The sequence below is a fragment of the Epargyreus clarus genome, unplaced genomic scaffold (assembly GCF_041222505.1).
Source record: "Epargyreus clarus isolate Ecla_fem2 unplaced genomic scaffold, WU_Ecla_fem_2.2 ptg000017l, whole genome shotgun sequence".
NCBI lineage: Eukaryota > Metazoa > Arthropoda > Insecta > Lepidoptera > Hesperiidae > Epargyreus > Epargyreus clarus.
In genome coordinates this window covers 6,061,251-7,214,683 of record NW_027332225.1, presented here as the reverse complement: position 1 = coordinate 7,214,683, position 1,153,433 = coordinate 6,061,251, and the positions used below count along the sequence as shown (strand labels likewise).

The 1,153,433-nt window shown below is 34.4% G+C and overlaps 23 protein-coding genes, 5 long non-coding RNA genes and 2 other non-coding genes across 35 annotated transcripts; 14 read left to right on the top strand and 16 right to left on the bottom strand.

Moving 5' to 3' along the window:
* Positions 1-16,119: 16,119 nt before the first annotated feature.
* On the top strand, positions 16,120-106,713 carry NGR-A21 (neuropeptide receptor A21). The gene is made up of 6 exons (XM_073082400.1): positions 16,120-16,367; positions 88,624-89,325; positions 92,315-92,498; positions 101,729-101,925; positions 103,553-103,674; positions 106,372-106,713. The coding sequence occupies exons 2-6, from the start codon at positions 88,663-88,665 to the stop codon at positions 106,499-106,501; spliced, it is 1,296 nt and encodes a 431-aa protein (XP_072938501.1). The 5' UTR covers positions 16,120-16,367; positions 88,624-88,662; the 3' UTR covers positions 106,502-106,713.
* Positions 106,714-149,786: 43,073 nt separating this feature from the next.
* On the bottom strand, positions 149,787-150,230 carry LOC140749235 (activity-regulated cytoskeleton associated protein 2-like). The gene has a single exon (XM_073082280.1). The coding sequence runs from the start codon at positions 150,228-150,230 to the stop codon at positions 149,787-149,789; it is 444 nt and encodes a 147-aa protein (XP_072938381.1).
* Positions 150,231-184,790: 34,560 nt separating this feature from the next.
* Positions 184,791-651,959, bottom strand: LOC140749232 (uncharacterized). The gene is made up of 3 exons (XR_012103038.1): positions 651,869-651,959; positions 254,889-254,920; positions 184,791-184,922 (listed from the first exon to the last, which is right to left on the bottom strand). It is a non-coding gene; the product is annotated as an uncharacterized LOC140749232 (long non-coding RNA).
* LOC140749225 (uncharacterized) lies at positions 228,342-294,156 on the top strand. Of its 2 annotated transcripts, XM_073082271.1 has the most exons (8): positions 228,342-228,483; positions 266,426-266,526; positions 272,645-272,812; positions 285,725-285,888; positions 288,618-288,831; positions 290,468-290,909; positions 292,316-292,419; positions 292,884-294,156. In XM_073082271.1, the coding sequence occupies exons 2-8, from the start codon at positions 266,466-266,468 to the stop codon at positions 292,994-292,996; spliced, it is 1,266 nt and encodes a 421-aa protein (XP_072938372.1). In that variant the 5' UTR covers positions 228,342-228,483; positions 266,426-266,465; the 3' UTR covers positions 292,997-294,156. The 2 variants fall into 2 exon arrangements, with proteins under 2 accessions (XP_072938372.1, XP_072938373.1); XM_073082272.1 differs by lacking the exon at positions 272,645-272,812.
* LOC140749316 (U6atac minor spliceosomal RNA) lies at positions 443,841-443,931 on the bottom strand. The gene has a single exon (XR_012103044.1). It is a non-coding gene; the product is annotated as a U6atac minor spliceosomal RNA (small nuclear RNA).
* LOC140749109 (uncharacterized) lies at positions 613,943-615,037 on the bottom strand. Its single transcript, XR_012103025.1, has 3 exons — positions 614,627-615,037; positions 614,401-614,527; positions 613,943-614,064 (listed from the first exon to the last, which is right to left on the bottom strand). It is a non-coding gene; the product is annotated as an uncharacterized LOC140749109 (long non-coding RNA).
* Positions 646,907-650,414, top strand: LOC140748987 (acyl-CoA Delta-9 desaturase). The gene is made up of 5 exons (XM_073081985.1): positions 646,907-647,117; positions 647,193-647,323; positions 648,073-648,278; positions 649,052-649,237; positions 650,070-650,414. The coding sequence occupies exons 1-5, from the start codon at positions 646,919-646,921 to the stop codon at positions 650,344-650,346; spliced, it is 999 nt and encodes a 332-aa protein (XP_072938086.1). The 5' UTR covers positions 646,907-646,918; the 3' UTR covers positions 650,347-650,414.
* A 1,534-nt stretch (positions 651,960-653,493) lies between the features above and the next one.
* Positions 653,494-659,707, bottom strand: Mfap1 (Microfibril-associated protein 1). The gene is made up of 9 exons (XM_073082270.1): positions 659,315-659,707; positions 658,808-659,001; positions 657,663-657,874; positions 656,821-656,933; positions 656,068-656,249; positions 655,506-655,630; positions 654,866-655,009; positions 654,367-654,463; positions 653,494-653,906 (listed from the first exon to the last, which is right to left on the bottom strand). Exons 1-9 carry the CDS (start codon positions 659,385-659,387, stop codon positions 653,721-653,723), a joined length of 1,326 nt encoding a protein of 441 aa, XP_072938371.1. The 5' UTR covers positions 659,388-659,707; the 3' UTR covers positions 653,494-653,720.
* A 1,304-nt stretch (positions 659,708-661,011) lies between these two features.
* LOC140749227 (beta-ureidopropionase) lies at positions 661,012-664,018 on the top strand. The gene has a single exon (XM_073082275.1). The coding sequence runs from the start codon at positions 661,283-661,285 to the stop codon at positions 662,477-662,479; it is 1,197 nt and encodes a 398-aa protein (XP_072938376.1). The 5' UTR covers positions 661,012-661,282; the 3' UTR covers positions 662,480-664,018.
* On the bottom strand, positions 662,658-664,041 carry eIF2beta (eukaryotic translation initiation factor 2 subunit beta). Its single transcript, XM_073082277.1, has one exon. The coding sequence runs from the start codon at positions 664,039-664,041 to the stop codon at positions 663,103-663,105; it is 939 nt and encodes a 312-aa protein (XP_072938378.1). The 3' UTR covers positions 662,658-663,102.
* Positions 664,042-664,649: 608 nt separating this feature from the next.
* Positions 664,650-668,083, top strand: mRpS30 (mitochondrial ribosomal protein S30). Its single transcript, XM_073081980.1, has 5 exons — positions 664,650-665,191; positions 665,380-665,518; positions 666,044-666,185; positions 666,787-666,942; positions 667,226-668,083. Exons 1-5 carry the CDS (start codon positions 664,749-664,751, stop codon positions 667,993-667,995), a joined length of 1,650 nt encoding a protein of 549 aa, XP_072938081.1. The 5' UTR covers positions 664,650-664,748; the 3' UTR covers positions 667,996-668,083.
* Positions 668,084-669,061: 978 nt separating this feature from the next.
* Positions 669,062-670,167, bottom strand: LOC140749151 (uncharacterized). Its single transcript, XR_012103031.1, has 2 exons — positions 669,920-670,167; positions 669,062-669,742 (listed from the first exon to the last, which is right to left on the bottom strand). It is a non-coding gene; the product is annotated as an uncharacterized LOC140749151 (long non-coding RNA).
* A 1,164-nt stretch (positions 670,168-671,331) lies between these two features.
* Elp1 (elongator complex protein 1) lies at positions 671,332-677,435 on the top strand. The gene is made up of 8 exons (XM_073082269.1): positions 671,332-671,713; positions 672,058-672,280; positions 672,387-674,832; positions 674,949-675,115; positions 675,305-675,521; positions 675,972-676,176; positions 676,373-676,523; positions 677,053-677,435. The coding sequence occupies exons 1-8, from the start codon at positions 671,378-671,380 to the stop codon at positions 677,115-677,117; spliced, it is 3,810 nt and encodes a 1,269-aa protein (XP_072938370.1). The 5' UTR covers positions 671,332-671,377; the 3' UTR covers positions 677,118-677,435.
* An 81-nt stretch (positions 677,436-677,516) lies between these two features.
* On the bottom strand, positions 677,517-680,026 carry LOC140749226 (leucine-rich repeat protein 1). The gene is made up of 4 exons (XM_073082274.1): positions 679,315-680,026; positions 679,061-679,152; positions 678,318-678,472; positions 677,517-678,022 (listed from the first exon to the last, which is right to left on the bottom strand). Exons 1-4 carry the CDS (start codon positions 679,886-679,888, stop codon positions 677,608-677,610), a joined length of 1,236 nt encoding a protein of 411 aa, XP_072938375.1. The 5' UTR covers positions 679,889-680,026; the 3' UTR covers positions 677,517-677,607.
* An 830-nt stretch (positions 680,027-680,856) lies between these two features.
* LOC140749231 (uncharacterized) lies at positions 680,857-682,568 on the bottom strand. 2 transcript variants are annotated; one of them, XR_012103037.1, is made up of 4 exons: positions 682,157-682,568; positions 681,555-681,733; positions 681,261-681,407; positions 680,857-680,961 (listed from the first exon to the last, which is right to left on the bottom strand). It is a non-coding gene; the product is annotated as an uncharacterized LOC140749231 (long non-coding RNA). The 2 variants fall into 2 exon arrangements; XR_012103036.1 differs by having other exon boundaries at positions 681,555-682,568.
* A 1,767-nt stretch (positions 682,569-684,335) lies between these two features.
* LOC140749228 (G kinase-anchoring protein 1) lies at positions 684,336-688,001 on the top strand. The gene is made up of 7 exons (XM_073082276.1): positions 684,336-684,492; positions 684,668-684,833; positions 685,584-685,706; positions 686,086-686,263; positions 686,482-686,781; positions 687,201-687,355; positions 687,447-688,001. Exons 2-7 carry the CDS (start codon positions 684,669-684,671, stop codon positions 687,531-687,533), a joined length of 1,008 nt encoding a protein of 335 aa, XP_072938377.1. The 5' UTR covers positions 684,336-684,492; position 684,668; the 3' UTR covers positions 687,534-688,001.
* Positions 688,002-688,757: 756 nt separating this feature from the next.
* On the bottom strand, positions 688,758-738,065 carry AdamTS-B (ADAM metallopeptidase with thrombospondin type 1 motif B). The gene is made up of 19 exons (XM_073082278.1): positions 737,819-738,065; positions 730,015-730,234; positions 717,042-717,204; positions 711,046-711,666; positions 710,566-710,748; positions 710,230-710,480; positions 704,099-704,212; positions 698,882-699,028; positions 696,460-696,530; positions 695,907-696,073; positions 695,090-695,277; positions 694,513-694,643; positions 694,140-694,268; positions 692,870-693,018; positions 692,577-692,692; positions 692,377-692,491; positions 691,580-691,754; positions 690,671-690,804; positions 688,758-690,391 (listed from the first exon to the last, which is right to left on the bottom strand). The coding sequence occupies exons 1-19, from the start codon at positions 737,976-737,978 to the stop codon at positions 690,257-690,259; spliced, it is 3,369 nt and encodes a 1,122-aa protein (XP_072938379.1). The 5' UTR covers positions 737,979-738,065; the 3' UTR covers positions 688,758-690,256.
* Positions 738,066-786,519: 48,454 nt separating this feature from the next.
* Upf1 (Upf1 RNA helicase) lies at positions 786,520-798,357 on the top strand. Its single transcript, XM_073082237.1, has 10 exons — positions 786,520-786,965; positions 787,054-787,241; positions 787,968-788,168; positions 788,547-788,617; positions 789,197-789,264; positions 789,465-789,580; positions 789,742-789,951; positions 790,427-790,597; positions 794,591-794,750; positions 795,308-798,357. The coding sequence occupies exons 1-10, from the start codon at positions 786,786-786,788 to the stop codon at positions 797,042-797,044; spliced, it is 3,102 nt and encodes a 1,033-aa protein (XP_072938338.1). The 5' UTR covers positions 786,520-786,785; the 3' UTR covers positions 797,045-798,357.
* A 511-nt stretch (positions 798,358-798,868) lies between these two features.
* LOC140748935 (arrestin domain-containing protein 17) lies at positions 798,869-804,400 on the bottom strand. The gene is made up of 8 exons (XM_073081900.1): positions 804,193-804,400; positions 803,887-804,042; positions 803,424-803,635; positions 802,450-802,632; positions 801,969-802,157; positions 801,264-801,449; positions 800,575-800,668; positions 798,869-800,309 (listed from the first exon to the last, which is right to left on the bottom strand). The coding sequence occupies exons 1-8, from the start codon at positions 804,305-804,307 to the stop codon at positions 800,161-800,163; spliced, it is 1,284 nt and encodes a 427-aa protein (XP_072938001.1). The 5' UTR covers positions 804,308-804,400; the 3' UTR covers positions 798,869-800,160.
* A 446-nt stretch (positions 804,401-804,846) lies between these two features.
* On the top strand, positions 804,847-806,160 carry LOC140749075 (queuosine-tRNA galactosyltransferase-like). The gene has a single exon (XM_073082091.1). It carries the CDS (start codon positions 805,002-805,004, stop codon positions 806,040-806,042), a length of 1,041 nt encoding a protein of 346 aa, XP_072938192.1. The 5' UTR covers positions 804,847-805,001; the 3' UTR covers positions 806,043-806,160.
* A 631-nt stretch (positions 806,161-806,791) lies between these two features.
* LOC140749190 (uncharacterized) lies at positions 806,792-808,309 on the bottom strand. The gene has a single exon (XM_073082236.1). It carries the CDS (start codon positions 808,036-808,038, stop codon positions 806,851-806,853), a length of 1,188 nt encoding a protein of 395 aa, XP_072938337.1. The 5' UTR covers positions 808,039-808,309; the 3' UTR covers positions 806,792-806,850.
* Positions 808,310-808,454: 145 nt separating this feature from the next.
* LOC140749179 (uncharacterized) lies at positions 808,455-811,624 on the top strand. Its single transcript, XM_073082223.1, has 5 exons — positions 808,455-808,862; positions 809,173-809,326; positions 809,968-810,068; positions 810,294-810,417; positions 810,872-811,624. Exons 1-5 carry the CDS (start codon positions 808,617-808,619, stop codon positions 810,970-810,972), a joined length of 726 nt encoding a protein of 241 aa, XP_072938324.1. The 5' UTR covers positions 808,455-808,616; the 3' UTR covers positions 810,973-811,624.
* A 155-nt stretch (positions 811,625-811,779) lies between these two features.
* IntS3 (integrator complex subunit 3) lies at positions 811,780-818,615 on the bottom strand. Its single transcript, XM_073082222.1, has 5 exons — positions 818,380-818,615; positions 815,605-818,202; positions 814,912-815,037; positions 814,521-814,649; positions 811,780-812,792 (listed from the first exon to the last, which is right to left on the bottom strand). Exons 1-5 carry the CDS (start codon positions 818,452-818,454, stop codon positions 812,727-812,729), a joined length of 2,994 nt encoding a protein of 997 aa, XP_072938323.1. The 5' UTR covers positions 818,455-818,615; the 3' UTR covers positions 811,780-812,726.
* Positions 818,616-818,942: 327 nt separating this feature from the next.
* On the top strand, positions 818,943-827,519 carry rump (heterogeneous nuclear ribonucleoprotein rumpelstiltskin). 2 transcript variants are annotated; one of them, XR_012103041.1, is made up of 14 exons: positions 818,943-819,102; positions 819,286-819,479; positions 820,101-820,263; positions 820,757-820,832; positions 821,108-821,231; positions 821,473-821,619; positions 821,704-822,045; positions 822,393-822,621; positions 823,072-823,187; positions 823,415-823,550; positions 823,782-823,853; positions 826,972-827,065; positions 827,139-827,235; positions 827,429-827,519. XR_012103041.1 is itself a non-coding variant. In XM_073082381.1 (12 exons), exons 2-11 carry the CDS (start codon positions 819,297-819,299, stop codon positions 823,835-823,837), a joined length of 1,572 nt encoding a protein of 523 aa, XP_072938482.1. In that variant the 5' UTR covers positions 818,943-819,102; positions 819,286-819,296; the 3' UTR covers positions 823,838-823,853; positions 824,453-824,660. The 2 variants fall into 2 exon arrangements, 1 of the variants encoding a protein (XP_072938482.1); XM_073082381.1 differs by lacking the exons at positions 826,972-827,065; positions 827,139-827,235; positions 827,429-827,519 and adding an exon at positions 824,453-824,660.
* A 28-nt stretch (positions 827,520-827,547) lies between these two features.
* LOC140749234 (pickpocket protein 28) lies at positions 827,548-833,500 on the bottom strand. Its single transcript, XM_073082279.1, has 10 exons — positions 833,328-833,500; positions 832,875-832,953; positions 832,349-832,467; positions 832,134-832,248; positions 831,442-831,611; positions 830,578-830,680; positions 829,579-829,730; positions 828,932-829,060; positions 827,931-828,220; positions 827,548-827,682 (listed from the first exon to the last, which is right to left on the bottom strand). The coding sequence occupies exons 1-10, from the start codon at positions 833,498-833,500 to the stop codon at positions 827,555-827,557; spliced, it is 1,458 nt and encodes a 485-aa protein (XP_072938380.1). The 3' UTR covers positions 827,548-827,554.
* Positions 833,501-847,856: 14,356 nt separating this feature from the next.
* Or-8 (olfactory receptor 8) lies at positions 847,857-856,601 on the top strand. Its single transcript, XM_073082105.1, has 6 exons — positions 847,857-848,170; positions 851,442-851,748; positions 853,131-853,227; positions 854,110-854,220; positions 855,588-855,761; positions 856,364-856,601. Exons 1-6 carry the CDS (start codon positions 848,092-848,094, stop codon positions 856,415-856,417), a joined length of 822 nt encoding a protein of 273 aa, XP_072938206.1. The 5' UTR covers positions 847,857-848,091; the 3' UTR covers positions 856,418-856,601.
* LOC140749182 (uncharacterized) lies at positions 848,413-849,934 on the top strand. The gene is made up of 3 exons (XR_012103035.1): positions 848,413-848,623; positions 848,723-848,849; positions 849,186-849,934. It is a non-coding gene; the product is annotated as an uncharacterized LOC140749182 (long non-coding RNA).
* Positions 856,602-890,025: 33,424 nt separating the features above from the next.
* Positions 890,026-897,312, top strand: Or-44 (olfactory receptor 44). The gene is made up of 9 exons (XM_073082031.1): positions 890,026-890,195; positions 890,302-890,495; positions 891,164-891,276; positions 892,394-892,469; positions 892,805-892,961; positions 893,177-893,276; positions 893,664-893,777; positions 894,644-894,799; positions 897,259-897,312. The coding sequence occupies exons 1-9, from the start codon at positions 890,041-890,043 to the stop codon at positions 897,310-897,312; spliced, it is 1,119 nt and encodes a 372-aa protein (XP_072938132.1). The 5' UTR covers positions 890,026-890,040.
* An 82,524-nt stretch (positions 897,313-979,836) lies between these two features.
* LOC140749101 (zwei Ig domain protein zig-8) lies at positions 979,837-1,045,403 on the bottom strand. 3 transcript variants are annotated; one of them, XM_073082124.1, is made up of 7 exons: positions 1,045,154-1,045,403; positions 1,034,009-1,034,179; positions 1,022,899-1,023,035; positions 1,000,777-1,000,987; positions 997,546-997,645; positions 987,181-987,338; positions 979,837-982,240 (listed from the first exon to the last, which is right to left on the bottom strand). In XM_073082124.1, the coding sequence occupies exons 2-7, from the start codon at positions 1,034,046-1,034,048 to the stop codon at positions 981,984-981,986; spliced, it is 903 nt and encodes a 300-aa protein (XP_072938225.1). In that variant the 5' UTR covers positions 1,034,049-1,034,179; positions 1,045,154-1,045,403; the 3' UTR covers positions 979,837-981,983. The 3 variants fall into 3 exon arrangements, with proteins under 3 accessions (XP_072938225.1, XP_072938226.1, XP_072938224.1); XM_073082125.1 differs by having other exon boundaries at positions 1,034,009-1,034,251; positions 1,045,171-1,045,403; XM_073082123.1 differs by having other exon boundaries at positions 1,045,171-1,045,403.
* Positions 1,045,404-1,055,096: 9,693 nt separating this feature from the next.
* Positions 1,055,097-1,055,201, bottom strand: LOC140749367 (U6 spliceosomal RNA). Its single transcript, XR_012103093.1, has one exon. It is a non-coding gene; the product is annotated as a U6 spliceosomal RNA (small nuclear RNA).
* Between the last annotated feature and the right edge of the window lie 98,232 nt (positions 1,055,202-1,153,433).

The following is a 1,153,433-nucleotide window of genomic DNA, read 5'->3' as shown; positions in this document are numbered from 1 at the left end:
TTTAAATGTATTAAATAGATGGATAGATTTGCAAATATAAAATAAACCACATACTTTTTTATAAGGATTCAAAGATTAACGTTCCAGTCGCTTTATAAGCTTAGTATATAATTATCAAAGAAATATCCGAGAGGTAATACACAAGCGACAACCTGCGTTCTCAATTGTCACAGAATGTTGCTGGCCATCGCTGACGATCAGCGACCGACGGCAGCTGATGCTAGTAACTGCCGCCGGCTGTCGCCGCCTGTCGCTAATACTACCGCCAGTCGTCAGTCTTGTGTTATTTTAATAGTATGATGTCGTAAAATAATATTAATACAATCTGAGTCATTTTTATCTAGAGGGTTTATATACGAGTAGGTAATCCCCAAGAACCATATTCCCACCTACCCCGTTACGTGTCGTAACCGTAAAAGTAGGTTAAACTTTTGGTAGAAGAAATCCGCTTGCAGGTTTAATTCACAAAATTTAAATTTATGTATCGTATGCGTTAAAACTTAGTACTTATCCCTTGATAGTAGTAAATCTAGTCTTGTGTGAAAATTACGGGCGGAAACTTTGCGCACTTCATATTAAATCGTCGTTCAAGTGGGTTAATACGCAAATTAATTAGCGGATGACGTGTTTAATGAGCGCAATAACACTCTATTGCACGTTTATAGCCATATGTAATGTACAATAATACATAGATGCATTAATGGTACAAATTGCGCATCCATTTACGCACAATCTAGTGTATCGTTACATATAACTTTAGACACGACTTGTTATATGTTACATTAGTATCATGTACGTTTTTTATATATGTATAGATACTAGCTGACTCGGTAAACGTTGTGTTGCCTTATAAATAAAAAAAAATGTTAAGGGTGAACAACCCGTATCACTTAGGGGTATGAAAAATAGGTAGTAGCCGATACTCACACCTACTGAATATGCACATAAAATTTGGTGAAAATCGGTAAAGCCATTTCGAAGCAGTACGGTAACTAACATGGTGATACGAGCATTATATATATATGATATGTAAAATCCAACTGATCACATGAAGGTCATCCCAGTGTTCTAACTTTCGTACATTCATACATAAGCGTCTCAATCCGCTTAAACTAAAGCTTTTAAAAGTTGTAAAGCTCTACATTGCTACTACACAACTGGTAATAAAAACTAATTTTACAAACGATTTATTAGCATTTGTAAGTTCAAATAGACACAACATGGGTAGGATAATTAGAAGTAAGTATTTTTGAAGGTAGAACCTTTTGTGCTTCGACTCCGTAGGTACCACCGCCACACTTATTTCTGCCTAATAACAGCAGTGTTAATCGCTTTTTGTTCCTGTTCAAAGGTGAGATACGGGAGACATGTTTATGCAAGACGTTCAAACTTAGTCCTTAGTAGCAATGCTGTGACTGATCTCAGGTAGGACTCAAATCTTATCTAAGATTGAATACCGATGTCCATGGACAGTAGTAGCTCAGTAACTTCAGGTAGACGTGTTTTAATCAGAGGGAGACACATCAAATGTAATCTAGGTATAGTTCGCTCCAAACTGCTAGTCCGCTCTGAAGTGGCTGCGAGCAGGTGTAGTGATACAATTTTGCTATGGCGACGCGATTCATTTATATGTTCAGAGCGAACTAGCAGTTTTACGCGGACTATACAAATTTTACTCGGCTACATGTAGGTACTAAAATTGAGATCGATTACAGATTCAATATTTGGTTTCCATTACCGAAAAAATATCCACCACGGCGTCTGTAGTAATGTAATAATCAAGAGTAAGTACTGTCGATCAAGCTTTCAGTTATATAAATTCAATTACAGGAATGATCGAATTTAAAAGAAATTTCTTATCGCGTTCACGGAGAGGAACAGTTGACTTTGACGGTAAAGGTTAGATTTAAAAAACTTGAGAGCCAATACCTAAAATTGTAGTAAAGTGTAATATATTTGTAGTTAGCTTAAATCGATATTTACTGTCACATTTCAATACTGTCTTTGATTAGTAAGAAAACCTATAAAAATAAGAGCTACCGAAATACCATAATAAATACGTAATGAAATTATAGAAAACATTTTTTAGGATTCATTCTTCATTTGTGATCTTCACTCCATTCATAAATCTACTTGAACTACCTTGATATTATTTTTAAACCATTGAAACGACTGACAAATATAAGGCAGTGGACACACCAGCCACAATGAGCGGCAACAGCGGCGACGTTAGGCGGCAGTCGCCGACTTGTTTCATCATCATCATCATCATCATCATCAAACCATTACTGTCCCACTGCTGTGCACAGGTCTCCTCTCATAATCAGAAGGATTAGGCCATAGTCCACCGCGCTGGCCAAGTGCGTATTGCTCTAGCAATAAAAAAAAAACTCAAAGGTATGTGAAGTAGACTTCAAAGGTATGTGAAGTCTACTTCACATACCTTTGAGTTTTTTTTTTATTTTTTTATAAATCTCTCTAGTATGCAGGTTTCCTCACGATGTTTTCCTTCACCGTTTTAGCAAGTGATAATAAATTTCGAATACGCACATAATTTCGAAAAATCAGAGGTGCGCGCCTGGGATTTGAACCTCGAATCCCTCAATCGAGAGGCCGAGTTTCTTAACCACTAGGCTATCACTGCCGACTTGTTTACTAAATATCTATTAGCTACTGTACCTGAGCGATGGGTTTGTAAGTATCATGGTGTCACTAAAGCAACTAAAAAGTTGCTGAGGTCCATTACCGTTTGGACGTTCATTTCGTTGTTTGAGCGACCGACGAAGAGCACATGTTTTATTTTATTCGAAAAATTCTGACGACTGTCGATTGTATACGTGTCGGTATAAATGCAAAATAAGCTCGTTGAGCAACTTTTTACAGCCACGTTAGCCACTATATAATCGCTAAAGCAAGTTACTCAATAAATAGTAGTCGATGCGCGATCAGCCTTAGGTTAAACTTAATTCATTTAAAATTTCCTGAAGATTCTTTGCAATTTCATTCAGCAGTGCAATTAAGATGTTCAGTCGAAGATAAAACGTCTTGCCTTTTTCAATATTCGCCTTGAAACTTCTAAATGGTGGTGAACGGCGACAAACGTAACTTTTATTACTTTCCAATCGTTTAAGAGTTTCTTTCACGTTTTTCCACGTAAGCCCCGCCCGTTTTTCTTGGTACAATCACGTGTAAGATATTTTATATTTGTCACTGTCAACTGCTAATCTATGGTCTAAACTCCTCACTTAACCAAAGATCACCACCAAGGTATGATCGACATCGCATCTTAAGTGACAGCGTCATACAGAAATCGGTGCACTGTCATGGGGCGGGCGACGTGTAGTGTGGTGCGCGGCACGACAGACAATCACAACACATTGAAATTGTAATTAATTAAAAGTTAATAAAGTTTTCAACGATGTATGTTGGGAGTATATGTATAGGAGTGTTGGTTTCTATCTATATTTAAAGTAATAACAATTAAATAACTATTTAAACACGTATTACTGTTGAATCCTAACTCATATTTTAAATGCGAAAATAAGTTTGGTTCGCTTCCGCCCTTTAACTACCACACCGATCGTTATAAAATTTTGTACACATGTTCTCCGGGATTCAGAATGGAACATAGAATACTTTTCATCCCGGAAATCGTTGTATTTTATATTAACGCGAGCGAAGCCGCGGCCGTACAAGCTTAATATTAAGGTCAGTGAAATTATAGCTATTTTATCCGGTCTTTTGAGGCCTTGATAGAAAAGAGAATAGGAAAGCAATTTTGTAGTTCCCTAGAGCGCAGGTTTGAATTAAACCCTTATTATTAAATTCTAAAGCCGAATATAGAGGGAATATTCTGTGAGGCTTGCTGTAATAAACGTTAACACTTTGTCAATTTTAACAATTGAATAATAAATTACTGACGTGAATCTTATTTTGCGTGTAATTTTTTATGATATCAATAGGAAAATAACTGAAATTAGTAAGTACGTTTGAATTACAAATGACCAATTTGTGTATGTAAATTTATAAATATGTTTTACGAGTGTGTTTAAATTATAAAGAGATGATAGTGGTCTAGTGGTGCATAGTAGTCACAATCTTTGAAACTTTATGCTACATGACATGCAAAATATTTACCATTGCAACCACACTAACATTGCTATCAATTGACTTAACTCATGTTCTTTAATTGCTTTCCATTAGCATCATAAAAGCAAGAAATTATGGAGCTTATTATAAAATATACTTATAAAATAAACTTGGAAAAAAATATACCGAGTATTGAAATGTTGTATACATTTCAATACTCGGTATATTTTTTTCACTCAAACGATATTATCAATATGTCAAAAAGAAGATCACAAAGGCATTCAACAATATATATCCCTAAATCTAGTCACGTCTATCACATTACAGTGCCATAATCAAATAAGTAACAATATTATCATAATAGCGTTTTTCATTTAAATAAAATGAGATGGCATGGAACCTTGTTCTTGAGACTTTTGATAGTAAACTTAAACTTCAAAGGTGAACTGCGAGAGTTCTCAAAATAGATAATTTTGCGGGAATTTATATAGAAAGCATATTAAGAAATCGTTCCTTCATTCTTCCGTTCATTGACATTTTCAGTATTGCTACGATCTTTTTAGAAATGCTAAAGCAAAATGACGAATAAAATTCTTTTCAATATCAAAATAGTTATTTAGAAAATAATAGGTAATTCTTAGACATATTAGACAAAAAGATATTTTTATAACGGGGATAAAAAAGGATATTTTTATTAACAACTGGTATAAAAAAATGCTGTTATGGAGAAAAAAAATTCAGTGTCCTACTCTTTAACGTCCACAAAAAATACGGGGTACAAAATTATCATACTTCCATATCCAATATCCATACTTATTTTAGAGGTGGTAGAACCCTCGTGGTTCGACTCCGGCGGCACCACCGCCACACCTATTTCTATCTAATAACAGCAGTGTTAGGCGCTGCTGTGTTCCAGTTTGAAGGGTGTGGTAAGGGAGTAAGACTTTTCCGAGGCGTTCCAGCTTACTCCTCAGGGGTAGCGGCGCATCTTAGGTAGGAATATCTAATCCTATCTGGGGTTGATTACAGATGTCCATGGGCGGCAGTAGCCACTTACCATCAGGTAGACTGCATGCTACTCGTCTGCTACTCCTATATTATAAAAAAATATATATCCATAATAACTTAGTTTAATTACATATATTGTAACAGTATTTACTTACAAAACCATGAACAAACTATTCTTATTTAAAAAACGGGGCCACTTTCCGTTTTCTCTTAAAGTTTTCACGAAAAAAACACAAGTGCCTCCAGGTTTACACCGAAGGGCTTGTAAGTGAATAGATTTACAAAACTTTTTAATAAGGGTCTTACGACTTGAACTTTTGTAGGACAACTTGTAGGAACATAATGTAGGAGAATGTCAACAAACATATTATGTAGGGGTCATTTATCTTTAAAAATACAGTCATCTTAAAAAATATAAGTTTTTGGTATACGCTGCAAAAAGATACCGCTTTAAGGAATTTTCCATGTAAGTATAAATGTGGGTTGTTTGAAAAACTGATTTTATGGGATAATTTGTTCTGAATTAACACAAAGTTAAAATAATAAAATAAAGGTCTCGTAATGTATAAAAGTTAGAGAAAAAATGTCAGAAAGTTAAATTCACAATTAGGATATTAATTCAGTTGAACTCTGAAAATATACTATTCAAGATACGTATGAAGTAACATACTGGTAAATATACATATTAAGTGATATCGCATGCATCCAACATACGTAATACTTATTATACAAGATAATAATCAAACGTTTCCATAAGTTCCATTAATTAATTTTGCACTCTGACATTAAAATCAATGTAGGTACAATGTTGAACAAAATCAATTGAAACTGACAAACAAAAGCTCAATACCACTTGAAACTCTTGTCTCATTGGCAGCGAGTTGACGATATAATATAATATTGCTTCTAAAGAATGAATACATATCACTTTATTTCTGTCCATCCTAGATTTATTGTTGTTTCGGAATTATGCACGGGCCTATTCTCAGAATAAGAGCAATATGTGAAATTGTTAAATATTCCTATCTATGTCATTGCGCACACTGCAATACAAAGAGATTTAATTGCCATGCACCTTCATCTTACTTCACACTGTCACCATCTTGACTGATATTTAACAAACATCTCAGAGCAACTTATTACCAATTAATAACTCGTGGTTAACACTTTTTCTCCCCATACCCTATTATTATTTAGTTAAATGTCTTAGCTGTTACGAAAAGTAATGCTAATATTTTATATGATGTATGATTATGTATAATCATATTTTGTTTTAGCTTTGTTATCTACATGTTGGTGATAAGACAAATACCGAATCAGAGATAAGCGAAACTATGACGTTTGCCGTCAGTCACACACTACATTAATCCTCTTGACCTAAAAAGCTTGTCATTCTATATAGGAGACGACGGGGTTAATTGAATCACAATGAACTTGACTTAGCAGTGGGGTAATGGACTATGCGACCTTAACTCGTAATGAATGTAGTAACACGTGTTTAATATACTTCCAACTATGTATATTCATTTCCTGTGCGTTATTGAACTTAGTTTCGCGGTCAAAGTTCATAATATCTCAATTTGGTAAATTGCATTTATTAGTAATATCTCCTGGACGGAATTTTATACAAAAAATGTATTTTAAATTAGAAAAAAAAATACTTCAACAGCGGAAAAATCTTAATATTGTTGGGTAAATAGACAGGTTGATAGACGCTATTTAAGAAAGTCGTTTAAAAAGCTAGTTACAAAGGAAATGAAATAATGGAAAAAATCTGATGTACTATAGCAGATAGTAGAACAGATAAAATAATTTATTTTCGTCGCACGTCTTATTAAAATATTTTGAAACTTTTTTTTGCAGAAAATAAAACGGGTTAAATGAAAAGGAGACTTCTTGAGGTCTGGATTTTTACTATGTACATAATGGAGCAGCAGACGACCCTGAAATCCACCGGATATTAAGTGAACACTGCTACCCAGGGACATCTGTACCCGGCCATAAATATGTCAGGAAACCTATTACCTGAGGTCGATTATATATGTGTCGCTGCCCCTGAGGTGTAAGTTAAAATATCTCATACTCGTAAGTAGACATTTCGTTTCACCAACACTTTGATCGGTCCGATTAAACGATTTTTTGTGCGATTTTAGTGTGGTTTTTAGTTTTAAAGGTATAATTATTTGTATCAAAGAGATACCAAGCAAGTTTCCCGAGGCAATGAGGTGTGACGTATTTATAAAAATAAAATTACCGACTTTTCAAGCTAAATACCTCCTAATTCAACATTATCGTCTTATGAATAAAATATGATGAAATAGTAGTACTTCCATAAAAATGTAATCGTGAAAGTAATATACTTAAATATTTACATACTTATTCAGTTATGAGGGTTGCTTAGAAAATCCGAAGGCGTTTTTACGATTTAAATCACGCTTATAATTACTTTTGCTGACGGGAAACAAAACAATATGAATGCTAATTAAAATAACAATGGACCTTATTACAATTTGAGGCAAAGAATGAACAGTGGAAATATTTAATTGCTTTTCATGGTATAAAGTTGATAATGAGAGGTGGTAAATTATGATTAATCTACCTTTGCTTTAAACTTTATCTTGAACAGTTAATTAATACGTAATTGGTTAAGTTTATTATATTTAATTGATCAGTGCTTTAGACGCCTTAGGCAAATGAGATGAGAGAGAGTTGAGGAAAAAGATAAGATTCAAAATAATAGTTGAGTGTATTTGTGTCTTGTGCACTTTTATTTCTTCATCATTACTGTCCCACTGCTGGGTTTTACTTATTTCATAGTTGTTTTTTAAATATAAAATATTTTGTTATCGTCGTTAATAAGAAGCTTTGATGTAAACGATATCGCATTTTTATAACATTACATTAAAATAATAAATGACTCATACTTGTGTAGTTATAATACATCTAATCACTAGTGTGAACTTGCTTACGTATAGTTGTTATATATTTACTCTGTACCTTTAATGTGACTATATAGACCAGGGTCGATAATTTTTGAAACCAAAAAAAATTACAATAGAATGAAACCCATTGGAAAAGGAGGGGAATATGATCAAAATGAAAGGAAAAATAAATTACGGTCGATCCGAGTTCGGGAAGTGGGAGGGGGTGAGTTTTTAAGGGTAAAAAATGGTTTATCTTGATTTCCGGCTAAACTACACGTCCTATGCGAAAAAGTTCAATGGCAAAGTTGTAGGTAATAAAAAGATCTACAACTTTTGTATTTGAAATTTTTTCACATAACCTCAAAATTTGGGTGAAAAATTCAAAAAACCAAGTTTTTGGTTTTTTATTTGTATCTTATTCAAAAAATTTTTTATTTTTACGAAATTTGGTGAAAACTTACCTTATTATGTCCCAAATACACTGTAATTTATTTGATTAAAAATATTTATTTTTTCGCCTTATTTTCACTTAATATCAAAAAAGCACCCTAATTTTCTATCGAAAATTCTGACGTCAAAATATCAGCTTTTTTCAAAAAGTTTGGGGGCTTTTTGTTCGTTGAAATATCTACTTTCTGATGGTGTAAAAAAAATATACATTACTATAGGAAATGTTCTCAGAAAATGCAAAACCCCAATTGTATTAATTGTCGATTCTCTTCTTGCTAGACTCCACTAAACGATTCAAAGCTGATTTTTTTATTTCATACACTTGCTTGTCATCTGACTTATTGCAGATTATACAAACAGATCCATCCATACTGATAATCTGAAAAGACAAAATTAAATTAATAATGCCTTCAAAGTTTTATCATGAGTATAACTAAATTTGTTTGTATAAAATAAACGAAATTACTATTTTTTATTCTTGTACTAAAATATCATTCAATTTTATTTTTTTAGGTAATGTTATGTTAAACATACTATTTATGAAAGAAAATATTACTATTTTTATTTTAAAGTTGATTAATATAGATTTAAATACAGATTGTATTTACCTTGCTATGTAGATTCCAAACGATTTTTTGAATAAAGTAAATTTCTCACAATTCACTTAGAGTAACTGAGCCTGCACGTGTATTTTTAAAAACGATGTTGTACACTGCTCTGTATCTCGAATACTGGCTAACGGTTTTTACAACTGCTACGAAATAGCAGGTATGTAGTAAGGCCCAGACCCTCCTAGGTCCGTCCCCACTTCTCTATGAAATAACTTACAAGGGGCTAAAATTTACCGTAGGTCACTCAGGTATATAAATTATCTTAAAACAGCAGTAAATAGACATCTACAAATATTATTTAAATAAGATTCTACAACTTTTTCAAAATATTGTAGATGTCTTATTAAATATTAACTTTATTAACTTATTTGTTTGTTAATTATTGAAGCATATTTTAATTTGCAACTTTTTCATTTATCAATAAAACATGAAATCTTACGTTTTTTGAGTAATTAAAGTGTAAATTTTAATAAATACCTCAAAATTGTACATAATGATAAAAAAAACTTTTTCGAATTTGGGTTTTTTTCAATTTTTTGCATTTTCTGAGAACATTTCCTATAGTAATGTATATTTTTTTTTACACCATCAGAAAGTAGATATTTCAACGAACAAAAAGCCCCCAAACTTTTTGAAAAAAGTTGATATTTTGACGTCAGAATTTTCGATTGAAAATTAGGGTGCTTTTTTGATATTAAGTGAAAATAAGGCGAAAAAATAAATATTTTTAATCAAATAAATTACAGTGTATTTGGGACATAATAAGGTAAGTTTTCACCAAATTTCGTAAAAATAAAAATTTTTTTGAATAAGATATAAATAAAAAACCAAAAACTTGGTTTTTTGAATTTTTCACCCAAATTTTGAGGTTATGTGAAAAAATTGCAAATACAAAAGTTGTAGATCTTTTTATTACCTACAACTTTGCCATTGAACTTTTTCGCATAGGACGTGTAGTTTAGCCGGAAATCAAGATAAACCATTTTTTACCCTTAAAAACTCACCCCTCCCACTTCCCGAACTCGGATCGACCGTAATTAATTTTTCCTTTCATTTTGATCATATTCCCCTCCTTTTCCAATGGGTTTCATTCTATTGTGATTTTTTTTTCATTTTTTACCATTTTTAAAGGCTTCGGCACTGGTCTAATATTATTACATGACATCAAAACCTTCAAGATGACTTTGATTTATAATTTTTTTTGATAATAAATGGTCCAAACATGTTACAGCGGCAACTAATTTCTACAAGATTTTATGTTACAAGCTTTTACTTATTTTGCTTTCATATGTAAGGGAATATATTTAACTGACCCTTAAACCAGATAATCCCAACCGATTGAACTTGCATTCTCGTTTGATTTGAATAACAATGAAAGTTATTAGTAATTTTGGTAGCGTCCTAAAACTAATCAGGTCGACCAATTATTTTTTATGTGAACTCATGGTATACCCGGTATGGGTATTGATATCCATCAAATAAAAGGATTTCCTTTGAAGAATATACACAATATCGCTACTATTAATCTTGTTTTTAAAAACTTATTTTAATAGAAATTTATTAAGCCATAAAACAAAACATGGCGGAATAATGAATATTACACATTTATGTAATTTCATGGGAAACAAAAAGTAATTTGTAGTTTCACCACCAGGATAAATTATGACATATGAGTTCCTCTAAATGACACTCACGGAAAATGATGGTGTGAAATATCAGCTTCAATAAAATTGCAACCATTTTATTTTTATTTATGTGGTAACTTGATCATACCGTAAGGGACTCGCTTCACCAGCACCGATTTTCGAATTAAACACTAAAGTTTTGTGAATATAAGAATACCATTATTTTTTAAAGAAAGCTCTCTATCGATAAGTTATCTTAAATATTTTATTTAAATATAATATTAGATTGTTAACTAGGAAAATATAATTATAATATGGCAACTGACGATTATTTATGAATGTATTTATTCACTTGAAATAAAATAATAAAAATATACATATTTGCCACACGTTCTATTTTATTCACCACTGCACGAATTGATTCACGAGGAAGGTTTAAGTCCATAATTCATATGTAAAAATTGGTTGAAGTATGATATTATAATAGCTCGACATGATAGACTTATAGTTAAACAAATATGCTAATTATACATTATTATAAACGGCAAAATATACACATCCCATATTATTTTGATATTCTCGTGGTTAGTAAAACGAGATGCTTATAAGATATCGTTTTATTTTTTATACTATTACTGTCTTATTATTCTTAAGTTATCACACGAATATCAATTTCAGGAGGCATTAGGCTGGAAAAACTCAATGATTTGATAATTTGATCAATTAACAATATGTTATTTCTGACACTTTATAGAATTTTTCTCATACCTATCTTTTCAGATTTTACAAGGTCATGCTGGGGTCCATCGTTATTGCGCAATCTATCATCATGCCTACCGAAGATCAGAATTTGACATTTTCTAAAGCAGTAATTTTCAAAATGTCGATTTAAGCGTTGCTTTTACGTTTTTCTTTTTTTAATTTAATTTTAGGTAGCTTACGCTATTTTTATTTTAACGTTTTGCTCTATTTGTGTAAGGGTGAGCAGTGAAATTTTCATTGATTTATGTATTATTTTTATGTGAATTCAACTAAATTATGTAATCCTTTATTTCCTGAATAAATAATCGTAATTATCAATGGTAGCGAAATGTATCAAGTTGCTAGGTGACGAAATGATGATAATGAGGGCCAAATTATACAGCATCGCGTCGGTCGTTGGTGTCAAATTGTTTGGGAGCTTATTAAAGGGTACATTTTGGCAGTGTGCGTAGGAATTACACATGTTAATTTAGCCCAAGTTCCTAAAACGAATGTTCGAAAGGCTGACTCTACTTATTAGAATTTTAGGCTGGTTACATGATATAAAAACAAATCTGTTGTTAATTAAAAAAAAAAACAAATAAAATTATTCTTTAATACGCTTATACTCGTATATACACTAGTTTTTGCCCGCGGCTTCGCCCGCGTTTAAAAGAAAATATTATGACATACTAACATACATAAAACTGAAAATTAGTACCTTCATTGCAATGAAAGTGGCATCATCTGGCGAAAATTGGTCGTACCAACTCCGGAACCTTCGTGGGCTCATGGACAACAACTTTGCTAAAGATCATCAATTGATCAAATGCATAGTTTACGATTCAATCCTTACTAATATCGATTAAAATAATCTATTTTTTTTTTGATCCAAAAGATCGATTCTCCGATTAATAGATCTTAGATCGCTAACCCTAGTTTCCGTGGGATTTCCGGGATAAAAACTATCCTATGTCCGTTCTCGGGTCTCAGACTATCTTTGTACAAAATTTCATTAAAATCGGTTCAGTGGTTTAGGCGTGAAGAAGAGACAACCAGACAGACAGACAGACAGACAGAGTTACTTTCGGATTTTTAATATTAGTAAGGATAAGGATTAGTAAGGATTAAGAAACGAATAAAATATACTTAAAAAAAAAAACTAAAAACTATGCTTTTATAGTTCTCAGGCCGTGTCTATGAAGGTAAATCCTGATGATCCTGATGAGCACAAGATTCCGTTACATTAGGTATATATACAGGTCAAGCTAATAAACACGTGAAAAGAAAAATAGAAAAATACCAATTGTCGTACAATTGTCCGTACAGTTGTCCGTACAAAGTTCAGAAAATTTGAATACAAATAAATTCTAAGAAGTGACCGTTCACTTCTTAGAATTTATTTGTATTCAAATTTTCTGAACTTTTTCATTATTTATTCATATAAAAGAATGGCAGTGGTAATGGTGTCTCTGCATTAGATCGACGTAAAGATTATCACTTTTCATTAGCCTTGATTTTAAGCGTCCTTGTCGTTTTCCGATAAACAAAACCGAATTTGCAATAGCATTATGCCTTATGAATATTCATCCTCATCGAAGTAAGAGAATGCAAACAATAGATAAAACCGACGAGGCGCTTAATTTGAAATATGAATTAAATACCTGGAGCTTTAAACCAATCAAAAAAACAAAGACTGTGAGGGTATTTGATTTAAAAGACATGTGTGAGACATGTTTTATTTCATGAACATAATACATTGAGAGATAAATTGTATATTTTATTGATTATTCCGTACAATTAATAGTTCTTTGATATTACACTAGTTATAATTTATATATCACATAATTTATATACTTGTAAAGATAAGGCATAACACATCAAATCCTCCTCTCGTATGTAAAACTATTGCTATGGCTTCAACTCTTGGACTTTGATACAAAAGGGATAATATTCGGGGCCAACCAATAAGATGCTCTATTAAGTACGAAAAGTACTTAATATTTCTCTACTACGGGTACCCAATAACACCCAACCGCGTCAAATCTTGCCTAATTCTATAGATTTCAGACTTATCTACTACCTACACAAAACTCTCTAACGTACATCAGTTATTTATTATTTATAGAGAAAATGAATACCAATATTCTCATGTTCAAAATTCACGCGTATTAAGCCGCGGATATCACTTGTATAATTTATTAAGGTAATTTAATTGTAGGTTCGGTATGAAATTGCTAGAGACTCGTAATATCACCTTATTTATCAAGTTATATAATTGCAATATCCAACTTATTCCATTCTTTCATCAAATAAGGAGTTAGCATGACTACGTATGAATGACATAAATATGATACGTACTCTTAACGTTATGAAATTGTACTTTATTAAAATGTTATAAAATATTTAGTAACGTTTATTAGACAATTAATAAATTCGCTAATGAAAATTAATTATTTTTTATTCGTAAATTTTATTTGCACATTTATTTTACTTCTATTTAAAATTTTGCTATTTGTCACTTTACGTCGCATTTTTATAATTAACATAAGAACTGTAATTGGACTTTTATGTTGTAGTCATTAAAAATGTACGTTGTTCACCTTATCCCTAATTATGATGCCACCCACGAATCTGCCAGAGGTCGGTTAAAGGTGAGATACTACCCCTAAGGAATAAGTTAAAGATCTTACTTCTATTTGAATTACTTGAAATTTAATTTAATATTACTCCTTCATAAAAAATAAATTTCGAGTATTCTGAGAAAATTGAAATTTTATTAATAAGTAATCCCGTGCGATAAATAAAAATATCCATACATTTTTATTTATGAGTAATTTACAAGAATTTATATAAAGCGTGGTGATTCATATAAATAATTTGAATACTTTCAAGACAAAAAATCATTTTGACATTGACTGTTCAATAGAGGTAGACATAATGTACTTGCACAGCGGCTGTGACAATATACATACAAAACACCTTTTGTATTATCTGAAGCCTGCTTCTGAAATTGTGCGTAGAAGACAGTGTCACGTAATATTATTATTATTCAGATTCAAATATATAGTCGCCGTAGTAATTTTATAGAAATAAATAAAAAATGTAGTGTACTCAATTGTATGAAAATAATATAAGCATTGTTGTCGAATTAAAATGTAAGTTCCTTTAAATTATTCTATTATTTTTCCGACACAAAAACTCAGAAAGGTTAAAAACACATCGTAATGGGCAAATATTACATCGTTATTGGTTGACATTGACTGTTCCTATGTATTCATCTGTGACAACAGTAACCATTACCAATTTTGATAAGAATAGTATTTCCGATATATAAGAAAAGAAAACTATTTCTGTATTCGACGACCCGCGTGGCGGGGCGGTCACCATACCGGTCTGAAGCGCAAAGGGTCCCGGGTTCGATCCCCGGCCAGACAGATATCTAAATGATGAATTTGGATTTCTGTTTCTGGGTCTGGGTATTTGTGTTTAGTCTATGTGTGTCTCCATGGCACCCACGACACAGGGAATCCTAGTGTGGGGCTGTGAGTGTAAAAAGCGTTTGTTTATTTAATCAGATATATTATATATCTAAGCGCAAATAAATATATTAAGTACTTATTTCAAAAAGTAAAGTTCATTTGGATCTAGACAACATTTAAATGTTTTTGTAATTGGTAAAAATCGATCAATCAAAGCGTGTTTGAATGAAACTAATTCAAGAAATAAAATTTTCTCGTCGGGCAGAATATGGTACACTTTAATATTTCGTTCGAGAGTCGAACCACAAAGGCTTCTACCACCTTCAAAGTTAAATATTAAATTACTTTTTTTACCATTATTTTTTTTTTGGGATATACGTAGATACAGAATTGCGGTAACTACCTACATCATTTTACCGAAATAAATGAGCTTGCCCGCTCCGTTCTAGTCATAACTTTCTAACTTTATGCTAAAGTGCCAGACATTTTTAAAGTAAAAGTCCACTAGGCTCAAGTAAAGTCCTATATGTTGGTCTTTTACGACCGGCGTGGCGTAACGATCACCACCGGTGACACCCTTGATATTTAGAGAGGTTTCGGGTTTGATCCCCGTCCGGGTAAACGTCTAAATTACGCATTTATATTTTTTCTTTAGGTTTTGTACGCAAATACCTGTGTTTTAAAATTTAACGTATTGTCCATGTCACCCACGATACAGGAAATCCTAATATGGTGCTATGATTGTATTATGATTCTTATGACCGCCATTAAAGTGTCTATTTTTATATGAATATTGATATATCTTCAAAATGGTTAGGTATAATTTGTCATAAACGTTGGACTGCATAATTAAAAGTTTATAAATATGTTGCTTGAGACAATTACATTAAGTGATATTTTGTTTTAAATGAAATGTTATGTAAATAATTTATGCAGGACTATAGAGCACTTATAAGTGCAAATTTAAATTTCTTTTCTCCCGGTAGTTGCTTCGCATTAATACAATGAAGATGTCAACTGCAGTTAAAACGTTACCAGTTGTACCGATGTACAAAGCTACGTCTAGAATAAACATTTCAGGACGTCCGTCGCTTCCAAATCATCCCTAAAAGCTTCCTCAAACTGAAAATGTTGCGTAGATGACTCGTATGTGATTCAGGCAAGATGCGCCGGTCTCAGGCAACCGGTCCACGGCCAGTCAGTGGTTGGTACTCGTAGTGACGGCTCGCGTGCGTCAGTCGGAAAATGGCGGAACGGCTACGAAAATCGTAAAAGTTTCTAACTTAAAAAAAAAAACTTACAGTACTTTAGAAATTATGTGAGTGGAATTTTAAACTGTGTAAGTTAATAGGTGTTTGATAACTTTTAAACTTTTTTTTTGGATTTGCCAAAATAAATCATTGTGACTAAAAAGTTTCAAGAAGGCGACATAATTATGTAAGTATTTTTTAATATCGGATCCGGATGTTGTAACATTTTTCATAGTTTATGAAGTTTAAATAAATTAAATTTCGTTAAAACATTGACACTTAAAGGAATAATACTTACTAATTAATGTTGTATTAATAATAACTCAAGAATGATTATTTGGAGAAATTATTAATTTTTATTTATTTTTTTTTATTATTACGTGTTCGCTTGTATTTCAACGGAGATTAATCAGTAGGTTTGTAATGAGTGTGTAAATGGCGGTCCAAAGTGTAACACAGTTCCATTAAATATATATACATACTCGTATATATATGTATATTTGTACTTGTCTAAGGTATTTTCAAGATTTGATCTGCTGTAGATGTAGCGATTTATTTATGATCTTCATATGTATTTAGTCTGTGTCACTACACGTCTTCCTTATTTATCCTTAAAAATAATTAAACATATATTTTTTTCCTTACTCAAAGGTAAGCTTGTGTGCGATTACTTAATGATATAAGCGTTCAAAATATATCATTAGTGTCAGTTATTTTTGGAAATATTTTATTACATAGAGAACGAATTTAATCATTAGAAATTATCATAAAAACCCTAAAAACCCGACTGCTTAAAAATAATCTACAACGATGCAGAATAAATTATTATATGCTATGTCACTCTCGAAATTTAGAAGAATCCAAAGACAATTCATATGTTAAAATCTGTTTAGACGTTTGGGCTGCAGGGTCTACCAAAGAATGAGATATATAAAGAGCGTATGTACCCTCGAAGAACATTATCTTCCGCAGTCTGAAATTTAAAGAGCCAGGACTCTTAAAGCCCGCTCCATATTCTCGCAAGCATCTTGCGAGAACGCGAGAAAAGCACGAGAAATGAGAATGTGGAGCCGAATCGGATTTTTCTCGCGTTCTCGGAGAATGTGGAGCGGGCTTAAAACTTATTTACCCTCGCCTCACTTATTTTTATTCCCGATTTCACTTTTGATTGATTAAGGATACCTTTTTTTTTTTTTGTTTACGAGGGGGAAACCTTCAAAAGGTACCCAGTGCCGTGGGAGCGACACAGGGTTATGTGGGATTTTTACCGCACTAAAACCCCCCCGGTGGCCTTCCTCTACGTTGCCAAGAGGACTCCGGGATCTCCTACGGAACGCAACCGGAGTCCTCTGAACGCGTCGCCCCTTCGGGCTCCACCCAGGTAAGCTCCAGGACTCGCCACACCGTCTGGTGTTTACGACGGTATGCGACCACACACACCGCCGTCCTTCCCGGAGTTGCTTACCGGGCGGTTCGACCTCCCAATCTTGCCACCCGCAACCCCGGAAGCCCCCTTTTAGTCGCCTCTTACGACAGGCAGGGGATACCGTAGCCCTATTCTAGTCCCGGGACTACAGGGACATGATTAAGGATACCTAACGTTTGTTCGACCGTTATGTTAGTATATCTCCAATCTGATCTTGCCTAGATCAGTCCCACTTTCATATTTTGATACTGACGATAGAAAAAATATGTATAATATCTACATAGATAACGCTTGTTTTCACTGTATAGGTTTGAGGACATCGCTGAACCATAAGGCCACTTATTGTGTACTAGATTGTACACTTGTGTAGTTTTCCGGTTTTATTTAATTTTACATTGAACAATAAAACATTGAGAATATTTAAGAATATTAAATTGCAATATAAAAAAGTATTTATTACTCTTATACACACAAACGAAATATTTTTTTCATTAAAATCATGACACTTTATTTCAATTTATTTTTTGTATAAACTATTTTTTCCAATATATATATATACGCAGGCTGAAGAAAATTCTACGGAATACTTCTAAAAACCAAATATTTTCTGTCGCTTATTTTTATATAGTTCACACAATTGTTTTTTTTTTAATATTTATGGCACAAAAAGCATTGCATGCAGCGCAGCTCCAAAAGAAATAAATAAACTTAAAAATGTGCTTTATATTTTCGATTTTTGGCACGCTCTCTATTTGCATAAAAACTTCAACCAACCTTTGTAAAAAACTACTTATGAAGTGTTATTGTAAGAAAAGGGTCGCTTTAAATAACAAGTCTCTATCTAATTAAAGTTATATAGGAATGTGGTTCAAAAACTTATGTCTTTGTCTAAACACTGGAGTTTATGTTTCATTAAATTATTAATTACTCTGGTAGGCATAGTTCATACGTTATACTGGTTTTGTTTAAATTATTATCATTTGGCCCGAATAATATTCGTATAACGTGCTATATTTTCATAGCTGATAGTACTACATACTTTCTGCTGATACTATACTTTCTGGTATAAGGAAGGTTAGAGGTCCTAGAGCCCTTTGTTATTCGACGCCGGAAGCACCACCGCCGCACCTATTTCTGCCTAATATGCAATGTTAAGTGTCAGTGTTCTGCGTTAAGGGTGTGGTAGGAGCGACATACTTATGTGAGTCGTTTCAAGTTAGTCCTCAGCAACGTATCTGCTGCCAACCACAAGTATGAATCTAATCTTATCTTGGGTTAATTACACATGTTCATTGGCAGCATTACTTATTTACCATCAGGTAAACTGCATCTATTGCTACTTTAATAGGATTAATAATATACAAAGTAGGTATATCAGTATAAACATTGCCAGTGAAGAAAAATGAATCTCATTAAAAAATTTATCACGTTGAAGTAGAATTTTCAAGTTTCATGGTAATCAGTTAAACGGTGTGGAAGCTTAACGATGTGATAAGTGTATAACCACAACGTACAAACAACATTTCTATGTATATAAACATGAGCAGAGTTAAGAAGTGAGCACAAGATGTAATCACGGAGTGGAAATTATAAAAATGCGAAATTGCTTGAAGTACCTTTAATAAGATATATGTATGTTATATTGTAAGCTTAGTCAGTTTAGTACATAATATATTATTAGGCCACATTTTGTTTTCAGAGTGGACATTTTCTATATAAATACTGTCAAACCGCTTCACACTGACGCTATCTCGGATTGATGGACGATGGACATAATTATATCTAAGGTTGACTCATTACCAATTAGTAAAAACTTGTGGATGACGTTTTTCTCCCTATCTCCGGTCTGTTACGAATAGATAGTCGAATGTTTTTAGTAATATGGCAATAAAATATCACTATTTCCTATTCAAATTTTCAAATAAGTATAAGAAGTTTCAGCCCAATTGAACAGTGAGAAGTGGGCCAAACTTGACTTACAGTCTAATAATTTCATTACTCACAGACCGACAGACACAAAGCTCATTGACGTCCCACTCAACTCATTGACTCGGAAATAAATGGACGGCTCTTGAACTTGTGCAAAAATTATTCCAAGACAATTTTGTCCAAATATGACGTTGCTTAGCAAAGCATTTGAAACCTATTTTTATATACTTAGTTTATAACAATGTAATATTACGATAATATTATATACCGAAGACATTCCACCAGTAGTGATAGACCAGAAATAGAGAGGAAAAGTAGGATCCATGAGTTATTACATAAATTATTCATGTTTATTGTCACATGATATAATAGGATCATCTATTGTATGAATGGCCTAACCATGAGCCAGTCAGTTGATTAAATGTTGTATTAGACGCTACGCTAATATCAATCAGAAAGTTAGTTAAACGGCGCCGTTTTTAAGAGGCCAGAATGTTAATTGAACGGTAAATTCTGTTGGATGCTTTTTTTACTTTTTAAGCATAATTTATCAATTTGATGTATGGTCCGTTGCTCGTCCGTTGCATTTTTTCTTTTGGTAGCACGTAGCTTCTCCTTTCTGCTTCAAAACTTTCTATTATTGGTGACCGTGACACCCTACATGGCTTTAAATCTTCTTTTCCTTTTAGACGTGAAACAATTTATTAATCCGTAATAATTATATACTTATTCCAAATTTTGAACAGTCACGAAGTAACTTATGATGACTCTCATATTTTGAGGTTAAATTGAAAACCTGTCAATATCACTTTAAAAAATATGATTATAGTTTAATAACCCTGTCACTGTGATTCGTTGTCTTAATCGAACTTTCATTGTGCGGGATCTTAATAGGACGAATAAGTCACAAACTCAATGGAATTGCCTTAGATATGCCTAAGCTTAATGATTGCAATATCAACTATAACCCTTTGACATTTATCGTTTTTATTTTAATCATTCTCACGCAAACAATTGAATAAATTCAAACGATTTATTGCATACTTATGTTAATAACAAATACAACATAATTTAAGACCTTGTCAATTATAACCATAATTTATTAGTGCATGATACATAATATTTTTCCATTGTACATGGTTCTTCACTATACCGGTTTAGGGCATACACATACGGTACGGTATATATATTATGCGGTACGACGTCGTGCGATGACAAAAAAATCGTCTCGCAAAAATGACGTGACGATGAAAATCAACAACAACAACAAATACTATTTATTTGTTCACCATATAAGATACATATAACACTATAAATGAGATAGCGTACAAAAAGGCGGCCATATCGCTTAGAAGCGATTTTTTCCAGACAATGGAATTAAAGAAATATGGGATCGTAAGAAGGTAGGTTGTACACATACAGTAAGAAAGTATATACATAAATACATAGCAGGAAGGTCCTGTGTCAATGGCGTAACATAGGTAATAAGAGAGACATAAGAAGGAAATATGTTATGAGGAAGAAAGGATAAAAGTAAGAAGGAAACCAAGTCAAAGCTGCAAGTAATCAGCTTTGACGTGGTTCTTAAAAATATACAAGGAACTGGATAGACGGATAGATTTAGGAAGGGAGTTCCAAAGGCGGACAGCAACAACAGTAAAGGATTTTTTGTAGAAGGAGGAGGAGTGTATAGGAGTGCTGAGGACAAGGTTATTTGTGGAACGTAAGGAGCGGTCATGGGTTAAGTGGAGGTAATTGAATCGACTTTTAAGGTAAGGATCATACATCATACATTTTTGGGTCGGATTGTTGCGAAGTAGTGTTAATCTTAAGTTAATACCATGGATTTCCGCAAGTAAAGTAACGCCTGATATAATTAAATACTTAAAATTTTCGATATCATTTCGAAATTTTGGAAAATAAAAGAGTAAAATTCTCAGTGCAATTCAATAGACACATAACTTAAGCAAACTTAGTATTCATTAAATTTGATATACAAAATATAATATTCATTAATTCAGTTACAAATTTATTAACATCAACTCACATATCATCATACAAAGACTTGTCAGAAAGACGGATTCAAAGTATGTATGTATAGCCCCGCGGCTTATGTAGACAATAGCGTAGGCTACAAAGCTTTTACTAGTTTTAATAAGTTGGAGTAAAATTAATAAAACAGGTTATTAAAATAAATAATTGAATTACGTAAAATATAAAGTTATAAGTCTCAAGGCCCAAGATTAATCTCGTTCCAAAATATACGTAAAAAATCTATTATAGAGACGCAATCTGCTTTAAAATGTAATAAACTTAAAAAAACGAATTTTAAAATATTTTCCAATGTTTTTAATTTAGACATGAAATTATGTGTCAAACATGAGAAGTATGCGTAAATAATGAAATTTTCCCCTGACTAGAATGCTTCGGTGTGTAATAAATGAGAAATTCCATCCAAATTTCGCAATATTGAAGTTGTGACATAGCATAGAATTCAACGGTCGTAAACACACAATTTAGGAAGTCCCTTGGAACAATAAACAATGTATTTACAGCGACGAGAAAATTCCAACTTAGTTATAAACACTAATTTGTTATCGTTTAAAAAATGTCAGCGTTTCTACAACCCATTCGTCTTTTCCTAACAGTATCTTTACAAATATCCATTGGTAGAGTGGCTTAGAATTCACCGAGTGCTTTTCTTTCACCTTCGCGTGGAAATAAATTTAAAGATAGTGTTGATTTTAAAAACAAAGGATGTCGCGTCGAAGATGGAAGATAAATACTCAGTCCCAATCGTATTAATAGGGTATCGTATTAAATCGTATTAGGTGTATACGAATGATTCTTTTTTTTAATAATATCAAGTCGGACTATAGAAAAACGTATCTAATGCGTTACTAAGTCCTAGGTCCATAAAATATGTCATAACACAGGCACTAGTCTAATGGAAACAAGAAACGACTGTTTGACGTCTTCTCTAGTACACAAACGCTCGTGAAAATTTACTACCCTGCTCAAAGACAGACCGTATTAACTTGCTTAATCAAATTGCTATATGATGTACAATATACTAGTGTGATATATATGACCACTGTTTTCGCTTATGTTAGTAAAAAGTATTTATTTCATATTTTCGTCAGTATTTACTATCATCATATTTAATGTATGGTCTTCAGTAAACCACGAAATAAGATTTATATTTCATATTTTTGAAACTAGCGTAGTATTATTTTAAAATTATATGATTTATATCTATACCGCCGAGGTTATTTCTACCTTGTAAAAGCAAAAAGTAAAACTGTTACGCGTTTCTGAGTTCTGGTTTGAAGGGTATAAAGTAAATACTTCTTCCAGACATGTTGCAAGGTTTCATCGAAATATGTATTTAGCAACAAATATGTGACTGACCTTAAGTACGACTGAAACCCTACTAAGGATTGATTATAGATGTCCGTGGGTGGCAATCTCCACTTAACATTAGGTGAACAACACGCTCTTAAATTAAAAACAAAACATAGAAATAGCAGCTTATACTATTTGCATTGAATTTGAATGCATAAATTTAAAACCAGTTTACAATTATTTTGTTCGTAGAATTTTTCTCCGCTAAAACCTTCATTCGTTAACATTTCTAAACTGGCACCGTCAAAACAAGACAGGCCAATTTGTTACGGTTTGTATGGTATGTAACGTCGTTTGTGTAAAACATCGCATAGCGTGGCAAACGTGTAATTATTTAAATGGGTAATTTGAAATTTAACATCCAGTTTTTTCTACTTTGTTTATACTTAATCCTAGCAACTTTGTAGTAAAATTGCGTCTAAGATTACGAGCAAACAAATTAGTAAATAAATGTTTTTTTTTGTATTAATGATGTTATGAAACAACCACAAATTACAAATATAATTAATCCCGCAGCTGCTGTATAACTATTAAACTAAATATCTTTTAAAAAGATACATTGTGTTGCGTGCATTTAAAAACGTTTAGGTACTATTTGTTTAACAGCTCACGAGCAAAAAATGTAAGCAATCTGTTCTTGTATAGTAGAAGAAGTTCATTAATTTGTTTAGTTAGTGTTGGTACATTCGTGTTTTTATCTCGATTTGATAGAGCATTTGTTAAGTAACCAATTGAAGCCATAGACGTATAAATGGTGTTCTGTTTTTCTTCTCGTATTTGTCTAACTATTTCGCAAATATTCATGCCAAGAGACTAAATGGAATGATTTACTGTGAATGCTCTTTGCTTTATATTTTCTGTTTCTTAGGTTAATATTTCATTTCGTAAGATAATTATTTTCTTACAAACCAGTTAAGCTATTTTTTGTTGGTATTTTTTCATTAACAGAATCTTGTTTATTATGTATCGTTTACCGATTATTTAACTCTACTTAAGCAAATTGGAGGTGTTTCATTAATTTACCGTATTAGGATAATTGGATCATTATTCTTTGTTTTTATTTACTACATCGTTATGTACGCACTCATCGGATATGCTATTATTTACGTATAGGATTCTCCCTTGAGAACTTGTAACAAAATACGAATAGGAATAACAACGTTGACGTCAACAAATGAGATGAATAGACCGAACAATTAAAGAAGTCTTCCAACTTCCGACATTATTTGGGCACGAGTGACGACATTACTGTTTACATAGGTATCGTAGCGGAAAATGATATAAGTTTATTTTGCTTCATTCAAAGGCATAAATCATAATACCTATAGATATTCTCTGTTTTCAATTTCATTTTTTTTTGATTTTGTATATCTTCTTTCTTCGGATAGTTCAAAACTCTGCCATCAGAGAGTCATGAGCCATATCTTTCTTTATAGATATCCAAAGATACTTTCAATTAAATTATTGTTTGGTTTTCTTATTATGGTGTTTTGATGATTTATCCAGGTCTCTTAAAATAGAACAGGTGTACCGGTATTTCACTCCCCAATTCCTCGGGACTGTCCAGCAGTGGGATATAGTAATTGCCCAAGTACGGGGTGAACTCGCACATAGAGGGTCCGTATCACCAAATGTTCGTTTATTTTAATAATGATGGAGCGAATGTAGTTTTAACAGATATTTAATAAAATTATTTCTCGTAGAGGTCACATAAACCGGATTAATATGTGCATGTACCAGAGTACCAATATCTGAAGTTCTAATTATAAAGTTCGGAGTCCTAAACATAGTTACTATCTGATATGAAGCTCCCGAACAGTAATGAAGCAGTCAGACATTCTTGGAATAATTCTCTAATTCTTAAGAAACTAAGAGAAAATACTATGTTGGCTATCAAAATATGTTAAATACACTTGGGTTATGGGCAACGAAATTAAAAACAACGATTGTTTGGAACTAGTAAAGACTTTATTCTTCCTCAATACAGCGACAGCCATTTGCAAGAACCATAGACCAAGGCCATAGAGTTAAATTTTATTTTTCCTAATACTCCCACTACAATTTAACTCCATTTACAAGTTAATAACAAAAAAAAATCAATTGACATCAAATAAAATCTGATCTCTTAAACAAGTAAAACTTTGAGTGGGTAATGCTTTAGTCAAAATGTCTGCTAATTGACAATTACTTGGAACATAATTAATTTTAACTAAACCCATATCAACGGTTTCCCGTACAAAGTTATATTTGACATCTATATGTTTAGTTCGCTTATGAAACCCGGGATTGTTTATCAATCTGATGGCACTCTGATTATCTACATATAATGTGATACAATCATAACTTTCACCTAAATCAGACAATAACTGCTTCAACCACAATATCTCTTTAGTACATTCACTAGCAGCAACATATTCAGCCTCTGTAGTGGAAAGAGCAACGGTCTTCTGCTTCTGGCTGGACCATGTGATTGGTCCCCCATTCATCATAAACAAATATCCTGTAGTGGATTTACGTGTATCAATATCATTAGCAAAATCTGAATCTGAATATCCAACAAGATCATTGCTTTCTCCACTGTACTTTATACACAAATTTTTAGTCTTTATTAAATACCTAATTACACGTTTAAGAGCATTTACATGTTGTGGACCTGGATTGGTTACATATCTGCTTAATACATTAACAGCAAATGAAATGTCTGGCCTTGAGACAGAACACAAAAACAATAAACAACCTATAGCTTCTCTATAAGGAAAATCAACAACAATTTCATCAGAATTCTTTGAAATAATAACATTGCTATCTGCAGGAGTGTTAGCAGGATTTGCATCACTCATACAAAACTTCTCAATAATCTGATTAATATAATTTTCCTGATGAATGTATATATTGTTATTAATATGTTCAATTTGCATGCCCACAAAATATTTGAAATTTAATATTTGAATTTGAAAAGCTTGTTTTAAATATTCAATTATCTCTTTTATAAGTTGTTCATCTGATGATATTACAAGGGCATCATCAACATAAATTATTAAGAATACTTTAGTACCATTAAAAAGGCCTATGTAAATACACTGATCAGCCTGAGATTGGACAAAACCATATTTAAACAAGAACTCGGTAAATGTTTTGTTCCAACATCTAGGTGCTTGCTTTAAACCATACAGTGATTTATTTAATTTCAATACAAAATCACCTTTAATTGACAAACCCTCAGGTATATCTATAAAAATATTCTCTTCAAGATGCCCATTTAAAAAGGCAGTCTTTACATCAAACTGTTGAATTCGTAAATTATTCTTTGCAGCAACAGCAAGTACAACTCGAATAGAATCATAACGGGTTGTTGGAGAAAATATTTCTTGATAATCAATATCTTTTATTTGATTAAATCCTCGTGCACATAAACGAGCCTTATAGCGCACAATTTCATTATTCTCATTCTTCTTTAAGGTAAAGACCCATTTCGTAGTAAGGGTTCGTTGATCAGACCTTTTAACTGCAGTCCAAGTTTTATTTTCTTTATGTGCTAACAACTCTTCTTTGATAGCTTCTGACCATTTGTTCTTTTGTGGACTATTCAATGCCTCTGCATATGTTTGAGGCAATGATAGCTCTACAAGATTTGCTTCATAATTTCTATTGATACGTGGTCTCAAATTAACTGTGTGTGCTGTTGTATCTAACAATTCTTGTGATGGTTCATAGTCAGGGTCATCAGTGTTACTCCCATCACAACTAAGCATGCTATCTTCACTATCTATTGCCGAACTATTCACTAGAGTATCATCCAATTTATTATGCGCATTAGATTCTTGTGCTTCACTTCCATTTATATTTGAATCTTCTTCATCAATAATACTTATTTGTGCAATATTTTTCCTTATGCTTGGAATATGATGTTCATCAAACACTACATTTCTAGAAATAGTTATTTTCTTTGTATCCATATTATACATTCTATAGTTGATGTTGTCGTAGCCAACAAGTATCATTTTCCTGCTTTTCTTCTCTAACTTTGTTCTTAATTGATCTGGAACATGAACATAGCCAATACTACCAAACACCCTAACATGTCCTAATTGTGGTTTGATCCCGTTCCACAATTCATAAGCTGTTGTATTTGGAGTTTGAGTGGAGGGTATTCTATTCAATATATATGTAGCACATTGTACAGCTTCTGCCCAAAGCTCCAATGGAACATCACGCGCATATAACATTGAACGTGCACTCTCTACTATGGTACGATTTTCCCTTTCTGCCCGTCCATTTTGTTCTGGAGTATATGGAGCAGTACGCTCATGAACTATCCCCTCTCTGTCTAAATACTCAATAAAAGCTTTATTTACATACTCTGTTCCATTGTCGGTATGTAATATTCTGATATTATGCAAAAATTTATTTTTAATCATAGCATTGTACTTTTTTAAGACTTCCAAGACATCACTTTTATGTTTAATAAAATATACATGCCTGTAACTCGTTGCAGCATCCTTGAAAAGTACAAAATATCTCATACCTTGAACAGACGAGATACTCATAGGTCCACAAACATCGGAATAAACCAGGTCACCAGGCTGTAGTTCACCTCGCTCAGATTTGTGAAATGGGAACTTGCTTTGCTTCCCATATGCACACGCTTCACACACAAACTTACTTTGTCCATTGTCAATCATTTTTAGTCCTGTCACAACACTATTTGCACTCATGTTTTTAATTTGTTTAAGATTAATGTGTCCTAACCTTTCATGCCACATTTTCATATCACTTTGACTATTTTGAACTAAGTTACATGTATCTGGAACCACTGTTTTTATATTCAACTCGTACAAATTGTTTTCTTTAATACTTGCACTCATCACAACCTTATTATTTTTGTAAATCAGTGCACTTGTGTCTTTCTTCACAATAGAGTATAATTTTCGTATTATCACCCCTTCAGAGAATAAGTTTCTTCTTAAACTTGGAACATATAACACATCATGCAGTTCACTAGTCTCCCACTGTTTATTGACATATCTCTGTATCAATACTTTTCCAATGCCAGATACTTCCACACATTGTTTATTTCCCAATGTCAATGTCTTCTGGTTACATTCAGAGAGTTCCAAAAAGAAATCCTTTCTAAAAGTCATATGGGCAGAGGCACCGCTATCTAAAATCCAAATATTCTCTTCAGTATTACATGAATTATTCTCCACATAAAACGCTAACATATCTGCACCTTCTTGCCGAGGTTTTCTAGTATTGGATTTTTTAGGAGCACGACATTCTCTAGCGAAATGCCCCCTCTTACCACAGTTATAGCATTCAAACCTATGTTTACTTGACTTATTACTCTGACTTGTATTTCTGTCACTCGCTACTTGTTTACTTTCTTTTGGCTTTGTTTGCCATCCTTTATTGGCAACAAGGAAAGCTGTCTCCTGCTCTTCTTCACCTGCTAAGCTCGCCTCTTCATCTAATAAACGTGCAGTTAGGTTAACAATAGTCTGTTGTTTTGGATCCAAAGACATCCATGCTTGTCGCAGTGCTCTATACTTCGAAGGTAAAGTTCCCAGTATCTTAGTTATGATTGCCATGTCGCTGATAGCTTCACCACTTTCTTTCAATTGTTTAGCTAAGGTTTCCACTTTTGAAATGTGTTGAGCTATACTGTCAGATGGTGACATCTTGTACTGATAGAATTTTTCGTGGATTAACATTTTGCACAATTCACTTTTTTGTTCGTAGATTGTTTCTAATTTTAACATAATTTCAGCGGCAGTTTCACAATTTTCTATAAGAGTTATCTGTTTGAAATCCATCGAAGAGGTTATGATGAACATTGCCATGCCATCATTTTTGAGCCATTCTGTACACTCTCCATGAGGTTTTGGTTTCGAAATATCTATTCCTTTCGCTTTTAGAGCACATTTTATCTGAAACTTCCACTGACGAAAATTATTTCCATCAAATTTTTCTAGATTCATTGCCCGCGTGGAATCCATGTTGCATTTGTTCTGTCAAATTTCTTTCAAATACGATTGTAACTTTTTCTATGCAACTTTCTTCTGTATTTTTATTTTCAGAGTATCCTGGGCCCATAACCACTTGGGTTATGGGCAACGAAATTAAAAACAACGATTGTTTGGAACTAGTAAAGACTTTATTCTTCCTCAATACAGCGACAGCCATTTGCAAGAACCATAGACCAAGGCCATAGAGTTAAATTTTATTTTTCCTAATAAATACTGACTTATTTTACGAAGTACGATACAAGTTTTACTTTTCGATTCCACATGAGTACTCTCGAGTAATGTGAAATGAACAATTACTGTCTTCCTTAAACCCCATGTATGTATTTACATACATGGCGTTTAAGGTAAACGATTTCGTTTACCTCCGCCTTTACAATTAATCTGACAAAAGAAATGTACAGTGATATTAATCTTGTATCAATGAGATGAGTAATCCGTGACTCATGGTCAACTGATAGCCTTTTGATTTTTATTGTCTTAAATTGGGAATATTAAATGTCACATGGCTGCTATAAACTACACGTAAAAGAATATACCAAATACAAAACTGGATTATAATGATACCGTATTGGAAACCTATTTTAGTTTTAATATAGAACAAATGAGTTCGGTTCAACTATTTCCTTGCATTCTTCTGTCGATACTTATAGCTTTGTAGTGCTACGGAATTGCATATTATCTGCTAAGTTATGCAATACTAATTATAGTTCTTCAGGGAATCGTTAATAGAAAAAAATCAAGAGCGTTGATATTAATTCGGATGGCACGTTAAACTAACTTGTTCATTTCTTTTAAATTGAATAAGCGAAGCTGTTGTTTAGTTGCTAAATTTTGTCTCCACGCTTTATAATAAAAAATAAATGATGTGAGAGACATTTTCTAAGTCATTTTGATCAAGTTTAAAATTATAATTATCAAATAAATAAACACTGACAAAAACAAAACTATAGTACGTAAGATACTCTTAAGTCTCATTGCATGATTTATATACTAGTGCATTTCCGTCGAAAATAAGTTTATGTTCCTCGGAAGTGAACAATATATATGATACGCGGTCACTGCTCTTGAACATTTGTACGTACTGACATGTATTACCTTGAAAGGCCAACGGGTCAATTACAGCAACTTCCTATAAATGTAATTAATCAATCATTTTGTATTCAAAACACAAAATATGTTTTTTGTTGAAACATATCAATAAATTTAATATTCAATCATATGTAGCTATCAAATGAATAATATGATATAATTTACGGAACACGTATGACATTTACGACGTACAAATCGCTTCTTATATGTAGGTACGTTTTAATAAGATAGTTAATGTGTCGAATCATCAATTTGTTCAAAGGTTACGAAGTGTTTAATATGTGGTGACACGCCTCATTCGTCTTGACACGTTTCTTTTTTACTTCAGATACATTAATAGCAAAATTTAACGCTATAATAATTTATCTACTAGGAGAAGACACTTAATCTTAGGAGAAGACTCTAAATCTTTTCTGCTTACTTATATGTGTTTCTCTGTTTTCATGGTGTAAAATTTTATATTCAATCATATGTAAGTATTAAATGAATAATATGATATAATTTACGGAACACGTATGACATTTACGACGTACAAATAGCTTCTTATATGTAGGTACGTTTTAAATAAGATAGTTAATGTGTCGAATCATCAATCACAGGTCATCAATTTGTTCAAAGGTTACTACAAAGTGTTTAATATATGGTGCCACGACACGTTCGTCTTGACACGTTTTATACTTCAGACACATTAATAGCAATATGTAATATTGTAATTGTAACTGCATGTAAAAACGTAACATTATAATTTATTTACTAGGAGAAGACGCTTAATCAACAAGGCCGACTATTGTTCGTATTTTTCTGCTTACTTATACGTGTTTCTTATGTGTTCATGGTGTACAAATGTTAATGTTAATATATAGTGTATTAATCTGTCTTTATTATTCCTCTGAGAATCCAAGTACGAATTTATATGACCTTCATACGAAGTGATAGGAGTCCAGTGTGATGGATTAGTGCTCGAGTGTAATAGATCTACACCCATAAAGACTGTATTAGTGAATTTTATAAAAATAACCCTAATGTTCGTTTGCTTACATTTTAATCTACTCCACAGAACATCTGTTTTGTTACAAACAGTAAATTTGAAATAAAATTTAGAGGTGAACGTACTTACAAAGTATACAAGTCGAAATATTTATATTCGAAAGAAACAGATCAAAATTATAACCTTAAATATGTTTGCATACATTTTTATGTATGAAGAGTAAAATTACCATAAAGGATGCAGTTAACACCTAATCAATGCAAATTTGATGATATAACATGCAATGTAAGTACACTGGTGCGGCAGACATGCAGTTAATTAATTAAGTGTATAATTTAATTATGCCAGTCCAGATATAAATAGTAATACTATTATTACGTGAGTTATTTACATATTATTATCAATGTGACTATTTGTACAGGTACTGGACTAATAAATTATATTTATTCGTACATTATTACATACATACATTTATTCAAATTTTTTTTTCTTTAAACAATGTGACAAATTCAATTTTTTTTTAAATATATTTATTCGTACATTTCAATTGGTTAGGTTAGGTTAGGTTAGGTTAGGTTAGGTTTTTTTTAAATATATTTATTCGTACATTTATTCAATTGGTTAGGTTAGGTTAGGTTAGGTTAGGTTTTTTTTTTTTTTTTATTTTTTTTTTTTTAAATTGATTTCGAACGGGCTAATGGCGATCGACGTCATTTTTTGATGTTAAGAGCTTAGTTTTTAAAATCGATCGGTAGAGCCGTTTAAAAGTTATTAAAAAAAAAAATACGTGTGGCACTCGGAGACTGCCGCGGTAAAGCTATTGCATAGCATTTTTTATGCTATGAAAACGCTCAGAAGGAATTCCAGAAATACAATATATTCTTCCATAATCATCAACATTTACATTAATACATCTTTATCCACTATTTTATCATATCTCCATTATATAAGACATTGCAAATATCAGCTGACATTTCATAACTCAAAGCAAGACTGAACATTCTAAAATATAAAATAGAAAAGTATTTAATAAGTGACATAAAGTATTAACAACCAGCAATATAAATGGATCAATGCGATGTGCCTGTGACATTTGGCCGAATGTTACAGGTACATCGCATTTTTCATTAATAAATGCACTTTGTTTATTCATATTTAAAACACTTTGTACACAAATTATTTGTACCATAAATCATAATGGCGTTTTGATTTTGTGCTGTCAAGTCTGTCAGTTGTAATTGTACGTTTAAAAATAACAAACACTCTTTTACGTTACGATAATATGGTAATATAATTTTGAATTTTATAATGGGAATATAAAATATACTTCACGCAATTTTAAGATTTCTGCACGGATTATAAAAATATGTGTATCACTGCCATCTGTGTTCAAGTTGACGAATTAAGGTTATCAAATAAAATAATAAGGAATGTAAAATAACACTTTATTCAATTATATCCATATTTTTCTATTGACAGTCAACAACTCGGTTGCCTGGAGACTTGATATCCAACAGTCCTCCACCGCTATTTTCACTTACACCACCAGGGGCGCCGGCAGCATTTGGTCAAGGTGACGGCGCACCAGTATGCCATTTTCAGTTCTGACTTCATAATGGAGTCTACCTAATCTTCGGATGACGACTCCGAACTCCCATTTAACTCTTGGGTTGGTGTAACTGCGGACTTGTACCTTATCACCTTGTCCGAACTCCTGCGTTGGCGGTGCATTGTAATGTAATCTGGATAGTGGGGCGGATTTCTTAAATAAGGCATGCATATAGGTTCTTTCTTACCTCTCTGCCGAACATTAACTGATAAGGTGATAACTCTTTTGTATTAGGTGTACGTCTCAAGCGTGCCTTGACAGTTAACAGTTTATCAAATAAACTTCCGCTCTTGCTGATATAAAAGAACATTCAGGTATTAGCCGATTATTTTCTTTTTGTACATTCAAAAATTTAAATTTTAGCTTTGTATATATTTCTTCAAGTTCGTACCTGTATTTTATTTCCTCTTCTAAATTTTCTTCTTCTGTAAGCCATTCAATTTTTTCTTGAATTGCGTAGAATTTGTTCAAATTTTCTTGTAAAGAATTCAGTCGTATATTTATTTCTTCAATGTCAATTTTTTCTATTCCCGAAATGTAATTTTCGGTTAGTTTCATTAACCCACGTAATGTGGCTCGTATTTCCTTATTGTTTTTTAGTTCATTCGACATCTCGTCGCCAATATCAAATAAAATAAAAGGAATGTAAAATAATACTTTATTCAATTATATCCATATTTTTCTATTGACAGTCAACAACTCGGTTGCCTGGAGACTTGATAGTTGGATATCAAGTCTCCAGGCAACCGAGTTGTTGAAAGGTGTTACTTATTTTCGTTACGGAATTTCTCGATTCGGTCGCCGCGCTCAAAGCCCGCGATAAAAGGTATGCAATAGCTTAAAAACATTTAAAAAAAAAAATGTTTGTAGTATTTTTGAGATTTCTCAAAATCTACCGGTTCGAATCGGATAATAATAAATTGTTTGTCCAGTACCCGTATTAATAATTACAAATTATTCGTACGGTAACCGTATTAATAATTATAAATTGTTCGTACAGTACCTGTATTAATAGACTCAGCCTATTATTATAAAGGTAGAACTCTTCGTGACTTCTGTGATACCACGGCAATACTACACAAATGCAGTGATAGCCTAGTGGTTAAGAATCTCGGCCTCTCGATCGAGGGGTCCGAGGTTGAAATCCCAGAAATTAATTATCACTTGCTAAACGGTGAAGGAAAACCTCGTAAGGAAACCTGCATACCTGAGAGATTTATAAAAAAATATATCTCAAAGGTATGTGAAGTCTACCAATACGCACTTGGCCAGCGCGGTGGACTATGGCCTAATCCTTCTCATTATGTGCGGAGCCCCGTGCCCAGCAGGGGGCAGTGGGACAGTAATGGGTTGTCAATAATGATGATGACGGCAATACTTATTTCTACTTGGTAGTGGTCTGAAGCGACTGTGTTGTTTTGTAGAGTGTAGAGACATAAGTAATTTAGTGTGGCAATTTGATTAAAAAACGCTACGTAGATTAAAAAATGATAAAACAATAACATAGTGTATTCATACACGCTCTGATCCACGTTACCATGCCGTGATTGCCTGTCACTTTTGCAAAAAATAAATAGGTTGCATTTTTTGTGAATATAGGTAGGTATACGAGACTTAAAAGAAACAAACTTTTTCTTAACATCTATAGACTGATGTGATATATACTTATATTCACAGCGTTTCAAATACATTACGTATTTTCAACCAAAGATATATTTTAATTTACGAGGCATCCATAGTTTGAAAATGAAAAATGCTGATAGCTGTCCAATGCAATATTTTTACTTCTAAAATTAATGTAAAAGCATTTCTTATAGATGGATTGCCGAATGCCTTTCTAATGGAAACTGGAATTTTAATGGAATGAAAAAGATAATGTTAAAAACTTTTTTGGCTACAAGTAAACAGGTACTTTCGTTATAACTTTGAAGAGAGGTAGAAAGGTTTTTAAAAGTTATAATAAGTGGGATTCTCACTTAGCATCTAAATACGAAATTAAGACAAAGTGGATACTTAGTACGCGAACTTTATTAAAGAGCACGATGAATACGGCCAAATGTTTAGTAAATCAACGTAGATTAGATAGAACATTTAAATTGTATGGATTATTATGTAAAATCATAGAGTGCCGCGAAGTGATAATGTTGTTATCTATTTCTAGATTTTAAAACGAAATAAGAACGATCAATATTTAGTTAATAGTACCTGGATGACCGAGCTTTGCTCGGTGTTTTCTTCAAAAAAGGAGGAGGTTTCTCAATTCGACCGTATATGTATTTTTTAAACGACATTTTCCGAAAATAAAACCTAGCTGGATTTATCGCCTTATTTATACGAATTATCGCCCCCAAAACCCCCTAAATACATTTCAAGAAAATCGTTGGAGCCGTTTCCGAGATCGTTGATATAAATATACATATACAGGGTGAATTTTTAAAACGGGCCTTCAGGGCCAAATCGGAAACTATAAGGATTAGCGAAAAATGCTGAAAGGAGTTACGAGGCCGATTTTGATAAAAACTAAAACTGCATCATTAGTTTTTTTAAATATTTTTTTCCTTAGCCGGGAATCGAACGAGTTCATTTTGAAAAAAATGACACCTCTATATTATTCCACTATCTGATAGTGTCGCTTATAAGGATCAAATTCTGGGAAGTAATGTTATGTGACAAATTAAAGGAAAAGGAAAATTTTGAAGAAAATACGTATTTTTCCATACATTGGCATACTAATCCTTAAGGATTATACATAACAAATGATTTATGTATAGTTCTTTAGAAACAGACATAAGTCATACCATTGAAGAATTTGTTGGTTAATCAACTAATTATTCGATGTTATGACTATGACATACGGCTTAGTATGAGAAAGTAATAGTTTGGCAAATAAGTTACCACCGTTTTTAGGATTTATTTTTTAATGAAAATAGATAACTGATTAAATAGAAAATTCTTATTGTTTGTTGTTTACAACTTCGTTTCAACGTTAAATATGATTTTCTATATCTCTTTTTTAGTAATCACTCGGATTTGACTCTAAAAAGTAATTCTCGAAAATTGTTAACTTTATATCTGTATTAAACGAAACTCCGCCCATAGCAAGTAAATCTATTTTAATGGTCCTAAAAATAACCTTAGCTAAGTCGGATATAAAAATATAAATTATTGCGAAACAAAACGTCCATTTCGAATGATTAGAAACATTGACTAAAAAAAAATGTTAATACAAGAAATGTTTAAATTAATGAATGGCGGGAACTTAACTGCCAAATTAATATGAAAAAATATGTATTTTCTTAAAATTGAGGCTTTTCCTTTAGTTTCTCATTTATCATTACTTTCCAGATTTTGATCCTTATAAGCGACACTATCAGATAGTGGAATAATATAGAGGGTGTATTTTTTTTTCAAAATGAACTCGTTCGATTCCCGGCTAGGGAAAAAGTTATTTTAAAAAAGTAATGATGCAGTTTTCGTTTTTATCAAAATCGGCCTCGTAACTCCTTTCAGCATTTTTCGCTAATCCTTACAGTTTCGGATTTGGCCCTGAAGGCCCGTTTTAAAAATTCACCCTGTATACAAGAATTGCTCGTTTAAAGGTATTAGATAGATAGATATATAGATAGATAGATAGATTATTAAACAATATTTAACTTTTGAATGAATGAATCATGAATTATGTACACAAATGTGATTTACATATTACGACCATTTTGAAACGTCTATATAATTCAAGTTTTTTGACAATTAATAAAAACGATCTGTTTGAGATTATTTATAAGTTGAAGTAGTAACCGATCATGCAGTTCAACTTGGTAATGTGTAATGGTAAGTGGCCATTGCCACCCTTGACATCAGTACCCTTACAATGAATTTTTCAAAACATCCCACAATTTTACGTTACGTTTACTCAATCCATTATTCTGTTCCGTTTGCTTCAGTAGACTGAGTAAAGGTAGCAAGCAATAAGTAAGTGTTCAAGTCTTTTTGTCTGCCTCACATGTTCGCAAAAAAGAGAGACAAAACGTAAAGCGTCAATTTGTCAATTTAGACATTTAATGTTACGTTACTGACACTATAGTTCTGATACAATCCGCTAGGGGCGCAGATTGAAATTTGTATGGGAAAATACGTAGCAAATACAAAAACAGTCATATTTGTCAAAGCGTAAAAACTCATGGTAGTTCCATCTGAAGACCGTCCTGGTTGAAACCTATTAACTTTATCATTGAAATATATATTATTATGTATAAAGATAAATTGAGATATGTAGAAATAGATAAAGATATGTTTGAATATAACATAAAAACATATTAACAAGAGTAACGAATAAGGTCCTTCGTGTAATGAATCACCTTTTTCCACAGTCCGTACTAATTAATGTTTATGTGAACATTATTCTAAACAAACAAAAAACTTTATATAATGAATAATACACTCGCGTCTTCGACAATTATTTAGATGTTGTATGAATCAAAATCCTAAGTCTTAAACGATATGACTTTTATACCTGTAAAATAAATATAGTTCAAAAAACTAAAAAAACATGCTTTTATGATAAAATCAACTAAAAAGTAGAAAATAATTTTCAATCTAGAAATCAATTAAGAAACAGTAAATTGTATAATTGTGAAAAAAGCGTGGAGTGCTCCACTTATCAATTTTCGAAAAGCACCTAAAAATCATTCTACAAGATGGCATTATAAATATGTTTCAGTACATTTGAGTTTTAGGGAAATAACATTATTATTTTTCAAAACTAAAAATCAATCTAGTAACTTTGCCTCAACTCTCCCTCAGGCGCTTTTTCTCGCCTCGAAAATCGTTAATCCTGAGGATGTTGATAAGGACAATGGTACAAAATTATTAAAATCGTGTATTGCCATCGGTTTTTGATAATTTTTCAAAATTTTGAATTAAACTCAACGTTCAAAGTGGATAGAAATCGGGTTCAAAGATTCCGTTACTGTTACGTACATACATACATACATACAAACGTACAACCCAAGTTAATAAAAGCGTGTTAAAAAGAGTATGAAACATAACGTAATTTGTGAGGTTGTGTACCGTGACTCGTAATTTTGTTTCACTAAAGACATAAATATAAAAATGTAATTTATATTTGTTTTTGCAGACCATTGAGTAATTAAACAAGAGGAACATATTAGGAACAATGTGAACAATATAAATTGTTATTATTATTATCATTATCGCATTACAAGCAGTGATAGCCATTTTTTTTTTTTTTTTTTTGTTTTCGAGGGGGAAACCTTCGAAAGGTACCCGGTGCCGTGGGAGCGACACAGAGTTATGTGGGATTCTTACCGCACTAAAACCCCCCGGTGGCCGTCCTCGGCGCTGCGTAAAGGACTCCGGGATCTCCAGAGGAACGCAACCGGAGTCCTCTTAGCGCGTTGCCCCGTCGGGCTCCGTCCAGGTGAGCATGCCGCTCACCGCACCGTCTGTTGTACACGACGGTATGCGACCACACATACCGCCGTCCTTCCCGGGGTTGCTGGCCGGGCGGTTTGAGCTCCCACTCTTGCCGCCCGCAACCCCGGAAGCCCCTTTTAGTCGCCTCTTACGACAGGCAGGGGATACCGTAGCCCTATTCTGGTCCCGGAACTACAGGGACAAAGCAGTGATAGCCTAGTGGTTAAGAAACTTGGCCTCTCGCTCGAGGGGTTCGAGGTTCAAATCCCAGGCACGCCACCTCTGATTTTTCGAAGTTATTTGCATATTAGAAATGTATTAGAAATTAATTATCACTTGCTTAAACGGTGAAGGATAACATCGTGCGGGAACCTGCAGACCTGAGAAATCTTAAAAATGAAAAAGTTTTCAAAGGTATGTGAAGTCTACCAATACGCACTTGGCCAGCGCCGTGGACTATAGCCTAATCCTTCTCATTCTGAGAAGAGACAGACCTATATCTACAAAATACATGTCTGTGAGTGGGACAGTAATGGGTGGATGATGATATCATTAATTCATTATGGTACTATAGATATTGCGTTATGCATAGTTAATAACTCTAACAGTTTAGTACCCAGAACCTTAACACGCTACCCCTGTTCTTTTAAACTCCGATGACTATTTTCCTACGTGCTTCACACATAAAATTTCGTAGCACTTAGGGCGCTATCTAATTTATTGCGCTTATTGTTAAATAACAGCTATATATATCTTTCTATATATATAAATGTCTATTGGTTAGTATTTATCATTAAATTCGATTCTTTTTAATGTTTTTGGGTCTATCAACTATGATTGGATCGTATTAAATCTAAATACTGCAGCGAAAAGAAAAAAGCGGTATTTGTTCTTCACATAGCGACTAGAGAATTACTGATTCTTATTTTATAGGTATAATCTCAACATAAAAGGAAGTAAATATGTGGGCGCGCCGGTGGGTAGATCTATAATGGTATCTCGATTCTACTAATTTAACCAATATTTATATAAAAATATAGTTAAAATAATTAAATGAATAAACGTTAATGCCACCATAGTAACAATAACACCCACGCAAAATACCAAACAGTTCAGAGCAACACCGTGCCGTGCCCACTATTGGACAACTTCTGATCTGTTGACAGTTGCGCGCCCCTTTTTTATACCATGATACAGGTAGCCAATTGTTAATACGGAGCGGTAGTTCGAAATTAATATCATGTGATTTTAAAAACGGAATATTTATATATGATATGAAGCATTCTCCCAGAAACATTGTCATTATAATAAAATTGTGAGAAGCCAGACGAAGCTTTATTGGACAAAAGAAAGAAAAGAAAACGCATACCTACAAAGGAAAGTATGATGATTTTTTCTTTTATTCTGTTTCCCTTTTATAATGAGTAATATAAAATATATTGTTGTTTATTAATCATATTAAATCAATCTTTTGTAAATAATTTAATTTATATGAAATGGTATCTCAAACCTATTGAAAGTCCAAGTTTGAATTCAGTTTGAACAAAGAAAATTAATTAAAATACCAAAGCAATACTTTTGGTTCTTCCTTGCTTTCTCGTTCACTCAGAATAATTAATAACGATAGAACTTTACAAAACTTAAGTCACGATAAACTTAATTGATGTAGCCGTCGAGTATTTCTTAAGTACATATAAATCTGACGTTTTTATTTAGTCTACGGTGGATGTATTGCTAATACCCAATTAATATTCTATAGATTAAGATATATTTTGTTTCTTGTTTTGAAAATTATAAAAATCCAATAATTTATTTATGTTAACTATGAAAACTGAAATTGAATGGCAAATTCTGCAGTCGAATAAAAAATAAAGAAACCTATTTAGCTTTCCCAAAAATGTAGTGTGTAAAGCTTAAATAATTTTCAAAGTCCATTGCTGTAAAATAATTACCATCTCATTAATTTTCATCATTATACACTCGATAAATACACGCCAGATTGTTTATTTGACAAAACCTCGGATCAGAATTTATATCGAGAAAATGTATTTATTCTACTTAGCACGGAATCGTGCCTGATGTATCACAAAATAAACATTGCATAATGCGAGCTGGGAACAAGAAATGCAGCTACCATTTAAACTAATCTCTCGTTAAGCCAGCTTATCTTCGGTTTGTAAACAAACCCACTTTAGCTGTAGTAACATAATTATTTTTTCATTACGACTCGTAACCAGTACTTGCATTTATCACCCGCATAATAATTGTTTGCTATTGTCTAGCGAATATCTTCGTATCTTGTAATATGCTGTTGAATTATGAGATTTATAGGCTGTTATGGCAAGGCAGTGAAAACCTAGCGGTTAAACTCGACCTGTCAATAGAGGGATTTGAGGTTAAAATCTCAGGAAACTCTGATTGAAAAATAATGTACATAACAGAAATTAATTATCATTTGCTATATATATAACTAGAAGGAAAATATCGTGACTTACACGCTTGAAAATTATTAAATCTTGCGAATTCGACTATACAGTGGACTATGGTCTGCACTCCTATTGAACTAAGAGGCAAAATCCAAGCACAGTAGTGAAACCATAATGAGTTCACGAAAAAGACGTTATGGTATGACCGATCACCACAGTGGTTGGGCAATTAAAATGATTTCATGCAAAATGTTTTTGTTCACTGTTCTTGCAGTTTGAAATTGATATGCTTACATAGATGATTATGCAAAGAGAACATTTTCTCCGTATTATATTCTGCATTTCGTGGAAACTATCAAATTTTATGTAGGTATATAAAGATAATATACTAAATATACAAAGACTATATTATTAGAATTCTGTTATGTATGTTAGATATATTTTTGTGTTCACCAATTATTATAGATTTTTCACGCTTAAATAAACTTTACAGGATAAAAAAGTAGGGGTCATAAAAATCAAATTATTATTATTATCAGTTTAGAATAATTGCCGTACATATTATTTTTTGCTAGTATATACAATTAAAATCGATCTTTGGTATTCGCTAAGCTCCTGTCCTGTTTCATGAACATGCTGCAGACATTTTTTGATAAAAGTACATACAATAAATGTACTTCTATTTATTTCATGTTACTCGTCGGATAATCCTCGTCTAGCGACAAATATCGATGTGTACTTTTTTAAGCTTTTAGCTATTTGATTTTAGCTTTTTAGTTACTTTATTGCCCGTTCAGCCAAAGATCTTTGATCTTGACCCAGAGGTTTTTGATTTACTTTTTCATTGAAATATGAAGTGAAATTTCAATTTTCGATTTTTAATGGACTTTAATTAAACCGTTCCAAAATTTGTTTCATAACCCATTTCAATTGACAGTTCAATCGTAAAAATAATGTACCTATTTCAGCTATACCTATTAAAGCTATTTAGGTTCGTGTCTACGCATGAGCATCTATTCGTAGATAAAACTAAAATACCGGTTTAATTGTACCTATTTTGGATTTTAATAATTACACAAAGCTAAAAGTGGCACCTTGCCACACATTTGTTTTAGTAATACCCCGATTTGTCATATTTTTTTTAATTTTGATATTTTGCCAACACTATATATTATGTACGAACATAAAAACAAAATCATGAGTTTAAAATTGTATAGTGTCTGTATAATTATCAAATAATCCCCACATGTAATCTTTATTATATACATGAACACATTATAAATTATATGACTGTAAAAATTTATGGAAATTGTATCCATTTTCACGGTTCTAGTAATTGGACCGTCAAAACGGAATACATAAACATGACCGCTGAGATTCAACAACACAAAGTTTAATTAGCATAAATAGTTACTATGAGCTCACAATCCAATCGTACGTACTACAAAACATGTTCACGGAAGTCAACCTATAATTTCGCACTAGGAACATCATATTTCTGTCGACGACGACCACCTAACGATCTCCCGAACGGCTTTAAAGCCTATTACCGTCAAGTAAGTTTATTAGAGTCGTAAAATATATCACGGAGATGTTTATAGATACTTAAAATCGATTTAAAAGAAAGGAGAATACAAACAATCCAATAAAATAACTCAAGATATGCGTCTTTAACGCAGTTGGCAATAATTTTGGTGTATCCTATTATTAATCCAGGAAATGCAAGCCATATGGCAATGAATAAAGTACAAATACACGTTAAAACGGAATTATACCAGGCTTCTTCGACGTAAATAGCAATGAGGAAGTAAATACAGTGATAATTTAGTGGCAAAAAGAACATTCGTAAATAATTTTTGCAGAAGCAAGATTCGTGATATCAAAATTTAGACCGATGAATTGTGCTTAGTATTTCGGCTGAAATACTAAAAGTAATGAACATGATTTTTAAATTCAAAATTTGTAAGTATAGATTTATCGGACTTTATCCTCGAAGGCGGACATTCATTACACTGTTTCGGCATGGACATGTTATATTACGGAATATTATTATTTTTATTAGTTTGGTCACGAGACCAGTCGGTAACGTTAGAGAAGTGAATCGTATTAGTTGACTCGTCACCAACGGTGGTGGTATTGGTGGTAGAAACCTTTGTGGTTCGACTCTGGAAGCATCACCGTAGTAGTGTTAGGCGCTGCTGTGTTCCTCTTTGAAAGGTTAGTAAGAGATGTTTATCTCGCGGTGTTCTAAGATACTCTATGGGGTAGCTAGGCATTTGTGGCCAATCTTAGGAATGTAATCTAATCTGGCGTTGATTATAGATATCCATGGGAAGCAACTACTACTTACCATCAGATGGACTGCTAGCTCGTCTGCTACTTCAATATTGTTTAAAAACTCATAACAAGTAAGGATAGAAGATATATTTTATTTACTATTACATGTTTCTATTTTCCATAAATAACCTTAATTATCATTTCAGATTAAACAAGCGACCTAAAATTCACACAAATTGAATATTCAGAAAATTAGTTCATTATGGTTGAAATGTATTTGCTATTTACCAGAGCCATATATTTGTACAGGACCATTGTAAATAACGTGTAGTAAACAATATCCTCGTAGTCATTTATATTAAACCCTTTGTTGGATTATCTTATAAAGAAACTCTATTTACAGAACAAAATCAATGTGATATTTTGATGGAATTTCGGAGATAATTAGCAAAGTTAACCTTACCGTAACCTTTTTGCTATGGAATTCGAAAGGATAAACATTGTTTTTTGTGAAACAATTGGTTTCTGACCTTTACATCCCCATTATATTCGGATAAGATAGGGGATTTTGGAAAGACAAAAGTTATTTCCGTTGGACCCGATTTAGTCTTAACAATTGAGTAGGGATCACTAATATAATTAACGTGGATTCGAAGTCACAAACTGTTCAAAGCATAATTGGTAAAGGCATCGGCTGTCACTCATACGCAAATTAAATTTTATTATTCTGGAACTCGTGTGTAGATTCCAAAGTTAGTTCCAAGTTAGGGAAACTTGAACCAAATATAATTATCAGTTTGGGCTTATTTATACACGTATTGTAACAAGATTGTTTCTTGATACGATTTTAGAAATTCCGTTTTGAAATTAAATAAGTAGCCTAATTTAATGGAACCCTTTCCCTCGGCGATTTGGTAAACGATAATAAATTCCAATATCAGTTAATTTATGTATGTATGTATAAATTGGCGTTTTTATTTATAATATAGGAGTAGCAGACGAGCATGCAGTCCACCTGATGCCATCCATGGACATCTGTAATCAACCCCAGATAGGATTAGATATTCCTACCTGAGGTCGGCCATATATGCGCCGCTACCCCTGAGGATTACGCTGGAACGCCTCGGAAAAGTATGTCTCCCTTACCACACCCTTCAAAACAGAACACAGCAGCGCTTAACACTGCTGTTATGAAGGAAATAGGTATGGCGGTGGTGCCACCGGAGTCGAACCACAAAGGGTTCTATCAAATTGCCTTTGTTTAGTTTCTATAACTTATTGGTTTGAATTCCAAAACTCTGTAATTTGCATTTAATTCTTGTAAGTTGTAATATAATAGTTATTTTTTTAATCACATTTTTTATAACTCTGAATAACTTTTTACTTTTTCGTTGTCCTAAAATATCTGAAAGGTCAACGACATGACTACACGTAAGTCCTCGCATTTGTATGTGTGCAAGACTTAGGGTTGCCCTAATTAACGCCACTCCGATAACTCTCTTGGGCCCTCTGAATCCAGAGATGTACCTCTATCTTCTTTAGGGCACTAATCTAACGAGTCGAAAGGACAAGCTTATGTTCTTTATTAATCACAAGTGGATTGATTCGAAATATTCGATTTTTTGAGTTCTGTGATATGCGAAATCACATAGATAGAGTAGACCCTTAAATGGATGGAAATCTTTACTACATACGAACTAAACACAGTAATTACCGAACTACTAAATACAGAAATTACCGAAGATTATTACTATTTCATTGCTAAATTACATAGTATAATCAACAGTGCCTAAAACTTTTGACATTATTAATCTACCTATATACAGGGTATTCGGCCATTGATGTCGGAACCTTTTCCGCTCCAGAGTATGGTTTCTTTATCGATAAATCACCAAATAAAATGAAATGGGCGCCATTTAAATTTATATGTTACCGTAGTGGAAGTATGTTTTAATTAAGTAATATCTACCAAAGTAAAAGTCTTACAAACACAATAGGCCATATTTCACGGCATTAAAGGCTCCGACACCGAAAACACCCTGTATAAATAGATTTAGGAAAAGTTCAGTGTCTTTTTCCCCTCTTGTTTATCAACCAATTTACTTTTTTGTTTAGTAGCTATTGACGAGATTTAGTACTATCAATAAAACAACTTGGAAACACTTGACTATGGCCAAATATAGACCATTGGGCGAACTACTTCTTATCTAAAATACCTTGCCGACAAACGGTAATCACACTTGTAACTTAAATAGTTTCTTAATCAAAGTTATATATAGGGTGCCTATTTTCGTAACATTCCTGGTAAGGGTGAGATTAATGAAACATTAACGCATCGTAACAATTATTAATTACTTGCCATCATTTCAATTTTCACGCAGATGAAATAACTTTTAATAGCTAAATTAAGCTTTCATAAAGATGATATATTTTTGGGCAGTTTAATGTTACACAATAACAGTACCATCGCTAATAGGAATATAATCATAATTGGTGCAAATGTCTTTAAAAAGGGTGAAGTACCCTTTACGACTCAGTTTCGAAAGCACTAACGTCAACAGTCTCTAGTTTAAAAGATGTGCGTGCATAGATACTTACAACAGACTTTCTAATTTAATTCTCAGATTTAAGACTTTATTCCTATTAAGTTATGATTTTTTATTGTTACGATTACACCTACAGGTATTTTTCATCATTTTAAAAATAGGGCCTATTAACACTTAATACGTGCTATTAAATTAAGGAAATATTACATTGGATTTAGCTTCAATAAATAATTATAATGAATATCGTTTATAGACGCAACATTATCCAGTAATCATTATCTATTTTTCAAAACATTTAACATTATTAGGAAGTCTGTGAAAACATAATAATGGTAATTTAAATGTACTTATTGTTCTACCTAATAAAAGGTCTGGGTACCTTGAACTCGATGAAAAATTACCTTACTAAGTGTTAATTACGAACGTTAAGAAAGGAAATGTTTTTACAGAGGTATTATATTTTATAGCAAAATATTACTGAATGAATAATTTTTACGGACCCCTCGCCCTGGAAGTTTCAATGTCTTAAGATGTCTTTCCTTTAGAAATAAAGTAATTAAGGGTTTGATGAATAGTTGCTCATTAATTTTAATGCTTCAAAAATATCATTTACATAGGATTTTCTTAGAATTTTAATATAATGGAAGTGTTATATTATGGAAAACATAATTAATTCCTTGTGGTTTATAAATAGTTTACTGTAGGTGTTTATGTAACAATACATTAATTAATTAATTACCTACTATAAAATAAATTGCACATAAGAGAGTTTTATTTAATATTTATTATGTAATATGATATTAAGGTTAATTGTGTTAGATACAACGCGAATGGACAGAATATTACACCTAAAATTACGTTTTTTGTTACTGTAATATATTTTTGTAAACAGAAAGAGATTCCGGTTTTGATTGGATATTTCATGTAATTTATAAATTAATTATTCAATCAATCCATCAATCCCACGGCTTAATTGCGTGTACGTAATTAAACGGTATAGGAAACATCGAAGCCTCACAATGACTGCCACAATTAACCAACATTGTGACATGAATCCAAATCAATAAATTATGCATGGATTATAGACCTTTGCCTTTCAAAAAATTATAAAATAACTGAGTAAAATACACATACATGTGCGGGTGGAGATAATACTAGGATACATAATGAAGGAGAATATAATTATTATGACTACAATCCTTTTTTTTTCTTGTTGACGAGGGGGAAACCTTCAAAAGGTACCCGACGCCGTGGGAGCAACGACGGGTTATGTGGGACTTTTACCGCACTAAAACCCCCCCGGTGACCATCCTCAGCGCTGCGTAGAGGACTCCGGGATCTCCAAAGGAACGCAACCGGAGTCCTCTTGGCGCGTGGCCCAGTCTGGCTCCGTCCAGATGCTTATGAAGCTCGCCACTCCGTGTGGAGCGTACGACGGTATGAGGTCACACATACCATCGTTCTTCCCGGGGTCGCTAGCCAGGCGGTTAGAGCTCCCACTCTTGCCGTCCGCAACCCCGAAAGCCCCCTTTTAGTCGCCTCTTACGTCAGGCAGAGGATACCGTAGCCCTATTCTGATCCCGGAACTACAGGGATATGACTACAATCCTATAAATCATCGTTAGGCTGACACTAGAACTGACAGAACCTAAGGCTTACTGCATACTGGGAGATAGTTAAGCATGCAGGAAGGGTTATTGTTAATGGATTATCCAAAACCATAAGCGTAATAGGCATGTGATAAGGCTCAAAGACTGTTATAAACAACGATAACAACAGGGATTAATGGGTTAACGTGATCAGCGAAACATGGAAGCGCACATGAAATTTTAGTACTATGTGAGTAGCCTTACTAATTATGCACCGAACTTGTGATCGCGCTGAAGGTTTCTTGACTTAGTAGAGCTCTTACGATCTGATAATAAATATATTACTGTCTGCTTATTCATTAATTTATTTTATATAGGTAGCAAAAGAGCGAGTTTCTCACGTAAGGTAAGCGACAACTGCGGCCATGGACTCATATAACAAAACTCATTAAGATTAGAGTCCTGCCTGAGATCAGCCACGGATGCGCTGCTACCCCTGAGGATAAAGTTGGATTGTCATTTATAACAAGTGTGTTTCAAGTGTGTCAATTGTATGTATTCAGTAATAAATTCATATACATAGTTATCACAATATTCGTATTATGAAATAACATCAACACCTTGGAATATAAACAAAGCGCCGTAGTATGTTCCTTTCGTGGAAAGTTATGATAACCCGTCAAGCCTTATTCATCTCTATATTCACTCATGTCATATTAAATCTATTTCCATGCGAAGTGGGTCATTATATCTAGCACTAAAACAAGGAATGTCCTGAGTCGTAAAACAGTGTGGGTGTAAATCAATGACATTTTATACTTAATTGGTAGTATATCGATGGTGTAAATAATATAACATATAACAAGCTCCCGAAAGACATCAAAAACTCGCAATCCATTAAAACCTTTAAAAAGTTATTAAAACATTACTTGATTACTCATAACAACTGATAAAACTCTATATAAAAACAAATACAAAATAATAATAAAATTGAAAAAAAAAAAAAAACCACACACATATTATTAAAAATATACAACAACAATAAATTAATATGTCTACTACTTACATGAACATCTACATTAAATAATCAATCAATATATTATATGTATATAATAGGTTATAGTATTACATACAAAATTACTCAGTAAATCAATCACCCACCCACACACACACACTATAAATAAAAAAAAAATAATAAATAAATAAATAAAAAAAAATATATAATAATACTAAAAATAAATAAATAAATAAAACCAAAAAACAAACAAAAAAAAAATAAATAAATAAAAAAAAAATAAACCTTACATAAATATACCATAAATAAACTAACTTACCATTTAGGTACGCTCGAGCCGTATCTAGTAGCTTTATGTCGTTACACTTCCTTATCTCTTGACTCGACGTGTCGTATACGTTTGTCTTACTACCCACTTCTTTAGACCCACTTCTTTAGATAGCTAATTACTTTAACAAATGTAATTGTACCTACCTAAACACGCTCATGTACGCGTAAACTAATATGTAATATTTAAGTTTCTCATGTAAGTGAATTGTATAATTCTTAATAGGAAATAAAGTTTCTAAAACCTAATAAATACACCATTTCTAATAACGGAACCATCTGCCGAAAAGAGAAGTGTTTGACCATGTAAGAAATAGTATTGTAATATTTTTAAAGATATAATATAGAAATAGCAGACGAGCATGCGGTCCACCCGATGGTAACTGTCTACTGCCGTCCATGAATATCTGTAATCTACCCCAGATAAGATTAGATATTTCTACCTGTGGTCGGCCACGGATGCGCCGCTACCTCTAAGGGCTAAGCTGGAACGCCTCGGAAAAGTACGTTTCTCTTACGACATCCTTCAAACCAGAAAATAGCAGCGTTTAAAACTGTTATTAGGCAGAAGTAGGTGTGGTGGTAGTGTCGTTGGAGTCGAACCGCAAAGGGTTCTACCACCTTCAAAATACTTACTACTACTTGCCTTACATATTTCCAAGTACTGACTGTGGTGGTAAATTCTGGTCAGCTGTCGATGCATGACCAATATAGTTAGTAATGCGACTATCAGCGAAAATGTTGATCCATATTTATTTATATAAGAATCAAAAGGGATCTGTATTTCTTAACCTGACAAAAATGTTTACGATATGTCTATGATATACAGCGAAGACTACTCCTAGGTAAACATTAAATGTTAAAAGGTCGTAGACCGTTTTGTACTACTCATACCATTAACTTTATCCAACAAAGAACACAATATTATACATTTAGTTAATTTTTGTAATAGAAATTTAGTTAATTGTCTATATCCCGCCCGCGTGGTGGGGCGGTCATCGTAGCGGTCTGAACCGCAGGGTGTTCCGGGTTCAATCCCCGGCCAAACTGAAATTTAAATGATGAATTTAAATTTCTGTCTGTTTTCTCGGTCTGGGTGTTTGTGTATTCGTCTTTGCGTACGTCTACGAAACCCACGATACGCGGTATTCTAGTGTCGAGCTGCGAATGTAAAAATCGTTGAATAACCTGCTATGTTTCTATGCGTTTAAAAATTAGACAAAACATTAAATGTAGATCCAATATAACGTCGGTACAATTTATCAATGTCACTTATCATCAAACTATGGTTTATCGGAATAACATTAAACCTACGAGTATTTCGATGTCACTTTGATGAAAGGCGATCGATCAGAGACCGCGTTATAACAATTATAATAATTGAATTGGGAAGGTATCAATTCCAATTAGAATACCAATTAAGTGGGATAACTGAAACTGTCGGGAACTGATCGTTATTGACGCATTATTGTCTCACTTCTCGAAACTCACCCTCTATATTGCAGCTCTAAGATTAGAATCCCAGCCACGAACTTCAGACTTTTCCAAACTATGAGCATGTTTGGAGCTAATTATCACTTGCCTTTATAGCAAACAACCGAAAAGTAATAAATCATGAGGAAACTGAGAGTTATTTAAAAAGAAAATTGTGAATTCTTTCAATTCGCATTTATTCTATCCCAGAGAAATCGTGCACGTGTCCGTTTACGTCTTGTCTCTTTGTGTGTGTTAATATTTTGTATGCTATCAGTGGAAACTTGTTATTGTCCTTTATGTACATACCTATTCTTCCCTTATAATTTATGTATAGCTGTAAGTTTCCCAAAAATTGTAAAATAAAATAGAATAGAATAGAATAGAATAGAATAGAATAGAATAGAATAGAATAGAATAGAATAGAATAGAATAGAATAGAATAGAATAGAATAGAATAGAATAGAATAGAATAGAATAGAATAGAATAGAATAGAATAGAATAGAATAGAATAGAATAGAATAGAATAGAATAGAATAGAATAGAATAGAATAGAATAGAATAGAATAGAATAGAATAGAATAGAATAGAATAGAATAGAATAGAATAGAATAGAATAGAATAGAATAGAATAGAATAGAATAGAATAGAATAGAATAGAATAGAATAGAATAGAATAGCACAGAACAGAACAGAACAAAACAAAACAAAATAAAATAAAAATCTGTGCTTAGCTGTGGGACAGTAAGGGATTATTTATCACTGGGCAATGATCTCTTTTATGAATGGAAACGGTTAAAACAGTACTTTCTCTAAGTATGAATTAGACTATTAATTAGTTGAACCAATGGAAGAATAATGGAAATGGAGACATTGGTGAAGAGAATATTAGAGAACTGCAATAAAGAGACTGAGGAAAATAGAAATATTAGCAATATTGTCAAAGCTACTTAGTTTTTCTCGGAAAAGTTATACCGACGAATTTATAGAGAACACTAATTAAGGAGGTTCAGGAAGATGTATATTGTTTGTATGAGAAATAAGCAATACCGTTTTATTTTATCGGTTTGATTAGAATTGATACGGTCACTGCTTTCAAATGTTCCTAATTATGTTCCATATGTGTTTTCGTTTTACGCAAAAGAACATACGTTATTAAAATAATGATATGTTTCATAGAATAATAATCATAGAATAATAAACACATCGTAAAAAGTATAAGTACCTACACCTTATTATTCACTTCTAAAATAAAATTTACAAGGGTATCTTTAAGTACAAATTTTATAAATACGGTCGGTCGATTAAAATAATATGGTTTTCTAGAAAAACAGCCCTCAAGGAATTACGTATGACGAACACCCTAAATAAATAACTCGAAACGAAAACTACAAAATATTCAGATATCTGTGAGATCGTAATCTCTATATACATTTTTAAATTCATGTCAATATGCGGATATTCCGTAATTTTACTACAGAATACAAATAGGTTATACAAATTGAGTAGGTATGTAGAAAACTGGGTTCTATTTGTTTAGGATTTGATTATTTAGGACTATTGTGTCTCTCAAGATAGTCACACGGACCGTTAAATTGCATCCGACAGTAACTTCGCCTATGTTCGCTCGTATTCGTACATTGTAAAGAGTTTACCTCGTATTGGAAAACAAAGGCGTTTGTAAATTCCGCTTGGATTGTAACACTCATTGATATTTACAGAAACGTTAGATGTTTGTGCTTATTTATACCAACTCAATATTTATATATATTGTTCTTTATTAAATTTCAAGTTTTAGCGTGATAAGAAGTCATCTACTTATATGGAACGCACTATATCAATTTTTATAATTAGTTTTTGTCTGGACAGTCAGCACTTTAATCAAGCAAACGTCATGCGGAAGTGCGTAATGCTTGCATTCATTTATATTTTGATAACAGTACCTACCCTTAGTAAGAGTTTTTACAAAAAATACTGTTTTGGTAAATCCAATCAGCGCCTCTAGCGGATTGTATCAGAACTGATAGGAATAGTATGGGAAATACGTAAACAAAAACAAAAACAGTCATTTTGTAAAAACGTAAAAGCTCTTATTACTATGGTAAACCCTTAGGGGTACAGCAGTAACGTACGCGCATACATACTGTAGATAAATGTATCTATGCCTTTTCTTGACAAATAAGCTGTTACTCCTTAATCAAGTCCGCTTTGTCTTATAACTGTAATAAACTAGAAAACCTACATGTTGCTGTTATAAACAAAAAATATTTATTGCGGCAGTGTTTTACTAATAAACTCTTGCCTTAGTTACTGTCATCTGCGTAGGCTATAGGCATTTACAATTAAGGGATATTCATAGAAGTAGTAGGTGTATAATGCTTGCTTAGGATTGCTTCTATAGTAAACCTACTATTGCTGGTGTCAGTCCTTACATACACACGTGTCGGTAAAGAGAATAAGTAATAATGATAACCTTTAAAATAATTATGGTGAACGGCATAGATTAGTAAAGATACTTCGCCGCCTTGAAACTGAATGAAGCCACAAACTGCTTATTAGTAAGTTCTTTTTTTGAATTCTTGACAAATAAAAACATTTTTAGAGAAAATTTACGAATAAATAACTAATACTGCGTAATTTACATAATAAATAAATAATTATTTCAAATATTTTAGGGACATTTTAGCACGGAGACGTGGCAAAACTTTATCACGCAACTATTTCAATTCTCAAAACTGGGTACATTTTCTTGTTAGGAGTGAGTAATCTATACTAATCTATGGTGAACGGTAATTATGACGACGACCTTTGTAGTAGGTATGAACTGAGCAAAAAGTTGAGCTATTGTTTTATAACCATGAACAATGATTAATATAAAAATCTTTTTAATTTCATTTTTTTAATAAAAAATACGACGTATTTTTGATTGATAATTACTTATCACAATTAGACATGAGCTTTAAAACATATTTTTGTAATTCCAAGAAGGATACATATTCTAATAGCAACAAATATTTTCGGCCAAAGTACGGATTTCCGATTATCCGGGCGGTGAATTGGTATGCGGAATGAAATGTGGTTGAAAAAAGCTTTCCTATAAGAGCCCTTACTTTATGAACTTTGCGAATTCCTTTATTTGGTTTGTTTATTCAACTATTTTCTATATTATGTAACCTATCGAGCCTTATGACTTATGGTGGGACTAACATAGAAATGAGATTAAGCTAACAAATCAGCGACAGTTCTCGTCATTTTTATATAATATAGGAGGTTGCTCCTAGACGAGCATGCAGTCCACCTGATGGTAAGGGGCTACTGTCGCCTATGGACATTTATAATCCACCCCAGATAGGATTAAATATTCCTACCTGAGCTCGACACAGATGCGCCGCTACCCCTGAGGACTAAGCTGGAACGCTTCGGGAAAATATTCCCTTACCACACCCTTCATACCAGAGTACAGCAGCGCTTAACACTGCTATTATTATGCATAAATAGGTGTGGCGGTGGTGCCACCGTCGAACCACAAAGGGTTCTTCCACCTTAAAATCGTCGATAATCGTCGTCGATTGTCGCCAACTATCGTCACCTATAATTAACGACCATACAGCAAAAATCGACGACTAATGACGACAATCACTGACGAGAGGCAGCTACAATCGACATGAGTTGTCGCTCGTGTGTCAGTGCACAGTAGCTTACAGTGCCATGTATTATAACACGGATAGAACCCTCCCTCATTTGCCTACATTCTGATTAAGTTAACTCATACATCATAAGTGTGTTACCGCTCGACTATTGTATGCACGTCACCTGTCAGGCTAAGTCCACCGCGCTTTATACACTAGTAGATGTTACGTAACTTAGAGAACATTATTCATGAACTGTCTGCCAAGTTTTCTGACAGGTCTTTTCGTAGGAAAATTGATAGGTATACAGTTTCTACATTGATCATGGATTCAAAAATTGAACGTAAAAGTTCTTAAACCACTACACATAATTCCGATAATTTCAGCGTTTAATGTATACATATTTCTTTGTCTTCTCCCTTATGGAAATACTATCTTAGCACACTTGGCAAAGCAATTCCTTATATTTAAAAAAATATCCAATATTTGGGTCACTCATATTTCATTGTAATCTGTCCATAATAGTGATGTAATGAAATATAGGAATGTATTCATGTGCATTTGACAGAACAATGAATGACTTCATTTAGGAAGCGGATTGGAAATTCAGCTTAACGATTTTATATAAAGCTCAATCTGAACAAGTAATTTTCTAAAGTAGAATTGGTCATTGGCTTATGGTTTTTATCAATTCAAATACTCCAGATATTTCACCTTACTCCAGGAGTGCCAATGATTCCCGAAGACTTCTAATGGGAGATCAGCCCATTATTGTCTCACTGCTGAGCGCAGGTCCCTTTTCAGAGTTAGAGCAATAAACCTTTTTTAGTTTATTTTACTTCACGATTTTCTTCTTTCTTGATTCTTGAGATTCTTTGATCATTGAAGCATATTGGATAATATCTACGTGTAGAGAATTTTAGACCCTTGGCAGGGGAGAGCTAAATTAATACTAACGGGCTGTCACTATGTCAAAGTTAGGAAAGAAAACAACTTATATTAAAAAACTTTTCTTACGCACTTCCGCATTGTTAAGTACCTGGTACATACATTATTATTTATCAGTATTTGAAAATTGACATTGGCATGCATTAGATGTAATAAACAGTTATTATTTTTATATTTTTAAAATAAATAGAAATTACAGAACATTTTTTTTGATTAAACTTGATACTATATATATAAATACGTAAGTAAAGAAAAAATCAAAGACTGTATTAAAACGGCGTAGGTAAGCATTTGTGAAAAAATAAACTCATTATCAGCATTATTTATAAACCATTATGTTAGATACGAAATGATCTACGAGTACATGCATTAAATTAATAGACTGGAAGCCTTTAAAGATAATCGAAATAGCTTAAATTGGCAATAACAGAGGAAGTACGGTTTTGCAACGCTTTATTGCTTAGATTCTGGTTAAATTTACACTCAAGAGTTATCTATATCATCTATTTACATCTATGTCTATTTGAGTATTCCTCGAGATACGTTGTACGTAATATTACATTAGATTACATTAGATTAGTAATATTACATTAGAATGTTACTAACAATTTGTTACACTCAAAGGGTATTTATAGTTTAAATGGAAGTTACCTTACACTACCGAGTACCGACATTATAATAAAATGCAAATAAGCTAGATATTCTGTCTAAGCAATTATAACTTTAATATCAGGCTGGGGATCCGGGATTTGATTTCAGGAATGCAACTCTGCCTTTTCGACGACGACGTAAATGAAGCCTCGCGAGGAAATCTACATAGTTGAGAGTATATAATAAGGCTCTTAAACTTGTGTGAATTCTGACATTTTCATTCTTAGCTAGTATTATGATAGAAACTGTAATAAAGTTAAAATAATCCTGATTGTATTACTGTAGGTGTAGTAGTAGACTACATTGACTAAGAAGTATTCTTACAATAATATTTATTAGGTAACATTGTTGATTGGCATGTGTCCCATATTTTTATATTGTAGGTAAACAGTAAATCTCCTTTGTGGTAAAAAGTGAATTGTGTCACTGCCCATAAAGATCTCTACGCAAACATAGGTCCAAATCAATTCAGTACAGATGGGATAAAATAAGGAAAAACACTGATTCTTACTAAAATCTGAAATATATTACTGTTCAAATACACTTTCTATTTGAGGTCAATAACGACGCGTTAGTGTACCATATAATAAAATTCTGAATGTAATTTTTTGAAATTATTTCGTAATATTCAACGTTGACAACGGAAATCCCCAATCAATTTCACATAATTATACCCTCCAAGTCCCTTTGCTATCAATTGCCATTTGACATTTACCTGGCTGTATTGTTGAAAAACAATGGGTGTTTACTAAAGGGTATTGGTTCCCAAAGCGATGTGCCAACTTCATTCGTTTGTCGACACGTTCGAAGCAGTAATTACTTCCAATACACACCCAACATTTCTATTTATCTTTTGCTGAAAACAATACCAATGCTTAATTAAGTTGTCAAACGTTTTTATTAAACTAATGAAATGTGTGGTTACGAAGAATCTAAATATATATAACTCAAAGGTGACTGACTGACATAGTGATCTATCAACGCACAGCCCAAGCCACTGGACGTATCGGGCTGAAATTTGGGCTGCAGGTAGATTTTGATAAATTCTACCCCCAAGGGGATAAAATAGGGGATGAAAATATTACTTTTTTTTTAAAGATTTTTTGTAGTAGAAAATTATGTATCTGTGTTTGATAAGAAATATGATGAATGCTTAAGACTAAATTCCTTCTACCTCTGAGGACTATATAAGATGGCTTCGAATAAATATGCCCCCCATAAAACACTCTTTAAATGAGAACAAAGTAGAGCTTAACTCTGCTGTTAATCGGTGGAAATAGGTTTGGCGGTAGCGCTTCCGGTGTCGAACCACTAAGTTATATCTTCAAATATGAAGATATTACGTGAAATAAAAGCAATAGAATATTTACTGTGACTGACTAACTAAAAGACTTGCAAACTAATTAAATTAATCAGTTATGCTTCACAAAATCCAATTCCGTTAAGATAATTACTTTCAAACTCTCAAAGTTTTAACACAACAAAAAAGTTTATACCTGTCTTTTATGTTTGTTGGCTAAAGTTAATTTTGTGTAGTATTTTTAGTGAACTTCTAAAATCCTTTCCGTTCAATTGAATTCCATTCCAATAACTCATTCGAAAGTACTTCCGACGTGTTATGTTCCCGAACGAGGCTATAATATGAATTGAACCGGTAAAAAGTGTAGTTTCGTTCTACTATTTGCATTATATATACCGAAGTTTTATGTCTACTATAATACTTACATACGAACGCCGTAAATTTTTCGAAATTTTCATTAAGGTAACTTCATTATTTTCATCAAAATGAAAATTTTTATTACGTTGAAAACCAAAATTAAAGTTATGTTCCGTTTGAGAAATATAGGATAATTTCTATCAAATAACATACACTAAGTATAAAATATATCACTTGAAATGTAACGATTGATAATATAATATTATCAGGGTCCTAAAACACGTAACTGTAAATCCCGATATACATCACGCATTAACCTTAAGACCCAATACTCGTAAGATAGAGCAAATGTTTTAGTATGGGTCTAACTTCCATTGAAATAAATTATATTTTATCTCGCGCACTGCTTATGAAAACACATTTTTAATGTTCACTATTTTCTTTTGCGTAACAGTTCATAGGATATCAAGATAATGTCAGTTTTTAATTTAAAGTTTAGGATTTGTATTTCTTATGGCGCTTCTTAGTGTCGCACGTGAGTACACACATGCATGCATGCATCCTAATGAGGTATGTCGCTGCAGTATCTTTGTTCCGCGTGTGTGTGTGTGTATGCGTATAAAACGATAGGAAATTTCATCATCACCCATTACTGTCCCACTGCTGGGCACGGGTCTCCTTTCAGAATGAGAAGGATTAGGCCTTTGTCCAATGCGCTGTCCAAGTGCGAATTGGTAGACTTCACATATCTTTGAAAACTTTTTTTAAGAATTCTCAGGTATGCAAGGTTTCCTCGCGATGTTTTTCTCCGCCGTTTAAGCAAGTGATAATTAACTTTTAATACGCACATAACTTTGAAAAATCAGAGGTGCTTGAGATTTGAACCTCGGACCCCTCGATCAAGACTCCGCGTTTCTTAACCACTAGGCTAACATTCCGCATACCGTCGTTAACACCAGATGCTGTGGTGAGTTTCAAGCTCACCTGGGAGGAGCCCGATGGGGCAACGCGCTAAGAGGACTCCGGTTACGTTCCTCTGGAGATCCCGGAGTCCTCTACGCAGCGCAGAGGACGGCCAACAAAAAAAAAAGGCTATCATTGAAATAATAGGAGATATACATACATAAATATTGGTAAATAACGAGACGGGCGTGCGAGTGTAACCACGCGCCACGGGAAAAGCGCCCTTAATGTATTCAATATTGGCTGTATACTTTCCACGTTCGTTGGACAAATATGCCACTGTTTGTCTGTTTGTTGTAACATCCAGCAGCGGGATATATCTGGCGAGACTAAAATGTTTGCTCTGGAAAGATTTGCGCAATGTTACCGTTATAGTAACTTGGTCTTAATTGTCCACAAAATTCTTACTGGCTTATAACGTGGTTGACGGCATGAATGAAACTTAGTCTAAGATAAAGCACGTTCTGAATAGTCTGAAGTTAAAGTTATGGAGATCCTGAAAACTTGAAGCGTTGGTGTAATTAAGAAATAAATCTTCAAGGTAAAATGGTACTTATTACATTATCTTTAACTGATACCTCTTTGTACAAATTGTAAATTAACATCGAAACATAATATAAGAGCGAAAGCAACCATTTCCAATAGCTTTAAAATGTATTATAATAAAATTCACTTCATTATTGCTACGAGTCAATACTCGTTAGGCAAAATCATTAGGCAATCCTAATGATTTCTGCGAACGAAATTCAATGCGGAAATTTCGACTGTATTAATTAATATTCCTGGTATAGCACGTAAACAAATTCGAAACGAGTTCATTGTTAGCATAAAATTCGGCCAGGGTTATGGTGCCCCACCTGAATACAGTTTAACAATTCTATTGTGGCTTTTGATCCATTTCAATGGATAACCGACAAATTTGATTAAGATCGATGTGACTTTAACCGAATCATAAAGATCCAAATTTATTTTACCTTAATCATTTGGTAATTGTAGTTTATTTATAGATGTGTTTTTAGTTTGTCTTGAAAAGCTATACTTATTGTGACTACAATAATCTTAAATATGATTTTGACCAACCTATTTATTATTGACTAATCTTATTGTACGTATTTCTCTTTATTCTTCTGAGTTTCATGTTTTGCTTTTTTTTCTGAATTGATCATCATGGTTAGTTCGTAGTAGTAGTTTCATAACAAAACAAAGCGATAAAGAAGAAAAAAGACTTGAAAAGTATCGCTTATTTCCCTATGAAATTTTCTTCCTGTTTCTTTTCACTTTTCTTTTGTGGAGGACGATAAAGTGTTGTATTGTACAACTGTAAAAGAGGAGAAATAAACTTTGTTAGTAAAATGAGGAAGCAATTTATATAACTCCACTAGAATGATTATCGGCCTTCCACTTGATGGAGCGTGTAAATTCGATTGTTTCAATCCAAGGACGAATTTCACTTAAAGCATTCTAACTGACGTCAGAGGTATCCACCGATTTCACCTAGCTCTGGTTTCCATTTGAACTGGCTTACAGACATTGCACCAGTAGTGACCATTCAATTTATCATCAAGTCAACGGAACACTCTTATGCTTGAAATTGGTACAAAATGAACAACTTAGTGAAAACTTTTTAGTTCTGTACAAGTGCTTGTTCTTTGAAGTTTGAAACTTTTAAGGAAAATATTGTGAAGAAAAATTAAAGTTGGGAGTTTTGTATAATTTTTTCAAAGTTACGAGTATATTATGAAGTGTACAAATGTGCCCCCAGACAGCACGGTAACGTGGGCATTATCTTTTTGAAAGGACACATGTGCCCAGTATTGAAGCAGTAATAGTTTAATGTTAATTATGTTGATTTATTGACGGTGAAGTAAAAAATACCTTAGCCTACATACATAAAACGAATGAACGGGTTCATATTCTTATAGTATTAACTCAGAAATACCATAAAAACAAAAAAAACTGCGACTGATTGAAAAAAAACAGCCTATGAACAATGAACAACCAACGAACATTAAATAAGTGTTATATGCTCGAAAAATGTTATCTCCGGAATCGGGTAAAAAATCAAATAATATTCCTGTGATATTTTATTCAGGTGTAAAATCATTAAATATTTTATCAAATATTTTTTTTGTCAAATTTATCAGTTTCAATATGACCGGTACATAATATTTAGTAGTAGTAGGCATCCTAAATTTATTGAGTTACCCAATAATTTTTGAAGTCGTCTAAAATAAATTCTAGTAAATTCTAGGTACATTTTTTGAGGAAAAGGGAATATTTAGTAGAATAAGCTATTACTAAGACTAGGCTTACTTACGTTAACAAGATAAGGGGTCGTTAATGTCACTTGTTCTCACTAAGAAAAAGTTAATCATGAAGGATCGTGGAAACTTCTTCATTACTTATTTACCTTAGGGAGGATATCTGAACACAGGAGTTTATTTAAACTTTTATGTCAACAGGATTTTAAGAAATAAGTTCTTAAGATTTATGGGGCGAAAAGGAAAAAATAATATAAAAGCAGTTACTTGGAAAATGTATTTAAATTTGGTACCAATATAGCTTAGATAGAAGGAAATAATATTTTAAATACTGCAATGTGTTTTGTTCATAGTAATAGCAAACAAAAAAAAACAGTCTTTAAAAACTTATTACATTGATATAATATATCCAAAAGTTTATTGAACTTTTAAGGATGACAATGTGATAATGTGTAAATGCCAGCTCATTTGCAGGAGGCGACAATAAAAACCAATTAATTTGGTCAGCTTCAGGCAAAACTCCTGATATATGTGGAGATCCTGCACACACATACACACCTAATAGTAAGTGGCTACTGCTGCCCATGGACTTCTGTAATTAACCCCAGATAGGATTATAACAGATTTCTACCTAAGGTTGGCCATAGATGCGCTGTACCTCTGAGGACTAAGCTGGAAATGCCTCCGAAAAAGTATGTCTACCTTACCACACCCTTTAAACCAAAACACAGCAGCACTTAACACTGCTATGAGGTAGAAATTTGTTTGGCGATGGTGCCACCGGAGTCGAACCACAACGATTTCACCACCTTCATTACGTCGAAAAACTTTCTACTCGTGGAACAGTAATAACAGTTAATTTTATAAAGGATAAGTGCCAGAAGTATGAACATAAGGAATGGTTGCAGAAACTTATTTGAAATTAAATTAAGCGATACAACTGACCTAATTATTTTATTGTTACTGTTATTAGTTTTATACCAGAACAGTACAAGCGCTACAATAAGTCGGTTAAATATGGGGATTGTACAGCTTTAGTCTAACCAAGAAAATTATTTTATATGCTTGTTTCTTTTCTAGAGCTTTTCCACTACCGTTGTCCACAACCATGCTTTAACACATCCCATTTTTGTTACACTGCTGGATATAAGTTTCTTCAAAATAAGGAGGATTAGGGCCTATGCCGTTATCCTGTAGGCTTTCTCTTCGCGAAAACCAAGTATGTATTGATAGACTTTATATCATCAGGAACTATTTTTACAATGTTTCCATTACCTATTATTATGGCCTATGCCGTTATCCTGTAGGCTATCTCTACGCGAAAACTAAGTATGTATTGGTAGACTTTATATCGTTAGGAACTTTTTTTACAATATTTCCATTACCGTTAAAACCTACATCGGACCTAGGAGCCTCGATCGAGTGGCCAAGTTTCAACTACTGATCAAAAACTAAGATTTCAACAAGAAACTATCTAACATTAAAGTCGCATACGGAGTAATGCTTATTCGTTTTATATTCATGTATTTTGGCCACATATTGAGATTACGTGAGAAAGCTATAACCTTTTATCTTGTTGTGATCGATGTAACATCCTCTGACCGGGATGTCCGCGGCGGATATACGTTGATGGCGGTTATTTACGGTTGGACTTGATTTACATATCAAAAATACGGTAACAGACGAAACCTTTTTGTAACTTTACAAATGGAATATACACAAATGGGAATTTATACCATATCCGAGATTTAGCTAATGGTAGGTCGTTATACGTAGGGATGTGTTAACATATTTTTTTAAAACCATCGGTTTTTTTCATGGAAAGGGTAATAGGGTTAATTTGCTATAAATGATTCAATATTTGCATAAATATGAGGGTATTTATTTTATGATTTTCTTTATTATGTCGACATCCGATTCAACTAAATGATGAAAGTTAGAGCATTGACAAGAGCCTATCATCAAAAGAGCTTTTATTGAAAGCTTGACGGCAAGCAGAGCTTTATTAAGTTTTGTCGTGTAGAGGTATAAGAAAATTTTAAAATTGAAATACTTTTCGTATATCTGGAACTTCACAGTTACGTAACGTTGTGTAGCTATGATTCTATTTCCCTTCTGTAACTCCACTCTATACTTCATTTCCGGGCACATGCGCTTGCAAATTTTCCGCAACTTAGCGCAAAAGCGCATGTCATGTCACTTCCCTTTACCGAGTAATATTTCATCGATTTTCCAGCTTCTACGCCGGAGCATTCTCAAAATGTACTTGACCGTCTATTGTCAATTTATCTTTTAACCAGTTACTTGGCGAATTAAACATACACATATGCACAAATATTATACTCGTTTCTTTTTACGATGTGAATAAAACCATAAAATTTGAACTTTTCTATTTTTAATTAGAAATTTGAAATACATAGTTCGTATCACTCTTTCAAAGCAGAAAATTCGTCAATTTTCTGGCAACTTAAATTACCCTGACTTTTCTAGTGGGGGAAAATATAAATTTTAAAATACCTTCTTAGTATCAAAACGGCAAATATCAAGTTTGTAAGTCTCAATTAGATAAAGAAAAATGCTAATAACTTACAAAAACTTTCATAGTTACGATATGGCTCAGTCAAATTATTCATGATGTCTTCATAATTTACAGAATTTTGACAAAGTTTCAACAAATTACAGTAGATAAAATCAAGAAATGTGGACTATTGAGTAATAAATCCGTGGTGGTTCAACATTATAACCACGACACATGAAAACTTCATCTTTGCGCACTAACAACAGAACATTTTATATTCTTTTCATTCCAATAGTTATTTTCCCTTTACCTCAAACCGTGCCATGAGATTGAAGCACACACAATACCAATGAATATTCATTCGCCCGCATGGCGTCATAAAAATCTAACAATTTGCACATAAATGTTACTGCAATGACTTTCTCTCAATGCTAGGTAATGGATTTTGCGTGTGTACAATTGACATAAGATTGTTACCGTGTAAATATGTCAGATTTTTTTAGGTAATGGTCATAGAACAATTAACTTGTAAGACGACTAAAATTACAAACAGCCTTCCTTACATAGAATCCTTTATAGAAAATACATAGTATAAGGAAATATAATGTTTTTTTAATAGAATGTCAAAATTCCGCTACAATATTATTTTGCGCTTATTCCCGCGTGGAAATCCAGATAACAAATTTAGGTACACGTTCTTTGTATTTCTGTAAAGTGTGTAGGTGTCCATGGCACTCTCGACACAGAAAGTTTTAATGTGGAGTAACAGCCTAATGATAGTGTTTATTAGTTGCGAAATTTACCTATTTATTTATATTACCAAAGTTAAATTTGCAGGTGGCCCACATATACGAGTATATTTAATAACGCTTTCTACACTCACAGGCTCATACCAAGATTCCCTGTATCGTGGGTGCCATGGACAGGCACAAAGACGAAGACACAAACATCCGGACCCAGAACAGATATCTAAATTCATCATTCACATATCCTCTGGCCGGGGATCGAACCTGGAACCCTTTGCGCGTCAGACCGGTATGGTGACCGCTTCGCAACTACATTCACAGACACTATTTTCATCTACATATACGGGGTTTCACGGAGAACAAAGTAGAAATTCAAAGTATGTGAGTTTTCTACGTGCCACATACTACCACATACTTCAGTACGGAATACAGCAATGTAAACAATGCAGATATGCGGATGAAATACGTGATCTGGCAACTTTCCTAATAATTTATTCTTTAATGAGTTTTCGGGTTAAACGAATACAGTAGAGATTTTTCACATTTAGTGGTCATTGTTTTTAGAGTTTAAAATCTACGTTTTAAGCAATTTTGAACGCTTTTTAATTTCGAAATTACGCCAGAGATGCTCCATGATTAAAAAATAAACTCAAATACCTTCAGGAGTTATGGTCGTTCATACTTTCCAAAATAAAACATACTTTGATTGGTATAAAATACTAAAAATAAGAAGCGTGTATATTGATGTTTTTTCTATAAACGTGGAAAATTAAGTATAGAAACATTACCTAGATAACTAAAAATAGCCTCATGATTGGTTCAATAAGTTTGTTACACCATTTTCGGCAATTTAAATGTTTAGTCCCACGCTTATTAGGGTAATAAAAGTAATTACATTATAAATAAAGCTTTGTATGTTATCCCACATCATGAATATAAAAACACGAATAATGAGAGGCAAACATAAAACAAACAACATAGAGGGAATAATTATCTCAGTAATAGTAAATTACAGAACGAACTAACACTAACCTAGAGTGAATGAATATAACAAAGTGGGAATGTTATTAGGTTTAGTGATGTTTGAGAATTTTGTTTCCAATGAATTGCTATGTTATGTTTTTCGACTGCACATATGTGTATTTTTTAGCACACTTTGCAATATAAGCGCCTTAAAAAATAAAATTATGACGGAATCAATATTCGTTTAAATTGTAGGAATGACAAAGATTTATTTATTTTAAGCATTCGATTTTTACCACGCTTTTATTATTAGCTTGACTTGTATGTATGTATGTAAAGGAATCTTTGAACTCGATTTTTACCCACTTTGAATGGTCTGATTAAATAAAAAAATTGAAATAATATCAAGAACCGATGACAATACACATTTTTAATAATTTTATCCCATTCTCCTCATGAGGCTCATCAGGAATCAGGAATTAACGTTTTTCCTTGTGCGATTTTAGCGTGGTTTTTAGTTTTTAAACTATAATTATTTGTACTAAGTTTATAGTCTTAGTATGCGCTTTTCAATTATATTGAAACAGAAACTAAATAATGTAGTTTTTAACACTAAATCTCTTATATCGTCCATACTATATAATTTATGTACTTCTGGTATTGATAAACACCGTGGCCGCTTCCAACGTTTAGTTTAAAATCATAAACAAAGTATTAGTATAGCTGTTCAATGGTTTTCACGTTATTGGCTTATGAAATGCTTGTTTGGAAATGTTTATGGATCATATGAAATTGGAAATATACGAGTACGAGCAATGTTAAATATCTGTAGTATTTTGAAATGAACAATAGATTCGTGGAAATCTCAATACACTGCCGAGAGCATAAAAGTGGTGGTATTTAATCTTCAAAATTGTTTGTTGATTTGAGACCACATAATACTTAATCGTATGACTTTATAGTAAAGAGTACAAAGAAAATATTTTATCTGTAAAAAGATGAGAAGCAGTGACATGTAGACAAACCAAGTGAAGGAAAAACAATTATGAAGGAGTGTAGTTACATACGAACAACCCTAAACTAAATAAAAGGAGAGCAGAAAATTGATTATGAATAGTTGGTTGGTCTATGTGGGTTTTATCACACGTGTAATTGCCATCTGGCCTAATTTTGTTCTCTAAACAGAATTGCGGTCAAAGTAAAACTAATTCACTACCTCTAATTACAATGATTCATTGACGTATGTAGACTATTCTAGGCGTCATTTTGAAGGAACCCGTCCACCACACATACCATACTATGACCTAAAAAGTATTACACGATTGTTGTCAATCTATTATTGCCCCAATGCTGGGCACCGCTGTCCTTTCCAAGTACTAAGAGGAGGCTGCGAATTGGTAAACTTAACACACATTTAAGGACTTTTTGTTTCTACAGAACTCTACGCAGGATTTCATTCGCCATAAGCAATAATTATTATTATTATATCCAATACTATAAACTTTTGAAAAATAATAAGTTCTTGCCTAGGATTTGGATCAGTTTCAACCACTAGGCAGTAACTAAAATTACGACATTACTCAAATCCACCAAACCGTTTTACAACGTGTTTTCATGATATTATTTTATCCGATCATAACATGATTATGGTACGTTGCCGTTGTGCTGAAGACTTTAATATTGTACTTAACTCAATATTTTTCTCTATACGTCCATTAGTGTGAAGTGCTAAGAGCTTTCTAAATATAAATGTACAATATAGTGAAGTAGTGTGGTGTGTAAAAATAACTTACTTGTGGATATTTTTAACAGCTGCCTGTTAGAGTCGAGGCCGTATTTAGTGATGTGAAAAATATAAAAAGCTGCAAAAACCCCAGACGACGCGTGAGGTACTTAAGCCAGGCTGCTTTTTCGAGATAACATGACAGCGACATGTGTTAACGGTATATTGGACAAATAATGTGATAATGTGATGTGATGTGTGTACTTGAACAAATATTGTATAATGTCAATACTGCTTTCTAACATTAGAAACAGTATTTATTAATTTTATATAGAATTAACTTCTGAAGAACCTTTCAGTTAATTTCTTAAATAATAATGATGAATATGATGGAGCTATTGCTGATTGCTAAAGTTTTGTTGTGAAAGATGTTTTGTAAGCGGCCCTAACGTTTAACGGTCTTTTTCATTTTATTAAAATGGGAAACGTCACAAATGGTTCCTAGGTCTAGTATTAATTACAGGCAAAAATAACCGCAGGGAAAAACCTTGATAAAGTTACTATATGACTTTTATTACCAGCTGATACTGCTTGGCAACTATTGTTAGGCTTCATTAGATACTTCATGGTAACTTATATATTTCTGTCTTACGCCAGTTATTAAAAATAATAAGTATTAACGCATTTTTGCCTGCCAGAGTTGGTTATAATATTTGTATGAAAATGTTACCAAATTTTGAATTTTCGCAAAAAATGTTATTATTAATGCCTTTGATAGTAAGATTGATAATAACGTAATGTATAAACTTGAAATAAGTCATTTTAATTCGGTTAAATATTAAAAACTATAAGTACGTGAAATGCATGCATGAAACGCTCGAAATGCATCAAAAAACAAAAAGAACAAGTTCTACGCAACTGATTGACTGAACAGTGATTGATATATGACGTTTTTCAATATAAATCAAAATACAGGGATTGTGACCCAAAAAAGCGGACTTTTGTTATCCTGATACGCGAGGTTGAATTCCATGAATGTTCTAAATGAATTTACAAATAAATGAAAATCTCACCTGTTTTTTTTTTATTTTCCTGAGATTTTTGTTTGGTAGCAAAATAAAATTGTTATTTTTTAATTTTTTTTATTGGTTTCATTTCATTGATTGGAATTGGTTATTAAATTTATCTGAACTGATATTGTTGGGAAATTCGTGAAAGGCTATATGAAATTTCATTGAGTAAAAACGAAGCACTTACCCCGAAAATCATAATGAGATTGTCTTGAATATCGTATAAAATAATCTAAATCCTTATCTTACTTCCTCTGCGAACTTTGTGATACAACGCAAATATTTGATCAAATTACTCCAATATTCGTGGTGTACGCTAAAATGAAAATTGTGAGTTTTGCAAGAATTTTCTTTTTAATAGTGCTAGAAAAACAATTGTCTTAGCGTTACTGTTTATGAAATTGGTTAAACAGTTGCCTGTTTTTAATGCTAATAAATAAAAATAAAAAATATTATAAGGACTTCATAAAAGTAAGGCATTTGATTTTTCAAAGCATATTTTTTCTTCTGTCATCAAATACAATTTAAGTGTATTTTTCAATTTGACAATAACCAAGAAGGTAAAAAATGCCATTTCGTCAATTCTTGGTTAAATCAACGTTTTTCCCATTTATTAATAATACATAATGATATCAATTTTCGTTTTGATATTCAGAAAAGGATTTTAATCATCGAGCTTTTCCGTTGTTTTGGCACAGCGTCGAACAAACAAATTTTGTCGAAGAGATGTTTGTGAACAGAATGAATTTTCAATAGCACAATAGAATGGGAAATTGGCTTCATAATATTTTATTCTCATAGTATAAAGTGTTTGAGATCGTTATGTATATTTACAATAAGTGCCTATATACTCACCTACACTGTTTTGCTTTCTTTACACTACCAAAACCAAAATTTTGGTAGATATTGAAGGTGGAACCCTCTGTGGTTCGGCTCCGGTGGCATCACCACTATACACCTATTTCTGCCTAACAGAAGCATTAAGCTCTGTGGTATTCTGGTTTGAAGGTTATGGTAAGGGAGACTTATCCGAGGTTTTCCAACTTGGTGTTTAATCTTATCAATAATGCGTTACATTTATGTTTAAGGGCAGCAGAGGTCACTATCAAGTGGACGTTTGCTACCTCAATAATATAAAAAATGTTCCTATAATAATAAATGTATGCAAAAATAAGATGATGTTATATACTAAAAACATAATAGCTTATATTGAAATTATATATTATAGCGTGTATTGAAACCTGTACTGCAACTGATGCAAGTATTAATTAGTTTTCGCTGTCCCTTGTGAAAAGAGGCTAAGATACGCTAAGTTTAATTAATTCCCACGTTGCTTAAGGCACTTGCAAGCAACGTGCTAATATTTTGATGCTTGGTAAATTTATTTTAAAGTACCATTTTATTTTTTGAGTATAATATTATAAATGAGTAATATTCAAATGAGTGAGTGAGGTACCCATAGTAATTTAAGAATTTTTGTATTGGTGCCTGCTATTGTTAGTATTTATACATCGGAATTAAGAAATAACAAGCATTCTATCGTTTCCTATGTAGCGTGCCTTTTACAGTATTGACAGGTTAATTATAACCACATTTTCATTTATCAGAATAACGGCAATGATCAATTTCCAATGTGCGAAATTGATGGCTTTACCATATATTATGAATTATTTTTTTTATATTTTCTATAATATAAGGAGTAACAGACGAGCATGCAGTTCACCTGATGGGAAGTGGCTACTGCCGTCCATGGACGTCTGTAATCAATTTCATCTAAAAGAAGTATGTAACCAACATGAAGTTGACTATAGATGTGTTGCTCCAACTAAGCAATAAGATGGACACCTCACGTGTAACTTAGCCAGCATCCACACCCTTCGACCGAAACCTAGGACTTTCTTCACATGACAAATATCCATCTATCAGTCTTTTGAGCTCCACTGCTGGCCTCCCCTAACTGGCGCCACTCCACCCGCTCCCGTGCCCTTTGAAGCCAGCGGTTTCCCGCCGTCTTCTTCAGGTTGTAACCGTGTGGTGCCGGTCCCGAATAAAACCACTCCCCTCTCTTCCCGTGGATGTCGTAAGAGCCGACTAAGGGATATTTTTTTCAGGAGGCGGTCACCAACACGCATGCCAGGCGCAGTGACTATGGCAAAATCCCCCCTAAATGACAGGTGCAAATAAACGACAAATATATGAAGCAGTAATAGCAACCACTATAACATCACTGGTTTTATGGACTTTTAATATATTATTGTACTGTTATAATTTCAGTTTATTTTTCAAAAATATTGTTAAAATAAATTGTGTAAACTCGCACGTATTTTTATGGCACACCTGCACAAATATGTAAAACTTAAGTTTATGTCTAGAATTCCAAATGACTGCCATTTTCTCGTGTTTTTATTCGATACGAAAACATAAAAATCTTTAAAGGTTTTGTGTGTTTATCTTTACGTATTGTACGGTTTATTCTGGAAGCGGTTTACACAATATTGACAGTGACAAAGGTTTTTAGTCCGGAACTACAAAAGGGTTCTTACGTAAACTAATAATATATATAGTGAAACCAAGGACATTCTACTACAATGCAGATTGGACATGTGGAGCAAAAGTGTCACCCATGATTTATTACCAATTGGTATTAAATTGTTCTAAATATATAATAATTTCAAACGTCAATCCACTAAATAAATATATTTGTTTATTTTGCAATATTTAAACCTTATTACAATATTATAATAACTAAAACTAAATTTTAAACGAATAGAAAAAAAGTCAATCAGTGTGAAAATGGATGAAAGTTATGATATGAAAATTTCGACTAGGGCCGCTCTATAGCCTCATTACAGTAAATTTTGAGTTTAACAAAGGTATTAAATGTATTTATAGGAACAACGTAGTTCTCGTATGGTAAATGTAAAATATCCAATTCATACCTATGTTTATATACATACGTACATAAAAACAAATGATTCACACACATGCGCTTTATAGAGATTTAATGGTTCTGTCCGACATTACACCTTGTAGAACAATCTGGGATGCATTTGTTTGGAAACGTTCACCTGTGTATGTTTTGTATATGCATATACACATCTCATTACGTAGACTTGGAACGCACAAAGTAAACTATTGAGAGCAATTATATCAAAAGTCTTAAGATGTAAACAACTCGTCATGTACGTGTACGTTTTTAATAACAAACCGGTTTATGCTCGAAATCTTCGCTTATTTACTTTTAGAATAAAAAAAGAAAGACTTCTTCTCGAAGAAAGTGTGAAAACATGAGAAAAAACTGACAACTTACATAGCATTCCGTCGAACCCTTTTAAGGTCCACTGCTGAACAAATTACAGCCAACGGTCCCTTGCCCTTTGAATCCAACCGTTTCCTATCATCTTTTTAGGTGATCGGTACAACTTGGGGGACCGACCACTTAGATAACAAAGTTTTCCCAAAACATGGTCGCCACTCGAGGAACTTTCTAGAGTAGCATAACATATACTCGTACAAAGTATACATACATTATACAGGGTGTCCCGTAAGTACCACGACAAACTTGGCAAGGACATATGTTAGGTTTTGAAGAATAAATAGCAAAAAAATTAAAACCTAAAAATAGTCCCTTTTTCATGGTTCCTTCACAACTTTAACCAATTTACTTTTCAATATGGTAGACCAAGTATCCGATAGAATTTAACAGAAAAAATAAACACTGTATTACCAAATTTCTACACGCAGTTAACGGTAAGAAGATGACGAAGGCTGAATTAAAAAAAAAAAAAAAACAATTGATAGTGCAAAAACGATGACACTTTTACTAAGCTAACCTAACCTAACCTATGTTCTCCCTAAGTTTATCGTGGTACTTACGCGACACCCTGTATATCATACTGATTTCTTTCTAAGCAAAGCAAAAGTAATGTAACTCTCTACGTTAACACAATAATATAAGCTCAGGAAAAATGTAAACGCCGTTATTTGTCACTAAGTGTCGTAAATATAATCGAGCAACGCGTAAAAAGGTCACACGCTACGTTCAAGAACTGTAACATGTACAAAGACATTCACATAAATGCAAGTTGTGTTTCGTTGCGACGATAAACGAGGCATTGTTTTCCTTTTAGCTTTGTACTTGAAAAATGTTGAAATCCTTACGCAATCCTGAAACTTAGTAATCTCATTTTTATAAGCGCTTGCCTTCTGCAGCTTCGTTATAGAATTTAACATTTTCAGATAAAAAGAAAGTGTTTCCTGCTATAATCTCCAACTTTAGTACTTCCTTCTTCGTTCCTTTAGCTATTTTGCAAAAATTCAAGTCGTTCAGATAATCTATTACAACGAGAACGGAGAACAAACTAATAAAGTCACATTTGCATCGTGTTACTAAGGAGAATTTTTATCTCTTTTAATATTTCTTAGACTGTCCGTGTTCATTTCGTATATTACTCGTAGTTACGTTATTCTTTTGGTATTGGTACCTTTTATCGTTCAACTGCAGAGACACCATCGGCTAACTATTTTTGATTTACACCTAATTAAAATTACTAAGAGCTATGATTGTATTAGTTAGTAATTCACATACACGTAATATTAAAACCATTTATAGTATGTTAGTCTTAAATAATAAAATGTATCAATTTGTATTATTCTAAAGTATCGTTCACAATAGTCTCAATCTAACTATGAACGCCTCAGATAAAACTCCAAAACTTGTTTGAGGTTGATTTCAACTATCTATGAATATTACTATGTTCTGTCTACAGAGAACATTGATCATCGTGTAAACTACTTACTCGTTTCCTATTTCTATTAAAATAAACAACAAACAATCTATAATTTTATTCTTGTGAGTCTTATAAGTAAATTAAAATAAACAAATCAAATTTAAGGTCGTCATTAGTAGTCATTACTCTTCAGTATGATCTCCAAGGAGACTCCGCGGTCGCAATCTTTTACCCGAAGTACTCCACATTTAGAAAACAGATGCCTTTATTCAAAGTAATTTGAGGTTCGAGTATGTACAGTTTGTTGCAACGGTCTGTCTGTAAATGTCTGTTTATAATGTTTTGAGTAAACAAACAATTTTGTTCTGAAACCCGAAAGTCAAACAAAGCTTGATCTATCCTCAGTATTTATAATCTTGTCTATTTTAAGTTCTTTAACACTGAGCTGAAACCAATTAATCTAAAAACATGATTTTTTATGAGAAGCTAAAAATACTCTAGCGAAGCTTGATAAAGAATATAATAATTTAAAATAGACTTCCGAAAGACGATTTATTATACACTTTCAAAACAAATGTTTGTCTCCTTCATAAATATACATATATTTTATACTTTAAAGCCTATTGAAGGTGGTAGAACCCTTTGTGGTTCGCCTCCACGGGCAGGACTGCCACACGTTTTTCTGAATACAGACGCTGTCATTTTATTTTCACTGATATGTTTACGGCGAACGCTTACGTTTTAGTTTCGTTGCATACTTTCCTTTTTCTGAAGTAGTGTTGGGATACAAGTAATTGACATAAAACTCCTATGCATGATGGTATTAAACCGAAATAAAAAGTACCGTACACCTGCGTAAGTACAAGATCATCATCCAACCCTTTTAAGGGTCTACGGCGTGCTCAGCTGTAAGCCCATAAAAGGGTCACTTTTTAAATATATACAAATAGAATGTACACTACAAAAAATGCACAAGTACACATAAATACCTTCGTGTAATAAAAGTAAGGGCTAAAGGTTACCTTATTGTTAGAGTAGCGATATTGTTCGGTCGAGCTTATATATTTATAGTAAAGCAAATTTTGATCATCATGGATCGATCATCGATCATGTTAAAATAATGGAAATAACAAAAATATACACTAAATAACACTTTTCATAAATACCAAACGAATTTCAAAGTGGGAAATATAAGTAGTAAGATTCAAATAATATATTTTTTTAAGCACAAATTATTTTATCTTGGTGGGTTTCAGTAGGTAGATTATTCCATAGTCGAAAAGTAGTAACAAAAAATGGCTTTTAGAAATAGGCACTTGAATAGGCAGGAATATTAAAACAAAGGTTACCCGGAGACCGTAGTTACCGATCGTGAAATAAAAAGTTATTAAAATGGCTCCTATGGTATGAAGGTATGGGGAGACTGTAGAAAACATGGAAGAGAGCAGAAATAATATAGATATTACGACGGCAAGGAATTGTCCGCTACAAAAGCTTTATGCAATATTCATAAATGCTTAAGAGCGTCTCAATTTCAAAAAGTAAGGTATTATTAATTATTTATTTTATTAATATACGAGAAGTGGAAATCTCAAAATAACCGTCGGTGGTAAAACCTGGGTAATTTTGCATCAAGATAACTAATGGAGACTTATTATTTCTTATTTGCATATTTTTTATATTTGCGTTCATGCAAATTTCATTGAAATCAAACACATATATTAGTATGTGAGCTATTATATAAACTCGTTCGTCGAGATCTCCTTTTCTATTATATGCTACAATCGAATTCGATTAAATATCCCAGATTATATTTCTTTAGATGTAATCCCACGTCAATGTATGACAACGCTCAGTTTTACAATAAAATACTTTGAGACGTATATCATTCGTCGATAAATCGTTTTTTCCCAAATATCCGAGAATTTTATCTATAAACCACAAGAAATTGTCCGCTAGGTCTTTTTATGTAAATAACCCATAATGTAAATGTATTTTAGGTCACCGAATACGAGTTAAGAACTTTATATTACTTTACTGGAATAAGACTGGGAATACCTTGTATTTACATTGTGAAATATTCTTTTGGCGAACAAGAACGACTTGAGTTTAGACCTCGAATCGTGATTGGGTTTCAATTAAAATAGTTTTGGAGATATTGTATCAGAATTATCGGAAGCCGTAGCAACGTAGACAAATGAATCTTAGGGAAACGTATGTGGCTATAAATATATGAAATGTAACTCACCTGGCAACGGTTAAGCCAAATTCATTTCCCAATAATATTTCAACTACATTTTCCTAGTGAGATATGTCTCGCAAGAATGTTTAGTGTTGCTTACTGCTTTTGTATGTGTGGCTTCAAATATATTATAATCCACGTTCCAACTTATCCCTATACACATAGCACCTCATTTGTACTTGGCTTGAGAAGAACTCATATCTTATTTGAAGTTGAACTTAATTGTTATTTTTATACTATTCTATTATTTCCTACTTTATGTATTCTCCTCTTTCTCTCCTTTTCTTCCATTCTTTACTACTCTAGCTGCTGATATATTTAAAATATGACTCTCGCTACATTATACTCATGTACACCCCTACCCTGGATATCTTTTTATACAATATTACTTTCTTCCTATTTGTAAACGGTTGCCTGGAAGAGATCGCTATTTAGCGATAAGGCCGCCAGTTGTACCTTTAATTAATGTTTATTGTGTATTTTTGTTTGTACTATATATCTGGTGTACAATAAAGAGTATTGTATTGTATTGTATTGTAAACTTTGACATTGCCTGCAGACACTACTTAGGATCAGGGACAAAGCCAATTCTATTACAAAATCGTTATTTATTCTGTGCGCTATTAACGAATACCAGCTACTGTGAAATGGCAAACTCCAAATCGAGCTTGTGTATTATACTTTTACAATATACTTATTTAGAGTAGATTGAACACTTAGGAACAAAACATATTAATTATACTTTATCCTATGTTAATAGGGAAACCAATAAATCTTAAGGTAAAATTATGTTAAACAGCAATGTCCCATGATTTCATTTCTTTAAATTTAAAATATATTTTCAAAAAGCACATCACCGAATAACTTGTCAAATTTAAACTGAAACAGACTTGATAAGTGAATAAAGCAACACTCTCTGACTGACAACACAAATATTTGTATTTACAACAGGAAAACTTAAGGGAAAACCAAACACGAGAACATTAAACACATCATGTGCGATAGGAGATATAAACAAGCAAGTCTATTTGAGTTACATTTCACGTTCACCTTACTATTACCGGTGGCTTTGTTACGTTCACTCGTTGGTTTATAAGTTTATCTGGCTGCAAACCTTTGTATGTCCGACTGCTGGGCTTCATCCCTCCCCCAACAAGCTATCGTACCATGTTATGCGTAGATTTAAGAGGATATATGTGGGACGCCATCCAGCAAGGTGGCGCGACGATCTGCGCCGGTCGGCGGGAACTAGTTGGATGACTCCTCATCCAAGCCGACGACCGGGCTCAATGGCGTACCTTGGGAGAGGCCTATGTCCAGCAGTGGACTAACGTGGGCTGATGATGATGGTGATGATGATGATACATTCAAATCCATCATTCAGGTCAAATGACTGCTGTTAACTGACTAACGAGTAAATGTGTCTTCCGAAGCATGGAAGCATGCTGACTTAGACCAACAATTTTGTCTTAGATAGATACATACAGACAGATTACTTAGACTTAGATTTATTAAAGACACATTTAGAGACTTATTTAGATTCATTACATACATTTAGAGGTTATTAGAGATATATTAAGAGACTTAGAGAAAGATAGATTACTTAGGCTTAGATTGTTTAAGCTCTACATAAGCTCCACTGCTATGCGCGCTTGAAAGTTTTATGATTCCGGAATTTCTTTATACTGTACGACGTTACACGTTACACACGATAAGATAGGGCATCCTGTATCCTTTCTCATGCCTTAGAAGACTTTAAAGCATCCTGTATATTCACGAGCTCCTAAATAAAACGATGTTCATAAACACCAAGCCTCATAGGAGATTTCTGGGAACTTTCTTCGGTAAAGTGCGATCACTCGTGCTGATAAGTGTGTCCTAATGGGAATAGCGACCCTCAATTTGTGCGTCTTGCGCCACTGCTGATAGGTAATGAGGGATTTTTATGCCCTATTTGGTACTTACAACGCAGACGCCATTTACTCTTAGTTTAGTGCAAACCGTTGACATTTTACTTGATCAACATTTAAATCTGTGATCAAGATTTGTCATCTTTTACACGAGAATATTCACCACCTTTATAAATGCAATTTGTGTTAAATTTCGTTGTGATTTGCCAAAACTAGTAAAGATAAACATATTAACAAGTGCTTATCTCGGTAGTGCACTTTGTTTTCTATTTACAAGTGTGTTATTGAAACTATGCCGAGTAAATTATAAAATTATTTTACACAGGGTTTAAAATAATTATAAAAATATGCCATATTTAAGTTTATGTTGAAAATATTATCTACATAACATTTTACTCTACAAATAATTTCCTCTCGACTAGTTTTAGGAGTACGCGGGACCCAGATATGTCGCCTGCTTTCCTCTATAAAATATGAAACTATCCATACGTATGATCATGGAAAATCTTGAGGAAATCTTATAAGTTAACTATCATATGCTTGCAAACAAAATATTGACCAGTAAAAAAAATCAATATTTCCCTTTGTTTTTCTCACAGAATCGCCTACCAGAATTACCGCCTGGTTCGCTCCGTTTGGTCTTGACAAATGGTGTAGAAAAAAGCAATATCTAGAAAATATCGGCCTATCGGGTAAACCAGGTGACTTAAAACATTAGTGCGTCGCTGTAGGTCACAAGTTTATCGATAGTGTGATATTGGTGTATAGAAAGAAATCTGGACGATTTCTGAAGATTTACTTACATTTTATTAATTTATATTACATAACAATAGTTACTTGTTTATTATTCATAAAGAAAATTATTACTTATAGCCCTTAAATGTATAATTTAAGCACAAAACCAGCACAACTATTTAACAATAATTAATTCTTAAACACTCATAAATATCTAATTCAATATATTTCACGTCATAATATCTATTATACTTCTATACTCACACTCATATAAATGATGAAAATATCAAGATAAATTAATCCTTCATGCTCCACACTTACACATTATACTTTGAAAGGGCTGTAACAAACTCGCACATGACCAACGCTGTGGACTATACCCCAAAGTGCCTGACCCCGTGCATAACTGTGTGAGATTAATGAGATTATGATGAATAAAACGAAAACATATTACTCCCTTTTTCGCTATTCATCATAGACCTGTTTTCCGTAAAAGCATTGGACCATTACGTAACAGAATATTCAAACCAACTGCTCTACTTGGAATTGATAAAGAGCTTATAACTTTTGATTACTGTCGCACAATGACTGACAAGGGACAACGAGTAATCTCTATAAAAGCTAACTCTTATCTAAAAGCCACAATCTGTTAAAATGATAGATTTTATCAAAAGAGCGATTTATTTTTGTTCTTTTACGTAATACGCGGCTCAAAAATACTTTATTGTGTCAGTAAAATGTCTATTACGCTCTTTTTACTGTCTATATTTAATTACTAATGGGGCATAAGAAAAAGTCCTAGCTTTTAAAGCTAGAGGTCTAGATTTGAATCCAATTCACGTATCTTTTATTTTCCAAGCCAGACATTGCTTAGAATTCAACTGGCTTGCTTTAACACTAAAGAAAAAAATCGTGAGGTAACTTATTAGTTACTGAAAGTTCTTCGTAGTACTCAAGAACACATGAAATACATCAAGTAGTTTGAAAAATTGTGCAATTTTGAAACATTAACAAATATGTATAATAAAAAGCCTTGAGATGATTATTTATATCATTTTCCTACCATATGTAATTGTGTACTATCAGCGAGGTATGCCACATGCAAGTACATAGACCTTCAACACCGCACTACGGAAACCCGAACAGGCAATAACGCTGCTACTACAAGGCATAGAAAAAATACAAACCGAACAAATTGGTATAGTGGTAGCGGCGGCGTATATTGCAATTTATGGTCTAACCAAAGAGTTGAATTATACTCATTGATACTTTTAGAACTCGTTTTTCATATCCTTTTAGTAGCAGTGCATAGATATAGCATATCATAGCAAAACAATTCTAAGTCTATGTAGCAATGTAATTTTATGCTATGATTTTTCGTCACAAAATATTTCGCGCCTTATTTCTGACGTATCATTACAAATCGATAGGCACGTTGAAAGATGACATGATATCGATTGTCAATTTGTTAACTCCAATATACGGGCCCATAGAAAAAATATATTATCAGATGCCACTCGCGCGTGAATCGATTTTAATGCTTCGCTGGAGATACTATAATACGTACATCCACTAAAACGTTCAAGCTCAGATAACTTTTGTACGGGAAAGTATTTGTACCCACTTGTACTATTTCGAAACGCGGGAAGCTGATTTAACCGAAACCAATTAAACCTGTACTCTATATACTACTATTTTATGTATAAATGCGTTTAGCTAATTAGTGTTTTAAGTATACGATAAAATTGCTTATTGTATGTAAGTCATAATTGGAACGAAATATTAATAGACAGATTCAAAGTTCATACACTACATTATTTGACAAAGGTTTTCTTAAAGATTGATACTAGGTTTTATTTAGTGTTTAGAGTATTCAGCATTGTTAATTAATCAGTCGGCATTCGAGAGCATTTATTATATCCATAGATACATTCAATAGAACTGAATAAATATCTGGTATTAATTACTTCGTCGGAAAATAATGCTGATGTGATGTAGATTGAAGGGAGTCTTAGGAATAGAGATGGGCAAAACACCCGGTTTAAACCCAGTACTGGGTTTAAACCCGATAAATACCCGTTTATACCCTCCCACAGGGTATTTATTTGGGTATTTAAAAATGATTTCATAAAATCTGTAGACAGTTTTTAAAATAGTTCAAATATTTATTGAATAGATGTACTAGAAGTTTATACGGTATTTTCAACGATTTTACATTTTTTAATGTTATTTTTGAGGCTTTACCTACTTTTTTACCCGACTGCCACGGAACGGTTATGTTTTTTGCGCATATTTTGTATGTTTGTAAATCTTTTTAATATCATTCGGATCTGGTTAGATAAATTTCGACAGTTAAGGTGTCGTTATATTTGTCTAAATACCTAAGTGTAATTTTTTAATAGATAAGTTTAACAAAAAAACTGAAAGGACTTACGAGGCCAATTGTGATAAAAACTAAAACTGCATCATTAGAATTTTTGAAAATCCGGGAATCGAACGAGTTCATTTAAAAAAAATCACACCCTGTATTATTCCATCATCGCATAGTGTCGCTTACAAGGGTCAAATTCTGGAAAGTAGTGATATATCACAAACTAAAGGAAAAGTGATATTTTGAAAAACGAATGCAGTTTTAGTTTTTCTCAATATCGGCCTCGTAACTCTCTTTAGCTTTTTTTAGCTGATCCTTATAGTTTAGGATTTGGTCTTGAAGGCTCACTTCAAAATTTCACCCTATAATAAATATTTTGTATACTGTAGTCAGAGGACGACATATACTACTTTAGATGTTTTTTTTAGTAGTTGTTGTTATAGCGGCCACAGGATATTATATTCTAGAATAACAACGGGACGTGGACATCGTTTGAAATTTGCATCAAAAGCATACGCTGATTGGCTTCTTACTTAAGTCTGCATCTTTAATGGCGTGATAAAGTAGCATTTTGGCGCAGTAAATGTTTTTTTACAGTCGATATTTAGTACAGTATCATCATCAAAGTAATAATTGCGCTTAAAAAAGGATAGATATGCGTAAAAATAGTAAATACCCGAATAAAAACCCATTTTCGGGTTTAAACCCTATTTCTTCCCAACGATCGGGTAAAAACCCGGTTTACTCCCGATGGGTTTAAACCCTCTGCCCATCTCTACTTAGGAATATAAATGAGTCCTTCCAATTCAGTCTTACGGGGTAGTAAAGCGCCTGTGACTTAGGCCTAACCTAAGACACAGGCGCTTGTAAATGAAATAGGTTGTTATAGAAACGATTTATTCTATACTCTTGATGTCTATCTTTGCTCATTCCACTGCGGAAAGTAATTCCACATTTGCCTATCTCTAAATGTGTAATCTAAACTGGAATTCAAGTAGAAGGGAAATGATAAGTGCTTACGATTTACGCTACGTGCGTGAGAAAATTGTTTTAAATAGCTTTTATCCGTGTCTTCGCTCGGGGTCAAAATTCGATGACAATAGATGAATTCTGACCGCGAGGATAGATAAAAAACAAATATTATCTATTCCTCGGAAGCAGTACTTTTTTTTTATAGTTTAACCTAACGATTAGGCAGACGTGCTACCTGATGGAAAGTAGTCAACACCGCCTATGGACATTTGCAACACCAGAGGAGTCGCCAATGCATCGCCGGCTTTGTATGAGAGCTCTTCTCTTACTTCTCTTTAGTACTTTTTTCTACTTTCTCTTCTTTTCTTACTTTTCTCAGGATATAGATTACCTTCATTTCGGGACTCCTGACAAGGTATATCTTCCAAACAAATAAACAAAGAAACTCGCTTTCGCGTTTATAATATTGGGATTACGATTTTGTTTCCCACAACAGAATGATTTTATTTTATGACACACTCACTCTTTATGAAGCTTTCTGATACACTCATATATAATGTATAAGAAAAAATTTCCGCGTAAATACTTCGGTTCGTGTAACATAATAATTATGTTGACTCGCGAGACAACATCATTACTTGTTATGTCGCGAGTGTTCGGTATGCGTTCAGTCATTTAAGTAGCAAGTATTTGTATTTCCAAAGTAGACTCTTTCTCTTAGACTATTAAAGTATCCAGTGTAAGTTAAAGTATCCATGTGCCCAACATACTTTTTTTTTCTTTTTTAGTGTAAAAAGGATTTTAGCTATAGTCTATATCCCTGTAGTTCCGGGACAAGAATAGGGCTATGGTATCCCCTGCCTGTCGTAAAAGGCGACTAAAACGGGGCTTCTGGGGTCGTGGGTCGCAAGAGTGGGAGCTCGAACCGCCCGGCCAACGGCCCCGGGAAGGACGGCGGTATGTGTGGTCGCATACCGTCGTACGCACCAGACGGTGCGGTGAGCGCTAAGCTCATCTGGGCGGAGCCCGACGGGGCAACGCGCTAAGAGGACTCCGGTTGCGTTCCTTTGGAGATCCCGGAGTCCTCTACGTAGCGCCGAGGAAGGCCACCGGGGGGTTTTAGTGCGGTAAGAGTCCCACATAACCCTTTGTCGCTCCCACGACACCGGGAACCTTTTGAAGGTTTCCCCCTCGTAAACAAAAAAAAAAGCTATAGTCTATTATTCTTGAGATATACCTATGTTGTCACCGTTAACGCCTGACAATTAATTTCTGTTACGCTTGTTAGGAAAATCCGATGTCCTGGGGATTTCTCTCTCTAAGAGGCTAAGATTCAAGCCACTATAAATAGTAGAAATAGTTATTTCTACTATTGGAAAGCAGATTATTGCTTCGTATAGACACTATAAGAATGATAAAAAGTTAGGTATTTTCAATTAAACACTTGGCCAATACGCAATAGTTCCTAATTTGATTTAATGCATTTCGCAAGTAATGTGCGTAAACAACGAGATAACTTTGCCAAAGTTCTAGGAACTATTCCATAAGCAGAATATTTTGATGGCGTGTATAATTTATATGTATTACCTCATTATTAAAAGGAATTTTAATTTTATAATTATCATATTACAATTAAACGTCACAAATACTATGATCCGGAGTAGAGAACAAAATTATTGTCATACCAACCCAAAAATATTATGGCCACCTCAGTGTTAGATCTAACTTTAGTTATCTATTGATAATAATCTAATCGATACTAGCATCATCTAGCCAATACTCTCGATGCACCGATTTCATATACATTGGTATATGTATATCGACGGTCCCTACGTATAAAGCGACATGTCAAAAACGCAGGTTTACAGGAGAGCGTAATTAAGGTTCAAACCACTCTAGAAATAATTCTCTATACAATTCTAAGAATATTTTTTTATAATGTTGTTATAGCTTTCGAAAGTTTGTACAAGCTCTTTTAAATATTGTTTTTTTTTTATATTAATCAGAAAAAAACTGACAGATGACTGTTTCTACGAGAAAACGCAAATAAAAGCATGCCAGACAAGTCTGAGATACAACTTTGTACTTATTATTTAAAGCGGAAAATATGCTTTTTAGACGTGATGTTAAGTTAGAGATGACCGCGTTCATGTCGAGTGGCGCGCTTTTTAAGACATCGTACAAAACGATAAGTATAGATAGATATCCGCATTTACGACACCTATTTCCTGTAATTGTTATACTTGTTCTCTTATACGAATAGTAATCTAGTAAAATACATCATATTTAAAGAAAAATCTTATATAGGCATAAGCGTATGGACAATCTAAAGCCGAATATGCAATAAAAAAATGCAATTTTTGACATGTCGCTTTATACGTAGGGACCGTCGATATGTACATTTTTCATTAGCTCTTCAAATAAAAATCATTAATAAAGATTTAAGTGCTAAAATTATGCATTTCTTACTATAATAGTAGAAAAATACTAACTTAACTTTGGACAACACCTTCATAATATGTTAAAAGTTATGAAAAGTTAACAGGTGATTTTACTTACTACGGTATGGTCAATCTTCATATTACCAGCTAATACCTGTACTGGGACTATACTGGGATAATGACGAAGACATTTCGCCATATACGAAACTAAGGTCAGATCTACTGAATTAACAAGATGAAACTGACCTTAACTAGGTCTGACATGATGGAATAGTAAATGAGTCTCTGTATTTCCAAAAACAAGTTATGGATGGAGAAAAACGTTTCACAAGATATTCGCTATGTTTATGATTAAAAAACTATTATAGAATAACTCATAAAAAATTACATAAATTTTCATATACTTATACCAAAATTCCAAAGTAAAATGCCTAGTAAGAACTAAGACAAATCTCACAGAAATCGTCGAAAGACCAGTTTAATAGATTAATTTTGAACGAAATCTGCGACAAAATTACTTTATCACCTTGTAATTATCGTTCCATTATTTTTTATCAAAACCTAATTAGAGGCTCGGTACCTATTTTTGGACCCTCTTTCATTTATGTTAGACATTTAAATTATCATTAAAATTTCCGCTACATTTATTACAGTAGGTACTAACTTTATGGAAATTTATTCCTGTAGATTACCTAGAATTTGGTGCCAATCATTTTTAATTCATGACCTTTAAATTGCCTTGATTGGAGCTTTCCCAATATAGTTCCCTCAAAATAATAATATTAGTAAAATGGCTACAATTTATGTAGTTATAATATTATAATTATATTACGTTACGTTACATTTATAAGAACAATTATTGTTCTTATTTGTACTAGGGGACTATTACGTTAGGTGACAGCTTAGTCAAATAAGGCCTAAATAATAATAAAATAATCTTAAAAAGTTTAATAAATTATGGTTAAATTATGGTTATAGTTAAATAAGAATATGGGAAGGACCTTACCATTTTATGCTAATTTCTTTTTGCTTACTATCAATGATATCAAAACTTACATGGAAATCAAGTGTGAAAAATTTAGTTTCCCTGAATTATTCATAGGAATTCAAACTCACTCTACACATTTTCCTTGGTGATTTGTGAGCTACAACTTTATAAGGACCATATTGAATATTTGATTGTGTGAAATACTTAACATACTCGTACTTACGCGTTTGAAAACACTTGAACTTTAAACGAGGATTTAATCTTCTTTTTTTTAAATGCCTCATATATTGTAATAAAGACGCGTACACAAACATGTAAACTATGGGACAAATTCGTAACTCAAATTTATGTCCCTTCGGTACATAGAAAAATATAAAATATAGTCATTTAAAATTTATATAGCACCATAAATTACCATATTGAAATTTATAATAAAGCACAGATAATGGCCAAATCCCTTTGCGTGCCAATCGGTCATAATACTCAGGTCCTGAAACAAACAGCTGTTAATGGGCTTTGTTCTGCACGTTACAAATAAAGTTATTATTTATTTATATTTTTCCTCGCGTTTTTATGACTAGATATTATTCAATGGCGCATCGTCGGAACTATAATTTTTATTTCATTTTGTACTGAATCTCACACTCGAAGTTTCTGGTGTTTTTAATAACAACGAAGCCGATTTCGTTGCCGTATTGCAAAACATGTTACTATCATGCTGATAAAAAGCTTTAAAACCAATTACAGTATCCACAAGTATTGCAGCACTTTATATGTGCCATAACAATTAATCACTTTAAAGGTTATGTTTAGATACGATAGTTTAATGTCTATAAACATCGTTCACGCTTCAAGAGCATAATCTGTAGTGCCCATTTGTAAATTACTCTAGTCATATACGTTATGTGTATATTTTTATTTTGATATCTATATGTATGAAGGTTATAAATATAACCCTTTTTGATTTGACTCTGGAGGAAACACCACCAAAACTATTTTGTCTAATAACGCCATTGTGTACGTTGTATTCTGGTTTGAAGGATGTAAGAGTAAAGGAGAAATACTTATTCATATACAACGAAGTTACAGGGGGTTAAAAATGGGCCGAAATGATTCGAGAAAAGAATGGTACGGCTGTGCCGCTTTTTTTGGCTCGACTTGGCGGACGCACTGCCGTGCCTCCAGATTACAGGTGTTCCTAGTTAGTGCTTAGCAACACATCAATGGCCGACTTCAGGTAGGAATTGAATCTTATCTGGGGTTGATTACAGATGTCCAGAAGCCACATATCATCAAGTAAAATAAGGATACTTGTGAATAAAATTTATTACAGGCAGTCTTGTAGCTCGAAAATATATATTTGTTTGTAAAGGCGTTTTATCCAATAAATGATTTTGCAATATCAATAATACTCATTTTAAATAGCAATTTACCAACAAATTACAAGGATACTTTAATTTAAATCAAATGAAAGGAGGTTGTGAACTCAAAGCAATTCGTTGTCTGATTGTTCCAATTCATTAATAAAGATTTATTTCTGTTAATCCGATTAGCAAAAGGTTGTAAAAAGTTTTCAATTTATTTGTACCCTTCGGCTACTTTATATTTTTCGTTTAATTTAATATTTCGAATCAATGATAATGATAATTCAATCTTTAAAACAAATTTGGACTAAGGCGATCTGATGTCAGCTTGTAATCCCATCTCAGATACATTATATTTTGTCGTAACCTTCCAAAATACGGATAATAATGTATCATTCGATCATATTTATTTGTGCTTGTGTATTTTATTTATTTTAAATTCATTTGTAGTTTGTTCGTTATTATGTAGTGGTCAAATCTTGCAACTGAATTAAAAAAATAAGTTTGGAGAACAATGTACGATTAACTCATATTAGACACGCTGTTTACATCGTTATTCAACGAAATATATTGAGCGCCGACTTCAGAAATATGTACTAAACCAACATTTATTTCAATTATTTTTTACTGTGTAGTGACATAGAAGTCAGTTGTATTTTTTTGTTATTTTTTTTTTATTTTGTCTGGATGTAAAGAAATGTCTCAGTTCTTCACTTATTATTCTATTAGTTTATAAAAGGCACTTTGGTAATACGCTAACATTTTGTTAAAGATCACATTATTAGTCGATGTCTGTTACTGAGAGGCCTAGAGGGCTACATTTATAAAAGTTAACGTTAAAGGTCACAATAGTCAAACTTATTTTTTTTTGGTTTTATATTTAATGAAATATGATTTAGTCATTTTGAATTTTAAATTCACCTCAAAAGCCGCAATTCTAAACAACTTTAAATTGTATCAAAGCTTCTATTATGAATCCATCCCTGTATGTAAGAGGCCTAAAGGTCTACTGACTTAAAATCTGACGTAAAAGGTTACAAAAGACTATTAAGCTTATATTTTCTGAAAGATAAACCTATCATCATATCATATCTCTAAGTATTATAGGTAAATGTCCTGAATTCTAAGTAATTAATAATGAATTAATTCTTTGATAAAATGGTTTGTTAAAGGCTGCTTAGCAGGATAAGCTTAGCTTAGCTGAATGTTCAATACATGGAAAGTTATAGAAAATTTTACCAGATTCAATGAAATCGGTTTATGGTTTCAACAGTCCTAATCGTATATATTTTCTGTGTAAAATATTCCAATATTTGTTATATAAACCTTTAATTACTATTGTTTCAATTTTAAGGAACTTTTATTTACTCATATTTTCATAGTGAATATATAATACTTAAATTTACTTAAATTTTAACAATCATTTTTCATACATAATGAAATAGAATATTTTCTACATGTATGTTTTTTGTTATGAGACAAATATTATATTATTATGTAAAATTTTATCATTTATTTAAAGATATTATATGTAACTTTTGCACATACCAAATGGAAAATAACCAAAATGTTTGAAATCAAAATTGTAGTAAACAACGGATTATTATTAATAAATAACAACCAATAATTAAATATAACACACTATTATTCCAATTCCAACTATTTTTAGCGATAAATTCAGAAATTTTCCGACTACTGCAATTTCAGCAAAAACTCTTTTATACCATAAACGACAGGAACAGGAAAAGTCTGATTATAAAACAAAAGTGTAACGAAAAAAACTGGCCAGAGAGTTTAGCCCGCTTACGTAATCCCTTTTGCTAAATTATATATACCTACATGACACTGCGATTTTAATAAAAACAAAATTATTTTTACGATCAGATCTAATTTAGCTCTAAACACCTTGTTAGCTGTTAATAATGTTACTGAATATAATCCGGTTGCCGTACAGTTTCCTTAATAAGCACCCTTAGGAGCTCCAAATTTGACACATTCTGAAATTATTCTAACTCCCGAAAGATCTACGCATATATGAATACGTAAGGGATATTATATCAAGTTTGTTTCGCGATATATTTTTTTCTATAAAAGTAAAAGTGTTTGTTTGGTCATATACATATTTTATCCATCATTTTTACCTTACTTCCTTTAATACTTTGCAAACTTCACACTCTGCAACACAATTTCCTTAAAGTTGTAAATGTAGCATATGTGTGTATGTTATGTATTGATTGTAAATACGGATCAAAGATACTGCTTTTTGAAGGACTTTCTACATCTTATATATCAACGCAATAACAACGCAACCACTTAATAGCAATAAATGTTATGTTACGTTAAATTGAAATAGGTGTTATGGAGTTTCTTTCGCCGCTTCTTCTCCATGACGAAACACCTTGTGAAGTGGTGGTTGTTGTATTGACATTCAAAAAGTGCCCTGTAAAGAACCTATTTTGGATAAAAAAAATGATTTGATTTGAAAAATATATACCAAATCCTCGTACATGTGCCTCATTGTCAATGTACCAAACAACAGACCCTTTAACAACTTCTGAAGATCTTAATGACATTGCCGGATGTGTACCACTTGACTCACATTTTCCTTAACAAGGGCCCTCTGGAACTTTGGGGCAACCTCGATTTATTTTTATGACACGTTTACACGAGGAAATATATTAATTTATTGCCGGTTTCAGTTGCGCAGCTAAACTGAATAACTCAAATATAATGCTCAGTTTTATTTCTCCTTGGAATAGGATCGCTAAATATGTAAATAAATAAAATAAACGAGTTTTTTTTTCACGGGGTCATTAATCGGAATATATCTTGTAAATATTGTGATTTTTCTCATGAGTCGCTACCTATAACTAACAACTCAAGCCCAGCCACGATTGTCGTCCGTAGGTGGGAACTGCCGATGACTGTCTGACAACCGTCGTCGAAGATCGCACGCTTTTGCGAATCGTTTATTAGCTTACTTTCAGTCGTATGTAACTTCTCTTAGCCCCCATGTATACCAATTTGTGGCCTATTTTGATAGCATTTGTGGTGAAACTTATTAAGGATTCCAATCCTATTTGATGTTGATCCTAATTACTGATATTCATAAGCGGCAGTTGTCTCCTACCACATATTATTCTGCAATAAGTTGCTAATTGTCGTAAAGAAAATGTTAATGGTACCAACTATTAGTACGATGATGAAATCGCTTCAAGTTCTCAGCTTTAAGAAATCTTTTAAAAATCTTCTCAAACCTTTCAACTTGTAATAAATTAAAATATATTTACGTACAACAAAAGTTTGTATTACAGGCTGAAAAAAGGATAACAACTTACAATGATAAATAGCGATAGAAAGAACACCTATCATATAGTATCTAACACTTACAAAATCATCAAGATTGAACAAAAGACTCACACATCTCAGTACACTAGTATAGATGATAAAATAAGGTATAAGAAAATCCCATTAGGCCATGAAACATTTTCAACGATCCATGATGTATCCAGAAGCGAGACAGTAATGGCTTAATATTAACTAATATACACGAGTTGCGAAACTTTCAAGGCTGCAAACATTCAAGTAAACAAAAACAATTCCGTATTACGTGGAATACCATCGTCGCAAATAAAGTAAAGCAATATACAACAACTACGGGTGTTCAGAAGGCGACGAACAATTCCAATTTTACTTCTGTTTGTTTCAAAATAGATACACAATACAATCAACGAAAATGAAAAAATCATGTCGTTAAGACCTGTAAAATGGAACTTTAACAGACATTAGACGTGGAAACAAAAAGATTTCACTCTTTGTTTGATCTTTTATTCATGTAGTTTGCTCCCGAAATAATCCCTATAATCCAGGGATGGGTTCCACCTACACTTGGGTCACGGCTGAAGGATTAAGACAATTTTCAATTCAGTACATAACGCATTTTCAAAGAGAATTCATTCAATATACATTTAAATTCATGCAGCATATTTCAATTTGTTTCAGATTCGTGACAAATCCGCTTCATTCTACGAATGACGAAACATGGACAGCGTAGACAACAGTACCACATTATATGACGATGATATTTTATACCCAAGTGAACTCTCGCTGTCAAGGGAGTTCAGAAACGTTTTGCCGGGTTACGATGTGTGGGCCATAGAGAAATGTCTGGAAGCCAAAATAATAAACGATTCACTGACAGAAGAAATAAGTGGTCGTATTTTCGATTACAATGGTACACAGTTGATGTGCCTTGAACATGCTCCGGTATTGACGAGGAATACGATCATAAGGGCCAGTATACTTTCCGTAATGGCTGTATTATCATTTTTTGGAAATTTAGCTACCATAATAAGCGTACAACGAGGGAAACGAGGGCGAAGAAGAGCAAGACCTTCTTGGACAGCTATTTATAGTCTCATATTCCAACTTAGTATAGCAGATTTATTGGTAACGATATTTTGCATAGCCGGTGAAGCAGCTTGGTCGTTCACAGTGCAGTGGTACGCAGGGAACATAGGATGCAAACTCTTTAAACTTATGCAAATGTTCGCTTTGTACCTAAGTACATTCATCCTCGTTTTGATTGGCGTAGACCGCTGGCTAGCGGTGAAGTATCCGATGAAAAGTATGGCTACTGCAACTAGGAGCGGGCGACTGGTCATAATTGCTTGGGTGCTGAGCTTCTTGCTAAGTATACCTCAGGTAGGTATTACATTTTCAGTAACTTCTAAGGGAATAGTAATAAGCATGGTGGCCATTGTAATATACTGTTCTACTATTTATCCTGTTGCCCTTTCAAAGTGATAACTAAAATGTAGTTCATGTGTACAGTTCAGAATAGAATTCCTTATATTGTATGTGCTATGAAAATACCCTAAAATACACGTTCATCATCTTCATGTGTCGGAACATAGATCCGTCTACATGGTTTTTTTATGATTATTATGCAACGCTTCGTATAAAGTGATCAAGGTAGTGTTCGTCTTTATAAAAAACCACTTTGTACCACCAAAGTCTCTAAACACATTATTGTATACATTGTTTTGTTCGAATTCCCCGCCTTCTTTCATTCTTTTCATCTCATAGTGAAAATATTATACTTTTAGAATTTAAACGCTCTTGAATTATTTTGTTGATTACTCATTATCGGGGTATGGTATTCATCATATTCCAAACACAGGTGGTGCGAACACCTGTGGAATATTTGCTCACAATTAGAGCATTGTTCGCCGTACTATAACGAAACGTTGAATTCCGTAAAACAATTTACCACAGGTTTTTAAATATTCTGCGCATTTTTGAGGGCTCATGGCTTGAACATATTGGGTACGACTTGGAAACTTTTGAGTTCTTCCGACTTCCGAGTTCATCGCACTGAGATACTCGTATTTCGTCTTTTTGACGTCTTATAAATAATAAATAGACACTTTACATTCATGGCTAAGATTGCTCTTATTTTCTCTCAGAATGCGAATGGTTTAGGGTACAGTCTACTATTCTAGTCTAGTGCTTGGTATACTTCCTACTCGTTTAAAAACATGAAGCCTGGCACGCATGTTTTGGTTTCCTTGGGACATCTTTGGGCTTGTAACAGGCGGTGATTATTTTTGAGACCCACGTAGCATTCATATAAAACAGAAAAACAGAAGGGCGTGCTTGGTCTCCATTATACTCGTACTATTTCTGCTCCCCATTTCTATGAATGTCAAATTATTCTATAATCTTTATTGCATAAAAAAGAGAAAGTTCGTAAAATGCAGCATAAAAATTTAAATCTATTCTTACCTGAATTACGAATGAAAAATTCAACGTTTTTGGAAATGAATTCGTGTTTACAAATCCGAACTTTGTCTGTTCATGTTTAAATTTGTAAATCAAAGACAGATTCTTTAATTTTCTTTGTCTATAATTATGACCCAAAGTTCTTTTTTTTGCATTCAACTTGAAGGAAACGAAGTTTTAATAGAAACACAAATTAATAAACATTCCTTCAAATTTATAATTACTGAGATGAATAACGGAGCAACTTACTCGCTCATTAGCATTAAAATTCCCCTAACAAAAACCGCGACAAACGATGTACTTACTTCAAAGCATGTCCGCTTCAATATAAATCTGGAGAAAAATTGTCTATTGAGAATGTTATCCGCATGTCAAAAAGGTACGTCTATTTATTTATAAAGCTTTATTTATTTGCACAACAAAATTAATCAATTTTACTTCTTTACACTTTACAAACGTAAGATACCATAAAACATCATAACTTTTTTTAGTTAGGTACGTCAATTTGTTTTTTTTTCATTCTTTCTTCTCAGAAACTCCTTTTATTTCAACCTACATCGTGGCGGTGAATAAAAAATAAAATTGACCCGCCATCTTAGGCCATTCGCCATATTGCATGGAATGGAGTCACTTAGCTAAAAATGCATTGTTATCCAAGCTAAATGTGTATGCAAATTTCCAACTTTGGTTCAGCGTGACTGTTTTAAATACAGTCGTGAGATTTGATAATCATATACATACTAACAAAGCAAATTAAACAGAAGCTTGTAAAAAGTTGAAAAAAGGAACAACACGTGCGTAAATAGTAGATTTAAATTATTGAAATTTAAATATTATTCTAAATCTGAAAGAGAAAAGAAATTAAGACATTGTAATAATAGACACCAGTTTGAAACATCTCTATTTGCACCAAGACCATTTTGAAGATCAAACGTAAACTGATGTAGCTATCCATATTCATTTGTTTAAACAAGGCTTAGGATGTTTCCTGTAGGGAAATTCGAAATCAATTGCTACAATCCAAGAAAAAAGATTGTTCCCCAATAAAAGGTTTTGGAAAAGTGTATTTGAATTTCAGATCGTGTATTATATATTCAATTGAATCTATGTAGTATAAATGGGCTTACACAGGCTCTGGTCCGCCACTTTATAGAGAAAATAAGATATATTTTCCTTAGTTTTTGGAAAACTTCATTCGGAAGATACAATTGATACTGTAGTTACTCTTACATTTTCCATTTTAGATTCAATAAGTATAAACGGCAATTTATTTCATTTTGACATAAACCTTTTGATATAAACCTCTTCAGTAATACTCCTCTAAGGAATAGACACGTGTGTCGTTTATACAATTACCCCAAGCACGTGAAAAATACGTGATACAGGAGCGATTGTAAATCGATTTTATCCTTCGTAGCACATAAAGCTTTCACACGAGATCAGGAATACGAGATAGTTGAATCGGAATCTTTGAGTTCCGTGTTTGTATTGATTTTTTTCTTCTATCTCAGGTGAGTGTTTATCAAGAAGTATGTAATTTTTGTGAAACCTTTGGATTGAAATCCTCATTTAATTAAGTGGACATAGACAATTTGTATGGATCTCGACCAATTTACAAAGCTAACTCAACCTTACACTACGTCTACCGAGGTCGAAATTTGGACAGTTACCCACTGGTGGCTAAATTTTATGTTCGATTGGATAAAAGTTGTTAAGTAGTCGTAGCCTTATGTGTGGTTTTCAAAAATCCTAAAAGGGTTGGTTTTTGCCACAGAAGCCTTCCACTAGCATCGATGCTTACTGAAGCCGCATGATTTGCTATACTCCTTGATTGAACCCGTGTCTACCCGTAGAATAAAACAAATTGTGCAGTAAGGCAGCAACTGATAAATTGTAAATTTTATTCCAGACGGTCGTCTTCCGAGAGGCAAAAGGGCCATTCGTAGAAGTGTTCTACCAGTGCGTGACCCATGGCTTCTATACCGAGCGTTGGCAGGAGCAAGCTTACACCACCTTATCACTAGTCTTCATGTTCATCTTGCCGTTGATCATACTTGTGTGCACCTACGTGTCTACTGTCAGAACTATTGCACGTAAGTATTATTACTACCTTACAAATAACTTTAGTATGGCACACATATTATAGAAATTATACTTTATAGTAGGGGAGCCCAGGATGATAAATGTGTAGTACTCGAGCGTCATTGGGACCTATACAATTGTAGATTAGACATTAAAATGAAGAAAAAATTATACGATATTTTTCGATTCAGCGGGGAGTTTTCTTATTCCGACGATTTGAAAAAAAAATTGTATAAGAATGTATGAAGAATAATGTATTTTCCTAAAAATGAGCCTTTTCCTTTAGTTTGTGATGCATCATTACGTCCCAGGGATTCATGCTAATAAGTGACACTATCAGATAGCATAATATTACAGGATGTTTTTTTTTCAAAATCACTTTTTGTCACTACTTCGACGTGTGGTAATTGGCAGATTATGATGTTTCCCGTTTTATAGCATTATTTTTTTACTTTATATTAAAAAGAAAATTGACCATGTATAATGATCGATTTTTTTTATTCTGCAAACTCCCCGACATAGGCAGCTCATTTATGGTTTAGGATACTCTACAGGGTGTAAGGTATCTCCCATATCTTAGCCTGACACGCTCGAGACACTTCCGAATACACTCTTAATCTCCCCAACTATTATTATACACGCGCTGTGCCTGTCATTTAGAATATACCTACAATTGTACAACGCCATCTATGAAGCTTACAGAGCAAAACCGTAAGCGGAAATTTTCCGCTCCGCATACATGCAATACAAAAGCTTCAGATTATCAATTGTTATAACTTTGGATGAAGTAGAGCAATTTGAATGAAATAAACACTAAATATTACATCAAGATACGGGCTATGTATATAATTATTGTTAATCTATTACATTCAATTTACCCGAGTATGCCTACAGACACGCAATGCTTAATTGCATACATTATTTTTTGTGATGTATAGATGAATATAATTTGTATATATAGAAATGGACACTTTTTCTAATTAACATCGTCTCGCGGATTATAGAATTACCAGTGTAATAACACTTGTTGCATGTTAGATCGAAAATCGATTATCTCATTATATCAGAACAGATAATAGTGATAATGCAGCTAGAGTTTTCTAGATACTTATTAAACTTTTATTTCTAGTGTCGTATTCATTACCTTTCTGATGACCCGTGAAAACAAAGTCTTTTTTATTTTTTTCTGTCCATACAACTAAGAAACGCAACCTAAGGATAAGAACCCACGGAGCGATTTTCTTCCACCTCGGTGCGCGGACGTGGAATACTTCTTTCTTACTTACTTAGCCGTCGCGATTACATAGTACCCATGGGCTGTGGAAATTAATCAGTGTGCTACGTTTCTGACACCACGTGCGTACAATAAAACGCTCTGTGAGTTCTAAGCCTTATTATCATATAGAACAGTTAAACTGTTAGTATGACAGCAGCCGTTGCCCAACCGACTGTAAAGGAGAGCTAGGTTTGCGTGTTATTTGAATTTCCTCCAGGATTGTCTCAGAGGGACAACAGTAACTCATTTCACGTATGACATGTATACATTGTGTAGGTTGGAAATGCGGGCTGTTAACATGAAGGTTTTTCGACGAACGACGAAATCCCAACGAGCTCAAATATTTTATTATTAGTTAAGGTATTAACTTAAGCCGTTTTCCTAACGCTAAGTTTATGCGTAAAGTTATGTCTTGTGAAGAAATATCCACCAAATAAATAGATATAACAGAAAATAAAAACTTCATTAATTTATCAACGTAAAGAAGACATATAAAATTTGAAATAAGTTTTTGACACCAATTGGGATTGTTTACCAAAAGGGATCCCTGGTTTGTTGAAAGCTGATTTATTATACAAAACCGTATAAATGCTAAATTGGGAATTTCTCACAGACCCTCTAGGGTAGAAGAAACCTTCAATATCTATTCAATTCCAGTATAATTTATCACTGTACACAATGCAAAACGTAGGTTAATGAACTTTTTAAGGGGTCTCCTCCCTTCAAAATATCCGTGATATATCAAACGTATATCAGATATCGACTACAATGCCCAGATAAAAAGATGACCTTCTTATAACGACGTTGGGTATTTTATGATTCCCGTATAAAAACGGCACACAGTTTAATGAGGGTTTATCTACCATATCTTCTAAAGATTATAGTACCTACTTATCATTGTTTTCATTATTGGGAGACATGGCTTGAAAATGAATGTATTTGTATTTCTGTAGGTAAGTAAGATTAAGTAAGATTTCAGTTGTGACCTAAAATAATATAAAGTTTTTGATAAATTTAATATTGGCTTGAGAATTCCATAGGGTAATCATAACTTTCACAATTATTTTTTTCCACGAAACATTCAAAGTCCATATTGAATTTTGTTAAGATTTTTTATTAAATTCAATAGGATTTTTTATAATTATCCAATAGGAAATGAAGCTTTAAAAGAAATAATTTAATTTCGGATAAACGATTTTTCAATTGGAAGTTATCTAAACATTAGGCGTATCTGAAACCTTTATTAAAAATGACATACGAAAGTTTTTTATTAAATAGTAAATGTTCGTGTGAATCGAATGCATTGTGCGACCGTGTGCGATTTTTATTACAACGTATACCTATATTGGATATCGAATCTTTGCGTCACACAAACATGGACTATACGTCAATATTTGTGGGATTTACGATGCTTTCCATTACACGCTTCGCTTTTATGCTTTGACGGCTGATGTGGGTATATCAAAATGTATTTGCGAAACGCATTTTAGGACGACATGAACGCACCGAGTGACGTCATATCACCACAACCGCGAGCTTGCCCGATATGTGAATTTACGCCCACGATTTTGCATTGTGACGTCACTCTTGTTGATGAACGTTGAGTTTGTTCTGTAACCGCGAATTCGCAATATTAATTATTTACCAGCGTTGTAGCGTGTTGATGGTGGTATGTACGGTAATTTATATCTCATTTTGCATGCTCACGAATTCTGCATATACGGGCAGGAGAGTCATACATACTGCATGGTTTAGATTATTTACCACCATTATAGCAGTCTATTGATAATTACTTTATATTCTTACTTCGTAACACAGATTTCCGAAAAGTTCTACTATTTTGACCACGTGATCATCGATATTTTCATACATTTTAGCGTGTCTACAGCGTTTCTACAGCGCAAGCGATTGTAGAATGTCAACTTGGCTAGGCACCTGATATTATTAACTATATGAACTACTATCGAAACACTTCCTTAGTATACTGATCGTTCAAGTAATAAAAGAAAATGACACCAATTTACCTCAATAACCCGCAGTCATCATAGCCACTTATCATCATTGGCCTTACGTCCATACATTTCGTCCAAATTAATCTGTAGCTACATTATTACCACGTTTAGGAGAGGCTCGATTCATATCTCCTTTGATCTATTATGAAATTGGGTCTATTGATACTTATGTCCCCATTATTTTTAACAATGAAAATATTTATTAAATTTCGACGCAATGAAACATAATTCATCTTCATTTGCGAAAATATTAACAATGTCTTTGTTCTACTTTCATTGCACGCAAATTTTGCAATCATAAGAATTTACTAGTAAGTCTTCAGTAGACTTCTGAACCGGTATAATGTTAACACGGTTGAAGCCGTTTTAATAAAACTTCGGATAATATATCCTGTCGGATAAAATGAATTTCCGCGTAACGAGTAGATGATATTGTCTTATCGTCTATTTCTGTTCTACAGATAACCACCTACTTGTAAATATAATACTGTTTTATTTTTACATTAAATAATAAAGGAATATACAATTGAAATAGTCCTGTCAAAAATACAACTAGAGACTGAGGAGTCGGTAACGGATGCGTAGCAAATTTTTTTCTTTTTATAACATTGGAGAAGAAAAAAGCTTCCAATCCAGGATGTTATGTGGTCAATGTCACCCATAAACATCACACTCCATTTAGAGCATTCAAGGATTAATGTGTTCATCAATGTTAACCGACATCCATCCTTCTATCTAAACGCAACACCTACTTTACCCTAGAATAGTTATTGGCGGCACTTCCCAGTTCAAACTATACTCGTTCCACCACCTTTAAAGTACTGAAAACTTTGCTTTGGACCAGTAATTCATTTTTGAGTAAAATTCAATTTAGAAAGTAAATAGCAACATGCATTGGGAATGGAGCTAACGCAATCACGCTACGTTTTACGACGCCCACGTGTCCCTGGACACAAGAAGTAGCGTAATGTCGAGATATCAACAATTTAGTTTGAGTGAAACCGTGGAGTGCTTTTAGTGCTAAAAGTGTGTGTAATTATCACAAGGGCCCAAACGAGAACTGGATTATGATCTCTCTGGTAAGGTATAAAGTTTGTACCTCCTGAGTTTTTTTCAAAAAGAGAATAATTCTAATCAATATTTCATTAAAATTATCCTGATGAAAATGCATTGAATTGAACAATAAATTGTATTAATGAAATAAAGTGAAAATTTACATTTTAAATAGAGTAATTTTTTTTAAGCAACTCCTTTTCTTATTATAAAAAAAAGTTATCTTACTTTAATTTTTGAAGTCTTTCTTTTAAAAACTTTAGACTATAAATAAAATTTAATATTCAAAATCCAGCAACATGAGTAAATTACTGTAGGGAAAACACTACACACAAAGCATACATATTTTATGAACTCATTTTACTCCCGTAAAATTGAATTTTAGAAACCGAAACAAATTTTTTTAATGACCGAGTAAAAACATATAATTTGTATCAACGAATTGTTTGTAAAACACTACAGGCAGAATATAATTTTATTAGCCACGCATGATATTAACGTATCGAACGTATATCAGCGTCACTAAGATATGAGGGATGATACAAACGTATAGAGTAAAAGAGGTTAAAGTATGGTGGTAGAGCCCATTGTAGTTCTACTCCAGCGGCAACACCGCCTTACCTATTTCTGCCTCATAAGCGTTCCAGCTTAGTCGTCAGGGCCACATCTGTGGCCGACCTAAGTTAGGAATATCTTATCCTATTTGGGTTTGATTACAGATATCCATTGGCAGCAGTAGCGTCTTACCATCAGGTGGACTGCATGCTCGTCTGCTACTCCCATATTATAAAAAAAAAAGAAACTAATGTGAGATCTCGGTACTCCTCTCGGGACTGGATAAAGCAATACCATGACATCGGGTGTTTAGTCAGTGGAACAATACAACCGACAAGTTTTATTATTTCACACTTTACTCCATGTTTGCTAGAATTTACTGCTCTTTTCCTGGAAAATAAACTAGAGCTTCAGGTACAAAACTGAGATACATAAAAGCACGTAAACTAAGTTTTGAACAATTATTTAGTTATCTTAACGTGTAAAAGAACATTCAATATACATATATGTGTGAAATACTGCAGCTGGTAGCCGTTTTATTAATACCATGTGGTTTTTTAATAATCCGCGTGGTTAAGAGGTCATTGTCAAGAGCTATGTTCTAGGCTTAGATGCGCTCTATTAAAGTGTTGTATTATTCTAAAAAGTTGGAGACCGAATGGACCGAAATGGACTGCACGGTTGTTCGCTATTTCATTCCTATGAAAAAAATCATAGATCGAGTATGGACAAGGAGTTATACTATTTATTAAACAATGTTTTTATATTTTTCATTTCCATCTACATTTTGAACTTAGAAACGAAGTATTAAAACAAAAAATTATATGAGTACGTCCCATTTCTGCCTCTCACATATTTTAAGCAACGCAGCTTTACTTAATTTCGGCGTGGAGATTAGCATTTGCCAACGTAACACAATGTAATTATACTATGACCCGTCAAACAAAGTAATCCCTATGAAACATTAAATTTGCAAATTTGAATTTAGTGGGCGTGAAATTTTATTTCACTTTTACATTACCAACCTGAATATTTTTTCACATGGGTTATTATATTGTACGAAATATTTTAGCTCCGTTAGTAGTCAAAGTTATAAGTTATGTTGAATAAACAGGGTTGAAGGTGATAGAATCCTCTGTGATTCGACTAAGTATTAACTAAGTATGACGGTGATCATACTTAGTTATTCCTTCTAACAGCAATGTTAAGTGCTACTGTGTTCTAGTTTGAAGGGTGTGGTAGGCAGACATACTTTTCCAAGGTGGTAGTCCTCAGGGGTCGCGGCGCATCTGTGGCCGACCTCAGGTAGGAATATCTAATCCTATCTGGCGTTGATTACACATGTCTATGGGCGACAGTAGCCACTTACCATCAGGTGGAATGCATGCTCCAGGTGGAATGCTACTCCTATATTATAATAAAAAAAAAACTAATTCGATTAAAATATTTGCAGAGGACGGTAACTTCTTAACTGGCTTTATATAAAATAATGGGGTGCATGTCCGATATCTTTTACGAGCATAAAATAAGTTAATATAAAAATATCACACTGAATAAACCGCAATTTTAAATTGGCTCTAACAAAGTATATATTGTAAGTAAATCGGAAAACTGAAACGACATTTTACATAAAATTTACTACTGTCGCGACATTTTATAGCAAAAATATCATCACTATTCCTCAAGATTTTTCTTTATAAGCTAATGTGTATGTAACTCGCACCACTCAAGCACAACTATACCTACTTTTGTATTTAGACATTACATTTAGCGTTCATCTACTAACTTATTACATATTCCGCATAATTGTTATAATAAATGTCTGTTATTGCTAGAGTTCCAATTTATGTCACACCCATCCCGGAAGTTTGAAGCATTTAATCATTGTGATAACTCTTGTTAACGGGTGTCGAACGCTAACAACCGCAAAGTTCTCACTGGACCTTCCAAAAATTAAATGCTAATCTATGAACTGTGACCGCAATCATCTTGTTCTCAACAAATTCCCAAAGGGCTAAGATACACAAAATTATGATTCGTCATTTCGTCACACATCACGTTGTATGGAGATGCGACATCATGACTTTGAAATCTAAGACGCGTATCCTTCGATCACTATTTCTTATTAGTGATCGAAGCGCGTATCGTAAAAAAATCGTGACAATACATTGCATCGTCGCACGATAGACGGCAAGATGCCTCGCGATAAAAACTGGTAATAAAATGAGATCAATAGACTACATCGAATCCAATAGAAATGCATTGTACCAGAAAGCGAAATCGTATTGTATTTTTATGATATAACTTGTATGTATGTACCTTTTTTTTCGTGGGGAAACCCTTCATGGGTTCCTTTCAGCTGCGGGGGCAGTGGAGAGGATATGCCGGACTCTTACCGGCTAAAACCCTACGGTGTTCCTCTGAACGCCCTTTGTCGGGACCACGAGTACGCTAATAGCACTCGTCCGCGTGTGTGTGTATGTATGTACATATAGTATAGTTGGTAATTCTAAGTTTCGATTATTTGCAAGTTAATCGCTTATGGTTTCATCCGAATGCTTTGAAGCCGCAAGCTCTAGCCGTCACGTGGTCGTATACTGCCTACTAAAAAGTTAGTTTAAAACATTAATGACATTAGAATGGCATGTATCAAAATGGGCCTATTAAATTGTGACGACTATACATCGTAAATTTCCACGACACGACATCACCTCATTACACGATATGCGTTGTATCGCATATAAGATACGACATATTCATTTATTCCACAGAACGTTCGTTTTTTTAATAGAACCGCAAAATACCTTTGGATCACAATATTTTATATCGTACATAAAATATTTCAAGTTTAGGTGACACTGAATTAGTAATAACGCTTATATTATGGCGCCAGAAAAAAAATATTATAGAATGTATATGCGCAAACCGTACTTCATTGTGAACTTTATAGCGTACTTACGATCTTTGTCTATAAATTGAGAACGTAATAGAAATCTGAATATAAACAATGCAATCATACAAACAGATAACTTTTTATACTTTTTAAATGGTACAGATTTTTTCATTCTTTTGCGGTGTGATTTTCATGAAATATAAACTTACCTATTGTTTATGTTCATACAATCGCTTTGAAGAAATAAATTTCTAAGCACTGCTTTTATATTCAGATTCTTATTGAAAAAAAAATTGTAATGACCAATATCTAAACATGCGAACAACTGGGACTCGATCTTAGTTCAATATTCACTCAAAATTGCGGAATAAATAAAAATTAGATCGTTGATTAGAACATAACATTCCCATAAAGTTTTCCAACATACAAAACACGATTCGAGGAAATGCTTCTGCTAATCCACTCAACCACATTAGTTTCGTATCGGTTCCTGCAACCTCTTTAATGTGGGTTGGTGGATAGTTCAGTAGTTGAGGGCAAACATTGCTAATCTGCGGTCCCGATAAAACTTCCTAAAAGTTACCAAACTCCTTGTTCTCGCGCTTATCAGTACTCAGAATGACGACAGCCCTAAACTTAAGTAATAGTTAGTAGATTTGAGAATATAAGATTAAATAAAGCGTATGAAAATTACTGACTTATAAGAAAAAGTCCTCTGTATTAATGTCGCACTGTCATGTTCATATTACTATTTTATGAAGAGCTTTTTTTATTTACGAAGGGGAAGCGACACGGGAGTGACACGGGTTATGTGGAATTCTTATCGCACCAAACCCCCCAGGTGGCCGTCCTTAACGCTTGCTGGAGAACGCCGGGATCTCCGACGGAACACAATCGGAGTCCTCCAAGCGCGATGCCCCGATCGGGCTCTGCCCTGGGTGGAGCAGTTTTCGCCCACACGTACCACCGTCCTTCCCGGGATCGCTTACTGGACGGTTTGAGCTCCCACTCTTGCCGCCCGCAACCATGGAAGCCCCTTATAGTCGCCATTTACGACAGATAGGGGATACCGTAGCCCTATTCTGGTCCCGGAACTATAAGGACAATTTTAGAAAGCCCTAGTAATCATATTGTTCTATTTGCCATAAAAAAATTAAAATCTGCTATAAAATAATATAAAATTAAATTTTCAACAAAAAAAATAAATAAACAGATTTATATTTTTTTCGTTTCAAATGACTATATTTATTGTTCCTACAAAAACACTCTCAGTAATGGAGTAATTTGTGTTAAAAGTTTGTTACGTAGCTCAAAAATAATTACGCTAAAGTGTAGCACCAAACAGAAAATGTATCAAAAACGTGACATTTATTTGATTTGATTTGATTGAGATCATTAAGTCTTCTCACGCAATTTTTACGGGTTTTTATAATCAAACATAATTATTTTCAGAGAGTGAAAAGGTGTTTAAACCGGAAGTGAGGCAGGAGAAGTATCTCACTCCAGATGTGAACAGACGGAGATTGATAGACAGGGCGAAAATGAAGTCATTAAGGATGTCAGTCGTAATCGTCACAGCGTTCATTATCTGGTGGACTCCTTATTACGTAATGATGATTATATTCACGTTCCTGAATCCTGATAAAAACGTAAGTATTCTTTAATAATCGGACGTAGTTATGCAAAATAGATTCAACCACAAAAAGTAGCTTTTGAGAAAATAGGTCTTTTAGAAAAGTTAAATTGCTCAATTTATGCTTGGTAGCATATATCTGTATATTTCAAAAGAAAAAATGTACCATGCAATATACAAATATTTTTTGCATATACGAAAGTTGATGTAAATATGCCATTTGTGATAGTAACTAAAAACGGTTTTCGTGTGTTGGATCCATTTTGCATAACTACGTCCAATTGTAAGTAAGATGCCCCGCGTGGCAGTGCGATCACCATACTGGTCTGACGCGCATAGGGGTCCGGGTTCGATCCCTGGTCAGATATTTGAATCATGAATTTAGACTTTTGTTCTGAGTCTGAGTATTCGTGTACATATATTGCACATATGTTGTATCTATGTACATATATTGTATGTGTACATGAAAGCCACGACATAAAGAATCCTAGTCAGGCTATGAGTGTAGAAAGCGTATTTTTACAATGTTTGTACAAAAATACATTGTAATTACGATCTCTCTCCTTCTGCTAATGAACCCGCTTCTAATCTCCGAGTATGAAGAATTTATGACCTTAATCTACCACAAGACCAGTACGGATTTAAAGTCTTGATACACTTTTGAGAACTTTGTAGGTACGTTAGTATCTATTAGTAGGAAATACATTTTCCTCACCAAGTGTTGAATCAGTTTTAAAACAAGTGGTCTCTTATTTGTTTTACTTAAGTAAAAACTTCTAAAATTTTGAGAAGCGAGAAAGCTATCATAACTCTTATCAAAATACGAATGTAAAGTGTTACTTATGATTGTAAGTAATATATATTGTTAAGCGACGGTAATAACCCAATTATACTTGTATTTCGTATGTACAGTTCACCTACAATTTCTATTTTTTTCTCTACTAATCTCTATTCTTCTCAAACCAATCATGTGCAATCGGTTTTCTTTGAAAGCAAATACGAGTACCTATATCACGAGTTATAAATGAGATTGACTTTGTAAGAAGTTACTTATTGAGTTTATGTTAGAAATACTTACAAGAAAAAGTTTTCTTTTCATACAATATTAAGTACGGGTAAGTATGTGCCCTTAGAAAAAAGAAAAGTACAAAATAATCTTTGTACTTACCCGTCAACTTATACTTTACTTTGATTACCGTTAGAGAATGTTTATAAAGTTACTTACGAGTACTAGCATTTTGATGAAATATAATAATTAAATTATAAATGGACTTAGCCGCAAGTAATTCAACATAATTTCGGCTGTAATAGCCTAGTTGTATGAATAGCCTCAGGTTGGGTGCCTAAGTTTGAAAACTCACGATCAGTCTCTTGCTTTCATTTTATAAGAAATTAACTGTCATAATATGTATGTTTTTACGATGAAGGAATATAGCTTGAAGATATTGAAATTATTAAACCTTTTGTGACAAAAATTGTCCTCAAATACATATATGAGAAGTCCATTACTTCGTATTTTTCCAGCTTATTGGACTATGGCCTGAATCCTTCTCATTCCAAGGAGACTTATTCCCAACTATGGGACTACGAACAATATGTAGATGAGAATGATATTAATTAATGATTTCATATTTTACTTTCAGCAAAGTGAAGAACTCCTATCTGGAATATTCTTCTTCGGCATGTCGAATAGTCTAGTCAATCCAGTCATTTATGGCGCTTTCCATTTATGGCCTAAGAAGAAACGTTCTCGCCACAGTGACAGGTATGTATTCTATAATAACACTTCTAAACATTTTTGTACCGACTACTAAGTAGTAGTAGGAGGTATCCTTGTGAAACCAAGCAGCGCTGCTGTGTCCCGGTTTGAAAGGTGTGGTAAGGGGGACAGACTTCTCCGAGGCGTTCCAGCTTAGTCCTCAGGGGTAGCGGCGCATCTGTGGCCGACCTCCGGTAGGAATTTCTAATCCTATCTGGGGTTAATTACAGATATCCATGGGCGGCAGTAGCCACTTACCATCAGGTGGACTGCATGCTCGTCGGCTACTCTTATATTATATATAAAAAAAATCAGGCCTGGTAATTGTAATTTGACTTACTGGACCGATCTGACCATTCCGACACCTGATAATCAGAGGGTGCGAGTATAAGAAGTTACTTGAGCGAAGGAAATCATCACGAGGAAACCTATATAACTAGAGTTCTTAAAAAATACTTAACCTTAACACCTCACTATGAGAAGATATCCGTGCTTAGTAGTGGGATAATAATGCGTTGTCAACGACGACGGTCAATTCATGATACTAAGTTTATCAATATATTAATGACTAGCTGACCTGGCAAACTTTGGACCGCCTCAAAATGTATTTATCAAATATATTTCGTATGAAATATAGCCTATGTTACTCGTGGATAATGTAGCTTTCGATTGGAGAAAGAATTTTTAATATCGGTCCAGTAGTTTTTGAGCCTATTCATTACAATCAAACAAACAACCAAAGTTTTCGTCTTTATAATATTATATATAGTATAGACAAAAATACCTCAATCATACGCACTTAGCAACGCGCAAATAGACACACACAACTCTCCTTATATACGCACAATGTACATAATAAGTTAACAAAGAAATAACAATATAATTTGAGATTTAACTTTTTTTAACCTCTCGTAATGTTTTAGCTACAGTTGAGCTTAATTTTCAGTTTTAAATGTTATGTGCTTGTAAAAGTATTTTTTAATCTCCGTAAGACCAAACGCACATTAAAATAATACCGCAGCTTGTGAAGCTGTTTGAAAACATGTAATTATACTTGGTACAATTTTGTTATGAGAATAATAATTCTAATTACTTAATGAAGCTTTTAGGGTTTTTTCATAAGTAATACGACGCTTATCCGAGCTCTTAAGCTTAGTAACTTTGGTTAGTCCTTTGAGGGGATCAAAACAGAAAAGATCTATTTTATCTGCCCTCATGCCTGCTAAGTGCCCGTATTTAGTTTGCAATTAAGTATGAAGTTAGTATACTTTAAGCGCATACTAATTTATTCTTGTGCTTAAAAACTACTCCGCCCCTGCATGAAAGTTTTTGGAAAATGGAATAGCTGATGCCGGTTTCAGTTTGGAATAACTGAATAATTTTGACTGCCATTGGAAATTTTATCATTTTTTTTAAATCATAAAATATTGAAAGTAAGTGAAAAAAAAACATTGTGGGAATATAATATGTTCACGATTTTAATAAAATTAATATATTTATAATGTAAACCTATTGAGAAAATGAAATAAATGTCAGCCGTAGGTGCAGTACAAAATCGATTTACCTATGAACTCTAGAATTCGTTAATTAGATTCACCTCCGATTAACATCTCAGTCATTTTACTTAACCATTGATATCAGACAGTAATAAATACAAATAATAGGGAAAATAAGTACCTACTTACCACTTTCTAACAACCATCGGAATTTTCGGAAAATTGCGACTCATAAACATGTTCCAAGTTTTCCTTTATTGCCATAGGAACCGAGTTCATTACGTTAATCGTCGGAAGAATGATATTGCGTTACCGACAATTATAATTATGTGACATGACACCGTTTAATAATAACGGAAGTTGCGAAGTATTCCTATTCCGTGGTACCTATCTATGTAGAAGAATGTTGTCACTAACAATTTATATCTACCAACACTGTGATAACATTTAATACAGAATGAAAAACATTACAGAAGTGTTATACGAATATATAAACAATTTATTTATTTAGATAGTTTGTAAATTATTTTTTCATTTATTATCTTTATATAAATTCGACCGCAACTTTAATAATTTGATGGATAAAATTATTTAAAAAACACTCACTGTAATGATTTTGAACCTAGAGCTAGATTTGATACTTAAAAGTTAATTTGCGGACCAAAATACGTTTTCCACTAAGTACGAATACTTCTCCCTGCTCTAATTGTACCAAAGCGTTCTATAAAAGTAATTTGAAGTCATTAAAAGATTAGTTTCTACCGAGACTCCGTTACGTTAACGGTTATTAGGGTGACATTAGAAACGATTGCTTATAATACATAGTTATAACTATTACTTAGTGTATCTGATAACTATGAAAGTTACCGAAATTTGGACGAAAACCCTCCGAGTAATTTAATTAGGGAAGTTGTTTGGGAATTAATATTTCACTAATTCTGAATCTGCCTCTTTAAGTGCGTAATTCATACAATAACCACTTTATTGGTCAGTTACATTACAAAATATCTTCTATCAAATTAACAAGAAAAGAGCTGCAGACTGCACCCATGCTTGAATATAAATATGCGTCACAGTTTTCTTCTATAATTTAACATTTAACTGAATATCGCACGTCGAAAGTTACACTTAAAAACACAAAGACAATGTCAAATAAAACACCAACTACGCCTATTGTTATGTAATCTATAACCTTTTTACTCCACAGGGAATCCGGAGGTCAACACGCGTCCCTCTTCCGTCGCGGGGACCACACATCCTCAGTACGACTAACTACAATTCGATCTCTACGCTCCTCCACCAAATATTCGAATGGCCAAAATATAAGTTTGTTATAACCCCCGAGGCAGTTTGAAGCGCAAACTCACTTTTGCAGTGAATGTACTTTGTAAAGTGTAGTGCCATGTATAAAGAACTTTTTAGAAAGTGATGTGTAAAAATTTTGTAAATAAATTTCTTAATGTTTGTACTAGTTCTAGTAGTACTGTTTAATTTATAAGGACGTGTTGTTTCGATATTCATAAAAACTATAAATAAAAGTGTTGATGTATATATTATTTTATTCAACTACCTTTTTATTAAGTAATGAGATTATTTATTAAAGAAAGTTTCTCCGTTGTTTTTTATAAAAAAAAAGTTTTACACTAGGATCTGCCAAGTGAGACAGGAAACATATGTAACAATTTTACTATGCTTTGATTTAGTGCACTAATCGTGTTTCTTTAGATTATTTTTTAACTATTTTTAATGTGATGCTAGAAGCAAATGAACGGCTATGATGACGTACCACTTGTAAATTAAAATGCCTAATGTAATAATGTTACATACCACATCATTCTAAGTAGACCGCAGTGCTTTTGACTTTTACGAGGCAGAAATAGTGCGGTAATAATACCAACGTAAACCCACGACGAGTCTTACCACCTTTATTTCTTTTTTAACCGACTTCCAAAAAGGAGGAGGTTACTCAATTCGACCGTATATATATTTTTTTTTTATGTTTGTTCGGCGATTTTTTCATGATGCCGCGACCGATCGACATGATTCATACACCATTGTATGCGGCTAGTTTCACAGGGGGTCCCATTTCGAGGAAATTTGAAAATTTTCGCCAGTTTTCCCGGGAAATTGGAAAAACCCGATTTCTTTCTTTTTTTTCCCGATATAAACTTCAATAACTCGAGTATTTCTTAACCAATTTCAATTTTCTTTTTTTCATATGAAAGGGTGTTTTGTTGCGGTACTTTCCTACTATAACATTAGTATGCTCTGATGATTACAACTTAAGTAATGGGGTGGAACTCATCATCACTACCCCTGCTTTTTACATATTTTATGACAACTTTCCTTCTGCCCACTCAATTCTCATGAAACTTTAAATGAACATTGAGTATCTAGATTAACATGATATGATGGAAAATTCGACCTTCAACTCTTCAACCCTGGTAATGCAGAAGTGCCTCCTGCCTCAACCATACAAGTAAGGCATTTGGAACTTATGGATATTTAATAAGGTTGATAGGTAGAGATATATGATGGAAAATTTGGCCTTCAACTCTTCAACTCTGATAAAGCAGAGGTGCCTCCTGCCTAAACCATACAAGTTAGGCATTTGGAGCTTACGAATATATGATAAGGTCTTTGAGTAGAGACATATGATGGAAGATATGAACTTCAATTCTTCAATCCTTATGATGCAGAGGTGCCTCCAATGTAAAGTATATAGATTAGACATTTGTTGTAATGAAGTTGGTAGACAGAGATATATGATGAAAAATTTGACCTTCAACTCCTTAGATCTGATGATGCAGAGGTACCTCCAGCCTAAACCACATGAATAAGCCATTTAGTGCTTTCACACATATTTTACAGGTCCTAAGCAGGTAAATGTAATGAAAAAAATGACTTTCAACTCTTTCACTCTGATAATGCTGGTGTGCTTCCAAGTTAAACCACAGGAGTTAGCCATTTTGTGCTTTCATATATGTATTAACGTCACTAAGCAGACACATATGATGAAAATTCAAGGTCTTAACCCTGATAACTTTAACCGTAAAGTCTTCAATCCTAGTGACGCAGGGACACTGCTGGCCTAAACAACAGTAACTTGACAATCACTTCTTACAAATATAAAATATGATTAATGAATACGCTGTAGTTTTCCTTAACTATTGAATTAAGGTAAATTGGACCGACTCACTCGCGGAGTTTTACCACCTAGTTTGATTTATTTACTTTTCTGTTCCAACCTAACCTAGCAAACAATATAGAATTGCACGTAGCCTCGCCTATAGTGTTTTGTATTGAATTGGTTAGGTTAGGTTGAAACATATAAGGCAATATAAAACTATGCGAGCAGAGCGCGGAAGCGCCCTGCGAGCGGGTGGGTCCAATTCGTATGAATTCAGACCTTAACTTTATTCATGATCACCTTTATACAATTTTACATAATATTAATACAAACATTAACATATCACCACTAAAAAGGGTGAAAAAAAAATTTTAACAAAAAAATAAAACCGACTTCTATGTCACTACAAAGTAAAAAATAATTGAAATAAATGTTGGTTTAATACATATTTCTGAAGTCGGCGCTCATATTAGACACGCTGTTTACGCCGTTATCAAACGAAATATATTGAGCGCCAACTTCAGAAATATGTATTAAACCAACATTTATTTCAATTATTTTTTACTTTGTAGTGACATAGAAGTCGGTTTTATTTTTTTGTTAAAATTTTTTTTTAGTTATAACAAAATTATATAAAAATCTGTACTTTTACTTTTACGAGGCAAAAATAGTGCGGTTATAGTACCAACTCTGTCCCACAAAGAGTTTTACCACCTTTATTAATTATTTATTATCATTCCTTATTTATTATTTTACCACCTTTTTGGTTATAACAAAAATATTTAAAAATACCTACTTTAAACAACACGTACCAGACATAACCTAATTCCCTTGATACGCCCTCTGATAGGTTTATAAAACGTGAAAATGTCACGAAAAAGATTGGAGTTTATAACACAAAGGAAGCTTCACGTTATTTGATTTTGTGGTGTTTTTATTCGAACACCGTTGTGTATTTTTTAATAAAATATCACCTTGTGCCTGTTACTTTGTATTTTATCATATATATATACAAAAAGCCACCAGGAGATATAGATTTAGACCGCAGCATTTTTGAAATTAAAACCATGTAACTATTTTCACATTTTTTAATACAGTAGTAGCAGACGAGCATGCAGCCCACCTGATGGTAAGTGGCTACTGCCGCCCATGAACATCTGTAATCAACCCCAGGTGAGATTAGATATTTCTACGTGACAGCAGACTCGGCCACAGATGTGCCGCTACCACTGATGACTAAGCTAGAATGCCTCGGAAAAGTATGTCTCCCTCACCACACCCTGGATTCTACCACCTTCATAACATACATTTAAGTACAGCTATATTCGTTAAGTCATGTGTTATTAGGTTGATTAATATGGTTTAGATGTTTGTTAGCAAAGGACACCACAAAGTCCACAAACTTGAATAACGCAATCGTAAGTTGTTTGAGCTTGTTGAGAAACAAGAGACAATCTAATGATTTTCCCAAATATAAACGCTAAACACGTTTTGGTGATTAGATTACAATTTGAGGTTAAAAGACAGCATTTTGTTACGGCGATGTTATGAAAGTTGATCGTATCCAAAAGTTTTAATTAGATACCTGACTGACAAACTTTTATTGAAGCTTCAATTGTAAGTATTTATTATTATTAAATAATTCACTAAGATACATTTAGGTAAATATTAAGATTTATAGAAATATAGTGTACCTAATCAAAATTTATAGTCATATAAAATTCTTTGAAAATATATTGTTTAAAGTATATTTTAGGCACATTTAATTGAAAGCATATTAATTGAAAATGGCTGCCTGATGACCATACTTTTTTACAAGTTCCAAAATAAACATAAAGGTAAAATATAATGTGTTTTATTTCCACCATTTTGCTTATAGCCGTAAAAACATAATGTAAGTAAGTTAAAGTTAAGTAGTTAGTAAAGTTACATCCACTGTTCCATCGTAGCAGGATTTAGCATACGGTGGGTCTACGTAGCACATCAGTCAAATAGCTCTTATGTACAGCAAAGTCACAAACTTCCACTATTTCCGTTTCATGACATTCGTGATCATTACATTGACCCCGATGAATCTATCAACAATTTAAAATTAAGTGATAGTTATAATAAGTCTGGTGGCCCCTTTTCACTCATTGCTCCATGCTAGGTGTCTGTGAGTCATAGTTGCCATGCAAACAAACAGAGGTACCGATAAGAGCTCTACAAAAGGTTTCGCTAGGTTTAAGTATAAAAATCATGTTTGTTGTCTGCCTGTGCCGGGAATAAACCTAGAACCCTCTGCTTACCAAACCTTTAAAGCGCAACAAGACATCGTTATTCGCAGAAGAACAGCTTTCAATGGCCTAAGTTATATACAGTAATAAGTATACATACATTACGTCACAGAAATGTAATGCAGAGTAAAAGCCAGACGAGATTTTAATCGCTAAGCGGGTAATAGAGTTTATAAGATCCTACAGATACAACTCAGATAAGTTACAAACGTTATTATGATACCTGCACCTAAATATAGAAGGCTATTAAGGTCGCGGCTTAAATGGTTTGGGATCCTCGTAATAGGTATGTGATAGGATTACACATCTGAAATTGTTTTTCGTTTCGAACCGAAAAATAAATTTGTTTGAGTACACGACTATATTACGATCCATACCGGTACGTGTTAGGATAACCTGCTTGCCTCGTATTGGGAGAATAATCTTAGTAATGCAGCATTACATGATAGGAACGTGGTAAGAATTTCTGAAACTTCAATGGCCTAACAGGCTCGTCAGGTCTAAATCCTCATGTAAATAAAATAGTACCCTTAGTATGAGTTTTTATGTTTTTCCAAAAATGACTGTTTTGGTACTTGTTTACGTATTTCCCATAAATTTCCAATCAGTTCACATACAGCCCGCTGTTGGCTCTGATTGGTAATGTATGGGTAATTACGTAAACAAATACGTTTTTACAAAGTCATTTTTGTAAAAACGTAAAAACTCATACCAAGAGTATTGGATATGAGTTGCAGTGACAACATAACGTAAAATGAACTTAATTAATTAAACATCACACACCTCTTTTAACTTGTTTCATGTTTTTAAAATATAATACATATGTCTTGTTTTTCGATGCATCAGAAACTTTTAGAATGTTATTACCAATATTAACAAGAAACTTTATCACGAGAAAGCTCATGGCAATAGTTATATTTAACACCATCTACTGACATTTTAGATCACTATAGCTTTGGTAGTCATTTACAACCTTGTTCATTGTAGCGCTTTACGAAATAGTTTCGTCAAAAGTAACTAGATGGCACACTTTTAGCGTATCCAAGTCTTGATGTCGTAGAAAGCTTGTAGATGACGCTCTTTCATGTTATAGTTTGTAGTAGTTCAACGAATTCGCACTAGGTGGCATGCATTGGTGGATGGAGCCCTGAAATCGTGGCGGCTTACCCAGCTTAAGGGCTCGAACACAAAACTGCGATGCGACGCGATGCGAATTCGCAACGCAGAAAATTGCGATGCGAATTGCTGCGATGCGATATCGTGCGGCGTAGCGTCTCTCAGGGTGACGAACAACAACAACCACTGTGCGATGCGAATAAATTCGCAAGTTCTTGCGATGCGTCGAGGGAGCTCGCAGATTTTTGCGATGCGACGTCGCATCGCAGTTTTGTGTACGAACCCTAAAGCCTGTGAACCACTTATAATATAGATGTAAGAAACATCACTAGATGGCGTGTCTGTACTGCACAAAATTAGAGTTATTAAAAATATAAATAGATGGCGTTTAACTTAACAAATTGCGTATTTCTGCGAAATATCGAAATATATGTGATGTCGGATCCGAAAAACATCCTTCACATGCATGTTTTAAGTCTAATAGTGCAGAAGATATAATTGAGTACGTAACAGGGCCACTGTATGATGTTTTCTATCCCCTGTGGTCGCACTGACGAACCCTATTTTTTAATATACACGATTATCGATCACCTATCTAAATATATTGACAAGATGAGCTACTTGCTATGTAAAAACTGTGGTACACTTTTCTGACATTGTTTCGTGGTAAAGTACAACCTATTCAGCGTTAAAACCGTATTTAATAATTATTATTATTATTTGTACCAATGACCAATAATAATTACCGAAGAAAGTGTTTATCTTATAAAAGATAAACAGTTAGACCAGGTTGTAACCACACTATCACCATACTTAGCAACGCAATCTTTAAAAAGATTGTTTGCATAGTTCGTAGTTTGTCTGAAGATGGAGAATTTCGTGCAATTTTCACTTAACTTAGATAATGAAGCCAGAATGCATTCCTTTAACAAGAACGTTCTTAATTTATTTAATTAAAAACTGTTGAATATTACTCAGATTTTAGGAATATTTTTGTTAATTAACTTTATCAATGATATTTAAGTAACCGTTTATTTAAGTAACATGAGTTATATTTATACTGGAATGTTCAATAAAGTCATGTTAATCCTCTTGTAAAGTTTATTTTTCGTATTTTGTTTTTATGTTTTGTATTTCCTTCAAAGATTATAAAACGATAATATAAACTACGTAATAAATTCAGGTCTTGTATAGGTCCATTAAAAATACTTTAAAAATTACGTCTTCTTTTCCCATTATCACAAAAAAATATTTTTAACATTATGTGCTCAGAAATATTTGAGTTATTATCTGACCTCCAAAAATAATAGTTCGTAGGTATTTTAACCTTAAATTTCATTTGTCTTGCTTTTATATAGCAACAAAAAGATGCCCTTTGCGTACCATGACGGCTCATAATTCTCAACCACTTTAGAAATTTTGTAGAGCTAACGAGTGCTAATTTAGAACCTGTAGCATTACCATGAGTTGGCATAGAAACGCCACTATAGAAATGGTAAATAGAAAACTATTGTCATTTTTCTAGTGTTGTTATTCACTACTATCGCTACGGTATTTCTTGACAACGGCTGTCAAATTAATGACTCATTGGACCGAATTTGTATGGCAATAGATCATAATGACATTCGGTAGCGATTTGATTTCGATAGGTTTTTTACGTATCGAGTTACGTCACTACGGATTTTAGTTCTACGAGTAACCACCAGAGGCGCTGTACAATTTTTCATACATTTATTTTACGCAGTCGCTAGCGAGTAATACTTTTGTAAACTCATGGTAGTCCTACTGGAATTTAAATGAAAATTACACCGTTTGTGCCTCTAGTTTTCGTAATTATTTATTCTACTGTAAAATTATAACATTTAGGCGCAATATTAATACCTCCTACTTAGTAGTGTTTAATTAGCAAATTATAAATTAAAAATAAATAATAGTAAGTTATGTAAATATGCATGACAAATCTCATTTTTTATACATATCCCAAAATTTATCAGCTAAGTATATTAATTCAAGGGTCTTCTGTAGATTTTAACCGGTCGATCGCGGTTGGAAGTGTGAAGGGTAAGCGCTCGGGGAATTTGATGCGCTCTTACGTACTACGGAGGGCATAAGATGATGAATGGATGGATGGAGGGATGATGCTAGTCATCAGTTCCATTTATTGCATTGGATAACAATTGTTAAACCTTTTGAACGCCTTATTGTGGATTTGATTTGTTTTTTTTTTATTGGAAGTAGCAACCAAAAATGCGGCCCTCCTGTAAGATGATACTAAACAGTAACTGCCCATGGAACCATGAATAACAAGGATTTTATCGGAAGCCTATCGCAGCCTTGGCACTATTGGACTAAGGTGATTACCTCATAATTATGTACGTTAGCTATCAGTTAGTAATACCCGGCATGGAGTAACTACAAGCCTGTACCTTTGTCCAATAATTCACATAGGAGCCGCGTGGAGTAATACGCTCCATGGAGAGTGATCACTACCTATAGTCTGATTCATAATTAGGTGTCCAAAATGTAAACAAACAAATGTCACTGTCAAAATGAACAAGAAATAAAAACTTTAACAAACTCAACAAAAAACGAAAACTTTACAATTATTCACAATTTAATAAACGCGCTATGTAAACGACAATACATTCGAGTTCAATTACAATCACAAAAATGAATAACATCAGCTACGAAACTTAAAAATGACGGCACAAGAAATTTTCTGGGTTCCGATTGTGTTACCATTATTACATTTTAATTTTCTACCATAAACCTTGTTTTTTATTATTATTACTGTATGGAACGAAATTGAGGTAATATAAATATTAGAAAATGTGAATTGATCTTAAATTTTTTAGATTATTATTTTATTATTGTTGTATTAATTTAATATTGTCAAAAATAAGAATCTATCTACCATTTGAAGGGTATGTTCTTGATAGGTCAACACCTTTGTTTACATTTTGGACACCTAATTATGAATCAGACTATAGTGGCGCAACGTAAAAAGTGCAGTTTCAAAGTCATAATAATCAATCAGAAGCTTGCTTTAAATGTAAATTAAAATAGTTAACCCTTTCTGCCATTAAGAGAAATCAGTATTACTCTCAGGAAATAATAAATATTACTCCCGTCCAAAGTCTCCATAAAAACCCTATTACCGAGATCCTTTCTTAGTATAATTACTCCTCTACATAAATTAAAATATCAATTAAAACGTCACTTGCAGGACGGGAAATTGATTTCACTTCACAGTTGTTTTGCTAAACGGTCCTTCTCACTTGCATGCAAATGGTGAATATTAAAGTTCAGTTTTGATTAATTGCTCTTTCTTTCGTTAGAATATGCTTCACTATCACAACTTCGCTCTCCGTTGTAAATCCAGTTTGCGAAGTTGTAGTGATTTCAATTAAATGCTCGACTGACTTTTAAGTAAACAGACTATAGCTTAAGTTCATTCAGTGCTTTTAAGTTTCGTTTAATTTACATCATTTAAGACGGTTATTATTTTTCCTGTGACTACTACATGGAATACTATAAAATATGGTATTGTTTGAAAAAATTGAAATATTTTGTGTTCGAAATCTCCATAATTTGCGCAACTTATTAAAAAAGTTAATTTATTTGTAATCTATATTTACTTCGATATTTTTGCTTCTCGACGCTCTTCTATATTCTGGTTTAGTTTAACGCCGCCTAACAACTACAACACATTAGAGTTACAATATCCCCTTCCTGACGTAAGAGGTGAATAAAAGGGGCTACTACAATACAAAGATATCTTTTGAAGAATTCCTCTTTATTTGCTATTTTAAATTCTATAAAAAGACCTTGAACTTGACATTTCCAAGCAAATGTCTGAGTATATACAGTACGAGTAAAGCAGTTATAATGACCACAGTTTTATTATCGTTTTCATGCCGGTAGCGACTTGCGTAAGTAAAGTTTATGCTAAGAAACTTAAATATAATAATTTCTTTGACTGTCTACTTTGTTACAGACAATATTATTTATCTTAACCGTGTCGCGAACTTTATTACGCAATTTTAACTTTGAATATTTTACGCAGTTTCATCCATTTGAGAGAATTTGTCAAGGCTTTCGTGTTGTATGAATTTTGAAAGTTTAGGCAACTAGCGAAGACGAATAACTTGTCGTGAAGGATAAAATATGAATTTAAGTACTTTACAAAGTGGCTATTTTCCCATGCACTAAGCAACACCGTTAATATTTCGGTCACGATATCTTAGGCTATATAAGTTTTTATTTAGTAATTTATTATAATATAATATTAGAAGTATAGAATACAATTTGATGTACCTATAATATAAATGTCTGCAGTTTACCGTTGACTAAATTATATCAATGAAAATGTTCTTAATGAAATAAAGTGAAGTAAAAGTGAAAATAATAATGTTATTTCCATAAATGGATTAAATCCTTATTAATGACGTTAATATTTAAAAGCACTAATAAACATAAAAATCCTGCTGTTTATAAGTTTATATTTGGTTTTAAAGTAAATGAAAATGATATGTATGGGTACATTTGCAACATGTTTATTCGTCTCGGTTATAGAATACAAAATATTACTTATATGTACTCGTACATTTATTTAGCTACACATAAGAGTAAACATAGAATTAAAATCAGAAATATAAACAAATATGCCTGTGGCATCTCGACACTCGAACCAAAAAGTTCTACCACCTCGAGCAAACATTTTAGAAGAACAAATTGCTTTATACAACTTTACATCAAACTAGGTCGTGGATGCGTACTGACTACACAGCATCATTACGAATTCACGTGAGTTTCATATACCTTTCTAGGTCTGGATCGTTACTGGGGAAAAAACAGCGTTTCCGAACCTTCAACCACACTATGTCCTCAGTCACGTATAAAGCAATCCCGATCCGTGACTTGCGTACCTATCGCTCTCACCTAAATAACTATCAACAGAGACTGTAGGGATATGTAAAGAATAGCTACAAATATAAGTGATAGCTAACTTATATTTTGTGGAATTAAAATAGTAGCTAAGCGCAGAGTCCGCCCGTTTGACGACCCGCGTGGCGGAGCGGTCACCATACAGGTCTGCCGCGCAAAGGGTCCCGGGTTCGATCCCCGGCCAGACAGATATCTAAATGATGAATTTAGATTTCTGTTTCTGGGTCTGGGTGTTTGTGTATTTGTCTATGTGTGTGTCCATGGCACCCACGACACAGGGAATCCTAGTGTGGGGCTATGAGTGTAGAAGCGTTTAAAAAAAAAGCGTTTAAAGCGTTTAGAGTCCATGATAAATTCGTGAGCTTGAGTAATATTTAAGTCCTACCATAAATTAAAAAATGAAGAGGAAACTTCAAATGATTTTCAATTGAAAATACGAGTATGTTTATACAGTATGCTATGAGAACCTAAACTAAAATTGAACGATTTTTTTAATAATATGTATTTATGGTGTTATTCTTAATCAATCCCAGACTGCTGTTGAAAAATATCTCTTCATTCTATTTCTATTTTTGCCGACTTTTCACCATTCTTATCCAAGCCAACCCTCTATAGTCCAGGCCAATTAAAATGGAGTACACTGTGCCAATTAAAATCTAGTAGGTATATATTCGCTTAAGCGAACCTTTTCTATGGATCAAAAGTATGCTCGTATGCACTTTAGTTACATGAAAAGCAAGAATCGAATATTCCGCTGTACCATGTATGAGGCAGCCCCAATTCGTGACAAGCACGCCAATCTGCCAAGTAAATATCTATCAACAGAGTCGCGGAGTCTATAGGGAAATGTAAGCTTTAGCCGTAAAACAAAACCCGTAAAGCGAATTTGAATTCGTCAGCCGAGAATACTGTCATAAACATTCCTCGCTTTTTTTTAACCTCGTCATAATAAACGTTGATTGGCAATACTCTGTTTTGACTATTAAACTGGAATTTTATATTCTAGGACATCATTTCTAAAAGATAATTTGTCAGCGATCTTTTCGTGAGGTAAGGCTTATAAGTCGAGGTGTCCCAAGTTAGTTCTCAGGGGTAGCAACGCATCTGTGGCTGAACTCATCTGCGTCTCATCTTATCTGGGATTAAAACATTTAAAACATTTTCTATATGTTTTTACATTCATACTTTACTATGTCTAAGATTTTCGACTGATTTAATGTTTTTTTGTTTCATTTCATTGTAGTCCACTTATACTCATTTTCCGCTTCAAAGAGAAATGGCTAAATTCTTTGATGTATTCTAAAAGCTAACAACATATTTTATGACAAACATGTACAGCGGATATTAATGTTAAACTGCCTTATTTATACATCATCATCATCATCATCATCAACCCATTACTGTGTCCCACTGCTGGGCACGGGTCTCCTCTCAGAATGAGAAGGATTAGGCCATAGTCCACCGCGCTGGCCAAGTGCGTATTCGTAGACTTCACATACCTTTTGAGATTTTTTTTATATATCTCTCAGGTATGCAGGTTTCCTAACGATGTTTTCCTTCACCGTTTAAGCAAGCGATAATTAATTTCTAATACGCACATAAATTTGAAAATCAGAGGTGCGTGCCTGGGATTTGAACCTCGGACCCCTCGATCGAGAGGCCGCGTTTCTTAACCACTAGGCTATCACTGCTTTTTATAATTAAATAAACACAATTTATACAATAAAGTAAATGTACATTGTGTATATGGTGTACAAAAAGTTTAGGCAATAAAAAGCAAACAATGATGTAGTCCCAAACATGCGGTTAAACGTTGAATTATTTTTTTTATTATTAAACGTGAAACGAAATAGCTACTTTACTCATATATCGTATTGATGCTTATTACGATTAGCAGTCTAATACAAATTATGTATCTGCCTTATATATTATATTACTCGTACAATATCAGAACAATTATGCTTAAGGGTGTGTGGTTTTGTCGTGAAACCACGACTTGTGGTTTACGCATCGTAGCGTTTAGAGGCGAACCGCCGGCAGATATGTTTATGATAATATAATAATTCATATCATTATAGGAGATACTCCTCATATTTTACGAAGATGGAAAATTAAGTGAAATCTGAAAGTGGTAGAATCCGTTCTGATTCCACTCTTTAGGCATCACTGGCATACTTATTTCCGCCTAATAACAGCAGTTTTATCCACTGTTTTGTTCTGCTTTGATAATGAATAAGTTAGATATACTCATCTGAGATATTTCAACATAGTCCTTAGGGGTAGTAAAGCATCTGACCAATGTCAGGTAGATGGTGGAAATAAACAAAACTTTGTATACTCTTAAGTAATTATCATTAATAACTCATTATGTTAATTTCACAGAAATAAACACAAAACATTACGAAACATTTTTATCAGTTTTAAAAACCACGACGAAATAACCAAAGAAAAAGTTACTTTCAAGAGATAAAAGGAAAGTTTAGAACTTGGCAAGTGTCTCCATCGTCTGTTTGCGGTACTAAATATTGTTTTTGTTTCGTACCAAAGTTTAACACAAGTTTGGGCGTTAAATAAGGATCGTAGTACAATCGCCAACGATACGCAACGAAATGCTTGTACATTTTGGGATATCACTTTTCAATATTATCTTCTAATTTTGAATAATACGAAATATTTTGATCTCTCAATTTCTATTAAATGGCTTTTGATTATTTTGTTATGGTTTTGCAGCTTGTAGCAAGATATTACAATATTAGAAAATTAATTTATTTTTTGACGAAAGGTGTGGTTAGTTACCATTTTAGTCTACGAAGCAAGCGTTCAATCTCTGACCAAACGACTCAACAGCAATTCTGAATTTATTATATGTCCTACTGGGAATAGAACCCAAAATTATCTCTCTATATTCTACCATTTCGTTTAAACACACTCTAAATTACAAAGCTTACTGAATGACGTAAGACGTTATAAAATATGATTTTCTTATAAAAGGAAGAGTAATCCTTACTTTGTCTCTAACTCGCGTAATGTGTTTCAAGCGTGGAAAAACACGTTACTTTCTTCTTGGGAAGCCATTACATAAAATAATATAAAAGGAAAAGGCATTAGTTCAGACGTTGACAAAATGTAAACACATTTATATTACACGTGCTACGGGGAAGGGTATTAGTGTGTTCACTGTGAGTAAACATAAGTGTATATCATAACATAATATTAGATGGTTTTATTTAAAGTGACAATTGTTCTTAGTATTTTTTTTTAGATATGTACATAATTATAGGTATAATATATGTATTGCATGTATGTATACTTATTTGTAATATAAATAAAAATATAATCATTAAAGTTGAAAAAAATGTTAAATAAAAAATCAGTTGTAAAAAATTTTTTGGAAAAAAAAAATATACAGGGTTTTCATTTTTTATAATTTACAAAATAACTACTGATCTGTTGATGAAATTAACGATATTTTATCCCATTAAAGCCTCCTACACCAATCACCAAGCACCCTGTATAATGCGCATTTAGAAGATTAGGAGCCATACACTATAATCTTGCAACAGGTAAAACTCAACCTTATATTTTCGTTGTTACCTGTAGTAACTGTCAGTAGCAGCCTTGTTGGAAAATTGAATTTGAATTTATTTTATACTGCGCTCCAAAAGTAAACACTTGTGGTACCGCTTAATTTTGTAGCGACCCGGTAAGGTGTGCTTTTCTCTTAGCAATTTTGCGAAACAATTTTGAGTGACCTATAAGATAAAATAACTAGTTACATTCCAGTTACTAGTGCTTGTAACAGTAAATGGATTTTGTACAGTAAAGTTAAGTCTTTGAGTGTTTCTTTTATAACACAGTGAAATACCTAATTTCCTTTAAATTAAAAAAAATGTATGTTAAGGCCCATTAGCGACTACTACCCACTGGCTACTATCTATATATATCCATTATTATATAATAAATCTATCTAAAGTTTTGCCTGCCAAATGTCGACATTTGATAAATATTTCATACTAGAAATTGTCCAATTTTGATTTTTGGTATGCTTAAATTAGATAGGTTGAGTATTAGTAACTATCGTTAATCATTGCTTCAATTAGTAGCTTTAGCTATTAATTAGTGGTTAACGCGACTGTTCAAAAATTCTTAGCTTCTATACAGATGGATAGAAAATCGATTGTTGACAGATTGCTTGAATAGAATCAAATATGTAGCGCTCATCGGTAGGTAGAACCACAAATCGACGCCCACGCGCTAATAAATTAAGCTAATGTTCAATAGCTTAAGTGACAAACGACAAGACAAGCCTACGCAACCCTCGCCTACGCCAATAGCCAATGACCGGTAAGTGTATTTATAGTACAGTGAGTAGTTTTAACAATTGATCATCAACATTCCTTCAATTCGAATATGTGTAATGCAAACTTATATTACTTACTAGCTGACCCAGCAAACGTTGTGTTGCCATATAAATAAAAAAATGTTAAGGGTGAAAACTTAGGGGTATGAAAAATAGATAGTAGCCGATTCTCAGACCTACCTATGCATATAAAATTTGGTGAAAATCGGTAAAGCCGTTTCGGACACAGAAGTACAGTAACTAACGAGAATTTTATATATAAGATTTATCAATGTTTTATAAACTGGTGAAAGGTAGAAGTAGTATATTTCAACGGGGAGCTACCACGCTAAAGCGTTAAGCAGTTTTTAGTTTCGGTAAAAGAGTGCAATTGTTGACTTAAAGATGAGGAAACTATCTTAGTTTTCAAGTGACAACGTATCTGTGATTGATATCAGATTTAAATCCCTTGTCGTATATGGAATAAGTTACAGGAGACTATATTCGATCAAGTAGACTGCAAGCTCGTTTGCTACTTCAGTGTATCTTTATACCGAAAGTCTAGGTAAGTAAGAAATTTCTTGGTATATATTCAAAAAGTTGCTATCATTATTAAAATTCATGCAATAAAGGTTTCGGCCAAGATTAAACTGGAGGCCTGAAGTTTTTATGCTAATATTACTCGAAGCTTTGACAAATTGTAGGATGTAGTAAAATATTCAAAGTTCAAACTGCGTAATAAAGTTCCGGCCATCATTAAAATATATTTAGGTTAGTAGGAAAATAATAATTTGAATATCTAACCTTTGACGCGAAAAATGTTTGTTATAGCTCTTCTTTAATATTTTCTGTGTTAATAATAAGTATGTTCATATGTTGAAATTTCTACGGTATTTTTTCAGGTGTGGATATTAGTTCACAGGAATGGCAACGCATCTATAATCGGGTTCATTGAACCAATCATTAATAACTTTATCTAAACCACTTCTTAACATGTGTAATATGCTTTTAATTGACTTTAGTATTAACATCAAATAAATTTAATTCTCACACTAATATTTACAGTGTAAAGGATACCACGGAGACATACGGATAGATATAGACAGATACATACAGAAAGATAAATCACACCACAACCAAAAATAGACACAAACACCTGGATGTCTGGGGCTGGACCCAAAACCGAAATCTAAATTCAAAATGTGTGTCACCCGTAATAAAACTCTTATACCGAACCTATATAGTAACCACTTAGCCTTACAGATACACATAAATACACAATAAGAATACCTCAATATGATCTTCTCTCGTCGCTATAAATAATATTCCAGTAACGACAAAGCCATAAACGACATCAATGGACAGAAATATGATACGTAATGGACGTATCAAAAGTCGTAAACTTTGCCGACGAGATATACCGTAATGCTATCAACGCAAGTTGTAGTAGAAGCTAAAAATTATTACAGTCGTAAAAACACAAAATTCTCATCCGGAATGAATGGAAGGCTTTTAACAATACTTTTACTGGCGGAAGAATTCCGCGTGTACTAGATCGGTAGTTTACTAGCGACACCGGTATTTTTGGGATGTAAATGCGCTTTAAGTAATATTTTTTACTACAGATCATTGGTCGGTTGGTTGCTTGATTTGTCCGTTGCGATCATAATGACTTAAATTTACATATAACATTGATAACCTGGTGATTAAAACGTTCGTTTCTTAATCTCTGATTATATTCCGAGGCACAAATACTAGACCGTCTGTCTGATTTTCGCAGTAATGTTTTGTACGACTTTATTATTGATCATCAATTGCTTAAACAGCGAAAGAAAACGTTGTCAGAAAACCTGCATGCCTGAGAGTTTTTGAAACAGTCCGGAAGTCTACCGACAGCCAGAGCGGTAGACTTAATATCCCTTCTCACTCTTAGAGCAGACCCGTGCCTATAAATTAAAAAGTAATTTGTTAACGATGATCCTACTTGAAAAATATTTAAATAAGTTAATAATACTGCATTTCATCTGAATAAGCACAAAATATGATATTAAAACTACTGTCAAAGTAAAAATAGTATTACCCTAACAATATTCGCTGCATTTTCCATCTAACTTCGCATTCGATAACAAGCGTAAAATATTTCTCTAAAAGTTATAACTGAACCCGTTTCTATCGCATCAAAGAATATTTACAAATACTTTCCAAGAATCTCGGATCTTAGTCCTAGTTTTGCGTAACAATCAGGAAGTTATTTGGCAAAGGAATGAATCAAACTTAAATGGAGCTTCATTATACAAAGTGAAAATTGCAAGTTATTTTCTGCACTCAGTTATTACAGTGCAAATGAGCTTCTTTAAATATTTTTCCAATTACTTAGAATATTATAAAAATGAACAAAACAATAAATCTTAATAGACATTTGATAACATTTCCATAAAATAATACAGTACAGAACTAATAATACAGTACAGTGAATAACTTAGAAGTAACACACAATAAATCATGCTGAAATTTCTATGTTTTGATTGATATAGAGAAAAAGAGATATGATAAGGAAAATAAGTAACCTTTTTTCTCATTTGACAAAGTTACTGAACCTTACTCTAAAAGGTATATAAAGTATGGCATACGAGGACAATCTTGAGGCTTCCTCTTCGTAACACACATTTGATTTATTTCGAGTTTCTTATTGACGTGACGAAAGATATAATAATATATAATGTTCATATATTTTTATAATATTATGCAGAATCAAACAAAATAAGAGACCTATCTAAGACTGACTACAGATGCGCTGCAAGCCCTGAAGACTTAGTAACCCATAGAAGTAGTAAGGAGGCACCTTAGCTTAACTTCCTAACTAGCCAGATCCTTTAAACCGAAGCACAGCAGCGTCTAACATTGCTGTTATTAGGCAGTGAAAGGTGCATGAAAAAATCCATATTGTAAATCTAAATATCACAAATAATAAGATTTCTAACATCCAGGGGACAAATAGGATTCCAAGCTATTAAAATAAAAGTACTTAAAAAATATTATAGTATTTTAATTTTATGTCAAACAAAGTAGTAAAACACGAAAATTTAAAGTTCCGTTTAAGATGACTAAGGTTCCATAAATTGGAAAGTTTTATTTTCCAATCGGCATCTGCGGTCCCACAAAAAGTAATAACGCCACGTTTTATACTTAATAGGATCCATAACCATAATGTAGGTAAGCACTCACTTATTAATCTTTATGATATTATTTTTTAAAGTCAAGCGTCCCCTAGCAGTCGTAAATATAAGAAAAAATCTTATAAAGGAAATGCCAAAAGAAAATCTAGTAACAAAGAAAGCATTTAAATAAAATTTTAATGTAAATTGTACTTAAGGAAATGTTTTTTTCGTATACCTATAAATTTAAATTATGTAGTCATTTCCATGGAATATGTATCGCAGACGTCCTAATTAGTTAGTTAAGTTCAGTTAGTCAGTTAACTTGCCTCATCAAACTATGTCTGCTTCATTACACCCTTCCAGCTGTAGAAGCGGAAGTCTGGAACTTGTTATTATACAAATTAATTATTACTGAAGAGGAATACTTATGAGTAAATAGCGATCGTAAAACGTAAAAGTGGAATTAAGAACAAATCATCTAATTAGTGCCAATCATTTTTATCGACGACCCTCGTAGCAGATCGGTCCTATACTAGTCTAACGCGCAAAGGGTTACGGGTTCGATTCCCAGCCAGATAGATCTTAATGATGAATTCAGATTTCAGTTCTGGATCTGGGTTCTTCCTGTATTCGTATTTTTCTGTGTGTGTACATGGTAAATGACATGATCCACGACACATGGAATACTAGCTGTGAATATAGAGAGCATCTTATATACCACACCTGCCACTTCACCTACTAGAGAGATGCCTGGATATCCTACGAAGCAGCGAAATGTATATGATATATCCACAAGCGATCAACCATTTACATTGCGACCATTGCTGACATTACTTATCTTTAAGATCAGGATTATCTTTTATTCAATTCTAAATGATATATTTTAATGTAATAGCATGTTCTTCGCTTAAGACAGGACAAAATGTCTAAGTGCAGCTTTGTAACTAAATCCGTCTTGAAGTCTTGAAGCACGTCTGTGAAAAGACCGGTTGACTTGTCAAAGGCAATCGTGAAGCAATTTATATGCTTAAGTAACTATAGTTATTTACAGGGTATGAAGGATCAAATATATGTATAGTTTTCTTGCTGTTTTAACTTTGTGTAAAGCCAATATAGTCATACTACCTTAGGGGTAAAAGTAATAATGAAAATAATAGGTAGTAAGTATCTGTAGTTCTTTAGCATGATCTGCTTATTTTAATATGTGTAACAGATTTTTGCTTTACGACACCCATGCCCATTACCTTATTATACAATAATTTACAGTACATATAGTAATTAATGACCCCTTTTTTACATATTTTTGTACAGAATATGATTTTGTCCTTATTAATTCTCTTTCCGTTTCGAAATCGAATAAATCCTCCAACATTTTATAGACAGTTTGAAAAGTACTTTTCCTTATTATCTGCACAGATAAAACTCTATATAGTGGCGTCAAAGGTTTAAAAATCCTCTTACAAGGAAGATTTCCGAACAAAGTCCTAAACAAATATTTGAGAAGAATTTTGATAATGCCAATGAATTGCTTATATTAGAAGTCCTTTAGGCAATATTCCTTTTCTTTCCATTTTAGTAGTAATAGTAGAACTATTCACTTATTCATTTGTCATTTAGTCATCAACTCTTTATTGTTCCACTACTGGAGACGGATCTCCTCTCATATTTAGAGGCCACCGTCCATATAAAAAAAACGCTTTAAAAAACGCTTTCTACACTCACAGCCCCACACTAGGATCCCCTGTGTCGTGGGTGCCATGGACACATACATAGACAAATACACAAACACCCAGACCCAGAAACAGAAATCTAAATTCATCATTTAGATATCTGTCTGGCGGGGGATCGAACCCGGGACCCTTTGCGCTTCAGACCAGTATGGTGACCGCTCCGCCACGCGGGTTGTCATATGGTTTACTTTACCACTTAAGTAAATGATAATTAATTTTAATACGCAGAAATCTTCGAAATCTGACGAGTTTTCAGACCTCGAGGATCTACATCTAAACGAAGCAAAAGGAATCTTCGTTATGATAGCACTTACACATATACCGGACATGATTAATTTGTACATATATTTTTTTATATCATGCGTACTTAAAAGTTAAAATTATTCTAATGGATTTTATATACGTTTCCACAGTTAGTGGACTATGGCCTGGGAATTTTTATGAGAATATTTAGGAAACCGTGTCTAGCAGTGGATAACACTGAGTGGTGGGCCATAATGTAGTAATAGATGATCACTGTAAGATGTTAACGTTCACCCAAGGCTGATCTATTTTTAAAATAAGTGGCTATTAACACCTAACTCGACAATTAAGTGTCGTGAAGCTTAAGCCGGCGAAAGGTCTCAAATAAGGTTTATCGACTCCTACCTAATAATAACAACAAAGCGCTGACCTTGTAGCCCAGTCTTGTAAAGAAAAAGCAAGATTTTTCTTGACCACAAAATCTCCACGTTTCCTTCGATTCGTAACTCTAATATTTTTAATAGAGCCGTCATTTTCGTTTAAAAATATTTTGGGACCTATTTGTTTCATAAAACAATTCTTCCAGCTTACGAAGGCTTTGGTGCAAAATTTTCCACATCGATGCCTATTTCCATTTCGGTAAGGAACACTAAACAGGGATATAACATAGAAGTACCTATAAAACCTCGGGCCGATAACCATTCATCCATTTCTTACTTGCTTTTATTACTAAACGCATAGCTTTAGACATATACTGATAGGAAAAATTATTACTAGAATTTTACCTTGCTTCTGTATATTCACGTTATTTGTGACAGTAAAAAAATAGCAGTATTCAAATTGAGGTTAACCTTAGTAAACAGTTCATATAAATCAAAATAAATAGTAAAAATATTATACAAACCAAACTACTTACAGAATCTATGAAATACATGTGTAATATAAACTTTTTTTACGTACGGAAGGCAGTGAACAACAATGCAATAAAGTTAAGCCGTCACTACTGCATATGGTTTATTACCTATTATATGTATAGTATACAAATAAGAAAGAAATGCTTCTTGAGATCCTCTATAGATGATTTGCTACTGCGAACTAATAAAAGCGAAATTTTTGAAATTTTTCAGTACACTTAATATGTATTTCAAATACATTTCCGATCAGTTCTAATACAGTTTGTTAGGGGCGCTGATTGGAAATGTATGCGCAAGTACGTAAACAAAACAAAGAGTCAGTTTTTTAAAACATAAAATCTCTTACTAAGAGTACTGAACTGCATTAAAACGAAAAATTACATTACACATTTGTGTTTATTTTATTCAGATGATCACACAAGATAAACAATGTTAATTTGGAGTACCTTTACATTAATCGTTTTAAACGAATACCACATTTATTCTAAATCCTGGTTTATTGAAAATATTAACCAAATCAAAAATTCAATCTTAAATGGATCTGCATCATAGCATTAAGATAAAAGCCACTTTAATCTCGCGTTTTAATTTATCTTTGTTTGATCGAATTGGCCAAAAAAAATCGGTCAAATGTATTTGATTGCAAATTTCTCTTCCCCAGCCTTAAAATGAACAAAGGTTAAACTGAAAAAGCAATTTTCCATCCATTACAATATTTTGTATGTTATTATTTCTCAAATAAAAATATTTTCTGTTGACTAGGTCATAAAGATATTCTCTAGAGAACAGTGAATGTAAGAAATAAATTATTCTTATTCTTATTTTTAGAGATAACAACATACTGAAGGTGGTAGAACCCTTTGCGATTCAACTCCGGCGGCACCACCGTCTCACCTATTTCTGCCTAATAGCAGCAGTATTAGGTGCTGCTGTATTCCGTTTTGAAGGGTGTGGTAAGGGAGACATACTTTTCCGAGGCGTTCCAGCTCAGTCCTCAGGGGTAGTGGCGCATCTGTGACCGACCTCAGGTAGGAATATAATCCTATCTGGGTTGATTACAGATGTCCACGGGCGGCAGTAGCCACTTACCGTCAGGTGGACAGCATGCTCGTCTGCTACTCCTATATTATAAAAAAAAATACTGTCGAAGTTTCCTAGAATAGTAAATATGACTGATTTGGTCAATATGACCGACCATTCATAAGACTGAGAACGTCCAACGCTTGAGAATAAATTCAAAACCAGCACCATTTTTAGCCGACTCCGTGTATGAATGTATGTCTCATTATTTGGGACGCCCAACAGCCTAAGCAGCTTGACGGATTTTAATACAATTATTACGTGTCGTTTCATTCATCTGAATTGCGGGAGTAAATAGGATATTATTATATTTCAAGCAGTTAGATTTTTGTAACATTCGCTAGTTTTTTCATTATAATTAAGTAAGTAATTACATTAATTGCCACGGTAGCGGTTAAATCTAAATAGTAAAAAGTTAACAAAACTCGTTATTTGTTTAACAAATATAAAACAATTTAATATGAAAACTACTTAATAACTCTTTCAAATTCACGTATTGCGTGACCTGAACGTTATTTATGTAACTGTACTAGTGAAATAAATTTTGCAGCTGTACAAGTAATTGACTATAATGATACGAGTAGTATTATAAGTAACAGCCCGGAAAGCTGAACCACTTGTTTTTTTCAAAATAACATTCTACTACAACGGTCGTGTAATAAATTGAATAATAGCTCCTGGAAGTTTTTGTACCAAGGTTTCTTTACTCTATTGTCTACACTAATAATATAAAGAGGAAAACTTCGTTTGTTTGTTTGGTTGTAATGAATAGGCTCAAACTACTACTACTACTAGTGGACCGATTTTAAAAATATCTTTCACCATTCGAAAGCTACATTATCTACGAGTAACATAGGCTATATTTTTTTATGAAATATATTTGATAAATAGATTTTGAGGTGGTACAAAGTTTGCCGGATCAGCTAGTAGATTATAGGAGTATTGTAGTTATTTGAATAAACTTTATTCGGCATAATTAAGGCAGCAGTTGCTTGATTTACACAAAGAAAAATTCGTCAATTTTCTAATAAACCGGTTCATCTTCGAGGAGACAGTAATAACGTGCTCGTCGAAACATGTTCCCAAAAATCTTCATTTTGGATATGGTGTGTGTATTTGAACCAAAAAGAGTTCTTCGCCATGAATATCAGTCTTCAGCTAGAACATTAATTCGTAGCAATCAAAACATGGAGTATATTTCGTAATTGCGCGATGGTCGTTACTGTGTTTTAGATTTAAAGCTCAATAATTGAGCTTTAATTAAATGAAAAAGTCACACCTGTGTACGTAATTTCGTCCTTTGAGATTGCTAGACAGTATCAAGATGCAGGTTTTTATTATTATTACCTTATCTCGTGTATGGCGTCGGTCTATATAAATATCTCTCACACTCTTCAAGGCAGAATATTGAAGAAATATTCCCAGCAAGCACATTGAACTAAATGTACATAAGAAATCACGAAATTCAATTATGTCGAAGAGTCAGGACAATATCAATCTTACGACGAAAATCATCATATAAGACATGATGTGGAAAAATGTAAAGAAAATTTGCCTAGCAAAATGAAAGCGTGGATTGAAACGGGGGTTGAAATAACACGTCGTATCACGGCTCCTATCAAAAAGTGTTTGAATAATGTATATGTGCCAAAGTGGAATCGTCACCCGGAAAATCTATTTAAATATATGCAGTGACGTTGTAACAGATTATTCGGTATTGAATGATCAGGGTACATACCAGCGGAAACGGGTGTAACAATCTTAGTTTATAAATAGATTCGTATATTAGATAAATATTAAGTACATTAATATTTTAATTCAATTTAGACCGTAACGTAAAAGAAATGGGTTTTTCTTAAAATTACTCGTATGATCAAATTAGTAAATTGTTATATTTTTAAAAGTTGTATGTAATTTTAAAAATGTTAAAACATTGTTATAAACGCATATTATCTTTTGTATATTATACCTTTTTCAACCTATTCCCACCATAACAGCCGAGGAAGCTCTATTAAAAATATTTTGCAATAATATAAACACTTATAACTTGAAATGGAATCTGTATTTATAGTATTGTTTCTACGAATGTTTAATAATACCTATTTTTTCTTTTCCATCAACCAATATTCTAGTTCGCGGAATGTTTGGCTTAGCGTTTCCAATTTCCTTCGAAATAGGCTGTGAAAGTTTCAAATTTTTCACGTGGATCCTAGTTTGCAGAACGATATTTCAGATTTCACTTGGAATACATTTACACTTGCAAACAGAAATTCGTATTACAACAAACAGATATTTTTTTCTATCTAAAATAAGAGTCCAGAAATAAGGACGGTATACTGATGTATGCTACAGTACTGTAGTTGAATATGATAGAAATCCAAAAACGAGTATTATAGGCGTAAGCTAATCGAGTTATTTTGCATTGCACAGGTAATCTATGTAGTATGGGCCACAAATCTCGAAACATTACCATTGCTCTATTAAATAACCGATATACAGGTATAAACAACCATCAACGTTCTGCTTTTTATTTTTTAATTTAAGGACCAACGCTTTCACTTTAAATAAAAGTATTGTTAATAGTAATGATATCGTTTTGAATTATTAACCTGTCTCCCTTATAGCAACGTTAAGCGCTAGCTGTGTTTTAGTTTGTAGAATTTGGAAGCGAAGACATACTTTTTGGAAGCGTTTCAACTTAGTCCTCAGGTGTAGCTGCGTATCTGTAGTCGAGCTCAAGTAGGAGCCTAGTCTTAACTGGGGTTGATTTCAGAAGTTCATAGCCGGCAGTACTTAGCATGACATGGACTATACGCTCGTCATCTACTCCTATTTTATAAAAAATAAAGAAATAATTTTAAAATGGAATTTACACAAAGCGCTAAATACAATTATTTATAACTAAGCTAAATACCGTAAAACCAGGGTACCCTATGCATACTCGGTGGTCGATTGTAAATAAAAGTGCCCGTCCTGTGCCTTCCGAACAAATAATCGTTTTTCATCCCTTAAATGTATACAGGAATTTGTTTAATCTGGCAACGACCGGACACCTATTTGTGTAATCTCTTTTGGCCTTGTTTAAATAAATTGTTTTATTCGAATTTTACATCATATAACTGAACGAAATTTAAACAAAAACATAGAAAATTAAGCGCACACTTTTTGTTTTGTGTGCATTTTGGTGCTAAGTATAATAAAATAATCAATGAAACAATTATTTATCTAAATATATAAAACGCAAAGGTGACTGACTGACATAGTGATCTATCAACGCACAGCCCAAACCACTGGACGGATCGGGCTGAAATTTGGCATGCAGGTAGATGTTATGACGTAGGTATATTACTTTGTAACGCGAGCGGAGCCGCGGGCAAGAGCACGTTTGGGTATATTTTCTTAATAAAATTTAACATATAATATGGCGTCATTCTTTGGTCTAATTTAAATTAAATATCATAAGTTGAAGTAAAATTCTTAATATGTGAATAGTTATGATATTGGAATGAATACAAATTAGTTTAAACACAGTTGGTTGTAAACATGTACATATCCAGTTCATGGAACCCTTGACTACTCATGAATCCTATGAATCCTATGAGATGAAGGGCCTTAATGAATTGATTGATTGGGTCGGTTGAGGACCGTACCCAACAGTTAATACTTTGATGCCTGATCCCTTAGATACATGACAATGAAACTTCTACAATTTATAGGTTGAATTAATGAACGGAGTAATTTATCGTTGTAGATACATACTATAATACCTACATGTCCTACATAGATACGACCCTTAGTATGAGTTATTACGTTTTTACAAAAATGAAATAAAATAAAATAGAATAGAATAGACTAGAGGAGAGGAGAGGAGAGGAGTTTTTGTATTTGTTTACGTATTTCCTATACATTTCTAATCAGTCCTGATACGGAAATTTATGGACAAATACGTAAACAAATACAAAAACAGTCATTTTTGTAAGAACGTAAAACACTCATACTAAGGGTACAGATGACAGCAAATATTCATATAATCAAACTGTCTAATGAAATTTACAATAAAGCATGCGAAATATAATTATGTAACACATATTAGTAATGTGTAATATATACAATTATATACACACTTCTATTAGACTGATTAGCAAATAAATCCTAACATACTCTAATTTATTCTGTGCAGGTATTACAAAAACTGTAAAATTACCTGCTAATGCTTCTTTGTCTATCAATAATAATAAATTACGAGTAATTTCATATTTTTAGATAAAAGTCTTCGAGTCTTCAATGTGTAAATAGCCTTTAATAATATATGAAGGTTTTAGAACGCAATACATTTTTTACGATTCCAACACAAAAATAGAATATTTCGAAGACGCTCAAACTTTTGTCTTAAATTTGTGTAAACACATACACGTTTACATATTAGATAAGAGTGCTTACGTAGCCTATTTTACATTCGCTTCAGCGATGGAGATCATTTTTGAGAGGCGGGCAAATAAGGCGACGTGCTTCCAAAATGTGTTTGGCATCGCTCGCAGATGATGCAAATGTCGCAAGGCTTGCCAGCTTCAAGGAAGCTCGTTGCTTTATCTGATCAGAGTATGGTAGATCAATGTAAAATATAGCACGCGTTAAGTGTAGTGACGTAAGGTAAGGGTAAGGCTACGTAAATATTATGAGTAATCCTATTCTCTAATAAGAGTGTTAAGAGCAATTTAGGTAACATATTGAGGTGAAAAGTATTCCGATAAGCGTATTTTTATTGTGTAGAAACTAAACTTTTTTAAAACATAGGAGTAGCAATAGAGCATGCAGTCCACCTGATGGTAAGTGGCTATTGCCGCCCATGGACACCTGTTCAACCCACGAAACGATTATATATTCCTACCTAAGGTCTACCATAGATGCGCCTCGCTGAAGTATGTCCCCCTTACCAAACGTCATCATTTAATAAGAATGTTAAGCAATTCAGGTTACATGTTGAAGTTATAAAAATATTTCAATATATATATGTTTTTTTTTTATCGTGTAGTGACTAAATTTAAACGAATATATGTATAAAATTAAGTTGCACAGACATGATAAGTACGCAATTACTATTCATTCGTTCGAGTAATAAAATCCAATGCAATCGTATTTAAAACCTCAATTCAATGTTAAAAATATTTTTGTAAATTGTTTACGAAGGTAGAGTTTTGTTAAAAATTTCAATAATTGACTATTTTCACATTCTTCCATATTTAAATTTAAATTTGCATAATTAGTGAATATTCTAGTAAGATATTGTAAGACAAATTTATAAGTTAATTGACTGTATATTCCTCTAATATAGAGTAAACAAATACTACTATTAATTTATTTTCATCAACCTATTTCATTTATTTGATACCCTCATTACAATAATTCCAATAACTTTACGATATTGGGAGAGCAATGCGTTTGATAGAGCTAGATAGTGAAGCTCTACATAACAAAGCTTCTAATTAATTACCTTTTGTTTAATCAAATTCCACGTGGCTTGATAATACCTTCCATTAACATAATACCCGTGTATCAATTTCATGGTGGGAAGACAATAATGTCCTATATATTGCTTTGTTTCATAATACGCTTTGTAAATACATAGTGTATGTACACATTTCCATTTGGTTAATTAGTAAGCAGTATTTGTTATTTCAGATAACAGATAATCGGAAGGTGGTAGAACCCTTTGTGGTTCGACTCCGGCGGCACCACCGCCACACCTATTCCTACCTAATAACAGCAGTGTTAGGCGCTGCTGTGTTCCGTTTTGAAGGGTGTGGTAAGGGAGACAGACTTTTCCGAGGCGTTCCAGCTTAGTCCTCAGGGGTAGCGGCGCATCTGTGGCCGACCTCAGGTAGGAATATCTAATCCTATCTGGGGTTGATTACAGATGACCATGGGCGGCAGTAGCCACTTACCATCAGGTGGACTGCATGATTCTCTACTACTCCTATATTATAAAAAAAAAGTTATTTTTTTGATTGTAGAGACAGGCACTTTGGATCGGCGTATAGAGCCTGGTCAATATAGGGTTCAACTCGTTTATTTGTTCATATTAAAGTCTCAGTACTGTCTGAAATTCTTTCCCTACACTAAAGACTCCGAGAGGCCTCTGATATGGATTTTTGGAGGGAGGTATAGGTTAATGTTAGGTAAGGTTCTGATATTTCTTTATATTCTTTTTTTGATATTACATTTCCATGTTATAATGCCTCTGATGACTGCCAGGTTTAATAATTTATAACAACATAGTCTTCGATCGAAGAATATAGTTGACGACTTCATGTGCTATCCGGAGCAACGTGTGTATAAAAAATTAACTGAGACTTATTTTAAATAACATGCGAAGAAATTTATATGGTGCATGTCCAAAGCTCTACAAATAGTTTATCATACAGAAATTGCAATTACGAAACAATGTAGCCTTTGACTTTTCATATCAAAATGTGTTTTTCACTATCCAATTACGTTTCAAAACTACCAGCCGTAAAAAGTTAAGGTAATTCAGCACTTTGTTCGTTAATTTTGAATACTGGATATTCATGCAACTTACTTACATAACATCGTAATCAGATACTTTTTGAGTTAATGGTGGTACTTACATATTTAAAAAATCTATCTATATAAATATGGACCATTGTCTTTCGTTCGTTTAGGTAATTATCATAATTTTTTGTAAGGCCATAATTAACATATGGCAGTGATAGCCTAGTGGTTAAGATGCCTCTCGATCGAGGGGTCCGTGGTTCAAATCCCAGGCACCTCTGATTTTTCAACGTTATATGCGTATTAGAAATTAATTATCACTTGCTAAACGGTAAAGGAAAATATCGCGAGGAAACCTGCATACCTGAGAGATTTATAAAAAAAAACTCAAATGTGAAGTCTACTAATTCGCACTTGGCTAGCGCAGTGGACTATGGCCTGATCATTCTCGTTAAAAGAGGTGACCCGTGCTCAGCAGTGGAACAGTAATGGGTTGATGATGATGATGATAATTAACACACAAAAATTATATGGTGTAACAAATTCTCAACCACATTGGATACATTACATATTTACACAAAAATGTAAATAACTCATTCATTGAAATAAAAAATGAACTTACTTATCTCCTTATAATAAATAATCAAATAATAATTCCCATAAGAAAATGCGTCAAATTTCAATTTAGATTATTCTGTGAAATCCTTTACAGACACATTTCACTGTCAAATAATCTCCTATTTGCAAACATTTTACTGTTGTCTATGACAGGCAATTAATATCATAACAGTTGTGAAGTCAAAATGACCTTGTGGATGAAGCGGCAGAAATAATTAAGTGTATCCATGGAACTTGTTATAAATGGTAACATTTTTTTAATTTGTACGACAAAGGAAATTATTTTGAAGGTGAAAGTACCCTTTGTGGTTGTCCGGTGGCACAACCACTATACGAGTACCTTTTCTGTCTAATAACAGCAGTTTTAAGTGCTCGCAATAAGCATATTACTAATTGGTAATAGATGGTATAGTCCGCGTAAAACTGCTAGTCCGCTCTGAATATAGAAATGAATCGCGTGACCATAGTAAATTGTATGACTACACCTGCTCGCAACAACTTCAGAGCGGACTAAAAGTTTGGCGCCGCTATATAAGTGTGTTGTAAGTGAAACATAATTATTTGAGGCGTACTTAGTTGCGTTGCTGTGAGGCCAATCTCAGGTAGAAATGTAATCTTATCTGACGTTGGTTACTGTTGGCCCAGGTAGTGTCGCAGTTGATGCTGAATCCGCATTTCCTTATTTAAAAAATACTTCGTGATCAATAATTTGCATATTACACAGCTTTCTTAATAAGATTGTAAGACAAAGTCTTAGTTCGTAAACGTAAACGAAATCCTGAGATATAGTTTGAATGATGTACAAGGCAAAGATATATGGATTTGGTGTTACTTCAAGTCGAGCTCCAAAATAGGTAACTCTAATCCTATTTGGGACTGATACTGCTATAAGGCGATGATAAACGACTTCCTATTAAGTAAACTATATGATCATTTCATACTTTACTTTTAAAAGAAAAATAAGTTGGAAGTTGCATGCAGAAATACGAGTACATGGACATCAGTGACTACTCACTATTAATTCGTATGTATTTTACCTAAGAAAACGATAAATTAGGTGGGTACTCATACCTTAAGATAAACGACTCTTATTTCTGTATAAATCCTTTACTTTAAGTACGAGCTACGAAAACGGAAATATAGCATTTAAAAATTAATGGAGCGATCCATTTACGTAATTGTGGTGTCCTTTTGGGGCATGTCACACACATTGAGCATCTATGACGACCAATTAGTACGACAATGACATCATGAGGTACGGACGGTAATCTAATGAGACGGTGACATTCACAAAGCTTTGTGCTGTCAGTGAATTACGATCAACGGATCTGGCTTGCATTTCCAATTCACATAACCAAAAGGATACAGTGTGACAACATCCAATCAACTACGTCTCAATTTGACTGACCAGTTTCCATTAATTTAAATGTAGCTACGAATAAAATCTTTAACTTCTATTTTGAAATAAATGAATCCACAAAAAGATGCTATTCATAATCATTTTCTGCTAAATTAGAACTGAGCACGAATTTCTTGTTACAACGCAAGTGATAAAAATGTAACCAAACATTTTTATGAAATAGTTTCTGCTCAAAATCTAAGACACTGATTTAAAAATATAATATTCTATATGGGTACTTATGATTTGTCTATACGTGCGTCATCAGAGCTGAGAGATTAAAGGTCAAATTCTGCTCCGAAATCAGAAGTCAATTAAAAATGCTTATACAGTACCTATACGAATACATGTGAACGATAAAACTAAGTAAACAACTTAAAACGAATACAGCACGACGTAAGCTATAAATGCCTCAAATTGCAAAAGGCAACCTTTGCAAGTAACGAGATAGCAGTTCATGCAGTTCCCTAGTATTGCTTCATTGGAAATTCACAATCAGTTTCCAAGCGCTCGAATCAAAAAGACAAAATTTTAGCGAACAGTTTTCAACGTTTGTTTGTTACGGCAATCTTCTCTAGATTGCCTGGACTGATTTCTTTGACAACTTTAGAAATATTCTGACCTAGTACATTTACTGATGTGACATGTTATTTATTTAATTATGAACCTATTACAAAAAGAAAAGGCACAAAGGCGGATTTAACGCTATATAGCATTGGACACTCTGAGATCCAGGTTCTGTCCTCGGCCAAACTGACAATATTATTAATGAAGAATTTTGATATCTGACTCTCAAAGGTTCTTTACGAAATTGGCTAAGATAACAAAAAGTTATTTATACAACTAATTTTCTAATAAAATCGAATTCTGTGTAGACCGATATCACTCTGATATTATTGCAAATGATTTTCTCCAGTTGTACAGTCAGTTCCAAAAGTAGATGAACATATTAAGTTTCCAAAATACCTATACATCAAAGCATTCACAACTAGCATCGTAATTAGATGAACAACGAAATGCTCCAAAATGCTGAATATGTCACTGACATATCATATAATGACGTTAGCTATTTTGCATATACAATATTCACGCGTTAGTGTCAATCTACATTTTTTATTTATTTTTTATGTTATATAGGAGTAGCAGACGTTCATGCAGTCCACGTGATGATAAGTCTTTACTGCCGCCTATGAACATCAGTAATCAACCCCAGATAGGATTAGATATTCATACCTGAGATCGGCCACAGGTGCCGACTGAGGACTAAGCTGGAACGCCTCGTAAAAGTATGTCTCCCTTAACACACCCTTCAAACCAGAACACATCAGCCCTTAACGCTGCTGTTATAAGGCAGAAATAGTTGTGGCGGTGGTGCCGCTGGAGTCGAACCACAAAGGGTTCTACCACCTCCAAAACCTACTACCTACTTTTGACACTTTACGATTTTCATCTGATTACGATGCGAGTGGTGTTCAACTATTTATAAACGCTGGATATTTTTGAAATATTCATGTGTTCATATTCTTCTGAAGCTGACTGTACATAAATAACATTGTTGATAGAGACCCAGGTGCGTGATATCAGATCTGATGATCAAATACAATTAATTACATCACAGTGCCTGAAACCTAACACTGCGGTTCTATCGATTTAACCAACGTTTGATTACATAGGTATTGAATTTCTATAACTATTCTAACTGTTATAACAATCAATAAACTATGCATAAATCTGTAGTATTTACAAGTAAATTTGTGTTAGTTAAAATAACTTCTAAGATGTGTGTCTTAGTTATTATGTATTTATCCTAAAAAATATGTAAGGAAATTTCACTAGTACCACAGTATAAGGTATATCCTTACACAAAAAAATGTACCTAGTACTTTCTCAATTTTATAAATGAACGTAAAAGTTCGTTTCTAAATTGCCTCGAATCAAACGTAGCTTGTTTCAAAACTACAGGTACATTATAGTAGAATGAAAAGTTATCGAAAATGCCTTCAAGGTTCCAAATGTACCTACTAAATCAGTAAGTTCAAGTTGCTACGAAATATAACAATAAATTGAACTTCAATAAAGTTTCCTTAGAATTTCAGCTAACTCGCTTTAAAGAGTAAATTTATACGACAAACATAAATAATAACGTATGAAATATTTCCACAGGTCGTTTCGTGAATGTGCAGAATTGAAGTGAATGTAATGCTTTATAGTATTTTCAAGTTCTATTTTGTGTTGTTTTGTATACAATGCAAGTTGGTAGAACGCTTTGTGGTTCGACTCTGGAGGAACCACGGTCACACCTATTTCTACCTAATAACAGCATTGTATCTAGGGTTGATGACAGATGTCGATGGGCGGCAGTAGCCACTTATCATCAGGTCGACTGCATGCTCGTCTGCTACCCCTATATTGTAAAAAAAAAAACATTAAGATAAGTCTCTCATTACTGAGAAGATTACAGAGCCCTTGGTGGTTCAACTGCGAAGGCACTTCTTAGAGTTATCAATGTATTTTAATGAATATTTAAAATGTTTGTCTTATTGAGGGGTAACCGAAAGCCCCTGTACTTTAACCCCTGCATGCGACATCATGCTTTGAGGACTGAATGAGAATGCTTCATCCAAGGGAAATAAGACATCACCACGCCCATTTATGCACAGACACGCAATTCTAGCTAGAAATAGAATTGTTTGACATTTCATCTCCAGCTTATTAGAAATTCATTCAGCGCGAAACCAAACAAGATGTTTGTTTGTCTTTTCGTGATTTGCATACGAGGCAGCTAATGAGTAATGGCGGAATAACATCTAGCTGTAATATAATTATGTATATTCCTACAGTGTTTATATTAGGACAATTTTTAACTTTACGCTTTCATAAATACAACCGAGTTCGACTTGATCTTCTGTGATAATGAAAGATTTTGTTTTATAAGACAGGAGTAGTTTTTGAGGTGGTATAACCCTTTTTGGTACGACTCGAGCGGCATCACCACCACACCTATTTCTACCTAATAACACCCGTGTTAGGCGCTGCTGTGTTCCGGTTTGAAGGGTGTGGTAAGGGAGACAGACTTTTCCGAGGCGTTCCAGCTTAGTCCTCAGAGGTAGCGGCGCATCTGTGGCCGACCTTAGGTAGGAATATCTAATCCTATCTGGGGTTGATTACAGATGTCCATGGGTGGCAGTAGCCACTTACCATCAGGTGGACGGCATGCTCGTCTGCTACTCCTATATTATAAAAAAAAGTAACGGACCTTGGACCTTGCAGTCCACCTCATGGTGGACACTGATGCTCATGTCATGAATGTGTACAACTAACACTGTATAGACCAGGTTTTAGGTGATCAATAGTGTTGGTCACGGACGCGTTGCCATTCTTAAGGCTAAGACAGTTACCTCCAGTCCACCTTACGTAAATATGGTTATGCACGTTCAAAAGGAATTCTAAATAGAAAACTTTGAATAAAGTTATATTAATTTGAATAAAGACTTAGTTATAAGTACGTGTAGCTATAGTTTAAAATAAGAAAATATCGACCTAAAAACAGCATCTGTATTGCTGAGGACGTCAAAGGAATCGACTAAGAAATGAAATGAATCATCGTTCTAAAAACAAAAATTGAAGTTATTAACCTACTTCGCGATCTTCCTTTTACATAAATTTTAGAAAAGTTCAAAGTTCACGATTAGAATGTGAATACAAACGTAAACATTGACTTATTCGAAAGCTCAGTTTTTTAACCTGCCTTTAGTGTCAATGTATATTGGGTTCACATCTTATTTCGATGTTCCGTTACTTAAAATATTGATACCCGTATGTTGACCTCCGGTTATTCACATTTCAGTCTATGAAAAGGACAATGATATGAAAAGAATTGACTATGTATTTTTCGCATACTTTTTGCATACAAATTGCGAACACGTCTTGTGTGCTAAGTACGTTTGTGAATAGAATATAAACGCGAAATTTCAGAAAAATATATTGGCATGACAGCAAAACCTAGGAACTTATGACATTACCAAATACTCTCATAAATTGCTTTTGATTATTAATTAATCATTATATGGCAATTTTAGATGGTTTATTTTACCTTTGATTTTATCTTTTTTAAATATTTAATTTTAATTTAATTGTAAATTAGAAATTAAATAATTTATAATTTTTTTCTTGTTATTTAGTTATAAATTTATTATTCTCGTTTTAACATAATGAATGAACGATCATTATATATAAAGATATTAGAAGCCAATTTCTACAATTCATACTTGTTTCCAAGGAAAATACTCGTAAGTAATAAACAGTTCTAGGAATTCTCTATAACTGTATAAGTTTGAAACGTCTATACTGCCCTGCTAAGCGCAAAAGCGGTATCTCAAAAAAAATCGTAAAATTGATTTTTATGCCATCGGATAGCTTTAAAAAATACGCATCTACTGGACTAAGCCATTTAGCACTATCTTGTTCAAAACGTATGAAAAAACCTTAAGAAAGATTTTTCTATCTCAGTTTTACCATATATCACTAAGGGTGTTAGAGGTATATTAATATTACGTAGGCAACCAGCCGCAAATTTAAATATCGCTAAAATTCTTAAATAAATACACAACTTTTGCTTAGCCGATAAGCGGTAAGTAGGATGAGTAAAATCAGTAATGAGTTACCGCTATAATGCTTAGTATTTTAATGCTTGCATAATACGCAAATTGTTTTGAATTAGTGAGATACGGTTGCAATAGCAAAATTAAATTAGCCCTTATGGTTTTACTGGATAAGATCGAATTTCTAATACATTTTACAGTGATTTATCCCTGCCCTTGGCAAATTCGTTCGCAAATTCGTGTCATAACTTGTTTGTTTTTAACACGCTTTTATTAGCTTCAGACGTATGTATGTTGGTATGTTGGTATGTTAGTATGTAACGGAATCTTTGAACATGATTTTAACCCCCTTCAAAACGTCGGATTAACTCGAAATTTGGCATACTTATTAAGGACCGATGACAATTCAATATTTTAAACATTAATAGTTTTGTACCATTGTCCTTATCAACATCCTCTGGATTAACGATTTTCGAGGCGAGATTTTTCAAACACCTTCAGCAAAGTTCATCGCAACTTTAGATTGCAAATAATAATTATTGCTATTTAGTTTCAATAGGCGTAACTTTTATATCGTGATTTTTAGTTTAGAAAATAATAATGTTATTTCCCTATAACTCAAATGTTCTGAAACATATCTATAATGCGCTCTTGTAGAATGATTTTTAGGATTCCGTACTCAAAGGTTAAAACGAAACCCTCTGCGGTCTGTTCGTCTGTCGTTGGGCTTTATCTCTTAAATCGTAATAGATAGACACTTGATTTTTTTACAAACGATGAATAATGGTGGTCGCTATAACGAGAAATACTAAAAATTAATAAATAATTATAGTTCAAAAAACTAAAAAACACGCTTTTATGATAAAATCAACTAAAAAGTAGAAAATAATTTTCAATCTAAGAATCAATTAAGGAACAGTAAATAGTATAATTGTGGAAAAAGTGTGGGGTGCTTTTCGAACCTGATAAATGGAGCACCCCACACTTTTTCCACAATTATACTATTTACTGTTCCTTAATTGATTCTTAGATTGAAAATTATTTTCTACTTTTTAGTTGATTTTATCATAAAAGCGTGTTTTTTAGTTTTTTGAACTATAATTATTGTTGTGAAGAGGTCATGATATTTGTGCAAAACGCCGACAAGATTGTCATCAAATATTTTGAATCCGGCCACACCTTTATGTCAGCTGATAGTTTCCATCATAGGGTAGAGCTGTCCATAAAACGCATGAAAAACAAAATTTATGATTTCGCAGATTTTTCTCAGGCAGTTAGCACTGCAGGAAAAAATGTAAAACTTAAAGAGATGAACATGCAAGACTTTTATGACTGGGATGATTATACCACACAATATGCACTGTCTCGAATTAAACCGCGTCCATATGTCAGCGAAATGGTTGAAGTTGAAGTTAAAAGAGGCAGTTTTGATATCACCTACAAAACAGGATTCGATCAAAATGCAATTACTGCTAGCATTATAGGAAAAAAAATTTTAAAAAGTCATGTCTTGCCTCCACCAAAAAAGAAAACTGCTCCGGAAGGAATTTCAAGAAACAAAAAAGAAAATATTTTGAAATCTTTTCAAAATATAATACCACAAAATAGAATGTCCTTTTGGAGAGAACTCCCTACTTTTGACTACTAAAATTCCTTCCAAAAACCGTTTGTTTTTAAATATTTTTTTATGTAATTTCAAATTTTAATAATAAAAAAACGTTATATATATACTTTAATTGTTTTTTTTTTCAAATAATACATATTTTATTCGATAGAAAATACATTCCTTTTTGTATACACACATGTTTGAGAAGAGCTAACGAAAAAGCGGTATCTCAATTTTAATTCTATAGTTTACTAAGCGGTGTAACCGTATCTCATGAATAAAGTACATTATTATACATTTTTGATAATTTAACTAATGTGATAACAAATACACCCTATATAATATATAAATAATATTTAACAAATAAAAAAAACTATACATAAAGTATATATATAACTATTTTTACATAACTTCAATTATCTCAAAACTCGCTTTCTTTGAGTTACCGCTTTTGCGCTTAGTTGGGCAGTATACTAAGCCGACGTTTCATATCACAGACGGAATATCACAGATACCGGTCCATGTTATCCGAAAGTGTCGTTAATTAATAAGCTTTATCATAAACCACACTTGCAGACTGTCGCCGTCTGTTAGCAACGGTACCCTTACCATGAGTTTACAAAACATTCCACAATTTTACGTTACGTTTACTCAATCCATTATTCTGTTTCGTTTGCTGTAAACGTAGCAATAAGTAAGTGCTCAAGTCTTTTTGTCTGCCTCACATGTTCGTAAAAAATAGAGACAAAACATAAAGCGCCATTTTGTCAATTTAGACATTTAATGTTACGTTACTGACACTATAGTTCTGATACAATCCGCTAGGGGCGGTGATTGAAATTTGTACGGGCAAATACGTAAACAAATACCAAAACAGTCATATTTGTCGAAACGTAAAAACTCATGGTAAGGGTACTGATGACCGACCATGGTAGTCGACATAAACTGCTGTACATGTATTGACTCACTGTCTCTCGTGTGCCTGTGTCTGTCACTCACCTTAGTCATAATAATTTATGAATATTATTGCAAATGCCGTGATACTAAACCGCTAAACCGTTAATAAAAGACCGTTTTCATACTAATTTAACTTTCTATGATATACCGCTACCAAAGATATAATAACGATTTATTTATGGAGAGAAACTACGTGCTTTAGTTCATTTGTATTTTTAATAGAAATCTACGAGATAATAAGCATCCCTGTTTAAAACTGTAGCATTTTAAATGACCATAGTACTAATTTGTACTGAGAATAATGTTATAATTTACCACTTCTAGGCACTGATCTGTTCACAGAATGAAAATAATGTGGATTGATAGACTCCACATAACTATGAGGTATTCTTTTATGTTTTATCTTTTTAGTCTTTTAGTTTTCCTCACAAAATTTTCCCGATTCACCGTTAAAGCACGTTATAATTAATTTCGAAAAATCAGAGGTAATATGAGATTTCTTCTCCTGAGCCCGACCCCTAGATATTAAATTTACCATTAGACTTTCACTGCTCTTTACAAAAATAATGCTTTTAAAGATAAGATTAAGATAACCCTAAATATTACTGTTTCTTATAAACCTTGTGTATTTCTACCGTCTGCGTTGAAGTTCACACTGAAACAAAGTAAAAGTTTACTTAAATTTATATTCAAGACAAGAACCTCCTTAAAAGCAAAGTATATACCTGCCATAATGTATTCTGCTAACACAATATTGTTCTGAATTTATTGTGGCTTAATATTACAATAATGAAAATATTAAAACAATGTATTGCTAAATATTATGGTAGACTCTTCTGAAAACTACTTTTGATTGTATTTTTTATTTATTAATAACACGTGAAAGCTCTCTTCATTTGGAGGAATATTGTAAGTAATGTATTTTGATTCATTTATTTTTCATTTACCCTGTTTTTATGATTTATACGAGTATATGTCGGGGGCAGGTCTAGGCGTTGAAAGCGGAGGATGTAATACCAGATGCTGGCGGCACCTGCACCGGACGACATTCCTTATCGCCTTATGACCCATCTACCTGATTACTTTACCTGCTCTTCCTATAAAAAGGGTTGAAGCTCTTGCACTCTTGCACTTGCATCAGCACGCATTTGGTTTGGATGCGTCTCGGTGCACGGATCGCTGTCTGTTTCAACAGACTGTCCTAGCCCTCGCTATGGTTATTTTGCTATATAGTAGACTTACTGACTATGATAACTAATTTTATTAAATAATGCGATGCCATATACTTGACCGACTGAATATGATAACTAATTTTATTATTACTGAATTACTGACTAACGTGTCCCTTTAATGTCCTAATCATCTTTTCCCTACATATACTTTTTCGCTATACTCTTCTGTGTACATTGTAGTTATGTAACCAATGTTTTCTATGGGCTAGTAAATGGAAACAAATGGCCAAAATATAAAGTTGATGTTTATTCAAAGATGAAATATTAATAACAATAAACAATAATATAATAGAAAGACGCGAGTTCTACGACCGGTGAGTCAGAATAGGCGTTCGCGGTAGCGATGCACCGTACGGACACAACCGACGCAGTACAAGCCGAGTAGTCTGTTTGTTCAACCACCGTTCCGTTGCGGATGCGATGGAAGCGCAAAGCAGACTGCCGGGACCTGCGCCGGCGCGGTTATTTATAGGCGCGAGGTGTGCATGTGTGCGTTGAGACACGGCGTGTGCTAGTAGGGATGCGTAAGTGACGCGTTTGCAGATGCTACATCCTCCCCCTCTGGATACGAAGGCGTCCCGACGAGTAGACAGTCAGAGAAGTCATCTAGGTTGCAGTTTTCCTGGGTCGTCCCCGTCCTCGTTTTGGTTGCATGACAGCGTGGGCAAGTTTTGGCTTGGCTGGTCGTCCTCTCTTCTTCAAAGGGCGTACTGGTAAAGGCAGCGGATGTGCGCGTCCTTGATATGGGGTCAAGGGAGATGTGTGATATACACCAATCGCTTCACCGGGGTTGGCAGGATCTGTAAGGACATAAGAAGAGGCACCATGTTGTTTAAGGATGGAGTAAGGTCCATCGCGTCGAGGACATAATTTGGCGCTTAATCCTTGAGCAGACTTGCTAACTGCATGGGTGTTCGTCAAGACAAGGTCTCCAGGTTTGTAGCCAGGGTCCCTTCGTCTAGACTTGTCTCCTATTTCCTTTCTGCGTTCTTCCTTATCCTCTCTGATTTCACGTGCTCTTTTAATGGTATTCGCAAGCAACAGGATTTTAGGCGTTATTTCTGATACAAAGTTCTCGGACAATGCGATTTGTCGTAAATCATGAGCATTATCATCCGGTGTCCGAAGTTCTCGACCGAACGTCAAATATGCTGGAGTGTAGCCTGTAGTAATGCTGTTCACGGTATTCATCGCGAATCGTATACTAGGCAACTTTTCATCCCAACTGGCATGGTCATCTTCTACTAGAATGGCGAGTTGAGTTTTCATATCCCTATTTTTCCTTTCTACTGGGTTTGCTGCAGGGTGGTACACTGGCGTAAACATGTGCTTAATGTTGAGACAATAGGTAAGCTGCTGCATCACAGCACTCACGAATTGTGGTCCATTGTCACTAATGAGTCTTCGAGGAATACCATAGCGCAGGAAGACTTCATTTATTAAAATTTTAGCACAGTTCTCAGCGGTAGCCGTTTCCATAGCAAACAGTTCAATCCAACTAGTAGCAATATCTTCAATTATAAAGATCCAAGTTCTACCACTGGATGTACTTGGTAATGGTCCAAACAAATCGAAGGCAAGCGTTTCAAATCGCTGGTTAACCGGAGTTGTTTGCAGTAATCCAGCTGGTTTCATGTTCGAGGGCTTGTAACGTTGACAGGGTATGCACCTTTTAACGTAGGCATCGATATATTTCCTCATTCCCTTCCAATAATATCGCTTAGAGATCCGCTGGTAAGTTTTGTCAGCACCGTAATGTCCAGCTAATGGGTCATCATGGTACACGTGCAGTACATTGGCCCATTCATGTTGTGGAACTACAAGTTGAGCTTCTTCAGCGTCTCCAGTGGGATTGTATCGGTAGAGCAGCCCGTTACTCATGATATAACCTTTACCACTCCAATAAACAGCATTTTCAGTTTTTTCTACGTTCTCTAACGCCGTTACAATGCTGAGTATTTGCTGATCTTTTAGCTGCTCTGCTCTTATCTCAGAAGAGGGACGCTTCGGCATATCTATAACGACACTGCAAATTCCACAATTATTGACAGTTTTCTCATCACATATGGGTCTAGAAAGAGTATCGGCAACCACGTTCGTTCTACCCGGAGAATACTTAATAGTAATGTCGTAAGCCTGTATCTGTAGAGCCCATCTCGCTAATCGGCCAGTTGGGGACCGTAGAGCCATTAACCACTTCAAAGCCTGATGATCTGTCACCACTATGACTGGTAGACCCTCTATGTATCCGCGGAACTTCGAGATGGCCCAAACAACAGCAAGAGCTTCTCTCTCGGTGGTGGAGTAATTCCTTTCAGCCGGGTTCAATAATCTGCTGGCATATTCCACAGGATGCTCGTCTTCACGCTCCCCCTGGACTAAAACAGCTCCAAGTGCATAGTTGCTAGCGTCCGTTTTAATAATATACGGCTTAGTCTCGTCGGCCTGCCGAAGTACTGGAGCGGTAGTGAGACGCGTTTTCAACTCCTTGAAGGATTCTTCTTGTTCTGTGGTCCAGTTCCAGGTTGCTTTCTTCTTTGTAAGTCGGCTGAGTGGCTCGCTGAGTCTTGCAAAGTTGGGTATGAAACGCCTATACCAAGAACACGTTTGCAAGAATTTCATCAGGTGCTTGAGATTAGTCGGGGCTGGATAATCAAGTATGGCTGTTATCTTTTCAGGGTCAAGCTTCAAACCATCAGGGGTAATTAGGTGACCCAAATACTTAATCGTTGGACGGCAGAATCTGCACTTACTGTAATTAACGTGTAGATTGCACTCTTTCAATTTAGTTAAGACCCTCGCGAGATCTTTCAAATGTTCTTCAAAGGAAGTGGAGAATATTAATATATCATCCAAGTAAGCTAGCATTTTTATGTCTTCCAGGCTAACTTTCACTCTGTCAATCAATCGCTGGAAGGTCGAGGGCGCATTACGGAGACCAAATGGCATACGTTTAAATCGATAAACTCCAAATGGTGTTATAAACGCCGTCTTGTTCTGATCTTCGTTTTTTATTTTAACTTGCCAGTAACCAGCTCGCAAATCTAGTGTAGACATAAACGGAGTTGGTTTAGCTGCATGCAATAGATCATCTATTCGGGGAATAGGATATATATCTGGAACAGTTATTGCGTTAAGTCTGCGGTAATCGACGCAGACACGTACTGATCCGTCCTTCTTTGGTACCATGACGACAGGGGCAGACCAAGGTGAGTTGCATGGTTCTATGACGTTTTCTTTTAACATCTTCATTATTTCCTCTTTCAGTAACTTTAACCGAGGTGGCGAGAGACGGTATGGTGGCACTGAAATAGGATTATGGTCGCCGGTGTCAATACAATGTTCCGCCAAATCTGTCGGCTCTTGACTTTCTCCAAAAGCTTCCTGGTTGTCCCATAAAATTTTAATTAATTGGTCTCTCTGCGATTCATTTAACGTTTCAGATATAATGTCACTTACGGATATAGAACATATGTCAACGTCATCACTGCCCTCACTTGGAAAGAGCTTCTTTGAGTGCGGAGATAACGTCACTTCTGATTCCTGGAAGATTATCTGGGCATCTTGGTACATATAGTCCATGAAACTGGGTGAATATCCATCAAATAAGGTTTTAGGTCGTTTCGGTGAAGGCTCGAGCGGTATAAGACGATAGGGAACAGTATCGCTGGCTCCCCTCTCCGGTAGTGCTGGCTCTAGGTCCTCTCGCGAACAGCCTGGCATTCTTAAATCCATTGCTGCACATGCACTGGGCTGTGGTAAGGCGGCTTCCCTCGTATTGTCTCCATGTATTATCACCTGATCCGGAGAAGAAGCAGGGAGCGGAGAGATAAATTCAAATGGCTGAATTTCTTCTAACACTCTTCGACGTGTGGGGCTCGAAAAGGGCGTCGTTTCTACATGTGCACTAGAAATTTCATTTGCATCTTCTTCAAGCAAGTCGTACAACACTTCAGGCTCGTCAACGAAGTACCAATTCATTTGCGGGATGTTCAGTACCATTCCTGCGTCTTGGATAAATCCTACTCCGAGAAGTGTGCGTGACTCTCGCGATTCAGGGAATATGATGAAAGTGGTAGGTATCACGCGGGAACAGAGGCTGACCGGTACTTGCACACTCAGCACTGTACGGCGCGTACTGGCACCATCCGCCAATGTAACACCTACCTCCTGTTGGGTAAAAGAAAAACCAAGCTTCTTCAAACATTGGAATAACTCGTATGAAGCGACACTTGTCTTTGCACATGAGTCAATGTAGGCCGTTCCAACAATCTTACCCACGCCGATACCGATTACGGGTCTAGGCCTAGCATCGGTCTTTGTATTGACCGCGCAAAAACTAATATCTTGCTTTCCTTGTGTAGCAGTGGGGAGGCTCTTAGTCTTGGAGCACGTTGGACATTTCGATCTTACAACGCCCAACGTGCCGCATCCGTAGCAAGAGAACTTAGGTTGGGATGGTGAAGGGGCCTGAGTGCCACTTGCAGTGTACCTAGTACTAACCGAAGGTCCGGGTACAGAATTTTCTTCTGCCTTCTGCTTCTTTCGGCATGACTCTATAGAGTGTCCCGGGAACCTACAATAGGCACACCTTTGCTTCTTTCCCACAGTCTTAGTCCTTCCTTGAGTCTCGGATTGCGTCATTTGGGGTTGTTTCTCTTCTAATAACTGCTCAATGCTACGAGCAGTGTTGAGTAATGCATCGAAATTCTGCACTGAATCCCTGGAGATCCTTTCTCGGATATTCAGATTTATTTGACCGTAAATCATGTCAATCTGCTGGGATTCCGAGTGACTTGGTTCCGGTAACTGTGCAAAGAGGGCTCGTTTTTTGCGATGAATACCTCTGTTAACTCCTCTTCCTTCTGGTTAACGCCGACAATGTCTTGATAAATTTGGTAAGCTGGTCTTCTTGGTGCAAATGCATGGCGTATCCGTGCTTGGAAATCAGTCCAGTTTGTCACTTGTTCCTTAATACCATTCCACCAAACAGCTGCTTCTTCCTTCAAAATTAGAGGAATACTTCTGAGAGCATCTTCATCGTCTACGTGTTCCACTAATTTAAACGTCGTTGCTGCAGCGAGGAAAGTCTCGACGACGTCGGAATTCCGAGTACCATTAAAATACGCTGTGCACGAAGCGAATGACCCACGTCGTTGCCCGCCAATAACTGATAACAGTTTTTCAAATTGGTCATTTGATAAGTTCATGGTGTCTTTATTCTTTTCTTCTTTAATTTTCTTATGTATGTTTTGCTTCGGGCTTGCTCTCTTCCGGGCCTTTACGTTGAGCGCCAGTTTTGTAACCAATGTTTTCTATGGGCTAGTAAATGGAAACAAATGGCCAAAATATAAAGTTGATGTTTATTCAAAGATGAAATATTAATAACAATAAACAATAATATAATAGAAAGACGCGAGTTCTACGACCGGTGAGTCAGAATAGGCGTTCGCGGTAGCGATGCACCGTACGGACACAACCGACGCAGTACAAGCCGAGTAGTCTGTTTGTTCAACCACCGTTCCGTTGCGGATGCGATGGAAGCGCAAAGCAGACTGCCGGGACCTGCGCCGGCGCGGTTATTTATAGGCGCGAGGTGTGCATGTGTGCGTTGAGACACGGCGTGTGCTAGTAGGGATGCGTAAGTGACGCGTTTGCAGATGCTACAGTTACTTATTACCTACATCTACTTTATACCACATCTTTTAGTACTTCATGTTATAATTTGCGTTGTTGATTCCTAGATTTTTAAGCACATATATACACATATAGCAATATATCATCATTATTTCTAGTAGAAAGACAAACGGCATTTTTCACAGGATTTTCACTAATGACTGCTCAATAAATAATGATATCTCTAACTTACGCTGTTTAAGCAGTTTTCCCCAAATTCCATAACATTTATCTACGCCCCTATTCACCGTAACGTAACGATATCAATTACATTCTATTACAACTTTAGCACCCCTCCTTCCATATCGGTGGTCATCATCATCAACCCATTTCTCTTAGATTGGTGAGCACGGGTCTCTTGGATTAGAAAGGTTTAAAAGCCTAAACTTAACTTATATACTTAACTTTATAAATTAATTAGCATTTGATAAACGGTGAAGGAAAACATCGTGAGGAAGCCTGCATACCTGAGAGATTTGTAATTATGAGAGGAGACCCGTGCCCAGCAGTAGGACAGTAATGGGTCGAAGATAAAAGCCTAAGCTTTAAATATATCTTTAGAACAAACTAACCAAGTGGCCCTCGGTAAACTTTATTGTGCACGTTTAATAAATAATTTTCAGGCTTACCAAAGTTAGCATAACTTTTTTTGAGACCTACGGTATAGTCAAAGAATGGCCTTAATGCTTATTGGCATTCTTTCTATATTGCTCAATATAACTTGAAATTGAGATATTGCACCAACTAAAAACTGACAAAAATACGGAAAATAAATAGTACTTAATAAAATATGCAACTATTTTTTTCATGGGTAAAAAAAAAATAATTTACTGTTCCGTAGAAGAGATGAAATATTACAGACTTTGAATTCAAATTTTCTACATTAGAAGCCAACAATTGTACCACTAAATAATTTCGCTTTTCGTAAATTAATATGCGAGTAGGTGTACACAGAACACATAAATAATGTTAATCGTACCGATCATAGTTTTTTGTTGTTAAAAACTTAATATACATATATTAAGTTCGACGTGGACGTTGGACCGGTTCCAATACGTACGTAGTTTTCGGTCAGCGTTCAACCATTGATTCCATATTCGGTTGTCCCGTCTCCGTAATCTATTTTACGAATTTATAGCACTACTGAACGAGGAGTTTTAAATATTCAGTTAATTCAGCAAGTTAATGACAAATTCGTCGCCCATACAAGAGACACATTAAATAAAAATGTGTGAAAAGCACTATTAGGAACTATTAGGAACTATTCATAAAAATAAAATGTTGTGTATCGTATGTTTTCGAGTACGATTGACCCAACTACATAAATATATATAACGCCACACCAAAAAGTGGCAAATTATGAGGTCATTTAGATGTAACGATACTTAATCATATGGTATTTAATTATATTCGAAATTAATAAACGTTATTGTCGCAGTCGTGTAAATGGAATTTTAATACTACATCATAACTAAAAATTTTATTTATGTGAATAATTGTTTAGTCCTCTATAACATAGCAAAACAAGGAGCATAATTTAAAGGTAAATGCAAATAAATTAATGTTGGGTAAACGTCATATAACCTTATCATTTATCATTTACCAACATAATAATATTTTACCACTAGCTAGATGAAGCAAGTGCAGAAGTGCGAGCGACAGATATGTATCTGTCGCTCACAGTAGAACTTACATATTCAAACGACATGCAGAGATCGCATTTTAAACTCGGCGTGTATCGGAAGTATTCTGCAGTCTCGCGGGAAAAGAATTTGCATGATTGGATGAGGCATAATGCACTCCAGCGCCGCGGCGTTTCATTGATTTGAATAATTTAGAAGCGCATTGACAGACAGGCTGCATCTATTTCAAAGCACGCAACATTCAATCTTGTTTATGAAGTTATGAGTAGTGGAATTGGAAAAAAAAGAAAAAAATATCTGTATTTTTAGAAGAATATCGCGTAAGAGACATTTGTATTGATTAATTTTCAAGCTGGGTATATGTTTTTCCTTTTTTTGACAGTGGTATCGTAAAGTGGCATCACACGTTTGGTTCGACAGGGAAGACACCAACCTACCTACCTATATCGCTGGAAATCTTCTCGGATTCGTTGGAAAGGTGTGTATTCCTTCCTCCTCCTCGTCCTCTGGAGTGTGGAGGTGGAGGAGGAAGATTCATCTGTGTTTATCTTCAGGTAGAACCTATGTGAAACCTGGTTTACATGGAGCTGTCTATGGGTGGCTACCTACCATCAGGTAAGCTTCATAATAATTTGCTACTTCAAGTAAAATAAATAAACATAACAATAAGCTTAGAAATTGGTTATTATTTTATAGTACCAGACTTCCAATATTTATTCATTTCTGCTTATACACTGTATTGTATACAAAAGAAAAAGAGCACTGTAATATTATAAATTTCAAAACTAATAAGCTAAAGTTCGTCTCGTTATATTCGGAGAACTGCAAAACGAAATTAGTTTTCAATAAGAATGAAGTGGAAGTTAATATTTTTCAAACTGTCGTTGCTAAGTGGGGCGCTTTGAGCCCGTAGGGCGCGTCTTATTAAAGTCACTTATTGAAGTGATAATGAAGGAGTCGACTTCGTCTGTCTAACGGCGTGGATTCCCGCTGGGTGTTTATATTCCATTATACCTGCATCTACGAAATCCTAGTTAGTAAAATTTATCTTACATTAAACATTACGATTAATATGAATACGGAGGAATTAATACTTTGAATGTGGTAGGACCCGTTGTGGTCCGACTCGAGCGGCACCACCGCCACACCTTCACTGCTTCATAACAGCAGTGTTAACCACTGCTATGTTCAAGTTTGAAGGCTGTGGTAAGGAAGACATACTTTACCGAAGCGTTCCAGCTTAGTCCTCAGGGGTAGCAGCGCATCTTTCGCTGACCTCAGGTTACCATCAGGTGGACTGCATGCTCGTCTCCTACTCCTACATTATTTATTATTTATTTACTAATGTAACTTACAGGACTTGTAATGACGGTGTGACACTTTTCCTAAGCAGCACGTTATGTAGTAGTTAGAGAAAAGAAAATCTGATATGTGTAATTATTATATTTCTGTACAGCTTCACATAAATTGTAAATGCATTTTATTTTATGTTCCTGATTCTCTAACATGGTTTTGTATTTTTATATTACTCGTAATGTATGCAGTAAGGGTTAAAGAATCAAGCACACTCTTTGAGTATCCGCTGACTTTAATCGCGCTTTGCTGTTGCCTATTATTTTTCTAAGCGATTCCTTTAACAGAAGTAATGCTTCCCAAAGTCGTTGCGCCGGGAAGGCTAAGTAAAAATGAAGTACAAATATATAAACGCATGCAAACTGCTTATATAAAGAGGTAGAGATGTAGCCTTGATGCCTTCGTCGAACCGGAATGAGTTCTACAAATGAATTCTTGTAAAAGCTGAGCGCGTTTAATGTAACTATGAGTAATTTACGCGAAAGGATGTACTCGGTGTTGTAATGGATTGAGCTGCTTTTGAATAGACAAACTGGATGCTGATAATTTTGAATGTGAATTTTTGATCTTCAAAAACCTGAAGATGCAGTAAATATGAGTATGAATAGGACTATTTCTCAAACACCACATCATTCTACGATTTTAACGTTCTATGTAGTATTTTTATTCTTGAATAAAAATGTAAAGGTTTTTATTTCATTTGATACTACTTAATATGTCAAGGATTAAATATTGTTGTAGGAATATACGAGTATAATAAAATTTGCTAAATCTAGTGAAAATTAAAACAATTTAATTAAATATTGAAGAATAATTTGTATTACGCTGATCTTGTAATATATTTCAATATAGTCTAACAGGTAAGTTTTTGATTATATTTTCTAAGTATCACAATTATTCCTTGTTTGTAGTTAAATAATGATTAATCAATCGTAGTTATTTACAACACGTATACGAGGAAACACTTGTAATTAAATTCAAATGGGAACACAATATCGAAATAACACTGGGGTCTTTAGTAAAAATTAGCGAACTGTTATTGCTTACGACAGTTGTTTGATATGCTAATATTAACTAATTTTATTCCAACTCGAGGCCAGTTTGTTTCTAATTTGTGGGCGAAATGCCTTTCACCTTGACACGAATTTGCATACCCCAATCAATGGATGAACATTAAGTTTTGTAGTAGGTAATTTTATATTCTGCTTTTGTTTTTAAATTCAGTAGCACTACCATGAGTTGGCATAGAAACGCCACTATAGAAATTGTAAATAGAAAACTATTGTCATTTTGCTAGTGAATAACATAACTACTATCGTTACGGTATTTCTTGACAACGTCTGTCAAATTAATGACTCATGGGACCGAATTTGTATGGCAATAGTTCATAATGACATTCGCTAGCGATTTGATTTCGATAGGTTTTTTACGTATCGAGTTACGTCACTACGGATTTTAGTTCTACGAGTAACCACCAGAGGCGCTGTACAATTTTTCATATATTTATTTTACGCAGTCGCTAGCGAGTAATACTTTTGTAAACTCATGGTAGTGCTACAGTACATTTTTTAAAGGCGTAAATTATATTTACATATTTACGTAGACCATTGTATGAATAATAAAATAAATAAAATAAAAATAGTTTATTTCATTCAAATGGTGTCTAATAAACAAGTGGCAAGGGCCCCTGTACTGGGTTAAAAAACCTGTGTTACTGGGTACCCCGCTCTTCCAAACAAGGCGATATTAACAATTTGAAATCTATTTTTTTCGAGAAAAATATGATAGGTTACAATGGAGTTAAGTTTCAGAGGTATGTAAAAAAGTGTGTGAGAGGGTGTGTGTGCGTTGTGTGTGTGCGTTGTATGAATGACAAGTCTTTGTTTTTCAAAATCTTGTAATTTATATAACGATTGAAAATAGAATAAGAAATAGTTTCTTAAAGACTAAATACCATGTTTTCTACATAAAAATAAACTACTTAAACCGGTAGTATTCATTTTGATAGCTTTCGTAACAGGGTTTTATTTTTTTTATGCATCGCTATAAGCTAAGGATTTGATTCTACGAATGTGAATGCTAAGTATGCTGGATATATACAGTACATTATATAGCACATACTCACTTAACTTATCCTTGTAGCTTAGTTTTAGCTTAGTTTTACCTCTGCTTTATACATCTCTGGTTGTAAAGTCAAGTAAAATGTCTGGAGATAGATGCATAACCTATAGACAATACGTGTCAGACAAGGACAGAAGCAGACAAAATAATATCATTCTATACAATATTTACTTATGTATTATATCTTTAGTCCGACGACTGTGCAGATACCGTCTGCGTCTGTCGCATATACAGAACAATATGATTTTGTCTGACATAACACGCTCAATGCCAATAGATATACGAGTAAATCTATATAATTCCCGAAACTTAATATGAAGGTACATAAAAGAAACTGAGTGCTATTTCAATAAATAGGATAGCACTAACGTAGCTCCTAGCAATCATCAGAAAGTGGGGCTTGTGTTATTCCACCGCTGTAATCGGGTTAGCCCGCACGTACATTTGTACTCACACATACATACACTCGTACTACATTCTCAAGTTGCTGTTTGTGTCAACTTTCTACGCTACCAGACGGATCCAGCTTTGGATTAACGCTTTGTGACTCCATATTTGTTTTGGTAATTGGCCCGCCTGTGCTCTCGCATTATTTGATCTCTAGGGCCAAGTCATGTTTTCATTCGGTAATGGGCGGTCATGATGTCTTTGTGTTAACATTTTGTATGAGAAAATTTTGGTACTAAATGAAAATATGTCGTCGACGTGTACCCATTATTACCTCAATGCTAGACACGAATCACCTCTCAATGGCTTGCTATAGTCTACTGGCCAAGTGCGGACTAGTAAACTTTGCACACATTCAAAAATTTATTTAAAAGACCTCTTAGACAAGCTTTCCACACGATGTATTCCTTCATCGAAACAAGAAATAATATATTTCTTAGACGCAAATAACTTTGCCTTGATTTGAACCTCGGACCGAGCTGATTAGCCGAGTTTCAACCATTCGATTATCACTGCTTTACTAAACTATATGCTCGGATTCAATGGAGTTTGACACAAAAATGACATTGTCACTGTACAAGGTTTGTAATGCGTCTGCATTTGAAGTACAATGCCGGTGATACAAAAATCTAATTTTATCCCTGCCTACGTACTTATGATACAAGGAATCTTTAGATAACTACACTGTATACAATATACAAATGTAGTAGTAGAAAGCATTAAAAAAATCAATGCTCCATTTATAATAAACATCTTTTTTGCGCGAAGGAACGCAAACTGTAAGCAAAGGTTCCTCTTTACTTATTGTAAATTTAGATTTCATTAGCACAAGTAAATACTACAAAGGAAAACTTTGTGTATACTCATAAGATTTATTTCCAATGTAATATCGGACAGGAAAATAAAGCTTTACGACAACCATTCTAAATTTTCTTGGTTATGAAAAGGAGAAGGAACTTTAAAGGAGAAATAAGTTGAAAATATGCGAAACGTTGCAGAAACAAATGTATTGTAAAATTTTAATAGTCTTACTGTTTTATTCTGTCATATTTTGGAAAACATGTACATACATACATGTACATACTTTTTAGTCAATATTTGTACAGCTACTCAAGACTCTCAAACCTTTCATCAGAGTTAAATAGATGTATTCGGCTAAAATAATTTATATAACTTACAAAAAAAACAGTTTAAAACTAATTAATATTATATTTATTTTACTATTCACTCTGTTGAATTTAAACTCCAACATGCTACATCATCGTTATTTCAAATTATTAACAATCTCTTCAAAATTTAGTATGTGCCGCCCGTAATAAAAGCCCACTTCGCACGTCGGTAATGAAATATAAACATGGTGTCTGACCTCTATCACGTAACGTATGAAACCGTTTTTATATCATTGAAGAGATCTATACGATTGAGGGTCTAATGGAATGAAACCTGACAGATGTAACAGTTGTGCTCCTAAACGTAACTACCCAGTTTCTCTTACTACTATTATAATTATGCTTATTACATCGTGCATAGAATTTACTTAAGTCTTACTAGTTTTTTTATGTCATTGAAATAACAATTTCGTATAAGCTAACGCTAAATGAGCCACCTAGCGTGAAGTGATCATTTCCGTCTATGGTTATCTTTAATCTAGAGGTACCTGTGGTCGGCTTCATTAGATTAGGGGAATAACACGCATTTTTGCTAGGTGAATATTGTAACTAGAGACCCTACCAACCAGAATACAACAGCGCTTACGCTGTTGCTACGAAGCAAAAATATGCGTGGTATTCAATACGAAGATTTTGATAAGTAATTGTAACAATTTTATTGAATACAGAATATTGTTCTTTCATGATAGCCAAAGAACTCAATTCAATATACACAAAAATGGGCAGAATCGCACATAAAGTAGAAACTCAGAAATATTTTTTTTGATTCCCTCTACAGTTTCCGCAAACCGTTCTCGCCTCTTAATGTAGTTTTCTTGTAGTATAACAGTGAAAATATTTCAACAAAGAAAGCGCGAAGTAGTCTTTTGTCTAAATGGAGCTATCGCGAATCTTTTCATTTTGCTAATAGCTCCCAAAGATCCTTCTATTTGCAGTAAAGATGTACCAGAACAAATATGCTTACATTCAGGGCTTTCACCAATAAGTATGTTGTTTCCAAAAGATATGGGAAATGCAGTAAATCTGACGAAGTTTTAACTTCCGTCCATGAACTTATTGTGACCAACTTTGATTTGATAACATGATACTATTCTTGACTTAATGATTTTTTGGCAAAGATATTAATTTTTTTCCCACATCTTTTTAACAATAATGTTACACTTTTTCAACTTTATTTCACGAATAAATACAGGTTTCCTTCACAATAAAATTCAGGACATAACTACAGCATACTAATAATGTAGAAGATACCTGATACCTTAAAATATAAAGCTATATTGTTATTTTAAAAATATAAAAACGGCTTTTGACAACCCTATCGACTTTAAAGGCATTAAGGAAAGTGCGTGCACATCGTTTCATAATCTCATTATTGAACCCTTTGCCCGCAATAGCCTTTTTGAAATCTTTTAACGCAAAAATTAATAGCTATTCGTTAATTCCCAATACGATTTTATGTAAAAACTAATATTTATTAAGTAATGCAAACTGCCATAACATTTAAGACAAGCTTTAAATAATTTACATTTTTAAGACATTGACGTAGTGGATAAGAAACTCGGCCTTTCGATCGAGGGATCCGAGGTACAAATCCCATGCCATCCCACCTCTGATTTTTCAAAGTTATGTGCGTATTAGAAATTAATTATCACTTGATAAATGGTGAAGGCAAACATCATGAGGAAACCTGCATACCTGAGAGATTTATTAAAAAAACATCTAAAAATGTATGTGAAGTCTACCAATACGCACTTGGCCAGCGCGGTGGATTATGGCCTCATCCTTCTCATTATGAGAGGAGACCCGTGCCCAGCAGTGGGACAGTAATGGGTTGGTGATGATGATGAAGACATTTTTATTAATCCTGCTGAAGTGGATCCAAGACGCATTATTTTGTAAGAGTGGATAAATTGGAGAGTATTTTCAATATTTAGTACTTATCTCTAATAAATTGAGCCCTGTTGATTTAGAGGGACAAAATTATTTCGGTATAACACAATTATCTATTGGACAACTGTAGCCCTGAAGGTCGGAGCGTCTCTATGGGACTTGTTTGTATAAAAATAATTGGATTTGGCAATTGTTACCAAGCACTAACTAACTTGGGATCCAATTCAACGAATATCTAGATTTTATTTATTAAGCAATAGACTTTTATTCGAATTTAATTGTGTAGTAACGTGCTACAAATTAATTAACTTAATTTGACAGTGAAGGAAAACGCCGTGAGGAAATTACAGATAGTTTTATAAAAAAATGGGTAGGTAATGCGATTTCTACCCACCTGCGCTTGGCTACCTTGTTAAATTATGGCTTGAACTTTTCTCCGCCACTTCCATTTTTAACTCTAGAACACTGACACATAATTATTTGATTTGCACTGAAAAATCTACACCACGGTAAGGGCCGAACACCCAAGTAGATTGTTTACATACACGTGTTCGCGTCTATTTGTCTATACCTATCTAAACATTTAATAAGAGGAATCACTTGCCCAGTAATGGGATGAATGGGTTTTTGATGATGAAATACGTTATATGTACAATATTCTTATAACTTCCAACCTAAATTAGTACGCTCATCAGCACGCAAGACGTATGTTAAAAATATTTCACAGTGAATGTGAAGGTTCTGTAAAGAAAATATGAGTATAAAATTTTGCTCAAAAACATATTTCACTCTTGACGTAATCTCACAATTCTAGATGTTATGTGGTATGAATTTTCTTTAAGGAAAGACTTATTAAATTCCTTTGAAAATTAGCGTAAAGCTGAACATATTACATACATATACTCGTAGTACAGAAGTATATACAATATACAGTTTAGTAATCTAAACTTATATGTAGCTTTTAAAAAGTTTCAATTTAATAATCTATGCAGCACAGCTATTACATTAGTGGTATTGTCATAGTTTACTTATTTTTTTAATGTTTGTACATTTGATCTAAAAGTAATTGAGTTTTAAACTAAAATATACAACTGCAATATTTAGTAGCTATTACAAATTATTTTTTATTGATTTTAAAGACTTCTAGTCTACAATTCTACTTTTAGGCGTTACGGTGGCTAGCTGGGTTGGTATGTTTACGTATATTCCATTGTTGGGCACCATTATTTAATTACAACGGGGTGGGAGACTTGCAATATACTCTAATAGTTTGCTCCGATGGAATAGTGGAGGAATGCACGGTATATAATTTTACCGTGCCATTTGCAACAAAAGATCACCTGAAATTTAGCCATTAATAATCAAAACGCACGTTTCCTCACTTTGTAAATCTGTCACGATCTTCTTATTTTGAGAGGATATTGTGACTAATTTTGAAGTCCTCAATTTTTGCATATATTTTTCTGTGTACATAAGAATGATGTTCCTAATAGCACAAATCCTATTTGCAAATTACTGTATGTATACGAATCAGCCTTTTAAATCACATCTATTGCCTCTATAGCGATTTCCGGAGGAAGGTCTAAACAAATAAACGGGCAATGTTTGCTTACAAACAGAACACTGCCCAAACAGCCGATCGCTATACTAAATATAGTATTGTACGTAATATACTTGTCAATGTCTCTTACTGTTTGTTGTTTGTTGGTTTCAATCTGTATAAACATCTTAAACAGGCGATCTGTTAAATCAGCAAACGATAGTTAAACACGTCGTGTTTATTGGTAACTGGATTATGTATTTCAATGTATTAGCTTATATACAAAAATAGCGTAACTCTCTATATAATACCAATAAATAAAAAAAAACAATGTGTTTGAATGTGTACGACTTTCTGCGATTATTTATTGGTGTATTTTTAATAACCAAATACAGTTATTAAAATTTTAATCAGTGTATTGTCGGGTGCGACTTTTACTTAATACTATTACTTAATAAATAGTGTAGACGAGTTTATCAGAATTCACGTATGTTATTGTTATTACAAAAAAAACTGAATTTCTTGTAGAAATCGCTAAAAACTAGCAAAATGAACGTAACCGAAACCGCACTGAAGCGCAAGTCATAACACAAATCATATTAACATTATGTTACACAGTCATAATATAATTCGGTGTGCCTGACACACTTCATTAAGTCTAGAACGGCTAAATTTGTATGATAATATATTGACCGCAGCATTGTTACCTAGTCGTCCAATATTCCCCTATGACATCTCTAAATGGAATAATTAGCCCGCAGTATTTGGCAGCTGAATATGACCTGTGCGCTTTTAATTATGCCTTTAGTGAATTGTAATATCAATGCTATATTTATATCGACTAAATTACATCGATAAAGATAACAATATTGTTACGATTTCGATCCACAATATATTTAGTAAGGTTTATTTAAAAGTTCAATTGTACTGTTAGCGCCAAAATTATTTTAGCCTTACTATACACAACTATATTGGACCCACTTAATTTACATGTGTCTTATCTATAATTGTCCAGTACCCTTACCATGAGTTTTTACGTTTTGACAAATATTACTGTTTTGGTATTTGTTTACGTATTTACCCATACAAATTCCAATCTGCGCCCCTAGCGGATTGTATCTTAACTATAGTGTCAGTAAAAAATGTCTAAATGTACATTAAATGTCTAAATTGATAAAATGGCGCTTTATGCTTTGTCTCTCTTTTTTGCGAACATGTGAAGCACATAAAAAGACTTAAACACTTACTTATTGTTACGTTTACTCAGTCTACAGAAGCAAACGGAACATAATAATGGATTGAGTAAACGTAACGTAAAATTGTGGGATGTTTTGAAAACTCATGGTAAGGGTACAGATGTAATTGGCAAATATTACCACCACCACCACTCAATAAATATTCGTTAGGTACTTCAATTAAACATCAACATTAAAAGAATACTCGAACTCATCTGTAAATTGCTATAAAAAGTTTATTCTGAAATAACCTTCAAATAGTCTGTCTTAAGCATCGTTCCTTTGAGATGAACGGTCCTTTTCAACTGATGAAGTGATTAAGAAAGTCGAGTGCCTTTTACTTCGAGTTTCACGCTCAATGCATTCAATTTGATTGTGGTAACAACTTACTGATTATTTTTCGATTTATACAGTTTGTTTTAATATTTTTTACTTAACTTTTTTTATAGATTAAGCTTTATATTTTTTAAATATAGAAGTAGCAGACGAGCATGCAGTTCACCTGATGGTAAGTGGCTACTGCCGCCCATGGACGTCTGTAATAAACCCCAGATAGAATTAGATATTCCTGCCTGAGGTCGGCCACAGATGCGCCGCTAACCCTGAGGACTAAGCTGGATCGCCTCACAAAAGTAAGCCTTCCTTACCACACCTTTCAAACCAGAACACAACAGCGTTTAACACTGCTATTATGAGGCAGAGATAGATGTGGCGGTGGTGCCACCATAGTTGAACCTCAGAGGGTTCTACCACCTTCAAAATAATAGTTATTATTTTTTAACACAAAATTACGGATACAAATTTAGATAAATAGGTATTACGTTAAGAGTCTTTGTTCCTTTGATAGAAGTATTCAGAATGTGCAACTACGAGTAGGTAAACGTTGAATCCTTTCAAAGTGAAACTACACGACCAAACGTAGAAAGCTCCTCTTACATTCAATTAGAATTGAATCGTAACTGCCCGCTTTATGCCAAAGCTACTTATATAAATAAATATATATCCCATTGCCCGTTCTTGATATTCTTTGTATCCTAATTAAATACCGTACAAATACATAATCTACACCTATTGGGTGGACCTACTACTTAGGAAAAATGTAAGTTCGTCAATGTTGTCAAAACCGACCGAGGTGTGAACCTAATATTATGTGATGACGTAGATTGGTGTGAAGATGTAGATTGTATCAGCCAGCCAAATGAACCAATTAAGTATTGCATTCCCTGTTTTTTACACGGCAATATTATCAAACTATGCACTGAAATTGCCATTTTATACCACATATAAAGTAACTTTACAGGATTGATACCTAATTATCGCGTAGTAATCTATACTAATATTATAAAGAGGAAAACGTTGTTTGTTTGATTGTAATGAATAGGCTCAAAAACTACTGGACCGTTTTTAAAAATTCTTTCACCATTCCAAAGCTACATTATCCTCGAGTAACATAGGCTATATTTTATATGAAATATATTTGATAAATAGATTTTGAGGCGGTACAAAGTTTGCCGGGTCAGCTAGTAATTAATAAGTAATGATTAATGATAGTAATAAGTAATGATTTGTAGATCAGTCTACAAATCATTAGATTTTAAATGGTCTGCAAAACGTTTACAAGAATTTTATTAAGCTCAAAGTGCTTTAGTACGAAATATTCATAAAATCCAATGTGTAACCGCCATTTACAATGTAATCTTTCCGTCGTGCAGAAATGTTAAAACGTAATTTATCTTAATAACTCCGGAACTTCGCTCAATAAATTTCGCCAAAATATGCCCTCTTTTCAGTGATTATTATGAAACCTCATATAAAAAGTAAGTGTTCTCATACATGTACATTATGGCATGAGTGAATTTTTTTTTATATAATTATAATTCATAAAATAATAGTTTGGGTGGAAGGTCAAGCTATTACCAAACAAAAAATATATTACCAAACGACACTATCATATACAAACACACGTAACGAATTGTATCGTGTCGTATCGTTTATTGATTAGCAATAATGTGGTAAAAAATTGCCACAATTTATATTTATTTCAAACAGTAATAAAACATGCCAATATATATAATTACAATATACTTAGATACTCCTAATATTTAATTAGAGAATAGTGGAATATAGGTAGTATAACCTAACCTGCAAGTAATGAGGTAACTTAGCCAAAAATAGTAGGTATAACGAAAATAAATTTAAATTTTATTAATTGTCAAATAAGTATCGTCTCCATCTGCAGGCTGTTACACAATAATATTGGAAAACGATCAGAGCTTTCCGTTGAAATTTACTGGAAAGCTCGTTGATTGAAGTTTAATATGAACACCTGGAGATTCTATATTAAGCTCACCTACAATATCTATTCTATCGCCTTTCTTACTTTTTAAATTCTCGACATCTTTTCTTTATTTTAAAATTTATCTTCTTATTATGACTTGCACAGGCAAGACCGTTTTTATTCCTTGAAATATAATATAAAAAAATAATATAGCTGGAAAATTTATAATAAGCGTATTTCCAATATTTATTCTTTCAGCTTTGTTACTTTTTAAATTCACTTTATCTTTTCATTATATTTTTTGTGTTTCTCATTATAATATGCAAGCCATTTTTTGTGATCATTTATAAAATGAAAACTAATTGTACCTACTCTTAAGGAATTCTAGAGGTTGTCAGAAGGGTCTCGAATGGTTATGCAAATTAAAATTTATGCAGATGACGCATTTTTATCTATCAAAGGTAGCAAAGGTGTATAAAAAGATTAATTCAATCCTTGTTAAGAATTACTCAGGAGGTTTAGGTAGAGCTGTTTATTTATAAACTGTTGCCGTGCATTGCTTATTGTAAATAATTGAATAAGTAATGCTTTTTTATTTAAATTGCTTAAATTTTGTGCAAATCTGAGGTCTTCATTGAAAACTCGAATTGAAAAATAAACAAAGATTTTATGTATGCAAACATCTAAATGCTATTATGTTTTACATACCCACATTTAAAAAGTAGAAACGCCTTCCGAAAGTATGTCTTCCTTTTTATATCTTTAAAGCGAAACATAACAGCGATTAACACTGCTGCTATTACCAGCAGTGTTAAGCGCTGCTTTCTACCTAGAAATAATTGGGACGGTGGTGCCGCCAGAGGTGAGTGACAAAGAATTCTGTCACCTTCAAAAATAAGCTACACAAACTAGCTATGCATACAAATTAAGCATCGTTTGTATTAAGTGGATCCGAGAATGATTGAAATCCGTTCAAATCGACGCGGGCTCGGACATAAGCCGTCATTAAACGGCGAATCACCCCTTAATTAGAGGTGAGTACCCTAACTCCCGACGAACCGTAATTCTACGGAACATCAGGAACGTACTTTTTCGGACAATTTAACTTTATGTCCGACAATTTGTGCGGTTTTTAAAAGTATAACTCAGTTTAAAGAGTGAAAGGAAATTAAAGCAGTGTTATTTTGAGTATGCAATGAGTTACTCGTCATTTGGCTACTAACATTTCTTATTTGGTGAGGAAACCCGTGCTAGCGTGAAATAACGCTGAAGTTATAATAAAATCCCATCTTATAAGAAAACATGCCATAGCCATGGTGTAACTAACCATAGTTCAACCAGAGGAAACCCCCATACTATAGTAGTTTTACAGTAATCTCATCAAGAACACTGTTTAAATACCCATTTGTACGCAAACTTTAAGAATGTATCTTTCAAAGATTTCTTCACAAATATCTTTCAAAGATATTTGTGAAGAAAAGTCTCCTATAACTCGAAGCTTCCCAGAATAAATTCAGACATCTTAAAAATATTTCTCTTCGAAAATAAAAACAAGCTAACTAAACAAACTTGTTTCCGTATGTGATATATGAAGGGACTTTATGGATGTGAAATAAGTATAATAGCGTGTCATTTCGCTGTGTCATCACTTTACCTTATTTGCGACGCGGTTCAAATCCTCACACTATTGATCAAGAGGGTCCTGTGAAGGTCAAACGTCATTACCCTCCGACCACTACGCTTGTATTGAAAACATCAGTATAATGGAATGAATAGTTTTTTGGCTCTTTCTATCAAAAAGGAGGGAAAGGGAAATACAAGACCTTTTTCCGTCACTGTTCAAACTACAAACTGTTGATTCATTGGGATCGCATTTGTAGGACTAACGAAAGTGCTTTATTTTGACGAGAATAAGCCATTTCGCATTTCTATTTGTTGTTTATAGTCTTTATTAGTACCTATGTTATTGTATAATTGTATAATGTTAATTGATTCATTAGACAGTGATAGCCTAGTGGTTAAGAAACTCGGCCTCCCGATCGAGGGTCCAAGGTACAAATCCCAGGCACGCACCTCTGATTTTTCGAAATGATGTGCGTATTAGAAATTAATTAGCACTTGCTAAAACGGTGAAGAAAAACATCATGAGAAAATCTGCATACCTAAGAGATATTGATTTTTTTAAAGGTACGTGAAGTATACGAATACGCACTTGGCTAGCGCGATAGACTATGACCTAATCCTTCCCATTCTGAGAGGAGACCCGTGCCCAGCAGTGGGACAATAATGGTTGATGATGAATTGATTCATTATAAAACACTGCCACACTTCTGTATACTTAAGTACGTTAAATATTTCTCAGTATTATAAATTAGAAAATAGTGTTACGGTATTATATACGAACTAAGAATAAATAAAAAGTTCCAAATTTCAAAATTCATATTTCAAATTTGATTTATTTAAAATTATTTCCTATAGAACTCTTTTTGAACGTGATATACCTATTATCTCATTCCATATTTATAGTTCCACAAAATTACACTTGATAATATTTAAGAAATATGATATACGAATATCTTGCATTCATATAATTATAAAATCAACCAAGAATCATATCTAAGCGGCCATTTTAAGCCAGTTTATTTTAGCTAGAAGTAACTAAAGCACCTTAATATTACAATTTATAATTATTTTATTCAAAGAAATGTAAATTTTACTGATCCATGGAAGTGCTTTACTATTATGATACTTATTACATATTTAATTAATTCTGACAATTTATAGGTAGAATAATGGTCAGTTTCACCTTTAGTCTATAAATTCCATAGAACTCATATTATATTAAATTTACGGGTGAATGACGTATGTACAAATTAGATTTCATTATAATAAACATAATAAACGATATGTCTAAAATTCAATAAATAATAATTAATCTATGATTTTAGGCTAAAATTATCGCGGAATTGATATATTTGACTATGTAACGAGTACTCGGGATAAACATTTTTTTAATTTATTTATGTTCATAACAAATAATCAATCTATCCAATTTTTGCTTACCAAACATCGAAATTTTACCTTTGTCAAACTAATAGACCTTGCTAGTTCCCAGAAACCATCAAATGTCGATATTTGGTAGACAACACATTGGGAAGGACTTTGTACTTCTTAATTGATGATGTTATTGATAACGAATATCGATTTATCACGCAGAAGGTACTAGGTCTTAATTCGACAGTTAAGTACTAAATAAATGACTTATAAATATCTTAAGATATTTGACATGGGTCTTAAAGACTGTGTATTTTTTGTATACCTCAATCCCACAAAATAAAAAGTAATGCTATATTGTACTTTTTGAAATTGTTGATTTATTTCTACACAAGTTGCGACTTGCTATGATAATTAATTTAAATGTAATTGCCTTTTCACATTGGTCTTTAAATATAATGGTTGTAATTAGAATGTTATTTAAATCAAATACTGTAATTTAAAATATACCTAGCTCTTGTCTACTTATAGGTAATTATAACACCTTTGATGCGTAGTTTCGCCGAATTCGATTTTACATTGAAATATTAAGTTATTGCTGTCGATTAATAGCACGCTATGATAATTACTAGATCAGTAATTAAATTTTAAAGGGAAGTGTTATCAATTCATAGCTGTTTCACTGTTAGTCATGCGACTCCTTTCAGAGTGAGAGAACTTTAGACCAAATTTTTTAGACTTTCAAAGTGTATCCTTTGAGCTCTATTTAAACAATTCTCAGACGTGTAGATTTCCTCGTACTTTCTTTCCTCGATTTTTCTTTATCTGTTTTAGCAAGTGATAAGTAATTATTTTTTGCGCAAGGTGCACGACGGGGTTTTAAGCCTTGGACACGAATTGAAAGGGCTAGTTTCAAGCATTAAGCTGTTGAAGATATTTAAACGAGTGCATAAATAAATAATGGATATCAAAAATTTCGTTATATCTGATGCCTATATCACACTCGCTCTGTATCGTCTCGAAAAAGGATAAGGTTCCGTCCAAATCAACCAAACTCTCGCATTCCTCCACGGTACGGGTGGCGCATTCCTTTATACTGCGTACGTGCAAGATGTGGAACGAACTTTCTCCTATGGTATGCCACCGCTTTGGCATGGGGCTCTTCAAAAAGTACAAAAAGAGCTCTTTTGAAAGCCAACAAATCTCATCTGGCTTGTAAATTTATTTTTTTATTCACCTGGAACCCAAATCGTCATAGTAGCGCGCGAATGCTGTAGTCTAAAAAATGTATAAGGTTGATTGGTATCTTTTCTATAAAATTATATACATAACGTTTATTAAATAAGCTAATAAATTGTAAGATTACGTAATGGATCATTATCGTAACAAAGAATTTTGTAGTACTAAAGTACAAAATTACACTTAGATTTTTAAATCTGAGTTTACTCAGCAAAACTAAATACCTTCCTACTTCATCTGATATGATCAAAAAATGAATGCAACAATGTACCAAAAAGATTCACATGCTTTGTGCCAAATTATAGAGGTTTTAAAGTACTTTTTTAATACTATTAAACGAACGAATAATAAATGCTATTATGTTAATTACATTTTTCCATCTGAAAATACTTTAGTTGATTGCTACTTATTAATGGTCTATGTAGTTCATGGGAGCTAACCAACCTTTTACATACGGTAATCAAGCGTATTTAGAATGCGTGGCTGAATTTATATAATATAGCAGAACCCGGCAGACTTTATCGTACCTATATTTATTGGCATTCAAAAATCATGGTCCACGATGGATGGTTTGCACGTAACCTAGAATTGAAGGGTGAGAAAATATTTTCCGTTTCCAAATCTCTATAAACACGATTTTATGGCAATCTAAAAAGCAGTACAAGTTTATAGGTTAGAGTGGAGTCTAAGAGCAAGTTACAAAGAGATTGGATAGCTTAAATCTTTAGATGTGCCAATTTTCACCATGATTGGTAAACGACGCGAAATTGTAACCACATAGTTTAATTTGAACCAAAACGAAAAGGACTTAAAAATAACAAAATCCCAACATTTTGTGGTACCCTTACGCCTTTTAGCAATAGCAATTTACTCCAGCTCGTGTGTAATTGTGTTCAGTGCGCAGAGCATTTGAAACTGATCTTAGCATCAGCGCGACGTGACCCAGCATGCCACATCCAGGCAGAACTCTATATCCACGATTACAGCAATGTCAGAGCAAGTTAAATTAGTACGAAAACGTGTTCTGGTTTTATTATCCGCCGCGGTATTCGTACACCGTAACACTCGTACCCAATAAAATGTTAATACTGTTACTTTCAGATTGCTTTGCGTACAAACCTACTACGTGGTAGACATCTATCTAGGGATGAACTGAAATAAACTTTTTTTTACTAAATCTCTTGAATAAAATATGTACCACTACCTTACCTAAATAGTACCACTGTTTAAATAACAGTCTTACACGTAAATGTTCAGTTTCAATAAGTTAAATTGCGAAGTTGGTGGCGCGTAACTAATTTCATGATATTGGTTCTTTATATTATTGACAATAATTCTTTAATAAACCTTGTGCTATACTTTGTTTAACTCAAACATTTTCACACTGTTAATAGTGATTACTGATGGTAATTGATTTTATTTCACACTTATTTTCAGACGTCAGATTACAAGGCACTATATAAGGCTATAAAAAACAGTTGCATTCTACAAGAAGCCGGAGGCAGTACTCTATAGTCAAACAAATTCGTTATTTCAACCAAGCTTTGTAAAACGTTTGTCGGATAACCGCGGGTCCACTGTACTTAGGGAAATTAAAAAGTTAGCGATGACGAATCCATAGACAAACACAAAGTTATTTAATATTTGAGCTTCTATTTATGTCCCTTAGGAAATGTTCTGCGCTTCTGTACTTGGAACCAAAGTGTTGTCAGTTAGTGTTAGACTTTTATAAGTAGGATAACATTCATAAGCACGTAGCAAATAAAATGTTGACATTCAGATTACTTTGTATACGAACTCCTTCTACGTGTTGAAAATATATCTGGCATAAAGTGACACAGTTCTTTCAGTTTTTCTTGTGGTTTTGCTGTCGTGGCAGGATCTTACTGACATGTCAGCATTATTTCATTTTTAGTATGTAAAAAATAGTTATTTTTCTCATAGTTTACAATATAACGTCTGCACTAAAACTTGAATTCAAAACGTTTATACCTACTAGTAAAAATTGCACAAACCTTTGTAACTGACATCAAATACATAATTATTAAGTTTTTTTTAAATATTAAAGTAGTGAAATAGCATGTGAAAACTGTTTGTGCAACGAACAACTGTGTTTAACGCTGCTGTGTTCTGGTTTGAAACGTATGGTTAATGAGATAGACTTACTCGAGGCATTCTAACACAGTTATCTGTGTTGCAACGCATTTGTAGTAGTAGGGGAGCCCAAGCGGGGATTTTCCGTGTTACAATTTTTTTCTGTTCCCCTTTTTATGGCTAACTTCCACTAATTACTCGTCAGATTAATATCGCTCAGTTATCAGAAGGACATAGCGCGTATACATTATGAATATCTGATGCACTCGAGTATTTCCATGTAACTGTTTTTTTTATATGTTTGAAAATTTGTACACGCTTTCCTCCACACTGAAATGGACAACTCAACATAAACTTTTCTTCCTTTTAAGACTTAATCTTCACAATATTATAGGTCCCCATGACGCTTTAGTCACTGCAAATTTAGCATCTCGGGCTACTATAGGCAACTTCTACTCAAACTTAAATCTTATCTGGGATTGAATATAGATTTCGGAGGGAGATAGTGGCTATTTACTATCACGAAAACTGCATACAATTACTACTTCCACAGAAGAAAAAATATACTTTAATGCTAGTAACTTGAAGTAAGCATCGACAGGAAGTCGCTATTGTGCTTACGAACTTTGATGAACTCGTAGCAAGTTCTTTACCTACTTCCTTTTGTTTTTGTTTGTCAGTGAAATTCTTTTGAACTAATTCTGACCTAGTTTCATGTATCACAAAAACTTTGTTAATAACCGTAGATCTGAGTTAACGGAGTACATTCAAGTATATGGTTTGTAAATTTTTGCAATTTACAATGTGAAAAACTGTAGTAGTTAAACTTTATATATATTTATTTTATCGGCGATATTCACCTATTTTGCCCACTTCTTGGCTTCAGTGGTCTATTGATTTTAAAGGCATTGGACATAATCCCTACGGCAATAAAGGAGACCTGTGCCCGGTACTAGGCCCTCTCAGTTTAAAAATAAATGCCTTATTATATTTATACATACTCACCTACCTGCAATTATTCAAAAGTTCTATATCCAATTCGGTTACGGTTAGATAGTAGGATAGATTATTATTTCGGATATCCAATACTTTCGGATACGGTTACAGAGTTCCATAACATCCCTGATTCGAATACATCATACGCTACAATGTTCCCGACCACAACCTTTAGACCAGTCAGGTGTAGCACTTTTATTTTCTGCATCAATAAATACATGCAATATATTTTCACACAAGAATAAATTAACAATTCACAATTAACAAGAATTTTTCAACAATTCAAAAATAAACATTATTAACTTCCCGTATAACTCGAAAACGGAAGGATTTCATACAACTGAACAAATATTAACATTAAACAATGCTGAAATTTTAAACAAATTATTTACACAAATTAAATAAAATTAAATTCTGTTCGTTTAACGATGATTCCACAATCGCTCATTTCCGTTTTGAAGGCACCACGTGTGCATAAAGTGTGTGAGGTAGTAATAATATAGAGTCATAATCATTTTAGATCATATTGCAAGAAATACCTTTTTTATAACATCACTCGGAAAAGTGATAGAAATCACCTTAATATTTTTTCTCTCCTATAGTAGCAATGTAAGCATTGCTTGGTACCAATTTTAAGGTAAGGCACACAATTCATTACGTATTCGTTGGTGATAGCAAGTATTTTTTTTAGAAAATTATATATAAATAATTGATTGCAGGTGTCAGTTCTTATCAATATGAAACAATTACCTTTAAGGCTGACACACAAAAAAGGATGTTATAAAATGGGCGACACTGCCCGTCGCAATACAAAAATTTACGCTTGCTTCAAGTATTATATCGCTTTGCAAAGCACTGCCGTAATACTGAAATCATGTTGCGTGACGTGACATCACAGTGTGTCGCTGCAGTGCATGCAGTATGGTACCGTGCCGCTATTATATGTGTCGACCCTTGAGGTAACCTTAACTTGATTACATGCTACGCCTTCCAATGTTATTGGTCTTACTAAATGACGCAAATAATTAAAATATAAATAGAGGCAATATTTGAACAATATTGTTAATTTCACATATGTGAAATTTGGGAGTCTATTCGGTAGCTTTGTTTATGGCTATTATATTTCATTATTTTATGTCTTTCTTTTATTTCCGGTGACCTAATAATAATATTTTACAGTAAAATTAAAATGAAATGCTTTACTGTGTACCCTTTTAGCATTTAATAACAATAATAATTATAATATAATTTATTCAAGACAATAATTGCAGCACACAGTACAATTTTAAAACTAAATATACAAAGATAAAAATGAAAAAAATAATCATTTCATCTACAAGTTTGCCTACCGATAATGCATAATATCGTAATTTAAAACGGTCAATCAATTTCCAATTCTTTCTATACTAACAAACGAGTATTCGGGGGCGCCTCAGTATCTTATTATCATCATCATCAACCCATTATTGTCCCACTGCTGGGCACGGGTCTCCTCTCAGAATGAGAAGGATTAGGCCATAGTCCACCGTGCTGGCCAAATCTCTCAGATATGCATGTTTCCTCACGATTTTCCTTCAACGTTTAAGCAAGTGCTAATTAATTTCTAATGCGCACATAATTTTGAAAAATCAGAGGTGCGTGCCTGGGGTTGGAACCTCGGACCCTTCGATCAAAAGGCCGAGTTTCTTAACCACTAGGCTAACACTGCTTTATTGCCTATTGTGATTATATCTACCTCAGTACCTATTGTGAATATAAATATTAAGCTGCAGTGAATAATTTAGAGGTACCTTAATAACTTACGTTACTGACAACAAAAGCAACTATGTAATACGGTAAATTCTGACATATTTAAGTATAAACCGTCCGAGTTAAATTGACTCAGCACACAGTTAAAATGGAGCAGTTGCGAAAGTAGTTTGATAGTCATCATAATCTTTCTGTAGTGCTCTCAAAGGCCATACCTGCATGAGTTCGTATTGTTGTATTGTACCATGACCCGTATGTTACTAATTAGACCATCGCTGTAACGTCCAATTAAAGTCTTTCGTATGTAACTGGAACTTTATTGCCATTGTTAAACTAGGAATTATCACAAACTACTGTGAATACTACATTAAGCTTAGGTTTGAATTTAATTAAATGGTTAGTTGTATTTGAATTGTGGTTCTTATTAAATGGTACGAAGTTCGTAGAATCCCTTTGTGGCTCGGGTCTGAATGCACCACGCCCGTACCTATTTTCGCCAAATTACAGCAGTGATAAGTGCATTCATTCTAGTGTGGCGGTGAGGTAATGGAGACATACTTAAATGAGGCGTTCCGACTTGGTTCTCGGGGGCATCAATGCATACAGATGCACACCACGACCACACGACCACAAGGTCAACTTCAGGTAGGATTCTTATCTCATCTGGGGTTGATTGCACAATGTGTCTTTGGGCGGCTTTCCCTTCACCTTCAGGTACGTGTTACGTTTGCAACCGCAAGTTCTAAAAAAATCGCAATTTGAACTTAGAACCCTTAGACATTAGTAGCAGCTCGTTCCATACGTAGAATTCTGTTATTCACTATATTATAACCATTAGTTAAATTGCGGCACTAACTTAGTAGAATAGCAGGTGCGCGAAAACCGACTTTGCGGATGTGAGAATGCAATTATTATTTCCTTAGTGAGTTCGCGTCCCACTTAATATGTGAGGATGTGGAGCTATGATATTAATATGAGAATAGAAGATATAATTTATATCATCTTTAGTAAAACGTGTTACTCCTTTGAAGAACTGCCTGGCGCAGTAGGCTTCGTACCCGTTTAATTTTCGAAGTAAGGCTCTGAGTTCGCGGCAGGACATATTTATAAAATATATTACAGATTTGTATTTATAATATAGCAGTGACATGCAGCCCACCTGACGGTAGGTGGCTACTGCTGCCAATGGACATCTGTAATAAACCCCAGTCAAGATTAGATTGCAGTGATAGCCTAATGGTTAAGAAACTCGGCCACTCGATCTAGGGGACCGAGGTTCAATTCCCAGGCACGCACCTCTGATTTTTCAAAGTTATGAGCGTATTAGAAATTAATTATCACTTGTTTAAACGGTGAAGGAAAACATTGTGAGGAAACCCGCACACCTGAGAGATGTATGTGACGTCTACGAATACGCACTCGGCCAGCGCGGTGGACTATGGCTTAATCCTTCTCGTTCTGAGACCCGTGCCCAGCAGTGGGACAATAATGAGTTGATGATGAAGATTAGATTCGTAAGTCCTAACTGAGGTCGGCTAAATATGCTCCGCTACCCCTGAGGAAGAAGCTGAAGTGTATCGCAAAGTATATCTACCTTACCACACCACAACACACACACATACTTTTAACATCTAATTCAATTAGCGAATTATACTTAAGTCTTATTGATTATTTTCGTTCTATTATAGAAGCATAGACGCACTTAAATTTCCAAAGCTGGTATAAAGGTAATGAAGTTAAATCTATTTTAATATTTTAATTCATATCCCTCCTAAGACAAAGGCACTTCAATAATTTAACCTTCTAGAATTCCTATAGCTTTTTTATACTGTGTACCTTATTATTTTCTTTACACAGGTCAGTTATTAACTATTATCTTCTCGTAGTAATATTCTGTCTTTTCTTAATTACTTCTTATACAGCATCTGTTTAACGCTTCGGTATTCTTAGTAAATCCCAAGTTATTTATTTGTAAGTAGATGGTAATTTATTGTCCTAGCCGTAATAAAAACCAGACTGACTGCCAAGAATTATATAAGCGTTATCAACGGAATATTATTAAGCAATCTGATGAAGTCATAATATCTATAACAAAATAAGCGAGGAGCTCTATTTGTTTGAACATATTCACTTATTACGAGCCTCGAGGGGTTAGAAATAGAATCCGCATAGCGACTACACTCCTAAGGAGCCAGAATTGCCGGAAGGGTATTGATGATAATTCTTGTTTACGACAAATACTTATAGAGGGTGCTTTTATATAGATGCCTATTTTTTACTTAAGATTGCATATATCATAGAGTGGTTACTAAAACTCTTTTTATTAAAACTCTTTAGTTACTGAAGACTTCGTGTTCGAATGAATTTGTGTTGATTTATTCAGCAGCGATCTGAGTAAGTTAAACCAATCTTGGGTTTCTCGACTACTTAAATCACAACAATATACAAGTACTGTTGTTGTTGTTGTTTTCATTGTTGTTATAAAAAACTATTCTCAAGTTTTTTTTATTGTTTCAATATGTTTTTGGAGTTTACTCCTTAAGAACGATTTGAGTTATAAGGCCCGGTACGGAAATTTTATGAGGAGTAAAATCAAGTGTAACACGAAAAGTTGAGGCGTAACGTAGAAAGAGACAAACATATATATCTGTAGGATTGAACGTGTAAAAGAATGAGATGGAATACATTACACAGCGTATCTCATTCTCGGGGTCTCTTCTTTGCGCGATACTTCGTAGTCTCACTGTATAGTTCACTACCTCCAGTCTGAGAGTTGAATGTGTGCGTATGTTTGTACGTGTGTGTTGCGCGCCTGCGTATTACGAAGTTCTGCCACAACTTGTATACTGCTGCCGAGTACAGGGTATGCACGCTGTATAATAAATGCATATAGTAGCATCTATTGTATACATCTATATACAACGTACATAAACAGCAACCTAACCATCAAGTTTTAATGATTTGATTTTAAAGTTTTCTTGTACTTCTATGCATTGATACGTGTATTTTTATGTACTATTAAACAAATCATCAAGTGATTAAAGTTGAAAAAATATTATTTTAGCAGATGCGTTCATTTACCCTTTTTTTCTATTCGATATATATCATAATTATCGTTCGTAAGGAGTAAACTCCAATCGTGCGTCGTAGCTGACACACACACACTTTTTTTTTTGTTCAATATGAATAGTTTATGATGAAAACAATCTATAAACTATCATGTTATCATAAGATTTACTTATAACGAGCGACACCAGAAACTTTAAAACATAATTATATCTCTTGTATAAAAATAAATATTGAAATTATGAAATGATCGTTACTTATATGTATTTATATAAAACTAGTAATATAGCGATGATATTTCTCGAGATGTATGTAATAAACGACGTTGCCTCTATAAACGATCCCATAAACAAGTTAACCGACTGATATACTCGTAGCTCTGCCCTCGCCGCTTTCAAACGGGTATCATTATTGCTACGCGATACGAATACACTATTTATGAGATGCGTTATTTACGCACGTTATTAATAATCAATCCTTCTCAGATTTTCTTACCAAACATCGAAATATGCAGACATGCAGAAATATATAATATGCAGAAACTGACTATTTTTGGTAACAAAGATCTAAATGTTCAATAATTTATGTCTCAGAACCTGATGTACTAAAACGTATTTTTAATAAAATGAAGTAACAGTAAAAAATGACATGCTCGAGTAGCTCACTATTTATGTAGGTTTTCAGAAATTTTATTGCAAAAAATTGTTTTTTTTTATGAATATTGTAAAGTAGATATAGAAAACTTTTTTGCAAGATCTAAATTAATATTTTAAGTTTGTGGCACAAAAAACATACTGTTAGGAGCGACGGCAAAAAAAAGAAAATTTTCTCTTTAAATAAAAGTGTGCGTAAAAAAGGCACAGTAGACGGCCTAGGGGACAAGCTTTAAAGATTAGTACACGTTACACCATACAATTACTATGGGAGACAAAAAAAACACGTTTTAAACAAAAAGTAACAATTTGCGTTTTTTAAATCAGTCACCTTAAAAGGCACTAGTGTGTGCACTTGTATATAAAGTGATATGTTTTATATTTTAGCGGTTTCAGTGCGTTCTAAGCCTAAAGATTACTTAAGATTAGTAGATACACGGTAATAACACCTGAGGGGATACTACCATCTCTTAAAACAACATTATTTTAATCATACTTTTTTTTTTTTTTTACAGGAAATTTAACTTTTTAAGCAAAATATGACAATTTCAGTTGGTTTTATACAATGGATAAGCGAAAAATTAATAAGGGTTTAGGTTTGTTCAACTGTGTATGATGGAATATTTTACTGTTTTAAGAAGAAAATAAAACTTTCCTGAACTATGATGGTTTTTAAAAGAGGGTGGTAGGTCCCCTGGAATCGACGGTTCAATCTCGGACCGTATGAAATAGGCATGACATTTCGCTACTAGCGGTCACCCAACTTTCAAAAATCAGATGATATGTACACTAATTTGCAACTTCGATATAAAAATAATACCACAAAATAGCGTGTGTTCTTACTTTTAATATTTCCATTTCCATGAACCTCATTCCAATAATTCGATATGATGGAACTTGCAGCAAAAAGTATAAATCATGAGCGCAGAAGGTATAAATTGGACCGCTTTTCAGAAGTGCAATAAAAAGTGCGAAAACGAGAGCGAACTCCACCAAGCAATTAAAATCACAAAGGTAGATATAATTTCATAGCATCACACTGATGTTATATTTATAATACGATGAGAAAGCTTTTTGCGATGTACGTCTAATTGATTTTGCATTAATATCTTTCATTTGTTTACAAGTCATCATATTGGACTTTGCGGTTCAATTGCTGAAGTAACCGCTATATTTATTCTAAGAACAAGTATAATATAAGTTTGTCTTTATATTTGAAGTACGATATGCTTACGATGCACTATACTTATTTATTCCACTGCATTAACAATTCGTGCAATTATGATGGTAGAGGTCTTTAACCTTCACCTGTGCACAGATATATGAGTTTATTATTAGCATTATATTAGCAGACATAAATAGGCGGTACGTTGCCCTTCTATTACTAAGCGCCCCTTTCAGCCCTTTAGAGCTAGAAAGCTAATTATCCGTGTGAGTAACTTTATTAAGTGTACGATAACAATAACAATGCCTGTCCGCTACTAATGTCACGTTATGTTAAATCGTTAATTTTCAAGTGTAAGTTTATACTTATTTGAGGTTTTAAGTTTCATTCTACTTTGTTAATTGACAAAATTCTGTGGGTGGTACAACTTTATTGGCCCCAATGCATTTATTTTATAGTTAGGGTACATTTACATTTACATAACATAGAGATTTATTTGACACAGATCATATCAGTACCCTTAGTAGAGTTTCTACAAAAAATACTGTTTTAGTTGTTGTTTACGTATTTCACATACATTTCCAATCAGTTCTGATACAATCCGCTAGGGACGCTGATTGGAAATGTATGGGCAAATACGTAAACAAATACCAAAACAGTCATTTTTGTAAAAACGTAAAACCTCATACTAAGGTTACAGATGCGGTCCATGGCTGACAATGTCATTCAAAATATATTTTAAAAAAGCAGAACGGTGCAAAACTTAAATAAATTATTTTAACGCAGGGATTTAAATACCAATTACTGAGATCAAAGTTGTTGTTACGGTGTGTGTTAATGTGGACTTAGGGCATACGTTAGAGGCCACCAAAGTGTAACCAGCATGGCATCCCGGTATCGAAGGAGAGCTGATACAGGTAATTTATTTCCGCCGGAAAATTCGCATTAATGTCGGAGGCAGGCAATTTATCTTTACGTAATTCGCGTAAAACGCTTATTGGCTGTCGTAGCTCACACGAAGATAACATGATTTATTTCTAGCCACCTATATAGAGCATATTAACAGATATTCATTCTCCTAATTTTCCTTCGTTCTATAGGAAATTTTATTATTTTTCTGCTGAAACCTCGAATAAAACCCTAACTGCGCTTCAAGAAATAATATCCCTTATAAAAATGAAAACTATTTTTATGCTTGCTTGGATTAGAATATGGTAAGCTTTTTCGAAGGTGGCAGAACCCTCTGTGGTTCGACTCAGGCGGCAACACCGACATACCTATTTCTACCTAATAACAGCAGTGTTAGGCGCTGCTGTGTTCCGATTTGAAGGGTGTGGTAAGGGAGACATACTTTTCCGAGGCGTTCCAGCTTAGTCCTCAGGGGTAGCGGCGCATCTGTGGCCGACCTCAGGTAGGCATATCTAATCTTATCTAGGGTTGATTACAGATGTCCATAGGCGGCAGTAGCCACTTACCATCAGATGGAATGCATGCTAGTCTGCTACTCCTATATTATAAAAAATATATATTATGATAAATAAAAGGAGAAATAAATAAACTCATCGTAAATGGGATTTGAAGCAAAAATGTTCCCAGTTAGTTACGGTTCGAGAAAACTTGTACCGCTTTATTAAGTCGACGCGGTTTTAAAATTTTAAGTCAAAGCTTAAGATTAATTATTCTGAAGTCACTTTGATAAGGCTCTTTGTGCGAGTTTGACAATTACAAGTTCAATGTTAATTTTATTCACGGTTTTAAATGAATAAAACGAAAGGTTAAGTGGCGTTCTTATTATTTGACTACCCCAAAAGTATAGCAATGTTTTTTGGATGTATGACTTATGAGTAAATTATTTTGAAACACTTCTTGTATAAACGGTTTAGAGGATTTTGATAAATGCATGAATTAGTATGATAGTTGTCCAAAGCGAGTATATAAAACAATAGATTAGTAAAGATTACTCGCTCCTAATAAGAAAATAACCTCTTGACAATTGTCACTGTCATCTATTTTCGTGTTTGAAAACTATTAAGAAAATGTAGTTTTTAGATCATTTCCGAATGAAACGATATTTATTTGCATTTTTTCTACGATTTCGTGTCTTAACTGCGCATGTCGGCGTTGTTCCGCGTAAATTACGCCATGACAGCCATTAAAGGGCTGACAGAATTGTCAGCCTTTTAAGTCATTTAATGGCTTCCTTCAATTACAAGGCGGTGAGATATCTATACTTATCTATGGAAACAATATACAACATTTTGTTAATAGTTTTTTATGGAATAAGGTTTTTCTTGGTATGCTTCCAGCCAATACATTATTTAGCTTACCTTTTTGACATTCATGTTATAATCATATGCACAATAGCTTTTGAAAAATACTTTTATGAGCGTAAAATTTACTATGAATAAACCAGATCTCAAAAATATTATCAATTTACAATGAAGTTCCGTTTAATAATAAAAGTTTTACAAATACTATCCTGGTATTATTTATAAAAAAATCTGTGTTAAAAATAAGTCAATGTAAACAAAAAATGAACGTGCTTTTTCCGCAATTTCGCTCTCGTGGAAGCCGTAATGTAGTTAGTGCTTGTATCACTATTTAGCACTAAGCCATAATTGCAGTCACAGCTATTTAATTTAGATGGATATTTCTTTGTCGATAGACTTTATGTACTTAATTTGTTGTATGTACCTGACTTCGGAAGCTAATATTTTTATACGGAAGACATGCCTCATTTCTTGATACGCCCTACAATTTTCCTTATTACATAATATAACAATGCATATCATAGAGAATTGCCGCTCATATCTGACTTATAAGAATGATATGTGAACAACACTATGCTCTAACTTGAAGAGTAGAAACATATAATAAACCAACAGTAAATAGGCGTTCTAGTCCGTTAAAACAAGGTGCCTATAATCGATTTTAACTATTACTGGAGTTATGGCCCTATACGGGTCAGTTATCTTTAACATGAAATAACAGCTACTTTTACAAACTGAAGATAAACCATCGATTAATGACATTCAGATATAAGTCCTATTTAAGTCCAAAAGTTAGTAGGCAGTTCCAGATGTTGTTAGTTCAGTTATGTAGAGCATGCTTAATATAAATTGAAAATGTATAAAGTAGAGTAACGAACACAAAACGTTGCGGTAAGAGTTGCTCCACTCCCACAATTATACTCTCGCGGCATCCGTAATGCAGTTTGCGTTTCTGTCACATTTCGCGAAAAGATTTAATTTCCTCGAGCTCTACTTATTTTTATACATTTTTGCTTGCTCTTATATTTTTGTAGTCGATTATGGAGCTACTTTGATAAAAGATATAAATATTGTTATGATTGTGTTACGTTAGGTCAACTGCCTAAGTCTGTTTAAAACTAAAAGCAATCTTTGCAATGTATTAATTGTTAAAAAGTGTAGTATAGACGAGTTTCAGAAATAACAAATAAAAAAAATATTTCATATAATTATAAATATCTATCTCACACCATAGTTTAATTAAACTCACTTAAAATGTCCACTTATAGAAGAAAGTGAGTGAATTATTGTAACGAACAAAAAAATATAAAATAAATCAAAAGGACCAGTGGAGTACGCAAATTAGCCAAGGACATTAAAACGCGAATTGTAACAAAAAGAAGTATCTAAACTTCTAAGTTTTATTGTTACCGCACCCTTGGCAGTGTGCCAAATATGTCACCTAAATTTGCGAACAAAATAGGCCTATTTGATTCACGACTTTTATTTTCCTCCTTAATAAGAATTTTTGAGTCCTCATTGACGCTGGGGCCTGAATGCGTCTTGACACCCCTCTTATATTAAATTTTATGACGGAACATTTTTCTTTGAGGTTCCATTGAAACCAATATAATTGTGAGACAAATTATATAATCAAGAACTCATTTAGAAGCATTTTAAGCATTTATAATATCAAGGCTAAAAGTGTGTAATTACCTTAAGAACGAAAAGTCTACTTATATTTTTTTAATTTCTTCGTGAATCTTATTACACACATGACGACTCTTATGGCAAAGTGGTCACCATACCCGTCTGATCCGCTAAGCCTTCCGGGTTCGATCCCCGGCCAGACTGAGATCTGAATGATGAATTTGGACATCTGTTCTGATTCTCGACATTAATTGTCTATTCCTCATTATGTTTGTCCATGTTACCCACAACCCAGAGAAACCAAGTATGGGGCTATAAATGTAAAAAGCGTCTTTAAAAAGCATACTATTAAAGACAGGTAGCTAGAAAGCTCATTTTCCTCCATTACATGTAGATTATTCGAGTGATAACATTATAGTATAAAGGAATTCAGATTTATATTCACGTTTTATTTCCGTGGTCTACCCTAAGGCTCTCTGGCGGAGATCGCTTTATAGCGATAATACCACCTCACTAACCCAGCGTTCCAGCATTTTTATTTACCCTGTGCTTTCTGACTTAATATGTCTTTTATAGCTTTTGTAGAAAAACGGTAAGAAATGCACACGCGAACATACTTAATGCTGCATGCATAATTATGTATATGCACTCCGTTAAAACTCCAAATTATTATGAGATTTATATATTTTTCATAATTTCTCGTCAACTCGCATGTAGTTCATTACATTTCATTTAAACAAATTACTCAGGTTGGTAAATTAAAAATGTCTAAATTATATTTTACTAAAGTTAATCACGAATTTATCACGCTACAATTAGATAAAAACGCGCTACATTTCCAGATTATTTCTTACGTATTACTTACTGGCAAATATTTTCCCCAATCTACTATTTTTTACTAGAGACGGTTACGTCGTAGCAGGTGCTACGTTTCTTGTAGCTTATCGTAGCTGATTTGTTTCAAATGTTACATGCGGGAAAATATATGTAGTACATATTCCACTGTTCGTATTCTTTGGATTTTTACAAAATATAGTAGATGAAAATTATGTATCATATTAATTACAGTTTTTGTGCACCCGCTGGCTAAGTGATCATGCCTGAAGAGCTATGTTTACCAGTCTCAGCTCGGAGTTTGTATAATCATACTATGATACATGTATAAAAAACTTTGATATCGTGATTCAGAAGCATGTGGCGTCATTTCTTGACGAGTTGCAGAAATTCAACACAGTTTCGTTTTCACAGACGTTTTGGTTTTAATATGATTTGTGTTATGATTTCCTTCGACATTTCAAAATTAAATTAGGGAAATTCAATATTGCACTTTTAAATAAAGGAGTATCGTTGAATATTATTATTTCATATATTAACTTCTGCTTATTTAATTAGCAATTTTATGTGTTGTAATCAAACACTGTATCATAATTATGTCCGGTAAAAACAGCCCAATAAGCAATATACGTTGATTTAACCCCAGCAAATACGAGTATATCCGATATTTGAGCTGGTGATATTTACAGAATGCCTCCAGGAAGTGATTAAAATAAATTCATTTAACATTCATACATTTACAAATACCAAAACACATAACTATAACATAGCACATGTACACAGTAACTCATTAAGATTTTGGTATTGCTGTAATATTGTTCAAAGATATATGCTATGCGAGTTAATTGCTCGGTTAACCCAATTATAATAGGCTTTGAATGTTATAAGGTATAATAATATATGGATGAATTAATAATTATTATGTCATGAGTATAAGAATGCATTTATCAAACATTGTATTTATCAAAGAATGTTAGTAGTAACCATATTTATTCAACTTTTGAACAGATTTCTAATCAGCTTTGTTTTATACATGATATATAAACAAATGATTAAATAGCGTAGCCTTATTGTATACTTGGGATAAGACTTAAAGTGGAAAAGGGGTAAATAGCAAAAACAAATAAAAAAATAGTTTTAGGGACCCAAAGAGTATATAGGAATATATTATAATATAGTATAGAGAAAAGTGATGATTTTAGGCCCCATGATACTAGTTTGGTGGTACTTAATTCCTACACAAAAGCTACTAACGGCAAATAAGCCTGCCTTTGTGCGTGTATATAATATAAAAGAAAATTGCGAAGACCTTTCTGTATTGACACGTTTGAGCCTGAATACTTGTATATCGTATAATCCCTTAGGGTGGAAATTCTCATTTTAGCTGTGTAACATGTAAATATAAGCGGAGACCCCTTAATTGTTATAACAAAGGGAGATTACTAACAGGAATATTAGTCTTATAGTAATATCTGGTTATCATATTCTGGTCCGGTCTTATAGGCATAGTTAAAAGAATGCGCTGCGCGATAGAGGGATTGAAGTCCTTAGTAGCAGCAATTCTATCGTAATTAATATTACTCTCTTCATTCTTTAGTAGATATTTGACGTGTAGAATATTCATGGAATATTCACATGTACGTGGAATTGACAATGTTCTAAGTAAATACGTTTGTGTGCATTCAAATTCGAACTAAAACTGCATACACATTATTTATATTCTGCTGCTATAATAATGAAATAGGAAGGTATGTAGGTAATAGAAATATCCTACCAGGTGTAAGATGATGACTGTCGCCCATGATTTCTTGTAATCCAAGCCAGGTGTACTGCTTGTGGTAGATTTTTGGTCAATTGCTACCTGAGGATTAATTCGAAATATTTTGTATTAGTAAAAATATCTGCCTTACTACTTTACAGTCTTCTAACTAAATCAGTCGTACCACGCAGAACTACGACTATTAAATATTTATACCACTTTTTCACTAAAACCTATCTCATAACTGTTACCAAAAACTATAAGCACTCAAAACATTTTCAATACAAGGCATAAATCACGAAAAAAAAGAGGCACACAAAAGTTGGGGCTTAGGACGCCTGTCCCTAATCTATTATGATTGTGCTTACGTTCGGCCTTGGGGGCCTGAGTTCGACAATTGAGGCCTTCGTCTGTAATGCAAATTTTTACAAGTTGCCGCTTTATTAAGCCGCAAACTTTTGTGTGCATGGATATTTTTTCTATATATGAAATAAAGAGTTTCGTCTCTTATATTTGTAAACAATTTCTGGACAATGGTATTGCTAGGTAGTAGTGGTTACAGTCACGTCACTTTTTCAGAATATGTCTTTAAATTATGTAGTTAATTGTATCAGGCGTTACTTTGCGGAAATCCATGCTATTAAGTTAAGATTAAAACTACTTCGCAACAATCCGCTACAAAAAGGCATGCATTAGGTTGACAGCGTCACTTAGCGATTAACCGTCGTAGAGTCAACTTGCCCTGATGATGCTCCGTTTTGGAGCGAAACACGTGTTGGTGGTGGTATGTATGGTGGTGTATATTTTTAATTTTTGCATCTGCATGTATCCTTTGAGGGAGGGAGGGTGGTACATACTGCATGGTTTAAAATATATACCATCATACATATTTGTAGCGGATTGTTGCGAAGTAGTTTTAATCTTAACTTATTTAAATTATGTGACTACATACGAGTATACAATATAGCTAATGGACAAACTTAATATTATATCAGCGATTTTCTATAAAATACAATCTAGTAGTAAGTTATTTCAATAACTAGAACCATAGTTTGATAAACCTATGAATATGGTACGTATGCACATTTATAAAAATTACAATTTAAATTTGATCTGGTGTATAAAAATGAGCAGATGCCTATAAATAAACATAAAGCTGTAATTTCTATGCTTGGTATGTTTTTGTTCCAAATTTAGCAAACGAATGGACATTATTTAATATTTTGGCAACCTTGGTCCTTTCGTCCCACATTGCGTTTATTATTTTTAGGAAAACCTCTTGCTTTTAAATATACACCAAAATCCGATTTATTTCCATAAAACATTTTATGATTTCCAGGTTAAGCGGCTTAGTGGCTTGCGACTCAATTCGCGACAATGTTACAACGCTGTAATTACGCGCAAAAAAATTACTTACACATAGCAGAAAGAAATAAAGCTAAATTAGGCCAACCGAATCTGTGAAATAGGGATGTGAAAACGTGTGAAAAAAACGATTAATTGATAAGCGATTTTCCTTCTTTTTCCATACAAATCTGTTAGTAACAAATAGGTAATAATATTAAAAGCAATAGTTTTTTTTAAATTAAACTCTAAATTGGTCGTCGGATAAACGACATCAATAGTCCCCGAAATTTCGACGTCACAAAATTTTGTTCTTAAATAATCGATTGACGAATGAAAATTATTATTTAAGACGGCAAGTAATAAAAATCGATTATTTTCTCACATCCCTAGTGTGAAATACGAGGCCAGGCTACGTTAAAATTCTGAATGCAAACTTTAGCCCGGAGCGATTGCGTACGTAGGTACTCGTAACTTGCCTGCTATGAAGATTTTCTTAAACCGGTTTTATAAATAAGTTCTTGTTCTCGTAAGCTTTTTCAAATTATACCACCTTGAGAGTTAAATATTCTCAAGACAATAATCATATCGTATTTAAAACAATATAATTTATTTAAATGAATAAAAAATCTTAAATTGCTTTATCAGTAAGCGTGAGGTATGAAAGTTCTCAAGACGAAACATTTAATAGTTTTTAGAGTTCGTTTTAAGTTCATTTAAGTTTCATTAATTACAATTATTATTGCCCCCGTCATTGATTAATAGCCACAGATAAAATATTAATGCATTAAGAATATAAGAAAGATTGCTTTAATAAAATCAACTGATTCACGCTCGTGACGTCCACAGTTGATCGGAGATTCCGTGTTAAAGTTAACATTCTTATGGTAAACTATGCTATAGTATTATGTTACATAAAAAAATATCCTACACCGTATACTGTACAGTATATCGGAATACTTGGACATATATTTCGAGCACAACAAATTAGAACAAGCTAAGCACACAAGAAGTTATTAGATCCGTTCAAACTCCGAACAACTAATGAACAATCACTACTCCCGCTGAGCAAACTAGTCAGACGATTGTCGGAGAAAGGAAACCGACGACAAGAAACGTTCCAGTTAACTACAACTGACAACCAATGGCTGAGTAGCTAGAAGTATATATCGGATTCGGTTTCTCGAAGTGACAATACTACTAACGGTACTTTGAAGTTACTTTAGATTTAAGTAGATTAAACAGTTTTGTATGTATAGTATAAGTATATTGTAACAAGTGTGAATGTCTATCAATTCGCACTTGGACAGCGCGGTGGACTATGGCCTTATCCTTTTCATTCTGAGAGGAGACCCGTTTACAGCAGTGGGTCAGTAATCGGTTGATGATGAGGATGATAACAGTATTGTATTATAATTAATGCAATACCTAGATATATTTGTATATGAAACAGAAATGAGTTATTGCCTTGAATTACCGCCTTGTGGTATTACATCGTGTCGTAGCTTTTGAAAATGTATAAAGTCGTCGTTTTTGTCGATTTAATTATTTAGCGTTAAAATTAATAAAGATTAGCGATTGTGAATCTTTTTTCTTCATATGTCACGGTGATTCTATCCACATGCTTCAAATAGCTGGATTTTGAAATAACTCCTTGCATCAGCATTATAACAAGTATTTAATTAATATATTTCGCACATTTTAAGTTTTTATATTTATAGAAGTTTTCGCAGATATACTCGTAAGATCGAATAATAACTCACAGATACTAAACGGACGATTTTGCTATTTACTACTAGAGTTTCTTAATTCGTATACACACAATTCCTGTTAAGGGTTTTAATGATTTTTATGCACAAAAACTTTCTTTTACCTTACCACGACTATTTTTTATAAAAAATGGCATAAAACGTTAAGAATTTAAATCCAAAATATATTACTACGCATACGCAACCTCTATGATAACGACAAAATTGACCCAATTTTTCGTATTGTACATCCGAATTCCTGTTGTTCGAGATAAATAGAGCGTGACTTTTTACAGTAACAATCATTGTGATAAGACTTGAATGGAAATTAAATGACAGTTTCGAATTCATGCAAGCGCTGACTATTATCTTTTAAATTGTATTTTAATTGTCTTATTTATAATACCGTTATTAAACAGAAACAAACGGGTTCAGCTTGAACCTTGTTGTATTCGGAATTGTTTTGAACCAGTTAAAGTTTTAGTTGTGCCCGGTGTTACTTAAATGGTGTAATTAACGAAACGTAGCTATTAGTTTTGTTTCCTTTTTTGTGTTATAAAATACCATATAAAATGTTTAAATTGGTTTTATTTCACTTATAACTTAACAATGTGGTATAGAGTATCCTCTAAGGATTATCGTACTACCTAAAGGTAAGTATAAAGTAAATATAACTTTACCACACAAAACCGTGAGGCTCAGTTTAATTCCGTCGGGATTTCATTTGTATGCTTTAAGATGTCGGTTACTTCGTATATACATATAATGGCTCAGTGTTGTGTAGTTGGGACTCGAATATTAACCAAACTAATATGGGAATTAGTATTATATAGCAAATAGTAGCGAACATTTTGTGATGAATTGCCGAATAGTATTAGGTTTGTTCTTATTAACTTTGGGAACCTGAGTAAAGTTAGCGACTAAGTTAGCTTGTATTATTTCGCTAGTTTCATTAAATAATATTCAATAATAAAAACCTTTTGTAAGTTATTTTTATCAGACAAGCAAAACTGCTACTTGATAGAAAACACGATTGAAAAATGTATCGAGTTTCCCATTTTGATTAAACCACCCACGTACTTACAAGAGCCGTAAACATGGTGTCATCTATTTTTTGACGAGTCACTCTGTTTGTGACATTAACGTAATAGGATCCAGTCTGTTTGGTACACGAGGAGTGAAAAATGTTTCCCCAGCGTAGCGGGAAACGTTGTGCGGTTGTAGTTGAGAGGTTACGTTTTACATTACATTTAAAAGTACACATGAACTAAGTGGAATGAGTGACATATATTTTAACAATATACAAAGTTTTTTTATATACTTGTTTACAGTACTCTTGCCATGAGTTTTTACGTTTTGACAAATATAACTGTTTTGGTATTTGTTTACGTATTTGCCCATACAATTTCCAATCGGCGCCCCTAGCGGATTGTGTCAGAACTTATAATATTAAGACTGTCCGTATGTCCGTGTCTGTGTAATGTGCCTTAAACCAACTCTTACATAAGTAGCGACATAACTTAAAATTATCTAAATTTATAATTTTATCTGTAGTTTGTCCGTGGAGAACACCTAAAACTTAACAATCGATATTTAATGAAATTCAAATTCAAATTTGAATTCTGTTTTTCTCGTAAATCCTTACGATACCCATACTAGCTTCCGACACCAAAAACTATCATATTTTCGTTTAAAGGATTTCGTGGGAAAACACATTTCCACGAGGTCTTTCAATATGTCTAACTTAGAAGAATTTTCAAAGTAGTGACCGATTGGCAATGAGAATTAGGTATATCTGAAACAGGTTTAGTCACACACAATGTTCTAAATGTTACTTTGGGTTTTAGATAAAAACAGGTACAGAATTCAGAAATTTACACCGAATATAGCTATCGCATAGGTATTTCTAATATCGTCCCTGAAGCGGAATCCACAGCAATATCGAATGAAAAATAATGCGGCGCATCGCAGCAATTGTGCCGTTCCACCGTAGAATAAAATAAACATGAAATTGCCAATATCAGGGTTCTTTGCATATCGAGTCACTAAAGCTGGTTAGGGTAAATGCATGCTGCAATCGTATATGACTCACTACGGGCATTTTCTCACTCTGGGGTAACGTTACCAGTACCACGTTTCCCCAAACAACTTGGAGTAACAAACCGCGTATCGTTCTTAAACTATACCCTTTTGAGTTTTTACCATCATAATATCGTAATGAAATAATTTATTTATTAAATAATAAATTATAATTATATTAAATAATTTATTAAATAAATAAATAAACGCTTTCTACACTCACAGCCCCACATTAGGATTCCTTGTGCCGTGGGTGCCATGGACACACACACATAGAAAAATACACAAACACGCAGACCCAGAAACAGAAAGCTAAAATCATCATTTAGATATCTGTCTGGCCGGAAATCGAACCCGGGACCCTTTGCGCGTCAGACCGGTATTGTGACCGCTCCGCCACGCGGGTCGTCAAATTTAATTACTTTATTAAATCATCTATTAACCTTTTAGATTAACTCCTAATCGGTCTCCTCTAAACTTCAACCTGTTCTATATCCTAAATTAATGATAAAATCGTACGCTCAATAGGGGTGGTCCGCTAATGTGAAGTAGGTACAGAAGCAACGTACTAGCTAACGTAAGTACGAGTATAAACAGCCAACAAGTAATTAATTTAAAAAATCAAAAACCCGACTGCACCAAAAAGGCTGAAGTAGAATTTCCAAAAGCAGTGAAATACGTATTTCATTATTTTTATCCAGAAAGCCAATACAAAGTTTCATAGTAGGTGTCTGCTTCAAAAACAAAACATGTTCAAACGATATTATATCCTATTTTATTTATCCTAGTGCTCATTTACGCTATATAAAGAACCTATGTGTAAAATTCCAGCACGCTTAAGTTCAGCGGTTTCCATTTGCGTTGATCTCTGGCACAGCAACTCACTCATTTAGTCAGACAGTCATCTCGATGTGTACATATATATACTACTAGTACTAGCTGACCTGGCAAACGTTGTGTTGCCATATAAATAAAAAAATGTTAAGGGCGAACAACCCTTATCACTTAGGGGTAAAAAAATAGATAGTGGCCGATTCTCAGACCTACTGATTATGTATATAAAATTTGGTGAAAATCGGTGAAGCCGTTTCGGAGGAGTACGGTAACTAACACGAGAATTTTATATATAAGATATATTATATAATGTATGAGTAATCTACTCTTAATTTTCTTTATTTCGACACCCTACTCGATAGGTTTGGTTATTTTTTTTTAAAACGTGTTACTATTTCGCGAGAAAAATTCACCATTTACGGTCTATAAAATATATAACTTTAGTAATTCAAAGTTTCGGTCATTATTTACCTCGTTAGAGGTAGAATTTCATTATTTTTATCCAACAATCCTGATACAAAATTTCATGGTGTTTGCTTCAAAATTGACGGTTGTTCAAATGAACTTTTAACCCTTATTTAACCCTCTACGGGGTTGATTTTTCGGAGGGGGATAAATAAGTGCGTCCTTGTTCCTATCCAGAAAGCCAAATACAAAATTTTATAGCAGTTGCTTCAAAATTAAAGGATTTAAAAAAAACTGTTTTTCCCTATTTTACCCTCTTAAGGGTAGAATTTCCAAAAGGCCTTTCTTAATACTTATTTACGCTATATAGAGAACCTATGTGCAAAATTTCAGAACTGTAAGGTCCTTAGTTTAGGCTGTACGTTGATTTCTGAAAAATGAAAAAGTCATTTAGTTAGTCAGTCAGTCAGTCACCTTGCTGTTTTATATATATACAAATATGTTTTCATAATCTCCGTTTAATTTCCTTTCATTTGATACCCTACTCGATAGGTTCGGTTAACTTTTTTTTTAAAACGTGTTACTATTTCGCGCCAAAAATCCGCCATTTTTTTTTTTTTTTACTAACACCTATCTAAGGACACTCGGGTCATTGAGACAAATATAATGACACCTTAACTGTTGAAATTCATCCAGCCGTTTGTAAGATCGGATCAAATAAAGAAAGACAAACATACAAGATACGCGCGAAAAACATAACCCTTCCTTGGCAGTCGGGTAAAAAGATTTTGATGGGATTTTTAATACAAGCTACATCTTTACGAAAAATAACCCAAGAAAAATTTAAAAACCGTACAAAGGAGATCCAAAAAACTGAAAGCATATCGCGTTTTTGTACTAATTAAATAAAATGTTATACTCAAATCTAAAAGCATGACTTACGAGTAGATATTTATCATCATCATCATCATCAACAATCCAGTACTGTCCCACTGCTGGGCACAGGTCTCCCCTCATAATGAGAAGGATTAGGCCATAGTCCACCGCGCTGGCCAAGTGCGTATTGGTAGACTTCACATACCTTTGAGATTTTTTTTATTATAAATCTCTCAAGTATGCAGGTTTCCTCACGATGTTTTCCTTCACCGTTTAGCAAGTGATAATTTCGCATACATAACTTTGAAAAATCAGAGGTGTGCCTGGGTTTTATATAATAATATAGAAGTAGCAGACGAGCAACCACCTGATGGTAAGTGGTTACTGCCGCCCATGGACATCTGTAATCAACCGCAGATAGGATTAGATATTCCTACCTGAGGTCGGCCACAGATGCGCCCTACCCCTGACGACTAAGCTGGATACCCTCGGAAAAGTGTGTCTCCCTTACCACACCCTTCAAAACAGAACACAGCAGCGCCTAACACTGCTGTTATTAGACAGAAATATGTGAGGCGGTGGTGCCGCCGGAGTCGAACCACAAAGGGTTCTACCACCTTCAAAAATTTGAACCTCAGATCCCTCGATCTAGATACCGAGCTTAACCACTAGGCTATCACTGCTACCGAGTAGATATTAAGATACAATAAATAACTATGAGTAATATAATGCTCACTAAGCCATAATTTATTGTGCAAAAAATATTTATGTCGTCTCTTAAGTTTACTTTAATAGTGGGAAATATATTTAAAGAATTCCACCTAAACGTATTCAGAGTTCTACAATATAGAACAGCTGTGTTCTTAAAAAAGACTTGTGCCTCCAGCGATTGCGCATATACGTTGGCCTTGCAAAAATATTTATTTTCTATTCAGGCTATTTTTTCGCGATACTTTTGTTCATATGTTTACCTTCCAGTCTTATCTCAAGCTTTTTATAGACGACACTGACACGTTATGTTGAGTTGTAAATAAAATTTCAGACAGGTTTTTTGGGTATAAATATTAGGAAATTAAAAGACGTAAAGTTTTATCCAACGTTAGGTAGTGAAAGCTTTATCAAAACTTTACAAACACAATACGATGAAGGAGCTTTTAAGGGTTCACTATCCAAAGGGAAAAATTGGAAGGTTTCGCTATCTGTCCGTCCGTTTGTGCATCTGTTAAAGGGTTCGTTTTATTAAACCGTAATCGACAAAGGTCTCCCACGAAGCGTCCTGAGTTCAATCCCCAGCTAAATGCACATATAACCTAAATAATAAACCTAGATTTCTGTTCTGGTTTGGGTTTGTGTAGTCAGCTTTATGTATCCATGGCACTCACGACTAATGAAAATCTTAGGTAGGAGAGTGAGCGTAGAAAACGTCATTAGTATCTGTAAGTAGCTGATGGTGGTAGAACCCTTTGTGCCACACCTATTTCTGCCTTATAACAGCAGTGTTGTGCACTGCTGTGTTCTGGTATGAAGGGTGTGATAAGGGAGACATACTGTTCCGAGGCGTTCCAGCTTAGTCCTCCGGTGTAGCGGCACACCGACTCCAGGTTCCTATCCTATTTGGGGTTGATTACAGGTATCCATGGGCGGCAGTGGCCACTTACCATCAGGTGGACTGCATGCTCGTCTGCTACACCCATATAAGAAAAAGAACTATAAGTACCTCCTTCCTAATTCACGTATTCGAAAGTGTTCCCACTACCAATTAATATCAAGCTTACATAATTAAATCAGATTTTGAACAACAAGCTTAAAATCAAGTAAGTGTCATTGAAACACTTCGATTTGTGTTCGAACTCCAACTAATGAACCAAGTGCACCTTAACTTCGCCTACAAGTTGGGAAACCAGTGACAGTTTCCCGCGAGAACCCAATGACAAGAAACTATAAGTAACTAATAGTAGGTATCTACATATAACGGAATTGGAGTGTCTGTGTGTAATATATAAAAAAAATAATTTCCTTGTTTCTACATTTCTCAAACCTATATTATTAGAAATGAAATAACACTTGCTTTACATAACGGCGAAGGAAAGCATCATGAGGAAACCAGAGGTCTTAAAAAAGGTAAGATCTCAAAGGTAACAGTCTACCAATAGGCATTTGACTTGCGCGGTGGACTATGGCCTAATCCTTCACATGTTGGGAGAACCTAACCTAACCTAACCTAACCTAACCTAATCCTTCACATATTGGGAGAAGATGTGTGCCCAGCCGTGGGATGGTAATGGGTTTGACGGTGAACCTATATTATTTGCAATAACTAAAACACTTTAATATATTTTTTACTTCTAATTTGGAGTAGAATAAGGAGTTTTGTATTATGTTGTAGTTTCACCTATGCGAATGAGCGTGTCTTATAGCCCTTAAAGATAAACTTGACGTTGGAATTGAAAACGCGTCCGAATAGAAATATGCGGACTCGTTTAATTCATTCAGTTTTTTTTTTTAATAAAACTATTTACCGACGTTGCTTCACTTTACAGATTACTTACGATCCTCCCAAGCCACGAAATCACACTCGCTCCCATGTAAATTTAACGCATATAAAATTAAATATACCTTTTTAATTTAAAAACACAAGCTTGGCGTAAACATTTCAGTTTTAGCTTCATAAAATTGTAAAGAAAAATGTGTTTTCATTTACTTCGGTACAATGCTTTTATTTTAGTAAACGAGAAGCTTGCAGCTAAAATCCTGCACTAATTGTTTTGTAGCTTTTACTCTCCAGCACTGCTTGGCTTCAGTTTAGTAGTCTTAGCGAACAATTAACTACAAAACTTGCTTATTTATAAAATATTGACCAACCTAGTAATGGACGACGGGATTCTACCCAAAAACAACAGAAATGAAATGTCTTTTTGTTTTTATAATATAGGACTAAGACGAATAGGAAGCAATCCAGCTGATGTTAAGTGGCTACTTTCACCCATGGACACCTGCGATCAACCCCAGACTAGACCAGATTCCCTCCAGAGATCGGCTACAGACGCGCCACTCTCCCTGAGGAATAAGCTGCCTAATATAATGCATGGGCAAAGTATACCTCCCTTACCACAGCCTCCTAAACAGAACACAGCAGCGTTTGAAACTGTTGTTATCAGATTTAAATAAATGTCGTCAGAGTCAAAACACACAGGGTTATACCATCACACTGAAGTGTAAGATATCGGTATAAAAATACCGATGCCAGTAATGACATCACAATCAAACACGAAAGTTCTATCATCTATAGGATGTGATTTCATTCTGGCCGGAATCCGTACGAACTGGAATTGGGACTCGTTCTGGGCATACTAGCATGTCATTATTACTCCAGACGGATACATATTACACTGTAGACTGTTATATCGAACATATTGCGATATGTCAAAACTAAATGAACACTGACATATCATCACAATTTTGACGAGTCACGCTGTTCGTGACATGAACGTAATAGAATCCAGCCGTTTCTACGTGAAACGTGAAAAATCCTTTCAGAAAGCTCAAGTCGTGGTTGAAAAAATAGGCGTTATTTCGTGAAAAATGGCGTAGGAATTAATCATCAAACAGGGAACAAGATTCGCGAATTTTACCGTATAAATAATAACGTTTAGGAAATTACGGTTACGGTATATACATTTTTGGATGTAATAAATAACAGATTAAAAATCGACGTCACGAGGTAGAGATGCAGCTTCGTCTGACCAATATTAAAATATTTATTGCTTTGAACACAAATACGTTTTTCATACATACGAACCACTCACATACAAACGATATACTACGCTATCCCTAAATGTGTGTCCCTATCCTAAATTTTCGGCATTTTACAAGATATTTCGACATGTCACCTGCCACTAGAGACGGCTAAATAACGATTTTATCTGAGCCTTACAGTTGCCTAATAAAACTATATTGAAAGAAATAAAGCTTCAAAAAGGCAAAGATATTGAAAAAGAAAGATTCCTACGAGCTTTTAAAGGGTTCCAAAGAAATATTTTTCACTTCTCGTGTACTGAACAGACCCATCCTATTACTCTCATGTCACATATAAGAGTAAGGTAACTCGTCGAAATTAAATGGCGTCACGTACGTACATTTCTTCGTCGAGTGTCGTGAAAATGATTGCAGTAGTTTGTATCGCAAAGCAAAATAAAATAAATGTAGACTCACACAGACACCCCATTTTGCAGCGCACACAAAAGATCCAAAAGCAACCACAAAGAATAGACACAAATATCATCAGATAGGCCACCACCACGATGTCAAGATCCAACCACTCTTCGAAGGTTGTAGGGCCGTTTGTGGTGAATATCCAGAAACACAACCGCCACATTATTTCTGCCTTATAACAGCAGTATTAAGTGCTGCTGTGTTGTGTTTTAAAGTGTGTAGGAAGAGAGATTTATCCGAGGCGTTTCAACTTAGTCCTCGTGTAGAAACGCATCTGTACCCGAATTAGGAAATGCTCTAATCTTATTTCTTATCTGGGGTCCGTGGGGGCAGTGGCCACTTACCCTCTAGTGATGTAATACTCGATTTCTACTTCAATTCTATCTTTACAAGAACCGATTTCAACTTTAAATGTAACACCAATTCAAAAACATTCAGCTACATGAAAGAAGAAAAGATAAAAATATATCAAATACTTGATTTTCACGTTCGTTACTCGTTACTAAAATAAAAAATAAGCTAAACCAGGATCGTGTAGGTAAATATAGGCTATGAATAGTATCGTATTGCTCTTCGCTATGCCCAAACCCACAGAAAAGATATCGTCTAGAAATGACGTATATAATAATAATACCCTCCAAATATTACATTGGTATTGTGAAAAGATAAAGAAAACCTTTTTGTAAAAACGCGAAACTAATTTCACAAAATTGAGACCAGTAAAAGTAGTTGAAAAATTCTTTAAATTAAAGAATATTGGACGAAATAACCGAAAATATATTTTTTATCGTCTTATTTGATGACCTATGTACAAAATCAAAAAATAACACTCTCAGCATTTTTACCAGCCCGCGTATGATTTCTATTAGAATATCAATTCTATGGTCGGCCCCATCTGAAAAGTTAATTGCTCGCCGCAATACCTGTCTACACGCCAGGGTTGCTACGAATACATTGTAAATATTTTAGTACTTGCAAGTTCAGAACAGTGAGTTTCAAACATCGAACAATTTATTTGATTTTAACAGTGCTTTGTACAAAAGTAAAATAATTAAAAAAAATTCGCTCCACAATGAAGTAACAATAAAGTCCGCAATTACGTGAAGATTCTGTTACTTTAGCACAGATTTAATTGTACTATTAAATGGTTCAATTACACAACTTTTTTTAACGCGGAGAAAGCTACAACGCTTACAACTATATTTAACAAAATCAACAAGATGTTTTTTAACTTTAATTTGTTTTATTATTTTCCTTACTGTAAAAATGATTTATTTATTGAATCCAAACCACTTATAGAAAATCAAAAAGTAAATACCTAATTCTCAACGGACTTGACGTCAAAATAAATTGAAGACACTAGTGTTGTTTAGCGTGAAAGTTATTTGAATAAGTACAAATACCGACTGATTTAAGCCCTAGAGGCTATATCACAGCATTCTAAAAGCTTACAACTTGAAGTAAACAGTTTCAGCACTAACAATAACAATTCAAGTTTTACCAAACGTACCCGTTATGTGAGTGGCACCCCTAAGGGATTAAGCGTGGTAGAAGTATTCAGTGCATGGAAATGTCGATATAGAATGATCTCGACAATTTTCTACGTCTATTGTGTACTTTCGAATAAGGAATTGAGACGGGCTTATTAAAATTATTTCAAATTGAGAACAGAATTCTGAACGAATTTCGTACGGTGTACATATTTTTGGACTTCTATTAGTTATTCATAAGTTATTCATCCAAAATACGAGTTCAAATTTCGTATTGTTTCTTCACGAGTATGAATGTTGAAGTTTACATTGTTTTTCACTTCGATATGGTTCTCTATTCAAAAATGATTCAATAAATCATTTGTCTTTTCATTTCAGTCGTACAACCGTCCTATTTGCCATTTTTATGTTTAAAAATATCGGACAATATTGAATTTTATATGGAACAATTGTATGCTGGGTATTCAATTGTTTTAAAATTATTGGCAAGTGAAAAAGGGTAAAAAATAACGACTATTTTATATAAAAATTCGTATCCACTTATGGGAGAATAAATTTATATTTTTTCAAAAATAGTTGTTCATTTTGCCAACTTTTTTGAAGTAAAAATAAAAGTAAATACAAAATTGTATTGTTCCTTTAGAGAAGCAACGCATTTATCACGGATTTTATATAAGGTTCTACTTTATTTATATTTATATGTAATATCTGTAATATTCATGGGCGGTGATATACAATGAATGTTAAATGAAACCGTTACATAGTCATTGAAAACTACCTACCACTTATAATTATTGCACTTTCATTCCTCAATATAAGCCAAATAAATATTCTATAGTATAGAACTAACAGATAGTAGTAAAAGCTAGCATACGTTCGGTTCCGGATATTGGCGATATCATAAAATTTATTTTTATTCCAGCTCTGCACAATGGTTGCAACGTCGCGCTGCATTATTTTTCATTCGATATCGTACGCCTAACGACCATTCCTCGGTTATGATATTAAAAATAAGAGATATATTCCACCGCGAGTTTTCAGAAATAAGCAAGTATTTTTCGTGAAAGCTACATATAATATTACTAAGGTAGAATTCTTGTACCTTGTAGTATTGGCAGTTGCAGAGCACACAAGCTCTGGTATGACGAGAGGTTTAGTTTCTTTTAGCCGAATATAAACGTTCGGACATTTTAATATAGTTTAACGATCAAAAATGACCTACTGATCTTTGGAAATGGTTACATATTATTATATATACGATAGAAGTCACCCACCCTCAGACTTCATTACATAAGAAGATACCTAACAAAACCTATTTTGATGTCATAAGAGGTACATTCAATCAATAATTTTGAATGAACCACTATATTAAAAAGGGTTCTCAAAACCCGTCTTCTTCAAACCACTTCTTAGCAATTGTCCTAAAAAACATCTGAAGTTTAGGTACGAGACGCTACCTCAGCTCTTTATATTTAGGCATGGAAGAAAAGAGTTCAATCTGGGAAGCAAGATTTCCTAAAAACGTTATTGCCTATTCTGTTAAAAGTCGTTCACTCGAGTCGTGTTCAGCTTTATTGATACTAGCGCCGTTTCGTCAAGAAAAAGCCATTTTTTTCAACCACAATACTTTTGAGGGTGCGAAAAAATTTTTCACTTCTCGTGAATAGGTCGGATCCTATTACGTCATTGTAACAATAGGAAAACTTGTTAAAATAGTCGCAGTATCAAAGGCATTTTCTGAAAATCACACGTATTCGGTTTTCGGTCGAAAAACATCGGTTGAGAAGTTTTTGTAGTAACAATTTTTCCTTCTGGTGAGTTAAAAAATATTTATACGATACAATATTACGAATAATACACTAAGAATTACATTAAGGATGTCTTAGGGATCATTTTATGTTAATCATCTGACAACAATATGTTTACTTCACTTGGACAAAGTAAACTAAAGACAACAATAACAATTTAGTTGTTTTTAGACCGCTATAAAAATTACAATCATAATAAAAAAAATATATACATTATATGTATATACAACTGTCACACAACTTTGTTGATTAGTATTATTGATTTTGTATAGGAATCTTTACCTACATTCTTTGTTAGCATTCTGCTTATAAGATGGATGATGGAGGCTGGATTAGTTTTCGCCGTCACCTTATTCCCCAGGGATTACTGTGATTTGACCCGAGCCGTGTGACGCGGATTTTTCTCGTTTTGGGTCATTAGTCCGACGACTGGGGTGTGTTGCGTGATGTGTATCGTAGGCCTACGTAGGGTTGACCATTAAATAAATGAAAAACTTTTTATAAATCGAAGACCCTGTCTCTTTTTAAGAAGTAAAGGGTATACCACATCTATCTTCGATATCGATTGTTGAATTTGAGTTTGGGGACATCGGCTTAGACCACGGCTTAGACCTTTGGACAACACAAATGCACGAACCATGAATATAGAAAATTTGTTTTTAATAAGACATTTCCCGTTATAATATGCAAAATCACAAGTTAAATACCATACATTTATCGGGAAGATTAGTATAGTACCGTTTGGTGATATCGTATTAAATCTTGGTCCTATGATTTTCTAACGGGCCTGCGGTATTTAATAATACTAAATATATAATAAAATAAAAACAAGTTATAAATGTTTTACATAAAATTTGTTTCAAAATTATTAATCAATTCGGTTTTTATAAACATGCACTTAAGTCATAAAATCAATGTGGGTAAAATTATAATTGACAATAATTACATTGCCATGCCCATAGATATATTATCCCACTGATTGAGGGGCCATGCATGAGAGCCAAGTTGGAATATTTCAATGTTTCAAATATGCCTAAGAACAGACTAGATAAAAATCACCCACACTCTTATTCTAATAGAAATTAGAACATCGGTAGTGTCATGATTTCTGAATTTAATAATTAGTTTGAAACAATTTTATAATAAAACCGATATATATAGATATGTAGAGTATCAGATCTGATAATTGTAACATGTCGAATTAAGAAAAGAAAAATCATAGAATAACAATTATAGAGAGAGAGAGAATAATATAGAGAGAATAGTTGTCACTGTTAGTGGTTAAAAATATGGAAGGTAGTTGGGGCGGGAGAAAAATACATTTTGGGGACTAAAATAATAACAAAGTAACATTGAATTAAAATGGTGTCAAATAATCTGATGTGAGCATTAAATAAATATGTACTACATAGAAGATGTTTTATTACAGTAGGATCGCCGTGTTCAAAAATGAAAAGTAACATTTTCTGATATGGCTTCTGTTTTCTACTTTCATTACACGAAAATATGTCAAAATAGGTTTTACTTTTAACAGTATCATCGAGTATGGATAACTTCAAAATGAAATGTGTCGTGTGAAAAATTTTTAATGTTCAAAAATTTGGTCGAAAACTGTCAATGTAATCCTCTCGAAATTCGCACGTTAAAAACGTTGTGGCAGTTACATATAAGCATGGACAATTGCAATTTACGCGACACGATTTGGGCCGCGAAATTTTACTCTCATTATGGAGGCAAGTCGGGTGCAAACTGTATTAAAATATTGACAGCGCTGGGTGACATTTAACTGCTTTATTTTATTATGTATCGATGTAAAATGTGCGGTTTTTGACGAATTGAGTGGTCACTGTCGCTTCTAAGATGAACACCTATAGTCAATCAAAGATACAGTCTTGCATGAAGTTGGCCAAAGATACGTAGCTGTAAGAAAATAAATCTTTTATAAAGCAACTACTTTATACATACAGAAATATTTTATCATACATTAAAAAAAAAATTATCAAAAAATACAACCGACTTCTGTCACTACAAAATAAAAAATAATTGAAATAAATGTTGGTTTAGTACATATTTGTGAAGTCGGCGCTCAATATATTTAGTTGGATAACGAATTAAACAGCGTGTCTAATATGAGCGCCGACTTCAGAAATATGTACTAAACCAACATTTATCTCAATTATTTTTTATTTTGTAGTGACATAGAAGTCGGTTGTATTTTTTGTTAAAAAATTTTTTTCACCCTTTTTAGTGATGACATACTAACATTTATATTAATACAATATAAAATTGCAAAAACGTGATCATGAATAAAGGTAAGGTCTGAATTTACATTGTTTGGAACCGCCCGCTCGCAGGGCGCTGCCGCGCCCAGCTCACTTAGTTTTATATTATCTTATATGTTCCAACCTAACCTAACTAAATAGTCAATGATGAATTGACTTTGCAATTCCATTCGAACCTACACCAAATATCTTCAAACACAACTCAATTATACCCATCGGTTGAGGAGTTACATATTTTGTCTCCAGAACCCACTCTGATCCTCATCATATTTAAATGAGACCAACTTGTAGCAATTGTCCACACACGAAATTAAAGGCATTAAAATAGGTTCATAAACGGCGAAGTTATGGCTGTTATATTTACATGGGTGGAGGAGTTCCCCTCATTTTCTCCAGAACCCATCGATGGGTTCTAACCATATTTAAATGGGACCAATTTCCAGCTCGTCCCTACACAATAAAAAAAGAATTATTAAAATCGGTCCACTAACGGCGGAGTAATTCGTGTACATACATAAAAAAAATAAAAGAAAAAAAGATACCGGCCGAATTGATAACCACCTCCTTTTTGAAGTCGGTTAAAAACACGAGAGGTACTGCCTCCTTCTTCATTACATTGTACTCTTCATAGCGTTATTTTTCCAATAGAAGCACTAATTCATTATTTTATTGTAGAGTTTAATAGTTAAATATTTAGTAAATAATCATAGATGTACTCGTATAACCTATAAATAATAATATTTTACTATTGGAATCAAATTATTTATATTTTAACATTGGCCTATTAACACGATAAAAACGTTTGTCATATTATTCCAATTATAATTATTGTGAACACAAAACAAATTGGATTATAAAATAGTATTTTATATCATTGCACATAAAATAAATTATAAAATATATTTATTGCAGTATTTTTGTACATATAAATTGAGTTTTTGATAAAGTCAAATATTATATTACAAACCTATTTTATTATACTATGGTTTCAAATTTCGCAATTTTAAAATATGCGCTAAAATTAAATGGTATTAAAAAATTACAAATAAAAAAATAATTTACTTTATTTGAATGAAGTTTTTTATATAGTCTAGTAATCTTTCCAAGCTAAACATACTTGGAAACCTTTACATTCGTACGAACGTACGGATTTAACTTCTACCCCATCTATCTCAAAGTTTCTTGAATACAAAAAAGTTATATAAAATAAACTCGGTTACAGCCTTCGTTCAAAGGAAAGCAGATTTTGTCAAAGATAGCGGTTGATGGGATGGACAGGATGAGTGATTTGAAGGGACGAAGGGTCACATAATAAAAATGTAGAGTTCGTCCTCTGGGCCTATTCAACACGGAGAAGATAAGTTCGTTCCACGTTCGTCGATACGCATTTAGACAGCCTTTGAAGAGGTACCTTAATTGCATTAATCGTAGGCACGTCACAAATTAATATTTATTTTTATTTTCTTTCGATTAAATCTTTTTCGTTCCTTTTTAACACGCTTTTATTTCACCGCATTCCTGCTTTTAGTTGCCGTTATCAGTAAATATTATTTTTTATATGCATAATTATACTTTTATATATATTTCTTTCTAATATTATAATATCTGATTTGAGCTTATCTGATAGAGGGCGCCTATAGTTTCTGTAAATTTTATTAAAACTTATTGATTTGATTTTATTATTACTTATTGTTATGTTACTATAATGATTGATGTTATAATATTGTACTTATTAAATAATAAGTAAAATTCTTATATAAGGAATAAGAAATGTATTATTTGACTAATTTTTAATGAGACATTGAGTTAAAATAACTTTGCATTTTTGAGTGCAGGTTAAAAAATGTTATTATATATGTTATGAATTAATTGGTAATAAAATATAATAGGTTTATAATAATCACAGAAGTAATAAAAGTAATATAACTTTAACGAATCAACTCTGAAACAAGACTTTATAGTAAATTTAACGAAACTATTTATATACCATATTTGGACGAAATGTTCATCTCACAATTTTATGTATTTCCCAAGGGCGTTTTTAAGGAATACATATGGGAAAGCGATCGACATAAATAATATTATTTGATATTCCTGTGCAAACGAAACAACCTACATATTTCCGTTGAAATATGTGACATGTCCTTTAAAAGGAAATAATTGTTTTGGAAATATATTATGAGGAAAGCGTAAACAAATTGTTTACTAGCGATCGTTTTAGTTATGCGGGTCCACGTATAGATAACTTTGGTCGTAACTTGATCGTGAGCGCTACGGACTCTTCTTTTAAAGTTCTTGTAAATAAATTGCTAGAGATTTTATTTCCAAATCGTGAGTAATTTCATTATGTTCTCATCCGGGACTATTACGGATTATTTGTTGCAGAAGAAAGGTACCACTATAAAGTTACGTTACTTTTACTTTTCTTTACTAGATTTTGGCGAAACAACAAAGTGTTTTCATCTGGATCATTTTATCTGGTTTGAGTGTACGTATGAATTAGTTTTAATGTTTATTAGCCAACTTGTCGCTTTTGTAAATAATCACCCTCATAAATTTTTACAACCAAAATTTAGTATAACATAAAAAAATATCTACCGAAGGTAAAATTAAGGTAAGGTAAATTGAAAATTTGTGACACTTATTCATTAAATTAATATTTTTTTTTTTAAATCAAACTAATAGGGAGCAGAATGTTCAAAATTATAGTATCGATTTAGATGTCAATATACGCACACCTTGTTAAAATTCATCTCTCCTCATTTTTCCCAACGAAAACGCATCAAAAGAAGTATAACTTCAAAAACATTAACTTAACTAGAATATGAAGACTGCTTTAAATTACATACACAAATGCACTATAATAAAAACGCACCTCGACTACCTCATTCGTATCAGTATAATGATGATAAATTGAAGCTGTTTGTTATTCATGTTCGGAAACAAAACAAGCAATTTATTTCCATAACAATATGTGAAGTGCGATTCAAAGAAAATTACTTGTTCTAGAAACGTGTGATATAGATGTGTCTCAAAAGAGGTGGCAATCATTTTTCCCTACTGTTTGTAACGATTTACTCGACACGGTGACGTCAGGCGTAAATACTATTTGAGGGAAATTTCTGGTGTTCAAACTATTTAGCCGTTTTGATAATGTAATAAAAATTATTTATGACACCAGTGTTAAGAGGTGCTGTATCCTGGTTTGTGATAAGTTCAGTGATGGTAGAACGTGTTTCGACTTAGTATCCTAGTATAGCAATGTATCTATGAAGATCTTCAAATATTCTAATCCTATTATTGATGTAGAGTACTTTTATCCAGTAACAGTGGACTACATGTTGGATTATGATTAAATTCCTGCTTATTGAAGATCGTTATCTACAACTTATTGTTTACATGGTGTCGTTTTTAGGGAGAAATGGCCGCTTTGATTGCTTCTACAAAGTTGCAACTATAAATCCACTTATTACCAATTATTTTAATTTAACTTTAAGTAAATTATAAAATATGACTATTAACACACACGTTTTTTGGAAGTTGAAAATAATTTAAATAAATAAAAGGGTAACAATATAATGACTTCTTACGCGTATAATTATGGTATTTTAATCATTTCGACTTACACCCGGTGTAACATCTGCGATGCAGTAGAATTTGATGTAAAAGTTTTATTTAAAAATTGTACCACGGCGGCGTTTCGTCCTCCGAGGCATATTCGCAACTTCAACTCGCTGTTTATATTTAAAGTTGAGGTTCGTGTTTTTATCTAGTTTCATACTGTTACTGAAAAACAAAAGTTTGGTGCACGTAACACGGTTGTTAGCGGTTGTTACAAATTTAATTCTTTGAAATTTGAAGTTCTGCAGAACTATTTCACGAATAACTTGCTTTTGTTGTCAACATTTTATGTACGTATTTAGTGTAGTTACCTACCTTAATATCAAAATGTTCTTTATCATTGATTCGTATATTCATCAACTCACCACAGTCCCACTGTTCATCATTATGCTCTTGCATAAAAACCATCAAATATTTATTTAACGTCTTTCTATTAAATAAGTTTCATATAATGATTTATAATGTATTGGTTAATATTCACGACACTTTCATATTATTCCTTCGCGGTTCCATGCATTATACCAAATATATTACTTACATAAAATATTGTTTACCTTTATCAAAAACACCATACTTGTACGTCGTAATAAAACTATATTTCCCGGTAGAGTGTCAATACTAAAACCGAATTCATTATGTTATTATCAATACTCCACCATTCTATGGTGTCAGAATATTTTTGAATAGATTCATACTTCCATTTGATTGGCAAAAGGTTACATGTATGGTACATCATATAATTCGAAATTACGTCCTGACACCTTGACGTTTCCCTGACACTTTACGTCAAAGGGAGCAGGGAGTGAGCGGTAAAATAGTAGCGAGCGTAAGATAAATTACCCTCTCATATATCACGATTCCACGAACCATCAAGTAGTCATAAATAAATTATTCGCGCCGAAATCATTTCATGATGGAAACGCCCGAAATGAAAAGTATGAAAATCATTTATTTTACAATAGCAATGTGTGGGTATTGATAACTTTTCAGAACAAAGTACTTCTGTTACCTTCTCTGGTGAATTTTCATTGTAATAAAATATTCGTGTTTGGTATTATTTAATTTGTGGGTTTCTCGTCATGTGACATAAAAGCATTCCAATTTTGTAAATTGATTTACCCTGCATTCCCGTATTATTATATTATAATGATTTTGCAAAACTAAATGTTGCCAAAACTAAATGTTTCCTTATTATATTTTGAATCCGAAATTAAATAGACAGTCTGTTTAAGTCAAAAAATGTAATTTTGAACTGACGATTATTATTAAACTAAAATACCTAAGGTTCTTTAAAAATAAAGGTAGTTTCAAATAATGATAAATTAAATAATTAATTTAACAATATTTGAAATCAATTAAGAAAACAGACTAGTTTTCCAAACTTATCAATTTATGCGTATACAATAAAATTTAGAGCCATTTAAATCATCTCCGGTTGAGGCATTTTCAAAAAATCGCCGAACACGTTACGCTACGAAATGAGAACTTCTTCGCGAAGTCGGTTAAAAAGAAGGATAAATCAGAAGGGATTGTTGTTGATTAATAGCTGCTAACAGAACCGTGGCAATATGGTCGCTGAAAAATCGTTTAATCATAAATCGGGTTTAGCTCAAAGCGAACAAATGACAAACAATCATCTGGATCCGGGACAACGACAGAATCTAAAATAACGATATTGATGGATCTCGCCGCTCCGTTTCACAATGTAATTCTGTCTAAATGGAAATTTAAAATGAATAATTTGTTATCCGTAAGCTATCGATCTTTGTGTACTTTCTTGATGTTAACTCTATATTATATATATATAATTAAAGGATATTAATATTAACTCTATATTAATATCCTTTAATTTTTTTGGTATTCAATACCCAACATTGTCGTTTGATATTAGTATTTTGTTTGGTAAAGCATTTTGGTACATTCGATTGTAAACAATCTAATATACGAAAATATAGTAATAGCAATGCCAAAAGTATCACAGAATAGTAGTACCACGATATAATATTACAATGTCTTCTATGGGTATACCGAATATTTTTAATTTGTTCTTAGCTTTTAAATAATATTTTTTCGCATAATATCTAAAAAATATTGTAGTTGTGTGTGGTTGTTTGTTCACTTTTTATTGCTGAATACTGTATGTCAAAAAATATAAAAAAATACACCAACAGTATCGCTTTATTGAAAATTAAGTCAGCATCAGACTGATTACTCTATTGTAATGTTAAAATGACGTAAGATACTTCGTTACTAGTATCATCATAATTTCATACGAAATATACGAAAGAATGCAGATTGTTGTTCTACTAAAAAGAAGAACAAACTTTAGCGCTTTGTTTTGCTTGCTACGAAAACAAAATAACAGGAAAGTATATCACCGAAATACTCTTGATACGATACTTGTTACACCCGCTGTACAACTAATACGAGAATTTCGTGTAAGTAGGCCAAACGCTGGCTATTCTGTGGCTGCGCAAACAGCAATACGAAAGTGAAATAGAAAGAATGCGAAATAAATGCTTTTTCATTTAGGGCTCTTTGTGCGCGAGTTAAAAGCAGACAGCGATATATGGGAACATTAGGGAAAACAATGCGGCTTTGTATTTACTCCGCGTTTCTGTAGACAATATCTAAACATTTTGAATAAAACTGATTGACTACTCGTGTACCAGGGGAGCTGAGTATCTCACATCTAGCTATTGAGACGGTGGCATCCGTTGTCAACCAGTTTGCTTTGATATCTGTAAAATGTTTCAAAGCTTTTGGAAAATTCAGAGATAAAATTTTATTTTTTAAATCGTTAGTTAAAGTGTCCGTTTTGAATGTCTCATAAATTTACCTAAATTATGCGAGTGTACTTCCCACCGTAAAAAATTGCAATAGTTGTGACGTCATTTATATTATTTGGCTATAAAACGTAGCCGAGCTGTAGCTTACTAAAACATGCAACATAGTGTGATATGCTACGAAGGTCGTGAATTCCAAATGCAATCACAACTTTTTAAAAAGGAATCACGGTCATATTTTACCGTAACTTATATTGGAAAACTACTGCTTTAATTTGCAACTTTGCATACAATCTATTACCTTGACAGGATTGTCCACTGGCCCATAAGGATAAAAAATAAGGAATACAAGGTACAATCTGTCCAGGGACAAGTTGTCCAGCGACATAAATATTGAAGCCAAGAGTTCACATAAGTTAAGGCTATGCCTTTTCAGTTGACTTCAGGACGTCAGGGGCTATTGTCCTCAGGTGAACTCCAAGTTATTAATAAAACTATCAGCAAAGAAAATTATAAGTTTAACAATACGTAAGTAAATAAATATTTTTGCGTCATTGATTACTTTTTTTTAAATAATATAGGAGTAGCAGACGAGCATGCAGTCTACCTCATGGTAAGTGGCTCCTGCTGCCCATGGAAATCTGTAATCAACCCAGATATTCCTGAGGTCGGCCACAGATGCGCCGCGCTACCCCTAAGCGCTTATCTCGAACGGCTCAAAAAAGTATTTCTTCCTTACCACATCCTTCAACCTATAATACAGCAGCGATTAGCAATGCTGTTGTTAGGCAGAAATTTGTGTGGCGGTGGTGCCGCCGGAGTCGAACCACAAAGGGTTCTACCACCTTGAAATCTACAAAATAAATTGGAACGCACGAGTGTCTACACACATTTACACCGTACAAAGGATTTGCGTTAATCAAGAATGACGAATGCGCACCGACGCCTGTATTGCGGTCTGACAAGTAGGACGCGTGGGGTAACCAATTGCCTTTTTTCCCGAAGACGTATTGTTTACTCTGAGTTCTCAGCGCGTCATTAGAACAAAGCCGGTTTGGCTTGTGACTACGGCCTATTTTGTGCGCCAATTACGTTGTTAGGTTTATGCGAGGACGGTGATTCATGCCAGAATGGTATACATTGTGCAGGCGAAATTACCTCTATGTCATGGTACGTACGTAAATATGTAGTATACTAGCATTAGAAAAACTTAGCCGCATAATAACCATAAAGAAGGATGTCTAATTTTCTAATATTGAGCAACCTCTGAAACAATAACCTGTATAATCTAATTTTCATAATTTACTTCATTCATTCCGCCTGTCTTTTGTCGTTTAATAAAAATGCCTTAAATTGTTTCATGATGAGGCAATAATAAAATTGTACCTAGATTTAGAATTCCTCAGACAATTGCAAATAATTTCACGAGGAACTGAGATAGTCTCTGAATCTGTGAAATTGTTTTTATATATTAAACTAGGTATCGCTTGTGTGCGCTCGCTGCTAAAGCAGCTCGCGAAACGGTTGTCTTCTTTAGTTTTGCGTGCAAATTTTTTTACATTTTTTCCCCTATATTGAAGTTTTATTCATTCTGTTTGGGGCTGTTTGGAAAAGATATGAGTTAATATTTGCAAAATACCAAGAATGGTCGTGATTTTTTTGTCTATAAGCCATACATTTTAAAGACATCTCCTTATTATGTCTTTAAAATGTATGGCTTGAACAAAAGCTTGAAACTATTTATAAAAAATTTAAAAACTATTTATAAAAATTGTTATTTCTTGTATGACAACACTAAAATATTTTTTTACCAAAATGTGTAGTCTATTAGTACATACAAACGCGTCATACATTATTTCTATATATTATATTATCTATATTAATTCTATACTTATAATAAATCTGTAGAGAGGTCAATTCTGTACAAGAAATGTATTTCCAAAATAACTATCAGGGGGTATTTAGGGATCGATACTGATGTCAAGAATGCAATCATTAAAATTTTTGTCTGTCTGTCTATATAACCGTTATAGAAAAAAAACTACTCGACGGATTTTAACGAAACTTGATACAATTATTTTTCATACTCCTGAGCTGGTTATAGTATACTTTTCATCACGCTGCAATCAATAGGAGCAGAGCAGTGCAGAAAATATACCTCTTACATTATATCCTTCTTTTGTAAATCGTATATCATATTTATCCTGTCCATCCTTTGAAAATATCCAAATATACCTAATAGATTATGGCCCTTCTTTAGTAAATCTTATATTTTACCCCTCTTTTAAAGTCACAAAAATGTTGAAGATTAATACATTTTGTATCCTTTACTTGACTACATACTACATCCACAAAATCTGTGTCTGTGTCTGTTAATAAATAATTATACATTAATACGTAAGAAGAGAATCTAACATCTTACGCCCCTTCCTGCTATGTGCATGGTAGGGCTACACTCCAAAAAGAATAATCACGGGTAAAATTCATATAGGTAACTTAAGCCACAAACAATTTAACACATACAACCAATTAAACTCAAATAAATAGAATACTCCAAAACTCAAGTCATAAAAAAATTTCAAACCAGTTATTGCTTTCTCAACATACCAATAAGTTAGCTCATTAAGATTAAATTATATACATTTTTAAACGACTCATAAATTAATTCCGAAATATATACTTATAAACCCTGTAACCGATTTTTTGTATGGCAGCACTGAAATATATTTTCACCCAAATGTTCAAACCATAGATATATTATCCTACTGACGTAGGGTTCAAACTGTTAGTAGCTAACAACGCCACGTATTAGGTAATAACTTCAAAAGGAGACAACAGTTTTAAATATTACATACAAAGATGCATGCGTATAATAAATATTATTTTGTGTACGGCACCACTGATTTTTTTTTTACCACAATGTGAAATCTATTGATACCTACAAACGCATCGTACATTTTAATGTTGTCAAAATATACAACAGCTTGAAATATTTAATAGAAAATACATATGTATGAAAATTATTATTTTTTGTATGGCAACACAAAAATATTTTTTTACCGAAATGTGCAGATTATTAGTATCTACCAATGCCTCATACATTTTAATGATATCAATACAAGACAACAGCTTAAAATATTGCATACAAAAGTACATATGTATGAAGATTATTATTTTTTGTATGGCAACACTTAAATATTTTGTTACCTAAATGTGAAGTCTATTAGTACCTACAATCGCGTTATACATTATAAGGTTGTCAAAAATACACAAAACCTTGAAATATTACATACAAAAATGCATATGTATGAAAATTATTATTTTTTGTAAGTGAACATGAAATATTTTTTTACCCAAATGTCTTAACTGTTAATATCAACAAACGCTTCATACATTGGAATGACCCCAGAAGGAAACAACAGCTTGAAATATGGCATACAAAAATGCACTTGTATGAAAATTATTATTTTTTATATGGCAACACTGAAATATTTTCTCACCAATTTATACAGTCTACAAGTACCATTAAACGCCTCATACAGAAAACTGACATTTAGTGATGCTGGGCATGATGGTGGTGGTCTTTAAAGAGAGACAACAGCCCGAAACACCACGTACAAAAATACAAATGTATGAAAATTATTATTTTTTGTATGGCAACACTAAAATATTTTTCAATCAAAATGTGCACAATATTAGTACGTACAAACGACTCATACATTCTAATGTTACCAATACAAGACAACAGCCTGAAATATTACATACAAAAATACATATGTATGAAAATGAATTTTTTTTGTATGGCAATACCAAAATATTTTTTTACCAAAACGTGAAGTCTATTAGTACCTACAATCGCGTCATTCATTATAACGCTGTCAAAAATTTACAACAGCTTGAAATGTAACGTACAAAAATGCACATGTATGAAAATTATTATTTTTTGTATGGCAACACTGAAATATTTTTTTACACATTGGTACAGTCTATTAATGCCATTAAGCGCCTCATACAAAAAAATGACGTCAAATGGTGGCAACAGCTTGAAATCTTCGATAATCCTGTAGGTAATGCATTTGTATGAAAACATTTTTTTTGTATATGGCAACATTGGATTTTCGATTTTTTACATAGGGTCCATTTGAAATAAAAAATATCTCCCATACATTACTTATATGCTCTGTCTACGGTTTCCGCCCAAGTACTCAAAAAGTGAAAATCGTGAAAAAAAATTCTGTATCCCAGTGTTGCCAGTCGATTAAGACGAAAATGGTCAAATGTCATTACGGCACCCATAAAAAATATTCCTGTGAAAAAAATTAATAAAAAATATTTCTCCTTCTACTTTTCACATTTTTGAATGAAAAGTTTCAAAAAATGTATGAAGCATGAAAAAAAATCTTTACCTGGCAACACTTCGAGCCGAGGTCCATGACCGCCCAATACAAAGCGACTCGCTCAAATGTTGCCAACCTCAAAATATTTCACTTCGAAAAATGCATTTTTTCGTACATTTTACAAAATGGCTGATACAAGGTCCGCCATCTGGTTTAAAAAATACGACATTGCCATATGACAAAATTGAGGATACACTCCGGCCAATAAAAAAAAAATCTCGAAAAAATATTAATAAAACCATCGCGCTACGGCCCCACAAACACACCTCGAAAAATGAACGATTTCAAACTCAAATATCTCGGCGGCCATCTTGTTTTTCCAATTTTTTCTAATTTTATCGTAACAGTCGTCCCACAATTAGCCGAAAATGACACCAATCTCAGATAGGCGCGCAGAATAAAAAAAAAGTTGAAAATCGCAGGAGGGCCGCCATCTTGAATTTTGTATGTTTCCCATTTTTCCTATAACCACCATAATATACCGAAAAAATATCTCATACATTATTACTACCCCCCACCAATAGTTTAGGCTGGGCTACTCGAAATGTCAAAAAAGTGAAAAAAAAAATCTAGCTCCCAGTGTTGCCAGTTAATTTGGATGAAAATGGTCAAATGTCATTACGACCCCCCTGACAAATACCCATGTAAAATATTTTCATTAAAAATGTTTCTCCTTCTACTTTTTACATTTTTGAATGGAAAGTTCCAAAAAAAGTATGAACGAAGAAAAAAAATCCTAAACCTGGCAACACTTCAAGTCACGCTCCACAACCGCCCCATACAAGGCGATTCGCTGAAATGTTGCCAACCTCAAAATATTTCACTTCAAAAAATGCGTTTTTTCATACATTTTACAAATTGCCTAACGAACGATCCGCCATCTGGTTAAAAAAATAAATAAATCCGATTTGGTAAAATTGAGCATATATCCGAGAAAAAAAACGAAAAAAATCAAAAAAATATTTAAAAAAACACATCAGTGCCACCCCGCGAACACACCTCGAAAAATGAAAAATTTCAAACTCAAGTATCTCAGCGGCCATCTTGTTTTTTCAATTTTTTCCAATTTCATCGTATCAGTCACCCTCAAATTAGCCGGAAACGATACCGATCTTGGGTAGGTGCAAAATAAAAAAAAAAGTTGCCCAATCCAGCTCGGCCGCCATCTTGAATTTTGAAAGTTTCAGATTTTTCCCATAAACACGGAGGCAAATAAAAAAATCCACTCATACATCAAACCCACCCCCCACCACTCCTTCAGGTCGAGGAAGTCGATTTTACGTAAAACTGAAAAAAAAATCCAGCGGCCAGTGTTGCCAGTCGACATCGAAGAAAATGGTCAAATGTCATTACGACAGCCAAAAAAAATATTCCAGTGCAAAATTTTCATCAAAAATATTTCTCCTTCTACTTTTCATATTTTTGAATGAAAAGTTTGAAAAATTGTAAGAGTGGGGAGAAAAAAACTCAAACCTGGCAACACTTCGGGCCGAGCCCCACGACCGCCCCCAACAAACCAAATCGCTCAAACGTTGCCAACCTCCGAATATTTCACTTCAAAAAATCTGTTTTTTTCATACATTTTACAAATCGCCTAACAGACGACCCGCCATCTTGTTGAAAAAAAAAAATAAATCCGATTTGGCAAAATTGAGGATATATCCGAGAAAATTTAAAAAAATGGCAACAAAATATTAAAAATCCCAAGAGATACGACCTCCCAAAAACACCTCGAAAATTGAAAAATTTCAAACTCAAATATCTCGGCGGCCATCTTGGTTTTTCATTTTTTTCCAATTTCATCGTAATACCCACCCGAATATTATTTGAAAAAGAAACAAACATCAGGATAAAGTCAATAAATAAAAAAGTTAAAATTTTTAAATCGGCCGCCATCTTGAATCTATGGCATCTCATATTTTTCCCTTTGCCTCGGGGGGGAGAGGAGAAAACCCGCCATAGACAACAAAGTCGCTCCTAGACGGCAACATGGAGAACGCACGTCATTCCTTACAGGATTATATATATATAATAATATCAAACAAAGGGAACATTCCGTATTATTAACACGCTTTTATTAGCGTGGGTATGTATGTATGTAACAAAGTAACGGAATCTTTGAACCCGATTTGTATCCACTTTGAACGTTCAGTTTAATTCAAAATTTTGAAGAATTATCAAAAACCGATGACAATACACGATTTTAATAATTTTGTACCATTGTCCTTATCAATATCCTCAGAATTAACGATTTTCGAGGCGAGAGAAAGCGCCTTAGAGAAAGTTCACGCAAAGTTACTAGATTGATTTTTAGTTTTGAAAAATAATAATGTTATTTCCCTATAACTCTGAAACATATTTATAATGCCATCTTGTAGAATGATTTTTAGTATTCCGTACGCAAAGGGTAAAACGAAACCCTCCGCTGTCTGTTCGTGAGTCACAGGGTTTTATCTCTTAAACCGTAATAGATAGACACTTAATTTTCTTTCAGACGATGCATAATTATGGTCGCAATAAGAAGAAATACTAAAAATTAATATATATATAATATATATATATTTTTTATATGTAACCTTTTATGTGCGATGAAGGAAAGGCGACGAAGGCACCAGATCAAACAGTTCCTCAGAACACTCACCATTGTAAAGTCGGTAGAACACGCAGAGGGAACTTATATCCCTCCGCAGGCTTAAGGGTTCTAACCGATCAGAGATCGCTGGGTCATCGACGATTCGCACCGCGCGTTTCTGTACGGAGTCAAGTGGGTTAAGCTGGTATTGTGGTGCCCCTGCCCAGAGATGCGAGAGGTACTCCATGTGGGGCCTCACTTGCGCTTTATAAAGCAGAAGGAGTTGCCCCCCAGTGAAGTACTCCTTGGCTCTGTTCAGGACGCCCAGTTTCTTTGAAGCCAACTTGGCTTTAACTCCCAAATGACTCCGATACTGCACGTCACACGAGATGTCAACTCCCAGGATCCCTACACTTTTACCAATGGTGAGCGGTGTACTTTGGAACTCAGGCGCTATGACGAATGGGGTTTTTTTAGCGGTAAACGCGCAGACTTGTGTCTTCGTGGGGTTGAACTCAACAAGGTTAAGACGACCCCATTCTGAGACCCGCTCCAGAGAGTTCTCGATTTCAGACACAAGTCGGATTCTGCTTTCTTCCACGAATGTCCAAGAGGTGTTCGCACAGCCTGTGTACACTGCATCTCCCGTGCTATCATCTGCATAGCAATGAATGCCACCGGTTTGTAGCAGCATATCATTGATATGCAGAATAAAAAGCGTGGGAGATAATACAGACCCTTGGGGCACGCCAGCGTTGATGAGCTTCGTGTCTGAGCAGCACCCGTCAACTACGACCTTAATATGCCGCTCAGACAGAAAGCTGGCTGTCCATGTGCATAACCTCTCGGGAAGACCGTAAGATGGTAGCTTCGCGAGAAGGGCCCTATGCCAGACCCGGTCAAAGGCCTTAGCGATGTCTAGGCTTACGTCTAATGCCTAATACGGTTAATACGGCTACGGCTAATACGGTTACGGCTAATAAATATAGTTCAAAAAACTAAAAAAGATTTTATGATAAAATCAATATGAAGAAAGATTTTATGATAAAATCAATATGAAGAAAGATTTTATGATAAAATCAACTAAAAAGCAGAAAATAATTTTCAATCTAGGAATCAATTAAGGAACAGTAAATAGTATAATTGTGGAAAAAGTGTGGGGTGCTTTTCGAAAACTGATAAATGGAGCACTAAATGGAGATAAATGGAACAAATACGTAAATCCACGAATACCGTAATTGTATAAAAAATACCTTAATTTCGTTATATCTCTGTTATATTGTAATATAATATTCGTAGTTATAAAGACACAGTTGACTTAAGATTTTAAGAGACCAACTTCACTCCCACATAGGAACACTGGAGCAAAGTTTGTATAATAATGTAGTACTTCTAGTCGAGTCATATGCATGAGCTACGCGGGCGAGTTATAATATGTGAAATATACGTATATACCTAACAAAATCCAAATACGGAGTATTTTTTTAATTCTCCAACAGTATTTGGATATCGGTAAAATGTTATTAGTAAACTTATTTTCTTTCTTATTTTATTGTATTTAAAGCATAATTTCGCAATGGAAGTATTCAGGTGTCGCTAGAACGGTGTTCGTAAACAGGATTGTATTCTATTAAGTACTAACGTTAAGATTAACAATCTCGCAAAAATCTTTACCAAAATTACCCCGAAAAAGCAAAAAGAAAAGTATGTAAAAGTTTTAGCTGTGTAACATTGTCCGTAATTTTAGAATTACAAAACAGTAACACTTCATTTAATTTATTTGTATAGAATCGCACACAATTCAACTTAATTGCACCAGAGAACAAACGTCGCGCTGCATGCGGTCGCCCGTTATAATCAACTGCATAAATGTAATGAGAATTAGTGATCAATTTATCGGCGACACAGAGCCAATGGCCGTAAATAACGCACCGGTGACAGTACAGCGGAATAATGGTGCAAACGATATCATAATTATATTGCGTTTTATACTACAGTACACAGATACTGGTAAAAATTTAATTAACACTTAAAATAGTTACTTAATCGCAAAATATCTTTGAATACTTGTCATGCAAAGAGTTCTGGGTTTGATCCTGGTCCTGTTGTGTTTCGGTTAGGTGACATATTTATTATTTGTCCCTGTAGTTCCGGGACCAGAATAGGGCTACGGTATCCTCTGCCTGTCGTAAGAGGCAACTAAAAGGGGGCTTCCGGGGTTGCGGACGGAAGAGAGTGGAAACTCAAACCGCCCGGCCAGCGACCCCGGGAAGGACGGCGGTATGTGTGGTCGCATATCGTCGTGCACACCAGACGGTGTGGCGAGCGTCAAGCTCACCTGGGCGGAGCCCGACGGGGCACAGCGCTAAGAGGACTCCGGTTGCGTTCCGTTGAAGATCCCTCCTCTACGCAGCGCCGAGGACAGCCACCGGGGGGCTTTTTAGTGCGGTAAGAGTCCCACATAACCCTGTGTCGCCTATGATCTTTATAACAACAAATACTAAAAATAACCATAATAAAAAATACCGGTACGGTACCCTCCGTGTGTGTTTTTGATCGCACGTGGTCAATTATTATCATCATTTATTTTTTACATATATTTACTTTTCACGTTTGATGTATACTTTTCATAATAAATAGTCCAATAAAATAGCATCATATGAGACGTGCAACGACCTAGCAACGCGCTAAGCTAATTATAAAGCACTTATACTCCCAGCGTAGTTAACTATGCATTGGAGAAATTATGATCATAACCTCTTATAATATGGGCTATGAGACGAGAATATTGTCTAGCGACGCGAGAAAATGCTTAATAACTAGAGTTATGTAAATAAAGCATCGGGTTACTTGTAGAAATATATTGTGGGTTAATATTTGGTTGTGCAATTAACCCGCGATTATATACATACTCACAAAGCCTCTAGCCAACAGGTATTTTAACGCTACCGCACACTTTTGTTAAGTATCATTAGATCACGTTTGTGTCCGCGAATCTAATTTTCGTAACGCTTTCCCACGTTTCATTTTGCATATCGAATAAATCAATATTATATTGATTGCATTGTAACCATAAAACACGACAGAAATTTAGGTACTAAAAGATTCGAACCAAACGAACGGGCTTTGGTCGTCCGAATGATAAAATCGAAAGATAGATATAAAGAACAGGAAATACAGTTCAATGTATACCTTACTGTACTGTAATACCTTTGCAATATCAATTCATATAATTTTACTAGACTTTTCAAAGTTTCTCAGCGTATTTCCTGCATTAGGCCTTCTATTTTAGCCCACCTTTTTACAATATTTCCCATGAGCTTCTAGAAAAATAGTTATATAAGACGAGAGGTCGCAAAAATGTCAAGTATAAAATAAAATCATATTACGTCTCTTGGTCTCGCCGTCGAAATACATTTTTATGGTAGATAAGTATAGAAGTTTCTAACTAGAATGTTGTCCAAGTTGTTATATTATTATTTCTGCAAAATGTTGTACAAGCTTTTATTCAACTTGCGTTGTTACTTCGTATGCAAATCTTGCAACTGCGTTTTAAATCAGTTTACCTCACTGTTTAAGCGACAATTTCGCATACACATTTAGTTTGGATGACAATGCATGATTATTGATAAGTTGATTACTGACGTCATTCTAAACCACGGACGCCTCAAGAAGGCGAACAGTTATTGCAGCTTCACGATAAAATGAAAGGGGTTATATCAAATTCTAAGAAATTAAAACGTAAGTAGTAATTATATATTTGAAGTAATATAACAAATTTGCAAACTACTACTTATTTAACCAGAAATTTATAATAAAAACACGACTGCTTAAAAATAATTCGCCAAGTACGAGTCGAACTCACACATGGAGGCTTACATACCACCAAATGTTTCTTACTTATTCATTTTATTATCTATCTATTAACAATACTTAGTTATATGACACAAAAATAGATAGTATTAGGGTGATGATGAATGATACGTAAACAACGTACAATATTATTAATAAAATTAAAATAACTATATTAATATGTTTATGGTTCTTATTTGTATTTGTTATAATACCAGTTATAGTAGTAAATTCCTAGTACGGTTTAACAGTTAGATCGAAAAATACCGGTTTGTTGTATGGAAACCCCCTTTAATATTAAACTTTATTTTATTTTTACCGTTGTGCATCCTCTGTAAAAATTTCATGTGTCTATCTATTACAGTTTCGGAGATATAGCCCTGTGACATACGGACAGACAGCGAAGTTTTAGTAAGTTCCGTTTTTACCCTTTGGGTACGGAACCTTAATTATGCCTTTGTTACCCTCACAGTTTACACGATTCAAACGAAACCCTACACTTATAAGAAGGAATGTTAAAGAAGGAGGCATACATACAAAGGTTTAAAAAAGATTATCCTCCGCGGTCGGGTTAAAGGGATTTGTTTTTATGAACCTCACAATTCACTACGTCGAATTGTATTACCTTGAAATAGTTACCGTTAGTAGCTGGTATTGGTTCGGGTAGTGTGCCTTGCAGTGGCAGTCTGCGATTTATTTTATTTGTAAGGTAGTCAATTGAAATACCGTTTCGTGTTTCGGCTCCGAATAGTACCACTCCCTCTTTTATGTTGGACAACTAAAGGCAAAAGATATAGACAAAAGATATTTTCTACGATACTTACTTGCGGTCACTAATATTCTGTTTAAGTGTCAATGGAATGTAGTGTCCTAAAAGTAGTATGCGAAGGTTTGAGGAAAAAATTAAATAATGTAGAGCAATCAATGTGCCTCATTATTAAAGGTCTCAATTTTGCTTAAAAGATAAATTTGCGGGACAAATGCAACAAAACCTCCAAATCTATTTCAGCTTCTATTTATTTATTGATCTAATTTCTATTTTGAATAATGAAGAAGTTATAGGTAACCTACAAGTTGTCGTCAATGACGGCGTTACGTATTTGATCAACTAAGATTATTGTTCATGATATTTCTTTAGGCAGCAATAATTCTTCAATAACAAAAACACGCTTTTATGATAAAATCAACTAAAAATTAGAAAATAATTTTCAATCTAGGAATCAATTAAGGAACAGTAAATAGTATAATTGTGAAAAAAGCGTGGGGTGCTCCATTTATCAGTTTTCGAAAAGCACCCCACACGCTTTTCGCACGTGCTTCAATTAGTAACAAGAAAGATAAAAAAGCCAATAATATCAAAATACTTGTTGGAAAAAAAAAATCATTTTTGGACTTTTGCTAGGTATGTGTATATTTTACATAGTACAACTCTAGCGTAGCTCATGTATATGACTCGACTAGAAGTACTACATTATTATACAAACTTTGCTCCTATGCGCGAGTGATGTTGGTCTCTTATAAAACTTGAGTCTTTATAAACTACGTATATTATATTAAAATCTGACGGAGGTTTCAAAGAATTAAGGTAGTTTTTTACACAATTAGGGTATTTTCATGGTTAAATCCATGATTGGTTTTTAACAGAGTTCGAAAATGCACATGCTCTTGCCGAAATTTTACACACTTACTGTTGTATATAATAAAATATTATCTATATAACTAAAAGAGCTAACTTAGGAGTATAATAATTGATTAGATAATTTTACAGACTCTTAGGTATAACTTTATTCAACATTGCGCACAAATCATAATGAAATTGAACGATTTACTAATAACGATTGAAATATAGGGACATTTATAAGTATTAGAATAAATTACTAACAAAAAAATTCTACCTACAATGACCTACATGTAGCTTAAGTTAAAAATAAATCCATAATAAATGTTTAGAGGACGTTTAAAAATTTAACACCAAAGTACATTGTTCCTGCCCAAGTTTTTCCATTTCAAACCAGTGATATATTATCAGGCATTGTTGCAAACCCTTTTCGGGAAAATAAACGAACCCCGTGTGTATTTGACTTGTCATTAATTTAACATTGTTTATAATTAATCCACATCGTTAGTGAAATCAAAATTCAAACCAAACTCAGAATTAATGTGTAATAAGCAATCTTCAATAGAAAATCTGTTAGGACTTTGTATGATCCTCTTATGCTCTTTATTAATAATATTAATCAAATAAGTTGTTTACCACTAGAGATAGAATTACAATTATTAATTAATTTATGCCATTACAATTTTCGTGATCTTTGGTTAGTAAAACAACGGATAGATAGATTTTTAATAATGGGCGCTAATAACATTATTTCTCTTGAACTTTTTGTAAACACTAAAGATCCAAAATTTACCTGCAATCGATTCGAGACGCCTAATATTACTAATTTACACTTACCAAAAAACACGTGTTTTTATGTAATATAACATTTTCTTACGATTTTTACCTACATCTAACTCAAGACCACAGGAGTCCTAGGTGACTCAAAAATCCATTTCATAAAGTCTTATAAGAATGTCTCTGTGCATGTGTTAGACTTGAGCATACTGGGATTATACGAGTAACACAGTAGCGCGAACATTCAATTTGTGTATCACTGACGCTGCTGCAGACAAACTACAAAGAGTTCTTATCTTATCTTTAAATGACGTGATAAATTCGTTTGACGCGTTTCTCCAAGCTTTTCGCATTCATTAAGTTAATAGTTAAATTACAACAGGTATATTAGAATAACAGTAGAAAATATTGTACACAAGATATCAAAATAATACAAAGTCATGGTTACGAGTGAAATCGGATAAGATTTAATGTCTATTTTCTAAACTACAAAATTACTATGGAACGAAAAACCCGATTTCTTAATTTAAATGAATCCAACATACCTCACATGTTATCCGTTAAACTGTTTAGGTTACGAGGTGCACCGTATGCTCGAAAAACATTACTCTCCGCTGTTGAGTAAAAAATTACTCTTCCCGAAAATATTAATTGTAATGAAAATAAGAACAATAAAGACAATTTCTCGAACATCTTCCTCGCCATAATGTTTTGTAGTATTTTGTTTCTCGCTCCTAGTTGGTAGTACATGAAAAAAGTAAACTTGGCTTCTAGGAAATCTGCCAAGTTTCATTAAAGTCCGATAAGCCATTTTATCGTCAGCCAGGAACAAACAAAGGCATACGATCTACAAATGTTAACGTATTCTGTTTTGTTTGAATAAACTTAAATCGAATCGTTTTCAAATACGTAGAGAAGACTATTTGAACGTTTTTATTAAATATTTGATTTTGTTATCGAAGTGCAACTAATTGATTTGTTTGTTAAAATTTATATACATACATAAAAGGACTACTTCCAAACTAAAATTGAATAATCTTATAAACAAAATTCTCGTGTCACAATGTTAGTTACCGTACTCCTCCGAAACGGCTTTACCGATTTTCACCAAATTTTATATGCATATTCAGTAGGTCTGATAATCGGCTTCTATCTATTTTTCATACCCCCTAAGTGATAAGGGTTATTCACCCTTAACATTTTTTTAATTATATGGCAGCACAACGTTTGCCGGGTCAGCTAGTAATGTTATTACATCAAAAACATACTGTTGTATCAATACTTATTTTATGATTTACGTTTTTTTATAATGAAAGAATCAGACGAACAATCATGTGAAATGCTTAAAAGAACACTAATACCACACAAAACCATAATGAAATTTATTTTAGATCTATAAAAGATGCATCTGAGAAGTAGGATAACATTATCTATCTCACGCTCTTCAAGCAGAATACCGCAGCTAACAACTTAATTAAAATACAGAAATTTTATCTTTTAATAAAGGCGTTAGCTGCTGTATTCTGTGATACCTATCTATTTAGGTATAGCAGTAGTGCAATAATGCCGTCGCTGTGGAACTTAGGTATGTTTCTAACACTTTAAATAACATAATAATTTGTAATACCGTATAACATTAAACAGAATCAAATTACAGACAGTACTTTAATTGAATTAATGTTTGTTGATCTTATTAAAAGATTGTACCTAGCAATTAATTTAAAACTGTTACATTTTATTACTTACGAGTATAATACACATTTATTGTTGAGAACAAGCCTGTTGTTAGCATGTTAATTTAGATTCAGAGCGCCCTAGGCAATAAAACTAACATTACATTCAACACAATTATTGTACAATGAAACACATAGCTATACTTAAACAGAGGGTCCCAGGTTCGATCCCCGGCCAGACAGAAATCTAAATGATGAATTTAGGTTTCTGTTCTTGGGTCTGGATGTTTTTGTAATTGTCTTTGTGTGTGTCCATGGCACCCACGACACAGGGGATCCTAGTGTGGGGCTGTGAGTGTAGAAAGCGTTATTATTGTTATTAACTACAAAATTATTTTGTATACAAAAAACCGACTGCTTAAAAACTTATAATATTTCTACTTAGACAAGTCCAACGACACCTCATAATTATTAAAATCTGTCAAACCATTTAGTCTGTAGGGCGTGCCAAAGAATGAGACATGCATATGGATAAAAATATAACAATTAATAAATAAATAGGAAGATATAATAATAATAGTTTAAAAAAGATAAAAAAGCTATTATTACCTAACATTGTAAAACAGAACTTATATTAGACATATTTTTAAAACCACTTCTAATTACTTAGCTTTTCTCTAACAATTTAACGTTATATAAATCACAGTCTCTTTATATTTAAGAAAACGAGCAAATAGAACGCACATAAATAATACCTATGATGTTATAGCTAAAGATAAAGTGAACACAAAAGAGCTGGAACAAACTCGAGTATGTGTGAAGCATAACATCACTCCAAGTCTAAATAGACTTAGATGTCTTCTTTGTTGAAGTCTGTTAGTAGGAAATAAAAGCGGAATATCTTACTCAAGAAATGAAATAAAGTGCACAGTGTACTAGCGGAAACTAGGATTTCCATCATTGTTCTTATATTAATGGAAGGACTCTTCGAATGCGATAGCGATAGCACCACCTATTCGTAGTTTATTACAAATGTATAATGTTAATTTGTAATTGCAACTTATGTTTAAGTGACATCCTAACTTGTTACATCAGTTGCTTAAAGAAAATTTACTTGTCTGGGCGGGGATTGACCTCACTCATAGGGGCGGGGATTGGTTCAACTCCGGCAACACCACCGCCACACAGTGTTAAGCGCTGTTTTTCTGGTTTGAATGGCGAGACATACTTTACCGCATTTCAACTTAGTTCTCAGGGTTAGTGGCTCATCTATGGCCGACCTCAGCCAGGAAACGAATCTTATCTAGGGTTGATTACAGATGTCCATGGGCGACACTAGGTACTTACAATCAGCATGCTCATCTGCTACTCCTATATTTTAATAAAAAACCTTGCCTGGCCGGGTATTGAACCCGCCTCTGCCCAGACTTGAGCTTAAATATCAATTTTCCTATCCCCTTTCTAATTTCCTTCCTACAATCTGAAGCTATCCGCGTAAGGAGCTCATTGGGTTATACATCGGAAGATCTTAACACATCAAAGAGCATGAGCAGAGCTAAGCCCACGGGAGGTTTGATTCATAGCCCATTACTCCAGGGTACTATCTTATTGAAGTAAATTACAGCCCACTACGTTTTATGTTATCTATGGCTATTAGGATGTCGCTCCCTACACATTAGTATGTTGCGGCAAGCACATTGTTAAGATTAATTTCATTTGAATTATTGTTTTATGCAACTTCATGTGGAATTTTCTTGCACGAAATTATTGTTATTATTTTAGAAGTATTATAATAGAAGTAACACTGGGGTATACAGTTAAGAGAATAAGATTTTATTGCCTCATATCTTATTTTATAGTAATATGATCATGTATTTATTTACAAGAGAATTTTAGAAATGATATTTCGTATTTGTTTTTTGCAGTCTCATATTTGTTACAAACTAAAAAATATACATACTTATGTATGACACTAGTTCGAAAACTTCGCATTTGTTCTATTCAACACTAAATTAACAAAGGCATTATAGCTATAAGGTAGAAGTCATCATCAACCCATTACTGTCCCACTGCTGGACACGGGTCACAGATCAATGGGTCACGGGCATAATGAGAGAGGTTTGGCCATAGTCTACCGCGCTGGCCAAGTGCGTATTGGTAAATAAAAAAATGCGTATTGGTAGACTTCACATACATTTGAGATTTCTTTTTATAAATCTCTCATGTATGCAGGTTTCCTCACGAAGTTTTCCTTCACCGTTTAACAAGTGATAATTAATTTCTAATAAGCACATAACTTTAAAAAATCAGATGTGCGTGCCTGGGATTTGAACCTCAGACCCCTCGATCGAGGGGCCGAGTTTCTTAACCACTAGGCTATCACAGCTCTTGTAAAAGTAGCTACTTGTTAGTTAAAATTCTCGCCAACGAATAGGTTTGAAATTAACCTTCTTTACATAAGCTGACATTTTGCCAAATATTTGTATAAAGGTCAAAGAAACGATAAAAATTTTAACAAACAATAGATTGTGATATTTGAAAATATAAAGATATTCATTGAAAAATAATTAGTAAAGGTTGTACGATTACAGGGAAATGTTTTAGGTATTTTATGATTTTCAAGTTAAGGCAAGGCATATTTTAATTATATAAATCACTAGTATGGTAAATAATCCCAATCTAAAAGTTCGGAAAAATAAAATAAAATCGGGAATAAATAAATAGGAAAAAACGTATTTTTCCGTTTTCCGGACAAGTAATTGCCGGACAGTACACTAATTAACATTTTAGCTATCTAATAAAAACACCTCTTTAACTCATTTTAACAAATACAAATTTTCAGTGTTTATTCATTTGTATATATTTCACATATACACTTAAAAGTACTAATTTACGTTTTGAGCAAAGTCGAAAAATAAGTGTTTGTCAAAGGCAACTCATTCCCTTTGAGCATTCAGACATCGTCGTCGTCACTACATAGCTCTTTCTATTTACGTAAATTCATACATTTAAGCTAGCTACACAGATTTATATCATACCTACTTTTTACTTTACTTGAAGGCGGTAGAACAATTTGTGGTTCAACTCCGGCGGCACCACCGCCACACCTATTTCTGCCTCATAACAGCAGTGTTAAGCGCTGCTATGTTCTGTTTTGAAGGATGTGGTAAGGGAGACTTTTCGGAAGCTTAGAGCTTAGTCCTCAGGGCTAGCGGCGCATCGGTGGCCGACTCCAGGTAGGAATATCTAATCCTATCTGGGGTTGATTACAGATGGCGGCATTAGCCACTTACCATCAGGTTGACTCCATGTTCATCTGCTACTCCTATATTATAGAAAAAAAGATTGATGCTGTTGTGATGCGGGTTTCATAAAATCAAAAATTATAATAGATCATTGACAGCCTATTCGTTTGATAACAACAAAACAAAACAGAGTTTTATTTTTTTAGTTTTATGTCTTTTTCAGTTTTATTAAAGTTTTATATATTTTATTACGTTTGTCAAAATAGATTAGAGTGTGTTTTAGCAAGGAAGTTGCGCGCGCCAATGTACATACATTATTACAATATGTCAATACATTATTTTGTTGTAGTATTTCCTTTTACCTATTAGTCCTATGCCCAATTACGCTCACAATACATATAAAATAATATAAGCTTACATAAGAAAATAAATGCTTTTTACACTGCTACATTATTAAAAATATGGACCTGTATCTGAACATCTGTGAAAAACACAGAACAAATAAAAAAACAATTATCACGTTATGCATTTTATTTAGTGATAAAAGTACAGTTCAAAATAGATTTTTGGTGTGTCCTACTGAGAGTCCCTCGCGGATTGCTTGGTGACATATGAGTTACGCATTATGCTTTTATCTGTGAGACACGGGTATCTACACTGTTTTCCTTAAATTATACAAATGGGAGATATGTATCTAAAACACTTTATCGTGAAATGTACCATATTTTGGCATCTTTTTTTTTATAATATAGGAGTAGCAGACGAGCATGCCGTCCATCTGATGGTAAATGGCGACTGCCGCCCATGGTCATTCGTAATCAAACCCAGATAGGATTAAATATGAGGTTGACCTGAGGTCGGCCACAGATGCACCGCTATCCCTGAGAACTAAGCTGGAATGCCTCGGAAAAGTATGCCTTCAAACCAGAACACAGCAGGCGTTTAACACTCCTGTTATGAGGCAAAAATAGGTGTGGCAGCGGTGCCGTCAGAGTGGAACCACAAAGATTTCATCCACCTTCGATCTTGTTATAATCTATATATTTATTACATTTGTTGGTTAGTCTCACAATTGTAAAAATTCTGTACGACTTGACCGGTTGAGAAGATCATTCACACAATTATTTTCACTTAAGTGATAGTTCGTAGTTTTCCAAGGATTCGATACATAATATTGTAGTGAAGTTAGAAGCATAATATGGACTAAAACTTATTAAATTTCTAAAGAAAAATAACAAAATCTTCTCAAGTTGTAAATAAACTAAACGACATTTGAACCTCTTATCAATTTTAAACTTAATCACTACACTAAAATACACTAAAAGTATCGATAATATTTAATGGTACGCTATTATCGGAGACGACCTATTTTCTATACATATCATGAAAATAGCGCTATGCCAATTACCTGCTAAGTGGTTACTGGCGTCCATGTGCATCTGTTGCCGATCTCAAAATAACTATAAGAGTCCTACAGAATACCACTTCATATCGGACTCATTTAGAGCGTCTATCTTGGTATTCGTATTTCCACGCAAAGATGGTATAGAACCCACTATAGGTTAACTCCGGCGAAAATAATTCTGCCTAATAACAGCAGTGTTAATTATATATTTAAACTTTCTTCTATGTACATATTTTATGTAAACTCGTATGCGTAGACTTACTACCGGATTATGCGATTGGTTGATGTTTTCTCCAAGTAATTCGTGTAGTAAAAATGAAGGTATTGCTTAGGCATCTCTACACTGCACGTTGCCCAATAAGACATTACTTTGTTAGTGAAAACTATAAGTTGAAGCCCGAAGTCTTAATCGCCAGCGAAATCGCGTTCCATGAATGTCAATTCGTACGCAGTGTAGCTGTCCGCAGATGACGTGCCCGCTCCCGCTCGCTCCCGTCCGGAGTAGACTCAGTACCACGCAGCCTCTGAGCGAGGTAACGCGGCGCGCCTCGACACACGACTTAGTACGGAGTGCAGTGTTAAGTGCACTAGTTGATATGTTGGACACGGAGTTTTGCGTTCTTAACATGTGTTAAAAATGTAAGTATGTATGATGAAATTTTCGTGATATTTTTTTGTGGACTTTAGTTACATTTTATATGGTGCATTTTGTATTTTCGTGCGCAAGTAAGGTTAAATAAGAAATTCGTTGTCGCTCCAGTAAGTTAATTTAAATGTTAATTAAAATGGTACCGTATCGTATAAATAAATGAATTTGTGTGATGTGTAAATTAGATCTAATATCTTGTTTTATATAATGTTTAAGGTTCTAAAAAAAAACGAATTACACATAATTATGATATTTTTTCGTTTACTTCTATTGAAGAAAATATTGTATTAATAAGTAACGAAATATAGGACGGAATTTTCTTGAGAAAGAAATTTATTTATACCATTAAAAAAATAAAGCAGCAAGGAAATATTCTCCATTAAATGTGCAAAATCATACACATTGCGCGTAACAGGAACGAGAAATAGAATATTTTCGGATAAAACTCCGCCACCGTAAAAGGGTCGTTATCATAAAGCTATCGGTAAACGATTATATTTAACCCTCCGCTACCGAATATGAGTTTGGTATCTAATCACAATATCGTATTGACGACAATAGTATTACCCTCATCTGGGACTTACGAGGCATACAAGCCAGAATGGAATAGGCCTTTTGTAACCTACTTCTACCAGTGCGTCTCAAACCATATTGTCACATTTATTACATATAACTAATTTAAGGACTAAATAGATGTGTTTTCGCAGCTATTTTCGTTTTTTTATGAATTTGTGTGATAGGACTCTCATTTCCAGTTCTTGACAGATAATAAGAAACAAACCTTTAAAATTATAAAATAGAAAATATTTTTTCAAAGCCACAAACTTGCTACTCCGTTAGTAATAGTAGTTCAATATTGATCATTCTTAAAGTATAAGCAAGTGTAGGAAAACAAGTTTTAATTATAATAATGGTAACAACTGAGACGGGTGCATAATCAGCTATTTCTACAATGAAACACTAAGGGTAAGACGAATTGATGGAGCTGTGTGTTCAGTTGATAACTTGAGCGTCACGCCTTTTCGCTAATTTTACGTTTCGCAGTAGCGAAGATTTTTTAGTGTGCAGTTTTGTATAACAGTCGTTAATGCAAGCATGGTACGCATAGACATCTTCATGCATTCCAATTCGGTCAAATGAAATAGCCCACTAATACGACTTTAGGCACAACTCTAATTTTGAGCCGGTTGGAGATGATCACTTAGCATCCTCAAAATATTTCCTTATCCTTTATATATTATACTTTTCAGCGAGGATTTGATTGATTCATCCATAATTACAAGACGTATTAAAGATAGCTTACAATAAAAATGCTTAATTTCTTAACTTTGTAATAAAAATAAGGATAAATCTCTTAAATATATCTCTCCCTTTCTCTCACTTTATTATAATTATCTTCATATCTCTCTCGATACAAATCTTCAGGGACATAACAGGCGTCCTTGTTAAACCGCAATCAGAATTCCTGTCAATCTGCCAAGGATTTCATTTAGGCCTTCCATTTTTGTTCAATTGAAATGTTCTTCAGGATAAAAACATTTCAAACTTGTATTCTTGCGACATTTAAAAAAACGGTTTATTAAGATTAAAACTACACCTTAGCATAAAAATAAAAAAGTCCTAAATTGCGGTAAAACCCACGGCACCGTCGGCACACCTGTTTCTGCTAAATATAACCGAAATTAAGCACTACTGTGTTCTGATTTGAGGAGTGTTACAAGGGAGACATAATTATCCGAGGCGTTCTAGCTTAGTCGTAAGGGGTAGTAGCGCACTTACCATCTGATGGATTGCTTGCTCGGTTGCTACTCTTGTACTTATAGTATACATTTTATTATGTATTGTATTATATTGTATTGTATATCTCATATAGTATACAAAATTCTGTAACTTTTAAAATAAATTGTAGGTTCAATGAAATCCTAAAATCTATATTTCCGATAAAGTCTGTAGCAGAAAAGATATATTATTTCGAGGCCATTTCCTTGTAGTAGAAACGTATTACGTATTCTTTGAGAAAGATTTGATAGAATTTAAAATTGTTTTGCTCGCATGCGGCAAAATGTTTGTTTCTGCTATGCATAAGCTTAAACTATGTATGACTGTAGAAATATACGAAATGTGGAAGACCGCTCGGAACTACTCTTTTCAACATGATATGAGGTAAAGTACTCGTACCAAATTCAAAAACTTGTGAAATTCAACTATAGTTCTTCAAATCACAATAGTTACCATGCCAGTCTCCCATATAAAAATTAATTGGGTTATTTGCTCTGGGTCTGAATATTCTAAGTTTTACCTACCAAAGATCGTTTGACAATACGTAAAACTTTAGATAGATTGACAATTAATAACGGACATTAGTATGTAGGGAAAGCATTACGCATACACAATTTGATAGAGAGCACGGTATGTTTATCAGCATACCATATGCATAAGGTGTTTTCTTCCTTGTCCAGACTCAATGTTCAATTAATGATAATTAACAATCTAAATGTTAATACCCTTCCGTTTTGGGTAATCCAAGTAAAACATTTGTTTTAACTACTCGCGTAGCACAAAGGCTCTTGGTTCGATGGTCCACTAAACATACATGTATTTATGGACATAATACATAACGTCTGTGTGCTATAAGTTTATTCTAAGAGGTTATGTTTTTATTTCCTTCAGGAGTGCGATGAAATATGTCACCATTATTTTTCACCGTATCGGCCTAGCCGTCTACGGGTAAATTAGAAAAATGATGAGCTCCTATATCATATTTCTTATTTATTCCCACTTTTTATGTTCCCTACCTTTTTTATGACTTTTACTTTCATTTTATGGATAAGATGAACCGTTAGTACGTTATAGTTTTTATTAGATACTTTTAGATATTTATTAGGGGTAATATGAGTTTAAAGTGATTTTTTACGAAAAAAAATAAACGTTTATTGTCAATAAATTAGCTTTAGTAAGCGACTATCCAAACTAAAAATGCTTTTAATACTCTAAATATTCATTTTATGTTATCCAACAACGATGCAACGTTCTATGTTATTACCAAATATTTCTAATAGATGAGTTTATTAATACACTAGTCGTATGAAAATAGGCGTTTTTTGCTAAAGCTCAGGGTTTGAACCCCATACATGTACATATATTTATTTATATTCAAATTATTCATTAAAAATAATTCTCACTTCTTTTAATTATGAAGGGAAGGGAAGGAAAGGGAGTTTATTAATACACTAGTGGTATGAAAATAGGCGTTTTACGCTAATAATCAGGGTTTGAACCCCATGCATGGACATACGAGTATATTTATTTACATTCAAATTATTCATTTAAAATAAATTCTCACTTCTTTTAATGATGAAGGGAAATTTCGTGTAGAATCCCGAATAGATGTAAAAGTTACCTAAGTTTGTTAAGATATAGACGTAATAGTCGATTTCAACAGTCGTAGCCCCACACTAGGACTCACTGTATTTTGTGTGCCATGTATACATACATAGACAAATACACGAACACCCAAACCCAGAACAGAGTTCAAAATTTATTAATATATCTGACTGGAAATCAGACCCGAAAATCCTCTGTGCGTCAAACCGGTCTGTTGACCGCACCGCCAAACGGGTCGTCATATGCGAAGATATGAGAAGTTAAACAAAATGCAATTAGTCAGTTCCATGGTAATTGTCCATACCTTCTCGTTTCTCATTCTGAGGAGGAATCCAAGCCCAGTAAACACATTGACTATGATTGAATAACGTTATACAATCCCCGGTAAACGTGCAAAAAATTAAGAAAAACTAATTATACGACGTTTAACGTGTTACTAAGTTCAAAATATTACTTCCTAATTGCTAAATTACATCTAATGACCCCCCAGTTCATCAAGTGGGGTGAAAATGCTCCTTTTGCGAAGTTTTTCTTCATAACGACGGTAAATTGGGCTAATTACGAACCCGGGCTGCGCCAAAACTCAGCTAAAGTGCTCAAAAGCTCAGTCTTCGTCATATTTGTGGACAAAAATATTGGCACAAAGCCCACTGGGCCACACATGACTTGTAAAAAGTACTCAAAATTAAGTAAGTGGCAACTTAACGTTAGGTTTTCATATAAAATTTTCAAAAAAGTAGTAGATTTTGATTAAAATTGTAAGTGTTCTCTCACTTCGTTTTTTTTTCACTTTCTTCTTTCAAAATTCATAATATTTAATTTAATAAATTGCGCCATTTATGTCACAAAATGTCATTTTATGACACAAAGTGGAACTTAGCCCATTAACTGCAGTACAATGCTCGTTTGTTACTTCTATAACATAATCATACTCGAGTTAGAAGTGGATAAAAATTATAAATTAAAAGCAGATTTTAATATGTAACTACTTTTTATGACGAATTTGCGGGTTATGAAAAAAATATAAATGACTTCTGTCGTTAGCATATCATCCCATTTAATACGAACCCGTTTTATTCCATTAACTATACGAGCATTTGTTGTAAAGAGTTATATGTTGTTAAATTCAATTATTTAAATAACTAAATGTTAAAACTAAAAGCATGTCGCAGCTAAAACCGTTTCACATTAGAACCGAAACTTTTCTCCTCCATTCGTTGTACAAACTATTAAAACTATACATTTCCAAAGTGGAAACTGTAAAATTCGTAAACAGATGCGGTCGCAAGCTGCCTACAGTGTGGCAAATTTAAATTTTATGGATTTCGGGGACGCGGGAGAGAACGCGCTTCTCAAAACTACATATTCAGCATCAGACTGCGGCTTTTCGATTTTTCATCAGCTTATTTTTGAAGCTTTTAATACATAAATTTTAATGTATTTTGCGAAGCTTACCCATGATTTGGCGTTTGTCGAGCTTGTGTTGAAATCAAATTTTACAATAATATTACGGTGATAGTTATTTTGAGTTTGAAGTGAATAGTTAATGATATCACAAGGACTGTTTTCTGAAATAAGGCCATTGTTTAAGTACTCATTAAAATAGGGACTCATTTCAATACTGAACAAACTTCACGTAGGTAATTTAGCGGTTTTTGAAGAACCGAACTCAAAAGTATACAATATACATATTCTATTAACATTAAAATAATTAATTAATTAGTATAAACTTTGTTAAAATGAACTTAGTTTCAAATTTTGTTAAAAAGTTTTATTTGGACAATTAAAACATACGTGACAAACGACGTTTAATAATAAAAGTACTTTGCTATCATTAACTTTGCGAAAGTAATTAGCTTACACCGAAGCAAATTTTGCTTGCCATCACCTTGAAACTTTATATTCTTGAATAAGGTTGTCTATACAATTACTTCGTACGCGGTCCTTTGCGAATACCAGATTGTTATCACCTAAAAACTTTGAACGAACAATTTTGTTAGTCGTATTTCGATATCCTATTTCGAGATTTTCGTTTATAAATATCATTACGTTATCGTTAAAATTGATTGTAATCTTGTATGTGGGAATAAATATCATTGCTAAGTTTTTAATATCAATTATAAAAATTGTCTTGACTGACTGACGGATTCATCACCGCAGAGCCTGAACTACTGAAGTTATTAGCGTGAAATTTGGACAATAGGTTTACTTCATGATGTAGGGTACCCGTAATAAATGTTTTTTGATATTATACCTCTAAATGGGGTTATATATAGCTGTTGAAAGTTTGTGTGAAAACCAGATAACTTGAAGCAAGCTCTATGAAACATAGTATATGACATTCTCATGAATTATGAAGTTAAAACACTTCTATCATTTATTTTTTCAATTCAAAATAGGTTTTCTACAGAGCACTTTTTGAATGTCAATACACTTCACAAGGTAGCTTAAAAGTTAAATAAAACTGATATTAAAAATCATGTCAGAGCAAGAGGGTGTAGTGTAAAAAAAACTTTCTGCAATAGAAAGCTTCATTTATATTAAACAGTCATTATTCAAATTCTTGTAATAATTGAATATTGTCTACTTATATTACGTCAAAATAATTAATTAGGCTAGTTCAGCAATGGAGGCGATGAACTTTGGCTAGGTTGTATAAAAGGTTTGTAAATAAATCATTTTCATAATGAGCTTTATATTTTAAGCGGATAATTACCTTCACCTTTAGTTAAGAAAGTGAGGTAAAGCAGAGCTTAGAAGAACAGATTATCACAAATGATGGCATAATAATTATGATAACTAAGCTCCTTTGTTGTTTTAACTTTCCAACCCGCATTTAATATTTAAATTTTCTTTTAGTTTAAATTTATAACTAGTATTACTACGGATTATTTTAAAACAAAAAAAATGCTGCTTAAAAAGTCCTTTGTCACTTCTACAATTTAGTTGAATACATAGACACCTCATGTCCAAATTCGTCTAGGCGTTAGGGCTACGGTATCCTCTGCCTGTCGTAAGAGGCTACTTAAAGGAGCTTTCGGGGTTGCGGGCGGCAAGAGTGGGAGCTTGAACCGCCCGGCTAGCGACCGGGAAGGACGGCGGTATGTGTGGTCGCATACCGTCGTGCACACCAGACGGTGTAGCGAGCGCAAGCTCACCTGGATGGGGCCCGACGGGGCATCGCGCTAAGAGGACTCCGGTTGCGTTCCGTTCAAGATCCCGGAGTCCTCTACGCAGCGCTGAGGACGGCCACCTGGGTGGGTTTAAAACGGCCACCGGGGGGCGGTAAAAGTCCCACATAACCCCGTGTCGCTCCCACGGCACCGGGTACCTTTTGAAAGTTTCCCCCTCGTTAACCAAAAAAATGCGTTTGCGCTAAAGTACGTGTCAAAGAATGAACACATGTGTATACATACTTAGTTATTACTCCCCTACCGCAGTAGTGTAAAAATGCAGCTGAAAAAATATATTACGATTAAATAATTCATATATAAATAATTTTGTAATGTCCCTATTTAAGCGGTTATATTTTTTTAAATAACATTTTTTAAAATAACGAACCGCAGTAAAACACATCAAATTAAAATAAATATTTCAATATGTTAAAGAGACGCTGATAATACTTAAATGTGTTTAGGTATATCAAACTTTAAAAATAAATATTTCATTATGATAAGTAAATGATAATGATAATACTGAAATTGTTGCAGATTTCTTCATATCGTCTTCTTACATACTAAACACAAAGTTGTTATTTTTATAACTTGAACGGTAACCCTTCAAGTCATAAAAATATCAACTTTGTGTTTCTGTATTTCTACACTCAGCTTCTCCGACAAAATAAATTACTAATGTATAGCTTAAATAGGCAATTATGATATTTAATCATTTAATTAAGGTTCATGAGCATTAATAACAAAAAACGGAATGGAAAATCTGATTCCTTCTGTTATGACTGTTATGAGTAAGTACTTCTACACTTGATTCACGAATGTTCATAATTCATTCAAATTCAATTATTCCTTCCTCTTAATGTGATGTCCCAAGAAAACCATATAACTCTCAACTCTTTGCTCCCCAGCTATTTACCTGTTGAATAACTTTCTTATTGTGTAAGTAATGTTACCTTTTGAGTAAAAATGTTAAACATTTTTGTGAATAAATTCTTTATGTTTTCGCCGCGTTTTGTGTCACCGAAAAGCGACGCTAAATCAACATTTCATGGAGAAAAGATTTTAATTTGTGCGTTTTTACCTTTGTATAAACTTCCCTTTTGCGCTGATGCTGTATTTATACCAAATGTTTTGAGATGTATACGTGTAGGGTGGAATGTACTTTGTACGCATGTATCATTTGTAAAAGCGAGTCGTCTTCGACCCATTTCTTTCCCACTGCTGGGCACGGGTGTCCTCTCGGAGTGAGAGGGATTTAAGTCCTAGTCTACCGCTCCGATGCATTTAAGATTTTTTTTAAGGATTCTCAGGCATATAGATTTCCTTGTGGTGTTTTCCTTCATAGCACATGACTTTGAAAAATCAGATTTTCTTGCCTGGGGTTTTAATGTCCGATTGAGAGCCTGAGTTTCACAACTAACTGTTTGTAAAATCGAGACATTAATGGAAAGCTTCTGAGCTTATGTTTGATTTGAGTTTATTGCTATATGTATATGTTTTAAAAGCTATTATTCTATATGTATTTTCTAAGCTTCTGAGCTTACGTTAGGTTTGAGTTTATTTCTATATACGATTTCAGATTCATTAATTTAAATATTTTTTCTAAATAAAAGTAAAAAAAATAAGTCAGGTCTCTTAAATCCTTATTGAAAATAAGCTTTTACAACAAGTATAACAATTAATTTTGACGGACACTAAAATAACTTAATAATTACACCTCTTGAACAACAACTGTAACGTCATCCGAGAATTCATAAACAGTTACATCCTCTATTAGTAAAATGTATTATCGAAAAACAACTTTAAATAGTTCAATAGCTTCGTTTTACAAATTTGTATTAATGATTCCAAGTAAATCTAGGTTATCCAATTAAATTTGATACCGGCATGTCATCAAAAGAAACAGGTCACAGTTTATTATTAAGGCACATCATTATTATTACTATGTTGATTCAAGATTTATTCATGTAAAGGTGATTTGTATATCAGGTCTTAATGGGTGAACTTGTTAAAGTTTGTGAGAAACAACAAAAATATCAAATCAATTTATTTTATGATTACTTTAAAATGCGCTGATATTGGCCTTTTTAACTGACTTCCCAAAGAAGAGAGAGAGTTATCTATTCGACGGGTGTGTATTTTTTCGCTCATATTGGACACGCTGTTTACGTTGTTTTTCAACGAAATACATTGAGCGACGAATTTATAACTATGTACTAAACCAACATTTATTTGAATTATTTTTACCTTGTACTGACGTAATAGAAATCGGTTGTGTTTTTTGTTATTTTTTTTTATGTTCCACGCAATGCTTGTCTTTTCCAAGTAAGATAAATCTGAAGCATGCCTCTAAAACGTGTATGCTCTTGAATTGCGGTAAGACATATCCGGAGGCTGCGATGACCTTTCCTTAGGATTACTTTTTTTTTTTTTTTGTTGACGAGGGGGAAACCTTCAAAAGGTACCCGACACCATGGGAGTGACGCCGGGTTACGTGGGATTTTTACCGCACTAAAACCCCCCCGGTGGCCGTCCTCAGCGTTTGGTGGAAACCTCCGGGATCTCCAACGGAACACAACCGGAGTCCTACTAACGCGATGCCCTTCTATCGGGCTCTGCCCTGGGGGAGCAATTTACGCTCCTCTCACATCCCCTGGTGATTACAGCGATATGCGACCACACAAACCGCTGTCCTTCCCGAGGTCGCTTGCTGGACGGTTTGAGCTCCCACTCTTGCCGCCCGCAACCCCGATTCCTTAGGATTACTAGTCCTTTGTTCCACTTCTTTTAATTTTTTTAAAATTTATGATTCGAATGAAATTTAATATTTAATAATTTTAATAACATTGAAGTTGATCATAGCTCAAGTCTTAAGAATACTGGTTAATAGAGCAATTTTACAATCTGTATTATACGTAAAATATACGGAAGTGTTAGAAGGTGGTAGAACCCATTCTGGTACGACTTCGGCGGTACCACCACCACACCTATTTCTACCTTATAACAGCAGTGTTAGGCGCTGCTGTGTTCCGGTTTGAAGGGTGTGGTAAGGGAGACAGACTTTTCCGAGGCGTTCCAGCTTAGTCCTCAGGGGTAGCAGCGCATCTGTGGCCGACCTCAGGTAGGAATATTTAATCCTATCTGGGGTAGATTACAGATGTCCATGGGCGGCAGTAGCCACTTACCATCAGGTGGACTGTATGCTCGTCTGCTACTTATAATTAACTAACTATATTATAAAAAAAAGTGTTTGATCAAAACAAACCTAATTAGTATGATTTAATAATCCGTACAAATAATAAAAAAGAAAGACCGCTTGATAACGTAAACTATGTTTACATAAAATTACGTTGCGGCTTTTTCAAATTAATTTCATTCAACACGTTATGATCTAGCTAAAAGGTATATTTGCTCGCAACCACAGCCCGCTGAAGTTCATCAAACATGAATAAATTAAATATTTATCCATCCGTACGTACAATTAGTGAGGGCTTCCAAGGAAAATGGTGTGTTATTTTTGTTTCTACCCACCTAACATCGCTATTTGAATTTAGTCTAAAGTGCTAAACGCGAAATTCAAATTTTGTTTTTGTGAATAATTCTTATTTATAATCGATTTTAGTAAAAAAATTGAAAATTAATGTATCGGAAATGGAATTAAAGGGTAATAAGTATTTTAATAAACTATTTTATCTTATCTTTTTTCAATTATAAACAAAATCTATTAATTATTTAAAAACAATAGTGTGACGTTATTGCGAATCCAATGCAAAGCAAATAAAAACCCGAATTAGTCACAATCATACACACGAAATATAATTGTATTTGTAAATAAAATTTTATTTCAGTTTAAAAGTAAATTTAAGCTAACTGGACGGCAAACGCGCACAAAACAAATTACCTCAATTATAATTTCAGAATACATTCACGGTTATTTAGTTCCGCGATATCAAAGTTTTGTGACAAAGAGACAATGTATGTTAAACTGCGTTTCAGTTTCGACTATTTTATTTAAATATCAATTACTAGAAAGTTAATAAAAAAATTGGTGCAATATATGTATATCTTATATTTGCATGAATTAAATTCTGAAGCTAATGTAGCGTGAAATTTTATATCCAGATAATTAATATAAAGCAATGTGCAAGTGAAAATTATCTATTTTTAATTTAAATGTATGAAACGTAACCTTTCATTTTTGTGAATGTGAATGTAGCGAAAATTCACCTGGCAAATTCAAATATAAATCATTATAAATGGCTATCCGCATTGGAGTGGCACGGTGGAGTAATCTCAGGCCACCCTCACTATTCAGATCTCTGTCATTTGTGGAATTATGTCATTGATTTATAATATTGAAGTAAAAATGAGTATTAAGTGTACCTATTGGTAATTGGTGATAATAAATTCCACATTAGTAGATGTTCTAGTAGAAACTCTACTAATATGAATTTTTCAGGTGAAAATAATCGTAGATGCGTTGCCACTTCTACGAACTAAGATAAATGCCACACTTACAACTCGCATGCAACTTGTACTGGTTCGGTTAGTACAAATATAATGCAAATCGATCCACTACCGTCCTACCCGCACGCCGTCCACACTAAGAGTGACGTACCAGATCAACTGACAATTACTCGATGTCGCCAGATGCGTACCAATACCGCACGCCATACCAGTACTCGTACTAGTACTCGTATCTATGTTTAGTGTCTAATTATGAGCGTACTTACTAATACACTACACAACTTACCCTTCTAATAAATAATTGCTTTGTGCTAGTTTTATCTCACATAAAAATATACATTCTTCCTAGAAAAATGCACAATTATAATAAGCAACACAAATGTGACAGTGTTGCCCTCAAAATCAAACAGCACAATGCTCAAATGTAAACCGGTTAAGTCAACTATCGGATGCAAATATATCATAAGCGTTAAATCAAGCCCGCTGCTAAATGGCTCTATTAGCGGCTTCTAATCTGAATTATTGGCAGCACGCTTCATCGTTTTCCAAACATTATGGTGTGCTTCGTTGAGCTACGAGTATGTAGTACAAAATGGTGCGTGACGTTGAGTAACAAGTCCAACCTAGAGGACAGAGTGAGGTGGACTCTAGACGTATCGCAATTTCAGAAAAAAACAGCCAAGTTATATGACGATTAGCACGAGCCACTACTAGCACGTGAAACGGGCGGTCTCCCAGGGTTAGTAGGATTTTAGGGTAACAGTCCACCGCGATAGGAAAGTGCGAACTGGTAGGCTGACAGAGGCCGCATTTTAACCACTAGGCTACCACTTTATTCCTTAATTGCATGGTGGTAAGTATTCCAGTCAAAACATTATAAATTACTATATTCATAATAATCTTTATACGTAATTGGAATTTCTCGCCGTTCGTTCTTTACTTGACATCTTGACTACTGCTTCAAATACCGAAAGAATATGAACTACTATTGTTAAACGGACAAATTAGGTGCAATGAATCCTTATATTTCAATTAATATAACATACTGTTATGTTGTTAGACAATGTCGTTTATGTAATCGAGTTCCCCTTAGATAAAAAAATTCTTTATATGTTATGTCACATGTAATTATCATAACACGCCACATGTGCGAGACAGGAGCATGTTTATGCATTCATCTAAAAGTTAAAAGATAGTATAAACTGTTGTGAAATATTAGCATAATTATGAATCTTCTACAATTAACCGTAGAGAAAAACGTAGAGTAATGAACTCTACGTTCCAACTTAATTCTCAGGAAAACGCTTTTAACAATTTTAGTAATTAGCTTGTAAAATTAATGAAAATATTTTAAAAAGAAGCTAAGTACATTATGGATTAATAAAAGCCCTTGAGATCAAAAGTACAAAGCAACAGAATCCACTATTCATTGTTAAAACCTGTAATTACTTAACCGGGCTTTGTACTTTATTTTGAGAACAATCTTTTAAAGTTTGAGCAAAAAAGATCATTGCAGAAGCTTTGTCCGTCATAGCTACTTTTCTAATTAATTTACCTACTCTATAGAGTGCGATGTTCGGAATGCAATGAACGGCTGGTTTTGCTCCGGATTTTCTTTTGAACAAAGTTAAAAACTCTATGTTACTTTGCATGCTTGCAAGTGGAAAATTTGTTTCTATATTTCGTTATTTCTCATTGGACTTCACTGTTTTACTTTGATATATATTCACGTTAATTAATTAATGTTAAGAAATACACGACGGGATGAAAAGAAGTATAATATATCAGTGTTTGAGATTCCATTTCGCGACTCCTTTCAGTTTGTGCTTCCTGGCATATATAACTAATTATATGTAAACATATGTAAATAAAAAAATATTACGGGTGAACAACCCTTATCACTTAGGGGTATGAAAAATAGATAGTAGCCGATTTTCATACCTACTGACAGACAGAATATGCATAAGTATAAAATTTGGTGAAAATCGGTAAAGCCGTTTTGGTGGGGTACGATTACTAACATTGTGACACGAGAATTTTATATATAAGATTTAAAAAAAAAATAAGGTATTTATTAGTTCAAAGAAAATATTCAAAGTGCATTAAATTTATTAAATTTATTTTAACGTAACAATGTTGTGCTCATATTGGTATATTATCTAGGCAAGTAACTCGAGCGCTCAAGGGATAGAATAAGATATTCTTGGAACTAAGTAGATACAAGAGAGTTAGCGCGTGATGTATGACCGTATAAGTTACTCTGTTTTCCTCGAAGGAGTAGTCAATTCACACACACCAACAACGGAATCTGGATAATATTTTTTATTGAATAAACGTTACAAACATATGTCATCGGCAATAAGCATCGACGGTTGTTGGGACTAAACCGCCACTTTGTAGACTTTTTAGGTTTTTCTTGATACCTCTTGCATCATAGCCCTATTACATTCTTAACTGCATATATATTCTTTATCAAATTAAAAATGATTAACGTCATAATATTCATTGATAGGTAGTCAAATGTAGATTGGTAGATTTTACATTTACAATGCAAAAAAACGGCATTCATTAAATTATTTGAGGTCGGATTTAGCTTCATCAACATTTAGCAAGCTTAGATACAAAAAAATCTAAATTTGGATATGAACTCGAAAAAGAACTGACAAAACTGTCTTAAAATAGGAAAAGTATATAAATGTATTCAATTGAACTCACCTACTGCTATTCTATTCTTTACTGTTGCAAATGTCAAACAATTAATAAACAATTCGTTTTCCATAATTTTCATTGTATTATTGTTACGTATTGGACTAGCATTTTGTTCACTGACAATTACAGACATAACGAGAGCGCTCAAGGGATTGATAGAATGGCCTCGAATCGAAGTTAAATGTCTGGCCTACTGTGGTCTACGTAGATTAGAGATTTATTTATAGACCTTGTTAAGATCGCTTGAATTTGTCTGGTACATTTCATCGCCTATTTAGATTCCCTAAGGGATTAAATTTTCATAAATACTTTATTAGTGCTCATCTTTAAAGCATGAGAAAATTTAGTGGATTTGGCTGTAGACCCATTGGTTCATTTAGGAACATTGTTTGTCAGCAAATCAGTTACAGATTGATTAAGTTAAATGACAAAAATAAGAGAATTAGGGATGTCTAAGACGTAGTTTCATCCATATTTCATAATTGTACATATTCATACACCATATTTTTTATTCGAACCTTACTTCCACCTTTTAAATCTATAAATTACAAGTTTATTAAATGATATTCGTACACCAGTAATACTAGATGGTACTATAATTATGTTTAAGAAATAAGAACTATTTAAGACAGCTTTGTTTTTGCTTCTTATACTTGGTGTCTTAGGAAAAGTAGTCACTTAATCAGTATCTCTAGCAACTCCAGAGCTCAAGGGATTGAATTAGATGCTCTCGGAGTTAAGCGAGCGGCCGAGAGCGGTCTAGTTAGCGGCTGATATATGACCCTAGTTAAGATGTCTTGACTTGAATCCCATTGAAGTGAAGCTTGAGTAAGCGTGCATTCTCGTGATATTACCTAAGGACTATCTAAGCGCTTATAATTAAACTTTAACTTTAACTATAGTAAATTGCTTTGATATTTGTAGGAACACAAATTTATATTAACGCATCATCATTCGTAAAGGATATTATAAGATTCGTTTGTATTTGTCTAAAAACTTTTTGACATTTCTGAATTTAACAGTTTAACATAAATTACATCGTGAGAAAATCTGGATGGCCTGAGAGTTCTTGGAATATCTTTCTATGAAATGAAATATTCTTTGAAAATTAAGGGTGTTTGAAATCACCAATTCAGCTTAGTGGTAGACAATAGCCTAACCACTATCATTGTGAAAAGATACAACAGTGATAATGATAGACATTGATTTTTATCTATGTTAAACTCAATTTTCATTCTTAAAACGACATACTAGAACCAATTAAAATTTACATTTCCATTATCGCTATAATAAATTGAACTTAATCGACAATAACACCGAGGTACTAAAATCGCATATTAATTTCCGGGCCTCCATCTTACGAACCAATTTCACAATAAATTATAGTTGAGGTATGATCGTCGTATAACCTTAAATAAGATATCGAGGCAGTCATAGCCTATAGAAACGATGTCAGTTAACGACGTTATGCGGGCGCGCTGAGCTTAGGTTGATCGGGAGATCCCGTGGCAAGTAGGTCAAGCCATCTATTTCCAATACAGTCTTGCGGTTTTCGAGTAAGATAGCCAAACTTGGGAAAACTTCGTCAACTCGCCTATAGCTTATCAGAGCAAAGGAAATTTCGCTCAGAATTTGCAGTTAATGGCCATTTGATTCCGGATAGTCCGCCAGTTGAACATCGTAGTTTGATGCGGATTTAAAGATTAAATGCGACTGATACTTTAATTTCAGGTAAAATTGTTTTTTTTTAATAAGATTAAAGTAGAAAACGAATTTATCGATCTAATGTGACATTTTGAAGGTGGTAGAACCCTTTGTGGTTCGACTCCGGCGGCACCACCGCCACACCTATTTCTACCTAATAACAGCAGTGTTAGGCGCTGCTGTATTCCGGTTTGAAGGGTGTGGTAAGGGAGATAGACTTTTCCGAGGCGTTCCAGCTTAGTCCTCAGGGGTAGCGGCGCATCTGTGGCCGACCTCAGGTAGGAATATCTAATCCTATCTGGGGTTGATTACAGATGTCCATGGGCGGCAGTAGCCACTTACCATCAGGTGGTCTGCATGCTCGTCTGCTACTCTCATATTATAAAAAAAAAGACTTACATGGACATTTCACATTATCAATACCATATAGAATTGGAGTTCTAACCTAAATCGATGTTTAGTATCTTTAGATAAACATTACGATAGGTCTTAAACATAGATTAGTAAAGATAACTCACTCGTAACAAGAAAATGTAATCAATTTTGACAATAGAATTCGTGTTTGAAAAATATTAAAAAAAATAGTTTTTAGATCATTTACGAATGAAACGATATTTCTCCGCACTTTTTCTTCGATTTCGTGTCTTCGCACCACTTAACTGCGCATGTCGGCATTGTTCCGCGTAAATTACACTATGACAGCCATGAAATGGCTGACAGAATTGTCAGCCGTTTAAGCCATTTAATGGATTTCTTCAATTACAAGGTGGTGAGATATCTATACTTATCTAAGGTCTTAAATAAAAGATATCAAAAACCTAAAAGCAACCGATATCGTAGTATATACCTTTAACATAATTTACGATGAGAACGATTATCATCAAGGGGGGATCTTTAAGTTCGGTTCTTCAAATGACTTTTCTGTATAATTACTTTTTACATATTTATGCTTTCATTCAATCATTCATATAAAGTCCCTAGATTATTTGAAAAACGTTGTACTTAACGTTGTTTATGACAATGTCATAGAAACAGCTTCAATCACTGCCACACTCTCATATCTTCTGATTGGACACACTAGACATAATTAGTTGATGCATAACATATTTTTTTAATTAAAGTTATCTACCTAACCTAAAAACAACGTAGTATACGAACTTTAACATAATTGACGATGAAAACGATGGTAATCCATGCAAGGGGTATGTACCTAAGTTGGGTTCTAACAGCTTTTTACGTTGTTATGCTTTCAACTCTTTCATTTAATGATTTTCCTACGATTATTTCAAAGGTTATGTACCTACATTGTTATAAAAATAGTACACATACATTCAAATCCCTTCAATAACACGAAATCTGATTTTCGTCAGACTAGTTCATCTCGTGACAAAGTGAGAAATTCAGTTTCCGTCAATAAAAGAACTGGCGGCATGATAGTGGCCGCTTTGTTTAGTATGCCAAAGTCATCGGCAGATGAGACCTTTGACGTGAAATGAATAAAAGTGTGGAGGTCGCCCCTCACTCGATTGTCGAAGGCCGTTTTATATTGCAGCTTCAATCACTGCGACACTCTCATAACTTTTGATTGGATACACTAGACATAATTGATGCATAATATAGTTTTTTACTTAAAGTTATCTACCTACCCTAAAAACAACGTAGTATACGTACTTTAACATAATTGATGATGAAAACGATGGTAATCTATGCAAGGGATATGTACCTAAGTTGGGTTCTAACAGCTTTTTATGTTGCTATGCTTTCAACTCTTTCATTTAATGATTTTCCTACGATTATTTCAAAGGTTATGTACCTACATTGTTATAAAAATAGTACACATACATTCAAATCCCTTCAATAACACGAAATCTGATTTTCGTCAGACTAGTTCATCTCGTGACAAAGTGAGAAATTCAGTTTCCATCAATAAAAGAACTGGCGGCATGATAGTGGCCGCTTTGTTTAGTATGCCAAAGTCATCGGCAGATGAGACCTTTGACGTGAAATGAATAAAAGTGTGGAGGTCGCCCCTCACTCGATTGTCGAAGGCCGTTTTATATTGCAGCTTCGTGAATCACTGCGACACTCGGATATCTTTTGATTGGAAACACTAGATACTGTAAAGGTTGTAAGATTTCGGGGTTAAGGGCTTTTTATACTACCGCGAAGATTTGTGTTACGATAGCGATACCTAGATTTAGTGCTGTAAATAGCGCGGAATAAGTGCACCTTTCCATTTAATCTATGTAAGGGCACATTTCTTTAATGTAACATGGGCATCATCATCCAATAGTGACTGTCGCTGTGTTCTACTTTATAGATAGGATATAAAGTATTATAAAGCATTCCAACATAGTCGTTGAGGCAGTCAATTTTTAATCATGGTTATAATTTCACAAAATTTCTATTGATTTACGTTTCCTCATCCGTTCTATATGAGTATTTGTAGCCCCTTTACAAGGAATTAGAATGTGGTAGAACCCCTTGTGGTTCGCCACACCTATTTCTGCCTAATAACAGCAGTGTTAGGCGCTGCTGTGTTCCGTTTTGAAGGGTGTGGTAAGGAGACATACTTTCTGAGGCGTACCAGCTTAGTCCTCAGGGGTACCGGCGCATCTGTGGTCGAGCTCAGATAGGAATATTTAATCCTATCTGGGGTTGATTACAGATGTCCATGGGCGGCAGTCCACTTACCATCAGGTGGACTTCATGCTCGTCTGCTGTCCTATATTATAAAAAAAAATAATGGCCTGAAAAATCGTTTGATATTTTTACTGCATACTTTTACAACATAATAGGCGAGTTTGGCTTAGCCATGTGGGTAGGAATATAGTTCGCTTCACGGGATATTATTTACGCATTGTAGTTCCGAACAAAATGTTATATATAAAAATGGAGAGCTTTATGATACCTCCTATATATGATACTGTGTTTTAGAAACTGTTTGTTTTTATTAAGCCCAATAACCCTACGTGAGCATAACGTTATTTACAAAATATGTCCCTCTGAATAAGGTTAAACAATTTCTAATATACTTTGACAACTCCAAGTTTTGCGATATAGAACTTAGTAATTACTGTAAATGGAATAAATTGAACTTTAAGTGGCCCTTTCGGGTGCAAATAATATTTAAAACAAAATGTTTTGCGGAAATTTCCTTTGAAAGTTTTGTTGGCGTTGATTGAACAAAATCAAAAGTTTTAATTGAACGTACTCGTAAGTGACATAATTAATTGCCGATTAACATTTATTGTTTCGAATATGTTTTACAATTGCGTGATTAATATTAAACTGTAAGACTTTGCACTTATATTAACATTATTTTAGGAATAAAATTTGTCTAAAGTAGGTATAATGTAGGCATTCGTTTGTACACTTACATTTATACTATGTACATAGTTTTCTTTAAAATATTATTCGATAATATAATAAATACTAAGGCGGAAAAGCATTAGAATTATTAATTTGTAATTTATATTAATTTAATTGTTGTTAGTTTAGTTATTGTTGATACGTCAATATTCGTAATGAATTTTATTAGTGAAAATCACGTCACATCGCGCAATTACCCATGAACAATATAAGGGAAACATGTTAATTCCACGTCAGTAAATGGCAGGAAATGCAAGAGCACAACAGCAATTGGCGTTATTATGCAATGCACATCCAAGTAATTATCCCGACCATTGTTAACCGAAATAAATAATTACGGGTAATGTGTATTTCAGTCAGCACTCGCGGGAAAGCCTATTATGGACCAACGGAGCTGACAAAAGCAATCTCACGCGAAACTGAACTTTATTAGCATTGAATATGCCTCGAAATTACACAATGGAAGTGCGAATTCTGGGATTGGATTTCTTATAAATACTAATAGCATGCGAAAATGCAGTGATGGTAATTGGTCAGTGTCGTATCGACATCTGTAATCAACCTCAGATAAGATTGGAGTTAGAGCTAGAACGTGAAGGACGAATGTCTGTCTCTTAACGCACTTGTAATCCAGACAGCGGCGCTTAACTCTGCCATTATAAAGTAGAAAAAAGCGTGGTACATTCACATACCTTTGAAAACTTATTTCTCTTTTTTTTAAGATTTCTCAGGTAGGCAGGTTTCCTCACGATTTGTTCCTTCGCCATTTAAGCATAAGTGATAAGTCATTTTTAATACGCTCAAAACTTTGAAAAATCAGAGGTACATGCCTGGGATTTGAACCTCAGACCCATCGACTAAGAGGCCGAGTTTCTCAACCACTGTCACTGCCACTTGTGTAACAGATAAACATTTTCCTTAACATTTTAGTGGTAGTACAGTTTGCTACAGTAAAATTACGTCACGTGAATTAATTATACTTCACACGTCGTTGTCTGTTCTTTAGAAGATCTTGTAGATGCAATGGCTTTCTCCAATATTTTCCATTGTTGTTATTCCCATGAAAAGCGTACCTACAACCGTACCACCCGCATTTCCATTTAAATTGGTTTGGCGATGATATTTATCACTATCCTGTTTTATACTTTTGTGGCGACTATTTTTCTATCCAATATTCTGTTCAATCCCCCTAGGTTGTTCACATTGAAAAATATTAATTAAAACTGTTTAACCGTATTAATTACAATGTTTAATGTTTTCGTAGCGTTATCTAAAATCTAAAATTTAAGATTTACACTTTGTAATAACAAATGATAGTGTCAACGTTTGCTATAACTGGGGATCTGTAGTTACCAATTCTACGTAATTAAATAACATACAATATCATAATATCTCATATTGAGAAAAAGTGTGTTTCCTTTTATAAATTTTTAATTGAATATAAACATCTTTAGACATCGATTATAATTTTTTGCTTATGTACTTATATAAAATTATTAATAATCTGCATTGATATTCTTAACAAATTTTGTACCTAAATACGTTATGTCTATTACCAACAACCTCATGAGACTACATATTGTACCAAAAACCTTCTGTAGTCACATAAGGCTTTTGGTACAGTACATGATATCTATGTATGTCATTTTTATATAGAAAGAAAAATCACGGCATAACAAAGCGCAGCAATCATTCAACGAAAAACAAGACTGATTTTTCAGCGGAAAATAGAGTTTGACATTTTTCACTCGTAAAAAATGCAACGCTTTGCAGAGGATGAGTGATTTGTTTTGGCTTCTGAATGGTTTAGTCATATTGCGATCATTTAAATTCTAGTGCCATCATTTTAATCAAGTTTGTTTGGTTTCTGTTATATTTTGTTTAAAGCGTGTTGGTGTTACTGTGTTAATTTGAGTGCGTACTGGAGCTAAGTGATTGTGTTCTAGCTAAGTGGTAGGCTTTTTTTGTTTACTAGGGGGAAACCTTCAAAAGGTACCCGATGTCGTGGGAGCGACACAGGGTTATGTGGGACTCTTACCGCACTAAAACCCCCCCGTTGGCCGTCCTCGGCGCTGCGTAGAGGACTCCGGGATCTCCAAAGGAACGCTACCGGAGTCCTCACAGCGCGTTGCCCCGTCGGGCTCCGCCCAGGTGAGCATAACGCTCGCCGCACCGTCTGGTGCGTACGACGGCATACGACCACACATACCGCCGTCCTTCCCGGGGCCGTTGTCCGGGCGGTTCGAGCTCCCACTCTTGCCACCCACGACCCCAGAAGCCCCCTTTTAGTCGCCTCTTACGACAGGCAGGGGATACCGTATACCGTATACCGGCCCTATTCTTGTCCCGGAACTACAGGAATACCGCGTCGGGGACCGCTAAGTACGGCCGCGGCGACTTCTTCCTCGAGCGGGTTCAGCGGGCTCCCTTGCTTGCTCGGCGTCTTCCTTCGCACACCTTACCATGTCGCAGAAGGTGATCATGCCTTACCAGGCTTCGCTGCGCTGAACCATCGCTCCGACGTTCTCGTCGCTTCTCGGCATTTTGGGCTAAGATCAAAGTGAGTAGAAAGTAGCTGAGTGATAGCCTAGTACCTAGTCGAACGCGTTCGCTCAATCGAGGGGTCTGAGATTCGAAGCCCAGGCATTCAGCTCTGATTTTTCAAAGATATATGCGTGGTAGAAATTAAGCATTACTTGATTTAACGGTGAAAGGAACTTTTATAAAGGTATCCTTATAAAAGTTCCTTAGCTTAGCTTAGGTTAAAAGCATCTTTAAAAAAAGTTCTCGAAGCCATGTAATTGTGAAGTTTATGAATTCACACCAGCGCGTTGGACTATGACCTTCTTATTCATTGAGGATGATGATGATGACTGGAAACCAGTTCTCAACACGGGGCAGCGTGTCCAGCCAACCAATGGCGTAGCGTTAATGCAGTCGCTAAAATGCGCATTTTCATACTGTGACCGAATGCAGCAAGTTCCCAAAACGTGTTGCAGCATCTATGCAATCACCAAAACGCGAAAGACAGAATTGAATCGAAAAGACAAACTTAAAAAATGTACAAAACGAAATAAAAACAGAGAGCACATAGGTTTTTGAACACTGATTTCTCTTGTGAGGGAGAATTCATCACTCCTTTGTAGGCACTGGATAAGTTAATTTCAGGCGCGATTTGAATCGAAATCGGAGTTTGGAGTTAGAGATAAAAATGTAATCACTTGTTTTGTCTGCTCAAGTGAAAACGGATTTCACTTTCATCTGGAAAAGGGTGCGTTTATATCGTAAGCCAATTTTAGCAATATAAATAAATTGGATTTAATTTTCTCAAGAACCTTTATACAAGTCACATCCAAGCTGACTTATCCTCCTCCTCTATTAACTCTAAATATCTAGGGTTCTATACTAAATAAACATAAAAAATATGGGTCGAAAGTAAGAACCTCTTGGAAAACTTTAAATAACACAAAAGATCAAATACACTTTTTGGTATACATAGTTGCTATTAAAATATACACTTCACTGTTTATAATACATGATATTTAATTTCTTTCACATTTCAGAACCATGATTAATTACCTAAGTTTACTCCTTACCTAAATCGACAGATTAGATAACGGTGAAGGAAAACATCGTGAAGTAACCTGCATACCAGAGAGATCTTTAAAAAAAGATTTCAAAAGTATGTGAAATCTATCAATAAGTACTTGACCAGCGCGGTGGACTATGGCCTAATCCTTTTTATTCTGAGAGGAGACCCGTGCCCAACAGTGGATACATTAATGGGTCACTACTGGGTTGCCGATGACGACTCTCTAAACGAATGAATGAGTTGAAAATTCCGTATGTAAGATTTTCTTTGTTATTTACAAAAGTTTTGATTTGGTTGAACATGGGAATGAACGCTCGGTTGGTGAACATGGAACATTTGTCGAACACAGCCTTAACATCTATGGTACATGTTGAATTTTGTAGGTAGACATTATATAGTCAGCTCACAGCGAGAAGTGTTTTTGCACTTTGCGTTCACACCAAAATCAACGTCAGCCTTTGATTTTTTAAGGTTTCACAACAGTTGGCAGATCAAAGGGGAAATAGCTCAATTTTTTTTCAAACGCCTCACTTGAATTTGCACGCGTACTTTCTGAAACCGCATTCATTGAAATGGAAACGTCAAAATGGTTCTTTTATAGTGTTTTTGGCAGGCAACAATTTGAGAGCGGACCAGACGTACGGTACATTTACAGCCAAACCTTGCATGGACTTCACCATCAAATTGAGGGCATTTTTACCCATCGCAGTCTTTGATATGTATTGAGAGCGCAATGTTTCTTTTTTTTAATTTTGACGTAGCCGCTACACAGTCCGTATACATACGTAGACACTGTGTAGTACAAAAAGCAGTGATAGCCTAGTGGTCGGGCGGCCTCTCGATCGAGGGGTCCGAGGTTCGAATCCCAGGCACGCACCTCTGATTTTCAAATTTATGTGCGTATTAGAAATTAATTATCACTTGCTTAAACGGTGAAGGAAAACATCGTGAGGAAACCTGCATACCTGAGAGATTTATAAAAAAAAAATCTTGAAGGTATGTGAAGTCTACCAATACGCACTTGGCCAGCGCGGTGGACTATGGCCTAATCCTTCTCATTCTGAGAGGAGACCCGTGCCCAGCAGCGGGACAGTAATGGGTCGATGATGATGATGCGGACTGTGCCTCAACCGCTTAATACCTAGATGACATATGAGATATATGACAGGTCGTTAAAATCTCGTTTAGATTAGCGCGAATGATATAGGGTGCATTAAAATTAAAAAAAAATCTTTATTTTGAGTTATACAGAGAGGCATATGTTACTTAATTATATGTTATTTTCAATTATTGTATTCTTAGTTAGGTTTTCGAGTTACTCTAATCAAATTTCGTCTTCTGAATCTAAATCTTTGCTACAGGAAATAAGGAATATCCATTTTGACTATATTTCGTTGTCTACATTGTTAGTAGAAGCCTTGACACGTTTTGTTCTCTGTGGATAATAGACCCGAGAAGAATTGAACGTTCTTGCTTTATCTTTTTGTGAAATAAATCTTTGTAAGTACCCACAGGGATGCCTTTCAACGTAAGTACTGTAGCGTTTAATGCGTTTATGGACTTACTTTAATCTTCGACTTTGTTGGCATACTATTAGCATTTTACGTAGTATATAAATCTTATTTTTAGGCCTATCTATCCAAAATTGACTGCTAAAAGATATACATGCGCTTCAATTTAATATTTCTTGCGAAGATGTTTTCTTATTTGAATTTTATAGACTTAGTCTTAAATGATAAATCCTTAGGGTGCCAAGCTTAATAATAAACATCTTAAACAGAATATTATTATTATAATTTAAATTCTCTTAAATAACAGAGTAGAGATTAGTGTGATAAGTTTTGCTTGAATAAACTCTAATGGATGTTTTATGTTACTTTGCAATTTTTCGTTACAGAACTTTGATTCAATTTTAAGTCTCTTTAATTTAATTCCATCGAATTTTGGACATTTTATTTAAATACTAGCTGACCCGGCAAACGTTGTGTTGTCATATAAATAAAAAAATGTTAAGAGTGAACTACCCTTATCACTTAGGGGTATGAAAAATAGATAGTAGCCGATTCTCAGACCTACTGAACATACATATAAAATTTGGTGAAATTCGGTAAAGCCGTTTCGAAGCAGTACGGTAACTAACATTGCGACACGAGAATTTTATATATAAGATAACTCTATTTAAACCATTAGGAATTTATATTAACAAAGATATATTTTGCCGTAAAACCTTTGTCATTTATCGTAAGACTTCAAATAAAAGTTTTGATAAGCTCTCAAAGTAGATTTTAGATAAAATGTCAAAAATAATATTTTCAACATGCTTTATCAATTTACTACAGACATTATTCGTTACTTTATTACTGTGAAGATTTCAAAAACCTATTGTTCAGCTCGCATATAATTTATTAGGGGGAATAAAACCCTGTTATCGTTCAAAGAGATAAGCCAGATATAGAAATGCCAAGCTTAATCGGGGTCTTAACAGTAGTATTTGGCCTCTAAAATTAGGTAATAAAAATTATTGTATTAATGTTACGTAAGTTAAAATTAACAAACGCTTAATTCGGGGACCTATAAGGTACTACAACCGCTTAGGCACTGAATAGCAGTTGACTAATATAATTTGCTATTATTGAGAATAATAATTGGATAAAGAAAGTGCTTTGATAAAGATATTTTAGAATTGCAAAAAGATATATAAGTAGATATATAGTACACATAACTCGAAATATTGAATCGCTTTAAATCTAAAAGATCGTCTCCCATATCTGACTGATTTGATAGTCGGGTGTCTAGATTTCAATACAGCCCAGACACGAGTTTTGGATGAGGGTAAATTTGGGCAGACCCATTTCATGCTACGTGCAATGTCTCTACAATCTTTTTCGTAGAGACCGCACGTAGCCACTTTGGACAGACCTCGATAAACAAAACTTTTTATAATCATACATACCAATTTTAAGACAAATTTGTAAGATGCGATATAAGTTTTATTTTGACTAATATGAGAACGAAGTGATACGGCGTGACATGACTTTTTTTTTTATTTTTTACTTCGTTATATTACGTTTATTCTTTCACGGTAAATTAATGTGAATCAATGTTCCTAAAGTTTCATTAGAATTGGTCCAGCTGTTTCCAGTATCAAGTCGTACAAACAGATGGACAAATTAAAGAATACATGTTTATTATATTTTTAAACTAAGTAAAGATATTTTATCGCTGGATCAGTATCGCCGATCCTTTGAATTCTGTGGAGAATCTCGAAATTTTCGGAAACTTAAGAAGTGTTCTAACTTCACAAGGATGTACCTTCACTTGGGCCGATTAAGTTTTACTCACACTTACAAAGTACTTATAAGTACTTCCTTCTCGTTTCATCGATAACTTCTCAACTTCCAAGCTATAATACTTATCAGAGTTGTACATGTGGATTCGATAAGTTTTTATTACTATAAATGATTTTATGTTATTGTAGGTAGAGTTAAAAATATTAGAAAAGTAGATAAATATAGAAGTAAAAGACAATTAAATTAGGAGAATTTAGACATTTGCAGTGATAGTCTAGTGGTTAAGAAACTCGGCCTCTCGATCGAGGAGTCCGAGGTTCAAATCCCAGGCACCTCTGATTTTTCAAAGTTATGTGCGTATTAGAAATTAATTAGCACTTGCTAAACGGTAAAGGAAAACATCGCGAGGAAACCTGCATTCCTGAGAGATTTTATAAAAAAAAATCTCTAACGTATGTGAAGTCTACCAATACGCACTTGGGCAGCGCGGTGGCCTAATCCTTCACATTCTGAGAGGAGACCCGTGCCCCGTAGTGGGACTATAATGGGTTGATGATGATGATGATGATGAGACATTTGCAACTCGAGAACAACGATCAGTTAATTTAAAACGTTCTTTCACAACTATTTTAAGGATCGTAGGGTAATGCCTTAAAAAGAAAGAACCGAAAATCAAAATGAGAAAAAATATACTAAATACATACATATAGATGAGTTCACGCACAAACACCCATATCTGAAACAGAAATATAAATTTATCATTAAAATGTATGCGCCACCAAGAATAGTACCCAGAACCGTCTGCACGTGAAATAAGTATGGCGATCTGTTCCCCACTATCGGGTTATCAATTAATATAAGTAATAGGCATGGTCATCCAATTACTTCTAAGTAAACTAACTACATACGTTTTAAATGATACCTATTAAGTAATATAAAAAAAATATTTAGTTAAAAGACGTGTCATACGTAGTAAAAAGCAACCCATATTGCACGTTACGCCTTTAAAACTTCCTTACATTTTGTTAAGTTACCAGCTCATAGCAAAACCATGCCAAGTAGCTTATCAAATTGGCTTTATGCTGTGAAAGGTTTATTATGTTATGTTTTTCTACAAAAATCATTAGTCACATTACGTCAAAAAAGGAGTTCCGTAAATCCGGCAACGTCGACAATACCTGCGACTAAATCCACAGTAGAAACGAATAGTACAAACAGAAATATAAATTAATCATTTAAATGTATGCACCACCAGGAATAGAACCCCGAAGCGTCTGCACATGAAATAGGTATCGTGATCGGTCCACCACGGGTCATAAATATAATAGGCTTGCGGCTACTCACTTACTTCCAAGTAAACTAACGACTTTTAAGTTATACCTGTTAATTAGTTTCAAAAAGATTTTTTTATAAGCCGTGTGCTACGTACATCAAAAACTACCAATGTCGCACGTTATGCCTCTAAAACTTCCTTACATTTTATAAAAGTACGAGCACTTATAAAATCTATGTCAAGCAGCTTATCAAATTGGCTTTATTCTGTAAAAGGGTAAAACTCTACAAAATACATTAGTCACATTTCATAAAAAGGAGTTTCGTAAATCCGTCGGCGTCGAAAGTACCTGCGACTAAATCCACAATAGAAACGAATAGTACAATACACCGGTACAAAAGTACGGTACGGCGTCAGGTCCAGCGGAAAAAGAAGCGAGTGTTTTTCAGACAACCATTGTGTCAAAGGGAAACTCAAAATGTTGCTACTAAAGGGAACTTTGAAGCGGAGTCACCTTTCTGCAAGCTTTTATGCCGATATGATACGGTTATATTATTTATTCAGTTCTATGAATGTATTCAGTATTTTACTTTGTGAATTTCCTGTTACTTTATGTATATCTTGGATTCATTATCATATGTAACTTTCAAATATTATTCGCAAAATTGTAGCAATGAAGTTTTAAAGTAAAAGTTATTACGGTTTAAATTCCCAACCGGAGCAAACATTTGTTGAGATAATGGTTATTTCAAATTACAGAATTAAATAGCATTTCATATTTTTTCACAAATCTTTTAGTATTTTAGTCTGGAACATTAGAAAAAAAGACTACACTCCTAATGTGAATTATTTTTCTGTTTAATAATATATGCTTATTGCGAACCTGTTCCTATTCATCTTACGGTTTTTATAAGCCGGAATAAGTCTCTAAAAGAGATTTACATCAGGTACATGAAAAGATATAATCTTATAATACGTTGAAAAAGGTACAAATCGAAGTACTTACGTAAGTTTCTAGATGTTATTTCAGCGGATATAAGATAAACATTGTTTATGGACGTTTGGAAACCAATTCAGTAAAGCGATTATTGCGACGGGAATTGAATATAAATAAACTATGTTTATGAATTGAATAGAAATTCCCTTAGTGAGCTAATATGGGAAAGACTGCTCACGTCGACTATGGTCAACAATTGGCAACAGTTGCGGACCATAGGCCGCGACAATTGGCGATGGTAATCGATGTGAATGGTCTCTTGTGTATAGTCCGCGCCAAACTGCTAGTCCGCTCTGAAGTTGTTGCGATTGTATGACTACACATACAATTTGTTATGGCAACGCGATTCATTTCTAGAGAGCGGACTAGCAGTTTTACGCGAACTATACCCCCGTTGAAATGGTCCATTTGAAGCTTAGTATGATTAGATTCTCGTTAGTCTCCAGTTAATAATAAATAATATTTACACTCTTAAGAATAAAAACAACCCCAATTATGAATGTTCTAGAATTATTAGTAAAGTAATTAAAGCAATTGCATTGATGTCACGATTATAATTTAATAAGCCTACAATAAAAAAATTGTATTATAGTATTACCTAAAAAATAAAAACGATCAGAAATTTAATTTATAATATATAAATGAAATGGAATATACTAAAGAACTACTAAACGAACAAATAAAATTATACTGACTATTCGGCTTACTTATTAGAAGTATAGTAAATCAAATTAAATTTATCTATTCGCCTACAGACACATACACTTAAATATAATATCAGTACATTTAATACATATTTCCCCACATTTCATTTTTAAAACGTTTATTTCATTCATAAATTGAGGATACTATCTACTTTTTATTATAATTTACTTATGTAGGATATTATTGTACAATACTAAGAGACTATATAAATATTTATTTTATTATATATATTTTTTTAATTTTTTTTTTTTTAATATAAGTACTTATCACAAAGCGTAGTCTAATTTATATTTTAACTTACCTATAGATTGTGGCTCATAGACAAAGAGGCAGGGTTCCAATGTTCGTGGTGGTACTAGTATGATCTGGGAGCTCATCATGTTATCGTCAATACTGTAGGTACGAGAACATCTGGCTAGACTCGTTTCCTGGAAATAACGATAAGTAGTGTTCCATGACGCCTTGTTTAATTTTCATTAAACACAAATTTTAAATTTACCGTTTTTTTTTTCATTATTAAAATGAAGGTACTCACCGTGATACCTGATTGTCTCACGTATCGGAAATAGACAGCGATTTGTATTAATACGGCACCATTAACAAGCATGCGGACAGCCGTCCGATTGACATCATGCCACGGGGCTAACTGAAAATCAGGGCCAAGACGCAGTCTACCTGCTCATGGCATTCACTGAGTTTATCCCCATTCACGTTTGTTGCAGCACATAGCATGTTATAATAAACTCATTTATTGTGCAATAAATAAGTTCAGTTGTATCTTTTTAATCTTATTTGTTTTTTTAAAGGATCTATTCTAAATTGATTGTCTTATTTATTAACTAGTTATATAACCGTGCAGTTTGTGTATTTATTTTGTCTGTTTGTAATTGTACTGTGTGTTGCAATATTCCTGAATAAAGTATTTCTTTCTTTCTTTTCTTTCTTAAAGTAATGAACATAATACTCGTAATCATACTTTACGAAGAGAATAACTCCAGAAGTAGAATGAATAGTTAAGTACCTAAGATCAACGTGAAATTCAAAGGCTAAGCCTCATAATCCTAAAATATACATAGTAATGTAAAGATAATAATATTCCTATCTTAGTGGAGCTAAAGCTGACGTTTTCATGTTTAAAATAAATACGTTTTAATTGTGAAATTTTAATTTATACTATTAACTAATACATACCTAATGCGGTATTTCATCTCACGAAGCAAATATATAATAGCTTCACGCTTTCATTTAATGTAAATGCGACCTATCTTTAATTAAAACTAGCTGACCCGGTAAACTTTGTACCGTCTCAAAATCTATTTATCAAATATATTTCATATAAAATAATAGCCTATGTTACTCGTGGATAATGTAGCTTTCGAATGATGAAATAATTTTAAAAATCGGTCCAGTAGTTTTTGAGCCCATTCATTACAATCAAACAAACAAATAAAGTTTTCCTCTTTATAATATTAGTATAGTTATTTTTATTTATCGAGGGGGAAACATTCAAAAGGTACCCGACGACGTGGGAGCGACGTCGAGTTATGTGGGATTTTTACCGCACTAAAACCCCCCCGGTGGCCGTCCTCATCGCTTGTGGAGAACTCCGGGATCTCCGACGAAACACAACCGGAGTCCTCCAAGCGCGATGCCCCGATCGGGCTCTACCCTAGGAGAGCAGTTTTCGCTCCTCCCAAACCATCGACGACGGTACGCGAACACACATACCGCCGTCCTTCCCGGGGTCGCTTACTGGACGGTTCGAGCTCACACTCTTGTCGCCCGCAACCCCGGAAGCCCCTTTTAGTCGCCTCTTACGACAGGCAGGGGATACCGTAGCCCTATTCTAGTCCCGGAACTACAGAGACAACCTGATTCATAAGTTATTAAGCACGCCTAATGAAATAACGTATCATAGAATGTTTTTAGGGTTCCGTACGAAAAATCCTAAAACGTGAATCTGTACGGAACACTCTCCACGCGAGTTTAACTCGCACATGTTTTTTTTAATTTTTACTTGTCCCATAAAAAGATACCACTTACAACAGTTACTGAACAAGCTTCGTAATTCTGTTAAAATTACTTTGATTGAAGTGACAAAAGGGAGTAGTTAGTGAAAATGTTGGCAACATTGTCGAAACTTTTCAAAAAGTTCCTATCCACTAACTTCAGGCTGTGGAGGACAATAAAAAAGAAAGTTTCGGCTTTATGCTTGTAACATCCCTGTACCCTGACACGTTAGATCATCTGGGACTATGGACAAAAAATATGAAAACAGGCTTTCTATAGTAATTGTTACTTTGTTTGACTAGCGTGTGTTTAATCAAAGGACTGCTATGAAATATGTTATCTTAATGCTTAATTATGTTAAACATTTTATTAAAATTATGATCATCATCTCCATCATCGTCGATTCGTTAGTATTTGACTGCCAGGGTAGGCTCCCCTTATTAAAGTTTTTGAATACTGGTAGACAAGTATCAAGTATTGGTAGATTTCACGCGCCTCTAGTAATTTTTTAGGGATTTTTAGCAGTAAATTGCATATAGATACTTCAACATAATTTCTTTGTTTGCATTATTTTCAGTAGATCAAAACACCGACCCTTTTCAAAATGCCGTTAGAAAATTTCAAATCAACTTCAAAGCTCTGGGGAACATTTCAATCACTCCCATCGCATTCCGGCCACAAGCCCAAAGTACTTAGACTAACAGTTGGATAGAACTGTAGGTACAAATTTGACACAAGCGCAAAATGTACTTACGACTAATTGACATGGTCCCTCATCACGTCTGTCCGTCGTATTTGACAGCCCACTAATTTATAGTCATGTTATTGAAACTAAGTCCATCTCCAACTATGTAGTTTGTTCAACGGACGTGGGATTTAAATGAGGACAGTTAATCTGTATTGACACGTGGTTGTTACAACTCTACAATTTATAGTTCATGTATTTGGATTGATGTGTGAGTTGCAGTGTAAATGGAACGTACTATTATGGCATTTCTGATTTTAGGGGATGTTCTCCTATTTTACAATGTTTTATTTCAAAGAACACATTAACATAAAATTTCCTTTAATACATGATATTAAGGACGTATAGAATCTATCAGCTAGTTCTTTATTAGTTAACAAATAAGGTTATAAATTTTAATTTTTGATTCAAGTTTTGTTTAAAATTTTTAACAAATTTCAAAAGTGAACGAAGCCGTTAAAGTGACTGAATATGATCGAGGATGCTGTACTGGCAACTTATACTTATCTTAAATCATCTTTACTTGCCAAACTTGGAGTTAAATAGAAAATATGGGAGACTACATCATATTATTTAAAAAAATTGGAAACCCGTTTCGGACACGAAGAGAATCCTGTACAATACCATTTTGCACGAATTTACAGATTCTAAATTTTATTTTATATAATTACTTATTATAAATATACATTGTTCTAATTATAATTACACCGATTGCAGTGTGTTGATTGTATAGCATAGATATCTCGCCGCCTTGTAATTGAAGGAAGCCATTAAATGGCTTAAACGGCTGACAATTCTGTCAGTCATTCAATGGCTGTCATGGTGCAATTTACGCGGAACAACATGCGCAGTTAGGTGGTGCATCAACACGAAATCAAAGAAAAAGTGCGGAGAAATATCGTTTCATTCGTAAATGATCTAAAAACTACATTTTTTTAATATTTTTCAAACACTAAAATAGATGACAGTGACAATTTCAATTGTCAAAACTGGTAAAATTTTCCTGTAATGAGTGAGTAATCTTTACTAATCTATGTTGTATACGGATAGAAGATTGTTTAAGCATAAACTCCAATACAAAACAGTTCGACCACATCGACCACACGAGTTACGTAGCTCAGAAGCCACACAACAAATCTACGGCAAACCGTGTTCCACGCACTCACCACACAACACATAAATCGCAATAGCCACATCCAACTTCACATCCATTTTTCACGCTCGTCGATACGATAAATGAACCCTAACCAACATGTGCATGACGGCACAATATTGATGGTCACAGTGGCCCAACGTGTAGCACCGCAGACGATACATCAGCGGAAAATTTATTTTAATTCGTTCATTGAATTTTACGCGGCACTTTAAATCTTGTCATGAATATGTTCGATATTTTAGTTTATGGTTGCCTACAACAATGTTGTTGTTACGTTTATTTTAAGGTTCCGACACATCGACATGTTTTATAATCCTGAACCGTGAATAGTATATATTTCACTAGATTTTTTACACGTACATATGGGCGGTGAGGCATTTTATAATATATAATATTATTTTTATCATGTTAATTTTGATTGTCAATGTGGAATTAATATTTAGATTAAAATATGGACGACTTCCGGTAGTACTTCAAAACACTTTGCTAGTCGTACCAAATAAATTATATAAATTATAATAATATTAAAATATTTATTCTCGTATTTTTAAAACAATATTTTCAATATAATGTTATTTTATTAACAGTTAAATTTATTGTGAATCACGTCACTTGTTATAACAAAACAAGTGATGTGAGAGAGTAGTTCTTATGCTGTTTGTCACTCGAGTAGTATTTAAGTCCACGCGCTGGTAGAGCGTGTTTCTTTCGCATTTAAGCAGTCGTGTAAGCCGTTACTCTGCCCGAATTGTAAATAAAAGTGAATAAAAGTGATTCTCATATTAAAGTCGTTTCGTTCAGTTTATTAATAAAGTGCGGTAGTGGGATATCGCCGAAATACACGTACACGTAAAAATAAATATCACTAGATTTTCCAAATCCTTTATAACAATAAATATCTGTATAATTCGCTCAGGGGTGGAATATTAAAAACTATTCCATAATGGGGACCTACATTAGAAAACCTTTCGTGCAAATTTTATGCTATTATCGTCTGGCTGGTGATGAATCAGTCAGGGGTCAGTAGATAAGATAAATAAAATATTACCTATAATTGCTAATAATAAATGTTTAATTTGTTTTGTTCTTGAAGTCGGTTAAACAACTATCATACAATTAAATCATAATAAATAAATATAGTTCAAAAAACTAAAAAACACGCCTTTTTTGATAAAATCAACTAAAAAGCTTTCGGTATTCTATTTCATTCTTTCATATATGCAGAGTAAGATAAAGATGTATGTTGATGTCTTTCTACTGAAAAACGGAGTTACTCACTGCCAAACATACAAGTGAAGCTAATATAAAGCGTGTAAAAATATTTTCTAACGTTCTTCAAATAACTTGCTTCGTATCTGTATGACAATATCGCAAACAAAACAATATTTCAATTTTAAACACAGCTAAAAGAATTTACTGAAAGTAAAACACAACATTTCAGTCAAAACAATCATGGGACCATTAAAATTTCACTGCACTTTATTCAATCCGATAAGGCAGTCGTTTAAGGAGAATGTTCGGAGAATAATTGTCGTAGATATTTCACAGCGGGTAAACAAAAACCGGATTCACAAGAAAAGGAAACGATAATCGTTAACTGGTGAAATAGAGTCTAAAGATCTATACGGCGAATGAGTTTTCAGTATACCAATGTTATTACGACAGAAAAAATGTTACATATTAGATATATGCTATTTTCTGCGAATCAATAATAAAAGTAATAAAGAAAGTATTGGCGACAAATATTACAATTTGATAACATACTAGCTAACCCGGCAAACGTTGTGTTGCCATATAAATAAAAAAAATTAAGGGTGAACAACCCTTATCAATTGCGGGTATGAAAAATAGATGGTAGTCGATTCTCAGACCTATAGATTTTCACCAAATTTTATATGCATATTCATGCATATAAAATTTGATGAAAATCGGTAAAACCGTTTCGGAGCAGTACGGTAACTAACATTGTGACACGAGAATTTTATATATAAGAATATACCATATGGGTAGATTGGGCAAAGCTTTTTAACGAAATTTTAGTAAGTATATGAAACTCTATATAAACAGGATATTGATAAAGACTGATAAATTAAATTTCGTAGAATTTTACGAACACTGAATACTACGCATCAGGTGGACTATACTCGTTGTGTTCCCATTACATAAAAAGGGTTTTTAAACCAATTTTATGTTTAGTAAACTCGATTCCAATACAAACAAATAAGAAGTTAGTGATCAGTTAGTGAATGATTTAAAAGGGAACGTCTGTTGTTAGTCTAGTACAAATTGGTATTGAATCGAGTTTCCAATTTAGAGTAAGCTTTCGATATACAACGGGACAAATTGCTTCACTTCTTGCTTGCCGACAGTATCACTTTGACAAAACTTTGTTGTCCCAAAACTTTGTGGGGAGAAAGAAGAGGACTTAAGAGGTAATTTGTTTCGAAATACTAATATGTTGGGATGTTTAAATGGGTTGCGATACTTTGTGATAAAATTGAACGGATTATGCTATTTACTATTTATTAGGCAGTGATAGCCTAGTGGTTAAGAAACTCGGCCTCTCGATCGAGGGGTCCGAGGTTCAAATCCCAAATTTTTCAAACATAACTTTGAGATAATTAATCTCTTGCTAAACGGTGAAGGAAAACGTCGTGAGGAAACCTGCATATCTGAGAGATTTATATAAGAAAAAATCTCTAAGGTATGTGAAGTCTACCAATACGCACTTGGCCAGCGCGGTGGACTATGGGCTAATCCGTCACATTCTGAAAGGAGATCCGTGCCCAGCAGTGGGACAGTAAGGGGTTGTTCATGATGCTATTTACCTTTTTAATAATGTCCTGTTTTTATTAATGTACTCTATCTATATTCTTATAAACAGTGGATATATTTTTTGCCGTCTATATTAATCCCAGTGGAAACTGCAGTGGATGTGCTAACATTTTCTTAGACGTTATACAATTTTCTTAATGTAGAACCTATCTTAGATTAAAAAACTCTTCTTCTGAATTGAGAGGAATTAAAATCCAGAATAAAAAACTATTCTTATTCGATTATATTAAAATGTATTAGATTTAAAGTCAAATTGAATCTATTTTTCATGATACCTTTTGAAATTATTCTCGAGCTAATGTGATTACATTGAACAAAAAATATGTGCTACCCATCACTTTCATGTAGGTATACTCTTGAACGTAATAGTAATAAAATTAAGTCAGTTCTCATATACTAAGTTCGTATTACTATCTAACTAATGCACTAAAGACTTATTGGCATGATCCTCGTCAAGTTTATCCTTCGTATTTGACAGGCTACTAATTTATCCTGAGGTTATTCCCTTTTGGAACTATATCCGAATCCGAATGGCTGATGTCTAAGTAGCGAGTTTGTGTAATGCAGTAAACGATAAGCTATATAATTTCGATTGCTTTATTTTTTTATAATATATGAGTAATCAGACAAGCATGCAGTTCACCTCATGGAAAGTGACTACTGCCGCCCATGGACGACTGTAATCAACCCCAAGTAGGATTTGATATTCCTACCTGAGGTCGGCCACATATGCGCCACTACCTCTGACTAAGCTGGAAAAGTATGTCTCCCTTGACACACCCTTCAAACTAAAACACAGCTGAACGCTGCTGTTATGAGGCAGAAATAGGGCTTCAACGATGTGACGCAACAATTTAACAACTTTTATATAATAAATCTTTAAATTAAAACAAATTTGTTAATATTCGTTTATAATTAGCTACTTATTTGTGTTTTCTTACACTTTCATAACAGGCAATATGTAAGGTTATATTGTTTAAATTGAGTATCTGTTCTAGGTCCTTAACTCACTCGCTATTCGTTTTATTTGTGCCATGTACCTTACTTCTGAAACGAAGTTCATGCGATGACTGGGTCTAACTAATGTACGTACCGAAATAGGGACAGTTAATCCATATTAATACGATATTGTCGGGTCCAACCTCGGACAAGAATTTTCCATTAAGCAAATTTTATTGTTGTTGTTCCTAACATGACTTCCATATCAAGACTTGTATTAAATTGATGACCTCTGATCTTCAAATAACTCGTATACGTTATATAAGTAAAGAGTATAGGTAATCAAGTAATTTTGGAATGTTACTGAATCCTATTTTGGTAAATTTGAGCTTATAAGGACAATTCTCGCACTACTTAGAGCAAAGGGTTGTAAGACCTTCTGTTGTATAAAAATTATATACTACTTACTAATTTATAACTTATCAAACTTTTGCATTTATTTCTTTAATAATAAAAAAAATGAAAATCATTTTTATATCAAAATCTCGGGTTACTTAGTTTACATGCTTTCATAATTAAGCTTTCTTAGTTAGATGTACGTGAGGGTCAATCCTTGCATCTGAATTTGAAATCAATTAACCTAAATCTTTTGAAATTAAATACACGTTTACTTCATCTAAAAAGTCTCTCATTTACCACATTCCTCAAACCAAAACAAAGCAACATTAGGTACTAGTATTACAAGGCAGGAATAGGAAAATGTAAATAATTACACGCGAATTGCTTCGGTAATGCTTTATTATTAACATAAGGTTAAATTATCGTGAAAATTCTGTTTGTTCGTTAAACATGATAGAATATTCAACAGGTAAGTATTGGTATGCGTTAGTCTATCCATTAGTGTGTTGTAATTAGAACCACTGAACAGATTTTGATTGAATAAAACATTAAATTAGCATCTGGTCTGCGATCAAACGGATTTGCCTCTACATTTAGGGGAAATTCCGTATGCGTATAACTACCGATATTAGACAGGAATAGGCATGGCGGTGGTGCTTTTGGAGCTAATTCACAAAAGCAACTTGTGGCATACTCGCAGTATTCACAAAATCAAGATTATCACGGTTATATAACTAAACCATTCCTAAAATTTTCGTCAGAATCATATTTAAACATTGTTACTATAATATTTATTTCCTATCTATAAATAGTTTTACTTCTAAAACAATGAAAATCTCCCATTATGTTAACAGAGTTTATACAATAAATGAGTACAAAAATTAGAAAAAGTTTAGCTTGAATTCAAATAGAGACAAAAAAGGCAAAGTGTCTATTACTGCTAAGATAATAAAACGGTAATTTAATGACAAATGATCCTGATTACAGTGATTCCATAAAACCCTCGCGCACAGTACTTTCCAATGTTACTCATATTACAGCGATATAACTAGGTACTCAATCTCGTGGTAACTGAAAGGCTACTAGTCAACCTTACTTTGAAACACATTGCGTATGCATACAGGGCTACTTTCCAATCTAACTTGGAGGTATATCTGAGTAAATCAATGTATTATTCAACAGGTGAGCGGCATGCGTCAGCGCCTGTTATGTGCCCTATAATATGCAGTGGGGCGGCCTTTACTTCGTTTGTTTAGCATTATGCTGCATTCAGTCTGCATCAGGTATGTTCATATTTATTTATTTATTTATAATATAGGAGTAGCAGACGAGCATACAGTACACCCGATGGTAAGTTGCTACCGCCTCCATGGGCATCTGTAATCAACCCCAGATAGTATCAGATATTCCTATCTGAGGTCGGCCATAGATGCGCCGCTACCCCTCAGGACTAAGCTGGAACGCCTCGAAAAAGTATGTCTCCCTTACCACAACCTTCAAACCAGAACACAACAGCGCTTAACACTGCTGTTATGAGGTAGAAATAGGTGTGGCGGTGATGCCGTTGGAGTTTCACCACAAAGGGTTCTACCACCTTCAATTATTTATTTATTGCATCAAATATGGTACATTGATGTTATATTTTGACAACGATCTGCACATTTGACTAAACGTAAATTAAAATACAAAAATATAGTAGATTCAATTATTAATTATAGACTTAAATAAGTTATAAGGTTATATTTTATGAAAGCGTAGCCATAAGAAAGCACCACCAATTTCGGGTTCGATTCCCGTAGAAATTAAATGTGACTGACAAAGAGCGAAAAAATACACAATTACCTCAACTATACTTTAGCGATATTTTATGGTATAGTGTATGTAATAAATCCCAGAATAAACTGAAGTACTGTCTGAAGTTAAGTGAAGCCACTGATGCGTTGTTACCTAATGAGTTATCACTTCATCACCATTGAATCCAACAATGCGATACGCCTACCTTCGGTGACGAACAATTAATATGGCAAAGGGTATGTTTTTTCGAGCCCATGTATGTGTGTATATGTATCTTCCATTCTTTCTCACGCCCTGCAGCCTAACCGACTTAAGGGATTTTAACGTATAAGGTGTCGTTGCAATTTCTTATTTTCTAGTAGTGACATAGGCTACATTACTTCGATTTTAAATCAATTACTAGCTGACCTGGCAAAGTTGTGTTGCCATATAAATAAAAAAATGTTAACAACCTTTATCAATTAGGGGTATGAAAAATAGATAGTAGCCGGTTCTCAGACCTACTGAATATTTATTTATTTATTTATTTAAAAATTTTATTGCATCACCTCTCAAAAGAAATGCACAAAAGGGCAAACATAATGCCTGATGGCATTTTCTACCAGTCAACCCTGGGTGGATGAGGAGAATTTGCAGCAGGTGTTATGCGAAAGTAACAAAGAACGATAGACAATAATAGAAACAGCAGATATATCAATATGTATTAAAAATAAAGAAATATACATATTTTAACAATAAAATAAATATATATTATAATATACCTATATACAGATACACATAAATAAACTAATACATACTATTTATCATATATATAAATATAAATAACTAAATAAACACAGGTAGTAACAAAAGTCGTTTAAGAATTAGATGAGGAGTTTAGATAATGTTCTCGGACAAGCTTTTTGAACACAGCTTTACTGGGGGCTTTGCGGATATGCACGGGCAAGGCGTTCCAAAGTAGTACCGCCTGAACAGAAAATGAGAAATGAAAAAAACCGCTAGAATGCAGTGGAATATCGGCTCTTAAATTATTGGACGACCGAAGCATTTTATCATGCGTTAAAAACCTATATTGGAAGTGATCCTTCAGATAAGGAGGAGTATTTGTATCATTCAAGATAGAGTAAAGCATAGAGAGAATTCTAGAATTACGCCTCTGACGAATAGAAAGCCACTTGAGTTGGCTGCGAAACTGAGAGATGTGATCATATTTACGAAGGCCAAATATGAACCTGATAGAATTGTTGAGAAGGCGTTCTAGTTTATTGAGAAGAGCTTCGGTCAGATCTGAGTAGCACACATCTGCATAATCGATGATAGGCAAAATTAGGGTATTCACTAACATTAGTTTGGTCTTAATGGGAAGGAAGTGCTTTAGGCGATATAAAGATCGCAAGGTAGCATTGACCTTACGAGACACTTCTGTAACCTGCGTACTCCAACTCAAGGAGCTGTCAATATACAGGCCAAGATTCCTCACCGACTCCGAAATTGGAATTTGCGTACCGTCATAAATGACTGCAGGTAAAGAATTCCGGTCGATCCTAGCCAGCAGTCTAGAGCTTCCAATGACGATAGCTTGACATTTGGCAGGGTTGACTGGTACCCCATAGCGCATTGACCAACTCCGGAGAGCACTCAAATTATCGTTTATCTTAGCTATTGCACTGTGGAGATTATCAACATCGGCTTGAGCGTATAGTTGCAAATCATCAGCATACAGATGATACGAACAGTTGATAAAAGGAGTGATGGAGTCAATAAATAAAGAAAATAATAAAGGAGAGAGAATACCGCCTTGCGGGACGCCAGCATCTAAACAAGCCCAGTCCGAGGAGGCATTACCCATACAGATGGACTGCTGGCGCCCGCGAAGATATGAAGAGAACCAATTCAGGGCAGAGGGCGAGAACTGTAAGTGAGTAAGAATAGCGAGGAGAATATCGTGGTCGACTGTGTTAAAAGCGTTAGAAAAGTCAACAAGCGCCATCACCGTCAGTTTACGATCGTCCATCCCTTTTCTGACGTCGTCACACACTCTGACTAAAGCGGTGGAGGTGCTGTGACCGGAGCGGAACCCAGACTGATATATACTCAGCAGGTTATATTTCGATATATGAATAGAGACTTGCTTATGTACACAGGCTTCCAGAAGCTTAGAGAGGAACGGGAGAATAGATATAGGCCGAAAATGGTTAGGGAGCGTAGGATGGGATACTTTAGGAAGTGGACGAACAAAGGCTTTCTTCCAGATAGAGGGATACTGACCAGAGGACAAGGAAAAATTAATGATATGGGTAATAGCTGGAAGAAAGTTATCAATTACGTTGGAAATCATAGTCCTACTCACTTCATCACATCCTACAGCCCTAGATTGGATACTGAGGACAACCTTTTTAACCTCTTCCTGATTAATAGGAGAGAATTTAAAGGCAGGGACAAAAGAAGATTGCATAGAAGCAATGGAAGCAATAGTGTGGCAACGGATTGTATTGTTCATAGGAACCGTGGAAGTAAAATGACGATTTAAGTCATCCAAAGAGAGAGAGGAACAGCAATCCGACGAAGAGGGTTTACCCACACCGAGTGACCTCAGAAATTTCCACATACCAGCGGCTGACGAGAGAGAAATATTAGAGTGGATATATCGGCGTTTAGCTATTCGTACCATCTGATTGCATCGATTACGCACAGCTTTAAATGCTACCCAATTGGTTTCAGTGCGCTCCTTCTTATATTTGCGAAAAGCACGATCCCGTCTGGCCATTGCTACGCGAATGTCGTTAGTGAACCAGGGAGCAGGGAATATGCATATAAAATTTGGTGAAAATCGGTAAAGCCGTTTCAGAGGAGTACGGTAACTAACATTGTGTAACGAGAATTTTATATATTTCATATTTGAGTTGCTTTTTTGGTTTATATAATAATTACCTACTCGTTACCAGTTTTCACTTATTTTTTCATAATGTAGTACAACCATTGCGATTCCAAAAAACATACATTTCCGAGATGAAGTGTCCTTCGGTGCCAGGACGATACTTGGCTATACTCACCGTGCACTTAGAACTAAGTGTATCAAGGATATAAGTGTAAGGACTTGAAACCTCAAGTTTCAAGCACACTTAAACTGATACAATAAGTGCACTATTAAAGTGGACTTTACACCAAGCAAACAAAGAAGCCAAGAAACGTAAAAGTACTTTGTAAGACTTAAAACTTTTAATACATATAATGTGGAAATACCTACTCTTCGAGTGCGGTGGCACGGTGCCACACCTTTCGTTAAGTAGTTTTAGGTTATGGAATCAGCAAGCGAGTATCCAAAATATAATGGTCATTTCCGCCCGTGTATATCTCTAATAGAATGGTGTAGGAAGGGAGAAACACATACAGGAGGCGATTCATCTTAGTTCTCAGGAGTAGCAACATATCTCTGGCCGATCTCAGGTTGAACCCTAAAAGTATCTAAGATTGAATACAGATGTCTATGAGCGGCAGTTATGACTAACCGGCTGATAGATTACATATCCGTTTGCTATATTTATAATATAACGGGAGTATTCACAACACATGCTTCGGGATAGAACATAGTAGGTACCTTTATATAACGATTACCACAAAAGATTACCTTTAAAATTTAACTTGTCTTTAGTATGCATTTATTCGAAATATTCGTGTAAGTAGGTTAAGTCATAATGGGTACATAACAAAATTATGGAGTAGTACTAAAAACAGACTTTATTCAGTAAGTCATAAAAAATATTTATTTCTTATGAGACACGTTTATAACTGTACAAAATTATTTATTATTTTGGCAACAATTGCGGGATTGTAGAACGCCTGTTATCTTTAAAGAATATTCCAAATTCCGAAGCCTTCAGCAACGAACATTTAAAACTTGGAACAAAGATTAATTTTACAGCAGTAATAATTCAGGCTCATAGTTTATGAAACGATACTGAAAACATAATTTCACAAAAAAAACAATAAAAGCTTAATTGTTAAACGAAATTTCGATAAAACTAAAATGCATGTTCATCAAAAATCAAAAATCTAGTGATAACTTTTCTATTACAACGTTTCAAAATTTTGTTGTTACATAGAATTCAGTTTTTTTCTATTTTAAATATTTTGGACTACTTCGTCTTCTTAAGAAGCTAAGTCGTGAATATCCTATTTTTAATTAGACATTATCGTGTATAATTTTCAATAATATAAATCACATTATACGTGTTCGTGGTTCGTGGTTCATAGTTCGTGGAAAACGAAAACGAATTTAAGGAAGACTGGTAAATTAAAATTAACAATGTCTTTTTGAATAATGAACTCTATATTCGTCCCTCCAAAGAAGCTTGTAATTAAGACTGTCGAATAACATAATATTTTAACTCCGCTTTCATTTCGTAAAACGTTTATATAATGAAAAATTACGTGACGAATTTTAAGCGACGGCAATTATTCTAATTGGATTAATAATAACTACGAGTATTTATGATTTTAAAGAAAATATAAATATAATAGAATGGTTATGATTTCAGAATGAAAAACACGCAATCTTGGCTTTTATTAACATATTTTTCACACATGATCACATATAACTTTTGGATACGATACTCATTTACATAAAACAAAGTTATATGTACACATAATGTTAACAGTTTTCCCAACAATAAGGTTATATGTGTACATACGACGTAGACGTGTTAAAGGTGGTAGAACCCTTTGTGGTTCGACTCCGGCGGCACCACCGCCACACCTATTTCTACCTAATAACAGCAGTGTTAGGCGCTGCTGTGTTCCGGTTTGAAGGGTGTGGTAAGGGAGACAGACTTTTCCGAGGAGTTCCAGCTTAGTCCTCAGGGGTAGCAGCGCATCTGTGACTGACCTCAGATAGGAATATGTAATCCTATCGGGGGTTGATTACAAATGTCCATGGGCGGCAGTAGCCACTTACCATCAGGTGGACTGCATGCTCGTCTGCTACTCCTATAATAAAAAAAAAAAAGACATTTCCACAATTAATCGTCACATGTGTACATAAACACTCAAAAATGAAAGAAATAAAACATTTTTAACCATTTTTTTTTATAGAAAACAAAGGTATTTAGTATTTTACATGCTTGGGGAAAGACTCAATCCTCTAGAATAATGAAGAAAAATGTTAATGCTGATTTTGTGCTTGACAAATTTCAAATCGCTGTACTGAAAAGTAACGATTTTGCAGAAGTAACTTTATTCTACGGATAGGTCGATATTTCTAAAGCATATTGTTATTTGTGTGAGCACGTATACCCGTTTTATTCCTCCTGATATTAACAACTCATTTTAACTAACAGGAATTCATATATATTAGATTTACCGAAAATTTCCGCCAAAACTGTCATTTTCAGGCAGAATGTTGTTACATGATGAAACAAAACGTCATCAGATTGACAATCTACGAGGCATAATAATTCAACAGAATACTACTCTGTTCAAATTATTCTACATATTAATTATCTTGTTAATATGATTAAACATATTGTTTATCAAGATTCTTTCAAAAATAAAAAATAAATGGACTTCATCGTATTTTGCTATTGCTTAAATCGGCCTATATCTATCCAGAACCGCTGCGAATGCCAGAAGACTTCAGCACAAACGGCGCGCGTCGTCGTCGGAGCGACGAGCACGACGGTCTGGCGCTATCCAGGGAAATATTCAGGAATATTACCAAGAAGCTGCGAGAAAACATCAAGAAAGAAGGTGCTACTGACAGCGAGCATTTGTTGCAGAGTAAGTCATCCAATTTGATATACGTATACAAATTTCATTATCATATACGTTTATGTATTATTATGGAGCAAACATTGAGGTATCAACACCTGGTACCCACGAAATGGAAGATATGCATAGAAAGAAACGTTTTCCAAAATGAGGAGAAATTACAGAGCAAAGCAGAACTTCACTGAGCGTCGGGGAGAGGAATACGACACGGTCACAAAAATGAGAGAATACCGAGAAGTCTCTCCTCTTCGGATATGTCCATTTAGAAGTTTATCCAGCTAAAGTCATCATAAATGTCTGTTCCGTTAAAGAATCGCGGTCGGTTCTTATACTTTTTTACGATTTTAGTTAGTAAATTTAGATCCTAACGAAGAGTTGATGATAAATGACATTAATGTACCGTGTAACCGTAATCAATAGCATTGTTTATCTTTATTTGTTCTTAGCTTTGATAATTATTTATTGAAAATAACTATAGTAATGTATGCGCTGTACTAAATATAATGGTTATAAAGATGTAACCGGATCTATTTAAAACGTATAGTCAGAAACATTTTGGAGGGGAGAAAACATCAAATGGAAAGGCGGTATTGACAGCAATCATTTATTACAGCGGGTATCGATTTCATCTTCCGCAAGACAAGATCTTCGGTCTGGCTTTAACTCCGACACGTTTGTAGGATGAAATTCGCATTCAATCATCATTAACCCATTACTGCTCTTACTCGTGGCAAAGGAATCTTATAATATAAGATATTTGCGTTTATCATAGCGTTGATCAAATTCACACATACTTTCCGATATTAAAGGTATCCTCACTATTATGGAAACAACACATTTTTACAAAAAGAAGGTTAATAAATAGACAGACCTGGCATGTCATGAGATCTAAGAAGGAAAATATGTGCTTTGCAATTTTTGGTTAGATTTTTGACTAGCTTATCCATGTAAAGTTAAAATTAGTTCTCTTGGTCCGCAACTCTATTATGATTAACTTCTCCCGGAATTCCTATTACATTTGAAGTTCGTTTTAGTCCACGTAAAAATGCTAGTCCGCTCTGAACATAGAAATGAATTGAGTCGCCATAGCAAATTGTTGCCATACACCTGCTCGCAACAACTTCAGTGCGGACTTGCAGTTTGGTGCGAACTATACTTAATATCTACACTACTGCAAGTTCTTTTGCACTCACTTAGCTAAAAAGGAGGTCTATAATACGTTATCATCGGGTTTTAAGAACACATTTCGTTAATATTGTATATGTTTTTGAGCTTTAGAAATATATTTCGGTGTTTGTTGACATTTAAATAAATTAAACAAATCATACGCAATTTATTTGAACATTTGAATGATATTTTGATCTAAAATCAAGCTTAACGTTACATATAAAAAATCTCATATAACGACGCATTTAGAATACAATTTTTATATTATCATCATTTGGAGGATCAGACAAATGGGAATAAGTTTCTTCCGCATATTCAGAATGATAAGCAATATCTGAGAGTGAGTATGCATATTGTAGCCATAGATTAGTAAAGATACTTCGCCGCCTTGAAATTGAATGAAGCAGCAAAGGGCTTATTATAGTAAGTTCTTTTTTTGAATTCTTGACAAATAAAAACACTTTTAGAGAAAATTTACGAATAAATAACGAATACTGCGTAATTTACATAATTAATAAATAAGTATTTCAAATATTTTAGGGACATTTTAGCACGGAGACGTGGCAAAACTTTTTTACGCAACTACTTCAATTCTCAAAACTGGGTACATTTTCTTGTTAGGAGTGAGTAATCTTTACTAATCTATGATTGTAGCTGTAAGAAAAACTTATCAATAGCGAGTATCTTGAAATGTCAGCTAGGCGCAATATGAAGCGAGAAGGGCGTATTTAGCAATTCTTTGATAAAAAGAAAGTATTGATGCTATGTCTCATATATTTTTAATCTATTTGCTAAATTTCAGATCGTTGCAAAAAAATGAGAATTTCATTTTTGATCAATTCCCGCATAACGTCAACGTTATTGGAGCGATTATAATTGAATTTTTAATCACTATGCAGTAGAGAGTCATAAAATATCCACATAACAATACAGTCCAGAAACTGGAACCAGAGTAATACTATCCATGCGTAAAATTAGACAAACTGTTAAAAAAATAAAAGAGAACCGGAGTTTTAACTGAAATTAACCACACCCGTTATCACACCAGATAATTAACTTTGAACTCCTCATGTCTTACCACACCGGGCCTAAATGGCGATGCTAACTTCTTACTAGAAGCAACCAAGAAAAATTCTACCAATTTCAAATTTGTATTGCAAGTTGTACTAAAGGTATCTTGATATTAATATAAATTCAACATTACTTGAATATGCATGAAATCGTACGAGATATTTAAGAAGCCACATGAACATGCATGGTGATCTATAAATGTAGAACATCTCCGGGGTGAATATCCTTATTCTTTAAAGATATCCCCTAGGAATGTTATCGGGAAGCTCGGAAACATCAAGAGGGAAGGCTTTACTGACAGCGATCATTTGTTACACTGAGTATTGATTCTATTTCCCACAGGAGCTCTGTTAGATAAATAGAGCTTGTAGCTGAGAATCCTGCTTCACGTTCAAAGTAAACGAGTCATTAGTCATAAATATTACTGGTGTAATTTAGCCAATTACGCTAATGTAATTTTGTTGTGTACACTAGCAGTGTTTTATAATAGCTCTATGATTTACAAAGTTATTGATATGTTAGAAATTGATACTTATTCCTTTTGTGGATAAAAATGTTCTTCGTTTTTAAAAGCTCTGTGTATTTTGGTCGGACTTGGCAAGGTTGGTAAAATGGCCTTAACAACTGTGAACTATTCCTAATTGAAGAATGTGACAATAAGCGCACTAAGTAACGTTTTTCTACATTTATACCCAAGTTAAGATTTTCTGTGGCAAACTTGATAAGAATACTGAGAATCAGAACAATTACTCCTGTAATCGAATCCGCAACCCACGCAGGGTTGTTAGACTGGTATAGTAACCGCTATGTCACGCAAGACGAATCTTTACTAATATTATAAAGAGATAAAGTTTGTTACTTTGTTTGTTTGTAAGGGCTAATCTTCGGAAATACTGAACCGATTATGAATATTTTTTCACAATCAGAAAGCTATACTATTCAGAAATGCTATAGGCTATATTTTATTATGATAGAACAAAAAGCGGGCGAAACCGCGGGCACTGCTAGTCCTTTATAATTTCGTATAATTTTAATTAACTTTACTGAAAAAACGATTTCAGACGTAATAAAATGTCTTATAATCAGCACAATTTTATTCTATTGGATCTTACTAGGTACAACGTGACCCAAATCGTGGAGTGATAACAGAATAAATTCTTTAAAAATGTGTTCTAGAAATGTCTTTAGAAATCTTCGTTTCCCTAGCATTTAGACGATAAGAGGACCGACGACTATCATTTGTTATGGAGTGAGTAATGATTCGATCTCGTGAAAGGATTACTGTTACATCTGATCAGGAGAGGAATATAAAGGCTTTTCACACTGCATATCTGGGGTTATTTTTTTAAACTGGTGCCGCTTAGCATTTTTATGGTATCCGTACTAATATTATAAACGTGAAAGTTCCTTCATCTGTCTGTCTGTCTCTTCTTAATGCCTAAACCACTGAATCGGTATGGATGAAATTGTTTACTAAGAAAGTTTGAGACCCGAGAATATGCAATTTTTGTGAAGTCCAAAACGCAACGAGGCTTTAAAGGATATGCATTTTACACGATTATCAAACATTAAGTTAAATAAGTATTACAAGTATCTACTATTATAATTAGTATCCCTCGAAGAAATACAAGATAACTGTTGTACTTACCCTTCGCATATATTTTACTATTTATAGTATAATTTTACAAATCTTATTTTCTAGTTACGTGAATGTGGTAAGCAGTGATAGCCTAGTGGTTAAGAAAATTGGCCTCTCGATCGAGGGGTCCGAGGTTCAAATCCCAGGCACGCACCTCCGATTTTTCAAAGTTATGTGCGTATTACAAATTAATTATCACTTGCTAAACGGCGAAGGAAAACAAGGTGAGGAAACCCATACCTGAGAGATTTATTAAAAAAAAACTCAAAGGTATGAGAAGTGTACCAATACGCATTTGGCCAGCGCGGTGGACTATGGCCAATCCTTCTCATTATGAGAGGAGACCCGTGCCCAGCAGTGGGACACTAATGGGTTGTTGATGATGTTGATGATGATGATGGTACTTTAATGTGGTACTTTCTTTTTGGAATAAACTTTTCTTTCTTTTTTATATTGTCTTTATTATACCTATGCTGTTTGCGGTTATATTCTTTAGATCTTACAGTGATTACTCCAGATAATAAACCGAGTAAACTAAACCACCAACCGCACAGTGTACATTGCTCCTATAAAACAGGCATGTGATTGTAATACCTTTTCAGTTGAACTATAAAGAGCTCTGGTACCACTGTCATGCATATCACTCATACGAATTCCTATTCACATCGTACAATGAAAGTATCGACCATTATCATAAAAGCATTAAGCGTAAAATATATCGTTGTCATTGATATATGTGCAAAATATCAACTCTATTGAATACGTCTAAAATTAACACTACACAACTAAACACACAAGCAAATGAGCTTATGCTCGTACGCAAACTAAAAATAAAACTTGTGAACAAAAATACGATATCTTTCAATATCTCTACACGATAAAAAAATGAACAGAAAATTGCTAACCACATAATTCTGAACTTAGCGTTAGTTAGTCAAAACTACTATTTTGTCAACATTTTGTTGCACAGTACATAGATAATTCGATGATTCTGAGATAAACTGGATCCATTATGACTACAGCCTTCATACACACAATGGTGTTTGAGTCATCTCAATCGGTGACAGACAAAATAATCGCTAAACATACATACATAAATAAACGAAATAAATAAGTGACGAATAAATAACCTCTTTTCTTTGTGAAGTCGATTTAATATACGCTATCATATAAAATGTAATGCTATTGTTATAGTACGACATGTAAATGTCCATGTTTCAGGTAAACCCACATAGTGTCCCCACCTAGTCAAATTACATTTGCCAAATTGCGGCCAATGTAACACCCAAATGTGGTTAGCGTTAATAATTAACATCGCATTTAATTACAAAGTTTAATTTACCCAACTAAATCAAATCTTATTACCTTTAATAAGCAAACCCCAGTTTATGTTAGTTTAACAAACCATCAAACTGAATTAATTCGACCAAACTAACCTAATCTTTTATCGTATTAACTAATCTGTCCAATTCGTCCATAAATTTGTCTAACTACGCTTATATGCTTAAGGGTAGGTCGTGGTTATACGTTATTGCCTTATAACAACCGTGATAACTGCTGCTGTGTTAATGTTTCAAGAGTATAGTAAGCGAGAGTCACTTATTTGAAGTGTTCCAACGTAGTCCTCAGAGGTCTTAACACATTCTAAGTGGGTCCCCGTTCAGGATTCCTATTCTATGTAACATCTTACTTTATAGTCGGCAGTTACCACTTACCATCACGTAGACAGCATACTGGTTTGCTACTTCGATGACATAATAATTAAAAGTAAAAACCACGCTAAAATCGTATAAGAAAATTCGTTTATGCTGACAATTCTGATGACGAGAACGGGAAAAAAATATTTAAATCGTGTATTGTCATCGGATCTTGATAATTCTTCAAAGTTTTAAATTAATCAGACCGTTCAAAGTAGATAAAAAGGGAGTTCCAAGATTCCGTTACATACATACATACAGGTTAAGCTAATAAAAGCGTGGTAAAAATATAACATCTGAATATGCGCCCCAATAACAAAAAATCTAAAAAATATGTACGCGTAAAATAGGGAAAAAAGAAATAGGACTTCCGGAAAGTATTTAAAAATAAAACGTCTGAAAGAAATGGTTATACAAATTAATAATTTTCGTAATTAACGTACAAATATTATGTTAATTAGCTTCAACAACCTTAATGTCGCAATTAGCCAAAAGATATAAAAGCAATATGACGGCATTGCGACAATATCTAATTTACGCAGTGGCTTTTGACTTTACAAGGAATCTAGAATAACCTGGAATAGAAAGTATTGGAAATTTAGGTTTAAATGACGTAAATAAAACGTCTAATTTAAAGATTTGGTATATGCACTCTGATTTTTAACTATTTTACTTAGAAGATATACGACAGATTCGTATCAATTAGATCGAACAAAAAAGGGTAAAAATGAAGCGAGTGGTTTGTATTAACCTTTAGGTGGTGGGGATTAAAAATCTCAAACACACATCGATACCTTAATTCGCAAATCAGCCAACTCCACTTTTTGTCAATTTTTTTTTTTTTTTATATATTTTAATTTAATTCAACGCCATTTACTATCAAAATTAATAAAAACAGCGTTTCTATATTCAGAGCGGACTAGCAGTTTGGCGTGGACTATACTTGATTAAATACAGCAGTGCTTCAATGCTTCTAAGTCAAAAGCTGCGATGGTAAATTCAGCGTTGAAATAACGAGTTCTACTATACCTGAAGCCAGAAGTTCAAATCGCCTTTAATAAGCATAAGCCGCTACTGAATACAATAATAGAGGCCATTATTTTAAGCACCCTTCAAAACATAACGGAACTCGATAATGAGCGTTTGTTTAGGAATACCACTTGCGATCGAACATCCAAATATTAAACTATGTACGATAATTTTGGAACATCATTTTATGCTATAAATTGATACCTAAATTTCGGTAAATTACCGCTTCTAACAGAATTAATGAGTATGGTTTATTTAACATAATTATCTTATCCTAAATACCTAACTCTGTACAATCCGCGTAGGTTTTTATCCCACGCACTTTAAGTAATATAGTATTATGTCGGAAAAAATAATACTAACTATACCTACGTAGTATAAACTGCAAACAGAACTTAAGAAAAAAAATCGACCATATCTAAAACTCATGGAGCTTTTTTTCACGCGCGGACGCAGAAAACAACACGCGTAAAATATGAAAATACGCGTAAAATACAGTTGGTATTTTTATGGCGCGATTTATTTCCGCTGCGTGCCCGACTGTCAGTTGTTTCCGTTTGAACGGTGGTCAAATATCGATCTCTTTCCGTCTATCTTTCGAACGGCTATATAACCGCACAAAACTGCGGTTTCCTATAAATTGTAATTATATAAAACTCCTCTTAGTCCACCTCCCGTAATTTTTGAGAGGCTCATACATAGCAATGAATAAAAAAGTATATACTCTATATTAAGTATTATTTACACTACATGAATGTCTGGGTAAAGAGTGTCAACCTTATCACAATCCTTGAGTAATGTTAGTCGTTTTATAATTATGCTTCTAAGACTTAGGATTATTACGAAAGTTGAAACCCTTTATGTCGAAATCTCTACTCTAGAATCCTTCTTAAATCTTAAATCCCAAACATTTGCATATTAAACATTTCTTATAAACTATTCATTTACAAAATGTAAGACCCTTGTACATGAAAAGAAATGCTATCTCTCTACTTTTACTGAAAAATATGCTTCTACATTTTTACTCAACGAACATTTTCCAAACACACAATTTTCAATTGATAGCCTACACCTACAGGCTGTAAAATATTCAAACACAGGTTAAAAAGAGCTTATGTGTACATTATTCAGGCTCGAATTTTGCTGAAACCTATTATATGGAGATTACCCTTGAATCAACTTTACGTAGGAAATTATAAAAAAGGTTTTATGACATATAAAGTAAAAGACATGTTCTAACATTATCAAGTTACAAATAAGCGTATTACACAAAACCAACATTTCAGTGACGAACAATTTGATAAAGACTCCTTACGCTTGTTATTTATACTCAATGTATATCTAAATTAATCATCAATCATTATTCATCATCATCATCATCATCATCAAAATTCGACCATTACTAGTACAAAGTAACAGCCAAATATCGATATTTGGTAGACAAAACATTAGATACATTGATTTTATGAATAACAGGGAGATCACAAAATTAAATCTTTTGTTGATCACTTATCGCTCCACCTCTCCTGGTAGGATCAAACGGTAAACAAACTTGCTGAGCTTTGCGAACGCTGATTAAAATAAATCAAATTAAACCATTTCAGTGACCATTAAAACCGATTTGTAACAGGTGGAAAATCGAGTTGCCAATTTATTAAATTTTGAACGTTCAATTCGCCCAGGACTCTTATTTAAATATGTTATTTATGTTCTTATAAAAAATTTAATAGACGTCCTCAGATTTTTTCAAGACTTTCATGCAAATGCCGATATGATGTTGTATCTTTGATTTTTTAGCAGCAAAATGTAATTATATCAGAACTCTTTCATGAAGGTAATTTATCAAAAATATTTTCATGTATTTAAGTTAAGTTGATAAAATATATATAATAACTTATATTACTCATAACGCCGTGTAAGAAATTATTTTTACCTCGAGGTTTCTAAATGTACCTTAGTAGTTTTAAATGTATTAAGCTATTCATTATTCAGACAACCTGCAGACCTACTTTGACTTGTTAAGAAAATAAAACAATTGGGTTGTTTCTAGAAACAGTTTCGAAATACAATTGAGGCAAAACAACAACAAACTGTCTCTACTTTTCAAAGAAAACAGCGTCTTCTAAAATTTCTTTGAAAGGTGGTAAAACCCTTTGTGGTTCGTTTCCGTGCACCTAGTTCTGGCTAATAACAGCAGTGTTTAGTACTGCTGTGTTTCACTTCGAAAGACGTGGTTTGAGTGGCATACTTATCAGAGGCGTTCCACCTTAGTCCTCAGGGATAGTAACGCATCTGTCTTCAAATTTAGATTGGAATCTAATCTGATCTGGGGTTGAATACAAAAGTCCACGGGCGTAAGCAGCTTACCATCAGGTGGACTGCATAATAATATACATGCATACTAGTTTGCTACTTCGATATTAAAAAAATACCAACGCACATTTATCTTTGTATCATTAACATTGCTTGAGTATTTCAATGGAAGGTATAAATCTAGGTGAAGACCTAAGACACAGTGTTAAGATATTCCCTATTTGATGCAGTGAGCGTGCATACGTAATCAGATTAAGCCGTGTTGTGAATTAGGTTTGTCTACACTAACTTTGGTCGCTTTGTGTTCTAGTTACGTAGAAGTTGATTGTACGACTAACATTCACTGAAATTCTTAGATAAATGGTACAAACGATGTGCTAACGTAGGTCTCGATCTACAAAGTTAGGCAATATCTGGCGTTATCGAAAGTAGGATGGATGACCGCTAGTGGAAAAAGTCTGGTGTATATCTTGATGAAAAAATTAGACTACATCTAGCGTAATCTAAAGTAAGATGGGTGACCACTAGTGGCAAAATTTCATGCACGGTTTAGTGCGTCGAAGAGCACGTTAAGCCGTCGAGCCCCGTTTCAATCATAGGATAGACGTTAAACGTCGTCGGAGACCTTTTAGGCGGTTTGAACATCAACTGACGCTAGATCGCCTCTAATCCGTACTCCACCAAGCATTGGAGCATCGTGGTGTTGTACTCCTTAGGCATTTCCCACTCGTATCCAGCAGTGGGATATAAACAGGCATGCGGTATCATCAAAATATAATTTTGCGTAACTATACATTTACAAAATTCCGAGTAGGAACAGAAACTACGCAATTAAACTACTTCAAAGATTAAAAGTTCTCGATTTTAATACTCTTATAAAACGATTTTTTAGGTGCATGCTACAATCGTTTTTATTGGATACATTTCACTACGAAACATAGTTTATCCCGCAATTACTTAGATGCGTTATTTAGATAATGTTTCAAAATGCTTTATATATTACAGTAGTTTACAATTTCTAAGCGATTTTTTATGAATATGATATTTTTGGCAGAGCTGAAATAATTTTACTGATTTAAGTGCCGCAGTATCGGTGTTTCGGCTTGAAAGATTATTTTTATATTTGAAATACCAAAAAATCATGTAGTCGTAATCCTGATCGTAAGTGGCTACAAACACAGTACATCTATAACGAACTCTATATAGAACATTGATTATTATTATACATTCGTAGCCTTTCCTAAGAACCCGCATGGTCGCCTGATTTAAGTTACACATCATAAGTAAAGATATGGAAAGATTGCTTCATGCTAGAAATTAGATTGGCAATAATACCTTCCCGGTCGAACTATACTGGTTCTATCACCTTTCTGAGATACGGTATGTGATGTGGTAAGACGTGACTATGAATTGTTCCATAGTATTTAAGGGTAGAAACAGTAGCGTGATCTATATCAGATATATAGGGGGCAGGTTATATTTTCCTGTCCCTGTAGTTTCGGGACTAGTATAGGGCTACGGTATCCCCTGCCTGTCGTAAGAGGCGACTAAAAGGGGGCTTCCGGGGTTGCGGACGGCAAGAGTGGGAGCTCGAACCGCCCGGCCAGCAACCCCGGGATGGACGGCGGTATGTGTGGTCGGTCCATCGTTCCGATGGAGATCCCGGAGTCCTCTAGCAGTCCGCAGCGCCGAGGATGGCCACCGGGGGGGTTTTAGTGCGGTAAGAATCCCACATAACCCCGTGCCGCTCCCACGGCATAAGGTACCTTTTGAAGATTCCCCCTCGTCAACAAAAAAAAAAAAGGTTATATTTTCCATATCCATGAGAGGTAATGACCGCGTAAAATAATATACACTAGATATTTACTTACAACTAGCTGACCCGGCAAACGTTGTGTTACCACATAAATAAAAAAATATTAAGGGTGAACAATCCTTATCACTTAGGGGTATGAAAAATAGATAGTTGCTGATTCTCAGACCTACTGAATATACATATAAAATTTGGTGAAAATCGGTAAAGCCGTTTCGGAGGAGCACGGTAACTAACATTGTGACACGAGAATTTTATATATAAGATATACGACACAAAAAAATATAAACCAACTTACAATGAGCATACCCAATTGAATAATTTATCAGAAGTCACTCACAAAATCCAAACAGAGATAGTCATATTATACCTGCGTATGGATAGCACAATACATATTGAGCTCGAGCTTTCGGGGTGACAATGCACCTTTGAACTCTTTTGTCTCGGAGCCCCGGAGACTACGAACAGTAGGTGTTGAACAAATACGATATCATCATTCACGCCGACTTACTTTAAAATTCACTTGTAGGTAGAGGATTTGTTGTAACCGGAGAACTGTTCACAATTTGCTACATTAGTAAGATACAATTTATAAAGAATTGTCTTCGCGCTTGATTGAGACCTCTGGTGACCCAAGAGCTGGAGCTTACCTCGGTCAACAAATAAGTTTGGCAATACAACGAGGTAATGCTGCTAGTGTCTTGGGTACACTACCGCGGGGCAGCGATCTGGCTCATTTATTTTATTTGTTATAGTTTTAGTTATTTTTTGATTATTGTAAATATTTTTATTCCTATTTGTTTTAAATTTAGTTTAAGTATATTTCATAATAATTGTATCATATTCGAATTAAATAAAAACATCAAGAAGGATACTATGTTATTCGTTTAAGTAAAATTGGTAAAAGTCGCAGCTTGACTAATTCTATATTGACTAACATATTATTATTGACATAAATATTGACTAATTATAATTATATTGAGTCCTTTTTTACACAACCATATATATTTCAAACTAGATCCTAATGTTCATAAATTATGTATAATAAACCCTTTCTAACTTCTAAAAAAATATACTTTGAAAATAACCTATTTACATAAATTAAGTCGTACAGTTTCACACAATGACCCCAAATAGCGTGCGAAATTTATGTAATTTTTAAAAACAGCAATAATAGTACATAGAGACTGTATATATATTAAATATCTATATACGTCTATATTACGGGCACTTATAGTTTTGATAAACGGACAGACATTTTTTTTGTTTTCGAGGGGAATCCTTCAAAACGGACAGACCTAGCAATAAGAGGCTTAGAAAATTTACCCTTTTGTCGTTAAACGTTCCCTAAAAATCGATAATTTGAAATGAGAGCATCAATAAATCAAAGAAATATAGAGAAGAGAGTAAATAATAACCTCCTTTACAAACTCCCAATGCTAACAGGGTCCGCGTAAATCATACATTTTGATTGTAAATAAATAATATTTATGTCTAGACTATCAGAAAAATATTATGACCTTTTTGATCGAGCACACTCGGGTAATGTTCGGGTTGTAAAAATATTTTCCTCTTATTTACCGGAGACAGTAATTTTGATGTATCGTTTGTTTGTTTACGTGTCTAAATGGTACTGTGTAGGTAAAAATGTAGTTGTCATTCGTACATATTGTTCTTTGGGAGACATTAGTCAACACATTAGTAACATTGCTGCGCCATTGCTAGTACACTGCTCTTTTCAACAAATATTTCGACGGCAATTTCCCTTGATAGTAAAAGTGCAGCTTAAATACGAAGAAGGAATGTCCTGTATTTTATTCCCACCCGAGTAGTCATTGAAATAAATATGTTTCTTTCCGTTTAAAGTGATTGTCTACTTGGTTTTAGGGTTCCGTGCCCAATAGGAATAACCGGGACCATCGTACTAATTTTTTGTTCTCTGTACCTCCGACTGGTCCATCTTAAATACTTTAAAAACTCATTAAGTCAGTAGCTGCTAAGATAACGAGCGTGATAATATGGAACCCTTCGTGTGCGGATTCGACTCGCACTTAGCCGATTTTGTTGTATATCCCTAGCCCCAACACAGTCCTCTTGATACTACGTGTATGTGGTATGAGTATAAACTATGAATACAAACTTATTACCTGTTTATAGTATTACGTATAGTAACCTACTCGTATCTTTCACAGACAAGATAGAAGAAACCCGCCACTACGCGCCGTACCAAGAGTACCACCACCATGAGCGGCACTGGGGCCCTTACTTCGAAGAGAGGAACCTGACACAGATCAATGCGCATGCCGGTGCTGAAGCCCTACTCAACTGTAGAGTCGTCATGCTGAAAGATAAAACGGTAAGCGTGCCTCATAGGTTAGTAGCGTGCATACTAAAGTAACTAGTGATATAATAAAAATTAAAATCTGACTGAAAAAAATACTAAAAAGGGTTGTATTTAGACGAATCCGACGACACCATATAATGTTAAAATAAAAATCCGAGTGATTTAAAATTTATTGAAAAGGAAAATAAGCCTAAATCACTCCCAAATTTAGACGAATCCCACGAATCCTCGTATAGTGTTCGTATCCGTCCAGCTGAAGGGCATAGAGTATTATCTAAATATATCTAATATCAAAATACATAGTTAATGTCACATTTATCTTATCTGAGTTTATTATTTGTTCAAGAGAGGCCAATATGAACGTGGTTTTCGATTTCGATTACGAGTTAACAAATTCAATATATTTGAATCCGCATTTTTTACGATACTCATTGTAATTCCATAAGAGTTATGGATTTGCTAAAGCTAAGGGCCTTTCATATTTTCATATGTCATAAAATTAATAAAATGATACTTTTATAGCACCTATTTTTAACGCGACCATCTTACTGTTGGACCAGAACACAAAAATAAAAAACAAAAACATTTCTCAAAAGGAGAACGGAAAATATAATGGGTTTTTCTATTAACACATCGTGGTGCTAAAGTTTCCCACATACGGAAGTTGTGTTACATTCTCAGAAATATGACACTTTAAGTGCTAGTGTACTTTGGGAAGAGAAACTTTGCGCAAGCAAACGGGACGTGGTAGTTAAGATGCTGTTAAAATGTAGTTACGATATAGTTACATTTCTTCTAAATAGTTGCAATTCTTAAAGACAAAATTGTGTTTTAGTCGTACGTAGAAATCAGAAAAATATATTTATTTAATGTTATCAAAATTCCTTAAAGCATAGAAGCCTTAACAACATTATTTCTTACCTTTGGAAACCTCACCTCATGTTTTTTTTATTTCTATATTAAATAGCAAATAATACAAAGTTTATTGACATTAGAATTCCTGTACAATTCTACCGAAAATTAAATTTTAGTTGTCGGAATTTTCTCGCGTTAATTCGTACTGTTTGCTATTTGGATTTGTCAAAAATGCTCCAATTTATAAAAGTACAAACACATCTAGTGTGAAATGTTTGTTCGATTCATTTATTTTGTAGTTAAAAACACCCGAATAAAACTCATTGGAATTTAACACATAGTAATAAAATTTTAGGTACATTTTTTTTCAGAAATTTATATTTTACTCGTTTGTCAAATATTTCATTAGTTTCACGATACGAACTGTAAAAAACAATAAACATTTTTATGTACACCTACATAATTAAATTCTTGAACTCTTATCATGAAAATTTCTCTAAATTTTCTTCGTAGAAACAAATATTATTGTTAATATACTTTGAAAAGTTCATGGTTACCAGAGATAAAAGTAACAACTAGGTGACACACACCTCTACCACCGACTATAACGATTTTAGTCATACTAGGTATATTTTTAATTAATTTACCAGTTTTAAAGTATTAAGCATATACAACTTCAAGCGATCGCTACTGATCGGTTATTAATTAATGGACATCGATAGTCACGATATTTTGTCGGGCTTTTAATACCTATAGTTTACCTTTAAAAGGTAAATTTAAAATAAAAAAGCAGTTTGCATTAATATAAAGCACGATTTTTAAAAACTCGAAGCGTTAAAACTGGCTTCTTTGCTGAAAGTGGTAGCCGTATATTAGAACTTAAATAAATCTGAACCTTTTTTACGTAAAGCTCCTAAGGGTTCAAACCATTATTTAGAAATAAGAAACTTACCATTATTTGGAAAACTTTTTATTGTCATACTTTTATATTAAACTTAAATTTATATCATCTAGGTCTCGAGAGAAACAAATACTAATGGATTTAGAATGGAATGGATATTTACAAACCTAGAATGGTATTACATATATCTACTATAGTATTGTGAAAAAGCTTTACACCTTTAAGCATTGATTTTAATTATAATTTCGGGCCATATTTCGACAAAAAAGTAACGGAAAATCGGACCAGAGTTCACAAAATGGAAATCAAAGAAACATGCAATCAATAAATGTCGTTCCTAAGGAAATGGAAAAAGGCGACCTATTACGGAAATTAATTCTTACAGTTCATTAAATTAGTACGCCTCCATTATGTTCTTTGGAGAATATCTTCCTCTGCGAATGGATACTTCCAAAATATGAACCATTTACTGTATCCCAAAGAATGAAATGATAATAATAAATTACGACCTATTAATAGATATCGATCGCTTCTTCGATAATGTTATTTTGTTATTAAGTTATTATATTTAATGTTATTAAGAATGTATTTCATAAAATCATAACAACATAATCTTAATGGTATTTGATTCCTTCAGGATTACAAAATATAATAGGTTTTGGTGAAATGTAACTGAAGACATTTATTGTAACAGAATACATTTTGAATTATAAGGTTTCCTAAATGACTATTTATAAAAGGCCTTGTTTTATTACTTACTTACTCCGGTGGCTCGTCGACCCGAAGTGAGTCTTGGGCCTCCGATACGAGAAGTCGCCATTTCTTTATATAAATAAAATTTAAATTCGCCTTGTTTTATTATAATCTTTAAAATGTACCTGAACTTCTTTTATTGAAATCCACAAATAAACTCTTAAGGTATTAGTATTTACAAAGATTATTTGATTTCTATACCATGAAAATTTAATAGTCCTTTGCCTTATAGGTGATGTGGCTTCGGAACACCACCGACACGGCGCAGCTCCTCACAGTGGGCCCAGCGCCGTACGCCGGCGACAGTCGAGTAGCAGTTAAGTTTCAGTACCCAAGCAATTGGAGACTCAGCATCAACCCTGTGAAGCGGGGCGATGCGGGGGTATACATGTGCCAAATATCCACCCACCCGCCGAGGACTATATACGCCAACTTGACTGTGTTACGTAAGTATTTATGATCTGGAACGGTTTGCGAGCATTATCTGGTTATTTATGTGCGAGTTTGAGTTAGTTTAATTTTTGGGGTGAACGGCGAACAAGGTTTTAAATGAAATAATGTCTACGTATTTTCGCTCATTTATTACTGTAAACTGAAATGTTTAAAGATATGCTAAATGTTATTGTTGCGTACGAAATATCCGATGAAGTAGGTAGTGGAACAATTACTATCAAGAACTGTGAAATATGAACTATGAAGAACGTTACTACAAAAATATTGTAATTGAAAATTAAGCGAAACGGAAGTAAAAATAAAATATATTTTTAGGGAAATAATAATAGATAAAATATCAAATAGTATGTAGATATGGTTTATAATTTAAATCGCGGAACGTACCACATATATCTGGTTAATAGCAGCAGTGTTTGCGTTGCTGTGTTTGTGAAGGCAGATATACGTGACATGTATTCCAACTTATTCTCAGTGGTAGCAATGTATCTGTGACTAACTCCGTTCAGGACATTTATAGTGGCTGAAGTTGGCTACAAATGTTGGCGACTGTCACCATTTAATATAAAATAGATTGTGTAACCATTTATTCTGCTTTGTTTCATAAAAAAATTCAAAGAACCATAATTTATGATTGGCGGAAAGCGAAATATAAACTGTCTAACCATCTTTACGACAGGTAATAGCAGCGATCCAAAGATCTTTTGAGATCGTTTATTCACTTCTCATTCGAGTGAAATGAAGTGATGAAAACCGATACACAAGGGAAATATAGGCGTTATACTGAAATGAAATCCGCACACCCTGAGTGACAGTCGCCTCGTTTACCGTGATTTATATTAGCCGTTCCGCCTTCGAGATTAAATCGATATTTCCTAGCAAACTGCCTAGTTTGCTACGAAATACCTCACCGTTTTAACAACCAAATAACGCCGTTTTCACCCAAACTACACAATTTCTCTTCGGAATATCGCACGTAAATGCTAAGTTTTCACAGAGCATTTCGAAATAACCTAGCCGGTGATTTCAATTCAGTAGCCAAATGAACGCCAAATTCACTAGTATTTGCTCCGTCCACCTCATTTGTTCAGATGTTTCGGAACACAATTGCGGTTAATTGATTAGGTATTTAATTTTCCTCTGCGTTTAGAGAAGTACTGCTCTAGGTTATTAATAAAACGAAATAAAAGATCAAAGAAATCAAATCTCTTATGATTGAAGAATCGCGTAGTCGAAAGATGATCTACAGAATTAAATTCATGAAATAATGGAAAGTAGATCCTTTTTCTCGTTGTGCCTTAGATTAAATTGAATTTCAATCGGCGACACAATTCTGAACGGCCTTGGATGTTCTTGCTATAATATTAAAGTCATATAGTTATTGTACAATTACGCAAGAGAATACATCAAAGTTTTCTCTTATAGAGTAATCCCAACTCGACAGACAGGCTTACGCTAACATATAATTTGGCAACAAGCCTAATGACTGGTCCCAATTTATAGCACTAAGCCTCCAGTAATGAAGGTCAAATCACGCTTTGGAAAATCTACAATCTTCCAATAAAAATTGTAATAAACCCTGTGTTGTATATTGGTATATTACCTTTATTATGCAATTTTTCACTTTTACAGCGCCAGTTCTGACTATAAACGGCGATAATACTCACGAAGATAAAGACAAATACTATAAAGCGGGGAGCTCCATAAAGCTGTCTTGCGTTATTGCGGATGAATACGTATCTACATTAAAAGCTAAAACAGCAACTACTGTAGCAACTAAAGCACCTACAACAACTCCTACTACGACAACAACAACAGCTGAACCAACTACAAGAATGAGTACAATATTCAATAGAATAGATTTAATGCTAAATAAAAGTTGGAGCGTTGAAACCACAACGATCACATCAACAGTTAGTATAAGCACAACAACTAAAAGTACATTGGAATTGAAAAGCACGACGCCCATTACAACTTTGCAGCCGGTAACACGACCGGTAGTTAACAACGTATATGGGCTATCGTGGAAAAAGGATGGAAAAGACTTTAGTTCTGTTACATGGCTCAACTTGAGGTAAGAATTTAAACAATACGTGCTTATTGCTTTCTCAGTAATATTTTTGTGTTGACTATAAATACTTATTATATTTATTTTTAATGAAATATCGTTTACTTCTTGCTTTTGGATCTCGTGTATTTAACTTTTCAACAGATGCTAGTAGAATTTATTATCAATGCAACATAAAAGTTATTTTGCTATTACTTCTGAATTCGTGCCTTTTATTAACTTTAACTTATGTGGATAAAGACAGAAACATACATTTTAACTACGTAACTTTCTACATTAGATGTAGACGATACATCTTTTTTGATGATTAGAGAATAATTTTATATTGTTCGATATAACCGAGCGTGTGAACTACACGAAACCCCGCTAAGAAATTTCATGTCCCCAAGTATATCAGCGACAGCATTTTTTCTCGAAGATTTTTTCGGCAGTATGAAAACATCTCACGTTTATAGTTTATTGTTTCCCTTGTTATCAAATCAGCAAGTATCGCCTGGAGCTACGGAACCACGCATCTTTATTTATAGCGGGTAGGGACATTCTCTCGTGTTCAAAACGTTTGGGCATTTGCGGTACCGCTCATATTATTGACCCTTTTCTAAGATGTTATATGGATATTATAATGGCCGCAGCAAATAGGTTGGGCGCTATTATCGCAAACTTTTCTTACGTTATTATTATGGTTAGATATTGTTTGAGACTATTTTTCGGGTGTGATTAAATGGATTATTATATTATAAGTATTTATATAGAGTTAGTAGTAATAAAGAGGAAAACTTTGTTTGTATGTTTGGTTGTAATGAATAGGCTCAAAAACTACTGGACCGATTTTAATAATTATTTCACCATTCCAAAGCTACATTATCCACGAATAACATAAGCTATATTTTATATTAAATATATTTCATAAATAGATTTTGAGGCGGTACAAAGTTTGCTGGGTCAGGTAGTCTATACTAATATTATAAAGAGGAAAACTTTGTTTGTTTGTTTGATTGTAATGAATAAGCTCAAAAACTACTGGACCTATTTTAATAATTCTTTCACCATTCGAAAGCTACATGATCTACGAGTAACATGGGCTATATATTATATTAAATATATTTGATAAATATATTTTGAGGCGGTACAAAGTTTGCCGGGTCAGCTGGTTATCTATATGTCAGTAAAATGTTTGTTATTTGCAACATTTACCTCGCATCGTTCATATACATAAATATATAATATATTGTTAACCAAACACATTGCCAAACTGTAATTTAACACACGAGTTTCTGAAACATTGACTTAAGAGCTTAAGACTTCCAAATAAAGCTAAAATCCTTTGGGAAGTAATACGTATAGTACTAATACTGTGCCATCCCGAACTTTGGTGTTTATTACGTTCACTCACTCTGACACGTCGATTGCAGCGCCACAATCAGCGTGACGTCAGCCTCGCAGAATGACAGCGGGACGTACACGTGTCAACTACTCAACCACTCACAGGTCACCGTGTACGTTCATGTGTTGACTGGTAAGTTATCTAAAATTTATATCTAAGTGCCTTAAAGAGAATCATTAGTATGGAAAGATGGACAACATTAAGTGCAATCCATTTTAGACTGTCACTACTAAGTAAGAATTATTAAAAGCCTTACTTACACGGGGCATGTGAGCGTCTAACAATTTATGTAATATAAACATAATAATATAATATTATTCAAATAATTTAATGTCAACCTGTCTGTTAATATTTGAATAATGTTTACAGATACAAAATCTCTTTAACCATTTTCCAGAGACCCAAGGGATCTTTGCACATTTCATAAGAAAAAATCAAAATCTTCAACGAATAAAATTCTATTATCAAAAAGTATTTAAGATTCAATTTATTAGCGCAGAATAGAATTCAATTACTCCAAATTGGCACCTCTCTCACTTAGAACTGATATTCTAATTATTTAATGAAGCCTACTAATTGTGTTAATTTCTTTCAAGGCGAGAACCAAGCGGCCGTACACCACGACACTTCGAACAAAGGACCGCTCTTTTGGCACGCACAACGTTTATTTTTAATTTTTTTGACAGTAGTTCTGTCATTTTTTACTTGAAGTGTAGCTGTAAGTAGGCTAATAAAATTTGAAGCGCCAAATTGTATACAAATGTGGTACCTGATAAACTACTGAAGTTCTCAAGCGTAAGGTCCGAACAGTGGCTCTTAAATATTCTGGTATTCGGTAAATAGAGGATCTATTGCAGAAAATTAAATTCTTACGAAGTAGAACTACGAGAGCCTAGACCGCAGCTGGGGGCCCTAGAATTTTGTTACGTTTTTTACGCCACTAGGCCTATTTTACGCAAAAAGGTTTCCCAAACAATGCTGGCAAAAAACTTTATCTATGCGATTTACTTGTGTACTTCATGTAATATTTTAGGCAAACAGCCGCTGTCGGCCATAGATTAGTAAAGATACTTCGCCGCCTTGAAATCGAATGTAGCCACAAACGGCTTATTAGTAAGTTCTTTTTTTGAATTCTTGACAAATAAAAACTTTTTTTGAGAAATAATACTAATACTGCGTAATTTACATAATAAATAAATAATTATTTCAAATATTTTAGGGACCTTTTAGCACGGAGACGTGGCAAAACTTTTTTACGCAACTATTTCAATTCTCAAAACTGGGTACATTTTCTTGTTAGGAGTGAGTAATCTTTACTAATCTATGCTGTCGGCTAACACTTTCTTTTTAACGTCGCCAAAAAAGTAAATGCCACACAAAGTAACAACTTTTAATCGTAAACGAATTTGTAAAACAGTAGTCAGCTTATTCATCTTGAAAATGATTAATGAAATGCTTCTTTTCCCATTCAGTCCGTTGTATATAGTCTGCGAAATGTTGACCAACAAAATTAAAATTAATCCTGAAATACGAATGATAAATTTTGTGAAAATAAATGCCCTGCAAAACCATTTTTCGTTGGTAAACATTTTTGACTAGTATTCCATTAGTCACTAGACCCTGTTACTGGACCAAATAAAACAGGATAAAGACAAAAAACTAATTTAAATTAATTTTGCGACCTATCTCTGATTTGAGAGTAAACGTAAAAAACAATTTTGTTCATATTTACCTGTCTACTATCAGTATTTTTACGTATTAAATGTATTCTACTCCATCTGACACAAGGAATTTTGGTTAAGCTTAATTTCACCCAATCATTTTTTTAAACATAATAAAAAATACCCATTACCCGTTTTTGTTGTTAAACCCATTTTCTTTTTTGTTATTGTTTATTATATTTATTTTTTTGTATACTGGGAATCCTTACTCTATTTAGTACTATTTTTAAAATAAACAGAAGTTTACTTATCAATAAGCTACATTGTATTACAGTAAATGATAACATACATACATATAAATACATTATTATTTAACCCTGACAAGTAATCTCAGGTAGTTTGCTTTGTATTTTGCGAAGTATAATTTTAATTATGGCTTCCTGAAAACCCTCGCTTTTTTCAAGTGAATTAAATAAACAGCTTACAAATTACTACATACAGTCGTTAGTTTTAAGTGTATCGTGTAATATTAAGCGTTAAATGATCATTAATACTATAATACAATGTACACTGTACATAATGATTGTCATTATCATTATAATATGGAATCATGAAATAATTTAGAAGCTAATTATAATCTTGTGTCATATTAGGTTAATTCATTTATCGCTGTATTTAATACGAATTGTACAGAATAAGTATTGTATTTTTAGTTTGAATAATATATACCTTGGTTTTAATGTATTGTAATATATGTGTATCTAGGTTTTATGGAGGCAAAGCCGTATTGTACCTACTTTAACTTTAAGATATTTTATATGTTGTTGCACTTTTTTGTTACAATACACCAATTTCTTATCTGTATACAGAATATGTTTAATTAATGTAAAATTACAAATAAACGTAATACATACATACAATAATATAGTTTGTTTTATTTCTCAAATCCTCAGCTGGTAAAAAGATAAAATTATATATAAAAGCGACATAAAGTAGCTCATATCATATTCTATCTTAATTTTGCATCGTCTTTTAAATTGAGATTTCAAACTTTCTATTAGCCAATCTTTTAAAATTTGGTATAGAATATTTCTCGTATCAAATAAATATCCTGCTTTAAGCCTATTTGGTGCGATCCGTTGGTTTATATATTTAATCAGGCGGTTTATATATTCCTATAAAGCTTTGACCCTTTCATATAATGCTTCCTTACATGGAGAAAATCGGAAACACGACTGACGATGCGGAAAATCAATTTATACAGCTGACTTCAGAGCGTAATAAAGAAAAAATTGCTTTGTGATGTTTCCATTAAAGTATAACAATTTGTTAACGTGTAATATTGCTTTTTTCATTTTTCTTCAAGAGTCATTTTTTTCTTTAGAAGTCGATATTGTTACAGAAATCGAACTAACTTAAAATATTTGAGTTAAATTATATTAATTTTAACCGCACTGGTGATAAATAATATGTAGATAATATTAACATAAATATTTTAAACCCTAACAAAAAACATTTAGTAAGCAACCTAGAGTAATTGTATTTATCAAAAAAAAAATGACGGTGACGGAAAACGTCACGAGAAAATTTGTACGTCTGAGAATTCTTTATAAAAGCTCTCAAAACTGTACGAAGTCTACACACCCATACTCTAAACCCCTCTCACTCTGAGAGGAGATAGATGCCCAGCAGTGATAGGGTAATGTCGATAGCAATCATTTTCGAACAGCGTGAAGGTTTATTACTTGCCCATACCTCTTAGGACATATAAAAGTTGCACCCAAATTATATATCTTTAACTATTTTATACGAGAACAATAGGAGTCCCAAAAATATTTTCAACGCATCGACAAATTCATACTGTTCGTGCTTCCGATCGTAAAAATGTTTCAGTTTTCAGCTTTATTCATGTTACATAAATTGTTCGAAAAACCAAGCGGCGATTTTAATACGGATATGCACAATGCGCTGTCAAAATAAACGAGAAGTTTGATGATAAAGACAAGGTAATAATTAGTAGGTTTATAAACAGATCTTCAACGTAAAATATAGACATCCATTCAATAATATGTCTCCGTATTTGTTTAACAGACATATTTGTCAAAATATTTTTTGGTAATTGGTAATGATTATTCCACCTAAGGACACCCGCAATTAACTACTAAAATAGGATTGCTCCCTGAGAATTAACTTGAAGTTTTGTGAGACATAACACAATCAATTGTGTAACGAAATTTGATTTTGTTTCTTCGTAGAGATTATTTTCATAATTTCTCTATATGTTTCGATTAGTTATATTCGTTTTACTTACTATATATCGTACTAGTACTATTACAGTTAATATAAAACTATTATAACACTTCTTATAGTGAAACCCTCGAAAACATAACTTTATTACATACAATCCTCATGTTGTATCAACAAAAGAAATCACTTCAGAAAGTTCCAAGCTCCAAGTAGACTAGACATAATAGAGTTGTCATTACCTACCTGCGAATAAAGGCGAATCGGCTAAGGAGCGTGAAAATTACTCGTAAGTATTTGTAGAAGTACTTTTATTCGTGGCAATTGAGCAAAATGTATTCAAAAGGAAAATGCTAAAAGAATATTTGCCGATTTACGTGTGAATTGACATATGATTAAGACGCGATGTTACGAAAACGTACGGTGAAAGTTCAAATCATGATGTTAGTGTGGGTGTTACCCACAAAGAAGTTATTTTTGGCACTTGATGATTATAATAAAACAAATATTCGTTATTCTGGTAGGAAATAGACGAATTTTAAGTAAAAATCATATTACATAGATAATTTGACGATGGAAGAACCCTTTGTGGCTCAATTGTAGAGACACCACTATCACATCTTTTTCCGTCTAATAACAGCAGAGTTAAGCGATGCTGGGTGCGTCTTTGAATGGTGCGCTAAATGATATACTTTTTACAAATATCTATGGGCGACCTAGCCAATTAGGTGCATGCTCTTTTGCTGCTTTAATATTATAAAAAAAAATCAAAATTATATTTTGATTGATATCTAAGCCTTGTGTGAAATATGGATCCCTGTTTTTTAACTCAGCAGTCATCCACAGCCTTCCACAGACCCGCAGAACTGATTGAAGATAGAACGTTGCGGCATATACCATATAGGCGTAAACATTATAAAAATAATGTACGTACTGACACTATTCATATAGTTGTCTAACGTCTTATCCCTACTTTCAGCTTACCTTCATTACCTTCTGTCTAGTAACAAGAACTCCCTTGTTAATTCACAGTCAACCTAAAGTTAGTATTAGAACAGACTCGACAAGATTAGCTACGAAACTGTTAACTGGGGAAACAATGTCTTTAGTTCAAACTTTATTAGGCGGCTGACTCACACAAATGAAATGTTGGTAACAGTTTGTAAATGATTTGTCTAGGAATGATACTGAAGTTCCATTTAGATTAATCTTGTTATGTTAATGGTAGTAGAATCCTATGAAGGCACAACCGCTACATTTTTAACAGCCGTGTTAAATATTTACCTGTTTGCTAATTTTAGCAGTACCCATTACTGTCCCACTGCTGGGCACGGGTCTCCTCTCAGAATGAGAAGGATTAGACCATTGCCCATCGCGCTGGCCAAGTGCGTATTGGTAGACTTCACATGCCTTTGAGATTCTTTTTCTTTTTTATAAATCTCTCAGGTATGCAGGTTTCCTCATGATGTTTTCCTTCACCGCTTAACTAGTGATAATTAATTTCTAATCCGCATATAACTTTGAAAAAGCAGAGGTGCGTGCCTGGGATTTGAACCTCGGACCCCTCGATCGAGTGGCCGAATTTTTTAACCAATAGGCTATCACTGTACTTACTACTCGTACTCGTTAGCAGTACTCGTATGATTTTAACTTGTCGTCAGGCATAGTATTGCATCTGTGTCCGACTTCGTAGATACCGTAAAATTAGCAAAATTAGCGATATTTATTCAAGGAACTATCGAATTGTTGGAATTAATAGTTACATTGTGTAGGCGAAAAATTGAGTACCTTTTAATTTCCAGCCAATTTAAAATGATTAATTAATCATTATTATTGATGGATTCCATTCGGGATCCAGTTGTATAAGTACAATTAATACACTATCACACTATAAGCCACCTCGGATTTTTCCTACTTATAAGTAGTAAAGAATTGCGAGTTGAAATATTTGAGAAGGAATCCTTAAGATAATATTAATTATTATTGCTGAAACTCAACAATATCCTAGATTATATAAAACGTTTTAATACCAGGAATACTACCAGAAAAAGGGGTAACTTTTATTAAAATAGTATATTAATAATTCTTACTCTGTGTACTCAACACTGCGCACTGAGTACAACGAAATAATATTATCTCTACCATTTGCGTAGTAAAGTTGGTTCTAGGTGTTTGAAGACGGTCGTGTGTACTTACTTCAAGGAGAACTGCGTGCTTAGCTCAAACATCCTTCGCAGATATTTGCCAAAAGGATTAAAGCTAACATCATAGGTCTAAAGATATGAAAATTGTAATCCGAAACAAAATCTAGTAAACTAGAATACTTTATTAGTAGTCCGATTTTTAGCTTCTGAAAAGAAGTCACTTTGCAACCAAAAACGCGTTTAAACCAAAAACAGAGATCGATGATCGGTAAATTTTTGTAATAGGAGCAACAGAGGAATTGGGATAGTGTTACCGGGCATGGGTCGCTGACCTTCCGGCTGATGCAGGTGCTCTGCTGAAGTACCTATGCCACATGGCCAGAAGGGAGCCAACCACCCAGTGCCACCAATGTAGTTGCGACGAGGACGAGGACCTCACAATCCGCAGCCGTAAAATCGGGCGTAGGCGAAAGTTTCCCCACGCCCATCTCCTACCCCTATAACGAAGGCATTGGCGTAGGACAGGCGGAGGTGTCCTACGTCATAAACACCATTAAGCCTCGAGGTGGCGCGCGTGGTTTTCCAGCTCCATCCCGAATCGAGACGGGCCCGGACGCGGACAAACGCCGTCGGGATCGCGAACGAGTGCTATTGGCGTACCCGTGGTCCCGACAGAAGGCGTCCAGAGGAACACCGTGGGGTTTTAGCCGGTAGGAGTCCGGTATATCCTCTCCGCTACCCCCGCAGCTGAGAGAAATCCATGAAGATTCCCCTCGCGCGAATTTACGCCAGCACTCGCGTTCCATACGCACACATGAAACTAGCTGCTTTCTCTTAGCGACTAATCTGAGCTTGCGTATAAAACGATGGGATGCAAATGGTAAGCGTGCTTGATAAACGCGCATGCAGGCGTGATCACGCGTGGTAGGAAAAAAGTCGTAAATTGACACCAAGCGGCCACTACGATTAATCGAACCTATATGGTTCGATATATGCCACCAAATTAACATTCAAATTGCATTCATGTACAATTGATATTTTAATGGACACTGCATAATTAAGGTAATGTTAGTTTATTATTTCAGTTATGTTACTAAATAAATAAAAATGTATGAGTACAAATTATAATAATGCATTTATTGCATTTAGGAAATACTGCATTACTTTAATACTTTCGAAATTACTACGATTTAAGTACTGGTAAAATTTGTATCTCATCAAGAAATACATACAATTTTTTTCCCCTTGTATCAGTCAATAATACCCCATACGTGAATTTCAGCTAAAAGGTATTTTATGTAAGCATGCTTAGCGGAGCAATATCTTGAGCATCTTAATTGAATGGTGTGGTACTGTACGTGAGGCTTTGTTGTGTACGATAAGTCTATCCGGATGTATTTAATATGATGAAATATAATGTATGTATGTATTGAATTACATTGTTGTGTTACGTTTACGAAGTGTGAAATCTTGTGGGGACTTAAGCTAGATATATGTGTAGGTATAAATAACTAAGGTTTTAAGATCTTATGAGAAACAGTATTAATTATGGTGTTTTTGGCACTTGTGTGAACTGAAACGTTTTACCTACTAATTGTATCATATTGTATATATTAACGTTATAATATTCTCGGTTACTATATAACTGAATGTATATCATTTAGATTTATGGGTTAAATCATCGTATACACAAATAAGGGCTTTTTTATTGTTCTTCAAAAAATATTTATATTCATAGCCGATAAAATGAGTATAAAGAGGAATCCGTGTAAACTTGTGAAATAATAAATTATAGCATATTGTAACGAAAAATAAGAATAGACTTTTGTACCCGGAAAATTCATCCTTATTCAAGATTATACTTGCCTTTAATATCGCTCACTTTGTCAAAAAATAAATAAAAACAGTAGCATTACCATGAGTTGGCATAGAAACGCCACTATAGAAATGGTAAATAGAAAACTATTGTCATTTTGCTAGTGAATAACATAACTACTATCGTTACGGTATTTCTTGACAACGTCTGTCAAATTAATGACTCATGGGACCGAATTTGTATGGCAATAGATCATAATGACATTCGCTAGCGATTTGATTTCGATAGGTTTTTTACGTATCGAGTTACGTCACTACGGATTTTAGTTCTACGAGTAACCACCAGAGGCGCTGTACAATTTTTCATACATTTATTTTACGCAGTCGCTAGCGAGTAATACTTTTGTAAACTCATAGTAGTCCTACAGATATCTCTAATGTTTTACGTTGTTCCAAAGACAACTTGTCTGTTATCGCGTAAAACAAGCTTGTTCATGTTTTACCGAAAGTTACAAAACCTTATCAACAACCTTTCTTCAACCTTCAGCCGCAGACACAAATACCCATTTTTTGTTTATATAACCTTTTCATTATTAACTCGTTTATCAAAATATATCTCTTTCAGCTACAAAGGGTCATAACTGGTCATGTAATTATGTACAATAAATAATTTATTACGAACAGAATTGTACAGACTTATACAAATTATATTTCATTGCATGTCTGTCTTTTGAAAATGAAAATCTTTTGAAAATACTCGAGAAATAAATAATATAACTGTTATTTTCTAAGGTATTATACTTTAAAATATGTACATGTTTAAGTACTCCAGTCAGCAGACGAACATGCAGTCCACCTGATGGCAAGTGGCTACTGCCGCCCATGAACATCTGTAATCGACCCCAGATAGGATTAGATATTCCTACCTAAGGACGGCCGCTACCCCTAAGGACTAAGCTAGAATGCCCCGGAAGAGTACCCTTCAAACCAGAACACATCAGCGGTTAACCTTGCTGTTAGAGGCAGAAATAGGTGTGGAGGTGGTGCCGTCGGAGTCGACAGGTTCTGCCACTTTCTTCATTTCAACTTAGTATATATTAAGCATTCAGGAAATTTTCAGATATCAAGTGTTTGATCTGTTTCTTTTCATTCTTTAAGAATAAAAATAAAATCCCTTGTGTCGAAGAATAATTTATTTCTATCACGGGTCTCGTTCACAAAAAAGAAAGTTTTCGTAAAATATAAATGAGATATGTACAGCTCAAAATAAAATCTTAAAAGTTTACGTGTACAATTTTCAAAATAAGGTTCTCACAGTTGAAATGTAATTACACCTAGTGCTTTCACAAGAAAAATATGTAAAGCTTTAGTCAAACATGGGTAAGAAGCTTTTTTCGTGGGATTAAAGTAATTTACCGAAAGCTTTGAATATCAACATCAAATCATTTTTGTGTTAGTTATATTAATGCACATATTATATTATATAACATAAATTTGTTCCCAGAGCATTTTCAAAAGTGCTTAGAAATAGGTGTGTTCAAACAGGAGAAAACAGAGCTCACTTTTGAGTCTGGCAACATTGTCATTTCTTCTGATGTTACAAATATACATAAGCTACGAGAATATATTTCCATCAGCTGACACGTCTGCCCTAAGGAATATTTATAACACAAAACGTTGAATATTGTGTTTTGTTAAACTCTGCGACCGTATGTGAAGTTTAAACTGCGTGATTTTACCTATGACGTGATTGTAGAACCATCGTGCATTTTGCTCGTCAAAGACATTCATAAACACTTTCTACACTCACAGCCCACATTATTCATGTATGGTAACAGACCGGAAATGGGGAGGAAAAATACCTATCATCCGTGTTATCACCACTTGGTAGTAAATCGATCTGAAACATAACTGTCAACTATTAATCAATCCGAGATTGTATTAGTATAAAGAGGACAAGTACAAGTTTTCTATAAAAATCTTTACAATGTCCATTCTATATACTTAATCTTTTCGACGTTGGCATATGTGTATTATAAAAGGATGAGTAGATATAACGCGATTACTTCCGCTTTAAGATGTAATCAATTTATTCTCTCACAATGTCACCGCACCTGCGACACTTGCATCTTGTGTCGGACCGCTTAACCCAGTAATAGGTAAAATATACAATTTTATGAACACGTAGAAACAAACGTTGTGAAGACAAATATATATATCAAGCTGCATATATAAGACTAAAAAAATTCGAAGCCTTTTACTGCAAAAATTGTTTAAAATAATTAGAATAGGAGCTTTATATTTTGTATTTTATCAGGTTCTGGGAAATAATGGCGTGCAAAAAACAGCTGATTTTTTTATTGTATAATATATATTATGTATTAGGTATTTTATAATAGGTTTAAATATACCTACCTCATTAACGTTTTAATAGTCTAAAATACGTGTCCAGTTTGCAACAATAATATCCTTATTAGCCTTGCAAACTAAATTATCATCATTAATCATTACTTCCGAATCACATTGAAAATTTTATCCTGTAAAAGCATCATAAGGAGCAAAAGGACCAATGAGGAATGGAGCGTGTATAGTAAACCCATAGTAAAACACAAAGTATCATCACATAACTTTCAAAAGGAGTATTATTTAAGCACTTCTAGTAAATGACATATACATGAGGTATTCCAACTAAGTACTCATGGGTAGCAGCAGAGCATAAAAACCAATCCCAAATTCACAGATGTGTTGCCCCATCTCATGGAACGCCTCATGTAGCATATAAAACGTAATGCGGCTATAAGGCCAAAACCGTAAAACCGAAAAATCGCAAAGTTGCAAACCTAAATTTCATCCTACAAGTTTCATTACTTCAGAGCCAACTTTGACGAAGATTCACTTCAAACGTTATAAAATGTAAAAACTTTTGAGATTTGTAAAGTTAGCGGCGAGACAGAAACTTAAACTTCATCAAAATTACAAATTAATCACTGGACTGTCACTTTGGCCCGCAAAAAATATCCAAGATTGCTTGCCCCTCCGCTTTATTGAAACTTTCTTAGACTTTTTTCATTGGAAACCCGTTGGATAGTTAACTAATCAACCTGTAGAGTAGTTACAAAGTCATTTTGCAGGGGTTCGCTTAGAGTTAAAGAGTTGCTAATATTATATTAACGATGTTTATCCGTTTTAGAAAAAGTAAGAAAGAAACAAAAGTTTGCAGAGTACCTTTAGTGTTTTCTGAGTTTTATGTTTACGCAAACAAAAGTTTGGAGGATTTTATCTACTAGAAGAAATTAATTTTAAGAGAACTGGGCATACCTAAACTTTTTCATCTTTAAATTACTCTAATGAAATACGGGCAGTATAATTAACTTACAAAGAAGAATATGAAGATTAATGCCATAAATTAAATAGTTTTTTAATTTTCCTTAAGTGTTTATCGTTAGATCTGTCCATTTTGGGAAGGCCTTGAGAAAGTATTAAAATGTGTTTACTACTTTATTGTAATGTTTATGCATCATACAAAAACGCCTAACATACTGTTAATTTAAATTAATTTAGAAAAATAAATGTTCTAACTGGGGGGCTTTAAACTAATGTCTTCATATTTTCCAATAGGATGTGCTTCTTAACTTCTACTTCTTCAGGGGCAACAATAGGAAAGGATGCATTTAATACACAGGTGGCAGCATATCAAATTGTTGATCATTCTAATATTAAAACATCGTTTTCTTACATAATGTAGGAGTAGTAGACGAGCTTGTAGTCCACCTTACCGTAAGCGGCTACTACCGCACAGTAATCAACACCAGGTAATTAGATTCCAATTTGAGGTTGGCCACAGATGCGCCGCTACTCGTGAGTTAGTCCTCACGAAGCTGTAATGCCTCGGGAAAGTATGTCTCCCTTACCACATACTTCAATTCAGCACATGGCAGCGCTTAACACTGCTGTTATTAGTCAGTAAGTGGTGTGGTGGTGGTGCCGCCGAAGTCGAATCACAGAGGGTTCCACCTTGAATATCATCTAGTTAAGGTCATATCAATTCTATTTTCATCATCATCATCATCAACATCCCATTACTGTCCCACTGCTGGGCACAGGTCTCCTCTCATAATGAGAAGGATTAGGCCATCTATAGTCCACCGCGCTGGCCAAGTGCGTATAGTATAAAATAGTGTATAGCGCAATCACGTCGCAATCTAATCCTATGTGGCTGAGCCTGCTGAGCCAATTAAACCACTGAAGCAAACTGTCGTCTTGAGTTACCCCACAACCCGTCAAGGCAACGAGCTAGTTTCTTGCCTTCAATTACTGCGTGCCAAAGTAAGATTGCAAAAAAAACACATTTCGACTAAAAGCTAATTAAAATTACTTTACTTTTAAATTTGTCAAAGTTTATACGTAGTAATTGAAGGTGGTTGAGTGCACCGTGGATGACTGCGTGATATACCAGTTTATGAACTTGCTAATGTGCTCTAATTTGAAGGATTAGTTCAATTGGAACTCATTTTTCCAAAAATAGCAACACATCAAATGTGTTGCTATTTTCAGTCATCAGTTTTAAGTAGGGCAAATAAATATTACTTTATCAAAATTTCTACAGCAATTGCCCTCGTCGATATGTGTAAGTAGATAGGTATGCAGCCCCCGATATTCATAGATCATTCTCGCCCATGGACATCTAGTAAACAACTGAAAAATAATATTCTTTTGACAAATCCAGTTTGAAAAAAGTTGAAAAGTCAATAATGATTACAACCTGTATCCTATATTTCTTTTACCTAGTATTCTTACACATAAGTGATAGTATGACACAGATATTTACTTACATGTGCCTAATATTTTAAGACTTACGATTACCAAATATGTTTTATAATCCATATAAAGAAGCAAGCGGAAAGTTTGTAATATAACCCAAACGACACTTTACCAATATTTAAATCGTAGTCAGCTTCCATAAAAAATATACTCGAAACCCAGAAGCCGTCCCCTTGTAAGCACTTTTAAATGTTAGGTTTAACAGATTACAGTCTTTTGAGTGTCCTGCAAACTTTCTTATCTAGTTCATTCGAGGTTGAATTCTTAAAGTTTTAGATCCCAGATCGTAAAATGGGTCAGTTGCCTTGCAGGAATTACGTAAGTCTTGAAAAAGTGTACTTAGTATGCTATGTATAATATTTCATTCCGAAAATAAAAAAACTTAATGTCCCATTAAAAACAGTGGATTAACATTGTTTATCAATAATCAATCTTTAAAATGTTTTGCGTACCAAAGATCGAAGTAAAGGTACCAATTTTCACATACTACGAATTGAAAAATTCTTTGGTCTTTGGGAAACAATTAGTTAAATCTGCCTCGGTTAAACTTTAATAAGTACAAAAACTACAAATGAATGAATTCTGTAAATTATTAATTAACTATTTTAGCTTCAAATTTTGGTCCGCAATTGGACTAAAATTGCAATGAAGCAAAGTAAATGTACTAAATTTTAGCTTCCCAATGCATAGCATCAAAATTCAAACCATAATTTAGAATTTATGCGATTATTATCTAACTAACACGACAATACTATTGCTCTCCTGTATTATAATCTGTGGCTTTATTCACGGACGAGGGAATTCGGCCAGTTGATTGTCAGCTATCTATGTTTATAATAGTGTCATACCGTTGAATGGGGTACAGAATATCTGTGGAACTGCAAAACATATAATGCTTTGCTCCAATAACTCAATATAGTTTTCTATGAAATTGATGAAGTAATTAAACATGCGGTTCATTCTACATGCGCTTGATGATTATACAAAAACTATGTAAACAATGTAAAAGATTATTTCCTTCCATGGCTTTCACTTTAAATCCTAATTATTATTGGAAATACGTCAAAGAGTGACCTAGATCACAAATACATAAACTCCATACGTGTAAATTATTTTCAGATATAAATATTTTGAAATTTTAATGTAGATATTTGTATAATACAATATTCACAACAGAACACAACAGCGTTAAAAAGTATTTTTACGACCTGCGTGACATCCAGCAAGGTAATTAAATTAATTAAATAATTTGCTTCCTGGATATTTATGTCTTCATGTGTGTCCATCGCATTCACGACATTGAATCCAAATGTCTAAGAATTTAGAAAGCGTTATACAATTGACAAATCTCTCATATCAGTATCTATATCCACATTTAGAGTTCTATCTACTAAAATCACATGCCTCATAGTAAATTGTGTTTGAATTTGAGCGACCTAGAGATGCTAACAATAAACAAATTAATTCTTGGTTTCCGTTCAAATTACTGATGCACTACGGAATACAAAATCAACAAAAGATAAATTTGAATTTCTGATGAGTCATTTTTAAATGCAAACCATACAAACCTACCAAAGAAATCATTATACTGGAATCCGTGACCGTTTTAAGATTCACTGGCGTTTCTCCATGACATGAGTTCATTTCATCCTTGTACCTGTTTTTCCTCTTTCCTCAATGAATACTCTTCACTTCACAATCGCGTCCACTTTGTTATTATTATAGAAGTAGCTAATAAACATACTGGCCACCTGCTACCGTGCAATGACATCTATTCCAATACAATAATTTCAACGACAACATCTTCCTTATCAATAACACAGAGACAGCTCTTAGTACATACCCCCTTTAATCCCACCAGCGCTTAACTGCTTAATCGATATTATTAGAAGTCAAACTACAAGGGATCCTACCACATTTGCATGTATGGTTACATCGGTTATATTAATTTAGACAATGACGGCAATGATGGCCTATAGTGACGATAATGGTGATGCAATCAATACCCACGGAACTGCTCGAGAAAAGAAAGATAACTTCGCAAGAAGGTGCTGCAACTTATTACCATTCACCAGTTTTTTTTTTTATTATTTGTCGTGATATTCGCGATACTAATAGATGTGTTAGGCTAGATAGTTTTGAAGGTGGTAGAACCCTTTGTGGTTCGACTCCGGCGGCACCACCGCCACACCTATTTCTATCTAATAACAGCAGTGTTAGGCGCTGCTGTGTTCCGGTTTGAAGGGTGTGTGTGTTCCAGCTTAGTCCTCAGGGGTAGCGGCGCATCTGTGGCCGACCTCAGGTAGGAATATCTAATCCTATCTGGGATTGATTACAGATGTCCATGGGCGCCAACGCCGTAAGTAGCCACTTATCATCAGGTGGACTGTATGCTCGTCTGTTATTCCTATATTATAAAAAAAAAAGATAGACTCTACATAAAAATATTTACGACCTATTTATCATAGTAATTTGACAGGCGAATAAATTACATTATTTTATTACAATAAATTAGAACATTTTAAATATTTACTAGACGATATGAAATATGACGTACTAGAATTATTACTGAGCTTAATTCATTAAGCTGTTATAGTAATGACCTGTGTGACAGCGTCGTCAACATACGTCTCCACCGCAAAGGTCTCGAGTGCAATTATTCTAAACCAAAATTTAAATGATAAATTCAGTTGTAATTTATGATACTTGTCTGGCCGAGTAGGCGTTTGATTTATTATATTAAGTAAATTATAATTGTCCATAAGCTGATTTAACGATTGACATCGAATGGAGTCGAATGGAGTGGAATGAACTTCCTCCTGAAGTATTCCCTGAGCGCCATGACATGGGACTCTTCAAGAGGGGTGCAAAAATAATTCTCCTCCGAAACCGGCGATGCATTGGCGACTCCTCTGGTGTTGCAAATGTTCTGATCTTACAAAAGGATTGATGGTGGTAGAACCCTTTGTGGTTCTACTCCGGTGGCACTACCGCCACACCTATTTCTGCCTCATAACAGCAGTGTTAAACGCTGCTGTGTTCTGGTTTGAATTGTGTGGTAAGGGAGCCATACTTTTCCGAGGCGTTTCAGCTTAGTACTGGGGTAGCGGCGCATCTGTGGCTGACCTCAGATAGGAATATCTAATCCTATCTGGGGTTGATTATAGATGTCCGTGGGCGACAGTAGCGACTTAGCATCAGGTGGACTACGTCTAGTACGTTCGTACGTACGACGTTCGTCTAGTACTCCTATATTATAAAAAAAGGTAATAACTTCGTATATATCTTAGGCGGCCATTAGCTCATTCATCATTCATTATTTTATTTTAGTTTGTTACTTAAGACTTGAAGAAGTTACGTCGTAAAATATAGCTGTTGCGACATTTTCTTAAGGTTACAAAAAATGCAGCATAATTAATCCGCCATCAACGTTACATCGTCGCTGGGACGTTAAAGAATATCGTTCCGAGACGCTCGTCTCAGCTAACTGCACTTTTTCTAGCTGCGTAATAAATTTTATAACAAACTATACAAACTTCTTCACAAACTGTAGATTAAAGTGCTCGAAAAAGTTCGCCACTGAGATTATTCTTAAGCAACTTATTCCACGTTTTTCCACTAACTCAATTTTTTCATCGAAACCTTTAACATAACCGCTATAAAGTACAGTTGCATGGCGCAGTTTTTATACCGATAGTTGCTGAAAAATGGTCCGTGGGAAGGAACTCTGTTCCAATTTATGGGAACGAAAAATGAAATTTCGGTACAGTGAGCTATTTCCTTTTGAGTGTTTTTATTGTATTATTTTGAAAACGGGACGCAGATTCAAAAGTCACCATATTTTAGTATTCGGATATAAAGGATGATAAAAATAGTAGTAACAAAAGATTGGTGGAATAAAAACAATAAGTAAATACCTATCATAAGGTCACATAGCATATTATGATCCTATAGTGTATAATTTTATATGTTAAACAATAATTCCAGTTTACAATTAATAAAATCGTTTCAAGTTGTAATACAGCGAATTAAATTCAAAGACATTAAGATAATTTCGCGGTATCAACACACTGAACCTATTTAAATTCGATGTCGTATGAAAGTCAAGCGACCTAAAGTTTTGCGTATAAAGACTAATTTTCTCAAGAGAGACTAAAAAATTTATTTTATTTTTTTCTATTCTCGACATGGAATAAAGTTTTAACAGGTTCACATTAACGTTGATTTGCCTGATTATCGTAGCACAAGGTACTTATTTTGCATTATTTAATTCAGTAGTAAATAGTCAGTCATAGGTTACCCTTTTTAAATTCGGTAGCAGCTGAATTAAATAATAAAATTAAAGTAATACTTGTGGCCAAGCAGTGATAGCCTAGTGGTTAAGAAACTCGGCCTCACACACCCAGCACACTCGTATACCGAGTTGCTTTGAGCTACACAATAAATACTAGTATTACTAAAAGTAATATATTAAATAAATTCTAATTGAAAATTTGATAAAATAAATTGTTGCCAATATATATAACTACTTAATAATAAATAATTTAAGCACTATAACAACTACCTACATAACGTAGTAACTTTTCCTTACATTAAAATTAACAGTACCTTTGAAAGCTTTTGTCACGGTAAAAGTAAGAAAGATAATAAAGAGAAATTAGACCCAAGGTGAAAAACGTGTATTACCTTCGGGCCGATCAAGGGAACTAGGAAAACCTTTTCCATTTTGTTTTTTTTTTTCTATAAATTCTTTATAGATTCGGAGGTACTAATAGATAATAGGGTTTCTACTCTTTTATACTCTTTTGATAACATTTTTTATTCCATTTCAAAATTGAAAGGTTAGACACCGGCGGCACCACCGTCAAACCTATTTGCCTAATAACAGTAATGTTATGTTTTAAAGGGTGTGGTAACTGAGCCATACTTTTTCGAGGTATTGCAGCTAAAACCTCAGGCGTAGAGACGCATCTGTGGTCGACCTGGGGTAGAACTCTGGGGTTGATTACAGATGTCTATGGGCGGCAGTAGGCACTTACCATCAGGTGGACTGCATACTCGTCTGCTACTCTAATATTATAAAATAATAATATTAATAAATAAATTTGTAATTACTTTTCCGAACACTAATGGAACTAGTAAAAGGGTTCAGGTATTCTTAAGCCAAAAGTTATTCCAGGCAACGGATGCATAAAGTATTCACCGTTCAAGTATAGTTTGTAGGTAGTACACGTTTATGATGTTCTTATAGACTGGTGCTAGCTCTTAGGTACAAAGAGCTAAGATCAGGCATAAAGACGTAGAAATGTAAGGACATAATGTAGGCCGAGTCTAATTTATGTACCCAAGATAACGTTAGCCACGGTAGGATATACGTTCAGCGGTTGAAATAGCGTATAATTAAAGCTACTTACTATCCATATATTAGGTACATACTTTTTATTAAATGTATTTTATAGAAGTAGCGAACGTGCATGCAAGTGCATGGTAAGGCGCTACTACCGCCAATAGACATATGTCATCCACTCTAGAAAAAAAAAGTCGTCCTACCTGAGGTAGGCCACAGATGCGTTTTTACCTTGAGGACTATTTTGGAACGCCTAAGTTAAGTTATATGCCACCGTTATCGCAGAATTTTTTTTCAAATAGGAAGAAGTGACACCTAATAACACTCTTTTTATTATGCACCATATGCCATCCTCTGAAAACAAAGTCCAATGACATCAATTTATCTTTTCTAACCAGAATACAGCATGAACCCGAAAGAGTAACTAATATTAGTCCAGAAATTGAACTATTTTACTACCTTGTTTGCTGTTTTCTCAAAAACATACATTCAAAAAAATATATAGTTTTGTCATAAAAATATACGACTCGTAAAACTAAAAGAAAACTTGAAACCCTCTATTCAAATTGTGGTAAATATAATTCTTGGATACGCTCATATATGTATTTTCGCTTAAAATTATAAAACTCCGTAACATTTATAAAACATGCATAAATGTTTAATCCTGAAGCAAGTTAGCAAACGAGCATGAAAGGCTTGTACGCGCTAATATTTCAAAGTATTACCGTCGGATGCAAGTAGCGTCTTTATCATCCACATTGTACTATTGCATTTTTAAAAGGATTAAATGAGGTTTTTCATTCCTTACTTTTTAGAATTAAACCTCAAACTTTGAAAAGAACAAAGAACTGCATATCATAATAACATGTGAAATAGCGTAGGTTTAAAAAAAATCATAATGTAGTAGCAAATCTAATAGACTATGGAAAATATAAGTACGGTAATATTTTTAACAACAGCATTTTTTTAAAGTTTGCCTGTTTAACAAATCAAACATAATGAACTGAAATGGAAAATCTATTATCTATCTATTTATTTACATAAGCAAGTAAAGGCTTACTTACCTACTAATTAAACGACGCTACATTTACTTAAAGGAATATGTAATCTCCTTACAGGTAATTTGTTCATATTATCATGCTCAAAATTAATTAAACATGTTATCAAAGTGTAGATACCTATATCCTGATATATCTAACGTGAGCGCGATAGAAATTTTACTAATATTAATGTGAATAATAAAAATATCTAAAGAAGCTAAAATTATTTAAAAATATATTTTATTTTATTTGTAAAGTTAAGTTGTTAAGATAGATACGGTCTAGTTTTCCTTTTTACTTTCCTTCGGAAAGTCTATGTAAGATTTAAATTTAAATGTAAATTAAGTTTACTTAATGTATGCATCTAACCACCGAGTTAAAGCAATGTTTCTGAAAAAGAACAAACAAAGTAAATTATATTAAAGTATCACAAATATTAACAAGGATAATATAACGAGAGAGTCGCTCCAAAGGAAATTCTATTCTTAACTTGATAACGGAAGAGATCGTTAAGCTGTTGCCATCGGAAACGTGTGTAATAGGCAATGTAATTCAACCCCTTTTCGATATACTCGGCCCTTTAAAAGCCCATTGGCGTTATCACAAGGATAAAAAGACGAGAGACAATGTTAAAACAATATAGTCGATACTTTCGTCGAATTTAGGTGTATTTTATGTTCGATTGATGAACTTAAGTGTGCACAAGTGTGACTGTAGTCATAACATTATTTTTGCTGTGTGAGTATCGTTTTCATATAGAAACTGTGAAATATTCCTAGCTATCCCGACCATGAGTAGTTCCACTGAAAGCCGTAAATTCATCTGGCGCTTGTGATGCATAACCGATATTACTGAATGCGAAAACGTAAGTCGTCGCTGGCGCGGCGTTGGCCTCTACGCTACTTTCTTACTGAACTGCCTAACTGGAACAGACTTAAAGCGTATACTATCACGCTATTACAATGGCGATTAGTATAAGGAGATATGAGTGGCCAAACCGGGTCATATTTTTCAACTGCCCATAAGCGTAGAACAGACATGACGCATACTCCACCATGCTACACACTGGTGTATACATCGAAGAAGGATCTTAGTAGGCTTGAAGCGTAGGCACTTCACGGTGGAGGTACCACGAAGGAGGTAAAGGTGTATCAATCTGTATCAAATGTTTTTTAAACCTCCAACAATTTTCCAATGACAATTTTTTATTTGAAATTATTACTTAATTTTCATTTTTTATTTTCATTAAAACGTTACTTTTCTTTATAGTACTGTTTAACTGGAGCATTCTCAACGTCTAGTCATTTCTGTGGAGATTTTAACCAGCAATCTGCGTCTAAATAAGTCGAGATGACAAAGAAAATGTTTGTTTTAATGGACGGGCAGAGAAGACCTTTTAAAAATAATTGTTACATTTAACTTTAAATTTACTCACAGATAAATTTTACGTAGCACTTAGAGGTTTGTACGACAAAGACGGAAAGAATTATATTTTCGTCATGGTTTGTGTAATCAGACACGCATTCTTATTTAGTTTAAGACCAAGGCGCGTCATCACATAGGATATTTTAGCTTTTAAGGAGAAACGTATTAAGCTATTTTGAAATCTAACAAATGCGAACATGAAGTTCAAGTAAGTAGTTGCTGCCATCCAATGATGGGATGGAATCGAAGCCTCAGTTGTAGAACCATTCGTAAGTTTTCCGTATGTAAGACGGAAAGCCCTTAAAACTAGAACGTAGGAACACTTAACAAGGCAGTAATAGGGCTGTCGTAGTTTAATTATGATGGGTTCTATCATATGTACATACCATCGTTAGTTAAGTATCGTATCATTGTATCGCTAATAGAACAAAGTTAATATCACGGAATTAAGACACAAAACAAAACACGCCAGATAATAAGACAATAGTAGTACACAAACCTTCAAAAACACCGACAACGAAATCAAAGAACTTTATGTTATCTTCAGGTTTCATATGCACAAAATCTCATAAAACTACATAGGTATTTTGCAATTCTTGAGGATAAAAAGGCATGCCGCTTGACAAACTTTCCTAGAATTCCTGTTGTTACACACTGTGCGGGGAAGTTTTTGAATTTACAGTTTAATGCAACTCCTAAGTGTTGTACTCTGTGTGTAAGTACGTAGTGTGCATACGCAGATATAAGTTTAACGGCTTTACTGTAATGCAAATTCCTTGCAATACATTTTCTAGATAGTTTCAGTTCAGTTTTAACTGTTATACGTTCACAAATACGTTCTATTATTATTCTTAACGAGTAAATAAGACAATACTATTATTATTTTAATTTTCATGACGCCGAAATTCTGTAGGTAGTTGTATCTCTTTGTTATATGAAGTATGTTAAATTTATGAAAATATGCTACAGTTATGTGCCACATTTAAATAAACAACTAATGATAAAAGAGTAGAGTATGATATTATTAAGATTTTTTATAAGCGGTGTCTCGGATAAGCAGTTTTCTGCTAATTAAAGAGAAAGTTAATCTTTAGTTAAAAATCCCCTTCTAACTTGTACCTCATTTTATACTAATTTTGGTTTTCTAGACTTCAAGTTGGCAAAAGCTGTGGTTAAACCTGTAATTTCCCTCATCAACGTATTAAGGTTGGAGAGCGTTTACGTGTAGCAAACAGCATTACATCACTAAGTACGTTAGTCTAGACGCACTTGTAAAGCCTGTAATGTTTTAATGTTATAAATGAGTAACCTTTGTAACGCAGGAACGTGTCACAAACATACTCAAATGTATATATGTTACACGATTAGGAAGATATCTCTTTCAAGATATAGTTACTTATGTCGATTGAGTAGCGCCTTCATAGATCGCAAGCATCTAAAAATAGAACAAGAAAACTAAACTTGAAGCTAGCTACAGATTTATGAATATAACTAAAAGTTATGATAAAAACAGACTGCTTAAAATACAGCCTATATCATAAGCCTATAAAAACATGTCATTGCACGGTATGGCAAAATTGTTGTTGCGATATAGGTACGGTCACTCATTAAGGCTGCATAGCCTATATTTATTTTTACTGCATATATCAAATAAGACGAGATTCCAGAAAATGAAAGAATTGCCACTTTTGTCCAATCAGATAATCCAAATATATTTATATAACTCAAAGGTGACTGTCTGACATAGTGATCTATCAACGCACAGCCCAAACCACTGGACGAATCGGGCAGAAATTTGGCATGCAGGTAGATGTTATGACGTAGGCATCCGCTAAGAAAGGATTTTGATCAATTCTACCCCCAAGGGGATAAAATAGGGGATGAAAATATTACTTCGTAACGCGAGCAAAGCCGCGGGCAAAAGCTCGTCTTCCATAAAACTGCTCTAAAATAATCATAAACGTATTTTCGGCAATTCAATGCACAATTCACCACTAGCCTTGCAATGTCAAAACACGAAATGGCAATTCATAGAGTGAGTTATTCAAGCGTGAGCTGCAAGTAGCCATTGCGTTTAGACAACAGGCTTGTGCGTTTGACGCGAACAGCTTCAATGCAAATTAATTGCTCTGATACATGGTAACTGGACGTATAACTAATAACCTATAGGTTATTGGTATGCCTACTAATCTCGTATCTATGCATGTGGGCATAGATTAGTAAAGATACTTCGCCGCCTTGAAATTGAATGAAGCCATAAACGACTTATTATAGTAAGTTCTTTTTTTGAATTCTTGATAAATAAAAACATTTTTAGAGAAAATTTACGAATAAATAAGTAATACTGCGTAATTTACATAATAAATAAATAATTTATAATAATAATTTCAAATATTTTAGGGACATTTTAGCACGGAGACGTGGCAAAACTTTTTTACGCAACTATTTCAATTCTCAAAACTGGGCACATTTTCTTGATAGGAGGATTTTTACTAATCTATGCATGTGGGTATACAATTCCTAAATGGTAGAACTCTGTGTTACTCGAGACACATGAGGCGTTTGTTTCAACTTGGTGATGAGGTGTAGATACGGTACGTAGATCGGCTGAAGGTAGAACCATACCATTGCATTTAATACCATTTGCATTTGATGACACAGGTTCGTAACCGTCGTAGAGTCAACTTACCCTGATGATGCTCCGTTTTGAATCAAAACATGTGTTGGTGGTGATGTATATTTTTATTTTTTTGTATCTGCACGCATCCTTTGTGGGAAGGAGGGTGGTACATACTGCATGGTGTAAAATACAATCATACATATTTGCAGCAGATTGTTGCGAAGTAGTTTTAATCTTAATAGAACGGATTTCCGCAAAGTAACGCCTGTTACAATTAACAATTTCTAAAACTTAGAATAGCAATGTCCACGCTTAAAATTCATACTTAAAACTTAACACAATCATAATAAATATCGTTAGCACTATTATCTTTCAGCTTAAAATGATGTATATCTAGGCATACTTTAGTATAATAATATTTGCACACATATTTCAATTTCTAAAGCCTAACAGCCGTTAATTCTATTTTGAACATGAGCTTTGTATTGTTTTAAGGTCATTTGTCATCATCTATCAAGATAACTAAGTTTATTATAACAACAATCTAACTGTAAGATTATTTGCAAACTAATTTCATTAACGTTTATAGAGTAGCTTGTAACTTATATGTATATACTCGTATTTACATATTTGTACGTGAGATTGTTATATTAAATTTGTAGATAAGAGCGTTAAGAAAGTATAAATAGACAAGCAATCTTGTAACAAGAAAAATTGAAGGATTTGAAGTATTTTTGATTTATATTCTTGTATTTAATGGTAAATAATTCAAAAGTACCCAACATTACTTGAATTCAACAGCGGGAAAAGTAAAAAAGGGAGGTGGTAAAAGTAAAAAATGTGCTCCATAAACACAAACGTGTGAGAAAATAAAGCATTGTAAGAGATAAGACTGTTCGAGTTAGTTGTATAACTTTAGTTACAAAAACTTCTGGGAATTATTGGAATCCCTCTTTTTACCTCCAGGCTGGCAGGAGAAACTTCTGATTGAGGATTGTTACCAGTTTCTGTAACTAATGCTTGTAACCGAGAATTCTTTTGCACGATATTTTGTATTATAAGTAAAGTAAGTTAAAAATGAGCTACACATTTAAACTTAATTTTTGAATTAACCGAATTACTGAGTTAGATCATATAACAGACCCAAGTAATTGAAATAACAAAAATTATTCGACGTTTTAACCTAAGACATTGGCGATCGTTTATTACAATTACTATTAATAATAGGAAAATAGTTACAATTACTGCGTACGCGATTGAATTCCATTTAATTATAAGAATTTAAAATTACCAAGATAGACTAGTTGGTTTCGGAATAAGAATGAAATTCAGTGTGGAGCTATACCTACATTATTTGCAGACTATTGGAACTTCGCTTATTTGGCCATATACTAGTACTAGTTATAGCCCGCGGCTTCGCCCGCGTTTAAAAGAAAATAATATAACATACTAACATACATAAAACTGAAAATTCGTAACTTCAACTTTGCTAAAGATCATCACTTGATCAAATGCATAGTTTACGATTCAATCCTTATGAATATCGTTAAAATAATCGATGGTTTGGGTCCAAAAGATCGATTCTCCGATTAATCGATCTTAGATCGCCATCCCTAGTTCCCGTGGGATTTCCGGGATAAAAACTATCCTATGTCCTTTCTCGGGTCTCAGACTACCTTTGTACAAAATTTCATTAAAATCGGTTCAGTGAATTGGGCGTGAAGAAGAGACAACCAGACAGACAGACAGACAGAGTTACTTTCGGATTTATAATATTAGTAAGGATTATTAAGCAATATTATTCGTAGTAATAATATGTTTTATTAGAAAATCTAGTAGCGTATCAAACATTTTATTACTCATTAGGAAATGGACATAAGATTTCTATGTGAGTAACGAATACCCATAAAGGATATTTTGGTCAAGTTAATCCAGATAATGGACAAACAGAAATTATGGCCGAGACAGAAATGACCTAAAAGTACCAAAGTAAAAATAATCTATTAATAACCTTCAGACCAAAGTTGATAGTAGAAAACAAGTTAATCGTTATTTACTATGTATATTGGTATATTCTTTGTTTGTAAGTGTAATAGGAACAAAAAACGTGAAATTTTTCTCACATAATTTAATGTTCAAGAAGACGTCTTCTTAGTTAAGTAACGACGCATAATTTATGAGATACTAGCTAACCCGGCAAACTTTGTACCGCCTCAAAATCTTTTTATCAAATATACATATTACGAATGGTGAAAGAATTTTTAAAAACGGTCCAGTAGTTTTTGATCCTATTCATTACAACCAAACAAACAAACAAAGCTTTCCTCTATATAATATTAGTGTAGATTATCAGTATTTATGGGTCATATTTTACTCTTTTATTTTTTATCTGAATGAATATAAATAAATACTTAATATTCATAGCCCAACATTAATATCGCTGTGATGTGTTTCGTATGGTTCACACACAACCGTCTAGATATATTATCTAATCCTAGATTTCATCTAGTGGGTATAAAACATTAAGACCTTAGATCTTTATATTATACCTTTATTCAACCTTTACTATTCCACTTCTTGGCACGAGCCTTCTCTGTAGGTCATCATATTAGTCCGGCGAGTAAGTAGTTCTTTCTATAAAGCACGTTATTTTAGAAAAAAACAGAGATACGAGTACGTGTGAAGAAGCCCGGATTTCTTAAACAAAATTGGATAACTTAATTTCACAGCATTAGGGAATCACTTCTAATACCACCCATTAATAATAAAAACAATCCATCTAATGTTTTACCTATTTTAGATCAAAATTTAACAATTTGTAGTAGGTAGAAATTGTTAAAATTCAATGTCAAACTTTGTTCCGCAAAATACTGGATAGGCCGATTATTATAAGTAATAGCCAACGTAAGTCTTTTTATGTGGAGAACAGTTAAAAAAATATTTTTAACTAAAATAACAATTCCATATAAAACAAAGTCACATAACAAACCACCAACACAAATAAGAAACGTACTAAAACAAATTGGGTTTAGTGGATAATGACATTGCATTTCAGGTTTCCTTGCAGCTGTCGGCCTCTGTACTGATTTCCCAGAAGGCTGGAATCGTTCGTCACAGTCGGTTTATACAGCAAAAGTCGCTGTTTGAAAAATGAATTATTTTTGAAACTCAAACTCATAAGCCAATTGTTTAATTTTCTTTTGTTATTGTTATAATTCTATACGGAAAATAACAATATATAGTTATGCAATGTATGCATGTTACTCATTATATTATAATCAAATTTTGAACTAGGTATAGTCCGCGTAAAATTACTAGTCCGCTCTGAATATAGATATGAATCGCGTCGCCATAGTAAATTGTATGACATCACCTGCTCGCAACAACTTCAGAGTGGACTAATAGTTTGGTGCGGATTATATATACGTATTGTATATTAATAAAGTTAGAAATAAACAACTAAACCAAAGATATTATTTCAATACTTTAAGACAAATTTGAATATACATACAACAAGAAAAAGATTAATAATTTTATGCTTATTTTAGGGAGGTTGTTATTAATTTACAATATGTTTTTATAAAATAATTATGTATAAAATATCTCGGCATTTATTTAAATAAGTAAATTATTTCTTTCATATGTTAAAATCGGTAATATTTTATTACTTAAAACCCGAGCATTCTCACTTTAAGAGAGGACCAGTGACCAGCTATGGGACAGTAACGAGTTTATGACGAGGACTCACAAATCCACATCAACCGACTGCTCAAATAAATTAACACCCTCTGCGAACCTCTGGACCATTTTCTGTACATCTAAAAGTATTGGATCCGAACAATTTTGTTTACTTAGCATTTAATTGGATTTGTTTCAATCGTCAGTTGAAAAGATTTTTTTCTGTAAAACGTTTCATTCCAAAATGCTTTAAGTGTTCGCTGTAATGGAAACAATTTTGTATATTTAAATGTACTTATAAAAAAATCAAAGTGAATTTTTGAACGGAGCTTAAAAGTGTATACAAAGACGTAGCTTAAAATAATTGAAAGAGGCATCTATCACAATAAAGGAAGTATTACACATCTACACAGTAGTTCGTAATAGTAAAGTACCGACTCTCACAAACATAAAGGAAGTGGAAGTAGTAGTAGAAGTAAGAAATGTTGTAGAAGAAACTAATATTTTTATGAGTCTCGAGGCATTTTATGATCCAGAATTAAATGTTAACTTATAGTGAGCATTGATAATATGATATAGTAAGACTAAAGCGGATGTTCACCACTAACTCATAAATAACGAACTAAGTCACTTACAATAACATTCCTACACCCCGTGGTTCTTACAACAATAAATACCGTAGTCATAAAATTTCAATGTCATAAAAGTCATAAAATTTCAAGAAAGCTTTCTTGTTCTGTGGCTTAAACGCTCCAATTGTATTTTACGTATTTCCGCTGATTATTTCTTCAAGCCAATGTCGATAACGAGGTACCTTCAATGTACCATTCCCCTAAAGATTTCCGTCTAAAATTTTGAACTTTCATCTTATTTCACGCGCTTAACGATAATTGCCATCTCTCAAATAAAGAAATATGTAAAGCAACCCTTTGTTCTATTATATTCTAGGTGATAACCCCTTTAACAAAGAGAAACGCCGAAATATAACTGTAAAGTCGAGGCTCTTAATAAGCGCAGTGAAGGAAAATTTCAGACGCGTACGAGACCCGTTAATTAAAATTATCTCACTATTTTATAGAAGAATTTTATGATTCAACGCAGACATTTAGTACTCACGTTATTTATGTACGCTCGAAGTATCTCTATTAGCTTAGTCAACGTTTTGAACTAAGAAACGTTATGAGTTCATTGTGTCTGGTCACAATACCTGAAACAAATAAATTCAATATTAATTTGAATATGAAATAGGTGCTAGGTATTTTGATAACATGTCACTGTAGTCCCGGGACTAGAAAAGGACTACGGTATCCCCTACCTGTCGTAAGAGGCGACTAAAAGGGGGCTTCCGGGGTTGCGGGCGGCAAGATTGGGAGGTCGAGCCGTCCAGCAAGCAACTCCGGGAAGGACGGCGATATGTGTGGTCGCATATCGTCGTAAACACCAGACGGTGTGGTGAGTCCTGAAGCTCACCTAGGAGGAGCCCGAAGGGGCAACGCGTTCAGAGGACTCCGGTTGCGTTCCGTAGGAGATCCCGGAGTCCTCTTGGCAACGCTGAGGACGGCCACCGGGGGGGTTTTAGTGCGGTAAGAATCCCACATATGTGTCGCTCTTACGACACTGGGTACCTTTTGAAGGCTTCCCCCTCGTAAACAAAAGAAAAAATAAAGATATTTTGATAACAAAAGGTTTGGTGTCAGCTTAAGAATTCTATATAAACTTGTTATAACGTCATGGAGTTGGACCAGGATTCCGATGTAAATAAAAATCTTATATCTATATTGTTAGGAATTTACGAGTATAAACTGCACAATATTTAATCTGTTTTTGTTACTTGTCAAAACTGTCAGATGTTGTTGAAATGTATTTCCATTCAAAGAATTAAAATCTTTATATATAATAGTAATCGAGTGTTATTTTGACCCTAACCCATCAGGTTATGGGCCCAGGAGACGCAATTAATAAAAGTACACAAATAGTGTCGACCTCAAGATTGAAAAACACAAGATGTCAAAGAAAGACGATGTTCCATTGTTACCGGCGCCTTCGGCTTCGAGTTCCGGAATATCAATAAATTTTGAGAAGCTCAGTGGCATGTCCAATTATGCAAATTGGAAGTTTTTAATGCGAATGTACCTAATTCACGAAGACTTGTGGGATTGCATTGAAGAGTCCGCGCCTGGTGTACCCAAAGTCAATGACGACCGTAAGCAACTACGAGCACTTGCAAAAATATGTTTAATGGTGCAGCCGTCGTCATTTTCCCATGTACGCAACGTAAAGACTGCATTTGCAGCATGGAATAACCTCAAAATTGCATATGAAGATAAAGGGCTGTGTAGACGTCTTGGTCTCTTGCGCACACTGTTTGGATTGAAACTGGAACAATTTAATGATATGGAAACATATCTTTTGAAGATCACGGACCTTGATCAGCAACTTCGAGACATAAATGCTCCTTTAGATGATGATTTTCTCTCAGTATTAATGTTGAGCGGCTTGCCGCCAGATTACGATCCTCTTATTATGGCATTGGAGAATTCGAACATTAAATTGAGTAGTGAAATAGTGAAAAGTAAATTACTACAGGAGAATTTACGAAGAGACTTTGACAAGTGCGAAGAAGGTACAATGTTTACCAACCGTGCTACAAAAGGTTTCAACAAACATTACAATAAAGTTAAATGTTTCATATGTAAGAAACCGAATCATTATGCGCGAGATTGTCCAATGAGAAGTAACAAAAATGAGAAACAGAGTGAAGAATGTGAAAAAGCATGGAATGGAACATTACTGACCGCATTAGCTGTTGATATTAAATCCGATGCTTGGTATGTCGACTCTGGTGCTACTTGTCATATGACAAACAACAAAGATTTACTACAAAACTATGTTGTGGATGCTCCACGGTTAGTGACAGTAGCCAACAATCACAAAATATATAGTGAGGGACACGGTGAAGTGGAACTGTTGTTAGATGGACACACTCAAACTACTAAAATACACGATGTTATTTATGTGCCCGGATTGGCAACAAATCTTATTTCTGTTGGGAAGATGACTTCAAAAGGACTTGAGGTGCATTTTGATACACAGAAGTGTAACATCTACTGTGGTGAAATTGTAGTTGCCAGTGGTATGAAGATCAATGGTGTCTACCAATTAAATACAGCAAGTCAACAGTCGACGAATGAAAACAACCTTACTACATTGTGTCAGTCGGTGGCTTTAGTTGAGTCAGAGAGCACGTCTAGGGATAAAGAACCAATAGAAGCTTTAAATATGGGTGAGGCAAACCTATCACAGGAATTATGGCATCGCAGACTCGGTCACCTGAATAGGCGGAGTATGGATTTACTGAGACGAGGTATGGCCAATGGCATTGATTATACTAATAATGCACACAGTCCATGTATAGCTTGTATTAAAGGAAAACAAACTAAATTGCCATTTCCCAAGCAGTCTTATAACAGAGCTACTGAGAAACTAGGTCTTATACATTCTGATCTATGTGGACCTATGTCAGTTTCTTCATTTAGTGGTGCTAAATATCTGCTAACTTTTATAGATGATTTTTCAAGAATGACATTTGGTTATTTTATTAAAAGTAAAAATGAAGTATTATCTGTGTTTAAGATTTTTAAAAGTCTGGTGGAAAATCAAACTAATTTAAAAATAAAGGCGCTAAGAACAGACAATGGTTGTGAATATGTTAACAAACAATTCCAGATATTTCTACAAGAGCATGGTATCCAACATCAGACGACTGTTCCTTACTCACCACAACAGAATGGTGTGGCGGAGCGGGCCAATCGTACCATTGTAGAAGCGGGACGATGCATGCTGGAAGATGCTGGTCTAGACCGGAGGTTTTGGGCAGAGGCATTAAATACAGCAATATTTATTAAGAATAAGTCACCAACCAAGGCAGTGAGAGGCACTACACCAGAGGAAAAATGGACTGGTAATAAAGTTAATTTATGTCATTTAAGAATATTTGGCTGTATTGCCTATGCAATTATCCCCAATGATAAACGTAAGAAATTAGATGCAAAAAGCAAACAATATATATTTGTAGGATATTGTACTGAATCAAAAGGGTATAGGTTAATTGATCCAGAAAATCCTTCCAAATGTATCAAATCTAGAGATGTGCAATTCTTAGAAGGAAAGTTCTACAAAGATTTAAAAATAAATCTCAAAAGGGAGGCATTAGATAATCAGTTACATCTCACTGGTAACAGAATTGATGATAAAAACTCAAATGAAACTAATAATGTTAATTTGTTGCCTGTTATAGAGTTAACTGATACTTCTGACTCTAGCTTTGCCGATGACCCTAATGATGTCACATGGAATCCTGATATGGCTGAGGATGGAGTGTCAAGTGATTATGAAGACACTGTAAATACTGTGGTTGCCATGACAGCAACAAATCACAGTGGTGACCCACAAACCATAGAGGAAGCATTATCAGGACCTGATAAAGACCATTGGAGAAAAGCTATTGACGAAGAGTATAAATCATTTGAAAAGAATGAAGCATGGAAATTAGTATTACTACCAGCAGAAAAGAAGGCTGTAAAATGTAAATGGATTTTTAAGAAGAAATTTGGATCAGATGGTAAATTACTTCGTTATAAAGCACGCCTTGTAGCAAAGGGGTTTACTCAAGAATATGGAATTGACTACAAGGAAACTTACTCACCTGTAGTAAGATACTCCACTATACGCATGCTTATTGCCCTAGCAGTTAATTTGGACTTACACATTGACCATATGGATGTAAAGACTGCATTTTTAAATGGAGAATTACAGGAGACTGTGTATATGAAACAGCCTGATGGATATATAATAAATGGTAAAGAAGACCATGTATTCAAATTGAATAAAGCAATATATGGACTTAAACAAGCATCCAGAGCATGGTATGATAAGATTGATAATGTCTTGACAGATATCTAATTCAAGAAAACACTCAGTGAGCCATGTGTTTACATAAAACCAGACACCGGTGAAAATCTCATCATATTAGCCTTATATGTTGATGATATTCTTATTTTTAGCAAAGACACACAAGAGAAGAAAAACCTGAAGGAGACACTAATGGAAAAATTTGAAATGAAAGACCTTGGCCGAGCTACACTTGTGTTGGGAATGAAATTAAGTCAAGAACAAAATAAAGTTACTCTTGATCAGAAATGTTACATACAGAAGATATTAGAGCAATTTAATATGATTGATTGTAAGCCTGTTATTACACCTTTAGAAAATGGTATGAAATTTGAAAAAGGAAACGAAACTAGTGCTGACTCTGAGTACAGAAGCCTTGTTGGATGTATTATGTACCTAGCCGTTTGTACTAGACCAGACATTGCATATGCAGCAAGCTTATTGAGCCAGTTTAATAATTGCTACTCAGATGTGCATTGGAAAGCAGCTAAGCGGGTCTTACGATACCTGAAGGGAACTATGGATTATAATATAGTGTATGAAAAATCTTCATTAACCATTACAGGATATGTAGATGCAGACTGGGCATCTAATCACCTGGATCGACGTTCTTACACTGGTTACGTGTTTACAGTCGGCAACTCTACAGTGTCTTGGGAGAGCCGTAAACAAAGGACAGTGGCTCTATCGAGCACAGAGGCTGAGTACATGGCTTTGTGTGAAGGCGCAAAGGAAGCCATATTTATTAGAAATTTTATTTATGAATGTGTTGGTAGATACTTATCAGTCACTTTATACAATGATAGTCAGTCAGCGCAGAAAATTTGTAATAGTCAAGTTAACCATCGCCGTAGTAAGCACATAGACATTAGACACCATTATATAAGAGAAATTGTAAATGATGGGATTATTAAATTAGAATATTTATCTACTGAACTGATGCCTGCAGATATCTTAACAAAATGTTTAAGTAAAGATAAACATTGTAATTGTGTTTCTTATCTAGGCTTACGTGTTTAGGTAAAGAATATTGAAATAATGTTTTAGTTTTTTTTGAGTTAAAATTGTTTTGTTTAAGGGCGGGTGTTAGGAATTTACGAGTATAAACTGCACAATATTTAATCTGTTTTTGTTACTTGTCAAAACTGTCAGATGTTGTTGAAATGTATTTCCATTCAAAGAATTAAAATCTTTATATATAATAGTAATCGAGTGTTATTTTGGCCCTAACCCATCATATATAATATGTATGTTTATTTATTTATTCATTCACAACTTACATATTACATTACAGGAAAACCTAATGCGTTAGTGTAGCTTAAAAAAACCATTAACGTTATCAATATCGGTTTCATTAGTGGATTTCACTAAGATTTAAAAAATAGTTTGTATGTGTTCATGATATAGAACTCGCGGGTGCGGATGCGGTTGCGGTAAAGCTACCTCCCGATTCGTGTTCACAACATAGATAAGTATAGATATGTCATCACCTTGTAATTGAATGAAGCCATTAAATGACTTAAACTGCTGACTATTCTTTAAGCCATAATGGCTGTTATGGTGTAATTTACGCGGAAAAATGCCGACATGCGCAGTTAAGACACGAAATCAAAGAAAAAGTGCGGAGAAATATCGTTTCATTCGTAAATGATCTAAAAACACATTTTTTAATATTTTACAAATACGAAAATAGATGATTTTTTTAGGAGTGAGTAATCTTTACTAATATATGCTTCACAATGACCACCAGGCATTTGAACGGCCGCTATTTCATCCTGCACTTCATATTGATTATATTTCTCGCGCCGTTTGCGCCAGTCGCGACTTCTGTACTCGCGCAATTCTATGTTGTTCACATACAATTGCACTGACGTCAATGTGAACAACTTAATGCCACCATAGTAGGACACAACCAGCAAAATAATAATAAGCAAAATTCTAACACTATTCCTTTACTACAGAATTCTTCGCATTAATACTCAATAAGATAGAGAATTATAAAAAAAACAATAATCATGACTGTCACAATATACAGTCTATGTAACTTCCACAAGTTAGATAGACCTAACGACGCCTCATTTTCTACAATCCGTCAAGCCGATTGGACTGTAGGACGTGCCAAATAATAAGACATACTCGTACGTCCATACATTACTCCGCATTTGGGTAAATATCTTTATCACCCTCCTTATAACCTTTTGTAACTAAGATTTACAACAATTTCTGCAAGAAGCTATTTCGCGTATTAGGGTGTTAAAGTTTCAGGGCAACCTCTCAAATTATGTGAGGTATTGAAACCCGGAATTTCGTGACAATGGCTGCGACAACGACTTTGCTATTACTAAGCAGCTATTGGCAAATTCAACAATGGATCAAATTTAAGTACCTAAGTGTCACTGTAATTTATATGAGTAATGCTATTGTTTGTATTGGTGTTTTTTATTTATCTTAAGTGGAACATCATTGGACCAACCAACCAACCAACTATGGAAATTTATTGATGATTGCAGACGTAGGAAAGACTTAAATTCAAATCGAGAACAAAAGTTCATATGAAGCAACAAAATCATAAAAACTTTTGTGTAAATTCGATTTTATATCCAAATTTTAAACATAAACATCACCAGCAAACAATCCTTTGCAAGAAAATTGCAAGGAAAGTATCAAAAACCACGTATTTCAATCCATTAAAAGGGTAATAAAGGGTGGACCTTAGATTAACATAAGGGATAAAGTTAAAAGGGACTGAATACATGTTATCTACGGTCACGTGGAGTAAAAAGTGGAAAGAGATTCCTTTTTCGCAGACACGGGTAACTATTGTGCTGTGAACAATGGAATTCAATTCGAGTAAAAGATGTTCACTCTTTTCAACTATCTCATTGTATTATGACAAACACATCATGTGATTCTGAAAGACCTTTCCTTTGTAAACAAATTGTAATTTATCGGGCGAGATATGATATGGGCAAATATATTTTGTTTCGTTTCATATAAAATATGTTATCTATCTTCTATATAATATAAAATACGAAAATGCACTCACTGACTAATCATCGCCAAGACTAAACTGCTGAAGCCATTAATTATTTAATAGATTATTTTTATGGTCTAGGCATCTACAAAGGATTTTTGTATGTGACGAGTTTAATTAGGCGTTGAAAGATTGCTTGACGGTTTTCCAGTCTTAAACTTGTAAAAAAATAATATGTTTTTTGAGTAAGAATATTTTTTTTGTTAATGGTTTTGGAAAATTAACCCCACAAGCGTTGAAGTAAGGTATGATTTTTAGATAATAGACTACTCGTATAAGATAATAATATTATAGGGTATTGCAATGGAATCGAATCGAAATAAAGAACAAAGTCGCAGGTAGTACCTAGTAAGCTTTATCGTATGATTCGTCTCAAATAGTATCACGTATCCAGGAAGTAAATATGGCAACCTTTTTCGAACATACAAATACAACAAGATCTACTACAGGCTTGGTAAATGTTCTAAACTTTGTATACCTCCATGGCACCCACGACAAGAAATCCTAAATATAATATTAGTTTATATTGAAGATGTTATTTTCTTTAATACGAGCTGTAATGAGATATTGCGATCATAGCTCCGTAATCCCGGCGGATTGCAAGCAATATGTCAGGACCAGAGACCACTTATCGCAAAACTTTATGAGTGTTTCTAAGGTTATGTAATCGGTTTATGTCGTAGGTAAGCCATTAAAGCACGTTGGATTTTCGGACAACTCATAAACTTACTTATTATTTTGTATAATGGTTTCACCTTTCAAATGACATTATTTTTAAGGTTAAAATCTCTAGCTAGGTATCTCTAAATAAATAGGTATCTCTAAATCACTGGCCCACATCATAATATATGTTGATGAAAATATATGTTGTACAAAAGCGAAAAAAAAGGATTAAATGAATTTATCTTTTTCATGTAAATAATTACTTTTTTTCGTTAATTTATTTATTACAAAAACGTTAAACCTTTCGGTGTCTATTAGACATGTGCAACGTCTTGCAATTAATAAGAAAATCTAAATAAATATCAAAAAGTATTTTTAAATGGCAGATGTGATACAAAATTAAAATCCCAAACGTCTAACTTTTCTAACGGCACAATGTTTTTGTTACGCGTTTTAAATTTGAAATCGTAATCCCACAATCAATTCGTCAAACGTGAAACATTCGGCTCGAGACCACGTTTTACGTTTTGTTTGACACGTATGAATATTGACATGAATTATTACCACCAATATATCCACGTCGGGTAAATGGAGTGCCTTTTATATGACGACTAGAATACGATATTATGTGGACTTGGAAAAAGTGTGATCCCTTTCATTGGGGATATATTGAATTACTCGAACGCCGACCCGATGCCTGTCGATTATTTTTCCTCTGTTAACTACGCCAGTAAGAAATCTTATTCGTTATATTGACACACAAAATATATGTTATTACGATGTTAGGTATATTGTAAGTCTTTATTACACCTAAACAAATAAATTGTAATTTTTGTTTCAAACATGAAATACCATTTTTATAATTTTAGCTGCCTTGAAAACAGAGAATGATAAAGCGTTTACTATATATGAATGTAATATACCATGGATATATAAACGTTATAAGCAGCATCTATATACAAAAATCGCAGTTTTAAATAACTTGAATTCCAAAAAATCTCTCTCTATATCATGGTAAGTCTTGATAATGGTGACACAATGATATGATAATGGTCACATGGTGAAAAAATAGTTTCGCCGATATAAAATTGCCTTAATTATCTTAGAAAATGCTTTGAAAGATCACTCAGAAAACTGCATGACGTACATGAGCAAAGCCGCGTGGCGATTCGTATCTCATAATTAAAACAACGGGAAATTTAATATAATATATTACGAGATTATCTCCTCACCCGCTGCGACCCTACTCCAATGATATAAGAAATCAGAATCCGTTGGGTCCCACAACCACAATTAGAAAGACGAAACGCCTCCTATTCTATGAATAATATATTTTAAGACACTATAGAGCCAACGAATGGGCCTCGAGATACTATAATAGCCCTAAACGCTCTTAAGTGCTCTGAAAAGACTTAATGGGAATGAAATGTTTAGCGCGTTTCCTATTTTTTATACCTACTGTATTCTTAAATCATTTTAAGAGGACGCGAGTAGTATTAGTGTCGTACATAAAATTTTGTTATTCGTGATAATTTAAAAAAAATATTTACCTACTGACGTTATGAAAATTGCCGTCTCCTCATAAACGACGTGTAAAACTATCTAAAGTTGTAAATTAAAATGATGTGAGATATTATTATGATAAACACCACCGCCACACCTATTCACCACCGCCACGCCTATTAAAGGTGGTAGAACCCTTTGTGGTTCGACTCCGGCGGCACCACCGCCACACCTATTTCTGCCTAATAACAGCAGTGTTAAGCGCTGCGGCAGTAGCCACTTACGATCAGGTGGACTGCATGCTCGTCTGATACTCCTATATTATAAAAAAATGTAAGTACATAAACATAAATTGTATCTATACCAGGTCTTGTGAAAATTGTAATAATTGTTTTTAGATAAATAATGTGGTACAATCCATGAATCAAAACGACTTGACTCAAAGTTTATTAATTTTCTTATAAAATTACTATTACTTTTTTATTTACTCAAGTCTTACATTCATGAAAACTTTGAATGAACTTATTTCCTCGAATCTTGAATATATGATTTTTTTATAATATAGGCGTAGCAGAGCATACAGTCCACCTGATGGTAAGTGGCTACTGCGGTCCATGGACATCTGTAATCAACCCCAGATAGGATTAGATATTCCTACCTGAGGTCGACCACAAATGCGCCGGTACACCTGAGGACAATGCTGGAACGCCTCGGAAAAGTCTGTCTCCCTTACCACACCCTTCAAACCGGAACACAGCAGCGCCTAACATTGCTGTTATTAGGTAGAAATAGGTGTGGCGGTGGTGCCGCCGGAGTCGTACCACAAAGGGTTCTACCACCTTCCATTCTATGAATAAAACAACTCAACACATTCCGGAATTTAGTGAAGGATACTTAAAAGTATTAAACTTTGTAGGGGTTTCCGTTGTCCCTTGAAGCAATTTTCCCTTGTTTCTCGAATAGCAGTTGACGCGCCAACCGACGCGGAGATTTATGAAAGTGGCTTTTTAAAGCACTTGAGGTCAAATGGGAGTTATTATCTACGTTTAAAGTCACCCTAATTTCAGTTTTTCAGATCGTTACTTTTAATTTAGATCGCGAAACGACTTACAAAGAAACACTTATTAAATATTCGTTTCCAAAACATTTTAAATATGACGTTTAAGAAACAATAACGTTCAACTTAGCTGTTTTTAGTAAATTTTAATGCCCAAAAGTATTAAAACTTTAGACAGCATTCCCTTATTTGATTTTCGCGTTAGTACAAAACCGGTGTTCATTGTCACACTTATACAAGTATTGATAGCATTTATGTATTGGAGTATTGACGACCCGCGTGGCGGAGCTGCCACCATACCGGTCTGACGCGCAAAGGGTCCCGGGTTCGATCCCCGGCCAGACAGATATCTAAATGATGAATTTAGATTTCTGTTTCTGGGTCTGGGTGTTTGTGTATTTGTCTATGTGTGTGTCCATGGCACCCACGACACAGGGAATCCTAGTGTGGGGCTGTGAGTGTAGAAAGCGTTTATTTATTTATTTATTATTTATCAAATAGTTACTTCATTTAGAAAAAAGATCGCCGGCAAAATCTCCAATTCCATTCTCATTTACATAAATCCCGTTTAAGTATTATTCTACACTAATATTATAAAGAGGAAAACTTTGTTTGTTTGTTTGGTAGTAAATAGTAATGAATAGGCTCAAAAACTACTGTACCGATTTTAATAATCCTTTCACCATTCTAAAGTTACATTACCTACCAGTAACATAGGCTATATTTTATATGAAATTTATTTGATAAATAGATTTGGAGGCGGTTCAAGGTTTGCCGGGTCAGCTGGTGTTCTAATAAAATACACATCTATCCTTAAAAGCAGTATTAAATAATGTCTTAAAATGTTTTTATGGCGTGTGGTCCCGTGTAATTAATATAGAAATGTATGACAGTAGATTTATGACCTAAAAGTTTAATAGAAGTTTATTCCCCGAAAAAACTGAAAGGCAAAGCGCTACGTAACATTTTTGAAATTATTTTATAGCCACTCGAGGTCAAATTGAAGTTGTTATTTACGTTTACACTCACCCTAATTTTATATAATAGAGTCCGTTACTTTTAATTTATCCGGCACTGCGACTTCCGAGGGAACATTTATTTCAAAATGTTTGTTAAGTAGTAATATAAATTCAGTTTCAAAATTATAACCGACGACGATATTAATCAACCTCAATGACATCTTTCATTCCAATTTAATTTCCCAGTTTAATGAAATGGATTATTGCGTCTTCCAGAAAAATATAATTATATTTGAAGATGACAGAACCCTTCGTGATTTAACTACGGGAGTACTACGATCACATTTAAAACCTACACCTTTGCCTGATCTTAAATTATTTATTTTAATTATGTTTCATAATGTAATACAATTAAAAATCAAAAAATTGTGATTTTTTTTTTTTTTACTAAAAATAATCTAGAATATAATAACACCTGTAATGTACCATAGTCATCTGATTACAAAATGTTTCAATCGAATAATTAACAAAGGGTTTATACTGCTTAAGGCATTCAACTAATATCCTAAGGATATTGGTCTTTAAATGAAAAGGGTTGTATTTAGAAGACCTCTTTGACAACTGATAGAAGAGATAAGACACGATTCCATTTCATGCTGTTTTGTTCCTTGAAAGTCATAAAAACATATTGGTTCGAAGGAAATTTGCTTGTAATTTAGTAAATGGAAATAATTTTCTGAAGCACATCGTTTATTAAACTTGCTAATGATTTTAATACAAATGAAGGCAACGATTTCATTTTGTCCGTAAAAAACCAGGAAATTTACTCGAATCTAAATTCATGCATCCATTTGCTATGTATTGCTATATATTAGCCTATTTTCGAAAACTCGACAATAGAATCATACGATCTGCACACGTTTTTTTCGCCTTTTGCAATTACTTTTAGGCGCTCGATGCAGCAACGAAAACAGCAAACTTGCAGCAAAACTTGGTACAGCATCGATGCAATCGCCAAAACACGAATCGCCAAATTTAAAAGAAGCTAGTCTGCTTGGTCCGTTAGCTAATGTGAATAAAACTGTTGCATTTACATATACAGACATCGTATGTATCAAACGCGGTCCGTGGTAAAAATAAATCATATCGTTCTACTTAATATGTATTTATATGTGCTGTGTGTGTGGTGTGCTGTACTCTCCGTGTCTAATCTGACTTACCTGACTGAAATTGTATAGAAAAACATTATTTTTACTGATACGACATGTTGACTATCAGATGTCGACATAAATAGGGCAACAAGTGCAATTTATTGAATGTTATTTTATTAATACTTCTACAAACTTTTATAAAAAGCTATATACCATTATTTATAAATTATATGTAAAAACCGACCTTAAAATGCAAAAGTTTAACATTTTACACGATTTCATAGTAATAAATCGTTGCGACAGTTAGCGCGTCGTCCGCGCCCCAGGAAACAAGGGGAACGCAGTACCAGCGAGCTACTCCACGAAGTTTTAAGTACACTTCACCAAATGTTCCTGCCAAGTGATCAACTCTTGTTCATTTCATTTGACAGCTTAATTAATTATTTGGAAGACAGTTTGTCGTATTCAACAAAGGGATAGGCAGCAGTACAATGCAAAATGTACAATTGCTATTATTAATTTTATTTTTACCTCAATTCATACATACATACATACTGATAAATAATATTAAATATCTGATTGGAATTTAAGTAACTGCTATACTTTCCCTAAAATAATATAGAATGTAGAAGGATAGATCTGATAAAAACATAAAGATTTAGTTCTTATTATTTAACCTCGGAACCCTAAAAGTTGTTTTGATATTTCTAAGCAAACGAATTATACAACAAAGTTAAACTATACAAAAATATGTTAATCATATGTAAAGCCAATATGCGTTAAAAATCTAAAAGCTTAACGTTTTAGACGTTATCAGAGTCATAAATCGTTGTGACAGTTAGCGCGTCGTCCGCGCTCCAGGAACAAGGGGAACGCGGTACCAGCGAGCTACTCCACGAAGTTTTAAGTACACTTCACCAAATGTTCCTGGCAAGTGATCAACTCTTGTTCATTTCATTTGTATAATTTTGACAGGTTAATTAATTAATTGGAAGACGATTTGTTATATTAAACAAACAGACTTTATGAAAATTTATTATTGAATCATTATTTATGTTATTCTTATAGTTTTATATTCTATCACGGAGATCTGGGATTTCATCAAAACGCACGCTAAATATATTTATGTTCTATTTTCATATATTTTAATGTAAACAATTTTTATTTTGGTATTATCGATTTCAGTATTATATCGGCTTCGAATAAAGTTCCATTTATTTACAATATATACAGAATTTCAATGAATCTTACACGTATACGAATCTATCCATCTAAGCGGATTTATGCAGAAGAGTGTCTCTACTCGTAGCCGGAGATAGGCTTGTTGCAAATAGTCTCAAAATCCTTTGCAGCTTACCCTGTTTCCTTTATAATAAATGGAGGGTGACCCAAACAATCCTAAATAATAAAGCAGTCCATATTGAATCTTACTATAGCCATAGATTCATATAACAATGCGTTAATGAATAATTCATAGAAATACGCGTCGCGTATATTTTTCAATAGCGGTCTGAAGCGGCCCCTTACCATGAGTTTTCGGTTTTGAAAAATATGACTGTTTTGGTATTTGTTTACGTATTTGCTCATAGACATTCCAATCAGCGCCCCTAGCGGATTGTATCAGAACTATAGTGTCAGTAACGTAACATTAAATGTCTAAATTGACAAAATGGCACTTTATGTTTTGTCTCTCCTTTTTACGAACAAGTGAGGCAGACAAAAATACTTGAGCACTTACTTATTGTTACGTATACTCAGTCTACTGAAGCAAACGGAACAGAATAATGAATTGAGTAAACGTAACGTAAAATTGTGGGATGTTTTGAAAGCTCATGGTAAGGGTACTGTTGCGAGGACAAAGCTGGGATCTGGTTCCTTATAATAGTAGGAAAAGATCATGGCGCCGCGGGTGATGATATTGAGACTTATTAATAGCGAATTGTTTTACGTACGCCAAATAACTATTTACTAGAGAAATTATGAATTATTGATATTTCATACCGTTACTGGTATTATCTTTCAAGATGGTATGGTTTCATTATTTATTTCTAGTACTTACTACTCTTATAATCCCATAGACGTATTCCTTAAGCCCCGTATAAGAATAATTGAAGAAACAGATAATACTCTGTTATCATAACGATAACCATATGCACCATAACGTTATGGATATAATGTGCTATTGGTTAACGGATTGGTATAATAAGGCCCATTTATATCTCCACGCTTTGAATGTGTCAGGCACCGGTCACATCTAACAAAACCGTATTTCACCGTACAATATTTTGACAACTCAGCCCACACATTGTATAAAAAAAAACTTTTTTCCGTCGGCGAGCGTCTGACAATGTGCGTTGATGTAAATGAGCCCTAAATCATGTCATGCGTTAAACATACATATACTCTATATTTCAAATACAAAGTAGTAACAATCCGGATTAAGAAAGAATACCTATGCTTAAATTAAATATTTAAATTCTCGCTTTTTATTGTTTTTTTTTTTATAATATAGGAGTAGCAGACGAACATGCAATCCACCTGATGGTAAGTGGCTACTGCCGCCCATGGGCATATGTAATCAACCCCAGATAATATTAGATATTCCTATCTGAGGTCGGCCACATATGCGCCGCTACCCCTGAGGACTAAGCTGGAACGCCTCGGAAAAGTATGTCTCCCTTACCACGCCCTTCAAAACGGAATACAGCAGCGCCTAACACTGCTGTTATTAGGTAGAAATATGTGGCGGTGGTGCTGACGGAGCTGAACCACAAAGGGTTCTACCACCTTCAAATGAACATTCCACTTACAGCAGGGATTGTCCCCTTTCCTTAAAGTTGAAAAAGTATTTTCATTTTTTAAGCGTCTATAATACAGAGTAGTTAACTAAGCAAGCAAACAGCTTTCGACTTCCTCCCTTTACTTTCCACTACTAAGTTTTCATCTTTCCACTACTAATTACTATCAGTATCAGATAAAATCGAATAATAATTACATGTATTACCGCTTAATATCGATAAGGTTGCACCTGTAATGATGCGTCACATTAACTCTCTCTTTTGTTTATAGACCTTTCGAGATTACTCGAATAAAAAATATGTCTGCCTTGTAAAGAGGATTAATGATTAAAAACCACACAAAATCCTGCATGTAAAGGTGTCGTTCATGACCCTTATCAGAAAAATATTTTAAGGAACCATGGTGTAAATTTATTTTTATGCCATATCATTACAACATTCTTATATTTAATCATGTTTCCTCATACTTTCACATCATTATACCGACCTTTATGAAGAATAATATTTTCCTCCTTATAATAATAGTAAGGGGAGATTCGCAAAAAATTACTGTTACAATTTTTTTCTTTAGACGCTGAGCATTTATAGTAATTATATATTTAATAGTAATTAATAGAAATAACATTATTGGGAGGGAAAATCTTATGGCTTGGCCAACACCATAATATTGTGGACATTGCCAGCGTTGTCAAATTAGTTGAAAAGTTAACTAAAAATTTTAATACAAAAATAATGTAAAATGTTATTTCAATTACAAATTGAGCAGCCCGACAATAAAAAAAAATTAACAAAAACACGATTACTTCATTTTTTTTTTGTTGTAACATTTGTACAAGCTTTTAATTAGTTTCACCTGTTCCGGTGTTTGTAAAGAAATCTTGCAAGCTAAAATTCACCAACTTCCTAGTGTCCGATTGACAAACAAAAGAAACATTTCGGGTGTAATCATAGAGTAGTAAAGATACTTTTACGCCTTGAAATTGAATGAAGCCACAAACGGCTTATTAGTAAGTTCTTCTTTTGAATTCTTGACAAATAAAAACATTTTTACAGAAAATTTACGAATAAATAACTAATACTGCGTAATTTACATAATAAATAAATAATTATTTCAAATATTTTAGGGACATTTTAGCACGGAGACGTGGCAAAACTTTTTTACGCAACTATTTCAATTCTCAAAACTGGGTACATTTTCTTGTTAGGAGTGAGTAATCTTTACTTATCTATGGGTGTAATAATGATTTTTTAATTTGTGACGTCCATCGATGTAACTTATTTATAAAAAAAAATATTTGATATAAAAACACAAATTTTTAATACATCGGTTTTAAATTATTTTAAACTTTTTAGTTCTTTTTTATTAACAAGTAATAAAAGCTTGTGTTTAAAAAAAATTTTTTTGGATTTTATTTTAAAGTAAGTATCGCCTAACTTATTCATATCCCACATAAGTTTGATATAAGATATCTTAGTGTTGTGATTGATGGCTTAAACTTTGAGATTAAATAATTGCTTACTTAAAACCGAAGTATCTTTGTTTAATTCACTCTGTGATAATTAATTTCCGTGTCGCGGTGTTCCGTCATCTCAAAGTATGGCGCGACCGATCATTAATCACACATCACCTGTTTCTGACTGAAATTCATAATATTAACATTTTGGTACGTAACATGTTATTAAGTATACAAAATATGGAAATTTAAATATAATTTTGTATGAACTGAATTTTGGACCGAACTAGCACTTAAATAAACCAATAAGTAGCAGGGTAGAAATTTCATGTTCATTTTTTAAGATTGGAGCAGGAAATGAGCTATCCATTTCATGGTCAATGTCGCGTATGAATATTCGTAACATGTGTAGAAGAAGAGTTCTACGTAAGATCAACCTCAGATACGTTGAAGGACTATGACGATGTTATATAAATCAGCCTGCATTGAAACCTAAAAACTCTTCCACTACGCTTTTTAATTAATTATATCGTACGTACCAAATGGCTTTCATTTAGAACTATAAAATAAATGCAAATTAGTTTTTGGATAAAACGTGATTTATGCGACGATAAAAAAGAAAAAATAAAAATATCCGTAAAATTCAATTTCTTTTCGAAATACAATAGTGTTAAGGGCAGCAGCAAAAAATAGGAAATCTCTTTTCACCCTTACCTCATGCGACCGTAGATAACGTGTTTTTCAGTCCCTTTTAACTTTATCCATTATGTTAATCTAAGGTCAACGCTATATTGCGTATAAAAGGATTAGAAGACATGTTGTTTTTGTACCCGAATCCGTAATGAAATTTGTGAAACAAAATATTTTTTTTATCATATTGTATTTTAATAAATAATTAATTTCTCAAATTTAGGAAATCTAATTATCATAACATGCAGTTTCCCAACAGTAAGTGGTTCTTCATTACACTAAAACAATATAATTTCATTTTAGATCAAAGTACAGCTGGATAAACAGTGCTGCTATATAAAAGGTCATGTTACATAACTTTTCTACTTGTTCAAATTCATTTCCGAATTGAAAGAAAAACATTTCCTGACTCAAATTAATAACCTATACGGATATTTTTAGATCTGTAGCGATTATAAAAGCAAACGTAAATGTTACAATGTTATGTTGACTGGAGCAATAACAATGGAACTTCATTCGTCAGTTAGTAAGTAAATGACGAACGTAAAGACGAAAGCGCCGACTCTAGCCTTATACAATTCCGTTGGTATCGAAACCATTACAAAAGTGCCCATACTTAATATTAAATGAAATGTAGAAACAAGTAGTAACTTCTACATTTCGCTTTAATAGACTGTAAAGTGTAATGAAAACTGGGTTATACTCTCACAAGTGCAAACGAGGCCACTGCTCTTACAGTTTGTGTAAGTACGCCTGCTCTTTCTGTCCATTTTAATTCTAATCCCTGAATAATCAAACTTTTGTTTATGACACTATTTTCTTCAAATCGCCTTCTAAGGAATCCTAATGTATCCTAATTCCGATCCATAAAGTAATATTAAGGTCTTTGAGTAAAATTGTCAGGAAAACGATGTTGAAATATTTTTTACCGCGATTAAATTCTTGTGAAAATATTGCCGACTTATTATAAGTCAGACTAAAAGCTTATATTCCTTAATATGTGTTAAATGCTGTCACTTATATAGTTCACTTTAAAAGGAATTGCAAAGTCTAAAGAGAACTGGGTTATACTCTCACACCAGTGCAAACGAGGCCATTGCTCTTACAATCTATAAGATAATATTTATGTATGCTGCACTTTTTAAATTTCATAACATTTTGTAGCCATCGAATGGGATCAGGTTGTAGAGGAAAATAGGAACGTTTTTTTTTTAATATTAAAGCAACAGTATGCAATTTATCTGATGGTAAATGGATACTGCCGTATATGGATATCTGAAACCAACAACAGATATGATCATACCTACCTGAGGTGGCGCCCAGATGCACTGAAGATCAAATTGGAAAACGTCGGATAGACAAGTCCCCTCACTAAGAAAAAGGTGTAGTGGTGTCTTCGGAGTCCAGCCATAAAGAGCTCTACCACTTTTAACAGTTATCAAAAATTAAAGGGAACTACCGCCAAAGCTATATTAATCTTCGTATTGCTGTGTGTACGATTCTTTGTACAAAGCAATTAATGATGAAGGATTCCAACTTAACCTTGAAACCTGTTTTATCCTTGTTCATAGCGTCATGTTAAAGAAATCAGCTGTTAAAATCCACAATATTCCTTGATTACAAATGTAGAAAATTATAGTCCAGAAAAATTATTCAAGCGAACTGAGTATGTCATTCATTACACCAGCGTAAATTCTGATTAGATGCTTGCTCCTACTGACCAAGAACTGCATTTTTCTTTATTACATCTAATTTCACTAACTTTTTTAATAAAATTGTCGCTTAGAGAATTTTGGTCCAAATTTCCTAGAATAATGTAACTACTTTTTTAAACTTGATTAAACGAACTCGAGTTAACTTTTATTTGCGTGACCTAGTTCGTTACTCACGGCTCAATCATAGTTACAATGTGTCCGATCTTTACAAAATGTTTTTTTCATAATTAAATCTAGTGAGAAGACTACCACCACACCAACACCAGAATTGTGGCCACAACATCGATGGCTTTACATACTTTCGATGACCTAGAGCTCTCGGGCCTTGGTTTTCTAGAGCATGTATGTCTCATTCTTTGGCGTTCCTTGAAATGCCAACGACTTGACTGATTTTAACATATGAGGTGTCGTTGAATTTGCCTAACTTGTATAAGACATAGGTTGTATTTTAAAGTCAATTACTTGTTTTAATAATAATGCTTTAGTTGTAACTTTCATGTACAGTCAAAATAATATTTTTTATATTTAAAATTACCGTTTCAATTTTCCGAATCATTATTTTCTAACTTTCTTTGTGTAACCTTGTAAAACATTATTACATCTAAGCATTTCTAATTGTAGATACTGTGTTTGAACAGTAACTGAGAAATGTTTGGAACTAATAAACATACTTGGAAATGTCATAAACGGAAAACTTTTTCCAATTTTCCTTTGCCTTTGCCTACAAACCTGTGACTCGAGTAAAGTAAGTTCAATATACGCAATGAATTACCAATTTTCTCAATAACAAAGTCATGAGTTCTCCCAGCCTTAACTCTTTCAGTGGCCTAAGTTCGTTCATTACGAAGCGCTGCTTGAAACTTTTTGCAATTGCCAAATTCTGAAGTAGCAAATGAGAATTTGTCGAGTTTGTTTGTAGTTTAGGCCTTTAACACATCCGTATCACTTTCGTTTTAATACTCATGATCGTTTAGTAATGATAAAATTTTCCTTTAGGAATTGTCGAGAGAAAACATCGTCTTTGCTCGTAGAATCTGAAAAAGAATCTGCTACATCGCAGATTATCTATTAGGTTCTTTAGTTAGTAAAATTACCACTGTTATTAATTTGTAAAAAAGCGATGACTGGGGAAGAAGATAAATGACGGCTTTATCATCTGACAAGAAAATAAAATAATATATTTTCGAGAAGAGAGAGAAGAGATTTTTTTTCTATCATAGTCCGAAAGCAAGTTTCTTTTCAAAGGACCACCTGAGCCTCTTCTTCAAGCGAACTTTTTTTGTAACATTCGTTCATACAAATAATTAAGTAATATTTTACTACCAGAAACCAGAAATATACTAAAAAACTGGTTGGTTTGTTCGAAAAATCTTAGTTTTAAAAATGAAATTGAAATTTATGAAAGTATTCGAAAATTTTAATTTTTCGATATTCTGATTGGAAATTCGATAAATAATCATTTTAATATACCTTAAATCTAATTACACTTACGAGTTGAAACTAATTTTTGAAGTTTAATAAAAGTCTCGACTTTGGCGTAATATAAACTTTATCTAGTGTGTTTCATTGTAAAGTTTAAGTGTAGTTCTACTTTAATGCATGCATATCTACATGTCCTAAGTTGTTTCAAGTTTCTGCATAACTTTAGTATAGTAGTTCGAACAAGGTGTAATAGAATTTAGTTTTGAATTATATTCGCCCTTATCTATAAAAATATGTTTATTTTATTCATAGAAACATAACGTACATAGAATTTCTATTCTTCTATTCTTTCGATAAAAACTATTTTACAAACATTTTCTTTTTGTTTTCCTTGGCTTTAATTCTTTTTGTGTCCCACAATTGCACACATTTTGCCCCACAACTAAGGGAGATCTGGATGGGTGGAATAGGAATATCCGAATTTTACTTTCTAATTCGCAAGATCCTAAGCCAACTTAGGCTTATCGTTGAGGTATTGACCGTATTAATTTGTGGTCATACAACATTCTAATTAACTCGATTGAAACTAAAAAACGCCCCACAGACATTAAAAATATAAATTAAAATAAAAGAAAAACTTGTATCAATTCGAATGAAAAACGATAAGATTTTGCCCAGGCATTCAACTAAGGAGCTCTGCGTGTTTTTATTACCCCTATCTATAGCCATACTATTATAATTTTTACGTCATTATCATGATAATTTTTAATTAATAGTATCCAGTCATAAACCTTTGTGGATTATACCAGGAAATCACTACAATTTGGCATGAATCCAATATAACGTATCTTTCGCCAACTCTTTGTTGGTGGCTCTATCAATATTATCAGCCTTAAAGCTTCTGGTTGTTTTATGGCCAATAAATCAAGCTTTACAGAAGCAATTTGTTACATTTGTTTCATTTTTCGAAACGAATTTTCAACGCTCTGCTGATGCTCGATGAATTAGTGAAATGAGAAGTATTGAAAAGTCATAATTAAATTTTCATGCCTTTGATTGTATAAACATAGTTATAATTTGGTTTGTAACATAACGAATATTAGTTATCAGCGTTGTGGATATAAAGATCTTCCACCATATGGGATGTGGTGCAGATTATCTTAATAAAATTCTCGTGTCACAATGTTAGTTACCGAACTCCTCCGAAACGGCTTTACCGAAAATCACCAAATTTTATATGTTTATTCAGTAGGTCTGAGAATCGGCTACTATCTATTTTTCATACCCCTAAGTGATGAGGGTGGTTCACCCTTAACATTTTTTTATTTATATGACAACACAACGTTTGCCGGGTCGGCTATTATCATATATAATCTTGTAGGTTTCGTATATTCATCTTAGTTCTGATCTTTGCTAGTTTATAAAACTTTGATGGCTTGATTTAGGAACACGAAGAATAAGTATGAGATAATTTAATATTTAGCAATATTATTGTTATTTATATTTTATTCCCCATTTTTATATACTCCTATACAAGCAATATATAATAGGTTATGAAAACTTTAACTATACCCGAAATCTTTTAAATAACGTTCAATTTATGAGAACCTTTTTATCCTGAAGAGGCTTCAATCTCACCTGATGTATAGTGGTGCTGTGACCTGAAAAGTGAGGCTTCACCTAAGTAAGGTCTATTCATTCCTGCTTGAAGAGCCTAGATCATAACAATCGAAAAACTCGGCCGTCCTCGGGATTCCACGCCTTCGCATTTCATAAGAAAGGACGAAGAACGTTTTGTCCATTTAAGGAAAATTAATGGAAGCGTCGACGATTTCATAACCAGATCTGCTATTAATAGGAAAAACGACTTATGAATATCATAAGAGCCATGTATTTGAATGTATTTGATGTTTAATTATTATACTAACGTTCGCCGCTAAATATATTTATTGTCCTCGTCACTTTATCATCATCATCAACCCATTACTGTCCTACTGGTGGGCACGGGTCTCCTCTCAGAATGAGAAATATTAGCCATAGTCCACCGCGCTGGCCAACCGCGTATTGGTAGACTTCACATCCCTTTGAAAATGTTTTTTGTAAATTTTTTCTAGGTGTCCTAGTCACTTATTGTCCTGGTTTAAGTGTAGAAATGGAAAAATGTCTGGTATATTGTAAAATTGTTATTATTTTGACCGCAGCACCGATGGCTCCGTTTTACCACGCAAAGAGAGGTTACGAGCCCCGTTCCAGGCCTGTTAGTTTAAATTAGTAATTGTTAGATTGTATTTGTTATCTTGTATCGTTCTTGTATCGTATTAGTTTCATCTTAGAACAATCCACAAGAAGTGGTGACGGCTCATATTGGTCACTAAATTTTTCCAATGTAAAATATTTTTAATAATTAACAGTGAGAATCCTGAAAATGAAGGGGATCACTTTTTGCACCTGTTTTTCAGAATATCTTTTTATAAGCACATGCAGCTTTCTGTATTTTTTTAAGCGCTTCTTAAGCTCAAAAAACTTCACATTTTTCAAAATATTTATACACAAACGCGCAAAATGGAACAGAAAAATCATGATGATTAAAACTTAAGTAATGTTTTAAAGCTATAACATTACGGCGCATAGATTGATAAATAATCATACAAATTCCGTACTTATATTAATTTCGGCCAATATTTTTGTGGCTTCACATAAATGATCTCATTAGCTTGTACCAGATTTCCCTCAGGTATTATGTACTAATAACTACACAATTTAGTAATAAAGATTTATTCTAGCTACATCAAATGTTACTTTAACCTTAAGAAAATTACTCATATAAACTACGAAACAAACTTATCCTGAGGGTAATAGGATATAAAATATAGACAGAACAACATTTTTTAAACTGGGTAAGTAGTTGATAGATTTAAATAAGGAAAAATATGGAAATAAATAATTATGTTAGTAGTTCGCTTATTTATTGGTTATGTGTGCCTCTTGTAAATAATATGAGAAATCAAATAAAAACAATATTATATAAGATAAATAAAATATTTGGCCAAGTTCGGTTCAAACTCGCACACGGAGGGTTCCGTACCACACAAATATTTATTTTTAATTTTTAGTATTTGTTATGATAGCAACCGTTGAAATGCCTACCTTTAAATTGATTTGATACTAGATCAAGCGAAAAACGTCGAAAAATAGCGGTTTATTGTATGGCGACCCTCTTTCATCTACATTTATTTCATTTTTAATATTTGTTGTTATAGCAGCCACCATTAAACATACTCTGTAAAAATTTCAAGTGTCTATCTATAACTGCCTAGGAGATAGAGCCCTGTGACAGACGGACAGACAGCGGAGTCTTAGTAATAGTATTCAATTTTTACCCTTTGGGTAGGGAACCCTAAATAGCAACTGTGTAGTTTCATATCATATTGTTTCCTAGAAATAAATTCCGTTCCGTAAATCCTACAAACATATTACTTATTTGTATTTGTTATCTCATTCCTAGCAAAAATCTCATTTGTATCCGAGCAAACAACCTCCACACAATACTTGCCCATCGACCTACGGAATGTAAGCGGTGATTAACCCAACAACGCCATCGTGCGCTGCCCACTATCCACCGCAATCCTAATTGAATCTGGAAACGCAACGTTCTTAGCACCACTCTCCTTCTATAGTATTACAACGTAGAGATAGAGATATCATCTGTCCCTTTCACTCTTATGTAATAAATACAGGGCGGGAAATATAGTGCAAACAGAATTCTTAAATATTTTTTTCTTTATAATATAGGAGTGGCAGACGAGCATGCAGTCCACCTGATGGTAAGTGGCTACTGCTGCCCATGGACATGTGTAATAAACACCAGATAGGATTAGATATTCCTACCTGACGTCGGCCACAGATACGCGCTACCCCTGAGGACTAAGCTGGAACGCCTCGGAAAACTAAGTCTCCCTTACCAAACCCTTCAAACCCGAACACAGCAGCGCTTAACGTTACTGTTGTAAGGCAGAGTACGTGTGGCGGGGGTGCCGCCGGAGTCGAATACAAAGGGTTCTACCACCTTTTAGAATAAATACAGGGCGGGAATAGAATGCAAACAGAATCCTAATATGATCTATGGAATTCTTATCTTGTACAATCATACATGATATCGCGTCTGCACGTTTAAATTCATATAACATATTCAAATTCTATTCATTAATAGGCGGGTCAGTGCTCTGTACATGCGTCTTTGACTATAATTAAATGCCGATCTGTACACATAAATCTTATGATTCTGTCGTACTCACTACTATACGATAACATTATAAGAACATACCACATAATAATAGCATCTTCACGTTTTGATTGCTAGAAAAATGACGTATTTCTAAATATTCCACATTATTACTCTATAAGAATTATATTATTTTTGTTTTGAAATTCAATCTTACTCTATCTAAGAGGAGTTCCGAGTTAACTGTAACATAGCAAAATACTCGTAGATTGACGACAAAATAACTCTATACAAACTTTATAAAATCGTGTGAATAAAATTTACAGCTGCTGAACTGTTCCGTCTCTCAAAGAACTCTAAGGGATTTTAAAAAGTGATACCTTACCTTCAACAATTAGTAGTAAAAGCACTGCAAGAAGAAGAATAGTAACGTTCCATCAGTTTGCAGTATATATTTTCTGTTTGCAGTATATAGTTTGCAGTAAATATAATGTTAGAATAATTTTCTAATCTGTAAATTCGCTTTAAATACTACGTACTCGTATACTACGAGTATTTTTACAACAAAGTAGAACTTCATGTTTCTAAAAATATTTTCAACTGCTAAACAACGAATTAGCATCAACTATTAAATACTTTCGTACAATGGGTAACAATCTGCATTTACTCGTAATACTTGAAGTTGAGAACTGCAATTTTTTCCAGTTTGGCATTCAGTGGAGTCTATTGTTTTCCAGTGCAAACTCATTTTCTTCTCATTCTTATTTGAATATGACACATTTTAAGTTTATTTTGTTGGAACTTCTGATTGTATAGAAAAGCTCGCAATACAGTTACATTGTCTAAATAAAGAATGGATAGCAAGTCTTACAGTTTTATAATCTATGGAGTGATTGATACCTAAGTATATAATACATTGTCACATAATACATAAGTATCAAAATTAGGTAATCTACTTATATCCTCGTTATAGTATACATCATAACCAATTTACAATATTAAGCTATTTCGAGCATGGTTGGCAGTTGGATGGGAGACCACTGGTGGCTAACTCTTATGATGGCTATCGTTTTATGAAGGGAACGTTGAACTATCAATTTTGTGTTTATTGGATAAGAGTAATTTTTTTTTAGATAGTTCATATTTTTTATAAGATAGATTAGCCATTTACGTGTGTAACCTATCTTTTAAAAACACCATGCAATGCTAAAACTCTCGCTTTTATATTTTTCTTGTAGACGGACTTTCATTCACAAAACATACGTATACAAATTGTATTAGCCACTATACATTTTACTTAACCTTTTCTTGTAATTCGATTCGGAATTCAGTGGGATCTTGAAGCTTATTGAAGCCATTTGTCCCACATACAAGCCCACTTATATATGCACTGAAGACTGGATCCCTTATTGGATTCGCGGATCAATGTTCATGTGTAATTGGATGGGTTTCGGCCAGAAGGTTCCTTTAAGATAAGGATCAGAAAAAAGTAAACAGCATCTGTGAATTTTCATTGCTTGTCAACAACAATTCCTATTGAAATAAGGATTTTTTGTTCGCTCCATAATATTTGACAGAAGAATCTAATTAAATATTATTGAATTGTAATATATTGCGATTTATATTAAAATTTGTTAAAACTGGCGGAACCTACATGAGCTGAACGCAAATGTCTAGAAAGATGATTGATAAATTGATAGTTTTTTTTACAAATAATATAAAACCTTTACGCCTGCGAGTTCTTTAAAAAAGTTTTCGTGGGTAATTTGAAATTGGCCGAAGCGAAGGCCTATGGCCTTACCCATCTAACTGTGATGAGAGAGCCATACCCAGCTGTGGGACAGTAAACGGTTAACAAAAAACAATAATCGACAGCTAAAAACCATAATTTTCGAAATACTAAATATTACGTACTATTTTCGAAACTGAATCAGTCCTTACAGTATTACCATGTATTTCACCCAGATATTTCCAGGAAATAAATTAATAATAACTTAGATAGGAGTATATAAAACAATAAAATAATCCAAACAGAAAATAATCATTGAAAAAGGTAGAGATAGTAGGTAATACAAGCGAATGGCCTATTAGCCCCGTAATAACTCCGTATCGCTAATACTTAAGTCTTATAATTCGATTGCGGAACTCATGTGCCGGTTGGGCCGCTCTCCGTGAGATGAGCCCTTAACTCGTTTACCCGTTTCATAATAATCATAGTAATAATAGTCTCATATTTTGTTATACTCGTTAGAGCTTAAGATAGTTGGTTTGTTTAATACATTTCAGTACTAACATTTACCTGCAGTTTCGCTCGCTTTAGATGTCGATAAAAATACTTGTTTTTTATCTATCCTTCAGGAAAAGTACTTTTTGCGGGATAAAGTGTTTTTTATTGTTTGTTTTTCTGGACCCCTGACAACGTGTGTACAAAATTTCATGACAATCTGTTGTATACTTAAGGCGTAAGAGCGTAGCAAACAAAGAAACTCTCATTCGCATTTAAAATATTAGTTAGGATTACGTTTGTCGTTTCTTCGCGAAAAGTAAAGCGTCCTAGTATAGCCACGGTAACAGTACCATATGTTGTGATATAATAGTAATAACTTCGTATAGCTAATACTTAAGTCTTATAATTCGATTGCCGAACTCATGTGCCGGTCGCGCCTCTTTCTTTGAGATAAGCCGTTAATGATAGCTAATTTAATGCAGATAACGTTCGGTAGCAAAATAAGACAAATATATGTTAATTTTTGCCTTGTAACTGCAGTAAGATTTTACCATTAATTAAAGTTCGTACAAATGTACAATAGGCGACAATGATCATTCTCGTTTGCTGTTTAAACACATATATAACTAAGGTTCCTGATTTATTAGAAGTAGATTACCAATATTTTGAGTAAAGTGTGGACTTTACTCAAAATATTAATATCAGACTATGCGTCCACTACTCCACAAAACATTTGATATTTCCATTACGTGTACAAATAAAAAAGTTTCAATAGCAATATTCCGGCTTACATTTTTAAGAGGATCACTGAATGAATTGATGAAAGAGGATCATTGAATTGAAAGTGAGCATGAAGTAGCGGTTTCCGATATGATAACGTTTTCTTTTTCTTTACTCGACTGCGAGATTATGTATGTCATGTATATTATGTATGTCACATTCTTTAGCGCACCTTACACCATAATATGGAGTATGATAAAATTACAATACTTTAAAGATGTTTACCCATGTTTAACCACAACTAAAATTGACACATTGAATTTAATATAGATCTTCCTAGGAAATAAATTCCATTCTTCACACACCGATTATACAGTATTATGGAGAATATTAAGAACGTACATCATAAGACGAGGTACGAGTAAGTGCGTTGCGGTGAGCCAGTATCTTATCAGCTCCTAGGCTATGAACCCATTGTCCCTGTAGATCCGGGACTAGAATAGGGCTACGGTATCCCCTGCCTGTCGTAGGAGGCGACTAAAAGGGGGCTTCCGGGGTTGCGGACGGCAAGAGTGGGAGCTCGAATCGTCCAGCAAGCGGTATGTGTGGTCGCATACCGTCGTAAACACTACATGGTGTGGGAGGAGCGAAAACTGCTCCCCCAGGGTAGAGCCCGTTGGGCATCGCGCTTGGAGGGCTCCGGTTGTGTTCCGTTGGAGATCCCGGAGTTCTCCAACAAGCGTTGAGGATGGCCATCGGGGGGGTTTTAGTGCGGTAAAAATCCCACATAACCCGGCGTCGCTCCTACGTCGTCGGGTACCTTTTGAAGGTTTCCCCCTCGAGAAAAAAGAAAAAAGGCTATGAACCCATACGTTTTAAATTACTGTAATAGCAACATTATTTTCATCAAACATCGTAATAACTGATTAAGATTATGATACAAATGAACGTATAAAGATACTAAACAAAGCACACTCAGTGTATTAAATCTAGATCTTCCGAGGAAATAAATTCCATTCTTCACACAACACATTATACAGTGTTAGCGAGAACATTAAGAACATACATCATAAGGCGAGGTAAGTGCGCTGCGGTGAGCCGGTATCTTACCAGCTCTTAGACTATGAACCCATACGTTTTAATGACTATAAACGGTGAACTTAATAACGGAATTGAGATTATGTATTACTACGTTGCATTAGTTAGCTAGATGATAATTATAATTAGTAGGTAACGTAAATGCTTGGTTTAAAAAATAAATTTGAAGTGTCAAAATAACTTTATTTATAAGCAAATTACTTCTTACAAGCTTTCACAAAATCATACAATTATTTGACCTATTTTTGAATTACAGCAGTATGAAGACAAAAGTTTGATATTATATTTTTTACATACAACCTTCTAAAATTTCACTTACAAAGTATTAAATAACCTATTGTATCAATCGTATTGAATAATCACAATATAATCTTCTGCAATTTGTTTGTTTTGAATAAAACAGATATTAAATTATTTTCATCAAATGTCGAATATTTATTTATATATATGACAAGTACTTTCGACCACTTAATACAGCTAATCCTTCATACTAATCAAAGCACTTTTCACACTTATCAGAAGTTTTAATTTATATAATATTGGAGTAGCTGACGAGCATGCAGTCAAGATGGTAAGTGGCTACTGCCACCCATGGCCATCTGTAATCAACCCCAGATAGGATTAGATATTCCTGCCTGAGGTCGGCCACAGATGCGCCGCTACCCCTGAGAACTAAGCTAGAACGCCTCGGAAAAGTCTGTCTCCCTTACCACACCTTCAAACCGGAACACAGCAGCGTCTAACACTGCTGTTATTAGGTAATGGTATAGGTACGAGTATTTTCCATTGCACTCTGGTTTTTTCGTGCGAGCTCTCCAGTCTACGTGCGGTTGGAGCACACGAACGATTGCGGATAAGGGACACTTGACCTAAAACTCTACCTTTGTTGCACGAGTGCAGTTACAACACTTTGCGGTACAAACAGCGTAGCTTCGTCTTGTTCCAATTCCTTTTTACAATAAGTGTCTTTTTCCATTTTCAAGAATAGTAATTTAGTTTATACTAGCTTCATTCACATCTGATACTCCGTGAAAATGATCATTTAATTTTGACACAATATTAAAAAAAGTTTAGCGTATATGAACGATGTAGAAAACACATATAAAAAGTTCCCTAACTTCAAAGTTAAGCAACACCTGGAAAGTCAGAAGTTTGATGGGTGACCACCAATGGGCTAGTTTCAAGCGCGTTGTCATTTTAGATCACATTAAGCTGTCGATCCTGGTGGTATAAAATAGATCGAGTTGTTAAATCTTGTCAGAATCCTTGTAGACAGTTTTGCTGGAGTCGAACTGCTGTTTATGGACTTTGCGACAAACATCGTCTTATTAATTATTGCCTATTTTCAGACTGCGGAATGTAACGTTCTTCGAGCGTACGATTATAGGTACGTACATATGGCACCCTGTTTGACGGATTTTAACATTTTTAAGCTATTGCATAGCATTTATCGCGGGCTTTGAGCGTGGCGACCGAATGGATAAATTCCGTAACGAAAATTAATAACAGTTTTGTTGAATATCAAGTCTCCAGGCAACCGAGTTGTTGACTGTCAATAGAAAAATATGGATATAATTGAATAAAGTATTTTTTTTTTTACATTCCTTATTATTTTATTTGATAACCTTAATTCGTCAACTTGAACACAGATGGCAGTAATACACATTTTTTTATAATCCGTGCGGAAATCTTAAAATTGCGTGAAGGATATTTTATATTCCCATTATAAAATTCGAAATTATATTACCATATTATCCAAATAATATGTTTTGTCAACATAAGCTATGTTGAATTCTGGATTGATAAAATAACGTAAAAGAGTGTTTGTAATTTTTAAACGTACAATTACAACTGACAGACTTGACAGTACAAAATCAAAACGCCATTATGATTTATGGTACAAATAATTTGTGTACAAAGTGTTTTAAATATGAATAAACAAAGTGCATTTATTAATGAAAAATGTGATGTACCTGTAACATTCGGCCAAATGTTACAGGCACATCGCATTGATCCATTTATATTGCTGGTTGTTAATACTTTACGTCACTTATTAAATACTTTTCTATTTTATATTTAAGAATGTTCAGTCTTGCTTGGAGTTATGAAATGTCAGCTGATATTTGCAATGTCTTTTATAATGGAGATATGATAAAATAGTAGATAAAGATGTATTAATGTAAATGTTGATGATTATGGAAGAATATATTGTATTTCTGGAATTCCTTCTGAGCGTTTTCATAGCATAAAAAATGCTATGCAATAGCTTTACCGCGGCAGTCTCCGAGTGCCACACGTATTTTTTTTTTGTTTTTTTTTGTAGTTGCAGACGAGCACGCAGTCCACCTGATGGTAAGTGGCTACTGCCGCCCATGGACATTTATAATCATCCCCAGATAAGATTAGATATTCCTACCTGAGGTCGGCCGCAGATGCGCCGCTACCCCTGAGGACTAAGCTGTAACGCCTCAGAAAAGTCTGTCTGTCTCCCTTACCACACCCTTCAAACCGGAACACAGCAGCGCCTAATATAACAGCGAAATAGGTGTGGCGGTGGTGACGCGAAGTGGAACCACAAAGGGTTCGACCATATTCAAAATCACCTTCAATATATCTGATGTGTGTATTAGGTGTTACCTCTTCTAAATTGTGAACGTAACACAGGATATATTTTTAAGTCGTGTTTTTTATTTTTAAAATAATTATCTAGCTTTCATTAAAAACCTTGCAGTGTAATTTGTTGTTCTGGATTATCACGTGAACTTTACACGTAAAACGTGACAACGCAAGAGGCGCAGTAGTGTATAAGGTACACTTGACCCAAAAATCTAGCTTTGTTGCGAGAGTGTAGTTACAGCACTTTGCGGTGAAATGAGGTGGCTTCGTTCTTCCATTCGTCGCGTTAATTATTAGATTACATTTTTATACCTTTTTATCTCTTAACATGGTTCATTTTTTATTTTTATCACAACTTTTTATATGAATAATAAAGGGGCGATTTAATATAAATAATAAGACTTTAAATTGGTATAAAAATAAAGGTGCACCTACAGATATTCCTGTATGGTAAAATTTAACTTTAAGTAATTCTGGTGTGCAATGCACCAAGCATTGCACACCAGAATTACTTTTTGAAATTCATGTATGAATCTATTTTTCAACCCATTTTGAAAACATCATGGTGAACAAAGGCCTTAAAATCGCTATCCATGTTCTGAACATGTTCCATACCTACTTAGAATTGGGACTATTCATTGTTGATATTTTTTATTAAGTAATTAAGAAAAGGAAATTAATGCTCGGAAGCAAGAACGAAAATATCAATGCGATAAGGAGTTTTTATTCAAATAGATAAGTATCTATTAATGTGACTGAAATACCCAATACATCGAATATACCTTAACACCCAGTTCCAGATACAGGCGCCTCACTTAACCCAATTTCCTGCGCTCAGATCTTGATCTCTTGTCACGAGGCTCTGACCGTAATACTCGTACGTACAAGCTGACAATTAGACGAATACTATATTGATGTATGGAACCATGAGCGAAACCTAAACCTAGTTGGGTGGTGAAATAATTGATGTTGCTACATAACATTTATGTACCAGTTATATAATGCGTCGGGATGCAGCAGCCAGGATACAGAAAGACCGAATTACTTATATAAACGTATTATTAATCAAAACAGAATATTACATGTTTTGGATTAAATCTAACCTAAATTAAAACTAACTATCCTAAGTGGTGACTTGCTGGGGCAATGTTACCACCCAGAGTGATTCCCACGTTCGGGACTATGAGGTGGCAACGTAGGTGCGTAGTCAGCGTTCCCACGGCACGGCGGCGGTGCGGATTCGGATTTCTTTCTGATAAATTTACTTAAGGCGAATGCCTATTGTTGGTTAAGGCCAATATATAACATACCTACCCGTATATATGAATAATACTGCAGTATACGGTAAACAGTTTAATTATTATTAAATGTTATTCATAGATTAGTAAAGATGCTTCTCCGCCTTGAAATTGAATAAAGCCACAAATGGCTTATTAATAAGTTCTTTTTTTGAATTCACTAACATCACTCATTAATTGACAAATAAAAACATTTTTACAGAAAATTTACGAATAAATAACTAATACTGCGTAATTTACATAATAAATAAATATTTATTTCAAACATTTTAGGGACATTTTAGCACGGAGACGTGGCAAAACTTTTTTACGCTATTTCAATTCTCAAAACTGGGTACATTTTCTTGTTAGAGTGAGTAATCTTTACTAATCTATGATATTAATATATCCTTTCAATATTTGTCATTAAATCGATATTTATCTTCTAGTTCTTATGATCAATAAACTTCTTCATCGTTATCATTAATCTAAGAACTTACTTAAGTTTTTGCGTACAAGATACCTCTAATAATAAAGAGGTCATAATGGAGGTCTTATTTTTAAAAGTTAATGTATACAAAATTATGTTTTCCACCATCGCGCACCGATGAAATGAATACCAAAAGGCTGATGTTGACAAATTTAACCTGGATTTGCTTGAAAATACTAATTTTTTTATGTCAGAATTTTCTTTATTACATTTTGCAAATACTGAAATATTTTCATTGAATTTTGTATGTGCTTTTTACATATGATTCAGTTATGTGGATTAATGATAAAGGTACATACATTTTACATTTGACTTAGGAGCAATATAACGAACTTATATAGACTTGAGACAGTATTTGCTCCAATTTACCCCACTTAGACTTTGAGCTCGTAACGTGAGCTCGTCTGTCTACATCGGATGACAATTAGAGGGAACTTGTATTGATGGATTGCGCGATGTTTGTGAGACTATCTCCTTTATTATTTATTATTTATTTTATTTGAAATTGAATTTGTAAATTACATTCAGTAAACCTGAGCTATCCTTCACTGACCTCTGTGATGAAATACGAATACAGGCATTTCAGGGTTCGAGTGCGGCGACGCTATTATCGAAGTTATATCTGCCTTATAATAGCTATGAGTTATAGTTTGAAGTGTACCTATAGTAAGGCAGAACAAAACGAAAACAATTAAGTAAGTTTTTAGAGGATACACGACTTTGTGATCGATCTCAGTTAGAATTCTAGTCTTATTTGGAATCGGTAACAATTCATCATCGCACATAATATCGAATAAAAGATTCGTATTGAATTTAATTTATTGCCCGACTGTGGGGAGTACTTTTTTCGAGCGTAAGTATGTGAGTATATTTCAATCTTTGGAATGCCCTTTTTTTTTTTTTTTTTTCTTTTCGAGGGGGAAACCTTCAAAAGGTACCCGGTGCCGTGGGAGCGACACGGGGTTATGTGGGACTTTTACCGCACTAAAACCCCCCCGGTGGCCGTCCTCGGCGCTGCGTAGAGGACTCCGGGATCTCCAAAGGAACGCGACCGGAGTCCTCTCAGCGCACTGCCCCGTCGGGCTCCGCCCAGGTGACTTTGTGTCACCACACCGTCTGGTGTGTACGACGGAATGCGACCACACATACCGTCGTCCTTCTCGGGGTCGCTAGCCGGGCGGTTCGAGCTCCCACTCTTGCCGCCCGTAACCCCGGAAACCCCTTTTAGTCGCCTCTTACGACAGGCAGGGGATACCGTAGCCCTATTCTGGTCTTTGAAATGCCCTGCAGCTCAAACAGCTTGACAGAGGCGTAACGGGCGTCACATTGGATTCTTCTAAATTGTGTGAATAAGTTAATCTATATTTTAATCGTGTTTTTTTTGTTTTTATAATAAATTTCTTCTCAAATGTAAATACTGCAGTATACTTATATCCACATACATATATTTTGCTAAATCCCTATTATCTGTGAAATAATTATTTCCTTAAAAACTTTCTGAGGCGCCGGGATGCAAGCAGTAAGTTCTCAATTTCACAACGAATATACTAGAAAAACCTATTATATAGAAACTTAGTATAATATTCAGGATTATACGTAGTATAATATACTGAGAATCGATCCCGACGCTGTCTGACCCGCATTCACAGAGCTATCGGTCAAACAACTGACAAGAGAAGACAAGGCCGTTTGAATCCCAAGTAGGTACACCGCATGAATCAACTGTATTTATTATGAGCTAGAAGATATTCTAATATCTAATACTAATATGAATACTCTTTCATAAACGCTTATCAGTAATTTAGTGAATGTTTGTTTTTGTTATCTCCGCCCTTTTTATAGTAATTTTAAGACCAGAATGCAATCATTTATTATTTCGTAATATTCAATATACTTGGTAACTTACAATGTTTTATTATTGCATGTTAATTTATGAATTTCTATTATTGTATAATTAAGATGTCCGATTTGCTGTTTTGTTTATTATGATTTACGATCCTTAGAGATTGAAATAAACTATTAATATTATTATTATTATATTCAAGACGCTAATGAGAGTATATGTATAGAGTAAATATTTTAAGTCTGTATACTATAATAATAACAGCGCTTATGCGTACGCTTGTACAGTGCTATTTTATGTTTAAGTACAAAAATCATGTGGATATATACTCATAGTTGGAAGGAATAAGGAAATTTGATTTCAAATTGTTGCTGCTGTTCATGGACATACAATTGGTTCCAATAAGCATAGGCGGATTACACAATTTCGACTAAACATACGTTACTCGTGTAGAACAATTGGGAACGAATAATATTTGTATTTTTGCAATCGAATGAATCCGTGTTCTGATTTGAATCATTTAATCGCATCATTCAAATAAGAACACGCCAACTTCACACAGCTAAAAGACAGAAATTGGGGTTGAGATGGTAACGTTACAGTCATGACTGCTCTACTACAATTTATTAAATTTATTACACACGCACATAAACAAAGAAAATTAAATATTAACTTTGACGGATATAATTTATATAAGAAATTGATTGCAATCGTCTCCAATAAAACATCACGAACTCTAAAATTCTAGAAACAGCGTTACTATGCGTCTAAAAATTAATAATGATAAACTTCACACAGTCTTAAAGCTTAGTTAATTAATCATCACATTACCCAGTTAATGATGCTCGTTTGAATATAAACTCAAAGATCTGCTCAACACTAAAATTAATTGTGTCACTTCATCTAGTAACAAAAAGTAATAAACTAGAGCATCGAATTACCTGATAGCTATGTCCATAGATGACAAAAAATTTAATTAAATTTCTACAGGTACAAAGAGAAAAGCACGGCCACAATTTTCTATGAAAGCGTAAAAAATGTTTGCGGAAAACTGTATTAAAGAGTTGGTTGAAAGTGAGTGGAAAGTGGTGTTTGTTATTTCAAATTATATTTTAGTAGACACTATCTGTTAAATGAATACTTTTCTGAAATGTTAATTAAACGAAGTGTAATTACGGCAATTTATTGCCATTTCTTCGCTACGCTACAACTATTTTAAAGTGAGTTGAAGCCAAAAAAAAATAGAAAAGCTATATTATAAATGTGAAATGGTGCATTTCAGCATCGTTTGACTATCGCTTTTAAAAATAATTTATTTTAAAAATTTATGTGAATTCCTATTTATTTGATGGATCGTGATAGATGGGTTCCTGTGACCACTAAAATGAGTGTATACCTATTTGTGATTAAAAGCAGACTATCTTGTTACAAAGATTTAAAGTAAGTAACCATACATGTTAACACAATGACTTTTACATACGAATTTAATAATACAAATATTTCTCACTTCAGTTTTATTTATTTTAAATATTGAAGAATTCAACATTTTAACTGGCGTTATTGAAAAAGCTTCATATGTGACATTCCACTACAAATGAACGCATTGTTTTCATTTACAAACAATCTGACATACCTAAACTTTGCATAGCTACCAGCGGATGGAACACTTCCCCACATAAAAATTGAAGCGCGCTCAACACAAGTATTTACGGTGCTCGAGACACGAGGTTCCATCAAATTACATTTTTTAAGCGAATTCAAAAAAGGAGGAGGTTTCCCAATTCGACCATATATATGTTTTTATTAAATGCTTTGTTCGCGGACAACTTCGTCGTCTATGAACCGATTTTGATGATTTTTTTTGTTGGAAAAATGATATTCAAAGCTAACGTTCAGAGTTAACAGATTTCAGTTTTGTTCTGACGCTTTGTTGTAAATGTAAGGTAGTACAATCTTCAAGTAATAAATAGTATATAGATAGACAAACAGATATACTAATGGGGAAGAGCGGTTTTTAGAAGATTTTACTATTTTCACACTAATTTAAAAATACTAATATTTCTCAGTTCAGTTTTATTTACAGGCAAATATTAAAAAATGTGATAAATTCTTTAATATTTTCACAACATTTTCCTTCACAAACAAGCTGACATTCCTACACTTTGCATAGCTGCCAGCGAATTGAACACTTCCCCACATAAAAATTGAAGCGCGCTCAACACAAGTATTTACGGTGCTCGAGACACGAGGTTCCATCAAATTACATTTTTCAAAGCTAACGTTCAGAGTTAACAGAGTTCAGTTTTGTTCTGACGCTATTTAGGTCAACACAATTATGTCATAACCAGCCTGTTTATTTTTTGCTTCAATTAATGAAGGTGAAATAATGGAGCATTCTGTAAATGGCGCGTTTATTGCCTGTTAGTTTATTAATAACTTCGTAATGAATATGTTATCAGGTTGAGAAATGCTTTTACATTCTGTATTATAAGCCCATTATTGTTTAATTCATAATTAATAGAGATAAAAAAGGAAATTTTAGCACAATATTAATTTAACTAATTTAAATATGTATGTTATTAATTAACGAACGCCTATCATTAAGCAATTTTATATGAGGTTGTACTTTGCCATCTGATATCTTTGTCCGACCCGGCAATGTATTAATAAAGGCTTTTTCTACTATAATTAAAACCAGAATTTCATTGACAAAACACGATTTTATAAAAATTTACCGTCTCTCCCACCTTAATTGAACTCAATGTAACAGTATGAATTCATAAATTATATTCCTTCGGGATTTAAAGGAAAATGCGGCAGGCGTGCACCTTGACGTGGGTTATTTGACATTATGATCTTCATTAAATTATATTTATTATTATTCCAGTTTCCTTCTAAAATATTGTTCAAATTCTGGAAATACAAATATATTTCCAAATCCAAATGGATTTCGTAACGAATCGGTATCTTCACTAGTAATGATATTGGAAGAGTACTTAAAATCATGCAATTGATTCTTCTCCGGATATTTAAAAAGTATACCATAAAAGTGCGATGAAAATCTATCATAAATATTCTAAAAACTTTTCCTCGTTATTACTTCCTAAATTAACGCTATTGGGATCGTATCCATAAATCGAATGTACTATGCATATTAATGCCTTTTCTTCATTAAATAGGGTAATCATAAATGCAAATCGGAGAATAACGACCCAAGTTAAGTGTCTCAAACGCATGCTTTGCATATTCATGCAGCATTTCTCTACATATACCTAACAACTACTGTAACATTTTAGAGGTAAATAAGCGAGGTGTATAGTTTTAAATGTGCCGGAATTCTCTGAGGTTCGACTGTAATGGCAACACCGCAACACCTACAACTATTTCTGAAATGAAATGAAATGAAATATATTTATTTTTGTTTAGGCCAACGGCGGCACTTACAAATTGTCAGTTATAATATTTTCTTAAACTACTACCGGATCGGAACGCTATCGGACTTCTATAGAAGTTGTCCTGTATTCTAGTTTAAAAGGCCACTGAACTAACAAGTAGGTACGGATTGATAGACTTCTCACACCTTTGAGAACTTTTTAGGCAGGTTTTCCAACCACGTTTTCCCTTGCATGTGCTTGCAATGTGCATGTCATGGGGAGTTGACCCTCTGAGCCCCGATTGAGCTGAGTTTAAATCACCAGGCTATGGTTGATATAACTAGGTAAGTTGTGTGGCTTACATTAATTATCCTACGGAGAAGGCGATGGAGTTGAGTACGATGTATTTCCATTAATTTATTCATAAACTGATGAAGGTGGTAGAACCCTTTGTGGTTCGACTCCGGCGGCACCACCGCCACACCTATTTCTACCTAATAACAGCAGTGTTAGGCGCTGCTGTGTTCCGGTTTGAAGGGTGTAGTAAGGGAGACAGACTTTTCCGAGGCGTTCCAGCTTAGTCCTCAGGGGTAACGGCGCATCAGTTGCCGACCTCAGATAGGAATATCTAATCCTATCTGGGGTTGATTACAGATGTCCATGGGCGGCAGTAGCCACTTACGATCGGGTGGACTGCATGCTCGTCTGCTACTCCTATATTATAAAAAAAAAAAAAAAAAACTAATCAGTATACCTACTCACAATCAAGTATAGTTACTAAAACAATAACACAATACAACAACAGAACCCTATCACTGATCTGTATCCAACTTCCTTCTAAGAGCTGACGGGCGGAAGGTATAAGATATAAGAATACATAGATACGCGAGGCTTTTTAATTTTATTATTAGCAACACTTAGTGACCGAACTCCTCTCTCTTAAAAATACGTACTCTAAATATGAAAATTCCAAATATATTGCCATTAATTAAAACTAGAATTAGCTATAAAACTATTTACAGTATAAACGCATTTAAAATAGAACAACACAAAATAGAACACAGTATTAATTTAGAAATAACAAATTTTAAGCTATTAAGAAGGCAGACAAAACCACAAATACTAAATGACCGTAACGACTTAAAAACACTTAAAATATATTAATTCACGCTTAAGACGTCTGTCTGTCTACATTTATTAAGAAGTTGCAGTCGAACATGAAACCAAATTGTAGACTACATGTCTCGAGGCGTAATTTGAAAACTTCTTAGACGAATTAATTAGACACATTTTAGCACACGAAAGTTGTCAGCTACTTAATGAAGAAGTTCGCTAAATGTAAAAGTTTACTTCGTGTAATAAACCTTCGTAACAAAGTGTCAAATATAAATCACAGGGTTCGTGAAAGACCCTTCCTTTCAAACATTTTTAGTTCTGCAACATTTAATTAATTAATTTGCATGTGTAAAGCAGTTAATAAACTTGACATCTTGATCGAAGGGTCCGAGGTTCAAATCTCAGACAGCTCTGATTTTTCAAAGTTATGCGTATTACAAACTAATTATCACTTAATTAAAACGGTGAAAGAAAACATCACGAGGAAACCTTGCATACCTAAAAACTTAAAAAAAATGTTTTCAAAGGTATGTAAAGTGTACCAATTCGCACTTGGCCAGCGTGGTCTAATCCTACTCATTCTGAGAGGAGACCCGTGCCCAGCAGTGGAACAATAATCAATTGATGATAACAATGATGACAAACGTCTTTACTATAAGGTATTTCTCAACGTCATATTTCCTCTACTCCTTCTTTAGTAAATTCCTAGATAGTGCGTTAACACTGCGATATATATGTAGTTATATCAGATGGAAAACATACTCCGTTAACTTCTGTAGTAGATATAAAAAATACAGAAACAAATTGAAAATGTTATTAGTAATACAGCTGTACAGAACATTACTTTGTTGGTTTTTATTTTACTTGCAATATAAGGTGAAAGGAAGTAAACAATTTTATGGCGAGCAAGTGATAAAACAAGCGCGATTTTAAAATTTAGACACCCGCTCACCGTCTCCGCTTTCGTCAAATTTATTTCCATATAAAATTTACGAATATAATTTCACGTTTATATCTTTTTTACAAGATTGAAATAGTAAGGGAGCAAGCAATTTACCTAATAGTAAGTAAGATCATATTAAACAGAACATTCTAGGTGGTGCTAGAGATAGAGATAGACCGTTCTAGAGATAGACCGTGTCGACCAAAAATCTTTATTTCGCATGTACATTTGCTTAGCACTTTTAAATATTACTTTTCAACAATACTTTTATCAAAGTAGTGAAACCACGCCGTAAGGACTACAGCAGACATGCCACTTATACGTATATACGATCTATGATTTAGCTGCTTAAGCCCGATGCAACAAGCAAATTCTACGCATCAAACCGCACACATTTGACAATCGGTCATTGCTACGTTTAGAGACAGCAATTGATAGCGACAAAAGCGTTGCAGTATAATTCCGTTTTTAAAACGCGCGTTTTCGATACCGCGAATGAACGCAGCAAGTCGCCCAAAATGCGATTCGCCGTTCCTTCAAGTAGCTAGTTTGCTACGCCCGTAAATATTTATCAGGCACCATTGTACGAAGTGTACATTTGAAATTTAGAACAGCAGCAACTAACTACTGTTTTAAAAATTCTCGCAAGTAGTTTTAATAGCCCTCATCTGAAATTTAAAACGTATTTTACACCCCAGCACTTGAAGTTGAGAGACACTCTAGTATTCATTAAACATGTTACTAATTAAGTTGTTCAAGCGTTTATCTGTTCAACTTACTTTTTTTACGCTTATTTATCTTTCAATTACCATTTACCAAATTATAATGTCGTGGATGTATTTTTACTGCAAAGTGCAAATAATCCTATTATAGTTGGTTGTCAATTTTTAAACGTAATCACCGCGCTTGAAGTGAGCACATGAAATGGTCCTGCGCGTACCTACTCTGAGTTTAATTTTATAGTCATCTTGAGACAAGAGCTTACGCATATTAGATGCCATATTAAGAAGCATAATAGCTTCTTATTATGGCATCTAATATGCGTTCTTCTTAATTCTAAATTGAATTCTTAACATAAATGTAACATTCCTGCAATTTCTCAAGTAAACTATAAGATAAAATAAAAGTGGCGGATCCGTTGCGGCAGCACCATTTTACACATCTTTCATATCTTATGACAATGAAGCGCTGCTGTTCAGATTGCATGAGAGTAGCAACGTAAAAAAGTTACATGAGATCTTTCAACATATAACTTATGAATAATAATGCATGCAAATTTCGAAAATTGGTTGACATAAGCTATGAAACTAATTCTAAATAGGTCCATTAAACTAATATCCATAGGCGGCAGTAAGCTTATCAGATGGATTATTTGCTTGCTACCATAAAAATCCATTCCACGTTCATTACGCACACAAAATATCATTTTAATCGGAACATCGCGCCCGTATTTCCGTAATATAATAATTTACGTAGCCCTTCACGATAACGACCCTGCGTAATATATTTCCGTTCATTACGAAGCGAAGCGCAAAGATAAGGCGATGCGAATGAAATCGATCCGGGGTTAATAAGGTCCATCTACATTTGCGGTCATGTGATCGGGTCCAGTGGGGAAACCAAATCACGAAATGTGAAATCGAGATCGGTGTACCTGTCGCCGGTAATTGTTGGAACAAGCTTAAACGAATACGCTTAGTACTTCCGTCATGTACAGATACATATGATAGCGATATGTAATAGCATAATGTTTCAAGAAGCCCAAATGTACCTAACCGAAAAATGTTGTTTGACATGAATAGCAGAGAAGTTTACCCGTTAAATTTGTATAATTATACTTATGCTGTCCACAATTTAAATAAATAAACACAAATATTACCATTTTTTCAAAGATCTGTCAGTTTTTGAAATGAAATTAATTATCATTTGCTTTAATGGTGATAGAACACATCGTTAAGAAGCTTGCATGATTAAGAGTTGTTTAAAAAATCTCAAAAATGTGTTAAGTCTACCTAATCTAACCTAAACCAGACTCCTGACAGGCGACCTGTGCCCAGCAGTAGGTCGACGACGAAAAAAAGGAAGTAAAAAAGATTTTCCGTCAATTGCATAAGAAAGAAATTATTATATTAAATAAAAAAATATTATTATAAAAAATTATTATTATCGATTTCTTCGATGAGGTATTTTAGCCTAGAATCGTTATCTATTATCCAAAAGTGTCATTCTACGAAATAACGTCACTTATGTAACGATATTAATGTCATAAAAGTAATCTCAATATCAGAGAAATGTCGGAAAAACTACAGAGTAACATAAAAATTGGAATTCAAATTCGTTGCTCGAGTAGTTCCGGCGGTGGCCACTCGATTTTACGGTTTACCGCGCACCCAGTAAAATAGATGAATACATGTACCTTTCATATGAATCTTATTCCAAATGATTTCGGTTGAATCCACATTTTAAAGGGAAGCAAAATGAATTTTATATATTTAAAAGCTCAGACCAAAAAAGAAAGACTACGCCTCGCGGAAAATGTGTGGCACAAAATAATAAGTGTAATGAGGTGTCGTTGAAATCATATAAGCTGTAGGATTAGGTTACTTAAGCTATGTATATGTTTCAAAAGTCGAGATATTTTTTTATTATAACTCTCTAATTGTTTGAGAGTCTAAGTCTATATTTTTTGTCTGATTTTATGTTTACTGTACTTAATTTTATATTTAAATGTTATTAAAATTAAACATTAATAGTCCTAATCTTATTTGGTTACAAATATTATAAATATGGTTATTTGTATCCAACTTTTCAAGAAAAGTACCAAGGTACACGCGTTTTACCTAAATCCGGTTACACATGCCTTACTCCTGAGGATTATATTCAAGCGCCTTAGAAAGTCAGCATTTGTAAGGCAAATACTGCTACGATTCTTGAATAGAGCTGTCATGTTTATTATATTCGTAAACATTATTTTATAAAGCCTTTTATATAAAAAAGAACACAATATAGACGGTATTCTTTGTGATTTTTACGCGAAGTTGAAGTTTATGCGTGCTTATTCGTATTGTAAAATTGACTACAAAATAATTTAAAACTTCGATTTTATTGTCATATTCTACCCGAAAAGCTCCGCTATCATTTTTAATGAATAAAAAAAAAGATGGATCTTTTACTTAAGTTAGTTTATATGTGCAAAATAAAAGCATGCAAGCTTATCAAATAGCAGTTAATTTGGTAATAAGCCATAAACTATATTTTTAATTCACTTGAGTTTTATACAATTCCGGTAGTGCCGGCATGAATCTTTTCGATTTTACGGTCAAACGAAAGATGTAAATCAGATTAGAAAGTTATATAAATCCCAGACGAATTCTCACACGAAGATTTCAGTGCAACTCTTCACTCTTCATTTAATCAGTGAATTGATTCACATGACGTAGGTACTCGTATATCGCATTGACTCTAATAGCATTGAAATAAAATAAGCATAAGCAACTTCGTATAAAACAGAAGTCTATGTAGAAAAACAAAAAGTAATACTCGTAGACTCAAAGACTTCCACCAAGTTTATACTTCTACTAAAAATACATACATCTGAACATAGTCTCCTCATTTTATAAAGTCGTTTAAAAAGAGAACTACAAACTTCATCAAATATCAAATTTAGAATCTAGAACATTGAATCAAAACCTTTAAAGTGACACGGCTAGTTCTATACCGTTCTGTTCAAATAGCTACTCGTAGTTTTGCAAGTTTCATTCGACGCGGGCGTAAATTAGATTTTCGTTTCCAGCCAGCCGCAGCGAATCTAACATTCACGCCATTCAACCGACGTTTATTCATTATTTCCTTTTATTTTGAGTACGAAACTTTGTACTTGTGTACCAAACAAGCCGTAAAAGTGCTTAAAATTAAATTGCAAAAATGTAAAATGAACCTTCTAGTCTTAAGAGGCTTAGGCTAGTGTTTTGAGATTTTGTCATACTTTCTAGACGACTAAAAATCGGATAATTTTTATGCAGAAACCTTAAATATTTTGAGTAATGAAAGTAGCTTCTGTCAGTCATAATAAAACGTCCTCTAATATTTGCTTAAGATTTTGCCGTCTTTTACTCGTCTTGTATAGAAAATGGAAGTCATTTAAACACGCAGACGTACCCTTACAGTTTTTTTAGTGATGGATGTATATTTAAGGAAAGTGTAAAAATTAAAGTCATTTTTTAGTTTCATTATTTCTCGACCAACAGGCAAAGTATTATTAGTCTTAATAAACTTTTTCTAGGCTGCAAGACGGTTATAAATACGATCTGTCAGCCAACAGCGTTTTGATGTAGGTCCATGGGGGACAGATGGACAGACGGGTCGCGGGCGGCAACGTTTTTTGTCCTGTGACAAATGGCCCTTCTTCCGTCCCGGTAATTGGTCGAATTTATGGAATAGAAGAAAACTGTTTTGCCGCTTGGACGCGCCGTTGAGTGCCTCAGATATTGCTAAAAGGTTTTTGAAGTTACTAGTCCCAGGAAGAAAATCCCTTCTAAGATCTAAAATCACGCCGTTTTCGGCAAATGGTGACGGTTGTCATTTATAAATTACGCTTTGTACGCACCAAGAATATTTAGGTGGCACTTTTTCAATCGTATCTTAGTGCCTTTTCAACTTTGGCCTTTGCTGAATAAACATGAATTAGGTAACAAATTTTTAGATACTTTTCCCATTAACATAAATATATCCAGAATTGTATAATTCGACATTGTTAAAAATTTACATAAAAACATTGTTGTTTCTTTGTCTCGTATTTGCGTTTTATTGTCTATATTAAGTATAACAAGAATTTTATTTACTTTCCTTAATATTAGGTATTAATTCTACGTATTACGGTAAGATTTCAATTAGTATTTTTTTATTTTTTTATTATAAGAATCTGCCCGGAATATTCAATAGTGTAGTTTCATGTTTATTGCTAGGAACAGAAATATAGCATATTACGTATTCATAGGATATCTATAACATGATACGTAGAGGGCATAAAGTTCATCACAATTCGTCATTATATTTGATTGATGCTACGCCCTAGTTTAGAATGTTTGTTCAAGGAATTGTGGTTTCAACGTATGAAATTACTGCTGGGGCTTTAGAAATACATACATGGATTTTACGAAGCAATCTGTTTTATAACTTAAATGTATTGGTTTAACTAAAGCAATTGTAGGTGAAACACTGCACACATTTACAATACTTACTCTTTTTTTATAATATAGGAGTAGCAGACGAGCATGCAGTCCACCTGATGGTAAGTGGCTACTGCCGCCCATGGACATCTGTAATCAACCCCAGATAGGATTAGGTATTCCTACCTGAGGTCGGCCACAGTTGCGCCGCTACCCTTGAGGACTAAGCTGGAACGCCTCGGAAGTGTCTGCCTCCCTTACCACACCCTTCAAAACGGAACACAGCGGCGCCTAACTCTGCTGTTATTAGGTAGACATAGGAGTGGCGGTGGTGCCGCCGGAGTCGAACCACAAAGGGTTCTACTACCCAAAAATACAATTAGATAAATATTTAGATTTATGCTATGCACTGATTCTTATATATCTTGTAAGGTAAAAAATATTTCGTATATAAATTACTGTAGTTCACGCAACAAACTGGCGAGAAAATACTATGGCTTCTAACTGTAACCACAAATGTACCTATATAGATATTATTATATGATTTATATTGAATTCAACCAAATCGGTAGATCGAGTAACGGCTTGCTTGCCAACCAAGTCTATTGACTGCCAGATACTCACAAGTCGTCTAATAAATTTAGTTTGCTTCCCTCTACCTGATTTATGTTGCGATGGTATTTCGAAACTGCTCGGAAATTGTATCAAAGCGACTTCAGTGCCAATATTTTATTGGCGAATAATAGTATTCGATGAATTATGATTTTTAAAGGAGTTCCGAAAGTTGTAAAGTTATAAATTGTATACTTTATATACACACATGCCAGTAGTGTTAAAGATCATAAATATTATAATAATATGTTTTTCTTTATTATTGTATCTTTTTTTTTCTTTTTTTTTCTTCTCGGGGGAAAACCTTCAAAAGGTACCCGGTGCCGTGGGAGCGACACGGGTTATGTGGGACTTTTACCGCACTAAACCCCCCCCCCGGTAGCCGTCCTCGTCGCTGTGTACAGGACTCCGGTATCTCCAAAGGAACACACATACCGTCGTCCTTCCCGGGGTCGCTAGCCGGGCGGTTCGAGCTCCCACTCTTGCCGCCCGTAACCCCGAAAGCCCCTTTTAATGATTATTATTGTATCCTGATAGCATTTTAACTATGACAGCTCTATACAAAAATGGAATGATCATTACCAATCACTCTAGAAAACATAAGAACAATATCTAAATATCCATAATTATTTGTATAGTTTAGAATTTTATTTAATAACTTTAAACCCCAATCCTCGTAGTAATATTGAAGTAAAACAGAGAATAACTATAACACATTTCACACTACAACAACCGTTTAATTAAAACAGCACGAGTCGACTTAGAAGTAGAATTTTAACAAAATTAATTACTTCATTATACAAGCCGTCGTTTCAGATAAAAACGGTGAGAATATTAATAACTAGCTCCATTTTTCTTGACAGTGTAACAACCAGCTCTTAGGCTTAATCGCAATAACTCACTCGTTCTGCATAAAAAACTTTTTAAGAAAAATACATCCGAAAATGCTAACAATTAAACGTTTCTGTCTACAAGATTTTTTATCTTTGGTAGTCAAAACTTGAATAGATTGATTAATGAGGAGCATAAAAAAGATACTTTATATTATTATTTAATGCTCATGTCTTTCCTTCTCTACAGTGTACCTACAGTCGTACCTAATGCTAATGAGTAGTCAATAAACATGAAGTTTTAAATATTTTATTGTACGAAAACGTAAAATAACGTAAAAATATATAATGTACCGGAACAAAGTAGATGGCAGATTAATTAATAACTTTAATTGGGTACACAACAAATACAGATTAGAAACAGAAAACTTTTTACAAACTCGTTTAATTAAACATGTTTTGCATAAGCAAAATGGTGTAAATTTAAATTTGTAACAAAAATAAGCTATTCCTGGGAGGGAAACCATTTTAATCCGCACCCTCGACGCCTATTGATCCCGACTTGAATATTCAGTGTTGAGTTCGGACCAATATTTTTTACAGACCAATCCCATCTACCTTTCTGAGCCGTGACCGAACTGACAAACAGGACCAAATACTGGGAAGAAAACATATAGAATATTTAGGCTAGACAATGGAAATTAATGCTACATTATAATATGTAGATATGTTAAATCACATTTTGGTTTTCTTTGTAATCATCATCATTATTGTCCAATTGTTGGGCTCAATCTCTCAAAATAAGAATGTTTAGACCACAATCAACCGCGATTGCCCGAGTGCGAAATTTTAAAGATCTCTCGGGTTTCCTTATTATGTTTTCTTTCACCGTAAAGCAAAAAGATCTGATAATTAATTTCCTTATAACTACATTACGTTGAAAGATCAGATTACTCTCAGAGAGAGATTTGTTTTAAATATAAACGCTGATATCCGATGGATAGTTTGTATAAATGTTGTGTTACTGAAATAAGATGTTTTTAAAGCTACTCGTATATTTCCGTTTTAGATTAAAAGTTATTAACTTGCAGTGGTAAATAAATAAAATGCTCGTATTCATTTCCTTGGAGCTGGTATCTAAAGACACGAACATAATATCCAGCTGAAGATAGTAAGCGGGAATCATTACAAAGGCACCTCGAGCTTGTCTAGTGGGCGCGGCGCCAAAGTTCAGTTACGCGGGACATTATACAGCGTGACAATGTAATGTGATGTAGTGCAACTACAGTACCCTTACCATGAGTTTTCAAAACATCCCACAATTTTACGTTACTTTTACTGAATCCATTATTCTGTTCCGTTTGCTTCAGTAGACTGAGTAAACGTAACAATAAGGGAGTGCTCAAGTCTTTTTGTGTGCCTCACACGTTCGCAAAAAAGAGAGACAAAACATAAAGCGCCATTTTGTCAATTTAGACATTAAATGTTACGTTACTTACACTATAGTTCTAATACAATCCGCTAGGGGCGCTGATTGGAAATTGTATCGGCAAATTCACAGTCAAAACGTAAAAACTCATGATAAGGGTATCTACAGTTAGTATGTTTATTTGTGTTAAATATTACGATATCACATACTTATGTCTAAAAATATGTATAAACTCAGTAAAAGTACTAAAAATAAATTAAGTATTTTTAAGCAATTGATGAAGAACCTATTTCTTAAGTAAAACTTTCGTTATGTAAAAGATCGTTTGCTAGTAATCATCACAAAATGATATCATTTATAATGAATACAAAATAAAACAAAAATCTTTCTTATATTATTATTATTAACCACACAAGGAAGCAACAGGCCTCCTGACTCTTCAGGAGTAACCCGACCTCATTTTTGGCTTTGGCTAAAAAATATTCATGTGCTATTTTACTTCAATAAGAATTAGACCAAATCTTGTATTACACGTAGTAATCTATAGTAGCGGAAGGTAATGACGTGTGGTAGTCATTCAAGCGCGCTCAGTCGCGTTCGTACGTCGGATATAGAAGAAAAGTTTCGCGAGAGTCGGCCAAGGCTAAAACAGTTTCCAATGGGACAAATAAGATTTTCTCGTAATATTTAGTTCAAAAATTATTTTCTATTCAAAAAGTATACTTGTACATATTTTAAAACTCGTTAGCTGTAATCTTTTGTACGTCTCACTGCAGAGAACATTTTATACAATTGACAAGACATAATATACGACGCCATGCTGGTGCATTGCAGATCAATAGATGAAAAAAGTGCTTAGTAAGTAAGGACACGTGTTTTTTTTTGTGGAGCCGGTCGTAAATTCGACGACTGCGTAATGCCATTGTGTATAAATTAAGCCCTTGGCTAGTAACTAGTAAGTAATTCAAACCTTGCCTAAAGCAATTTATCTTTATAAATCAGTAGCGATTTCCGAAATCCAACGGATTATTCTATATATTATCGAGGTTTATTGTCACCAATAATATCTCTAAATCGACAATATTTCAGCTATAAATCAGTAGCCAAAAATCTATTACATTGAGCAATTTCTACACGCTCAAAAGAAGGTAATGACATGAATGACATGTATGGTAGAGTCATGTACATGTATGCTCCGTCGCCTACGCTCGAAGGTCAAAGGTTTCACCCTCCAGTTGGTAACTGTAAATATTGGCAGAGATAGGTATGTAGTATTTACTTGCAACTCAGAGGCGTTTATCGTGAACATACAATCGTGGAGGCGTTTTATACTAAAGTTATTGTTGAGAGCCGTCACTCGTGTTACTAACTGAAGAACTATTAAGTATTCACGAGTATTTGAAGAACACGTTTATCCACTTTTTATGAAGTGAGACTCTGGAGATGTTGTATGTTAAAATAAGCTTATAAGAGATTTGTCCTCTATATTTAAGATTAATAAATTATTACCATGGCGAACCTATTATAGTATTGCTTTTTGGCACGTTTTTTTAGTTTACTTAACTTACACATAACATAACATAACAGTTAACTTAGGACATGGTATATATATTACCAAGTACAAATTGGTGCATATGTACCTATGAAAATATTGTTAAATTTACTCAAAAACAAGTGTTTTCTCACATTTTTTCATCACTATTAAAGTGAAAGATAACATACGAGTAGGTCAACAATTTTTTAATTTTTTTTTGTGCATGAGTTTTACTTAATATATTCTGATTATATAAGCAAATATATATAAAAAAATGAAATTACAAATCAAAAATATTTGCTTTTATAGAAATTAGAGCATTTTAACAATTTTTTATTTCGAGTCCAATAAAGTCGGTCTTGGCGCATTAACGTTGTCAAAAGAATGGCAAGGGGGCGGAGTGTAGTGTTTCTTGCATCGCTCCTTGTGTACGAAAGTAAGTGATTGCTTATTTCAGTGGAATAAAGTAATTCATTTTTTTTTCATTGTATCAGTCTGTCCAAAATGACTTCGAGAAGTTGTAAACGAGACGCCGACTCATTTCGTTATATTTGTGGCGAATTTATGAAAGTAAGAGAGAAAAAGTACGATTAATGTACAAATTTAGAGATTTCCGAGGCATACTAACTTACTTCCATCTGTATACTGTATACCTGTTAAAAATCGAGATAAAATATGGGCCTCACATATTGTGTCAGGTAACACTTGCAGAAATATTCTGGACGGTGAGTTTATATTATTTTTTTTATTTTAATAACTATTTTATAATAACTTTAATTAGGTTATAATACGGTACGTTTTATTGTAGGTTGGTACCAAGGTGAAAAAAAAAGTTTGCAAAAATTTGAAGGATACTCAGTGATCATCGCATAGATTCTTATTTTTGTATTGTGAATCCACTCAAAGACTGTCTCAGATTCTATTGCACACTCTCACGGACAGCGGCGATGTTTTCGGCAGATCTTCCGTTTCGTTGATATACGGATGTTAGTCAATCATTTACTGACCCAGTAGACGTCAATTTATCCACCAGATTGCGAATAGTCCTTTCGGTAGGATGATTATGGCGACCACGCGGTAGCGGACGATTGTAGCACGCGTTGCCCGAACAGAATAGCTTTTTATACAAAAAAAATATTATTTGTTCGTGTTGTTGAATGCTATAATCGTACATGGTAATGTGGCAAAATAAACTGAATAAATTAAAACTAATTTGACAGATGTAGCTACAATAAGATGACCGTTATCAACTTTCAAAGTTCGGAAGTCCTTGGTAGGAGACCCTATATTTTCATTGATTTGAATTTTCCAATTTGTACACATAAAAGTAAATTCAGAACTATTTTCTGGTATTTTTCTTATTTCTAGGTATAAAAGCAATAAAAATAACGTGTGTATAACCCATGCTCAAAAATTCTGTAGACCGGTGTAATGTGCGCCCAGTACTGGGACTGCAATGGGTTGATAACAACGGTCCACTACACTCGAATAAAAAAATGTCTAGGATTCAATCCCCGACCTTCGATATTAAACATCCAATTTCATACAATACCACTCCAAAAATACCCTTAACAACGCATTACTTGGTCATTTGTCGCTTAAATAAAGCGAAAAATTCTGTTATTACGTTTCGGTAATATAATTTGTCCAATAGAAGATAAAAATCCAAATTAAAATTGTCTGAAGACCCGCCCGCCCTACACAATATTAATAACGTATATTAGATACATATCAACATAATTAGATAACATTTTCATAAAATATCTGAAGAGATAATAACATTTTAATACAATTTCCTTTCAAAATAATATAAATCCTGTTTGTGTACGTACAAAATAATTTGCTTTTTATTGTGCGGGTCTCCGAAATGTTTACCAAATAATTTAAGATTGCGTAGGATTTTATTAATATTGAAAAAATGATATAAATATTAGGCTGTTTATTCGTGGTGCTTGTATATTGGTCTTTATTTGTGTATGAGACTGGACTAATAAATGCTATGTAAAAAAAATACTATAAACTAAGTGATTATTTAACTGACAAAACGGTGTGGTCTGAAGTAGTTCCAGCTCCACATGTACCATTAGGTTAAATTTGACATTGTAAAAATGTATTTTTTTTAAAGATGTGTTTTATGGAGTTTCTTTCGCCGCTTCTTCTTCATAACGGAACACCTTGTGAAGTGGCGGTAGTTGTATTGACATTCAAAAAGTGCTCTGTAAAGAACCTATTTTGAATTAAAAATGTTGATTTGATTTGATTTTGAAACAAATACAGGTCTGTGGAACGAATCTTAGTGGCTATGAGTGAAAGCAAAAGCGGTAAGTGTTAAATATTATAAAAATAGGTTGTTCGAATTTGACCCAGCTCGTAAAACAATAATCGTAAATAACCGTAACGATAAAACTTAATGTACATTAAAATAATAGCGAAATCTAAGGAAGAATAAAGAGCAGATTTAAAATAAAGAGCGTTTTATACGAACAAAAGTACTCGTACAAGGACGCCGTTTTAATTAGAGCTATCTACTTTTAAGATGCATTTACAAATGAGCTGCACCTCATGAAAACTGTTTCCACGGGTATCTCTTTCAGCGATGTTCTTGAAAATATGCTTTAATTTATTTTACTGAATGCACTTTCCTTATGGAATTTATACGTAGTTCCTAATCAGTAGGTTTTTTTTATTATATAAGAGTAGCAGACGAGCATGCAGTCCACCTGATGGTAAGTGGCTACTGCCGCCCATGGACATCTGTAATCAACCCCAGATAGAATTATATATTCCTACCTGAGGTCGGCCACAGATGCGCCGCTACCCTTAAGGACTAAGCTGGAACGCCTCGGAAAAGTATGTCTCCCTTACCACACCCTTCAAAACGGAACACAGCAGCGCCTAACACTGCTGTTGTTAGGCAGAAATAGATGTAGCGGTGGTGCCGCCGGGGTTGAACCACAAAGGGTTCTTCCACCTTTCAAATTCTCTTGCAGCGATGTTCTTAAAAATATACTTGAACTTTTTACTTTTACTACCTTAATTTTCCGTATGGAAGCTATATGTAAATAGTTCGTCTGCAAAATGTATACGTGCCAAATGTATACGTATTCGGAAAGGTCGGTAAGTAATAAGAAAGGCCTAAATCAGGGAATTATTGCTATCAGGCATTGTTATTGGAATTATAGTAAATTTTTATTCCTACGTTGATTCATAAAATCGCGATCTGGTTACGTAGAAAGATTAGTCGGAAAGGTTACGTCTAAAACTCCTCTTAAATTGGCAGTGCTCATAGCAATCAAAGTAACTAGCCATAAAAAGTGAGAAGTAAATTAAAATTTTGATTTCCTAAAAATATAATATGGCATGGATTCCTGATGCCAGTAGCCCATGGAAACATTTTTTAATCTGAATCAAGCAAGATTTATAAACATCACATGATTTACCTATTTATCCAGTATAATACTTGACTATGCTAATGAATACTATACAAATAGAACTAAATAAGGAGAATGGAGTGAATTATAATTATAGCCGTTGGAGCATAAGTTAGCTTAGAAATTTGAGATAACAGAAATAACTGTGGAGTGGAAACTATGTATAGAGGTTAATTAAGACCAGTAGAATTTCACACAATAGATTCATATTTTTTTCAGTTTTAATCGATATAAGTAATGATAAGCAGCAGCAGTGATAGCCTAGTGGTTAAGAAAGTCGGCCTCTCGATCGAGGGGTCCGGGGTTCAAATCCCAGGCACGCACCTCTGATTTTTCAATGTTATGTGCATATTCGAAATTAATTGTCTCTTGCTAAACGGTGAAGGAAAGCATCATGAGGAAACCTGCATACCTGAGAGATATAAAAAACATCTCAAATGTATGTGAAGTCTACCAATACGCACTTGGCCAGGGCGGTGGACTAAGGCCTAATCCTTCTCATTATGAGAGGAGACTCGTGCCCAGCAGTGGGACAGTAATGGGTTGATGACGATGATGATGATTAATTAATGATAAAATATTAAAATTTTAGTGCTAGTAATTATCAGAATAGATTTTATAAATTATTTTCATAGCATATACGATAAAAACCATATATAATGTTCAAATAAAGAGTCTGCACCCTCAGTAAGAATGCTAACGTAAAATCCGTATTTCTATCTATACGGACATAAGGTCCGGACAATGAAGGTCCCAAAGACAGACGTGAAGATCTCGTTCAGAGGGTGGTTCAATTTTAATAAGCCATTCAAAAGCTCCAACTTAGATTATCAAGTCTCATCCCGAAGCTTTAATGTTCATTTCGTCTGCGATTTTTCTTTGAAGTATTGTATAGGAACAGAAGAAAAGAAAATCTGATTGTGCTTAGGTTTTGTGTAATTAATAATTCGTCTATGCGAACCCTGTTATTGAGTTAGAATTAGACTATTTCACATTTAGCCACCAATATGATAGTAAACAATTCAGTGTATACCACCCTCTCTCGCGAATCGAACCCAACACATGTCATAGATAATAAGAATAATATAAGAATTTAGCCCAATTTTTAATAATAATTATTATTAACTTTGTTATTTTTGATTTTAAAACAACTTTTCAACATGGTGGCCAAGGGACGCGAGTTTTAACTCCACAAATTAAGATTTAGGTTTTCACTAAACCCAACCCTTGGACATCCAAAAGAATAAAATTGCGTCCTCTGACTTTTATACGCTCAGGAAAAAACTTGTAACATTTCTTTGGACTACAGGTATAACCAGTATGGTCATGGGGAGGAACTACACCGACGCCCATTTCTAGCGTGAAACAGTTCAACTATTCAGTGGAAGTTCAGGTCGAATTTGACCCATATTGGATGGTTAAAGATGTCTATGGGGAGGCAATGACCACTTACCTTCTCGTCGACTACACACTTGTTTGGTACTTCAATCTTATATAAAAACACGCATTTCACTGAAAAATAGAGCGTCGTCAGAATAAGTTGACTACGACACCGTAGATAAAGTTTGTGCTCAGGCTGTGTCACTTTCAAAGACACTATTGAATTGTTCGAGATCGACCTATAACTCGCAGATCTACAAATAACTGACGTACTTGATACTATTGTCCGGGTCACTTACCTACTCGTATATAACTCTTGTAGTAAATCATTAATATCGACTTGGACCTCCCTAAATAAACGTCTGACTTTTTCTTTTTCATGTTAGCAGCCCTTTTTCTATTTCATCGACTCTCAATTGAGCGTTATGTGAAATGGCTTCGGCTTTATGTGTCAATATATCAAAAATCTGTACTTGGAACAATATCAAAAATATATTTGTTTCTTACAAAACTAGTATGTCGGTGAAATATAAGTGAAGCTAATCCTAAGTTCTCAAATAAAAAGTATTCAATATCAATATAGGTAATATGGAAAAAGTAAAAAGGGATTGGATACTAACAATTTACCAGTTATCATGTTTATATCACATTATATTTTTTTTTTCTGAAAAAATTAATTGATAACTTACCGTCTTTTAAATTACGTAGATCATTAGATAGCTCCAACAGCATCCTGAAGACGATAAGCAATAAAGTAGACTGTAGGTTTATTTCTCATTACAGTTTCCTACATTTAAAATTGTAATGTAACTTAAAATTGTAAATGTAATTCAAAAATAAGTCTTTTTTACTTTAAATAAATAATTAAATTAGAAAATAACAATTGATAATAACTGTATCTACTTTAAATATATATAAGTACTATAGTGGTAGCAACAGATAAATAACAATAAAACCACATTTCGTCACAATCTTTGTGTTTTATATACAGTAAGCTTCCTTTGAATTATACTTGACATCCAATTTTTCACCATCCGGTTTAAGTATTTTAAAAGTACAAATAATTAGTTACTATACGATCAAAAATTTTAAATGTTATAACAAATGTAACAGAAAAATAAAATACTCGTAGATATTGTCTGCAAGCTATATTAAAACACTGAAGTGAAAAAAATGTAAAGATTACTATGAAGCATTTCTGCGTAGCAAACGTATCTAATTTAGTATTTTCTAAGAATGATATTGAATAAACAATCTATCTCTGGAAATCTGTTGAGAACATATAGGATTGGATGTTTCAAATTCCGAAATTAGTTTCATTTTCAAATTTCCGTTTCCAAATAACAACTAACTATCGACACAATTTCCTGTTAAAATCATCTTGTGGTTCAAAGCCGTTATCGGTAGATATTTGGCCCCTTTCAATAGATCAAGTGTGGTGGAGTGTTAATAGTTGGAACGCGGCTGGAATGGCCATTCAACTAGACCTATCTTTGAATAATATTACATTATGGATAAAATATTAACTATTATGCCTAAAGTTATCAAGGAAAGTTTGCATGATTTAGATTGAAAGCAATTTATTTTCGGTTATCTTAGACGATAATTTTAAGATGTTGAGAAAAATCAGTACACATTTTATTTATTGATGACTTTTTCCTTATGCCATACACTTTTAAATACATTTAAATTTGTTTGAAACTAAATATTTATATATGACTATTCTATACACTAAAATTTAAGAGCAAAAAGAATCATATAAAAAATAAAATCTCTTTACGTATACATTATGTTATTTAATCTTTATTTCAATACTTAAAAGTTTTACGTCTCAAATTCATTTTACTTATATATGAGAGATAGTTGTAAAAGGTCATGAATGGCATTTAAATTTATTAAAATACTTATAATTTGAAAAAGGTACGTAATTCCAGTTGAATAGTTATCTACTTAATTATGAGTTTTCCCGAGCACTTAAAATTGAATGTGAAGCATATTTCAGATATTATGGTAATTAATATTTGTTTACAATTTTAAATAAATAGTAGACTTACATATGAGGCGAACACCTTAGTCCAAAAGGATTAATACACCTGTTATCGAGTTTGGGAAGTATCTATGAAACTGGAACGTACATAGCCAGCATCACACCTACGAAATGGATCCCTTGAAATTTAACACATTTTACAAAATAAGGAAGCTTATTGTAAGTTGTTAATATACACTATTATTGTAAGCGCTTAACAGCAGAAGTTGGCTAGTTTTATACGATAGAACGTTTACAAAGAGTAAATGCTCTCATACATAACAACATCAGTGAATACATTAGTATAATTTATATTCGCCGTTCTCGAGGACTGTCCTAACGAGCTGGGTGTCATAGATACCGCAGGGTTCACGGCAAATTTCATAGCATATATTATAACCAAGTAAAAAGGGAACGGTTTATGAAATAAATCTTGTTTATTAAGTATAAACTGTGGTAATTGCGAATAATTGAGAACACATTTTTATTAATTCTAAATATTTCGTTGATAAATGAGTGTCTTCTGGATAACCTTTTAGAATGAGAACGGTGACATAGTGCAAAGCGCTGCCCAACTGCAAATTAATAAACTTCACATACCTTGAATAACTATTTTTGTGGAACTCTCAGGCTATCAGGGTTATTTATTCTAGTTTTCCTTGAACGTAATAGCAAGTTTAAAATAATTACCTATACGCACATTACTTTAACAATCAGAAGTGTGAGCCTAGAATCGTAACTTTACAATACTTACTTTAGTTTATTATACTAGTAACAAAGATACCGAATTAACAATCTATCTTATAATGTATCACACAAACGAAACGAATACAATATATCCACAGAAATTGCCAGCGTGGTTGCATTTCTTTAGCGCAAGTGCTCTCTGAGTCCGCGAACCCATTTTGTGTCGTAAATGAATTTTCCAATTCGCACCATTTACCGAGCGCGGACTCAAATAATCTCATTCCGCGTTGACTCGTTAAGTGCAATTGCACTACGCCGATTGCACTGTCTTATTTTAGGAATAAAGTAAGTGAGCAGACTGTTGACACCGTCTACATGCTGTTGTATTGGTGCCAACGGTTCTGGGGATACCTACTTAGGTATAGTAGTTTTCCAGTTTGAAAACATTGTAAATTTTCTGTGAATATTTTATATTCGATCTAAAAATGTTAATTATACAGTTTCAATGTACGTAAAAATAAAATAGCAAAATGAAAAATAAAATTGGATGGCTTGGAACAAAACGAAACGAAACGAATGTGGATTTTGTTTTCAAGTATTAAAATTTTCTAACACTTTAAATAATAGTATTTAATATGCTATACCACTGTAACATGAATCACAACGACGGCATCCAAAAAAAGTCATCCTCACATAACACTAAACTTTTTTGCTTATCCCTATCCTGAACGGATCTGTTTCTAGCGAGAATCGTAACCAAAAAATATAAAACACATCAAAAACCCAAGCACACGTTTTCGGTCGTAGTTTTTGCTTATACTTTGATTTCCAAAGTGGCTATGTAGGCACTTTGCGACATCGTTTACCTATTTGTTCAGCTAAGAAGGGTAAAACCTCAGAGATGGACTGAAGATAGGCAAACTGGTTAGACGAAATAGAGGTACGCGTGACCGAAAATGGGAAATAAAACGGCGATGTCGGTTTACAAGTGACACTGTTAGGCTGAACAGCCCGGAGATAAGTTTAAGTAATGTTTGCATTAAGGGTACAGCTATGTTAGAACGGCTTATACGGGAGAGAAATTTGCGACTATAACTTTTATAGTCGGTATCACTTTCTTGCACATTTTGTTACATTTTCCACGATGTTATACGTCAGACATGTGCTCTGCTCCGGCGATATCTGGGTGAGAAAAATGAGATTTTCTTCAATGTTCCAATTTTATCTGTTACAGATATTTGCCCCATTTTAGGAAAGTTAATACGTGCGTTGCCAAGAATATATTTCAAAATTCTATAATACAATTTACATCCATATAATTATAAAGATACAAATCGGGTGCGGTGGCCCCACTTCTATTTTTTGACGTCTCAGAGATTGTAACGAGTTTATGTTCAACTTTATATTCAGTGAATAGTTTTATCAAATATCATTAACGATGAGTGACAATAGCCAAATAATATTAAAATTGCTTGACACATTGCTTCTTTAAAAGTTTGAATTAATATTCAGAAAATATATTCTTATAATACTGAAAGATTGGTAATGGCAAAAAATAACTAAAATATTAATAACTAGCTGACCCGGCTATTTATCAAATATATTTCATATAAAATATAGCTTATGTTACTCGTGGATAATGTAGCTTTTGGAATGGTGAAATAATTTTTAAAATCGGTCCAGTAGTTTTTGAGCCTATTCATTACAATCAAACAAACAAACAAAGTTTTCCTCTTTATAATATTAGTATAAACTACGCGTAACAATATATCAGTCACTTCAAAACCGTATCGAGTTATAAAATAGTTTCACTCAACAAAACCTTTGAAAATACATGTTTCTCTCATAAAAACGAATAACGTAACTAGTGGAGTACTAGACAATTTATTATAAAACTTACGTGACGGCTTTACTAAGAGGATCCTATCACATTAGTGTGAAACGTGAGCAAAGTTGCAGCACGACGCCGTAATAAATACATTTTATCTTTTTTATAGAAACGGACCGACTAGTCTATTTCCGAGCTCATATATCTGCGACAGTTCCGCTGTATTCGAACGATCTTTTATCCTCGAAGCGTGAACCAATCTTACGTTAGATTTAGATATGTAACCGTTTTTGTACCACTCAAAACACTCATAGTTCAACCCACTCAACATATTATGTAACATGTTAGTTTCCATCATCATTACAACAACTACTTGCAATCTCATACTTTATTTATTTTTTTGTATAAAAATATAATTAAACACTAATTTAGAAGCAACTGTACTAGCTATCTATTGTATAAGCACTTACTATTTTGCATGTTGTGACTACCTGTAAATGGAATTATGTGTACTAAACTATATTTCTTACGAAAATAACATTGTCAGTCATGTATAACATATAGTTCTATTGGTAGCCCTTAATAAAAATAAATAAATAAATAGAATAAAGATGGACACATACAAAAACAGGAAACTAACTATTAGCATTTTACAAATTGCAATAACATTGTAAAATATTGTCCACACTTATTCTTTTTCATGAAAATAAATGTATTAAATACATATGAAAATAAAGAAATCTGACATCTCACAAACAACCAAAGCTAGACAGAAAACTACCGACATCTCCTTGCCCAGGAATTGACTCGTAACCCGGTATTACTGACCGAAATTGTAACCGCCGCGCCATATGGATACTTATATAATTATGTATAAATATTTTGCATTAGCTAATTTTACCATTATACGATAATATACAATAACACAATGATATCCCATTAAACAACACTAAAATGAGATTCAACGTGCGTATTGTTAAGATAACAGCTTATTACGCTGTCAGTGCTAACGGGTTTAAACAGCTGTTGTTACATCCAATTTCAAAGAAGGTTTAGATTATGTATGATGTTTAAAGAGCATGAAAGGGAACAATCCTACAGGGACAGAGCTTCAACAACGCACACAAACGTTAGCGCTAACGAGTATCTTAATCGTTTCCTACTGTACGCGGCTAGTCTTTAACCCCAAATGTTATTGCATGGAAATGTACAAGCGGAACAATGTGCGAAGATTAAATTTAATTGTTCATAGTGCCGTTATGAGTTCTTAAGTTAGCAACGATTAAGAGTACTTAAAAGTATACATTTTACTTTTTAAAAGGTTAATATCATTGCGTATCTCCGAATTTATCTAAAACTAAGATTTTATTTTTTATAATATAGGAGTAGCTGTCATGCATACAATGCAACCTGATGTTAAGTGGCTACTGCCGCCCATGGACATCTGCAATCAAACCCAGATAAGATTAGATATTCCTACGTGAGGTCAGCCACAAATGCGCCGCTACCCCTGAGTCCTAAGCTGGAACGCCTCGGAAAAGTCTGTCTCCCTTACCACACCCTTCAAAACGGAACACAACAGCACACAACCGCCGGAGTCGAATCACAAAGGGTTCTACCACCTTCAAAATGGATTAAAATGGTTATGCATTAAATGGAACAATTATGTTAAGTAACAATTTACTACGGATATTAAGCAAGATCTTAAATTGGGTTTTGATTGTGAATTAATATAAATGCGTAACAAAATAATTTAAATTTTGAAATAACTAATCGCTACAAGTGGACTATTTTCCAGTATTCATTGAACACAATGAACATAGTAACTATTGTTACGTCAAAAAGTCAAAAATAATACACAAATTCAAGAGTATTACCCAAATTCACAATATTACTGCTAAGTTAAGAAAGAAATAAATGCATTCTATGAGATTGAGATAGTAACAATTTTTAAAATTGTCGCAACCGACGGCAAAAATAAAATCACTCTTTCCATCTTAGTCTGGATACGTCCAGAAATCTTTTCAACAGCAAATAATGACATTAATTATAACAACATTCCTGTAGTAAGCAAAGTTAACTGCCAATTAGAGTTCACACGCCGCAGTCTCTGAACATGAATGTTCTCGTTAATCACCAACTCATTTGAATATTCAACGTGGTTTGATTCGCGGGAGCGTGTTCTGAGGAGGCACTTCCATTTTCTTTCTAATGCAATATTCGCCAAACTCGGGAAGACTTTATGAAGCGGTAAGCCTTTAATTCGCTTTCAAGCACTTACAAATGCGGAGCCCACAATTTGCATACTAAATTGTAAACCAAATAGAGACCAGGTTCAACGTCTATTCGAAACATCTGGTTTGGTATCAAAATTCAAAATTGGACATAAAACTAATGAGTAAACTCCCTATTTATAGCAAATCAAAATTTATATCTTATGATTTGGAAATTTTAACAAACAATTGATAGTAAAAATTCTCATCAACACAAAATAATACCTATAAGTGCATACATAAGAGTTACAAATAAGTTTATGAAATAGTTTTTTTTCTGTTTTACCTGTACCAGTACCTTTTATCCTTAATTATATTCTTTTCATTCAAAAATAGAAAAAATATATGCAAAAAGTTAATACTGATGCCTTAGTAAAGGCTTGTATTTGAATAGCTTCGAATACCTCTCCACTACATTCAGAAGCGATACAAGTATTTGCATGTTCTCTTTACGTTTCGTATCCCGATTATTCTAGTGCACGGAAGTGATGCTGTAATCCATAGCTCATTTCGATTTTAACTTCTTGTAAAGCAACTGGGTTGCAGCTATTCCTATTACTCTACTCGTTTTGTGGATTGCTTATATCTCTGCTCAATTTCTACATTTTTGCTGCTTTTGTTTAAAATTTGCTAAGCTCTTGTAACGTTTTCGGCACCAATTTGTTCTGAATTGAGATTATTAAAAAAAAACCGACTCGCATAGGGTCACAGTCTGCAGAGCATTCGGATTCGATTCTCGGTCTGATATTGTAGAAATAAATTTTGAATTCTGTCCTAAGTGTGTTAATTTTCCGTGCGACCTCGATGCCACAAAAAGTTAACAATTATTCTTAAGATCAGAACGTTCGCTTGATATAACTCGTATATTAAACTGACGTAAATAAAGTGAAAAGTAAAAATTAAACAACTTCTCAACAAGTCATCGAATACGTTCAAAATACTATCCACATTTTAATAAGTTAAGTCATATTTTTAAAGTCCAACTTGGGCAGACGGGGCGGCGAGTGAAAACCTTGTTAAAAGTTTCTTAAATTTTACAGTATGAATGACGTTTATAAAATATGAGGACATTTTTAAAGTTATATTGGCAACATGGCAATGAAGGTGGTAGAACCCTTTGTGGGTCGACTCCGGCGGTACCACCGCCACACCTATTTCTTCCTAATAACAGCAGTGTTAGGCGCTGCTGTGTTCCGTTTTGAAGGGTGTGGTAAGGGAGACAGACTTTTCCGAGGCGTTCCAGCTTAGTCCTCAGGGGTAGTGGCGCATCTGTGGCCGACCTCGGGTAGGAATATGTAATCCTATCTAGGGTTGATTACAGATGTCCATGGGCGGCAGTAGCCACTTACCATCAGGTGGACTGTATGCTCGTCTGCTACTCCTATATTATAAAAAAAACATCATTTCTGATAACGCCACTTAGTTGACATTTGCTACTACTGACAATTACTTGGGAAATATGGACTAATTTCCACTTTTAGTATGACGTCACATTACAACAACATGAATTTTCTTATTCCACACAAATCCAACTTGTGATCGAAGAGAAGAAAATTTTAGAAACTATGATTACTTATTGCAACGGTGTATGCAATATTCAATAATAAACTATTCTACTTCGCAATAATGTATGTAAAGCTATTCAAACCATAGATACGCGTAGCCAAGCGATACCAAAGCAGACGCGTAGCCCACATTTAGATAGTTTACCATTGTTCTACGAGTACCATCGCCGCAAACTTGTATACTATCAAGGAGGTTGTACCTATATTTCGATTTTAACAGAAGTAAACACAGCATTATATTATCTACTAAAGTTTAAAACGATTTATAGCATTTGCCGAGCGAATGTCCAACGATATCGCGCGTCGAATCGCCGATCCGTAGAACGCCCACCGACAGATTAATCCTGGTCTTGCAGCAGCAGCAGACATTGTGTTTAGTTTCAGTTGGCGCTTTCATTTGTCTTGCGATTTACAATTTACGGTGCTGATAACAAATGAATAGCAAAATTGATAGTAGAAACTGATCTCGGTAGATTTATTGAATCGGCTTCTGTAAATGTCTTTACATTTAAGGTGCTAACTTTAGCGCTGAAAAAATAAAGAAGCGGTAATAAAAATCATTGTAACACTTGATGTGATGAACACAGTCAAAGGTAAGAGATAGTTTTCTTTTTAGAAATGTGAGGAACTTTGATACCGACATTTTAGCTTTTACTTTTCTCCTATTCGCTAGGTATTTCCTAGATATCTGCTACTAATATGACCGACATAATAGCAGAGTTAAATGTGTTTGTGTTATTCATTGAATGAAAAAGAAAGAAGTCCTCACTCATTGAAAAAATGTTTGTCAAAATAACATCGTTTGTAAATTATTTTTTAGCAATAATACTCGTACCTTGCTTATGGGTCAATTAAACTGACTGAAAAAGTCCAACAATTGCATTAAATTTCTAATGCAATAAACGATAGAAATTTGTATCAGTAAACCGAAAAACGCCAGAATTTTCGTTAACCTCGTATATGTACCCCTGCCTTGTCCAAATGGCGTGAAAATATCACCGCCAACATTCAAGCAGAGGTCATGTTCCGTAGTTACCTTCGAAAAAGGTAATAAAATCCTGACCCTCGCATTTCAAATGTAAATCTTGGTCCGCTCGGCCGCAGACGCTTCAACATTTATTTACCCGATTCTGCTATTTGTTCAATATACCTAGCTATTTCTTCAAAACTACCTGCTAGCTGGAAGTAATATAAAAGAAAGTACCAACCGTGCATTATTAAAGAAAATGGGCATTTACCTTTCCAAAGAATATTGATAGATTCTCTATGAGTCTATTTGGTTTTATGTAGCTGAATTCAATGGATGTTAATGAATATACGAGTATGTAGCAAAATATGGTAAAGTGATGAATGTGGACGTTAAGGCTATATAAGGCACACCAACAAAATAAACTCGAAATATTTTCCTTCACCATTATTAAATAAAATACAGCTCTAATAGATGTAAAATGTACTACGCGATATTATCCTCGAATTCAATATTTTACCCAACTTCCAATATTCTCAAAACAATATCGCAGGAAGAGACTGACAGTATCCATTAATATAAATGAGTAACTGAAGTACTCTGATAGGTATTGAATAGACTTATTTATTAGGTAATAATTGTATTAGTAACTTAGTACTTAGAACTGAGACGGAAAGAAAGTGAAATAACGTCGGTAACAATTTGCAACTCCCATTACCGGGGAACTTTGTCTATAATTTTATATTTGGTTTGTTCTACGGTGAATAATGTATCAATTCTTGATAATTTACAACCTGATTGTAAGAATGGGAAACTTGGAACAATACATTAATTTAGTTCAGTCGCTAATGTGAAATTCGAGCCAGGAGTTGGGTAAAGAAACGTTAAAATAGCTAAAGTATGTTTTAGGTTTTTTAATTGTGATACACTAATTTATTTGATATCCAAATATTTGCTTTTTTTTATTTCATTTTTTTTTGTTTTACGATTCTTTTTAGAATCAATAGATGTTATTCGTTTATAAAAATATAGACGCTAAAGCTTATAGAAATGTATTTTATAGATATAAAATACATTTTTATAAATGTATTATAATGTTAGATGATGTAATCTAACATTAAAAATATCTACAGAAACATACAATTATCGGCACAAATTAATTGCCAAAACGAATTATTAATCGAATAATCTGTTAACTTTAGTAATTAAATTCATTACACATTATGTTTTGTGACAAACATAATTTAACTCTTTTTAGATAGGTACGTATAGTTTTGAATATAATATCATTAACATACTATCATAACTAATGCATTACAATTTAATGTTTGTTTTAGTTTTAATGATATGGATATTAGGCAATCATTGCACAGTGAAGGATGATATTTAGCAGATATTGAATAATCTAAATATATATAACTCAAAGGTGACTGACTGACATAGTGATCTATCAACGCACAGCCCAAACCACTGCACGGATCGGGCTGAAATTTGGCATGCAGGTAAATGTTATGACGCAGGCATTCGCTAAGAAAGGATTTTGATCAATTCTAACCCAAGTTATTTAAATACAATGACAATGTAATAATATCGTACAAAAGGACCCCGCTTCGATTCTCTGTCAAACGACAACAAATTATTGTCACACTATTAAGTACGGGTCTCCTCTCAAAGTGGGAGAATCATATGACACCGCGCTGGCCACATGTGTGTTTGTAGACTTTACATATCTTTGAGAACGGGTTTAAGCTCTTTATCGTGTAAGTTTGCGATATTATCTTTACCGTTTAAGCATATGACAAATAATTTTAAATACGCATGTAGGCAATTTTGGTAAAGTAAAGTTGTTTTCAATCTTCTTTGCAACCACAATTTCATCTACACAAAAATCAAAATCTTTTATGCCCTTAAAATCTCATCCGCTACTCACTAGTTCCTAATAACCCGAATAGTACCATCGAACCCTTGTCGAATTTAATCGCAAGATATAGGTCTGTCCCTTTGTCATAAAATAAATAGCAAGTGTAGCAACACGGAAAAACCGCAACAGATAAGAAAAGGTATGTGGTGACAAAACAAACTTTGAAAGGTTTTTGATATTTATTTTGCCTACTCCTCGTTACTCATTCAATGAACTTACACGTGGCACGGAAAACGGAACTATTTATTTATAATAATAAACTGTAATTGATATTGATTAATTAATTAATTGCGCCTTAATATAGCTGTCTGTTATCGCCATGCGTTTTAAATTCTCGGGTCTCATTTGAAATAACCACTAAAAGATTAAATGAGTGCTTTTAGTTCGATTAGTTACGATTTAGAAGGTGGTAGAACCCTTTGTGGTTCGACTCCGGCGGCACCACCGCCACACCTATTTCTACCTAATAACAGCAGTGTTAGGCGCTGCTGTGTTCCGGTTTGAAGGGAGTGGTAAGGGAGACAGACTTTTCCGAGGCGTTCCAGCTTAGTCCTCAGGGGTAGCGGCGCATCTGTGGCCGACCTCAGGTAGGAATATCTAATCCTATCTGGGGTTGATTACAGATGTCCATGGGCGGCAGTAGCCACTTATCATCAGGTGGACTGCATGCTCGTCTGCTACCCTTATATTATAAAAAAAAAAGTTACATTTAAAGCGTTAGCAAGAAACCCTTAAAGTAATCGATATTTTGAGAAATTTCTTTACTGATAATAGTATGATATAGTAGTACCTACATGTTAAAAAAGGAAACTCATGTGTAATAATCAATTACAAGATATCTTTAATCCAAGGTAATACCAATTTAAAAAACATGATGCGTAAAATTCGACGACTATTTTTACGAGTAGTACGATCACAGAATATCGTCAACATATTTTCTTTCTACAAAAATATTTCTATTGGAACCGTTCTATTTTAATTCCGCAGCCAATTTCATTCCTCGCCATTACTCGTACGTATTTGTCGAGAGCATTATACTCGTATATCTCCGGTTGTATCAGACCGGACGTTTTAGTGCGAACAAAATAAAGGAATATACGTAAGGCTACATCACGTACGATGCTCCCTCTGCTCGATTTGCGGATAAACCGCTCGCCGGCCAATTATTACGTCAGCTATAAACGGGTCGGCCATAAGAATAACTACCTAACGTATAAAGATGATATAGATACGCTGTATTTAATTTTAAAAGCTGCAGCTTAATATTAACTTAGCTTATTATTCGTTTAATACATTTAACTGTTATCGTTTAATTGTATAAATTCCGACCGCTCACATTAGGGATGTGATGTTGAATTACAATGCATCGGGCATTCAATATATGAGTTTATAAGTCGTTTATCGCCAAATGCAAAATTGAATTAAAATATTGCAAAAACCTTTGGAAGCTTCATTCCGAAGAGTTTCCGTGATATTCTCAAAGTCTATTAAGCCGCGTTTAGCTTTTGAATATGACCTGAACCTTACTGATTTTGAAAGGCTCGTGGGTTTATAATTATGAATTTTATGGTTACAGGTAACGAATTAACCATTAGGTACATTACTGTTACTCTGTCAGCGTCACTACATAAAATTTAAGCTTGACAACTACAGTTAAGGTATTGTCAAAAGTAACAATAAAAGATACTCGTATATTCGTGATGTAGAGTTCCAATCCACTTAAAAAAATTCTAAATGTTTTACAGTGACAACAAAATAGCACTCTATCTGCCACAGAAAAGTATAGGACACTGTTTTTCAGAGCGATTTATTGCTACCGATGGCTTACTAGTACAATCCGATGTTACATAAAACAATCGGCCTGCTATTGTCCGTCGTGTGGAAAACAAATAAATATAGCAACTAAATGTCGCATATTTTCGATAACTTGCAAAATAAAATTATTATTAGTTGTATATAAGTAATGCTAATATTTACTAAAATATTAACATTAAAGTACTTTTGCATTTTATAATATTTAAAATGTAATAAGTATGACCGTAAAACATTTAATACACGTTTAATATTGAGGGCACATCTCAGAATTTTCTACGTTTTAAGATATAAAAAGAGAATAAAAAGACCAAAAACAAGATCAGAAAATCCAGAAATTTTAATTTAAATGCATGCTCCATCAATATTCAGCCGTTTAAGGTGGTAGAACCGTTTTCGGTTCGACTTATTCCTATTTATAAAAGCAGTGTTAAGTGCTGCTATATTATGTTTTGAACGATGACGAGACATACCATTACGAGACGTGCTAACTTAGTCCTCAAGAGTATAACGCGTCTATGGTCGACCTCAGGTTGAAAGAAACAGTAGAACAAAAAACTTTGTCCCTTTAGTTCTGGGACCAGAATAGGGCTACGGTATCCCCTGCCTGTCGTAAGAGGCGACTAAAAGAGGGTTTCTGGGGTTGCGGGCGGCAAGAGTGGGAGCTCGTACCACCCAGCTAGCTGCCCCGGGAAGGACGGCGGTATGTGTGGTCGCGTACCGTCGTACGCATCAGACGGTGTGGCGGGCGCCAAGTACACCTGGGCGTAGCCCGTCGGGGCAACGCGCTAAGAGGACTCCAGTTGCGTTCTTTTGGAGTTCCCGGAGCCCTCTACGCAGCGCCGAGAACGGCCACCGGGGGAGTTTTAGTGCAGTAAGAGTCCCACATAACCTTGTGTCACTCCCACGGCACCGGGTACCATTTAAAGGTTACCCTCTCGTAAAAAAAAGCAAAAATCTTATCTTATCAGGGGTGATTACAGATGTCTATGGGTAAGCTCAAGAACGTTCTGTCAACCTCATAATTATAATTATATGAGTATTATCACGCAAGTCAAGAATCAAGGAGCTCACAATTATATTCCACCACGATCATAAATAATCATAAGTATTACCTCATAACTACGATCAATATTTACCAGATGCATTGACCTAATTGCTAGGCATTTTTAAGTAGCAAAATATATCCTTTTTAAATCCTGTTTTGTTAAGAAGGGGCGAACCTTCGAAAGGCATCTAGTGCTGTAGAGGCAACACAGGGTTTTACGGGATTCTTACCGTACTAAAACTCGCCCGGTGGCCGTCCTCGCCGCTGCGTAGAGAACTCCGGTATCACCAAAGAAACACAACCGGACTTCTCGTAGTGCGTTGCCTCGTCGGACCTCACTTAGTCGCCTCCTATGAAAGGTTCTGGATACTGTAGCGCTATTTTAATCCCGGAACTATAAGGACAAAATCCTACTACCGTAATATCCGTGAATACTATACTCCTAACGTGGCCGGTTTAAGGTAGAACTTTTGACCCAAATTGTACCTAAAACGTTACGCTATGTCTCTAACGGTGCCCGATCCCTGTGATAAAATACTTTGGTCCAGGCAATACTCTACACCATGCTCTACAAAATGCCCTGTGTTAGTATTTATCTTCTACAGTTCAAACTTGAACACAACAGCGCAAACATTTGCCACTACGATAGTAGAAGCCGCCGTAATCGAAACACTGAGTTCTACCATCTTCACCCACTATGTGAACTGCATAACTTCAAACAATCTTGTTCAATGTTTGAACAAACATGCCGTCTAACTACTAGGATTATGCAACATTAGGTTGCGTAATTGAATTGGTATTAGCATCTTGCATCGCTTATGCGGTAATTAGCTGCTAGATGATTTATTTGTCGACTAAATTAGTTGTCGCCGACGTAATTAACATGTTTTCGCTAAATAAATCAAACTGAAATTCGTCAAATGTTCGTAAATTAACTGCGTGTGTTCTTGCAGCAAGCAAATACTCGGTAAATAGCAAATCTAATAGCAATAAGATAGGATATCCAATATTTTCCGTTGAGCCACTTTTTACAATCGACGATATTTAAAGGAATTGTTACTAGAAATTTGATATTATAAATACAATATTGATTTGAAAGTAGTAGAAGCAAACTTTTTATTAATGCCACTTTACAACATATCCAAAAGTCAAATATTTTTTGGTGCCCGCGTAAATATTAACGTAACAACGTAACATAACGTTGACATTAGGATTTTGTGATCGTACATACAGGGGGTATAGTATATTTTATACATTTTAACCCGTTTTTTGTTTATAAAAATCATATGAAAATCAGATAATATACGAGCAGCAGTACCATAATTTAACAATACAGTCAATAGATCAAAGCTCTATTGTAAACTTGATCCGTGGCACAAACACAATGCGCACCGAATGTCTTATTTGATCGCGCCATCGATTGAATTGTCCAGTTGCAAATCGGCTTTAGTTTAAGCTGCAAACCTTTTTATATCCCAATTCTGGGAACAAGTATCGTTCCAGTTGAGGCGAGCCACGAGCGTTTGTTTTTATATAATATAAGAGTAACAGACGAGCATCCAGTCCACCTGATGCAACTGCCGCCCATGAATATCTGTAACCCCAGACTGGATTAGATATTCCTGCGTAAGATCGGCTACAGATGTGCTGCTACCCCGGAGGACTAAGCTGAAACGCCTAGAAAAAGTATGTCTCCCTTACCACACCCTTCAAATTACAACACAGCAGCGCGTAACACTACACTAACACTTTTAGGTAGAAATAGATGAGGCGGTTCACTACCTTCATTACTTATACGCGTACTTTCACTATGTTGATCCAATGCGGATCTATATGGGTTCATGACCAATGGCCCAACCAACACACCCTGGAATGGTTAACTTCTATCCCATGACAACAAGACGGACCAATGACTTGATATGTCCTTAGAAGCTCGTAAGCAAGCATTCCACTCACCCATGCTTGCAGTTTGAAGTAAAACCCACTACCGCAAAATTTTCAAAATAATGTATATGAACTGATTGGTACTTTTATAAGGATTTAAAAATCCTGCAAAGAAATGTATACACCTCAAAATTTTAACAAAATATCTACACTCACTCTCGCTCGCTTTATAAAACACTAGCTGACCCGGCAAACTTTTTACCGCCTCAAAAACTATTTATCAAATACAAATATAATTCATATAAAATATAGCCTATGTAACTCGTGGATAACGTAGCTTTCGAATGGTGAAAGAATTTTTAAAATCAGTCCAGTAGTTTTTGAGCCTATTCATTACAACCAAACAAACAAACAAAGTTTTCCTCTTTATAATATTAGTGTAGATTATATTAGTCTAGTTAATCAATATGGTGGACTTTACCCTTCTCATTAAGAAACGAAACTCGTGATCAGCAGTAAGGCGGAAATGCCTTCATGATGATAATCTACAGGCTTTCAACGCACCTTTAAAGCTTATTTTATCCCGGTAGCTCCTGATTGCGGATCTCGGCGGCGCGTGCCGCACATAACATTAGGTAACGTGGTTACGCACCATTTACGGAGATTTTTTATAGAAGATTAAAGTATAAAACGTACAGCCAGTCCATTTAACGGTAAGTGACACTGTCGCCTATGGACATTTGTAAGTCCATATAAAAAAGGGATTCTGCCTGAAGCCAATTATAGATGGATTTCACTCATTTTGACTACAATGGTTGTACTATCATGGTATGTAAGGGAGCTAATATAGGAAAGACAGGTCAGTGATGACAGTCGGTGGTGATCATCGCCTTGTTGCCACCCCTTGTCAGCAGCTACCGGTGGCATTGCGCGGGCTGTCGTTCGTACCCTTATTAGTTTACATTCGCTAATATGTTACCCCCTCAGCCAACCACACTCTTCAATCGAAACACAAGAATTGCCTCACGCTACTAGTTTTCAACTTTTCGCAGTTCCCCTCGCCTCAATGCCATGGGCTATTAAATAGGAAATTTAAATATAGCAATTGATCTTGAATAAGCAATGAACGTGTCGAGGCATGCCTGAGACTTAACGGCCCTCGCTAATTAAAGATTACACAGTTTCGTCGAGGATGAAGTCAAATTTAATTTGCCCTCGCAAAGATTACAGCATAAGCCCGTTCATGCACCCTGATTATTTATTCACTCTGTTACGGAATTGGTTGAGCTTCATGATAGTTACCGCAACCGCTTAATATTTTATCGTTTGTTCCGTTATTATGTTCCGTTATACTACCTTTTGGAACATGGAATATGTCTTTTTACACATTGAAAAGACATATTCCATGTTATATATTTCGAAGAATTGAGATTTTTCCTAATGTAGGTCTAGATGTAACTTATTGATAAAGCGTACATATACTGCATATATTGTAACTTCATAGGATTTGGTGGATGATTTAGAGACAAACATCTGTGGACTAATATAACAATATTATTCTAGAACATGATGGAACCTTTTGTGGTAAGTTTCCAAAAACACACATTTATACATTATAATATAAATTCTGACTCAAGAGCTGATGTGTTCCGATCGGAACTTTTTTTTTTTTTTTTTTTTTTTTTTTTTTTTGTTCACGAGGGGGAAACCTTCAAAAGGTACCCGGCGCCGTGGGAGCGACGCAGGGTTATGTGGGATTTTTACCGCACTAAAACCCCCCCGGTGGCCGTCCTCAGCGCTGCGTAGAGGACTCCGGGATCTCCAAAGGAACGCGACCGGAGTCCTCTTAGCGCGTTGCCCCGTCGGGCTCTGCCCAGGTGAGCTTGACGCTCGCCACACCATCTGGTGCGTACGACGGTATGCGACCACACGTACCGCCGCCCTTCCCGGGGTCGCTTACCGAGCGGTTCGAGCTCCCACACTTACCGCCCGCAACCCCGGAAGCCCCCTTTTAGTCGCCTCTTACGACAGGCAGGGGATACCGTAGCCCTATTCTGGTCCCGAAACTACAGGGACACAGCGCCTGGGGCCTTTACGTACGCCCGCGGCGACTCCTCCTCCGAGCGGGTTCAGCGCGCTCCCTTGCTCTTTCGGCGTCTTCCTTCGCGGACATGACTGCCTCGCAGAAGGTGATCATGCCGTCCCAGGCTTCGCTACGCTGAACCATCGCCCCGACGATGGCCGACGGAGAGAGATCCGGTCCCACTTTTTCGATGAGGATCCGCCGCTGCGACTCCCACGCTGGGCAGTACTGCAGCGTGTGCTGTGCGGAATCCTCATCGTGCCCGCAATGATGGCACTGGGCTGTTTCCTCCCTCTGTATCCTGTTCAGATACTCACCGAAACAGCCATGCCCGGTGAGTATCTGAGTAAGGCGGTAGGTCACTCTACCCCTGCTCTTCAGCCAGGACCGAAAGTTCGTTAGGATAGCGTCAACCACCCTTTGGCGTATGTTCCTAGGCTCCTGAAGCCGTTCGCGCCAGCACCTCAGAACGCGCCATCTGGCTCTCTTCCGAAGCGCTCCGATCGTCTCTTCGTCGAAGGGTTCAGTCCTCTGACGGAGGACTCGGATCTTATGGAAGACCCGTGCGTCCATATCCGCCAGAATGTCCAGGGGCGGACACCGCCCCAGGACTGTCGCCGCCTCATACGATATGGTACGATAACCACGGGCGACTCTGATTGCGATCGTACGTTGCGCGGAGTTCAGTTTCCGCGCACGACGCCGGCTGGCAGACAATTTGTCCGACCATACCGGCGCACCGTAGAGCGCAATCGAGCGTATCACACCCGTGTAGAGGCGGCGGACTTCTTTCCTTGGTCCCCCGAGATTCGGCAGCAGTCTATGCATAGCACCCGCTACCTTATGGATTCGGGGGACGAGACGGTCGAAGTGCTCGTCAAAGCACCAGCGGCTGTCCAGTATTAGGCCAAGGTACTTCATGTACCTGCCTATCCGGACGTCCGTTTCCCCGACGCGCACTGAGGTCTCAGCTGCCTCGACTCTCGGCCTGCGGCCGTGGAACCATATCGCTTCGGTTTTCTGGGACGCTACCTGTAGACCCAACCCGCGGATCTTCGCAATGACGCGTGCCACCCCAAGTTCTGCTAGCCGAGCCGTTCTCGAAAAAGACACCCCCTCAGCGAGAACGAGGGTGTCATCGGCGTAGCAGACAATGCTCACTCCTGGTGGGAGCACCGTTCTCAGCACCGCGTCATATGCGATATTCCACAGTAGTGGGCCCAGTACCGAACCTTGCGGAACCCCGCGCATGACGTCCCTCCCGCGAACGCTCCCATAGCGACCTGGGAAGCAGATACACCTGTCCGACAAGTAGGCCTTCAAAACTTCCTGTATATAGGAAGGCACTTGGTGAACAGACAGGCCCTCCATGATCGCACTCCAGGGCAGAGAGTTAAAAGCGTTGACAATGTCAAGGCTTACTGCCAAGACTACTCTACCCTGGGATATGGCCTGCTCTGAGAGCATTCGGACTCTGAGGATGGCGTCCACCGTTGAACGCCGCTGCCGGAAGCCGAACTGGTTGTCGGAGAGGTCCGGGCCATGACACGCTAAGTGCTGGCTAATTCGAGAAGAAATGATCCTCTCGAATAGCTTGCCCGCCTCATCCAACAAACAGATGGGTCTGTACGCTGATGGGGAGTCTCGAGGCTTGCCCCACTTGTGCAACAGCACCAGCCTCGCCTGCCTCCACACCGACGGAAATCGTCCATAGCGGAAGCAGGCGGTGAGCAGGTTTTGCAGCCTCCCCCCCAGCACTGTCAGCGCCAAGACCCAAGCCTGGCCTGGGATACCATCCGGCCCCGGAGCAGTGTTTCGCCTCGCCATGCGCTTTATGGCTCCGTCGAGCTCACAGTCAGTGACCGCCAGGTCATCCGACCAACCAGGGAGATCCGACGACGCGGCGGGAGGACCCGTTTCGTCAGTGGTTCCTGGAAACAGGCTGTCCACCACTGTATCCACGAAATGCGGGTCAAGAGTTTCCGTGAGAGGAGGCACCCATGGACGTAACTTACCGAGCACCATCCTGTACGGGCGTCCCCATGGGTCTCGGTCAAGCCCCTCCACGAGCGCACTCCAGTTCCGGGCCTTGCTTTCGGCGATTGCGCCCTGAAGCAGTGTTGTTGCGGCCCGGTACTCCACGTACTTCTCCTCCTTTTCCGCGGCGCTGGACGACCGGCGTCGTCGAGCCCGAGTGTACTGGCGTCTGGCGCGCAGGCAGGCTGCACGCAGCCGTGCGATGTACTCCGTCCACCAGTACACAGGGCGCCTCCAGCCAGGTCTGACACGCGGCATCGCGGAATCGCAGATGGCCGCCATGTCATCCCTGATCCGGATCGCCTCCCGTTCGGGATCGAGCGGGTCATCCACCTCAGCGGTGCTGGACCAGTCCACGACATGGGCAGCAGCGACGAGCAGGTCTCGGTTGAGCCGCTTCATTGCCCATCGACGTGGCTGGTCGTTTGTACGGCGGACATCCGCAGCCGGAAGCCGTAACACTACGTCCACCAATATGTGGCGATGGTCAGACAACGTGACTAGGTCGTCGGCCACCCTCCAGCCCGTGGGACTTAGTCCTCAGCCCTACCAAAACATTTGTAACCGACCTCAGGGGGGTTACTACCGTCTTTTAACACAATATTATTTTAATCATACTTTTACTTTTTTTTAGCAGGAAATTAATTTTTAAGCAAAATATGACAATTTCAGTTGGTTTTATACAATTGATAAGCGAAAAATTAATAAGGTTTTAAGTTTTTTCAACTGTGTATGATGTAATATTTTACTGTTTTACGGTGGAAACAAAACTTTCCTGAACTATGATGGTTTTTAAAAGATGGTGGTAGGCCCCCAGGTTGGATGTATCTTATTTAGGATTGATGACAGATGTCCATTACCACTTACCATCAGGTAGTGCCTGCATTTGCAACATTACAATAGAAATCTATTCACTATAAACATTTACCTTAAATGTACGAGATTAAAAAATACTGTTTGGGAAACGGCCCGCATCCGCTTTCGAACAAACGTTAGTCTTTTTAGAAGCACTTGTGATGAAATTTCATTACAAAATTCATTGTTCGTAACAAAAGCTTTTCAAAGCACTTTTTCAGTGCCAGCATGAACTTTCGTTTTACCTAAACAATTAATACAAATGATTTGTATTTCAAGGTGTTTTACTGATAAAATGCGTTTGGTATTCAGTTTCCTATCTCTTCCAGTTTTATTGCTGATAAATAATAATTGTACAACCACGGCAGATATAACAATAATTTTTTATAACAAGTGATGAAATAGTTTTGAGATTAGTGAAATTTGAGTCTGAAGAGATTCATCAATCAACCTTAAAACTATAAAATAACTTCTAAAGTAGATTTACATTTTTACCAAATTAAAAAATAATATCAAGTCATGCTGAACTTTTAAATTGCATACTAAAAATAAAATAACTGTTACATCTGCTGTTAATATAACTGAAACTAGAAGAACCTTTTGCGATCCGACTGGAGACCAACACCGCACCTTTGTGCTTATAACAGTAGTATTTAGCACTAATGTTCTGGTTTAAAAAGTGTGGTAAGGAAGACATACAAGTCCAAAGCGTTTCAACTTAGTCTTCAAGATTGTACTTATACTTTTACAAGTATCCGAGTCTGATTGTAGATGTCCAAGCAACAAGCTACATTTTTTAATAAAAAAGTAGTAGAATTCGCGTCAATTTAGCTCTTCAGTTCATTAAGAGGATACGAAAAACAACGTTTAGCATTATCTTTGCTCAACGAGCTACAAGTTTTTAATAAATAAATTAGGTATGCAGGTCACAAGATGGCAGACAAGATTAAGGTAAAAATGTAGTTAATTTAAAGCCAAGCTATAAAATTTCGTTTACAGAGGACTTTGGCTCAGTACTAATTAAAGTTCGCCTTGCTAGCGCTTCCGCTAACTTTCTTTAACCTCACGATCGGTGAAGCTCGGAAACAAATTAATTGTAAAGGCGAGTAACACATTGCCTTAGTATACATTGACATACCGTTTTTTGGTTTACGAGGGGGAAACCTTCAAAAGGTACCCGACGACGTGGGAGCGACGCCGGGTTATGTGGGATTTTTACCGCACGAAAACCGCCCCGGTGACCGTCCTGAGCGCTTGGTGGAGAACTCTGGGATATCCAATGGAAGACATCCGGAATCCTCCGAGCGCGATGCCCCTATCGCTCTGCCCTGGGGGGAGCAGTTTACGCTCCTTCCGCACACCTGGTATTTGCAATGGTATGCGGCCACACACATCACCGTACTTTCCGGGGTTGCTTGCTGGACGGTTCGAGCTCCTACTCTTGCCGCCCAAAACCCCGGAAGCCCCCTTTTTGTCGCCTTTTACGACAGGCAGGAGATACCGTAGCCCTATTCTAGTCCCGGGACTACAGGGACAATGTATTAACATACCTAGTGTAATATAGTAGCTATTTAGGGATATTTATAATTCTCTATGTTGAAATGCTCCGTTGGAAGATTGTTAACCAAGGAGTAGGTATGGTTCTCTCCCCACAAGCGAGTTTTGACGAAAGTATGTATTAGTAGCGAACATCGTTACATATCCTACCATGTTGGTTTTCAAATAGTGTGTGTGATCTCTTATATATGATCATAGCCAGGACCGACGACAGTTAAGCCTGTCATGTACCTACATCCTGTCACCCATCGCCCGATGTTGTTAAACTTTGTAGAGCAGACGATTTATTTAGTAAAAAAATTATCGAGCACTTTCAAATTATTGACGATAAAGTTATTTCTGTCATCACTTTTAAAATCTCTAGGATCAAGGGAGATGTCTTTTTACATTCGTGAAAACTAAAAAATAAATAGTAGTATTTTACTAACCTACGGCTTACAAGCCTCATTGGCGGTACCAAATAATTATAAAATAAATAAATTATCTATATTAACTGTGGTAATATCTGTAATACCAGTTGTAACCATAGTTGTATATCGTCTGTTACGTAGAGCGAAACTAGTTATGTCCTAGGAGATATATCCATCATGCTAGTTAACTCGTATTGGTCACAGTTGCCCGAGATCGTAATTCAAGATAATTCTCTCGTAATGTGTCTATTTCATCTACGACGATATTGATGGTAAGTAAAAGCTTAAACGGCATATGATTTATGTAGGGCATGTAGGTTTATAATACGTATACTTCTCCTTCCGATATTCTAGAAAAACAATGTCTCAGAAAAAGTAATGGGCAGACGAAAACAAAAATAATATACTACTGATTATGTACATCACTAGTTAGATCTTACCTTGCTTGTTGTTGATAAATCTGCAGCCAGCATGAAAGTGTAAATTATGAAGCTTTTAGAAATGGATGAAAATTGAGCTCAAAGATTCCGTTACCCACATACATACATACATACATTTTTTTTATAATATAGGAGTAGCAGACGAGCATGCAGTCCACCTGATGGTAAGTGGCTACTGCCGCCTATGGACATCTGTAATCAACTCCAGACAGTATTAGATATTCCTACCTGAGGTCGGCCACAGATGCGCCGCTACCTCTGAGGACAAAGCCTGCGAAATTACTACACCCTTCAAAACGGAACACAGCAGCGCCTAACACTGCTGTTATTAGGCAGAAAGAGGTGTTGCGGTGGTTCCGTTAGAGTCGCACAACAAATGGTTTTACCACCTTCAAACATACACACATACATACATACAACCCAAGCTAATAAAAGCGTGTTAAAAATGCTATTGAACCCTCTGTGGTTCGACTTCGGTGGCACCACCGCCACACATATTTCTACCTGATAACAGCAGTTAACACCTGTATGCGCGGCTGTGTTTAGGTTTGCCAGGTGCGGTAAGGGAGACATACTTTTCCGAGGCAGTCGACCTCAGGTAGGAATCTTATCTTATCCAGGGTACAAATGTCCATAGGTAGCAATAGCTTCTTATCATCACTAACACTATTCCCATATTACAATAATATTTTTATACGTAAATCATACGCACAATTTAAACAAAGCAAGATAACATTATGTAACGTTATAGGCTGTTCCGTCGGATCATTACAGCCTCCGCATAATCCGCGTGAATTCGACCGCTATGTGTAAACGGTTATTGGCTCAATACATTTTGTTATTGTAAATTAAAAATTCAACGTGCTTTTTCTATGACGGGAACGAAGAACAGTATTTGTGATGTTAAGTAACTAATAAAGGATTTTGACATCTACCCTTAGTATGAGTTTTTACGTTTGTAAAAATATGTGTCTTTGTATTTGTTTACGTATTTTTCCATTCGTTTTTAATCATCGCCCCTAGTGGACTGTATCAGAACTGATCGGAAATGTATTTTCCATACGTAAACAAATACAAAACGTCATTTTTGTAAAAACGTAAACACTCATACTAAGGGTACTGTATCCAAATACAGTTCTACGTAAAGTTAATCACAAATGCATTTCTACCCTTGCACATGTGAGTATAGTGGTTATTGGCCTTAAAAACTTTAAAGTGTCATAAATCTTGATAGTGACTCTAAATAGCGTTAACATTATATCTAGGATGTCATAATAAGGTGAATCGCCTCTTCTAGAGCGAGGCACCTTATCCAAGAAAATCTCGGATAGTCTGCTTCCTTTTAAATGTTGCATGGGGTACCTTTTATACAGTATACTTTGACTTTTACATCATATGAATGAGATATTTTCGTAAGTAATATTATTAATACGCTTAAAATAATATTATAATGTGTATCTATTCCCTTGAACCACATACAGTACGGATCGTGATCCAAGCTATTTATACTGGCATTTCCGCCGGGTACACTTTAGTGATGTAAATAATGCTAGGCTATTTGATACTATCATACCTCGCAAACCCTGACGCATAATAACACCTTTAGTAATATTTGTAATAATATTTAATATAGCCATTACATTTTATAGGTTTATGATTTTTTAAATAACATCCGCTTATTTTGTAAGCAATATATAAAATTAAATAAGTATGAGTATTCTCAGCTATCATTTTTAAATGATCAGCATTTACGAATAGTAATAGAAAATGTCTACTATTTCGAAATAAATATGAGAAGAGCTTATTTTTTACACTAAAACTATTCGATCGTCAATATTTGTAGCAGAAAAATAAATATTAAGCAGATATAAACGTTCGTATAAACAGTTTCGAATGTTGTCAATCCTTTCAGCGCTAACAACAAAAAATAAACAATTCTGTTTTCGCACATATCAATTCACTTTGATTGAACTATTGTGATATTTTATTTGTTCTTTACATAAATACGTTTATTTGAAGTCTATGTGAAATAAAAAGTCTCATAAGGATCCAAATATGTCAAGAACGTTCATTTTTATTAAAGTATTTTTCAAGATATATCTGTTCTTTGAAATAGAAAATATAATGTGTATCTTGAAAATATTTGTCAGTCTCACAAAAATATTTTGAAAAATGTATAAAAGTAAATAGCAGTAGCAACATTATAGAAGAAAGTTATCAAACATTGTTGTGTAGACTCTTCTATTTTTTAAAATCAATTAATAATAAAATTGGTGATAGAGCAGTATGGTTTGATCAGGTACAACCAGCACACCTATTTGTAACGAAAACAATTCTTGTGTTTGGATAATAGTTTGGATGCCGCCTGACTTTTACGAAATGTTTAAATTAATGAACGGCGGGAACTTAACTGCCAAATAAATGTGAAAAAATATGTATTTTATTAAAATTGAGGCTTTTCCTTTTTATTGTCATTTCTCATTACTTCCCAGAATTTGATCCTTATAAGCAACACTATCAGACAGTGGAATAATATAAAGGGGGTATTTTTTTTTCAAAATGAACTCGTTCGATTCCCGGCTAGGGTACAAGATATTTTAAAAAAGTAATAATGTAGTTTTAGTATTTATCAAAATCGGCCTCGTAACTCCTTTCAGTATTTTCCGCTAATCCTTATAGTTTCGGATTTTGTCCTGAAGGCCCGTTTGAAAAATTCACTCTGTATATAAGCCCATATTCGTCCTCAGAACTACATAATTCCTCACGAGTGGCAACGCCTCTGTAATCGACACCAAGTAGATCTCCAAATCTCCAAATCTTTTGTATATGGTTTAGGTTACAGATCGACATGGGTAGCAGTGACAAAAATTGACGCTGAATATATTATATCATCATCATTAAAACTCAAATAATAAGAATTTGAAGGTGGTAGAACCCTTTGTGGTTCGACTCCGGCGGCACCACCGCCACACCTATTTCTACCTAATAACAGCAGTGTTAGGCGCTGCTGTGTTCTGGTTTGAAGTTTAAGGGAAACAGACTTCCGAGGCGTTCCAGCCTAGTCCTCAGGGGTAGCGGCGCATCTGTGGCCGACCTCAGGTAGGAATATCTAATCCTATCTGGGGTTGATTACAGATGTCCATGGGCGGCAGTAGCCACTTACCATCAGATGGACTGCATGCTTGTCTGCTACTATATTATAAAAAAAAACTACCTTTCTCTTTCAGAAAACAACAATTGCAACAGTCTTGCTATAATTCCTTTAAATATTGTTACAATACAACAAAAATATTATCCGAAGTTGCACACTGAACTTTCTTCGCATTATCGAATTGAACGTAAAACAGAAAGAGTTTATGACACTTCGGTTCAGTTTATTCTGACCATTTTTATATTTCCGTTGCGGAACTTTTTATCTTCGCGCGTGAACAGCAATGTTCCATTAAGAAAAGACACGTTCTATACTTTTAAACAGATAAAAGAGAAATTTATTCTTTTCAGTCTCACAAGTAGGTACTACTCACGGTTGTATAAATTAGAATTTCTATGTGGACATAATTTTTAGGTAAAAAACTTTTATCGACGATTAATGTTTTTGAGCGCGTGCAGCCCAAATGGCTTGACGGATTCTAACATATGACGTATCGTTGGATTTATCTACTTTGTGGAACATAGACTAAGCAGCCGAGTTTGATGTTTTATTTTTATAAAAATCCTCTTGTGATTTAACTAACCTTGTTTATTTAGTTTACTATACTTAATAATCAAAAATAAACGGCTATTAATTCTAATAAATACCTTTTCATAGTACCTCATAGATAACGCTTAGACAACAACACAGGCTACAAAGTAACTTGAATAACAATATTATGCTAAACCGTTACCGACATAAATTACTTGTTATTCAATGCCTAATTTATATAAATGGGACCCTTTATAATCTTCGAAATAATAGAATGGCTATCAAGTTGTCAAATCCCTGAGCAGTAATTCAATAGATCTGCCATCTTATCGTAAAGGATGTTCAAAATGACCAGTTTAAGTTTGCAACCGAAATTAGTTCTAAAGGAGATAACAGAACAACTGCGACTCTCGAGGGTCTTCCAAGAAACCATTTAATTACAGCGCCTCAGACCGTATGAAATATCACTCTAACGTTTTCGTTCTCCCTGTGAATTTCCACATTCATCACACGACTTTATGAAGCGAAATATTTTATATTCCTTTGGGAGTCCACTTTTAATAAAACTCTGATGTTTGTAATGGTTTCATTGTGTTATCTTAAGTCTCATGTATTCCAAATCCTAAGATTCCGTCATAATCAAAATACACCTACTAACGATATTTTGAAATTAACAGCCGTTAACTAACATCTACAAGGATGATATGAATATAATGGACATTAATAACTTACGAACACGTTAATATATACATAGTCAGTATATACGCGGCTATGTTACAGTAGATATAAATACGTTAATGAACATTATGTAGGATAATAACAACTATTTTGCCTCCCACGACAAAATCTTTCAGGCCCTATGTCTGTAAATTCAAATGAACCCTTTTTATACTCGTCTTCAACCGAGTCCATAACACTAACGGGGTATAAATGTTATTTATTTAATTAGGTCCCTCCAAATGAATCCTTTCAAGGAATTCTTGTAAGTAGTAGTAGCTTTTAGTGATATCATATAGCAGTGATAGCCTAGTGGTTAAAGAACTCGGCGTCTTGATCGAGGGATCCGAGGTTCAAATCCCAGGCACGCCTGATATACCTCCTATTTGTCAAAATTATGTACGTATTAGAAATTAATTATCACGCGCTTAAACAGCGAAGAAAAACATCGTAAGGAAACCTATACACCTAAAAATCTGATACAAGAAAAAGTTTTCAAAGGTATGTGAAGTCTATTAATACGCACTTGGCCAGTGAGGTGGACTATGGCCTAATCCTACTCATTCTGAGAGAAGATCCGTGCCCAGCAGTGGGATAGTAAGGGGTTGGTGATGATGATGATGTCATATTATAATTACAATCCCACGAGAAGTAGCCAATGTGTTATTGCCCTATAACATTTATCTCACGAGTTCAAGAACCAAAATGTTTTAGTTGAAATCGTAAGTAAAGAAATATCATATTTGTGTTTATAGTATCTGGTTTATTTCAGCGTTGAAATATGATAGAGCTGAAATTGCTTTGGTATAATTTTGTTAAAGTAGAACACAAACATTTTACAGTTCAGAATTGGATTTTCTTTGAATTACTTGTTTTTTACAGATGTTGTAAAATGCTTTACTGATTCGATTCTTCTGGAATTTAAAATAAAGAGTACCTACGCAATTTTGAAATAATTAAAACAACCATAAAAATTATATACGTATCTTAACACATTAGGGTCCAATTAAGATATAGTGTGTTCATAGATAAGTATAGATATCTTACGGCCTTGTAATAGAAGAAAGCCATTATGGCCTAATGGCCAGAATGGCCTAAACAGCTGACAATGTGACAGCCATTTAAAGGCTGTCATGGTGTAATTTACGCGGATCAATGCCGACACGTGCAGTTAAATGGTGCAAAAATACGAAATCGAAGAAAAACGAGCGGAGAAATGTCGTTTCATTCGTAAATGATTTAAAAACTACATTTTTTTACATTTTTCAAACATGAAAGTAGATGACAGTGGCAATTTCAATTGTCAAAGCTGGTTACGTTTTCTTGTTAGGACTGAGTAATCTTTACTAATCTATAAGTGTGTCACACAAGCCTAGTAAATAATAGTATTTTCCAATAACATATTATCGTATTTACGAGTAGGTACATCTAACATAACCCGTTCGCGTAGTGTGTGGAAATATTGTATAGAAAAAATATTTTGTATGCCACGGCTCATATACTACACGTTCATTGTGTATAGATAGAAAAGGGCTTAAATCATTATTTAAAGCGAAACTGCTTTTCTCGTTACTTCTACTAACTTTTACAGTACCTATGACCCGTATAACGACTGATAATCTCCTGAGACGCTGACTCTCTCAATTCCTTCTCACCATTCTGGTTTCATGTCCTATTCGTTAGCTGTTCAGGCCGCTCGATTTTGGAATGCGCTCCCTGAAGATCCTAGAAAACCAGTCAGCAAATCAGTCTACAAAAAGAAACTTCGTGCACATTTTTAAAACTAGTCGTGCAATTAAATATAGCATTTTTCTTCATTTACGGATGTATATATTATATTGTATTCATACGCCATCGTTGTCTTCCTCACTACCCGAAGGTTGACTGGCAGATAATGCTTTATAGCATTAAGTCCGCCTTTGTGCCTTTACATTTCTGTAAGGTTCATAAATAATAAATAAAATAAAATAAAACGATACCTCATAATTATGTTAAAATTCGTTAAACTATTTGGGCTGTAAGACATGGTAAAGATTAAGAGACATATACATACGCTCGGAAAACATTACTCTCTGCAGTCGGATAAAAATATTGTGTACTAGAAAATCTTGCGCAATTTTATATTGGTTATCTCATGCTGCATTTCCTTGGATTTCTGCGGAGTGCACTCACTCGTATGAGTTATGTCCCCGTCCATATCCGTCCGTGCGGACCGCGTTCTAGATTGTTCAGATTTCTGAAATTTACATATAATCCTATTTTTATTTCGATCAGATCCACTCAGAATACAGTCAGCTGCATAAATATTCAAAAGTATCGAACTCTGCTTAATTTGCATAGGACAGAGCGGTTACCACTGTCCCTAGGTACGCGTATAACCGATATATTTTGGCCGCAAAACAATCCTTTTTTGTTTATGTTATCCGTTTCCGATCATTCACTTCGCTGCCGATGGATACGTAAAATATTTTTAGCTTCCTGTTGTTGCAACAATAAATACTGTCATTTATTCAGCTACAAAGGGAATGTTTTTTGTTTTTCGCATCTGCCTCTGACATTGTCGCAATTATTGTCTCGACTTACTGATGTCAGTCAAAAAGATTAAACATCAAAGGGTAGCGTACTTTGTGATTCAGGTACTGTTCATTCGGCCCGCAGTTGATGTGAACTTGTGATTAAATAATAAATAAATTAAAACATTTCGATTGTTTGCTTTATCTAAAGCACATTGTGTATTCGACTATGGAAATCCGCATTGCTAAAACTTTATGAAATCGTAAAATATTTCAACTTAGATGATTTTGTTATAATTACCATAATAACAAAGTTGCATAAGGAATATATTAACAAACAAACAAGGAAGATATTAACAAAACACTGATTTATACCAGTACTAGCTGACCCGGCAAACGTTGTGTTGCCATATAAATAAAAAATGTTAAGGGTGAACAACCCTTATCACTTAGGGTTAATGAAAATAGATAGTAGCCGATTCTCAGACCTACTGAATATGCATATTAAATTTGGTGAAAATCGGTGAAGCCGTTTCGGAGGAGCACGGTAACTAACATTGTGACACGAGAATTTTATATATAAGATGTTCAGTATTTGTATCATTTCATAATGATTTTGTAACAACTACGAATACACAAACATAATTCGTACTAACAACCTAGGAGTAATATTCATCAACAATTACGCTAATGGCGAGAGCTTCAGGAATCGGAATACCAATAAAGACGTGGCCAATAATAATGCCGATACGAAAGCTTCGCGACAAGATTGATCACGGTCCGGAGTTCGGTATAATTCCGTAGAAATAAGAAAATAATTTCGTAACATGGAATAGCTCCATTACAATGAAGAAGGACTTGCGTATTGACAGTTACAAAGTTATTTACTTAAGAGTTCTGTCTCGGAATATCGAGGGATGCTGTATTTCTGGTATTTCTTTTCGCGTATTCTTCGAATAATTTTGTATGAAATAGGGAGTAAAATACTCGTAATATAAAATCATGATAATCCCTTATTATAGTTCCTACTGGGCATGTGTCTCCTTTCAGAATTAAAAGGATCTAGGTCATAGTCCACTATGCAGATCTAGTGCTGATAGGTAGACTCGATATTGTCCCTATAGTTCCGGGACTAGAATAGGGCTACGGTATCCCCTGCCTGTCGTAAGAGGCGACTAAAAGGGGGATTCTGGGCTTGCAGGCGGCAAAAGTGGGAGCTCGAACCGTCCGGCAAGCAACCCCGGGATGGACGGCGGCATGTGTGGTCGCATGCCGTCGTAAACACCAGGTGTGCGGGAGGAGCGTAAACTGCTCCCCCCAGGGCAGAGCCCGAGCGGGGCATCGCGCTCGTAAGACCTCCGGTTGTGTTCCATCGGAGATCTCGGAGTTCTCCACCAAGCGCAACGGCAACCGGAAGAAGGGGTGGGGGAGGGGGGGTATTTGTGCAGTAAAAAGCCTACATAACCCGGCGTCGCTCCCACGTCGTCGGGTACCTTTTGAAGGTTTCCCCCTCGAAAACAAAAAAAAAGATTCAAAAGAAAAGAAGAGAAAAACAAATCGTAAAAACGGAACTTCTTTCAAAAAGCCTTAAAAGATTAAATAAATTTTACAAATTAGTAAAAACGTGATCGTGTGAATAGTAAAAATTGTCTTATATATCATACATACTAGGCGACACACTACTATATTTATATTTTAGTGTAGCTTATCAAATATATACATATTGTTACTACACTTACTAATAAACGAAGGGTCTGCCAAAGGGTAATAAAAAAGAAATAACACCAGATGTTGAGTAAGGGCAGTAGGGCAGGTAACATCTGTAAGGTTCGATGTATTTAGGTGTGCCATTAGCCATGTTGGATTTTGTTATTCCACCCCTTGTGAAGAACATAAATAATATTTAACTTGTAATCTAGAACAAATGGGATTATGTAAATAGGAATGCCTTAATTTATAGGGCGTAATTACATAAATAAGTAGATATAAATCTACTCGTAATCAAGGCTTTGTTCGCGTAGACTATTGATTCTGTTAAATTTAGGTTAAGGATTTCAATTAAATTAGATAAGTGTAGAAAAACGTTTATGCAAAGACAATTATATATATTGTAATATATTTAATCTATTTACGTTTATCTGACACATTTGGATTCATATGTTAAATCAAGAATACAGAGATTGTGCTAAGTTTCTACCCCAGAAAGAAAAGTTACCTGAGGGTAGCCACAGATGCGCCGCTATCCCTGAGGACTAAGCTGGAACGTCTCGAAAAAAGATGTCTCCCTTACCACTCCCTTCAAACCAGAACACGGCAGCGCTTAACTTTGCTATTATTAGGCAGAAATAGATGTGGCCGTAGTGCCGCCGGAATCGAACCACAAAGGGCACTTTCAAAATTCTGTAAGTGTCGCTCTTATTACACTTTTGTTACAATACCAGTAGATAAAATGGGTTCCATTAACTTAATACTATATATTTCAATTTTAAGTAATAGTTTCTTATATTCCAAGTTATATAGGGCAAGACATAGTAACCCCATAGAATTACAGAAATGCTTCGTCACGTACATCGAGCTTTACACACGATTAGCGGTTAAGTTTGCCATTGATATGGAACACCAAATATTGATATAGTTCATATCTTATAGTATTCATTATATTCATGTTTTAATGCATTTGATTTAATCATATGTTTCCCTTTTTCGGGTTTTACAAAAACTGACCAAAGTTAAAATAATTTTAAAGTTATTTTTTAAATTAAAATATTGGTGATAATTATTCTTTAACCTCTTTTAGAAGGAAACTACGAAATTCTTTATCACACAAAATACTCATATATTATGAAATTAACCTACTTCTAATTTAAGTAAATATTAACACACCTAATGTTCATGGATATAAGTTGGGCTTATACCCAACGGAAGAATCGCTTAAATAAATGTTGTAGACTAGACGCGGCCCGGCCAAGATTTACATTCGAAATTCGAGGGTCGCCTCGTACCTTTTGTGGAGGTAACTATAGGACATGACCCCAACTTCGATTTCACTTGTAATATTTTTACGCCTTCGTAAGGAAATCGTGGGTAACGCAACGATCCGGAAAATTGGGCATAATTTGGCAGTGCTTCGTTTGCAATTCTTATAAAAACCTTCATTAAGGATTTTTAAGACGTAATTTAGATGAGTCAGTCGTTACCATTGGTATATAAAGGGGTTCACGTACCTTATCAAAATGTTTAAGTAAGTATATTATTAACCTACTTCAAACAAGGAGGAGGTTACTCAATTCGACCGTACCTATATATGTTTTTTTAGCCAATTAATTTGTATAATAAAATAATCTGAATCAAATGTGTTAAAAATCACATAAAAATAACATAAATACTTGTTCAAGGTCTCTCTCGTGTCTCCCTTCTAGAGATAGTGATTTATATATTAAAAATTGTACCTGAACGTACACTGTTTCATTGTCATTAAAACTGTTTGAATAATAATAGAAAAATAAACAGAATAAAGTAAACAGCGTTAATAAGCACATACTTAACGCTAACCCAATGAAAAGTCTAAATCCGTGACTTAAAAACTAAAAGATAAATATTAGACGAAGAATATAGTGGGAAAAGACAAAATATCTCCTTTTCGCGCTACAAATCCAGGATTAATCTGTCAGTGGGCGTGCAACGGGTCGCCGATTTAACGAGCAATATAGTCCAAGATTTGCTTGTACGGTGGGGTTGGTGTTGACTGGCCCGTACATAATTTTGAAACTTAGGTAGGTTCAACAGCCATTCGTCTTTAGTGATCGAAGAAAATGTAGTGACCACTTATTATCTAAACAATAATTATAAAACAAAAACCTCAACTGCTTAAAAATCCTATGTCAATCCCACAAAGTGAGACATAGATACATGTAGGTATATAATTGATTATATATACGCTAAAAAAATTGTATGCTTCGCAATCGAATCAAAAAGGTATCGTCACCATTTCTTGTGAAGGAACAAAATCACAACCTATGAAACTATGTGTTAATAGTCATGCAGTCATGCAGAATTATTATTATATTCATTAAAAAAAAAGTAAATTAACTATTAACTATCTTAATTTACAGATATAAATTTGATAAACCAGATCTGTGTTTTATTTTCATCAGTACAATAGCTTGTTGATAAAAACAGAGCTTTTATTAAACCATAAAACTATACTTTAAATTCAGAGCCCAGTATCGTCCGTTAACAAAAATCATTTGTGTAAAATGGAACAGCCGAACTGCTTGAATTTTGCTTGGCAAGCAAACAAAGCAACAGAAATGCTCACAGCGTTAATGCAAATAGCTGCTACATAGTTGCTTAACAAGAACTTCAAATTAAAATGAGCCTCGAATTGCAGCTTTTTTCTGGCGGACCGGATTGTCATATAAACCCAAAGCGATAAAAACTAGTTGTATCAGTTCTTCCTTTTCTTTCCGTTAACATGATCATTTGAATAGTTTTTATCGTTATAAAGCATGAAAATAAATTATAAAATTATTTAACTATACCCAATGGCCAGTCTCACTATTATATATTGTTACTACGCGTAACTATGGAGCTTATACTCGTATATAATCTATCCTTAAACGGGACCAATTTTTAGTCTTTTAACTTCATAAATATTTATAAATTTCACAATTTACACTTCAAATCATAATTGGTAGGCAAAAATATAATCGGCATTTGCCTTTGCTAATAGTAAAATTCAATTACAGCAATTAAGATTTTAAAGAAGCCTTTTAAATTTGCTCAAGACGTTTGTTCAATAACATCAATATGAAAAATATGTACAAATAGCGAAACGTACAAATAGCGTAACGTATAGTATACATATAGTGAAGAGGGCATAACTCTTAAAATTTATTTTAAGCTTGAAAACTTAATATTTAAACGGAAATAACATTAAGTCCTCATTATTTTTGAGATGACCGTTCCCAGCTATTATTTGCCGCTTTTCTGTCTGACAAGCGGGGAAGAAGTAAGGCTCGTTTTATTTCGGCTTGTTGTTTCAACGTTGAACCGAGCCTCTATTTGGTTTATAATTTAGTATGCAAATTGTAGGCTCCGCATTTGTAAGTGCTCGAAAGCAAATTAAAGGCTTACCGTTCCATAAAGTCTTCCGGAGTTTGGCGAATATTGCATTAGAAAGAAAATAGAAATTCCACTTCTTGAGACGCCTACGCGAATCAAACAGCGTTGAATATTCAAATGGGTTGGTGATTAACGGGAGCGTTCATGTTGTGTGACTGCGGCGTGTGAACCTTAATTGGCAGTTAACTTTGCCTTGTTGATGAATGTACATAATCATATTTAGCTTAATAAGGACTTCTCGAAATGTGCAGGAATTCAGGGTAAGCTACTCTGTAAATTCACAACTACCAGTATCCTAACTACGTAAATTGTTTCGCAACTAGCGGGACGTCGATGACTTTGCTCGGTCTTTCTCGGCAGGGAGTTTGAAATAGGGAACTCAATGAAATTTCGGACGCTAAATATTTTGTATTTTAATTTGTATACAATTGCGCTTGCAAATACATTTTAAAGTGCTAGAACTTTTGGCGATTAGGTACATCTTAACCCTACGGCAGCTCAGCGGCAAATCCTTCCAAACGTACAATTATAACTGCATTTTTTCTAGTCACGCGTGTTTGCGCACGGAATCGATCTGCGTGGTATAATACCTTGGTACCTGGTATAGTCCGCGCCAAACTGCTAGTCCGGTCTGAAGTAGTTGCGAGTAGGTGTAATCATACAATTTGCTATGGCGACGCGATTCATTTCTATATGCAGAGCGGACTAGCAGTTTTATGCGGACTATACCCTAGATACTTTCCCTGTCATGCTTGCTACACGCACGCAGATCGCAAAGAGACGGCAGTGAGTTAATTTACGCGTGAGGGTTTGAAAACCCACGTGACAGAGAACACGTTCTAACGCTCACAATTGTTACAAAAACCTCAAAATTGTTACTCTTTCGCATTTATCTCGCGGTTTTTGCACGACAGGACCATTCTGACTTGTTGTCATGAACGAGAAAGTTATGAACAGTGGCCGCCAATCCATTTTTCGTTACGCAAAACTACGTGACATACCGGTCGATCATTCCTTTCTACTATAGTTTTTCTAGTTTAAGTATGAGCACGACGTTTGTAGGCTACTTTATTGTACTCTCAAATACGGATGACATCGAATAGAAATAGGTTTTGAATAAGGAACAGGGGGGTTACTACCATCTCTTAAAACATTTTTTTTTAATCATACTTTTACTTTTTTGCAGGAAATTTAACTTTTTAAGCAAAATATGACAATTTCAGTTGGTTTTATACAATGGATAAGCGAAAAATTATTAAGGCTTTAAGTTTGTTCACCTGTATATGACGGAATATTTTATTGTTATAAGGAGGAAATAAAACTTTCCTGAAGGATCAATTTTCTATGATGGTTTTTAAAAGATGGTGATAGGCCCCCAGAATTACAATTGTCACACATTACTATTAACTAAATTTGCTACAAGAAATCGAACACAATTTATCTCCTCCGCACGCATTATTCCAAGTAATTCCCCTATTCTGCAATTACAGGGTTATATACCAGCTGTATGGAGCAGGAAGCGATTAAGTTACTTAAGATACTCGTTAGCGCTAACGTTTGTGTTCATATTGTGGGAGGCGCCGTCCCTGCAGGATTGTTCCATGTTAATGCTTTGTAAACACCATACAAATATCCTTAATCTTGATGAAATAACAAGATTACGAATAGTAGCTGTTTAAATGTCCTTAGTACGTGAAAGCTAATTTAGAAGTTTGTTTAACTATATGTGTAAAGCGTAAACCTATTTCGCGATGGTTCATACGAGTATGTACACATACATATATGTATTTCGAAATTTAAATAGTTATTATTTTAGACAATCATGTGTAATTTAGTATTGTATTTGGCATTGTTTTAATAAATAAGCAACTTTTTTTTTCATTTCATACTTTAAAGGATTATCGCTTCATACTTTAAAGGATTTATCGCTTGATAATTAGACAAACTGACCTGTCAAAACCTTTTTGAACTGCCATATGATATAAGGGCAGTTCAAAAAGGTTTTGACAGGTCAGTTTGTCTAATTATCAAGCGATAAATCCTTTAAAGTATTCATAAATGAAATATAGTAATATTAGAATTGAAATTCTTCTATCCTAAGACGAAAGCACTTTATTTTTAGGAACGCTAGAAATCTAACAAATGCGTAACATCCAACATGGTGGAAAAACCTAGTGTAACGTACAAAAACCTGACACTAGGAAAATAGCGGTCTACATCTCTGTCGTATAAGCCATTCGCACTAACGTAGGAGCACCCGACTTAACGCAAACATTACTTAAACTTATCTCCGGTCTGTTTCAGCCAAACAGTGTCACTTGTAATCCGCCACCGTTGTTTTATACGTCACTAGCTTTCCACTCACGGCTTCGACTGCACGAGGTATCCTATATTACACAGGCTGGTGTTCTTCATTGTTCACGAGTGCATTAAACAGGAATATCTATCTATTTATTTACAATCTACAATTTACAATTACAATTTACAATAACAATTTACAATTACAATTTACAATTACAATTTACAATTATAATTTACAATAACAATTTACAATTACAATTTACAATAACAATTTACAATTACAATTTACAATTACAATTTACAATTACAATTTACAATTACAATTTAAAATTACAATTTACAATTACAATTTACAATTACAATTTACAATTACAATTTACAATTACAATTACAATTACAATTACAATTTACAATTACAATTTACAATTACAATTTACAATTACAATTTACAACAACAATTTACAATTACAATTTACAATTACAATTTACAATTACTATTTACAATTACAATTTACAATTACAATTTACAATTACAATTTACAATTACAATTTACAATTACAATTTACGATTACAATTTACGATTACAATTTACGATTACAATTTACAATTACAATTTACAATTACAATTTACGATTACAATTTACAAACTAGCGATTTACAACGTCATAAGCGAAATTATAGACTTATCGGGAAGATTTTAATCGCTATGACTGTATCTATTCGCTGTACTTTGAACCCGATATTAAAAAAGACTGCATGAGGTAAATCTTTTTCTAAAAGTCATAATATTTCATCATAATTATATTCTCTTCGGGAATGGTTCCAGATTCGATCTACAATTAAATATTAATTATTTTGCATAAACCCAATAAAATTTACTTTTTGATCTATTGTATGTAACATAAGAAGGTTTTGCTATCTTTACAAAAAGGCAAACATTTCATATGGTCCCGAACTATTATTGAAGATTAGTATGGGCACAGCAATAATTACCCAAAAGCTTTCTAAAATATAGCTATTGTAATCAAAAGTTTGTTACAAAATAAATAACTATAGAATCTGACAACGCTTGAAAAATGAGGCTGTATAAAGTAAAATAGGCAAGCAATGCGAGCCTAGTTTCATAAAAACACACGAGACCTTAACTGACCTTGAGAAATCTTTTTTGGAGCTTACAATTTGTTTCTTTCACGCAAGGCTACCTAAAAAATCTAAATATTCTTGTAATAAAATATCATACGCACAAAATTCTGCCAAAATAATTTAAACCAAAATTTAAACCACGAACACAATATGCTGTTCATATCTTAAGATTTTTTATCATCTTTCTTTCTGCATATATTTTAAGTAAACTCATTAAGTTATTCAAACAATGCTTACAATGTTATCAGTATAACATGTTTCAAGTCTAAAATTGAGAATTGTGATCTGTCATCAGTTTTGTAATGGAATTGATGAATGACCTAAGGAATTTTGTTGATTACTAGGGCAGTAAGTTGCACAATGCCATCGCTAATATAAAGTTTGACAACTATAACCATGTTGTTGTGTACTCGATTTTAGAACCTTTGATGTCAGACGAAGCCCATATCTCATATACGGGCTTTGCAGATCATATTATGCAAAATTAATAACAACATAAAAATTAGACTGCGTTAATTTGACAAGCCGGGCCTAAATACGGCTTTTAGTTACCTCATTAAAATTACCCCAACTAAGTAAATCCTCTTTGAAAACTATTTCCGGATTTGTTAAAGACTTCGTTTAAGCTTAATTTAGGTCAATTGCCGTGCTACCTTGATACTACATTTTAGAACCTGGCTTTACTAAGAGCTTCCTATTTAATACTAGAGCTTTTGGGCACTAAGTTTATGATGTAAATTTCTCTGCCATTTTGTATTGTGTTACTAGCGCAATATTATGTAATATACCTAGATCGAATAGCCAATGAAAATATTTAATACAAGCTGACCCGGCAAACTTTATACCACCTATCTATATCTATTTATGAAATATATTTCATATAAAATATAGCCTATGTTACTCGTAGATAATGTAGCTTTCGAATGGTGAAAGAATTTTTAAAATCGGTCCAGTAGTTTTTGAGCCTATTCATTACAACCAAACAAACAAACAAAGTTTTCCTCTTTATAATATTTGTGTAGATCAAGAACAATTTGAAATGAAAGGATTTTAAACTGGACTAACTTATTTATAATCTTAAACTTGTTTTTTTTTTACTATTTTCTTCTTCTTTCTTTTTCTCCATCTTTTCAAGTTGATCTGGTTTTAGAAATTATTAATGGGTTAAGTTAATAAATTTAAAATAATGGTAATAAAGGTTTGACAAAAGTAGCCAATAGCACTTTGTAGGAAACTCATAAAGTTACAGAACATTAAAGTTAAACATTTGGCATATTTATTTATTTATTTAATACAGTTTGCGAGATTACAGCTTGCGCCAATGCCTCACAAACGCAATAGTAACACAAATAAACTATAATATTATAATTTGGTTACGATGTTTCTTTTACAATTAAAGCACAATTAGTAATTAGAGGATGGACTTAAACTCCATCTCAACTTTCTATGCTAAAATGTATAACATCGAAGGTGATAGAACCTTTTGTGGGTCGACTCTGGCTGGCGGCACCACTGCCACACCTATTTCTGACTCATAACAGCAGTGTTAAGCGCTGCTGTATTCTGGCTTAAAAGGAGTTTGATTCTAAGGGAGACATACTTTTCCGAGGCGTTCCAGCTTATTCCTCAGGGGTAGCGACGCATCTGTGCCCGACCTCAAGTAGGCATATCTAATCCTATCTGGGGTTGATTACCGTGATATTACCATGATAGATGTCCATGGGTGGCAGTAGTCACTAACCATCAAATGGACTGCATGCTCGTCTGCTACTCCTATATTATAAAAAAAATATTTTCATTAATTTACTAATACCCAAAACTACATCTGTAACATTGAGCTTAAATAAACGAATACAAGTACCAGTCCGACAGCGACCGCTAGATTGACGGACAATTATTCCATTCAAAATTCACGCCGGCCATGTTCACTAAACAACGAACAACTTTCGTGTCGAGCGAGCCATGAATATGAATTACATTGTGACCGAGCATTGAATATGTATTGGTATAATAGTGAATGGTTCCAAACATTGTAATGATTCTCTGGTCGGTAACTGTTGGGTATAGACTCATCTGTATTAGTTAAAAACTGGAGCATCTCTACCACGCTGCTTAATTGCGGTTTGAACGAAATATTAGTGCGTAGCCAATTCGTATTGGATATTTTCAAATCTATCATAAGACTTTGAATAATTTAATTATTGCTATGCAATTATATTTTTATGGAAGACGTAGAAGTAAACGAAAATGATACACACCTTATGTAGTACCAGGTATGTGAACATCGTTGCCCATGGAAATTCATAAATGTTCCCTGATATGATAAGAGACTTAAATGACATCGGCCACGAGATAATAATACGTTGCCACCTCTGAGAAATTAGTTAAAAAAGCCTGGTACTGGTGTAGACATCTTTCGAGAAAGCCCTTTTCACCAGGAATAACAACTTCAATCCATACGATACATCTGAACTTATAATGATGTTTTTTACAAAATAAACACATATCTGTACTTCATTTTAAATAAAGAATCATTTTAATCCTTGCAGAAGATATATTAAACGGACGGAGACAATCTTTGTTCCATTTTGTTTCTTGAAATAAAATCCTGCAACAGCGGTGTAAGCTGGCGTGGTGCTTGCACTTAACGAGTCAGTCAACGCTGAATGAGATTATTTGAATCAAAGCTTCACAAATGGTGCGAATTGGAAGATTCATTTATGGAACAAAATGGATCCGTAGATTCACAGGACCCACGGGATAAGTGGTTTTGAATTCGTCATCGTGAGTTCAAGTTCTGCTACGGATATTGAGTCTCTTCTCAATTGGAGAAGGATGAAAGCCGGTTTAAACGAATGGTAGATAACTTTAAAATTATGCATCTTAAGCATTTAAAATATGAATTCATCTTAAAAGCAGTAAATAATTAATTCTATAATTTTACCGTATAAAATAAACGTATATCTGAACTTCGTTTAAAATAATGAATCATTATAATCCTTCGCTGAAGAGATATTAAACGGACGGAGACAATCTTCGTTCCATTTTGTTTCTTGAAATAAAATCCTGCAACAGCGGTGTAAGCTGGCGTGGTGCTTGCACTTAACGAGTCAGTCAACGCTGAATGAGATTATTTGAATCAAAGCTCCGCAAATGGTGCGAATTGGAAGATTCATTTATGGAACGAAATGGATCCGCAGATTCACAGGACCCACGGGATAAGTGGTTTTGAATTCGTCCTCGTGAATTCAAGTCCTACTACTGGTTTTGGGTCTCTTCTCAATTGGAGAAGGATGAAAGCCACTTTAAACGAATGGTGCATAACTTTAAAATTGTGCAATGTGCATCTTCAGCATATAAATCTGAATTCATGTTAGAAGCAGCAAATAGTTAATTCTATAATTTTCCAGGACCCACGAGATAAATGGTTTTGAATTCATCATCGTGAATTCAAATCCTAATACTGGTTGTGGGTCTCTTTTCAATTCAAAGAACAATGGAAGTCCGCTGTACACGATTGGTAGATAATTTTAAGAAGGTGCATCTTAAGTATGTAAAATATGAATTCATCTTAAAAGCAGTACATAATAATTTTATAATTTTACACATACATCACTCTGAAAGATCATTGCGACTGAGATTCAAAGCCATTTCGAGAAAAGGAATTTTAAAAACATGTACATTAAATTGGCAAATAGTGACAAAATAGTTATATTGGAGTGCAGAAGTAAATTATGAACACTTCAAGGGTTTTCTTTCATAGAACCGTAAATACGTATGTATATCAAGAACTTTATTACGTAAGACATAATAAATAGATCGTACAAATGAATTGTATTATGTACAAATGAATTATATTTTTCATACTAGCAAGTACAGTTTTAAAAAAGATGTATGCAAAGTCATAAATGACAGTGACCACATAAATAAAAGTTGATTAACAAATCCACTTTATAGTATTACCGTTTCTTATTTACATATATTATAATAACTATATATTTATATGAGATATATATAATATTCATGGAACTATTTATATTTAAATTATGTATACTACAATTTATAGAATGATAAAAAATATCCTATTTATTTAATTACGTAAAGGAAGAGCAGCTGCAAAACACACACATTAATACACACACACACACACACACACAGACACATAAACACACAAAGACGCACACACACGCACACGCACGCATGCACACTCAAGCACGCTTGCACTTATAATGTTTTATTGTAAACCTCAGTGGCAGTTTAACAGTGCTTACTTAAAAAATGTAAATCCGTAATTGGCTATAAGTTTTAAACCACTTATAGCTGTGGATTTTGTTAAAATAAATAAATACACAAATAAATAAATAAATTAAATATTTCGAAATCAACGGGCCTATGTCGAAGGATTTAATACCATCATGTTGGTTTTAACTAAATATCCTTGTACATCTATGTTATACGGCTGGCGTAAAGCTTTATTATAATTCGGATAATAATTATAACATATAATATATTGAGTACATATTGGAGCCACCACCTAATCAACCTCCTCTTAACTAGGATACATGAATAGTCATACACATATTATATAAGCCTTAATGTATATTCTATTTACACCTTTGTGGATCTAAGCTCACGTACTTATAGTTCAATTAATCTCTGTCGCTTATCCTCTTCGCTTTATTATTTTGGGAAACAGTCAATATAATAATCGTACCTTTCTAGCAGTACAGGAAAAACAGTTTTAATAAGTGAAAATCATAGTATGGAAGAGAAAATTTCCACGTTTCAGAAAATACGAATTCCGAATGCCGACTGTCTGTATAATGTATGTTATAACAGAAACGTCAACATTTAAATTTTTTTATTTTAATTTTTATAATCAGTATTTCGACCAGTTCTAAATACTGAACATACCCTCGTACGTACAACAAAATAAGGACGAACATATAAAACGAAGGTAATAAATAAGAACGGCAATCGAACAGCACAATTGGACAAACTTTCAATAATAACTTCCGCCACAATATTCGCTCTCAATTTCGCTGTGGCCAATTGATAGATGGCGTCGGTTAAATGGCTATTCAACTCTCGTTCAAACTATTAACATTGCAGCCAATGATCTATTGTGATCGCTGAATTTCTCCACCGCATTCGCAGAGGGCGAATTATCAGTGAGGTAACACAGTGGTAAGATATTCTATTTCGACTGCTAATCTGTGTTGAAACCCACGTTCGTATCACCATTTTTCTCAAGTCGTATATGTGTAAGTATATGTATTTCGAAATAAACTTTGACAGCGTAAAAACATTGTTGGCGATACAGGCTGCTCGGTGACAATAGGGATAGATTTTATATATTTTTACCTTTTTATACTTTTTTGTAATTTACCTTTTTATACTTATTTCAAAGAAAATACGATTTATGTCACTTCTGACTACGCAAAATAATGGAACGCTGCTTTTTTTCTTCGGCTTCCCTTATAACTATGTAAACCTTCGATAAGTTAGCTAAGCCTTTGCCCTAAGCATCGCTGCGAGTCTCTGGAGCTCTACAAACATCTTTAAGAAATTTTAGGGACAAACAAAAGATAATCAGTTATCTTGTTTGGTCTTTGTTTAATTTATGAATAATTACATGCACATAAATTCTGTGTCAAACTAACACAATACAACAATATTTTTGAATAAGTGTTTTTTAACATTTTATATAAAACAAAAAAATATGCTCCATTACTTCCACTCAACTCGTATTCATCTACAATAGTACCACTATAGGATTATCGCACTTATATAACTCAGCTATCTGCCAGTAAAGTTGGTCAGTGGCGTTAAGCCGCCAAGGCACGTCATTCACCTCCTTTGTTGCGCGGCGAGAGTGGCGGAATGGAATGACTAGTCTAGCACCTAGCTCATGACACGCATGTCAACTGTATCATTGTTGGTGGCAAAATTTTCTCACAATTTTACTTGGATATGGAAGATATACAGTTGATATTGTACTTCAGATGAAATAAAGTATTAAGTAAATTTACTTAAAGCTTAACTACTATAATACCATGTTTGTAACGTGAAAGAAGATCTTAAGCTAAGATTTCCAGTTTGCAACGAAATCTAATTTAGATTGTATTCCTATAAACGTTATTTTTATTAGTGTCTAGGTAATATTTGTGTTACCTGCCAGAAGCTGTAATTATATGTTATTGCATTAAACCATAACAAAACATGACACGAAGATTAAAAAAAAGATTATTTTTAAATTCTTTTGAACCTGAATATATGAAAATATTGGACAAAATATTACAGAATATTTTACAGAAAAATAACAAAGCAGCTGCTTTTCTGTTCCAAAGAATTGGCATACAAATGTCGAAAAGTTTCCGTAACAAAGAGTCAAACATTTACGGTACGGGCAACTTATCGATTTACAGTTATCGTTGCGTGTAGAGCCGAACAATGAAATGAAGTACACAAGCAGTAATTTGTAAGTCTGCGAGTTATAGGTCGAACTCATTGGTCAATGAGGCCTGACAAAGCGACAAAGCCTGGAAAATATACCCGTAATATTATTTCCCCGCGTGTCTTTCCCCCTTATAATACGTATTCTTTTCAAGAAAATCGCAGATGAAATGAACACTGTATAAAGCGTTGAAATGAGACTTGATAATCTAAGTTGTCGCTCTAGAATGGCTTATTAAAATTGAATCACCCTCTTAACGAGATCTTCACGTCTGTCTTTGAAAACGTTCTATTGTCAGGACCTTATTTTCTTATAGAAAATGAAACAGGATTGTGTAAGCATTTTCTTCGATTTAAAGCTTTAAAGCTTCTTCGTTTTAATTATGGTATCGTTTTACCATTAAAATCTTAATACTAGTAAATTAAAATAAACTTAAAATTAATGTTTTCAAATTACTTTAAAATCGTTTTGTGGCTTTGGATCATAAGAAATCGCAAAAATATTGCCTTAATTTTTTCTATGTGACTATAAGAATTGGTCACCTTTTCAAGATTTCTGATTTCGATTTTAACGAAAAGAAAACTTACATAACTTACCAGAAACATAATCTCGTAAAAAACGTTTCATTCTTGCATCAAAAACAAAACATCGCGCGCGAAATTACTCGTACGAGTATATGCGGTATCTAATATAAATAAAATAAAATAAATTTTTCTTACACCAAAAAAATGCAAAAAAGGCCGAGTATGCTTATGAGGAATATTATTACTTAAATACATTTATAATTTAAGAGGTTATTGAATACTAGTTTTTGCCCGCGGTAACTAGAATATTCTAAAAATCTCCTGACTGTAGATTCTATTGTATTAGAAATGACAGTCTACCTAATGTTAATTAATCTCAAGCCAACATTCCTAATCAGCATCTCATACAAAACGGTGTAGCCAACCTCCAACTCGAACAGTAGCCTTACCATGAGTTTTTACGTTTTGACAAATATGACTGTTTTGGTATTTTTTTACGTATTTGCCCATACAATTTCCAATCAGCGCCTCAAGCGGATTGTATCCGAACTATAGTGTCAGTAACGTAACATTAAATGTCTAAATTGACAAAATGGCGGTTTATGTTTTGTCTCTCTTTTTTGAGAACATGTGAGGTAGACAAATAGACTTGAGCACTTACTTACTTACTTGAGCAGTATTGAGTAAACGTAACGTAAAATTGTGGGATGTTTTGAATACTTATGGTAAGGGTACAGACCCGTTTTTGCTTTTTGTAGGAAATCTTCAAAACATACCCGACACTGGGGAAACGGTCGAGAGAGATTTCTACTCACTAAAATCCCCTCCGCACTAACAAACTTTACGGAGAAATTTCATTTCATGTTATTTCATTTCGGAAATACATATACCGTATGTACTACCATTTGCGAAAAACCAATTTTCACTGCATTGCAATGCTCTACAGTTTTTATTAATATTTATTATTAAATTAATAACATTCCAACCTTTTGACTGTCGAAATTATTTATTTATTGTCACACAACAATAAAGAAACAATTTCATTAATTCATTCATATTTTTTATTATATAGGAGTTCTGCAACTCCTATATAATAAAACGAGCATGCAGTCTCCAGTAAGTGGCTACTGCCATCCACAGACATCAACCCTAGATAGCAATATCTAAATATTCCTACCTGAGGTCGACACAAATGCACCGTTACCGCTGATAACTAAGGTAGATCGCCCCGGAAAAGTATGTCTTCCTTACCACACCCTTCAAACCAGAACACAGCAGCACTTAACACTGCTGTTGTTAGGCAGAAATGGGTGTGACGGTGGTGCCGCGGAAGTCGAACTACAAAGTGTTCTACCACTTTCAAACATTTTGGCTTAAGCCTCTTAAGCCAAAATAAGTGAAGTGAAGAAATATTTAGTAACCTAAACCCTTAGATTATGATTACCTCACTTCACTCAATTGTCTCTACAGCGCCCTAAACTTGGCATAAAATTTATCAATCCCTAAATTTCCGAGGATCTATTATCTACATACAATTCGGCGTGGTAACAAGGCGTTATAAAGTGATTTATCTAAAATTCATTGAAGCGGACAACCGGAAAGTTTGACAGGTACCGGGGAGGCTGTAGCGATTTTCTCACCAACAAATTATAGTTGTTAACATAACGGAGTAAACTTTGCGCCGTTTAAAGGAAAATTTTGTGACAAATATTGAAAATACTTAAATAGTCAATATTTTTTTATAATATACCTGTAGCAGCTCTAGAACAGGTGGTACACACTTTAGAAGGTGGTAGAACCCTTTGTGGTTCGACGACGTTTTTTTTTTTTTTTTTTTTTGTTGACGAGGGGGAAACCTTCAAAAGGTACCCGACGCCATGGGAGTGACGCCGGGTTATGTGGGATTTTTACCACACTAAAACCCCCCCGGTGGCCGTCCTCAGCGTTTGGTGGAGAACTCCGGGATCTCCAACGGAACACAACCGGAGTCCTCCTAACGCGATGCCCTTTTATCGGGCTCTGCCCTGGGGGGAGCAATTTACGCTCCTCTCACATCCCCTGGTGATTACAGCGATATGCGACCACACAAACCGCTGTCCTTCCCGGGGTCGCTTGCTGGACGGGTTGAGCTCCCACTCTTGCCGCCCGCAACCCCGGAAGCCCCTTTTAGTCGCCTCTTACGACAGGCAAGGGTTACCGTAGCCCTATTCTGGTCCCGGTACTACAGGGACAACCTATTTCTACCTAATAACAGCAGTGTTAGGCGTTGCTGTGTTCCGGTTTGAAGGGTGTGGTAAGGGAAACAAACATTTCCGAGGCGTTCCAGCTTAGTCCTCAGGGGTACCGGCGCATCTGTGGCCGACCTCAGGTAAGAATATCTAATCCTATCTGGGGTTAATTACAGATGTCCATGGGCGGCAGTAGCCACTTACCATCAGGTGGACTGCATGCTCGTCTGCTACTCTTATATTATAAAAAAAAACAACACTCGTTGCATGTACCAAATCGTAAATGGCTACTGTCGCGCATGGACATCTGTGATCACCCCTGGATAAGATTAGATTCCAACCTAAATGTGGCCAGATACGTTGCTACCTTTAGGACTTTGACACATCCCAGATAAATATGTCTTCCTTATCACACTCTTCAAAGCGGAACACAGTAGCACTTAAAACTGCTGTTTTAGGCAGAAATAGATGTAGCGTTTGTGCCTTCAAAGCCGAACCACAAAGTTTCCTACTGTGTTGCTACCACCGACAAAATGAACAAATAAAAATAATCTATAAATAAATTAAATATAAATAGTATAATTAAATATAAATAACCATTATAATTAAATACTTACAAATCTCATTAATTTAAAAAGCGAATTACATTGTCGTCGAGAGAAAATTGTCTTATGTATTCGTTTGCTTTATAATGTTGCAGAAGCCGCTATGTTGTAATTAACGGCTTCTACAAAACATTCCGTATTCAAGTGAGGCAAAGCAAAGTTTCTTATAATCATAATTCCTTCCTGTATAAATTAATTTGACTCCATCCCAGTCAACTCTGTGTATCTTTAATCAGCGCGCGGCCGTTAAGTTTCAGGCATGCCTCGACACGTTCATCGCTTATTCACGAGAACCATTCTTATAATGAAATTTCCTCTTTAATAGCCCACGCAATTGAGACAGGGTGAAACTGCGGAATCTCCGCTAATGGTGCGTAACCACGTTACCTAATGTTATGTGCGGCACGCGCCGACGCTCGCAATCAGTACCTTTGGATAAAAAGCTTTCAACGCGTATAAGCTTCCTGTAACGCAGTCTCAGAGTAGGCCGATTGTTATTTTAATTTTAAACACAAATAAAAATTGCATACGTCGATTTATTTTTTTATTGTTCTTTTTTAGCAATCATGATTTCATCTCGCGTATAAATATAGTCTGGTAACAAATAATATCAAAAAAATATATGTTGCATTCTAACCATACATGTTTTACTCGTGTGTTACATTATCTTGTGTTATGGGTATGATGAAAACACACCCCCTTATACATAATTTAGATTTCCGCTTCCCGGAAATCGAATCCGAAACCCTTTGAAAAGCATGGCGGCTTACGGAGTACCCTGTCATGTCACGTCACAAGTTAATATTAAAAATATAGATCCATTTTCAAAAACATGTAGCAATGACTACATAAAGTAAAAATAATGTACATAGTAATGTAACAGTACGTATAGTATAGACCTCTCGCGAAATTCATTTACTCGAATAAATTACTATTAGATAGACAAATTAGCATGCTAATGACATTTCAATTGCACAACTTAATGAGGTTATGATCGCTTTGATTGGACACTGTATCCTAAATGTACAAATGATGATGCTGGGTATTATCTAAATGATTGAATTATTTATCGTACCAATCTGATTTTTGACATTCCAAAAGTTATCTATTGGAAAAATTAATTTTAAAAAATATTACGTATATACGTTTATTACGTATTTTTGGAATGAACGCTCATATTGGACATACTGTTTACGTCGATATGTAACGAAATATTGAGCGCCGACTTCAGAACGAGTATATTAAAGTAACATTACTTTATACTTACATAGAAGTCTTTCTGTCTTAACGCAGGACTTAAAATATTTTTTAACATTTCTTAGAAGTAAAATACAACCTTCTTTTACAATATAATTCATTTATTGGACTAGGGTTCACAGATTTCTACGAACAATATTAAAAGAATGTAAGTAAATTGAAGTCTTGAATTCCTCTGCGAAAAATTGCTATTGAATGGAATTTTTAATTTCTTTTTTGATTCAATAACTTTGTCTAACAAAACAGGCTGATGAAGTAATGATGATCTAGATATTTCACGAATAATATAAGTATAATTTATAGGCAATCCATTACAAAGAATATTAAAATTACATATTTTTTTCATCTACAGTATTTAACATAATATCTGTTCCAAAATAAAATATTAAATTTAACATAGCTTAGATTAAGATTCATATCTATCGATATATTCATACGAACAGCATTAAATATAGCATAATTAAATTGGAACTTTCCGGATTAAAACGAAGCGACATTTTTTCCTTTTTTTTTTTAAATGCCACATTTAATACTTGCAATATATATTTTATATTATTTCTCCAATATTTTCAAGTATAAAATAAACTCAGTGTAGTTTAAAAGTATAGGAAATAAAAGATTACCTTAAACGTGCTTACGCAAAAAAGAAACAGCTAGTTTAATCTTTTCTGCACTTCGACAAAATTTTAAACTAAGGTAAAGCAACCTTACCATTTTGTTTTCTTTAGCAATGTCGCTGCGGTAAGCAAGTATTACCAAAATGGCGTCTCTTAAAATATGTGAGCAAAACAAACACATTTTCTTATATGAAAATTAAAATAGCTCTGTAAATTTTACTCCCCTTGTGTTTATATTTTTGGAAATATACTACGTTTATTTCGTAATAATTAAAAATATGATGTATGTATAAAATCCATTATAAGTAAGAAACTAAGTCCATGTTTGTGGAGTCGCAACTCTTGTACCCCACCGCCATCTTGAAAATGCTGTATAAGGCCAACTATTTAAATTAAATATAACAGCAATTAGAGTCGGCAATTGTCTGCAAATATATACAACTTAACGTTTTATTGTTAAACCAAAAATAATATACTTAATGAAGAAAATAGATCGAAATCTTGGAACAAATTTTTATTAATAACTTTTTCTACTCATTTTCCAGTAAAATAAGATGAGAGTACGTATATAGGTAATTTCTATTAAATTTCCATTCGTTAAAGGTCGAAACCAGTCGAGACCAAATTTAGGTCGAGAAGATACAGTAGCAAAAGAGTTTCCAAATGTTCTAGAGTCGCTCCAAAGTAAAAGTCACAAGTGAACGGCAAAAGGCATCAATGCCAATTTAAACAGAGAAACGGATACATCGATCTGAGGCAAATTAGAAGTATATTGTTGCTACAATTTAGCTACATTCTACGTTTATAAATAAAAATAAATAAGACATCGATAACCTAGAGACATGGATTAGTAAAGATACTCCGCCGACGAATAAATAACTAATACTGCGTAATTTACATAATAAATAAATAATTATTTCAAATATTTTAGGGACATTTTAGCACGGAGACGTGGCAAAACTTTTTTACGCAACTATTTCAATTCTCAAAACTGGGTACATTTTCTTATTAGGAGTGAGCAATCTTTACTAATCTATGCCTAGAGATTAGAAATTTAGTCTCCCAGTCTGGGTTATACACCTCTGATTTTTCTTATACGCGCTTACATCGGTATTTAAATTATCTGCACGACTGCGAGTTCTGAAGAAAATAACTCAAGGGTATTTGAAGTCTTCAAATCCCTATTACTCAGAGAGAGGACGAATGTTTATTAGCGCAATTTTAAAATAACAGCATTTCCCATTAGTAATGATGCTAATGCTAAATATTTGCATCATACTAAAACCTTTTACTCTTCGTTAATTTTAACATTTGAATAAACTATAAAATAAGTATACGGATTTGGACAGCTCTTTTATTCAAGAATAAAGGAAGATTAAGGCCAGAAACCACCAATTTATTGTCCCAGAATACTTAAGGCTCGTGCCTAAATATAAAGTATTCGCACGAACCTTGTGGAGAAGCTAATATCGCCTTAAATCCTTCTATCAGCAGTAAATATTGTTAAAGGCGATCCAAATTTACGCCAACTTACGTTGAAAAAATATTTCTCGAGAATTACTGTAAAAACGAAATGCAACTGCTTAAAATATAATCTGTGTCACTCCCACAATTTAGACGAGTCCAACGACACCTTATTTGTTAAAAGTCTGTGATCCTGTTTGGACTGCAGGGTAAAGAATAAGGTATACATAATAATATACAGAGCAAAAAATAAAATATGCTACAATTTTCATACGAAAATACGTGTTCTGTTAACGTGTCTACCACATTTTAGCTGAAAGATTAGAGCTAACGAGATGCTGTGAGCTAACGTATGTCTGCAAGGAAAACTAGCACTATGCAGTTTAGTAACTAGATGCGACCAGTTACTAACTTGATCTTAAACTAAGCTACGTTGCTACGACGTAGCGCTTTGTCCTAGCAGCTTCGTAGAACACCTTAAGTTATTTCCAAATAAACATTTACGGTCTTATTCATAAAAAATGCTTATAGAAGGTTTTAAGCACTCATTAGTTAAAGTGTTCGATAAGCTTATAAAACGTTCCATAAAATTGCTTATTCATAAACGTTCCATAAACCTTCTATAACTAATATGTCGCTTAAGTCAACTATAAATGAAAATGTTGCCATTATAGTGAAGTTCGGCGAACAAATTGACAAATATCCATAGATAAACATCATTAAATTACATTATTTCGTACTAAAAAAATATTCTGTCTTGACATTCTTGTCAATGCGTTGTCGATAAAACCAAATAACATGTCAGTGTTATTGTATTTGTAAATACCGCGAATTTACAAATATTTTATTTGTTAAAATGGGATGTGAAGCAAAAGTTGTCAAAAGATAAAGGAGTGAAAATTGGTTGGATATTAATGTTTTATGTAATATTGATATGATTATATAAAGTCAAATTCAATTAAGTTTCGTCTTGTAAATATTCGCAATACCTTATGGTAGTAAAGCATAGATTAGTATAGTAAACCTACTAATCTATGAGTAAACCTTGTATTTCAGAAGTTGTACCAGGACCTCTGCGATCCAATTTACGATTATTACGTACGAGATCAGTTATAAAATTTACTGTCGATTTATTAAAGCGATATTACGCTTCCGAAAGTCTTCGTTATTTAAATAAAACGGATCACTCTGGCGCAATGTTCTTCGAAGTGGACGGTTACCTAGATTTTTAAAAATATCTAAGCTTTGTAAAGCTTGCATTGTAATTTAAAATAGTGATATAATAATATTATTTATCGGATAATAAAATAATTTATTTCGAGTTTGTATACAAAACGGAAATTGACATTTAAAATTTATTCAAAACGTATTGTCAAATTAGGACTAATCAGCTGTTGAGAGTCGGCCATCTTTATCTTATAGCACTGTTATAGTAGGGTTCTGGCCTCTATAAGTTATAGAAGGCTTATAGAACGGTTTAGTGCCTAAAATGCGTTTATGAATAACACTTTTTGACAATCGTACTATAGCAACGTTATAAGTGTGCTATAACTTTTTATGAATAAGACCGTTAAAGTTTAAACTGTAACTTAGTACTATTTACAATTAAACATTAATTTACTGCACCTGCACTTTTGAAGGTGGTATAACCCATGGATTTCGACTCCGGCAACACCATCACTACACCAATTTTTGCCTCATAACAGCAGTGTTAAGCGCTGCTGTGTTCTGGTATGATGGATATGGTAATACAGACATACTTTTCGAGGCGTTCCAGCTTAGTAGGTAGCGGTGCATCTGTGGCCGAAGTCAGGTAGGAATATCTTATCCTAATAGGGGTTGATTACAGTACCCTTACCATGAGTTTCCAAAACATCCCACAATTTTACGTTACGTATACTCAATTCATTATTCTGTTCCGTTTGCTTCAGAAGACTGAGTAAACGTAACAATAAGTAAGTGCTCCAGTCTTTTTGTCTGTCTCACATGTTCGCAAAAAAGAGAGACAAAACATAAAGCGCCATTTTGTCAATTTAGACATTTAATGTTATGTTACTAACACTATAGTTCTGATACAATCCGCTAGGGGCGCTGATTTTGTATGGGCAAATACGTAAACAAATGCCAAAACAGTCATATTTGTCAAAACGTAAAAACTCATGGTAAGGGTACAGATGTGCCATGAGCGGCAGTAGCCACTTACCATCAGGTAGATTGCATGCTCATTTGTTACTCCTACATTATAAAAATAAAAAAGCTTCTTTTAACGAAGTTGAAGGACGTAACTTTGTGACAAAACCTAGCTTTATACACTTCAGTTACTTTTTCTTGAACCAACGTACGTTACTACGACGTAGCTAGGTCAAAGCGACTACGTAGCAGCATGTTTTTATTATTTTATAGTACTGTACAAACGACTTCAAATAAAATAGTATTTTTTGTTCTTCTTACTTGTAACTTTTTATCGCTTTACGAGTAATACTAGGTTTTGTTCTCTTTTTTGTGGTACTTTTTCAATACATTTTTTTTATTGTTTTAACGATAATTTATGAATATACATAAGGTTAATATTAGATATATTATAGAAACGCGCTAATGAACGCAGTGAATAATAAAAAGTATTTTAGTTTTTTAATTTTTATTTTTAGTTGCCTTTAAACGATCGTAATAACTTCAGTCTTTGTAGAAAGATTTATAACAGAAATATACTATGAACCTTATTTTCGAAGTTCCTACTAATACAAGCTATGAATACTTCGCCAATATATCACTTAAAGTTACCGTTATATCACATTTTGGCCGTCATACGCTCGAAGGTTACGAAATTTAAAATTTATAGTCCCGGAAAATCTTTATGTTCCCACCTTATGTAGTCTTACTCGTATATTTCGTTTGGTGTTTCCAAGATTCTATTTATTTCTGTGTCTTCTATTTCATTTTGTCTATTTCTGTGTATTTTATTACACACGACACTCATTTCACAGCTCATTAAAACTTCATCGTGCCTGGAATGTAACTAAAGAGCTAATTTAGAACTTTATCGAACATACATCGAACTTTTATTTCCAATACAATGTTGAATGAGAACTAAATTTTCGACATCTTAAAATTATTAGAAATAATTACGAAAACTACAAATATTTGTCTAAGGTTTTATATTACTTTTTAATCAATTTTTAATAATTTAATCTTATTAATCAATAAATAATCAATGCAATATTATGCGTATGCGTATGCATATACAGACACACGTTGTTAATATTACTGTGATTAATAAAATTATTTACAATTATATTTCCGAAAAAACTTTATTATATGCATTGTGTGATCGTCATTATTTATGAAAACGAGCTTCTACTTCTATAGTTACACTATAAAAGGTATGTAAGATACTCTTATTATAAAATCTCTATGTCTATGCAATATAGGCGAACTGAGCTGCCGTCTTCAACGAAAGATATCCATCTACTACGGTCTTGCTAATGAGAGGAAACTGTATTTGGCAAAAGCACATCCTCCTTCCTATCTAAATCTATGCCGTCCAGTATTTTGTAAGCGATAAATGGAAAATGTTATAATAATAAAATAGCAAATAAAATTAGCAAAGCATGCATGTCGAAATATTTTAAGTAGTATCATATACAAGTTGAGTTGGAATAAACTAATCAAATTAAAAGTTGGTACCGCAAGGAAGTTTATCCACAATATTATTTAATCTCACCCACATCAACGAAACTGAGTAGTTGTAGAGTGAAAATTTAAATAATCAGATGTTAGTTGTTTACTAATGAAGGTATAGTTATTATAAATTAATATGCGAATAACAAAAACATACATTTTTACGGTTTCCGTGCCCAAAGGCTAAAAACGGAACCGTATTAATAAGCCTCCACTGCCTGTCCGTCTGTCTGTCACAGGGCTTTTTCTTTTGAATCGTAATAGATAAACACTTGAAATTTTTAAACAATACATATAATGGTAGCTATAACAACAAAAATATCTTGAAAATAAATGGGGGTCGCCATAGATAAAACCGCTATTTTTCGACTACTGATTTGAACTTACACAATTATTATTTTTTTTACATCTGAGTTTGATCACAAATACGCTTATATCAAAGTGTTATTAAAAACCACCTCCTATCATTAAGTGTACTTTGACCAATTTTACTACGTTGAAATTTATTACTCCGTATGCTTAATTAAATTCAAAATTACAAAAGCAATCATTAATTTAGTCGTCAAATAAATCATTAGCTTCACTAATTACTGCATAAGCGATACAAGATGCTAATGCTGTTTCAATTACGCATCCTCGTGTGGTCTACCAATCTTACACAGCATCTATTATATCTATATTCAGTACAAATTAATCTTGGCTTGTGTCGGTAAACCTGCAATCACTATTATCTAAAGAAGTTTGAACAAGTGTAGTGAGACCTGGGAGCTACCATCACATCTATTTTTAGCTGAAGCATATCTTGCAATTCGGTGGAAGGGATTATAGATACCAGCTGATTTATAACTATGTCGCGGCAATATTAATCTTCAGGAATGCGTGACAGATAGAACCACTTTGCCCTTACATGAGTGGATGTGACGGCTTACCATCAGGTGGACTGCTGATGATTTGCTCCTTAAATTGTATAAATACAAACAACACAATTATATTAATTTTGTTTATGGTTTTATAATTTGTCTGTTCGACCTAACAGCTTGGGTAACTAACTATCCGTAGCGAAATAAAAAAAAAACATTTTATAGGGATTGGCAGCTATTTTTACACCAGAAATAACTCACTGCGTTACAACGGCTTTTTACGGTAAAATAAATTATGACGTAATATTTACGGCTATATTTGACATTCCATTTGCGACTCGTAAATTTAACTGCCGTTTTATGACGCGTCTAAGCTGAAGTCAGCACGGTATTATTTGTGCTCTCGTGGATTTATTGATATGATCATTTAATTTAATTTTGAATGCACAATATGAAATAAAAGGCATTTCTTCTTCGTTGTTTACGGTTGCAAAAAGTTTATTTTTTTGTGGGAAATCAAACTATAAGTATTAATTAATTATATGTCGAAAAGTTTGCTTACAATTAGCGGTTTTCTATAGTTTTTGCAGGGATGTTGTTAACGTTTTCTGCAGGAACGGTAAATATTTTGAAGTAAATATTAAAAAGTAAAACATATCCATTCTCTTTACGACGGTAAAAAAGTAAATTCCAAAAAGTAACGAAAATTAAATGGGCAACTGCAAATAAATGTTTATCGAACACATTTTACTAAACTTAATATTATAAACACATAAATTAATTAACATTATGCCTAGATTGTTTTTAAATATGACACATAATGTATAAATAAATAAATAATTAAAATAAACAGTTGGAAAGCAGACCTTAATTTGATCGTAATTTAAAAGAGTAAACTATAACCTTATAGACAAAATCTTTTACATGTTAATAAACGACCTTCCCGAAATTAACGAGCCCCGGATTTAATCATATCGGTCGACCTACAAACAAACCTTTCATTTAATAACATGTTTCAACAAAATTAAATATCAACACCGGGAACCGGGTAATTGATTAACTTTACCTGGGCAGGGAATGGTCACTACATTAATTAATTAATTAAAAATGAGCGAACCACAATGTCGGTGTTGCTTTAATATTTAAATGAATGTAACTGACGGGATTCGAACGTGGGCGAGTTAATATTAAATTGAAATCATATAATTTAAGGACTACGGTTAATAAATGTCAAGTGGACAGACAACGATTACCAATTTTATGTAAATTGATGCGCGCTGTATTAACTTTTTATTACCTGACTGTTGAGGGTAATATATTTCAAGCGTGCATATTTTACATAATTAAATATGTTGTCTCATACTTTAGCAATAGATAGAACGTAATCGGGTAGACGGATTTTAACGTAATAGGTGTTTATAGATTCTTGTTAATTATGGGAGTGGCATAGACTACATCACTTCCCTTTTCAGGGAATTATTATTAAGTATGTGGATTTTTTATTCTTTTAATATCTATTTTTGTATCCTTTGATATACAATATTACAAGTGAAGTTACATAGGCTAATCGAAAAGATTTCATTCTCAATAACCATTCACGGTACTATGATACACTAATCTATCAGATGTTAAAAAAATTGCCTTCAGGTCACAAACTTTCTATTTAAGAACTGCTGTTTTACTTTGAGTTCATTATCGTTGAACACATTGGATTCATTCGTTAATTATGTGATTATAATAATAATAATAAACGATATTTGTAGGACATAAATGAAGTAATCCACTTGCAAATAACTACTTAATGTTCAATTCCGTTATTGTAGTTAATACGTAAGTACTAACGAAAAAACTTCAGCGCCGCCTAGTTAAGATGAAACAAACTAATCAAATTAAAAGTTTGCCGAGAGGGAAGTTTATCTACTTCCATTATTAAATCTCATCCTTACCCTGAACTCACCCCTCATACTTTACTCCTATGAGTCTTCCTTCATAGTCGTAAGTTCGGTTTTAAAACTTGCATAAACTTTTATGCATTTTTAAACCACAAACTTTCTTCTTTATACTTTTCTTGTTAACTGTAAATGACTAATGTAAAAACTATTTTACGTGAAGTCTGTGTAGTTTTTATAGTATAGATGCTTCTGTTCGATAACTTGCTCTTCGTCATGTTATGAGATATTGCTAAGGATTAGTTAAATCAAGTAACATCGACTACAGTGTGTTTTTGAATAATTAACCGATGGTTAATCATCGAAATATATACAAATTAATTGTACTGATAATTACCGGTAAATAAACAGATACGTATGATACACAATCATTAAACCATAACGGCTGTAAATGATAAACAAGATAATTCAAATAATTTAGCTTTTAAGCAGTGTTTTAAGTAGATACTTTGTTCAAATTACCAAAGGTGCACGGTGCGGGACGGCGATTCCTATTAAAAGTTTTGCCCTCTACCATAATTTCGTAATGACAACGATCAGTCACGATCCCATCAATTGGGTCAAATTACAAAAGTTTACCAATCATGTGTAAAAAAATATTTTACACTACTAAGATGTAAGTTCTTCACAATTATGAAATCTACTAAAAACAATGACATTCACAGGAGTCGGAATTTTCAGACACAACGCAAGAATTAGTTTTGTGGGTCAGTCAGTGTATATTCGATAAATTTCAAACACACTCGTAAACTGCTAGAACTCTTTGTGAAGTCAATTAAAACTTTAGCCAGATTGGCCTGTTTTCTGTAATCGCTTGTTAAATAAACAAAGAATCTTTTCTTTCTTTTATCTGGTCTTGGTTTCTTTAAGTAATGAAATTATGTAGTTCTACTCCTGTTTCGTGTTCTTTGTTCTACTTATCCGTAATGTTTCATTAAAGAATACAAAATGAACTTAATTCTGGTTAAAAATATAACTTTACACTTCGTGACCGCAGTAATGAGACGAGATAAACAGTAATTCTTCTTCATAACATTTTCTTGGTTTTATTTTTTGCGGAATGATTTTTTTGCATGCCGTTATTTTTGTTTCATTTATAAAATAAGGCCATCTTTCGTCGTGAGAGATTAGAAAAAAACATTTCCTGTTATTTCAATGCCGTCGCTTCGTAGTAGTTGCGATATTCAAATTTAAAATTAGAAATAGAAAATAAATTAAAACGTTTTTTAAATAATAAAACTGAAGCTAAAATAACTTTACTATCCTACACTGAAAAGTGATCATTAATTAGTTACTATTTTTGTGCAATATTTCAAATATACAAATCATGAGTCAATAAGTGATTGATTTCTTTCTCTTATGTATATTCTTGAATAGTAGTTGTAAGTAATTTAAAATGTATGTAAGTAGGTCGTCCTAATCAATATATTCGACATTTACAAATTAATTTATTTTGAACAAAAGAAGTTCCATTTGACAAATGACTGAGGAGACCCCTAGTAATTACAAGAGGAGACAGTGTCCTAACAGATGCGCTCCGTCTCCTGTCTCATTGATAAATTGATGTCAGTTCAATGTTGATGTATTAATACTAACATACTGACCTTACAGACACCGAATTTAGTCGTTGCTAAAAATATTCCAGATAATGTCTTGCAATATTATTTAACACGGTAGATTTTTTGTGAGTTGACTCTAATGGCATCAACGCCATGAATATTTTTAGTTTATAACAGAGTTTTAGAACTTGGTTGAAAAGAGACCCACGAGATGTTCAACTGACGCCCCTTATTGTAATAACCGATATTTTGAAATTAAGGATCTAAATTTGGAAATTTCCAAACGCAAGGGTAGCAACGAGATGCTTGACCAACTTCAGCTAAGACTTATAATTGCGGTTGATTACTCCTTTTTCTATGTAGCAGTTGCTATTTCCTATCAATGCTATTTCCTATGAATTTGATGTAGCCATCAAGAATTCTTGATGGCTACATCAAATTCATAAAAAATACATTTAGAATGCAGATATCACGAGCTATTTTTATTCCTATTCCATTTCTGCAGAGCGCTGTACATGCAGTGGGACATTAATGGGTTGTCGGCGACTACTATATGTCTGTTTTGTAATGCATTTCAATTTGGTCTTCGGAGGAACAGGAACACATTAATGATACGTTTCAGGTGTCTTCTCAAACTTAAATATTGTGACTTTCTGATTAACGTGACATAATGATAGACTAGTCAACATTATCGTTAAGGTTTATTTTAAACCAATGGTATAATTTTGCCTAGAAATATTATATAAATATCAAATAAATTTTCCACACATCGTACCACTCTAATTAATTATGTTACCGAGTTAATTAACAATTTAAAAATATTTCATCCAACCTTAATGCACTGTCGAGCGTGTCTGTCTCCACAAAGAAAACGACGTTGCCTCGTAAATTGAAATACTTATTAAAATACAAAATATGTTAAAACCATTACGATGAGGTACCTAATAGAAGTAAATAAAGTAGAAGCCGAGTGAAATTTTGTAAACAGAAATCATTCATTCATTCTTAAATGAAATGAAACATTTTTAAAATGTAATCTCCAAATACAAACATCAAATCCAAATACAAATCATTCCATATTTCACACACTATTTTTTTTAAATTAACACATTGACGCGGTAACGGTGGCGATGTGATTGATTAAATTTAAAAAATATAAATAATTGGCAAAGATAAATCATTGCAACTTTGTCTAAATAGTTGGTAATTTATTTATCTTTTCCTTTTACGTTAAGAACTTTTTACGTCAAAAACACAATCTTACGGAGAAACATAAATAAAAAAGGTTCATACCTTAAATAATAATTGCACTGTGTATTTTGTTTTCGAAAATTTCATAATATAAACTTGTTACGTCGAAATTTTAGTCTTCCTATCAGCCTAGGCTTATTGATATATTTAAGTACTAGATACGAATAATATCATATCCTATTTAGTTAGTATATGTTATGTTGTGTATAGACACACCCAAAATAAAGAACAAGACACATACTAAGAAGTAGAGTAATTATAAACGAAGACAGTGGCCGCCTAGTGGCGCTCAGTCCTCTGTCCGCTTGATAAATTAACGTCCACGAACGTGATGTATTAATGTCAGCCTAAACCGACTTTGAACTTTCTTTTCCCAACCTTTTCCGTATTAGGATAAGTTTTTTGGAACTGGGATCACATAAAATCCTGCAGTGACGTCGAGTGACAAGAATTCGTGACGGGAGGCTTCCCACTTTTGCAAATTCGCACTATTGTAAAGGTAGTTGGATTGTGTGTACGGTAGAACCAGAACTATAATTTTATTTTTACTTAATATTACCAGTTAGTGTTATTATGCTCTTATTAAAGTAAATGAGTTCACAACAGGGGCGCAACTTGTCTAATGTACTCGTAGCTAAAATTAGTGTCATGCAATGGACATATTATTATATTATCTGTAATAGTTCATGCCCACTGGCTATTTTTATTACAGTAAAATAGTTATATCGGAGCAGTTTAGTGTGCACCAAAATTCTAATCGTTATAGTAGCCCAGAAGGGAGATATGCCGCGTTATTTAGTACTAGTAATTTTGCCCTCGGACATATAATAAAATAAAACTATAAAATTCAAACGTATGGAAATACAATTCCCATTTACAAATAAAATTCACTAGATATCTAATCATATTGTTACAGTCATTTGTTATTCTAAACGAAATTCTCATGAACGTAAAATTTGCGTAGATGAATATTTAAAACAATTTCGACTATTAAATTGAGAATAAATTTAACTAAAATTCTATCTGTAGGTAATTGTAATTTTATACTGCAAAATACCGATTTGAATTTATTAAAAGAAGGTAATTATACAAAGAGAACTATTAAACATACTGTAACTATAATGCAGATATCATTATAAAGAACTACGAGTAAGTACGACAATCTAAACACTATCGTTTAAGACACAAAAATATGAATAGATTTCTATCTATTGATATCTTGAAACAGTCGAACCTGGCGCATAGAATCTTACCACTTAAAAGCTTACAATTTTCATTACTAAGGTATAAATAAACAAATACAAAAGCTAAAGGGATTAAGGGTATCATAGAAGGCTTTATCCTCAATACATGCTTTCTACATAAGGTGAAACAATACTTAATCATACCTTGTTTACATACTCCTATATTATATTTACTACTCCTAATATTATATTAATTAAATAACACAGCACATTACGGCGTATTAATGAAGTTCATTAGCACATATATTGTCTATAGTAATATTTGAATAGTTGAACGCTGTCATCTCGTATATTTGAACTATAAGCAATTACTTATTTTATCGTGTTATTAGCTTAGGCTTCATATTTACGTAACATACCTACAAACCTTTTTTTGTCGAGGGAAACCCTTCAAAATGTACCCGACGCCATGGGAGTGACGCCGGGTTATGTTATATTTACCGCACTAAAAATCCCCCGGTGGTCGTCCTCGTTTGGTGGAGAACTCCGGGATCTCTAACGGAACACAACCGGAGTCCTCCTAACACGTTGCTCTTCTATAGAGCTCTGCCCTGTGGGGAAAAAATTTACGCTCCTCTCACATTCTTTGGTGATTACAGCAATATGCGATCACACAAACCGCTGTCCTTCCCGGGGTCGCTTGCTGGACGGTTTGAGCTCCCACTCTTGCCGCCCGAAACCCCGGAAGCCCCCTTTTAGTCGCCTCTTACGACAGGCAGGAGTTACCGTAGCCCTATTCTAGTCCCGGAACTACAGGGACAAGGGACAAACATACCTACAAACCTACGTATCAAATAAGTAATCTTATCTGTGGAAATTATTAACGCTTTATTTCGGCATTGGTATATTGGCAAATGAGCTTTGATATTAAAGACAAACTATTTTTAAATTAAAGAACTGTTTAATCAAAACATTTGACAAGTGTACAAATTATTATCTATTTATTTCTGAAAGTATAATTGTATTGTACTGTAATGTATAATTTTCCGAGCTTAATTGTTATACACTCTTAAGATTTAACTCTTACTAAAAAGTTTGATCTAAATTAGCATGAAACAAAAACGTGAATTATTATCATAATCTCCGTAAAATTCACTGTCAAAGTCTATTACTTAGCTTTGTTGATATTTTGCTGGACTTAGCCACCCCCCGCTTTAACCATTCAGCAAGAAAAGTCACTAAGTAAGACAAACGATGTCGCCACTAAGCCTAGTTGAGGCTAATTTCATCGGCCGGTTGTCAGCAAGTCATGCCCGCGACCCTTTACACACGTGATAAATTGTGCACGCAATATATATTGAAGGAAACGCGGTATTATGGATGGGTTGGGTGGGTTATTTTTAATTACATCACTTAACTAAGTAGATTAGGTGATACTCGTTTTGAAGGTGGTAGAACCCTTCGTAGTTCAACACGTTAAACGAAAACACACCTATATCTGCCTTATAACAGCAGTGTTTTGAAGTTTTGAAGGGTGTGGTAACGGAGACAGACTTTTCCGAGGCGTTCCAGCTTAGTCCTCAGAGGTAGCGGCGCATCTGTGGCCGACCTCAGGTAGGAATATCTAATCCTATCTGGGGTTGATTACAAATGCCCATGAGCGGCAGTAGCTACTTACCATCAGGTGGACTGCATGCTCGTCTGCTACTCCTATATTATAAAAAAAATGTTCGACTGCAACCAGGTACCAACGTATTACTTATTTTTGCCGTACATTGTGGCAGGATTGTATGTACTGAATTACACTTATACGTTGTTTTACATGTGATATAACATCACTGTGAAATCAAGTTTGGTATGAATTATTAATATTAAACTACGTATTAACAAACTAATGTTATCACGTTATAGTGACATCTACTATAGTCTGATTCATAATTAGGTGTCCAAAATGTAAACAAAGGTGTTAACCTATCAAGAAAATACGTTTCAAATGGTAGTTTCTTATTTTTGACAATATTAAATTAATAAAACAATAATAAAATAATAATCTAATAAAAATTAAGTCCAATTCACATTTTCTAATATTTATATTACCTCAATTTCGTTCCATACAGTAATAATAATAAAAAACAAGGTTTATGGTAGAAAATTAAAATGTGATAATGGTAACACAAACGGAACCCAGAACATTTCTTGTGCCGTCATTTTTAAGTTTCGTAGCTGATGTTATTCATTTTCGTGATTGTAATTGAACTCGAATGTATTATCGTTTTCATAGCGCGTTTGTTAAATTGTGAATAATTGTAAAGTTTTCAATTTTTGCTGAGTTAGTTAAAGTTTTTGTTTGTTGTTAATTTTGACAGTGACATTTGTTTGTTTACATTTTGGACACCTAATTATGAATCAGACTATATATTTTGAACTGTGAGGTAGCGAGAGTGAGAATCAATATTTTTTTAATTACATTTGAATTCGCGGTTCACTAGTTTAACTATTTTAATTCTCGTTCAATGTACCGCAAAATAAAAGCCATTATAAAAAAAACCATTTATCCAATTACTCCTTTTAAATCTATTCACAATTTTATCGTCCACTGAACTGAATAAACATGGAAATTAAAAGAGTTAGATGTTAAGATTGTAATAATAACTCAGTTGTGCCATTTGAAGCGATTTTACGCTAAAGTAACTTTAAATAAATTTCGTAAACATGATAAGAAATATTTAATAAGATTCTCATTCAATTCACGTCTCGGTAATTGATATCGGCGTTATACCAAAACTTTGTAAGTAGAATTACTTAACTGAGTTACTGCCCGCGACTTTGCCAGTGCTTATAAGTAAAAGTTACTTATATTTAGTCGGCCAAAAATTGGGACAATTGGAACGTTTACCTTATTTCCCTGGTTTGTCTTATTTATAAAAATGAAATATAAAGCATGCAGGCTGCATGGTGAATGGTTGCTGTCACCCATGGACAATTGTTATCAACTACCTCTGTTAACAAGTGTATCGAGCAGGCATATGAGATTTTTTTTTACCCTGATGTGTTCCGTCGTGATATATAAAATCATAAGCGAAATTAAATAAGACGGGAAGGTTTAAGTAGCAGTGACTGTATCTATTCACAGTTCTACAATGCACTAGTCAACCTGAGGATATAAACAATATTAAAGTTGCCCGGGATGAGGTGGGTCAAAAATGCGATCCTCAAAGACTAAGTTTGTACAGTTGACAGATAAATCATGAGTGTTATCAATTTAAGCTACTTATTTTGATTTTGTCTAATAAGGTTCAATTCTAGGACCTTATAAGTGATTAGATGTTATTATCCCTTAGATATTGGGGTTTCCATAACACGGGACCGGGCATGTTGGTAGATATTGCAACTGCACATAGAGGAAAATAGTTATATTCTTCTTGTAGTTAATGCCGCCGGATGTAATTCTTTAATTTGGTTTTCCGATATTTACAATATAACTACTCACAATCAATAGTAATGGAATATACAAACGGAGACTTAAATGGCAGCAAATATACAACGTTTTATTATTTTTAAATGATATATATCTTTTCAATATCTCGTGACAAACAAACACATCAGTAATTTTTATAATCGTGTGTAAAGATAAAAGACAAAATATCCCCCAGAAATGAAAGTAGCTGTTATGATTTGACGTAAGCAACTTTTAATCTAAATAGCTTTTGAACTTATTAAAAGTTAAAGAAGTTCACTAATTGCCTTCTGAAAATAACTTGTTGATGTTTTGCTGAAATCTACTTTTAATTTATTCGCTTTATGGAAAAAAGGTAATCAGATTCCGACTTCAAGGTGGTTTACTGTAATCCTTGCGTAACGAATAACCTTGATGTCAAACAAAAATGTACTAACCTAACTGGTTAGTTCATACAGTTTAAATTTAAATACATACGCATTATATATAAGTAAAGGAATCAAATGAAAAATCCTATTTAATACGATAGATGTTATTTTTTTCTATTTAACTAGAATCCAGTTAATAAGTTACTCGTAAGTGTTTGTAATATGTAATGTTTGTAATTGCATGAAAAGCTTCTCTATAAAATTGACAGATATGCCCTTAGTGATTGGTCAAATTATACTTGAGTTTAACGATTTATTATAGGTATATATCATAATAAGGTAATGCGAACATCTATTTCTTGTCATAATGGTAGTATTATAGATCCGTGGGCAATATAAAAAAAATTGACTAAGGAAAACTCCTTATACCTCAGACTCAGCTTACTTTTATTTCGTGTATGTGATTCCTGTGTGCAAGTTATAAAGGTGTCCCGATATTTCCCCGCGGAGCTGTTGGTCGAAGGCTCAGCTCCAGTTGTTTGTGCTGGCTTAAGGCCAAAGTTATGGCGTGAGATTGGGCATTGGTTTGTTTTCTATTACTCACGTTGAATTTGAATCGAGTGGTTTAATTCTATCTTATGTTCGTAATACTGTTAACATTGTTCTTACATGAATTGAAGGGGCGGCTGGAAATAACAACTTTTTATTTTATTGTGGCCTTTTATCTTCTAATTTTACCATAAAGTATCTCTACTTTTTTAACTTAAGATAATTAACCTGATGACGAAATTGATTGTGTACTAAAACTATTTATACGTCTTATTTTGTATGTTGAGATAACATAATTTATCTGAGAAACCAAGGGAGTTCATTAAATATTTTAATTTAATTTTATTATTTTTTTTTTTCACTATTAATATCATTTCACCATATTTTCATATTAATACCATGAATAAATTGAGAAAAGAAATTATTATAATGTAACGTACATTTATAGGCTTCAATTTGACCGCAACCTCGCGTGTGGTTAGTGGGATACTGTCTAGGGAACGAAGGATACCTAGGGAAGGGCATAGGGTTAAGAGCAGGATCGCATATGTAATAACTACGTACATATAGGTTACTAACCCGTACATCAGAGGGGTTAGATTTTGCCCTTGTTCTGACGTTTACTCCTATTAATTATTTATTTATTGGATGAATTTATATAAACACAGTAAACACAAAACAAAAGACATAGATACAGAACTGAACAATTGTACCGCTTATATGGGGGCTATACATACACCTTCTTTTTTTTATTTACAAGAGGGAAACCTTTAAAAGATACCTGACGACGTGGTAGCGAAGCCAGGTTATGCGGGATTTTTACCGCACTAAAACCCCCCGGTGGCCGTCCTCAACGCTTGTTGGAGAACTCCGGGATCTCCGAGGGAACACAAATGGAGTCATCCAAGCACGATGCCCTGATCGGGCTCTGCCCTGGGGGAGCAGTTTTCGCTCCTCCCACACCATCTGGTGTTCACGACGGTATGCGACCACACATACCGCCGTCCTTCCCGGGGTCGCTTACTGTACGGTTCGAGCTCCCAATCATGCCGTCCGCAACCACGGGAGCCCCCTTTTAGTCGCCTCTTATGACAGACAGGGGTTACCGTAGCCCTATTCTAGTCCCAGACCTTCAGGGACAGCTATACATACACCTATAAATAGGGCTTTCCAAACTGCTACAATTATGCTCCTCCATCGTCTCCAACGCATTGGAGATTTCTCTAGTGCTGTAAATATGCATAGGTGAGGGTGACTACTTTCCATCGGGTAGCCCGTATGCCTTATTATTAGATTAAACTATAAAACTAAAACAGGAATTATATTTTACCATTGTTAAACGATCTCTTCAAAATTTAAGACTGGTACATTTCTAAGAGCCCAAATACCGTTAGATCCAAATGACCGAAAGTCACAAAACGTTTTGGCACACAAAAGAGCAATCCATCTTGTATTGCAAGCATTCGATCTTCGAATTGGAAGCACGTACGTAGTCACTTTCGAGAGCTTAATTGGAATGCATTCAGTGACTGTTTCTGTAATGGGAAGCAAGTGTAAGCTCTTTATACTAGAACCTCTCGATGTCGATGCATATGTTCTTATCGTGTGCTATTGCCAGACACTTATATGGATAAGACTAAATGCATGTAGGATTAATACATTGGTATCACGGGTGGTGCATAAACTATATATTTCATAGAGGTATTAATGCATATGAGATTTTATCAAATCGCTTTTAAAATGACAATAGAGGGTATGACAAATAATATGCCTATTTACGTGAGACTTCTAAACTTAATCCTTAGGGGTAGAAACGCGTTAATTTAAGATGGTTACAAATCTCTACGCCTATCTACTACCTCTGCAAAACATTTTAATTTAATAATTATTTTTGTTTATATTGCCTTTCTTTTTGTTCACGAGGGGAAACCTTCAAAAGGTACCCGATGCCCCGTCGGGCTCCACCCAGGTGAGCTTGACGCTCGCCACACCGTCTGGTGCGTACAACGGTATGAGACCACACATACCAACGTCCTTCCCGGGGCCGTTGGCCGGACTATTCAAGATCCCACTCTTACCACCCGCGACCACAGAAGCCTGCTTTTAGTCGCCTCTTACGACAGGCAGGGGATACCGTAGCCCTATTCTTGTCCCGGAACTAGAGGGACAGAAAAAAAATGTGGTCAAGATTGTGCCCTTAACCATTTATGTGTTCCATCCTTGTCAAGGGGAGTGCTAACCGTCTCTCCTTTCAATAGACACTGTTTATTATGCCTATCCTAATAATAATAATAATACTAAAGACTGCATAAAATTTTCGATACTAAAGTGTCAATCAGAAAATTTGGTCGAATTTCCAGCAGTTTAAATTACCATAACTTATGATAATTACGTAACAGAATATTCATTTCTATGCACCCTAAGACACGACAATATTCAGGAGCTCGTCCCATTCATAATTATAAATTATGTCGCGCCTCGGAAGACAAGGAAATGTATGAATACACTTGCATAACATAAATTCCCTGGAGACACGCGTCAGTTCTAACACTGACACTTTAATGTTACAAAATTGTAGTTATTTTATACGTTTAAGGATTTATCATATAGAGATAGACTTACATAAAATATAAGTAATAAATGCAACCATGGAACTAAACTTAGTATTGCTACTCAATGACATCTATAATAAACTTTAAATGCAACTAAAGTCCTATTGGAACTCTCGGAAATTCCTGATGACTGTTGAAAAGCTTCGGTCTGAACATTTTTACTATAAGACAGAAAAAGGGTGTCGCAGTGATGCTGGCGTAATAGAATCCGTTCGAAGCGTTTGAAGGTGGTAGAACCCTTTGTGGTTCGACTCCGGCGGCACCACCGCCACACATATTTCTGCCTCATAACAGCAGTGTAAAGCACTGCTGCATTCCGGTTTGAAGGGTGTGGTATGAGAGACATACTTTTCCGAGGCGTACCACCTTAGTCCTCAGGGGTAGCAGCGCATCTGTGGCTGACTTCAGGTAGGAATATCCAATCCTATCTGGGGTTGATTACAGATGTCCATGGGCGGCAGTAGCCACTTACCATCAGGTGGACTGCATGCTCGTCTGCTACTCTCATATTATAAAAACAACATGCTATACTCTCTTCAAGAACTATCAATTTAGAATTCCCAATTTGGAAATGAAATGTTATTTTCATATTTTTTCTATTACTCGTAATTAGGTTAATATATGTTTTTTCATTTAGGTTTAACGGAAGCAATGGAAGATATTTCACAGTGTGATTTTCCGAAAACATTACGTTGAACAAAGAGAACGTCGATACGTCACTGATTCCTAATTTGTCTTTTGCATTGTTCGATCCTGACGGCCAATTTGTAATGGCGAGTGAGCGTATGTTTGCTAACAACAAAAAAATCGCTGTGTTTTCCTTTAGTAGGACCATCTGCGTCATTAGTATACGGTTTTCTACAATATTACAACAAAAGGCAAGCAGTGGTTGCATTGTACTTTCATAATGATTGGAGGGTGGTAAATCTGCTTTTTCTACATGTTTTTATAGGTAGCTTTAAAACGCAATATGTTTCCGGGCGGCAAAATTTCAACTGGGAGGGCCTTTTGTACTGAAAATTATACAGAATCAAATTTTAAAGACTATTTAATCTTAACAACTTTTTTCTTTTATCAGTACTAATCTAATAATAACATATTCGACTCCTAGAGAAAATGCACACTTATCCAGTCCAAAAAACTTAAAAGAACAAAATTTCGAATTTTCCACGTCATTAAAAATTAAATTTTATACAACATACGAGATTAAACCGAAAATTTTCAGACATATATTATCTGCATTATGAAACTGCACGTTCCATGTGCGGTCGGTCGAGGGGCTGAAAAATACGCGACATTACAAGATTTGCTACCGGAATGTTGGTTATAACCACAGTTATAACGTATATTTCAAATTTCTGTGCACATTTTTAACGTAATAATTTTAATATTTATTAAGGAGATTTTTCGTGGTTTTGCAAAATAATGAAGTTTGTTATAGATATGGAGTTAAACCGTAAGCAAATAATTAGAGTTAATACCTCTACCTCTCTGTATAAGTGTATAATTAGTGTTAGTACCTCTGTAGTGTTAGGGCTAAATTGGAACGCCTTAGATGAGTACTTCTCCTTTGCCATACGCTTCAAACCAGAACACAACAGCGCCAAACAATGCTGTTAGAAGACAGGTATATGTGAAGCGAAAGTGTCTCCACTAAGATGTTAGATCGTGAATTTTGTAGACACTTCCTAAAATATTGGTTCAACTTGCAACGATTTGAATCTAGACATAATAGCTATTTAATAAGGAAGTTCTGATCCAGACACCTCACGGGCGTCTCACTCACCTCAGCGCGGTCTATATATCACCCCGCTACTTATCTCAACAGCTGACATTGATGGATGGCCTCTAAACAAGCCGGAAAGCCGTTTGTTTCAAAACACGGTCAGGGCAAACACTTACATACACTTAACACAATTAATAAAATTATGTTACTCTAATTCATTATTATCCTAGCAGTGATACCCTAGTGATTAAGAAACTCGGCCGCTCGATCAAGTGGTCCGTGGTTCAGATCCCAGGCACGCACCGCAGATTTTTCAAAAATTATGCTGTTATTAGAAATATGAGAAATTAATGAACCCTTGATTAAACGGCAAAGGAAAACATCGTGAGGAAACCTGAATACATGAGAAATTTATTAAAAAAGAATCGCAAAGGCAATGGAAGTCCACCAATACGCACTTGGCCAGTGCGGTGGACTACCGCCTAATCCTTCTCATTCTGAGAGGGGACCCGTGCCCAGCAGTGGGACAGTAATAGTTTCATTATAATGAATTCACTATCATACAATTCTACTATGCTAATTAAAAAATAAACTAAATATATTAAAATTACATACACAAAATTAGGACATAAACCATAGATTAGTAAAGATACGTCGCCGAATTGAAATTGAATGAAGCCGCAAACGGCTTATTAGTTTATTTTTAGAGAATATTTACGAATAAAAAACGAATACTGCGTAATTTACATAATAAATAAATAAATATTTCAAATATTTTAGGGACATTTTAGCACGGAGACGTGCAAAACTCTTTTACGCAACTATTTCAATTCTCAAAACTGGGTACATTTTCTTATTAGGAGTGAGTTATTGAACAAGACTTATTGCTCTAAAATAGTGTGTGCAAAATTAACAAGTTCAAAGCACTTTGTATGTTCCTTCATTTAGACGAAATTTAAAATGTGTTACTCTCGAAACTACGACAAACGATTTTTTACCCCGAATTTCCTGAACATAAAGCAGGATTTTGGAAACTAAATAGAACTAGACACTGTCCCGTTTTTTTAGAAACAATATTTACAAGTTTGTCCCTTTTTAATCTCAGGCACATGAAAACAAACATTATCACGAATTTCACCCAGAGTGTACATTTACTTAAGCAGTTTACATTATTCAATTTAAATTGCTAAAAGTTTTACGAAATACACATAATGTCGCAAGTTATTAGGGTTAATCCGCGCCGAGATGAACGTCGCACTTTTGTGTGTTCTATTTATATCGTCAAGTGAGAATGTTTTAGTATTATAAATGTTTTATCACTTTGTTCTTGTGATTGGAGCCTGTGTTTTATTATTTATACGAATTTAAAACGTAGCATGGCTAAGAATATTTAGATTATTAAATAGAAAATGTAAAAATACTATTATTAAGTGGCTGATACCAATAAAATATAATGACAGAAAATCTATTAACATAATTGAAAAAGTTTGCGCACTCACATTCACACACACACAATTACTATGTATTATTCATGTTAGAGCTACTTTTGAAACGTACTATGAATGAGCGGAACGACCCAACACAAGCATAAAATGGTTGTCTCCAATTATGGTCTGTTATATAAACCATTTCGTAGACCGTAATAAATATTATTTGATTTTTACTTTAATTAGTCGGTATAAACTTTGTCTGATTTTTAGATTTTTTCATAAAAGGGTCCAACAGTTTTCCAATAAATAAAATTTGTATCTTCTCCATAAAACTTTCCTCGAATTTCACACTTTTCATCAAAGAGCTTTCTATTAAATTTAATTGATTGGAAAAGTGACAATATTTTTACTGTAAATATTGTACATATAGTTAATCGACTTTATATGTATTCAGGGAACGAAGGATACACAGAATCCTATATGGGTGTAAAAAACATACATTTTATTATCTATTTTATATTTTCTTTGTAAGCTATATAAGTCTAAATTTCAAACTCAGTCTTCCTAGGTAAGTACTCGTAATAACGTGAGTTTAACTAATTTCAAAACCGTTTTCTCTAACTGGCTTATACTGATCAGCATTTGGCATGCGGTATTCAGATGCGAAGCGATGGTAGTTTGTTGACGTTCAAAAAGAGTTTTATGTGTATCAATTTTGAATAATTTACACTTGAATCTTGAATTTTGGTTAGTTGACGACCCGCGTGGTGGAGCGGTCACCATGCCGGTATGACGCGCACAGGGGCCCGGGTTCAATCCCCGACCAGACAAATTTCTAAATGATGAATTTAGATTTCTGTTTCTGGGCCCGAGTGTTTGTGTGTTTGTCTCTGTGTGTGTCCATAGCACCAACGATACAGGGAATCCTAGTGTGGGGCGGTGAGTGTAGAAAGCGTTAGAAAGCGTCTAATGTATGTAAGAGGAAAGAATTTTCTTAAAAAAGATTTTCTTTCTTCTTATTTCTGGTCTGAAATATACTAACCGTTGAATATACCGCAAACCACATATTATTCGATATATTGATAAATATATATAAAACAGTTTCTCAAAAAACATTTCATAATTATTTTATAACGAGTTCTGATTACGATTTAATTCCAAGCAATTTACAACAATTGCGGTGACTATTCGTCCGTTTACTCTTTCATGCAAGCTTTAAACCGCATTAAATCGTGTGCGATATTCAATAATTTATTATTAATTTTATTCAGTTAACATATTAATTGGATGTTCATTGAATACGTGTAATTTATTATTCAGCCGCTATCATAGAAGTTCGATATCTATTGGGGTTATAAAGGCATTGCTTTATTACAATACCTGCCTACCTATTCTATTATTTCTGTATTCTGACATTTTACAGACATTATTTTTTGTACTTATGTTCCGTATCGTCTCGTATTCTCTATTGAATGAGAAGAGCCATCATGATACACAATGTTGGTCAAGTGCAGTTTAAAGAAAAATATTTTCATTCTGTATATACGAGTACATTGAATGTAAATAAGTTTTCTTTAGATTCCTTCTTCATTGTTACATAAAGTTATAACACTTGTTTTGTAAATGTGCACATTTTGTTGTAAAATAAAAAAATAAGTATGTAACAACAGAATATATACGACTGTCTATTTATAATACACAATGTATCCAATGTTTTGCAAAAAAATAATGTTTGACAATTTCTGCATACTGCGCATAATTGTGGATTTCTTTCGGTGAGCAAAATTTTGGATATGAGTATTGACAACGGGTATAAGTCGCTCCTTAAGATAAATTGATTATATTGTTAGGAATGATGGTAAGAGTAAGAAAATTTAAATGTCAAATGCGGATATTAATTAAAGTGGGCGTATAAAAGGGCATCGTAGTTCATCTACTGAGTAGTTATTTTCCGATCTTTGTAAAGAACGTTACTCTGCCAGCTTTGTTGCTCATTTGCGTTTAATTTTTTTCTGTTTATTATGTTTTTCTGTTTATTATGTGTTTTTATGTTAATTTATTTTGGAAAGTTAAGGTTCTCGGCTTATAAAAAGTTGGTTTTTAAATAATTTTCTGACGAGGTTCCCAACAATATATTTATTTACTCATTAACAGAAATGAATCTACGAGTACAATGAGATACTCATCTGGTTTATAGCAAATTATCGTGAATGTATTAACACAGGGGTGATAAAATGTAATTTTCCATGCTATCCAGCAAAGTTTCCATGTCAGTACACTCCAACTATTTCTCAATACCACAGAAAGAGCATGAATACTGTGGGATATATTACAAAGTTTTCAACAAAATGTTTCATACGATATCATTAATAACGTCGCGCAACATTAATAACTTCAATTCATCAAACTTCAAATTTCAATACTAGACTAATATATTAGAAATGGAAAACTAAATGGTATACGATACGATAGTTTACTATATCTTTTTATTTTACGTTTTTAATAACAAAATTTGGAACTATTTGTCTGACAAATGGGAAACTGAGGGATAATTCCCACATATTTGTAACCCCTGACTAAGAGGAATCCTTAGCAAAGTTACAATGAATTTGTTCCCGCCACACAAACTATGCGAAACCAGGTCGCTATGGGTCGTGCGTAGGTTCGTATCTGACCAGTACCCTTACCATGAGTTTTCAAAACATCCCACAATTTTACGTTACGTTTACTCAATCCATTATTCTGTTCCGTTTGCTTCAGTAGACTGAGTAAACGTAACAATAAGTAAGTGCTCAAGTCTTTTTGTCTGCCTCACGTGTTCATTTAGATTTTTAATGTTACGTTACTGACACTATAGTTCTGATACAATCCGCTAGGTGCGCTGATTGGAATTTGTATGGACAAATACGTAAACAAATACCAAAACAGTAATATTTGTCAAAACGTAAAAACTCATGGTAAGGGTACAGTAAGTTGACACGGGGTTATTATTTACACATTTCCTCCTAACAACATCCTTCTAACCCCCATCGCGATAAGGCACGCGTGATGCCTTGAGGATTTATAATGCACCCAAATTACAAAATAATGCGTTTCCGTGAAACAGGCCTATCTTTTACACCAAAATTCAGAAAGATATATTCACTTAAATAACCATTTATATTTTTACTCTTCGTAAAATGCTCGCTAAAAGATATTCAAGTTATATTAGTAAATCACAAAATCGAGAGTTGATAGCTACTTATTCTCGTGTTATACAAAGTTATATGAGAGTTCGCAAATAAAATTAATAACAACTTTGCCAATTTAAAGTTTGTTTCAATAGATTTTGCTCATATAAAGTTTTTTCAAACTATGTATGAATATGTATCTCTTACTAATGGATGCTGTATTTATTCTAAACGAAAATCGCTTACATAAAGATGTTTTATAACTTATAAAAAAATACAAAACATTTAATGTTAATGGACGCTCGAGATTCAACGGCGCAGGTACTTACGGAGATTATTTTAATCAGCAAAAGTATTTTTTTTTCTTATAAGATTTAAATAAACGAGCATGCAGTCCACCTGATGGAAAGTGGTAACTGTCACATAAGCACATAAGTAACTAATACCACATAGAAGTAAGTCTGGCATACAAACCCTTTCACAGAAACAAGTACTGGTACACGATAGTAAAAGGTGTGGCGGTAATTACCTCTAGGCTGAACAGAACTGGCTCACTGTACCATATTGAATGTACTGATACTCAAGAGTCATCAATACACAATCAATTATCAATCTTAGTTATAAAACGAATTATTTTGTTTCCTTACTGCCTCAAAAAATAAATATGGTAAATTTTGAAACACTTGATAAATAGGTACATGGAATCTGAACTTAATTTATTTATCAGTAGCTGTGCCCCGCGGTTTCACCCGCGTTAAAAAGAAATAAGACGGGTGAAACCACAGGCTAGTTCTTATATATAAGTAGCCTAAGTTACTCCTTATTACATCAGCTACCTGCCAATAAAAGTCCCGTCAAAATGGGTTCAGCCATTTCAGAGATTAGCCAGAACAAACAGACAAACAGACAAAAAAGTGAAAAATGTTATTTTGGTGTATGTACCGTATGTATATTCATATGCATGTAGTAAAAAGCGGTTATTTCAATATTAAAAACAGACACTCCAATTTTATTTATATGTATAGATTTAATCACCTTGACCTCTAATGAAAATTATAAAACAGCTTAAATTCTAAATCCTGTGAGTAATAAACGTTGAATATTTATAATTCCATGTTAATGAGGGCTGTAAACACAGTTACCTATTTTAAAACGCTGAGGCGTGCTTCGCTTCGGCCGCGGGAGGCAGAGCTGCCAACTCGACCCTTGGGGAATGATGTCGCAGGTTTCAACTTTTATCGCAAAGCGTCTGATATTTTACAAGTTAAACCTTTCCATTTTATTTCGCTCAGAAAAATCCCAAATACAATTCAGTATTCAGTGACGTGGGATGAACCTGGCGGAGCAAATCTCCGGAGCTTAAATCGTATGACAACTGTCACTGTTTGGGTACTTCCTCTAATACATTGGTATTTTATGTTTGTAATCGCTAATACAATAATACGACCGTTGTGACATTTAGGACCTTTATTAATAATAATCAATGTATCAATTTTTTGCCTGTCAAACGTCGAAAAATAACTAACTATATGTAGTAGGAAGAAATTGCCAAAAATCAATCTTTGGTCGTTACTGTAAGCAACTCATTACACTATCACCCACTCACTTCCCATAGATAATTTAAAAATTACACTGGATATAGGCAACTCTATGCCAATTTCTTTCGGTTTACAACATGCATAGTAAAATGCTGTGATTACGGGCAATAGTTAGAAACACTTCGTGTCGCATTAGCTTTCAAAGCAGTTAAATGGATTCCAGTGTAGATAGGAATACATTTACATTACCTACTTATTTACTACAGTAAAAGACAATTTAAGTATTTAATCGAACATCGCGATATCGTCTGAGCATGTCTCAAAAATTTTTGGTTTGTCATTTTCCAAAATACCCCAGGCTCGTGTATTTGAAATTCTACACATCTAAACATTATTCATATGATCATATTCGTGTGAATTAAAGCGTGAGAATGATGTACAAGGGAGTTGAAGAAGTTGTTTACATTTTACTGTCGCTACATTAGGAAACATTCATGCAAAACGCTCTTGACTCGTAAAAAACCACAATCCCAAAGGAATATATCTTCAAAGTCTATAAACTCAGTCATGAGAGACGAATCACCCGATTAATACCCGCAATGACGGGTTCCGGGAAAAAAGTCGGAAAACTTCAGGGGTTTAAGTACTTTCGAATTTAACCAAATCGTACTCGTACAACCAACATTTCTTTAACTTCTGAGAGCCCAATTACTGGGATTTCCTTTTAAAACAGCTAACAGACAAACTCAAAAAGACTGATTTTGTATAAGATCACAGCGAGTGATTATTTTGGATTTATTCACTCCAAATGGCTTAGGAAGATTGATGACTTACTTATGTTAAATTTTCTATGCCTGTTATTGTTTACCTATATGTAAGTTGGGATTTAAGTAGCCTATATGTGATTTACCCAAATAATAAACCAACTAAATAGTGTAGTAGTTGTAGCCCGCGGTCTTCATTTCTTCGGTTAAGGAAATAGCAAAAAGGTATCAGTATTACAGTAACTACACTTTTAAGTTTCTACTGTTACGTTCTATTTGGAGTTGCTTACAGATTTCCATGTGCGGTAGACCGTATACTATCAAGTGGACTACATGATCATTTATTTCACTTTAATAATAAATGTAACAAAAAACAAAATAGCCCCAGTAAACGCTCCCTATTACGTTAGCGTCCGTAGATTCCGTCAGCGATGTCATTCGTAAATGCGCCTTTACTGTCGTCGTTTCCCTGACTCATCACATATGAGGTAGTAGTTTACTAGCTTTATGTCGTATTCTCTAGTTATTTTCACTTGTACAGTACAAACCTGATGCCATTTCCGCATTGACGCGATGGAAACATTTAAAAAAAATACGAGTAATGATTTTAAACTCATAGGCTTACATTAAAATTCCATGTATCATGAATACCGAGGCAGACGATTATTTATATATTAACAATAATTAAAATCTAAATATTTTATTCAAAGTAGGTTCCTAACAGGATTATTTTTAACGTCCGTAATTTACTAAGCATCCTCGTCAAAAGGAGTCGTAATTGAATGCATTGAGACCAAGAACAGAAATCTAAACTCTACATGTACGAGTACATATGTAAATGTCCTCAAGCCGGAAAGCGATCTTAAAACCGACTGTGAACGTTGCGCCATACTAGTCATAAAAGTTGTATAATGCATTCAAAAAATAATAGAATAATTCAGTTCCTAGTGGTTCGATAGTTCTCTATTCCAAAGGGTTCTTGTTATTTTTCTATTCCATATTGTGTAAATAATATATAGGCATGGATGAGGTACTGATGCCCACAAAATACGAAATGAACAATGAACATTTCAACACAACTTACACAACAAATCTGGGCACAAGTTTGTACCCGTTATGTAAATTGGACGAAAAATACTCAGCAACGAGCTTCTCGGTAGACTATTGCCTGCTTTCCATAACCTAATACTATTGAATATAGAAGCGTATCGTTGCCTGTACAGGGAACTGCTTCTTATTTGACGATATCAATGTGCCGAGACGCGGAAGGAATGGTATCAGTAGTATGTGCAGCTAGTGTACTCAATTGCACGATACTGATGCAAATTTGCTTCGCTCCTGCCGTGTTCTGCTTTTATGCGGAGTATTCACATACGGTTTTTAGTCGAAACTTATCGCTTTTTTTAACGTAGTTTCAAATCTCTTTCTATTCCTTAAGCTTATAAATAAAGACTTTACTTACGTAAAGCTATTTTCCCAATTAAACTGAAGAAAGAATTTATTTATTTATTCTTTATGAAACTTACAGAAATGTAAAGGCACAAAGGCGGACTTAATGCTATATAGCATTCTCTGCCAGTCAACCTTCGGGCAGTAGGAAGGACAACGATGGCGGCATAAAGAAAATAATATATAATATATACATCCGTAAATAAAGAAAAGAATACTATATATAATTCGTTACATGTCTAGATTCAGAAAATATGCACGAAGTTTCTTCTTCTAGGCTGATTTGCTGAGTGGCTTTCTAAGATCTTCAGGGAGCGCATTCCAAAAGAGCGGCCTGAACAGCAAACGAATAGGACTGAAATGGTGAGAAGGAATTGAGAGAGTCAGCGTCTCAGAAGAACGTAGGTGCCGTTCATGGTTATCACGCAGGTACTGAAATTTACACTTAAAATATTCTGGAGAAAGATCATCATTTACACTATGTAAAATCAATTTAACGTTATTTGTACCTATTTATTCTATTAAAATTTATAATTACGTTACAGGTTTTTACTTGTACTATAAATACAAGTACAAACCCTTTTTTTGTTAACGAGGGGGAAACCTTCAAAAGGTATCCGACGACGTGGGAGCAACGCCGGGTTATGTGGGATTCTTACCGCACTAAAACCCCTGGTGGCCGTCTTCAACGCTTGTTGCAGAACTCCGGGATCTCCGACGGAACACAACCGGAGTCCTCTAAGCGCGATGCCCCTATCTGGCTCTGCCCTGTGGGGAGCACTTTTGGCTCCTCCCACACCATCTGGTGTTTACGACGGTATGCGACCACACATACCGCGCTCCTTCTCGGGGTTGCTTGCTGTACGGTTCGAGCTCCCACTCTTGCGGCCGCTACCCCCCGTCGGAAGCCCCCTTTTAATCGCCTCTTATGACAAGCAGGAGATACCGTAGCCCTATCCTATTCCCGGGACTACAGGGACACCTAATGGAAACCCTAGAGATTCTTGTGGAATTTTCTTTACCTTTAAAACGAAAGATTGGCTTGCATTAAAGGAAAACGATAGAACATTTATATGTAAGGTTATCCTTCTAGCGTTTATTCTGTATCCCCCAGTAATTATTTATTTGTATCGAAATTTAAAAGCAAACACGACCACTCCACTGAAGATAATGCTTCGGGACACAAACGCTGTATTTGCATTTCATATCGAAGCTGAATTTGTAAGGACACATTAGAATTAATGCGATTCGCAATATTGAACTACGAGTGCCATGAACGGTTCTTACGATGCAAATGAGTGAATGTAATATACGAATTAAAATGTACCACACTAATACCAATAATGAAGTTCAATGGTTTGCCTATTTCTTAAACGCCATGTGTTAAGGATGTATAAGTAAAAGAAATTACCTGTAGCCATATTTACATCAATTAGTAACTTTATATTACCATGGCTATATGTACTTTGCATGTTAGCATTTTTAACAGATCATTTTAGCATATTTCCCGAACGAATGTACGTTTCACTCTTTGACACACACTTAAGCCGAAACAGCTTCAAAGATTTCACATTATGAGGTGTCGTTGTATACGTATAAATTCTTGGAAATAACGTAGGCTGTTAATTCAAGTTTTCGAACTTTTTTGTTTTTAAAATAACTCCTCTTATAAAATCGGTAACAAATATATTCATTATATTTTATGCACATCAATGATCATTGTGTATCGCTGCTATGTTGTGAAGGTCTCTGTACATTCATCAACAAAGTTTTGGATCCGTCCGAAATTTCCACATTACTTCACTTCTATGAAAGACATTACGATCCAATGAAACAACTTTTCTGATGGTACCGTTCTAATTGTGTCAAGTATTACTCCTACATGTAAAGTTCGTCTGATACAGACATTCTGAGGTGCAGCGGCGGACTAAGGTCGGAGGCTAAAGTGAATAAATTGATTTGATTTTACAAACTTACTAATAAATGTGTCTTATTCGCCGAAAAATACGTATGATTCCGGCGAATTTTTTTTTAAGCTAGTTAGCAACTGTTTGGGGGCCCCCCAAGATCTGGGGCCCGAGGCGGACCGCCCCTTCTGATTATTCCGCTAGAGTTTAGGTGCACTATAATAAAAAAATCCCGAAACCTCAACTACGGAGATCGCGCGTACAAAGTAGACGTCCTAGTTTGAACACCCTGTAAGAGCCAGTCCACACGGCGCGTTGCGTCAACGCAGCGCATACGCGACTAAACTGCAGCGCCCTAGACGAAGCGGGCGGAGGAGTACTCATTGCGTCGCCGGAGCGGCAGCGTTCAGTTATTTATGCGTTGATAAGGAACGCACACGCAAGCTGATCTCGCTTATTTTTACGTATTTTTATATATTTTTTCTGTTTTATTAGCAGAGTAAAATGAGTACGACTGAAGAAGTTGACAAGGATTACTTAAAATGCGACGATTACTCTAAACATACGCTACATGAGTCATTTAAACTAAATCCAGAGCATTGCATAGTATATCATCTCCAACTAAGACCAAATAGCAGTTCTATTTGATTATTGCTGTCATGAGCAGACTATTCTACCTTCTGAAATATAAATAGTTTATCTTTATTCCACTATTTTAAACATTTTCTATATTATAAGCAAATTGTCTACAAAAGCTATTTCCATCGGTAAAGGCTAAACTTATTTATACTGTTCAACCCTATTTTCTCTTCCACTTTGACCTAAATACGTAATCTATACGAATGGCCCTCTAACGGCCGATGTAAATTCGTTTATGGATAACCCATAATAAAACTATCTGCAAATTTCTTTCAAATTTGTGTTTAAAATATAAGAGGGCTATTTTGTCGACCCGCACGGCGGGGTGGACACCATACCGATCTGAAGTGCAGAGGGTTCCGGGTTCGATCTTCGGCCAGACATATATGTATCTTAATAATAAATTTAGTTTTCTGTTTCTGGGTCTGAGGGTTTGTATATTAGTCTATTTCTATTTCCATCGCACCAACGACAAAGAATCCTAGTGTGGGGCTGTGAGTTTAGAAAGCGTCTTTTTTTCTTGCTTTATTAACATTATAACATCGGTTTTAACTGACACAATGTTCAAATACCACACCAATCAACTTCAGATGTCACGAATAATGGATAATAATGAGTTGTCGCAACCCAAATTAACCGAGCGCCCGGTAATAATCCAAGGGGCGTGTGAAAAGCGATCATTTGGTTGTTAAGCGCCAACGACGATTTATAGAGTTATACCCTGATGCTAAATAATTTTAACTTAGTGACTATTATATACTATTATATACTATTTGTTACACTACATCCTTGTCAATTTAATTATCTTTTACTATAATAGGAAATATTGTGAGGACCTACACGTTGAGAGTTAAAAAAATGTTCTCAAACTTTGCGAAGTCCACTTGAAAAGCGCTGTGGATGACCTTACCGTGAGATCATAAAGACAGTACCCAGTACCCTACTGCTAGGACGGTAAGCGGGCGATGACGATTTGTCAAGAAAAAATCGGTGGTAAATATAACTTCGTGTGTTTTGAAGGCATTTCTTATTATTAAAATTAAAAGAAAATTCATACGGATCAGAACACCTGTTGCCAAATTACAAAATATTATAAATAATATAAGAACATAAAATATCACTAAATCTATTATATTTTAAGATATTCTATCATCTTTGTGTAAATTATTTCTTTCAATACAAATTATTCGAGCGGAATCATCCTCGAGGACAATTGACTACGTGGCCTGTCATCAATTGTTGAACGATAAACGTCAGCCTGAGTTTGCAAATGACAAATGTTTGCTAATGATGCTCGAGTCGAACAATCTCACCAATATTTTGCTGACGCTATTAGTCTCGTTAGTGAAATTGCTTTACATTTTAATTTGTGTCTTCGCCTTGTTCTTTGTACTCGATTTGATTGCCTTTCAAAGGATCGTTGTATAAACACGTCTAAGTTACAATAAAAGACATTTTCGCCTTTGGAATGGAGAATTAAGAGACGGTAATGAGAGACTCGATTAATGCCCATAATGACGAGCACTCAGCTAAAAAAGCCTTAAAACTTGAAGATTTTTTTACACAGAGTACTCTCGACTCTGACCGAATCGTACTCTTCAATGGACGTTTCTTTAACTTTTGAATACTTAATTCCTCGAATTTCCTCTTCAAACACTTCGCCAACAAACTTTGAGAAAAAAGACAAGCCAGCCTTTTCTGAGCGTTTTTTTGGTGCTCTTCGTTCTGATTTTAATTTCTTTCGATTAATTCACGTCAAAAGAAGGAACTCCTAATAAATATTTCTATGAAAGGTCGTTAATATTTTATGCTGATTTTACTAAAAATGCTACAAAGAAAAATGAACTATTCATAATTTATTAATTACATTGCTCTGGCAGATATTATCTAACCGTTTTAGTTTAATTCATAACATTTGATATTATTGAAATATAAGTGTTTTGATACAATAAAAATGTTAGAAAATAATTTTCAATCTAGGAATCAATTAAGGAACAGTAAACAGTATAATTGTGAAATTTCTACTTTTTAGTTGATTTTGTCATAAAAGCGGGTTTTTTAATTTTTTAAACTATATTTATTTTAGTTTGCTTTTTACACTTCATACCCGCACGAGACAAAACAATTATGTCTTGAAGCTTAATGTCACACATTTTATTTGTCTCCTAAGTAAATAAATAAACTTAACATAAGCACCACCACCGTCAAGCACGTGGACTAGAGCATTAAAACGGGCTAGCTCACCGCACAAAGAATAATGGTGGAAGAATGGCTCCAGGTCCCAGTTTTTAACGCGTCGCCTGAAAGACTCGTAACTCTAGTCATTGAACGCGGTAATGTGAGATACGTGATGTGGTGTCCGATTTGCGGGATCGGTTCGCACGGTCTCACCACTTTTATACCAGATCTCAGCTGTCTCTAAAATATATTATTCCGAGCAATTCGATTCCCATTTGAGATTCTCTAAAATCTTTCTCGTGTACTTTTGTTATTCGCGAAATAACAATTTTCCATCCAGATAATTGGATAATAAACATAAAGACTGGATATTACTTGCCCTATTAATGTCTAAGTGCCAGATAAGTCTCTACTCCAACTGTAGGATCGTGCTTCATTTCGAGTCTTCGAAATAAATCCGTGAAGATAATACAAATTAGTTATTATAAATAGGTCAACAAATTATCAACTTATCGAAGTATCTACTTCTTTGTCACGGAATAGATTTAAGGACATGTATACGTTATTTTATGGAGCACAATGTAAGTAAATACACTACTTTAAAAATCAGTCAGTAATGGAAATACGATTTAAAATTAAAACTATTATAATAAACAGGGCTATTAGAATGTCAAAAATAGATGTACTTAACGATATTTCTAATAAAAAATATATTTTATCTTATATATTTTTGAAGCACAAGTAGTAATGTAATAAATTACCTTTTAGTTATCTTATTTCTTTCTCAATACATTTATGAGCCAAAGCCTTTTCTAAGTCATTTAGCTACTATTTGAAATACGACATTTCGAGTACAATTTTTATTTTGGTTTTGTTCGTTACCCTCCTTACGCTCTTCGCACCGTCAGGTGTGATTGAGGTCCAATAAGAAATCTTTTTCAATAAAGGTGCGACTAAGAATGCTGACCAATGCCTACCAAACTCTTTTTGTCGGATATTTGGCGCACATATATTTTAGTGGCTGTTTTAGATATATTTCCAGCACGAAATCCATTTTCCTTTCCTCCGGTTCGTATTCTTTGTAAAATATAAAACTACCACCACTTTAGAATAAATCTTTCTGAATAGATACACCTTCCCTGCATACTTGATTTTCTTCATGCACTCATATTTCTGTAAAGATATATTTTGTTCTGGCACATTTCGTTTACTTTTCGTGCCTGTAAATGGTATTATCATTGCTATCTAGAAAACAATATTATTTCATTAGTTTTATGATGTAGTAGGTGTAATATTTTATTTCACAATTACATTTTTTATTAAGCTTCTGCCTTCTAGGTAGCTCATGAAATAATTCAATACCCTACAAATTCTGCAATTCATATCGGAATCATCACTGCATCGAATTGCCTATTGTTAACTTACTTTGTAGTGGCAATCAAAGTAAGTTATTTATGTGCACCTTCAGGGCCCCGAAAGTGGTAGAGTTAGTTTTAAAGTTATAGTGTTCCATTTTGGAAGAAATGGTAAGGACATAGTAACCCAAGAGTTCTTATCTAATCTTAAATGGGACTACCATTCAATCCGCGGTTGATTACATATATCCATTTTTTTTTAAATATAAGAGTAGCAGACGAGCATGCAGTCCACCTGATGGTAAGTGGCTACTGCCGCCCATGTACATCTGTAATCAACCCCAGATAGGATTAGATATTCCTACCTGAGGTCGGCCACAGATGCGCCGCTACCCCTGAGGACTAAGCTGGAACGCCTCGGAAAAGTTTGTCTCCCTTTCCAACCCTTCAAACCGGAACACAGCAGCGCCTAACACTGCTGTTATTAGGTAGAAATAGGTGTGGCGGTGGTGCCGCCGGAGTCGAACTACAATGGGTTCTACCACCTTCAAGGTTCACCACCATTATTACAACACAATAATCATTTACTACCAGATGTATAACATGTTCTTTTGCTACCTCCATTCAAAAATAAACATCCGATCGCTAAAATTGTTTCACCATAAACATATTGTACAGTACTGATATCTGACACGCACTTCATTCCGGACACGTTCGAGTATAGAGCCGCACAACGTCAATGCTCTCATACACAAGGAATTGCCCTCTTTATGGCATCACGGCGAAGATTTTACGCCCTCCACTTACGAACATTGACTTCCGAGCTCACAATTTCCTGTATTCCACACATGTTTTCTTTTCAAATAATTTCTGAAAGAATTATAACGTTTTGAAATTAAATTGCGGAGTATGAATACTTGATATATTAATCATATGGTGGGAATTTCGTTATATATTATAGCATGTCTGGAATTTAATTTGTTTGCGTGTAATATAATTATTGTAGACTGTTATTTGCGTCGTAAACTGTAGAACTTTTCAATATAATTGTAGATACTCAAAACGAGCATGATACATTGGGCCTGATAAATCATCATCACTTCCCATCAGGTCAGTCTGACGGCGAAAGATACTCTCATTTCTATACCTTTAAACAAATTATCTTATGTTACGTAATCGGTTTAGATACACAAATGTTATGAGTTTAAATCGATAAAAAGTACCGTATTTTTATAAAGGCTTTATTTTTATTATCTTAGTACTTAAGTATGATTTAGCACTAAATTCTATGTAACCTACACAGTGAAATTAAAATGGAAGTCGGTGCACTGCCATAAATAATTCGCATGCGGAATTTTAATATGTGGTTTTACAAAATTGCTGTGGTGCTGTGCCGTATAGAAACGTTTGAATCCGCGCTCTGTGAATTTTTCTTTCACCGCATCGCTATGTGCACTACCTCCAATCCTATTTGCAAATTTGCAATACTTCAAATAGACTACACATGTATTTAATTTGCACCAATACGTAACATTTACATGTGTATTAAATCAAAAGTACAAATTTTTAGGTACAACTTTTTTATTTCAGCTAGGTTGTTGGTTCATTATCAATTTGTTCCTCTTCAAGCAAACCAAACATCGTGAATTTTATTCTTATTGTTTATGTAGTTTCCACTGTTCATAAGTTCATACACCTAAAAAGACTTCAAGCTTATTTAACTATGAAAATATTTTCATCAATACTAATAGATTATTAAACTCAAAATTTATTCAATGTGACTATTTGTACAGGTACTGGACTAATAAATTATATTTATTCGTACATTTATTCATTTTTTTTTCTTTAAACAATGTGACAAATTCATTTTTTTTTAATATATTTATTCGTACATTTATTCAATTTTTTTTTCTTTAAACAATGTGACAAATTCATTTTTTTTTAAATATATTTATTCGTACATTTATTCAATTGGTTAGGTTAGGTTAGGTTAGGTTAGGTTTTTTTTTTTATTGATTTCGAACGGGCTGATGGCGATCGACGTCATTTTTTGATGTTAAGAGCTTAGTTTCTAAAATCGATCGCTAGAGCCGTTTAAAAGTTATTAGAGATTTCTCAAAATCTACCCGTTCGAATCGGATAATAATAAATTGTTTGTCCAGTACCCGTATTAATAATTATAAATTATTCGTACGGTAACCGTATTAATAGACTCAGCCAAATTTATTACGCTTACGACGTTTATGAATCACTAGTGGTGCCCGCGGCTTCGCCCGCATTTTAAAGATATAATATGACATACATAAAACAGAAAATTCGTACCTTCATTGGAATTACAGTGGTGCCATCTTTCGGTCTTACCAGCTCCCAAGCCTTCGTGGGCTCTTGGACAACAACTTTGCAAAAGATCATCACTTGATCAAATGCATAGTTTCCGATTTTATAAAATGTATATAGACAAATATTCATTTTTATATAAATAGATAGATGATCGACTAACATGGATAAGTAAAGTAACTGTAGGTAAATTATGAAAAAATCGAATTTCGATCTTCTGGGTTGAAAGATCGATTCACTGAATCGAACCATTACTGGAGATCGATTAAAATAATCGATTTTTTGGTTCAAAACATCGATTCTCCGATTAATCGATCTCAGATCGCCATCCCATCCGTAGTTCCCGTGGGATTTCCGGGATAAAAACTATCCTATGTCCTTTCTCGGGTCTCAGACTATCTTTCTATAAAATTCCATTCAAATCGATTCAGTGGTTTAGCCATGAAGAAGAGACAGACAGACAGAGTTACTTCCACATTTATAATATTAGTAAGGATTAGTAAGGAAGTAAGGATTTGCTGACGGATTTGCTGACATAATTTGTTTGATCCTGATAACCTTTTTTTTTCGCTATCCTCGTAAAAGTTCGAAGATAGAATCGATTCTTAGGGCCTCGATTTTTTTGTGAATCGATTTATTGCACTTCGATTCGAATCGATTCAAAAATCGATCTTTTTCGGAAAGAATTGCCACCCCTAATATAATCCCAATAAATCTATATAATATATAATCTATATATAATGTGGCAGTGATAGCCTAGTGGTTAAGAAACGCGGCCTCTCGATCGAGGGGTCCGAGGTTCAAATCCCAGGCACGCACCTCTGATTTTCAAATTTATTATGTGCGTATTATAAATTAATTATCACTTGCTTAAACGGTGAAGGAAACCATCGTGAGGAAACCTGCATACCTGAGAGATAAAAATCTTAAAGGTATGTGAAGTCTACCAATACGCACTTGGCCAGCGCGGTGGACTATGGCCTAATCCTTCTCATTCTGAGAGGAGACCCGTGCCCAGCAGTGGGACAGTAATGGGTTGATGATGATGATGAAATCTATATAAACAAATATGATGTTGCAACCGTCTCCGATTGCAAGAATTGATATTTTTAAACTCATGGTTATTTAGAGTATGCTAAAAGACCCACAAACGTAGGTAGGATCCATTACTGAAGCCCGATTAAAAAAATCGACTGTTTTTGGTCAAAAAGATCGATTCTTTGATCTAAGATCGCTATCTGGGTTAAGAACTATCCTATGTCCATTCTAGGGTCTCAGACTATCTTTGTACAGAATTTCATTAAAATCGGTTCAGTGGTTTAGGCGTGAAGAAGAGACATACAGACAGACAGAGTTACTTTCGCATTTATAATATTAGTAAGGATATCGATTAAAATAATCGACTTTTTGGTCCAAAAGATCGATTCTCCGATTAATCGATCTTAGATCGCCATCCCTAGTTCCTGTGGGATTTCCGGGATAAAAACAATCCTATGTCCGTTCTCGGGTCTCAGACTATCTTTGTACAAAATTTCATTAAAATCGGTTCAGTGGTTTAGGCGTGAAGAAAAGACAACCAGACAGAGTTACTTTCGGATTTATAATATTAAGTAAGGATTAATGTAAGAAATATAGTCTTGTCATTACATATATGTTTTCAATTGGTGTATTAGTAAATCTATAATGATTGACATCCACATTAGTCACATAAACAAACAGTAACATTATCTCCCTATAATGGCTTTCCGTAACATCTTCCTACAGTCACTAATAGATCCCACAAATAGATGATTGGATCATTTCCAATGCGGTGTCGGAGGCAGAAACAAATCCCATAGTAATAGCTAGTAAATAAGTGATAACTAGATTTTTATAGACACTTCGTCTTCATTAATGCGTTGTCATGATAAAGTTATTCCGTGCAATGATGGCATGTTAATTATTATAGTTCGCTCCATAATGTACCGCACTGCTGGATTATAGATTTGCCACAACTTATGTTCCTAAGGCTGCTAAGGAATGGATTACTGTGGAAAAGTATGATTTAGCAGCCATGTTGAATTATTTTAAAATATTTCTAATTTTAATGACCACTACCTAAATCGCTTGAAAACTATGCATTACTTCTTGCCGAGGTTCGATAAGTTATGTGAATTATAATAAAAAGCCAGAAAAGTTACCGGAAAAATATCTTACATATTAATCTATAAAATAATCTACACTTTTCACAATCTATAGTTTTCGTGGCACAAAATAATGGAAATTATTTTAAAACGAGCTTTTGCCCGCGGCTTGGCTCGCGTTACGAAGTAATATTTTCATCCCCTATTTTATCCCCTTGGGGGTAGAATTGATCAAAATCCTTTTTTAGCGGATGTCTACGTCATAACATCTACCTGCATGCCAAATTTCAGCCCGATCCGTCCAGTGGTTTGGGCTGTGCGTTGATAGATCACTATGTCAGTCAGTCACCTTTGAGTTATATATATTTAGATAATGGAAATTATTTTGTTCATTTCCATTTTGGATCTATTTAATAAATAATTTATTTCGTCAGCAAACACAGTTTTAATTACTTTTCAGTTTTCCTAATATTTATAACTTTCAGCGCTAATGTACTAATTAGATTTTCTACACACTCAATCTTGAAGTAGTGTTACAACGATCAATCTCGATAAATCGTATAAGAGTGAACCTTGATCTTTGTAACTAAATAGAATCTGAACAAGAATATAACTTAAGCTAGAAACGTATTATTATTGTCTCATACAATTTATATGATAGCGTGTACGTTATTCCAGTGTATTTTATTGGGGCGTTAAATAAAGATATGAGTACGACAACGCCATAACGTAACGTAATGCAGCAATTATGTTTCTATATTTATACTTTTTAGATTAGTAAACTACTGTAAGATTCACTGAAACTATAACAAGGTAGGTATATATTTATGTAATATTAATATGCTCATTAATGAACAAATGTATTCTGTTAGAGGATTATCTTTACATATATATCTCTTATGTGCGTGTGTATGTCACTGAACTCCTCTTAAACGACTGGACTGATTTTGATGAAATTTGTTGTCTGTGTTCAAGGGGACTTGAGAATCATTTAGATTCACAATTTAGTCCGGGGGAAAAGGTTTTTTTAATTATTTTTTAATTCGTAAGTAGTTATAGAATCGGAAACTATACATTTGATCAAGTGATGACCATTGGCAAAGTTGTTGTCCAAGAGCCCACGAGGGTTTGGGAGTTGGTAAGACCATTTTCGACAGATGGCACCATTGTCATTCCAATGCAGGTACAAATATTCCGTTTTATGTATGTCATATTATTTCTTTAAAAAGCGGGCGAAACCGCGGGACCACTAGTAATAAAAGTAAAAACTTAACTGCTTAAAGTATAGCTTATGTCACTCCCCAATTAAAGCGAATACAACGACAAGTCATATATTAAAATCCGTCAAACCGTTGTTGGGCTTGCCAAATAATGAGACATACATACATATATACGCTTGAAATAATTATAGTTTAAAAACTAAAACTCGCGCTAAAATCACACAAGGAAGATCGTTAATCCTGACGATCCTAATGAGGAGATCGGAAATTATTAAAATCGTGTATTGTCATCGGTTCTTGATAAGTGTTCAAAATTTTAAATTAATCGGATCATTCAAAGTGGCTAAAAATCGATTTCAAAGATTCCGTTTCATACATACATACAGGTCAAGCTAATAAAAGCGTATAAATCATCACCCTATCGGGTAAAAATTTTGTTATTTTTTCTAAAACTTGAATTTGATTGTTACATATAGATACGATGTGTGAACTAACTAGTTATCGGTTGAAATATTTTTTCCTGCACATAACTCACTTCAACAATAATATACAGCATAATAATCCTTACAAGAAATTCCAATGTAAATATTTTAAGTAAAGCACCAAAGTATTTTCCTTAATCTTTTTTACCTGACAACCACAACGTCTAATACAAGATTTAGTTCACAAGTACATGTACGTGAAAGTGACAAAGACGGGCTTTTTCCTTCACTCAAGGCATTAACTTCGTAATCTTTATTAACGGAAAGGGCGCCCTTAGAATCGTTTCAGAGGCTTTTAATCCGCGCTCATTCACCACAAGATACTCCGCAGCTCTCAACACTAGAACGAGCTCCGCACAATAAAATACCTGCACACGTTAGTACTAGATAGCGTCCATTAACACTGAATCTTCCAAATGTTTTGTGCGAGCTATAAAAGCTGTTTACGTAGCCGAATAATAAAGCAATTTTCGTACGCACGAGGAAAGACGCATTATGTGTGAGCATGATGTTCTATTAATAATTTCGTCTTTTGTTTTAAAGATTACAGTAAGTAAAAGGTAGGATAAACGCCTCATATGATAGATATCATGTACCATATCACACTAAACCAACCAGTACCGAAATGCTAAAAGAATATTACGGAAAGTATCACTTACTTAAAATTCGTAAAAACCTCTCTGAGGTGAAAATACTCTTTGTGTTTCAACTAAGACCATTACCATTTCTATTTCTAAATTATAATGACACAAAGCTACGGGGATTTCGTTAAGGATATAAGTACGTTTTCTTAGTAACTCATTCTAATACTGTGTATAAGTATATTATTGTTATTTTCTGTCACATTTATCCCGATTACAATGTATCCGGACTTCTCCTAAATAAGGATGTAGTAGAATATAAGATATTGAAGAATTTTACTTTGGTAATCTTTGAATATGATCATGCAATATTATTATTGTTCCTCCTAATACTCAATTGAGATTTCACGCCACTTTTTACATCCAATTATAAGTTTTTCAACCCAAAGAAATCACGAAACCACATCCTGTATTTTTACACTATGGATCAATATGTTTGGTTTGTTCGATAGCGCAAAAACTACTAGTAAACGACAAATTAGTAATTAACTTTGTAATAGTACAGTACTCGCAGTATAGTTTACACGACCCTTCTCACGTATGATATTATAATCATTAAACAATTAGAGCATAATGTCGAGCGCCCTGCGGCTCTAGGGTATAATAATACTAGGTACTATGAAGTAATAAGCGTAAAGAAAATTATGATCTACTCCAGATGATATGATATAAGAAGTGTTAATTATAACTAAAACCGTATACTTACATTACAATTTATTCAACACTGCACTTACCGGATTAATATAAAGATTTAAAGAAAGTTTGGAGCGCTCAAAGAAACTACTGTTAGAAACGTCAACAGAAGATGAAAAATTTAATTGTAAAATGAGGGTATTAACTAAATGGGGCGTATAAAAGGGCACTGTAGATCGCCTTCTGGGCAGTTATTTTTCGATTATTGTAAAGAACGTTACTCTGCCACTTTTGTTGTCGAATCTATAATTTGTATGCTTAATTGTTATTTGTTAACTTTGTAAAGTAAAATTTGTGAAGTAAAATGTTTTCGGTTTATAAACGTTTGTTTTTAATAAATTCCTCACAAGTTTTTCTAATACTACCTAATCGTAAGTGGTTACCGCTAATGAACATTTGAAATAAACTTTGATTCAGCACGAAGCGTTCTACATTTTTATGAAGGTTAAAAAAATCTTAAATAAATACATATCTAACGTTATTTACCTTTCTGTATATTCAATACTCTATGCAATACATTAAACTTATATTACAAAGCTTGCAAATCCCATCAGTCAACATGTCAGACAAAGCTGCGTAGTCTTGTTTTATTGCAAAATGGTCTAACGTATTACTTTATAGCTGAATATATTAAAATAGGTGCGGAAAGGGAACATAATAACTAATAGGGGTAGAGCTGCAAAGGGCTAGTGAGTTAAAAAGCCAACACGAAAATATCTTTTAAAGGTGGTAGAATCCTCTATGGTTATATAACAGCAGTGTTAAGCGCTGCTGTGTTCTGGTTTGAAGGGTTTGGTAAGGGAGACGTACTCTTCCGAGTCATTCCAGCATAATCCCCAGGGGTAGCAGCGCATCTCTGGCTGACCTACAGTACGAATCTAATCTTATGTATGGGGAATCTAATCTATGGGGAAGATCACAGATGTCCATGGGCGGCAGTAGCCACTTACCATCAGTATGACTTCATGCTCGTCTGCTACTCTTATATTATAAAAAAATCTCCGCGTCGTTTATTAAAATAACTGCAATGAAGACGGTCGCTCGCGGCATGTTTACATTTTAATGTATACTTAAGACTGAAATATGAGGCCAGGGTGAGACTTTTTACGCTATTAATAATGCCACATAGCTCCTTATAAAATAAATAATAGACTTTTATAAACATGTGACTTGACTGTCGTGGATATTTGCGATATATAGGTAATTTTAGGAAAATTTCGCACAATTATGTACGATTGTAATTTGAGATAATAGGATACTTCATTAACATAATTAGCCTGATTATTATCTGGCTATCTAATAATCAATAAGCTAATACTACCGCCTGTAGATAATTATAATCAACGCAAAGTGCAATTGGAGTTGAACCTGAGATTGATCGCAGATGCGGTGCCTCTAAATAAATATATTGAATTCCCTGTTGAAATTTCTTTCGTAATTATCATAAGATGGTAGAACCCTTTGTGGTTCGACTCTGGCGGCACCAAAGCCACACCTATTTCTGCCAAATAACAGCAGTGTCAGGAGCTGCTGTGTTCCGTTTTGAAGGGTGTGGTAAGGGAGACATACTTTTCCGAGGCGTTCCAGCTTAGTCCTCAGGGGTAGCGGCGCATCTGTGGCCGACCTCAGGTAATCCTATCTGGGGTTGATTACAGATTTCCATGGGCGGCAGTAGCCACTTACCATCAGGTGGACTGCATGCACGTCTGCTACTACTATATTATATAAAAAAAAACGTTCCTACCCTTCAAACAAGTAACTGATGAGTGTTATGCGCTACCTGTTTGACTACTTGTTTAACTATCTCTATGAAGAGATAGTTATGACGGTGATGTCACCAAAGCCGAGCCTCAAAAGACTCTACCTCTTCCAATTAGATAATACATACTTGAAGCTTTTAATATGATATGCGATATCACCTATCGATGATTTATTCATAGACAATAGACTACTTCGTAAAACAAAGGCAGTGTGCGTGTTTAAACAAACGGCGTTTCGGCTTGTTTAAAGGCCATCCATCAATGTCGGTTGTTGAGATAACTAGCACCGTGATGTATAGACCGAACTTTTTTTTTTTTTTTTTTTTTTTATAATATAGGAGTAGCAGACGAGCATGCAGTCCACCTGATGGTAAGTGGCTACTGCCGCCCATGGACATCTGTAATCAACCCCAGATAGGATTAGATATTCCTACCTAAGGTCGGCCACAGATGCGCTGCTACCCCTGAGGACTAAGTTGGAACGCCTCGGAAAAGTCTGTCTCCCTTACCACACCCTTCAAACCGGAACACAGCAGCGCTTAACACTGCTGTTATTAGGTAGAAATAGGTGTGGCGGTGGTGCCGCCGGAGTCGAACCACAACGGGTTCTACCACCTTCAAACTGTACCCTTACCAGGAGTTTTTACGTTTCGACAAATATGACTGTTTCGGTATTTGTTTACGTATTTACCCAGTACGAACTGTACCCTTACCAGGAGTTTTTACGTTTCGACAAATATGACTGTTTCGGTATTTGTTTACGTATTTGCCCATACAAATTCCAATAAGCGCCCCTAGCGGATTGTGTCAGAACTAGGAAATCGCATGGGCCAATACGTAAACAAATACCAAAACAGTCGTATTTGTCGAAACGTAAAAACTCCTGGTAAGGGTACTGAGGTGAGACCACGCCCCGAGCCACGAATAATGACTAAATTAATTATTTGCTTTGATAAATTAATATATCTATGTTTACCATCTGACAATCGGCGCTAATAGCTTAGCTTATAAAGAACACACATACATCGGTGAAACGGTCACCATCTGTCTGATACACATAGGGTTCCGGGTTCAATCCCCGTTCAGACAGATATCAAAATGATGAATTTTAATTTTTGTTATGGGTCTGGATGCTTATGTATTTTTCTTTTTATGTGTGTATGGTACAAATAACACAGGCAAATCAATGGTATATTCTTACTAATAAACTTTAACACAGGGAAATTAATAGTATATTGTTACTCTAGCTAACTCGATCGCCTATGCTTGCCATGACACGTTATAAGACATTATTTTTTAAAGAATAATTCTTAAAATGTATACCGAATACTGCTAAAAAGTTTTATCAGAATCTAGTTAATTGGTTTGGTAGTATAGCAAGATTTATTTAACAAACACGTACTTGATCCCTCATTTTCTCACGATAATAGATGAGCTCTCCTACACGTAATATTAATTACAACTTTATATTATAAAATAAATTATTAACAAACTCAAAATAAATATAGACAAGTTGTCTTAAAGCGGAATAAGTTTATATCACGGAAATATATTCATACACTTCCGTGTCTTCTGAGTTGAAGCTTAATTAATATACTACAAATACGGCGTACCCAGGCTTCTTGTATCTTATGAAGCTTGCATATAAATGAACATTCTATTTTAGCATCTTCATTAATTATTTTCATAAGGTCCGTTATATTTTTACCCGACAGCTGAGGATAACGTTAAGTAAAGGAGGTTTTGTATTCGCCCTCTGTGTGTATTGTTATAAATATATTCAAATTATATAATTATAGAAATATTTTAATTAATTATTATGTGTATTATGTGTATACGTACACAAATACCAAAACAGTCATATTTGTCGAAACGTAAAAACTCCTGGTAAGGGTACTTTTTCAATTTGGATGAAGTTTTGTTTACTTGTAAGCACATTTTACATGGAAGGTTTTTGTATAAAATACTATTGCTATATTTCTAGCGTATGTAACTACGTCTAATTTTTTGGCTCGCCCTACAACCCAAGCGGGTCAACGCATTTTAACATATGAGGTATCGTTCAATTCGTCTAAATTGTGATATTGTCTAAATTGTCTAAATCGGGTTTTTGTTATAATAATTCTCTAGTATAATTTATACACAATATCTAAGAATAATGTAAACGATTACGATTTTAGTACTTTAAAAAAACAAAATTGTTTGAATCTCCTTGAACGTTTCTGTTTATCAATATCTTAATACTAGCCTCTAGACTCTCTCCTTGAGCGCATAAGACTAATATTATGTAAATTGAGATTGTTGTTTGTGCAGATCCAAGACTGTACACTTTACTGTTTGCGCTATAACAAGTTGTAAGAAGCGGTTGTGTGTTGGCTCTAAATTTCAATGTTCCATTTTAATAAACTCTAAACCTTTTTTATAAGAATGACGTAGCAAATGTGTATGCAGATCATCTGATGGTAAGTGTTCACTGCCGCTCATGAACATGTGATTAGTTCCATTGAGACAAATGGTTCTACTTGAAGGTGATCACAGATGCGTCAATATCCCTGATGGGCGCCTAATATGTAAGTCAGTAGGCGACCACACCCTTCCAATGAAATGCAGAACGGCTTTACATTTAGAAGAAGGTGTGCCCTCCCCGGTTAAATCATATTGATTCACCGTATGACCTATTCACCTTATCACCTTAAATACTAAACTCACTTCACAATTTGATGGGAGTTACTACTCAACTAATGAAACTTGCCCATTTCTCAATCAACTATATTGCCGCAGTCATTGAAAATTAATGGTTGCCAGAGATTTGTTCGCCCGAAATCACGTATGGAATTTTATAAATAAAATTCAAAGGAAGTACAAAACCAAACCAATGCTCAATTTCACGCCATAAATTTGGCCTTAAGCCAGCACAAACAACTGGTACCGGGCAAAATGGCCAACAGCTCCGCGGGGAAATATCGGGTCACCTTTGTAACTTTTGCACACAGAAATCACTATGTGATAAGAGAACCGAAAAGAAAATTAAATATTTACTTACAACAGGGATTTTTTATCGTTGACAGATATTAAGCAAAGAGATTAACTACATAGGGTTATAGACGTTTCATTGTCAAGATCTTCATTCAAAAACTTTCATTCTGCTTCACACTGCTGCCGCCTCGGATTAATTGACATATATTATTTCTGAACATGTTACCACTAATTAGTATTTAGTAGTGAATTACTTTTTTCCTTCATGTCTAGCCTACTAGTATACAGTTGAATGTGTTTGTTTATAATTAAAAAATAGTAAATAATAATTGCCGTAACACAAACGCCTATAAAATACCTACAAACTTTTAGTATAACGCTGACATAAATTATTATTAGGTACTGAATTCAAATATCACGTTTTATCGCCGCTGCGGTGTAGGCCTCGAATCACTATAGAAATATTTTTCACAGAATAAATATATCATGGGCTATATACAAATCCTAATACCGACGAGAGCCTTTTTGTCATGTTTACAAAAAATACAATATCAAAAGAAACAATTTTAATTTGTAAAAGTGTACATTGAACATTTTACTATACTTTCGCTAATAAAAGTAACTATTGTGTCTACTGTATATAAGTACAAAAGAAAGTGAAATCAAACTCGTCTTGAAGGTCTTGAAGTCATGTAATAATATAGTCACATTAACGGTACAGAGTAACGATATAACAATTATACGTAAGTAAGTTCACACTAGTGATTAGAAGTATTATAACTACACAAGTATCTCCGTTATTCGACTGCTCTTGCTGAAGTCTCCGACCAGAATGTCGCTCTCTGTTAATTCGAGCGCCGCCAAGGTGTCGTCCCCACTTCACCTACCCGCATCTGTTTTTAAACTGTAGTATCAAATGAGTCACTTATTACTTTAATGTAACGTTATAAAAATGTGATATCGTTAATATCCAAGCTTCTTATTAACGACGATAACATTCGGCCGTCCTGCTCACACGTTCGTCCTCGATCGTGTATGGTCTGATGCAAGAGCTGCAAAAGAAAACCAGTTGTTTAATGCCTAAGTCCAGAAGAGTTACACATTTTCTTGTAATACCGACTCGCACGTAAGAGGCCCGAACTGTTTATCAAAAACATGGCTTTAACTATACGCATTTTCTTGCAATACCGACTCGCATGTAAAAGGCCCGAACTGTTGATCCGAACCAAGGCTTAAACTAGGTGATGTTCATATAGAATCACACTAGTTGTGTATTACCTAGGTTATAAATCTGCCCCAACAGTGTTCACCACGGATTTCTGTTGCAGGCATAGTTCATAAGGACTCTTTACATAAATGTCATATGCGCGACAGGTATTGAAGCGAATGCATTAGACCATTGTTAAATATTAAAAAACACGGTTATAACTAGGTGATGTTCATATAGGATCACTCTAGTCATGTATCACCGCAGTTTTTATACCTTGCTTACGATAACATTCGGCCAGTGCTCAACTCAAATTTACTCTAAAAATGCAATATTCACTTAATGTCTTCAAGGTACTCAATGCCTTGGGTCAACCCAACCATATGCATCACCAAGAGACACCCGCGAACATCACACTGCTCGAGGCATCTGCACTAATCCATCTTAACTCCAGATAAATAAAAATCAAACCACAAAGTTTCCTACACCTACAGTAATGACAACATCTAGCTACCCACTTTACTTATGTCTGGATTCTAAGTCCAATAGTTAAATCTCCAACAACTATTGATTCGATAAAGTTACGCATCAGAATAACGACGTTTATCTTATTAGTCCATTTCGGAATGCTCAAAAACCTATTCAATAACTGTTATACTGATAGATAGATACTGATAGATCTATAGTTGGCCACTAAATGAATCTGTGCGACTCAAAATACTATTATAACATTATTTTATTACTACTTAGTACTTCTTTTAATTATTACAATGTTATTTTATACAAATAGTTGCCTTTCCAACGTACGTCTTTTATCAACTGATGAAGCAGTATCAAAATAATAATATATCGTGAATATTTGAAATGAATGATATCAAAGTTAAAGACTAAATAATGGTAAACAAACCATGAATATCACACAATAAGTACAACACGTAATAAGTTGTATGAACCCAATTTTTTACGTTATTTATCACAAATTCACATTATTTCTTTCAAAGTAGGGCCACATAACCCACTTTTGAAAGTCCGAAAGAAATTTCATTACATTAAATTGAATTTATATTCAGTTATAATAATACATACTATTGCATGAATTTCAAAATTTAATTAATAAAGCGAAGGACCCATGCGTTCACGTCAGCGACATACTTGTCAATTGTGTAATAAGCTTAACTTTTTTTTTTTTTTTTTCACCAAAAGTTTTAAATCAAGATTCCCATAAGGAAGTTATAGTTTGGGCTATTTTACTGTAAAAGTTATGCATTATACTAAGGAAGATTTGCTAGACTTTACGCAAAACGTTTTTTAAAAAAAATCAAATAATGTTATGGAAAGAATAAACACATTAAAATGGTCCGTTAATCTAAACGGAGTTTAAACAGACCTTGTCTTACATTGAGTTCCTCGGAAGCGGATTTTTTTTTTCGTAGGTAGTTATCAAACGGATAGTTTCCGATAGATTGAATACATACTCGTAAACTACCTACCAAGAAAAATGACTTCAGAAACCGGCCATTATTTAACTATACTTATTTGTGTCTACAACTGATAAAAGATTTTTTTTAAACACGCTTTTATTTTTGCCACGCTTTTATTAACTTGACCTGTATGTATGTAACGGAATATTTGAATTCGATTTTTACCTACTTTGAACGGTCAGATTTATTTAAAAATTTTGAAATACTTTGACATGACATGATTTTAATAATCTTGTCCAATTCTAATTTTGTCTCATCACGATCGTCAGATTTAAAACTATAACTGTTTTACATAACATGTTGCTCCTTATCAATCACAACCTAAAATTTCTATGACCTGAAAAAGGTCTATTAAAGTTGATCATGATTTTATACCAGCCAGCCAAACAAACAGTTAGTCAAACTATCTTATGAGACACCTTATTACCGAACAATTAATATTCATTATATATATTTCAAACGCCTCGGCTTCACCTGACTTTTATATAGTTTGTAATAAAAAATATATTAGTGCGTAATATCTGTATAGATTATATTAATATAATATGTATCATTTACAACCAACACTCTCAAGGAGACGCTCGATGTTTCTATAGAGAAAACCTAGACATGACGCAATTGTGAACCGTATGAAATTTATATGAAAAGTAAATTATTGTATAAGAAAATCCCATCGAAATGTACCTATGGTTTTATTTGATTACATTATTAAACAACATTATTATTCATTCGGCTATGATATACATATAATAAGAATGAAATCTTCACGTGTTTACATCGAATATATTTGAAAAAGAAAAATTTTTGTTTGTCGGTTTGTATGTTTGAAAATGCATTAAAACCAAAACTACGAAGTTGATGTCAAAAATATACATTTTTTTTTTAAACATTACATGACCAGGTAATGGAGAATTTCAAATTACCAATGTACTCCGTGATCTTGACAGAGGGCATTGTATAATTCAAATTATATTTTGAATCCACATGAACCAAGTCGCAGGCAAGACTCGTTTTAAAAATGCAATTCAAATTATATTTTGAATCCACATGAACAAAGTCGCAGGCAAGACTCGTTTTAAAAATGCAATTCAAATTATATTTTGAATCCACATGAACCAAGTCGCAGGCAAGACTCGTTTTAAAAATGCAATTCAAATTATATTTTGAATCCACATGAACAAAGTCGCAGGCAAGACTCGTTTTAAAAATGCAATTCAAACTATATTCTGAATCCACATGAACAAAGTCGCAGGCAAGACTCATTTTAAATATGGTATACAAAAGACTATCTAAATTTATGTAGGATTCAGTGACCGTTTCTCACTTAATACGTATAATAACTTAATTGCTGTAACTTGTAAATAGAACTAAGCTCAAGTTATAAAAGCATCAATTTATTATTATTATTATTATTTTACTTAAAATAATTTATTCTCAATCCCATACAAAGTGGATCCCGTTTATCATTTCGTAAGTGGCTCACATAATTGATAATATCGATAGTCTAAGCGCCTCAACGTTTAAGGTACAAACTTCATTTACCAGTATTTGATAGTGCCCAATTTTCAAACCAAAAGGACGTGTAATGTGTCAAATTCAAATTCAATAAAGGTTTAAAATTACGAGATGTAAAGAAATATTAATACAAAACGAAACGTTGCATACTAAATTTAAAACAGACATTTAATATTCTGTATAAGTGAAATGGGAGGTTGTTTTTTTTATATATAATATTCCAAAGACCGCTGCGCATAAGTTTCTCAGTTTTCTCATAGATCATTAACTAATGTGCATTTATACTTTATGGGAGTCAAAACACAGTAGTACACAGTACTGCGTGAGTTCGCCTAGAATTGATGGAAAATTTGGTAAATTTTAAAAAATGCTAAATTTGGCAACGTACGTATGCTTCTTTCATAACAATTACGTATCAAGTATATGAAATCAAAAGGAAACTTTCATTGATTTATAAAATGAAAGTGTGAACAATGTAGATGTGAATTTTCAATGTAGAAGTTTATTTTTAAATATAGTCAATTAATATCCAAAAAAAAAAACAATAAACCTTAAACTCATTTACCATTTCCCTCGTGGGTACACTCAGCCACTGAATACCGTGGTCGTGATACTTATTTGCAGTCAGTTAAATATGTACCACGTAGATATTATACATTTCTGTACAATTATGAATAATCAAAATTTTGCAACTTAATAAACGTGTCACTTATATCAAGTAGGTATACTGTACTCTGTAACTGCGTTTGTTGCTACCGCATAGTCCCCTCCATACAATAATAACAAACGCATATACGTAAACCCAGTTTGAAACATTAAAAGTTATCAAAAATAAATTCAAATCTAACCTGTATGCAATTTCTGGCGTACATTAGCCTATATTAACAACCATTAGGTTCCCACATCTATAAAGCCTGACATTTAAGATTAAAGATCCTTAAAATATTTTCATAAGTACGTGTATTTCTATATATTTCAAAGTAGGTGTAACTTTAGAACAATTAGGATTTACTTTTTACACCACAGACTTTAACCAAATGGACAGATTTACCACAAGAACTGCCTTGCAAAATTACTTTTAGACACTTCTTCACAGAAAATGCACTTATTTTGAAGTAAACACCTCAGTTTACAATGTTAACAAGTAATTTGCTAAGAGTAAAGTTTGTTCACAAAATTTAAGTATATCATTTTCAGAGGGTATTAACATTTCATTGAAATACTAGTCTCAATCTATCCATTTTCTTAATTCAAATGAGTTTGCCCTTACATCAACGACATTTATCTACCCCCATTTTTACTTATTTTACCAAGATAAATTCACATATGATAAAATAATGTTTTAACTCACGGTTTTTATTCCTGTGTCAAGTATGTTCATACTTACGAATCGCCGTCCATGATTGTGAGCTGGTTCTTTTACACTTCTGATGAAATCAAACTCGTCTTGAAGGTCTTGAAGTCATGTAATAATATAGTCACATTAACGGTACAGAGTAACGATATAACAATTATACGTAAGTAAGTTCACACTAGTGATTAGAAGTATTATAACTACACAAGTATCTCCGTTATTCGACTGCTCTTGCTGAAGTCTCCGACCAGAATGTCGCTCTCTGTTAATTCGAGCGCCGCCAAGGTGTCGTCCCCACTTCACCTACCCGCATCTGTTTTTAAACTGTAGTATCAAATGAGTCACTTATTACTTTAATGTAACGTTATAAAAATGTGATATCGTTAATATCCAAGCTTCTTATTAACGACGATAACAAAAGTTAGACAGGAATGATCAATATATTAGTGGTATCATGGACGTTGTAATATTGTAATCGAACACGAAAACTTTTAGTGGAAATGAACAATATACATCCCTGAATAACATAGCAAGGAATTAGTGTTATACTTGTATCAGTCATGATTTCTTTATTATTCCTAAATAATGTAAAAAAAACATTATAGCACCCCTAGCAATGTAGAGAGCGTTGACAGCGAACGAGCATGACGACATTTTTTAGAACACAGGAGTAGCAGGCTAGCATACCAGTCCACCTGATGATAAGATAACATTCCTACCTGGGGTCGGCCAAATATACCCCTACCCCTTAGAACTAAGCTGAAATGCCTCCGAATAGTATGTTTCTTTTACCACTCCTTTCAAACCATAGCACATGCACGGCGCTTCACGTAACTTAAAAAAAATGTGAGCCGTCACGGGACGCCGGGCAGATGTGAAACATCTACATTATTTTGTAAAAGTAATATGCAGAAAATAACATATTGTGATAGGAACTAAATATGTCATAATGATAAAATAAAATATTACGATTTTTTCCAGATAACGATGACTATTTATTGAATCCGATTGCGAATGGCGACGCGTCGCCACACCGTACACACTACTGCATATAGACTGTATATATATACCACCGTATAGCGTGGCGTCACGGCATGCGTCGCCACGCCAGAAATCGGTTTTACGTGCGGCTATAGATGTTTCACATCAAAAAAGAAATAGGTGCTCCACCGGAATCGAACCACAAAGTGTTCTACCACCTTAAGTGAGTAAGAGTGCGCCATGCTGGTTGCCGTCACAGCATACGAGTGGTACTCAAGACGCGTCAACATATATTACGTCAAAAAGTATTTAAAAATCATCGCAACTGCGTATCACTAACGCATTTTTTGGTATATACGCAATGTGAATCGTTCAATATGCAATGTTCAATACGACCAAATATCAAACAGTTCTAGGCAAACAACTGCCCAGTATAGCTCTTTAATAACCAGAGTAGTCGATGTGTACTTTAATCGAATAGAATGCTCCCGAATTACACAAACAGATATGCGCAAGTAATTCGAGTTTTTCGTTTTACAAAACATTTTGTTGACCAATATCCAGTAAAAGTGTAAACAAATCTATTTCAAAATATTCTCATTTTCTAAGTAACGATTTTTTTGAAAAATAACAATCATATAATAGAAATGAAATACCATAAATGAAGTCATTTTCCACATTGTTTGTAATAAAGAAGATGTAATAAAAATTGTTTTATTTTGCAACTATTTCAGAAAGAGTTAAAAGTGTCCATATTTAAGACGAGCTTTTGCCCGCGGCTTCGCTCGCGTTACGAAGTAATATTTTCATCCCCTATTTTATCCCCTTGGGGGTATAATTGATCAAATCCTTTCTTAGCGGATGCCTACGTCATAACATCTACCTGCATGCCAAATTTCAGCCGGATCCATCCAGTGGTTTGGGCTGTGCGTTGATAGACACTACGTCAGTCAGTCACCTTTGAGTAATATATATTTAGACTAGCTGACCCGGCAAACTTTTATCAAATATATCTATTTATCAAATATATTTCAAATAAAATATTGCCTATGTTACTCGTGGATAATGTAGTTTTCGAATGGTGAAAGAGTTTTTAAAATCGGTCCAGTAGTTTTTGAGCCTATTCATTACAACCAAACAAACAAATTGGAACAAAAGAGGTAACTCTTTATAATATTAGTGTAGATATAGTTTATTTATCACTTTTACCTCATCCACGAGGTGGAACGATGCTATTCTTAGACATGACAAAGGCATCATAATTTGTCCATCCTACCCTATTTTTCCAGTTTACTACATCCAGTATTTTTTCATTTATTCATCCTAACACAAAAGCTCAGTGAAGATTGCAATTACTATTTGCAAACTTGGACCCATTGGCTTTTGCTTTTAACGATATAACTTCTTAACTACAGCGTAACTTAGCCTGAGACATGCAAACTTACACTTTAACTATTAGAGTGCTTGTTTATTTCGTCCTTGTTAGTACTTTACCTTTAATGACAAAGTGGAGAAGAATGGAGAAGATCAGAAATTCGATGCACATCATTATACTTTAACCAGTGTCGTGGTGGTCTTCGTTAACCCATTATGAGCCCATCATTGGGCACGAGTCTCCTCTCAAAGTGAAATGGGTCCTAGGCTATAGTTTACTGCGCTGGCAAAGTGCGAATTGGTAGACTTCACACAGTTTTGAGAGCACTTTTTTTAAGAACCTTCAGGCGTACAAATTTTTCGCGATATTTTCCTTCACTGTTATAAAATGTCATAATGAATTTGTAATACGCACACTACTTCGAAAAATCAGAATTGTCCCGATTAAAAAGCCGCATATCTAAGACAATGGTGATTTGAATGGTCACAACATCCATACATAGAATAATCATAAAAAAACATATTCTGAAAGTATTTTGTGTTAAAGTCTCTTGAAAGAGGTTGCAGAGCTTGGATATATAGTTCGTGAGTGGAGGAAGCACAATCTTCGCCATGAAGCCATAAAGAGGACAATTCCCTGTATACAAGAGCAGCGACGGTACTCGGATTTAAGCTGAACGTGTTGGGAATGAAGTAGTGAGTGTCTAGTGGTATGAATTTCACTTTAGGGGTTCTATGTTCAAATCCCAGAGAAGCATCACTGATTTTTTGTCTGACGTAAGAGAGTTGTCTAGATAGTTAGAAATAGTATGTGAAGTCTACCAACCCATACCTGACCAACGTAGAAGACTATTGCCTATCGCCTAAACCTTTCTTATTCGAAAGAATGTCCTGACTTACTCTTAGTATAGAGATAATAATGGTTTGATACTAATCCGAGAAATGTAGCTTCAAAAACAGAATAAATAAAACAAAAAACTACGAAAAATGGCAGTTTCTTGTATGGCGGCTCCCATTAATTTTCAAGATTTTATTTTTTTATTTTTAGTACATTATTTGTGGTTGTAGCGGCCATTATACAATTCTGTGAAAACTTCAATTGTCTATTACACTACCAGGGTTAGAGCTCTGTGATAGATGAACAGACAACGGAGACTTCGTAATAGGGTTAGGTTTTTCCCTTTGTGTACGGAACTCCAAAAAGAACATTATAAGTAAATTTTCCATACAACATCATTTAAACTGCACTGAATATTAAATTTACTTCACACAATTTCAGCTTCTCATATTCACACATCCGAACCCGGCACTGAAACGATACGTGTCTTCAAGCAAATGTGCACCACATCACGTATCTCACATTACCGCGTTCAATGACTATAGAATTTCGACTTTTACGGGTCTTTCAGGCAACGTGCTACCTAGCCAACCTCGGTTATTTTCTTACGTATTCTTTTCCGACTGCAATGAGTGCAATTTTATACTGATAAGTATCGTAATAAATTATTAAGTATTTTTTTATTATAACACTATTGTATTTTATATTATATTGATTTGACAAGTTTTTTTTCAACTTTAAATGAAAGCTTGTGAATCTGAGAGGAAGTTCCGATCTAGTATAGGGACAATGACGGGTTGATCATAAACCAAGGACGAAGTATTTTTAGTAATATAATTTGTAAATGAACTATGACGCCATTACTGTCGCACCTATCTCTGAGTTAAAGCTACAGTATACGCGCTACTGTGTTATTTTATAAAATTTCAGGTAAGATGGACCCATTTTTGTGAGGTATTCAGCAATAACTCTCAGAATTATCAATTTCAAAAAGGACAAGTTTATGTTGTTTTTTTAGGTAATGAGAAATATCCGTGGATAGCACTCGACTGTACTCTATTCTGCTTCTTGTTCTTATAAAAATAATGAAAAGGTATCGGAGTAAATTTTCCAAACGACATCATTTAAACTGCACTGAATATTAAATTATCTTCACACAATTTCACATATTTTATTTAGAAAAATTAAATCTTGTAAAAATAAATTATTGCTATCCTAACCTAACCTAAAATATTTCAGAGACACGTTCTCGTAATAAAGCTTATATGTATACTTGCGTTCGACATTATAATAATATTCTTCCCCTGAGTCGGCTAAAGCTATAATCTTCAGGATGTCTCCAGGATATGACAACATAGATATTAACATAAATATCGAATGTTTGCTCATTGAACTGAATAAAAAAGTTCAATATGTAACACATAATAATGTGTTACATATTGAACTTTTTTATTCAGTTTTAATAATATTGTTTTTTAAATAACCATAAATTATATTACGCCTTTCTTATATTTTCATTCATTATTTATTTTCTTATTTACTCCAAGTCATAATAAAGCTTAAACACTTCGCAAACAAAGTAATCTAGGCTGTTTTTTATTCCGAACTTGAAGAAAGTTCAGGATATTCAAAGTCTAATGAATACGATTTGGTTAAACATGAAGGTGCTCTCAAAAACCGAGAACCTTTCCGACTTTTTACGGAAGTAGCCGCCATTACGGGCATTAATCGCGTGACTCGGCTCATGTAACCGGATTCTCCTTATTTCGCGTCTCGAAATCCGAAGATCTTTGTATCTTCAATTTACGTGGAAATAGCGACATTTCCTTCTAAGACAATGAATTTGGAAACGAAAATGAAGAAACGAATAGATTTCTTTTATAATATGGAAGTAGCAAACAAACTAACAGTTCATACGGTAGTAAGTAGCCACTGTCGCCTAACGATATCTTTGTACAAATATATTCAACCCCGGATAAATTTGAAATTCACCTAAGACCAGCCATAGACACCTTGTTATCCCTGAAGTTGGAATGCATGTAAGGTTATCTCCGTCACCACATCCTTCAATCTAAAATTCTGTAGCGCTAGATACTGCTGTTATTAGACAGAAATGGATGACGGAGACGTTACTGAGGAGATCCACAAGAAGTTTTATCATCAGTTTATATCAATAAAATATAATGAGACATAAAAAAGATTCCAAGTTACTTACGATTGCTTCCGTTCCTACTACTTGTTACTTATTACAATCATGGTGAATTATATCGTCTGCAAAATATTGGTGAAATTGTTCGATCCGGAGCGCGAGTCATTAGCAAACATTTGTCATTTGCAAACTCAGTCTGACGTTTATCGCTTTACAATTGATGAGCGGATGTTAGGCCACGCAATCAATTGTCCCCGAGGATGATTTTGCCAAAATTGGCAAAATTTATGAAGAATTAATATTCGTAAGAATTTATTTGCATGACGATGGCAGGAATTTTTAATATCAGGTAAGTATTATAAGGGTTACAGGGTCGAATTAAATTGAAAAAAGACGCGTCCGTTAATTCTTTGTGCGTTTTACGTTGTATAAGCAAGTTTCTGAATATTAGGTAAATGGCTACTAGACACGTTGAAGGTTATTAATTAATATATAGGTTAATAGCAGCCTTACAGGAAATTGGTTATATATGCTTACTACTATGTATGACAATGTTACTTGTGCAATCGAGTCGCTCATGACCTTAGCAACTTTAAGTATATCACCGATATTTTACAAGGTGAACCCAAGTCACTTATGCTCAACCCACTCAACTACACCAAAATCGTATTTTTACTACACATTAAATAAATGAATTAATCAAAGAAGACTACATGGTATAAGTGGCTCTGACGCCTATGAATCAAGAGATGATCCGAGTCCAGTCATATGTAGTAAGGATATATAGTAAAGTAAAGTAAGTAAAGTAGGTAGTAGGATATAAGGTAAGATATATAGTAAGGAATGGAAACCGTAATATACCTGTACACTTACACACTATATGGTGATATTTGTATCCTCCTTACTAGTTTAATAATTATTTATTTATTGCTTTAGCTCACTATATCTCAGACTTCTAAATAAGTAGACTGCAAATTCCGGTACAAGTATTAGTATGGTTCAGTTGCCAAAGGACAAGATTCTCTTTGTAGTTCGCTCTTTCAAGATTTCTTACACCTGCGTGAACTCCACACCGTTTTCTCTGTGGCTGTATCAAAGAAATACATTCGAAGATATAAATAATAATTTACTTTTAGGTAAAATGTTCCAGTAGCGACAATACCAGACAGAAACGTTTATTTCACAAAACGCTTTATTTCTATGAAGACTTGTTAATCAAATTGATGGAGATACACCGGGTACAATTTTTGGTAAAATTGGACTATTTTTTTTTAAACAACTATATCGAAACAAAACCACTAGAGTTATCCTATTTAAAGACAGTCGATTTCAATGCGATTAAAACTTGAGACAAATCTATCTACTATCTACTAATCTCAGGGCACAGAAAAAATATTTAAAATAGGTACCCACCTTCTTTTAAAAAAATGTGCTGACCTAAAAATAATCAACATCAAAACCATTACTGTATACAATTTGTTAGTTAAACGTTATCCAAACATTTTTTATTATTCAATCATTTTGTTTCTTGTTAGAATCTACTTGATCTAAACACTCCGTGCGTGACTGCAGTATATGTACTCACTACCCATATTTCAAATAAGTTACTACAACTCGTTCCCTGGTCTCAGCCATTGTCGCAATACATCAAAATGTTTGGCGAGCGCGCATAATTACAGAGGACCATACAAAGTTTGTCTCAACAACCAATTATTGCCCATTACCCGCTCATAACGGCCACTACGCAATCAAACTTGACCGAAAGGAACTAAATTTGGCTATTAACCAAACGCGCTAATCGAGTTTGTTGTTGGCTACATAATAGATACTAATATACACGCATCAAATAATTAATGTCAGTCTTAATACATTTATTGCCTAAGATCGGAAGTTCCACATTGGGTGTTAAGTATGGGCTGAATTTGCTAATGAGAATTTGCGACCCAGAGAATAAGGATGCCTTTACACCAGAAAGGTGCGGGGTAGATAAGCTATGGATGTGAGTGAGTTCAATAGGATAGCTTGATATACAATCGTCGACTTACCTATAAATGAAAATCAAGCAATCTAGATCATGATTGATCCATACATATCTTTACATATAACATGTCATCATATTTTAGGTGACGGGTAAAAATAATTGAAAAATAAGCAACCTTACCAAAAAAAAACCTAGGTGTTAGTAGAAATTTAATCACTATAACCCATAGACAGCCAACGCGCATAAAAAGTTTCAAGATTTAAATGCAATTTCTTTACGTAAATTTGTAGATTCACCTTTAAATACTAGATAGTATTTGGAAGCGCACTCTGTGTATATTTTTCTATCATTTCAGTCACGCAATCATATCCACAATTATGCAAGTCTTAAGGTAAAACGCCTATTCAACATCGAGCGAGCTCGTTTGCTATTTAACAACATATCTATCTATATTTCAGTCCGTTGTGTGATCAATCAGTCTTAATATACTTATCAAATTGCACTCAAAGTTCTAAACTAACCGCCATATCGTACACGCAAAAATATTACGATTTTCTATAAAATTATATTCACCATTCTGTAACACTTTGCTCGAGCATCGTAATATTTTTTTGATTTCCGCCTTCTCTATTTTATTATATTCAATGTTCCAGGCGGCGCAGAGTGGTATTCATAAATATATTTGCGTCGGTCGTCGGAGGTCCATACGTGTAGTTTACGCATTTGGGTCAAAGTAGGAAATAGGATCGGGTCGCGAAAGTCAAATAAGCCGCATTAGGGACAGTAAATGATTTATTCTGACGAATGAGTTTAGTTAAAATCCAATAATGGGCCTCGCATTATCAAAAACCCTCGAAGGGTAACTTGTTTACTCGGAAAGTTTAATCAAACAACTGTGGCATAATCTATGTATTTGGAAAGATTAAAAAATATGTATAATGTATAATGGAAATCCAAATATAGCATAACGCGCAACTTATTATTAGAGCAGTCAACGTAATGCCACTATGTAAATACCTGCTTTAAATTTAGTCTATTTATTTTGGCCACAAAGCGTTATACAAACACAACAGATAAAATATAAATTAGGAAAAAAATTCCGAGATTCGATAAACATTACCCGGTATTACCAAAAATTGTTATTTCCAGTGTTATTTTAAAATTGAGATAAAATTTTGTACCTACACATTGAACAAACAGTTATGGGAGCTGGGCGTCGAGGAAATAATAGTCTGTTTCGCGAACGAATTAATAGGTTTATTTAAAATTTTACACAACTTGTAACAAAAAATATATGATGTGATAGGTAGAGTCACTTTCCGCGATGGAGGTGAACTGTTTCCATGGCGGACGGCAACCTCGAGCGATGCGCCTCGTCAACGTTGGCCGTTCCGCGAATGCACGATCCAGCGTAAGCACGGTGTAGGGCTACGCGATGCAGCCTTAACGTGTAGAACTGCCCCTATCACGTAACTACACCATACATAAGAAATAATTGTTTTGCAAAATCACAGACATTTTAGAAAAAAACAGAAATCTTAACAAATTCACGATATCACTCTATAAGCAAGTATTTGAAAACCCAATATGAAATTCAAATACAGCTATTGTTTCTCAAAGTACTTATCCAGTGCGAAGTGATCGTGTTTATCTCTCAATTCTGATACAAATATTTACCTTGAGCCTCCGAATTATCGGTTCAAAACCTCGTCATTGTTTGTTTTACATCGGATCTCTAACTTCAAAACATAGATGAGTGTGATAAGAATTTCCAAAAACAAAGTTTATAAAGATAAATTTTGTTATTTATATGTTATAGCGAAAATGAACAAGTAAATATTTTATGTATACTTCCGCCTTTTGATATCAATCTAACATTTTCTATGTATATATTTGTATATCTATGTGTATATTTTCATGTAACAACATAGATGTATATATATTTGAACAGTTTTCTTCATTTGCAGTGAAAACTAGAGAATTATTATTAAAACGAAAACCCGAAAGATCGTAGACGGTGAAAATGTAAAATAACAAATGTTTCCTTATAGTCATAATAGTCAAGGAACAATAGTTACTATATATTTATGACTAGCTGACCCGGCAAACTTTGTACCGCCTCAAAATCTATTTATCAAATATGTATATTTCATATAAAATATAGCCTGTGTTACTCGTAGATAATGTAGCTTTCGAATGGTGAGTAGTTTTTGAGCCCATTCATTACAACCAAACACACAAACAAAGTTTTTCTCTTTATAACACAATTTCATCTACCTCTATCGATAAAGACATTATTGTAAGTACTTGATGCCATAAACGCACTCACATACGTAAATAAATAAGCTTTCCACTACGCAAAGAGGATAATGAATTGCGTTTTCGTAAATATTGCAATGCGGCGCAATACCTGCTGACACTGATAGCATTCCTTCCGCGCGCTGTCACATCGATGCGCAAACAAGACGGGAACTGCATTTTATGTAACCTATTTTAATACATGTTAACGATAAGCGTTAAATGTTTACTCAACTGGGTAATGTTGTTCGGGTGTATGTATGTTTGTATGTGTCTCATTATTTGGCCTGCAGCTTAAACGGCTTGACGGATTTAACAATTAGGAGGTATTTGGATTCCAAACTGTCGGACTGACATGCGCTTTATTTTTAAACAGTCGAGTTCTTTGTTTTTATAATACTTATGTTTTTAATATCTCGAGTTTGTCGTAGAAGCTGCTTTGCTCTTGAATTTTAGACCCTTCCTCGGTTGACTTTATGAAATTTGTATACTAAAAACATTTTACAGGCGTGGTAAGAAACCGGTGTTTCTCGTGAAACAGTCCTTAAACCATAGATTTAGAATAAAAAAATCTTACTCTATACCTCAGTCGATATCAAGTCTACAGTAATATGTTGTGAAACGGAAATAAAATGAATTATAAAACCATCCGACCATGGTGTCGATCAGAACAAAGTTATTTTTTATTTAATTGATGTAAAGGAATGTCAATTTCATCCGTTCACTATTAGCCAATATATCAATTGAACGTTGCCAACATTGCTGACACTGATAGCATTCGTTCCACGCACTATCCCATCGCTCCGCAAATAAGATGAGACCAGCTCTGCATTTGCGATACGTTTTCTGCATTACAATCGAGACCGGTAAATAGATAGCAATCACCGCATGCTCTAGTATCTAGTAATTTATGATGGACACTATTTTAATATTTTATTTTAGACCCGCTCACATTCTTTTAAGTAATGCTTTATCTAATGGAATTATTAGAATGTATTTTCTTCCGTTATTTTAATGTAACTAGTGTCCTTATTAAATCGCTATTTTATGAATAAAATTCTAACCCTCAGACGTCGGATAAAAATAAATTATTAAATTTGGAAACACTTTTCAGACATTCGTAGTACTTAAAAAATAAGTAAAATAGTTTCTCAAGAATCTGCAAGTAACAAATGTGATGATACTCGTATATATTTCTAAACCCCGCTCTGTAACGTATGTGGAAAATATGCATATGAAAATAGTAAAAAAGTACAAAACCATACATACCACAACACTGATTTCGCCGCAAAATAGAGCATCAACAAGGTAAGTTGAAAGTAAGACTCTAAAACGTCAATTAAATAAAAATGAATATCAAATAATTTATTCCCACGTACCGCAAAGATACCTTTGTACATACAATATGCATACCTATGTACCTATGTTCGCTGCAACCAATGCCAGCAACAATATTGTGCAATCCAATAGCGGAATACCTGACACTGATACGTTTCTTCCGTGCTCTGATACATCGGCAGACAAACAGTAGCACTCTGCACTCGCAATTTTCAATTCAAATGTACATTGTTACCTCCCTGAATGTATAGTGACAGTCATATGGGCTTCCTTCAGATTTATATATACTTCGGGGTTTGTATAGCAAGATTTTTCTTTTAGTAACTTCAACGCATTTTAAAGAATTACGAATTTTATCACGTTAAATATATTACAGAGTCATTTACTAAGTTAAGATGCCTGACTTTTGGGGCCTTGCAAGTATTAGGTAAGCAGTACCCCCCCCCCCCCCCATTCCCCAATGTATTATTTGATTAATATTATAATTATAATTTAAAAAATGCCTAAACGTGTGCATTATTTGCGATAATCCTCGAAAATGCGTTTCGTTAACTACGAGTATCAATCGTAATCATCATCTAGACTACCCCCATATCATCGAAAATAAGCAAAGCAAAGACCCCCGCAATATAGTGCTCACGTAATACTTGAACGGCCCCTTTCATGCAGTCCTTTACTTATTTACTACTCTAATCTTATAAATAACCTTACTATTCTACAATAATTATGTTTTACATGGTATCAAAGCCTGTAATGTTACTTTTTTAGACTGGATAAGTCCAATTGACTAAGATTATGTATTCCCAAGATGCATGCATACATACATAGAAAATATATCAAACACCCTAACTCGAAAATGTAAATCCATAATTTCGATGCCAATTTGACCTGGGATGTACAATTATCGCCTACAACATAAATATTGACTATCTTCCATAACGAACACGGATGCAAATTGAATCTTATTGAAAAGCAAATAGCTCGTGACATAATAGCAGCAATTTCATCACCAGTCGGTCCCTGTGCCTTCGCAGTTCATTGTGCTGATAAATATCCGACCAGATATCCGCGTCGGGCTTCGGTTCCGGAACTCGTGCGTGCGGAGATCGTATGGCTAATGTACGGTATAATCTACGTCAACAAGGATTTAAATAGGAATAGTAGTAGGCACTAGTATGCGAAGCAAAATATATTGAAGTATTTTGATATTAACTTAAATTTATTAAGTTACAATGATAATTAAATGGCTTATTTTCTTACTTCAATAAAGTAAAACTTCTTCTATCGGTTTTTGAAAAATACGTATATTGTACAAGTACATACAAAATGTTCCAATGAAAATTACTTACCAGTTGCTTTAACGGTAAAAATATCGTGACAAGATCAACTTAACTAAGTTTTTTCAAATAGTTCTAAATTATTTTATGGCTATTATGGACTTAATGTGCATCATATAGTTCACAGCACAATGTTAAATGTTTACTGTAATAATTACTAACTGTAACATTTAGTAGCTATTTTTTTAATTATTCGTTAGTATTCCGATTACAGTCATTTAATGGATATTACAATCTACATAATGGAAACGTCTAAATAGGCAATGAGGCAAATAATTTAAGTCCCGATCCTTTTGTATTTCAAAATACACGCGTAATAGCGCTATTCAAGCGCTATTTTAGATACTACTTAAGATTAGCGTAGCATAAATTGCTTGTTCATCTGTAAAATTAATTTAGTACAAAGGTTTTATTAAACCATTTTTCTATTGTAGAGGTAGCACACATGTACCATAACTACGAGTACATTCTGGCAATCAATAATTTTTATTTTCATTTCATTTCTTTTCATTACAAGCATAGAGTCCGCCAAAAGGCAATTGTAGCAATTGCCACGACACATCGCATAAAACCATCATATTTGACATACCCACTTTTCAGAGATCATAACTTATATATTTTTACTAGCTGTGTCCCACGTTTTCATTCGTGTTATTTCTTTCTAACTAGTTCTAAAATATAAGTGGCCTAAGTTACTCCTTATTTCATCAGCTACCTGCCAATAAAAGTCTTTCAGAGATAAGCCAGAACAAACAGACACACAGACAGACAAAAATTGAAAAAAATGTTATTTTGGTGTATGTACGGTATGTATATTCATATGCATGTAGTAAACAGCGGTTATTTCAATATTAAAAACAGACACTCCAATTTTATTTATATGTATCGATGTATAGATTCCTATTAGTCGAAAATACAGCTTCCTATCATAAAACACACTGAACGAATCGTATATTCAAATAGATGTCATCTACAAATTGAGCAGTCCAATTACGAGAAACGCTGCAAATAGGTATGGAGACACATTGAATGCTCGACTCTAGATCAATATCAAATTATAAAGCCTTTACCCCCAAAACTTGCAATTTGTATTCCTGTTTGCACAACGAATAATAGTAACCTTATTCGTTTTTTTTTTTCATTAAATGTCCTTACATTTATACGAACTATTTTTGGACATTTAGTAAGAGTTAGGTTACAATGCAGATATGTTATTTGCAAGTGATGAGTTTCATAATTTTAAATTTTTATATTAATCAAAATAATAATGATTAAATATGACCCTAGAAACTTTTGATGGAAGAGTATAGATGCCGGGTGATTTATATTCCAACCATCTTAGACTTCATGCGTGGCAACGTAGGTATCTATGATCAGCTTCAGGTATAACCAGATTTATAGAGTTGTTTACGGATTTCCATACGCATGAATTATCACTTATGAACTACAAGCTTGTTTACTACTCCAATTAAAAAAACAGCAAAAAATATTACAATTAAAGTATAATAAATTAAACTCATAACGTCACCAATAAAACAACTAAAGATTTGAAGAACAATTCTAGTCCAAATTCAATTATTCCCCAGCGCCATAAAGTTAGAATTTTCAATATGTCAACGCTTGCTCTCACATTATATCAAGTGGGGAAACTACACTCATATTTCAATTGATACCACAAAAGGAAAATCATGAAGGAATAAGAAAATCGAGGGAATTCACAGTTCGTAACGCTCAACATTTCGTCGTAATAGCTTTTATAAATTTTCTATACTACTGTTATTCGTCAATAAAGAATTGATGCGGTCGATGAACCGATTTTATATAGCTTAGACTTTTGCCCGTGACTTTGTTTGTGATTTTTAAATTTTAAAATAGACACAGATCTGTTTAACTTAGAAGTAGTGAACACTTTAAATCACCATTACTCAGCTATTCCTAAGTATCTCTATGCTTTTAAAATATGTGTTACAGTATTTATCAAGATGAATTAGGAGGATCATTTTTTTCAAAGCAATTTAGACAGTGTATTAATTTGCCTTCAAAAAGAAATTAATGATTAATGAAAGCAAAATTCTAAATTTAGCGAAAGAAAAACTAGAATTATTCATTCAGAGTTCTTAAACTGTCATTAGACAATAGAGACGGCCAGACGCCTCAAAGGTCTTTACTTAATACACTCTATTTTATACGAAGCGATGTTCGTCTTCGTCTTTATAAGCACTAACAATCCGTGTTTACTACCCGTATCGCGGCGTTTATGTCGACCATAATTGTTTTATTAAGTAAATTTAACTGCAACCCCAGTCCACGAAATGTCTGTGAATAAATAAACCTAATTCCTAAATATTGTGGCGGATCTCGTAAAGAATCAAAATTAACGATAATTTACGTATCTGGTATAGTTTTGGGTTATTTTTATTTGATTTCGTCGTTACCATCGTCAAGCTACTGTCACTACTAGGTAAAGGCGTTCTCACAGTATGATAGGTAGAATTTACATTATTAGTTTAAGATTTTTCCATAGAACTTTTAATATTATATGTCTAGGAATTAAGGTAGAGTCGATGATTTGAATTTGGGACCTTCCACATGAAAGCTTGAATTTCAAACCAAAGAACTATCACTAGCATTTTCCCTTCATTAAATATAAGTTTTCACACAACCATTTTTCATATAGTCATATTGTACATTAAGGAAACCTAGTAAAACAAGAGCTTTACTTCGTTTTACTGACTATTTTACTTTTGTATTATTTTTATTAAAAAAGGCTTTTGTATATCTGCATAATAACGTGTATTATATCGTATAACAAAACCACTGGCGTTTTTAATTACGCACTGAGAATACCTTAAAGCCTCGGCTTCGTCTAAAATTAGTAACAGAGGCTCTCTGGAGGCCTGAGATAAATAACGCCTCATGTCTTGTGGTTACAATAGCAATCACATTCAGATGAGAACACAGTTGGGTAATCTGTTTGTTTCTATAATTTACTGTTATTTCAGTGGACAAAGGTATTAAACTTTTATAAACTATTCTTACACTTATGCAGTGATATGCCCTAGCGATTCAAACTCAGTCTTTTTTTACAATATAGGAGTAGCAGACGAGCATGCAGTCCACCTGGTGGTAAGTGGCTACCACCGCATGGACATCTGTAATCAACCCCAGATATGATTAGATATTCCTACATGAGGTCGGCCACAAATGCGCCGCTACCCTTGAGGACTTGGAACGCCTCCGAAAAGTATGTCTCCCTTACCACACCGTTCAAAACGGAACACAGCACCACCTAACACTGCTGTTATAAGGCAGAAATAGGTATTTTAATTGTAAGGTCCTACATTTAAATACCCGAGACGCACTTCTGATTTCTCAATAGTTACGTGCTTATTATAAATCAACTATCACTAGCTGTAAAGGAAAACATCGTGAGAAAGACTACAAAGTCTGAGAGAGAGAGAGAGAGAAAGAGTCTGTGTGAAGTCTGCCAATGCGCACTTGGCCACCGTTATGGACTATGACTCCCGCTCACTTTGACAGGAGATCCGTGCCCAGCAGTGGAGCAATAATGAGTTGAAGACGACGGTTGATTTGCTAGTCTTTAGATCCGAATTCAATTTAGAGCAAGTATGCGAAATTATCTAGTTTAAAACAATTCGCAATAAAAAACAATTACCACTACGTCGGTAACGTAAAAGAAAACTGTTTTAAATGCACATAAATAATCATGCTACGACTTCATTTATGAATTGCTTCTCCAGTATCTTTATACCTAGAATAATAAAAGTGACGTCCTAACTAATTAGTTCAGTTATTTCACAGGCACTGAGTTTAACGAGTAATAATAAAACATGGCCACCGTTTCGCAGTTTTAGAACGACATACTTTATGGCGACAGGTCCATTCTACAAGATACACGACTATTTTAAAGTTCTCATAAGATTAATTCCAGAACTGCGTAATGATGTTCTAATTTTCATTATTCTGAAGTCGGGTTCAGCATTCTGACCTAAATTTAGTGTCAGAAGTGAAATTTGAACACGAACCCATTTTAAAGTGTGTTTTACTGTTTTATATCAATACTAGTGGGGCCCGCAGCTTCGCCCGCATTTTAAAGAAATAATATGACATACATAAAACGGAAAATTTGTACCTGCATTGGAATGACAGTGGTGCCATCAGTCAAAAATACACATCAAACATAAATTTTGTCTATCTTCCATAACGAACACGGATGCAAATTGAATCTTATTGAAAAGCGAATAGCTCGTGACATAATAGCAGCAATTTCATCGCCAGTCGGTCCCTGTGCCTTCGCAGTTAATTGTGCTGATAAATATCCGACCAGATATCCGCGTCGGGCTTCGGTACCGGAACTCGTGAGTGCGGAGATCGTATGGCCAATGTACGGTATAATCTACGTCAACAAGGATCTAAATGGAAATGGCATTATGCAGTATTATATGTATATCGGTTTACTATTCGTATCTTATAAATCACCTTATTATTCCACAATAATATTTTTACTTTTAGAAAGCCTGTAAAATTACTATTTTAAATTCGCACAAACTAAGATTATCTGTGCCGTGGATGACATGTACCTACACACACAGAAACCCAAATCCGAAATAGAAATGTAAATCTATAATTTCGCTGTCTATTTGCCCTGGGATATACAATTATCGACTACAACATAAATATTTACTATCTTCCATAACACGGATGCAAATTCAATCTTATTAAAAAGCAAATAGCTCGAGACATAATGGCAGCAATTTCATCACCAGTCGGTCCCAGTGCCTTCGCAGTTCATTGTGCTGATAAATATCCGACCAGATATCCGCGTCAGGCTTCGGTACCGGAACTCGTGCGTGCGGAGATCGTATGGCTAATGTACGGTATAATCTACGTCAACAAGGATTTTAATAGGAGTGGTAGTAGGCACTAGTATGCGAAATATATTGGAGTATTTTGATATTAATTTAAATTTATTAAGTAACAATGATAATTAAATGGCTTATTTTCTTACTTTAATAAAGTAGGGACTTCTTCTATCGGTTTTTGAAAAATATGTATATTGTACAAGTACATACAAAATGTTCCAATGAAAATTACTTACCAGTTGCTTTAACGGTAAAAATATCGTGACAAGATCAACTTAACTGAGTTTTTTCAAATAGTTCTTAAATATATTATGGACTTAAAGTGCATCATATAGTTCACAGCACAATGTTAAATGTTTACTGTAATAATTACTAACAATTGTAACATTTAGTAGCAATTTTTTTAATTATTCGTTAGTATTCTGATTACAAGTAATTTAAAGGACACTACAATCTACATAATGGAAACGTCTAAATAGGCAATGAGGCAAATAATTTAAGTCCCGATCCTTTTGTATTTCAAAATACTCGTGTAATAGCGCTATTCAAGCGTTATTTTAGATACTACTTAAGAATAGCGTAGCATAAATTGCTTATTCATCTGTAAAATTAATTTAGTACAAAGGTTTTATTAAACCATTTTTCTATTGTAGAGGTAGCACACATGTACCATAACTACGAGTACATTCTGGCAATCAATAATTTTTATTTTTATTTCATTTCATTTCATTACAAGCATACAGTCCGCCTGATGGTATGTAGCAATTGCGACACATCGCTTGATTAAAACAATCATATTTGACATACCCACTTTCCAGAAATCATAACTTATATATTTTTACTAGCTGTGCCCCGCGGTTTCACCCGCGTTAAAATGAAAATAAGTAGCGGAAGTTACTCCTTATTTCATAAGCTACCTGCCAATAAAAGTCCCATCAAAACAGATAGACAGACAGACAATATATTCATATGCAGGAACAGACACTCCAATTTTATTTATATGTATAGAAGTATACATTCCTATTAGTCGAAAATACAGCTTCCTATCATAAAACACACTGAACGAATCGTATATTCAAATAGATGTCATCTACAAATTGAGCAGTCCAATTACGAGAAACGCTGCAAATAGGTATGGAGACACATTAAATGCTCGACTCTAGATCAATATCAAATTATAAAGCCTTTACCCCCAAAACTTGCAATTTGTCTTCCTGTTTGCACAACGAATAATAGTAACCTTTTTAGTAGATTTTTTTTTCATTAAATGTCCTTACATTTATACGAACTATTTTTGGACATTTAGGTTAGGTTACGATGCAGATATGTTATTTGCTAGTGATGAGTTTCATAATTTTAAATTTTTATATTAATCAAAATAATAATGATTAAATATGACCCTAGAAAGTGTAGAAGAGATAGAAGAGTGTAGATGCCGGGTGATTTATATTCCAACCATCTTGGACCTCATATATAACCAGATTTATATAGAGTTGTTTACAGATTTCCATAGGCAGGAATGATCACTTATCATCAGGTGAACTACAAGCTTGTTTACTACTTCAATTAAAAAACAGCAAAAAGCATTATAATTAAAGTATAATAAATTAAACTCATAACTTCACCAATAAAACAACAAAAGATTTGAAGAACAATTCTAGTCCAAATTCAATTATTCCCCATCGCCATAAAGTTAGAATTTTCAATATGTCAACGCTTGCTCTCACATTATATCAAGTGGGGAAACTACACTCATATTTCAATTGATACCACAAAAGGAAAATCACGAAGGAATAAGAAAATCGAGGGAATTCACAGTTCGTAACGCTCAACATTTCGCCATAATAGCTTTTATAAATTTTCTATACTACTGTTATTCGTCAATAAAGAATTGATGCGGTCGATGAACCGATTTTATATAGCTTAGACTTTTGCCCGTGACTTTGTTTGTGATATTAAATTTTAAAATAGAAGCAGATCTGTTTAACTTAGAAGTAGTGATTACTTTAAATCACCATTACTTAGCTATTTCTAAGTATCTCTATGCTTTTAAATTATGTGTTACAGTATTTATCAAGAAAAATTAGGAAGATCATTTTTTTCAAAGCAATTTCGACAGTGTAATAATTTGCCTTCAAAAAGAAATAAATGATTAACGAAAGCAAAATTCTAAATTTGGCAAAAGAAAACCTAGAATTATTCATTCAGTTCTTAAACTGTCATTAGACAATAGAGACGGCCAGACGCCTCAAAGGTCTTTACTTAATACACTCTATTTTATACGAAGCGATGTTCGTCTTCGTCTTTATAAGCACTAACAATCCGTGTTTACTTATTACCCGTATCGCGGCGTTTATGTCGACCATAATTGTTTTATTAAGTAAATTTAACTGCAACCCCAGTCCACGAAATGTCTGTGAATAAATAAACCTAATTCCTAAATATTGTGGCGGATCTCGTAAAGAATCAAAATTAACGATAATTTACGTATCTGGTGTAGTTTTGGGTTGTTGTTATTTGATTTCGTCGTTACCATCGTCAAGCTACTGTCACTACTAGGTAAAGGCGTTCTCACTGTATGATAGGTAGAATTCACATTTGTTTAAGATTTTTCCACAGAACTTTTAATATTATATGTCTAGGAATTAAGGTAAGAGTCGATGATTTGAATTTCGGACCTTCCACATGAAAGCCTGAATTTCAAACCAAAGAACTATCACTAGCATTTTGCCTTAATTAAATATAAGTTTTCACACAACCATCTTTCAACAACTCAAATTGTACATTAAGGAAACCTAGTAAAACAAGAGCTTTACTTCGTTTAACTGAATATTTTACTTTTGTTTTATTTTTATCAAAAAAGGCTTTTGTATATCTGCATAATAACGTGTATTATATCGTATAACAAAACCACTGGCGTTTTTAATTACGCACTGAGAATACCTTAAAGCCTCGGCTTCGTCTAAAATTAGTAACAGAGGCTCTCTCGAGGCCTGAGATAAATAACGCCTCATGTCTTGTGGTTACAATAGCAATCACATTCAGATGAGAACACAGCTGGGTAATCTGTTTGTTTCTATAATTTACTGTTATTTCAGTGGACAAAGGGATTAAACTTTTATAAGCTATTCTTACACTTATGCAGTGATACCCTATCGATTAAAACTCAGTCTTTTTTATAATATAGGAGTAGCAGACGAGCATGCAACCCACCTACCACCGCATGGACATCTGTAATCAACCCCAGATAGGATTAGATATTCCTACCTGAGGTCGGCCACAGATGGGTTACTACCCTTTAGGACTAAGCTGGAACGCCTCGGAAAGTATGTCTCCCTTACCACACCCTTCAAAACGAAACACAGCAGCGCCTAACACTGCTGTTATAAGACAGAAATAGGTATTTTAATTGTAAGGTCCTACATTTAAATATCGGAGACGCACCTCTGATTTCTCAAATGTTACGTGCTTATTATAAATCAACTATCACTAGCTGTAAAGGAAAACATCGTGAGAAAGACTACAAAGTCTGAGAGAGGGAGAGAAAGAGTCTGTGTGAAGTCTGCCAATTTGCACTTGGCCACCGTGATGGACTATGGCACGCGCTCACTTTGACAAGATCCGTGCCCAGCAGTGGGGAAATAATGAGTTGATAACGACGGTTGATTTGCTAGTCTTTAGATCCGAATTCAATTTAGAGCAAGTATGCGAAATTATCTAGTTTAAAACAGTTCGCAATAAAAAACAATTACCACTACGTCGGTAACGTAAAAGAAAACTGTTTTAAATGCACATAAATAATCATGCTACGAGTTCATTTATGAATTGCTTCTCCAGTATCTTTACACCTAGAATAATAAAAGTGACGTCCTAACTAATTAGTTCAGTTATTTCACAGGCACTGAGTTTAACGAGTAATAATAAAACATGGCCACCATTTCGCAGTTTTAGAACGACATACTTTATGGCGACAGTTCCAAGATACACGACTATTTTAAAGTTCTCATAAGATTAATTCCAGAACTGTGTAATGATGTTCTAATTTTCATTATTCTGAACTCGGGTTCAGCATTCTGACCTAAATTTAGTGTCAGAAGTAAAATTTGAACACGAACCCATTTTAAAGTATGTTTTACTGTTTTATATCGATACTAGTGGGGCCCGCGGCTTCGCCCGCATTTTAAAGAAATAATATGACATACATAAAACGGAAAATTTGTACCTGCATTGGAATGACAATGGTGCCATCTGTCAAAAATTGGTCTTACCAACTCCCAAACCCTCGTGGGCTCTCGGACAACAACTTTGCTAAAGACCATCACTTGATCAAATGCATAGTTTCCGATTCTATAACTACTTACGAATTAAAAATTAATTAAAAAACATTCTCAAGTCCCCTTAAACACACACAACAAATTTCATCAAAATCAGTCCAGTCGTTTAGGAGGAGTTCAGTGACATACACACGCACATAAGAAATATATATATAAAGATTATGTGGAAGATGAGAAGGAAAGAAGAATAAAAGTAGCCTATAGGCCGTCAATCACACCGCCAAAGAGTGGGTTAGTAACTATTCAGACACCATTGACACAGTTACGAAAACTTACACGTAAGATTTCCACGGGATATTTTCCTTGGCAAGTTATTATTTAAAGAACTATATATCAACATTTTTAGGCTCAAAGGGTAGAAATAACATTTTGGCATAAAACAATTTTACATTATAATATTTTGATCGTAATAAAGTAAAAAGTGCGTTTTCCCTTAAATCTTTTACGCCATTTAAGCGTCGGAATATTGATGTTTGAAGGTGGTAGAACCCTTTGTGGTTCGACTCCGGCGGCACCACCGCCACACCTATTTCTTATTAATAATAATAACAGCAGTGTTAAGCGCTGCTGTGTTCCGGTTTTAAGGGTGTGGTAAGGGAGACAGACTTTTCCGAGGCGTTCCAGCTTAGTCCTCAGGGGTAGCGGCGCATCTGTGGCCGACCTCGGGTAGGAATATCTAATCCTATCTGGGGTTGATTACAGATGTCCATGGGCGGCAGTAGCCACTTACCATCAGGTGGACTGCATGCTCGTCTACTCTTATATTATAAAAAAAATGAAAAAAATTAAAGGTTTTTTGTATCACCCAACTATTACTCGAGGAGCCTAATGAAGTAAACGTTTCATTACCATGCGCTCGGGTCCAGCGTTTAACTCAAACTTAACTTCAGTAGCAAAGTTAATCAAACGTAAATTTCACTAAGGGACCAGGGACGGTTCTTTTTGAAGGGTCATTTCATTGGCGATGGAGTGAACCATTAAATCAGCTCCACGCCACCTGCAAAAATGGCCGAGGTTAGCGGAAAAGTGCATTTTGCTCGTTAATGTTCAGACTAATAAAAAAGTGCATTTTCGCTTTTTATGTTCAGACTAATGAAAAAGTGCATTTTCACTTATTCATGTGCAGAATAATAAAAAAGTGCATTTTCTCTTATTAATGTACAGAATAATGAAAAAGTGCATTTTCTCTTATCAATGTGCAGAATAATGAAAAAGTGCATTTTCTCTTATTAATATGCAGAATAATGAAAAAGTGCATTTTCTCTTATTAATCTTCAGAATAATGAAAAAGTGCTTTTTCGCTTATAACTTCTACGCGTTTCAGCTTCGGAATATTGATGTTTTAAAATCACAGGTGTTTTGTATCACCCGACTATTACTCGAGGAACCTAATGAAGTAAACGTTTCATTGCCATGCGCTCGGGTCCAGCGTTTAACCCAAACTTAACTTCAGTAGCAAAGTTAATCAAACGTAAATTTCACTAAGTGACCAGGGACGGTTCTTTTTGAAGGGTCATTTCATTGGCGATGGAGTGAACCATCAATTCAGCTCCACGCCACCCGCAAGCGGCGGAGGGTAGCGGCCGACATGTGAAACGTTTTATTACGGTTCACAACCGTTACAGTAACTACTCAAGTGTGCACCACTCCAGAACACATGTGTAATGCTATTGTTTTGGCAGCTAAACTCAATTATTATCAGCATTATTGTTATGTGTTTGGATTTTGTGAAACCTACCTCGATACGCTCTGCCAATAACGATTCTTGGAATTGTATTGTCCTAGTTAAGTGATTGTGAGTATTTTTATAGCTGTTTGCATTTTAATCTTAGAACTGATTATGTTTGTGGATAGATTTCACACAGTATATTTTAAAGATTTTTATTAAAAGAGAAACGTAATTTATGGGTTTTTCAAAAAAGTATGTCCGCAAATACTTTTATTAACATTTAAATTATTAATTTATAAAAAAAAATATCTCAAAGGTAAGTGAAGTCTACCAATGCGCACTTGTCCAGTCCGGTGAACTATGGCCTAATCCTTTTCATTCTGAGAGGAGACCCGTTCCCAGCAACGTGACATTGCAGTCACAGATCTTTTTAAAAAATACGAAAATCCCACTCATTCTTTAATCAATATCCAAGCAGTTAAACAACAAAACCGAACTCCTAGTCCCATTACAGTATTTACAACTACAGTTCAGTATTTACTTTCACGTACGTTACGTTTCACGCTGAATATTTTTAATCGAATCTATTTTAAGTATAATTTATTGTATGTGATCTAAACAAGTGCGTGAATCACAAAGTTGGCCACACTCAAAATTCACTTGCCTTCCGGCATATGTTCTGACGTGCCATTTCATTGAAGCAAAAGCTATTATTGAGCTGCAAAAAAGTGAGTAGAGTAGATGCAAATATAAATAAATAAGATAGGAAACTATGTGATTATTTAGTAAGAATGGTAACATTCGTATATTACGTTTATCATGTAGATTTAAAATTTTCATTTCTCACAAATGTGCAAATAAACTTGGAAAGCAACTGCTGTTACGTCGAAATTTTTCGCTCCGATGTAAAAATATCTCCTCTAATAATCTAATGTCTAGTAGCTTATGAAATTTAAAAACAAAATGATATTAAAAGAAGTTTGATATTCGATAATATATGTTTAAAAGAGACTTGCAATTATACTTTTATGGAGCTTCTTTCATAATCGTATTTTTAGGTCCGATGAATTTTTGGATTAATTGAGGATTCAGAGACTCTAGCAGCTAGAACCAGGTAATATATTTGACGTTTTCGACATAACAATTGTATACATTAGACAAAATTGATACGACCTCCTCATTACACCAAAGGTTAAGCAAGATAACCGGTTAAGTAGAATAGCATTTCTCTTGGCTTTCCCTTTTATTTTTCCTTGTAATGTCGAGTATTCCCGGATCTTAGGAACATCTATCTAGTATCGTCTAGAGCTTAGGTACTCTAAACAGCTAATGCCGTTACAGAAACACATCAACCTTTTAGCCAATTTCACTTAAGTAAAAAAAATGATCTAGTGCGAGTCGAACTCGCGCACAGAGGGTTCCGTACGACTGAATTTTTATTTGTTTTTATTTTTTGTATATGTTATCATAGCAGCCATAGAAATGAATGCGTTGTGAAAATTTGAATTACCTATTAGGTTTGATACATAAAGCGAAAAACGTCGATTTAAAAATTTATTTATTATGGTTCAAGAGATAAAGCCTCGTGACAGACGTACAAACGGACAGATGGGCAGACGGACAGACGGAAAGATGGTCAGCCGGACAGACAGCGGAGACTTAGTAATAGGACTCCTTTTTTACCCTTTGCCTACGGAACCCTAATAAAAAACATTACACTTGTTTTGAAGGGTCATTTCGTTGGAAAGTAAATCATCAATTTAGCTTCCGCGAAGGGCCCGGGGTCAGTGCGCTGCGGACGACATGTGAATTGTTTTATTACGCTTCACGAAATTGCCAAACCGTTTCTTCGAGTATACTTCACCGAAATGGCCGAGTCAATTCTTTTCTGAGTACAAAGGTTTGCTTGACGAATAACTCATTTAGGTTCTTATTTTTGTTCATGACCAAATATTTTATTATCAAAAGTTATGTCTGAAAAAAGGTATTGATTTAGTGATATAACAACGTAATGAAATACTGATCATATACATCTACAGGCAAAGAGCGTGTCAAACGCGTGCCGTGAGAAACAAATGAGTAGTTTCCGTAACAGCCGTGCAGACACGGGCCGTGCCTGACAAAATATTGCATACAAAAATATTTTTTTGTCAGACAGGGCCCGTGTCTGATACCTTCTATGCTAAGATGTTAATGGAGCTAAAACGAATGGTCAAAAAAAAATATTACTTTCAATAAATTTAATCACATACATCACGAGTTGTAATTCAATAATTTCATGTAACTATGTCTGTACGACATACTATTCATTAACCATCACACAGTACACATTTACTTTTACGTAATTACATTTCATTTCCAAAATTAAATTTAACATCATTTATCGTTTTAATATGACAACCGATATTTGCATAAGGTTAAACAATTGTATTATTAACTGTTCATACACTATTAATAAAGTTGGTATTAAAATAATTGCGCTCGTTAAATTGTCAATAATATTAATGTGCGTACGTGTCAACGCGTGAAAACAACGTTATATACGTAAATCAAAAATTGAATAAAATTAGTTTTGTGGTAGTGAAGTAAATACAAATAAACGAACAAACAAACATAATATATTGTTACAATATATTTATAGGTGATAGGCATGAATAAAAGGATTTAATGAAATTAGTGCGCGTGCAAGGGACATTTTTAGAAAAGCCGATGAAAATTTTATGATAGCCTGTTTGAAGGAAATTACATGGATAAAGAAATATAGATAAGAACTTTCGGGTGCACTCTTATATATTAAAGAAAGATAACACATCAAAACCTGCTGCTGCTATTAAATAGTGCGTCGCCTACAATATTGTTATAGTAATATATTTGTTTCTATTTTTAGGATAAAGAAATTACTAAAATTATAACTAAGCCTGGCCACTCTCCGGTGTAGCTAAGGGTTCTAATATACGAGCGACAGCCCTCGCGAACGACCGTCGCAGACGTATTAGCTTATTGTCGTATGTATGTTACCTCCCCTAGCCCCTTAGTTTGATATTGATTAACATGGAAGTACTGAGTAGGTAACACTTTACACTGTTGTTATTAGGAATATTGTTATGGAAAAAATAGAGTTTTATTACCGTTCCTGCGAGAAAATTGGTATCAAAAAAGAAATACCTAAACATTCTTAATGCAATGTTTTATAACCAAATAAAGTTAATGACAAAAGATATTTTTTACAGATTATTGAAAATTCCTTTAAGACAACCCTAAAACACTCCACATCAAGATAACATTGGAGCAATCTGATCCAATCGAGATGGACCTCCGCTAACCCGTTTCAAAAAAGAATAATTGCTTCCAGTTGACTCGTATTTTACGTTCGTGTTCGGAATGGTTATGGCTGTTGGGATTTTAATCAATTTCTAAGAAACAATGGGCGTTGTTTAATAAATGCTGCCGATTCAAATTTTAGGCGGCAACAGATGGCACGCGATTGCCTCGCGCCTAGCGTGAATAATTTCCTTGCCCTCTAGGGATGGCGATACTTTCCGAAAAAGATCGATCCTTGAATCGATTCGAATCGAAGTGCAATATAATTGATTCACAAAAAATGGAGGCCCAAAGAATCGATTCTCCCAAAATCGAACTTCGATCTTTTTAGCTAAAAAAGCATGCGAAAATGGCTGAATAAAAAACGGTAATCAGGCCCAAACAAGCACTGAAATACGTATCCGTCGGCTAAAAAATGCCATAACACATTTAACCAACTTCGAAAAGATTGACTTTCGACTTTCTAGGATAAAAGATCGCTTCGCTAAATCGATCCTTCACTGGATATCAATTAAAATTATCGATTTTTTGGCCCAAAACATCAATTCTTCGATTAATCGATATGAGATCGCCATCCCTACCTCCAAATAATTTCGTGCGTTATTTACCATGGAACATGATTATTAATGGGTTTGCTACCATTACTCTGATCTGTAAATCTATAGAAGCTTTACGCCTATGTTGCTTATCCGTTCTTCTATGAACATAATGACTAATTAATTGAAATTATTTAGAAAAATGTAGAGCTTTAAAACTATTGAAATAGTGAGTTATGTTAATTTCTTTTTAATTTATACTGTAGAAGAAATAAATGATCCTACATGTCAAGTAAGTGACCTCAGGGACCCTTGGATAGCTATAATCATCTAGATAGGATTGCATGCCTACCTGAGGTCAGCCACCGGTGCGTTGCTACCCTTAAGGACTAAATTGGAAGGTCTCGTATAAGTGTCCATCACTTCACCACCCACACTCCAAACAGAACACAACAGCGCTTAACACTGTTGTTATTAGGTGAAAATAGGTGTGGTGTTGGCATTTCTGGATTCGAACCAATAAAGGTTCTACCACCTTTAAACTAAAAGTAGCACACAAAGAAGGCAAGGCACACTAAAATAAATGATTACAAGTAAATTCGTTACTTTAGATATTCCTACCTGAGGACTAAGCTGTTAGGCCTCGGATAAGTTTATCTCCCTTACCACATCCTTTAAACCAGAATACATCAGTGCTAAACACTGCTATTATGAGGTAGAAATAGGAATATCGGTAAAGCCGAGAAGTCCAAAATAAACAATTACAAGTAAATCATTCACCCACAATCGATAACTACGTATAAATTATACCAATGCGAACATAAATACAATACTAGACATAAATTAGATCAGTTATGCATTTTACATGAGCTCATATAAACTCCTTTGCAAAAAAAACGGGCACCTTACACACACACTTTACCTTAGCTTTTCTATGGGTAAATATTATTATATTTTTAGTATGTCATTAGCTTGGATGACTAGAAATTTCTTATTATCAATGAGAATCTAGTTTTTTAACACTTTTATCCTGGTATCGGTGTTTTAGTCAATGTAAACAGAGAGCCGTGTTAAAATGGACATTTTTATGGGTATAATGAAATTAAGACTACGAGTATTTTTATGGTATTTTAATAAAAGAGACATTAAAAAATAAAAATTAATAACGAGTATGACCTCCTCTTGCAGCGATTACGGCATGTAATCGTCTTGGCATGCTTCCCACCAGGCTTTTGATGGTGTCCTGTGGAATGTGTTCCCACTCAGTCGAGATTACACGTTTAAGCTCTCTGATGTTTTGTGGAGGTGGTTGGACAGATCGTACTCGCCTTTTTAGGAGGTCCCAAACATGCTCAATGGGGTTAAGGTCGGGGCTCCGCGCTGGCCAATCCAAACGACGAATACCGACCTCTTGCATATAAGCATCTACGTCGCCAGAACGGTGGGCCCGAGCATTATCGTCCATGTAAATGGCATCTTCACCAATTACAGTCAGTGCGGGTTGTGCATTTTGAGAAAGGATTTCTGTTATGTACCTATGCGCATTTAGTGAGCCATTTTCTATGAATACTATCTCGGTACGATAGTTGGAAGTTACGCCCGCCCAAAACATAACGGACCCTCCACCATAAGGGGTGATTTCTTCAAAACACACATCGGCATAGCGTTCCCCTGGTCTTCGTAACACTCGCCGACGTCGGTCCTCACCATGCAGACAAATTCGAGCCTCATCGGAGAAGAGTACGCTACTCCAGTTACCTGGTGTCCAAGATAGGCAATTTCTAGCGAACCTCAACCGCGCAATCCGGTGCTCACGGAGTAACTTGGGGGCCCGCGCTGGTCGTCGACTACGTATATCAGCAGCTAAAAGTCTTCTCCTCACAGTCCATAGGCTAACTTGTGCTCCTCGTACCTCTTCAAGGTTTCTTTTGAGGTCTATGTAACTGCATTTGCGGTTCCTCAGCGCCTGAGTCACTAAAAAGCGATCGTCTCGCGGCTGTGTGCAACGTTTTCTCCCAGAACCTTGCCTTCTCTGAACGGAACCTGTCTCTTGGTATCGAGTCCAGGTTCTTTGTACGGTTGAACGACTCACGTTTAACCGCTGTGAGACGTAACATTGGCTACACCCCTCTTCCAGCAGCGCTATAATTTTACTAGCTCTCATTGCTTTTTCTGCCATTACGATAGACACAAAGATATCTGTTTTAAGTCACAATAAGGCAGAATTATGCGATAAACATAAATTGTTGTACTAAAAATAACGAAAAGTTACTTTTAGTTGCTTGATAACCTTTTAACCGCAAACCCGCGAAAAGTGTCACAAAATGAAAAAGGGATTAATAATTTAAAAAACAAAAGTTTTGAATTTGGAATGAACTTTTTTTCATACCCAGACTCTTTATTAAGTGCCAGTAACATAGTTTGGCTATTAAAACCTCTGAAGAACTAAATTATTACCAATAATGTTAAAAAATCAAACCCGCCCGTTTTTTTTGCAAAGGAGTGTATATTCACACCCTTGTCCGATAGCCAACAACTCGTCTTGACAGCGGTCAGCTCGGAGAGGTGGGTGCGTGAACAAGATCATCTGAACTATGATCGAGCTCTATATAGGTAATAGTGAAGAAACCATGGCTGCGACCCTTTACCCAACTGCGGAGGAGTTTTTCGAGCATCAGTATGTATTTATCTGCAGACCAAATACCTTGTTGCATTTTAAAATATAAGCTGGTGTGGTTGGTTTTGTCTTAATTGTAGGAAAAATGCAGACTATATTTGTAAGGAACTCATTTTTTCGTTTTTACTTTCTTTCTTTTTCTTTTCGTGTCACTCCCTCTCGGAAACGCGGTCGAGTGCTACTAGCATACCCGTGGTCCCGACAAAGGGCATCCAGAGGAACACCGTGAAGTTATAGCAGGTAGGAGTCCAGCATATCCTCTCCGCTGCCCCCGCGGCTGAGAGGAATCCATGAAGATTTCCCCACATGAAATAAAATAAATGTGTCACGTGTCACTCCCACTTCACCCCGCTACTCTCGTGTGAGTTGTAGAAAAAGGTACAACTTAATAAGCAACATGGATATTTTAAAGCGCTTGGAAAGCCTACGTAAACGTTAAACGACTCTTATCCGACGATAAAAACTGGAACGGACGGCATTTTTACGCTCGGAATCACGGTAGCGTGAGTGTTTAATCACCGACGATCACCCATCCAACTCCCGACCGCACTGGATATTGTTTAACTTTGTAGATAAGCAAAGAAGCAGTGGTAGCCTAGTGGTTGTGTATTATTTATTGTATTGTGTGTTGGTATGTGAAGTCTTCCAATACCCACTTGGCCAGCGCGGTGTACTATGGCCTAATCCTTCTCATTATGAGAGGAGCCCCGTGCCCAGCAGTGGGACAGTAATGGGTTGATGATGATTTTTTTTTATAATATAGACGTAGCAGACGAGCATGCAGTCCACCTGATAGTAAGTGGCTACTGCCGCCCATGGACATCTGTAATCAACCCCGGATAGGATTAGATATTCCTACCTGAGGTCGGCCACAGATACGATCCCTGAGGACTAAGTTGGAACGCCTCGGAAAAGTATGTCTCCCTTACCACATCCTTCAAACCAGAACACATCAGCGCTTAACACTGATGTTATGAGGCAGAAATAGGTGTGGCGGTGGTGCCGCCGGAGTCGAACCACAAAGGATTCTACCACCTTTAAAAAGATGATGATGATGAAAGATATACAAAGGAAGGGACTAAAGTTTCCAAAAATACATATGTGTATACATAGTGCTTCTACGATTTCTGCATTGAACGAAGCCAGTTGTTGCCTAATTGGAGGATGCCTAAAGCATACTCCACCTGGGAGCCTCAGGTGCAAATTGGCGTGAATTGCAGTTAGGGCCAACGCGTTTTTCAGTTTAATCATATGACGGCAGCACATAAGATTTAATGTAACCATAATAACATACGGAAGATAAATATTATTGTTCCTTGCGAAGTTTCGGAATCGCTCGGAAAACTCAATCCTATAATCGATTTGTTTTTTTTTATAATATTAGAATAGCAAACGAGCATGCAGTCCACCTGATGGTAAATAGCTACTGCCACCCAAAGACATTCGTAATCAACCCTAGATAATATTAGATTCCTACTCGAGGTCAACCACAGATGCTTCGATACCCCTGAGGACTAAGCTGGAATGCCTCGAAAAAGTATGTCTCTTACTTTTACCATGGATTAGTAAAGATACTTCGCCGCCTTGAAATTGAATGAAACCACAAACGGCTTATTAGTAAGTTCTTTTTGTTTAATTTCTGACAAATAAAACCATTTTTAGAGAAAATTTACGAATACATAACTAATACTGCGTAATTTACATAATAAATAAATAATTATTTCAAATATTTTAGGGACATTTTAGCACGGAGACGTGGCAAAACTTTTTTACGCAACTATTTCAATTCTCAAAACTGGTTACATTTTCTTGTTAGGAGTGAATAATCTTTACTAATCTATGACTTTTACTAACACATGTGCTAAGCAAACCTAAGAACTGTATAAGGTAATACAACTGCATGTGCATACAAATCATGGAGTAAATTTTACCATTCCGTTCTGGAGAAGGAATAATAAGTTTTCCAAACCGGACACTTTCAAAAGATCTATAACAAATTTTCACGACGAGTACAACGAATAGTTTCATAATAAATAGCACAATTACCGTAAAGGAACTTGGCAATCTTACCACAAAATCATAACATATAATATTTGAGAATTAATATGATGAACAAAGCCCGAATCATCTTTAATATATGAATAGATAGGAATTGCTACTTCTATACACGCAATTCAATGAATACGCCACAAAGGGTGCTTTGATGGTTGGTTTATGAGCAGTTGAATGGAAAGTGTTATTGGCAGCACAGTGTCAATCACCAATTAAGAGATCATAGCAACCATCAGGAGACAATAGATGCCGTTAAATCGTATTATCTGGTGTAATGACGGCAAAACACAAGTTCAGCTTCAAATAGGCGTGTGATTTAGGTTAAGCTAATCACCGTATTATGTTATAGTGTTTAATATTGTCTATTGACTCCAAATTGGCGTTTACCCGGTACTTGAAGCGCGTTTATAGTTGAAATTACGTTATATAAATGCGTTTATAGTCAAAATAATAATATTTAAAATTGATCTTGCCGCATTGATAAAGTGAACAGGATGAAAATACCTGTTTCTAAATAAAGACGTTTATAATGTTCCTGTTGTAAGTATTTTTTTTTTTATAGATTGGAAGTAGCAAACAAGAAAGGAATCTATCTGTTACCAACTGATAATATAAGACCTAAGGTTGGCAACATATGCGTTACTACTCGTGAGGACTAAATTGGAATGCCTCGAATAAGTACGTCTCCAGGGTGTAGCTTCAAACCGCTACACATCAGCGATGAACTGTACTGTTGTTTCACAGAAAAGGATGTGGCGGTGGTGTCTCGACAGTCGAACCACAAAGAGATTTACCACCTTAAAACAAATGTATAATAACAAAGTTGAGAGAAACCAAACATCTACATAAAATTTGTAATTTTACATTCAAAATAAAATTTATCAAAATAAAATTCGTACACGTATTTTTAGTTTCATTTGACCTAAATTCTTAAAAACTTTACTCTACAGTTTCAATAGTTAAAATATTTAACCATAACATTGAAAATAGCACGGACGTTTTAATTGATCCCGTAAAAGTCCAAACATAGAAAGTGATTTTTCAAAACACTAGCGGTTTGTTTTAGCGTGAATGAAAAACCAATAGGTTCACGTCGATTACCATCGAGTTTTTATATGTAGCCGAATAGTTCAGTTACGTAAAAGGGTGGCTGTGCATGATTTTTCTCATGGAAATAAAAAATGGATTTATTCTTTCATGCAAATAAAAAAATCAAAGAGGACAGAAGTGCTGACGATGGTCAAAAATACTTTTGTAGGCACTCCTGAAACCAAAAAGGTGGGGGCACACCCAAAATACATTACTCAATACACCCTAATATCTGACTCCCTAAAAATAATTATTTATATCATCTTGTTTAATGCTTTACATTAAATTTCGAATAATATTACTTTTTAAATTTAAATCGATCAAATATTTTTTAAATTACTCTTAAATACTTTGTCATTCATGTAGCATTAAGCAGGCCAATATGGCGACCACTGCTACGAGGCCGTGCCAAATGTGTAAAAAAACTGAAATATAAAATCCAGCCCAAAATGGAATGAAACAGCGACTAAATGAGTTATTGTTTTACGCGCCAACGTCGACAGACGCCATATTTAGTTTTAATTTTTTTTACACTCGGAACGTCGACTGGACGTTTCATAGTGGCTGCCGCCATACATCACTTTGTTAGTTATCTGTTTAACTAGGTGACTTTGATGGATGTGTGTAACAAACGACTTCGTGTTCAGAATCAGCAAATCGAAGCTAGGAGATACGTTTGAATGGTATCAAACTCATGTTGTTATTGGCTATTGTCGCGATAGTTGCATGGGTTACATTTTGTCGTTTAAGCTACTGAGCAGCTATCACGAAGTCCAATTTGTTGTATAAAAAACCGAGGAGCAATACATGTTTTATAATCATTTAATCATTTATTTGCCATGAATTAACAATTATCTTAACATATTTTTCTAAATATCTGTCAATAATTAGTTATTTACCCATCTGTATAATTGGTAATGATACTAAATAATTACCGAGGTACTTTTGACAGTTGTGTTAACAACTATTAATCGCTAAAGCTAGCAGTCTCTTAAACAACAGTAGCCGATGGGCGGTCAGCCTTACCTACTCCTTTAGTATCTCACTTCTGAGCACAGGTATCCTCTCTGTTTGATAAGGATTAAGGACATAGGCTGACATACTAGCCAAGTGCACTAGTCCCCGTTTGATGTGACTACTTAGCCGCAAACTGCGTGACTATTACAGTCTTGATTAATATACGAATTCATTGAGATTACATATCTCCCTAGAATAGTCGTTAAGTCGTTTCATCTGTTAAACATTAAGTTACGCATTGACCATTTGGTTCGGTTAAGAAATTTATAAAAGAGAATTCCTTCCTAATTATAAGAAAAAAACATCTTTTACATAGTTAGAACCTTGATTAATAGATTGCAATAATACTTAAAATAACTTCTCAATTACCTCCTACACATTATATTACTAAAACTAACTGACCCGGCCAACTTTGTACCGCCTTAAAATCTATTTATCAAATATATTTCATATAAAATATAGCGTATGTTACTCGAGAATAATGAAGCTTTCGAATGGTGAAAGAATTTTTAAAATCGGCCCAGTAGTTTTTGAGCCTATTCATTACAATCAAACAAACAAACAAAGTTTTCCTCTTTATAACATTAGTATAGATAAATATATCGAAAATAGTCAACAGCATCTTTCAAATTAAGTACACGAGAAACATTAAAAATGAAATCCAATTTGCGAAATAAATTGCTAGCTTTAAACATCGCTCACTTATAATGGATGCAAAGTACCTATTAAAATCACTAATTCTTTGTAAGTCAGTGTATTGACAAAATGAAAGCTTAAAAGTAGCGTGAAACATAATTGAAATTTATTTATCTTACTTTATTTTTACATAATGCTTCGTTTATTATAATTTATTTTATGATCTTTCCTGACATCGTTGGAATTCGAACTCTGATTCATTGTTCTAAAATAATAAATATTTCAAAACAAATAACAAACAGGACTGTCATAATTACAAATGTCGCTTTTAGATGAAAAAAAATGTCTCCATTGTCTCTCGTCTGAAACGAGAATTGCCAACAAATATTTATTTGCGCAGAGGGTCGATCTTTGTTTCCTGTGATCTCATTTCCATCAATAATAATGTTGATTCTCGTTTTATATTTAAAAGCTTGTACAATACAGTTCAAGGAATTCCGAGAATATTAGAAATGAAGAAGTATGTTCGGCGCCGATTGAAAACAATACACAGTCTAAAAAAATCAAAGTAAAAATGATCTAAACAATTTTATTATTATAACAATGAATGTAAGCGAGCTGCATCCGCTTTTTAAATAATCCGTAGTAACAATAAAACGTAATGTTTATCCAAATTAGAGTAATCAGAATACTTGTGATGATGGCATGTTTCTGAACTGTTAAAAAACTTACAATCATTACTTGTATAACGTGGCGAGAACTAGTCAGTTTTCTTTTATAGCTCCAATTTATTTTACGGCTAAAACTTTCAACTTCATAAACCCGCATCATAAAACGAACGCAAGCTGCCCAAATTCTCCTGACATGTTTCCTTTAGCACTTTAGCAACCATAAAATGGACAACACTGGCTTTCTATTTTTAAAAGTCAGCAAATTTAGAATTCTCTGTCAAGTTCCCTTCTCTGTTTCAATTTATTACAAAAATATTTGTTGAGGCTAATATTTCTGAAACCATCTAGAAGCTGAACCCCCCGCTGAATCGAAAAATATCATGTAACCTTTTCTTCATTCTAACGTCTAATCTACACAATCTACTATAAGGCTAAAATATTCATTTTGTTACCTACAATAACTGAAACGTATTTGTTATTATCTTAACAATTAGTATTAGTAGATGCTTAGTAAATAAAGACTAGTCTATGAATAAGTAATGCACAAAATCCTGAAGGCTTAAGCGTTTATCGATTCGTTGTTCAAATGATTTTACTTCTAGCAAAAGCATATTGCACGTACTAAAATTCCTCGTAAGCCCGTGAAGGAATCCAGCGAAATACCAGTACACTGCCGTGTACCGGCATTCGATGAGGTTTTAATCTGCTTTGAGGTACAAGTTGCGAAACTTCCGCTAAAAGATCGTGTATGCACTCAAAAACTCGTGAATATTGAACTCTTGCCAATATCTACTGTGAGTGTTTACTTATGTAAGTTTGGAAATATTCTTATGTACATATAACACATAAGATGACTAGGTGATAGTATAGTCAATGTCCATATTTGAAAATACTATAACACCTTTAAGCTCATATTCAGTTTATTTCCACAATAAACTAGATATTGTGTTAAAATAAAAATCCGATTGTGTAATAATGTAACATATGACTCGAACCACGTAGATGATTCCAATGATATATCATATGTCAAAATCCGTCAATCCCTTTCCATCCCGTCAACACATGCTTGTAGAACATTGCCCTCCTCATCATTAGTCAGGCAAATGCATATTCCTCCTCTTTATTAAAATACATGTCTATCTTACTGTCTGCCTCACTTACCTGCCTGTTACTTTGAATTAAGCAGGAGTTAATCCAATTTTCATACAAAAACGCAGAACAATACTGTTTAACTACATACACTTTTAGTATGACTCATACCCATACTGTATGAGTGTAATTAACCATACATTAATAAACATTAGTTCTCATTGTACTGTAAATTTGAATACCAATAGCTGTAATACTGCTGAAGATCTTTACATTTTGGAACAATAAAGCAACTAAGAAACGTGATTGCTGCTCTAGCATTCCATTTGCTCTACTCTACAGTCACAAGGGTGTGTAAACGCAAACGAACCCGAATTATGTAGCTGCTTCAAAGTGCTCGTACATATCACTACGACTGTAAAGCTAAATAGACTGTTACTTTTGTAGTAATGGTTAAGTCAAATTTATATTTGTACTAGCTGACCCGGCAAACGTTGTGTTGCCATATAAATAAAAAAATGTTAAGGGTGAACAACCCTTATCACTTAGGGGGATGAAAAATAGATGTTGGCCGATTCTCATAGATACCGGATAAGCACAAAAAATTTCATCAAAATCGGTCAAGCCGTTTCGGAGGAGTATGGCAACGAAAACTGTGACACGAGAATTTTATATATTAGATATGTTACTACTGTCTGTCTGTCGTAGGGTAAAAATGATATCCAAACTATATGTTACTACATAAGTAGTAATATAATATAGTTTGGATATCACATCATCGACAGACATCAAAAATCTGATGTCTGAAAGTAAAATTAGTATTATAGCAAGTGAGCTTATAATCTATCTGATGGTAACTGATCTCAGACGTCTGTGAATATCTGTAATTAACACCATATTGTTTAACCTAAAAGGTTTAAGATGGTCACATCATCCACAGTAACACAGAATTTCTTTACGATAAAAATAGGTAGTAAGTATCTCTCCACTCAAATATTACTTCTGCCACCTTTCAAAACGTAAACATTAGTGATCAGAAATTTTGTACTACTTACCATAGCAAAAATATAGGAATACTGTTTGCATACATAGTCCTACAAGTTATATAATGCGTCGGGATGCAGCAGCCAGGATACAGAAAGACCGAATTACTTATATATACGTATTTAATCAAAACAGAATATTACATACAAAACAGAATATGTCTTGGATTAAATCTAACCTAAATTAAAACTAACTATCCTAAGTGACTTGCTGGGGCAATGTTAGCGCCCAGAGTGATTCCCACGTTCGGGACTATGAGGTGGCAACGTAGGTGCGTAGTCAGCGTTCCCACGGTACGGCGGCGGTGAGGAATCGGATTTCTTCCTGATAAATTTAGTTAAAGTGAATGCCTATTGTTGGTTAAGGCCAATATATAACATACAAATCAACATAAACTTGTAGCATCATCAGCATCATGTCAACTGTTTCTCTACCGAACAACATTCTCCTTACATCACTATTACTAACATTTTCTTTATGCTATAAAGATACATGTTAAAATTCAAAAGCCTACCTAGATCTACATATAGTTGGACCCACCGATATAGGTCATTTAAGCATTTAAAATTAAATAGTGATGTCAACTTCTACTTATATGAGCTACATACTATAGCATAACATTTACATTTTTGTTAATCTAAATGTGCGCTACTGAAAAATGGTATTCGAATTTTAATGTACAAAGACATTCCATAATATTGTCTGTAATTTTAAATTGCCTGTGTCCGATAAATTATATTATTAAATTAAGGAAATATTGTTCTTCTTAATCTTGTTCATAATTACAAGACCTTCAGCCGATGACCTTTTAATTCTCATCAAATTTGGAGAATTTAATATCATAAGCATCATCAAAAGATAATATATTCGATAATTTAATAAAGCTAGCTGTTGAGAAACGAGAAATAATTATCGACAGTAATAGCATTATAAAAGACAGAAAGACTAATGTGATAATAATACCACATTAGGTTTTTCTCAACTTTAATGAGAATGTATCACACATCTCCATCATTATGTAGTACGGGCTACGGCATACATTAAGATTCAGAAAAAATAGCAATACTAAGCAAAACGCAAGCAAGAAGAAGCAATATGATTTTAAATATTAAGTAATTCACTTAATTAGTTTATAACGTGTGCAATTATACATAAATTGATAATTAAGATGATGATAATTTTGATTATGATAATATATAGTATTAATTTCACTTCATATTTTTTAAAACAATTAAATCTACAAGTATTTATTTAAAATCAAGTATTAAATCACAATTTGTAATCATGTTTTTTTTTTCTAATTATAAACAAACTAAATTAAACTAAATTTGTCATGTACGTTACATCATTATGTAATCCATATTTATACAAATGGATGACTTGAAGACCTTCACTAAATAATTTATTACGTCGTACTAAAACAATAAAAGAGAACAAAACTTAACAGTTCAAGAAAATAAAGTGTCCAATATATCAGAAATCAACAAAGCTTTTTATTACGAGTGAACGAGTTTGTCAAAGCGGGTGCAGTACTGATTCGAGAAGTCGGCAAGTACTGAAGCAATTATCGGAAACTAACTGATATAATTAATGAAACATTCGCCCGCTGGAAACTAACTCTTCTACGAAGTTCAGACTTCTTAGTTTAAGAAAATGAGATTCTTAATCAATTCAATTTTAATGGAACTGGTTCTGTTCGAAATTGGTAAAGATTGCGAATATATTAAAATTAATAAATTAATAGTAATAAAGAATCATTTATTTTTTTTTTGGTTTTATTAACTGTTTTACAATGACTCTTACATTTGTGCAACAGTTATCGTAATGATAAATAATTGAATTAATAGTCATCAACCCATTATTCCACCACTGCTAGGCACGAATCTCCTCCTAGTGTGAGAGAGTATTTTTAGGCCAGAGCGGATTCGTGATGGATTTAGGTCCGCTGCGATGTCGAGGTCTAATGCGAGGTCCAATGCGATTTGGTGGACTTCAATGACTTAAAGAAATGTCAAGCGTGCTGGTTTCCAGACGTTATTTTCTTCCACATTAAAACAAGTGATAATAACTAATTCCTAATACGCACATAACTTAATCAAACTGGCCAATGACCCTAGGATTCGAACCTCGGACTCCTGATCGAGACGTCAAGATCCTATCACTATAGGCCATTTAAAACAATATGTAGTTAGGTACAATCTTTGGCAATACACTCAACCTTTCTACATTATTTCCGCTGAAGTGAAGTGGATGATTCTTTTATTATCTAAAATACACTTGATTCAAACGGCCTTTCCCCAGTACCCTTGTGCCTTGTGACAAAAGAATGAGGACGTTCGAGATGAAAATAAAACGTGCTCTCTCTTTACGAATTGTGATTTACATAATGTTTTCTTTATATTGTACTCTTACCTTGGATATAAAATGTTTAAGATTACGCCGAAGGACTCGATCCTCGTGCTATGCGTGCTTTCCGAACGGAGCTTTGTTTTACTCGTATGTTAGGATAAAAGTTGATTGCGTTCATTTTATTTATATTTTCTTGGAAATATGTATATCTTCACATGTTATAGCTTAGATATATATTTTATTGCTAACACATTCGAAACGCATGAACCAATTCGCCAATGTATCGTATACTGCCTCAGTTACACAAAAAAATCATACGACCATTTAAATTTCAGCTTCTTACGCTGTACTTCTGCAAATAAAACTAAGTCACACAGACTTGTAAAATGGTCTGTATAAGTTCTTTTAATGGGTATTAAAAGTGTATAAGATGTATATTATTTAAAACCCGTAAATGGGCAGCATGAATATAACAGACTTAACGCTTCTTTTTGATTAAGAAGGGACCCGAGCCCAGCAGCGGTACAGTAATGTTATTGATGACAAAATTGTAGATATATATTATATACTTTGTTCAGCATGTTGACGGAAACAAACTTTGTAAAAACATACAAGAAACACGTCTTTTTTACACATACATCAGCAGAATGCAACTCTATCGAAAGTAACAAATATTCTAAACCCTTTGCCAAGATTTTCTGAACACAAATCCGTTTGTTCAGTTGGACATATATCACTGTCAACCAGTTAAATAGTAACTAACGAAGTGATGTATGGCAAGCTACTGAGCCCGGACGTGGGGAGCGCTGCAAAAAACAGAATTTTTAAAAACTTAATATGGCGCACGACGATCCGTCACAAAGAATAACTCACTCGACCGCTATTTTAGTACACTTTTACGCGTACGGTAAAAAATTTAATTTAATTTTTCAAAAGTAAATGAAAATTTTGCTTTTAATTCAACGCAAAAGAGTGATATGGAAGATAAAAAAACCGCGCTTTAAACAAGCCGCGGTCAAAATGTAACAATAAATCAGTAGCCTGAAAAAGTCACTAGTGCGTGCACTTGTATAGAAAGCAATATGTTTTATATTTTCGCGGTTTCAGTCTTGCGGTTTAATCGCAGTGCGGTCTCAGCCTTAAAGTCGATTATAATTTTATATCATCCCGGTAACGTTAAACGTAAAAAAACGTTTCACCGTTAACTTTTTCCTTTTCATGGCAAGTCTAAAGAAACATAATTGATCTTGAAACACCTTGCAAAAGTAAGATAAGTCCTAATGACATTTGCAAAATAATTACCTACAATAATGTGGTTCGAATCGACACATTTGAGATCAAGTCCTGAACTTCGGGTTTCGGATACAAAAAGAAAATACTTCGTTGCCTATGTAGTTACATAACGATATTTTTAATTAATATGAAAATCAACCAAAGAAACCTATTCACTATTTATATAAGTAGTTTCATTGAACCCTTACCACTTGTAACCCTTACAACTATATTAATTCTCGCTACATTTGTAAAAGCGTTTAAGTGAACTTTCATTCCAATGATTTCATGTAAATCTACTGGCGTGGAGAAAATTGAGCTGAAATTGAATTTAAAAAGTATTTAAGCAACGTTCAGTGAATGTAAAATTATACAAAACATTGTAAATGTATTCCCATTTTCGGTATCGGATGTCGGCCCCCAAATAGCCTTCGCTCTTCAGAATAAACGGCGACCTTTGGAATCGGAATTATTTGTAAAATCCCATGCGTAAAAAAGTGTAATCTCCAACAAAAACTAACTTTTTTTATAGAATTAATATTATTAAAAATTGCGACATACAGATATATTCTAGTAGGATATTAAGCGTCAATATGTTAATACATATACATTTTAAGAGGACTTATTTTCGCCAATGACTTTACACACTAAAGAGTAATTACACGAAGTGATGTATGGAGCAAGTGATATGATCATAAGTACCTATTCAGCTACTTTATGAGGAAGAAATATTCACCCACATAACATACAAACAAACAAATACTAATAGTACGTAAAAAATGGTAGTTAGTTGACTTTCAAAAAGTATTCTATATGAAACAATTTTGAATAAATGAGATTTGAATTTGAATGGATAACTGCACTGGAATACATATGGACGGAACAAAATAAATAATAGATTACAAATATAAAAATCGTGAAAAGGGAAAACGAATTGGTATGATATGAATATTGTAATGGATTAAAATTTGAAAATATTTGTACCAATACACATGAAGCTTATAAAAATCTTAACTTTTATAAAAAGCTTAGCGAAACAATATTCACTTATGTATAATATCAGTACAGTATTTCTTTTTCAATTGTCAATTTAATTTTTCATCTTAAATACACTTCGAATAATATGTTAGGCAAAACTGATATTTTTAAGGGTAAGATTTAATATTACGTAAGTACAAGCAAGAAGACAGTCAGAATTGCTTTTTTTTGTGGTTTGGGAGTAAATTACCGATTGTAACATATTATCAAACTTTTAGGTCATATATAAGCGATCTTATATATAAGGGACATTTTATTATTTTACTGTTATTCCTTTGTAAATGTCGAGCCCAATTGGACGTAGTTATGCCAAATAGATCCAATCCACAAAAACCGTTTTATTAGTTACTATCACAAGTGGCATCTCCACATGAACTTTCGTATATGCAAAAAATATTCAAGTTGCATGGTACATTTTTATTTTGAAATATATAGATATCAGTGATACCAACCATAAATTAAGCAATTTTACTTTTACTAAAAGACAAATTTTATCAAAAGCTAGTTTTTGTGGTTGGATCTATTTTGCATAACTACTTCCAATTAATTTAGCTAAAACAATTTAATATTACTTTCTATTGTCACGTTGTATTCACTTTGTTATGATCGAAAAAATAAGCGATTCTACCAAGTAGTTTTATATTAATAAGAAAGTACCGGTTGTCTTGTAAACAATAGGCGTTTTCTTTCACTTTATGGATATGAATACAATCTTAAGTAATAACAATGTCGTGATGAAAGGATAAGCTTACCACTTATTTAATGAATACTTTTGTTTTTGCAATAAGTATGAATCTATAGGCAAGAGCGACATGTTTCCATTACCTGATCGGTAGAACACTCTGTAGTTCGATTCCGGCGGCATCACCGCCTATATCTGCCTAATAACAGCAGTTTTAAGCGCTGCTGTGTTCTGGTTTGAAGGGTATGGCAAGGGAGGCATACTTTTCCGAGACGTTCCAGCTTGGTCCTCAGGGGTAACGGTGCATCTAAGGTCGAATATCTAATCTAGGTAGGAATATCTAATTCTATCTGGGATTGATTACAGATGTCCATGGGCGGTAGTAGTTGGACTGCATGGTCGTCTGCTACTCCTATATTATAAAAAAACTACATTTATTATTTGCATCCATGCAATTTAAAGGATTTGCCTTTATTATAAACCCATGTAAACTGAGTTTCACACTTTTCGCATAATTTATCTGTGCTGTTATGGAATTAATTAAAAAAATAGTTGAATAACAAACAATTACTGTAATCTACCGCGATTCGATGTAAATCTCACCTTTTATATAAATCCTGTCCTTTCAGTTCGCGAAGTTAAATCTGCTACTGAAATATTCAGCGAAGACAGGGAGACAATAAATTCAATTTATATTTGCGATTCGCCAAAGGTCCGCGAAGGAAATTAAATCATTCCGAGATTAAAGTAAATGTCGCCGGTTTTCTATTGAAATTGTTTAGGTAATAAAGATGTAACGGTACAAATGTAATCGAGGAACTGTTGTTTTTTGCGCGCCTGAGGCTTATTTAGGGATTAGGCATTAGGGATATAATTTATTTAGATCTAAGAAAAATATTAGTACCAGTTTGAAATACTTGTTATAAATTTATTTATAGGGACGTTATTTTTAAAATAACTTACTAAGTATGTGAAAATTTGTTGTTGGTTAGAACGGTGCAAAGTTATTATAGAAAATTTATTTGTAAGATTTTTCAAAAATATTTTGCTCAAATATAGTTAAAAATAATTTGTAACTATATTTGCAACCAGATAATTAGTATAAAAAATCACAAACGCGAATGCTTAAAAATACAGCTTATGTCACTTGCACAATTAAGATGAATATAACGACACTTCATATGTTAAAATACTTTAAGCTGCTTGAGATGCAGCAAACTTGTAATAAAAATATTATTGCAAGGCATGCAAACTAATGATACATACGAACGCTCGAATAGCACTTTATAGATACCACCTTAAAGGCAGAACCCTTTGTGGTTCGACTCCGGCGGCACCACCGCCACACCTATTTCTGCCTAATAACAGCAGCGTGTTCCGTTTTGAAGAGTGTAGTAAAGGACATACTTTTCTGAGGCGTTACAGCTTAGTCCTCAGGGGTAGCGGCGTATCTGTGGCCGACCTCAGACAGGAATATCTAATCCTATCTGGGGTTGATTGCAGATGTCCATGGGCGGCAGTAGTCATTTACCATCAGGTGGACTGCATGCTCGTCTGCTACACCTATATTATAAAAAAAAAAAACATAACCCTTCAAAGTCAGGTTAAAATTTAGGTATAATACAAGTAAATGCCATTTCTTATGTATCTAAATATAAAGCAAAACCAAAATATTATTTATTCAATCAATAAAAGGATACGATACAGGAGAGGGCCTAAATATTTGCTCGACTTTAACAATAAAAAGTTAAAAACCTTTTTCCTACGCTTTAAGAACGGTTGGAACTTTTGAAATACTTTGGAAAAATTAATGAAAAAAGTTTAAGTAATCTTAGAAAAAAATTACACCCTTTGGACAAGAAAGTTTGATCAAATTTATTCCAGAATAATTACTTTAGGAAGCTCATCTTTAATTTCTGAGTAGTTATTTGAGATTGCTTATTAAAATCTGTTTAATTTGAATTCCCAAGTAGATTAACATTATTGGAATTATGTATTAATTGTTAATATTTGATAAAATATGCCAATTGAACAGCTTAAAGTTTGATTATTGGATTATGTTAAACGATACATGATGATACAATTTCCAATTTGCCGGCAATTATTTCGTTAATCCAATGAAAACAATAGGTGTTGTATAATATAAAAGTAATGCAACAATTTTCTTTCCAACGAAATTGACAGGAAAAATGGTTTCTTTTCCGCAACTACGTTGGTACAAAGAAGTTTGTTTCAAACTTTGTTCGTTTGTTTGTCAGTTTAAAGAAGAAACTTAGCACATGAGTATAAAGTATTAAATAAGTTTTTCAACACACACACACCATTTATCTGATTGATTTATCATACGTTTAATCAATATGTTGGAGTAAAAACTTAGCCGAATAGTCTGTTTTTGATGTTTATCCTATAAGTAATGCAATTATATGCAATCTCAATGTAAAATTTAATTCTGCATTAAGAAATTCAATGCTGAGAGGTCCAAATTCATGACGTTTGTTTTCATTTACGCCATTTTCGTAGTTAATAGCAATAATAATAATTATAGTTTAAAAACTAAAAACCACGCTAAAATCGCACAAGGAAAATCGTTAATCCTGATTTCTGACGATCCTGATGAGGTGAATGGGATAAAATTATTTAAATCGTGTATTGTCATCGGTTCTTGATAATTATTCAAAATTTGAAATTAATCGGACCGTTTAACGTAAAATCGAGTTCAAAGATTCCGTTAAATACATACAGGTCAAGCTAATAAAAGCGAAGTAAAAATAGGAATAGACTTGGCATTATTAAAATATAACATACGAACCCAAACGAAACACATTGTATTTGTATACGACGACATAGTAAGTTTCCCAATTAGCAAGATTTCCTTATAAACTGCAACTCAGACTTTTAAATGAAACCAGTGTGCAGAAACTCACTTCAAACATGACTTCGCCGTCTGATGTATTGGCAGCCGGAAATTAAAGACCTCGAAAATGTTTATGTCACAGGCACTACATATTATAACGCTGACGCATGATGACTTTATTAATATTGGTTTCTTTAAGATATTTACACGAAATGTACATGTGTGATCAATGAATATGAGTACATATGTGATCATAAATGTTTTTATAATATAGGAGTAGCAGACGAGCATGTAGTCCACCTAATGGTAAGTGGCTACTGCCGCCCATGGACATCTGTAATCAACCCCAGATAGGATTAGATATTCCTGAAGTCGGCCACAGATGCGCCGCTACCCCTGAGAACTAAGCTGGAACGCCTCGGAAAAGTAAATCTCCCTTACCACACCCTTCAAAACGGAACACAGCAGCACCTAACACTGCTGTTATTAGGTGATAGAACAATGTCAGACCTTATAGGTGACTAGCAGTATTACGACTACGATTCTCTACTTTGATAGTTAAGTTCAGTATACCTCAGTCAGTGAAACAACGTGCTTATTATTCACTTCAGATACGACTGATAAAAAGAGGAAATAATGAGCGGTATGCATCTGCTTACATCAAGGATGCCGTGCAATTATACCTAATTGCTGCTTATAGTTACTTTTTTACGTGGTAAATCCCTACAAGGATACCTCTCAGTCGCGAGGGCAGCGGAAAAGATATACCGGCTAAAACAAGGCTTACGGTATCACGGACGCTCTTTGTCGGGACCACGTGTACTTAAGTAGCACTGGTCCACGCTCCCGACTACGTACTATCACTACAGCGCGCGGCAGCAATGATAGCCTAGCAACAATTTTATTTAAATTTTAAAACAAATATGTGGGAGAATGCTTCATTTCATATATAAATATTCCGTTTTTAAAATCACATGATATTAATTTCGAACTACCGCTCCGTATTAACAATTGGCTACCTGTATCATGGTATAAAAAAGGGGCGCGCTACTGTCAACAGATCAGAAGTTGTCCAATAGTGGGCACGGCACGGTGGTGCTCTGAACTGTTTGGTGTTTTGCTTGGGTGTTATTGTTACTATGGTGGCATTAACGCTTATTCATTTAATTATTTTAACTATATTTTTATAAATATTGGTTAAATTAGTTGAATCGAAATACCATTGTAGATCTACCTACCGGCGCGCCCACATCAGAATCGGGATAGGATACGCCCTTTTATTACGTAATAGTTTTAAAGTAACGGTAACAGAAGATAAATCAACCGCGTGTATAGGAAGTGTTCTACTGAAGAATTTATCGTGGCTGTACTCCTGACGACAGTTTGGGACGCGCAATGGAGGCGATATGGACAAGGCTTTCGACATTGGAGGAGCTGTGTGTGAAACACATGATGAAACCGGTTGCGTGAGTAACGTGTACGGTTTGTCTAAATATTGTAATAATTTTATGTGCATTATTTTAGCAAGCGTGTGAAAGCAACCGCAAGCTTGGATACCGCAAGCTTGGGTATGAAAATTGAGGAGGTGGAAGGTGGTTAGCATCATCCATGTTAACTGTCTACGTAATTAAGACTCATTTGCGCCGAGATTCATTGGCGAACGATTGGCGCTCCGGTATGATCAAACCAATGGTTTTTATATTTTCGATTGTTAAACTTGCTATTTTTTGCTTTTTGAAAGTTGTTAAAGATTATAAGAATCACTAATATGAAAATGTTTGGTTATGCGCGAAGAAATTAACAATCATACGTGTAGGTACCGACATTTTTTTAGAAATGTTTTGGCTTTTTAAAATATTCGAGTAATTTCAACTATGCTTTTCACAGTTTCGTTACTTATAGCAACGCTTTAATAGGCGATGCTCAATAAGTAGATGAACAATGATCATATTGTTTTAAATTATTGCGCTGCAAAAAAATATTTTACGATTGTGAATACAAGTTCTGATATCTACCCTTTTGTATGTACCTATTCGTTGTAATGCATTTAACATTCTTAAATAAACTCCGTCTTAAAATAAAACTAGTCACAATGAAGATTATTATTGAAGTAAAAGGATTGATAAATCAGGTAGCATACTTTTTGCCATCGCAATTCCATGGCCGTAAATTTCGTAAGTTTTATTTCTAGTTTCACCTGGAACACCGTGATAGTGAGATATGTATTGTGCTCATTGAAAGGTGTACTCTCAACCAGCGCTTGTCATTTTTAGTAGGATGCTATCTAATAATATTTACCTAGCGCTTGTTCCCAGAATCTGTAACTAAAATGAAAGCTGCTTATTGGGGGTTTTGTAACAACACTTGACTTGTGATGGCCGTAGACGTGGGCCAAAATTGAATGAAAATGTAACATTTAGATTCTGGTGGTGAGTCAGTAAGTTGTTTATCGGTAAGCGACTTTGTGCTCTTACAAATTTGTGTATTTAAAGTTATTGGTTATTGGTTTATAAAGGTTACAAGTTGCGAAGGATACATTAAGGTAAAGCTGAAGAAAAGGAGTTTGGTAACGTTCGCATCACCCCAAATGGTGTATTGGACTAGGCAAAAAAAAGGTGAATTAACGTAAGTTATAACTTATTAATAAACATTTAGTCTTCTGTGTTTTTCACATTGTTTTGTGACATAGTGAGTAACTATTACTTGCTATTCACTTTAAAAATTGCAGAAGTAAAGAGAATCTAAGCTTAGCTGACTGTAGGAAAAAAAAAACAGTTACTATAATGGTGCAAAGCTGTAAGCATTTTGATCGGTCAAATGTGTTTAAAGGTTTAATTTAATAAAGACAATTCATCAGCCTCGCTCGGAGTCGATCAAGTATATTTAATAATAACTTAAAGTTTGAACTTGTTTTACAGTAGTTTAAATTGTTATTGGATCTTCTTTCTTATTTTGTGTCATAGTAAATAATACCTTTCGAGATGACGTACATCACGATCCTAGACTTTACGTGTGAAATTATATTATGTTGGTACCTTTAGTGAATACTTTAACAGTGCTAAGTCACCTATACCATCATGTAATCTAGCTAACAATCTAAACGTTTGAATTATTCATTGACATAAGGAGTTTATTGTTATTTTATTTAGTTTTGTAACTGTGCAGATGACGACATTACGTCTAGATATACGGCTGTGGATATAACAAATTCAGAATATTCACGCACGCAATGTTTATATTATACGAAACAATTCGGCGTGTTTTTCTCCTATTCATAATTTTGTCGTCGTTACACTCAAGCAGATAAAGGTTATAAAGGTGGTAGAAACTTTTATGGTCCGGCAATACCTATACCATACAGCAGTGTTAGGCTCTGCTGTGTTGAAGATATTGATGGGCGTCAGTAGCCACTTACCATCAGGTGGACTGCATGCTTGTCTGCTACTTCTAAAATTTGGTTTAAAGTTTTTGTGTGTGAGCGAATATTATGTATAAATCAATACGGGACAAAATAACGGTATTTGTAGGTTACTTATAGATACTTATTATTCAAATGGTTAATTACAATAACTTTTGGAAGTTATTCACAATTTCTGGTGATAACAGATACTTAACGTATGTGTTATATTAAATTGAAATAGGTAATTCTATTATTATCAGATATTGTATTGGAACTCGCGGTTCATACCAGAAAATATTCGTTATTATTTTGTGTTCATACTGTTTCGACCGCTGTTTGTTATTCTACGAATTATAATGTATATCTTTGCAGATTTATAAGTCAAAGTCAGGTTCGGACGAGCAATTATATACCTACTGTAAGTTCTGATAAAATTCGAAAAATCGAATACTGCAAAAAGAAAAAGAGACAAGAGTACATACACTACTGTCAAATTGGACTCTGCAATGTGTGATCATTATTGTGTGGTAAAGACTTTGTTTGCAGCAATGCCTATCGCACAAACGAAGGTAATTGTAAAATTCAAGGTAAAAGTAAAATGATATAAGGTAAATAATATAATGAAGGTAGGATGACTCCAATAACTTTTTACGTTTAATGACCTGGTTTTCGTTGTAATGTAACTGTGGACTTCAGAGTGTTATTTCGTTGGCATTTAACGTCATCACATGAACGGTACGAACTTATAGCTCATGTTATGGTAAGACAATAGTATTTTAATTATTTTATTAAGAATAACGACCACGGAGTACTTGCTGCTCTGATATTTTCTTTACTGTATGTAAAGTTGACATTAAAACTGTTTTGAACGTGACAATTCACTTTATTATTATTTTCACACATTTGTGTTTTAGACATCAGGTTTTTCGGTTTGAAATTAACTTTTACTTTTTTTATTTTATGCTTGTTACAGCTTATTTGTTTACAGTTCTAAATAAGAAAAGCACTCGTGCATGGTTTCGAACAGGTCTCGAATAGTTTCGTATAAAATTCTGTCATAGTCAAATGAGTTGACTTAAAAGGCATTAATGATTTTCAAGAAATCCTGTCTGAGATTGTCAGGCACATTTACAACAAATTGTGAGTACGGCGTTTCATCATAAGATACCATATTGGCGGAGTCGAAGACGGAATACGAAGACTATTGCCACTATGTAGCGGTGATAGCTTAGTGGTTGAAACTCTGCCTCTCGATCGAGGGGTACGAGATTCAAATCACAGGCACGCACCTCTGACTTTAAAAAAAAAAGAAGTTATGTACGTATTGGACATTAATTATCACCTGCTTATAGCGGTAAAGGAAGACATCGTGAAGAACTACACATCGGGGATCTTACAGGAAATATATTCTCAAGGGTATCTGGAGTCTACCCAGTGTACGTTTGTACGACGCAGAAGACTATGCCATAGATTTAAGCGAGCCAAACGAAGATCTGTAGATTTTACTCTCAAACCATGAACGAAACGCGGAGCTCTCTCGTTATTTCGTATATAATTATTGATTATACATATAATGTAATGTGTTTTCAGACTACGAGAACATGTGCTATGGAAAGTAAACTATTTGAACATGTCAGATGACTGTGAACCCTGTGAAGCAATGACAGTATCGACAGTCAAAAATCTGGTAAAACCTTTGTGTTTCTCTTGAGTACCTGCGAACTTTGGAACTGTATGTGGATTGTAAGTTCTGTGTTATCGGGATTGTCTTGCATATCGATGATTGTCTGGCCAACAGTCACGTTTATGTTTGATAATAACCCGAGTGCCATGTGATTTGGCAATTCTTTTCAGGAAATAATCAATTAAGTACGTTATGTGACCTAATGAATGTTTTGATGTCATGTGACTTGACATCAGCCATGTGATTTGGCAATTCTTTTCAGGGAATAATCAATTATGTACTTACGTTATGTGACTTAACGAATGTTTTTGATGTCATGTGACTTGACATCAGCCATGTGATTTGGCAATTCTTTTCAGGGAATAATCAATTATGTGCGTACGTTATGTGACTTAACGAATGTTTTTGATGTCATGTGACTTGACATCAGCCATGTGATTTGGCAATTCTTTTCAGGCAATAATCAATTATGCACGTACGTTATGTGCCTTAACGAATGTTTTTAATGTCATGTGACTGGACATCAGCCATGTGATTTGGCAATTCTTTTCAGGCAATAATCAATTATGCACGTACGTTATGTGACTTAACGAATGTTTTTAATGTCATGTGACTGGACATCAGCCATGTGATTTGGCTGTTCTTTTCAGATAATAATCAATTATGTACGCAATGTGGCTTAGCGAATTTTTGATGTCATGTGACTTGACATCAGCCATATGATTTGGCAGTTCGGTTCATGTGACTTGACCATTTATTTACACTATTAGACACCGGTTATGGGGTTAACCAATTAAAGTTACGTGTTTTGCAATTTGTGTACCATGAGATTTGGCTTCTGTGGTTAAAATTAAGACTGTATTATCCGCGAATCTAAAGTAGTTTATCCACTTCTTTAATATTATTGAATTTTTTTAAACTTTTGTTCGCGAGCCGTAACGGCTGCTCGTCAGAATGGCCGTGTGGGAGAATGCTTCATTTCATATATAAATATTCCGTTTTTAAAATCACATGATATTAATTTCGAACTACCGCTCCGTATTAACAATTGGCTACCTGTATCATGGTATAAAAAAGGGGCGCGCTACTGTCAACAGATCAGAAGTTGTCCAATAGTGGGCACGGCACGGTGGTGCTCTGAACTGTTTGGTGTTTTGCTTGGGTGTTATTGTTACTATGGTGGCATTAACGCTTATTCATTTAATTATTTTAACTATATTTTTATAAATATTGGTTAAATTAGTTGAATCGAAATACCATTGTAGATCTACCTACCGGCGCGCCCACAAATAGTACCTACACCACAATATTATTCAAATTTCCGGTTACATAAAATAATACATGGTTACAGCAGTGACCTATACGGCTATACCCGGCCTTTAAGTGTTACCGTTAAAATACTGTTAATATAAATCTAATAATAAGTACCAACCAATCTAGAGTGTCTCAGAAATCGTAATTACTTTTCTAATATCAGCCTCGTAGGCTTTGAAGATTAACTTACATACAAAGTTCGCAGACTCGCAGACTAGGTACTAACGAACCGGAGTAACTAAGTCAATTTGATACTTCGCTCATGTGATATTTTTCATTAAACTTACGTCAAAGCGCCGGAGTTTATACCGCATGTCCGAGAAAGTTATAAAAAGTGTTAGAGGTATTTTATTACAAGTTAAAAACATTATTAAAGGTAGGTATTAGTATTAGTAATGTTGTGAACGTGGTGGTTCTTAGTTCGTCCCCGCAGGCAAAATATACTCATCGTTTTTTGACTTATAACAACTTCCCTAAACGCTGCTGAGGGAAACCTGTTTCTACAACGTACCTATAAGAATAGCAATGCCTAACAACAAATGCTACCCACTGAAGAATTTTAAACCTTACTGTGATGTTTATTAGCTCATAGGTCCATTAGATGCTCTTTTCTTACTTAGGGTTACACACACACGCACACACAAATTACACTTACATAGGTACTTTCACATGGAAAATTTTATTACTCTAAAAAAGAAACACATTCAGTTAGAAAATTTCCCACAAATTAAAGAAGAAAAAAAAACATGTCGCCCACTTCTCGCACAATAAATCTTTACCGGCACCTCGTCCCCTGATTTATTCTGTTGATAATCTCAACTTGTCTAGAACTGTGCTGTTTATCGAGGAAGTTACACGTGCGAAGAAATAAAACCCTAAAATAAATTGTACCTTACGACTTGAATACATGACTACAAATGGCAAAAATCTAAATACATTAAAATGCAATAAAATGTAAATTAACTTAATTTTCATAATATAAGTGTAAAACCAAAATTAATTACTCCACATTATTAGTCGTCTATATCTATATTTAAAAAAAAAGTATCATCCATAAAGAGGACAATTTTAATAAAATATTTCAGTACAGCTGTTGAGAACAAAACAAAAATACAAAAGTAGTGGAAATGTATAAAATAAAATTTCTACTTTAATTTTTCAGTAACGCATGAGCTTACAGAAATTGACTGAAAAGTTAAGCCTGTTGAGCATTAAGACCGATTCCCGAAGCCATATAAACTAAATACCCCGAGGAGTAAAAACGTAAATCAGACCAAATAAAACTGACAGCGTCAATGACATAAGAAGATTAAAGCATAGCGATTCGGATTTAAGTTCGTAAGCTGTACCCTTACCATGAGTTTTTACGTTTTGACAAATATGAGTGTTTTGATATTTTTTTACGTATTTGCCCATACAATTTCCAATCAGAGCCCCTAGCGGATTGTATCAGAACTATAGTGTCATTAACGTAACAATAAATGTCTAAATTGACAAAATCGTTCTTTATGTTTTGTCTCTCTTTTTTGCGAACATGTGAAGTAGACAAAAAGACTTGAGCACTTGCTTATTGTTACGTTTACTCAGTCTACGAAGCTAACGGAACAGAATAATGGATTCAGTAAACGTAACGTAAAATTGTGGGATGTTTTGAAAACTCATGGTAAGGGTACTGTTACGGGCCGACCAAGCGTATTTGCCGTTAATCCATTTCGGCCCAATAAGGGCGGAATCGATAAAATTAAAGTAGAATTGTATAGCTTCGACCAGTTACAGCCAGTTTTCACTTCAGCCGTGAGACACATTATGTTTTGGTAAAATGTACAGGCTCATATGTTATTTATATGGTACTTTTTTACGTGACTTTGGAGACCTAGCGAAAACAACTAGAGCGCTTGTTGCCAAGCTCCAAGAATTTGTGGTATCAGATATTTTTAAACATAATGCACATAAACAAAATAATTTGACGATTTCTCTTAATTTACTATTAATTAGTCGAAAACATGATTTCCAGCTAGATACGAGGTATTTATTTACCAAAACAATTATTAAATCCTTCGACGAAAAGAGGGCTTCAGTATCCTCTGCCTGTCGTAAGAGGCGACTAAAAGGGGCTTCCGGCAAACCGTCCAGCAAGCGACACCGGGAAGGACAGCGGTTTGTGTGGTCGCATATCGTTGTAATCACCAAGGGATATGAGAAGAGCGTAAATTGCTCCCCCCAGGGCAGAGCCCGATAGAAGGGCATCGCGTTAGGAGGACTCCGGTTGTGTTCCGTTGGAGATCCCGGAGTTCTCCACCAAACGCTGAGGACGGCCACCGGGGGGGTTTTAGTGCGGTAAAAATCCCACATAACCCGGCGTCACTCCCATGGTGTCGGGTACCTTTTGAAGGTTTCCCCCTCGTCACCAAAAAAAAAAAAAAAAAGGAAGAATATATTAGGTATACAGAATGCAACCTGTAAATAGTACATTACAATACGAGGACGAAAAATTTTTTTCTGACAAGTGTGAGTTTGCAGGCCGAGCCGCAGGCGAGGACTGCAATCACACGAGTCAGAAAAACATTTTTCGTCCGCGTGTTGTATAAAATTTTATATTACGGGGTCGGAAATGGGGGTTTTGCGCACGCGAAGCGTGCGTAAAACGTCCATTTACGCACGCCGTGATATAAAAGTATTTTTTTGGACTCGTAATACATACAGGATTCATGTATTTAATAAACATTGCGTTTAACGGTAGTCAGCTGGTATTAAGTCGGACGTGATTAAAGGTGTGTAACTATTGCCTAAAAGATACCTAATCTTTGCTTTACTTTTGCTTTTGTTCTAAGAAGAACAGTTGTTCCGGGTAATAATTGTCAGGACAAAGGAATCCTGTCAAAGTTTTATTAAAGTCGAATATATTAATATTACCTGTACCCATCTTCACTCATCATAAAAGATGATTTGCTCGCACATCTCGGTAGCTAATAATCTTACAATTAAACTAAGTTTCCGACAAATACGAACTTCATCAAAGGGATCTGATTAATTGAATTTATGCGTTCTAGCAAGACACGGGGAACATTGGTGGAAATGAGTTACATTTAACAATTGATTATCATTACCTTGACGATGTTAAAATTGAGTAAATTTCCCTGCGATAGAGGTGGAAAAGTTTTTTTATGGTTTAACAGTCATGCCTTAATACTTACGGAGGGCTTATGTTTTTAAGATAATCATAACCGTTTTTGATGGTTGTTCCTATATTAAAATAATTTTAATACTACAAAGCAGATAGAAAAGTATGCGCCTCTTAATAATATTTCAATGACTAATATAGATAAGAACAAAGAAGCTCGCTAGTAATTGCTTTAGTTATTTCTTTACGAAGCATTGACTTATTAATACCTAAATGATTTTAAAAGCAAAGAAGCAAAAAAATATGTACAAATAATAGAAATCTATATTCGTAACTTACTAAAGCATTTCTTTTAAGTACGAATATTATTTTCATACACTTTTTTGCCTAAACTAAAAATACATACGTCTAAGTATGATTAAATCCTCATCATTCTATTATAAATTATTAATTCATGTATTACGAAGATAACAACAAAAGAAATATCAATTCTGAGCCTAGATTAACTCCCCAGAGGGTTCTGAGAACAGAGTCCCGACCTAATCTATTGTTATAGGCTATCAGAGATTTATTTTCAGATTATATGATGTGAATAAAATATTACATAAAAGTAACTTAGGAAGTCTGTTTATCTATTTTGTAGAAGTTATTTGTATACGTTGTTTTTCAACAAACTGAAAAAAATACTATTTACTTTTATTTTTCTTTTTTGATTTATTATATTGAGATTACAGGCAGATCTAAGTTAGTAATGAATTTGATCGAAGTTTGTTCAAATAAAATTTAATTTATTTAGTTTTTGCAGGTATTACGTATATTATCAATTATCTATTCACAAGATATTTTTAGAAATAAAACGACATGATAAACTTTGTAAACTCATTTCCTCTTCCTAGAAGTAATTTAGATACGCATATGTTCTTATTGTGTATTCGTCTATGGTTATTGTACCCATGACACTGGAAATTTTACAGTAAAACGTTCCTCGAAGATCGAAATTTTACAGTAAAACGTTCCTCGAAGATCAGGTTACGTGATTAAAATTTATAGAACTGAGTTAATTACAATTGATAAACACCAGAATTCTTTAAAAGTAAATTTTCTTTAATACTGCACTACTTTGCTTTAAGAAAATATCAAAACTTATATTATTCCGTGTTATAAGTTATGAGATAGATTTCTCATGCAACCTTCACAAAGAAAGACCAACAAGTTCCATGAAATCTCTTAAGTAAAATTATATTTAATTAATATATGGTTCTCATAAATACCTACATATATTATGTTTCAGATTTTTTTATAAAATTGAAGTAACACACGAGAATACCGTATGTAGGTCACAGCCGCCCATAGGGCTCTTACACAAAACTGCAATGCGACGCGATGCGAATTCGCAACGCAGAAAATTGCGACACGAATTCCTGCGATGCGATATCGTGCGGCGTAGCGTCTCCCAGGGTGACCATTCTTTCGACAACCGTCAACCGTACGGAACGTATTTTGAAAATTACGTCGTGACATGGATCGTAAAAAGCAGTGTGCACTTTTGTTATTGCTTAAGAGATACAGGAAAGAGTAACAAAGAAAATTTTGGGTTCATCCATTTATCTTATTCATATATAATTTATATACATATAATTTATTTTATATTTAGATTCCCAAAGAACAGGGCGCTCCTCAATCAGTAATAAAAAAAAGTCAACGACGTAGTTTGTCATTTTTTTACATTAAAGTATACGTCTTCCCACTCAACAAATATAGGTCTGTACGTCTTCCCCCCACGCTGTCCCAGAACGAACTAAAAATGATGTCAACAAGTGTGACGAAAGATGCGATGCGAATTAATTCACAAGTTCTTGCGATGCGTCGAGAGAGCTCGCAGATTTTTACGATGCGACGTCGCATCGCAGTTTTGTGTACGAGCACATAATCCTCCAACTTAATATAGAAGAGGAGTTCTAAAGGCGATAACATTTGAGTGGATGAATCATCAAAATATGAAATTTGGACACCTTTAAAATAAATATAGCAACCAGTTCACGGGCATTGGCTAAATTATAAGCTTAAAATCTTTGCAAAATAAAGGCCACCGGCGCCATGCTTGTATGAAATCCTAGAGCTAATTGGAGTTCAGATGAAAAGCGTTGATTTTCGACTGCCAAATTTGCCGCTATTCAGCTTCAAATAAGCTCGTATAACATATTTTAACAGGAAAGGAAGTTTCCGCCGTCTTATAATTAAAGATTATTTCTGACTCTCATATATTTTAGAATTACGATTTTTGCTCAACATTATAACAATACAATTATGAAATATGATTATTTTTCCTTATAGAAAATTATTGTAAAATAAAGACGCTTTAGAATTTCCTTTTACCTTAGTACTATTAAAATACAAAAAGGTGATTACGCAGTTCCAAAATACATATCTAAATTCATCATTCTCATATCTGTCTGGCCGAGGTCGAACCCGGAACCTTTTGCACAACAGACCGATATGGTGACTATCCGTCACGAAGATCGTTATATGTCCAAAAATGTACGAATTATTGTTTTATTTAGTATTATATACTGTAAAGTCCCGTAAAATATATATGAATCGTGTACCCTACATTATTGGCATACATTTCTCAAAATATGGTAAACGATATTAACTTTATGCAGCCTTGCGACTGACGCATTCAACGCTGGATTCAAAACACCGTAAATTTATTCCATTTCAAGTCCGCATCTCTCAAATACACTGAGAAAATAGTAAAGAAATCCTTGGTTTATTTTCTACTTATTTGTTTGAGAGATCTCATAAAGAAAAATACTGTTCGTAGATAAAGTTCTTTCGTTTTTCAGTATCACATATTAATTCACCGACGTGTAATAAAGTCTTCATTGGAGCAATTTAAAACTACATATTATTAATATGTGATAATCTTTTAAAATATACCATTCAACATTAATTTCATTTCCTTTTCATGTTAACATTAATTACTACTAACGAAATAACGTCTCATAAATAAAATAGTCATAAAATGTAGGTTTATTTTATAAGGAAGACGCCGCTGGTCTTATTCGAATAGAGTAACTTGCGACGTAATTAGGTGTAAATCCCTCAAAGAACCGTCTTTCCGATCCGAGGTACGCGAGAAGTGGCGTGCACTAAATTACGTGCACGAGACGCGAAATTAAAATCTGTGGTTACATTCAGGAGCACCGCCACCGCTAATAAACTTACGTGAATATGTTACAGCTGAGAATGAGTATTTTTCAGTAAAATTGCGCAGTAAATGAGCAAACACTTCCACGCTTTCGAGTTGCAAAAGTTGGAACGGTTACAATTACCTGAAGTAAGTTCGTTTACGCATTTTAAATGGTGTTGGCGCTTTTTCGGACCATTTTTTGTGGTTGAAATAATTAACGAGTTCGCCTGCTTAAAGTGCTTAAGGAATACTTAATTAAAACATCTTTAGTGAAATTACTTACGTTTTCTACAAGAAGCGTATATACTTCGATATTATTAAAATTTTATTTTTAACTATACACGGTTAGTACGCAAAAATATACATTTATTACGTGATCTTTTTGGCAACGTTCCCACGACAGGTGAATTGTTAAAAGTTTGAATCCGAAAGGAAAATATAGTCCAAAATTAGTTGCGTAAATTTTATTAATCTTCCATCACTACGTTTTAAGAATATAAAATATATATAATCATTGTTGCTGTAAATAATAATTTAATAATCAACAATGTTAACATAGAAACTTCTGTTGATAATTTTTATGCCCTTATAGGTGTATTTTAAAAAACGGAAAGAATAGGATTGTATTTTCAAACACTATTAATTTAGCTGTGTGTGTGAATTAAAACCCTTTTAATTCCCACAACAGATAATGCTGACTAATGGAACATTAATAGATTGATAGTGATATATTACCTTTTCCAAGAAGTGCTAAAGGTGGTAGAAATCTTGGTATTACTGCTACATTTATTTCTGCTTACATCAATATCATGCAATGCCGTATTCTGGTTTAAAGCGAAAAAAGACAGGAGAGAAAAGGTAGACATTTACACGAGGCATTCTTACTTATTCCTCAACCATTGCAAGGTATCTGTTAGTCAATTTATGGTTGGATTCAAATTGTATTGACGTTGGATTTTTTTATATAGGAGGAGCATGCTGTCCACCTGATGCTAAGTGGCTACTGCCGCCCATGGACTTCAGTGATCAACCCCAGCCGCCAGAGTCAAACCACAAAGGGTTCTACCATTGTGGTAACCAACCACGAAGGTTGCTGATGTTGAACTTTTATGAGCAAAACTAACCCTAAAGTGAATTAAACTCTCGTTTATTTTATAAAAAGGTACGATACGTGATGTTCTAAAGGGTCGTTAACTGAAATAGCCTCCTTACCGCCGCTATCAGCTTCCGAGCGATTTGCGTTGCATTTAACGCGTTATTGCATCCTTTGTACGATCAACTATTTTTATGCAGCACATTGTAACGTTTAATCGACTTAATAGACCACCTTTATAGTTTAAGAATAAGATTAAATAAATTTGTAATTTCACTTTAATTTCTATAAAACTTTAATGAATTAATTTTTGGGTAATGATAGTAGATATATCCTACATAAATCAAGCCTCTTTATTTTATGTAAAACGTTAAAAAGAGAGATTATTTCCTAATTAACAGCTTGTAACAGGTTATACATTTCTTATATCTCTTCATTTTTGGGCTCGTTCTGATTTTAAAAACGAAAGCATAGAAGACTCTACCTATAGAGTAGTTAAAACATTCTTTGTAAGCCGAAAATAGTTCAGTTTTTGTATAAAATATCAATAACTTCGCACAAACTAAGCGCAGGCGTCGACGCGGGTCGCTCATCATAAAATAAGTCATTTAGGGTGTTATTTAAAACAACTAAGATTTAAGATGTTTACTTTCGCCGCCGACGTTCGGAAACCACTTTCCCGAACATCGCTTTCGGCGCTAAATCTCTCGCGGTGAGCTGAACACGGCTCCAATCCCTTGTTTTTATTGCGGTTCTCTTAAATGAACCCTGAAATTATTACTTTCCTATACTAAAGCACTTTTTCACCCTCTACTTTTGTAAAAGATTCACATAAATATAATAAGTAAAATTTCTAAGTATTTTTTTAATATAGGAGTATCAAACGAGCATGCAGTCCAACTGGTGGTAAGTGGCTACTGCTGCCCATAGTACTCAACCCCAGATAGGATTAGATATTCCTACCTGAGGTCAGCCACAAATGCACCGCTACCCCTGAGGACTAAGCTGAAAAGCCTCGGAAAAGTATGTCTTACCAAACCCTTCAAACTTATACACTTTGGTATATTATGAGGCAGAAATAGATATGGTGGTGGTGCCGCCGAAGTCGAACCACAAAGTGTTCTACCACTAATATTTTATTTGAAACGCATTTAACATGTACACATCCAATTAGTGTTAATTATGTTGTGGTCGCTGTAGTCAAGCACCTATACATACAGCTCAGAGCTGGAAATCATTACTGTAAATCATATAGAAATCGGCAATCAAGCCATCAATACATAATGATTGATCGAACGCCCGTTGCAACGTGGTCTAATTGGAAGATATAATAGTAAACACGAAACACCGTTAACAACAATATTAATGAAATCAAATGTATCAATTTCCTATACCTTGAAATATCAGTACCAATTTTAGTTTATTAATTCTTAATAATTTTCCATTAAATATTAATTTTTTGACAATCCCCGTAACGAGAATCCTTGTGTTTGATAACGATACAAGGACGTTGTTACATTTTTTTGTTACTTCATGTTAATATTTTCGAGGCGTCAAACATATCTAGTTTCATTATAATGATGTTATTCTCAGTATATCAGTTTCACAAACCACACCGTGCTATTTTATCGACTTGTCAACTCAAATAAAGAAAAATTTGATGGCTTATACTGACATTTTTTGCTATAACTTCATAAGTCGTTTTGATTGGGAAGATTTCATGGGTATTTAGTAGAATTTGTCCAACGGCCTCGTAATTATAGAAAGCTATTATATTGTTAAAAGAACAAAGACCATACTTAACCGCATTATTAAAACAAATAACTGTCTAGACTTCCGAAATAGCTACTTTTCTTCTAAGCCGCATAGGAATTAAGTGAAATAGCAAACCTTTTCTGATATTTGAAATTTGTTAAATAGTTGAGAAGTTACATACGCCCTATATACATAGATTTTTTTAAAAGAAACGACAAACAAGTCAGCAATTCACTTGATGTTAAGAACGTCGTTATATTATAAGTGGAAAATTTAAAATACGTGGTCAGTCCATTATCTTCATTATATTTCAAGCAGTAGTTTGAACCTGTTATCTTCCTTGATGACGATAACTAGTTATTTTTATACAGTCTGTTAAATTCTTGAACATTTTATAAGAAATCCTGTTTAGTAGCTTTACTGTATGGTATTTTTTATCCGTACACTATATACGAGTAATTATACAATATATAATACTTTACTTATCATGTTTTAAGATATGAAAATTAAAGTTTAATTACATACTTAATATCATTTTAATTTTTTAGTTGTCCGTACATTTTATCAAATTATAATAACCTAGAGACATACCACCACTTTAATTCCTCTATCTATCAAAACTACCACGTCAGAGATATTAGAACTTGTTCGTCGTATTTATCTTTACTGAACTACAAAATGTTTAAAACATTAAAACGGCAATGCCTTCAAGGAAAGCGTGCGCGGCTGATGCGGTGAAACGTTCCGTTTTCAATTCCGTGAACACGGATGCGTGAAATAAAACCTGCGCCCGTCAAACGCTGGCTTTCAGCCGCCGACACTCACGAGACTCGCTTCTTGAAACTACTCGTATAACACGTATGACTAGAATTTTAAAATATTAAGAAAAATAATAAATACTCTGACCTAGATCTTTATTTTTAACGCCATATAGAGGATTGGTGTGTTTACCTAACCTAACCCATAAATATATTATGTTCTAAATAACCTCTATCGCGTTATGAAAATAGCTACTGAGTAGCTTTTGCGGATAAGCATTCATGCCCAGATCAGTAGGCTATTCAAATTTTGCCGCCTCTACCGACCTCTATAATCGATACCTTAGTTTAGAGCTGTCCAGACCCGTTACGATCGCTGGCCAATGACAATTACAATTACGAGTAGTTCCACCCCTACAGTCAGCGAAAAAGAGCTCGTCAATATGTAATAGCATCTTTATTTGGAGAAAAAAGGCAAGTTTCATAGCAGTTTTCTTTACTCAGCGCCAAAATGTTTAAAACATTAGAACGGCAAAGCCTTAAAGCAGAGCGTGCGCGGTTGATGCGGTGAAACGTTCCGTTTTCAATTCCGTGAACACGGATGCGTGAAATAAAACCTGCGCCCGTCAAACGCTGGCTTTCAGCCGCCGACACTCACGTGACTCGCTTCTTGAAACTACTCGTATAACACGTGCAACTAGAATTTCAAGACTTGCAAAAGAAAAGATTTTTTATTCCCAAGCATTATTCCTGTATGACCTCATAAAGAGGATTGTATACTTTTAATGACTAAGCTGCCTGCGTACTTGTTAAATGATGAGAAATAAGCAAATCGTAGTTATTTGTTGTATTAATTTTCTTCGAATAAAATTTATCGTTTATATCACCACATTTTTGAAAAATTATAACAAAGATATTCTTTATAATTTTATTAACCCACTTATCAAAGCAAGTACATAGAAAACAAGGATTTAAGCTATAGGATTTGTATTTACACTGTTCAAATAGAATAGACAAACATAGAAACTTAGAACCAAACCAAGTTGAGAAGCAAACAGCCTATGCAGTTGAAACAAACATACCGATAGATAGTTAGATACCAAAGTTGCTTACGTCATTAATTAGAAGGCCAATGGCGAGTAACTATTTACAATTCTTATATTACGATTGTAGTGTGATATAAAATGTCATACGTATTTATAATTATTTCTGGAGTACTTTTTTGAAAGTTTAACGTTTATTATAGAATACTATAATTCCATCATACTGTAACACATAACTTCATGCGCTTATTGTAAGAAAAACCTGATAATGTAGGAAAAACCATATAAATGAGTCATAAAATAAATTAAATCAATGTATATAAGTTTATATACTGACATATTTTGTAATGTATACGTTGTATTACTATTCCTTTTAAAGGTATAGAACTGAGACTGGTTTCCAGTATTACTTGTGTTTAAGTCGTCTTATTTCGTATGCAACACTCGCTACAACATTTTACGCAGTCCTAGTTCCAGGACTCTTAACGAAGGCATTCGTTTATTTCCTCAGAATTCCCAGAACGTGCGCATATTTGAAGTGACAATAAGGGAAAAGCAAGTCTCGATGTGTTTGATTTTAGTATCAAAACCCTTCTTTGTTTTGCGTATGTTCACTTTTTTTTCCTTAGAATAAGAAGTAAAAGACTTCGTCAAATAACTTAATTTGGTCGTTTCATACGTACGTAAGTATTACATAAATTATTTTGTTTATTCACTCAATAATAGCCAATAAAAATATTAAATATGGCAGACAATGTAAAATAACAATATAGTTTCATTTTTAAGTTCCATATTAATTAATTGGTATAAAGTAATGAAATTGATGAGTGTTCTGCATAATTAAATTCCTATTCAAGTATGTACATTTAGAACAATAAGCCAACTAAATAGTCTAATGGCTGCTATAGCATTCCATTTGCGAAGCAGTTTCAGCAGTCGCAGCGGCTGAACGCAAACTGACCCAAATTATGTACCAATTTCGAAGTGCAAATCGTATCGCTGCAACCCAAAACAAAGCAATTTCAATGTGATTATGGGTTTAATGCAACACCGATTCACGTCACGATACAGACGATTAACGCTCTACTTTATTCGTTGTTTCCTACTGTACTCTTTATACAATGCTGCGTTCTTTTGTGTTATAATTTTATTAAAGTGCACCGGAAATCAGATTGAGTAAAAAGCAAAATTGTATATATTAAAATAATTACTTTAAAGGAAATACTTAAATTGTATGTATAATAACATTATGGTGGGTTTTAAATAGAAATAAGAACCTTATATATTTTACTTTTTAATCACATTACAGGCATGAATCAAAAATAATAATCACAAACATTTACTGATTACGGGTGTCAACAATGTGAAGGTCTAAAGCTAGTCACGCTGGCGAAATGCAAATTATTTTTTTTACACACTTCTGAAAACATTATGCAGTTATCTCGACTTAATTTAAGATGGGTACACATAGGAGCACGTATTTTGTTTCAGGATTAAAACTGGTTATTAATTTCTAATATTCACATAACTTTGGAAAGTCAGTGCTCAGTGACTGAGTTTCGTATCTAAGTACTCCTCTAAAATGTTTATTAGTTTATATATCAAGTTCTTAACTAAACAAAACAAAAACGAAAACGAATAATTACCTACAATACAGCAATTGGAAAGATTTGTGCCGCATTATATGAGCTATTGTCGCGTAGGAAAGCTTATAGGTACATAGACAAATTTTCTTTAAAATGCTTATTAATTTATGAATCAAACATATCAAGTTAACTAAACAAATAAAATCCTCTATTCCATGCAACTATAAAATGAAAACTAATAATTATACAGCAGTTGGAAAGATTTGTGCCGCTTCATATGAGCTATTGTCGTTGGCAAGCTCATACATAGGAACATTGCAGTTGCCGCGAACTCGGCCGACTTGCGCAATATCGAAAGTACTTCAAATTGGCGGTTTGAACCCCTTTGTTCCCCATTTAATTGTTCCGGTTGCCCGTTATTCACAATACGCAAGAATTGATGAACAAACCGCTGTGTCTGATGTTTGCTTTGTTATTACTTGTTTTATCTTTTCCAAAGCTACTTTTGTGTTTTAAATCACAAATAAAATGTTGTGTACATGTTGGCAATGGTTAAAGTTAATGTTTTCGTCTTATTGTTAAAGTCTATGCTTAGTCCCGACATATTACGTATATTCGTATCATTACAATTAGAAAAGTGAATAATTTCAATGGATCTTCTAGATCCCAGAATTTTGTCTTAATTCAAATCTTGGTGTGGTGAGCCTACATCAAATTAATCTTAATGTAGAACTATAAATATATATTTAAAGCTCGCAAAATAGGTAAATAGTAATGTGATTATTTAAGTATTGATTTCGTTTTAAAGGTTTTTATAGATTTCTCTAGGCTTGTATTGTAATTATCTTTTAAGACCATTTCTTTAAATTACTACAAAATGTCCACATTCGCCCGCGTAAATTTCAGAATTAGGGTGAGGAATGAAAAATTCAAGTAATAAAAAGATAATGGAATAAAAAAAACACTTGAGGACAAATTTTATGCAAATCCGCTCGGCCGTTTTTGTGTGCGAGAAAACAAACATCGTAAAGTACCTACAAATAGACAAATTTTGCATATATAATATGAGGAGGAAACAGTAATTCGCACTTTCATAACTAAATCTTTAAGCCGATTATATTAATGAATAAACTATGAGCTTGTATCGGATATTAAGATAGAATCCGACAAATCACAAACATGTAGTATGCTGTCAATTCTCTTTGACAAATTGCTTACGGAACAAGGAAGAAAGATGCTAGTTTGACCGCGTAGCATGAAGGACTATTTTTACTACAATTAGTTATTTCCATACAAAATTATATAGCATAATGTAGCTACATATACATGTATGTATTTTAGGTATATATATACTTCTCAGAGTCTCTATAATTATAATCAAAGGAGATAATTTGATGTAAACGGAGGAGGTGTTATTGGCATGTAATTAATGGTAGGCATCTGTAACCCTATTCAAACGACACACTAACGACTAACCTAACTGAAGTCGATCACAAATACTTTGTTGCCTGTAATTAGTAATTAATACTTATTTAAGGAAAGCTCCGCAGTTTCATAAAACTACGAGTAACAGAGGTCCAACAGGTGACTGGATACTTTTATAGGGTTCAAATAAGTCCCGAACAGATATTAATTACCATAAAGAATTCATTTTGTAAACCAACATGTTTTTCATATAAGTAATTAAATATATGAATATTTTCAGGTTACTAAAGGAACTGCTACGACTCTTTATAAGAAAAATATATGAGAGAGATTTTCTCATTTACTGAGCAATTTTACTGAAAAATACTTATGCTCGGGTGAAACGTATTCACTCGAAGTTATAAGCGCCGGCGGCACTCCAGAATGTAACCACAGATTTTAATTTCGCCTCCTGTACTAATTTAGTGTATGCTACTTCCCTACAATTAGGCCTAGCCTACATAAGGTTTGTTACCTAAAACAGAAACATTGCAGGAAATACGGCTATAAGTACTTTATAACTCTTTTATAATGGTCATTTTTTTAATTAATATATATAAGTAAGTACTGCTGTGTTAGATATCAAAATAAAAATTTAAACATAAAAATCTGTGTTATAAATGTTATCTATAAATTCGGACTTATTTTAAGCGATTTATCCAAACCGGGTATATATCTTTTAAAATAATTCGATTTAACTAGACAAACATTGTTGAAGGCTTTAAGTAGGTATATGTGAAAAACACATATGCGCAATTTTCTTTTTAACACCCTTTTCTTAGCACTTTAGAACTCTAACTAGCTTCCTTATAACTTTACAGATATCAGCAAAGTCAATATTCTAGGCAGTTGTTAATTTACTTACTAAACCAAATTAATACTTGCTATCAAATTTTAGTTATTTCGGCACAAACTAACACATTGTCTCGCTCATTAATGTTCTAATTGTTGTAGATAATTAAAAGTTGTTAAAGGTTACAAAAGTAATTTAACTGCTTTAAAATAATAAAAAAAAAATAATGAATCCAACGATTAAACCATAGCCATAAAAATCTATCAAGACGTTTGAACTGTAGAACGTGCTAAACCAGCGTTTCCCAGCCTTTTTCAGTCCACGGACCGTTAGGAAATCAAGCACAGTTTTCACGGATCCCCTTAATAAAATAAACAGCAAAAAACGGATTAGGTATTTATTTTAGTTATTACAGATACAAAAAAAAATGTGAGCCGTCACGGGACGCCTGGCAGATGTGAAACATCGACATTATTTTGTAAAAGTAATATGCAGAAAATAACATATTGTGATAGGAACTAAATATGTCATAATGATAAAATAAAATATTACGATTTTTTTCCAGATAACGATAACTATTTATTGAATTCGATTGCGCATGGCGACGCGTCGCCACACCGTACACACTACTGCATATAGACTGTATATATATATACCATCGTATAGCGTCGCCACGCCAGAAATCGGTTTTACGTGCGGCTATAGATGTTTCACATCAAAAATATGTTATTAAAATATACAGAAAAAAATAAATTGGCTCCAATATATTAGTAAACTCAAGAATCTTAGCTAGTTATTTCAATATATTACTAAAATCGTAAATTATAAGTATCAATAATGAATGTTTCACAATAAATGCCACTATGATTAGAAAAATTAATTAATTTTTTAATGTTCATATTTATAACAAATAAGAAAAAACTTTCGTGCGCTGCACGCCATCAGCTGATTTTGAAATACAATTCTGTCAGTCTTAATAAATTTATTCTCTGAGAAGAATGACATTAAAATTAATTAATAATTTAAAAACATTGTATGCAATGATTTTTATGTGAATTTTAATCTACCAAGATAGTAGATTTTACATTTGCTAGCGCTCAAAACACACCAAATATACGCGTGCTTAATGCACAGATAAATGTATACTTTAATTATAAAAAAATAATTAACTTACTGATGACTTGATGGTGTGTCATAGTGTGATTTTGCTTTCTTTGCAGAAGGCTGATCACTTTCACTCTCTAAATTATCACGGTCAGACATTTTATTATCAGAAAAATAAGCGGGCAATACTTAAAACATACAAAATACGTCAAGTGGTGTAAAACGAGTTAAAACGACTCCAGTCGCTCTCGCGCGGCGTAGTAATACACACGAATGTCACTGAACACGTTAAACGTCATTATTTTGAATTTTAAGCCTCAAAATGCCTTCTTGTGCAATGCATAAATGCAAAATTTATGCTCGAAAAAGAAACAAGATTCATGGAATCACCTATCACACGTAAATGAAGAGAAATTATTAAATTTTGTTTATTTTTCGTGTTCGATCCGCCATGATTACATGAGTAACCAGAAAGAGACAAAGTATGTTTTTGTCAATGAAAGTGATAAAGACGCAAAATGCATGACCATGCATTTTGCGTCTTTATCACTTTCATTGACAAAAACTTTCATTGATTGAATTGAACTGTCATAGATCAATGAAAAAATTTTCATTGATCTATGACCATAGATCAACAGAACAGAAGTGACATTTTATTGAAGCTCACGATGTTCATACGTGTATGTTATAGTTTGAGATCCCACTGCTTAATTTTTATATTAGTGTGTTTTAGTCAAAATATAACTTTTTATAGTTTATTTTAATAAAATAAAATCGATATATGGGAAATTCTGTATCCTAATCTCTAAATTTTCTTCGATATCTGTGGTAAATAATAAAAAATATTACCATAAAATTTATATAGGATAGTATACGGTATTTTAAAATTTCTTTAATTGAATAAATTAACCTAAACATAATTTAATAAACAATCTTTGTATAGCCAGAAATTAATCCTCAAAAAGACCACGGTAAGATTATATAAAATTCGCATGTCACGATGTTAGTTACTGTACTCCTGCGAAACGCTCTTACTGATTTTCATCAAAATTTATATGCATATTCAGTAAGTCTGAGAATTGGCTACTATCTATCTATTTTTCATATCTCTTAAGTGATAAGGGTTGTTCACCCTTAACATTTTTTTTATTTATATGGCAACACAATGTTTGCTGGGTCAGCTAGTACATTTATAAAATGTACACAACTTTGCAATTAATGGTCGTGTGTAAAATAAAACTGAAAATAATAAACATAAATTAGTAAAGATACTTCGCCGCCTTGAAATTGAATGAAGCCACAAACGGCTTATTAGTAAGTTTTTTTTGAATTCTTGACAAATAAAAACATTTTTAGAGAAAATTTACAAATAAATAACTAATACTGCGTAATTTACATAATAGATAAATAATTATTTCAAATATTTTAGGGACATTTTAGCACGGAGACGTGGCAAAACTTTTTTACGCAACTATTTCAATTCTCAAAACTGGGTACATTTTCTTGTTAGGAGTGAGTAATCTTTACTAATATACGATAATAAATATAAACAATTTTTAAATCGTATATTTTAAACCAGTCGATACATCTGTATAGATACATTCTTTCATCAAATTATATATTTATATAATAATAATTTATTTAGTTAAACTGTACTATAACATTTCTACGTAAACGATGTACTAAAACTATTATCGACAGTTCTGGACATTTTTTACCTTCTGTTCCATTATTTCATTGTCTTTGACAAGCATGAGTATCAATGAGAAATATACGTCCATACGTCCCGTTTTTAACGGGACAGTCCCTTTTTTCGATGCTTCGTGCCGTTGTCTCCGAAATGAACCGTTGCCATTGTCAATTAAGTAACAGTAAATATTATAATTGTGAAAAAAACATGGGGTGCTCCATTTATCAGTTTTCATAAAGCGCCCCACATTTTTGCACAATTATACTATTTACTTTTCCTTAAATGATTCCTAGATTGAAAATTATTTTCTACTTTTTAGTTAATTTTATCATAAAAGCGTGTTTTTTATTATTTCTAACTATATTTTTTCAAGTAAAAAGTATTTGACATAAAAAAATCGATGTCCCGTTTTGACTGAAGTAATCATTGGTCACTATATTCCATGGTCAATATTTACGTTTGCGTACACTTGAAACGCAAGGTCAAACACTAGTTGTCTTTTTTTATCACATTGTTCTAATAGCTCTGTCCCTTATAGAACATTTGTCTATGTAGTTAAAGGTAATCGTCGCCACGCCAGAAATCTTTTTTACGTGCGGCTATAGATGTTTCACATCAAAAAAACAAATACAGAAGGTAATTGTTATTGTGAAAAATAACTGTTTATTGTGAAAAATATGAAAAAAAATAATAATGTGAAGGTTGGTATTGCTTTTTGCAACTAAATCAGGTATATTTGGGTTGATGTAGCTACTTAGCTGTAATCTCAAATCAGATTCTACTTGTAATCTGTCTCTGTATTTGTTTTTTGTATAAACAAGTGTAGACAATGCCTTTTTACATAGGTGTGGTTGAAAAAAGCAGTAAAGCGGCCCTTTTGCATTTAATGAGCGATTTATGTATGGTCCAGAGATGACACCGCGGATCCCCATACATATACTCGCGGACCCCCAGGGGTACGCGGACCCCAGGTTGGGAAACGGGGTGCTAAACAATGAAACACACATACATTCATAAAAAACATTACCCTCCTTAGTCGGGTATAAAGTAATTTTATTAAGAAAAAAAACACCCTCACGTAACACCTAAACATCAGGTTTTACTGTTACATTGGTTTAATATTATGAATCGATAACCTACATTCAATGTAATCGAGCGTTGCAGCATTCGAAGTGTAAGCGAACACACAAACTAACTTTGTAAGCGCAAATATCTGAGGAAGATCTTGATCGTGCGAGTTTGTTAGCGACACGTTATAAGTGGTTTTATTTTCTTCACACATTAAACTTCCTAGAGCAGGGTTTCTCAAAGTGGGTTATGCTTACTCCTTGGGGTACACCACTTAATTGTAGAAAATATGCGACAAAATTTTAGGTACGTAATGAGGGCTACTACCACATCAAAGCAAAATTGCTCTTAAAATCAAGTTACGACAAAAATAACCTAGCAAAACATAAATTTATAACACGTATCTTTTAATCGCTGTTAGTATTTATTAGCTGTAACTTTATTAAATTAAACTATTTACTAAATATTTTATTATCTATACTAATAATAAATCTGTAGAGAGGTCAATTCTGTACATGAAATATATTCAAAATAACTATCAGGAGGTGATTAGGGATCGATACTGATGCAAAAAATGCAATCAGTAAAATTTTTGTCTGTCTGTCTGTATGTATAACCGCTATAGAAACAAAAACTACTCGACGGATTTTAACGAAACTTGGTACAATTATTTTTCATACTCCTGAGCTGGTTATAGTATACTTTTAATCACGCTACAATCAGTAGGAGCAGAGCAGTGAAGGGAAATGTTGGGAAAACGGGAGAAGTTACTCCATTTTTTAAGCTTTCGTCGCGTGTGCAACCTAAATGGTTAAAGCTACACAGAAATCATGTATGACGGAAATGTTCTCCTTAAAGTTATATAAAACTTATCCCACGACAGCATACCTATGTCTATCTTTTATGGTTGACCCACAATAACACGTGTAACTCCCGATAGCTTAGCAGTTCAAAGCTTTCTGATTATATTTGTCTACTCCTACGTTTATAACACTCTCAGACATCCCTAATTAAAAAGTTAACAGTATTAACTATTCCATACAAAAGAATCATAGAAATCATACCCCTGAGTGATAAGGGTTGTTCACCCTTAACATTTTTTTATTTATATGGCAATACAACGTTTGCCGGGTCAGCTAGTTTCAAATAAAATATTAAAAGGTAGTAAAATCCTTGGTTCGACTCCAAAGGCACTACCGCCACACCTATTCCTGTATTTTATTCTATCTGTAACCAGTTTTCTAAAGCGTTCGCCGATGCTTTGAAAATCGCACAGAGACACGTGGATCTAAACGTTTAGGAAACCCTGTCCTAGAGTTTCAAAGTTTTAGACAGTTAGGATTATCGATAGAATAAATCAGGAGACGAGGTGTCGGTGAAGATTTATTGCGTGAGGAATGAGGAACACGCGTCTTATCTTATGTTTGCGGGAAACTATACTGTCTTTGGAAAAATATATCACAAGTGGAAAGAACTTCACGACGGCACGAATAAGATAAATTACCTTCCTCTTTGATTCTTGTCGCACGTTCCTATACACAAATAAGTTCTCTTGACTCCTGAGATCTGTTTAGGAAGGTAAGGAAGTTACATATAATTATTTATTTTTAACTATTTTTATCTACTATACAAGATGTTACTGTGTGGTTTTTTTTTCATACATTTTAAATGTAATTCATTTTAAGAATACTTATAAATCAATACAGTTATTCTGTATTGACCGAGTGACCCAAGTACTTTCCACCCATAGCTCACAAGTTAAAAGATTCTCCGTTATGGTACCAACAACTGTTCCTGTGTATGGGTACCTACCCAGGTCCAAATCATTTCTTACAATGTCTCTGACAGTCTAACTAACCATTATCAGACCACTATCCCAAGCGGGTCGCCAAAATATACATAAAATACAACATACCAGTTTTAATATTATTTTCATTTAAGTGTAAAATCACACTAGAAGTGTCTTGTACACCCCAATGATTATATAGCAACGAATTACGTAAATTCATTACGTAGGCGGCACTCATAATATTAACCTAACATTTTAATCTGAACTCTCCTTACCCTCGTACGTAATTTAGAACACGCCACTTCCGTCGCCGACCTGCCTCAGGCTGTGAGAAAGTATTTGCAGAACTTCAATAATTACTGTAGTTTAATTCTTACTTTATCTTTCGTAATAAACTTAAAAATTTAAAATCAATTCCGTTTATTTTGTTAATACTAATTATAACGGTAATTATATCTTGTTTCTTTGCCAAGACTATCTACTTATAAGCTTTTAACTTCTCTTGTAAGTTCGTATGTATGTGAGTTAACCCCAACCGATTTAGCTGAAAATTTGCATACACGTTCGACAAGGCATGAATAAATTAGTGATATCTAAATATAACATGGCGGACACTCCAATCCATATTGGGCCAATTATATCTTGTATGCATCCTCATAATATGAATATCAAATAAAAAGTTTTCTGTAAAAATACGATAAACAAAAATAATTTAGTAAAAATATTGTTTTTAAAAAGTTTCTTTTAATATAAGTTATGGTTCGTTTAACTTTTATTAGACACTAACTTGTATCCGCGACTTTGCTCACGCCATTTTTAAATATGAAAAATATACTATAATTATGCACTAGTAAATTACACAAATTTACTTTACTATACAATCATAACACAGCTCTATTTTTCATATTTAAATTCTCAGCTGAAAAGGCCCAACTTTCATTGAACTAACAAAATACCGAGCAGCGAAGCGTACTATTCGCTGAGAGAACAGATTACCCATTGATAGAATAATAAATGGGTGAACAATAAAGTATCAATTTACGGCGATTGTTCATCAATACTCTCGATCAATTGTTCAACAAGCTCCTCCGATTCAATCCTTTCAAACTAAGGAGAACTTGATACCGTGTTTTTTTATATTATAGGAGTAGCAGACGAGCATGCACCACCTGATGGTAAGTGGCTACTGCCGCCCTTGGACATTTGTAATCGACCCTAGGTAGGATAAGATATTCCTACCTGAGGTCGGCCACATATACACCGCTACACCTGAGGACTAAGTTGGAAAGCCTAGGAAAAGTATGTCTCCCTTACCATATCCTTCAAACCAGAACACAGCAGCGCTTAACACTCCCCCCCGAACGGGCTGCCACCTTGTCGTGGTGGGGGGGCTTGTGTGTCCTAATGATCCCCGAGGCTATACGGCAGAGTTACTCATACCGGAAGGCGAAGGGTGAAGGACCAGACTAAGAGCGGCCCAGGGGAGCTCACCCCTTAATAACAAGCAAAACATGGAAAAGGCACGTTGTGAAAACGGTCTCCAGGTGGGTACCCGAAAGGGAGAATCCCACCCCTCTGCTACGGCGGAGGGCTGCCCCACGTACTCTGGAGGGGGCAACAACTGCCTCGTAGGTCGGCAATCCGCCGACCTTCGTAAACACGACCCAAGCACGTACTCAACGGACTCTGAATTGCTTAACGAGACGGAAAAGATGCCCGCTTCAAAAGCGGTAACGAGGAAGACGCGGAATACACGAGGCAGAGCGCCTACGTCAGCTGCTTCGACGGACGCGGAAGAGCTCTCGGACTGCTCTTTAATGTCGGCGATGTCCACACAGTCCAGAGCCACGTCGGCTGGTGCCCGCAAGCGAGCACTACCGGCCAATAGCAGTGACGGAGAACGGCCAAAGAAGAAGACCGTCAAAGCCCAGACAGGTAGAGACGATGACTTCCTGGTTCCTGTGGCTCCTGCGGCCACGACCAGATCGAGGGCATCCCTCCCTAGTGCCGAGGAACTGGGAAGGGAAATGACTAACGAGCCTACGGGGGACCTAGGTTCTCGCATTATCGAGAACCTAGAAGTGATCGAAAAGGTTGCGGATAAATCCCGCAACCTAAAGGGAGATATGGTGCGCACCTTACGTTTGGCTGTGCGCCACGTCCAGGCGGCAGCTACGGAAGTAGTGCAGAGGGCAACCACTGCACACCTTGAGCGGGAGAACGCCACGCTGCGCTCCCAACTCGCCGGACTGAATGGGAAGGTTGAGGCACTTACGGCGGAACTAGACCAGTTACGCCGTAAGAGTGCTTCAAATAGACCCGAGCCACCTCGATCTGAACCGAGGAGGCCCGCTAATGGGGAAGACGCTCTGATGGACCGAATCGGGTCCGTAATAGACCAAAAACTGGCGTCTTTTAGGGACGAGCTCTTCCCCGGCAGAGCGATTCGGCCTTCATTAGGGCAGAAGGTAGCGCCCGTTACGCCTGCGCGTCCTCCAGGGTCCAAAGCGCCGATGCGCCCTCCAGTAACGTCAACGTCAGTCGCACAAGCAGGGACGTGGGCGACTGTAGTAGGGCGCAAATCTAGGGCGAAGGAACGGCCTCCGCCCCCGACCCGAGTAGAGCCAGCCCGGAAGCAGTCTCCGAGTCGCGGGCGAGAAAAAAGTGCCACCCAGCGGCGACCTGCCGCCAATGCTGCACCGGCACCGGTGGCTCAGGCACCGAAAAAGGGTCGGGCCGGTAAGAGGAAGGCTGTCAAGCGGAGGCTTCCGCGAGTGCCGAAGTCGGCAGCAGTCACCGTGACGGTGCCCGAAGGGTCAAACGTCACCTACGCGGAGGTCATGAAGACCGCGAAGGGGCAAATTAAACTGCCTGATCTGGGTATCGCTGAGCTGCGCCAGAAGAGAGCCCTCAACGGCGGCTTGCTGCTTGAGGTGGCTGGCGAAGACAGTGCCGAGAAGGCCGACGCACTCGCAGGGAAGCTGCAAGCGGTTGTCGCGGGGATGGGAGTAAAGGTGACGAGACCCACAAAACAGGGGGAGGCCAGGGTGATGGATTTAGACGATTCCGTCACCCAGGAAGACGTTGCCGACGCCATCGCCGTGGCTTGCGGGTGCGTCACCGCCGACGTAAAAGTCGGGGAGATTCGGCGGAGGCCTTCAACCTTGGGGACGGCATGGGTGCGCTGTCCTCTCACAGCCATCCGCAAGCTGGCCGCTGCAAAGCGAATTCTTGTCGGGTGGGTATCTGCCAGAGTGGAGATACTACCGGCTAGGTCGCTTCAATGCTTCCGTTGCCTCGAAATGGGGCATGCCCGGCACCAGTGCACCAGCACCAGGGATAGGAGCGCACTGTGCTACGTATGTGGCGAACCCGGCCATAGGGCGAGTCAATGCGGAGCACAGTCTCCGAAATGCGCCCTATGCGCAGACCTTGGTTGTCCATCTGACCACCGCTTGGGTAGCAAAAGGTGCAAGCCTCCGAAAAAGAGGAATAGAGGCAACGGAGGAGACGAGACAGCGGCCAAGACTGCTAGCTCGGCACGGACAGATGGGCCTGCGCATCCCAGCGCTTCGTCCCATTGTCCGCCAGCGGAAGCGATGGACTCCTAATGGATAGGTCTCCGTCACTTAAAATACTCCAGGGGAACCTAAACCACTGTCGCGGGGCGCAGGATTTGCTCCATCAATGCCTCGTAGACTGTTCGGTTTCTTTGGCTGTGGTGGCGGAGCCCTATAGAGTTCCGGAGCATCCGCGGTGGGTAGGAGACGATGCGCAGTCCGTAGCCGTGTACTGGGCGGGCGGAGAGGGAGATCCCCCGTGCTCCAGACTTCACTCCGAGCGGGGTATAGTCGCAGTGGAGTGGGGTCCCTTGGCGGTGTTAGGGTGCTATGTCTCCCCGAATTGCACCTTGGCGGCATTCGAGACGTTCCTGGACCGTGTGGCATACTGTGTTCGGTCCTGTCTTCCCCGACCGGTATTCGTGATGGGCGATTTTAACGCCCACTCGAGGGTTTGGGGAAACAGACGAGACAGTGTCAAGAGAAGGGCAACGCTCGAATGGGCAGCTGGGCTCGACCTACGTCTGCTGAATCGTGGCTCGGTCAGCACGTGCGTGCGGTGGCAGGGAGAGTCGGTCGTAGACCTTTCGTGGGCGACTCTTTCTGCCGAGCGCTTGGTCACGGGCTGGAGGGTGGCCGACGACCTAGTCACGTTGTCTGACCATCGCCACATATTGGTGGACGTAGTGTTACGGCTTCCGGCTGCGGATGTCCGCCGTACAAACGACCAGCCGCGTCGATGGGCAATGAAGCGGCTCAACCGAGACCTGCTCGTCGCTGCTGCTCATGTCGTGGACTGGTCATGCACCGCCGAGGTGGATGACCGGCTCGATCCCGAACGGGAGGCGATCCGGATCAGGGATGACATGGCGGCCATCTGCGATTCCGCGATGCCGCGTGTCAGACCTGGCTGGAGGCGCCCTGTGTACTGGTGGACGGAGTACATCGCACGGCTGCGTGCAGCCTGCCTGCGCGCCAGACGTCAGTACACTCGGGCTCGACGACGCCGGTCATCCAGCGCCGCGGAAAGGGAGGAGAAGTACGTGGAGTACCGGGCCGCAACAACACTGCTTCAGGGCGCAATCGCCGAAAGCAAGGCCCGGAACTGGAGCGCACTCGTGGAGGGGCTAGACCGGGACCCATGGGGACGCCCGTATAGGATGGTTCTCGGCAAGCTACGTCCATGGGTGCCTCCGCTCACGGAAACTCTCGACCCGCTTTTCGTGGACACAGTGGTGGACAGCTTGTTTCCAGGAACCACTGACGAAACGGGTTCTCCCGCCGCGACGCCGGATCTCCCTGAATGGTCGGACGACCTGACGGTCACCAGTAGCGAGCTCGACGGAGCAATCAGGCGCATGGCGAGGCGAAACACTGCTCCGGGGCCGGACGGAATCCCAGGTCAGGCTTGGGTCTTGGCGCTGACAGTACTGGGGGGGAGGCTGCAAAACTTGTACACCGCCTGCTTCCGTTATGGACGGTTTCCATCGGTATGGAGGCAGGCGCGGCTGGTGCTGTTGCACAAGTGGGGCAAGCCTCGGGACTCCCCATCAGCGTACAGACCCATCTGTCTGTTGGATGAGGTGGGCAAACTATTCGAGAGGATCATTTCCACTCGAATTAGTCAGCACTTAGCGTGCCACGGCCCGGACCTCTCCGAAAACCAGTTCGGCTTCCGGCAGCGACGTTCGACGGTGGACGCCATCCTTCGAGTCCGAACGCTCTCAGAGCAGGCCATATCCCAGGGTAGAGTAGTCTTGGCGTTAAGCCTAGACATAGTCAACGCTTTCAACTCTCTACCCTGGAGAGCGATTATGGAGGGCCTGTCCGTCCACCAAGTACCTTCATATTTAAGGGAGGTTTTAAAGGCCTACTTGTCGGACAGGCGTATCCGCTTCCCAGGTCGCTATGGGAGCGTTCACGGGAGGAACGTCATGCGCGGGGTACCGCAGGGTTCGGTACTGGGCCCACTACTGTGGAATATCGCGTACGACGCAGTGCTGAGAACGATGCTCCCACCAGGAGTAAGCATCGTCTGCTATGCCGATGACACCCTCGTTCTCGCTGAGGGGGTGTCGTTTTCGAGAACGGCTCGGCTAGCGGAACTCGGAGTGGCACGCGTCATAGCGAAGATCCGCGGGTTGGGCCTACAGGTAGCGTCCCAGAAAACCGAGGCGATATGGTTCCACGGCCGCAGGCCGAGAGTCGAGCCAGCTGAGACCTCAGTGCGCGTCGGGGAAACGGATGTCCGGATAGGCAGGTACATGAAGTACCTTGGCCTAATACTGGACAGCCGCTGGTGCTTTGACGAGCACTTCGACCGTCTCGTCCCCCGAATCCATAAGGTAGCGGGTGCTATGCATAGACTGCTGCCGAATCTCGGGGGACCAAGGGAAGAAGTCCGCCGCCTCTACGCGGGTGTGATACGCTCGATTGCGCTCTACGGTGCGCCGGTATGGTCGGACAAATTGTCTGCCAGCCGACGCCGTGCGCGGAAACTGAACTCCGCGCAACGTACGATCGCAATCAGAGTCGCCCGGGGGTATCGTACCATATCGTATGAGGCGGCGACAGTCCTGGGGCGGTGTCCGCCCCTGGACATTCTGGCGGATATGGACGCACGGGTCTTCCATAAGATCCGCGTCCTCCGTCAGAGGACGGAACCCTTCGACGAAGAGACGATCGGAGCGCTTCGGAGGAGAGCCAGATGGCGCGCTCTGAGGTGCTGGCGCGAACGGCTTCAGGAGCCTAGGAGCATACGCCAAAGGGTGGTTGACGCTATCCTACCGAACTTTCGGGCCTGGCTGAAGAGCAGGGGTAGAGTGACCTACCGCCTTACTCAGATACTCACCGGACATGGCTGTTTCGGTGAGTATCTGAACAGGATACAGAGGGAGGAGACGGCCCAGTGCTATCATTGCGGGCACGACGAGGATTCCGCACAGCACACGCTGCAGTACTGCCCAGCGTGGGAGTCGCAGCGGCGGATCCTCGTCGAAAAAGTGGGACCGGATCTCTCTCCGTCGGCCATCGTCGGGGCGATGGTTCAGCGTAGCGAAGCCTGGGACGGCATGATCACCTTCTGCGATGCAGTCATGTCCGCGAAGGAAGACGCCGAACGAGCAAGGGAGCGCGCTGAACCCGCTCGGAGGAGGAGTCGCCGCGGGCGTACGTAAAGGCCCCAGGCGCTGTGTCCCTGTAGTTTCGGGACCAGAATAGGGCTACGGTATCCCCTGCCTGTCGTAAGAGGCGACTAAAAGGGGGCTTCCGGGGTTGCGGGCGGCAAGAGTGGGTAGCTCGAACCGCCCGGTAAGCGACCCCGGGAAGGGCGGCGGTATGTGTGGTCGCATACCGTCGTACGCACCAGACGGTGTGGCGAGCGTCAAGCTCACCTGGACAGAGCCCGACGGGGCAACGCGCTAAGAGGACTCCGGTTGCGTTCCTTTGGAGATCCCGGAGCCCTCAACGCAGCGCCGAGGACGGCCACCGGGGGGGTTTTAGTGCGGTAAAAATCCCACATAACCCTGCGTCGCTCCCACGGCGCCGGGTACCTTTTGAAGGTTTCCCCCTCGTAAACAAAAAAAAAAAAAAAAAAAAAAAAAAAAAAAAAAAAAAAAAAAAAAAAAAAAAAAAAAAAAAAAAAAAAAAAAGCGCTTAACACTACTGTCATGAGACAGAGAAAGTGTGGCGGTGGTGCCGTCGGAGTCGAACCACAATAGGTTTCACCTTCAAAAGTTGTAAAGAACTTGTACTAAGTAAGTAACAATGCCAATGAATTAACTATGAACTTGTCTCACAAATTTCGGAAGTGCCATTTTGGGTACATTGCGTAAACATGCGTAAGCCACTGATTCTCTTTGATAAACTATTTCGAATAGATTTCACTCAATATTAAAGCGGTGTTCAACTCGCCTCGTTAGTCGTTGTTTGAAAGTTGTATATTAGTTTCCCTTCGAAACTCATATTATAGAAAAGTACCACTTCTGTGAACTAAGTGTTTCGTTACTTATTATAAAACGATAATTAATTATGTACTGTTTTAGATTGTAATATTATTCGAATATCTGTCTACTGATCTGATTGTATCGGCAGGTGGAAAGTTTTTATGAGAGTTACATAACTCGACATCTTTAAATATAGAAAAAATGAAACAATGAGACAACTCCGCAAATACAAAATGAACTTTTTTGTTAAGCATTTAAGAAATTACTCACTTCAAAATTGTATTTATCAAAAGACCAAATGTCATAAATAGGTGATTAAAATTTGCTGTTTGCTTCTGAAAAATCTATCATAAAATATCTTTAACATTACACATCATAGTATTAGCTAAACAATAGCTACTCGTACTTTATTTTACTTTAATGTTAAGTAAGTAAGTAAGTAGTTAAGTTCATTTTATTACTAACATAGATAATAAGTATTTACTAACAATATATGGATCTTGTCCGAAATAAAGAATTATTACTATTATTATTATTTATGAATAGTCAACAATTACTGCCTGTAGCACTACCATGAGTTGGCATAGAAACGCCACTTTAGAAAGAGTAAATAGAAAACTATTGTCATTTTGCTTGTGAATAACATAACTACTATCGTTACGGTATTTCTTGACAACGTCTGTCAAATTAATGACTCATGGGACCGAATTTGTATGGCAATAGATCATAATGACATTCGCTAGCGATTTGATTTCGATAGGTTTTTTACGTTACGAGTGGCTCACACTACGGAATTTAGTTCTACGAGTAACCACCAGAGGCGCTGTACAATTTTTCATACATTTATTTTACGCAGTCGCTAGCGAGTAATACTTTTGTAAACTCATGGTAGTGCTACTGATCATAATTAAATACACTACGCTGAATATAACTATGTAAATCTCATTTTGGCCACATTAAACTATATAGAAACCGCAAATAGACAAAACCGCATTTGACATTTCTATTCAAGATGACCACTGGTGTTAGCGCACGCACACAGGCGCACGCGCACACACCGACAGGGCCCACCAACCCGACAGGAGGGCGCCCGCCGCCCGCCACTGGCCGACGAACCGTCCACGCGATCACTATATGTTCTATACTATTTGCGATTTAACTAAATATTTCCATTGTTAGCCTGAATATACAATTTGCAAGTAACCTGGTGTTTGCTGTCGAAGATTCCCTAACATAAATGGTCCTTCACCCGGAGTACATTACGAAAGAAATCAGCAAAATATTGGGAAGTTTACTCGACGGCATCTATTAAGAAGACTGAGGCCGTTATATCAAGGAATTCGAACAAGCAACCTGCTTGGGGCCGGCCGTGCAGCCACCAGCTATCGTACTGCTTCTTTCTTGCTTCTTGCCTGTTCTGCACTGCATACCTACTTAGCGCATTTAAGTATTTTTTCTGTTCGCTTACTATTCACTACATTTTGTCTTGTTATAAAAATGACTACATTACCTGAGTTACGAAGAAAGCGTGGCTCATACAAATCAAAGCTTAAACAATTCACGACATATTTGGACACCATTATTGTTCACGAAAATCCAAACAAAACACAAATTAGTGAACTTACGTTAAGATTATCAACAATCGAAGCATGGTATAGTGATTATGATGCTTTACAGCTTGAAATAGAAAGTTTTATGGATATTTCAGACACTGACTGCGAAAAGGAGTATCAATATCGCGAGAAGTTCGAGATTGAATACTTCGCGTCGGTTGGCAGGGCACGAGAATATGTGAGTCGCTTTACCTCTGCGCAGCCTGGGGAGCCGGCGTCGTCTGCTTCCTCCGCTTGTAGTACTGCTTGCACATCAGGTGGGCTAAGCTTGAAGTTACCTACAATACATTTACCTACCTTTTCTGGCCGGTATGAAACTTGGTTAGAGTTCCATGACACTTTTGTTTCGCTTATCCATTCGAACGACAGCATACCTAAGATAAATAAATTTCATTACTTGCGTTCATCCCTTAAAGACAGTGCCGCTAATGTTATTAATTCATTAGACTTTTCTAGTAGAAATTACGAAGTTGCTTGGAAGCTTTTGTGCGAACGTTATCACAACGACAAACTTCTCATTAGTAGTCATATTCAAACAATATTTGATATAGAATCTATCACTAAAGAATCATCTTTCGCATTACGAAATTTAATTGACGCTATTAACAAAAATATAAGATCGCTTCAGACACTAAATGTTAACACAGAAAATTGGGATATATTGATAATACACATGATTTCAAATAAATTAGACAACACAACAAACAGGAAATGGAAAGAATATCTTAATAATTGTGATAAATTACCAGAATTAGACGTTTTTATTAACTTTCTGAAAAATCGAGCGCAGCTTCTAGAAACTTTGAATCAGACAAACATTAAACGTAGACACAGCGAATCTGCCGCACGATCCCGCACATTCATTGTAAATTCTGATACACAACACTCATCTCCATCATATAAATGTCATTTTTGTAAACAAGATCATGCTATTTATCAATGCCCTAACTTTAAATCCTTGTCGGTTCAAGCAAAAATTCACAAGGTTAAACAAATGAAATTGTGCCTCAATTGTTTACGTAAGGGACATGATGTCCAAAGGTGCAAACTGGGTCCGTGTAGAATTTGCTCCAAGTGGCATAACACGTTAATTCACACTGATGAGCAACATACAACTTCCCAACAGCCCCAAGCCAAGGCTACGACTGGCGAAGATGGCCAGAGCGCCATGATTGTAGCACAGGACGACACTAACTCTGACACACAATCCTTACATGAGCACTCAGTGCACAATGACGTCGCTTTATCGTCCACTCATAACAGTTATGTTCTACTATCTACAGTGCTCATTCAAGTTGCCGACATTAATGGCAAACAACACACCGTGCGTGCTTTATTGGATAATGGCAGTACATCAAATTTTATAACTGAAAGATTAAGTAAAACATTAAGCCTCACCTTGCAACCTGCAATGACCACAGTTGAAGGGATAAGTCGCGAGTCAATAAACATTACTAAACGATGTAACGTCACTATATCCTCACGCACAGAAGCATATACTACTAGCATTAATTGTTTCGTTATATCACACATTACTCAAACATTACCTACAACATATTTTGACTTTAAATCACTAAATATACCCAATCATTTGGTTTTAGCAGATCCGACATTCAATATACCGTCAGAAGTAGATATACTGCTTAACGCGGACCTATTTTGGACTACATTAAAAAATGAACGTATACCTTTAGGTAAAAATATGCCTGTTCTTAACAATTCTAAATTTGGCTGGTTAATATCAGGTTCAATATACACACAAAAAAAGAATAACAAAAGTATCCACGATAATACAGTCCAGTGCAACTTTTTAAATGAAGTCGAACTTAAAAATCAACTTGACAGATTTTTTGAATTGGAATCGGTCCCGGCAGTTCGTAATATTACACAACAAGAATCAAAATGCGAACAACATTTTTTAAAAACTACCATGCGACAAAATGATGGCCGCTTTGTAGTGCAAATCCCATTAAAACAGTCATCCGAATCATTAGGTGACTCTTATCAAGAAGCATTTCATCGATTTTTATCATTAGAACGAAAATTTAAACGTTTTCCATTATTAAAGCAAGAATATGCAAAATTTATACAAGAATATATTAACCTTAATCACATGTCTTTATGCAATAATACATCTATTGAAGGCCCTGCATATGTACTTCCTCATCATGGCGTTTTAAAAAATAACAGTTTAACCACAAAGCTGCGGGTGGTGTTCGATGCGTCTGCGAAAACCACCTCCGGTCTTTCATTTAATGACATTCAATACATTGGACCAACTGTACAGGATGACCTAATTAGCATTCTCATTCGTTTTCGCCAGCATAGATATGTCGTTACGTCAGATTGTGAAAAAATGTATCGTTGCGTACTCGTTGCCGAACATCAAAGATGTTTACAACAGATACTCTGGCGCTTTGATCCAGGTCAAGAACTTAAATTGTACAAGCTTAACACGGTGACATATGGTACAGCCTCCGCTCCTTATCTTGCGACGCGATGTCTTGTACAGTTGGGACAAGAATGTACAGATCCTGTAGTGCGAGAGGTCATATTGAGGGACTTTTATGTTGACGACTTTATAAGTGGACATGAATCAAAATGTACGTTATTGGAAATAATCCAAGGTGTCATAAACCAACTTAAAGGTGGTAAATTTCATTTGAGAAAATGGCGCTCAAATTGTCCAGATATTTTGCAAAATATCCAGATTGATGATAATAATGACATTTTGCTTAAATTAATTAATGACGATAACGCTACAACATTAGGCCTCAGGTGGTCTTGCCAAAGAGATTCATTACAATTTTCTCTAAACACTGATCCTTTAAAATACAATAATATAAAATCAAGCAAGCGGACAGTTTTGTCCACTATTGGGCAAGTGTTTGATCCATTAGGGTTTGTAAATCCGTGTATTTTACAGGGTAAAATTATTTTACAGAAGCTTTGGGCTTTAAAGGTCTCATGGGATAAGCCTCTGCCTCCTGAAATGGACAGGGATTGGTCACATTTTTTAAAATCTTTAACTTATTTAAATACTATATCAGTTCCACGTCACATGGTTTGCAACTCACCAATTTATATAGAGCTTCACGCCTTTAGTGACGCATCAGAACATGCATATAGTGCATGTATATATTTGCGCTCTATTTCTATCGATAATAGTACAACCGTTAATTTAGTCATGGCAAAAAGCAAGGTCGCGCCGTTACAAAAAATTACAATTCCCCGACTAGAGCTCTCAGGCGCCTTGTTAGGTGTCAGATTGGCAATGAAGGTTAAAACATCTTTAAGACTTCATATCAACCGAACTGTATTCTGGTGCGATTCCACTATAGTTTTAGGATGGATAAGAGCCCCTAAGTCATCATTAAAGGCCTTTGTTCTCAACAGAATTAATGAGATATCAGAACATACCGACCCGGAAGCATGGCGGTATGTGCCTTCAAATTTAAATCCCGCTGACATTGGATCGCGGGGTTGCAACGCTATCAAATTGCAAGAATCTTCCTTATGGTTCTGTGGACCAGAGTTTTTATTGCATTCAGAAACTCAATGGCCCAATGAACCGAAGCAAATTCCAACTACTTTACCCGAAACGAAAATTGAATGTAAATTTGTTAATAATACACAAAAAATAAATTTCACACATAGGTACTCAAATTTTAACAAATTACAACATGTTACAGCCTACATGCTGCGGTTCATACACAATTGTCGACAACCTAACAATAAACGTTCCGCTCATTTAAAGGTATCGGAGTTGACTTCTGCAACTTTAATGTTATGTAGAATTGTGCAACTAGATCTATTTTTAAAAGAGTATAATATTTTACGCCAAAATAAACAGTTACCGATAAAAACACGAATACAAAATTTGAATCCATTTATGTCTAATGAGAATGTCATACGTGTCGGTGGCAGACTCTCCAATTCCAATTATGACTACGACACTAAGCATCCAATTCTACTTCATGCCTCACATCATGTTACAAACCTTTTATTCCTTCATTACCATAGATTATTTTTACATGCTGGCCCTCAGTTGGTACTGTCACTACTTAGAAATAAATTTTGGGTAGTAGGAGGTCGTAATTTGGCACGTAAAGTGACTCATGATTGTCATAAGTGTTGTAGGTTTAAGGGACGAAGTATTCAGCCGATAATGGCCAACCTTCCTAAGGAACGACTTCATGGCGATTTTCCATTTTGCAATACAGCTGTAGACTACGCTGGTCCAATATTAATTGCCGACAGAAAAGGTAGAGGGTGTAGACTAATAAAGTCATATATTTGTGTGTTTGTCTGTCTAGCTGTGCGAGCAGTACACATAGAGCTGGTTACTGATTTGACCACGGAGGCTTTTATCGCTGCATTAAATCGGTTTGTAGCACGCAGAGGTAAACCGGCTAACATTTACTCTGATAATGGTACCAACTTTATTGGGGCTTATAACGAGCTTTCAAAATTTTTAAAGACAAAGTGTAGTGATGTCAGTGCATATGCGGCAGAACAGGCAATCACTTTCAAATTTTCACCTGCATACAGTCCACACTTTAACGGTTTAGCTGAAAGTTCAGTTAAATCGATCAAACATCATCTCAAACGAGTCTTAACATTAGCTCATTTGACTTACGAGGAAATGAACACCGTTCTTATTCAAATTGAAGGAATACTTAATTCCAGGCCTTTGACTCCTTTGTCTTCAGACCCCAACGACCTTATCCCTTTAACCCCTTCTCACTTCCTTATTGGGCGAACTATTACAATGCTACCTAATTCTAAGGTCGACTTAGATAAGCCAGGCCAAATATGTGTACTACCTCGCTACCAACGGGTTCAAGCTCTAGCAACACATTTTTGGAACAGATATAAAGCTGAATACATTTCAGAACTTCAGAGGAGGATGAAATGGCAGCGTCCAGGAGAAGAGCTGCATGTCGGAGACCTTGTTGTAGTGAAAGACGATCGTCTTCCACCAAACCGCTGGCTGCTTGGACGAGTCAGCAAACTGCATCCCGGCTGCGACGGCGTCGCTCGCGTCGCCGACGTCACGACATCCACCGGCATACTGAGACGAGCCTACAATCGCCTATGTGTCCTGCCATCATCCTTATCATCGACGACTTCCTTGGAACATTCCGTTCCAACCCGGGGAGCCTGTTAGCGCACGCACACAGGCGCACGCGCACACACCGACAGGGCCCACCAACCCGACAGGAGGGCGCCCGCCGCCCGCCACTGGCCGACGAACCGTCCACGCGATCACTATATGTTCTATACTATTTGCGATTTAACTAAATATTTCCATTGTTAGCCTGAATATACAATTTGCAAGTAACCTGGTGTTTGCTGTCGAAGATTCCCTAACAACTGGTGCGTGGCTGCAGCGGACCACATATGTCACATGATATCAGGGAATGCTAAATGCTTTTCATATAATGCATATGAAAATTCAACACTAAGGAAATAAATTGTTTTAAAAGGATGAATAAAGGGTATAAAATACAAATAAACTTACTTGACAAAGTTATAAAAATTGCATATTAGTGTACATTGAAATTATGTTTAGTGGTTTAAAATTTACACTATTACACTGGTCCGAGGTAAACAAGGTAAATAGGCAGTGAAAGCCTAGTGGTTAAGAAACTCGGCCACTCGATCGAGGGGTCCGAGGTTCAAATCCCAGGCACCCACCTCTGATTTTTCAAAGTTATATGCGCATTAGAAATTAATTATCACTTGCTAAACGGTGTCGGAAAACATCGTGAGGAAACCTGCATACCTGAGAGATTTATAAAAAAAAAGAAATTTCGAAGGTATGTGAAGTCCACCAATACGCACTTGGCCAGCGCAGTGGACTATGGCCTAATCCTTCTCACTCTGAGAGGGGACCCGTGCCCAGCAGTGGAACAGTTATGGGTTGATGATGACTGGTCCGAAGTTCGATTCCCAAACATGCAACTCTATTTTTTGTAAGTTATGTACGTATTCCAAATTTATTACCATTTGCGTTAACAGTAATAGAAAACATTGTGAAGAACCTACATGCCTGAAAGTTCTGTGATAATAAAACATTATAAAAGATGCACGAAATCTATAAATACGCACTACCCTTCTCACTGTGAGAGGAGAACCGTGTGCAGCAGTGGGATTGAAATAGATTAATTATAAATGTAAAGTGCCTCGTAACTATTTTTAGAAATTCGTCGCATCAAACAAAATGGAGATTTATTTTCGGCCTCGACCTTACTTGACGGTAAGTTCTGATGCGGCTTAAGCATCATTTATGCCTCAAAAAGCCTTTTCATACTTGTCTTGAATAGTTTCAAGTCATACCATCATCAGTCATCAGTCAGATCATCAGACGTCAGGGAGCTAATTTATTTCATTATACACGAAACAAACATCGTGGTAAAGATTTTTTTCACCAATAAGAATAAAATTGTCTCCAAAGAAGGAAGGTGGTAGAACCCTTTGTGGTTCAACTCCGGCGGCACCACCGCCATACCTATCTCTGCCTAATAACAGCAGTGTTAAGCGCTGCTGTGTTCCGTATTGAAGGGTGTGGTAAGGAAGACATACTTTTCCGAGGCGTTCCAGCTTAGTCCTCAGGGGTAGCGGCGCATCTGTGGCCGACCTCAGATAGGAATATCTAATCCTATCTGGGGTTGATTACAGATGTCCATGGGCGGCAGTAGCCACTTACCATCAGGTGGACTGCATGCTCGTCTGCTACTCCTATATTATAAAAAAAATAAAAAAAGACGTCGATTCCATGACTCATATAATCATGAAGCCATTGAGCCATGAAGAAATTGTATATAATATACCTATATTTAACCTAACTGCTAATTGTTTATTGGTGCAAATTAATTGAGTTGGCACGTTTTCAATAAAAAACGATTTTCAAACGATTCCGTCCAAAAAATTAGAAGAAAGCTTTCCGAAACTAATTATTCTCGAATAAAATTTACCAAACTTTCTAGCCCAAAGGGTGCAGGTTTTTGCTAAGATTACTCAAAGTTTTTTCATTAAATTTCCCGAAGTATTTGGAAAGTTCTTTCCTTTCTTAACGCGTAGGGAAAAGGGTTTTGATTTTTATTGTCAAGGTTGACCGGACATTTAGGTAATCGATTGCCTTCGTGATTCCTTTGATCTGATATTAAATATTTATATTTTCTTTTAACATGAGATGTAAAATAATATAAAAGGAATAGTTATGCTACTTAATATAATATGTGCCTTTTGTTGTCAACCCATTACTGTCCCACTGCTGGGCACGAATCTTCTCTCATAACAAGAAGGATTAGTCCATGGAACAGAAAAAACATGTGGAAGTGCAAAGTAGGCGCGGCGCGGTTTCCACTACGAGGCAGTGTTACTCTCACTTGCCTTCAATCGAGTCTAATCGTGTTTGAACATCAGTCTGAGACAGTCTTGCTTTTCTTTTCTATGGATTAGTCTACCACGCTGGCCATGTATTGGTAGAATTCACACACCTTTGAGAGCTTTTTTTTTAAGATCTCCCAAATATGGAAATTGCCTCACAATTTTCCTACACTATTTAAGCAATTAATTTCTAATACGCACATATCTTTCAAAAATCAGAGGTACATGCCTGGGATTTCAACCTTGCCCCCCTGATCGAGAGGCCAAGTTACGACCACTAATCTATCACTGCTTACATACTACTATGTATAGTCAGTAGGTCTTCCCTTAATTACAGGGAACTAGTAGTATCTACCGTACCTAATAGTTTGAAATAGAACTACATCCATACATCCTGTTAAAGTGCAAGCTAGGGTTTAAAAGGGAATCAATGACAGAAAGTTCCAACCCCTCTTAGAATACTACAATAAGGCCGAGCGATTGTTATGAGTTATGACGTAATAACAATCACAACCAACAACTCAATGCCCTTTGAAGCGTGCAAACGCTAATTTTCCAACATCAGTTAACTGTTGCAACCGCAATATAGTTTCTATTTACAGACGCGGCTGCGGTATGTTAAATTGTGCACGATACGATGACAATAGTAATATGGAATTATGATGATGTCAAAACCCTTACACTAGTATTGTCTGTGTGTAATTGAAGGACTTTAAGGCTCTGATTAAGATATGTATGGTACAAGATACTCAATATCGTAGTATTGTAAATTACAAGTCGAATAAATATATATGAGCTACGTAACCACTTATCAGCAGTTGTCTAGAATCCTTATTGGCGAGTTAAGCACCCCTTATTAATAATCAATCTATCCAATGTTTTGCCTAGCGTAGGTCTAAATTTGATAATTTCTACCTACTAGAGATTTCCAAAATTTCGATTTTTGTTAGACAACAATAGGATACGTTGAATGTTAGTAATGGGCTCAGTCGATAAAAAAACTAGATCATCCTTACGTTACTTACCTATAATACTTATAAGGGGAATCGCGTGTTAGACTCCATTAGGACTGAAGCGAAACAAGACACGTGGCTTAGGATTAATGAGGCCGCGAGAGAAAGTTGTGATACAAAGCCCTCTTAATAGAGTAAGATAATATCCGCAACAGATACAAGAAGCTATTGATTTAGAGCGAATATTATATTATTTAGCCTGAAATTTTGCTGTAAAAAATATATGAGTAGGAATAATAGTTTTAGAGGATTATTTTAACTTGAGGAAATAAAATAAAAATATCTTTAAAATATGTGTAAAATTTCTACGTTATAATGTTGTGGTTATTTTAAAAATACGTTGAAACTCCTTTTATAATTAGTATCTGTTAATAATAAACGCGAAAGGTTTTCAGACTAATTCGTATAACACTTTTCTTTTATAATAACTCGTTGAAACCGTCTATTTATTAAAGCCGTAACATCAACTGTGTTTATTTCAACCTGTAAAAAGTATTCAAAACGCGTGCCTAACGTCAAGCCGAGTGAATTTTTAAACGACACACACTTAAGTCGAAAATTGAACAAAAGCTGTTACATTTTCTTTCCAATTAAAATGCAAATTGAAAAGAATAATTCAGCGAGGAACTTTTTATGCCCTCATTAACAAAAGGCCTCTTTATAGGGCACCGTGCCCCTAATGCTCAGTGTGAGTAACTTTACCCCCTTTATTTAGAATTTAAAATTAGAAATTCATAACTCTAAAATTTGCAAACATTACAGACATACATAAGAAAAATATGTAGGATTGTTAATCATTAACAATTCCGTATAATCTGTTTCTTCTAATTTTAATTAGAACTCTTTGTTGTTCTCTGTGTTGTCTTTGTTGCAACGCAGAAGGCATCACACCTATTTATATCTAATAATATCATTGTGAAGCGGTACTGTGTTCCGGTTTAAAGGGTGTGGTAAGGGAGCCAGAGATAACAACGTATCTATGCCCGACCGCAGATATATTTATAATCTTGTCAGGGGTTGATTATATTTGTCCGCGGGAGGTGCCACTTATCATCAAGTGGACTGCGTGAGTTTGCTACTTCTATCTAAAAAAATATATTTCATTGTAGTAACAAACAGGAGTTTAGTGTTAATAAATACAATTTCGATAGCAATTTCGATATAAGATCAGCAACACTTCCTAAATCCCGAAATGATTTAATTTCCTCCTTGGACCTTTGGTGAGACCGAAATATAAATTGAATTTGTTGACTGTTCTGTCTCCGTTGAATATTTCAGTGGCAGATTTCACTTCCAGACGCGAAAGAACACGATTTATGAAGAAAATTCAAGATTACCATTAAATTTAAAGTCAACGAACCATTGTAATTGATGATGATAGAAATCACAACGATTTTTTATAACCTACTAACACATTATGTAGTAGAACGAAAAAGCGGTCAATAGTGAGCACTTACGTCTATTGGCACGTAAGTCCGTTTTTGTTTGAACAAAATACGTCCTCAAAAAAATGGAAACATCTATATTTCGTCACAGACTTGTAGTAGGTACATACTATTAGATCTCGTAACATACGATATTATGATTAATGTTTTATATTTACATTTTTGTCGTTATATACACACAATTACACATTTGTATTTGTGTGTGTAATTGAGACAATTCCTAAGAGTAATGACTGTATTATTGTTATTCTATGGAAAATTCAACATTTTAAAAGGTCAGAAATGTCATTGGTGATATGGTAGATAAATCAATTTATTGATCATTTTTGAAAATCATTTATCACCTACTTGTCTGCCACGATAAATCAAAAAGCTTGTAAAAAGCAATTAACGATGCCCCAAGCTGACCACATACATGTCGCTATCATGAAGAGTGTATAGAACCTCGCACACTGATTTCCGTACAAGAACATTAATGCTTATTCAGGATTTTTTTATAATAAAGAGTAGCAGACGAGCATGCAGTCCACCTGATGGTTAGTAGCTACTGCCACCCATGGACATAGTCAACCCCAGATAGGATTAGATATTCCTACCTGAGGTCGGCCACAGATGCGCCGCTACCCCTGAGGACTAAGCTGGAACGCTTCGGAAAAGTCTGTCTCCCTTACCACACCCTTCAAAACGAAACACAGCAGCGCCTAACACTGCTGTTATTTGGCAGAAATAGGTGTGGCGGTGGTGCCGCTGGAGTCGAACCACAAAGGGTTCTACCACCTTCAAAAATTATTCAGGAAATACAGATAAATAAAAAAAACAAAGAACCCGACCTTAAAAATATGGAATATATCACTCCCACATAAGACGAATTCAACGATATCTAATCTATATGTTAAAACCTGTCAAGCAGTTTAGTCTATTCTCAAGGACATATATAATATGTTTGTTCGAAAAACATCAACAGAGTCTACAAATACATACATTTATAGACTCAAAAAACATGACCCTCAACCTCAACAGTCTAATAAAAACAACAAAACCGCAAATTGAGTCCAGCTTTTTACACCGCCCGATAAACAATTCCTTTGAGAACGAAAAAGTTGACGATACCTAAACATAATATCTAAGGGTCACATAAAAAGTTGTGAAACCCACAAGACCTAGCAATTATTATTCATCCAACTCAGAATCCGTCCGTTTTATCTGGCTCTTGAGGTTTACTCGACAAATTTGATACGTGTGTAGGGTAAGACACGTAAATAAAGACTAAGATATCCAACAAGATCTCTACATTATTTTTTTGCTTTTACCAAGACCTATGCTCGGGTGAAATAAAAATATTTAGCTGCCAGAAATCTGAATTATTTTTAGCGATTGTAATTCCCCTGTGGAACCCTAATGGTTCCACCACCTTTCGATGCATGATGAATGTAGATAACCTAAATTACCTATTATCATTTTGGATATATTTGGGTACTCGTTTTTGTGTTTTCAAGGCGCCATGGGAAATCTAAGTATTGAGCTTTGAGGAATCTAAGTATTGAGTGCGTCATGCCTTATTGTTGGTAAGAAAACCTATATTAAATATTTTATATGATTGTGGTTTCAAAAAATATGCGTGTACTTTGTAATAGCTTTAAAATGTAGACCCTTAAATTTTTTACTTACCATAATATAATGCAGTTTATTATATTTTTATCAAAAGTCAATAATAATAAGAATTAGTTCAATTCACTGCTTAAAATTAATTAACTGACAAGTTATTGTATTGTAGGCAATGTTACTTCCACGATTTAGACGACTCCAACGCCACTTCATATATTAATCCGTCAAACCGTTTGCTCTGTATGATGTGCCAAAGAATGAGAAATATACATACGTTCGAAAACATCCCTCCATAGTCAGATAAAAGTCGCTTTACTTAACGGAGCAATCTGTTTGAAAGAAACAACAGTTAAAACATTGTTTGTTAGGAAATTAGTTTTTTGTCGAGTGTGTTCACTTGCATCCAAGTCACGCAAACCTATTTCCGTGTGTGCAGCGAGGACAACGGGTGAGATAAATGCAACAAGCTACACAATTTACTTTAAACTCTTGACTTCTCGTTAGTAGATCGCATCAGCTCCCTGAATGAATAGTAACTAGAGAACTATTATAAAAAAAACAGGCTGCCTAAAAGTATAGCTTATGTCACCTCATATTGTTAAAATCCGTCAAGCCGTTTGGGCTGTAAAGCGTGCCAAACAATAAGACATTCATAAATACGCTCGAAAAACATTACCCTCCGCGAATATACCTGATACTACTACTGATAATATCTACTTGGCCAGCGCGATGGACTACGGCCTAATACTTCTCATTCTGAGATCCTTTCACAGCACTGGGACAAGTACGGCTTGATGATGATGACATAAGGACTGGAGTTGAAAAACTTTATATTTCTATCACCTTCTAACCACACCCTTCTAACTATTATACAGCTAACCTTCCTAACCATCCTTCGAAATTATCCGTCTAATAAAATAAAGTTTCAATTATATTACATAGGTAGGTACGAAAGACGTATTATAATATTTCACATCACTGATGTTTGTAAAGTTAAATTCAAACGGATGCAAATGGCGTTGCATCCAAACCGCTGTATGACTTGCTTGACAAATGACTGCAATTCTGGCTACGACAGCGCTACGATAATGGCAATTGTTATCTGCTCTAAAAATTGATTTATGGAGTAGTTAAACAGATTATGAAAAGATACATTTCATGTGTATCTTAATTTTTATAAATCCACACTACTTTGTAATAGGGTAGATAAGCGCATCACAGTCTTAGGACTTAGGAATGTGTGGAAATAACTTAAATGTGAAATTGAGGAATATCAAATAAACTTCATACATTTTAATATTGTGTTGGTAACAAAATTAGTCACATAAACATTGTTAATTTGGGTTTAAGTTGATTTAATTATAAGAGTGACCTGCAAGATCATACAAAAACTTTTTTAATCCCTATGAGAAATATTATGATACCACACCCCTGAAATCAATTTTAGTTTGATTTCGTATTTATTTCAGTGATAAAATGAATACAACTTTCATGGCTTACTATATACTTCACATAATAAGTTACGCAAGCAATGCTCAAACTACGCTTAAAAAATCGTTCTTGATAAATCCTTTTAGTAATTACCAAGAGAGATTCGTACACATTAAAAGCATAAATATTGATTCGTTGTTTGTATTGTATTGTATGGCAAAAAATAAGTAGGTATCATATTCTACTTAAAATAGCTGTTATTTAAAATAACAAACATTTTATTTATTTCTATAGTTACTGCTCTATACGAGTACTTAGCGAAGTCTGCCGTAAATAAACGACGGATGCTGTACAATCTCTCACCGCTCGGAGATTATCTTCTGACTTATCGTTTCTGCAAAGCAAACGAAACTACAGCCAGTAATGGAGATTATAACAGTTTTAAATAAAGAAATTTAATTTTATTACAAAGTTTTCAGCTCTAAGTAAATAATCGCTCGGGGCGATTCACTCCCTACTGCTAATTTTTTATATTAATGAAAATTCTTTAAAAAATTGGCTATACTTTTAAGTGGATAATTAATTGCCTACCGCTAAATAGCTAAAGCACTAACATTTTTATAGTAAAAACTTTTCTCTTTTGTTTCATATATTTTATTAACCTTTAGACCTTTTCGCTTAGGTCTATTATATTATAAGTGCCATAAAACTTGATTTATAAAGAACGGATCTAGAATAGTTAATATTCTTTAAATCATAACGGTTGAATGTTAAACGAACTTTATACTTGAACGTATTATGCCCGAAATATTATACCTCAATGAATAGTGAATTATTTTTACTTTTATAACACTATCTTAAAAACATAAAATCTTAAGGAAACTAACAATAAATCTCGCTTCCTTCGTTTACGATCTCATTAGCCGTTGAGTAGAAACTTTCCTACGTGGACTTGTTTCCGGCTGAAGCTTTACAAGACAATCTCTCATTTTCCTGCAGAAATGACCGCTTACAAAAGGTTTATTTTTTCTACAGGAACAAAAGGATAGAAAGGTCTGCAACACACCTGTTTTAACAACATTACTTTTGTCTTATAACTTAAAAAAAATACTTTTAATGATATAATAATGGTTTTGTGAAATAATGTTAGTTACTAAGGTAATTAATTAAAGTAATGTCATTTTTGCTACAGTAACTAACGCTATGCGACATAAAACCGAAAAATTCACATTATATTAGCTGTTATAGATGGAACTTTTAACTTCTACTTAATTATATTAAGCTTATTTAATTAAATCTGTTCGATCCGAAGCACGATCATAATCTGTATTTGTCTTGTACTAATAAAACACAGTGCGTATACCTACTATACTAAATATATTTTATCCCTCTATTAAAAATTCCATGTACTTATAACACAAAATACACGTCCTTAATATAAAAAATACAGGAACTGATATTTAAAGACTTAAATGTTTATCCTGCAAAAACAAAAACTCCTAAGATTAAAATGATGAAGACCTTACAATAACTGCTTTAAAAAACCTTTGTTTAATAAAACCCAGGCATTCTTAAGACATTGTTGCACCAAACTGGAGTTTTATGCTCTAGTGCACTCTGGAAAGAACATGAAGTAGCTCTAAAACTATCATTTCTGTTTCAAGTGGTCCACCTTCTTCAGTCTATATATAAGTATTTTAGTTTTTCTTTAATTTATTTTACAACTAAGGCGGTTAACGAAATAACCGGTATTTATCTTTTTTTTATAATATAGGGGTAGCAGACGAGAATGCAGTTCATCTGATGTTAAGTGGCTATTGCCGCACATGGACATCTGTAATCAAACCCAGATATGATTAGATATTCCTACCTGAGGTTGGGCACTGATGCGCCGCTACCCCTGAGGACTAAGCTGGAACGCCTCGGAAAACTATGTCTCCCTTACCACACCCTTCAAAACAGAACATAACAGCGTTTAACACTGCTGTTATTGGGCAGAAATGGCGGTGATGACGCCGGAGTCGAGGCACAAAAGGTTTTACCACCTTTTAAAGGTACTATTTTCTAACACGACAACGATTATACTTTACTGCCCGCAAGCAGTCTTCTGTTTTGTATTTGATTTTTGTTTATGTAGCTAAAGTACAGAGGCGAAGTAAAAATTGTTCTAGTTTGAAGGCAGTTGTAAGCAGTGATACTAATGGAAGATATTAGTTCTTAGAAGCAGCTACGATCCATTAGCGGCATCCTATATATTGTCCATAAAATATATAAAAAAGAAAAAAAACTAAAGATGATAAGAAGTGACAAATTTCACCGTATTTATGGCATTGTCTTATCCGATATATAAAATAGAACTCGTCAACTTTTTATGTTGTTTTGAGGAAGACAGATAAGCAGCAAACGAGGTAGCTATCGCGAAGACCGCTATTATATTTTATGATGTAATATGCTCGTAAATTGTCCGAATCCTCCCTCCTAATTATTTGGTTCTATCTTAAGTCACGCTTTAGGATGCGAAGAAAGAACTGAATTAACAAAGTTTTTGACCATACTTCACCTAATGTTCAATTTAAAATTTATTACATCGAATGACTGTAGCCCGTGTAGCTTAGATAATTAATGATGCTTTGAACATTTTTTGACTGTTCAAAGACTGAGCTTTAGTTTTTGTCCTACTACAAAGAGTAATGTTTTTCGAGGGTGTGTATGTATGTATGTAATTCTTTAGGACTCCCTACAGCTCTAAAGACTTGACAGATTTTAACATGTTGTGTGTAGAGTGTCGTTGGATTCGCCTTAATTGTGGAAGTTATATAGTTTACATTTGAAAGTAAACTATATAAAAATAGGATTTATTTCGTTTAATTATTTTTTAAATGTAAACAATTAAATGACCTTTAATGTACGATCCAGCTCGAAGGCCAGACCGCACGGGTTTGTAGGGTTATACTTCCGGCTCGAAGGCCAAAAGTATTGTGCGGACCGGCTCGAAAGCCAGACCGCGAGGTGTGTAGGTATGCGGGCACGGCCACGCAATCCCACGGGATGATATAAGTGGACTGTATAGTGTGAGAGGTATGACCCAATCCTCGTCCCAGCAGATGAGTAGAAAAACCACCAACCTTGCCTTCCAAGTCTGTCTGCGGACTCGAATCGTGTCAGGGGGGACGCGCACGGCGCTGTCACGGGGCTCGAGGAAGCAAGCACGGCCTGATCTCCCCGAGGAGTAGTCTCTGCACTTCACAATGCACACGCGGCACAAGGGTAATCCACGTGGAAAGGAGCAGCGAGAGGGCACATACAGAACGTCTGTAGGCTCCCGCCGAGCGCAAGACGACGACTGGTCGCACGAAGCGACATTGGCGAGACAACTCTGGTGGATATTTGCTTCTACCCACCTAAAGTTGACAAAAGATTGAACATACCCCCCACCGAAATCACTGTGGTGATTTCCATAATATGTAATGTGAGTAGGTATGAATAAATAAGTAAATAAATGATATGAAACTTACGAAGCTTCAAGAGAAATAAAATAATAATAGATTTGTATAGTGTAAATGTAAAGTGTACTCCTAACCTAGCTATAAAATAAATAGATAATTTTGGTAATTAATTTGTATATGGCAAAGGACAAATTTTATTGACGGGTCTCTTAAGGAGCCCATTTTTTGTGCGTATAGTTACGACACGCACGACATTATCCACTCCAGGATGGATTTCCTCTATCCTACCTAGAGGCCACTGTAAAGGCTTTGCTAAGTTAGATTTCAGAAGTACTAAATCACCTTTCCTTACGTTAGGTGTAGAAGAAAACCATTTTTCCCTCTGTTGCAAAGTATGTAAAAAGTCATTAGACCAGCGTTTCCAAAAGGATTGTGAGGCCCTTTGAACGGACTGCCAACGTGACAACCGATTCAGAGGAACATTTTCAACTTCATATTCCGGTACAGCTAACAGATTACGACCTATTAGGAAGTGACCGGCTGTTAAAACCTCAAATTCATTTGGATTATTCGAGAGAGAACATAATGGTCGTGAATTCATAACTGCCTCAATTTTACAAAAAAGAGTGGTAAGCTCTTCAAATGTGAGAGCCCTGTCACCTATAACACGGTACAGGTGGTGCTTGGCTGATTTTATACCGGCCTCCCACAGGCCACCCATGGAAGCAGCGTTTGGCGGATTCGTACGCCATTCGACACTTCGTGATGTCAACCCTACGAGGATAGCATCGCGAATATTTGAGCGATTCAAAAAATTGTGAACCTCTTTAAGATGCTTAGCCGCCGCGATAAAGTTTGTTCCGCAGTCGGAATATAGACAACTACAGAGACCGCGACGCGCCACGAAACGATCAAACGTAGCTAAAAAACATTCACACGATAAGTCGGTAAGCACTTCTAAGTGCACCGCTTTCGTAGAAAAACATACGAAAAGACATAAATATGCCTTGCTAATTTTTGCATTCCGTCGTAAGCTTTCTTTTATAAGAAAAGGACCACCTATGTCACAACCAACGTGGTTGAATACTTTGTCTGCTTTCAACCTAGATGCAGGTAACGTACCCATCATAGGCTGTGTAACGGAAGGTCTAAATTTAAAACAATTTCTGCACTTCGAAAGGACAGAACGAATGATGCTACGAGCATTAATTATCCAATACTTAGTACATAGGATGCCTTGCAGTGTGCGTGGCCCCGTATGCAAATATAATTTGTGAAAATATTCAATTATTAAAATTGTAGTATGGCATTTTTTAGGCAACATCAACGGATGTTTTGCACTAAAAGGTAAATCTGCCTGGAGGATACGACCCCCCACCCTGAGGAAACCGTCAGAGTCAATGAAAGGAGATAGCTTACGAAGCGAAGGCACAAAATTATTTTTTGTTATCAATTGAATTTCATGTTGAAAGTAGTTATTCTGAATTATACGAATAATTGAGTTATGACCTTGTCTTAACTCAGAAGACTGTAAAGGGCCGAATTTACGACAGGATTTCTTTAATTTTAAGTTATTAATGAAACGATGACACCAAGTCATAACGCGTTGCAGTTTGTTAAAAGAAGAGATTTGATTAAAGGAATCTTCAAGGTCATTATAATGATAATTTCTATGTTTATACGAGTTAAAGGTAAATGTATCAGTATTTGATTTTTGTTCAGGAACATTAGTATGGTCCTTTAAGAAAAATGTACTCGTCGGCCAACTACGTAGCTCCGCAGCAAGCCACACTGGACCGCTAAACCACGCGTCTGCCGCGGCGAGCAGCTGCTCGGGCAGCGCGCCGCGCGAACAAAGATCGGCGGCGTTGTTTTCACTATTTACGTGAAACCAGCAATTTGGGGGAATTGTATCAATAATTTCGCTAACACGGTTAGCAACGAAAACCTTTAACTTGTATGGTGGCGTCTGAAGCCACGACAAAACTACACTCGAGTCGCTTAGGGCGATAACAGATAAATTAAAATCTTTAATGTTTTGTACGACAAAACGAATGAGCTTGGAGAGCAGCACGGCTGCCATAAGTTCAAGCTTAGGGATGGATAACAAAGGTTTTAAAGGAGCTACCTTTGATTTGCTAGTTAATAATCGAACTTTAACATTGCCTTTGTTATCTGTGCTGCGTAAATAAACGCAAGCAGCGTAGCCCTGTGATGACGCATCACAGAAGCCAATGAGCTGTGCATTAATAAAAGCAGGTACTAGTAAGTGCCTGTCAATACGAAGTTTCGACAATTGAGGCAACTGAATAATAAACTTATCCCACTTTTGTAGTAGGTCTGGTGGTAAGTGATCATCCCAGGCGAGGTTTAATTTCCACAAGTCCTGCATGATACACTTTGCTACAAAGGTACACGGCGCAATAAAACCCACGGGGTCATATATACTCGCGAGGAGTTTAAGAACAGAGCGTTTGGTACCTTTATTATCATTAAGGTTATAATTAAAAGAAAAGGAATCGCATGAAGGCAACCACGTGAGTCCTAAGACCTTCAGCGAAGACGATAACGTATCGTCATGAAAATTAATCTCAGATACTTGATCTGAGTCCATACGACTTAATAACTCGGGACAATTACTTGCCCACTTACGCAAATCAAAACCGCCAGTTTTAAGAAGGGATGTCAAGTTATCTTGCAACGTGCAAGCTTCGGAGACAGACTGACACGACCATAACACGTCGTCAACATAAACGCCTTCTAGAAGTACACGGGAAGCGAGGCTACTAAAGCCTTCATCTTGCGCGAGCTGATGCAACGTGCGAATAGCTATATACGGCGCACTACGTAATCCGTAGGTATTTGTTTTTAACTCATAAATTTGTACTGGATCTGATGGCTGTTCACGCCACAATATGTGCTGAAAACTTCTATCACCTGGATCTATGAGCACGGCTCGATACATCTTTGAAACATCTGCTGTGAAGCATACGTCATAAAGACGAAAGTTAAGAATTATCTTTGAGATGTCATTAAGAAGTTTTCGACCAGTGAATAGAGTGTCGTTTAAGGAGACACCAGTACTCGTTTTTTGAGATCCATCAAAGACCACACGTAAAGGAGTGGTGGTGCTCGACGGTCGCAATACGCAGTGATGTGGAATAAAATATTTCGTCGGTTCCGTACCGCAATATGGCTCCATGTGTCCTAGTGACTCATACTCCTTCATGAAGTCGGAATACGCCTTCTGAAGAACAGGTGTGCGCGCGAGACGGCGCTCCACTTGTACAAGACGCCTAAAGGCGGTGTCATACGAGTCACCTAACGGTTCATGATTAGGTTTTATTAAAATAGGTGAAACATACCGGCCGTTTTCGTTACGATAATGTTTCTCAATAAATAGTTTCTCAGCTATTTCATCATCTGGACTTAGGGGAATTTCGCACGGCAAAGATTCCACTTCCCAAAAACGTTTGAGAGTGTCATTCAGATGATTATTTTCAATGGTGTACGACACCAATGTTGTAGACGCTACAACATTTGCATCCGTGACGTCACATGACGGCGGTGCAATTAGTTTGCCCGTTATGACATAACCAAAGACACTGTTCAGTGCAGCAGGAATGTCGGGGTTTATAATAAACTTTTTACCATCATATATATGTGGAAAAACATCACCAGATAGAATTATATCAATGGGTGATTTTTTAAAGAAATAAGGATCCGCTAAAAATAAATTATTGTATTCCCTTACTACATGATCCGGTATTTTAACCGTAGGTAAATCTGAAGTAATTTTAGAAAGTACTACAGCATCAATATTAAATAAATTATTATCAATATGACGCGGCTTTATGACGCATGACGTCATACCATGATTTTGAATACACTCGCCAGCTAATCCGAAAATATTAAATGGACATTTACGCTGAGTCAAACCTAAACGCTGTAAACAACTTAAAGAAATGAAGTTTGACTGTGCGCCCGAGTCAATTAAAACGCGACAGGATTGATAATTATTAAAGTTATCTAAAACATGCACGATCGCTGTGCCTAGCAACACGGTATTATTATAAGATTGCAACGATGACGCATGACTACTACGAGCATTCATAACGTCGCTTCGCTCCGCAGGAGGCGGTGCGCACGCGGGCACGGCCTCGCGCGCGCTGCCGGCCGCTGCGGCCGGGTTCGAATCCCTGTGCAATAATGAGTGATGCGGCCGCTGACAAACCATGCATTTAAAGTCGCTCTTACACTCCCTAGCATTATGATTCGGTTTAAGACAATTATGACATAACTTCAACACATCAGCACGGCTGATGCGCTGCGAAGGGTTCAGTTTACGAAACTGAGCACAACGAAATATCAAATGATTGTCACCACAGTTTAAACAGATTAACTGATTATTAAATCAAATCAAATCAAATCAAAATTTTTTATTCAAAATAGGTTCTTTACAGATCACTTTTTGAATGTCAAAGCAACTACCACCACTTCACAAGGTGTTTCGTTATGGAGAAGAAGCGGCGAAAGAAACTCCATAACACACATCTTTTAAAAAAATGTTTTTGACAATGTTAACTTAACGTAATGGTACATGTGGAGCTGGAGCTAATTCAGACCACACCGTTTTGTCAGTCAAATAATCACTTACTTTATAGTACGCTTTTTTACATAGCGTTAGTTTAACGACATGTTTAAACTTTTTTTCTGTGAGATTCAAAATGTGGTCGGGTATTTTATTGTAGTAGCGAATACAGTTGCCCACGAAAGATCTAGCCACCTTACATAATCTACGTTTAGGAATTACTAATTTATTTCTATTTCTGGTATTAAAGTTATGGTGGTTACTATTTTTTTCAAACATATCAGTGTGTTTTCTTACATACATAATATTTTCATAAATGTATTGACTATGCACCGTCAATATATTAATAGTGGGAAACAGTTCTCTTAGGGACTCACCACGCCGCAGACTATATATTGACCTTATTGCTCTTTTTTGAATAGTAAATATAGAGTCTATGTCAGCAGCACTGCCCCACAGTAGAATGCCATAAGACATAATGCTGTGAAAGTAACTGAAATAGACAAGTCTGGCAGTGGGTATGTCTGTTAACTGTCTAATTCTTCTGACTGCAAAAGCTGCAGTACTAAGTCTGCTGGACAAAGCAGAGATATGGGGACCCCACTGGAGTTTAGAATCAATGGTAATCCCCAAGAAAACAGTTTCATTGACGAATTGCAAAGTCTCACCATTTAGAGCGACATTCATCCCCGTACTCCTTACATTTGGTAGCATAAATTTAATGCATTTAGTTTTATTAGAATTTAAGAGTAGGTTGTTTGCATCAAACCAGTTCTGAATCAAGCAAAGAGTTTCATTAATATCGTTCGTATCCTGTGATTGTCGTTTTACTCTAAACACCAAGGAAGTGTCATCAGCAAACAAAACAACCTCAGATAAATCCTTTACTACATTTGGCAAATCATTTATATAAACTAAAAATAGAAACGGACCTAGGATGGAGCCCTGAGGTACACCTATTTTAATATTAGAACCTGCTGATAATGCTCCATTTACTTGCACTCGTTGGACTCTATTGTTTAAATAAGAATTTATCAACTTTAGAGAATTTCCCTGAATACCATAATATTGTAATTTTAACAATAAGGTTTTATGATCAACACAATCAAAAGCTTTAGACAAGTCACAAAAAATACCTATAGCATCATGTGCTTGTTCCCAACAATCAAAAATATGTCGCAGCAATTGAACACCAGCATCTGTGGTAGAACGGCCTTTAGTAAAGCCAAATTGCTTTTGATGTAAAAGATTATTTAGTTTAAAATGAAGCAACATTTGCTGTAAGAGGATCTTTTCAAAAATTTTACTTAGAACAGGCAGTACTGAGATGGGTCTATAATTGTTGGGATCTTTAGTATCACCTGCCTTAAACAATGGAATTATTTTGCTATGTTTCATTAAATCAGGGAAACAGCCCTGATCAACACACATATTAAAAATAGTGACTAAGTAGGGAGCTAAAGTTTTAATGATTGATATACAAACTTTTACTGACATTCCCCAAATGTCCTCTGTATTTTTAACAGTTAATTCTTTAAAAGCTTTTAATATGTCATTAATTAAAATATGTCTAAATTTAAATTTAATGTGACACTGACTTAAATTCTCTTTAAGGATGGTCACTGCTTTAATTGGGGATGATTTTAAAAATTTAGTAGTATTAAATGGTATATTCGAGAAAAAAGTTTCAAATTCTTGTGCAATTTCTTTATCTGAGGTAATCTGACCACGTTCAGTAGTAAGAGATACTTTACTGATACTTAATCTGCAAGTTCGTGTTTCGGCATTAATTATTTTCCAGATTGTTTTAATTTTATTATCAGCATTTTTTATTTTATTATGTATGAACTTAGATTTAGCTGTCATACAAACTGATTTAAATATTTTAGAATATTTACGAACATATTCCTTGAAGTGAGGGCTACAGTTATTCTCTCTTTCACTATAAAGCTCGAAAAGTTTACTTCTACTTAGACGAATACCTTTAGTAGCCCATTCACAAAAACTAAGTCTAGTACTCTTTTCATAGCTAACTTCAGAAAATATTTTTTTAAACTCTGTGTGCACTGTGGAGAAAAATGCAGAATATAAATTATTAACACAAGTGCTATGGTTCAGAACTGACAACTTATTTAGTAGCACTTTATTATATTTTAATAAACGGTGACTTGTAATTGGTCTATGAAGAAACTTTATGTTCCCTTCCTTGGATATGTTATATTGGATATGGACAGACTGCCCCTTGTGATCAGATTTAATCTGATTTATTATAGATTTTTCAACTACAGAGCAATTACAGAAAATGTTATCGATGCAAGTAGCAGAGGATGAAGTCACCCTGGTTGGCTCAAAAAAACTATATTCTAAGTTATATGATCTAAATAAGGAAAGTAATTTTACTTTCAATGTGGTGTTTTCTAAAATATTCACATTAAAATCACCACAAACAACAACATATTTCTTACATTTGCAAATAATATCCAAAACATTTTCCATTACACCTTCAAATCTAGAAAATGTTTCTATGTTAGGGGGCCTATACACGCTAACCACAATAAGGCTATCCAGCTCGACACATGATAATTCAATAACACGTTCAACCGAGAGCCCCACTATATCCAAGCGTTCTCTTGATTTTAAACCTTTACGAGTTATTATTAATGAGCCACCATGGATAGCTGACTCACGGCTGAACGAACTAGCAATAAAGTGATTTATATAGTTTATTTGTGTTTCACCTTGTTTTAACCAGTGCTCTGTTAAACAAATTATATCATAATTGTTACTCTCTAAAAATAACTCCAGTTCCAGTTCCTTACTTGAAAAACCCTGGATATTCTGGTGCAATATTTTTAGAGATGAAAACTTTTTATTGCTAGTTTTATTATTACTAAATTTACCCATATGAAGACATTTATTTGAAATATGTCTCTTAATTTGCTTATTATTATTATATTCATATGAATTATTTACATAATTATTTATTGATATGTCAATGTTATTAAATGAATTACTATTTGACAATGGTTGTAAATTAAATAATTTGCCAGAGGTGCACTCTGTTGTCCTATCATTTAATTTAAATTTTCCAATGTCAAATTTAAATTATTGGATGTCAATAATTTTAAATTATTATTCTGCTCAATAGAAGCAATTAGAATGAACAGTATGCGATGCTGACGATGTATGCGAGTAATTCTTTAGCAAACCGGTTCTATTTGAACGCGTTGTATTATCCCTACCGTCTAGTTGACGTTTATTTTGTAGCAAATTATTATTTGAAGTAATATAAGAGGTCGAATGATTTAAAACTTTAATTTGGTTATTAATGTACGACATTAATTCCGCAAATTTAGGTATACACTTTTGATTTAAATTTTGTTCAAATGACTTACGAGTACATGGATCTAAGGCCCGCAAAGCGATATGACAAAAAATGTAGTTATTTACGTCTTCGATATTTAAAGATTGAATAGCTTTATAAGAATGGTCAAAGGTTTCAATAAAAGTATTTAATTGTGAGGATGACTCTTTTGTTAAAGGTGTAAAATTTAACATTTTGTCTAAATACATACCGATCAACATACGGTTATCTTGATACTTATCTAGTAAACTTTGCCAAACAATATCGTAGTTATTAGCAGAAATTGGAACACTTTTAACTATATTTAAGGCGGAACCCTTAGTACACGTAAGCAAATAATGAAATTTATCTATTTTCGGAATGTGAGGCTGGTTATGAACTAACGAACAAAACGTCTCATAAAAGGTATTAAAATGCTCAACATTGCCGTCAAAACTAAATAATTCTAATTTAGGAAGACGTGGTCTAGACTCCAAAAGTGATTGAGATTTATTTGTTGGATTATTATTTGTGAGGTTTGATTTTACATTTAAAGAATTTAATTTAGCACCAAAATACAACTCATCAAAGCTCTTTAAATCCTGATTTCTGAGCACAGTATTTTCATTAGCTTGTAACTCAAGTTCAAAAATCTCAAAAATGCATTTTTCAAAAGAAGTACGTAGCTGATCAATATCAGACATACGCAATAAAAATAATTCCTGTGAATTACTATCAGATATGTTTTTTGACATATCGTAAATTATTTGCATTTGCTCAAAAATACGTTGTTTTTTGTTGATTAACACGGTTAAATCAACATCTATTGAGTCAACAAACTCCGAATCTTCTGAACATTTGTCCTTTTTAGGAGGCATTTTGAATTAAAATTCAATATTGTAGTAAATATAATAATATAATGAGTTTGTAAGGGAATAAAATAAGAATAAATGTAATACGTGTTACGTGGAATACAGAATAAATATGGCGGATACAAAAGAATGAAACGTGTTAAGATGGCGGTGAGCAATGAAATGTAATTTATATAGGTAGCCTATTCTACGTTCGGCTCGAACAAAAAATACTGTACGATCCGGCTCGAAGAACCAGACCGCACGGGTTTGTAGGGTTATACATCCGGCTCGAAGGACCAAAAAATACTGTACGATCCGGCTCGAAGGACCAAAAAATACTGTACGATCCAGCTCGAAGGCCAGACCGCACGGGTTTGTAGGGTTATACTTCCGGCTCGAAGGCCAAAAGTATTGTGCGGACCGGCTCGAAAGCCAGACCGCGAGGTGTGTAGGTATGCGGGCACGGCCACGCAATCCCACGGAATGATATAAGTGGACTGTATAGTGTGAGAGGTATGACCCAATCCTCGTCCCAGCAGATGAGTAGAAAAACCACCAACCTTGCCTTCCAAGTCTGTCTGCGGACTCGAATCGTGTCAGGGGGGACGCGCACGGCGCTGTCACGGGGCTCGAGGAAGCAAGCACGGCCTGATCTCCCCGAGGAGTAGTCTCTGCACTTCACAATGCACACGCGGCACAAGGGCAATCCACGTGGAAAGGAGCAGCGAGAGGGCACATACAGAACGTCTGTAGGCTCCCGCCGAGCGCAAGACGACGACTGGTCGCACGAAGCGACATTGGCGAGACAACTCTGGTGGATATTTGCTTCTACCCACCTAAAGTTGACAAAAGATTGAACATTTAAATATAAAAATATATAAAGATTATCCATGTTTAAAATTATACGTATCCAAATACAGTAGTGTTAATCTTACGGAATACTACGAAATAACCAGTTTGCGTAACAGTTGCAAAACTTCGAAATTCAATATCAAATGCCTCAAGCAACCATTTGTTTTGATTGAATCCGAGGAGCAGTTTAATTCTGTTTAATACTAGCAATTGTTTTGTATATTATACGTTAGTATTAATAATTAGTTAAATATCCCTTGGATATAGTCGTACCTAGGCATTCGTAAATAGTCGTCAATAGTCATTTAAGACTTATTCATTACACATTAATTGCACAAATTCATTAACTTGTAAAAATACATGATCATGTCAATTAAATCGCCATCCAGGATATTACTCTACCAATAGATATATCACCAATGAAATTTTTATTAGTTACTGTTATTTTTTATGAAAACGAATTAATTCATAATTTACTTACTAGTTAAACTTTATTTCTTGTTTCTCTGCGAGACTATCATAGGAACGCGATTTGGTACGGTATACCTACGGTTAAGACATTTATTTTACGGTTTTATGACTGAAATCTTTACTACAAATCTATATAATTTCTTTTGCAATATTGCATATGACGATATATCAAGGTAGAAGTGTGAAAGAAATATTCTGATATTCCAGCTAGATCTATTTATGAAGAATGAAGAAAACAAGCATGTATTACGTAGAAATCTTAATGATAAAGATGAAAAGATATTTTTTGTTTTCCCTGTTGGTTTCTCTCGATATCGATATACGTTATTTAGTTATATTTTGAGTCAAAAAATTTCAGATAATTTCCAAAAGACCTCTGACTGTAATGTAAAACGGTTTGTAACAAAATTCCGGAATGAGATGTAATAGATTTATTATAATTTTTCGAGCCTTTCGGGAAATGAGATTGGATCTCGCTCCACGGCGCTGCGCAAATACGTATTACATAATAAAATTCAGGCACCCGTAACGCAACACATGTATTACAAGTTCCTGTCAAGGCTTCATTTTGCGAGGACAATTCGCGACCTACTTATTTATCGAGACACGAAACGCGTGCACTTTACAAAGGGTAAAAATTTGTTGTATTGTGGTTTTATTTGCATACAGGTACAACTCTCTTAGTAAAAAAAAACAAAAATTTGTTACAAATCACTTTAAGAAGAAAAAATCCCTTAAGTAATGAATTTTCTCGTCTCATTTTTCTTTAAACATAAACTAGAATTAATAAAGGTTTAGTAGTAGAGTGGTCGAGATCTTTTATTTTATTATCAGTCTATATTTTCGTAGTAATTTTAGAAAACAATCCGATACAGATCACAGAGCCTTTAAAAATAATCCATCCATCCATCCATCAACACACACAACACATGTATTACAAGTCCCTGTCAAGGCTTCATTTTGCGAGGACAATTCGCGACCTACTTATTTATCGAGACACGAAACGCGTGCACTTTACAAAGGGTAAAAATTTGCAAAATTATAGAGTACCTGAAGTAATAAGAGAGTTGTACCTGTATTTGCATACAGGTACAACTCTCTTAGTATAAATCACTTTAAGATGAAAGCCTCTTTAAAGTAATGAATGTTCTTTACAGATATTTTATTAAAAAATTAGCTGACCCGGCAATCGTTGTTTTGCCATAGAAATAAAAAAATGTTAAGGGTGAACAACCCTTATCACTTAGGGGTATGAAAAATAGATAGTAGCCGATTCTCAGACCTACTGAATATGCATATAAAATTTGGTGAAAATCGGTAAAATCGTTTCGGAGGAGTACCGTAACTAACATTGTGACACGAGAATTTTATATATAAGATAATCTAAGGTTAATAAAGATTTTGTGTTTGATATACTCTTATTTTAGTATCCATTCAATTTTGTCTATTTATGTAAGTTCTCATCACTAAAAATTGCAGACCTCTTTTCGTAATAGTTTTAGAAAACAATCCGATACCGATAACAGAGCCCTTAAAGATAATATTGTTTTACTTTTCATTTTATTTCAATAAACATACTCAATCAGAAGAAACGAGAGTTCATTTTCATAAACGGCTTTTCTACTTGACGAAGCTAAGGCGGAAAGCTACGTTCAAATACAATTCTGTTAGTATTCACATCTTTGTACAGATTTTTTTATTATATAGAAGTACACGAGCATGCACTCCACCTGATGGTAAGTGGCTGCTGCCCATGGATAACTGTAATTAACCCTAGATAAGATTAGATTTGTATCTGAAGTCGGGCAGAGGTGCGCCGCCACTCCTGTGGACTAAGCTGGAATGCTCCGAAAAAGTATGCCTCCTATAAATAATATAAAAGTATGCTTCTTAAAAGGTAACAGTGTGTTAGGCGATGCTGTGTTCCGGTTTGAAGGGTGTGGTAAGGTAGACAGATTTTTTCCGAGGCGTTCCAACTCAGTCCTCAGGGGTAGCAGCGCATCTGTGGCTGCGCTCTGGTAGGAATATCTAATCCTATCTGAGGTTGATTACAGATGTCCATGGGCGGCACTAGCCACTTACCATCAGTTGGACTGCATGCTCGTCTGCTACTCCTATATTATAAAAAAAGGTAAAAATAGGTATGGCGGTGGCATAATAATACTAAGGTTGACAAAAGTTCATTTTAATATCCCGCTAAAGACAAACATGACATAAACTTATGTCTATAGAGACTCGCGGAAACTTTGCCTAAAACAAACATTAACTTGGTGACTTTCATGATATGACATTGTCTATTTATTTTCTAGACAAATCTCTTATATTGTTGTTATTTGCCGCAGAAAATTGTATCTATACAGAGACCAAGGAGTCATACTCAATTTAACTAAGGGTCGCAATTCGTGGCCGTGACCAGGGGAGGATTTTAGGAGTTCCAACCCCTCTCGAAATTTTAAGCAAATCGACCGTCATTATAAAAATCAATTATGGAGTTTTGTGAGCTCACCCCCTCCGAAATAGCTTCATGTGATACGTAAACTACTAATTTCTATAAGATAGCGAAAAAGATCATTCATAAATTATTTACTGTTTAAAAAATAGGTTAGTCAAGATTTTCCAACTTCTCCGAAACAAAATTCTTGCCACGGACATTTCGCAAGACCTATAAAAATATGCCTAGAATAGTAGAACAATAGAAATATACCAAAACAACAACGTTTTAAGTATAACGAAGTTATAAGTAATCAGGTATATAAGCATGGCAAATACGAAAAGTATACATGACCTACACGGCACAAATTGAATCAAAGAATGAAAGAAGGGAAATGAAAGAATAAAAGTCGTAGCCATTTAATTTCTGCATTTGGATTCAATTTCTTCTAAAGATAATGTCTCACCTTTTTATATTATAGAAGGAGCAAACAAGCATACAGCTTACTACATGGTAAGTAACAACGGTTGCCCGTGCACATTGGTAATTATCCTCAAATAGATACAAAGTCTACCTGAGATTAGTTTCTATTCCCGAGGGCTAACTTATAATTAAGCTTTAATATAATCTTATTTTGTTTAATATAGCGTATTAATTTCATTTCATTTAAGGGCTTGTTACATGTATAAATGGAAGGAGTAAATTATGATATAGCCTATGTTAAACTCCGGCCCAAACAATCCAATACCCAACTTCCAACAGAAGAGCAGTCTTCCTTAAGTCAATCAAGGATTTTACTATCTTCACTTCTAGACGAAGTTATGTAGAGTCGAACCACGTTTTTTTTTATACTATAAGAGTAGCAGACGAGCATGCAGTCCACCTGATGGTAAGTGGCTACTGCCGCCCATGGACATCTGTAATCAACCCCAAATAGGATAAGATATTCCTACCGGAGGTCGGCCACAGATGCGCCGCTACCCCAGAGGGCTAAGCTGGAACGCCTCGGAAAGGTCTGTCTCCATTACCACACCCATCAAACCGGAACACAGCAGCACCTAACACTGCTGTTATTAGATAGAAATACGTGTTCTACCAATTACCTTAACTCCACTTTCTTATAGTTTCTGTAACAGCTTGAACCTATGAATGCCAAGTGAGCTTCCAAGAGTAGATAACATAGAAACGTGCCAACAATAGCTATCATAATACTCGTAATACAGTTTAAGGATAAGGGACGATATCGCAATCTATTTACGAGAAAGTTAGTCCTCGTGAGGCAGAACTTTTTGGTTGTGGTATGTTCTTTTATTAGAGTTGGAACCTCAGGGGATTAAATCAATCTACACTAGCTGCTCTACGCACTACAGATAAAGTAAGTGTCTTGATAAATGAAGTAAAACTTACGCCTCAGAATATTTGAAGGAAATATAAATGATATAATAAACACAAGTACCTGTTAAAAGGTATTACAAGTAAAATTCTCCGTAAGTCAACTGCACTGCCAGCGTTTCCATATATATCTGCCTTATAACGGCGGTTTAAGTCTGATGCGTTCTAATTTCAAAAGTATGGCAGACGTACAAATGTAAGGCTCCTTAACGTCAGTTTTCACAGATAACAAAGAATCTATGATCGACCTCAAGGCCCACCACTACTGACCACCTGTTCATATGGATTTAGGGACAGTACAAGTGCCAATCATGTATACCTTTTACATATACACAGACCTCTCTACAAATGTATTGCAAGGTCTCTTGTTGCTTCTATTTTATAAAACCCACATTAATAGTAATTTAAACAAAATGTGAAGTTAACCCAACGCCAAATGATCACTGGCACCCACAATCATCTTTACGCAACTCCAAATGGTAGACACGAAGCCAGTTGTTCTATATTCCTACCCTCAAGATCTAAGTTAGAACACCTCGCGTAAATAAGTTACGTTTCACTGCTACAAACACAAATCTACTTTTTAAAATACTCGTAAAGTCAAGAACAAAAGTCGCAAAGTATGTAGTTGTTTCGGCTGACCTGTTGCGTTTTGCAAGAAGTTTACATTCTCAAAAGCAGTGTATAAAATGAGTAAGTTTTCTATTGTATATAAATTTTCTTAGTACCTACTCAGGTGGTAGAGTAGAATGGTTCCACGAGGCAGGTACTATCGCTACATCTATGTCTAGCGGGAAGCAATTTTGAGTTTCCGTGGAATGGTGTAGTCGCCGGCTGACTTACATATGAGGTGACCACCATTGCCCTCAGTGACACTACATCTCTAATAAGTTTTAGAAGAACCTATTTTATGAGAAATTGCTCCCAGATATTCATCGGCGGCAGTGATAACTTACCATCATATATATTACCTTATAGAAAGCTACATACATTAGGTAAAAACAATCACTAAAGAATATGTAAACAATCACTAAAGTATTTTTTATTGTTTTACCTAGCGATTAAGTAGACATGCTACCTCATGGAAAGTAGTCAACGTCGCCTATGGACATTTGCAACACCAGAGGAGTCGCCAATGCATCGCCGGCTTTGGATGAGAGCTCTTTTTGCGCCTTTTTAAGGGCTCCATGTTATTTAATTATTGTGGGTAAAAACCTAAATCGGTTACTACTCTATGTAAAAGTTTTTCTTTAAGTAGTAATAAAAATCGTAATACTTAATCGATGTCAAGTTATTAACCTCGCGTTGAACAGAATCACTTCTCATATAACTGAAATGAAAACCTTACGCCTCTAAATATAAACTGTGTTTTATATTTTCCGCGAGCTATAAAAGGAAATGAAATATCTGCTCGCTCGGTGGGCGGTCTTATATTATTGCTCTGCGCTAGTGTTTATGGAAAATCTAACAAATACTTCACCATTTGATGCTACGTTTTAGTAATACCATAAAATAGGTAGGTTCTAACATAAACGGCACAGAGTATAATAAAAACAGACACAATATTGTAAAGCTTGGCTAAATTGTGAGCTTTAAAATAAAATATGGAAATAAATGCAGTACTAAAAGTGCACGTGTCTTTCAACTTTTGTTAGGGATTAGTTTATGTCTATTATTTACAGATTTCAAGTAAAACTTTGCAATATTATTCCCAACCATAATAAATGTTGAATATGACTGAGTTAAAGAGAATCTTTTTATATTTAACTAGCTGATCCGGCAAACGTTGTGTTGCCGTACAACATATCTTAGGCCATTCACGATCAGTCAACATAAGTCATTTAAAAATATTTGAATAACCAGGATTACCGTATTAAAACAAAGCATACATTTTACTTACATGTTACCATCGATATACTACTATTGCATGTTACGTATATCTACAGGTATTACGCAAAGTTTTACTAAGATTGGCATACGCCGCAAATTGCATTTGTGTGTTACCAATCTATTATTCAGTTGCTAACAAATATAAACTTGTCATAGCAGACGCGGCGGAAGTTGCAAGCGGCGCTAATTTAAACTTACTCAACTATGCTTAACTGTAACCGCGTATAAGCGAATTAAAATAGGCAGTAAGGCAGCGTTGTTTTAGTGCGACACGTGCATAAGTCGAGTAACTTGAAGACTTCCAACAGAGTTGCGGAGTTGGAAGCGCGCACTGCATAACTAAACGGGCCGGCTCAAGTTGCGCTGGAAGTTCGCTTCTCGCTTCCTGTGTCGCGCTGCTTTCATTTGTTCCATTAAGAGCTGTCGCTTATGTTTCTCGCAACTTGTACGCGATTTAGCACAACGCCGGTGACTTATGCGCTAATGTTATGCCGTTTATCTTCATTCCGGAGCGGAATGACGTCTCCGCCTGCGTACTTTACGAACCTTGTAAACTATTTGTTAAGTAATAATTTTCAGAACACACTAATCAATATAAATGTCTTATTGTAAACGTATAATTTGTGTCTATGCAATAATTAAAATAAGTTTATACTAAAGCCAGAGGAAAAACAAATTATTCGGCAAAAAAATATAAAAACACATAATTCAGGAGATAAACGAAAATTGTATTAAAGTTCCTTTTCTATCGAAATCCGTACGCCAGCTCGGGGATTACGTCTTACGACACGCAAAACGCTTTATTCATGTTTTCGGATCAGGGTACCCAGATTGCCGTTTTAAAACTTGGCGCGATCGTCTACAGTAGAAGTCACGTGCGTTTAAGAGTCATTTGCGGCGCGCCTGTTGCATTAATCTCTCCTTGTCCTCACGGCACATACGGAAATCGTTTTGCGTGACTTAGATGCGAGGGGGATTACTCTAGGAACATCTGTAATCCGTATAATCTACATACTACTGATTTTTTTCCTACTTTTATAATATAAGAGTAGCAGACGAGCATGCATTCCACCTGATGGTAAATGGCTACTGTTGCCCATGTACATCTGTAATCAACTCCACATACGATTAGATATTCCTACCTGAGGTCGGCAACAGATGCGCCGCTCCCCCTGAGGACAAAGCTGGAACGCCTCGGAAATATATGTCTCCCTTACCACACCTTTCAAACCAGAACACAACAGCAACGCAAAAATCTTACATGTTTAAAATTAAGTAAATTATAAAATCGGCATAACAATACTGTGTATCAAAAATTTTCAAACCAAAAGCTAACGTATCTATTCGAAAACGAACCATAACCAAACTACTTAAGGTGACGCGTAACTACACTACGACTAGTGTACTAAAAGACATTTGTTATAAGATAAATTGTATGACTCATGTTCAGTTGGAAAGAAGATTGAAAACAAGCTTCGTATAAAATTCTACGTTTCTACAAATTGCTTCTGAAATTCCCGTATAAAAGAGAAAAGACAATCCGATATTCTAGGAAGTAGCAAAATTACGAAGCCTATGCAGCTTAAAGATATTTTGTCATTACACTGCATCTTTTGCGGTATTTTGCCACAAAACCGCATTTGTTATTTGCGCGACTATACGGGACCGCTCCGTTCTCATTGTTCTTTGTTTTTATTTAAGCTGACCTAGTTTAGCTAATCTAAACTCCGTACACCACTCATTCCCAAGAGTACTGAAATATTTTTCAGTGTTTCAAGTTTATATTACATTTATAAATCCTGTTTAAGGGCTAAGCTTAAAGATAAAATCTAAGTAGATAAAAGAAAACCTAATAGTGGCCTCAAAATATTATCATAATATTTTTGCAGACGAAATAAATCCTACAGAGAAAATCTTATTCCTACAAGTTTTGAACTTTTGAACATTTTGTTCTTGACTAAGGAATCGATTTCGAATGTTGTAGTTAAAGATAAGAGGAAAATTGATGAATCATTTACGATCCAGGCGGCTATTAAACTTCATTAATATTTCATGCAGGGTAATGATTGAAGTTTTCCCCTTCAAGAATATATTGTGCGAACAATTCTAAAGTTATATAGGCAGCTAATTTATTATTATCCGTTAAAACAATGTTTCTAATCACTCATGAAATTTTGTGCTAGCTATTGATGTGGTTTTGGATACCGTACGAAAATCGTAATTTACTTAATAGCTACTAACCATTACCTACACACCACCGTTTAATATAAATCTGTTTCCATAACTAGGATACCCTGAAGTATACTCCACCATGATGATCTTTATCCATGTAATAAGGCCTCCCACAAGATTTAAAGTAAATTATAGTTAAATTTGAAATTTCGTCTTATATATTTTCCATCATAAGTGCGATAGATGGCGCTGTAAAATAGTATTATATCTTACCTTTATACATGTAAGTAATATATTATTATGTAACAAAAACATTTGAACAATTTTCCACACATTCCCAACTCATACAAATTTCAATAATATGATATTAAAATATCGAGAAACCAACTCAGTTGCGGGCTGTTTAATTAAACAATACACGGGGAACTAATAACAAAAGTAATATTAAACCCAAACATACCTAGAAGCTCTAACAGTGAAACATAACCCTGCTAATTAAACTATATTGTTCCAAATCACTCGTGATAAAATTTGTTCAGTGTTATGGATGATTTAATTAGCAACCTTTCCATTATATTGAAACCTATTATTCACAATCATTTAAATTTACTTTCATACTTTTAATAGATTGTAGTTTTTTAATCTAAAAAATCGTAACAAAGCATTTTAGGGTTTATTGTAGCAGTTTTAGTTTAAATAGTGTTTAATTGTTTTCAAAAATTGTATTGCATTTATTTAATACTAGAATATAATATTGGTTAATACTACTGGAATATAATAAGGTTATATAAAAAATCAAGGCCAATTTAAAAAGTCGTAGACTCTTGTGGTTCGACTGCGGGGACCCCACTGCCACACCTATATCTCTTAATCTTAGTATTAATCTAAGTCCAATCCCAGATCGACCTACAACCCTCCACGGCTGATTAAAATTCGAGATTGACCTTTCATCGAGTAGACAACTTGTACGATTACTATTTCTTTTTATGGGTAATATATAATGAAAAATATTTGAGCAAAGATTTGTTAAATTTTTTCATTAATTTAATTCTTCTGAAGCCCGAAACAGCTACTCCCAATATAATTATGTTACCAAAATAATTTATAAGATTTAGAGTGTTCCTGGAATCTCATTAAGTTTATATAGTAAATACAGAGACCTGTATATCCGCGTCCTTATTTAAGTATCCTAGTAAATCCGTAACACGTATCTCATTTGTCTAGAAAACCTCAAGAGCCAGATAAAATGGAAGGATTTCGAGCACCGCCCCAGTTGGACGAATAATGATTGTTGAGTTTTATAATGTTGCCAACTTTTATGACCGACGAGACTTGTGATACATTTTGCAACAGTAAACTTGTTTACTACCTACCATTGGTACCTTTCATAGAGTTCCTTTTGAAGGTTTCCCCCTCGTAAACAAAAAAAAACTTGTTTCTGATTTATTCAAAAATACATGAATAATATGACGTGGATACGTCTTATAGCAATTTACGAATATTTCGAATTCGATAGCAATGAGAGTAAGAGTAAGATGTAATGTATGAATTTCTTTGTGGTATGCTTTTACAATTTTTCAAAATCAAATTCGTATTTGAAATTATTTATTTTAACTTTAACAGTAAAGGAAAACGTTGTAAGGAACCTTCCTGAAATTACAATTCAAACTCGACAAGTCTACATTGGATAAGTATGGTGGACAGTTCTCCTTCTGTAAAATGCATCTACATAGTATTCGAATAGTACTGAGTCAACCATAATTACCAAAATAATTCAAAAAGAATGCTCTGACCATGAAACAGAAAAAACAAGTCTGACTTTATAAAATGAAACGTCAAATGATCACTAAACCGCACACGTGCTCGCAGTGACAGAGAGAATGGGTTCGGTATTAATAGCTTACACAACGTTCTAGTTTATTTTATCACTTTTATTACAATTCTGTGCCATACTTAATCATTTAAATTGAAACGTTGAAACTGGAAGAACTATCCGAGGTTTCACTACCAGAGCTCGATTACTAACTTCATTGCTACTATAAGTCATACTGTGAAAGTAAGCATAGTACATAATACTGTTAAAGTAAAATACAACATAAAGTATTGTAGATATACGTAATATTAAAACTAAGTTTACGATCCTATTTCTGAGCGTCAAGTCATTTAGCAGCTAAATTCTAATTAGTTGGCTACCACGCTATTTAGGTAGGTATGTATAAAGTAATATGCATTAAGATGCATACGGTAAGCCGTATCTATCCCTAAAATGACATTTGAAACTCAGAAACATTTATAGATCATCAAACCTTCAGAACACATCAGACCAGAAAGACGGATTACAATTTCTTTTTACGCCTCGCATTCTCTTTATCTCACAACATAGTATTGTTTTATTATGATCTGTACTGTTTACGCTTTGCTCCGTATGTGCCCCGGATTTTATAGCATCGCAAAGCTGGTAATGTTATATGATGAAGTATTTGTTAGATTTACCATGAACACTAGCGCAGTGCAATATAAGACCACCTACTGTTCACGCGAGATATTTCAGCTGTTTTTACCGCCCCGGGAAATATAAAACATGTCTTATACCTTCATCTAAAGGGTCTTTTTCCTTCGACAGGAAAATAAGAAACGACTTGTTTAAAACTACTGCATACTCACTGTGACACTAACAATTTGTTGTGGAAATGGTTTTATCATAAATTGCAGTTAAATTACTGTGTGAAGGTAAACACTCGTGTCTTATAGTTTACACGTCCTGAAAATATTTCTATAGTACAAAAGTGTAAGGATAAAATGTACGCACAATAATTTATGATTAAAACTATTGGATTCAAATTAAATATTATCTTGTGATATTATATTATTGCTATTACATATTAATTTAAATTTTATCTTTTTGAGTATTTACTCAGACCAAAAATACTTAACCATACCTCTCACGACAGTCACAACAAACAATTTATAGAATTTATGTGCTGAAATTTATAATAGCCATTGCACATTTTAAATTTCATATCAAAAAGCATAGTTAAGCTCTTTTTGTATTAGGTAGAGCTTACTTTATAAAAATAGATTATTAAGGTTAAGAGAGGCATAATGTTTTTCTGTGCGTCTTTTTGCACTTACTCTCAAGAGTACTCAAATAATTACATTACACATATGACTTCGTACCTGGATCACGTCTCACCAACAGACCACTTGCCAAATTGAATGAGGATTTATCGGCATCGACTGGATTCGTGACAATCCGCTGCGATTTAGAAGCTCGTATTTACTAAGCACAAATTTCTTATCAAAATACTATATAGTAACTAGCTGAGCCGACAAACGTTGTGTTGCCCTATAAATAAAAAAATGTTAAGTATGAAAAACCCTTATCACTTAGGGGTATGAAATATAGATAGCAGCCAATTCTCAGACCTACTGCATACGCATATAAAATTTGGTGAAAATCGGTAAAGCCGTTTCGGAGGAGTACGGTAACTAACACTGTGACACGAGAATTTTATATATAAGAATAAACTAACGGTCGAAAGAAAATTACACATTTTGTTTAGCTCTATACGAAATGGAGAATTAATTTACGTACAGTATAAATATATAATATGTAGATAATTGTTTCCATAAAAAATAACCAGCGACAATTGAATAAAAACCTAAGTTCAACGACTTCTAGAAGTACTTTAAATTTCAACTAAAGCTAAAGAACAGTCCTTTTAAATAGACTGAGATTCCGTCCTTAGCCCTTAAACTGTATTATTATGGCAGCAATTGTTCTAACCCTACTTTATGGTAATTCTTGAAAGCTGCCACAGCTATTATAATTTTCATTGTATTAGACAGTTTAAGTAGCCTCAGCTTTAGAAGTTTGTAAGTCGCTTAAGCTCCTTCAGGGGTTAAAAGTAAAACTAATTATGTTTCAACTCTACAATTTGCGCGGAAATATAACGAGATGGAACTAAATGTGAAAATGACGTACGTTTATTCGAGGATTAATAGTTAATGTTAATATGACGAAAGTGGGCAAGTTGACGTTTGCTTGGCGAAGTTGCTCGCGTCTCCGCGGACGCAAGTTCTTGCGGTGTTTGTGTTGCCGGCGATATTAGAACTGTTCTGGTAGATTGCTGGTATTACGCTGGTACAATATGTTCCTACTTAAATGTGTTGCGAACTACATTAAGTGCTTAGAACTTAAGTAGCGTAGCCGAAGCCCAGCACAAAGTGGAACGTTTTAATCGATCTTATGTTATTTTTGATAGACGCAAATATGTTTAATGTTTAAGATAAGAGTGAGATAGACATATTTTAGGTAGAAAAGCGTGATAAATATATGTATAATACAACATATGTATAATACAACAGGTGGGCTTATTTTGCATACAAGTGCTTACATAATGGTCATCCAGACAAATCGGGCAGAGGTTTCTTCGACAAATTAAAAATTTAAATGAAGATTTTGAAAATATTATTCTGGATTTACTCATATAGTGTCTTCGTCTGTTTTTTATGGGTACATGTACATTGTACATATATAGGAAATATAGGTCTAAAAATTTATAAGTCTTAGTACCTAGACGCATTACTTTAAAATAAACATAAAATGCTATGAGATAGAGAACATTTAACGTATATTTTTCAGTAAGCCGCCTTTAAAAAGTACAAGCTTGATGGGAATACGTAATGACATGTTACGATACTGATCGTGTGACGGGAGTACGCAGCGCCGAAAGCGAGATCCAATCTCAATTCCCAAAAGGCCCCAAAAATAATAATGAACTCAGTACAACTCATTCCAATTTACATTTGACATCGTAATGTATGTCGTGGAAGAAAATGGTAACAGATCCACGGATTTATTCGTCGGCAGTATAACTGCAGCACAGTTACATCCCAATAGCTTTTGCCTTTCTCAGACTCACATATTATTTGTAACATCGAAATTTGCCAATAATTGTAACCAATCCAAGCAACGAGCCAGTTTTGTCTTTTACTATTTATTTTATCATACTGTAACTACTGCTTAACTCCCCAACAGACAACTAGTCACAAAGTTTATGTAGCCAGTGGTCCATCATGAAATTGATCATATATGAACACTGTCTCAAAAAATTTCTAGAGGAGTGCCTATAATATAGAGTACAGCACAAAATTGTAAAAAGCACTACCTTAAGGCATAAATAACACCATAAACAAAGTAAAGAATAAGTAGGTATATACACCACACCTTTGTAAAAGTTCCCAAAATATTATAAACGAACACGGCTATTCATGTAGATTCCGCTAAGGCCCAACTCGACGTGATAAAGTGTATGCTAAAAAATTAAGTTATCTCGGACAGCTGCGTATCTCATTTGTCAGCAAAAATCTTGCAGGCTTATCTAAGTCGAAAATAAAATGGAGATGAAACGGAAGGATTTCTGGGGTGAACCCTAGCGCGCTACATAAGCTTTGAAATATAGCCGGCTCTGGACGAGTTTCCCCGACTTTAGCACTGCTCACATTAAAAACGAACTCCGATCAAAGTGTAACTGCCGTTTTTGTCTAACTTAGATAAAGATAAAGTGAACCCTGAAGGAATATTAGCGCGTGAAATATTCTTCTAAGTTCGCCAGTTGCACCTTTTAAAGTTTTTATCGCAAGTACTTCTTCACGTCACTTGTTAGTGGCCCTTGGGCACGTTCAGCATTCAACAAAGAAAATGACAGATGTTGATGCCAACAAGCAAGCTTTGGAAGATAAAAGGAATAGTTAGTACGTTAGTAATTAGACATACTACTTACAACCCTCCATTGCACGATTCTTCAAAAAAGATCGTAAGAAAGAGATTCAAATAAAGAACGTAGTTGAAATTCAATAATTATAGTCATTACTAGCTGACCCGGAAAACGTTGTGTTGCCCTATAAATAAAAAAATGTTAAAGGTGAACAACCCTTACCACTTACGGGTTTGAAAAAATAGATAGAATATTTGAAATTGCGATGGTAGCGAAGTCTGTCGAATCCAATGTTAAACATTCCAAAATCAACAAATACTTACGAATTAAAAATTAATTAAAAAAACCTTTTCCCACGGACTAAATTGTGAATCTAAACCATTCTCAAGTCCCCTTGAACACACACAACAAATTTCATCAAAATCAGTCCAGTCGTTTAGGAGGAGTTCAGTGACACACACACGCACATAAGAAATCTATATATATAAAAGAGATTTCCACGTATATAGTCACTCATCACGATATCTCAGGAACCATTAGAGCTAAAGACTTGAAATTTGGTAGGAATATTCTTTTCACCGAGTAGAGGTCAGCTAAGAACGGATTTTACGAAATTCCACCGTTAAGGGGGTTAAATGGGGGTTGGAAGTTAATATGAAAGTCCGTCAGTTTTAAAGCAAACTAGATGAAAATTGGTATTTAGCTTTCTGATTTAAAGTAATAAAAATCTAATCTAAGGGTTTTTCCAAAATCAACCCTAAAGGTGATTAAATAGGGGTTGACAGGTTATTTTAAATTTTGCCATTTTGGAAGCCAGCACTATGAAAGTTAGCCATTGCTTTGCTGGTTAGATATAAAATAACTTTAGTTCTACCGTTTTTGGAAAATCAACCCCTATGTGGGTTAAATAAGGGTTGTAAGTTTGTATAGAATTCCCCCAGTTTTGATGTAAACGCTATCAAAATCGGTATTTAGGTTTTCGATTAAAAATAATTAAATACCTATTTCACCATTTTTGGAAAATCAACCCTTAAGTTGGTAAAATAAGGGTTAACAGCTTATTTTAAAATTTGCCAATTTGAAAGCCAGCACTATGTAAGTTAGCCATTGGCTCACTGGTTAGCTACAGTGGAACTATAATTCTACCGTTTAGAAAATGAACCCTTATTTGGGTTAAATAAGGGTTGTAAGTTTGTATGAGAGTCCCCCAGTTTTGATGTAAACTGTATAAAAATCGGTATCTGGGTTTCGATAGAAAATAATTAATCATCTATTTCATTGTTTTTGGAAAATCATCCCTTAAGTTCGTTAAATGGGGGTTGGAATTTTATTTCAAACTCCGTTAATTCGGAAGCAAGGACTATAAAAACTTGCATTTGGCTTTCCTGTTAGAAATAATAGAACTTTTTAACACCATTTATGGAAAATCTACCCTCAAGAGGGTAAAATAGGGGTTGTAAGTTTGTATGAAAGTCCTCCAGTTTTAATGTAAACTGTATAAAAATCGGTATTTGGGTTTTCGATAGAAAATAATTAAACACCTATACCATTATTTTTGGAAAATCATCCCTTAAGGTCGTTAAATGGGGGTTGGAATTTCATTTCAAACTATATTTTTAACATGGGAATGTATTACGCGTGTTGAAGTGCACATCGACGGTTTTTTAGGGTTCCGTACATAAAGGATAAAAACGGAACTCTATTACTAAGACTTCACTGTCTGTCCGTCTGTCCGTGTGTCACAGGGCTCTATCTCTGGAACCGTAATAGATAGACATTTGAAATTCTTACAGAGGATGCATAACGGTGGCCGCTATAACAACAAATACTAAAAATAAAAAAGTTGAAAACAAAAAGGGGTCCCCATACAACAAACTGCTATTCGATATTTTTCCAACTAACTTTTAAACCGGTAGAAGTAGACAGTTGAAACTTTCACAAAATGTGTAAATAAAAATTTTAGTTGTACGGAATGCTCAAGGTGCGGGTTGGACTTGCACTTGGTAAATTATTAGTAACGCGCAGACCCGCGGGCCACAAGGAAAAGTCGCGGGCCATACACCACCCGTGGGTGTCGGCTTGCCGACCGCAGGTGTTGAATTAGCTTTCAGAAATTTGATGATAAAGTATTTATTGATACATATGTACATAGGAATGTTTTTGAAATTCTACTAAGGAGGTAAAAGAAGTGTTATATGTATATATACGGGAATCTTTTAAGTTCGAAGTTAGAAACGTAAAATTTCAGATAACGTCTATTCAGACAAATACACGACAACGTGGACGGGTGCAAATTTCATATATGATAATGCGTAATTTTGGTATACTGATTAGGTCCATCGCAACTACTTTGGACACACTGCGTGCCAACATTTTGTCCTGCCGTGGGGTATGGTTGTGGTTATGCGTGGATTAGTGATGGTTATGTGATAGACACATAGACCTTGGATTAAAATTTTTGGGCTAGAACAGGGCTACAGTATCCCCTGCCTGTCGTACGAGACTAAAGGGGGACTTCGGGAGTTGCGGGCAGCGAGAATGGGAGCTCTAACCGCCCAGCCAGCTACCCTGGAAAGAACCACTGTATGTAAGGCCGCATATAACATGGACGGTTCCTATGGAATAGAGTAAATAATAATTATTTTAGAACTTTGAAACTAGGCTGGAATAGAGTTCGGGAATAATGCCCTTAGAAAAAATGCACGGTGTAAAATAAAAATAAAAAAAAAGTAAAAATATTTAATTAACAGCTGGAATAGATCAAATTTTGAAACGATTTTTTGTTTCGTCCTGTTAAACAACCAAGAATAAATACTTCGAAATTTATACTTTTTTTTTAAAATAAAAATGTAAATTTTAATTACGTACGACACAGTACCTCCATGGTGATGTGGAAAGCTGTATTATTTATTATTTTAATTCATATAAATCGATAAGACCCTAAGTAGTTAACGGTGTGTTGATTTCGTAAAATCCGTTCATGATAAATAATTAGGCAGCTAGATAACACAATTTAATATTTCTTTTACTTGGCATGTATTTTATGCCACGCGAAGCGGGCGGGTAACGGCTAGTATATATATAAAGACTAGCTGACCCGGCAAACGTTGTGTTGCCCTATAAATAAAAAATGTTAAGGGTGAACAACCCTTATCACTTAGGGGTATGTAAAATAGATATAGCCGATTCTCAGACCTACTAAATATGCATATAAAATTTGGTGAAAATCGGTAAGGCCGTTTCGGAGGAGTATGGTAACTAACATTGTGACACGAGAATTTTATATATAAGATTTTACAAATCTATTTTCTATTTTTCTATTGTATTATTGGTCGTTTCACACAAGATCGCCGTTTTTGGGATGATTTTCTCACAGTGTCTTTTAGCACAAATTACTCTCTAAATCCGATTACACAATAAACAATAACGTTAACTATCCTTTTTTTGGCATTATTAAGTCTTGAAAATAAAAAGCGTTTTCATATAAACAATGGGTGTACAGAACACATTTCAGGTGAGGTGATAAACAAAATTTACTGCTGTGAGCCACTTTTCCAGCCTACGTTTCACGTCACATAATCTTTTAAAAGGACATATTTTTCAACGCCACTTTAGTAACAAGTTATTTTTACGCTGTGCGTGTTTTATTGTTCCTGTTATAAAATTGTTTTATTGTATAGGTATATGTATACATTGCCACTAAGCAAGGCACAATACTTTAAGGTTAAATTGTTTTCTCAAAAAAAAAATTAAGTAGATATAATGGTGATAGTGCCCAGTTAGGTAAGTAGCCTCTATGTCTGTAATGTGATTAAATTCATGCCTGTAGTTATTCTTCCTACCATACTCACATATCAGTTGCTGCTCCTAAGAAGTTGAAACGCTTCTTATAAGTGTTTCTCACATACCATGCCCGTAAAACCAGAATACGTCAACACTCATTCACGCCATTATATGGCGTATAGTGCTTCAGGAATCTAACTACAAAGACTTATACCACCTTCATTATACTGTACAATAAGGGAGGTAAGGGAGACAGACTTTTCCGAGGCGTTCCAGGTTAGTCCTCAGGGGTAACGGCGCATCTGTGGCCGACCTTAGGTAGGACTATCTAATCCTATCTGATTAGTTGATTACAGATGTCTGTAGGCGGCAGTAGCCACTTACCATCAGGTGGACGGCATGCTCGTCTGCTACTCCTATATTATAAAAAAAAATTCCCCTACAACGATTATTACATTTTCCAACTACAAAACAATCATAAGACTCTACTGAGTCTCAGCTCTACTGAGCTGCCCGATAAGTTTCAAGAACGGTCCAGAACTAAATTATTATTACTTACAATAGAGATAAACTATTAGAGTTCAATCAATAACAAAATTGCTTCGGACCTTTCATAAATAATCAATTCAAAAGTTTTATTATTGTTACCTAAATTAATTGTGCTTATCTCTTTTACGATTTATTTTCTACAGTTTTTTTAATGCTGATTAAAAATCACGTTTAATAATTAAAATTAATACTTACAAAAAATGACAAAATTAATGTAAATAGCTACATCTCTAATTTATATATTTGTTATACGTAATTATTAACACGTTCCCTGCGGCACAGATTTTTCTGTACTTTCCATTACTGCGTTACGAGTTGTTTTAAACCTCGTCCTATATCCGACATTGTGGCGGCACGAGGCGTGTTAAATCCCACCGCCCGAAGAAGACTAAAATCCTTTTTTTGGCGCCAAATAAGACAAAATCGACGGCTTTTGTCTTGATTATTATTAACAATGAGTTGATTAACCTAAAACTGCCGCCGCCCTTGGTTAAATTCGTTACTTTAGATTCTATGGGTAAAATAAAATGTGGGTCTAATGCACCTCGGACCGCACTGAAAAATGGCAGGTTTCCATATAATTTAGTGATGGGAAAATAAATATCGATTTTATTTTATTGTTTTTATTTATCAACGTTATGGACAGAATGAATACAAAAAGGGGAAAAGTTATGGATGTTTTTCATTGAAACATTTCAGACAATAAGGTTTTTTGCAAACAGTGCATTCCGTGAGATTTTTTTTTTGGTTTTTTTGTCTGCCTCACGACATGTCAAGAATGTGCGGAGCTTTTCGTAGCATCCGACACATCTCTTCTTCTTTGGACCCTTATCGAGATGATGTGCTTTCCTTGCAGTGGATTCTGAAAAGTAGGAGCGAGTAGATTAGGGTAAAGAGTAATCGGAATACTCGGTAACGATTTTGCCTACGTTTCCTATATCAATAATGTAGCTACTTAACTTTTGTTTGAACCATAACAGGAAACGTAATTATCTATAATGTAATTTCTTACTATACGGATATACGCCTAGCCTGCCAAGTCTCACTACTGGACTTTCACCTAGACAGAGTATATTTGTGACTTACCTGTTTTTGAAATATCTTCCTGTATTCTGATTCTGGCTCAGATTTTTCAACCGGTTTTTCTTCATCTTCCTCCATGATCAACTTTTTTCGGCAACTTTTCGACATGATAATTTTCAACATAAAGACAGCGGTCCTACTTCGTCGCTACGCAGCCTCGACTGCGTTGCACAACACTAACCACGTGAAGCTAGCGTGGGGTGCGGTACGAGGTGCGTGGGGAAACGAGGCGTTCCCAACCTCGTTCCGCACTGTGTTAGCATTATTATTTGTTCAGTGCGGTACGAGGTCTAACAAACCCGACATTAGGTTGGTGTACCATAGAACTAGGAATCAGTAGCACATCACAAACATATAGTTATCACTCTCCTACACTGAACCAGACGGAAGTTATGCCTCTCGCACCACAGAGAAGTTAAAGTTTTTTCTTACCGCTATAACGACCAGACATGGACGAGGTGTTTTAAGCCGCGTTCCGCAGCTAACGTGTTAAAGCACGTTTTGAAACTTTTGGATATAAAGTATAATCATTTTATCTAATATCCTGCTTTGTATAAACAATACATAAACAACGTATAATACACGGTAAAAACAAAATTACGAATGTTTAAACAAAGCTTGTTAGGCATAATCACATCATGAAAAATATTGGAAAAATATAAAAGTAATGTATACGCAAACACTATGTAATGGCGGCGAAATGAGATTTTTGTACACATTGTGGACTTTCCATACCGAAATACCAAACGGCCGATAAAGATGATAATGAGATACCTACATCCTACATCGTACAAAGTAAGACAAGTCTACTCCATAAATATTTTCAGAGTATTTTGTACTTAAGCTATTCATTGTTGTTTTCAAGTCATCAAACACTTTATTATCGAAACATGAAATTAATTTCAAAAATATATATTTTTTATGATATCAATCAATTACACATGTACAAGAAATAGAAGCTTAGACAAATAAATGCTTATTTTTATAGATCCAGGGATATTTAAAGGCCCTTATGTTATTACTTAAGTTATAAAACATCCTTGGAACTGGGGGTATCCATTACGATACTCGTATTAAAGAGAGCAAACTAAACAAATGAATACACACACAAAGATCTACGTTTATTTGTAATATCTTTTTCGACGAAACTTAATGAAACAATATGATTCTTTAAGTGGCTTTCAGCCAATTATAGAGAATTATAAAGTACAATATTTCTGAGTAGATTTACTGTACAATAAAGTAAACATGGCTTGTTCAATATATTATTGTACAAAAAGGTGGAAGCCGACAAGAAACTGAAACTAAGAGCTTAAAGACTATTAAGTACACAATTTTTAGCAATAATTAGTTACATATTTTTATACCTTCTCCATTTGCATATATAGGTAAGGTAATACAATAAATGTTCATTACAAAATATATGTATATTTTGTAATTAACGTTTTAACTTTAATCCGTCAGCAAAATAACTAACCAGCGTAAAGTCAAAAATAATAGTTACGTAGGTAATTGAAAACTGTAGGCAATATGCAGATTTATCCGCACGAATACTTTTACAAGGAGTCCATATGGTTTCTTCTTGTATGTTTGACAGCTCTTAAGATTTATCTAGCTCAAACCTCTCTTCGTTATAAACACGTTACCGACGAAGCATCGCGGCCTCCAAGACGAAAACAAATAAGCAGAGCGCTTCAGACTATTTACGAGCGGCATATTACTGTGATATTACCTTATAAAAAATGATAGCGGTTTTCGCGTAGCCTCGTTTGCCTTATCAGCGCTTGATAACACCAACACCGTAAAAGGAAGTAGAAGAGATATATTTTATATATATCTACTTAAATATCAATAAAATGGACGAAATTGACAAAATATTTATATTATCATGAAAATAGATATGACTACGAGATTTTGTCATAATTTTGTAATGACGTTAATTTAGAATAATAATAAAATGCGTATGTAACCTATTTGCTACTATAAATGTTCATAAAAACTCACCATTTCCCAAAAGAGGAGAAACACGGTAGTAGTACTATGTTCCCTCCTCTTTTATTCAATTTCAAAATGAATATATAAAAAATATATAAAACAAATATATAAAAATTAAGTTGCAGTTTCGATGATGCTACCTAAAACTTAATCTAACTATATATATATATGTAAAATAAATTTAATGACTTAAAATAACTATAGCATATAACGCAATGGAACACAAAGCATGTTACTTTTGATTTTATTCTCTTTGTAGGTAATCTACCTTTTTGGGTTACCTTAAAAGAAATAACAATACGCATGATTGACAAATTAGTTTAATTAATTGTTTACTCACAAAACTAAGCTTTCAATTTATTGTACAATAAGAGATTAAAGTTATGATAATAGACCGAGTTTAAAGAGCAAGCGAGTAAGCCACTGAAGCGCTTCAGTTAGAAGATGCTATTCTTAAGACCACTTTATGTTCCTCCCAAAGTGCACTAGCACATAAAATCGGCACTATCACTATCGGCATAATCACTAGCACATTTTCAGGCAGATATGTTCCAACTAAGACTGCCTTTTATGCATTATGAGAGCTAATAATACGTTGGAATACATTTAATTTGTAAGTTGAATTTTAATTTAATTGTAAGTTTAAGTTTAATTTGCAAATTAAGTAATATTTTATGTAGTAAACTCTTCTTATTAGTGATCGAAGGTAAACTCCCAGTATATAACCTCACCCAGATCTCTGATAGTAATATTTCACCGGTCTGAATGTCCCTCCGCTTTTTGTTATCCAGTCCGCTTCAGCCTGAGGTTTCTGCGCTCCAGAGAATTTCATAATACCTACATAAAATCCTTAAATCTTTATTTTGAGACGGGCTTCCCTTTCCGTGCTGCCCGCGTTCTCCCCCATTTTTAATTTTTCCGTAGAAATTCTAAATATTTTGCGGGTAAAAAATTGTCTAAGTGACTTTATCAACAAATATTTAGAATTTTTTGAGAAAAAATTCTAAATGTTCTGTTTATTTCATCAAAAGCTACTTCAGATGAAATTACTCTAAGCTTATAAAAACGGATAAAATTAAAAATAGTTGCCTTTACATTTTTACATTTTACAAACAAGCATGAGCTCGAAAATTTCAAATTCCCGACTTGCTTTCCTAAATTTACTTGTTTCCATATATTTATTAAACCTACCTAGAAACTAGCTTAGCAAAAAAAATCTAAGTCTATGCTAGAAACTTATCCGAGATTTGATCCCTTAAGCTTTATTTACGTAGGACGATCAATTTCGGCCTTTATGTCCTGAAGACATATGACTATCTGAAAGCTCCTCTTTTATTTAAAAAGGGCTCTCGTAAGCGGTCGTTGAGGGGAAATGGGTATTGTCCAGTGCAAAGCTCCGCCGGAAACAATCAGTCCCCGTAAGGAACTCTCTCAAACTAACGGGATCGTAAAAGAAAGCGTCGCTAATTGTTTTCTTTCCTTTTTTTTTATTTTAACCCGAAATAAAATAGAGACAATGAATGAAAAAGATGTTTATAACGATAAAAGTAAAGGAAACTATTTTATTACTATTATATTTTTTCCATATTACACCATATACCTTTTAACTTCTTATATGTTATTATTAATAACAATTGAAAAATATTAAAAATAATAACGCAAATAAATCAATTTTTAAATATATTAATTCAAGCACACAACTAGGTACGTTGTGAGAGAGACCCGTTTCCAACTATAGACCCTAAAAAGCGCTAGTCTCGAGAAATTAGGCAAATTCTTATATGAAAAGATTCAATAATCCAATGTTAACTGTATAAATAAAGTAATGCATAAGTAGTGCGAATAATAATAAAATTAAATCACTGTATGCTAAACCTGAATCTCCACAATAATCCGTAGTTTCGCATGCTTTATACAATAAGTAACAATAAACATAAGAACGCGGCCACACCAGGCGTATGGTTTTCAGCTACTTACATGTATTTTTGGTGAATTTACAGACTGTTTATACTACGCGTATAACATACTTATATTCTTTGCGGTACGATATTTGTAGCTTATATAAACCCCAAACAAGCCTAATTCTAGCTTACAATCAAGTCAGTTACTTCAATCAGATCAATCACTTCCAGCTATCTCATATGCCGCCAAATCCAGATAGTATAGAATATGTTAATGTCCAAATAAGACAGGACCTAAAATTTTCTGTATACTGATTCTGATACTGTTGCGGCGTTACTATCAATGACCAACTTAAAACACCTTATCTAAGTCTGCCTTTCATGTCTGATGTACTTAAGTACATAGCTGGTACAGCTGATTTTCCGCAGTCAAACCTCGAAATCTGCATAGTGTGACCGCGCCCGAAAGATAATCCCGGAGCGAGAACTGCACGGCATCCGTCGCTTATTTACGACAGACTTACGAGTAGAACAACGAGATCCGGCAATATAAAGCCTTTAAAGAAACGAGACAGTGCAAATGCGTTCAATTTCAATTCCACTCTCTATTTAAACAAATTCCTCTGATACATTATTATGTATTACGCTTCCTCTCAAACAACAAATTATTATAGTCCGCGCCAAACTGCTAGCCCGCTCTGAAGTTGTTGCGAACAGTATCCTTACCATGAGTTTTTACCATAGAAAAGAAAAGCAAGTAGAAGTGGTAAGTACGAGCGAATGTATCGGAACCGTTTTTTCTGTTCCATGGTTTTTACGTTTTGACAAATATGACTGTTTTGGTATTTGTTTACGTATATGCCTGTACAATTTCCAATCAGCGCCCCTAGCGGATTATATCAGAACTTGGATATTGTATAGGCCAATACGTAAACAAATACCAAAACAGTCATATTTGTCAAAACGTAAAAACTCATGGTAAGGGTACAGGTGTAGTCATACAATTTGCTATGGCGACGCGATTCATTTCTTTATTCGGAACGGACTAGCAGTTTTACGCGTTCTATACCTATTTACGTAAAGGACCCTATTCCTGTCACGCGGGTTTGAAACCGCGTTCTATTCTGCTCCGCATGCGTGTTGCCTGCGTCCTATCATATCATGGATAGTTATCCTATAATGTAAGACATACACCCGTAAATGTGACAACAGAAAAACGTACGGCGCAAAGAAACTATAGCAGGTTTCACGCATGCGACATGTGACTCGCGCGGGCTTAAACCCGCGTGACGAGAAAAGGGTTCTTATGCTTAGCACGGTTCTTATGCTTACTACGATTAAACGCACGCGTTTAAATGCAAGTCTCAAAGCGCAAAAATACACATTGTAACACATTGTTTTCTATACAAGCGCACGCACTATTTTTTTTTCAGTGACTGATTCAAAAAACGTAAATTGTTACATTTCGATCGCGACTTGTTGAAGCTTACAGCTGCTCGGCTTGATTTTGAAAAGACAGTTTGTATTTTACTGCAAATTATTTTAGTTATGGCCTATAACATAAAGTTTATTTACTTAGTAGCAGAATAGTGTCGGTGAAGAATTGAGATAAAACATTGTAGCAATGGAAACGTAATAAACGCTGAACTCGCTGCATTAAAATTTCTCTTTGACGCTGAAGATTGTTATTTCATGTTTAAATTTAAACAAAATTAGCATAACTACATGAACAAAGTACGGTAATAAACACTAATAAACAGCAATATACATTTCGAGAAGACAGCGAGAAAACTTTGGATTAAAATTGATAATATCACTTACGTCGTTATTTCGGAAATAGGTGAAAAAAAAACATTTATATTAAAATTGGGGAATTGCAGGAAAAACAACCCACAATGCTTAATACGTAATTACAAAATAATCATAATGCCATTGTAATTACAAACACCAAACGAAGCGCTCTGATGTAATCCAGAGTAAATGTTGGAATAAATTGAAAACTTTGTACAAATGATTCAATCACAGATAATTTGTTTTACACGTGGACATCAGCAAATAAATTTAGTGACTGTATAATTTTGTCGCGGAAATGTTACTGTCAGTGCAGAACCGCACTAATTTGTTAACCAAATGATATGATAGTATTAAACTTCACTCACGTCCGCTACAGGACGATGTTGTGGCCATTATAGAGGTATCAATACAGTATAAAACTTTTAAAGTTTCAAACTAGTAATAATATGAAACACATATTATGTACAGTCAAATTAAAGTTTGGTATTCAGTACCGCCCAAGGATATATTTAACAGACTTCAAGCTTTCACTTGAAGTGAGTGGTACCTAAAATAGATTACGTATTCTTTGTTTCTCTTAAGATAATATGAAACTTCCTCACCTTGCCTGAAGTCAACACAGCAGCGACCATCGTAAGATTGATTTTTATTGCTTATCTTAGGTGGGCTCAGTATAATAAGCTATGAAGCGATGATTTTTATATGAAGGGATGTAGGATCTACGTATGCGAGCTACGGATTGCGACCGGTGTCGATATGACATTTTCATAACATCGCATATTCGCTTACCTTTGACGTCACACACCGCTCAGCTACCTCACACAACTCTAGTGAAAAAGAAAAAGCCTAGAGGTGCTCTATATTCAGATATGGGTATCGACAGAGTTTCGGACTATTCCAAATTCCAAATATTCCAAAATTCTCCTTTATATCCCCATCGTGAAATTTGACAACTTTCGGATTCGCTTTTTGTGCCCGAAACAGACAACCGTAATTTCACTGAACTATGAAATATTCAAAACTTTTTCTTATTCCCAGCTTAGAAATAAACCAGGGCTCACACCAAATTTTTAATCAACTGACTGTACTTTGGTTACGTTTAAGTACTTCTACAAAATTATCGTGTTACAATGTTATGTAATTGTCTATCATTAGATATATAGAATATTCGTACATATAATATCCTACATTTATTATTCTCATGTTTCGTGTAAATAATTGCTCATTTCTTACAGTAGGTTACATAATTGAACTTCAAAACTCTGATAGCAAGGACTTAGAACAAAGTTGATACCTGTTATCAAATTATAATTCAGAACAGAGGCCGTAACGGGCACACTCTAATTAACAATTCCTTTAAAATAATTCCGTAGCTAAAATCACTTTTGTAATCACGCCTCGAGATTCAAAAGTCGCTTAAGCCGTTAATCTATTTGGCGGCGTAAAATTTAATGAAATACCTAATCAATTTTGGTATTTTAAGGTGTTTCAATGTTGCTTGTTTTGTAACAACAAAATGTAATTTACGTCACTTGTCTTTGAATTAAAGTGCTTAAAAGTCAAGAGCAAATTAATTTTATAAGAAATTTTACATCAATCACAGCAACATTTTAGACGTAAAATAATTTATTATTAATGATTCAACAGCCAACACGTTAACTTTTCATTTTACTACGTCATTGATATTTCAACTTTGATACTAGAATTTGCGAAATTAAAATACGTAAAATGGCTAACTATTTTATTTGACGTCACGAATTCCGCGGTAAAAACACAAAAGTTGGTTCAGTATTTGTTCCTCCCATTCTGCTAGCGACACCTCAATCTATTTCAGTATTCATTTGGAACGACACCGATTCGACCTGATTTTTCACCTGGACTGAACATTTATAGATACACGAAGTACGGGGAGTACTGCAGTACCTTTAGCATGAGTTAGCAATTTATTATCATAGCTAGGTTATATATAAAAAATATAAACTAAAACAAATTATTTTAAAAATACGGAGACTTTAGGTACAACTTCCAAAAATCGAGATTTTATTTAATGAGACAATAATGTTCATTTCGAAGAATGAATCAATTTATGACAATTTTTCGGATATGGACTTATTTTTTTACGCTATGTAATAACAAAACCCATAAATAAAACACACTAATGCGTGGGGAACCCTAACGTAATCTCCATATATCTACAAAAAATCTTACCTTCAAATTCCAAATTGCTCCGTGTGAAGAGATTACCATAAAAAGGTCCGTTACATGGATTTTGACCTTTGATATCGGGAATTCCTTTTGAGGTAGAGGAATATGCCCTTGTATCGGAAACAATCCTTTGTCCTCCAAACCTAAGAGATGATAAAGGGCGGCTCGGAATCTTAAATGTCGTAAGAGCGGTGAATCTTCTTTGATATATACAATGAAAACTGAGATCTCAAGGGACCTAACATTTTTATATTATTTATAGAGGTTTCTCATTTACTGAATTTGCTAAATAAGCAAGTTTCAAACGGCTGTTCCTTTATATTTTAATTTTATAATAATACAATACATTTCTTTTTTATAATATTATTCAACTATCAAACGAAGGAAAACATTGTGAGGAAACCTGGATACCCAAGGATAAATAGTTTTCAAAGGTATGTGAAGTCTACCAACTTGCACTTGGCCAGCGTGGTGGACTATGGCCTAATCCTTTTCATTCTGAGAGAAGACCCGTATCCAGTAGTGAGACAATAAAGGGTTGATGATGATGATGAAACGAGCTTGCAGCCCAACTGACGGTAAGCGGGTACTGCCGCCCATGGAAATCGATAATCAACCCCAGATAAGATTAGATTCCTACCTGTGGTGGCTTCAAAGCGAAACACAGCCCTTAACAATGCTGTTATTAGACAGAAATAGGTTTGTCGATAGTGCCTCCGGACTCTGGAGTCGAAATACAAAGTGTAAACCTGTAAACCTAGATTTCATACAAAGCTTAGGCTATAATTATTTCGTTCCGGTATCAAACGCCTACAAGGTGCGGGCTTTAAATACCGGCCACCATACTATCAGCTCTAACCCGGATCCCGAATCTATGGAACCCGATCAGCTCCGGATAAATTGTGGTACCCGTCCTATTGCTCAGCTGCTTTCAGGGGCAGCTTCAGGTACAGCGCCACGAAGTGTTGGAACAACCTGCCTCCTCCTCTTCGTAGCCTGAAATCATTAGGGAGTTTTAAATATAAACTTAAAAATTTACTACTTAAAGAACAAATAAAATAATATTGCCTATTTGGCTTATCTATTAGAAGTACAGTAAAGAACAATAACATTATATATTCACTCACACACACATGCACGTAAATAAAATATCAATACATTCATACATATTTCCCTACATTTCATTTTAGAACTTTTACTTCATTAATTAATTGAGGATACTACTTGTTATTATTGTTTACTTATGTAGGCTATTATTGAACAATACAATGAGACCATATAATTTTTAATATAATTATCTCAAAGCGTAGTCTAATTTATATTTTAACTTACCTATAGATTGTGGCTCATAGACAGGGAGGCAGGGTTCCAATGTTCGACGTGGTACTAGTATGAACTGGCAGCTCATCATGTTATCGTCGATACTGTAGGTACGAGTACATCAGGCTCGATTTGTTTCCTGGAAATAATGATAGGTAGTGTTCCATGACGCCTTGTATAATTTTTCGTTACACACAAATTTAAAATTTACCGTTAATAATAAAATGGAGGTACTTACCGCGATACCTGAGTGTCTCACGTGTCGGAAATACACAGTAAATCGTGTTAATACGGCACCATTAGCAAGCACGCGGACAGCCGTCCGATCAACATTACGCCACGGGGCTAACTGAAAATCAGAGCCAAGACGCAGTCTACCTGCTCATGGCATTCGCTGAGTTTGTCCCCTTTCACGTTTGTTGCAGCACATAGAAGTTTAGTTATGTATTGTATTTTTATTATTGTTATTTTTTTTTTACTCTTACATTTTTATAAGGATTCTTTCTTATTTATATACTTATACATATTGTCTTATTTTTAGTAACTAGTTTTATAACCGTGCTTTTTTTAATTATTTTGTCTATTTGCAATTGTACTGTGTGTTGCAATATGCTTGAATAAAGTATTTTCTTTCTTTCTTTCTTTCTTTCTAATTGAAAGGTGATACGCTACATGCTCCCAATTTCCCTGTATACATTTACCATACTGCAGACGAAACAGAATGCTCTCTAATTACTTCGTTTCCATTGTACTATATTTGTAAAAGATTTCATAATATTTTCTATGCATTGTTGGTGTTTTGAATTCTATTATAGTTCTTCCCTGAATTTGACTATAGTTTCATTATAATCTACATGTGAAATAATACTGCCACTATAACAAAGACAAAGAAAAACATTAAGCTGTAACCTGACAAGGGAAAATTATTTGCCTCATTTGATGTTGTAATTCATGCTAATAGGTATTGTAAAGTTTACACAAATGTCTACTATAAAAGGTCTTGGACTTGAAATGTTTGTTAAAATGTTTGAAAAAGGTGCTATCTATAGAACCTATCACGCCGTGGAATCCTTAGAAATACCCGATACCATTCCCGATACCTTTTATCAACGGAACTAGGAATATTATTGTCAATAGTAAAATTCGCTTTGTATATTTTGAGGCAAACAATAATAAGACATAAATCAACACTTTAAATAATTTCATCAGTATTGTCGCTGATAGCAATGTGTACCAGATATTTCAATTTATTCACATCGAATCAAAAATAATAACGTAATGATACCACCATTTAATTAATAAACTTAATGAAAATTTACTTAAATGTACTCAATGAAATTAATTCAAATAAAACACGTATCAAAACGTCACTTGCATCGAATAAATACATTTTCAGATATGTCGGGACTGCTATCAACATACGATTGTTCTTTTCGTGTCCATTTTAATTCAATTACAGTCGTCATTCTGTTCTCGCGATACGTGACACCACTCAACGTGACAAATTAATTTGTTTATTTACTGTAAAACAAGTGTGTAAAATTGGTTTCATTTTCATTATTTCAATCTTTTAACGCATAAGACTTACACATGATTCGTAGAATTCTACGACGGTGACATGTCGCGGCACGACGCCGTGTCGTGGATATCTACACTGTAAAAGACAATCCATCTCCATACTAGGATTTACCGTAACTTTCTTATACGCAAAAGAAAACTAAACGATCACTCCAATCAAGATAATTTTAATTCATCATTCCTACTTTACCTAGAATTGAATCCGCAACCTCTTTACGAAAGGCTAGCATAATGAAAATGCACGTAGATTAATAAAAAAATATTTTATTGGAATATAAAACAGATTTGTCACAGCTCAGTTTTCCACTGTGTTATTTTTGCTGGCGCTTTACCTATTGAATTTACATGCACCAGCCGCGCTTTCATCCCTGTCACTTCATGCATATGGATGGCTTTATGCAAACTACTACTGCGCCTTTCATTGGTTAATTTTTTTATGCAACTTTAATATTGGTAATTTAATGTAGCAGTGATGACTATTTTAAGGTAAACAATATTTTTTCATTTTTTGCGAGTAATTTGTACTTTATCTAAAATAATGTTGTTTAGTTTATTTAAGATACTATAACGCCTTTTGTGATATATACCTATAAGTTTTGATAAAACAAGATCAATAAAAGTGACGCATTATGTAAATCAACTGAGAATTATGAAGGCTACGTAGCTTTATGAAACCCTTCATAATTACAAATACCTAAAAAGAGTTAATTCTAGTAGGAGAGAAGACTTTTATATTTAGTAAGATTTTACCTAGTATACGGACATTTCTTCAGATATATTTTTTAAGTGAAATCTTTTTCGATATTCTATCGAGAGAAAGTATAATAAACCTATGTTTTATCGGACGTCATGTATTCAATCTGTGTATTACTTTACAGGCTAATACCTACAAAACTCTTATTCTTTATAATACAGTAGCAAACGAGTATTCAAGCCATCTGATAGTAAGTCTCAAATAAACGTCAGTAATTAATCTCAGATTAGATTATAGTCCTGCCTTAGATCGGCAGCATCTGCCACAGACGCGTTTCTACCCCTGAGGACTAATTTAGAACGTTTCCAATTAGCCGAGACGAGGGCGAGATACTTGTCTCCCTTATTGCTTATATGTATACACTTAATATGTACTGTAATACTAAAAATAGTACTAGTATATACTCATATCGTATAGATGCAATTAAATACGTAGATGTTACATGTTGCGTTCAACGTCTTGTTCGAAGTTGCCAGTAAACTGTGTCGTAGTTCTCGAGAATTTTTCCGCAAAGCGCTTGCTTACTCCGAGCGCACTTGAGCTGTGGAGTCGACAAATATATTTTCGTGAAAGTTTCTAGTACCGCCGGTTAGTTCTAATCTTAATTTACAGTTCTAGTTGCAGTAGGTACTTGTAATAGTTCGTTCAGAGAAGTTGTTCGGCCGCACTGCGCTTAGCCTTCAGGTGAAGTCCGTTCTTTCCTATTTCTGACCTTTTGGCAAAACTTTTTACGGGTACAATAAATATTAATGGACTTCTGAAAGCATTAAAAATCCCGGTCACGAACTTCCCAAATGTTCTCTAAGAAAGTTTTAAACAATTATAATTTTAAATCATCTACGAACCGATGGCTCGTAATAACAGAATTAGAAAGTTATTTTATTAGACTTATATTTTTGTATATACAAATTAATGTTACGAAAATTCATTTTGTTTTACCATAGGTGCGACACCTGATACCATTGTATATTACCTTGTGTAAAAGGTGACAAATATATTTAAATTACACGTAAGTACGAAAAATCAGGACTACCTGAGATTCGAACCTGGACATCCGAAGTGTTAAGCCAAATTTACCAGCAGATATATTCCAAAAATACAATTATAGATTTTAAGACTTCTACCAAAGTCTAGTTACGATACAAGAATGTCCTTGTTTGTACTTCCAACAGAATTGCGCTACGCATTGTTTCATTATACCTAACCTACCCCACTTGTATAATATGGAATGTTTCTAGTTTAAAATTATGATACCACTTGTAAGTTTGTTGGGGAACCACCAAAGTCACTCGAGTATATCGCGGTCAGTATGATCTACGTTCAAAGTTTCAAACTGAAGATTTAATTATAAAGCCACAGCAACGACGTGATTAGTATGACTACAGTACAAAAGTACACACAGAACCCTTAACACTTTATTATCGAACAGTTAGTCCAGTTAGTCTAAGTTTTGCCACTATTTACCTGAATGACGCAATAATTACCTTGCTAATGTTTAAAACAAAGCGTTCTGCAAAGTTATACAATAAAAATATCTATTTCTCTACATGTTATACAGTTTGTGTTCTTCATTGTTTATAAGTGGATCCAGCAGGAATATCAAAATTTTACTTTTACACTTGTAAATTCTGAGGTGGGCTAGAGCACAAGTCAACTCACACGGTCTTATCTGGAAGATTAAATTCGTGGTAAAATTTTTGCAAAGGGAGATCTCCAAGAACAAAATAAAAAAATAAAGCCTATTCTAGTTTCTAGTGTGAGCTAAACATTATTAGGGCATCTATAATAATACTAAGTAAGTACGTAACTCCTGTATTTAGCGATAAATAATTCATATTCATCAGTGTTAACTTGACTACCCAGTAGCTATACAAACGTTAACTATCTTGAATAGCGCGCCATCCAGTTAACTGATTAATATTAATTAGTATCGGCACGAATAGTTGGACAAACTAGAACGTCGTCAAAGGGACTCGCCTAATTTGATTTCAGCGTTCGATGACCGCAAGACGCTTGTTCTACATAGTTGCTATTTGTATATACAATACTATAGGATATTGGATCTTGTTCCCAATTCATGTCTATGAATGCAACTGTCAGTGTGATCCGCTGTCATACGTTATCTGTATGCTGTTGTCAATGGAAAACCAAATCATCCTAAATTCGAATCGCGTTTTTACAAAATTCATTTTGTGGAACTGTCTATAAAGTCCGTTTTGGTTATATTTGAAAATTGAAAATAATCATAATATTATATTTTATTAATATTTTGAAGGTGGTAGAACCCTCTGTGGTTCGACTCCGGCGGCACCACCGCCACACCTATTTCTACCTAATAAAAGCAGTGTTAGGCGCTGCTGTGTCCCGTTTTGAAGGGTGTGGTAAGGTAGACAGACTTTTCTGAAGCGTTCCAGCTTAGTCCTCAGGGGTAGCGGCGCATCTGTGGCCGACCTCAGGTAGGAATATCTAATCCTATCTGGGGTTGATTACAAATGTCCATGGGCGGCAGTAGTCACTTACCATCAGGTGGACTGCATGCTCGTCTGCTACTCTTATATTATAAATTAGAGATGATGGGTAGGTATGTGACTCTTCAAAAAAGGTGCAAAAAGAGAAAGCCGGCGACTCATTGGTGACTTCTCTAGTGTTGCAAATATCCATAGACGTCATTGACTACCTACTTTCCATTAGGTAGCAAGTCTGCTTCATCGTTAGTTCCAACTACAAAAAGAATTCAACCATTTATGTAGTAAGTAAATCTAAAATAATAGAAATGTTAACATTAATGAAAACTATCAAGAAAACCACATAAACATTATTTTCATGAAATGCGAGAATGCAGCGAGTTTATATGGTACGGTTTTATCTCACTCGTGTGTTCTGCAACTTAATGCGTTTCCGGACATCGTGAAACATAGCGCGACGATGCTCTGCATTAACAATTTTCTTCCGTGTTTAATGGTACCTAAATGCATGTACGAATCTACATATCATGCTGAAGTATATATAACGATTTTGGTACACTGCGCTAAAGAGTAGCCGTTAATAGTAATTAATTCTGTGACGACTTACCGCTATTCGTCAAGAGATGGCGCTACTCGTTCCTAAAACATGCTATCGAAGTTTTTTCAACATCTTGTACATATACAAAGCTGCAAACTGAGACCGTCGGAGCACGGCCCCGGGCATGATCACCTAGCCCGGCAGAAGATCTCCCTTTGCCAAAATTCAAAATATTATTCTTTCAAAAATATTATATGCAATTTTTCACTTGTACCTACTTAATGTATTAATAAAAATGTTTGGTTAATTTTAACAATTACATGAATTTTCAATATAAACTATTTTATGCAAAAATTGAAATATTTAAAACCGCAATTAATTCCCAAACTTAATCTGCTCATGTTGATGTTCTCTGTGAAATCGCACCCGTTTAGTTAGGAAATTAGATACTACTAAGATAAAAACAAGGCTATTACATCATAAACAACACAAATATTGGTCTAGAAGTGTGGTAGATTTCAGAAGATCCAATAATACGCGACCGTCGTAAAACACGTTCACACTTGACACGAATTCTACATTCTCCAGATGGTTTATTCAAAGGGTAAGTAGAGCTAAGTAGACGTATGAGCTATGTAGACGTGCTAGGGAGTCTCCTTTCTGCTCGCTTAGTGGTTAGGTGGTAACCATAACATTTTAGCTACACCTATTTCTGCGTAAAAACAGCTGTGTTAAGCGCTGCTGTTAATCTTGTAGGGTGTGATAAGAGAGATAAATAAGAGCTGTCAGATGCTCGAATGCATCTGTGGCCAACCTCAGATAGGAATCCAATCTTATCTCGTCTGCTACTCCTATATTATCAAATATTTCAATATGTCATGCAAAAGAGTCTAATGCAATGACCCCAACACTTATATATAGGTACTACAATATGTTTTTAAATCCTTCATCATTCCTGAAAGTAAAATGGTTACTTTCCATATTGATTAAGTAAGTTTGCTTAGCCACAACTTATTAACTGAAGTGACATAGTACGAAGTAAATACCTAAGTATATAAATGAAATATGATTGACGTATGTTATTCGAGTTGTATGTTCGATTCCCCAAATGCATTAAATTAAATAATATAAGCCTATCTTTGTCTTACATATTACATAAAAACTTTCACAAACACTACGAAAATGTACGAACATTCGCATACAAGGCAAGGCATTGTATTAATCAGGAACTATGCGGTTCTTTAACCCGGACCTGAAAAGGGTTCCCATAAATAATGATTTATCGCATACCAAAATACGGTAAGCGTGATCTCTGTGAAAACAATTCAACGGAATGCTTTTAGCTTTAAAGCGGAATTTCTCCAAACAACGATTCGCTTGAAATCAGGGAAGTACAAAACAATCGTCTCTAAAGTTCAGTCTTTAAATGGGACGCTGCATCGGGAAGTAATCAATTGAACTGGTTTGTATAAGTAACAACTTCGCACTTCGATACTGGTCTAATTCGATTAATTTAGAGTTAACAGTTTATTCACATCACTAATTTAATTTAAGTTATAGGAATTTAATCGGATTACTCGTTTTCGTGTTTTGTAGTACCTACTCGTATAATAGCTATTTATCTCGACTATAGCAGTTAGGTAATTTGGCCTTTATATTTTCAATTGGCCGCCTATGTATGTTACACAGTATCTCTTACCGTTTCTTCTCCACCAAAACAAATTACTTCAAACTTTGATGGTTTTTCTTAAATATACTCTGAAATATTACTAAGTATAGCGACAATATTAAAGTCTGTATCACGATTATTAAGCTAAACTATTATAATTCATCGTGCAATTAATAATTTCATTTCAATATCACTAATTAATGCAATAACACAGTGGTGCTTCATCATCGAACTTCGTAATTAAGCTGCGTATTTCATACGCAAATACAAAAACCAAACCAAGGCACCTATAGATTATACCTACTTTTTTATAATATAGGAGTAGCAGACGAGCATGTAGTCCACCTGATGGTAAGTGGCTTCTGCCGCCCATGAACACCTGTAATCAACCCCAGATAGGATTAGATATTCCTACCTGAGGTCGGTCACAGATGCGCCGCTACCCCTGAGGACTAAGCTGGAACGCCTCGAAAAAGTCTGTCTCCCTTATCACACCCTTCAAACCGGAACATGTTGTGTTCCGGTTTGAAGGGTGCCTAACACTGCTGTTATTAGGTAGAAATAGGTGTCGCGGTGGTGCTTCCGGAGTCGAACCACAAAGGGTTCTACCACCTACATACGTTCAAGCATCGAACATTCAAGGAATTATTTATCAATCGTAAAATACTTGTACGAAATAAAGAAAAAACATAAATAATATATTTATCAAAGGCTAATATTTCTGTAATTAACTAGCCCAAGTCTTCTGATTACGCCGTTTGACGGGTCCCTTCGTCAGCGCCTTCAAAGCCTTTACTACTGAACTCATTTCTGCCTTCAAATTAAGCTATTCACCAAGCTAGATACATATATACTAATCTACTTTATTGATCTTATTCTTGATGTACACGTTTTAATTAACGTCGAGACTATTTTGCGGGAGATAAATGTACATGTAGGTATGTAGGTACTCGTACATGTAAATAAATGTACGAGTACTATTTCAGAATGTTCCGTCAAAAGATTTTCCTATTTCAAAAATGACCCAATCGTTACACACAAATTCAATCAAGACAAACAATTTTGAAAATGTAGGTACTATAAAAAGATTTTGCCACCGCGCAATATTTATTTTGATCTTTAAAACAATAAAAGGCATATTGTTAAGAAATGTCCATTAAAACAATCGTTTATATATACTAATTCATTGATGTAAAAAAATATCAACTGGACTCTACTGGACACAAATGACAAAAAAAATGCTCACAGTAACAAATTATTTATTTACTAACATGGTCTAAATAAAATTTCTTCCCTTTATATTTTCTAAGAAATACGGTACAAAAGGGCGGGGCGTAAATAGTAAAACATAAATAAATCATCTACGTTATACTTTATAAAAATTGCGTGCTCCAGGAAACGTTTTCCATATATGAATATGGTCCATAAATTGAATTGAAACCAATTGCATAAGCAACAGTATCTGGGTGTGTAGTGGTACCAACAACAAAATAAATCAACACTAAGTAGATTAAACACGGCAATTTATTTAGAAATAACAATTTATACTACTCTGGACACTTAATCTCATAACTTTCTCCCATAATCTCCGGGGGCTCTTAGTCATAATGAGAAGATTAAAAATTCTGGCTGCAGTAATTGCTTAAACACTTAAAACAGATTTTCTTTACGGAGCCCACCGAAAATGAATTTGTCTGGCCTTATTTTATTTATAACTGACTGTACGCCAATTTGTAATCCAAAATCTAATTATATTTCTGCGGATTTCCTGACATGGGTACATCAGCCTTAAATTAAATTTTAAGTCTAAGATCCAAATGCATGTTTTACAAAATTTTACATCCACTTAAATACTTTTTAATTAAAACACTTGATATACTAATTACATACGAGTTTAAGACATAAGCAATGAACAATTATTTATGAAAACGATTACGGTAGGTTACCTACCATATATAAATTAATGCTATATTGAACATAGATGTACACTTAACGACTTTTAATTTAACTTCTATATTTAGCAGCATTTTGACCAAATGATTGAAGAAAGCTAAAAAAATCTAATAAAAATTTCAGCAACAAAGGTGAGTTTACCATATTTCACATAATAACCGATATGTCAATAACTGCGTACGCAATCAAATACATACTTCACAAACATTTCGATATTGCCCGAATTTATCAATGAAAGCAATTTCCAATAAATAGGCGGCCAATTTTATTTAATCCGTGTATCGCAATTTATTTTGATTTCAATGCTTGTCATACTTGACGGTTTTTAAACCTAATGAGAAAAACTCTGTCCAAATGGAATTTGATGAATCGGGACAATATAAAAATATTCAATATCGTTTATATGGTAATATCGTTATATAATATATCACTGATCACAACAAGTCCTACACTTACCAACGTGAAAACTATAAATACAGGGCTCTTACAACATCAGTGATAGATTTTAAGTATTAAGCATACAAATTCTTTCCGATAATATATACAGAAAAGCGAAACAAATTCCTACTTACATAGAGAGATACTCTTCCAGAAGGTCAAATTATTTTACAACTGCGTTAATATTGTTCCTATAAATTAACCATCAAGCTACACTTCTTCAAGATTTACAGTGATACTATCATTATATTAACCCAATAATATTAAAACAGAAGAATATCATATTATTAAATTAAAAGCATAATTATTTCATCTATTGCATTCTATATTTAACGTTTAGTATCAGTGTTGAACGGATTCAACCACACTATGAATCTAGTCTGTTTACATCAGCGCCACTGAATAATCAAAGAATTGTATTGGGAATTAATTGAGGGCTATGTATCCACGGTGGATTTCCATTTAACCAACGATTGATGAATAATAAAATTGCATTTACCTCTCTCAATTTGCATAAATCTTTTAAATATTCATGATTTAACTTTTAGCGTTTTCCACTATCAATCTGCCAGTTTTATTGTAAGCTACTGCATAATTCATATTTTATTTATTCTAATATCAATTTAGTTTAAAAGTTTTATTTTTTTTGTTTAAATTATATTTTTGTATATATTGTATATATATTAGTTAGAATTTGTAAATATGGTTGTAATTTTTTAAAGACTGATTAAACAGAATATTATAGATAATAATAAATAATAAAATTATTATAATTGATTATAGAATATTGAAATGAAATGAAATGAAATGAAATATATTTATTTTGTATAGGCCAACGGCGGCACTTACAAATTGTCAGTTACAATATTTTCTTAAACTACTACCGGATCGGAACGCGACCTCTACTGAGAAGATCCGGTAAGAAACTCAGTGGGTTTGTCTTTTTTAATTTTAAAAATAATTATTCTCTTTTTAATTTTTTTTTAAATGCCATTATTTTTACATATAATTAATAAAGCATTAGCTCCAGTTACTTGCTTTACATTTATCTAAAAAAAAAGAAGTTTGTTCAGCAAGTACATTAGCAAAACATTTTTGTGATAAATTGGCCTAAAGTAAAATAATACCAATTTAGTTTTTTACAACACTGTAATTGATATTAAAATATATAGTTACTAAAATAAGTAATGAGAAAGCCATGTTATTATTAATTGTTTATTAAAGAAAGTTAGCATTAAGTTTCATAGCCTTGTTATAGCCGTGCTTTGTTCTCCTTTAAGATTGTAATAGAAATCTAGAGTAGGTAGGAAAGGGATCAAATAACTAGGATAATGAATTCAACATTCATTATGCACGAATAAGTGGTAATCAGCTAGTGAATTTCTACACATAAAGACATTTTTTTTTTTTAGTATATAGGAGTAGCAGACGAGCATGCAGTCCACCTGATGGTAAGTGGCTACCGCCGCCCATGGACATCTGCAATCAACCCCAGATGGGATTAGATATTCCTACCTGAGGTCGGCCACAGATGCGCTGGTACCCCTGAGGGCTAAGCTGGAACGCCTCGGAAAAGTCTATCTCCCTTACCACACCCTTCAAACCGGAACACAGCAGCTCCTAACACTGCTGTTATTAGGTAGAAATAGGCGTGGCGGTGGTGCCGCCGGAGTCGAACCACAAAGGGTTCTACCACCTTCCAAACCATATAACCATATTATACCATAAAATTTTAATCCTTAAAGTATTAATTTAATAATTAGTAAATATATAACTATAGTAAATAATAATTAGTAGTCCGTCAATTTTAAATTCATACCACATTGTACTTCTATCACGGAGTATGCAGTCTTCTGTAGGACTACCATGAGTTTACAAAAGTATTACTCGCTAGCGACTGCGTAAAATAAATGTATGAAAAATTGTACAGCGCCTCTGGTGGTTACTTGTAGAACTAAAATCCGTAGTGACGTAACTCGATACGTAAAAAACCTATCGAAATCAAATCGCTAGCGAATGTCATTATGATCTATTGCCATACAAATTCGGTCCCATGAATCATTAATTAGACAGACGTTGTCAAGAAATACCGTAACGATAGTAGTTATGTTATTCACTAGCAAAATGACAATAGTTTTCTATTTACCATTTCTATAGTGGCGTTTCTATGCCAACTCATGGTAATGCTACTGTTTACGGGTAACTTACGTTACAATAAAAATATACGCTTATCTTTATAAAGACAACACAAGTAAACTTGTATAGGTGAATATATAAAACATAGACAAATATAGATATCTCACCGCCTTGTAATTGAAGGAAGCCATTAAATGGCTTAAACGGCTACGATTGTGTCAGCCATTTAATGGCTGCCATGGTGTAATTTACGCGGAACAATGCGCAGTTAAGTGGTACAAAAACACGAAATCGAAGAAAAAGTGCGGAGAAATATCGTTTCATTAGTACATAAAAGATCTAAAAACTACATTTTTGAAATATTTTTCAAACACGAAAATATATGACAGTGACAATTTCAATTGTCACAACTGTTTACATTTTCTTGTTAGGAGTGAATAATCTTTACTAATCTATGGTATAAAAATTGTATTTGCATAAAATATCTATGAAAAGCGACCACTGGAGAGATTCCATGTGAATTACTAAGCACCTATCTACCTGTAGCAAGTTGGACCGCAATTTTATACGCTGACATTCAAATGATGTAACTATTGCCGGCGTCCCGACTCCACGTCTGCAGCAGTCCAACTCGAATATATTAAACGCACAGTTGCACACATTTGCGAGTTCTGGAAAGTTCCAAACTCATTTACCTAACCATTTCCGTTACAAATATATTTTGCTAAATTTTACATTTAATTTAACAAAACTGTGAGTGTTGTAATACTGGAATTTGAATTAGAAGTGGAAGAATGTGGGAAATTCAAATTTTAGGAGGATATAAACCTTCTTAAAAATATGCAAGTTCATAATCACCCCGCTATTGTATAAATATTAATAATGAAGAAATACTTTTGGAAAACTCTACTACGCATCTCCTTGATTCACTACTAAGTGTCCTTCTACGATTAAAAACAAACCTTTTAAAATAAAATCCCGAAAATAAAAAAGTATTCTACCTAAACAGAAAATAGTTGCACGGGAAACGCCATATAATGAGTACGGAGACACAATGTTATCAAGTTATTTTCTTCAGTCTATACTTTAAAAGATGAAAAAATAACTCGTCAGTATAGCAAAATCGTAAATATGTATGTAAACATGTTTTCTACTCAGCTACCCACCGCATCCCCGCCGCGGTCCCGAGGCGTCAAAACTTGTACTGTCGTCGTAACTTTACATCCAAAGGGTAGCGCCATTGAAACTCGTTAAGGAACAAAATGTGTTTGTTGTTTTATTTTATATACGTTTTAAAATTTATATTTAAAGCTTATCGTACTTTTCTCTCGAATAACAACTATATCTCTGAGGCATTCCAGTTTAGTCGCTACAACTTTCGTAATACCTCATAGGAATCACAAGCAATAGATGACTACATATCTATTTTTCTGAATTTTAATAAAAATACCATAACTTGACTGCACATTTAGGTGTTAGTTAAATGCGGAAAATATACTTAAGTATTTATCACTTAATACGTTTCAAGTTTCGACAATACCTCCTAATTATGAATTGTAATTGGAAATATTGTTTCACTGGAAAAAAATGACTCTCATCAGGTTTCCATATTCAAAAGCGAAAAGAATTCTACCTAAATTCAGATATGATATATGGAAACGATTTTGCATTTTCGACATCTTCTTCTCTTTCCCAATCAATGTATAATTTTCAACAAGCAAATTAATTAATTTAAAGCAAATTAATTAAATATATAAGTATCCAATAATTTCACAAATGCATTAAATTATTATATTTTACACAATAGAAATTAAAATTCAACACAATAGGATCTTGTTGTGGAATGAGTTGGCTGCTCTTTACGATATAAAGTACGTACGAATTGCTCTTGTGGCAAAAATGCAAACATTCCCGCCACGAAATCGAGAAATCCTTTGCGTATCATTGGATATTCTGTTTGTTCAAATATTTGCTCTCGTGGCAAAAGTGTCAAAAGGCGTTTCCGTCGAGAAATCAATGTCATATGTTGTTATACAATATAAAAGTTGCAGACAAGCATGCAGTCCACCTGATGGTAAATGGCTACTGTCGCCCATGGACGTGTGCAATCAACCCCAGATAGGATTACATATTCCTACCTGATATCGGCCACAGATGTGCCGTTACCCCGAGGACTAAGCTGGAACGCCTCTGAAAATTATTTCTCCCTTACTTCCCATACCTTACAAGCAGAACACAGCAGCGCTTAACAGTGCTGTTATTAGGCAGAAAAAGGTGTGTCAGTAGTCCCGCCGGAGTCGAACCACATAGAGTTCTACCTTCATGTAAATTGATGTGATTTTATTCCCGTTAATTGCTTTGTAGTCGCATCGAGTTCCATTTCGTTTGAGTTACGATTCTGTTTTTTGGCGCTTCCTCTTTTCCGTTTTCATTTCATATCCGCACTGTCCACAGGATATGGTTTTCTGTTCTTTGTATTTGTAGCGCTGAATATAGGTATTTTTAAATGAACTGTGAATTTGAAGTGAGATATACAACTGTTTATTGTAAACCTTGATTTAACTTATTAACACTTCATTTTGAAAACCATCGAGAACGATATCTATTTTCCTTATTACAATTGGTATTGTATAGAGAGTATGGAAAGGATGAGTATAAAAAGCGTTTTTCACTTTTATATCTCACATTACATTTATCATTTCGTCATGCCCTACTTTGCAACAATAATTACGTGTGGACTAAATCTAAACGATAAGTACTATTCACAAAAGATCATTATTTATAGAAACATTTTATTTATATTTATAGATTATACAGACATTAACGAGAATAGCTGTATATTATGAAGGTGCAAAACATTTTTATGCTAAATATTGTCCCCCAGGCGAAGAGATTCCGCTAAGCTGGCATAGTTGGTGCATTCCATGCCTTACGGCCGCATATCATTGCGCTAACCGCAGAATAATAGCGTTTCAATAACCTGGGCTTCGAACTTTGATATATATATGTATATATTTTTTTATAATATAGGAGTAGCAGACGAGCATGCAGGCCACCTGATGGTAAGTGGCTACTGCCGCCCATGGTTATCTGTAATCAACCCCAGATAAGATGAGATATTCTTAACTGAGGTCGGCCACAGATGCGCTGCTACCCCTGAGGACTAAGCTGGAACGCCTCGGAAAAGTCTGTCTCCCTTACGACACCCTTCAAACCGGAACACAGCAACGCCTAACACTGCTGTTATTAGGTAGAAATAGGTGTGGCGGTGGTACCGCCAGAGTCGAACCTCAAAGGGTTCTACCACCTTAATGCAGGTAATATAACTATTTATTCAAACTTATCCCATGTTTGTGATATAAATGATAAACATTTTAGATGTGTTAAATAGTCTCTTTATGTAGAGATTACGCCCTAACCATTCCGATGTTAAAATCCTTCAAAACATTTTTTATACTTTACAAAAAACGGAACATTGCCATTAAAGCAATTTTTAAACTAAGAATCTGATTATTTCAGATTCTTTGTTTAAAAATAGATGTAATGGCAATGTTCAGTTTTATTTGTTGACATTCAAATATGCAAGTATGGAGATAACGCTTTTTAATAAAACATGCGTTGAACCGAATAATTTTATTGAAAAAAGCAATTCATTCAAAATTTAATATAGGATTGATAAGAAATGGTTGTAATAAAAAAAATACGGAGTATTTACAAGCGTATTGCATTTCCTTCGCGGCTTCTCTACTTCATACCAAAATTTTCGAGGATTTTAGTGTTTTTCAAAGGGATTTGAGAGCTATTCTAATAACTACAAATAAAATTCCTTCGAAATACTTAACGTGCTCAAATAACTTTTTAAATGTGTACCTGGTGTACGCGTGAAATACTTTTCAATAGAAAATAGTATTTATCGTCAACAACCCATTACTGTCCCACTGCTGGGCACGGGTCTCCTCTCATAAGGAGAAGAATTAGGCCATAGTCCACCGCGCTGGCCAAGTGCGTATTGGTAGACATCACATACATTTGAGAATCTCTCAGGTATGCAGGTTTCCTCACGATGTTTTCCTTCACCGTTTAGCAAGTGATAATTAATCTCTAATACACACATAACTTTGAAAAATCAGAGGTGCGAGCCTGGGATTTGAACCTCGGACCCCTCGATCGAGAGGCCAAGTTTCTTAAGCACTAGGCTATCACTGCCTGCCCAACAAGTCCACTCCTGGACATAATATAGACCTCCCTAAGGAAGAAATATACAGCTGAAACGACACAGAAAACTGTACGGTTATTTGTGAAAGTGTAGGAATATATCCATTTCTACTAACCAAATCCAAACTCCACACGAACTCGTGGGCTCAACTTGTTATAAAATTTCCACATACATTCTAAGCACTACCATATTGCTCCCAACTGGAATGCAAACACATTGTGCGCCCATACGTATGAAATATTGGAATGATATTCCAATAGCTCGCTGCATATATTTTCTTTCTTGTTTACCCGCTAAACAATTTAATAAATTCGTATTGGTTTCAATTTTACAGAATCTCAAATATTTAAATAATTTGTAAATAGACATAAATTAACGAAGTAAACTTCTGGTGGTTTAATACAAATTTACTATAGCCGCAGTATTTTTTATACTTTTGTCATAGTAATATTTATACACTTTTTGAATTAATGAAAATGAAATGACATAAGTAAACAAATGCAATTTTATAGCTTTAGTAATTACGGAAAGATTGAAAATAAAATATATTTAACAACTTCTATCACACTTATTAAAATACTGTATATGTCTCTGCATGTTTAGACCATTATATTTCTTACCAAATACCAACACCAGTGGACTACTGACCGTAAAAAGATGAAAGCATACTGTACTTTGAAGAGTTGTGCTATTTCATCTTGTGAATGTTCAGGTTTCGGTGACCTTTCAAAGCGGTTTACGTAAGAGCATCCCAAACATTCCATTTCTCCATAATACGAGTTCGGCTTCCATAGTGGCGCATGAAGAACGTTTCCAATCAGCTCTTCGCGGGACAAAAGCGAGAGGGATCACTTGGCTTTTGTCCAAGCTAAATTGGATTTCGGCCAAGTCACGCCGGGGTTTCATCGAACGCTCCAATAAGTACCTCATTAACGAATTTTTACACCAGGTACTTGCACTTTTCGGTAGATAAACTGTTATTCAACACGGATGTTAAATAAAAACAGAACTCAAGCTCAAATTAAATAAACACAAAGCTTACTTTGTTCCCCGATACTTAAAATACAAAATGTTTTACACTTCCAAGGAAACATTTGAGATGATTTGTAGACATCTGAGACGAATCCACTTCCAATTTTTTCAAACAAAATCCTTATTATCTTAACTGCATCTTGAACGATAACGCGCCCGCAGTTTGGGATCATCGCCACTTTTCAGTCAATGACCATAAATTATTCATACTACGCTCCTACCCAAAGATCGTCTGAATGAAATATATTTCGAAGACGGGCAACCGACTTGTTAACTAAAATGTATAAAGGGGCTTGCTTCCTGCAAATTGCTTAGATCCGGAAGCAACCCTTTAACGTAGGCCTTTAACAACACGAATTGCTCCGAAACCAACATTGAACAAAGCTAAGAATATCAAAATTTTGCTACGATGCAACTATATACGGCAATGTTTTGAAATTATTAGGTACATATTTACTTTAATATTTCCACAAAAAATACTTCAAAATATCATATACCTACTTCATATGAAAAAATAACTCAAGAATAGAATATCTTTCATAAGACGATTACGTAGTCGAGTTCATAGACAAATTACGAAATTTGTGAGTTTTAAATACAAACATTCTATTCATATTTAAAATAGTTTTAATGTTAGAAAATACTTCACTTAAAATATTAAAATCATGTCACACCAATATCTATGCAGACTATGATGTTCAAAGCATCGTAAAATTGGGACAACTATCGATACCAGCGGAGATAGCTCTGTTTCGCTCATTTTTCTTAAAAGTAAAGAAGATGCAGACATCTTTGCATACAAAGTTTTCATCGGTATAACGGCTCTGTAAGCCCCTGAGAATTTTTAAAGTATTATTGGCATATGCATCATCTTTAGAGTGCTCATGCGGGTTCCAAACTTAGCACAGCAAGTTTGAAATTCAGCCAGAAAGCATTTCTGCCGTCAATATATCACTAGTTCAAGAACAAACGCTTTGGACGAAAAGATTCCATAATTCATCGCACATATGTACGTCCCAATTCTAAGCTGGAATTTAGCAGAACTTTGATAATATAGTATCTATTATATAGTGAGACATAATACTAATCTATGTAACCATGTAGTATTCTGTACGTTATTTAAAGTAGACAGAGTTATGAGTAAAATATGAAAATAAAAATAAATTAGTTGATGAAGCTTATTTCGCACCATAAAACCAACTCTTAATATGATAGCAATCCTAATTAACATCATACATTGGTAAGAGATCAGCAATTATAAGCATAATATCGGAATTTCCCTTGGGACTTAATGAAATTAATCTTCCAGACTTCTACAGTTAACTAGTACTAGTTTTACCCAAACAAAGATGCAATTTGTATAATTATACAGTGGTGTAAGCCGAAATATAGAATAGTAGACAACAGAAACGGAACCACGAACAATAGCTAGCCTCATTCCATAATTCATGCTCGCTACAATGCATGTAACATTTCGATTGCCGTAACAATTAATCAGACTTAGATATATGTGAACATTTAAGTGTATCCACATATGGTTAGAATTGAAGAGTCACATTTAAATAATACAATGAAATAATACAATAAAATTCTAATTATACAATAAAATTTTAACAAAATATAAAAAGTGTGACTTATACTCACACTTTTGTGACACAAAACTGAAAAAAAAATTAACAGTCGTCACGTGGTCAAAAAGTTTAGGTACTTGCAATTAAAAATATTATTGCAATTAAAAAAACGCATATCGTGAGTACCCGTTACATAATAAAATGTCTCAATTCCGCGATAATTTTAGTCTAAAATTAAAAATATTGTGATGAAGTTAGCATATAAAATATTCTATTGAGCTTGAGACAAATTTAACGATGCCTCAAAACATTTAAAGTCTAAATGGTTTATGGTCTAAATTTTAGACATAAGTGCATATCTACATATTACAGAAACTGGAACATAAAGGCATATATATAAACACTCGAAATACTAATCATCCTTCTGCAACATTAAAACATAATCTACATTGCATATACATTTTTAATACGCATCGCATACGCAATCCTAAAGGTGTGATATAAAATACCTACAAATGACAAATCCGCACCCAAAAAGGACTTAAAGTAAATTTTGCAAGAATTTGATTAATGTTATTGTAGATATTAAGGTTAAGGTAAATAATTGTGCAATCGTTTTATATTCATTAACTAGACATCAATGTTAGCGTTGTTTAAACTTTCACATATCCTCTTTAAATTTGTAAGATAACAGGCAATATAACTAAACAAACCGACTTGTATTATTTGAAACAACTTTGTTAGTTACACAACTATTAATCAAGCCTAACTTTGTCGTCTGTTGATAAACGCTAATGCACCAGCGGCAGTGATACATAATGCATGATATTTTGTCCTCGGAGCAACATTGCACTCACTGATTCGCCTTTGTTACATAATATGTACTCATATCCATACATTTACATTTACAAAGGTACAGTTACGGATATATTGGGCCTGACTCGCAGAATAAGAAGGATTGGGTCATAGTCTACCACGCTGGTCAAATGCGGATTTGGAGTTGGATAGTTGGATAGTTCACACTCTTTGCCTTTGATTTTTACCACGCTTTTATTAGCTTGGGTTGTATCTAAGTATGTATGTATGTATGTATGTATGTATGTATGTATGTATGTATGTATGCATGTATGTATGTATGTATGTATGTATGTATGTAACGGAATCTTTGAACTCGATTTTTACCCACTTTGTACGGTCAGATTAATTTAAAATTTTGAACAATTATCAAGAACCGATGACAATACACGATTTTAACAATTTTATCCCATTCTCCTCATAAGGAATCAGGATTAACGATTTTCCTTGTGCGATTTTAGCGTGGCTTTTAGTTTTTAAACTATAATTATTTTACAGATCTTTGATAAAAGCAGGTTTCGTTCACCATTAAAGCATGTGATTATTAATTTCTTATCATGTTTCTAACATCAAATAATCATAGAAACGTACCTTGAATGTAATCCCAGAATGAGAGGTAAAAGTTCTTAATACAAGACTACCAAGTCTGTCACATATATTATTAAATGTAAGACAACAAAATATTTGTTTTGTATGGTAAAAGTACCATAACCTGTAACGAATTTTCACAAATTCCAAACTTATTTAAAAGCTACGGCATAAAGATCTCTATTTAACTCACCTATTACTCTTTTAAAACAAGTCATATAAAAGTTTTAAAGCAATTTGGGTAAAGTGCACTTCGGTAAGCAGAATTTGAAACGAAGCCGTATAATGAAGTCTGATTTAGTCGTTCAGAGGCATCGTGAGAATCTCGAGACCACTACAACTAAATTGTTTATAACACTAAAAAATACGAGTACTAACACTAAAGATCGAGTTTTAAAGCGAACAATTTATCTGTTTACGAAATTTTAAATTGATACTTATTTATTCAAAACACATATGGGTACTTCTCTGTATTAGCAAGCCACGAATAATTTAAACAAATCTTTTTCATACTCTTCGTAACTTAAAACTGTTCTATTTTATTCCAATTTACGATTTTAATTTATTTTTAGGATTCCGTACGCAAAGGGAAATACAGAACCCTATTACTAAGTCTTCACTGCTTGTGCGCCTGTCCATCTACGACAGAGGGCCTACCACCATCTTTTAAAAACCATCATAGTTTCAAGAAAGTTTTATTTCCTCCTGAAAACAGTAAAATATTCCGTCACACACAGTTGAACAAACTTAAACCCTTATTATTTTTTCGCTTATCCATTGTATAAAACCAACTGAAATTGTCATATTTTGCTTAAAAAGTTAAATTTCCTGCAAAAAAAGTAAAAGTATGATTAAAATAATATTGTTTTAAGACATGGTAGTAACCCCCCAGGGCTCTATCTCTTAAACCATAATAGATTGACACATAAAATTCCGTAACTTGACCAGAAGCATTATTAAAAATTTAATATTGTTTATCGATTGTCATCAATAAACAATCCTTAAATGTTTACTTTAAATGTGCTGAAAAAACGCTAGTGTGCCCTAACGCAAAGAGCCCTTAAGCTCGTCAATAATTCCCCAACAAATAAAAACGCATATCGGTTGGCAAACAATAGAGAAAAAAATCTGAACTATCATGAAATTAGCCGAGTATTGATCATAACTTGTTTTTTTCCAAATTTTGTTACGTCGTCAAAAGCTAACAAGCAACATTGTGATATATATTATGTGAGGACGTGCAGATTACTTACATTATTAAGAGAACAATGACCGAGATAAGGAACTATTTATTTCGTAAGACATATTGATTTAAAGGCGCAAGTCGTTAAGGGTTCCAGGCAATTCGGCAAAGTGCACTTTAGCACTGAACCATTCACAATGGAGCCACGTTATTCAGGCTGATTTACGCGTGGACCAAGACCTACTGACTGTTGTTAACAAACTAACTTCTTTAAGAAACTACACCAGTTTTCGTAATCTAATTAAAATACGTACTAAGATGGAACTACAAAATAACAACATCTTTTTCAACATAGCTTTCAAATTCAGGGCTGTGCAATCTTTTAATAGCCATTGTTATTTTTTTGATAAAATATCTTGTTAAAAGCAAAATTTTTAGCAACAAGTTTGATCTTCAATTTGTGTTAAGTCTGATATAAAATATAAGGTCATTGCTATTCTTATTAAAGTTCAAAGCTAAGCTCGAATGATAAGGCCAACAAATACCAATATCCGAAAGCCCACGACGTCGGTTTCGCAGGTAATATATAAAAATTTTCACCTAGTTCTTATTACAAAATATGCGGCAGAATAATAAATCATGTCGGTGGGGAGTTTGCGCCACGAAAACATTTTTCGCATAATGACATACAAACCTGAGGTGGTATCTGTCGCAATAAAGTAGAGAGCGTAGATTAAAAGTGACTCGAGAGAAAAACGCTACCCTCCCGCCATGTTGTTACGCAGGAAAGCCGGAGGGAAAGCCGTCAGCTATAGCCATAACGTTTTCTTATCAAGACAACACAGTAGCTACCAATAAACAGCCTCCCTAAGTTATGTTAGTCGAGTCTTCGCAAAAATTCGTCTTCCATTTCTCTAGATTTACGAAATTGAAACACGTCCGCCTAACAAAATCAGCGATGTATAACCGACATTAATGCAAAGAATTTTAGACCTTCAGTGGCTAAATCAAAACGTAGAAGCCACAAAGACAATGACTTGATAAACACAGAGAAACTACTCCCAAGCCGGTTTGAAAAACTTGGATTTTTTATCTTACACGCATTGATAAGATTAAAAAGAAGTTCGTCTGCGATCTAGCACATACATTTTATTTTGTTATAATATCTAATGTAAAATGTTTGATTAATGCTAGGTTCAGGGCTGTGGTATACTTATGAATGAATGTTGAAAACCATGATACATACGAAATAGATATCGCAAAAATATATATGTAATGATGATGAACACAATGAAACGGATAATAATATTTATTTGTCATTTAAACACTGATATTTTGAAAAATATTTTTACTATAAAATACATTAATTGTAATAATTGATATGAATATGGGTGTAACAGTACAATACAATTGAGCATACTATAAAATGTAAAACGAGAGAAAACCAGTTCATTTATTTTAAAGCACAGTAAATAAAGATACATCTAGTCCCTTGTGCCGTTGTCCTCGAGGTTCTTGTACGACCCAAATCCTCAATGAATAACAAATCAGATGACATCTATTATTATAATACCTATCTGTCTTTCATTTCAGACAGTCCTTTGATGGTATCATTTTGATTTGCTTCAGCTTGTAGGTACCGGGATTCAATTTTTAAGTCCCTTACCACATTTAATAAAATATTAAGCTCTATTGCGTTTTCGAAATAAATTTACAATCTCTTTGATTTACTCGTATTTCATTAGTAGATTTATTTTTATACTATATACAAAGAGAATAATCCTTTACCTAACATATTCATTAAAATATAACGTTCTCGTCGTGAACTGCTGGTGACATTTAAATTAAAGTAACGTAAAGAGTATCTCGTTTCGTTCATAATCGAAAAATTCGTTCAAAGGAAGAATCAGAAAGAATGTCAAAGAACCCTTAAATCTTGTGGCTACTTATGTAAGTAAAAATGTGAGGCATGAGTTTTAAATAAATGGTATTTTTTTTAATAATCCTTGATTTTGGACCGGTTGCATTTAGAAAGAAAGTATTTAAAAGCGGCACAGCGCATTAAATATTTTTATTTTATGATTATTGACGTACGAGTAAATGATGATAATCTCGACAAACTACAACACATTGTATCAGTACTCGACTTAAATTTCATTTTGTAGCTAAAAATAAAAATTCTGGTATTTATGTCTTAACATGTTACAGCATTTTAAAGCAGAGAAAAACAATTAACGTACACTTAGATGTAATCATTAAAGCCTTTAAAACAGGCTATTGTGCAGTCGAGAATCGGGGTCGAGATTATAATTTTAGGGAATGTTCTTTCTTATGGTGAAAGCGGGGCATTCATTAATGTTAACTTTTAGTTGTCAATATTGTTACTAGTAGTATTCAGGGTATGCATAAAATAAACCATACATTAGTAAAACATATATTAAAAAGTGAAACATATATATTTTTTTCTAACTTAATACTTAGTGAAGTTCTCTACTTAATACTTAGTGAAGTACAAAAAATATTTTTTAGATTAGATCTATATTCTAACGAGCTATTCAATCCAGTTCTATTCAATTAGCCTGCCTTTTTGTTCGTCTGTCACAGGGACACTTCAAATTTTCAGATTATATGTATATATACAGCAGTGATAGACTAGTGGTTAAGAGAAACTCTGCCTCTCGATCGAGTGGTCCGAGGTTCAAATCCCAGGATTTTCAAAATTATGTGCGTATTAGAAATTAATTATCACTTGCTTAAACGGTGAAGAAAAACATCGTGAGGAAACCTGCATACCTGTGAGATTTATAAAAAAAAATCTCAAAGGTATGTGAAGTCTACCAATACGCGCACTTGGCCAGCGCGGTGGACTATGGCCTAATCCTTCTCATTCTGAGAAGAGACCCGTGCCCAGCAGTGTGACAGTAATAGGTTGATGAGGATGATGATGATGATGTATGTATACTGGTGGCCGTATACTAAAAATATTATAATATAACAAACACTAAAAATGAAAAATCTTAAAGATAAATGAAGGTCGCAATTAATAGTTTACAAAACTATGTTTAAATTGTTTACCTTTACCTATCTACGTATGTAAATATTGCTTCGTGAAATTTACGAAATCGATAATGACCAAAGATACAACATATATTCAGTTACACAGAATAGTACTAAAATACAAACAACATCGAACAAGCGGTCGATGCACGAGGTCATCTAACATTGACTGTCAACAGCACCCGCTTGTCAGTGACCGTACCACATGACGCGAAATTTATTCGTCCGAACGGAAACAGCTTCGTCAACAGCGAAATGGCAATATTCGCGCCGGTTTGCTTCGATTCTGTTCTAACAATATTTTTGTTCGCTATCATGATTTGAAAATTGGTTATAGATTTTGAATTGAATGTAATGAAGTTATAGCACAGCTGAGTTTTTTTTAATGAAGGAGCAAGCGAACTGCATGTTCGTCGCCTTAATGGTAAGTGGTCACTGCCGACCGTAGACAGCTGTAACTAACTCTATATAGAGCAGAGGTCCCCTCAGCTTCTTCGCGATAAAAATATGTGCTTATATATTTAATCATTAATCTTTTAATGATACTAAATGGTAATATTCGAACAATAATCAGTTATTATTTTATTCGCAGATCATAAGGCTCACTGTTGTAGATTCATAAAAATCATGAACATATCATTCTTCTTGCAATATCATTGTCTACATAGACATTTTCAACACAAAGTAACACTTCACTATTCTCAAGACATTAAGTTAACATTTTATGACATCTTATAACAATATTTTAAGTGGCAATGTATAGCTCATAAATATAGCAAGACCGCTATATTGCATTTACGCTCGTTTGCAACGTTCTCGCGTAAATTTGATGTGACGTCATAATGTGAATCTCTAAGGGAAACTGCCATAAACTCTCTTTGATAAGCATCCCCAATGAATTGCGATGTGTCTATGTAAACATAATGGACAAAATATTATGAGTAATTAGTTACTTCGTCTCGGGCAAGTATGTAAATGTTCTACGTGACTTTCAAACTAAACAGAGAACTACTATAAAACAAAAATGAAGTGCCCCTTGCCAAAAAATCATACCATAAAACTAAACAAACATAATCTGATGTTGGATGCCTTTTGGATGCCTGTTGGTGGTTCGATCGGGGAGGTAATTCCGTCACACCTATTTCAAACGTGGATCAGTTCTTGCATTTACATATGAGGCGACCATGTAAGTCCGCAAGAGTAGCAACTGACAACTGATCTGTGATCTGCTTCAGGTAGCACCGCAGTTCTATATGAAGGTAATTACGGATATCTATGGGCAAGAAGAGAATGACTTTTATACATTTTTCGTAATCTTATATATAAAATTTTCGTGTAACAATGTAAGTTATCGTGCTCCTCCAAAACGGCTTTACCGATTTTCACCAAATTTTTATATGCATATTCAGTTGGTCTGAGAATCGGCTACTATCTATTTTCCATACCCCTAAGTGTTCACCCTTAACAATTTTTTGTTTATATGGCAACTCAACATTTTCTGGGTTAGCTAGTAAATTATATAAATATTTAGTCAGTTGCTTATTTACGTTATTATTTAAGTTAGTATGTTTTGTTGAGTGTAATCAACTGTAAATTTAGCTCGTAATATTTAGATTCTACTCATTCATGCGTGAAATATTTCATTAGTACGAGTATAACTGCAAATATGGCAGTGTGCACAAAATGTTGCATATTTCTACTAAATTGCAGCTATAATTATAATTTCTGTAATTGGTAACACTCTAATAAAAAGCTATAAGTATAGGTGTTTATACATATAAGAAATGTTAAACTAAAATACTAATAAAACTGGAAAGTATTAAAAGTATATTATGAAGATTTATTCAAAATAAATATGCTGTACGTCACTGTGATAGCTTAGTGGCGAAATCACTATAACATTTCGTTATTTACATTTGTTGGAGCCCTTATGTACTTTTATATTTTCATGAATTTGTAGTTATAAAGTTTATCTGATTGTAAGTACTTAGTGCTGCTCGTGGAAGTAATGTTTTCCAAAATAAAATATGTATGATTGCACATCGACATCTAAAGTCAGATGCCTTGCCACCCACGGGTACTAAATAATAAGGCATTCGAGTAAATGTCTCTACAGACCTTGCACTTCAAATCAACGCACATTCGCACTTGAAATATTGTTATGAGAAAACAAGTGTGCCGATAGTGTCTTCGAAGTCGAAACGCTATTGCTACTGACTCTTTTTCTTCAGTTACATAAAAAAATAATGTAAAACTCAATTGTGAATTCAATCAGAATCGGGCTGACATATACGGGAGCAAAATGTCAAGTTTGTCCGCGCTTCGCCACTTCCTCCGAGCACCCAGGAATGTTTTACTAAAAATGCTTAGACGAGAAGAGCGGATCTTAGTGAAGTTACTTCGCTGCTTGGCCAGCTGCCAGAGCTCCGCGTAAATATACCAATGTGTTAAGTTTGAATTAAGTAATGTACTGATGAACAACATTTAATTATGTGGCGTAGGTATGGTTAGCAATGTTACTGGCTCCTTCAACTATAGTTCCATATAAAGTTAACATAATTATAAAGTTGTAAGATTCCATATAAACTGCATTTAAATATAATTGGAAAGAGAATATTGGAACTGCAATCTGTATACCAACTACGTATGCTTAACTTTTGTTATAAAAAATAGAGTTAACATTAACTCGTTAGTTTCTTAAAATAAGTATAACACGCTACATACTATCTCCTTACAAAAACAATATTCATTGTGTAATTTAAATAATTGATACTATGAAAGTGTTCCATATTTTATGAACTTGTTAATTTGCATTTTTGCTGCTTTGTTTCTGTAATCTTTGCTTTTGATAAATCGATATCGATATCAAAAAACATTTATTTCGACCGGCACTTTTTGTCCAACTTTGGGGCAACACATTATAGTAAAACGTAGGTATTTTATATTAACTTAGCCTAAAGATTTCAGCCCTAAATTACCCTAAAACACCCATCCAATTATTAAGATCAATCAGAATTCATGAAAATACTAATTTCATTATATCTGACTCGGTAAAATTAGCGTCTTGCAAACTGTAAATGGAATTAACGGTAATATTTATTCGAGGCATACCTTCAATAAGGATGGGAGAAAATTCATCTCGAGATTTTAATAGGTATGCCATGGAAATAATGGCTCGAATGAATATTAATATCGAGGACTTGAATGGCAGCTCGTCTTTGCATTGCAAAGAGATTTCTGCCTTCAAAATTGAGCCCGTGATAAATTGAAGCGCTACTATCGAGAATTAGGACGGTTCGCTTGATATTTTTATAATTTGTGTGTGCTTATTACAATGAAAAAATATGATTGTACTCTAGTCAAAACATTTTTTGTTAGAAATGTATTTGTACATTTAGAAATTTATTTTACATGGCTGTACCACATAAATATATAGGTAGTAAAGTAAATATAGACTAAAGTGGGAATTACTGAACATGACAAATTTTACTAAAATGTTGTTGATCACTTAAATCACGATAAATGCGACAAACAATAGGGGACGTAGGTAGATAGTACTTAAATAGGAATATTCATAAGTATGTCCCTGTAGTTCCGGGATCAGAATAGGGCTACGGTATCCTGCCTGTCGTAAGAGGCGACTAAAAGGAGGCTTTCGGGTTTCGGGAGGAAGAACGATGGTACGAGTATGTGTGGCCTCATACCGTCGTATGCTCCACACGGAGTGGCGAGCTTCATAATCATCTGTGCGGAGCCAGATGGGGCAATGCGCCAAGAGGACTCCGGTTGCGTTCCTTTGGATATCCCGGAGTCCTCTACGCAGCGCTGAGGACGGTCACCGGGGGGGTTTTAGTGCGGTAAAAGTCCCACATAACCCGTCGTCGCTCCCACGGCGTCGGGTACCTTTTGGAGGTTCCCCTCGTCAACAGAAAAAAGTACCAATCCCATATGGTTTATAACGTGCTTGTAGAATGACAATACTAAAGAACAATTAACAGTTAAAATAACTGGTAAAATTATTTTTATTAAAATGGAATGTGGATAGAATCGAAACATTAAGATTCATCTTAAAAGGAAAATCGTAATCAACGTATGATTCGTATTCAATCTTCCCACCGCACTAAGTAGGAAATAAAGATTCTTGCTACAATAAATGTTACAAGAGCGTTAGTCGAGCCCACTTACATAATAAACATGAGAGCCGGCCAGTTGGCAATGAATTATGGCCAGAATAAATTCTAATACAAAACATTACATTACAGGACGCGCTAACCCTCACGATAATACGAATTTATGGACAATAAAATTGTGTTTGTTAACAATTTTGGGGCAATTAATCGAGTCTATTATCCACACATAATTGCTTTCCCAATGTTCTCATATTATACACCAATTTTATTTTCCAAAATAAATAGGGCAATTTATTACAGTTTTAAATCAATTAAGCACGTGTACTCACTCCTAATCGGTTGGAAAATCTTTGTAGTAATTTTGTTATATTTCTACAGAAGTAATACTTTTTGAGCTCGATTGGGAGTTTTACTATTTACGTATGTACCATTTTAAAGTCCCTTTGAAATCACTGGTGACCGTATGCCCCCATTAGATAGAGTGGTTTTGCTATAGGTACTCACCACGTTTTGCTGTGGTGTTTGTGATCCATAGAATGACAGTTGACGAATAAATTTGCAAAGAGATGCTGTTGTTCATTTTCTGGTTTTAAATTCCTCAACCGCCTCTTACGACAACCACGGGCAGAGAAAGAACTTTGCAATGTAATATCACCAATGCTATGATACACACGTAGAGTAATTTAGATCTAGAATATTATTATTTTTCCATAGGTATTATGATATTATGACGTAAGTTTAATTAAACTTTTAATAGAAAGCAAATAACTCAAGAGAACCGAAGCATCAAACTATGTTTAAAGACAACTGTTAACATATGTAATAATTCTCTTGAGGAATGTATTTGAGCTATTAGAATAGTTTAGACATTCACGCCTCCGACAATTGAGTTTCACACGCGGATATGCAACCACGAGACAACCAGTGCGTTTAAACTTTATCCATCAAAACTTTATCAATCGCCAGCGAGTTTCCACTTGACTGTTGCATTCCACAGTTTAAGGATAAGGAATTTGGTGATAGCCGTTTAATGTTCAAGTTATACGAGATTCTAGGAGTTATGTAAAGCGTGTAAATTTTGCTCAATCATTTCCTTTTGGATTCGACTGGAGACGTAACTTCAATGAATAATTGGATTGCCTTAATAATTTCACCTACAAGTCCGGTGTAATTTCCCACGTTACTAAGTAACTCTGGGAGCCCTAAATTAATTTTAAGTTGTCATTAATTTTGAGTTAATTTTAAGTTACTTGTACGTTTTGCTGTTTTGACTGAATCCCTAAAACTTAAGCAAAATCACCTGTCTCTACAATATTGCGAATTGTTCCCATCTCCAAAATAGATGCACTGATTTACCGGAATGTTCGAATATAACAAATATCATCTCTTAATTCAACAACCATTTATATACAGACCACCTATATAATCGGTTGTTAGTGCTCACAATAATATCTATGCTTAGGACATATTAAAACTTTAACTAATAGGTAACGCACATTTGTCTGTCTGGAAGCATAAAAATCTAAGTGCTATTTTTTTTCTAAACTTACTAACGAAGGATCATTGTAATTAAGGTGTTAACATATAACTAACGTAATATTACTAGACCCACCAATAATTGCCCCCAAGTTAATTATAAAACTTAATAAATCTCTATTAGGTAAAACAGGGTAGTAAATAGGCAGGTTATGCATACTGTTTCGTGTCAACGTAATAAATAAACAGCTGTTCCTGTAATAAACCTTTTACGATGCAATACTTGGTCCTCCATTTGCCCTCCCTTGACTTACGTCGGCTTGCGAACCTGTGACACGTGTACAGTACACTGTACACATATTCCAGAAGGTTCCGTTTATGATATATTTCCTGATTAAATTTCGGAGAAGCGAAGCCCTTCAATATTATGCAAAGTGTGAAAGGCGTTATTTTTGTGTTTGACTTAAATACTTACATTTAAGTTAATGTTAAGTAAATTAATCAAACAATAAGAAACACAAATTTTGAACAAGTATTATTGCATTTACATTATGTGCGTACCTTTATAAGATAAGTAGGTACTTACTGAAACTTTACTGAATTTGTATTCACTTTCGGATTAATAAGACAGAGTTAGCGTTCCACAAATACAAATTTAGAAAAGCCTTAAAATGTTATATGTATTGACTTTTACTAAGATAACATGCATGTGACTATTAATATTATTGCTTCTTTAAAACTTGCTGTATTGGATTACATTTTATTTTCGTTCATAAAACACATTAATAAACAAATTAGACTACAAAAAACATTCACTCACACTTAAGCACGTTGCTTTAAATTCAAATCAGAGAAACAGCCTAAGAAAATATTAACGAAATGTTCACACAAAGTAGCAAATTTTATCACTCGTCTCAAAACTTTTTAACCTGGAATTTGTGCTAAGACCTAAAATAATAACGGTACGTAGGTGCTTTTAGTTAAAGAGGGTTAGTCTATAGGTAACTTCGTTCTTAAAATATCTACTTATATTTTACTTGAATATGAATTTATGTTTCATATGCTATAACTTAAATAACAATGTTTATGAGATCTTATTTAGTAACTGGTTGGGAAGGTCTTTCTAATATTGTGTTAATTAAAAAGTTGGTGTAACTTTTGATAGCACACTGTAGAATTACATCTAGTGTTATATATTTTCTATTTAGTTGCTTTACTTTTAACATTTAGTTACAAATTCATTATTCATAATTAAATTGATAAATAGTTTAAAGCAATTTTTTTCTTGAAACTGCTTATAAAAAGTACAAAGAAGATTATATTTTAAAGTATTTAGATCTTTATTTTTTATGTGAATAATGGTTCACAGTATTGGTAGATTATAATCTACCATTACTTTAAGATTAAATTGAATATGACAAACTCATGTTAATGGAACATGTGGAGCTGGAGTTACTTCAGACAACATTTTTATCTGTTAAATAGGTAATCGCGTGTTTTACTTAACGTTTTTTATACTCCGTTTGTTTACTAACATGTTTAAACTCTCTTACTTATAGCATTTGAAAAAATTAGTTATTTATGACAAGATCTTATTAATTCACGCTCTAAGTTACAAATTTGGAACACAGAGAAAGGTTGAGTGTCACGTGTGTCTGTGATGGAGTATAAAAACAGACGCCTGAGAACAGAACGACGCATGTTTACGAGCTCGGTATTACATACGTACCAGCTGTTTTTATAAACTCCACATATAAAACACCCTTAAACAATGTAGCTATGAGTTCAAAGAAAAAACAATGCCTTAGGTCATCTTTGGAAAAATATATTTTTGTACACAAATGTGTTATGTTTTGTTTATTTTAACAGATGTGTCCATAATTATTCCACACACATATTATATTGTCTTTGAAGTTATATAGCTGTAATAAATTGTCAGTAGCAACTACTCTACATAAATGCTCTACCGATTTTGTCTGACCTTTCACAGAATGGTAGAGTAACTTTTATTTATTATTCATAATTTATTATTTTGACTTTTTATTTAAAAGCGTAAATACTAAATATACAAGTATAACAATTCAGTATCGTATTAAAAATAAAAATAGATACCATTCTACAACCTCGTGAAAAGATCAAGAACAATGAATCCTTTTTGAATACAATGACTAGAACAGAATATCCAAATTTGATTAGAACTCAGACGGTACGATTATTACGACAAATAATTAAAGTGGTTCAGTATTATTCGATAATTTAAGGCTCGATATTGGAAGATGTCTCCACACCTTGTCTATCAAAAAATAATTCGCAAAAATTCTTAAAATGCGATCTCTTTTTTCAACCTACAGTAGGTACCTATCTTGTACGTACAAATCTCTGAATTTGTTATTTATTAAAAATCAAACATTCCATAAATGCATTCTACTCTTCTTGTTACTACTACTTACTACTTCTTGTTCTTTTATTATTAAAGAAACTTCTGAAGACGTGAACCATATCGAAGTTACCATCCCGACACCACTTTCTTTCGTACAGCGACTGCGTTTTAACTTCTGTTCTGAAGAATAACATCAATCGTATCTCATTTATTGCCATGAATAACCATCTTTACTTAGGTAGAACATTATGGTCATTATGAATAATAGAAATGGAAATATCCATAAGCAGTATCACACATTAGTATTAATTACTTAGGACACCCGGTCTTCTAGGTACTTGAATCGATCCCTGATTCCGATCGCTAATGCATCTAGGTCGTTTCAAAGGAGGACAAGTAATTGAAAAGCAGACACAAAACATCTTACGACACAATGCTCTATTGATGTCACTTAAGTTATTTAATAGCCTTAAACTCTACATACACGCTTCAGCCACCAGATAGAACGGTCATGACAGTAGATATGGAAAATAGTAAAAGTACTAAAGTACTTAGTGTTAGCGAATTATTCCGAACGTTTGAAAAAAGCCTAGGATTCAAAAATGATGTAAAATGGAGCAGCGCGATTGCAATAATACTATATCACATTATAGGAATGTACTGGTGTTATTACTACGCTTTTCCTGTAAAATGGCAAACATTAGTGTTTGGTAAGTGCTGACATTAGGCATTAGAGCTTTTAGCAGAAACTCGTAAATTGTAATAGCGAAATATTTTGGTTGCAGCTCTTATAATGTACGTCGCAAGTGGTTTTGGCATCACCGGTGGAGCGCACCGGTTATGGACCCACAAATCTTTTAAAGCAACGCTTCCACTCAAGCTATTTTTCTTGATGTGTTTCGCCAGTGCTGGTCAGGTACCTAACGATATTTTGAATTTTGATACATCGATAAAGATTTTATATAAATTTTATTCATAAATATTTTGTGTAACATAAATGCACATTGTCTTGAATACACTTTATCTACACTAACTTAAAATGTTGCCTACATACTTACTTAGAAAAAAGATAGCAATATCCGATAAACGCTATTTAAATAAGTATACCTAGGTATTTGCAAATGCCTATGGCCCGGGTCGTAGGCCCGACTATGAGAATTGACTTTTTTATACGAGTAAGATTGGACTAACAAACGAGCTTGCAGTCCACCTTCCGGCGCATAGTAAATAATTGCCCAAGTACGAGTCGAAGTCATGGAGGGTTCCGTACCACACATTTTCATATTTTTTTTATTTAGTATTTGTTATTATAACAGCCACTGAAGTAAATACTTTGTGAAAATTTGAATTGTCTACCTATAACGTACAATAGATAAAGTTAAAAACGTCGAGATAGAGCGGTTTCTTCTATGGCGACCCCCATTTATTTTCAACTTTTTTATTATTTTAGTATTTGTTGTTATAGCGGCCGTCATTATGCATTCTTTGTAAAAAAATCAGGTGTCTACCTATTATGGTTCCAGAGAAGGAGTCCTATGACAGACGGACAGACAGCGAAATCTTAGTAATAGGGTTCCGTTTTTACCTTTTGGGTACGGAACCCTAAAAAGCACACAATATTTTTGACGCGCCTAAAAAAGTATAATATTAATAATCATGTTACAGAATACTCTGGAGCAATGGGTACGTGACCATCGCGTGCATCACAAGTACAGCGACACTGATGCAGACCCACATAACGCCAACCGAGGGTTGTTCTTCTCACACATTGGCTGGCTCATGCTGAAGAAGAACGACCAAGTGCGGTTACGATGTAAACAAATGGACATGAGCGATATCACGGATGATCCACTACTAAAGATCTACAACAAGTAAGTAGCTATTCAATATTTTATTTTAAAATACTTGCATGTAATAATTTGAAGGTGGTAGAACCTCTTTATGGTTCGACTCCTACACCGACACCTATTTCTGCCTAATAACACCAATGTTATTTTGAAGGATGTGGAAAGAGAAACATACTTTTCCGAGGCATTCCTACTTAGTCCTCAGGGGTCCTCAGGTAGGAATATAACCTTATCTGCCATTGATTGAAGTCCACAGGCGGCAGTAGCCACTTATCATCAAGTGGACTGCATGCTCGCCTGCTACTCCTATATTATAAAAAAGCCTCAAAGAAGTTAGGAGCTAAGTAAAAAGAATTAATAGTCTGGGAAGTACTTAACCCCTTTACTTCCATAATAGTAAATGTACTTGGATGCAGCTGCTAACGGCTGGCTCGACAAATTAATTGACAGCTTGAAGGGACAAAAACGTTCTTCGTGTCAATGAAGACGCAAAAGAAAATTCTAAAACCTAACTTCTGAAGATAATTTTAAGTCATATTTTCTTTTGAATCCTAATGCTATGTTTTCAGAAATGGAGTATTTTTAACCAAAATAGTATAGTAGAGTATTTTATACCTAACCAATTGTTGATGGTTGTGATGGCAAGTCAAAATGGCTAAAAACCTTATCATTTTCAAGTTTTTATTGTTGTAACGGTGCCAAAATCCTATAATAGGACGTTTTTTTGCCTTACCTACAGATATGACACCTATAATATGAGGCCTTTAATAAAGACGTTGTTTTTTTTTAATCTGCAGGTATTTTGGATACTTCAAACTATTGTTCTGCTACATTTTGCCGACCACACTCGGAATATACTTATGGGGAGAAAGCTGGAAATGTGCGGTCGCGTGGCAATGCTTCATCCGCTTCCTAGGCATGTTCCACAGTGAACTCACCGTTAACAGCCTTGCACATGCGTATGGATACAGACCTTATAACAAGTATGTACAATAAACACGTAACTCATAGATTAGTACAGATTACTCACTCCTAACTAGAAAATGTACCCAGTTTTGAGAATTGAAATACTTGCGTAAAAAAGTTTTGCCACGTCTCCGTGCTAAAATATCCCTAAATTATATGAAATAATTATTTATTTATTATGTAAATTCATGTAAATTACGCAGTATTAGTTATTTATTCGTAAATTTTCTCTAAAAAAGTTTTTATTTGTCAATAATTCAAAAAAAGAACACATAGACAACATAGGTATACGAAGATAGGTCTTACTTTAAGCTGTGATTAATCGGTCAGTGTTACAACACCTTATTCTTAGAAATTCAGTGTCCGCTTATTTATTTTATCAGGTTCTCGTGGCATCTCTGATCCACAAGCTTTTTAATTTATTTTATATCTGCGGTTCACACCCAGTTGTTTGAATTCATCAACTTTACATTTACATTTTTTTGCAGTCTTTGGGCAGTTATAATTCAGTATGTTGTTTTTGGTAACTTACTCATACCTTAAACTTCTTTTTTTTTGTTTCTTAGTCAGTCTACAAAAACAGCATAGTAAACCTATAATAAACCTACAATAACAGTCTTGTCCTATTTGGGATTGGTTACAGATTTCCGTAAGTGGAAATGACCGTGTGGTTTGATGTTTCAGCATAAGAATACCTCGGACTTACCATAATAAAAAAGAAATTGTCGTACTTTTTTATAACAAATTGATTTTAAAATATATTATGCATAGAAAATCGTAATACCATGTCATAATAATATTACTATCATATGGCTTATATTTAAAAAATATATTTTTTTAACGTTGCAGAACTATTGTACCACGAGAGAACAGATTTGTAGCTACATGTACTCTGGGTGAGGGCTGGCACAACTACCACCATGCGTTTCCCTTCGATTACAAAGCAGCAGAGCATTTTGACTTGTTCAATTTCGGTACAATATTTATAAACTTCTTCAAGAGGATCGGTTGGGCTTATGACCTACGAGAAGCTACACCTGATATGGTCAATTCTATAGTAAATAGGTTAGGAGATGGTACTGGCTCGTCAAGACCACATGAACCACAAGAACAGAAGCTGAACTGAATAACTATTGACTGCATAGTAGGTATTAGATAACGTTTAATGTCATAGAGAAGTAAAAGGCATTAATTAGTATTTTTTTTTATAATATAAGAGTAGCAGACGAGCATGCAGTCCACCTGATGGTAAGTGGCTACTGCCGCCCATGGACATCTGTAATAAACCCCAGATAGGATTAGATATTCCTACCTGAGGTCGGCCACAGATGCGCCGCTACCCCTGGGGACTAAGCTGGAATGCCTCGGAAAAGTCTTTCTCCCTTACCACACCCTTCAAACCGGAACACAGCAGCACCTAACACTGCAGTTATTAGGTAGAAATAGGTGTGGCGGTGGTGCCGCCGGACTCGAACCACAAAGGGTTCTACCACCTTCAAAATAGTATAGTATACTATAACCATAGATTATCTATGACTATAACTATAAGAAATAGGTAATAAATTACCAAGTACTCTAAGATATTATAATTTAAGTGTGAATTTTGTAATATTTAATAATAAATATATATGTATGTACTTTTAATAGAAAGAATAATGCCAATATTTTATTTCTTGTCAATATAACACACTAGTATAAATATGTAAGTAGTACGTAATTTTACATACCTACAGTTTATTATTTTATGCATGCTATGTGTAGAAAGATGTTGTTATTTAAATGTTACAGATACTTATAATTGAAGTATTTGTTCCTATAGATACATAAAGATATAGAAAAAGTTTTCATAACCTACACTTGACACTTAAATAATTGACACAGTAAAAATTAACCGCTCATAACCGCGTCTACAATTTAATTCGGGTCATTTTATACGTAGGTAATCTAAACCAAAAGTTTTATATTTATTAGGCCGACAAACTGTAGCTACTCTTTCTTTATTCCTCCACACCTAACACTCATATATCAAGCTAAATCTTCTGACTGTCGTCTCGGCGTGGTCGTAAAACATAAAAGTTCCTAACGATAGAAGTTCTTACTTAAATCTGTTCAGAGACATTTTACGGATCTGAATCGCGATCAATCTAGTTCCTGTAAATCTACTTAACCGATACTGGAGTCATTTACATTTTAATATTCTAAGTTTTGCGATATCCTTAATACATAATGCTGTACGGCTTCGGGTAGTTTCTTTAACTCATAATATTTAATCATGCAGTTTAGTACACTTATGTAATTAAAATACACTATTTCTAATAGATCTAACGACGAATAAAATGATTTAGTATTGTTACAGAGATAAGGCGGTACCTAATGATGTCTATACATTCTGTACAGATAGATCGGACAAATAGACACAATCTGATATCAATATATTTTTCGATTTAATGATCGTTGCACTAATAATAGAAATATCGATGTCCAACTAATTTTAAAGTGTATGCTGTAAGTACACACATAGGTAGACAGACCTCGCAAGCCGTCCGAAACGTCCGTCTCCGTTGATATAGGACCATAATTATTATGTATGGAATTGTAAGAAATATGACACAATCTTTGTCTCAGCAGATAAGTAAAAAATCACTTACCTTGCCTTCCAAGACGAGCTGCAGACGGGAATCGTATCAGGCGTGGTACGCCAGCGTTTTCACGTTGCTCAACGAAGCAGGTACGGTCTGGTGAAGACCAAGCCTAGTGAGCTGCAGAGTAGTTCCCACTTCACTTAACACTTCACAATGCACTCGCGGTAACACGGCTAGTCCACATAGGACAAGGGCGAGAGGGCATACAAAACGACTGTATAAACTCGCCTAACGCGCAACGATGACTGACAATTTTGGTGAAATTTTTAGTTCTACCCACAAGCCGACAAGAAATAAACAAATTAGTACAACTATTAATAACGGTCCTGTTAGTGTGGGAACAATTTGATATGCTGTTTATTATAGCTCACTTACATCAAGCCTAGTAGGCTGAAGAGTAGTTTCCATACACTTCACGAGACACACTCGACAACACAGCTGGTCCACGTAGGACACGAAACGAGAACGACGGTCCGCAACACGATTTTTTTAATACTACCCTCAAATTGACTAGAATGAAACAAATTACAACCATCAATAACGTGCTCGATTGTGTGGGTACAAATGAATTTAATGATGTTTGCTATAGCTCACTTACATCAAGCCTAGTATGCTAAGGAGTAATTTCTACTTCACTTTACACTTCACAAGGCACACGCGGTAACACGCCTATTTCAGGTAGGTGAGAGGATATACAGATACAGAACATCCGTATAAACTGGCTAAGTGCGCTATGACAACTGTTCGCGACACATTGTGGCGGTTTTTTAGTTCTACCCACAATTTGCTAAGAATAAAGCAAATGACAACAATTAATATTCAATAAGGGGTCGATAGTATGGCAACACTTGAAAATAATGCAGTTGTCTATAAATTAGTTATGTCGAAAATCTTCAGATTTATTTCATCTACGGCCCAATGTTATTATTAAAATATCTTTCTCTAAAATAGGTCCGGAAAAAACAAGGTCCTCATATTTATATGCCTTACAAAGCTAACAGTGCTGGGTCTTTCACTGCGAGGGCATTAACGCCCACAAGAGGATGTCATCGGCCAGTTTGAGAAGCACTGACTCCATAGTTCACAAAACTTTGAATGCATATTTTTCAATGTATTTTATGTATCGTGAAGTAATATGGAATGCATATTTTTCAATGTATTATATGTATCATGAAGTAATTTATAAAATATTGTTTTGTCGAATTTAAACAATAATTAGCACCACGACCCTACTATATGAGTGGCAAGAACTCTAATGGAAAGATTTTTAAAGGCCCGACATAGTGTAGATATAGGTATTTGTTAAAAATAACAACGAGATTTACTGTTTAAAATTGTATTTAATAAGAGCTAAATCTTAACAAACCTACATGTTATTTATATTTTTTTTAAAGTGTCCACAATGACACATTTGGTCGTTATTATTACATTAGGTACTATAAAAGTTTGTCAGAGGCCTTATGGGCGATTTAATAACATCTAACACGAGTTGGTCATAACCCCTCCAATTGTGAGTCTCCTTCAAGATGTTCGTGCTCCTCCGTCTCCTTCAAGAATGATACACTTTTTTTATTAAATATAGAATTAGCAAATGAGCATAATGTCCATCTGAAGGTTCACTGCCGCTGGTAAGTCACCACTGCCGCCCATGGCCATCCGTAATCAACCTCAGATAGGATTAAATATTCCTACCTGTGGTCGCCACAGATGCGCTGCTAACCCAGAGGACTGAGCTGGAACGCCTCGGACAAGAATGTCTCCCCTACCACACCCTTCAAACCAGAACACAGCAGCATTAGCACTGTTAAAAGGCACCTCGAAGGGTTCTGCCACTTTATATATAAAGTGTAACAGCCAATCACACGTTATGTTTCCTTTTGGCCGTGGGTCTGTCGAACACCTGCTTCATGGTGCCGCGGTAGCTGGCCAGCTTGGCGGCAGCGCGTTCGTTGCTCCACGCTGAATCGAACTCGGTAGTATCCTGATCAACCAAGTGGGTGTACTTCGTGCGACCAGACCTACCGAATTTCTTCACTTGCATCACCTGCAACAAAAAAGAATTGAAGATTCTGTATTCTTATTGAAGGCATTCATTAATGATTTCTTGAAATTATTAACATATTATTAGTATTCGAAGTTTATTGTCTCATGTTTGATGGTGAAAAAGGCTATACATATAAATATAAAACATACATTTCTAAAAGTTCTCAAATATGTGTGTAAAGTCTACATGGCCAAAGTGGTGGACTATGGCCTAAATTCTGCTCTTTATGAGACGAAACTGGTGACCAGCAATAGAATAATGACGGATTGATGATGATTAGATTGGACGGCCATTATTAACAAGGTTGTTCTTAATGGTCACAACCCTCAGTCATGAGGACCCGGCAAAGATGATTCGATTTTTCATCCATGGTCATCATTAGTACAAATAAAACTTCATCAAAACTTGTCAAGGTCTTTAAGACCTTTGGCCTTGCCCATAAAAATCGCGATTTACTAACCTTAGGCAGAACAGTCTTGTCGAAGTGATCATCCAATGTAGGCCCAGAAAAGTCCTGTTTGAATACCTCGTCTTCCTTGTCCAAGTAGAAAGCACCTCTGTAAAGTTTAAAGGATTAATTGACAAACAATAATAAAATTTATTTATGTATGTTATGTGCAGTTCACCTGATGTTACTATGTTACTGCCATACCGTAAATAATAGTCTCCAAAGAAAGGATTGAATTTCTAACTAAAATAAATAACAGATATGTTGCTGCCTCTGTCGACTAACACCCATCATCAATAATAAATCTGTCCAATGGTTTGGAATGACAGTTCATACTAAATATTGTAAAACTTTGATCTTTGGTAGGCAATTTTGGATATAATGATTGGTATCAATAAAATAAGAGCGAAGATTCTCAGAGTAAGTTATGAACCTCATGTAAGCATGTCATACTTTAATAACTTTATATTACCAGCAAAACAATATCCCAAAATGATAATAAAATAGGTACCTGTGATAATATTTCTGTAAGAACTTGTATTTCCCCTTGACGGCCTTGTTTGTGACCAATTTCGGATTGATACGTTGCTCGATGCGCCGCTCCTCCTCCGTCAAATTCCGCATCCTCTCGATGGCCATTAATTCCTTCTCCATGCTGCAATTAATCGTATTAATTTCATCATTATGTTGCCGATACCATAAATAGATTTCTTCTTGAAAGAGAGAGGTTCTTTATAACAGCTATTTTCATTTTCTTACAATATGAAAACATAAAAATATATTTTTCAAAACTTTTCACGGACTGTTTACGTATTTATATAAAACTGTATAACCGAATAATGAAATCTCGAAGGGATACTGACGCATATGTAAACGTCACAATGAGTTTATTAGCTAAATATTTTTAACCCGAAAATCTCTATGATCAACCCAAAATCAATGCAAAATTCCGAAGTCGTCGTATGTCCAACGCATTGTGGCTGTCTAATTCTACACTCATCAGTTTCAACCTTACTTCAGCCCTATACTTTAACAATTCTCCAACAACCGAGTCTTGCTGTTCACACTAAACTGTAAGAATGTTTAAAGATTATCCAGCAAATGTAAAGTGAATTTGCCCTAAGCCTTTAAAAAGTACGAAGAACACTTACGCCTCTCTTTCTTCCTTGTCACGTTTTATCCGCTTCATCTCACGCAGCTTCCACGCCTCGTATTCTAGTTCATCATTGTCATCATCGGTGCATACGTCGTTGATGTTGCTCTCCTTTTGTTCAGACTGCAATGTACATTCAGTTATGATTAGTAAATTACTGTTTCAAGTTTATAGGTACAATTGAATTCATTTAAAGTAATCTATACTGATAACAAACACTGTACCCTTTATATGTCAGTGCCACTGAATATTTCAGTAGTGGGTAGTAGTGCATGAGCAGTGGTCTCCACAGTGTCAATATTTCTTGATTGGTTGGCCATAAAATAAATGAAAATAGCATAATATATAGCATGCATATAATTTATTGTGTTAGATACTATTGTTCCTTTAAAAATAATAAAGGGAACAACCTTATTGCTTTCTTCTCACAATTGCGGGAGGCTCCAATGCAGATTGGCTAGAATGTTTTTAACTCCTCTATAAGTACCTCAATAACATTTACTCTGATGTTATAGTAATACTCATTTTATAATCCTGTATATTAATTAAAAAATTAAAACCTGAGTATTCCTCTGTTCCGAACGAATTGTTTCTTCGACTAGTTTTAAAGCCTCCCGTCTTCTCTCCTCCTTTTCTTTCCTAGCTTCAGATTCTTCTTTCTTCTGCAATTTTACTTTACGTTCACGCTCTTGCACTGTCATCCTTTCCGAAGCTCTTACAAATACTGGCTTAACTCTAGGACCTAAAGTGAAAATTTGTTTATAAGTAAAAGTAAGAAATCATAACTCTTTCAATAAAGTAAAATTCTGATTATTCATATCGTCACTGGATAAGGTAAAAGACTAATACACAAATAAGCCCCTTTGCATGTTAGAGTTTTAGACTTTCCAGTGATGATATGTATGGAGTTTAACTAATCACAAGTCACAAGCATACAACAAATGTTAGATTAATTCAATCCTTTATCGTGATTTATCATACTGCCACACCTATCTCTGCCTCATAACAGCAGTGTTAAATGCTGCTGTGTTCTGGTTTGCAGGGTGTGGCAAGGGAGACATACTTTTCCGACTCGTTCCAGCCTAGTCCTCAGGGGTAGCGGTGCATCTGTGGGTGACCTCAAAAAGAATTACCATCACTTACCATCAGGTGGACTGCATGCTTAAGACCATAAGTTTTTTTTTTAACAATATAGGAGGAGCAGCCTCCTATATTATTTAAAAAAAAACTTACGGTGCAGTAAGTAGAAGTATTAGTAATATACATATAAGTAAATGTAGAGAGTAATATGAGTAAATGGTATTGTTCAATACCTGTATCTTCTTCACTGTCAGTATACTCAGTGTCAGATGAACCACTCTCTTCTTTATCACCATCCAACATTTCTTCATCATCAACTCTACCCAATACTTCCTTTTCTGCTTCTCTGAAATTTGTAACATGCACTTATAAATATATTACCTAGAAACACATAAATTATGTTCATATACACTGATGAAACATTTACATATATGTTTCTCCATAATACTGGTAATGTAATATGTATGTATGTAGCTATCTATTGGTGAAGAAATAGTATGGTTCTATTGTACTGTTCGCTACTTCTGTAGTGGTACCGAAGTATACAATGTGAGTTTTTTAAGTGCACATAAATGGGTATCCAAAAGTATAAGGAATTGCGAAAACTGCTGGAAGGAGTCATGAGGTGATCGAACAAATACTATTTGGAAAATAACCGTGTTTTGTATTATTGTGCCATGATAATGCTGAGGGTGATGATTTGATCCAAAAAATAAGAATTATTGAATTTAACCCTCTTCTACAACATTCTCATATACTTCAAATTCTAGTGATTTAACATTGTAAGGCAGTGGTAGCAAGAAACTCGGCCTTTCAATCGAGGGGTCTGAGGTTTAAATCCTACCTACCTCTGATTTTTTGAAATTACGAGCGTATTAGAAATTAATTATCACTTGCTAAAACAGTAAAGGAAAACATCATGAGGGAACCTGCATACCTGAGATTTATAAAAAAAAGACGAATAAATCTTAAAGGTATGTAAAGTCTACCAATATGCACTTGGCCAGCGCAGCAGTGGGACAGTAATGGGATGATGATGATGATGATAACATTAAAATTAGTGAGGAAATACTACCTAGCAGCAAGTTTAGCTTTGAGGGCCAGCCGCCTCCTTTCAATTTCCTCTTCATCCAGTTCATCCTCGCTCTCCGAACTATGCCGAGCTTCTTCCTCACTTGTTTCCGATTCCTGTTCAGGCTCCGCGTCAATTATCTCTGGTTTGTGCTCAGCGCGGCGTGGTGGTGAGTGTGCCGCCATACGAAGCCGTCGGAGACGAGGGTCATCTGTCTGCAAAAGCAATAATAGATATAATTAGTGTAATCTGATATTACAGTTTACTCTTAAGAACTTCTTGAAATATTAAGTATGTTCACTTCTTTTGTACAAGCAATCTTAGCCTATTGGTTAAAATTCTGCCTCTCAATTGAGGGTTCTCTGGTTTGAATTCCAGGCATGCACCACTAATTTATCACTTGCTTTAAGGATGAAGGAAAACATTTTGAGGAATTGTGCATACCTGAGAGATCTTTAAGAAAAGAAGTACTGTGTTTGTGGACGGATATTTGTTTTAAAATCTTAGTACCTACTCATTTTAAGATGTTTACTATTTAGTGTAATATGATGCATTTGAGATCATTATTATTATTTTAATGACTTATAAAGAGTATAAAAACACTTCACAATTGTCAAACAATCCAAAGAAATCGAATTGAATTTCCTGTAATAACTGTAAAATCTGCACAATCGAGTTAGTGCAATACTGGTAATGAGCAGATATTGGAGGTATTCCTGGTACAAATGCCTGGTATACGTACTTACATTATTATTGTTCTAGCACCTACCTAACTTACCCTTTATTTACATAAAGTTTATATAAACATAAATTATTAATGTTAAGTGAAATATTATATCTTGAAGGTGATAGAACACTTCGTGGTTCAACTCCGGCGGCACCACCGCCACCCCTATTTCTGCCTCATAACAAAGTTAAGCGCTGCTGTGTTCTGGTTTGAAGGGTGTGATAAGGGTGACATAATTTTCTGAATCGTTCCAGCTTAAGCCTCAGCGGTAGCGGTGCATGTGTGGCCGACCTCAGGAAGGAATAACTAAGCCTACCTGTTGGTTGATTACAGATGTCCATGGGTGGCAGTAGCCACTTACCATCAGGTGGACTGCATGCTCGTCTGCTACCATAAAGCAAAAATAAAATCTTATAAATACCTCTTTCTCTGAATCACTATGTTGGTCTTCTTTACGAACAATAACTTGTGGTAAGACATGTTTCCTCTCAGGCCTCTGTTGTTCGATAAAATCTTCAGCATCTGACTCTTCTGAAGATGAAGCACCTTGGGCATAATCTGGTTTTTTACCTGATATATACCTCTGTACTTTCACCTTTTGCATAGAAATTTCACCTGTGAATATGTATAAAAAGTATGAATGTAACGTTAACAATGTAAACATTTCAAGGACCATTTCAACTCCTTGAAGACAAAAGGAAGAGACTATTAAGCCTGTTACAGCATTTTGGCATCATTGTTGTGTTTAATTTGAAGGGCCAAATCCAAGGGCTTACTAGTATTTTCTATGAATCTCTTAATTATTTCTATGCATTAGTAATTTGTCATCAATTTCAAGTAATCGTCCTGCTGTATTTGGAATTGGTGGAATGTACCCAGCCTTATTCTAACTTTAAATTACATAAATTTTGTTGTCACTTAAACTTACCCTTTTCATTGCGAATAGGCACTGCGCCCGCTGTACTTTGAATACCAGTCGGCTGAGCAGGTAACACGTTCATTGTAGCGTCAGTTTATTAACCAATTACAAGATATACATAAAATCAAGTAGAACAAACCAATCTTTATTAAATGTTTAAATAACAAACGTAACCAAAACACATGAGATACTTTGTCACTCAGTACTTAGTGCAAATTACACGACCTGTAGTTTTGTTAATTTAACGTAATAATTTAGTGCAATTTTGCAAATTTGTACGAAATACGACTTTGCTTGAATGAAATTAATCCACAATCCATATACACGGCCATACGGAGCACCATAATCCAATCCAATATACTCTCATGTGAATTGTGAATTCAATCTATCATCTATAAATGACATATATGTCAGTTGCTTTTGATATTATTTCTATGGCCTTAGATTCTTGTCTTTCGGCTATTTTTACATCACGGTTTATTTCATGTTTATCAGTACTGCTAGCTAGATTTTGCTACCTTTCCAATAACGCGGTGGTGGCGGCGGAGTGAAGTGATAACCAAACTCATCGAATCCTGTTGAATCCCAATTTTTTTTTATTGACGAACGGTAAACCTTCAAGTGGTGCCATGAAAGTGACACGGGGTTATGTGGGACTTTTACCGCACTGAAACCCCTCCGGTGGCTGTCCTCGGCGCTGCGTAAAGGAGGAAGAAGATCCCGGTTCGCAACGCAACAAAGGAACGCAACCGCAGTCTTCTCTTTTAGTCGCCTCTTACGACAGGCAGGGGATACCGTAGGCCCATTCTGGTCCCGGAACTACAGGGACGATTCAAATCCCAACCTAGCAACACTTTAGCTGTTGTACAGAAATCAGAACAGCGTTATATACCACATATACATTTCACAGATTCTTTGATCCTGACGTTTTTTATTTTTTATTAGCTTGGGTTGTATGTATGTAACTATGTAACGGAATCTTTGAACCCGATTTCTATCCACTTTGAACGTTCAGTTTAATTCAACATTTTGAAGAATTATCAAAAACCGATGACAATACACGATTTAAATAATTTTGTACCATTGTCCTTATCATCATCCCCAGAATTCACGATTTTCGAGGCGAGATTATTCGAGCGCCTTAGAGAAAGTTCATCGCAAGTTACTAGATTGATTGTTAGGATTCCGTACTCACAGGGTAAAACGAAACCCTCTCTGTTCGTGTGTCACAGGGCTTTATCTCTTAAACCGTAATAGATAGACACTTAATTTTTATAAAGCATGCATAATGGTGGTCGCTATAATAACAAATACTAAAAATAAATATAGTTTAAAAAACTAAAAAACACGTTTTTATGATAAAATCAACTAAAAAGTAAAAAATAATCTTCAATACAGGAATCAATTAAGGAACAGTAAAACGTATAATTGTGGAAAAAGTGTGGGGTGCTTTTCGAAAACTGATAAATGGAGCAAGATTATTTTTTACTTTTTAGTTGATTTTATCAAAAAAGCGTGTTTTTTATTTTTCGAAACTATATTTATTTTCGCCATAGATTAGTAATTTTTGCTGATATACAATATACATCACAGATTGTATAATTGAATGGTTTTAGCTGATAAATACACATTTAAGATTTATTCGCTTATAATATGGAATGTATGAGATTTAAAAGGCAATACAACATTTTATCATTTTTATCCGTTTAGTTCTTATTAGTGATCGAAGGTTTATCTCTTCGATCACTAGTTCTTATTAGTGATCGAAGGTTAATCTACAAGGAAAAAAATGTACAGTTGACAACCCTGCCCCTGGATACTGGATATTGTTGAATGTTGACAGTTAATTAATGATAATGATTTGATAATAGTTTGATACTTCTAGACATAAACCAATCTACTCTCTTGCTTCTAGAGAACGTACGTCCGGTAAGTGCGCAAGATATCGAAGTTGCAAATAAATTGAATATAACAATAATGTCCAATCAAGAGAAATATATTTCTTCAAATCCAGTAACATTGGAACTTGAAAGTTTTGACGAACTCATAGAAAACTCCTTAAAGGGTCCCGCTTTACTAGAATTCAACAGGATTTACTACGGAAGACGAGATCATAAAAAAATAGAGATTAAAGCTGCCAGTAAATTATATGCACACCACAATAATTTTGACATCGCTTCATATGAATTTCCCTCTCAAGTAGAACACACTAGAAGGCCACGTATTGTTCGCGTCGGTATAATTCAACATTCAATAGCTATACCCACTGATATATTCCCGATTGATAAACAACGGGAGGCTATTTTCGTAAAGGTTAGGAAGATGATAGAAACTGGTGTTAATGAAGGTGCAAATATTATATGTTTACAAGAAGCATGGAGCATGCCTTTCGCTTTTTGTACTCGGGAAAAGCAGCCATGGTGCGAATTTGCAGAATCCGCTGAAGAAGGTGCAAGCATTTTATTTCTAAAGCAGTTAGCTGCACAGCATGGAGTAGTTATCATATCTCCAATTCTAGAACGAGATACAGCCCATGGTGACGTCATTTGGAACACAGCTGTTGTTATTAATGAGTCAGGAAAAGTGATTGGCAAACACAGGAAGAATCACATTCCACGAGTGGGAGATTTTAATGAGTCTACTTACTATCTTGAAGGCAATACTGGTCATCCAGTTTTTGACACTACATTTGGGAAGATTGCCATTAACATTTGCTATGGTCGTCATCATCCTCAAAACTGGATGATGTTCGGAATAAACGGGGCAGAGATTGTTTTCAATCCATCAGCAACTGTAGCTGGACTGAGTGAACATTTATGGGGCATTGAAGCTCGTAATGCTGCTATAGCAAATAGCTATTTCACTTGTGCTATTAACAGAGTGGGGACTGAAACATTCCCTAATGAGTTCACTTCTGGGGATGGAAAACCTGCACATAAAGAATTTGGACATTTCTATGGATCTAGTTACGTCACTGCTCCTGATGGTACCAGAACTCCTGGTCTGTCCAGAGTCAGAGATGGTGTACTAATTGCAAAACTTGATTTGAACATGTGCCGACAGATAAAAGACAAGTGGGGCTTCACAATGACTCAACGACTAAGTTTGTATGCTGATAGTCTCAATAAAGCTGTTGATCTAAATTATAATCAGCAAATTATTTCTAACAATTGATACAGAAATAGTAAGAGAGCTTTTATCTATGTGCATGAATAAAGGAGTTTGTTTATATTAAGAATTACAAATATACATATATTTTATTTTTATTAAATATTAATAAATATTTTTCTGTATAAACAAGAACTTTTTCATTTAAACACTTGTTAATTGGGACAGGCAGAATAAAACAACATTTATAAAAACATTGTGTATCAATGAGAATAATACAGATGTGAGCTATACATAAACATAGTGGGATAAGAAAGGGGTACATCCAGAAATCAACATAGAATTTAATATTATTAATACAACACAGATAACCCTTAACCTTGAAAATGTTTGTGACTAACTGGTACTTGATCATAATGTTGCAACTCAGTTATTACGCATTGTTATTTGTAGTTAATTACTTCAAATTTACACATAAATAAATTATATTTCTTACATACTTCGATTTCATAGGTAGTTATGTACACTCTCCTAAATAAATTAATTTATAATTCTGCAACAAATTGAACACATCACTAAGCACCAGATTTACAGCTGAAATAAAGGAAACGATCATATTGAAGTGAAAAATTAACTGCATGTACCCCAGATCTCAACTGTAAAATTGATTAACACTAAGCACTAATATTCTATGCAGTCTTTGCACGCATGGCAGCACGTTTTCCAGTAACAGCCTGGAAACCAGATTTGATACTTGCTACGGAGCAACGGGATCCACAGGTTTCACATTGAAGGAAGAATAGTCTGGTATCTTTCTGAAGAATTGTGTCAGGGGAACGACATGTATGACAAGTGACATATTCCTTGATATAACGACGTAACACATTTTCTATTTGTTTCTGCTGGAAACGTCCCTTGATGATAAGCTGACTGTTGCCGTCCACTGAGCCACTAGTTCCCAACTCGGCCAACAGAAAATCTAGTAAATGTTTGGGCTGTCGATGTAGAGTTTTGCAAATTTCAGTGAAGTTTGCAAACGACGTCTTCTTTGTACCAATTCTGACAACTTGCGGAGGTCTCATGATAAACTTCTGTTTCTTGCCGGAGACCATAGTGGGGTTTTTCTCGCGCATAATGTCGAACACACGTTCCAGGAGCTCATCGTACGTGTAGTCCCGGTCGCTGCCCACCCAGTCCCCGTGTTGGTCTTCCACATTCTCCTGATCATCATCTCGGATATCATCTTCGAGTACCAGCTCGTCGATGTTTTTCTTCTTTTTCTTCTTCTTTGTTTTGGTGAAGTCGATGTCTAGATCGAGATCGTCGATCACCTCTTCTTGTGGCTCTTCCGGCTCTTCCGTGGGAGGTTTCTCTTCCTTCGTTTCGGGCAACGAACTCTCCAACTCTTCTAGATTGAAGAAGGTCTTCTTTTTCTTCTTCTTCTTTTTCCCGAAGTTGTCTAAATCGAGGTTGTCGTCCTCGGGTACGTCGACGTCACCCGCCTCGGCGGGCGCTTCCATGCTTGTACTTTCGCCTGTTTCACCGGCCATAGCAGCATCCATGTCGAAACCAGTCTTCTTCTTCTTCTTTTTCTTTAACGAAGGATCGAAACACATATCTTCATCCATGATTTATTATTAAATTATACACGAGGAACTTTAATAAAATCTCGGATGTTGGTTAGAGTTACAAGACAATTTGGCAGGTGGTAGAGATGTCAAAACGTTGCATCAGCTTAATTTCCACAGACAATTTGTAAATTACTAAGCTCACAGCGAAATTTTGTACAATATATATCGTGTTCTAATCTAATATTCTAATAAAGCAATATCTCAAAATATTATGAAATTTCACTTGAATTAGTATACCTACGTAATTGAAAATAACGTGAAACAAAGATTTCGTTGTCTTTGGTTATTAAATAAATACGTCAAATAATGTATCTTTTTAATCTGTATACTCTTTGTTTTTAAGTGTCTCTAGGAAAACAAGCTAATAAAAAATTCTTTTAGAGCACGAAAAAATAGTATTATTATTTATTGCTTCACTATTGAAATTATTTCATTAAATTAACTTTACCTTAACACATTAAATAAACTTAACATTTGATGAAAAATACCATAAAACCATAATATAAAATGATAAAAAAGTTGTAAGTTTTGCTGGGAGGCTGAAAAAAGAGAATGCAAAGAAATAAAATAAACATCAATTTATGCTTGTAACTGTCAATGTCAAATGAAACACAAATTGACATTTGACTGAACGTACTGAATAAGCGATAACCTAAAATTAGTTAATTGTATATTTTTAAGTGTCGTATGGCGATATTAAAAAAATGAACATATTAAAAGTTCACAGAACAATTCCACATCTAAAGAGAATACAAGTGAAGCATCTTTCTCAAGTAGCAGTACCCGTCGAAGATGAATACACCGAGACTCCTGTATATCCACCTATTTTGGACATGTCCCTTGCGCATAGAAAATTACGAAAACGGGAATCTATTTATAACAAAATAAAAGAAATAAATACTGTGGAAGAAAAACAAATAGCGCTTAATATGCGTCGTTATTATGGTTGGCAGTGTGTTATGTTTAAGGAGAACTCTATACCTTACAATGTTATGCCGATGGTTCAATGTTATACGAGGAGTCATTTCAAGCTTATAGATAAACTCCCCGATGAGTATTCTGAAACCAGCCCACTTGCAGATTCAGTCGTGAAAGAAATAAAACACCTGATTGAAGATTCTATTGCCATCGAAACAGAAAATACTGAGTGAGTTTACTTATTGAAGCTTATAGAAACTTAAAATAGCTTCTTTACGGTTAAGTCTATTGTAGAAATTAGAACTCATAATAACCAAGAAAAACTAGTTTCTTGTTCTGTAACTTATCTTTATGTAAATAGGATATAATTTCAGATTTGATTTGTAATTAAAAAAACTTAAAAATATTTTTTTCCAGGCATGACACCACTCCTTATTTAATAAGAGATAGTGTGCAAGAAAAAGAGATTAATTTAACTAAAAGGATTGTGAAGCAAATCAACAGAATTATTATGAACAATTTAAGTGACAAAGTTTCTCACATGTTATCTTCACAGGTATTATTTTCGCTTGCTTCCTATTATTTGGCTAAGTTGGTTTTACTAAGTAAATTTGAAAGAAAATGTTGTATTGATTTTTCATTCTTATGTTTTGCATTTAACAAATTTTATATTGTAATGTATAGTGGATGTTTGTTATAAGTTGAAAAAAATTGTAAGTATTCTTAAAAGTAGTAAAATAAGTAATTAAAAGTAGTAAAAGTCTAAGCTCAATGCATAGAAGAAGGTATATTGTATTACTTAATTGGATGTAGTTATGCAAAATGGATCCAACCCACAAAAACCGTTTTTTTTTAGTTACTATCACAAATGGCATCTCCACATCAACTGTCATATATGCTAAAAATTCAAGCTAACCTTTCTTTTGAAATATACAGATATCAGTGATACCAACCATAAATTAAGCAATTTAACTTTTACTAAAAGACCTATTTTCTCATAAGCTACTTTTTGTGGTTGAATCTATTTTGCATAACTAGGTTCAATTGTTCTCACATTTTACTAATAAAAAATTCACTACAGGTAGATTATGATCCTCGTCATGAAGCATTTTGGTTTGTCGGTGGTGTTGACATACCCTCACGTGTACAAAAATGGAGAAAACAGTTTAGAAAATTGAAAGAAAATGAATATTCACCAATTGATAGGCCAATTCAGTATATAGGTAAGAGTATTTTGATATTTTCCATTTCATCAAATAGTAAAAAAAAAGAGAATAATTATTGTTAAAAAAAAAGGAAACCCTCTGAGTTTCTTACTGGATCTTCTCAGTAGAGGTCGAGTTCCGATCCGGTAGTAGTTTAAGAAAAATATTGTAACTGACAATTTGTAAGTGCCGTCGTTGGCCTATACAAAATATATTTTATTTCATTTCAGTAAAGATACTTAACAGTTACTACTAATGTAGCAAGAAATATATGATAGTGGTCTTATTTAAAACAATACTATGTCTAGCAGTGATTAGGTGTGAATTTAAAAAATATGTATTACATTAGCAGTGATAACCTTGTGGTTGAAACTCAGCCTCTCAGGTCTGCGATCTGACTTACAATTTCCAGGCCTAAGATACTTCAAAATAATTATGTGTATATAACTTACACATACACCAGAATTCATAAAAACAAGTTCTCAAACATAAATACATGTCTCTGAGAGGCATCTTCACCTTTATTTTAAGTAAATAAATTATGTGCAATATCTTCTAAAGCAATATATTAATTAGAGAAAATAAATTACATAAAAAAAAAACTTAATGTTTATTGCAGGTCATCCACTTCTTACAATAAGGAACACTATGCCATTGAAGCCAATCATACCCTATGAACAAGTAAGCAATGCAGAATTTAATGTTCAGCAGTACACAACTGCTCCTGAAAGAGTTGGATACTTGGCGGAATTCAGACATGGCACCAACATTCCAGGTAATACTTCATGCAAATAAGTAAAGTTAAATATCTGATTTTGAAATAACTGAATTTTTTTTAAAGTTCTGTTCTATTCGGAAGCATCATCAATTTTCATAATCCTTGCTAAATTAGTAAATGGCTGTAATGAATGTTGATAGAACCTCAGCAAATGCCTGTGTTACAATTGTAGTACAAAGTTTGGGGTTAAACACATTTGGGCCATTTTGCTACTCATGTATTTCATAACTGTAAATAATGTTTTATTTCCCATCTCATGATAAAACTATTCAAATTCCAGGTTATTGGCCCGGAGATTATGATGAATTTGGTCTCCTATCTTACCATGGTCGAGCCCATATCACAACTAGAGAAAAATCTTATGGTGAGGAGGATAATTTAGAAGCTTTGCATTGCCAAGCTATGAAAGCTAGCTTTGGGTGGTTGTTAGCTCAAGCAAACTACCAAGGGTTTACCACCTACAATGATATCACATATCCATTAGTGACCCAAACAGTTATAACTAATGGACAGCTTTTATCTTTGTATGTATATCAATTGAATACAATTGAAATGCATGATCAGAAAATGAAAGAAAATCCCAAACACAATATCTGCTATGGTACTAAACCACTTAAATTATATGAAACAATAGAAAATGGAAAAGTAAAAGGCTTAAATGAAGATGCTTTGAAAATGTTAGTCCAATTTTATCTCAATGAACCTCAAGAGCGTAAGCACGAAATGAAACCTTTCCTGAATTCAGAAGAACAAGTTGTAGCCGACATAGAAGACGATAAGAAAAGATGTTGGTTAGAGGAAACATTCAAGCGTATAATCTCCAATAGACCAAGACACTACTTAACTCCTGAAATTTACTTATGGGAGAAGATATACAAAATTGAACATCAAACAAGATTCTTTGAACGTAAGAGGAGACCATTTGAGTTGGGTATCAATCCATTTATAAGAAGATTAGATGATCACCTACCTCCATATATTCCGAAAGTCTTGAGGCCATATCCAAGGTGCAGAAAGAAGTTTGAAGATACATATTACCCGAAAGTATAATTAAATACACCAGCTTTTAGTTGTAGTGCTTAAATATCTAAAGTTATGAATGTGAAATAAAGTGTCGAAAAAAACATGCTTAGTTTTACTTTCTCTTACTTATTTAATTTACAGTGGAATTTATTTTTATTAGGGGTAGAACCCTATGTGTTGCGACTAGAGACACCAATGCCACACCTATTGCTGCCTTATATTAACAGTTTTATATCTGTTCTGTTCTGGTTTAAAGGATGGTAAGGGACAGAAGACTACTAAAACTATCTGGGGCCATTAAAAGTGCGGAATGTAGGTATTTAATAGAAGGGAAATAGAAATATAATAGGAAGTTAATATTATGAATACATTATAATGCATGTAATTGGCTACTTGACACTTTTTGGGAAAGTGTTGTAATGAATTAGTATACGTATTATATATGCCTTATATTGATCACTTTTTCGAAAAAAGGGCTATTTATTAATAAAAAACAAAGTTTCTTAACGGTGAACGGAACGTCGCGTTAAATCAGGCGGTCAAGTGTCATTTTGTGGCGAAACGTCATTATACTGTAAACAAACAACGCTCGGAAGAAAATAGGGAGTTATTTAGCTTTTATAACTAAAATTGAAATAAATGACAAGTTATAAGACGTGTGCAGTGACGATATGTACAAGTACGATCGCTAAATATCCTAACAAATTTGCTTATACACGTTCCTAAACCGAAATCTTATAAACGTTAAAAGAACTTGCAGACAGAGGATTCAAACATATAATAGAAGTATTAATGAGAAAAAAGAATAAGGAGTGATTCTTATACTCTAAATCATCAAACCCGGATGTAATCAGAACAAAACAGCATGTTAAAGTATTCATATATTTCATATATTATAAAGATGTCTACAATAAGAATAGAGTTAGAATAGTATTAGTTAAGAATAGAATAAATGAATTAAAAGACGTCTACGAGAATTCTCTATTTTAAGGCCTCATTCTGTAATTAATAAGAAACAAACTATTTCGATGACTGAGTTATTATTACTTGTGCACAGATTAACTTACAGGACTGTATAATTAAAAATACATGATTTGCTAATTTTAATCTTTTATTAACCGACTGCTTTGTTTGTTAGGTTTATATGGGTCTATTATTGAGTACACACCATAGAACTTTTGTATATATTTACCATTATATGTTACATTTACAATATTTACTACAGATAACCTCAAAGCATTTTGAAGCTGTTATTTTCTTAGTAGTATATCGATGTTTCTTGTATATTGAAGCTCTTGCTAAGCTGAATTTTTGTGCTGCTTGAGTGTGTACTTTCTTCATTTTTAAAATTATTTTCTGTAACAACTAGATATATAATTTTTATCATTGTCATTTTGAGAAATCTGTAGTGCAATAACAGCAACTGTATGGTCTTTTTCCTTCCTTCATCTTGTTACTCAAGTAAAGAACTACTATTTCCCATTTCCTTTACTTTATGTACTTCAGAGTGCTGACCACCTTTGAAACTTTTGGTTCCTCACTTTCTATGACTCCACATTAAAATGCTACTGCATGTTTGCTGCATCCTTGGGAGGCAGGACAGTCATCACCTTTAATAATACTTTGTTTTTCATATACAGTCATGGACACTGAGCATGACTTTTGATGTACCTTGTATTCAGGAGAACTTTTACTTTTCATGAAATACAAACTTGCCTGCCTCTTAAACTGCACATACCCTATAGCGTCGTTACTATACGAGTGTCGCGAAGATCTGAAAATATAAATATAACCAATAAATAACCTTAGAGCAGTTCACATAAGAATATAAGTATAGTTTAAAACGCTTGATAATCACTTAAAGACAACCTTTCTTCTATCGGAAATCGGTTAAGAAATGTTTTAACTGTCCGAAATGATTAAATGTAAATATAAAGAATATTTTACTTACGTTATTTGTGATTTCCATAGGTTATTTCACGGAAGTTTTTGTATTCATTTTTATTTATTGCATTGTATATCTTCCTTAAGCAGATTCACGCTATCAGCTTTAATATACTGTGGATTCATTTCGGTTCACAACATAAATTCAACCAACTCTAACAGCAAACGATATCATTTTTATTTGTCTTGTTTATTATGCATGTAGTGACGTCACCTGACATTTAAGGCAGCACTGTCGCCGTTTTGGGATTTAAAATCCACAGACAAAAAATCGAAAATTTCTTTTAAAAAATTAAAATACTTAGAACGTATTAAAAATTAAACTAAATACTGCATAATTTATGTTTACTTATAAGCTATCATATTGGATATATTTCATATTTTATTGTTATAACTGTCAAGTACCCAATTGTGTTATTTCTATCAATATTCCTATTAAATAGTGATAAGTAATCATACACAGATTTAACATTAATTTATATTTGTACATTCATGAAACAAAACATAATAAAATTATATGGAAAAAAACTGCTCGTATTTACTTTGTCATTGGTTACTATACTCTTTGTGCCAAGGCCGTAAAACACCATTTAAAAAAGCGTATTAAAAAAACTATACTCTTTGCTCTTTGGGTCTGTCAGCAAGAAAATGACAACAACAAGACGGGACTTCGTACCCACCGGCCTCTCATATGCCGCGTCTGCGTTTGCAATATGGGGGTGGGTAGGGATTATTCGGGTCTCGAGGGTACCCTCTTTGCCCGGGCAAATTCTCAAGGGAGTGAATACTCCCCGGATTTTTTAATATTCTTTCATAATAATATAATATTATTAAATAATATTATAATATAATGAGACAACATTAAAATTATACCAACCCCGCTGTTTAGCGGGGGGTACGGGACTCGGTCAAGTTACCAAGCTGGCAGTCCCCCTCCTGATGGTCGGAGGGAGGAACCAACCCCGGGAGCTCCCGCGGGAGCGGCCGCCCCTCAGGTGGTCGATCGTGAAGGGGCGCGAACCCCTTTAGGTGGGAGTGTGGTCCGGCCTCAGCCCGCTCGTACATCGAGCGAGCGAGGCGGACCACAAACTCCTCCACAGACTGAATTTTTAGGTCGCGCTCCAACACGTCGTTCCTGACGTAGCGACCAGCCCCCACGATCGCTCGCAAGGCCAGGTTCTGCTGCGCCTGGAGACGCTGCCGGTTCGACCTAGAGACCAACGCGTACCATGCCGGCGTCGCGTAGGTGAGTCGGGAACGAATGTAGGTCTTGTAGATACCTAGTTTCGTTCGTAACGGTAACCTGGATGTAAGCACCGGTCGACAATGACAGTGACAAAACTGATAAAGTGACGTCAACGTCACTGACTCACTCAAGTGTCAAATGTCAATATTCAAATTCAATGTAACAACTAACAAGCAAACAAAATATTGTGCACATGCTGTAGTAAGTGAATTCTAAAAAATGAGAAATCTAGATATTTGGCACGTTTCTACTCAAAAGTTTGATATTGACTCCACTGAATTCGTAAGTTGTTACGGTCACCATGAAGATACATCATCCGGCGAATTATATGTATGCACACATAACCTAGTCGTGCGCAATTTTGATGAAAATGGAGAAATCAAATGGTCTAAGGACCTATCTAAGCTTTCATCTCCGGAAAATAGTGCTGTTAACATTACGTTTTTGACACTGCCGAACTGCGTCAGTATTGGTCTTACAAATGGAGAATTATTTACTATCGATGATTCAGGAAACTCTTGCGACCTAGCAGGAGTTTGCCAAAATGGATTATTGGTGAGTACTTGTACTGAATATGATCTGGAATCCCTAGTTGTTGTCAGTATGGTCAAACAACTATAACAACCAATAAATTAGTTCAATGTCATTGAGATATTTTGTTGTTATTTACCTTTTTAATTATTTGGGCCATTCAGTACAAAAAGTATCTTTTTTATTACATATCCTGACAAAAGCGTTTTAATGCTCCTCTAAGTATAAAGCCTGTCAAATTTTTGTTAACTAATGAACTATCCCACATGATGTTATTGCTTAATATTTTCCAGTATAAAACAAAGGAACTTAGTGTAAAGCTAAGAAGATAATATTTTAATTAATTCAACCTAGTTTTGTCCTTACAGGCTATGGAATGGAGTCCTGATCAAGAACTTCTTGTGTTGGTCACCAAAGACATGCAAGTAATTGTAATGTCGGCAATGTTTGATGCAATTCATGAATGCAACTTGTTGGACAAAGAATTTGGGGATAAACAGTTTATAACTGTAGGATGGGGCAAAAAAGAAACACAGTTCCATGGCTCTGAGGGTAAACAAGCTGCTAAATTGAAGGAGGAAATTGATGTTGGTGAGTTATACTTGTGTCTGTTAAATAAATCTAATTGGGAAATAATTATAAGAGTAATTTAAAAAAACAAATATAAAAAAATATATATATGTATAATATTTTCCAGATCCAGAAATTGAAAATCAAAAATCTGTATCTATAACATGGAGAGGTGATGGAAATCTATTTGCTGTTGGCTTTGTAGGAGATGGTGTAAGATCATTTAAAATATTTGATAGAGAGGGACTTTTACAATATACAAGTGAAAAACAACAGGGTATTGAACAGCACTTATCATGGCGACCTAGTGGAAACTTGATTGCAACTACACAAAAATTGACTAACAAGTACACTGTCTCCTTTTTTGAGAAAAATGGTTTAAAACATGGAGAATTTCTAATTCCAGTCAATGAAACAACAACAGTTGAAGATATGACATGGAGTTCCGACTCAGAGATTTTGACTTTACTATGCAAAGATTTAGAGACAAATTCACAGAAAATTTTGTTATTTACTTCTAGTAATTATCACTGGTATCTAAAACAAACATTGGAATTCAACAGTAGTCACAATGTTAAGAAACTCATGTGGGATAATATGTTTGATGTGGCCAATAATAAGAAATTACATGTTGTTTTAAATAATGGTCAACAGTATTCCTACACATGGATATGGAATATTGATCACAGCAATGGGAAAGGCAGTGATGATGATGCCATAGTGACAGTTATAGATGGCAAGAAAATTCTGGCCACTGGTTTTAGACAAACAGTTGTACCACCCCCTATGGCAAGCACTGAGATTGATTTACATGATTTCATTCAATCAATTCATTTTGCACCGTCTATAAAAACAGATGGTCTTGATCCTAACACATTTTTTGTATGCACATCTAAAGAGCTTATATTCTTCAAAGAAGTTCAGAAAAATCCACTACAATTTGAAAAGCACAGAAGTATAACATTAGATACATGTAATTTTCCATTTCAAACTTACAATTGGTATTGGGTTAATTCTGAGACAATAGCATGTATTATGATTGACGGCAATAATTATCATAATTTAACTATATTTGATATATCAGACGATAAGATTATGAAGAGGCACAGTGAATTGTTGCCATCAGCGGTAACTAAAATTTGTCCTCACCCGACAAATGCATCAGTTTTGTTCTTACAATTATGTACTGGTGAAATAATAGAGTATACTTTAAATGAATCAATAAGTCCTGAAGATACTTCATTTCCTGTTTCATGTATGAAATTTGATGTTTTATCCATAGATACTGATTTATATTTCCTTGGACTCTCACACAAGGGGGTAATGTACATAAATGGAACAATGGTCATGAATAATGTGAGTTCCTACTTTATTCATACCAATTTTCTTCTTGTAACAACTCTGAAACATTTACTTTTATGTACTGATTTAACAAAGGCAGGATTGAAAGCAATTTCAGAACATGAAAAAACAGAATCGGTTGATATTTACAAAAGAAAAATTGAAAGGGGTGCTAAATTAGTTATAGCAGTGCCCAATGATACAAGAACCGTCTTTCAGTTGCCTAGAGGAAATTTAGAAACAATACAACCCCGACCATTATCACTTAATATTATTGGGAATTATTTGGATTCGTTGAAATATCATGAAGCATTTGATTTAATGAGGAAACAGAGGATCAATTTAAATCTAATCTATGACCATAATCCTGAGTTATTTATGGAAAACATTCACGTTTTCATTGCATCTATAAAGAATAATTCATGGTTAAGTCTATTCTTATCAGATTTGGAAGATATTGATGTAACCAAGACCATGTATTTCAGTAGTTATGTGGAAAGAAAAGACTTAACTGTTCATACTAAGGCTAAGGTAAAACTTATATGTGATGCATTTGAAACAGAATTAAGAAAAGATGTTTATAATAAATTGTTACCATTATTGACAACTTTAGTAAAAAGAAAAACCATTGCAGACTTGGAAAAGGCACTATCGTTTATAAAACAATTAAAACTTGAAGAGTCTGAGGGGAAAAAACATCCCATAACATCAGATGAAGCTTTAAAGTATTTGCTTTATATGGTCGATGTTGATAAATTGTTCGATGTAGCTCTTGGAATGTATGATTTCGAAGTTGTTTTAATGGTTGCTAATAAATCACAGAAAGATCCCAAGGAGTATATACAAATGCTCAATGAATTGAATGAAATGGAAGAAAATTATAAACAATTTACAATTAACAAACACTTAAAACGATTTGATAAAGCTGTTCAGTGTCTTGTGAATTGTGGTAGTGAAAGGTATGGGGAGTTGAAAACTTTTGTAAAATACCACAGCCTGTACAGAGAAGCACTAGCATTATTCTCCACAAACGAAGATATTTACAAACAAATCTCAGATGACTTTGGATCGTATCTAAAGCTGAAGAAACAGTATGTTGAGGCAGGGATTGTGTTTGAAAGAGCTAATAGTTATGATAAAGCAATTGAATGTTACAAAGATGCTCTGGAATGGGAGCTAGCAATAAAACTGGCTTCAGGCAAACCAAAGGAAGAATTAATAGAATTGTGCAAGTTAGTATATATTACTGTAAACTGTTAAAAACAAATTTTCTTCACTAAAATTTTATATTTTTTTTACATATCATGGATATCTACCTTGTTCAACATGTTCTGTTTTTTATGTTTAGTAGCCTGGTGGAAGGTTTAAATGAAGAGAAACGGAAGAAAGAAGCTCTAACGATTTTAGAAATGTTTTGTGATGATCCTGAAAAGGCAATAACATATGCTATTGAAAGTGGTCAATATAAAAGCGCCCTGCGATTGTGTGCAAGACATAACAAAGATGATTTAAAAGGTACTAGCTTTGCTTAAATAATATATCATATTGACATGTTACATATATTTTTAATATACATTTTCTCATAATAATAAACATACAAATTGAACCATATACAATGTAGCATTTTTTGTTTATCAGCTAATTACTATAGTAAAACGGTGTTCAAATAGTTTTTTTTAATGAATCTTCATTCCATTGTTACAGAAAAACAATTAATACCAGCTATAATGGATGAATACGAAAATATGCAAGATTTAATACACACAAATCATTCCAACTTCATTAAATATAAGGATCGGCTGATTGTTGTAAGAGAAAATAAAAATAAAAGGCCAGTTGATTGTTATGATCAGACTTATGCAAATAAGGACAGTGATTTGTATTCCGACAGTGGGAGTACCGTTGCATCGTCAGGTTCAACGTAAGTTTAAATTTCCAAATAATATAAAAAAAAGGCTATGGGAAACATTTGACAACAAATTCGTACGGTAATGCAGATGCTATTTGAAGAATCTGCATTTTAAATATCATCAGCAAATGTCTGTTTTTAAGTTAGCATTTAGAATTTCATATAGACAACTATCTTTCGGTTGTAATATGAATTTTGCTATAAGGAACTTCATTGTCATCAAGCAATACAATTCTACGTATAAAACTCTAAAAATGATGTTCTGACTAATTTTGAACTTGATATTGTATAGTCTGCGTAAAACTGCTAGTCCGCTCTGACTATAGAAATGAATCGCGTCGCCATAGCAAATTGTATGACTACACTTGCTCGCAACAACTTCAGAGCATACTAGCAGTTTGGCGCTGACTATACTATATGTTTTGAGTTTTGTAGATTTTAATATCGCAATCTATTTTCCAGACGGTCATTCCGATCCAGTAAAAATAGGAGAAAACATGAGCGTAAAGTAGCATCACTTAAGGAGGGTTCGCAATATGAAGACACCGCCTTAGTTATGGCTCTACACAGCTTGGTTACTTCCTCAAATGAACTAAGATTGCCAGTCAAAGAAATCAATATTGCATTGAGTTCCGTGGGCAAAGATAATGAGGCCTTGACGTTGCAGGTATAGGATTTTTTTTAAATCACTTATGTATTTACATTTTAATTTGTAACATTGCCATTATATGGTTTTTAAATACTTCGAAAAGTATACAGTTCTTTGGCATATTTCATTATATTTATATCAGAAAAAAATATTCATTTTAATTGAGTGATTAACTCCAATATTTATAATGCTTAATTATAATCATCATTTTTAGATAAACTTGGAGAGGTTGCTCAAGGACATGAAGGACAATTTCAAGGAGATTTGGAATAATAACCTGGTATTAGAGGCGACAAATGCAAGAATTGCAGCAGAAAATGCACCTGAAGGACAAAGCATAATACCTCAAGGCGTAGCTGCATTAGGTAATGTTTATGCTAATTATTACCTCCTAATATTATTATTTTTTGATATTATATTATTATTTTTTGATTTATGTTATTATTAGATGTTTTTGTTTTGTTAAATTTTAGAGGGACATGTTATTATTTTATTGATTAAGTAGATACAATTTCATTATATTCATTAACAATACATACTTACATTAGAAATAATCAATGTTACTTAGATATAACTTGCCATAACAATTTGCATGCCATGACATGGCTGATTGTGAGATTCTAGCAACTATTGTGAACATCTTATTGTACCACGATTACCGCAAATAAAAATATTTCATTTCATTTCATTTCAATTTATAATTATACTACAACTATGGCTATTAATAGGTGTAGCTTTAACCTAAAGTAGGTTGAAAACAGTGACTTTTAATCTTGATATTATCTATGACCATTGAACTGATCTGAACATATCAGGATTACATTATTAAAGTTCTGAACTAAACTTACTATGAAACATTCTGATTTCATTGTTAAATACATTTCTTTTTTCCAGATCCACACATTTGTATAGCACCAGTAATTCCAGAAGTGCAATGGAAACTGGATGGCTTTAATTAATGATACTACAGATATTATTGAAGATGTGAAATGAAGTTAGATCTGAGAAATCCAAAAATTGCGACTTTTTCAACACCACTATCTTAAAATGTATTTTTATATCATGGCGATTGTATTTGCATTTAACATTCACATGGAGCAAATGAATTATTGTAACTATGTTTCATTTCTAATATATTTAAAAAAATAAGCTTTATTATTAAACTAGCTCTTACAGATCACATTTTGCCTAAGGTTGTTTTATGTTGTAAATATGTATTCATTGTTTTATTTAGATATACACATACAGATGTAATAAATTTTATATGATTACCAACATTTCTAGATTTATTATTTAAAATAACCTTCCTTACTTTGTGTGGCTTCTTATTTTATGTATCACATGAATAAAATACAACATTCGCATACATACATTTTAATTTCGCAATGATTATCTAAAATTATAAGACAGTTAATTCTTAAATAACAATACTGATAAAATAATAAATAATTACTTGCTAAAACACTTTGGTGAACAGAAAAAACATTCAAATCCAACAGCACTGCTCCTAGTATTATCAAAAACTGCAACACTGAAGTAATCTTTTAGTTCATAGTTTTTCACTTTGTAAAACTTATCATTTACTACTGGTTTTCTACATACACACATATTGGCATTATCTAAGAATTCTACTAACGTCCATGGTATGAGATTGGGCGCATAGTAAATTTTATGCCTTAGAACAACTTTTGAAGCTAAATGCACTAAGCTGTTAATATAAAATTCCCAAGGTTTATATGTACTCCACTGTGATGTTGATGCTTCTTTTTGGAAATCATTACATGACAAATCAATGTGCTCTAAGCGACACTGCATCAAACTGCATGGTAGAGTATCTAGATGGTTTTTTGAAATAGTGAGGTATCTGGAAATACATAATTACTGTGTTATTATTGACATCAACACCAATTGAGTAAGGTTTACTTATTTGTATGAAGTAAACATTTTTGTCTTAAAAATGTGAGGGAAGGTATGTTCAGTTATTTTTTAAGGAACATTATTTTGCAGTCTATGCATAAGAATTGCTATTGTAATTGTTTTAAATTGTAATTGATAAAGTTTTTTTTTCATTCTATCGAAGTGACCATCCCAAAACTTTGTCACATAAAAACTTAATACTGATTTTACAAAACTGATTCTTTTAGAACAGAAATTATTACCTTAAAGTGTTGATGCGGCCTAGAGTAGCTGGAAGCTTGCACATATCATTGTTATCCAACTTAAGTGTGACTAAGTTTTGTAGCTTCCAAATTCCTTTTGGCAAACATTTCAATTTATTTCCACTTAAATCCAACAGCTTAAGGGTTTTGGTTATCTGAAAAAATAATAATATAATATTATCATCCTCAAAGTGGGTTCCTTTACTATAAATCCTCAGATTATCTTATATACAAAATACTCGTGTCACAATGTTAGTTACCATACTCCACTGAAACGGCTTTCCCGATTTTCACCAAATTTTATATGCATATTCAGTAGGTCTGAGAATCGGCTATTATCTATTTTTCATACCCTTAAGTAATAAGGGTTAATTTTTTTATTTATATGGCAACAAAATGTTTGCCGGGTCGGCTAGTAATTTATAGATTACTACTACTACTTATATGGTTAAACAATCATGTAAATAGTAAATATAAATGATTAAAAGTTAGAATAGTGAAATAGTACCAGTATATTGCTAGCAAGGGGGTACAACTACTATACCTTTATGTAGCGTGAAGCAGTTCTCATTTATATGTAAGATTGATGAATTTTAGGATTTGGAAGTGGCTATACCTCTGTGATCAGTTTCAATTAGAATCCCTGTCCTATACACAGGTGTTTATGTATAACAGTGAAGACAAGTAGATTGTATGCTCGTTTGCTAGTTTAATTGTATAGAGAAATAATTTTTAATATTCACCTGGGGTCCTAGCAGCCATTTCCAATCTATATCGGCTTTGCTACCTAATTGATTGTTCTGGATATATAATTCTCGTAAATTAGGCATCCTTCCTGTCAATAAATTCAACATAGGTCAAATGGTAGATATTCATTTATTATTTATGCACACACAATATAGATTCAAGAAGAAAAAGAAAAACACATAATAAATTCGTATGTACAAAGGCACGAATGTTAATAACAATAGCAGTGAATAATTTCTTAGACACTCACCAAACTCTGGAGGTATTTTCTCAATTTCATTATTGCTTAAGTCCAAAACTACTAGATGTCGGAGAGCCAAGATATCTCTTCGAAAGTTGCACAATTTTAGACCAGCTAAGTAAAGTTGCTCTAGTGTTCGTGGAAGACCTTTGCTTGGGAATTCTGATCTATCATGAATAGTTAACTTTGTTGGTGCATTGTCCTTAACTGTTACACTTATATTACATAAATCCGAAATCTTTAGATCCTTAGTGTCATTTGTTATACAGGATTTTAACAACTTCATAAAACATTTCAATTGCAGCACTTCACTTTTGATACACAAGTCGTGTGGTGGATCTTCAAAACGAAGGGTAGCTTTGCCTTCGCTTAAACATTTTACAAACACTTGCTTTAAGCACTTGATTCTGTATTTGATTCCAGTTTTATTTACAGACGAAAAATGCAACAAAAAATATTCCGATTCATTTTTTGGTTCTTTACCCAAAGCCAAAGTGGATTTTAAATATTTTCCTTTGGGTCTTTCATTTAATATATTAAAATGTAGTCTATTAATAACTTCTATCTGACAAACTAATTTCATTTTTTATAGTTTATTTTAAAAACAATAGGTAAAGTAACTTAATAGAGCAAAAACGAAAAGCCCGCGTAACAATGAGACAGCTGACAGACGTGTTGTTGATAAATTTGACAATAACATGTTGACGTTGACAACTAGTGCGAATGACTAAGGGCCGTATTAATAAACCGATCTCAAGTTTGAGATCTAACTCAAGTGCCATCTTAAGTTCGTTATCGTATTAATAAACAAAACTTAAGTGTCAAACATTAAACGCGCTCTCACTTGAGATCTGTCATCGCATTCGCTAATTAATAAATCAAACTCACGTCTCAAGTAGCCTCTTGAGATGCGTTCTGAGATGCTATTAGCTGAGTGTAGTCGGACCTTGACTTGAGTCGACGTTTACGTATCGCCGAGAAATAGATTTTGAAAATATTTTAGACGAAATAGATTATTACGATTATCATGAATTATTATGATAATATTGATGATCGCTTTAGTTCTCGGTTACCGAAAATTTATTTAAGAGACGCTCAAAATCCTTTTTAAATGCCTATAAATAAATTTCAAAAAAGGTATAGATTCTATTTACACTTCTATTTCACAGTATCACTAATTTTTATGTTAATTTATATCTTGATTCAACTTCATAATTTAGCTATTATGATTTAAATTTTTATGCTGTATTTTTTAATTGAATGGAATTTTTATTAACTAATTGTAATGAAATTATTTTATTTTTTATTTTTTCTCACGTGATATCCAGGATTGATTGATTTAATTAAGATTGCAATTGTAATTCATATATTTATACTCTTGGAGTATACTTCTGTAATGTATTTTTTTGTACCTCTTATTATTCAATTGCATGCTACTTTGCACTTATAAATGATATTTACTGATAAATTATGATATTTACTGCTATTTACATACAAAGTGTAACCAAATGTGTACGGTAAGGCTGGTATGTGTCAAAAAACCTACAAATATAATTTTATAAACAATATATTATACAGAACTATTTCTAGTATTACAATTATAAAATTTTAGTTCCTTTTCAAAGTAGATTTAAATGTTAAATTACTCAGCTTTACCTGAAAAAGAAAAACCAGAAATGCTTTATAATATAACCTAATTATATAAAATAGGAAACTTATTAAATTCTATTATTGCAAAAGTAGCTTTAATTCATAATTCCAAATATAGTTCTAAAAAAAAGAAAATGAAATTCCTTATAATATAATCTTTTATATTAAATAGGAGATTTATTATTACTCAAAATGTAACTCTAAATTATAATACTAAATATAGGTTTTAAAATATATACCTATTATGTTTACTCTGTTTTTATTGAATATAATAATAATATTATAAGTAAATAACAGCTATATACCTAATAAAATCAAAAGCTTTTCTTTTTTTTTTTCTAACATTGAGGCAGGGGGATGCAAAGATGCTGTTCACTGTCGGTGGAGTGCTAGGCTTGATTATTACTTTCTCCTTTTCTTGTGTATCATCAGGCGGGGCGTAACAGTCATTTCTAAAATAAAAAAAGAATATTAAGTAATGCAATCTGAAATATTACTAATTATTGTATAACCTTAACTAACGCATAGCTAACTATAGTTAGATATGTAGATGCAGTACTTCAATAACAACTAACTTTTAAAACATTTAAAATACATACCTGATACAGTGTCGAAATCAATAACATCATCAGCACTAACAAGTAGCCCTGGAGTCAGTTACGATACATTTGGATTCATTTCTGCATCACTGGTAGAAGGGCCGCCTCCATTTGACAATGTTATTCACATTGTTGTTGCTTTAGGTCATCCACAAACGCATTCGTTGCTTACTCGTATCCTACAACATTATCATAAATATAAAATCATGCCATTTTTATCAAATAGAAGTCATTTGTATGTATAATTTTCTTGTATATATTTTGTAAATAAGTCCATTTTTAGTTTATATTTAACATTTAATGTATGTTAGTAATTAAAAATGTATCAATAAAGAGTTACATTATGTCACAGTAAAAAAAAAAAAAAAGTTTCTGTTAATTCTAAATTAATAAGATTATAGTAGCTCTGTATGGAAGTTAACCTATACTACAGGTTTTTTACCCAATTTAGGCAGCTGACGATACTGAATTAAAATAAACGATTATAATAAAGACTACTCTGAGAAGATTGTAATTGTACTAATGCTTCATGAAATAAAGAATTATTATTAGGTATTTGGTTTAAGGTTATTTGTACACATGAAAAATAGATAAGTACTTACTTGACGGGGTATGTGGGAGATATTCACTAGCAATTTTATACCATGCAGAGTTCTTCTGTTGCACATAATGTCCGTCAATTTTTTTAAACTCCACTACACTATTATATGAAAACGTTTTTTCCACTTCACTGAATATGGTTTCTTATTCATTTCCATAATAAAACAGTCCAACTAATGTAAATACAGCTAAATAATTCGCACTTCACATCCAACTCATAACAAATAACAATGGAACAACAGTAAACAAACTAATGACGCGACGCGTTTTGTTCACAGTAACAGTATCTGAAATCGAACTCGTAATATTTTTTCCGAAAAATATTGCACGTGAAATCATTTACTTTTAATTAAATATATAATTTAAAAACTATTTGTTTATTTTATAAATATATTTAATGAGATATTTCACTACATTAAACATTTAATTGCATTAGCAAAGGAGCGGAACCGAAACGCTGCATGACGTGATTGTAATGTTCAACTCTCATTCATTCATAGCTGTCATTTTAAAAAATATTTTTAATCTGTTCTACTGTTTCGAATGAGATGCTTCTCTTGAGACCGGTATCAAATGATACGCACTTGATACTCATTTATTAATTAGCGACGCTCTCAAGTCGCTGATCGCAACTTAAGAGCGACTCAGTTGATACGAACTTAAGATTGATATTGAGATCCATCTATTAATACGGCCCTAAATGATAGAGGTGAGGCGTATATACTGGAACAAGTTCAGGGACTAGGTATTTTACCGGACTAGGTCGGACCTAGTCCAAGTTTTTATATGTACCTAGTCCAAGAATAAGTACCTAGTCAAGACCAGATTGTACGCGTGTCGAGATTTTATGGGACTAGGTGGAACTGGTTCAGGGACTAGGTAGTTTCCCGGACTAGGTAGTTTCTCGGACTAGGTAGTTTCTGGATTAGGTAGTTTACCGGACTAGGTAGTATATCGGACTAGGTGGTATATCGGACTAGGTAGTATATCGGACTAGGTGGTATATGGGACTAGGTAGTTTACTGGACTAGGTAGTTTATCGGACTAGGTAGTTTATCGGACTAGGTAGTTTATCGGATTAGGTAGTTTACCGGACTAGGTAGCATTTATTACTACTAGGTAGACTAGGTATAAATATTCGATCCGGCTCATGACACGGTTCCCGTTTTTTTTTTGCTCGTCGCGCCGGCTCGTGACACGTTTCCCGTTTTTTTTTGCTCGCCGTGCCGACTTATAACACCTTTCCCGTTTTTTTTTTTTTTTTATGAACGACCTAACTTCCTAGTCCAAGAATAAGTACCTAGTCCACACCAAATTGTAGTAATGAGACTTTATGGGACTAGGTGAAACAGGTTTCTGGATCACGTATTTTTAAATACTAGGAACAGGCATACCTAGTCCCAAATTTACCTAGTACAACCCATCTCTAGTAAATGAAGGGATTTTTTATGCTACGGCTGTCGGTCCCTCCCTCCGACCATCAGGAGGGGGACTGCCGGCTTGGTAACTTGACCGAGTTCCGTACCCCCCGCTAAACAGCGAGGTTGGTATAATTTTAATGTTGTCTCATTATATTCTAATATTACTATGAAAGAATATTATATTACTATGAAAGAATATTAAAAATCCGGGGGGTTTTCACTCCCTTGAGAATTTGCCCGGGCAAAGAGGGTACCCTCGAGACCCGAATAATCCCTACTCCCATATTGCGCAGACGCGGCATATGAGAGGCCCGTGGGTACGAAATCCCGTCTTGCTTGCTGCCTATACTACGGCTTCGATTCTCTTGCGAAGGCTAGGGATACCCTTAGATATTTAAACCAACTAATTGGTTTAATTATCTAAGGGGATAGCCTGTATATAGTAATACTCTATGGTTAGGGAGCAAGCACGCAAGGGAGGGTGAAGGTTTCGATCTTCATGGGATCCTTTTTCCCTGGTAGTTCTTAAGGAGATGTTTACCCCCCGGTATTGATATTATGTGGCAATCATAATTTGAATTAATTATCACATCATAGCAACACAATATAATGTGGATGAGACTTAAATAGCATATAACAACAATAGTGTATAACCAACTTTGCTATTGAGCTGTTAATATTATTAAATTTACTGCTACTAGTACTGCGAAAAAGGGTTCACCAAGAGAAAACACCATCCTTTCTGCCCACACCGCTCATAGACACAACGTTAAGTTTTTGTTGTCTATTGTTTATGGTGTTGTGTCTACCATAACTACCTTTACGTCCTTTACAAACAATACTCTCATTTATTTATTAAAAAATACAAAAAGGCTACAAAATCATAGTATTTTTGAAGTTTATTGAAAGAAAAACAGGTGATACTTTAGTTTTATATATTTTAGGGCGTATTTAATTTATTCTTTAGGATATATTTACTATTACCTGTTTACCGATACGTGAGCTTTACAGTTAGATTAAATGGGATGAAGATCTTTGTTTATTTTAAAATGATATGTGGAGAACATTTAGTTAATCTTAATATGTTATCAGGATGGCCTCTCTCGTGGTTCAATCTCGTTTCGCTGGTCTGAAAATTGAGGATGATGATTACCCTCCCAACGACAATGAAAAGTCCAAAAAAAATAAACCCACCGAAAATAAGAGGGTGGAACCACCTAAAAAAACTAAGAATAATGGAAATAAGTCTCAGCCAACAGTGAGTAATAATTTTTGTTTACCTAAATATTTTCTTTAAACATGTTTTGAAATTATTATTTAACACACATATTTAAATTTGTTATTTTTATTTTTTATACTTGAATAAAAATACGACCTGTATGTAAATTGTAAATTGTGTATTTCTTATTTGACTGTAATCTTTTTGTCCATTGATGGACGCTGATCTCCCCACAAGTGAGAATGCCAGCTGCCTCCAGAAATTTGCTAAAAAGATAGGGTGAAGGAAGTACAGGTTACTTGTTATGCTTGCGCATGTTGTTGGTTTTTAGAGTGTCCTAAGGCCTCCAATAAGATTTAACAATCATTATATATTGTCATTATTACATTTGGAACCTGTGGGGAATGAGTCACTAGTGATCACTCATCTTATTGTCTTCCCGATGTTTGCTTAACTTTGTAAATCAACATGCATAAGCTGCGGGGATATCCTTGCATTCCTTGTGATATAATAATATAAATTAAAAGTAGTAGTAACTTCTGTGGTTCGACTCTAGCGGAACCACAGCCACACTTATTTCTTTCTAATAACAGTGATGTTAAGCATTGCTATGTTCTGATTAGAAGGGTGTGGTAAGGGAGAGATACTTTTCTGAGTTATTCCAGTTTAGTTCTCAAGGAAAGCGCATCTGTGGCCAACCTGAGGTTGGGATCTATCTCTGCTATTTATGTATTCAATATAAAAAAATGTATAAAAATAATAACATCAGGTCTTTTGTATTACTTCCAGTTTATGACTGTACAAAAGAAACGTAAGTCTAAAGGACATACTGCCTCCGATGACCAGTGGGAGATGTGGAAACAGAAAGACGAGGAACTTGTAGATGGCCACTACGAGTCAGAACTACAACAGGTATTATTAATTATTACTTCATTATTGTGTGAAAAGGGGAAAGTCCTGCATATCTTGTGTTTATATTTCTATATTTGTTACACATGTATGGACTGCAGTGATAAGAAACATCAAATTAATTGTAAGTTTGTTCATTGATTCAATACTCTCAAGTGCTCGACGTTGAGTATGAATAATAGAATAGAGCTAAAACTGAGAATAGGAATTTTGCTATGGATCAGTATGAGCTCGAAATGTGTAAATCACCCATTACTCATACTGCCGTCATTCCTGCATGTTACAGTATGGTCTAGATCTTATGCAGGCACAAAGTTTTAGGAACCACATAGGTTGTTAGTTACTTTCTTAAAAATAATATTATTGTAAATATAATTTCCAGGCTATCATGCTGTCAAAACTTGACTATGAGGAGAAAAAAGATGTCTATAAGCAGAAAAAACCACAGCCTGATAAAACAGCCCCAGATACCCCACGTGCTGGAAATAAGAAACCTAAAAAGAAAAATGTTATGAGTTTGGATCAGTTTAATGATATGGTTGACGGGGAGGAAGCTAAGTGTAAGTTACATTTGCACTAAACTGTAACATGAAATAAACATTGCACAGGTAATCATAATATATTAGATGTTAATAGAGACCCTAAGACCATAAAGTATAATCTATATTACATACCATCCATCATGGATATGAGAGTAGTCTATTTCCACTTTTTAGTCAACTCTATAGAATAGACTACTTGAACTTACTTATGAATTTGGATTTCTTTAAAATTACAGGCAACAATCATGTTGAATCACCTAAAGAGCAGAAGCCTCCAGAGAAGGACACGCAATTCTTTGAAAGAGTGAAGGATATAACTAAAAACACAGTACTAAAAGACAAAATGAATGACAGAGTCAAAAATCGACTGAGTGTGTCAGATGAAACCATAACACGGGTAAAATTTGCTGATGCACTGGAAAAAAAGGATAAAGAAATAGCAGAATTAAAGGAGGAGATCAGTTCTCTAAAACAAGAACTGTTAACTGTAAAATCACGAAATAAAAAGCTATACAACATACTGGGACATGGCGAAAGTAAGTACTTTTCTTTTTATAATATAGGAGTAGCAGACGAGCATACAGTCCATCTGATGGTAAGTGGCTACTGCCGCCCATGGACATCTGTAATCAACCCCAGATATGATTAGATATTCCCACTTGAGGTCGGCCACAGATGCGCCGCTACCCCTGCGGACTAAGTTGAAACGCCTGGGAAAAGTATGTCTCTCTTACCACACCCTTCAAACCGGAACACAGCAGCGCCTAACACTGCTGTTATTAGGTAGAAATAGGTGTGGCGGTGGTGCCGCCGGAGTCGAAACATTAAGGGTCCTACCACCTTCAAAATTTAATTTTATTAATTTAGTAATAAAAGTTAGTCATCAAAAAACAGCAGAATTGTTTTGTATTCGTTAACTTGAGAGATATAAATATTTTAAACTTGTTAATTCCAGTGAAAGACAAAGCCGAGATATTGGTGGAAGTTGAGCGGCTGAGGACCGAACAAGCCGAACTGACTGCCGAGTTGGCATCCCTGCATACAGATCTGGAGAAAGAACGCTCAAAGAATGCAGAACCAGTAGAGAAAAGGAAGACCAACAGGGAAAAGGTATCACAAAGATAGAATACCTTTTGATTGTGTAGTTAAAATAATATTAGCTACATAACAATATAAACGATGTTCTGTATGTTTTTTACAGAAACATCCTACAAAAAAGAAAAATATAAAATTTGATGTTTCTTCTGAAGCTCTTCTTACAAAAGAAACAAGCTCCGGAACTGCTTAAAGGAAATAGTTGTATTTATTTTTAAATGTGTCTAAATGATTAATGAATGATTCTCGAAAGTATAATTAAACCCTTATTCGCGTTATGATAAATTCACACTATGACAAGTTCCTGTTTGCTATATTTAGAGTTAATGGGCAAAGATTGATGTATGGATGTATTTTTTTAGTACTATCCAAAAATATGTACATTTAAAATAATATTCACAAAATATATTGTTTTTATGGGAGTAGTCTTAAGTGATCAGTAATTATAATTATGAACAGTTTAGAAAAGGGTCACGAGATATTATAATGATTCATAATAAATGATGGAATGATTTGCTATGTTACATATCTGATTTAATTCAATTTTTAACTGTTTTTATGCTCAAAGACCATACCAAAGTTCCGGCATGAAGTATGTCATATGGAGAATATGTCATAACACGAATGAGCCAAATTAATAAATGCTTATCAATCATCATAATTTTGTTTTTATGTGCCGTAACGACATCCGACCTATTGATAACAATATATGTATGGAGTATTCTGGGATAATTATTTAGTGTTAAAAATGCATATATTTGCATAAGATTAATGTATTGGATTCAGCTGAGCAGCCAAAGATTTTAGATTTCCTTCACAATCTTATGCCCTCACCATAAAAATGGGCTTGTGAATAACAAAAAAGTATCGATAAAGTTAAAAAAGTGAACTCTTTTTCTTTTCTTAAAAATTATGTCATGTCTTGGCTACAAAAACGAGCCTCTATATTTACATTAATCTGGGTTCTTTGACCATCAATGCCGTCTGGTGTTTTAGTACCTTACTGTAATTGATCAAATTTTCAACCATATGACTTTATCTAAACTAAATAGTTTCGAACCCGGAGCCTCCAGAATGAGAGGTCGTAATTCATACACTGCTCAGCTATCGATAGATATACTATCTTAATACTAATTTTATATTTGAGTTTGTTTTATTGCTGGCCTAACTACATCTGTAGATGTAGTCAAAACGTATATTTCCGACTGTGATTGAATATACAACATCTTGATAATTACTTTAGATAATATGACATATTGCTATACTGCAGTAGATGTTGGCCTACCACTACAAAAATTGAAATGAAATGTCTATTAAGTCTCGTCCACTAGATTTCTGGATAATATATCTTAAGATTATGAGTTGTGTTTTCACAAACTTTAAGATTAATATATGGGGTTTAAAGAAAAAATACAACTTAAAACAATGCACAATTTTAATGCCATCTGTAATTAAATACACAATTTTATAATTAATACATCAGTGTGATATTTTTACAAAAGGTAAAAATAATTCATGGTAGTAAATTACGTACGTGACTAAGGGTTAGTTTTAAATGAAGTGAAATTAAAGAAGATTGAAATTAAAATTGTGTATCAATTCATGACGAAGTGTTCCCTGACGAATCTTAGAACTGAAACATCAGCAAACTTGATTAAAACTTTATACCTAAAATTTGAAAAGTTAGGTATAACATAAATAGAATACTACTTATAATTATGCGTATTCACTTGAAAATAAAAATTAAAATGATGTTTAAATAAATATTTTAGGCACATTTGTTCCAGAGACTGTAGGCGTGATACAAATTCAATATTTTTATACATATAAATTAGTCTGAAACAAACTATTCAATGGGATGAAATTAAATTTAGGCGATGTGAATGTTGGAAACATTTACAGTTTAACAAATTACAATTATCTTTAGGTTAACTATGTGATGTAACCATGAATATGATACTTTACGAGAATGAATATGATACAACACAACATAATAGGGACTAAACTTAACATAATACATGTTATTTACTTGCAAGGATTTGCAGATGGCCGTCTAGACGGCGACTGAAAATCGTGACTAGTTACAATCCGTTTACAAATTACGTATCGATCCATTAAAAAGGTAGTACGTACCTATTGTATGTGACTAACAGTAATTCATTTGTATAAAAATATGAACTCTGTTTAAATTGTAGTAATATCTAAGCGTTAACTTATAATTTATGTACTTATTTAATACAAGTGTCATATTGGCAGTAACCGTGATTATGGCAACGTGAATTTGATTTCTTAAATATTTTTGGTCCAAAATTTTATAATTATAAAATCTACATACACTTTCACGTCACATTTTTTGTATATACTTTAAAAGGAAATCATACACCACTCTAATACTGATGTTACAGAATATAAAGTATTATTAGTTGTTAAATCTAAGCGAAGACTAAATTAAATTAAAACTAGAATTACTTATATAATATGGCAGTAAGTGGTAATTGCAGAGCATTGTGTACCTGCGAGATTCGCACATCACCACAGTGATTCTATTCGAGTACTTATGCGTAAGTGAATATGCCTATTCGCTGGGTTATTTTTATTGCATAAAAAAGAAACAATTAGAATTCACTGGTTGGTCACATAAATGTCCATCTCCACTTCATTCGATATTTAATTTTGTCTATGCACGTGCACTTTATTTCGAACACTTTCTTCCACTTTCCAATTGTGGTCACTTTTTGTCTATCCATTTACTTGAGTATGAATAGTTCAGCATAAATTTCGGTCGATGCGACGATCGTCAGTACGAGCTATGGCTCGTATCAGCATAGAGGTACATATATTCATGTACCATATTTTCGTTTGAGATTAATATCCATAATTTTGTCCACATCCATGTATTTTTTGTAAAAAAGGCCGTTAACAAGCCGGTATGTCTACACATTTAATGGTGCTTATCGGTTTGGTCTCCTGATCACATTCGGAATCATCCACGACATTATTTGATACTTTATTCACGCAGTGAACGTTTCGTTGTTTGTTTGCATCTTCGCCCTGAAATTAATGTGCAACATGTTATAAAATTAAAATAAGGTGTTAAGTAACTAATAAACGCAAGAGCTAAGACTAGCTTCGGCAAACTCAATGACGTCATCTAGAGTGGCTGCACATCAGCACTTAGAAGTATACTGGAGTGAGCGTCGTATAGTGGAGTGAGTGCTGTACGTGTGGGTGACCTCATTTTCTTATGTGTTCTACGTCACAGAAAAAGTAGGAGTGACGTATTATCAGACAAACAAAATACACTAATTATTAGATACTGTAGGTCGTTACCGGCATATGGCAGGGCTTGCAGGGTCGCCAGGGCCCCACCCACCAGTGGGTGCAGGCGGGCTGCCGGCACTGCTGCATTAGCGCCTCGTGCCGCGGCGGCTCGATGTGGTAGCACTGCGACAGCTCTACTACACCTGTACATAATTTTGATTAAGTAGATGTTTAATTACGTGTGAATATGAACCAAAGCACATTGTGAAGATATAGGAACGCCCAGATTTATTTTCACTTTTGCTATTTATTTTGATTATATTTATTGAGATGGGCTGAACTTGTGGACAGCAAACTCATTTACTACTTACACAAAGAAAATCAGTTAAAGCGGCAGTATTTTTTAGTAATTGTAGTAGTAAATAATTAAATTATAATGTAAGTGGAGAATAATGCCCATGGAAATATCTGTAATCAATTACATATAATTGGAGTCCTACTTAAACTACTGAGGTTTTAGAGGGTTTACGTTTGCAAATCTGCATGGCAAAGTCATATTTTTTATAACTGTGCTGTTACTACAAGAAGTTGTTATTTACACATCAACAGCTAATATGTTGTCGCTGCATTTTTTTTATAATATAGAAGTAGCAGATGAGCATGCAGTTCACCTGATGATAAGTGACTACTGCCGTCCATGGACATCTGTAATAAACTCAAAATAACCAATCCTGGTTATTTCCATCTGAGATCGGCCACAGATGCGCCGCTACTCCTGAGAACTAAGCTGGAACGCCTCGGATAAGTATGTTTCCCTTACCACAGCCTTCAAACCAGAACACAGCAGCGTTTAACACTGCTGTTATCAGGCAGAAATAGTTGTGGTGGTGCCACCGGAGTCGAACCTTAGAGAATTCTATCACCTTCACGTGGTGTAGTTGTCGTATCTGATAGACACTTATACGATGTTGTACGTACGGTTGTGATCGTCGACGCACTCATAGTGGCGGTGCATGCGGCCCTCGCCGCAGGTGGCGGAGCACGCGGACCAGTCCGACAGGCGGTACGTGCGGCGGGCGCGGAGCTGCTCCTTGTCCACTGTGTACTGGTACGTCACGCCGGGGTTCCGGTGCTTGCCGCGGTAGATACGTTGCTGGGGACAAATTGAACATTAAGTTATCTGTAGGTACATATAAATAAAATTGAAGTGTCTGTTTTTAATATTGAAATAACCGCTTTTTAACTACATGCATATGATATATACATACGGTACATACACCAAAATAACATTTTTTACAACGCGGGTAAAACCGCGGGGCACGGCTAGCAATAAAGTAATTGGCTAAGTGTAAGTCGAACTTACACACAGAGGGCGGAACCCATCAGAATTTTTATTTTTTTATTTTTAGTATTTGTTAATATGGAGCTATTGAAGTAAATGCATTGTGAAAATTTGAACTCTCTACTTATTATGGTTCAGTAAATGCCACCTTTGTGTATTCTGTAAAAAATTTAAGCGTCTACAGAAAGACAGCGGAGTTTTACTAATATGGTTCCGTTTTTACCCTTTGGGTACGGAACTTGAAAAACGTTCTTTTTAATGTCGCGATACCTTAACCACTGCTTTTCAAGGAGTTTCTTTATGGAGAAGAAGCGGTGAAATAAAGTCTATAATGCACAAATTTTCCGTCAGTAAACGTAACATTTAAAAATGTATGTAGGTGCGTCTCCATTATTAAACTTTAGGTAGTAACTTGCTCTTATATCTTACTTACATATACTTTTATATCCTCAGACAGAGGTCCAGAAATTCGTACTTTCTCCCAGTCACGATCCCTCTCGTAAATCGCCTGCGCTCCCGCTACAAAGTATTCTGTTAAAGTGGCATTCCTGAAAATATATAAAGATGGTGTAAAATCTACATTTTATTCTATTACAAAATAAGACAAATGAAGATAAAACCAAATAATTTTACCTAGCTCCAATAAGGTAAATTTTCCGTGATTTCGCACTTCCAATGGAAATAAAGTTTCCAGGGCTTACTTTCTCTTGAATTTTTACATTTCTTGATCCAGCTGGTATCACGGCAACCTAAAATAAATTTATAAATGAACTTTGTGTAACATTTACTAATGTACCTTTATTATAGGTAGGTATTTATACTATTTATTCATCTTAAACACTTATATCTACTTTTAGAAATATTTTTTATAGTGGAAACATTTTAAAGGAGCTTATAACACTTTAGCAATATCCAATGGTAGGCACCTCACTAAACCCAGATTGCCTGGTGGTGTCCTTATTGTAGATGCCCTGCACCGTCTTGCAATCGGAGCCGTTGCCACCGCAAACCCCACACTCGTCCTCTTCCACCTCCGAATTTACGATCCAATCGCAACCAACTTTGTAACATACACCTGACAAAAAATGAAATATTAATAATATTTCATCGTACCTATAAAAATAGACGTTAGTATAGGTACATGAAATCGAAAATCCAAAGCCCTTTTTACCTATAACTATAAAACTTCGCATGTCTAGGTAGTCATGAAGAAGCTTTTAAGCAATAATTCAGTTAAGAGCAACCTTTTTTAAGTCGCGGGCTGTGGTAAATAACATAAAGATATTTGTCCGCCCCCTAAAACATGCCGCCTCGGACGTGTAAACAATTTTGCCGCCAAGGAAAAATGTCGACGTAAAAGAAATGTCGTCAAATCTTACGTATATGATTTTTACCGCCCCGAGCGGCGGTTGCCCATATGCGGTTTAAGCGAAAGAAGTCGCGGGCTAATTTTGTATATTTCTTATAGCTTAGAATTCCTAAGTAGTTCTATGAGGGCAATTAACCGATCGATCAATATTGATTGGGTTGATCGATTCGACATTGATTGCGTAGGTAGGTGTTAGGGTCTGCCCACATATATCGACGTGCAATTGGCTCGAACCGGTATGAAAAAACACTATGTTGACGATATTTAAGAGCGTATACGTCATTGGTAGTAAATGTAAGATCATTGATTTACATTAACTCTGTATGGGCAACGCGACGCGGGAATCACATGGGAACTTTATGTAAAGTAGGTATGTAGTATAATTATTCTTATAGTCGTTTCTTCCATTGGAAAATTGAAATTTACTGGCGTGTTATTAATTTTCATTCGATAGTTAGAAAAAAAATTCTCCACTATTTTTAAACATAAAAATATTTTTAAGACGATGCTATGAGACGCTAGTAAAGACTGACTATATTATACATAACAACCAATGTGGGACTGTAGTTACCGTTCTTCTTCCAACCCAAGGTTTCCGGACTTGACCCTTGTTCCGATGGATAGAAATATGTTATTGTAATATTACTGTATGTATTAATTGCATAAGGAAACTTGATCAGGTATTATGAGAACCTATAGAAAGCAATGTTAATTGATCTTCTAGAGTCTAGACTATCGAAATTTTATCAGATTATTATTTGATAGAGACCTAGTTCTAGTTGTTAAGTGAGGCCAGTGTTGATTTATTGTTCAGAAAGACTACTTACCCGCTATACACATGTCTCGAGCGCCAACACTCTGTCGACAGGGAGTCCCGTCGGCTGCAAAGCCTCCGAGCATTTCCACGTCGCTCAATCGCGGGTCCCGAGGGACACATTGCAAGTCACAGGGTTTATCTAAAAATATGATATAAGTGTTATATTTAACTTATACGTCGTCAATTATTGTTAAACAAAAAAACCAAAACTAGTTAAATAATAATTAAGTAAATAAATAAATCAATTTTTAGTAGGTAGGTACATTTTTGGGAAAACATTAGATAAGTAACGGGAAATTTAGTCCGTTCTTAGTTTTTCTTTTGTAGGGTAAATTGAAAACAAATTAACTGTACATTGTATTGTAATAAAATTATTAACTTACCTTGATCAAAATATGGTAACCACTCCAATATTGTTTCGTTAATGTAAGTCATGTTGTTGAATTTCGAACATTGCACCTCTCTGAATGATGGGTTGTTGATAGGGCACGGTTCTGTATTGCATACTTTGTATCTGAAAGATATTCGAATTTTGCTTAGATATTCCTACTTGGAACTTATTTATAAAATACTTAAGCATGAAGTAAATAAAATAAGCTTTCATTAGTATAAAAATCTATCTATCTATAATATCTTGTAACCATGTCAAGTAACTTTAATTTCTTATTATAATTACGTTTTTTTTTTGTATAGGTATCTTTATTATGTAGTAATGTGTGATAATACTTTTCATGCTACAGTCCAGAATGAAAATAATCTCATCATTTTTGCGTTGTGTTTTAGAAATCAAATGTTACAACCATTCCTTTGTGTATCTACGTGTTTTATGAGTCGCAACAATTTTTACAAACTTAATAACTGTGGGATTATCAGTGCCTAACGCCGATACAATAAGCACCTATAAGGCTCAAAATAATTTCGTGCATTCCTCATCATCGATACACATGTACACGGACTCACCGGCTCCTGTCCCCGATGCAGTAGTTCCCATTGTTGTACGGCTCGGGGTTGTTGCACTCGCGCGACTGCGTGGACACGCCCGCGCCGCACGTCCGCGAGCACTCGCTCCACTCGCTCCACGGACCCCAGCCGCCGTTCCGCGGCTCGGGGGACGGAGTCCGGGGCACGCATGTTTGATTTTGACACCACTGTGGATTAACATTTATATCTTAATTAGGATTCATTTGATAGAACTTACAAATTAATTATCACTTGCTAAACGGTGAAGGAAAACATCGTGAGGAAACCTGCATACTTGAGAGTTTAAAAAAAAGAAACTCAAAGGTATGTGAAGTCTTGGCCAGCGCGGTGGACTACGGCCTAATCCTTCTCATTCTGAGAGGAGACCCGTGCCCAGTAGTGGGACAGTAATAGTTTGATGATGATAGAACTCCCCATACGGAGGCATCATCTATTAATAGCAGTGTTAATTGTTGGGTGTTGGTTTAAGTGGAGTGTTAAGGGGAATCTAAAAACATACGATTTTGCACAGCAGTTTCATGGACGACTGAGATACCACTAAGCCTAAGCCACTGTCATCCCCTTGGATTTCAGTGGCCTAGGCTTAGACGAAGAGTTTTTTGAATGATTATTATTGTTTACCATAAGCATGTTTGAACAGTTGAACATTAACCTAAAACCGAAAGCGCAGATTTATACGTAGGTATAACAATCTTAGGTCTACTTTACACCTTACTTAGCTGACTGCTGTCTGGAAAAGACAAACGGCTAACAATTAGATGATTCTATAACACAAGTAAAAGGATATGCAACTAACCATATCGATGCCGCAAGTGGTCCCGGGCGCAGCGGGCCGCAGCATGGTCTTACACGTGTTGTTGACGAGGCACCAGAGATGTTCGCACAGCTCCGTCGGCTTCGCGCACACCACCGCCTCCGCGCCGAACTGCAGATGACATTGGGTTGCCGCGTCGAATGTTACACCTGGGTATAAAATCTAACTTTTAGTCCATACGAACAATTGCACGGCAAAATCTTAAGTCTATGCAATTAATTAAAGTTGAAGTCAATGATACTTATTGTATTTAAATTCATTAGTTTCTATTCGCGATACCTAAGTCTTAAGACACAATTTTCTCTTGTGACCACATTTTGATAATTATTTCATTTATGGACAGGGGACTTTTAGAAACTAAGAATTATGAACATTTACTTCATAATTTCCCCGTGTTTGTTATACACATCTTCGTTTAAGTTCCAAATCATTTTGATTGTAATTAATTTCCTACCCACCCCTACAATTAATTATTATTAACCCATGTTACGATTAAATAATATGTCCACTATAAATTATAACTTTTATAACGTACCTGCGGGTACTTCAGGATAGACGTATTCCTCTTGTGATGGTTTATCGCTCAAACATTCGCCCAGGCCAGCACTGCAAATAAAATTGTATTCAGTGGGTACAACTCTTGATCACGGCACTAAATCTTTAAGATTTATTCATTGCACTATCATTCATAATAAGGATACCATTCAAGAACGCTGACGTAATTTCATTCAGCATCTATTTATTGTATGTCCTCAGTCCTGGCTACGTCTAGCGTTTTCAACTCACGTGTAGGTAGGTAACCTATTACAAATAGTTACAGTGTATACCTATTAGGCTCTAGACATTTTAACGCTCCGTATAGAATTAGTGCGGGCGGGTGGGTATGGTGCAGTTCGGAAGCAGTTTGGAAGCAGTTGACACGACTGCAATTGAACTGCAATCGGACTGCGCGTTTGGTTTGCAGTTCTATTGCAGTCGTGACAACTGCATTCAAACTGCACCTGAACTGCAATTTGCGGTTGGATTTCAGTTGAAATGCAGTCCGTCTGTCTAGAGCCTTAGAACTCGTGAGATCTTTAATCAACTTCAAGACTGAAATCAAAGTGAACGTATGAACGACCTTCACTTTGAATTCAGTCAATAAGATCAATTAGACTCGTATGTTCTATATAGGCATGTAAGGATGAGGTATGCCAGTAAGCAGATGAAACGCAGTTATGTAAGTGTCTAGATAGATATGCTCATTATTGACCAATTGCTATGACCAACCTGAAAAATTAGGAATATTTCAGATGATTGAAATTACTCAAATATCGATATTATGGAGCAATATTATTCTTGAAACACGTACGATTGCTATGCACAAATATGTACACAATCATTACAGATTACTCCGTGATACCCACTTCCTCAGAAAAACCATTTATTTGATGGTAAATAAGATTCATTCATATTTAAATATTTACAGATTGAACAAAAATAATTAGTTTCGTGAGACCTTGTGAAACGACATCCGGTGTAATAGGCAAATCATACTGTTTACGTAATTTATGTATGCGTAGGTATTCTACTTTCAATTTTAACTGTTAATATTTAATAGGGACCCGACATTACGCAATATTTTATGGCTGCAAATCCATAAAATTCAGAATAGTTTCCAGCAACTACAGATTTTCTACTGACACAATCAAATCTTTACCAACTTAACAAAATCACGTCTGCTGTTATGCTTGTTATGGAATTCAAAACAGCTTTATTAAATTTTTTATCGATATAAAATTGAAAGTGAGTAAGTACCTGCAAGCAAATTTAAATCAGTAGCAAAAAGAGAATATGAATATCTAATCGTAAAAAATATTAAGGCATTGTCATCTTTCTATTAAACCGTTTTCACAGCGATTACTTCACAAAAAACAAAGGTTCTGGCTGACACAACAGAACTTCGTTACGATTTTATTGTGTAAAGTGGCGAAAACTATCTCCTCACAACCGCATTCACTTTCTATTATTAAGTAAATGATACTTGAATTAAACTAGGCGGGCATCAATGAAAGTAACACAAAAACATTAATTTGAACGTGCCGCCGGATTTCTTATTTTCGTATCTACTTGTTTCTCTTTAACGGATCTGAATTTCTATTTTTGAATAAATGTTAGGAATGGTTTTATATTTTTCAGAAATACAAATCAAGTAGGTAAGTAAATATGTCGTTGGATTCGATTCGATTAGATTCGATTCGATTCGATTCGATTGTGTAATTAAGCTCACCTAACACGGAACAGAGTGACCTAACACAATAGGTTTGTTGAAAATCACACAATTACATATGATGCGTTGCAAAGCTTGAGGTCTAATTCACGCCTAAGCTATGTGTGTTCTATGTCGATACTTCAGGACTAAGAAACAGCTTATGTACCTGCCACATTTTATTTGTAGCTATTTCGTAGATACATACATATTATACACACCCCGTTACCATTGAAAACGAAGCGAATTGCCGCGCAAGGACTTGGAATTCGCTGTGGTGCCGTCCTAATTGAATCACAAAGTTCTACCACCTATAAAATTTATGTATGGCCATTTTTTATAGGACTTTTGTTTTTATAACAAAGCAGGTGTTATAAGTAGATATTAAATTTCATGTAAATAAAAACAGCGTCATAAAAAATAGTCCAATTACGGTCGGTCGATGCCTACACGTTTGGTTATCAAGGAGGTCCCCAGAGCCATAACATTTTCGAGCAATTATTTAAAAATTGATTTTCTGAATACCTACGGCTTTTTTGTTGTTATGTTGTTGCGTATAATTTAAACCTATTACACATTTAGATTTTGATTATGAAAATGATTGTTTCAAGCAAAATCAACAAACAAAAAATTGAAAATTGATTTTAGATTAGATGATTTGGAACTCATTTATAAAGAACTCTAAAAAGAAGACGAAGAGAGGACTTACTCTAAAAAGTTCGTGACGTCACGTTTGCTGCACCGCGACCACGCAACCTGTACTGTGTCCGCCTCGAAGATGGGCGTCATGATGTGCAGCGTAGAACCTTCTCTCCGGTGGCAACCAATCTTTTCCGTGTCGTGGTACAAGCCAAAACTGAAACAATAAATAATTCTTACGTCATTAAAGGTAACATTTCAATGCTCACAATAAATTTATCTTAACTTTGTTATCTTTCATGATCTAATCATTCCTGTGTTTAAATATACTAAGTACTCGTAGGTACAATTCTATGCGTAGGTGCGATGCTGACGCTTTCTACATTCGTAGCCTCAAATAGGATTCAGTGTATTACGGGTCCCATAGACGCAACATATGTGTTGGACTAAAACTCGTATGTGGCGCGTAGTATAGTATTCTTCCATTCTGCATAAGTGACAACAAGTTTTGGCAATAATCCTTTGTTTTTAAAATGAATGATTTATATTCATTCTTGTAATATCAATCTCAAACATAAATGTTTTATTTGCTTTATAACCATCTATTTTTCAGATTGTGGTTTTAGAATGGCTAAGATCTTTAGCGAACGTTTTATATCTATCTATAAAATGATTTACGATCAGGCGTCGCTATAACATGTTTCTATTATTTATCTTCTTAACGTTGTACGAGTAGGTAAGTGAACTCGGCTAGCTTCCAAAATCTCACTTTCTTTTGAATTCGCAAATGTTTATGACAAGCAAACATGTATTTTTAGTCGGAGATTTTGGAACGGAGTTAATATTAGCCAAGATAGTTAATTAATTTAGGTATATCAAATAATACTGCGAATTATTATAGTAACAAGATGATTGTAAATATAGCTAGCCGACGCTGGGTAATCAATCATGCTGATACACGCCTAGGATATTATAAATTACAGAGTGCAGATAGTATTAAAAAAGAAGTGTTAAAAACATATTTAACAAGATAGCTGTTAGAAATGTTGACATCACAGATGTTGAATAAAACACTGAACATAAATTAGTACCTACCTAATAAAGTGAATTTATTTTTTATGTGAATTTCCATTAATTTTGTAGATAGATTCTTAATATTTCTTTGAAATATTTCCAGAAACCATTTCATTTCTAAAGTTATCTATTAGTATGTCTTTATTTTTTCTTGTATGGATGTAGCCTATTTATCATTTGTTTGATGTATGTGATAATAACACTGTATCTTTTCATAATCTTTGTTTAAATAATAATACGTCTAAGAGTTGAATCAAACATAGTAATCTTGGACCCATTATGTATGATTATACTTATCGTTATAAATACATCATATGGTAGTATTTTTATTGCCCGCGTCGCCGGAGGCCCGTTCAGTGGCCTCTAGGTGGTTGGTGTCATAAGTCATTCCGTAAATCAAGGCATCGATCATGAATTGATTTTATTACTAATGACTCATGACACCTACAAACAAGCCACACGCATCAAGGTACTTGGCTGGGCATCAATCATCCTTGTTCATCCAACATAACATATCGAAGTAGGTACCAAGAAATAAAATAAGCCCTATATCAGTGTTTTACGTATGCATGACTTATTTCCTCTAAGTGGGGCAGAGGGTGTCCAGTGAAGTGTGAACATCGATCATATTATTAATGGTCGATGTAACAATCGCACGACATGTAATCTTTCAATACTTTTTATACATACCTAAAACATTGGTTATATGTAGACATTAAGGAGATTCATTATTGCACTGTAACTTAGCTCTACAATAGGATTCCCTATATTGTACAGGGGGGTTACTACCATCTCTTAAAAAATATTATTTTAATCATACTTTTACTTTATTTGCAGGAAATTTAACTTTTTAAGCAAAATATGACTTTTTCAGTTGGTTTTATACAATGGATAAGCGAAAAATTAATAAGGGTTTAAGTTTGTTCTACTGTGTATGACGGAATATTTTACTGTTTAAGGAGGAAATAAAACATTCCTGAACTATGATGGTTTTTAAAAGATGGTGTAAGGCCCTCAGATTAACTACCTACTATAGAAATTATATTATAGAAGTAGAACGAGGTAGACCAGAGAAATGTCTGTTGTACCTATATTCTATTTTAAGAATTTTATTATTGGGGTTTACCTACAACATTTTTGAAGTTGGTTTTTTTTTTAAACAATGGGTTAAAAGAATTCATTCCGTTTAAAAGATAGATAAAGACTGTAAAAAAGTAATTAACACTTTAATTTACTCATTATTCTATACTCCGTTTTCTTCATTTATGATAAGAACGTAAAAAAATAATGAACTTGTGTGGGCTGATAGCGCGGCGTCAATGCACCGAGTGCATTGTACTCAACGAATGATGCATTCATGTGTCTACGAGAAAGAAGGTCATTGCCTGTGTCGTGTTGTTTGCGCAACTTACATAACCTGAGTTTGTTTTAGATTTGGAGGTGCACTAGTTGTGAACACGTAGCACTTATCAACAACTGCAATATTGTACCGCTATTACAATTTAAACGCAAATGCAACATAACGTTCGCGCGAGTGTACGGTAAATAAAACAAACATTAGTTCCATAGGCTTCTATCTTAAAAGCAACGTCCTTGCGGTAATCTCAGCGTGGAAACATGACTCAGACTACAACCCAAGCGCTAGGCAACCATTCCCGAATAAAACTACGTACAGTGTTACTTTGGTAACGCCGTACTGCAACGTTACATATGTTATGGCTTACGATATCAAAAAAAAATATATATATATACGATCGAATTGAGAAACCTTCTCCTTTTTTGAAGTCGGTTAAAATAGATAAGATGCTGCATGAGCGTATATTTTTCGTGCTCTTTTTTTATTATGAAAATAAATTCCTTAACATATTCATTACTTATTCATACTTATGCACAAATATAAAAGTGTATAAGGTATAGCAATAAAACATTTAGTATTTTTTTATCAGTCAGTCTGTCTTTATGTTTGATCCGGCTTATCTCCAGATATGCTGGACTGATTTTTACGCAACTTTACTGGCAGTTAGCTAATATTATAAGGAGTAAACTAAGGCTAAATTTAAAAAAAATATATTTTAAAAAAGGATCAGGTTCCCAAGTATTTACACTTTTAACGTGGATGAAATCTCGTAGTAAATAATAATAATTTATAATTTTCTAGTATACTTCACACATATTTTCTATATTTCTTTTAATGGGCATTCTTGCAAATAATACAATATTTACTTCTTCTACAAATCTTTTTGATTTTCACGTCTACGTATTGTCTTTTTAAACTTTAATAAAATAATAGCAGCATTTAATCTTAGTTAATAACGAGTATTGCAATAATAGTTATATGAGGTTTTAAGTATGAGTATAAAATTTTAAATAAGTGCGTTCTGAATTAACCATTTGGTCTCATTGTTTTATTGGCCTATTTTATAAGAGCTCGCGTGTGCTTGTAATACGGAGTACTTGGTGTACGTGCTACCTACCTATGCTTCGATGTGTAGATAACGCGATATTACCCATTGTTGCCGGTAGTATATGAGTAGGCGTGGCGCCGAAGTATGATTTGTATGGCGCTAACATTAATCAATATGTACCTATACATTGTATACGGTACGCATCATGGCGAAATAATAAGAAACGGATATTTTAAAACGATTATTATTTATGGAGTCGATATTTTGCATTATTTTTAAATTAAATATTTACAAATTTTCAGAGTTCCATATGCAAAACAGATATTTTCTTCCATACCACATGATGTCTAGATAGACATCATGAGGTATGGAAGAAAATATTCGATCCCGATCAGACGATCGGGATCGAATTGGGAACTTTACATGGCTGGCCAGTATGTATGCCAATAATTGTGTAAATTAGTACCTGCCAGTAGTAGTAGCAATTTCTGCCTAATTTAAAGTATTTTTTAGTTCTACATTTGATGCGTTCTTTATATGAATACATTTATTTAACGCCATACAACAACAGTTGGTATACTGCACTATGAAAGTTTTATAGAAAGTTCATGTGAAGTGCCTCGGAGGAACTATGTATTATACTAGTTTCATGGTCCTCCCGATATAGAGATAGCGGCCATGTATGGATGCGGAGGCAAAACGCTTTGCCCGTATGTGCGCCGCATACGAAGTATGGTGCAACAAAATTATTTGCAACGAACATTATTATTTATTAATCATAAATTCTCGCAATGAAATTCAATGAAGTTAAACAGTCAAGATTCTATGGGGATTGAAGAATTAATGAATTTTATTATTGACGAGTTCCTCCTCACTACTTCCGTCAATTTAGGGGATTTCAATGTTTAGCTGGAAAATATAAGCAGGCAATTTTTATGAGGTATTTTCCTTCAAATAAGTATGTAGCTATGTAAACTTAGAAAAACACACTTTAGCAAACACATTAAAATTTAATTTATTTAAATATTTTTTTAATAAAAATGTACGAATGTTAAATGTTTTAGATAATATTGTTTCTATACTGGCTACATAATTGTTTTTTCAATTCTAGGAACTCTACAAATTTAAAATATTTAAACACCAAGGTGGAACGGTATAAAAATAAATTGTAATTAAAATGTAATTTTCTAGTAGTTGTAGAGTTCTTGGAAAGTTGAAAGGAATGGCATGTTTGTTTAATTGTGGAGCAAGTGTCTTCATTATTTTTAATCTGTGGTTGTGCCTGCTACAAAAACCAATTCTATGGTATAAAGAATGTATGGAACGCGGGTTTTGTCCCAGTTAACGTGTCGTGGTATGTGCTTTTAGTGTCACCTGTATTTACACAATGAAAAAAACTAAGCAGTGGGCATAAAATATACCTTTTAATCAATTGTTACTCATAAATTATAACTACATATTAGCGTGCATATTTTTTATTTTCGAAAGGAATATTATAATCCAGAGCTCTATCAAAACGCAAATTGCAATGGTAGAGCATTTTAACTATGCAAGTAGATTTCCTAAGTAACTGGTTCCATTCAATGATAGAATTCTACGGTTTTTGCGTTTAAGACGATGGTATACGTAGCGCAGCGATCATCATACTGTTTCGGTAAAACACAGTAAGTTCCTACTTCGATCCCCTGAAAAGCTGTCCACAGCAACCATGACAGTGACTCTCAGTTGTCATCTCCAACACACGATCCTAGCATGATTATGAGAGCAGAAAGCATACAATAAAAAAATATATAAAACTAGAGACTCACTTGTGACCAAGTTCGTGCGTGATGGTGTGCGCGAGCATGATGCCGTTGTCCTCGTTGACGGAGCAGCTGCGGTCCGGCTTGCACATGCCGGCCACGTGCGCCACGCCCAGCGTACTGCAACCAATTACCACTTTAATTTCTTATTTTAATTTCTATTTCTACAGGATGCAATTAAGAGAATGCGCGTTTTTCTATTTTACTTCCTGCGATGTGACAGCGCACGTGTTGCCTACGTTCCCACGCACGGGCAGATCTATCAATATACATAGATACGATCTGCCTACTGATTATATCTAGGTATGTTATGGAATAATACGGCGATCAATCGCTTAATACGTAGAATAATATATGTAGACATCATTGCATTATTGTTCATATTAATGCATTTTATGACATATTGTATGCAAGGGACCTTTGTAATGACCATTTATAATTATTTTACAAACCCTTTATTAACTTACTCCATTCATTTAAGTATTTTTTTTATTTCAATACAAAGAATAAATAAGAAATTACTGCAACTTTGTTAAACAGACTTTAAATATATTAATTTAATTGGCATACGTTAACTGACTACCAAATAAAATACAAAAACATAACGCTGTTCACCAGAAAGATAACACAATAAAAGTAAATCTCGATATGTATAACATTTTATCAGCTTCGTACAGTTTCAAGTGTTGACATACTGTGTAAAGACGGCAATTTATCAGTACGATCAGGTGTTATCACGATGTCAAGCTATATCCCACTTGATAGTCCACTGCCTGCACTTGTACGGTATATTATTTAACTCGGCAGTGGGGTAGGTCCTAATCTCAGTGATATCATTCAGTGGCTAGTTAGTACTTCAACGATTTAATGTCACTATGGCATGTTATTACCTCGATAGAATACTTCGCTGTAACCTATTCTTCTTCAATCGGGGGAATACGCTAACTAGGTTTTTCAATACCAATTTGATGGGTATTACGCTAAGGCCTAACATAAGGTTCGAAAAGTATTAAGTAATGATAATGGCCAAACCAGACTTTTTATTATAAGGGTTTGAAGCTCAAAATTACTTACAAAAATATTCGGTCAAACACATTAAAGATTCGATGTGCCTATAAATGTCAATTGTCTTCAAAATATGTGATCGATCTCGTTTAAAGTATATCTTGTACGCGAAATATTTTAGAAAGACATTAGTTTAAACATTTCAAACAGAGAATTTGAAAAGCGAACCGATTTAAAAATCAAACTATTTCTAACATAATTAAGACAAGCGTTTACATTATCGTTCCATACTGTCTACATATTAGCGCTCTAATTGCGAATTGTATAAACGTAATTATTCTCGTATATTACGTTATATTATTAGCGTACGCAATGCTAGTAGGTGTGGCGTGCGGGTAATTAAAGTCCGCGATTGAGAGAGTGCAAATACATTACAGTTTATCGCTCTATTATACGTTAGTGTTTTTATCGGCATCGCTTTGTCACTTTAAAATTAAAATATAAGCACATATTTAGCTCCGCTTTACAGTCACAACTTAGATAGGATTTTTTGGTAAACTAAAAAATAGCACATTTTATGGACAATTATAGTTGTGTAAGAAAAAACGTTATCGTGTATCTACGGTGAGGGTATAGTGTGTACAATCTCTAAGGCGACTGGTAGAGAGCGGCGCAGACGCGGCCGGGAATAGGCGTCTAATAATATACGCACGCGCTGACTCACTCACGCGGAAGCCGATGAAAAGCTCTATAAATTCCTTGTAATAAATTCAATACACTCACATATACAAAACCTACTCGCGATGAGGACGCGTTTAGTTTTTGTTTATACGAAGTAAAAAGGGTTTTCAACACTGTCTCAACTAAATCTTCACTAACACGTAGTTACTATGTGTTTTGCATACTATAAAATTTATTAATACATTAGTCAGCCCCACCGAAATCGTTTATTTATTTAACATAAATTAATTTTGTTTACGAATACAATATGATTTGACTTGCAGAATGGTATGAATTGAAGATACGCGTTGATGTCTTTTCTACGTAATACCTGCGAGTGTTTAATCGGTTATGGCTTTTATAGCTTATTCTTAGATAAAATTTATACTGTAGTCAATTAAGAGAATACAAGGGTTACGTAAAGAAATAATTAGGTTAATTTACTATGGTTTTCGACATGGTTTCATATTTGGATAATACATGAAGACTATTACCGATTTTAAATTACATTTCCTTTAAGAGACAGTTAACACCGTTTATGCGATATTACATTTCGATTTAATATTTTCTTTATACGTGCACCTCATAAATCACATTTGGGGTCGTTTCATGTTCACACATTGCCTCCCAGGTGGTCCCGAACAAGAATTAGTTACGAAAACGGCATTACGAAACATAAATGACGCTCGTATGGAGCCGCTCACACCTATAGGTATAAAATTTTAATTGATTGCAAACACGTTGTTGCGTCGCTCGCTACTTAAAAGCTCCGCAGCCTTGTTCATCACTTAGGCGGCACCTTCAAACGGCACGAAAACTCGCCCTATGAATGAAATTTACATGTTAAATTTACTTATTTATCTAAATTGTTAAGATTATTTTATGGCAGGGGTTAAACTAATGCCGGCGGTTTAATTTTCTTTCATTATAATTATACGCATCTTTTTTGATAAGCCTTTATTATGATTGATATTAACCATTTTATATGCATGTTATTCTCATAAATTACAAAGTTGATATCAGTATATAACGATTTTTTAATTACGTGGAATATGATATGATATGGTTATTATTAAAAGTGGACAATTCTGCTTTCTTTTAGAAAAAATGTAATCTAGAGTAACTTTATACAATTAGTTTAAACGTAGCAAACAAATGCCATAGATTAGAGTCGAGTAATCAGAAAATCGCGGACAGCTTTAAGTGGCTGTCTTTCAAATAAAGTTGAAGTGACTTCAACATTATTTATCAATGTTGATTGAGCTGTGAACACACATAGTATAGGTGTATGTAAGGTGAAATAAGTGGGCGCAGCGACAGGCGAGATCCGAGACGGCTTGGCGTCGGCGTACTGTACACGACCACAGTACACAATAATCAATTTAAATTACTTTTATCTGAACTACGATCGTTACAATACATTACAATGTAATTGAGTTTCGTATTACCAACTACTTGAATGGTTCGAAGATTAATGTATCTTGTGTTTCTAACAATTCCAATGCAGCAGTCAATGTCAAACAACTACGTGAATCCGTTTTCTGGTGCATCAGATAAACACCAGCCCATTAATAAATATGAGGGACCTGATTTTTCCCTCTTTCGAGTCAGTTTCGCCAGAATATGAGCATCGAATATAAATTGTTATGCACTTTCTCTGAAGGTATTTGCCATACCAACCCATTACATAATTACTAATTAGTAATTTGCACAAATAAAATTGCACAGCTGTTTCCATTGCAAATCAGGATAGTGTAATACGTACCCATAATTTAAGATCAAACTAAACGAAACCCATTTCGAAATGAATACTGAGATGTTTTTACCATATCGGTATTACATATTTGTAATGATAAGTGCATTTTTATACAGTTCGATGTATAATTCATGGGTGCATTGCGGCGACCGCCCCGGGGTTCGAGACCGTTACGAACACACTCATTGTCTTTTGATTGCCGCCTTCCGAGAACATTCGACTACTCGTTTGTACCGTTTACCGAATGCATCGTGCTTCCTTATTGCATACATTACACACTGGTTTTTCGGTAAAAATACGTGCGCCGAATAGAAATGAATGTATCTCCGAGATCGAGACTCAAATATTTTTTCAATTATATTTATAAAATTGAACGGATCGTTTATGTTTAATAATAAACACTTCAACACGTTAAAATTACACAATTCAAACAAACACCTATGCAATGTGTTCGTTAATGGGAAATTACATAAGACTGATACGTCTGCTTCGCATCACCGGCGGCTGTTCCAGGTCTGTGGGCTACCCGAACGTTTTGTTGAAGTTTACATATTACGTTAACTGCATCTAGGTGAGCCGCAAATAGCCTGTCTATTGAAAACATTTTGAACAGAAACTATAAATAATCCCACACCTATAGGAGAGTCCGATAAATTATATTGCCGTGAGTATCGTCAGCGGCAGTGGTTGTGGTTGTGTAATGATAAAATTGTGCCTGTAATTATGTAACGCTATAGAGTTACAGGCTTTTGTTAAAATAATGAATGCCCAATTTGTACACACCCAAGATCCTTGGCCTTAATATCGGCGCTTTTGAAGTGACCGCTGCACGCGGTCAACGCTGTTAGCGATTTGCAAATACATGCAAAAAATACGATAACAAGAGGATATTATCTTACTTGATATTTAACTTTAGTGGCGCCTGTTCTGACTTTAATATTAATATTTATGATTCAATATTATCTTTCCCAGAATTAAGACAAAATATGTATTTATGTATATTAGAGGAATAATAGATTATTATGGTACATAATAAAATTATTAATTAAATAATAAGAGGCTACGGCGTAGACCTACGTCCTTATGCCTACACTTTTAAATGAACATCGCATTACAAAATATTTGTCGTTTATAATATGAATTTATTAACAATTTGAATACCATAATATGCAAAATTATTAAGCAAAAGTTATGAGCATAATTTTGCGTTTAAAACAAATTACTATAATAACATAATTTAATTTAATTTTTAATTTAAAATTGCTAACTGTAACTGTAAGAATTACTGCATGAGGATCAATTATTATAATTTTGCGGTCATACGTTGCAGATAAAACAAATATTTAGCCGCAAATGTAACCAATCAGCTATTTGTTGTACGCGTAATTGCATGGTCAGACATGCCGGAGCCGCCGTTGAGTGTTAAGTGTTTTGCGGATTATCAACAAAATAAACGTTTCAAGTGAACACCGAACAGAACACGCGAACGGGTTATGCAATATACATCGCACATAGATCTTACTGTATCACAATACGACATGATAAATGGCTGTGATATCTAAATGTAGTCCATGTGACACAGTTTTGTATTCGTATTGGCAGCGCGTAGATTCCAATCATAATATATTAATACTACTAAAATATTTATCATCTAGCAATAAATGGCTTTATTATTTGTAGCTTACACGTTCAGTAAATAGACATAAAAATTAAACGGTAAATAGTAACAGAGAGAAGAATAATGCAGAAATTATTTGTGTCAACTGCATCATTGACCTGTCTCGGTATGTCGTTCTATATTTGTATAGTCATTAGACATCGTAAAATTTTCTATAAAAGTCGAGACATCGATGATTGACATCTCAAGTAGAGAAACGTAATTGCACGTAGCCACGAACTCCCAGGTGGCGATATTTAATCCGAAAGTGTTCTATTTCCGAACGGGTTACTCACCGCCACTCTATTACTCTGGTAGCAGATGCCTGTTCCTGCCATTGACCTTGTCTTAATGCGAATTATGAAACAAAAAATTGTAAATGCCTTGATGACATTTACACACGTGTGTTTGAGCGGCGGGTTGTTCTACGCTTTAATAAAAACTTACAAATGTGCGAGTGACTCCGTTAAGTCTAGAAATTTATATGTAATCGAAATTAAAGTATTTAATGGAATAGTTATCATACTCGTACATAACTGATTTAATGACGATACGCTGTAGGATTTCGGCTATTATAGTTATCAGGTAATTATATCTAAATAAAATGTTTGAAGTAAATTTAATTATACACCTGCGATATGAATGGTGGCTAAAATTTTATTATACATAACCACTGTTTCCCACACGTGCACCTATATTCTTGCACAACTAGGTATATTATAAGATAACTTAAATTTTTGGATAATTGCTTATTTTTAACCATTGTTTTATTATGACAAACTATATGTTGGTTAAGTGTGTCGATTCTTTGTGTATTTGTCATCTATAATTTAAAAGTAGTTGTACATACATATTATGAAATAAATTGCATACAATTCTGTCACGTGCTGACTAGACCGGTCCCGCTACATGCAACGTAAATCTATCTTGATCAAGCGAATTGATTGGGTTATTACTGCTATCTATTCATTAGTAATATAAATATAAGTAAGTCCATACCTACAAGGTGTGTCGAGCTGGCTGCAGATATCTCGCCTGGTCACGAGTATTGCAACATCGTGGTGATGGGGATTATTGTCATCTTCGGGGTTCCGCTGGTGTTGCCAGCGGCAAAACGACGCGAGTGTCGAATCTGCGTTCGTCGTAACTTCCAGATCAGGAGCGGCACGCATCTCTTCAACGAGAATAATTTTTACGACCACCACTTTGATGTAGTTGCCAATGGACGGATCCATGTACAGCGACGATACCTAAACAAGGAATTTTATGGCTTATTAGAATTATGTCGAAGGTGTGGAAAGTCACTCGTAATAGAAATCTTCGTGTTGTACGTACCATGTTCATTATTGTGAGAAGATAAGTTTCTAAATTGCCTTCATTGTGAAAATCGGTCATAGACTTATCAGCGACTAGTAAGACTTCGACATGGCGCGGCCGGCTGACAGAGCGTGTCGAGCGCCTTGTCCCGTCGTAATCAGACCTCTTCGACAGCTGATGGTGATGGTATCGCCGATATTTCTAAAATTGAACGCACTATATTATTATTTAGATTAATTAAATCGCTTAATTTGCAAACTCCTTTCTCTCATTATACAATTTCAGTTTCTCCTGCGATATATTTAGTATACAACCTTTATAGATTTACAACTTTCTTATTGTTATTTTTGCGAACCAACTAACAAAGACCAAAATTTGATAAGTTCACATTAAGGAAATCTTGTCATATTTTGATTTGTGGTAGACAAATCATTATATAGGTTGATTGTTAATTAATGGACATCACGCTATAAATATAATGCGGTAACTATTTTTTACCTTAGTGTTCCTAGATTTATAAATATCTTCAATTTCATGACTAGTTAAAGTATTATTTTTCTTCCACTGGTATGGGGGCTGCTTTGTAGCGCAGTTCTTGGACCTTCTCTTTTTCCGCCGAGTCCTAATACGTCGTGGCTTGTCATTCCTTATTTTGTTTTTAATTTTATTTCTCGCATCTATTTGCTGTTCTGAGTTGCTATTTTCAATGGAATTGCTTCTTGACATAGAATTATGTAATCTTCGTTCTTCGATCCGCAATTTAGTTTTTTGCCTCCTATATTCAGTCGGGTCTCGTCTCATCGATTCTAGAAGTTTCCTTCTGTTTTCTAAATATATTCTTCTTCGTTGGTCCATAACCTCTTTGCTATGTCTATTCCGTTTTGTGTTCGCATATCTTCTATTTTGTTGTAGAGATGCTTTATCGTTGCTATCTCTAATTTGAGTTGAATGAGTATTGATTCTGCTGTCCACAGCTCTCTTTTTTCTATGAAATGCCTGAACTTTATCAACTGCCGATCGTTTGAAAACTACGTGTGATCTGCCAGCAGAACTGTCGGTGGGAATTTGATTAGACGGCTCGATCCAAAATTCTCCATGCTCTGTCCGCAAAAGACCAGCCTGTTAACAAGTGAAACGAATTAATGAAGCAAATGTATGTTGAATTTATATGTTATTTAAATTGTAGTTGTGGTACTAACATTATGAAATGGTAGATATGATATATTTTATTACGACAAAATGCATGTACTTCAATCAGTTCCGTTATCCACTGATTGTTAAAGTCATAAAGTTATAAGATCTAGCGAACTTATAATTTAATTTATCCCAAATAGTTATTAAATGAGTAATCGTTTACTATTTGCAAAAGCGAATGATACTAAATTTACACTAAACAGCGAGTCTGTTGCGTGTCAAACTGGTCTCGAGGCAAAGAGTGGGTCAACAAATCTTACGTCTGTTTGCTTGTAACGTTAGATAAATTGATTGATAACGAAGTAGACGCAGTTTTGAGCGAAATTTAATGGAAACTGTTCCATCCGGATGATATCTAATGCTGCTCACTGATCCACACGATTACAGTGATTTATATTAACTAGGCGGCGGATATGAAATAGGCCAGATTGTGCTTTGCGATGTATATCATGTAGCGAATGCTGAACATCACGCATCGTGCTGGAAATTATCCTCGCGAGCAATTTGTTAGCGAAAATTTGTTGGTTTTTGGCGTACTTAACTAGATTTATTTTAATTGGTTTATTTTACACTGTCTGTAATGTTGTTAGTACCTAAACATTTTTTTAATGACCGGCATGATTTGGAATTTCTACAATATTCCTCTTTTCTACTGAATCTATACGCACATTGTCACACATCTACCTATTTTTTCTTTACCTTCAATATCAGAAGACGAATATTTCATTATACATGTCCCATAAATCTATCCATCCTTTAACTATTATCACGCTTGTAAGCAACCATTTAATTTCTGCTAATATAATATAATACAATATTGAAATGAGTATAATAGGTATTATTTATGCACTAACTGTTGACGAAGCTGAAAACATGTTACCATGTTTAACATTTACATTGAAGTGAGTTACAAGGAGTAAAAAATGTTAGTAAATAATTGCATTCGACCTTAAGATATTAAATAAAAACATTTGAATGCAATTCATTAGACAAGACAATGATATTCTAAATTGCAACATCTATTTATATGAATGCAATAAAAATTTAATTTTTATTATCAGTATATCTAAGTTTTTGTTAGTAAATGTAAGCTGATCTTTAAAGATGATACCTGAATGATTTAGCTGTCAATTTTAGCGGAAAGGATTTAGGATGATTGGCGAATCATTAAGTAATTAACTCGTCTATTTGAATAAAATCAACTGCATATACACGTAGAGTATTATAGGTTGAGCGACCGGCTAGCCTGTATGTCGCCGGCCTTGCGAAGCAGAAGGCCGCTCGCGAAAGTCGTGCCGCAACACAAAGTGGCTCATTCATGACTAACTATATTTTACTACCATTTCCGTCAATATTCTAACACTTTTTATTTGTATTTTTACACACAAACACGAATATATGAGTTAGTTTATTCATTATTTTATGACTTTTTGTTTCGTTTGTTGACTTATCACTAAGAATTCATATCTATATTGTATAATCATCTTGTGTCTCTATACACTATGTGTTAAAAAAATAATTGTCCGTCTGCTTTACAACCTAGTAATTGATATCAATTAAAAAAACGTACTCGAGAGCAAGGACCAATAACTTATTGCCATTAGATGCTACCAGTTTTGAGGCAGTGGGCTTACCCTTATTATTTTTGTATGATCGTAAAAGAAGGCGTATTGTGAAGGCCTTGTGTAAAAAGTGAACGTCTGTGTTCAAACAATGACCACTCAAAGTGTCATCCGGCGCCCACTGCCGGTCAAGTGGTAGCACTCAGGCGTTAAGAGTGCTTGCGTTCTTTACTACGTTCACAAGCTTTTTGCTTGTGTTTTTAAATGAATACTTTTACCCACTCTATAGCTGTTTACTTTACTTCAAAAAAACGTTACTGAAAGGAAATAATATGTCAGACAAATAATACACTAAGAGTATCTATATTTATCATAGCTAAACTGCTGGGTTTTATGAATGTATACTTAGTTTTGTCATAGCTCTTGCAACCAATACGATTCCCCACGAGACAATAATAATTTGTCTTCGTGTCTGTTACTAGTTTTTCATTAGAAAAAAAATATTTTCTTAAGATGTATATTAGCAAGTTACAATGTGTATATCTGAGTATCTAAATGCTTATAACCTTTACCATAAAGTTATAATACAGGTTATAATTTTGCGTATAATAAAAATAAACTTTAATAACATACAAGACGAATATTTCTAATCATTAAATTAGCCGTACAAAAACTTATCAAGATCGCGCGAGTCCACGTGTTTCAAAAGTTCAAAATAAAAAGTAATAACATCGGCATTCGCGAGTTAATATCAAAAAGCACATGAAATGTTAATTTTAAAACATTTCCGAGAAATGCTTATGCGTTTTACATAATTTACGAACATTAATATTAATCTGACAACTTACATTCAGTTTTAAAGAGATGGAATGTAACAGCCTGTGTTCCAATGATTTAGACTTACCTACCTAAAATAAGAAGTATATAAATCTTAAAATTAGCAATATTTTTTTTTGTATGTAACGTAAATTTGGTCAAAATACTTACTTTTTATTTCGTGATTAATCGGTGTTTTATGTAAGTACCTACTTATCTACATGTTTATATTTAAGATATACCTACATCCAGGATCATTATACTTAAACTTTAAAAAATATATATCATCGCGTTCTTGGGTTTTTGCCAGGATATAATAAATAATTACAAAGTTAATTCTATGTTCTAAGTTGAGTTAATACCTTTTCTTGTTCTTATAAGGTTAAGGCTTCATTCAAGATCGGCCTTCTCTGTTTACAATCCTACAAGATCCATCTATGTTTTTTATTTGCACTTTATAAAGCTGATGTTAAAATCACGCAATTTATTTGTAAATGAAATAGGTTGTAATTAATGTTGGTTATTGCAGAGAATTATAAAAATACGTATGAAAATTATCGGTTTAGATACCTTACTCTCGGTGTTGTACTAACGGTTTTATTCGTAACAACTTTTAGTTTCGATTAAAGAGAAAAAATGAAAATAAGAGTGATTAAAAAATGAGCATACGAAAACAGCATCAACTTTAAAAGTTTGACATGATCATTCTTGACATTATCGAAGATCTAAAAGCGAAGTCGTTTCTATAATGGTCGAGGAAGCGACTTAATTAAACAAAAAACATCAGTCCGTCAAAAAAATCTTAAACTATAGTTTTAAAATTCTATGTGGCTTGTATATAAACTTACCTACATAGTGGAATACAAATCCGTTTATATCTACTTTGTTCTTACATGTAAATAACTTACATAATTTTTACTATGTCTCGAAAAACATATTTGTGATTTCCCTAATAAAAACATGTAGCAATCTTCTCCATTGTTTCTGTTATATTTGACTTAAATTCGTTCGAATGGCTAGAAGTAATTGATTAAATGTTTATCGAAACGAATTATAATAGTTACGTTTTTATTTTCCTTGACTTTATAATTAAATACTACGACAACTACATGACAACAGCTCGTGATTTGTACAAATGCAAATTATTTTGAATAGGAAAAAAACTTTTTCTAACATCTACGTAATTACAAAATTATGGTTTTCCAGATGAAGATAATCGTGTCGGTAATACTTCTTAGAATTCATAACCAGTTATAACCGACGTGTGACTTGAATGATATATTACTTCCTTCAAAATGTACAAATATCCTTTTAAATACAGAATTAACTTCAAGAAATAATTTACGTAATAAAACTCGTCTAGAGTACCTAACACACAAGCAGTACAATGTAAGTACATAAGTGTATCAAAAACATGACCCATATATGTAATTAATATTTTTTTGCGTTGATAACGAAACTTGTTATCAAACATTGAAACCCACAATGTTTAAATTAATTTTACCTGCTACCAGTTTAAATTATTTAATTCAATATTTTATTATTAACACGCTTTTATTAGCTTCAGACGTATGTATGTTGGTATGTTGGTATGTTAGTATGTTAGTATGTAACGGAATCTTTCAACATGATTTTAACCCCCTTCAAAACGTCGGATTAACTCGAAATTTGGCATACTTATTAAGGACCGATGACAATTCAATATTTTAAACATTAATTAATAGTTTTGTACCATTGTCCTTATCAACATCCTCTGGATTAACGATTTTCGAGGCGAGATTTTTCAAACACCTTCAGCAAAGTTCATCGCAACTTTAGATTGCAAATAATTATTGCTATTTAGTTTCAATAGGCGTAACTTTTATATCGTGATTTTTAGTTTAGAAAATAATAATGTTATTTCCCTATAACTCAAATGTTCTGAAACATATCTATAATGCCCTCTTGTAGAATGATTTTTAGGATTCCGTACTCAAAGGTTAAAACGAAACCCTCTGCGGTCTGTTCGTCTGTCGTTGGGCTTTATCTCTTAAATCGTAATAGATAGACACTTGATTTTTTTACAAACGATGAATAATGGTGGTCGCTATAACGAGAAATACTAAAAATTAATAAATAATTATAGTTCAAAAAACTAAAAAACACGCTTTTATGATAAAATCAACTAAAAAGTAGAAAATAATTTTCAATCTAAGAATCAATTAAGGAACAGTAAATAGTATAATTGTGGAAAAAGTGTAGGGTGCTCCATTTATCAGGTTCGAAAAGCACCCCACACTTTTTCCACAATTATACTATTTACTGTTCCTTAATTGATTCTTAGATTGAAAATTATTTTCTACTTTTTAGTTGATTTTATCATAAAAGCGTGTTTTTTAGTTTTTTGAACTATATAATTATTAATGTCCATGTTTAAATGTTTTATCTTAATCGAGACGGAATGACATAACGACTCAAGTTTGGAGATAGTTACGTTACGAGAGTGCAAATATACATATCACAATGATACACACATGCATGTCGGTAATGATAACGTTTTAAACATAATATTAGTATCATTATTCAAGCTGTTTTTGTAGGCATAGGTAGATTCAATGTCAATTTTATTTCTCTTTTCCTGTAAAGAACTTGTGTGTCATATTCTTAGAGTAACGTCGTATTGATTTTTTACAACATATAAGTAATTAGTAAATAATCGTATAGGCGATCGGATTAAAATTAGAATATTAAAGTGGTTCGGCACGGACGTGTTACTACCCCTGAGAACTAAGAATGCCTCGTCTAAGAGTCTTCCTTTCCACAAAATTTAAACCAGAACAGAAACTATTCTCAAACAGTAATAGATGTAGTGTAGGGCTTTCAGAGTCGTATTAGGATTCTATTACCTTTAAGAATCATATAAAAAAATAACAGGTAACTTACAAGTCCATCGCAAGCAGAGATGGCTACCCTGGACATGGGCTGGCCCCGCACGGAGCCCGTGTAGTGGCAGGCTGTCGCGGCCGCCTGCGGCCGGTCCCGCGTCCGCCCGCTCTCCTTGTATCGCTCTACCACCAATCCTGGCAATATGAATGTCGCTGACGGCCTAGACAAAAAAAAAAGAACAATTATTTAATATGTGTACAAAAAAATATTTTTTCGATAAGTAACTTCAATAATGTATTAATACGTGTATATTTTATCAATTAGTTTTGTGACGACGTTTAGGGTTATGGTCATCAATACAAGACCATTGGCTTTGGTAACTACTTTTAACGGCCTATAAAAATTAAATAGAAACAAAAATAAACGGACTTTTAAGTAGACTATGTTTTTCCGTGGAAATGCAAGGCGACGCACGTAGGCTACGGTATTCCAAAAAATGATTAATATCTCTATAAATTCTACTACTACCACCAAATTTGAAGAGCATTTTGCTAATCATTGCCTACATAAATATTATACAATAGGCATTTATATAGACTATTGTTCATAGAAGCAATTACAGATGTAATGAATAGTTATAACTAGTTCAACGATACCTAGTTATCTAAGTAACGATAAAACTAGTTTTAATGTAATAAAACATTGTGCCAGAGAAAGTCTAATTACATATGTATCAAAACGTTACGTGAATATGTTATCATATAATTGTCGCACTTTACAACTAATGTCTACAGTTCGTTTCATGTCTAAAGTAAAGAGAGCGACTACATATATCTTGTTTAATTTTCGATATATTTATTGTCAAAACTATAACATGTTTTACGTAATTTACTTGTTCATTGTTCAGTGGGGCAAACAGGAAGCATTATTTATTAATTTTATATACATTCATTAGGATGGTAATTATTGCAGTTTATATTAGGGATTTTCTTGCATACAACTGTATTAGAGAGGATAAAATGTCTCTCTAATAGAGCGTATGTGAAGAATTACCTCGGACACAGAATGCTAAATACGCTCAGTAATTCAAAAAGAAAGTGATGGAGGATCATTAAAATTCCATTCCGGAGCAAGGTCCTTCATTTGTTAAGTTACGGGGAATTTATCCTTGTTAAACTCAAGATGTGTCGCAGTTACAAATTATATTTGAGTAAGACTTAAAGGATAATATTAAGTATTTTATGAATAATAATTATTATCTAGGTGAATTGGTCTCGGTCGGAAGTCGATAGGTACTTTACATTATGTATAGTTTGATAGAGTCAAGACGTAGTAACAGAATCTTCATTAAGATTAAGTATTTTTTTAAAAGTGGGGTCAACAGTTATCTATATAGGTATTGGATAGATCGGCTTTAAAAATAAATGTAAAATTATAAAATAAAATATAATTATATGCTCTGTAGTTTCAAGTGAGATTTTATCAGTTGTAGGTAATTTATTAATTATTAACACGCCAACTACATATTAGTATTACCTTGAATATGGCCTTGTACAAAACATGGAGGTTCTAACTACATCATCGAACTTTGAAATATTTTAGTCTGTAGCAATAAATTGTGGTTTAAACGCATATTGACCAAGGAATCTGTCCACTATGGCGTCGACCATAAAAAGTAGATTTCGAGTTAGCACGGTCAAGATTTATCGAGTAATGCCACAGCCGGTTTTAGATACAGGCCAGAAAACTTGGAACGCAACAATTTATTAACCGCAAAGGAAAAGGAAAAGATAACATTGAAGTTTCATTGTCTCGCTTGTAAGTTACTAAGGGCTTGTGAAGATATATTGATCGAAAAAAACTAATGTTTTCATTGGATTCGCATAACTTAAACAATTGAACACTTTAAATATTTCATATTCTGTAAATATAATAGCAGAGAGTTAAACGGTTGTTGTTCGTACGTGCTGTGACTAAACACAATCAGCTGACAGATACATATCTAAGTAGTCGGTACATCATAAACCAGTTTGTTGCTTGCAATCTTCGTGGACAACTCAACCTTGAGTAAGGTGAGCTGTCGATCGACAGGCAAACAGTTCGAGTGGCGGCTAAGTACACAGATAAGACTCATTAAGGCAATTAGTAGAAGTAAATATGGCCGCCCCAGATAGGCAGCCTGGCGCTGGGACGCATTATTGACACAAGTGTCGATACACACGCGCTACGTCTTCCTACACGCTCAACACTACGGTTGACTCTAGACGCCCGACGATTGATAGTTTCTCATCGCCCATTCCTCAAGCACTTAACGAGTAAGAGATGTTTCTTTGAAACAATTAGCGTTTATGGCAAACGTCCAAATCAATACGTAGCTGTCTTATTTTGAGAATTTTAAGTAGCTTTATTATGATACGACTGTAAGAACATTATTTTATCATCGTAAATTCTATTGCAGCTGTGATAATAATTGCAGTTGTCTCTTATGAGAGTGTGAGAATATTAGATTGTAGTTTTTTTTGTATCGGATACTACATGCGTCTTGTTATTTGGAACGTGTATGTAAAAAATAATATTCAAAAATATTTTGGTGTGCACTTCTGATCTATGTCCTTACGTTAACCTCAATGTCACACCCGATCCTTCCCCGAATTAGCAACTATAGAGTGATACATGCAACAGAGGATCATGTGTTGCTTGCATGTGTTATAACCAAATGTATTCAATATATTTATATACCAATATGTTATTCTTAGGGATTCTAAAATAAATCGCTAAGCAACAGCCGGTTAAAGCAGAACGCAAATTCTTGATTTTATTGGCCTTTTATGGGGATCTTGAACTTGAAGCCTGGAAGCTTGTCATGAACCTACTTAAGTTGAGTGGTGGTTTTACTCAACCATATTTTATATGGATGCAATTATCCAGAGCAATTCCGAGCTGTCATGAAATGCGATTACCGAAATAATTACGCGGCTTGGTTTAGAATTATAAACGCGGTTGCCGACACATCAAACTTTATCGCTCTTGTTATGGCATTCCGTGTATTAAATTGACATTTAAAAGGCTTAAACCCAAATGAAATTTAAAACAGAATATACTTAAGTCTTTCAATAAGTCAGTTAAGCGACGTGTGCTTTAATAAAATATAAAGCATCAACCACAAATAAACATATTATATATCTTATAACACTAACGTACTAATAACTCCATGCACTTAGTAGAAATTCTAATTCATGCTAAGGCCACGATGATATGTTTTAATAACAACACTCGCAAAATTATTACAAGTTGTGACGTGACCGATATATCTGTGTAAGATATGCCTAACACCGATATAATTACAGAGATATGAATTGTTATGTAAATTATTTTAGGCCTAACGACTTGGCACAAATAACCTGTCTGGTGCGGCGCAGCGGGCGCTATGTCGGGCCTCGCTACTATTGCGAAAATTTATTATCGATGGCGCCAATATACCCAGTACCCACCATTAAATATACAATCCTTATTGCCCTCCGGTATGCACTCTTAGTTTTAGCACCTCCGCCTAATTTCTCAATAGTTATACTGATAGAAATATTCATTTGCACACAAAATTGCTACAATTAAGCTTTTAGTTTCGACGTTACCGGCGCAGCGCAGCGCGATAATGAACTGTTATTACTTTGCATACATTAACATATTTATATCTTCTTAGAAGATTTGCGGCGGTTGCGGATATAAATTTGAATATAAATATACGAAGTCATTAATAGAACGTAATATTATAACGCAAATATCTTAAAAAGGAAAAAAATATTACAAAAAGAATTAATGGTCTTGATATTTTTTTCTGTTATCTATGTTTGATAAATGTTGAGTAATATTTTTCTTAATTATAAACATAAATTTTTGTATTGAAAAACAAATGGTAACACCTATATTCTCGCAATAGGTTGGTATGCATATGGTTCGTAAAATATACCTGTATATTATTTGTACTTGGTGAACAGTTGCGTAAATAAAATTAAGAAATATCTGAGATTCCGGTACTTTATCGGTTAATTAAACACCGTAAAAGGTTCGAATGAATGCCTAAATTTTTTACGATACTTTTGTGTAATAAAATCATTCTTCCTACGCTTGACGGCTTCGTTACGCAATACTCGCAAAATTCATCATTCATTGTTTTTATAATAATTGCCACATAAATATTTATGAATCGAGCTTGGTAAAGCGCATGACTCTCAAAGACCGCCCAGTTTTTGTTTCTCTCCATTAAAATGCATGAGCACTGCCTCTTCTTTCGTAGTAGAAAGCGAATTTAAGCGGTAACCTACTTTACACCTTAGCTATATGCCCTAAATATTTACCTATACCTCTACAATACTATTTAAGGAACTGGATCTACCATAACATCTAGTAGCTGGAGTTAATGAACTCATAAAATTTTTTAATCCGCATTATAAAATTAATACTAAGTTACGGTCATTTAATTTTGTTGAAGGACTAAGCATAATTAAAAAAAGGAATAGAGGAGTTGGCCACATATATGGTATTTCTTTAATCTACATCAGAGCAGTTTGGTAGAATATGATTTTGACCTCCCGAAGACAAGCGGCACTTAAAAGCCGACACAACTATATCGGGAGCTTACAGTTCTACAGACAAACGAAGGTCGCGGGTGACAAAATTAATGACATTTAAACGCATCAATACGTTTTTTGGGGTGCAACAGTTGTTGCGACAAGTGTGTCACATGTTTATTAATGAAGTGTGTCATATTTGTCATTGAATGCGTAAAAAAGTGCACGAGCAGTTTCTCAGTAGTTGTGCGTGATGTTCACACGAGTGCGAGTGATAGCGTTTCCGAGAAGCGATTGCAGGCGAAAAGGCGTCGCACTTCCGCGGTTTGCCGGCTTTGATCCGCTGCACTTCGCTCGCCGACGTATGAATGTATGAATTACAGTAAATGCGAACCGTGTGTTTAGTGTATTTAGCCGGCGGTATGATATTCTAGTAGCCAGGAGCGTTGAAAGAATTAATGTATGTAGAGAAAGGTCGGAGCGTTTTGGATGTGCTTGTAAGAGGTGATTAACGAGCGATTATTGGCTTATTGAAAAGGGATGATAAGATGTCGTACGGACTCATATGATTTAATTTCATTTAAAATAATTTGCGATTTGCTAAATATATTCAATTAAAAACCTTAATAAAATATCTTATTTGTATTAAATAGATATAAGACATTAAAACGATGTTTTAAATAAAATGTAAAAATCTGCATTCGAATTACTTTACCTAGGATGAGTTATAATTTGTCATAAATGTTAAATGTAATAATAATTAATAACTTAGTCGTGAAAATTGTATGTTAACGACTAAAAATAACAAATTTCGACTCACTCTAAATACAAAGTTATAAAATTATTAGTGTATGTATTTAGCAGTGTAGGCATAAAAAACATCGAATCCTCAATAAAGTTCTTTGACTGGCCCAGTTGTCTAATTACAGTGTTAATTGAAACGGATTTCATCTGACGTCCAGTTTTATTTCAGATACTATTAATGTATCCTAATACATAAATAGGAAACCGTTTCCGTTACATTTCGGGTCAGATAAATTACTCGCTAGACATAGTTTTTACATAAAAATAAAACAGAGTTACGAAGAAATATTGATTAATATTACTTAGAGATTCTTCTTGTGTTTAAGTAGACAAAAACAGTTAAATTTCACTCTTTTTAGTGATAGATATCTATAACCAACATAAAACAGAGATTACCTTTGAAGCATAGCTTTACCACTAGATGAAGACATTTGCAACCAACTCCAATATAACAAAGGCTCTATCTACAGCCGATCACAGTTGCATTGCCATTCCTAAGGAATCGAATGGTCGCATCATAGTCATATATAAAGCAGACGGCATTTTCATCCTTCCACTGAAACGCAAGAACTATTCCCTTACTATGAGTTGTTACGTTTTGATAAATAAGGTAAAGTCACCTAATGCCGAGGGGTTCTGAAATTGGCACTATATTCCGTGGTATTTACAAAAACGGCTTTTATAAACTATTTACCAACTCATTTTTAAAAAAAAGCTATGTTATTTAATAGATAATTTATCACTCTTTTGTCATATGGCTATCGTAATAGTATTATGTGTATGGTTTTTTAAATAATCGCATAGTTCTGCATTAGTGCCTCCATCAAACGTATGCTCCATACATTTTGGGCCTTTAGCACGTGAATGTCACGATTTCTCAAATAGTGATTTTTTCAATAAATTTGCATGTGTGTGATAGTGTTTCGATGAAAACATTATATTGATTATATATAGAATCGATAACATTCAAATATTGTGCTTATTTCTTAACAGATAAGAGTAGAAATAAGTTTAAAAATACAGCGGCATTAGGTGCCAAATATTTTGGGCTGTCCCTAAAACCGATGTATACCACGGAATAGCAATTTCATAGACTTGTTTTTTATTTCAATTTTTGTAGTTGTTTTTATGAATAAGCACGTCTTGCTTCGATTTTGACAAGTTTAATACTCAATTAATATTGAAATCATTTTCCGTGGTACTGCATTGTACTGCATTACCTAATTATATAGTATCAAAGATGACCTATCTATGTACTTTCCTAATTTCTTCTATGGGACAACTAAGGAGAGAAAATGAAGTTCATCCAGATATGGATGTAATATTGAACAAGTATTGTATATTACTATGTACATATTTTCATAAAGCATCTTTCTGCCTCAAAATTGTGTAAAAGTCTTTTATTATTTAATAATCGGAATTTGGAAACGTGATTTTTAGTTATGAAACGCTATTCCGATGTATATAATTCGGAATTAGGTTATATGGGCACATTAATCCGCGGCATAACCGCAAAATACTATACAGGGTGTTTAAAGTTTTCATCGGTTTTTAAGAACATTTCTATTTTTTGTATCAGTAATTCGCTAAACCTAATTAACGAAGAACTAACATTGTTATACGATTTTTATGGATATTTAAATAAGAACTAGAACATTTTACGACGTTTTCATTTGATTAAATTATTCAAAATGAAATAATTCTATAAACCTCATGACGGCATTCCATAATATTTATGGTGTACGATAATAAACCTTGGTAAAGTACACGAAGAAGAATACCCAAAATTGTATTGCAGATACACGAATTGACTGCAGTTTTTAAAAAAAAACATGATATACATTAGTAAAATTAACCAATCAATAAACTATACCATAAATAAGTTTTATTTTGGCAGCTTCCCTTTAATTATAGCTAAGAACACTTTGGATAAAGCTACTCTTTAAGTAATAAACAAAAATTAAATCGAAATTGAAACTAAATTCAATAAATAACATTTATTTTTATACACCATGTAGCAGTCGTTCTATCTCTTTCACTCCCTTATTTTGTATACTCGGAATTAGGAACCAAATACATCGGAATAAGGATTTTTACATCGGAATTAGGGTTTTCTGACTTGGTTCATATTTATTTAAAATACACATTTAAATCAATATTTAATCGTAAAATGTCGAGTCTATTTCAGGAGTACAGATAACAAAGCTTCTGATAAAATTATCTAATTCCTTATTAAGCCGTAGCAAATGCTTAATATCTGACGCTCTTTCTAGTTTTGGTGAAAATACCGCGGAAATAGGTGACTTTACCTTATGACTGTTTTGGTATTTGTGTACGTATTTGCCCATACAATTTCCAATCAGCGCCCCTAGCGGATTGTATCAGAACTATAGTGTCAGTAACCTAACATTAAATGTCTATTTTGAACTCTATTTTGAACATGTGAGGTAGACAAAAAGACTTGAGCACTTGCTTATTGTTACGTTTACTCAGTCTAATGAAGCAAACGGAACAGAATAATGGATTGAGTAAACGTAACGTAAAATTGTGGGATGTTTTGAAAACTCATGGTAAGGGTACTGCCCAAGCTAGACATAGATATTATGGCCGTAGCACGTTCCTGGTCAAAACATACTGGTTATACCACCTTTCAATCGTTCCAATTATTTTATAAATTTTAATATGAATATAGAACATTCGAATTTATCCATATCTGACCGGTTTCCGTGTTAATTTACTTTATTCTAAACGAATTAAACTATAGTTTCCATGTTATTAGCAACCTTACATCAAAGCTTTTATAAGACAATATCAAAATATATGCACAATAAATCGTAGCCTTCATTTCGTTTAATGGCATATAAAATTTTAAAGCTCAAATTTGTTTTATTCAACACACTTAAGATGTGCTGTGATACATCCGTTAATTAATCATTTGCGCCTCTGCGTCGCTACATTGAGCTAAATTACATATGAATGCACCCCAGGCACTGTGGGTGTTCGACTGTTCGACCTATTTACAAAGAATAATGGAGGGCCAACCTTAATGACTGGGTTTTAAGAATAATAAGTATAAAGTTACGTCAAAAATTCAAATGAAATTATATGTACAGCCACGCAATTATTACAGGCGCCGGCACTTCGTTCCATAGCCAGATAATGTAGATAGTATCTTTTCATTCATTATTGCATTATCGACTGCAAGAATGCTGTTCTGAGTCCACATTTGGAATTCATTATATCTGACTTTAGATAAACTAAACGCTAGCCTAACTTCGGTAAACGGTATAATTACAGGCATACTAATGTAATGTTTGTGGACTTTAGTGTCTTTTTAAAGTGATTGCTAATGGATTTTATTCTCAAGATACATTTAGATGATAGATAAAATATTGGAAGTCTAATGGAGTTACTCTTAAGAGAGGAAATGTGGGTTTGATTCCGCTGGGAGTAAGACAATTTTATTTTGTGTAATGTGTTTGTTTACGACAACAAAAGATAATGGAAATCTTGTATCTTATATATCACAATAATGTGGCGCTTTTATTTCGTAGACTCATTATGAAAATTTATCTTATATATAAAATTCTCGTGTCAACAATATTAGTTACCGTAGTCCTCCGAAACGGCTTTACCGATTTTCAATAAATTCTATATGCATATTCAGTAGGTCAGAGAATCGGCTACTATCTATTTTTCATGTGATAAGATTAAAATATGATTTCAAGTGATAAGGGTTGCTCACCTTTAACATTTTTTTATTTATATGGCAACACAACGTTTGCCGGGTCAGCTAGTAACATATAACCTTCGATCAACAATGTTATTCTTGATAGAAGCATATAACATATTGTAGACGCCTTGAAGTTGCTTTGGTCAATTAAGCTGGGCACGTGTATCCTCTCAAATTGAGATGGTTCAGGCCTTTGCTGTTTCTTATTCATAGACTTTTGTGGTATTTTAAAATTCCAAATTAACTAGTTTAGTAATCGTATATACTTATTTTACCGGATATTGTGAAAATATCTGCACGGGTTAGTTGAGAGAGCCACTTAAGTCATTTAAACGCGACTTTTAATTAAATATAGAGGAATTCACTCAAGCAGAATTTTCCAAAAAAAAAACGTGCGTTTTACAAAAAAACTTATAGAAACATAGCATGTACACCAATAAAACATTTTACAACTCCCAGTAATAAACTTAATCTTATCCTACAATGCTAATACATGTAGCTCGTAACTCTCGGATCGAGAAATGTACTGTGGCTGAGCGGTAAGATTTCTGTGAAAAAATTATACGGAAATAGCACGAAAAATTTATTACCTCGCTCTCCAGTAAGTAGTGCGTGCGGTATTAGGCGCTAAGCCAACAACTTGTCCGAAATTAATATCTCTTTGTATCCAAAACAAATAATACGATACGTCTAATCGAATCTGTGGTCAACATTAGGACATTTTCGACTAAAAATATAAGAAGTGTAGGAAGGTGTTATTTCAGATAATCGTACAAAGTATTTCTCAAATTATTAAGGTTAGTGAAAGGTATTTTATAAATTACCTATATTATCATTTATTTCAAGGCGGAGGAAAATATTTTGTTGTATATAAACAATATAATATAATATAATCTTATTTTAATGTAGTTTCATAGGATGAAGTATTCATAAAATCAAGTACGTAATCACACGAATTTACCTGATTTTAATTTTATGAGCTTCATCTTTGATAGAATATCTTACTAGAATAAATATTTTGGACTTAAAGTATTTTTTGAATAAAAAAACAACAAAAAATAAAAACATAAATGCAACAACATTAAAATTGTCACCAGCACTTAGGCATCTTAAATTCCAGATCAGGATAACGACGCCGGATTATAGAGATTTATGTACAAATTCTGTGAATTACTGGAACGATCGTCTCAAGGCTGCCATATAAGGCTACTGACTTCATTGCTAATAGTTAACGTTAATTATTACAAATGTAGTTTTATCCTTGTTATTCCAATGCTATAGCACTTTTAAAACATAACATAGAATATACATGTAAATCTAGATACCGGTATATAATTTAAAAGAATGAATTAGAATTTAAATATCGTATGCTTGTAAGTATACCATTCTTATAATATATAATTTAAAAATTGGACCTTAGGGAACTTTTCAGTACCTACTCGACAAAAGATGGCGCCACACGATTCTGAATAAATGCTCTAGCCATTTCGAACACATAGTTGTAATAACTATAGTATACAACTAACCAAGACTCACTGAGCGTGACCTCTGCCCAGGCATGTTTTCTGATGATTATGATGTCTGGAGGAATATTTCAATTTTGCCGTTATTAGTACCAAATAAAATTGAGAAAGATTTCACAGGTAATATAAAATAATCGCCTATTTTTTGCCTAGAAATATTTCTCTCCAGAGTAAAATCCTTAAAACATTATATACCTACTTATGGCCTTATGGGTGGCGTGGCACAAAAGCTCCATAACACTAAAGAATGCGCACTTTTAATTTTATTATTCTGAACTTATTTAATAAGCGTAACGATAACATCTATGTCTAGGTATCATTATTATACATGATTTATTATTTCAATTTGAGTTTTTGTGGCAAGCTCATTCGTTAACCTTTGTGGGCGTATGATTAATCAAAAGAAACGCCGAGAGATACAAATGAATAGGAAGTTTTAGGATATAAAAAATCAATGGTCAGATCCACTTATTCTCAAATCAGATAAAAAGTATTATGAAATGGACGTGACGGATGATAACGATAATATTATGACACAAGCGCATAAGTGGACGTGGTGCGCTAAAACAAGATAGTGAACAAGTTCAAATAGCCAGAAGGTCGCGTTGGTGCAGAATAAACTATGTCAGTATCAGTATCGACGTCGATGCTATAACAGAAAACAGCGATAAACGTCGCCCAGCAATTACCTATTTATAGCATCACAACGACGTTGACTGACGTATAGCTTTTTACATATAAAAAAACTAATAGTCCCCGTTTGCCAACTTTATACGCTTAATCGCAAGATACCAAGAAATAATAAGAATTCTCTAAAATTAAACATTTCTGATTCTGAACAGATTTTCCCAAAACTTTTTATTATACAAGCTATTTGTTTTTTCATTAAATATTTCGAGATTCTGCATCTAAAGAGAAATGAGAAGGGTAACTTTTTTCAAGAACTGTATTAAATCTTTTTAGTTTAAAAACAATCCTAGCCAAATACAATTCTGATTAATTTAAACTACAGTTGATTTATTTGCCAATTCATTTCTGTTTATAAATTATAGAAAAATATAGAGGAACATATATATTACTCACATAAATAATTATATTTATGAATGAATACGTCTATGAATGATTCTGGTATGTAGTAGTCTTAACCCAGGAGACCTACAGACCTTATCAATATATATTTAATGAATGTATAAACATGTACACTGAGGGCTTCCATTCATTACGAAGAAATTTCTTGTTGGCATGAGAACACATTACAAATGTGCAACACGAAACAATTTGTATCCAACTTTAAAAATAGTATGGTCGCCTAGTGACATGCACAATTGCAATGTAATACATGTACAAGTTTTGTGAAATGAACTTGATCTATAGCGAAGACCTGGACTATAGTAAGCCCAGTTTTTTATGAATTAGTTCGTGTAATGAATTCATGAAATTGCAGTATTTCTATTCCCCAATATAAGATGAAATAACTGAGTGATAATTATCAACAATAATGTTACGGTCATTGGTCGTGAGATTACATTTTACAACTAGAAACATCTGCTCGATTTTATCAACGTCTGGTATTTCTTGTTATGCAAATAAACTAGATGATTACTATATATTATACAATGTACCACTAATTTGATTAATCGGAGCTCTTGTTTTGCTTATTGTTGCCATAACTTAGAAATTGATAGTAGATCTTTCAATTCTAAAAATAAAACGGAATGAAAAAGCTTTTTGTAATCAGTTTAATGTATAGTTTTAATGGCCTGTGGATTGACATCGAAATAGATCTGAGATTGATTTGGACATCAGAATTTATAATGTTATAGATAAAATTTTAAGTGGTTTTTGTGGAGATAGTTACATGAATTTCTGTCGATTTTATATTTGTAGCACATCGAAGCTATGTCGGTTAATTGTTCCTTGCCTTTAATTATGATATCCGATTTTAGATGTTGGTTACTACTGTCCTATATTTAGACTTTCTTTATTTTAATATTTATACTCGTATGTACAGGGCTCTTCTCTAATAATACGAGATGGTGAGGTGAAGATGGTGTAATCTTAATTGTTTGTGCTAATGCCGTACTCCTCCGTGTTCAGAGTATTCAGTTTACAGTTTTATATTATAACTGTATCGTATTGTAACCTTTAATATAGGTACAGTGGTTAGAGTAAGTCTTAATATCTTGTTAGTCTCGTATAGACCACGATAGAGCCTAATTGCCAGTATTAGGAATAATACTGTATTTGTAGGTTGCTTTATTTTATAAAAACTATCGAAGTAGCATACTATCTGTATCCCATTAAAATCTTTCAGTTATCGTCGCTGGGTAACTTCTTAGGAGATTCGGGTTATCGAATGCTTACGGACACTCTTTAACATAAGATAGACAAGCATAACATACCTAAGGTCCAGCCTGAGGTCCCGTCCGCCGACAGTAAGGTTGTAGTGCAGTTCGTGCGGCATCAAATGCTCGGTGGCGTGCAAGTCGCGGCGCGCGCGTGCGTGCCCGTGCGCGTGCGCGTGCTCCACCGCGTGCGACACGTACCCGCCGTCGTGTGTCACTTTCACTGGTGTCACCACCTCCACTTGAGACGGGTCCAGGTCTCTATGTGAGTAGATACCTGTGTAAAAATATTATATCATTTAATTTTTGTTGTGTTATTCCTAACCAAGTAACAAATTAATTATCACTTGCTAAACGGTGAAGGAAAACATCGTATGGAAACCTGCATACCTGAGAGATTTAAAAAAAGATCTCAAAGGTATGTGAAGTCTACCAATTTGCACTTGGCTAGCGAGGTGGACTGTGGCCTAATCTTTCTCATTATGAGAGAAGACCCGTGCTCAGCAGTGGGACAGTAATGGGTTGATGATGAAGTAACCGTATGCTGTACCCACCCTATTAGTACACTTGGTCAGTAGAGGCATTAGCATGTCCTCTACTCTGAACAGTGCGTTGAGTTTATGGATCTATTAAAGTATGAAAATCTTTCTTAGCTACTAATACCTAGTCTGTTCAGTTACTTCGTTATATAAGTAGCGTTTACAAACTTCAAAGAAAGAGGTGCTATAATTCTCTGATATATACAACAAGACAAAGTCTATAAAACAAGACTAAATCTCTGAAATGTACGAATAGGTCCATAAAATTATAGCATAGATCGGATAGATTATTAATATATGTAATAAATAAATGTACTTTTGGTTTTCTGATAAAAATATTGCTTCATATGGAAGTAAATTTTACTTTCATTAAAACTACTTTAATGGAATTCTATCCTAAGAGGCAGCTAACAATTGTAAAAAGAACAATATTTGAACAAGTACAACAAATTGGGTTACTAAGAGCAGTTGAAAAGAAACGAAAATTGATAAGAATAAATGTATATCCACAGTTCAATAACCCAAATAATTTATAACGCAAGTTTGTTACGAAATATTGGCTCAGTTTAGTCTGTTTTTGTACTAATCTAATCTAATATTTTGTGTAATAAGGTGTAATGCAAATTGCTGATGTGTATTTGCATGGTCTGTAATTCGTAAGTCATTCAGGTGTAATAATAATTTTTAAATGACGGCGGATTCTAGGAAAACGGTAACTATCAAAAACATAAGACAGCATTGACCTGCCAGTGGTATTGCTGATGGTAGTAAATAAACCGATTGCCTTCGGGCTTGGCGCGTGGTTGTTAATGATGACGCAAGTCATCGAACTATCTCGGTAATCTGATACCACTAGGCAATTTTAATTTATTTCATACGAGAGCATTTTGTTAGTGCCAGATGATTAATACGTTTTTATATTTTGCACGTATTCATATACACATAAAAAACATAGCTCTAGCCTGCGTGTTAAAAAACTAACTTATTCGATTGCACTTTAATACGGCTTTATGCCAAGAGAACCTTGGAAAACTAATATATTTTTTCTATGTGTTTTTTTAATTAAACTGCAATATAACCTTTGGTATAGTGTAATCATAAAAAAACCTCTAATGATTTTTTTCTAGAAATTAGACACAATAAGACGTTTACCATTTAAACTTCAATCGCAACTTTATGAAATATAATAATGATATTTTTTTCAATCTGCTCTCATTTGCTTTAAAAAAAATAATCACTGTCTTGTTACATATAAGATTAGTGTCTTCGAAGGTCAATGTTACGCCCTATGCCTTGTACGAGTAGATGCGACCAATTACGGATACATGTTCTACTCGAGAAAACCCTGATAACAACTATTTTTAGACTGATAAAAAATGATATCAAGTGCGAGTTTGAGTCACGCGCTGCGGGTTCCGTGTTATCTTTAAAAAATAGTAATTAATATAATTTTGTAAATATATGAACTTAATATGACGCTTATCAAATAATAATGTCAACTATCGCTAAATAATATTTATTACACAAGGGAGACGGGAGCGCTTTATTATTGATTACTTTTTTAGAATGGATATATTTTTAAATAAATAGTTTTACGGGATATTATTATTTCCTATCTCTTACATTTTTTTAATTTTTAAAGAAATATGCCTCGAAAGAAATCAACAGAGGTTAAATTCTGTAAACATTAGTTTAAATAAGGCACGTTAAAGGAGTCAATAGTGGTTATTTTATAAATTCTCTAATTGACTAATTTTCAAAGATTTTCTGTGCTCAAAAAGGTTAGGCCATCGCCGTATCAACTTGTTTTCTTAATCGCCTGGAAAATAGACCATTAGGGCCTATCACGGGTCAGGTTGCGCGGTTGCGCAAATGTCTTGTGCAACTGGTTGTGGAAAAGGCAATTAAGGGTCAGAGCATATTAGCCAGCCGACGGGAACATGCAACTTAAATAGCAACTTATGAACTTTGTTACGGTATAGTAACTTTCTACTACTATCTTCCTGTGTTCTACAAACAAAAATCTATAAATGTATCTATAAATTGGAAGGTGGTAGAACCCTTTGTGGTCCGACTCAGGCGTCACCATCGCCACACCTATTTCTACCTAGTAACAGCAATGTTAGACGCTGTTGTGTTCCGGTTTGAAGGGTGTGGTAAGGGAGACAGATTTTTCGAGGCGTTCCAGCTTAGACCTCAGGGGTAGCGGCGCATCTGTGGCCGACCTCAGGTAGGAATATCTAATCCTATCTGGGGTGGATTACAGGTGTCCATGGGCGGCAGTAGCCACTTACGATCAGGTGGACTGCATGCTCGTCTGCTACTCTTATATTATAAAAAAATCCTTGGAGGTACTACCACCACACCTATTTCTGTTCTATAACACCAGTGTTATGCACTGCTGAGTTTGTTGGTCCTCAGGGCAGCTAGATTTACATGCTTGATTCTTATATTAAAAAGATAGATATGTTCTTCAAAAAGTCTTATTTGATCATACGACGCACTAAACATATAAGGAAGTAAGTTCCACCGAGTTTGATATATGAAAGATACATATTAATTATGATGAGGCAAAGTAAGTTTCTCGCAAAGTGCAGTTTAATAATAAACTCCGCAGCAGTGAGGCTAATACGAAAATAATATTCGGTTATTTTAATTTGTCGGTTACTCACGCCGGTGTATAATTATCCTAGGCTTAGTTATTTATTATCAGTCATCATATGAGCAATTTCTTATGAAATAGTCTTGCGTAGTCAGCTTAGCCTGGACACTTGACACTCTATGACTGAGGCCACACAGGTTCTACTGTTTCCCAGACGTTATTAGATAATATTTGAAATATCACATATAATTAAATTATGTAATTATACATTTGGCGAATATTATAAATTCTGTTCAAAATTTTCATTATAGTTAACGAAAAAATAAAATTCATCTGGCCAGAATTTAAATAAACGTAATAAAGAACACATAAATTGTAAACTTCATTAATAGCAAGATCGATCTTTTGATTTATATAATAGTTTAAATTAAAATACCTAGACATTTTAATTTCATAGATTTTTTTATAGATTTGAATGTTGCTTACACGTGGGATTTAAATATAATAATCGAAGTAATTACCTAACAATAACAATATGATATGATACTATAGATACTCATTTAGGTAATTGTTTTGTCGAGTTGTTGAATCGTAACGTTATAAATATCCGTACTTAATTGTTTGTGTTTTACAGCTAATTGCTAAAGAAAGAATTTTATTCGCCGGGAATAATAACAGAACTGTTTGTATTTTTTTGCCAACTGCCATAAAACGAAATATCTTAAATACAAACTAAATATAAAACCAAGTAAACAAAATATTTTTTCAAAAATGATCATCTGGATTCAATTATGAACTGCATTCATTTGTAAATTTAATTAAGTTCAATTATCTTGATCATCGCCAGAAAACTCACAATTAATCATTCGGCATATTCTTTTAGCTCAACAATTTATACGAATATGGTCAATCAGAACGAATAATAAAGTGAGGTTTTTGTGTTGGTATGCGTGGGCCGTCTAGACGAGTGCTTACTAGCAGATTCTTTTATCGGGGGCTTGGCAGCAATTATTGTCTATTACCCTGGGTGCCCGCCCCGTGCGGGACAGACTCGAGTCACCGGAGCGCCGACCTCAGCGCCTCGCGTGGGTGGACATTCGAACAAAACACGCGCAACAAAACATCTTGAAGTCGTGAATATACGCCCGTATTTTATCCTATTCGGATGCTTTTAACTGAAACGTTCCACAAATATTTATCTCGTTAAACTTTTGAACGACGGCTTGCTGATTTTATTTCTGTTTTGTGCAAGTCCTTAAAAACGTAGTGTGTTGTAGATAATGTTTATTGAAGTTGTGAAGTGTTTTATATTTAATGTATTGTGGAACTAACTGATGAATGTTGAAATGAAATTACAGAGTTTCCTTTATAAGTGTTTTTTGTGTATAATTGTGATATTAAATAAAAATGATTACAATTAATAGGTCTACGATATTAGACATTAACTAACAAATTGTTGAGAGGTACCACATTTCTAGTTCGTCTACAAGAAGTTTTAGAGAAATATTGAACTACGCAAGGTACCTCTCCTATAAATAATAATACTAATTACATAATAAAACAAGATAAACTGTATAAAGTTTTAATTTTATCGAGCAAAAGACAGCGCAAGTTGCTAGGCGAAAAACCTAATTTTATGTGTTGCGATAAAGTGAATTACATCATCTTTATTGTACGAACCTAATCGGAGTACGTAAACTAAACTAAGGTATTATGTATGTAGCAGAAACAGTAAATGTAATAAAGGTGTCAGAAGAAAATAACATTATGCGTAACCACTTGTTTGTTGTGTGACTAAAATAGATAAATACTTACTTACTATTTAAGTACTATTCCCTTGCAACAGTTTACAGGTACATTTCCTGACAAATACGTGATTTTAAGTAGTATTTCTTAAGTTTCTACGATCTTGTATAATATTTGCTTTATACATATAATGACGCGTTTGCCATAATTGTCGACAACCTTACCGGTCACATCGCAAAGAGTTCAGAGTTTAATTCTCGCTTGTGGAAGTCTGAATAATGGCTTTAATAATATGTCTTCGAATCCATCATGTCAAGAAAAAAACCATTTGGAGAGCTAGAGACATATAGTAGAAAATATCAAAGGTTTACAACTAAAAGCCGATAATTCGGTACTACCCAGTAGGTAGGTCTACAATGCGTAGGTATATAATATGCATTTTATTTACTTAAAACTTTGATTGTAATAGTCCTAAGACATAAAATAGTAAGAAAATTTAAAATGTTAGCTAAGGACCATAAGAAAATCCAGATTTACGGATGCGAGTTTAGATTGGCGACTGCTGTAGGTATAACATTAGTGTGTAGTAGCTTAGCTTCGTAAGTTAGTTTCGACTTTAACCGCTAAGCTATCTCACATCTCTGATGAAAAACACCTTATAACATCCTAAGATACACCTCTAAGGATAAATAATAATTTAAAATCACACATGTCACATACCTATATTTTCGAAAAGTAGAAGCTAACCCAAAACAGCATGAAGTCCATTGACTCCGTACGTGATTAAGTTAAATAATAACCATAACCATTCAATCAACACGATAAAAATATAAATTTTAAAAAGTATCAATTTAAGTATTTTGCAAACCACTTCATTCTAGAATCCTACTATATTTATCTTTGATCCCTATATTACCACTACGAGCACTATAATCTACCACATCCTCTCATGACAAGTGATAATTTTACGTCACACGACACGTCACTGCGTAACCAAGATTTGCACCTTTTCTCCACAACAGAGATAAGATTTGCTCTGTAAATATTGAGTTTATTAGATAAGCAATTCAGATCATTATACTTTACACTTTCCAGTGATAAGTTTCGGTAATTATCGCACACTTACAAGATAAAACAAGCGTACGAGTAAAATTAAATTGAACCAAGTATTTGCATAACCTTCAAAAGTCACTCACTAACCTCATTATATTATACAGATCGAATCTATATAGTCTCGATCTAGTAACGTTTTAGAATATGAAATACTAAAGTACTACAAATAGATATAACCTTAGTTATAAGATTAACGTGCTATTTATTACATCCTTTTATAATCTAGTGGCCTAGGTCCACCTTCCATAACCAGTAAGGTCGGGGGTGACCGACCTTTGACCAAGTCGTATCCTAGAGTACCCTACTGTGCCAGTGGTTGCCTATTCTACGACCGATGTTGTCCGCCTATGCATATATTATCTACTGCTACAGTAACTAATACCTAATACAGAATGTCTGTATAATTTATATATTTTATTTTTTTACACATATTTTCTGCACATAAATATTGCGTTACTAAGTAGCCAAAAACTGATCATCATCATTTGTTTTATTTTTTAATTAGAAAGAAGTAGCAAAAGAGGGTGAAGTACCACCGAATGGTAAGAAGTCACTGCCGTCTAGTATTAAGTCAGTCAGTCAGCATCTACATAGGTAAGTATATTAAAAATTATTTATTATAAATGGCATATGAGAACAGAAAGAAGAACAGATGCAATAGAGGGTAGCAACCTTTACGTGAGGACATAATGAACTTGTTTTAGAAATCTACCAACAGTTGTAGGTTTATGGTTATGGGTTTTATTACGTTACGTTTATGCTTCATTTGTGCGTGCATTTACGTAAATCTATTTTGGGCTATTTATGGGCTACGTTTAGCTTGTTATTTCACTCCAGACTACATTAACAGCAACATTCGTAACATGACAATTTACACGATTTACATAGAGAACTTTTCTTGAAATGTCACTGTAATAGAAATTTTACAGCATTGTTGTGTCTGTTTTAAATTTAGAAAAAAAGGTAATTACATATAATAATTTTATTATTAATTTTGAAATATTGGGATAAATAATTTCTAGTATTACAATCCTTATTATGAAAATGTAGCAGCACTATTTTATTAATTATAAAGGTATTCTAATAAGTCCAAAACTCTTCAACTCCTCCCGAATTCAAACGAAATACCGCGTATATCTAATTTAAAAGCAATTATCTCGCATTTATGCCCCATATCGCATATATAAACACGCTGTACATCCAAGAAAACGTACGCTAATGACTTATACGAGTAAAAAGACTGAACTCGCCTTGAGGTGTTATCTTACCGTCGCGCTCAAGCGTACCTCCGTAGAACTTGATTTTACTTTCGATTACATGTTTATTAAGTGAGTACATAAAACCAATCTTTCCGACATTATTAAATCAAACTGTTCATAATTTAAAAAAGATGCTGAGTTATTCTTGACTGTTTTACATAAAAAGAATATGAAGCCAAACCCTACTCCGCCGTCAAAAATCTACAGACACATGCCTAAGATAATCCTTCAAAGGCAATCTCGGGCCGTCACAAGAGACTCGAATCCAATTATCAGCATTTCAAACCTTGTGACAACCACAAAACAACTTACAAGATTAGGTTTACGAGTTCATAAATTTAACATTAAAATTTATCTTCCAGCCGTCAATGTTAATTGTTTACGCTGGACTAAACCTCAAACCTTTGTATATTTTTTTCAATAAAATAAAATTCAATAATCGATATATAACTAATTCGAATTAGTGTTCCTAACCACAAAATTACAAGTAACCTTTTATTAATACTACTTAACTCTGCGATAATAATATACAATCAAGGTGCGATAATAATTAGAAGCGGCCCTAAAATATCAAGAAATCTTATAAATAAAAATGTACTTACCAGTATGCATGAAGTTACTAATATCTTCCTGAACCCTTTCGCGTAGCTCGCCATCTAACTCCACTACCGGCGCATCTATTATTGGTATGAACTTCGCGCTGCACCGTATCATTATCATTTGGAACAGCAGTAGTTTGAACATGGAACACCACAGATCCATCTTTCTGAGCACCCGGCATCCGCTAGCACGCAGCTTATAAGTAGTAATGCCGCCCCTCAATCTTCGGTTCGCTACGGGTGTATCATACTACCGATTTTTATCGGGATATAACTACATATAAGGTAAAGCTTATATATAATGCTCATACGTGTGCTTGTACTTCGAATTTGATAATGCAATTATTAAGCGCCTTCGGTTCACTTTCATTATAATGGACCTGAAAAGAAAAAAATAAATTGTTAGTTATCGAAAATTATATATTGTCATTAAAACACAATCAGTAAGTACTAATTCCACACTATCAGTTACAATATAAGTCAGTAAAAATACTACGAAACACGTAGGTATATATTAAAACAATTAAAGCAATAATTTAGTCAGCTACGTAAATTTATCAACACTTTATATTAATCTCCTTGCGTTACTTTAAAAATATCTCTGAATTTAACATAAGTATATAAAATACGTTTACATGTTTGATTTGTTATAATTTGTAAGTAGTGGAAGATATATTAAGGTTAAATATGGATTTTCACTTACCGAACTAAATTAGAATGTTATTTAAAAACAATTAATTATCAATTTTAAACTTATGTTAAACTAAATATAAAACAAGGAGATAAAAATTAAGAACAGAGTACACTTTAGCGCGCAACGTGACGGGTTACGCGCACAACAATACGCTCGCCCGCTGCGTAAAGTTGCTATCTCTAAAGTGGTACCATCTGTTACATAATTTTTCGTTATTAGCCAGATAATTTTATCTCTAACTATTCCCACCTACATATCTGTACGTTTACATACGGCAAAAATATACAAAAACGTTGTAATTAGCATCAAATTACAGATAAAATTATACATCGATAAAATCTTTGTGTATTTTTATTTTCTTACAAATACTGATTGATATTAAAATTTATTAGAACAATGTAGACAAGCATAATGTAGAAATCGGTTCATGTTTATAAGTATAAATCAAATATTACAACAGACATTAATTTTATCGACTGTAAAAAAGGGATTTGGAGGTCGATATGATAGCCTCTACAAAAGGTAAGGATTTCTTTAGTAGACTTGCACCAAAACAGGATTGATTGACAGACATGTTGGTTTTACCATAAACATTCGCCATTATTGAAGTTGAGCGTATAAATTACATAAAAAGGTCGAAACGTTTAACCATTCATAGGCGTAAGTATTGATAATTTTATTTTTATACATCTGCCGGCAGAATTATAGAAAACAATTATTTGTGGTATTATAAAACCGTGCGATAGATACACAGATAAAGATATATGAAATCAAATCAGACCAGTGGAGCAAACCTGTTACATCTCCATGTCTATTTAAAATTGTTTGTGAGACGATAAACAGTGGAACCCTTTGGCAGGCTGGGAATGCGTTCTAGGAATAAAAAGTTAAAGGGAAAGGTAGAGACCACGTGCGAGCGATAAGACAGGCGCCAAGCATTGTGGCTTCTCCGTAACATCTTTGTTTTTTTCCCCCGGTACCAACGAGTGTTCGGCGCCACGGTGATTGTTAAATTTAGTGTTTGTTGTGAGACTTTATGATCCCCGTTGTAATCAGGTTCAGAGACTCGGCGTACGTGAGGAATTATCCGCTGTCGAAAGGGGCATGTTACGGAGCTGTTCTCTCTTTGTAATATTACAGACTCCATTTTATTACTTTTTGTTTCAAATGAGAAGTACTTGATTTAAACAGCTTCGAGTTTTTATATGTATTAATTAATTATTTGCCTACCTAGTAACAAATTACCATTTGTTATCGTTAACATTATGTACTTTTAACAAGTGCTAGCAACACATGTGTCAATAATTAATTTCCAAAGCCTGTATGTGTATTTAAACATTAATTTAAATATGAATATTTTAACGTAATAATCCCTGGCGTGATCTATTTTCTTTTGTAAAATAATTTATTTGTTTTAAAAGAAGATTTCACCTTTAAAACAATTATCGGCACGTGATAAGTCATTTGTATACTACTTCTGTGACAACATTTAGTTATAGATATTATTGGTTTCAATGCATGGCCTGTTACCTATCAAATTACATAATTTTATAGCTATTTCATATTTCACTTACTAGACGTTTAATGTATAATTATTTAATGGTTGTATGGATTTGATCTGAGGGATATATTATCAATTTTATTTACTCGTTTCAGTAATCGGCTATTAAAATTTATGCATAATTAAATCATAATCTTTACAACTCTTTGATTTCCCGGTATCACGTCGCATCACGTTATCACGGTGGGAGATATCTCTGTGTGTTCAGCGCCTAATCTTAGTGCTGACCCGATTCGCGTCTAGACTAATAATGACGTACGACCTACACTACTCTTCCCAGCGTACTCAAACAATAGATAAGGGAGATTTAGTATACTTCGTATCTAGTGTTGCCGTGCGGAAATCTATAAGTAGCAAAATTAATGAAGTATAAAGTAAGTAATAAATCATTATATTATACTATTTGAACTATTGTATTGCCATATTGTTGTGCATCAAATTAAAACTATTGAAACAAATTTGATTAAAGTTTTTGTATAAAATCATACAAAGCCTTATTAAAAAAATTATAAATTATAACACAGTGCTATTATCATAGCACTGGTTGTGAAAATTATAGTACCAAAGATACTATCCATGCGTACAAAGTCGCGAGCAAAACCTAGCGCATTACAAAGATGTGGTAGATGAATACTTTCGTCCATGTAATAAATAAACTATTCAAATAAATCAATTGGTATAATATGTAATACGACTGTATAAAATAGTATCGTCTGAAAGTTCAATTAGAGAAACACGACATTGTTCTGAGAGAAATCAACAGTATGAAATAGTTGAAATAAATTCTAAGACCTAATTAATGGTATGGAATAAAAAAATACTACGATTTTTAATTCTGATGCATACTTTATGATCATTTGAATTTAAGTTAATCTGGATTAGTTTAATAATTTATCATCCAGAAGTGAATTTTTATTCTTATGAGAATAAAAAGAAAATTAAATAAGTTGATGAAACTAAAAGCTTCTGTAAATTAGTTTTAAATAAAAATTAAAGTTTTTTTAATGTTTAAGAATAAGAAATTTAGATAGCTTGGTGCTTAGTGAAAAAAATATGAGCACGGGAAAATATGAGCATACATAGCTATATTAAAGTGTAATCTTAAAGTTATATGAAACTCCTTGTATACATATTAATGTATACAATCAGGTAATATTGTATAACATTATTGCCAAATGTAGAAATAGGTGTAGAGGTGGGGTTTCCGCTACACCACCTTACAAGTTCGTATGATTGTTACTTGTATGTCGCTCCGCCGGTGATCTTCGAAAGATCTGCATTCGAATATGGGATCGGCAAGAACGCAAAAGGTATACGCTGGTTTTTGCTTAATTCCTTTCCCAACAATATACTGTTATGTTTCAGTTGAAACAATGCCCAGTAAAAACGTGTACCTACCTGCCCTTAACCAGAAATGTAAGTTTTATCCTAATATGGTGAGCGTTAAAAGTTTATATGTTTATGTGTCACACTGTGACGAATTTTTGTTAACATAAATAAAAACCGCATAGTATATGTATAAAATTTGTACGGGTTTTTTTGCTTTAGGATTTTTTGGTATAATTACTTCACAGTTTCATAGTAGGTCCAGGTTTTCCTCCCGAAATTAAATACATGACTCATGATGTTATGCCACTATGTATCCGCGTTATTTCGAGCTGATTTTGTACTGATCGGTTTATTATTGTAACAGTTTGTACAAATCAATCCTCAGCAGATTAGCAGAACTAGTTGACTCATGGTTTTATCGAATATCATGTAAAACATGCTTTGCTATCGTGAACTACAGTGTAGGAAACTAAAATTTTGTTTAATAAGGCAATCATTAAATTGTAAATTAAGTGGTATATCTCACTTCAGTTTTAAAATTTGTATAATTATATAGTTGAAGAATACTAAATACCACATAGAACCACACATAGACTCGCCCATTTTTCAAAATTACGAGTGAATATATATGTAAAAAAACGGTATCGTAAAAATCAGAGTAAATTAGTATAATTTTGCATTCAAAACTACAATGATTTTAAAATAAAAATAAAACAGATTTTTTATTTATTACGTATATACCTGCAACATGTGGGTTGTACCTATATGTAATTGAGAAATATACAATCCACTGTCCGTGTAGTAGGTAGGGCTGTAGGGTGTAGTAGAAGTACATTTACGAACGGTTTTGTGCACATTAAAATTTTGCTGACTTATACGATAACATTATGAATGTGTCGTAGATGCGTTTCAGAAGTATAGGTACAATCCTGTGGCCGTGTTGTAAATTGTAGGTGGTAGTTAGGCAGGCGCGCGGCCGCGTGGAGCCGAGCCATCCGTCAGCGCTTTGTGTGGAGCATTGTCCAGCGGACCGGTAGCGCCGGTTGTGCCGGCTCGGATTAACGCTCCTTGGGGACTGACGTACTGTTTGGACAACAGTTTAACCCAACATTGCTACTCTACATTATGCATATAGTTCTTCCATCTCACGAAGTCCGACCGAGCCCGGCGCGTGACGGGATTATAATAATTTTAGTAAATAATTAATGTATATTATTTTATAGAGGTATTGTCTGATAAATTACTTATTTTGTTTTAGTTTCATGGCCGAAGTATGATAGCTAGCGTTTATCACGAAACTTAGCTAGCGTTGAATTTACGATGACATCTATGGAATCCGAACGAACTTCGTGAAATAGAAAAACGATACCTAAATTGCATATCCTAATTTAAAATTAAAAATGCGAAAGTGACTTTGTTTGTTTGTTTGATCGCTTTTACACCTTTACCGAACCGATTGTTATGAAATTGTGGACATATGTTGTCAGGTGTCCAGAAAAGGACATAGGATATGTACCTTTTATCCCAAAAAAAACAAATACTGTTTCCGAAGGTTAACTAAAAACAACTTTTGTTATCGACCTCTCTCTAATCGCGGGCGAAGTCGCGGACAAATGCTAGATCTCTATATAACAAAAAAGTGCTAAGGTTGAAAAATTAGCTATACATATAACATACATCGTTGTATATATAGACGTGTTTCATTAATTTTATACAAACATCTATTGTGCATAAATTTCGACAAATACGGATATTCTTAAATGTCTTATTCTTTTTTAAACTATTCTTTAGAATATACTTTATCATAATCTCTAATCTCAATCGAAGATATATGGGTCCAACAGGCTTATATCTTCTGAATTAAATACATGGGTCCGTACGCGAGGGAAGGCGCGGATTGTGATTTAGATATTTAGAATTAACTGTACAAAACCTGTCAACATTATAAAATACTTCTGAAGCAATGGATTCAGAATAATCTTTCTTTTAAATCCCTATGTATATGAAAGTGTTTCTTACCATTATTTAGCTGTCTTAAGACTTTTTTTTTACGTGGGGAACCCTCATGGGTTCCTCTTTGCCGCGGGGGCAGCTGAGAGGATATGCCGGACTCTTACCGGCTAAAACCCCACGGTGTTCCTCTGGACGCCCTTTGCCGGGACTGCGGGTACGCTATAGTATTCGTCCGCGGTCCCGGCGGAGCTGTCTTAAGACTTAGGCATTAAAATAGAAACATTATGTTTTTCTAATACCGCAGTAACTACTTAAAATAACATAGTAATAAAAAAAATTTAAAAAGCATCATTTGCCACTGAAAGCTTTATATAATATCTACTTATCAAAGAAACGTTAGACTCTACTTAGCATGCATTTCATAAACTTTCATTTTTAAATCCTTAAACCTGATTAACGAGTGGCGGCATAAAAAAACGAATAAGAGGCTTAAACTGGCAGACATCAAACGTATTACTAATATATAGATATCAGTGTGTGTATAATTTAATCTAGATAACATCGTGACGTTCCCGTGTTTCGGAAGCTAAGGGAACCCCTGACCCGTGGTAAACCGGTTCCACCGCTTTTTTACTCGTCTAGTGCGGCGGCACACTCGTTTTGACAGACGCCATTAACAATAATGACGTTAAATAAATAGGCTTACAAGTAACTATACAGGTTTTTGAATGTTTTGTAGTTCACTCTCTTGCATTATAAATTACAAGCGATGCCTCGTGGTTTCTCCCGCGTTAAAATATCTTACACATGTCTAACGTCATCTTTCACGTGAGCCCATCCGGAATAATTTAGCTTTCTAATAGTAAAAGAGTTGTTAGTAGATCTGGTTTCGAAATCATTCATCTAACACGAAATTGAAATTAAATTGTCCAATCATCATTCTTTCATCACCATTTGCTATTATTGTCCGATTACTGGAAATAGCTGCACTCGCAGAATTTAAAAAAAGATTCTAGACACGCTGAATAAGCGTTGATTGAAAAAATTCACAGATTTTAAAAACATTAAACATTTATTTAATTCTTGATATAAATATAACACACATACACATCTGGTATTCGGGTTTCGTACCTTCAGCATGTCCCGTTTACATTTTATTTTGTCGTCTTTTAATTTATTTTATGTTTAAATTATTTTAAACGATGTAACTATTTAGATATCTTATATAATAGATAATATAAGAATAATCTCTTAATATATTTAAAAAAATACATTTTTATACGGAAGTCTAAATATTACGAACCATCCATTCACCTATCAAACATATCACAGCTACAGGTTATTCAAGGTGAAGAAATCAATCGGGCGAGTTTACAGTCATTCATACGAGCATGCAACACGTATAATTACGGAGCCAATAAATTCGCGCGCCGTCACGCTCGTTTGTTTATTGTCCAGCTACTCCAATAATAACATGTTTGCACTATTTTTAAAAACACAGTATAGGTGATAGGGGTGAATAAAACGATTTAGTGGAATAAGAGCGCGTACGAAAGACATTAACAGAATTCAGAAAAAACATTGAAAATTTTATGACAGACTGAAGAAAATGACATAGAAAAAAGCAATATACAAAGGAACATTCGACTGCATTATTTTATATTAACTAAACATAACGTAAGTTTTGCACTGAAAGTTTCATTTTGGTTCAATAGAACGAATATCTGTACCTAAGATCGCTAGAAGTTAGTTCCAGTAGTGAATAATACCGTTCGGTGAAACTTGTGTGTATTTTTATATTCGACAGCGTATATCCGAGCTAGATTAAGAGAAGTACCTAAAGTTTTATTTTACCCGGGACTACTTATTTATACACGTCATTTCCTAACTTTGTCTATTTATTTCTCTTCGTTCTACGTAACCATCTGTTCTAGGTAGAGGATCTTAATACAGGTAAAGTCACATAGGTATAGGTATATACTTTATTTCAATTCTAATATGCCATATTATGTTCTTTAAAAAATAAAAAAAGTATTGTCTGATGACAAACATTCACATTTAAATAAAATACAGCTGTTTAAGCCATGTCATTAGTAATTGTTGTCAAGCTCTCGACACAATTTATCTAGATCTACGTGTGCATTGAATGAAATATCAAAACCAACAGGAATTCGCTTGACTAAAGTAAATAGTAGCCAGTATGATTAAACGTCAGGGATCAATGAAACCTAACCCTACTCGTCATATGACGACGTGCCTTCTTAAGTCGTTTCCACCGGCGTCTATTGGTTTCGCGGAACAGCGATTTAAGATCGCATGCCAAACTATACATATGTACACACACATAGACATAGTCATACATGCACCGTCGTATAAAATATGTATGTACGTGTAGGATGAAATTTATCGGAATAGGTATCGATCATGCAGTTCCATTGTATTCAGTGTATACGATTGACTTCTATCTTATTCAGTTCGTCCCGTAATTTGCATTTGATCACTTTTGACAGACCTTGAATTTAAAGAAACTATTGAAACCGTATGAATATCTAATAATAACGGTGGATCTGTTCTTTGTAGGCTCTAGACCCGTTATTTATTTATTTATTTATGTGACATTTAACTATAAAACTATAAAAGATGAGATTGTGGGAAAAGCTTTATGATCGCTATTTAATATCAATGAGAAACTCAGAGAAAATTACAGTTTCTTGTACCTATATTATTTATCTTTACAATTTGAATAGATATACCTACTATTTAATAGTATGAATTGTGATGGTTTCCAAATTGGTGAAACTATTTTATTATACGAGTAGATAACAGCTATAATGTACTAATTATAACAAGAATTCTCGATAATCATAGACAACAAATTATATTTTATTAAAAAAAATATTTTCGTCCCTCTCTCAAATTTGACTCAAAAAGAATTTGATTTTAAAATAGCTTATACATTATGTATGTTCAGCGGCCTAACTGTCTACGTCTACTTATTTTCTCAGAATCTATTTAAAGAGAACATTCAAAGTTCTGCATATTAAAACATAGGACTTATTGAAAAAGGCTTGTTAAAAAAACAGACAATGTTAATAACAATTTTTCAGGATAATATTAAACAGTCATCGGAGGGGGGCGCAAGCAGAGCAACATGGGAAATTGTTAATTAGAATTTATTTATAAATTGATGAATTATCTCCTACGTACATTTATTGCGTCATAATGACTAATAAATAATAATCAAATTGTGACAGAATTTATTTATAATAAAATTAATTATCTCCTGGGTTAATTTATTGCGTCATAATGAATAAGTATCAATTTTTTTTTTTCCTTCTGCCAAAATTTTGCGCGCTCTAATTTATTTATGTAATTATACCTATACTAATTCATTAGAAAACTACAGAATCCTATCAACACATACCTTAGACAGTACTAACCATTTCAAGGATGTACTATGGTAGTATTTGTACCGGTTTTCTCGGTAAGAATGTTAATAGGCCAAAAATATGTGGGCCCGACCGTTGTCGTACGAGAATTGCGTGTAAATTCGCAATTCACTACGTATTTTACATTTAACGGATCTAAATCAAAGAAATATTATTTAACTTAATATATACATACAATTTGATTGCAAAAGTTGTAAAGTTAATAACGTTACCTACGAGATTTAATCCCAATAGAATTGTAAATGAGAAGAATGTTTGTATTTTATGACTACCGTGTTAGATTAGCCTAATAAAGAATAATCGACCAGGTGTTAAATGTATTACTAGACGCGTGTCGTTTGCTTGATGACTAAAATGGCAGAGCAACGCGTTTAGTTCAATATGCTAATATTTATTTTGTTTATAATACTAAATCTTTAATTTTACGAACAGCCATTTTAAGACACATACAACATACAACAATCATTTGAATATAAGTAATTTTTACAATAAGCGTTTTCTAAACTCAAAGCAATAATCCTAGCTTGTGCTTATTTAATACCATAGCCATGAATGCTACGGACTCGTAATAAAAATTTAAATTTGTAATTTACATATCTGTCTGACCGGGGATCAAACCTGGATAAAACCCGCTGCATGTTCGGCATTGAGATCATTCAGGCCGTTATTGCAAGTAAATTAAAACAATGCTAAGTAAACTTTTACTGAATGAAAACATCTTAAATTTGGGTAATTTGTGTTAAATCAACCGTTATAGTTATCATTTTATTTAATTAATAAACTCGTACATTTGTGAGACCCATACCCGGCAGTGCAGGAGTAATGGACTGACCATGGTTAAGTGACGTTAAGGTGTCGCAAAAACAATAACGTACAATGTAAAAGTTGTATAAATATAATACCGCGTTCACGATGCACCTCACAAGTGTGCAATGTGCATACACTTGTTTTACGCCGCACGTCCACTATAACAAAGGTCAACCAGTGGAGTTCCCGTCAACTCGTGAAATGTCTTTATTGTAAACATTCTTTCCTATTCGTTACTTCCTACATCGTAAATGTTGAGAAGAAAGGGTAGCCTTGGTAAATGTTTAAAATGTAGAGACATTTCTCATCTACCTATATAGATATTAAAATAAGCTTATACTTATGAAAAATCTGGTTAAATCTTTTAATTCATTTAATTATTGTACTAACTATTCTTAACGTAATAATAATTTGTATGATATCTACTTCTAATAAATATTAATTCTATCAGGTTCGTTTTTAAATACTAAATAAATAAACTTATAAAAGATGTATTAATAAAAAATGCGTACTTTTACTTAATAATATTAATCGACTTTTAAACGGCAATAGGTTAATAATGTTATGATTTCAAAAAATATAAATAGACAAATCGATTTTGACAAACTGAATTGATTTGTCATTATCACACCTGAGACGATACAAGCTTGGTGTATAATATTAATATGTTACGAACAGGTTTCTAAAATCGGTCTCTTATATAAAAACGTAAACCTTATTTGGTTTACGTTAAAAAATGAGTAACCATTTTTTGACTTAAGTCACGTAACTAAACTAATCATTTTTTTCTGATTGCGCACTTTCCTATTTAGCTCACATTTAACTAAGACAGAATATGCAAATTAGACCATAAGAGAACCAAAGTTAACATCGTAACAATTTATTTGTGGTGAAACTCACACAATACACTCCAACAATTATGGTACGTTTCTGGCTTTAATGTGGACCTATGAAATTAAATGCTTTATACTTGCAAAACTGTATTTAGCCTTCCTTCTTAACCTCAACCTAATAACTGCTAATTTTAATAGTCTTTGCCCACGGTGTTGTATAATAACTTTAATATTAAAATTAGCATATTAACAAAAGTCTAATTAAGTACGCCCAGTGAAAGACTGGGTTTTCTTATACACATTTTAAAATCTGTAATTAGATTAATAATTCTGAAAGTATTTTTATATGACCCAATTGACAGCTGTTAAAAATTGAACTAAGACAATGATTGCAATGTGCAAGGCCGCTTGCGCAATTTTTATACATAAGACTGGCATTAGATAAGACAGCTTAATTCACTGATTGATTGAGTAGCTATTTCAAAGAGAACAATCACAGGATCGAGTGAACCTCGACGTAGGTGGTCGTAACTTGATTGGTAATTTTGATAAATTAATATTACTTTATATAATGCCACCCAATTTAATATTAATTTACGTCTATATTATTTTAAAGAATTTTATATTAATAGAAATTAAAAGTAATGACAGATGTGGCGATAAAAATGATGAAATTTATAAAGGTGTAATAAAAAATATACATATATAAATGTGTACTGTTCCATATCACTGCGTTGTAATCATATTGTATAGTCCGCGCCAAACTGCTAGTCCGCTTTGAAGTTGTAGCGAGCAGGTGTCGTCATTCAATTTACTATGGCGACGCGAGTCCTATATTCAGATTACTTAAATATTTTTATCAATTATAATAGATATATTATTATTATGAAATAGACACTACACGACCCAGATGTAATTTTTTGTGTTACAAATATATTCAAATGATTTAATTATAGTATTATTTTAATTATTTTTTTGTGTTATTTTTATAATAATAAGTGCCCATTTATATAGTCACTGGCTGGTACGATTGTATGAGTTAGCGTAAAAAAGAAAAAGAACGCTCTTGACGTTCGAGTTGTATTTTGCGCGGGAATAATAAAAGTTATAAATTAGATCAAGATATAGTTTTATTCTGTCACGAGCTTTTGCCTGCGGCTTCGCTTGCGTTACGAAGTAATATTATTAACTAAGAAGATTTATACAAACTTTCATTCCCTATTTTATCCCCTTGGGGGTAGAATTGATCAAAATCCTTTCTTAGCGGATGCCTACGTCGTAACATCTACCTGCATGCCAAATTCCAGCCCGATCCGTCCAGTGGTTTGGGCTGTGCGTTGATAGATCACTATGTCAGTCAATTACCTTTGAGTTATATATATTTAGATTGAAGATTGCAATATTATGGATTTTGGTAAGAATTACACTTGTTAATTATAAATTACACCGTACCAAGGTCAACGACAGTTTAAAAGTGATTTATCCAGGTTACGTAATGTTGGCGGATGACGTCGGAGACCTATTTGATTTGTGATGACAATTCTGGTGATAAGATAAAGTTCATGTCGGTGCAGCTAGTGTATGTGATATCAATAAAAAATAAAACATTTTGGTTATATTATACAATAAACTTGAAGGATAAAACCATAACTTAGATAATTTTAGATAAGTGATTAGGAATTTTATTATTTAAAGTAATAATAAAAAAAGTTATATTAGTTTTCATAATTGCAACGAGGAACAAGCCGGTTTTGTCGGATCAGATTTTAAATTATTTAAATACTATAGCGATTTGAACTAACTAGCTACGAACTAGACTGCGTAGGATGATAGAGGAACACATAAATCTGTCCTTGACTGTCTAGAGAAAATGGTGAAACAAAATGCTCTCCGTGCCCTGTCTATGGCAACTTTTGAAAGATCGTAGGCGGCCGGATTTATTTACAACCACCATCCGCAACAATCGCAAACACTTTGTCGAGCGCTTCTAATGAATTATTATGTTTTCAGCGGCGGGAATATTAATTGCGCTGTTTACGTAACGTACGACCTTTCTCGTTAACAATGAGAAAGCCCTCCTTTGATATTTAGTAAATTCTTGAATTGCTTTTAATTTATTATTGGTTCAGTTTTAAATTAGGTATTTTCTGTTTTATCATACCGAAAGATGACATAAGTAAAAAACTGAAAATAATGAACAGACGACTTACACGCAATTGTATTAAAACGAACAACGCCTTTTTTTTAAGAAATACCTACTTACCTACGTGAATATATAGACTTAAAGTTTGTAATGATAATTTTTTAACTTCTATTATTTTGGTTCTGCAGAATTGGTAGAAACGAACACTTATAGTAATTTATCAATCGCCGATCTGACGACATTATCGCAAACAGCTTCGTAAATTTATTTACGACTCTTTCACATCTTCGAAACCACGGTCGCACATGAATTTCTCAATAAAGTTGACAAATTTGATAGAATTTACGACATGCAAAGACTGTGTAAAGTGACCTTACGTAATAAACTTCAGTTTGTAGTAAGCCAGGCAAGTCAAACTTTGACCTTTATGTCATAGGCACGTAGGTAAGTATTATTGTAATAAAGAGGCTTTACTGTTAAAACCATTTTAATATTTTACGCCTAAGAATAAATTTAAGCGCAATAGCCTATGAAACTCACATTCTACCACTTAAATAACATTAACGTATTTTCAAACGACACTTAGAAACAGTTAATGGAATATGTCGCATAAATTATTATATTGAGCGTTTAATATTTCTGCATTTCACGTTTGTTTTTATGTCAAGTAACTTTAAACAGAACTACAGGAGAGATGACCATTTCTTTACAATTCTCAAATGCTATCACAATGTCTCAAAAATTACCAAGTAGGTATTACACCTAATCTTATATATAAAATTCTCGTGTCACAATGTTAGTTACCGTACTCCTCCGAAACGGCTTTACCGATTTTCACCAAATTTTATTTACATATTCAGTAGGTCTGAGAATCGGCTACTATCTTTTTTTCATACCCCTAAGCGATAAGCGTTGTTCACCCTTAACATTTTTTTTATTTATATGGTAACACAACGTTTGCCAGGTCAGCTAGTGATAGTATATTTTTGGAAGTTTGCAGTAGCAAACGAGCATGCTGTCCATCTAAGTGTAAGTGGTTACTGCCACCTTTAGACATCTGTAATCCACTCCATATATATTGGAGGTTTTAATTTAAGCCTATCACAGAAGCGTTGCCACTCCGAAGAACGGTATCTCCGTTCTGTCATAAGTAAGTCTGTCAGCATCCACACTGAAATGCAAGAATTACTTCTTTCACGTGTCAATTAGTTCTACCATCTTTCAGTACCTTATTCCACACCATATATTGTAAAAATAGTGTGTAAAAAATTATTTCAATTTGGCTTTTAGAGTTGGCGTTGCGACTTTTTTGATTTAGTGTGTTGACTATGGTACTATTATTTACTTAACCACGCTTTTATTACCTTGGGTAGTATCTATGTATTTATGTACGTATGTAACGGAATCTTTGATCTAGATTTTTACCCACTTTGAACGATCCGATTAATTTAAAATTTTGAACAATTATTAAGAGCCGATGACAATACAAGATTACATTAATTTTATCCCATTCTCCTCATCAGGATCGTCAGGAATCAGGATTAACGATTTTCCTTGTGCGATTTTAGCGTGGTTTTTAGTTTTAAAACTATAATTATTTTATATTAACTGGATGTTAGGGAAGTCAATGGCGAGCCGAATGTTCGTAGTGATCGTAAACTTTTATACTTTGATTAGCATAGTAGTGTGTACCTCACAATTTATCCAAAATTCGGCCATCATTATTTACATATTTAATATTATGCAATAAAATTTTAATAATTAAGCATAAATTATCAAAACTAGTTTGCCGCTTGAAACAAGCATCTTTTTAAGAAGGATACCTATTTAATGTTACATTATAAGTAATATAAACATTAAATAATTTTGCGAAAAATAAATTTAATAAGCGTTATAAAAAAATAAGATTAGGCAAATAACTTAATAAAATCTATTCACGCTATTTAAGAAAATATTAGGAAAATTTTGTATCCTCTCCAGTAGAGAAAATAACACAATTAGAACAAATAAATAATTAAATAAACAGACGAAAATTCGAAATTATCTTTTGCATGTGTAAACATACCGTAACCCACCTGATACCTAGCAGTCTATTGCAATCGGATTTATAATAACTTAACTTTAAAATTTTGTCAGTTTTAGTACATTTTGACCAAAACAATGAAGCAAAAGAACTTCTATTATAAAGCAGCAAACAGCCGATCCCTCTACTGACAGTTATTTTACCATAAAATATTAACTAATCCCATTCCTATTTATATTTCATAATATACCCCATTAACATTTCATAGTTGAAATTTTATCACTATAATTCACGTACGACTATATTATGCGAACACAATCTGCAAAGCATTACAGAAATAAATATTAAAATTTAATGGTCTCAATATAATTTCGAATAATATTCTCCACTTTGCCTCCTGGATAAACTTTGATCTATGTACATATGATCAATTTGAATATTCAAAAATAAACGCACACTCGTAAAATTTGAAGTACATTTCTTATATAATACCATTATATTATACTTATCTTTGATGGGTAAGTATTGGTGAGATAAGAAACGGACGTATGTTACCTACTTATCGGCACTAGAGATGACTTGAATCTCTAATTTATTTTTGTAACATGCTTGTAGTAACTTTAACGAAAACTGGAATAGAGATGCAGAGATGAATTTCAATGAAATAGTTCAAAAAAATCTGTGATATTAAACCAATCTGGTAGGTAAAGCGATAAATTTAGGTACTACTTATTTCTACTAATAGAAAAATAGAAAATAAGACATTGAAATTATACGCAAACACTGTTCACATATGTACTGTTTCATTTAACCCACACAAATAAATACGAGTCAAGTTCCAATGGATACTTAATGTAATCGTCAGGTACTTATGATATAAGTACCTTAATAAATCGAAACTTTATAAACTAACATTGGTTTAACATAATTAAAGTTGATTAATGCCGTCTTTTCCATATACATGTGGAGCATTATGGAGCGCGAGCCTAGGACCCTCACTTTGTTGGGGGCTCTAGGCTTATCAACATTACGTATACCTACAGATTTTTTCTAACAACTTCAAGTTAATTTTGCTGAATCAAAATATCATTTACAGCTAAAAATACCTAGTTACTTCAAGAATAGTTAATTTTGCTTGACATAAAAAGTCGCACATGACGTATATGTACGTTTAATCATAAAAAGGGAATATGAACGAACCTACCGGCATATATCTGGATCTGACGATAAAAAAATAATAGCTCTGGCTACAATCCGCGCCGCGCTCTGTCTTGTAATAAAAACTGTACTCGTTGGTCATGGAGGCAAAATTATAGTTTTTATTTAACTATTTTCCTTAGACACCACATCAACTTGTTCATATTAACTCGTCATGGGATCTAGTGGTAACGATCCATTTATTACAGACGCATCTACTGCGAAAATATAGTATGTAGTGAAAATATAGTATGTAGTGGGTAGTTATGCATACATTCATTATTTCTCATTTTTAATTTAACGAATTTTTGACTTTGGATATATGTTCAGAATGATATGTAAACAAGCTACAAATCAAATCAAATGGTATTGATGATGTTTGTGGTGTGTAAATTAGAATCGAACTTGCATGTTCCCGAAACAAGACAAGGAAGTTATTGAACTACCAAATGTAGGCCAACGTTTGTGCTCCTAACCTACCTTGGCGGTCAGTGCCAGTTTAATTGCACGGGTTTACTATGTCCGTCTCCTGTTGGAAATTTTGGTATACTAAAACTTATGAAAAATCACAATTTTCTTTTAACTCCAATTAGGAATCTTAAGTACATTACTTTACATAATATTATTGTGCACCTACTTGTCTTACGGTTCGTGACGTACACAAGTCACTTTGGTTTTAATTACTTAAACGTGATCAAATAAGTGATGTAGTAAACTGTGTATGTGGAAGACCATTATTTATATTTTACATCATACCTACAACGTTTTGCCTATTGTAATTTAAGGTTGATTACCTTACATTCAAATTAGTTAATTAATTTGCAATGTGACGCACGGATGTGAAATAACACTGAAATGGATAAAACCATTGTATTAATGTTAAATCATAATAGGATAAGCAACACATATTGGATATTATTTGTAGTTCACAAAGTTAATTATATTCCCCATAAATCTGTTATTCATGAGGAAATTCATTCCACATTTTACATGTATGCGGTAAATATAACTAAATTAAGAATATTATTTTTTATTATTTGATATTATTTGTAGTTTATTGTTTATTTGATATTATTTGTAGTTCACAAAGTTAATTATTTTCTCCATAAATCTGTTATTCATGAGGAAATTCATTCCACATTTTACATGTATGCGGTAAATATAACTAAATTAAGAATATTATTTTTTATTATTTGATATTATTTGTTGTTTATTGTTTATTTGATATTATTTGTAGTTCACAAAGTTAATTATTTTCCCCATAAATCTGTTATTCATGAGGAAATTCATTCCACATTTTACATGTATGCGGTAAAAATAACTAAATTAAGAATATTATTTTTTATTTAATTTGTTATCAAGGTTTTTTAATTATTTCACAAAAACCATATTCTTTTTCAGCGTATCTTAAATTATTTAGAGATTTATTCACCAACATCAAGGCGCTCATCAAAATAGTTACTTTATTTATTACTTTCTTTATTAGTTGCGATAGATCTGAATGACAGTTTGGTACCTATCCAAACCATTGTACCTATGCATGAACAAAACAAAAGGAAGATTTGATGCTGTAACATTTCCGGAATGGACCAGAACAAAGGAAGATTCGGAAGAATGACTGGCAACCTTCAACAATTCATTGCAAGACGTTTAAAAAGACAGATAGGATGAAATACATTATTACACTGACAAGAACATTATTCATAACGAAAAAAAACATTACAAATTCGGAGTTCGTGCATGTATTATCAGAAGAACAGGGTACTTCCCTATTCTGTTTATGTCTATCAACTTCACAAGCACCTTCTGTTGTAATCGGGTGGGTTTACTAGGAAGCATGTCTACATTTTGATCAACTTGGTCGGCATGCTACACTGCTCTAAATATAGTCGCCGGCACACGCGTACGAAACATCGTTTATTCTACCATTAGATCGGTCTAATGTTGTCTATGCTCGGGCATACAACATTGTAGTGAAAAAAATGTAGAAGCAAATGCTAAAAGATTTTTACATATCGAATTTATGATTTCGTTTCCGATGAGCGCCAATGATAACTAAAACGCGATATCAATTACGAAGATCGGTTTTTTATACGAATCATCTAAATTACGGTTATGTTCCAAGAATACGTGAATTGACATGCTAGAATATTCCATACGTAGCCATATATGAAATGTATCTAAAACGCAAGCATTGAAATTTCACGTAACTATACTACGTACGATTACAATGTGAAAGTTAAATAATACATGGCCGATGTAAATCGGTCTTGAGGCTGAACCAAGTTCATGAGCGCACGTTCAACGACCAGTCTTATCATTACTATTCAGAGCGATACAAAGGGATTATTCCTGCGCTGACTGCTCCGAATTATCTGTTTACGTATCCACAATACGACTTTGTGTTTGTAACCTTATATTATGCGATAATGACATTGCTAATTTTCATTAATCCATTCCGTTTACTTTTATCGTTGCTCACATTGTAACAAAAACGTATTAGCATACAATGTATTGGTTAGGCAAAAAAATTTTTTATTAAGGCTTAATATATAACCAGTGTTGAATCACGATCATTGATGATATCGAGGATGCGGCCCCGTGCACTAATTATAAAAAGTAAAACTCAGACTAGAAAAAAACAGAGAACAAGCTTGTAGCGTTTAAGCAAATATAAACGAAAGTGAAATACATATTCAATCAACAGTCTGCAATGAGTCTGTTCGATATAGTATTATTCTTGTGTTGTGTGGAGCGATGGCCTTCGCCGGGGCCGGGGATTCGCACTCGATTCACGGCGAGGGTTACTTTTATTGCTACAGTCCATTTAACCCATTTCTTTGACGTAATCTTAGTGCTGATATTGCTAGCCGGTGAACCGAAATGGTTTTTCGAATTCGATGTATGTATTTTTATAAACAGTCTATGATTTACTCTGATTATGTCAATTGTGTATCTTATTAATTTACCACTTTTATTCACTAAGTATTATGATAAAAAAGCGTACGTAATAGGTAATATGACGATCTTTTCATACAGCTAAGGAAAACCTTTTTGGCAGAAAAGTATAATTTATTAACATTTAAGGGCGTTTGGTTATGAAGAGGTTTTGTATTAAACTAATCATCACTATGTAAGTTTATCATTATTTTTCGCAATCTATCTACATATAGAATACGCAAAGTGAATAGGACCTGCGAAAATCGTTATTAACGATACATGTCCCGGTTAAGATTTTTCAAATACGTTTTTTCTAATATATTGTATGTCTCACTTGTAAAATGTTTAGACGGCTCTACTCTAATTAGTCGCCAGCCATGTCTGAAATAGATACCTTGACCTAGTCGGCACAGGAGCAACAACCGCGGGCGACCCAAAAAAATCTTTTTGACGCCAATGACGACTCGTGAAAACCGATATGGTGTCCAATTGATTTACATCGCTAAAAATCCTTCTCTGTAGTTCCCATTGAAGAATATGTTAGCAATAATTTTAATGAAAGCAGGGTGACAAATCAAGATGAATGCCCTCGTAAAGCATATGTTTCAATTATCTGACAAGCATTAACGAGCCACGACTCCATGGAAACCGGAATAAAGTTCGAATTGCACCGTGCGAATTATTGTCTCACGATGAGACACTGGAGAGCATTATTATTTTTATTAAGCGCCAGATACTCCTCACGAAAGTGGTGCGGAAATTAGCAACGACACTTTAATTGAAACAAATAGCTAAGATATGAAGAAAGGTCAATCATAGACTATATTTTTTGTCATATACAATGAAGTCACATTCTTATATACATACGTATATAATATATCTTGAAAATGACTCTTTCGTTGGTATTTATAATTAATGGGCATTAAAATTAATTATTCGTATATATAAATATTCAAACGAATTATTTTAAGGGTTGGATGAATCTCAGGTCTGATTCATCCAACCTTTGCACTTTACGTTATTTATGTGAAAAGATAAGTTTTTGGATAAATATATTGCTCCCTATTTTGCTTTAATTTACATATACAATATATGAAAACGTTAAATGCATGAAAATGACGAAGAAATTCACAAGTCGGCACCACAAGGTCTCTCGTAACTAATAGCAGTGAATATGCTCCGCTAACCAGTGACAAAAGCGGAAATTAGCACATCTGAAACACGAGTCATTCACCCACGAGTCTATCCTCAGACTGTGGAAGAACTGTGCCAGACATAACTTAGTAAATTTCGGCGTTTAAACCCTTCTTTATACAAGGAGTATAAATGGATGTTTCATGATTTAAAAAATCTTAAAATCAAATTTATATTTAATTATAATTACTGAATATACGAATATGTAAAACGATGATAACTTAACGAATCGATTACAAGTCGACGACACATGTTATTGAATGTCAGAGTTCGCGACTGATTAAGGTAATAGTGATATTAAAACATAACATTATCTTACATTATTTACTATATATTTTAAATCTCATTGAATATCACGGGAACAGAAAGATTTCACATACAATAATTTTAATATAAATGTAATTATGTGTAGCATTCGTTTATTCAGCTGATGGTTTAAATATCGCTTTATTTCTATACATCGATTACGAAGGGTAAAGAAAGGACGCACGTAGAAATGGCTTAGCTACGTCAAGTATGAAAATTGTTAATTTATTCAACCATTTTTAAATGGCTAATATATTTAAATTAAAACTTTTAAATGGAATAAATGATGCTTACAATATTTGTATATTTTCTAAATTATCGTGTGGACTACAGAAATAACCAAATATAATTATAATTATTCCTACTTATATTATACTGTTTATAGGTACACATATATAATATGAATATAATAAATATAAAGTAAATAATATGGTAACACAGATGTTAGTAAGCATAACTGTTAACCTGTTAACCAACCAAAATTATCGTGATAGCATACAATGTGATAGAATTACAGTAAGTACGAATATACATGCTTAATACTCACTCAAGTCAAAGGTCCATTTGACGGCATCACGCGAAAATCTTTTGTACATGATGAAACGCTTTTTGCCGGTAAAAAGTGAAATTACGCGCGACGCCCCTGCCGCTAATTTATTCACTCGCAATGAAAAACGTGGATCAGGCGATACCGATTCTGTTCGCGTTAACTATATATATAAATAAACACGTGTTTAATATTTTGTAATTCGACTCCAAATTTACAGATTTAAATTTGTTCGAATAATGCTTGTTGTTTATCGTTTAAAATTAATTTGTCGACTAAATTTGTGTTAGAGTGAAACCGTTTTAATTTTAAATCGTGAGTGAGTTCGAAGTGGTTCGTATGCGACGGCGTGGAGTAGTGCGACTCGAGTAGCTGAGCGTACGACGCGGCGACTTGCGGGCCACTGATGGCGCGGCGCACACGCCGGCTGTTGCTCGCTCCACGACTCTACAATTATAATATTTGACTCCGGCGTGCGACCACTTATAAGATTCGCAACTCTTTACGCTACACCACAACGAGTTTACGCTATATTTCAAACAATTCTACTACGATTACGGAGTGTTACAATAAAAATATGAATATGATAATTTATAACCGTATATTACGAAGAAAAAGAGTAACGTTTAAAGAATATAAGAGCTTTACAGCGAAAATAAGATAAGTATAGGAGTATTTCATTCTTTTTGGTGTACCCACATTGCGAATGATTTATGGCAGCCATTAAATGTTTCATGTCAAACATTTCATGTATATCGTTAAATTAAAAGCCTCGATGTTATATTTGCCAGTACGTACAGATAGGTACACACCAATAACTACTGAAGCGCTAAAAGCTCAATAGCGCCCAGTTATTGGGAACAATTTTTCAGGTTGATCAACATTAAATATCGTGTGCTTCATTAGAATTGTAGTACTTCAGAAGACATATTCAACATCCGATATTATTTGTTATTAGCAAACATTGAAACTTATAGTAGGTCTTATAATTGAAAACTTTTCGGAAGCCGGGAATATACCTACTATATGAGCATAGTTATTTTACACTGCACCGCAGTTTAGCAACCGATATAAAGCGATTTGCCATTTTATAGGTTTTCGTAAGTAATTATATTTGATACATAAAGTCAGTAGACCTGTGTCCATACATATGTGGGGACAGAATACTTCATGCTAATTGGTTCGGACTGCACGTTGATTGGTTTAGACTAGCGCACCACTAAAACCAAATCACTTGGGTTTAACAACTATGCTCCATTTGGCTGGTGTCACACCAAAACATGTCTTAAATTGGAAGCCTGATTGGTTACGTCTAGGTAGCAACATACAAATGTTATCGAGCAATAGTCTGAAAAATACCATTATAATAAAATAAATATTCTTCTACGTAAATCATTCATTTATGACATGAAGTCTTTAATTTGCAATTTTAGCCTTATCGAATAGATACCTAGAATACCGAAATAGAGTTGTTGAAAACAGTTCGTTCTAGTTAAACGGTCGTACCATGAAAACGTATGATGCTATTAGCTGGAAGGTCGGTCTGCAGACGGTGATGTCACCAATCACATCGCGACTAATTTATCGACACCACTTGTTAGGATTAGGGCCCCATGGGCGAGATATGTATCTACAGCTCTTCTGCCAAATGTATGGTTAATGTGTACCTATAATTAGTATTGGAAAAAGTTTGCGTAAGTTCAGAATATTTGTGAAAATTTACTGATTCGAAGATTTAAACAAATAAATGCTTAATTTTGTTTATTGAATATTTCATCTAAAATTTATTTATATAACAAAATATATTGGTTACTTTACAAATAATCGATTAGGATTAGTAAAATATGTATGTATCCTACTCGCATTATTAGGGAATTTCAAGTTTGATTTTAACTGCTACGAATTTCACTATCAACAATTTAACACCTATTGAATACTGCTGTATCCTTAACATCCAGAAGTAAAAGCAAGCTGATCTGATATATCTAAAGAAAAACTGAAAACATTTTTCACGCAAATGAAAATTGTTTGGTTAAAAGTAGAACATGATGTAATGCAGTACAGTAAATTTTCGCATTTACAGCTCTACACAGTGTTGTATTGAAAATGTTGATGTGACCTACTTCGGAGGTTATAATTCGGCGATGGCTAGGTTTTATCGGCGTGTGGTCCACAACGCCGTCAATTAGCCGACAGACCCGCCTCAAATCTGCGATTACTTCCGCTCTTGCTCTACATCAGTGTTTTTCAACCTTTTCCTTGCCACGACCGAAATAGTATCTAAAAATATTTCGCTACAATACAATATATTTTAATAAGGTATCGGTTATTGAAGTTTATTTTCTTTTCTTACTTCTTTTTCCTGAGCTATCATGGCCTCTGTTTATGGAAGCTTTACGATCCCCGAAGGTGTAGCGTCCCATACTTTGAAAAACACTGGTCTAGATATTACTTTTCATCTACAGTGTGGTCTAATCCCTCATTCTGGGAATTGAGAACATGGTATATTTTCTAAACAAGTAACCACGCGCTCCTCCATTAAATTGTATATCAATTCAAGATATTTTATATTTAGCGTGTATGAAACTTAGACACATTGGAGATAAAAGTTATTTTTGCATATTTTGCACTCTCTTTATTACTAGTAGTAGACTACTTTATTACTAGTAGTTTAAAGGTAGAACCCTTTGTGGTTTGACTCCAGCGGCACCACCGCCACACCTATTTCTGCCTAATAACAGCAGTGTTAAGCGCTGTTGTGTCTCGTTTTGAAGGGTATGGTAAGGGAGACAGACTTTTCCGAGGCGTTCCAGCTTAGTCCTCAGGGGTAGCGGCGCATGTGTTGCCGACCTCAGGTAGGAATATATAGTCCTATCTGGGATTGATTACAGATGTCCATGGGCGGCAGTAGCCACTTACCATCAGGTTGACTGCATGCTCGTCTGCTACTCCTATATTATAAAAAAAGTTCGGCGCGGACTTTACCTACTACGAATGTATAATATTAACCAGTAGCCCTAGCTTGAAAATTATGCGTTATAATAACACCCATCGACCTAATAAGCGGCCCTGAACCCACTTCAAACAGACTTCATAATAAGCAACAGTAAACCATTAAATCTATTAATATAATTTTCTTATAATAGCTTTGCTGTAGAATTTATTTTATTTGGAAGTTGTTTTACAATTAATTTAAACTTTTAAAAGTTAAGTAAAATATTTAAGCCAGCCAAGTTTCCTCATAATGCACCAGAACTGGTTATGACGTTGATGATTCAAACAGGGTACCCAAATTAGAATGAATTTCGATAATTCTACGTCATTTGTATTAAAATACTTGGATGGGGAAGGAAAACATTCTGGTAAATGCTGTGATTATTACATGCCTTATAAGGTAATATTCTGAAAGCTGCATGGAACGTATCCTCGCAGCTGAAAGTAACTTACGAGTGGGCCTAGAGGTAATTGATAAAAATGAAAAAAAAATTACGTAAAAGGTTTAACATCAAAACAGGAAGTATGTAAAAAGTAGTTATATTTACATTTATCATTTTTATTGGAGTAATTAATTGGTCACTACCGCTCATTCACATCTGTTATTGATTTCGAGTAGTGCGTTGTTACTAGCGAAATCTAAGTTGATGTGGTGTACTTAGTAAAATTGACATGAATATAAGGAGTTCCTTAGCTAGTTATATAAATGCATACTTTACCACAACACACATCAAAATTAGCTATATAATTATAACAGTTACGACGACCCAATAAATTATGAAGTTTTATACTTTTAAAATTATATTTATAAGACTTTCTTTATATTAATCCGTGAAGCGAAAACTTCTCCCGATTCACTAATATTGGGCACACGATGCGAGATTTTGGATAGTTTCAATTTATAAGGAAAAGCAGTGCAGAAAACTAAAAGTGAGATATTTGATAATTGTCGAAAATCCTTAAATTAAACATTCATTGTTCAATTCATACAGTCAAATTCATTTTGAAGTAAATTAAAACTGTTTTTCGAATTAGGTATATAAGTTTGTACGACATAAATAAAAAAAAGCATCTTATCAATATTAAATTAAAATCTATTGAAATAAAAACGATGTATATGATACTCCGGTGAATATCAAGTGTAATTTTTATTCGAGTTCCGTACCTAGAGGGTAAAAACGGAACTCTATTACTAACACTTTTCTGTCTGTCCGTCTGCCATAGGGCTCTATCTCCGGAACTGTAATAGAAAGACACATGAAATTTTACAGAGGACGCATAACGGTGGCCGCTATAACAACAAATACTAAAAATAAAATAAAGTTGAATATTGAAGGGGGTCTCCATACAACAAACCGGTATTTTTCGGCATTTTTCGATCTAACTGTTAAACCGTATCATTCATCATCACCCCAACGCCATCTAATTTTGTGTCATATAACTAAGTTTTGTTGAAAATTTACGTATCATTCATCATCACCCCAACGCCGTCTATTGTTGTGTCATATAACTAAATATTGTTGAAAATAATAAAACGAATAAAAAGAAGTAAGAAATAATGAACATTTGGTGGTACGGAAGCCTCCATGTGCGTTCAACTCGTACTTGGCGAATTATTTGTGTTTATTTATAGTCAAATTACGACCACTGCGATGGTGATTGGTATTTCTTTACTATTTTTTTTTAATTATTATTCTCGTAACATGTGTTAATTAACTTCACTGTTAAGTTAGGTTAGTTAAATAAAAACCGTCCTCGTCAAATTAATTTTCGCAATATTGCGAAGCTAACTTGCTCGTATCGGCTGACCAAATGGTTGAATACCTATCAGCTACTAGTCCTGTTTTATCCAATTATCTTTTAAATGTAATATTTCATAAATTGTCATCGTAACAACTAGCCCAACCGGTGTTTCAGTTTTAAACTCGTTCGAAAACTGTTCTCAATAAACAATTATATATTGCCTACTTCCGCCTTGAGAGCCAAATAAAGCCAATCAACGAAATTACGAATTACTGTCTAAAATGTTAATCTCAGTAATAGATTCCTTCTCTTCTCTCTCTTCGAGTATTTTCGTGTCGCTATAAACTGTCTAAAATACGGCAACCGGCAATTGCCGGTCTATTTCTGTGCTCATCTTAGTATCTAACCTATGTAACATACGACATACAATGTTAACTTGCTTATTTTGTCATTTGTAGCAATTACTTTGAAATTTTATTAGATCCACCATTAAGCAAATGTAGCAAGATACTTAGTCTAATTTTACTTTGTTGATAATAATCTTTGAAAATAGACCATTTAAACAGATCTTTTAGGATCGTTTAGGTATTTCATGAATTACATATACTTATTATGCAAATATTTTTTCTTCTTCTTCAAAATTTTTGTAGCCTGGTATTTACAGATAAACAAACGAACTTTACTGTAAAACTGTAATTAAGTACCTACTACTTATCTTTTAATTTTTATGCGTACATTTTTAGTCAAGTGCACATAAGAATATGTAGTTTTTGAAGAAATAGTAGGTATAGTAGACAGGAAAATAAATGCACGCGTACCTAAATATGGTTCATGATAATGATGGAGTTTCAAGCAAAGTTGTACAATAATTGATTTTTGGTGTTAATAATTTCATAATTTTACGCTCAGTTACATGTGTATTTAGCCTTTGTTCGGCGCGAAGCCAAATTGTATGATTTAGAGTGTGAGACGACGGCAGGCGCCACTTTCATAAACCGAGCGCGTCAACGCTTTTCAAAGTGGCTAATATAATCATCTTACGTCTACAAATATAGGCCATTTTCTGGCTTCGTCTTACTCACCGAGTTGTTCAAATTTAAATATGAAGGCTCTTCACGTCAGATGCAATTGACACCTAGTAATTAATGAATGAGTACATTCGTACGTAGAATGCGTTAATATTTATAGTTAATTAACCAATAATTAAAACAATACATTTAAATACTCGCAATAGATTGATATAGATATGATAAATAGATGATTCAAGAGAAAATAGTATCTTCAATATTTAAATTTTCCTCTCCTTTCTATATACAATGGTATTTCCAAATATTTAGTGGAAAATTTTAAGGATTTTTCCATATTTACCTACCAGTGAGGAAATATCACCTTATTACCCACCAGGACCTTCACCTCACCACCATGATGACTCAATATATTATATTTTCGTGTAGTTTTGAATAGTGCAATAATTTAATCTTCATAGAGAAAACATACGAGTACTTACGAGCCTTCAGAGGCTTAAGATTCTAAATTAAAGTAGTTTAACAAGAGATAAATCTAATATGAGGTAACTAATTCAGGGTACATTTAGACGCGAGCAGACGGCGCCTGGCAATTTAACAATGAACGCGAATAATCGCTGACATATCTGTCAACACGGTTAGTGTGTATTGTTCTGAGAGTGAGTGGCATACCTAGACATACTTATGTATACGAGATGAAGACGGGCGAAGTGCGCCATGTGTGATACGTGTGGGCTTTCCTGAAATTGTGACAATTATTAAATGTAGGTACATAAGAATAAACCGCACACGTTTGAACGCCGGTTCCTTCTTTTTTACGACGTTCGATGCAGAAAATTAAATCGCGATTTAGTATTATACAGACGCTAAAACACTCTTTTCTATATCGGAAACTAGCTGACCCGGCAAACTTTGTACCGCCTCAAAATCTATTTATCAAATATATTTCATATAAAATATAGCCTATGTTACTCGTGGATAATGTAGCTTTCGAATGGTGAAAGAATTTTTAAAATCGATCCAGTAGTTTTTGAGCCTATTCATTACAATCGAACAAACAAACAAAGTTTTCCTCCTTATAATATTAAGTATAGATAAATACAGGAAATAGTCAAAATGTGATATAACATTAATAAAATCACCAAATTACAAATCTTAGTTAATCATAGTAATCGTAAAAAGGAGGTAGTCTTTTATGGTTGATCTGATGCAAAGTGTATTATTTTTCTAATCTACAATCTAATCCAAAAATAGCACAATGAATCCGCCAATCCGCCTTAAAATCTTCGCTTGTAAGAGCACTCAAAACGTCATAACAGTGAATGTGAAACATACGTATAGTAATGTGGATATCAATCAAATCAATGTCACAATGAAGTCCTACCGACCCATTTCCACCAAAACTGCTCCGCCATCGGCCATTCACCCAATGATCTCATCGTCCCAGAATAAAAATTCACTCGTTTAGATCTATTGAATTTGTTTATAGAACGCTTTCTCGGCTAGACGTTCTAGTTGGGCGGAGGTAATGCGTATCCTTCCGGCTAGACTGGGTCACACGCACTTAGCCCTCAAGCTAAAAGCTTCTGTAATACATTGCCTGCACACGGTTTCTTCTATCAGTTTATGCAGTATTCACTTTTTATATGTTCTTATTCATGCTTACCCGTAATTATAAACGGTATAAAGTTATCTGTCTGTATTTTACGTATGCATTGCTGGGTACCACCAAATAAGCCTCTATGTGAATAAGAAAATAGGTACATATTTGTACTATAAATACCCTCTCTATTTCTCTAAATTCTGAGCATTTTTAACGTAATTATTAAAAGACCTGAAGGTGGTAGAACCCTTTGTGGTTCGACTCCGGCGGCACCACCGCCACACCTATTTCTGCCAAATAACAGCAGTGTCAGGCGCTGTTGTGTTCCGTTTTGAAGGGTGTGGTAAGGGAGACATATTTTTTCCGAGTTGTTCCAGCTTGGTCCTCAAGAGTAGCGGCGCATCTGGGGCCGACCTCAGGCAGGAATTTCTAATCCTATCTGGGGTTGATTACAGATGTCCATGGGCGGCAGTAGCCACTTACCATCAGGTGGACTGCATGCTCGTCTGCTACTCATATATTATAAAAAAAACCCAATTAAAACTGATTCTTGCTATAACCATGTATTTTCTTGCACAATTTGCACACCTACCTGCATACATACCTGCCATACATCATGCCGTGCCAATTACGTTAATCTTGATAATTGGTGGAATTAGTACGTTGCCTGTGATATCATGAGGTTCGCACTTCCAAATTGTGCTAGTACCATTTGAACAAAACTCTCTTTGAATCCTACTTGCCAAGTAATTGCAAATTAACAAGTGTAGATGTGGAATAATTGTTACAGTTCTTTCGAAATTTAACCCTCTTTCGTTAAGTTTACGTCATATATTTTTATTTGATGTGTAGTAAAAGTCCACTTGATGTCAAGTGGCCGCACCAACCCACGAACACCTGCAAACGTGCCATTAAATCCAAATAAAACTAAAGTCCTTGAAGAAAAGTATTTGAAGTGGATCATACGTTGGTTACTATCCTCAGCATCCTCACACTGAAAATAAAAGCGTCACTTCAATCAAATCACGTTTAATGTATGGTCTATTTTTTAGTTAATTATTTTAAAGTTTTATAAGCCCGAGAACTATGCCCGAGAACAATAACGATTTTAAAATAAGTACAAGCAATTTATAATTATTATTCAGAGGAAAGGATTTTATAATTTCAAATCGAGGATATATTTGTCTAGTAAGCGTCTTCGCAAACGAAAGCGAGACTTCATAATGAGTAGACAAACAAGAAATGAATGCGTTGAAATAGAAATACATACATCGTCTTGAGTATTTATCTTCACATTATACTTTTAAATTGCCGTTCTCGTGTTTGCCAGATATTAAATTGAAAGATATCAGTTATTCAAACTATTTCGACGATGAAAATACATGTGAATATGAAAAGATTTCAAAACTGATCGCGTCATCCGTAGCTCTTACACAAATTGTGTTTACGTGAACTTTACTCAAAGTTTTCATGTTTACATACGAGGCACGCACCTCACGGGCAACTCCTCGGGCCTCACGCACAACTGACGTTCGTCACTTTTAATATTTTCAGAATAACGCAAAAGTTTAGGACTTTTGCACACGACCACATATCTACGATTCTACGCACACTACGCATACGCATAATTGATGCTTTTAAGACGCGTTCTATGCCCAGACATCTCTAAATAATGAAGCTAGCTAAATAGCTAGTATATGACGTATACATATTTTTATATGCTAAAATTAATATCATTTTCACTACGCCGTCCTATCCTATATCTTTTAAACCGTTTTCATCGGAGCTAGCGCAACACATCTGTTGGCACACATAGTCGTATATTTTTTCAACGCCGAGGACGTTAATAAGTGTGAATCGTCGTGTGAATGAGCCCTTATGTTTGATTCAACACCGACAGTTGCATCGACTGCTAACTAAATTTAGAAAAGATATTATTAGTAAGTAGTACTATGTATTCAACAATTATTATGTTGCACAAGGATTTAGATATGCTATAATTATTTTAGTAGTTACCTAAATACATGTAATGAAATTGACATTAAATCTATTATTATCCTAGTGAAACATTAGGCATACCTACGTAGGTATAAATCACTTGGCCACCTTAGATACATACGTTTCTTAAATTTAGAACATTTGTATATTCATTTGTAGTAAAGTATTTTCAATTTTTATTTTTTCTCTCATTTTAGGCAAATACCGCGTGCCCAGTCAAATTTTTATGGATGTATTTTCCTTACAAGTACATAAAAATAAAATTTATAATTAACAACATTCAAATTATAGTATTTTATTTACATTTATTGTAATGAATGTATATTTTATCGAAGACGGCTTTTGTTAAGTAAATAAACAAACATGTTACAAAATAAAGATACTTTTATGATTTTTATATACAAATAAATAGCTATGTCATTAATAATTTAAGCACGCTAATATCATTAGCGCTAGCACAGTATATAAAGTCTCATCTGATGTAGAGATTCGTAGAGACCAAAATGCATGAAATATAGTGGTAGAGTAAGCTAAAAGCCTTTATAATCCAAACGTTTCCTGGAGAGAGTTGCGAACCATTTGAACATTATATGGGTTACACTCAATCTAGAAATGTTAGCCCTTGAAAGGTCAAGTTCACAGAATCGTCCGAGAAACTCTAGTTTACGGCGCTGAAACTCAACATACTCATTACTTCTAAGAAATACCTACTGTACCTTCTATAATTAGCCTGTATTTACTACAAGTGTACATTACATTACGTTCTAGTTACTCTTACGTTATAAGATTTATACCCATGGGCAGGGGGTAGGTACCACCACCACACTAATTTCTAAAGTGAATCAAGTGTTGCATTTAGGTGCATAGTGTGACACATCACTTCTGTTTGACCAGCACAAACAGATTCGGCGCGCGATATATATATAAGGCGACCACCTTCCAACCTATTTTATATGGAATTGGTTACATATATCAAATGAGTCAAGTGGTGACCACTTGTCATCAGGATGCTTGTCTGCATTCTCGTTAGCTACTCCAATCTTATAAAAATATTAAACACGAACGCCAAACACACGCGTTACTGCCCCAAATAACTAAATTTGAACACCTTGTGTAAGTTTGTGAGCCTTACCACACCTGTGATATTCTGCTTTATATTAATAAAGATTTATTAATCTCCAACATCATCTGCTTTATTTACCGGCTTTGGTAAGTATTCCGATGAACTATCTGACCTGGTGGCTACGTCATCCTCTCGCGGACCTCGACGTTTCGGAATTTGCGTTCTTTTTAGCGCGTACATGCTGGATGTAGAACGAACTTCCTTTCGATATATTCCCGGAACGCTATTACTTGCGACGCTTCAAATAAGGTACAAAAATGATGCTACACTTCGAGCGCGGTAATATATAAAAGACTTCTTTGGTGCTTCATATGCCAATATGTGGTGATGACTACCGACTAGCTTACCTTGTGTATAGATTTAAATATATTAAGTAAATAATTTACCAAGAGCGACATGCACATGGAGAGTTTCGTGCGGCTAATTTTCCCTTTTTATTTTTAGTACTTACTTGTCATGATATGGGCTATAGAAGTACAATGTACATGTATTGTGAAAAGTGAAAAACTCCGAAAATTCGTATTTCTTGCACGACGACTCCTATTTAACTTTCAACTTATTTATTTTTGTACATGTCGTATAGCGCTCACTGTACCTAAAATACTCTCAGTAAAGTTTAAAACTTTTGTTTCTTACAATTCAAAAGATATACCTACACACGGACAGACGGTGGATGCTTAGCAATATAGTTATGTTTTTATGGCTACGGAACCCTCAAAAAGTCTCAATTGATGAACATTTCAATAATTCTTTTATCCTCGTTTAAACGGGTATACTATACATGCATTGCTGCTTTAAGGGAGAAATAAACGAACTATGGCTTGCGCAGTGGAGTGTGTTGGTTAACTATGGTTGTGTCTTATCTGCCTTTATTATTCAGCTTCCTAGTTTCAATTGGATAACTAGCAAATGAAAGCGTGTTGAGATCGTGTTTGTAAAATTAAGCAATCCCGTAATCATGGTAGACGTTTGTATCCGTAAATGGCTCTCACTACTACTTTGATACAAGCGAATAGTTTGTACTTGAATGCAGTAGAAAGTACAAAAATATAGAGAATAGTGAAGATGTATAAAATAAGGTAAATCATGCATAATAAGGTTGATGAAGAACCTCTCCCGCACTTAAATTTGACTCTACATTTTGTGATATAAGGCGATATCTTCCCAAATTCATAGTAGATATTATGTGATAGTACCGCGGCACTTTACAACTCTATGAACTATTGAAAACTGCTAGTACGATCTGTAATACATGACCAAACTATTGGTCATGTTTTACAGATCTAAGTTAGTGCTTGCTAGCAAACTTATAGACACAATACCATAAACCATAAACCACTTAAAATCTTTATAGCCTACAAATGACACGGTCGGCAATTAAAACTACTGATTATCTCACATTAGATAAGGTAGTAATGTTAATTTAGCATTCAAATGTTACCTTATATGGATAAACCGACATCCTGTAGATGTAGGCGAAACCTTTATTAAACAAGTATCTAATGCGTAACATGCTATGAATTTACAACACCTTGGAAAAACTTAAACGTATCTATTATGTCTACTTAGGTATGGTAATTTTAAAGTAATCGTATTAAGCCAGAAGTATATAATGTTAGAATGTAAAAAATATACTGTACTTATTGTATCCGCTTTAGCAGAAATTAAATGTAGACCTAAAGTGTAGAGAACCAACGCCAATGTAGCGCGTCGTAACACAGATTAATTTGTGTTTGTTTTCTTTTGGTTCTTGCATCTCTAATGTCGTTGGTAACAATCAATTTGAATCAGTTTTTACCTAAAAAAATCGAAATTTGACAATTATTGGTCACAAACATTTGAACACATATTTGAACACAGTGAAGCACAGGTATTTGAGTTTTTGTTCGAAGCTTGCTTCAAATATTTGCACTTTGCCATTTGGTGTCGGTTTTTCGAGAGTACATCAAAGTGATCAAATTTCAAGTATGTGCGGAGACTGCTACACATGCGCAAAGTCCAGTTGTTAGAGGAACATGACATGAGGGCCAGGTTAAACAAATTCAACAAATAAGTGTTCAAATGTGTGAGCAAAGTCTTTGTTCAAATATTTGACACAGATTGGTTAAGTTTGATTATAATTATTAGTAACAGGTTTAAGAAAATGAAATATTCAATGTATATGATAAAATCGTTAAAATATGCGCAGACCAATTTATAATCGTTTTAAGGTAGCGTGAGGTAGATGTTTGGACATTAGCAATATCTAATGTGCTTATAGTAAAACAGCATTTTAAAAATGCATAGTAAAAAATGCGAGTTCTTTAAGACAATTTCACGTTTATTTTTACTTTAGCCCTTTAGTAACTTCCGTTCCATAACAATGTGATAGGTATTGCATTAACATGACACATAATATATCAATGTCCTTCCGCAAGAACTTTGGGACGTCTACTCCCCAAGTGAATATTAAAGAGGTAATACATACCTCTAATTTAAATTTATCGCTGAGGAAACTACTCCACGTGTGACTCAGCTTCCTTTGCGGCTGCTACAAGCAGGACAGCTTCTAAGAGTCAACACCCACTAAGACAATTGTGGTATAAAATCATATAAGACTATCTCCTGCCTACGTCAATCATTTATCATTCATAATTCAAATTGTGATTGACATTTAGAACAGTTGTTACGGTTTATACCCACTTGTCGTACATTGAAAAAATTCCATTCACCAAAACCTACACATATAGTTACTTATAAGGGTTAGTTTTTACATGGACACAAGTAGGTATATTAAGTTCTTACATTAAAGAATTAAATAAATTGTAGTTAATTTACCTGCAACCTCTAACTTTTATTTGGCAACGTGTAATTTAACAAAACAGTTTAAAGATAACATCGTGAGGTATATTATTTCAAGTATTTTTGAATTTTACTTTTCAGGTTAATTTTGTACATTGAATTTCAACATTGCTAATAATGTTACACACAAAACTACTTTTTTTATCTTTACAAGGTATTATTTAAGAGACAAAGTAATGTAAAATTTCATTCAATGGCAGTTTCGTCGCGTCGGGTGTCTCATTTGCAATACGTATAATGGTAAATTTGTTTCGGAACGTGAAGCAAAAGATTGCATATACTTGTTTTCACATTTAAACATGTGCATTAATTCTAAGTGCTTCAGTTAACTCGTAGTGAATTGCGAACCTTATTGTTTCAATGCTAATGTGTACGATTCAATGCACCCTAATGCACTCTGTCATGCTAATTTGAATACAATTTACATGTGTATAAACTGGACTTTTAAAGAGAGCATTGAGTTCGCTATGACCAAAAATGGTACTTTATAAGCAACACTAGTTCCTTACACGTTTGAAAACAGTGAAGACATATCCTTTAAATTGAAGAACGAGCTTTTGCCCGCGGCTTCGCTTGCGTTACGAAGTAATATTTTCATCCCCTATTTTATTCCCTTGGGGGTAGAATTGATCAAAATCCTTTCTTAGCGGATGCCTACGTCATAACATCTACCTGCATGTCAAATTTCAGCCCAATCCGTCCAGTGATTTGAGCTTTGCGTTGATAGATCACTATGTCAGTCAGTCACCTTTGAATTATATATACATATTTAGAAGTAACGTCCCGCTATATAGCCGCAGAACAAAGGATAAGTAAGGATAACAGGCGACATGTAGAGCTGCTTGTATCGTCTATGATAACACATAAGATTACAGGAATTTATATCTCACGCCTAGACTAACAAGTAGATACTCAGAACTTTCGACATGACGCAGCTGAATTCTCCACATTGGGACTTATGTAGTTACAAATACAGCAAATTTTGACCACTAACGTAGGCGTTTATAAATGCAAAATCATAAGGATTCTATTTATTGCCATTAGGAATATTCTAATTGATTACATTTCTATGTAAAGTGGGGATCAGTGCTCGAAACTACTTTGACGTTCAGTCTAAAACCTCAGAGTAAAAAGATAGGTAGGTAATTTGTAGGTAATCGAGCGTGTAACGATTGTATGATTGGGCGTGGGCCGATCGAGTCAGATCAACGACTGCTCTCCAATGAACAAGACATACTCCATTTAACAGCGCTAGGAAGTGAATGATGCTTTGTCTGAATTATTTAAGATTTAAAATTTGCAATTGACTTTAAGCCACATTGTTTTATGATCGTAACTATACGTATTTGTAAGTTTTAATTAAATAAAAGTATAGTACGAAAATCATTTAAGAAAACCCAGAAAAAATGTAACATGATTTCCGTCTCTACTTTTCTTGGTGAAGGATCAGATAAAAACAATTTATATGAATAAGACTTTCATATTATTGCTAAAGATTGGTCGTTGAAAAACATAGAGCACAATACTTATATATGATAATACAATACTATACATTACAATGTCCAGTACTTATGGTACAATTTAAAAGTTACATGGATTTTAAGAAGTAAAACATATTGAAATTGTAATCCAAAATATGATAGGAACTAGATATACCTTCTTCTCACGTACTTTAAGTATGTTACCTACTAGCCAATACAAGATGAGCTAATAAGAGTCTTGTAAAGTAATTTTTTACAAACTTACTTTTAACTTATAAAGTAGTGCACATTTCATTGTATAAAATATCTCATCTTTATTCATTAACACAAATATATCACGTCGAAAGTGAAGTTGACGCAACGAACTGAAAGCTCATCAATAGGAAACAAAAGCTTACACGAGCTTCCAAATAAGTTTATCTTTCGATCTGAGTATTAAGTAGTGGGCGTTGCATGTGGGTAACCGGCCCGTCGATGCATTTCTCGCGCCCTGTTTTTGTGCGTGCCTTATTTAAAAATAACCACAGAAAGAGAATGTGTCGTCAACCATTGAACGTCTATAATTAGATAGGAAGGTGCGTGAACGACCGATCGGGGACGGTGAAGGCCGGCGCGACCGACGCATCACAGGTGACGAGTGACGACGAAGTGATCATTCAGTCCGTCGGTACCCAGCGCCTGCCAATATGCATAAGCAAATGCAACTGCAAATATACATTTACGGCTTCATAATGCATGTAATGTACTACTAGTGCCTGAAGCGTTGTGGAGTGATTTGGCACGCTTTGGCGTTTTTCTCTTATAAGTTTACAAAAGAAGTTTCCAAATGTTGATGTGTTTAGTATAAACATCTTTTTTGGTATTGTTTTTGGTTTTTGCTATTGAATCTTTAAAAAATGCTCATAAATCAATTCATTCCTACTATGTCTATAGTCTTATAGATCTTTAGTACACTAATGAAATATTATCGATTATATCGGAATTGACACTTTCTTACTTAATTGGGTGGCTACAAATTCTAAATTGATGATGCCTCCATCCTAGGTATTTACTATTCTAATGTATCTGTTTATAAATCGGTATGATTATATTAAATAACGAAAAAATACTATGAGTATCTTAAATTGCAACGTTTTGACTTTACTCAAAATTTACGATTCAGTCAGCTATTTTAACCTCTTACACTTCCAACTTTACATTCAAAATCAATAGAATTTCAATTCATACCTTCAATAGAGTCCTAAAATGAACTGCCAAATTCATATAACAACGTCATACGGATAAATTTGGCTGATTCCAACGTCATAGTTTGATAATGGTCTACTAAACAATCATCTTATTCCTCTAAGGACAAGTAAGACCTCGATCGACCAAAAAGGTAAACAACCAGCACTTATACGGCAAACTTGGTATAGGTTACGAGTGTAGTTAAGAAAAAATATGGTGTCACTACTCGACCCTGGAGGGAATAGTCGCATATATTGTTTCTATAAGGGTCATTAGGGTTTTAAAATTACCTTTTTATAGGCGCGTCTTATATGGTATTAGAATTTATTTTCTGAGAACTAATTTCATTATTTTCTCAAGATTCAGACGGATGAGTAAACTTTTAAGTTAAAATAAATTTTATTTAATATTAAAGCGATAGAAAAATTAGTTTTTCGACTCTTTATATTAAAACAGCAGTATTAAGTGCTCTTGTGGGGAAAAAAAATCTTACACGAAACTTTCCTACATAGACCTTAGAGGTAACAGCTAACAACTCACATCTAACCTAACCAATCTCTGGTAGGGCTCCAGTCCTATCCGGGGTTGATTACTGACTATGGGCCGCAGTGACCACTTATTATCAGGTGGATTTCATGCTCGTTCTCTGCGTTATTATTATAAAAATCTATTTAAGCTACTTTTTTAATACAAGAACGGAACTTAAAAACAATATTCATAATTCATGACTCTAATTTATTCTCATCCAAATATTAATATAATCATGATTCATGTTTAGATGAACCTTGTGGTGCTATTTTTTGCAGGTCTTACATTTTTTATTTTCTAAAAAAAACTTAGCATCGAAGAACAATGCAATTATTGTCTTATGATATCAAATATAATAAAATATAAACAAAGTTTTTGCTACTCTACGACATTTAAGAATTAATACGGGTTTTTTGTGAAGTAAGATATAAATACGAGTATGTATCTACCTATCAAAAATAGATAAAAAACAAACACTCGTATAATATCTAATATTTAGTAGCTTTTGAATTTTTTTAATGTATTATAAATAATTTTAAGTAAATACAAGACAATTTAATCATGCTAATTGTAGCGTGTAAGAGTAAAATTAATGTTTTTCTTTTTATTGTGGTAGAGTAAATATAACTATAGAATTTTAAATAAAGGATAAATCAACCCAGCTTAAAGTTATTCATATCTGCAAAACGAAATCGTAGATCTTTACTTTCTTATTAACACGCTTTTATTAGCTTGAGTTGTATGTATGTATGTATGTATATACATTTTACATACGCTTTTCGAAAACATAAACGGAGCACCCCACGCTTTTTCCACAATTATACTATTTACTGTTCCTTAATTGATTCCTATATTGAAAATTATTTTCTACTTTTTAGTTGATTTGATCATAAAAGCGTGTTTTTTAGTTTTTTAAACTATATTATTTTTTTAACTTTATTTGAGTACGAACAATGAGTTAGGTTTGTTTTCTATTGAATTTTGTGCACACAGACCAGGATGGTAACAACATAATACATTCCAATGAACAACGAATTATCATTCAATAGTCAAATTCAAAGAAATCATTAACCGAACTCAATATTCTAATGAGCACATATATATTTGGAGCCTCTGAACATCGTTACACAATTTTCGAAATGCTTCTATATAAGATCTCCGGCATGTAAGAAACATGTGCGTTCAACAGACTTAAAATTATTCGCATAAATTCATGTCGTGTTAACGATAGGAATAATAAGAAACTTATTTTATATACTAGTACTAATAAATAAATTAATGTGAAAAAATATAACAGAACTGTATGTAAATACATAGGTACATAGGTTCGCAAAAATAAGCTCGAGATATATTAGCGTAATCGGGTAAAAATTATAAAAATGATTTGTTTTAAAGTAAAATAATACTAGCATTGTGGCATAATATTAATTCACCATATGGTGTAGACCTCGATTTTTTTTTATAATATAGGAGTAGCAGACCAGCATGCAGTCCACCTGATGGTAAGTGGCTACTGCCGCCCATGGACATCTGTAATTAACCTCAGATAGGATTAGATATTCCTACCTGTGTTCGGTCACAGATGCGCCGCTACCCCTGAGGACTAAGCTGGAACACCTCGGAAAAATATGTCTTCCTTACCACACCCTTCAAAACGGAACACAGCAGCGCCTAACACTGCTGTTATTAGACAGAAAGAGGTGTGGCGGTGGTGCCGCCGGAGTCGAACCACAAAGGGTTCTACCACCGTCAATATAATTATAACAGCACTCCCTCTATCCATAGATGTCGTACGTAGCGACTAAAGGATTAATCCAGGAAGTGGACAGCACTGACATCCGGCAATTATTAATCTACTCCACTCATCAACACCAACGAAAACCCAAGTACGGCAAATCCGGTTAAACCTCCTTTTTAAGGTCGAGCCTAGCCTAAAGAGCTAAATATAGGTTCCTACTGTAAAATTAATATATTTTATTGAGTAAATCAAATATAAGGCAACATCTGTTGAACTCTACGGTTACAACGAAGAAAATATGTAGGTACACAACGCCCATACCTACTCCTGTAGGTCTGACTAATGAGGAAATGCAAATTCTAGACATCACAAAGAGAAGACCTACGCACTGCATGTAACTTCTCAGTACTTCATTGTAGCCAACGAGCCGTGAACTAAATTGTTTGCAAACATTAACCGCGCATCTTGTGTATTACCCTTAATTTAGCTGAATAAATACTAATCTAGGGTCTAGGCAATCTTGATGGGAGACAATGTCAAATATTAAACCCATTTTACAAAGATCTATCTATATTCTTATTTAATAGGCTTACGCTTAGATCCCCTGTTATATAAAGAGTTGGGTACAGATATTTATGTGCAGCAGTGACTATTTACCATCAGGTGGACTGCATCATGATTAGCTACTTCAATCTTAGAAAAAAAAAACAATACGACCATAAAAAATAAATATCACTGGTAATTTTCATTAAAAAGGTTGTGGGAACATATTTACATATCACATTGTCATTTGTTGCTACTATCTAGTACGTAGAAGTGAATCATCATATGAATAATAATAGGTAGTCATATACACCTCCGAACTAATGCTAGAGTAGGTACCTGCTGTGAATTACGATGAGATGTGGCGCCATCCTTACAGTGAATGTCTAATTATTTCCATATGAAGTACAAATAAGAAAAAAACCTTATTCTATGTAACTATTCTTAAACTTTAACTTTAAGTAATACATTTTAAATATACATAAGAAACTGAAGTACGGAAATATAAATACTTATAAGAGATGTTTTGAAATTAAATATTACGCTAATAAGCAAAAAAGTAATTTTGAGCAAACTTTATATATTTCATTCATTATTTAATAATCTAGTGAAGAAACTAGTAACATAGTTTCGAAACGCCACGTGAGCATTCATTGTACCAAATTAGGATAAGCCAGGATATAACTCTAAATAGGTAACGACAGAAAGCCTGATCAAAACGGCGGAGGATTTCAATGAATCTATTATATTATTGTGTTCAATATTCAACTGCCATCTATGAACATTAGTAATAAACCACACATAGAAATAAAATTCGGTCCCAGGTGCGTTATTGCCCCTGAACACTAAATTAAATCGCCTAGTATAAGTGTTACAGCAGCAGCAGTTAACATTATGGCGCCTCTGGTGCCTCCAGAATCGAAGCACAACATGCTCTATCAGTTCTCCCACCTTAAAACCTTCATCTACGTATGAATTGAATTCAAGAGAAATTATCTATTGAAAGATTAATTTAGAATCTATAGACATATTTTGCGTTCCTATTGTCTAAGTTTATTCTTTTCAATTAAACGAATGGTAGACTGGTGGTATGTTTTTAGTAGACACAAACAAAAAAGGGATAGAAGGACGTATGTATTATAAATATGCAAGGAAAGACAAATATGCAATAAAACTAACAACTACACGAATCGACCAACAGAATTTCAAAGTCTCTTTGTTAGGTATAAAATTCAGATATACAGGTTTAATTCCAAGAAGGTTCATTTGATCACCCGTCTGATACGATTAAAGGCGAATGAAAAAAAAATAAACAGACAACGCTGTAATTAAAAATGGATAAAAAGACTTACCACAAAACGTTTATTATTCTTTTAGATTCAGATTTCAGAATTAGATTTAATTCAATTTTAATTTGACTATGTCGAAAAATTTCCGGTCCCGTCCGCAACATAATAAATCACCGTATGAATAAAAATAAAAATGGACATCCTATCCCATAAAGGCTGCAAGGTACTAATTTTTTATTAATTCTTCGAAGTCATGGTTCCTGGTCAGGGTTTTATGCATTTGTTTGAATAGCCACATAGAAATAAATACAAAAATATATAAATCTATAATAGACTTTAAAATTATGATTGATACATTTTACCCTAACAAAAATCGGACCCGAATCCTGGCTCATTCCAAATCTTTACCTTATGAAAATTAAGTTGACATCTTATAAAGTACAGAAAGATAAATAAAATTTCCGGCTGAATTACAGTAGGTGTACCCGAGATCATGATTTTCATGTAACATTTGATTGATGCCGCTTACTCCAATTATAGTCATTTTTGAATAACGTAACTTAGGTACCAATATTACAAACTAGCTGACCCGGCAAACTTTGTACCGCCTCAAAATCCATTTATCAAATATATTTTATTAAAAGAAAGTACCACAAATTAATTTACGAGTATCTAGGAGTTCAAGTTATTGGTCCACACCGGAGACATGTTTTTCGCCAAAGATGTCTGAGGTAGCTAAGCGTTTAGCGAGATCGAAGCAAGTTATGAAACTAAGTAGGTATTTGACCGTTTCCACCAAAGTGTCCTCCTCGGAGTTCTGTAACGCACACTGGAAGATTTAAATAATTTTCTACTATCTACTACATAGAAAACATGAAATTCAAACAATCCTCTTGGTTGATTTGCACAAATCAATCCCTTAGCTACCTCGTACATCTCTGGTTGAAAGGCACCCTAAGATTATAAAAATTAAAAATATGAATAAGTACAACAATAAGTTATACAATGTCATATCATTGTTTTCTTATTTTATGTCTTAGCGTTTTTTTTTTTATTTAAATCTTTTGCTACACATGCTACTCATTTATTTCTTCGGCCGTACGACGGATATTTTAGATACAATATAGAAACGTTATTCTTTATTTGTACACACTGGATCTAATGATCCCTGATCATATTATGGGAGGCAACACTAGCTTTTAGTTACAAACAAAACCAATAGGTGGCGTTGTACCAAAACTGCCAGATACTGAAACGCGGTAACGACTTGTTCTTCTGGAACCTATATAAGCCCGTGGTTATTACTGAACCTTACATATTCGTTTTGAATTTGAAACTCTACCTTCCGCTATCTTGTCATATGCGTTTATGCATCAGTGCAAGAAAGAAAGGAATATTTTTGAAAAGGCATTCCGTAATGCCTTGTATCATGAATAACTAAAACGCTGTTGCTCAAGCCTCCAAGTTCCAGCTTTTGTCAAATGATTTTTTTTCATCGTTAGCCTATGTTACTCGTGGATAATGTATGTAGCTTTCGAATGGTGAAAGAATTTTTAAAATCGGTCCAGTAGTTTTTGAGCCTATTCATTACAACCAAAGAAACAAACAAAGTTTTCCTCTTTATAATATTAGTGTAGATTAAATACACAGTGTCGATTTTACAAAATACTAAGTAACATTTTGAATGAACGAGTTCATTCAAAATTGTAGTCAATCTTACAGCTCTCTTGTAATCCATTGTATTTACGTAGTTATGATGACGACCACGGTAATAGATTCACAGGCATTATAATCAAAGAATATGGGTCAATCACTCACGATGTCATTTATCTCTACGCTGGACAGTGGACACGTTAGGCTTAGGTACCATTATTCCCACGGATGCTGAATACAAATCATGTAAATCTCATCAAAGGTATTTTCGTAATAACCATAAATAAATCTTCACCATTACTTTGTTGCTTAGACTGACTTTGTTCGCTGTCGTAAATTAACTGTTTTATAAAGTTTGTCTGTAGTAATATCTCATTTTATGAATACCTACTTTCTATATTCGTAAAATAATAAGTTCTTTTAAATACATCTTATTTATGTACTCAACCCATTACTGTTCTACTGCTGGGCACAGGTCTCCTCTCAGAATAAGAAGGATTAGGCCATAGTCTACCTCACTGATCAAATACGTATTGGTGTCTATTGTATTGATGGCGTTGTAGTGTGTAGTTGTTTACGTACTCAATCCATTACTATTCCACGGCTGAGCATAGGTTGCCTCTCAGAATGAGAAGGATTAGGCCTTAGTCTACCTCACTGATCCACTACGTATTGGTGTCTATTGTATTGGTGTCTTTACATAAATTTCAGATAGATATTTATGTATTTCACAAAAAAAATATAGAGAAAGTTTTTTTTATTTTTGAAAATAAAATACTTACAGGCGCTTTGGTAACAATTCACTTGACTTTTGTGCTATAGGTAGGTACTAACTATTATAACTCAACTGTTATAAATCGTATTCGTAATAGTTACAATGTACTCGGGGGGTATCCACCGTTATCGGGCGGTAATCCAACTGCGATAGCTCTAAACCAAGTCATTATATATCAGATCACAGCAGCGCATACCTTTATTTTGCAGTACCTACTTATAGATCATCTAAAAGATCATTCGATTATTTACTTAACACCATAAACAACATTATGTAAGTACCTACTAATAATACTATGAGATTACATTACCTCCACATCCGATATTACATATCAAAGTAACAGAGTCATAGTTACGTAGTAACTATACATTAATCTGTGGTCATAGGTACATTCATTTAATTAAGTCTTTTATTTAAATTTAATTGTACACGGCAAACACGTATACCATGCTACATTTGGTACGATACGAGACAATTGCCGACAATTATTGGTGCGGAGCGGCGCCTAACGTGATGTCACCTCTTGTACGAATTGCTTTGGGTTCCTTCACATGGAGGTTAGGGCAGCCGGACAGAGACATTACAAATGAAAACGAGCTGTAATACAAACACATGTTTATTACTAACACAACACATTAACATTATACGTAGGTAGAGCACAATCATTGTTTGATTGGGCACGAAATCTATACTTCTATACTAATATTATAAAAAGGAAAACTTTGTTTGTTTGTTTGATTGTAATGAATAGGCTCAAATACTACTGGACCAATTTTAAAAATTCTTTCACCGTTTAAAAGCTACATTATCCACGAGTAACATAGGCTATATTTTATATGAAATATATTTGAAAAATAGATTTTGAGGCGGTACAAAGTTTGCCGGGTCAGCTAGTATTAAAATATAGCGCTACTTAGTATAGGAAATGGTAGAACATTAAAGGGTAATAAATTTTCCAGGTATCTTTACTTATTGAAAAGAGCGATCAACTTCTACGTAGTGTACATTTTCCTTAACCTTATTATTACTTACTTTTATGAGCAACTGTATCTAATAAATCTACTCTGAATTGTTTTGTCATATTGTGCATTGACTTCGCGGTTAAAAATATGTTCAGTGGCCACCAAGGTTCGTGTCTCGGAAACACAAATAAAACATCTGGTGAAAGGGCATCGTTCGCATCAGCCGAGGCATTTACATCAATTAGTCAACGTTTTCAGAGTCAAATGCAATGAAATTTGATACACGGCATAGTGAATGAGGAACACCACCGTCTCGCTAATAATTGGCTGGAAGAGCGTGACAGCTGAGTACTTTGTGATTTATTAAAATTAAATTGAACGGATTAACTTCAATATTTACTAGCTTAAAGACTAGTAGTACGTGAGATATAGAAAAGTCCCTAAATATTTATCATTTCAGAATTTCGTCGTTCGCTTTGGTGGTAGAAAGACGAGCTTCTGTATATCTTCAAATTTGTTCCCTTGACATAATTAAACATGACATTTATATGTCTACCGTCGGTCAAACAAATTCAGGGCTACATCCGACTCGTAGACGTGCCTCGTAGAACTACGACGAGTATACATATAATGTATATGTTTGCGCCATGCAGCTAATAAACTGACTCCTAAAATCTTTGATGATATTTGTATTTATACTCGTATGTACATCTAGATCTGGCCCATCGCCAACAAAACCGGTTTCTAAATTAGACGAAAATGCACTGTATCTATCGGTTTATCGGTTTATACTTTATAACCATCTTATAACATATATACATACATATATACTTTATAACATTAGTAAAGATACTTCGCCGCCTTGAAATTGAATGAAGTCGCAAATGGCTTATTATCGTAAGTTCTTTTTTTGAATTCTTGACAAATAAAAACATTTTTAGAGTAAATTTACGAATAAATAACTAATACTGCGTAATTTACATGAATTTACATAATAAATAAATAATTACTTCAAATATTTTAGGGATATTTTAGCACGGAGACGTGGCAAAACTTTTTTACGCAAGTATTTCAATTCTCAAAACTGGGCACATTTTCTAGTTAGGAGTGAGTAATCTTTACTAATCTATGTTTATAACATTACACGGCGGTCGTTAGTTCGATTGTAGAGTCTGGCGTGGTCCGGCAGGTCTGGTTATTTAGACTGGCTAACGATACTTGTATGTAGGTATATTAGATAGGTATATATTTAGATACCTAATCGATGAAAGTTCTAAAAAACACACTGTAAGAAATTAATAAATAATTGCATATTAAGGGGTAATGAAATAATTTGTATAAGAATTCAAATCTTTGAATTTAGTGAATAAACAATAAGATTATTATCTAAATAGCTAATAAGGACAAATCTATTACCTACTTTACTACAAATAAAACATCTAAACAACTACCTGAATAATTTACATACTTGTTTGGATTACTTAAACATACAAATAAAACTGGTAGGGCCTATACCATAAAAAATTAACATAATTAAAAAAACTGGCATCTTACAGTGCCATCTTCTGGATATAGGCTGCTAATTACATTGAGACCGTAATATGGGCGCAGTTGTTGAGTTAATTTACATAAATTAAGCAACTCCGCAACTCAAACCCAAAAAGATAATTAAAATATGGGAAATTAGGTACTCTGGACAACTAATGGCCAGCCATAACCAACCAACCGACCGGCCTATATACTAAAATCAGAACCAACTTTTAAGATCGAACAAAAATAAGTTGTTCAGATGGTGACTGCTCCAGTAGCCGCGTTTGGCACCGGCGGAAGACATTGCCAATTTTATTATTTTATGAAGCTTTAGACTTCCGTTATAAAGAAAACAAAAGATAATAAAACCATTATCTTTTATATACAAAAATCTTATTGCACAACATTGCTAAGATAAATAAATATGGAACATATTAATAATCATTATAAGAAACGTCGAAAATGCAACAACTACAACATCGTCGCAACTAACAGACTGATCTCCCGCCTATCGAATGGAAAAATGCTTAACAAACTTGTTTATTACTATAATTTTAATGATTAATTTACAAACGTTCTGAAATCTGGACTGGAGTCTATATGAAGTCAAACTCTCGGATAGACCCACTACACACATAACAGCGCTGGTAAAGGAAAGTCAAAAGTTGTTTTAAGTAAAAAAAAATAACGTGTGCGAACGCAAATTCATCGCAGTCCTCAGGTAGGAATATTTAATCCTATCTGGGGTTGATTAAAGATGTCTATGGGCGGCAGTAGCCACTTACCATCAGGTGGACTGCATGCTCGTCTGCTACTCTTATATTATAAAAAATAATAATAATACTTCTTTGTGGTGACCAAAAAAATACTTCCAAACTTGTCACCCCCCTGCCAGTAATCTATGTTTATAAGGTAGACGATAAAACCAAAAAAACAAATAAGTAATTGCTAGCAGCGCCATCTACACTGGCAATATGAAACTACTCAATCCGCTGTCGATCATTAAGTATAGTCAGCGCCAAACTGCAAGTCCGCTCTGAAGTTGTTGCGAGCAGGTGTAGTCATACAATTTGCTATGGCGACGTGACTCATTTCTATGTTCAGAGCGGACTAGCAGCTTCGCGCGGACTATACACACATTAACTTCATTACATTATCAAAGTGCATTATTAATTTATGAGATGGTAGATATCAAGTACGGATTTATGATATCGATTTTAGATGTCGGTGTGAGCTGAATATCTTTGTTTTTAGTATATTAAAATATATTGTGCGTATTTTTTCATTGTGATTTATTTTTGTACTTTGCAGCCAATGTTTGCGGCTACATTGTTTTTCATACTTCTAGTTATATAGGTTTCGTGCCAGTTCACATTACGTTAGACTGACTGTTTTACCGTTCGTCATCGCCGGATAACTAATGTCCGTTATTAATAATCAACCTATAGATTTTTTACCAAAGATCGAAATTTGAATGTCTAGTATGAAAAAATCTTCAAATGTTCGTCTTTAGTAGAGAAAACATTGGATAGATGATTTATTAATAACGGACGTAAGATAAGAGTGGGTTCTGTTTATATTAGATTGGATCAAGGGATTTATCCAGGGAGGGCACACTTCCATACAAAATGACTTTTTGTACAGATACTAGCGTCACGTAACGACTCGCCCCGGAAGCTTCAAATTAAAATGGCGACGGAGTGACAGTTAACTGTCAAAATGATGTATCTTTTGTCAAATGTCCGCAACTTCGTTAATCGTTTCTAATTTGAAAAGTTGTTTTTGCACTTCAGAGTGACACCGTTGCGACAACTGTACATATTTGATACGTACTCCCACGTAAGTTGTATCTTTAACATCGACTGTAAAGAAGCGTGATTCAAAGATTCTCATTGTCACAAATTTTTGTGTCTTTCTGAAATTTTGTTAAGTATGTAAATGTAGTTTTGTTCTTGCATCAAAATTGAGAAAGAAAAAAATATAATGTAAATCTTGGGAACACAGTCATTTATATTTCGTGTTTTAAAGATACCACTTACAATTTACCTAATTTTAATACATATAATGAATAATAAATATATAATAGGTATGTATGTAAAACCTAGCGTAGCGAAAAAATTCTAAGTCTATGGTAAAACCCATGAGTAGTTCTGGGGCAGGCCACTAGGGGCGCTTTAGGGGGGGGGGGGGACAAAAAATACGTAGAGTTGCCTCTCTATAACATGTACATAATAATACTCCTATGGATTTATCGTTATTATAATGTGTACAACTAAGCAGTCGGCGGACCACGAAAGTAACATGTATATAATAATACTCTATGCACGAAAGTAAAAGTATCGGACCGACCTAATCTGAACTAACATTTAGACATGTTTTTTTTTAACACAATTTCAATATCCTTGGATTCTGTTCTTTTAGCCAAATGTGACATATATTCATAGACAATCTGTTTAATTTTTAAGAATTTTATTTTCAGCCTATATTAAGGAACAAATTAAAGTTAACACATAAATGTAATTAAAATAATAAATTTGTATTTGTTCATAACTATAAACTTAATTTACGTAAATTATATACCAGATAAAAATATTCGTAATAATTGAATTAAAAATAAAAACTTTGTTTAAAATACAAACAGTCATAGAAAATGTTGTCTATAAATGCAGCCATTCTATAATATTATTGGTTGTGTCAGTTATCGCTTATTTCTAATTGGTGCATACTAATAAAGGTTCATAAATTGCCAATAAGCAATTAGATTGTACACGGAACTTACCATGTGCTAACATGGCGAATTTTCTTGATCATCAACATCATTCAATGCAGGTCGATTGACTATTGCGTGATTGTTATGGGAATTTTATGTGAAAGTGTTCGATTTTTTATTTTTGATCCATTTTTATTGTTTGGTACGCTGTGAAACAACTGAGACCCGAAAATGAGCGTCGATGCCTACGGTCCGAGTTCCCAAACGCTCACATTCTTAGATACGGAGGAGGCTGATCTTATCGGAGCGGATACCCAAGGTTCCGAATTTGAATTCACGGATTTTACGTTACCATCGCAGAGCCAAACCCAAGCGTCTCAGCACGACCATGGCTTGAGCAGTTCCAACCAGGTAAACAGTTTGCCCTTGTTATGTGTAATTGTGTTTGCATAACCTCATTATAAACTACGTACTTAGGAGACATTTCCGAATATTTCAGGTGAACGGCTTAGGGCGTTCTGATCTACACTCAAAAGTTTCTAGTGTAGCGAATGCCATTGCCGAGTTGCAATTTGAGGAGGAAGATGAAGCGCTGTACAGCAGTAAGGAGTTGCCTGAGCACGCTTGCAAGTACTGCGGGATCCATGACCCTGCCACTGTTGTTATGTGCAACATTTGCAACAAGTGGTATGTACACATCCACAGTTGATCACATCCAATGTTGATCTTTATAAATTATTGGATTATTTTATTGATGTGTTAGATAGCAAACAGAGCATATTTTACGCCAGAATTATACTGATTACTACAGGCAATGGATAGCTTATATTATTTAGTGAATCGTAATAGGACGGACAAATCATAATTTGAAGGTGGTAGAACCCTTTGTGGTTCGACTCCGGCGGTACCACCGCCACACCTATTTCTACCTAATAACAGCAGTGTGAGGCGCTGCTGTGTTCCGGTTTGAAGGTTGTGGTAAGGGAGACAGACTTTTCCGAGGCATTCCAGCTTAGTCCTCAGGGGTAGCGGTGCATTTGTGGCCGACCTCAGGTAGGAATATCTAATCCTATCTGGGGTTGATTACAGATGTCCATGGGCGGCAGTAGCCACTTACCATCAGGTGGACTGTATGCTCGTCTGCTATTCCTATATTATAAAAAAAAGGACAGTGGGTCTATGTGTGTGAACTAAATTGCAAAGCCTAACTATATGTGTCATGCCACATCTCATAACACAAAATATGCAAGTAATACATATTATTACTTGATTTAAAACTACACAAGTACTATTTATGGGTAGTTCTGTTTAAGTCCCTTTACCTTCATTAGTAATCAATTAATATTTTTCCTTTCTACTTGTTAATTTCCTGTTACATCATTATAGATGCCTATACAAACAATTTTGTTTTAGGTTTTGCAATGGGCGTGGTAATACCTCTGGATCCCATATCATTAACCATCTTGTTAGAGCCAAGCATAAGGAGGCAGCGTTACACCGAGATGGTCCATTGGGAGAAACTTTGTTAGAGTGCTACTCTTGTGGCGCTCGCAACGTCTTTGTACTTGGCTTTATACCTGCCAAGGCTGATTCTGTCGTTGTCCTGCTGTGCCGGTAAGATATTTTTTATAATTCACTTTCCATTTTTAAACAATAAATATAATAAAAATCACGATTGACAAATGAACCATCAAGATCTACAGACATAAAACATATCTGACTCATGCTGTTGTTGTGTCAGACAAAAGTATTTCGCTGTATTATGTGTATTGACATATTCATACATATTGTAAGAAAACTGCAGACACATGCCTTGCTTATTATAATGTTGTAAATAAAAATATGATTTTGTCTAGTACGGCCGGAGTCTACCACCTTCAATGACTATAGACACAAGTAATTTTAAATTTTATTTGTCATATAAACTACATCTCATTGTTTAAGCGACAGTTTGCAATTTATTAGTGAAGACAAAATATTTTTTTATTACAGGCAGCCATGCGCAGCTCAAAGTTCTCTGAAGGACATGAATTGGGACCAGGAACAGTGGAAGCCCTTAATTTGTAAATATATATTCCATTACTTGATATTTTTGGTGACTAGACATGTTATACTTAATACGTGATTAACCTCATTAATTATTCAGCACGTATAATAATGATATGTAAATGATTATGTCGCAAGAAGTGAAAAGGTCAACTTATTCTGTTTAAAGTTTGTGTTTATACAACTGCTTTGAACAGTGTTCAGCCAGCCTGTATGAACTGATAAAAAGAGGATAATTATTAATGTAGTAGTTTTAACCATATGGCGTATTACGAAGATATTCAACTTTATAGTCATCTAAAAATTGCCAATTATATATAGTTACCACAAACTATATAGTTACCACAAACTTTATTAACTTGTTTTTGGACTTTGTTTTGGACTTGTATAACATATATACAAATGAACTATAAGATGCAATGTTGTAAACATTTTTAACTTTTTCATTGCAGAAAATGTTTGCTTAATTCTTATTGTCATTATTCTAACTGAAGTGCCCAAGTGCTTATCTATTTCTGGCACCTATAGTGCAGGAATACAAGTATGCTTGTTAGTATCGAAAGCTTCTAAGCATTTAATATTGTCTTCCATTACAGCTGACCGTGCATTCTTATCTTGGTTGGTGAAAGTCCCATCAGAAGCAGAGCAAATGAGGGCTCGTCAGGTGAGGATCAATGTGTTTCTTGATTTGCTTCCAATATTTATTCTATAAAGTATTTTTTTGAGCAACTATACATCAAATACAAAGTTGTTACTAAGTGATCTACATTTCTGTAAGCTCTTATAATAATTAATATTTATATTTTTACTGTGATTTGAGAAGAAGTATGTGATTTTATTAATAATAATAAATATATTTTACAGGTAACCCCTCAACAAATAGGACGTCTGGAAGAACTTTGGCGGGACAATGTGGATGCAACCTTCCAGGACTTAGAAAAGCCTGGTGTTGATGAGGAACCTCATCAGGTGTTGTTGAGGTATGTACTTTGTTCTATTTTTAATCAACTTTCCAAAGACGAGAGGTTTTAATATTTCTCGCATATATTTTTAGAGTTAAGGTTATATTTCTACAGTTTATGTGGTTATTTAATCATAGATAATAATTAATTTTTTGTACTCTTCAATTTCACTTTTACAGATATGAGGATGGATTCCAATATCAAAACATATTTGGGCCTCTCGTAAAGCTAGAGGCGGATTACGATAAGAGGCTTAAAGAGTCCCAGACTCAAGAAGGAATTGAAGTACGCTGGGATGTAGGCCTCAACAAGAAAACTATTGCCTACTTTACTTTGGCCAAAACTGACAGTGACATGAAACTAATGCATGGAGATGAGTTGAGACTGAGGTATGTGTAAAGAACATTTTTATTTGTCCTTTGTTTTTCAAGTTTTACACTTTGGTTATAATGTTATACCAGGATCAAATTCAAAGAGCATAGATAATATATAAATTCAATTGTTACTTTAACTGACAGGAACATAACATAAAATCATTTAAAAACAGTGGAAATTACCATTGTGCCATGAGTCACATCGATTGTCAGATTTAAAAAGCTTTCTTTATTTGTTCCAATAAGATGTATGAGGAAATTGAAATAAGAGAATTGCTTGTCGCCATTAACTTCACTATATTAATTGCTTAGTATTACTGATAAAATATAACATATATCATGGATTTTATTCTTTTACTATTACAAACATGCTAAAAATAAATGTATAATACAATTGTAGCAAGATTTATGTCTCATGTAAGCCAAATTTTCCATTCAGATATTTGTAATGATTTTGTCCATGGTTTGAAAATATTTATTTGTGTTGCAGATATGTGGGCGAGCTGCACAAGGCGTGGTCGGGCGTCGGCCACGTGATCAAAGTGCCGGACAACTACGGTGATGACGTGGGCTTGGAGCTCAAGAGCGGCGCCGGTGCTCCCCTCGACTGCACCTCCAACTTTGTTGTTGACTTCATATGGAAGAGCACTTCTTTTGACAGGTTTTGTTTTTTTTTTAACTAGATGATATTGCAATCTGTCCCTATGGACATTCAGCAATCTTTAGAGCGAGTGGTATTGTGCGAGGCACAGGTCCTGTGACATGCCCTCTTAAATCTCATTTGAGTAGGTCCTGGACTACTCATTTTTAAGTCTTCTGGTGCTTGGAAATATGTCATCCATAAGATGGGATGCTAATGTATTTGGATGACTTATTATCTTAAGTTTATATGTTGATGTTTTGTCCCTTATTTCTTCCTTAATGGTTCTAATGCCCAGTTCTTGGTGGAGTCTTGCGTTTGTTATATACCAAGGTGCGTTTACTATCATTCTTAATAGTTTAGATTGAAATCTTTGAAGTATTTCCAAGTTGGAGTTGGCTGCTGTTCCCCACAGCTGAATTCCATAGGTCCATATTGGTTCGATTATGGTTTTGTAAAGGAGCAACTTGTTCTCCATTGAGAGTTGACTGTTTTTATTGATCAGCCAGTACATTTTTCTGACCTGCTGTCCTAATGCTAGGCGCTTTGTATAGATGTGTTTTCTCCAGGTTAAACGTCTAATGAGATACATGCCAAGATATTTAGCTTCATTAGATTGTGGAATATGGACACCATTTATAGTTACAGGTGGACAGGTCTCTCTGCGAGTCGTAAATGTAACCTGTACAGATTTGGATTCATTTGCCTTAATGAGTCAGTCCTTGAGCCAACCTGCTATTTTATTTAGGCTGACTTGCAGTTTATTGGATGCGTGATGCGGAGAGACATCTGAGGCCATGATGGCTGTATCGTCAGCAAATGTTCCCATGACAACATTATCCGAAATTGGTAAATCTGCAGTGTACAGGAGGTATAGTGTAGGACCCATTACACTACCCTGTGGCACTCCTGCCTGAATATCTCTAAGTTCAGTAATTGCTTCTCCCTGGCATACAAAGAAATGTCTGTCAGACAGATACGATCTAATGAAGCCATAATAGTTGTTTGGCAGAGTCTTTTTGATTTTATACAAAAGTCCTTCATGCCAAACTCTGTCAAAGGCTTGTGATATGTCCAAGAAAGCAGATGTGCAGTAACCTTTGTTTTCAAAGGTCAAAGAGATGTTTTCGATAAGTCTGTGAATTTGTTCAATTGTACCGTGACTTTGTCTGAAGCCAAACTGATGGTCTGGTATCAGGTGTGATTCTTGGATGATTGGATTTAGCCTGCAGGGTTTCCATCAATTTGGAAAGGGTAGGAAGTAGACTGATGGGGCGATAGGACTTAGGATCTTCAGGACTTTTACCCGGTTTCGGGATCATAATAATCTTCGCAACTTTCCACTGCAACGGTATGAATTGTTTTCGTAGGATGGCATTGTATAATTTTGTAAGATATGTTAATCCTACATCTGGTAGTTCTCTTAGGATAGTTGGTGTTATCAAATCATATCCTGGTGCTTTCTTTATGGCCATTTTTTTAATGGCAGATCTAATCCCTTGTTTATTATAATTTTGAATTGGTGTTTCTAATTGATGTGTTTGATTTAAAAATTTTGAGACCATGTCAGTTACTGTTGAACCATTGTCAGGATTTGGTGTAAAGACTTCATGGAGATGTTCCAGGAACACTTGTGCTTTGTCCTCATCCGTCGTAGCCCAGGTATTATTTGGTCTAAGAAGAGGTGAATGGTGGATGATCGGGTGTTTAAGATTTTTTGTTGCTTTCCATAACGAATAGTCTGATGAAGGTTTGGCATGTAATTGCTGAAGATATGTGGTGAACCTTTCGTTGCGACTATCACTTAATAGACGCTTTAATTGTGCCGTGAGTTTGTTGTAGGTTGCTTTATCCCGCGGGTATTTGTAATGTGCCAGCGTTTACGAGCTTTACGCTTCTCGGCCAATAGTTGTCGGCAAGAACGTGAGCATTGTGGTGTATTACGTGCTGTTGGAAGAGGAGGAGTGGCTTCCCAAGCTGCTTCCTGGATAACATCATTGAAGTGCTCTACTGCGTTTGTAATGTGCTCATCTGATTGCAGAGGAATATTAACATTAATTGAGTTGGCCACTAGTTCACGGAAATAGTCCCAATTTGTCCTACTAGAATGATGAATGGTTGTGTTTGTGAATTTTTTCTGCTTAGTATGATTTCAACTGGTGAGTGGTCAGAAGACAGATCGGCGCTAGATGTACATCTAAAGTTGGTTTTGTTAAAGCCTTTAGTGACGCAGAAGTCAATAAGATCGGGTTTCTTTTTTGTGTCTGTTGGCCAATACGTTGGTTCACCAGTTGAAACGACTCCAAGTTTTAAATTGTTAATAGTGGATAATAATTGACGACCGTAAATAGTCGTAAGTCGTAATTGGCGTAATTAGTCGAGACCCCCAGAATGTGTGCTTTGCATTGAAATCCCCACCAGCCATGAATCTTTGTCCCAATTTGTTAAAGTAATCTTCGTAATCCACTTGTTTCATGGCGTGTTTCGGGGGGCTATAGACTGCTGACACTGTAATTGGCCCACACCAGTCTTCAATTACAATGTTTGTAGCCTGTAATTTATCTGTACAGAAGTTGTTGATGAGGTGATGCCTTATATTATTTTTAATTATTACTGCGCTTCCACCATGTGCTTTACCATCTGGGTGTGTGGTATGATAAAATTTATAACCTTGTAAATGAAAGTAGTTCTTCTTTGTAAAATGAGTTTCCGAGATCAACATTATATCAATGTGATTTAATTGTAAGTAATTTTTTACCTCTAGGGTATGTTGTGACAGCCCATTTGCATTCCAGAGTACCAGTTTTATGGAGTCCAGACTGGTGCCAGTTTAGACGTTAGGTTTAGGATTACATTTGTCATAGTCGTTAATTGCTGCATCATCTGTTTTATAATAATTACTAGTTCTCTTATGTCATTATTGTTATCATTGTTGTTAATGTTTATGGGATTATTTATAGGATCAGTCCTTGTTGGTGTATCATTTTGCTCTTTGTTAGTATGTGTCGTATTTGATGTTTCGATTTTGTGATATTTTTGATTTGTTTTTGTGGAAAATTGTGATTGTCTCTTTTCTTTGTCAATGGACTTCGGAAATTTAATCTTTTGTAGTTCTCTATATACTCTGCATCCTTTATAATTAGCTGGGTGGTTGCCTTCACACAGTACGCACTTGACACTATTTGATTTTGTTTTTCGTGGGCAGTCAGCTGATGAATGGTCACCTGCACACTTGATGCATTTTGGGTTTCTCCTGCAGTATGTTTTTGTATGTCCATATTGCTGGCAGTTTCCACTTTGGGGAATTTCACGCTTTGGTCTTGGTGGTTCGCATATTATTTTGCAGTGTAGCAGGTATTTAATTCTTTTGACAGGTAATTTATTTATTATTTATAAAATTTAATTAGGTACGGTACATAGTCATTCTAAGTAACTGTTGCTTATGGAAGTCATGAACTTCTTTTGTACCGTCACTGTTTCTTCTAAGGACTTGCTTATGAAGCTACCATGTCGCTTACTAAGTATGTCAGGCGACATTCACACTCACCGAAAAACCAGAATAGAACCAGACCTAACAAGACAAACCATACCGAGTATACTGAGATCACATTTCAAATAATAATTACATATTATAATTATTGGGCTTATTATATTGTTATTATTGATGAGATTAAGAACAGACTATGTAATTTATAATAGTCACAATAGATCAATGCCGATAGCACTACACTTTTTTTTTTTTTTTTTTTGTTTACAAGGGGGAAACCTTCAAAAGGTACCTGGTGTCGTGGGAGCGACGTATACGACGTATACGATAGCACTACACTAGTAACTACAGGGTTCTTAGCTAGTATCAATAAATAATCGGATGAGTGATGTTTGACCTGGTAAATGATAACCTTAGGGATTCATATTTCAATTGATAACTCAATCAGGAAATATATTTTTAAAAAGATCTCTTAATATTACGATTAATAGTTTTTTAGTAGTTCTAAAGTTTATAATGTATTTCAGAATGCAACTGGCTCTCCGTAAGTTTGCTGTGGATGATTCATCTGTGTCCGGGTATATTTACCGTCGCCTCTTAGGTCATGAGGTTGAAGAAGTGCTGTTTCGCGTCCATCTGCCGAAACACTTCAGCGCGCCTAATTTGCCTGATTTGAACCGCTCTCAGGTATTTATGCTTTACTGTGGTCATTAGCATTATAGTCGGTGCCAAATTTCCGCTCTAAAGTTGTTGCGCGCTGGTGGTGCTGGTGGTATACTCCGTAGCAACAATAAGAGCACACTAACGCGCGGGCAGCGGGCGGGTGTCGGGGATGTCCCGCGCTGTATTCGTCCCGCTGATATCTACAATTTGCTGTTGCGACGCGGTTCGTTTCTATATTCAGAACAGACTAGAAGTTTGGCGCGGTCCCTACCATTCTAATGTTGGACACATTTCTCCTACAAAAATGCCTGAATACCTTTAAACATATGTAAAACGGATTTGAGGTGAAATCAATAATGCGATGGAACAAATGTAACAACATAAGTAACGTGATTCCCACAACGCTTTTTATACTTTGTGATATAAAAGTGAAAGAAATCAGATACCTTGTGATTTTCCAATGTGCATCACTGTAGAATGATAGGTTCATTTGTTACATTTAAACTCTTATCTGCAGTTGCATGATGCCAAAATTTTCATTATTATATTTCAGAATTAAAAATAGTAAATTTTTGTTATAGGTGTATGCAGTGAAACATGCTCTTCAGCGTCCACTCTCCCTGATTCAGGGTCCTCCGGGTACAGGCAAAACTGTTACATCAGCAACAATTGTATACCAACTGGTTAGACAAAACGGAGGCCCAGTCCTTGTCTGCGCACCTTCTAACACTGCTGTAGATCAGCTCACTGAGAAAATACATAGAACAGGACTCAAAGTTGTGCGTCTCTGCGCAAAATCCCGTGAGGCAATGGAATCTTCGGTATCCTTCTTGGCACTGCACGAACAGGCGCGTGCTCTGGGCTCCGGGGATAGCGAGTTGCGCAAATTGACCAGGCTCAAGGAAGAAGCCGGAGAGTTGTCCGCTGCTGACGAAAGAAGATACCGAGCATTGCGTCGCGCTGCCGAGCGTCGCCTCTTAGACGCTGCCGACGTCGTTTGTACCACCTGTGTGGGCGCCGGAGATCCGAGAGTCGCTCGTATGCGATTCCAGTCCATACTTATTGATGAAGGCATGCAATCAACTGAGCCAGAATGTATGGTGCCTGTGGTTTTGGGAGCGAGACAGCTAATTCTCGTCGGCGACCATTGCCAGTTAGGCCCAGTAGTGATGTGCAAGAAGGCTGCCAAAGCTGGGCTCAGTCAAAGCCTCTTCGAGAGGCTTGTCGTCCTTGGAATCCGTCCATTCCGCCTGGAGGTGCAGTATCGTATGCACCCAGAACTTTCGCGCTTTCCCTCGGATTTCTTCTATGAGGGTTCGCTACAAAATGGTGTAAGCGCAGAAGAAAGACGCCTAGCTAAAATAGATTTCCCTTGGCCGAGGCCAGACAGGCCAATGTTTTTCTATGTGACCCAAGGTCAAGAGGAAATTGCGGGATCGGGAACATCTTACTTGAACAGAACCGAAGCTGCAAATGTTGAGAAACTGACAACACGCTTTTTGAAGGCCGGTGTACGCCCTGAACAGATCGGCATTATTACACCCTATGAAGGTCAACGCTCGTACCTAGTGCAACACATGCAATATCAAGGTAGCTTACATGCTAAACTTTATCAAGAAATAGAAGTCGCGAGCGTCGATGCGTTCCAAGGCAGGGAAAAGGACATAATAATCATGTCCTGCGTTCGATCAAACGAACATCAAGGGATCGGTTTTCTCAGCGATCCGCGCCGCCTGAACGTAGCCCTGACGCGCGCAAAATACGGCCTCATAGTAGTCGGCAACCCGAAGGTTCTGAGCAAGCAACCGCTGTGGAACCACCTTCTCGCGTTTTACAAGGAGCGCCGCGTGCTAACCGAGGGTCCCCTGTCGAACCTGAAGGAGTCGGCGATCCAGTTCGCGAAGCCCAAGAAGTTAATAAACGCCCAGAACCCGGGGTCGCATTTCATGTCGACGTCGATGTTCGACGCGCGCGAGGCGATGGTGCCGGGCTCGGTGTACGACCGCGCGCGGCCGCTGCGCGACCCGCTGGCGTACGTGGGCCCCGAGCGCGCCGCGCTGCTGCACGCGCCCGTGCCGCCCGCCGCCTTCGCCGTGCAGCGCGGCCTGCCCCGCGCGCCCGCCGCCCGCAAGCGGCCCCCGCGCCTCTCGCAGGAGCCGCTCTCGCAGCAACCGCCCCTGTCCCTGTCCCAGGGCGCGTCGCAGCCCGACTTCAGCCAGGAGTCCGCCGCCCCCGACTGCCCGTCGCAGCCCGACGGCCTGCTGTCGCAGGACTCCACGTACCAGGGAGGTTTTCGCGCGCGCTGCAGCCAGTATTGAGAGCACCGAGCGACCGCCGCGGGCCGCGCCACCCAGCCGACCTCGCTCCTCCGGGAGGTAGCGGACACGGAACTGACGAGAGACGCCGACGCGTGGAGCGCGCCCGACCGACGATAAGTTAAATTCGGGTGTAGAATCTACGGTCGATATGGATTTCGTGACAAATTTGTACGGAACTCCTTCACGGTTGCGCCGGCGGCGGGATCCGACCGCGACCACGGCCATCGACCTTGCAGACGAGTGTTCACTCGAGACTTAGTAAAGCTGCATCCTGTGTCACGGCATCCTGTCATTACGCTAAGCGTACCTACGCAATACATTCTAATGCGTAATTTAAAATTCAATCTTTAATTACAGGGATAGAAACATAGAATGAACTTTCAGCAAACATTGAGAGAAATCACTCGTTAACGATACCTTCAATGTGGATTTAAAAATCATAAAATTTTTGTGTCATATGTACTTCCATGAAATGATCATCATGCACAAAATCGATAAAGAAAAGATGCTGAATAGCTTCCATTAAAATTTTAGTAGTTCAAACAACTGCATGTCTATTTTTTTCACTAGTGTCTTAATTTTTCTATGACAAAATTAAAAAAAAAAGTGGTTGTTAAGAAAAATCTTCCGTTAGACAGACATTTTTATTTATGTAGAAGAGGTGCTCAAGAAGTAGTGAGAATAGTGTAGGCTCCAAATTTATTGTGAGTTTCTGAAGATTTTGTCGGTCGAGGAATAAAATTCTGCTGACCTCAAAATTGTTTTGTATAGTATGATTCGAAAACACGTAAAATTAATTATAATAAGAGAACATGTTCCAGTAAACACATTTTTTCCTAATTATTTGATGTAGTAGTATAGTGTAAGTTGAATGTTGTACATAATAAATGTAAATATGTAGAAAATAGCATACCAATAATTTGTCATATTGATGTTTATAGAAAGTGTATAACGCGGAACTACAAATACTTATATAAATAGACTATGATCGAATAAGACAATATTGTATCGTTATAAAACATCCTGAGTAATACATTATTATTTTAATGCTAGCAAAACAGTTTTGATGACAGCAGTAACTAATTAGATTGGTACTAGGAGAGTAATATACGGGGGTTTTCTAGTTGATTGTAATGGAATACAAGTATGGGTAAATAAAGTATTTTTGATATTGTTCTACTCATTATTGTCATTGCTTATCGAACACCTCTAAAACAAATCATAATATATTTATATACATTGTTTCTGATATTAGTATAAACATCAAAATCAAACTGTATTACATGAAATAAAACATGAGCATTCAAAAGGAATTTACTATTTTTTCTCCTCAAATAGAGGGTAACCTGCATGCAAGTAGCTAAACAACTTTGCTTCAAGTTTCAATGCTTACTGCGTTTGTCTATAATTAAACCGTATTAAATTGAATAGGTCCAATGCAGAATCTGTGGGGTCTTGAAGAATACCTTTATCTAGGTCGGTAGTCCGTATTCGACTGCAAACTACTTTGACCACCGGACAATGTAAAATGAATCACGTATTCGATCGGCCGAAGCCAATTTGGTTAATATATCCGGTTAAACCTAATGCGGATGAATTATCCGGTGATCGACCCTATGTGAATAGGCTATAAGACTGTAATAAGAATATACACGAAAGTATAATAAGACTTATCAAGTTTTGCAGCGCTTGGTATGATCCTAAGATTGGTAAAAATTTACCGCAATGTTCTCATATTTTACGCTCTTCTTCCTTTTCTCACGTGGCCTCGTTCCTAACGCTTGTTAGAAACTAGATTTATAGAGAGACTTCATAACACGAAGGTTTCGTAAAAACAGTTTTCATTTTGTAAAGTTTTTTAATATATACACAACAATTATACATATCTGATTATAAGCTTCGAATACAAAATAAATGTTACACATTGTATATACGTGAAACATTATGAACAGACGAAATTACATAGTGTCTTTAATAGTTTATAAATTAAATAACATAATACTGTAATGAAAACATTTTGCTGCCAAAATTAAATCAATTGAAATACAAACATCAATGAATATTAGATTCGAGAACACATTCGGAACAAAAATAATAACTATATAGATATTTTTAGTGAAATCTTAGTAATACACATCCATTTCTTATAATGCTATTTACTTTGTGCTTATTATATTATTCCTGCTACCTTCAGATATAGGTACATAATTCTGTCGTCTTATAACTCTACTTGGTTTGGTAATATATAAAATATTTAAATGCAAAACACATATTAGATTTTAACTATACAATAATATCTCCAAAAAACGCAATATCTCTAAATTTTACGAAAGCTATGGTATAAGTCTTGTGTTAGTCGCATAGCTCAGTATAATAGGGTTAAAAGTCGTGGTAAATTTAATATCTAAAAGATTTCAGTATATAATCGTAAAACGTTTGAGCACTTGGCCATTACGGCGTTCAGATCAGCTTTCTAGGCACCTTTCGTTTCGTAAGACAAAGCATGTACAAGCGATATTTAATAAAATATTGCATAGGGTATTTGATCATCGTTATTAGGTTTTATTTAATGTATTTAAATATAAAGATCTGCAAGAGTATAAAAAAATACATGTAAAAATGCATTATATCCAAATCTACTTTTTTACCTACGCACTAGCGGTTAACCGCGGGGTCGGTTGGCTATCATATCGAGACATAGTATCTATAAACTAAAAAATATCATTTAATATTGGACTTAAACAGTAGTCAAATACCCTGTAATCAGTCCCGGGTTGATCAAACGCGATTCGTTCGATTTCGACATGCATTTCGATTGGTAAAGTAACTCCACTTCCGTACTGTGGATTTGCAGAAAAAGTATCAGGTATCAAATTCCCTCGTGAAATTTAATAAATTTATGCAAAGGCTTTTCCTTACAAGGCGCTTACACTAAAGCGGATAATCAGCTGACTATTACCACGCGTTTGCATAGATTTCACATTTACTCATGAGGATGACAGTTAGCGGCTGACTTCACGCGTTGGTTTGTGCGCGCATCTACCCAAGCATCTCTAAAGAATAAGCCGATTGCGCAAAACCACAGTCCAGAAGCTTGCTTTTATTAATGTTTGCATTCATTGAGGTAGCGGCGGCGGTTGGACGGCAGCATAGGTCGGGTAGTACGGCGCGAACTTGGCAGGGCCAGTTATCGCCATATGGCTGCTCTCAGATCGGTCTTGGATGGAACGTGCGGTATATGGAGATTCTTTGTAGACTGGTTCAGCTGAAAATGTAGTGTTTAAAGATTAGTGTCGGTATGTTACTATTACTAAAGCTTCTTAACCGAGGGATGTCATTATCAATGGACAGAAGGTAATGTAACGGAAGGTAAACTAAGGATGTACCTATACTGTTTAAGAAAATTTTAATATTTGAAATGTTGCTAATGCTAACATAGACCCCATGCATATGTCTATAACTCTTGCTTTAGTTCAAGTATGTAAACTTCAAAAATGCGGGTTACATGTTCTATAATAACATATACTTACTAAGTGTTGGATAGAGCGACTGATAAGGAGGCTGCGCAGGCGCTGTGCCCGGCACCACCCAACCGCCCGGTACGTCTCCCGGTCCGGACGGAACCTATGAACATTGACATTTAACATTAAAGACTTACAAGATTATTTGACATCAAAATGGACAAGGCCATGATGCCCTACTCTACACCTAAATGGGGTTTGATATATCAGTTTTAATTTATGTTAGGTTAGCTATTCCTGTGCTCATATTCAGGTAGGATTTTCATAAAATAGTGACACACCATGAGTGAACCATCTGTTTTGTAATTTGTCAAATCATTTAGTACCTACTTAATAATTACCTTACCTTAATAATTACCTTATATGAGGCTAATTTACACTATGGAGAAAAGTGTATAGTCCGCATTGAAGTTGTTGCGAGGTGTAGTCATACAATTTACTATGGCGACGCGATTCATTTCTATATTCAGAGCGGACTAGCAGTTTTACGCGAACAATACATCATTTTTAAATTATGAAAATACAGGTCAATAATCTTAGTCAATATTAAAAGTTAGGCCACTCTGGTTCTAGCAGTCTCATATATCTGGGCAATTATATGCTTGTTATTAGTTATATATAATATTTATTACGAAATGAATATGATAAGAGAACATGTATTCTCAATAGCATCAATTAGGTTAATGTGTTTAACTCACATTATTAGGAAGAACAGGTTGTCCTGGGCCCACAGGCAACACGGCTGGTTGACTTGGTGTGGTTGGCTTGGATGGAGGCGCTGATGGAGCGACTTGCCCTGGTAATCCCATCAGAGGTACTGTCCCAATGTTGACGTACTTACGATCTTTCATACCCATATGCATGCCTGATACGACACATTGCACCTGTATACATAAGAATAATTTGTATGGTAACATTTTAAGTGGTACTTATTGTCTTATTAATTTTGAGTAAAAAGTGGTAACAAAATTCTTTGGATCATTTAACGAAAAAATTCTAAGTATATAGTAATATTACAAGATTCTATTTTGCATTAAATTCTGTGATCTCACTTATGCTGCAGTTAATATCTCAAGTTTGTTTCAAGAAATGTACAAAATAAAAGTAACCAACATACTTATGCATCCACATCCTAAATTCGCACAAAAAATCAATGTGTAAAGCCAACATTTGCACTATTATACTATCATAATAGCATCATTCATGAAATGGTGACCTCGTGGAAACAACAAAGCCTCTCATATCTAATTATACACAGTGTTTTACACTTGGGCAATAAAGCATAACACACAACAACATAAGCAAGCATTATACCTATGTACATATTGTTAATTAGTGATTATTAATCCTTGAGCATAAGGATTTTACTAAAATTATAACTTATAGCTGCCAAAAACATTTACCTTTATATCATAGTCCAAATCTATAATATTGCAGTTAACTAAGTTGGAAGGTGGTATGGGTGGAACTTCCATGGATAAATTCCAGTGCTTTGTTGTCCCACCAGCTGCTGGACCCTGTTGCACTGTAAGGACTATTTCTTTCTCTTTCTTCGTGACTGTAGAGGGTGATGTCGCGCGGTAATTCACGACCTGTATGAATTTTGAAACATTAATGCTTCTAATTAGCATACAGAGATATTTAGATCTCATATTCATGTTGACAAATTACGGTTGACTTATGACCTGTACTGATTGCACTTTTCTTGATAAGTATAAACATATATTATTTACCAAAACAATCAATACATAAATCAGGTCATAATTGCTACTAGGAGGTATGTATTTATGTGCCATATGATGCTTACATAATATCAACAAACCACATTGTTTTGTCTTATAAATTTTCCTTGAATTATTAGCAAGGAGGAAAACTTAGACTTACCTTCCTCAGGAATATCTTGATAAGTTCGACATCAACATTGCTTTTGTTTTCAATGTCAATGGTGAAGGGTATAACTTGACCAGGACAGTAACCAGACACGGGCGCCCGCACATCTACAGATAAGGGGGGTGACGCACAACAGAAACAACAGAATGTTTTTTCCATCTGAATGTGAATTGGTTCCTGAAATAAATATTTGTAAAGGTGTTACACTTTACAGTAAAAACTGTTTTATGCAGTGGAGCTAAACAGTACTCCAATGATTAATATGCAAGCCATAATAAATGTTTCTTTATATACAGTACTAACTGACCCGGCAAACTTTGTACCGCCTCAAAATCTATTTATCAAATATATTTCATATAAAATATAACCTACGTTACTCGTGGATAAAATAGCTTTCAAATGGTGAAAGAATTTTTAAAATCGGTCCAGTAGTTTTTGAGCCTATTCATTACAAACAAACAAACAAAGTTTTCCTCTTTATAATATTAGTGAAGATAAAGAGACTAATAATAAATAATATGTTTATATTTATTATCAAACTCAATAACTCTTAAACGAAATCAGTAAACTGTAAAGTTAATTAGCATTGTGTTTTAATACAAGGCTAATCAGTGTAGTGTAAATGAATAGCAGAGCTAAATAGAGGTACAATATTTGCTTTCAAATATAATGTTTACAAATGAGTCACTATTGATAAAACTTTGTGACTTATAAGTAAATGTTTGTATATTATTAAATGTTTGTATGTATTATAGTAGAGTTAGTTGATATTTATAATTAACTTAAAATGTTGTATCACTTAATATTAGTAATCTCCATGAATGTGCATAAGAGCAGGATCATGAATGTGCATTGGAGCAGGATGGTGGAATATGCTTCAGTCCTAGATGTGGGGAAAAACCTGCACAGCAGTAGGATTAAGAGAGGGTTTCAATCGATATTATTATTATCAAATGATAAAACCTTACCCTGTAAGATGGGTTAAGATTGAGATCCAATGCATTGATGACGGTGAAAGCCATCTTTGTTTCCTGATCAAACTTCCACGGTCGGTCTAAGGTTACCTTCACTGTGTACCTCACGTAGCCATATTTACCCTCAAATGAAGATGGCAGTACTGGTGGTAGGGCACAAGTGAAATTATACACTTGTTTCCCAGCTGGTATTTCTATCTCATTACCTGTTTGAAAATGTAACATATAATGTAGATAATATAGATAATAATATAATGCAGGTTTTTAATGTTTCATACCATGCAATTTATATAATTATTAATTTAATATGGTAATTGCAAATAATTTATTTACTAAAAGGGACTTTTCCGAGATTATGTAGCCAGACTATAGAAAAAATATTTTACGTTTTACATATAAACATACATAAGTTTATTATACCATGAAGTTTTTTAGATGTTTTTTGTTATAATCTAACCTGAACTACTGCCAAGCAAGTAATAGCTGATTTGGAAGTACTCTTCATTGCCTGTATGCAATGTATCCGTAGACTGTGTTTTGCCTTCCGAATCCTGCTCCTCCTTACTCTCACTCCATTCCGTATGCGCTTCTCCTTTAAACTTGACATGGATACCTGCAAGTGCAAATCGACACAATGCATCATTATCATCTTAAACATGGTACATCACATTCTTCTATTATACGAATGCGGATATGTCACTCGCTTGAACAAACTGTGAGTCATACATAAATGTAGTAATCAATTGCAAATAGATATCGTTACCTCGGACTTTTTTGGGGCTGTCAAACACATATTCTATCCGCCCATTTACAGTTTGGCCGGCGTAATAAGTGTTCAACTGGTTATCCAGATAAATTGTAGCTTCTTTAATGCCCATTGTGGGTAATATATTATTAATTTGCTTGCCCAACCCGGCCTACTTGTTTTGCACTTCACTCACTATGAAGCGTAGCCTTCATTATGACAGCTGATGACTTCACTTGTCAACTTTTTATACGACGTTACGATCATAGAAGCAAATAGAACCAAAGAGGAGCATAGAAGCATTAGAAGTCATAGATCATATTTAGGGCAAGTGCTCCCCGATGATCATTAAATGTCGAGAAAAATGTTGTGAAAGTATCGATAGATCGATATTATCATAAAACTATCTATATATTTTTTAGTCTTTCAATGTTTGCGACGATGTAACAACCTTTTTTCCGTTACATTTCTAAGACTTCTTGAGTTTTTGGTTCGTCAAGTTTTAAGTAGGTGAATTTGTAACATTTATCCGATTCGAAAGTATCGGTATTGATGGGAAAAGTACTCGATACCACAAAATATAAAAGTATCTTCACTGATCACTAATAGTATGTCAAAGTTGTCAAATGTCAAGTTGTTTGAAGTCAATTGAAGTTTAGTGTGGACTGTGGTTTGGTTTCATAATCATATTCATTTGTTGACTTTAACTCTTTATCTATCATTATTAGATAAAGATGTACTTATTCACTTGTGATAATTTATAGATATAAAAAAAATGATATTTTTTCAGCGGTAGATAAAGAGTAACACAGTAAAATGTTATTGACATGATTGATGTATCTGTTATCATTCCTATATTCAATGGCGAGAAATGGATTGATAACTGTATGAAATCTATTGCAAATCAGTCTATATTTGAAACGCAAACTCGAATTGAAATAGTTACTTTTAATGATGGAAGTACGGATGGATCGGCAGACTTATTGCAAAATTGGGCCTCATATTTCAAGTACCGTGGGATTCCTTTTCTTATTACAGGGTCACCAACTTCCAGAGGCGTGGGTGCCGCTAAAAATGGAGCCATCAGACATAGCTCTGGCCGATACCTATGTTTTCAAGATATAGACGATGTTATGCACCCTAATAGAATACTCCTACAGTGGAATGTCGCAAAACACAATCCTAATACTCTTATTGGAAGTAAGATCTCTCGTATTCCTCTCAACTCAACCCCTAGATTAGTGCGATGGGCCAACAACCTGCAAGCATCACAGTTAGCGTTACAAATATACCTTTCCTTCGGGCCCACAATATTGATGCCTACGTGGTTTTGCCACAGAGCAGTGTATGACAAAGTGGGAGGTTTCGTCGAAACTGGGCAAGGAACTCCTGAAGATTTAATTTTTTTTTATGCCCACCTTGACAAAGGTGGACAGTTACATAGAGTAGATGAAGAATTAGTGATTTATACCTACCATCGAGATGCTGCTACATTTTCTGTTTCAAGGGAAAAGATACAAAAAATTCAATTGAATAGAATTGAAAAGCTCGTGTTGCCATATTGGGATAAATTTACTATTTGGAATGCTGGTAAAGCTGGCCGGAGATTAGTGCGCCTATTGAATCCTGATAATCTTAAGAAAGTTGAAGCATTTTGTGATGTTGATAAGAGCAAGATAGGTCGTACAATAGAATTGTATTGTCCTAAGAAAAGAAGAGTTATAATCAAAGTACCTGTTATTAATTTTAAGGATGCAAAGCCTCCACTTATAATATGTGTTAAACTTGATCTGACGAATGGAGTTTTTGAAACTAATCTGAATTCATTGAATCTCATTGAAGGACAAGATTACATTTTATTTAGTTAATTATATTATTGTAGCTGTGAAGGCCTAAACAATTTCAATTATTATATTACTGTTTTGTTGAAATACTCATGTTATGTGCAAAGTTATAGTGCATTAAATTTTACATTATGTAACCATATTTTATTTTATTATTTTACACATTCTCCTAATCAGTTCAGTTCAGTATTTCAGAAATGCAAAATAAGGCTGTAATACAGTCTCGTTATAATGTAAATTTAATAAGGAATGCATTAGAAATTGTTACATATAAACTTGTCCCATTAAAAATTAGTTAATTGCTTGCAATTACATTGAAAGAGTACTGACTATTGTTTATTTTATATTCATATTCAAAATGCATCACATCACATTAGCTAATGTGATACATTCTGAATAAGTTTCTATATTTTGGCGTTATTAAAATGAGTTAATTTTAAACGTACCTTTATGAGAAACTTATTTAATGACATTTATCTACTTGTAAAGTATAACATTAACAAAAAAGAGTTTCATCAAAATCGTTCACGCCTTCTCCGTGATATATTTTTAGTACAGTAGACACGACGCTATTTGCCAATACAGGCCATTTGTAGAAAGTATTCGCCTCTAGTGTATATAAAAGCCAGTATTTTGAGTCTGTGGACTTCATCATCTGACAACACTAATCTGTGAACTCAAATTGTCAACTGTCAGTTTTTTATTTATTTATTGAGATAACATAAATATTTACATTTTGTAAAACTATAGATATTTATATAAACAACATTCTAAACTAAACTATATATATTATACACCTAAATAAAAAACTTTATAAAAATACTAACTATAATTAAATATAATAGGCTTCATCCAAATTGTTGTCCTTCGGAAGAGTTCCCAAAACACTGGCGACATTACCCCGCTGAATAGCTAAGCTAATTCTCTGTCCGAGGTAAGCGCCAGCCCTTTGGTCATTGGTGCACTCGATCAATCGCTTGGAAAGATGTTTATAGAAAGATCGAGCGTCAGAACCCCACGGTCCCATTGTCTCCACGCCAAACGGCAAAAATATGTAGTCTCTACTGAGACTTGCATACTTCTGCAGTTTGCGTATCTCAGCGTCGGTAGCCACAACACCAGCTGCCCTTGATGATAACGTAAGATGGGACGGTGCCAGTGTGTCAACGCACGTAGCATCCCACACAAGACACCTCCCATTCTTCCACGGTATCAATGTCAAACCGTCAGGCCTCCTGCCATCGTCACGCACAACACCGTTCGGCTCTAATTGAGCCGGTACGTTGACGGTAGCAAGAGCCCTGCGGATGACATCATTCAAGGAAGCGTGGCGCGATTGGCGACCGGCGCTGCGCCGACAAGAGAGACCGTGGTGTCCCAAGTGGTCTACCTGAACTCCACAAGGACAACAATGTGGATGATTTAAAGTTAAACCCAGTCGCAGGCTGACAGCAATGGAAAACGACGTGTTATCCAAAACCGTACCAAGATTACTCGACGGAATTGCATGTAACCAAAACCCCGACTCTTTGACAGAAACAGCCAGCAGACGAGCACGCTCAGCAGAACATGTACTTGAGTCTAATAAACTAGTATGAGTCTTTCTGCAGAGCGGCTCGTCCCAGAGTCTTTGAACTGTCAAGTCTAAAGGGGGGGATATGCCAGGGCAAGCTTGGGACCACGCGTCCCTAGCCTCCGCACAGTACGAGATTTCTGTACGGCCTAAAGATGCATCTGTAATTTTTTGAAAAAGAGAACTCGTACTGTGAACAGAAGACAGGAAAGCAGGTAAAGCAACCGATGAAGCTTTCCTGATCCCGAGACCTCCAAAACGTATGGGTAAGGAGGCCTGGGACCAGGATCGATCATCTAAGTTGCAATTTAAAATATTTGATAAAGTACCCAAAATTTGAGAATCCAAAAATGACAGTAAATTTAAAAATTTCCAAGCCGGACAACATCTTAAAAAATATGTAAATTTCGGAACGAAAATACAGAATCGAATAATTTGATATGCCATGTGAATTTTGATTTTTCCTAAACGTTCAGAAACAATATCAAATTTTGATAATAGTTCATCGAAAAAAGGTGGAATAGAATCTTCTAATACGGGAGAGCCCAGGAGACGAAGCGATTTTTTATCTACAATTTTTAAATCGGGGGACAATGAATAAAATTTGTTTAAAACTATTTCTCTTTCAGTAGCAGGTAACAATTCCGAAATAAAGAGTTCGCATTTTGAAAAATTTAATTCCAATCCAATTGATTTTAAAGCATTTAAAAGGTAATTAAAATCCTCAAAAATGCCAGTAGCATCGCCTCCTAAAGTCCCGTCATCAAGATACCACATGTTTAATTTGGAATTTAGTTTCGAAATGATAGGATGAATGGCTAAACTAAAAATCAGTTTTTAACTAACTAACTGTCAGTTTTTAATTGCTCAAATCGCTGTCAAGTGTCAATGTTTATCTGCGGCTTGCTTGTGGCTTAAGCTCAGAATCTCGAGAGTAAAGAAATATATTTTACATTGACTGAACATACAAATTGAAAACTGTATTTCGGTTTTTACACCCATTATAAATATTAAAATCAAACGCCATGGATGAGACCAAGAAGGAACCACAAACTTATACCGTCGAAGATCTAAAGAATAAAGGTAATGAATGCGTAAAGGATTCAAAGTACATAGAAGCCGTATTGCACTACACTCACGCTTTAAAAATGGATCCAAATAATTACGTGTTATATAGCAATAGATCGTTTGCATTTTTAAAACTGGATCAACACTATTTGTCGCTCCAAGACGCCAATGAAACTGTGAGATTACAACCTCAATGGGCAAAGGTTTGTTGTTCTTATGTTATATTATCTTTGTCAGGTTACGATAGCTCGTCTGCTTTTTTAGATAGATTGTTATCAATTTTACGCTTACACATTTTGTTGTAATCATTGTTTTGTATGTTATTATTACTTGTGGTGTTGCACTACTGTGATTGATTTGTGCTATTTGAATTTTGGATACTGAAATACACAGTAAAATAAAAAAAAAAAAAACCTAAATTGTCTTTGCTGTAGCAGCCTCTTTACATATTCTACAGTAAAGTATAGAATTCCAAAGTATAGTATTAAGTAATTTTACTCAATTTATTTATAGGGTTATTTTCGTCGAGCAGAAGTGGAAGCTGCCAGTGGTTTATATGATGAAGCTATTATATCATACACTCGAGCACTTCAACTTGATCCGCATAATCCCAAATTAATAGAATCAATAAAAGGTATTACTGATATGCAGAAACAAAAAAACAAAAGTAAGTTTTAATAGGTATTTATTATTTTATTTTACACTACCTGACCCGGCAAATTTTGTATTGCCTCAAATTGTACTTATCAAATATATTTCATATAAAATATAGCCTATGTTACTGGTGGATAATGTAGCTTTCGAATGGTGAAAGAATTTTTAAAATCGGTCCAGTAGTTTTTGAGCCTATTCATTACAACCAAACAAACAAACAAAGTTTTCCTCTTTATAATATTAGTATAGATACATAATGATATCAGATAGGCTTGATGTAAAATGAAATAAGCATCACTATCGATATGTGTACCTGTAATTGATCATCATTATAATGTGCCTGTTACCTTATAATGCCCAGTGTTACCAATGGAAATGCATTTCTATTTTCAAATTTATTTAACATACAAATCTCTTCTTTAACTATTGTACTGTGTTGTTGAAAATAATAATATTAAGGTGGTAGAATTTGAAATTACTTTCAAAAGAAAGTAGTTTGAGTATCTCAATTTTTTTTAATACATTTTTTCTTTCATAAATCAAAAGATATATCTTCCCACATTTTTCAGTTAATTATTTCAAAACTATGATTTTTAAAATATTCATTGACACAAACATAATTTAAGTGATGTATACATTTTTATCCTATTTCAGGAAACCAGAATACAATTTGGATCTGCACATGCTTGGGACTTGTCATTGGAATTACTGTGGTTGTATTGGACTACATGTTAACAACAAAGAGGACTTTAACTGTAAGTTTTTATTGCATTCATAAATACACTTAAAATTTCTTCTCAAATATGTCCAAGAAATTTCAGTTAACTTTTCTATTATAACTTTTACTAAAACCAAATTAGAAGCATCAATACTTAACAAATTTAACATAAAAAATGTTCTTTAATAAGAGTATGTTGAAACGTCAGGTAATCAACTTGCAATAGACAATATAGTATACCTGAAAATATTTCAAATTTCAGAATCCTTTGATGATGGTAGCATTTTCAATAGCACTGTCAGGTGTGGGATGGGCCATTGGTAAAACTGCTTCATTGATGAACACTTGGAGTGCAGGCAAGTCATTACAGCCTCCAGAAGACTTAGGTAAGAATAAGAAGACATCCTTTTTAGATTAACATCAATAAGCAGATTGTGATTTGATTAATATTGATTGATTAAAAATTATGACTCTTAGGTTTTGTATCTTCATAAATATAACTCACCTGTAAATATTGCACTAATATTTAATGTTTTAATATATGGGGCAACTTATTTATCGTGGATGTTACTTTCATTCATGTTTGTGAATGGTGATAGGAGGCTTACTTTAAAGATTTAGCGGAGACAGAAAGGAAAAGGCAGAACTTCTTCATGCTTTTTAATCAGTTTAACTACTAGATGATGATTATCTTGCACACATACAACTTTTTTTTGATATTATATAGTTTTTCTGAACATTGAATTCGCTTATTCATTTTTAAAGTTAAACTAATTATTGTGCTTTTCCATGTGATAATTGTTCGTTTGGTGATTAATATACTATTTTATACTTTTCCAGCTGCAAATGACGATTCTGAAAAGGAAACAGTTATACCAGAGAAAAAGCCTAAATACAGCAAGGCACAAGCAAGACAGCGTTTTAAACAAGGCAAATTATAGTTAGGTTTAATGTTTTTTATTGTTGGTACTGGACTGTAATTTATTAAATGGTGTTTTCTATAATCTTGTAAGGTGTAGGATTATTCAACCGGTGTAATTACAAACACTCTTGCTGCTAAACATACGATCTGATGGCCCAATAATGTTTACTCTAAAATGTTTATATCATTCAATAGTCTTAACAAATATATAATACAAAAAAATATGTTGTGGATTGTATTGGTTGAAATTAGTTATATTTATAATTTAAACATAGTTGTAACTTGTAAGTGTTTGTTTTCTTTTATTGCATTTTGATATACTTTAATAAGCTAAGGTACATTGTAATTCACTTAAAAGACAAAATGCTGATTATCAAGTTTATTGACTTTTAATTTGATATCATTGATAAATTACATTTTCATAAAATAACCTTATATCGTTTATCTGTGTGTTTGTCGCATTTTTATAAATTAATTATCTGTGCAATGGAGTTGTTCAATAACAAGTGCAATAACAGAAGCATTTTAAAATGCTCAGAATACTTCCCATATGTATAATATAGAAGATGTAATAGACACTCTTTTATGACTAATCAAAACATTTTGTTTCAGTTTATGTACAATATAAGTTGGAATATTTTTTTAATAAATTTGAATGCAATCATGTTTTTTGGCACAGGGTTGGTCTTGTATTTATCTCTAAAGGAAAACCTCGAAACACAAGATCAATACCCGTACCCCATGGCGCATGCGCGCGTAGCTGTTTATTTCTAAGTAATCTTGCAGATCACACATCGTCCCACTATTTGACCATGAAAAATAAAACTTATAGAGAGGGGGAATACTTTATTGATCCTTATTACGTAAAATGAAATTCGAAAATTGCATTAATACAATACACTTATACCTAAAATATGTCCAACACATTGTATGGATGATAAAAAAATATCTGTAAATGATAACAATACATTTACTACAAGGGATAAAAATGTACATTGCCCTTATACTCCAAGGATATTATCCTTCAAATAAGCCAAGCGGTATGATTTCTAAATAAGTGTGAATTTTTCAGATGACAAATATTTTAATATAAGTAATTCATTATGTCTATATCTAACATAATCACAAAATTAACACAATTTTACACTAGATTCTGGCATAGAGTACGTTTAATAGTTATACACATATACTTTGTTGTTTTAACATCTACTTTAAAATATTACACAGTAATATTAAATAACTTTAACAAGAGCAAATTATGTGACAAAAAGCTAAGGTACTATTCTAAGAATTGCACCTACATACATATATTATATCCGCAATATAAGGTAACAAATGATTAAGAATTAGACAATACTTAAGTAAATATGTGTTACGCATTATAGTATTTTTCGATTTGAATCGTAGGTGCGCCCATATATTGAAATGCTTGATATTAGTTAGTATTTGTGAGAATTAATGGAATGGAATAAGCTATCTAAATTAGATCTTAAGGAGTAATAAATAACTTCCTTAACCATAACATATTAAAAGTATTTTAAATTTTACGAAACAGAAAATGGTTGTTCATTGTTGATGACTTTGACACAAGTTTATATAATGTTTACCATTTAATTACGTATTATAGATGTATAGATTTCCATTAAAGCAGCTTGTTTATAACTAACAAAATAATAAATCACATGTCAATGAATTTGTGCTTATGGGCTCATCTACTGATTGAAATCTTTGGTTTAATGTTTTCTAACACTAATATAGAATATTATAGATATTTTAGTCACTATCCGAAATAGCCTTCTTCCGTCGTTTCGCTTGTTTAGGTTTTACAATTTCCTCCTCCTGAAACAATAGAATGAATTAAGTCGTTTATAAACAAGAAACTTTTTTTTAGTAGAAACAAATATTTCATGTTATATAAACCACATAAAGGACAATGCCCATGAAAGTATGGACCGCCGTCCAGAGTTGCATCAAATTGAAACTTGTTGTGGACGATGCATAATTAACCAAATACTACCACTAATACTTATTTTTTAGATCAGCACCCGGGTTCTGAAGTTATTTACCGAAATGTTACATAACCTCAAAATCAAAAATATCCGACGATAGATTGATGGTCGGTTTTAACTGATAGTAGGTACCTATAATGTAGTTCGATTAACATATATCCATTTACTTTTAAAGGTAGTAGGTAAAAAAACCTAAAATAATCCTATAAACCTAAAATAATGAATTCCGAGTATAAAATACCGCCATTTTAATTTTTAAGAACAACAATCAACATTTCGTCTTATTTTATCTTAAATGGAACCCCCTTGTTCAAAGAAACTATTCTGATCGACAAACTATGTAAAAAAATCAAAAAATAATTTTAATATTACTTTCATTTTGATGCATGAGAAAAATCATTAGCCAAAACATTAATAGATCTTATTGAATTCCGAGTATAAAATTCCGCCATTTTAATTTTTAAGAACAACAATCAACATTTCGGTTTATTTTATCTTAAATGGAATCCCCTGTTCAAAGAAACTATTCTGATCGAAAAATTATGTTAAAAAAATCAAAAAATAATTTTAATATTACTTTAATTTTGACGCATGAGAAAAATCAGTACCAAGAATGGGCATTCTCCTTTTAAGCAATGGACCGATTAAACTATTATAATGATTTTATTTAACGTCTTACTTAACTGCTATAATAATGATTTGAGGCATAACTTGCAATTACTTTGAGACTTCGATATGTATCTACTTACATAATATTATTTTTATGTAATAGAAATGTTTTTTTTTTAATTTATCAAATAAAAATAATAATTATTACTCTGAGTACTTTAAAAAAAAAATATCATATTTTCAGTTTTATGAATTTCATCACTTTAATAATTACTTTCAACTGCATGCACAGGAAAATGATTGATTTCCTATATTATGTCTTTATGACAATAACAGGATAGGGGATTTGTTACAAGCAATTTCAAATAATAATATATAATAATAATGCAGTGTAGGTATGTACACCAACTTTTGTAAAATTTTACGTGTTATTGAAATTCATGTTGGTAATATTTAGAATTATTACACCATTGTTAAAATTAGGTACTTAATAATAAATTATACCTAATAATTATTGTAAGTGGCTCAATTTTTGTAAAAATAAAATGTTACTTATAATATAAAGGCTTTTATAATCTATCATCCATTGGTATAATGTTGAAGGAAAACATCGTAAAGAAACCTACATGCCTGAGTTCTAAAAAAATTTAAACGATTTTATTCAAATTAAATTATAGTAGACCCGATCGTTCTGCAAGGCAGTGTCGAAATAACTAATTTGAGGCTCCTGCCTTGAGCCTCGCATTGTCAGGAATTGTTTGAAAATGAGTACCTTGTAATCTATTACTTTGAAAAGGAAAATAATTATATGTTCGATCATTGAAAAATATTACGTTTATTGTATTAACTAAAGTAGGTCTACTGTTTGAATTAATTAATTTACATACACCAATATCATGTTAAAACTGCATTAGAATAAATCTTATTAAATTAAAAATAGTTTGCTTACCTCACTGTCTTCATTAGAGGAATGTAAATTTTGATTAATAGGCAAAGAATTTGAGACTAATTTTCGGGCTCGCCTTGCTATTGGTAATTCATCCTCCCAAGCCAAAGAGAAGAGCTCGCTATATTGTTTCTGGAATAGAAAAATACTTTTATTAATAATATGAAATATAATTCATAATAAAAAATATAGTTACCTACTTTAGTACCTAAATAACTCAGAGTAAAATAATAATAATTACTCTTGAGTACTTTAAAAGCATGTTTCTGCTGTACCTTTATGGTAATTTCAGGCAATAATTTTTTGTAAAGTTTGCTAACCTTCTGATTTTTAAATCAACTAATCCTCTACGACTATCGTAGTTTGTACATTTTTATAAAAAATTTGGTCTTACCCGTAAACTATCGCTGCTGTTTGATTGCGATTGCTGCAATGCTTTTTGCATGCACTCCATGTTAAAGATAGACATATCGTCCTGCTCGACGCAATATACTCTTATTTGCTCTAAGTGACCAAGGACCTGAAATGAAGTGATTATTATATTTTAAAAAGGAGGTGGTTCAGCACAACACTTTTTAAGTACTGTACTGTATAAGATAAAAAATGTATTATAATATATATTATTTGTTTGTCAGAAAAGTATGTTAAGTTTCTTAAAATTGAGGCTTTTCCTTTAGTTTGTCATTTATCATTACTTCCCAGAATTTGATCCTTATAAGCGACACTATCAGATAGTGGAATAATATAGATAGATAATAATATGGATAGATGGTGTATTTTTTTTCAAAACGAACTCTTTCGATTCCCGGCTAGATAAAAGATATTTTAAAAAAGTAATGATAAGTTTTAGTTTTTATCAAAATCGGCCTCGTAACTCCTTTCAGCATTTTTCGCTAATCCTTATAATTTCGGATTTGGCCCTTAAGGCCTATTTGAAAAATTCACCCTGTATATTAAGCATTTTCGCTAATCCTTATAATTTCGGATTTGGCCCTTAAGGCCTATTTGAAAAATTCACCCTGTATATTAGGCTTTATGCCTATTTGCTATTTCTATACCAAAAAAATAATAAAAAAAAAATACTAACCGATTCAGCAGTAGGTGGAGCATTTGGTGGAATGGTGTGCTTTCCAGGGCGTTTCCTTTTATTTGGACTAGTCCCTGGGTAACGTGTACTTAGCAAAACTGCGAGGAGGTCACCAACTTTATCTTCATAGTCCTGACACCAGTACATTATTGTGGAAACAACAAAAGTATCTGCCTCATCAACAGTCCTGCAGAACATTTGTCTCAAAACATCTGCAGTGGGTCTCTCTTGTTTCAACATCAACACCACTGATGTGAGAGCTTCAGCATTTAATTTGAATGATAATTTTGGAATTATGGGAAGAACATCTTCGACAGAAATGTCATGGGCAGTAAGAAGTTGCCACAAGCAATATTGTTCAAAAGTCTCCCAATCAAGGCTTGTAGAAAGCATTGTTATGATATCATCAGATTTAAACATCATTAAGTTTCCTTGAAGTGTAAGACACACCAAACGTTGCAGTTGCCATGAGTCTAATCCGCACACAATGGTGTGAAGGAGATCTATGTGATTTTGTGCTTGGTCTTTAAACTCTCTGTAAATATCAGGAATTAACCAACCGACGAGTTGAGCACTGCCATCAAGACATCTGGCAGTATCGTAGGCTAAGTTATCTGCGACTTTCACGTGTAGAACATTGCAATACTCTTTATAAATATCAGCTTTAAATTTAACATTTTTTCTTTTAACGCTGTCACGTTCAGCTTTTTTTTCACGTTCATAACAAACTCTCAAATAGAACAATATGTAGTATCCAATACAATCAATTAAGGCTGTTGTTCGTAAGTCTTTAAATAAATCAATTACTATTTTGCGTTTTGCATCATCTCCTGCACTGATGAATATATTGATAAGGCCAAATAATGGAGAGTTTAGGACAACCTCAATTTCTGCGTTTGTAGGAGTACGGCTAATTCGCAAACGTGGGGAATCCTGATGTATTGCAGCAAAAATATCTGCCAGGACACTTAAAGGTGGCATGGTATTAGTACATGCGTTGATAAGTGCATTTGCAGCAGCTGGTGTTCGCTCATCTAGAAGAGTTTCAGCATAGGGACGTAGGACTAGTGGAAATGCAGCAGCTATCTCTGGGCGCTCACGTGCGCGAACCTCTGATAAGGGCAAATCATCGTCGTCTGTGTCATCTGCAATATTTGGGGCGATCTCTTCCTCATCATCGGAAAACGCCGGTTCGTCAGATCCTACCCGCGGTAGTTCCTCATTACCTTCATCCCTGATTCCCGATGCTCCTTCTCCATTCCCATTGGTACAAAATTCTTTAAATGTTTCTCTTACTGTTGTACGCAACTCGCGGTCCAGTTTTGGAGAATCAAAAAGTGGTTGTAAATTTGGTAGCACCCTTTTTTCAATAATTTGCTGCAGAGAATTGAATATTCCTTGCTTTACTTTGTCAGCAAATGGTGGGTAGAAGTTAGGAATTATACGACATAAGAAATCAAGTAGGGTAGCTGTTACAGCAGGATGTGATCTCATTGAGTGGTGCATTACCAAGATAGCTGGTTCAATATTCATAATGTTGTCTTTATCTGGTTCATAGAACAACCAATCATAAAAAAGAGCCAGTTTTGCATTTGAGGCTGCTACATTAGATGTACAAGTTGTTAAAAGCCATCCAATGACTGCCCACCTTGGTATAATATCGGAACATAATAATTCATTTGTGGGATGTATTACACCAACAATAAATCGGATCATATCACTTCGAAGACTTTGAGATTCCGGAGTAGCGAGATACTGCCTTTGGAACCATTCTTGATACTTTTTGTGGTGACCAAATCTTACTTGGGATGTTAAGAAAACCAATTTCCTTTCCATGTCTGGAGTGAGCCTTGATTGCAAATATCTTCGAGAAGTTCTAGTCTGCAGGAGTTGCAGAACATTTGTAAATGTGGGAGACAAAGATTTTGGGTTCGTTAAAATATCTTGCCACAGCTGATTGAATTCTGGTATGCGAGCAACATTTTGTAGAAGTCGTACCAAGTCTCTTCCCAAAGTTAGAACTTCTGTAAAATGCTCTCTGATCAAAGCTATAACAAAGTTTACTTCCTTTTGCCGCAAAGCCATTAGTTGCTGTATATTGTGATCTTCTATTAAACGCAAATATGTGTATACGACCATACATATTAGTACAGGATATTTGTCTAGCCACATTCGGTTATCTATGTATATGTCCAGTAGAGATTCAACTAGGAATATATTTTTAGGAGTTATATCTCCACCTGAAGCATATCGCATTAGATTCCAGCACACACTATCCACTCCTGTGACGGCATTCCTTATCATTTCTTTCAGCAACCATAGTAACTGATTCCGAGTAGTATCATGAAACTTTAAATACCTTTCCAGAATCAAATTTGACAAGTTATTAAGCACACACGTTAATCCGTCTCTACTGATGAGAGTTAAGTCTCTGTAGCATTTGGTGGCATTATGAGGCTCCGTGAGAATGGACATTAACATTCCCAGCGATACATCTTCATGATTTTTACAAACTGCATTGTTGAGAGCGTCGTGTGCCTCTTTTTCACTGCAATCAGCCACCAAGGATTGAAAAAAAATGTACGCTCTTTCATATCTCTGTAAAGAAGACAAAAAGATAACAAATTAATCACTCACTATTTAACACACACTTGAAATATTTAAAAATTGCGCCATTAAACACCAGCGCCTCTGTTGGTCATAGAAAAAGCTTTGATTTGCCATGGCCGACTGAATTATTCTTTGTTAAAAAAACAGTAATTTTGTGCACAGTACCTCTTCAATTTCATCCTTGTTTTCTATGGCAGTAACCACAAAAAGCTTAGGTGAATTAGCCTTATTCTGCTCCATTATTTCATATTTTATATACAATTATTTCGACAAAACCTTTGCGGGGATCGCCTGCATGGCTATCGTTGGCAAAATACATACATAAGCAAACCAATACATACAATACAATCACAGATAGTTAATAAAATAAGTAGTGTGCTCGCCTACGTATATATACAAGTCAGTACACAAAAGTAATCAATTTCATATGAGTGGGTGAAGGTATTGTTGCCAGTTTATTAATAAAGTTAAAATGTTATGGCGTGTCATACCTTTTTATTATATTTTTTTATAAACAATAATGTTTAAAAGAAATTGTAATATAACGCGGCTGAAATCTGCTTAGCGTAACAAACCGTTTATTATTTGGCGAATTACTCGGGAATTGTTCACAAATATCTAAATACATAAATAGATTGTATGTTCAGTAAATCTCTTAATGTTATATGCGGTTATTTTATCTATAATTATAGCGTAGTTCTTGGTTGTAGATTGTCAATCTATATTATTTTAATTGTCTATGGAAATTCGCGTCGTCGTACGCCATTTTGTGAAGTAGTGATTAAATTCTTTAAAAAATATATAACAATTTAAAGGGTCGTGCATATAATTGATTAAAGTATTTCAGCTACGTGTCTACCATAGGTGAAAACTTTCAAAGTAATAAAGGTGTGAGTCCTTAAGTTTTTTTACTTTTGGGGTTTTATGGGTAACATGAAATTTAAGTTTTACGCTTTGCCGGCTTTAACTGTATAGAATGTAGTTTTAAAGCTTATTTTGTAATTGTACTCATTATGACGGATTTGCTAATAGCTAAGATTATTTAAATTATGCTTTATAATGTTATTTCAGCTTAAAAAATAATGGATAATCAGCGTGAGAAAGAGCGTGACCGGTCAAGACGCGGCGATAGGCCATCGAGGTTCTCAGATGTTGCCCGTGAGCGCTCCGGTGACCGTGATCGTTCGGAGGGAAAAAGAATATTCGTTTCAAATATCCCTTATGAATATCGTTGGACTGAGCTAAAGGATTTGTTTAAGGAAAAGGTTAGTTTTCAATATAAATTATTATCCTTAATTATGGCGGCACTAATCATGTCGACGCGATTCGTGTAGGGGTATCCCTGTAATAAATAAATAGTGTAGGTACTAATATGACACGTAATCTGTAAGCACGTTGGTAAATATCGGAGATCACTAACTAAATATTTATACATAACAAGGCACTTCTATTAATCTGTTATGTTTGTAATCTGTTAATGTATATGATAGAATGTTTTCACTTTTCTAGATTATCTTTTATTAGATTCAAGATCTTTTCTAATTCTGTGAGGAAATCTGTGCCCAGCAGTGGGATGGTAATGGGTTGATGTTGATGGATGTTGTTGAGGTTGATGATTCAAGAAATTTTCTTTTTCTCAATCGATTCTTTGTTCATCATCCACTCGGCAACTATGTTTCATTGCACATATTGTCATTCCCACAAAATTATATAATTTCAGTAATAAGAGAACATGCTACTGGTTAATATGTTTGTTTTAAACTTTTCATGTTATTTGCCTTTCCAGTGACAATATGAAGGGTATATTTTCAGGGTTTTAATAATATTATATGTCGGTGATACTATTGATGGTTTTTGGTACTATTTTAATATATAACACATTTTAGGTGGGAGATGTTGCTTATGTTGAGTTATTCAATGATGAGAATGGGAAACCCAGAGGATGCGGTGTAGTCGAGTTCACTAATCCGGAAGCAATGAAGAAAGCTCTATATGTGATGCACAGATTTGAACTTAACGGCAGGAAACTAGTACTGAAAGAAGAAACTGGTATGTAAAGAAGGTTTTAGTTGAAAAAAGGGCCAAATGTCACTGCTGACATTAGAAAGAGTTTTATTATACTGATGCTGTCTTAACTTTACAACAATTATCAACTCAACAAGTGCTTTCCTAACAATTTATTATAGGGCACTCCATATAGTTTATTTATTTATTTATTTAAACTTTATTGTAAACCTAGTGGTTACAAAGTTAAGTATAGTTGTTAAGGAATTACACAAATTATGTTCATAGGCCGCATTTTGCAAATAGACAATTGTATTGTAATTAGGTTTACTGGACATATACTCAAATATATTGTTTCTTTTGGACAAGCACTCTATATTATACAAAAATTCTATATTCTGATCTATCACTTTAATTATGTCTGTGTATGTAAAGGTGTATTTGCCTGACATATCATTATTGATAGCTTTGTATAATTTATAGTTTCCTCGTTTTAACTTATGGATTGTGTTTTGAGAATGATTATGTTTTTTTTAAGGTAATGAAAGGAATAGAATTAATAATCCAAGGCCTGGAGGAAACCCTATGGGAAGGAATAGGGATGAAAAAGATGGGTGAGAAAACTTGAGTATTTATTATTTCTTGAAATGCATGCTACTGAAACCTTGTTAAAATGAGGTGTTTAAAATAGTTTAAACCCATTAATACAATATAGGGTTTATGTCCGACTTTAAATGTTTTATGGAATTTTTATTTATTATTGTTTATGTTTCAATACATTTCATGTATTGTCATCACAATACATGATATGTATTGAAACATGTCATCACGATTTTGTTGTTCTTCTAGCATTGTATTAGGTTCCTAATGTTTTTTAATTCTATCATAGATGGGGAATGGGTATGAACAAACCGAGAGAACCTGATAATTTTAACACATATGGGTTAAGTTTACAGTTTCTTGAATCAATTAATGTGCAACCTCCTCTTGTAAAAAAAGTTTTTGTGGCAAATGTAAGTATTTTTTTTTGTACTATTGCGGTAAAACACTTGCACTTGCTCATATATATCTTTATATAAAATATATATGAGCAAGTTTGTAGGATTTCTTCTAAATATCTGATATACAGTAAACTAAGTATTTATAATTAATAACTAAATATTTTCTTAAAAATAAGCAGTCTATCAATCAATAATAAAGAAATTTGTTTAAAGAAGTTTCAATGTTTATTTATTTACCTTAAAAACTTTTCAGCTTGATTATGAAGCTGATCGGGCTAAAATAAAGGAAGTGTTTAAAATGGCAGGAAAAGTGCGCAATATTGACTTGGCTGTTGACAAAGATGGAAACAGCAGAGGTTTTGCAGTTATTGAATATGATCATCCAGTTGAAGCAGTACAGGTAATATAAACTAATTATTATACAATATCAAAATCAAACAGTATATTCTATGAATAATTTTTTTAATAGTGATTTTAATTTCAGGCCATTTCAATGTTTGACAAGCAAATGTTGTATGATCGTAGAATGACAGTCCGCATGGACAGGGGAATGACAGATAAGTCAGATTTGAGATTACCAGAGGGTCTGAAGAGCATTGGTTTGGGCTTGGGTGCGAATGGTGAACCACTCAGAGATGTTGCCAGGAATTTGCCACAACCACCTTCTGCAACAAACTTGAACCTTGGAAATGCAGGGTCTACTTTGGGTGCGGGTGTTCTTGGAGCAGTTCCAGGTGCTAGTGTCGCATTGAATGGGCTGGGAACAGGATTGTCGGCAAATAACCTAGGCTCAAACAGTTCACTTGGAAACAGTTTAGGACTACAGGTACCTAACATAATAATAATAATAATCAGTCACCATTCGTTTTTTTATGGTAGAAGAATCATTACAATAGATTGAGAAGGCGAGGGTTCCTGGGTCAATTAAGAAGAAAGAAAGAAATAACTTTATTACATAATGCATTGTACAGGCACATAACTACGACAAATTATCTTAATTCAATTACGTTTTCATAGCTCTTCTCACAGGGTTAAAGCAGTTTTAGCTATTTTCAGACATATATTTTTTAAAGTAACTCTGGAATTTAGTTTTCTTTACAATGATTTCCCAATCCTCACCGATAACACAAGTGATAATAAAAGAAAATCATTACAATAGTATTCTCTTTTCAGGCTCTAGGACTATCAGGTTTAGGTGCCTTGCAGAATCAATTACTTCAACAAGGCCTCACAGCGAATGATTTGGCAACAGTGCTCACAGCTCAAGCCCAAGTTAATGTTAACAGTAATAATTTGGGCATGGGCAACTCTGATTTAGGTTCCAGTGTGCTCGGAAATTCAAATATGAACCCACAGTTGTCTCTAGGACCCAACTCCTCACTTAGTAGTGGACCTCTTTCAGGTAATTATAACTTTATTGTTTGGATCAGTCATATATAAAATGTGAGAGCCACTGGCCATGTTGGCGCGTCATATGTACGCACGTGCTGACAATGGGACACATGCCCATCTGAGAGGCTTCGCGCCCCTCCACGCTCGACCACCCGATGGTCGCCCGCTCCTTCGTGAACTCGAGGGACAGGTGTCTTTCGACCACCTGGAGGACTGAAAATCTGCACACGCACCCTAGCACAGGTCACATAGAGGGTCAAACGCTGTACTGCTGCCTCACGGCAGCTTACAACACCGGTGGGCAGTGTACCCGCTGAGGAGATTGCATGGATAAGGAGGAATTTCTCGAGGCCAGTAAACCCTGCGCCACACTGCGAAGTTACGCCGCGGCATAGGACGACCGATATCGTATCGTATGTGAGATCGACATTCGAATTAAGTTTATCCTTAATTTTTTTAGGAACAAACAGGCAAATGGGAAATGTGGGAAATGTTCCTGGACAAGGTTATGGCCGCGAGCCAGTACCGCAACCGCCTGTCCGAGAAAAGACCTCCGACATGGTTATCATTACAAATGTGAGTTTGAAGTTTACAATCTTTATTAAAAGTAATAACTTGTGTCTATCTTCGATATTGTACCTGTGGATTCTCATACTGAATATAATAGAAGTTTACTTGAAGCTGGCCACAGATGTGTTGCTACCAGTATGGATTAAGAGACAGCTCAAAGTATAGTTTTTTGCACGTATAAAACTGCAAGTTATGTTTATTACATTATTGAATATTATCTTATTATTTTTCAGCTACCACCAACAGTTACATGGCAGTTGATTAGAGAGAAATTTAGTGAATGTGGCGATGTAAAGTTTGCTGAAATTACTGCTCCGGATACAGCAGTTGTCCGCTTCCATAAGGAGTGGGATGCAGCCAGAGCAATTAGTATCCTTTGAAATGATAATTTTAAAGACATCAACTAAATACAGTTACATATTGCAAATGTTATGTATGAATCTTATTCTCAGTTAGGCTTGACGAGGTAAAATGGTTGTTTTTGATAAGATTGATTGCATATAGGTGTTCAAACACCAAAATATTCAGAAAAATATGAACGAAATTGTTGAAATTATCTTGTATCATGATATTAATAATTTTCCTTAACATTTGTCTCAGAAATGTTTGACAGGACTCGTATTGACGGCAGGACTATAGATGTCCGTTACTTTTAAAATTTAAATCTGTGAGGTGAGTCAATAAGCATATCCAATTTGTGACATGAATATTTCTATTAACCTTCCTTGTGTCTTAGTTAATTTGCGGTTTCTTGTCAGTCCTAATCTTGTCTTTTATCGTATATTATTTTTATATTTCGTTACTAATTAGTAAATAAGAGAATATTAAAATCGATTGAATTTTTAATGCAGCATTAATAGTTAAGAAGATATGATAACATACAAAGTATCAATCTTGGTATCAATATTTGTTTTTGATCATTAAGCTTTCAAATTTATCTACGTCGTGTCAAATTCAGTTGCTTTTATATGTTACTTAAGTTGTACGAAACCCGACCTTGTTTTTGGTTTCCTATCTTCAAAATATGAAATTTTTGCTTGTGTTTTTGCTTTCGGGAGAATTTATGCATGGGCGGTACAGGCAAAGGCGGTTTATACTCGGTTGCTCGATCTTCTTGAGTTGTGTGAAAAATAAACCAGCAACTGACTGGAATTTGTCCTTCAGCTGTAACCTAGGCAATACAATAAGTGTGTAGTTATAAGAAACAATGCTGTCGCAGATTTACTCGCTGTCGTAGGGATATTAAATAAATTTTGTTTCTGTGTTTTCAGGAATGTGGTATTGAAGTTGGGTCTGTTCGTTCGAAAACTACTTTCCATCGTCGTCTTATCACATCCACCGCTGACGTATCTTCACTCTTCGGTTATGTTTGACATGATTTAATGACAAGTGCTTGTATGTTAGTGTAGCCGTAAGTCATAATGTTTGCTGTACACCATTTAGTTAAATAAAGGAAATTTTAGAAATGTCAGAAAATCATCGTTGTGGTTTAAATTGTTACTAAGTTGTAAGGTGTGGTTTAAATTGGGACGGCGGCTCGGTTACAAAAGGACTCACATCATTAGTCGTTATATACTTGACATCAAATGAGGTGTAGGTATAATCGAACACAGTTGTACATGTCGTAAACGTAAGTGTTTTCTTACATTTTCACTGGGAGCAACGAATTTGTGTTTTGTTTCCTGGCTCTTATTATGTTATCTGAAGAGCGGCCTCAACATTTTACGACCGACGTCGGTGGAATTCTTTTTAATGCCAGAGAAAACTATAATCACGAATCAAGGAGGGGTCAATAAAACTTGTAAACTGTTTTAAATAAAATATAAAGTGCTTTCTCATCGCGTTCAATAATCTTAAAGTTGTAAATAGTAAATACAGAAGTGAAGTAGGTATGTAGTAGGTATATTATTGTTAATAGATAGAACATTGCAACTGCTTATCCTATGGTTTTGGATATTTTGCCGAAATATTCGCCAAATTATTATTGTTATTAAACACACCATTGGGTTGTTCTTTGAAATATGAGATCCACGAAATCATGTTATGTCCGGTGATAGAAATAATTTTAAATGTGTTATACTGATTTCATAGTACTTTTTAAAATATCGAAACGATGATTAATACGATTACGCGACTTATCAGAGGCATAAAGTTCTATTACTCATAATTTATTTGCTACCGATTTCTAGAAGAAACTTCGTCGCCAAAACGGGAGTCCGCATTTTTTGCAGAGGATGAAACTCTGCTATTGGTCTGTTTCTTACAATTTATCCGAAGGTTGTAATATAGATTTATAGACTAATTTCGGTACTGGATTTGTCTGTGGGTATCATATAAATCTTATTAGGAACAAAAATGTGCCGCTTTTGAATTAAAATTGTCAGAAGTTGAAGAGAAGATTTTGGTAATAATTCACTGAAGCCATTCTTTTTCATCGATACACGATCACACGAGGAGTCTAATATTACTTCGATCATTATTTATCATTGAGATAAATGACTGTAGAGATCTATTGGCACTATATGTATTGTTTTGCTAAGTTTAATTCAATCTTATTTGTCATTTATCACACACTGTTTGTATGTATCTTGTTTTAATCCTACTATGTATAACATGTTGTGATTGATCAAAAAGTGTTTTCTGAAGAGGAGTATTGTTTTAACTGCATCAAGTTTAAAGAAGCTTCTACCTCTAGTAGATATCATATCAATTCAGGAGATGTTAAAATAGTTTTGATTACTGGGTAAGTGTTCTTGTCTACGAATTTCGATTTTTTCTTTGATTGGAGCGGCTTGCATGGGCGTCAGATATTCAATAAAAGTATAATTCGCGGCACGGGTCTTGAGTTGCAACTGTCACTACTGTAGGGTTTTCTTTGGTTTCATTGGTGAGGATAATGTATGACGGACAGAAGTCGAATTCTCCTGCGATATGGTTCGTACGCCGTATGGTGCCGAAATCTAGTGCAAAAAATCGCTCTTAATTATTTGCTAATAATCATAAAAGGTGAATTTAATGTCGCGGAACTGGAAAGGTATTAAATAAATAAAAAGATGGAGGACACGTTGTATGCGCCTGTATAGTATAGCGTAATGATTTAGACTTAGATTACTTTAGATGCTGAATGCACCCCTCCACATACTTGAATGCACCAGATCATCTTCAATTAAAATAGGAATTCACTCACATCCATCTTTTGACGCTATTTTCTATAAATTATACCATAAAAACTTCTAGAATTTATTATCATGTGTAATAACTTCATCTACATACTAAAGTTTATATATTATTTACTTCTGTACTATTCATCTCTGCAATGGTGTTATATAGACCAACGCATTTCGCTAGCATACATCATTAGTTCCTTTAATGTACAACGTGTCTCAGTCTTTACATAATCATGACCAACAACTATTATCGAGAGCTCCAAGATCCGTGCCGATAACTATATTGCAACAAGTCATGTTTCATAATGTTTCCGGATAATGCTTCATATTTCTTTGTATCTAATCTTACGTTTCTCACAGATCATTGACTGCAGTTGAAATATGTCGAGTTGGTCGAAATGGTGAATTGGTAATGTTGGCGATTAGTTTTGCGTGGTACTCGGGGATGCCTCATTGTTGAAGTTTTAGTGCATAAGGTGTACTGTCGTCTTGCCAACTCTTTATTGAAATTGTTTTTATTTAATTCACAGTAGTACCTAATTAGGTATTTTTAGCTCTTGATTAACAGTAATTTCCATACTTAGCATTAATATTCGATGGGTAAATTCTGTAATTACTTTCAGATAATTTTATCGGTACAGACGATGTAATGTCGGATATATCAGACATTATATAGAGAGATTTCTGGTGTCTATAATGAAAGTACAAAATGTGCAGGTAAAATGTTTATTATTTGGGTTTTTATTTCATTGGAACAACTTTGTATTAAAGTTTGATTGTGATATTTCAGACAGAATTGAGGAAAATGATGACGATAACTTACCAATAATCGTTCATGGATGAAAGATTTACTTGGATGATATTCAAAAGAAGGTGCTAATAAAATGGTAAACACAACTCAACCACATACTTAACTGACGATTATAATTAGCTTATGAATGTTGTGATAATTATAAGGTACATTAATTACATGAAGATTAATATGAATAAATGAATAAGCATTAAATTTCTTTAAAACTTTAAATGTATTATTTTCTTTTATATTTTAAGTGATTAATAAAACATTTTTATTTCTTACAGATATCAGATTTACAAGCATGAAGTTGAAGTTTAAGACAATATATACCTAATAATGTTTCTTAAGTAAGTTAAAATAAATATTTTCTACAAACCGTTGTTTTTATTCACACCTGTGTAATATATGAACTACATTTTTAAGTGGTCATACAATGCTATTGTAATTTTAATAAACAATTTGATCAAAAATAACACCAGTTCCACCATGGAAATTATAGAACTTCCGATAAAAAGGTTGATGACTCCTCCGCTTCTCACTGAAATAGGATAAAAAATGCATTTCATTTAGAATTCGGACATCCCTTGTTCATATGAAGTTGGTTACAGACGACCACGGGCGGCAGTGGCCACTTAACATCAGGTGGAATGCTGTCCACTCGTTTCCTACTGCAATCTTATAAAAAGGAAATTGAGTTATTAACTTTGTAATTGCTGTTAAGAAAGATAATTAGTAGAAATAAGAAACATAATTATTTAATTTAATTACGTATGCTAAGATACTCACGAAATATATCATTTAAATTAAATATGATGTCGCGGACCACTCTAATTTTTGGGAATTTGGTTATTCCCATCTGAAGTCTACCTATAGATTTCTCAAATATGTAAACTTCGTTATCTTTGTGGTATATATCAGTTTCACAGTTACTCAGACAGCCACAATCTCGTGGCGACTTTGTAAGCTTCTTAGAATGTTTGAATATTCTCAAAATATAATTAGGAATTGTTAGTGACATTATTTCCTTTTTATATTTAAGGACACACTCCAATTCATTGATAGAACAAACTCGTTCACTACCTGTAAACAACAAAATATTTTGAGTAAAGCTTCTTGGCTTCAGTGATATGCTTTTTACGGTTTGCGTCGATACTGCATAAGTTTTGGCGATATCTTTGGAACATATAAAATCGCTTAGTTAAGCATGTATTATTTCTCATTTTGCATCGCGATTTTCTTCAGTCGCTGCATCGAGCGTCCCAAAGTAACGGCCATCGATGCTCAAACGTGTTCGAGGAGCAGTGTTAGATCGCTACACGTAGTTTCTGAAAAGCAAAGCTAAATCGTCGATTGCCGATGGTTAAAGTAGTATATCTGTAACAGTAGTAAGTGTGCCCTCAGCCATTAGCGTCAACCGTTGCTGTTGTTCTTTTGCCAGCTGATATTCTGACAAGTTTAGAAGGTAACTTCACATACCTTTGATATAATTATAGAAACTTCTAAATGATACCTTTTATCTATAAAATGTTTTCAAGCACACTTAACATTTTTGATAAAAACAATAAATATTTTTTGATAAAAACATACTTAACTTAAAATATATACCATCATACATATTTGTAGCGGATTGTTGCGAAGTAGTTTTAATCTTAACTTAATAGCATGGATTTCCGCAAAGTAACGCCTGATACAATTAACTATACTTAACTGTTTTGTTGGCAAATGCTTAGTAACAATTAATTTATATAATCAATTGTAATTCGTAAAACAATGTCGGGACGTAAAACTTACCCAAAGGTTTATAGAAATGGGGAACGCATCCACATAATTGAATAATGATTCCAATCCTGCACTCTAATATGCAATGGTTGTATGAGTAAACTGGATATCGCTTACTCAATGGTTCATTTACAAATCTGTAATTGTTCAAATTGTCATTATATTTTCCATCCATTTGTTCATTTGGATACTCATAGTTTTACATGTTTACCATTTCCATTACATGAATACCAATCATAATTTTTAAAAATAGGTGGTCAAATATTAGTATTTTATTTAGCTAGTGATCTAGCAGGCTTAATTGTAAGTTACATTTATATTATACCTAGGTACATTTAAAGGTGGTAGAACGCTTTGTGGCTCGACTCCGGCGGCACCACTGCCACACCTATTTCTGCTTAATAACAGCAGTGTTTGGCGCTGCTGTGTTCCGTTTTGAAGGGTGTGGTAAGGGAGACATACTTTTCCGAGGCGTTCCAGCTTAGTCCTCAGGCGTAGCGGCGCATCTGTGGCCGACCTCAGGTAGGAATATCTAATCCTATCTGAGGTACATTACAGATGTCCATGGGCGGCAGTAGCCACTTACCATCAGATGGCCTGCATGTTCGTCTGCTACTTCTATATTATAAAAAAAGGTAGGTAGTTAATAACCTACCTGCATTTTCGTAATAACGTAGACTTCGGCCGCAGCTCTTCTGCTATTCGAGTGCTCCAAACCGATAGCCCAAATGTTACAGTTCCTTCCACGTCAAATGTAAATGAGGGACTGGTACTCAGAACTAACTCATCTGGATGATGTATGTATACCTGAGTATTTTATATATTTTATGTAAATATCAAAATATTGGCAAAAGGAATACAGGGTGAAATTTTCAAATAGGGCTTCAGGTCCAAATCCGAAACTATAAGGACTAGCGAAAAATGCTAAAAGGAGTTGCGAGGCGGATTTTGATAAAAACTAAAACTGCATCATTAGTTTTTTAAAATATATTTTTCCCTAGCCGGGAATCGAACGAGTTCATTTTGAAAAAAATACATCCTCTATATTATTCCTTTATCTGATAGTGTTGCTTATAAGGATCAAATTCTGGAAATGCAAGCAAACTTGAGACAGAAGTTTAGTTAGCTGTGAAGTATGTATGTAGGTGGTTTAAAGGTGGTAGAACCCTTTGTGGTTCTACTCTGGCGGCACGACCGCCACACGTATTAACAGTTTCTGCCTATTAACAGTAGTGTCAAGCATTGCTGTGTTGTGGTTTGAAGGATGTGGTAAGACAGACATACTTTCACGAGGCGTTCCAGCTTAATCGTCAAGGGTAGCGGCACATCTGTGGTCGATCCCAGGTAGGAATATCTAACCCAATCTGAGCTTGATTGCATTATATATACAAAAGGTACATAAATAGGTATATGAAGGATATGCGAAATGACAGACAGGTAAGTACTACAAGAGTCGCCCACACCGGCAAAATACGAGGTCGTCGACATAGGTCGATTTCATTTTCCTTTGAGAACTAAATTGAACTTTCACATACAGTAACATGATAGGTACATTTACTTATTTTTGTTTTGTTTTCCTATTTCAGCAAAGCATACATGAGGTATGATGAAATTGATCTGAATCTACATGTATACGTTTATGTTATGAGCTTACCTTATAATTTATTGAGTAATTTGTAATTTGCGCTAAGAAATCACCCTCATATATGGTTAGTTCAATATTCGTTTTGGTATATTCAGCTTTCCTTCCCCATTTGCTATAAGGAATACATAGAAAATGCTTTAAAGTTAGGTTTCTGGACATTGAACAAGTCCACTTCCAGATGGAATGCCGGGTTAAAGCGCAGAGCAAAAATAATAACGGTAAAGATTTAATTTAGGGCGGTATGAAGTAAATATTATATTTCTTTTTTTTGCCGACCTATTCCTATAAAGGGCGGCAAATTCAACTTTTATGTCCATTTTTGTCACTCCTTTACTTTAATGTCAGTTATTGTAAGGGTGGCACTTTTCCACTTTTTTTTTGCCCGGAGCGGCTATATTGCTATATCCGATTCTGTTCCCGTTTATGTTCTAAGAAAGTTGCTTATAATTATGTAGTGGGTCGGAAAGGCTAAAAGTCTAACACTCAAAGCTGCCCCTTTGCGTGTTTGAAGATGGTAGAATCCTTTGTGGTTCGACTCCGGCGGCACCACCGCCACACCTATTTCTGCCTAATAACAGCAATGTTAAGCGCTGCTGTGTTCCGTTTTGAAGGGTGTGGTAAGGCAGATATACTTTTCCGAGGCGTTCCAGCTTAGTCCTCAGGGGTAGCGGCGCATCTGTGGCCGACCTCAGGTAGGAATATCTAATTCTATCTGGGGTTGATTACGGATGTCCATGGGCGGCAGTAGCCACTTACCATCAGGTGGACTGCATGCTCGTCTGCTACTCCTATATCATAAAAAAAACTTTATTCAGCTTATATATACCTAGGTATATTATAGTAGCTTAAGGGTGGCAAAGTTTTGGTACTTACATTGGATTGTCGTATACCGCAACGTTAGAATTAATGACATGGCACATCCCCACTTCCGTCATGGCTGTTTCAAGTGGAATGCTCCAATTAGTATTAGTGGTTAGGGAGTTGTTGGGAAATTTTCTGAAAAGTTCAGCTGCTAATCTTGAGTAGTTCTGCGGAGGTACTAGCTGTGGAATCAAATATGGACATGATAAAAAGCTACCTCGTTCACTGATGTAGGCTCTGGATTTAACTTTTATTTAAAACATTGAAGTAGCAAACGAGCGCGCTAGTCCATCTGATGGTAAGTGGCTACTACCATCCATGGACATTTATTGAATCAATCTCAGATAATAATATAATAATTTCCTATCGGAGGTTGGTTGGTAGGAAGGTATAGTCCGCGTAAAACTGCTAGTGCGCTCTGAACAGAGAAATGAATCGCGTCGTTATAGCAAATTGTATGACTACACCTGCCCGGAACAATTTCAGAGAGGACTAGCAGTTTGGCGATAACTATATGTCCCTAACCCTTCAAATCGGAACCCAGCAACGCTTAATACTGCTGTTATTAGATAGAAATAGGTTGGGAACCAAAAAGGGTTCTAGTATCTTCAAAAACGGTGCTACCGCCCTAAATTATTCTACCACCTATTTAGTTAAGAGAAATACACTTTTAGGTATCTATTTTATAATATCGATCTACTCACCGCAGATACGTTTTCAGGTATATTCAAATACAATATATTTAAATTATCCATTCCTCCAGAGACGATGCCCCAGAAAAATGGATCAGTTTTAAGTCCAGTTCTGTATAAGGTTTCGCTGAGAAATTGAAGTTGAAATTTGAAAGGTTTATTTTACATGACTAGTATAAAATATTTACTATTTTTCTATGTATAAATAATATATAAAATTATCATACTTTACAAGAGAATTGAATAAACCAACATCAGTTTTATGAAGAGGACAAAGTGTTATGGCTGGGAACGAAATATTCCAATCAAAATAATTCATTTCTATACTCATAACGGTTGGTGATTCCTGAAAGAATTATCATTGTTATTGTTTTTTTTTTTTTTTTTTTTTTTTTTTTTATATAATATAAGAGTAGCAGACGAGCATGCAGTCCACCTGATGGTAAGTGGCTACTGCCGCCCATGGACATCTGTAATCAACCCCAGATAGGATTAGATATTCCTACCTGAAGTCGGCCACAGATGCGCCGCTACCCCTGAGGACTGAGCTGGAACGCCTCGGAAAAGTCTGTCTCCCTTACCACACCCTTCAAACCGGAACACAGCAGCGCTTAACACTGCTGTTATTAGGTAGAAATAGGTGTGGCGGTGGTGCCGCCGGAGTCGAACCACAAAGGGTTCTACCACCTTCAAAGTTCTATTGTAAAGTGCTTTACATTTTTTTGAAATTGGATTTCTCTTTTTGGTACTTACAATATATCTTGTATATTGTGCAGATAACAGAATAGACAAAAGCACAACAGATCCCGAAAAACTGATTATCCAAAATATCCTGTGAACATTTTCATTTATTTGAATTATTTAGTGTAGGTACCTAAAACTACTAAAGTAATGTACTACGTACATACGTAGTGATGTATGTGGTCTGAAGTAGTTCCAGCTCCACATGTACCATTAGGTTAAGTTTAACATTGTAAAATCCATTTTTTTTAAAAGATGTGTGTTATGGAGTTTCTTTCGCCGCTTCTCCATAACGAAGCACCTTGTGAAGTGGTGGTAGTTTGACATTCAAAAAGTGCTCTGTAAAGAACCTATTTTGAATAAAAAAAATTGATTTGATTTGATTTAAGTCAGTGAAAAATAACTTAAGCGAACTAGACTAGACTAGAATACCTGTGTGTGAATAAATATTTACGTGTAACAAACCGTTCAATCAAAGGTATGTTTGGGTTCACAGTATAAGGTAGACCATGCGTTGTAGAATTTAACAGTTCTTCTTTTATGTAATCAGTAATATGATTATTTTTGTTTATTTTTCTGGTATTGTGATGTTTCCTTATAATTTTCTTCTTCACTTTGACTTTCAATTTATTTAACATAGTTTTTCTTGAGAATATATTCATCATATACCTAATCCGTCTGCTACAGTAAGACAACTGACACACGGGTTTCAATGGTAGCTAATAAGTTATCGGTAATCGTTTATTGCCTTTTGTCCGCGAACAACATATTATAGTTAAGTCTATAACGTTTGATTTTAGTGGATATGGCTTACTCATATTTATGGTTCATTCGTATTTTATACTGTAAAATATGTTTTGATACTTGTAATATTTTAGCATCGGTGATAATAATGAATAAGTGTTGTAGTTAATATGTCAGTTAAAAATAATAATTCTTTAAGTAGCTACTAAGACTTGTTTTGAGGCGCCGAAGCTATTATTGTAAAAAGTTGCGCTTGTATCACATTTCTTGTTTCTAACAACAATGTATGTGGTCTTACATTTATCGTTGAAGATTATAGCGACATCTTTTTGATGTTAGGTGGTTATGACAAATTCTATGTTACCGTAAGTAAAAATTAAATACTTGTGGCTTAACTCAACACTAGTTCAGAACAGCGTTCCAGCAAAACATCAGTCAATTATTGTAGGTACACAGATCTTAGAATGTGAAAGATTTAGGCCACATACCGCAGGCCCGCGGTCCGGTGGCGGCCCGTCTCTGTTTAAAACCCGGCCCGCGGATTTAACTATTTTTAAATTTTCAGAAATGGTTTTGTAGCTTTGGCCCGCTACTTAGCTTACATGCTTGTGATTGATCGCAACTTTTCAAAGTTTGCTAATACCTAGTGAGGTAAGCCTGGCATGCTGGTCGAATCAGGATTTGTATGTAGCCTTCCTTCATATAGGTACAACTCATAGGCATATTGATTTTTGTTCTGTAAAAAAATAAATTCTCCAGAATTCACAGGCGTGTAGGTTACCGTTTGTTTTTTACATAACTGCCGGTTAACACTTAATTGTTATTTTCCCCACAGACATAAAAACATAACAAGCGATTATTGGAATCTTCTGAACCGTTTACATGAATTCCTTTTTTTTAAATTACACCTCAGTAAATCCATAGCATCAATATATTCAGTTCGTAATGATGCCTCTCCTTTAGAAAAGAGAGCTATTATTCAGTAAGTACTTGCTACTAATGACTGTGCTTTGACTAACGTTATACTCTGCATTAATAATTTAGTTAGTTTTGGTAGCATTACGGGTTTGTTTGTAGGTATTAACAGTTGCATGTTTTGAATATTATGTCATCTATTAGATATTTTATTGTTTTTGTATGATTACTTGGAATTAGGTACACTTTCGGTGGAGATTGTATGAAAAGATTTGTGAATAACTTAAGTACGCTAATTATTATCCTTTTCTCCTGTAAAATATAATTATGTAGTGGTTAGAATAAATAAATAAATAAACGCTTTCTACACTCACAGCCCCACACTAGGATTCTCTGTGTCATGGGTGCCATGGACACACACATAGACAAATATACAAACACCCAAACCCAGAAACAGAAATCTAAATTAATATTTTAGGTATCCGTCTGGCCGGGGATCGAACGCGGGACCCTTTGCGCGTCAAACCGGTATGGTGGCCGCTCCGCGACGCGGGTCGTTAGAAAAATATAATAAAAAAACGTTGATTGTAAAATTAAACACAAATATTTCAATTGGCTTTTAAAATTTTAACCCCAAGAACAGTGCATTGAATCCCAACATGGATGTGATTTACCGGGGGAACGATCTGTTTGTTACGCATAAAACCCGCGAGACTCGTTGCAAACGAACGCGAACTTTATCAGAACGTTCGTGTAGTCAAGAATGCCCTAATCGGCCATTTGCCAGCGTTAAGCCCCCCTATTTATTATCGTAACTAGTAGAGCACTATCGCTTTAGGGCGAGGCGGAGATCGTTCTGTGTTTCTTACTGCCCATTTATCTGTACCCTCTTACTAATTCAACAAAACGCGGAAGCTGGCTAGATAACAACTTCGCTGCGAAGATTATTGGTAGGACGCGCTGATTGTTTCCTACTTAAAAGCCTTTAGAGATAAGTTTACATTCAACTTGCTGCTATAATTGTGGTCTCGACTTAAATTTAGTTCTACTATTTATAGTCCGCGTAAAACTGTTAGTCCGCTCTGAATATAGAAATGCATCGCGTCGCCATAGCAAATTGTATGACTACACCTGCTCGCAACAACTTCAAAGCGGACTAGCATTTTGGCGCGAACTATATCTATATCATAAACTCTATTATTAATATTAAGTATTTTTTAAAACCTCAGATAGGTAAATTCTATTTATAAAAGTTACAATAATAAATTTTAAACTCAGAATGTTTTTATTTATTTGAGCTTTAAACTTATAAAGCGATCAATGGCGTGACAATTGAACATGTATTTATTTTTTATATGGTGGCAGAAGTAAATGAGAATGCAGTCTATCTGATGACATTAGGACAACTGACGTCTACATATCATGATAATCTTATACCCAAGGGCTAATTGTAAAGTCCTAGTAGTGTCCTGACCACGTCGAATTATCTCTATTTATTCTCTTTGGTTCTACCAAAGCAACTAGATTATTAAAGTATATATAACTTTGAATAATATATAACTTTGAATTTACATAATTTTATTGTTGTAGAAAGTGCTGCTATTCTTTAACAGGCGGTTTCCGAACGAGAATTCAAAACGGGCAAACTTTAACTAATTTAACTTTAAAATGGCTTCCAGTTCTGCAAGTGTGTTGACAAACAAATACGTAGGTATCTTAAATTTTATTAAATTTGAAAGACTGATTTCCATTATACGAGTATGGGTTATAGTGTAAGTTCCTAAGTTCCCAACTAACGTAAAATATTCTTTTACACGAAGTTTGCGAGTTTAACATATTGTAGTCATGACATTCTCTGAAAGTCTTAAATTGTATTTTAGTAAGTACTTACTTTAGATAAGAGTTGATGAAGATCGTATATTTGAAAATGATTATAGATATGAATCCTTCAATATTCAATTAGGTACCGTCTCAAATTTATTACAACTTGAAAAATAAACTTGCTTTTGACGGCATAATAAGCAAAAAATGGTTACATAAAACACTCTTTTTTCCCCCGACTCTATCTTAAGACGCGCAGCAGATAGCCGATGATTAAAATTTAAAGCCTGAAAAATTTCGGAGGCAATGAATTAAAATAAATAAGTAGTTAACTTTTGATAACTGAATGTGTAAATATATAGGAATTATCTGACCATTCTATTATAGAGTTAGAATGTACGCCAACTGAATAAGTTTCTTACCTACAGTTGGAAAGGTCACAGGCTTACGATAGAAGTGCAAACAAAGTTCGACTTAGAATTCGGCTAGAATTGTCTGAGCCGAATGACTCAGTTTGTACATTCAATTTGCGGCTTGCGCAGTATGTGTTTACTGGAACGCAAATTACTTGAAATTGGCTGCTGTGGGCATGTGTCACAAATTGGAAAAGTTTGTAGGTACTTTGTGTTGCCTGTCCCTGTAGTTCCGGGACCAGAATAGGACTACGGTATCCCCTGCCTGTCGTAAGAGGCGACTAAAAGGGGGATTCCGGGGTTGCGGGCGGCAACAGTGGGAGCTCGAACCGCCCGGCCAGCGGCCGCGTCGGTAAGTGTGGCCGCATACCAAAAATATAAAAGGTACTTTATGTTGGTACCTTTTAAGTATAGTCAAAACATTTCAATATGTTAAGTACCCCTACCCCTGTACCTCCCCGTCCTTAAATAGTATAGTATATAGTATTAAACTTCTAATCCCAAGTATCTATGCACCTCTGAAGAATTACCTTTGTAGAAAATAATCATGACGTAATCTGCAATCTTTAAAAAGTTATCTGAGTGTGTGAAATCTTCAATTCACACTTGGCCAGCGCGATGGACCATGAACTAATACCCTCTCACTATGTGCTTACTTACTGCATTCTTCACAGCAGAACAACTATTAACACTGCTGTTAAATGCTGAATTAGATATGTGTAGCGGTGGCGCCTCCGATTTAATCGAATCACAAAGAATTCTACCATCTTCGCCTAACAGCGAAATATAAATTTAAAATACTCAAGGAACCTTCATACATTTTTCTGATAATACAGTCTCTAAGAAAAATAGTCAAAAAGCAAAGAGTAGGTTAATAAGAACCCAAAAATATCCAATTGTCTTTCCAACAACTTCCTTAGTTCACAGCGCAACCGGCACAAGTTTTAATAAGAGCTTTGCTGAAACTCCAATCCTGTTTGTACGAAAATTTATTCATTTATTTATTTAACAAGTAATGTATGTGATAAAAAGCTCGGTTATGTTATTGCACGGATAAAATAAATTAGATACTACATTGAAATGCGGTTTAAAAATACCTATACCGTCTGCAGTTACTAGTGTAAGTAAACGGCTATAAATTATACAACGCTATTTATGATAGAATGCTAGTTTTATTAAGATAAACTGGAGTGAAATTCAAATTGCGCTTGCTTTTTAAATGAACTATGTTTCTATGACATTGATATGGATACGTTCTGTGTTATGTGTCACGAGAGAGCAAAAAATGTTAAAATGCATCGAGATCTGTAAAAGATTAATCTCAATTACACGTCTTTATTAGTAGTATATCGATGATTCATCTAAAAGAGGTGGTCTGAAACATAAGTAAACAAACATGTGAGTACATGAACATAAGCTTCTGCTCCTCGTTTTCTCAGACGGACTGCAGGTAGGTAAGATTAAGCATCTATTTTTCCTCCACAATCTCTTTTGCACAGAATAAAATCTATCCGGGAACTAAATATCGGTTTTATATTGGTATCTTTGTCGTATACTTATACAATATTTAGATATTCAATGCTTTCACACCAAATACTTATTGTACCATAAGTATAATTAAAGGCGCTGGAGACTTATAGGAGGGAGTCATAGGCCCGCAGAAAATTTTGAGGCGTTATCGCGGCTTACGGGGCGATGTGTGATTAGTGTTTTTTTCAATATTTTATAGTAAAACCAAAGTAGAAGTACCTATTTTTACCGTCCTTTTTTAGGTACACATTGTTTTATATTTTTTTTGACAAAGTTAATTTTCATACGTCCGTAAATGTCCTAATTGACCACTTGGAGGCGTTATAAAATAATTGACTTTAAAAGTGATAGGCAAATGAAATCTTTATTTACATAAAATAACCCAAGTAACCATGATAGCTACAAAAATTTGGCTTTGTAATGTTGTAAGTTTGCGAAAGTTCTATCGTGGCAGTGTTGCTTTTACTGCGCTTAGCGATAAGTGCTATTTAGTGCTTGTTTTGGTCTCTTTGTACAATGCTTCGTGTCGTTATTTCAGACTATGTGTTCGTGTTAACAGCTTTGATAGTGTACATTGCAATTGTAGCTTAGGATAAAAGTTTTAACACTGTTACAAAAATCAACCTTTGTAAACTTAAATAATTCTTAAAGTTTTGACTTTCTTTGGTATCCAAGTTTCTGAAGTTTTCAGTGCATAATGAATAGGTACACGCGCAACTAGGAAACTACGGTGAGATATTTCGTGGTGGGTAAGCTGAGCCAAGTCGGTTTAATATTACTTTCTTATACTTTAATGGTAGTATTAGTAAAGTAGCTCATTAGGCACATGTTTTTTTGTGAGGTAGAGATGTGGCAATGTTATAATAAATCGAAAATACAAATAAGTTTATATTTTATTGTAAAATCCGTGAAGTATTACCATACGAAAAGGAATTAAATTATCCAGTTAACAACAATAAACGAGTTTTTTACAAAGGAATTCTCGAACTTGTAATATCGCATTTTTGTATATATGGGCGCAAATCAGTATCTTATGTTTATATTATAACATTTAATGTTTAAAATAATTATTTATGGGTGTAAATCTGTATCTTACGTTTATATTATAATATTTAATGTTTAAAATAATTATTCGTAATTACAATACTGTTATTGATCTAACCTCAATGTTTCTTAGACATTGCACTGATTCTTTCGACTGATTTTAAAACATTGATTTTGTAATTTATTTTTAATAATTCATATTGTTGCAAACCTTCAAAGTAAAAATCAATTAGATTATTATGACTCCAATTTTATTGTTTTATAAACAAAACTTAGTTTAATTTGCATCCTACTAGTAGCGCCCTCTTTTGGCGATTTATGAAAACTTGTAAGGAATGTTTGCGTGTTGTAACGCGCTTGTTTATTAAAACAAATATAATTTGTGTAAGATAAATTATTTGGAGTAACATAAAATTCATTATTAATTTTTATTATGTCAATTTTGATTGTCAATGTGGAATTAATATTTAGATTAAAATATGGACGATTTCCGGTAGTACTTCAAAACACTTTGTTAGTCATACCAAATAAATTATGTAAATTATAATAATATTAAAATACTTATTCTCGTATTTTTAAAACAATATTTTCAATATAATGTTATTTTATTAACAGTTAAATTTATTGTGAATCACGTCACTTGTTATAACAAAACAAGTGATGTGAGGTAGTTCTTATGCTGTTTGTCACTCGAGTAGTATTTAAGTCCACGCGCTGGTAGAGCGTGGTACATTCGCATTTAATCAGTCGTGTAAGCCGTTACTCTACCCGAATTGTAAATAAAAGTGAATATAAGTCATTCTCATATTAAAGTCGTTTCGTTCAGTTTATTAATAAAGTGCGGTAGTGGGATATCGCCGACAGCAGCGGTGGGATGGTCCTACGTGTCCACATGGTCATGATGGAGATCAATGGTGACGTTTATTGGTTTGAGGCATTTGAGGCCTGCACATTTGGCGCGCGTGTTTGATTTTCCTGGGATTGCTTTGAACGAAGGAAGGAAGCCACGCCGTTGGTAAAGCGTATGACAGCCGTTGGATGCTTTAATTATGGCAGGACTGAACGTATGGAGCAGTGCAATTTTGGGGTGGACCCTAGTGTAGTATGACAAGTTTATTTCATACGGGCGACACGTTGCCATTTTGATACTTATAATCACTTGGGTGGTCTATTGTTTCAATTTATTTCTATCTTGTAATTTTATAATGTTCACCTAATGTTTGAGTGTTCACAGGATAAGAATCTACTATAGCTGCTTATTGGTGGTATTGCAACGATACTGGTTACTGGACTTGTGTTGACCGCAAACGTACCGGAAGGTGGTCAATATTACGGGTCGCTATAAGGCAGGATACTTTTGACTTTGGTAAAACCAAGGCGGTGAGTTAGTAAGAGCCTTTTCGGTAAGTGACTTTATGCTTTAAAAATTGAGATACTTGACGGTTTGTTAAGAATTTGGCTACAAGAATATGACCACTGTTGGGAAAGAATTTACTTACGAATTACGAATTTTAAGATTTTTGCGAGTACTCATTATTTCTTGTGAAAATTTTTTTTGAAGTTTGTCGTATTAATGCAATTTTAATAGTCTACACGTTGTTCAATGGTGTCTCTCTGGTGTGTAAAGGCTCAATAGATGTGTTTATGATATGGGTTCAGCGAAGATACGATACCATAGCGTTCAGTGGCGCTCATGTTTGAATTTAACGGTGTGTTGTATTGACCAAGATGAAAGTGATTTAGGTTAGAACATTTAAATTTTGAGTTTTAATGTCCTTGATGAACTTCCAGACTTCTGTCATTTTGTTTTTATATATACAAATAGGGTATATAACGGGGTAATTGGTGCTTAAGCTGACTAAATTTATTTAAAGTAGTTACAATAATGACTTGAGAACTTGAGTAAACATGTTGATCGAACTGTACCAGAGGTTGTCGTGTAGCCGTAGTATGCGGTGGGCAGGCAGCTATGGCGGAGGTCTAGTTTCAGTAGAAACTATGTGTATTCATGTGAGTGGATTTGCGTTTTTTACTAACAGGAGGTTACTGGGCTATGCGTATCCATCGATCACATGTAGTGCTTAAATGTCTCGAATTATTTGATGTTTGGTCTAAGTAATTTTAGTAATTAGAAGGAATTGGTCAGCTAAGCTCTTGAGTTTATAAAAAAAAAAAATGTATATATAATAATAATTCGTTAGAATTTATTTTACGCGTTTGAGTTTAATGTTAAGGGACTAATTCTTTTGTTTAAATGGTGTTGTAGAAAATGTTGAATCTTATAAAGACAATACGACCGATCGATTTTGTGTAAAATTTTGTTTAATTAGAAAAGTGATAGTAATGTAAAAGAGGTCGAAATTGAGTACGGTTGAAATAAACTATTCATCATTAGTCTTTTAGTTTCAGCGTGGTGAATAACCTTAATACAAGTTAATCAGGATTGGCCGAGCGGAAATTCTAATATTCGCCGTTTGTTTTTCTGCCTTACAGGAACAGCACACAAGGACGTTTGACTTGTCACGATGGCCATGCCGCGGATGGCCAGTGGAGGGTTGGTTCGAGTGCGCTAAGTAAGAGATGGCACTAGCTGGAGAGACATCAGGGACGGTTTGTCGATACCTGCTGCAAGTGAGTGGTCGGGGAGCGCGCGTGGTCCTTGGGTGCCACAACGCCACAATTTGGACCGCCGAACCTTCATTTCTATTTTTTGTAACAAATTATTCTCTTTAAAAAAAAAAAAAAAAAAAAGATGCGTATGGGCGGATGATCTTGTAAATGAGAACTTTGAAACTGTAAAGGCATTGTGTTGATATAACTGGTTTTCATGATTATTTTATGTATGTGCGTTCACGTGTGTTCTTGTTAAATATTATAATCCTATCCAAATATCCTTCCTAAAACGCTGGCTGGCCACCATGCGTATCCTTGATCCTGGTCTTGTTGGCTAGATCCCAGGATGGGTGATGCCTTATTGTTGGCTAGAACTCGTGATGAGTGACGCCTTTTTTTATGATATCAGAAGAAAGAAGAAAGAAGAAAGAAAGAAAATATTATGTTGTAATGTTTTTGTTTGTTTGATATTATGTTGTAATGTAAAACAGCGCAAGGGACGCGCTGGAATCAGTATGGCCGTATGGGCGCAAATCAGTATCTTATGTTTATATTATAACATTTAATGTTTAAAATAATTATTTATGGGTGTAAATCTGTATCTTACGTTTATATTATAATATTTAATGTTTAAAATAATTATTCGTAATTACAATACTGTTATTGATCTAACCTCAATGTTTCTTAGACATTGCACTGATTCTTTCGACTGATTTTAAAACATTGATTTTGTAATTTATTTTTAATAATTCATATTGTTGCAAACCTTCAAAGTAAAAAATCAATTAGATTATTATGACTCCAATTTTATTGTTTTATAAACAAAACTTAGTTTAATTTGCATCCTACTAGTAGCGCCCTCTTTTGGCGATTTATGAAAACTTGTAAGGAATGTTTGCGTGTTGTAACGCGCTTGTTTATTAAAACAAATATAATTTGTGTAAGATAAATTATTTGGAGTAACATAAAATTCATTATTAATTTTTATTATGTCAATTTTGATTGTCAATGTGGAATTAATATTTAGATTAAAATATGGACGATTTCCGGTAGTACTTCAAAACACTTTGTTAGTCATACCAAATAAATTATGTAAATTATAATAATATTAAAATACTTATTCTCGTATTTTTAAAACAATATTTTCAATATAATGTTATTTTATTAACAGTTAAATTTATTGTGAATCACGTCACTTGTTATAACAAAACAAGTGATGTGAGGTAGTTCTTATGCTGTTTGTCACTCGAGTAGTATTTAAGTCCACGCGCTGGTAGAGCGTGGTACATTCGCATTTAATCAGTCGTGTAAGCCGTTACTCTACCCGAATTGTAAATAAAAGTGAATATAAGTCATTCTCATATTAAAGTCGTTTCGTTCAGTTTATTAATAAAGTGCGGTAGTGGGATATCGCCGACATATACTTATGAGAAAGGTCTTCTTAAGATTAAAAGGTCAGGACCAACTTTAAATTGAGAACTATCAAATAAAGGATTAAGGTACACTCATAACAATTCCTATGTATGATCTATCTCGAAGCCTAAATCCACTTATTAGTGGATATAATTACTTATTTAGCTATTTGTAATGATATAATTAATAAAAATGCAGCAAAAATACCAATCTCTTTAAATTTAATTCTGTTATGTAAGTAAAAACTTCAACATTCATCGTATGATTTGTGTTAAAATGTTGTTTCACGGTATATTTAAAGAAATACATTAGACGCTGTTAAGTAAACATTAATATTTTCCTTGCGTTTCCATTTCCACTCGGGCGGAGCTTTGCGCCCTAATGCCTTAATTGGATAATGCTGAGTACACATTCACGTGCGATTGCTGTTTGCGGTCTTTGTGCGAATGGATTTTTAATACGCTTCTAGTGTTTTTGTGGTTTAAAGCGAAATAAAGAGGATGTTCGCTTAAAAATACAAGCGGAAATTCTAAAACCGCAAAGACCAGGATAAAGGTAAATACGAGGATTTAACTTATCATTTTTTTTGGGTTTTAGTTTGGGGTTTTATTTTATAGTTATAAAAAATTGATGAATTTTCTAAAAAGGCATTACAATTAAGGAAATGAGATAATGCCAAAACTATTTATCAATTAATTCTATTTATTGACAAAATATTCCGAAAGTTCCAATACGTTTTTTATAACTATCTCAAGGATTTTAGAAACCAACAATATCCTTTATATAAAGGAGAGGGTATCCTCTCAAACTACCAACCTACTTATATTCAATTGTTCATGTATAAGCGTGTTTATTTATTTATTATTACATCATATTCACTAACATTACAGGAATGCCTAATTCGTTAGTATATTTAGTCCAATGTGTTAGTATACATATATTATTAATTACTTATAATATTAGTTTAATTTAATTAACTAATTTAATAACTTAACGTTTAACTTAATTTAGTAATAATTATTGTGTTTAAACGCGGCTTGGTCGTACGAAGTTACGAATAGCACATACAATTCATGCCTTTAATGGAGAATCCATGAACGGAGAGCATCAAATTCACACATTAGCGATACGTACTGCGAACGGAAGGTTAGTTTATGTATAAAACCCGGGAGACTCGTTGCAAAACAAACGCAAACTTTATCGAGAAGCTCCTAAGCTCTTGTAGTCAAGAGGACCAATCGTCTATCTTCTAGGGATAAGCCCCTATTTGTTAGGCAGAGAACGTTTAGCGTTCTTCACTGACAGTTGTTTGTACACTACTTCTATTTCGTTTTATTGAAACAAAGTAGTAAACAGTTAAGTAGTTCTTCAGTATGAAGTTAGTGGTTCACATAACAAATTTATGCTTTATTCGTTAATAACTAAAACATACAAGTTTTTAACATTGTCACTTTAATTTCGTCATATCATTACAAGTTTACTATTGTAAGTAGGATGAAGAAGGGGCTTAAGGCCTGGTTGATAGATAGGGTTTGAGACCGTTACACAATCTTCGGACCTCATGTTTCTTAACGGTTTTTTCGGAAACAACCCACGATACTAAATAATATTCAGAGACACAAATGTGTATGCCAGTGAAGTAGCTGCATTTAAATATCCATTGCATTAACGTGGTTGCCGCTTCAAGATTTGTCTTCCCCGTCGGTTGTTAGTCTTTGCAGCCATATGGTCAACCTTTGCAGTTTGCTAAATATTAATAACTAGCTGACCCGACAAACTTTGAACCGCCTCAAAATGTATTTATCAAATATATTTCATAAAAAATATAGCCTATGTTACTCGTGGATAATGTAGCTCGTGGATAATCGGTCCAGTAGTTTTTGAGCCTATTCATTACAAACAAACAAACAAAGGTTTCCTCTTTATAATATTAGTATAGATATAGATAACATTTAATTATACCTCCTTGCCTTAGCATATCATTACCCGAAATTCAGGATGCTATGAATAAGCACTAAGATCATTACTTCATGTCGAAGTTTCGTCGTTGAGCTCGCGCCGCTAGCTCAATCTCCGGTCCGCACCAGCTCACGTACATCACTCTATCGCGAAAGCTATTTTGTTATACGGATTTCTCACCAAATAGGCAAGAATGGCAAAAAGATTGCTCTATTAATGCACGTTACGCATTTTCAGTTATGAGAATAACTTACAAAATCAATTTAACATTTTATTCATTGATTATGTTATTCAAAACCAAAATAAATATTATTTTTGATTTTATCCCTTAGTTCGGAAATGGAAACGAATAAACTAAAGTGTAAAGCAGACTAGCTACTTTTAGCGATCGGTGATTTAGCTGCTTTGGGGAGTTAAATGCAGCGATCAAACGTTATGCCATGCACACATTTCAGCACGGATCGCAGCTATTTTGGACGCTTGATGCAGCAACTGAACGCAAAAATACACACTCTAATGCAGTCAATAAAACTCGCGTATCCTATACCATGTGACTCTGTGTTCTTTTAGCACGACCGAATACAACATTTTTTTTTATAATATAGGAGTAGCAGACGAGCATGCAGTCCACCTGATGGTAAGTGGCTACTGCCGCCCATGGACATCTGTAATCAACCCCAGATAGGATTAGATATTTCTACCTGAGGTCGGCCACAGATGCGGCGCTACCCCTGAGGACTAAGCTGGAACGCCTTGTCAGAGTATGTCTCCCTTACCACACCCTTCAAAGCGGAACACAGCAGCGCCTAACACTGCTGTTATAAGGCACAAAGGGTTCTACCACCTTCAAAATGTCATGCAGCATCGAAATAATCTCCAAAACTTGAAACGTCGTAGTATTTAGTCTACTATTGTCGAAACACTTCTATTGCAGCATTGAATAAATGCAAATAGCGTCGGAATAAAAAAACTAAAGAAAAGTAGTATCTAAAAATCACAGAATAATATTTAATTTTCTTCATAATTTTTATCACCACTACTTAATTCCTTGATTTACATTTAAGATAGTTGAAATTAATTAAATATGTGTATAATGTTGTTTCACTGTTTTAAGATTATTCAAAATGTAGTATCGCGAGTGGTATTTTGAGAGAGAAATTTTAGTGAGTGTATTCAAAGTCTGCGCACATTTGTGGGAATGTGTAATAACTGCAAATATAAATCTACATTTCAGTTGCTATTTACGCGATGGCTCTATTTATGAAGGTATATTATTTTAAGGCGTTACTCTGAAAGCTGACGCAAGAATAAAAATGTTTGCACAGTAGTAATAATACCATCTCTAGAATATTTAGGAGCCCTATTTAAAGTTCTTGGACGAATAATGTTAGTTTTCTAACAGAATAAAAATAACAGTGGATGGGAGACAATATTACGCCTACAATATTTACTTTGTTAATATTACTGTACAAATCTTGTCAACTTGTTAGAAGTCCTTCCAAGAATCGTTCCAATTGCCTACTCTACAACTTCCTTAGTTCATTGGCGAGTATCGCGGAGGAAGTTTTAATAAAGAGAGCTTCCTGAAACTTCAACTTCGCTCAACTTGCACAGTAATTTTGTTCGCATTAACTTTGGTCACTTTCTTCTATTCTAATTTGTTTTCTCCGTAAGCGACGTCCTACGAACGGGAGGATTGAACTTTCAGCAGTATGAAAATAATTTTAATAAAGTTGTTTTGGTTACAACTTCAAAACAAAATACGATTCTTTGTTTCATTTTATCAAGAAATTATAACGAAAATAGGCTATATCAAAAGACCAAATAAGTACCTGATTGGAACCCATCTGTTGAAAGAACACCTCTTAAAAGATACTGGGTTCTTATCTCAGCATGAAACTTTTATCTCGGGAGTGAGATAATGCCAAGTTCGTCGGAAAACAATTCCGGTACGTGATCCCTACATTGTATCCATTGGGATCGTCCCATTGATATATTGCTGTGGGTGCGGGAAAAGAGGCACTTTGAGAGTCTGCCTAACCTTTCCCGTAGTGAGTAAATCTTACCTGGAACAGTTATCGTTCATTAGCGGTGAACCGTTGAAAAATAGTGTGGCACAGGATCAAATGGTCTGTTCCAAATGTAGGAATAAAAACAATCGAATGATGCAAAACATCTACATAGGAAAGCTAAAAAAAATAAAATATTCAAATATTTACTTGAAATGTGTGCTATTGCCAATTTATGTCGTAGATCTCTACAGTCTTTGACTGGTCACTAAAATATCACAAGAGTTGATACGCCGGAGGATTTAATAAGAACGGTTAATTCAAGTCGAGATATCCCTAACAGTCGTTTAGGTCAGACTTATTTTGACAATAGATATTGTCCCGGCGCAGTCCAACCATGAACATTTCTAATGAACTGTTCAACTGTAATTCAGTATTATGTTGTTTAGTATAATATATAAGAGGCTGGTTTAAAAATCACCATGTTATTATATGTTCATTTTCTTTAGGCTGACGCCGTATGGCTACTTTCGTGGGAACGATTGTTTTGTGGGCTACCATTTTGTGACTCGCAAACACTAAAGCTCAGGCAATAGTAACCGATGGGCGGTCAGTCTTACTGTTAAAGCAAGTCACGTTAGCGTAGAGTATTAGAATGTAGATACTCCATGCTTACCCCAGTTGATCGGAAGTCAGCCGTAGTCTGAAATCTAACTTTATTGGCATCCAATCAGAAAAAATAAAAAGCGTGAACAATTTTTTACAGTAATGTCGCTTAACGTTGGTCATCGTGGATACAAACAGCAGAGATGGATGGCGCATTCAGGGCTTCGGAGTCAGAACAAAGGTACAACTTCATTGTATCCAAATTTCGAATGAATATTGAAAGAAAGAAAGAAAGAAAGAAAGAAAGAAAATACTTTATTCAAGCATATTGCAACACACAGTACAATTGCAAATAGACAAAATAATTAAAAAAAGCACGGTTATAAAACTAGTTACTAAAAATAAGACAATATCTATAAGTATATAAATAAGAAAGAATTATAAAAATGTAAGAGTAAAAAAAAATAACAATAATAAAAATACAATACATAACTAAACTTCTATGTGCTGCAACAAACGTGAAAGGGGACAAACTCAGCGAATGCCATGAGCAGGTAGACTGCGTCTTGGCTCTGATTTTCAGTTAGCCCCGTGGCGTAATGTTGATCGGACGGCTGTCCGCGTGCTTGCTAATGGTGCCGTATTAACACGATTTACTGTGTATTTCCGACACGTGAGACACTCAGGTATCGCGGTAAGTACCTCCATTTTATTATTAACGGTAAATTTTAAATTTGTGTGTAACGAAAAATTATACAAGGCGTCATGGAACACTACCTATCATTATTTCCAGGAAACAAATCGAGCCAGATGTACTCGTACCTACAGTATCGACGATAACATGATGAGCTGCCAGTTCATACTAGTACCACGTCGAACATTGGAACCCTGCCTCCCTGTCTATGAGCCACAATCTATAGGTAAGTTAAAATATAAATTAGACTACGCTTTGAGATAATTATATTAAAAATTATATGGTCTCATTGTATTGTTCAATAATAGCCTACATAAGTAAACAATAATAACAAGTAGTATCCTCAATTAATTAATGAAATAAAAGTTCTAAAATGAAATGTAGGGAAATATGTATGAATGTATTGATATTTTATTTACGTGCATGTGTGTGTGAGTGAATATATAATGTTATTGTTCTTTACTGTACTTCTAATAGATAAGCCAAATAGTCAATATTATTTTATTTGTTCTTTAAGTAGTAAATTTTTAAGTTTATATTTAAAACTCCCTAATGATTTCAGGCTACGAAGAGGAGGAGGCAGGTTGTTCCAGCACTTCGTGGCGCTGTACCTGAAGCTGCCTCTGAAAGCAGCTGAGCAATAGGACGGGTACCACAATTTATCCGGAGCTGATCGGGTTCCATCTTTTAAGTGATCTCTAGCCCACGCCAGCTTACTAAATAGATACAAAGGTTCTTTATTTTTTATAATACCAAATATAAGTGTGGCAAGGTGTAATTGCCTGCGGAGGTCCATTTTTAATATGTTAGCGGTATTGATGTACGGAGTAACATGGCAGCGAGGTGGGATATTAAAACAAAAACGTGCGCAGGCATTCTGTACTCGTTGGATGACTTTTTTAGTACGTGCAAGAAGCCGTGGCCCAATGAGAGTATCCGCGTAATTGAACTTAGAAAGAACAAGGGCTTCACAAAGGTTAATGCGCAAGGTTACACTTAGGTAATTTCTTATGCGGTATAAAGTTTTTAGTCTATAATAGCAATTACGTACAATGTTTAAGTTATGCTTCTCGAATCTGAGGTGTTCATCGATGACCACCCCAAGGTTACGTGCCTCTGGCACTCTATCGATTGCTTCTCCATTTAAAATAATAGCCGGACTTTTTGCACTAATCTTGCGGACCTGGGTAGGTGTTCCCATAATCAAAAATTTTGTTTTTTTCGGATTTAGTATTAAAGCGTTCCGTTCTGACCACTGCGCAATACAATTAAGGTCAGAATTTAGATTCGCCACTGCAACATCAGTGTCACTCGGTTTAAATGATATATATATTTGGATGTCGTATTGTCGTGTATTGAATACCCTATTTATGACCCGCTTGTCATTAATTAACTACGCAGTTAATTAACCACAGACACGATACGCATTACGTACGAAAACTTTACAAATTTTCCGTAAAGTGATTACAAGGCCTTTAACAACAATTTATAATTCAATACGCCATAATGAAGGAAAACTTTTATTACAAAGTTTTGCTACCACGTCAACCTTAATTAACGTGTAAGTTATTATTAGTTATTTAATATTTTCGTATAAAGTTTCCAACTTGATTGCTTTCATATTAAGCCATTAATTAACAACTAAAGAAAAACGGTTTATGTTTTCACTATCAAAAGAATTTTCTGATGTTTATCGCACAGACGTGTATACAAAAGTAAGGCGTATCAGGCTTAGACGGCTGCGGTTTTGATCCTCGACATTTTTGGGACACGTTCAGAATGCCTACAGGCACAAAGTGTTTACTCCGAAATTTTTGTAAATATCTCTATTATGCGGGAACCGGAAATTTTTGGTACGAGGACATATACTCAGAGACCGCGTACTATAGATTATACAGCATGTTATCTTTCTCTATATACGTCACTATGATTTTTCTCGAGAACGTTGCCGCGTTGTTCGGTTCGTTCCCTGAGGTGGAAAAAAATTCAGCTGTCATGTTCTCAGCTATCCACAATATTGTGCTCGCTAAAATGTTTCTTCTGTTGTATCATAAGAATTCCATAAGGAAACTTAACTATGAAATGGCTAACGTAATGGAAAAGATTGAAGAGGCACATGTAATGAAAAAACAATATTGGAAGGTGAAATATGGAATATCCTTGTATGTTGTAACTGTGTATTTGTCGCTTACTGCCTACGGCGTTGAGAGTATAAGAAAATTACTAGTTGAAGGTATGACCCTTATTACTACATTAATTAAATATAAGCGATTAATCATTAAAAAGCATTGATAGCCTAATGGTTAAGAAACTCAGCCTCTTGATCGAGGGGTCCGAGGTTAAAATCCAGGGATTTGAAACACATAAAAAAGGGCACGCACCTCTGACTTTTCAAAGTTATGTGCGTATTATAAATTAATTATTATCACTTGCTTGCAAATCACGAGGAAAACTGCATACCTAAGAAATTTTAAAAATTAAATAAAGTTTTTAAAGGTATGTGAAATCTATCAATTCGCACTTGGCCAGCGCGGTGGACTATGAACTATTCCTTCCCATTCTGTGAGGAGACCCGTGCCCAGCAGTGGGACACTAATGGGATGAAGAGCAAATTATTAATTCGTAAATAGTTTTAAGTTATACCTACCCTCTCATTTTAAAATAAACTTTTACAGTAGTAGGATTACAGTTTCTTAACAGTACTTGAAATAACAAAAGGAAATACGTTAAATTGCCAATAAACTTATTTACACACAATTGTTCGTTGAACGTTGTCCCGTTCTATTTATCGACGTTATTTTATCGTGCTTTGTTTCAGACACACCGTTTTATACAGTTGTTACATATTTACCACACTACGAAGATAACTCTGCCGTGGCGAATGGTTTCCGTGTGTTTTTCTACATGACTTGGTTGTACATGATGCTACCCATGATGTCGGCGGATTGTATGCCTATCGTTCATCTAATAACAATGACATACAAATTTGTTACGCTCTGTCAATATTATGATAGGATTAAAGAAGATTTTGATAGAGATGTTCGAACGTTGAGGAAACATGAAGCTGTTGCTAAATTGAAAGCTGGATGCTTGGAAGGCATTAAGATGCACCAAAAGCTCATGTTGTAAGTGTTTTTATTCCCTTTCTTATTCACGTTCTATTTTGTAAATTCTGCAGCACGTCCATTGATTACAATAGAAACTTTCTTATTTAGAAGCAAAAAGAAGTGCTTTATATAACAAAATAGCGAAGAATCCTGCTACATTATAAACGTAAAAACAATGATTTTTACGACGAGTATGTATTTTATGGTATAAAATAAAAAAGAGATAACACAGTAATTTAAATGAAGCAAACTGTAGTCCTAAGTAAGGCGACGAATAGTCTGAGATGTTTATGACTCGTATCCCTAGGTACCGTTTAACATTAAACGGACTGCACGTGTTCGTAGAACGTCTATAATGTAAAGTGTTTTTTAGAAAGAAAAAAAGAAAAAAAAAGAAAGAAAGAAAACGTAAACGATACAGTATAGCAGCAAAAATGGTCGCACTCAGTCTCTGCCGATGCCTGTGAGAAATAACAGACTCCGGCGACTGGTTTTCAGTGCTTTAGTCTTTGTAATAGCTTATTCATCAGGTTTTTTGACGGTGCCCATGGACATTTGTTAATTTTTCCTGATAAGATTAGATTCCTATCTGAGATTGGCAACAGATGCGTTGCTACCCGTAAGTTGGAAGCCTCGGATAAGTATGCCTCAGATACCCAGGCCCTGGAAAGCAGAAAACAGCAGCGCTTAACAATGCTGTTAATAGACAGAAAAAATTAGGTGTGGCGATGGTGCCGCCGGAGTCGAACAGAGTGTTTTATCTTCAATCAATCACCAGCAGTTTAATTGAACGATCATCTCACTCGATTCATTTAAAATACAAACAATATACTAACCTGGCATTGTTTGGAATTATTGAAATAAGCGTAATTTGAAATATACAGGATTACATGTTATTGAAGTGCATTTGAATTTTGGAAACTAGTCATTGTCGGTCGGGATTGAATGATGTATAAAGCCGATTGGTTTCGATTTGTCACTAATGCAAGCTCTTATCGCTGGATTCATTATGATAAATACATGATAATAGGTATTTTGTTTTATATTACAGTAATAAACGCGCCAACTTGATGGTAAATGGCAACTGCTGCTCATTGACTTATAAATCAATTCCAAAAAATTTTAGAGTCCTACTTGAAGTCAGCCACAGGTGCGTTAGTAACCGAAAAAGCTAAGTTAAAACGTCTCAGATAAATTTTTCTTCCTTGCCCCTTCAGACCGGAACGCAGCAGCGCTTAATACTGCTTTTATGCATAAATAAGTGTAGTAGTACTCGTGCCTCCAGTGTCCCAGCACACAGAAGTCTAACACCTTTAAAATCTATTTTTAATAATTTTAAAATAAATTTAAATATCTTATTATTGAAGATAAGTGATAAACCTTTTATTAATTTTTTTTAGTTTAGCTGAAGAAATCCATCGTGTATTCGGTATAATAATGTCACTGCAAGTTTGTGAAAGTTCAGCGGTCGCAGTGTTGCTTCTACTGCGCTTAGCGGTGAGTGCTATTTAGTGTATGTTTCGGTCTTTGTACAATGCTTTGCGTCGTTTTACCCGTTATTTTAGACCGTTCCTTTCGTGTTAACAACTATATTACTAGCTTTTACTATGAGATTTTAGTATAAAACAGGTTAGCTTCAAATAAAATGCAGAGTAACAACGTTAGCTCTATATTCTCTTAATATATGTCATGTTATTTTCCAGTAACTTTGAGGCATTTTAACAAAATTTGATGCAGCTTTCAGACATAAACAAAGCCTGCACAAGAGAATTGGTAAAAGCTTGTTATAGTATCAAATGGTGTTAAGTATGTTCTAAGTGCTTACAGACGCTTATGTGAAACTTTACCAAGCTTATTTTAATTTCCTTTGAAATATCAAGCCTTATTACGACATATTATGGCATAGCGCTTGCAGCGCTTTAAATATGAGCTCGCTTTTGATATTTAACGAAGTGTTTTACAGCATAGTGGGTAATGTGTTAAATGCGACCCAGAGGCATAAGAATAACTTATTATATTTGTAGGCATAACATATTAAAGGTCCCTTAGTGGTTCGACTCCGGCGGCACCACGCACACCTATTTCTGCCTAACAACAGCAGTGTTAAGCGCTGCAGTGTTCTGGTTTGGAGGGTGTGGGAAGGCAGACATACTTTTCCGAGACGTTCCAGCTTAGTCCTCAGGGGTAGCGGCGCACCTGTAACCGAGTTTAAGTAGGAATATCTAATCCTATCTGATGTTGATTAAAGATGTCCATGGGCACCAGTAGCCATTTACCATCAGGTGGACTGCATGCTCAGATGAGCATGCAGTCCACCTGCATACCCTACACTTATATTATAAAAAATGTGTATCAATAAAAATACATTTTTATTTCTAGCTTACTCCTCATATGAACATAACGAATGCTTTGATGACATATACATTTGTGGGATCATTATTCTATCTTCTCGCATTGAATTTGTGGAATGCTGGAGAGATCACGTATAAGGTCGGTATTCTCTTTCACAACCTGCGGTGAAGGTATGTATGGATTCTACATTATATATTGCGTTAATTTTAGATACATGTTATCATTATTGCCGGCAGGGGGGTGCAAGGGGATGCACTAGCATTCCCTTGGCCGGAAAGAAAGGACATAGACGAAATCTCTTAAACGTGTATTTATCAGCGAAAAAGGCTCCCAGAACCAGTTTGTGAAATGTGTATCCGTAACCGAAAATATATGCACCACCTAGAAAATAATCCTGGCGGTGCCAATGGATGTAACTATATAACGTGGTAGCTTACATCACAAGATGACAAGAAAACTCCTAATACGATCAAAACCTTGACCACTGTTAACTATCAAGGAAAAACTTTTCTAAAGGAATGTTTTGCGATGGAAATTTAATTCAAACGATATTTTATGCAAATTGTTCCATTAAGTAAGGCAGTTGACAATTTGAGAGTCCCTTTGTGTTCGGATTTGAAAGCTTACGAGTACCTTTTGGTAATTGAGAATTTATTTATAACTAGCTATACGACTTTATGGGCAACCTTCGGCTTTTGGTGTAATAAAGTTTCAGGTTCATCATAAGCTGTACCAATTATTATTTATTATGTAAAGATTTTAGTAGAAACAAAAAATAGCTTTGACAGACTAGATAGATAGATAGATACACGAGTTCCTAAGGTTCCCGTTTTTCCGTTTTGACGTATGGAATCTTAAAAAAGGTATTTCTAGGTTGACTAGGTTGAAAATTATAAGAGTTGAGAAACAAAAATAGGTGCTACATACTACATAGTGCTATACCTACATTATAGCAAAATCAAAGCCAAAGAATATTAGTCGTAGCAACACCAATTTTGGTGTTTTAGCCAAACCATACCAGAGATTTGGCTTCCCATCTAAATAAAATAAAGAATCTATTAATTCGTTATCGTAAATAATTTGTATTCAAAACAAAATATCTGGTCTGGTTAACTGGTCTGTTCTGGTCTGGTTTGGTGTTTGAAAAATATTAAAAAAATGTAGTTTTTAAATCATTTACGAATGAAACGATATTTCTCTACACTTTTTCTTCGATTTCGTGTTTTTGCACCACTTAACTGTGCATGTCGGTATTGATCCGCGTAAATGACACCATGACGGCCATTAAATGGCTGACAGAATTGTCAGCCGTTTAAACCATTTAATGCCTTCCTTCAATTACAAGGCGTTGAGATATCTATACTTATCTATGATAGTTTTAGTGACTTTTAATGACATAAAAAGGCTTTTAAAGTTGTTTAGGCGTCCAGTAATTATATTTTGTATTTTTTCATTACGTTCTAAAAGTTTCTCATACTTAATACGATTTTATTTCTTAAACACAGGCATCATTATTATCAAATGCTATTTTTTATTGTGGCTGGCATCTGTGCGAGTTGGAGAAAGAGCCCCACAAAGACATCAGACGCCTCGTCCTTATTGGGTGTACGCAAGCGCAAAAGCCTCTCGTGCTTAAAGCATTTGGCATACAGGACTTGTCTTACAATACTTTTGTGTCGGTAAGTTTGTTTTTTAGTTGACGACATTGAAGGTGTACCAACGCTTTGATCAACCTCAGGACGGAAGGACTCTGATCTTTTTTGGGGTTGATCACAGATGACCGAGGTGGCAATGGCCACTTACCACCAGGTGGAATGCATGGTCGTGTGTTACTTTTATATTTTAAAAGATGAGGCAATAATTTTAATTCAAAAGCTAAAACCTGATTTTAATTTTTTATAGTTCGAATTTCTGATTAATAATTTTATCTATTGGTTTGAAATTGACGCCTAAATTTATAAGATGCTTACGTGCTTGAGATTTCTCATAACGTTTTCAAAAGTATGAAATATATCCAACTGCACTCGGCCAGCTTTGTCAGATTGCGCTATATAAATTTGAAATTGTTATATTTTTTTAATTATACGTATAAATGTTACTTATTTGTATAACATTGCTTGTGAATGTCATATGTTTTGATGTGTGAATGCGGTATTCTCGGTTTACCGCACACGGCAAAGCTCCATTTATCCTAATATGTCACAATGATGGAATCCGCGAGTAACGCTGTATGGAAGCTGCATAAACATTCATATACCTAATACTTTGTTTGCCCTTTTAGGTGGCGCGGATGACGTACTCAGTGTTCGCCGTTTTTTACCAGAGGCGAGGATAATAATATGATTACAAAGGATAGAGTATCCCTAACGTGACCATACGTTCTGTTTTAAATGGGACTGCGTCGTTTTCAGCTACTTTGTGTCAAGAACAACTTGATGACGCGAAAATATCCTATTTTATTTGTCGACAACTTGTAGAGATTATAAATTTCAGAGACTATTAAAATTTTGTCTCCACGAGTTATATTTTTTCTTGATTAATTTCTTATAGGGGACGGTGAATTCAACTTTGCCTCGGGCGGCGCGAATCCACGCTATACCACTGAAATAAATTGTTTCATGTATTTTTCCACTTTTACCCCAAAATTACCAACATAGCAAAAGGTGTCCTATTTTAAAGTAAAATAAAAATGGTCAGTATAAGTACCCACGCCCACAGTCATATTTACGTTGCAGAGTATATTGCATGAATATTTGATGTTGAATAATGCTTTACATGAATTATATCTTTCGCATTGTAGGTATCAAGTAAAAGATATAGTAATATATAAAGGATAAAGGTGTTGTTCCGTTAACGTAAAGGGTTTTTAAATATTAAGTCATATAAAATAATTTGAAGGTAAAACCTTTTGTGGTTTGACTCCGGCGGCACCATCGCTGCACCTATTTCTGCCTCATAACAGCAGTGTTAAGCGCTGCTGTGTTCTGGTTTGAAGGGTGTGCTAAGGGAGACATACTTTTCCGAGGCGTTCCCTAAGTCCTTACGGGTAGCGGCGCATCTGTGGCCGACCTCAGGTAGAAATATCTAATCTTATCTGAGGTTAATTACGCATCTTATTTGGGGTTGCATGCGCATATAATCTACGGTTAAATATTTTGGAAAAGGGAAATATTAAACTGATGTCAATTATACGTATCTATGTTGTAAATGGAATCATTTTATACCTATTAACTCGCGTGGGTAGATTGAACTTAATAGTAGGGGAGCCATGAAGAAAAGGATATATGATATTTTTCGATTAAGCGGGGGGTTTTCTTATTCAGACGATTTGAAAAAAAAATGTATGTGAATGCATGAAGAATAACGTATTTTTCTAAAAATGAGCCTTTTCCTTTAGTTTGTGATGCATCATTACTTCCCAGGGATTCATGCTAATAAGTGACACTATTAGATAGCATAATAATACATGATGGTTTTTTTTTTCAAAATGACTTTTTGCACTACTTCGTCGTGTGGTAATCAGCGGATTATGATGTTTTCCGTTTTCTAGCATTATTTCCTTTATATTAAAAAGAAAATTGATCGCTCTCGAGAATGTCCAGTGAGCGATTTTTTGATTCTGCAAACCCCCCGACATAGAAAGCTCATTTATGGTTTAGGATACTCTACAGGGTGTAAGGTATCTCCCATATCTTAGTCTGACGCGCTCGAGAAAACCCCTCTTGGGCTCCTCAACTATAACAAACTTACCGCTACGCATCTTGTCGCACTTATTATTTTTCAAATCATTATTCTGTATTAAAGAATAAAAAGTTAATTTTCTTTGCATTTCAATTTCAATTTCATTTGAAGGTTTAACGTTAATGTCTTACTTGGCTAACGCCGAGAGTACAAAGTCTGCTGTTTCGATGCGGGACGGGTTATAATGCTGTAATTTTGCCAGTTATCTATATCTGATCTTAACTGATCTAGGTAACCCTATCTCAAATACATTTATTATTACCAAGTTATGGCCTTACGCTAGTGACAGCTAGTTATTTTTTGGGCATTTTAGTGATAATGAATCTTAGCTATTTTTTCCCTACCACAATTCGAAATTCGAAAACTTAGGAAGACAAAAACAAACGAGAAAAGATCAAACTAGAAAACTAAGTACCTCAATCCATCCATTATGTATATCGGTAATGACTAGATTGACTGTAGGCGCATTTTTGTTAACTGAACTGTTTGATCGTAATGAAATCGCACGATCACACTACTCGATGAAGCTGTTATTTCATATCAAAATAATTATTATAAAAACAAGAAACCCGACTACATAAAAATATAACCTTTGTCCACCCTCCCCTCCCACAATTTAGACGAATTCAACGACACCTAGTATGCTAAATTCTATTCCGTTTGGGCTGCAGGGTGAACTATATTCTATACACTTTCTACACTCACAGCCCCACACTAGGATACCCGGTATCGTGGGTGCTATGGATACACATAGACAAATACACAAACACCCAGGCCCAGAAACAGAAACCTAAATTCCTAATTGAGATTTCGGTCTGGCCGGGGATCGAACCCGGGACCCTCAGCGCGTCAGACAGGTATGGTAACCGTACATACGTACGCCATACATACAATCTAAAAAAAAAAAAAAGATACCGGCCGAATTGATAACCACCTCCTTTTTGAAGTCGGTTAAAAATATTACCTTCGCAATTCGTTAAAAAGAGCTCCTTTTACGGCGTTTAGTATAAAAATCATAAAAAAAAATCCAAACGTTTACGTTCAGTGGTCAGACTTTGCGTTAATGCATTAATTTAATAATTTAATTAATTTAATTGGTTAATGCCGAGAACACGTTTACGTTCAATTTTTAATGCGGTCACGGTGTTGATAGGGTTTGTATGTAATTTATTTTTTATGTTATTTTCATTATATTTTTATAAATTTGTAATTGAGTTTTAACTATAACACATGGCTTAGAAGTTGCGAAATGTACTTATATACTGACTTGGACTAGGTGCATGTATACTGTAAGTATATTAAAGTGTTGTGCATTCGTTACTACTACGATATATACATGAGCGCCAGCAGAGTGGTGCAAGGGGGCGCACTTCCATCCTTGCTCCCTGGTCGGAATAGTACGTACATAGCCGAAAAATTTTGTATACCTAATAAGTCAATGAAAAAAAGGTCACAAAGACAAAACAGGAAATACGTATCTGTCAGCGAAAAATGGCTGTACCCTGAAAATAATCCTGGCGGCGCCCATGGACATATTAAATGCAGTCTTCAGTATTGAAAATTGCATTCCATTCTTAACTGAGCAGGCCTTTAGAAACAGCGTCATAGTCAGTTGGTTTTTATTAGTACACCTAGACATGGTCTAGAACAACTACCCTTTCAAATTAATAAATTATTATTACAGAATAATACGAGATGCCATCATAAATCAATAGGTTATTCTCTAAGGCTGGTTGTTAATAAGCTTCTGAGAGAATGTCATAAATTTCCAAAGACAACAGAAATTTAATATCGTTGAGAAAGATGTAATTTCGCGTGAAAGTTTTGCAATAGATAGGTAGGTTCGGTTCATTGGAACTCTCCTTTTAGATAGAGGAGCTATTGAGTGCTACTTTGCTCCTAAATCAATATGCTAGGAATATTACCATTGAACTAATAATGAATTTCAATTTGCTTGGTATATCAAGAGGTTTTGATGTTGTATGGTTATAAGTAGCATACTTATTATTATAATTAGACGGTTTATTGATTGCATATATAATAAAATTGTCAACAAATTTCGATCGATGTCTAAACCTAATGTTAATATAATTTTAAGTAATACTTTTTATAAAAAAGTGGATGTGCTATTCAGACTAGTGATGGCATTTTTGAAGGTGGTAGAACCCTTTGTGGTTCGACTCCGGCGGTACCACCGCCACACCTATTTCTACCTAATAACAGCAGTGTTAGGCGCTGCTGTGTTCCGTTTTGAAGGGTGTGGTAAGGGAGACAGACTTTTTCGAGGAGTTCCAGCTTAGTCGTCAGGGGTAGCGGCGCATCTGTGGCCGACCTAAGGTAGGAATATCTAAGCCTATCTGGGGTTGATTACAAATGTCCATGGGCGGCAGTAGCCACTTACCATCAGGTGGACTGCATGCTCGTCTGCTACTCCTATATTATAAAAAAATGTGGTAAGTTTTAAAAAACAAATTTTTAGGTATAAATAAAATTTAGACCAAATACTCAGATGTCAAAAAGTTTCACAAACATTTCAAGTTTACAACTCAAATTGATCGATTGTTCATCGTCGAAGGTAAAAGATAGATAAACTTTCCCTAAGGATGTACAAAACCATAAGATATATTACATTTATATCTTGCAGATTTGATATAGTGGCACAAAAAATCTGTTATTAGCATCACCTTTTTTTAGGATGCAATCTATATACTATATATATATAGGATGCAATATATATACCCCTATATGTAGGTATTGAGATAAATTGTGTTCTGATTAATAATTACAACCCAAAATATTTTAAAGTCTCTTTTATTTTCTTTGTTTTAATATATTCTGTTATTTTACATACGGCACCTATTTTCCGTTGAATATGTATTTTTGTAGTCATAAAAACCTGCTAAGTTTTGAGGGTCCATGCTGAAATTAAAGTTATACACCGAATGTATATTGAAAATTTAAAATCCCTAATAATATTGTACAAACTCTAATCCTAAAACATATTGTGCATAAGTAATATTTGTTATCAAAATGAATTCTATGCTAATGAATATTGTTTAGCGTTCACTTATTAATTACTGTTCATAAATTAAGTTAGCGCAGCGATTATTGGGCCCATGTAGCATTAATATTACCTAACTAGTTTTAAATGAATCTATATAATAATAACTAGTACAGCCATTATAGTTATCATAATAACTAGTATGGCTGTACTAGTTATTATGATAACTATAGGTATACAGAAACATACATAGGTATAGTCCACGCCACCTTTTTTGAAGGTGGTAGAACCCTTTGTGGTTCAACTCTGGCGGCACCACCGCCACCGAATATGTAATCCTATCTGGGGTTGATTACAGATGTCCATGGGCGACAGTAGCCACTTACCATCAGGTGGACTGCATGCTCGTCTGCTACTCCTACATTATAAAAAAAACCTGCTCGTAACAACTTCAGAGCGGACTAGTAGTTTTACGCGGACTATACATAATAATACTAAGGAATGTTATGAAATTATTGTGGATACTATTTTTATTGGGAAAAAGGCTTAAGGTTACAGAGGGTTAGTTAAATTAATAAATATGTGTATCAATATTATTTTAAAATATCTAGAAAACAGCTAAAGTAGGGAATGTTTCGTCACAACACACGTAAAAAATTATTAATGTTAAAGTGGTAACTTCAATTAATAATTATAATTCATAATTAATTTTGATTACAAGCCTGTGTTAAGTGCTTCAAAGAAAGACATCATATAGATACAGATGTGTATCTCAGTGCTCTTTGCCAATTTTACCTTTCTAAATGAAGAGTATCAGCTAGCGACAGAAATAGGTTGAAATAAGACCTTGAATATAATATTCAAAAGACGCGACGCCGAACATAAAAAGCGGAGGTTAATACTTTCATTGTGATGTAAGACGCGTCTTCGTGATAGAATCTAAAAAATCCAGCACCGATGCGATCCACTTAGGTCTATACTCGTAACTTGTACAATCTGACATCACATTAGCGCACTTTATGGCGGGTTTAACGAGGAATACCTACAGCTCGTTATCATTGGGGATTTTTTCTTTGTGACGTCACTTGCGGATCTAAATATACCGATTAAGTCTTTTTTGTCAATCCATCCGAATTTCGCTTACATACGGTTCAGTTTGGCTTGATATATGAAAGCTTAAAATATTGGAACCACCCGTAGGGAAAATAAATGGCAATGTACCCTCCTTGTGTTAACTTGCTTATATATATATATGCTTATAATTACAAATACACATGATTTCTAAAGAAGTTCAATTGATAATCTCCGGATATCATTGTCATCTCGTGTTATTTATACACAAGATCATCTAGCTCATAAACATATAGTTATTTATAAATAAAAATAATGAATTGAACTATTGCTGAATGATGAAAAGGTAATTAAACAGTGCGTGATACAAAACGTAGGTATTTATTTACAGATAACTTCCATTTAATCGTTCAAAACGTTTTGTATTTAGCATTAAATATTTCTAAAAATTCATTTCTCACAATTTTTGATCCAAAATGCGCATATCAAACCTACATACGTTTGTTCTACCTGCTTAGAAACAAAATCAAAATGTAAATTGAAATAAGCTAAGTTTTAAATTTACAAATATTATATAGGTACTACAGTAAATTTTATAATGTTATAACCTTAAATTTTATAAATTAAAAAAATATCTACCTATAGAGAAACCTAGTAAAGGTATAGTCCTATTTGTTGATGGGTATATTTACCTAGGACAAACAATATAAATGAGTACCTAAGTCAAACTTCGAAAGGGAGGTCATTCGTAGAATCAATTGGCTGGCCGGGAAAACTACGAAGTGTTTTTCGTCCAACATTCAACATGCCTGAAGTCAAGTATTCTAGCGATGTGCATTGTTAGTATTGAACTGTAGAACTGAGTGACGATGAAACAAAAAAATGCGAAAATGCTCAAATAATTTATTTGAAAGGGAGAAAAGAGCTCGAGATAAACTCTTTTAGCAGTGCATATTATAAATATGAAAGATTAATAATAATAATAACATTTAAATTTTATGCTTGACAATATGTAAATTATTATAAATAGTTAGCTCATTTAAACGCAGAAAGGAGCTACTAACGAAGAGAGAAATTGCTTAATAATATGTCAAATACGCTGGATAGCTAGTAAAGTAATTCATCGATAAAAAGAACAAGAAAAAGCAGTGCTATAAGTCGTAGTTGTAACATAAAAAGTAGGCAATCTATATGACAAATACGAAGGACAATTCTCAAGACTGAAATATATGGATGTCATTAATTTAAAAAAATATATATGCGACCGAAGTCCGCCCTCAAATAGATCTGAGAACATTTTCGAACATTTATCTGAAGGATTGATTGGATTTTTTGTAATTGTTTGCCACTAAGATGAATCTTTTAACATTTCGTTTATATATCGGTCCCAATCATAGACCTGTATTTGTTTTGTACCCAATATTGTAGTAATGCAATATTGGAAGGACAAAAAGGCAAAAAATATGGTACGCCAATTTAAAAAATGTTTTCAAATTCATATTCAAATTAAAATTAAATTGAATAGAATTAGAATTTGTTATAGGTTATCCGAATTACTATTTTATGAAAGTCATATTTTTTTCTCTATCATTTTATTAAAATATTAAAAGATGCCTACATTTTGATTGACACGATTTAGTCTAATAAATAGTATTGTTAAATTAATTAAAGTCTGCAATTCAGTAAGAGTTACGGAAGCGAACAGAAGTGAATTTGGTAAATTGATATGGATTCATTAGTGTTGTACAATTATTGTACAACACTAATGAATCCATACATTAAATCCGTACATTAGTACAATTATTGACATAACATTTTTATATTATTTGTGCCAGCAGTATCGAATACCTACTAATTTATAGCTTTCTTTTTTTTAGAGACACAATAAGCGAGGGACATAGTAAATACATTATTTTCTCCTGAAAAGGTCTTCTTCTTCTTTTTGAGGATAATCTGAGGTCCTCCTCAGAAAATAGTTTCTAAGTAGGTAATATATGTATGTATAATTGTATAGTTAAAGAATATCTCTCTATTTTTATCTTTTTATAACTATTTCTCTCTGTATGTTTTTTCACCCTTGTAGTGTTAAATAAGTCTGAAATGTTGGACTCTTAATCTTCTTAAAGGTTTGTTGATAAAAAGGCAGTACAGGTACCAAACCGCATAATTGTAAAGATTTTGTTTTCTTCATATAATATCTCTAAAATATTTGTCAGAAACTTATAATGGAATTTCATAAATTGAATTAACTTTGATATTACCGGAAGAGGAAACTTATTAAAATTTCTGAATTATACAGATTAAATATAATTACAATGTTAAACTTCCTCTTCACCTCAGAAGTTGCTTTTCGACGCAGATTACCGATACTCAAAGTTAATTTCTTCATTTTAAAATTCTATGGAATTAATGAGTTTAATAATTTCCGACAGATTGCGTTCCTAATTTAGATAATCCTAAGAGCGTATATACTACTATACCTAAACGTCGAAAAGATCATTATGATATTATTGTTTTTGTTAGTTAATTAAAACGGCAACAGGAGGTACCCTTAGTATGAGTTTTTACAAAAAATAACTGTTTTGGTATTTGTTGTACGTATTTGCCCATACATTTTCAATCTGCGCCCCTAGCGTATTGTATCAGAACTGATTGGAAATATATGGGACATACGTAAACAAAACAAAAATAGTCATTTTTGTCGTAAACGTAGAAATTTCATATTATTAAATAAGTATTGTCCCTGGAAATAACATCGTAAAAGTTCGTGGAATAGTCCTCTCAGGGAAACCAAGTTAAGTACGCTATTTCATAGGTGATGTGGATATCATGTAGAACGTAATTCTTACAAGCGCAATATCTGAATAACGATAGATTTTAAAGAAAAAAATTATAAGCACCATTTTATAGACAATTTTAAGAGCTACAATTTTGGTCTGAGGTACATTTCGATAAACCTTACTATTTCCGAGAAAAATCCAAAATACCTAAAATTTTGACGTTTGACACCGAATAAGTGCCGACGCACACATCAGATCGATGGGGACTTTTGACACTTTAGTTGTAATGGTAAACCCAAGGTCTCTACGGAAATTTAGCTTTCCCGGAATTTTCGTTATTTAATCACTGTTTTTATGTTTAAGTTGACCGGGCTATAATGTCAAATCTCGTGAGAATCTTTAGGCGGTTTCTCAAAAGTTTTTAAAAAACTTCTGAAATACGGATAAGGTATACGTTTTTAACGAAAAAATATGTACTATTGAGAAAAGGTAAAATGAATCAATAAACTAATGTAACGTTGAATTCATAACAGACTTACATTTGTTATTAATAATAATCTTTAATATATTTTGCCTACTAAAGATTGACATTTGAGAATTTCGTCATTTATAGACATAGTCATTTTTCTTTAGTACTCAAAACATATTCGAAAGATTGTTCATCAATACCGGGCATAACTGTTGCTGATAAATATGTTAAAAATAATTCAAAAATGATGAAATAGTCACGATTAGAATGTCTATATTACATCCATCCACTCACATTGAAATTAAACGTGGAAGAACCCTCTGGGGGGGGCTCGACTTCGACTCAGATTAATAAATAGTTACTACGTATACTTCGGCGGCACCACCACTATACCTAGTTCTGCCGAATAACAGCAGTGTTAAGCGCTACTATTTTTTTGATTTGAAGGGTGTGGTAAGGAAAACATACTTTTCCGAGGCTTTGTCGTTTGTAGCGGAGCATCTGTAGCCAACCTCAGATAGGAATCCGATGGATGATTGCAGATGTCTATGGGCGACAGTAGCCACTTACCATTACATTGATTGCATGCTCGTCTGTTACTCTTACACTATATACAAAAAAGTAGCGCAGCTCTTTATTGCTGTATCTAGTTAAATATTTGAAACATGAATACTTTATTAATATTGATAAATGTAAATACATTTATCTAAACCTAAAGGCATCTTTTTATACATAATTTTGGTGTGTTATATTTTATTAATATCCAAAATATTATGCCTCATTTCACATTTCTACGCAAACATGTTAATCCGAATGTTTGTGTAGCAATAAATCTTTGAAAAGTTCTCGCGAACAATTTATTGTACGGTGTACAGTGTTGCAACAAGGGAAATGGAAAAAACTAATGGAACAACAATTGGTACTGTTATAAGTCGCGTCATCTTTTGATAAACGTTTTATAATCAATGAAAAAGGTTACTATTTCTCGAATGTATCATAATGATCATTTTAATTTAACAAATATATTTGGCTTAGCACATATTAGAAGGTTTTTTTTTGTAATATTGGTGCAGCAAAGCAGTAGGAGTCTACTTGATGTTATATACTTCATGCACATTTGGACATCAGTACCCTTACCAGGAGTTTTTACGTTTTGACAAATATGACTGTTTTGGTATTTGTTTACGTATTGGCCCATCCTATTTCCAAATTCTGACACAATCCGCTAGGGGCGCTGGTTAGAAATTTTATGGGCAAATACGTAAACAAATACGAAAACAGTCATATTTGTCAAAACGTAAAAACTCCTGGTAAGGGTACTGTAACCAACCAACTCCATATATATCAGGGTTTTAACCGAAGTCGATTATAGATGTGTTTCCACTGTTGAAGATTAAGATGGTCGCTTCATTTGTAAGGCAGCCGGCATACACACCCTTTCACCTAAACGTAAGAACTGCTTCACGCTAGGTGTGCAGTGACATCTCCATACATTCTTATTCTACCAACTTTCAAAATGCCATAGGCGTTATTATAATTATATCTGTTAAGGATCCAATAAACGGGAGATATATTCGAATACTATAACAGAATCATTAATGATCGCGTTACATAAAGTAAATTCAGTGACAGGTGCTAGCTAAGTCAGACTTAACCGGGAATTTGTCTGGATAAGTAACGTTAGTTGGCTGAGCTCCAATACGGAATGGGGAAACTGGTCTCAATATTGAGAAGCCTTCAACGCGGCGTAATGGGTAGAGACTAGAGACATAGTAAGCAATCGCAAAAAGTTTCGCAATCCAAATAAACGCTTCGTTCTTCATAAGTAGGAAATTCGAGCAGGGTAATTTCCTTATATACTCACTCGATATGTTTGAGCAATATGATAGTATTTAGTATTTTGTATGAAAACGATAGCATTATATTTTCGAATAAAACTTATAATGCTTATAATCTTATTTTTTATTTAAGTATAGCAAACTAAGAGCAATATTCATTATTTGAATAATAACAAGATTCCCATTTTCTTGTAGTCGTCAGTTAATCTAAGTTTCAGTTTAATAGTTTAAAAGTTTTAGTTTAAAACAATAAGTTGCATGAATACGTACAGATAAAACATGAGTAAATGTAGAATAATAACAAAGTTCGCCTATTGAGTACCAAACTAATTAATATTTCACAATGATAGGTACATACCTACCTATGTTATTATTTTTGAACAAGATTCGAGTGTCGAATACTTTGAATTCATGTATAATATTTCAACTGACTGAAATACTAAAAAGGAATAACATTATTAAATTCAGAATTCGAAACTTTAACGTTCTAACATAATAAAAAAGTATTCACAAATTTATTTCGGTGTTTGGTCACAGGGCCGTGTAAAGTGTATGAAGAGCCTCGTGGCTGACCATTTACCAAGTATTTTTCCACCAGTGCGTAACGTTTTTTATTCTTACCAAAATTAATTTAATGATCATAGTACATACTAATACTATATATACTATATATAATAATAAAATTAAAATTAAAACAAGTATCAACGACCTAAAATTCATACCTTTTGGAGGTAATAAATGAAATCTATAAATGGTACATACAGTTTTTCATGTAAACATAGATTGTGGCTTCTTTTAACATTTATCAAACTTTATTTTGTTGTTTTGGACGCGCTATGAGCTATCTATAAATTTCCGTCGTACGTTATGACGTAAAATCCAATAAACGAATCGTTTCGATATAGATATCGGTCACGAATCACGTTTACGTAAAATATTTAACAAAAATGTCACTTTTTTATTTGAAATATTTGATGTTATTCAGCAATGAAAATTTCCAAACGTTTTTCTGTATTCTAAAATTAAAAAGTTACTCTTGTTTATTATTTAGTTGGAATTTTTAAATTTGCAAGTATGTTCGTAAAAAATATTAATTCATTCTTCACAACTGTGTAACTCTTTATTTTTAAAATATATGTTTTTTTTTAATCTCAATGTAATGTTGATTAACATTCGGTTATAGATTGCTTTAGAAAAAACTATTGTTTTTTTTTTATTTTGAGTCATATTATTAGTTGGGTGAGAGAGAGCTAGTCGGACTACCTTCCATACATTAAGAGTGGATAAATTACTAATAATGACGAAGTTCCTACATCATACGTACACGTTATATTTACTTACGCGATTAAATTAGCACAGATTTTGTAGAACAAGACTTCTTTCTTTACTATGCTTCAATACAGATTGATCAATGGTTAGGTGTTTGTTTAAAGATATTTAGATATACACATAATCACAATAGCATTTGGGGATTTTAGAAGCCCTTAATAAACCCAGTAAATATCCTTTGGGTTTGCCTGGCAACTGATAATTTAGTTTCGAAGTGTTGTACATAAATTTAAAGCTTATTTAAGATTATTATGCTATTCTTATTTGGCATCGGTTTGGACTTCCTGATTAGGTACGCCTTGTATTGGAGTTCATTGTGTAGCGATATGGAAGATTTTATATTTAAAAACTCCGGTCCGTATCGGTGTGCGTGATTTTAGTCTTATATTATTGCGGAGTTTATAGGTAAATTTTATTGTAGAACGGGTGTTCACTATACACGGTTTAAATTTCTTTATAGCTGATAGTTCGAGCCAGCCGCATAGATGAGTGGTCACGACGAAACTCCAAAACTATTATATATCTTGATGTCACGCCACAGAGCAATTGAGATATGAAAAATGGCTTGACAGATACAGGTGTACAGGATGTACTGCGGTTTGAGTGTGTGGTATGGCATTGTACATAATACACGGAATATATGTCAACAATTGTAGACTTCTATAAATAATCACCTAGTTCGAATCAATCGTTATGAATTGAAGATGTATTGTTGTTTGATATTTAGTTAGTTAGTTGTTAGTTATTTGTTGTTTCTTCTTTCAAAAAATGACCTTTTAATGAGGCTTTAACGTTATGTACAAGTAACTATTAACTATTAACTATTAACAAAAAAATATAGTATCCTACAGTTGTTGCCTATTAATATACCTACCTATGCTCAATTTTGTCCACCCTGCTTTAACAGTGAGGGTAACGTACCGTTACGAGGTCAATTTAATGTCTTTGAGCGGCATCTGAAATGTGCATAATTCACTCAGTACTGGTGGACGTATGATACGCAATTTCATTAGTCGCAAAGAGCTCTATACTATGCGACAAGCGTGAAGCTCCCATTCATTAGCATTAGTGCATAGTTATATGTAATTCAACCTCCGCTACTAGTTCTGACGTATTTAGTTACACGAGTTCACGAGTTTATTACTAAGAAGCAATGAAGTCAAAAGCCTTGTCATTAAATTGTACGTCACTTTTAATTCTGTAAGATACGTCTAGATTTTAGAATTTAAATATTACAAACATAGTTAATAAATCGGAAATCGGAGCATCAGAAACATAAAGATAAAAAACAATACATACATCGTTAATAGTATCGGGAGTTATTTGGCTGAAATCTATGTTATTTGCATTTACATTTCAATGGACAATAACTACAAAAATTACTTCCATATGCATATTATATTCGCTGTTTTTGCTCGTGTATTATTTTCGTAGAAGTGATCAAAATCAAGTTAAAAAGACGTGACACGTAGCAAAATGTATTAACCGCATGTAATGAATATCTGAAAAGTTTAGCATCACAAAAGCCTCGTGGTGTCGTGGACTAAACAGTTTTCGTATTTCCATTAGTAGTAGTGCAGGGATGAAATGACTCTACTACTTTTAAGGCGCACTGTCATCGTGGTTAGTGCAAATTAGTTCGCAAAGTCTTCATTCATTACAACTAAGTTATGTGGTCTAACTAAACCGAGGAGCTAAACTCGGTGTTCATGAAAATGTTATAATCAAGCTCAATAATTAATTTAATATTAATTCCTAAATAACTAAACTTGAACTGTCTTAAGATATAATTGATTAAACAAAATAAAGACATGATATGCTTGTGGTACTTTGTTTTGAGTTTTGGCTTAAGATGGGTTCAACCGACTGCACTGAGATACACAAATTGATTAAAGTTTTAATTAAGTTACTTAAATTGACATATTGCGTCTCAGTATTTGTATAAGAATCAGCGCTGTAAGTAAAGTTTAAAGTGTTATTAAATGAGATGATAAATTGAATATCATATTACAGTTGTAGGCAAATCTTGGTGAAATTCATAAATGTTGTATTATTTTAATGTAACAAGTGGTCTAGTGGCAATAGTTCAGTTTTAAATATTATAATCAATGTTTACATTTGTAAAATACTAGTTTGATAAGATATCAGTTTTTGAAAATTGATGTTTAGAATAAGTAGTAATTAAATTGTAAACGAATAACAAAATCATAATTAGTAGTGATTTTTAATCGACTTCAAAAAGGAGGTGGTTATCAATTCGGCCGGTATCTTTTTTTTATGTACTCGTATGTACACAAATTACTTCGCCGTTAGGGAACCGATTTTAATACTCCTTTTTTTATTGTGTAGAGACAAGCTGGAAGTTGGTCCCATTTAAATATGGTTAGGATCCATCGATGGGTTCTGGAGAAAATGAGGGGAACTCCTCCACCCATGTAAATATAACAGCCATAACTTCGCCGTTTTTAATGCCTTTAATTTCGTTTGTGGACTATTGCTATAAGTTCTGGAGACAAAATATGTAACTCCTCAACCGATGGGTATAATTTAGTTTTGTTTGAAGATATTTGGTGTAGGTTCTAATGAAATTTCAAAACCAGTTTATCATTGACTATTTAAGGGTCTAATAATGTGGCTGGGAGTCAAAATATGTAACTCCTCAACCGATGGGAATAATTGACTTGTGTTTGAAGATATTTGGTGTAGATTCTAATGAAATTACAAAGCCAGTTCATCATTGACTATTTAAGGGTCTGATAATGTGGCTCGGAGACAAAATATGTAACTCCTCAACCGATGGGAATAATTGAGTTGTGTTTGAAGATATTTGGTGTAGGTTCTAATGAAATTGCAAAGCCAGTTCATCATTGACTATTTAGTTATGTTAGGTTGGAACATATACGACAATATAAGACTAAGCGAGCAGGGCGCGGCAGCGCCCTGCGAGCTAGCGGTTCCAATCAATGTAAATCAGACCTTACCTTAATTCATGATCACGTTTATACAATTTTATATAGTATTAATATAAATTTTATAATGACATCACTAAAAAGGGTGAAAAAAAATACCAAAAAAATACAACCGACTACTATGTCACTACAAAGTAAAAAATAATTTAAATAAATGTTGGTTTAGTACATATTTCTGAAGTCGGCGCTCATATTAGACTCGCTGTTTACATCGTTATCCAACGAAATATATAGAGCGCTGACTTCAGAAATATGTACTAAACCAACATTTATTTAAATTATTTTTTACTTTGTAGTGACATAGAAGTCGGTTGTATTTTTTTGGTAATTTTTTTTATTACCGAATATTACGCATGTACATTCTTATAATCAAGTGAGCTTGTAATCTTGTAAATCGTGTAATTCAGCGTGCTGCAAGCTCCGCCCTGACGCGTGCAGAGTTTTTGTTCAATTAGCACACTTTTGTTGATGTATTAATATGACTGATAAATATTTTACAAGCTTATATTTTTATCACTGGAGTTTAGTTTATTCATATTTTTTTTAATATCTTATATATAAAATTCTCGTGTCTCAATGTTAGTTACCGTTCTCTTTCGAAACGGCTTTTCCGATTTTCACCAAATTTTATATGCATATTTAGTAGGTCTGAGAATCGGCTACTATCTATTTTTCATACTCCTAAGTGATAATGATTGTTAACCCTTAACATTTTTTTATTTATATGGCAACACAACGTTTGCCGGGTCAGCTAGTATTACTATACATTATCGCAAAGAGGTGGCTCTACAAACGTAGACCTAAACAGACGTTTATACTGGTTTTTTGAAATGATTTGACTGTACTCTTATTACATACATATTAATAAATAATTATAATAATCAGTAAAGAATTTATCCTCAGGAAATCACGTCTAAGAAGAAAAAGAAGAATGACTTTATTAATCTGCAATGGGCTATTATTACCGGACTGTTTCAACAGGGCCTAACAGTAGGTCAACAATATTTTTGAAGGTGGTAGAACCTTTTGTGGTTCCGTGGCACCACCGACACACCTATTTCTGCCTAATAACAGCAGTGTTAGGCGCTGCTGTGTTCCGTTTTGAAGGGTGTGAGTGTAAGAGAGACATACTTTTCCGAGGCGTTCCAGCTTAGTCCTCAGGGGTAGCGGCGCATCTGTTCCCGACCTCAGGCGGCAGTAGCCACTGACTATCAGGTGGACTGCATGCTCGTCTGCTACTTCTATATTATAAAAAAAAATATTGTTGATGGTGTTGTTGTTGTTGTTGATGATGTGGTGATGATATCCTGAACCCCGAAAGGTTTTTTCATTGTGTGTAAAAATCATCTAAGCTTTTAATTTTTCGCGGGCAAATAATTTATACTCGTAACTCAACCACAAAATTTTAGCACAGGGATGAACTACACTGATTTAAGACCGCGTTCAATCGAATTGATTGCATTCAAATAAGAATACAATTTTGGTTAAATGGTTCAGTAAAAATCTGAAAAAATAAACTTAATGTTCATCTTTTCCGAGTGTTGAAAATATGTACCTGTACACATGTTTCCTGAATAGGTACTCGTACATTGTTAAGTTCAATAAGTAAGTAAGTATATTATATTGTAGCCAAAACGAACAGTTAATCCTCGAGATGGAGCAAAAAATAGTCATTCTAATATCAGTAGTAAATAATATTGTCAATAATCAATTTGGTCATGTCTCCTGACACATGTTCATTATATGTAAGTAGGTAAATGTATCTCAGGACAATTTTATTTTGTTGCCGCTATATTATTATATGAGTTAGTTAACTCGTATAATAATATAGCGGCATACGGCATATAAGTTAAATTTGTACATTTATCCGGTTACTAATGCCGCATCTTTATATGAAACTTAAGCTTTAACTTTACAATATTACAAACTTATCATTTAATATTCTACCCCTATTAAACTCCAATAAATTAATGAGAACAATTGCAAAAATCTTTGTCTAAAATTTGCTTTGAAAGTTAATAATTAGTCGTTAATTAACTTCAAATGTTATTTCACTCAGTTTGCTTCACAAGATTGTATTTTGCATGAATTAGTTAAGGTAAATGTTACGGCAATTTGTATAAGAACTAATTAACTCAGGCTAAAAGTTTAACAAATTTACAGCATTAGGCCGGAGTATTATCAAGTATTAGGCGGCGAAAATATGATTACATAATTAATAAGCAACCCAAAGTTCCTATACTCGTATAAATAAGTGCATTGTTGGAAGACTACGCGCTTTATAACAATAAAATATGTCGGAAAATGAGGCGTTCTCTTAATTCAAAACCTACGTGTTCTCCCTAAAATAGGGTCCCTATTAGCAATAGAAATTAGCACTTAGTTTTCAAATTAGGTATTTATGTGAAAGGTATTTCTAAGGCTTAGTTTGAAGTTAAGGAGTAATCTGTCATAAGCCGGTATTAGGATACACTATATTAGAAGCCTAAAGTAGGGTAAAAACCGGGGAAGCTTCATAAAAGTGTGTCAATTCTTTACAAATTGTTTATTAGGCCAGGAAATTCTGATTACATGCATGTAATCAGAATAGTAAATAAACCTAATTCTTTCATATTATGCGCTACACTAAATCACTACACTATGTATGTACTTACTACGGTTTCTATGTAGAAACCGGATAACGCAATGTTATGACGGATATTTTAATACGTCATTTATAGGTACGAGTACATTTGCTTAATCGAGAATTGAGACCGAGACTGTTACAATGTGTATGTAATAAGTATTTAAGTTGCTATCATGGTGCTATAGGCATTTATCACCGTTTATGTTGTTTGAAAATGTTATGGGTTAATCAAATAATAAATAAGAAAACATTTTATTGCCTTAAAAATTACAACAACATAATCGAAACTTTAAAAGAAACATGTTCTTTCTTAAATATAACATAATGAAATTACATAAAAGAGATAAAAAACAAAGAAAAAATAATAATTGCTTACGACTTGCGGTTATAATCTAGGCAAAAGGAAGTGCCTCAGCTATTGATACCACAGGATTACGATCCCATGGAGCGCTGTTTTTCAGCCACTCCCTCCTCCCTGAGTTCTTATGCGGGTATTCAAGACTTGTCTCCCCTACTTCGGTCGATTCGTTATTTTAAAAATAAAAATAACGACTAAATAACAAATCGCATTACATATTGGTTTAATACACAAATACGAGAACTTACAAAAAGATTGCTCATCAGAGTGACAGCGGCGCGGCACTAATTAGGTCAAGCGCGAGCTGCACAGTCTGCTCGCCGCGTTGCTCTTAATGAACTTCTCTAACGAAACAACTTTTTTAGCACTATTGTGTGGCCAAAGGGTGAAAAGAGGTTTTAATTACGATTGCCTGGCTCATACGCTATGTAGGTCAACCCCGTTAGAAGATTTTTGATTATCGGGCAAAATATACCGTCGTTTCGCGCAAAGTTCAAGCAATAAAAATTGGCTTTGTTTTTCATATCTCTTTACTATCATATTCTCATCTATTCTTCTGTTTTATGGTTGTTTTACTTAATAAACACATTAAATTTTTGTATTCTTTCATAATTACTGTAATTTGGTCAATATACCAGATTTACATGCAATACCTTTACTATCTATCAATATTCTAAGTCTGACTGTACCGCTATAATCAAATAAATCAAAAGGTGCATTACCTTTGATATGTTTGACTTCGTTTGTTAGATTTGTTTTCTTGCGCGTGGCAAGAATTATCGGCAATAAGTTAAAGCAAAAGTCTTTACCGAGCATTTAACCAGGAATAAACACAAATCCACTGTCATATTTACGTATATTTTATATCCAAAATAATATTTGTCATGATTATCTTACAAAGGCGCCAGAAACGGAAATCGGAGCATCTAAAACATAAATTACGCTTAGCGCTTTCAAGATAAAAAAACATCTCATCTTCGGTTAAAGCGTTACAAATCCACAACAATCTTCGTACCAATTTTCCCCTCAGATCTGAGACTTATTAAACCAATTTTTCCATTAAGCTTTGGGTTATTTCTTAAATTTTTCCATTTCACTTTACACTTGAATACCATTAAGGATTTCAGGACTAATAAATGAAGGAAGATAATGATTTATTGGAAAATGGTCATAGGATTTCTTATTAGGATTCCAGTGATGGTACTCTATGAGTATACTCGTATTAAATACTACTTGCTTCGTAGCAGCATTTGCGTGGCTAATCTAATACCATAGACATCACAAAGCTGTCAGTAGCACCTATGAAGTAGCATTGTACTTGTGGTTAATCTAAGATAGGATTGCATTTCTGCTTGATGGCATGATTAATATGGCATATAAATGGTAGGTTAATTAGAAAGGTGGTAAAGCCAGTACAGTACGTCCAACCGAATGAATTGGAAGGTGGTAGACATTTTCGTGTTTCGTATCTAACATGAATTTAGAGCATGTTGAATGCTCGTTTGAATAAATAATAAAAATACTTGAGTCATGATTATATTGGTATTAGAAAAAAGTCAACGCTGTCTATTATCTACTAAGTATTTAAAGATACTAAATATTTATTATTTCATCCGGAATTATAAGAGAACGCCGTATGTTTGTTATCAAGTCTTTCAAATACGATCACAGGAAAGCAGGAAACAGGAAGGAAATTTTAGCGAATATATTTTATCATGGACGTTGTGGTAAAGGATTCTGTTTACAATATTTAATGTTTTGACTATTTAGAACCACGCCGGAACCTGCCATATATCAAACGGTCCGCTTTTAATCTCGCAAGACCTATTTATTCACATTTATTTCAAAGATATTTTCCCACCGGAATTTCCCTCTTGGAATTGGTAACGTTTCCCGCGTTCAGCTGATTTGTGCTACGGTATTATTGTGGTCGGTTTTAAGGAACAATGCAAATGAAATATTTTGCTCCTCAGAACGCGACAGTGATAAATAATTTAAGACACTCAAACAAAACAGAAACGATTTAAACACACTATAAAGGATATCAAAACGTTCTTAAAATGGAAGATCGTGTATCTGGGAGGACACTTGAATTATAACAAGGCACTTGTGACATTTATTCATAAAATACACAATTCACAGAATATTTTCAGTAAAGATTGACATTTCGGGATTGAGCTAGATTCATATTCACTAAAATGAGTGTTTTGTCATTACACCTCTTTGATGCAATACAGAATTACAGATCCTCTTCGTCCTTAGTAGGGATAATTTATTTACAGGAAACAGTAACGATAAAATTGTTCCAATGAAACCATTAAGGACAAAACGCACTCTTAATTAATTTCTGGTCAGTTTTCTATAGGTTTTATTTTGAATATTTTGAATTGGTCACTGACACTGATGTACAGTCAGATAATGATATTAAACATTTATGAAACCGTCGGGATTGCCAAAATATTGCACTGATTGTTTCTGATCTGAGCCATATAGACTGCCCTGCTTCTATTAGGTACAACTTATATATAAAATTCTCGTGTCACAACGTTAGTTGCCGTACTCCTGCGAAACGGCTTTACCGATTTTCACCAAATTTTATATGCATATGCGGTAGGTCTGAGAATCGGCTACTATCTATTTTTCATACCCCTTAGTGATAAGGGTTGTTCACCCTTAACATTTGTTTATTTATACGGCAACACAACGTTTGCCGGGTCAGATAGTATATCTATATAATTATAGAACTTATTTTTCCTTACTAGTAATGACATGCAGTGGTTACAAAAAGTTGGTTGGTTACAAAAATAACTTGTTTTTAGGAAACAAAACAATCCCTATTCTGGTAGCCTCTATAAATGGTAAATTATTCTTAATCAAGTACCATATTGTCATAAGTATCTGTCATGACAATAACATTAGAATTATCAATATGTTATTACTTTTGTACGATAGAAGAAAGAACAAAAATAATATAAGAGAATGATGTAGCCGCCGTGTAATGTAATAAACAGTTCACGATTTTTCCGTGCGATTAATTTTCACGAAGCGTTTGTTGATAGTAGATTAAGGGTCGTGTTTCCCAAAATGATAGTGGCGAGTAGCTATTTGAATATAATATTTATCATCGCTTTTAATAGACGTAGATAAGGTAATCAGAATACAATCTTTCTAGACAGATGATAGTCATTGCATGTTGATGATCGCATTAGTGAGATAATTTGGTAGAGAGACCATTCTGCCTCCTAGAATCTAGAAACTAGATTACGTTATTAGTGTGCTCTACGATGCAGTAATGAATAATTTGGTAGAGAGACGATTCTGCCTCCTAGAATCTAGAAACCAGTTTACCTTTTTAGTGTGCTTCTACGATGTCCTCAGAAAGCGGCATTGGTGTCGGGGTGAACTAAACTATTATACTAAATAGCTACCGAAAATAATTTATTTTTCGTGTAGATTAAGTTAGGTATAGTATCGTTGATCGCGTATCATGTGCTCATGGGCGAATAACTATTTTCGCTGCGAATGTAAATTATTGAATGTTTTCGGCCTCCCTTTTTCTTTTATAAGGAAGTAGACCTTGCGGAATTTTCCGTAATTTAGTTTTAAGATACTCGTATAATAATGTTAGTAAGTAAATTCATTTTCAGAGTCACAAGTAACTTGAGTTTGTATATCTTTCTAAATTATAGGCAGTAGAAATTGCCGCTTCAGTTATGAAGATTGATGACGTGGTATCTGCGTCTTCGCTTCGCTCGATATAGAAAATTTGGATCCTATGTTCAAATTTAACGCGAGTACTTTGATCTAGACAAAAAACATTTTGCTTTTTGTCTATACGTAATGGTTGAAAAGAAATCCGATTTATAGATTTTTAGCGTGCGGTGAGTGAGTTCACTGCACAGCACAAAGGATTTTATTTTGACGTTATGGAATAGATTCAATTCAAAGACCCTTATGCCTTATGTAAATACCTTATGTGCCTTATGTAAAATGCCTTATGTAAGACAACAATATAAGAAAGTAGGGATCTCAATACAGGGTTCAAGGTGCAAAAATATTACAGTCATAAGAGCCATATAATAAGGTGCATCCAAGATAAGATATTTTAATATTGTCAGGTTATTTCGTTAAATATATGGAAATACGAAAACTGAATTGGGTACATTTACATGGAAGGAAAGATTCATCTACTTGTTTCGTTTTTATACATTATTCTAGTCACAAAAAGCTATGTTTGGATTTAAAAACAGAAACCATGTTAGTCTAACATTACAAGCACCTTCTATTAGATACTAAGAAATAAAGTAACAGTAAATATATGAGTACGTTATTATCTAACGTTTAGTCTTGTAGGGCATTACAGGGTACAAGTTCATGCCCGCAAAGGCGTCAGACGTGAAATGTGGTGCGAGCGGCGCCTCCATCAATCTTCAGTAATTAGCCAGTGACGCTCGGCGGCAACACTAATGACGACGAGGGTATTTGCTGCCCACCACGACGCTTAACTCATGATGTAGACACTTTTACAACCTTATTCCCTAAGGAAATAACAATGTATTTTCTACTAGCTACGAATATTGGTGCTATAGTTAAGGGACTGAAGTCTTGCTTATAGCTCCGATTATTTTTTCGTGTACACGCGGCAATCGAGTATGAAGTTCCTCAAAATTAAGTATCCAAGAATATAGGATATGTCGGCGATATCCCAATACCGCACTTTATTAATAAACTGAACGAAACGACTTTAATATGAGAATCACTTTTATTTACAATTCGGGCAGAGTAATGGCTTACACGACTGATTAAATGCGAATGAATCACGCTCTACCAGCGCGTGGACTTAAATACTACTCGAGTGACAAACAGCGTAAGAACTACCCTCTCACATCACTTGTTTTGTTATAACAAGTGACGTGATTCACAATAAATTTAACTATTAATAAAATAACATTATATTTAAAATATTGTTTTTAAAAATACGAGAATAAATATTTTAATATTATTATAATTCATATAATTTATTTGGTATGACTAACAAAGTGTTTTGAAGTACTACCGGAAGTCGTAAAGTATTTTAATCTAAATATTAATTCCACATTGACAATCAAAATTAACATGATAATAATTAATATTATATATTATAAAAGGTCTCGCCGCCCATAGATACATTTCCTACTTCAGTTCAATTACAGATGAGTTGGTGAGCGAGAACTAAATTGATGTCCTTTATATATTAAATACTGAATTTTCCTTCAACAAGAGAGCCCCAGTCAAATAATGAAGGTTTTTACTAAAATAGTTATATCAGATGGATAGATAAGTATATACGAGTAACTTCTGTGAATAATTTAAATCGATTGTTGCTATTTTACACACCGCCTTTACTTTAGTTTTTGCAATTTACATATATTTTCTCCAATCCAACATTTCTTAATTATATACATCATCTCATCGCTGTATATACGTATTTCTACGTAAGAAGTCGTTGAGTTAACGTTTTTCTTATTTTAATAATGCATTATCATGCAAATTATGGTTATATCTTTGGAAACATACCTAAAGATGTTCAAAATAATGAAGTAGGTACTTCGGTATTGGATTCAAGCGATCAATCTTCATTAATCAGAAAGATCGTCGTTAACGTCTAATGACTTGTTATTAGGTCGACACCCGAGAGGTGGATCCGCTTGGAAGGTGCGCCGCCTACATCTCACTATACCGATATCTATACAAACAAATAAAACTGAACTTGACGCCTGTTTGTAATAACCAAATATTTTTGGATAAACTTTAATTCATGACTTATTTTAATAAACGTAATAAACAAAATATGATAAAAAAAAGAAATGAAAATGTGGAATTCTAATATTTTAAAATTTAATATTTTATGTAATCAACTAATCATATTCTCCTCCTCCTCCATCCTATTTCAATAAATAAAAATTCGTATAATATTTACAAATTAAAGTATTTGCTGGATTCAGGTTGTTAAGAAATAATTGTTACAGGTTGTTAGGAAACAATTGGAACAAGGAAATATTAAGAAATTACGAATTTGTAAGAAATTACGCACTGCTGCGGACTAGATATCCGAGAAATGTCCTCAATGGGCATGTTATTTTTTTACAAATTAAAGATTTTTAATGATTACTCAAATTGTTGATTGTACTTACAAAATGATGATCGAAATATTTTGTAATTTTGTACTTATTTGTATGTGATCTTTATACTTAGTTGTGGGATACAAAAAACATAAAAAGCGTTGTTTATTTTTTCGTATCTCTCCGAACATCTATACGGAATCTTCTTAGAAACCAATGAACAAAGGACGCGATAAGGAAACTTTTTATCCCGAGAATATTAAGAGTTTCTACGCAGAAATTGAAAAGTCTCGTACGTGACTTCGTAGAGAATCCCTTATTTAATAATTTCCAATGAAATATAATTGAAAAGAACGATAAGTATTAGTATTAAGTATTAGTCGGACATTGTTATATGGGTCTTAATCTCAATTTCTTAGCTAAATTTATTTTCATTTAATTTTATACAAGTCATGGCTCAGTTAAGGATTATTAAACAGCAATAAAGTAAGACAAATAGGAAAATAATAGGCCCTGTCGTCTCCTCACTCATGTATTGTGCTTTAATTATTTCCTACATGCATATTGCATTTAACTTGCAATAACGGAATCCGGTGCAATTATTTTTATTATTTGCATGCTCGCTTGCTTGCATGGGTAATGTTCATAAATTTTATGCAATGCATTACAAAAATTGAAAGTGAGTATAAAAATGAACGCAATAAGCACGAATTTAATTTTAAAAGATAATCGTGAGAAAAATACTATTAAATATCTACATTTTTCGAATTTGTACGGGATAGGTCATATTTCTATGACTATGTTCAAAATATAATTTGATTAGCTAACTTTTTATGAGAAATAAAATACTTTAATCTTAAACGTTGTTTGCATGTTCGTTTATTGTAAATTGTCTAAAATATATTTAAGTAAGCGCTGCGCCATAAGTATATGAAAAGTGAAACATGAAAAATGTTTTTGTCCTTCAGCTTATTAATATTTACGAGTACTCAGGGAAATGCTTAGGTAAGTACAATTTATTCAAACGAAAGTTTCCGGGCCGACTTAAATCTTTCGGAAAATTCTACAAATAACAAAATAGTATAATAAAGGGAAAACTGCTTAAATTAGTTGAGTAGGCCAGACAGTTGAATGAAAATATTGAGATATTTTAAGTATTATTGGTGACAGAATCTCTTATGGCACCAAGGCTTTACCTATTTTTGCGTTATCACAGCAGTGGTGTGCCCTGCTGTGTTCTGGTTAATAGGATGTGCTAAGAAACATACCTACTTATACAAAGGAGGCGTTTCAACTTAGTCCTATTTGATTAGGTATATGTAGCAAGTTGTCACCGTACTATATGTGGCCTTTTGAAAGATTTTATTCCTTATCTAGAGAAAAAGAATTCAGATTAGTATGATAGGATATAGTAGATATAAACCGACAAATTGTATAAATATACAGGAGTAGTAGCAAAAATATTTCTATCCTTAAAATAACCGAATTACGTACTAAGTTTAGACTGACGAGTAGTTCTTACTCTTAGAAAATACAAAAAATATAGCTTAGTTTCTCTATCTTTAAGAGGAAAACATTGTATTTACCTCTGTATTTTCTACTCGCCGTTAGAAATATACGGCAATGGCACTTGAAAGTTTATCTAAAGGTGAAGGCTGGAGGGTCCGGGAGTGCGCTCATTTTTATCAAGTGAAACTGCATTTATGCTCTCGTGAGCGTAGCTTGTCTGTTTATTACGAGACATCTTTGAATAAGGTAGTAAACAAGTGAAGGATTCTTATATAAAATCTTGTAATTCTTATTTTTATTCTTACTAACTTTCACAATTACAGTACAGAATATAAAGGTAATCTTATGAAATATATAAGCGCAAAGAGAAAAATAAACAGACAATAACACTTAATTATTATAAAAAAGGAATACTAGATTACTTAAGTTTATGTCATATCATGTAATATATTAAAGTAATTTGGGCCATAGCACGTACCAAAGAAATAGACGTACTTACATTCGCTCGAAAAACGTTACTCTACTCAGTCTTGTAAACCATGTAAAATGTAGAAGTTACTCCACAGTCACACTCAGAAGTTGAATTGGGATCAGACATAACAGCAGTGATAGCAAAAGCAGATAGCCTAGTGGTTAAGGAACACGGCCTCTCGATCGAGGGGTTCGAAGTTCAAATCCCAGGCACGTCTGATTTTCAAATTTATGTGCGTATTACAAATTAATTATCACTTGCTTAAACGGTGAAGGAAAACATCGTGAGGAAACCTGAATACCTGAGAGATTTATAAAAAAAAATCTTAAAGGTATATGTGAAGTCTACCAATACGCACTTGGCTAGCGCGGTGGACTATGGCCTAATCCTTCTCATTCTGAGAGGAGACCCGTGCCCAGCAGTGGGACAGTAATGGGTTGATGATGATGATCAGACATAACAAAGACATTTAGTGTTGCAAGGTTTGAGTGGTAAGATAACTTTAAAAATAACATACCTATCTGATGGTTTTAAAACAAGATTGAACGAAGTATAGTATAGTGTCCTTAGTCACGGCCTATTACTTCCTTAATCTGTGCCAAGTGGCGACCATGTTCTTGCGTGTTCGCTGACAGATAGAAATCAGAGGGCAGCACGCGTTTGCTAATTAATGGCGACGTTTCGCGTGGAAATGAGCCATTTGTCTCCCCGCCCGTCGGATGTGCACAGAAGAATCGTAAGCGATAGAAATACCTTAAATGTTTCCAAACACTTACCGCGCCGTATGCGCTGAAATTTCAGCCGCGATACAATTGTGATAGATGGCATCTAGATTGCATATTGTTATGTGCTTAACAACCGCTTTTGATGTTTATGTAGTTAAGGAACGTTTTATTAAGCTTGTTTAATAATTTATGTTCATTTTACAATTTTTTTGAGTAAAAGTTTTATCATGCAATAGCAATATTGTCAAAATGTTTTTTGTTTCCGTGTTGCACATTGGTGTGTAACGCTACATTGGTGCTACATTTGTGTGTAACGGTACTTTGTTCTTGTTAAGTATAAAAGGTGTAGAATGTAGCAAGGAGCCTGTAAACAATGTAGATAGATCTCCTGTCCTGTTGTTTTCTTGTGATTCTAGAGTGCAACACAGTGTAAAAGTATAGTGGTTGAATCGTAATCGAGGATTCCGAGGTTCAGGAACTTCTAATTTTTCGAAAGTTGTGTGCGTATTAAAAGCTTACTATCTGTGACGGTGAAGAATAGGACATCCGGTATTTCTCACGATGTTGGTGAGGAATTCTGAATATCGGAAATATATTAAAAAAAGATCTTATATAGGTACCGTTGTATAGTTTTTTTTCAACTACATCGTCTACAAATTCACACTTGGCCAGCGTAGCACATGATCTAATTCTTCTCATTCTGAGAGTACTCTGAATACAACAAGTAGTAGTAGTAATAGTAACGGATTGATTATGATGATGACGATGATGATCATTCTAGAAATTGCACTGGCCATCGAACGCTAGGACTACATGCTTATTTCGTACACATAACACCCAAAAGGCAATGTCTTATAAATATTCAATTTCCTCAAGGTAACACATGAAGTGCTTACTCAAACCTTAAAAAGCTAAAGGAATTTTATTTCCATGTTAAGTCATGTCTACAAGTTTATATGGAAATTGAAAAAACTAAAATTACTGTCATGAACTTGTGACACGGCATCGCGCCGTATATTTTTGTGCTAAATGGCCAACAAAAGAAATATATTGTGGGTATTCCAGGTACAGTCGGTTAATCTTTGATAAGTAAAATAGAAAGATATTTCACCGCCTTGAAATTGAATGAAGCAACAAAAGGGTTTAATCATTTATTGTTTGAATTCTTGACAAATAAAAACATTTTAGAGAAAAATTTCGTAAAAATAACTAATACTACGTAATAAATAAATAAGTTTTTCAAACATTTTAGGGGTATTTTAGAAAGGCGACGTGACAAAACTCTATTTACGCAATAATTTCAATTTTCAAAGCTAGTCTCACTTTCTTGTTAGGAGTGATCAATCTAAGTATTTTACTATCCTAAGCGGTTAATATTCATGTATAGTCTGAAAGGTAAACGTAAGTTGAATATACAAGGGTTAAAATAAACTCTAGGAGGCTGGCGTAATAATAAGCATTGAGAGAAAAACATTTAAACCAACCCTTTTTTTATATTATGAATATGGACCATAACAGTCAATAAAGTCGAGTTAGTTACGGCTTCTCTTGATTTCCATTTTTCCTTATTTTTGGCTTGTACCTGTATTGAGGCCATGGTTTTATTATGGCTGCCATCACTTTGTCTCTTTACTGGGAATGGATCTCTCCCGTAACTGAGGGAGGCATGGAGGTCCCTTAAGGTATTTAAATTCGGATTGGTGTAGGGAGGTGGTTTAGTAGCGGCTTAGTAGTGATGATTCCAGTACCCTTAGTATGAGGTTTTACGTGTTGACAAAAATGATTGTTTTGGTATTTGTTTACGTATTTGCCCATACATTTCGAATCAGCGCCCCTAGCGGATTGTATCAGAACTGATTGGAATAGTATGGGAAATACGTAAATAAAAACAAAAACAGTCATTTTTGTAAAAGCGTAAAAACTCATACTAAGGGTACACATGCTCTCAAATGCCTTCGATAAGGTTTTTCAACTTTAAATTGTAAATGACGTATCTGATAGACTGATTTTTACCACGCTTTTATAAGCTTGACCTGTATGTATGTATGTAATGGAATATTTGAACTCGATTTTTACCCACTTTGAACGGTCCGATTAATTTAAAATTTTGAACACTTATGAGAAACCGATGACAATATATGATTTTAATAATTTTATCCCATTCACCTCATTAGGATCGTCAGGAATCACGATTAATGAGTTTCCTTGTGCAATTTTTAAACTATTATTATTCAAATGAAAAGAGTAATGTACCTTCTTATATATAAGAGATCTAATTACGGCAATACTTCTGAAGTTTCTTTTACCAGTTATTTCGCCGTACGGAGGTATACGTAATAATATTATGAATAGATGTAGGTGGTACACATATAATCACTTTCTTATACGACCGAGAAATTACGGCACATTAAATGTGGAATGAGCTTCTTTATTTTTTCTAATTTAAAGTTAAATAAAGAAATTTACAAAAATACTTACAAGGTACGTACTAAAAATACCCTTCCTTGACAGTCGGGTAAAGACCCTTTCTTTACTTATATTCATTTTATCGATAATAAACAATCGTGATTAAAAAAATACGATTTCTCGTATTGATAACAATATTCTAGTAGTAACAAATAAAGAATACCGGTTGACAAACAAAAAACAAATCGGTATTCACCAGTTAGGTATGTATTTGCCTCTGCATGTATAATTGTATGCACATAAATAAAATTGTCCTTAAAAGATGTCAGGAGTACCTACTATATTTGTCTGTTCTTTGTAATCTAGTGACGAAAATTCTCTGTATGCAGAGCGCATACATGTTTTGATAGTGGATATAGTATAAGAGGACGAGATGTCTGCCCGAGTGGATTCTAGCGGACTCCAAAACTGCAAGTGGGCTTAACGCTTTGTGTATTGTACCTATGCAATTGCAACACCTATTGCGTTTATTCGATACTTCAATAGGCGACAATTTTATTGAAGGATTGAATGGTTAAGACACATCTAGACTAGTCTAGTCACTAACTGGTAGGTATCTCTAACATTTCACTAAAGAATGGAGTAATATGGTAGATATTTTAATTCGAAACAATGGATTGATTACTTACCTGTTTTGTCTTTCGAAAATTATACTGCTGATGAGCTGAAAACGTCTACAATTGAGATAGCATTACTTGCAATATTACATTGTTGTAACTTATTAAAACAACATAGATATACTAAAGAATGATTCCCTTCATATTACTTAGTTTCCATTTAGGGAAAGACAATATGTCGATGTTTTCTGGTAGCGATACCACTACTTTTCGCCAATGACTTCACTAATTAAATGCCGAAATGGGTATACTAATTCCAAGGATTTAGTCCTGATGAGTCTTCCTACAATATCATGGGAACAGGATACCTTCAAAAAAGGAGCCTTGGCACTGCGTATTTTTTTTAATGATTCCTTTCAAAGTTTTCGCTTGTTAGTCCTGATGGAGATCGACATATGTTTTATGGTGACGCTGCACTGTCCTATTCCTATTCCTGTCCAATTCTACGCTTTCCAACCTTAACTACTCGTACTAAACTGATTTTCATGGAATTTTGTAAAAACATTGTCAAGGGTCCAGAAAAGGGCATAGGGCATAATTTTGAAAGAAACACTGTTTCCTGGGGCATACATGATAAGAACTATTGTAATCCACCTCTGACTACCAGCGGAGTCACAGTTAAAGAAAGGTATATACACGAAAATAAGAAATAATGACAAAATTAACTAAAACATTTCACAAATAAACGGAATATTACTTCCTCGAAAGCAAAGAAAATAGGCTAGTTAGCGTCGACTCCTTACAATGTTTGCGAAAGTATCGCTTTGTTTAGCTCGAAAATTATGAATATCTAAGAGGCTCTTTGAAAATACAATTATCTGTAGTTAAGAGAGCGCTACGTTTCTTGTGGCGGGTAATTACATCGCTGCGGTAATTATTATAATTGCTTTCAGCGACATATTAAATTAACTCTTTTTAAGGGGTGTTTCTTTGGTGAAATCTAACTTAGCTGGAACTTTGGTTTTTGTTATTACCTGTTTAAGATTATCTTCAGTCATACTTATAACATCAAAATCATAAAATATCAAAAAGCTTTTGGAAATGCTAAATGGTATAATTATTTTTTGTACAGAAGTAACATTTTGTATGATATTGAAAAGATAAATAATTGAGACGAATGTTTAGTAAATAGAAATATATCTTTTTTTTATAATATAGGAGTAGCAGACGAGTCCACCTGATGTTAAGTGGCTACTGCCGCCCATGGACATTAGTAATCAACCCTAGATAGGATTAGATATTCCCCCCTGAGGACTAAGCTGGAACGCCTCGGAAAGTCTGTCTCCCTTATCACACCCTTCAAAATGGAACACAGCAGCGCCTAACACTGCTGTTATTAGGCAGAAATAGGTGTGGCGGTGGTGCCGCCGTAGTCAAACCACAAAGGGTTCTACCACCTTCAGCAAAAATAGGTGTGGCGGTGGTGCCGCCGGAGAAATAGGTGTGGCGGTGGTGCCGCCGGAGAAATAGGTGTGGCGGTGGTGCCGCCGGAGAAATAGGTGTGGCGGTGGTGCTGCCGGAGAAATAGGTGTGGCGGTGGTGCCGCCGGAGAAATATTACCATTAATAAATATGGTCGTTGGCGTTAGTATATTATAACCTGTATAGTTATTTTTTGTTCGAATATTTATATCATACCTAATTGTTTACATAACGGCGAGCCTTAGGTATATTTAACCTCCTGGGGTCTTTCGTCATATATATATTACATAGAAAAGAAAAAAATGTAACAGCACCATCTGTCAATATTTACAAGATCTTTTAGTTTTATTCAATAGATAACATGTTGGTCCACCATTTAAAACTGTGATTAGCTGATAGGATGATACTATTTTATTGCATTGTGAATTTTAACCAAACGATGGCGTCACGGTCGGAAACAAGTAGTAAGTGAATTTGAGATTTTTGTTCAAATATCGATGTTTTTATAAAAAATATGTATTTTTATCGTTTATAATAAATCATTTTTACTAAATATGAGTCTGCAATGCTTGTAGGTTACATTAAAAATTATGAAATATCGGATGAAAGTTTTATGTCATACTGGTACCACATGAGTTCCCAATTACTACTGTGAATGGAAGAGTCCCAGTGTAATACTCATATGACATAAACATTTTTCTTTCTCGAACTTCATATTTTAATGTTATTCTTGTTTGTTATTACGAGCTTACGCAATTACGAAATATCCGCTATGCTAGACGACTCAAAGCTAGACTTAACTGATGAAGATGACCTAGAAGACGTAACATTACAATGTCATGATGGCAACAATGACTCGTATTCTGGTTTCTCGAATTAGAATTCGAATTCGGTTTATTGAAGTAGAAAGTTGTGCAGGTTTTGATATTTTTATCGGGTCCTCAATTATAATTAATGGAAGGGGCCATCCTAGAGCCTTAAGGATTTACTTTGGGTGAATCGGCAGTCCGCAAAATTTGCGAAATACTTATATCAGATTAACATTTTTATTGTGTTCATTATTTCACTAATACAAAATTGGAAGACTTTTTGAAAGGAGGTTTTCATATAACGATAACTATTCAACTAAAACAGATTTGCAAAGACTTGCGAGTTTTCTAATGAAAAAAGCGACGGGAATATCGAAATCATTAGCTAGGATAAATAGTTCTCACATGGTGGTTGGACAACAAACACACTGGACTGTGTCATTACACTGAATCTGACAGTAATTCGAGTTCGATTGGCAGTTCGAAGACGAAGACATATTAATAGAAGGCTAAAATAAAACCCATGTCAACCGAAAGTTTCCGTTATCATATAGTACATAATTTAGTCCATTACTCCAACGTTCCAAATAAATGCAGAAAACCAAAATACAGCAACTACAAGAGCATATTGTATTAAATGCAATATATATTTCAATAAAACATAATTGTTTCTTATAATTCAACAAAAAAAAATTTTTTTAATCACCAATTTATACTTTTTGTAACCATATTTTGTGTTCAGTTATCAATTGTGTCATAATAAGAACGTACCGCAAATTTATTAAATAGTATTATTTTTACTTTAAAAAAATATTTATATAATCTGTGTACTGTGACTTTATAACGGAACATATTTTAAGTTTATTTGATGACTGTGATATATGTTAGAAAAAATATACAAGACAACAGACAGTTAAGTTTACTGCTGAATGTGATTGTGAGAATCATTTTTTTAAATTGAGTGTGACTGTTTAAAATTATAGATTAAGATATAATTGTACACAACACAGACAGTATTTTTTTACAATACATTTCTCATATTACCAAAATTTTACATTAATATATATGAATAATGTTCTATGTCATATATATATGACACAAATAATAGTTGTAATTGGGAACTCACGTGTTATATATATGACATTGAGAAAATCCATATTTTCCGACTTACATTTTTTGTTATATTTTTTCCTGTAATTCTGTTACCTATTGTATTGGTCAGGATAAATTTAATTCAAATTCCTAACAACTTTTTTTCCTGGGTCCCAGGAGGTTAAATGAACCACGCAAAGTAAAATGCGCCATAAGGTCCACAAAACTTCAATAAAATTATATTTCAATATTATCCTCACGAAAGCACTTACACTTAACAATACCGTTTTCAGAATAAATACCCATTTAACGTCCTCCTTCGAATTCTGTATAGAACAGTATACGACGTTGATAACGTACAAGTGGCGTTTTCTCTTCAAAGTTTTCCTATTCAATTGATATATTTTATATATAACGATGAGATTCTCATTTTCATCAGAAAATTTCAAAGGAAAATTGACGGTTTTAAAACCATATCTCCCTTACGGAGTATTAGAATCATGGGATGATTTAGATCCAAAACTTTACCACTCCATTCATATTTATTGGCTTAAATTTTATGGCATGTGGTACAATAACCATCCTCCGAATTCCATACAATTTTGGGCACATATATTGTACACTACAACTGTGTTATGGCTCGTGTGTTTCCTGCCTTGTATTGGAGAAGTTGTTTACTTATTGAGGCGGAAAGAAAGTATTGGTGATATCGCAGAAGGGTATATACTTTTTGGGGCAACAAAATATTTTCGTCAATAATCGGATTATTGTGAGGAAAAAATTAACTTTCCTCCCTATTTTTTGCAGCTTGTACTTATTCCTTAGTGAGATGTATACGTATTTTAAAATAGCGGTGTTTTGGTTGAACAAGGATAAAATATTGAACCTCCTAACATATTTGCATTGTAAAGAGTTTAAGGCTGAAGAAAAGGAACACCGACATATTCTGAAGAGGAGTATCAAAACGGCTCGATTTGTAATGACATACTACGCTACTATTTGCGTCGGTGCAGTTTCTGGTAAGATACAGTTTCATGTTGCGAGGATGAAATTGATACCCGTATTTATATGAAATACGTTTACGTTGCATGTAAATATATAGTTGATATACTACATGGAGAGAGACAAAGAGACAATCAAACAGACATACACATAGGCAAGGTGATAAAATTATTGACAAGTAGGTATATAGGCTAGTGATAGGCCTAGTGGTTAAGAAACTCGGCCTCTCGATCGAGGGATCTGAGGTTGAAATCCCAGGCACACATCTCTGATTTTGCGAAGTAATGTGTGTATTAGAAATTAATTATCACTTGCTAATACGGTGAAGGAAAACATTGCGAGGAAACCTGAATACCTGAGAGATTTATAAAAAAAAAAACTCAAAGGTATGGGAAGTCTACCAATACGCACTTGGCCAGCGCGGTGGACTATGGCCTAATCCTTCTCATTATGAGAGGAGACCCGTGCCCTCCAGTGGGACTGTAATGGGTTGCTGATGACATCTACAAAACTACGAAATAAATAAAAGTTACAAATTCTAAAACCCGTATCATTGTATTCAACGGTATTCATAATGTCTTATTTTCACAAAAAAAAAACAGTACGCATTTTGTATTACACTATTTTGTTGTATTTTTCTTTATCCAAGGAGCCTTACAGAAAATGTAAGAATTTATACTTTCAGTGGGAATTGTAATGCCATTGACGGAAAACTTCGATGTTCTGCCGACAAACGTGGAATATCCATTCTTTGATGCTTATCAATCACCAGCATACGTCATAATATATCTACATCACGTAAGTTTGGAAAATATAAGATGAGGTACAAATAGCTGCGATAAACAAGGTTACATAATATTTTGTTGTATGGTACGAGAAATTAATTTTCGAGTGAAAACCGTCAGCTATTGGTGTATTGTTAAATTATTTTTGAAAGTGGTAGAACCCTTTGTGGTTCGACTCCGGCGGCGCTACCGCCACACCTATTTCTACCTCATAACAGTAGTGTTAAGCGCTGCTGTGTTCGCGTTTGACGGGTGTGTTCGTTCCAGTTTAGTCGTCAGGGGTAGCGGCGCATCTGTGGCCGACCTCAGGTAGGAATATCTAATCCTATTTGGGGTTGATTACGGATGTCCATGGGCGGCAGTAGCCACTTATCATCAGGTTGACTGCATGCTCGTTTGCTACTCCTATATTATAAAAAAAATATAAAAATATAAAAAATAAATAATTTGATTAACATTTATGGGCCTAGTACCACCCGTCGCAAATTTCACTTGAAACATATTGTGAGCCGGGTTTGGGATGAGTTACAAAAGTCGAAGAGAAAATATTCCGAAGGCTTATATTAAAACTCGCTTTCATTCATTTTTCATTCTCTCGAATGGAATCCTTTTTAATCCTTATTTAATCTGTATTGTACTCAAACTACACGTTATGTCTGTCATTACCAGCTGCGTGCAATAAGAATTAATGTAAAACGGACCGCACGTATATGTTTTTGATTCATTACGGTGTACTTGTTATATGTATTGAAGTACTATAGATGTTTAATTCAGTAATAAGAGATAGATTCACATGAGATGATAGAGCAAGCATATACTCCATATGCTTGCTTGTGTCTTCAATTTTGTAAAAACATCTCTGTTAATAAATGTATACAATCAGCATACAAACAATAGAAAAAATGTTGTTAACGTATGAAATAATTCGAATTGAGCACATTGAAGTGAGATATCTATTACTTGTTTCAATTAAGTTGATTACAAGTAGATACGTACAGAATATTATAACGAATCTATATCCATCGTTTGTTTTAAAGTTGTTATATATCTATTGTACGCTTAGTTTTAAGCACAGTTTTTTCAGTCTATTAATTAATATTTTTTCACTGACTCCTTAAATTTATTTCCAGATATATTATAAGCCAGCGACGTGCATAATAGACGGCGTGATGGACACCATTCTAGCGGCATTTGTAGCGTCGGCTAGTAAGGAGCTTATAAAATATGACGTCATTTCACGATATTTTAGATACATTTTACTTCAGAACTTGCAGTTAATATGAGATCGTTCTGTGTCCATAGATTGAATTATTTAATTAAGTGAAAAACTTCTATAAGATATATCTTAAAACATATAAAACACTTCTGATAACACGATATTAAAATATTATAACTAAATATTTTTTATACCTTCAAGTTAAGTGATAATTATTTTTTTCATACACTTCTTATACATAATACTCGTATCTATCGCTAAGTTAATAGTGTGTTTATTTATGTGAATTACTGCATTTAATTTCCTTATTTTTGATTTTTTACAGTTGGTCAAATAGAAATTTTAGGGTACAATCTTCGAAACTTTGATCTGCTAGCGGAGAGGGTGCGCAGAAGGGATATTATGGGACAATATAAATCTAAGGACTACTATGCGCGATATGTTCTCAAAAAGTGCATTATTCATTACAATGTCATCATTCGGTACTCAATTTTACTAGTAATTTATAATTATTAGAAAGTATGTACTTTTAGTATGTTTCTATTGTTAGTATATGTATAATTTCTAGACAATAGATAATTTAAAAAATATACAGTGTTTATTGCAATACTTATATATATTATATTTAATTTATAATTATAATGCTTCCAAGGATTAAATCTTTACTAAAATATTAATAAAACAAATTTACTTTCAGTTACGTGTCCTTGATTGAGAATGCCTTCAGCCTGGCTTCGGTGCTGCAGTTTATGCTTAGCGTTATGGTTCTTTGCCTAATAGGAATACAATTTTTATCGGTACGATTTTTTACCTAAAACTAATCAATAACGCTTCTCGGTTTGTTCGCTTGTTTCTCTATAATGTTGACTATTGATATTTGAGCTAATAAAAAAATGAAATAAAGGTTTCAAAGGTATGTGAAGTCTACAAATTTGCAATTGGAAAGTGCGGTGGAATATGGCCTAATCCTTTTCATTCTGGAAGGAGACCCGTGCCCAGGAGTAGGGCCAGAAAATGGTTGATCATAATGATTGGAGCTAATGATAATATTTTTATGCTCACGTAATTTCGGAAAGTAACACATTCGAACGATGGACTTAGTGTGGGACATTGAAATTCATATTATTGGTCATAAAGTTTTATCCCAGACATTTTTATTACTTATTAGATAAACATATTCGCAGATTGAGAATCCCATAAGTCATCCGATGCAAATAATCTGGATGGCGATTTACTTGACGTGTATGTTGATTGAGGTTTTCATACTGTGTTGGTTTGGAAATGAACTTATACTGAAGGTAGGTGCTAAGTAATTTATACATTTAGTAATTTATACAATTTATCAACACCACCGCTGTAGCTTTTCCAACTCTATGTTCTCTATCATCTTTGTGAATCAGAGTTCTCGAACGAAATTATACGAAATAGGTAGAGTTGCCTACTAAAATCGGTATATTCGTAACCAAAATCAGTATATGGCACAACAATAATACAATATTACATTTTGATGACCTGACATACCTATATTTCACAGAGTATCCTGACGAGCTTTTTTTTCCGCTTATACTTGACTATCTATCGATTTAGTAAATTAACTTCATCCCAAAATAGCTCTAAACAATTAGGAATCTTTTAATTTGTTAATAATTTCTTAAAATTCTCCACTCTGTATTAGAAATCGGTAGAAAAATAACAAATAATTAGGTATGATATACATCTTCTAAAATCGTGGAAAAATCAATGTATTTTGGTAGTTTGATAGGACAGGGCCAAAACGGTAGAAATACCGAGAGATCGGTAGGTTCGAGAACACTGTTGTGAACGTTGCCTCTTTCTACCCTGCCAGCCAGCATTGCAACCGACTAGATACCGCAGTAACATATACTATAGTGATAATAGTTTTCTATTCATTACATTATTATCTTTGACGACCCGCGTGGCGGAGCGGTCACCATACCGGTCTGACGCGCAAAGGGTCCCGGGTTCGATCCCCGGCCAGACAGATATTTAAATGATGAATTTAGATATCTGTTCCTGGGTCTGGGTGTTTGTGTATTTGTCTTTGTGTGTGTCCATGGCACCCACGACACAGGGAATCCTATCCTGTGGGGCTGTGAGTGTAGAAAGCGTTTATTTATCTTTATTTATTTATTTATCATTGCAGAGCTTAGAATTACGGCGTGCAGCTTTCGAAGGACCTTGGTTGAATATGGACCCTAAAACAAATATGTTGTTAATTATTTTCTTGGAGCGGTGCAAGCGCCCTTTGAGGGTTACTGCTGGGAAAATATTTACTTTATCACTCGACACTTATACTAATGTGAGGCTCAAATTAATTTGTTAAAATTGTATTTTGATTTGATTTTCCCACTGCTTGGGACAAGTGTGTTCTTACAATACAATACAATACGGGTGAAGGCCTGGAAAATAATTCACCACGATTCTCTAATTTAGCCCCTAATGATCACCCATTCAATTTCCGACTGCGTCTAACTTTGCTTAACTATTGTATATTGGTCAATTAAGATCTCAAGATCTCCACGAGCCCGGGTCTATGCACGTATCCATTTTATAATGTTCTTCAAACATCTTGAAGAATATCTTAACACGTTCACTGCGGTTCACCCACAATCGGCCCGACGCGGCGCCAAACCAATATGCGCACAGGAAAAATAGGTCTTTCTCGCTAGTGCGAAACCTGTTTCTTGGGTATTTTTACGAATATGACAAAGACAAATATAGTTTTCGATTTGTGACCAACAATGTAGAAATATAGCAATCTAATAATGCGGCAGGCCTTTTTCGACCTCCGCCGCATAGAACATAAAAATATAAAAAAGTTATCTCAGTGCGGGGGCAGGCCTGTTTTGGTGGATGACCGCTCGCGACCTGTTGCCGCACTGTGCAGATGCGTACGCGTTGAGCTGCCAGTAGTGTTGTGCTAGCTTCAATGAAAGTGACGAAGAAATTTTGTCGAAAACAAAAAGAATGAGTCGCCTGGTTCTAGAAATCATATTTACGTCAGCCCCAGTGGGACAAAAATTCATGTGATGAAATCTGTCTCCAACTATACAAAAACACGTAAGTTTAAATTCAGTAGTGTTATTTAATTTGATTTATTTATCAGTAATTATTAAAAGAGTTTGCATCATCTTACTTTTCAGACGATCAGAGATTCCGCCTGCATTGTCTTAACAACCTGGGTATAACTAAGACAGTGATATTTTCATATAAATTTATATATTATACATATTATATATAATAAATTTAATAAAATTAATGACTCGATATTTTCTTTTCTTTTACTATCCCATCACTTCAAAAATTACACTCTAGTGCGGTATCGGGCCTTATCGACCAGACATTTTCGATTGCTAATTTCTCATTTTCTATTTGGAGGAGCCAGGGGCGGGACTAATGTATAGACAAGTGATTCATGAGGATTTTAAAAGTATAAAAATTTGTAATGTAAAATGCGCCTTGACTAAGATAATAGGGCTTCAATACCACCCAGAGGTGTCGGGTCGAAAAGGCCTGCCACGCACAATAAGAAAGTCAAGTGGATGCATTTTTGGACTGCCGTCGCACTAGCTGAAAGTTACTGTTTTTTTTTACGCAGCCAACGTGTTAAACATCTTGAAACTCTGTTTGGAATGTTCGAAGAATTTTACGCGTTTATGTCTGGCTATGCAAATGTTTTCATGAAGGTTTCATAAATTTGTCAAATTTATTTCATAAATAGATTAGTATGACAATACTACAAATTATTTGTAGCTGTTTAGATAAATCACAGTAAGGTAACATATTTTAACATTGAAACAATATGAAAATCAAACCAGTGGTTGTCAAGTTGCTAAGCAAATCGATCAACTTATCTATCAATCGATCAAAAAGAAAGGAAAGTATTAAATACGTGCTGGTATCTACCTCTTATTCTTATCTAAGAGTTCTTTGAATACAATCCTTTTATATACGAGCACATAACGTAAGTTCTATACATATACCCGTATACGCAAGGCAGTACAATATCGTTATATCCGTTATGCTGGCAGAGGTTTCTATGCGAGACACCTACGTAGCCGGCTGTAATGCAGCTAACCGTACTGCCAAATTTATTACTTAGGCTGCACTGATCCTGGGCTTGTGCCATCTACGAGTGTATCTTTGTATTACGCTGTAATCCAATTTGAAAAGCTGGTATCCTAAGGTGTTAAGTGGGAAATGTATTAACGATCGAAATGCTGGCCTCTTTATTTTTTGCATAGAAACGAGATAATTAACTTGGTTTAGACTTAGATTTTGCTGGAGGCTGCGTTAAGGGCGTGGGAAGATCGCGAAGGATTTCTTTGTTAAACTGATTTGAATTTCCTGTAGGTACCTAATTGGATAAATAAATTAGGCTGTTTACCCACTATTAACGTCATTATCTATTTGTTTCTGACCGAACATTCACTTAAAGAAAAAAAATAATGACGAAAATATTTGGAGTTTGAATAATTTAAACCCATAGTTATACGCAGACTGAAATTCATTTCTATATAATAATAATAATAATAATTACATCGCATAATGTCTTTCGGGTTGATGCTGATCACATAACCTAGTTAAGCCAATCGCTGTAAGTGTGGGAAGACCCTTATATTACTTGTAAAGTAAAAAGTTCAATAACATCAACATCGTCTACAATAAAGTTTCTATTAAATAAATAAAAGTAGATACATATTTTATCTAGGTTTATATTCCGTTTTTATTTATAATCCGAATTTTGTATTTTTTCAGCTTATCAACTGGTCGTACAAAGCTTTCGCAGTAATGAGGAACATGAAGAAATAAATAGCACAATTTGCACCGAAATTATATTTACATATAATATGTAGTTTGTAGAATAGTATTCAAGGGTGTAGAATAAATGTTCTTTAATATACACTTCATTTTACTCCTTATAAATATGCCAAAGAGCTTAGTTATTTTCGTTATGAGATTGACATCGGCTCATGAATGTAAAACGGTTTTTGCATTAAATATTCTTTGGTTGCGTTCCGCGGAAAAATCGTTGAGATTTGGTTAACAAAAGGAGCTTCAATTGATTACATTCCTATGCAAATTGGCGATACGATGGGCAGAATGTATGCTCGTCGAGCGCCCAATAAATTCCATCAGGTTCTTTAATAGAAATTCCCTGTGTTTCAATGCATCCTGCTGGTAAAGTAATAGGTTTGCGTACTACCTATTCATTGGAGAAAGTCCGTTCATTGATTGGGCTGAAGCACGACATAGGGCGGTTCCTTTAAGACTACGTTGTGATAGAGGATCAGGTAAACTACACTGTTATCAAAGATATTCGCATATACAGCAAGGAGTGATATAATTTGAATCTTTGGTCACTTTTTAAAGTCGGAAACATATTATAACGCCACTATTCTAAACGGCAATTTAAATGTTATTTGAGGATCCGAGTGAATAATTGACTGACAAAGTTTCTAAACAATAAAAGTTCAATTTATGATATAGTTAACATCTTGATGTTAACGTTATTTGTAAAGTAACTTAAATTTATGATAAACACGTTTAAATTTAAGAGTAAAGTACTAAAATGGACAAGTCTAAGTAGCAGATCATGTTCGTGTTATAAATAAAATATACACTGAATGTACATTCTTTATTACTTTTGAAGAAAGGTATATCTAAATCTGTGACATTTATTCCTAACAAGTATTATGAAAACATAGTTATAAATATTTATATGGGTTTAGGTTCAACGTTTAACAAAGGTCAACAGTCATGTAAGTCGTAAGTAAGTCGAGGCTTCTTATGAGAATATGAACACAATAGAAAGTATGCGACTATTTTGTCAGCCAATAGAGTTTGTACAAAAGGTCGTAGGTACAAAGTTTCGCTTTGTTAGCTGTTTTATCTGCCTATATCGAACCTTTATTGACCGCATATTCTAACTAATAGGGCAAATGGGTTTTAATCAATTGACTACAATAAGTTGGAAACCGAGACATTTGACTAGTCAGTAAAGTTGAACCACAACTTGAATGTTTGAATGAAGACTTTGCGAACTAATTTGCCACCAAGCCGCAACGACAGCGCGCCTTAAACTATTAGTGCCGTTTCAACCCTGCAACTGTTGCCAACCAATACACTGAAATTGAACCAAGTTTCGTACAACCCACAAGTTTTCTGATAGACGTCGTTTACGTTCGGCAAAAGATTTTGTCTTTGTTGCACAATTTCAACTTTAAATGTCGGGAAAGAAAATACGGCTGTCCAACTGTCTGCGCACTTTCGTAGATTTACAGGATTTATCCGCACTGAGACCGAAGTGTAAAGAAATTGGGTGAAATTGAATCGTTATTCCTATTTTTTCTTGCTAAGGCTTGTTCTAGGTAAATTAATTCAAAGAAGATAACTCGACTTAAAACTTTACCGACAACTTAAAACTTTTGCAGCGGAGGATGAGTTAATTACAAGTGTTTTCGCTACGTCGTCGTTTTGTACAAAAACGTCTGGGTATAAAGTCTCCGTTGATCTCGAGGAGCATCTACGTCAGAACTATTCGGCAGTCTGATTTCACATGACGTTACCCTAATGAATGAGAGCTTCACGCTTGTCGTTCCGCCGAGCTCTTCGCAACTAATGAAATTGCACAGGGATGTTCTTTGATGCGGAATGGATTACGCCTTTTTGAGGTATTGGTTTAGTACCAACGGAGTTTAGTATTTCATAAGAAATCAGGGTACTTCAGGTTACTACGGGGGACCTCGGCGGCACCACCGCCACACCTATTTCTGGCTAATAATAGCAGTGTTTATACGCTGTTGTATTTGGTTTGAAGGGTGTGGCCAACTTGAGATGTTCATGGGCGGCAGTTACCAATTACCATTGGGTGGACTTCATGTTGGTTTGCCGGCTCCTATATTCAAAAAAAATATTAATATAAATTGACGACCCGGTTAATTGGTTAAAATCGAACAAAACAGGTGCTTTTGGCGGTTTCGGTGACACACATATTCTTGTCTAATATCAACTGTATAGTGTTTTTCCCTTAGTTAGAACGGCGTGGTAACTAAAAAATGAGTATATTAAAATGAAGTGTTACTAATTTTCATTAGTCCTCAAGGGTAACAGTTATAACACAGGTTCGATTTCGGTTCGGTTGCAGATTACAGGTTCAGTTACTTGTCTCATTTTTATTTAGTGACCGCGTGCAGAGTCCAGTAATATTTGTAGCTATTCGTAACGGATAACGAGCATTTCGATTTAACACTACCATCACACAGTAAACTGTAATTCCGCGGCTACTTAGAAACTTAAACTAGAACGCCAATGCCAAAAGGAACGCGGTTTTAAATTTACGTGCACCGCGTCGATGGTAAATTATCGGTTGGCGAGTGGCCAGCCAACATTTACTGGCGTATTAAGAGTACAAGTGCTTGGTTTTAAAATAACTGGCACAGAACTGTAATTGTAATTGTTTTTAATTTATTATAATTTTATACAGTTTATAATCTTATACATAACTTTCGTAATAGCGCAGGGGCCCTGCCACCATCTTTTAAAAACAATCATAGTTCAGGACAGGTTTATTTCAATATTGCATCAACGTTATTTTGTTTCGTACCACAACCTCCTTAAAACAGTTTTGTTTTATTCTTGCCGAGCGATGTAAACATAAACCCTTATACTTTTTTCGCTTATCCATTGTATTAACCAACTGAAATTGTTATATTTCCCAAAAAAAAAATAACTGCCAAAAAAAGAATAAAAACTTCGACCGACATCATACAAAATTGCTTATTGTAATATTACAAAAACAATCCTACTTTAAAGAGGTCGTGGCACGAAATTTCAATGTATGATTAAACTAATATTGTTTTAAGAGATGGTAGGCCCCCTGGTGTTTGAAAATAGTGACCAGGGCATTTTCTCCGCTAACAGTGCTCTCACTCACCCGTCTCTCCGCACTTTTCCAACTAAAAATATAAAATCCTATAAACCATTCTTCTTGACATTCCCCATATATGATGACATATATTGCAGAGAGGTGAAATCGATCATCGTTTGCAGATACCCGATCTGTGTTAACAATTAAAGCAAAGAATTAGATATATTCGCCTTAACTGAAAATGTTGCTACATAAAAATGTTGTAGGAGCATAAAGACAGGTCATCCTTACAACCAAATGGACTTGCAGTATAATTGGAATTCGGATACAAAGACGGAAGGAATGCTTCAGTGAACTACCTGAGTTTCTAAAGCGAAACTGCTATGCTCCGATATTGCAGTTTCGCTTTTCGGGACCAAATTATTATCGGGAGGACTACATTTCGTAATATATTTGGTTTTACGTATCTATTGTTATTAAAAAATATGATTTTGCGATATGTACAACTTTGTAATACATATGTAACAGATATTATAATAGGAAATGCCACCTATTTAATCACTAAAAGCAACTTTATCTTATTAAAAGTATGTCATACCGCTGGATACAAATTTCTATCCAAAATATATTTTTCTAAATTTTGAATTAATCCACCTGATGGTAAGTCGTCACTGATGACATAGACATCTCTAACCACCATTATATTGTATTGAACAGGTATTCTGTTACTAGCTCACATCACCACTTTCAGGACTCAGATCATTGATCGATGACGATGACGTAAGGCAGAGTTCACGTACCTTGGATAGAATTCTTTATCATGTTTTTCTTCACTATTACATATTATGAAAATAAATACTGCAGTATATTTATACTACTACGACTACTTGTTTTAAGATCAATCCAGTTTTTTTTAATAAATTCCAGCCTATGTGTACGTGCCACTATGATGAATTTATGAATTCAGTGCATGCACATACGCGGTAAATGAATATGAAACAACTTAGTTACTTGTAAGGCAAAACTTTTGAACTTTTAAACTTTGAAAGAACTCACACCTTCGTAAAGTCTGGGTGTAGAAAAGTACAGGTTTTAAATGAACGAAAGTTCAGTGTCATATAAGGAGAAACGTCAATAAATGAAGAAGTTGGCAGAACCCTTTTGTAGTTCGTCTCCACAGGCACCACTGAGGCACCTATTTCTGTCTTATTACTTCAGTGTTACGCGCTATTATATTCTGATTGTAAGGGTGTGGTAAGGGAGATCAATTATACGCTTTCCAACTTAACCCTCAGGAGTAGTAACATATATATGGTAGAACTGTAATTCTATGGGGCTTGCTTACAGATGTCTACCTAGCTTATATACGTGCAGGATTGGGAAAAAAATCCTCAAGAGCCCTCTAATTTTTTTATTTACCTACCTCAATTTTCGTTTGCTAAAAACCTGCGGAATGGAGAAGTAAATATTTAACACATATTTACTTTCATTTTTTCGCAATATCTCTTAAACGCTGTTAAATATTAAAAACACTTAGGTAATGTATCCATTCCATTCTATATAAGCTTATTATTCATGCCACTTTGTCGTGCGCCACTTCGGGGTAGCCGCGCCCCTGGATACGGTAGCCATTAGCAAGTTTATTTTCAAGTAGTCTCAAAAGTCTATCCAATCACCATAATTACCCTTCACTGTTACGCTTCTTAGAAGCACAATTTCCACTTTGTGTATATCGATTTGAACCTGCATTACGTAAACTGAACTGGGTGTTTTTTTGTGGAAAACGATAAATTGTTACGAGTAGATTACTAATCTATGTGTTAAAAGTACATATACGAGTAATGTTTATTATTAAGTAATTTACATACATTATCAATGTATAATTGGCAGAAATACAATTTATAGACCTTTCGACATTGTGATTCCGATTAGCTCAATAGACATCACAATCATTATTAATTGAAATGAAAATAAATAATTGAACGATTATTAGCTATCATACAGCAACAGTTATTAATTTGTCAGATATTAACCAAAAATGCTGGAAACTACTAACATAACTCCAAAAACATTTTGTTACGGTAATAAATACGTAATTTATTGAAATCCTGAATATATCACTTTAAATGACGTTGTAGTAGGGAAGAATATAAATTTTAATAAAATTGGTATTATGTTATTGCCGTCGTTAGTATGTGAAGACACTTTGCATTCACAAAATGTAATTTAAAAGTAATATCAAAGTATATTAGTATCTATCCTAGTTAAAAAATAGTAGTTATTCGACTTATTTATAATAGTAAACTCATTTTTATGTCGAAGTATGATTATATTTAATTTGAATTATTTAAGTAAGCATTTATTGGATTGTGATACTTATAACCTGTACCCTTAGTATGAATTTATACGTTTTTATAAATTTGATTGTTTTTGTTTTTGTTTACGTATTTCCCATATATTTCCAATCAGTTCTGATACAATCCGCTAGGGCCGCTGATTGGAAATGTATGGGCAAATACGTAAACAAATACCAAAACAGTCATTTTTGTAAAAACATAAAAACTCATACTAAGGGAACTGAAGCGTAGCGTCACGATGAAGTCCTCTTAATATTGCGCGCGGTTTCTCTGTATTCCCTCTTTGGATCCCGGCCAAGAGTCATTACTTATCTCGACAAATTCCCGGTTAAGTATGACTTGGCTAGCACCTGTCGCCAAAATTGCTTTAGATTATGATTACATTAAGAATTAATATCTTCGTACAAATATTATGCGGTTGTAAGAAGACTTTGTTTATGATTCGAATTGATGTAAAAGCTCGACTTGCTCGACAGTTTTAATAATAATAATTTCCTACAAATATAATTAAAGAACTTTATTGTTATCTGTCAAATTAATATCATGTAAGTGTATTATAGTCGTTGGTGTACCACACCGCCATGGCTTTTGTTTGGTAAGTCTTAGTTTTACAAAAGTTGTATAAAATTAATAAATAACAAATTAATGTAAATTCGCTCTTTATGGTTTGAACAATTTAAGCAAAAAAAGTAAATTCTTCACCTGAATATTTGAGTGTTTATAATATTAGCTACTAATATTTTGACGACGAAGTCTCAGTATCGCGAGCAGTCGCCCTGAACTCTCGCGCTGGAATCTGGCCAAATGTCATTACTTATCTCGACAAATTCCCAGTTAAGTATGACTTGGCTAGCACCTGTCGCCAAAATAGCTTTACGTTACAATTACAGTAAAAGTGCAACGGTTGTAGTAGTCGTCGGCGTTAGATTTCTATAAATATACATACGTACATTTTTGTACATGGTTTTAAGCCGAAGATCATGTGTTCTTTTCTACTAGGAGCCAGGAGTGACTAAATTTTGTTGTGATAAATTATATTACAGTTTCGAATGTCAAGGTATAGTGAATTGTACTTAATACCTAAAGAGATTTTTTTATTCAATAACAGTCAGAAAATCTAAATTTTAATGTAATACATTCACTGTATTCGTCTAATTTGCTTTGTTTGATAATATCATAATCTCATTTTCCAAGTATGCCGTAATAGACCTTTTGTAATGCTCACATTAAAAGTATCGTCATAAGCAATACCATTAATTTGGTGTTATCGGGCTGTTCAAGAAAAACTTTGTTTCATTATATATTTCTTTTTTGCACCTAATACACTGGGCAACGAAATAAATTGTTGTAGAGAACTTTTACCAAGATTTATTGCCAAACAAAAGATTAACATGTTTACGTAGAAATGTGCTTCTGTTTTGTTAAAACATTTTTGAAACAAATGCTTACCTTGTGTTTGTAATTTAACATTTTGTATTATGGGAAAAATATGGCTTTTACCAAAAAAAAACCGCGTTCTGGTTGTTATTTTTGTATTAGATTTTTGATTTGTTTTTGGTGGTCGATTAATAAATAATATTTTTAGATTTAGCTTTATCCGTTAATTTTATAACTGTTTATTAACATGACTTTAAGTGGACACGAAGACAAATTCTAATATTGGTTTCAATTAAAGTGGAGTTAGGGTTCTATGTTTTTATGCGAAAGTGATGATGATGAAGTGATGATTCCGGTTTCCTCTTTTTATTTTTTATTTCTCCTGAATCAATCGGGCTGCAAAGGAATAATCTACTTCAAAATCTATGTATTAAAAGTTATGTGACACAATATCCTTGTAATCTTAAATTGATCAGGAGCTTGTTGGCTATATTGCTTTCGCAACAATTTCAATATAGTAACAGTTATTATATTTCACTAAAGTTATTATTATATGTATGTATATAGATATTAATATCCGAAATACCCGCTGTTCCGTACTTGAAGTGTTTTCCAAAGCTGTAAAAATAAAGATTTTTACTTAAGTAGGTGGGTTTATAAATTAATATTGTTACTAGCGGGTATATAGGCTAATATTTTTAAAATGTTTATCTGCTTACGGTCACTCAAGTTGGTGTTAAATATCTTGAATTTACTTGTTATTGTAGTGCTATATGTTAAGGTTGTGCGAAGTTATGCAATATGTAGTGTTCACTAATGCTTAGGTAGAGAGGTTCGAGGATGTCAGTATGTTATATGTGGATTTGATGTTTGTGATATAATGTGTTGTGTCGGCCAGTAATATCACTACTTCTTGTCTTTTATTTTCAATATAAAGAAGAAGCTAACGAGCGTGCAGTCCACCTGATGTTAAGTGGCCAATACCGGCCCGTAGATATCAACCGTGAATAATGAATGTTTTGCCACGTGAGTACAAGTTTAAACATAAGCGTTTCTCTCTTCAAACTGGTAGTTTGATATTGTTGTTACGACATGACTATGAAAACAAATTCATGGTGACTGTTACCTCAACTACTAAACTTTTATTTTCATGTTGTTAATAGTATTCGTATCTATTATGGAGACTCTTTCACTACCACTAAATATACCGTTTCTACCTTATAATGAATTTTAAGTTTGGTTCATGGTATTTCTATCGAAAATCAAATTTGAGAACATTTTGCGGTTAGATGTCATCGGTCCGTACCTATATGTTGTGCTCGCTTGTAGGCTTGAGGACAATGGCTCTGTTGAGATAATGGCCAATTTAGGACCAGTGTCTTGTAAGCAAGAGAATGCGGTGGCTATATGACATGGGATTATACCGGTGATCTATGTCGATGCCTATGTCACCTACAGGTTGAGAACGATTGTCTTCCATGTTTAGTGTTCAGGAAACAATATGGTAGATACATAGATATGCCACATAGGTAGAGATAAGATTTATTGTTGAGCTGACGTGCCATCTAACAGTAGGTAATGTAGATAGTAAGGTAGGCAATACGTAGTACTTTCAGTTTTTTAATGTTTCACTCAGTACCAAGTAATTAAAATTATATCGAAGTCTTACTTGCAATTTTTATAGAAAATGGTTTTATGTTGAAATACTTTTTCGGATTTCATAATTATTTCTTTTTATTCGAGAATTTCGGTTTTATTTCCCGGATTCATTTAGTTTTAGTTCTGGAATTCAGAACCAATATCATCGTTGCAAAATTATTTGGAATATAAAAATTGGACATACCAAATTGCCAAGAGTTAAAGGCATATGAAATACGAACGAAATGAAATTCAAAAAGATATACAAACGTTTTGAATACGATATTTTTTAAATTTAGAGATGAATACTTTAATTTTTTGATATGCATGTTTTTATTTTTTGCGAATTAACACAACCACCCTTAGATGACTAATTTCGCGCATCTTCCCTGACTTTGTATTATGACCCTTATGTGGGCTTCACAATAGGGCATCACGTTCATAAAAGGGCGCGTAGGGTTTTAATGATCTTTATGAGGGACCCTGTACTACTTTGACGTCGTCAGCTCTGAAAACCTTTTCTTTTACTTGGAATTCCTTCTGGCGAAATAGCTTAATATCCAAGTTAACAAGATATCAGTATATACCTATATTATATATTTTATAAAAAATGAGCCGTCCTACACAGCTTTTCGTTTGTTTTAACGTACTTAACCGCTCTCTTACCTATTTAAAAATATAATATATATTGGTGATCAGTAACGTGATCGTTTTCTTTATGGTAGTACAAAATGCCAAATACTACCAGTATTTCGCATTTTGTAACGACTTGGAGCAATTTTGTAGCTACTGTAATCAATAAATTTCGCTCATAATTAAAAATGGATATGATATCGGTTGTGGATGTCAATATCGACATGTTCACAATCCTTTTTATAACATAGAAGTAACAAATAAACAAATGGTAAGTAACCACTGGCGCCCATGGAAATCTGTAATCAAACCCAGAGGTGAGAGTCCTACTCCTACCTGAAGGTGGATACAGATGCGTTGCTTATTGTGAGGACTAAGCTGGAACGCCTCGTATAAGTATGAGTCATATTTCTTTATGGTATCGTAATGATAAATTAATGATAATGATTAGAAAAAGGAATGTAACAAAAAGCTTGGAATTTTTGTTGTTAGCTTTTTGTATAAGTATTTTATACTCCTACCATAGCGGTCGACTCGTTGAATAATGGAGATTTTCGCAATTTGAATTAAAAAAAACAGAGACAAAGCGAAAACATTACAAAGACCGCTTCATCAATCTTCATTATTGAACCGGCGACGCAACTCCGCCAGACGCCTATCACTTGAAGATATATGAAAACTACCTCGATAATAACTTATTACTGGCTGAGCTTTCTAGATAAATTTTATTAGCGTCTACTCCGTATCGATTTGTCTGGTACACAACTTTTTTAATACTATAGCTTTTTCTCGCAATTGTTTTTGTAGTTTCCTTTACGTTATTACTTGTTGAGCGATATCATAGTTGTGGTACATTATTAGATATTACTATAGGTTCCTCATAACACAGGGATAACAATAAAGGTTCCTCATACGTTAACTTCTGCTGATCTTTAGTATTGTATTTTTTTTTCTTTTTTTATGTAATAGCGGCTTTCTTACGTATTACCGAACCACCCAGAGTACAATTAACCAGTCTACCTCCGTAACCGTGTCAGTTACGTAATCGCAGAAAACTGCGGTTTTGTGAGCTTTAAAATAGCTATTCTGCGTCCATGGCAAAGGCGGAATAAAAACGGCCTGTGAATTCTCACCGTAAGCATAACGAGGCGGGAATAAGAAGTACAGTGCGGGGAGCGCATATCTAGCAACGTGGCGGTCACGTCATGAACCCGATGCTGACCCGCAGTAATAGTGTACATTTAAATCTCTTTGTATTGTATAATCGTGCTAATTACCGAAGAAATTACTCATTTTTGACGCAAACATAGAGAGACAGAGAGCTAAAGGGTATTACGAAGACTACTCTTTATCCCGTCATCCCGTATCTTGGGTTCTTGAAACATTAAAATTTAGTGCACGGAGCTGCGTAGGCGAATCGTGAGGGAACCCCGCATTAAGATCTTAGAAGTATTCTTCTATTATACTAAAACTCAATGATTCAATGAAGCAGTGATTCTATTATCTTAGGATTTATTGAGTCTTTTTTTATAATTTAGGAGTAGCAGACGAGCATGCAGTCCACCTGATGGCAAGTGGCTACTGCCGTCCATGGACATCCGTAAGGTCGGCAACAGATGCGCCCCTACACCTGAGGACTAAGCTGGAACGCCTCGGAAAAGTATGTCTCCCTTACCAGTCTAGACTTGAGTAGCTCGCGAGTGAGTGATATAAAAGACATATATCTTCACCAAAGAGCTAATCACTCATCAACTCCGACGAATTTGAATTATATCTTTATATCCGCGTCACATGGTTGAGTTCATAGGTCCATACGATTCCGGATATGAGATCTTCTTCAACTCAACAATTTTATACTCGCTCGCGAGTGAGTTATGAGTCAAATGAGCGACTGACTGAGAGAGTCTGATTCGAGTCAAATGCATTACGTCTTAAACACTAATTAAAATCTTTTTTCTTTGCTAAGAATATGAAAATAGGGATATACAAATAGTGATGGCTGTGAAATTTATATATAATTTCTTGCCAGTTTTGTATTAATTATAGGAATCAAAAATATTGTCAAAACATTTTGATCTGATTCTCTGATATACTAATATAAAATGTCGCTTATATCTTTACAGAGCTACTGAGCTAAAGTGAGTTACTGAGCTAAAAGAGTGATATATATCACTGAGTTGAAAAGATATATCTCTCTCTTTTCACTTCAGTGATATATAATGCGCACCTCTACTTACCACACCCTTCAAACTGGAACACTACAAAACGGCGCTTAAAACTGCTGTTATGACGCAGAAATAGGTGAGGCGGTGGTTCCGCCGGAATTGAACCACAAAGTATTCTACCTTCTATGAAATAACCTTAATTGTGTAACTTGTTCTGATTTACGTATAAAAAGCAAATGGTAAAACAGCAGCAAGGCAGTGTCCCGGTGTTGATTGTGGTTGACTCTTGACACAGATGTGGGAATGTGGCGGGCATGCCAATTTCGTGAATGCAGCTCTCGCTGGAAATAAAGTTCCAAGGCTTGTTTTAAATACATTTTCTATTAATAAACCGGCCTTGTGAAACGGATTTTTTGTTATTCTAATTACAAATGAAAGTATTACACAAATGTTTTGCTTTGTAACTGCGTATACTGATGTCGCCCTGTTGTCAGGAACATATTGTTTATGAAATATTGAGAAAATCACGTGAATTTATATGTTTCCTAAATTGTATATTGAAAGCTAAAGCTCGTCAATATTTACGAAACGACATAAAGTTTTCCTGTAAGAAAACTTATTTATATCTGTAAATATTTCTTTTATCTTTACAAGGTTTTTCCTTTTAGATGTAAAGATAAAGAATAATTTGTAAAAAATATTAAGGTCACTTCCGAGCTCCGGAGGGAATGTTAAGCTGTCGGTTTCAGTTGTTATCATTAGGTAACTTGGTTAAACCTTGTTGGAGGCTTTTAGGAGCCTCAAAAAAACTTCATACTTACAGACAAGTTGATCCCCAATAGGATTAAAAATATCCATTCAGATGTACTAAAACTCATAAATGGAAAGTTATAAAATATATTAATCATTTATTCCTATATTTGCTCGGCAAGTTATCAAATTTTAGAACCCAACAGGAGACTATCACGTTGACTAAATTGTATAGAATTTTAGTCTATAATCCGCGTGGTTCACGCGGTCGGCACAACATTTGGTCCTGCAGAAATCTACAAAACGAAATCGTAACGAACGAACTTCATTTCGGTGAGTGTTAAACTCGTCCCCAATAGAGGAAATCCTAGTGTATAGCTGAGTTTAAGTTTCACTTCAGAAAGTTAAGTTCGGAAATAAATGCATATAGTTCGGTGTACTTGCAAAGCAAATACCAACAGATGTTCCCGACATCTGGTATAAACTTTCCCGTTGTGGCGTAGGCCGTGATAAATTTCCCGCAGCACTTCTTTGTTCAGGTTTGTGTTGAAAAAAATTACTGTCGCCGTTGCCATTGTTGGCGGTTCACTTGACGAATCGTCGGGCCGAAGCTTTCATCCCGATAAATCATAAAAACCACGAGTTCAGCTGATTTCGTACTCCACTGAATTGATTTTTATTCGAGAGATAAAAATGACTCTCGAATGAGCAACACAACGAGGCAGCGTTTACGATGAGAATGGAAGCGCGGTGTTGTTACTGTAACCTGTTCGCTGCTTCACTGTATTTTGATTCTTTATTATTTTTCGATAAATAAATACGTGAGTGTTTAAACTAGGTATTCGAGTGCAATATGTCAGCACAAAAAGATTATTGATTTCAATGATGATTGGTAACATTAATTCTCTTTTAATCCATGTGATCTTATTTCTAAACTAGTTTTTACCCGCGGCTTCGCCCGCGTTTATACGAAAATAATATGACATACTAACATACATAACACTGAAAATTCGTACCTTCATTGGAATGACAGTGGCGCCAACTCTGAAACCTTCGTGGGCTCATAGAAACAACTTTGTTAAAGATCATCACTTGATCAATATGCATAGTTTACGATTCAATCCTTACTAATATCGATTATAATAACGAAATATCGATTTCTTTGGTCCAAAAGATCGAATCTCCAATTAATCGATCTTAGATCGCCATCAATAGTTCCCGTGAGATTTCCAGAATAAAAACTATCCTACGTCCTTTCTCGGGTCTCAGACTATCTTTGTACAAAATTTCATTAAAAGCGGTTCAGTGGTTTAGGCGTGAAGAAGGGACAACCAGACAGACAGACAGACAGACAGACAGACAGACTTTCGGATTTATAATATTAGTAAATGATAAAAAACATATATACGGTCGAATTGAGAAACCTCCTCCTGTTTTGAAGTCGGTTAAAAATAGCAATAAGTGAGTAGACTATTTCACTATCACACCATTTGTTGCGAAAGTCATCATAATCATTGGATACTAAAATGTAAGTAATACATTCCTTATTAAAAACCTCTATAAAAACTCAAATATATCAACAAGACCTTTGAGCGTTATTATTTTTAAGTGAATTGATAAAATAAAGTAGAAGGTCGGGTAATTGAAATGTTTCGAAAGAAAATACATGTTACGTCAATACTAGAGGTAAAATGGCTAGAAGCAAATGAGGTAGGAGCGGTGGGCAGAGTTCAAAGGCTCGATTGGGAATGCCAAGAAAAAATAGTAAGGTTTGAATTTCGTGAAGACGGGGCGTGGCGACCCGGGCAAATTCAGCATCATGTTTATTCACTTACCCTGTTTGATTTTATTCGAAAATGTCAGAATACTTTCGCATTTAGGAAAATACAGTATTTACGTTTATTTGAGGTAGGTATATTTTCGTAGTTATTAATGCGTTGAAATAGGTTGTAGGTTAGACACTAAAGTACTAAATCCTTATCTATAGAACTGTAGATACTCTTATATAGAAATGAATGCATTTAAAGAAGTATCATACTCTTTATACAGTTTTTTGATAACCGCTATATCACCCATTTACAATTTGTACTCGTGCTAATCGTGTTCATTTAGCATTCAAATATTTTAACACTTGCGCAAATGTTATGTATCTACTATGAAGTATATAAAATTATTTTATTTCTAATTTCTTATACTATCTCAAAATGGTTTTATTATTTAAAAGTAAGAATGTAGCGTAAATTTACAGATTAAGAAGATTTATACTTCAGAAATGACTTTCGGAATACTAACCTTTCTAACGTTGAACTTGTCCATAAATTAAAAATCTTTTATAACCACCATTATTATAAATATTTAATTCAGCTTTCTTGTAAGTCGTGCCGCCCTTAATACCGGGCACAGATCAACCAAATGCGGGAAACGTTACCAACTCCAGTGGGAAATTCCGGTGAGAAAATGCGGGTCTTCGAAATAAATGTGAATAAATAGGGCTTGCGAGATTAAAAGCGGACCACTGTCTTGTTTACTTATGAGGTCCACCGACTATAAACATTATGATGAATAACCCAACAATCTTATTTATCCTTAAACCTTAATAATAATAAACCTTAGTAATAGTTATAGGCCATCGTATAGTCCACGTGTTAGCCAAGCGCTGATTTGTAGAATTCACACACTTACAACATTTTTCTAAATAATTTTAGACTAGGTTTCCTCGCGATGATTTCCTTAAAGCAAAAAAGCGAGTAATAATTAATTTGTAATACGCACACAATTAAGAACTAGCGCGTGTTTGGTATTCGAATGTCGAACTCCTGATTCAGAGCTCAAATTTTAAATCATTAGGCTAATCATTTCTTATATCATATGGGAGTCTGTGTGTGAATTAATAGCGTCACTCACATGCGTGAATTAATTCTTTCAATCTTTTCACACCTTGTGTGCGTAAGGCACGCTTGGCAGGAAAAGTATCTTATGAAAAGATAGAAAACCAAATCCGCTCGCGGAAATAAATACCTGCGACATGAAAAGGCCTTATTCTTTTGCTCGTTAAGTAAGTGTGTATTTTTAGTTAAATCTTATAATCTTTATTGAACAAGCATCATATATAATAGTATATTTAATTTTAACTCAGGTTCTGATATCCCAAAGTTTAGTAACAGAGGAGGGAATGTTTGTTTTTTATCTGTAGGGCTAAGTTTAAGGATGACAAGTTGCTAGCGACTTTAATTAATGCCCGTTATTGGTCAAGTTTACACGTTGAAGTAACATTACTTGGTCTTATAGATATAACAATTGTATATTCAAAGTAATATTAGACTATTAGAATATATTAATTAAAATGACTAACAATGTCACGTTTGGTTTAGTTTTGTTGTGAAGTCACAATTAAATACGATCTTGTTTGCTAATGTAGATAAAATTTCGAATGTTTTTTTAATAATATAGAAATTAAATTATGCAATGAATCTGCATTGCTTAATTTGATTTCTGAATCATATTATGACTTACATATAAGATATCTTAACAGGAGTGGCAGGGGGCATCAGAGCATGACAATAATATGCAATTATAACTATAAAAAATCAAATAGTTTAATCGTAGTAGGTATTACACAAAAGACATAATTGCAAGGTTCAATATCCGCGGTAAAGCCGCAGGCAAACACCTAATGTATATAGATATCACCATTTCCAGATAAGTATTCTTAGTTCGCGATTAAGCAGAATTTTAAGTGATAAGTTGTGGGTACCTAAAGTCTTAATGGGAAAGTTGGGGCGAGTCGGGATGCGAGAAGAAAATTGGCGTGAAGATTGTTGTGGGTTGAAAATTCAAACGGATAAAGAAGAAATAATTTTTATCTCACGAATGCTCACTGTAATTTATGTTCCTAGATTCGCAAGCCGTGTTTGTTTTTTATGCAAAGAAACGAAAGCGAATACAAATCGCACTATTACGTGGATGTGTTGCGATTTTATATGAAAACTTAGAGGGAATTGGAGGTTAAAGCAAATGTTGAAAAAATATCTTAAAGAATGCAAGAATTGAAATGAGTCTCTCATAGTTGTATAAAGCCTTATCCTGAATAAGCAATATCATTAAAATGATAAGATATGTGACAGAATTGCTAACAATTTTTTCAATTTTTTTTCTAAGTATATACAATGCACATAATATGTACTTTAGATGATTATTTTGAAATTTTGAAAACTTATTGATCGATTCTCTATAACATCTATAAAATATATCTCCGTAAATGTAGACTATTTTTCACCTCAAAAACATTCAAGGTTAATTTACCTAATACGCAACAGTATATATTTCTTCTAACTTAAATAAGGGTAATTTTTAAGACAATAATTTTTCTGAAAACTTGATTAGGGTTACGCCGCTGTCATTCTGCTGAGGATCCTTTTTTGCTAACACAACTTTTGTTTGCACAAAACACACTGACGAGGGTTAGAGCGTGTAATGAAACTTACGTAACGCGTAACATTTGACATAATTAGTTCGTAGATATTGTAGCTTTTGTTTTATTAGGGTATGTATGCACTGGAACAACTACTGAACATTGAATAACAAGCGTGTTAATATTGCTTGCTATATATAATAATTGCTCTACTAGCTGTGCCCTGCGGTTTCACCCGCGTTGAATATAAATCTAACAATATCATAAAGAAAAAAAATCATCAAGACTAAGTAGCCTAAGTTACCATCAGCTACCTGCCAATAAAAGTAGCGTCAAAATCGATCCAGCCATTTCAGAGATTAGTCAGAACAAACAGACAGACAGACAAAGATTGTAAAAAAATGTTATTTTGGTGTATGTACCGTATGTATATTCATAAACATGTAGTATAAATCGGTTATTTCAATATTAAAAACAGGCACTCCAATTTTATTTATATGTATAGATACAAGACAAGGTTTTTACGAGACTGCGCCAGAAGGAGGATAATGAGTTTCGAGCAAATGTATTTATGTATGTACCTATGTATCTATTTATGGATGGATGTCTAATTCTTTGCCACACTCTACAACACAAAAGGCTTCACGGATTTTAAAAGTATCACAAAGGACAATGAATATTTACCGAATTTCCTTGATTTCGTTGCGGCATGCATCTTATTTACACAGTCAGGTTTGTCGATTTTTTGAAACATGTCACTTGTTTGTTACTTAAAAGTGTAACTACAGGTTGATTGACTTTTATGAAAATATTTAAAGGTAATGCGAGTGTATGTGAGTGACCGAATTATTAATACAAATATACTCTTCTTTGAAATCTGGCTGCAACGAGTTCCAGCTTTCAACGAGTTTTTACTATAATCACTATATTGTTTGCTTACAGTTCGTATTAATATTTAAATTTTGTATAATATTATAATTATATATCACAAAAGAATTCTACGAAATATCTGTTTTTCACACGGTATTTTCAAATGACATGTTGGTAACTTTATTGGATTGATTTTGGAGTTTCTTACGGTTTACGCTTGTAAGACTGTCCTACGGCTGTCTCTTTTGAAACGTAATAGAGCTTTTGAAAACAATAAAATAGCAAAAATAAATAAAAGAAACAGTTTTTCTTTAACACTTATATTACGGAACCCTCTGCGTGTAAATCCGACTTCTATCTGACGAGTTATAAAAATTCAAAACCGGATTATTTAAATAAAGCTACATCTATCTAAATACGAAAAAATATTGCCAGATTAAAAAATAAAAAGTGAAAAGAATTGAGCTGAATGCCACAGTAAAGCTTATTTCATTGGTACAAGGGTACCCATACTGCAATGTATGCAATTTTTTACTTTTTATCCAACGTATGATTGCTGTAAACAACGATAGCGCTGTATTTTTGAATTAAAAAAATAAAACTATAAATAAAATTGTCGCTGTGCAATGACAAATATTCGAATGAAATAAACATTTTAAGTGCAATGGGTAAAATTACATTCTTTTTTAAATTGTTTATCGGTAACGGTGTGGAACTTTCATATTAAATGTGGTAATTTGTCATCAATTAATAAATATTTTAAATACGAGTAGCAAGTATATTTGTATTTATGTTATAATAGCAAAATTGGAATAGAAATAATCTGCAATAAGCTATAAGACTTTTTATGTAGAACTTTTGGATGACCCTTGGAAAGCAAGAAATATGTTTTAATATGTATATCATTTTAAAAGATTGGCATTGGGACTAAAATTGGAACCCTGAACCCCAAGTTTGAAATTGTAAAATTCATACATTAAAACCCTGTGAAAATGTGATATACACTGGTATATCACAATTTCACCGGAAGATATCTTAAGATATTCCTATCTTAAAATATCCATCCCTACTATAATCAAACAAGTGTGTTTAAGATTCAATATAATAAATGGGACTGCTTAAAAAAATCTGTGGTACTTTTTTACGAGTAAGAGTTAAGGGTACATTTAAAGCTAAAGCTTCAAAATAATTAATTACATTGTGCTATTTACGATTTATCGTTTTTTTATTCGAAACTAAAAATAGCATAGTTCTTTAAATAACAGAAAGTAATTATGGTGATTGGATAGACTTAGAGCACTTGATATACTAGGTAATGATTCACCCTGCCTTGTGAGGGTGCGGCCACCCCGAGGCGTCCTGTCAAAGTGACAAGACAAGCTAATGAACATAGGGAAATTGTGAAATATATTACTTTTATCAAACATTCCAGTAAGACATGTACATATATACATATATAGGTACAATGTTTTATTTTTTGAATAAAGGTATGGTATATTTCTCGTAGGTATTTAAGTTATTGATAATTAGTGTTTTTACAACTTTTAATATTGTTTTTATATATACCTATATTAAATTTTAGAATTTCTGATAAATATATGTATGTATAATATACTTAAGTTTAGATCGACTCATAGTATATTAATTAAATATAATGTTCTAACAATGTTAATTGTCAATGAAATTCTTAGTTTAGAAAAAACAGAATATTTTTGTCAATACAAAGTCAAGCTTGATTTATTTTCATAACCCTTTCAAAACCAAAGTTATTGTATATCAACATCACTTCATTGTTAAGTGAAGGAAGAACTTGAACAGATACATTTTCTTCTGTGAATAAATTCTTACTGAACAAGGCACTGGAGTGTTGTTATGTTGTCTTAAAACAAATAAATGCACGCAGATAACTGTTACTTTAGTTGTTGGCCGGCAGAGGGCAGGCCTGGCGCCCCGCCAGACATAATGGCCGACTTGGCCTCTTGTCTACTTTTATTTCAGCTAGATAAATTTTACGGTTCTAAAATTTCAAGACGTGCAAGGCACCATATACAAATATTTAGGTTTGAAGGCATTAGACACTTTGTTTATTTAGTTAGTAGTTTGAGAAATAAATACCGTTTTGTATCGTATTTCTATCACCAAATATCATATACAGTGATATATCTCTAGACTAACAAAATCGTTTATACTACGCACCTCACATCAGTAAAATAGTGTGACAATCACTTACCTTAAGTTACGTTTAAGTTGACTTTACAAACAATTGATATATTTTCAAAAAGCAGTAAATAACAGTAACATCCTGATCCTTTCGAATCCAAGTACTTGCGCACTTAATGCAGCCAGTAAATGTCAGTTGGCCTCTCGCCAAGCAACCGATAATTTACCATCGACGCGGTGCACGTAAATTTAATGCCTATACTGTCCTTATTTGACAATGGGGCGCGGGTTACATTTCTTGAATGCTCGTGGAATATAGTGTGAAATAGATCTTATTAAGGAGTTGCGCAAAACCTAAAACACATACAAACGATACGACGCCGCGTAGCAATACGATGTCGGATCGTGGAAATCTACAATGTGTGTCGTAAAAATCGGTATCGTTGTGCGTTGCACTCCAACGTATGAGAGATTGCTTTTGATGTCTTGTGTAGAAAACTATGTTAATGTTGATCTGGCGATATAACTCTTGCTTGAAGAAGAAACAGAAACGCAAAAATCCTGGGTCCATTAGGACTGCAACACCAGTTCTTACAATTGGATGTCATGTCGTGTTTTTTATGATAAATGTCGTAGATTCCCTCGAAACGACATTACATTGCTACAAACACGTCGCGATACAATAGTTGCGATGCGACATTTTATCGTATGTACCTATGTATTTTGGTCTAACGCACCTTAAAAGTGGCACTTCGCGACCGTCGGACGTCGCTGCGCAATTTCATTAGTCGCAAGGGTTCTAACAAAACGACAAGCGGGAAGCGCTCATTCATTAGCGCGAAAGTTATGCGTATGTGTGTAATCAGACGTCACTAGTTCACGGGTGTAGTTACCCTTTGAGATCCCAGTTTCATTGACGGAGGAAAACACATGTAATCAACTTGTTAGTGTTAACAGCTCTTTGAGTAGGGTTCATAAAAAATCTTTATGCATGCATCACTCGTTTTTATAACGACTCCATATTGTCTCCCGATTTTTACGATGCATATCGTAGATTTCCTCGAAACGACATCACATTGCTACAAAAACGTTGCACTCGTCACGATGCGACGTTTTGTCGTATGTAAGTAAGTATTTTTAGCCCTAACGCACCTTAAAAGTGGCACTTCGCGACCGTCGGACGTCGCTGCGCAATTTCATTAGTCGCAAGGGTTCTAACAAAACGACAAGCGGGAAGCGCTCATTCATTAGCGCGAAAGTTATGCGTATGTGTGTAATCAGACGTCACTAGTTCACGGGTGTAGTTACCCTTTGAGATCCCAGTTTCATTGACGGAGGAAAACACATGTAATCAACTTGTTAGTGTTAACAGCTCTTTGAGTAGGGTTCATAAAAAATCTTTATGCATGCATCACTCGTTTTTATAACGACTCCATATTGTCTCCCGATTTTTACGATGCATATCGTAGATTTCCTCGAAACGACATCACATTGCTACAAAAACGTTGCACTCGTCACGATGCGACGTTTTGTCGTATGTAAGTAAGTATTTTTAGCCCTAACGCACCTTAAAAGTGGCACTTCGCGACCGTCGGACGTCGCTGCGCTATTTCATTAGTCGCAAGAGTTCTAGCAAAACGACAAGCGGGAAGCGTTCATTCATTAGCAAAAGTTATGCGTATGTATGTAATCAGTCGTCACTAGTTCTGGGGTGTGTTACCCTTTGAGATCTGTATAACGCCGAGCTTTTTGTGTTAACTTCCCAGTTTCGACGACGGAGGAAAAACACATGTAATTAACTTGTTCGTGTTAATAGCTCTTTGAGTTGTTTTCATAGGAAAATCTTTACGTGGGCAATAAGAATAACTAAGGACTCATTGAGTATTTGTTTTTCGTACTTAATTTGGCGTGATAAGAATTTTATTTTTATATTTATATATTTAATATGATAGGACAACTTTATTCGCAATCGAAAAGTTGTAGGGCCTGAAGATAACAATAATACCTAATTGTCCATGGACAGCAGTTACTTACCATCAGGTTTTTCTTATAATATAGGAGTAGCAAACGAGCATACAGTCCACTCGATGGCAAGTGGCTACTGCCACCCATGGACGTCTCTAATCAACCCCAGATAGGATCAAATATTCCTATCTGAGGTCGGCCTCAAATGCGTCGCTATCTCTTGGGACTAGGCTGGAATGCCTCGGAAAAGCATGTCTCCCTTACTCAACCCTTCAAACCAGAACACAGCAGCACTTATCACTGCTGTTGTTAGGCAGAAATAGGTATGGCAGTTGTGCCGCCATAGTCGAACTACAAAGGGTCTGTCTTCAGTTGGACTTCAAGCTCGTTAGCTACTCCACTAATCTTTAAGAGTAAAACGTTCCAATACAATTTAGTTCGAGAATACTTCTCTATCTCTACGTTTCAGTTTGCGGATATATTCGGTAAAAGTACAAAAATGCGCCGACAGTTAGACGGACACATTTTCTCTCTTAAATGTGTATAGTTGAAATTTATTGCACAACAAAGACAAAGCTGTGCTGAACGTAAACGGTATCTATCAGGAAAGTTGTGTGGGGCTCCAAATTTCATTCAATTCGCCGGATTTGGTCGGCTATAGATTTGTTGGTGGGTTCAAAAAAGTTCTTTTTACCACGCTTTTATTAGCTTGACCTGTATGTAACGGAATATTTGAACTAGATTTTTACTTTGAACGGTCCGATTAATTTAAAATTTTGAACTTATCGAGAACCGATAACAATATACGATTTTCATAATTTTGTCCCATTCTTATCATCAGGATCGTCAGGACTAATGATTTTTCTTATGCGATTTTAGCGTGGTTTTTACTTTTTAAACTAATTATTTGTTATAATTATTTGTCACTAAATTGTCGTGAAAAACTTATCTGTAAAATCTTCGTTATACGTTTTTCCCATTTTTTATTAAACCAAGCTGGATGCTATAGTTTTTGCTAGTGTCTTAGTTTAATATGGTAAATAATTTTATTCTTCCGTCATAAATTAACAGGATTTCATAAGTGGAAGATTACGATTTTGCCAAAATATGTTTTGGTGTTATTTCATACCACTAATGCGATTCATATATTGGACGCATAAGCAAATAATTACGTGTAAAGTTTCACTTAGTATAATTACTTTAAATGCTTTTATTTATCAGCTGTAAAATTCCAAATGCAGTGATAGCCTAGTGGTTAAGAAACGCGGCCTCTTGATCGAGGGGTCCGAGGTTCAAATCCCAGGCACCTCTAATTTTTCCAATTTATGTGCGTATTAGAAGTTAATTATCATTTGCTAAAACGGTGAAGGAAAGCATCGTGAGAAAACACGCGAAAACACTTGGCCAGCGCGGTGGACCATGGCCTAATCCTTCTCCTTCTGAGTGGAGACCCGTGCCCAGCAGTGGGACAGTAATGGGTTGATGATGATGATGATGTAAAATTCCACCATTGTTTTATTACTGGTTATAAAAAAATATTAGACTGTGTATTTCAAAGTTGTTTCGAATTTCTTACCTACTTACTTACTTACTATTTATGTATTTATACAACATAGACTTGTTGCTAATAGCAATAATTCATTGAATCTTTGCCTAAATTTCTCATCCAAAAAGATAAAAGATGTAATTATTGCTTTGAAGAAACAAACCTTCAATGTATTGATAGCCTGAGTACCGCTAAGGAAAATGTTTACTTTTTGTTTAAGCAAAATGCTATTAGCCATTATTGTGTTTGACGAGTACGAGGTTTTGTTAGGCGATAAAATATTTCATTACGCTTAATTTCAACGATGAAGAAAAGTGCTGATATTATACAGAAAATTACCCGCGGTAACTTTCCGTTAGCAGCTTTATTATTTTGTTATTTTAATTAAGTGGCTTTCGTATATTTTACACGACAGAGTGGTGCATTAATAAAATATCAAAATACTAGACGGGATGGTCTAGTTTGACAAGTTTAGTTATTACATGTGATCTTGAGAACTAAATCAGAATTTTAAAAGAAACCTTTAAAATGCTTATCTTTAAGTTATCTAATTTCGTGTATAGACTACCTAGCCATATATAAGCATAGGATTATAATAACTGAATTATGTTATTACATATAAAGGAAAATTAGTTTGTAATATAAATATTAAAAGAATATTACGAGTAAATATTTCCACAATCCACATAAGTATAGGATTATAATAACTGAATTAAGTCATTAAATAGGCAAATTAATTCGTAATATAATTATTAAAAGAATATGAAATATTTCCACATCCCACATATCCCGAACCAAGTTGGCAAGTCGTTGAACATTTTATATCACCGAACACACTTTTGTCAAGCCCAGTGAAGCGTAAACTGGAGGTGACCTTAATTTCAAACGCGTATTCCGCGTCATTGGCCATACATGGATTAGCCCGGTGAGGGCGGTTACCAACTTTTCTTCAAGTGTTATATTATGGTGCTATTATTGTTAGTAGTTTAAAATGCGATATTCGCACGATTATGTCGTGGATTACAGTAATATTCTTAGGTGATGATGTTATTCCTTGTATACAGATATCAGGAGGCACGGCAGTGCCTCCGCCAAGTCGAGCCTTAGGTTTATGTTTAGTGGTTGGTATGCATACTTCAAAATTATATGCTATACTAAATAATTAAGAACAAAGAAATAGGCTTAATTGTTTCAGGAGTTGATCTGTAGATACAAGTATATAAATAAAAATAATAAAATAGCGTATCAACAGAAAATTTGCGTGATGACTGATTGCTGGTTTACACAAAATATATTATGCAAAAAGTGATAAAATACGAAAGGATTTATGTGATTCGCACAAGGCGAAGCATTTGCATAATCGACATTTGCGCGGGGCCCACTCAGATGAAATACGTGATCCTACAAAAATTGCAAAAACAACCACGATTGAGCCTTTGGTCCAATATTTATCTTATTCATTCTGTTCTTATTTGTTAGTGTTATATAGGTTTTTTGAAATTATCCTATTTTTTAAGTATTTGGCAAACCAATCAAATTACTCGTATATTTAGCATGGGGCGAAGTCGCACAAACCAATGTAACACATGTCATAACTGTCAGTATATTTTTAGATTGAGAAAATAGATTAGTAAAGATACTTCGCCGCTTTGAAATTGAATGAAGCCACAAACGGCTTATTTGTAAGTTCTTTTTTTGAATTCTTGACAATTAAAAACATTTTTTGAGAAAATTTACGAATTAACAGCTAATAATGCGTAATTTACATAATAAATAAATAAATATTTCAAATATTTTAGGGACATTTTAGCACGGAGACGTGGAAAATCATTTTTTCGCAACTATTTCAATTGTCAAAACTGGTTACATTTTCTTGTTAGAAGTGAGTAATCTTTACTAATCTATTATTGAGAATTATTCGCGCGAGCAGTTGTAAAACAATTATTTATTTAGTTACGCCAAAAAAATAACAAATAAAACCTACGTGCGTATAAAAAATACGAGTACGTATATGATTTTTCATATACATAACTATGAGTAAACAAGTTTTTGATATGAGATATTCCAACTTAATTCTGTAGTTATAATCCATTTGTGATAGACTTCAAATAGAACTCGTGTTCTATTTTACGTTCCTTGCATGTGGCTTGTTTCTATTGACGGCAGTCATTACAGCTGTATACTTGCTTGCTTCTTCTATGACACAAAAAAGCTTTCAAGTAATCGCTTTAACTCTCATACACATGCAACGCAAAAGGTATTTAGGTATTTAAAATTGGAATTGGAATAAATTTGAAATTGGTTAGGAATTTAAAACACAAAACATTAAATTATGTTTAAAGTTATTTTCAGTAGACTAATGTATCTATTTTAGTATTGTATTACTGTCATTTTATTAGTAGCAATAATTATGGAGCTTAAAAATGTAATAACTTTAGTTTATGTTGTCCGTCTTTCAGTTTAACGAGAGAAATAAAACTTTTATAACTGTCGTGCGCTCATGTAAAGACATATTTTCAAAACACTTGTTCGCGGTGAGGCAATATAACTTAGGCGGTAATATACTTATTTATCATGGTGACGCAATAAATTTCTTTATAAGTCGTAGACCTCGCCATATTTTGTATTTTGTGTCCCGGTAACTTCGCCACACAATTTGTGCAATACAGTTAGCAGTGGATTCGATTCGAGGGTAGAAGTAAGATTAACATGAAATTGTAACTTAACGAAAAACTTTTCCATTTTTGTAGATTATTATTGAGTGTGATTTTTATCAACATTTCTGATATTAGCCTCTTATGCTACATATGTAAACATGTTCATATGAGATGGGTAATCAAACTACCGTTCCATTTAATTAGAAATTGTGACAGTTTATAATTATCTATGCACTAGAGTAGACTGACCACTAAACACGTGTGAGCTGTATTTGCTATTGTATTTATATCATGAAGAGTCCGTAAAAATAATGTAACACAAAGTAATGCAACAAAAATCAACAAAGGTACTACTAATTACATGTTGACTTAGAGCTTGTTTACAATATAATACCTAGTAATATAATTTAAAGCAGCTTTATTTGTAATAGTGGCTTATAGTGCCTCATTTGAGTCATTATTACAAAATGTGCAACATTGTGGAGTGCTACAACTCATTGCATTTTACATCTTGTTGCGTGCTTTAAACAAAGTGTATTTAACTGGTGCTGCATAAATTGATATTTAATTTTTGAAGACACTAAAATTAATTGAAGTGACATTTTATTAATATTTGCATAGCTAAAACATACAAGAGAATAATTTATCGCGAAAAGATAAGATATACAAAAATAAGTGATAAGAGACCAAATGAAAAGATAATTGGAATTTTAAGCAGTTACTTATTAGAAATCTTACCAGGATTGAAAAGCCTTAAAAGTATCTAAGCCTTATTACAATGGGTACTAATTGGGGTTCCAAAATTAATTATCAATCATTTCTAAAAGGATACGGTTATTGAGTAAATTTTGAAGTATTCTGTCTTTATTATTTGAAGGTTGTAGAACCGTGCTTCGACTCCGGCTGCACCACCGCCACGCCTATTTCTGCTTCATAACAGCAGTGTTAAGCGCGGCTGTGTTCTGTTGTGAAGGGTGTGCTAAGGGAGACATACTTTTACGAGGCGTTCCAGCTTAGTCCTCAGGGGTAGCGGCGTATCTGTAGCCGACCTCAGGTAGGAATATCTAATCCTATCTGGGGTTGACTACAGGTGTCTATGGGCGGCAGTATCTACTTACCATCAGGTGGACTGCATGCTCGTCTGCTACTCCTATATTATAAAAAAAACTACGCGCATTGAAGCGGCAAACTATCACAATTAAACGATTTCAATTGACCATAATAGTGGCCTATTCCGAGTACCATATTCCGAAGTTTATTTTGAAACAATTCTTAGTAAAGCAAATCTTTTTGTAGAAAATTATTTATTTGAAAATCCAGCGTTTTACAATAACGCTTTTTGCACTCATAGCGCAATATTATAATTCCCGTGTCGTGGGTGCCATGGACACACAAAGGAAAATAAACAAACACCCATACCAGAACAGAAATCTTAATTCATCATTAAGATTTTTTGGCTCTTGTCTTACCACACTCTTTAAACCATAGGACAGTAGCGCTTAACACTGCTGTTATTAGAAATAGGGGTGGCGGTGGTGCCGCCGGAGTCGAACCACAATAGTTTCCTTACCTTTAAAATATGACAAATAAATGTCCTTATCCAGACTTAAGCAAAATGAAATAAGCAGTCCTAGACTATAGATTAGTAAAGATACTTCGCCGCCTTGAAATTGAATGAAGCCACAAACGGCTTTTAGTAAGTTCTTTTTTTGAATTCTTGACAAATAAAAACATTTTTAGAGAAAATTTACGAATAAACTGCGTAATGAATTACATAATGAATTAATAATTACTTCAAATGTTTTAGGGACATTTTAGCACGGAGACGTGGCAAAACTTTTTTAGCAGCTATTTCAATTGTCAAAACTGGTTACATTTTCTTGTTGGGAGTGAGTAATCTTTACTAATCTGTGTCCTAGACATAATAGATGTTCAGTATTAGCTTGTTGCAGTTTTACTGTCTGCTACTCTCCCCTCGGAAGGGCGTCGCGACGCTTGTTGTGTTCGTTTTAATGATTGCTGGATGGAGGGTTGTTTGTGACTGAATTCCATTTAACTTATGTTATACCTATTTTACACGCATCCTCTTTAATTCCAATACAGCAACATTTTTACTACTTTTTACTTGTTAAAGTTAATATGATGAAAATCTTGTTCATTCTCTATGAAAATGATTAAATTTGCTTTAAAATACTACTACGCTCTTAAAGTACCTACTATTATGGTAGATACAATATTAATAGTAGAATACGAAGGCGATTCACCTTATTTGAACTCTGGTGTCTGTGAGACTTCCTTTCTGTCGGGGTCTCGCTACTTTCCAAATATCTTGAATTAAATTTAATGAGTGTTATAATGACATTAAAAGTTTTCAAAGGCATGTGAATTCTACAAATATGCATTGGGCCAGCACAGTAGACTATGGCCAAATCTTTTCATTCTGGGAGGAGATTCGTACCCAGCAATAAGACAGTACCTTTACTTTGACGACGACGACGAGAAATAATCAAATTTCTATCGTTGGTAGGCAAACATTGGATAGATTGATTATTAACAACGGTTAAAGGATACAGCCCTTTCATGTATTATAGATACACGATACCTAAAAAGTGTCTCACCAAAAACATTAATTCTACGAATTAATTGTCGTAAAATTGTCTGTTTCTTGAATTAAGAGTGTCGGCGGGTAATACCCTCGTCATTAGTGTATCCGACAAGCGTCTCTGGCTAATTACTGAGGATTGATGGTACCGCGACTCGTACCAAACACGTCTCACGCTTTTCACGGCGGATGTCACATCTTTCTTAGGTCAGTGACTTAAGATTTCCTTTTGAATTTTACGCGTAGTAGCTTGAATTTTACAGGTACTGAACCATCCTGGTATTGTTAAAGTTGTCAGTAAATCCAGTTAAAAGTTTGATGACGGGATCCGGGTTCGACAGCCAGACGGATATCTGAATTGAATGGTGAATTTAGATTTACGTTCTGGATCTGAGTGTTTGTGTGTTTGTTCGACCCGCGTGGCAGAGCTGTCACCAGACCGGTCTGACGCGCAAAGGGTCCCGGGTTCGGTCCCCGGCCATACAGACTTCTAAATGATGAATTTAGATTTCTGTTTCTGGGTCTGAGTGTTTGTGTATTTGTCTATGTGTGTGTCCATCGCACCCACGACATAGGGAATCCTAGTGTAGGGCTGTGAGTGTGCAAAGCGTGTCTTTGTAGGTAACTATGGCACTCACGACACCATTTTCTTTTACCGCACTAAAACCCCCTGGTGGCCGACCCCCTGGTGTCCGGTGGTGACTCTAAGGTGGCGCTATTAGTTTAGAAAGTGTGGCGGAGTATACTCCAGACCTCTCTTAGTATGAGGAGGAATTCGTGCCCAGCTGTGGTACATAAGAACAGGGTAACTCTGTTCCCTTTTAATCTTCAGATATACCAGCATGGATTGGAAAATTTATTCTTATGCACAGATGAAAAATATTTACAAAACGTAGGATTAATTGTCGTTATTCTAATACTTTTGATAATAAAACGATATAATTACCAAAAAAATAATAATATCTACCTGCGATTACATAACTGCTATTTTCTAAGCTCATCTGCATATTTGCCCGATGTCTGCCTGTGCGGAAAGTGGCTAAAGGACATGCAAATTCCATTAAGTCTAATCCACGTACGTACATCTAACAAGCCACAGTAACATATAACTGAGTTAAATAGGTATTCTGTTTGGGGTCGGTAAATATCTATGACATATCTTCTCTGGAGAGTTTGAGAGAGGTATGAGAGAAGTTCATCTATTCTAGAGTTTAATAACTATTAATATGACAATTAAACCTTTTTTTAATCAGTATAAATGACAGCTTTAAAAAAATTATATTAGGATAACTGAAATATATTTACGTAACATTAGCTGTTAACCGTAACAACGTACGCGCAAATCACAATCATTTCCTTATAGGTGCTTCCTTCGTAAAATTTAGTAAAAGACGTTAAGAAAGTGATTTTTAATCATGTGTCTATTATACTATACTCGTAGCAGCTCGTAGCACACAGTAGAAGCGTAGCAAGCTACGTATACGTAGCACTTACACGTAGCATGCTGCAATAGTAATAGAAACAACGTTTTAGTCTACTTACTTTTGAATTATTGTTTTTAATTTTGAATAGTCAGTTTTATATGAATAAAGAACTTCATTTTAAAGCTTGAACTAGAGATATTTATGCGGGACACTTTATTTCAGTAATCCTTTATGGTTATTGCGCGGCGTTAAGATGCTTTCAAGCTCTTTTCCCTAACAGCATTAACAACGTTTTTAACAACAATGCTGATTCTGTTGTGTCTGATAATATTTTCTCAATGACTATTTATGTAAATTGATGCGAGGTTATCTTCGAGATGAGATGTTATTTCATCTAATGTTATCTTATCTTATCGGATTAATAATAGTTTGTAACTATACATAGACTAATGTATTTTTTCTTTAAAGTTGTAAGGTATAAATATAACTTGATGATTATTATTAACATTTTATTTATGTTGAATTATCTACAAATGGAGCTTAAATTAGGTACTAGCGGTAACCGTTACCAATTCTAAAGGGAAAATTCTGTGCCAAAATATATTTTATGAGTAAATGAGAATAAATAGGGCTTTCGAGATTTAAGCGGACCATTTGATATATAGCAAGCATCACCTGCCACAGTTAAAACAGCTATTGAACGAATAAAGAGATGTTGTCTACACTAATATTATAATGAGGAAAATTTTATTTGTTTGGTTGTAATGAATAGGCTCAAAAACTACTGGACCGATTTTAAAAATTCTTTCACCAATCAAAAGCTACATTATGCACGCCTAACATAGGCTATATTTTATATGAAATATATTTGATAAATAGATTTTGAGGCGGTACAAAGTTTGCCGGGTCAGCTAGTAATTTATAAACTAATATGAGTTGTAATCTCAATTTAAAAGTGTACACATATTCTAACGAAAGAACACAAGGTTATAATAATATAGTATTGAAGTTATATCTACGGTTGATCGGTTTATCTCTCTCTCTGTCTAATTACTACAAGTACTAAACTATACCTGTATGTCGTTTCATAGTTTTGAAAAGTACCGGTAGAAATAAGTTACATATGTGTCTTACTGAAAATTACACAGATAAATATTTTATATTCTCTATATATTCAAATATTTAGTACTTTTAAAACAATTCTTAAATTCCGTAAGCCCAATGAAAAGTTGGCGCTATAAGTCTAAGAAGAAAAATTTGTACGAAAATTGTTGTGGATTTGTAACGTTAAAGCAGATAACGACGGGATAATTTTTATCTCGCAGATGCTCGCTGTAATTTATGTTTCTACATTTATACAATTGTTTTCATAAAAAACATTTCCTTAATTGTCTAAGTGTTAAAATTTATTATGCTAATTTATTAAACGAGGAGTAATATTGTAGATATTTCATCGAAGTCTACGATTAGGTAGGAAAACTTTTGAGCGTAGATTTATTATTTTTACTTATTATGTTTTATCTATTTTCATATTACTTTACAATGAAATATTAATTGTAAATAAGGTTTCACGATCCATAAAACGCTGGTAAGTCTGTTTTCTTCGAATGTTAATGAGATTTAAAGAATATATAATTTTAAGAAATACATCTACTAATTATGTTAATTAATATGGTAATGATAGTAATTCTTAACGCGCGGTAAGGACAAAAATGTGATTTGAAATTGGCAAAAGTAAGCTTTTGCAATCGTCTTAAAATCGGTTTACTGTCCAGCCTTCCTTTGGAGTTGGTTACACTAATGTACGCTTGGCTTATCCATTTAAAATCAGACATTGTATGCCCGCTTGCTTCGTTATAAAAACAAAAATCTCGCATTAGGCTTTAATCCGTATTAGGGAGTAACCTCGTACGTGTGCACGGGGTTGACAGGCGATAGTAATTAAAACCTTTTCACTTACGGTCACACAATAGTGCTGAAAAAGTTGTTTCGTTAGAGAAGTTCATTAAGAGCAACGCGGCGAGCAGACTGTGCAGCTCGCGCTTGACCTAATTAGTGCCGCGCCGCTGTCACTCTGCCGAGGATTCTTTTGTAAGTTATTTTGTTTGCGAAATTATGTGAGCTGTGAGCTACAACTTAGTCCGGTAACAACATTTGTTGAGCTTCAGGTAGGCCTTCCTATTTTGGTTTGATGAGGTGTTTGTGGATTCCAGAAGTTTATTTAAGATTGGGTGGGTTACATTTACCAATATTACGTTAATTAACGTGACAACGTTAATCTTTTACGATTAATCTTTTACGATTAACGTTATCACGTTAATTAACGTTATTTCGTTAATTAACGTTAATTAACATGATAATAAAAAAAATAAGGTGACAAATATGTGGTTTAAAATTGGAAAAAGTAACGGCTTTGCAATCGTTTTAAATTCGGTTTACTGTCAAGCCTTCCTTTTGGAGTTGGTTACACTAATGTACGCTTGGCTTATCCATTTAAAATCAGGCATTGCATGCCCGCTTGCTTCGTTATAAAAACAAAAATCTCGCATTAGGCTTTAATCCGTGTTAGGGAGTAACCTCGTACGTGTGCACGGGGTTGACAGGCGATAGTAATTAAAACCTTTTCACTTACGGTCACACAATAGTGCTGAAAAAGTTGTTTCGTTAGAGAAGTTCATTAAGAGCAACGCGGCGAGCAGACTGTGCAGCTCGCGCTTGACCTAATTAGTGCCGCGCCGCTGTCACTCTGCTGAGGATTCTTTTGTAAGTTATTTTGTTTGCCAAATTATGTGAGCTGTGAGCTACAACTTAGTCCGGAGCAACATTTGTTGAGCTTTAGGTGGGTCTTCCAGTTTGGTTTGATGAGGTGTTTGTGGATTCCAGAAGTTTATTTAAGATTGGGTGGGTTACATTTACCAATATTACGTTAATTAACGTGACAACGTTAATCTTTTACGATTAACGTTATCACGTTAATTAACGTTATTTCGTTAATTAACGTTAATTAACATGATAATAAAAAAAATAAGGTGACAAATATGTGGTTTAAAATTGGAAAAAGTAACGGCTTTGCAATCGTTTTAAATTCGGTTTACTGTCAAGCCTTCCTTTTGGAGTTGGTTACACTAATGTACGCTTGGCTTATCCATTTAAAATCAGGCATTGCATGCCCGCTTGCTTCGTTATAAAAACAAAAATCTCGCATTAGGCTTTAATCCGTGTTAAGGAGTAACCTCGTACGTGTGCACGGGGTTGACAGGCGATAGTAATTAAAACCTTTTCACTTACGGTCACACAATAGTGCTGAAAAAGTTGTTTCGTTAGAGAAGTTCATTAAGAGCAACGCGGCGAGCAGACTGTGCAGCTCGCGCTTGACCTAATTAGTGCCGCGCCGCTGTCACTCTGCCGAGGATTCTTTTGTAAGTTATTTTGTTTGCGAAATTATGTGAGCTGTGAGCTACAACTTAGTCCAATAGCAACATTTGTTGAGCTTCAGGTAGGCCTTAGTATTTTGGTTTGATGATGTGTTTGTGGATTCCAGAAGTTTATTTACGATCAGATTCTATAATACTCGTATGTATTTGAAGGTGGTAGAACCCTTTGTGGTTCGACTCCAGCGGCACCGCCACACATATTTTTGCCTATTAACAGTAGTGTCAAGCGCTGCTATGATTTAAAGTGAGTGGTAAGGGATACAAACACTTCCGAGGCGTTTCAGCTTAATACTCAGGGGTAGCAGCGCCTCTGTGGTCGACTTCTGGCAGGAATATTTAATCCTATCAGGGGTTGATTACATATGTCCATGGGAGGCAGTAGCCACTTACCATCAGGTGGACTGCTCGTCTGCTACTCCTATACTATATAAAAACAATTCAAAACAACAAATGTTGCGCTACGTTTTGTAATGATATCGTATTAATAAATTATGCAGTGGGAATGCAAATTATTAAGTTCCGTGGTCGAAGGTATTCATCATATTTTACAATACGTTCAAATTAATTTTAATGAAAAAGCTTATATCAGTAATTGTTTCTACGAAATATGTACTAATGATTATTCTGATAATTGTAGCATTAATTTGTAAATCACAGGAAAAATCTGGAAAAGCTTTACGATTAATAAATAATTTATTCAACTTAATAACACCATTTAGTAATAGTTATTATTCAACATCGTATGAATGGAAAGATAAAATTTAAAATATTTCTAACAACATTTTAAGCAATGTTTCTTTAAACTCATCGTGTCATAAATTAAAGGTATTTTTACATTCAGCGTTTGTTTCTTAGCAGCCATACACTACATATCAGGCAAGGTACTTGCACCCCTTTTATTTGCCTAGCGATAGCAAAAACGCGAAACAATAAATTAGTGGCCAAATTCGCACACGGAGGGTTCCGTACCACACATTTTTCATTTATGTTTTATTTCTAGTATTTATTATAGCAGCCACAGAAGTAACTGCATTATGAAAATGTTTACTGTTTACCTATTACAGTTCAATAGATAAACCGAATGCCGTAAAATAGCGGGTTCCTTTAAGGGGACCCCCTTTTATATTCAACCCTTTTATTTTTAGTAATTAGTGTTATAGCGTTCACCGCTATACATACTCGTACTCTGTAAAAATCAAGTGTCTATCTATTACTATTCAAGAGATAGAGCTCCGTAACAGACGGACAGACGTCGAGCCTTAGTGATAGGGTTTCGTTTCTACTTTTTGCGCACGGAGCCCTAAAAGGTGACTTAAATTAGGCTTCTTTCTGCTTGGTACTTAGTGTTCTGTACTAATTTATTCACGCAAAATGTTGCAGCGCTTTGCAAGACTATCACGGAGCTTTATTGGTTTTACTTCCTGTGAAAATTCTTTGTAAAGAAAGCAGAATGGCTGAAAGTTGAAATTTCTAGTGGTGTTGGACCCGTTGCTTTAAATTCCTTGTCTACTTTTAAATTTGTTATAAGTTTTCACGATACGTCACATTGTTATATTGTTTAAAACCTTGCTGTAAATTAAAATTAAATTGTTATTTAATTATTCACTCGCAATTTTAACGGATTTTACTTAGTTTTCTTCCTCCTAAATTGATTTTAATGGGATTTACAAGTTATTTACAGTATGTTTATATACAACGCCTATGGTATTTGAGTTAAAATTTGATTCTAATTTTTATATTTAATGCTTAGAAAAACATAGTTTTTTCAACTTAATAATCTTTTAGTTATCTTGTCTTGTTGTAGTAGACACTAATCAAATGAATAATTTTAGATTGAATCCACTTTACGTTGACATAAATTTTAACCGATTTCAACATTAACGAATAGTAGTATAGACAAGACATGGGGAGGAAAAGTCATTAACGACTCTTATGATATATACCTATGCCAGACGTCAGTCTATCCCCGACGGTATCGGTTCGAAGCAAGACAAACGTTTTTAACACGCTTTTATTAGCTTGGGTTGTATGTATTTATGTATGTACATTGTACGTAACAGTAACGGAATCTTTGAACCCGATTTCTATCCACTTTGAACGTTCAGTTTAATTCAAAATTTTGAAAAATTATCAAAAACCGATGACAATACACGATTTTAATAATTTTGTACCATTATCCTTATCAACATCCATAGGATTAACGATTTTCGAGGCGAGAGAAAGCGCCTTAGGGAGAGTTCAAGCAAAGTTACTAGATTGATTTTTAGTTTTGAAAAATAATAATGTTATTTCCCTATAACTCAAATGTACTGAAATATATCTCTATAATGCCATCTTGTAGAATGATTTTTAGGATTCTGTACTCAAAGTATAAAATGAAACCCTCCGCTGTCTGTTCGTGAGTCACAGGGCTTTATCTCTTAAACCGTAATAGATAAACACTTGATTTTTTTACAGACGATGCATAATGATGGTCGCTATAATTATTATATTACGAGTATATGACTATATTTATTATATCAAAATCTTGACAATGTCCGCTCTTTAGTCCCATGTTTAATATCTTTAGTTATTACATTTCTCGTTACATGTCAAAACATAACATAATAATATCGAGTAAAAATATTCTTTCCGAGAACCGGCTTATTTACTCGCATTACGTCTTAAGTTCTATACAACAAGCGGCCCATTATATACTTTATTTGTAAGAAAATTTACATCTTTGCCGCGGGTTTACGATATTATCTCAGTCTGTAGCCGCGGGCTGTACCAAGAAATTTGTTTCTGTGTTCTGCTTCAAATATTTAAATTGTATATAATTGCGGCATTATTGCCATTTTTCTGAATTGTTGGTTTGTAAAGGTATAATTTGGACGGGGAGATACTCTTGTCACACCTATTTCTAGTTGAAGAAGTTTTTGCGTTTTGATTAAAGAGATTGAACTTATATATAATGCGACCATTTTAAACTCCAGAAGTAGCTATGTAACTGTGATCGGCTTTTCGTAGAGTCCGTCTTCTATATGGATTTAGTTACACAAGTCTATGTAATAAAATACCTTATAAAAATATGAACATTGAAAAAAATATGTAAACGTACATTTTTTCATTAGCTATTTTGTTAACAAAACAACACTTCAAATAGAATCACTCTACTAGCAAATTTGGACGATTAAACATTGAATATTATTACTGTTTCATTGTACACCAAATATTTTACTCAATTCGTTGTACAAATAACAAAAAATCATACAGCCATTTCAATTTACAGTTTTCAATAAACAGATATAAAATATTAAACCGTCGAATGGCACATGGTAAATCTGTATCTATTCCTTTGACTAAGATTATTGGCGGGGTGACAATTCATCATTAGTGGAGCATCTCAAGACGCTCGAGTCGAGAGGCAGTGGAGCTGGTCGGAACTAACAGAGGCTTAGTGTATCTACTTTGCTTAGTTAGCTACTATTCTAATTGGGCTGTCGAGGGCTCCTAGACTTAGTTCCGTCTGATATATTCCTATGTTCTCTAAAATAGATACTCAATGAAATATCATTGTAAATGTTAAAATGATTTAAACGTCTGACTAAAATTGTAATTGTAATAGTGGTTTTTAACGGTTCATTTGCACCCTACACTAGGATGTCTGTATCGTGGATGCCACGGACACATATAAAGGCGAATAGGTATACAAACATTCAAACATAAAACAAAAATCTACATATATTCATCATTTTAGATTTCAGTCGGTTACGGTAACTCGGGACGGCATAAATAAAATTAAGAAATAAGCTTAGAGAAGTTATCTTTACACAATAAAAAATATGTCCACCCCTTGGCATTTACCTCCGAAACGGTAAGTAGCTTGTATTGATAAAAATAATAAATGAAAAATATATATTTCGTAGAAGAGGCTGGTATTGTAAATTTTAATAACTACGATATAGGAGATTAACTGGTCCATTGAATTATTATTATGTAAGTTATTTCTGTGAAATATAGATAGCAATATTATTCATGAAAACAAGCATACATTATGTTCTTTTTATTTATTGCAGTCTTGGCGAAGTTTACATTTACGTAATGAGGTTCTTAATTAGATTTTGAAGTTCTTGATTTGATTTTGTTTGGCTATTTGGATTCATTTACACAATGTAGTGAATTGTATTGTAGTGTATTGTATTGTGTACTGCAATGTAGTGCAGTAATGCGATATTTCCGTTTTATTTTTGCTAATATTAATTGATTACACCAATTAATTGATTAAACTAAATAGGCTGTTTTAAACTTATTAAGGATATTTGTTTGTTTATAACAATATGTAGTTGTAGCGCCAAACTTCTAGTCCGCTCTGAAGTTATTGCGCGCAGGTGTAGTCTAACGCCAACGGACGGATGCCGGATGACGGATGCCGGGGGGATGCCGCGCTGTCTTCGTCCCGCTAATATCTACAATTTGCTGTTGCGACGCAACTCGTTTCTATATTCAGATCGGTCTTGCAGTTTGGCACGGACTCTGTCTATATATATATAAATCAATTGCTGTTCGTTAGTCTCGCTAAAACTCGAGAACGGCTGGACCGATTTGGCTAATTTTAGTTTAGAATAATTTGTGGAAATCCAGGAAAGGTTTAAAAGGTGAGTAAATATTAAATATATTTCATAAAAAGATTCTGAGGCGGTACAGAGTTTGCCGGGTCAGCTAGTCAGTAATATTTACTTATTGAATATAATGATAGTAAGATACTTATATGAAATACTTGTCATTCATATATGTTCCAAGCTGCCGTTTCCGCTATTACTGACATAGATACAATACTAACACCCCTACTACACCCATTCAGATTAAAGTAGTTCGTGTCAACAACGTCGACTTTGCGTGCAAAAGAACAGTTGCCATTTAAACATAAAGTACTTAAGTTTAAATATAAAACTCGTATTATTGAGTTTATCAATGAGATTAAATAAAAACATAAATTAACAATATTAACATATATGAAACAATGGAAAAGTTATGAATAAATCTCAAGGTCAATGTCTGTTATCACTAAAAGTTTACTTTTCTTTTAATTTTTATTTTTACAAGCTTTTTATATTTATGAATGTTCAAAAGACTTTCTTTACGTTAGACTTAAATGTATAGCAAATTAAAATAGATACAATATTGGAATATTTTCTGCCTCACTATGCTAAAGCGAAACCGGCATGAACTAGGAAATTCAAAAGAGGAACATTCATTTTACAGTTCTACCGTCGCGCTGTTCATAAAATGCTTCAGAAAGTGTTTAAAAGGCACTAAGCTTATTTATTAGATGTGAAATCTTAAACTGTACATTATAAATAGCGATGTGCGCGAACGTAGAACAACTAGTGCGGAGCGGGACGCTCACTCAAATTTATGAGTCGCACTGCGGAATATAAATTCTTGCGTGGCCCCCAACGAGGGGACCGCGAAAAATTTATACACTAGGCTGGAAATATGCTGGTTTTCTAGTTAACAACATAATTAAAATTAATTCTGCCCTAGGGATTCCTTGCTACATCTTTGTGCTCTTTGATTAGGCGCGTACGGCGCGCTTAATAGCCGTATTTTAACCGTATTCCCTACAGGAGAGAGGTTATCAAATTGTCGCGTATACATTTTTAATACTATTGTTTTTGTGTGGAATTTTAATTTTATTTGCGTTTTGTAGTATATCCACAGGTGGTAGTGATTTCATCGTTTAGTAGGTAGTATTAAAACTTATTGTTAAAAGTTGAGAAACTAATAATAGTAAGTTGTCTAATTTTAGTTGTAAAATTTCATGAATTGTCAGGGTTAACCATGATAATCAAGTGTAAACGTAACTTCGTTTACTAGTTCTAAGGCAAAGTTAGTGTTTAACATTCCCATTGGAACGGTGTTGTTTACTATGTACGAGTCCTTTCCCTAGGGCCCTTAGTGAGAACATAGGCATATCGGTTTCAAGCAAGACTATATAACTAGAACAATTTACTTAGGAAATCTATAGAGAAAACCATCTTCAACTCAACTTTAAATGAAATATTTTTCAATCTCCTGATATCTCCTCCACTGTAAATTTACATCAATTGTTTCGTAATTAGTGAGGAACATTAAATATCTGAATAAAACATATATAAGTATAAATGATTCATGTTGTCTATCGTAAACACAAAGCTCTTGTAACGGGGCCAAGTTACCGTATGTAAATCTGCGCAAAACCTTTAGCGTCGCCAATTGTTTCAACACTGTTTATCATAACTTTGTAAGTGTACCAAAAAGTTTCTGCTTAAGAACAAATGTGTGGGATAATCTCTAACATATAAAGCGGCGAGTTATTTCGTGGACGGCTTCCAATATCTTTCTTGCGTGTTCGAGCCCAATTCATACGATTATGTTTTTCTTTTCTCCAGTAAATGTTAGAACGTAAGTTTTATAGACAGAGGAAAGAAATAAGTGATTTTACATAGACTCTCTTAGTCTTGTCGTGCTTAGTTTCGAAGTTAGTTTTTCTATGTAATAGTAGCCAATGCTGGTTCCTAACTTTATATAATAGGAATGTGATCATACGTTGCTAGTCTCGCGAACTACGAGTACATGGGTGTTTGAACTTATTTCAAGTCCAATTTTCGATCTTTTTAGAATTGGCTCAGAGCTCGACGACCGACAATGACTACTTATCATTATGTAGATTACAAGCGTTTGCAGCTTAAATTGTACTATATGTAAAAGTTGCAATCCCCTTTTGGTAGGTACTTAATTACGTTATCCCTGTAGTTCCGGGACAAGAATAGGGCTACGGTATCCCCTGCCTGTCGTAAGAGGCGACTAAAAGGGGGCTTCTGGGGTCGTGGGTGGCAAGAGTTTGGAGCTCGAACCGCTCGGCCAACGGCCCCGGGAAGGACGGCGGTATGTGTGGTCGCATCCCGTCGTACGCACCAGACGGTGAGTGTGCGATAAGTTCACCTGGGCGGAGCCCGACGGGGTAATGCGCTAAGAGGACTTCGGTTGTGTTCCTTTGGAGATCCCGGAGTCCTCTACGCAGCGCTGAGGATGGCCACCGGGGGGGTTTTAGTGCGGTAAGAGTCCCACATAACCCTGTGTCGCTCCCAAGGCATCGGGTACCTTTTGAAGGTTTCACCCCCGTCAACAAAAAAAAACAAAAACAAAAAAAAAGGTACTTAATTACGTATCTTGTACGAAATCAAAGAAAATTCTATTACTCTTGTCACACAATGACGACATTAAAGGAAGTTTTAAAAGGTCAAATTTGTATTCAATCTCGTAAATTAATTATTGTAAAATTTCGTTACGTAGGCGTTTTTGTCTTATGAAACCTTAGTAAGCTTACTGAGATTCTTTTGCTATTCAAGTAAAGAGCAAGGGACAAAATGAATAAAAGAGAAATACTTACTTTTCTTTGCAAAATGTGACAAAGAGGTGGTGCGGGATTTTTCAATGCGAAGTTATTGTCTGTGACGCAAAGTCGCTCTGACAAATAGTGCTGCGTTTTTCAGTTTTGCAACATTCTAAATATCTTCGTGCCTACTTTTTCTTTTTAATCGAGCACTTTATTTTTATATTGTAGTATAAAGAAAAGAACGGGTATATTGTTGAAATAGCCAAGCATAATCTTAGTAACTGATTTATACATAATACTAGCTGACCCGGCGAACGTTGTGTTGCCATATAAATAAAAAATGTTAAAGGTGAACAACCCTTATCACTTAGGGGTATGAAAAATAGATAGTAGCCGATTCGAAATCTACTGAATATGCATATAAAATTTGGTGAAAATCGGTTAAGCCGTTTCGGAGGAGTACGGTTACTAACATTGTGACACGAGAATTTTATATATAAGATGTATTGTGGAGCAAAGTATAGATATATGTACTTACAAAAAAATCACTGGTTTATAATAACTAATTATAGAGGGTATTAAATGTGGTTTTACTACAAAATATTTCAACTGTTAATTATTTCATTTCATTATATTTTTGTTGTCAAACATTAAATAACAGGTACGCTTTATATAATTTATAGGAACAATATTATAGATATATAAGCAGTTTAATTTAACCAAAAACGTTTCGATTAAGGTTTCCTCTACTATAATTAGGCTTTTCATATTGCAATTGACTATATAATTCCACATTCAGCTAATGGCTAATACTATGCCTAGTAATGTTTCGATAAACAACAGTTGGTATTACTATTAACTGTAAAATTGATCCATAGTAAGTTAAATGTCGATTCAACCGAGATTGGGTTCGTCCATCAGCACATAGCCTGAGGTCTTTGGGTTGCTACAAAGCCCTGTGTTCACTCGCCCGAATTTGATAACCTTCGTGGTTTGTCAATCCAGTGGCAGTCGCCCTGAGCGATCATTCTTACAAAGAATTATTCGCAATTCGCAGAAAGATATGGAAAATTCACGAATATTCGATTGAGATCGAATGGAGTTAGCTAGTTGCTATGTGAAGTGAAATAGGCAGATACGATTGAATTTGGAATAGCGCGTTATTTGCTGAGTTTTATGAAATTCAGTTAACTGTAATTGTTTTTCGATTGTGCGAGTTATTTAGAGTTGAATGCGTAGGTACAGTCAGCTTCAATAGTAGATTAATAGATTAAGATTTCAAAAAATAGGTATACACTAGCGCGTCAAAAGTGGATTAACACCTACACGTGCAAAAATAGATTAACATGGTTCGTTTCATGTTTTTTTTATATATTTCAACAAAATAAACATTTTATATTGTTCAGCTATATTTGAATCGAATTTGAATGAATGAAAGCGGTTATTAACGATATAGATTAGCATAAAATATTTTCAAAAGGACTTGACATGAGGATCAGTCAAGTCCTTTTGAAAATATTATAAGAAATCTTGGAAATATTACCAAATTAATGATTTTGGTTTTCACTTTACATTGAACTTTATATAAAATGTTTATTTAAACGTATTTTAGATTTAAGATTAATGTAAAGCGACTGTAAATGATAAAGTGATAGTGATAAAATTGAGATAAATGATATAATACCTTTTCTGGACTGACGCCAATCCCGAGTACGTGCGGTGAAAATAATGAGGTTAAGGCAAGTATCTCTTAGTAAAAGACAACTTTACGTCTCGTAGTTAAATTCGTCTGCAGAATTTATATCTCTTCTTCAAAAACTTCACTTATCTACAAGTTACGTGTAGATTGGCATTAAACTTTGTTAGGCTTTAAGAATTTACCCTCACGTTACAGACTTTTGTTAATTCTGAAGGTGGCAGAACCCTTTGTGGTTTGACTCCGGCGGCACCACCGCCACACCTATTTCTGCCTAATAACAGCAGTGTTAGGCGCTGCTGTGTTCCGTTTTAAAGGGTGTGGTAAGGGAGACAGACTTTTCTGAAGCGTTCCAGCTTAGTTCTCTGAGGTAACGGCGCATCTGTGGCCGACCTCAGGTAGGAATATCTAATCCTATCTGGGTTTGATTACAGATGTCCATGGGCGGCAGTAGCCACTTACCATCAGGTGGGCTAAATGCTCGTCTGCTACTCCTATGTTATAAAAAAAGGATTAAAATCCATTGCTATAATTAAGTGACTGTGTTCTATAGAGATTCTATAGACTTATACAAAAATTCATCTCCCTTCACTCTGGCCATCTCGATTGTCAATTTGTTTTCAAATTATTAATTGCTTCGGTTTTCGTTTTATAACTTTTAATTTTGTTTATTTATTTAAGAAGAATATTAAAACTTAAATAGATTTTCCAACTTCAAAAAAATATGACCGAAATTTATGAATAATATTCATAAATCACATTATTTTTTGATACATAATAAGCATTTAAGGGAAATGAAATTAATTATAACAATATCCGTCTTCAGTACATGCAGGTACCAGCTTTTTTATCAGGAGTTCCACTAAAACTAGTGATGTATGAACAGCGAATGGGAATTCGTAGACCAGTTAGTCCTATTAACGTCACATGCAGGACTATTCCGTCGCTGCCGAACACGATTTGTGTTTTGGTTGATTTTTGGCTGTGTTAGAACTGTTCCCGTGTAGATATAAGCTATTCGTTAGCGACCCAGCCTTAAATAAAGCTCTTTTTTAAATATCGTTCTTATAATAAGTAATTTTTACAATTTGTGTGCAAACATTAGTGGGATTTTGCTATTCTGATCAATAAAATTTCACAATATCGGATGTTTAACATTAATTAAACATTTTCTTATAATATTTTAACTTTTAAACCTTTTATTTTCTTATTTTTCTTTCTCTTCATTATATTTCTATTGAACGTTAGCTTTTCTGGGATTGTTGTTGTTATTTTCTTCATAGCTTTCTGTTGCGCTTACACCATTTGAAGATTTGAATATAATTAATATTATAAGTAAAAGAGTCAGTTAAGCTTATCTGTCATGAGCTACATAGCAGAGAATGTGTTAATAATGAGTTTCTAGGATTGTCATTGTAATTTTTGTTATTAATGGTTTCAGTCACATTAAGTAGGTAGAAAATACTTTGTCACCCATAGGATTGAATAATATTTATATGATTTATACTGATAATACTCCGTTATCGGAATTGATAAGACTTGTAATGACAAGATTCAGTTGAGCTTACCTGTCACGTGCTACATAACAGGGAATGTGTGAATAATGAACCGGAGTTCACAGACCGGTCCTCTTAACGTCACACGCAGACTATTCCGTCGTTGCCGAACATGATTTGTGTTGTCGTTGATTTACGTGCGTTAACATACCATCCCTTCACTAGCCACTAGACTCAAATATCGCATTATGTAATGTATACAATATCTATGTATTTTTTAACATTAATCGATTTATTAAATTGTTGTTTTTAAAGTTTCCTGGCGCGGATTTTTAACAATAATCAACTAATCGTATTATATTTTTAAACGATTCAAACTTATAAAAAAACTTAAGTAACACTGTTTATTATTGGGATTCTTAATTTAATTTATTATTTTTCGTTATTATTATTATTATTATTTTACAAATTTTTCGATTAAATTTGTGGTTTTGTCATTGATCAATTTCATTATTAATGATTTCTGTCGCATTTAGTAGGTACTTTGTCACCGAAAAGTTTGAATATTCTTTATATTAAACTGATATAATACTCAATTATTGTAATTGACAAGACTTGTAATGACACGAGTCAGTTGAGCTTACCTGTCATGAGTTACATAACGGAGAATGTGTGAATAATGAGCCGGAGTTCACAAACCGGTTAGTCCTATTAACGTCACACGCAGACTATTCCGTCGTTGTCGAACACGATTTGTGTTGTCGTTGATTTACGTGCGTTAACATACCATCCCTTCACTTGCCACTAGACATACATATTACATATTTTGAAGGTTGTAGAACCCTTTGTAGTTCGACTCCGGCGGCACCACCGCCACACCTATTTCTACCTAATAACAGCAGTGTTAGGCGCTGCTGTGTTCCGTTTTGAAGGGTGTGGTAAGGGAGACATTTCCGAGGCGTTCCAGCTTAGTCCTCAGGGGTAGCGGCGCATCTGTGGCTTACCTCAGATAGGAATATTTATTCCTATCTGGGGTTGATTGCAGATGGGCGGTAGTAGACAGTTAGCATCAGGTGGTCTGCATGCTCGTCTGCTACTTCAATATTATAAAAAAAAACTGCTTTTAGTTATCTATGTCTGTTTACATGCAAATAGCAAAAGTTCAATATATTTTTGATATAAAAGCGTGTATGGTTGCTTTTAAATTCTTTTGGAGTATCAATTATTTAGTTATTATGCTGCGAATTAACTAGATTTACGTACATATTTGTTTAATGAACTCAAAACAAACAACAAGTGTAACCAATTAACTCTCACCAAAGACATAACTCTAAAATATTTAGTACGTAATGCAGTTAGTGAGTAGATACGCTTTTCTAAGATACGAGCTCGTACGCGTTCTTCACATTACGTTGTAGACAATTTAATCATTTCAAGACGTATAGTAATAGTTTGTACGTAACATGTAAATTGCATTAGACTTTGTAAAGAATGGAATAATGTAGACAGACACAATTCAATCTAACAAGTCAATTTAATGCCGCTATAAACTTACAATACAATTGTTGTTGAGAGAGTATGTAAAGTTTCATTCTATGTAAAATAAGATCACAGAATGTTGACTTATTTTTATGTTTAGGAATGAAATTACTTTTAGTTTTTAATTATAATCGAAGAGTATTAGGTGCGTTAAAAATGTATTGTAATATCAAGATGATGAGAGATCAAGAAATTATTGATGATATCATCTTATGATATAATAAAAATTAAATTAATTATAGGTTTACTATCAATAGCCCCTCAGATTCTATCTAAAAAGCTAGTGATTAAGGCGCAATTCTTTAATATACGTATGTCATCCCAATAGATAATAAGCATACTTCATCCTAAGATGATACAAACATTCCTGTTACTAAGTACTGGACCGTACCGTATTTATTATAAACTAGCTTACCCGGCAAATGTTGCTTATTCATTACAACCAAACAAACAAACAAAGTTTTCCTCTTTATAATATTAGTGTAGACATAAACAACTTTTAGAAAATATTTACACAAAGTTGTGAATTTACACAATAATGTTATTTCCTACCAGCATATATGAAATTACAACGTCGTTACGGTCATAAAGTCACACGACACAAGTGGCTTTGTACGCGACACGAAATTGTTTCTAAGAATTCGCCGAGAGTTACATAAAAGTAACATACTGTGTTCCATTAAATAGCTTCATTAACATCATTCGTTTAATGCACTGGAGGGCAGAGTTGAAAATGTGATGTGTTAAGCTTTCTACACAATATCCAGCTACAGCCCGATAAATTCTTTCAATACAGATTAGTAACTGTTTTCCTATTGTTTTTACCCGATTCGGGTTGTTTGTTTTTTTTTTAATGTTTTTCAAGCGTATGTATGTGAACATGGGTACATGTATGTTTGTGTGTGTGTGTGTCTCTGCATGTGTCTCTGTTGTCATGTATGTATGGTACAGCCTGTATTCCAAATGGATTTTAACATATGAGGTGTTGAGGATTTATTTAAATTGAGGGGATGACAAACAAAAACATGAGATTTAAAAAGACTGATTAAAAATATATCCTTATATTTTTGAGCAGTTGTTTTTTTAATAATTCTCTAGTTCTCTAAAATGTTTACGCTATACAAAAAAGTGAAAGAGAAATATACAAAAGCCGCCATTTTGGATAGCTACCGCAACATTTTACGGCATCCAAATATAAATTAGATAAAAATATAACATCTCTAAAATGATTGTAATTCGAAATAATATATTATCTGAGAAGATAGTCACATCCAGTAATAATGATCATTAATGCTAATTAAGTCGCGTACAAGGATTATCTGTGTCGTACACGATTACATGATTATTGATTACGTCTGATGAGAAACGATGACATCTAGAAATTGAATAGATAAGCTTTGTGATGACTGTTGTACTATACGATTCATAAGTTTAATGTTAACATTGTGTTGATCGCATTAATGATTATTGGACTTGATTACATTATACTAGCTGACCCGGCAAACGTTGTGTTGCCATATAAATAAAAAAATGTTAAGGGTGAACAACCCTTATCACTTAGGGTACGAAAAATAGATAGTAGCCGATTCTCAGACCTACTGGATATGAATATAAAATTTGGTGAAATCGGTTAAGCCGTTTCGGAGGAGTACGGTAACCAACATTGTGACACGAGAATTTTATATATAAGAAGATTATGACCCGCGTAGCGGTGCGGGCACCATACCGGTCTGACGCGCAGAGGGTTCGAAGTTCGAATCCCTGCCAGACCGACATCTGAATGGCGAATTTAGATTTCTATTCTGAGTCTGCGCGTTTTAACACACACACACAAAGACGAATACACGTGTTTGTGTGTGTCCATGGCACCTACGACAGTGAGTGTTGAAATTGTATTTTTATGTAGTTTTAAGTAACAAACTAGTATGCACCCTACTTGGCGGTAAGTGGCATCTGCCATCCATGTATATCTGTAAACAACCTCAGACAATTGAATCCTATCTGAGGTCGGGCACTAGGGCGTTCCTACGTTGAAAACAACATCGAACGCCTCATATTATTCCCTCTCTCTGACCACGCCTAAATCGGCTAGCGCTAAACACTACTCATAAGATAGAAGGAATTATTATTCCTTAGTAGGTGTAGTGGTGATTCTGAAGTCGAAGGATTCTACCGCTACTTGTATTGTACCACTCATAATCCCAACTGGATCGTGTGTAAGACGCTTTATCGCAGGACTTGGAGCCCGCCCTGCCAAGTGAAATATGATGCGCATTAACTAAAGCTCTTGTTGTGTCCTGTTTTTGTCGCCAAAGCGTTTCGTTGAATTGTATTTACAAGTGGATTCACTTCGGAATGTTAACGCGAAACTCGAATGTTCCACGTTTAATTTTAATAAATTTTTGCCGATGTTGCTTTTGTTTGTTTATTGTTTTTACGTTTAGAAATACAATAAAATCTTAGCCCGAAAATCGTTAAATGCTTAAATTGTATTACGTTGTGCATCATTTTTTTTAAGATCTATTTTTTATGAAAAATTTAATGCTTTTGTGAGTACTTTAGGAACGGCGTTGTAAAGTGGTGGTGGTAAGTGGTTTGATTCCCGGTTAGACAAAAATATTTATGAAATGAAAAAATAATGTTTATTTATAGCTGGGTGAATGGACAATTATAAATCTCTGTATAAAAATATTTTTATTCATTAAGTTCTAAGATACAGTATAGGCAAACAAATATGGGCCAAAAGAGGGCCTTACAAATCTTCGTAGCCCATTTTAGACGGATGGTAACAAGTATTTCTAGTTAAATGCATAACTGAATACTAATTAAAGTGGAATTACTCGAAGACCTATTTGGTGAAGTTTCTCCCATCTTACACAGTTATGTAGTAACCCGACACATAATTTCACTGTTCACTGAACAGCTGCGGAGCTGTCTTCAAATCATATCAAAGGTATGAATCCAAAACCTATTCTCTGGTGATTTGTGTAAAGCTAAATTGATTTTAGTATAAAATCCTCACAAATAAATAAAACAATATTAATTGCAGGTATTATATAAGCAGTCATATGTTTCTTTGTATCGTAGCATTCAAACAGAAAATAGCTTATTTTTTCTGTCCATCTGTCTCTCTATTTGTTTCAGATTTTCACAAAAACGTTGTCAATTATTTATTACATTAGTTTATTAACCTTTGAGGTAGTACAATAGAATTTTTGAAAAATAGTATTACAACCTTCAAGCTAGTACATTTCGTGATTTTTTAATTTCTGTATACGTGAGAAATAAACTTAGTAGATTTATTTTATAAGATTCAGACATAGCCGATTCTGCTACGATTCGCTCAATCACAAACGGTATTAGTTACTGGAAAGATAAAGCCTATGTTACGATAAGCTTTCAGAATTACTTTCAATTCAGTACCCTTACCATGAGTTTTTACGTTTTGACAAATATGACTGTTTTGGTATTTGTTTACGTATTAGCACATACAATTTGCAATCAGCGACCCTAGCGGATTGTATCAGAACTATAGTGTCAGTAACGGAAAATTAAATGTCTAAATTGACAATGTGAGGTAGACAAAAAGACTTGAGCACTTATTGTTACGTTTACTCAGTCTACTAAGCAAAGGGAACAGAATAATGGATTGAGTAAACGTAACGTAAAATTGTGGGATGTTTTGAAAACTCATGGTAAGGGTTCTGAACGGCATTGTTCATAAGACAAGAAATGTACTTCTCACAACTTGATTCAGGTCAATTTGATTTTCCCGTTTTAAATGTATAAGAAAGCGTTTAGATTTATCTCAGCTTTAGACATACAAATCAAATTTGCCCACGAGTTCCTGGAGATGATCCTTTGGTTTTGATACCTACTATTTTCGAATATCATCATAAATATCCCTTTTTGTTTTAGTGCCTTTACTAAAAAAATGTCAAGTATATTAATGGATGTAGTTATGCAAAATGGATCCAACCCACGAAAACCGTTTTTTTAGTTACTATCACAAATGGCATCTCCACATCAACGTTCGTATATGCAAAAAATATTCAAGCTGCATGGTACATTTTTTCTTTTGAAATATACAGATGTCAGTGATACCAACCATAAATTAAGCAATTTAACTTTTACTACAAGACCTACTTTTTTCAAAAGATTTTTTTGTGGTCTATTTTGCATAACTACGTCCATTTAGTCTCAAGTATCGTTTATCCTTATTCGATGTTTTTCATGGCACTACCAGGGGGTCGTACTAAGGGTACTAAGGGTAGTAGGTATGTAAATATTTGCCGCCGATTTAGTCCGCTCTTTCGAACTTGTATGTATTTTAGTATATTACCATATTGAAATCTACAAAATATTTTATATATCTTCGTTATTATAGGTATTAGTTAAATAACTTACCGAAAGGGCTCTTTGAATAAAAATTGTTCTTAGCAAAAATATTTTTTTTAAATCTATAAAGTTTTTTTCTTTTTACTGAGGCTTGAATCCTTTGCTGCCCTGTTACCTTGACTTCCTTATAAAGACTTTCCGACGCCTCAGGCGCCGTCGACGTACACTTTAGAAAAACACTGCCTTACCTTAACTGAACTCGATCCTAAGAAAAAGGTATTATATTATTATATACATTATTTTACCAGACTAAAACAATTGTCCAGTTACTATTTTTATAATATGAGTCCATAAACCGTTGCGCAGGGAGTATCGGCTCAACGCATTCTCTGTTAAATTGCATTCTGAGACCTATTTCATCTACAGCTTGATACCAGATATCAAAGCGACAGCTGCGTTGCAGCCGAAGCAATTGTGATTTTCATTCCACTTCTGTTTGCCTCTCTTGCCCCGCAATACACTTCATATGAATATGTACCCAGCAGAATGGAATTTCGTTCGTTCATTCCAGAATTGTGAAAGGCGCTTACGTACAAAAGCAGATAACGTTTTCTTTTTTCGCAGAAATGCTTTGTTAAGAGGCTGGCATCGTGAATTGATTATCTAGTACACTATTTTGCTAAATATTAAGGCAAGACATTTTGGTAAATTATTTGTAGAAGAAATATATGAATACAGTAGCCTTACAAACAATATTTTATGTACATTAGATACGCTACAATCAGATTAAATAAAAATATGAAAATAATTTATTTATCTTTTTCGTATAATTTAGTAAAATATAATATATTGTAATGTTTAAGAAATACGTAGCAAATAAGATTGCAGAATTCATCTTACGTTTTTTTTAAATAAAAAAAATCCTTCAAATTTCTATATTAAAATACTTACGAATGGATGATAATAGACTGCTTTTTTATATTTATCTCTTACCAAAAAATAAACCATAAAACATATTTCCGAAAATACTGCCCCTCAGGTGCCACTTTGAAATGAGAATAATAAATAGATCCAGACGTAAGGCGATCCTGTAAGGCCAAGTCAAAGTCATCTAGGCAGTTATTTCTTGTTAACAATAATCACCGGTGGTAAATCAAATTTAAATGTAGAGTAGAGCAAACAAACTTTATTTGGTTTCATCTAAATAAATATGAGACAAAAATAAATGGAAGATGATATCGGTAAAGTAATAATTTCTTGTTCATTCTATTATGAAGTTTGCTTTCTCTTGTTGACCTAGTAAATAGTCATGCTTATTTAACAGTTGATAAGTAATTTAGCGTCTACTTTTCTGTTGTTTTTTTTTCACTATTGTATCTACTTAAAATGGTATAAAGTTAGACACATTTATTTAGAAGCTTATAATTATACTTAGTGAGTTATTTAAAAAAGTTGTAATTCCTGCAATGTTATACTTACAAGAATTTTATGGATAACCAGTGTCAACGATGTCTACGAGTGAAGTAAGTTAAAATAACTAAAATACGTCTCAGGTCCCATTTAGATTAGATATTGAATTTTTATTATCAATATTATTAAATTACATTTTTCTATACAACTAGCTGACCCGGCAAACGTTGTGTTGCCATATAAATAAAAAAATGTTAAGGATGAACAACCCTTATCACTCAGGGGTATGAAAAATAGATAGTAGCCGATTCTCAGACCTACTGAATATGAATATAAAATTTGGTGAAAATCGGTAAAGCCGTTTCGGAGGAGTACGGTAACTAACATTGTGATACGAGAATTTCATATACTCGTATAAGACAATATTTTGACAGGTACGGTCCGTGTCTGTGCGGTTGTATTTCGCATAGACTTCGATTTTTTTCACTACTATGGTATTGTGGAAAATATTACGTTCATTTTGTACAGAATGATATAAATTGTTTTACCACAGACCGTGTCTGATACGTAAATCTATAGATAGAGCATAAGCAGTAGACGCACTTGATTTAACATTGCCCTTCAGGTATTTCAGAATGATAAATATGAGCAAATACAAAGTGGCGCCCAAGGTCACGTAGGCGGCAATTTCTTGTTAACAGTAATAACAAGGATAGGAGATAGGCCAGGCGCTAAATCAAATTTAAATGTAGAGTACACAAAGCAAACGAAATTTAGTATAACCTCGAGGAAATCAGAGACAAGGATAACCGGAAGGGCTCGTCAACAATGCGTCGCAGCCTTTCAGGGCCCGACCTTTGCTTTGACGAAAATGAAAAGGGATAAACGAGAGCAATTTTTCGGTACTTTATTGCGGTAGTTATATAAATAGTTATTAAATGGGAACTGGGTCGCACGTATTACATAAACGTGTCTGAATCATTTCCCAGTATCAGAGGGTTTGATGTGTAGGGTTGCTTTATGTTCGAGAGTATAGAAATAATCAGAGGGTCTCACGATTACCTAATCGTACCGTAAAGATTGTAGAGATAGGCTTTTATTTAAAGGTGCCGTTTTGGCATTGTTATAGTTTTGTCTATTTGTATTTTATTTGAGAATTGAAAGCGCAAAATGTAAATTGGTAAGTGAAAAGTGTTTACTGTTGATATTGAAAATATTTAAGAAGTAATATGTATTTTTAACCGACTTCAAAAAAGGAGGAGGTCAGACTATATACTACTATGGAGGACTTCAGAACTATACACTAAGCTAACATTTATTTCAATTATTTATACTTTGTAGTGACATAGAAGTCGGTTTTATTTTTTGTTATTTTTTTAAATTAAACAATGATATTCTGTGTACTCCAATACATACTTCTGAATCCCTCAGTTTCCCATAATAATAGTGGCAGTTTCATAAGTCTTATTAAAGGGTATTAATCTTGTGGTGATTCTAGTCCAATTAATTTGTGTACAGAGGGCACCGTCTAAGTAATTACATGCCACAAATTATACCACGAATTACACGGAGGTCTGTGCTAACAATCCCTACATGAGTAAGCGGACGAAAGAAATATATGGCAGAGATCATCTTAGTTTGAGGAGGGTGATACCATCGTCACGGTTATTTCGATTCTACTCGTATATCAATGAGGTAATATATGAGGTGTTCTCACTTACACTTCGGAGATATTGAAGTATGTGAGATTAACTTTAGGTAGACCTCAAATTTTGTACAGTGACCGCTTACCATCAGAATGAACTATATATTAATTTATTTTAATGTAGACAAGCAAAAAATCTAAGTCTATACCTTTATTACCTCCATGACATAAACCATTCACTCCCAAATAAAGGGCTCCCGAAAAGTTTTATTCCGATCAAACAATTACATCGATGCAGCAGTCAGATCCCAGCAATTAATAAAGATCTATCTAATGACATTCATTCGCGATTTGTGTATACATACGGCGGGATAATTACTTCCCTTCGGTTATTTACGCGGACCCTCGTCACAGTGAGCGCTTGTTTTACACGTCATTCTTGTTTGCTAATGAAAAAAGTGCGCTGGAAAAAATAAATTGCTTTTTATTGTTCAGCCGCAGTCGGGTGGGTGCGTAAATCAGAGATTAAAAAGCTTTGTGAAATACTGTTCACTTTAAACCAACGCAAACATTTGTTATGGCCGTGATAACGCGCTTAAACGACAGTGATAGAGGCGTAAAACGTATTTATTTATTGCTTTAGAATTCCTCTCGTTTGCCATCTGACGCTTTTTGGAATTAAGTCGGGTTATGTAAATTGTATGGATATATTTACAGTTTTATATAGTACCCTACATGTGCCTGTGTGCAGTACCTGAGTATCAACAATTGAGTAAGCGAGGGTTGAACAGTAACTCTTCCTTGTTTGTTCAGGTCTTTTTATGTTTGTTATGTGATACCGTTAAAGGCAAGTTAAATTACATTTATATTTTGTACTAGGTATTTTTATCGATGCCCGTAAACTTTGCGTTATTAATAAGAGGAGCTACTGGAAGTTATTTTGATATTTTTTTTAGGATTGTAAATTGTTCGAGAGATATAAAAAGACAATTAAGTAGAATCTACCTAATGATTTGCTTGTTTATGTAGAAATATTTTCATAATGGTGCAGCGTAGTAGAGTAAGCTCTAGGCCTTCTCTCGTTGCTGAAAGAAAACACATGCCCAATGCCCAGTGGCAGGGACATATTATTACCACTATTACCGATATTTCGACTCAGTTTATTAATTTCGGCAATATAAAAAACGCATATCGTGAGTACCCGTTACATAATAATATGCCTCAATTCCGCGATAATTTTAGTCTAAAACTAGTGGCAGTGGTTTATAAAAAGTTGCAGCCGCGCTCCACAATTTTATCCACTTGTGGATTAGTGACGTTACCAATCGCGTTCCAACTTATTTTTATTTTGTTTTTCTTCGGGAAACAATATTTAATACATGCAATAATTTTCTTAAACTTAATACTGAATAAAATCACCAAAGTTTACCAATACAAATAATAATGTAACCTACTGTTTAAAAGATATAATTTATGGAATGCACATTATTCGGCTGTTACAATGTTGTCACGGCACAACCCCGTAGAGTTATGGGGACGGCAATAAAAATAACTAGCGGAACGCGGGACGGAAGCGGAAGCGTCCGGCGACGCGCGCCGCGCTCAAATTGTTCAACGCCAGACCGAGGGCTTATGATGAATCATGTAAACGCACTGACAGAGTATAAACCACGTGTTTTATAATATTAGTCTGTAAGATGTGCCAAAAATTGTGTATTAAAAATCAGTTTCCTATTTTTTTAAGGTATTTAAATTAAAATAAATGTAAATGCCTGCTAAAATTATATATGTTTCATTGATTTATTTACTGTACCGTACCTTACAATTAAAGGATATTATAAATGATGTTATTAGTTCTTAATGACATTATGTTGCGATTCAATTCTGGATGAGTCTAAACTACGTGTTTTATTATTTAGGTTGGTAAGATGTGCGATAAAATTTATATTAGGAAAAGAACACCTAAAAGGAATGAAATTGGCACCATTCCGAGGTAATTAGAAGAAGTGGCTTTAACTAACAGTTTTTATTAATTTGCAGCAAATGTTAAGTTAATATTAAAAATAAAAGGACTAAATAATAATGACAAAAAGCCTTGTACGTAAACAAAACATTTTTAAAAGTTAAAATACTGTAAATTATATTGAATGAAATGATAATGGAAACCTGTTGATATCCTCATATACATTTTTCTATGCTCAATAATATTACGGAATGATAATAATTATTTATATTTTCGTAAAGGTAAACAAGAAGTATTACATAGGATAGTGTAATAAATCAACATTACATAATAATATAAGGCTGTGGTTCGTTTAGACACTAATATATCACAGCGCGGATGTCCATGTCACCGTCTTTGTTCCATTGTCCCGCAGACAATAATACTGAGTTCAAACCCCTATTTTTGCTATACATCATTTACATATTTTGGGATTTGGTCCTACAACCAAAAAGGGGCATCTGAATATAGCAATTCCTTTTTCTGCCGCAAGATACGCTTTTCATAGCAGTAGTAACATTGAAACATTTTGACGACAAAATACTATATGACGGGTATCTGTTTTTATATGTGTGAAAAATAAGACAATTATTCAAAAAGTTCGTATCATTTTTGCTTTTTCTTTAAAACAAATTGTTTTGTATTGATTTCGAATGTGTAGGTGGTATTCAATGGTGAAGGTAAATAATTTATAAACTTTTAAACTTTCTGAATATGAAATACTTGAGAGAGCGCGAAGCTTTGAAATTTTACAAGAATTTGGTGTACCTATTTTCTTCATGTAAGTATCTAATACCTCATGTAAAAATGTATAGTCAAAATATGAGAGTAATCTCTTTTGTAGACAAAGGTTATGTTTGCGATCTCCCTCTTCCTCGTGTAATCTCCCTCTCTCGAATGTACTTTATTACAAATAAAATACCTCCACCTAAGTATTACCCATATTGTAGTCTGTGCTTCCACTCGGGGATGAAAAGTATATTAATAAACTCTATACAAAATCTTCTACCTTTCCGTGAAATACTCCGTTCATAATAATCGGTTCAGCTATTTCCGAGACGAACCCGGAAAACAAGGAAAATAAACTTAAAACATAAATACATCATAGAAATAAAGAAAATGTAAATTTACCCGTGGGTCCATGAAATGACTGTGCATAATTAAAATTTAATGTAAAATTTGTTTCGAAATACCAGCTGGCCTTCGTCATATTTTTTATACTCTAAAGTTTGTCACACTTAAATTAGAGCAATTTTCGTCACTCAGAGCATGCATATATACAATCGGATCTATATCTATTTCTAGCTGTTTGCATCCACGACAGGCCTAGAACGTTTAATATTCATCGAAACTAAAACGGCAAAGCGACGTCAATTTGCGATATATTTTCATTAAACCAAATTTTCCAATTTGTGTTAACGAGTAAAAAAGGTTCAAATAGGAAAATATGGCTTATAATTCTTTAGTTAGATCCAAGCGTAAAATATAAAAGGCGTGAACGAAATATTCACTTTGAAGTAAAAGTCGGTAAAGCGAGCTGATTACCTACTTTTACGGTATTTCGAACGAGACCCTCGTCACTCCTTTTTGCGCTTTTTGCTTGTATATTTACAAATGCAAATGAGTAGTAGCTCCCAGCTAGCCATTTTCCATGTAATGAAAATCTTGTTCCTAATAATAAATTAAACTTTAGGTTATTCATTGACCTGGACTGCAAATTGATCGACCTCATTATTAGCAAGCATTAGTCTGTTTAATTGATGTGTCGAAAGGAGTTTGTTTTACCTTTGGAGTAGGTAATATTTCAGTACTTAGTCTATGTTGAATAAATCCAATTATGACCTGTTTCAAGGGAAACAGGTCACATGTTCGCAGTCGATTCTACATCTGATTAAAGTTGATTAATGATTATTTGAAGTGTGCATAAATATTAATGTACCGTAATGAAAGTGGTAATTTATATACTTGCTCTTATTTCTCATTTTTATAATAAATAAATTATTATTAATAATAAAATATTACTTCAATAATTTATTGCGTTAAACGACAACTTTTAGAACATTATCGAAAAGATTGACTATTGTTGATTGACTGTAAGAACGATGTAATTCGGAAAATAATTCTTCGTATTTCGTACCCAAAATAAAAACCTAACCAAAAAACTTATAGGACAGCAAACAGACACTTAGTAAACGTAGTTCTGTTTTGTTTAGGTTCGTTTGAAATGAGCACACAAAGAAACCTAGCGTTCTATTGTGACACATCAGGAGACGGTGTAAGTCCTTTCAGATGATAAATGTACGGTCTACGTGATTCACTGCCGCTGTATCTAACACTGGCCAACCCGTGTGAGCCTCTGAATTATTTTTATGCATTGAAAGAAAAGAAGGTCGACTTTGAGTTATTGGTTGGAAAAATAGTGAAGCACTCTCATAAATCTCGTAGAGAATGAATGTAGGAAGCTGCCTTTACAGTAGAGCAGATGTTATACCCGCTTTCTTGAACGAACTCACACCTTATTCTTGTGAAAAGTGTGCTTGTGAACTGCATTATAAGCTTCACAGTCTCGAGATAGGAAATATTCAGATTTTACTCGTATGCTTGGTTGACGTTCAATGTATATATATTGTATGCATTCCTGTATGTTTACTTTATAAACGCAGGGTAGTGACACGAATTTTTATGTGATAAAAGTAACGAACTAGCGTACCTGATGTTAAGTGATTACTGCAGGTCATAGGCATTTGCTATTAAATTAATATTGCACAGAGGTAAGGAAGAATTATGTAATGCTAGCTCTTAACAGCATAATTCACTCTCTTCCCGGGAATCTTGTCGGAAGTAAGCGACTAAATTCAATGCCTTCCTGAAAAGTTATTCATCTACTGCGTTTACCAATACGCATAGTTAAGCGCAATTCTATGACAATTTACTCTTTTTGCGGGCGGTTCTATGTCTAGCAGTGATCTTTTAAGAACTATTGATCTTTGAAGGTGGTAGAACCCTACCTTTGGTGGTGGTTCTACTCCGGCGGCACCACCGCCACACCTATTTCTGCCTCATCGTTAAGAGCTGCTGTATTCTGGTTTGAAGGGTGTGGTAAGAAAGACATACTTTTCTGAGGGTTTACAGTGTAGTCCTCAGGGGTAGTGGCGCATCTGTGGTCGATCTCAGGTAGAAATATCTAATCCAGAAGTTGATTACAGAAGTCCATGGTGGCAGTAGCCACTTACCATCAGATGGACTGCATGCTCATCCGCCACTCCTATAGTATAAAAACTGGTGGATTAATGAAAGCATAAGCTGGCATACCTTATATATAACAAAATTACTTTGTATTTTAAAAAATTAAACGACTCATTATTATTTATACAAAGTGGTCAAAGTAAACGTATATTTGTAACCGATACCGAGAATTTAAATTTTGAACACTAAACTTCCACGTCAGACATCACAAGACGACCCACGTCAACCCTTGTTTACTTATTTACACGGTAATGAGATTATGTGACAACCATTACACATTTTGAAGTAGAGTGGTAAAGGGATCGGGAATATGTTGCCGAATTCCTTACGTAAATATATCTTATGTTTGTTTGGTAACACGGGAAATGATGGGTAGGTTTATGTATTTTAAGGTTTTGTGGTTCAATTTCGGCGGCACCATCGTCACACATATTTCTGCCTCATAAGAGCAGTTAAGCGCTGCTGTGTTCTGGATTGAAGGGTGTGGTAAGGGAGACATACTTTTCGAGGCCTTCCAGCTTAGTCCTCAGAGGTAGCGGCGCATGGATTCATTATTAATAACTAGCGTGATGCTAAAGATCCGCAATTAGAACTCCATGATTTTTTTAACGATTTTCACGTACTTTTTACAATAATATATTTATATAAATTTTACTAACAGTGTTTTCCTTCATCTTTATATAACATTGTAAGTAAAATTTACATGCCTGAATATCTGAGACGAAAGACGAAGACTTGTAAAGAAGGCATGTGTGTGATATGTACTAATCGCCGATTGAGTATCGTAACACCTTTTACATTTTAGGTAAACACCATTTTTCAGAAGCAGTGATACCCTAGTTAAGAAATGCGGCCTCTTGATCGAGGGGTCGAAGGTTCAAATCCCAGGTACGCACCTCTGAATTTTCTGTTATGTGCGTATTAGATTAGAAGTTTATTATCACTTGCTTAAACGGCGAAAGAAAACATCGCGAGGAAACCTGCATACTTGAGAATTCTTTAAAAAAAGTTTTCAAAGGTATGTGAAGTCTACCAATTTGCACTTGGCCAGCGTGGTAGACTATGGCCTAATCCTTCTGATTCTGAGAGGAGACCCTTGCCCAGCAGTGGGACAGTAATGGGTTGATAATGATGATAATGATTATGGCCAATGAATCAGTTTCAGGTAGTTGAAACTGATGGTAATACAGGAGATATTGAAATCAATAGCTGCGTGTTTCTGCGTACGAAAATTAATATAATGATTTCCGTAGGTAACGGGAATTAAATGAATCCGTATTAAAATATTATCCGGTTTATTTTACCAAGTAATGAGATTAAGCGCTCATAGTTTCGTGGTACAGGCGTATGGAAAACGGTTATATTTCGGCGAATCAACAATAAAGCATGTTTGGTGCTTTGATATTTAAAGCAGAAATTGAGCTTTTTACTAAACCTGACGTTTTTTACTTAAATCTGTACCCTTAGTACGAGTCTTTACGTTTTTACAAAAATGACTGTTTTTGTATTTGTGTACGTATTTGCCCATATATTTCCAATCAGCGCCCCTAGCGGACTGTATCGGAACTGATTGGAAATAAAATGGTCATTTTTGTAAAAACGTAAAACTCATATTAATGGTACTGTTCATATAATAGCGTTAAATTATAATGTAAGAATATTGCGATTTTTAATAGTGTATACGACGAATTAAAAAAAATTTAAGTGATATCTCTTCTCTCAGAATTAAAATCTCCACAAAGCTTTTGACTATTAAGCACCACGCTTACCAAGTGTAGATTACTAAACTTTTTACAAAAACTTTTAGATTTTTTTAAAAACTGTACGGCTTGTTGTTAGATGAAATCTAGAATGGTTTGACCGGGGAGGTACCACCACCCCCATTTCTAACTTGAAGCACTTCTGCGTTTTAGTGGAAGGTTCTGGAAGTCGGCTGAATTATATGTGAGGCTATAATCTTAGTGTTTAAGAGTGGCAATGCATCTATGATCTTTAGGTAGAGTCAGTTCTATACGAAGTTGGTCTCAGATGTAACAGTAACTAATCATATAAAAAATATGATTTTCATTTTACCCACCGCTATGTCTTAACTGTCCAATCCAAATAAATAACATTAAATTTGTAAGTGGATGAGATGAGCGAGCTTTGTGATAATAATACTTTGTCAGAATTCGCCTCAAATTAGGACAGAGACAACGTACGAGTAGTTCACCGGACAGCGGAAGCTTGCATAATAAATGGTGTACAATGACAAATTACGTGCAGCATCGGACAGTTTCCTAAAGTTATGCGTTACTATCTATTTTAGCATTCCAACAACGCAACCTGAGGTTTCTGAAACGTTTGTAAAGATTTGGATATGATGACCGTTATGTTACGTTGAATATAAAAGATGCATTCAAATGAGCTTTGTATGTTAGAGAGATTTTTTGCTATTTTTTTCTTTATGGTAATAACTTTTTTTACGATATAGCAGAAGCAACATGCAGTCTATCTGATGGTAAATGGCCTCTATCACGGCTATTTTTAGTTAATCCGAGGTAAGATTGTATTTCTACCTGATGTGCGCCACAGGTGCGTTACGCCCTGTGACAATTAAGTTGGAGGTATTCCAATTGTGTTAAGAATAACTGCATTCAGACCTACAAGATATTTGGTACATTATTTAGATATTATCTTGACCTGAGTCGAACCAGGAACTCCGTACATGTTTGACAGTTACTCCACGCGGTTTGTCCACATCGATCCTATAGTATCGTTAAGAGTATTTTACTATATTTAATGTTTTTTTTTTTATAGCATAGGTGTAGCAGACGAGCAAGCAGTCCACCTGATGGTAAGTGGCTACTGCCGCTCATGGACATCTGTAATCAACCCCAGATAGGATTAGATATTCCTACCTCAGGTCGGCCACAGATGCGCCGCTACCCCTGAGGACTAAGCTGGATCGCCTCGGAAAAGTCTGTCTCCCTAACCACACCCTTCAAACACAGCAGCGTCTAACACTGCTGTTATTAGGTAGAAATAGGTGTGGCGGTGGTGTCGCCGGAGTCGAACCATAAAGGGTTCTACCACCTTCAGTTATATTCTATTGAAGTCTTATCCTAAACATTGAAGGATTGATTTTTTTTAAACGAATTCCAGCAAAGATACCTACTACTTACCTTATATACACTGGAAATAGGTTTTAAATATTTTGTTTCGACGAAAAATTCAACATATTTTCCCGTATTTTTTGTCATAAAGAATAACAAGGAATATTAAAAATTCAAGAAGAATTTTACCAACATTTTTCCGTTACAAAGGATAATGGTATTATGCTTTTAAGAATTGCTCTTAACAATCATAGTGAAGAAGTTGACGTCGAAAGAGCGTAAGAAACTTGGAGTAAACGTGTCTATTGTACTACATGATTAATAGTGTGGCAAACAGAAGGTCCTTTTCATAATAACAGGCCTTTACGCCTTCAGTGTTAATGGGAAATTGTATTACCACATAATCTTTGCACGAAATTTTCACAACACGCTCATATTCAAATTTTCGTAAAACTGTAGTAAAAAATTTTAGAATATTGGATTTTTTGTGTGACGAGGAGAAAAATAAACGTGACAAATTTGAGGTATATGACGAAGATATGTCTGCAAAATATCTAAAGTTTATTAAAGTATATTTTCGTATGATACATGTTCGTGTGTACGTGTGTATGAGTGTATGTGGAGTAGCCGTACAGCTAGACTATAAAAATCCTGTAAAATAAAGTATCTAAAAAACGACAATAAAGTTCATTATTTATTCATAATCGCAGAATAAGTATGAAAATGTATGTATCATGTATATTGTATTACTTGTATTACCGTATAATATTTTCACACAATTTTCCAACACGTTCGTATTCAAATATTTCTAAAACTATAGTAATAAATTTAAGAAGATTGGATTTTTTTGTGTGAGTCGAAGTAAAGAAAACGCGACAATTTTAAGGTATAATTAAAAGGTATATCTGGCAAATATATAGCGTTTATTAATGTAGATTTTCGTATAATATATGTCCGTGTGTACGTGTATTTAAGTGTGTGTAGAGTAGCCGTCTAGCTAGTATATAAAATTCTGTAAAATAAACAATTTAAAAAACGACAGTAAAGTTAATTTTTTTATTTACAAACTCAAAATAACTATGAAAATTTATGCGAACAGAACAAGGGTACAAGTCATAAATGATTCAAAGCAAGTTCAAAAGTTTATGTTTAACGTAGATATATAGTGTAAATAAAGTTGACTGACTGAGAAACAATTTAATTCCGTGTTTGATTCAATTATCGAATTGTCAAGTCAAATTTGGCTAAATTAAACCAAGAGATGTTCGTCTAAGAAATATTTTTAGAATCTAAGACATAAAATACAATGTTGTTTGTTTTTTAGATAAATCTGACGATAAGGCTGTCGAATGTAAGGACATTAGCAAAAGCTAAAAGCAGAGGAGTCGCCAATAAATCGCCGGCTTTGGAGGTGAGCTCTTTTTATACCAAATATAGGAATAGCAGATAGGCATGCAGTCCATCTGATGGTAAGTGGCTACTACCGTCCATGGGCACCCGTAATCAACTACAAATAAGATCAGATAAGAATCTGATCTCTTTTGTAGTTGATTACGGGTGACCAAAGCTAGGAAGCTTTGGTCGGTCATACATGCGTCACTACCCCCAGACGACTGAGCTGGAATGCCTAGGAAAAGTATGTGTCCCTTACCACATTTTTTTAAGAACCTTTTATCGTAGAGTTCCCTCAAGAGGTTAATTTCACATGTTGCACGTCCGTGACGAAATCGTAAAAAATCTGAATAGCACTTTCTTCTCACACCTGAGCCTAAAACTTAGTTAGAGAATACATTGATACGCTCATAAATCTACCAGAATATATACGTCACCACGTGTAAGAATAAGTACGTCTGTCTTGTTAAAAAGAAAAGTTTCTGTTCTTACAAACTTTTAACAAATGCCTGCAAAACGTTCCTGTCTTATTGCCTCGGAGAATTTTTCGAAACTTTTCAATCCTACGGCTGCTTATAACTTTTTCCATCACAATAACTTTGCTTAAAACGATACAAATAACAGAAGTCCTCAGAAGGTTCTCGACCTAACATTCTGTGATAATAAGATTTGACATTGACTACGTGTTTGAGATTTTTATATTTTGAAAGAGGTTCGTTTAAGCTGATTAAATAATAAAATAAATGTTGTTAATATAATTCCATGATATTGTATAAAATATTGCAAAGCTCACAAAGGTTTTTTGTCCGTAAAATATTTTTTATATCACGGCGTGCGTAAATGGACGTTTTACGCACGCTTCGCGTGCGCAAAACCCCCATTTCCGACCCCGTAATATAAAATTTTATACAACACGCGGACGAAAAATGTTTTTCTGACTCGTGTGATTGCAGTCCTCGCCTGCGGCTCGGCCTGCAAACTCACACTTGTCAGAAAAAAATTTTTCGTCCTCGTATTGTAATGTACTATTTTTACTATACGACCAAGAATACATTTTGGTTTCTATGTATAAATAAACATGTACTAAATAGTTGTTTATATAGTAATAAAAGTAGTACCCAAGACTTGTTTCTTTTAATCTTTTAAATTTTCTATTATTCGTTAAGCCCGCTCCACATTCTCGCGAGAATCTCGCAAGAACGCGAGAAAAGCACGAGAAACGAGAATGCGGAGCCAATACGAATCGGGCTTGCGTTCTCGCAAGATTCTTGCTACATTCTCGCAAGAATGTGAAGCGGGCTTTATTGATTTCATAATATTTTATATCATGAAACGATCTGTATAACGAAACACATTGTCGAAATAATACCGAAATTCACTAAAATTATAGTTCTTATTACTAATAATTTTAACAATCGCTATCATACATACCAATACATTACATTGACTACAAGTATAGGCAGCCGAGCTTATTTAAATAAGATGTCGTAAATAAAATACATTATCCGGGAGTGCTAAGAAGAATTGATTTAAAGGAATATTTTATTGTTAAAGAGCTTGACCTATTTCCGAGTTCGAATAGAACTAAAATGGTTTAGCTCTCATAATGAAGATAAAAGGAGTAATCTTTGACGCTAACCACTTTACGGTATTCTATTCTGCGGTCAAATCGTATATGAGAAGTAGTGCTTAGGAAACATTTTAAACGCTTTCTAGGAAATTACTATTTTGTTTATAATTCAATTCAAAGTAATTTCTAAAGGCAACAGTATCTAATTTTAAGCTTTATTCTACATTAATTAATATTGCAGCAGCGTGATTGAGTATACTCTAGGTATAGTCCGCGTAAAACTGCTAGTCCCCTTTGAATATAGCCATGAATCGCGTCGCCATAGAAAATTGACTACACCTGCTCGCAACAACCTCAGAACGGACTAGCAGTTTGGCGCGGACTTTACCTCCATTAGAGGGCGTCCATGGGGTCCATGTGTTTTTCATTTATTTTTTTTTTTTTTTTAATAATATAAGAGTAGCAGACGAGCATGCAGTCCACCTGATGATAAGTGGCTACGGCCGCCCATGGACATCTGTAATCAACCCCAGATAGGATTAGATATTCCTACCTGAGGTCGGCCACAGATGCGCCGCTACCCCTGAGGACTAAGCTGGAACGCCTCGGAAAAGTCTGTCTCCCTTACCACACCCTTCAAATCGGAACACAGCAGCGCCTAACACTGCTGTTATTAGGTAGAAATAGGTGTGGCGGTGGTGCCGCCGGAGTCGAACCACAAAGGGTTCTACCACCTTCAAAAGTACATACGATTGAAGTAGCAATCGAAATGTAGTAGACTGCTTAGACCTTAGACCTTATCGACTAATGTAGACCTTATGGTAAGTAGTTTCTGAAAGTGAAAGAAAGAAGCTTCTAAGTTGAGCCGATAACAGATGCGTTGCAACTTTTGAGGTCTAAGATGCTCGCCTCATATTCATGTGGTTCAGCCGGTATAGTCACTATTGAGATGGAAGAATTGTTTCTCGGTAGAAATAGAAGTGGCGGTGGTACAACTATCCTCGAACAATGCGGGTCCTACCTACCACCTTTCACTGAATCCAGCATTTTTGCTTAAAAATGCTGTCACGTCAAGTATAGTCACGTCTACAATAAAAAAAACAATTTTGTATAGCTTAACATAAAAGAGTAAATGTTGAGTAAAATTTTCGATATGCAAATTTTTAAATTATACAAAGCATTTTTGTAGCTCGAATATAAAATTTGTTCTTCTTAGCTGACTGCGCTTCTAGCTAAACACTATTGCTTTTGAAATTCTATGGAATTATGTTACGCAATCATTTGTAGTATTCTGACATAGATTAGTAAAGATACTTCGCCGCCTCGAAATTGAATGAAGCCACAAACGGCTTATTTTAATAAGTTCTTTTTTTTAATTCTTGACAAATAAAAACATTTTTAGAGAAAATATCCGAATAAATAACTAATACTGCGTAATTTACGTCATAAATAAATAATTATTTCAAATATTTTAGGGACATTTTAGCACGGAGACGTGGCAAAACTTTTTTACGCAACTATTTCAATTCTCAAAATTGGGTACATTTTCTTGTTAGGAGTGAGTAATCTTTACTAATCTCTGTATTCTGAATATCGCCACTTTAATATACAGGGTGAATCTCCATAAAGTGCACATATTGAAACAGGTAAAATTAAACCGCATTTTGTCGACAAAAAAAATAAAAAAAATAATAAAAAAAAATTTTTTTGGGTTTTACGACCTTTTGAAGTTTTTTTTTGGAATTGTGCACCTAAAGTAAATAAATCGCTATAACTTTTGAACTAAAAGAGTTATCATGTTCAAACAAAAATGACAATGAATGCCAATTATAGGCCGTACTGATCCATGAAAAAAAACAAAAAAAAGTTTATCTTCCCAGAAAAAAATAGTCAGATTAGTGTGAAGAAAGCAATTTTTTTAGGTTAAATTTCAGTAATCGTGAATTTCCTCAAAATAATCTAGGCTTTTTATTTTATTTTTATTATTTAATGTAATTCTACGTCGTATTAGCTTTCAAACACTAAAAAAAGCATGCCTCTAACTTAAGTGTAAAGTTTCCTACGAGCGCTTAAACAAAGGCAGTTCTTAAGGGTGTTGGTAATAAATAACATTTTTAATACAAACTAGTGTTTTTTTTTAATCAATAAAGATTTATTTTCTCACTTTAATATCGTCAAAAATAAGAAACTACCATGAATTTACAATTAAAACATATTTTTGATAGTTTCCTTTGTTTATATTTTGGACATCTAATTATGGGTCGGACTATACCAGTTTTATTAGGGCGCACGTGCGTCGCGTCTTTTTTGAAACGTTCCTAGCAAACTTTATACTTGAGTTAGAGACGTGGTTTTTTTAGTGTTTGAAAGCTAATACGACGTAGAATTTCATTAAATAATAATAAAAAATTAAATTCCTTGATTATTTTGAGGAAATTTATGATTACTGAAAATTTTACCTAAAAAAAGTGCTTTTTTGCACTAATCTGACATTTTTTTCCTGGGAAGATGATTTTTTTTGTTTTTTTTTCATGGATCAGTACGGCCTATCATTGGCAATCATTGTTATTTTTGTTTGAACCTGATAACCCTCTTAGTTTAAAAGTTATAGCGATTTATTTACTTCAGGTGCACAATTCCCAAAAAAAAATTCAAAAGGTCGTAAAACCCAAAAAATTTTTTTTTTTATTTTTTTTATATTTTTTTTGTCGACAAAATGCGGTTTTATTTTACCTGTTGCAATATGTGCACTTTATGGAGATTCACCCTGTATAGGATGCTAAAATTGGAACAGATTATAGTTTATGCTTACGTGATTAATTTATTAGTAATTTTACATTGAACTATTTTGTACTCAATGTCATAAGCCTAATCGTATTGAATGAATTAATATCGCAAGACAAAGCTTTTACATTAGTAATACGAGTTTATAATTAATTTTGCAGGTATAAATAATATGCGTCTTATGTTCTATTACGATTGAAAATCACATTATAATTAAAAATATCTCCCAACATTCATAATATTGTAATCGTTATACAAACCATTCGCAAAATTTCTTTAACACTGAACAATAAATTAAAACTCGCTATGCTATAAAAGTTTATTTTCATTAAAATATCTTACAACAATGAAAATTATTAAAATACATTTAGAGAAGTACTTGCCTTTTATGTCATTTTAAAGAAGCCACCTAAGTGAAGCAAAAGGAAGCCTTAAGAATATTGATTACAAAATATCGTTTGCTTCATAAAGAACGCCAACGTTCTGTAAATTATCAGCCAACCGGACGCTTAGTTCAATTTACCGAGGCGAACGGAAAATAAAAGTTCGCCACACAACGGCAGAAGGCGGTGGGGAGACCGGGGAACAGCGCTTACAGGCTAATATCACCGCTTACATTGGATTTTCGCATGAAATGTTGAAGCGGTGTATCCCACTTGGACTTTATGCATGTCCAAAACACTTATTTTTAGAAAAAGAAAAACTATGCATAGGTAATTTTATTTTGATTGAAAATCACATAATTTTGTAAATGTTATACAAAGCATTAGCAAATGTAGTTTGATATTTAACGCATTAAAATATCTTACAACAATGAAAATTATTAATATAAATTTAGTCAAGTACTTGCCTTTTATGTCATTTTAATGAAGCCATCTAAATAAAACAAGAGGAAGCCTTAAGAATATTGATTACAAAATATTGTTTGCTTCATAAAGAACGTTCTGTAAATTATCAGGCAACCGGACATTTAGTTCAATTTACCGAGGCGAACGGAAAATAAAAGTTCGCCACACAACGGCAGAAGGCGGTGGGGAGACCGGGGAACAGCGCTTACAGGCTAATATCGCCGCTTACATTGGATTTTCGCATGAAATGTTGGAGCGGCGTATCCCATTTGCACTTTATTTTAATTTAACAAATTGCGGTCGCATGAAAATATATTTAACAATATGAATGAAATTAAGCGAAACGACTCGCTGTCCTTACCATGTTAATGTTGTAAAGAAGTTTATGTGTAATATTGAACGTGTACTAGCATCGTTGCCTTTCTAAGTGCTTGTGCCTTTCTAATATAATAAAGTCTGTTTGTTTAGTCTGCCCGCTTTCGGGGATTAAGTAACTAACCTTTATGAGATTGTGGCAAATATTTAATCTGTGTCATGATGATCCTTAAAAATTGTAAGGATCTCACAAAATTGTTGGAAAATTGGGATCTAGGTAGACAGATGATTTTCTAGTACCAACTACCAACTACTATACATTTAATTCATAATATCTGAAACCACGATTATTAGCGAAAACTAGTTTATTAATTACTTCTAAGGCGTAAATAATGTTAGTTGAAACTTGAAGTAGTGAAACTTTGAAGGTAGAATAGAAACCTATTTCTACCTAATAACAGCAGTATTATACACTGCCATGATTCCCCTTGAAGGGTGTAGAAAGTGAGACATAATTATCCGATGCTTTTCAACTTAGTCCTTAGAAGTAACAACGCATCTGTTGCCAACCTCAGTTAGTAATTTAATTTTACTGTAGCCAGTTATCAGGTGAATAGCATGCTTGTTTTATCATCATTATCATTTTCAACCGATTACTGTCCCACTGCTGGGTACGGGTCTCCTCTCAGAATGAGTACGATTAGGCCATAGTCCACCGCGCTGGCCAAGTGCGTATTGGTAGACTTCACATACCTTTGAGATTTTTTTTATAAATCTCACAGGCATGCAGGTTTCCTCACGATGTTTTCCTTCACCGTTTAGCAAGTGATAATTAATTTCTAATACGCACATAACTTTGAAAAATCAGAGGTGCGTGCCTGGGATTTGAACCTCGGACCCCTCGATCGAAAGGCCGAGTTTCTTAACCACTAGGCTAGGTTGCATGCTTGTTTGCTACTTCAATATTACAAAAACAAAAACTTAAATCTCTTCGGAACAAAATGGTTCCATCAAATATACTTCACGCTGCATGCAATAGGCACATAAGTACTAACGGAAATCATGAGAACCGCAGGGAAACTATAATTCATGCGAAACTTGTGCGACAGCCTGTATTTCCTGTTAATGTCCGGCCCCGATTATAAAAATGGAGGTCATATAAAATATATCGGTGACTTATTCGTAGTTATATTTCATGCCCATGGGGTCGTGAAGTACAGTAAATCTTTCACTTTATAATGCACAAAAAATGTTAACATTTGTACAAACAAAAAATAATAACAATATTACATTGTATTCTGGATAAATGTCACTTTAGGTTGAGGTTAGTAAGGTTGTAGTATTTAAAATTAGAATCATATTTGATTATCAAATCAATAACATATTTTAATTTTGCAACAAAAAGTTATCGCCTTTTACAGCTATATACTAGAATCCCTTATGCCGTGGGAGTCAGAAATAGACAAACTAATTACACCCAGAAAAAAACCTAATTACCTCAATTTCATGTTCGTCTGGTCTAAGATCGACCACATAACCCACTGCATATCAGACCCGTATGTCATTGTAACACGTGATCATCAATTAATTTGTCTTACCTAGCTCCTTTGTCGTATGATAAGTTCCCGTATAGTAATTATATAACGTACTCTAATAAATATATTTTATATAAATATTCTTCTTTGTTAATAACAGAGATTTAATTAAAAACCTTAACAGAAATACTTCTACAGTCATCCTAGTTTTATTAATTGTAGAACTATTTCAAGACAGACAACTTAAGAAACTTCTATAAATTAAAGGAAGTAAAATGGTTTGAAAAGAGGTAACTTTTCTTTTAATAAAAGGAAGTTCGTTTAGAGTTAATAAGGAGAAATGTCGCAAATTTAAAGAAAAGAGTCAATATGAAGTTTCTTGTAAAATAAGTAAAGCTCAACTTTTTAGAGAAAGAAGATTGACCTACGTTCAAGCAATATTCGGAATAACTGATTAGTTTGAGGGTTCACATATTTTTAGGCTAACTCATTTTATGTTTCACACATTCCAATACCGGAGAAGGATCTTGAGATTGAGATCTTGAGAGGATTCTGTTGATTCTTTAAGACATACTCATTTTCGTATATAGTTTCTAGCGACGTTGAATAGAAATTTTGAGCATAGTTAAACATATTGAATTGGATAGTGATTTTAATGAATATACTTATGTAACTACTTAATATAAAAATGTACTTTACATATTAATATGACATGCGATTGCCAGTTTCACCTTTAAAGCGAAGAGTGTGGAATCATGTAACCATTTTACATTTCTTAGCCCGGAAGCATTATGTCTGTTTTCAATTTAGACGTCCTTAAAATATATTTTCTTATCTTACCATAATTAATCAGCTTTGTCTTCTTGTTTTGTTCTTGTTTTGTCGTCATTGTTTCAACGTTCAAGAATGAAGTGACTGGGCTTCCGAGTTGTTTAAATAGTTTCGGAATAGTTGGTTCAGTATCTGCGAAGTTTTAGAATTTACAAAACAAATTAGTTTATAGAAAGTAAACAATTGTTACGTTGCCCAATATTTTACTAAGTTTTAGGTAAGTCATAGAAGTTTTAGGTAAGAAAGAATGAGATAATATGAGAGCATTCTGATATGAGAGCTGAGCTTAGTAATTACTGAGTATTGAGTATTGGGACGGCAATAGGAAGACTATAATTTGTATATAGTGTGATAAGTGTAACAGTATTCATGTATTCGTAACATTAAGTCCTTTTAAAGATAAGTAATATAGCTTATGTTTGTGTCTTTTTATAGCAGTTGATTAAATCTATAATGAGAGCCAAGATACTCTTAACCCAAAACAGGCAGAATTAGGCGCAGTAAGACGCCCGGGATTAGCTCAATTATTTATTGCGCTGAGTATACCGTAGTAGGGATGGCGATTCTTTCCGAAAAACATCGATTCTTAAGTCGATTTCAATCGAATAATAAATCGATTCACAAAATATCGTGGCCTAAAGAATTGGTTTTCCAAAAATCTTTTTTCGGTATGGGTTTTCAGTTTTTTTTATTATGTCATATTGATGATCATATTTTTTGTTTCTTTTACTTATAATTGAGTAGCAGCGAAGGAATTGAGTAGAAATCCATCTTTTGAAATCTTCTTTTTGAATATAATCTTTTTTTTGAAAGAGTTATTGAGCGAGGTAATTGAAAACCTTTCATAGTTTTATGGTTGTTATCGAAACAAAAAAAATAGATGTTATAGGATGAAAGAAAATATCGATTCCCTAAATCGATCCAGTACTAGATATCAATTAATCGATCTCAGATAGCCATCCCTGTACCGTAGCCCAACTATGTATTACGTCCCCAAATGTTTGTATTGGCCAATTAAGGACAGCGTTTATTTGGCGAATGAAGTGAATAATTTATTTTTATTTTTGTAAAACGAATCGGAATTAGGTGACATTGTTGAAGACGAATTGTGTGCCAAAATTGATACACATAAATCAGTACTATCAAAGGAACAGTACATTTACCTACTTACATATACAATAGTAACTATAGAGATATGATATTATATATTACGAGGTATTATATTCACGAGGTTTGCATGTTGAACGTCTTATCCCTTAAATTAGAAATAATAGCCGGTTATTAAAACCAGTACTATATAAAGGAAAGCAGATTGAAAAGTTCCAAATTTAAATACGCAAGATTACTACATTACGCTTTACCCAAACATATCTGTCGTTAAGAATTATGAAAATATCATAGATATAATAGGAGATGGAGGCGGTCACTGAAATTTGCTCCTCAATAAGGGCTGGATGACAAATGAGCGTTCTCGTGACTTTGCGGAAAGTAACGAAATAGATGTTCGCAGCCTCTCGGGGCTACCGGCTTGGACGTTTCTTTCCTTTCTATAAATCTTATAAGGTTTCATGTATCATTTCCCCGCTACGTGACAAGACCTGGACGGATTTGAGACAAAAAAATATCAAGCATATTGGTTACGAACTATGAATAAGAAAATACATATAAATATTTCCTTTTGTCGTAGATTAGAAAATGAATCAATTGTTATAAAGTATGTGATATTTCTGATGTGATATGTGATATACTTTTCCGAGGCGTTCCAGCTTAGTCCACAGGGGTAGCGGCGCATCCGTGGCTGACCTCAGGTAGGAATATTTAATCCTATCTGGGGTTGATTACAGATGTCCATGAGCGGCAGAAGGCACTTACCATGAGGAGTGCTGCATTATAGTCTGTTAGTCCTATGTTATAAAAAAATAGTTTCAACCATTAGATAAAGACTGGCATTATAAAATTTATCTCGATTAACTCTTAGCTAGGTTCAGTATTTTAGAACGCTTATTGTCGTTTTATTTGCTCAGACATTCCGTTTAAGCCTTAACCAATTAGTGAGGGTACGGCAACTTAGCTTTTCATTAATTTTAAGTTAGCAAGCGATACAGCGGCCATGCGACGAATTTTTAGTAGCTGCAGGTATCTTGCGACGGTCGATGACCAGCTGTGTTATCCGAATTTGTTCCAGTTCGAGCTTTGCAATGGAATACTTTAAATTCATTTTTTGTTATGATTAATATGATCAGTAGGTACAAAATTTGATGTAGAAATAATATTCCTTGCTTTAAATTATAAGGAATAAGCTCATGATTTATATAGCAGGATTTAAGGACCAGTGAAATTAAATTCTTGATTGGTATTTTAATTGATTGATTGATCTTGATTGGTAAAGTGTTATACACAGTATGTATTCATTATTGATGACCCATTAATAAATAATTTATCTTAAAGTTAAATAAGTTTTTTTCCCTTTTATCTTCCTTATTGTACCTTTGTTAAATAAGACACTACGCATACTAAACTTTTGTGAATTCATGGAAAGCAAAAAGATTTTTCCAATTTAGCGAAAAATGTCCCAATGTGAGAGGTCACAGAGCGAAAATAGTAAAAATACATTCCCCAAACGTGACTCTAACTTTCCCGATCCCAGAGAGTGCTGGCCGAACATGACAAATATAAACGAAAACGCTGTTCGTACCTAGAAAATGTAAGGTTCATGTATGTAGGTACATATGTTGCGCTACACTCGTAAAATAGGTGACGTATTGTGTATCTGTTCTCTATCTACCTATATATGTGCCTGTATATACAAATATTATCAAAATGCCTATTACCGACGAGATAACGATTACGGAACATCAATATTAAAATGTATGAACACAGTCATAATTATGTCATTAGAACCACTATTTCACATTATTTCATTTTTATACCATTGGTGTATCAAGTCTCCACTTAAGACTATTGACTAGAGTAAAATTAAAGTATATCAGTCAGTAAAGGTTGTTAGGTTTTTTTTTACCCTTGAGCCCGATAGGGGCATCGCGCTTGGAGGACTCCGATGTGTTCCATCGGAGATCCCGGAGTTCTCCACCAAGCGCTGAGGACGGCTACCGGGGGGGTTTTAGTGCGGTAAAAGTCCCACATAACCCGGTGTCGCTCCCACGTCGTCGGGTACCTTTTGAAGGTTTCCCCCTCGTAAACAAAAAAAAAAAGGTTTTTTACCCTTAAAAAATGTTTTATAGAAGGTATGCTTGTTTCTTCCCAATGCTGAATCCGGTAAAGTAAATGTTAATTGATTAGTAACACGCAAATAATTTCTAAAAATCCAAGGTGTATTGTCTGGCGTTCGAACCTTGGACTTTTGGAAGCAAGGTAAAATAAAACCGTTTGGTTCTTATTCCTTTTTTGTTATACGTGCAAAGCTTTCGTCTAATGTGATTAAAAAACACACATTTTTAAACCAACATTGTATCAGTTTCAAACTGCCTCCTGTTCAGACTCTATTATTGAAAAAGTATTTCTCAAAATCGGAATAAATTCCGGCAACTGTATTTACCAGAATATAACGATCATACCTATTTTTGGAGCAAAGCAGCTTTCCAGATTATCCCACAGTAGCACAGAACCTTTGTTAACTGTAGGAGTTTCGACCGAGCAGCCAATTAATACCGTAAGGTTGTCATAACTACTCGTATTTCTAGTTTGGAGCTTTCCATTTTATCCCTTTGTGACTTACTAGGGTAAAATGCTGCAATGGGTTTACCGCTGTAAGTTACAGCTACGTTTAAAAATAAATGAGTGGTTTATTATTATTAAGCGTGGATTCCTTTTTTGTTTTTTAATGAAGTAGAAAATTAACATGCAGTCCACTCAGGGAATGCAATCCCGTAAAAAGATTTCAATCCCGTTATTTGCAGTGTTAGGCGCTGCTGTGTTCCGGTTTGAAGGGTGTGGTAAGGGAGACAGACTTTTCCGAGGCGTTCCAGCTTAGTTCTCAGGGGTAGCGGCGCATCTGTGGCCGACCTCAGGTAAGAATATCTAATCCTATCTGGGGTTGATTACAGATGTCCATGGGCGGCAGTAGCCACTTACCATCAGGTGGACTGTATGCTCGTCTGCTATTCCAGTATTATAAAAAAAAGATAAAAAAAATAAATCTCTGTACCATTATTAGGCAAAAATAGGTGTTGTATCGTAGGCACCGGAATCTACCTAACCACAAATTCTACAATCGTAGTAATAATCTTTCGTGTACCTTAAATATATATATATTATTCTTTAACCGTCGTGATAGTAGATTATTACCCGATTAACATACCATAATACTGTTACGCCCCTGTAATAACTAAATTGAGTTGGTGTTTATAAGATAAACGATGTTTACCTAGCTTGATGATGATAAATTTATTACTCCATGTTTATAGCTAAGCTGGTATAAAAACATTCCGTATATTTTATTCAATGTAACTACGACGAAGTAACGATCTTACAATTGGTACAAGAATTCTCAGAAATAAGATGTGATGACTTGATTTTTAAACTAAATTCAATTTGAAATATTTTGATTACCAAACCAAAATATACAGGAATTAAAGTACCCTTATTATATTCGTAAGAACAAAATTTTCGTCAAGAGCCATTTTGTTTTACTGCTTTTAATAGATGCAAAAAAAACACAATAAAGGTGTATTGAATTTTATTCAAATTCATAAGAATAAGGAAGAATATTTTTTTCTTTCAACAAAGTATGTATTTCGATGTTAGATCATATCAATCAAAAACTCTCAATATATGAAGAAATTTTCAGTTATTTTGATTTATATTTTGGTACGACAGTCATTCCTCTGGGCATGTGACGTCATCGGTCATCCTGCCTTTTCACATCAGTCTCTTGCAAAACACACTGAGTTTCCCGTCAACAAAACCACATCGAATTTTCTCCCTACTTTTAAATAAAAGCTGCCGAAAGGAAACCTGGTTTGTACATTTCCAATTCCCTTTGCGTATTTCCGTGTTATCTTGAAACAGATAAATACGGTTAATGGCATTTGACTCACGAAAATGAGTGCGATAGAGGACTTATTTTAACTTTAAAATGTCTTTATTTTCTTTACTATTATCAAAATGTATCTATGCGTTTAATTATACCAATTAGGTTACACAGGTAAGGATTGCGAACTTACTTTAATTCCATTTTAAAGAATATACCCTTATACAACGATTGTACAGACTGTGAGACTTGTATATTATTTTTAAATATAATGTATACGAAAACAACACAAAGAATTAATGGGAGACGAGTGTAAAAGAATTTGTTCTTTTACACTCGTTTGCACATGCACATTTCTGCAATATGTCTATTAAGACATATTGCAGAAATGTGCATTATGTTGCAATCATTTTAAAATAATTTAATAACAATATGGTTTAGCGATGTTATTATAGGTAATGGTAACGGTAAGGCCCGCCTATGTTACATGTTTTTTCTTTATAAGAAACATATTATAGCGTGTGTAATAAGCAGGGAATTTTCTTAGAACGTAAAAGAAAATGAAAAGTTAAGCAAGGTGTACTAAGAATCCTCTTTTTAATAATATGTATTTTATATAGGTGGTTCTGTCAATTAGAGTTCTAGCTTTTTTATTATATAGGAGTAGCAGAAAAGCATGCAGTCCACCTGATGGTGAGTGTCTACTGCCGCCCATGAACACCTGTAATCAACCCCAGAGAGGACTAGACATTCCTACCTGATGTCGGCCACAGATTCGCCGCTACTCCTGAGGACTAAGCTGGAACGCCTCGAAAAAGTATGTCTACCTTTAAACCAGAACATAGCGTTTAACACTGCTGTTATAAGGCAGAAATAGGTGTGGCGGTGGTGCCACCTGAACCGAACCACCAAGGGTTCTACCACCTTCAAATAGAAATATATTACCCTCACTTGTATCATAAATCCAAAACAACCTCACCGTATTTCCCTATCGTAAATTAAATGTAAACGCCAAAAGCATTTCGATACTCGCTTTTCGTAACATATTGATAATTTCAACGTAATACTGGCATGTTAACAGAAATTCTCTTGTAATACACCGTATTTATGCTTATTGGAAGATTGTGGTGGCGTAATGGACTGCGTTTTATGATAATAATGTAGGGAACGAGCATGTAATATATTTTATAAGTGGATACTGAACTCTGTGATATTTATAAAAAGTCGTTGACTATCATCCACTATTTAAGATTCATAGAGCTCTTTGCCGTTACCGCTACACTAATTAGGCCTTATAACATTAGTCTAAGTTCTGGTTTAAAAAGTGTGGTAAGGCAAAAATACTTTCGCATGACCAGGACCACATATGCATAGTTCTTCTGAAGACCAAGTTGATCTCGTGGGAGTGTCCTTACTACATCTTTTAAACGGTGTAGCGCTTAGCTCCGTAGTTGACCACGCTGGGTTTTATTACCATTAATATCACTTTTTAACCGACTTCAAAAAAGGAGGAGGTTACTCAATTCGACCGTATATATATATATATTTTTTTTTTATGTTTGTTCGGCGATTTTTTCACGATGCCGCGACCGATCGACATGATTCATACACCATTGTATGTGGCTAGTTTCACAGGGGGTCCCATTTCGAGGAAATTTGAAAATTTCCGCCAGTTTTCCCGGAAAATTTGAAAAACCTGATTTCATATAAACTTTAATAAGTCGAGTATTTCTTAACCAATTTTAATTTTCTTTTTTTCATATGAAAGGGAGTTTCGTTGCGGTACTTTCCTACCTTAACATTAGTATGCTCTGATGATTAGAATTTAAGTTGTTGGGTGGAACTCATCATCACTACCCCTGCTTTTTACATATTTTATGACAACTTACCTTCTGCCCACTCAATTCTCATGAAACTTAAAATGAACATTGAGTATCTAGGTTAACATGATATGATGGAAAATTTGACCTTCAACTCTTCAACCCTGGTAATGCAGAAGTGCCTCCTGCCTCAACCATACAAGTTAGGCATTTGGAACTTATGGATATTTAATAAAATCGATAAGTTGAGATATATGATGGAAAATTTGACCTTCTACTCTTCAACTCTGATAATGCAGAAGTGCCTCCTGCCTCAATCATACAAGTTAGGCATTTGGAGCTTACGAATATATGATGAGGTCATGAGTAGAGACATATGATGGAAGATATGACCTTCAATTATTCAATCCTGATGAAGCAGATGTGCCTCCCATGTTAAGTATACAGAATATACATTTGTTGTAATGAAGTTGCTAGACAGAGACATATGATGAAAAATTTGACCTTCAACTCCTTTTTCTTTTCTTAACTATTGAATTAAGGTAAATTGGACCGGTTCACTCGCAGAGTTTTACCACTTAGTTTGATTTATTTACTTATCTGTTCCTACCTAACCTAGCCAATTATTAGTATCTCATAAAGCCTCGCCTATAGTGTTTCGTATTGAATTGGTTAGGTTAGGTTGGAACATATAAGACAATATAAAACTAAGTGAGAAGGGCGCGGCAGCGCCCTGCGAGCGGGTGGGTCCAATCCGTATGAATTCAGACCTTACCTTTATTCATGATCACCTTTATACAATTTTACATAATATTAATACAAACGTTAGCATATCATCACTAAAAAGGGTGAAAAAAAAATTTTAACAAAAAAATAAAACCGACTTCTATGTCACTACAAAGTAAAAAATAATTGAAATAAATGTTGGTTTAGTACATATTTCTGAAGTCGGCGCTCATATTGGACACGCTGTTTACGCTGTTATCAAACGAAATATATTGAGCGCCGACATCAGAAATATGTACTAAACCAACATTTATTTCAATTATTTTTTACTTTGTAGTGACATAGAAGTCGGTTTTATTTTTTTGTTAATTTTTTTTTTAATTTATGACTACGCGCATAGCGAAGTGGTCACCATACCGATCTGGCGGGCAAAGGGTTCTGAGTTCGATCCCCGACCAGACCGACAGCCGAATGATGATTTTGGATATCTGTACTGGGTCTGGGTGTTTGTGTATTCGTCTTTGTGTGTGTCCATGGCACGCACGACAAGGAATCCTAGTGTACGGCTTTGAGTGTAGAAAGCGTATTTTAACATGGAACACATCCATTTCTTTAGATTACTAGTGCAGAATGTCACTTGCATCGAGTATCTTATTCGAGGAGATCGAGTATTGCTCTATTTAAACACATAATTCACTATATCGAGCGCAATCACGTTGCAATTGGCGAGTAGTGTAATTGGGAATCGGATTTCAAGTTGCCTATAACTGTTAATTTGGATTGCTTTACATATACGTCTGTTAAATTGTGAATTTCTTAGGTAAACCAAAGGAGTAGGTAGACCTTTATTTAGCATGTGTGATATGTTTATGTCACTTTGCTTACTATTTTTTACGTTTATCTCATATATGCATTATTAATTATAGCGAAATAAAATGCTCGAGTTTGTAAATTTAACTACAAGTTTTTAATAGAATATGACATTAAAATCTATCTTATGTTATTTGCGTGACACTCGAACAAACAGACAAAGAACAGCTTTATATAGAAGGACTGGTAACTATTTAAACTTATTTTAATAGCATTTATCAACCAACAAACAACAAGTGTTATCGGCATTTGTTAACACAATATCTAATAGCACTTTGGCGTCAACCAGGAAATATGTCATTACCGCTTTTGACATCTGTCGCACCAACAGGGAAAATGTAAATGTATACCAAATTGTGTTTACTACCCTGTTTACAACCATTGTTTTCGTGATGTCCTGTACCCTTACCATGAGTTTTCAAAACATCCCACAATTTTGCGTTACGTTTACTCAATCTATTATTCTGTTCCATTTGCTTATTAGAATGAGTAAACGTAACAATAAGTAAGTGCTAAGTCTTTTTGTCTACCTCACATGTTCGCAAAAAACAGAGACAAAACATAAGCGACATTTTGTCAATTTAGATATTTAATATTACGTTACTGACACTATAGTTCTGATACAATCCGCTAGGGGCGCTGATTGGAATTTGTATGGGCAAATACGTAAACAAATACCAAAATAGTCATATTTGCCAAATAACTGAATAGTTGGCGTTTTCAATTTAAAGCGGAGATTTTTGTTCTATTAACCAAAGAGAAGTAGAAGTCGATACAAGGTTGGCGGAATTCTTCTTAGTTTTATTTTAGTGAAGTCATAGTTACACAGATTTTTTATGACAGTAGTATAAAAATAATTAGCCAAGTGCAAGTCGAACTCAATTCGGTAACACAAAAAATACATATTTTTTTATTTTTAGTATCTGTTATTATAGCAATATGTAGGAGTGATAGCCTAGTGGCTAAGAAACTCGGCCTCTTGATCGAGGGGTCCGAGGTTAAATCCCAGGCACGCACCTCTGGCTTTTCAAAGTTATGTGCTTATTATAAATTAATTATCACTTGCTAAACGGTGAAGAAAAACATCATGAGGAAACCTGCAACCTGAGCGGTTTATAAAAAAAAATCTCTACAAAATTTAAACTGCCTATCTATTACGATTCAATAGATACGAGTAGAATCAAAAATGACAAAAAATAGCGGTATGGCGAGCCCCATTTATTTTTATTTTTTTTATTTTTAGTACAGCGTCCTCACTTATACAAACTCTGTAAAAATGTCAAGTGTCTATCTATTCCGGTTGAGAAGATAGACTATAACAGACGGACACACAGCGGAGGCTTAGTAATATGGTTCCGTATTTACCCTTCGGGTACGGATTCTCGTTGTGATTTGATCGGTATGGTAAGGGAAAAAAGGCTTAATACATATCCTTACTTAGTCTTTAAAGGTAGCAATGCAATGTCTGGTCAAGAAAAAACCGAATGGGATTGTAGTCCCATTAAGGGTTGATTACAGATATCCATTGGACGACGACGTTGGTCACTTACCATCCACTGGACTGCGTTGCCACTTAATTACGCTAAAAAGTAATTCATAAGCATATTTTGAATATTTAACAACATTTCCCTTATTGAAAAAAAATAAAGCATTTTAGTCAAAAGCATAAGTCCACATAATACACACAGGGGTGTGGTAGACCACAACATGTTGACAACAAAAATAACATTACTAGTCCGATAACAATATTTTTCAGATGATCCGAAAAAGCAGTATAGGTTACTAGTTTGATAAAGTACCGTTAGAATGGGTGTGGAACCCTCGCCATACATCAAGTTAAATGTTCCCTCACTGGAACATATACTCGTATCTGGGGGCGATAGGCAGAAAATACAGCATTTCCTCTTTTTCCTTTCATTTAGATACGCTCCGTTTCGGCTCTTTATCCCCTTCTTACAATTTCGTCTTCATCTTTCTGCCCTGATTTCGCGCGACGTTGCTTAATATAATGATTTCTTTTTGTTTGTTCCCAACTCACTCCGCTGATTGCTCCGAAATAAATCATCCGAGATATTTTATTACTGGATTTTCAGTAATCGAAAACAATTTTGATAAAATCGTATCATTAAATATTATGGAGACAGGCTACGGTTAACGGTAAAGGTAGAATGAAATATTACTATGGTGATATGCTTATTATTATTATTGAGACTCAAAAACACTCGTAATTTTGGAGTCGTTTCAAAGTTCTTAAGGATTGTCGGATCACTATTATGCAGCGCTGCAAACTCTGCAGAAATGTATCTTGTTTATACTCTAGATCTCGGTATGTGATTAAGATATTTTGTACTACGCTACGTGTACTTAAAGTCAGACGTGAAATATAGTTAGACCTATATTTGTTCTAGAAATATTTATGATGTTTACCATGAAACAGAAAAACTTCATTTCTTTTCTATGATGTTTTCCATATTTTAAACTGTGTTAAGCTGTGTTACTTTTTTTTCACACACAAATGTCTGGAAAAATACTTCAAATAAAAATATTTTGTTTTTAAGAAGTGGGCAATATACTTTTTGGAACATTTATATTTAGTTTCAAAATATTTATTGACCACACATCAATGTTGCATATTTTCTCCATTGGATTCTTCATGCTCCAACACGTTAAAGCATAAATCAGTAACAATTAAAGGATTTAAATAAAACAAATATTTAATTATCTTCAATAACTTTACTTCTATATCAGTATTCTTATAAATGTTAGTAACATAGTAATACCTCTACGTTTGATAGTTTATTACACAACCCTTTCATTAACTACATTATTAAAAGACGATGATTTTCACGGTCTTATGTGATTAGCTATACGCATAGTGGCTGTCGAGAAAAAAAAGTATACATTTATTTACACATTATATTTACAGATCAGACTATAATATGTACAATATCTAATTATATTTCTCTGAACCAAAGTGATTCTTTGTATATCTAAACATAGTAATTGTTATCTTATTCTATAACAGATAAAGCTATGTAAAACAATATTTAATGAAACATTTATTGTTCTTAGGTTTGAAACACGAAAATATAATGGGATACGCAAAATACATTTTCACGGCGTATCGCGTTCGAATACATAAACTTATTAACGAAAACAAAAGGATTTAGTTTTTCGTTATATACACAACGTGATCTGTTTTCATTGCTCATATCTGCCTACAAAGGTATAAAGATTGGGAACAAGGTCGCCAAAAATAGGTCTAGCCGAGTTTTCTTTTAGCTTGATATAAATTGGATGTCTGAATAAGTCACATTTTTTTGAATTTTCACAGAAATGAAGTACGTTTTTTCAATATGTAGTAGAAGAAAACAAATACATACAGAGTACATACCATCTTATTTTGAGTGGTTAGTACCACACAGGGAATTTTGCTAGTATCCTTAAAAAAAAGTAACTGGATACTTCATGTTGTGGAGGCTCTGAGTACATACAGATAATACCTTGTTAATTGTATCTACGGGGTTTAGGTGAAGAAGGAAGTTTGAGTTACCCTACTCTTCATACGAGAACACACCAAAATAGATACTTTTGTTAAAAGGCTGTAGAAATAACACAAATTCCAAACTAATAGTGAAATTCTCTGACAAGAATTCATTTGATCTGTCACTAGCTGAAAATCAAGTTAACGTTCATGGTTGGCTGTATTTTATCTCGATTTTACGTCCAGTCAGAAACCGAAATTGTCTCTAATCACTCATTCTCCTGTTCATTGGACTGAAATAGTAATGTTTACGCCAAGTTGGGACATCTGCAATTTACTCAACCGTAATGACATCGCTCGTAGTACAGTATTGAGTCTGAGGAACGTTCACACGCAATTTCAGTTAACAGCTCTTCAAACGTAAGAACATTTAGTGCAAAGGAAACACTTACACCTGTATATTATGTACCATAAATGTGTAATATGTGAAATCTAACGTTGCTTACCGATTTTGTTCCATAATGATACCTTATGTTCTTGATCTTATGTTTTTGACCTCATTTTTTTTTGTTTTTGTGTCTTTCGGTTGTTTTATATATTCTTAACTGTATAATCAGTTTATGGTCACTAAATTTTTTGGAAAAAATTACGCCAAAAATCTGAATCAGTTTACGTTTCTGTAAAAGAAAACTCTGTTCTTCATTATGATTGCCGTGCAAGCTGCGCTAATTTAAATTATGAATAACCAATGCTCTTAAAATCACCTATAGTTGTGCTAATTAGAAATTTATGAAAGCAAAGTGACTCACGTCCGCGGTAAAGTATCTTTGCGGAGCCCTCGAAACATGCAACGTCAGCTGTAACTCTAGTTCATCGCCGCACGTCGCCTGCGGTGAGTATGCTTCGACGAGCCCTTTGTGTGAAGCGGAACTCTCGGAAACCCGTGGATACAGTAGGCTAATAGGTGATATCGGAATGATACATGGTTGCCTAGATTAATAATATTGTATCCTATTTGTTGCATTGTTCGATTCTAGCTTTGAGCGAAGCGTAGACTAAAGCCATAGTAACTATGTGTACCTTGTTATGTTATATTGCTAGCCTAGAAATTACTAATACGGCGATGGAAAGTGTTTTCGGAATATTGCATATCGGAAACTATAGTTCTAACTCGAATTCTCACAATATCGACGATAAACAAGATTTATAACTAACATCGGAATACATGATGGGGTTAATTAATAACTTCTGCTCTAGTGCCTTGTATATTTCGACCCTTTACCTTTCAGCAAATCATCATACAATAGATGTGTATTGGGTATCTATATGTGATTTATTAATTGCTAGTATGGTTCAGTTAGTGTTGGAATGGTTCGTTAAATTCTCTTCGGTTAGCTCAAACTATCTCGATGTACATATACAACTTAATACGAAGGATTTCCGGTAAATCACAGTTGGAAATAGATATAAATTATCTATAAGTGTGATATACCAAGTGGTGCGTAAGGGAGTTGGTTGGTATCTTCCATCCGTTGATTTCCGTGCACAACAGAGCATGAAATATACTACAGTTGGATATCGAATTCGATTTACCGAAATATCTTCCTACGACTATGCTCATTAGGATTAAACATGTATTCATAAAAAATATGATAAGTTATTTTGATTTTAAGGAAGACCAAGAAAATGAATTAAAGATTGAATCATATTTTTTGACTAAAAGTTATATACGTTTTGTGACGATCTAATAATTAAAAATAATTAGTATGGTAAATATCAATACATATTTTGAGTAGTATAGTCCGTGCCAAACTTCTAGTGCGCTCTGAAGTTGTTGCGCTCAACGACTCTACGGCGATTAATAAAATCATTTAAAAAATAACTTTCCTAACACCTAAAGTAAATTGCAGATTTTTTATTACATTGAAGATATTGTCCTTAGGTCTGTTGTATGACAGTGAGACAATCGGTTAAGTTTGACATGATCAAACGCAAATATCGTGGTAGAGGGACGGGCGAGAGGCTTAGGTACGTAACACACAGATTAAGCCTCTTGCTTAGATTGAATCTCGGTTCATGGAGGATCGGAATAACGAAATCGATTTGCTCTTAATCTCGCTATAGGATTAAGACGCAGTGAGGCTTAGTTAGCTGGAAAAACAAAAGAGAATCAAGGATGGATAATCGTCTAAAGACTTAAACCTTCGCTTAAATGCGCCTTGTTAATCTCTAAGCTATTTATTATTGAAATTAATATCTGCAGCTACGAGTATCTGCTTCTTTTTAAATAAGCTTTCAGGAATCTAAAGCGTAAACACTTATTGCATTGTTATGTGACTTCCTTGCGCAACTGATGAGTTTGCATATTATAAAACCATTGTAATTCAACGTATACAAAATAATAATAATGTTTTTACATTAAAAATTGACGACACATCAATTAATTTAACGACTCACAAGAAACAAGTCGGTTTAAACACATATCAATATTATTTTGTCGTTGTATTTTCAATACATGCAATAAGAAACAACATTCTTATAAACTCATATACGTACAAACATTTGCTTAGAGATAATTATTGACACTATACAGTTTATTTCAATGCGATTACTGGAAGTTGCTGTAAATTGGTCATCTTTGAGAGACGTATCGTATGATGAGACCTGCGAGTTGGATGAGATGTGTGGTAATATTTGAGAGAACAATCACAGTTAGTGCTGCGAAGATGTGTGTTGGTTTGAACAGGGTTGTCAGCCGCCGGTTGATGGTGGAGACGGTGGCCAGGGCAGTGAGGACAGCGCGGTTGACGCGGGGCGGCGTGGACCCTGAGCTCTGCATAGCAGCTGGTCGCTCGCCACTCAGCACGTGGACTAATACTGACGCCGACTCTGTATACAAAAATATTACTTCTAAAAGCCATTGCAATAAAATTACCTTATAGTAATCATAGCACGTATTTCTACCCAATAACAGCAGTGTTAAGTGCTACATGTAGGTTTGAAGTGGTAAAGAAGACATCTATAAGAAATACATAGTTTTCCAGGGTGTTCTAGCTCAGTCCCCTGGGATAGCAGCGTATCTGTGGCATACCTCAGGTATATCTAATCCTATCTGGAGTTGAATAGAGATGTCCATGGGCGGCAGTAGCCACTTACCACCAGTTGGACTGCATGCTCGTCTGCTACTCCTATATTATAATTTTTTTTATAGTATACTATAACTTTGTGTTTTCTAGTTTGAGTGAAATAACTAGTTAGGCACATACATCTTATATGAGATGTTGTGACTTATTTCTCAAGGGATGTGAACGCCTGTGTAATCAAATTCAAGTAGAACTCCAGTCCTATTTTGATTAGGGACAGGTTTCAATGGGTGTTGGGCGGACAATTTCAATGCCAGGGACCAATTAACGTCATGTGGGCCGACTTGTTTAGGGATTCCAACATATGAACTAACATATCAATAATACTTATAAGTAATAAGGCAAAATACAGTCTTTTTCAATTTAAATATCTAATCTATTCATGATCCCCGCCCGTTTATATTTACAGATATTAAACGTATCAAAACTCGGGCAGACAAAATAATGTATTCATATACAATGTATATTAATGTATATCTATCGCAATCGTGCAAATACGGAGAGAGCCTACTAAATGAATGAAAAAGCGTAGATAAATAGTAGTATTGCTTTGTCTGACACAATCTACCTCGTTCAATATCTACAATAAAAAAATCTGTAAACGGACATATTATAACCAATTTATAAAAGAGGTTTTCTCATTCGATATTGTGTTGGTTACTAACGTAGAAAGACGCTACAGTTTATCTCAAGTAAATTTTAGTCACGTACAAAATTCATTGAATTGTGAAAGGGACTACCTATTCTCACTTTTCTTTGTTTATAGCTCACATTGTCCTTTAAACTATATCTCTGTACATGCAAAATTAACAATGGGTTTCCTTCAGACATATTCTAAACTACAGCAGATCTATAGTCATCTATATATAGAATTGAAATCCCGTCTGAGGGTGCTAACACATTGTTTCAATTTCATTCATTACCGGAAACCTACCTGCTATATCTGTTCCCGAAACGAAAATTGAAATACAGTGATAATAGCGGAGCGTTCGGTCCATATCTACTAACTGTACTCTTACCATGAGTTTTCAAACATCCCCCAATTTTACGTTGCGTTGACTCAATCCATTATTATGTTCCGTTTGCTTAGTAGACTGAGTAAACGTAACAATAAGTAAGTGCTCTAGTCTTTTTGTCTACCTCACATGTACGCAAAAAAGATAGACAAAACATAAAGCGCCATTTTGTCAATTTAGACATTTAATGTTACGTTACTGACACTATAGTTCTGATACAATCCGCAAGGGGCGCTAATTGAAAATTGTATGGGCAAATAGGTAAACAAATACCAAAACAGTAATATTTTTCAAAACGTAAAAGCTCATGGTAAGGGTACTGATGTATGTTATCCCTTCAGCCGCCTAGCGCTATCGGGTTTATCCATGTTAAAATAATCTTAGTTTAGATGCCTAGTTAATCCAACTGTGATTTACATAAGCTGATACTACGGTCTTTTGATATGTATACATACAAGCGTCCTTATCAAATACTGTAGTATTTGCAGAAGCATTTCCATTTAGTTTAAGTATGTTTCTTAATTGAAATAGTTATGTTGCTTATAATGATTGCGTAACTTAGTAAAGTTTAAAGAGCATTACTCAGTAAATGTTAATTATAAAAATAAATCAAATATAAAGCCGGTAAAAATATAATTATATTAACATTAGCGCCATAATTAATCTGGGAAAAACATAACATACGAAATAAATAACATAACATGTGAATAACGATACAATTCTTATTAATTGATATCACAAAACCATGGACATTATATAGTATTCGAGCAGAAATACAAGCAAATTCAAGATATAAACGCAAAGCCTTGCATTACGTTAGATTGCCAGCCTCAAGTATCATCGTTACCAGTTATCCTGGTTCTCAATACCGATAATGCTACGAGATTGTAGTACCAATTTGTACCCTCTCAATTCTATTAGCGCCATACAAGTTAAGGCAGGTAGAGTCTAGAAACGTCATTTTTAGAAACAATTTTGTAAATAGTTGGCACGTGACGCGGTGAGTACAGAAAGATGTATTAATGTAAATGTTGATGATTATGGAAGAATATATTGTATTTCTGGAATCCCTTCTGAGCGTTTTCATAGTACTTTTATGTTTCTCTAGGGCCAGTGAATGATATTTGGCCAAAAAAACATTTCATAGAAAGCGGACATTTTTCGCGTGCATTTTTCCCGCAAAAGTTTGGAATGAATAGATGGTGGTAACCCTTTTGCTTTGCGAACATAGTTGTAAATGTTTTCGAAAATACAATATATAAAGTAAAATTTATGAAAGGCGACATTTATTTTCATTTGTATCAGAGATCAAAGGCAGTCAGTGGAAGTAAATTTGTGGAGTTTAATTTCGTATGTAAATAGGGTCCTCGGGTTTTATCGCGCCAGAGTTGTAATACAGAGGTTATGAGTTTTATTACGAAATTGACTTATACAATTAAGGCTTTTATCTGGGGTTTGTAATTTTTGGTCCTAAATGTTTAATGGTTAATTTTAGTTTATTTAGCTGTAAGACAATTATTTGCTTCGAAACTTCCACTTTACGTTTTTCGTGGTGAGTACCTTTATTCATATTTTAGGAATGCTGGAGTTTTAAAACTTTCAATGATATATTTTTTTTTCATTTAAAGTGTTTCTGTTTCACCTCCTAGACCAGTGTTCCGCAAAGTGTGTACCGCGACACACTGGTGTACCGTGATCATTAGTTGGTATGCCGCGGAAAAATAGGGTTATCTTATAAAATTATTTTAGTAAGTAAGTAAGGGTAAGTAAAATACCTACCAAATTACGCTAGCGCGCGAGCGAGGCGTTTTGTTTCGTTCATCTAATTCTTTGGTTTCAATAAATGTTGATGAATATTACTTAAAAACTAATTTTTAATTTGTGGTGGAGGTACTCCAAAAATTTTAGTTCTCCTAGATGTACCTTGAACACAAAAAGTTTGCGGAACACTGTCCTAGACTACCGTCGTCCAAATACCACACGTTAAATTTTGAATTTAAATTTGGCTGTAGTTTATACTTTAGGAATTAAAGTTTCTATAAGATCTGTTTTAAGTGTAATAGATTAATTAATAGTCTTACTAAAATTCGACTCTCAACAAGGGTTCATAATTCCTAGGAAGTTTTATCTCGTGGGAATGACGGGTCTCGCCCACTTGTAGCTACAAGCACAAATATATTGAATAGAACAAAGAAAGGACTTCTCTTTGTGAATTTCTGAGAGAACATAACTATATCACGTTTATATAACTGTAAGTACCTTTTCCTTTTAAGCTTTTATGTCCATTGACAAAAAGGTAAGCCAGCCAAATCGGAGTGTAATTTAATTATATCGATACAGGAAACACAAAAATCCAAGATAAGTATATCCGTATTTACTATCCACATCTTTTGTTTGAATGTCTTCAGTACCTTTAGTATGAATTTATTTGCCCATACATTTCCAATCAGCGCCCCTAGCGGACTGATTGGAAATGTATGGGACATACGTAAACAAAAACAAAAGCAGTCATTTTTGTGAAAACGTAAAAACTCATACTAAGGTTACTGATGTTTTGTTAACAAAGCCATTCTATTTATTCAAATGGTGCAAAAGTGGTGTATTTTAATATCTGTTTCTAAATTTGCATGTTACCTGTTTAATATTAATGTTATTAAACGAGAGAACAGCTTGTTCAGCGTTTTGTTTTTAAAGACACTCGTACACAAAGCAGAAACCCGTACACATAACATTTTATTAATGCGGAAGCGGTCAGTAAATTCGCTTACTTTTGAAAATTTGAAATGGCCGAACGAGCTTAGGTTTACTTTATTCATGAAAGGTATTGTTATACACATAATCGTATTGTCGTATTGTTACGTTATGTTAATACTTATCCTCGGAATTTTCACTTTTACACGAGCTTTGAATATTCTTTGTGAATAAATACTATTTTACAATTTGCAACAAACAGTTTAAACTACAATATGTTTTATGTGCAACGTGTTTGTGGTCGTAACTCTACGGATTTTATAACATGTATAAACATATATAATTTAAGCTTAATTATAGACTGTATAAATACTTAAATTAACGATGTACCAGTGTACAGGTAAGGTCAGGTCTCAGGTCAGTAACTGAACTATTAGGCGTATATGAAAAGACTGGGTTAAGTATACATATATTACTGTTATAAACTGGTTTGACAGTACTAGACACACATGTATAGTGCTAAATTTGTAACAACAGGCTTAAATACGCTTAAATCAATGTCACACACTGACCTAAATTACTAGGAATACATATACCCTGCCGAATATAAAATAACTGGCTGGCTGGTTGTATTTAAATCAATGTTACACTCACCTGAACTACCAGGCGCACATGTATAGTGCCGACTATGAAATAACTGGGTTAATTATTCGTCAAATAATGTTAAACCCTGACCTGAACTACTAGGCGCACATTTATAGTGCCGAATTTAAAATATATGGCTCAAGTATGCTTAAATCAATGTTATACACTCACCTACTAGGCGCACACCTAAAATGCCGACTATGAAATAACTGGGTTAATTTAAAGTCAAGTTAAAATAATGTTATACATTAACCTGAACTACTAGGCGCACATGTATAGTGTCGAATATGAAATGATTAAGTTAAGCATACTTAAATTAATGTTATACACTCACCTGAACTACTAGGCGCACATGTATAGTTGCCGGAATCGTGTGGAGCTGCTCGTGCGATCAGCAAACGGCTGGTCCTCGTCCGTTGTTCCGTCTCCACGCTGATCCCCCCTCTCTGTGCGTAGTTTACAACTTGTTCGCCGCGGTACCAGTAAATAAAACTGCAACATAAATCCATTTGGAATTTAATTAAATCTATAACCCTGACAAATGACCCAATCGAATGTTTATATTTTCATTTACGATCCAATATGTTTCCTGTGAGTTTTCGCTACGCTTTTATGGTTATTGTAATGTGTGTAATGAGTACTGTATTGTATTTTTAACATTCAATCAATCAGTGTATCGATTTTTTTATTTATAAATCAAATACGTTACACAGAATCATATGGCATACACGTAAATTGCTTTTTCAATAAAAAATGAATTGAAAACTGAAAACTGAAACATGAAATCTTTACCTCTTTTTTTCAAAGTAATGAATTTATGAAACATCAAATCGAGCACTAATGTATCTGATGTTATAAAATTATTGCCAGTCATTTCTGTAAGTACTAAGTATTAACCTCAACCATAGACTTAGGATTTCTTCGCTACGCTAGCCTCAACTCTTCCTACAGGTTTTATTAGAGTGCCTTATCTTTTATTAGCCTTATCGGACTCTTCAGACTACTTGTTTCACGTAACTTTACGTTTAGTTATATTGACGTACTTCCAAAGGCAAACGTGATCGAAAATGCTATCACCATAAAATATTTCTTATTTAGCTCAGTAAACACATAACCAGTGTATCGTAACTAAGGCTTTAATAACAGACGTTAGACTTCCTATTATGTGCTACTCGATACGGCGAGCGTGATACATGCCCCGGGCTAAACGGGTTCTCTCGAGAATATGAATAGGGGTAATAAATTGTCTGCACTGACGTCCATATTTTAAAAGACTATTTTGAGCCTTTGATGGTTTCTTTAAATTGTTGCTGGGCGTAATTAAAAATGCTGAAGCTCGCTTTTGACACTCTATCTATTTTTTTTAGATGATATATGAACGTTAGGACGCTGAATATAAAATTCTGCACTTATTTTTCGACACAGTACCATCAATCGCAACAATTATACGACAAATGTTGAAAATATTTATAAATCATACGAGTAATATGTTTTACATTTGTGGAAAAGATGGTAGAACCAGAAGGCAGGCACAAATAGCGGAAGATGTGGCGGTCGTGTCCTCGGAGTCGAACCACAACGGGTCCTACCACATTCGTTGGTTACAGATGTTTATCGGTTGGCACTTAACATTAGGTCGTTTACTACTACCATGTAACAAACTTTAATTTAGAGGCAAAAAGCTAGCTGTGGAAGAAGCACAAACTTAGAGGTATTATACCATGTCAGGGGAATGTATACTAGAAAGTGGTATTTTAATATTGTTAAGACTTCCTGACAGGTTAATTTAGTCATGAGAATATTCAAAGGCGTAAACCGGAGATGAGAAACATGAACTAAACTAGGGAGAACTGAATCCGTGGTGAGGCTACTATAATAATTTATTTAGCGATATTTAACGATAATCATTACATGGTTTTTAGTAGGTGTAGATTAAGAAATGATATTCATTTATTTTTAAAATCACTGTTAATATGCATGGTGTATAAGTGTATGGCAATTTATTTCCAAAATATTTTTGTCTATTTGTACGACTAATCCGGAGGGCCATCAATCCGAATATCACGCTACTTTTAATTAAAGAGAAACATTGTAGTTCGTGGCATGTGATATGTTTGTGTTCCAATTGTTGATTATTTAAATCCCTGCACGGGATTATTATATTTTAATAAAATAATAATAGACATTACTTACTATTATTAGTAAGTTGGTATTAACCAAATAACGTTCCTATCGTGATTCAATTCAAATTTCGAAAACCCTGATTGACATTAACTGTATAAATATTTGAAACACAAATTGGTTTGTCTGAAGCTTTACTTAGTTATAACATCACGTCAATATATCACAGTTCAGAGGGTAAAGGTCCTATTACTTACTATTCGATAAGGCTGGCGTAATGCATGCCTCCGGGTAAACGGGTCTGGCGAGAATATGAAGAGCCGTAATAAATTGTCCATATTGACATCCGCATTAAAGTCGCTTGTATTTTTATACGGAATATGTTTTTATCACATTAATGTTATTATTTATCTATGTACATATTTATTCATTATAGGTAGAACTCATTGTAATGATTTTTTTGTTTCTATTAAACAAAAACAAATTTTATGACTACTTGGTACTATGACTATTACTACTCAAATTACTTATGGAATTATATTTAGTCTAAATTGTCGAATATAAATTTTTAATTCTAATACACCCATACCAATACATAGAAAACCCTAAAATTTTCTGTGTGACAGACTGGTATGGTGACCACTCCGCCACGCGGGTCCTTATGTACACACATAAGTAGGTATATTAAGACCAAATGCAAAAGTAGCTAAATTGCTCATCCTGATTAAATAGTCAAGTCATACACAGTTTTAAAAGTAATAAATATATTGAAAACATAACACGATACACGTCGTACATACCTGTACAAAATGTGTGTGTACCGGTGTTTGAATAGAAAAACTAAACTGAACGAGTGTTTTCATGGAAGTTAGTCAATACAACGCGGCGTAATAGTTAACAGTGATTTTTGCTTCACTTTTACAGCAAAATGTAAAGTTTACATAGAAATTCGAATGTATTGGTAACGCTATGAAACTGCACAACAATTGTTGGGGACTTCATATGTAATTGTTTTTCTGTTTTGCGTTTTACCAGCCGTACGTACGCTAAAGTTTAAATTATGCCAATTTAAACAAACATACAGTCATTACACCTTAATTTATTTGTGTTCGTATTCAAGCGTTGCGCTGCGGTTTTACAGTTGTTTGATTTTGTGTTAAGCCACATCATTATAATATTATTTTCATGATACATTTAATGATAAATGCTGAATTTGTTAAACTGTAACATATTTTATGCCTCATAATTTTTGCCTTAAAATCATAGATTAGTAAAGATACTTCGCCGCCTTGAAATTGAATGAATGAATGGCTTATTATAGTAAGTTCTTTTTTTGAATTCTTGACAAATAAAAACATTTTTAGAGAAAATTTACGAATAAATAACTAATACTGCGTAATTTACATGATAAATAAACAATTTATAATAATATTTTCAAATATTTTAGGGACATTTTAGCACGGAGACGTGGCAAAACTTTTTTACGCAACTATTTCAATTCTCAAAACGGGGTACATTTTCTTGTTAGGAGTGAGTAATCTTTACTAATCTATGCTTAAAATAGAGAGAAGTTTATATTATACAAGGCGTTCGTACTTAGGCTTACCAATGTACTCATTTGTCGGTACCTGTTACCTCCATAAGTTGACTATATATAATCAGATGAATCCGCAATCTAATTTATTATATCGTTTATATAAAAATGTATATGAAATAAAATGTCACAGAGAATAAAACTAACTTAAGCTTCACGCAACTTTGTATAAACTTGTTAGGAACTAGGCTAAATTAAAGTAAAACTGTGTAGATAAAATTTTCATAGCAACTGAGAAAAATAATTACATAAAAAATACTCGTAGCAAGTTCATAGAAATAACAGGCGCGGACGGCAAAGCATTTATTTATTTTTAGAAAGCAAAACAACGGCAAAATCCTCCATTGTAAAAATAACAAAGAATAACTATATTTATATTTGTTTAATCTCTACATACTTATGTCTGCGTGTCACTGTATTCATGCACACTAATCTGTGAAGGAGCTCAACCGATACAACGAACGTATATAGTTGGTTTCAGTTTGAAAAAATGGGATATATTTGGTCCTGATATATATATGGTGCTGAATAGACTAGACAAGTTTTCTTAACTTTATTGTTGCAAGACAACGTCTGTTACCCACTTGTTAAATTATATATTGCGTTTAAAGCCAAACAATGCAAATCCTACAAAGTTTATGTCTGTAAGTGTAAAACAAACTATTTAAATAAAGTGACGTCATAATATACTACTCGCTTAGCGAGTTGTTAAAACATTTTCAGGGCGGCATATGTGAGCTTGAAATTCGGTGTCGCGATGTGGTCTCGCCGGCCACGTGGCGCGGGCGCGTGCGGAAACCGCGGCTCTAAAACTATTGCAGTTTCAAATATTTTAACGGTTCCCACTCGAAATATAAGAGGATATGCTGCGATTGTTTTATCTTAATGCGGAACTAGTCATGGTTTGTTCAGTTTAAAGTTTAAAGAGCTTTACAATTGGATGGGATATTTTTTGAAAAAAATACCTAAAAAGGTTCTCTTATCTCTGTGTGAAAACTTATCGTTGTTGGTTCACCTGTTTCCTAGATTATCTTATATAGAAATAGACAAGGGTTTTAGAAACTTATTTTGCATGTGTCGTGTTGTGTGCAATAATAATAACTGCAAAGTAATCACAGCATTAACCACCCCTTTTTGATTCAAAGGTGGTAGAAGTGCAGTACGATACCATTTTTATTTTATGCTTCGTAGCAGAGCAGTTCTAAGATACTCTGGTAGGGTTAGGTTTAGTTATAAGTTGTCCCTGTAGTTACGGGACTAGAATAGGGCTTCGGTATCCCCTGCCTGTCGTAAGAGGCGACTAAAAGGGTCCCTTCCAGGGTTGCGGGCGGCAAGAGTGGGAGCTCGAACCGTCCGGTAAGCGACCCCTGGAAGGCGGCGGTATGTGTGTTCGCATACCGTCGTGAAAATCAGATGGTGTGGGAGGAGCAAAAACTGCTCTCCCAGGGCGGAGCCCGATCGGGGCATCGCACTTAGAGGACTCAGGTTGCGTTCCGTCGGAGATCCAGGACTTCTCCAACAAGCGTTGAGGACGGCCACCGGGGGGTTTTAGTGCGGTAAAAATCGCACATAACCCGGCGTCGCTCCCACGTCGTCGGGTGCCTTTTGAAGGTTCCCCCCCTCGTCAAGAAAAAAAAAAGGTTTAGGTATAAGTACCAGCAGACTGCAGTGTTTTGTTTAAACTGGTTGTTAAGAAAGTTATGTTATTTTTTTGTTTCAATACATAACCTAGTCTTAATTTAGTACAATGCGAGCACAATTTTGTAACTGGCCGGAGAAGTTAAATGAAAACTGTTCGCTGGCCGTTATGTATCGAATGGGAGCACGCCTCGAGTGGAATTGGGCCTAAAATAATGATTTATTTTGATATTCGGCGAAAGCCTACTGATATTGATGCTTTATGAAATTGTTCTGTGTGGGTGTCATAAAAACACTATTGCATAAAAGCTTAAACTGTAACTCATTTTATTTTAATTTTCGAGAAGTCAGAGGCAGGACTTATCTATCGAATGGTCGTACGGTCCGATAAACAAACATATTTTTTATATTTATAGTTACCAGCAATGTTCATACATTACCGAATTCTCTTAATTTGATGGCAAACTCATCACAAATACGGAGCATAAATAATATCATAAAATAGAATAGAATGACACGAACAGAGTTTGTAACTAACTGGACAAGTTTAATGAAAGCAGCTTGCCGCCCGGGGCTTCCGAACTGGAACATGTCCGAGGTGGAAGGGCGTTGGCAGCGGCTAAATTAGCGAGTCAACTACAGCCGATTAATGTGTGGGCTAAATTCTTGATATTATAACAACGGTTCGAACCTATTACAAGCTTTTATTATTTATTTTGCTTTGATTTCTATGTACGTGAGGGATAAATTATGTACCTTAAATTGCAATGCATAATTAACTTTGTGACATCACTTTAAATCCAATATGGCGGATGCTTCAGGTTTATTTTTGTACCCTTCCACATGATTTAGGTATTAAATGTCCAAGTTTATGTTTTACGCCGCATGAATTAAATGGTAGGAATGTCTGAAAATAATACGAAAGCCTTGTTTTTAAAGCTTTAATATAAATTCATTTACGTCTTATTATTGAAATGGTCTCTTCTCAACACTGAACGTACTTCACGCTGCAATAATGCTCCGTAAAGGTTAGAACGTACGGATGGAGCGAGCAACCTATTAGGATTATTTGTTTTTCCTAAAGATTTAAAGATTTTTATTCAATAATAACAACCGAGTTCGTTTATTAACGCACCTCGGATGAACAAAACCATGCATAGAATGTAGCCACTAGCAGTCATCCATTCAACTCTCGACGGTACCCGACGTTGCTTAACTTCGAGATCGATTACTATGCACCAGCTGCGGCACTAACAACCTTATCCAGCAATACTAGCTGTTATCCAACTAGACAAGTTGATTGAAAAAACCCGCTGTACGGGTTATTCTAGTACAAACATGTTCAAAGTTGAATGAAGTTATTTGAAGCACAATATATACTCGTAGATAGTAAATTAATAAAGGGGTTATTACTGGCCAACCTCTTCAACATACATCTTCCACACATCTTCAACGATTTGAAAGATACCTCCGTTTTTAATACAATGTTTTATATAATACTAGCTGACCCGGCAAACTTTGTACCGCCTCAAAATCTATTTATCAAATATATTTCATATAATATATAGCCTATGTTACTCGTGGAAAATGTAGCTTTCGAATGGTGAAAGAATTTTTAAAATAGGTCCAGTAGTTTTTGAGCCTATTCATTACAACCAAACAAACAAAGTTTTCCTCTTTATAATATTAGTGTAGAAAACAGTAAGTTAGTTTTATTGAGCTGTAAAATTAAGAAATGAAAACATCTTAATGACGATCGATCATCATTATTGACAAAAATAACCTTAAATACACTAAAACCTTATTTAGCTTAATAGCTATAAAACAATAGCAACATACCATAAACGACTTTACGTTACTGTTTATAAACATGGATAACGGTAGATAACTCAAATAGAACGTTATCGCCAAAGAACTTAAAATACATAACTCATGAAGTGGCTTGAATAAAAAATAGCGCCTCCCTCACGGAGCGCACCCTATCAATATTCAAATTGAAGATCCCTCGCTGAGAGATCTCAGGCACATGGTACCATTAAATGGTGATAGGCAAAGAATACCTCACTTACGGACCCCAGTCGACCCTTTTATCTGAAATAAGCTTATCATGTTTATGGACGAAGCCTAAATAAGTGCGGTGCGTTGAAAAGATACACGACAACACGCCCCATTATGACATAGTGAGATTTGAAGATGGTCCCCGACCTACTCATTACTTTGCGTCCTTTGAAACCTTATTCCCTTACAGATCCTTTAAGTTAATTAATCGAAAAAGTAAAGATATGAGTTTCGCTTCATCATATATTCGTAGAAACTAATTGATTTTTATATATTGCAATTTTGCAAACCGACAACTAAAATCAACATGATTTGTGCTTAACGCTATGTACCTATTATCGAAGTATTAAGTTAATAATTTTGTGAGTCTCATGATGTACTAAGTAGTTAAATATTGTCAGTATAGATGGCGTTACTACTAAAACTAGCAATTAAATGATTTACTTATGAAATGAAATATGAACCTCTTCCAAAAGGGCACCGTCGGAAACTGAACAACCCTCGATGAAAAATTTCTCATCGAGCACAGGCACATGGTACTAGTAAATGGTGATAGGCAAAGAATTTCTCCCCTTTGAACCTTTTGTCTCGTCACTAGCTTATCATGTTTATGGACGAAGCCTAAATAATTGCGGTGCGTTTGAAAAGATACACGACAACACGTCCCATTATGACATAGTGAGATTTTAAGATGGTTCCTGCCCTACTCATTACTTTGCGTCCTTTCAAATACATGAAACCGTATTCCCTTACAGAATGATGTGTGTACTTTAAGTTAATTAAACGAAAACGTAAAGGTGTGCGCTTTTCGTTCAATCAGATATTCGTGTAAACTAATTATTTACTTAGAATACTAACTTTGTTTTGTATAATTATTTTCATTACACAATTAAGGAGGTAATATACTCCCTGAGGATATACAGGCAAATTAAGAAAATCTACAGATGCAAGTTAGCAAGTTTTGCAAGTTAAGAGACCCATGCCCAGCAGTGGGATAGTGATGGACTTATACTGTAAAATAAAATTTATTCATGTATGGATAGTGGTACATTCCTAAATGTATATAGGACAACGTGTTTTAATATATTCCATATTACGTGCCTATGTACGCAGCGTCCAATCAATGCCTTTTCAGTGTCAGACGTGAATTGAACGTTTCTTTCAAGGAATTCTTCTAAAAGATATGTATTGTACTGTATACAAAAAGTGTCAATTTATATAGGCGAGTAAAGGAACTGTTGTCGCAAATAGATACCGGTGTCTATTACCTGTTTATCAAATACTTTATGACTGCTATCCGATAACAGCAAGCGGGACCGTCGGATAGCGTACTCTACGAAGCAAAGAAACAGAACGAGAAACCACTAATGGTTACCCATTGATTGTGACCGCCCACCGTTCCTTAATTTAGTATATCGGTAAATCCATACAGTAAATAGTGCGATGAAGATTTATTTTCCTTAATAAGCTGCCAAAACTCTACCAAAAGTCTAATAAAAGTAAATATAAAAGTTCTGGAGATTGGGTGCAAATGTCCATTAATAGCTATATAAAGTGATTCTAAAAGTAGATAAGATCTGAAATGGAGGTAGAATATTCCAGCTGACCTCGATGCATACTGACTAATTGTACAGGAATGCATAATGGAAGGTAATGTGAAACTATTGTCATTAGTCAGCCCCTTTTGTGCAGGCCATAATTCATTTAAACTATGGAAATGTCTAATTTATTCCCAGCAGTGCCACGACTTTCAAGTTTTTATAGCAGAAATGTAAAGAATTCCTTGCGAACATTTACTAGCATGATGAAGTAATTTCCTATATTAATTTTATGTTAGACGGCAGTATGAACAAAGAGCAATGTGGATTTAATTTTATAATCGGCTGTAGAAGCAAATTAAGTTATATGTGTTACGTATAACCTGGAAAATTAATAAGAAAATAGAATGTTTTAGCGTAACTTTTTTAATTATGGTCTTCTGAGAACGTCTAAGTAGATAATAGATTTGTTGCTAGGGAAGATTAATATTGACTTCACATTTTACTTAAACCACTAAATTGGTATTTGATTAATCCTAAATACGAAATAAGCATCGCATATTTTTAAGAGTATGTAAACTATGTATATTGTACATATGTCTCATTCTATGGCACGCCTTACAGTTCAAATGGTTTGAAGGATTTTAACATATGAGGTCTAAAGATGAATTCGTCTAAATTGTGGAAGTGACTAGGAACAAAATTTAATTATTCTAAAACCAAATTCTAATTTTCATAGAGCTTGTACATAATTGGCAGCTTTATAGTTTAGGCTCTGCGATGATTAGTCAGTTGATGAGTGAGTGAGTATCCTTTCACTTTTGTGTACAGAAAGAAAATATAAAAAAAAAAGAAGGAACGTTAAGTCTTGTCCAGCTATTTTATGGCTAATATAGGTACATTAAACCGTCGACAGCCTTTTCGTAAGTATTAAATTCTAATAGTAGGCTAGGTTTCGCCTGCAAATTGTGGGCTATTATTGAGCACATTACCTCTGTTCAGTAGGTACATTGTCATAAAAGGGGCCCCAGTCAGCATTAATTTTGGTCATTCGCAGTATTGGATTTCGGTCTACGAAATTCGAGATTGTGTGTGTGCAAATTGAACAAAGTACTTGTGTGACAGAACGTGAAAATGACAACTAGCTTGTAATTAATTTATGTTTCGCTTTGTTTTTAAACTGGTAGGCGAAAATATTTGACTTTAATTACTTTTACTCTGTCGTTTATGATTGGCTGATATTATGAAATTTTCTGTATAGTAACAGAATTTATTATTAAATAGCACCAGCCGGTACCTCGTCCTTGTATCATCTATGACGTAATCATAAGTTCCTGTTACTTATGGTGACGTTATTAAATTAATTAATATATGGAAAAAAATAAAAGTTAAAGTCAAGTTACTTCTTAAGTGAACTATTTAAATATGAACTTGTTCAAGTTTACATTTGAAATAATAAATGTACACTTGTGTATTCAATTAAAAATAATAATAATCAAAACACAGTATATTTTAAATGTTTTGTCGACAAATACATTATTATATTATACAACCATTCTGTTTAATACAACTATATTCACGTAGCAAACATTATTCGTAGCTAAACTTAACTTACACTAAAGTATTGGTGCTACAAGGCAGTAGGCCTTGAACTATAAATATAAATGAAAATAAAATTCACCTTTAAACACATAAATAGATTATAGATTACAACTTCAACGAAATGACATAAAACTAATGGTATGCTTACCTCGGCGGATCCGGGGCGTGTTTCGCGACGCAAGTGAGATTGATGTCCGATCCCGCCCTCACGAAAATCTCCGGCCCGGATAGGATTTCGGCTTTTGACACTGTTGAAAGGGAAACAATTTATTCACATCAAAATATTGGCCCCAATTCGGCAACAAAACAGACTCAGTTGCCGCTTTTACGGCGGGTTACGATCAATGATTGATCTGAACGATGTAAATTGGGACACGGTTTTCATTGAGTTTTAACGGAAGCAGTTGTCACAGTTTAGTAGGAAATATTTTATATCGGAATGAAATTTTGATTGAACTTTAATTTGTGCATTGTTAAGGTTTAATAAATTATGTACTAAATTCGGTGGTGTATGACATTAATATGTATATCAGCTTGCTTGCTATAATAACATATTATAACATAGTATATGTTCTAGTTGTAGGTAGATTCAAGTTCAATAGTAAGACAAAAATTGTTATAGATAGGTGCCCTTCTTTATAAAGTGTAATATTACATGATTTTTTTCTTGTGTAATGAAAATACTGACGTATGGGCTTCATAGCGATTTCAAGTCATGTTTTCTGTTTTGAAGGTCAGCGTAAATACGGCTTTATCCTCAGGGATACACATATTCACAAGGAGTTTATCTCGTTTGGTTTTAAAAGTAGGTAAAGACTACAGGATTCAGAAATCAGAATCAGATTCAACTTCAGTCTTTTCCGTCAAAATCCTACTTTGTCTATCTGGGACTGTTGCAAAAGTAATATTGTTTATTGAATGTCTGTAGATATGTATAATTAAATTTCTGGAGCAATAACTTCACATATGAGATCACGAACAATGCCCCCGGCTAGTAGTGACGTTCTGGTTTAATATAAGACATTGCTGGACATATTGCGACTTGTTTGTCCTAGAAAGCTCATACTTCAATTACAATTCCAGTATTATATCATCGTCAACCCATTACTGTTCCACTGCTGTGCATGGGTCTTCGCTAAGACGACTAATTAGACAGGTCTTCAGTCATATTCCCCTTGATAACAAAATGCCAATTTATAATATGCTCATTGTACATTACTTGAATAGATTATCCTCCCTATACAACCCATTTCTGTCCCACTGTTGGGCACGAGTCTCCTCTCAAATTGAGAAGGATTAGGCCATAGTCCACCGCGCTGGCCAAGTGCGAATTGGTAGAAGTCACATATCTTTGAAAACTTTTTTAAGATTTTTCAGGTATGCAGGATGTTTTCCATTACGGTTTAAGCATGTGATAATTAATTTCTAATAAGCACATAACTTTGAAAAATCAGAAGTGCGTGCCTAGGATTTGGGAATAAATTATCAGAGTTACTAAATTAGGATCTGACTTGTATTCTTAATGCATCATTTATACCTATCAATCAAGTCTGGTTGCATTAAAATTCTAAATAAAATTATAATAATGCAAACGTCATAAACGCAAGGAAATATAATTATCCCCTAGTGTATGTGTCAATTAGCACCATTAATTTGTAGAGGTAACGCTGATTTAGTTTTACAAATTGTTTACATATTCGCAAGGATTCGCGGAACACTGTAATCATATCATATCATCGTACCCGGTGGCCCAATTTGTAGAATGTTTGTAAACATTTTGTAATATAATTATTGTATGTGTAATTTTCAAGTACCAAACTTTAATGTCTAAATATCGAATTTAGCAGTTATTTATTGAATTGACTGGTTTAAAGAGTGTAGTAAGTGAGATATTTATCCAAAGCATTCTAACGTAGTTCCTCAAGGGGCATCAATTGATATTTCATTAAAGTAGCCGTATTTATATTTATCTCTTGCTGGTTTAATTTAATGCGAAAAACAACTATGAAAGTTTGGGTATACAACCAAACCAAACCAAATAAAAGTAGGTACTTCTACATATATGTGGGAACGACAAATGAAAGTATGTAGTAATAAATGGAATTAAGATATTTTTTCACTAATTAGTTACATCATACATTCATAGATTAGTAAAGATACTTCGCCGCCTTGAAATTGAATGAAGCCACAAACGGATTATTATAGTAAGTTCTTTTTTTGAATTCTTAACAAATAAAAACATTTTTAGAGAAAATTTACGAATAAATAACTAATACTGCGTAATTTACAATTACGATGTACATTTTACATAATAAATAAATAATTATTTCAAATATTTTAGGGACATTTTAGCACGGAGACGTGGCAAAACTTTTTTACGCAACTATTTCAATTCTCAAAACTGGTTACATTTTCTTGTTAGGAGTGAGTGATCTTTACTAATCTATGCATACATTAAATAAAAACAAATTCACATACCTACATAGTAATTATTCACTCTAGCCCCGTATTATTTCCTCTCTGAACTAAGTTATGAGCCTGCTAATGTATCTTTAGCCACCCACAAGCCTAAATGGCAACTAATTATAATTATTCTTAATTTTCAACTTTAGCCACGCATTATTTGTTCTAAACTAAGTTGTGAGCCGGCTAATGTTATATAGTACTTTTAGCATGAGTGCGGTTGTATGTGAGCCTACAACCGTAACTATAAATGACAATGAATCATGAAACATATGAGTCTTTAACCATCATCACAAATTAAATACTTCTGAAAGCTAATTTTATATTTTTAATATTTCATTTAGCAACCATTTTTATTTGTAAGTCAACCAAAAACGAATTATGAATCTTAATTTTTATCCGTTTTCACGCATTTGTTTTTCTAAGAATAAAATTGTGATGGCTTATCTTAACGAATTCATTTAGCACTTAGTACAACCTTATGTCTAAGTGACAACGACATAATTCAATTACGAGAGAAACCTTTTAATTTTCACCTTTAGTCACATAACTATTAGTTCTTTTGAAATTAATTTATAATTATACATTTATAACGTTTTTAGTGTAATTTAGCCTCTATACCCTTAATTATAAAGTAAGTAGACATTATAATTCATTTGTGACAGTACCCTTACCAGGATTTTTTATGTTTTGACAAAAATGACTGTTTTGGTATTTGTTTACGCATTTGCCCATATAATTTCCTATCAGCGCCCCTAGCGGAAAGTGTCAGAACATGGAAATAGTATGGGCCAATACGTAAACAAATACCAAAACAGTCATATTTGTCAAAACGTAAAAACTCCTGGTAAGGGTATAGTTTAGTTAGGAATTAAAGTTAGTTGTTTTTAAATGTTACTCATTTCTGATCACTCACCTACAACCGTAAGTCTAAAGGATAAGCTGATCTTAGGCTCCGTGGACACCTGGCACTCGTACGCGCCGGAGTCTCTGGGTTGGGCGGGCGACACACGTAGCGTCCACTCGTCCGAGCCGTCCGCGTGTAGCGCCGCGAACCGCGCGTCGCTGCTGTACGTATGCACGCCGACTGTCAGGATGTGGAGGTCGCGCTTGCGTATCCAGGATACCTGGTAGTAAAGAGTTTTTTAATTGTTGTTATTTTAAGGCATTGTTTTTTAAGAAAGCATTGGTAATTACAATTAATGAATGAATTATTGTCGTAGGTTTATTCTAAATCCGCAGTTGATACACTTTTCGTATTCTGCTTATGGTGAGTCATATGGTTACACACATATATACATGTGTACCTAATACGTAGGTACACTCACACATCTTAAAATTAGTATCTTCGAGTAATATTTTTAACTGTAGACATATAACATACAAATAATAGCAAATGACATTTAAAGAAAATATCAGTAAAACATTACACAGCTGAGCTAACAATAAAAAAAAAACGCTTTCTACACTCACAGCCCCACACTTGGATTCCCTGTATCGTGGGTGCTATGGACACACAGAGAGACAAATACACAAACACCCAGACCCAGAAACAGAAATCTAAATTCATCACTTAGAAATCTGTCTGGCCGGGGATCGAACCCCGGACCCTCTGCGCGTCAGACCGGCATGGTGACCGCTCCGCCACGCGGGTCGTCATAAAAAGAAGACAAGAATAGTTTTAACAATGAAATAGCTAATTTGAAGTAATAATAAAAAGTGTTAGTACCCTAGCTGATCTGGTCTAACATTGTTAATTGAAAATGAAAGAAAAACACAAAATATAAAAACACATTAAGGGATTGAAAAAAGAATGTTTCAATTTACTTTGTAAATACACAAAACGGGTAGCAAATGGATGAGTAGGTTTGAGGCACACGCAGTTTGTTTTACCAGAGTAACATCAATTCGTTACAGAAATTGAATCCTACGAGATAGCAGCCGTTTATTTAGCGGGAGTAATGGAATTAACTAAGTATTAATTTAAATCTGATTGTGTCGCTAACCATTTCGCCAAGATTTCGCAGATAATTATGTTCGTTACGAAAGAAATGTCCTAATGGATAAATTTATTCCAAGTTCCTGGTATTTCCAGTTACCTAAATCTCTTTATTGGACAATGAGGCATAAATTATAAAGACATTTTATTCCTACTTGGTGAATAAGAAACTTTTTACAAAAAAATACAATTTTGTGCCTATTATCTATTTACAACTGGAAACTTAGATTTTTTTTAATTTTTATTTAATTTTTTAATTCTATTTGTACCCGCTCAACCATAAATTAGAACATATAGAAATGAAAGTAATGTTGATATCCTAGAGCGGTAGTTCCCAAACTTATTTTTCTCGTGGACCACTTTCAAAAATTCTACTGGTTTCGGTGGACCCCCTGCTGCTACATTTGTACCACATTCTTAAAGCCGCCAAAAAATTCAAAATAAATCCATGTGCACTCACACAGATGCAAAGCTCAGCTTAGACCTCGCGGACTATACATGTTAACGCGCACAAAGAACATTACTCTCCACTCGTATAATACGTCACTTGAATCGCTCTATGACACAAACAACTAAATTAAGCAACACCGAGACCGGCTGTTCCTCGAATGGATGACAGTTTGTGACAAATCATGTTTTCCTTGCTTCGGAGAACAAGATAAGAAGTTTATCTCAAAATATGTTTCTTATACTATTTTATCATAATAGTCTTGAATTTTGTTACAGGGTATACATAAATACGACAAATGTTGACCACTAATACATAATATCTGCATAATCCGCAGTAAAACAGCGTAATGAAGTATGCTCCTGAATAACTTTCAGGGGTTGAGAAAGATTTTAATCTAGGAGTAGGAAATTAATGGGTGGTAGGTTGTCAGGTTAGTTTGGTGTTTGGTCATATTAATCATAGTATAATAATGTAATACTATTAGATATTATTAGTGGCATTTACAAATCGGCAGTAAGTACAGGTTTGGTATTTATCTTAATACGTAAATTTAGTTATATTAATGGGTACTAAGACTTTTCGGTACTAAGAGTGATGCCGGGTTATGTGGGACTTTTACTCTCCGGGATCTCCAACGGAACACAACCGGAGTCCTCCTAACGCGATGCCCTTCGATCGGGCTCTACCCTGGGAGGAGCAATTTACGCTCCTCTCACATCCCCTAGTGATTAGAGCGATATGCGACCACACAAACCGCTGTCCTTCCCGGGGTCGCTTGCTGGACGGTTTGAGCTCCCACTCTTGTCGCCCGTAACCCTGGAAGCCCCATTTTAGTCGTCTCTTACGACAGGCAGGGGATACCGTAGCTCTATTCTGTTCCCGGTACTACAGGGACATGGTACTTTCGACCCTAGTAACACGCGTACAAATATGGCGTCCGTGCGGGTATTATACAAAAACGCGCTTCCGAAATATTTTCCAAATTCTAAGCTCTTATCCGTGCCGATCACAGTTTTGTGAATCCTTACTTCCTTACTTAATATTATAAATGTGAAAATGAGTTTGTTTGTCTGTACGCTTTCCGTCTTATCTACGTAACCGACTGTTATAAAATTATGTACACTTGTTGTCAGAGGTCCAGTAACCGACATAGGGTAGATTTTATCCCGAAAAAAGTATTATTCCTGAGGGATAGATAAACATTTGTCATCCACCTCCGACCGCGAGCGAAGCTGTGGGTAAAAGCTGGTATACACGGAAATTGCACCAGACGGCTTCTGGTAAGTACTTTTATTAATTTAACCATTAATTTTTCAGCTGCGACAATTTTAACACAATAATATGCGCACAATACCTCGAGTACTATTGTTTTCTGCGTATCATTGAGACGAGAGCCTTTTAACGATCGCGTGGCAATCCACATTAAAGTAACATCGAGAGATTATTGAAATTGATTCTGATAAAAATGTAAGGCTTAAAAGTTAGTACTATTTTGTAGGTTACATTTTTGGTAATTATTCACGTATTTCAAAGTAGTCTACATGTATATCTACTGTCCTATTTGATATGGATAGAAGGTATCTTACCATCAGGTTATGTTATTTTGTATATTTCCAATCCACGTGGCGTTATATAAAATTAGGTGATAGATAAGGGATATAAAAAGCTATAAATTTAAAATCAAAAAGTAATTACATAATTAACGCTGAATTTCTATAAATACGTATAATATTACGCAAATATTTTATAGTTGTATTACAATTATTATTTCTGGAATTCATATATTGAACATCAATGATTGTATCGTAATCAGTCAATCAAGTAAAAAGATTATTTCCAATATACATCATTGATCCGATACAGAATAAATGTATTGTATGAAATGTGTATGAATTGGCAGACTAGACCGGTCACGCGAGTAGAAGCTGATTACAAGAGGGCAAATAAATATAATGTATCAGATTTCATGTTAGGCTGTAGTGAATTGAATGGGTCTGATAAATGATTGATTCAGTTTTATTCTGCCACCTATATGTGATACGTAAAAAATAACGGTCCTCTTTATGATATACATTCTTCGATCACTAATATTAGTGATCGAAGTGTACACCTCTATACAACTAGCACTATACTTTTTTATCTGCAGGCAATAATAATAAAAATGATTTTTATAATCCTATAGTCCTCGCCAAACTGCTAGTCCGCTCTGTCTCACTATACTATACAATTCGCTATGACGCAATTCATTTCTATATTCAGAGCGGACTAGCAATTTTACGCGAATTATACGCCCATAGGTACTAGATTTTTTTCTGTGTCGTTAGCGCTAAAGATGGACTGACACAAAGACGAGTACACAAACACCCAGACCCAAAACAGAAATCTAAAATCATCATTTATATATCTATCTGACTGGGGATGGAACCTGGAACCACTGCGTGTCAGATCGTCACCGCTTTGCTGCGCGGGTCAACACCACAGACAGTGACCATTCATCTGATGCACATTAGTTTGCTGCTTCGTAAAATCCTTACTTCCTTACTTAATATTATAAATCCGAAAGTAACTCTGTATGTGTGTCTGTCTGGTTGTCTCTTCTTCACGCTTAAACCACTGAACCGATTTCAATGAAATTTTGCACAAAGATTGTCTGAGACCCGAGAAAGAACATAGGATAGTTTTTATCCCAGAAATCCCACGCGAACTAGGGATGGCAATATAAGATCGATTAATCGGAGGATCGATCTTTTGGACCAAAAAATCGATTATTTTAATCGATATTAGTAAGGATTGAATCGTAAACCTTTCATTTGATCAAGTGATGATCTTTAGCAAAGTTGATGTCCATGGCCCACGAAGGTTTCAGAGTTGGTACGAACAATTTTCGCCAGATAGCGCCACTGTCATTCCAATGAAGGTACGAATTTTCAGTTTCAGTTCGGTATGTTAATATGTCATATAATTTCTTTTAAACGCGGCCGAAGACGCGGGCAAAAACTAGTTATTAATAAAACTGTGTGGTTTCCCAATATAAAAACCAATGACCGGTAAAATTTAAACCAGCGTTGATAATGGACACCGCACGCAAACCGTGGGATTATCCACGAAAGACCAACGTTTCACACTCACGTTTCATATTAGTTCGTCTCAATAACTATCTCTGTCACTCCGTAATGAAGTCACGAGTATCTCGATAAGTAACTGAAGTGATAACACGTATTTTTAACGATCATCTGGTAGCGCCTGGTGACATCGTGACTCAACGCCATTCGATGCTTGGGCGGCCGATTTGAGCGAGAGGGGAGCTGACTTGTATCGGGAATTGATATCACAGATGATAGAAAACTGATGTGTTCTAAGGGTAAGTACTTATTTATTATGATTTCATTGTTACTATACTGTGTAACGCTTGAATTTTAAGAGATGTCCAAACTAAGTATTATTAATTCAATGGTGAATGCGGCTTAATTAAAAATGTTAAAGTTATATCGTTTGTATCTATCTTCTTCGTTACTAATGTACCATAATGCATATTCATAAACTATTATTTAGTTCATTAAAACTAATGGAAGGAAGTCGTTAATGAAACTATCGAAAAATGAAACGACATTAGCGGTTTTCGTGACAAAGTCACTGTGAATGGGACATAGCGACAATAATAACGCTTCATAATTAAAATATTTTCTTTTTATTATAGATAGTGTTTACTATCTTATTACAAGTACTTCATTGGAAGATGAATGAAAACAATTAGACGTGGTATTGCTGGTCTAATTGCAAAGTCGTGATTTTTCATCAGTGTTCAAAGTTTGAGTTATATGCGTCTATTCGTTAGACAATAAGCTATTAAGCTGTTCATAAATGACTAAAAGGTGTGTATAAAAGTGAAAATCGTAGTTAGAAATGTATCATCCATTTCCAAAAGTTGCATATATATTTAACTACAGATGTCGGCAGTTTATCATTTTTTACAATTTAAAATGAATTAATATTCAGTTTCGTTTCGTTAGTCGCAAATTGTATCGCCGCAAGTGGCTAGGCAAACATGACAGTGTTTGGGTTTACATTGTTTATGCAAAATCTGAATTTAAAAAGTAACAGTTGCATCGATGGATCAATAGACAATTTCGTTTTCATTTTCAATTTTGATAATTAATTGTCACTTGCTTAAACGGTGAAGGGAAACATCGTGAGGGAAACTGTATACTTGAGAAATCTTAAAAGTTTTTAATGATATATGAAGTCTACCAATTCGTATTTGGTCTGTGCGGTGGACTATGGCCTAATCCTTCTCATTCTGAGAGGAGATTCGTGCCCAGCAGTGGAATAGTTATGAGTTAACAACGAACTAATGCCAGCTTTTGATCACACAAGTCTTATAATATAGTAGTATTGAGAGTTTCATTCGAATTTGTATTCGGAACGCTCCACAGCGAGGTTTTAAACTTTCTTTGCACCACGTTTTAAAGCTTGGCGGCGACAGTACTAACTGGATATAACTGCATATCCCCAACTATTCTTTCTCTTGGCGTTGAAGTTTTTATGGGTCAAGCCCAGATCAGGCGGGATTTAATTCATTGTAGAAAATGGGAGGCCGGTACGCCCACTGCATTTATATAATGTTTTGTTGAAATGCTACTAAAAGGAGATTAACTTTGACTCTTTGTATTTTTCTTAAACTGATTCAATTGACATTTTTTAATATAATAATATAGTACAAAATTATGGAATTGTTCTTATTTTCATTGTATTTTCAAGATCGTATTTCAACCCTTGTTTAGTTGTATAACTATTGCTTATTGGAAAGGAACAGGAAACAGTTAATATAACTTTACGGAGAAGCTTCATACATAAAATCAACCGATTAATCGATCTTTAGGACCAAAAAAATCGATTATTTTAATCGTTATTAGTAAGGATTGAATCTTAAACTATGCATTTGATCAAGTGATGATCTTTAGCAAAGTCGTTGTCCATGAGCCCACGAAGGTTCCAGAGTTGGTACAACCAGTTTTCGGCAGATAGCGCCACTGTCGTTCCAATGAAGGTACGAATTTTCAGTATTATGTTTGTTAGTATGTCATGTTATTTTCTTTTAAACGCGGGCGAAGCCGCGGGCAAAAACTACTTCTTAAAAAACCCTCGTAGATAAACTATCTAATGTATTAATTAGTTGATTCAAATACAACATGTAGAACGCACTAATTTTTATACAGGTTTGTAATAATATAGAAAGTATATCAAAATGGGCATAAGTACTTAACCATGATTATGTTATATTTATATTACCTATATAAACTACTGTAATCTAAGTAAAATGTGTGTAAATAATGTTCACCTAACAAAAGGAAAAACGTAGGTGCCTACGCTATTTATGTACACTGTACAGATTTACGTTCTAAAAAGCTTTTAACATTTATGTTTTCTTTGAGCTTCACACAAATATCCAGCGAGTGTGCTTTGATAAAATAATAATCTGTATACACGAAATACGTAGGAAATTTGTTAAATTATATTAAGATTTTCATCGTGTTCACAACATAATATTTGAAGGTGGTAGAAGACTTTGTGGTTAGATTCCAGCGGCACCACCGCCACACCTATTTCTGCCTCATAACAGCAGTGTTAAGCGCTGCTGTGTTGTATAAAAATAAGTTTAAAATGGTCTTTTCTACTTACAAATGTATACAATAAAAGTGTCAAACGTGCTCAAGGTTACGTTTACGTGTGAAGTGCTAAAATAGTATCGTATAATTTTAACATACTTAAATGAATTTATTTTGAAGTTTCTAACTATTTTAGACATTTACTTCTATAAAATTAATAAGATATTTAAAACTGAAATTGTAAAAAAAACAGTGAAAATATGATCTTGAAAATACACAAAAGATTACAACACAGCGTTATTTTAATAATTACTTTTAATCGTATATTTTATTGAATTTGGTAAAATATTCAGAACATTTTCTTTAAAAACTGTAATAAAAATACCTTTAAATTACAATTTTATATTTTGAACAAAAAAGGCGATAAAATTCCTTAAATAGCATTCTTTCCTGAAAATAGTGATCGTAAAAGATTTTGAATTTCAAAGCAGTTAATACATAATTTTATAGCGCTGAAAATTTAAGTGCAATGACGCAGTATGATGATATAACTTTAATCATTTATGCATGAAGCATGTCAATGCCAGTAAAGAGGTTGCCATTACAGCAACTCGCACACTCTCGCCGTGGTATCTAGTTCGCGGTGAGAGCGCAATTTGAAGATTTCGACGTTTCTCAGCACTACCATCATAAAACGAAAAAGAAACAGAAAACACTTTACATTTTGTTCTAAATATTGTATGAATTTTGTCATAGCAAGACGATACGCTTTTTCCATGTCTAGTCATTCACGATAATCACGATATGTATTATTTAACTTGATATAACATCGTAGGCACATCGCAGATAAAATTATATCTAAATTAGTATCTATTTATAAATCTTTGATTTTTTAAAGTACCAAAATATTTTAAAACGATTCGTTCTAGTGTTAATACAAACAAATAAAAATATAAACCAAAAATCTAGTTTTAAATATAATATATCGATTCATACTTAGTAGTTCTAATATAAAGCCAGACTGAAATACTACCGAATGTTATTAGTTTTACTAATATCAGTGTTATTAAAAGGAGCTTTTCCTGTTGCGCGTGCTTACATTCGCACGCGTGTACCACAGATACATGAATTAATTCACTGCGTCGTCGCGACACGAGTGTCGCCTGCATATGAAATGAAAGGATGCAAATGACACGCGTACGGGTGGGACGCGCGCGCGCGTAAACATGCGTGACAGGAAAAGCGTGCTTGGGTTGGTCAATCGACAAGCGATTAATGTGGAATGCAGTGAATTTAATTATTCCTTTACATAAAATATATACACTCACCGGCACAATTAACCGCCCACTTACATATTTTTGAATCTTTCGTAAACGCAAATATATTTGTCGAATAATGTTTTTTATTTGTATTAAAGTATCGAGTACCAGTAACCAACAACAACAATTTTGTTAAAAAAAGTTGTTGTTGTTTGTTGTTGTTTGACAACTTTTTCTTGAAAAAGTACAGAAAAGTTTAATGCACGAAAAACATTTTATTTGTTTATTCACAAACTTTTCAGTAATCTAACAAAATTAGAGTCGGTGATTTTTTGGATTTTATAAAAGTATTTACAGTATCATACTGTAAATACTTACGAGTTTGTTCATGTAAAATGTTAAGCTGTTTTTGTTGGCTTTAGTCATCTTATCATCCGTAAATCGGATTTCAGCCATACCTGTGGTCAGTGGAGTATTCGGGAGAAACGGAAAAGGTTTAAGTGCTCTAATTTTTCTTTGAAATATGTTTATTTTATTATGTTTAAAGTAGTGATAGGCTAGTGGTTAAGAAACTCAGCCTTGTGATCGCGGGGTCCGCGTTTCAAATCCCAGGCAAACACCTCTGATTTTTAAAAAGTTATGTGCCCATTATAAATTAATTATGACTTACTTAAACGGTGAAGGAAGACATCGTGAGTAAACCTGCACGAATGCCTGAGAAATCTTAAGAAAAAAAGTGTTCAAAGGTATGTGAAGTCTACCAATTGTCCAGCCCGGTGGACCATGGCCTAATCCTTCTCATTCTGAGAGGAGACCCGTGCCCAGCAGTAAGACAGCAATGGGTTGGTGATGATGTTAAAAGAGGAAAAAATATACGTAGAAAATATCAGCCTCCTAAGCATTAAGATGCGATCGGACAGATAAAATTTGTCTAAAACACAGCCGTGCGTTTTGATAATAATTACTATTTTTAATACCATCAATTTTTTTTCATTTTTTTTCTGTTAGTTCCGTTATTTTTTTCTTAACTATCCTTATGACTAGATTTAGTGTAGTTAATATAAATTAATATAATAAAAAATTATGATATTAGTCGAATTTCTCCTGATGGGCGTATTACACATTCTAGGAAACCTTTTTGAGGGATTAAAATCGTTCCTGAATACCTATTGCAGCCACATGGTTCATTTTAATTGACCTCCTTACTAGGCATAATAGCGGGTACGTACTAGGGATAGGTCAATCAGTATCTCTGACTATTCATCCGTCTCTAATTAAACTAATTGCTGTTTCAAATTAGGTAAGAATTATTGAGATCCATTCAGGCAGAACGCGTGATGTCCACACAAAGTAATCGATATATTTTGATATTAATTTAATAAGCTATCAGTCAAATTTGATGTTAAATTGGTTTTCGAAAAATAGTATGAATTGTTACATTATTTTTAATATCCTTACGATTGTGATAAAAATAAGTAGGTAATGATTGTAATAACTTTTTAATTATTTGTAATATAACTAATGCAATTGTAATTAGATACTTCAATATGTTTAATTAAATGCTTTTATATTCAGTAATCAATATTTATTGAGTAATAATGTAAAACGTTTTACGCAAACATATGTAACTTAAACATGATGTGATAAACGTTATCTATTTTTTGCTTTTAAATAGCATCTTTATAAGATACTAGCTGACCCGGCAAACTTTGTACCGCCTCAAAATCTATTTATCAAATATATTTCATATAAAATATAGCCTATGTTACTCGTGGATAATGTAGTTTCAAATGGTGAAATAATTTTTAAAAACGATCCAGTAGTTTTTGAGCCTGTTCACTACAACCAAACAAACAAAGAAATTTTTCCTCTTTATAATATTAGTGTAGATATATATGATCGTAAAATTTAAAAGCACTATATATTCAATTTATCATCGGTACAAGATTTTATGACTCCTAGCAAAATATTAGTAAAAGTATTCCAGGAAGCAATCTAAAGGTATCTGCGGCAAATGATTCAGCTCAGCCGTTAGCAATTTAGACCCTATTCATTTACTTTGCCATGTTGCTGCGAATATGACGTCAACGAACATGCAGTTAGCAGAACAGAAATTCAATGAAATATTGATTTTAATACTTGTGCTTAAAATTTGTGCGCTGTTGCATTAATATTATCTGAGATCTTACCCAAAATGTTTTTATTAGGTATATTTATTATATAGTTACATTGAGGCATGGTATATAAAGATCTACCAAAAAATAGTTAAAAAAAAACTAAAAACCGTTTTCGTAAAAACAGTTTTCTAAAAAGTATAAAGGAAGACTATATTTGTGTCTGATATTCTGATTATCTACAAAGTATCCAATACTTATCATCTAATTATTCAAGACATGCATTTAATTTTTCAAAGTTAAGTATATTAAGAAATATTTTATTACTTATTCAAACAGTGAGCTCTACACCTTTAAGAATTCTTAAAAATGTTCTCAAGTGGTATTGAAGTCTACCGCGTTTGGTTAATGCGGTGGACTATGGTCCATAGTTGCCCAGCAACGAAACAGTAATGAGTAGACTACCAGAATATCGTAGTAATGTAACACACACACACACACACATACAAAATAGCAGTGATTTATTTTCAGCTGATAGTTTGAAGTAAATTTAATAATCGTTCATTGAGTCTCGGCTTAGCGTCTACTCCGGGCTTGTATTCGTGGAAGCCGGTATTTGTGAGCGGTGAGTGAATGGCGCCCAAATTACTAATAGTAGGACAGGTACAGCCAGCTCCGAAAGTAGACGATCATATTAAGGTTCCAAAAATACCCATTCACGATAACGTTCATAAGTAGCTGAACACAACTAGCACCATAATTAGATGAACGTCATAAAGTTTCAAAAGTAGATGAACACTACAATGTCAAAAGTAGCTGAAAATGATATATCATATAAGACACGTTAGCTGTTTTGTACAAACGGTGTTCAGGTACTTTTGACGCGTTACTGTTTACTCTACTTCTGCTATCTACTTTTGATACATTACGATGTTGATCTACTTATGATGCTACGGGTGTTCAACTATTTATGAACGCTTGGGTGTACGAGTATAGGTATTTTTGAATTCACCTGCTCATCTATTTCTGAAACTAACTGTATATTTATACTTAAATTTATCCATTCGCTACTTAATGGTTGTACATACTCTATAAGAATTCTTAGTCTACTGTGGGTATGAGGTACGCGTTTCCTCCTAATGTGAGAAGGGTTTTGGCCGTAATCCGCTGACCAAGTGCGGATTGAAGACGTGCTTTTAAGAACTTTTTTCTTAAATATTTCTCAAGTATGAAGGTTTCCGCATGATATTTTTATTTATCGTTAAAACCTGTAATAATTATTTTTAACCGACTTCAAAAAGGAGGAGGTTATCAATTCGGCCGGTATCTTTTTTTTTTTTTTTTTTTTTTTTTTATGTATGTACAGCAATTACTCCGCCGTTAGTGGACCGATTTTAATAATTCTTTTTTTATTGTGTAGAGACGAGCTGCGAGTTGGTCCCATTTAAATATGGTTAGGATCCATCGATTGGTTCTGGAGAAAAAGAGGGGAACTCCTCCACCCATGTAAATATAACAGCCATAACTTCGCCGTTTATGAACCTATTTTAATGCCTTTAATTTCGTGTGTGGACAATTGCTACAAGTTGGTCCCATTTAAATATGATGAGGATCAGAGTGGGTTCTGGAGGCAAAATATGTAACTCCTCAACTGATGGGTATAATTGAGTTTTGTTTGAAGATATTTGGTGTAGGTTCTAATGAAATTGAAAAACCAGTTTATCTTTGACTATTTAAGGGTCTGATAATGTGGCTCGGAGTCAAAATATGTAACTCCTCAACCGATGGGAATAATGGAGTTGTGTTTGAAGATATTTGATGTACGTTCTAATGAAATTACAAAGCCAGTTCATCATTGACTATTTAAGGGTCTGCTAATGTGGCTCGGAGACAAAATATGTAACTCCTCAACCGATGGGAATAATTGAGTTGTGTTTGAAGATATTTGGTGTAGGTTCTAATGAAATTGAAAAACCAGTTTATCTTTGACTATTTAAGGGTCTGATAATGTGGCTCGGAGTCAAAATATGTAACTCCTCAACCGATGGGAATAATTGACTTGTGTTTGAAGATATTTGGTGTAGGTTCTAATGAAATTGCGAGGCCAGTTTATCATTGACTATTTGAGGATCTGATAATGTGGCTCGGAGACAAAATATGTAACTCCTCAACCAATGGGAATAATTGAGTTGTGTTTGAAGATATTTGCTGTAGGTTCTAATGAAATTGCAAAGCCAGTTCATCATTGACTATTTAGTTAGGTTAGGTTGGAACATATAAGACAATATAAAACTAAGCGAGCAGGGCGCGGCAGCGCCCTGCGAGCGGGCGGTTCCAATCAATGTAAATTCAGACCTTACCTTAATTCGTGATCTCGTTTATACAATTTTATATTGTATTAATATAAATGTTATTATGTCATCACTAAAAAGGGTGAAAAAAAATTTTTAACAAAAAATACAACCGACTTCTATGTCACTACAAAGTAAAAAATAATTCAAATAAATGTTGGTTTAGTACATATTTCTGAAGTCGGCGCTCAATATATTTCGTTGGATAACGATGTCAACAGCGTATCTAATATGAGCGTATCAATATATTTCGTTGGATAACGATGTCAACAGCGTATCTAATATGAGCGCCGACTTCAGAAATATGTACTAAACCAACATTTATTTGAATTATTTTTTACTTTGTAGTGACATAGAAGTCGGTTGTATTTTTTGTTAAAAATTTTTCTAGTATGTACATATTTTTTAAAGTGCAGTAGAGCCTGTCTAGGACTTGAACTTCAGATTCCCAAGTTCAGAGGCTGAAATTCATACCTCTAGGCTATCACTATATCTATATATATCTACATTCTACGTCTAAGGACTAAATCTTATATATAAAATTCTCGTGTCACAATGTTAGTTACCGTACTCCTCCGAAACGGCTTTACCGATTTTCACCAAATTTTATATACATATTCAGTAGGTCTGAGAATCGGTTACTATCTATTTTTCATACCCCAAGTGATAAGGGTTGTTCACCCTTAACATTTTTTATTTATATGGCACAACGTTTGTCGGGTCAGCTACTCGTAGTTATATCTACGTGTATGAACAGTCCTACAATCGGTTCAGTTTCAGTTATTTTGCTATTATAAGTGAGGAGTATAGTAGTAGTCTGTGGTAATAATACTATGAAATGTTAGAAAGTTCATTGCTTTGATTTTACTCAAAATGTTATACAAACACGTGATACTCACTTCACTCATCTCTGATACAAACAAAACAATTTCAGAATTTCCCAATTTTCCGAACAAAATAAATATTATCAAAAACTTTTACCTTCATTAAATCTATTACCTACGGGTCTAAATTGGAAATGCTTTTTGTAACTGTTAGGTATTTGTTTATGTTAATTAAATACAGAGTTCAGTTGTGTCACACAATCAACAAAAACCACAAAAGTTTGTTAAACCAGAATTCACTCTGTAAATATGCATATTGTGAGTATTATTTGGACCGATATTCTTTGTTCCGACAAAATTCTGCATGAAATAATAAATCTAGCGACGAACGAGACATGAAAATAAAATAATTTGCTTTATTGACTGGTTCCACTGCGAATGGGTGAAAGACAAGCGAAGATTCCATTTCGTTTTATCCGCAGACGAGCTTTTGTCCGCGGCTTCACTCGCGTTATGAAGTAATATTTCATCCCCTATTTTATCCCCTTGGGGGTAGAATTGATCAAAATCCTTTCTTAGCGGATGCCTACGTCATAACATCTACCTGCATGCCAAATTTCAGCCCGATCCGTCCAGTGGTTTGTACTGTGCGTTGATAGATTACTATGTCAGTCAGTCGCGTTTAAGTTATATATATTTAGATTGGATTTGTATTGAAGTAGTTACAATATCATCATCATCATTACATGCCTTTACAGGCTCGCAATTAAATTGTCTATTTATTTAGAGATTTGGCTGGTAGTGATCGAACCTGGAACTCTTCGACAGAACGAAAAAAATATTCACTTTCATATAATTGCTAACTTAGTTTTTTAAAACATTAAGACTTTTGAAAAGGTTAAACGAATAGTCATAACCAAAATTGATGAGCAAATCCTTTGAATCCAAAACAGGTCCACAATCATATGAATTTGAATATGATGCCAAAGATAGGTACCTACGATCTGCCTTACATACTAATAATACTTTAGTGGCCAACAGTATCGACGTAGCAAGCCATATTCCCAACCAATATTGATTTGGTGTAGCCATGGTGGAGATAGATTAAAACCAATTTAATAAGTTAAGCAACCGTCGGTGCGGATGGATAAACACATTTAAACTTCATTCAAAACCTTATGGGTGCTTTAAAAATGTCCCACACAAGTTAGGTACAAACCTATATATTACTCCACCTGTTTTGTTAATGACGGGGTAAACTTTAATAGGTACCCGGATCTGTGAGTGTACACGGGGTTATGTGGGATTCTTTACGCACTAAGGCCCCCCGCTAGCCGTTTTCGACGTAGAAGACTCCAGGGTCTCCAAAGGAACACAACCGGAACACAGCGTTGCCCCTTCGGGCTCCGCCTAGATGCCCATGATGCTCGCCCTATACTACAATATAGGGCGAGCATCATGGTCATCCCCGTACCAGGAGTTTTTACGTTTCGACAAATATGGCTGTTTTGGTATTTGTTTACGTATTTGCCAATACAGATTCCAATCAGCGCCCCTAGTGGATTGTGTCAGAACTAGGAAATCGTATTGGCCCATACGTAAACAAATACCAAAACAGTCATATTTGTCGAAACGTACAAACTCCTGGTAAGGGTACAGGTCCCGGAAATCTTATTCTACCCACCCGCATTTTACCAGTGTTGTGGAGCGTGCTCGATGAGTATAAAAAAGGTTGAAACCTTTGGTAGTCTACTTGGTATTTTAAACTATGGCATATTTTTTATTATTTTTTCTCGGTCCGATCATTATGGCTTCGGTCAGACCATTCCTCTATTACACCACTTCATCTACATCCAGTAAAAGTTAGAAGAATTAAATCATGAAATGAATACTAACGAGTGTGGTTGGATTACAAACGATCCCTTTTATCTCTTTCTCTTGTAAGTGTCGTATAAATGTCATATGGCTTTTTGGTTTATAATGTAAGCCGAGTTTAATTAATGTCCGTTTTTTGTCTTCCTATTATTAAAATAATTGATAGAATTTTACAAGAAGTTGTATGAAAATGTTAGGTGATCGTTTTAAAATTTGTATCGTTTCATTCGTAAGTGGTCTAAAAACTACATTTTTTGAATATTTCACAAACACGAAAATAGATAAAAGTTACAGTACAAAGTGTTGCAAGTACCTAATTGTGAATTACTGTACATGTGGGAAATAACTTGCAAGTAAAAATAGATGTTGATTATGTGTTTTATTTAAATTTAACAGAAATACTATGTACGAGTAATATTAAATTGAAATATTATAATATTATAAAATTATAATTATGTTTTTGAAATATTTGATTTTCAATAGCATCGTTTGATATCTACGTAATATGTACTCATATTACGTAGATTGTGCATATTATTATTATATATTTTTCTGTCCAATGTAGTTATTTTAGGTTTCCAAAAAATGTATTGCTAAATGATAAATGGGAAGCTGCCATACAACTAAGTCCTAATGAGCCTCACTGTCAAACAACTTCGTAGAGTGTAGTTTGTTCAGATCATTTTGATGAGATTGATACCTAACAAGATTGAGATTTATACCTAACAAAATGTGGAGTTCGTCGAGCAACTACATACGCATTAGAACTAGGTGGTGCCGCCGGAGTCGAATCATAAGGAACCCCTTATGATTCGACTCCAAGTAGTTATTTTCCGATCTTTGTAAAGAACGTTACTCAGCTATTTTTGTTGCTCATTTGCGTTTAATTGTTTTTCTGTTAATTTATTTAGGAAAGTTAAGCTTCTTGGCTTATAAAAAGTTGGTTTTCAAATAATTTCCTGACGATATTTTTAATATTAGATATATTCGTATCTTAAGCTTTTTAACCTTTAAGTTGTACTACCATTTTTTTTTTCAAAATTCTCCACTCTGTAGGCAATAAGTTCAAAGTTAAGCCACCATAAAACATATAGTTTATTACTTTATAATCCCACGCCTAATCAACATTGACTTAAAAAGGCCACGGAACTCAAAAAGTAGCAAGAAAAGTAAATTGTGTACCTTATTTCTAAATATATTCCCAAAACGAAACTTGTTAATGTGTTAAGCAGTGTTTTCGGGTCTCGCACTTTGTGTAATACTTGGCTAATGTAAGTACATTAAGTTGTCACGGTACACAATATTTATGATTGATACAGCTACAAATTGTGTGTACATTTGTAAGGGGAACCTAGAAATAGTATTTGAAGGCTCTACTTACGTATTTTGATAGTTAAGCCCTTATGTTGTGACGTGTTTATTTTCAATTAGCATCGCTGACGTTCGCTGATTACGTTTGATTGTATACTTAGTATAATAATAATTTAACAAGATTTCGTTTTAACTTTCCTCTAACTTTTATAACAAACATCTATAAGAATTGGACATATTTAATTGCTAAATGCTTGCGTACAAGCGGGGACCGAAACAGACTCTTGAAACTTGCATAATGTAACGATTTATTTTGTTTTTACTTGTATATATTTTTTATTACTATCATATAACCTAACCCAACATACCTTGTTGTAAAACTGTAAAAATTACATCTTTACGATATTACATATCACATATTAGTGGACACTTTGCCAATTTTTGTTATGTCTATGTAAAAGTTACTATGTGTATTAAATATTGTACATTTCAAATAAAAATAAAAATCAAATAAAAAGAAAACAAAATAAAATTTCACCACTTGGCTCGCATCTTAATAATAAAAGATTAGATTTAAAGTTTTAAAGATTAATAATAATAGGTAATTGGTACACCGTCTCATTATAGAAATTTAAAAATAAAATAAATATTTTTGGAAATTAAGGTGGATTATTAATGTTTACTCCTAATTTTAAACATAGCATAGATTTTATCGCGTAGGCATATGCCTACTGCATGCAATTTTACCATAAACATCTGTTCAAATAATAATGTTGGCACAAAGGCCCTAAATCATGTTATAATTGTAATTTAAATGATTGTGCAATAAATCATTTCTAGTAATTGGTTGAATCATAACACAAAACCATGGCTGTGCTTATTTTGTTCATGCGACTAATTTTATGACGGATTGAAATTAATAGGTTCATTTGTTCATTAATCATCATGGTAATCATAAAATAAATCACATATGACTATTAACATTTACATCATGCATAAAATGAAACGAAAGAAAAAAATCTGAAAGTAATATTTGTTAGTTTTTTTTTATATAAGATTGAAGTAGCAAAGCAGCATGCGGTCAACCTCGTGGTTAGTGGTCGATGAGGCCTATGGCAATCTGTAACTATATTCTATCTCAAGCCAGTTCAGTACAGATACACGATACGGACACGGAGCTCTTCAAGAAGGGTGCAAAAAGAGCTCTCCTTCAAAGTCGGTTATGCATTGGCGACTCCTCTGGTTTTTTTTTTTTTTTTTTTATAATATAAGAGTAGCAGACGAGCATGCAGTCCACCTGATGGTAAGTGGCTACTGCCGCCCATGGACATCTGTAATCAACCCCAGATAGGATTAGATATTCCTACCTGAGGTCGGCCACAGATGCGCCGCTACCCCTGAGGACTAAGCTGGAACGCCTCGGAAAAGTCTGTCTCCCTTACCACACCCTTCAAACCGGAACACAGCAGCGCTTAACACTGCTGTTATTAGGTAGAAATAGGTGTGGCGGTGGTGCCGCCGGAGTCGAACCACAAAGGGTTCTACCACCTTTAAAATGCTGGTGGAATGCAAATGTCGACGGTGATTGCATTCCACCAGCCTGTCCGCCTTATCGTCCAAATACCAATAAAAAAAGATAAGCTTCCACTCTTGAGGACTAAGATGATTGTCTCATATGTAGGTCAGCCGTCGTCCACACCCTTTTAACGAAACTCAAAAATAGTTTCACGCTAGAAATAGGCGTGGTGGTTCTTTGGTTGAACCATTCTCGTTCTACCATCTTTCGAATATGAATGCAAAATTGGTCTATACTAATAACAAAATATAAGGCGTTCTACTAACATAAAAACCATTACACTGGTCTATCCATGTATAAAACAATAAAATTCCGAGCTCCCAAAACATACCTATTATTATAGTTATTCCGTATTTAAATAATTATTTCATATAACTACTTTAAGTATTTTTCACGTTTCAATAACGAATAAAAGTTTTGCAAGTTAACGGACGTTTGACGCCACGAACAAAATTTTCTATAGTAACGATTTTTTCACTTTATTGTGATTCAGACAAAACGCATTGAGCCTGTCGAGTAAAGCTAGAAAACGAGCAGCTGACATAGTTTTTTGTCGGACACTCCGCACTATCGGAAGTGTTATGCAAAAACAGTTAGTACAATGCCTATAGTAATATTTTCCTTCTGCTCTACAGAAATCCACTCCATTTTTTAGTTTGGAAATATGATGTCTCTGCTATTGAACAGTGTTAAACTTCTGTCAAATATAAAATAGAAAATTTGTAGAAGCGTTTTAATAAAAAATCACAAGATAGAAAGAAGTAAAATTGCAATAGCCACATTCATATTTTTTGTATATTAAAATCTCATAAGAAAATATAACATTTTAAAAGTCAAGAGAAAAGATGCCATAAAACAAGAAAGCTATTGTATAGTTGCAAAAAGCGTAATTGACAAACCTGAAGTGAAGTATCTTTCAAACTTTCTCATGCATAAAGAAGGCCACGGCCAAAGCTATGCTAATAAGAAAATGTGACGTTTTACGAACATGAAGCCTATTGTAGGGAAGACACCTGTCATACTAAACCATAATATAATGCTACCTAAAGGAGGTAACACACGAGTGACATAATAATTACGTACGCGAAGGTTTATGTCGACGACGGTAAGACAGTCGCTGACGATAAGCGACATCGTATAAGCTGCGACAGTCGCTCTCTAGGCGACCGCCGTTGTCCCTGTAGTTTCGCGACCAGAATAGGACTACGGTATTCCCTGCCTGTCATAAGAGGCGACTAAAAGGGGCTTCAGGGATTGCGGGCGGCAAGAGTGGGAGCTCGAACCGCCCGACTAACGGCCCAGGGAAGGACGGCGGTATGTGTGGTCGCATATCGTCGTACGCACCAGACGGTGTGGCGAGCGTCAAGCTCACCTGGGCGGAGCCCGACGGTGCCACGCGCTAAGAGGACTCCGGTTGCATTCCTTTGGAGGTTCTTGAGCGCCAAGGACAGCCACCGGTGGGTTTTTAGTGCAGTAAGAATCCCACATAACTCTGTGTCGCTCCCATGGTACCGGTTACCTTTTGAAGGTTCGATAACAAAAAAAAAACGGCGACCGCCGTAAACATGCAATGTCGCTCGTGTATTGAATACCTAATGACTAAGTTAGATTTCAAACAAGTTCGCTTTCCAAGCTCTTTAAAATATAGTAACGTACTCGTAACTATTATCATACATTTTTTTTATATAATATAGGTCGAGGTCGACCATAGATACGCCGCTATCCCGAAGGACTAAGCTGGAACGCCTCGGAAAAGTATGTCTCCCTTACCACACCCTTCAAACCAGATCATAGTAGCTTTTAACTCGTTTTGTCTGTTATAAGGCAGAAATAGGTGTGGCGGTGGTGCCGCCGTAGCAAACCACAAATGGTTCTACCACCTTAAAAATATACAAATACGTCAAAATAAATGCAAATAGATGTACAAATACGTCTACCATCTTTGAAATGGTAAAAAAATTAATACAAAGTACCGCTATAGAAAACGCTGGCTTCGAGAGAAAACGCTTGCCCACAAGTGGGACAGTAAATCTTGGTGATGAGCTATAAATACAATTCATCTAACTGTATACGGAAAAGCTGATCTTTATTATGAGTAGGTTAATAGCTCAGTAGTTTCCGGACCTACAAGGTCAAGGGAAGACAAAGTTTTCGTCGTAACCGCACTGCGTCTGGTAGCTCATTAAGTAGACCCTCGAATGAGTCCAAAATAGTTGCCCGGTTTCTGACACTCTGCAAACTCACTCAGTTTTATTTAGGGTACTCATATTATCTTACTGCACATTAATGCCTATATCAATTTCATTGCAAATTTAATATTGTCATTCATTATATTAAATCAATAACATTTAAGTTGTAACTGCAAAATAATTTTTGATGATTTATCCTGTTACGAGGCAATTTAATCGCTTTCGGTACTACGGTCACTTTAAAACTTACAAATCTTTTAAATGTCATAAAATTTAAAGAATTATTTAAACAATTCACATACTTATATATTTGTAAAAATACTAACTATAAAAACAATTCACATATCTAAATCTAAATAAACATCACAATGTTATGCGTACACGTATCTAAAAACCACACTAATTTCATATTCATAGACAGAAAATATTTTAATATTAACATAGGCCGAAATACTGTTATCATTTTGTGAAGTTTATTCAACGTGACACTTGAAAATAAAATAAAATAATGTTTTCCATCAGCAGGGTAGGGTTATTACACAAGTTACTGTAACAAGAAGTTTAATAAAGTCGCGAAAAGAGATGTCGGGCGGGTGAATTTTTTTCTCGTTATGAAGTTGTTAAAAAACTTGGTGCTTACCGCTCTATTGGCGAGATTTCTCAATTGGCAAGAAGATATGGGATTCCACTTAACTTTTCCTTACTTTTAAAAGTAGTGACTTCTGCCGAAGTATTTCTCGAAGTTTGGTTAAATAAGAGTAAAACTCAGCGCGTCTGGAAGTAATAAGGACTCGTGGCTAAAAGCTTTAGTCAGTGTATATTTGGTTATCATAACATGTTGTTTACGACGTTACCAATATGTGTTTATTGTACGTAATAAAAACGTATGGCTAAGTCCACGTGTTTGTATTTTATTAATTATTTAGTTAGTAAACAGCTCTGTAAAGCGGTTAGAGGATTTCTCTTCGGAACTGGGTACTTTAAGCATAATTTAACATACTTCTCCATTGAGTATTTCGGAAGATTACTATTATTAGCAGCAGAATAGTTGTTAAGAACTATATACCTCTAAGCACAATATAACACGATATTATTTGCTCAGAAAACACAAAATAATTAAATTCAATGGCGTTGCAAATTCTAGCTTCCCTGATGATGTAGGAAAGTGTACGTTTTGTACTATGTATTTCAGAAAACTTTGCCTGTAATAAATAGTGTAGATTCGAGTATTACAAGCATTACAGTGGGCAATCATTAATGATACGAGTTGTGATGTTGCAGTAATGGAAAATAATCCAACAATACGGTAAAATTATTTCTAAAGTAACCAATTTTGATCGCCATATACGCGATTTTTCTTCAAATAGTAAAGGAGATTCCCTCGTTTTTCGATGTCTTCGAATCTTGGATTACTACACGACTGACGAATGCTCTAGTGAGGGAGCACTTCAAGAAAGTTACTCAAGTTAAATGGTATCCTTACCGCCCTGTCAGCGAGGTTCCTCACTCGGCAGTGGAGGTAAGCGGGCTGGCCCACGGCGGCGGTGGCTTCGCGCTTCGTGCTGTTGTCGAAGTACGGCTGCCCGAGAGGCTCCCAGCCTCCGCCGCCAGCTGTTACACCTGCGGAATAATATTGTAATGTTAGGTCTATGCTATTGAATCTAGGAGTTATAGAAGAAGCAGTGACACTGGTTAGAAATATTGTATGTTATGCTAGTAGTCGCTAACAATAGGCGCAGACGGTCGATAGCAGTCGGCTGCGATCACTGATAATAGATCGCAACAGACTGCGACTATAGGCGACTATCGTTAGTGACATATTATTATGTAACAGGTACTCACGATATACGTTTTTCATATTGCCGATATTTCAACCCAGTTGCATGGATCGTGGTCACGGCGAAACTGAGGTGGAGGGGAGAAACCGTTGACAAGTACTAGTGGTAGCTCGTATATCGGGCAGACAAAACGAGCAATATCACAACGCATTAAGGAACATATCAGCACAGTCAAAAATAATGACCCTAAGAAATCTGCGGTAGCTGAACACATCCTCAGTTCAGGTTGTACCCACTGGATTGAATTACACAAACCTCAGGTGATCTCCACTGAGCGTCATTACGTTCCTCGTTTAGTAAGAGAAGCAATAGAGATCAAGAAACATTCTAGGAACTTCAACAGAGAAGATGGTTTTAAGTTAGCCCAAACGTGGAATCCAGTGGTTAGTTTATACAAGTCACAGATAGTGCAAAGTACGGTGCGTAAGGATATTGTTAGTGTTGTGTGTCGTGATATGAAACCTAGAAAAAAAAACGAACTAGACGTAGGGTAGATAGATTAATCTACTACTAGTACTTGTCAACGGTTTCTCCCCTCCACCTCAGTTTCGCCGTGACCAAGATCCATGCAACTGGGTCGAAATATCGGCAATATAATAAACGCATATCGTAAGCACCCGTTACATAATAGTATGTCTCAATTCCGCGATAATTTTAGTCTAAAATCATATATCGTTAGTGACCGCGGGCGAATACTGGCAACAACGACGACGACGTTTGCCGGTACGAGCTGTCGCTCTTTGATCAGAGCCCTATGTCTTACTACCCGAGATATATTTCTATTACTCGCAAACATTCCCTTGCACAGTTTTAAATATTTTCGAGGTGAAAAGAATACGCCGTTGAAAATTCCGCCGTAATCGGTTCAGGAATATTCGGATCTTCTAAATTCTGGGTATTTCGATACCGTGCAGAAACAAATACCAGTAGAGCTTACGAATTGGGAGTTATTTTGAATCTATCATTTCAAAATTTCTACTACAATTTCATGTTTTTCGAATGCTTTGAACCCACATAAAAACAAACATACAAAATACTTAAGCCCAGAACATAAATCTAAACTCAACATTAAGATGTCTGGCTGACCGGGTGTCGAACCTGGACCCTACTGCGTAGTTACTACTATAGACTGATGTGGTTACCGTTCTGCCACGTGGATTTTATTCATATAGGTATGTACGTATAAATGGAGTATCGCGTCACATAAGAAATCCAATTTTACGCTTATAAACTTAAATTAAATCCCAGAGAAGTAGGTGTTAATTAACTTAATTACATTTCGAGTTTGAAGTACAAATTGCTTTATATTAAAATACAATCAGGTTTATTATTACCACATTCACAACTTCCTCGCTTAATATTAAATAACTTTTAATATTAATATAATTTCTATCAATCATCGTATAAAATGGCAAAGACGAAACGGAACGGACACTTTTCTCGTTGTTGTTGTTTTTGTTATATCTCAATCGATTTTCTCGTAATTTCATTTCTCTCTTCTTCATTGGGACGACACCGACACGGCGCGGCAACGGCAATTATATCAGTGAAAGTAGAGTTCTTTCAAATTGTACAACATACTGTATCGCTGACGGTTCACGTAACCGGCATGGGACCGTTGATACATATGTGGAGATGAGAGATGGCACTGCTGAATCACGCTATGGAAGTTTTCAAAGCATCTTGCATATATACATGCTCTGAAAAGAGACTGTCGGAGCACGGCTGCTTCCCGGGTATGATCACCGAGCCTGGCGGGAGATCTCCCTTTGCCAAACATATTATATCATTGCATGGTACTGCTGGCACCGACAGTCGGCGGCAGAATGGCATGTCGGTGTCGTTCTTGCATATTTACATAAATGTTGTGTAAAAACGCACTTGTATTTCATATTAATCTTCATCCTTCACTTAATAAATGACAAATAAATATTTAGGCAGTCCAAACTATGGCGTGTCGTGTCGTTGTCGATCAAAATTTAAGAAAAAGATTATTCTTGTCATCTTAGTGAAGAAGAGGTAGGTATACTATTAAAAACTGATTATTATGAAAGAATTTCGACAAATGGGTGAAAACTGTCATTACGTGTATAAAGATACATTATAAATTTTATGTATAAATATTACAAATAATGTGGTTATCTTAAAATTTTACGTGTATGTAAATAGCAGGTAGCAATAGTAACCTAGTAACAGTTTGGCGATATTGAACCAAATATGTGTCGACTAATCCCCAATGCTGCAACGCAACAGATTTTTCTATTTGTCAATACATTTTCTGATACGAATTTTGTAACATTACCTACATCAAATATTTTATTGAAAAACCTACCCGAGTACCATGTTCGAATATCTTTTCTTAATATACAATATAGGTACTCTAACACAGTGTTCCGCAAACTTTTTGTGTTCAAGGTACATCTAGAAAAATTAAAATTTTTGGAGGTACACCACAAATTAAAAAATAGTTTTTAAGTAATATTAATCAACATTTATTGAAACCAAAGATTTAGATGAACGAAACAAAACGCCTCGCTCGCTCGTGCGCTCGCGTGATTTATCTAGGTATTTTATTTACCCTTACTTACGTACTAAAATCCTTATCCTTACTAATATTATAAATCCGAAAGTAACTCTGTCTGTCTGTCTGTCTGGTTGTCTTTTCTTCACGCCTCCAGTAATCGATCTCCAGTAATGGATCGATTCAGTGAATCGATCTTTCAACCCAGAAGATCGAAATTCGATTTTTTCATAATTTACCTACAGTTACTTTACCATGTTTACCATGTTAGTCGATCATATATGTATTTATATAAAAATGAATATTTGTCTATATACATTTTATAAAATCGGAAACTACGCATTTGATCAAATGATGATCTTTTGCAAAATTGTTGTCCAAGAGCCCACGAAGGTTTGGGAGTTGGTAAGACCAATTTTCGACAGATGGCACCACTGTCATTCCAATGAAGGTACGAATTTTCTGTTTTATGTATGTCATATTATATCTTTAAAATGCGGGCGAAGCCGCGGGCACCACTAGTAATTTTATAAGATAACCTTATTTTTCCGTGGCACAACAACTGATGATCACGGTACACCAGTGTGCCGCGGTTCACACTTTGCGGAACACTGCTCTAACGTATATAGTTTTAAAGGTGGTAGAATTCTTCGTGGTTCAACTTCGGCGATAGTGCGGCCGGAGCCACGCCTACTCGTATTTCTGCCTAATAACAACCGTGGGTGGCACTAGCCACTAACCTTCAGGTGCACTGCATGCTCGATTGCTACTTCTATATTATAAAATATAGTTAAAAATATAGTTTTCGTACACTTATCTCTAAAACAGATCTTCCGATTTCCATGTTTTATGACTGTGTATTATAAGTTCAGCTTGAAAGATAAAGTACCTTTAGACCCGATAGGTGGTAGTGTATATAAGATATACAGGATGATTTTTTAAAATAGGCCTTCCGGGCCAAATCCGAAACTATAAGGATTAGCGAAAAATGCTGAAAGGAGTTACGAGGCCGATCTTGATAAAAACTAAAACTGCATCATTATTATTTTTTTGAAATATCTTTTTCCTTAGCCGGGAATCGAACGAGTTCATTTTGAAAAAAAAACATCCTCTATATTATTCCTCTATCTGATAGTGTTGCTTATAAACATCAAATTCTAGCAAGTAATGATAAATGACAAACTAAACGAAAAGCCTCAATTTTAAGAAAATACATATTTTTTCATATTAATTTAGCAGTTGAGTTCCCGCCATTCATTAATTTAAACATTTCGCGTATAAACAATTTTTTGGGCCCTATTATTTCAAATCATTCGAAAGCTGACGTTTTGTTCTCCAAAAATGTATATTTTATGCTCGACTTGGTTAAGGTTATTTTTAGGACCATTATAATAGAATTTCAACTTGCTATGCGCGGAGTTTTGTTTAACTTTTCGACTTTTTTGAGCCAAAACCGAATGATTGCTAAACAAAGAGATATAGAAAGTCATATTTAACGTTGAAATGATATTTAAACAACAAAATATTAAGAATTTACTAATTAATCAGTTATCTATTTTATTAAGAAATCAATCAAAAAAACGGCGAGAACTTAGTTTCCAACCTACTACCTTTCTCATACTAAGCAGTATGTCAAGGTCATAATTAGTTAATTAACCAATAAATTCTTCGATGTTATGACTTATGTATAGTCTTTAAGGATTATACATCAGTCATATGTTATGTATAATCCTTAAGAATTAGTATTGCAAAGTAGGAAAAAATATGGATTTTCTTTAAAAAATCCTTTTTCTTAATAGACAGCCATAAACGGTCGAGACTACAAAAATGTTCTAAACAACTCTCTTTTATAGAAAATATAGTTATACAAATAAATAGCAAAGTTGTGAATTAGGGGCATGTTTGCGGCTTAAATATGATTCGCGTATTTCCTTAGGCCGGTGTTGCGCAGAAATTAGATAATCTCCGAGTTTGCCTCTACTTTGTTGTTGGTAAAACGCTTATGAATTGGTGTAACTACTTATCTTCACTAATAGATAAAATTAGAGCGTCTTTCTGTACTTTGAAAATAATAGCTATTTTCTAAACTCATTTACGTCTTTAACATTCATTTATCTGTTATGTATTGGCGTTAACAGAATAGTTAAAAAAATATGTTAAAGTAAAGAATTAAAAAGGTTTTCGTTTATAGTACGTGTAATCTCAACAGTTGTACCAAATCGATGGAAATGGATATACTCGTAACTTGTTTATGACACGGAATAACGTAAACTATAAACCCTCACGAAACCGAATATATTTACGGTGTTGACATAAAAGTTCTAGGTTTTACATAAAACTGTGCTCTGGAGATCATATGAGCAAAACCGCGTGGTGGATCTCGACTTTCATACGATACATGAGTCTTTCTGTTTTATTTGATTCAATTTATCAGTCTGACAAAAAGTAATAGACTTTTGTTCTTTACTACAGAGCAGCGGAGTGTAAGCTGTCTTTGGTTCTACCAATACATATTACCTTTTACATATTTTTTATTTATGTAGTAAATGAGCGCGTAGACCACCTGGTGGTAAGTTCATAATGCCGCCAATAGACAATGGACATCTGTGAACAAGATTAGATTCATACCTGACATTGCTAACGGATGTATTAGCCCCTTCATAAAACTGTAATACAACGGCGCTTATTTTTGCTGTTATTAGACAGAAATGGTTTGACGATGATGCCATCGGAGTTGACCCACAAAGAGTATTGCCATATTCAAAATGAATAAAAAAATTAATACGTTGTTACATTACTGTTGTTGGGGTAAATAGTTTTAAATCTGAAGGTGGTAGCCCTTTGTGGTTCGACTCCGGCGGCACCACCACCTATTTCTACCTAATAACAGCAGTGTTAGGCGCTGCTGTGTTCCGTTTTGAAGGGTGTGGTAAGGGAGACAGACTTTTCAGAGGCGTTCCAGCTTAGTCCTCAGGGGTAGCGGCGCATCTGTGGCCGACCTCAGGTGGGAATATCTAATCATATCTGGGGTTGATTACAGATGTCCATGAGCGGCAGTAGCCACTTACCATCAGGTGGACTGCATGCTCGTCTGCTACTTCTATATTATAATAAAAAAAATAAAAAAAACGCTAAAATTGTATTTTTTGATAGAGTTAAAAATAATTACCACTTCTGAGGTCTAAGATGGCCGTCTCATATTTATGCAAGTCAGCTGATATTCACACTCTCCCACAAAAACTTAAGGACTACTTCACACTAGAAATGTTTCAGATCTCTTCAAGTTTATAATAAACTTATGCCCAAAGGCGGGACATAAAAAGGGTTTTAGCCAGTCAGAGCAACTTCTGTCTAAGGATATTTAAATTTAACAGAGTTCCCTAGAGCGTGGCAAAATTAGATAATCCCGGAACCCAGCCCTGCTTTATGTTGTTGGCAATGGCTACGTCCTTATGTTTGTGCAACCCTGTCTTTTATGATTATTGTTATTATAAGTAGTTATCTTTAGTGGTATAAGATTAGGCGCTTTAATTCCATTAGACGCATGAAATTATATTCTATGATGTGGATAGTTTATTTAATCTTATTTAAACATTATATTATGGGAACGATTGAAATTCATCGTGTCACATAAGGATTTTTCGCGTTGTAGGTGATATAATAACTTCAGTAAGGAATTTTTAGACTCACTTTTTGGTGCCATTTGTCTTAATCTTCAGGTTTGGCAACGCACCTGTGATCGACTTCTGGTACCACTTCTTATCTATACAGAGTTGGTAAATAATGTAATGAGGCTGTTAATGCAGATCAATGGGCGGCAGTGACCACTAAACATCAGGTTAACTACTAAATTCTTTGCCACTGCTTAAAAAAACACAATCTTTTAAAACGTTACAAGACCGCGACTGCATATTGAAATACTCCGAAGCATGTTACAAATATTTAAATCATATAGTATTCCCACTTATCCATTAACAACGTAACGTTATTAACAAAACAAAAAACGGCCTCGTAACATAATTTTAAATCCGAAATATCCCACGGAGCGAATGCATTAAAACCTACTTTCAGTGAAGTAGCTAGCAAGATTTAATGCGTCCACGAGTGCTTCACATGACTACCAGTTAGCTCAGACCTTTTTTAGTTTGCTGTAGAATATTTCTCATTTTAATTCCAGTTTCAAACTACGGCGTTCTCTTATTTCATGAAATACTTATTTTTAATACATACATAACTTTTGATGTTAATTTATGACTTCTCGTATGTACTGCATTTTGTTTAGTTTTATCTTCATACTTACAAACGGAAGGCCCAAAAGGTTATGTGCGACTTAAAAATAAAGTCAAAGGATAGAGATAAACCAATACACACGTGGCCAGTGCGGTGGACTATGGCCTAATCCTTCTCATTTTGAGAGGAGATTCGTACCCAGCAGTAGGATAATAATGGGTTGATGATGATATATGGGGGAAGCCTAGTGCCAATAACATAACTTCTAGGAATGTCCTTAGTTTGATAACAATTAATACTCATTAAAATGCTTATTAAAGAGCTTAATAGACACGTTTTACACAATAAACCTGATTGTAACACAGATTTTTAATGTGTCTTATTCTGACGCGTTGTTGGAGAATTTTGTCGATAAATTTATTTTATGAAAGATGTATCTAACGTAAATAACGTCGAAAACCAAAACCTTATTTATATATAGATATTAAATAGCAGCTTTTGAAGGTGGTAGAACCCTTTGTGGCTCGACTCCGGCGGCACCACCACCACACCTATTTCTGCCTTATAACAGCAGTGTTAGGCGCTGCTGTGTTCCGTTTTGAAGGGTGTGGTAAGGAAGACATACTTTAACGAGGCGTTCCAGCTTAGTCCTCAGGGGTAGCGGCGCATCTGTGGCCGGCCTCAGATAGTAATATCTAATTCTATCTGGGGTTGATTACAGATGTCCATGGGGGGCAGTAGCCACTAACCATCAGGTGGACTGCATGCTCGTCTGCTACTCCTATATAATATAAAAAAAAGTTATTACTGGTACATTGATCAAATAGACTGACTTAAACAAAATTAATATTATTTGTATTTATGCATTTGTGCATTTTAGTAAAAAAAATGAATGTATTGTGTAATAGAACATGTTATTGGCATAACATTTTCATTATACTTTCTAAGTATTTGCTTGTATACATCTACACATTTAACGTATATAAAAATGTCATGTCCAAAAAATACATAGTACTTAGACAAAACTGGTTTAATCTGGAATCGAGCTTTGGTTGTAACACATACAAAGGCGATCTCTGTTAATTTTGCGCAGTACGACCGCAGGCCGCAGTATACAATATTTAGTAGCACATTAATGTACAGTAAATATATCAGTTTTTAAAACTTATATAATACGTGCCCGTTATTGCTGTATTTTTTAAATAATCATATTTTAGAGGCACAGGAGAGATGGCACTCCTAGTGCTTTGTCACTTCATATTTCATATCTAATTCTGTCGGTATTTATACTTTTCCGCCAAAAATAACAACTGATTTGTGTTAAAAATAGGTATGGCAGTGTCTCCTTCCCGGTGGAACGGTACTGTCCTTTAAATAATGATTTTTTAAAGTTATGTGAATCTTATAAAATAACTAGCTAACTCGGCAAACGTTGTGTTGCTATATGTTAAGGGTGAACAACCCTTATCACTTAGGGGTATGAAAAATAAATAGCAGCCGATTCTCAGACCTACTGAATATGCATATAAAATTTGGTGAAAATCGGTAAGCCGTTTCGGAGGAGTACGGTAACTAGCACTGTGACACGAGAATTTTATATATAAGATTATCCCTTGTTTTAACGTTGAAGAAATAATCGTGAAAAAACTTATACATGCACTTGACTTTTAGGTGCCTCATATAATATGTAATTCATACTCATATGTAATATAATGTAATTGTCACTCTTTCCGAACCTTTGTAATCCATATCACAGTTACATGCCGCCAAAAGTTACCAAAAAATTAAAATGAAATATATTTATTTTGTATAGGCCAACGACGGCACTTACAAATTGTCAGGTACAATATTTTTCTTAAACTACTACCGGATCGGAACGCGACCTGTACTAAAACGTAATATACAATTGTACAAAATTCATATATTACATATTCCAATTTTGTAGAACAAACTTTGTGAAAATGTCCCCGACTTTTCCGATCTACTAAAAAGCACTGGTTTTATTTTAGAACTCTAAGCCTACTTTGTTTATAACTATTACATGGTTCTGTTTTTGAGATTGCTGAGCTGAATATTTACATTCCTACTCAAAATTTTACATGAATACATAATTCACTGAGGTGAAAGACAACGTTTTCGTCTTTACAGACACATTTCTTAACTTTATTAAAATGCTAGGTACATTTATGCATTAATTACGCACAGTATCGTATGTAATATCGTTCACAGCATATTATTAAGCAAGTAACTTTGATAATTATATTTATTTTTTGTGAGACACCTTTACCTACATTTTTTGTTTGATAGAAAAGTTCGATGCTTTCTACGCTTACAGCTCCACACTAGGATTCCCTGTATCGTGGATGCTATGGACACACAGAGGCAAATACACAACCACCCGGGTATGGTAACCGTTCCGCCACGCGGGTTGTCATAGAAGTAGTATTAGATGACGAAGTTTGCTTAATATCAAGTTATGCTTCAGATTTCATAATACAAAGTACTGTAGTGACATATTACCCAGCTGATGATTAAGTTGAACCACCTCACGTTCATACGTATATTAGCTTTACGATCGTAAAATCACTACGCTGCTACTATAAGGGTGAAATAGTGGTGGCGGTGGCATCACCGTGTTCAAAATGTGAAGAATTTTATTACTTTAATTTTATATTATTCACACTCTTATTTATACAAATATGTATAGTGTATATTGAACGCATTATTAAAAATCCTTTTCAGACACCTTGAAAATATTTATGACTTATTGTTAAAATTGGTCACTGCATGAACACTCAGGAAGGTTGTGCCCTGCTTCTACATTTTTAATCAAATAAAACTGAATATGGTCAAGAAATCATTGTGTTAATCTAAATATTTACACAAAATTAAAATTTGATCGTAAACTTTAATCTATTCTACATTGAAAATCGTACGGACAGTACGGACGGACGTATTTTTTTTTTTCGTCTTTTTTTTTGTTTGTTATCGAGGGGGAAACCTTCAAAAGGTACCCGACAACGTGGGAGCGACGTCGGGTTATGTGGGATTTTTACCGCACTAAAACCCCCCCTCGTGGTGGTCGCCCTCTGCGCTGCGTAGAGGGCTCCGGGATCTCCAAAGGAACGCAACCGGAGTCCTCTTAGCGCGTTGCCCCGTCGGGCTCCGCCCAGGCGAGCTTGACGCTCGCCACACCATCTGGTGTGTACGACGGTATGCGACCACACATACCGTCGTCCTTCCCGGGGCCGCTGGCCGGGCGGTTCGAGCTCCCACTCTTGCCGCCCGCAACCCCGGAAGCCCCCTTTTAGTCGCCTCTTACGACAGGCAGGGGATACCGTAGCCCTATTCTAGTTCCGGAACTACAGGGACAGTACGGACAGTACCTATCGTATCCTTGCGTAAATATATACATAGTTTGTATTTGAATATTATCTTAAATACTTCATAGCTGATACCAAGAATAAAGTTAATATTTATTAATATTTAGATAATGGATAGTTTACTCCAAGAAAATTATATTAACGCCGTAACATAAAGAAAAAGTATTTAACTTAGTTCTCGAAGCTTCTTTCTTTTCAAAAGTTTGTCTCATTTTTTAGTTTAATAGCGTCATAATATAACTTTATCGAATGGAAATACACTATAAATAAGCATAATTTAACTAATGAATTAAAGTTGTTATGTGCTCTAATTTAAACCTACACTACATCTTCCGTGAGTATATAAACATTAATAGCTAAATTTGGTATATTTTATATATTTAGACTTAAGTATAAAATTATTATATTTACATATTTACACGAGTTTGTTAATAGATACTTTCAAATAAGTAGTTAGAAAAAGAGGATAGATTCAAATTGACGAAATTGCTTATAAGCCCGTGCGGAAACTAGAACAGATACTTAGAACTGGCTGTCTCTTAACACGAAAAAGAGACTTAAGTGCTCAGTAGTACTAAAGATTCATTAGTAGAAGTATTGGTAGTAAATTAGTATACTCACCGAACAATATGAAAATACAGCTAAGCTCCGCCGTCCACATTGCGTACAGCGTTCTTTCACATCATGTGTCCAGTGCAACGTAGCCTCACTTCACCGCAAGAACAACACTCATCCGCACTTGACATACTTCAATGTATATCTTTTTCATTTTTTCGACATTCAAATCTAGAACTGCAGTTTCGAGTTGTTACGAAATGTAAGTTATTTTTAGCTTCGCGTATACTTAGTTTTTAGGTGGAATTTCTTAGTAGTGCAAGCAAGAGGGTTTGTTTTATTTTATTTTTAAGAGCCCTCTAATATTTTGCGCTATGGTAACCTAGTAGTTTATACTCGACCCCTCAATAGGTTGGTCCAATGTTCGGAATTCAGGCACTTTGAAATTTTTAAAATTATAGAGTTTAGGGTTAATTATTATCACGTCCTTTAACATGCTTAAGATATATAAGAATCTATCTACAAATTCATACTTGGCCAGGGTGGTGGACTATGGCCAAAGTCGCTCACTCTGTCAGAATATAGGTTATCCTGATCAATGAGACAGTAATAGTTACATGAAAATATTTTATGCAGAAATTTGAATTTTGAAAATTAGCTTAACAGAGCTAAACCGATTTCGCACTAAGCCAATTAACTGCCGTGTAGACGTGAGTAGTAGAGCAGAATTTTGGCTCAAATCATATCATGTACTCCAAATGCTTATCAGGTCGAGAGATTGTCGAGATGGCTGACTGACTGTGATGCGATATTTAGTGCCATATTACGTCAAGCCTCTCATTTTAAGGTAATTTTTTAAAGAAACCGTTTTAATATGAACATTTTGCTTTTGTTGTTCTTAGATAGTTTGTTGTCATTAATTAAGAAGTCTACTAAAAATAAGGCCCATATTACTCCCACGATTTAGACAAATTCAACGATATCTCATATGTTAAAATCCATTAAGACTCAAGGGCTTAAAGAGCATGCCAAACAATAAGTCAAATATCACTTGAAACAAATAAAAAACATTCTTCCCTTCGGAAACGGGTATAAATCAGTTTTTTTATTAACAAAAATCCGACGACTTTCGGTGGTTAACATATTTACTAATCTAAAAATAATTATGTTATAAAACAACAACAAATTCCATTTAAACCTTAAATATTCGATGATGGATATTCATTAAAACGCCCGAAGTAAGAGCTTTTCCACAATACATCTTCCTTCTGATAAATTATGGCGATTATTGGGAGTGGAGCATTATTTATTACTGACCTTTTAGAATGTAGTCGTTAATAATAATGGATTTAGAAATTAATTATAACTACCTTCACTGGTGAAGGACAATATCGTGGGGAAATCGACACACCTAGAATTCTTAATAATGTGTTAATGATATGTTTAGATTACAGGACTGTTCCTTTGACCATGAACTGAAATACAAGTTATTTCTATATGCTTGAAACACAAATAAACTTGTTCACCTGATGTTATGTGGTCACTGCCGCCCATGGAACTATATAATTAACTCCTCACTGATCAGGACTTCTGCCTGAAGCCTATTAGAGTTGCCACTCTTTCTAAGATGGTCGGCTCATGTGTAAGCCAGGAATCACATTTTTCCTCTGATACAGATCACGCTAAATATCAGGTGTGCTAAAATAGGTATTGCGGTGGTACCTTCTCGGTCGAGCCATACTGGTTTTACCACTTTAATATTTTTATCATTGTTGTATTTAAATTATAAAATACAAATTAATTAATACATTTACTTAAAATCGCTTTAACTTAAGTACCATACAATTAATTTAGCTATGAAGAAGATATACTACGAACCAAATGACCCCATAGGAATTGCAATGAACATTTACTGCATTTTCCGTACCCACTTTATAAAATTAAAACAGAAAAGATATAAGAATACCTACGCGAATAAACTCAATCACGGAACTCTAAATCGATTTATTTTTCCTTGAAATGTCCCTAGGCCGAGCAAGCGTAATTTCTTTCCGGTGATTATTACTGAACTTAGTCAAGGCTATATATACTACATTAAGGCATATATTTATGTAATTCACCTCACACTAATAATAGAACTTGATGTAAAAATGATTAGTTCAAGCATAAATCGAAACAAAAAGTAAAACAAATACACAATATGTTAACGCAAACATGAATTAAGTAAGCAAAGAAAGTGAAAAGTAATAATTTGCAAAGAAATAAGATTATTCATAAGTACAATAGCTTTTCATTTCGAATAGAAAAGTTTCTTACACTTTGTTACAATTGACGAACATTTTGTATCGCATCGTTTGTAGTATTATAGCCTCTACAAAGTACTTAAAACAAGTCTGCTACATACTTCAAACAGTCTTAACAAAGCAACACTCGATACAATATATTTACATGAATTTATCCAAATGTTTAAATAACGAATATCAAAATATTCATTTTGAAACAATTTATTTGAAAATTATTGTTCTTTTGTTTAATATATTTTAAAATATTTTAGTTTTATACCGTGGACTTAATTGACATTTGAATGTTCAAATGTAAGTATACAGGGTGAATTTTTCAAATAGGCCTTCAGTGCCAAATCCGAAACTATAAGGATTAGCGAAAAATGCTGAAAGAAGTTACGAGGCCGATTTTCATAAAAATTAAAACTGCATCATTAATTTTTACCCGACTGCCAAGGAAGGGTTATGTTTTTCGCGCGTATCTTGTATGTTTGTCTTTCTTTATTTGATCCGATCTTACAAACGGCTGGATAAATTTCGACAGTTAATGTGTCATTACATTCGTCTCAATGACCCGAGTGTCCTTAGATAGGTGTTAGAAAAAAAATCAAAAGGGTGAATTTTTGGCGCGAAATAGTAACAAATTTAAAAAAAAAAAGTTAACCGAACCTATCGAGTGGGATATGAAATGAAAGTAAATTAAACGTAGATTATAAAAATATATTTGTATATATATAAAACAGCAAGATGGCTGACTGACTGACTAATTAAATGACTTTTTCATTTTTCAGAAATCAACGTACAGCCAAAATCGCTCAACTTAGAGTTCTGAAATTTTGCACATGAGTTTGCTATATAGCGTAAATAAATACTAAGAAAAGCTTTTTGGAAATTCCGCCCCTAAGAGGGTAAAATAGGGAAAAACAGTTTTTTTGAAATCCTTTAATTTTGAAGTAACTACTATAAAATTTAGTATTTGGCTTTCTGGGTAGGAACAAGAACACAACTCCCCATCCCCTCCCGAAAAATCAACCCCGTAGAGGGTAAAATAAGGGTTAAAAGTTAATTTGAACAACCGTCAATTTTGAAGCAAACACTATAAAATGTTGTATCAGGCTTGTTCGATAAAAATAATGAAATTCTACCCCAACGAGGTAATATAACCACCGGATAGATCTTTTATAGATCGTAAATGGTGGATATTTTTTTGCGAAATAGTAACACGTTTTAAAAAAAAATCCAAACCTATCGAGTAGGGTATCAAAATAAAGGAACTTAAAAGATATTACACATACATTATATAATATATACATATATAAAACATATTGAGATGACTGTCTGACTAAATGAGTAGTGCTGCTGTGATAAAGATAAACGCAAAGGAAAACTGCTGTACTTCAGAGTGCTCGAAATTTACTCATAGGGTATTTATATAGCGTAAATGAGCTCTAGGAGGATAAAATGATGAAGATCTTTTGATTTTTAAGCAGATACCTTCTATAAAACTATGTATTTGGCTTTCTGGATAAAAATAATAAAACGCCTATTTCACAGTTTTTGGAAATTCGACTTTAGCTTTATAGGTCAGTCGGGTTTTTTGATTTTTTAATTAATTACTTGTTGAAAATATATTTTTCCTTAGCCGGCAATCGAACGAGTACGTTTTGAAAAAAAATACACCCTCTATATTTTTTCCACTATCTGATAGTGTCGCTTATAAGGATCAAATTCTGGGAAGTAATGTTATGTGACAAATTACTCGTACTAATCCTTATAGTTTTGGATTTGGCCCTGAAGGCCCGTTTGAAAAATTCACCCTGTATACTCATAAATTAATGATCACTTGCTCTATCAAGAAAGTCGTCACGGGAAAACCGACATGCTAGCGATATTTCTATAAAGTTTTTAATGTCTGCTTAGTTTGATAATCTGCTATGGGCTAAGGTCGGTTACAGCCTAAGCCCTAAGTCTTTTTTTAGTTTTTAAAGCGGCTAGTTTCCAGTAGTGAAACAGTTATGGGTCGATGACTCTCACCATTCACTAATCCTTTTTGCGTATATCACTCAAGACTCAAGAGTAATAAATAACATTCCCTAGAGATAAAAGAGCTTTCAACGTGAGCCGTAGCTATGATGTTACAACTTCCTGTTACAAATTTGAATACTTTTTTATTTCGAAATATGGCCTACACGAAACCATACTTTTTTATGGGCTGTATCGAAGGAATTGTTTTCAAAACCAGTAAGCATTTGACTTGTTAAAGTGTACAATTTAAAATTTTATTCAAAATGTGGGTAGTTTTTTAGTTTCTTTTTTATTTTTGATTAAATAGCAAACGATAAAACTGTTCATCTGATGGTAAGTAGTTACTGCCGTCCTTGGATATTTGTAAGTAACTCCGAAAGGAACAAAGGCTCTGAAGCGGTGCTACTTCTAAGCCCCAGGATGGTAACCGCATATGTAAGTCAATTGACATCCATACTCTTTCAGCGCAACACAGAACCGCTTTACACTAGAAATACATCATCGCCCCTCTCGCTAGTTTTGTGTAATGTGAGCAAGAAATATATCCTCGTACAAACAGCTATTTCCCGCTATATTTTTATCGACTCCGAAAAAAGAGTACTATGTACTTATGTTCACAGATAATTACTTTCTTTGCTCTCATCAAGTAAGAGATTATTAACCTTTGTCTTTTGTGTTTTCCAGTTAACAACAGGGTAAAATTATTCTGATATTCACGAGGACTTAGACATTCATTCTTAAAATATCAGGGCTTCTGAATTTATTCTATTTCAAAGTGGAATTTCAAGCTGTCAAATTAAATTACTCCACTCGCGACTTTACAAAATATACATTTACAATGTACATACGTACTTTATACTTAATCCATCATCATCATCATCATCAACCCATTATTGTCCCACTGCTGGGCACAGGTCTCCTCTCAGAATGAAGAAGGATTAGGCCATAGTCTACCACGCTGGCCAAGTGCGTATTGGTAGACTTCACATACTTTTGAGATTTTTTTGTTTTATAAATCTCTCAGGTATGCAGGTTTCCTCACGATGTTTTTCTTCACCGTTTTAGCAAGTGATAATTAATTTCTAATACGCACATAATTTCGGAAAATCAGAGTTTCGTGCCTGGGATTTGAACCTCGGACCCCTCGATTGCGAGGCCGAGTTTCATAACCACTAGGCTATTACTACTTGGCCATTACTTGGATACTTAATCCATAGTTTAGTCTATGTATAATTATATGATTTTTGACTAAAATTATCGCGAAATTGATATTTTACTATGTAACGGGTACACGTGATCTGCGGTTTTTTATTTCTTTTTTTCGTATAATTACTCTCCTCATTTATACTTATTTCTTCAAATTACTTAAATTATCAAAATGAATAAGTTAATAAAATCCATCGATAAAATATTTAATCAAATGGACGTACGCAGATTAAATTAACGTTCCCTTCATCAATAAGTTCAATAATCTCACATTTCTCAGAAACGGGTCTTCCGGGGATTTTAATGATATTCGTTTTTAAATTGAGTAAAATTTATTTTCATGCTTATCTAGTTACTTTTCATCTTATCAGCAACTAAGTAAATGTTGTAGAACCCTTTGTAGTTCGACTCCAGCGGCATCACCGCCACACCTATTTCTATGTAATAACAGCATTGAAGCGCTGCTGTGTTATGGTTTGAAGGTTGACAAGAGATAAGGGACGACAAGGATGATAAGACAGACTTTTTCGAGGCGTTCCAGCTTAGTCCTCAGGGGTAGCGGGCATCTGTGGCCGACCTCGGGTAAAATTCTAATCCTATGTGGAGATGATTACAGATGTCCATGTGCGGCAGTAGCCACTTACCATCAGGTGGATTGCATACTCGTTTGCTTCTACTATAATAAAAAAATATTAATAGTAGGAGGGTCTATGTAGATGATCTAGTGATTACTGTTTAACTAAGTTCGATTTCTTGAAAAGGGCTTTAAGATTCGAGCGTTTTTCCGCGAATCCAAGACCGTAATGTGATTTGGGCATGGGTTACTACTTCGTTAAAGTTTCAGCAGGTATGGGTGCGAGGTTTATGTTCACTAAAAGCGGCTTGGGAATCTTAAAACATTTTATCCCTTGACATAAAATATTTAAACATTGTTCCTTGAAACTATCTATTACGCATATATTATTTTATTTGAAAAAACCTCATGTATTTTTTTACAATTTTAATATAGGGTTAATTGGCAGAAATTAGAACGTAAAATATAGTTCTACATTAGAAAACATTCCTGCCGATAGAGGCAGACAGATATATGAGATATATGACATCTCAGATAAATGAGAAACCGATATATTACGGAATTTTCGGAGAAAGTCGGGAACAAAGCCTTTCCTACATATGAGTTATGTAATTAAATAAACGTAACAGGTTCGAAGAAATCATATAATAAATTCTGAATATCTATGGAGAAATAAATAAAACCCTACAAATGTATAGTACATTTGTATGAGTGCTTTATAACTTGTTAATTAAAACACCCTACGATGTATACTTACATTACCAAGGTAATTGCTGTTAAACGATACCTAAGAAATTACTGAATCAAATATGTATTAATATTTATTGATGTAGCTCATAAGTTAAATAATTTATTCGGTTTAATTTAATCATCAATAGACTTTTATAATATAAGAGTAGCAGAAGAGCATGCAGTCCACTTGATAGGAATGACTACTGCCACCCATGGACATGTGTAGTCAAGCCCAGATAAGATCAAAGTCCTACCTGAGGTTGACCACATAAGCACCGCTACATCTGAGGACTAAGCTGAAACTTCACCACACCCTTCAAATCACAACAAAAAATTGTTTAACACTGCTGTTACTAAGAAAAACTAGATATTTAACAAGTACAAAATCGACTACATAGTGTCTACATTACTTGGAAAGCCAATATAAGGACGATCCTCATGTGGCTAGAAAACTTAATAGTAGGAGTCACTCGCCCGTTTTATTGACATTGTTTAAGAAATATCTAAGTCTTTACTCTAATACTCTACATATCTCTGCAGTTTAATGAAAACCGCGAAGATGGAATTTACTTGCAACTGTACCAGTGTATTAACAGCTTGCACCGAAATTATTAAGAAGTGGTTACGTAACAACGTTTAATTTGGTCGACCCTCGTCAACTCTCGTCAACGATTGGCGACCGACTATGATCGCTGTCGACTGACAGTGATGGGCGAGACTAGTCGGCAAATATTGTCGAGGATTGCTGACAACGGTATGCAACAATCGTCATAGACGGTCGCTGACGACAGCCTGCGACAAATGAGGAACGTCAGCGATGATTGTCGACATAAACCATCACTCGTATGTGATATTAGTGATATTATAGGCCTCATTAATATCCAGTAAGTGAGGTTAGGTTAAGTTACAATTTCTCAAGAAGAAATACGAAATTCTAGATTCATTAATTTAATCTATTTTACGATGAGAAGTAATTGCTAATTTCATTTAAATTTCATGCACTCTAGTACCTTATGATATTTCCTTTGATTAAAGAACAGTTTTCGATCACTCATTTTTAATTAAAAGTGTACAATTCGCGAGTGGGCGCACAATTATTAATTAAAATTTGATTTTGATTAATTAGAAGGGTTGAATCCACCTCTACGTTTGGAATACTTGTATATTTTCTTGTTCCAAAGTATTTTACAACTGAAGTGACCTTTAAATAAACGCTTATGAAAATATTTCAGCTATCAAAAATGTTAGACAGATACTTAAGATATTTACTTAACCCGATCTTAATTTTCAGGCGCACTCGGACGGTCGAAGATTTTCTTGCGAACTTTCAGTATTAAAACTTTTGTCTTCTTCAAAACTGTTGAATTGCCTAGTCCGTTATAAAAGTCGAAGGCTTGAACTAATTCAATCAAACATAAGAAGGTACGGCTTTCAGCAGAATAGATTCATTGAAAAAGTTAAGATACCTGCGGTGAACCCTTTTCCAGGCCACTTTGCATCAAGTGATGGTTTTTAGGGTTCCGTACACAACGGGTAAAAACGCAACCAGTTCATCTATGCGTCTATCACAGGGCTCTATTTCTTAAGCCGTAATAGATGGAAAGTTTTTAGACAGTATGTATAACGGTGTTCGCTATAACAACAAAAACTAAAAAGAAAATTAAATCTTAAATATAAATGGATGTTGCCATACAATAAAACTGTAATAGGGAAACGGTTAAAATGTTTGCAATCGGTTTATGTACTTCAATGGCTGTTATAATAATAAATACAAAGAATACAAAATGTATGAAAATTTGGTGGTACGGTTCCTCCGTTCCCTTTTTGTGTATGTCCGACTCGCACTTGGCCAATTATTCCGCTGGTGTGACGTTAATGGAAGCTTATATTATAATAATGTTTATTTTATCCGAGAATATCTGGTAACGACGCTAAACTCGCTAATTCATTAAGTATTTTTAGATCTTCAGAGCAATGGTGGTATTCGAGTGTTATTCAAACAACCTTTTGGGAAAATTAAACAATTTTGAAGCAACAATGTTTTTGTAAGTGTTTAAGGTATTATAAATATTTGAATACTTAATACTATAATAGTTTCAACAGATTACTATTAATAACATCTTAGAAATAGTTTCTCTAAGCTTTCTCGGAATTGTTTTTATTTGTGCGGGATTTTGCAGATTAAAATAAAAGAGAAGAGAAGAGAATTAATGGTTTAACTTTGCATTATAACGAAACGATGAAAAATAGGATTCAACTACTTCTGCTATTAAATATTTATGATTTTACGTAATATATAGTTATTCTGTTAGTCTGATTCTATGTATACTGAAGTACAGTTCGACTACAGACCCGCTCCTATCCCTCAGGACTAAGCCAGACAGATTATTGAAATTATTGAAGTGTATGTGTACATTTGTGATATCAAAAAGCGACACAATGGCAGTATTCTCATTTATTTACAGCTACGATGTCTTTGACTTTTGAACTTTCTGATAACACTTCACATTTGCGCAATAAAATATTTTCGATAGACGTTTTATTTACTTGATAAAAATGCTCTTGTGTAACACACAGCGGAATACGTAATGATGTTACGTGTTTCTTAATTTATCCATTGACTTATGAGACATTTTGTCAATTGTTGGAAGGAAAGGTGAACTGTCTCGGGCTTGCGTAAATGTGATTGCCAAAGTCCTTCTAAGCCTAATAATAGAAATTTCTTTATTTTATTTAAACTAAAATATATTTACATCGATTTCATAAAATATGTTCATTTAATATTTAAATATAGCAAATTCGCAATTACGTTCAAGTTTTAATTCAACTACTTTATGTTTTACTGAATATATATTAATTGTAAAGATTATTTAGCATGAATTGCAAGAATTAATTAATTTTAAAAAATAAATCACGCGGTCCTGTTTTGGATTGTCTGGATATAAACCTACTAAACAAACCTTTTAATGAAATGCTGGTTTAAGTTTCAAACAGGGAAAATGCGAAAAGATCGTAATCATTGTCTATTAATAACCATCCAGTTGAATCCAGATGTCCTATAAATGTCCTTGTTTGTTGTAAGAGGCTACTAAAAGGGGGCTTGTAGGGTTGTAGGCGGTAAGAATGGGAGTTCGGACTACCTGACCAGCACACCTGCCTGATTGCCTGCCTGACTTAGGGAAGCACGACAGTATGTTTTGTCACAAACATTGATTGTATGGGATGAGACCAATCTCTTCCCGAAGAGAGCTCGACAGATGAACTGGTTTCAGAGGACTCCTATTGCGTTCCGTCGGAGTTCCCGGAGTCTGTTACGTAGTGTTCAGGACGGTCACCGAAGGAAAAATTAAGTATTAAAAACACAAATAATCCAGTGCAGTCTTCAAGTTATCAGGAACTTTTGAAAGACCCCCCCCCCTCCCCCTCCGGTGACCAAAAAAAGATCTCTTATCAAAATCAATAAAAAAATACGTTTGGGAATCCTATCAAAAATCTCAGACATGGTAACTATATAATCATATCTTCCTGCATGTTTAAAGCAAGTGATAATTGCGAAATAAGACAGGATTGAAATCCCAAACTCCCAATGTGAAAGACCAATATTAACAACACTACCTCTACCCATTTTAACAGTGGCGGCTGGGTGAAGAATGCTCAAAGCTTCCCCCGTTTATGCCAGTCAGCCCCCAGCCAGCCAGTTAGCAAACCAGTCAGGCTTGGTCTTCAAACAAATTTAATCGATAAAAATGCTAGATCAATATTCAAGCTTCGAAGAATCTAGAGATTAAATTCCACTCTATAAACAACTGGTGAAATCATTTTCTTGTTTAATGAGGTGCGATGGTTTTCAATAGCTCAGATCATAGTTGATCAGAGCTGCGATTTATCATAATTGAGATTGATTAAGAACCTTTTCAAAATTCACGTGAAACTTATCTTATTAATTTTGTATATAATAATTATTAACAAATTAACGAAAATATCATTTCATACTTAATAAGGCTTCAATTTAATTAATTAAATCAAGGTGACCGCACCACATTTCCTTAGCTAATCGATTGAAGGAAAAAAATATAAGGAAAGCTAAAACGTAAAATAATAAAAATAAAACGAAATTTATAAGTACAAAAAAGATCCGTTAATTAACAGACAACACGTTTTTATATTTTATTATTACTTCATAAAGTCTATTCAAGTTTCGATGAGAAATAATTATCGTCATCTCATTACTGTCTCGTAATTAGTCGCAGTTATTCTCCCAGAAAAAGAATCGTTTAAGCTAAGTAAAAGCTAACTTTGATAAAACTAAGGGACATATAAGTAAGGTTTTGATAATATAAAAGAAAGTTATTATAACTTGAAAAATAGAAATATTCAGATTTTTTTAATTACCTATTTTAACTAATTACCTCTGTAACAGCTTCCGTAACTGAAAAGGCAGTAACAATTAAAAGTAGCGTAGACAATTCGAAACTCGTTCTAAATTTGAACGTACACTTCACAAAGTTTATAATTTCATTTATTTTAATTCTGTTAAAACTTCGTATACTTTCACTGAGTCACAATGTTATCCGGTTTCCGTTGCACTTGCGGTAGCGTTGCGGTTAATCTGAACCGCGAGACGCGACGTGTTCGGATCGCGCGAGCGTACTGAAGTGGCGGCAGGCCACCCGGCGGACGAAACTCGGCGTGCATGCGCACTTACAATCCTTTCCTTTGAGCCCATTGTGAATTTCAGGCCCGTAAGCGTCCCCGCATTGGCTAAAGATGAACTTGATAATATACCCAGGATGTGGTTACGCTCCACGCTACCTTTATTGTTGTGCGGAATTGGTATTGTTGGAGGGTTAACATTTTACGGCCCCCAAATATTTGACCTACTTTAAATACTAAAGAATTGTTATTTAATTTTAGCGAAATTACATATCAATTGCTTTTTATTTATTTTGCGATTTTGGAGCTCGGTGTGCATGTCAAACACATTAATACTTAACCTTGTAAAAAACTACCTGTACTATAATATTTTTAAGTTGTAATAAATTAATTATTTTCTTTCTTAATATTATGTATTGATAATTTGTATAATTGTTTTATGATATTTTATATATTATACAAAATTATTGATAGGTAACATAACATTTTTATTACTTTTATTATGTTTACATATCTGTTTATCTTAATATCGATACAACTCGTTAGAATTTGTCCCCCCGTTTTAATATAAGATATATCAAGCCATTCTATCTCAACTGTTTACATTGGACGATGTATACTTAGGACGCTTTCGACAAAGCTGAGCAGAGCGAATCCGGGAAATACCGTTAAGCAATAGAATTGCATTATTGTCTGTTTTTGATGACCTCTAGAAAACTGTGTGCAGTATTAGTAAGCTTTATGTATGCTAGGCTTTTTTATTTACGTCTGTTATTAATGACTAGCTTTTTAGCTTAGCTCATACTTTAGTGTTACTACATGAAGGTGGCAGACATTATAATAGTGATAGAACCATTTGAGATCCGACTTCGAAGGCACCGCCCCCATCTATTTTTAATTAGACTAACATTTAGCTAACAGAAGTATTAAACGTTGCTGTGTTAAAAGGTGTTGTAAGGGCGATATGCTTGTTCTGGCGTTACAACTTAGTCCTCAGAGTTAGAAATGCACTTATAGCCGATTTATCTAAGGTTGATTACAGACTTGCATAAACGGTAGTAACCACTTACCGTCAGATGAAGTACTCGTTTGGTACCAAAGTACTATATTAAAAACTAGCTGACCCGGCAAACCTTGTACCGCCTCAAAATCTCTTTATCAAATATATTTCATATGAAATATAACCTATGTTACTCGTAGATAATCTAGCTTTCGAATGGTAAAATAATTTTTAAAATCGGTCCAGTAGTTTTTGAGCCTATTCATTACAACCAAACAAACAAACAAAGCTTTCCTCTTTATAATATTAGTGTAGAAAACATCTGAGTGAGTGACTGAGTGGGTTATAGGCACGTCTAATTATCACGTCCACTGATATCCACATTCACACATAGTCAACGTCACGGCAAACAATAACTGTCTCTCATACTACGAAAATAATCACACATTTAGCTAACAAAGAACATTTGTGCGTTATTTGCGCATTCGAATGAATGGAGTGCTGAGTCGTAAATCCGCCAGTATTAGCAATCTCTGCACAGCTCATTACTCAGGTGTTAATTTAAATGACAGTAATACTGACTCGTAAATCAATTAATAAGATTAATCAATTCAGAACTCAATGATCCGTATCGTTGTATGAATACGTCTCGTCACCTTAAATATATGCGTTTTATTGTTTTAAATTACAAGTAATCATTATCAGAATTGAAGAACATTATTTTAATTTAATTTTACAATTATTATCTAAATGAATTTAAGGGATATTTTAAATGAGTAACGTAATTTATCTCAAAATATATGTTAAACCATAAATAATTTATTATATAATAAAAAAGTTACAAAAAAGGAACCAATAAGCAAGCGTGTAAATGAAATAACAACAAAAATATACCTCACCATACCATAAACTCAGATTTGTCGTAGCAGGTCTACGTTACCCCTGCAACTCGTAGACCGTCTACGACACTGTAGACCGTAGACTAGTATCCACAAATAGCTCTCTTAAAAGTATGAAGCTACGGCCGCTTTAAAAATAGAAAAGCTCCCGGAGCTTCTAATTATTTCCGTTGAAAAAGATTTGCGGCAAGTCCAGGATATGAGCGTAATTAAACTGACGCGGCAGAGGCAAATATTTTTTAAGGATTTGTTTATGTGAAGAATTTAAATAAAACAGTTTGACTTTTTATATAATATAGGAGAAACAGACGAGCATGCAGTCCACCTCATGGTAAGTGGTTACTGCCGATAATGGACATCTGTAATCAACCCCAGATAAGATTAGATATTCCTACCTGAGGTCGGCCACAGATACGCTGCTACCCCTGAGGACTAAGCTGGAACGCCTCGGAAAGGTATGTCTCCCTTACCACACCCTTCAAACCAAAATACATCAGTGCTTAACACTGCTGTTATGAGACAGAAATAGGTGTGGCGGTGGTACGACCCGAATCGAACCACAAAGGGTTCTACCACCTTCGAACGTATATTATTTTAGAGACAAACAATTTTGCTACAAATACAATAAGGTTTATTTATATTTATTACTTATCTTTATCCTTTATTGGGGCAGTGTAATAAAATATAAGATATATAGTTACGATAAAGTAAATATTATAATTTTCTCTAGATCAAAGCTACCTAAGCAATATTGTATTAATTTTATGTTAGGAATTCGTTTATGAGTACATAAGCCTTATATTAAACAACAAAAGACGCTTCGGATGTTATGGATTAGGTCCCGTTTATATTTCCAGTAGCAGGCAAAGTGGTTTGAAGGTGGTGGAACCCTTTGTGGTTCGACTCCGGCGGCACCACCGCCACACCTATTTCTGCCTAATAACATCAGTTTTAAGCGCTGCTGTGTTCCGGTTTGAAGGGTGTGGTAAGGGAGACATACGTTTCCGAGGCGTTCCAGCATAGTCCTCAGGGGTACCGGCGCATCTTTAGCCGACCTCAGGTAGGAATATCTAATCCTGTCTGGGGTTGATTACAGATGTCCATGGGCGGCAGTAGCCACTTACCATCAGGTGGACTGCATGCTCGTCAGCTACTCCTATATTATAAAAAAGGCAAAGTCGTATTTTTTACCCGATTGTGAGGGGGTAGATTTCGGGTTTATGTCTCGTTCTTTAGCACGAACTACAACATGCTTACAACCCAAACGTTTTGCCAGATGTTAACGTTTGAGATGTCTCTGAACTCGTCTAAATTTCGAATAATACTCTGCTCTAGTTTAAAGGTGGTAGAATTCTTTGTTCGACTTCGGCGGCACCAACGCACCCCTGTTTCTGCCTAATAACAGCGCTGCTGTGTTCTGGTTTGAAGGGGACATACATTCCGAGGCGTTCCAGCTTAGTCTTCCAGGGTAGCGGCGCATCTGTGGCCGATCCCAGGTAGGAATATCTAATCCTATCTGGGGTTGATTATAGATTACCATGAGTGGCAATAGCCACTTGCCATCAGATGGACTGCATACTCGTCTGCTACTCCGATATTATAAAAAAGTCTAGGTAATATGATGAATGTTATCGCACATTCCTTCATAATGTTCTTCATTATTTACGAGTACGTTATATATTCATTTTCACCATACATATAACGTAAGATCACAATAAGGAAAATACATGACTAGGTATGACCTAAAACCCCATGTTAATATCCATCAAATAAATGATCGTGAGTATTGCTATTTCGCTGACGAGAGATGCGTAAAAATTAATTTGCTGATGCGTACTTTACATGCCAATGGGTCTTATTTATTGTTGGAGGTAGGATCGATGAACGCATATCTGTGTCATACAATACTATATGGATCCAGTTGACTTACATATAAGGCGATCTTTTCAGTCCGGAAGACTGACAACGCAACTGTGATCGACTTCTGGTAGAACCTCTGTTCCATATGAAATTTGTTATAGATGGCGTTTATGTACTTGCCATCAGGTGGACTGCATGCTCATTTTTACGTTAATCTTAAATTAAGCAAGTAATTACTATAAATCAAAAACCCAACTGCTTAAAATCATACCCTATGTTACTCCCACAATTTAGATGACTCCCAACGACACCTTGTAAATCAATCAGAAGTCAAAAATCAAGCCGCCAAAATAATACGTACAAACGCTCAAGAAACATTACTCTCCTCGGTCGGCCAAAAAATAAATCAGAGGATTACGATTACGATTACGCATGTGAGCATTACTATACTCAGAAGCGTTCGTCAATTACTCATTACCATCAGTTCCGTATAGTAATTCCAGGTAGGCTTACATAACCTGATATCTCGTAAACAGATTAATGCCACCCCGTCTCCCGGCAGCTTGACTTAATGCTCTAATGAAAATAGCAACCCCCTCCCCACCCCCGCCATAACAATTTTATTGCTTCGTACTGCGACTAGATATTGTGAATTATCGTTATTATTTCGCGTCAATAATCATAAATAGTCGGAGTTTTACGACATCGTAGAAAGCAATAAAACGCGAGTAATTTTTATTAGGAGTAAATCTTTACAAACAAGCCTACCTTGCTTTAGTTTACGTTCATTATAGCTTTGTTGGTGTTATTTACTTATTTAGTGGCTAGCCACCTGACGGAATATTATATTGCCCGGTTTCCTTTCACAGCGAGACCAACATCTTCTGCCCTTCGAAGTAAAGCAACAAGAAAAAATCTCCAATAGTTAATATACTCTATTGTCTTATAGCTGTTAGTAATAATCAGTATCAACAATTTTTTTGTCTATCAATTTAGACATTTATCGATTTTTCAATGCAATACTACTCAAGTTTGAAACAAGTAGGCAAAAATCGTTTAAGATTGAATTTAAACGGGCGTAAAATATTTAAACTTTGGAAACACGTAAGAATATTAAATTATCTGAAAATTCTTATAAAAATTAAACACAAGAACTAATTCCCTTGTTATTTATTTGAAGTGGTATTTTTTATACATTGTTAATCTGTAGCAGACAAAGTCCTTGGCATAATTTTCTTGTTAATAAAATCTGTAACTTTTATATTATATTAATCGTATTTGTGATTATTACAGTTAGCTTCAAAAGCAATAACTAAACTTTGTCGATTCAAATCAATTTCATCCTGTGTAACAATTATACTATCCGAACGGCAATATCATGTTCTGATGAAACAATAATGTTTCAATTAATTGGCTACGGCATCAAAATAAGATACATGTTATCAAACGTTTTTAGTATAATTTCCAGTTTAATTGTAATTTGCATATCAATTTAAATGTAAGTATTAAAATAACATTAATGAAATGTTGAAATAACCCTCATTTTATGTCGCTTCTATCTAATACTATTTTTAACTTTAAAAATTGTATCCTTCAATAATACTTACTTGAAATCAATTAGCTAAATCCACAGACATACTCGTACTTATCCGGGCCGTACCAGCATAGTCCTCAGAGGTAGCGGCGCATCTGTGGCCGACCTCGGGTAGGAATATCTAATCCTATCTGGAGTTGATTACGGATGTCCATGGGCGGCAGTAGCCACTTACCATCAAGTGGACTGACGTGCCCGTTTGCTTCTCCAATATTATAAAAAAAGTAGGAAGGAACATAAGTGCCAACCAACGTTCAATCTAATATACGTAAAGTCAGCTTTTTATGTCTTGAGAATGAAAGTATACATTTAAATGTGATTTAAACTTAATCTGCAAACTTTAAATCGCTAAGTATTAACTCACCAAATCCATGTTGATTGCTTTCCGGATAATCGTAATTTTTAATATATCAAGCATAAATTTAGTATAAAGTATAGTCCTCGCAAAACTGCTAGTCCGCTCTGAAGTTGTTGCAAGCAGGTGTAGTCAGACAATTTACTATGGAGACGCGATTCATTTCTATATTCAGAGCGGGCTAGCAGTTTTACGCTGACTATACCACTCATTGTGTAGTCAAAATATTCATAAAAAGTGCTAAACACGCGTGCGTCAAAAACTCCAGCAAAACGTAATAAATCCCAAACAGGGTATCATTACGCTCTTACATAACTTACCTTCACTGCGAAGTGAAAAATGTCAACCAACATGCATATACACTGGAAATTACAACGTAACTAAACGTGCTAAAATTTATTGCGTGATCGTGTGGTTTAATATTGGGGTCCCGTGTATCTATCTGGGTGTCTAACCGCTTCGCCTATAGAGCCTGTAATTTGCATTTTGAGTAAACGCCGTGCAGTTAAAACTTTGCCCGCTAAAAGCAACGTCTACGTAGTGCTATATAAAGTTTGCGAGCTATCATTTGGGGGCACATTTGCCTTAAGCTCGCGTCAACACAACATAAATAATTATTCTGTGAAGTTAAATACAGCTTTGTAGGTTGTAAACATTTACGATACTGCATATTAATGGTAATGAGAAGTGATTATTCTTTCAGAGTTGCAAAGTTGCTGTTAGGGTATGTATCTAAATATATATAACTCAAAGGTGACTGACTGACATAGTGATCTATCAACGCACAGCCCAAACCACTGGACGGATCGGGCTGAAATTTGACATGCAGGTAGATGTTATGACGTAGGCATCCGCTAAGAAAGGATTTTGATCAATTCTACCCCCAACGGGATAAAATAGGGGATGAAAATATTACTTCGTAACGCGAGCGAAGCCGCGGGCAAAAGCTCGTATTACACCAATACTAATTAAATACACCATTTATCGTTAACTAAAGAGTATGGGGCATAGGAGGTATACGACGTATACGTATCACTCTACATAATTAACAAATACTATAACAGGTAAGGGACTAAAGAAAAATATTGCCAAAACGACACCATCTATAGATAAAGTTGTCTCTTATCAAGAGATTATTGATTTGTCAATTTAATTATAAACTGCCAATAAACTTCAGTTGTATGTATTAAAATGTTACTACACTTAATTTGATACATTTTGACTTAATTTATAGCGGTTACCTAAGCGCGGATCCGCGAGCACACCCAAAATACCTTTAAGACACACATTAGGTACTTGGTATTACGTGGAAGGATCCTGGTTACAATTTCCGTAATAAAGTACACAAATATATTACCTTTGACGCTTGGTTACTCCGGGCGACAACTTTGCCACTATTTCAATTACGCAAACACTAAACGTGTTCCTCATACAAAGAGGATTACGGAATTAACGCGCAAAGTGTGCGAAGGCCCCTTGGGTTGGATTCTGTAGCTATATATTTGGGCTCGGGAGAAAATTCCGTCGCGTAACACACATGCAAAAGTTTGCACATGTTGGCAATCTGAATAGCATTCTGGCTTCCCCGATGTCTGAGGAAGCTAGGGTGCTATTTAGGTTAGCTGACTTAGGTTTAGCAAAAAAATAATTTGGGTTCTATTTTAATTTTTTTTATTATTATTTTATCCAAAATCAAATTCAAATTTGGTTTATTCAAAATTGATTCATATTGATTTTTTTTCGAACATTAACAAAATACCACCGCTTTGGATAGTGGTTCGTTATGGAGAGGAAGTGGCGAAAGAAACTCCGTATGTGCGCAATTTAAAATCTTTTAAAAGTATGTACTCGTTTTATACAATGTTATGAGATGAATTTGTTTGTACGGGATGATGTGTTCGCCCAGCGAAAAAATCCCATTTTAAATTAAAAATAAATAAATAAATAAACACACATGCAAGGTTTCATTCATCGTCAACCCATTACTGTCCCACTGCTGGGCACGGGTCTCCTCTCAGAATGAGAAGGATTAGGCCATAGTCCACACGCTTGATAGACTTCACATACCTTTTAAAACTTTTTTTTAAGAATTCTCAAGTACGTAAGTTTTCTCACGGTGTTTTCCTTCGTCGTTTAAGCAAGTGATCATAAATTTCTACGCACATATGTTTGAAAAATCAGAGGTGCCTGGGATTTGAACCTCGGACCCCTCGATCAAGAGGCCGAGTTTCTTAACCACTAGGCTATCACTGCTTTTTCATTACAGTATTCAAATTAAATAAAAGCTGCTCCTTCGTGCCCTTCTGAACCCTGCATTTATCGCAGATACATCGGTACCTCAGCGCCTCGTCTGCCTTGGGATTGAATTACTCGTAATTTTATAGATATTCGTGTAAGATGTTCCAAATAAATTGGTTATTTATTAAATTTTAGTAATCCGTTACTTGAATTTGCTTTAAACGTATTTTTGTAGATATCGTAAATGCATTAGACCTATCTACTTAACGTCGGAATTTCAATTTACTTTTTTCTACTATATCGAAATATTTTTCGAAACTTATTTGAAATAGTTACTTTAATTTGAAATTATGTTTTCAATATTTTTATCATGTCATCTGAGATCTAAAATCTAACTCTGTTTGAAAGAGGTGTTTAAAATGTGCCCATAAACTTTATTTAATACCAATAATGTTTAACTTAAATATGAAAGTTACGAGTATTTAGTAAAACTTGGTTTCCATATCGCATGTAGGTTTTACATACTCGTACTATTATTAGCGATTGTTCTTCAAATATTCTCATATTAGCATTCGTGATGTAATTATGAAGTATATACGTCATTACTTTATGAATACCACTTCTCATTTTAATCTCAGTTCAATACACGCAAGACAGATTATTCTCAAAGATGTTCGAAACCTATAAAAAAATATGTGGGGTGAATACTAGTTTTCTGTGTTACACATAATTATAATATGTTTTTGTGGAAAGACTTTTTGAAGGATTTGTTATATCGCAGTGATTTTCTCGACTGAAATTCTTTGATGGATTATTGTTGATAAATATAATATTTTATAGTAACAATGTTTCGCGAATTCCACGAAATATTAGTAAGAAGACTGGAAAAAGTTATGCCGCCTGACTCCGACATCGCTGTCACAACTTTTGCCGCCTCCATTCAATACTCGAATTGCTCTGCTCTAGATTTCTTAGTTTTTAGCATCATTAATCCTATAATTACGATTATATTAACAAGCGGGTTAAGTTAAACCTGTTTTAAAGGTGTTTGGGCCTTTTGTTGTTCGACTTCGAAGGCACCGCTGCCAGTTTTATTTCTGCCTAATAATAGCAGTGTTAAGGTATCTTGTACTACGGTTTGAAAAGAGTCGTAAAGGAGACATACTTATTTTTGGCGTTCCTTACCTCACTTCTCAGGAGCAACAACGCATCTGTAGCCAACCTCATGCACGCTTACCTTACCTAGGACTGTTTAGTGGCAGAAGACACTTAACATCGGGTAGATGCAATAAATTTGCTTGTTTGCTACGTACATAAAAATAGAAACTTTTAAAAATATTAAGTAATCTCAGATACATCAGTTTTCATCTTTTCCATTAGCCATTCAATCAAATGATTTTTCTTGATAAAACATGCGTACGACGCGTACCTATCAATAAAAGTAAAATAAAATCTTACTTGATTTAATAGTTTCACTCCTTCTTTTTCGTTTCATCTTGATTTAATACCATCAATCCCACTTGATATGTAATGTTTTTATAACCGTTCTTGGCGCTGCGTAGGGGGCTCCGGGATCTCCGGGACCACACATACCGCCGTCCTTCCCGGGGCCGCTGGCCGGGCGGTTCGAGGTCCCACTCTTGCCGGCCGCAACCCCGGAAGCCCCCTTTTAGTCGCCTCTTACGACAGGCAGGGGATACCGTAGCCCTATTCTGGTCCCGGAACTACAGGGACAAAAAAATGTCGAACGCTTCACAATTTTGCGTGTCATCCTTGCGCAAGGACCATGCTAATCTTCTCTGTACCGTTCCAATTAGTATATGTACTGTCGAAGCAAGTACTTCTAATGGTTTCTAATGTTCACTTTAATGAATCCCCAGTATAGTTGTTAATGGACCGTTAATGAACTAAGAACACGCCATTACAGAAGACAATAAACGTCACTCAATTTAATCTATCAATCACAATATACGCTTATAACTAAGCTTTGCCTTAACCACATATTATTCTCCTAGAAACTGTCCCCCGATCTCAACCAAAGTTGTTTCCACTGTGACATGGGTAAGGCAGTTTTGAGGTATTTTGTATACGCGCAAAACATATTTGCACATTTGTAATTCATACGAAGTTTCCGCAGCACTCCTACACCTGCGACAACAAGTTACGCAACCCAAAAGTAGCAAACACTCAAATTGCTTATGTCACTACTTCGATATGTTGGTGTATGTATAACAAATGTATTTGTACATACAAGGAACATATATTTAAAGGTTTAATTTATAGGTGGTAGAACCCTGTGGTTCGACTCCGGCAGCACCACCGCCACACTTATTTCTGCCTCATAACAACAATGTTAAGCACTGCTGTGTTGTGTTTTGAAGGATGTAGTAAGGGAGACAAAATTTTCCGAGGCATTCCAGCTTAGTTCTCAGGGGTAGCGGCGCCTCTGTGGCCGACCTCAGGTAGGAATATCTAATCCTAACTGGGGTTGATTACAGATGTCCATGGGCGGCAGTAGCCACTTACCATCAGGTGGACTGCACGCTCGTCTGATACTCCTATATTATAAAAAAATATGTTATAAAGAAATATAATTTTATATAATATATAAGTAGAAACACGGATGTTACAAAAGAGGCGCAACAAAACACTTGTTTCAAAATCAGCAATCTATCGCTGTCATTTTTCTATCGTTTTTTATGTTTATAAACGGTGGTATCATCAGGTGTTTTTTACTACATATAAAATTACATATAAAATTATAAAAATATAGTATTTCTAAATAGATTTTAAATGTGATATCAGCCAACCAGTACCTTTGTAGCATAATAATGTTAGTAGAAATGTAGTTATATAGTAATGAGCTTGTAAATGAATAACATACTACGTATTTATGATTCAACATGAGCTAATTAAAGAGGTATGATGAAGTATTAAGAAAGAAAAATTGACTATCTTTTCCGTATAAATTTCAATCTTGTCCGATCATAAACAATTAAAAAATAGATTAAATGTGTCAGCCTGAGGGGATGGGAGTAAATTTTTACGCCGAGTCCATTCCGGATGTCCCCGACAATTTTTTATTATTGGCTGGACGAATTTAGTATCTGGGGAGATATAAAAGGAAATGAAGCTAAGCCCTTCGGAAATCTCAGAAATTGCTCTTTTTCTCGGAGTGCGTGTGAGGACAATGGCTCGGTTCAGATCCAATGAAACACTGTTACATTTTCGCTCAAGGGAACTGTTTGTACGATCGCCTGTGAGATTTACGCTTCAATAGCATTTCGAATGGTTGAATATTTTAATAATTTAATCGTGCTTCCACGAATCTTTATCGGCCATAAGCGATTCTATCATTAAACTTGTTAATGATAAAGCTTTCATTAGTAATCATAATAATTGTAATCAAAAATTAATTTATTTAATATTTGGGTAGAGCAAATAATGATAGTATTAAATTTATAATGACACTGTTACTGATGATTAATTTTTCCAGTAATAAATCTCATTACGCTTGTAGTTATGCTTCTCTGAAACATTTTATAGGATATTTGGTAGCATATATTACATTTTTGTGATTCTCTTTATATCCTGTTAATTGCGGGTTAATTAAAAGTTGTATATAAAGCAAGGAAATAGGACTGACGACTATTTGACCAGAGAAAAGCTCGAAAGCTGTCGAGAGACCATATGATAGCTCTAGTACTTAAAAAATCTCCTTGCAAGACATTTTTATTCCTAACAATTTAAACGAGTGTTAGGTTGGTTGCCTTCTATAAGGCTTTCTAAACGTAAACACACCTATAAGTGTTAATTATGTCTACATTAATCCACTCACTACTAAATGGCCCTAAAATAAAATAAAAAAAAACAACAAACAAGTAGTCAAGGTCCTAAAAAACCCTTAATATATATTCTATGCATCCACAGAGTATATTAAATTTGGATTAGGTTAATTTTAATAACACCCGTCTGTAGCGAAGCCTGACGCGGGACACGATACCGACGCACTTTAAGTATAGTTGATCGCTCCCAAGAGAGCCATTGCAAGTTTTGCTGTAAAATTCTCAGTAGGAAATGAAAACGCCGTATGAGCGCTTCCTTATACGGACGTCACGACATCGGTGCCGTTCAGGCACCGGTGGAAACACATAGGTGATAGAACCCTTTGTGGTTCGACTCCGGCGGCACCACTGCCACACCTATTTCTACCTAATAACAGCAGTGTTAACCGCTGCTGTGTTCCATTTTGAAGGGTGTGGTAAGCGAGACAGACTTTTCCGAGGCGTTTCAGCTTAGTCCTCAGGGGTAGCGGCGCATCTGTGCCCGACCTCAGTAAGGAATATCTAATCCTATCTGGGGTTGATTACAGATGTCCATGGGCGGCGTAGCCACTTACCATCAGGTGGACTGCATGCTCGTCTGCTACTCTTATATTATAAAAAAAAATCTGCAAGTCTTTCTACATTTTTGATCGACCGCGAAAGGGCTCGATACGATAGTTTAGTATTCCAGCTGAACATAGCTCCGAAGACAAACTAAACTATGTCCGCCAGTATCCTCATTCATGAAAGTTTACATGTTCACAACACTAATCACGATGGCGACACGACACTGATAAACCGTTACCGCTGACGATATGTCGACGTCGAAAACGGCATGTTGTCGTGACGAGCCTGAGAGACAGAGTGCTGTACAAATTCAATAATGCATGATTCATGTCGTTTCCAGTTCCGTCACGGTGTCGTGTCGTCCCGTTAAAGAAGAGCCCTAAATCTACCGCATTAGAACCCACTCACCTATGCTGAAATACGGTTCAGTCAGACCCACGCTCCGTTAATTGTTGAATCGGAAGTTTGATAACTTCACTCCAACTTTTCATCGTCCATAGATTTAGCTCTAGCGTAAAGTTTTGACAGTGTTCGGCCACTTATACGTATAGTACCCAGTTACAGAACTCCTTGAGACGGAGCTTTAGTGGCTTTAAAGTAAGTGTTTCAAGTGATATATATTTATGTGGAAAGATTAAATTTGGTGAAGGTACCTAATGGTACGCGATAAACCTTTATTTTCTCACATTAATAAACCCAGACAGTATAATGATTTTAGTAGCGATCTAAATTATCGTTGTAACTAAAGAGTTTCTTCGATGTGTATCAGATTGTTTATGCCAATATATTTGTTATTATATACTATATGTTATTGTCAGAACCAGACATATATTCCACCTAATAGTTCTTAGAGTTCCGTACTCGAAGTCTAAAGTCTTCGCTATCAGTACGGCAGTCAATAGACACTTGAATGTTATATAATTAGCCAGTAACTTTGTACAGTTTTTGTTTAATACAACGTTGTTACGCTAACAAATAAGCTAGTTATTTTTTATTCTAATTAATGGTAACATTAATTTCAGAGTTAGTGATAGGTTCCATTAATTTTATAGTAGTTTGCAGTATCTCCGCAACCTGCATAGCAGTAATAAGCATTATACACAAAATGTGTACACTCATCAATAATTCGATCTCGGAAATGAATTCAACTAGCTAGAGCATTTGGTATAAATCAATTTAACGCCAGCATCTCGCACATACTCGTATGTATTAGTTTCACACGGTCCTGTTTGGATAGCTGCCGCCACATTTGCAAGCAAACTGTTCTGATCGATGTCGCCACAACCTGCCACAGTGACGTACGGGTATTGATCGCGCAAATAAATGAACATTCCGAAATAGCTACTCGTGACACCATAATAATACGTTTAATTGCACTATTGATCGGAGACGTAAAAGTACTAATAGTGCAAATAAATGAACATTCCGCATTAGTTAAGAATGACACCACGATAATACTTTTTATTATACCAAGGATTACTTTATTATGATTTATGTTTAAGCAATATTGATCTATATTTTTTAAAGAGGATTATAATCATGTTTTATTAAATAACAGAACTGTTTTCTGAATGACAATTACGTTCCGTAATAATATTTATGTATGAATGACGTATGTGTATAATAGCTGCCGCCAAATTTGCAAGCAAACTGTTCTGATCGATGTCGCCACAACCTGCCACGGTGACGTACAGGTATTGATCGTGCAAATAAATGAACATTCCAAAACAGCTACTGCTGACACCATAATAAAACGATTAATTACACTATAGAATTGTGTAATGAATAACGAATTCGCTGGTTACAAATATCGATTGGTATTCATTTTTACATAATAGTTACCGTTAAAATTGCAAGCAAATTATTCTGATTGATGTCGCCACAATCTTCCACGGTAACGTATGGGTATTGATTGTATAAATAAATGAACATTCCGAAATAGCTACTGGTGACACAATAATAATACGTTTAATTACACAATAGAATTGTTTAGTTAACACTGCCTAGAAATATATTTCGGTATTTACGTACGTACTAAATAGCTGACGTTACATTTGCAGGAAAATTATTCTGATTGATGTCGCCACAACCTGCCACGATGACTTACGGGTATTGATCGTGCAAAAAAAGGAACATTCCGAATTAGACACTGGTAACACCTCAGTGATACGTTTAATAACGCTATAGAATTGTTTAATGAATTTGCTGCTTAGAAATATTGATCGGTATTTATGTGTACAAAATAGCTGCCGTTCATTTTGCTAACAAATTATTCTGATTGATGTCGCCAAAATGAAATAATTGATTGTTGACACCACGATAATAAGTCTAATAATTTTCAATAACACCACACCATTTTTTACAGATCATGATTACGCTGCTCAGAAATATTGATCAATATTACTTATTGTGTGGAAAAAATAGCTGGTACCAAATGTACAAGCAAACTATTCTAGTAATACAAATTTACTAGTAATGATAGAATTCTTATCTTATTTTAAGCCTCCACGAATATTTTGACGATGTCACAAACACTTTACAATTTCAAATATTTCCAATCTTTATACAAATACTTTGACACAAAAATTTAATAAAACTTTTATACTTATAAAATTAAATTAAAGGGAATGCTTAAGTAAGTATTTTAAAGGGAATTTTGAATAAAAATTAAAAACATGTTATTTTGCGTTTTCTTTGTAGAATAGAATAGGATTACTAGGCCTAAAACATCATAAAGGTAAACTTATTTCATCTCATTACATTAAATATTCATTCCAGAATAATAAAATAATTCGATCCATCTTTTCCATATAATCGAGTTATTAAGCTTCTATTAGGTAAGATAACGTAATAAAAAACTGAAAGCGAGACCGTTGAAAGGGGTTGATTAAGAGTTTGCAAGTCATTAAATCAATTCAGCGCTCCTGTTTGAAATAATATTCGCGCTGTATTCACAGCGTACTCATATCTAGCTGGAGTACTCTGAAAAAGGAACAGTAGCGTAGAGTGTCGTTGTCGTGTAGTAGCCGGGTCGGCGCTCATTAGGGCTCAGCCTAATGATGCACCTGCTTGTTAGCCCAGTCATTCCGTCACCTCATAAAAGGCTTTGTCTACCGTCTGCTTAGGGAAAGCGCACATTCAGCAAAACAGCAGCGAATCGAATTAATGATGGAAACAAGGTGCATTTTTTGTAAAAGAATACGAGGAGGTCATGACTTTTGTAAACAAGTGAAACAGTCCTTCTATACATATTGCTATAGGAACGTGAACGTTAACGTCTGTTATTAATAAATTAAAATTTGACAATTTCTGCCTACTAGAAATTCATAACATTAAGTATTAAAATGTCTCAATTCTGATAATATGTATTTACTAGTTTTTGCCCGCGGCTTCGCCCGCGTTTAAAAGAAAATAATATAATATACTAACATACATAAAACTGAAAATTCGTACCTTCAACTTTGCTAAAGATCATCACTTGATCAACTGCATAGTTTACGATTCAATCGTTACTAATATCGATTAAAATAATCGATGTTTTGGGTTCGATTCTCCGATTAATCGATCTTAGATCGCCATCCCTAGTTACTTTGGGATTTCCGGGATAAAAACTATCCTATGTCCTTTCTCGGGTATCAGACTATTTTTGTACAAGATTTCACTAAAATCGGTTCAGTTGTTTGGGCGTGAAGAAGAGACAACCAGACAGACAGATAGACAGAGAGAGTTACTTTCGGATTTATAATATTAGTTTATATAATATGAGGTTGTCAAATGTGGATCTTTGGTAGGCTAGAAATGGATAGATTGCATTTCATTATTGATTGATTGATGATTTAACAACCTTTTCATTTTCATTGGATAAATTAGAACCATCGGAACTTTTTAACTATAATTATCTGGAAAACACAACTATTATAAAGTAGAAATAGTTAAGGTTTATAGCGACAACCGAACCAAGAAAAAGTCACTTTACATTTTTTAATTAAAGCAATTAAACTTAGCTTCAGGTATTTCAGCGGTCTTCTTTTTACTTTGTAATGCAATTAGCTCCGCTTTCTGATACTTATTTTATATACCGAGATAATATTTTTATTTATTACCGTTTTAAATATTCTAGATGTCGTCGAAACCTTTGTGGTTCCAGTCTAGAGTCTTATTTTTTTTTATAATATAGGAGTAGCAGACGAGCACGCAGTCCACCTGATGGTAAGTGGCTACTGCCGCCCATGGACATACAGATGTACATTACTGAATGAACCCCAGATATTCCTACCTGAGGTCGGCCACAGATGCGCCGCTACCCCTGAGGACTAAGCTGGAACGCCTCGGAAAAGTCTGTCTCCCTTACCACACCCCTCAAAACGGAACACTGCAGCGCTTAACACTGCTGTTATTAGGTAGAAATAGGTGTGGCGGTGGTGCCGCCGGAGTCGAACCACAAAGGGTTCTACCACCTTCAAAATATCTTATAACAGAAGTTTTAACTACTTGTGTTCTGGTTGAAAGGGTTATGTTTAGGGAGATATACTTTTCCTAGCTCCAACTTTGTACTCAAGAGTAGCAACACATATGTGACCGAGCTCAGGTAGAATATTAATTCTATCTGGGATCGATTACAACGCCACTTATTTCAATCCAATGATTATCTGGACAATACACGCCGCAAACATAAGTTAGCCTACCCACCAAACAAAAAACTAGGCATTGTCGCTAAAGGCACATATTGCATGGCCATAAAACTTTATAATAAACTACCCCACCAAATAAAAGAAATAAATAAAGATCATCAGTATTATAAAGAAATAAAAAACATGTTAATTGAAAAATGCTATTACGATTATAACGAATTCCTAAACGAATGAAAATATAGACATACAAATATACCTACCTATTTAAGTACTTTGTAAGACTTATGTGATTGCCATAAATTTAGATCGCCTTAATCGGCATATTAAATTTTTGGTGCTTTTTGACTATCTGTACATCCTATATATTGTAACCCAAAAATTTACTAAATAAAGATTATGAATTAAATTATGATTATAGATATCTACGGACAGGAGCTGTACAAAACTACACAAAAACTACACAAAAAACACTACTATACAAAAAATGTGGTATATTCATAGAATGAAGAGTGGACAGTGGTGACGGGTATAACGCTGAACTTGAACAATAAAGATAATTATCACCTTTATTGATGTGAAACATCTATAGCCGCACGTAAAACCGATTTTTGGCGTGACGACGCATGCCGTGGCGACGCCACGCTATACGATGGTATATATATACAGTCTATATGCAGTAGTGTGTACGGTGTGGCGACGCGTCGCCACGCGCGTCGCAACGCGCAATCGAATTCAATAAATAGTCATCGTTATCTGGAAAAAAATCGTAATATTTTATTTTATCATTATGACATATTTAGTTCCTATCACAATATGTTCTTTTCTGCATATTACTTTTACAAAATAATGTTGATGTTTCACATCTGCCAGGCGTCCCGTGACGGCTCACATTTTTTATTTTAATAATCATATATTAAGTATGATACATAAACATTATAATGCTACGTAGCACTTAGTTACAATACCCCGGAAAAGTTCACATTCCCCTGTTGCCGACTAGGTCCTTATATTTTCGTTTGCATAGGCCCTAACATAACGAACCTGAATTGGACGTAGACTTAGGTTTTGAATATCAAATTATCTTGTTATAACTTCATAGTGAACAAGCTTGTTTGAGTACGTAAACGTTATATATGCATTCGTTTATGGATGACGTATGATTTATAAGATTTACCTAAAAAAAATGTATTCACGTATAGTTGACATATTTACGATTAAAGTAACAATTCAATAGTGTATCTGAAGATATGTCGCCCTTGTCGCCCATACACATCCATAACCAACTCTAGTCGTTAAGAAACTCTTCTTCCCGATGGAGAGGTCAGAGGTTCAAATCCTAGGCACGCACCTCTGGTTATTCAAAGTTATGTGCGTATTACATTAGAAATTAATTATCACTTGCTTAACGGTGAAGGAAAGCATTATGAGCAAAACCTGCATACCTGAGAGATTTATAGAAAAAAATCTCAAAGGTATGTGAAGTCTACCAATATGCACTTGGCCAGCGCGGTGGACTATGGCTTAATCCTTCTCATTCTGGCCCGTGCCCAGCAGTGGGACATTAATGGGTTGTTGATGATGTTCTACCTGAAACCGATAACAGATACGTTGCCACTCCTGAGATGGGCACCTCATATTATGTAGTAGTCAGCTGGCATCCCTACCTACCATAGAAACGCAACTACTTCACGGTACAAATAGACAAATTTAAATTACTATTTAGTAATGATTGTAAAACATAATAATAAGTTATACGTGTTATTCTGTAAGCATAATTAAATCTGTAATAATATTTAAAATTGTATAATTTACTAAGGTTTAAATTCTAAAATACCCTACAAAAATACAAATACATTGTTACCCTAAAGATTGAATTGAAAAACTGGTAAGTAAATCAGCCTTATCAGACCCTTCAAAATCAGTGGGAAGTCGTAAATCGTCCATTCTGGTATAGGTGTGGCAACGGTGCCGGTATTAGAACTACGTATAATTCTATCGAAGCAGGGATAGCGGGGTTGAATGCGCTCTCGATCGAGGGGTCCGAGGTTCAAATCCCAAACACGCTTCTCTACTTTACATATGTGAAAAATATTAGAAATTAATTATTACTTACTTTAACGGTAAAGTAAAACATCGCGGGATACCTGTATACCTTAGTGATCTTTAAAATAAATAAAAGCTCATAAAAAGTTTTTAGAGGTAAGTGAAGTCTACGAATAGGCACTTGGCCAGCGCAGTGGACTACGGTACAATCCTTTTTATACTGAGACCTGTACCCTTACCATGAGTTTTTACGTTTTGACAAATATGACTGTTTTGGTATTTGTTTACGTAGTGGCCCATACTATTTCCAAGTTATGATATAATCCGCTAGGGGCGCTGAATGGAAATTGTATGGGCAAATACGTAAACAAATACCAAAACAGTCATATTTGTCAAAACGTAAAAACTCATGGTAAGGGTACTGTTGCTAAGCTGTGCTCATCAGTGGAACAGTAATGGGTTAATGATGATAATTTTATTACCTTAAAATATCGAAAATAATGGTCTTATATTTTTTTGCCAAGAATTTATGTAATTTGTCTTACAAATATAAGCTGAACGTACAGAGGGTTACTTTTATTTTCAATTTTGCTATTTCAAAATATTTAAAAATTAAAATGGGTCTCTTATTATATTTAGGCATGCTTCATCAGAATATTTCTTTAAATCATGTTTGCATTGTGTTCATTGAATAAATTTAAGAAATCAGTCACGACAATCTTATCTTATCAAATCAGCATACGATCTTAAGATAGCAGAAACATACATATTTTGCAACCAAATTAACATTTGCATGCTACGTGGGGATATGAGCGGACAATCTGTGCTAAAACAAATAGAAACTGCAAGTTTTTGTAAGTATTAAAGTTTATTCGTATCTATTTTTAACATGTTTTTATTAGCCGATTTCTATCCACTTTTAACATTCAGTTTAATTAAAAAATTTGAAGAATTATCAAAAACCGATGACGATATACGATTAAGCTCACCTGGGCGGGGCCCGACGGGGCCACGCGCTAAGAGGACTCCGGTTGCGTTCCTTTGGAGATCCCGGAGTCCTCTACGCAGCGCTGAGGACGGCCACCGGGGGGGTTTTAGTGCGCTAAGAGTCCCAAATCACCCTGTGTCGCTCCCACAGCATCCGGTACCCTTCAAATAAACCCAGAGAAAATTAGAGTTTTACCTGACGTGGACCATAGATGCGTTAACAACGCCCTTGAGGACTAAAACAATCGCCTCAGAGAGTTCTAATTAATAACTTTACAACTTTAATTTTAATAATATTTGATATAGTTAGGATTGTTCCTATTTCTATTTTATTTAAACGAAAAATGATAAAGAGAGCACAAGAGCATAAGACTTCATACATATTGTATGCAATGGAGAAGAAGCGGCACAAGATTGCAAGAATCTCCATTTGTTGCATTGCCAAATCTTCTAGTATTTTAAATGTTTATAGGTGAAGTATCAAGTTTGCAAAACTTAAAATGAGAAACTTTACTAATTTTGAATTCAGGTAGTTTTCCATTTTAATGCAATACAATTTAGCAACCTTAAATGTGCATATACCTTAATATTATAAAGATCAGAAAAACTACTGGAACTATTTCAATTTTTTTACCAATATTTAGATTGGATTTTCCGAATAACATAGGCTATATATTACGTCATCTTATAGACATTTTTAATGCGGATGAAACAGCGAGGCACAGGTAGTAATGTATGTACATTATACAGTTATACATACATATGCGCAAAACAAACATAACCCTCCGCGGTTCGCCAAAAAACCATGTTGTTGCGTCTGACTATTTACTGAAAAACAGCCTACGCTCCACCTATTTGCACTGTACATGTTAGTGATGTTTGCACTACGCAACTAAGTTTGCGGGTTTTAAGTTGTGACGACGTTCAGGGTATACCACGTTTAAAACACGCTGGGAAGTTTGGCTGTTGTGATCCAACTTAGGAAGGCTGTTAATACCAACTTCTACGTTATTGTTACTACATTTAAATGAGTATGATACATTTAAACTAGCTCTGTAATAACTTTGAAGCCTGTAAGACATCTCACGATTATATTTCAGAGGTAGTACACCTGTATATTTCTACCTTATAAAAGCAATAGCAGCAGTTTGAAGGTTGTAGAACTCTTTGTGGTTCGACTCCGGCGGCACCACAACCACACCTATTTCTGCCTAATAACAGTAGTGGTAAGCGCTGCTGTGTTCTGGTTTGAATGGTGTGGTAAGGAAGACATACGTTCCAGCTTAGTCCTCAGGGGTAGCAGCGCGTCTGTTGCCAACCACTGGTAGAAATATCTAATCCTGTCTGGGGTTGATTACAGATATCCATGGACGTTAGTAGCCACTTACCGTCAGGTGGACTGCATCTGCTACTTCTAAGTAAGTATTAAAGAGAATTATTTCAGGTAATACTACAGACCGCGCACACTGCTCCACTGCTCGAATTTTGTTACTTAAACGCAAACATACAAATAATTGTAAGAGATAGAGAGGAAGAGAAAATTGCAAAAATCGGACATAATACTATTTCTTTACGTGACGATTTCCACTATTTATCTCGTACCGCCGTAAGCTGCGTTAAGGAACTTCATTTCAAAAACTCAGACGGCCGTCTAAAAACTCAAATCTAAGTTGAGAAGAATATGCCAATTTATTTGAGACAAGTCTATTAGCTTGATGTAAGCAGTGATAGCTTAGTGTCGGGTCCCAAATACGAATTCCGAGACTCACCTCTGAATTTTCAAGTTATGTGCGTATTACAAATTAATTATCACTTTCTTTAACGGTTATGATTTAACTCAAAAAGTGTTTGAAGTCTTCCAATACGCACTTGGCCAGCACGGTAGACTATGGCCTAACCCTTCGCATTCCGAGAGGAAACCCGTGCTTAGCAGTGGGACAGTAATCGGTTGATGATGAAGTATTCTATAAGAATTATTTCGCTACATTTGGTATATTACGAGCACTGGCATTTAAGTTAATTAATATTAACGCTAAGCTACGTGAAACAAACGGAGGGTTTAATGAGTAAAATTGACCGCTTTCAATTCGCATTACCGCCAGCCCACAGAACGCAGTGTAGCGGTTTGCGTTCCTAATTCTCTCATTTGGTTTGCTTAGCTCTAGTTATAATATACTAATGTTTTGAATGCTCTTATTGTTTGTGAAATTATGCGTAAACTAGTAATTACTACAAAAACAATAAAACTCGACTGCTTAAAAATAAAATACTAAAAAGGTGAAGTAATGTTTAGTCGATGCCAGTCCTATAAAAGAAGAACTTCCAGGTCTTCATAATATAAGAGTAGCAGACGGGCATACTGTCCACCTGATGGTAAGTGGTTACTGCCGCCCATGGACATCTGCGATCTACCCCAAATAAGATTAGATTCCTACTTGAGGTCGGCCACAAATGCGCCTCTAATGCCTCGGAAAAGTATGTCTTCCTTACCACATCCTTCAAACCAAAACACAGCAGCACTAAATACAGCTGTTATTAGGCAGGTACAGGTATGGCGAATTGCAATCAATCTGCAATTTACTTTAGGTAGAACTCTCATTTTTGCTACTTTCATCTTAAAAAAACATGCAAAGCTGATGAAGAATACCGTCGCTTAGTAAATATTGTAAATGTACCACAAATGCAAATAAAAAGGAAGCAAGCCTTAAGCTAATTTAGCAGAAACTCGCATTCGTCCCGCAATGGGCCATTTAGCGAGCTGGATTTGCGAAACATTACCTCGTATGTTACACAAAAGTGAGACAAAATATGGGTGTTTTAAGCTACTTATATTCGCCATAAATTGTGTTCAAATTAAATTATCGTCATTTGCTGTGAACATAACATTTGTACCGGTTTTCTCTTAAAATACAGTGCATTAAGTGATTCCTCATATTTGCGCCTTAAACCAATATTAAAACAAAGAAGTTACTTATTATCTGGGTAATATTATAAAAATAATTTTAGTACCTATCGACGAACCAAGCGGAATTGTGAACCTTAATGTTGCACCATGCTATTACATAACTTATCACTATATTTAATTTGTATTGTTATTATTGACAAACAGAGCAGATTGAAAAATAGTATAAAAGAAAGTTGAAAAATCAACCCTATGAAAAAGGTAGTATATTTTTTTTTAAGAAAAATATACAACCGACTTCTATGTCACTACAAAGTAAAAAATAATTGAAATAAATGTTGGTTTAGTATATATTTCTGAAGTCGGCGCTCATATTGGACACTCTGTTTACGCCGTTATCCAACGAAATATATTGAGTGCCGACTTCAGAACTATGTACTAAACCAATATTTAGTTGAATTATTTAATACTTTGTAATGATATAAAAGTCGGTTGTATTTTTTGTTAAAAAAATTTTTCACCCTTTTACTGATGACATGCTAACGTTTATATTAATATAATATATAAATAAAAATACTTAATGATTAAACTTACAAAACGCACTAGGCGCCCCTACGATTTTAAAAAGTTCATCTGCCATCATCAAGCCCTGATTTCCTTACAATGGGACCACCTTGGGAATATCTTCTTTCCAACAAAAAAGCAATCATCAAAATCAGTTCATAAACGTCGAAGTTATCCCCGAACAAACATAAAAAACAAACATATATACGGTCGAATTCAGTAACCTTCTCCTTTTTTTAAGTCTGTTATTAAATTGAGAGTGGTATTTTGTTAACTTACCTCTCAAAATATAAACATAAGTTCGTTCAAATTAACAAATCTCCGAAGCCGCTTACCTGGACTTAGGATTTATTGACCAAACCGCAGTTTGTCAACTTTTGAGGATACCGCAATACCGTCTTCATAATTGGTTTAAATTTATATTTCAGCCATTCATCAAATGGAGCTTTCGCTTCAATATTGCGGTAGATTGAGGAGAAACAATTAATTTGGAAACTTTTATTAATACTTCGCTTCCTGTAAATGTTTCCCTATCTATTTGTTTTGTTACCGGTGACAGGTTTATGTTGCGTCGTTTCGCTAGAATTGTATTGTTTTTGTAGACAAACAAACAAAACTTTTATTGTGATAATAGCTTTTAGATCTCAGAGATAGGTACAATAGGATAGGTATCACTGAATATATGTAGAAAACTATCTTGTAAATCACTTTGATTCACAAACAAAGGCAATGTTTTTGGAGTGTATGTTTGTAATCTTAATACTTAGCCCTATGATAAAAACGGCTTGACGAATTAAAATATGTGGCGTCGTTTGATTCGTCTAAAATAAAGGATTGTCATTGGCTATATTCTTAAACAGTCGGGTATTTTTGCTTTCTTTATTAGTCATCTAGTGTTGTATTCAATTGTATTGTATTAACTAGTAAATTTAATAAGTATTCAGTGTTCAATATCTAAATCTGCTAAGATTTAATAGGTATGGTCCACGTAAAACTGCTAGTCCGCTCCGATTAGAAATGGATCGCTTCGCCATACCAAATTGTATGACTACACCTGTAGGACTACCATGAGTTTACAAAAGTATTACTCGCTAGCGACTGCGTAAAATAAATGTATGAAAAATTGTACAGCGCCTCTGGTGGTTACTCGTAGAACTAAAATCCGTAGTGACGTAACTCGATACGTAAAAAACCTATCGAAATCAAATCGCTAGCGAATGTCATTATGATCTATTGCCATACAAATTCGGTCCCATGAGTCATTAATTTGACAGACGTTGTCAAGAAATACCGTAACGATAGTAGTTATGTTATTCACTAGCAAAATGACAATAGTTTTCTATTTACCATTTCTATAGTGGCGTTTCTATGCCAACTCATGGTAATGCTACTGCTCGCAACAACTTCCGAACGGACTAGTAGTTTGGCGCGGACTATACGTAATTATAGATAAGTACGTAAATTAGATATTGTTTTATTTTGCTTATTAAAACACATTAAATATTTTACTTGAAGTTAAATTTACACGTAGGTACGTTTATCAGTCATATTAAAACTTACTCTAGGTAAAGCCCGTGTTCCACAGTAGTTATTATGGATGTACCAATGATATACGGTTTCAAATTAAAGTTGGGACAAACTGATAGCGCAGGTAAAGCATGCCGTAACGGCTTCCGCTTACAGATTCATTACCGTAATATCCTACAAGATAAACACAACCGCAGGAGTTATTAATGCGTGTTGTTTATGTACTAATTCAGTATCGAGTTCTCTTTTAATCATTTTCTTTTATGTGTGTAGCAGATGAACATGCAGTCCACCTGATGGTTAGTGGCTACTGCCACCCATGGACATTTGTAATTAACCCCATAGGTATAAGTTAAGATAAGATAAAATACTCTTTATTGCACACTTACAGTTGAAATTTAACAATAATCAATATACATAACAGGTGAAACAGTATGCAATAGGCGGTCTTATCGCTAAGTAGCGATCCAGACAAGCTATGCATGAAAAAGAAAAAAGAGACAAGCGAAGAAAGAAGAATAGTGTGCGTTAAGTTAGAGAAGGAATAGGTTATAAAGGATAGGATACTTTTAATATTAGTGTTAAAGCAACAAAACTAGAGAGAAAACACACAAACAAAAAAAACCACAAACAAAACAATGACACGGTACACATGAAAATAAGATAGTATTAGATATTCCTAGCTGATGTTGGCCACAGATGCGCCGCTACCCCTGACGACTAAGCTGGAATGCCTCGGCAAAGTGTATCTCCCATAACACATCCTAACATTGAATATTATGTTTGTGTGAAATTTATACAGATTCTTAAAAATCCAAAGCTCTGAAATATGAATACATGTAACATATAAAATAATTATGATGGAATCATTTTACTTGTAATGAAACAAATTAGTAGTAATGATGATAACGGTTTGTTTCAGAGCATGCTACAACTAAAACAGGTTAGGTATCAAATAGTCTAATCTAATTAGGCTTCTACAAAAGTTCCAGATATAGATATATCTTATCTTATTATAAATATAACATAGTAATCATTTAAATTCGTTATCTTTCAAAAAACTAAAATACATTTTAGAAACTATGATATTTGTTTTTAAGGAACTAATATTGTACTAAGGATATACTTATTGTACACTGCTAATATTATAGCTAATAATAATAAATATAGTTCAAAAAACTAAAAAAACACGCTTTTATGATAAAATCAAGTAAAAAGTAGAAAAGTACTTATTCTATTTCATTCTTTCATACATGCAGGTTTCATACATACATAAGGATGTATGTTGATCTCTTTCTACTGAAAAACGGAGTCACACACTGACAAACATACAAGTGAAGCTAATATAAAGCGTATAAAAACTAATATAATTGAGTCGAAATTACGTAACCCGTTTTGTATTTGCTTACCATGCAATATAACAGATTATAATCAGACGACCCATAAACCTATTAAATGGCATTAAAATGTTATAAAAATTCAACTTTGCTATTCGTGACGTACTAACCATGTACGGACATCAAATCGGAAGTAAATATTGCTATAACATGGCAGTTTTATCACGTTAACTGAAACTGTTTACGATCTAATCTGGGGGGTTACTACCATCTCTTAAAACAATATTATTTTAATCATACATTGAAATTTCGTACTACCTTGCTAAAGTAAGATTGTTTTTAAATTATTACAATAAGCAGTTTTGTATTACGTCGGTCGAAATTATTCATTCTTTTTTTGCTGGAAATTTAACTGTTTAAGCAAAATATAACAATTTTAGTTGGATTTATACAATGGATAAGCGAAAAATGAATAAGGGTTTAAGTTTGTTCAACTGCGTAAGATGGAACACAATTAAGATCTCAGTGCGAAATAGACGACACTAGTTCGTTTCTGGGTTAAGGAATAAACAATATAATCATTATTTTATATCACTAGGCAGGAATAAAACAATACCGTTTTAAGGAGGTCGTGGTACGAAACAAAATGATTATGATGCAATATTGAAAAATACTTTCCTAAACTATGATGTTTTTTAAAAGATGGTGGTAGGCCCCCTGGTCGTTATGTCGTTACGTGGTTATGTCGATCATAAGTCATAAATTCGATTATGATGGTACTCCCGATAGCTGTCATTTCCGATTGCAATCTAGAATACCTATTATAATGTAACATGTAATCGAGCATAACAGTTATCTGCTCACTAAACAAATGTCGATGATAAGTGTTATAGGTGTGTTTCTAACAAATTGAGTACTCTGTAGGGAAGTGTTGTTGCAACGCCGCAATGCTTTATTTAATTTTATGTTATTAATCATTTAGTAAGATGTGAATACAGTTAAACTTCCATAATCAGTGTGATCATTATTCCAAGAGAAGATCAATAAGACGTTAACTAAAATTATTCGCTATCCAGATATTAATATTTAAAATTTCGCTTTCACGAAAATCGCATACCAGCTAGTATTTTCATAATTAGTTATCATAAGGTAAAATAAGCAGTAAAAATTTACACGTGGTCCTAATTTAAGGGACGCCAAGCCTGAGAAAAAAGTTTTAACGTGAGAATTTTTAGGTAGATCCAATCCAAAGTTCCACATACAACAGTTTTAAACAAATGTCCTACATATTTCGACCCTTCACTTGCCGTCATTGCATAGTCCGATAATTTAGATGGAATGCCTCATTGCACTCTCATAACAATGGTTTAAATTTAGTATCCGCGTGCCAGTAAATGGCATGAGTTAATGGCGCGCAGTTCACGAATCAGGAGAGCGGCGATGACGTGAACCGCAATATTCCGCGCTGATCCATCCATTTGAAAATCTCTACGTACTCGATAGGTCAAAGTTTTGTAAATGTAAAATAATTTTGAGCTCTTATTCAAAGAGTGTATGCAACAATGCGGATTTCGAAATTGAGAAAAACAACTTCATTAATTTCATTAACATCCTTCAATCATTGTCAACAGAACAAATCTTGCCCAAAGTTTAACTAACAACAATTTTAGACATATGTCCTACATATTTCGACCCTTAACTTGCCGTCATTGCATAGTCGGTTAATTTAGATAGAATGCCTCATTGCACTCTCATAACAATGGTTTAAATTTAGTATCCGCGTGCCAGTAAATGGCATGAGTTAATGGCGCGCAGTTCACGATTCAGGAGAGCGGCGATGACGTGAACCGCAATGTCCGCGCTGACCAATCCATTTAAAAATCTGTATGTACTCGATAGGTCAAAGGTTTGTAAATGTAAAATAATGTTAAGCTTTAATTCAAAGAGTGCATGAAACAATGCAGATTTCGAAATTGAGAAAAACAACTTCATTAATTTCATTAACATTCTTTAATCATCGTCAACAGAACAAATCTTGGCCAAAGTTTTACTAACAACAATTTTAGACATATGTCCTACATATTTCGACCCTTAACTTGCCGTCATTGCATAGTAGGTTAATTTAGATGGAATGCCTCATTGCACTCTCATAACAATGGTTTAAATTTAGTATCCGCGTGCCACTAAATGGTATGAGTTAATGGCGCGCAGTTCACGATTCAGGAGAGCGGCGATGACGTGAACCGCAATATTCCGCGCTGATCCATCCATTTGAAAACCTCCATGTACTCGATAGTGCTGTGAATAGTTCGTTTACTGGGTAGTTCATTTGCTAAATAATGTTAAGCTTTGTTACTAGATTTAGTTCAGGCAACAAAACCGTTTTAAAAAAAAACTTTTGCTTAATTTTTCGATTCGATCCTTCGAGCGTCTTCCACCGATCACAACACATGTTTTTGCACTGAAAATATAATGGGGATTAGTTGAAGAATTTATCTTATAACACATTTTAGTTCTCAATATAACACAGGTATTATGGTACGGAAAAATGATCACACTGATTATGAAAGATTAATCATTCAGTGATTAATCTTTCATAATCAGTGTGATAATTTTTCCGAGAATTATAGACCAATCAAAGTTAACTCATCAAGCAAGAATTATTTGCTTAAAAGGTCACGGTTGCAATTGCGAAAGCCACATACCTAGTATTTTATTAACTAATTAACATAAAGTAAAACAAGGAGAAACCGTTTTCACGTAGCTATTTAACATAGCACAGTAATGAAACGGTGATCCGCGACGCTATAATTAAACCGTAGAAACAACAATTCGTTTGCTCATTACACCTTGTTGATGCGAACAACGCACATTGTACATACATTGCAGGCGCTCGGGATAATAAAAGCTACAATAGTTAACTGGCCTGCCCTGTCCCAAATACTCTGCGAAATCTCCACAAACGTTTCAAAGCCGAAATTGCCTCTTTTTCCAATCGCCTGGAATAAGGCAAATGGAAAATGGAGGCGAATTGAACAAACGCTTTCATATTATCAGCTTTGATTTGTATTTTTCGATTGTAAGCCTGTAAATAAGTATTTTCACTCCCATTTAGCGGTAACACGAAGCTTATAAAAATGAAATATACTTCAATGGAGTAGATAATAAATTATTTTCTTCTCACTTTCCTCTTCTTTCTTTTCTTTTCTTAATGTTGATAATCGTATTCCAAAAAATAATAAACCATACTGATATTTAAACATGTATCAAAAAGATATTTGTAGATTTTTAGAACCACTTTGCTACATATAATATGTAATGTAAGTGGTCCTACAAACATACAGATATCTTATTGATGGAAATTCTGCTTAAAGGCAATCTCAAATGCGTTGATATCCTTGATAACTAAATTAAAATACTTTTATAAAATTGTACAATCACATCTTTAGACCAAAACACAACACTACTTTTCTACATATACTTTTATTGCATTATCTTTCTCAATTACTCGCTACCGTATTGTAAATGTATCTAATCCAAACACCAAAATCTTACAAAGTATTCTGAATGTCTTATGCTGTTCATCAAACTTTTTACGAACAAGTTCAATATGATTAAACTAATTAGACAATGACGAACTGCGAAATCTCCTCAGACTTGTCGTTGGAACAAGAGAAACAATATACACATGCAATTATATATTCCAACAACGCGGGGCAATTAACATGGGAAGTTCTCGTTAGCGTTTTGCAAAGGGAAACTTTTGATGTTAAGGAAGAGAAAAAATTCAAGAGCTACTCCAGGCCTCATTAACGAGCCTTTAATGCTAGTGAATACGTCCGGACAGTGGCTTCCTAAGAATTTCAAACCACTTGTGTCCTCGTTTTGTCTACCTTTTAGATTAACTTAGGTGTTCCTAAAATATCATCATTATAAAAATTATCATCATCACCATCATTGATTAATTCAAAGCGTCAATAACGAGCCTTTGATGCTAGTAAAATGCTTCCGGAGAGTTTTCGTAAGAGTTTAAAACGACTTATGTCCTGGTTTTGTCTACCGTTTAGATTAACTTAGGTGTCCATAAAATATCTTCTTTATAATAATTATTATCATCACCATCATTGATATATTCCAAGCGTCATAAACAAGCCTTGATACTAGTGTAATGCGTCCAGACAGTGGCTTCGTAAGAATTTCAAACCACTTTTGTCCTCGTTTTGTGTACCTTTTATATTAACTTAGGTGTCCCTAAAATATCATCATTATCACTATTGTTACCATAATTATTGATTCATTCTGAAATACATTAACGGGTGTTAATGCTAATAAAATTACTTTGAAAAGTGGCTTCGTAAAAACTTCAAACTGCTTTTCATCCGTGTCCTCATTTTTTCTCACATTTATATCATCATTGATCAATGTTAAGCTTCTCACTAAGGAGCCTCTCATACTAGTAAAATGCTTTCGAACAGCGATTTTGGAAGTATTTCAAACAGTAGGTGACAAGTATGTCACCCTTGCACCGTCGTGCGTGCCCTTGTTTTGTCTACATTTTACATTAACTTAGATGTCTATGAGTTATCATCATTATTATCTTCATCATTTTCATTATTATTATTGTCATCATCGGTAAGCTACTGTCTAAGAACCTTCACTTTTATTATCATTTAGTACGGTTTTTGGTGATTTACTAGCAACGTTCCTTCTTTTGTCAAAAAGCTATATTTGCTTAATCCTAAAACAATTTCAAAGAGGAATATTAACCCTAAACTAAATACATGAAAAGTGAAAACTGTGTTACGTTGAAACAACGTAAGTAAACAAAGTTTTAAGTCGGTCTTAAACTTGGTTAAAATTCGCTTACAGGATTGCATTCACACGGAGTGACTTGCTAAAGATCTTAAAGGGAAAGTTATAAAGCGTATTCAATTAGTTTTTACTTTGTAAGAGTCAAATTACTGAGTTTGCGATATCTTTCAGGAATTAAAAAGTAGTTAAGGACAAAATAACAATAGTTTGTCAGAAATATAACACATATTAATAAAAGTTGGAAACAATAATTTCATTAAGAGCTACAGGAATAACGATTATTAATAGTTAGTTTTTCAATTCCAACAGTTACGTACATATTTTGTAATTACTGATAAGAGGCGTTACAACTAAATCTCAAATTTTGCTACCTCTTCATAATTGTAATGTAATATAACTGGAAAGGTTAATTTAATAAGACAAACATGCATATAATTAAATTAGATGCAATAGATGATACGCACACTCACTTAGTCTACATCCATATAAGTTTAAGTAATGTATCACTTTCCCTTAATTATTCATATACTTTATTATAAGACAGGCGAACATACTTTCATGAGAGGATTAAACGAATATGTGTACCTGTATATAAATTATGTATATATACATTAAATAATCGTAACTAGAGTTTATAATCCAATAAACAAAAAATATAAACAGCTTTAGTGAGCATTAATAAATTTATGGCAATACATTGAAGCAAAAAACAGTTTTTACGGTCATAACAAATCGTTCCCTTTTGTAATAAAATAGACTACGTTAGCAGAGCTCATTCATTCGAATTAAATGCCCGATTTATTTAAAATAGTGCTGAATAGTTGGATTAACTTTTGCAACGTATTAAAATTAAATAAACGTAATCTCTAGGAAGGGATGATATTTATAATGAGTTTGCTCTGTGGCTTGTGCGCTTCACCACACACGATCTATCTCATCTCGATTTTTATGCAAGAATACTAGATACTCATAAAGAGTAATCTTTGTTATTTCGGGTCCGGTAATCAAATAGGAGGGTCGTCGAATTACCGACTAACGCCCGTTATTAATAATTAATCTATCCATTATTATAATCAAATTATAAATTTGATCACTTCTGTCAAATTATCATCTTTGGTAAGCAAAATATTATGTATATTAATTATATTATTAATAATGGGCGTAAATCTCTTTTGTTATTTTGAAGATTCGTCCGGACAGGCGGATAAAAAATACAACTCCTTTTCAATTTATGTAAGTTTACAAAATGGCAATTACTTGAAAATTACAGACAGACACTTCAGTTCCATTTATTTGTATAGATAAATATAATAATAAAAGACAGAGATGAGCAAACAAAGCGTCGGCAAACGGTTAAACTACGTCGAGGCGCGGACTATCGCAGCTCCGCCGGCTTTAATTAAAAGCAAATTTGTAACTGTATATACCAGTTAATTGGACAAGTTATATCGAATTTGCTTTCAAATTACAAATGAAATATCCGTATTTGTAAGCACGGATGAATTATTGGCTATATGAATCCCTTAATCGAATGTATTGGGTTTATTATCCAGCACTTTTAATTGAAATGTAGTTATTCTGTAACGAACAGTCTTTGCTTTGGGAAGTCGGTTCGAATTGTTTTATTTATTGTCTTACAGACAAATATTTCTTTTATCTAAATCCAAACCATAGTTTACTTCGCAACACTTAAAAGTTCGAACAACAAAAAGAGAACTATCGGAGCTTAAACCTAAACCCGTGTTGTTCACTACAAGCGAGCTATTGTTTACGCGGAAGAGAACAAAGTTTGCGCTGCAGCCCAACCAAGCAAATCGATTTAAAAGTGCGGTACAAAAGAGTCTCGGTTCAGGCAAAATTTCTCCGCAGATCCATTGAATGCAATAAAATTTTCTGCACAATTGAAACCATTAAAGAGCGCCACCGCCTCGCCGCACTGAATGTTAATCACGTCTAGTGTGAATAGAACAATCACAATGTGGAAAAATCTTTTTTTAGCTTTTCCAATTTATTCGAAACAATGAGAGCTTAGCGATTTTCAGACCTATTAATTATTGAGATATTGGAATTCGTGATTACGAATACGATTATATTCGGTGCGGTGTGACTAAAATGTAATGATTATGAATAAATAATAGAACATAATGGACAGCGATGAGACTTTATTCAACGTAGGGTTCTAATAAAAGAAGTTATATTTATATCATATTTTTTATCCTGTATACTTTAAATAAATATATCTCAGACCCATAAAAACGACTGTACATTTAATATACACGACTATCAGCTATCGATATCGTCTCCAAATTTCTTGTCCCTCATTTGTCCCTAAATCATGAAACAAGAAACAAAGTAAAATCGACTGAGAATCAAATATGAAGAGAAGAGCGGGTAGAGAAAATATAGCTTTGCATTGCAAGTTAGGCTTGCTTTATATATTTGAGTTCGCTTTATCTCTTTCTTTTACATTATATTTTATAACGCACGCAAGAATGCATGATTACATAATGTACAATGTACATGAGTATATATTACCGATGAACCAACTTCTCATTCTTCTCAATATCATTCTTATCATCAATCTTCTTCTTGTATTTTATTTTTACTCCTGATGACCGAATAACATTAGCAATGTATTCTGTTAATGTCTTACTCAACGTAAACTTATGTTACTCGTATCAGCGCACTTGTAGAATAAGAGGAAACAAAACACCTTAGTATTTCTACCAAGTAGCATTTATGTTTTAGTAGACATTTTTAAGGCACAGGTAACTTTGTCAAAGCTCTCTTCGTTTTTCTCCTTTTTCATGTAACCGTTCTGACTCGTAACTATTCAAATGTACCCAGAAATGTTGACCTATTTATATAGTTTTCTTGCTCTTGTGAACTTACAATTTAAGGGCAAGTTAGTAACTTTTAACGACCAGTTTTCACGTTCGAGAATCCAAGAAATATGTATGTAGCATATTCGTGACCATCAACATTTAATTGTCACCCGGCTAGGCACAGATTTACTCTCTCGGAATAACTGGGTTTAGACCGTCCACTTAGGTAGTACAAACTGGTGGACTTCCCAGTAAGCACAATTTAGTAAAGCAAGGTTTCCTCATAATCTTCCGATAAAAGTTTTGGTTTTTATTTTATTACATACTATTGTAACAAAAGTGTGTTTTCTGAATTATTCTTTACTTTACAAGCGAAATTAAAAAAAAAAAACCGGTCATACTGTTAGTAAGTTCAGGTATTTTTTTTACACTAACTTACTTACGTAATACTTATGTGCAGTAGTTAAAAACCTTTTTTGGAAATACAATTAAAATTTCAATTTGGCCTTTTTACTTTTTTTCTTAGTAGATAAAAAAGTAAATAGAAAGCAATTTTCTGCTCTTATTTCTTCCGCTTTTACAGTAAATTGTTTTTCTTACGTTAAAATGTCTTCCTCGGATCTAGATTAAGTGGTAAGCCTGGATAATTTTCTTCCCTTTAAATTACTCTATAGCCTATTTGTGAGCTTAAGGAGGCCCAAATCTTATAAGTCAGTTCAAGGAGAGTAAGTAAGCCAAGAAATTTGTTTATTACCAGAAAATAAGGTTGCCTTAGTACGTTGCTACGTAAAAAACAGACTGTAAGTAATATATGAAGAACTTTTTTCTGAAATGGCCCATACATATTGCATAAATACTTATTTAGGTTACTTACCTATAGTAAGTTTGATTCCCGGGTAGGTTAATTAGATATATTGATTCCCGGAATCATGAACGTAGTATTTAATCTGAATGTATTTTCGTACGGCGGTGTTTTTAAATATGAAGTTTTCTTTAGGCATCAAAAATTTGATCAAATATCTTTTTTGATGGAAAACCTCTGAAACTAACATTTTAGCTTAAGCATAAATGAGATCACAAAGTCACATATTTCATCTCATTTTAGTCAGCACCTGATTACAAGCGATCCGTAATGCGATAAGCGTAAGAACATAATTACAAACACATCGTGGCCAATTACTGAATGCAAACGTAGCTAGTAAATATAACTGTTAGTACAAAGAGATTTTGATTAATCAACAATTATTTCAGGTAAATCTTGATGACTTAAAGAGTCAGGCGCCCCAAAATCCATAATCATGAAATTAAGTCCATAAATGATACGGAAAAATTTCAGAGTAATAGCTCGTTTTCCCTAGTTTACGATTTATTTTGAAGACAGCATATATTATATAGAGACCTTTTTTCACCGATCAATTTCTACATAGGATGACAATAAGGCTCTTACCAAAAGAAAATTTGCTGCTTAATATGTCTGCTGTCTGCTGTTTTTATTATTTCCTATCGCTTTTTGTTACTTTAGCATAACACCTGCTGCAAATTCTCTTCATCCACCCAGGGTTGATTGGTAGAGAATGCCATCAGGCAATATGTTTGCCCTTTCGTACATTTCTTCTTAGAGGTGATGCAATAAATTTTTAAATAAATAAATAAAATCCTGGTTCCGAATCCGGCAAGTAAACATACTACAGGAGACCTAGAAATGAAATAGTGAGCAGGTGCAAATACATTTTAGATCTAGTACGATAGCAAATGTATATGTAGCAGAATTGCCACAATAAATTGTACAAACTAAGCATCGTTATGGCGTAGGGATGTCATCACGCACGCAATAAACGTCCCGTGATCCCATCTCCGGAGTAACAGAATAAAAGCAGTTTCGTTCATTTGTCGCGCGACGGCTCACGTCCACACAAAGGCTATCGGGTGTAACATTTTCCCTCGGCCGGAGCTGCCTTCCTTTCATAAATCAAGGGGCGCGTGACGTCACGTCCAGCAGTCGATGTGTTGGCCGTAGACGTGACAAAACACTTTACGTACAATCGCCGTTTGTATTGCATATTTCGCAACTTTTTTTAAACAGTAAACAAATTATGAATTTGCCCATAACGCTCCTTTAATTAAATCTGATTTTCAAACTAGCGGTAACGAGAAATAAGTTGTTTAATATACTGTTACACGATATCGAAAAAATGGTAGACTGTTGATCTGAAGTTCGTCTGAAAGTAGAGATCCGAGCTTCAAATCCCAAGAACGCACACATGATTGTGCGAATTGTATCAGAATCGTAGGAAATAAACTTCGTAGGAAACCTATGAACCAGAGAGTTGTATAGAAAAAGGCGTGAAATCTACCAATCTATTGGTCAGCGTGGCGGACTACGGCGTGAACCCTTCTCAAACTGACAGGAGACCTAGAAAAGAAGCAGTAATAGACTGACAAAAAATATGGAACTATTCCATAGTTACATTTACAAACCATAAAATACTATGAGTAAACGTATACGATGATTTAAATATGCAGACACAGTAAGCAATAAAACAAACTTTTCTAATTGATCCACCCTAAAGCCTATAGTTTTCGTAGAAAACTCTAATAAAATGTTATTACAAAAGAGAAACCTTTTTCGCTAAAGTCTAGTAGTATAATTAGGTAGGTACTTCAAATAAGACCCCTCCAAGCCTTACTGCAGGGCAAAGCCCTTTTTCATGTTGGAGAGCGTTGGCAGGACTGCGTAATAGAGCCTTAGCTGTTTTACGTGACTCAATTGTTAGTTGTTAGTTCATGCTAAATTCTCACACCATCACATACTTTATTGTTAAATTGAGACTATTTTAGATAAAATAGTTGATAGATAGAAAATTAACTATTTTCTATAATGTAGGAATTGCAATTGATGATAAATGGCTACTGCCGCCCATGGATAACTGTAATCAACCCCAGATAAGAATATTTTCGTACCTGGGGTCTGCCACAGAATCGAAACACAGCAGCGTTTAAAACTGTTGTTATTAGGCAGAAATATTCTTAGGTGTGGCGTTGATGCCGATGGAGTCGTACCACAAAGGGTTCTACCACCTTTAAAATAATCTAACTATAGTTTATAGTCAATAAATATAGAAGTATAAATAATATACTCATTGACTTCTTTATTTTCCTAAGCCACAAGTATATTGCAAAGTAATCGTAGCTTATTCATATTCAGAAAGAACTCTACAAAGTTATTTACAGAGAATCTACTCCAAATAAAAATATTAAATAAATAGATGATCATAAATGATAAAGTTCTTATAAATTACAGACCCTTTATTGATCAGTGGGCACAGAGCAGGGCTTAAATTGAGAATGGTTAAACCTCTAGGATTTAGTGTTTAAGCTCTAGATTATCACTATTTAAGCCTCTAGATTCTAGTCTACCATGATAGCCTTTTACGAGATTTAATACTAAGATTTTTGAAATATAATTTGACTGTTTTGTACCAAAAGGTTGTCACTTCACACTTTATGAGTCGAGTGTAGCATTTCATATCTACTGCATTATATTAACTTTTTTTGCGTTACTTTTAGTGACCGTGGCAGCGATATTTGATGAAATTAACGTTAAATTTAAAGTTGTTTTACGTTTTAAACATTTATAATGTATATATAAAGACTTACATAGAATAGCGTTGGGATTTAAAAATAAAAGTTTATTTCTATAAAACACTCTAATATTATTATAAAAGCTTACATCAAAAGAACAGTGTTTAAAATTAAATTAATCTTAGTGCTTAAAATCAATACCATACAACAGTTTCTTCGTTCCATATATCAATATAATGGCGAATCCGTGTTTAAGGCTTCACGTACTTCCTGGAGTCATCGCGATAAAACGTTTAAATAAAATAGAGATATTTTTAACATTACTTTAAAAATTAAAAAAAGAACAGTCCTTAAAATTAGATTTAAATAAAACATTCCTAACCTATGGATAATACCATACAACAGTATTCGTTCTATGTATCAATATAATGGCGTATCCGTGTCCGAGGCCCCGCGTACTTCCTGGGGCCTTGGCGCTAAGAGTTTAAATAAAATATAACTATTTTTAAATATTACTATAAACGTTTAAAACAAAAGAACAGTCCTTAAAATTAGATTTAAATAAAACATTCCTAACCTGTGGATAATACTATACAACAGTTTATTCGTTCCATGTATCAATATAATGGCGTATCCGTGTCCGAGGCTCCGCGTACTTCCTGGGGCTATCGCGCCCGCGTTTTTACTCGTAAATCAAGCGCGTGTTGCCACGTACTCTGATATTTTACCTGTCTTGTTGCTAGATTGCTTACTAAGGGTCAAAGCCACATTTACGGGTGAGTACGGTGCTATCCTGTAATTGTCTTGCATAAATTTCGTTGTTTCTAATAAGCTTATCGGTCGCGTTTTTGGTTTATGATGTGTATCTTTGTGGGATTTATTATGGACTGAGTTTGGGTGTTACTATAATATGTAGAAGGAACCATTAGTTCTAACTCAGCGATATACTTACAGTGATCTTATTAGGAACCTATTGTGGTCTGATAAACCTGTTGTTCTCATAAGTATACCACATTTCAAAAATAATATTTAATAGAAAATTCTGTTATTTTAATAAATTAAAACAATGAAAAGTTTCACATAAATTGATATACGAAATATTGAAATACGAATATATACGAAACATATTGCAAACATTGAGGTTTACCTATGGTTTTACCTCATTAATAATACAATTTTAATACAATATCTGCGACATGATGACACTATTATTAATTAAACACTCACTATCTTTCACAAGGTAATTCTACTTTGGAACATGAAGGACCCGAGCATATTTTAATATATAACCACAAATGTTACAAAAAACGACAAAACCTCAGGAAAATTTTGCACCTGTTTATCCTTCGGTGTAGAGGCTCGTCTATATAAAATTTTGCCATATCGGCCGCGTGAATTGCGCAGCCAAGAGCGACGCCTGAATTATGCAAAGTACGTAGCGGGAAAATTGATATAAAAATTGCCCGTAAAGCATAAAATTAAAACGCGGATCGCGGACGGTGTTGCAACACGCTAAATACCTGTCGTATTTCAGACGCCATCTGTCGGCGACGGCGCTGAGACTGCCGCTTTTAATTTATTAACCAATTTGCTGAACGCTCCGAACCACGCTCCACTGCCAGTATTTTGTTTCTCGACTTAATAAATTTGAAGTCATAATCCATGAGGGTGTTTCATGCCGGTATCGAGAAGATTACTACCAATAACATTGTAATTAATTATACTGTAAAAAATTCAATTTGAAGTCGTTTTATACCATATCTAAACGTTAATAAAATATAACGTCACCCGCAATATACTATGAAGCTGAGAAAAATTCTACGCTATTTATGAATTCCTGCCGGAATCAGCGGTATCGTAAAGGAATTCTTGTACATAAAGGAACCCTCTTGAATATTATACGTACTTTATACGAAAAGGAATATTAAACTTCTTTATATAATCATGTTGTGCATCAGTTCATATACGAATATTCTGTAGGGACATCGTTTAAAGTTAAGTTAAAGTCTAAGTTAGTGTCTAGAATCGTTTATAAATATTACATAACATATTAACAAGGACAATATTAAAATTTGAAGCAATAAAGGGCTATATACGAAAATAATTCAATGCTAATACTACAAATATGTTCAAAATAAAATGTTACAAAATAGTTCTACCATTTTACTACTACAATGTTCGAAATGAGGTAAGAAATAAATACATTTTAAAAACGATATTTTATCAATCTCTATAGACAGTAAAACGAATAAAATAAGTTGAATTATTTGCTGTCAAAAAGGTTGTCGTGCGAAATGTTCACGAAAGTAAGTATCAATTAATTTCACACGGTGATTACAAGACAAGTTGCCGAAGCTTTTTGAAAACAAATAATTCAGTTTATTTTATTCGTATTCGTATTTTATGATACAGTCTACTACTTTCACATCGATTTATCTCTATAAGGATTTTATTGTGAGATGATGTTCAAAATTTTAATTGAAAAATTGAAGTCCCCTCATAAATCTTACTAATACAACTGCTAGTTGCCAAAAATCACTAAACGAACACTTTTTGAGTAGGTCCGCGCGTTAAAAGAATCTAAATTGTGTTTTTTTAGTAGATGAGTACTTTAGATCAGCGATCAAGAAGTTTTAAGTACATTTAAGCTGTTACAGTGGATTTTTGAAAACCTTAAAATTGATTTAACTTAAAAAAGGACACTAAATAAACCTTATTTCATCGTAACTTATATTATATGATTACAAATGTAAATCACATCGAAAAAATGTTGCATACGACCTTTTGAAAAATTTACTAAATGCAATCTAAATATAAATTTTCCCCAGAAGCGCTCTAGTCTGAAATAGCATCAATATTAAATACAATTTTAGTCCCCGTGCGATGAGCTGCTATAAAGAGGTTGTTAGTAATATTTATAAAAACATATCTTATCGCCCTGAAACTGTGAAAAGCGTCGCTTCTCGAAAATGCGGAACATTTTTGCATAAATATTTTTTAAGGAAAATAAAAATGCCCAGAGCTATGTCACGGGAATATTGTACGCTACCGTGATGATGAAGTACCTGCTCTTTAAATTGAGTCGTCATCGAGATTAATTGCCTAGAGCTATTCGTCAAAGGATTTTTTCTCGCCTCCACTTTTGTTATGATAAGCGGTATTTGTGAGCGAAGTATTGTTAGAGACAAAAGGGTGATTAAGATATCTTTTGTAATGATGGAATTAAACAAAACGTGATATACTGAAAGGCAGGCCAGAATCTAGGGGAGGGGAGACCAAGCCGGGGCCTATTCGCCGGGCGGCAAATTCAGATGGCGGCCAAGTTCACATTTTACAAAAGAATCGACAACTCATCATTTACTTAACTTTTACGCACGGAAATTATTATACGCGCGGCGCGTAGGCATAGTTCGGTAAAAACATATATAAGTGGTCGGGTGCGGCACTTTTCAAATTTTGCTCCGTCTAAAAAAAATGGAAGATATCACTATCTCATCTATTTCTGGATTTCTGGTATGAAGCAGTTCTGTTTCTGTGGAATTGTGTGGATGCCGGTCTACTTACATACGAGTATAAGGCGATAATCTTAGATTTCAATAGATGCAACGCTGGTATGATATGCATATGTACTTGATCAAAGATTTTCACCACTTACCATTAGTTTGACTACAACATCGTTTGCTACTCCGCTCTTACAAAATATTTATTTAATACACTAAACAGTTATATAAATAACAGCCACGCTAAAAATCTGTGAGACTATTCGTCGAATTTTCCTAGTAAATTGCAGAAATAAGGTTGTTCTTGGAACAAGCTCGACGTTCATTTGACCTGGAAGATTTATTGAGAATAAATGCAGTTGCTACTTAAAAACTACAGTAGTTACTTAGGTAAATAGGTAGATACAAGTTTTATTAAAAGACTTAAAATTAAATATTTCCGATTTTTATTAACTTCACGTAGGTATATTGTAAAAGTTCGATTTCTCCCACGGTATCTTTAGATTTTTATGATTATAGTTCACAAGCTCAACTTAGTTTTATATTATTTGGGTGTATGTAAATGTATACTATACTGGCTGACCCGGCAAAAGTTGTGTTGCCATATAAATAAAAAAAGTTAAGGGTGAAAAACCCTTATCACTTAGGGGTATGAAAAATAGATAGTAGCCGATTCTCAGACCTATTGAATATGCATATAAAATTTGGTGAAAATCGGTATAGCCATTTCGGAGGAGTACGGTAACTAACATTGTGACAAGAATTTTATATATAAGATACTACTGAAAATACACAGTTGTTTTGAACTATAAATCTAGGTATCTACTTTAAAACCTCCCCCCCTCTTCCACCCATAGTAAGATATCATTGCAAATATATTTTTTATATAATAAGAGTAGCAGACGAGCACGCAGTCCACCTGAATGTAAGGGGCTACTGCCGCGAATGGACATCTATAATCAACCCCAGATAGAATTAGAAATTCCTATCTGAGATCGGCCACAGATGCGCCGCCGCCACTGAGGACTAAGTTGGAACGCATCGGAAAAATATATCTCCTTACCACAACCTTCAAAACAGAACACATCAGCGCTTAACACTACTGTTATTAGGCAGTAATTGGTGTAGCGGTGGTGCCGCCGAAGTCGCACCGCACCACAAAGCGTTCTACCATCTTCTAGCGCAAGCCTCCCTAATATCAACATTGATTGGTTATATTTATTGCTCCCGTAAATTCCAAATGTTAATCCTGTTCGTATATTCGCTCGCTTGCAATATCTCAACGTAATTGGATTTATTGAGCGTCTCAAACAATTACAGAGCCGATCGAACCTTAGCGATCGTTACCTACTAGGTATGTATAAATTGATATGTGAATATTGATATTTAGTTTCGTAATACTCGTAGTAATGAATTTATTTCAGTTTTAGGATTCGTTATTATTTTTGTTATAAGGCAAAATTTCCGTCTACAAGAAGCATTTATCTAACACGAAGCCTTTCAGCTAATGTGTCCGAGATATCAATGCATCGCTGGCCAAATTTGAATGTGTCCTATGTGGATTTGATTATAATCAATAGGTACACTAGAAATGAACACATACTGCAATGCTCTTGCATACTGTTGCAACCTTACATACTGTAACGCTCTTATTATAATTTAAATGATGTACTTACAGTACGCGTATTTACTAATTTCAAAAATTTCAGGTAAGACTCGTGTCATTCATATGATTATGTGTAATTAGTCGTGACTATGACTGCAATAGTAACTTTCTTGTAAAGATGTCTACCTCCACACGACGGCCAATTTGCTAACATATCACAAATATCATTGATAGTATGTATTAAATGTATTACTAACGATTTTTAAAAATAATAACTTCAAAATTCTAATTATTAAACGAGTACCATTTACATAGAAATAGTGACTGTAATTATTACAAAAAGGTTTCGTATAAAATAAGTATTACAATATGAATTTATGGCGCGAATACACATTCGATATATGTATTTGTAGAGGTACAAGTATATGCACCGTTGAACAAATTTAATTAATAGCGAGAGATTTTTACTTTTGGTGATTTTAACTTGGTGATGTCAATTTGACAGTGATCTGCAAATAATAAAAACTTTACACATAAATTTATAAAAAAAAAACATTTTTAGTGTTTTGTTTTTATAGCGGTCATTGAAGTAAATGAATTGTGAAAATTTGAACTGTGTACCTACCTATTATGGTTCAATAGAAAAAGCTGAAAACGCCGAAAATCGCGCATTCTTGTAGAGCGACCTATATTTACTTCCAAACTCTTATTTGCAGTATTTGTTGCTATAACGTCTATACATTATCAAATAAGATCAGAGTAAACAAAATCAATGTTCCATTAAAGTTATTCACAGCAAGGAATTTACACGTAAACTTTAGTAAAAATAAAAATAAGAATTTAGTTAAGTAAGTGTACATTCACTTACTTTGTTACACTGTATTTTTACGGCCCTAGCTTATGAGATTCCCAGGATTTTATAGCTCGTCCTAATTTATATCTACACCACAAGCAACTTTACAATACTGAGATATATGCACCTAACATTACGATAGCAAATATATCTATATTTATTCATTCACACAAACACACATGAGTATATGCACCTGACACATACTAATTAAGTCAAACACTTTTAAATTTTATTGTACTTGTAAATTTAATTTTTCATAGTTAGTGTAATCCATTTTTGGCCACATTATGAACAGCAAATTATAATATAGCCAAAATGTGCCTTGTTACGAGTATTGTCATTAAGTATAACGTTGTTGGATGGCCAAATAAACAAATTAATAAATATTGCCGTACCTCTAAATATTGTATATACTAGCTGTTGCTCGCGGCTCTATGCCTAAGTCTTGTATTACAGCATGTTATAGTGCTGTAATACAAGACTTCGGCCCCTATTTTACCGCCCAAGGGATTGAGTTCCTAAAAATGTTGAAACAGGGGTTCATTATTGTTAACCTGTAAATATATAACCCCGTTGTACAAAATAAATTCAATAATAATTAACTTTTTTTATAATATAGGAGTAGCAGATGAGGATGCAGTTAGTGAGTGGGTACTGCCGCCCATAGACATCTGTAATCAACCCCAGATCGGATTAGATATTCCTACCTGAGGTCGGCCACAGATGCGCCGCTACCCAATCTTTCAGTCTGGGGTCAGTCCGCGAATGAGTGAGTGACTAATATGAGTATCGCTTGTTTTATATATGTTGACTTGATATAGAATATAGATATAGAAAAATTGATGTCAAATCATAAATATAATCATATTTACTCGTATTTGAATCTCGCATATTTACATTCTCGCCTATTGGCAATTTAAATTGGTATACAAGTGTATGTTAAAGCTTATTTACAGTCCAATCACGTTCCAGTTCAAACACTTACTAGTATAATTATAAAATCCCACAGCTGGGCACGGGTCTCGTAAAGTAAGCGGAGCTTGGGTGCGGAGGACCACGCTGAACCAATGTGGACAGGTCGACTTCACACTTTGAAGAGTTTTTTAAGATTTCTCAGGTATGCAAGTTTCCTCACGATGTTTTCACTTACCGCTATATCAAGTGATCATTAATTCTAATTCGTACATCATTTTTTAAAACCAGAGATGCCTGGGATTCGAACCTAGGCCCCACGGCTGAGATGCTGAGTTTCAATCACTAGTCTATAAGTGCGTCGTGAAATTAATAGGATAGCTAAATATTCACCTAGTAATACTTATTGGAGCACAAACTGTATGTAAGAATATATGGTATCCGTCCTGTACCCTTACCATGAGTTATAACGTTTTGACAAATATGACTGTTTCAGTATTTGTTTACGTATTTGTCCATACAATTTCCAATCAGCGCCCTTAGCGGATTGTATCAGAACTATGTGTCAGTATCGTAACAATAAATGTCTAAATTGACAAAATGTCGCTTTACGTTTTGTCTCTCTTTTTTGCGAACATGTGAGGCAGACAAAAAGACTTGAGCACTTACTTATTGTTACGTTTACTCAGTCTACTGAAGGAAACGGAACAGAATAATGGATTGAGTAAACGTAACGTAAAATTGTGGGACGTTTTGAAAACTCATGGTAAGGGTACTATAAAGATATTGTTATTTTGTCCCGTACATGTTTAAGCTCGTGTCGGCCGCACTGACCGCACTTTGCATGTCTTTGGGATCAAGAAATGCAATGTACGATGGAAATATTTACGTAAATATCGCTGTGTAGCGAAAACCTTGTTACAAACGGGATAAACGAGTTACTATCTGATGTTATGACACTGTAATCCGTGGTCATCTTTAATCAGCCCTACATTTTGTTAAATATATATTGTGTCTTTTCATATTTATCTATTACGTACACAAACAACCATATAGCGCGTATAAAATGTAATAACTTCGAAATGAACGCATTAATGTATATGATGCTTAACTCCTTTTAAACTTAAGACTTAAAAAGTATGTCTCCTTACCACACCCTACAAACCAGCACAACAGCTCTTAACACTGCTGTTAATAGGCAAATAGGTGTGGCGGTGGCGCCGCACGGAATTGACTCACATAGGGTTCTCTGACCAAAGGCACACTTAAAAAATATACTGTAACAATTATATTTAACAATTAAACGTAACAATTAAATTACTGCGAGGAGAAGAATAAGTAATGAATAACATAAGTAATTATAACATACATAGTTTATGAAAGTTAGTAAGTTTATGAAAAATTCTATAACTTCATCAATTTTTTTTATGAACAAATTGTAAAAAACAATGACATTTACAACAGAATTAGGCTACAATGGCGCTGTGTAGCCTCATTTTTCAGGCCTCTCGTGTAGTAAAGAACGTTATCCAACAAAGCAGGCAAAATGTCCTCTTATTTTTAGGTATTTTTCATAAACCTCCGTGTTCGTGTCTCACTTCTACAAAATATTGTTAAATAAGCATTAGTAAGTAGTTTGTCGTTAACCCATTACTGTCTCAATGCTGGGCAGAGGGCTCTTCATAGCGAGTGAGCTGTTAAAGCAATAGTCCACCGCGCTGACCAAGGGCGTATTGAATGGGTATACCTTTTGAGAATTATTTTTCTCACAACCAGGCACTCCAAATGTTATCCTTATAGCAAGTGATAATTTATTTTTAATACCCACACAATTTTTAAAATTGAGTCGCGTGCCTGTAATCAGACCTTGTACCCCGATTGAGAGTCCAACTTTCAACCACTAGGATATCAGTGCCACTATAGAGTCCAAGTTTCAATCATCAGTGTATCAGTGCTACTATAGAGTCCAAGTTTCAATCATCAGGGTATCAGTGCCACTATGGAGTCCAAGTTTCAATCATCAGAGTATCAGTGCTACTATAGAGTCCAAGTTTCAATCATCAGGGTATCAGTGCTACTATAGAGTCCAAGTTTCAATCATCAGGGTATCAGTGCCACTATGGAGTCCAAGTTTCAATCATCAGGGTATCAGTGCACTATAGAGTCCAAGTTTCAATCATCAGGGTATCAGTGCCACTATAGAGTCCAAGTTTCAATCATCAGTGTATCAGTGCACTATAGAGTCCAAGTTTCAATCATCAGGGTATCTGTGCCACTATGGAGTCCAAGTTTCCATCACCAGGGTATCAGTGCCATTATACGAGTAGAGGAATTAGATAAACGCAACACATTTAGGTAGTATTATAAAGGCGTGTGACAGATTATCACCCGTACTGAGCGCCGCTCTCCAAGCCTATTGAAGATATTTTACGATACTTTCCCACGACAACGCTATTTTTTGATTTTCAACTTGGATTATCCAGACCAAATTATTATAACGTATAATACCTTTATGTTCTATAAGAAAGATTATTACGGCAATATAGTTACCGTCTTAATTGCAATGTTTTTAACCGAATGTGGAAGGTAATGTTTTTCCAGTGTATGTTTGTATGTATGCCTCGTTCATTAGCACACGCTAAGCCTAATCAGCTTTACTGAATTTAACTTAGGAGTTTTCTTAAATTTAAAGTGTGTGAGTATCATAGGCTACATTCATTCCCTTTTCAGTAAATTTCAATTATATAAAGCAGACATATTTTTCTGTTTTTATAATAATTATAGTCGCCAAACTGCTCGTCGGCTCTGAAGATGTTGCGAGCAGGTGTAGTCATACAATTAGCTATAGCGACGCGATTCATTTCAATTTTCAGAGACTATTAGTTTTACGCGGACTATACTTTTATTTAGAGATTCTATTTTCATTTGTAAATATAAGTTTTGTTTTCAACTCCGTATGAATTTTATACATTTTTTTATTAATTAAAGATAAATATTACAATGTACATTGTTACGTTGTCGTACATTACAGCGCGTTCTTGTGAACATGTTAAGCGCATATAAGATGTTTGAAGACGATTTGTTATAAAAGTAAATGTTCCCCCGGACAGTACTCGTACGTCGTACAAGTGTAGAAGTACCTTGTAGTGTGTAATTCTCAAAATTGAATTTAGAATTGTTATTACATGTAAATGCAAGAAGTTAACTTAACGCTCACTTCACACGGCATAATAACACGTTTTTGTGCAATAAAAACCTTAACGAATAAACATTATGTTGAATACTGTTCACACGACGCTTTTTCTGCAAAAAACCTACACCGCTAAATACATTAACTAAATAATATTAACTTAAATTCGGTTAATTTAATGGCAAGCAGCTACTTGCGGCCTATGGATCATCATCATCATCAACCCACTATTGTCCCACTGCTGGGCACGGGTCTCCTCTCAGAATGACAGGGAGTAGGCCATAGTCCACCGCGCTGGCCAAGTGCGAATTGGTAGACTTCATAAGTGCCGTTGAATTTTTTTTTATAAATCTCTCAGGTGCATGCAGGTTTCCTCACGAAGTTTTCCTTTACCATTTTGATAACTATAATCAATACCAGATAGGATTCTCTAATCTCCTACCTAACATAGATGTTGTTACTCCTGAAGATAAAGTAGAACGCCTCGGATGAGTGTGTATCCCACAGCACATTAAAACCAGAACACAGGACTAAACACTACTATTATACAGAAATAGATGCAGTAGTCGTGCTTCTGAAGTTGAACAATAAATGCTTCGACCACCTTCCCTGCTGTTATTAAGTAGAAATAGAAACAAGTGTGAGCCCAGCCTTAGGTGTGAGAATAAAATAAAGTGTTATTGTAGGCGAGTTCACAAATTCGCATGTTTCGCTGGTCGTCGTTTCTCGAGCAATATCGGCGTCTTCATCGTCAGCTTGTTTTCTCCTCATTTTATAACAATTTTCGAGATAAGCACAAGGTAGGTTTCTCTTTGTACTAGAGCTTATGAAAATATCATTTAGATGTTTTACGCTACAAAGGGTATTGTGTTGTTAATTTAGTATACTACTTTATATGGCTTTTCAGCGCTCGGATTCACGTTTTGATACGATACGATAAAGATTAAAGAGTACATTAACACTATACCTATACCCAATAATAGAAATGAAAGTCTCGCCGGGATCGAACACGGTACAGTCTACGTTAAGAAGCCATGATAACCAATGCGCCGCATGGGAATTCATTACTATTTGAAATTTACTTTTATTTTATTTATTTATTTACTCTTTATTGGCCATGTTAAAAACAGTGTGGTACAAAAGGCGGACTTAATGCTAAATAGCATTTTCTCCCAGTCAACCTTAGGGATGTGCAGAAAAATTGCATTATGAAAAATATTTTCTTTTGCTTCTTTAATTGATACGCATAAATCTTGGTTATTAAATTAATAAATAAACATATTATACCTACTTTACCTTTAGTCGTTAGAATAAACAGTATTACGACGTAAATTATTATTATTTTTATTTAAGGTAGTTTATGTAGGTTATACAACAGCAATAGTACAGACATAAAAACATTGATAGAAATCACTAACGACTTTGCTTAGTCATTATGGCATGGGGAGTTCATTATGTGTGCTGATAGAAAAACCGACAGTTTGTTTGTCTCATACCTGTGACTGTTCTTTATTAGTCTGTAACCAAAAATCGTTTACAAAATGAATATTTCATTACTCATCCTTTATTGTAAAATAATAAAAAAATAAGTAATTTTCACTTCATTATCATTATTGTCCCACTGCTGGGCACAGGTCTCCTCTCAGAATGAGAAGGATTAGGCCACAGAATTTTTATGTAGTGCAATGTAAATTAATTTTCAGATATTCGATTTACAGTAGATATAGTATGATGGCATTTATCAAAATTTTTAGTAAAATTATTAAAATATCTAAATAGTCCCCAAGTCGACAAGACAAGTTATTCAATCTGAATATGTGTAAGAGGAAAAATTAAGTATCAAACACTTCTATCTTCTCACTATCTACAGATATCGAGAGAAACTCATACCTAAAAAGCAATCATTAATTTCAATTTCATCACATGTTAGGTAACCGGATTGGAATACAACAAAAATCCATGTAAGTGAATAGTAAAGATATGGCATTGAACTTTTCGGTATATTCCACTTTTTACCCCAAACCTCGAGGGTAACAAGCGTAGCATCGAATGTATTTGTAATAATTTGATGTACATTAATTAATTATATGAAAATAACAAGTGAAATAAAATATTTCTGCTCCACAGTTTGGCCATATGAACGAAATGAAAATTAATTTGCATCGTCGGGCAAATTTAATTAACAGAGTAGGTGAGTGCTTTTTACTTTCAACTTTGAATGTAAATCACAGTATAATCTGTACATAATAATGAGATAATTCGTTCCAATAAAATTGATTAAATAGCGAGAAAAGCGAATCCACTCAATATTAATATGATTTATATTAATAAATAAATCGGGGTTTAAAATGAGCTCGATGAATGATTGTCGCAACGCTACTTTATTCTCTAAGCCCTTTTAAAGTATTGATTTCGAGTCTGTAGTGTATAAATCTTCTTTAGAGTGATGACTAGGTCGCCTTACCGGTCACGCAGAGGGTTCCGGGTTCGTTTCCCGGCAGGTAGATATCTAAATAATTTAAATTCTGTTCTGAGTGTGGGTGTGGACTTAAATATAATGCATATTTTTACCCACACATTTTTAATCCTTTGAAAAGGGTAGTAATGACCACTTACCATCAAGTGGACTCTATGCTTCGTACTTTGATACGTACGTTTCGGTTGATGTTATAAAAAATAAGAAGAATATTATAAGCGTCTTTGTGCATTATACATAGGTATTATGTGCCTATCTTACGTAGCAATCCTTTATCCATACTTTTTATCATTTTTCATTTGTATAAGTAATAATGTTAAAATTACTTATTACAACAAATGAAAAATGATAAAAAGTGTAACAAATGGAAGGCATACGTTAAATGTTTTGTCACGTCGCCGGCCGACATATCGACGGCTCAACGTTACGTCACGTGCTCTCTGATTTATGAAAGGAAAGGCAGGCCCGGTCCAGGGAAAATGTCACACCCGATAACCTTTGTGTGGACGTGAGCCGCCGCGCGACAAATGATCGATACGATACATTTTTTGTCTTGCATAAGAAGTAGCCGTCATGTTGATCCTGACTACAATTTTATAATATAAGAGTAGCAGACGATATGCAGTCCACCAGATGGTGAGTGGCTACTGCCGCCCTTGGACATCTATAATCAATCCCAGATAGGATTCCTACGTGAAGTCGGCAAGGATGCGGCGCTACCCCTGAGGAGTAAGCTGGAATACCTCGGAAAAGTATGTCACCCTTTCCACACCTTTCAAACCAGAATACAACAGCGCTTAACACTCCTGTTATTAAATAGGTGGAGCGGTGGTGCCGCCGGAGTCGAATTACAACGGTTTCTACCATCTTCAAAATTAATCCTTGATCCGAAACGTTCACTACAATTCTTAAATAGAATCATTTTAAGACGGATATCCTACTTGATATGGGTCATGGACAGCATTAAGTAAGAGCGCCTCTGCCCTGCTCTGACTACAGCTCATCTCATTTACAATATGCACATTTATATAGCTTTATTAGATGATAGTAGGCGTAGCAGATAAAGTACATAAGACCGTTTACTGTTTTAGCGCCGAGATAACATATTTTCCGGGAATGATTTGATTAAAATATCGGTTTATTTATTTGAATTCGAGTAATCAGATGACTCCCATAAATTTAAACAATGTGAGATTTTTTGTATCCAAACATATAGTAGACAGGCTGCCTGATTGCAGATAGTCTCTATAAAACATCACAGGAGAAGAAGGCGCGTCTCTCCCCTCTTTTTAAAAACCTTTGGCGTAATACTTCAGATATATATCGAAACGAAATTCATTCCATACCATTTGTGGCACTAAAACCACTCCTATTATATCGAGTAAATTGAGAAAATTTAAAAAATATTTTCCCACGTTGGATTATGCTACTCACACTAGATCGTGATTAACATTCTGCGGGCGCGGCGGTGGCGCTCTTTAATGGTTTCAATTGTGCAGAAAATTTTATTACATTCGACAGATCTGCGGAGAAACGCCCGGAGCCACTTTACACCGCACGTTAATCGATTTCATTTGATGGGTTAGCAAATATTGTTTGTTTGCACGTAAACACAAGCTCGCGGCTGTAGAAAGTGTAAACTCAGATAGTTCTATTTTTTGCGATACAGGTGTGAATTGCTACGAACCCGTAGAAAGATTTGATATTTAAATCGTTTATATTCTTTTATATATCTTTTATAGGCTTATATTATATTGTAGAAGAACATTTTACTGATTAAATGTGAGTTCTTATCCTATTGTCACCGGTAATTAATGATCGATCTATCCAAATTTAACTTCCAAAGAATTGAAATTTGTCAATTTCTAGTAGTGTCCATTATTAACAACAATGTATATAATGATATTTAACATTTGACAATTTCTGCCTAATAGACATTGGCAAATTTCGACCCTTGGTTTGCAAAAAGGACATATAATACCCACATAGTTTTATCTCGAAAATGTATAGATGCCCAAGAACGTAAGTAACTTACGCAACCTTACCCAATCGAAGTGTACGAATGCCTAGTGAAATGCAATTACGTAAACCGACTCGATTACGTATAAACACAACGGACATCTCGCAATTCCAATAAATTCGACAAAAGAAATACCTATCAATAATTAACCAGCGCTCACAAATACAGAGATTTCGTTTGTAATTTGATTTCGAATTCAATATAACTGGTCCAATTAACTGGTACATACAATTTTGCTTTTAATTAAGGCCGAGGAACCTGTGATAGTCTGCAAGCCGTAGTTTCGCGTTCCAGACGTTTTGTTTGTAACTTATCTTCTTTTCTAAAATGTAATTGTGGTTTTCTGTTCTGTAACCATAGATAAGTATAGATATCTCACCGTCTTGTAATGGAAGGAAGCCATTTAATTACTGTCATGGTGTAATTTACGCCGAACAATGCCAACATTCGCAGTAACGTACTGCAAAAACAAGAAATCGAAGAAAAAGTGCGGAGAAATATCAGAAATACATTTTTTTTATATTTTTCAGACACGAAAATATGTCAATAACGATTTCAGTTGTGAAAACTGGTTACATTTTCTAGTTAGGAGTGAGTAATCTTTACTAATCTACTCGTATGTCTGTAACTTATCCAGTAGGTAATTGTAATATTTCTAGCTGGTAGTTATGTTTTTTATTTGATATTAAGACATGCTAAAGCTTTATCTTTCGACATTTAACATTTGTTAAAACGAGAATGAACATGTATGTATGTATGTAAAAAAGTATGTATTATGACTACAAAAATGCTCGAAGTTTCTGGATTTGTTCACAAATAGTCTACATAACTTTAAGACCTAAGTATACAGAAAAATAATAGTAATGCCTCTATTATTTCTTTTATGTGTATTATTTAAATGTATGTCTTGTTATGTGTATTTTATGCGTATTATTTAACACTATATTTATATCCACCTTTCAATTGTGCTAAGTAAATTGATTTATTTCTTTTTTCTATCCTTGTTGAATTCCTACTAGTTCTTCGTTATATATAAATACGTTCTAGTGCTCTAATTGTGAAATTGGTGAACATAATAGGAACGCTAGCCCAACTGCATCGATTTCGGTAAATGAGATGTCAGTCAATTTCATTGATTCCGCGTGTTTCACGATTCTAGACCAGAAAGTGCAGGCGGTTTCCAGGTATTAACTTGGATAAGCGAAACACATCGCTATTAGCTTAGTTATAATTTAAAATTTTACTAAAATATGTTACGGTAAAAAGGGGGATAAAAGTGGAAGACCTTGTAATTTGACTTTTGATTTATGTATTTTCATGTATAATAATTCAGACATAGTACATATTTTGTTAGTGTTTATTAACATTTAAGTCATCTGGCAACGATTTCACAATAGAAATAAGTGTGCGGTGTACTCCCCGGTCAAACAACACTGATTTTACTATCTTCCAACCGTTCTTGGGTTCACTTGTAAAATACTACCTCAATAAACACACCACTTTACATTATTCTACAAAACTCATATTATATGAACTGAGAGACGGGTAAGTACATTCTAGATATAAAACTTTATATCCTTTCTTTACCTCGATCATGATTTACCATGCAGAAATTTAAGATACGGCGGTATGTCAGAAACCGTAAAATACTCAAATATATAGCTCTAGATATATTTGTATAGGTGCCTAGATATAAAATGGTGTAACGTGACAAGCTCTACTTGAGTATGCCACGTTACAGCGTTTTATCTTTACTGTAAATTGTGTCAAAATGAATATGGTGATATCGAGGTGAAGTTGTGTTATACTTAAGAAATATGGTGTTGAAACAAAATGGCTTTTTTATGAAATTGAAGTATCAATTGAACATGAACAAGTGAAATTGAATATGAACAAGTAGTCATAGATATATGACATTATCGCACATAGACATAAAGGTGGTAGAACCTTTTATGGTGTGCTGTGTTCTAGTTTGAAGGGTGTGGTCAGGGAAATATACTTTACCGAGGCGTTCCAGCTTAGTCGTCAAGAGTAGCGACGCATCTGTGGCCGATCTCAAGTAGGAACATCTAATCCTATCTGAGGTTCATTACAGACGTCCATGTCGATGGGATATTCCTCTTCTGGTAAAACAAGCAATAATCATTATTAATTATTTATAATATACAAATAAGTTGTCTGGTTTCCAACCATGGAATATTCATGAAGAGTCTGAATTTCAACCACTAGTCCAACACAATTTTTGCGAGATGTACGAGAGTAATAAACTTCAAAAAATGTTTATACACGAAAATAACATTCAAATTAGCTTGGTATACCAACTAGTTAATCTTGTCGACTTCACGAGGGCCCTGGAATGAGGTCTATAACGAAACATCGCAACCTTAATTTGTGAAGTTAATTTTAAAACTTTAGCCCCGCGTTTCGTGTTCGTATTAATATTATGTAGGCGAAACAATTTCTCGGTTATAATTTACCAACTTAATATGAAACTTACCACTACTCTTATGTATCTTTTATAAGAATTATGTACTCAATATATATTAGTTATATTTTCCAATTCATTCATCAACATGGTGTTCAGGTTAGACTTGAGTGGACCGACGGACTTGGTGATCAGGGGATTTGTCCCTGTAGCTCCGGGAACCTGCCTATTGTAAGAAGCGACTAAAACGGGGCATTCGGGATCGCGGGTGGTAAGAGTGGGAGCTCGAACCGCCCGAAAAGCGACTCCGAGTAAGATGGCGTTTTGTATATGGTCGCATATGATGTGGCGAACTTTATGCTCACCAGGGTGGAGCCTGACGGGGCAACATGCTTAGAGGGCTCAGGTTGCGTTCCTTTGGAGATCCCGGAGTCCTCATCGCAGCGTCGAGGACCGTCTCCGGGGGGGTTTTAGTGCGGTAAGAATCCCACATAACCCCGAGTGTTGTTAAAAAAATGGTGATTAGTGGATTCCGACTCGGGATAGAGTTCTACCTTACCACATCTTTAAAAACATGTCATAAAAATTGAATTGAACCACTATATTTATATATCTATGTAAATTGTAAACGGGTAGCTAATAGCACTTTATTTTCCCAGCAAACTGCATGGAACACATATAACATGCATGGAACCACAATAGCATGGAACACTCTCGAGCTTGCTGTCCGCTGCCAAACATAAACAAGAGTAGAATAATGCTACCTTGTGGTAGAATAGGTGTTATCTAATCTATATAAATTCTACTATCATTTCATCGCATTTTGCGAAGACTTAAAAGTTACGGCGAGTGCGTGCAACTTGGGTATAAAACGAGTAGCTCAGTACAACACATGTTTAACACGTCGGCTAACATAAACGACTGTCTTGCTACTTGTTATAAGGAACAGAAATAACTACAGTTATGTTAACTTGTGAATATTATGTTTTTTTTTTATAATATAAGAGTAGCAGACGAGCATGCAGTCCACCTGATGGTAAGTGGCTACTGCCGCCCATGGACATCTGTAATGAACCCAGATAGGATAAGATATTCCTACATGAGGTCGGCCACAGATGCGCCGCTACCCCTGAGGACTACGCTGGAACGCCTCGGAAAAGTCTGTTTCCCTTACCACACCCTTCAAACCGGAACACGGAGTCGAACCACAAAGGGTTCTACCACCTTCAAAAATTATTATTTACAAGTTACTTGATTTCAGACAAATACTAGCTGGCCCAGCAAACGTTATGTTGCCATATAAATAAAAAATGTTAAGAGTAAACAACCCTTATCACTTACACGGGGTATGAAAAATAGATAGTAGCTGATTCTCAGATCTACTGAATATGCATATAAAATTTGGTGAAAATCGGTAAAGCAGTTTCGGAGGAGTACGCTAACTAACATTGCGACACGAGAATTTTATATATAAGATTATCGCGGAATTCAAAGATGTTAATATGTAACGGGTACACACGATACGCGGTTTTAATTATTTTTTTTTACCGAGAATCGATTATATTAAATGGATCGTGGTTACGCCGAAAAAACAAAATACATTCGAATGTCGCTTTAAGACTTAAATAACAAGTCCCTCAGATCAAAGTCTAAAAATATAAAAAAAAAACAATTGAGAATTGAACTCAAGCTATTAACGTTCTGATACTAACATAACACAGAAAAAGTACTTTCTACTCTCGTATATTCAATTTAAATCTAAGCGTAGACCAGAATTCATTTTAACCTTCGATAAGCTTTGTATTTATAAATTCGTGACAAAAATAAATCTAAATTAAAAAATGTCATAATTATATTTGAGTAATAACGCTTAGAACCTTCTCTTTATTCTACCTCCATGTGTATAACATATAAACAAGATATACGTTCCTCCAATACTAGTGCAACACTAAACACTTATTTTAAATCACATCCACTAGACCATCTGTGAAATCAGTAAAACAAACACGTATAAAATACGAGAAAATGTAATTTCTGAAGCCCCAAGTGCCTTTGATACTCGGAAATGCCGTCTTAGCTAAAAGATACGTTGTAAGACGTTGCACGTTGCAATAATAATGAATAAAGTTAATAAAGTTAATATAAAGTTTCAATGATACTATCCTTTAACCCTAAAAAATTATATTTAGATGAGGCTGGTTCATTTTTATACAGTTTATATTGGAACAGGGTTAATAGATGAGACGTTAGAACAATTTGCAATTCACATTTCTAAATGGAATAGATAAAGGTTTTTTTGAGAATGAACAACTTTTTATTGTTAAAATTATCACATCAAAGCACATAAAGTAGCAAGCAATAATCAAATAAAAACAATTACTTACGCTTTTATTATCAATATCAAATTGAGTTATTGAGAAAAAAAAAATTGGATATTAGTTCTGTTAAGTCGTTAAAAGACGTATTTTTAAAGAAATAACGACTCAAGAGTTTGCCGAGCCCTAAATTAAACAAAGTACATTGTTTGATATAGATTTTATACGTATTGGTAAAACGTAGAAATACTTAAAAAATAAATGACAACAAAACTTAAAGCAGAAATAGATATGGCATAGTAGCCAGTAGTAAAAACATAACAAGTATTAAACTTCTACTAGAATATGCTAGCGAAGCTTTTATCCCGAATATTTCTGATCTAGCAGTCGTGTTCAACTGTTTTTATACCAAAACGAATGTAACTCTGTCCCCGAAGGCTTAATCTGACTGAGATTTTGTAGTAGTGAGTGTCACGCTCAAAGCGGATTGTGGGGATTTTCCGATTTTCCAAGACAACGCCATTTCTTGATTTTCCGCTCTGCGAATCCGAACCAAGGTTATTTCAACCAATATTGCTTATTATATGTTTATTATTTTATTGTTACTATTTTGGAGTATTCAGAGACGAGTAGTAGATTAGAATTTTTTTATCTTTGTTTATAGAAATAAGCAGATTAATTATTATTTCTTTTAAGTAATTAAGTCTTTGGTTTGATGATATGCAGTATTTTGGTCAGTGTTGCTGTTGTGTGTTGTTTTGTGCGTTCTTTTTTATTTACTGGGAGTAAATTATTATATTATTTTAATTATTATTTTCTATTCTGGACTATTTTATTCTACTTGAATGTAGTTCATGTATTACTTCTGTCTGTACTACTGTCTGTTACTATATAGTAAACCTCGTCAGAATTTGCCTTATAACAATATCAATGTACTGTTATAACATTAGCTTTAATAAGGCACCTGTGATGTGATATACCTACTTAGCTGCATCTGCATCACGTTCATTTGTTCCATTTATATCATAAAACAATACATTATCCAAATAATTCATACATTATGCAAAAAGATTCTATGATAATACATTGCATATACAAGAATCCAAAACTTAAGTCATAACATGCAAAAGTTCTGTAGTTTTTAAAAGTATAAGCAAACAGGATCATAAATATTCAGATTGTGCGATGTAAGTGCAGAGTAGATTATCTGTTCTCTTATGCCAACGACTTAGTTTGGCAACTGCATCGCGGAGATTATGAAGCGAGTGACTTTAGAAGTTTACCAATATTGGTTTAATGGATTTTGAGTTTGAGAACAAACGTTCGAAGTTGAAGCTTTCTTATAAAGGACTGTACGCATCGGACGCTGCAGCTGTCAGATAACAATGCATAATAAGAGAGCATTGACTTTATCCAAGACATGGGGAATTATGTGGGATATTAAGACCTTCTCATACTATCCGATATTATTTTGAGGATTAAAGTTGCAAGAGAGCATACGTTAATACTAAGTAGTCACTGAATGGACACTTTTAAACAACTTGATGAGGATGGTCTCTTCATATGTAAGTCAAACGACGTTCACACCCTTCGATAAAAACACAAGAACTGTTGCACGCTAGACATAAATGTCCCAGTGGTACCTCGGTCGAACCCTGATTCTACCAGCTAAACAGGACATTTCATGTATACAACATAAAGAATGACACAAAACAAAATAACCAGTATTCACAGGACACTTATTTTAAATAACCCTTCGATCAATTTGCTCTAATAACTAAGAACAGATGTATTGAGGATGACACTATGATAGAGGATGACAGTCATGGATGATAAAAGATTACATTGGAGTGTAGCCGAAGCTTGACAATGTAGACTGATTCTCTCGTGTACAACTTGATGGATGGTATGCAAGCACCGTAAGGTATCATAACATCGTCATAAACATACCCATGTTTACATACGTTTTCTAGTTTTTTTTTTAATAATACTGCTATAGTAAACGAGCATGCAGTCCATCCGATGGTAAGTGGCTATTATCTCCTAATGCAAAGAATTATGTAATAAATCCCAGATAAGATTAGATTCCCATCTAAAGTTGGTCACATTAGTGTCGCCACCCCTTACCTACGCTACCTTAGCACACCCTTGAAAACAGCAGTGCTTAATCCTGCTGTTAGAAAATAAATATAGATGTTGCGGTGGTATCCAGAATCGAACCAAAAAACCTTCTAACACCTTTAAAAATTTATCGCAACATATCGTCACCTACATTTAAGGTGGTAGAACACTTTGTAGTTCGACTCCGGCGGCACCACCGCCACACCTATTTCTGCCTAATAACTGCAATGTTAAGCGCTGCTGTGTTCCGGTTTGAAGGGTGCGGAGACATTATCCAAGGCGTTCCAACTTAGTCCTCATGGGTAGCGGCGCATCTATGGCCGACCTCGGGTAGGAATATCTAATCCTATCTGGGGTTGATTACAGACGTCCATGGGCGGCAGTAGCCACTTACCATCAGGTGGACTGCATGCTCGTCTGCTACTCCTGTATTAAAAAAAAAAACCTACATACCAATATTTACGAGCGAAGCTATAAGGGTGTACGCACAATTACCTTACAAGAAATGTAACACGAAACAATAAAATAAAATATAAATTGAGTGAGTACAAATAAAACAATGGGTTTGCAGTAACCGGGTAATATTTTCCTTAGAGACGAATTTCCTTTAACACAAAGCAGGAAATTAACAGTTAGTGGGCCCATAAAGCGACCGACGCGACTTTGTAAGCATTGAGTGCTTTTGGCTATTACGTTAACTCGTCCATTAACCACACTCGAATTCGACTTCTTTTGTTGACTTCTCACGAATTGGTCATTCTAGGACTTGTACGAGCAACGCGAAATGCCGTTTTATAGAATTTTATTTTTTATTTACTCTTTATTGACCATGTTAAAAACAATGTGGTGCAAAAGGCGGACTTAATGCTAAATAGCATTTTCTCCCAGTCAGCCTTAGGGATGTGCAGAACAATTAAAGGCGGTACAAATATACTAAAAATAATAATAATAATAAACAGGAAATAAAATAAAATGATAAAAAAAGGAGAACATAAAAAAGAAAGAATGAGAGAAAGAGAGAGAAAAAAAAGAAATAAGATATAAATACATAAGAAGTAAATACATTAAAAATAAATTGCTACATGCAATTTATTGGTGTTTGGAACTATCTGAACATTATGTCATTGATTGAAACCTATTATCGTTCTGTATTATTCGTTGTAGACTCATTACGGGACCACAGCTGGAGAAAAGTTTCCTTTTCAGATGTTTCCATTCGTGAAAATTCATTTCTAATACGCACATAACTTATCAAATGCAGCGCGCACCTAAGATTCAGACTTTGGACATCAAGATGACGCTAAATTTAAAAATACTAAGCCACTGCTATGTATCTGCCTATATTATTAGAAATGAAATTAATAATTAATTATTTTTTTAATTATTTCTGATTATATTGTGTTTATTAAAGTACATTACTTATTGGACAATCTTAGGAACATATTTTCAAAACATCAATTTTAGCTAAACTTGGCAACGAATTACATAAGCATTCACTTTAGATTTTATTGAAGTACTAAACTTTTCCGAAACATTTTTACAAAAATATCTTCACTGGCTATAAATACACCGTTTTACAAGCAATACTTGCTATTGGATTGAAGTAAACAAATAATTTACACAAATCCGAAGCACTATAAAGTGCACCCGCGAGTTGAAACTAGTCAACATAAATTTTCAAGGAGCACACATCTAATAGTGTAACAATACGCCTGGAAATATACGAACGGCTGTTACAAAGCAGAATGCAGCAAATATTTTGAAAGCCAACAGACTTCACACTCTTTGAAAACATTCACGTTGAGATCTCGAGTTAGCGGAACCGGCGATGTATAAATAAAAGCGCGCACAGATCTCTCGTGAAAATAAATATTACTTTATGCCGAGTAAGACAATTATTACTTACTAATATTATAAATCCAAAAATAACTCTGTCTGTCTGTCTGTCTGGTTGTCTCTTCTTCACGCCTAAACCACTGAACCGATTCAAATGAAATTTTGTACAAAGATAGTCTGAGACCCGAGAAAGGACATAGGACAGTTTTTATCCTGGAAATCCCACGGGAACTAGGGATGGCGATCTAAGATCGATTAATCGGAGAATCGATCTTTTGGACCAAAAAAATCGATATTTCGATATTTTAATTGATATTAGTAAGGATTGAATCGTAAACTATGCTTTTGGTCAAGTGATGATCTTTAGCAAAGTTGTTGTCTATGAGCCCACGAAGGTTTCAGAGTTGGTACAACCAATTTCCGCCAGATGGCGCCACTGTCATTCCAATGAAGGTATGAATTTTCAGTTTTATGTATGTTAGTATGTCATATTATTTCTTTTTAAACGCGGGCGAAGCCGCGGGCAAAAACTAGTAGTATTATATATTAATTCAAGTATTTTAAGTAGCCTTAATATTCTGAACTATTATTAAGGAATACTTTTTAGATACAGCGGATATGCACAATTGGTAATTATTTCGTGATAAAACCGCGAATGCAATCCGGTTTGATCCGGTTATCTCCAAAAATTAAAACAACAAGAACGTTACTAATTTGCGCAACTTCGTAAGCATTTCTGTCGTTCTAGGTGTGAATGTGCTACGGTATACATCCCCCGTCCCCTATTATTTTCAAGTACCTGAGCGTCCGGGTTTCGCTCTGCGTTCGTCTTGTTATCGGGCAGATTTCATTTAATAAGCCTAAAGGTGCTTTTCTACCAAAGATGTGCTAAGTGGGTAGCAACCTCACATATCACTGATGGAAATAAACACTAAAGTTAGTAGGTAATATCATTTATTGTGAAAACGAATATGTGAATCTGATACAGATAGTTTGATATTGATCGAGATGATGTTATTCGGAATAATAGTGAACCTTTTTTTATAATATAGAAGTAGCAGACGAGCATGCAGTCCACCTGATGGTAAGTGGCTACTGCCGCCCATGGACATCTGTAATCAACTCCAGATAAGATTAGATATTCCTACCTGAGGTCGGCCACAGATGCGCCGCTACCCCTGAGGACTAAGCTGGAACGCCTCGGAAAAGTCTGTCTCCCTTACCACACCCTTTAAACCGGAACACCGCAGCGCCTAACACTGCTGTTATTAGGTAGAAATAAACCTTTGAACTTTGCATCTTTGCATATCGAGGATCCACATAATGAAAGTCAATTACAAGGTAACTAGCGATTCGCCTTATCAGATTATATTATTATGTACATTTTCACAACTTCCATTGTTGCAACGCAATCTACTTGCAGAAATGTTTTCCACCTTTAACGATTGGTTCTTTATAAATCTTTCAACAAATAACAACACCCTGTATAGTGTACGTCTCGACAATATCAACAAAGAGGCTATTACAACTATATCGAGATACCGACAAGACGATAATCGAATCGTCTAAGCGCTCTCCAAAAGAAACAGGCACGTTCTGCTGCATTTCGTTTTATGGGATCCGTTGGAGCTACAGCTATGTTCGAAGTAGCGCGAATCCTGCGGAAGCGGAACGCAATTAGTTTTCTCCAGACGCTCCGCTATGTAATTTAAATGGAAATGTTCATACTTTCGCGAATAGACGTGCGATGGACGCGATAGTTACGTAATGTCTTATGGCAAGCATTACGCTCTGTTTGTAGATGACTTACAACTCAGACAGATTTTCATTATCTCCGATCTTCAGTACAATTTGCCACGTCGGTTGTTTCGAGCGTAATTATAAGCTACGCCTAAAGGCTAAAATACACGCATACTATACGACGTCGCTTCGTGGAAAGATATTGATGTACGTAGTATTTTTTGCGTTTCATCGTGAATAATGGAAATCTTTTGAGAAAGTGCGAGTCGGACTCGCAAAGGAAGGGCTCCGTATGTAAAGATAAATAATTGGTCAAGTGCAAGTCGACCTCGCTCGTGTAGGGTTCTGTACAACTAACATTTTCATATTTTTTCAACCACTGAAAAAAATTATTGTGAAAATTTAAACTGATTTCCTATTACAGTTCAAGAGATAAAGCGAAAAACGTTGAGAAATAGCTGTTTCTTGTATTGTGGCGACCTCCATTTATTTTCAATTTTTTTTATTTTTAGTATTTATTGTTATTGTGGCCATCATTATGCATCCTCTATAAATATTTCAAGTGTACGTACGTACGGTACGTGTACGGTTTCAGAGATAGAGCCCTGTGACAGACGGACAGGCAGCGAAGTCTTAGAATTAGCCCATACAAATTCCAATCAGCGCCCCTAGCGGACCGTGTCAGAACTAGGAAATCGTATGGGCCAATACGTAAACAAATACCAAAACAGTCATATTTGTCGAAACGTAAAAACTCCTGGTAAGGGTACAGAATTGGATCGTTCACTAATCACTAACCACATCGAATAATTTTCATGACACGATGTCGTAACGGGTCACGATGCGTCGTATCGCACGTGTGTGTTAGCCCTAAGGCCAGTCGCACAATGCTCGGAAGTACGCTATTGTGTACATCGCATTAATTTTAATGAAACAAGCGCAGTTAATGTAAACCGGTGTCATAATTTTACCCAAAATTGTAAGTCACACAACACCGTGTCAGTATTTCAAAAGGTGATTATTATTTTGAATTGTGTTTAACAATTTATTGACGGAAATAATTTTCTTATACCGGCAGCGCGAAATTGAATTGCATTTCCATTCGCAGTTAAATTGACTTTCGGTGCGATTCCAGTGAGTTATTTTTATTCCTTTTCGTGTCCGCTTCCTGTTAAATTAAGCGATTTCGTTTCGATCTAAGAAATTGTCGTTACATACAATCTTTGTTAACATAATCACTATATTTTATGTGCGAAGTATACTAGATTCTTTATAAATAACCTGCTTAACATTCATCTTTGACCTAGTTAATACTTATTATTATTCTCATTCAAAATATACAACTGAGTTGGTATATCATACTTCTCATAAATGGACGAACATTTGCTCACGCAAACAAACACGCACACACGTAAGTTCGCAAGCACGCACGTACCGTTTGTTTACTTTACGTACGTACGTACGTACGTACATAAAGTAAACAAACACAGACGCATTCACGTATATATGCACAAAAAAGATATCCATAACGTACGGGTAAATATAATAATAAAGATAAATACTGAGTGTCGAATATTATTAAATTAAGACATTTTTGAAGGTGGTACAACCCTTTGTGGTTCGACTCCGGCGGCACCACCGCCACACCTATTTCAACCTAATAACAGCAGTGTTAAGCGCTGCTGTGTTCCGGTTTGAAGGGTGTGGTAAGGGAGACAGACTTTTCCGAGGCGTTCCAGCTTAGTCCTCAGGGGTAGCGGCGCATCTGTGGCCGACCTCAGGTAGGAATATCTAATCCTATCTGGGGTTGATTACAGATGTCCATGGGCGGCAGTAGCCACTTACCATCAGGTGGACTGCATGGTCGTCTGCTACTCTTATATTATAAAAAAAAAAAAAAAAAAAAAAAAAATTTCTCCACACTCTACGCGATACGAGGCCAATTTAAAAATATGTGAAGGTTAAATATGATGTAAATATACTGCAACGTGTGAATACATGTAAATATTACTGCAGTTCGCTTCAACACGAGTATCTTCAAAGAAAGCTGATTCACGCTATTGGATACATGCTCTTTTAAAACGTGTCGCATGGGATTTCGTGACCTTTGAAACGTTTTCCAAGATGCTATAACCTCGAGAATGTAACCTTGGAATGTTTTATCTATTTTGAAACTAGATTTTGTTTTCAAACTACATACAAAAAAAGGCTTATAGCTTCATGTTTAGTTTACAAAAGCTTAATTTATTTTGTGCTTAACGAGTTTCTGGACCCCTATGTTTTAGAATACAATAGAATCGCCTTACCCTGTAAGTGAAACGCTTGTGTTTTTAAAGTAGGTTCCCTTTCTTAGCTTAGCTCCCTTTCGTAGCTTATCTTTTTTCAAAACTAATACGTGCAGATAAAGGCACTAAACCAAAAATTCTAGCGTAATCACATTCTGGAAATACATTAATTAATTTTCGTTCATCACTATCTTCTTAAGTGTACTCTAGACTAACACTAAAAATTGTATAATGAAATATCACTTGGCTTTAACAAACCCATCAGTAATGATTGTGAACGTTACATTGCGAACAAAGCTGGGCATTTAGTTGGACACCTTAAGGCTGCGAGCTGACATTGTCAGTCGGGTAACAAGATAAGCGTCCTTCGCGCACGCTAGCGACCTCGGTAAAACAGAAATAGAGACTTCAGTTATATTTTTAAGCTACAAAATAATGGCAAATATAATTTTTAAGGTCTTTTGTTTTCGATACATTCTAGTATTTCAACCATAAACATTTGTTTTAACGGTATGTTTATTAGCTCTTTATCTACCGCTATCTATTACGAAGGCCCGGAATCCTTTAGCGAGAATTGTATAATGAAATACAACTGAACTTTAACACGCCCATCAGTAACGATTGTCAACATAACATTTCAAACAAAGCTGGACATTTAGTTGGACACCAAGATAAGCGTCCTTCGCTCATGCAAGCGACCTTAGTAAATCAGAAATAAAGACTTCGCTTATATTTTTAAACGACAAAATAGTTGTAAATACTATTATTAAGGTACGTTGTTTTCGATTTATAACACTTTGTAGTATTTCAACCGTATACGTATGTTGTAATGATATATACTCGTAAATATTCCATTTTATGATTTTATTTACTACTTTTTATTACGAAAGCCCTGTATCCTTTAGCCAAAATTGTATAATGAAAAACGCCTGAAGTTTAACAAGCCCATCAGTAATAATTGTCAAGGTAGCATTGCCAACAAAGCTGGGCATTTAGTTGGACACCTTAAGGCTGCGAGCTGACAGCGACAGTCGGGTAACAAGATAAGCGTCTTTCGCGCACGCTAGCGACCTCAGTAAAACAGAAATAGAGACTTCGCTTATATTTTTAAGTTACAAAATAATCGCAAATATAATTTTTAAAGTCTTTTGTTTTCGATATACAATACATTCTAGAATTTCAACCTTAAACATTTGTTTTAACGGTATGTTTATTAGCTCTTTATCTACCGCTATCTATTACGAAGGCCTGGAATCCTTTTAACCAGAATTGTATAATGAAATACAACTGAACTTTAACACGCCCATCAGTAATGATTGTCAAAGTAGCATCGTGAACAAAGCTGGACATTTAGTTGGACACCTTAAGGCTGCGAGCTGACAGCGACAGTCGGGTAACAAGATAAGCGTCCTTCGCGCACGCAAGCGACCTCAGTAAAGCCCGGGAGCTAGGAACCTGGCTCAGATATTTAAATGTCGACTATAACATTATTTATTTTAAGTTTAGTTATAATGTAAGTATATGTTATCTAATAATTTAATCTAAATAATAAACGAATAATGAAGATTACTTAAACTTTATATCGTGCGAGCAATATTAATTTTCATCTTAGCATCCGGTGTAGAAAAGTATTACTGTAAATATGAGGTCTTCATCGAATAATGATGTAGATGATATTGCTATTCTGTAAAATATCACGAAGACGCTCCTCAATATATTACAGCTCATTTACACTCGATTGCTCATGGACGATTAAAATTAAGAGAAGTAAATTGAAAATAATAAAACTTAACAATGACCGAATTTCTCACGTACAATAGCTCATCTCATCTTATTGAGTAGCGCCATCGGCACTGTCGAATTTTGAATTTCATGATTCACTGCGGAGATTTCGAGATTCAGCTTTCGAGATTACAAAACGGTCTTACCGAATAGCATTGCTGTTCTTACTTTTGTCTCTGCCCATGATAGCAAAGGTATTTCAATAATGTGGCCTTCGTTTGCGGTCCATTTCACACGTTCGCATATATTCAAGATACGAATTCCCGTCTGAAATAATCTCAGAACAGTTTGGTATCGTTATGTTAAAAAGACAAAAAATCTCTCTCCTACATTAGTAGTATAGGCTCCTCCAGGATTTCTCTAGTTTTTTTTTTTATAATATAGAAGTAGCGAACAAACATACCTTTCAATTAATGGTAAGCGGCCACTGTCATAGGCATCTGTAATCAAACTCGGTTAACTTTAGAGTCCTGCCTACGAGCGTTGAGGTTACCTCAGTCCGCGTTGAGGAAAGCCTCATATAGGTCTCTTACCCTTCTGTCCCTGTAGTCCCGGGACTAGAATAGGGCTACGGTATCCCCTGCCCGTCGTAAGAGACGACTAAAAGGGGGCTTCCGGGGTTGCGGGCGGCAAGAGTGGGAGCTCGAACCGTCCAACAAGCGACCCTGGGAAAGACGGCAGTATGTGTGGTCGCATCCCGTTGTAAACACCAGATGGTGTGGGAGGAGCGAAAAGTGCTCCCCCAGGGCAGAGCCCGACCGAGACATCGCGCTTTGAGGACTCCGGTTGTGTTCCGTTGGAGATCCCGGAGTTCTCCAACAAGCGTTGAGGACGGCCACCGGGGGGGCTTTAGTGCGATAAAAATCCCACATAACCCGGCGTCGCACCCACGTTGTCGGGTACCTTTTGAAGGTTTCCCCCTCTTAAACAAAAAAAAGGTTCAAATCTAAACATAGCAGCACTAAACGCCTCTATAATACTGCAGAAATAGGTGACAGCAGTGTTAGTTGTGCCTCCGCAGTCGAATCACAATAATTCTATCCCCTTCAATCATTTTATTACCATTAAGTTGATCTATTTACAATAATTGTCTTAAAGTCGTCGTATGAACGTCGTACTCGTATTTTTATAATTAGCTCGTATAACCTACTCTACTTGCAATAATCATATTACAATATCTATCGTGATTAGTTACTTCACAGTTTAAACATAGCGTGACATCGTGTAACAAGATAAGCGTCCAGCACGCGAGGTGGCCGGCCCCATGCAGCTTTAATCTCCTCATGACCCTATCTATATCAGGTCGATTTTATTACTTGATTACCTTAACGACCCTATTAGCAAAGGATGTAGTAGTAACTACAACAACTATTTACTTTATACAATGGAGTAATCGAAAAAATATGTAACCAGTACGAGTAATTAGTCTATGGTAACTAATACTTACAACTTAGCTACGAGTAACAACGTAATATGAACAAATAAACATTTTCTTAAAAATGAGGCTTTTCCTTTAGTCTGTCATATATCATTACTTCGCAGATTAGATCTTATCAGCGATGCTATCCAATGACGGAATAATATAGGTTTCTTTTTTTACACGCTTTTTAACACGCTTTTATTAGCTTGGGTTGTACTTTGGATGTATGTATGTACGTAACAGTAACGGAATCTTTGAACCCGATTTCTATCCACTTTGAACGTTCAGTTTCCACCAAAATTACCAAAGTTACCACCAAATCACTATTGAAACTCATATGGACGAGTGAAGATCAAACAGGACAGAATTAAACTATTAACTAAGCGCAACTATATATGTCGCTACCTCTGAATTTGAACTAACTATGGAATGCTACCTAATAGTGCCCATATGGCCATTATGTTCAAATCAGTATACACTATACTTGTTACTAAAAATATATGAGCAGAAGTGCCGCATAAAAACCGTGTACTATCAAAATTCATCAGTTATATTCTCTTATTCTCTACCTTTCTCTAAGTACGGTACCTTACAGTACTCGTTTTATTGAGTAAGACTGACTTTACTTCTTTTATATACTAGATTTATTACGTTATATAAGTAACCTGAACCTGTAGTAAAGTATTCTAGGTACAAAGGAAAGTTACGAGCCATAAACATATTTCTAACAATAGCCCGTATAAAGATCAGACTAAGTTGTCGGAACATAACTAAGGCTTTGTTGTCTTAGTAAGTAATAGTAGTCATACACAAGTATGTTCCCAAGTTCATGATTCGCTTCAACTTGAAACGAACTTGAAAGTCAACAGACATCCTATCGCGGATATTACGGAACGTCTGAAGCGCGGCTTCTGCGGCTGAGATGTGTATGCTATGGAGTAATTAAAAAATAGTAGTAATAACCGTCCTTATAAATTTTCATATATTTTGTTTTGTAAACAAAGTTCCTCGCAAACAGTTTGTCTGTACCCTTAGTACGAGTTTTTACGTTTTTACAAAAATGACTGTTTTTGTATTTGTTTACGTATTTGCCCATACATTTTCAATCAGCGCCCCTAGCGGACTGTATCAATACTGATTGTAAATGTATAGGGAATACGTAAACAAATACCAAAATAGTCATTTTTGTAAAAACTCATACTAAGGCTACGGATCTGAAATGATAACGGCTCATAGACATAAACGCAATAAACTTCAAAGATACATAATTAGTCAATTATTGTACGATACGGTAGAGTTTTCTTTGGCGAGAATATTGACCCCCTTGTGCAAAAATTGTAAAGTATTCTCGAAGAACGATACGTACAATATGACCAGTATTAGTTTAAAACGAATTATCAAATCTTTTAATTTAATTCCCCCTAATTGGAACATTAACAGTACCAACTGTATTATCAAATAAACTTGTTATCCATAAAAATTACAGCGTCCTTATCTAAATAAACGTTGAAACAGCAGCGAATCGACCATAAAATGTAAAACACGACGATAACGACCATCGTATGGACGAACAATCTTATCAATATCTAAAGAAACACTAATCGAAGCGGTTTAAATTCAAGACGCCGTCCGACCGCAATTATTTACACAATGACTCTACACTATCCTAAAATCAGTATAAATATTCATGAAACCGCTCTATAAGGCCCTGCTCTCTTTACGCCGTCACAGACATGCCACTTTGTGCAGCGGCGATTTGCGTTTTGGCGATTACGTTGAAGTATTGGAAACTTGTTGCGTTTTGTCGCACGACACTGCGCAACTGAATTCATATTGCATCGCGTTTTTCGATATTTCATCATCGAGTTTCAATATTTGCGACGGGCATTTAGCCATTTGTAAGCTGTAGAGTTTAGTTGTTGTATCTCGCTTCCGAAAAACAGCTATGTAGAGCGTCAATACTAAAAGTAGTTTGTCTGCTACGTCCCTTAGCAGTATAAACGAAAGTCGACTATTCACCGCTCGCCTATCTAATTAGGACTCCTTGTACCGTAGATGCAATATTACGTCAATTTTTTTGGAGAGTCAAAGGAAAGGAATGAGGACTTGCTTTATACTTTTAAGCTGAAATGATGACCAAGTTCTAGTTTTCTTTTTGGTGTAAATTGTAACTAAACCTTATTTTAAGACCTAACATAGAGTTGCTTAGAGTTGTTTTATTTGGTAAAGAATCGGTATCATTAGAGAATAAATACTGCGCAGAGTAAACATAGGGGATGATTACAGACACCACAACCACTTAGCTGTCGTGTCACGTACCCCGTAATCTGCTTAGCAGGAAACCTTTATTTTATATGGACCGTTCTACACAACACAAAAAATCCAAGAATGAGCTACTAACACTAAGACCATGGAATTCCAAAAGTAAACTATATATTGGATAGGATTATTAATCTAGTACCTATCATCAACGCGCTCAGATATTGCTGATAATGCCAGGAAACCATCCCCTTCAATTTCTGAGATAGCTCAAGTAGTATCCTCTATGAGCTACAACAATACAACAATAACTTCAAATGGGGTGCATAAACACCCCGCCCAACGGTGGGGTGCAAATGGAGTGCTGTGTTCTGGTTTGAAGGGTGTGGTAAGGGAGACATACTTTTCCGAGGCGTTCCAGCTTAGTCCTCAGTGGTAGCGGGACATCTGTAGCCGACCTCAGGTAGAAAAACCTAATCCTTTCTGGGGTTGAATACAGATGTCCATGGGCAGCAGTCGCCACTTACCATCAGGTGGACTGAATGGTCGTCTGCTACTCCTATATTATAAAAAAAAAACATTTATTCAATTTCGTGCAAAAATCTATGTGTACCGTACACATAGTACAAACGTAAGAATCAAATCAAATGAAATCTCTTTATTTGTGAATATAGGTCTTACGCTCTATACACTCACAGCCCCACACTAGGATTCCCTGTATCGTGGATACTATGGACACACACAGAGACAAATACACAGAAATAGAAAGACCCAGAAATAGAAATCTAAATTCATCATTTAGACATCTGTCTGGCCGGGGATCGAATCCGGGACCCTCTGCGCGTCAGACCGGCATGGTGACCGCTCCGCCACGCGAATCGTCAACAGGTCTTACAGGTAAGTTACATACATACCCTATATTCGACTCTTTCAGGTATACAAATATCGTAATTTACAAGACTTATCACAAATCATTAAAGAAGAAAAAAATCATTAATCGTTATCATAATTTACATTCATAAGTATTCATTGTATTCATTAAATTATTAATTACCATGTGCATTTAAACATTCATACAATTTTACAAGAAGTTATACTTCTTTGGCGAAAATAATAACGTAACGTAACGTTCAGCGTAACCGTTTCCGTTTCAAAAATCGTCCCACCAATAGTTCCCTCTCACAACATCCACATCTCATACATAATGAAAGCAGGATCGATACAAAAATATAATGGAACACCGAGCAAAAGAAACATAGTGGCATGATTAGCAGCACCTCGGGCACTTGGCTGTCGCGTCACGTAGTCCCCAATCTGCTTAGCGGGACACCTTTGTGTGGACCCTTTGTTTGGGTCGCAATCCCCTTCGGTACACAGAAACAGATTCCGAGATAAACACTTCTTGGGAAAATGGTCAAACTTCCGTTTATATTTTACTCGTATTCGTCCCGTTCTATTATTAAATACGTATTGTTATGTAAGTTTCGTGTTTTGATTATTTCGGTTTCGATACGCAAATAGGTATTTGAAATGGTTCTAATAGATGTTATATATGTGGGAGAATGCTTCATTTCATATATATAAATATTCCGTTTTTAAAATCACATTATATTAATTTCGAACTACCGCTCCGTATTAACAATTGGCTACCTGTATCATGGTATAAAAAAGGGGCGCGCAACTGTCAACAGATCAGAAGTTGTCCAATAGTGGGCACGGCACGGTGGTGCTCTGAACTGTTTGGTATTTTGCTTGGGTGTTATTGTTACTGTGGTGGCATTAACGCTTATTCGTTTAATTATTTTAACTATATTTTTTATAAATATTGGTTAAATTAGTTGAATCGAAATACCATTGTAGATCTACCTACCGGCGCGCCCACATATAGTTCTATTCTAAATTCTATAAAACATATTTTTATGACCCAACGATCCGTGTTGTATGCGGCTACCGTACTAATCTGGCATAGAGATCGAGGTTCGATTCTCAGTCAAACATCGAAATAAGTTTAAATTTTTAATCCTGTTTGGATGTTTTTATTTTGGTTATTTTGTATCTATAGCATCCACGACACTTATCAATCAGACCCGTACTTAGTATAGGTAAAACTACAACACTATGTCATTATTACGCCTCTACCCAGTAATTTTGTTCCATTTTGAACGTGTACGTCTGTACAATTGACAAACAATCTTTCGTTTGTACGCTCGTACATTACAAAGTCTACATAACAAGAAAAACTCAAACACGTTTGAATAGAAATTCGAATGAGATTTAACTGAACCGAAAGCGAGTCGAAAGTGGACTGAAAATGGACTTACCGTGTGTATTTTCCGTGTGCAGTTTCAAGTGACATACGTTGACAATTAGCCGAGCTCAGCTTTGAAGCAAAAATTTTGTCATGCCTGATTAATACTTTTAGCAGGATTTATTATTCTGTCACGTCACATTTGTTAATGTGCATTAATATTTGAAGTTATAATTCCTTTGACACGTTTGGAAAATACATCAGAATGAGCTTGAAACACTGATACAGAGTTATTACAGTTATTCAATGAAGTAACACATAATGCTTACGCCGATGTAACACATAATTTATTTATATTGTTAACTGTCGTCTACTTTGGATCCTTAGTTGAAATGTACTTTAATACAAAAAAATCTAAATATATATAACTCAAAGGTGACTGACTGACTGAGTGATCTATCTACGCACAGCCCAAACCACTGGACGGATCGAGCTGAATTTTGGCATGCAGGTAGATGTTATAACGTAGGCATCGGCTAAGAAAGGATTTTGATCAATTCTACCCCCAAGGGGATAAAATAGGGGATGAAAATATTACTTCGTAACGCGAGTGAAGCCGCGGGCAAAAGCTCGTGTAATTATTTGAAAGAAGTGTAACTTTCTATGTGCATAGAAAAGAATTCGCGCTTTTATTGTTATTCAAGAAGTACTTAATTTTTCATAAGCCGAGCTAGTTTGAAGTCAATTCGGGGTCCTTCATTTAATGCTTTCACTATGCTACATTTTAAATAATGCCTGAATTAAGCACTTGTGCCACATTTTGTACCGATTAAAGACCTTAATTCATTAACCGTTCATGAAGTGGCGCTCAATCGTCCCTCTATTACGATGATAAATATCCGGCTTTCAGTTCCACATAATAAAATTAAGATACTCGTAATAAACCATTCGTCCCTAAACTTCGCGAAGTTCGTCCGTTATCGAAGGACAGGATCGCTTTAAATGAACGAAGTCGTAAGCGCTAGGTAGCTGAATGACTGACGAGGGCCAAGTTTAGAGTAACTGTTCGAATCACACCCTCTAATCCCTCACATCAATTATGAATGGAATACGAGTGTGACAGCCGACGTAAAGCTTCGATACGACGAACGGTCATTAAAATTCGGGATCAGAGTGGAAATTTCGATAAGATCCATCAGATATTAATATCCGAGACGTCAGCTGCTCCACACCTGGAATGGTCTAATAAAGCCGTGTTATGAACTTCGCTGTTACAAACTTTGTCTTAAGAAAATGATTGTTTGAAGTTCGTGAGGTATGGAACATGAATTTCAAAAGTGCTCTTTCGTGAATCAATTAATTCGCCCACTTGGGATGATTACACAATTGTGTTAATATGAGCGATTTTTTTGTGTATTCATCTTTACTGTTTAATATATAAAACTTTCTTTACTAAAAAGACTTTATTTAGAAGACTAAGTGAGCTAGCAGTTTACTTAATTTTATTCTTGTAAACAAAACCACGATATGCAATAAATGGAGTAGGGTTAAGAATTCAAAAATTGTTAGGACAGTTTTACCCTCTTTCCCGTAGAAATTCATTTGATAGGTATTAGTCCGAACCAAAGCGCTAGTCCGCTCTGTACCCTTACCAGGAGTTTTTACGTTTCGACAAATATGACTGTTTTGGTATTTGTTTACGTATTGGCCCAAACGATTTCCTAGTTCTGACACAATCCGCTAGGGGCGCTGATTGGAATTTGTATGGGCAAATACGTAAACAAAACAGTCATATTTGTCGAAACGTAAAAACTCCTGGTAAGGGTACTGAAGTTGTTGCGAGCAGGTGTAGTCATATAATTTGCTATAGTATCATTTCTATATTCAGAGCAGACTAGCAGTTTTAGGCGGACTATACTATACAGCTCTCATAAAACATCGTTTTAAATTGGATTGTTCCAACATTTGACTTAACTTGTATCAAAATATTATTATTACCTAAATAGGTTTATTATTTCAGTGATAAAAGGTAGAATATAATTGAGTTAACTATTTTTAGAAAATAATCCGTATTAAAAGGAATTGGAGGAATCTAAAAATATTTAGTGATTCTATTTTTGTATATGAAAACCTTTTACTTTCATAAACAAGAACTGTTCATATATTTGGGTTAAAAGTATTATATTTTACTCTCTGTTAATTTTATGCGTGAAAGTTCCGCTAAACTCGTTTCACATGTTTGCTTTTAATATTAAGCCGTGTAAACAAATACAAAACAATACAAATAATACAAATACAATAAAACAATACAAATACTTTGAAAAAGTTATTTGACGATTTCAAACCAAAATCGAAATACAGATGCTGTTAAAAATAGACTAGTCAACATTTTTACCCGACTGTGTTACTAGATTGGTAATATTTTCCACCGTATGTACATATGTATATTGTATATGTCTTTGGCACCCTCTACAATCTAAGCGGCATGACGCATTTTAACTTACGAGGTGTTGTTGGAATCGGGAGTGACAATAATTAAAGTAAGATATTGATTACATTATTAGAGTTATTTGTTTATACCGGTTTTATGTCTTTAAAATAATTTAGTTGATTTATCCTAAGTTAGACAGGACAGGCCGAGTGCTCCAAGAAACTTGAGGCATATGTCCAGCAGTGGATCTCCAAAAGCTGCTGTATAGAATTGCTAAGTAGACTTCTTGACCCATTGCTCCAATTTATTTAACATCTTTCAAATTTGCTGCTTAAACTGAAAATCACGTAGTCATAATAAAACCTTCTCACTAAAATTCAGGCATAGGGAATCATAAATTGTAGCATAAGCTCATCAATTATGTGCTAATTGCCGACTGGAAATAAGGCCCTATGTTAGCTTTTATGTAAATGTGGGGTATCCATAAATTAATGCTTGTATAGGCATTCGGTGGAAGGTTGCGGTCATGAGACTGAAGCTGTTATATTACTAAAACTGTTCACCCTACCAATAATTACGGTAAGAAGTACATCAGCAAGTAGCCATTCATTCCTGCCGATCTTTATTTAACGTACGGGTTGTAGCAATGTTCAGCAAAGACAATCGTGAGTCATAGTTTCCATGGCATTCATAATCTTTTAAAACAATAGTAATTTGTAAGTCAGCCGGCATCTACAGTACACTCTAGACTTTCGAACCACTCCTTCTCCCACGTTCATTTACTTTTGTTATAAAACCTAATATTAGACATATGTAGTCGATAAATTAGTTATACCTTACTTATTACTTCTACCAACATTCCCCTGCCAAGACAGTATTTTATAAAGATTACACAATAAACAATATGGCACTTTGTATAACATATTAATAAATATGATTAATTAATTAGTTCATTTTTAATAAATTTAACCTTCTAGGAATATTAATCAATTTAAATTAATGAAAACGCATTGCTAGCTTGTCATATAACGTTAACCAATAACCGCAACTCGCATAGTCACCACGTGAATTTAAATGGTAATATATTAAAGTAACCATATTAGTTTTCAATAAAGGTATTCGTAAAGTACAGCATATACCTAGACTAGTTTTTGCCCGCGGCTTCGGCCGCGTTTAAAAGAAAATAATATAACATACCAACGTACATAAAACTGAAAATTCGTACCTTCAACTTTGCTAAAGATCATCACTTGATCAAATGCATAGTTTACGATTCAATCCTTACTAATATCGATTAAAATAACCGATGTTTTGGGTCCAAAAGATCGATTCTCCGATTAATCGATCTTAGGTCGCCATCCCTAGTTCCCGTGGGATTTCCGGGACAAAAACTATTCTATGTCCTTTCTCGGGTCTCAGACTATCTTTGTACAAAATTTCATTAAAATCGGTTCAGTGGTTTGGGCGTGAAGAAGAGACAACCAGACAGACAGACAGACAGACAGACAGCCAGAGTTACTTTCGGATTTATCCTTTAGTAAGGATAAGGATAAGGATTTTGTAGAAAATGCCGTCATACATTAAGTTTGCCCTTTTATTACTTATGTACTAATTTGTTATAGGTGATATAAATAAATAATCAATTCTAAAATTAAGTAATTAAAAATTATGTCCGGTATTATTCCATTATTTGATAGTGTGGCTCATAGGGATCAAACTCAACAGTAATGATATATAACGAAGTAAAGGAAGAGGCTTATTTTTAAGAAAATAAAGGAGATGTTTCAAAATGTATGGGCTCCCGGCCACCTTTTGTACACAATACTAAAAACTAAGAAAACTTGCAAAGAACAATTCGTAGGGGTTCATTTTCTTCAAATCATGTTCGTTTAATTGTTAAAAAACAATAATTTACACTTAAACTTGCAACACAACAGTGGAAAAACATCATGGCGGTAGTGATTACCGTAATAATGTCATCTGTCATTCCATTTTAACTTACTATATACATTATATACTTTTTAATATATTTTTTACGCGAATGGGCGTAGATATATAAATATTGTATTGTATGAAACAATGCCTATATTTGATAAACATGAATTATATTTACTTTCATAAATCTTGACTTAAAACAAACATACCAAAATATGTACTTCTATACCAATTTATTTTAGTTAAAACATTTAAGTGTGTAAATAAAACAACTTTAAGTTCACATTTAGATAATATTTTATTTATTCTTCACTTAGATACATTATTTATTCATTTTCAATATCTTCCCTTATCAATATTTTCATCCAATCATGTAGCAGGTTCCTTAATATCCTGTGACGAGCTCAGCCCAAACATCAAACAATGGTCATAATGTGAGCGCAACTACCTACGAGGACGGTTCGTTGCCCAGCGATGCAGTTGCAATAATAACTGATTATTTTGTCATCCCAAGAATGTCCTTGTCTTGCTAATGTAATCTAAAAAAGAGAAATGTAAAAAGATTAGCTTCTCTAGTTTAAAATTATTAACGATTATTTCACGATTAATACAACTAACTGATGTATATTTTACCTGATGATGTTGAATCCTTGTCAACACAATCCACAGCGATCGCACGAAAAGCACAAGAGTCCATAAAACATAAGCTTGGTAAACAAGTAAGGTAGAAACAGTCGAAAATCGTAAGCAGCACAGAGCAGAAACATATTCAGGATTAAAATCGAATCTTCTTATCAGTACATATTTATTCCACGTTTACATTGGAGTCCACTATTATATATTATGTATATATCCACTTTTACACATATCAAATTGACAACTTCTTCTTTTTTAATTTGACATGTCACTTACATCTATTAAACCAGATACTATTTAAAAGGTGGTTTGTTATAATTATTATAAATAATTAATTAAATTCAGAAATAATGACGGGATACCCAAAACAAAAGCCAGGTTGTAAAGTACTAAGGTAACAATAACTTTACGACAAAAACAGCGAAATACAGAATTACCGACACCCAAAGAGTATAGTAACCTATGTGTGGGGTACACATAGGTTATCGACAGTTTTGAAAACTTGACATTGACAGTATTCCGCCATATTTAATATTTCAATGAGGAATGCTTATTTTAAATATTTTTAAACAGGAATACTTAAGGTTATCAAAATATATGTGTATTTTTCTTCAATTATACAAATTATTCCTGTTTTTTAGATATAGTGTACAAGAGATGGCCGAAAATGAAACATCTCCTTTCTTTGAAACATTATCATAGTAACCGATAAATAATTTTATTTATTTGAGTAACCTTACTGTTTTTAATAGTAATAGTCCTGTCACAATTTTTAAATATATCTCATTTTGTATCAACCGATATATTTTTTAGCATACTGAAGTTCATAATCACATAGTAAAATAGTTTTCATCCATTAAACGCGTGGATGAAGGTCATCCCTAATTCGGATCTTAAACCGATATTTTTACAAAGTTCAACTACACAGAACCATTCAAACAAATGACATAATCTATACAAACCACGGCACTGTATAAAGGTCGACCAGTCAATCAGTGGACCCAAGACAAAGTTATAAAAAAACAAAGGGCTCGTTACCCTAACGAACCGTGGTCGATAGACTAACGATCAAAGTATTGAGTGGCATGCTGCATTTACCTACGGGTGGAATTATTTTAGTTGGACCGGTACTTTTGTTTGACTTCACTTTATTATTGTTGAATCTTATTATTTAGATTCGTCGACGTTGCTTATAAAAGCAAACTCTTGGCCCATACTAGTTTAAAGTTATCTTCAAAATAACGTCATCATCAACCCATTACTGCCCCACTGCTGGGCACGGGTCTCCTCTCATAGTGAGAAAGATTAGGCCATAGTCCACCGCGCTGGCCAAGTGCGTATTGGTAGACTTCACATACCTTTGAATTTTTTTTTATAAATCTTACAGCTATATACTATATTGACCATTTATGTACTTTTGTAAGGTGGTTGTAGAAACTGGAAAATTACCACAGCCTCACCTATTTCTAGCATCAAGTAGTTCTGCAATTCGTTTGGAGGGTGTCGAATGTCAATGCCAGTTGACTTACATATGAGGTGGTCACCTCAATTAATCTTACTCTCCAGGAGTAGGAACGCATCTGTTCACAGCATCAGGTTGGACCCCTGTCTATATGGAGCTGGTTACACATGTCCAAGGCTATTAGGTGGCCTACATGCTCGTTTTTTACTTTATAATTCATAATTCTTTATTTGCATAGAATAAGGTTAACAAAAGGACTTAAGCTACAAATCTTTCATCCTGCCTTGTCGGCGTGCAATTTCTTCATACATTTAATAAGAAAAAACTATTTACTAACATAACTTAAATTCTATTAATCTTATAAAGAAACTTAAAGTCTAACTTCATAAACATGTGTACATTCTTCCTTAGCAACACAAATTGAATAACAAACGGTACGTACTGCTTTATAGCAGTTTAATTGGACATTCTTGTTATATTCCGGATAAAACGTTACGTAACAAAAACTTAATCATAATCTCTTTGGAGAGCAAAGGTATGTAATAATGTTAGTAGCGGCACGACCTTTTTAGCTTTATTATGCTGGAATGAAATTCCCATTGAGCCTATTCTTTGTTTCAAGTTTGTAATCGTAAATTCTGTTACTGTACCAAAAGACTACATTTACTTTTGTATTTAATGAAACAAAGTTTGAACACGGTTTTAGGTTTTAAATAAAAGAATCCAATAGTTCAGTTGCTTAATGAAATTAGAGGATTAGGTGTATTCTACGCACGATCGCTCGCGGCGATGCAACGGGTTGATTTTGCAAAATACTTTTATGTATTTTGCACTATTGGCAAGAAAGCGGAGGTGCAGTAAATATTTCAAATGACAACTTTTATGTGGAGAAATTTTAAATGAAATAGAGCCAATATATAAAATAATTACTTAAGGCAAAATGAATAAAAAATTTAATCTAAGTCTTTTTTATGAAAATTACAGCGGAAGATTTTTTTAACCGTCATATCTGATTGAAGGTCAACTTATACGTGTAATCAATTTGTACGTACAAAAGAAAGATGAAAGAAGTAAGCAACTGAAGCATACTAAGAGACTTTTTACCTTTAAAAATGTAATTCTTACTATGTTTTAAATTCAGATCCAAATTTAAGAATTTAGTAACGTATCATATTGTCATCCTATTTTTTTGTGATCGCTCTACCTTACTATTATAAGTTACCTACTGAAAGACCTCCATTTTGTGTCAGTCCTAAAATTACTTTATCATACTCATATTAGTAGGCAATACACATAAATAATGTTTACGAATAAAAGTATTATATTGTATAATAACATAATAGCAATTAATAACACTTCATAGCTCCATAATAAAAGCTACATTGTTCGACGTAATTCAATATAAGAGGAAAATATTTGTATGAACAGACTCCGATTAACTTGTAATAACGTTATATTTTTCTCGTTAATCTGATATAATGGCTTCACTGGCAATTATGGCTCGCTAGAGACAATCAGGGATATATTGGGCGGTCGTATCGAGCTTCGTATCTTAATTGCTAATGTACTAAAATAAAACCAAGTAGCCTTATCTTCACGCGCCCTGGGAGCCTACCACCATCTTTTAAAAACCATCGTAGTTCTGAAAAGTTTTATTTTAATATTGAATCAACATTATTTTGTTTCGAACCACGACCTGCTTAAAATTGTATTGTTTTATTCCAGCTGAGTGATGTTAAGGTATGTGTAATTTGTTTATTCCTTATCGATGAGGAAACGAGACTTCGAAACTAGTGTCATCTCTTTCGCACCGAAGTGTTGATTGTGTTCCGCATACGCAGTTGAACAAACTTAAACCATTATTTATTTTTCACTTATCCATTGTATAAAACCAACTGAGATTGTCATATTTTGCTTAAAAAGTTAAATTTCCTGCAAAAAAAGAATGAAGAATTTCGACCGATATAATACAAAACTGCTTATTATAATATTATAAAAACAATCTTGCTTTAAAGAGCTCGTGGTACGAAATGTCAATGTATGATTTTTTTTATAATATAGGACTAGTAGATGAGCATGCAGTCCACCTGATGGTAAGTGGCTACTGCCGTCCATGGACATCTGTAAACCACCCCTGATAGGATTAAATATTCCTATCTGGAGTCGGCCATAGTGCGCCGCCACCCCTGAGGCTAAGCTGAAATGCCTCGGAAAAGTATGTCTCCCTTCAAAATAATATTGTTTTAAGAGATGGTAGTAGCCCCCCTGGTACTTGCCTGGTAGTCTAAATGAATACAGCTCATATTGTGCGAGTTTGTGGCCTGTAACGGTAAATGTGATGTCTCTACACGTCTTACGGCCTACTTAGGTTTATTAAAATGTGAAACACGTCGTAAACCAACATTTATCCACCGTGTTGACCTCATTAGCATGAAGTGCTTCCGTCTTGGAGGCTTTGTTTAGAAATAATATAATTAAAATGTAATAAGATGAGCTAGGTAGAACTTTATTAATGTCTATGTTCTATTTTTTACATAAGATTTTTTAATAAGTGTAACGGTTTCGTACCTTCGATGAAAATATTTAGGTAAGTACATACTTATATGTATTTAGTATCATTACAAATGCCAATGTATCATATGTTAATATTATAAGGGATTTTTATTATAGAAAGGAGAAATGTTATTAGTGCAAGATTCGGTAAATAAATAAATAAAACACAATATTATTTCATATGTAGTTTTATATCTTTGTGTTAACAAGAAATGGCTATATTATTTTTAAACTGTTTATGTACTGAGGGCACTAAAAGTAAATAAAAATACATAAATCCATGACATTCACGCATATAAAAATACAACAAATCTTCTTATGTTTAGTGATCTTTGCTCCACATTTATTACTGCGTCTCGAGTAGTATCTATAACTTTGATGCTTGAAATATGGTGAGGGTCACTTATTCTATAACATGAATATTTGATTATCCTGTATATGGACTTCTTTGAATTTTATATTTGTTAAACATAAAGCGAAAAAACAATAAAACGAAACTGTATATCGAAAATATATTTGACTCGTTGAAAAATATGTTCGAAAAGAACGCGATATAAGTAATTACAAAAAAGAAGCTTAAAAAATCGAAAGCAATCCTGAACTCCGGGTGCTTTGATGTCTAAGTCGTTGAGTGTTTAAGTGAGCCCTTGAGGTGAGGGCTCGGCTCAATCGCTGTGGCCGCACGCAATTAACATCCCATTGGTGTTTTCAAAGATTTACAACAGCACTCGAGGATGGGCGGGCCGTGTGAACTTGTTCGTTTGAGTTGAGCCCTACTTTCTGAAGGGCCGATGAAATTCTCCACGATCCGCCGTTTCTTTGCAACAACAATCACACTTAGAATTTATTTTTGTTGTGAACTAACAAAGGGACTTTATGCACTCCTGGTAGATGTTAAACTGTTTCGTCTCTGAATTTCAGTATCAAAAGTCACACGACACAATGTCACGCATAATTAATGTAACTTCATTCTTATCATACCCTTAAAATCACAGTTCACACGCACTTAACTTATTCTGCCTTTATTTTCATAACAATCGAACAATACACATGGGAGATGGTTTGACCTCAAAACATACACACAATATTTAATCTGTATGGTCTACTTATAGGAAAATGATTACCGTCGTGTGACCACTCGGGATAAACGTGCATAATATGTAAATATCTTTATATTGGAAATACATATATACCTACAATGCCATCCACAAATAGAAAATAAGCACGCTTCGATCTATAATATAAACTTACGGCACAATCATCCTACAATGGGAGTCCAGACAACATCGATTGCGCGTTTGTTGTTGCGCTAAATTGCAGGAAACATGAATGCAATACACAATATCCCTGTTTGAGCTGTGAGATGCTTCACAGAGCGGGTATGTAGTCCTCTTGTCCGGATTATAGCTCGCAATAAACCAATATGCCCTTGCGAACGTACAAAGCACATAAACTACCTACAAAGGCGATTGCCTACGCCTGTCCAACGATCCGACCGAGAAAAGCCCCATTGTGTTTGGCACTCCTTTTGTGCCTCCGTCCATTGCTTATCCCACGCCCTGATTATATCTAAGTGGTCTCTAAGATGTATTGAAATAATGTTTAAGTGCGAACATAAATTTCTTTTATCAACTCGTTATTTTATCAACGTCTTTATACGTTTTTCTTTTAATATTGTTTGATCTTTAAGTATAATGTAGTACTGTATTAGGGCTATAGAAATTAAAATAATACCAAACCATTATTACAACATTGTTGAGCTCCTCACACCTTGAGAGGGATTTAGACCTTAGTCTATGGTGTTGTCCATTTTTTTTGGTAGTAGTGATCATAAACTTCCAGATTTCTTAACGATATTCAACTATATGTTAAGCGAAACAATAATTGCTATCTAATAACACATACCGTGAATGATTAAAATGTGCCCTAACTGGTGTATGGACCACTAATCATCACTAATCAGATATAATCATGTATTAGCACCCATTATAGTAAATTATATACCAAATACAAAAACAATAAAAAATGACTTGATATCCTACACACTAACTATTGTGATTGTTGTTAACTGTGGGTACTCTTACCTATAAATCAACGATAAACTTTCTTAATAAACATACGATACGACCGCTTCACACATAAGTCGCTGGTCGTAACATAGCCGTTCTTATTGCACAACTTAGACGAGGGTAAGTAAATAAGTTATTACGAATTCATACAGCGCAGCAAGTTTGATTGTTTCGCAGTTGCATGCGTCGTGCGAACTCAAATAAAAGCTGTTCTAACTTCGTGTACTTGGGAAAGAAAAATTCTTCAGAGCGTAACTTGAAATGAATATTGTACTTCGTTGAATTGAAAGTACGAAGTCATATAACTACAATTGTTTCTTACATAAATTGCAAAAACTATTTTCATAATTGTTGTTAACGTAACCATGCAGCTGTTTAAGGTCTCTCCACGCTAAACGGGGAGTCAGTTTGAGGCAGTTTGAAAGGGCAAAAGGATGTTAACGTTATTCACATTGTACATCATTAAAACAGAATTGTTACGACTAACAATTTTAAGATTCTTACGTCGGAGACATAGATACTATTTCTGCCCGGTCAAATCGATTCCTCGTTGCCTTCATATTATATGGAAAACATATTTATATAAAGTTAATTGTACGAAGTAACAGTTCTATAAATCTTTAAAATTTGCCGCATTTTATAAATCACTGCAACTGAGACAGCATGCAGATCATTGGATAATAAATTAATATCTGTAATTCACCCCAAATAGGATTGACAACGGCAAAAAACGGTAAAAATATGTACTTTGCTACCTATCCCTGAGGAACACGTTAACCGATATGTATGTCTGACTTGCAATACCAAATATATACAACCTAAGGCTGACCACCTATCTATCCCGAGAGCAGTAGTTCCGTAGACCACCAGTTATTACTCACTACTGAGCAGTCGGGCAGTCGTTTTTCTTATTGTTAGATTAACCGACGAACCATACATGTTTGATTTTATTTAAAAAAGCAGTCACTTGTCTATACGTCTATGTATACAAAATGGATATGTATACGTCGACCAACTTTTCGATAGTCGCGTTAACCACTTCTTAATCGCTAACGCTACTTATTTAAGCGATAATTGCCATCATCTTCTAAAATCTGTACTTCACTTCAAAAATGTCTCTAATAATGTCAATGTACATTCAAGAAAATTGAAAACATTGTGCAAGCTTCTTGTATATATTTAAAACCACAGAGGTGAATGTGTGTCACTGGGTCAGAGGTGGTAGAATAGTTACTTAAAGAAAGTGAGAAGCTTTGAGCTTTTTTACTTATTTCATGAAATAAAGACCTGCTTATTTCCACGTTGCTTCAAGTGCCAACTGGAGGGAATTTGTATTACGCTAGAATATTGTTCGGTGGTGTCAAGTAGATGTCTTTTTTTGGTTTTTGTGGTAAAAATGTAAGATGAGGGCCGTTTTATAAAAGTCAGTAGGTTTTTTAAACGTCACACATGACTTAAAGTTTTGCAGGATTTTTTTTCTTGATTCAATTCGAATAATATCTCAATCCTTTATGACTTTGCAATTCCTCACTTCAAGAAAAAAATACATAAATAATTACTGAATAATCCGAAAAACTTAAAAGTAACTTTCTTCTTGCATTTGAAAACAGTCATTACTCAGAAAAAGTGTAAAGAAATTGTTTGTAATTTTAAAAGGCCCTTTTATAGGGCTTCATTTTTATCAACTGAAAGTACAACCAACATATTTCTAGTTTAACGCAGTTTAAAGAAAGGCTCTTTAGAAGGGTGTGAATACCAATTGACTTACATAGCGGCAACGAATCTATAATCGGCGTCAAATATAACCCCTTTCCATATGGAGTTGGTCACAGATGGCAGTCACCTGTGACCATCATTTTGTGGACACTTACCATCATGTGGACAGTATGCTCCTTTGCTACTTCAGTCTTATTAAAAAAGCAACATCTCGAATCTGTCATATTATAAAATTCGTCTTTTACAAGCTTATATTCGTATTTTTCTTGCCGCTTTTTACCTTTATCTACCTCTAGTCCCCATGGTAATAAGAGTAACCTTTAATACTCCCAACAAAGACTCTTTGTTTTAAAAATCGACTCACCCATTTCGAGATTAGACCGAACAAATGTTTCTTTGTTACTAAGTATTCTATTTTGAGTAACTTGTCCGAAAAGATGTACAAAATGAACCTACCCACAACGTTTTTGTTTTTTAAAACATCTACAAATTCTTGTGACTTTTTTTAGATAATAAAAGATATTTAAACAAGCTTTAAATATATTTATCTAATTAAGAAGTTCTAGAATATATTTTCTTACTAAAAAGACTTTCTAGTCGGAACAAAATACCGTAACTAGACACATTTTAAATAATTGGATGTCTGCAAATTTCTTTAAACTGGGAAGGCAACTGCAAATTGTTTCAACATTTTCTTAGTCTCGCAAAAGGTTATTTTAAGACTCGATTGCGTCTGCTTCCTTGAATATAATAATCAACCAGCAGCGCGACGTTGTTATTTACTAAAATTTATAATTGGATGCAACATTTTCTTGAAGAACAGGTGCATATTAGACTACACGACACGGTGGTACGATATTTTATCGTGAGTAGAGTCGCCGTTAACTTACATACATAATATGCATTTTTTTTACTTGATCACAATATATGCGACTTCGATTCGATTCGATTCGATATTTCTTTGAAACAATAAATGCATTTAGTAAATTAAGATAAAATCGACTGAGGCATTTGTTTAGCAACAGGTAGAAACGCGTTGCCCTACGACTGACAAAATTAGGTTGGGTAGCATCCATTTTCATAATGTTATAAATCTCACTAATTATCCTTAATTGGTGTTGAAATTCCTAAACACCTGATGCGAGCCATTTTGTGACCTCAATGTAAAAATTTTGTTGGAACACTTGAAACACTGCAATCCGCTTACGTACCCGCGGTCCATTAATTACTAAAACATGTTGTATGTACACACTAATGACACAATAAACACAGCTGTGTTGGTAAAATGTTTAAATAAGGATATTCATATGTTTTATTAAGGAATATTCGCTTCAGTATTGCACGGATACTTTTTTAAGATTGAAGTAGTATCCAATCATAGTGTCACTTTACTCACTCTAAATTACAAGACTTTGATCGATCACAATAAAATCGTATACTATAAATTGTCTTTGACTGTGCAACGGAGTGCAATAGATCTACGTAGGATTTTATTACAATAAATCTTAAACGCAATTATACATTTCTAATAAAAGTTGTTTCAAATGATGTACTTTTTGACAAATTCATTTTATGTTTTCAAAGCTTTTTTGTTAAGTTTAGCGTTTGATGTTTTCGATATAATTTTGTCGATTTACAATTTTTTTTTAATTCAGCTGTCATTTCATAAAATAAAATAAATGTGAAAAAGTTTTTAAACGGCTCTATCTCTTGAACCGTAATAGATATTTGAAATTTCATTTTTCTCAAAATCTTTACATATCTTGAAACCCGTATCATAAAAAATAATATGCCATCTTGAAGCGTTCGCCATATCGGCTGCAGTATGAAGTCACTAATTGTCTAATTATGCATTTTCACCAAAACCAGACTTTGTAAGTGTATGCAAAAGTTCATTGATAGATTTGGTTGACGTCATCTGCCGTTCATACCAACGAACAAAACAAGTTAAATAAAAGCTTGTAACGAAAATTGAAGCTTGTAAAAGTGTTACAGATAGGCATTATTCATATAGGTCATTAAAAGCTAAATGAGCGAACATTGTAAAAGTTGGCAACAATTTAAAAACCATTTCGAACTTCATTGAGTTCAAAGCCGTAATGGAAATAAACATTTCCCTCGTGCCAAAATAACATTTTATTTATGCAAATAAGGGAGGTAATGCCGGGTGTTACCGCTTCATTTCAAGTATAATCAGTTTACGGCGCTACTCAGAAGTACCCTTTTCTTAATTGCAGGCACAGGATTTAACGAGGGCACAAGAACGCGATTACTTTACAAATTCTGATATTTTTACTTTGAGCCCAATAAAGACGATTAACAACGAAAATTAATAACTGCCCGCTTTCATATTTGTTGCTTTCCTTTTAAAGTACTCGCTTCTTGTACATATTTTATCATAGAAAATTCCATGTACCGAATACCGAAATAAACGATATTATTTATTATTTTTATACGTGGACTTTTAGAGTCAAAAGTATTATATAAACTCTAAGGATTCCGTCAACATAAAAGTAGCCGGAAATTACTACCCTAAGGCTATTGCAAGTTCTAACGACCCTTTGCAAAAGCCTTTTTGTATGCAATTACCGGATTCTACGTAAGGCACTCTTAAGGAGTAACTAGAGAGCACTTTGAGTTTGAATTTCTTTAAAACTTTACGGTCCTTTGTTGTGACAAAAAAATAATTATTATTTTAATTAATGCGTTAGTAAATAAAAATATATATGAAATTATGTAGTAGAGTACTGAAGTTTTATACAATAGAAAAAATAGGAGACTTTATTGTTTTTTAAATAACCTACCTAAGAGACAAACAGTTAAGTCATGATGTATTGTCACATTTATATTGAACTTAACCATATGTTTTACCGCCATATACCTACAATATATCGGTTATAAATATGTCTGTGATATATTGTAGGTATATAAGCTATTGAATGTAATAAGTAAAGATTTACGTTCGTAAATCTTTCTAAGAAACTTCCTTTGAAGCCCCCAACAATTTTTTAATTTGTGAGTTATCGAAATCACCGTTTTTATATTTCGACACTCGTTCTTGGGTACTTTTATAAATAATAATAATATATTAGAAGATTCTACGCTCTCAAAGGCCCAATTTCGATACCTACCCTCTATGTTGATATTTTACTATTAGTTGTTGTATGTTTTTCAAAATCTGATGATAAACCAATCTTACACATTTCACCAAATATTTGTACACATAATACCTTAGATTGTACATTTTGAAAAAAAGAATTAAATTTATAAGATGAAAAAAGATTGTAGCGGAGAAAATGGATATAACTTTTGGTAAAAGACAAAATATAATAAATTAATTTTTCGTTTTCCTAATGTCGAAAGTACTCATTTTTGTAATATAATTTTATAAGCGTAATAAAACCTCCTAACGAATTCTTAACTCGTACTTTTACAAACCTTCAATACTCGGCTGTTGAGTGAACGAAAGCTCTTTGGTACTTAATCATTTTAGGGCCAAAGAAAAGACTAGTCCTCGTACTTCATAAATATTCTTTGTAAATATTTTTTTCTACAAAACAAAAAGTCTTTATAAGCACTATTGTTACCAGTTTGAAAGCTAAAAAGCTTCGGCATTATTTATGGAAATTATTTTGTTTTTACCTTCCATTGTTTGCTTCGTAAAATGTGTTTTCTAACGTTTCATAGATATAATTTTATCAAGTGTACCTCTTAAATCATCATCATCAAGGTTCTACTCTGTTAGACACAAGACACAATTGATCTAATAAATGCTAAAACATTTAACGGTTTGTTTCAAGTTATGTTATGCATTGTACTGTGTTTTGTTCTTAGGGGTTGAAAGACACTTGTAATAGCCATATAAAATGTTTTAACTAAGTATTCAGGCTTAAAAACATATGTTAGACAAATTACTTGGATGTTATAACGAGTACCCGTGGTGTAGTTACCCCTTACATCGGTAACTTTCATAAGAACAACCCTTTAATGTATGTATAAAGTGTAAAAGTATGTGTAAGCTCTAAGTTGTATCTACTGTTATTACTCGTATTACGATATGTGACATATTATGATGTGAAGTAATCATATTTTCATAGATTATAATCTTTATTCCCTCACCTACAACGTTTCTAAGAAAATTTTACAGAAGGCTTTGAATACAAAGCGTCGGGAGCCTGACGTAACTGCTTCGTGTAATAATGCCATCAGCGACTTATTGACATTTCTAGAGAGCCTTATTGCTACTACTTTATAGTTTAAATTTAAATATTATGATAGTATTATATTAAAGCAGTAATAAAATTTGAGAGAAAATTTATTATTCGGTGCTCTAAGAGGATTCTAGCGTCAAAAATTAGATGAACTGGACTCTTGGTAAAAAAGAAATCTCAAAAGCTGTATTATGTCAACTTACTGCTAATTTAGGTTATGTACACGTTTGCACGTTTTTAATCAAATAAATGTATCTATTTTTGCGTTGCGAAGATTGAAATTTGACAATTTCTGCCTAAAAAAATTGACAAGTTTCGATCTTAGGCAAAATTGAATAGTTTTATTTTAAACTCGATTTTAACTAATAATTAATTTAGAGACAAAATCTTCTTGTTAAGTCAACAAAGGATTACGCACATAGTCCAACAATAGTGGTGAACCGCATACATAATATTTGTCGCATGAATTATGTATATTGCAGAAACATACTAGGTACAAACAATGTAATAATAGGCCCAAAACATATTTTTCTTATTTGCCACAGTTTTAAAATACCAATATAACGAAGGACTATTTGAAGATTTGTCATTTACGTTCATGTCAGTTACGAATAAACATTGTCCCCAAAAATATTGGGAGAAGCGAAGATTCCTTTCGCAACGAAATAAAAGCAAATTTTCGTAGATGTTACACTCGGGATAAACTGGGCTTACGTCGTGCTTCGCAGCGTAGGTCAAGTGTGTTTCTGAATTCAAATGGCTGGAATAAGATGCACACTTGACCCGCGACGCGCCAGCATGTCGCAATGCAGCCGCATCAGCTCATGTGCCGTTGTGTAATTAAACAAGAAGCTTATATGCAAATAAATAATATTAAGACTTCTGTATGTCATTTAAAAAAATCTTATGAGGTGGGATATTAGCGCTGCATTAAGAGATGAAACCGTTTTTGCTGAAGGTAATGATTTTAGAGCGTATGTATGTTCGTATGTTTCATGTATTGCATGACCTACAATCCCACCGGCCTGATGGACTTGAATGTATGTAAGTAGTTTTTTTTATAACATCGGAGTACCAGACGAGCCTGCAATCCACCTGATGGTAAATGCCTACTAGAACCTGAGGTCGGCACAGATACGCCGTTACCCCTGAGGACTAAGTTGGAACACCTCGGAAAAGTATGTCTCCTAGTTAGATTCGTCATAATTTTTTGGAGTGACATAGGCCTTATGAGACAATTATATATACCTATAAATTTCCCAAAAAGTTAAAAATATCAAAATATAAAATATGTATTTATTTATTAATTCATTTATATATAGAGAACATTTATAAAATACGTTACAAAATACTTTAACATAGAAAAACAATACTATAATAAAACCAGATAAATTGAAATAATCAGTAAACAAATAACAAAGACAATAAAAGAAAAGCGATCTAGAAATTCTCTTCAAATGTATGTAGAAAATACATTTTCTTGCATTTTCTTGAAGTGCAGAAGATTCATTCCCAGCATTCAAAGGCAATCCCGGCCACTCTTGCCACAAAGTGACGTGAGGTTTCTTTCTCATTCACGTACGTCTGTGATAAAACATGTTACACATAAAAACAAATAGTATGTAACAGCTTTGTTTATTTATTTATTTAAAAATTTATTGCATCACCTCTAAAAAGAAATGCACAAAAGGGCAAACATAATGCCTGATGGCATTCTCTACCAGTCAACCCTGAGCTGATATAGAGAATTTGCAGCAGGTGTGTACAAAGTAATAAAAAGCGACAAACAATAAAAAAAAACAGCACATATATAATTAAATAAATATATATTATATTATATTAAATATATTATATATATATATATATATATATATATATAATAATATGGTATAATATTCACTTTCTCCATCTTTTTATGCCAAAAAATGTGAATGTCTGACTATGTGAAGTATATTATCTGTAGGTATTCAATTAGTTACGTATGATTTGCGAGCTAAATTTGAAATTTAATTTGTAAATATATATTTAACCCTTTCTACCCGCTTTCTACACTCACAGCCCCACACTAGATTCCTTGCATCGTGAATGCCATGTACACCTATATAAACGAACACAAACGCCCAGATTTAGAACACAAATCTACATTCATCTTCAAAATATCGGTTTGAATGGGGACCGGACGACAGACCGGTACGGTGAATTCTCTGCGACGCGCGTCAAATTATTAGTAATTTTGTACAATACGCCATTCTTAAAAATACTGGATGTATTCCGCAGTAACACCAGCCTTATTTAATTAAACATACAAATCGGATAGGAACAAAACTGTATGCTAAGCAAAAATATGTTTTTATTGTACCACCCTTATTGTAACTTAAGTAACAAACTAATAATAACTATAACGAGCGACCAGGCATATATAAGTTACAAGCGCTTCGGCAATCAAGTCAAACTTGCTAGTTATAGGTGCTCGTTAATCCACGCTTTATTATCCCCGTCTACTAACTTATATTTAATGCAACAGGATTGATGCAATGTACACAAAATGCTAACACGTTAACTAAAGTCTGTTCGAACTCTATTAACATTTTCCCATACGTTAGGCTCCTCGCACCAGTTAATTCATACGCCAACATTGAGTAGTTTATTTTGCACTAGCTTCAGTTTTAGATGCAACGACGGAAAAATATGAAACATGTTTGTATCTTGTAAGTTTAAGACAGTTTTCGTATGCAGTTGACCTCATATAAGACATTGCCAAACAATTCCTAACTATGACGTCAGCAACCAACGTCAAGTAAGTGTAGATGAACCTAAAGACGACGAGATTCCTTATCTCTATTAGATATATATAAGTATTTTTAGTAAGCATTATTTATAGTAATTAAATAAAACAGAATAAAGTACAGGTTAGCCTACTATATAGCTGTTGCGCTGGTGTCGCCCGAATCCAAATCTAATACCTATATTGTTAGGTAATTGGTTTTGGATGAGATTTGAAAGAAAACTGTTAGGAATGAATTTATTCATTAATTTGGATAAAACTATGTATTTTTTTATATAATATAGGAGTAGCAGATGAGCATGCAGTCCACCTGGTGGTAAGTGGCTACTGCCGCCCATGGACATCTGTAATCAACCCCAGATAGGATTAGATATTCCTGAGGTCGGCCACAGATGCGCCGCTACCCCTGAGGACTAAGCTGGAACGCCTCGGAAAAGTCTGTCTCCCTTACCACACCCTTCAAACCGGAACACAGCAGCGCCTAACACTGCTGTTATTAGGTAGAAATAGGTGTGGCGGTGATGCCGCCGGAGTCGAACCACAAAGGGTTCTACCACCTTTGTGAAGACATTTTAGCCTAAATTGTCTTTGCGAGCAGGCGACTAAGACTCATACCAAAAAATAATGTGCAAGTCCCAAATTATAAATGATTTGTATATAAAATACGACTTCATCTATTACCTAACTACGAGTATCTAAGACTTTAGCTTTAATTTGATGTATCTGTCAGGTATACTGACACTCCTCCCAAAGCTTGATCAAAAGGCATCGTCAAGTCTGAAGGTTGCAGGCAAACTAATGATAAGACTGATTATTCACCTTGAATTCAGAAAATCAAATTTAATTTTCAATTCAAATGTTCCACAAACTATTCATGTGGGTAAAATTAGTTAGTAAAATATGAGAGCGTGTGTTATAAATCAAGAAACAGTAAGTTAGATTAAGTTTGTCATAAGACAAAGAACATTCAAATGCATACGTGCGGGAATCATTGAGCAGAAACTCGTTATGATTCTAGAAACTTACTCATATGAACGATATCTTATGATATTCAGTTAAGGAGAAAATAATAATACAGTAATTTGGATGTAACTTTTTATAGTTAATTAAAAATATTGTTATATTATCTTTTTTCTTTGTTATCTTATTTTAGTTATTGTTATATTTTTGTTTTGCAATTATTGTAGTATAAATTAAATAATAAATTATAGCATAGGTGATATGCCTATGAATTCATAATATATAAAAAAGTTTATATAATGGCAGGCAGTAAAATGTAACCACTTTAATGTTCAATCAACTTATCAGGAGAAAAGCAAAACTTCTTTTATTTAAAATATTTGTTTATTCTAATTTCAAGAAATACATCATGATTGATCTTAACAATGTTTCTTTCTGATGTATTTATTACAGGTAGATACCAAATCTACCAAAATTTGATACAATATATTGTCTTTTTTTTTTAAATTAGTATAGATCTACAGAACATTATCACACTGCTGCAAACTAAATTGGCACTAAGTATATTAATGAAGTACCAGATGATTAGAAAATATTGTAAAATATGACGAGGATGGTTAATCTGCTAAGTAGATTGGTCTCAGTCATAATTTTATTCTTCAACTTTGTCTATCTCTTAACATAACAACGATATAGGTAGAGCTGCTGTATTCTGATTACATTATATTTCCAGGTACGTAAACAGATTTAATTTTAAGGATATACTAGTAGTGAATTGATTAGCTTTAGGTGTAGCAACATGAAACCTGACCAATTTGTGGTGATATTTGTGAGTAATGCACAGCATGGACTACCTAATTGCTTGTTTGCTTTTTTAATTTCATTATACGTACTATACTTCAATTTTCTCCTTATTTCGTATTATGACTAAATCGCTTCATAACAAGAAATAGTTGTAAACATAATGCGGTGAACATTGCACCCATAATACGCACGGGCGTGTTGGCCGCGTATTATGCGATAAATCCCACTTTACGACCAGTTAAATGCTTGTTATAACCCCATACATAAGTATCAGTATAATTTGAGGGTGGTACAATAAAAACATATTTTTGCTTAGCATACAGTTTTGTTCCTATCCGATTTGTATGTTTAATTAAATAAGGCTGGTGTTACTGCGGAATACATCCAGTATTTTTAAGAATGGCGTATTGTACAAAATTACTAATAATTTGACGCGCGTCGCAGAGAATTCACCGTACCGGTCTGTCGTCCGGTCCCCATTCAAACCGATATTTTGAAGATGAATGTAGATTTGTGTTCTAAATCTGGGCGTTTGTGTTCGTTTATATAGGTGTACATGGCATTCACGATGCAAGGAATCTAGTGTGGGGCTGTGAGTGTAGAAAGCGGGTAGAAAGGGTTAAATATATATTTACAAATTAAATTTCAAATTTAGCTCGCAAATCATACGTAACTAATTGAATACCTACAGATAATATACTTCACATAGTCAGACATTCACATTTTTTGGCATAAAAAGATGGAGAAAGTGAATATTATACCATATTATTATATATATATATATATATATATATATATATATATATATATATATATATATATATATATATATATATATATAAAATATTTATAATTTATAATTTGTAAATATATATATATATATATATATATTGAAATTTAATTTGTAAATATATATTTAACCCTTTCTACCCGCTTTCTACACTCACAGCCCCACACTAGATTCCTTGCATCGTGAATGCCATGTACACCTATATAAACGAACACAAACGCCCAGATTTAGAACACAAATCTACATTCATCTTCAAAATATCGGTTTGAATGGGGACCGGACGACAGACCGGTACGGTGAATTCTCTGCGACGCGCGTCAAATTATTAGTAATTTTGTACAATACGCCATTCTTAAAAATACTGGATGTATTCCGCAGTAACACCAGCCTTATTTAATTAAACATACAAATCGGATAGGAACAAAACTGTATGCTAAGCAAAAATATGTTTTTATTGTACCACCCTCAAATTATACTGATACTTATGTATGGGGTTATAACAAGCATTTAACTGGTCGTAAAGTGGGATTTATCGCATAATACGCGGCCAACACGCCCGTGCGTATTATGGGTGCAATGTTCACCGCATTATGTTTACAACTATTTCTTGTTATGAAGCGATTTAGTCATAATACGAAATAAGGAGAAAATTGAAGTATAGTACGTATAATGAAATTAAAAAAGCAAACAAGCAATTAGGTAGTCCATGCTGTGCATTACTCACAAATATCACCACAAATTGGTCAGGTTTCATGTTGCTACACCTAAAGCTAATCAATTCACTACTAGTATATCCTTAAAATTAAATCTGTTTACGTACCTGGAAATATAATGTAATCAGAATACAGCAGCTCTACCTATATCGTTGTTATGTTAAGAGATAGACAAAGTTGAAGAATAAAATTATGACTGAGACCAATCTACTTAGCAGATTAACCATCCTCGTCATATTTTACAATATTTTCTAATCATCTGGTACTTCATTAATATACTTAGTGCCAATTTAGTTTGCAGCAGTGTGATAATGTTCTGTAGATCTATACTAATTTAAAAAAAAAAGACAATATATTGTATCAAATTTTGGTAGATTTGGTATCTACCTGTAATAAATACATCAGAAAGAAACATTGTTAAGATCAATCATGATGTATTTCTTGAAATTAGAATAAACAAATATTTTAAATAAAAGAAGTTTTGCTTTTCTCCTGATAAGTTGATTGAACATTAAAGTGGTTACATTTTACTGCCTGCCATTATATAAACTTTTTTATATATTATGAATTCATAGGCATATCACCTATGCTATAATTTATTATTTAATTTATACTACAATAATTGCAAAACAAAAATATAACAATAACTAAAATAAGATAACAAAGAAAAAAGATAATATAACAATATTTTTAATTAACTATAAAAAGTTACATCCAAATTACTGTATTATTATTTTCTCCTTAACTGAATATCATAAGATATCGTTCATATGAGTAAGTTTCTAGAATCATAACGAGTTTCTGCTCAATGATTCCCGCACGTATGCATTTGAATGTTCTTTGTCTTATGACAAACTTAATCTAACTTACTGTTTCTTGATTTATAACACACGCTCTCATATTTTACTAACTAATTTTACCCACATGAATAGTTTGTGGAACATTTGAATTGAAAATTAAATTTGATTTTCTGAATTCAAGGTGAATAATCAGTCTTATCATTAGTTTGCCTGCAACCTTCAGACTTGACGATGCCTTTTGATCAAGCTTTGGGAGGAGTGTCAGTATACCTGACAGATACATCAAATTAAAGCTAAAGTCTTAGATACTCGTAGTTAGGTAATAGATGAAGTCGTATTTTATATACAAATCATTTATAATTTGGGACTTGCACATTATTTTTTGGTATGAGTCTTAGTCGCCTGCTCGCAAAGACAATTTAGGCTAAAATGTCTTCACAAAGGTGGTAGAACCCTTTGTGGTTCGACTCCGGCGGCATCACCGCCACACCTATTTCTACCTAATAACAGCAGTGTTAGGCGCTGCTGTGTTCCGGTTTGAAGGGTGTGGTAAGGGAGACAGACTTTTCCGAGGCGTTCCAGCTTAGTCCTCAGGGGTAGCGGCGCATCTGTGGCCGACCTCAGGAATATCTAATCCTATCTGGGGTTGATTACAGATGTCCATGGGCGGCAGTAGCCACTTACCACCAGGTGGACTGCATGCTCATCTGCTACTCCTATATTATATAAAAAAATACATAGTTTTATCCAAATTAATGAATAAATTCATTCCTAACAGTTTTCTTTCAAATCTCATCCAAAACCAATTACCTAACAATATAGGTATTAGATTTGGATTCGGGCGACACCAGCGCAACAGCTATATAGTAGGCTAACCTGTACTTTATTCTGTTTTATTTAATTACTATAAATAATGCTTACTAAAAATACTTATATATATCTAATAGAGATAAGGAATCTCGTCGTCTTTAGGTTCATCTACACTTACTTGACGTTGGTTGCTGACGTCATAGTTAGGAATTGTTTGGCAATGTCTTATATGAGGTCAACTGCATACGAAAACTGTCTTAAACTTACAAGATACAAACATGTTTCATATTTTTCCGTCGTTGCATCTAAAACTGAAGCTAGTGCAAAATAAACTACTCAATGTTGGCGTATGAATTAACTGGTGCGAGGAGCCTAACGTATGGGAAAATGTTAATAGAGTTCGAACAGACTTTAGTTAACGTGTTAGCATTTTGTGTACATTGCATCAATCGTGTTGCATTAAATATAAGTTAGTAGACGGGGATAATAAAGCGTGGATTAACGAGCACCTATAACTAGCAAGTTTGACTTGATTGCCGAAGCGCTTGTAACTTATATATGCCTGGTCGCTCGTTATAGTTATTATTAGTTTGTTACTTAAGTTACTATGATTATGTTATGTTTACTTGCATCTCTTTTATGTTTTGTTGTTGAGCATGTGTTTCTCCACACGGGTGGATGAAGGGTACTGGATAATGCGCTCAATGACGCTGCTCCAATGCGTATTAGTCGTCAAACATCGTGTCCAACATTATCGTCGTCAACCCACAGTTAGACACGGGTTTTGTCTCACAGTGAGAAGAATTTAGACCAGAGTCCATAAAAATACTTTAAAGCAGATTAATATACTTCACATAGGATATGAGATTGTCACTGTCAGGCGTGCATTTTTTCGGTTTTCTAACATGCACGTAACTTTAAAGTCAGAGGTGCATGGATATCGAATCTTTGACCATCCGATTGAGACGCCGAATTTGCTATTACTGCTTGCTAACTCGTATCGAATGTTTTCATACCTTTATATGCGTCACTCAAAATTTAACTATTGTTATCCAATAATAAAGTTCAGTACCGACAGGTTAACGTGATTCATACTTCGTAGCATGGAAGCGCGCATGAATAAACTTAATCTACATATTCTTCATGCGCACATTCGTCACTCTCTTATAACCTAACTGCATTATTGAACATGTTAGGACTATTATATACGAAATGTTTGCAAATTATTTTCGTAAAAGTAATAGTGCAAGTGTGCTTGTTTATACCAAAATTCAATCGATCTTGAACAAATACCGTATATAGATATCATTTCATTTATTTCACTCAAAGAAGCGAAGAATTTATGACTCCCGTGGCGCAGTACTCATCATGCCAGGCTGTATATGGTTCCAGATTCGATTCTCAGTGAAGCAGACATCTTAAAAATGGATACAGTTTTTATTTTGGATCGGCTTACTTGTTTAAATCCGTTTATGTTTTAGTAAACACGGTATTTATTTAAAAGTAGCTCTGTGAATATTATTGTAGGGACAGGGCAGAGATATTTAAATGAGTTCGCTAGTGATTATCACAAATTCAGGCCAAGTTATGTTCAGAATGAATTGAAAAACGTAAAGCTAGCGCGCTACTATATTAGTCCGTTAAAATTGTGTGCCAGACATTTGTTTTCGTGGAGTAATCTCCTCGACCCGAGGTGCTTCGCAAAACTGATTACGAGTTCAAATTAAGTCGTAAACTCCCTGGAATTACGGCGCATTAATGTAGGCATCGCTTTTAATAGTAACTTAAGGTGCTACGGAAAAAGTTACTTATTGTTTCCCGAATAATATAGATGTGTTGGTAAAAATTCATGCTATCTGATTTCCCTTTAATATTTTTGACTTATTTATCAGTAGAAGTTTACTTGTGTTAAAGGTACTAATTCGATGCTGAAAGCACAACCTATTACTACCTTAGAATTAGAGTTAAAATAATATTGCTATTGTTATTCTGGTTCGAATGGAGATGCACCGAGGCGTCCTAACTTAATCCTCCAGGGCAACGAAGCATTTGTGGCTAACCTCGGGATTTTAATCCTATCGGGGCTTGATTATAGATAGATATACACATAAGTTGGCCTGCGTACCATGCACTGCGTATTCGCTTGGTTCACATGAGATGTTTGAGGTCAATTTTACGTATCAAGTAGCAGGATCGAATACAAACACGGAAGTTTTGCGGAGAACGAAGCTGAGCGGGATGGAGGCTATGCTGATGAACCGCCAGCTGCGCTGGTGCGGATTCCTTGTACGTATGAACGATTCCAGACTATCGAAAGCTGTTTTCTAATTGGAACTCAAGGAAGGAAAGCGCAAATCTGGAGGCCAATTCCTGCGCTACAAGGATGTCCTTAAGCGCCACTTAAATGCTTACAATCTACGCAGTGACCATTGGAAAGATCTAGCACGGCAGAGGCAGCAGTGGCGCAAAGCTGTAAATAAAGCCATAGTAAGCTTTGAGGAGCGTCGACTTAAAGATCTTGATGACAAACGCCTTGCGAAAAAGAATCAGCCTAGACCTTCCTACACTTATACCTATAATTCTTCTGGCCAGTTGTACTGTGCGCTCTGCAACTGGACGTTTAAGAACAAATTTGGCTTCGCCAGTCACTTTCGCTCACATGCCCGTTCTCAAGCCATCTAGCCAGGTTCGCCGTTGACGGACACATCAAGGAGGATCATATATACGTTTGGTAAATAAGACTTAGTAGGCAGAGTAATATCTGCTTTATAAAAACGATTTCTCAATAAAACAATACATTTTTATTTATTTGTTTATTATGTAATAGTCGACAAAGCTTGTTACAGACGATTGGGGGTTTTAAAATGAAATTATTGAAGTTATAAACCGAATAATTGCGGTACTTATAACGATTCTATTACACCGAATGAACTCTTTGCATAAATAAAGTAATTTAGCCATAAAGTTAATCTGAATTGGTAATCTTTATTTAACTTAAGCATACGGGTAAATAAGGCTCATTTTGATAAATAAATAAACGATTTGGTAAAGTATAGCGTAGTAAAAACTTTTTATAAATTTGCACAAGATTGGTAATACGCATCAATTTGAATAAATTTGAAAGTAGTAGTACCCTTTGTGTTTCGACTCTAGCGGCACCACCGCCACAACTATTTCTGCCTCATAACAACCCTGTTAAACCCTGCTGTGCTCTGGTTTGTAGAGTGTGGGAGGGAGGGAACGCATCTGAGGTCGACTTAAGATAAGAATCATATGTTATCAGCTGCTAATTGCAGATATTTATGGGCAGAAGTAGCCACTTACCATCTAATGAACTATATGTTCGTTTGCTAGTGCTACACGCTAATTATAACCAGCTTAAAGTATAACTTTTACGTAAAGTATTGCGCCATTGCCTTTCTATCAGTGTGCCTAAGCAGCAAAACGCCTATTGAATACGTCTAATTAGCAATTTGCCTTTATAGCAAAATGTCTAACTATCCAATGATCTTTACAACAGAACATATTGATTAACATTAATATAATAATTGTTAGTATTACATGATAAAATGATAGACGATGCCAAATAATTTTCATCCCCTATTTGCTCCGGTCAGTCATAACCGTCTGGTTAATAGCTAGTATATGATAATGGTACACCCATTAATGAACAGGTAATTGTCTCGTCTGATTCAATACGGCATGTTGCAGTTAATTATTACGAAGGAATCAGTAATATAGATATTGCTAACATAGATTTTATATATAGATAGCATATTTGGACATTTAGAATTTATCACTGTAAGATTTGTACATCTACAGGGTCATGCATATAGATGTAAAAGTACACTAAAATTTATCAGTGTTACCCTTAAACTTTTATATTTTTTATATTTAAAACTGAATTCAGCTCTAATTCAGTTTTAAAGAATCAGTACTATTTGACTTTTTATAGCGTGACGCAGTTTTTACATTTCCGTGTCAGTCCTAAGGAGTGACAACGTATATGTGATTGACTTCCGGTAAAATATGTTTTTAAACGGTTTTTATATAAAGTTGATTAGGTACAGTACCCTTACCATGAGTTTTTACGTTTTGACAGATATGACTGGTTTGGTACGTATTTGCCCAAACAATTTCCAATCATCGCCCCTAGCGGATTGTATTAAAGCTATAGTGTCAGTAAAGTAACTTTAATGTCTAAATTGACAAAATGACGCTTTATGTTATCTCTCTTTTCGGGGACATGTGAAGGAGACAAAAAGTTCATTGTCACTTATTGTTACGTTTACTCAGTGGTGCGCTTTCGATAACTCATTCTACTGAAGCAAAAGGAAGAGAATAATGGATAGAATAAACGTAACGTAAAATAGTGGGATGTTTTGAAAACTCGTACAGATTGCGATATGTAATAGTAAAATTATCTGTAAAATATTGGATAGTAGTCGTAAGAATATACGTCATCTCAGTAACAAAGTACGATTACCTACCTGCTCAAAATGCAAAATAAACAACACTACACCTTGTACCTATTAAATAAAAAGTTAATTTCTTAAGGTTTACTTTCCGAAATCTCTAGCGTGAGCGGCGTGATTTATATATGGTATGGTTACATTATATAGTTATGTAAGCGCTAAACAGCGATGAAACAGCCTTTGTAAGAAACTGCAGAGCGTGCACTAACGAGCGAGAAAGGCATATTTAAGTTCTAAGTGCTTCGGCAATCAAGTCACACTTGACGGGTTGCGTTAAGCTCGTTAATCCACGCGTTGCTGACTAACTTGTATTTAATGCAGCCGCTATTAATGCACTGAACATAAAAGGGTCTAACACGCATATGTAGGTGCATATGATACGACGTCGCGACACGTGACGTCACAAAACGCTGAGGCTAACACACATATGTGTACATACGATACGACGTCGCGTCATACGATGCGACTTTGTTTCGATTTACCAACGCGGAAAATACCGCGCACTTCATTTTTGTTTTCATGAATGATAAAAATCATTTTGAGAAAAATAAAGTCAGTAATTTTCATGAGACGTTATGTTATGCATTGTACCACTGTTCAATTTTATGTCGTGATTTTTTCCGTTACACGTCGTAGATTTCAACGACACGACAAAGATTTTCAAGATGACGGCCGAGGGACGAGAACTGCAACCCCATGGTCAGGATGTAAGTTTGCACGAACTCCCCTAAACGTCCAAAAAATTAAATTGCGGCCTCTGTAAATTGCGACCCAAATGTAAAATTTCAATGGAATAAATACAAATACGAATGATCGTAATAAAAATTACGATCATTCGTAGAATTTAATCAACGCCAATGTATTATGAAATATTGAACATTTTCATTTACACGGGTTTAATTAAATAATTGGTAATAATTAAGTGCACTATCGAATGAGTATTTTAAATGATTTTACATCCATTTCATAATTAATTATATCATAATTGATTCACGTATGGCTTTGTGGCTCTGAAATCTTATATATAAAATTCTCGTGTCACAGTGTTAGTTACCGTACTCCTCCGAAACGGCTTTACCGATTTTCACCAAATTTTATATGCATATTCAGTAGGTCTGAGAATTGGCTACTATCAATTTTTTATACCCCTAAGTGATAAGGGTTCTTCAACCTTAACATTTTTTATTTAAATGGCAACACAACATTTGCTGGGTCAGCTAGTAAATTTATATGTTTCTCAGTTCCAGTGATCAAAACGCAAAAAAAAATATTAGAAAATCTTAATATTATAATGTAAAACGCTTATCGAACCTAGGTAGCTAGCGATCCATGCATTACTCTTAATCTCTCTTACTAGACCAAATTCATACACAAATTATAAGTTAAAAGGCTCTTACATATAAATATATTTCATCATTTCGTTTATGTTTGTAATGCTCAGCAAAAAACTCTTGAAAGCTCTCTAATATGTTTCGGAAATTCTACAGACTTAAAACTGTGGATTATAATATAAAAATAATATAATAAATGATAAAGATCTACTTACCCATAATAATGGGACAACGTGGTAAAATATACCTTCTAGCTACCATTTATACACGTGGCTAGCAATGAATCCTATATAATACCAATTAATTAACTCATATCAGCGAATATTCAGATTTACATTAAAAAATATTCCATATTAATTTTTTAAAGCAAGTTTCGCATTACACATTAATACTGAACGGATGAGCCGCGCTTTTCAGACCAAAAAATATTTTCTGCATTTCACAAAATGTTTGATATCAGGCTGTGGGTTGAATTTAAATAACATATGATCCAGTTTTATGTTGACTGCCTAAAAATAAAGTTTTTGGTTTCGTTTATTTTATAGCACAGAGATTGGGAAAATGGACAAAAATAAAGTTTAACTTCATACAAAATGCATTATAAACTCTTTTTAAATGTAGTTACGTACGATTTATTTAACAAAAGTGATCTTATGTAAGGGAAATGAAAAAATATTATCGCCAGATTTAAATCAAGAAGATAAACAAAAAAAAATGTAAATAAAAAGTAAAATAAAAAAAGAAATGGAAATAAAATTTTACGTGGAGATCTTCTGGAAAACTCTTGAGATTACAAAATAAAAAGAGTTGACACATACAAAAATACATACACTAAAACTTTTCTATATACATAGAAGTCTATTAATATTCTTTCTAAAATATTAGGGATAGGTGACCCAAATTTATTCAAGGCCGTAACTTTGCTCGTATGTAACGAGTACGCTCAGCTCATCAAAAGGCAGTCTCAAGGCCTCGTTGTGAACAGAAACGCATACACCCCGTAGTATGATCTTTAGCTGAAGTGGAGCAGGTGCCTCTGTGGCCATGAATATTAACACACATGAATATTCCGACAATGTTTGCACATTTCTTGCTCGATGCCTACGCTTTTCAAATGCTACACGTAATTTCATGTAAGTACGCACTACGGATAGAATGAATTACGGATTATTATTATGCTTTGAGTATATTTAAGTGGAAAAAAAAATCGGTTGTCTGTAAAGTCGGTTTACTAACGATAGTTGAACGTGACAACGTCATAAGAAAGTACTGATGACACGGTTGCATTTTTCAAAAGAAAATAATTAATTAATTAATTAATTTTAAACTAATAATTTACTTAACACTATCAACATTTATCAATAGTATGACATAACCTATAAACTCAGTTTCTCAACTTTTGTGTCAATCTAACAATTAATCAATCAATCATAGTTTACGATAATGAAATATCAGTGTACAATTATTTACCTTTATTGTTGTAGTTGTTGTAAATGATAAATGACGAATCTAAGCACTCCATATTTTCACTACAGACACAGCTGACGATACTTTAACCACACGTGTGAACTTGTATTGTGACGCTTTCTTGTTTTTCCAACGCCAAGAACGTTCGAGAAAGACAAAGACAGAGACACAAGCATGCGCCGATTCAATGCGCCTAATTCTCTAGTGCTGCGCGCGCGGCAGACCGATCATAGTTGAGTGGGAGAGAGACGCAAGGCATTCGGCGGGCCTCTCTCTCGTTCGGTGACTCATCGTAACGTTACCGGGCGTTACACTTTTTCATAAGTGACTCCCAGCCGCAACCTAATTTAAGACGTTGTCACGTCAAAAATATATGTTATACATGTCAAGAGAAGCGTTGTATTATTTTGAGGTATTATACATATTTTAAAGACAGTCAGTGAAAATTCTCGCCTACTATAAATAAACTTTGGTAGAAAAGTCGATCAAAGTCGATGTCAGATATCCACCCCGAAGGACTAACGTTATATATTAATAATTAATCTATGTAATGTCTTGCCTATCGATGGTGAAAATTCTCGCCTATGACCCCGATATGCTGACCCCGAAGGACTAACGGCAGTTATTAATTGTTAATTTATTTAATGTTTTGCTTACAGAAGGTGACAAATTTTCGCCTACTAGAAATAAACTTTTCTAGGAAAAATTGTAAAGATTAAATTATTAATAATAGACGTACGTGAACCGGTTTTCAATACACCTAATTATCTAAAGCTTTTAAATCAAAGGAAAGCAAATTAGTGTATCTGTCTAACAACCAAACCAATTTTAATGAAACTTTGCAATTCTATTTAGTAGAGTTACGGAATCTTCACGAGATGTTATTCCGGGAACTGGATTCTACGAAATCGTATTGGACTAAGTTTGAATTACTCGTAGCTTCGAGTTGCTTTGATGCGGTTCAGTAGAAATGTGTGCAGAGCTGTGGTCAGATGACTTGTTTAAAGCATATTATATACGAGTACATGTATTCGTCTCATATGCGTCCCGTAATATATACTATCGTCAAGCCATTAAAGCACGGGTACGGGTCTCTGTCTCAGAGTGAAAGAGTGAAAAGTAAGCTAGCGCGTTTGCGAAATGCGAATTAGCAGACTTTACCGAACCTTTATTATAACTGGAAAAACAAATTTTACGCTGCTTCCTTCATTGCAAACCCGTTAATTGCCCATCAATAACAATCAATCCTTATCAGTTTTTGCGTTTAAAGATCGAAATTTGATAATTATTGCCGAAGAAAATTGACAAATTTGAAAATTCGGTAGGCAAAATGTTAGTTAAGATTGATTATTACTAACGGGCGAGAAACAAGTGACAATTAATTTATTCAGAAGTGCGTGCCTGGGATTCCAAAACCACTAGGCTATCACTGTTTGGAATCAGAATTATGAACCTAAATGTGGGTTGAAAGTAAAATTTTAAAAGAAGGACCTATGTTCGGTTCTTTGACTTAAGTATTGGCAAAAGTAACAAAGCCTGCTCAGCCTTCATTGTTTATTATACTTATAATATATCTTACTGCATTTTTTTAATAATATAGAAGTAGCAGACCAGCATGCAGTCTACCTAATGTCTACGTGTAAGTGTCTACTGCCGCCCATGGACATCTGTAATTAACCTAAGATAGGATTAGATATTCCTACCTGAGGTCGGTCACAGATGCGCCGCTACCCCTGAGGACTAAGCTGGAACGCCTCAGAAAAGTATGTCTCCCTTACCACACCCTTCAAAACGGAACACAGCCGAGTCTAACACTGCTGTTATTAGGCAGAAATTGGTGTGACGGTGGTGCCGCCGGAGTCGAACCACAAAGGGTTCTACCACCTTCATTTTTATTTCATATTTATAAGCATAAAATGCTTCGATAAAACTACTATCTTTCTGAAATCTGTAAGCGCTTAGTAGCTACAAATTCTTTACAATTTAGCGCAATGTTTATGTGGAGGAATTTCATGTATTCTTTAGGTAGTGCATTTATGAAATGAGATCGCGAATGAGTTCCATTATGGCGTAAGAATCTTTGTTTAATTACACAACGGCACATGAGCTGATGCGGCTGCATTGCGACATGCTGGCGCGTCGCGGGTCAAGTGTGCATCTTATTCCAGCCATTTGAATTCAGAAACACACTTGACCTACGCTGCGAAGCACGACGTAAGCCCAGTTTATCCCGAGTGTAACGTCTACGAAAATTTACTTTTATTCCGTTGCTAAGAGAATAGTTGGTACTAACAGACTTTGTTGATCTTAGTACCCTATTGTAAAAATTATAGAATTTAATATAATTATGTAACTTAATTATATAATTTATCAAAATATTGTTGAAAAATAGAGCAATCGTTACCTTGCCCTAAGAAAACAATTTCATTAAGATAAGGTTGTGAAGAACAACATGTCATAGTGTTATTGTATCAACTGTCAGAAAAACTTACTTGAACTTCGATAACTACTGTTTAACATTTAATTGATAATCTAAAGTTATATGATGTCCCTTCAAGTCTTAAAAAAATAGCAATTATCTTAAGATCAGTGATGTGCCTTCTTTCGAAATACAACAAATACACAACGAGACATAAAGTTGCGTCTACACTTGGACATGGTATTGTGCCGCCGGTCAAGTGTGCACCTTATTCCGGCCATTTGAATGCAGAAACACACTCCACCTACGCCGCGAAGCACGACGTAAGCCCAGTTTATCCCGAGTGTAACATCAACGAAAAATTGCTTTTATTCTATCACGGAAGTAATGGCTTCTTTGGGAATACACAACAAGACATAAAGTTGCGTCTACACTTGGACATAGTATTGTGACGCCGGTCAAGTGTGCATCTTATTCCGGCCATTTGAATCCAGAAACACACTCCACCTACGTCGCGAAGCACGACTTAAGCCCAGTTTATCCCGAGTGTAACATCAACGAAAAATTGCTTTTATTCTGTCATGGAAGTAATGGCTTCTTTGGGAATACACAACAAGACATAAAGTTGCGTCTACACTTGGACATGCTATTGTGCCGCCGGTCAAGTGTACACCTTATTCCGGCCATTTGAATGCAGAAACACACTCCACCTACGCCGCGAAGCACGACGTAAGCCCAGTTTATCCCGAGTGTAACATCAACGAAAAATTGCTTTTATTCTGTCACGGAAGTAATGGCTTCTTCCAAATATCGACGTCTATTCCTGAAAACTACTTATTTACGGGAAATGTTGATGTGACTGAATATTTTGTTATTGTTTTCCTCACTGTTACTATTTTTGGATTGTTACCTTCATCTTGTTTTTATTATTATTTATCTTTATTTATGTACAATATTTATTACAAAAACATAAACTATTATTATTTTTTGTTGTTTTTAAGTTTTCTTTTATATATGTAATCAGTAATTTAGTTTATAATAATATATACAGCTCAGTTTATGTTTTTTGTAATAAATATTTAAATAACACAGTTTAATCTATTTTATGGCCTTTTAT

Excerpts from the sequence above, each read along its gene's own strand:
- LOC140748987 (XM_073081985.1), top strand. The coding sequence starts at position 646,919 with ATGACAGTAGATATGGAAAATAGTAAAAGTACTAAAGTACTTAGTGTT. Across the intron at positions 647,324-648,072 it reads GTTTCGCCAGTGCTGGTCAG|AATACTCTGGAGCAATGGGT; the intron begins GTACCTAACGAT and ends ATCATGTTACAG. Across the intron at positions 649,238-650,069 it reads GGATACAGACCTTATAACAA|AACTATTGTACCACGAGAGA; the intron begins GTATGTACAATA and ends TTAACGTTGCAG.
- Upf1 (XM_073082237.1), top strand. The coding sequence starts at position 786,786 with ATGAGCGTCGATGCCTACGGTCCGAGTTCCCAAACGCTCACATTCTTA. Across the intron at positions 789,952-790,426 it reads GGAGATGAGTTGAGACTGAG|ATATGTGGGCGAGCTGCACA; the intron begins GTATGTGTAAAG and ends TTTGTGTTGCAG. Across the intron at positions 794,751-795,307 it reads CTGATTTGAACCGCTCTCAG|GTGTATGCAGTGAAACATGC; the intron begins GTATTTATGCTT and ends TTTTTGTTATAG.
- NGR-A21 (XM_073082400.1), top strand. The coding sequence starts at position 88,663 with ATGGACAGCGTAGACAACAGTACCACATTATATGACGATGATATTTTA. Across the intron at positions 92,499-101,728 it reads TACTGTCAGAACTATTGCAC|AGAGTGAAAAGGTGTTTAAA; the intron begins GTAAGTATTATT and ends AATTATTTTCAG. Across the intron at positions 101,926-103,552 it reads TCCTGAATCCTGATAAAAAC|CAAAGTGAAGAACTCCTATC; the intron begins GTAAGTATTCTT and ends TTTTACTTTCAG.
- LOC140749228 (XM_073082276.1), top strand. The coding sequence starts at position 684,669 with ATGGCCTCTCTCGTGGTTCAATCTCGTTTCGCTGGTCTGAAAATTGAG. Across the intron at positions 684,834-685,583 it reads GAAATAAGTCTCAGCCAACA|TTTATGACTGTACAAAAGAA; the intron begins GTGAGTAATAAT and ends TATTACTTCCAG. Across the intron at positions 686,782-687,200 it reads CATACTGGGACATGGCGAAA|TGAAAGACAAAGCCGAGATA; the intron begins GTAAGTACTTTT and ends TGTTAATTCCAG.
- LOC140749235 (XM_073082280.1), bottom strand. The coding sequence starts at position 150,230 with ATGAACTTATCAAATGACCAATTTGAAAAACTGTTATCAGTTATTGGC.
- AdamTS-B (XM_073082278.1), bottom strand. The coding sequence starts at position 737,978 with ATGGATCTGTGGTGTTCCATGTTCAAACTACTGCTGTTCCAAATGATA. Across the intron at positions 711,667-717,041 it reads TCTCTGCTTGCGATGGACTT|GCTGGTCTTTTGCGGACAGA; the intron begins GTAAGTTACCTG and ends ACTTGTTAACAG. Across the intron at positions 692,492-692,576 it reads ATTTACCTTATTGGAGCTAG|GAATGCCACTTTAACAGAAT; the intron begins GTAAAATTATTT and ends ATATATTTTCAG.
- LOC140749075 (XM_073082091.1), top strand. The coding sequence starts at position 805,002 with ATGATTGATGTATCTGTTATCATTCCTATATTCAATGGCGAGAAATGG.
- eIF2beta (XM_073082277.1), bottom strand. The coding sequence starts at position 664,041 with ATGGATGAAGATATGTGTTTCGATCCTTCGTTAAAGAAAAAGAAGAAG.
- LOC140749190 (XM_073082236.1), bottom strand. The coding sequence starts at position 808,038 with ATGGCATATCAAATTATTCGATTCTGTATTTTCGTTCCGAAATTTACA.
- mRpS30 (XM_073081980.1), top strand. The coding sequence starts at position 664,749 with ATGAACATATTAAAAGTTCACAGAACAATTCCACATCTAAAGAGAATA. Across the intron at positions 666,186-666,786 it reads TAGGCCAATTCAGTATATAG|GTCATCCACTTCTTACAATA; the intron begins GTAAGAGTATTT and ends TGTTTATTGCAG. Across the intron at positions 666,943-667,225 it reads ACATGGCACCAACATTCCAG|GTTATTGGCCCGGAGATTAT; the intron begins GTAATACTTCAT and ends TTCAAATTCCAG.
- LOC140749226 (XM_073082274.1), bottom strand. The coding sequence starts at position 679,888 with ATGAAATTAGTTTGTCAGATAGAAGTTATTAATAGACTACATTTTAAT. Across the intron at positions 679,153-679,314 it reads GAAAATACCTCCAGAGTTTG|GAAGGATGCCTAATTTACGA; the intron begins GTGAGTGTCTAA and ends ATTTATTGACAG. Across the intron at positions 678,023-678,317 it reads GGCCGCATCAACACTTTAAG|ATACCTCACTATTTCAAAAA; the intron begins GTAATAATTTCT and ends ATGTATTTCCAG.
- Or-8 (XM_073082105.1), top strand. The coding sequence starts at position 848,092 with ATGTCGCTTAACGTTGGTCATCGTGGATACAAACAGCAGAGATGGATG. Across the intron at positions 848,171-851,441 it reads GCTTCGGAGTCAGAACAAAG|ACACACCGTTTTATACAGTT; the intron begins GTACAACTTCAT and ends GCTTTGTTTCAG. Across the intron at positions 854,221-855,587 it reads CTGGAGAGATCACGTATAAG|GCATCATTATTATCAAATGC; the intron begins GTCGGTATTCTC and ends TCTTAAACACAG.
- Elp1 (XM_073082269.1), top strand. The coding sequence starts at position 671,378 with ATGAGAAATCTAGATATTTGGCACGTTTCTACTCAAAAGTTTGATATT. Across the intron at positions 672,281-672,386 it reads GAAGGAGGAAATTGATGTTG|ATCCAGAAATTGAAAATCAA; the intron begins GTGAGTTATACT and ends AATATTTTCCAG. Across the intron at positions 674,833-674,948 it reads GAATTAATAGAATTGTGCAA|TAGCCTGGTGGAAGGTTTAA; the intron begins GTTAGTATATAT and ends TTTTATGTTTAG.
- Or-44 (XM_073082031.1), top strand. The coding sequence starts at position 890,041 with ATGTGGTACAATAACCATCCTCCGAATTCCATACAATTTTGGGCACAT. Across the intron at positions 890,196-890,301 it reads ATTGGTGATATCGCAGAAGG|TGAGATGTATACGTATTTTA; the intron begins GTATATACTTTT and ends CTTATTCCTTAG. Across the intron at positions 894,800-897,258 it reads CACTCGACACTTATACTAAT|CTTATCAACTGGTCGTACAA; the intron begins GTGAGGCTCAAA and ends GTATTTTTTCAG.
- LOC140748935 (XM_073081900.1), bottom strand. The coding sequence starts at position 804,307 with ATGGGCATTAAAGAAGCTACAATTTATCTGGATAACCAGTTGAACACT. Across the intron at positions 802,633-803,423 it reads ATCTTAACCCATCTTACAGG|GAACCAATTCACATTCAGAT; the intron begins GTAAGGTTTTAT and ends TATTTATTTCAG. Across the intron at positions 801,450-801,968 it reads ATTTGGACTATGATATAAAG|GTGCAATGTGTCGTATCAGG; the intron begins GTAAATGTTTTT and ends TTATGTATACAG.
- LOC140749225 (XM_073082271.1), top strand. The coding sequence starts at position 266,466 with ATGCAGTGGGGCGGCCTTTACTTCGTTTGTTTAGCATTATGCTGCATT. Across the intron at positions 272,813-285,724 it reads CAGCGAGCATTTGTTGCAGA|ACAAGATAGAAGAAACCCGC; the intron begins GTAAGTCATCCA and ends TATCTTTCACAG. Across the intron at positions 290,910-292,315 it reads GTTACATGGCTCAACTTGAG|CGCCACAATCAGCGTGACGT; the intron begins GTAAGAATTTAA and ends CGTCGATTGCAG.
- LOC140749101 (XM_073082124.1), bottom strand. The coding sequence starts at position 1,034,048 with ATGTGGACGGCGGAGCTTAGCTGTATTTTCATATTGTTCG. Across the intron at positions 1,023,036-1,034,008 it reads CTGTATTTTCATATTGTTCG|GTGTAACAGCTGGCGGCGGA; the intron begins GTGAGTATACTA and ends ATTATTCCGCAG. Across the intron at positions 1,000,988-1,022,898 it reads GGAACCTCGCTGACAGGGCG|GTATCCTGGATACGCAAGCG; the intron begins GTAAGGATACCA and ends CTTTACTACCAG.
- Mfap1 (XM_073082270.1), bottom strand. The coding sequence starts at position 659,387 with ATGAACGTGTTACCTGCTCAGCCGACTGGTATTCAAAGTACAGCGGGC. Across the intron at positions 659,002-659,314 it reads GCCTATTCGCAATGAAAAGG|GTGAAATTTCTATGCAAAAG; the intron begins GTAAGTTTAAGT and ends ACATATTCACAG. Across the intron at positions 655,631-656,067 it reads CGGAACAGAGGAATACTCAG|TCTGAACAAAAGGAGAGCAA; the intron begins GTTTTAATTTTT and ends TGTACATTGCAG.
- LOC140749227 (XM_073082275.1), top strand. The coding sequence starts at position 661,283 with ATGTCCAATCAAGAGAAATATATTTCTTCAAATCCAGTAACATTGGAA.
- IntS3 (XM_073082222.1), bottom strand. The coding sequence starts at position 818,454 with ATGGAGCAGAATAAGGCTAATTCACCTAAGCTTTTTGTGGTTACTGCC. Across the intron at positions 818,203-818,379 it reads ACAAGGATGAAATTGAAGAG|AGATATGAAAGAGCGTACAT; the intron begins GTACTGTGCACA and ends TCTTCTTTACAG. Across the intron at positions 815,038-815,604 it reads CTCCACCTACTGCTGAATCG|GTCCTTGGTCACTTAGAGCA; the intron begins GTTAGTATTTTT and ends ACTTCATTTCAG.
- rump (XM_073082381.1), top strand. The coding sequence starts at position 819,297 with ATGGATAATCAGCGTGAGAAAGAGCGTGACCGGTCAAGACGCGGCGAT. Across the intron at positions 820,833-821,107 it reads AATAGGGATGAAAAAGATGG|ATGGGGAATGGGTATGAACA; the intron begins GTGAGAAAACTT and ends ATTCTATCATAG. Across the intron at positions 823,188-823,414 it reads ACATGGTTATCATTACAAAT|CTACCACCAACAGTTACATG; the intron begins GTGAGTTTGAAG and ends ATTATTTTTCAG.
- LOC140749234 (XM_073082279.1), bottom strand. The coding sequence starts at position 833,500 with ATGTTAAATAAATTGAAAGTCAAAGTGAAGAAGAAAATTATAAGGAAA. Across the intron at positions 832,249-832,348 it reads TTATTCAATTCTCTTGTAAA|CGAAACCTTATACAGAACTG; the intron begins GTATGATAATTT and ends TCAATTTCTCAG. Across the intron at positions 829,731-830,577 it reads ATTACTCAATAAATTATAAG|GTATACATACATCATCCAGA; the intron begins GTAAGCTCATAA and ends TAAAATACTCAG.
- LOC140749179 (XM_073082223.1), top strand. The coding sequence starts at position 808,617 with ATGGATGAGACCAAGAAGGAACCACAAACTTATACCGTCGAAGATCTA. Across the intron at positions 810,069-810,293 it reads CAACAAAGAGGACTTTAACT|AATCCTTTGATGATGGTAGC; the intron begins GTAAGTTTTTAT and ends TTCAAATTTCAG. Across the intron at positions 810,418-810,871 it reads ACAGCCTCCAGAAGACTTAG|CTGCAAATGACGATTCTGAA; the intron begins GTAAGAATAAGA and ends ATACTTTTCCAG.